Source organism: Rhinoderma darwinii, chromosome 10 (assembly GCF_050947455.1).
Source record: "Rhinoderma darwinii isolate aRhiDar2 chromosome 10, aRhiDar2.hap1, whole genome shotgun sequence".
Classification (NCBI taxonomy): domain Eukaryota; kingdom Metazoa; phylum Chordata; class Amphibia; order Anura; family Rhinodermatidae; genus Rhinoderma; species Rhinoderma darwinii.
This window is the reverse complement of record NC_134696.1, coordinates 94,333,290-95,486,722: the sequence shown is the minus strand read 5'-3', so window position 1 is coordinate 95,486,722 and position 1,153,433 is coordinate 94,333,290. Positions and strand designations below refer to the sequence as shown.

General features: G+C 43.5%; 26 protein-coding genes, 3 long non-coding RNA genes and 1 pseudogene across 48 annotated transcripts; 12 read left to right on the top strand and 18 right to left on the bottom strand.

Annotated features, from left to right (window-relative positions):
* Positions 1-44,645: 44,645 nt before the first annotated feature.
* LOC142662643 (uncharacterized) lies at positions 44,646-52,853 on the bottom strand. Its single transcript, XM_075840853.1, has 7 exons — positions 52,595-52,853; positions 51,419-51,562; positions 50,204-50,344; positions 49,679-49,798; positions 48,625-48,771; positions 47,392-47,535; positions 44,646-44,871 (listed from the first exon to the last, which is right to left on the bottom strand). The coding sequence occupies exons 1-7, from the start codon at positions 52,851-52,853 to the stop codon at positions 44,657-44,659; spliced, it is 1,170 nt and encodes a 389-aa protein (XP_075696968.1). The 3' UTR covers positions 44,646-44,656.
* A 1,578-nt stretch (positions 52,854-54,431) lies between these two features.
* Positions 54,432-67,339, top strand: LOC142662642 (uncharacterized). The gene is made up of 5 exons (XM_075840852.1): positions 54,432-54,468; positions 63,861-63,980; positions 64,949-65,092; positions 65,886-66,029; positions 67,155-67,339. The coding sequence occupies exons 1-5, from the start codon at positions 54,432-54,434 to the stop codon at positions 67,337-67,339; spliced, it is 630 nt and encodes a 209-aa protein (XP_075696967.1).
* A 2,498-nt stretch (positions 67,340-69,837) lies between these two features.
* LOC142661586 (phospholipase A2 inhibitor gamma subunit B-like) lies at positions 69,838-77,046 on the top strand. Its single transcript, XM_075839011.1, has 5 exons — positions 69,838-69,892; positions 70,657-70,776; positions 74,348-74,494; positions 75,063-75,209; positions 76,855-77,046. The coding sequence occupies exons 1-5, from the start codon at positions 69,838-69,840 to the stop codon at positions 77,016-77,018; spliced, it is 633 nt and encodes a 210-aa protein (XP_075695126.1). The 3' UTR covers positions 77,019-77,046.
* Positions 77,047-90,125: 13,079 nt separating this feature from the next.
* LOC142661584 (sperm acrosome membrane-associated protein 6-like) lies at positions 90,126-93,797 on the bottom strand. Its single transcript, XM_075839010.1, has 8 exons — positions 92,686-93,797; positions 92,373-92,447; positions 92,201-92,278; positions 92,041-92,073; positions 91,854-91,931; positions 91,660-91,763; positions 91,374-91,533; positions 90,126-91,153 (listed from the first exon to the last, which is right to left on the bottom strand). The coding sequence occupies exons 1-8, from the start codon at positions 92,894-92,896 to the stop codon at positions 90,915-90,917; spliced, it is 978 nt and encodes a 325-aa protein (XP_075695125.1). The 5' UTR covers positions 92,897-93,797; the 3' UTR covers positions 90,126-90,914.
* An 8,048-nt stretch (positions 93,798-101,845) lies between these two features.
* LOC142661583 (sperm acrosome membrane-associated protein 6-like) lies at positions 101,846-118,794 on the bottom strand. Of its 2 annotated transcripts, XM_075839008.1 has the most exons (9): positions 118,664-118,794; positions 105,247-105,492; positions 104,095-104,169; positions 103,923-104,000; positions 103,763-103,795; positions 103,576-103,653; positions 103,382-103,485; positions 103,096-103,255; positions 101,846-102,872 (listed from the first exon to the last, which is right to left on the bottom strand). In XM_075839008.1, exons 2-9 carry the CDS (start codon positions 105,455-105,457, stop codon positions 102,634-102,636), a joined length of 978 nt encoding a protein of 325 aa, XP_075695123.1. In that variant the 5' UTR covers positions 105,458-105,492; positions 118,664-118,794; the 3' UTR covers positions 101,846-102,633. The 2 variants fall into 2 exon arrangements, with proteins under 2 accessions (XP_075695123.1, XP_075695124.1); XM_075839009.1 differs by lacking the exon at positions 118,664-118,794 and having other exon boundaries at positions 105,247-106,698.
* On the top strand, positions 108,062-113,041 carry LOC142661582 (phospholipase A2 inhibitor and Ly6/PLAUR domain-containing protein-like). Its single transcript, XM_075839007.1, has 5 exons — positions 108,062-108,212; positions 109,158-109,265; positions 109,871-110,026; positions 111,481-111,627; positions 112,340-113,041. Exons 1-5 carry the CDS (start codon positions 108,140-108,142, stop codon positions 112,486-112,488), a joined length of 633 nt encoding a protein of 210 aa, XP_075695122.1. The 5' UTR covers positions 108,062-108,139; the 3' UTR covers positions 112,489-113,041.
* Positions 118,795-120,846: 2,052 nt separating the features above from the next.
* LOC142661581 (ly6/PLAUR domain-containing protein 3-like) lies at positions 120,847-129,005 on the top strand. Its single transcript, XM_075839006.1, has 5 exons — positions 120,847-121,492; positions 123,698-123,835; positions 125,275-125,445; positions 125,528-125,674; positions 126,561-129,005. The coding sequence occupies exons 1-5, from the start codon at positions 121,414-121,416 to the stop codon at positions 126,977-126,979; spliced, it is 954 nt and encodes a 317-aa protein (XP_075695121.1). The 5' UTR covers positions 120,847-121,413; the 3' UTR covers positions 126,980-129,005.
* Positions 129,006-131,322: 2,317 nt separating this feature from the next.
* Positions 131,323-177,768, bottom strand: PHLDB3 (pleckstrin homology like domain family B member 3). 2 transcript variants are annotated; one of them, XM_075840365.1, is made up of 16 exons: positions 177,613-177,768; positions 158,181-158,431; positions 152,808-152,939; positions 148,900-149,037; positions 148,135-148,263; positions 146,933-147,088; positions 146,566-146,676; positions 142,668-142,751; positions 141,899-141,961; positions 141,229-141,319; positions 138,724-138,910; positions 138,559-138,637; positions 135,903-136,031; positions 135,175-135,358; positions 134,972-135,057; positions 131,323-133,870 (listed from the first exon to the last, which is right to left on the bottom strand). In XM_075840365.1, exons 2-16 carry the CDS (start codon positions 158,409-158,411, stop codon positions 133,736-133,738), a joined length of 1,935 nt encoding a protein of 644 aa, XP_075696480.1. In that variant the 5' UTR covers positions 158,412-158,431; positions 177,613-177,768; the 3' UTR covers positions 131,323-133,735. The 2 variants fall into 2 exon arrangements, with proteins under 2 accessions (XP_075696480.1, XP_075696481.1); XM_075840366.1 differs by lacking the exon at positions 141,899-141,961.
* A 24,615-nt stretch (positions 177,769-202,383) lies between these two features.
* Positions 202,384-211,669, bottom strand: ETHE1 (ETHE1 persulfide dioxygenase). The gene is made up of 7 exons (XM_075840368.1): positions 211,513-211,669; positions 209,150-209,294; positions 208,309-208,457; positions 206,431-206,560; positions 206,249-206,338; positions 205,490-205,606; positions 202,384-202,715 (listed from the first exon to the last, which is right to left on the bottom strand). The coding sequence occupies exons 1-7, from the start codon at positions 211,597-211,599 to the stop codon at positions 202,669-202,671; spliced, it is 765 nt and encodes a 254-aa protein (XP_075696483.1). The 5' UTR covers positions 211,600-211,669; the 3' UTR covers positions 202,384-202,668.
* Positions 206,849-226,966, top strand: LOC142662247 (uncharacterized). The gene is made up of 3 exons (XR_012850892.1): positions 206,849-206,932; positions 223,044-223,276; positions 226,715-226,966. It is a non-coding gene; the product is annotated as an uncharacterized LOC142662247 (long non-coding RNA).
* On the bottom strand, positions 218,205-243,166 carry LOC142662245 (transmembrane protease serine 3-like). Its single transcript, XM_075840367.1, has 14 exons — positions 242,892-243,166; positions 241,324-241,377; positions 235,992-236,106; positions 235,596-235,736; positions 234,968-235,111; positions 234,294-234,438; positions 233,260-233,382; positions 229,436-229,479; positions 228,073-228,238; positions 227,824-227,993; positions 227,142-227,237; positions 226,688-226,830; positions 223,073-223,225; positions 218,205-218,284 (listed from the first exon to the last, which is right to left on the bottom strand). The coding sequence occupies exons 1-14, from the start codon at positions 242,898-242,900 to the stop codon at positions 218,264-218,266; spliced, it is 1,524 nt and encodes a 507-aa protein (XP_075696482.1). The 5' UTR covers positions 242,901-243,166; the 3' UTR covers positions 218,205-218,263.
* Positions 243,167-249,788: 6,622 nt separating this feature from the next.
* On the top strand, positions 249,789-269,062 carry LOC142662243 (uncharacterized). The gene is made up of 3 exons (XM_075840363.1): positions 249,789-249,894; positions 262,061-262,151; positions 264,246-269,062. Exons 2-3 carry the CDS (start codon positions 262,061-262,063, stop codon positions 267,713-267,715), a joined length of 3,561 nt encoding a protein of 1,186 aa, XP_075696478.1. The 5' UTR covers positions 249,789-249,894; the 3' UTR covers positions 267,716-269,062.
* A 10,177-nt stretch (positions 269,063-279,239) lies between these two features.
* On the bottom strand, positions 279,240-296,072 carry XRCC1 (X-ray repair cross complementing 1). Of its 2 annotated transcripts, none has more exons than XM_075840346.1 (18): positions 295,991-296,072; positions 294,293-294,448; positions 293,707-293,799; positions 293,207-293,314; positions 292,325-292,483; positions 291,904-291,978; positions 291,202-291,319; positions 289,652-289,758; positions 289,431-289,554; positions 289,078-289,306; positions 288,555-288,671; positions 287,533-287,629; positions 286,216-286,414; positions 285,027-285,084; positions 282,927-283,060; positions 282,719-282,809; positions 282,318-282,393; positions 279,240-282,210 (listed from the first exon to the last, which is right to left on the bottom strand). In XM_075840346.1, exons 2-18 carry the CDS (start codon positions 294,341-294,343, stop codon positions 282,097-282,099), a joined length of 1,950 nt encoding a protein of 649 aa, XP_075696461.1. In that variant the 5' UTR covers positions 294,344-294,448; positions 295,991-296,072; the 3' UTR covers positions 279,240-282,096. The 2 variants fall into 2 exon arrangements, with proteins under 2 accessions (XP_075696461.1, XP_075696462.1); XM_075840347.1 differs by lacking the exon at positions 295,991-296,072 and adding an exon at positions 294,626-294,940.
* Positions 295,680-468,164, top strand: LOC142662238 (uncharacterized). Of its 9 annotated transcripts, none has more exons than XM_075840357.1 (7): positions 295,680-296,128; positions 298,112-298,185; positions 299,923-299,974; positions 453,530-453,628; positions 462,042-462,147; positions 462,925-463,573; positions 465,335-468,164. In XM_075840357.1, exons 6-7 carry the CDS (start codon positions 462,927-462,929, stop codon positions 466,377-466,379), a joined length of 1,692 nt encoding a protein of 563 aa, XP_075696472.1. In that variant the 5' UTR covers positions 295,680-296,128; positions 298,112-298,185; positions 299,923-299,974; positions 453,530-453,628; positions 462,042-462,147; positions 462,925-462,926; the 3' UTR covers positions 466,380-468,164. The 9 variants fall into 9 exon arrangements, with proteins under 9 accessions (XP_075696472.1, XP_075696466.1, XP_075696469.1 ...); XM_075840351.1 differs by having other exon boundaries at positions 462,919-463,573; XM_075840353.1 differs by lacking the exon at positions 295,680-296,128 and adding an exon at positions 296,140-296,186 and having other exon boundaries at positions 462,919-463,573.
* Positions 301,234-316,973, bottom strand: LOC142662242 (phospholipase A2 inhibitor and Ly6/PLAUR domain-containing protein-like). The gene is made up of 5 exons (XM_075840362.1): positions 316,844-316,973; positions 307,007-307,123; positions 305,697-305,846; positions 303,926-304,057; positions 301,234-302,436 (listed from the first exon to the last, which is right to left on the bottom strand). Exons 1-5 carry the CDS (start codon positions 316,893-316,895, stop codon positions 302,243-302,245), a joined length of 645 nt encoding a protein of 214 aa, XP_075696477.1. The 5' UTR covers positions 316,896-316,973; the 3' UTR covers positions 301,234-302,242.
* Positions 364,946-392,006, bottom strand: LOC142661580 (urokinase plasminogen activator surface receptor-like). The gene is made up of 7 exons (XM_075839005.1): positions 391,869-392,006; positions 383,418-383,531; positions 377,285-377,425; positions 376,817-376,957; positions 372,302-372,460; positions 371,436-371,567; positions 364,946-366,881 (listed from the first exon to the last, which is right to left on the bottom strand). Exons 1-7 carry the CDS (start codon positions 391,918-391,920, stop codon positions 366,634-366,636), a joined length of 987 nt encoding a protein of 328 aa, XP_075695120.1. The 5' UTR covers positions 391,921-392,006; the 3' UTR covers positions 364,946-366,633.
* On the bottom strand, positions 401,782-422,217 carry LOC142661579 (urokinase plasminogen activator surface receptor-like). The gene is made up of 7 exons (XM_075839004.1): positions 422,163-422,217; positions 419,927-420,040; positions 406,134-406,283; positions 405,077-405,211; positions 404,841-404,984; positions 403,337-403,462; positions 401,782-402,020 (listed from the first exon to the last, which is right to left on the bottom strand). The coding sequence occupies exons 1-7, from the start codon at positions 422,215-422,217 to the stop codon at positions 401,782-401,784; spliced, it is 963 nt and encodes a 320-aa protein (XP_075695119.1).
* PLAUR (plasminogen activator, urokinase receptor) lies at positions 429,867-451,343 on the bottom strand. Its single transcript, XM_075840419.1, has 8 exons — positions 451,233-451,343; positions 443,026-443,123; positions 438,428-438,549; positions 437,454-437,600; positions 436,889-437,032; positions 432,844-432,990; positions 430,224-430,334; positions 429,867-430,132 (listed from the first exon to the last, which is right to left on the bottom strand). Exons 1-8 carry the CDS (start codon positions 451,341-451,343, stop codon positions 429,975-429,977), a joined length of 1,038 nt encoding a protein of 345 aa, XP_075696534.1. The 3' UTR covers positions 429,867-429,974.
* On the bottom strand, positions 456,298-462,016 carry LOC142662239 (interferon-inducible GTPase 5-like). The gene is made up of 3 exons (XM_075840359.1): positions 461,869-462,016; positions 459,246-459,895; positions 456,298-458,750 (listed from the first exon to the last, which is right to left on the bottom strand). The coding sequence occupies exons 2-3, from the start codon at positions 459,890-459,892 to the stop codon at positions 457,637-457,639; spliced, it is 1,761 nt and encodes a 586-aa protein (XP_075696474.1). The 5' UTR covers positions 459,893-459,895; positions 461,869-462,016; the 3' UTR covers positions 456,298-457,636.
* Positions 468,165-471,060: 2,896 nt separating the features above from the next.
* On the top strand, positions 471,061-606,235 carry LOC142662240 (basal cell adhesion molecule-like). 2 transcript variants are annotated; one of them, XM_075840361.1, is made up of 9 exons: positions 471,083-471,178; positions 490,201-490,306; positions 583,841-583,965; positions 592,103-592,307; positions 601,033-601,175; positions 601,814-601,979; positions 602,576-602,717; positions 604,842-604,944; positions 605,163-606,235. In XM_075840361.1, exons 2-8 carry the CDS (start codon positions 490,231-490,233, stop codon positions 604,930-604,932), a joined length of 948 nt encoding a protein of 315 aa, XP_075696476.1. In that variant the 5' UTR covers positions 471,083-471,178; positions 490,201-490,230; the 3' UTR covers positions 604,933-604,944; positions 605,163-606,235. The 2 variants fall into 2 exon arrangements, with proteins under 2 accessions (XP_075696475.1, XP_075696476.1); XM_075840360.1 differs by lacking the exons at positions 583,841-583,965; positions 592,103-592,307; positions 601,033-601,175; ... (2 more) ...; positions 604,842-604,944; positions 605,163-606,235 and adding an exon at positions 492,100-493,847 and having other exon boundaries at positions 471,061-471,178.
* LOC142661578 (uncharacterized) lies at positions 494,527-495,266 on the bottom strand. 2 transcript variants are annotated; one of them, XR_012850766.1, is made up of 2 exons: positions 495,136-495,266; positions 494,527-494,838 (listed from the first exon to the last, which is right to left on the bottom strand). It is a non-coding gene; the product is annotated as an uncharacterized LOC142661578 (long non-coding RNA). The 2 variants fall into 2 exon arrangements; XR_012850765.1 differs by having other exon boundaries at positions 495,161-495,266.
* Positions 606,236-607,263: 1,028 nt separating the features above from the next.
* Positions 607,264-868,470, bottom strand: CADM4 (cell adhesion molecule 4). Its single transcript, XM_075840345.1, has 9 exons — positions 868,328-868,470; positions 661,214-661,360; positions 658,677-658,829; positions 657,658-657,792; positions 650,752-650,913; positions 646,459-646,549; positions 629,392-629,564; positions 628,484-628,612; positions 607,264-612,271 (listed from the first exon to the last, which is right to left on the bottom strand). Exons 1-9 carry the CDS (start codon positions 868,398-868,400, stop codon positions 612,162-612,164), a joined length of 1,173 nt encoding a protein of 390 aa, XP_075696460.1. The 5' UTR covers positions 868,401-868,470; the 3' UTR covers positions 607,264-612,161.
* Positions 675,472-688,777, top strand: LOC142661577 (uncharacterized). The gene is made up of 3 exons (XR_012850764.1): positions 675,472-675,715; positions 676,255-676,381; positions 688,680-688,777. It is a non-coding gene; the product is annotated as an uncharacterized LOC142661577 (long non-coding RNA).
* A 19,837-nt stretch (positions 868,471-888,307) lies between the features above and the next one.
* Positions 888,308-1,048,502, top strand: LOC142662235 (guanylate-binding protein 2-like). 7 transcript variants are annotated; one of them, XM_075840343.1, is made up of 15 exons: positions 893,350-893,414; positions 893,638-893,744; positions 923,201-923,350; positions 953,648-953,729; positions 1,031,346-1,031,892; positions 1,033,191-1,033,402; positions 1,034,979-1,035,106; positions 1,037,013-1,037,122; positions 1,039,941-1,040,131; positions 1,042,701-1,042,943; positions 1,044,194-1,044,477; positions 1,045,047-1,045,259; positions 1,045,793-1,045,895; positions 1,046,177-1,046,370; positions 1,047,490-1,048,502. In XM_075840343.1, exons 6-15 carry the CDS (start codon positions 1,033,210-1,033,212, stop codon positions 1,047,607-1,047,609), a joined length of 1,779 nt encoding a protein of 592 aa, XP_075696458.1. In that variant the 5' UTR covers positions 893,350-893,414; positions 893,638-893,744; positions 923,201-923,350; positions 953,648-953,729; positions 1,031,346-1,031,892; positions 1,033,191-1,033,209; the 3' UTR covers positions 1,047,610-1,048,502. The 7 variants fall into 7 exon arrangements, with proteins under 7 accessions (XP_075696457.1, XP_075696458.1, XP_075696452.1 ...); XM_075840337.1 differs by having other exon boundaries at positions 923,165-923,350; XM_075840338.1 differs by having other exon boundaries at positions 923,165-923,350; positions 1,031,329-1,031,892.
* RPS19 (ribosomal protein S19) lies at positions 968,213-975,576 on the bottom strand. The gene is made up of 6 exons (XM_075840336.1): positions 975,508-975,576; positions 972,270-972,340; positions 972,092-972,192; positions 971,401-971,584; positions 969,908-969,962; positions 968,213-968,274 (listed from the first exon to the last, which is right to left on the bottom strand). Exons 2-6 carry the CDS (start codon positions 972,338-972,340, stop codon positions 968,248-968,250), a joined length of 438 nt encoding a protein of 145 aa, XP_075696451.1. The 5' UTR covers positions 975,508-975,576; the 3' UTR covers positions 968,213-968,247.
* Positions 1,048,503-1,058,919: 10,417 nt separating the features above from the next.
* LOC142661576 (guanylate-binding protein 6-like) lies at positions 1,058,920-1,074,539 on the bottom strand. Its single transcript, XM_075839002.1, has 11 exons — positions 1,074,466-1,074,539; positions 1,072,511-1,072,696; positions 1,071,763-1,071,890; positions 1,071,027-1,071,136; positions 1,069,995-1,070,194; positions 1,069,257-1,069,499; positions 1,063,728-1,064,011; positions 1,062,972-1,063,184; positions 1,062,221-1,062,323; positions 1,060,567-1,060,760; positions 1,058,920-1,059,817 (listed from the first exon to the last, which is right to left on the bottom strand). Exons 2-11 carry the CDS (start codon positions 1,072,683-1,072,685, stop codon positions 1,059,638-1,059,640), a joined length of 1,830 nt encoding a protein of 609 aa, XP_075695117.1. The 5' UTR covers positions 1,072,686-1,072,696; positions 1,074,466-1,074,539; the 3' UTR covers positions 1,058,920-1,059,637.
* Positions 1,074,540-1,093,529: 18,990 nt separating this feature from the next.
* Positions 1,093,530-1,094,395, top strand: LOC142662639 (CDGSH iron-sulfur domain-containing protein 2 pseudogene; annotated as a pseudogene).
* A 12,580-nt stretch (positions 1,094,396-1,106,975) lies between these two features.
* On the top strand, positions 1,106,976-1,125,829 carry LOC142661575 (guanylate-binding protein 6-like). Its single transcript, XM_075839001.1, has 11 exons — positions 1,106,976-1,107,262; positions 1,112,048-1,112,258; positions 1,112,895-1,113,022; positions 1,114,611-1,114,720; positions 1,115,372-1,115,559; positions 1,115,921-1,116,157; positions 1,117,569-1,117,852; positions 1,118,939-1,119,151; positions 1,120,879-1,120,981; positions 1,122,985-1,123,178; positions 1,124,274-1,125,829. Exons 2-11 carry the CDS (start codon positions 1,112,069-1,112,071, stop codon positions 1,124,415-1,124,417), a joined length of 1,791 nt encoding a protein of 596 aa, XP_075695116.1. The 5' UTR covers positions 1,106,976-1,107,262; positions 1,112,048-1,112,068; the 3' UTR covers positions 1,124,418-1,125,829.
* Positions 1,125,830-1,127,557: 1,728 nt separating this feature from the next.
* LOC142662638 (fish-egg lectin-like) lies at positions 1,127,558-1,136,802 on the bottom strand. Its single transcript, XM_075840850.1, has 4 exons — positions 1,136,754-1,136,802; positions 1,136,369-1,136,605; positions 1,128,444-1,128,777; positions 1,127,558-1,127,861 (listed from the first exon to the last, which is right to left on the bottom strand). Exons 1-4 carry the CDS (start codon positions 1,136,800-1,136,802, stop codon positions 1,127,696-1,127,698), a joined length of 786 nt encoding a protein of 261 aa, XP_075696965.1. The 3' UTR covers positions 1,127,558-1,127,695.
* A 7,975-nt stretch (positions 1,136,803-1,144,777) lies between these two features.
* Positions 1,144,778-1,147,561, bottom strand: LOC142661574 (sperm acrosome membrane-associated protein 6-like). The gene is made up of 8 exons (XM_075839000.1): positions 1,147,319-1,147,561; positions 1,147,006-1,147,080; positions 1,146,835-1,146,912; positions 1,146,675-1,146,707; positions 1,146,488-1,146,565; positions 1,146,294-1,146,397; positions 1,146,008-1,146,167; positions 1,144,778-1,145,787 (listed from the first exon to the last, which is right to left on the bottom strand). Exons 1-8 carry the CDS (start codon positions 1,147,527-1,147,529, stop codon positions 1,145,549-1,145,551), a joined length of 978 nt encoding a protein of 325 aa, XP_075695115.1. The 5' UTR covers positions 1,147,530-1,147,561; the 3' UTR covers positions 1,144,778-1,145,548.
* Between the last annotated feature and the right edge of the window lie 5,872 nt (positions 1,147,562-1,153,433).

Below are 1,153,433 nucleotides of genomic sequence, written 5' to 3'. Positions count from 1 at the left end.
AGCAGCTCTCGTACGAGTGCTGCGGCCCCTTCAAAACAGCTGATTTGCGGGTCCCGGGCGACACATCAGCTATTGATGGCCTATCCTGTGGATAGGCCATCAATGTTTAGGGACTGCACAACCCCTAAGCCTACGATGTATCAGGCTTAGGGGGCCCATGAGACAGGATCACAGATTGTGTGATCCTGTCTGCTGGGCCCTGTATCTAAGCCAATCACATGGTAGGCTTAGATACATGGCCCATGCGTGATCCTGTCTGCTGGGCCCTGTATCTAAGCCTACCACACTGTAGGTTTAGATACAGGGCCCCAGCACACAGTAATCTTATACTGTATAAGATTACTGTCTGCTGGACCCTGTATCTAAGCCTACCTTGTGGTAGGCTTAGATACAGGGTCCCACAGACAGTATCACACATGGGCCCTGTATCTAAGCCTTAGGGTATGTGCACAGACACTAATTACGTCCGTAATTGACGGACGTATTTCGGCCGCAAGTACCGGACCGAACACAGTGCAGGGAGCCGGGCTCCTAGCATCATACTTATGTACGATGCTAGGAGTCTCTGGCTCGCTGCAGGACAACTGTCCCATACTGTAAACATGTTTTCAGTACGGGACAGTTGTCCGGCAGCGAGGCAGGGACTCCTAGCGTCGTACATAAGTATAATGCTAGGAGCCCGGCTCCCTGCACTGTGTTCGGTCCGGGACTTGCGGCCGAAATACGTCCGTCAATTACGGACGTAATTAGTGTGTGTGCACATACCCTAACACATGTGTTACTAATCATTTTTTGTGTGTTTTCTTACAGGTTCGGTCGTTGGACTACGGCGGATTCCAGGACTACTTCGATGACAGCTTTTTTTTTTATTAATAAAATGGTTAATGAGGGTTGTGTGGGTTTTTTTTTTTATTTCAATAAAATATTTTTTCTATGTCTTTGTGGTTTTTTTTTAAACTATATTACTACCGCCTTAGTAATGGCCGCCGGCTGATTGACAGCATCCATTGCTAAGGCGGGGCTTAGTGTTAGCGGATGCAGAGGCTAACACTAACCCCCTTTATTACCCCGGTACCCACCGCCACCAGGGGTGCTGGGAAGAGCCGGGTACAATCCAGTACCTGACCATCTGTAGTGATGGTCGGCCACTGGGGTGGCCGCAGGCTGGTATTATCAGGAGGGGAAAGGCCAAAAACAGTGGCCCTTCCCACCCTGGTAATGCTGCCTGCTGCTGCTTTATTGTATCTGGCTGGTTATGAAAATGGGGGGGACCCCACGTCATTTAAAAAAAAAATTTAAAAAAAATAATTGGAAAGAACGATGTCGGGTCCCCCCCAATTTTCATAACCAGCCAGATGCAACACAGCAGCAGCATTACAAGGGTGGGAAGGGCCACTGTTTTTGGCCTTCCCCAGCCTAATACTACCAGCCTGCGGCCACCCCGGTGCCTGCCCGTCACTACAGATGGTCGGGTACTGGTTTGTACCCGGCTCTTCCCAGTACCCCTGGTGGCGGTGGGTACCGGGGTAATAATGGGGGTTAGTGTAGCCTCTGCACCGGCTAACATTAAGCCTCGCCTTAGTAATGGAGGTTGTCAATCAGCCAGCGGCCATTAATAAGGCGGTGATAATAAAGTTTAAAAAGATACAAGCACATAGAAAAAATATTTTATTGAAATAAAAAAACACAACCCTCATTAACCATTTTATTGAGAATAAAAAAAACGCCGTCATTGAAGTCCTCGTATCCGAAGTCCAACAACCGAACCTGTAAAAAAACACAAACACAAAAATAATCAGTAACACATAAAGAAGCAAAATTATTATTCTTACCTATCCTGGGTCCAGCGCTGGAGCCGCAATGTCAGCGAGCTGGGCCCTGTATCTAATCCTATCATGTGTGATACAGTCTGCTGAGCTGTGTATCTAATCCAATCATGTATGATACTGTCTGCTGGGCCACTGTATCTAATCCTATCATGTGTGGTACTGTCTGCTGAGCCACTGTATCTAATCCTATCATGTGTGATACTGTCTGCTGAGCCACTGTATCTAATCCTATCATGTGTGGTACTGTCTGCTGAGCCACTGTATCTAATCCTATCATGTGTGGTACTGTCTGCTGAGCCACTGTATCTAATCCTATCATGTGTGATACTGTCTGCTGGGCCACTGTATCTAATCCTATCATGTGTGATACTGTCTGCTGAGCTGTGTATCTAATTCTATCATGTGTGATACTGCCTTCTGAGCCACTGTATCTAATCCTATCATGTGTGATACTGTCTGCTCAGCCACTGTATCTAATCCTATCCATAGTTTATAGGGTCGTAGTGCTATAGATATGCTATGCTGTCTCATATACACACATTTTTTTGGGGCGGACACATATGTATTGGGGCTATTTCCCGGACATTTTAAGCCCTGAGGGTATGTTTACACGGCAGCGTCCGTTACGGCTGAAATTACTGTGCTGTTTTCAGGAGAAAACAGCACCGTAATTTCAGCCGTAATGGCATGTGCAGGCGTCTTTTGCTGCGTCCATTACGGAAGTAACTGAAGCTGGTTTTCCATGGAAAACGGCTCCATTTACGTCTGAAGAAGTGACAGGCACTTTTTTACGCGCCGCCTTTTGACAGCGACGCGTAAAAAAAAATGACCGTCGGCTCAGAACATCGTAAGACCCATTCAAATGAATGGGCAGATGTTTGCCGACGCTTTTGAGCCGCATTTTCGGACGTAATTCAATGCTAAAACGCCCGAATTACGTCCGTAAATAGTGTGTGTGAACCCAGCCTTAGTGACGCCCCCGGCTGCTAGTGCTGCATTGTTGGGTCACTTAGGAGACCCAGCGATGCAGCTGAAAGCGGACCGTCGGCCATGAGAAGTTTGCGGGGGGGGGGCCCAGTAAGAATTTTTGCATCGGGGCCCATGAGCCTCTAGCTACGCCCCTGCCAGGACCCCTCCCCTCCACCTGGGTCAGAAGCCATGCATAGTCCTAACAGGGAGCTCACAAGCACACGTCTATCCTCTCCTATATACAAGACTATAACTACTATAATACTGCCCCCTATATACAAGAGTATAACTACTATAATACTGCCCCCTTTATACAAGGATATAACTACTATAACACTGCCCACTATATACAAGAATATAACTACTATAATACTTCCCCTATATACAAGAATATAACTAATATAATACTGCTCCTATATGCAAGAATATAACTACTATAATACTGTCCCCTATATACAAGAATATAACTACTATAATACTGTCCCCTATATACAAGAATATAACTACTATAATACTGTCCCTATATACAAAAATATTACTATTATAATACTGCCACCTATATACAAGAATATAACTACTATAATACTGCCCTATGTACAAGAATATAACTACTATAATACTGCCCCTATATACAAGAATATAACTACAATAATACTGCCCCTATATACAAGAACATAACTAATATAATACTGCTCCCTATATACAAGAATATAACTACTATAATACTGCCCCCTATATACAAGAATATAACTACTATAATACTGCCCTATGTACAAGAATATAACTACTATAATACTGCCCCTATATACAAGAATATAACTACAATAATACTGCCCCTATATACAAGAACATAACTAATATAATACTGCTCCCTATATACAAGAATATAACTACTATAATACTGCCCCCTATATACAAGAATATAACTACTATAATACTGCCCTATGTACAAGAATATAACTACTATAAGGCTATGTGCACACACACTAATTACGTCCGTAATTGACGGACGTATTTCGGCCGCAAGTACCGGACCGAACACAGTGCAGGGAGCCGGGCTCCTAGCATCATAGTTATGTACGATGCTAGGAGTCCCTGCCTCGCTGCAGGACCACTGTCCCGTACTGTAATCATGATTACAGTACGGGACAGTTGTCCTGCAGCGAGGCAGGGACTCCTAGCATCGTACATAAGTATGATGCTAGGAGCCCGGCTCCCTGCACTGTGTTCGGTCCGGGACTTGCGGCCGAAATACGTCCGTCATTTACGGACGTAATTAGTGTGTGTGCACATACCCTAATACTGCCCCTATATACAAGAATATAACTACAATAATACTGCCCCTATATACAAGAATATAACTACTATAATCCTGCTCCTATATACAAAAATATAACTACTATAATACTGATCCTATATACAAGACTATAACTACTATAATACTGCTCCTATATACAAGAATATAACTACTACAACACTGCCCCTATATACAAGAATATAACTACTATAATACTGCGTCCTATATACAAGAATATAACTACTATAATACTGATCCTATATACAAGACTATAACTACTATAATACTGCCCCCTATATACAAGAATATAACTACTATAATACTGTCCCTATATACAAGAATATAACTACTATAATACTTCCTCCCATATACAAGAATATAACTACTATAAGGGCATGGCTAGACGTGGCGGAATTGCTCCGGAATTCCGCTGCGGCCAGTCCACAGCGTAAATCCGCAGCGGACATTTTCTCCATTGGTTTACACACCTTTTTAGTTAGGTTTGTGCACACGTGGCGGAAAACTCCGCTGCGGACCATAGGCTGCAGTGCGGAATTTGGTGACCGCACCATACACTGGCTGTTGCGTACGTGTAGCGGACTTGTTGCAGACTTATTGCGGAATTTCTCCATTGACTTCAATGGAGATTCAAAATTCCGCAATGAAATCCGCAGATGTTATGTGTATTGCGTTGCGTATTGGTTTTAGGAACAGGATATTTCTTCATTCTGGCTGGACCTATGTGTTTCGAGGTCTATAGCCAGACTGAGATTAAATGTTTTAAAAGACAGCAGGAAGTACTCTTCACCTGAATACGCAACGGCTAATCCGCATGAATTTACTGCACATTTTAGGCAACGCCACAACAGAATCTGCAACGCAGATTATGTTCGGCATTGATGCGGACAGTGTCGGCAGAAATACGCCACGTATGGCCATGCTCTTATACTGCCAACTATATACAAGAATATAAGTACTAAAATACTGCTTCTATGTACAAGAATATAACTACTATAATACTGCCCCTATATACAAGAATATAACTACTATAATACTGCCCCCTATATACAAGAATATAACTACTATAATACTGCCCCCTATATACAAGAATATAACTACTATACTACTGCCTCCTATGGACACAAATATGGCTGTTAGCAGGAAGAATTGACTAGTATTGCTGGGATTACATGATATCGTATATGATAAATCATCTATACTGTAGCAGACTTACCAAGCTCTATTTCTACCTTAATGGACATACACACATGCTCCGGCGATGAACATGCCTGTGCTTTTCCCATGCAGTTGAAGAATCCTCTACATGTGACGCACAACAATGAATCTCCTGAGAAATTGAAAGAAAAACGGGAATGATTATAATATATGTAATTTTCATGGCATCTAAATGTTTTATCTGCAGTCAGGTTTCTTATTGATTCACATTTTGTATTATTTTGTAGTTTTATTATTTTTATTATTATTATTATTATTATTATTATTATTATTATTATTATTATTATGTATTCATCTGTCTTTCTTTCTATCTATCTAAATATCCCAAAAAATAGGCAGCACTCCACACGATAGTTCTCATCTATCTATCTATCTATCTATCTATCTATCTATCTATCTATCTATTTATCTATCTATCTATCTATCTATCTATCTATCTCATATCTATCTATCTATCTATCTCAAAAAAGTAGAAAAAATCCTCCAGCTCACCTGACACACTCCTGTGTGTCGTTGACAGCGCCCGGATCCTCGTGTCGGCACACGGAGTATCAAGTAGAAAACAAGGGGAGAAGGTAGGATCCAGCGCTGAAGCGTTTAAAATGGAACACGATTTTCCAAGTTTAATTGTTAGATTTCTAAAAGGAAGTTCAGTGATATGAAGTCCAGGGTGTATAGGAAATTTGAGGGAGGGTATCCTCTGTAAGCCTACGCGTTTCGGACAACGCTGTGTCCTTAGACTTGGCTGTGTAACATCTCTCATATCTATCTATCTATCTATCTATCTATCACTCTATCTATCTATCTATCTATCTATCTATCTGTCTGTCTGTGTGTCTATCTATCTATTTGTCATTTATGTCAATGCAACAGAGAACTTCCATACAGTTTTACAGTTTCATACTTCCTATATAGCCATGTGTATATATATATATATATATATATATATATATATATATATATATATATATATATATATATATTGCTCATCTATAGTAAAGAAGTTTCAGCACTGACTTGTGGACAGCACCTCATATGTTGACCTCCGAAAACTCTATTTTGCTTACCTGTAATAAAGAAAGCCATGAGATATCCAGTCATGACCCATATCCTCGTGTTACCCAGTGTCCTCATGTTTCCCAATATCCTTGGTTGACTGTTAGCTGAAGACTTATTTTCTACCTATATCTTCCTCTTAAGAATAAGTCAAGGAGAGAACCAGGTGTTTTTTCATCCAGAGTAGAGAGAAAATGACAGGTTTGAATATCAAGATTGCTGTAGCTAGAGGCAATTTACGAAATCCAGAATCTCACAGTAACATAATGGTAAGGGGAATGGAAGGCTTTGCAAGTCCTTGGGGCGGGATAATACCTCCTTGGAGAAAACAATCCCTATGCTTGCGTGTTCAACAGGCCTTGACCTCCAGTGAACATGTAAAGTATTGTGTATATCTTATACATTATAATTAATAACAGAGGATTTGTAGGAATTGTGAAAGGTTCTCCTACATAGATGCATTGGTTAGACCATATTTACATTGGTTTGCTATGAGGCCCCAATTAACCCAATTAAAGTATTTCAGTTCATTAACTTTATGACTTTTTTTTTAAGACTGCGAGATATATTTTTTTATATCTAAACATGCAGGAGATTCATCAGAGAATGGGCAGGGCTGGATCATAGGGAGGGCACATTGGGCACATACTCTGGGGCCTCCACCACCTTAAGGATCTAGCCTTCTTAGCCAGGCCTAGACACCCCCCCCCCCCCCCGGTAGTGGCCGTTTATGTTGGTACTCATCTCTAGACCCCACACCTTTTAAGAACTTACTTATATTTAGCCTAAGAGAGGTGTATCGGTGGCCACGCATCACTGTGTCTCTTACTTGAAAAGTGTGAGTTGTTGGGTCGGCTGTCTCCATAACCCCCACAGACTTCAGTGAAGAGTGAATGTGTGGCCAACTCTACGATATATGGCTGCAATAAGGAGTCAGTTGGGTGGGATGGAGTCTCCAACTATTTTTTGCCCAGGGACCTCCACAAACCTTAATCCAGCTCTGGAGATAGGTGATAAAATATATTTAAAGGACTAGGCATCTTGCATAAATGCATCTTAAAGGGGTTTTCCGACTAGCACCATCCCATTTTATTAGAAGGGACCCTTCAATGATGAGATGAACACATGTTGTCTCGTCACTGCGACATCCAGATATAATCTGCAGAGGAACCTTTTAACAAGTGTTTAATTCTTCTACTGCGCCACCACAGGAGAAACATAGCATTACACAGTTCACTCTGAAATCAATGGGCTGTCCATGTAATGGATGGACATCGCAGGTCCTCCATAGTAAGAGACGCTCTTGGTAGTCAATCTCTGATCGAGTAATTAATGCAGGTCTTAAATGCTCAAGTAAGACATTCAACTATGGGTTTTTTAAGTAAAACAATCCCATTAAGAATGGAAGATTTTTTTTAAAAAATGGCCAATCGGATGATAAGGTGGACAAGTAACAGGACCAGTGATCAATTTGCCACCTAGTTGGAGCATATTATAATTATTAGGGTGTTTTATCACAGGAAGGACCCACTCAATGGGAACATTTTATTTTTGGATTTCTTCCTGAAGGCTCTTTAGCTAAACAAATAAATGTCCTATACCTGTAAATGACCTTCTGAAAATCCGGAATATTTGATAATTCAGCCCTTATCAGGTACCATTGATGACGGATTAAAGGAATATTAATTGTATATGGATTCTGAATGAAACATTTTTTTCATTTCCCCCCTTCTGAACTTTTTTAAGGCTAATAAATGCAGAAAAATATTTTTGAAAAACCACTTTACAATTGTTTCGAAAATAAACCTTCTGCTGCAGTTTCTTGTAATCTGTATTTAATCCTCTACCTTTAATTATATTTCTAGAGATGAATTTGCTTTCCCTAGAGAACAATATGTTCCTGTTGTTTCCAATCTCCTAGAGGAAGTGATAGACACTTCTCGACTCTGTAATATACTCTCACCTCTCACTAATCGATGGTGTCATGAATTCAATAATCTCCCCCCGTCTGGGTCTTAGTTCTTGTCATAGCAAAAGGTGAGTGGCAGGTTGGTAAAAAGACAATAGTAACAAAACTTTTAGTGACCAAATAATCCTATAAAACAAGAAAGTATTGTATTAAAATTTAGATTGGGATTAAATATTTAATTAATTAGTGGTGGACAGAATATTAAATTTAAAAAAATCTGGACTTGCATATTTAATGGATTAATTTACTTTGGGATTAAATATCTAATGATTTTATTTATTTGTGAATTTAGGGTTTGGTTCTATGTGGTGGCGCCAACATGTGCCTGCATGCGGCCAAAATGCGCCTCATTGTGGTGGCCAACGGCCGTATGATTTTCCCCCGGTTTTACTAAAAGCTGCTACATGGGACTGTACCCTTAATATTCTGCTGATAATTTAGTTGGTGATGGAAGATTTACTAATTTAATAATATATTTGCGGATTTAATTTTTTCTATCATCATTTCAATTATTTAACGAATAACTATTTTTATTTGAGACTTTCTATTTTTTTTTTCTCATTCTTTTTTTTATTAGTACAAATCCATTAGTACATGTCCATAAGACTTTCTTACTTCACTGATGATGTTCTTAGAGATTATATATTTTAATTAATTAAATTAGTTTGAGATTGAAAATTTAATTTATTTACTTGGAGATTTAATTAACTGAGTAATTATTTTATTTATTTATTTGGGGACTTATTATTAATTTAGATGGGACTTGAATTTTAAATTATTTTTGGGGGGATTCACTATTTGATAAATTAATTAAGTCATCAATGTATTAAATCGGGGATTTATTATTTAAGTAATTATTTTATTTATTTGAGACTTTCAAAAAAAATTCTCGTTTTTTTTATTAGTACATATCAAAAATGTCCTTAAAACTTTCTTATTTAACTAATAATGTTGTTAGAGATGACATATTTGATCAATTAATTAAATTAGTTGGGGATTGAAAATGTAATTAATTAACTTACTTGAAGATTTAATTTACTAACTAAGTAATTATTTGATTTCTTTATTTGGGAACTTATTAATTAAGATAAATAAGTATTGAAATAAATCATTCATTAAGATGGGAGTTGAGTATTTTTTTGGGGGGGGGGATTAACTATTTGATTAAGTAATCAATGTATTATTTGGGAATTTATTATTTAACAAATTAATTGTACTGAAGATTGAACATTGAATTAATTAATGGAGGTTTATATTTAACTTATTCATTATTTAGTTAAGGATTGCATATTTATTTAACTAATTAACTAATTTATTTATTTGAGGATTTAATATTTAACCTAATTATTTGGACGTTAAATATTTAAATAACTCATTTAGTTAGGGATTGAATGTTTAGTTACATAATTACACTCTGAGTGAATTGAGTATTCAACTAATACATATATTTATTATTTTAGTTACTTTTCGAAAGTGTATATTCATTTACTGAATGAGAAAAGCAGATTCTGTATATCCTACATAAACCTTATAATACAATTTTACATTTCCTTTACAAATATAGTAATTAAAACGACTTGATATTCTACGTATACTAAATTACAGCCTGCATTTAAGTTAAGAGCTGCAGTCGCTCTGGGAGAGATACTTCCTCCTATAGCAGGTGACTGTAAACTGGAAAATGTAAAGCGAGATCAGTACAAAACCATGGACAAGCAGGGAATACTGAGAAATGCATCCATCTATCTATCTATCTATCTATCTCATATCTATCTATCTATCTATCTATTTCTCCGTCTATCTATCTATCTATCTATCTCATATCTATCTATCTATCTATCTATCTATCTATCTATCTATCTATCTATCTATCTATCTATCTATCTATTTCTCCGTCTATCTGTCTATCTATCTATCTATCTATCATCTATCTATCTATCTATCTATCTATCTATCTATCTATCTATCTATCTATCTATCTATCTATCTATCTATCTATCTACCTATCTATCTATCTATCTATCTATCTATCTATCTATCTATCTATCTATCTATCATCTATCTATCTATCTATCTATCTATCTATCTATCATCTATCTATCTATCTATCATCTATCTATCTATCTATCTATCTATCTATCTATCTATCTATCTATCTATCTATCTATCTATCTATCTATCTATCTATGAGCATGTGTACACATTCTATGCATGTGTGTATAAATCTTATTATTTGACTATTGTTCTCTTTATGGGATTGAATATTTTGTGTCACTATTAATATATTAATACATTTAATAGAAACATATCTTTGAGTGATTCTGTGTTGATCCGTCTAGCAGTGTACTTGTATAATTGTTCATGTTCATCATTGTATCATTGTGTTGTGCAGTATAATTTCAGTAAATGGACTAGCTGTAACACATACTTAGGGCTTGTTCACACAAGCTCCTGCAGTGTTCCTGACAGAAGACACCTGAGAATATTAGTGAGCACCCGGATAATTAATCTTCTGGTCTGAAAACACACTGGTTGTTCTCACATTAAGACTGACATAGTAATTACTAAATCCGTGCTAGCAAAGTGATGGGATAGATCTGTAAAAATCTATAGAATGATTAAGAAAAGTTATAAGTGTAAATCGTATGTAATCTTTTGCAACACCTTTTAAATTGTTACAGACACAAGAAAATGTTGACATCAAACTGTGAAGACCAATGCCACCTAAGCACTATAAATATAATATATATATATATATATATATATATATATATATATATATATATGCATGCTGCTTACTTACAATAGTGAGGTCCTTAGTGCACGTTTTGATCAAATTGTGTAAGCCCCCCGGACATGACAGAGCGCCCTCTATGAGGTGGGTCCCTACACTGCACATACACCCAGAACTCTGACTTTTAAATTGTTACAATGCATCTAAAATAAAAATTGAAGCAAAGATTTTGTGTATACAGCACCTATGCAAACCTATGTGTCTACATGATTACAGACTACAAACAATCTCTGTGTAGTCTGACATGTGTTATGCAACTTTATATGCCTCCTCTTCTTGCTAACTTTCGGACAGTAGAAGAGGGCAGATTAAACACAGTAAATGCAGCTTGGATGAGAGTGGAGTATAGAACATGATTTAAGTCACATTCACATAAATGTTTGAGTCACAGTGCACCATAATAGTGCCAGTTACAGCACTCCCAAAGATTATTAGTCACAGTGCACCATAATAGTGCCAGTTACAGCACCCCCAAAGATTATTAGTCACAGTGCACCATAATAGTGCCAGTTACAGCACCCCCAAAGATTATTAGTCAGAGTGCACCATAGGAATGCCAGTTACAATGCCCTCAAAGATTATTAGCTATAGTGCACTGTAAAAGTTCAGGACACAGTGCCCATGAAGATTGTTAGTCACAGTTCACCATATCAGTGCCCCCACAATGCCCTAAAATATAGAAAGTTACAGAGCACCATAACAGTGCCAGTCACAGTGCGCCCAAGGATTATTAGTCTCAGTGCACCATTACAGTGCTAGCCACAGTCCCCAATGATTTATTAGTTACAGTGCACCATAATAGTACCAGCCAGAGTGCTCCCAAAGATTATTAGTCCCAAATGCATCATAATAGTGCCAGCCACCACTCCACCAAAGATTGCTAGTCAGAGAACACCACAACAGTCCCACCCAAAATGTCCCTAGTATAGTTAGTCACAGATCACCATAACCGTGCCAGCAACAGTGCCCCCAAACATTGTTAGTTACGGAGCACCATAATAGTGCCAGACACACTGCCCCCAAAGATTGTCAGTCACGGAGCACCATAATAGTGCCAGCCACAGTGCCCCAAAGATTGTTAGTCAAAGATCACCATAACAGTGCCCCCAAAGATTTTTAGTCACAAAGCACCATAACAGTGCCAGCCACAGTACCCCCAAAGATTGTTAGTCATGTAGCACCATAATAGTGCCAGCCACAGTACCCCAAAGATTGTTAGTCAAAGATCACCATAACAGTGCCCCCAAAGATTTTTAGTCACAAAGCACCATAACACTGTCAGCCACAGTACCCCCAAAGATTGTTAGTCACAGAGCACCATAATAGTGCCAGCCACAGTACCCCCAAAGATTGTTAGTCACGGAGCACAATAATAGTGGCAGCCAAAGTGCCCCCAAAGATTTTTAGTCACAAAGCACCATAACAGTGTCAGCCAGTGCCCTAAACATTATTAGCTACAGTTCACTATAACACTGTCAGCCACAGTGCCCCTAAAAATTGTAAGTCACAGAGCACCATAACAGTGTCAGATACAGTTCCTGAACAAAAGTGACATCCACAGTGCTCCCATTAATGCCTCCATAATTCTGATATAAGTACCAGCCACCTTAAAAAAAGCATCAGTACATTGCACAAGGCCCCCATTAGTGCCAGCCATAATGTCATAAGAAAAGTTGATATTGATGTGTAGGATACTCTCGTGCATCATGTTACTTCGGGAGACCTTGCAGGGAGTCACTTGCCCTGCCTGCTTTCATATGTTCCAGAAAGGTCACTAATGTGCAAAGTGAAGAGAAGAACTGCATAAACATGGTCATCTACAACCTACCTACTAATAAAATGGTCATTAACACTCACCAAAACATATTTGGAAAAGTCACTACATTTCTACCTAAAGTGAATACGGATATTTAGAACGCCATGTTGTTTTGTTAATTTTAGGTTCAAAATTCTGTGCTGGTCCATTTTATAAAATATATTTATAGCGATGCAGAGTTCCAAATCCCCAGCATAGACAAAATTATAAAATTCTGGAAACTTGCGGCTACCTCGAGAGGGACCTTAGGACCTTACTGCATACATTCTCACATTGATCTCAATGGTATAGGTAGTGGCTGTGGGTGGTCAGAATTTTTCTTATTTAAAGGAATTGTAAAGGATCTGCCAGACACAGCTTCTGTGTCTACGCCCATAGGTAATCAGTCTGCACCTGCTTCTATGTCTGTGAGACTGACTCCATCTTCCACCACTCAGGATGGCAGGCTTAGGAGTGGGAGAGCCTATCACAGCCTGGCCAGACGGAGCTAGCTCCCGCCCTCTGTCTATTTATACCTGCCTTTCCTGTTCCTCCTTTGCTTGTGATTCTTCTCTGCTGGTTTCCTGGCCCTGCTGCAGCTTCTTGAACTACTGACCCTCTGCTTGTTATTTACCTTGGCTTTACTGACCACTCTTCTGCTCTGCGTTTTTGTACCTCGCTCATCTCCTGGTTTGACTCGGCTTGTTCACTACTCTTCTGCTCTGCGTTTTGTACCTCGCTCATCTCCTGGTTTGACTCGGCTCGTTCACCACTCTTGTTGCTCACGGTGTTTCCGTGGGCAACTTCCCCATTTCCCCGGCTTCTTTGTACCCTTGTCTGTTTGTCTGTCGTGCACCTATTGAGTGTAGGAACCGTCGCCCAGTTGTACCCTGTCGCCTAGGGCGGGTCGTTGCAAGTAGGCAGGGACTGAGTGGCGGGTAGATTAGGGCTCACCTGTCTGTCTCCCTACCCCATCATTATAGGAATTATCTGGGACTCTTTAAGTGAGTAGTAGGGCAGAGGATGGCATAATACAATAAACTAGCAGACATCCATGAAGTGCCCTCACTCCAGCGCTGGGGTCCTGTTCTCTGCTGCTTCTGTCCTGAAAGCTCCTGTAGTGGTCACGGGCTGTTAATGGCAGCATTACCACTGAGGCAAGCAATTGGCTGCTATGGCACGTGGACGTTGCAGGAGCTTCCGGGACCGGAGCTGTGGAGAAGGGGTCCTTAGTGATGAAGCGGGGGACTTAAGGGGGTGACTATCTGCTAGTTTATTATGTTTTGCCCTTCCCTCTCCTGCTACTGATTTTACCCCTTTAATTCTATGTCTATGCCGGGGGTTGGAGCTCTGCGTCATTAAAAAGGAGTTTTGACCTTCATAAAGATAAGTAAGAAAGTAAGAAATAAATCAGCTCAGAATGTAGGACCTAACGATAACTCGGTGTTAAAAGGTGAACATTCACTTTGCAAGTCATTCCGTGCTTTATACCTGATAGGCTTCTGTTAAAAAAAAAATTCTTGTTACAAAGAGTTGAATTGCTAGCTCCCATGGTGGATGTGGACTATAACGTGGACATTTCTATCCAGTGAAGGTCTAGCTTCCCTAATTTACTAACCCAGTTAATCATATAAGGTACAAGTGTGTGACTATTGGAATAATACAAGAGGATGAGGGGCAATGGGGGGGATGATGGGAGTGGAGAAGTGTCTATATATACAGGAAGAATTTACCGGTGACCAGGTGACCACAGACAGTGCTCTACACTCTCCATCATGGCTTACAACGGCTGCAACTTATTGCCATATATTAATGTAGAAATAGCAGCTCTGGGGTATAAAAATGATGCTCTAACAATGTCTCTTTCGACATTTTCATCGTTATTTCTTATTTTTAAACGAGCCGAATGAATACAGAAGGTTGTGCCACCAAAGTGTTATCTAAAAGGAGCACTTCCGTATTTGTTAGACAACATTGCTCCCTATTATTTCATATTTGCATATTTCTTTCTGCATCTTTAGAAATGACTCAGTAAAGTTTATTAAAGGGTAACAAGACTTTAAAAAAAGACTTTTGTCACGTCATAGAGACCAAACCACATATGCAGTCGAGACAACCCCTTTAACCAGAAAACATCTTGGCATCGGGCCCTATGAATAAGTGTTTGGTTTGTTCGCATGTGTGTATAAATAAAGTAAATTTAAAAATAAAAAAACTCAGGTTAAAAATTTGAACATTTTTATTACTTCAAAAATAAAAGATAAGTTGTAAGAACTCTTCTTCCATTTTCCTTACTCTTTTTCTCCAATATCTCTTAGTAGAAACAGTTGAAGTAATTGCATTTTAATCTTTTCGTTCCCTGTGGATCGAGGGAAAATTTCTGATGAACGCACGTGTCGACTCATATAATGAGGCACAAAAGGTACTGTAATGCTGCCCCTAATGGGTGCTCATTATTAAATTGGTCTCATGACTAATTTACTAATTAAATTATTTTCTCCATCAGTTAAAGTCGCAGGTGGTTAAATTAAAGTCGCAGGTGGTTACTGTCTCCCTAATGAATAATCGAGACAAATGGAAAGCGAATGTTGCGTTAAACAGTCCCATGCAGGCTATGGATGGTTTTCTGATTTCTCATTCGCTTTCATCTTCTTTCGACATTGCAATGTAATGGTCTATTGTGATTTCCACCAAAGTCAATGTGGGAAAACTGGGAACAGCCATAGTTCATGTGAGAAGTGGTGACCACATAAGCCCATAGGACAGAACGGCCAAGTGTAGTAGCACATAGTATGTAAAGATCATCAGAATCCCTATAAAGTTCCAAAGAACCTCTGGAAGCAACATCAGTAGATGGATAGATAGATAGATAGATAGATAGATAGATACAGTGGCATAACTACCGCCGTAGGAGCCGCCGCGGCATGAGGGGGCCCGTGTCGTCCGCCGACACGGGCCCCCACCATGGGCGGAGGCTCCGCTAGCAGCCGCTATGGCTGCTACAGCGGGACGCCACTGAACACTACGGCAGAGCAGGGAGGTATCTCCCCGCTCTGCCATTAAACAAAATACATGTATCCCCTCTCCACAGGACATGTATCCCCTCTCCACAGGACATACACAGGACATGTATCCCCTCTCCACAGGACATGTATCCCCTCTCCACAGGACATGTATCCCCTCTCCACAGGACATGTATCCCCTCTCCACAGGACATGTATCCCATCTCCACAGGATCTCCACAGGACATGTATCCCCTCTCCACAGGATCTCCACAGGATAGGGGATACATGTGTGATCGCTGGCATTGATAGGGAGAACGGGGACTGAAAGTCCCCTGAAGTTCTCCATCACAAACCTCGGACTTCAGAGGTCTGTGTCGGCAGCTCCGTAGAAATGAATGGAGCGCCGGTCGCGCTTGTGCGCATGCGTGACCAGCGCTCCTTTCATTTTTCTTGAGCTGCGCAGACGCCGGAAGTCAGAGGTTAGTCATGGAGAACTTCAGGGGACTTTCAGTCCCCCGTTCTCCCTATCGCTTCCAGCGATCACACATGTATCCCCTGTCCTGTGGATATCCTGTGGATAGGGGATACATGTCTTTTGTAGGACACACTGTAGGTCGCACTTTTTTGGGAGGGGGGACGCTCTATGGCGTTCCCTACAGGGTGGGGGCTGTATGGCGTTCCCTACAGGGGGGGAGCTGTATGGCGTTCCCTACAGGGGGGGCTGTATGGCGTTCCCTACAGGGGGGGCTGTATGGCGTTCCCTACAGGGGGGGCTGTATGGCGTTCCCTACAGGGGGGCTGTATAGCGTTCCCTACAGGGGAGGCTGTATGGCGTTCTCTACAGGGGGGCTGTATGGCGTTCCCTACAGGGTGGGGGCTGTATGGCGTTCCCTACAGGGGGGAGCTGTATGGCGTTCCCTACAGGGGGGGCTGTATGGCGTTCCCTACAGGGGGGGCTGTATGGCGTTCCCTACAGGGGGGGCTGTATGGCGTTCCCTACAGGGGGGCTGTATAGCGTTCCCTACAGGGGAGGCTGTATGGCGTTCTCTACAGGGGGGCTGTATGGCGCTCTCTACAGGGGGGCTGTATGGCGTTCTCTACAGGGGGGCTGTATGGTGTATACAGGCCCCTCTTTAGATAACGCCATACATCCCCCCCTGTAGAGAATGTCATACAGCCCCCTGTAGATAACGCCATACACCCCCCTTTGTAGATAACGCCATACAGACCCCTCTGTAGATATCTACAAAGGTGGTTGTATGGCGTTATCTACAGGGGGATGTATGGAGTTCTCTACAGAGGGGGCTGTATGGCGTTATCTACAGGGGGGGCTTTATGGCGTTATCTACAGGGGGGCTGTATGACGTTCTCTACAGGGGGGGATGTATGGCGCTATCTACAGAGGGGGCTGTAAAAAAGGCACTATCTACAAGGGGGGGTTGTGTGACACCCAGGGGAGGGGGGGGCCCAGTCAAAAGTTTGCTATGGGGCCAAGTCTTTCCTAGTTACATAGATAGATAGATAGATAGATAGATAGATAGATAGATAGATAGATAGATAGATAGATAGATAGATAGATAGATAGATAGATAGATAGATAGATAGATAGATAGATAGATAGATAGATAGATAGATAGATATGAGATAGATAGATAGATAGATAGATAGATAGATAGATAGATAGATAGATAGATAGATAGATAGATAGATAGATAGATAGATAGATAGATAGATAGATAGATAGATAGATAGATAGATAGATAGATAGATAATGCTGCATGATGTCTTATGTTCTGTAATATATTCTGTCATTTTCCATAGATGATACAATTGGTTCTGTTTGCCTGGTGAAGCCACTTTCAATAACGAACAATCTGTGACTAATAAACACTTGGCTGCTGTTCACATTGCTTTATTGCTTGTGTTAATCACTTGGGAACGCTGCTCCTAATCAGATAATTGTTCAGGCTCCGGGTAATAATAATGTACCTGCTGCGGAGGATGAGACTGACAGCTTATGGTTTAATATGTGGAATATACAGATCCAGCATCAGATATAGAAGACAATCACATAGAACAAAGTAGTGAGATTTATTTGGACTAGTGTTTCATGAACCAGTTTTAATATAAAGAGTAAAATGCGTCTAATTTATTAACCCCTTAACGACCGCCGTATAGTCCTTTCACGGAGGCCATTCAGGGCACTTTTTCTGAGGCGTCGCCTTTAAGTGTATGTTTACACAGCTTATTTTCGGCCGTTTTTTGGGCCGAAAACGGCCGAAAAATGGCCCAAAGATCGGAAGCAGAACGCCTCCAAACATCTGCCCATTGATTTCAATGGGAAAAATGGCGTTCTGTTACTACAGGGCGCTTTTTTACACGGCCGTTTTGAAAAAGAAGTGCATGTCACTTCTTGAGATATTTTTGGAGTCATTTTTCATTGACTCTATAGAAAAACAGCAACAAAAACGGTCGTAAAAAAACGCAGCGAAAAACGTGAGTTGCTAAAAATACGGCTGAAAATCAGGAGCTGTTTCTGCTTGAAAACAGCTCCCTATTTGCAGATGTTTTTTAGTGAGCGTGTGAACATAGCCTTACAGTGGCGCTTTAGAAAACTTTAACTGCGCTGTGTGCGGTCCAATCCTGCTACCCAGGCTATTGCTAACGGATATATTGAGTTACTGCCTGTATTATACTCCAGAGCTGCAGTCACTATTCTGCTGGTGGAGTCACTGTGTACATACATTACATTACTTATCCTGTACTGATCCTGAGTTACATCCTGTATTATACTCCAGAGCTGCACTCACTATTCTGCTGGAGTCACCGTGTACATACATTACATTACTTATCCTGTACTGATCCTGAGTTACATCCTGTATTATACTCCAGAGCTGCAGTCACTATTCTGCTGGTGGAGTCACTGTGTACATACATTACATTACTTATCCTGTACTGATCCTGAGTTACATCCTGTATTATACTCCAGAGCTGCTCTCACTATTCTGCTGGTGGAGTCACTGTGTACATACATTACATTACTTATCCTGTACTGATCCTGAGTTACATCCTGTATTATACTCCAGAGCTGCACTCACTATTCTGCTGGAGTCACCGTGTACATACATTACATTACTTATCCTGTACTGATCCTGAGTTACATCCTGTATTATACTCCAGAGCTGCAGTCACTATTCTGCTGGTGGAGTCACTGTGTACATACATTACATTACTTATCCTGTACTGATCCTGAGTTATATCCTGTATTATACTCCAGAGCTGCACTCACTATTCTGCTGGTGGAGTCACTGTGTACATACATTACATTACTTATCCTGTACTGATCCTGAGTTACTGCCTGTATTATACTCCAGAGCTGCACTCAGTATTCTGCTGGTGGAGTCACTGTGTACATACATTACATTACTTATCCTGTACTGATCCTGAGTTACATCCTGTATTATACTCCAGAGCTGCACTCACTATTCTGCTGGTGGAGTCACTGTGTAAATATATTACATTACTTATCCTGTACTGACCCTGAGTTATATCCTGTATTATACTCTAGAGCTGCACTCACTATTCTGCTGTTGGAGTCACTGTGTACATACATTATATTACTGATCCTGAGTTACATCCTGTATTATACCCCAGAGCTGCACTCACTATTCTGCTGGTGGAGTCACTGTGTACATACATTACATTACTTATCCTGTACTGATCCTGAGTTACATCCTGTATTATACTCCAGAGCTGCACTCACTATTCTGCTGGTGGGGTCACTGTGTACATACATTACATTACTTATCATGTACTGATCCTGAGTTACATCCTGTATTATACTCCAGAGCTGCACTCACTATTCTGCTGGTGGGGTCACTGTGTACATACATTACATTACTTATCATGTACTGATCCTGAGTTTAATGCTATATTATACTCTAGAGCTGCATTCACAATTCCGCAGGCTTCAGAGCTGCAGTTTCCTAGCACTATTCAGTGTCTGCACAGAGCTTTCATGCATTCTACACAAAAGCGTTACACAAGGCACAGTACAAGTAATTTTATGTAGGAAAAGCTAACTGCCCCTCCTGCATTATGGCAGCTCAGCTAAGGAATTTGTCAGTGAACAAGGTTGTTGACTGTTTTCAATGACAACCAGCAGAATAGTAAATGCAGCTCTAGAGTATAATACAGGCTCTAACTAATGATAAGTAATGTAAAGTATTTACAAAGTGACTAATTTTTGTGCTGATTATATTTTTATATAAACTGAAAAAAAGATGGACACACCCTTTAAGAATTGTTGGGTACAGTGTAAAATGTATGGATCCTTCAATAAATCTATGAGTTAGTTTACAGGTAGGGCCAGATCTGAGTTACTCAGCAGTCTCTTCTGGATACAGCCTCGATAATACACTACAACATTATTCATTGTGCTCCTTACAGTCTTACGTTATTGTACGTACAGGTCAAAGGAATCACAGTACAATAACTGCCTATATCCAGCTTCACGTCTGTTATTACAGTCATAGCAGTCAACAAAAGACATAGGAAACAGAAGACCAAGAAGGGTTGAAAGTCGCGGATTAACACTGTAACAGGATAGCCCCAAACACATGAATAAGAGCAAAGCCAGATTCCTGCAACCCATGTGTATATAAGAAGACAAAGCGAAAACTACAGAAAGAGTTCTTAGATAGAGTACATAAATGATCTATCTATCTATCTATCTATCTATCTATGTTCTATCTATCTATCTATCTATCTATCTATCTATCTATCTATCTATCTATCTATCTATCTATGTTCTATCTATCTATCTATCTATTTATCTATCTATCTATCTATCTATCTATCATCTATCTATCTATCTATCTATCTATCTATCTATCTATCTATCTATCTATCTATCTATCTATCTATCTATCTCATATTATCTATCTATCTATCTATCTCATATCTATGTATCTATGTATCTATGTATCTATCTATCTATCTATCTATCTATCTATCTATCTCATATCTATCTATCTATCTATCTATCTATCTATCTCATATCAAATCTATCTATCTATCTATCTCATATCTATCTATCTATCTATCTATCTATCTATCTATCTATCTATCTATCTATCTATCATCTATCTATCTATCTATCTATCTATCTATCTATCTATCTATCTATCTATCTATCTATCTATCTATCTATCTATCTATCTATCTATCATCTATCTATCTATCTATCTATCTATCTATCTATCTATCTATCTATCTATCTATCTATCTATCTCATATTATCTATCTATCTATCTATCTATCTCATATCTATCTATCTATGTATCTATCTATCTATCTATCTATCTATCTATCTATCTATCTATCTATCTATCTATCTATCTATCTATCTATCTATCTATCTGTCTCTATCTATCTGTCTATATCTATCTGTCTATATGTCTGTCTGTCTGTCTGTCTGTCTGTCTATCTATCTCATATCTGTCTATAATCGATCTATCTATCATCTATCTATCTATCTATCTATCATCTATCTATCTATCCATCTATCTATCTCATATCTATCTATCTATCTATCTATCTATCTATCTATCTATCTCATATCTATCTATCTATCTATCTATCTATCTATCTATCTATCTATCTATCTATCTATCTATCTATCTATCTATCTATCTATCTATCTATCTATCTATCTATCATCTATCTATCATCATTTCAATCTTCTATCTATCCATCTACCTATCTATCTGTATATATATATCCCCACTTACAAATACATCTCAAACTCTCAGATATAATGACACTAGTTCAGGACCAGGGACAGCGCAGAAGCGTAGTGCATTACTTATACACCACATGACCACAATATGGGGACTTCCATACAATGCAACTATATGTGGTCTAAAGTCAAGATTATAGTCCACTCTTGCTGCCCCTTTTCTGGAAAGGTTTCAACTAGATTTTAAACCATGGCTGTAGAAATCGTGTCTAATGCAGCCACAACAAGAATAGTGAGGTCGGGAACCAATTTTGGATTAGTATATCTGTACGTATTTCATATTCAGCTGAAACGGTGAAGTTGAGATCAATAGGTGGATGGAGAACAAGAATGGTGAGATTTACGGGGCACCAATTGGATAGAGAGTGGACATATCCAATACTACTGTATACTTTTTGATGCTAGTCTGGTCACTTCATGAGATCATGACCTTATGAAGAGTCTGTTTTGATCTCAAAATGCGTAGCCATTAACTCATTGAATCCCAGGATTAGATGTGTCCTCTTTTCTATCCATCTGGCGCCCCATGGGTTTTGCCATGATTGATCTTCCTTTACATACTAGTTCTACAAACCTACGTGATGGGCATTCAATGGGCAGGAGCTTCCCCTATTTTTTACAAGCAGAACCCTACAACTCAATGACTACAGGGGAGCCTCGCTCTTTAAACTTGTTAAAACTTTAAACTTAAAATTGTCTTCTACTTTGTGAAACAGATAGGGCCGGCAAATCTGGGCAGATGTCAAGGCCCACACGGATTGGAGGGCTCATGAATATCTTGGTAAACCTTCACTACATTTATAAAGACAAGGGTGGCATAGGCAAGGGGTCCACTGTGATCCTGTCACCCTAGACCTAGACCTGGCCATCGATAGATACTTACTGGGGCGCTACCTACATTATTTATCTTCTAGGTTGAGATTAGGGTTCTGTCCAGGTCAGTCAAGTTCTTCCTTTTGGTAAAGGCATTAAACCCAGAAAGGACCAACAGAGTTGGACGTTAACAAATTTTTCGATTTCATTGAATGGTTTAGAACTGTTTAAATAGGGGGTCGTCCAAACAACCAACCAATGTAGTCCCTATGTGTTCTTGTCCATAGATGAGTAAAAAAAATAAATATTTAATTACCAGACAGATTTTTTTTCATTGGCTACGGTTGACTTAAAGGAACACTCCAGGAAAAACGTATAAACCTTGTAATGCCTAGTGCAGAATCTAAGGGGCTAGTGTCAGAGATTTAAAGTCATGTACCGCCCCCTTCAGGTCCTGCACTCGGCATAACACAGCGTATCACATTTCCTGGAGTGTTCCTTCAAGTCAACCTTAGCCAATCAAAAAATCTGTCTGGTAATTGAAGTATTTTTGTTTTTTTTACTCATCTATGGACAGGAACCCATGGGGACTCCATTGGTTGGCTGTTCGGACGACCCCCTATTTATCTGATTTATCTCATATATTGGTGTAGATGCCCCAAAGGCCAAATCTAGACTAAAAACTCTCTTGATTTTCATATGAGGAGGATTATATACGAGTTGGTCTCAGTTTTCGTGACATTTTCTGTTTGGTCTGTGGTTGTCACATCAACTGAACAAATAAGCAAAACTAGAGAAAACAATGCAATAACTCCTGGAGTTTTCTATAGGTATAAATGCAGTGTAAAGACAATACATGGTCATTATGAAGACATCGTAATCCCATTACAACATGTTCAAGGGCAGAACAGTGTCGACCATTAACAACGTCCCTATTCATACCTAAGGGACATTAAAAGGTCGCGTTTCTTTAATTTATAAAATAGAATACAATCAAATATAATAATAAAAAATATATATTCAGTAATAATATTATAAGATTCATGAAGTCGGTTACAAGCTGAGTATTTAAAGGGGTTATCTGATTTAGAAAACCAATTTTCAAATACCCTATTTTTGAATTAACATAAGGAGGTCCCACATCCAGGACCCTCATCTATTAGCCAGAGCGAAGAGCGGCTACAAATAGTATCTCTCGCTCTGGAGGACCCAGTCTGTCTATTCATTACATCACCATTGATTTCAACGGAAATGGTGTAATGCTTAATTTCACCTGTGGTGTCGCTGTAGGGAAATGTAACACTTGCTATCAGGTTCACCACAGATTACAGCTGATCGTTCTGGATCCCAGCAGTTGGACACTGTGATCAGTTAATAGTGATCGTGATCGTAATAGGGATAGTGATTTTAAAAAGGAAGGGATTGACAAAGGCAGAGAACCCCTTTAAAGTACAAGATATACTATATATGACTATATAATATGACACATAATATAATACGACACATTTTTAAATCTCAGGTACCAGGGTCCGGGTGCGATTATTACTTCTGCACCCCCTATAGATATACCCCGGTTATTAAAATGACTTAGGACTTTATAAATTTTTAAGGGTTTACCAAAGTCGAATATTAAGTTAGAACACCGACTCCAGTAATGAGAGTAGACCTCTTAAAGGGACAGGCACAATATATTTATGGACATCACAGATACGCAGTGAGATAGAATACTGGTTACTGAAAATGGCACCATACTCTTCTGTCAATTTGTAGAAATCCCATTCAGCCATTTCGACGTTAGCTCTGTGTAGGAAAGCTAGCTGATCAATAGGGATGCCCCTACAGCACCCACTCGGGGTGTCACCCAACTTTTAAGACTCCTGAATGGCTTATCTAACTGGAGCACCGACCGTAATGGAGGAAAATTTACCATACAAGATTCTAGGAAAGCTGGGTAATGGTCGCTATGGTTTACCCATATTTTTCGGACATAGATATAAAGGTTTTTATTATATTTGCTTCTGCTGCATTATTTGTATATATTATTTTAATCTCCGGCTGTAAGGGCATGTTGGGAGTTGTAGTTTCCCAAGAGCTGGAGATCCTCAGGTTGGTGACTACATTATCTACATGAGCTATAAGCATGTTTAAAGCCACTAAAGGGTATGAGGGCTGCAGTATATATGACATGTATACTATATATTCCCATATACAACACTGCCCGTGGTGCTATATTTCCCCTCATACACACCTAGGACTCTTGGCACCTCCTCTAGTTTCTATGGTGAGCTTTGCCTATATATGAGGGACATGTCCTGGAAACAAATACTGGAAGGTGCACACGGATATATGATCATGTTTGTCGCCGTCACCCTCCTGTACTTCATATGCGGATGGCAGGGCACAGGTCAGTACCATCAACGCAGAAGAGTCATGTTTTCCGTCTTCTCTGGGGTTTCCAGGTTTCATGGAAATAAAGTGTAATCATTGTATAATGAAAAGTTCTGCAACTTTCTAATATACTCTGTGTCTTAATTCTTCATGATTTTCAAGATCTCTGCTTGCGGTCAGTGATAGGAACATTCATAGTTTACATTCAGAGCCTGTATGGATTTATTACTTCTCACAGCTGAGGGTTTCTACAGTTGTATCCAGTCTAGACAATCCTCTTTGAGCTAAACAGTCTGATGCATTTTAAATGCAGTGATACATTGTAGCAAAATTATATATGTCGTTCACAGAGCATGGTCTAGACCAGTGATCTTGATCCTGGGGCTGGAAGGGTCGGCAACTGGAAACCACTGGTCTAGACTTTAATGGGAAAACTGGTTTCTAGAAAAAACAATATGTGTATGAGAGGCTCACACTGATTGGTTGGTATGAAATACTAGCCAATCACTTTGCCCCTCCCACTAGATCATGATCTTTGATACTGCACAGGCTTATAGTTCCTATGCAGAGATGTAGCAGAGCTTAATTTGTTATTTAATATTTTGGAACTTGTTTGTGCATTATAATAACAATTAGTGTTTAGATAATGAAGTATGTTCAGGGATTGACTGGACCCCCCATAGGACACCCCATCTGAAGCTGACAATGGGGCAGATCGCTTATTGCAAGGATTATAGAACCTATAAGAAGAATTCTAAAAGCAGAGTGTATGATGCAATTTAAAGGGGCCATATAATTAAGTAAAATAAGATATTTTACATCCCCGCAGCATTTGCTATATCTTGTGCCGTATGCTCATCTGCAGCATTAACCTCATGTACACGTGTGGAGACAAAGTGCCCAACGTCCTCTGATGTATGTTTATCTGTATTGACCACGCAATATACAGGTAAGACCGGCTGAAGCAATAAAAGAAAATCTGTCTGGTAAAGTGCTGTTGAGATTAGGAAAATATCTGATAGTATCATAAGAAAACCGTATGTGTTAATGGGCTCACATGGTCAAAGTGGAGAATTTAGTGGGAAAATGAAATAGAAATAAATAAGGGAATTGCAGTCACAGATAGATAGATAGATAGATAGATAGATAGATAGATAGATAGATAGATAGATAGATAGATAGATAGATAGATAGATAGATAGATAGATAGATAGATATGAGATAGATAGATAGATAGATAGATAGATAGATAGATAGATAGATAGATAGATAGATAGATAGATAGATAGATAGATAGATAGATAGATAGATAGATAGATAGATAGATAGATAGATGATAGATAGATAGATAGATAGATAGATAGATAGATAGATAGATAGATATGAGATAGATGATAGATAGATAGATAGATAGATAGATAGATAGATAGATAGATAGATAGATAGATAGATAGATAGATAGATAGATAGATAGATAGATAGATAGATAGATAGATAGATTAGATAGAGAGAGAGAGAGAGAGAGAGATAGATAGATAGATAGATAGATAGATAGATAGATAGATAGATAGATAGATAGATAGATAGATAGATAGATAGATAGATAGATAGATAGATAGATAGATAGATAGATAGATAGATAGATAGATAGATATGAGATAGATGATAGATAGATAGATAGATAGATAGATAGATAGATAGATAGATAGATAGATAGATAGATAGATAGATAGATAGATAGATAGATAGATAGATAGATAGATAGATAGATAGATATGAGATAGATAGATAGATAGATAGATAGATAGATAGATAGATAGATAGATAGATAGATAGATAGATAGATAGATAGATAGATAGATAGATAGATAGATAGATAGATAGATAGATGAGAGTCACCTGTTTTTATTTTATATATATTTATTTATGGGGGAACAAATTCTACAAATCTGCTTGCTCATAGAAACAGTTGGGCCACTGCTAAATTCCAACTGCACAGACATGTTACCACACCATACTGTATATTTTGTTTATCTGCACGCTGTATACATATAGTATGCACTCTTTATCTGGATTATCTGTGCACTTTTTATCTGGATTATCTGTGCACTCTTTATCTGGATTATCTGTGCACTCTTTATCTGGATTATCTGTGCACTCTTTATCTGGATTATCTGTGCACTCTTTATCTGGATTATCTGTGCACTCTTTATCTGGATTATCTGTGCACTCTTTATCTGGATTATCTGTGCACTCTTTATCTGGATTATCTGTGCACTCTTTATCTGGATTATCTGTGCACTCTTCATCTGAATGTTCTTTGCTCTCTTTATCTGGATTATCTGTGCACTCTTTATCTGGATTATCTGTGCACTCTTTATCTGGATTATCTGTGCACTCTTTATCTGGATTATCTGTGCACTCTTCATCTGAATGTTCTTTGCTCTCTTTATCTGGATTATCTGTGCACTCATTATCTGGACACTGCAGGCTTTATTTATCTAGATGTATTAGTCACTATTTATCTGGACTCTGTATGATAGAATGTATCTTAATGCTGTTTGCACAGTTTATCTGGACACTTTAAAACGATTTATCTGGACATTGTCATCATTTATCTGGTGCTGCTTCAGATGACATTGCCCTTGTTCATAAGTGGACACTGGCAACAAAAGCTTAGAGGGAACATTGCTGATTCCTGGAAAAAACATTTTTAAAAAGTTCCAAGTGTTGCAAGATTTAAAAAAAAGTCATGGTGGCAAATCTTCTATGATATGATTTTACATCTGTTCTCTCTCTGTTTTGTAGAAAGTGGATACCCCAAAAGGTTCATGTTTAAAAGAATGTGTGGAACACAAGGCGAGTGTAACATAAAGACCTCAATGACGGATCTGAATTTTAAAACATTAAGGGTCACTAGCTGTTGTATGCAGAGCAAGTGCACCCCGCCAGTCCCAGGCCGTAAGTAAAGTGTTTGTAAAACTTATATTCCCCATATTACATCGCAAGAAGCGGGAAATAGTGTCGGGTGTCTAATTTTAGTCACCTATAACCAGAAGAACTAAGGCGTTGAAGATCTTACTGGTCCACCACCACCACTCGTCCACTGCAGTAGTCATTGCCCCACTCTTGTGCATCCTGGTCTGTCTAGTGCTAAAGTTCAGCCCCATTCAGGTGAATGTGTCTGTGCTATGGCTGAGCAACAGTACCAGACACCCCGTCAGCGACAAGAGAGGCAATGTGTTGACTACTGCAGTGGAGGCCCTCCAACAATTGGGGTTTAGTGATCAGATGCTCCCGTCAAACCTATTTGAGGACATAAAGGGATATTTAGGGGCCCCCAAAGCAAGGGTCCTTGTTGTGCTACTTCTGCACCCCAGATTGGCTTGCGATGTATCGGCATATGTCTAACCCATTATCTTAAACATGAGTTTGATTGGTCAAATATCACTGTCTTTATATTGCGTCGATTAATATATTCTGTCTATAGGCTCATTGCTCTTGTGATGTTTTGTAGTGTCTGCAATAAACACAACAGAAAATGGTCTGCTCTGTCCGGCCTGCCACATATCGGAGACCATAAACTGCCCCCAGCAGTACAACATTAAATGCACCGGGGATGAAACAATGTGCATGAGATATGTGGAGTCTGAAATCAGTAAGTAAATCCTTACAGGAATCCATGAACTCATTAAAGGGGTTAATCCCATTGGACAACCCCTATAAATTTATATGTATGTGCCCCCCAATTTGGACACTACCCCCCTTGGTTATTGATTATTCATAGCGGAGTGCAGCTGTAAAGTTTAAGCCTATCTCTTGGTTTAATGCAGCACCTCAATTCAGAAATGAGACCCTACATTGACCCTACTTACAGCAATACTAGTTGTGGGACCTCCCAGGGTCGTCTCATTGTCTGGGCACCCTGCACTAAAACCTAAAACTGGATAGCCCCCGCCCCCATTTTTTTGAATAATGTTCTGTGCATTTAATTTAATTTATTGAGAATGAGGCAATAACAATGATAATCAGGTCAATCACATATATATCAAATGGATAACCTCCAACATGCACCTTCTAATTGCCCCTCGATGTCCCAGGTCTTCTATCTGAGCAGCATAGGATAGAGGTGGAGGGGCTGAGCTTGAGGATATAAAGAATTTAATGATTTGAATCAGTGTTTTAATGTAGGAAGCTGTTTAAATGCTGCCACCAAATCCTGTGAGTCCTGCTTCCCCCACCCACTCATAGAAAAATCCTGTGAGTCCTGCTTCCCCCACCCACTCATAGAAAAATCCTGTGAGTCTTGCTTCCCCCACCCACTCATAGAAAAATCCTGTGAGTCCTGCTTCCCCCACCCACTCATAGAAAAATCCTGTGGGTCCTGCTTCCCTCACCCACTCATAGAAAAATCCTGTGAGTCCTGCTTCCCCCACCCACTCATAGAAAAATCCTGTGAGTCCTGCTTCCCCCGCCCACTCATAGAAAAATCCTGTGAGTCCTGCTTCCCCCACCCACTCATAGAAAAATCCTGAGAGTTCTGCTTCCCCTTCCCACCATAGAAAAAGCCTGTCAGTCTTGCTGCCCCCGCCCACCATAGAGAAAGCCTCTCGGGCTTGCTGCCCCCGCCCACTCATAGAGAGAGCCTGTAAGTCTTGCTTCTCCTGCCCACGCATATAGAAAGCCTGTGAGTCCTGCTTCCCCCGCTCACTCATAGAAAAAGCCTGTGAGTCTTGCTGCTTTTACCCACTCAGAGAAAGCCTGTGCGTCCTGCTTCTCCCACTCACTCGTAGAGAAAGCCTGTGAGTCCTGCTTCTCCTGCTCACTCATAGGGAAATCCTGAGAGTCCTGCTTCCCCTGCTCACTCATAGAGAAAGACTGTGCATCCTGCTTCCCCTGCTCACTCGCACAGAATGCCTGTGAGTCTTGCTTCTCCTGCCCACTCATAGGGAAAGCCTAAGAGTCCTGCTTCCACGCTCACTCATAGAGAAAGCCTGTGAGTCTTGGTGCTTCCACCCACTCAGAGAAAGCCTGTGAGTCCTGCTTCCTCCGCTCACTCATAGAGAAAGCTTGCGAGACCTGCTTCCCCCTCCCACACACAACGATCGTCAGCTTTTCCTGTATGAGTTTATATACAAAGAGAGCTGTTAATCACTGTATGTTGGCAGGGAAAACAGGACTCACAGGCTTTTTATATGAGTGGTTGGGGGAAGCAGGACTCACAATCTGTCTCTATAAAAAGGTCTGTGTAGAAATTTATACCAACTATATGAATACATAGAATGCTGACTTCATTTCACTGAGGCTTTCTATATTTTTTTAGCAGGACAAAGCAGATTTGTGAACATGACTGGCTGTGGTTCTACCAACTTATTCCAGAGCAAATTCACATTATTTTTCACCAGCTCAATAGCAATCAGAACAACTTATGCAACTGGCACTTTGACCCCAAGTATGTATCTCTTATGTCCCCAATACTGCTCTGTATAGAATGTACATATAGTGTGAACAGCTCTTATTATTTAAAGGGGCTGACCCATCTGGACAACTCCTTCTTGGATTGAAGCATCTCTGGTGATCAACTGGTCACTGCAGGTCCAGGTTCTCTAAAGAGTGTTCCTGTTTGTCCACAGCCGTTGCATGGGAAGTATTACATGACACTTATTATTCAAATGGAGGTCAACCATGTAATGCATGGTCAAGTTAAGTCTTCCAGAGTGAGATCCACTCTTTGCTCTGGCTGAGTGGGGGACCTCCCTCCATAACATCAATATCCCCATATATGGCTTTGGAAAGCGGTTGTCCAGATGAAACACATAAAATTGCCTTGTTTCCATACGGTAGATAGACTTGTCTCCCCTTTACAGCACACCATGTGGTCCGGAGTGGTATTGCAACTATAAATATGAAGTCTTTCAACTTCCTTTGTATGATATAACTAAAATTTTGCATCTTATTTCTTCCCAGGAAACATTCTTTATTGTCATAAGAACATAACCTCAATGAGCTTAACAAATCTTTACAGTCCCTATTTATGTTTACCCGATGAAGATGTCTGCATATCCGAGACCACTCAGATAACAAATGGTAATTGCTATTGACAATTCCAGTAATTGATATAATGAACAATGATACAGCAAGCACTCTTCTATTCTAAATATTCCTTCCATCAAGCCTTCGGGAAGTAGCACAGATTTCTCACTTTCTTACATGCGTGTTTGTGTCCCAATAATTTAGAAAGACACAGTTGCCCAAAGATTCAAGCAAAACTCAGTGGGAACCCCAAATATCAGGAGAATGGTGTCCCCTAACACACTGTACGGCACTCAAGAGAAGAGAATATGAGGGTGGAGAGGTGGCCACGCAGGCGTTCTGCTCTTCATTACAATGTATGGGAGTTGTGAAAAGTTTTGGTGTTTCCAAAACTCCCATAAACTATAAAAAATACACACACGTGCAGGGTTTCCTCTTCTCGAGTGGGAGCAGGGGACCCCGTTCTCCAAATAGGTGAGGTCCCACATCCATCAGACATTTATGGCATAGACTGTCTTAGATAGGAATACCCCTTTAAGTTTTGCCCCTAGTGGTACAATCTGACAAAGAGACCAGAAAAGATTGTGCACCCCTACCCGATATGATACAAAAAGCAGATCTCATGACCCAAATGTCCAGGTTTACAATAGACCTGGGGCCTCCAGCAACCCAGCAATAGACCTTTCCAAGTGATGGCATTGAGTGGGCTTTTCTACAGCCTCGCATGTACAGGGTGGGCCATTTATATGGATACACCTAAATAAAATGGGAATGGTTGGGGATATTAACTTCCTGTTTGTGGCACATTAGTATATGGGAGGGGGGAAACTTTTCAAGCTGGGTGTTGACCATGGCGGCCATTTTGAAGTCGGCCATTTTGTATCCAATTTTAGTTTTTTCAATGGGAAGAGGGTCATGTGACACATCAAACGTATTGAGAATTTCACAAGAAAAACAATGGTGTGCTTGGTTTTAACGTTACTTTATTCTTTCATGAGTTATTTACAAGTTTCTGACCACTTAGAAAATGTGTTCAAAGTGCTGCCCATTGTGTTGGATTGTCAATGCAACCCTCTTCTCCCACTCTTCACACACTGATAGCAACACCGCAGAACAAATGCTAGCACAGGCTTCCAGTATCCGTAGTTTCAGTTGCTGCACATCTCGTATCTTCACAGCATAGACAATTGCCTTCAGATGACCCCAAAGATAAAAGTCTAAGGGGGTCAGATCGGGATGCATTTCTTCTGCGGTGTTGCTATCAGTGTATGAAGAGTGGGAGAAGAGGGTTGCATTGACAATCCAACACAATGGGCAGCACTTTGAACACATTTTATAAGTGGTCAGAAACTTGTAAATAACTCATGAAAGAATAAAGTAACGTTAAAACCAAGCACACCATTGCTTTTCTTGTGAAATTCTCGATGAGTTTGATGTGTCACATGACCCTCTTCCCATTCAAAAAACTAAAGTTGGATACAAAATGGCCGACTTCAAAATGGCCACCATGGTCAACACCCAGCTTGAAAAGTTTCCCCCCTCCCATATACTAATGTGCCACAAACAGGAAGTTAATATCACCAACCATTCCCATTTTATTTAGGTGTATCCATATAAATGGCCCACCCTGTACATTGTAAGCAGATCATGTCCGTCCTATGTAGTTTCAGGGACCGTGGTATCCACCGAACAGATAAGAAGATGTGGGACGTCGAGTGAATGTGGTCGAGCCATTTTTACTAGTTACCTCACAAGAAACATTGTCATCAACACGACATGTTGCTACACGAATGGATGCAACCCACCACCGGCCATTAGTAAGATAAATACGTATTTTTATCATTTGCGTGTTTTATTAGAAATAACATCCATAATAACCCTTTCTGAGCCTTCTTAATGAGTTTTGTTTTACTTTGTCATAATTAAGTGCCCACAGTGAGCAAAGTAAAGGGAAACCTCACCTGTAGATCTTGCTATGCAAAAAATGGGGATCCTTGCCTTGCGGTTGAAACCATGCAGTGCCTGGAAAACCAGAACAAGTGTATCCAATACGCATTGGTAAAAAATGGTAAGACCCTTTATGACTTTATCCATGTGTAATGTGGTAGGAGATAGGTCTTCTTTTATACAATGCATCTCTGTAGGCTTCATGCCAACAATAAAATGAGAGACTCTTACTAGAGTGTTTCCAAAGACCATGAAGACGAGAGGCTCCTACTACAGGGTTTCCAATGACTATAAAGATGATATGACTATTGGTCCATGTCCCATTGATAATCAGTCTCATGTATACATAGAGAAGTTTATAAATTTGTGAATTTTGAAGCTTCTTGGTGGCTCCTATCTAACCCAAGTGAGAGAATAGAACTTGTATCAACCTAGAGTAGATCCATTTCTTCGACTTGTTTCTCTTTTCCTTGTCTCCACATCTACCATAACAAAGACATTTGTCTCATCCATTGAAATATTTCTTTACTTCTCTAATATAATTACAGGTACTACAAGCTTGACAGAAACCCTGGAAGGCTGTGGAACGGAAAGGTCTTGCTCATATGGCAGAACCATTGTGAGTCATCTAACCCAAGGTGTTGAGGTCAACATAAGTTGTATTGCTAATGATATCCCAAGGTTAACTTCAACCCAAACTTTGGTTGATACCAGTACTAGAAAAATAACTACAAGCAGCTTGATAAACACATCTGGAACATCTGCTATATTTACCACCAGCAGCTTTCCTTCTACTACGATCAGTAGCTTGTATGGCACCAGTGTGAGCAGTACTCCCAAGCTTGACATGACTATCAGCAACCTTCCTGAATCCATCGTAAGCACCATTTCTGTTACTAATATGGGAAACGTTGGTGATAATATTACAAGTAGAACTTCTGGCCTATATACAAGCAACCATCCTGCATCTGCTCCAAGTAGTATTCCTGCCACTACTATAAGTAACACTGTTGGCACCACTACAAGTACAACTCCTGACATGACTACAAGTAATGTTCTTCAATCTACTACAACCAAAACATCAGACACTACTACAAGTAGTAATGATGCATCCACTACAAACAGAACCCCTGACTTCACCACAACCAATGTTCCCAGACCTACAAGCATGACTATTGCCTCTACTATAAGCACACGTCTTGAATCTGCTGGGAATAGTATTCTTTCCAATACCATAAGTAGCCTACTTGGCACCACTACAAGCAGAACTCTTGAAATGACTATGAGCAATGAGGCTCTTGAGTCTACCACAAGCAACCTGACTAAGACGCCTACAACCAATATTATGGAATCTACCACAAATGGCATTGATGTTGCTACCATAAGCCGCGTGCATGGCTCCACTATGAGCAGAAGACTTGAAATGACTACAAGCCATGTTCTTGGGTCGACTACGAGCCATGTTCCTGAAACTACTAGGAGTACAATTCTTGAGATGACTACGATTAACGCTCCTGAATCTACGACAAACAGCGTTCTAAAAACTGCAACAAGCGCCATTTATGATACAAGAACTAACAGAGATACTAAGACCATTGCAAGCAGCATTCTGGACATCAATGGAAACCACGATCATGAGACAACTACAAGCATTGGTTATGAAGCTCCTACAAGAAGTGTTCCAGATATGACATCTACAAGGGTTCCCAATCCAACTACAAACACCAGTCTTAAAAGCAATGAAAATAATACTTTGAGCACTACTAAGAGCAACACCCAAAGCACTGCTACAACTAGCATGACCCAAACCACTGCAGTCACTATTCCACGCTCCACTACTACAACCAATGTTATGGGAACCACAAGTGGTGCTTCTCAAACCACTCTACTCATAGTTGTTCCTAAGAGCAAAATAACTACTACCTCATCTAAAACCACTAAAAGTACCATTCTTATGGCCTCTTCAATAAGTACACAAACCACATCTACTAGAGATGCCAGAAGTGCCATTGCAAGTATCCGTAGGACCACCACAAGTAGCCAAATTGTGGTCAGAAGCAAAACCGATCACGGGAGCTGCAGTCTTACTCTTATCTTGCTTTGCTTTCTCATCACTTACATCACAAGTCTTTATCAATTTGATAATCTACAGCTATTTTATATTTGTCAACATCAGAAATATAACTTGAAGCTTCTGGAGCTGATGTAAAATCGGTACCAGGGCCCCCAATAGTCATGTTTCATTCATACCATTAGAGTCCTGATATGTAGTAGAGGGACCATTGGGCCCCATCAGGCACCAGGCCCTGGAGTGATGGCACCCTCTATATGTCATATAGGTACACCCTTGGTCAACCTAGATAAATAAAATATGTTTCTGGATGCTCGATATTTACTTCCATAATGCCAAATGAGTGATTACAATGTAGCAGGACAATGGCGGCCATATTGAAAATTGATTGTCGTATGTCTTTAAAGTAAAGATCTTTTTCAAATTTTATGTTATTCGGACCCAAGTACAACACACCCTACTGTTTCTAGTAATGCTCTCACACCAAGTGGTGGGATCCAATAGAGGGTCTATACAATAGAGTAATCTGGGTACGACATAGCCCGGTCTTTTGTGCCTCAGGGGCCGCAAGATGAATCTGTACAAGACGGTCCCTCAGATTGCGACCATGACGAAAATTAATTACCGTTCTATTGTCAACCAAAGTACCCGAGTCAGAGTCAAGGTGTAAGATGCCCCATTGCCCCAGTATGTATTGAGTATCTCAGTAATTCCCCTTGAACTATCATCAAGGGTACCAACAACACGCACACTGACATCATCTTTTTGACATGTTTTTAGCAACAGTAGTTCAACTCCATTGGCTGCTACTACATGGTCACGTGCCTGCTTCAATATCTCAGAGGGATATCCCCGTTTTTTTAATCTACCCTCCAATTCATCTGCCCTTGTGTTCAATTCTGAGAGTGGAGAACAGTTTCTACGCACCCTTAGGTCGGGTTCCCACGGAATTCTGTGCGGAAATTCCGCAGCATTTACAGTAGCAGCAAAGTGGATACGTTTTTAAAAATCTCCTGCCCTCGTGTGGAAAAAAAAAACGCAGCGAAAACGTTCATAAATTTAATTTAAATCCGCAGCGTGTCAATTTATGCTGCGTTTTCGTTGCTTTTCTGTTTCAAGTTTCCCCTATTGAATTCAATGGGGATGCAACATCTGCAACAGAAAGCCAAGTGTTGCGACTTTTGCGCAAAAAATCGCAACTCCAAAAAAATTATTCATACTAACCCAGAAGTCCCTGCTTTTCATCCACTCCAGCCACCTAGGATGACGTTTCATCCCATGTGACCACTGCAGACAATCCCAGGCTGCAGCGGTCACATGGGCTGTAGCGTCATCCATGGAGGCCGGACCGGACGGCAATGTCACCATGACAACGGCCGGGGTAAGTTTTTTTTTTCTATGCTGCTTCCCAATGTGGTGTAGTTTTTGGGATATAATATGCGGGTTCCAGGTCGGATACGCTGTATAGTTTTTACGCAGCGTATCCGACCCTGTGGGAAACCCGGCCTAAGAAACTGCCCTTTGGGCTTCCCTCATTTCGAAGGGAATGGGTGATGACTTCCCCAAGATAGTAGACCATCTAAAAATTAGTGTTCTAAACCAGACAACCCCGAGAAGGTATATCCCATGTAGGTAAGTTGGTACCTAGGGGTAGGTGAAGAATTCCCTTTAAAATCACACATAGCAAATGCTCAGCAAAGCACAGGTTGTTAGTGAAATAGTACATCAAAGGCTGCTCCATCTGTAAGGTAAGCCCACTTTAAAGTCCCATAGATATTTTTAGATTCAAACTAATACAAAACAGCTTCTCACTAAAACTTTTGCCGTTGCATCAGTAGTCACCTGATCTTAACGTACAGTATGTGTCTCTGCTTGCCAAAGCCACCCTACAATTAAGAGTACTAGGATGACGGACTGACACGTGACTGTCTCTGGAAAGAATATTGTTTGTTTCAGGTCAGACTCAATAACATCACCTGGGACTCATTGAGCCTGAAGGCAAATATCTCATTATAAGTAGATTAAATGGCACAGATTTCTCCCCATCATTCAGCTTTAAATGTGGGAAAGTGTTCATGAATGTTCCTGTTCTAGTAGTCTGTACAATATTTTACTTGTTACAGCAGCAGTTTGTGCTTCAGATCTGCTCTACCGGGAGTGATTCAGGATAGAATGCCATTTTGGAACTTTTGATCACCCAGTCACCCGCCTACAAAAAATATGCAGAGACTCTTCCCCACTCTTACTTCTCTTTTCAGGAAAGAGGCTTCCAAGAGTAGCACAAAAAGAATAGCCACCCTATACTAATATAGAAATGCCCACATGACAGACCACATGACTCATAGCTAGCAAAGCAAATTCCCCCTCTACAGGGTCCCCATATCTTTCAAAGGAGTGTACTGTCTGGGAGTCATGACTGATTTGTGCAGTTTGACAAAAGTTTGAGTCCTTTTGACAAACATACTGCAGAAAGCTTTACAACCAAACTTCCCAATAGTCCATTTTTAACATGTTCCAAGACCCAGACCTCAAGGGGGTGGGGGGTTATTCAAATTTACCTACAAAGAGATGTGTCTGTGTCCTTTTGGGGTTGTTCCTTGCAGATTGGGGGTGGGGCTTAAAATGTACAGCAATTTAGGATTGAAATATTAAGATATATGCCTTAGCTTTGGATTTCGGCACTCCACACAAGACACAAGTGAAATCCCGACCACAAGGATAGACTGGAGTAATTATTATGCCGTGGTATATTGTAGGGAAATGTATTAAAAATAAAGCCAAAAATTACGTTTGGCCATAGCTACCAACCAGATTTCAGCTCTAATTTTTCAGCTATAGCTCTACTGTATTATACTTCAGAGCTGCATTCATAAATCTTCACAAAGCCAGAAATTTCATAAACAGACAGACCCCCTAACAGCCTAGCTGAGCAGGAAGACAGTTTTCCTATGATAGATTTCCGAACAATCCCTGGTAGAAAGATTTCACTTCCCAGAATGCAAATCACCAGCACCAGTGTGAAGATACTGAACAAGCAGGGAATGTTGAAAGATTTCAGCTCTGAAGCTTGCACTATAACACAGCTTTAACTCAGAAGCTTCAACAATTTATGCAGTTTGTAATATGCACTGGGCATTAATTGGACTGGTCTATAGTATGGGAAGAAGTGAAGCACGCGCTAATTCTCCAATTAACGACACAATGTTCTGCACTGGAATTATCGATGGAGTCATCATCGTACACGGCAACTATAAAAAGTGTTAAGCTCTTCTTTTCTGCTTTGGACAATCCATAAATTTTGGGTCCTCCCATGAGAAACGGAAAACAGCTGTAAGTGTGGGCGAACTCAGCAGCAAGTGTTAAATTTGCCTGCAGCGCCACCACAGAAGAACTCAGGCATTACACCATCCTCATTTAAGTCAATTTGTTGCCTACGTTACATACGGACATGTTGGGTCCTCCAGAGAGAGATGATCATGGTATCTGGCTAATAGATAAGAAAAAAATGAAGATGCTGTTTGTGGGGGTCGATGAGCCAAACCTCCACCAATTGCTAGAGTTATGCACCCCTTCATCTTTGCACAGTGGCATACGTAGAAGGGAACGGGCTCCATAGCCAATTTCACAATGGGCGCCCAATTATGGTGATGGGTTTTGCTACCTAGGACAGAACCTCCACAATCTTTCAATGACCCTTGGGACAATTATGTAGACCTTTGGCTTTGCATAACTCAATGCAAAGCTGACAGCCCTCCCATTGAAAAAAATGGGCCTGTAATTCCCATCTGATTCCTTCATGGGAATCTCCAAATAAAGATGAGAATAAAGAGTGCTGCCAATACTTTATTATACAGGCGACAATAAAAAATGCTAAAATAAAATATAATATGTGATATTGTGTATTTACAATATCAATCCTTGTTATTCACAAGAAAAAAAGGAGCAGCTGTTATCTGACAGCAGCTCCATCCTCTGATAGCAGTCACAATACTCTTCTGTTTACTAGGACAGCTGCATGTTCCCCTTCACCAGCAGATATAAGGTTATAAAAATAAAAAAGTACTATACAGTGTAAACTAGTTAACAGGCCACGAAAAATGTGCACAGCCCCATAGGCGAACATTGTGTCATATCTTATAATTAGTCACAGCGAGATAGAAACATCCTAATAAGTGAGTGCGAAGTGTGAACCAAACTGACCGAGCCAGACATATTAATAGATCCGTGCATAATAAATTTAAATTTTATAATTACTATTGGATCTGGGGTTCAGATATTTAGGACAAAATGTGGGAGACTCATTAGAGCGTCGGGTGAGTCACTCTTATTGTAGTAATCACAGCGGTTACAAAAAGTGAATTCGAAAAAAAATAAAAATAAAAAAAAATTAGGAAAAAAAACATTTCCGGGCCCGATAAATGACTTACTGTAAGTCGAATGGACTTATGAATGGGCCGCGGGACATGGCTCATCGCCCTTTCCTTTGTATATACGCCGGGAGCACTTATAGGTATATAGCTGCATACGTCTGAGGCGCATTTGGTGCCACCCTTCAAAAATACATGCAGAGTGTATACCCTAAATGTGATACCCCAAAGGTAACTCAGAACCTTCTTACTACCATGTGCCATCTGTCTTACTGGTGTCTCCTTATGTGACGGAGGGGTGTCTGTGCCCCACCCCCCAGGCATCAGGGCCCGGATATGACTGCTACCCGCTACCTCTGTATCCTATCGATAAACCCTGTTTACCCTGATTTATTTCCCAAACTCCCAGCAGGGTTTAGATCTGGGGGTTACATGATGTCACATAATAATAAAAAAAATCTAAATAACAAAAATATTAATAGAATATTTGATATTAACAAGAAAAAAAATAACAGGGCAGTATATAATAGTGTGTAACGATAAAAAAAATTGAACTACTACTATTAATACTGCTGTTAATAATAATAATAATAATAATAATAATAATAACAAAATATTAATAATAATAAAAAAATAATAATAATAATAAAATATTAATAATAATAATAATAATAGAATATTAATAATAATAATAATAATAATAATAATAATAATTAATAGTATATATTAACAATGACAATCATAATAGAACAATATCTAAGAATAATTAAACATTTGAGTAAAAATAATAATAGAATAATGAAGCTACTACTACTAATAAAAATAATAATGATTATATTAATAATAATTATTAATAAGAATACAATATTATCTATTAATAATGACAAAAATAATACGACTATATATATATATAATGTAATATAATATTAAAATAATTAAAATACTACTAATAATAAGAGTACTAATTATTATTAATAATAGTAGTAGTAGTGATGGTTTTATTATCCTAATATTATTATTAGTGTTATCCTTACTTTATTATTATTATTGTTATAATTATTATTATTATTATTAGCAATATTAGTAGTAATGGCCGAAATAACTGTAGTTTTATTATTATTTGATTATTATATTATAATTATAATTATTGTATTATTATTATTATTATATTATTATTATTGTTATTATTATTTTATTATTATTATTATTGTTGTTATTATAACTTTTATTATTAGTAGTGGTAGTTGCAGTCATAGTAGTAGTAAAATACGAAGTAGTTTTATAATTTTATTATTATTTATTATTAATTATTATTTATTATTATTATTATTATTATTATTTATTTTTATTATTATTATTTATTATTATTATTATTATTATTACATTTTTGTATAGTCTTCTTATGATTGTTATTATTAATATATAATATTCTATTGTTCTATTATTCTAGAAGTCCCAGGTCCTCCCCCTTTGTCATTCGGTTCTTCAGCCCGGTCTACATTGGATTCGGATGCTTGTCGTGTCATCTGAGGACAAGGAGTGATTTTACCAAATGACAGGTTTTGATTCTGCGACTCCAAATTATTTATACGGCTCCAATAACCTCAACCCCGGTGCGGTCATTGACCCAGAAGACGGAGGTTTTAGATTAAACTGAAGATTGTTAATGTATTTAATGCAGATATTGTAAGTGTCCTTATAGAGTGTAGTATGGAGAATTATCATGATTATCCCGTCCGTAGCTTTGAAGATGGCGGCGATCAGGTGATTCGGCCACGTGACGGCTTCCCGGCTTTCTGCTCTTCTACACCAGCGCTCAACCGGGGCTTAAAACACTCAATGCAAAGCTGACAACCCTCCCATTGAAAAAAATGGGCCTGTAATGCCCATCTGATTCCTTCATGGGAATTTCAAATCACCAGACCACCGCCATTTTGAAAGCTATGGACAGGATAATCGCGCCATCCACTGTTTACTAAGCCGTTCCAGAGCGAGCAGGAGCCCCTGAAATGAGGCGCGGGGGTACATGATGGGGGTATTTACAGTTATCTGTGTCACAATACAGCAACTTAGGGCGTCTTAGAAATGTCATTATCGAGTGACCAGCCCCTATAAGTTGTCTTAACATCACGTTTGACCACGACGCTCGTCGTATTCGCCAGGGAAGTTACCGGCGTATACAATGAATGTATCCATAGGGTTCCATTGACCCGATTTACGCCAAAAAAAGTGTCCTTATGGCATATACGTTGAGCAGGTATACATCAGAATACCATCCCCCATAAATCTAAAGTCATTATGATGATGTCCTTATAATATGGAATTGCCAGTGGAGCAGTTTTCTATTATATTCTGTAGATTGTTACAAACTGAGTGTTCCAATCAGCTAAAATAAGTCCCAGTAAAACTTTTTTTAAAGGGGAATTCCAGTTGGGATCTTAATAAGTCTATTAATTAAGTCACGACTCCTCAGTGTTGGCTGTTTTTATGCCTGCTCCATTATTGCACAGCTCTAATCAGGGACTCCAGCTTGCCTGCATTGTCTATTGTAGTCTAAGGTAGTCTTAAATCCATCGCCTTTCATTAGATTCTCGGACCGTTGCTATATCCCCCATGCTTTACACCATTGCTCTGCTCCATTAGGGTACAGCTATGATCTGTGACTCCTGCCTATTTCCATTGTCTATTAGGGTCTGAAGTAGTCCGGAATACACCTCCTGTCTCATCAGAGGCACAGGTTGCTGCTTTATCCCCCCCATGCTTTACACTGCAGCCCTGCTCTTGCATAAGGAGAACCCCAGCACAAGTTCACCGTTGCATTTCTCTTACAGTAAGGTAAGAAAGATTACATTTTATGTGGTTTTGCTCAACTGTTATCTGCAGGTCGGGTCCCTAGAAAGCCCAGGAAAGAAATAACAGGAATCATGACTGCTAATTATCTAGCGCTGAGGAGTAGCGGGATTGTGTTAAGGTCCACGGGCAATGATCGGGTAAACGAGCATTCATACATTATTATTATTCTCGATCGTTCTCGATCATTGCCCTGTGTAAACAGCGCAAAGATCAGTCGAAGAACGAGCAATCGACTGATCGCATCTTTTATGCGACTATAAAAATGGCCACTAGTCGGCAGCAAATCTCCCTGCTGCCAACTACTGGCCATTTTTATAGTCGCATAAAAGATGCGATCAGTCAATGCAAATTCATGGGGACGAACGATCTTAGTAACGATCAATCGCTCAGGAGCAAAATGATCGCCGATCAACGAGTTGTATTGTCTTACGGCGCTCGTGATTGGTGGTGAACACGGTCGATATCTGCCCGTGCAAAACCATCGGAGCATACCGATGTGATGCATACAAGATGCCGGCTGCATCCTGGGGGAGCACTAATCAGCTGCTTGCAGGCTCAAGGCTAAGAAAATAGTGTATAGTCTAACCATACCGATGTAGCCATCTTTATCTTGACTCTTAACACATTAAATACACAGTGTCAAGAAACTTTAACTGTTCAATGACTTTTCAATGGGTTTTGTTGTGTGATATCAGGTTGCAGCAAGTTATCAGAGTCAAGATAAAGATGGCTACATCTGTACATGGAAGGAGGCCGGATCTTCTCCATTTTTTAATAGAATAATGGTGCAGAATTGTCTCATTCATGCCTCATATGCATAGAATTGACAAATGATAAATGAGGAATATGTTGCATATGATATGTACAAACGGCCCATGAGATACACCAAACCCTTCCCCCACCTCGTCCACTGCCCCGTTCCTTTTCAACGGCTGTGTGACCCTAGGCCATGGGGGTAACTCGGTAGTGATTTTACACTCCATCATTATCTGTGATGATCAATGTCTAGCACAGGTAATTATTACATGGTGGCTGCTCCGAGGCCTCATCTTCACTCCTGTAACCAATCACTCATCTTATAGGACTCCATTATATTATCTCATCTCTGTGCCTATAGCTCTAGGTGTGCCCTAAATACGTGTCCGGGCAGAGAACGCAATTATCAGAAGAGTTAATCCCCTTACAAAAGAGAGACTTTTATTTAGAAGTTCCCACAATTCAGGGAAATTCTGGTAGAACGGGAATGTTTCATTGTAATCATTCATTAGGGGACAAATCAGATCTTATCTGGGCTGTTGCTTAGTAACGGAAGACAACGTCAGGTGGGTGACACCTTGTGGGAAGTATGAATGTCCCTCACATACAGCAGAGGGACTGGGGGGACTGTTCATGCATGGTGCCAGCATTTTTGGCTGCCTAGAAGAGGAGGAAAGTGTCCGGGATCCAGTCCAGGATCGTAGATTTTTTTAATTATGATGCTATAATGATGGGGAGGGGGCACTAGGGGGTGCGGGGCTTTTTGTCTCATTGTCGGAGTTCTTCTTTAACATTAGAATTCCTCATCCAGCTTTGCATATCTGTTTTCTGTGCCTCCTAAATACATTGTCTCTTGTTTTTTTTATTAGAGAAGCTGAAATTATTGTATTTCCTTTATATCAAAATTGGAAGGGGTTGTACAAAATTAGAAAAAAAAGGTCTGTTATTTGCCCAAAACAAGACTCTTATGGTCTGGGGTCTATGGGATATGTTTGGTATTGCAGCTCAACCCTATTATTTTTCTGATGCAATACCGGACACAGCCCATAGACAAGGGTGGCGCTGTTTCTGAAAAAAAAACAAAAAAACATTTTATAGGATACAATACAACCCCTCCAACTCCACTCACAAACATTCATGACATTCACTAAAAAACTCATTGACATGAATGAAGGCCGGGCCAATATTAGGGGGGGAGAAGGTGAGAGGGCCCATTCCAAAATAAACAGCCCCCTCCTTTCTCAGGACCATGAACATGGAGAGGACTGCAGATGTAGGGTTGACAAATTATTGGTGGCTGCATGGGAGGAGGGCACACCTCACAATATTAAAATCTCCATTCACACCCAGAAACGCCCACAAAACATCCAGAAACGCCCACTTTCTGGCATATTTGCCTAAGCCCCCACCCTCATTGAGATCAGTTTCATGGAACAATCGTTTAAAAAGTGGACAATAGGAGTTGTAAATAGTTTTTTCTTACCCTCACCAGTAGAGGGCACTATTTTGATTTGGGACCTTCTCTCTTCAGTAGGAGGATAATAATTGATATAGTTTCTACGTATGACTGGCTTTGTTGCTTTCCAGTATTATATCAGACACAACTGCTCTGTAGTCGCATAAGAATTTTAATTATTCAACAAAGGCGTCAGATAGACAGGACCGGCAGCAGGAAGCTTTATAGAGAAATGACAAGTGTCAGGACAATGAATGTGACAGATATAGAGAGCAGGATAGTGCAGAGAGGGGCCCTCCATCCCACCGCCCGGTTGCACATAACATTAGTCTTTACGCTTTTGTAATAATGTCCTTTTGCGTAGGATGTGCCGGATCCAGCTCTGCAGATCTCATTGGTGGTGCAGCCATGTAAGCTCTCCGTGACAGTGGAAACTTCTGTAAGAAATTAACAGAATTTGTGTAAAAATCTGAGATATATCTAAGGATCAGTTTAAGGGGTATAAGAGTTTATATATAGAATGGATCTACTGAGTTACTTTGTAAAAAGATTAAATGACTCGCCCTGTACTGATCCTGAGTTACATCTTGTATTAAACTCCAGAGCTGCGCTCACTATTCTGCTGGTGGAGTCACAGTGTAGTTACATGACATTATTTATCCTGTACCGATGCTGAGTTACATCTTGTATTAGACTCCAGAGCTGCACTCTCTATTCTGCTGGTGGAGTCACTGTGTACATACATTACATTACTAATCCTGTACTGATCCTGAGTTGCATCCTGTATTATACTCCAGAGCTGAACTCACTATTCTGCTGGTGGAGTCACTGTGTACATACATTATATTACTTAACCTGTACTGATCCTGAGTTACATCCTGTATTATACTCCGGAGCTGCACTCACTATTCTGCTGGTGGAGTCACTGTGTACATACATTACATTACTTCTCCTGTACTGATCCTGAGTTACATCCTGTATTATACTCCAGAGCTGTACTCACTATTCTGCTGGTGGAGTCACTGTGTACATACATTACTTAACCTGTACTGATCCTGAGTTACATATTGTATTATACTCCAGAGCTGCACTCATTATTCTGCTGGTGGTCAATGTGTACATACATTACACTACTTATCATGTACTGATCCTGAGTTACATCCTGTATTATACTCCAGAGCTGCACTCCCTATTCTGCTGGTGGAGTCACTGTGTACATACATTACATTACTTATCTTGTACTGATCCTGAGTTACATCTTGTATTATACTCCAGAGCTGCACTTATTATTCTGCTGGTGGAGTAACTGTGTACATACATTACATTACTTATCCTGTACTGATCCTGAGTTACATCCAGTATTATACTCCAGAGCTGCACTCACTATTCTGCTGGTGGAGTCACTGTGTACATACATTACATTACTTATCCTGTACTGATCCTGAGTTACATCCAGTATTATACTCCAGAGCTGCACTCACTATTCTGCTGGTGGAGTCACTGTGTACATACATTACATTACTTATCCTGTACTGATCCTGAGTTACATCCTGTATTATACTCCAGAGCTGCACTCACTTTTCTGCTGGTGGTCACTGTGTACATACATTGCATTACTTATCCTGTACTGATCCTGAGTTACATCCTGTATTATACTCCAGAGCTGCACTCACTATTCTGCTGATGGAGTCACTGTGTACATATATTACATTATTTATCATGTACAGATTCTGAGTTACATCATGTATTATACTCCAGAGCTGCACTCACTATTCTGCAGGTGTAGGCAGTGTGTACATACATTACATTACTTATCCTGTACTGATCCTGACTTACATCCTGTATTATACTCCAGAGCTACACTCACTATTCTGCTGGTGGTCACTGTGTACATACATTGCATTACTTATCCTGTACTGATCCTGAGGTACAGCCTGTATAATACTCCAGAGCTGCATTCACTATTCTGCTGGTGGAGTCACTGTGTACATACATTACATTATTTATCCTGTACTGATCCTGAGTTACATCCTTTATTATACTGCAGAGCTGCACTCACTATTCTGCTGGTGGTCACTGTGTACATACATTGCATTACTTATCCTGTACTGATCCTGAGGTACAGCCTGTATAATACTCCAGAGCTGCATTCACTATTCTGCTGGTGGAGTCACTGTGTACATACATTACATTATTTATCCTGTACTGATCCTGAGTTACATCCTTTATTATACTGCAGAGCTGCACTCACTATTCTGCTGGTTGTTATGGCATACAATTGACAAGTATTTCAACACACACAACACCTTAGCTGAGATCCTATTATGCAAGTGAGGTTACTAGTCACATTTTACATGAATAGCCACATGACCACCCACTCGATTTCCAGCCACATAACCATCCATACTGTGCTGCATGTTCCCGGCCGTATTTCCATTAACATTGTGCTCTCAACCTTGTTACAGTCCACATAATACACGCTTAGACACTTCACCATCCATATTGGGCATTCATCGACCCCCCCCCCCCCCCACTGCCATTTTCTTGTAAGTTGCCAACCACATGACCATCCACACTGCACATACCCAGCACATGGACATCCATGGGGTTCATTCCTAGTCCAAATTTCAACTATACATCTACAATTAAAGAACTTTTATAAGTACCAAGGAATGACCCAAAAAGCTCTACTGGGTCCATGACTATCAGATAATGTCTGGTACAACTATATCACATGGGTTTCAATGTCACCCAAAAACTGGACAAACTGGTGTAGCTATAGGGGTGCATTGTTTTCAGTTGCACCCAGAACCGAATACATATGTTGGACCGAAAGCCCCTCTGCCACATTTAAAGGACAGCAGTACTATAAATGGTATGTGGGGAGGGGGTGCAGATTTGGTATCGGGGCTTAGGATCTTCAAGGAACGTTCCCTATGAACGGTAGTAGCGCTTACCGTGCACCTCGGTTCTCATGTAGTGAATACACCGCTGTTCATTGCCGCCACATTTCAAGCTACTGCGTCCTAGACAACGGTCTGAGTTAGGGACAAAGCAACTCGGGCAGGTAAGTCCATTTTCATCAAAGTTGACTGAGGGTACTAAGAATGAGAAAGCCAAAACTGAATGAAGGCGCCTTTTTAAAAAAATTGACGAAATACGTGAATACTTTTGCACAAGGTATGTTTTTGGGTAACTAGGCAACAGACTTTGCCCGGAATTTATACATAGTATGTGATCCTTACCTGACCACTATAAAGACTCTCTCTTTCCTATATCCACAATGAAATGTGCAATGTTTAGTATAGTAGCTTGCAGCTGTTACATCCATGACCTCCATAACCTCCAAAGCCAGAAGTTATGTGTCAGACTCCACCCCCTTATGATATTTCTCCTTCCTGACACAGGAGTCAATTGGCAGGTGCACACAATCATGTGACAACTAGGCTCCGCCCAGAATAAGGAAAGTTTAGATAATGGCTTTAGGAAATTATATATCATTGCTTCTTGCCAAAAGGAAATAATGGAATTATACATTTCCAGTCTATTATTTTATGACCTATTATCAATATTCTCCTACGAGGGGGTCATCATTATATTATTAAGTGATGGCTGGAGTTTTCCTTTAAATTTCTTATTCTCTTCTTACTCCGTTTACATTTCTTATTTTCTATGTATTCCTTTAAGAGCAGCTATCAGCCTTAGGAGCAGAAATTCAAAGATTATCTTCTAGATATATACAAGAAGATCTCATTGGTGGAGCCAGTGAGTTCTTAGACTAATTTCCAGAATGTAGGGGCTTCATAAATTCCTCAAACACCTTTGGTAAATATTCTGAGCAAAGTTCCAAATTTTTGAGGTCTTCAGTGATGGAGTCCACTAGGAACTTGGGTGGTCTATATGCTCAATCATGGAGGCCACTAATGTCATCTTCTCATAGGTCTCCATGATAGATGAAGGTTAATTTTAGCTGGCTTTCGCCTGACCATTCCTACTTTTCTTTCGAACAGTTATTACCGAAGTCTAAATGCCTCAGTTGACCTTCTATGACTTACACACGTTACAATATCATAGTGAAAAAGTCTACCATGATACCAGAGAGGACTACACTCTACCGGAAAAATAGGGTTCCCCGTATAGAGGGTCTTTTTTTCCTAATGACTGAAAGGCCTGTGCAGATGGACACTTACAGGTAGGTAATGGCATCTGGCATACATTATGGTCACAACAGGTGGTGTTCATCAATATAGTCTTGGTTGAGCTTCTTATGCTGCCAGCTCTACTACATTCATTGGATTTACCACATCGTTTAGTAATTTCTACTTCATCTCTTTGATCTGGAAACAAAAATAATCCATAAATACTTGTTTGCAAAATTTAGGACAAGTCAATGTAGTCATATAAGTAAAATATTAAAAGGGTTTTCTGGAACGGTATTATTTAATGCCTATCCTTAGGATAAGACATCAATATCTGATTGGTGGGGGTTCAACTCCAGACATTTCCACCAATCAGCTAAGTGACGGGATCACAGGCTCCAGCATCCTCTTCATAGTTTATCCAGACACAGTGGTATATTTTGAATGGTTCTGAGTTGCAGTACCAGGCACAGCCACAAAAAAATGTATGGTGCTGTGCCTGGGTAGACAATGAAAAGGATGTGGCGCTGGAGCACTGCGGCCTGTTCTTCAGCTGATTGGCAGAGGTGCTATTTTAAGAATAGGCCATCAATTTTTAGCCATCCTGTAAGACCCCTTTAAATACATTCTCCCATACAAAAAAAAAATCATCGATAAATTGAAGTCCTTGGGATTTGTTTTAATCTGTCTAGGTACAAAATGATGACCTGAATTACAAAACACTACAGGCTTGTCCTCCACCTTTTTGAGACTGAAGAACTAAAATGAGATAACCCCTGTACATATGGACATAATAGAGGGGGGATCCCTTACTCTGGGCCCAACTCTGTTAGCCAAAGTGAAGAACCACTGCGAAGAGCAGTTCCTGCTCTGAAGGACTCAGCACGACCATATATCACATGGTCACCCACTCATTTGAATGGGCGCCATGCAATACCACATTTCTCCTTTAGTGGCCGCTGCAGGAGAAATGTGTGTAATCCCACAGTTTCCGCTGCCTTACCTGCATCAATCATCTGATCGCCAACTGGTACTTATAATGAGAAATGTTTGTTCTGGTGGCACAACCCCTTTAAGAATGTATTTAAAAGAGATGTACATATACCGAATATACTCCTTGTTCTTTCAAACACACATACGTCCTCCTCGGGCATGCACATATGTGCCTGGTCCAAGCAGTTGTCGACGTTGTAATCATGACAGAAGTGGCACCAAATAAAATTTCCTAGAAAGAAATATGAGAACAAGCAGTAACTATATTATTACTTAGGGTAGGGGCCAAATGGAAGGATCGTTAAAGGGGTACTCCCATGTGACACTTATGTTATGTCAACAGGACTCATTGAGAGAGAACGGGGGTCCTCTGACCCCATCAACAATCCAAGGCGGAGACAAATGGCAACACATGTGCACGGCTGTCTCCATTGGTGTCAATGGATTATGAATACCAAATAAAGCAAGGGTGGGACCCCCAAGTATCACATATTTAGGGTGTGGATATGCCATAAATGTCTAAAGCAGGAATACCCCTTTAAGTACTGTCTATGTAACTGTCTATGTGGTATATAACTCTCAACATCTATCTATCATATATACATTTACATCACGGTGACTTTTTTTTTTTACTTACCTGCCGGTAATTGCTCTTTGGTACTTGAATTATAGCATAGCATTACATCCAATGATCCTAGGTACTTTAAAACATTCAAAATTCCATTTCCTCTGCAAACATTTTTAGAGGCACAGCCCATTGCATGGATATAATATAATTCTACAAGATAAAGATGAAAAATACTATTGAAGAGGAGGCCTGAATCAAACATTTGTTGAGGTGGCCATACAGCTGTTCCTCCCAACTCCCCCGTACACATGCTCGGCACGGCCAAGAGTGCATGTATTTTCAATGAGGAGAGTGGAATAAGTTGCTGCCAGACGTATCTGGCATTGGCTTATCTCCCACAGGAACAAAGGATTGGACATGTTGAAATTCAACATGCCCGATCCTTCTTTTCCCCGACATCTGTTGTCCGCCATTGATCTAACATGTATGGGCACCCTACCTAGAAGTAGACATGAGAGTAGAAGAGGTATAGCTGGGGGGTGGGTAGGAGTCATCTGTTTCTGCTCATCATCATGTTTTGATAGCTCATTAAAGGGGTATTCCGGTTATAGAGGAGGGTCCCAACGCTGAGTTATGAGGTGGCCGGTTTTGGTTGCTGTTTCCGGAACTCCCATAAAAGTTATGGAAACAGCGTTGCACAGCGAGCTACGCTGTTTCTGCGACTCGGGAGCTACTGAAACAGCATATACTGTGGATATGCCATAAATGTCCGGCATGGGAATACCCCTTTAAGGAGCATTATTGCCCAACCCACTAACTTATTCTGCTCTGTCAAAAATTAGTTGACTTCCACTATAACTCCCATAGGGGTTGTTACTGATCACTTGATCGATTGTCGGTCCAGTAATAAGGGGATAAATCTTGTATTAGGCAGATCTGCTATTCAGGTGTCCAGAAAAACTGGGGTACAAGCCCTGTGGGTATTGGCAGCTATATTAGTTGTCACCAAACTTTGACCAAAAGAGGACAACTCAAGGACTTATATTAAAAAAAATTTAAGGGTTTGTTTTTTTTGGTGGTGGTGGGGGTATGTGTTTTTTGGAGATAAGAACCTTTTGGCACAGGAGTGCTACGGTCTAGGACCACTATGGTTTGTGGCAAGATGCTGTAGTCAGTCATCTCCTGCCGGGACTTCAACCAGGCAAGCAGATTATCTTACCCCTTTAAATGCAACGTGTGGAAAGTTAAGTGACCACCCCCCCATTTTGTGTTGTTTTTGATTACCATACGGGCTGTTCCTTTCATAATTTATGCAGTACTTCTCTTCTCCAGTACACATCAAAGAGTACTTCGCTACACACTTATTCTTGGTGGGCGAAAAGCAGGATGGGCACAATACTCCATTTTTAGAGTTGTTTTCGGGTGGCACTACAAGTAAACACATAAAAGCAGCTTGTGAAAAAATCAGCAAGGAACGGTCATCAATGCGGGTTTTCTGGTTTATTAACATGTTAAGGTATGTTGCGATCAGTTACATACACAGAAGAGAGGGGATCCCATAGAAAAAGCTAAAACTGGACACCCTATGATGGTTCTGAGATTTGCCACTCAGGACTGAAGGGTCTGCAGTTCCTTGGGGGATTGCATTCGGCACAGGTTGTCTCCCCTAATTGGGATGCGACCAACCAGGGCTGGGCCCCCTTTCTCCAAGGGCCACATAGCAGCCACATGGACAGCTATACACACCCCTTGTTAAGATGATAAAGTAGTGTCTCCACACAGGAGCCAATTAACACTGTGCACTAGTACTAATAGATCGCCGCCTATGTGCAAAAAATTGCAGAACAGTAACATTTCCCTGTGTTTTCCTGAGGAACAAGTGTATGTAAAAAATTATTCAATATACATCCACAGCTTCCAGTCCTTGACAATAACTGGTATCTTAACATGTGATACATATTAGGCTCTGTTCATACTACCGTCACGGCTTCCGTTCTTAACGAAGCTATGACAGCTATGACAGATCAGTTTTCAAATACCATTCTTATAGGACACCATTTCAGTCCACCGATAGAATGAATCTACATAAAAGTTGTGCCGCTTGTGCATACTTTACATTTCATATCTTGTAATGATTCTAATTTACAGCCTGTGTTATACTCCAGAGCTGAAATCACGATTCTGCAGTCTTCACAGTTGAAATCTCCCAGCATTTCCTGCTGATTCAGTGTCTGCACAGACCTTGCTCTGTTGATTTGCATTCTAATAAGTAGAGTTTTTACACCAGAAACTGTCCAATAATGTGATGTAACCCCAGTGCATTATGGGAGTGCAGCACACCTGTACCACTATCACTAAGCATGAATGAGACCTAAAGACTGAATATATTAAGAAAGTTTGCGGAATACTTGTAAGAAATCTTTTTTTTTTTTGGACTTCGCTGAACAAGGGGACACTTACAGAATGGACGAGCCGGTGTGCAATTGTCTGTCTCACAGCAGGTAGAAGCATATGATGTTCTTAGCAATGGTGTTGTGAAGCTCTCGCTGACATTACATTCTCTCGGTTCGAGGCAGGTTCTTCTGACGAATACTTCCTGTGATTGATCATCTATGATAAAAATAATAGAACAGGAGGAACTTGAATGGCCACCCAACACCCCAAACCCCTCCATCCCTGGCCAGTTGCTCATTCTGATGAAAACATCACTCATCGACATGACTGTACGGCTTATTGATATATTAAGTGCCCAAAACACCATGGATCAGGTCAAAGATTGAGGATGGAAGAACAGGGGCTAAATATGAGTTGCAACAAGTTCCATCTTGAAATCGGATAGAGGTCGCATTAAGCATTGGGGCCTCTCACCTCCTGGTGCTCATATAAATGGCACTGTAAGGGTATGTGCACACGGTAGCAGGCTTTTACGTCTGAAAAGACAGACTGTTTTCAGGAGAAAACAGCTGCCTCGTTTCAGCCGTAAAAGCTGCTCCTCGTATTATGCGAGGCGTCTTTGACGCCTGTAATCTTGAGCTGCTCTTCATTGACTTCAATGAAGAACAGCTCAAATTACGTTGCAAAGAAGTGCCCTGCATATAATGTATATAAGTGTCCTGCACTTCTTTGCCGAGGCAGTCAATTTACGCGTCGTCGTTTGACAGCTGTCAAACGACGACGCGTAAATGACAGGTCGTCTGCACAGTACGTCGGCAAACCCATTCAAATGAATGGGCAGATGTTTGCCGACGTATTGTAGCCGTATTTTCAGACGTAAAACGAGGCATAATACGCCTTGTTTACGTCTGAAAATAGGTCGTGTGAACCCAGCCTCAGGGTATGTTCACACGCTAGCTTGCTTTTACGGCTGAAATGACAGCCTGTTTTCAGAAGAAAACAGCTGCCTCGTTTCAGCCGTAAAAGCTCCTCCTCGTAATATACGAGGCGTCTGTGACGCTCATAAATCTTGAGCTGTGCTTCATTGAGTTCAATGAAGAACAGCTCAAATTAAGTGGCAAAGAAGTGCCCTGCACTTCTTTGCCGAGGCAGTCAATTTACGCGTCGTCATTTGACAGCTGTCAAACGACGACGCGTAAATTACAGGTCGTCTGCACAGTACGTCGGCAAACCCATTCAAATGAATGGGCAGATGTTTGCCGACGTATTGTAGCCCTATTTTCAGGCGTAAAACGAGGCATAATACGCCTCGTTTACGCCTGAAAATAGGTCGTGTGAACCCAGCCTCATATGTACACTGTATGGCACTGTTATTTGCACACTGCATGGCACTGTTATTTGTACACTATTGCACTGTTATATGTACACTGTATGGCACTGTTATTTGTACACTGTATGGCACTGTTATATGTACACTGTATGGCACTGTTATATGTACACTGTATGGCACTGTTATTTGTACACTGTATGGCACTGTTATTTGTACACTGTATTGCACTGTTATTTGTACACTGTATGGCACTGTTACTTGTACATTGTGGCGTTGTTATTTGTACACTGTATGGCACTGTTATTTGTACACTGTATGGCACTGTTACTTGTACATTGTGGCGTTGTTATTTGTACACTGTATGGCACTGTTATTTGTACACTGTATTGCACTGTTATTTGTACACTGTATGGCACTGTTACTTGTACATTGTGGCGTTGTTATTTGTACACTGTATGGCACTGTTATTTGTACACTGTATGGCACTGTTACTTGTACATTGTGGCGTTGTTATTTGTACACTGTATGGCACTGTTATTTGTACACTGTATTGCACTGTTATTTGTACACTGTATGGCACTGTTACTTGTACATTGTGGCGTTGTTATTTGTACACTGTATGGCACTGTTATTTGTACACTGTATGGCACTGTTATTTGTACACTGCATGGCACTGTTATTTGTACATTGTGGCACTGCTAATTGTACACTGTATGGCACTGTTATGTGTACACTGTATGGCACTGTTATTTGTACACTGTATGGCACTGTTATTTGTACACTGCATGGCACTGTTATTTGTACATTGTGGCACTGCTAATTGTACACTGTATGGCACTGTTATTTGTACACTGTATTGCACTGTAAGGGTATGTGCACACGACCTTTTTTCAGAAGTAATGGAGGCGTTTTATGCCTCGAATTACGCCTGAAAAGACTGCTCCAATACGTCTGCAAACATCTGTCCATTGCCTGCAATGGGTTTTACGATGTTCTGTGCAGACAAGGTGTAATTTTATGCGTCGCTGTCAAAAGACGGCACGTAAAAATACGCCCGCGTCAAAGAAGTGCAGGACACTTCTTGGGACGTTTTTGGAGCAGTTTTTCATTGACTCCAATGAAGAACAGCTCCAATTACGTCCGTAAAAGATGCCGTGAAATATGCGAGTACTTGCAAAAACGTCTGAAATTCAGGAGCTGTTTTCTCCTGAAAACAGCTCTGTAATTTCAGACGTATTTTGCGTTGTCGTGTGAACATACCCTTATGTGTACACTGTATGGCACTGTTATTTGTACACTGTATGGCACTGTTATTTGTACACTGTATGGCACTGTTATGTGTACACTGTATGCCACTTTTATTTGTACACTGTATGGCCCTGTTATTTGTACACTGTATGGCACTTTTATTTGTACACTGTATGGCACTGTTATTTGTACACTGTATGGCACTTTTATTTGTACACTGTATGGCACTGTTATGTGTACACTCTATGCCACTTTTATTTGTACACTGTATGGCACTGTTATTTGTACACTGTATGGCACTTTTATTTGTACACTGTATGGCACTGTTATTTGTACATTGTGGCACTGTTATTTGTAGATAAATAAAATATCCAAAGACCACCCCAAAGGTTCAAGCAAATACTAAACTGGTGCCATTCCAGTTTTGATTGTTAGGGTATGTGCACACACACTAATTACGTCCGTAATTGACGGACGTATTTCGGCCGCAAGTACCGGACTGAACACAGTGCAGGGAGTACAGTACGGGACAGTTGTCCTGCAGCGAGGCAGGGACTCCTAGCGTCGTACATAACTATGATGCTAGGAGCCCGGCTCCCTGCACTGTGTTCGGTCCGGTACTTGCGGCCGAAATACGTCCGTCAATTACGGACGTAATTAGTGTGTGTGCACATACCCTTAAAAGAAAAGAGAAAAATAAGTCCTGGGACATATCCAGCACACAATAGGGTAACAAGAAAAAATCATATACAAGTTTTTTTTAATAAGACAAAGAAAATACCATTTCCCAAAGAGGCTAGTGCCTAATAAATTTAAATACACTTTTTTTTTTTTGCAAATTTATTTTTATTTAGTTGAAAAAAGGGGACCCATACCCTTTCTAAATGGGATCTCACTGGACATGGTCTAGGATCTGAAGTGTCTTTGAGGTGATTACATTGCACACTCTTATGATACGAGAATGATTAACTTCCCCGGGGAGTTCTGCAGCTGCCATCCATGTGTTTATCTACGGCACAGTGAAAACAGTAGACCTGAGGCATGGCTCATTGAAAACAACAACATAAGCCATTTTTTTTTTTTCATTATTTTAGCTTTTATTCAACGTAAATAATTATTAGACTTTGATCTGTGTAGGTGGATAAATTAGCCCGAGGAAAGCCTAATAGTTTTACTCCAGGTCTTGTTTATTTTAACATTTGAAAGTTACTTAAAGGGGTTGTCCAATTTGGTCATTTACGTCTTGCTTTCAAGAGTCCATTGCGCAGTAACCCTTAGGAAACAGCTGTAATATGTGGAGAAACTCTGTAGCAAGTGTTCAATTTTCCTGCAGTGCCACCACAGGAGAAATAAAGTATTACACCGTTCTCATTGAAATCAATAGGTTGTCCATTTAATGAATAGATCTCCCAGGTCCTCCAAAGAGGCAGACACTCTTTATAGTTTTTCTCTGCTCAGTCTAATTGATGAGGGTGCTAAACGGGGAAAGCTCCCCCTCTATTAGCTCAGAGTACCCTAGCAGTGTATTTAAAATGTATAATACAAGACAATTTTATATCGAGACGGCCACAATTTCAACACAATCTATGTCACCCAGCTTTCTCATACTCCTGAATATCAAATTTGACTTGTTTTGCTGTGGTATTGGATTGGGGACTGTATAACTGCCTAACTAGACAGACATGTCATTCTGGATTAGGTGACTACCACTGTGGCGGCCATATTGGTTGTCACCAGTAACATATAACTAATAAACGGATGAATAGAATTTTTAACAACATACCATTCAACGGGTGAATTATTATTATGGAATGATTGAATGGCACCTACCAAAACGCAACTGAAACCTAACAAGAAATGTCCTTGAAAAAGAAAGTCATGTGACCGTATTTAATTGAAGGGGTTGTCCACTTTGTACACTTCCTACTTGTTAGCGAAATCCCTTGATAATGAACTGATCACAAACTCTCCTCCAGCTCGCAACTCAGCGATCAGCTGTAATCTGTGGGGAAACCTGGCAGGAAGTGTTCAATTTCCCTGCAGCACCACCACAGGGGAACTTAAGTATTACAACGTGTACGTTCATATCAATGGGTTGTCTGATTATTGATGAGGATCCAGACTATACTCTAATTTCCTAATAGGGTACATGAAAATGTGTATTCTAAACAAGACAACTCCTTTAATAATTTTAAGTTGTACTCACATTTTGTCGTTATCATGTATACAGAACCGCAGACATCTTCCGGCGAAGAACAGGAGAGGTTGACTCCTAAACAGAAAGGTTGTCCATCGACAAAACCCTCATAGGTCGATGTGGGGATCAATTCGACGGGGTAGGATTCTCCGGAAGCTTTTTTTAAAATCCAATTACAGGACATGCATTGAAGGCAAGAAGCTGTAAGAGGAATATAATACTATGAAACATTGCGGGAAGATATCAGGGAAGATATAGCTAATGAAGGAGCCTCACGTGGTTGTAATACGGCTCCTGGATCGCCATGATACCATTGAATAAAGTCCTCCGGGGATCTAAGTACGGTTTAGTAGAACCATAGGGCGTCCGGTTGATCTGGCCATATTACAACCATGTCAAACCAGTCTAGGTCTTAACCCCTTAGGGTATGTGCACACACACTAATTACGGACGTAATTCAGGCGTTTTTGCCCCGAATTACGTCCGAAAAATGCGCCTCAATAGCGTTGACAAACATCTGCCCATTGAAAGCAATGGGCTGACGTTTGTCTGTTCACACGAGGCGTATATTTACGCGCCGCTGTCAAATGACGGCGCGTAAATAGACGCCCGCGTCAAAGAAGTGACCTGTCACTTCTTGGGGCGTAATTGGAGCCGTTATTCATTGACTCCAATGAATAGCAGCGCCAATTACGTCCGTAATGGACGCGGCGTTCAAGCGCCTGCACATGCCGTTACGGCTGAAATTACGGGGATGTTTCCTCCTGAAAACATCCCCGTAATTTCAGCCGTTACGGACGCTGTCGTGTGAACATACCCTTAGTGAGCAGCCCATTTTAGGGCCTGTTTACATCAGCGTTGGCTTTCCGTTCAGGGGTTCTGTCGGAGGTTTCCGTCGGGTGAACCCCTCAATGGAAAGCCAAACGAAAACCTTAGCGGAATAAATAGCGCCGTCAACTGCACTATTGATTCCGTCGAAAAGAAACGAAAACCTGGCGGAATGGTGACAAACGGAAACCATTAGTAAGGTTTCCGTCACCATTGATTTCAATGGTGATGCAAACGGAAGCTAAAGTTTCCGTTTTGCTTTCCGTTGAGGGGTTCACCCGATGGAAACCTCAGACGGAACCCCTGAACGGAAAGCCAACGCTGATGTAAACAGGCCCTAAAATGGGCTGCTCACTAAGGGGTTAAGACCTTTTTTTCGTTTTTCTATAGTCTCATTCAAAGAGCTATAACTTTTTTTTATTTTTCCGTCGACATAGCTGTATGAGAAGTTGTGGGATTAGTTTTACTTTTTAATGGCACCATTTTGGTATACATATAATTCTTTTTATTAACTTTTATTAACTTTTTTTGGGGGGAATAGAAAAAAAACCTGAAATTCCACATTGTTCTATGCGTTTTAAATTGACGCCGTTCATTGTGCGGCGTAAATAATACATTGCCTTTATTCTATGGGTCAGTATGATTACGGCGATACCACATATGTAGAGGTTTTTTATGTTTTACGACTTTTGCAAAAACTTCATCAACACTGCGTGTGTGTGATCCTGGACTAAAAATATAGCATTGAATGGAGAAGGAAAAGCTCCCAGATGTGAATATGACTCAACCAGGGTAGGAGTTGTAAGGGTGTATTCACACGGTGCGGTTTTGCAAAAAAAAAATTACACACATTTTCCACGATTTTTCCACTGTGCGGCAAAACCGCACTGTGTGAATGCACCCTTATTTGGATTTCTCAAAGTTCCGCACCTCGGTTTGTCTCGAGACACAAAACTGGAGGGACTGAATGTTGGGACTGTATGTTGGAGATATTCACCCCTACAATCAATTCTTCTTGGGGAGGACGCCTTTGTAATTCGATGTCTGATGGACGCATCTTTTTTTCTGTCGGATTCCCTATGCTCCATATGAAGAAGTCTATGGGTACCCCATTAAAGCATCTGGACAACTTAGAGGTTGTAAAACGGCCATATAAATGGGGGTCCATGAATAACGCAAAGCTGTAGGGTGGCACACAGCATTTCTATAGGTATATGATTCATTTCGGGACCACGTTGAACATTATATATGGGGATTGTCTCATTCCCTCGTTTGCACCTTTTACGTTCTGTTCACACATTGCGTTTTTTGTGCCTTTTATTTTGCAGACAGGACAGTAAAATAAATTTCGGTCACTTTCTAAACAAAACTGCAGCAAGTTTGCCACGTGGGAACTTGCCCTAAGGCCGAATACAGACGAAGGTGGGGAAACTCGGACGTGAAAAACGGTCATTTTTAAAGGGGCAGCATCTGAAGAACATGGAACGCCCCATTTCTGCCTTCTGTATTGTCTGCTTAAAGGGGGTCCGTCAAAGATTTATAGGAGGGAATTACTAGTCATGCAGTTCCCTAATATAATGTGTAAAGTGTCCTCACTCACCTGCAGATATAAAGGCAGAGATGGCGCATACAGCGACCGCGGTCTTCATGGTGTCGGTGATACGGCCGCCGTCTGTAAAGAACTGCAGGCTGTGAGCAGAGATCAGGTGTTCAGTTTTTTCCCCGTACAGAAATAATGTCAGATTCTCAGGGGACGCGGACGTTTACTCAACAGGAATTGGTGGCAATCATGGGAATTGCAGGAAAGGACAAGCCCGAGTTCACGAAAAAGGATGTAAACATATACTGTGTCGTGTCTATAGGTCCTTTTGCCATTCAGTTGACATTGAAAAGATGTGCAACTTTGCAAATCGTTTTGATTAAAAATTTCCTGCCGTTTTGTGTATACAGATCCTATGCAGACCTATGCGTCTCCATGGTTACGGTCAATAAACAAACCCTGTGGGAAGTCTGATCCTGCAGTCATGTGTTAATCCGGTCATAAACTTTAGATAGCTGTCAGGCAAGCAAAAAAAATCAGTAAAAACGCAACAAAAACACAAAGGTCTTATTCACACAGTGCAGTTTTGGTGCAGTTTTTTTATGCAGTTTTTATAGCCACAATCAGGAGTGGATCATGAAGAAAGGGAAAGTATATAGAAAAGATTCACATTTTTTGAATCCACTCTTGTTGTGGCTTCAAAACTGCACCCTGTGAATATACCCTGAGGGTGCATTTAGAGGAGACGTTTTTGGCCGCGCAGTAAAAAACGCATGAAAAATCACGATAAAACCGGGTGCCAAATTTCCGTGGTTTGCGAAGTGGTTTGCACCAGTGCGTTTTTTACAGATGAAACTGTAAAATAAATGTGTTTCTACTAAAAAAAAAATGTGCGACTGGAAACCGCATCGCAAAACCGTGGAATTTTTAGTAAAACCACGTGCGTTTTCGCTGCGTTTTTATGGTGTTTTTTTACTGTGCAGCCAAAAACGGCTCATTTAAATGCACCCTAAGGCCTTATTCAGGTGCTGTCAAGTCGCTTTTTTACTGCGGCTGCCGCAAAAACGCAGCAAGTGCCACCGTTTTTGCAAAGTTGCAGCAGAACCGCCTCATGACCGCTACGTCTGAATATACGCTATCGGCGCATTTACATGAGACCTTTGTCTGCCCAAAAATCGCAGCAAAAAAAACACGAACTGCTGCGGTTTTGAAATGCGTTTCTTTGCAGTTTAGGGCATGCCCCCACGTGGCGGATTTCCTCCGCAACTGTCCTCATCAATGCCGCACCTAATCCGGGTTGCGGATTACGGCTGCGGATCTGCCCAAAATGTGCAGTAAATTGATGCGGACTAGCTGCTGCGGACTGCGGTAAAAGTACTTCCCTTCTCCCTATCAGTGCAGGATAGAGAGAAGGGACAGCACTTTCCCTAGTGAAAGTAAAAGAAATTCATACTTACCGCCCGTTGTCTTTATGACGCGTCCCTCTTTCGGCATCCAGCCCGACCTCCCTGGATGACGCGCCAGTCCATGTGACCGCTGCAGCCTGTGATTGGCCTGTGATTGGCTGCAGCCGTCACTTAGACTGAAACGTCATCCTGAGAAGCCGGACTGGAGGAAGAAGCAGGGAGTTCTCGGTAAGTATGAACTTATATTTTTTTGACAGGTTGCTGTATATTGGGATCGGTAGTCACTGTCCAGGGGGCAGAAACAGTTACTGCCGATCGCTTAACTCTTTCAGCACCCTGGACAGTGACTATTTACTGACGTCGCCTAGCAACGCTCCCGTAATTCCGGGAGCCCCATTGACTTCCTCAGTCTGGCTGTAGACCTAGAAATACATAGGTCCAGCCAGAATGAAGAAATGTCAAGTTAAGAAAGCAAGACGTATCCGCAGCACACATGACATGTGCATGACAGCTGCGGACTTCATTGCGGAAATTAGAATCTCCATTGAAGTCAATGGAGAAATTCCGCCATGAGTCCGCCACTGCTCCGCAACAGACAGAGCATGCTGCGGACACCAAATTCCGCTCCGCAGCCTATGCTCCGCAGCGGAATTTTACGCATCGTCTAAACGAACACTTCTAAATTTAAGTGGAAGTCAATGGAGAAACGGCTCCGCTGCGGATTAACGCTGCGGAGTGTCCGCAGCGGAATTCAAGTGAAATTCCGCCACGTGTGAACCCAGCCTTAAACATATTTATTTTACCGTTTCACCAGTAAAAGCCGCGGCAATTCAGCTCACGGTTTTACATTGATTTTTTTATGCTTTTTTTTACCAAAATATCTGATGTAAATGCGTCCTAAGGGTCTATTCACACATTGTGGTTGAGGTGCGTATAAAAAACCGCATGTGGTTTTCTGATGCAGTTCTAACCGCACCTCAACAGCAACGTGTGAATGGACCCTAAGGGCTTATTTTCGGCCATTTCTCGTGCAGTAAACATCCGAAAAACGGCCGGAAGCAGACGGGCCGTTTTGAAAAAACGGCCGCGTAAAAAAACGGACGCGAAAAAGAAGTGCATGTCACTTCTTGGGACGTTTTTGGAGCCGTTTTTGATTGACTCTATAGAAAAACAGCTCCAAAAACGGCCGTAAAAAACGCCCCAAAAACGCAAGTTGCTAAAAAAAACTGTCCCGTACTGTAATCATGTTTTCAGTACGGGACAGTAGTTCCACGGAGAGGCAGGGACTCCTAGCGTCGTACATAAGTATGATGCTAGGAGCCCGGCTCCCTGCACTGAGTTCGGTCCGGGACTTCCGGCCGAAATACGTCCGTCCATTACGGACGTTAATATGGTTGTGTGAACCCAGCCTTATTCTGTACATTGATAAAACATTTAACCCTATAGTTCATCATCACCAATACAGCTGAATGTGGTTGATAAATTGGAGGTCACGCCCTCTCTGCGGCTCCACTTTCTTCAACCGCAGTAGATAAGGAGATGATGGGAGTCCTCTGTGCTGCTTGAGGTGAGTAGGATGTGGAGGGCGGAGGGTTTGTTACTATGTTTCAGTATAACGTGAGTTGTGGAAGTAAAATGTGAAGAAAAGGGTGGTTTTTGTATTTAACCCCATGTGACTCCTTCTGCTCCTGTTCTGATCAGTAAAATGGGAGAATTCCAGATTGTTGTCACTTTTTGCCTTATTGTTGTTATCCCAGATCGGCAGCTTTTTGTTGGTTTGGTAGTGTGTAGTGTTTTTCGTGTAGTTTCTCATGTTTGACAAATCTGGTGTGAATTACAAGCGTCAACGTCCCCTCCTATACTGAATAGCGCTCTTTGGCTTTGTTCACATCTGCGTTCCGTGTTTCAGTTCTGCTCCGTCATTGGAGCAGAGTAACGAAAATACAAGTAGGACCAGATCTGTTGCATGACGGGCACCATCAGCGCTGACGGAACCCATTGACTTTCTGCCATGGCGACTGTGGATTGATCTGACAAAAATCGCACAACGTGCTGTATATATTTTGGACTGGATCTCGAATGGGGCCTCCAATGTAGATGTGAACGAAGCTTTAAGCCCTATTCACACCGTGCAGTTTCTGAAGTCCCAGCCAGGGGGAGTGGATCATAAAGGGAGCATCGCTATATAGGCAAGATTCAACTTCTTTTTTTTTTTTTTTTTCTTTTGTCCACTCCTGGTTGTGGCTTAAAAAAATAAAAAATAAAAAATGCAGTGTGTGAATACACCCATAGAGGGAAATACTTGGTCACTTGTGAGACACAGGGTATATTCACAAATAGCAGTTGAGGTGCAGTTAAAAAAAAAAAGTATGATTTAGTGAAATGCACTCGCTTTGCCGTGGCTCTAAGATCTTGCTATTAATCTGCAGGGACCTGAGAACCGTCCTCTTGACCATTCCTCCTCACAATGAACGTTCTTCTCCTCTTTGCCTTGTTTGCGTTAAGCCTGGATTCTACAGGTAAGGGTCCCGCTTCTTTATTCACTTTTTTTTTTTTTTTTTTTGGCAGCTTCATTGTGATATTCTTGAATTGGTAATCCAGGCTCCACCCTTAAAATAGTATTTTACCAAGAAGGTGGGGGGGGGGGGAATTCAATGGGATATCAATGCGTAAAGGTTCTATATATCTATGTAAGAATGGGGTGTGTATGATGCTAGACATTTCTAATCCGCAGTAAAGGGTTGAATAACCACAATACATTTTTTTAATGTTTTTATATGAAGTGCTCAGCTTGGTTTGCGTACAATGCACGAACAACACGATAAGCGCCTGTAATGGCAAAGCGAGGAACTGTACCGAAGATGAACTCTGCATGTCAACCATTACCCAAACTACAACGGCTGGTAAGTGCCTCGGGGCAACTGCATCCAATGTCCTCGCAGACCTAGTTACTTGATTTCAATGGGAAGTGTGTAATACTTTAGTTTCCCTGTGGGGGAGCTGCAGGGGAACTGAGCACTTACTGCCAGACAGATTACAGCTGATTGCTGAGGGTCCTAGTAGTGACACCCTGTGATTAGCATCTTGTCAGTGGACCCTTTTAACAAAAAGGTAATGTGGACAGCTCCTTTAGGGTAGGAACACACACAGAGTAATCACTGCGGATTTCCTGAAATTGATTAATTGTGGAAAATCTGCAGCATGTTACAGTAGCAACAGAGTGGGTGAATTTCAATAAATCTCGTCCCCACACTGCGGAAAATATCCGCCGAAAAAACTTCACACAAATTTACCTGCAGTGCGGTTACTTCAACCGCAGCATGACCATTAGTTCTGCGGATACGCAACTCTTCTGTTGCAGGTTTTCCTCATTGAATTCAATGGGGTGCTTAAACCCACAACAAAGCAGTGTCTGTTGCGATATATGCAGCGGAATCACAGCGATGCGCTGCAAAAATCGCAAGTAAGAAAAAAAATAGGTTATACTTACCCAGAGTTCCCTGCTTCTCCAGCCCAGCCTCCCTGGATGATGATGCAGGCCATGTGACTGCTGCAGCCAAACGCAGGTAGCAGCGTCATCGTAGGGGGCCGGACTAGACTAAATGCCGAGAAGAGGGAGGGGGTAAGTATGAGCAGTTTTTTTCCGGCGCCGCTTCGCAGCAGAAATTCTGCCGGAAAAACGCATCACAATGTGGTGCCACTTTCCGGACGGCGTTCCCTGTGGTGTTCAGGGCGGATATACACTGCGCAGGCTGTGTATCTGCACTGAATACGTTGTGTGTGTTCCTACCCTTAAGGTCAGGATCACACATTGGCAAAGGCGTAATTGAGCGTTTTTTACTTTTGTTAATTTTTTGTTTTTTTTGTTTAGATGAACAGAAAACTTTTACGTTTGAGAGAGACTGTGGAGATGCTGATCAATGTAACTCCACGGGCAGCATGACCAGCTTACTGTCCACCAAAACTCGTATTACCTGCTGTGATACGGACTCCTGCACCCCGCAAAAACCGACCTGTGAGTACCGGAATCTCGCAACCTCATGGGAAATAAATCTGGTCTCTATTGATATTCTACTCGTGCGTTCTGGCACACGTTCACACGTCCCGAACTTGTTCCTGTTCATCTCGAGACCCCCTTTAATCTGAAATAAAACATGGTGCTTAAAACTGACTTCTTCACAGTGCAGACCCCAGCCATGAATACGTTTAAAAATGGGCTGGTGTGACAAAGGGGCGGCTTCCAAATGCATTGATGCCACAACAGGGAACGCAAAATGCCCCTCATCACACAGACTGGGCAACTTTCTATGTAAATAACATAATAGTGATAGTATTCCAGTCCTCCTCCTGGTGTTTTAGTGGTTAATACCGAATACCTCTGGTGGTCTAAGATGAAGCAGTTAATAAGGGGGTATTATATTTTTTTCTTAAACTATACAGAGCTCCAAATCCCCTGGTTACCTATACTCATCCAGAGTATGATATGATAAAATTCTGTCTTCCTGCTGCTGCCACTAGGGGGAGCTCATTGCATTGGCATTTTTACAGCTAATAAACTTTAGAATTCATAAGCAGTGAGCTCTCCCTAGTGGCATCAATATTTTTAATACCTAATTGCCCAGAGGGGGTTTTCCAGGCACTAGGAAACCTGCTCATGGGTAGACAAACTCACTGACATGAATCCGGCCAAAACTCAATCGCAAGAAATACACCGCCACCGCTCGTCTTCCGGATCTTCTGCATCTGTGTGCTTTGCCCATGTCACAGATGAAAAAAACTGCAATAAGTAACACTTTCTCTACTTTCAGTAACTGAGGGGAAAAAGTTAGAAAACAAGATCCAATGTCCCGTCTGCGTTGTCCATGGTAAAAGAAAATGTCCTTCCTTAAGTTTAAGAAACTGTACTGGAGATGAGACGTACTGTGCAGTTTACGAGGTAAAGAGTGGCACAGGTAAGTGTCTGCAAGTGATAAATGCTGGTCATAAGGGAAAAAAAGTCAGATCGCTATGTCAAACCAATTGGATGAGTGTCCCGACCACCGTACTTTTCAGGTCTGATGAGGGCATACACAGTAATTTACTTTAACTCCCTTGAGAGCTCTGCCAAATGCACTATGTCTTCTATTGAAGATAATATCCACCTTTTTTTGGACCCAATTTCATAATCTATCTGTATAGTGGAGCTCTGTTTATCTATGTGATCGATTTTACATAATTCTGTATGCCTGCAGGCACCACTAGGGGAGCTAGCTGCATATGCATTTATACAACTAGTATTGAACTCTATGGGAGCTGTATAAATATGTATGCTGTGAGCTCCCCCTAAAGGTAGCTCCTTGTAACTGCTTTATCAGTGCAAGCAAGGGAAAAGGAGTTCAATCCCAGCATAGGGCACACCTCTGCTATAGGACCAATCTCTAGGTATGCAGTTGGCCTATGGTTGGCTTTTACCTAGTGACCATTTCCCCATTTGTGTGCGGGGCTCAAATTACTTCTATGCATTTAGACATCCGCTGTTTAGTCTGACAACATGATAGGACTAAACTGCGGTCTGTTTCCAAGGGCAACCAGTAGAAATTTGAAAGCCGTTATGGATAGGAATAGAGATATTCTATTGATTTTTGAGTGTTTTACTTTAAATAATTACTATAAAGCAAAGAGCTTGTACAGGACAAACATGGCTTCCATAAACAACTCCACACCAGTCCATGGACTATGTTGCAATACCCTATATAACCTGTGGACAAGTGTGGCACTGTTTGGCAGGAAGCAGCCATGTTTTCTAATCCTAGACAACCCATTTAAGTCTCTACATGTAAATATGTAGACGAGAATGTGTTTTTAAAGGGGCATTCCCACTAAGAATATTTATCACCTACACACAGGATAGGTGTTAAATGTATGATCGCTGGTGGTCCATCACTGGGACCCCCACCGATCACTACAATGGGCTCCTGGCCAGCGATCATACATTTGTCACTTATCTTGTGTGTAAGTCATAAATATTCTTAGTGGGAAAACCCTTTTAATGGAAAAATTCTGTTTTTTTTGTAACTCCCTTCCGTAATATCTTTCAGAAAGTACCACCATTATGGGCTGCGCTAGCGAGTCCTTCTGCCATACGGCTCAAAGTCCGAAACCCGTCAATGGAAAGATCACGCAGGTGATGGCAAGATGTGTCCGAAGTGGGAGCAGCGTTTTGAAGCCCCGAGTCCTCCATTTTCTCCCTGTTCTTCTGGTAGCGTTGGTTCATATTGTCTGATTTATATACAAAAATTTGGGATTTTTTTGGGCAAGCCGGTTATTGGACAATGGCGTGTTTGTAAAAATTATATGGCTATAGAGGAAGACTGATTAATTACTACAGTTTTTTTTTCTTAGGTATTTATACATGTATATTAATATATTTACTGAATGTTTTTGAATATCTTGTCAATTTAATAAAGACATTTTAAGGTATTATGTGGGATCTAAATAGAGAAACTTGGTTTGGTGATGTGTCCAAAAAATAGTTTGAGTGCAGAGGTGGTGTTTTGCGATCCCCATTTTTTTTTTTTTTTTTTTTTTTTACTTGGGCCAGGTAAATACACAGTTTTGTTTCAGTTTGTGTGAAGGAAGCCTGTAGCTTGTCATGTTCACCCAGCCTGACCTGTAACATTACAATTTGGGGAAAAAAATTATACCTAGTACGTAATCTGAAGTCATGACCCAGGGATTCAAAGAGAAAAATTTGTCATGCTCCACCCATCCAGGCCCTGCACTAAGAATAACATTAGTTTTGAATGGAGAGTTCCTTAGGAAAAAATCCTAAGTAAAGGAGATTTAACAAACGAAATGAAATAGTGAGAGGCGCCAAGATCTCCTCTTGCGGTCGCTCCCTTCATAAGCCCCACCCCTTTACAGACACGGCAAATACAGAATTTTTCCTTGTATTGCATCGGGATTTGCTTTTATAAACACCAGTGACTATAACTAAGGAGTCATAGTAATGAGTGACAGCGCTTGTGTTCTTTACATGCTTTTATCTATAGGGCTGGGACACTTAAAGCCTTACTCCTGTAAAGTGTGGCCCTGAGGCAGCGGTGATATAAGGGCCAATGCTGGTGTCCTGGAAAAGATAGTACAGATACCAGGAAATTTGTGGCAGCTGAACTTTTCTATGCCGGTGCTGATGGTATGCACAGCCACAGCCCAACGCCATTTTTTTTTTTTTTTAATATGTGAGGCAGTCCCTTTCATATGACTAGTGATGGATGGCTTACACTTATCATGGACTGAGCCAATGGCGTGCCTCCCTTATGCAGGGGTTGGTCCAGCAAATTCAGGCCTCATGGCTACACTGTACTAGCTGCACGCTAGTACCTGTGGTGAGGCTCTTACCAGTCACCCACCAGTGCTCTTAGGAGGCTTCTACATGTCACCCGCCACACTGCACATGGGGGGGGGGGGGCATCCAGCCCACCATAGCTCTTAGGGGCAGGCTCTGGCCCGTCGCCTGCCACCGCTCTTAGGGGCAGGCTCTGGCCGTCGCCTGCCACCGCACTTAGGGGCAGGCTCTGGCCCGCCACCGCTCTTAGGGGGAGGTTCTGGCCCGCCACCGCTCTTAGGGGCAGGCTCTGGCCCGCCACCGCTCTTAGGGGCAGGCTCTGGCCCGCCACCGCTCTTAGGGGCAGGCTCTGGCCCGCCACCGCTCTTAGGGGCAGGCTCTGGCCCGCCACCGCTCTTAGGGGCAGGCTCTGGCCCGCCACCGCTCTTAGGGGCAGGCTCTGGCCCGCCACCGCTCTGAGGGGCAGGCTCTGGCCCGCCACCGCTCTGAGGGGCAGGCTCTGGCCCGCCACCGCTCTGAGGGGCAGGCTCTGGCCCGCCACCGCTCTGAGGGGCAGGCTCTGGCCCGCCACCGCTCTGAGGGGCAGGCTCTGGCCCGCCACCGCTCTGAGGGGCAGGCTCTGGCCCGCCACCGCTCTGAGGGGCAGGCTCTGGCCCGCCACCGCTCTGAGGGGCAGGCTCTGGCCCGCCACCGCTCTGAGGGGCAGGCTCTGGCCCGCCACCGCTCTGAGGGGCAGGCTCTGGCCCGCCACCCGTAACATGCTCTAGAACTCAGTCTCAGGCTCAACATAAGTGCATCACTTCCACAGCTTTCTCTCTCCATCTAGTCATGCAGCTCTCGTTCTAAAACCAGGCACCTCCTTTGCCACCTGAACGTTGAACAAGCCTTCGCAGGAACACCGCCACTTTCTACTCAAGGTTCTGCCCCTAGCATCAGGATATGGCATTGTCAGTGCGCAAAGATGATGACCAGGCCGTACATCCTGACGCCAGAGCAATTTAGTTACCAACCGGCGAGACACCTGCCAAACTGAAGGAACGTTACACTGCAATGCAAAATACAAGTGGACAGGCCACCCATCCTGTAGAGTGCCACCTAGTAAACAAAAATGTGAAAACTGCACAAAAATCACAGCACTTAAATGCACAGTGCATAAATAAATGTAACATACGTTGGCATGTGTACAAATTAACCCAAAATAATCTGCATTCTGAAAGAAACTCTAGCATTGGCATAGGTCAGTGATATTGTCATAGGAATGTGTGTGGCTGGGACTGTTCCATATGGAAGACACCCTTATAATTAACGATTGTGTAATATAAGTAACTTACTGACCTACTTGTATGCACGGGGCTATAAATATATAAACGTTCAGCAATGACAACATAGAAAACCACTGATTGGAAATGAGAGGTTCTGATCCTGCGCTCGCCATGAAGACGCTTCTTCTAATCCTCACCGGCTACGGTGTGACCTTCATCAGCCCAGGTGAGAACTGACGACACGAGGACATTGTGATACTGCAGCTGCTGTACGTTGTAATTTACTTACTCATTTATATCATATATTACACTAGAGATTCTTTAATCCGGCATTGGCTGCTTCCAGATAACTGCCAGATTATCGGACTTTCACAAAAATTTTACCAAAATACATTTCTGATCTAAATTATATTTTCTATCCGGAGGAGTCTTGTAATTGGTTCGTGTGAAATTCTATCAACTTCCAGTTCAGAGCTTGAAACACATGCCGGGCTATTAATTTCTGGACTATCCGATGTGGGTTAAAGCCTAATATAGTTTAAATCCGTATTTGCTCCTTATTATTTGCTACCATTTGTGTAAAGTAAGTTTTTTGCTAGGACAAGAAATGCTATGTTTGGAAACCATCAGACGGGTCTCAAATAAACTGATGTCACTAAGGCTGTGTTCACATGTGTGCCGGATCTGTCACATGACGCATACCAGTGGTGCCCGACGGACCCCTTTGACATACAATGGGGCCCGTCATTATGATGAGTTATTGAAGACTATTCATTATAAAGAAAAAGTTCTGCAACTTTGTAATATACTTTGTGTATCAATTATTACAAATTTCCAAGATCTCTGCTTGATGTCAGTGAATGGGAACATTCATTATGTTCAGAGGCTGAAAACTAGTCTTGAATTTGTTCAACCGACATCATACCCATGTGGCTTGTCATTTCTATGTAACCCTGATCATGAACTCTGTGTGTATTGTGTTTATTTCAGTATCCTCCTTGACGTGTGAAACCTGCTCAGCCCAAAATGCAGCTACGTGTTCTGGCGCTAATGTCGCATGTGACCCCTCAGTGACTTCTTGTATAAGTAGCCTGATAGAAATAACATATGGTAAGTGGCCATACACTTGGAGATATTCACAAAAAACATTCAGTGATATAATAGGGGTTGTCTAGTTTAGAAAACCCTATTTTTTTTTGTACCTTATTAGTGAATTGTGAGGTAATAGAGGGGGGTCCTCTGTTTAGGATCCTCATCTTTTGGACAGAGTGAAGAGCGATTTCAAAGAGTGTCTCTTCCTCTGGAGGACCTGTCCTGTCCTGGATTGCACAGACAATACATTGATATGAATGTGAACTGTGTGATACCTATTTTCCCCTGTGGTGGCACTGCAGGGAAATTAAACACATACTGCCAGGTTTCACCACAGATTAAAACTGATCGCTGGGAGTCCCAGCAGGGGGGCTATTTTAGTAGCTAAACATTTATGGGCCGGGAGACACGGGCCCCCTCATTCCCAATGGCATTGCTAGCACCGGAGGGAGCCCCTGTGCTAGCGACAACCACATTCACTTGTATCTGCGTCCCCAGGACGCAGATACAGATGAATCTTATAGGCTGCAGGCCACCTTAGGCCTGCAGCATATAAGGCGCTGGGAAGAATCCCTGCGCCGGCCGCCGTGATGTCACTGCATCACGCTGATCTGTGCATGCGTCCCGCCCGGAGGCTGTGCATTGCTCCATCCATTGCGGGAACGGAGAAAGGTAAGGACAACATATTTTTTTGTTGGCGGTGTAGCAATATATACAAGGGGGGAATCTGTTTAGCACTATATATAACAAGGGGGGACGCTATGTAGCACTATATACAAGAGGGGGTTCTGTGTGGCACTATATACAAGGGAGGGGTCTGTGTGCCAATATATGGGGGGATTGTTGTGTAGCACTATATACAAGGGAAGGGGGGCTGTGTGGCACTATATACAAGGGAGGGTTGCTGTAAGGCACTATATACAAGGAGGGTCTATTTGGCACTTTATACAAGAGTGGGGTTCTGTGTGGCACTATATACAAGGGCTTTAAGGCAATATACAGGTAGGATTGCTGTGTAGCACTATATACAAGGAGGGGGTGTGGCACTATATACAAGGGGGTGATTTGTGGCACTATATACAAGAAGGGGCTGTGTGGCACTTTATACAAGGGAGGGGGTTGTGTGACACTATATACAAGGGGGGCTGTCTAGCACTTTATACAAGGGGGGCTGTGTGGCACTACATATGCAAGGGAGGGGCGCTGTGTGGCACTATATAGAAGAGAGGTGGGCTGTGTGGCACTATAGACAAGGGGAGGTCTGGCATTTTATACAAAGGGGTCTGTGGGGCACTATATATACAAGGGAGGGGTGATGTGGCACTATAAAGAAAAAAGGCAGGCTGTGTGGCACTATGTACTAAGGGGAATTGTGTGGCACTATATATATAAGGGGGAGGACTGTGGCGCTATCTACATGTGGGCTGTGTGTGGCACTATCTACAGGGGGCACAAAGGGGGCTTTACTGCTGTGGGGGCACAAAGGGGGCACGGTTACTGATGGAGCACTTTTATTGTGTCGAGCACTGAGGGATCATTATTATCTTCTGGGGCACTGTGGATTACGAGTTTGTATAGAGGATGGGGTATAGGTGTGGAGGGTGCTTGAAAAGCGAGAAACCAACATGTCTGTGTGTCTAATTCTGCAGAGACGAGTTGTGGCTGGAATAAGTCGTCACAGTGGTCTGGGCCGGATGGAGTAAAAAAGGGAAAGTGAATGACTCTAATCAGAGAAAACATCACCTGTGAGTCACTGGAAATAAATGTGCTGTAATCACTTATATGGTCTGCAGAGCTCCTGTGTATAACTGTTATCTACCACTATATGGTCACTACATGGTGATAATATTGGTCTTTGTATAGTGTTTTTTATTCAGTAACAGTATGGGGGTATTATTCAGTCACTATGTGGTTATGGTGTGGCTGTGTTTTTCAGTAACACTATGGGGGTAATATTTAATCTGGTATAGTGGTATGATGCAATAACTGTATATGTACGGTATATACTGTAGATCATTTTTTGGTCTGTGAGGGGGGACATATGCTTTGTGTCTTGCAGCTCTCCTGGACGCGCTAGAAATCAGCGATGCAGTTCTCTGCACATTGCCTTCTGAATTGACTGCATTATTGATACAGTAAGGCTGTGTTCACATCAGGGTCGGGGTTCCATTGAGGGCTTCTGTCAGACCTTTCCGTCAGGGGAACCCATGAACGCAAACCAAACGGAAACCATAGCTTCCTTTTGCATTGCCATTGATTTCAATGGTAATGTTTCCGTTGCAAATGGTTTCCGTTTGTCTCCATTCCGTAAGGTTTCCGTTTTTTAGACGGAATCAATAGCGCAGTCGACTGAGCTATTGTTTCCGCCAAAAAAAACAGAAACCTTTACAGAACGGAGACGAACGGAAACCATTTGCAATGGTAATGTAATGAAAGCTATGGTTTCCGTTTGGTTTGCATTCATGGGCTCCCCTGATGGAAAGGTCTGACAGAAGCCATGAGTGGAACCCCGACGCAGATGTGAACAAGCCCTAATTCAGCATTTGGGGCCCCACTTTTAACCTGCTGAAAATGATAGAACAATGTCAGAACATGCAGAGCATCGCAGCTAACTGTGTTTTGGACTACATAGCTGGACTGGTCAAAGAGCCCATGCTGAGCCCTAAAAGAGCTCACAATGGACACGTGAGCATCAGAGCTGGACCATGGAGTAATGGAAGAAGGTGGCCTGGTCTGATGTATCACGTTTTATTTTAGATCATGTGGCCGGTCGGGTGCGTGCGTGTCGCTTACATGGGGTAGAGATGGCACTATGGGAAGAAGACAAGCCGGCGGGGGCAATGTGATGCTCTGGACCATGTTCTGATGGGAAACTTTGGGTCCTGACATTCATGTGGATGTGACACGTACCACCGACCTAAACATTGTTGCAGACAAGTGCCCCTTTCAGCGGTATTCCCTAATGGCAGTGCCCTCTTTCAGCAGGATAATGCCCCCGCCACACTGCAAACATTGTTCAGGAATGGTCTGAGGAACATGACAAAGACTTCAAGGTGATGACTTGTCTCCAAATTCCCCAGATCTCAATCCGATCGATCATCTGTGGGATGTGCTGGAAAAACAAGTCCGATCCAGGGAGGCCGCACCTCACAACTTACAGGATCTGCTGCCACGTCTTGTACCAGAACCACAGGAACCTTCACAGGACTTGTGGAGTCCATGCCTCGACGGGTCAGAGATGTTTTGGTGGCACGAGGAGAACGTACATAATATTAGGCGGGTGGTTTTAATGTTAATTACTCAAGGTGGTCCCTCTCGGGTGGACCCAGCCCAGTCATGTATCACACAGCCAATTGCCGGGTGGGTTTGAGATAAGACAACCCCTTGGCTAGAGATTATTTTGTGGAGGTTACTGTTTTTGCATTAGCTCCCTGAAGCTTCTAGGTATACCACTAGACAAAAAAATGTAAGAAATGGGCGTGGTTTCATGAGTCAGAGGTGGGGCTTATTTGGTATTAGAAGGTCCAATATAACGATGTGTAATATTACTAAACTCATATCTTTTCTTAAATATTTGTTATATCTTTAGAAACCTTCATCTTAAGGAGTCCTCACAAATCCTGCGGCTTTCCTGAGATTTGTGATCTGTCCTATTCGTTCACCTTAGACAAAATTCATATAGCAGCCAAAGCCCAGTGCTGCAAAACCGACAAATGCAACAAGGATATTCCAAAGAGTGAGTATAAGAAACGTTCATCAGTGTCCTCTCACATTGGGACTCACAGTGCCCTCAGCAACCAATCAGATTTCACTTTGATGGGAGGTGCCCACCCTTGTCTCTGTCAGAGTGTGGGGATCCAGAGTAGTCACCTCTGTTGCTAGGCAGCTCATATAGTCTCTTTATATCAAGCAACTTGCCTGCCAAGATTATTCTCTAGATGATAGATAGATAGATAGATAGATAGATAGATAGATAGATAGATAGATAGATAGATAGATAGATAGATAGATAGATAGATAGATAGATAGATAGATAGATGATAGATAGATAGATAGATAGATAGATAGATAGATAGATAGATAGATAGATATTAGATAGATAGATAGATGATAGATAGATAGATAGATAGATAGATAGATAGATAGATAGATAGATAGATAGATAGATAGATAGATAGATATGAGATAGATAGATAGATAGATAGATAGATAGATAGATAGATAGATAGATAGATAGATAGATAGATAATTGTTTTTATCTACATTAATCTATAATCCCCCGCTAATGATTTCTTATCTTCCAGTTGCTCCAAGGAACATGACAAAGAATGGGTTGAAATGTCCTTTCTGCGTCCAGGCAGGACTGAGAGGATGTACACCAATAAATCAGACCCTGTGTACTGGTCTAGAAGACATGTGCCTCACGTCTTCAGGATACCTGGGCTATGGAGGTGATGATCATCTGTCTGGGTTTATGAATCTGTGTGTCATTTCCTGTCTTTTCCTTGACTTATATACAGAGCCTTTTTCTGACAGTTACCCTTGGAAACAGACAACACTTTGACTCCGCCCCACTGTCAGACGTGACCTCACAGCTGAACTCTAAGTTCAGATCCAGACATTGCATATAATTAGGATTTTGTTGCAAATCTGCTAGGAATCTACATAAACTTTTACTGTCTGGAAAACCCCTTTAAAGGGAATGTGTCGCTAGAAATAATTTTTTTTTTTTTAGTTAAACAATTATTATTTGAGTGATTACACACTGTTTTAATTTTTTTTTATTTTTTCACAAGTCAGGAAATATTATAAATTAGATTCTAATTTATAGCATTTCCATGTGCTGGTCACTAGAGGGAGCAGTTCCCAAAATTGCAGCATGGTCAATGTGATAAAGCAGCCTCATTGCTTTATGCTGCAAATTTGGGGTAGACCCACTCTCTTTAGTGTCCTCACACAATCCCCCCTCCCTTATGCTGGCTATTGCCAGGAGAAGGAGGGGTTTGAATCTCCAAACCTCCTACACTGTGTGCCGCCATTTTCTGAGCGAATGCACAGTGTAGGAGGATTAGATACAGGGCTCAGCAGACAGTATAACACAAACATAATACACACATCACATACACAAACATAACTTACCTGCTCCTGCCGCCGCTGCCGTCTCCACTCTTATGCCTAGTGCCTTCGCTACCTTGAACATATAGCTGGAAGCCGCGGCCAGAAGTCGTCATCTTACTGTTTGCCAGCGGCTTCCGGTCCACATGAAAATGGCGCCGGATTTCGCTTTGCGAACAAGCTTCGTTTTGGTCTGTGTGGGAGCGGCACATGCGCCGTTCCCACACAGACGGCGTACGCTGCAGAGAATGGAACGGCTCCCGTTCGCATTCTCTATGGGGATGTATGTGCCGTATTCCATCTCTGTATGTGTCGTTAATCGACACATACAGAGATGAACAAAAAAATGGCAGCCCCCATAGAGAAGAAAAAAAGTAAAAAGTAGAACACAAGAACACAAATAAATAAAATTCATTTTAATATCATACTAAAAGCAATATTATAAAAAAAAATAAAAATAAAATTCATGACACCTTCCCTTTAAGGCAATGTTCATATTTGAGCATAATGGTAGTTTTGTTAAAACTATATGGTGTTATGGCATATCTGCAGGTCCCACCTCTAGGACCCACTGCTGTCTGGAGAACGGGGGTCATCCGATCTCTATCGCATTAGGTGAGGCAGTTGCCGTATCCAGGTGGAGAATGAATGGAGAGGTGGGCGCACGTGTACTCGTCTCCCTCAATTCTGTTCTATGGGAGTTAGGGAAACGTGCCATAGCAGTGAATGGATAGATCCGTGCACGTGTGTTTCCGCCCCTCCATTCCTTTTCCGCCCATCCATATAGATGTTGGTCCTGTGGATATGCCATAAATGTCTGAGATGGGAATACCCTATTATAAGAGTATTTTAGGGAATTTCATAAATTCCAAAATAAAGTGATAGAGAAACAGCGCCATTCTTGTCTACAGGTTGTGTCCGGTATTGCAGTTCAGCTCCTTCAAGTGCATTTCATTTGTAATGTGCTTTTTTTCTTTCCAGAATCACCAGTCGAGATTTCCTATCAAGGTTGTGCCACGCAAAGTGTCTGTCCAAATACTCCGGAGTCACAGCCGAATGCAGACGGTGGCAACAGGAGCAGCTGTACTAAAGCCGTCCACCACAGCAATGAAGAGGGCGATCGCTGCCTGCCTGTTATCAACTAAATATCACAATAAAAATGAAGAGGGATCCAAGACTAATGCAATAATGACAAAGCTAATCGTTATCTGACATTTTTTGGGGGATTCTTGTGCCCAATAAAAATTATTGCTACGATAGCTGTCTGTGCTTTTCCTGCAGCTGGAAGTGACATCATCATGTTGTGTGTGACCTGTGTTTTTTTGTATTTTTCCTTCTCCGGCTCCCCAAAAAGGCATATTCTCATTTTCCCCTAGCCGGCTCTTACCAGCAAACTGGGCCAATCAGAGGTCTCACAACTTGTTTGCCCTCCCCTCGCGCAGCATGCAGCTTCACAGACACTAAGAGAAACAGCAGCTGCATCCCCCTCCTCCCTTTCTAGTACCTGTCTCGTAAAATTTTGGAGGACTGAAAACATGGCTCAGGACAGTGACACTTTAAAGGGGTTGTCCAGGCATGGACAACTGGTGACCTATCCACCGAACCCCGCACCGACCCGCTGCTCCGGCTACCTCAGGGTGCCAGATGTTATGAAGGGTATGAAGTATTCGGAGCCAGAAGCAGATGGCTCCGACTACTCCATAGCGGCCGTGCTGCAGAACAGCAACTATGCTCCTATTCACTTTTATACTTCAGTACTGCAGCTCGGCCGCTATACTGTGACCGGTGCCATCTGCTTCCGGCATGGACATCCGGTACATGGAGGCAGCCAGAGCAGCTGATCAGTACAGGGTCTGGGTGTCGGACCCCCAAAGATAATATACTGATGACATACCCTGCGAATAGGTCATTAATTGTCCGTGCGTGGACAACCCCTTTAAGGAGTAGTTTATTCTTATGTAAATAAAGCTTGTTCAGGGTTTTCTGGGATCAAGAAAAAAACAGGCCAGGGAAGGTAGAGGGACTGGTGTGAAATAATTTTTAAATAAAGCAATACTTACCTTTTAAATACTTCCTGCCACTCCAGTGCTTCCCGACAATCTTTGTTGACTGAGCTGCAGCGATGACGTCATGTTGACACAAATGACCACTGCATGTGCCTTCTTTGGTTATTTTTATTTTTCCACCTCCGCAGCCAATTTCTTTATATTGTTTAAGTGCATTTAAAATTAAGCAACTTTGCGATCCGTCTTGATTAAAACGTTCCTATTGTTTTGTATCTACAGCTCCTATGCAGGCCTGTGCGTCTCCATGGTAACAGACAACAAACAAACACTGTGTAATTTGATACTGCAGTTATACTCCTTTTTATTTGTCCCCTACTTCTTACTTACCTACCGAGTATACGTTAGCATAAATTAGGCAACAGATAGAAGGGCGTATGACTGCAGAATTAGACTACACAGGGATCATTTCCAGAGCCTTTGCAGTAGCATGGCAGTATGGCTGATCAAGGAAACTTCTCCTCAGCTTGTCAGGGAAAGAGCAGATCCTCTGAAGTAACATGGCAGTATAGTTAAGGATACTTCTTTTTTTTCCTCCTGTCAGGAAAGGAGCAGAGTCTCAGTAGTAACATGGCAGTATAGTTGAGGAGCCTCCTTCTTTTCTTCTTATCAGGGAAGGAGCGGAGCCTCTGTAGTAACATGGCAGTATAGTTGAGGAGACTCCTTTTCAGCTTGTCAGGGAAGGAGCAGAGTCTCTGTAGTAACATGGCAGTATAGTTGAGGAGACTCCTTTTCAGTTTGTGAGGGAAGGAGCAGAGTCTCTGCAGTAACATGGCAGTATATAGTTGAGGAGACTCCTTTTCAGCTTGTCAGGGAAGGAGCAGAGTCTCTGTAGTAACATGGTGGTATAACTCAGGAAACTCCTTTTTCCCTCTTGTCAGGGAAGGAGCAGAGCCTCTGCGTAACATGGCAGTATAGCTGAGAAGATCCCTTCTTCTCAGTTTTCAGGCACAGAGGAGAGCCTATGCAATAGTATGACAGTATAGCTGAGGAGACTCCTTTTTCTCCTCTTGTCAGGGAAGAAGCAGAGCCTCTGAAGTAACATTGCAGTATAGTTGAGGAGACTCCTTTTTCCCTCTTGTCAGGGAAGGATCAGAGCCTCTGCGGTAACATGATAGTATAGCTGAGAAGATCCCTTCTTCTCAGCTTACAGACAAGGAGGAGAGCCTATGGGGCATTATTATAGTGTAGGAGCAGTAAGGAGGGTCTATTACTGTGAAGGGGTATTACTGTGTTGCAGCCAATATTTATGTGTGGTGGCACTAAGAGGGGCAGTATTAATGTGTTGGGGCACTATTACTGTGTGGTGGCACAGTATTGTGGCACTAATAGGGCAGTATTAATATGTTGGGGCGTTATTACTGGGCGGTGGCACAAAGAGGGACACTATTACTGTGTTGGGGCACTTACTGTGTGGTGGCACTGAGGGGCAGTATTAATGTGCTGGGGCATTATTAGGGTATGTTCACACACACAGCAAAAAATGTCTGAAAATACAGAGCTGTTTTCAAGTTAAAACAGCTCCTGATTTTCAGAAGTTTTTTAAGCCACTCGCGATTTTCGCTGCGATTTTCAATAGAGTCTATGAAAAAACGCTCCAAAAACGTCCCAAGAAGTGTCCTGCACTTCTTTTTCTCGGAACAGAATGTCGTTTATCCCATTGATTTCAATGGGCAGATGTTTGGAGGCGTTCTTCTTCCAATTTTTCAGCCGATTTTCGGGCATTTACGGCCCGAAAAATGGCTCAAAATAGGTCATGTGAACATACCTTTACTGTGTGGGGCACAAAGACAGACACATTACTATTTGGGTGCAGTCACACCATGTACTTGCTTTCTATTTCCACACCGTAAAACTTTACAATATGCTGCGGAAAAACTCAACAATGTATACCCATGGGGAAAAATATTCTGCAGAGCAAGAACTAGTGAAATTAATTTAGAGTCGCGGAATATTTTTCCAATAGGCATAAATTGTTGTTTTCCGATGCAGAAATATATGGCAAACATGGCACGTGGGAGTGCATCCTCACTGTATAGTGCATTTGTTTGGCATCATTATATATTTTGGGGTTTTTATTTTCTGTTTGCTTCAGTTATTCCTCTACCTCCTCCTGACTTTTCTCTCCACTAATAGGCATAATTTACACGAGCGTAATATACGCGCGTGCGACGCGCGTTCTTTTCACGCGTGTCGTACGCACCTATATTACTCTATGGGGCAGTGCAGACAGTCCGTGGGTTTTGCGCAGCGTGAGTCCGCTGCGTAAAACTCACGACATGTTCTATATTTCAGCGTTTTTCGCGCATCACGCACCTATTGAAGTCAATGGGAGCGTGAAAACCACACAGGTCACACGGAAGCACTTCCGTGCGAACTGCGTGATTCGCGCAACAGCTGTCAAAAGGATGAATGTAAACAGAAAAGCTTTTCTGTTTACAAACATCCAAACGGAGTGTCAAAATGATGGCGGCTGCGAGAAAATCTCGCAGCCGCGCATCATACACTGTTGACTCACGCAGCTGTTATGTGCTGTTATGTTACGCACACGCTCGTGTAAATCAGGCCTTAATCTGGCTCTCCTTCTCAAATCCTCCACCAAACTTCTTACTTCTATCCTCATATATTTCACAAATATTAATGCTACTTTTATCAGGGATCACAACCCGGACGTTATGGTAACCGGGTGTCTTTAGGTTTGGGGAAGATGCTGCCCATTACCTGTTCTATCTGCAGGGGTAAAAGTCCCATTAGGACAGTAAGTGACAGTGCGACAATTATGACCAATACCGTGTGCCGTGGAGGAGAAGTTTGGATTATTGCCAATATTAGTAGGTTTAACAGTAAAGAAGGCGAGGGGCTTAGAAGCCAGATTTGAGGGTCCATACCAGGTTCTCCTGATCTCGCCCACTGCAGTTAAGCCGGAAGGAAGGCCGACATGGATCCATGCCTCGCACTGCAAGAGGGTCTCTTCCAAAGAATGACTATCACCATATACATCCTGTATCCTGAGGAGAATAGGGAAAGTTAGGACCATTCCGAAACCTTGGAAGTCCAGGTTACTCATAAGGAGTAGCTCGTCTCAAGCTGGTGAAGAAATCCAAAACCCCTACCCGCCTGGTTCGAGTGGTCAGTAGTAGGTTGCTAGGCAAGACTCAGGGATAGAGTAATAATATTTTTAGGGGGGACTGTCAGGGATCATTAGCATGTATATTGTTTGCAAAAATATTATCCTTACATACATATTTATATATATCAGTATATTACACAAAGAACGTGAATGTATGTAATAAGATGGAGTCTGCATAAGGAACACGCCTATGGAAGACACCGCCCTGGAATGAAAGAGGAGTGTACAGATGAACTTACAGCTGAATAGAGCCAATAGGGCTTAAGCACGTCCCACCTTCCTACAGAGAAGATTTTTTGTAACCTCTTTGTGTAATAAAAGTTTAGTTGTACTTCCTACTTCACTGAGGGAGGATCTTTACCAACAAGTCTGTCTGGTATATTTCTTCCATGCATGCCCTCAGTTTCCAATTTACAGAGGTGGCTATTCGGTGTGAAATAACAGGGAAAAGGAAGGAACCCTGAAACTTTCTCCTGTGACTGTCTCCTGAGTCCTTTTCTCCCTGACACCCTGCAATAACCTACTTAAACTTGTTTGCAACCAGTACCTCAATTTCGTCAACTTTTTTTTTTGCATGAGCACACAGCAATACCTTACGACAGTCCACCTCCGCTGCTAGCTCCGCTTCCACTGCTACAGACAACATATCCCTGGCACTGTATTTTTAGGATGACACCCTTGATAATAATATATAGGATAACTAGGTTTTCAAAATATCTGAATGTCCCATGTTGTTTATGAGGACATTTACCTAAGGTACGGGCCCCCATGCCAATGTGACAAGTTAATGTAGTGAGGTGCCTACTTGGTGTGGCAGTATAAACTTTTTTATAGACAACGTCCTTGTAGATCCGTATAAATACAAGTTCTACTGCAATGCGAGTAAGTACAAAGAAAAAAAGGTAAAGGGTTTGGTCCATTACAACATCAGTCTCTGTGCCACCATGAACACTGTACTGAACATCTGCGTAATATTGTCCATCTCCATCGCAGCATCTGAGCCTCGCTTTATGGTATTCTGTGCTGTACGCTTTTAAACACCCCTTTCTGTGTGTTAAAGGGTTTGTCTTATGTAATATGAGAGACGCTCCTGATTTTGGCAGGAAAAGTTGCCGTCAGCTGCTCATTTTTCCTTCAGCAGTCACTACAGGGAAAATGTAATATTACATGGACGGACTGGATCTATCATATGGGGAGTCATTGTTCATTGGCGGTTGTCTCCATGATGTCCATTTTTAAGGGGTTGTTGAGATGAGACAACCCTTTTAACTGCAGTAGGGATCATAGTAGTAGGGATCACTTCTTTGAGTAGCAGTAGGGATCAATCCTTTAAATAGTAGTATGGATCGATCCTTTGAGTAGTAGTAGGGATCGAGCCTTTGATTACTAGTAGGGATTGATCCATTAGATAGTAGTAGAGATCGATCCTTTGAGTAGTAGTAGGGATCGATCCTTTGAGTAGTAGTAGGGATCGATCCTTTGAGTAGTAGTAGGGATCGATCCTTTGAGTAGTAGCAGGGATCGATCCTTTGAGTAGTAGTAGAAGCGATCAATCCTTTGAGTAGTAGTAGAGATCGATCCTTTGAGGTGTAGTAGTAGCGATCAATCCTTTGAGTAGTAGTAGAGATCGATCCTTTGAAGAGTAGTAGTAGCGATCAATCCTTTGAGTAGTAGTAGAGATCGATCCTTTGAAGAGTAGTAGTAGCGATCAATCCTTTGAGTAGTAGTAGAGATCGATCCTTTGAAGAGTAGTAGTAGCGATCAATCCTTTGAGTAGTAGTGGGGATCGATCCTTTGAGTAGTGGTAGGGATCGATCTTTTGAGGAGTAGTAGTAGGGTTTAATCCTTTGAGTAGTAGTAGGGATCGTTCCTTTGAGGAGTAGTAGTAGGGTTTAATCCGTTGAGTGGTAGTAGGGATCGATCCTTTGAGGAGTAGTAGTAGGGTTTAATCCGTTGAGTAGTAGTAGGGATCGATCCTTTGAGGAGTAGTAGTAGGGTTTAATCCTTAGGGATCTTAACAAAAGTTGATTTCTTATTCTGTTGGCAGATAAGGCAAATTGGGGATCGATCTGCTCCTCTGTAACTCTCCCTAAATCTTAGAGCATTTCCATGCATATACTAGTCCTTCTCAGTAAATTAGAATATCATCAAAAAGTTTTTTTATTTCAGTAATTCAATTCAAAAAGTGAAACTCTTAGGCCTCATTCACACGACAGTGAAAAACGGCGATGTGATGGCCGTCCTTTTAACGGCTTTCACATGGCCGTTTTCAGAACAATGATATTCTATGGGTGCATTCACACGGCTGTTTTTTTAACGGCCCGTGAATAATGGCCGTAAAAAAATAGGACATGTCCTATTTTTGGCCGTTTTAACGGCCTGACGGCCCCCATAGAAGTCAATGGATCCGTTTTTAACGGCTGTCAATACATGTAACAACCGTTAAAAACGGATCTGTTACATGGGGACTGGCAAGGGAACTACTAGTTCCCTTGCTGGCTATCGTTGGCATACTCACGTTTGCGGCGCTTCTTCACGTGTGGTCACTCGTCTTCATGGGTTTGAAGGCGCCTCGATGACGTCATCGCCCCATCGCGCTGCCTTGCCAGATCCCGTGCAGACGAGTGACCACAAGTGAAGAAGAGGAGAGACGGCGCTGCTCTCGTGAGTATGTGGCACAATCTACAGGGAGGCTGGTGTGGCACAATCTACAGGGAGGCTGGTGTGGCATCTACAGGGAGGCTGGTGTGGCATCTACAGGGAGGCTGGTGTGGCATCTACAGGGAGGCTGGTGTGGCATCTACAGGGAGGCTGGTGTGGCATCTACAGGGAGGCTGGTGTGGCATCTACAGGCAGGCTGGTGTGGCATCTACAGGGAGGCTGGTGTGGCATCTACAGGGAGGCTGGTGTGGCATCTACAGGGAGGCTGGTGTGGCATCTACAAGGAGGCTGGTGTGGCATCTACAGGCAGGCTGGTGTGGCATCATGTACAGGCAGGCTGGTGTGGCATCATGTACAGGGAGGCTGGTGTGGCATCATGTACAGGGAGGCTGGTGTGGCATCATCTACAGGGAGGCAGGTGTGGCATCATCTACAGGGAGGCAGGTGTGGCATGATCTGCAGGGAGGCAGGTGTGGCATGATCTGCAGGGAGGCTGGTGTGGCATGATCTGCAGGGAGGCTGGTGTGACATGATCTGCAGCGAGGCTGGTGTGGCATGATCTGCAGCGAGGCTGGTGTGGCATGATCTGCAGCGAGGCTGGTGTGGCATGATCTGCAGCGAGGCTGGTGTGGCATCATCTACAGGGAGGCAGGTGTGGCATCATATACAGGGAGGCGTGTGGCATATACAAGAAGGCTGTGTGGCATCATATACAGGGAGGTGTGTGGCATCATATAGAGGGAGGTGTGTGGCATCATCTACAGGGAGGCTGTAAATAGTGTCTAGGTGAACATGTGACCTTCCTTTGGTTGTTTTCAGGGGGCTGGGACAAAAAAAGCCTGACCAATGAAATTCATCCGTTTTTTTAACGGCCATGAAAAACGGATGCAAAATGGATGTCAAACGGCCATTAAAAATGGACAGATGGACTTGAAATGGATGAAAATTTAGAGACACACTAATGCAAAATGGCCATGAAATACTGACAGTTGATCAGTTTTAAATGGACATTTTTTTTCACTGTCGTGTGAATAAGGCCTTATATTGTATAGATTCATTACACACGGAGTGATCTGTTTCCAGCATTTTTTTTTTCTTTTAATGTTGATGATTATGGCAGATAATGAAAACCCCAAATTTAGTGTCCTGGAAAATTAGAATATTATATAAGCCCAATTTCAAAAATGATTTTTAATACCGAAATGTTGTCCTACTGAAAAGTATGTCCAGTATATGCCCTCAATACATGGTCGGGGTTCTGACTCTGCATGAATTACTGCATCAATGCGGCGTGGCATGGGGGTGATCAGCCTGTGGAACTGCCGAGGTGTTATCAATGTGGCGTGGCATGGAGGCGATCAGCCTGTGGCACTGCTGAGGTATTATCAATGCGGCGTGGCATGGAGGCGATCAGCCTGTGGCACTGCTGAGGTATTATCAATGCGGCGTGGCATGGAGGTGAGCAGCCTGTGGCACTGCTGAGGTGTTATCAATGCGGCGTGGCATGGAGGCGATCAGCCTGTGGCACTGCTGAGGTGTTATCAATTCGGCGTGGCATGGGGGCAATTAGCCTGTGGCACTGCTGAGGTGTTATGGATGCCCAGGTTGCTTTGATAGCAGCCTTCAGCTCGTCTGCATTGTTGGGTCTGCTGCCTTCCTCTTGACAATACCCTATTGGTACTTTTGCCAGTGTGGGCAGGTGCCAAGTCCTGCTGGAAAATGAAATCATCATCTCCATAAAGCTGTCAGCAGAGGGAAGCATGAAGTGCTGGGAAATGTCCTGCTAGACGCTGTGCTGACTCTGGACTTGATATAAAACAGTGGACCAACACTGCTGCTCAGTGTCCAAAGTCCTGTTTTCGGATGAAAATAAACTTTGCATTTCATTTGGAAATTAAGGTCCCGGAGTCTGGAGGAAGAGTGGAGAGTGGAGAGTGGAGAGACGTCAATCCATGTTGCCTGCGGTCCAGTGTGAAGTTTCCACAGTCAGTGATGGTTTGGGGGCCATGTCATGACTTGGTGTTGGAAAGCCGATGTAGCGGAGTACGGGCTCATAGACTTTCTATTGAGTCCGTACACTATACATTTATTTCCGGAAAAAGCCGAATAGACACGAGCACTTCAGCTGCTTCGTTCTAGCGATTGGTGGGGGTCTCAGTGCTCGGACTCCCACCAATCCAAACTTCTGACATAACACTATGACATGTCAGAAGTTTGTCAAACGTTTAGCTACACTTTAACGATACCATTAACAATTGTCGCCAGCTGTCAGAGCATTATTTGGCGTACTACGTACTAATTTTCTGAAATATTAAAAGTATACGTAGCAAAATAATAAGGTATCTATGTCTGTCTGGTCATTTTTGCCTTTTTAGTCCAGAATTTGATCATCTGGAACTGCTCGTAATCCAACAATGGGCAAAAATAATCCTACTGTATTACCAATGAAAGTATCCAATGGCCCAGCATTTCTGATACAAAACCTCAAAGAGGCTAGTTCTCTAACTTAGGTTCACTGCCAATAAGACCTGAAAGAGGGATGAAGGAGGAGCTCCTGGATGACCGGGTGACCAAAAATGCAGCCACCTAAGAGTTTTAAATGGCTTACAATGATGGCGGTCAGCTACTTTATGTGCCAGAAACCGAAGAAAAAAAAGTCTGCAGACTATATATTATATGCAAGTTAGAGACCCCCATTACTATATATTATATGCAGACTAGAGACCCCCCTACTATATATTATATGTAGGTTAGAGACCCCCATTACTATATATTATATGCACGTTAGAGACCCCCATCACTATATATTATATGCAAGTTAGAGACCCCCATTACTATGTATTATTTGCAGACTAGAGACCCCCCTACTATATATTATATGTAGGTTAGAGACCCCCATTACTATGTATTATATGCAAGTTAGAGACCCCCATTACTATATATTATATGCAGACTAGAGACCCCCCTACTATATATTATATGCAAGTTAGAGACCCCCATTACTATGTATTATTTGCAGACTAGAGACCCCCCTACTATATATTATATGCAAGTTAGAGACCCCCATCACTATATATTATATGCAAGTTAGAGACCCCCATTACTATGTATTATTTGCAGACTAGAGACCCCCCTACTATATATTATATGCAAGTTAGAGACCCCCATCACTATATATTATATGCAAGTTAGAGACCCCCATTACTATATATTATATGCAGACTAGAGACCCCCCTACTATATATTATATGCAAGTTAGAGACCCCCATTACTATGTATTATTTGCAGACTAGAGACCCCCCTACTAAATATTATATGTAGGTTAGAGACCCCTATTACTATGCACTATATGCATGCTACAGACCACAGTCGAGTCACATTATTATGACCACCTACTAATTTTGACGTCGGCAGTGTTTAGCCCATGAAGGAAGTGATGTGTGGTGGGCTTGGTGGGTATATAAGGTATGGGATAGTCTGTCTGATCACATATCACTCGCTGTTCTCATGGGTAAAAGGGGTGATTTATCAGCATTCTAAAAAGGGCTGATTATTGGCTCTCGGGGCCAGGGTGGCGGTATTTCTCACACAGCGCAGTGTGTGACCTGTTCACGTGCTGCAGTGGTGACAGTGTATCGTGAGTGGACAAATTACACCATTGGGAATAACCGACATGGAAACTGCGGAGCACCACGTGCCATTGGTGTGGGAGGTGAACGTTGGCTAAGAAGGTGCGCGAGGGCCGAACAACACGCTACAGTGGAGCAGCTCACCCTGAATGTCAACCAGGGGGCTACCAGACGTGTCTAAAACAACAGTTCAGTCAACCCGACTGTGTATGGGGCTCCGAACCCGACGCATGGTCACTGCTCCTATGTAACAAAGGTGCAACGGGAGAAAAAGGCTTCAACTTGAACGGCAGTATCAGAATTGGACCACTGATAATTGGCAAAGGGCTGTCTTCTCCGATGAGTCACGTTTTCTGCTACATAGAACAGATGGATGTTGTGGTGTCAGGCGAGAAATATCAGAGAACAAACACCCGGCAACCGTTGCTGGAAGAACACAAGCCGGTGGCAGCAGCATTATGGGGAATATTTTCCTGGCATTCTCTGGGCCACTCATCCATGTGGACGGCTCTGAACCGATTTGGGTATGAATCCATCACTGCAGATCACGTCCCCCCATACATGCTGTTTGTCTTCCCTGGGGCAGATGGAATCTTGCAGCAAGACAATGCGACATGTCACACGGCTAGAAATGTCCGACAGTGGTTAGAAGAGCACGACCAAGACTTCCTAGCAGTAGCGTAGTTAGCGGGAGGGCAGGGGGGGTGGTAGCCTCGGGCCCACTGAGATGGTGAGGACCTCTACTCCCGCTGCTCCCATCACTCCCCTGCTCTCATTATGACCACGCACTAGGCGAGAGCCTGCTTCTGCCGCTGCCCACCAGGAGCAGAGTAAGCACCCCTCCCCGATGGATCCAGTTATGATAGGGTTTATATACGAAAATAATGGCTGATATATACAGGGACGATGGGGGTTAATACAGGGATGATGGCTGGACTACCCATCATCCCTGTATATAACTCCCATCATCCCAGTATATACCAACCATCATCGCTGTATATACCAGACAACATCCCTGTTTGTAACCCCCATCATCCATGTATATAAATTCCATCATCCCTGTATATAACCCCCATCACCCATGTATATAATCCCCATCATCCCCGTATATAACCACCATAATCCCTGCATATACCACCCACCATTACTATATATATATATATATATATATATATAATATATACATATATATATATATATATTTATATATATATATATGTACATATATATATATATATTAAAAATCCAGACTGGTATACACAAGGATGATGGGGGTTATATACAGTGATGATGGCTGGTATATACAGGAATGATGGCTGGTATATACTGGGATGGTGGGGGTTATATACGGGGATGATGGGGGTTATATATGTGGATGGTGAGTGTTATATACAGTGATGATGGCTGGACCAGGCATCATCCATGTATATAACCCCCATCATCCCTGTATACAAACCCCATCATCCCTATATATACCAGTCATCATCCCTGTATATAATAACCTCCATCATCCGTGTATACACCAGCCATCATCACTGTATATAAACTCCATCATACCTGTATATAATAACCTCCATCATCCCTGTATATACCAGCAATCATCCCTGTATATATGGATGATGGCGGGGGTATATACAGTAACAGGAATTAAGGTTGGTATACACAGGGATGATGGAGTTATATACTCTTTCATTCACTTTCAGAGAGGTCTGCAACAAGTTCTAATGAAAACTACTCTGTCAGTTATATATATATATATATATATATATATATATATATATATATATATATATATATATATATATGAATTCGTTTTTATTAAAACTTATTTTAACTTTTTGAGATACAGCTGCTTTGTATCCTGTATACAAAGCAGCTGTATCTAGCGTTTAGACCTGAATACGTCAAGGCCGGGGGGACTGACTGGTTCAGTGACAGCGGGTGCTGCGTGTCTCTGACACATGGTTATCGATAACATCTAAGTTATGAATTTAGGCTTCGTTCACATCTGCATCAGGGTTCCCTTCATGGGTTCCATCAGATATTTCCGTCAGGGGAACCCATGAACGGAATCCATAGCTTTGCATTACCATTGATTTCAATCGGATACGCTATTGATTCCGGCAAAAAAATGGAAACCTTACGGAATACAGACAAACGGAGACCATTAGCAATGGAAGCATTTACTATTGAAATCAATGGTAATGCAAACGGAAAGCTATGATTTCCATCTGGTTTCTGTTCGGGTTCCGTTCATGGGTTCCCCTGACGGAAATATCTGATGGAACCCATGATCGGAATCCCGATGCAGATGTGAACGAAGCCTTAGATGTGATCGGTAATAGCTTGATCCTGTGTGTTACATGCGTTCGGGGGAACCAACTGGGTTGAGGCCCACTCAGACGTGTTTTGCCCCCCCCCCCTGTGCTAAACACCTAGCTATGCCCATGCTTCCGAGTATTCCCTAGCCCGCTAATTCACCAGACTTGAACCCAATTGAACATCTGTGGGACCTCAATCGTCTTGTTCGCTCTATGGATCCTCCCCCACAGACCCTCCAGCAAATGTGGGATGCTCTGCAGTCAGCGAGGCTCCAGATACCGGAGACAACCTACCAGCACCTTATTGAGTCACTCCCAGCCCGTCTATCTGCTGTCCATACTGCACACGGCGGTTACTCTGAATTTTACCCGGTGGTCATAATTATGGGACTTGACTGTGTACGTAAGGCTGGGGAACCTATTTAAGTTGCTATTAAATAAAACACAATTTAAGTTTTTTCGTTTTTATTTTAGAGATATTCAGATAAGAATAGGGTTAGGTAATAACCCTGCCAGAGATATAATGCTGCAGGTAAGGGGTGATATGGTGGTGTCCTCCTCTTTTTTCTGAACATCTTTTCCAGGTTTCTTTAGGGTGCGCCGCCTATGACCGGTGATAAAGGTCATATCCAGGCCAGAGGGTTCCCACTGTGACTCTGCAGCGTTGGTTCTGCTGCAGGTTAGATGTAAATGGGAGTTTTTCTCCTCTTGTTCCTGAATATTATTTCCGGGTCACTTTAGGGCGCTCCACAATGACCAGTGATAAGGGTCTTGTCCAGACTTGAGGGGTTCCCACTTTGCCTCTTACTTTTTTTTATTTGTTTTTGAGCCGTAGGGTTTTGGTAATAAGCCTGCACAGATATTATGATGCAGGTTTCAGTACTTGGGTGTTGTTCTTCTCCTCACTTTCCTGAACATTTCCAGGTCCCTTCAGAGTGCGCAGCTTTGACCGGTGAAAAAGGTCTTGTCCAGGTTTGAGCGGTTCCCACTGTGCCCCTGCAGTGATGGTTTTGTTGCAGGTTAGATTTGATTAGGTGGTGACCTCCTTACCTTCATCCTGAACATTATTCACGGTCTCTTTTGTGTGCGCTGCTTTGATGATAGGGTTCGTGTCCAGGCTTGAGGAATACCCATGGTCTTTCTTGAGAGTCTGTTGTTGTTGACTCCAGATGTTTTTGGCTCCATATGATAATGCCCTGACGGGACGATGGTTCTTGATGTTTTTGTAGTTTTTTTTTTAGTCCACACTGAGGGCATAACGCCACAGGGCTCCAACCAATAACGTTACTATCAGGCAGCAGACTCCGGCATAGATGGCATAGAGGATGTAGCTCTGGAAGAATGTTTGGATTTTCTCCAGGGTGGAGGGTACATGTTTAATAATTACCTCCTCCTCCTCTGGTATTTTTGTTGATTCCAGAGCATGACGGAAGTATCGCTCTACTTCGGAGGCTTCCCTTGTATCAGTCGGTGTCACTGAAATACAGAAGATAAATAGAAGTAAATAATGAGAATGTCGTCTTCTGTATAAGCAGCGCTGGATCATAGACAGACATAGATATTCAGAAAGAATTCTTTACTGTAAGAGCAGTGCAGAGGCGGGAGGAGTCGCTGATCTAGTATATACATTTATGTGACATGAGAATATTCTAGAAAATAAAATATTTGAGAGACTAAACACTTTCAGAAGTCTTACCATCCAGATAGTAGAATTGGCGGAGTATGATGTCATCATCCTCATCCGTGACCTCGCAGGCATAAGTCCCCTTGTGGCTGGCTCGTGTAGGCTCAATCATCACAAATAGGTCTTCCCCACTATAGATGTCTTTGAAATATCCTAAATCAGTCGCCTTCATCTATAAATGAAAACGTTGATGACATCAGAGAAGACATTCCTCATATGTGGAGCAGGAACGAGGGGGGATTATGGATTGGTCTTTGTACTGTAATATAATGGTTATAAATGTAACCTGAATACTTACGTTTTTGGCGTACTTCCAGACGACTGTCGCATAGTCGGGAAGGGGAAAGGACGACCCGCAGTGGATGATGGTCTTTTCCAGCTCTATCACATGCATTTCCTCAACTGAAAAGACAGAGAAGGGAAACAATGGTCTAACACAACTATAAACTAACAGCTTTACATGAGATTTATAAATTGATGATATAAACATACTGGGACAGGTCACGGGGAGCTGGCAATCCTCCTCAGCACATCGGCTGCATTTAAAGACTCGGGCCTCTTTCTGAAGGCCTGCGGAAAAAACACAGAGAGAGAGGGGTCACATGTCTGAGGTAAATGAAGACCCCCCATGTACATAACGGAGGTCACACGTATCATCCTGTCTAATGGCATTACTCACCGCATGGAGGTTTGCATTCTGCCGCTGTATGACCTAATGGAAGGAACAGATACGGTTAAGGCTGAATTATGTTGTGTGGGGGAGGGGGAGCAGACAAGAGATGATGGAGAATATATAGAACATATGTACTGTCTGTATCTGAGGATCTTTAGTTACTTACTTGCGGCACGGTCTTTTACGCCTTTAACAAATTCAGAGATTTTGATTTCAAATTGTTCCACCCAAGATGGCGGAAAGTCTAGAAGAAATTCGAGATAAATAGAGAGAGATAAACATTGAATTTTGATGTTTTAAAAGAAGTTCGAGAAAAATGTGAGATTTAATGAACTTACATAATTCGCTGATTTGTTTGACTTCTTTTTCGAAGCCCTTCAGATACAATCTGATCCTTTGTATCTGGGAAAAGGCTGTAAAGAGAAGAAGACACATGAGATTTATGCCGGGTCCTGCAGACATTGTATAAAGTGATCTATGATGGAGATGGGGTTCCTGGGTGAATATTATGTACAAGAGATTTCCTGCTCTGACTGCTGTTAATGCTACAAGTGACGCTTCAGTCTAGCAGGACAATAGCTCAATACTGAGATGACATGTTCTATGTATAAGATGAAGGTGTGATGAGAAATAGCAGCAGATAATAGTTACCTATCACGGTGTCAGTCAGGGGCTCGAAACCCCTGTGAAGCCTCTGGAGACAGTCTATGGCCTCCATCTTCTTCAGCGAGACAGGATATTGGCAGATACTGGCTCTGTCTGCTGGAGTAGTGAAGCAGTTGAGGCAAGATGTCACCACCTCCGCTCCACATAGAAGAATTACTATCTGCAGCCGCAGATAGTACAAAGTAATGAATCGCATGACGTTTCGTCACAAAATCACTTCAGCTTGCGAACCTGAGAAAACAGAGAAATGTGATGAGGAGATTTTTGCTGCAGGGGAATAGGATCCATTGTCCGAGGCCTGTTCCTTCTATCTATTCACTATATACAGGTTGTGGCCGATAGGGTGACATGAGATAAAGACATCAAATATCATAGCCCCTGGGGTCCCTAAACTGACAGAATACAGACTGCTGTATATGCCGCCTGATATTCCGCATGGTTCTGCAGGTTATTATAGGATCCCTCCTGGTTATAAAGGAAATGTTACCAATAATAACTTTATATTAGAGAATTGCCGATAATGTAATTCTATAATATATTCTTTTCTAGTGACTTCAAGGCATCCGGTACTCTTGTGTCACATCCAGCTGACGAGTGACCGATCTGTGCCCAGCGCCATATTCTATACTCCGGTGACATCACAATAGCATGTTACTGGGTTTATAGTAAGACTTCACATTTGATAAACCTATAATAGAATATTCTGGAACCTTCTAAACATCAGTATAATAATATATACTTATCATTGGCATAGCCATAGGGGTACAGAGGTGTTATTTATATTTGGGCTCTAGTGCCAAAGTGGGGCATATAAGGTGACAGCAGTGCTATACATGACACCCGATGGAGGTGGGGCCTTTGGTGCAGATGTTTTGCCTTTTGGCCTCGGACCATCAAGCTCTGCCTCTAGTGGTTATTACTGGAACTGCTCCTCTACAAGTGCAAATGATAACAGTCCATCCATTCAATATAAGAGCTGACTGACTCCATAGCCCGAGAGTGACCATATCAACAATCTAGTTATAAGCTATGACTTCATTATACTGGGACACTGGGATTCCTTATAAACCAGCAATAGATGCCAAATGATCAAATATCTAGATAATCTTAGTACAGGAATTATAATGTACACACAGTAGAATCATCCACAGACACAGACAGTAAAAATCCAGTACTCACGTGTCACATCCAGCTGATGAGTGACTGATCTGTGCCCAGCGCCACATTCTATACCCCAGTGACATCACAATAGACAGGTATGACATCACAATAGAGAGGTGTGGAGCAGGCTGCTGGGTGACGATGATTGATGATTATGGTAATAGTTAATGAAAACCCAAAATTTAGTGTCTCAGAAAATGTCAATATTATATAAGTTCAATTTAAAAAAATTAGGGCTCATTCAGACGAGCGTGTATCAACAACGGCCGTCACACGGACTCATGTATTTCAATGGGGCCGTTCACGTGACCGTTGTTTCAACGGAGCGTGTGAAGGGTCCGTGAAAAAATAGGACATGTCCTATTTTACTGCGTGTCACGCATCTCTCCTCCGATTCTAGTCTATGGGGGATCCGTGACAACACGTCCCGCACTGGTGCAACTCAGATGTGAAAAACTTCAGCCTTACTGTACTAGTGACATGGACAAAAGACCCTCATCAAACACCCTCACCTCTGGTATGAAAAAAAACATCATATGTAAATTTATACAATGGCGCAATTATCAAAAAGTCTGTGCGCAAAAAACTTCAACGAAGCAAAAATCAACCAATCAGATGGAAGTTTATATTTTACTTGTGGAAAGGCATCTGACTAGTCACAATAGCACTGGTTTACTGCATGTTGTGGGGGTCACAGGTTGTCGGAAGTGCGGGTGACATTCAGTGAGACATCTGCCCATCCCCCAGCCACCTATACTCCGCTGCCATGAAGGGCGCCAATCCTTCACTGTTATATAAGGAATGGGAACAAACAGACATTTTGCAATATGTCCAAAAATCTCTTGCCCTACCAATCTCCATCACTCCACCCGCAAGAACTGAGTTTTACAATTCTTGCATCAAAGTTGCAGTGTGGCGCAACTGTATGGGAGTCACATGTAACTTTGCAGAGTTTATTCTGTTAAAAAAATAGTTTGTGGATGTATGTGATTTTTTATGTATTATCGAAAACATATAAATATACACGACAATGGTTTGCTTCTTATTTACTTCTCTTTTTTTTACAAAAATTGACGTGGTAAAGCCTACAAACACTCGAGAGGCAGCCATTTTGTGAGCAGGAATAAAACTCAGCATAATGTGACCAAGAACCAAGTGACAAAATGTCACATTTTTCCTGTCACAGCAAATCAAATGGCGACTAGTCTCAAGCATATTCAATGGCAGACATGATAGGCCTCAATATCAAAACAGCCCTTCTTGCCATAACAGCCAATCAGAATCCGTGTTTCATTTTTTTCAACACAATGTAGAACATAACAGCTGAATTCTGATTGGTTGCTATGGGCAACAGGGTCACCTGAGGCCCAATTTGAACTGTTCAACTTTATTTATATATGTGTTTTAGCAGCAAAATTGGAACAAAAACATTGCATGACATGGAAATTTCACTCATTCTTGCTTTGGGCCCCCGGGGGTCTCTATGCGGGGCCCTGCTTGCTACATTATATTATATATGCACGTTCATAAACCACATGACCAGCAACAGCTTAAATTTTGTCCATACACAATCCAAAACCATCAATAAGTTTTTAGTAGAGAGATCAATGACTACTTAAGCCACAAGGAGGGCAGCGGCTTATGCCATCTTTCTAATACCACATCCAATATGAGCTAACTACGAGTATGGTGCCTGTCGACCATTACTGCAATAGCTGCACCCCATTGAATTCAATGGATTTGGAGGGATAGGGGTTGTATGAGGTAAATAAAATGGCATGCAATTCACATTGGCAGCCCTCTCGTTCCGGGCGTCATGCAACGCAAATAGCGATTTAGCAATAGAGACCTACCCCTCGTATTGATACGGTCTCCGAGAAGAAATGTCTTTGTTACCCGTAGCAACCATTTATGTGACCACTTTTCATCTTTCCAGTGCAATTTAGAAAATGAAAGCAGAAGTCTAATTGGTTGCTATGGTCACCAAGCCACTTTTTTCTATAGACAGTTCTAATATATTAGGTCCTGTAGATCTGCGGGCTCAGAAATCTGGCCTTTATATCACCCCAGTCATGGTCGAGGATGATAAACTTAGAACAAGATTGTACACAAAGGAAACAGATAAAAATACGCTTATAAGATTTGAAAGTTGTCTCCCAAGAAATAGGATACGTTCATTGCCTTTTAGCCAAATGATCAGGGTGTAGCGTATAGTCGATAATCTATCCGATTTGGATCAATCGCTAGAGACAATGAACTCTAACTTTATGAAAAGGGGTTATCCCAAGCGATTACTGCAGTCACATAGGAATAAGGTTCTCACCATACCTAGGGAGGATCTTTTTGATAAATTATTGGTGAGTAAACCCAAGTCCAAAGAGATTTTTGACCCTAATGTTAGGTTCATTACAACTTTCAATTCCCAATGGGTTCAAATTCGTAATATCATGCAGAAACATTGGAATGTGCTTCTTACGGATTTAGATCTATCTACCTGTCTGTCGAAGTACCCCTCCATTACTTGGAGGAGATCTAAAAACCTGCGTGATCTCTTGACATCCAGTCATTATATCTCCAAGACTCTAACGAGTCCATTTGGTAGTCGTGGCCCACCGTGGGGATCGTTTAATTGCGGCAGTTGTGCTGCCTGCAAATTCATTATACGGTCATCCTCTTTCTATGACTCCAAAAAAGCTCAGGAATATAAGATTGTGTTCAATATTTCCTGTAGAACGGAGGCTGTGATTTATTTTGCAACATGCCCCTGTGATTTGATATATATAGGCATGACGAGCAGGTCTTTTAAGACACGTGTACTTGAACACGTTAGTAAGATCCGTACGGCATGTAATACCAAAAATGTTGACCAATTACAGCCGATCCCCAGACATTTTCATCAATATCATTCCTGTGACCCTAGTGGCATAAGATTTCGGGGCATTGATAGGGTTAAATTGGGATGTCGAGGTGGAGATATACGTAAAGCCCTCCTAAAAAAAGAAATGACGTGGATTACCCTGTTAAACACTACTACACCTTTTGGTCTCAATGAGGCCACTAGTTTCAACCCTTTTTTATAAATCATTATAAGCAGTGCGAATTTTAGTTTTGGGGGATTGCTTTTTGATTGTTAATATAACATGATTCTAATCTCAGTTTTGCTATATTCTAGTGTTGCTGGTTTCATTGATGCCATTAATTATCCTGTGAGAGATACACCTTCCATCGCGAGGACTATGACTGACCACCTCTCGGACATGCTGTCTAATTTTATGGCCTTGTGTTTCAATATTATTATTTTTGTGTGTTTTTCTCTTGTTTTTTGTTTTTTTGTTCGTTTGTTGTTGTTTATGGTTTGTTTTTGCTTTTGTTTGGTGTTTGTTTTTTGTCTGTTTGGTGTTTGTTTTTTGTTTTTTGTTTTTGTTCGTTTTCTGCTGTTTTTTGTTTTTCTTTTCTTTCTTTTTTGTTTGTTTTTTGTTTGTTTTTTATTATGTTTATAAATGAATTGCTCTGTATTTGTACTGTACTATACATCTGTATTTGTACTTTATATTTATGTATGCATTGCACACTGTTTTAATCATTTTCTGTTTTTCACTTATTAACGCCTTCCTTTTTTTATGCGTTATCATATTGTGCATATTTATGTATATTTATTTTAACTTTACTATTTAATTTTGTCCTATTTTTCACTGTTCACTTTCACTATTTATTTCTGTATACTTCACTTATTAATTGTATTAATATTTTATTCCAGTACTTTATGTTTTTATTTCTAAAAAAAAAATGTTACTTTTATTTCTTACTCTTCACCATAATTGCCTTTACACCTATTTATTCAATTTGTAGCACTGTTTGCATATATTCATATATTTTTGTCTTTTTATGTATATATTGTTGATATTTAATTTTATTATTCTCTCAATCTTATTTTTTATTTTTTATTCTCTATATATAAAATCATTTTTTCAATATATATGTTATCAATTAAATTCATATTCTTACTGAATTATTTATATATTTATTATTTATAAATTATGTATTTTGTGTAAATATCAAAATTATTGATCATGCACTGATTAGATATATATATTTGTATCGTATTTATTTATGTTTTATGTATTTATGTTATCTTCTCTATTTGTCATCCCCCGTTTGGGTCTGTTCTTTATAAGTTTCTAATTTTGTGGCCACATTATTTATGAATTATGCAGCATTGTTCTATCACGCATTCCCTGATGGTTTCTGTGTTGTATCCGCACCGACGCTCTCTGGCGCATGCGCTGTGGGCACTGCATCTCGGAGTGCCTGACATTGTTTGTTCACGTTACTATGGTGATGTGCGTCTCAGAAAGTGAGATGCATCGTCACGCCGTGGACAGCCTGGCGCTTCCTGATGATGCCGTGTTTGCATCATGGCTATGGAGCGCCGTCTATACGTGCACCCCACAGGTGCCACCAATGAATTCGTCTTTCACCTATTTTAGTATAAAAACCCCCGGTCTTTTAAATATGATTAGCCTCCTGACGAAGCCGGTAGCAGGCGAAACGCGCGTCGAGGCATTCCTGTGCCATCTCTCCACGTCCCCTGCTTGCATCATGTGCACAGGTATTTAAACTGTTTATATCTGGCATCTTTTTTATATATGTTGGTTTGCATACACGTTATTCATCCTTAGCATATCTGTGCTATGTACTTCTTGTAACGGGCATTATTATTCCAACATATATATAGCCATATATACTTCTTTTGTCCTATTTGATATTTCATTTTTACTTGTATCCATGGCATGTTAGTACTGGGACGTTGTTTGAGGTTGGTTGTTTTCCGGTGTTCCTTATGGTATGTTGTCATCTTTACCAGATCGCTACTCCTTTAGATATATGATCCGTCATATTTTTCATTATATCTAATATCGTTATACCATGTATTGTTATGCACTAATAAAGTTAAATATATTTTTACTATCCATGGTATTTATTTTCATACTTTATTGGGATGTCATGTCCCTTGCGCTTGTGCGCTTGTAGGTTGTTTCCTAGTTTGTTTGGGGATCTCCCCTTGTCTCGCTGTACCTTGTTTTGAGCAAGGTTTACTATGCAAAATAATAAGGTGTCTATGTCCGTCTGGTCATTTTTGCCTTTTTAGTCCAGAATTTGATCATCTGGAACTGCTCGTAATCCAACAATGGGCAAAAATAATCCTACTGTCTTACCAATGAAAGTATCCAATGGCCCAGCATTTCTGATACAAAACCTCAAAGAGGCTAGTTCTCTAACTTAGGGTCACTGCCAAAAAGACCTGAAAGAGGGATGAAGGAGGAGCTCCTGGATGACCGGGTGACCAAAAATGCAGTCACCTAAGAGTTTTAAATGGCTTACAATGATGGCGGTCAGCTACTTTATGTGCCAGAAACCAAAGAAAAAAAAGTCTGCAGACTATATATTATATGCAAGTTAGAGACCCAACATTACTATGTATTATATGCAGACTAGAGACCCCCCTACTATATATTATATGTAGGTTAGAGACCCCTATTACTATGCACTATATGCATGCTACAGACCACAGTCGAGTCACATTATTATGACCACCTCCTAATTTTGACGTCGGCAGTGTTTAGCCCATGAAGGAAGTGATGTGTGGTGGACTTGGTGGGTATATAAGGTATGGCATAGTCTGTCTCATCACATATCACTCGTTGTTCTCATGGGTAAAAGGGGCGATTTACCAGCATTCTAAAAAGGGATGATTATTGGCTCTCGGGGCCAGGGTGGCGGTATTTCTCACACAGCGCAGTGTGTGACCTGTTCACGTGCTGCAGTGGTGACAGTGTATCGTGAGTGGACAAATTACACCATTGGGAATAACCGACATGGAAACTGCGGAGCACCACGTGCCATTGGTGTGGGAGGTGAACGTCGGCTAAGAAGGTGCGCGAGGGACGAACAACACGCTACAGTGGAGCAGCTCACCCTGAAAGTCAACCAGGGGGCTACCAGATGTGTCTAAAACAACAGTTCAGTCAACCCGACTGTGTATGGGGCTCCGAACCCGACGCATGGTCACTGCTCCTATGTAACAAAGGTGCAACGGGAGAAAAAGGCTTCAACTTGAACGGCAGTATCAGAATTGGACCACTGATAATTGGCAAAGGGCTGTCTTCTCCGATGAGTCACGTTTTCTGCTACATAGAACAGATGGATGTTGTGGTGTCAGGCGAGAAATATCAGAGAACAAACACCCTGCAACCATTGCTGGAAGAACACAAGCCGGTGGCGGCAGCGTTATGGTCTGGGGAATGTTTTCCTGGCATTCTCTGGGCCATTCATCCATGTGGAAGGCTCTGAACCGATTTGGGTATGAATCCATCACTGCAGATCACGTCCCCCCATACATGCTGTTTGTCTTCCCTGGGGCAGATGGAATCTTGCAGCAAGACAATGCGACATGTCACACGGCTAGAAATGTCCAACAGTGGTTAGAAGAGCACGACCAAGACTTCCTAGCAGTAGCGTAGTTAGCGGGAGGGCAGGGGGGGTGGTGGCCTCGGGCCCACTGAGATGGTGAGGACCTCTACTCCCGCTGCTCCCATCACTCCCCTGCTCTCATTATGACCACGCGCTAGGCGAGAGCCTGCTTCTGCCGCTGCCCACCAGGAGCAGAGTAAGCACCCCTCCCCGATGGATCCAGTTATGATAGGGTATATATACGAAAATAATGGCTGATATATACAGGGACGATGGGGGTTAATACAGGGATGATGGCTGGACTACCCATCATCCCTGTATATAACTCCCATCATCCCAGTATATACCAACCATCATCGCTGTATATACCAGACAACATCCCTGTATGTAACCCCCATCATCCATGTATATAAACCACATCATCCCTGTATATAACCCCCATCACCCATGTATATAATCCCCATCATCCGCGTATATAACCACCATAATCCCTGCATATACCACCCACCATTCCTATATATATATATTGAAATTCCAGGCTGGTATACACAAGGATGATGGGGGTTATATATAGTGATGATGGCTGGTATATACAGGAATGATGGCTGGTATATACTGGGATGGTGGGGGTTATATACGGGGATGATGGGGGTTATATATGTGGATGGTGAGTGTTATATACAGTGATGATGGCTGGACCAGGCATCATCCATGTATATAACCCCCATCATCCCTGTATACAAACCCCATCATCCCTATATATACCAGTCATCATCCCTGTATATAATAACCTCCATCATCCGTGTATACACCAGCCATCATCACTGTATATAAACTCCATCATCCCTGTATATACAAGCAATCATCCCTGTATATATGGATGATGGCGGGGGTATATACAGTAACAGGAATGAAGGTTGGTATACACAGGGATGATGGGGTTATATACTCTTTCATTCACTTTCAGAGAGGTCTGCAACAAGTTCTAATGCAAACTACTCTGTCAGATATATATATATATGTATTCGTTTTTATTAAAACTTATTTTAACTTTTTGAGATACAGCTGTGATCGGTAATAGCTTAATCCTGTGTGTTACATGTGTGTTACATGCGTTCGGGGGAACCAACTGAGTTGAGGCCCACTCAGACGTGTTTTGCCCCCCCTTGTGCTAAACACCTAGCTATGCCCATGCTTCCGAGTATTCCCTAGCCCGCTAATTCACCAGACTTGAACCCAATTGAACATCTGTGTGACCTCAATCGTCTTGTTCGCTCTATGGATCCTCCCCCACACACCCTTCAGCAAATGTGAGATGCTCTGCAGTCAGCACGGCTCCAGATACCGGAGACAACCTACCAGCACCTTATTGAGTCACTCCCAGCCCGTCTATCTGCTGTCGATAATGCACACGGCGGTTACTCTGGATTTTACCCGGTGGTCATAATTATGGGACTTGACTGTGTACGTAAGGCTGGGGAACCTCTTTAAGTTGCTATTAAATAAAACACAATTTAAGTTTTTTAGTATTTATTTTAGAGATATTCAGATAAGAATAGGGTTAGGTAATAACCCGCCAGAGATATAATGCTGCAGGTAAGGGGTGATATGGTGGTGTCCTCCTCTTTTTTCTGAACATCTTTTCCAGGTTTCTTTAGGGTGCGCCGCCTATGACCGGTGATAAAGGTCATATCCAGGCCTGAGGGTTCCCACTGTGACTCTGCAGCGTTGGTTCTGCTGCAGGTTAGATGTAAATGGGAGTTTTTCTCCTCTTGTTCCTGAATATTATTTCCGGGTCACTTCAGGGCGCTCCACAATGACCAGTGATAAGGGTCTTGTCCAGACTTGAGGGGTTCCCACTTTGCCTCTTACTTTTTTTAATTTGTTTTTGAGCCGTAGGGTTTGGGTAATAAGCCTGCACAGATATTATGCTGCAGGTTTCAGTACTTGGGTGTTGTTCTTCTCCTCACTTTCCTGAACATTTCCAGGTCCCTTCAGAGTGCGCAGCTTTGACCGGTGATAAAGGTCTTGTCCAGGTTTGAGGGGTTCCCACTGTGCCACTGCAGCGATGGTTTTGCTGCAGGTTAGATTTGATTAGGTGGTGACCTCCTTATCTTCATCCTGAACATTATTCACGGTCTCTTTTGGGTGCGCTGCTTTGATGATAGGGTTCGTGTCCAGGCTTGAGGAATACCCATGGTCTTTCTTGAGAGTCTGTTGTTGTTGACTCCAGATGTTTTTGACTCCATATCATAATGCCCTGATGGGACGATGGTTCTTGATGTTTTTGTAGGTTTTTTTTTAGTCCACACTGAGGGCATAACGCCACAGGGCTCCAACCAATAATGTCACTATCAGGCAGCAGACTCCGGCATAGATGGCATAGAGGATGTAGCTCTGGAAGAATGTTTGGATTTTCTCCAGGGTGGAGGGTACATGTTTAATAATTACCTCCTCCTCCTCTGGTATTTTTGTTGATTCCAGAGCATGACGGAAGTATCGCTCTACTTCGGAGGCTTCCCTTGTATCCGTTGGTGTCACTGAAATACAGAAGATAAATAGAAGTAAATAATGAGAATGTCGTCTTCTGTATAAGCAGCGCTGGATCATAGACAGACATAGATATTCAGAAAGAATTCTTTACTGTAAGAGCAGTGCAGAGACGGGAGGAGTCGCTGATCTAGTATATACATTTATGTGACAGATCAGAATATTCTAGAAAAGAAAAAAATTTGAGAGACTAAAAACTTTCAGAAGTCTTACCATCCAGATAGTAGAATTGGCGGAGTATGATGTCATCATCCTCATCCGTGACCTCGCAGGCATAAGTCCCCTTGTGGCTGGCTCGTGTAGGCTCAATCATCACAAATAGGTCTTCCCCACTATAGATGTCTTTGAAATAACCTAAATCAGTCGCCTTCATCTATAAATGAGAACGTTGATGACATCAGAGAAGACATTCCTCATATGTGGAGTAGGAACGAGGGGGGATTATGGGTTGGTCTTTGTACTGTAATGTAATGGTTATAAATGTAACCTGAATACTTACGTTTTTGGCGTACTTCCAGACGACTGTCGCATAGTCGGGAAGGGGAAAGGACGACCCGCAGTGGATGATGGTCTTTTCCAGCTCGATCACATGCATTTCCTCAACTGAAAAGACAGAGAAGGGAAACAATGGTCTAACACAACTATAAACTCACAGCTTTACATGAGATTTATAAATTGATGATAGAAACTTACTGGGACAGGTCACGGGGAGCTGGCAATCCTCCTCGGCACATCGGCTGCATTTAAAGACTCGGGCCTCTTTCTGAAGGCCTGGGGAAAAAACACAGAGAGAGAGGGGTCACATGTCTGAGGTAAATGAAGACCCCCCATGTACATAACGGAGGTCACACGTATCATCCTGTCTAATGACATTACTCACCGCATGGAGGTTTGCATTCTGCCGCTGTATGACCTAATGGAAGGAATAGATACGGTTAAGGCTGAATTATGTTGTGTGGGGGAGGGGGAGCGGACAAGAGATGATGGAGAATATATAGAACATATATACTGTCTGTATCTCAGGATCTGTAGCTACTTACTTGCGGCACGGTCTTTTACGCCTTTAACAAATTCAGCGATTTTATTTTCAAATTGTTCCACCCAAGATGGTGGAAAGTCTAGAAAAAAATTAGAGAAAAATGAAAGAGATAAACATTGAATTTTGATGTTTTTAAAGAAGTTCAAGAAAAATTTGAGATTTGATGAACTTACATAATTCGCTGATTTGTTTGACTTCTTTTTCGAAGCCCTTCAGATACAATCTGATCCTTTGTATCTGGGAAAAGGCTGTAAAGAGAAGAAGACACATGAGATTCATGCCGGGTCCTGCAGACATTGTATAAAGTGATCTATGATGGAGATGGGGTTCCTGGGTGAATATTATGTACAAGAGATTTCCTGCTCTGACTGCTGTTAATGCTACAAGTGACGCTTCAAGAGGCTCTGTCACCAGATTTTGCAACCCCTATCTGCTATTGCAGCAGATCGGCGCTGCAATGTAGATTACAGTAACGTTTTTATTTTTAAAAAACAAGTATTTTTGGCCAAGTTATGACCATTTTCGTATTTATGCAAATGAGGCTTGCAAAAGTACAACTGGGCGTGTTTAAAAGTAAAAGTACAACTGGGCGTGTATTATGTGCGTACATCGGGGCGTTTTTACTACTTTTACTAGCTGGGCGTTCTGACGAGAAGTATCATCCACTTCTCTTCACAACGCCCAGCTTCTGGCAGTGCAGATCTGTGACGTCACTCACAGGTCCTGCATCGTGTCGGCACCAGAGGCTTCAGTTGATTCTGCAGCAGCATCAGCATTTGCAGGTAAGTAGCTACATCGACTTACCTGCAAACGCCGATGCTGCTGCAGAATCATCTGTAGCCTCTGGTGCCGATGTGTCCTCGCTGGTCTGACACGATGCAGGACCTGTGAGTGACGTCACAACGTGATCTCTCGAGAACACGCTGTGTCTGCACTGCCAGAAGCTGGGCGTTGTGAAGAGAAGTGGATGACACTTCTATACACAACGCCCAGCTAGTAAAAGTAGTAAACACGCCCCGATGTACGCACATAATACACGCCCACTTGGACTTTTACTTCTCAACACGCCCAGTTGTACTTTTGCAAGCCTCATTTGCATAAATACGAAAATGGTCATAACTTGGCCGAAAATGCTCGTTTTTTAAAAATAAAAACGTTACTGTAATCTACATTGCAGCGCCGATCTGCTGCAATAGCAGATAGGGGATGCAAAATCTGGTGACAGAGCCTCTTTCAGTCTAGCAGGACAATAGCTCAATACTGAGATGACATGTTCTATGTATAAGATGAAGGAGTGATGAGAAATAGCAGCAGATAATAGTTACCTATCACGGTGTCAGTCAGGGGCTCGAAACCCCTGTGAAGCCTCTGGAGACAGTCTATGGCCTCCATCTTCTTCAGCGAGACAGGATATTGGCAGATACTGGCTCTGTCTGCTGGAGTAGTGAAGCAGTTGAGGCAAGATGTCACCACCTCCGCTCCACATAGAAGAATTACTATCTGCAGCCGCAGATAGTACAAAGTTATGAATCGCATGACGTTTAGTCACAAAATCACTTCAGCTTGCGAACCTGAGAAAACAGAGAAATGTGATGAGGAGATTTTTGCTGCAGGGGAATAGGATCCATTGTCCGTGGCCTGTTCCTTCTATCTATTCACTATATACAGGTTGTGGCCGATAGGGTGACATGATATAAAGACATCATATCATAGCCCCTGGGGTCCCTAAACTGACAGAATACAGACTGCTGTATATGCCGCCTGATATTCTGCATGGTTCTGCAGGTTATTATAGGATCCCTCCTGGTTATAAAGGAAATGTTACCAATAATAACTTTATATTAGAGAATTGCCGATAATGTAATTCTATAATATATTCTTTTCTAGTGACTTCAAGGCATCCGGTACTCACGTGTCACATCCAGCTGACGAGTGACCGATCTGTGCCCAGCGCCATATTCTATACTCCGGTGACATCACAATAGCATGTTACTGGGTTTATAGTAAGACTTCACATTTGATAAACCTATAATAGAATATTCTGGAACCTTCTAAACATCAGTATAATAATATATACTTATCATTGGCATAGCCATAGGGGTACAGAGGTGTTATTTATATTTGGGCTCTAGTGCCAAAGTGGGGCATATAAGGTGACAGCAGTGCTATACATGACACCAGATGGAGGTGGGCCCTTTGGTGCAGATGTTTTTGCCTTTTGGCCTCGGACCATCAAGCTCTGCCTCTAGTGGTTATTACTGGAACTGCTCCTCTACAAGTGCAAATGATAACAGTCCATCCATTCAATATAAGAGCTGACTGACTCCATAGCCTGAGAGTGACCATATCAACAATCTAGTTATAAGCTATGACTTCATTATACTGGGACACTGGGATTCCTTCTAAACAAGCAATAGATGCCAAATTATCAAATATCTAGATAATCTTAGTACAGGAATTATAATGTACACACAGCAGAATCATCCACAGACACAGACATAGTAATTATGCAGTACTCACGTGTCACATCCAGCTGATGAGTGACTGATCTGTGCCCAGCGCCACATTCTATACCCCAGTGACATCACAATAGACAGGTATGACATCACAATAGACAGGTGTGGTGAGGCTGCTGGGTGACATCACTATGGCTGTTCATGGTGCAGGTTAGTCACATGACTTTACCCATCAGAACTGCCGGACCTTACATGTCTCATTATTGTATTTTAATAGGATTGAATTCTAGGATCACATGTGATAAATGTATACTAATATATTCAGAAATTACATAAAATCTATTCCCGAATATATACTAGTCCTTCCCAATGAATTAGAATATTATCAAAAAGTTTATTGATTTCAGTAATTCAATTCAAAAAGTGAAACTCTTATAATATATAAATTCATTACACACAGAGGGATCTATTTCCAGCATTTTTTTCTTTTAATGTTGATGATTATGGTAATAGTTAATGAAAACCCAACATTTTGTGTCTCAGAAAATTTGAATGTTATATAAGCCCAATGTAAAAAATTAGGGCTCATTCAGACGAGCGTGTATCAACTAGGCCGCCACACGGACTCATGTATTTCAATGGGGGATCCGTGACAACACGTTCCGCACTGGTGCACCTCGGACGTGAAAAACTTCAGCCTTACTGTACTAGTGACATGGACAGAAGACCCTCATCAAACACCCTCACCTCTGGTATGAAACAAAAACATGATTGGACATGATTGTAACATAATTGTTACATAATTTCCAGCCACCCTTTTTTTACGGGTCCGTAAATACGGGTTAAAAACGTGTGACAGAGGACCCGTATTTACGGCCAGTATTTTCGGGAGGGAAAAAATACGGGGCATGGGGCCTAAACGCGGCCCTAAATGTCTAACAAGGGACCGGCCCAGTTTCTTCCTGCCCTGGTGGCATTTTCTGACCTTATAAAATAGATTGTGCACATGACACCATAACTGATAGATCTTCTTTACCATTGCTCAGTACATTACTAGTGAACTTACACTATGGAGCTGAATACATAGCAATTCCCTATTGCACTGGTTAGATGCAGTTGGTTTTCCAGAACCATAACAGTCCGTTCCGAGAACCAGGGCAAGGAGACGTGCCGAACCAGTCCACATGCCCTGGATGCAATTGTTTCCATGTCCTTAGGTTGTCATAAGGTGAGTATTTTTTGCTGCGGAGCTATTATATTTAGGGCCACAGTGTATAAAACTCTCATATTTATGGGGGCATGGTGTGTAGCACAATTAGATTTAGGGGCACAGTGTGTAGCACTATTACATTTAGGGGCACAGTGTGTAGAACCATTATGCTTTGAGGGGAAAATTTTATATTGAAGTGGACCAATAGTGAAATTTTGTAGGACAAATCATTTTCTCAGACATTGTCCCTTCAATCTGTACTGTAATATGAAGCTTGATATTATATCAAATAATATGTTACAAAATAATGATTAGATATGAGCTTCTATGATGTCACTGTACTCTCTCCATTCGTTCTATATTTGTGCCAACAGACCGGGCAATCACAGTAATTATACCTGCGGTAGGGATTCATTATGGAATATTTTAGTGGGACCCGCCTCATATGTGCTCATGAAATAATTGGGCCTTTCCAGTTTATATTGTTCTCCCACCCCTGTTCTCTTGGTATATATACAATGAAGTTACTACAAGGCACCAATATCGTAAGGGATGCAACATCTAGGAGTCACCATGAGAACATTTTTGGCCATCATCTTCATCGTCTCTACAACCATTAAAGCAGGTGAGAGAGAGACGTTATTGACTACTTGAAGACCAAGACAATGACGCTTGTAGAAGTTGGGGTGGAACAGATGTTTCGGAGATTGGTGTGAACCTGATCAGGAGCCTTCGTCTCCACATATACCACAGTATTAGAAAACAAAGTATAAGGTAGTAACATCAGGGGAATCAGCAAGTAACGGGCCCGCGTGCTCTAGAGAGGGGGTAGGATCAGGTGGCATGAACCGGAACTAGAAGGAGAATTTTCACTTGGGCTAACTTTATTCTATGGGTCCTCTTAGTTTCTCAGAAGGATAGTCCTGGTTCAGGAAATCTTAATCTTGCATTGTAAGCTATATGTTGTTGGTTGGTTTAACCAATGTCTTATTCTCAAAGGTCCAGCTGAATTATAAGGCCTAGGATGGAGTAAACCCATCTTCCAGCTAAAGTTTAGTTGACTTTTCCTGACCACAATTCATGGACATGTCAGACTTGATACTTTCACCCAGGGATGGACTGACCATTTGAGCATGTCCATGACCAGAAGGAGCTCGCTGCTTTTAATACTAAGGTGTCGCGTTAATAGTTTATTATAACTATGGTGGTTGGTCAGGAGCTCATACCAATTATGGCTGAAGGGACCAAAACCACTCTCAGTCCACCCCTGGTTGCACCATACAATCTGTGAGGGATATCTCCAAACACCAATAAAGAGCGTTGAGCACTCTAGAGAGCACAGCGGCCCATTTGTTTTGGGCACCATGGAAGGTCCTGCCTTATGGACCCTCATGTCTGTCGTGTTTTATGGTGGAATTGTTCTACACTTGACTCAGACTTTGGATTCATCGCTGGTTTAGAATGTGCTGCTCTATGTTCAAGTGACGTCACTATGTCCTATGGAATAGATTCTGAACAATCTGATGCTTATTAGATAACCTTGATAAGTTTGTACACCCTGTCTCCCCAGGTAACTGCGTGGTGTGCATAGAATGCAATAATGGCACTTCTCCCGATTGTGCGAGTAACCTGGTGACTTGTGGATCCTGTATGACAATAATGACGGAGATCAACTCTAGTAAGTACTGTTTATAATCCTGTGTCACTGTATTCAAAGAGAACTTCATCCCAAACACTAAAATTCTATTACACAAATTGGCAGACATTTTTAATTAAAGGGGTTGTCCATGATTAGAAATACATGGCTTCTTATATTACAAAAACAGCGCCACACCTGTCCACAGGCTGCGTGTGGTATTGCAACAAAGGCCAATTTACTTAAATGGAGCTGAGCTGCAATACCACACACAACCTGGGGACAGGTGTGGCACTGTTTTTATAAGAAAGTGATTATGTCTTTCTAATTCTGTAAAACTCTTTGGTGGTGACAACCATCTTATTTGGCCAAGGGATTCTCTCTTTGGTGTTCATTAAATCCATGTGTCATGCTCCGCCCCCTCAGACCTCAGGCAGGTTTCCTTTAAGAATTAATATTTTGCTACATTAGCTAAAAGTCTGGTGTTAAGATGATTTTAGATCATGCGGTACTTCAAGCAAATCCCTTTTTTCTGATTTTGACTGGGCCGCAGGCCACAAATCATCATGATCCACAGAGTCCTTCTGTTTGGTTATAACTTTGCACATTATTGTAATGCGATAATAATAATTTCTATGTCTCTATAGGCGATGGAAACAGCACTTCATACTCTGTTCTAAAGACGTGTAATTTGAACCCCACTATCTGTAATATCACATACAGCGTCAGAAGCGATCAGTTCCAGGCCAGGTACACGGTCAACTGCTGTGAAGCCGACTTCTGCAATGAAAAGGCTCTTGAAGGTAAGAGTGTCTCATAAAGAGTTGAACGCCGTTACAGATCCCTAAGGACTTGCCCTCTGGCGTTGTAAACGGCAAATCTACCTAATTATTCACCATCAGGAGTCTAGGGAAAGTGGAGGAATTCATATGAGATGACAACCAGCTTACCCAACCCAACAACAAGTCAGTGCCATATAAAGTGATGCCTACAGCATGATCTATGAAGGAGGCTGTCCCTTTACTATAAAAGGGGAGGCCGAGATCTGGTCGTCTCCATAGCCCTACTCTTTATGGCCATTGGAAACAAGCTCCATCTACAGGGGAGCCACAACATTACCAAAGGAAGGAGGAACCGGCCTAAGGGTCAAGTGGCCTTTCTCTCCTACTAGATGGATAGGGACGAGATAACAAGTGGTGTTGAAAAAGGATGTATATTCTCTATATATGTCCTGAGGATGTTCTAAATCAGTGGTCTCCAACCACCAGGCCGTGGACCAATACCCTGGATCATTTGGTACTGGGCCACGGGCGCATACGCTGCATAAAGTTACACTGCGTATCCTCCCCGGTAGCTGCAGGGAATTCCTGGCGAAAAATCGCACCAAACTGTGGTGCAGTTTTTCGCACAGAATGTCCGCTGCAGAAAACTGCAGCATTTAGCCGGCTTGCTAGCGGTACGGCCTCCTGGGATGATGTTTCATCCCTTGTGATCACCACTGCAGCCAATCACAGACTGCAGTGGTCTCCTGGGATGAAACGTCATCCCAGGGAGCCGGCCTGGAGGAAGAAACACAGGTTTCTGGGTAAGTATAATGTTTTTATTTTTTCTGCTCTTTGTGGTTTTTACCTCGCACCGCATGTCATCTCCTGAGCATTTTTTCCGCTCAGTATTTACGCAGCGCGTGGATGAGAGTTGTTGTATCTCATACACTTTGCTGCTACTGTATTATGCTGCATATTTATGCAACGTGTGAACTTACCCTAAAAATGTTTTACGTTTTTTCTAATTTCCATTTAATTGTAGTCTGCAGGGTCTTTTGAAATGCGCTTGATCAGCCCCCCCTCTCCCCGGTCCGTGGAAAAATTGTCCTGCATGAAATTGGTTCTTGGTACAAAAAAAATTGGGGATCACTGTTCTAAATCAGACTCCCATAGGACGCCATTTTTTTCATGAAGCAGGTCCATCTGTCATATTGGCCCACACACTGGCTGCTATGCAGAGGTGTAACCTGGAGCTTTTGGCCTCAATGCATAATCTGTAACATGGCCCCGCACCTACCATGTGCCATTTATAATACCGCTGTGTAATGTAGCAGAGAGGCTTTGGACCCCCTTAAGGACCAAGGCCCGGGTGCAACTACTACCTTGGCAACCCCTATAGCTACCCTCCTGATATTCTAGATACTTTCAGTGGCATTGGTTTATATTCTGACCAGTTTACATTTATATTTTTATTTCATCCCTTACGTTACCAGTCACTCCTCAGAACAACACAGAGAACGGCCTGAAATGTCCCACGTGCTACACGGCGAATGTAGACAACTGCGTGGCCAATACAACTGTGCAATGTGCAGGAGACGAGAACAAATGTCTAGTTTTCTCAGGAGAAGCCCCACGGGAAGGTACGTCCTGCAACTGTCTGAGCTGGGAGTTCATGAGAAAGTCAATGATCCATGATAAAAAACTGGGGGGAAATACATACAGTGTGTCCTGCACAGTATATGAACACAGGGGCGGAGCATGACACAGGGATTCTCTCTGCTTCCTGAATCCCTGTGTCATGCTCCGCCCCCTCCGCTACTGCACTGGGAATTAAAGGATTAAAAATCTCCTACCGTTTGGTGTCTACAGCTCCTCTACGGATTTATATATGGGTGCAGACTACACAATCATTGTGTGTATTTTGATCCTGAAGTCATACGACCTTCCACCTGTTCCCTGCTTCTTGAGATACAATAATTGTACAGGTTATGTATGGTATTGCAGCTCAGCTCCATTAAGGGGAATTGGCCTTAGTTGCAATACCACACACAGCCTGTGGACATGTGTGGCGCTGTTGTATTACAATTGGTACGTTAGTAAGAAGCAGAGAACATATGGAAGGGAGTATCCAAATACACCGAGTCTGTAGACTATTGAGATGCATAAGTCTGCATAGGAGCTGTATGCACAAAACGGAAGGAGATTTTTAATTAAGAATAATTGCGAAGTTGTTTCGCTTTTATTTTTGTATTTCGAGTGTATAGGGAGCGGGAAAAAAATGTATTGCAAAGGTTGACCTTCCTTTTAAGTATTGTAGATGTTAACCCCGTCATGTTCCTTTTTTTTGGATAGGAATCTGTAAAAATATCGCATTCCAGGGTTGTGTGACTGAACTTCTGTGCGACCATTTTGGACATCTGAACCCCGACAACCAACAGTGTCAGAACAGCAGTATAAATTGCTCAAACGGGCTGAACACCACTTCTATACCGTCACCGTGAATTCCACACCAGGACACCAGGGACAGACACCAATAAATGGTGTATCTTAATATAAAGCCGTCTGCAGCTCTCGTAATTAATGAACCTTCACAAATATATTATAAACTCCATCAATTGTTATTACAAGAACCATTGCTTTTAAAAACAGCCACCCACTGAGAACCCAAATGTAGGTAAATATTCCTGGTCCATGGAGAAGACAGACATAATATAAGATATGGTAAAAATCAACTGATATAAGTACAGCTGGGCTGAAATGTATTGTATAAGACATTAGCACAAGTTTAATTTAAAAAATAAATTCTAAAATGTCATATGTCCCTTTAAAAGGTGTGGCTATGTAAGGGGTGGGGCGTATGGGGCATTAGTTGGGCACCTACAGGCTCCAGCAGTGTAAATCTGAGCCTGGGTTGAATGGGTGTCCCTAGCAGCCAATCTTTGTTGGATTACTCCACCTATCGTTAACATTGCCCTATAGTCAGTAAATGTAAAAATGTTGCATCTTTGTGATATGTCTGCATTATCTTTTTCTTGTTTCCCTTTATTTTTTAGCTTTTTTTACTCTATATAATAGAAAAGTCTCCTGTTGTTACCTGGGATGTGTCACACCTCTATAGCTAGTAGAGACGTTGTTTTTATTTTTTGCTTCTACTAAGGCCTCATGCTCACGACCGTAGTGGTGTGCACGGCCTGTGATTTGCGGCTCAGACGGCCGTGGAGTGTCATCCGCGGGCCACCCGCAAATCACAGGCCGCGCACATGGCCGGGGGCATTTATTTCAGTCCGAACCGCAAAATGCGGCCGTAATAAGACATGTCCTATCTTTTTGCGGTCCAGGCTCCCGGGCAATGCACGGACCGTGGAAACCACGGTCGTGTGAATGGGCCCATAGAAATGAATGGGACCGCAATTCACGTTCGTGTGCATGAGGCCTTAGTCTTCAGTTTGTTTGTTAATCATAGCTTGCATTGAGCATTGAGCAAGCTATGATTAAGGACCCTAGTGGTCTGAAACGCGTAAGCGTGGTCCCGGGATTTTTGTTTTATCGCTGTTTTTAAAAATGACCTAATAAAAATTGGAAGTTTTAAATATTCGAGTGCTGGATCTGCCTTTTCTACACACCATTTTTGTTCCAATAACCTGCAGTCGACACAGGATCAGTTCAGGAGGATCTACGAGCACCTACAGCTTTGGGATTTTTTCATACATATCTGGCACTAGTCAAGCTTCTCAAAAACGCATTGGAAAAACGCAATCAAGCACAGTGGTTATGAGGTGAGCAAAACTTTTTGTAAAACATTTCTCATTTTGTATATATCTAGTGTTTTAGTGCATAATGGTGTACTGCTGAGAATGCTGTGTATACTCCTTGCAGCCATTATTTACCTGATCCATAATTAGCGTAAAAATAACGCAGCAGAACTGTAGCAGAGTAGCAGCTGGCCAAACTACAGTCAATAACAGTTTCTCGGGTATGAGTACCTGGGAGGATGTTCAGGCAGATACTCGGAGTAGCAGACACGTGGCACAGGTGATGCTTGGCATGGCAGATGACACCAGACGTGGCACAGGTGATGCTAGGCATGGCAAATGACACCAGACGTGGCAGATGACACCAGACGTGGCAGATGACACGGTACGTGGCAGATTACACGGAAAGTGGCAGATGAGAACACGACTCCAACATTAGATACAGCTCAGGGACAAGCACAGTTACGGGATACAAGATACAGGTAGTAGGATATGGGAACACTTGGAGCAGGATAACAACTAAGGAACCATTTGCAAGACTAACATGGGAATACAACAACAACGCTCAGACAAGGAGTGGAAGGGCAGAGCCCATTATATAGTCCAGGAAGTAAGGGGACAGGTAAGGGAACATTTAGTTGGTGAGCGGTAGCTCGTCCCCGGCCTTAAAGGCACCCTAGAGCCAAGAGAGTGCACCCGCGTGAGTTGGTGTCTCCTGGGAGGGAGACACCGACAATCTCTTAGCGTCCCGCGGTTGCAGCTGCCGGTAAGTACGGCGTGCTGGCGGTCAGCAGCCGCGGACACAACAGTAGTGTCCCTTGAATTCAATAGATTGTCTGTGTCATGCAGGACAGGACAGTTCCTCCAGGTGATGCTCTTTGTAACTGCTCTCTACTCTGGCCATGAGGATCCTGAACAGACATACGCCTGGTATCTCATGAAGTCATTAGAGTAAAGCTGGCACAGACGTAGAAGTAGGCAGTTAGATTCAGATTAAGCTTTGTGCCAGACATGTCCCACAAATAGCCACCCCTATATCATCACCTATTAAAATATCTGTGGTCGTGGGATGTGCTAATACAGGATATAGCAGAAGAGTTTGGTACATGTGTGGTTGAATATTGGAGGTTGGTGGAAAAGGGGCTCCAAAGAATAACTGATTTGTACCCTGGGCTACCCCAATATAATGGCCTATTGAGGTGCCTCTAGTCATGGGAGGATGTGCTAACGGCGGAGATAACAGTAGACACGGATGGTGTATAGAGTAGGATTGGAGGCTGTGGAGAAAAAGTCCCCATAGAAGAACTGATTTGTACCCTGGGTTACTCCAACACCACGGCCCATTGATTTGCCTCTGGCTATAGGATTATGTGCTAATTGGGTACTAGCACTAAGCATGGGCACTGTACAGAGTAGGTTTGGAGGTTGGTGAGATAAAGGCCCCATAGAAAAAGTGATTTGTGCCATGCCCATGTGCCACCACAAGGGCCATTGACTATTGACGCGCCCACAGTTATGGGATGTGCTAATGGAAGAGATATCAGCAGGCTTGGGCGTTGTATAGCGAAGGATTGATGATTGTTCAGAACGCGGATCTATAAAAGAACTGATTTGTACTACGAGTAAGAGAATAGAAGTCTGGAGCACGGTGGCCATATTGCTGATCCACCAAGATTTTGCCAACACTGAAGCTCAAGTGTCATCTCAAGTGCCATATTTTCCAACATATTTGCGCCACTCTTCTGTCATGTATGACCCTGATTAATGACAGAGGAGACAACGGTGAAGTTAAGATTTGCTTTATTACGAAACAAAGCAATCACCTGTAATTAGGTTAGGGGCGGTGAGTGATTTCATGCTGGGCGGCTTCTTTACATCCTGAGATCCCAGAGTGTCGGATTTTGTCAGGTTCACTATAAATTAGAGCAGTCCAGAATAACAAGCCCAACAAAGGAATCCACAAGACGATATGTACTAAGAGTACAGGACTGCCGCCAAGTACAACAAGGAGTTGGAATCTTTTAGAAAATTTTTGGTAAAATTTGGTTAAAGCTGGACAACTTATTTCATAGTGTATTGGGAAGTGGATCAACCAGGTTGTATTGTTTTTCTTATTTTTTTATCTGCCTTTAGTTGTTGACTGGTGGATGTTTTTGGGCTTGCTGAATGAGGACAATTGATCATTAGTGAAAATGATCATGCAGAGTTTTTGGGTGAAGTTAATCACTAAATGATCACCGCTCCTCGCGGCCGTCGTATACTTACCTCTCCATGGTGTCCTCTGGCTCTTGGCCGCCGCTTCCCTCCATCACTCTGTGCTCTCCATACTCTGCATCGCCGATGCGTCTCTTCTGCACTTTCTAGTGTACGTAAGCTGACTCCCCTTGTCTTAAAGGGCCAGTGCACTCCAAACAACCAATCTTTTACAGGGTCCTGTCCACCATTGCCTGAGTAATTAGGTTCCTTCTAGCTGGTTAGTTATACCCTGCTTTAACGTTTGTTGGATTTTCTGTGTTTCGACTCTGTCTGTACCTTTGACTATCCATGCCTGCTGTCTGCCCTGACCTCTTGGTTGTTACTCGTGACAAACCTCTGCCGCCTGCCCTGACTTTTGGCTCTACCAACCATGAAAACTCATCTGCCGCCTGCCCTGACCTATGATATACCTGACTTTGTATTCTGTCTGCTGTTTCTGTGTCAAGCCTGTTAATGTTGGCCATTGCCAAGGTTGACTACTCTGGGGGTAGAGACCTTGGGTTCCCCATCAAGTTCGTTAGTGACCGTCAATACGCCTTTTCACACAAGTCACTAACGGGCTGTATTCTGATGCATATGCCTTTTTACGGCACTACATCACAAGAAATCTGAGCCACCTGGAGCAGTAAAAGCTCCCTGTTCTCAGCTACCACAGATAACTGAGGGCTGGGAGCAGACCTGCTTGAGCGGGCGGGATCGAAATCAACATCGAAACCGCCCGTTTAGCCTCTCAGAAGCGGCGGTCAATAGCGACCACTGCATCTAAGTGGTTTTAGAGGGAGAGGGCTCCCTCTGTCACCCCACGATTGCGGATGCCGATGGTTTCTATGGCAGCCAGGGGCCTGACAAAGGCCCCCAGGTCTGCCTCTAGTGATTGCCTGTTAGGCTAGAGGCATGGCCTAACAGATGCCTGTCAGTTTTGCACTGACAGGTATAATACACTGCAATACAAAAGTATTGCAGTGTATTATAAAAGCAATCAAATAATCGCATAGTAAAGTCCCCTAGTGGGACTAAAAATAAAGTTACAAAAAAGTTTAATAAAGTTTATACTAAATAAATAAATATCCCAATTTAAGAAAATCTTAAAACCCACTTCTTCCCGTTACAAAATGCTTTATTTTGAAAAGAACCAAAAAAAAGTTGCACATATTTGGTATCACGGCGTCCGTACCGACCCCAACTATAAAGCTATTACATTATTTAAATCGCTTGCCGAACGCAGCAAAAAATTAAATAAAAAAACCATGCCAGTATTGCTATTTTCTGTTCATCTTGCCTTCAAATTTTTTTAATAAAAAGTGATCCAAGAGTCGCATCTACTCCAAAATGTTACCAATAAAAACTACAAGTCGTCCCGCAAATAAAACACCTCATACAGCTGAATCGGTGAAAGAATAAAATAGTTATGGCTCTTAAAATATGGTTGACACAAAAACAAATAATTTTGAAAAAAAGTGGCTTTACTGTGTAAAAGTAGTAAAACATAAGAAAACTATACAAAATTGTCGCAATTGTAACGACCCGCTGAATAAACGTATTATGTTCTTTACATCACACAGTAAACGGCGTAAATTTAGGACGCAAAAAAGAGTGGCGAAATTGCTGTTTTATTTCTATTCCCCCCAAAAAAGTGAATAAAAGTTAATCAATAAATTATATGTACCCAAAATGGTGCTTTAAAAAAATACAACTTGTCTCACAAAAAACAAGACCTTATACAGCGATGTCGACACAAAAATAAAAAAGTTATAGCTCTTTGAATGCGACGATGGAAAAACGTAAAAAATAGCTTGGTCATTAAGGCCTAAAATAGGCTGGTCATTAATGTGTTAAAGGGTGAATACCTGTTTTCCCTGAAGGCCCTTTTACGCTGGCCAATTATCAGGCAAACGGGCATTCACAAAACGCTCGTTCCTGATAATTGGCCTTTGTAAACAGGGCGACGATCGGCAGATGAACGAGCAAACGCTCAATAATCGGCTGATTGCATCGTTTTAAATGCGGAAACTATTATCGTTGTCGGCAGCACATCTCTCGGTGTAAACAGGGAGACGCGACATGATAAAAATGTGTGGGGATGAGCGATCTGAGTAACGAGCACTCGTCCCCATACTAGCGCCTTGTGTAGAGCGCAAACGAGCGCCGATCAATGACCTGTCTCGTTGATTGGCGCTCGTTTACACGGCCCACGTCAGGCCGTGTAATATCAACTTTAGCAGAGGCGTAGCTAGGGTCTCCAGCACCCGGGGCAAAGATTCAGTATGGCGCCCCCCCCCCCCCCAACCTCTTTCCCGACATCTCCTTCCCCCTCGCCGTGTTTGTTTTCTCTACCAATCGACGAGTCATTTCTTTTTATGTAACGCGAGCATAAAAACATTTGTACATTTTACAAGCAATGTGGTTCTATACACAGCCCCAGAACCAAGCCCAGTACATATATATACAGCCCCAGCACAAATACAGCTCAATTTAGTGCAACCCCTGCCGTAAAGGTGTGTACGGTGTAAAACTACAGCCCCCGGCATGGCCCGAACAATGGTGAGGATATGATGGGAGATGTATTTTCACAAAAAATAAATCATATCACCCATCATCTCACTGCAGAACATACAGTGACTACAGTGCTGATTAGAGGCAGAATAAACATTTACATTGAGTGACTCACCGTTGACGTCTCAGATTCTAGTTATTTTTCTCCATCCGGTCCAGACCTCTATGATGACTTCTCCCGGTGACAGACCATTTCTGCAGTTTGCTTCTCAGATGTCTTCAGCTTCTCACTTTACCAACATTTCTGCACCTATAAATAAAGATAAAGTTATCATTATACCACACACTAAGCTCCTAAATATAATAGTGACATACACTGCACCTCTAATTATAATAGCACCATACACCGTGTCCCATACACACACACACACACACACACACACACACACACACACACACACACACACTGTGCCCCCTGTAGATAGTGCCTGCCATAGAGCCCCCTGTAGATAGTGCCCCCATATAGCCCACCCCTGTATATAGTGCCCCACAAATAACTCCCCCTATAGTGCTCTACAGATAGCCCACCTCTGTATATAGTGCTCTACAGATAGCCCACCCCTGTATATAGCCCCCCTGTAGATATAGCCTACCCCTGTATATAGTGCTCCACATATAGTCCACCCCTGTATATAGTGTTTCACAGATAGCCCACCCCTGTATATAGCCCCCTTGTACATATAGTCCACCCTTGTATATAGCCCCCCCTGTAGATATAGCCTACCCCTGTATATAGTGCTCTACAGATAGCCCACCCCTGTATATAGCCCCCCTGTAGATATAGCCTACCCCTGTATATAGTGCTCCACATATAGTCCACCCCTGTATATAGTGTTTCACAGATAGCCCACCCCTGTATATAGCCCCCTTGTACATATAGTCCACCCCTGTATATAGTGCTCCACATATAATCCACCCCTGTATATAGTGTTCCACTAGATAGTCCACGCCTGTATATAGTGCTCCACAGATAGCCCACCCCTGTATATACTATATACAAGGGTGGGCTATCTGTGGAGCACTATATACAGGGGTGGACTATATGTACAAGGGGGCTATATACAGGGGTGGACTTTCTGTGGAGCACTATAGGGGGAGCTATTTGTGGGATACTATATACAGGGGTGGGCTATATCTACAGGGGGACTATATACAGGGGTGGGCTATATCTACAGGGGGACCATAACTACAGGGGGACCATATCTACAGGGCTGGGCTATATACAGGGCTGGGCTATATACAGGGCTGGGCTATCTACAGGGCTGGGCTATATCTACAGGGGTGGGCTATATACAGGGCTGGGCTATATACAGGGCTGGGCTATATACAGGGCTGGGCTATATACAGGGGGGCTATATCTACAGGGGGCTATATCTACAGGGGGGCTATATCTACAGGGGGGCTATCTATGGAGCACCATATACAGGGGTGGGCTATATCTACAGGGGGCTATATACTATATAGCCCCCCTGTAGCTATAGCCCACCCCTGTATATGGTGCTCCATAGATAGCCCACCCCAGTATATTGCCCCCCTGTAGATAGCCCCCCTGTAGATATAGCCCCCCTGTAGATATAGACCCCCTGTAGATAGCCCACCCCCTGTAGATAGTCCCCCTGTATATAGCCCACCCCCTGTAGATATAGTCCCCCTGTATATAGCCCAGCCCTTTATATAGCCCAGCCCTGTATATATGATCCCCCTGTAGATATGGTCCCCCTGTAGATATAGTCCCCCTGTAGATATAGTCCCCCTGTATATAGCCCACCCCCTGTAGATATAGACCCCCTGTAGATAGACACCAAGTCCCCCCCCCATAGATAAAGCCCCCCGCGAGTAGACAAAGTCCCCCCCGCAGATACAGCCACACTTTTATTACAATTAAGAAGAAAAAAAACTATTCAAACTCACCTTATTCCCGCTCCCACGCCGTCCGGCAGCCATGGAGACCTGCTCTCTTCTGCGCAGGTCTCCAGGGGGTTGAACGCAACGTCTATGAAAGGCGCTGATTGGCTGGGCAGGATGACTTTCCCTGTCAGTCAGTCAGCGCCTTTCATAGACGGAAGCGTCAGTGGTACAAAAGGTACCAGTCACTTCATTCATGGAAAGGCGCTGAATGGCCGGGCACGGAACGTGCCCGGTCATTCATTGCTTCTAATTGTACCTGTGTCCTTGCGATACAGGTACAATTATAGTGCAGGAGGAGGTGGCGCTGGCGCCCCCCTCTGAACTGCGCCCGGGGCACATGCCCCGCCTGCCCCCCCCTAGCTACGCCCCTGACTTTAGACTCCGCTCCCTGGTTTAGCCCCCCCCCCCGTCAAATCCCTTGGTCACACAGAGTGGGTTCACACCTTCCTTCGTAGACCCCGTGACAGTCTCATTATCCACGGGTCCGGTGACAATCACACATGGAGGCATAGTCCTCAGGGGTGTTGGCTGAAGAGTCGGTCACCTTAGGGTTGGAAGACTTTCCTCTGTGGTCACTTATAGATGACTATAATTCTAGCCAGGAGGTTCATCACCGTGTAACAATTATACAGCAACGACACCATCCAAATCCTGTGAAAAAGGATTTACAGCCGGTGCCAATTGGCAGGATTAAGTGAAGTGAATAAACGTGTAATTTGAATGATTGTGATAGTAATAGATGCTCCAGGGAAAGTTTGGCTTGTAATATTCAGGTTTTAGAGCACATGATTATGTTTGGATGGGAGGATCCCACCTATGACTAATGGAACGGATCCAAACGCGGCAGATAAACAACAAGAGTTTAAAGAAAAAACAACACACAGGACACTTTTTATAGCTGGCTGGGTGAAACCAGATTAACTTTCTCAAGAACCACGAGGAGCAGAATTACTGAAGATGGAGAGGATATCTTGCTTGTCATGGAGAAGTTCTGCTCTAATGGTCTTCTGCTTGGTCTACACACTTGGACTGAAAGGTAAGACGTCTCCAGATGACACAAAGATCAAGCCACAATCAAACAAAGGTTTCACTAATCCATTTTTGTAATTAAGACGGGAATCAATTAAAAATGATCTCCTGATTTGTGAGAAGGACCATCGGTGAAGCCTATGATCTTGGACCACCACTTATTTTTAGGCTTCATCATTGTGATCTTCTTGCCCAGTGCCATGGTTCATGGGTGATACTTGGGGGTACGTAAGACAATATATTAGGTTAAATAACAAATAATAGACCCCCATTTACAGCCACGGGACATTTAAAGGGGTTGCCTGGGTAGACAACCCCTTTGCAGGTACCCTTGTAGAGAATTCTGAGTCTATAGAGGGTGGTCCCGCATTCAAGTAAGCGTGGAAAGCAGCTACAAAGTGCAACTCTCCCTCAAGAGATCCTCGGGCATTATCCATTACATGGACACGCAATTGCCTTCAAGGGGTCTTGTAATGATTCGTTCTCTCTGCACAGTCACTTCAGTGAAGACGAGGACTCACTGGGGGGATTATGGGGGTTACTACTATTGTTTATGGTCAAGTGACCCTCGGAGTATACAGGGGATATCCAAATGGTGGAAGGGTACAAGAATACAGAGACTATCCAAACTGTGCCACCATGCTACCCACCTAATTACTAAAACAGTACCTAGAATTATCCAAGTTCTTCCACATGACAGGTATCATTCTTTATTTAATTTGGGATCAAAATCTTCTTTTGTCACTCCTTTATTATGTTCCTACTGATCTTGTACTAAGGATTCTTGTAGGTCATAATTCTCTGAATTGCAAAATTATCTTAACATAATGTGTATATTTAGCTTAGTATGTTATGAGTTCCAAAGGGATCTAGAGTGGTCACTAAGCGGGGGACCCTCCTCTATAATGTCTATATGTTCTAATCGAGTGAATGGAAAGTGGTTGTCTTCTTTTAGATGTCTCCTAATGTAGCATTATTAATTGTTGAGGAGCAATTTTCCTTCTGCGTATTCATACAATCCGCCTCCAAGTCCAAAAATATCATGCTGACATTTTTTATTTTTTTTATGGAAACCAATTATCCATAATGTAGAGCAGTGGTCTCCAACATGGGTCTCCCTAGCCACGGCTTAATGGAAGTTGCAGCTTCAGGGCAGGCTGGGAGTTGTGTTTTCGCAACAGCTGGAGAGCCCCAGGTTGGAGACCACTGTAGACGACAGATCCACATTTTTGAAGGAACAGATTTTCTGGACAGAGAAATGCTCAGGTGTGTCTTGGGCTCCTTCAAGCACCGTAGGGCTGGCATATGCCTAGTTTTGCCTGGTACTGATAGAAGTGCTGGGCCTGAATACTTATATACAATGACTCAGTGTATCATTATAGACAGATGAGCATGGTATTGTGAGTCAATGCTATACTTGCAATTGAGATGAGCCAAGACACTATCGTGTGCAGGAAGGAAGAGGTCTGCCAAACCGGACCCCCAATATTCCCCCCAGCCCCAAGCACAGATTGCAATTTCTTTAAAGAACACTTAGGGGATGGGTGTCTACATAATGTTCCATCCTCTTGGCGGTTGGTTGGGGGGGATTGGCATGGGATGGTTGGTGACAAATTTAGACTATGTACTATAGAGTCAGTTTGTGGGCTGTCGAAGGCAATTTAAATTTTTCTATAGAGCCTTCCATTCTCAATAAGTCGTTTAGCCATATACACCCACTTATATTACAGTAAATATTCCAAAAAGAATAGAGAATCGAAATTCTCGGAGCCATCACCATTCCAATGTTATGCTTTATTAATATTAAGTATAGATTTATACGGAATACATGGTCTATATCAGAGTTATATCATGTATGATTCCAGTTTATTGTAGCATACCATTGATTCTCTATAATAATATTGCAGTGTAAATTGAAGGCCTCTAGTGGCCATCTGTGGTATTGCAGTTTGTGTAATATATTATGGATTGAGGAGACTTCCAGATACATTTTAACCTCTCTATGCGCACTCGTTATATGTGATTAATGCATTATATGATAATAAATGAAGTTGCTCTTATCCATGTCTCCTAGTGATACATCAGACCTTAATACGATCTGTGACAATCTCTCCATCTAGCTTTACTATATAAGATTGTATGATGTATATATCACTTGTGTTCAGTATATTTGGGTCCGTTTAATATGTCCTCCGCTTCATACACTTTACAGATGTGATGTCCCAGTCCCTTGAGTGTTACTCTTGCACGGACCAGGGTGAGGGGGGCTGCTTACCTGAAAATGCTGTTAATGTTTCCTGCTCCTCAGATAATAACGTGTGTCTCGAGATCATCAGCGCCATAAAAACAAGTATGTATAATTCCAGATATTATGGAGAGGTCTGTGTCGTACATAAAGATTGGGGGACCCCATGGATAAAAATGAAGATCCCCCACTGTCAACACATTGATTTCAATGGGCTCTGTGTAATACTTAATTTCTCCTGTGGAGGCACTGCAGGCAAATTGAGCACTTATTGCCAGGTTTCCCCACAGATAACAGCTGATTACAGCGGTTCCTAGCAGGGAGACACTTTGTGATCTGCTTATTGTCAGGAGACCCTTCTAGCAAGTAGGGATTGTCCAACGAAGACAACCACTTTAAGCCTTGCCCCTGAATACCTTGCCACCCCTCCCAAACCACCCCTGCCCACACACTCAGCACAAATAATTTCATAGTGCTTAAATAATTCTTTCATACAGTTAGTGAATTAAAATGAGTTTAAATTAGTAATTGTTGCAGGTGGGATTTGCAAACATTATCGAGGTGCCTGCCGACAGGTGAGATTTGTTTTACACAAATCTGCCTAAACTAGCCAATCATGATTAGACTACACTAGCCAATCATGATCAGTCTACACTAGCCAATCATGATCAGTCTACACTAGCCAATCATGATGAGCCTACACTAGCCAATCATGATCAGTCTACACTAGCGAATCATGATGAGCCTACATTAGCCAATCATGATCAGCCTGCACTAGCCGATTATGATCAGACTACACTAGCCAATCATGATCAGTCTACACTAGCCAATCATGATAAGCCTACACTAGCCGATCATGATCAGCCTACACTAGCCGATCATGATCAGCCTACACTTGCCGATCATGATCAGCCTACACTAGCCAATTTTGATCAGCCTACGCTTGCTCATAACTAATGCAACATTTTCAGGGTGTCCTGTGGGCCCAGCGTTTACCCTACATAAGGTGATGTGTCCATCAAGTTCAACTTTCCACAGCCCTTCGTGTTTTATCCCGGGAAGACAAAAGAAACCCCCTTTGTAGATAAGTTTAACTCACTGGGAAAACATCCTACCTAACCCCGCAAGAGTAGTTGGTTTATTTTCCTGGATGTCATATCATTGTACCCTTTGTTAATTATAACTTGCAATACAATCAGTCATTAAGTAAAGGTCCAGACATTACTTAAATTCTATTATTGTTTTTGCCATTGTGGTGGCGCATTCCAAAATTTGACTGCTGTAACTGTAAAGAATCCTTTCTGATAGTGGTGTTTAGACCAACTTTACTACACCCATAAGGAATGTTCATTTTTCAGGACAAATAAGCCCAATTTCTATAGCCTTTCATTACTACAAAGACCCTTCTTACCATTCATGAATCCATTCGCCCACCTTTGAACCCTTTCAAGCTCTCCTATATTCTTTTTCACAGTATGGAGCCCATAATTGCCGCTATATTCATCGTTTTAATCAGTGTAATAATTTTTTCTCTCATTCAATAGGCCATAATAACCATATTGTTCTGAAGAAAGGCTGTGGCTACGGTGATGTGTTAAGACTGGATAAAACCATCTCCTTTCATGGGATCTCCATATTTATTCAGCTGAATCAATGCAACAGCAGCTTGTGCAATGGAAACATGGATCTGAAAAACTATCAACTAGCCGCTGACGGTAAATGCTATAAAATACACTCATGTTTATAATCGAATTAGCATTTTAGGCCATGACTTATACTGCTGTTTGGTTCTTGCAGATAACATAACTCGTCTTCCTAATGATGAAAAATGCTACAGTTGTATTGGAAAGCCCAATGAGGAATGTTCCCCATCGAATGCTCCCGTCATGCAATGCTACAACTCCTATAGCCATTGCTTTGATGGGAATGTCAAAATCTCTATAGGTAAGTATTCATGTGATAGGTATAAGTGTATAAAACACACCTTGCGCTCAACTAATTCAAGCCACGTACTACCAGATGTTTCAATGTCTGTTCCCTTAAAGGGAATGTCCAGACTTATACACAGATATGTTTTTTTTATTCTAAATAGATCCAAAATTCTGCGCTGATTAATTTTTTTAATTATCTTTATATCGTTTTTCTGATACGGAGCTCCAAATATCCTGTGTAAAGACAGTATGCAGTAAGCTCTTAAGCTCCCCCTAGTGGTGACTACTGTCAGCCAGAATGTTATCATATAACTGTCTACACAGGGGAACTGGAGCTCTGTATCAGAAAAAAAAGAAGCTCTGACCGCTATAAAGATATTTTATGGAATTATTTAGCACTGAATTTTAGACCGACAATGGTTTAGACATGGTGTTAAAAAGTGGGCATCCTATCAATGCGTCCACCACTTCCCAAGAGGACCCCAACTGTGCACACTTCTATATACAATGGATTAGTTCTACATTCATATGTCCGCACTTTGGACATCACCACGTAACGTTATTATTCTTACAATGCAATTTCATTAATCCTATAAGGAAAATTTTCAAAAATAATACTTTAGCTATTGATTTTTAGATACATTTGACCAAGGTCCGAATATTCACCACCCTTATGAGTATTTCACACAGATACGTAGCTGATGAAGTCCTGTAGCTAATCAGAGCACTCGTTAGTTATCCTCATCCCAAAATATTTATCACCTATATAATGGGAGACCTGAAGTGGGAGGGGCTTTGACAACCTTTACCCAATCTATGCTTCTTCAAGTTAACTGTGACACCGTAGAGCAAATGTATTAACCAACAAAGAATTATGGGACTCTTTTCTTCCAATATAGATAATGACACAACCCTAATACCTGTCAAGAGCTGCACCTTAAATTACCGTTGCGCCGTACAGACGATAACCTATGGTGGTGCATTCTTCGAGATTAAAGGCGCCTGTTGCTTCAGAGAACTTTGCAATCAAGACCTCTCCAACGATACCCAGGTGGGAGACCTGCCATTACTAGTACTCCTTAATGATGTAAACGAACAACAGACCACCACCGCTGTAAAACTGCCATGGTTAACCCCTACACATATGTTGCCAACCACAAAGGGCACCATCCTGAATGGTGGAGAAACACAAACTGCTCCAAACAGCACCGCAGCTACACGTTCCAGTAATCGGCCCCAAGGGAACCAAGCTAATAACTTCGCCTTTGGACTGGTCTACTCGCCTTGGCTTCTTTTCATTTGTGTTTGTCTTTCATGATCGTTCCGTTCCATCTCCTGCTTAGGACGGCGTTTGTGCATTTTTACAGAAAGGATGAAGTTGTATTAAGGAATCTGTCTTATAGAACAATGTGCTTGAAAGTTACTGACTAGTTTTAAACAATTTAGTCCAGTTGTCTTCACTTACTTCCCCTGCTCACAGCCTCCACTGTCTCTCATATATTCAACACAGACCCTGCATCATCCCAGCCAGACATTTTTGATTAACCCTTTCACTGTCTTAGTCCACCAGAGACGTAACGCAGAGCTTTTCACTGCCCTGGATAAGACCATACAGTAAATCTCTTCACTGCCCTAGACCACCAGGGATGTGACCATAAACCTCTTCACTGCCCTAGACCACCAGAGATGTGACCATAAACCTCTTCTCTACCCTAGATCCCCAGGGATGTGACCATAAACCTTTTCACTGCCCTAGACCACCAGGGATGTAACCATAAACCCTTTTACTGACCTAGACCACCAGGGATGTAACCATAAACCCTTTCACTGCCCTAGGCCACCAGGGATGTAACCAAAAGCCCTTCACTGTCTTAGACCACCATGGATGTAACCATAAACCCTTTCACTGACCTAGACCCCCAGGGATGTAACCATAACCTTTTTTACTGCCCTAGACCACCAGGGATGTAACCAAATACACCTTCACTGCCCTAGAGCACCAGGGATGTAATATAAACCCCTTCACTGTCCTAGAACATTAGGGAGATAACCAAAAACCCCTTCACTGCCTTAAACCAGCAGGGATGTAACAATACACCCCCACACTGCCCTAGACCACCAGAGAGGTAACCATAAACCCCCTCACTGCCCTAGACCACCAGGGATGTAATCATAAACCCCTTCACTGCCCTAGACCACCAGGGATGTAATCATAAACCCGTTCACTGCCCTAGACCACCAGGGATGTAACAAAACAAAAAAACCTCATTGCCCTAGACCACCAGGGATGTTACCATAAACCCCCTAACTGCCCTAGACTACAAGGGATGTTATGACTATTCATCTGTTTTGCAGAGAAAAATATTATTTTTAAATATTAGATGTCATTTGCAGGGATGCTGGGGGAAAGGGGCCCACATGCTAATTGTGCACAGGGGCCCTCAGTTGTCTGCATTTAGCCATGATTTGATATCTCTGCATCCTTGTCTTCATCACCCTTCTCTTATCTATACTTGAAGATGTTTAATATCCTAATGCTAATCTATAAGACAATGGACAAAATTTTAAGGTGGGAATGATCTTTGCATCCATGGTGGAAACCTCAGGGGGAACTCCTCAACGGAAGGGCAACGCTGATGTGAACAGGCCCTAAAACCAACCCAAAATTATACTAAATCCGACCATTGTCTGTGGTGGGGGAACATTAATCCGACCGGTTAGATTTTATCTGTTTGACCCTATTGGTTCAAATAACCATCTGCTATTTAACGTCTATGGCCAGCTATCTCTCTAAGTTCCTATTCGCTATTGCATTTAGGCATGTCCCATGTCAAGACATCATAAAAAGTCATCAAGATTTTCGCAAAATGTTATGATTGCGTTTAAAATAGACCATATAGGCTTATTAGATTAACAACATGATGTAGAATACAAATATTGGGGTTCATCTCATTAGTGGGACTTTTTTAGGGGTTTTTCCTACCTTGACTAGAATGAATCAGGGAGAACTTCTAAAGCTGGCTGTAGCTAAAAGGCTGAATTTTGACAAATTTTCCCCATTATTGGTGACTAATTGGTCGCGTTCGATGGTGCAAATGATCGCTAACCAACAGACCACTGGCCATAGGTTTAAATCAGCTGTGAATGGACCAGGTTAACCTCAATAGTGACATAACAAGAACATCATCAAAAATAGTGCTGCAGTGTCCAAAAAGTGAATCCACCCATACAAACAAAAAGAAAACAAAATACTATGAGGTTGTCACAGCCCCGCCTCTTTTGCTAGCATTACTGAATCCTATATAATAATCATTATATATGTCTTGATTTGTGATAATTAAAGATCAGTTACATCCATAAGGTTTTTGTATTTTTCTTAATTTTTTGGGTTTAATTCTGTAAAATTAGAGGATAAGTAGAATGTTTTTATTTTTTATTGTTATACACTCACATAGATTCTCCAAAAAAAATAGGATACATGGTTATTGAATGGCAGTAGGTGTGTGGCCGAAAGCTGTACCACTATTGTAACCCCAAAAAACACGTAGCCAAGGGCAGGTCATGCGGGTGAGATTGGCCCTTGAAGAGAAGGGGCCCAGGACAGGTTAAGTAAAGGGCCTATTACACCGGCCGATAATAGGGCCGGTATAACAGGGGGATGTGCTGCCGTCAACGATAATATTTGACTTTTTTAAAACGATACGATCAGCAGATGATCGAGCGTTTGCTCGTTCATCTGCTGATCGCTGCTCTGTTTACAGGGCAAATAATCACCAAGTCCTCCGGTCCTAGGTAGTTAGGGGTGTGGTGATGTTAACCAGCACTAGAAGGGGACCCCATTAAGTTTTTTGCCCTCTCATCTGTATGGTTTCCCCTGCGTATAAATACATGCATTATTTGTCGCGATTTGCCGCTATAGTGGGAGGGACTTTCTCCTGTGCTCATTATCGCCCCCTGCTGAATGCTGCAGTTTTATCAGTTGTCAATATGAGTGGGTGAAAGAACTTCTACATTTTTCCCCTGTGCCCTAATATTTTTGTCACACCTACACAGATGTCTGTTGCAGGGAGTTTCTTGGGAACAAAGCGTGATTGTGAATATTAATGCACCTTGCGCAAAGCATCAAAGCACACGGACGGGAAATGATGGCCTTTGGCGAATTGTGAAGATCAGATGATGTGATGAAAGAGGAGCAAGTTAGGACTGAGATACACATGTAACTCTTGACATAGTGGGGTTCATTATATTTCCATTGAAATGAACCCCATTACGTAGAACTGACTTTATGGTGCGTGTATCACAAGACCGGGATGGGACGACGTCCGCACGCTGGACTTTACACTTCATATCTGCGGGGATCACAAACAAACCCCAAACAAAATGTGTGAAAATTGCCATGTGAATAAGCCCTACAGAAATTATGTATAAGGCCTCATGCACACGGCCGTAGCGTTACCCGCAGGCCGTCCGCAATCACGGACCGTACATATATAAGATGTGCATTGACTTTTAGGTCCGGGCTCCCAGCCTATGCATGCACCGTGGAAACCAAGGTCGTGCGCATGGGCCCGTAGAAATGAATGGGTCCGCATTGAATTGCAGACGCAAAAATATGTTTGTGTGCATGAGGCCTAACATAATGAGCGGCGGTCCCGGTGATTGGACCCGTATGACCCAGTGATTTCCCCCAAGGGGCTATCAGCACTGACTCCTTCCCTCACGATCTAAATGTCTGCGGATTTATCGCAAATTTTGTTGCCGATTTGATGCATTGCATTGGGTAAAATCCGCAATGAAAATCTGTGACAAATCTGCGACGTGTGAACTCAGCCTTAAAGTAAAACTCCACTTTTGCCCAATTTCCACAAATAAAATCTGCATAAAAAGTTTAATATTTTTTTCAAAAACTTTGCAGCATTTATCTTGTGATGCTTTTTTAATTCTATGATATTTGATATTATGTTCAGACAGAAAACGAAATTCAGACATCTGATGTTTTCTTGATACCAGAGAGATGTGCATTGTGGGAGCACAGGTGACAACTACGCAGGTAAAGGTGAACTCAGGTGCTCAGGTCGCATGACTGTCTGATGAACAATATACAAATTCTAAGTATAACTTCGAAGAATTCAATATTTTATGTCGATTGTAAATCTGAAAAGCGGAGTTTTATTTTAAAGAACGAGGAAGGATACTCCAAAAGAAGACACCTTTACATAGTCAAGTCTTACCATGTGACTAAGCCACTTTCTTACGGTAGATGTTAAAGGGAGGCTGCATTAATGTTAGACGTTCCTTCACGTGGGAATAAGGTTGTCAGAACACAGTCTACTCCAAAAAAAAAGTTTGGCAATGTCCGAAGGAGTCTTGTGGTTTGACAACCGAATTCCCACGCTCTTGTTGCAAGCAGAGAGGACAATTAGGGCTCATTCAGACGAGCGTGTATCAACAACGGCCGTCACACGGACTCATGTATTTCAATGGGGCCGTTCACACGACCGTTGTTTCACCGGAGCGTGTGAAGGGTCCGTGAAAGAATAGGACATGTCCTATTTTACTGAGCGTCACGCATCTCTCCTCAGACTCTAGTCTATGGGGGATCCGTGACAACACGTCCCGCACTGGTGCACCTCCATACAAGAAATACTCGGAGTCTCTTCATGTAATCCAATATTATTTATTTATGAGTACAATAAATAAAATACATGTGACGTTTGGAACAAATGTGATAACAACCCTTTCACCAAAGTTCCCGTATATTTACAATCTTTATACAATCCTACACAATGGCGCAAGTATCAAAAAGTCGGTGCACAAAAAACTACAACGAAGCAAAAGTCGACCAATCAGATGGAAGTTTATATTTTACTTGTGGAACGGCATCTGACTAGTCACAATAGCACTGGTTTACTGCAGGTTATGGGGGTCACAGGTGGTCGGAAGTGCGGGTGACATTCAGTGAGACATCTGCCCAACCCCCGGCCACCTATACTCCGCTGCCATGAAGGGCGCCAATCCTTCACTGTTATATAAGGAATGGGAACAAACAGACATTTTGCAATATGTCCAAAAATCTCTTGCTCTACCAATCTCCATCACTCCACCCGCAAGAACTGAGTTTTACAATTCTTGCATCAAAGTTGCAGTGTGGCGCAACTGTATGGGAGGTGGCAGTCACGTGTAACTTTGCATAGTTTATTCTGTTAAAAAAATAGTTTGTGGATGTATGTGATTTTTTTATGTATTATCGAAAACATATAAATATATACGACAATGGTTTGCTTCTTATTTACATATTTTTTCACAAAAATTTACGTGGTAAAGCCTACAAACACTCGAGAGGCAGCCATTTTGTGGGCAGGAATAAAACTCAGCATAATGTGACCAAGAACCAAGTGACATCCCCGAAACATACGCAACAAAGGATCTCTAGCCACCAGTTTCTTGTGGCTTACAAGGCAACTATTTTGTGATCTTAATTTACTCCACAAAATGGCTGCTTTTAGTGCCTCAGAGATATCAGTAGGTTCAAGTTGCTGATTAGGCAGCCTTGTGTATTGGTAACAGGTAGGCGTGAAATCCTATACAAAATGTCACATTTTTCCTGTCACAGAAAATCAAATGGCGACTAGTCTCAAGCATATTCAATGGCAGACATGATAGGCCTCAATATCAAAACAGCCCTTCTTGCCATAACAGCCAATCAGAATCCGTGTTTCATTTTTTCAACACAATGCAGAACATAACAGCTGAATTCTGATTGGTTGCTATGGGCAACAGGGTCACCTGAGGCCCAATGTGAACCGTTCAACTTTATTTATAAATGTGTTTTAGCAGCAAAATTGGAACAAAAACATTGCATGACATGGAAATTTCACTCATTCTTGATTGGGCCCCCGGGGGTCTCTATGCGGGGCCCTGCTTGCTACATTATATGATATATGCACGTTCATAAACCACATGACCAGCAACAGCTTCGATTCCGTCCAAACACAATTCAAAACCATCAATACTTTTTTAGTAGAGAGATCAATGACTACTTAAGCCACAAGGAGGGCAGCGGCTTATGCCATCTTTCTAGTACCACATCCAATATGAGCTAACTACGAGTATGGTGCCTGTCGACCATTACTGCAATAGCTGCACCCCATTGAATTCAATGGATTTGGTGGGATAGGGGTTGTATGAGGTAAATAAAATGACATGCAATTCACATTGGCAGCCCTCTCGTTCCGGGCGTCATGCAACGCAAATAGTGATTTAGTAATAGAGACCTACCCCTCATGTATTGATACGGTCTCCGAGAAGAAATGTCTTTGTTACCCGTAGCAACCATTTATGTGACCACTTTTCATCTTTCCAGTGCAATTTAGAAAATGAAAGCAGAAGTCTAATTGGTTGCTATGGTCACCAAGCCACTTTTTCCTATAGACAGTTCTAATATATTAGGTCCTGTAGATCTGCGGGCTCAGAAATCTGGCCTTTATATCACCCCCCGGTTTCCGCCATCTTTAGAACATTTTCTCTAAAACTTCCCGAGCCTTTGGCTATTTCCCATTGGTTCTTGGTAATTGTCCAAAATATGCCATTGCAGTCAGGGCAGCCATTCTGAACCTGAGGTTCTTAGGAATCTTTTTTCCTATGTCCTTGTTTCAACCTCAAAATGGCTGCCTGTCGCAGTCATTTAACCCTTCATGAGGTTTGAAGTTACTTACTAAGTCACAGGATTTTCAGCTATTCACAATATACAGTAAAAAATACAGTGGAATTCATCATGTTTGGTCATGAGCTTTGATATATATATATATTACATCCAGAATGGATCAAATAAAAGTTCACGCGAATACGTAGCAGGCGGATGAATGGACGTCTATGAATAAAACTGCATTCACCAGGGATTGTCCAGTAAAACTTCCCATACTCCTGTCATGTGCTTCATAAACTAAAGTTCTTTATTTTTCTTCCGTGGCGTCAGTCATATTTCTCTCACAAGTTCCTTCTTTGCAGAACAAGTCTGTGCTTCATGTGCTCGTCTTCCTCTATCTTTCCCTCTTAGCGCAAGTCCCAAAAACTCTCAGTACCGCGAGTTCTCCTCAGCCGCCGTGACCATGACGTCCATCCATATCCTCATGGCCTCTGGGGTCGGTGCCACCATACAAAACAGACGCTCGAAGGTCTTCAAACAAAATGTCAATTTAGGGTGTGGGCTCTGGAAAAGTAAAGAAAAAATAGATTTAGCGTTGGTGAATTTGCCAAAAGGTCATTAAAATGGTGGCACAACAAGGGAAGGTCTGTCCATAGGGGAAGATAGATTTGTGCTGCTGTAACGATATATAGGAATTGGGTATCTCTCTCCCAGCAGAGGCGATGTAAGGCAGATTATGGTAAATATCCTCCGACCCCATGTTTGGAGGTTAGTAGGTAACTATGGCTGGTATTAGGCCGCATGAGGTATTAGTGGCTTACATTTTTATGGGGCCTGTTACTTTGGGGGGGGGCACCTATTGGCTGGTAAGGTTATGGTGGGGGGTACTGTTTCTGGAACTGTTTGGCGAGGACACTTTGACTGGAACGCTATGAAAGGGACACTGGCACTGTATGGAGGGGACACACTCTGGCGAAGTATGGTGGGAACACTGACTGCTACTGTATGGTGGGGACACTGGCACTGTATGGAGGGGACACTGACACTGTATAGAGGGGACACTGGCACTGTATAGAGGGGACACTGTGGATGACAATGTATGATGGGGACACTGACTGGCATTCTATAGAAGCGACACTGTGTCTGGCACTGTACGGAGAGGACACTGTGTCTGACACTGTATATGGAGGACGCCCTGACTAGCACTCTATGGAGGGGACACTATGGCTTGAACTGTATGGTGGCGACAGTCTGATTTGATCTGTGTCTGATTTGATCTGTATGGTGGGGACACTGTGTCTGACCCTGCATGATGGGGACACTGTGGCTGGTACTGTATGGAGGGTATGCCATGGTTGTCACTACATAGAGGAGACACTGTGGCTGGCACTGTATGAAGGGGATACTTTGGCGAGCTCTCTATCGAGCGTACACTATGGCTTGTACTGTATGGTTGGGACACTCTGACTAACACTGTATTGAGGGAACACTGCGGTGGGTAATGTATGGTGGGGACACTGTGGCTGGTACTGTATGATGGGGACACTGCGGCGGGCTGATCTCCTGCTTGTATATAGTCACTAAGCTCCTTACCTTCCAATATATTTATAATGTACAGTAGGGGGTGCATTATCTCATATAAATCTTCCCATATACATTGCTCACCTTAGAAGCACTGCGTAAGTGATCATAATAGACCTCTTCTATAGCCTGGAAATAGATCACCCCCTTCAACTTCTGCTCTTCTTTGTCTGCAGAACATTTAGACATGTCATGATATACAGTATACATATACGTCACTAATATCCATTAAAGTACATTTTCAGCTGTAAGTCGGTGACATTGATTTGGTAGAAGACGACAGATACCTGCATAATACGCCAGTCTTCTCTTCTGCCGGTCAAACACAAACCAGCGCTTCTTCCACGTCTTTATCCTGCCGCCCATCTTTACCAGGTAACCCTTGCAGCACATTGCGCTGACTCGTACATGCGGGCAGGTCTCTACACTGTGACCAGAAGCTTCCAGGTACGATCTGAGGTCAAGAGGTGCCTGCGAGGAAAACAGAGAGGGAACTGTAATCTGTGTACAAACCCGGAGCAATCCTAGGGGTACCCCGCCTGGCGCTCCTCTAAACTTATATCAGTACCCGTGTTAAAGGGGAATTACATCTAAAATGATGCTTCATCCCATGTGACCGCGGCTTTTATGCAACAATTTGGTGCGGTTTATCCCCAGGAATTCCCTGCGGCCACCGGGGCAGATACCAGATACCAAGGCCCGGTACGAAATGATCCATGGCCCGGTATTGGTCCACAGCCCGGTGATTGGTGGATCACTGCTTTATACGCCTGTATTGCTAGGGATGAACTGAAAGACTTTATTAATATCATAAGTGAAATATCTGCAATTTCCAATAGAAACCGGCAGAATTCTAAGTGCAGCTTTGGATGTGACTGGAGTAGAAAACATAATGTAACTGCATTAATTAAAGTAAAACGTAACATTTGCAAAGTACCTGAACATTTATTGTAGACTTACAAATTTGTTAAAGAAGAAAATCCCCCCGGGTGAGAACTGGGGCGTGAGGACTTACTGGCTCTGCTGTAGGTTCAGGTGTAGCGGCCTGTACTAAGGGGGGGTTGGAGACAGTGGCTTCTTCCTTGGCGTGGTTTTGTTCTGCTTCCAGACATTTAGTCATTTCTTTAGCTGCTCTCTTCTCCTCCTAATATAAGTAAAGGGAGGGTAGGGTCAGCAGGGTAAAATCTGGAAAATACTCTGCAGCGCCGCCTGCTGGAGGATTAAAACTAAGCAAGGAAAATAAACAATCCAAATAAAGGTGTGAACCCTTCACCAGAATCGTGCGAGGACACGACTATAGCACAGGTGTCTACATCAATACAGGCGATGCATTGTGAAACACAGAAACGTATGAAGTCACGCTTGGCCCCTGTCTCATTACTTAAAAAATGAACTCCACCCTAGAAAAACAATGGCGCGTCCAAGAGGGAATAGATATAATAAACTGTCTTATTCTCATCAATTCTGGGTTCGGCAATGTGGTTTCTTTGTCTCAGACTTACTCTGTGGTAAAATATTCATCAAACTAGTTTCTAGAAATTGCCACTACATGCAGAAGTAGCAGAGCCGAGTCTGTGACTGTAGCAGAGCAGAGTTTGTCGTCTGGTACAAGTCTCGGATTCAACACAATGTCTGCGGATTTGCGTACAGACGACTAAGTGGAATTCCTTCAATCCGACATTTGATAATACAGAGAGTCTGAAAAACGAGGGTTGTAACGTCTCAGACTGGATACTAACCTAAATGGCGGTGTGTAGACCCCCCCTATGACCTCCAGGGGCGCACACAACCAACACTGGTCATTACTAAACACAAGAGAAAAATATTAACCACTTCTCGGCCATGGCATTGCCCACCCCACACCTGTTTCCTGATAGATATTCAGAGGTAATAAAGAGTCCAGTCTTACCTAGATTTAAAAGGGCCAGTGTACAATAAGGTCACGTGGTCCCTCTTAACCGTGGCCTACTGATTCTGCCCCTGTACTGCTGGGCTATGCGCCCATTGACACTGCGCCACTTCGTCTCCCCATCACTTCGGTGCTCCCAAATATGTCGGTACTCCACGACAGCCCTTTTTACTAAATACGGCCATACACACGAGACCCTCTCAACATCCTAATGTCTATGGAGACTGCCTGAGTGTATGACCCAGCTTTTCCAGAGCCCTGAATGACATCCCATCCCAGTTATATAGTGATACAACCACCGCTATAACATTTTCTGCATGACTAGGCAGCGTCCGGGGAAAGCTGGATCCGGACGCTGTATTTGGTCGTCACCCAGCTTTTCCAGAAACAGATATTATAGTTTATGGGAAATGCTCTCGCTTCTGCTTATCGACTGTGTTCGCAAAGGGCTCGGAGCAAACGTGAAAAACTCGTTTGTCAACTCGGGTGAGGACACCGCTTGCCAGGGAGCAGCAGAGAGAGAGAGAGGCTGCTCCAGTGGAGTGACAGCGAATAAGTTGTGTATAACCCATATATTATAAAGTGAGGCTCATATAACACACACATACACAGCTCTACTATACCCAGGGACGGGGCACATACATACACACTCCAGCTGGCAGCAGAGCGCCCATACCCGTGTCCTGCGCAGCTCCTAAGTTTCTCGTCTGACTCACGGAGGAAAGAGCTTGTGCCCGAGGCTCGCCTCCGAAAAGCAGAAGCACTTGTATGACAGTCATGTGACAGCGAGGTCAGATGGCTGCACTAAAGCTCAGCCCTGCACACAGCTCAGTGAATGGGATGCAGCACCGGGGTTGGCTGACGGTGGAGAGTACAATGGGGTTGGAAGGGATTTATTAAAGCGAAGCTCCACTTTTGGCTTAACGTTGTTTAACCCCTTCGGACACAAGTAAAGGATTCCTATATGTTATGGTTTCATTTACATTATAAAGATTATATATATATAAAACTGTATATTAGTGCATTAGCCTTCGTATTACCAAATACAAAGGCAATTGCCAGGGAATACCTACAATATAAAAGAGGCAATAATGGGGGTCTTCTTAAAGGGATCAAGGGTCATGTCATAAAAAAGATTAATTTGCCCGGCCTACTAATCAATATTGGTGGAGCCAATGTCATGTTTGGCAGAACGCTAACTCCCTTACCCACCCCCCCCCCCCTAATATACATGCAAATTCCCATTGGCCAAGTTGTTTTTTGGGAGATAAGCAGCGTACAGACACATCGCCGCCGCTTATCCCGTGCAAAACAATACAATTGGAGAGGTTGAACTCTCCCTTGTAGGATCCTTCTTACTCCCCTCAGGATCATTGGCCAGTGACTACAGATTTCCACTTTAAAAAAACATATGATCCCTATGGCAACTGTAGCGCAGGGAGAGAGGGCATGTCTGCTCACTGCTGCCCCCGCAGTGAGACCAGTGTAAGTGCTCTCCTCACCACATAGATACTGCCCATCCTCCTAATACACCTGAAACATTTACCAGTTGCTTTCCAACACCTGGGATCAGGGGGTAGAGCGGTAGCAGGCACACCCAGGCCCTGGTGCCCAAATGCACACCCGTCTACATAAGAAGACGCCAATATTATAATTGGCACATGGTAGGTGGGGGTCCTGTTAAAGATTTGGCATTGGGTCCCAAGAGCTTTAATGACTACAGATTGACCCCAGCTCATATATACTGTAGATAATTTCTCACCCTGGCCTTCAGGAGGCGCTCTTTTTCTGCCATGGCCTCAAGCAGCTGACGTTCCATCTCTGCTATTTTAGGTATGGGTCTATGGAGAAGGAAGAAAGAACGACGTTAAAGAGAAGTTCTACATATAGTTACACTGATGATGAAGATGAGGACTATCAGGATTACCTGTATGTCAGGGGGAGTCTGGGGACACTGCTCTGCAATCTCCCCCCGCAAGATTTCCTGTCTTCACCCAGGAAATTGTGGTTTCTTGTGATCTGAAGATTTGGGCTGATGGCTAAGGCGATCTTACCGCCCGAACTGCTGGACGATACGGCGAGATGCAGAGCCAGGCCGGCGCTCTCCAGACATGCTGCAAGACAATGGGTGACAGGTATGACAGTCATTCAGTTATCCGGCAGGTGAACACAAATCCTCCGTTTTAGGTGTCAATACAGAAAATATCTACCAATTCATAATCAAGTGCTGGGTCCCGGACTCCATCTTTCTCTCCTTAGAGGGCAGGATCAGAAATGCCAGAGGCAACATAACCAAACTACATCCTATCTCATCCCTATCAAACTCTGGCTTGATTAAAATTCTCCTACCGTTTTGCATGTACAACTCCTACCCATACATATGTGTCTCCATGGTAACAGACTACAAACCAACCCTTTGTAGTCTGATCCTGCAGTCACGTGTTACCCTTTTCCATCTGCCTCCTCTCCTACTGTCTGTGGGTTAGAAGGAGGAAGTGGAAAAACACATGACAGCAGGATCTGACTACACAGGGTTTGTTTGTATTCTGTAACCATGGAGACACATAGGTCTGCATAGGAGCTGTATACACAATATGGTCGTTTTAATCTGCAGAGTTGCTTATTTTTTTAAATTTTAAATGCCATGAAACAATAAAAATAATGGTTGTATTATTTACAACTGTGTATACTGCTTGAGCGCAGTAAGGAGGACATCGAATGGAGCGGTGGTGGTGCCCGCCGCTATATTCAAAGTCTATGGGAATGATGGAAACAGCCGAGTACAGCACTAGGCTGTTTCCGCTAGTTCCATAGACGTTGAATGGAGCGGCGGGCACAAATGCTCGACAACCGCTCTATTCTATCTCCTGCGGAGGTGAAATGAAGAGAAACAGGGGTTTGGGACTCCGTTCTCGTGATTGGTGGGGCCCCCAAGCGATCAGACAATTATCACCTATCCTGTGGATAGGAGATAATTGTCAATTCTGGTACAACCTGAGGGATCAGCAGCTGCCAGATACCTGTGTCTCCGCTTATCTCCATAGGAAACAAAGAGTCTGACAGGTAAAAAACCAACCTGTCGGATTCTTGTTTTCCCCTGAACGACCGTCTGATCATCCTCATAGACATTATAATGTTAGGCCTTGTTCACACGGCGTGTAATCAACGGATTTTTACCGCGTTTTACGCGCCGAAAAAAAGCATAAAAAATGCATGCTTTAAGCTTCCCATTGACATCAATGGGAAAACGCATTGTAGTGCATACGATGCATTTATTTTACGCGCTTGTTTAAAAAATGCATCGTGTAAAAAAAAAAGCAGCATCAAGTCAATTCCTGGCGCGTAAAACGCACCAAAAATGCGCCTAATTCCCATAGTCAATGGGAGACCTAATTAAGCGCCCAAAAATGCGCTGAAAATGCTAGCGTTTTTTACGCGTTTACACGTTGTTGTTTTTTAGCTCTGTGTGAACAAGGCCTTACAGTAATCTAATCACTGCGACTATCTGGTATCCAAGCCATAGAAAATAACAGCTGCAATGCATTCCGATTGTAAACAAAGAAAAAAGTCATTTTATATATATATGACATCTGCTTGCTGTCAGTGAATAGTACTAAGGTGGAAAATCCTGCGCAGACCCGATACTTCTCACGGCTGAATGTCTGTTATAGTTGTATTCAGTCTACACAATCCTGTGAGCAAAAGAGGCTGGGCTCCAGGTTGCTACATCTTACCTGCACTGATACATTGTAAGGGTATGTTCACACGGCCTATTTACGGACGTAATTCGGGCGTTTTGGCCCCGAATTACGTCTGAAAATAGCGCCTCAATAGCGCTGACAAACATCTGCCCATTGAAAGCAATGGGCAGACGTTTGTCTGTTCACACGAGGCGTATATTTACGCGCCGCTGTCAAATGACGGCGCGTAACTAGACGCCCGCGTCAAAGAAGTGACCTGTCACTTCTTTGGCCGTAATTGGAGCCGCTATTCATTGACTCCAATGAATAGCAGCGCTAATTACGGCCGTAATTGACGCGGCGTTCAAGCGCCTGCACATGCCGGTACGGCTGAAATTACGGGGATGTTTTCAGGCTGAAACATCCCCGTAATTTCAGCCGTTACGGACCCCCGCCGTGTGAACATACCCTAACAGGAGAGAGATTTGTGCTGATGACATATACAGCTCATGGAGGATTGTCTAGACTGGATACAATTGTAACAAACCCTCAGCTGTAAGAGGTATTAAGTCTGGTACAGGTTTTTCATCTCTGCAAGTAAACAAGAGTTTTTCAATTCAGTGACAGCAAGCAAAAAATTTTGGAAAAGGTGAAGAAGTAAAGTTAAAAAGTTTAACTTTTTATTGTGCTGTGATCAAGCTTTATCAACATGGATCCATAATGTCCATTTAAGTGGAGATGTCGCCACTTACTGTTGCCGTGGAGTGAAACCGGGCGGTCAGATTGCCGGACAAATGGCGCATTTCCTCTTCTCCTAGGCAGGCTGGAGGTTCTCTGGAGCCCCTAGTGGACAATTTAAGTACATGTCAAAACTTTGTCACTTTTTGGATGTTTTTGATTGAAAATTAGTAAATTCATAGAGATGAGATCATTTTTATTGTCGATCCTCTAATCGGTTTGCGATTTGATGGCCAATGGAATACATTGGTGAATTGATTTGTTCCGTTTTAAATTAGCTTATGGCAATTTTAATATAACAATCAACTAATCACTTTTCCCATAGTATTCTATGCACCGGTAAATCTGTAAATCTGGTGAAATGGCGCAACGATTCACTCACATCTAAATGAAGATATAACAAGTTCCGGCAAATCACCATTCACATCAAGAGGAAGGATTATTATTGGGTGTTATGAAAGAAGGTAAAGGAAAGAAATAATCAAAAAATTAGAATGAGAATAAGGCTGTAATACTACAGTCTGCCAGTAGGGCGCAGCAGTGTGCTTTGATTTTATCAATTGTAGAATAGATTGAATTTTTTTAGTAAATTTTCATGTCAGTCTAATTTGATTATTTGTGATTGGGGGGGGGGACTATATATATAAAACAGAAACTCACGCATGTGCATTGGGGTGTACTCACTTTTATTTTGCTCATGGGCATGTGAGGTTTATGCATTGAAGTGAGCTGCAATATATTGGAGTCCTACTTAAAACAAGAAAACCTGTCTCAAAAGTGCAGAGAGAACAAGTGCAAAAGTTCAACGAGACCGTCGGGAGTGATGGGACAAAGGGATCGGGAATAATGAAGGGGCAAAGAGGGGGAGAGGGGCAAAGCTGGTGGTCACACATGAAATAGATGAGATTCGGCTGACAGACAGAGATGGGGGGGTCAGGACGACTGAGAATGTGTTTATTTCAATAGGGAGAGAGGTATATGCTGCTGTCAGAACTCTCTGACAACCCTTATCTACCTGGGTAGGGTTTAAACGGGTTGTCTAGAATTAGAAAAACATTGCTGTGTCCTCTTCCAAAAACAGTGCCACCCCTGTCCATGGGTTGTGTGTGGTATTGCAGCTCAGCTACATACATTGAAGTGAATGCAGATGTGCTGCAATACCACACACAACCTGTGGAGAGGTGTGGCGCTCTTTTTGGATGAAACGAGCCAAGTTTTTCTAATCCTGGACCACTCTGTCACAACCCTGGAGTAGAGGGACATGGAGAGAATGGATGGGGAGAGAGTGAGATAAAGTATAGAGAAGGGGGGAGAGTGGGAAATGGAGGGAACAAGTTAAGGGGATGAGAGGGTAGGAGGAAAGGTCAGATATAAGGCAGAAATATACTTGGATAGACTCGATAGGGGATAGGATGACCTGCGAGATAACTGTCAGGTAAGTTTTACCACTCACTTTTTTGGGGGAACCCTCCTTCCCGTCCTGTTGGTCGGAGCTTTTCCCACTCAATGCACTAAGAGCGAGCAAGCGATCCTTCTCCTGAAAAATAATCATATCCATGAGGTCGCAGATTCTCCATATTAAAGGGATTGTCTGGTTTCGAAAACTTTTTTTCAACTACCCTATTGGGGTAATATGAGTTAATAGGGGGGTGTCCATGAGCCTTGTGCGGAGAGGGGCTACAAAGAGCATCTCTAACTCTGGAGGACCCGGCATGTTCACGCATTACACAGACAGACCATTGATTTTAATGACAAATGTGTAATGCTTCATTTCCCCTGTTGGGGAATTGAACCCTTGCTGACAAATTCCCTCACAGATTACAGCTGATCGCTGATCGCTCCGGGTCCCAGCAGCAGTATACCCTATGATCAGTTCATTTCCCTCATACAAAAAGGGATTGTCAAACGTGGACCTCCCCCTTTAAGATACATTTAAACCATATTATGCCTTTCTACGCCATGATCCTTGACCGCTGCGATCGTGTCACTTTTATAGGGCGTACCTGTATTTCTATATTTAGGGTTAGGGTGTGAATGATCCGTGATCCCTTTACATACATATAATTATATCCATCCTGTAATAGGGTGTCTTAGACTTCCTTCAGCCAAAATATATAAATAATATTGCCGAACTCAATGGCAACAGCGCGTGAATATTGGCAACCACTTTTCCCCCAAAAAACTTCTGCCCTGATTAATTTAATCATATATTTTTATAGCGGTCAGAGATCAATTCTACTGACACATTGCTCCAAAACCCCATGTCCCTTCACATAGCCATAGTCACATGATACATTTCTTACTTCCTGCAGCCACCACTAGAGGGAGCTCACTGCATACTGTTTTATGGTGGCGGCAGGCAGACAAAATTGTAGCATTTTCCTCTAGGCAGGGGATTTGGAGCTCTGTATCAGAAAAAAGGAACTCCGACCCCCATAAAGATATATTATGAAATTCATCTGCGCAGAATTTCGGACTTATTTTGATTATTTAAAATAAAATAAAAAAAGTTTATCGAAGTTAAAGGAGCAAAAACTATTGTTCTCTTTTATCAGCCATGCAGGATAGGATGACTGCAGTGACTATGGGAACACTGGACAGTAAGATATCTCTTCACTGCTGACATTACAGTTCCAACATTGGCACTCTGCTTTCCTAGACTCCTGAATGGCAAATCTATTTAGCTATCCCGCTGTTCGTCCTCCAACCCATATCACTACATAAATAAGCAGATTTGCCATTCTGTAACCAGGGAAAACTGGGTGATTACAATATTGTCACCCAGCTTTCTTATAGTCCTGAACGTCAAATCCACCCAGTCGCGGTGATGGTCACCCAACTTACCCATTAATGCCTGGACAGGATTTATAACTTGACAGACTGACTTTTATTCACTGGATTATATAATAATTCGAGAGAAATGTCCCTTTTATAAGGACGCAATCTCTTCCGGTGGACAGGCGAAGGGTTTCCAGACACGCATAATTTTCACGTACGTTCCTGCAGTTTGCCAGCACGTAGGTCTGACACCTCTGAGGTGGGAGCGGGTATGGGGCTGACACCTCTGAGTGGGGAGCGGGTATGGGTCTGACACCTCTGAGGGGGGAGCGGGTATGGGGCTGACACCTCTGAGGGGGGAGCGGGTATGGGTCTGACACCTCTGAGGGGGAGCGGGTATGGGGCTGACACCTCTGAGGGGGGAGCGGGTATGGGTCTGACACCTCTGAGGGGGGAGCGGGTATGGGTCTGACACCTCCTATCTCTGTATGGCATGGGTGTGACGCGCTCGCTGCCTTGGATCTAAGCCATGTTCCCATTCATTCATTGTTTGTCGGATTAAGGTGAAATGGGATCGCTGAATCCCGACACTGTTAATGAGGCGTTTTAAATCCACGTACGCGTCCTTTCCTACAGTCAGAAGACCATGGGAGCCCACCTATCAAGAAGCTCCAACGAGGAGGGTAACACTTATATTGCCTCTCTTCTTTGATTATATTAGTTTCACTGGATTACGGGTATTTAGACAATGTTATATATGGGGTTTCTGGGTGCCATTTATTTTTTTTATAGAATACCTGTCACAAGATGTTTATAGGTGTGTCTCTAGGACTTGGTATTATTTTGGATATCTCCTGTCTACCAGTCCCTACGCTTAACCCAGGGGCATAGCCATAAGGGTACGTTCACACGGCTTATTTTCGGCCGTTTTTTAGTCAGCATGTGCACGTACACTTAGGGTATGTGCACACACAAAATCGAAAACGTCTGAAAATACGGAGCGGTTTTCAAGCGAAAACAGCTTCTGATTTTCAGGCATTTTTTAAGCCACTCGCGTATTTCGCTGCGTTTTTTACAGCCGTTTTTGGAGTTGATTTTCTATAGAGTCAATGAAAAACGGCTCCAAAAACGGCTCAAGAAGTGACATGCACTTATTTTTCGCAGGCATTTTTACGCGGCCGTTTTTCAAAAAAACGCCCCGCCAACACAGCTTCCGATTTTTTGTCCGTTTTTCGAAAATAAGCCAGGTAAACATACCCTTACATGTTTTGCATTTGGGGCCTAGGAGCTTCGTTTCGCCTTTGAGCTCATGCCGACCCTCATGTGCTTTTTTTTTGTACTACTGTTGCCTTATGTGGCAGAGGGGTCTTTACGCCCACTCAGATACCAGGGTTTAGTTCCGAGTGCACCTCCTGCAGCGATATGACAGCATAGGCAGCATGCATGGCAGGAAGACTCACACTTAGGGCGGATTTACACGAGCGTGTGCATTTTGCGCGCACAAAAAACGCAGCATTTTGCGCGTGCAAAAGGCACTTGACAGCTCCTTGTGTCATCATTATATGGTGCGCGGCTGCCTGCTTTTCGCGCAGCCGCCATCATTATGACACTCTGTTTGGATGTTTGTAAACAGAATTGCACGTGGTGCTTTTCTGTTTACATTCATAGTTTTTACTGCTGTTGCGCGAATCACGCGCGTCACACGGAAGTGCTTCCGTGTGGTGCGCGTTATTTTCACGCACCCATTGACTTTAATGGATGTGTAATGCGTGAAAAACGCCGAAAGTGAGGACCTGTCGTGAGTTTTACGCAGCGGACGCACGCTGCGCAAAAATCACTGACAGTCTGCACGGCCCCATAGACTAGCATAGGTCCGTGCGACGCGCGTGAAAAGCACGCGCGTTGCACGGACGTATTACACGTTCGTGTAAATCCGCCCTTAGGCCCAGATCACACCGTTTTTTTGGAGCAGTTTGATGCGGAAACCATGTCGGAACCCGTGCCAAAAAATGGCCGAAATAGCCTCCCATTGATTTCAATGGGAGGCGGAGGCATTTTTTTTTTAACCCACGAGCATCTTTTTCCACAGTTTTTGACGTGGAAACCGCGTAGGAAACCGTGCCAAAAAACATCCGAAATCGCCTCCCATTGATTTCATGCTCTTTCTTCCCAAGATTGCGTTTCTGACTTCCCATTGAAATCAATGGGAGGTAGAGAAAGCGTTTTTTGCGGTGCTTTTTGCCCCCGGCGCTCAATGGCCACGGCCGAAAAACGCCACAAATACGCTGCAAAAAGTGCAGGCAGGTCAAAATCTGACTGCAAAAAAAATCTGTGTAAACATACCCGTACACTTGGGCACCCCACAACCTTGCAGGACACTGCATGTTTCTGCACCCGTGCCTGTTGCTTGATGATTGTAATAAGCAATGTAACCCTTAGGCCATGGACCACAACTAGGTGCAAGGCATCAATTTCAAATCCCAGAAAACTGAAAATGTATTAAGCGCAACCCTTATGTCTATGATCAGGAGACATTGCCTATGACCAATGAATAAAATACGTCGTCAATATACCTTATTCAGGGACTGGAAGACTCGCGTGTTCTCCTCGCTAATTCTCAGCCTCTCGGCCTGTGCTTGTTCCTCTGAGTTCCGAACTTGCTCCTCCAAGCGTAAAACTTTGTCCTATAAGACAAGAAGTTGTGGTTGATCCTGAGTCAAGTTTCACCCTACTCCCATTAAAAAAACACTACAGCTATTTTTGAAGACATGCAAAGCAAATACAAATACAACGTTGCATGTGACGGGATATTTATGCAAAACTCGTTTGCATGTTAAATATTTTCCGTTCCCAAATTTATCGAGGTCAATAAAACCAATGTTGGATGGGAATCCAGAACTTGCGATCATTGACGTTAGTGGATTTACGTGACGTTCTTACCTTTCTTTTGTTCAGCTCATTCTGCTTCTGGGACAGGCTCTGAGAGACCTGTCTGTACGAGGCTTCTCTCTCTTCTTCTCGACTGCTCTCCTTCTCCAACTGCTGGAACTCCAAGTCTTCAAAGGACTTGACTGCGCTCTCCATCATCTCTGTCATCTAGTATACAAAGGTATATCTATCAACCCGCCCCTGCAATAACATCCTCTGCAGGAAAACCAAACATTGACAGCCCCATCCCTCATAGATCCTTCACCCATAAGAGAACAGAATGATGATTGAGCACGACTCCCACACAAAACTTTATTTGCGGTGGTGGAACCTTCTCTTGTATGAAAATATAACGTCTCAAAACTATTGTCCTTCTTCAGTATCTGACGTGCTGTAAAATCATTTTGGGATTTTCCTTGGTTAGATTGTTCCCGAATTGGAGAACTTAAGGAGATTGTCCACTTTGGATAATTCCTACATGTTTGAAGCCCACCCCCTGAGAATAAGCTGCTCACAAAGTGTCCTGCTGCTGAAACCCCCAGCGATCAGCTGTGATCTGTGGTGGAACCTGGCAGTAAGTGTTACGTTTTCCTGCAGCACCACCACAGGTGATATAAAGCATTGCACAGTTCCCATAGAAATTATCAGGATGTCTGTGTAATGCAAGGACGTGCCGGCTCTTCTAGAGAAACTGTCCGTAACTTTTTTATGCTTTGGCTAATAGACGGGGGTCCTCAATGGGGGGCCCCTTCTATTTACTCTCAATTCTTCAACAGGGTATTTGATAATGGGTTTGATAAAACAGTCAAACCCTTTAACATATTGGGGTAGATTTATTACGGCTCTGTTCACATCTGTTTCGGAGGCTCCCTTTGGGGCCTTCGTCAAAGATTCCTTTGTTTTAGCTTTTTCTTCCAGCTAAATAACGAAAAAAATGAAGGAAACCCAGCGGAACCCAATAAAGACAATGGGTTTAGTCGGGCTCCGTTGGTTTCCGTTATGCGACGGATCAACTTCTTGATAGGTTTAGTTTGACGCCAGTGTTTTGTGCCAAAATTTGCCACATGTTGCCGCATTTTAAGCCGATCCCTCTTTCCACTAAGTAACGGCGTCTTTCCGTTAAGTCATACCCCCTTTTCTAGACATTTTTGAAAGTGCCTAACGAGGCGAAATCCTCTGTTCTTTTCGGCCACCTTAAGGCCCTGACTGCTCACCTCCTGAATCTGCTTCCTGAGCTGCTCATGTAAACTCTCGGGCTGGTTATCCACCTGTGCTTGACACTCCGATATCTTCTGCTCCAGTTCTCTCACTTTCTTCTTCTCGTTCTGTAATTGCAACTTATCCTGGGGGCATAAGACAGGAAACGAAACCTTCACATAACAAGTAGTCATGGTGGCACTACAACAATATAACCTAAACCATCAGGCTCCTGGCTCTCCCCTTAAGAGCCACCGTTCTGCAAATCGCTCGCTTGTCGTTTTCTACAGGCTGATAGCTTTTACCTACACTGATACATTTTAACAGACCCTCAGCTGTGTCAGTACGACTAAATCTGGACAAGTTTTTCAGTCTATGAATGTAAACAATTTTTCTTTTGCTAACAGCAAGTAGAGATTTTGAAAATGGTGAGGAACCGAAGCAAAAGGTATACTAGAAAGTTGCAAATCCACCCCTGGGTAGAGGTCACAGTACAAGATCTGTACCTTGAAAGTCCGGTGGGTACTAAGTAACAACTGGTCACTCCCATTACCCCCACACAGGAGTGAAAAACCCCAACCTCAAGCTTGGAGATATAAATGGAGTGAATTTTTGGGGGACAAGGGTAAAATAGGGATTTCAGGTTGGGCCTCTGAGGCTGCCTAAGGTTGCGGGATGTCATCGATGTACCCTCTCTGTTCCAATAAGAAGTGTTAAAATGGTAGGAGGACGTATATATTTAAAGCATAGATGAAAAGTATACAGGTATATACAATTTGTACCTTCTCTCTCTCTCCCTGCCACTTCCACTCCGTCTCTCGTAGCTGCTCTTGTAAGACTTGCATGGTCTCCTCGTCTTTCTCCATCTTCTTTCTTTCCGTCCTCAGCTCCCCCTCTAGCAGAGCCAGTTCCATCTCCACCTGTAGGGACAACAAAGTAGGTGAAAGGGTTTATATAAAAGCTTAATTTTCATTATAAACGGTCTTTTCAGTAATCCTGATAATAGAGGCGGGGCTATGACAACCTCACCGTTTCTTTTATGAAGCAGAAAGTGTCTGATCCTGTGAGAACATGATGAGATCCCACCAACAGACATAGAAAAGCTAAAATTACAACAACCAGTTTAGAGATGACTCTCATTATGTTCCCTTTTTAGTTTGGAGTCTTTCAGAAGGTTCTCGACCTGTACATAGAAAGTCTTGAAAAACTCTATGCAAATTATAAGATACATTTTATTTAGTCACCACATAATGCTGTCGATTGGCCAGTGTATATCCCTTTTATTTAGTCACTGTACAGCACTGTGTTATTTGGGCACTGTATGGTGGTATTTATTTGGTCACTTTATAGGCTTTACTGTGAAGGCACTGTTACATGGCCACTATATGGTGGAAAATTTAGGCACCAGACAATACTCTCATATGGTCACTGTATATCACTCTTACTTAGCCCATACTCTGCGCCGTTATTAGAGCGCTGTAGGCATTGTTATTAGGTCAGTGTATAACACTTATGTGGGCACTATATGACACTGTTATGTGGGCACTATAGGACACGGTTATGTGGGCACTATATGACACTGTTATGTGGGCACTATATAACACTGTTTGGCCCCGTTCACATCTTATTTGTATACATTCAGCGTATGTGCCGGCAAATCTCTCAACAGAGATTGCGAATGTATCAATAGGGTCTAATGCCCCGACCATATGCCAAAAGAGTGTCCTTTTGGAATCGACATACTTTTTTAATTTTTTTTACTGTATAGGAAAACGTAGTCTAAGAATAAGTACAAATTCAATGATTAACGTCACATTAGTATTAATATGTCCTCCGTGGTGTACACATCATGTCCCTCCTGACCACGTGGCTACGTCTGTACTCCGCTCCTTAATCTGCGCTGAGTATCTGTGATTTGTTCTCAAACGCCTCCAACCACAAAATGTTTCCATCCATAACAAGAAGACAAGAAACCGTTCAGTAATGACCCAACGCTGTCCTCTATCAGTGATTCATACTGGAGGCTTCCTCTAACATTAACCCCTCACACACCTCCCCGGCCCGAACGTAGGCGCTCCCTGCTGGCGGTTTCTTCACGGATAAATCCCGAACAGACAATGTATTAGGGCGCTCGGTGTATGGATGAGATGAGCTGCCCCATTGTTACACTGACACACAGCACCCGCTCAGTAGTGTGCACCTGTTATATACACATACATCCAGGGTATATACACAGGAGGAGCAAGACGGACCGGCATTGGGATGGTAAATATCCATTAGCACACACAAGTCGAGATATATAACTAGTCAAATTTGCCATTCAACTACCAGGAAAGTTGGGTGGCAGCCATTGTCGGAGCCGAAACAGTGGCCAAATCACCCAACTTTCCCAAGAAGGGCTAGAAGTAAGAAATGGCTGAATAGAATTGTAACTTACCATATCATTATAGATGTTTTCTGCCTGACTGCTGCTTCCTTTTGGAAGGGAGAAGGTTCACATATCTAGCGCCCTGGGTATATGTGGGCTGTTGTGGGGGGTGTTTTGTGAATCTCAGTGTAGGAGTATAAACACAAGACATGGAGAAGAGCAGGGAAGAGTCTGTGTATACTGGTATGTAGCTGAGTGACCAGGTGACCAGAAGATTCAGCTCCTGAACTGCAGAATGTCTGACTATGGTTGAGAATTCCTGTCTCCAGTGACAGTAGGAAGAGCAGCTCTGGAGCACAAAGTGAGGCCGAATAAAGTCTATTTAAAAGGGTTTTCCGGGATTTTCCTAAAGATTGGCCTGTGGGGTCCGGATCTTGGGACCCCACCAAACTGCAGAATGAAGAGTCCCCTTAAATATTTATGCAGTTACATTAACATACATAGCTGTGTTGTAAGAGTATATACCAGACTGCTGAGACCTATCAGTCGTCTTTTTCTACTTTTCTTTAAAAAAAAAATTGCATCAAAGGGGTTCTAATATAGTTTGGATTTTAATTCTTGACCATTTTCAAGATGTATGCTTGCTGACAGTGAATGGAAACATTCTTGTTTACATTTAGAGGCTAAAAACTCTTCCTGCTCACACAGCTGCAGCTTGTTACAATGTGTCAGGGCAGACAATCCTCTATGACAGGAGTCAGCAACCTTCGCACTCCAGCTGTTGTGAAACTACAACTCCCAGCATGCACTGACAGGCAAAAGCTTTATATATTTTTTAGACTGTCAGGGCATGCAGGGAATCGGGGTTTTACAACAGCTGGAGTGCCAAAGGTTACTGACCCCTGCTGAGCCAAAGACAGCGGTGGCAGCGAAAATCTCTCTCCTGCCCTCCAGGTTGATTGTTCTTCACTGCACTTATACCTTGTAACAGACTACAGCTGTGTGGGCAAGATTAGGCCAACCCCTGGATGTATTTAAGAATGTTACCATTCACTGACAGTAAGCGGAGATCTTGGAAAGGGATTGAATTGCAACGTATATTAGAAAGGTACATGATACGCTGTATTTACATAAGACTGGACAATTCCTTTAAGAGAATGAGTGGACTCCTAGGGGGTCTGTGGACATGACGATATCTGACCGGCCGGCCATCTTTAGGCGTTGTGGCAGCGGCCTCGCAAATGTAAGATTCATCCGCCAAATTGACACAAAAGCCAAAGAGTTCATGTGACATGATATCCCCCCCAGCATGATGAGTGTGATATTCCCAGACGGCAGTGCCATCCCTTGCCTCCTCTGGTTTCGGTTCCTCCCCCCCTAGGGTGCGCTGTCTGGAAATACTGGTTTGTCAAGATGCTTGGGTGATGCAAAGCGTCTGGCGGAAAGAAGGATCATTGGACGTGATTGATGGATCAGGAACTACACTAAATCAGAGATATATATATACTGTATAAAGAAACGGAACTATTATACGTTATAATGGCTCTGTTCATTATATCGTCATCCTTTATAATGGAGAATATAGAGCACAGTGTAAACGGCTTAAAGGGATATTCCCATATCATAAATTAAATGGTATATAGCTAGGATATGCCATGACTTTTCTATGAGCGGGAGTCCGCCCTCTGGGACCCCCACCGATCCTGAGAATGAAGGGCCCGCAGTGCTACATCCTATTTAGAGTTTTCCCTGCAGAGCAGCGCTCCTGGCCGCCAGCTATGCATCATCTGCAGCACGGCCCCGTTCATGACCCGGTGACAGGGAGCGCAGCTCTGCAGGAAAAAACAGTGAATGGATCGCAGAAGCTAAACCAGTGCGGCTGCCCCTTTATTCTCAAGATCGGTGAGGGGCCCAGAAGTTGGACCCCAATGATCAGGAAGTAATCCTAGTGACATGCTATCACTTTACGAGAGGGGAACAAAATTATTTCTCCTAAATCCTTCAATCTTTATCTCCTGTTAAAAAATTGGATTCATCCATGACATCGTTATATCTGGTCCTGGGAAAGCTGGGTGGCTACCAATAATGCGGTTAGCTTTCCCAGACTCCAAAAGGGCGAACATGCCAAGTTATAGAGTGACATGGGAGTGACGGATGTGTCACTTTTATAATTTGCCTTTCAGGAATCTAGGAAAGCTGGGTAATTACAATCTCTATAGGAGCTGTAATGGTATATCGGTTATCAACCACCTTTTCTACACATTTAAGGACCTCTAGTAGTAGAAGTAGAAGAAATCCTTTATTGGGGTGCACTATTGATACCTCGATTCTCAGCTCACGTCTCTGCAGCTGCAGTTCTCGGATTTCCTGCTCCAACTGCGAAATTCTGTTCATCACTTTCATCTGCTCGGCCTCCAGTCGCCTCTGAACCGGATTTCCAGCTAATTCTTCATGCTGAGGGGACAGAGAGAAGACAATGTACGTAAAGCGGGGGTGATGGCGGCCATATTGGTTGTCACCCAGCTTTCCCAGAAAAGCTGGGTGGATTTATGTAGGACAACTACATTGTTGTTTTGAATCTGTTTTCCCTTAGTCTTTCCTGGAAATCCCCATCAGTGGTGTCTCCGGGTCCCATCATTGTAAACAATGTTGCACTAAAGGTGACGTATACTGCGGTGTTTACAGTAGGGGTGCACTGTGTAAACCTCAACGACTTCTAAAGTATCCTCCATTAGACAGACACGCTCCAGTTGTTCTCAGACTGTGTTAGTCACAGGGACCCCACAGAAATTATAATGATTCAGTCTGGGGTATACATGATATACAGATGTAGCAGAGGTGAGTTTGTCATTTCATTATTTCGGGCTGTAGAAGGATTGCAATAGGTTTACTAGTAGCAGTCTTATATAAGGCTACAGAAAACCCATTGAGATATCATCATGACAAACTCAACTCTGCTATATGTGTCAGCGTAAAGCTTTGCAAAAGGACGGAATCTGGATATACGCGCCACATTATTACAGCCAGTACCGGTCAATTAAAAAAGGGTTTCCCCATAGACTGCGGTTCCAGCGTTGGGTCTAGGGAAAGAATGAGGACGTTTTGGTCCCGGTTTCGGGTGGAGATCTGGAAGAGAATGAGAGTACTCTCCGAAATGAATGGGGCTTATGAAAAGTAGTACCAACCCGAATGTGATCTCTTATTGTAGTCGCAAGCTACCATACAGTCAGATGACACCGCTGCTATGGGGAAAGACCAGGAGGTGGCCCTCACCGACCTATGCTGTATTTTAAGATGTAGCATAGCTGAGTTTGTCATTTAATACTTTCCAATGATTCGGTATAACTTGTAATTCATTCATTTAAAACTCGGTTCTTTCTGGGCTTAGGAGTCCATTGGGCGGTCCTAATCACTGATTGATAGCTATCTCTGTGTAGGACCGCCCACTGGACACCTAAGCCCAGAATGAGTCAAGGTATAATAAATAAATAAATTACGAGCTATACTAAATCTATACTAAATCTTTTGCCACAAAAATATACACCAATCTGCTCAGCTCCTCCTGCACTATAAAATGCTGCCCGGAGATTGGACTGCATTTTCAACGTGACAAGTTCCCTTTAAGGGTTAAGGCACATGACTCAGAAAGGGGTGGAGCTAAGCTGCATATAGATTCCTACAAGGAAGCAGCAGAATTGTTACTTTTACTTTGGATGTGAATGGAGAAGAAAATGACAAAGCTCGAAATCAGAATAGGATAAGTAAAGGGAAGTATTTACAAAGTGACTCCATGGATTGTGTCGATTTTAACGGTGAAATATCATTCAAAAGTGGAGTTTTCTTTTAATATGTAACAAAAATTTGCACTCTGAATCACCTAAGGCCTAGTTCACACACAGTTTTTTGCAGGCAAAAAATTCTGCCTGGAAAAATCAGCTCTGTTTTTTTTGCACCACACGCGTTTTTTGACGCAATTTTTGAGCCGTTTTATTATCTCTTTCTTCAACGGGCAAGGGAAATAACCGCAAGCATTTTTCCAAAAAGTGCGTCAAAAAATGCCACGGCCGTTCGCGAAGTTTTTTTCCGTCTCCCATTGCTTTCAATGGGGTTTTTGAGGCGGAAAACGCCACCAGATAGGTCATGACGCTTTTGAAATCAATGAGAGGCATTTTCGGACGTGTTTCGCCGGCGGTTTCCACGTCAAAAAACGTGCCAAAAAAAACTCAGTGTGAACAGGGCCTAAATGTAGAGCTCAATCTGACAGAGAATTTACTCATTTACTGTAGATAGTAAAATTCCCGTAGTCCGGCAACCAACAGACCGTACTTTACAGATCTAAAGGCATTGACCCTATGGAGGGTCTACAGACGACCTGTGCAGGACTTGGAAGAGGGACATGACCCCAGGAGCTATGTTTTCCCTCTGCGGATCACGGCGGTCCCTGATAATAGCACTTGTCTGGTGTCTCTGTGAATATTTACTTAAATATCCCCCCATTATGTGCTCCGTGAAGGTGTCCCCCGGGTCAGACGTCAGGGTTATTTGCTGGGGACGATTCCCTGGTGACTAGAATTTTTGGGAACAGCTGCTCCATCGCTGTCCATTAGTAGATTGTTTTACAACCGCCGTCTTACAAGATGGCTCCCATAAAACATGGCTGCCGCCGGCTGTCCCCCATTAATAATACATTTACAGACGCGTTTAATGGACACAAATGGATGTTTGGACGGGGTCACCGTCTCCCTGTGCTCTAAGGTCGACATTTATACGCAGTCACTGGGTCCAGTCATGGCGGCCATTTTGGAAGCTGATCATACACATAACAATAGGGAACGAACCAAACGGAAAAGACAACCGTCAACAATTATCGCGTAGCTCATCGCCCCTTTATAAACAGCGTGTAGGGCACCCCGGGCGTCACATAATCACCAGGATCCCATTACTGTGTCTGAGTTTCTGGGTCTTTGCCGAGGATCTGATGGACATTTCCATCATCATCATCCTAACTGCCAAAGGGGAGGAGTTCCCTCTCGGCTCTGCAGCGTGCGTCATGGTCGCCTAGCAACAGACATGCACTAGGCAGCAATGGCTGTGGTAAATAAGAGCGGCGTCTATATGTACAGATCGTGCCACCGATAATGATGATTTTTATGGCGTCTCCATTGATGGGCTAGAACGTTACGACCGTAAAAAGCGAACCGGGACATTAATTGTAAATAGCCTGAAGGCCGTAAAGCAATACAAAAAGCAGGGAAAGATAAAGAAAAAACTGAAAAATAGATAATAAAAATTTAATTGAATTAAAAACAAATAATAGTAAAAAAAAAAAAAATTGTAAAAATAAAATATCAAAATAAATAAATAAAATTAAATAAATTCCCCACCAACTATATCTGTAGCCTGAAGTTGAATAACCTAAACCTGACTAGAAAAAAAAATATTTTATGGCCGATTTACAATATTTTAAAATGATAATTATTTCGATAAAATAGTTACGAAAAATGTAAAAAAAAAAAAAAAAAAAAATTTTTTTTTTTTGGGATTTTAACAACATTTTGGATACAAAAAAAACAAAACAGAAATAAAGTGCTGTAAAAAAAAAAAAAAAAGAAAGAGATACAATAATCTGCGGAATATATAAAAAAAACAAAACAAAAAAAAAAAACATAAATTCTAGCTATAAATTTAGTGAACGCAAAAAAATATTTTTTTTTTTACATATCAAGGTCAATAAGTGGTTAATGGTCAAGCACATGGCTCTCAGTGTAATGTAACGTGCTGGACGTCGTTATATAATGCGTATTCCGGCATGTACGTGGATCTGACCGTGGGCCCGTGCCGTGGTTTTGTCCGCTGTCACTGGTGATTGTACGTTGTCACCTCGGCCCGTGACTCACACAACGTGACTTGTAATGTAAGAGATGACAACAAGTCGTCCCCGCCACCTCCCCCGAAATGTGAATCTGGGCAGAAAGTCAACTGCACTTTCTCACCATCACCATCTCCATTACAAGAAACTGAAAGATGACGGCTACGGGAAGGTTAATTTTAATTGCGCTGGCGAGTACGTAACCGTAGCGATGTCCGTGCTGCTCGAAAACGCAGCTCAGTAAATACAAGCGAGACTGCAGCTAACCCCGATATCCCTCTGTGTGAACGGTTCCATTGAAATTACATGCGACCATGTGACGGCCGTTGTTCTAACGGTCGTCACACGGACCCTATACTATGGTCTGAATTTGGCCCAAAAGTGATGAAATTCGCCGTAAAATTTGCAACAAAATCTGCATATATAGCATAGGAATTTTGTTGCAGAAAAGCCACAAATTTGCTGCAAAAATTCTTGCAGAACTTTCCGTCCCGTGTAGATGTCCGTTTATCGGTCCATGTGCTGCCTTTGATATTGGCGTATTCTGCGGTCACCGGTGATTTTCCTTAGCTGTCTTAGGCCCCATGCACATGACCGTATTTTTCATCCATCCGTAAATACGGATCCGCAGTCATTTATAGTCATCCGTAAATCATCCGCATATACAGATCGGTGCCCGTAAATACGGTCCGTATTGCATCCGTAATGAATCCGTATTTACCGATCTACTAAAAACAAGGCGGAATTTAGGGTAATACCCTGGCGTCGCATAGCAACCGTGTCCGTAATTACGGAAGCGCCCATAGACTTCTATGGAGAGTCCGTGCCGTAATTACAGACAAAAAAAGACATGTTCTATAATATCTACGGCACGAACACCCATCCATAAAAATACGGAAAAGTGTCCGTAGCCCATAGAAATGAATGTGTCCGTAATTTTGGTCCGTAATTACGGATAAAAGATACGGTCGTGTGCATGGGGCCTTAGGCTCTGTTTGCGCATGCGTTGTGAACCAGAGGAACATTTTGGGAATTTCTGACGCCAAGAATAACATCGTCTTCAGCGGTCTTCTCGAACACCTGACAGATCTTATTAAAGTCAATGGGTTCTGTCCGTGACCGTTTGGATCCATTATTTTATCATGGCGTCCGTTGCATGAGGAACCCACCAAAAGCTCCTCATATCTCAGCTTCCTGGACCATAATAATAATAAATAGTAATAAAAGGCCAAAATTTACAACTGATATATAGATAGATATTCGGATCATTGAACCGACTCACCCCCGTCCGGAAGAAAATCTTAAATCGCTGCCTTCTTCACCAGCTACAAGACCCGACTGATATGATCCGGTGTTATAAATGCTATGGTATGCCCAATGCTTTATTGTGGGCTGTCAGTCAGACACTTGTGGGCAACATCCTGTCTCAGGCCCTTAGGAAGAACCTACAGTATCTTGCATGCCCTCATCATCCTTTTTTAAAGGAACAGTACACTTTAAGCATGGAACGTCTCCATAAAAAGGCATTTTCCATAAAATGTACAAATCCGGGAATGTCATATTTGCAGTACAGGGGATGTTACTCAGATTCCCCATACTCCTGACCTACCCGTGCCACATCCGTGCTGAACATGACCACAAAACTTTTCGGTAGGAGTGAAATCAAATTCTTTGATCACCTATCCATGTGGCAGGTAGACTGTAAGCCCCATAGGTATTGGTGCCTGGTGCCGTTACCTATGCAACTCCTATTGTTATTCCACTATATTTATATACTTGTCCGGTTAAGTCTAACCATTAGCTGGACGAGAGTCGCCAGGCCTCACCTGAGTGTGTGCACTTTCTGTACTGCTGGTCTCCTCATCGTCAGTAGTACTGTCGGTCACCCTTCCTCCCTCCGAGGACACGGAGTCTCCTTCCAGCTCCTCCACAGGGAGCTCCCATCTGCAGTCCTCCTTCCGTTCGGGGGACATGGACTTGGCTTTGTGACTGGCTGACTCCAGGTAGATTTGAAGCTCGGGTTGCCCCAACAGTGTTCCAGGACATCCGACAACCATGAGTTACCAAGACGTGAACCCTGTGGAGAGAGGACACATGTAAGATGGAGATGGGACATTGTAGAGACGTGGAGCTTAGAACTTCAAGACTTTACAATAAGAGAAACAATTGGTGTCATGAATAGCACATTTGAGCTTCCTGGGAGGCCACTTCTGGCCCCTCCAAGCTCCATCCCAAAATTGACAATACAGCAGTATCCCACTCATCGCCATCATACATTTCAAGTTGCAAATGACTAGTAATCTTAGAGTTTTTCAAATTGTAACGGGGGACTCGCTCTATTGATGACATTCATTATCTCACAACCGGCAGCAATGCAGTAAAATAAAGTTGCGAATGCCCCTTGTGGGTAATGGGCCAGTGAGAGAGGCGAAAATATGGCAACCATTGATTTAGGCACCAAATGAAATTAATAGTCCACTCCCAATAGAGAATATAGAGGTAACAGAAGAGAACAGAGGCCATCCACTATTAGCCAGAGAAAAAATGGTCGCTGCCATTGATTTTTTTTAGTGGGCACCGGGTAGTGCTTTCCTTCACTTGCAGTTTTGATAAAATGCTTTTTCCATTCACAATAGTTGACCGCGGTGTATCAGCTACAGGGCCCTCAAGACCCACTCATCATTGCTGGAGGGACTGTCTTCAAGAAACGGGTTGTCCAATGTAATGACCCCTTAAACTCATAACAGGTGGCACTTCCAACAAGTAATGCGTGCTAAGAGATATGTCCTGGTCCTGGAGGGTAACATGCATCTTACCTCAAACCCCCCATTCCAATGTACTTAGAGGGTTTTTTGCCAATTCCCCAAATGCTATATTTACACAACCCTTGTCTGTCACTCCATAGGCATAGTATAGGCTGGTCTTACGGAACAGCAGGGTTATAGGGGTGCAGAGGTTGCAGTTACACCTAGGTCCAAAAGGTCCCTTTCCCCATATGAGGAGACAAATACTATAAATGACACGAGATATATGAACATATGAGGACGAAATAGATAGATAGATAGATAGATAGATAGATAGATAGATAGATAGATAGATAGATAGATAGATAGATAGATAGATAGATAGATAGATAGATAGATAGATATGAGATAGATAGATATTAGATAGATAGATAGATAGATAGATAGATAGATAGATAGATAGATAGATAGATAGATAGATAGATAGATAGATAGATAGATAGATAGATAGATAGATAGAACAAGCATATATTAGGGAATTACTATTTATGCGATTCCCTGATGTATTTCTATAGGTTCACGTATAAGATGCTGAATGACAATGAAAATTCACTCTCAACTGTCTCTCTAGAAAATGGGAAATGATTCGTTTCTGCGGTGACGAGTATTTTCGGTCTCACCACATTTATGGGTGAGTTCTCATGTTCTCCTTCAGTTGACTTCCCTCATGATGTACAGCTCTGTTTGTTTATAGACTTCTGACTATAACTGCAGCTTCTCACAATGTCCACGACTAGAAGAACCTCAATGATTCAGCGCCGTCTCCTGTAGGCTCCTTGGACATTTCATTCTCAAAATACAGATATTTAGAGCAAACACGAGGCCGGATCACTGAGGATTAGAGGTCATGTTGTGCAACAGAGCCCCAGCCAGGCCGCACTTTACTCCCAGGCTCCGGCTCATTTCTGCTTTGGCAGCAGATGTTATATCTGGGGACTTTCACTACTTTAAAATGTGGGTGTAAATGCTGGGCTGATGATGACGAGAATATAAATGGAAACTCCCTGTGTCTGATGCCGTAAGTAATCAAAATATCCGGAAATACTGCTGGGGAGCTGGGAAAATAAGGACTTTCCATTAAAAAGCCGATAGATAGATAGATAGATAGATAGATAGATAGATAGATAGATAGATAGATAGATAGATAGATAGATAGATAGATAGATAGATAGATAGATAGATAGATAGATAGATAGATAGATAGATAGATAGATAGAGTCTACACACCCTTGTTAAAATGCCAGTTTTTGTCATGTTACAAAATCAGTACAAGATGAATCATTTCAGAACTTTTTCCACGTTTAATGTGACCCACAATCTGTACAATTCCATTGAAAAACAAACTGAAATCATTTATAGGGCAAAATAAAAACCAAAAATAATGTGGTTGCATAAGTGTGAACACCCTCTTATAATTGGGGTTGTGTTCAGTATTAGCCAATCACATTTAAACTCATGTTAAATAGTAGTCAGTACTCAGCTGCCATTATTTATAGTGATTCTGAGTAACCCCATATAAAGTTCAGTTGTTCTATTAGGATTTTCCTGACATATTCTTTGTTGCATGTGACAGCAAACGCCATGGTCCGTAAAGAGCTTACAAAATATCAAAGGGATCTGATTGTTGAAAGGCATCAGACAGGAGAAGGGTACCAAAGAATTTCCAGGGTATTAGATATACCATGGAACACAGTGAAGACAGTCATCAAGAAGTGGATTACATTTGGCACAACAGTGACATTACCAAGTCCCTCAAAACTTAATGAAAAGAGAAGATGAAAATTGGTCCGGGAGGCTACCAAGAGGCCTAAAGCAACATTAGAGGAGCTGCAGGACTTTCTGGTGTTATGGTCTGAGGAGACCAAGGTTGAACTTTTTGGCCATAATTCTGGAGCACGGCGGAGGCAGAATTATGGAGCACAGCAGAGGCAGCATTTTTGGAGCACGGCGGAGGCAGCATTATGGAGCACGGCGGAGGCAGCATTATGGACAACGGCGGAGGCAGCATTATGAAGCACGGCGGAGGCAGCATTATGGAGCACGGCGGAGGCAGCATTATGGAGCACGGCGGAGGCAGCATTATGGAGCACGGCGGAGGCAGCATTATGGAGCACGGCGGAGGCGGCATTATGGAGCACGGCGGAGGCGGCATTATGGAGCACGGCGGAGGCGGCATTATGGAGCACGGCGGAGGCAGCATTATGGAGCAGGGCGGAGGCAGCATTATGGAGCACGGCGGAGGCAGCATTATGGAGCACGGCGGAGGCGGCATTATGGAGCACGGCGGAGGCGGCATTATGGAGCACGGCGGAGGCGGCATTATGGAGCACGGCGGAGGCAGCATTATGGAGCAGGGCGGAGGCAGCATTATGGAGCACGGCGGAGGCAGCATTATGGAGCACGGCGGAGGCAGCATTATGGAGCACGGCGGAGGCGGCATTATGGAGCACGGCGGAGGCGGCATTATGGAGCACGGCGGAGGCGGCATTATGGAGCACGGCGGAGGCAGCATTATGGAGCAGGGCGGAGGCAGCATTATGGAGCACGGCGGAGGCAGCATTATGGAGCACGGTGGAGGCAGCATTATGGAGCACGGCGGAGGCAGCATTATGGAGCAGGGCGGAGGCAGCATTATGGAGCACGGCGGAGGCAGCATTATGGAGCACGGTGGAGGCAGCATTATGGAGCACGGCGGAGGCAGCATTATGGAGCACGGCGGAGGCAGCATTATGGAGCACGGTGGAGGCAGCATTATGCTTATGGGCTGTTTTCTGGAACTGGGGCTTTAGTCAAGGTGGAGGGAATTATGAACAGTTCCAAATATCAGTCAATATAGGCACAAAACCTGCAGCCTCTGCTAAAAAGCTGAAGATGAAGAGGAATTTCACCTTTCAGCACAACAACCCAAAGCAACAAAAGAGGCTTCACCAGAAGATCAGCCAGAGCCCAGACCTGAATCCCATTGAAAATCTGTGGGGTGACCTGAAGAGGGCTGTACACTGGAGATGCCCCCGCAATCTGACAGACTTGGAGCGCTTCTGCAAGGAAGAGTGGGCAACAATTGCCAAGTCAAGATCTGCCATGCTGATAGACCTCTACCCAAAAAGACTGAGGGCTGTCAAAGTCAAAGGGTAATTCAACAAAGTATTAGTTTAAGGGTGTGCAGATTTATGCAACCACATTATTTTACTTTTATTTTTACACCCCAAAAGATTTCAGTTTGTTTTTCAATAGAATTGTACAGATTATGGGTGACATTAAAGGTGGAAAAAGTTCTGAAGTGATTCATCCTGTACTGATTTTGTAACATGACAAAAACTGGCATTTTAACAGGGGTGTGTAGACTTTTTATATGATAGATAGATAGATAGATAGATAGATAGATAGATAGATAGATAGATAGATAGATAGATAGATAGATAGATAGATAGATAGATAGATAGATAGATAGGTCATTATATATCTGTCCTATTATCATTTTACTATATGTAGGTCACCAACAACAGTTCTTCTTCACACAAAATGGTGAAAGACTCAAACTGTAGGGGGCGCTGTCTTGTGTGACACAAAATACATAGGTGACACTTATCACAATGCTCTTCTGCCTGAGCCCTGCACATAAAATATTTAGTCCCAATACATCCCCCCCCCGGCGCCTCATTCTGCTCACGGTGGGACAACAGCTGCAGAACAGGAGCTACATGGAAATCACAATACCCTGCTGCATCCCTGTGTACCAAGAACGACAAAGGGACAAGATAACGAAGAGCCCTGAGGGCTGGAAAAGTTTTTGGAGTTTTGCAAATAATATCACATTTTCTTTGTTAGAATGAGGTGCTGGTCACATGATTAAAAACACAGCCTGAGCAAAATGTGTTATTTCAGTGGAGATCAGTAGCTGTCACACACCCCTCAAGAGCCACTTATCTCCAGAATCAGGCAGGTTATAATCCAAAAACCATGTCTGAACCTTACAAGGGCATATAGAGCCAATACCACTGCTATATATGATAATAGGGGTATCAGCTTGTCCCCCTTTGCATTGATCTACATGAAGCTGCGAAAGGAGTCCCATTATCCACATTCACAGCCACTCTACCAAGCAAGTAAGGGGGCAACCGTTCTGCCACCCTATTCTCATAAAAATGGATGAGAAGAGTAGGGTTATATCAAGCTGTCCCAAGACGGTCCGATGTGATAAAATTATTTCGTTGGATCCCCATTTTGTTTTTTAGCTATGGTGCCCCTTAACTCTATGTACGCCCTAAATCTATGCTCCTGCCACCATTACTCGATGATACAAGCATGTAGGTTTATGGGAATTTCTCTCAGATAAAAGACCCATATGTGGTTGAAGAATCTGATCATCTAATATTTATGGCTAGATTCACACTAGTGGTCCTGTCTGCAGGGGAAGGTAATATGGGGGCCAAGCAGTGGTTCATAAAAGCCACCAATTCATAGGACAATTTGACCCCAATCCAACCAGCTGTGCTGATTTTTGGAGGGAGCTCAGAGGGGACCGCCATGGGTTTTGTGTCGTCCTACCAGAGTTTTCCTTCAATCCAATAAAAATAACAATGTGGAAAAATAGATATTTCAAACTCACAATATTTACCAAAGGACGAAGTATACCATAGTATAAGGGTTAGGGGGCGGAGTCTATGTACAATTCAACCCCCCCCCCCCCCCCCCCCCATTTATCCAGAGCACTGAATCGGTAAGTCTCTGAATAGGCGGTTAATGATGCATTAAGAAAACATTATGTCTTATCCCTGAATCTCTCCGGAAACACTTCTCTCTTTGTTAGCAGTTAAAAACAGCTTAATGAAGCATCACCTTCATTCAGATCGAGATTTAACGCCTTATTATTGTATTAATCTGAGAAAGAGGATGGCCATGGGGGTTCTGTTCACCCCTGCTCCCATAAATAGTACTGCTGACTCCTGTTAACCTATGCACTGCCACGGTTCTCCTCTTGCATGCAAACATAAGATGTAGTAGGGATGAGTTTGTAATTTGGATTGCCATGTACAGCGATTTAGTGATTACTAATATGGCCACCATTATTTCTCCAATGGCAGTTGTCACCTTGTTTCTTAGACTGCTGAATGCCTACCCCACCCCACTCCTGTATTGCTGTGTATCAAAAACTCAGCTCTGCTGCATCTGCAGAAAGTGGGAATGTAGAAGCTCCTAGGTTGCTCATAAAGATGTTTATGCTGCTAGACAAGCCTGGTAGAACTTGCACCACAGGTCTGAACTGTTATGGGATGGATTGTAATAAAATTCTCCTGTGTCCCAGCCTGGGAGTTGGTGCCATGATTAGTTCACTCATTGGGTGCAGCAGGTATTAATTTTCCAGGTCAAACAATGCTATTATTTCATTTCATGCCTGTCCCAACATGTGCGTGTGCATAGGTGCTTACATGCAGATGTAGCAGAGCTAAATTTGCAGGGAATGAAAGTCTCCAGTGAGAGGTCCTTGCCAATCAGCTCCACATATCTCAGCTTCTTGGACCCCTGTGAGTGCGACTTAGGAGGTGAAGAGGAATATTAAGACTACGCTACAAGATAATGCACTAGATTTACCTGCAGTCCTATGTAAAAAAAAAATCTGCTGACAACATATATCTACCTAATTTATACCAAATAACAAACATAGCTCTGCTATATCTGTATATAAACGATTTTGGTTACATCCCCTCAGTACATTACATATCCCAGCAGTATATTTATATGATTTCATGTGTTTCGTAAGAACAGGAACCATTTTCCGCCTGCGGTTCCTGAAAGAGATTATTTAATTACAAGTAAATGACGCAGGATTCCCACGCACTCATTACACCAGAGAATTCCTATAAACAGGATGATCAGAGTTATCCTCATTAAAGGGGAAGGCATCTGAAATGTATTATTTAAGCTGCATTCTCCAAATAACCTAATTTCTTGATGATAGATAGATAGATAGATAGATAGATAGATAGATAGATAGATAGATAGATAGATAGATAGATAGATAGATAGATAGATAGATAGATAGATATCCCTTCCCACTCGCATGGATACTTGTTGACCTCCGCAGCTATTCCCAGCATGCATCCCTGATGGCGTCCTTGACACTGACATACAGCGCATATTTATTTTACCTGTTTGCCCTGTGTGCTCTTAGCTACAGGTATTAACTCTACACATGCCAATAGTCACATAGTAACGAGCACATGGAAACATTTCCATATAGCACCTCATACATTTTGATACATCACAACCTTAGAATCCCAAATTAGGTCACATTCTAAGTTCTGCCCCATTCCACTTGCAAAAAGTACCTAGAAATACCCCCCGCCCCTTTAAATCGGTATAGGCCCCGCCTCTTTACTGGGGCAGTCATGCAAAAAAGGGGACTTTAGGGAGGCATCATGGGGACATAATATCCACTACCTTACATTAGATACTTTCTCTTTCTCTGTTTGCTACACAACATAACACCCTCTCAGTGCACAGGTAACACGTTATTCCCAGTTTCTTACTTCTTCTCCTTTTTTCCTCTGTCTTGCAAGGTTTTTTTTTAAGCTGAAGCTTATAATTTCCTTCTTGTGCCTCTTGACTAGGGAGTCTTCTCCTAATACAAGCCTGTGTAGCAGGAGAGGCAGTCAACTGTATAGCAATAGAATATAACTTCCAGTGATTACTTCTGAACAAGAAGCTCCATGTATTCATATGGTGGTCACCCAGACAGGAAGTAAGTAGTTGCTAGGCAACCTGAAAAAAAAACGCTTAGGCTGCAGAATAGATTAAGGGGGGGGGGGATACAAGAAGTGTAGATTCAGGCTTTATGTGCAGCTTGCCAACCTGGTAGCCAAGATTGTTATTCCAAAAATATTTTTTAATAACATGGTATATGCACCGCAGATATGTGGTAACCCAGAGAGGAATGAAAAAATGGCTACTGAGTGGTGTATAATGGGCACGTCTGTACACTCTGCCCCAAATTATTTATACTGCTATTATTATCCTAGTGCCAAGCCCTATTATTGCATGTACACAAGGTGGGGCGTCTGCCATGCCACCCTCCAGTGACACAAATATTGTCCTGTCCAAATTATAATTGTCCGGTATGTATGGGAACAGCACCCAACATTATAAAAATATACAACGTCTTGCCAAACCCATCGGTGTCATGCGTCACCATGGCCTGCCCTCTCTCCTCCCTTGAGTGGCTACAGAAAATATATATATCCACGTAGTAGTATCCTAATTTGTACTCAGCCGCGTCACAGTTATAACAGGTTCAGAAATAGTTGGGTGCCACCCAATATGGCCACCATCACAGGTGTCATCCAGCTTTCCCAGACTCCTGAATGGCTAATGTGCCTGGTTGTGGAGAGATACGGTGCTCTAGGAGACATAGGCAGATTAACCATTGAGGAGTCAGGAAAAGCTGGGTGACAACCTTTGTGGAAGCTGCAATAATGGCCATATCGAGGCTCACCCAGCTTTTCCAGAAACAGATAAAATTAAGAAACAGTGTGTAGTTTCTGCAGCGCCAACTACTGGTGAGAACAAGGTATAACAGCAAGTACTTAGCAAATCAATAAAGATCTCTGCTAGTCCCTCAGCTCATAATTCAGCATATGGGGTTGGGGCATCTCCATATATTGGCAAGCTTGACCTATCTGGGTGATAAAGGCCGTTACTGACCGAGGTTGGCATCGTTTATCTCATCCATTCTGTTATTGCAGGCCCTGCTGTACCTGTATGAGGGGCTATGGGCACCCAGTTGTCATGTGCACGGCCCAGATGCCCAAATGGCCAGTCCAGCCCTTGCTTATACCCAATATCATAGAAAGCGTTGACCTGAACTAAGATACAATATTGACCACAACCCTCTCCTGCCCCTTACACCTGTCCAACAAGGTCATATGTATAAGGCAGAATGCTGCACTACATTCCCCCTCCCCTGCTGTACTTACAGCTAAAATACCGCAGGTTTATGTAAATATTATTCATGGAAGCCTTCCAAGAAAGGGCAGGTGACAAGGTGACACAACAGCCTGGCATTCAGACATGTGTACAGTACACAGCTGGTAAATGCCACATTCCTACTAGAAATTATAGGGAAACCTGCGCTCCTTCCCCCGTATGTTCTGCAGGACAGGTGAACGCAGGTGTTGGGTCCTGTAGTGTCTCAGGCTTCCCTGTTTTTGTGTGACCCTAAAGCTCGGCCATACACATAAGATAGCTGTAATGCGACAGATACTAAAAGGAGCAGGGTTTCCAGCAGTACAGAGTATTTCAGGACATGAGTGTACTTATCTGGTGGGGGTGGCGCTGACTTGTCTCAGGCTACCAGGGCCACATTGCAAAATCTGTCACAGGACCCCCATCTACCATGTGCCATTTATAATATCTTCTTATGCCACAGCAGCACAGAGTATTTCTTTCAGGAGAGCAGTAATGACTTCATTGACAGGAGTGACCTGTCCACTCATGTGATGATGTTACAGAGCTGCATGTGACAAGAGTCGATTCACGATGGACGGAGGTTAAGACAAGTGAGCATTGTATAATGAAAAGAGGGGGGGATTTCAGCAGCACAGAGTATTTCAGTATAGGAGCATGGTGATCTTATTGAAGCAGTGACCTGTCCATTCATGTGATGATGTTAGAGAGGACAGGGGCAGTGTCACGTGACGGAGATCACTGACTTTGAGTTACATTGTGAAAGGAGCAGCACAGAGTATTTCAGGAGAGTTGTGTGGGGATTACAAGAACAGATTGACTTGTGTTACAAACAGAGCGCAGTTACCACAAGCGAAATACCGCAGGACGCAATCAGGGATCCATTGTTTGTGTGTCGGCAAACACAGGCGACACAGCAACCAGAGTGATTACATCCAGAAGATCTGTTTACTCATCTACTACTACCACCAACATGATGACGAAGCCGCAGCCAACAGGTACTCTCATCATCCACTGCTAATGTTCAGCAGAGGAGGACGATATCAAAGCAAAAACTTTAAACATTTTTTTATGTGTTTTTGTAGCCAGCAACTACAAGGATCTCGTCATCAAACGGGCTGAAAATAAATAAATCATAATCATTATATAAGGAAATATTCTATTAATAGGTCTGAATGTTTCCATTCATTGTAGCAAGCAGAGATCTTGAAAATTAGGAGGAATTAGAAAATAAAATAGATTAAATAAATGCAGAGATATTTAAGATACATTTATAAGATCTCTTTAAAACTTGCTGATACAGGGAATCGCTTCTTTGTGTTTCAATTTCTCACCATTTCAAGATCTCTGTTTGCTGTCAGTGAATGAAAAATTGTGGATTACATCAAGAGTCTGAAAAATAACACAGACCTAGGACTCAAGGGTGAGGTTTGCTACAATTGTATCAGCAGCACTCATATCTCTCCTCTGCTACAATGTATCAGCGCAGGTAGCACGTATCGGTCTGTAGTCCAGACTTATGTCCAGTGTAAACAGGGCAGCGATCAGCAGATGAACGAGCAAACACTCATGAAGTATAGCACATTTTCCGGTGTAAAGGAGACGCGCTGCCAACATGATAATAATCTATGCGGACGAGCGATCGGGGTAACGAGCGCTTGTCCCCATACATAGCTCCATGTGAAAGGAGCAAACGAGCGCCGATCAATGAGCTGTCTCGTTGATCGGCGCTCGTTGCACCGGCCTTTACATCACTTAGGATCGCCTAGACTGGACACAATTGTGATAAACTCACAGCTGTGAGAGAGACTAGGCGTGTAGGGGGTTTTCAACCTCTGAATGTTAAAAAGTATGTTGTTTTTCACTGACAACAAGCAGAGATGTTGAAATTGGTGAGAAATTGAAACACAAAGTATATTAGAAAGTTGCAGAACTTTTCATTGTACAATGATACAATTATTTATACCAGAAACCTCTCATGTAGTGCGGCAGAGAATCCCCGATTAACCCCGTGTTGGAGAGTGAGGACTATATATATATATGTGTGTGATCTGTATTACACCTGGACATGGCGCCTGCTATCTAGACCTGAAGGTAAATCACCGGGTCACGTCGCCTTCCTTCTGCCTGTTTATCTGGAAATAACTTCCTGATTCCACGGCTTATCTCTTTTTTAGTTCCTAATCTGATTGTCCAATTTACAAGAACAACTGATCAGAAGCCGAGCTTCTGCAATTCGTTCACATTTTACATTATTAAATGCAGCTATTTCTCCGTCCTCTCACAATCACATGATCTGTACCGCTCCAGTAGCGTGGTGGGATTTCATCCTGAGCTTCCTGATTCAGGAATAGAATGCCAGAACGACAGTGCAAACTGACACACAAACACAGAAGTTGGATTTGTAACTCTACATGACAAAGTAGTATCATATTCATCTCAGGATCTGAAGAAAACTGGATGGCAACCCCAGTGGGCACCGTTATTGCTCAGAGGATGCACTTTTTACTTTTTTTCCTGTCATTACACCCTTTGGGTGTAGTAGTACTCAGGTGTAAAAAATGCTGGTTATTATTCACTAAATGTTACATTTACAATGTGTCACCTGTTATGTCAGTGACATGAATGACAGCCTGAGGACCAACCCTGGCAATGTATTCTAGCTATGTCTCAGTGAAGGCACCTTTGGTCCATTCGAGTCACCCGTGGGTGTGAGACAACTCGCTTATCAGGTTGAATTTTGCCCTCTTTATTACCGATATATAATAAAGTGACACAGCATGTATGGGCAGATTATGGACTTGCCGAAATTAAAGGAGAACCCCACCTCAGAAAGGGAAAGTGTAACAATAAGGGGTCCCAGCTGTGCAAAACAAAACTAGGTTAAAGTACAGCGGTACAACCCAGCAGAATGGTGGAAACTGCATGCAAGACCCTCCCCTAACTCTAGGGGGAGCTGAGCAGCACGGGCAAGCTGGTTTACCTTTTAAAGAGGACCTGTCACCTCTGCTGACATGTCTTAACTGTATCCCCTATGAAATAACACTTCTAGATATTCTTTTCTTAGAACTTGTGCCATTCCTCTGTTAGCCTTCCTGGAAATGTATGAATAAATTGACAGCTGAGTGTTACCAGTTAAGGGGGGTGTCCCTACACAGACGGACACTGTCCAATCAGTGCTGACAGAGTGACACTGTGTAGGGACATGCCCCTTTAACAAGGGGCATGGTAACATCCCCTTTTCAATATATTCATACATTTCCAGGAGGAATAACAGAGGAACGGCACAGTGTGGATTTCTCAGAAAAAATGCTGTTGAATTATTATTTTAAGGGGAATACAAGTGTTTACTAAAATAGACATGTCAGGAGAGGTGATGGGTCCCCTTTTTAAGGGGAATCTGGTAAAAAGTTAAAGAGCACCTGCCTCATACTAGGACAAGCACTTAGCGTGAAGCTCCTCGGCATTGGTGCCAGGGCCGGATTAAGGTTGGTTGAGGCCCCATGGTAAAAAAATTTAAGTGAGCCCCCTCCCCAGTAGCAGTACCTTATAATGCATATATAGCGTATGCAGGTCATGCACATTGGATAACACTCGGCAGCAATAGGACCTGATGATATAATTAGGCTCTGTTCACACTGTGGTAAGTCTCTGTAAGAGGTTCCGCGGTATTCAGCGCTTTTCTTGATTGAAACCTCAACGGAACTAGACAGACGCCATTATAAGTCAATGTGGTTCGTCAGGCGCCATTTGGATCCACCACACGAAGGATCCGACAAAGTGTCATGGCTTTCATTATGTAGATATGTATAGAAGCCCTGACTCCATGTCTATGAGGGCATTAGAAACTGCCATATCTGGAAGGACAGGAGAGAACGGTGTACTGGAGCCCCTAGAACCTGGAGGCCCTTAGGCAAATGCCTCTTTTGCCCTCCCTGACATCACCATACTTCTGTACCAGGCTCCCCTCATGTTCTATTTATAATACTGATGTCCTCTTATGTGGCGTGGGACCCCTCAGGTATTTTTGGGGTGAGTAAAAAATGCTGCCATTGCCCAACCAACGAACACGCTCATTTTTGTAAATTTCTTTGCATTAATATTAAGGACCAGAATGTCTTGGCCGGTTTTTCCCCATTTTACAGATGTTGTCAGTCACAGGGTGGTGTCGGCGCAGGCCTGCAGGGGCTCATCTCCTCATCAGTGACAGTTTAACCACCGGTCTGCACTTCCGTGATAACTGATCCTGTGCCAGGAGGAGGAGGAGGAAGTATTTTATATCATGAAAATACGCTTTTCTAAACCGGTTCTGCATGAATCTATATGACGGGATTGTGGCGGGGAGGGAGACGATTCCCGTCACTGATTTGTATACAAGGCATCACTCATGCCGCACCTGATTTCCCTATTTTTTATTTTTTTTTGCATAGGGACCATGATGTCTGTGCCTGCCACCTCCTCATGGGACTATGCTATTAACAAGCCTCTTAAAGGGACACTCCAGAATTTTTATTTACATTTTTTTTTTTTGGAGTGTCAATGCCCTCTTATGCAGCATTACAGTGAGATTAGCATAGTGCCATGGGTGACAGTGTGGGGTCTGAACACAACAATTCAAATAAGTTCAAAGAAAGGACCCCTGTGTCATGCTCCGCCCCATCTGGCCCTGCACTAGGTAAAACACAGTATCAGTTTTGGCTGGTGTTCATTTAAAGGGGAAATACAGCATTAAAGGGGTGGTCCATGCAGGATAGCCCCTGTCTGTATGTCCTATTAGGACATATGGATGTCATAGAAAGGTAGGTCCTACACTCAGGACTCCACCCTATTAGCTAGAGCAGAAAACCACGCGCTCGCTCTGGAGGGTTCGGCGTGATCACGTCGCCCATTGACTTTAATAAACTCCTTATAATATTTACAATTGTAGCAAACTCTCAGCTACGAGAAGTGCAAAGTTCTGTATACTTTTATGCCTAATCCAATGCTAGTCAGTGACAGAAAGCGGAGATCTTGAAAATGGTGATGAATTGGAACACAAAGTATATTAGAAAGTCGCAGAACTTATTATTATACACTCACGCGAAGGAAACTGGATGGAAGTAGATACGTGATTGGCTGCCATTCCCTCTGCATTATGATCCCCCCCAGGTGTAATGTGATGTGCCCGCCATTGTGCCATATGTCGGCCGTGCCAAACAAAAGCAAGTGGGTTCCTGCCAAACTTTACAAGCTTGTGACTGAGGACGAAGCAGATTGTTCAGTCGTTTACCAGCCGGACTCGTATACTGTTCCCATCAATCTCCGCTCACACAATATTCTTTACATCACTTAAACCTTCCAGATGGTTCAACATAAAAAGACCAAAAAAAAATCAGGAGCAAAAAAGCAAAAAAAAAAAAAAAAAAAAAAAGAAGTTACTTTTGTGGGAATGTTTTATGTCCCTGGTAACAGCGAGCCCCGTCACTTCGCCTTTTTTCACACAATTTCACAGTTGGCTATTCATGTGGCCGGAGCTGAAAGCGTCCATTGTGATTTACGGAGGAGTACGGCGCATTTATAAAAAGAGGGGAAACAACCCAACAAAACCATAACAAAAGACGCCGGACCGGGCTAGAAGTACGAACAAGCAGCCGACGGAAAAAATGCTTGACTGCCTCAATGTACGGGGTCAAACGTCAGGTCGTTATTTTCAAGATGGCGGCAGAGTTACAACCATCGGTCTAATATATTGAATATTAAATTAAAATTTTAAAAAATTGGATATTTTTTTTTTTTTTTTTTTTTTCTGGGTGGTCCAAAATATATATCCGCCGTCATAGACGTAACAAAAGTGGTCATTCGGCTTTTCCAGACCCCTGAATGGTAAATGTGCTGAGCTATGCAGTGATTTAGAGGGGACCCATGGAAGGGAATAACATATTTTGTCTGTAGTCTGTAACCATATACCACATCGGTCTGCATAGGAGCTGTATACCCATAACGGTAGGACATTTATAATTAGAATTATTAGCAAAATTGCTTTATTTTCTTATGTTAGATGAAGTGGAGCAATAAAGATGGTTGTAAAAGTCTTCACACCCTTTCATATGGGTCACCGAGTAAGTGTGAGGGAGTAGCGGTAATCAGATAGGGTACAACAGCTTGGGTAACAATACTCCTGATGTTTAGGGTTTGACGCCAACAAACAGTGAATAGCTCTGACGCGTAACGTCACATGTGACCTTGTGTCTATAGGTGTCAAGGTCACGCAGAGACACCATATGTCCTTAACCTCGACACATTGCAGGATTCCATCAATTAAAATCCTGCTGTGCGTTACAGGTGACCCTATACCATGGGACAAACACAACCCCAAACACAACAGACATGGGAGGCGTCTTATAATGTAAGTATCATGTCTGACAACTTTGCTTCCCGCCCATCTTTCCATCACAAATCGGCATGTCAGCTGCTCCTAGTGCACCAGCCTATCTGCATTGTCCAATGGGTGTCTAAGGTAGTCTAAAATCCACCTCCTGTCTCACCAGAGGCTCAGGCTATGGTTGGGTCCACCATGCTTTATACTGCAGCTCTGCTTGTTCAGATTGTCTGCTGTTTATAAGCAAGTGAGTACATGGTGGGTTGATTTTTATTACAGCAAGGATAAAATCAAGATAATATACAACCAGCTAAACATCCAGTGACTTTCAGGTATATATTGAGGGGTAGTGACCGCAACAAGGGGGGAGGGGCTGGAGTTCTGCTTTAAATTTCTATTAAATTCCCCGTAAATGTCAAACATTGTTGTGTTCTGTCGGCAAACGCACATTCCATAGATTCTCATTTCCTTTCTTCAACCATTGTGTGAAACTCAGTCCACGGGCTAATGAATGCCAGACTCCCGGGAACATTGGATCAAAGGTAAACAGCATTTATTTCACGGCGGCCATTACGCCGGCAGAGCCAGCAGTCGCCGTGTGTTCTCCGTGCCCTGTGTGTCGTGATGAATCCTCTTATTCCACATTTCGTCTTGATTAAAGTCAACATCGCCGCCCCCCACCCCATACATCTTACATTAAAATTTATCATTAAATATATAAAAGATGCATCTAAACACATCACTAAGAACAATGGCCGGGAAATATTGATTACATAGACGTAATTACATCCACACAAGCATCACTTTTACTCCCTGATCAGAAATACACATCTGCTAGTACTTTATATAACTACATACAACTGTATTCAAGGGCAATTACCTAAATAGCACTGTCAAAAAGGAGCCCCTTTTCAGGGCTGGTTTTTCAGGGGGTGGCAAACTAGGCAAATGCCCAGGGCCCCCATTTTCTAGGAGGACAGGAATCCCAGGAAAAGACAACCATGTATGTATGGCATTGTTTGAAAATTGAATTGTAGTGTTATATGTGTATTATATGGCGGTATTATTTATAGTATTATGTATCTCATTTGTAGTATTATTTGCATACTGCATACTATTTGAGTACTATATGGTGGTATTATGTGGGCTGTATATTTCAGTATTATCTTGGCACTGTATGGCAGTATTATGTACTGTATATGGCAGTACTATCTTCACACTGTATGATGTTATTATGTGGGCTGTATATGGCAGTACTATTCTGGCACTGTATGGCGGTATTATGTGGGCTATACATGGCAGTACTATCTTGGCACTGTATGGTGTTATTATGTAGGCTGTATATGCCAGTATTATCCTGGCACTGTATGGTGGTATTATGTGGGCTGTATATGGCAGTACTATCTTTGCACTGTATGGCGGTATTATGTGGGCTATATTTGGCAGTACTATCTTGGCACAGTGTGGCGGTGTGTGGGCTGTATATGGCAGTATTATCTTGGCAATGTATGGTGGTATTATGTGGCTTTATATGCCAGTATTATTCTGGCACTGTATGGCGGTATTATGTGGACTGTATATGGCAGTACTATCTTTGCACTGTATGGCGGTATTATGTGGGCTGTATATGGTAGTACTATCTTGGCACTGTGTGAAAGTATTATGTGGGCTGTATGTGGCAGTATTATCTTGGCACTGTATGGCGGTATTATGTGGGCTGTATATTGCACTATTATCTTGGCACTGTATGGCGGTATTATGTACTTTATATGGCAGTACTATCTTGGCACTGTATGGTGGTATCATTTAGGCTGTATATGGCAGTACTATCTTGCCACTGTATGGCTGTATTATGTGGGCTGTATATGGCAGTATTATCTTGGGACTGTATGGCAGTAATATTTTGGCTGTATATGGCAGTACTATTCTGGCACTGTGTGGCGTTATTATGTGGGCTGTATATGGCAATACTATCTTGGCACTGCATGGCGGTATTATTTGGGCTGTATATGGAAGTATTATCTTGAAAATGTATAGCGGTATTATGTGGGCTATATATGGCAATACTATCTTGGCACTGTATGGCGGTATTATTTGGGCTGTATATGGAAGTATTATCTTGAAATTGTATAGCGGTATTATGTGGGCTGTATATGTAAGTACTATCCTGGCACTGCATGGCGGTATTATTTGGGCTGTATATGGAAGTACTATCTTGGCACTGTATGGCGGTATTATGTACTGTATATGGCAGTACTATCTTGGCACTGTATGGCGGTACCATTTAGGCTGTATGTGGCAGTACTATCTTGGCACTGCATGGCGGTATTATGTGGGCTGTATATTGCACTATTATCTTGGCACTGTATGGCGGTATTATGTACTGTATATGGCAGTACTATCTTGGCACTGTATGGTGGTATCATTTAGGCTGTATATGGCAGTACTATCTTGGCACTGTATGGTGGTATCATTTAGGCTGTATATGGCAGTACTATCTTGGCACTGTATGGCTGTATTATGTGGGCTGCATATGGCAATATTATCTTGGGACTGTATGGAAGTAATATTTTGCCTGTATATGGCAGTACTATTCTGGCACTGTGTGGCGTTATTATGTGGGCTGTATATGGCAATACTATCTTGGCACTGCATGGCGGTATTATTTGGGCTGTATATCGAAGTATTATCTTGAAATTGTATAGCGGTATTATGTGGGCTGTATATGGAAGTACTATCTTGGCACTGCATGGCGGTACCATTTAGGCTGTATGTGGCAGTACTATCTTGGCACTGCATGGCGGTATTATTTGGGCTGTATATGGCAGTACTATCTTGCCACTGTATGTCAGTATTATGTGGGCTGAAATTATGAGATTAATATTTTTTTAAATAACAAGTAACTTTGCTTGTTCCTCAGTGTCCCATTATCTATAATACCGGCCCTGTCCTCTTCTATTTCTTCTTCCCTAACACCACTGTACCCTTGTCACCCGCCGCCCTCCCCCAGGCAGGAGGTCCTAGTGATTGATCGCCTCCACCCAATTTCCATGGCCTTTGGGTTGATTCCTCACCCTTGACAAGGGATGTAGAACTACACGAGTCTGGGAAAGCTGGGTGGCAGGTAATTGTTCCAATATTGTTTTATTATCAGAGGAATATTTGTTTATATTATGTAAACATATTATTTATGCTACAGTCCGGTCAATATTCCCCATACAAGTTGTCCAATAGAAGCAATACTTTTTGCCTTGCCCCACATTAGTTCTCATGCAGCGACTGCACCCAAGAAACTTTCCGCAGCGAGTCTCATAGATGTTTTGAACTGAGAAATAGATTTCCATTGGGCAGAAACAATCATTTCATCACCATGGACACTCCGAGTATCGCATAGATTAGATAGATAGATAGATAGATAGATAGATAGATAGATAGATAGATAGATAGATAGATAGATAGATAGATAGATAGATAGATAGATAGATAGATAGATAGATAGATAGATAGATATGAGATAGATAGACAGACAGATAAATAGATAGATAGATAGATAGATAGATAGATAGATAGATAGATAGATAGATAGATAGATAGATAGATAGATAGATAGATAGATAGATAGATAGATAGATAGATAGATAGATAGATAGATAGATATGAGATAGATTAGATAGATAGATAGATAGATAGATAGATAGATAGATAGATAGATAGATAGATAGATAGATAGATAGATAGATAGATAGATAGATAGATAGATAGATAGATAGATAGATAGATAGGATAGATAGGATAGATAGATATAGATAGAGGACTGGTCTCCTAATATCAAAGTGCCATCAATGTTCATCTCATATAGTCTCCTCTTACCTTGTCCTCTCCCGCCAGCGTCTCGTCCAGTGGTCTCCAACCTGCGGCTCTCCAGACTTTATAAAAGTACAACTCTCAGAATGCCCTGCTGAGAGTTGTAGTGTTACAACCAACGGAGATTCGCAGGTTGGAGACCAGCGGGCATTGTACCAGCTGTAGGTCCTCTATGAAGAGACCGTGCCATGTTCTTCTAATAATCTGAACTTCTTAAAACTCCAGATCCCGTGTGTTCCTCAACGTGTTCCTCAGCTCTACAAGTCTTACCTTACTCCTATGGGATCTTGCAATGAACCAAGGGCAAAGTCTCCAAGGGTCACCAGAAGAATGTGTCCAGCAGCCTCACAAGTCCACAGTCAGAGCCGCTTACACAGCAGTAGAGTTCTGCACTAGTAACAATGTAGCAGCACACATCCCAGTAGAGCTTGTGTGTAGCACTGGCACACTGTGACGCAGCTAATGATTCACAGCTCCTTCTCTCTGACACACCTCTCTCATTGACCTAATCCTTCCCTCCTTGTCTGTTACCCCCTCCCCTCCTCTTCGTTTACCCCCTCCCCTCCTCTTCGTTTACCCCCTCCCCTCCTCTTCGTTTACCCCCTCCCCTCCTCTTCGTTTACCCCCTCCCCTCCTTTCTCATACACACAATCCCCTTATCTCTTGCAAAACAAAGCTTTTCTATAGAAGGAAACTCCAATGGATTCTTTACAGTTTCACCCTTTTTGTTTCAATTTCATTAGAGAGTAATTAGTTTCTGGCAGTGGGATAAAGTTTGTGGCTCTGTATAAAAGTGACTATGGGGCTGGCTAGAGGCGTAGCAATAATCATCAGCGATACGACCGGCCCAGTAATCAATACACCTATGGAACGTCGCAATAGGTTGGAACCTATAGAACTTTGTAATATGTAGTATTGGACTAGTACTTTTTCCCACAATCATAGAGTTGGCTCAATGTCTGCCCCTTCAGCGTCCTGGCATAGGTTTGGCTTCAGAAACTGCATCTAAATGGCACGTGTGAAGTTACCCATAGGGTTACGATAAGATAGATAGATAGATAGATAGATAGATAGATAGATAGATAGATAGATAGATAGATAGATAGATAGATAGATAGATAGATAGATAGATAGATAGATAGATAGATAGATAGATAGATAGATAGATAGATAGATAGATATGAGATAGATAGATAGATAGATAGATAGATAGATAGATAGATAGATAGATAGATAGATAGATAGATAGATAGATAGATAGATAGATAGATAGATAGATAGATATGAGATAGATAGATAGATAGATAGATAGATAGATAGATAGATAGATAGATAGATAGATAGATAGATAGATAGATAGATAGATAGATAGATAGATAGATAGATAGATAGATAGATATGAGATAGATAGATAGATATGAGATAGATAGATATGAGATAGATAGATAGATAGATAGATAGATAGATAGATAGATAGATAGATAGATAGATAGATAGATAGATAGATAGATAGATAGATAGATAGATAGATAGACAGACAGACAGACAGACAGATGATAGATAGATAGATAGATAGATAGATAGATAGATAGATAGATAGATAGATAGATAGATAGATAGATAGATAGATAGATAGATAGATAGATAGATAGATAGATAGATATGAGGGAGATAGATAGATAGATAGATAGATAGATAGATAGATAGATAGATAGATAGATAGATAGATAGATAGATAGATAGATAGATAGATAGATAGATAGATAGATATGAGATAGATAGATAGATAGGTAGATAGATAGATAGATAGATAGATAGATAGATAGATAGATAGATAGATAGATAGATAGATAGATAGATAGATAGATAGATAGATAGATAGATAGATAGATAGATAGATAGATAGATAGATAGATAGATAGATACATCTTTCTATAATCCCTTTGATGAACACTGTAGTTAATCCCCTGAACACAGCAGCACATCAAAATCTTTTTGTTCCACTAATGGAACATTGTAACAACCTGTAGCTGTATGAGCAGGACTAGTTCTAGGCAGGTTTTCAGCTGCAGAATTCATTGACAGCAACAGACAGCAAGAGACATTGACATACAAAGTGTACGGTTTTAGAAACTTTATTTACATAGGGCTGGAGAACTCAGACCCGTGAAGGCCGCGCCAGTCAGTCAGAAAGTTCAGAATTTGCTTCAAAACTTTTTGCTGGGCCGATAATAGTTTGGGGGTTTTACCTATTGGGAAAACTGGTGTCCTGTCCCGTCCCCCTAAAACTGGAGAGGATGGGGAGAGCTGGCTATATATATGGGACTCTCTCCATTGACGTCTATGGGAGTTATGGAAAGTCCACAGGCCACCTTAAAACTCAGAACAAGGGTCACGGGTTGACTATTATCCTGATTTGTGGAAGTCCCAGAAGTGGGACCCCCACCTTTTAGCCATTGGTTGGAATAGCCTTGCATCAATAAACTTCATATACAGAAACTTCAGGACCCCAATAATAATCACTACACACAGCAAATCTGCGCTGCAGCAGCCAGACCCGTCTACTCTCTGCCAACGCATGCCCTCTGTTATCTTTCTGCTGGATGTTCAGCTCCGAACTTATCTTTCCCAGCAAATATAAAAATAGCAGCAGAGGCGCAAGGCATCTGCACGTACACAAGTAATGGAAACACAGGGATAAAAGGGCCCCCCCTGCTGGTCACGTCCCGGTACATCAATATCTAGTCCAGGATACACATGACTTTTGTGTATATACGGCATTTACATATAGCCCTGTAGTGTTATGGCTCCTGCTTAAAAACCGGGGGCACAGCTATAGGGGGTGCAGAGGTAGCAGTTACACCCGGAGGTGCCTAAAGGCCCCTGTGCCACCTAAGAAGACGCCAGTATTATAAATGGCACATGGTAGGTGGGGGTTCCTGTTACAAATATCAAATCAATAGAATAATAATACAATTACTTAATATTTAAAGGGACCCAAGTTCTACATGTCATTGCATTGTGGGTAATGAACCGTAAATCCTTTAATTGTTGTAGTCCATAAGCTTGAAGGGTTCGCACATACATGGCAGGTCTTTATATATAGGTGGTCATATATATGTGAGGGCTGCAGATCTTTAGGGGCTGCGCCGTTAGTCAGCACTTCCCATGTTGTCCAGGATCAAAGTCGCCGTCACCCACTAATGACCAGCTGTGCGCTGCCCGTCTCTATGAGCAAAGTCCTTCATGTGACCCTGCAGCTGCCCTAGGAATGCTCTACAATCAGGCACAAGGCCGTTCACCTCATGGCCGCCACGTACAACCGGACTTGGATCGCTTCTTATATGCAACAGGTCATCTGTCAGCGGTGATACAGCTGCCATAGATAGACTAGAGGGGGACGGAAAATATGTCTGTAGCACTCGACTTGGGGACTAGATGGTCCCACACACCCACAGAAAATATTAATGAGGGTCATGGAGAGACGCCAACAGACCAGACAACAATTAAGGGGTCCTATAGTATTATTACCACAAGACACCGTGCACTTCAAGAGGACCAAAGACCCTACCAAAGATCCTGCACCATGACCACCCATCGATGACTTGACCTGTACCAGAACCATTAGACTGGTCCTTTCCTATGTTCAATCTGGTCATCACCATGAGGACTAATAGACTTCGATATTCGGCATTGTGATATCTCAGCACCACAGTTACTGCTGTCACCTATAAACCCTACAGAAGTCTATGTTATTGTGGGAATGCACCACGTCCCAATCACATGTATGAAGCCTGACTCAGGATGTCCGTGTTACATAACATCTAATCTTCATAACCAACTCATGCGATTGTCTATTTATTTACCTGTTCAGCTGCTACATGCCAGCTGACAACAGATAACAACAGAATGTATTTACATTGCCATGGCCTGAGGGGTGTGTGTATAGAAGAGGCATTCAAACTAGATATGGAAATAATTCTAATTGGTCATATACTTGTATATAGGGGGCAGTATTATAGTCAGTGGCGGATTAAGTCGACCATAGGCCCTGGGCTGTTACCCAAACTTGGGCCCTCCTTCCACACCACCGCCCTGCCGCGCCGTGACTATTTTTAACACTACGTTTTTGGGCAAGCATTAACAAATGGGTGTTACGATTCCCCTTGTCACAGGGCTGGGTCCCTACATACTGACAGGATCACACTGTGCAGGGACATGTCCTCTTGACAAGGGGAATTGTCTATTAGTCCTGGACTGCAGAAAGACTTTTTGTGAAATACAAGGATTTCCTATAATAAACATGTCAGGAGAGGTGACAGATTCTCTATAAATCTAGTGACTCACAGGTGACGACGTCTCAGATTCTAGTAGTTTTTTTCCTCATTTCTTTTCTATCCGTCCAGAGCTCATGACGACTTCTCCCGGCCATGACCCATTTCTGCAGAATCTGCCACTCAGATGTCTTCGGCTCCTCACTTTTCCAACATTTCCACACCTATAAACGAAAATAAAATGATCATGGTGCCACATACTGTGCCCCTAAATATAATAGCACCAAACACTGCGCCCCTGAATATAATAATACCACACTGTCCTGCACTTCTTTGACGAGGCAGTCATTTTACGTGTCGTCGTTTGACAACTTGTATTTTGCAAGTGGGCAGTTTGCACTCACCCGGTCTAATATGCGGTGACCTCACTGATGTGGATGACTGCAGGCCACAACACATGTGAAGAAACCATCACCAGCTGAGATTATGGAAATAATATGTAATTATTTCATGAATATACATGAGGCGGGGTTTACCATTTTTAGATCTTCCTGCACCAGACATTATTCTTTCAGAAGAAGTTGGAGGGCAGATTATTTCTGACAAGACAATCTTTTTTTTTTTTTTTAATTTCTCGATGCAAATGCTTACATTAATATGTCGTTGATAGATACATCTTTACTTATATTGAGAACATATGGTCCTGTAAAGTGACTAATGTCCGTCACCATCTTAGGGCACAATTGTTAACAGATGCCATTTATAACAGCTTTGCCTTGTATACTATGGCGGCACATTGACAACGCATTTCATTGCCCCCATTTGCTTAAAAGAGACCAAAATGCGTCAGTATTGAAAAATGAAAATTTTTTCAATACTTTTGAGTAGAAGAAATTCAAATAATAGCAGGTTGTCCAGTTGCCCGTCAGCATTGGCGCCTAACGCTGCAGTAGTGTTACTTGTTGTCCTAGCCCGAACATAGATCTTTTTTGTTTTCTTGTCCATATCTTTCACTTGTCACCTCCCTAGGCTATGTTCTACATTCTAGCAATTTGTTGTGCTTTGTCTTTGTCTAAGACCTCTGACAATTTGTCTCAGCCTTCAGGCAGCCTCCTCTGTCGCCTTCTGCTCTGTGATCAAGAAATCACAGGGTGGACAGGATGTTTAGTGACAGGTCACTTAGGTTCCATCCTGCGACACATGTACGCTTCAACTAATTACCAAAAATGTTCCTGTTTAGTATAGGCTCACACCTCATCTGATAGGAAACGTCACTAGATCTACTACAAACTATGGGTATTTTGTAGATGAACTTTAATAATGATGTAGCAGGTGCCAATTGTGGCTAGTGAATGGCCACCCTCCCTCCAAATTGCAAATTTAAGGATCGACATAAAACAAGGATGTCGTGGGATTTTGTAGGAGCACTTAGCATCCACTACTGCTTCAAGGAATCTGGAAGATCCCTCAAGATCATAGCAGAACGGTCAATAGATCTTTGTAGAACCTTCTCTTGCATTATCAACAATTTCCTATATTTCATTCCTGAGATCACTTCCATTTACTGGCACGAGTGATTTCGGTAATTGGAAGGGTAACCAAGACAGGGGGTATAAAGCTCTTCATACTTGGTGTCCTGGTATCATCAGCAGGATAGAGCCACCAGTTATAGTGCCAATATCTAGTCAATAGAGGTGGTAGAGGGGGGTCTCGAGCGGTGCCATTTAATGAGCCCATTGTTTGTCATTATATTTTTCAATGGGTTGACACCTGTTGAAGAACAGGTCTGGATCATGATTGGTGAAGACCTCCTATTTTTGGAAAGGAGGAGAAAGATGAGTCTTAAAAATCTCCACTATTGAGTGCCAAAATTACTGCAAACATAATACGACCATGCAATGCCTAAATAATAGCGCCATACAGTGCCCATATAACAGTGCCCAAATAATACAAGAAACGCCACCTTGCCGTATGCCCAAGATGACCTGCCAGGGAAGAACTTTAGAATAGACCATATAAGATGGTGATGGGGTGGTAAAGACTACTTAATGGTGGAGGCCACAGGGCATTTGCCAATTTGTCCATCCCTTTATCCAATCCTTGGCTACCCTGGTGGGCTTTTACAGATATGATGCTTGCAACAATTTCCATTTTTTTAAGTAATTATTCCACAAAATTGGATTTGAATAGTATTAGTCGATCGTCCTTGACAGAACCTTTGGTGTCTCCATTTATGGCACCCGTATTACGATCACGTTGTCTGTACAGCAGCTGCAGGGAATTTCACTTCACCGCAGCTGCTTTCACTCATAAAGGGGATATTTCAAGTAATAGAAGCATATTAGGAAATTGATTATAATTCCTAAATTTAAGGAAAGCTTATACCATGGGGGTGGAAAGCTGCCTCTATAGGTCACCCTTCTGGTACTGGTCGGTCAGGAAGAGCAGGATCTCTCGTCTTGCAGCTTTGTATTCCTCCAGAGAGCAGATTGTGTCACCACCACTAATGTGATAATTATCCCAATTCTCACACTGGTCGTAAATCACTGAACCGGTTGATTTGCGGGGTTTGGGTGTGGGTTGTGATTAGTCCTGTCCATACAGTATAGTGATAAATATCACTTTGATGGTGTCGGGAGGGTTTGCAGTAATGAGGTTTCAGCAGGGACTGCTGGACTGGCTGGTTCAGGGTGAGTTTAATTTATGGAGAGATAATGGATGGGTATAGGGATCATGATTATTATTATGGTACTGGAATGTCCATCAGTCAAAATGTTTCTGGTCTAGGACTAAAATTTTTAATCGTGTTCATGCAAATGAAGATCAATGTTCCCAATTGATCGTCATTACTAGTATCTTGGTATATAGGAGTCCCCAACAACGGGGCCAGCATATAGGGAGGGCATATGGGGCACCAACTTGGAGACCTAGTGGGCCACCACCCTCCATGATGACCCTTCAGAGAAGAGGTGGCCACACATGCACGCGATTCTCTCCTGAGGTCTAAGTGAGTTTCTGGCTCGGCTGGCTTCATAGACCTCAGTGGAGAGGACTCCTACCTCTCCTATATGTGGCTGCGATAGGGGGTTAGGTGGGTTTCCACACTGGTTCATAGACAGGGGTTCCAAGCAGGACCCCCGTCCCCTCAATGGTGCCTCTACCCTTAAAGGAGTAGCCACAAAAGGATTGAGCAGGTTATAAAGATTTAAGAGTTAAAAGAGGGGACTGTATATAACAGAGCAAAGGGCTTTATTATGTGATGTCATATGTAATTGTAGATTTTGGCTGGATCTACAGGGACGGCTGAGTTTGTTGACCTCCACTTTTAAATCACATGAAATATTGAAAAACTAGGAAAATTCTTGATTTGCCTCATCTCCACTCACATCCAAAGCTGCCTCAAACATTCTGCCTTTGGAAACCCAGAGCAGTTTTTCCATTCTCTGCAGTCAGCAATGTGACCTATCAGTTTTGGTCAAGGACATCTGAGTTCCCACAATGCACTGCTTTCAGGAAACCAGAAGAATTCTACGTTTAGGTTTGGCGGTGAACAGCGAAGAAACTATTCTGTAATTAAAGGGCAGTGCAAGACAAATAAAGGACAGTTTATGTAAAGTAGCTCAACATTTTCTATTCATTTGAACAGTGGGATGGGGTAGATGTTATAGAGTTCTCCTTTAAATTATGTATATAACCTGGTTATGGCTATAATAGGAGTAATGGGTTAGGGCTAGATATACTGAAACGCCTTGTCAGCTCTGATTTATGGTATAAGTTGTCTTACATAACAGGTATGCAGGGCCGATTCTAGATTTTTATGCTGCCTGAGGCAAAAATTGAAATGCCCACCATCTCGCTGCAGATCATACAGTGACTACATTACTGATTAGAGGCAAAATAAACATTTAGATTAAGTGACTCACTGGTGACGTCTCAGATTCTAGTTGTTCTTTTTTTTTTTTCTTCTCCATCCAGTCCAGGCCGCTATGATGACTTCTCCCGGCCACAGCCCTATTTCTGCAGTTTTCTGCTCAGATGGCTTTAGCTTCTCACTTTTCAAACATTTCCGCACCTATAAATTAAGATACAATTCTTATGGTGCCACACACTACGCCCCTAAATATAAACACACACACACCGTGCCCCCCATAGAGCCCCCTGTAGATCGAGCCCCACATAGAGCCCCCTGTAGATACTGCCCCCATAGAGCTCCTGTAGATAGCCCCCTATAGGTAGTGCTCCACATATAGACCCAGCTCCTGTAGATAGTGCTCCTCATATAGCCCCCACATATAGCTCTACCCCCTGTAGATAGTGCTGTACATATAGCCCCCACATACAGCCATACCCCCCTGTAGATAGTGCTGCACATATAGCCCCCACATACAGCCCTACGCCCCTGTAGATAGTGCTGCTCATATAGCCCCCCACATACAGCCCTACGCCCCTGTAGATAGTGCTGCACATACAGCCCCCCACATACAGCCCTACCCCCCTGTAGATAGTGCTGCATATATAGCCCCCCACATACAGCCCTACGCCCCTGTAGATAGTGCTGCACATATAGCCCCCCACATACAGCCCTACCCCCTGTAGATAGCGCTGCATATACACTACCGTTCAAAAGTTTAGGGTCACTTAGAAATGTCCTTATTTTTGAAAGAAAAGCAGTTTTTTTCAATGAAGATAACATTAAATTAATCAGAAATACACTCTATACATTGTTAATGTGCTAAATGACTATTCTAGCTGCAAACGTCTGGTTTTTAATGCAATATCTACATAGGTGTATAGAGGCCCATTTCCAGCAATCATCACTCCAGTGTTCTAATGGTACATTGTGTTTGCTAACTGTGTTAGAAGGCTAATGGATGATTAGAAAACCCTTGTGCAATTATGTTGTGATGGCAGGAAGGAGGTGAAGGGAAAGTGAGCCCTAATCTACCCACCGCCCTGTCCCTGCCTACTTGCAACGACCCGCCCTAGGCGACGAGGTACAACTGGGCGGCGGTCCCTACGCTGTCTAAGTGCACAGGAAAACAAACAGGGAACACGCAAGGGAAGGGGCAGTAGCCACGGAACGCCACGAGGAAACGGAGCGGCGAACGAACAGTCAGGACCAGGACGAAGTGAGTAACCCGAGCGGGCACGGAGACAGAAGCAAGCCAGGGGCAAAGCAAAGCAAAGCAAGTCAAGTCAAGGAGAACTGCAGCAAGGCAGAAGCACGGCAGAAGCAGGCTGGAGCAAGCAGCAGTGGGGCCAGGAATCCAAAAGAATAACAAGCAATGAGGAAGAGAAAACTGCAGGTATAAATGGACAGGGGGCGGAGCTAACTCTGACTGACCAGGCCGCGATAGGCTCTCCCACTCCTGAGCCTGCCACCCTGATTGGTGGGAGCCGGTGTCAGTCTAAGAGGTCTGGCCTCAGGTGTCGACTGATTAACCCTGGGAGTCTCCACAGACGTAGTGCCTGGCAGATCCTTTACAGTACTCCCCCTTTTATGAGGGGCCACCGGACCCTTACTAAGAGGACCCGGTTTAGTGGGGAAGAGAAGGTGGAACCTCCTGACCAATACCCCAGCGTGAACATCTCGAGCAGGTACCCAAGTCCTCTCCTCCGGCCCGTATCCTCTCCAATGGACCAGGTACTGGAGGGAGCCCTGGATCATCCTACTGTCCACAATCTTGGCCACCTCGAATTCCACCCCCTCAGGGGTGAGAACGGGAACAGGAGGTTTCCTAGAGGGGGACCAGGACGGGGAGCAGCGTTTAAGGAGGGAAGCATGAAAGACGTCGTGTATGCGGAAGGATGGGGGCAGCTCCAGACGGAAGGATACAGGGTTGAGGACTTCAATGACCTTATAAGGCCCAATAAATCGGGGAGCAAACTTCCTGGACGGGACCTTAAGGCGCAAGTTCCTGGACGACAACCAGACCAAATCCCCGACGACAAACCGGGGGTTAGCAGAACGTCTACTATCCGCCTGAATCTTTTGTGCGCTCTGGGACGCCTCTAGGTTCTTCTGAACCTGGGCCCAGACAGTGCACAGTTCCCGATGAACATCCTCTACCTCAGGATTATTGGAACAACCAGGGGAGACGGAGGAGAACCTTGGGTTAAACCCGAAATTACAGAAAAACGGGGAGACCCCTGACGAGTTACTGACCCGGTTATTCAGGGAAAATTCAGCAAGGGGAAGGAATGAGACCCAATCGAATTGACAGTCAGAGATGAAACACCTTAAATATTGTTCCAGGGATTGGTTGGTCCTTTCCGTTTGGCCGTTAGTTTCGGGATGGAAGGCGGAGGAGAAGGACAGATCAATCTCCAACTTTTTACAAAAGGCTCTCCAAAATAAGGAAACAAATTGTACCCCTCTGTCCGAAACGATATTGACTGGGGCCCCATGGAGACGCAGGATGTGTTTCACAAACAAAGAAGCTAACGTCTTGGCGTTAGGTAGCTTCTTAAGGGGCACAAAGTGGCACATCTTGCTGAAGCGGTCGACTACCACCCACACCACCGACTTGCCCTGAGATGGAGGCAAATCGGTGATAAAATCCATGGAGATATGGGTCCAAGGTCTCTGGGGAATGGGCAAGGGACGTAGTAGGCCCGCAGGTCGGGACCTAGGGGTTTTGGACCTAGCGCAAACCTCACAAGCGGCGACGTAAGCCCTAACATCTTTAGGCAACCCAGGCCACCAATAGTTTCTGGTAATGAGGTGTTTGGTGCCCAAGATGCCAGGATGACCAGATAGAGCGGAGTCATGGTTTTCCCTGAGTACCCTCAGCCGGTATTGCAGGGGAACAAACAGTTTGTCCCCAGGGACGTTCCCGGGAGCTGCACCCTGATCAGCCGCGATATCAGAAGCTAAATCAGAATCCGTGGCAGAGACGATTATACCAGGGGGTAAAATACAAGCGGGATCCTTCTCGGAAGGAGGATTGGCCATGAAACTACGTGACAGAGCATCAGCCTTAATATTCTTGGACCCAGCCCTATAGGTAACCAAGAAATTAAATCTGGTAAAGAATAGTGCCCCCCGAGCTTGTCTAGGATTAAGCCTCCGGGCCGATTCTAGGAAAACCAGATTCTTGTGATCCGTAAGGACCGTTACCTGGTGTCTGGCCCCCTCCAGGAAGTGCCGCCACTCCTCAAAAGCCCATTTAATGGCTAGAAGTTCGCGGTTGCCAATATCATAGTTACTTTCCGTGGGCGAAAACTTCCTAGAGAAGTAAGCACAGGGGCGGAGATGGGTGAGGGAGCTGGTACCCTGGGACAAGACGGCCCCCACTCCCACCTCGGAAGCGTCAACCTCCACAATAAATGGCTCCTCTTGGTTGGGCTGAATCAGCACGGGGGCCGAGATAAAGCACTTCTTGAGAGTCTCAAAGGCCTGGACGGCCTCAGGGGGCCAATGGAGGACATCAGCACCCTTGCGGGTAAGGTCCGTAAGAGGCTTAGCGACGACCGAGAAGTTGGCAATAAATCTCCTGTAATAGTTGGCGAACCCTAAAAAACACTGTAACGCCTTAAGGGAGGCAGGTTGGACCCATTCCGCCACAGCTTGAACCTTGGCAGGGTCCATGCGGAATTCATGAGGAGTGAGGATTTGCCCTAAAAATGGTATCTCCTGTACCCCAAAGACACATTTTTCAGTCTTAGCAAACAGATTATTCTCCCGAAGGACCTGGAGCACCTTCCTGACATGCTCCACGTGAGAGGACCAGTCCTTGGAAAACACCAGTATGTCATCAAGGTACACAACAAGAAAATTACCCAGGTACTCTCTCAGGATTTCATTAATAAAATTCTGGAAGACAGCAGGGGCGTTACACAACCCAAAGGGCATGACCAGGTATTCGAAATGACCCTCGGGTGTGTTGAACGCAGTTTTCCACTCATCCCCCTCTTTGATGCGGATAAGGTTATATGCCCCCCGTAGATCGAACTTAGAAAACCATTGGGCTCCCTGAACCTGATTAAAAAGATCCGGAATCAAAGGAAGTGGGTACTGGTTCCTTACAGTGACCTTATTCAGGTTACGATAATCAATGCACGGCCTAAGACCACCATCCTTCTTCCCCACGAAGAAGAAGCCAGCACCTACAGGAGAAGTCGAGGGGCGAATGAAACCCTTGGCCAGGCATTCCTGGATATACACCCTCATGGCTTCACGTTCAGGACATGAAAGATTAAATATCCTACCTTTAGGAAGCTTGGCACCAGGCACCAAATCGATAGCGCAATCGTAATCTCTATGGGGGGGCAACACCTCGGAGGCCTCCTTAGAAAACACATCGGCGAAGTCCTGAACGAACTCAGGAAGCGTGTTTACCTCCTCCCGGGGAGAAATAGAGTTAACAGAAAGACATGACATGAGACATTCATTACCCCATTTGGTGAGATCCCCAGTATTCCAATCAAACGTGGGATTATGCAACTGCAACCAGGGAAGGCCTAAAACCAGATCAGACGATAATCCCTGCATTACCAGTACAGAGCACTGCTCCAAATGCATGGAGCCAACCAGGAGTTCAAAAACAGGAGTATGCTGAGTAAAATAACCATTAGCAAGGGGAGTAGAGTCGATTCCTACTACAGGGATAGGATAAGGTAAATCAATACAAGGCATCTTTAGAGACATAGCAAATTCCACAGACATGATATTAGCAGATGAGCCAGAATCCACGAAAGCACTGCCCGTGGCAGACCGGCCAGCAAACGAGACCTGAAAGGGAAGCAAAATTTTATTGCGTTTCACATTAACGGGAAATACCTGTGCGCCCAAGTGACCTCCCCGATGATCACTTAGGCGCGGAAGTTTTCCGGCTCCTTATTCTTGCGCCTGGGACAGGTGTTCAGTAGATGCTTGTCGTCCCCACAGTAGAAGCAGAGACCGTTCATTCTGCGAAACTCCCTACGTTGTCGAGGGGACATGGAGGCCCCGAGTTGCATAGGTACCTCCGAGTCCTCCGTGGAGGGGCGAGGAGGCGGGACCTCGGGGGGGATCGCAGAAAAGTCAGAGGGGAGCACACTGAAGCGTTCTAGCTGACGTTCCCTGAGACGTCGGTCAAGTCGTACTGCTAGGGCCATAACCTGGTCAAGAGAGTCAGACGAGGGGTAGCTAACCAGCAGATCCTTCAGGGCGTCAGATAATCCTAACCTAAACTGGCACCTTAGGGCCGGATCGTTCCACTGAGAAGCTACGCACCACTTCCTAAAATCAGAACAGTATTCCTCAACCGGTCTCCTACCCTGACGTAAGGTCACCAACTGACTCTCGGCTAAAGCAGTCCTGTCAGTCTCGTCGTAAATGAGTCCGAGGGCAGAGAAAAAACGATCAACAGAGGAAAGTTCAGGGGCGTCAGGAGCCAAGGAGAAGGCCCACTCTTGGGGCCCTTCCTGGAGTCGGGATATGATGATACCCACCCGCTGGTTCTCGGAACCTGAGGAGTGGGGCTTAAGGCGGAAATATAGTCTGCAACTCTCCCGGAAGGAGAGAAACGTCTTACGGTCCCCTGAAAACCGGTCAGGTAACTTGAGGTCGGGTTCTAGAGGTGAGGTGGTGCGCCCAACCCTTTGGGCCAGGGCCTGGACCTGTAGGGAGAGGCCCTGCATCTGCTGGGTCAGGGTCTCAAGGGGGTCCATGATAGCGACAGCGTAGGAGAAATGGTAGACTAGGTAAGGGCTTGTTATTCTGTGATGGCAGGAAGGAGGTGAAGGGAAAGTGAGCCCTAATCTACCCACCGCCCTGTCCCTGCCTACTTGCAACGACCCGCCCTAGGCGACGAGGTACAACTGGGCGGCGGTCCCTACGCTGTCTAAGTGCACAGGAAAACAAACAGGGAACACGCAAGGGAAGGGGCAGTAGCCACGGAACGCCACGAGGAAACGGAGCGGCGAACGAACAGTCAGGACCAGGACGAAGTGAGTAACCCGAGCGGGCACGGAGACAGAAGCAAGCCAGGGGCAAAGCAAAGCAAGCAAGTCAAGTCAAGGAGAACTGCAGCAAGGCAGAAGCACGGCAGAAGCAGGCTGGAGCAAGCAGCAGTGGGGCCAGGAATCCAAAAGAATAACAAGCAATGAGGAAGAGAAAACTGCAGGTATAAATGGACAGGGGGCGGAGCTAACTCTGACTGACCAGGCCGCGATAGGCTCTCCCACTCCTGAGCCTGCCACCCTGATTGGTGGGAGCCGGTGTCAGTCTAAGAGGTCTGGCCTCAGGTGTCGACTGATTAACCCTGGGAGTCTCCACAGACGTAGTGCCTGGCAGATCCTTTACATATGTTAGCACCGCTGTAAACAGTTTTGCTGTTTAGAGGAGCTATAAAACTGACCTTCCTTTGAGCTAGTTGAGAATCTGGAGCATTACATTTGTGGGTTCGATTAAACTCTCCAAATGGCTAGAAAAAGAGAGCTTTCATGTGAAACGCGACAGTATATTCTTGTTCTTAGAAATTAAGGCTATTCCATGCGAGAAATTGCCAAGAAACTGAAGATTTCCTACAACGGTGTGTACTACTCCCTTCAGAGGACAGCACAAACAGGCTCTAACCAGAGTAGAAAGAGAAGTGGGAGGCCCCGCTGCACAACTGAGCAACAAGACAAGTACATTAGAGTCTCTAGTTTGAGAAATAGACGCCTCACAGGTCCTCAACTGGCAGCTTCATTAAATAGTACCCGCAAAACGCCAGTGTCAACGTCTACAGTGAAGAGGCGACTCCGGGATGCTGGCCTTCAGGGCAGAGTGGCAAAGAAAAAGCCATATCTGAGACTGGCTAATAAAAGGAAAAGATTAATATGGGCAAAAGCACAGAAATTGGACAGAGGAAGATTGGAAAAAAGTGTTATGGACAGACGAATCCAAGTTTGAGGTGTTTGGATCACACAGAAGAACATTTGTGAGACGCAGAACAACTGAAAAGATGCTGGAAGAGTGCCTGACGCCATCTGTCAAGCATGGTGGAGGTAATGTGATGGTCCGGGGTTGCTTTGGTGCTGGTAAAGTGGGAGATTTGTACAAGGTAAAAGGGATTTTTAATAAGGAAGGCTATCACTCCATTTTGCAACGCCATGCCATACCCTGTGGACAGCGCTTGATTGGAGCCAATTTCATCCTACAACAGGACAATGACCCAAAGCGCACCTCCAAATGATGCAAGAACTATTTAGGGAAGAAGCAGGCAGCTGGTATTCTATCTGTAATGGAGTGGCCAGCGCAGTCACCAGATCTCAACCCCATAGAGCTGTTGTGGGAGCAGCTTGACAGTATGGTACGCAAGAAGTGCCCATCAAGCCAATCCAACTTGTGGGAGGGCCTTCTGGAAGCATGGGGTGAAATTTCTCCCGATTACCTCAGCAAATTAACAGCTAGAATGCCAAAGGTCTGCAATGCTGGAATTGCTGCAAATGGAGCATTCCAAGACCAAAGCAAAGTCTGAAGGAGAAAATTATTATTTCAAATAAAAATCATTATTTCTAACCTTGTCAATGTCTTGACTATATTTTCTAGTCATTTTGCAACTCATTTGATAAATATAAGTGTGAGTTTTCATGGAAAACACAAAATTGTCTGGGTGACCCCAAACTTTTGAACGGTAGTGTATAGTCCCCCACATACAGCCCTACGCCCCTGTAGATAGTTCTGCACATATAGCCCCCCACATATAGCCCTACCCCCTGTAGATAGTGCTGCATATATAGCCCTCCACATATGGCCCTACCCTCCTCTAGATAGTGCTGCACATATAGCCCCTGACACTTTTAGCAAAAAAAAACTTTACATATTCTCCTAAAGTTGTTCCCGTGCCGTCTCCTTGCAAATCAGGTCTACTGGGGCTGAACGACGTGGTGCTGAGTGGCAGGGCAAGTCATTCTGCCCGGCCAATCAGCGTCTTTCAACGTTGCGTCGTCTGCCTTGCCCTGTCATTCAATGACGACATTGCGCCGCTTACGTCAGTGAAAGGCGCTGAATAGCAGGACACGGAACATGTCCCGCCATTCAGCGCTTATGAATGTAATTGTATCTGAGTCCTATAGACGCAGGTACAATTATAGTGCAGGAGGGGGTGGTGGCGGCAGCTGGTTTCAATGGCGCCACCGCCCCCTCAGAGAGGCTCATCTCGCCTCATGGATGGTGCGGCCCTGCAGGTATGACTCAGTAATCGGGGTGATGGGATTATATAAATTACTGTCGTATTCTTCACAATGCCTTTTAATGTATAGCTGAGCAGTCAGGTAAGGACAAGATGATTTACATGTCTCCACCCACTATTCCTAAGATATCATTTAAATGTGTCCATACACTTATAATAGCTGTCAACCAACAGCTATTCCTTCCGACTCCCCATATACACAGTGGAGTCCCATTATTATGACCACCTCCTACTTTCGACGTCGGCAGTGTGTATCCCATGAAGGAAGTGATGTGTGGTGGACTTGGTGGGTATATAAGGTGTGGGATAGTCTGTCTGATCACATATCCCTCGTTATTGTCGTGGGTAACAGGGGCGATTTATCAGAGTTGTAAAAAGGGCTGATTATTGGCTTCCGGGCCCAGGGTGTTGGTATTTCTCACACAGCGCAGTGTGTGACCTGTTCGCGTGCTGCAGCGGTGACAGTGTATCGTGAGTGGACAAATTACACCATTGGGAATAACCGACGTGGAAACTGCGGAGCACGGCGTACCATTGGTGTGGGAGGTGAACGTCGGCAAAGAAGGTGCGCGAGAGCCAAACGACACGCTACAGTGGAGCAGCTCACCATGAAAATCAACCAGGGGCTACCAGACGTGTCTAAAACAACAGTTCAGTGAACCCGACTGTGTATGGGGCTCCGAACCCGACGGACGGTCACTGCTCCTATGTAACAAAGGTGCATTGGAAAAAAAGGCTTCAATTTGCCAGCAGTATCAGAATTGGGCCACCGATGATTGGTAAAGGGTCGTCTTCTCCGATGAGTCACGTTTTCTGCTACATAGAACGGATGGACGTTGCTGTCAGGCGAGAAACATCAGAGAACAAACACCCAGCAACCATTGCTGGAAGAACACAAGCCGGTGGTGTCAGCGTTGTTGGCGTAACTACCGCCGTAGCAGCCATAGCAGCTGCTATGGGGCCCACGGCATGAGGTGGCCCGTGTCGGTGGCGCCGCTAGCAGTCAATGAGTCCTTAGGAAGCAGATACCATTGAATCCTATGTCAGAGCAGGGAGGTATCTCCCTGCTCTGCCATTTAGTAGGCTACAGGTCACGTTTGGCCTGCAGCCTGGCATGATGACGTCACTGAATCACGCTGGCCTACGCAAGGATCCCGTCGGCATTGAGGATGCTGTGGAGCAGCTCCGTTCGTCGCGGTAACGGTGCCTAGGTGAGTATACGTTTTCTTTATTTATTTGGGAGCGCTATCGAAAAGGGGGGCTGTATCGGAACTATCTACAAGGGGGAGGTGGAGACGCAATCTACAAGGGGGGCTGTGTGCTACTATCTACAAGGGGGAGTTGGAGCCACTATCTACAGGGGCGGCTGTATGGCACTATCTACAAGGGGGAGGTGGAGGGCACTTCTACAAGAGGGAGGTGGGGGGCACTATCTACAAGGGGGCACTATCTACAGGGGGGCTGTATGACACTATCTACAAGGGGGAGGTGTATGGCACTATCTACAAGGGGGAGGTGTATGGCACTATCTGTGCCAAATCTATTAAGGATTAGAGGTAGACGATAACCGACTTCTGAAACTTCAAATGTGAAGCTCCGCCTTGTTTTGCCACAAAAACTGCTTAGAAAATCATCTTTATATGCAAATTTCTGGGACCCGTTTGCGGGATTGTCCCGCAGAAGATGGGGCTGAAGGGAGTTATAAGATAGCAATCTTTTCTCTTTTTGACCTTGAGGGTTGATTATTTTTTTTGGAAAGGGGATATATAAATATACACCTTTTAGCTTTGTTTGTTTTTTTATTGATTATTTATGGGGGTTTTTAATTACATTTTTTTGTAGGTGGTTACATTTAATGAGAATAATAATACACATACATGCTTGCGACTTTTTCTACTGCTCCAGACCTCTCATCTGATGGTGACGCCAGAGAAATTAGAGTTGAAGTCTACTTTAATTAACAGGGGCGGGTCCGTGACAACCTCTTAGTTTTACAATCTTATAAGGCCAGGATCACACACACACACAGTTTTGATGCAGCTTTTAGTGCAGTTTTTGGCTCAGGTTTTTTTTTAGCCTAACACAGGGGTGGACACAAAAAGAGATGCATCAGTCTTTTCTTTATACCTTTTCATTGTTTTTGGATCCACTTTTAGCTTTAGATAAAAAATAAAAAAAAACTGAGCCAAAAACTGCACTGAAAACTGCATCAAAACTGTGTGTGATCCTGGCCTAAGACTGAATTCACAGATTGCGTATTTGTTGCAGATTTTGATCCAGAGCTAGAAGTTGTTTAAAAAGAAATGGGAAATATAATAGAAGATCTTTTACTTCTCCTTCCTTCTGGATCCACTTCTGGCTTTGGCTCAAAAACCTGCACTAAAATCTGCAACAAATACGCAATGTGTGAATCCAGCCTAACAATACAACATTCATTTTTACAAAATGATTGCAATTTTTAAGTATCACACTTTGTAAAGTTACAACAAACCCTTTAAACTCTCCCCCATTATATATATATATAATCATTGCATCTCTTTACCTTACGGGGCCAGTAAATTAACCTCAGACATTGTTGTCCCTCCATTGTTGACGTCTGGCGCCAGATCTATTTGGCGCCCCCCAATGAGCACATGGCACCTCACATAGGTACACAGGCTGCATTTGAGTCAATCCACAACAGATGCAGCAGACTTTAGAGCAGACGCAGACACGTTTGCCATGTGAGGGACCTTTGAGAGCTGAACCTAGAACTTAAAGAAGTGTTTCTGAACCAGAACAGCAGCTCCAGGACATGGCGTGTAACTGGGAGCAGATGTCTGCCGGCTGCGGCTAATGATTCCCATCTGGAGCTTTCCCGCTTATTACCAGTTATGTATAAACACCGGAGTTTCCTGTTGCCTCCGTCTTATGAATAAATTGCAGGATTAAGTTCCAATTTCCCCCATTTTCCCCAGAATGCAATTTGTTTTTATTTACCCTGTGATTTTCTACTGGTTTGTAATCTGGACCCAAGTAAAGAGCATTTCCATGTAAATGATATTGATCTGGGGATGAGACAGTCCTGGTGCCCGCATGATAGTGGCAGCCACAGTGCCTGCATAACAGTGCAAGCGATAGAACCCCCGTAACGGTGACAGCTCAGTGCCCGCATAATATTGACAGCTTTAGTGCTCCCATACCAGTGACGGCCTCAGGGCCCCCATAATACTGACAGCCATAGGGCCCCCATAAGGGCAGATTCACACGAGCGTTGCGTTTTTGCGCGCGCAAACAACGCGGCGTTTTGCGCGCGCAAAAACCATTTGACAGCTGCGTGTGTCATCCGTGTATGATGCGCGGCTGCGTGATTTTCGCGCAGCCGCCATCATAGAGATGAGGCTAGTCGACGGCCGTCACTGTCCAAGGTGCTGAAAGAGCTAAATCTTTCATCACCCTCGAGAGTGAATGCCGAACACAATATCGCAAAACCTGTAGAAAAAAAAGAAAAAGTTCGTACTTACCGAGAACTTCCCGGCCGTTGCCTTGGTGACGCGTCCTTGGTGACGCGCCTCTCTTGACATCGGGCCCCACCTCCCTGGATGACGTGCCAGTCCATGTGACCGCTGCAGCCTGTGCTTGGCCTGTGATTGGCTGCAGCTGTCACTTGGACTTAATTGTCATCCCGGGAGGTCAGACTGGAGGAAGAAGCCGGGAGTTCTCGGTAAGTCAGAACTTCGTTTTTTTTTCTACAGGTTCATGTATATTGGGATCGGAAGTCACGGTCCATGGTGCTGAAACAGTTTAACTCTTTCAGCACCATGGACAGTGACTATCTCCTGACATCGCGTACCGATAATTTTTTTGCCGGGTTCGGACAAAACGAGTTTGGCCGAACCCGGTGAAGTTCGGTTCGCTTGTCCGGCTTCGCTCATCGCAAAGACACTCCGTTTGGATGTTCGGAAACAGAAAAGCACGTGGTGCTTTTCAGTTTTCATTCATCCTTTTCACTGCTGTTGCGCGAATCACGCTCGTCCCACGGAAGTGCTTCCGTATGGTGCGCGTGATTTTCACGCACCCATTGACTTCAATGGGTGCGTGATGCGCGAAATACGCAGAGTTATTGAACCTGTCGCGCTTTTTGCGCAGCAGACAAACGCTGCGCAAAAAGCACGGACTGTCTGTACTGCCCCATAGACTTGTATTGGTCCATGCGTGCCGCGTGAAAACCACGCGGCCCGCACGGACCGAATACACGCTCGTGTGAATCCCCCCTAACAGCGACAACCTCAGTGCCCCCATATCAGTGACCGCCTCAGTGTCTCTAACAGTGAAAGCCTCAGTGCTCCATAACAGCGTTAGCCACAGTGCCCCCATAACAGTGAAAGTCTCAGCGCCTTATAACATTCCAGTGACATCCTCAGGGCCCCGATAATACTGACAGCCACTGAGCCCCCATAATAGCGACATCTCCAGCATCCTATCAGTGACCGCAGTGACAGCCTCAGTGCTCCATAACAGTGACAGCCACAGTGCCCCATAACAGCGACAGCCTCAAGGCCCCCATAATACTGACAGCCATAAAGCCCCCATAACAACGAGATCCTCAGCGTCCTCATATCAGTGACAGCCTCAGTGCCCCTTTACTGCGTTAGTCACAGTGCCCCCATAACAGTGAGTCTCAGTGCCTTATAATATTCCAACCAAAGTGCCCCCATAACAGTGACAGTCTCAGTGCCCCTATAATACTAACAGCCCAAGTGCTCCCATACCAGTGACCACCTCTCAGCCTATTTGAGGGTATGTTCACACGCAGATTCGGGCGTTTTACGCCTGCAAACATCTGCCCGTTGCTTTCAATGGGATTTTCGGTGTTCTGTTCCCACGAGGTGTAATTTTACATGAAAACACGCCCGCGAAAAAGAAGTGCATGTCACTTCTTGGGACGTTTTTGGAGCCGTTTTTCATTGACTCCATTGAAAAACAGCTCCAATAACGTCCGTAAAATACGCCGCGAAAAACGCGAAGAGTTACAAAAACGTCTGAAAATCAGGAGCTGTTTTCGCCTGGAAACAGCTCCGTAATTTCAGATGTATTTTGCTAAGCCGTGTGAACATAGCCTTACAGTGATAGTTTTAAAGGCGATGTCCAGGCACGGGGCGGTTTTTCATACTGATGACCTATCCACAGGAAAGGTCATCAGTATATGATCGGTGGGGGTCCGACATCCGGACCCCGCACCAATCAGATGTTCCGGCTGCCTCTGGGCACTGTAAATTTTGCAGTGGTCGGTGCCGGAAGCAGAAGGCTCTGGTCTCAGTATAGCGGCCGCGCTGCAACACGGAAGCTCTGCTCCTATTCAAGTGAATAGACCAGGAAAATCTGTCTATACTTCTACTCAATCTAAATAATTCTTTATAGGCAGATATGTTTCAGTGATACAGAGCTCCAAATCCCCAGCTTCCCCTCACACAGCCATAACATTTCATGAAAAAATCCGGTCTGCCTGCAGCAACCACTAGGGGGAGTTCTCTACATAGGGATTTATGCAGCTCTGATTGCATTAAATATTTAATTTCTATGCTGTGAGCTCCCCCTAGTGGCAGCAGAAAGAATTGTATTAACTCTACTAATGAACTGTTAAGAAGGTGGTTTCCATGTAATATGACCCCCCCCCCCCCCCCTTTACGTGCACTCCTGTCGACCTATAAAAGTTAAAGTGTCTAAGAACATGGGATATTTTACATTTTGCCCCATTCTTCACATATTTGCATTGTATCACTTGTCCTGGCCCTGCTAAATATATATATTAGGGAATTGGGAAATCAGCTGGATGTGACACGTGAGTACTGGATACATTGGAGCCTCTAGAAAAGACTATATTATGAAATTACATTATCGGAAATTCTCTAATATAAATTTATTGGTAACGTTGGACATGGACGATAAACCAGCAGCGTCGGACTGCCCCACCAGAGGACCAATGGGGCAAGCAACGATGCAATGGTTACATCATCTGGGCTGGGAGAAGGCTCAGCCTACCAGTGCCCCCGGGATTCTCTGGCGAGCGCCGCTGACTATGGTGAAGCATAGAGCCATTGGCTCCCTGCCCCGCCACTTATTATTGTAAGCCACAGGCTGTCTAAGACCTGTATCCTACTATATGATGGGAGGACACAGAGGACGTCAGGGTCCCAGTGCAGGTGTCACAATGACGTCACTGCACTGGCCCGCGGACAGCAGGAAGAGTATCCAGCCGCTTGATGTGGAAACAGAGATAGGTGAGGTTTTTTTTTTCATTTGTGGAAACTGTTAATAGGGGGAACCTAACTAAAGGGGACTACTGGACAACTGATAACCTATCCACCGGATAGGTCATCAGTACATGATCTGTGGGGGTCCGACACCCGAACCCCGCACGGTTCAGCCGCTTCGGCTGCCTCCGAGCACCTGACGTACATGCCGGAAGCAGTTGGCTCCGGGCACTGAATAGCGGACGAGCTGCCGTACTGTTCAAGTGAATAGGAGCAGGGCTGCTATGCTCAGTGGCGTAACTACCTCTGTAGCATCCATAGCGGCTGCTTCAGGGCCCGCGGCATGAGAGGGCTCATACCGCCAGCCGTCACGGCCCCCCCATGCCCGGAGGCCCCGCTAGCAGCCGCTATGGCTGCTACAGAGGTAGCGACGCCACACTATGACAGAGCAGGGAGGTACCATAAGGGTTCACAAAGGGGGGACCTAACTACTATATGGGGGCACAAAGGGGACAGCTATTATATGGGAATGTGGCAAGTGAGTCCTCGGAGCACCCTGATCACAAGTGAGGTGGACGACAGGTGAGCAGAAACGGTGTAGAAAAAGGGTGAGCTTGCTTCACCCCTTTGTTCGCATCACATTACTCCAATCCTTGACCAGCTTTAGAGGGGGTGGCCAGAAAGAGAGAAAGAACGGAAGGAGGGGTGTTCAGGGACAGAAGCGCGAGGAAAGTGAGAAGGGAGAAGAAGCGAGTGAGGACAAGACGTTCGCGCAGGAAAACAGAAAAATAAATGATTGGCGCTGGATCTAAACAATAATTGGCTGATACTGGTCGAAAACTCGTATTGCCGACAGCTATTCCTCCCGAGTAAACCGCCCAGGGTGCAGATTTTTTTAACGGGAAGGGGGAACAAAGGCCCAGCTGCCGTGATACGGAAACAGCGTAGCTTAGCGAGCTTTGCTGTTTTCGTAACTCCCGACCATCTTTACCAGGAAGTAGCCGGGAAGAAGCAGGAGCCGAGAAAGCCAGAACGGGATTTAGGGGGCCCCGTTCTAGAGATAGGTGCAGGTCGTAGAGGTGGGAAAACCCCTTTAACTGACTTCTGAACTCCACTACAAACATTTTCTACAGACGGGGCAGCAAATTCTACCGCTTAGTTCTTTTTATTTGCAGTCAGTCCCCTTCACGACGCTCAGCACACACATCATAAAAGCACCGGTAGGCTCAGGGGGCGGAGCAAGAAGAACCCTAACACTGATTGGCTGAGAGGCTCAGCCAGCCAGTATTAGGCATAATTTCAGCAGCGCCGCTATGCCGGATCAATAACCGGTCTGAAGATGGCGATGCTGCTTGCTAGGTGCGGCGCGCTCTATCTGGTGGTCTTGGTCACATAGTGAGCGCCGCTGTCAGATGTTGCACTGCATCCGACAATGACGCTGGTTACTAGGTGACGAAGACCACCAGACAGAGCGAGCCTCACCAGGCCCCTCCCCTCCTATTACCTTTTCCTAGTCCTTGCCTCTCCGTGGAACTACTGTCCCGTACTGTAATCATGTTTTCAGTACGGGACAGTAGTTCCACGGAGAGGCAGGGACTCCTAGCGTCGTACATAACTATGATGCTAGGAGCCCGGCTCCCTGCTGTGTGTTCGGTCCGGGACTTGCGGCCAAAATACGTTCCGTCCTTTATGTTCATATGCAGTTAGCTCCCTCTAGTGGTGGCTGCAGGCAGCCAGAATTATATTATTGATCAAGTCAGAGCACGGAGAATGGACAAAAAAGAGAGATAGCGTAGCAAACATAGCAGCACAAAGTATTTCAGGAGAGGCATCTGCTGACCTTGTGGAACACAGTGAACTGTCCACTCATGTGATGAGGTTAGTGAGGACAAGTCTGCATTAAACAGGTGCAGTGTCATGTTGTGAGAAGCGTGAGACAAGGTGGGAACGATGCAGACCGAGAGTAGAAGATGCAGGATCCCCAGCAGCACAGAGCATTTCAGAACGGTTCCTAATCCTGTAGGAGGCAATGACCTGTCCACTCATGTTAATGAAAATAGGGCTGTGTCATAAAATTAGTAGGGGAATAGGAGGTGCAGATACTGAGACAGAGGAGTAAGGCCGCAGTATCACAGAGTATTTCAGGAGATGAGTGTGCTGATCCTGTGGGAGGTAGGGACCAGTATAAATCCTGTAATGTTAAAAGGACAGGACTGCACGTGACATTGTCATGATGTGAAGAGGGGAGACGTGAGATGCCACAGACTGTAGGAGCGCAGCCCCCAGCAGCACAGAGTATTTCAGTAGATGAATACCTTGAATCTGTGGAAGACAGTGATATATACTTCTAGTATAGTTGAATTCGAGGCGATACACAGTACAATTAATGTTTTAGTGACAAAATAATCATTTACATATACACATAAATGCATCAGAACATTCAGCAATGAAGTTGTATGGACAAGTTATAAAAAAAATTCAATTTCCCGCCGTCCCTCCAATATCTCAGCACTCCGGGACTGCTTCAATATTACAATCATGTGGCCGAGCGCAACATTGTCATCCAATAAAAAAATATGAACCCAAATCTTTTGATTTTTCAAGACAAGTCAGGAAAGAGTAGAAGCCGATTTGACCGGCGTTGGGGCGATGATGTCATCAGTCGTCCTGAATGCCGCATTTCACGTTTGCTGGGACAGCGATGTCTAGGGAGGAAAGACACAAAGCAGATGACTTACATGGCAAAATATCCAGAGGGAATTTTAAGAATTCTGGTCATATATGGTGCCCGTTTTGTAGCAGCGTTTAGTATTAGAAATTTGTCGAATTTATTGCGATGTTATGAAAATTGTTTAAATTAATGCGATTTTATATAATTCCTTAATATATTTGATATGAACTACAAAGAGGGTCTGCTTGCCTGTAAATGTAATAATTAATAGTGACATCTTGAGGTCATACTGTGTACTGCAGATAGTGTAGGAGCGACATAGCGACATCTTGTGGTCACGGTGTATATCGCATTTGTTATAGTATATGCTACCAACGGCATAAAAAAAACCAAATATGGTAAAAAGGATATCAATATCAATGATTATTCCCCTGCCGCTCCAGGGCCTCATGCACATGGCTGTATTATAGCTCTGTGTTGTACGGAGCCATAGAAGTTCACCTTACAGCTTCTCCGTGTGCCTTCGATTTCGTGACATGCTACATTGCATCGGTATTAAAGAGGCATTCTCCACTAGAAGCATTGATTCAGGCGGAGAATATCTCTGACATATCACATGTAATGGATTATTATATGCGTAATCTCAGCAGCTCCGTAGTACGAAGTGAAAGGGGACTAAGTGTGACACTATCAAGCCTGGCCATAGACTCTCCCTGGTTCAATCAGTCAGCTTGGATTGGGCCAGGTATACCAGTTTATTGTTATAGGGAGATTGGGATAAGCGGCTACCAAACACATCTGATAACGCTTATCTCTTGGGGGATTCATTTGCATATGTTGGAGGACAGTCATGCTGCCCAATACACATTTGATTCTGTATAGTCATCTTTAGAGCGGTTTACTAACAGGGATTCGTGCCAGGGTTTAGCCAGATTATGGAGGAGGTGTTTTAAGGCGCCTCGTGGTCAGGTATCGGGTGTGATTGGAGAGTGGGCAGAGACAGTCTGTCAGGTGCGAGGAAAGTCACGCACAGGACTGACGGAGTGGCAGAGAACCCGAGGAGGTTTGTGAAGAGGATTTGGTCATGACCAGCGTTCGTCACTGAAAAAGCAAAATTTGTGTGTCCTGCTAAATGGTTTCAGGTCGGACCGCCACCGGCACCTTGACCCTAACCGGACTGTATAACTTGGGTCTGCCTAGGTGAGTGCTCCATGACCAGAGGAGACCTTGTGTGTGTGTCCTGCAAGTGGTTTCGGAGCACTTCCGGGATAATCCGGTATGATGGTTAGGTAAAGGGTTAGTAAAGCCTGCCAGCCAGTGTGACAAAGGACCATAAACTGTGACCACCAAGCTAAGTGCCCTTTATGGACTGTATCCGCCAAGCTAAGTGCCCTTCAAGGACTGTAACTGCCAATCTAAGTGCCCTTTATAGACTGTAACAGTCAAGCTAAGTGCCCTTCAGAGACTGTAACTGCCAAGCTAAGTGCCCTTCAGAGACTGTAACCGCCAAGCTAAGTGCCCTTCAGAGACTGTAACTGCCAAGCTAAGTGCCCTTTAGAGACTGTAACTGCCAAGCTAAGTGCCCTTCAGAGACTGTAACTGCCAAGCTAAGTGCCCTTCAGAGACTGTAACCGCCAAGCTAAGTTCCCTTCAGAGACTGTAACCGCCAAGCTAAGTGCCCTTCAAAGACTGTAACTGCCAATCTAAGTGCCCTTTATAGACTGTAAGGGTATGTTCACACGATAGCAGGCATTTACGGCTGAAATGACAGCCTGTTTTCAGAAGAAAACAGCTGCGTCGTTTCAGCCGTAAATGCTCCTCCTCGTAATATACGAGGCGTCTTTGACGCTCGTTTATCTTGAGCTGCTCTTGATTGAGTTCAATGAAGAACAGCTCAAATTACGTTGCAAAGAAGTGCCCTGCACTTCTTTGCCGAGGCAGTCAATTTACGCGTCGTCGTTTGACAGCTGTCAAACGATGACGCGTAAATTACAGGTCGTCTGCACAGTACGTCGGCAAACCCATTCAAATGAATGGGCAGATGTTTGCCGACGTATTGGAGCCGTATTTTCAGACGTAAAACGAGGCATAATACGCCTCGTTTACGTCTGAAAATAGGTCGTGTGAACCCAGCCTAACAGTCAAGCTAAGTGCCCTTCAGAGACTGAGACTGTAACCGCCAAGCTAAGTGCCCTTCATGGAATGTATCCGCCAAGCTAAGTGCCCTTCAGAGACTGTAACTGCCAAGCTAAGTGCCCTTCAAAGACTGTAACTGCCAAGCTGAGTGCCCTTCAAAGACTGTAACTGCCAAGCTGAGTGCCCTTCAAAGACTGTAACTGCCAAGCTGAGTGCCCTTCATGGACTGTATCCGCCAAACTAAGTGCCCTTCAAAGACTGTAACTGCCAAGCTAAGTGCCCTTCAAAGACTGTAACTGCCAAGCTAAGTGCCCTTCAGAGACTGTAACCGCCAAGCTAAGTGACCTTCAGAGACTGTAACCGCCAAGCTAAGTGCCCTTCATGGACTGTATCCGCCAAGCTAAGTGCCCTTCATGGACTGTAACCGCCAAGCTAAGTGCCACAGTTGTAACAATTACTCATTGTGCCCAAGCTGGAGAAAGGCTTGTTTCATTGAAATGTACGGTGTCTGCCTCCATTATTGAGCCATCCTCAGGTGGGGTCCTGGTTCAGGAGCAAGGGCCACACTCTCAGAAAATGGACCCTCTAACAATCCCTTTTACCGCTCTTTTATTACGTTCTTCTAATAAAGCATCACACCCCTGATCTCTTGCAGTGGATACATGTCCTCACCTATCTGTTTAGGCCTCGGCAGGTTAAGATTATTCATGATCTTCACAAACTCTCCTTCACTCTTGGTCAGTCGAGGGTTCAGATTCTTCTCCTCCTTAACAGTTGTCACAGTCTGACCTGTAGCCGGAGAGAAGGAAATCAGACAGAGACTAAGGAGGGATTTCATTCTAAGAGACTGCATTGAAATCAGTGTAAAACCTCGCAGGTGCTGCTGAAAGAAGAGCAGGGAGGAGACAGCAGGGGCAATGCAGCTCTAAGAAGCCTGGGTGACTCTGTGACTAAATTATAGCTCCATAGTTACTAAAATGGCTGCTGTAACTTACCTATTTGACAAACCCAACTAAAAAATGGGGGGAGGATAAATTCCAGACTTCGAAAGAAACCAAAAGCACAGTGAACCGCTCCTTATAGTTTCTGCTGGTAAAATGCTGTACTTATTTCCATTAGGAAGGAATCTAATTACAACCGGACCTTATGTCATATGACATACGTTGGCATTCAGACACAAGCAAGTATAAATTGGTGATCAGACAGGTAGAGCAGCCGCATATCTTGGAGGAGAGAACAGCTATTGGCTGAAATAGAATCGGACTCCTCCGAATATTATTTCTCACCCCTCCCCCACCCCAAAATCTGTTGCCGATTGGTTGTCTGATGGCGACTATAGACATAAGTCGGAGAGGCTCAAACGTTACTTGTGACATCAAACGGGTCGGGGTGTTTTGGAGATAACAGATTTGTGGGGGTCGCAGGACTCACCGGTGTAGTCATGAGCCGGGTACAGGTAGCAGCTCTCCGGCAGGGTGAAGATCTTGCTGTGGACGGAATGATACAGGGTATTGGAGCACCCTGCAAGTAGATCACATTTTATTTAAGGAACCAGGATATAATAAGCAGCCCACAAATAGAGGAACGCTGGCGGACGGGCGGTCAGGTCGTACCCTGCTGGAAGTCTGTGCGCCCGCAGCCTCTGATGAGCAGGGCATCGCCGGTGAAGGCCATGCTTTTATCATTGAGCACGTAGGTAAGACAGCCATCCGTGTGCCCGGGAGTGGACCGCGCCTCTAGGGACTGCAGAGGAAACGCAACGGAAAGTCATCATTATATTATATCTACAGAGAGAAATTAAGAAATTGCATAAATATTCACCCCCTAATTCTTAAAGGGTAAGGAAAAAGCCGCCACATTTTAGAGCAGCATAAATAAAATATGACATTTGTAAACACTTTGCTTGCTTTGTACCGATTTTGAATTCCGTAATGTTTTCTTCTCCATTCACAGGCAAAGCCAAAATTCTGCACAGTTAGTGTCATCGGAGTGCAGTGCATTGTGGGAGCTGAGATAACCAGGACGCAGATCTAGTAAAGCGGAGGTGGCATAACGGTCAGCTTCTAAGCAGCAACTGGAAGCATTTTTAGCTTTGTTTTTGCTTTCACTTTGGATGTGAGTGGAGAAGATATTAATATTATAATGTGTTCAAAAGTGGAGTTGCCCTTTAAGAGGGCAATTTCACCCTTTAAAAAAAGAAGCATTGATTGTACGGGAGGCTTCGGATGTCACTACTGCTGGGTAAATATGAGGGAACAAACCCAGATACTGATGATGTCACTACTGCTGGGTAAATATGAGGGAACAAACCCAGATACTGATGATGTCACTACTGCTGGGTAAATATGAGGGAACAAACCCAGATACTGATGATGTCACTACTGCTGGGTAAATATGAGGGAACAAACCCAGATACTGATGATGTCACTACTGCTGGGTAAATGTGAGGGAACAAACCCAGATACTGATGATGTCACTACTGCTGGGTAAATATGAGGGAACAAACCCAGATACTGATGATGTCACTACTGCTGGGTAAATAGGAGGGAACAAACCCAGATACTGATGATGTCACTACTGCCGGGTAAATATGAGGGAACAAACCCAGATACTGATGATGTCACTACTGCTGGGTAAATATGAGGGAACAAACCCAGATACTGATGATGTCACTACTGCTGGGTAAATATGAGGGAACAAACCCAGATACTGATGATGTCACTACTGCTGGGTAAATAGGAGGGAACAAACCCAGATACTGATGATGTCACTACTGCCGGGTAAATATGAGGGAACAAACTCAGATACTGATGATGTCACTACTGCTGGGTAAATAGGAGGGAACAAACCCAGATACTGATGATGTCACTACTGCTGGGTAAATATGAGGGAACAAACCCAGATACTGATGATGTCACTACTGCTGGGTAAATAGGAGGGAACAAACCCAGATACTGATGATGTCACTACTGCTGGGTAAATATGAGGGAACAAACCCAGATACTGATGATGTCACTACTGCTGGGTAAATATGAGGGAACAAACCCAGATACTAATGATGTCACTACTGCTGGGTAAATATGAGGGAACAAACCCAGATACTGATGATGTCACTACTGCTGGGTAAATATGAGGGAACAAACACAGATACTGATGATGTCACTACTGCCGGGTAAATATGAGGGAACAAACCCAGATACTGATGATGTCACTACTGCTGGGTAAATATGAGGGAACAAACCCAGATACTGATGATGTCACTACTGCTGGGTAAATAGGAGGGAACAAACCCAGATACTGATGATGTCACTACTGCTGGGTAAATAGGAGGGAACAAACCCAGATACTGATGATGTCACTACTGCTGGGTAAATATGAGGGAACAAACCCAGATACTGATGATGTCACTGAAGAATCCAGGCCAATGTCCTGACCCATATTATACCCCGTGACTTCTGCCCTGGGTCCAATACTTGATGTTCCACACTTACATATTTGCCAAAATTGATGTGATCTCCCTCCTGTATGTGGACGTCTGCCAGGGCTCCGCTGTCCTTGGAGATAACGCTCTTACACCCCGGAAGGAGCTTCTTCAAAACGCCTGTCCCAGTAATGTGATCTGCATGGCAGTGAGTATTGGCTAGCGGGTGAAAAAAAAACGAACAATGGGTTAATAAGATGTTAGAATAGGTAACCACATAGGGGGCAGTATTATAGTAGTTTTCAGCCTCTGAGAATCATCCCATTCACTGACAGCAAACAGATATCTTGAAAATGGTGAGAAATTGAAAACACAAAGGCCCAGAGGACTGGCGCGTAAATTTGGCGCATCCGGTCCTGTGCGCCACAAACTGAAATCTACATCAGCTACGAACTGGAGTCGATTTCGCTATAATTTACGCCAATTTCTGGCAAACATTACAGTAAATTTATAGGCTGTGTTTGGACTCGCCCGACCCACTAAGCCCCACCTACTTTTTATAAGTGGCGAGAATAGGGTAAAAAAAAAAAACAGCCTTTTGGCGCAAAACGGAAGACTTTTTTTTACGTCACTAAAGCGGCGTAAACCTCTTGATGAATTCCCCTCAAAGTATGTTAAAAATTTGCGGAACTTCTCATTATAAAATGATTTTGGCCTTGTTCACATCTGCACTTGTTTTTTCGTTACTCTGTTTAGTCATAAAAACAAAATAACAGAGACATCGGACTTTCATAGGATTTCCATCATGGTTTCCGTAATTTTCCTGAACAAAATAGCGCCGCACGCTGCTCATCTATAGGAGGTGTTCTCTACGGTTTACGGATGTATGTATTGTACCCCTTCCCCCGTACCTGCATAGACCATATTGAGGCCCAGATCTTTGACCAGCTTTGCGTCGCGGTTCGCCGTTTCCAGCACGGGGTCGATCAGAACGGCTTCTTTGCTTTCCGCATCTGCAAGAAGGTAAGTGTACGTACAGCTGACGGGCTCGAACAACTGTGAGGGAACAAGAACAGACGTTTAGTTACTATACCGAAATCACCATAGCAACCGGAGCGGCTCCACTGCTATAGGGGACCCTGCCCTATGGAAAACGATCATAATAGGACTGAATATCCATAAATGATTCAGGACAATCAGGAAACTACGAGGAAACTTTCGGGAAGGGGCATCAGGGAGATTGTGAAATGCGGAGAATAAAGCGGCGCACAGAACAGAATTTGCGCCCTTATGTCCCGCTCATTTATATAGGACGCGTAAATAGTGAACATGACCCCCTCCCTAATATCCCGAAATGAATACAGATCCCAGATCAGACCTCCAAACTAATGCAGACCCCTAAAATACAGATCCCTGACCCCCAAATACAGACAGAAAATACCCCTTAATACAAACCCCAAATAATATGGATCCTAAACCCCCTTAAGACCCCCAGACCCCTCATAATACAGATCTCAGACCAGACCCCCTTAATACAGATCCTTCCTTTAATACATATCTTAGCCCAGACCCCCTTAAAAAAGACGACAGGACAGACCCTTCTTAATACAGACCCCAGACCAGACCCCAAATAATACAGATCCCTGACCCCCTTAATACAGACGTTAGACCAGACCCCCTAATAGAGAAACCAGACCGGACCCCAATTAATTCAGATCTCAGACCCCTCCCTTTGACATATCTCTGACCAGACCCTCTTAAAAAAAAGACCCCAGGACAGATCCCCTTAATACAGACCCCCATACCAGATGTACACATACTCACCTCTCCCCATTCCTGCAGTCCTCCTCACTCCCAGGTGGCGCTGCAGACAACGCCATAACTCCGGCGTCAGGTTGCGGCCTGCCGCGCCAGCACCCAGACGTGATGAAGACCGCAGGAGCGGGGGGAGAGGTGAGTATAACGTAGAGAAGGCGCCGCAGTACCGTCTCTACCTGGAGTCCAGGGGGGGGGTTCCCCTTTTATCCCTGAGTCTCCCAGACATTGCGGGACACCTGACAGGTATGTTTTTACCTTGTTTGCCAACATATAGAGTCAATATAAAAAAAAAATATTCAGCTGGCAAATTTCTCGTACAATAGCCATGAGGTGGCATAAAAAAAGAGAAGTGTCTAATACATGCTGGGAGTTGTAGTGATGAACAGCGGGAGAGACACCGGCTGCAATAGACTATATATATAGTAAAGTGGGCGACTCCAGGTCTTCGGGGGTCCACTCCGGGATTTCCCAGTGCCCGGGGCTGAATGCAAGACAGGAACTTACAGAATGAATGTATGTAATGTCCGCCGTCTGCCTTCCTGGTCTTCCCGCCGCCGCCGCCGCCACACACTTCATGTTTTTACCCTCAACACCCCAGCAGGTCACTCCCTCCATTATAGGATTATTACAGGCTCGTCGCTGATCATAAAACTTTATATATGTCCCATCCCTGGGTGAGAGGTAGAGAGACGGCCGCACCTCAGGTCCTCTAAAATGTCATAGTACGGCTCACATAGTGGGGGTGTCATCCAGCTTTCCCAGACCCCTGAATGGTAATTTGCCCTGCAGGAACTGGAGACCTAATGCGGTAGATTAGGCATTCAGGATTCTGGGAAAGCTGGGTGATAATCCAGAAACAGAAGGGAATTTAGATCGTGAGCTCCCCTGGAGACGCCGGGGGGAATTTACTATCAGGTTTACGCCACTTTAGCGACGTAAAATAAAGTGGCAAAATTTGGTGCGAAAAACGTGCAACTTTTTTTAAATTTTACGCCGCGCCCAATCACTTTTTACAAAGAACAGGGCTAACCGGGGCCGACGAATTGACAAGTATTATGGCGCAATTCTACGCCAGCTCATATCTGGCGAAAAAGTGACTTTCTGGCGCCCGGACATGCTCCTAATTTATTAAGAGGCGCGCGAATTTCGCTTCAAAGTTCTCGAGATGAAGGTTGGCGTCTGAAACGCCAGTCTTGATGGTGATGACGACCTGTGCGGCGCTGCGGATTATGCCGGCGCCATATAAGTAACATAAATACGTTTTCTAGAATAATGACGCACTCGGCAACGCAGGGGTTAAGGCGGTCAGCGGGTTTGAGGCCGGACTGCAAATGCGGCAAGGGTTAATGGAGCCAATATGTTGGCGCTGTATAAATAAAAGATAATAATATTATTGTAAATAGAGACAGCACAGAGAGGGTTAACACACACCCCTCCAGTGCTGGAGATTATTTACCTGTCTGAAGATAAGTCCCCTCGCCGCTGCCATGGCACCATACCCCCGGATCCCTCCGATCAGCACTTTGCCAAACGATGTCAACATTTCCTGCCGTCAGCGGTGTCGTTACACTGTGTCACTACTATATCTGTCAGTGGGGTTTAGCCTGCAGGGAGACACGCCCACCAGTGCTCCACCAATCACAGGCTGGCAACTGGAGTGGGCGTGGTTAGCTGTTAACTCCTTCATGGTCACAGCTGTGTGGTGTGGTCACGTACTGCTAAGAAATGAAAGCTGAGCTCTGATTGGTTGCTATAGGCAACAAGGACATTTTTGATAAATGAAGCCCTAGGGATCTATTTACAGGTTGCAATTGGGTGCGATTAGAGCCGCATCCAAAAATCGCATGTGTTTTTACAGCAACTTGATGCCTTTTTCAATACTGCGGCAGTAAAGAACGTATCCGAATAAAAAAAACGCACCAAATCGCAGTAAAAACGCATGCGGTTTTCTAAGGTTATTTTTCTAAGCGGTTCCAACCGCAATTCAAATGCAACATGTGAATAGACCCTAAGGCTCCATGCACACGACCGTATATTTCATCCGGAATTACGGACCCGTTTATTTCTATTGGCCACGGACACCTTTCCGTATTTTTACGGATGGGTGTCCGTGCTGAAAAATGATAGAACCTGCCCTATACTTGTCCGTAATTACGGCACGGACTCTCCGATAGAAGCCTATGGGCACTTCTGTAAATACGGAATTATTACATTACATTATTGATGTATGACTGATACAAGGTTGGCGCAGTTTCGCCAAAATGGTGCGTTTTGCTTTGATTTTTTTACGGCAATTGCAGAAATAAATCGCAAATTGACCGCACCGTCAAATCAAATTAAACGACTTTTTCTCTCTTCGTATTGATAATTTCCTCTTGTGTTCCATATTGGGTGTAAGCGGCTGTGATCCTCCGCCGGTGCGCAGAAACTGGATGCCGCTTGTGTACGTCCGATCTGCATGTCATACATGAGCGCCATTTTTCTGCCGAGTCATATGGTCTAAAACTCACGCAATTGTAGCAAACGCTCTGCTGTGAGAAGCGTTAGGTCTGTGCAGGTTCTCAGCCTCTAGATCTTAACAGGAATTTCACTGACAACAAGCAGAGATCTTGAAAATCAATTGTTTTAACAATCGTTTGTCCCCATAAATGATGATCGTTGCTCCATGTGAGTGGAGTAAACGAGCGCCGATCGACGTGCTGTATCGTTGATCAGCGCTCGTTTTTCTGGCTAGTATCGGGCCGCCTAAAACCACCTTTTGTAATTAGTTCCTTGCGTACTTACTTTCTCCCCCTGACACGGTAAAGAACATTAGAGGCTTATAATGGACGTCACATTAACCTGTAAAGAGTTGTTTCAGATAACAACAGGCACCCCCACCCCGGGTTCTCCCCTCCCATTAAAATAATTGATGATGCAACCAACCTGGTTCTTTATAGCGGTTGTGAGTTTCGCCTGATACAAAGCTCCAAATCCCCTGCTCCTCTTTACAGAGACATACAGTCAGATGATACAATTCTGTCTGCCTGCAGTCACCACTAGGGGGAGCTTACTGCATACTGTCTTATCATTGAGTTTAATGTATAACCTGTATGCAGTCATCTCCGGAGCTCCAATTTCTTGATTGTGAACGAAAACTTTACAATCAGTGAATCTTTGAGGATTTGATTGACTCTTTATGATTTGGACACCCCCCCCCCCCATGCATGTGTCCTATTAGGGTATATATGGCTGTAATAGAGGGCTGGTGGGAAACCTCCCAGCACCCCCTCTGGCAGACTGCTCGTTCCTTTTTATTGGATCCCATGGAATGAAAACTTGGTGACAATTGCTTATTTCAGGGGTCCTGGCAGCAGGCTCTAAATTGGGGGGATTTGTTACAAGGGAAGGGATGGTACGGGGCTAAAAGACAAAAATGTAGAATCGCGAGATGGCTCCGCAGTGATAGAGATTATAATATTAAATGTGATTATTTGGTGGGATTTTTGGTCGCAGGGACCTGGAATGGCGGGGTCCACTACTTATCACCACCAGATCATGTATCTACACACGCGGGATGAGCCGATCACGATGACTTGCAAAGTGACATCAATTATTCCAAGAAAATGGAAATAATCAGATTACAAGTCAGTTAACCCATCCAAGACCGTAGAAGAGAAGAATTATCTACATGTTTGTCAGTGACATTAACCAGAGGTGCAAAGGTGTCCCCGGGACCGAGCGTTCTTTCCTGTAATCCTGTAAGGAGCATTTCCACTACAAAAAAAAATAGAAAAATCCAGTAAATATAAATCCGTCGTCTTCTTTCATCACGTGACGTTATATCTATATCCAGGGGTGACAACCAAAATGGCCATTTCATCTACTACAGGAGAGGGCAGAGGGGTAACATGCAGCTCATGGGCAAAATCTGTAACAGGCCCCCAACTACCATGTGTCATTTATAATACTGGTGCCTTCTTATGTGGCAGAGACCCAGTGGGCACCGAGATAGATAGATAGATAGATAGATAGATAGATAGATAGATAGATAGATAGATAGATAGATAGATAGATAGATAGATAGATAGATAGATAGATAGATAGATAGATAGATAGATAGATAGATGATAGATATGAGATAGATAGATAGATAGATAGATAGATAGATAGATAGATAGATAGATAGATAGATAGATAGATAGATAGATAGATAGATAGATAGATAGATAGATAGATAGATAGATAGATAGATAGATAGATAGATATGAGATAGATAGATATGAGATAGATAGATATGAGATAGATAGATATGAGATAGATAGATAGATAGATAGATAGATAGATAGATAGATAGATAGATAGATAGATAGATAGATAGATAGATAGATAGATAGATAGATAGATAGATAGATAGATAGATAGATAGATAGATAGATATGAGGGAGATAGATAGATAGATAGATAGATAGATAGATAGATAGATAGATAGATAGATAGATAGATAGATAGATAGATAGATAGATAGATAGATAGATAGATAGATAGATAGATAGATGATAGATAGATAGATAGATAGATAGATAGATAGATAGATAGATAGATAGATAGATAGATAGATAGATAGATAGATGATAGATAGATAGATAGATAGATAGATAGATAGATAGATAGATAGATAGATAGATAGATAGATAGATAGATAGATAGATAGATAGATAGATATGAGATAGATAGATAGATATGAGATAGATAGATAGATAGATAGATAGATAGATAGATAGATAGATAGATAGATAGATAGATAGATAGATAGATAGATAGATAGATAGATAGATAGATAGAATTGCACCCTATTGTTCCCTGTTATCCGCCATATTATGCCGGCAATGACTAACGTGAAGTCCAGAAAAATCTTTGCCCCCATGATCACTACTTTTTCACCCATATCCGCCTCTTATAACACTACTGCTTCTTTATAAGATGACAGACTTTACGGTTAGTGGCCCTTTAATAACAAGTATAAACTTTGCCATGTTTTTTTCTAAAAATACATTTCAAATCATAATCGTTTCTAGGACGGAGGCCCCAGTGAAGAATTGGGAGTTGGTTGTGTGATGAGACACGTACACGGTGCACACGTCTCTCCTTACTACATTTACAAGTGTCAACAATTCTTTTTGTTTAACCCCTTCTCTTCCCCCATAGAAAGGACGGATTACAAATGTGCAAAATCCAAAGTTACATCTTGTGGAATTCCTTAAAAATTAATCCCCACCTTTATCATCATGTCATATTTCGGTCCAACATGCTGTGGGGTTGTCCATGATTAGAAAAATATGGCAGCTTTTTTCCAAAAACAGCACCACACCTGTTCACAGGTTGTTCCTGGTATGACAGGTCAGCCCCTTTTACTTCAAATAAGCTGAGCTGCAATACCAGACACAACCCATGGACAGGGCTGGCGCTGTTTTGGCAGAAAGCAGCCATGTTTTTCTAAACCTGTATAATCCCTATAAATTCTCCATAGACAGCAAAAATGTAAAAAAAAAAAAAATAACTGGCTACCACTAGGGGGAGCAGAGGAGCTTACTACACTTATTAATGAGTTAAAGGGGATTTCCGGTTCCTTAGGCTAGGCCATCAACATTGGATGGTGGGGGGCCGACTCTTGGCACCCCCACCAATCAGTTGTTTGAAGGGGCAGTAGCCTTCATTGTTTACAGCTCTGTACTTTTAGTAGCTGTCGTGTCTGGTATTACAGCTCAGTCACATTTACTTGAATGTGAGGAGGCTTTATCGACTTGTAATCCCACAAAGCCACTACTAAAAGTACAAAACTGAACCTGGAAAACAATGAAAGGAACACCGGAGCGATGCGGACCCTTTAAACAGCAGATTGGGAGGGGTGCCGAGAGTCCGATCCCCACTGATCTATTTTGATGGCCTGTTCCTAAGGATGAGACCCCTTTGATAACTAAACAGTATTCAGAGAGCTCCCCCTAGTGGCGGCTGCAGGCAGATAGAAGTTTATCATTTCACTCAACGGGGGGGAATTTCATAAGACTGGCGTTTCGTACGCCAGTCTTAATAGGAAGAAAGTTGGAGAAGGATGTGTCATATTTATTAAGAAGTAAACAAACGCCTCTTAGTAAATGCTGCATGTTTCGGCCAGACGTTCATCACAATTGTAGCACAACAATATTTTTTTTAAATTGAATTCTCTGATGGTGAAGAAGGGGGGGGGACTGATGGGGGGGGACAAGGTTCGGGCCCGGCTTAGGCCTCTACCTTGCTACGGCCTACAGAGTGAAATCTACGCCAGCTCTATATCCACTATAATTTACGCCAGTGCCTTAAATAATAACAAATTTGTCGGGCCACTGTGACCCCCAGCCCATTTTAAGAAGACTCTCCCCCTTGCCACAAAAGAGGCGAGGGCGGAGTAAAAAGGCCGAAGTTCGCAAGACTGTTGGGCTCTATTGCGACTTTTCTATGCCAAAAAACTGGCGTAGAAAGATTGATAAAATCCCTCGATGCTTTTGGAGAAGATTTGGAGCTTTGTATCAGAAAAACAAAGCTTTATTAGCAAAAAGGGAAAGTTCACACAGGGCGGATCTGCTGCGAAAGGTACACAGCGTATCCGCCCCGTTGCCCCGCAGGGAATTCCAGCTGAAAAACCACACCAAATTGTGGTGCCGTTTTTCGGCCGGAATGTCCGCTGTGGAAATCCTGCATAGAAAAAAAAATCCTGATATTTACCATGGTGACGTTCTGACGCCCTTGGATGACGTTTTATCCCATGTGACCGCTGCAGCAAATCACAGGCTGCAGCGGTCACATGGGATGAAACGTCATCCCAGGAGGCCGGCCTGGACAAAGAGGAGCGGAATTCATGGTAGGTATAAGATTTATTTTGTTTTCCTGAGTTACGATTTTTGGGGCGGAATTGCAGTTTTTCTGCCGCAAAAATCGCAACATCTGCTACCTCCACATTGAATTCAATGGGGCAAAACCCCAAATCCGTTCCATTTCTGTATCATAGCCGCACTCCATATCTCCTTGTTGTTCCACAGCTACAGATAATGACATGTCTGACAAGATTTCGTGCTCCGGGTTCGGGGGTCAGACGTCTCTTCTTTCTGTCGATGTAACATGATTCAGCAGGTTTTCCTTCTGGTGAGGACGTGACTCGCCGACTCATTCACTGCTACACCCAGAGCGGTATTTACTGTCCGCCTCCGAGAGGAACGTCTCCTTTATTTGACAATGGCAATTGTCCATGATATGAAATAATTACAGAGAAATTCTTTTAATCCGGCATCTGATAATCCAGCAGCGATCAGTTCCCATTGTTTTCGTTACTGTATTACATAATTATTACTCAATTCACGATCTTTAAAAAAATGTATTAGTAATTCCACCTATAAGGGCATGTGCACACACAAAATCAGAAACGTCTAAAAATACGGAGCTGATTTTCAGACGTTTTTTAAGTCACACGCGTTTTTCGCTGCGTTTTTTGCAGCCGTTTTTGGAGCTGTTTTTCTATAGAGTCAATGAAAAACGGCTCAAGAAGTGACATGGACTTCTTTTTCGCGGGCGTCTTTTTACGCGCCGTTTTTTGAAAATGAGCCGTAAAAAACTGCCCCGTCGGAACAGACCGCCATATTTCCCATTGAAATCAATGGGCAGAGGTTTGTAGGTGTATTCGAGGCATAAACGCCCCGAAATACGCCTGAAAACACTCCATGTGCACATACCCTCAGGGATAGACCCTAGTGGCCACTGGTTGGCTCCAAAGTCACCTCCAAATGGGGTCTTCTGCTGGACTTTTGACACTCATTATCGTGTCAGAGCCCGTGCCCACCGGAGGATCCGCTTTCAGGGTGGTGGGCCAGTCCGATTCTGGCGAAACATTTCAATATGAGGTTTTATGTGTCCCTGAACCTGAGTCTCGCCTTTCATGGAGCTCCAGGGCATTGCTCCTATGGACTATATATAGTATAATGGGCTGTATATTACAGAGCGTCATTGTAGTCGATCTCCCCTCCTCCCTCATACCAGAAATATTCTCATTTCATGGGCCTACATTATTGCTACTGTAGTTCGGAGAACTGGGGGCTGGGGGGGGGGGGATGCACACACAATAACACAAGAGCATTGAAACCTATGGGATTTATTATATAAGAATCTGTAGATATAATAGTTGATGGATCGTCTTCTTATCATGGAATCTCACGGTCATTCTGAGGAGAGATAAACAGTTATATAGGTTTTAATATAAGATCGTCATGTGATACATGTCCTCAAAATCTGTAACAGCCCCCCCCCCTACCGTGCGCCATTTATAATACCGGTGTCTTCTTATAGGGCTGAGCGGCCTTTGGGCACCTTAGACGCAAGGGCCCGGGTCTAACTGCTACCTTTGCACCCCCTATAGCTACACCCTGTATGTCCTGCTCACGCATTTCATATACCGATGTTTTTCAATCAACTCATTTTTGAATATTTCTAAAAACATCTGCCATCTACCGGCACAGAGGGAATTTTTTTTGGCCTTAAAGAGGACTGGTCTTTGTATCCGGTATACAGAGCAGTTGTATAGTTCGCTGGATCCTGTACCTGTCAGCGGGACTGACGGGTTCAGTGTCAGCGGCTCCTGCCAGACTTTCACACATTAACTTATAGATGTGATAGATTACAGGGACATGCAAGGAGCCGCTGACACTGAACCCGTCAGTCCCACGGGACTCAAAATAAATCTTGACTGTGATTTAGGCCTCCCACACACAAGCGTGTTCGGCCCACGATATACAGTCCGTATGTCGGCCGCATTTCCCGTACCGAACACACTGCAGGGAGCCGGGCTCCTAGCATCATAGTTATCTCCGGGAATCCCTGCCTCTCCGCGGAACTACTGTCCCGTACTGAAAACATGATTACGGTATGGGATAGTTTTCCCACAGCGAGGCAGGGACTCCTAGCGTCATAGATACAGTGAAGGAAATAAGTATTTGATCCCTTGCTGATTTTGTAAGTTTGCCCACTGTCAAAGACATGAACAGTCTAGAATTTTTAGGCTAGGTTAATTTTACCAGTGAGAGATAGATTATATTAAAAAAGAAAAAAGAAAATCACATTGTCACAATGATATATATTTATTTGCATTGTGCACAGAGAAATAAGTATGTGACCCCCTACCAACCATTAAGAGTTCAGCCTCCCCCAGACCAGTTACACGCTCCAAATCAACTTGGTGCCTGCATTATAGACAGCTCTTACATGGTCACCTGTATAAAAGACTCCTGTCCACAGACTCAATTAATCAGTCTGACTCTAACCTCTACAACATGGGCAAGACCAAAGAGCTTTCTAAGGATGTCAGGGACAAGATCATAGACCTGCACAAGGCTGGAATGGGCTACAAAACCATAAGTAAGACGCTGGGTGAGAAGGAGACAACTGTTGGTGCAATAGTAAGAAAATGGAAGACATACAAAATGACTGTCAATCGACATCGATCTGGGGCTCCATGCAAAATCTCACCTCGTGGGGTATCCTTGATCCTGAGGAAGGTGAGAGCTCAGCCGAAAACTACACGGGGGGAACTTGTTAATGATCTCAAGGCAGCTGGGACCACAGTCACCAAGAAAACCATTGGTAACACATTACGCCGTAATGGATTAAAATCCTGCAGTGCCCGCAAGGTCCCCCTGCTCAAGAAGGCACATGTACAGGCCCGTCTGAAGTTTGCAAATGAACATCTGGATGATTCTGAGAGTGATTGGGAGAAGGTGCTGTGGTCAGATGAGACTAAAATTGAGCTCTTTGGCATTAACTCAACTCATCGTGTTTGGAGGAAGAGAAATGCTGCCTATGACCCAAAGAACACCGTCCCCACTGTCAAGCATGGAGGGGGAAACATTATGTTTTGGGGGTGTTTCTCTGATAAGGGCACAGGACTACTTCACCGCATCAATGGGAGAATGGATGGAGCCATGTACCGTCAAATCCTGAGTGACAACCTCCTTCCCTCCACCAGGACATTAAAAATGGCTCGTGGCTGGGTCTTCCTGCACGACAATGACCCGAAACATACAGCCAAGGCAACAAAGGAGTGGCTCAAAAAGAAGCACATTAAGGTCATTGAGTGGCCTAGCCAGTCTCCAGACCTTAATCCCATCAAAAACTTAGGGAGGGAGCTGAAGATCCGAGTTGCCAAGCGACAGCCTCGAAATCTTAATGATTTACAGATGATCTGCAAAGAGGAGTGGGCCAAAATTCCATCTAACATGTGTGCAAACCTCATCATCAACTACAAAAATCGTCTGACTGCTGTGCTTGCCAACAAGGGTTTTGCCACCAAGTATTAAGTCTTGTTTGCCAAAGGGATCAAATACTTATTTCTCTGTGCACAATGCAAATAAATATATATAATTTTGACTATGTGATTTTCTGTTGTTTTTTTTAATATAATCTATCTCTCACTGGTAAAATTAACCTAGGCTAAAAATTCTACACTGTTCATGTCTTTGACAGTGGGCAAACTTACAAAATCAGCAAGGGATCAAATACTTATTTCCTTCACTGTAACTAAGACGCTAGGAGCCCGGCTCCCTGCAGTGTGTTCGGTCCGGGAAATGCGGCCATGAACAAATCTCATCCACACGCTGCGTAAATGCTTCCCCATAGAATTCAAAGGGGAGGTAAAACCTGCAACAAATAGCAGACGTTGAAAGGTTTTTTTGCAGCGGAAAGTAGCGATTCAGCCGCAAAAAATGCAATTCTTAAGCCCTGTTCACACTGCAGATTTTTTCTGTCTGCAAACTATTCAGTGTAAACAGGGCCTTATACTTACCTTATACTTACCCAGAATTCTGCGTTTCTTTATCCAGGTCAGCCTTCTAGGTTGACGTTTTATTCCATGTGACCGCTGCAGCCAATCACATGTTGTAGCGGTCACATGGGATGAAACATCATCCCAGGGCTTTGGAACGTCATGACGTTAGGGGGAAGTGTCGCCATCCATTTTTCTTGTTTTCTGTGCAGTTTTCCGCAGCGGACATTCTGGCCGAAAAACTGCACCACAATTTGGGATGTCAGTTTAATGTTTCCCCTGGCGGTTTACAAAGTATATACCGGTGCATGGAAAGTTACATAATTGCACAAACATTGTATCAATACAAAAGATTTGATTGTTAAAGAGAAACCATAAATGTTCAGACGGGTAAATCACAGTCAAGATTTATTTTGAACTTCTTCCAAAGAACATCAATTAGGCAACAACTCGCTAAGGCTTCGTTCACATCTGCGTCAGGGCTCAATTCTGACGTTCCGTTGGAGCTTTCCATCAGAACGGAGCCCAGACTGACACAAACGGAAACCAGAGGTTTCCGTTTCCATCACCATTGATTTCAATGGTGACGGATCCGGTGAAAACGGTTTCAGTTGTCTTCGTTGTGCGAGGGTTCCGTCGTTTTGACTAAATCAATAGCGTAATCGACGCTATGACATGTCAGAAGTTTTCTGAAAGTTTACTTACCCTTTAAGTCATAAAAGCCAGGCTGATTTATTAACTGGGGACATCCAGCTTACTGATCCCTGAGTCTAAAAATATTCCCTTTTTTCTACCTCTATAAGTTCATTTTTATTTTCTACACCAATCTTTTCCAATTCCCTTTTTCCTTTTTGGTCTAATATAATTTAGTTGGTGGTGTACACCTGGTGTAAGAGCTAATATAACAATTACACTTGTGTTGTACCGTTCCTCTCTTATTCCTCCTAGAAATGTATGAATAAATTGACAACTGGGTGTTACCAGTTGGGGGTGTGTCCCTACATAGACAGACACTGTCCAATCAGTGCTGACATAGTGAGACTGTGTAGGGACACGCCCCTTTGATAGGGGAATGGTAACATCCAGTTATTCTTCAATTTCTAGGAGGGATAACAGAGGAACTGCACAACACAAGAGTTCTAAGAAAAGATGCTTCAGAATTGTTATATCATGGGGAATACAAGTATTTACTAAAATAGACATGTCACGAGAGGGGACAGGTCCTCTTTAAAGAGGTTGTTCAATTCATGTGTGATTGCTGGGGGGTCCAAGCCCAGGGACCCCCAACAGTCGAGAGAAGAAAGTGATACTGGCCGTTCTTCCCAATGCCGCACCATCGCCGACCATTGAATTGCAACACAGTTCTATTCCTAGGCCTCACCTGGTCACCTGGGAATAGCAATGCATAGGGAAGAAGTCCTAGGGGTTGCAGTTCTTTGTTCTCAGGACTGGTGTGGTCCCAATTGTCAAACCCTGACCAGTCAGACATTGATGATATATCTGATCCATATGCCATCAATCATAATTACTGGGAAAAGTCCTTTAAGTGTTTATTACCCAAGCGGGCATCCATTCATGTCAATGGGCATCAACGAGCCTTCAGATTCAGGAAGCCATATTTGATACTGCTCTCTACTCTGGCTAATAGGGGAGGGTCTTGCCTGAAGGACCTCATTCTATTACCTCAAAAGCAGCTTTCTATAGTAGGTGACTCCAGATGGATGCTACATGACTATTGTATGTGGACACCATAACATCCAGGTATGAATACTTTTGCAACAATTATTTTTATTGCTCCGATCGATCCAAAATAAGAAATGAAGCATACAGTTCCTATGCAGGCCTATGTGTCTCCATGGTTACAGACTATATCAAGTGAATGGTCTGCTGCCATGTTTTACTCTCCTTCATCTGCCCCCTCTTCTGCTGTCTGAATAAAGGACAGAGGGAGTGGGATCACACATAGTTGCAGGATCAGGATTCCTTTGTTCTAGATCCATTGGAGAAATAACCCAAAAAAATTTGGGTTTGTGTTATTTTAGAACAGTTGGTTTCTACGAGTGCCATAGACAGGGACACCGTGTTTACACTGCCGTATATATAGAACTATACGCAGCATGTAAGTCCTGGATCCCAGTAAGTGCTCTGACCAGTTATATCACCCGTAGGGCATAGCTCTCGTTACATTATATCCTACCTGAAGGCGATGATATACCCAGTCCAGAAGTGTGGTAAGATTGGTGTAGACTCCTGGCCGATTGGGTCTTCCACAACCTTCTCCCCAGCTGACAATGCCAACCTGCCACCAAAAGCCGCCCTCCTGGCAGACAAGAGGACCACCACTGTCCCCCTGTGTAGGAGAAGAACAGCAACATCGAAGGTGAACAATTGTAGAAATCAGGTAAATTATATTAGCTCGGGATTAAAGTGTGTAATAAAATGTTAAATGTATTGCTGTTATAGGGGGCGCTCTGGACTACACAGCCAGACTGATGTTATAGGGGGCGCTCTGGACTACACAATAGACTGCTGTTATAGGGGACGCTCCAGACTACACAACCAAACTACTGTAATAGGGGGCGCTCCGGACTACACAGCCAGACTGATGTTATAGGGGGCGCTCTGGACTACACAATAGACTGCTGTTATAGGGGACGCTCCAGACTACACAACCAAACTACTGTAATAGGGGGCGCTCCGGACTACACAATAGACTGCTGTTATAGAGGACGCTCCAGATTACACAATCAGACTACTGTAATAGGGGGTGCTCCAGACTACACAACCAGACTACTGTAATAGGGGGAGGTCCAGACTACACAGCCAGACTACTCTTATAGGGGGCGCTCCAGACTACACAGCCAGACTGCTGTTATTGGGGGTGCTCCAGACTACACAACAGACTGCTGTTAAAGGGTGAGCTGCGGACTACACATCAAGATTGCTGTTATGGGTGGCGCTCCCGACTACACAACCAGACTACTGTTATAGGGGGAGGTCCAGACTACACAACCAGACTACTGTTATAGGGGGCACTCCAGACTACACAGCCAGACTACTCTTATAAAAGGCGGTCCAGACTACACAACAGACTGCTGTTAAAGGGGGAGCTGCAGACTACACAACCAGATTGCTGTTATAGGTTGCACTCCAGACTACACAACCAGACTGCTGTTATAGGGGGAGGTCCAGGCTACACAACAGACTACAGTTATAGGGGGAGGTCCAGACTACACAACAGACTGCTGTTATAGGGGGAGGTCCAGACTACACAACAGACTGCTGTTATAGGGGGAGGTCCAGACTACACAACAGACTGCTGTTAAAGGGGGGGAGATATAGACAACACAACCGGACTGCTAGGGGGCGCTCTAGACTAGAAAACCAGACTGCTGTTATAGGGGGCGCTCTAGACTATACAGCCAGACTGCTGTTATAGGGAGTGCTCCAGACTATGCAGCTAGACTGGTGTTATTGGGGTGTTCCAGATTACTCAGCCATACTGCTGTTATAGGGGGCGCTTTAGACTACACAACTAGATTGCTGTTATAGGGGGCGCAGTAGACTTCACAACTTGACAGCTGTTATAGGGGGCGCTCCAGACTACACAACTGGACTGATGTTATAGGGGGCACTCCAGACTACACAACTGGACTGATGTTATAGGGGCGCTCCAGACTACACAACTGGACTGATGTTATAGGGGGCGCTCCAGACTACGCAGATTGCATCCCACTCTTCTGCTGTCTGTTCTGCATGTGTAAGCGTCACAGTAATTCTGGCAGTACTATCTTTCTGGCATAATATTTATTTACCAGAATCTCACATTACTATAAATCCCATCCATACAGGAGAGGGCATAGATGTTTTTTTTACAGTATAAAGTGTTTCACAAACAAGCGGAGCCTGACACATAACACCCCAGTATCTCAGATCCTATAAAAACATGTTCAATTACTACTAATGATATTACAACTTAGATTAATCACCTTTTCTCTGCAAAGTTTATGGCTTTAATATTGACAAGTCTCAAAGGCTATCAGCTCGTCTGTAAGAAAACATGTCACTGCTAGGATGAAAGACGTGAAATATATGTATACAAGGGTCAGTAACAGGGCCGGCTGCAGCTGTAAATGGGCCCTTTAGCACAGTCAGAGGGTTCATGTCTGCCCCAAACTCGGTTTTAGAAGCTTAGAGCATTTTAACCTAGATGGCCAAGGACCCCACAAGCCCACTGGGCCCTGGTATATACCCAGATATGCCTGGTACGAACGCCAGTCCTGTTCTGGTCATATCTTATCCACATGTAACACAGATTTTGCATTGAAAAGGATGAAATCCACAGAGAAAATCTGGACGGAATCCACAACATACAGTATCGGGCGTGCTGTAGATTTGAAAGCCCCGAGCATGCCCTCGGATCCATGCAGAATTTTTTTACGTACATGGCCTAAAGCTGCCCATACGCCTTAGATGGCTGCCACCTGAATGTTTTTTGGTCCGACACCTATTCCTGCCGACTCCACCATCTACATATACACGCATGCTCAAAGAGGTGCAAAGAGGTTGCCAGACCGTTCTGGCAACGGCTAATCTTCCGTCGAAAAATAAAGGATCGGGCATGCAGAATACCAACATATCCAATCCTTCAAATTTTTTTTTTACCTTAATTTTTGTCCCTATGACGATTAAATAAATGAAATAAAAATAATTAATTTATAAATTAATAAAAAAGAAATAATATAAAAAAAGTATAAAAAAAAGTATAAAAAAAAAAGTAAACCTCGGCGTACAATGAAGAAGTAACTATCAGGACATACGACAAGGCAGCAGGGGGATGGGATGAGGAGCAGGAATCAATATATTGCCTGTCTGCAGTGATAAGCAGATTAATGTGTTATTTATTCCCAATTTTGATTATTAAATGCTGAAATTTCCATGGATGAAAGTTCAATCGATTTTCCGTTTTATTCCCATTAGTGCAGTTATCATTTCTGCTTGGCTGTGTACACTAAACGACCGTCCCGCTCCTGATATTATTTGGTCTATGCAGAAAAGTGATAGAAATCAAACATTAGATAAACGTTAATTTCCGTGTCTAATAAATGTTGGGTTCATCTGTGATTGGATTTTAAAAATAACCACAGAGATGTGTTGTGTCTTGAGTTGAAATGCTGTGGTGCTGTAAGCTTTTATGATACACGCCTAAGCTGCTGCAGAACCTCTTTTTGAAGGGTAAGGGGGAAAATCATGATTGATAGATTTATATGAAATGTCCTCACGTTTTTCAAGAAGAAGGTCTCCAGCAGCGGAGGTGTGTATCATGATGTTCTGCAGCAGCTGCGGTGTGTATTATAAGGTTCTGTAGCAGCTGAGGTGTGTGTGTGTGTGTGTGTGTGTGTATATGTGTGTGTGTGTGTGTGTGTGTGTGTATATGTGTGTGTATATGTGTGTGTGTGTGTGTGTGTATATATATGTGTGTGTGTGTGTGTGTGTGTGTATGCGTGTGTGTGTGTGTGTGTGTGTGTGTGTATGCGTGTGTGTGTGTGTATATGTGTGTGTATGTGTATGTATGTACAGATGTGTGTGTGTGTGTGTGTGTGTGTGTATATATATATATATGTGTGTGTGTGTGTGTGTGTGTGTGTATATATATATATATATGTGTGTGTGTGTGTGTGTGTGTGTGTGTGTGTGTGTGTGTGTGTGTGTATATATATATATATATATATATATATATATATATATGTGAGGTCTAATAATTAGAATGTGATGTTTATACAAATATTATTAGAATATAAAATACATATACCTGACATGAGTCAACTTTTCCATCCAGGTAACCGGCACATAACATTTGAGGACTTATCAGGCCCGGGTAATGTGAGGACTGATTACAAAGATGGTTGCTGATCAGATGTACCTTGGCTTCTCGGAGAACTGGAGACAATTGCCCTGGGAATAGAACACAAAAATAGACGTAGTGACGTATTTTACCTTTTTATTTAAAAAAAACTAAACACATAAAATAAAAACATCTAAAACAATGGAATCCGTTAACTACTGCAGGGCCAGAGAAATCTTGGAGATATGGAACTTCAAAATAAACTAAATAAGCATAAATCGTCCCTTGGTCCTTGATGCCGGATTATCAGATTTTTAAGGCATGCAAATATTATTTAACACATTATGAGGTGTAAATATTATTTACATTTTTAAATTGGATGGTCAGACATCAGTTGCACAGAGTCACCCTGGTACCTCACCTCCCTCACTCACGTGTCCCCAACCACTGATCCAACAGTTGCCCCTTGCTTGGAATTGCTGATGGGTTCTGGGTAGACATACAGGCCGTAGGGTCTCTGCAGGAAAGAGAAGTCTAAGAGAAGTGACTGCAGGCGACAAGAAATGTATAATTATACTCACCGATGCATAAAAGAACATTAAACAGAAAATACACATAAATCCTCTTAATACCCTCATTTCCTTTTATCAATCCCTCTCTCATATTGCAATCAGAACTGTAAGAAATATATAAACACTTCTTCTATAAGTCTCACAGAAGATTATTCATTTCCCCCGTTCGTTCTCAGAAAACCTCAAATTCAACCTGTTTCTGTAAGGCAACTGGCTGCAGCAGGAGCCCTGCCCCAAGGCTCCATCTGCAATAAAAGACCAGCCATGCTAAATCTAACCACTTAGCAAATCCCTGTTCCCCTAGGACATCTGCTGGACAAAAATGGAAAGAATTAGATGAAAATATTTCTGTGTGGGAGATGGGGGAATTGACAGAAAGTAAAAATTGGGAGGGACCTGAAGATCTACCTGTGTTCTGCATACATTTTGAGGATCGGTCACCTATCCTGGCAGTTCTCCTAATTTGGGTGCATGACAGATCTGAAGGACAAGTAGAACTGTACTATGAACCGCAGTGAGGCCTTGTCTCACCAGAAAAGCCCATGGGCTGGCTAGTTTTAAGAAGAGCAACGTCGAAGTCATTGGTTTCAGGGTTGTACAGCCCATTGTAGTAGATGCTCCGGACAGAGTGGGAGGAGGATGGGTTGAGGGAGACGGAGCCGGCATGGACCTTCCACCTGGCCACGGTAAGGAAGTTGGACCTGTGAGATAAGACATAGAAACATACATGTTCTACCACACAATACTCAATATAGATGAACATACAACTCTACAACTCACAGGACAAAGCAGTGGGCCGCGCTCATCACCCATTGGGACGAAATGATGGACCCTCCACAAACATGCCGTCCATCCCAACGCAGGCTGACTTGCCATGGCCAACGTCCCCAGGCTGATGGAGATCCACCAACTATACGCTGACTCTCAGCAGAAGAACGACCACAGTCTACATCAGTAAGAGAGTAAATGGGTAGTAAGAGGGCAACTCCTAAACACAAGCAAGCCGATCAATACGTCACGATTTTGAGGGCCAATACAATGTTTGGGCAAAGATTTAAAGGAAGACCCCAGACATAACTTATATACTGTGTTATGAGTAATGCGGAGATTGAGGGGGCGGAGCATGACAAATATTCATTTTGGGATGTTGTTTGAGACTCTGTGTCATGCTGTGCCCCCTCAGACCTTGCACTAGGCATAACACAGTAAATACGTTTATTTAAAGGAATACCCCACCTTCGGGTATAAATAGCTGGCACAGATCTGACAGTGACTAGAGCACTGAATACCGATACTGCGCTCTATAGTCAATGCACTATTAACTCTATATTCTCACCTAGTGGTCAGTAATTATACTGCAAGAATTGAGTTTTTGCCACAGATTTATCAATAAGGGCCTGTTCACATCACCGTTCGCTTTCCGTTCCGGGTTTCCGTCGGAGGTTTCCGTCGGGTGAACCCCGCAACGGAAAGTGAAACCACAGCTTCCGTTTCATTCACCATTGATATCAATGGTGACGGAAACATCGCTAATGGTTTCCGTTCGTCACGATTCCGGAAGGTTTCCGTTTTTCTGACGGAATCAATAGCGCAGTCGACTCCGCTATTGATTCCGTCGGAAAACCTGACGGAATGGTGACGAACGGAAACCATTAGCGATGTTTCCGTCAGTATTGATATCAATGGTGACTGAAACGGAAGCTGTGGTTTCACTTTCACTTTCCGTTGCGGGGTTCACCCGACGGAAACCCCGGAACGGAAAGCGAACAGTGATGTGAACAGGCCCTAATCCACAAATGGCAGATTTTTTGTATTTTGGTGTCGATTTCACACCGAAAATCTGCAACAGATTTAAATTGCGATATTAGTGAATTAGGTTTTTTAGAAAACCCCATTCACGTGTTTTTTCAGATGTGATGACGTTTTCCGCCACGGCTTTGTGGCAGATTTTGCAGCAACTTCGCAGTAAATTCGCTGCAAATCCATTGAAAAAGCGGAAACATCCTAACTCTGAACTACAGTAGTGACAACCACTAAACAGTGATCTGCAGGAGGGCCGTGATTGCTCCTGTCAATCAAGTTAGTGGGGGTTATTCTGATGTCCTGATGTGGGAGATTTCACTTAAAGGGTCTCTCTTCTCACCTGTGCACTGTAGCGATACGCCCTCTTCATTCGGACAGTTCTCTCTGTAGAGAAAATATATATAAGTATAATTATAATATAATAGTAGTATAGCGCTAATAAGTCGTCAAATTAATTTAGTCAGATGTCCCGCCCCTTCAGAGGCAGGGCTATGTTCTAGCCCCACCCCTAAACGGTGAGATTTCCTATTAGACCACGCCCCCACATTATGTAGAAGATAGGGCACTTATAATGTGGTGACAGAGCCTCTTTAAGTGCTCCGCCCGGCAGGCCTAAATATATGTAGCCTTCACCCGTTTCAAAGGTATTCCAAGTCTGTGGGTACTGTATCTCTTTAAGACCAACTTCACAATTAATGTGACCGGTTTAGAAAGTTTGATTGTGTAATTAGATATCTCATTTTTTGGATATGTACGGTATGATGCATTACTCGGAAGCGTTCTATAAAACGGCGCAGTCTCCATCGTTCTGCGTTTTAAAATACCTTTTTCACTCCAACTATTGAATGACTCTGGGTAACCGCGCCACTTGACCTAATATAAGGTTTCACCTCTGACACGCTTTTTTCTTAAAACTTTTTCAATTCTGTCGTGGTTTTCCGGTATTTTTTGTATTTCTTCGGCGTAAAAAGAACCTTCGATCGGTTCCCCAGAGGCGTCCTTTACCTTGTACAGTGAATATTTCATCCGTGAACGTCTGTTCATAGCCTTTGCTGAATAGATCCTTCAATTTCGAAATCCTGACCCGGTCGCCGTCTTTAAACAACGGTTTAACTTTTTTAGCTTTGTTCTCCGTAAATATTCTTCCAAATGTCTAGCGAATTTGCGTTTGTGACATCCACCGGTCGACAGCGTATTGTACTGTGTGGTTATAACTGAACATTGTAGAACATCTATATAACGGAAAGTGTTGTGCGCTGTAAAATAACGCCACATTTTAGATTTTAGTGTAAGGTTAAAACGCGTTACTACGGTCGCGTTAACGTTGTTGTTGGTTAGAAAATGGTGTATATTGTTAATCCGTAGTACTTTTTATTTTTACCTTTGTATTCAAAAACTCTTCGTCTCTATCGGTTTGCAATTTTTGGGGCATACGTCTATCGAGTAAAATGGTCTGAAAGGCGCCTGCGACACTTGAGCCGGTTTTCACTTGATGAACGGTTGCCCGGGCATATTTTGGAAATAGTGGTGGCGGATCCGATGCCAATGGTTTCAGTTTGTCTCGACTACGCTATTCATCCCGTCAAAACGACGGAACCCCTGCACAACGGAGACAAACTGGAACTATTGGCACCAGATCCGTCACCAATGAAATCAACGGCGATGGAAACGGAAACCTCTGGTTTGAGTTTGCGTCAGTCAAAGCTCCATTCTGACGGAAAGCTACGTCGGAACGGAACCCTGACGCAAATGTGAACAGAGCCTAAGCCGTGTTTTTTCGCCTCTTGCTATAAACCCTCGAAAACCACCGACATGCTGAGCATTATAATAAATTTTTGTCGTAATTCATCGTGATTCGTATTGAGTACCTTTGCCATGATAATTTTATCTTCAGCAGCTGTCACAGATTTGCTTACTTGAAACGATATCTGGTGATTATGTTCACACGCAGTGTTGTCAGACATAATTCGGGCATTTTACGCCTCGAGTTACGCCTGAAAAAATGGCTCCATTACGCCGGCAAACATCTGCCCGTTGCTTTCAATGGGTTTTACGATATTCTGTTCCCACGAGCCTTTATTCTACGCTTCGCTGTCAAAATACGGCGCGTAAAATGACGGCTCGTCAAAAGAAGTGCAGGACACTTCTTGGGAAGTTTTTGGAGGCGTTTTTCATTGACTCTATGGAAAACAGCTCCAAAAACGGCCGTGAAAAACGCAGTGGAAATCGCGAGTGGCTTAAAAAACGTCTGAAAATCAGGAGCTGTTTTCCCTTGAAAACAGCTCCATATTTTCAGACGTTTTTGAGTTTGTGTGTGAACATGCCCTTAGAATGTGTTATCTATAACAGATGCTGATGGGGCTTTAAACGTCAATATCCTGATGTGGTGGTTTTAGAATTTGTGCCGATGTAGTATCGCGCGATCTGTAAACAGATGTCTGCTGGTTTTTGAAAAAAAAATTTTTTTAAAGTTTCATTATTTGCCCGACATATTTTCATAACTTTACCTTTTCATCTGTAGTATGCCCTTGTTTTTATAAAATAAACTAATGTCTGTTGAAATATACGTCTGCCTTTTATTTGATTTTGACGTTACCTTTAATAGTTGGCCACGTCAAATGTACATTGCTCCACAATGTTTTTAAGCCTGAACTAAGGCTCCATCTCAATCATCCCCTTAATGCACTTCTTGGTGTACGCACCAATGGCATCCTTGTAAGGGCAGATTCAGACGAACGTTGCGTTTTTGCGCGCGCAAACAACGTGGCGTTTTGCGCACGCAAAAACCACTTGACAGCTACGTGTGTCATCCGTGTATGATGCGCGGCTGCGTGATTTTTGCGCAGCCGCCATCATAGAGATGAGGCTAGTCGACGCCCGTCACTGTCCAAGGTGCTGAAAGAGCTAACTGATCGGCAGTAACTCTTTCAGCACCCTCGACAGTGAATGCCGAACACAATATCGAGAAACCTGTTAAAAAAAAAGAAAAAGTTCGTACTTACCGAGAACTTCCCTCCCAGCCGTTGCCTTGGTGACGCGTCCTTGGTGACGCGCCACTCTTGACATCGGGCCCCACCTCCCTGGATGACGCGGCAGTCCATGTGACCGCTGCAGCCTGTGCTTGGCCTGTGATTGGCTTGAGCTGTCACTTGGACTGAATTGTCATCCCGGGAGGTCAGACTGGAGGAAGAAGCCGGGAGTTATCGGTAAGTCAGAACTTCGTTTTTTTTTACAGGTTCATGTATATTGGGATCGGAAGTCACTGTCCATGGTGCTGAACCAGTTTAACTCTTTCAGCACCCTGGACAGTGACTATCTCCTGACGTCGCGTACCGGAAATTTTTTTGCCGGGTTCGGCCAAAACGAGTTCGGCCGAACCCGGTGAAGTTCGGTTCGGTTGTCCGGGTTCGCTCATCTCAAAGACACTCCGTTTGGATGTTTGGAAACAGAAAAGCACGTGGTGCTTTTCTGTTTACATTCATCCTTTTGACAGCTGGTGCGCTGTTTCAGTCGGTTCGCACGGAAGTGCTTCCGTGCGACCTGCGTGGTTTTCACGCACCCATTGACTTCAATGGGTGCGTGATGCGCGAAATACGCGGAGATATTGAGCATGTCGCGCTTTTTGCGCAGCTGACAAACGCTGCGCAAAAAGCACGGACTGTCTGTACTGCCCCATAGACTTGTATTGGTCTGTGCGTGGCGCGTGAAAACCACGCGGCCCGCACGGACCGAATACACGTTCGTGTGAATCCCCCCTTAAGGCGAGCACCAATCAGAATCATCCTACGTGTGCGTCATATGATGCAATACCGGAAGGGGCAGGAAAAGAATACCGTAACCAGAAGGGGCTGTACGGAGGATCCGGAAGAGGCGGGACAATCTTTGAGCCGGATGTGACCAGGGCGTAACTGAGGCGTGGTCTAATACCAAAGATCAAAGGTTGGGGGCGCATAGCCCCGCTCCTAAAGGGGCGGGGTACCTGACAAAATTAGTTTGACGACTAATATAGCTCTACACTACTTATAATAAATTTAGACCAAAAATCGAAAAAAAAAAGGTCTACAAAAATTGTCTCCATGAATTCACTGGCCATTTACGTTGTAGCAGTACAATTTTTGGAAATGGAGCGCCCCCCAGTGTCAGGTTATTGAATGTATTACTTACACAGGATTTAGGAATCCATCTAGGTTGCTGGTAGATCCGCTGGTTTTATTCATCACAGCAAAGGACTCCAGGCAGGCGGGCTCTGTGGCACTGAGTGGCAGCGGAGAGGATAATACTGTGTGGCTGGTGAGGGGAATAGAGGAAGAGGTTTTATGACATGTGACTGGGAGCTTCAAGTTAGGGGCCACGTATGCTAACAGACATATATGGCGGCATGTCAAAGGCATAAAGACAAAGTCTCCCATGACTCTTCCATAAACATGCACGCTCAGATTGGCACAGCATGTGTGTTTATATAAATATGGAGATAAGCAGCTGCCAGATACCGCTTATCTTCCAGGGAAACAAAGGAACGACCATATTGAAATCCAACATGCCTACTCCTTCTTGCCCCAACATTAGACGCCGGGGGACTGTCAGGCTTCCCCCATACACACTGGACTGTTGGCGGGTCCGCCTGACATTTACAAAGGGGTATTCCCAAAATCATAAATGATTATTATTTCTGATCGTGAAAACAAGGGTCCTGAACCGCCAAATCCTCGTTACTGCGTCCCATCCTCAGAAAGGAGGAGTGGAGTGGCAGTCGCGCTGTACTCGGCTGTTTCCATCATTCCCGTAGACTTTGAATAGAGCGGCAGCGCACGTGCTCGACCGCCGCTCTGTTCAATGTTCACCTCACTGCAGTTGAGCAGTGAGGAGGATCTGAGAAATCGGGACCCCCATTCTCACGATCGGTGGGGGTCGCAGCGATCAAAAAATGATCACCTATAATATCCCTATAAGAGAGACAGCTTCACCCTAGTCCGCTGCCTCGTACCTCTACCCTTTGTCCCAATCCTGTATGGGGGCTTGACATGACATCCTCCACGACTCCTTGGAAAAATGAAGGTATCAGAGCAGTCATGGCGACTGTCTCGTCACATGACAGTGGAGTAGATATAGGATGCGGAAAGTTATGAGTATGGCGAAGGATAATAAATCAGGCAGAAGAAGACTGCAGGGGGTCAAGGGGCAGAGCCCCCCATTATTACCTATTGAACCCCAGTTCTCTGCACACTGTCCAGCCATGAGAGGTCTCCCAGCCCTGGTGACACACAGTATAATATCTGCCAGTGTTCACACTGTATAACTGGAGCAGTGAGCGGCCTGTCAGCAGCAGCACTGGATTCTTGTATTCTAAAAAAAATACAAGCAAATAACACAATATGTAATAATCAGAAATCCACTACACTAAAAACATAGATCAAGATTTTCAAGTTTAACTATAACGTTGGTTACATACACTAGTCACAACCAAAGCTGCATCAAAAATTATGCTATTTTCCTGTTGGCTCTCAAACCACAGTATCTTACATTCGTTAGATGCAGCCTGCTTATTCAGTGTATGTCCAGAGCCGTCTCTGCTGTGGTGCATTGTGGGAGATATAACTCTTACACCAGGCAACATACAACCCGTAGGATGTAGAAAACACTATAACTCCCCCCATGCACTCAACCAGCATGTTATACATATTCCGCTAATAATAGATGGCATAGTGCTCATGGACTCCAAGTTGCAGCTAGAAGAAATGCTATATGCAGCTTTAGATGCGAATGGAGAAGTGAATACAATGTAACACATTATTTGTGAATCATCAAACCACGTAGATTGAACATGCATTAAGGTATTTAAGGTACCACCCGCTATCATCACACCCTTTCTCACCACTGGCCAGGGTCCGATTGCTTGGCTGTCTGCTAGGTGGGCAGAGGTTGGCACCATCTGCATGAGAACAGTTTAACGAGGGAGCGCAGGCCTCCAAATAGTCAGGACAGGCTCGTTGTACCGCAGGATGGTAGAAATACTGCACTGAGAGAAATGCCAGCACAACCAGTTAGAAAGTGAAAACAAAATTTTAGTAAAAAAATATAAGAACAAGCTCCGATATCCGATACAGAAAGGATTTACTACTGGTTCATTCATACTCTTATCATTCTGCTGCATTCCTGTTAGCTCTCAGGCTGCAGGATTTCACATCTCCCTGCAGCTCGCTATAAACAGAGCTATTATGTGGTGCATTGTGGGTATGAATGATTATAATCAGGTAATGGTATGGCAGCCACAGAATTGTGGATGCAGCTTTGGATGTGAACAGAGGAAAGAACTCCATTCACAGAATATAAGCTGCAATAAACCGCTCCAATATTCTGCTGTTTGAAAAGGAGTTACAAGGAAATTGAGTTCTCTGACACCTTATCGATATTGTTAGGGGGGTCCCTCAATGAGAACTTGTAGCGGGGAGGGGTGGAAGTGCTGGAGACCTGTATATAGTAGTATAACTAATTTTACTTACAGATAAGAAGGACAGACAAGGACGCCGCTACAATGGACAGGATGATGGAGACGTGGACGAGGATTCTGGACACATGATGCAGGGGGCACAGGGGCGATTTCTCCTCTGAACTGCACAAAGTTTCGGATCCAGGAACATCTACTACAAGAAACAATCACATGTTATTCCATTTACTGCCACCAGGGCGGCATCACCACCAGGCCAACAAGGGCAGCTGCTAGAACCCATTGGGCATTCTGGGCCCATTGGGTTTCATGACAATGTCAAACTGAGAGTGGGGTCAAGTGGGTCGCACAAGGGCCCACATATACCTAGAGGTGGCCCTCAATGTCACATTTCCTCAAACCCCCCAAAAATTAAGGATATCTTTTTGTAACGCCCCATCTGTCTCCTCACTTTGGTTCTGCAGGTCATTCACTGTTGAGATGATCACAGAAGCCTCATCCACTGGCTGAACTGTATTGGCCTCCACCGAGGCTTCTTCTCCGAATGAACTTGAGGGGGTCACATCCTGACAAAGTAAAAATAAAAAGATCAAGTCAACATATGTCCCATGGAAACTACAATTGGGAAATGAGATATGGTGATTTAACTGGACAGTCTGGTAAGGGGAAATCCATCACTGACCTCAGGCTTCTCACAAACAAAATAAAAGATTTAAGGGATTTACCACAAGCAACTTTTTTTTTTTTTTTTTGACAGACAAAATTAGCATAAAATATAAAAGGGAAAATATATTATTCATACATACAAATTCATCTATAATAGACACCCGAGCTTGAAATCCATTTGGAAACGTATTCTTTAGCTTTACTTTTCTAGTGTAGACTCCCCCGGAAATTGTGCTGAACACTTTATGGCTCAAAGGGGATCTGTCGTGGAGACATCTGCTAGATTTTGTAATTTAAAATTATCCAATGGATGCTGCTGCAGTCATTCAAATGCCCAAGAAGTTCCAGTATACTGTGTACAGACATTACATTACTTATCCTGTACTGATCCTGAGTTACATCCTGTATTATACTCCAGAGCTGCACTCACTATTCTGCTGGAGTCACCGTGTACATACATTACATTACTGATCCTGAGTTACATCCTGTATTATACTCCAGAGCTGCACTCACTATTCTGCTGGTGGAGTCACTGTGTACAGACATTACATTACTTATCCTGTACTGATCCTGAGTTACATCCTGTATAAGGGTATGTTCACACGGCCTATTTACGGACGTAATTCGGGCGTTTTTGCCCCGAATTACGTCTGAAAATAGCGCCTCAATAGCGCTGACAAACATCTGCCCATTGAAAGCAATGGGCAGACGTTTGTCTGTTCACACGAGGCGTATATTTACGCGCCGCTGTCAAATGATGGCGCGTAAATAGACGCCCGCGTAGAAGAAGTGACCTGTCACTTCTTTGGCCGTAATTGGAGCCGCTATTCATTGACTCCAATGAATAGCAGCGCTAATTACGGCCGTAATTGACGCGGCGTTCAAGCGCCTGCACATGCCGGTACAGCTGAAATTACGGGGATGTTTTCAGGCTGAAACATCCCCGTAATTTCAGCCGTTACGGACCCCCGCCGTGTGAACATACCCTTATACTCCAGAGCTGCACTCACTATTCTGCTGGTGGAGTCACTGTGTACAGACATTACATTACTTATCCTGTACTGATCCTGAGTTACATCCTGTATTATACTCCAGAGCTGCACTCACTATTCTGCTGGTGGAGTCACTGTGTACAGACATTACATTACTTATCCTGTACTGATCCTGAGTTACATCCTGTATTATACTCCAGAGCTGCACTCACTATTGTGCTGGTGGAGTCACTGTGTACATACATTACATTACTTATCCTGTACTGATCCTGAGTTACATCCTGTATTATACTCCAGAGCTGCACTCACTATTCTGCTGGTGGAGTCACTGTGTACAGACATTACATTACTTATCCTATACTGATCCTGAGTTACATCCTATATTATACTCCAGAGCTGCCCTCACTATTCTGCTGGTGGAGTCACTGTGTACAGACATTACATTACTTATCCTGTACTGATCCTGAGTTACATCCTGTATTATACTCCAGAGCTGCACTCACTATTCTGCTGGTGGAGTCACTGTGTACATACATTACATTACTTATCCTGTACTGATCCTGAGTTACATCCTGTATTATACTCCAGAGCTGCACTCACTATTCTGCTGGTGGAGTCACTGTGTACATATATTACATTACTTATCCTGTACTAATCCTGAGTTATATCCTGTATTATACTCCAGAGCTGTACTCACTATTCTGCTGGTGGAGTCACTGTGTACAGACATTACATTACTTATCCTGAACTGATCCTGAGTTACATCCTGTATTATACTCCAGAGCTGCACTCACTATTCTGCTGGTGGAGTCACTGTGTACATACATTACATTACTTATCCTGTACTAATCCTGAGTTATATCCTGTATTATACTCCAGAGCTGTACTCACTATTCTGCTGGTGGAGTCACTGTGTACAGACATTACATTACTTATCCTGTACTGATCCTGAGTTACATCCTGTATTATACTCCAGAGCTGCACTCACTATTCTGCTGGTGAAGTCACTGTGTACAGACATTACATTACTTATCCTGTACTGATCCTGAGTTACATCCTGTATTATACTCCAGAGCTGCACTCACTATTCTGCTGGTGGAGTCACTGTGTACAGACATTACATTACTTATCCTGTACTGATCCTGAGTAACATCCTGTATTATACTCCAGAGCTGCACTCACTATTCTGCTAGTGGAGTCACTGTGTACAGACATTACATTACTTATCCTGTACTGATCCTGAGTTACATCCTGTATTATACTCCAGAGCTGCACTCACTATTCTGCTGGTGGAGTCACTGTGTACAGACATTACATTACTTATCCTGTACTAATCCTGAGTTACATCCTGTATTATACTCCAGAGCTGCACTCACTATTCTGCTGGTGGAGTCATTGTGTACATACATTACATTACTTATCCTGTACTGATCCTGAGTTACATCCTGTATTATACTCCAGAGCTGCCCTCACTATTCTGCTGGTGGAGTCACTGTGTACAGACATTACATTACTTATCCTGTACTGATCCTGAGTTACATCCTGTATTATACTCCAGAGCTGCACTCACTATTCTGCTGGTGGAGTCACTGTGTACATACATTACATTACTTATCCTGTACTGATCCTGAGTTACATCCTGTATTATACTCCAGAGCTGCACTCACTATTCTGCTGGTGGAGTCACTGTGTACATACATTACATTACTTATCCTGTACTGATCCTGAGTTACATCCTGTATTATACTCCAGAGCTGCACTCACTATTCTGCTGGTGGAGTCACTGTGTACATATATTACATTACTTATCCTGTACTAATCCTGAGTTATATCCTGTATTATACTCCAGAGCTGTACTCACTATTCTGCTGGTGGAGTCACTGTGTACAGACATTACATTACTTATCCTGAACTGATCCTGAGTTACATCCTGTATTATACTCCAGAGCTGCACTCACTATTCTGCTGGTGGAGTCACTGTGTACATACATTACATTACTTATCCTGTACTAATCCTGAGTTATATCCTGTATTATACTCCAGAGCTGTACTCACTATTCTGCTGGTGGAGTCACTGTGTACAGACATTACATTACTTATCCTGTACTGATCCTGAGTTACATCCTGTATTATACTCCAGAGCTGCACTCACTATTCTGCTGGTGAAGTCACTGTGTACAGACATTACATTACTTATCCTGTACTGATCCTGAGTTACATCCTGTATTATACTCCAGAGCTGCACTCACTATTCTGCTGGTGGAGTCACTGTGTACAGACATTACATTACTTATCCTGTACTGATCCTGAGTAACATCCTGTATTATACTCCAGAGCTGCACTCACTATTCTGCTAGTGGAGTCACTGTGTACAGACATTACATTACTTATCCTGTACTGATCCTGAGTTACATCCTGTATTATACTCCAGAGCTGCACTCACTATTCTGCTGGTGGAGTCACTGTGTACAGACATTACATTACTTATCCTGTACTAATCCTGAGTTACATCCTGTATTATACTCCAGAGCTGCACTCACTATTCTGCTGGTGGAGTCATTGTGTACATACATTACATTACTTATCCTGTACTGATCCTGAGTTACATCCTGTATTATACTCCAGAGCTGCCCTCACTATTCTGCTGGTGGAGTCACTGTGTACAGACATTACATTACTTATCCTGTACTGATCCTGAGTTACATCCTGTATTATACTCCAGAGCTGCACTCACTATTCTGCTGGTGGAGTCACTGTGTACATACATTACATTACTTATCCTGTACTGATCCTGAGTTACATCCTGTATTATACTCCAGAGCTGCACTCACTATTCTGCTGGTGAAGTCACTGTGTACAGACATTACATTACTTATCCTGTACTGATCCTGAGTTACATCCTGTATTATACTCCAGAGCTGCACTCACTATTCTGCTGGTGGAGTCATTGTGTACATACATTACATTACTTATCCTGTACTGATCCTGAGTTACATCCTGTATTATACTCCAGAGCTGCACTCACTATTCTGCTGGTGGAGTCACTGTGTACATATATTACATTACTTATCCTGTACTAATCCTGAGTTATATCCTGTATTATACTCCAGAGCTGTACTCACTATTCTGCTGGTGGAGTCACTGTGTACAGACATTACATTACTTATCCTGTACTGATCCTGAGTTACATCCTGTATTATACTCCAGAGCTGCACTCACTATTCTGCTGGTGGAGTCACTGTGTACATACATTACATTACTTATCCTGTACTAATCCTGAGTTATATCCTGTATTATACTCCAGAGCTGTACTCACTATTCTGCTGGTGGAGTCACTGTGTACAGACATTACATTACTTATCCTGTACTGATCCTGAGTTACATCCTGTATTATACTCCAGAGCTGCACTCACTATTCTGCTGGTGAAGTCACTGTGTACAGACATTACATTACTTATCCTGTACTGATCCTGAGTTACATCCTGTATTATACTCCAGAGCTGCACTCACTATTCTGCTGGTGGAGTCATTGTGTACATACATTACATTACTTATCCTGTACTGATCCTGAGTTACATCCTGTATTATACTCCAGAGCTGCACTCACTATTCTGCTGGTGGAGTCACTGTGTACATACATTATATTATTTATCCTAAAACAGCGCTGCACCAACCTTCAATCTCAGGATCAGTGGGGGTTTCGGCAGTTGGACCCCAAACAATCACAGAGTAATGGCTTATATTAGCAATTTGCCACCACTTTTTGTGATGGAATAACCCTTTAAACTAGCCACAATCTGTCACCACTGATGACAGCGATCGATCATCATTATCTACGAGATCTTACCCTTACGCTGTGTTCACATGTTGCGGTTTTGGTGCTACTTTTACAGAACCACCTATATGCTCGGGATTTGCAAAACCGCTGCATTTTTGCTAAGGTTTTGTGAAATATTCCAACAAAACCGCAACGTGAAAAGTCTGACGCCTTTATCTAACTTCATAAAAACTAGAGCTTGGGATGTGCCCAATGTCATCATTTTCAATAGAGCCGCCGGGTTTCTTGTGCGAGCGTTTTTTTTCCATCTCAACCTTTCTTCAGAATATTTTGTACAATTACTTCACCTGCGTTCTGTTGTCTTGTAGGAAAATATCAAATAGGGAGATTCTTTTTGATACCTAGAAAATATGACAACAATAATAATAAGAATGAAGGTTGCAGCACAGAATACCATTTTGTGACACAGAATGACTATTGTTAGACACAGAATATAATTTTGTGATCAGAAAACTTTAGGCCCCATGCACACACGACTGTAAAAAATCTCCATAATTGCGGACCGTGATATGGTCCGCAATTACGTACCCATTCAGTTCTATTGGCCACGGACGCCTTTCCGTATCACTACGGATAGGTGTCCGTGATGTAGAACTGTGCCGGGAATTATGGAGCATGTCCTATTTTTCGTATTTTATGGGCCGTGCTCCCATACTTCGTATGGGAGAACGGGCCGAAAATGCGTCTGCGGCGGGCCATGATTACGGGCACGGCCGTGTGCATGAGGCCTTATTGTGTAACTTCAAATATTGTCAGGCATAGTATCGTATTTATTTATTTATTTATTTAGCAATTTTCAAAGAATTGGGTAAGGCCCTGTTCACACTGAGTTTTTTTGTGGGCAGAAAATATCTGCCTCAGAATTCCCTCAGGAATTTTGATGCAGATTTTGAACTTCCTGCACGTATTTTTCCTTCTTTTTCGCCCACGGCCATTAAAGCTAATGGAAGGACCACGGGCCAAAAACGCTCATAAATGAGCGCTGCTGTTTTTTTCTGCCTCCCATTGATTTCAATGGGAGGTCAGAGGCGGAAACCACGGCACGAGAGTGGAAAGGAGGAGAGAAAAAATGGAAAGGGAAGAAAAGAGAAAAAAAAATATTCACATTTTTTGACACATAATATGACTATGTAAGAAAGAATAGTATTTTGTAAAAAATAATTTCGTTTAGTGGCATGCGTTTTACTCAATGTGTGTCAGACATGTCGGAATATGACATTGTTGCAGGTCTCCGGTCCATACACTCTATGTCTACGTCTCTTTTCTGCAGCTCTCTTTTTGAGTAGTCGACCCTCTTTGGCACCCGAGAGATTTCCTTTATGTCAAAATACCTGGCACAACCTTTAGGGCATTGTATTGGGTATTCAGGCGCTCTAAAAAGACCCCTGTGCCCTTCAATACCATACTGGCACAGTCCCGGGAAATAGCGCTGTCAAAGTGACGGAAACCGCAACGGAATCTTACGAACCCAATGGTAAGTCAATGCGGTCCGTCCAACGCCGGGGGGATCCATTGTGCAACAGAACCGGCCATGCACCGTTGTTTGCGTTATAAACGCAAAGTCTTAGGTCAGTTTTGGTTTTCAGCCTCTGAATGTAAACAAGAATGTTCCATTCCCTGACAGCAAGCAGAGATCTTGCTAAAACTGAGTAAATTGAACACAAAGTATATTAGAAAGTTGCCAAATGTTTCATTGTACATTGGTTAACTGGAAAATCCCTTGAATGGGATTCTTGACACCCACCCTGAGGATCACTACATTATGTCACATATCTCGAGGTGGGAGAAGCTCCAGGTATATTTACATTCATTAGCAGCTCGTCGGTAGAGTCGCCCTTTAAGTGATAAGACTTACCTTTGTCATGATGAGTGGCCATTCCACTGTCACTTGCTCTGTTACTGTGCCGGGCTCCGTTTCATTAAAGGGCCACGGTCTGTACGCCCTCTAGTATTGATGTAACCGGCTTCTTGCAGCCACATCGCTCACATGCCAAAAATTTGCAGGAGTCGAAATAGTTGATGTGTTGGGGAATTCGTAGTTACCTAAAGAAAGTCGCCTTAGTTACCGTAAATGACAGCATAACACAAAGCGGCGAGATCTTCCCTGTGTACGCTGGCCACATCCTGAGAAGACGAGCCATGGGTTGTATCGGGTGTCCTCTATGGGTGTTGTGTTACAGCCGGGGCCATGATATACAGCTGTCTGTGTGATACATTGATACTATTGTAGTGTGGCTGGAGAAGAGGTCTAATGGAAATTAACAGGAGTGCAAATCAGCGGGTACGATGACATCGCACCTGGAATGACATCATCGTGTTTGTCACATGTCATCAGATCTAGAGATGGTCTTCGGTAAAGAAGATTTCCTGGTGTAAAATGTCAAATTTTGATGGAAACGGAAAGGACAGTGATACATAGAGATCATTTATACATGGGTGCGATCAGCATCAATAGGACGGGCATGGGCAGCATCAACAGGACAGGCCCCTTTAAATAAGGCATCTACAAGATGAGCTAGCGGGTGCTTTCCCTATGTAAAGTCGTCCCACACAGACTATTATTTAAAGGGTTTTTCCACAAAAAGGACATTTATCACCTGTCCACAGGATAGGGGATAAATGTGTGACCACGACCTCTAGCACGGGGATCCCGAGCCCCCTATTCCTTCTCATTGCACAGCTGCTCGGCTTTTTCCATCAGCCCCATTGACTTTGAAGGGAGCGACTCCGCGCATGCTCGACCGCTGCTCCATACAATTTCCTTCTCCCCGCGGTGGTGCGGTGTTTTGTAGGAGAACCCATTTAACCCCTTGAAATCTAATATTCTAAACGTCACTGCTCACTTTTAAACCTTCTCAGTGTATCTGTTGCATGTACCCAGCGGGCCACCCCCTTCTCCTACAACCTCCCCAGACTATTGTCTCCTGGTTTCCTTTCTATCTCTCTGACCTCACTTCCTGTCTCAGTCAGGTTTCCCCCGTATTTAGTACTGAGCCCCCCGTCAGATCTCTCTATATAATCCGGGTTGGGTACGCTATTAGTAGGTTTGGTTTCCAGTTCCATCTTAATGCTTCACATCACCCCGGAGAATTTGACTCAAATTTGTCAAATCTCCCGAAATATCCGGCAGACTCCCGAAAAAAGGGGGCGATATCCCAAACTCCCAGAAGAGCCAGCAAATCTCATGTGGGCCCCACATGCTCACCTCTACCCTGCTCCTGGGTGCTGCCGCAGACAACGTCCTGGCACCGAGCGGCATCAGGACGTTGTGTGCCCCGGTGCAGGAATGGAGGGAAGTGTGTAGCTGAATATCTGGTCTTAGGTCTGTAAAAGGGGTAGTTCGGGATCTGGTCTGGGGTCTATAAATAGGTGAGGTTTGTAAACGGGGGTTTGCGGTCTGTAAGTAGAAGGGGCTCTGGTCTGGCTCCAAACAGCTGGAGCGCCAAAAATTGGGAACCACTGCCCTAGAACATATCATGTAACAGGGACTTTTGTAAAGAGAATAATTTAATATTTGGTTTGCACTAGAGAAATTGCTCTTAATGCGATTCCCTAACATGTGAGCATTGGTTCATCCACGTCCAACCTACACTTGGAAATTCATTCTGAACATAATTGTGCCCCAGGTTTCACAGACGTTGCAGCTAATAAAAAAAAATGTTGCAATTCAGGTTTGGTGTTTTCTCTGTTTATTGTTTAACGATATAAAATGAACCCATAAAGTGAACAGGAGGGATCCATAACATGCTATAAATTCACCGGCGCGGAGGACTCGACGCTCTCTCGTAACAAAGGGGCCGGGTGATCTCTCGCTGCTTCTCAAATAACCTTGACTTATTTATATAGACTGGATTTTCGCGTTGTGCTCACCTTTGTTATGGCTTACTCTTCAGCGTTCGCAGCTGGGATGTGTTCACACTGAGGTGTCTGCTGTAACCATTATCCACTGTCCCATTTCTCATTCAGTCTGGGCAATTTCTAATTAAAATGTATTTCCATTCACATCCCTGTGTGATGAGAGAATTTGTGCCATTAAATAAGAAAAATTTCCCGTGAATGCTTTTTCCGGGCCCAAATTCCTGTGATATCTGGCTTTTTTTCTCATTAACGTCTGTTTGGGGGAAGGGCAGTGACAACCCCTATAGACTCCACTAATTTGTGGCCACGTTGGTTGTCACATTCAAGCTCAGGCACACGGTCGTATTATGGATGTCTAATATGGCACCCATAGAAATCTACGTGCTGATTTGTACCTCCGTGTGCCTCCCTCTATGACATCCATATGGGCAGCCCCCATTTTATAATTGTTATCAATTCTGCAAATTTCTAAATTTCTTTGTCTATCAATTCCACCGATGCCATTGCCAAGATCTCTGATCCGAAATGTTTGCCTACTGAAAAGTATGTCCAGTATCTGCCCTCAATACTTGGTCGGGGGTTCCGACTCTGCATGAATTACTGCATCAATGCGGCGTGGCATGGGAGCGATCAGCCTGTGGCACTGCTGAGGTGTTAGCAATGCGGCGTGGCATGGAGGCGATCAGCCTGTGGCACTGCTGAGGTGTTATCAATGCGGCGTGGCATGGAGGCGATCAGCCTGTGGCACTGCTGAGGTGTTAGCAATGCGGCGTGGCATGGAGGCGATCAGCCTGTGGCACTGCTGAAGTGTTATCAATGCGGCTTGGCGTGGAGGCGATCAGCCTGTGGCACTGCTGAGGTGTTATCAATGCGGCTTGGCGTGGAGGCGATCGGCCTTTGGCACTGCTGAGGTGTTATCAATGCGGCGTTGCATGGAGGCGATCAGCCTGTGGCACTGCTGAGGTGTTACCAATGCGGCGTGGCATGGAGGCGATCAGCCTGTGGCACTGCGAAGGTGTTATCAATGCGGCGTGGCATGGAGGCGATCAGCCTGTGGCACTCCTGAGGTGTTATCAATGTGACGTGGCATGGAGGCGATCAGCCTGTGGCACTCCTGAGGTGTTATCAATGTGGCGTGGCATGGAGGCGATCAGCCTGTGGCACTGAGGTGTTATCAATGCGGCTTGGCGTGGAGGCGATCAGCCTGTGGCACTCCTGAGGTGTTATCAATTCGGCGTGGCATGGAGGTGATCAGCCTGTGGCACTGCTGAGGTGTTATCAATGCGGCTTGGCGTGGAGGCGATCAGCCTGTGGCACTGCTGAGGTGTTATCAATGCGGCTTGGCGTGGAGGCGATCAGCCTGTGGCACTGCTGAGGTGTTATCAATGCGGCGTGGTGTGGAGGCGATCAGCCTGTGGCACTGCTGAGGTGTTATCAATGCGGCGTTGCATGGAGGCGATCAGCCTGTGGCACTGCTGAGGTGTTACCAATGTGGCATGGCATGGAGGCGATCAGCCTGTGGCACTGCTGAGGTGTTATCAATGCGGCTTGGCGTGGAGGCAATCAGCCTGTGGCACTGCTGAGGTGTTATCAATGCGGCGTTGCATGGAGGCGATCAGCCTGTGGCACTGCTGAGGTGTTACCAATGCGGCATGGCATGGAGGCGATCAGCCTGTGGCACTGCGGAGGTGTTATCAATGCAGCGTGGCATGGAGGCGATCAGCCTGTGGCACTCCTGAGGTGTTATCAATGCGACGTGGCATGGAGGCGATCAGCCTGTAGCACTCCTGAGGTGTTATCAATGTGGCGTGGCATGGAGGCGATCAGCCTGTGGCACTCCTGAGGTGTTATCAATGCGGCTTGGCGTGGAGGCGATCAGCCTGTGGCACTGCTGAGGTGTTATCAATGCGGCGTGGCATGGAGGCGATCAGCCTGTGGCACTCCTGAGGTGTTATCAATGCGGCGTGGCATGGGGCGATCAGCCTGTGGCACTCCTGAGGTGTTATCAATGCGCCGTGGCTTGGAGGCGATCAGCCTGTGGCACTGCTGAGGTGTTATCAATGCGGCGTGGCATGGAGGCGATCAGCCTGTGGCACTCCTGAGGTGTTATCAATGCGGCGTGGCATGGGGCGATCAGCCTGTGGCACTCCTGAGGTGTTATCAATGCGCCGTGGCTTGGAGGCGATCAGCCTGTGGCACTGCGGAGGTGTTATCAATGCGGCGTTGCATGGAGGCGATCAGCCTGTGGCACTGCTGAGGTGTTATCAATGCGGCGTGCTGTGGAGGCGATCAGCCTGTGGCACTGCTGAGGTGTTATCAATGCGGCGTGGCATGGGGGCGATCAGCCTGTGGCACTGCTGAGGTGTTATCAATGCGGTGTGGCATGGAGGCGATCAGCCTGTGGCACTGCTGAGGTGTTATCAATGCGGCTTGGTGTGGAGGCGATCAGCCTGTGGCACTGCTGAGGTGTTATCAATGCGGCATTGCATGGAGGCGATCAGCCTGTGGCACTGCTGAGGTGTTATCAATGTGGCGTGGCATGTAGGCGATCAGCCTGTGGCACTGCGGAGGTGTTATCAATGCGGCGTGGCATGGGGGCGATCAGCCTGTGGCACTGCTGAGGTGTTATCAATGCGGCGTGGCATGGGGCGATCAGCCTGTGGCACTCCTAAGGTGTTATCAATGCGCCGTGGCATGGAGGCGATCAGCCTGTGGCACTCCTGAGGTGTTATCAATGCGGCGTGGCATGGAGGTGATCAGCCTGTGGCACTCCTAAGGTGTTATCAATGCGCCGTGGCATGGAGGCGATCAGCCTGTGGCACTCCTGAGGTGTTATCAATGCGGTGTGGCATGGAGGCGATCAGCCTGTGGCACTGCTGAGGTGTTATCAATGCGGCGTTGCATGGAGGCGATCAGCCTGTGGCACTCCTGAGGTGTTATCAATGCGACGTGGTATGGACGCGATCAGCCTGTGGCACTCCTGAGGTGTTATCAATGCGGCGTGGCATGGGGCGATCAGCCTGTGGCACTCCTGAGGTGTTATCAATGCGGTGTGGCATGGAGGCGATCAGCCTGTGGCACTGCTGAGGTGTTATCAATGCGGCGTGGCATGGAGGCGATTAGCCTGTGGCACTCCTGAGGTGTTATCAATGCGGCGTGGCATGGAGGCGATCAGCCTGTGGCACTCCTGAGGTGTTATCAATGCGGCGTGGCACGGGGGTGCCGTGTCCATAAAACAATTACAATTTAATATATTTAACCAACATGATGACCTCGTATCTTGGCCACCACATCTCCCATAAAAATAGAATAAAAACTGATCAAAAAGTCTCATATACCCCAAAATTGTACCAACGAAAACTACAGCTCTGCCTGCAAAAAAAAACAGCTTACACCACTGAATCGACACGAAAATAAAAAAAAGTTATGGCGACAATTCGTCAGAATGTGGCGAGACACAACTATTTTTATTTTTAACAATTTGTTTTTTCTCTGAGAAAAGTAGTAAGACATAGAAAAAACAATATAAATTTGGTATCGCTGCAATCGTAAGGACCCGAACATGTCGTTTTTACCGCATGGCGAATGCCATAAAAACGAAACCCAAAAAACCATGGTAGAATAACTGTTTTGTTCCCATTCCAGCCCACAAAGTTTCTCAGTACATTATGTAGTACAATAAATTGTGTCGTGAAAAACTACAATTCGTCCCGCAAAAAACAAGCCCTTACATGGCCGTATCAATGGAAAAATAAAAAAACGATAAAGGAAAAACCCTCGAAAAATGGCAGCGGCGGGAAGGCGTTAATTATAATTGTCTTGTCCAAAGCAGCAGAACACAACTGGCGAACCGCGGTCCAAACCCGTGATGAAATGGCCAATTTCTGTTGCTTTTCATATTTGTCTGCCATTTATTCATCACATTCATTCACGCCGATAATGACAACATTTTTCCCCACCATATTGAATTTTCTTGCCTGGTTGTGTGCTATAACCCGGAGTTTATGGTATGACGTGACGGCAATTAGACATTCTAAAAAAAAATTCTCTCCACGACTGGATCTGCCTCAGATCTTTGTTCGCGGTTGTAAACGTGTGTCGTAATAACGGCCGAAAGTTCAGTCAGCCATTTCCCATTTTATTGAAAACAAATCTAATCTGAGGCCCCGTGGACACTTTCGTGCAGTATTTACGGTCAGTAAATTCTGCACGGACGGGCCGCGGAGTGTTATCCGCATTTCGGACCGTGCTCACAGTATGGCCTAATTCAGACGAACACGGGGAAACTCGGACGTGAAAAAGAGTGCGGGTCCCGTTTTCACGTATCCCCATGGACTTGAGTCTATTGAGGGATCCGTGAAAACGGAAGAAAATAGGACATGTTCTATTTTTCAACGGACCCTTCACACGGTTCATTGAAACAACAGCCGTGTGAACGGCCCCATTGAAATACAAGCGTCCGTGTGTCGGACGTTGTTTTAACGGCCGTCACACGGACGTACACTAGGGTCATCTGAATTCGGCCTAATACTATACGTATACGAGCATGGTCCGTAAATGCGAAAAATAGGACACGTTCTATTTTTTGCGGCTCATGTCTACCGCCCGAACACACCCGTAAATATACGGGAAGGTGTCCATGGCTGATATAAAATGAATGTGTAAGTATTTTATTTGCAATTACGGACGCGTGCATGGGGCCTTTTTTTTGCCTCTGACACCATTTTTTACATTTTACTTCTAGTTTTCTATGTGCTGAATTTCCCCTCATACTATGTCATGGAAGACAGAGAAACGCCTTTGTAGCTGGATTGGACCTCTCCGGCCGCCGTAGACATTGTACGGCAGTTCCGTCTCCTTCCCCCCCTAGCTGCCCCCCTCCGTACATCAGTGTCTCTCCTCCTCCCCCCTGCACAAAGCATCCTGTGTCTACTCCCCCCAATGTCCATTGCCCTCCTGCCGCCCAGCTGACCCCCGCACACCCCTCTCCCTGCACCCAGGTGAGTATGAGCCGGGCCTGCACTCCTCCTCCTTCTTCTTCTCCTGGGCGACTCTCGCTCCGTTTAACCCCTTGGCTGCCGGGGAGGGTGCTATGCAGAACCACTGGCAATCACAGGGTTAAAAGTGCTGCATGCAGAGGACTCCCCCCGGCTGCAGCGCCGCTCCAGTGCTGGGAGTTTATGGCAGCGCAGATCCTGGGAGGTCCTGTCATTAATTCATTAATTGCATGCTTAATTAGCAAGTTTGCGGCGGGGTACGTAGTTAACTTGAGGATCGGGCAGGGACGGCGGCACGGTCGGATGCGAAAATGTCATAAAGTTGCATCGAAATGTCTCCCTTTGCTGCGCGGCGTTCGCGGTAGCGTTGATTTATTGCACTTTTAATGGGGGGCGATGACGCGCGATCACGGTCGGTTCTAGCGATGAGGCTGCAAGTAGCGCACTTTTAATGGGGGGCGATGACGCGGGATATTGCGCCGTCCTAGTCGGTTCTAATGATGGCGCCGCAAAATATAATATTCGGCTCCGTTCGCACCAGCGCCACATGTCCGTTTCCTCCGTTTTTAAAGGGAAATGTAACAACGTCCGGTTTCCTGACGGAACGGAGGACGTGATCCTGTAAGGTTTTCTGTGTTTTTTTTTTTTTTTTACGCAAAACGAGGCTTGTTTTACACGACTGTAATCCGGCTGCAACCCTGGGACGCTAAAATGGCGCATCGACCCCCATAAGGTTAGGACCATGTGGCGACTTTGGTCTCCCGTTGAAAGATGGCGGTGCGTACATCACAGCAATGTAAGTGAATGTGGCTGCGTTGCGAGCCACCAGTTGCTGCCACCGTTGCAAAAAAATCCAAACTTGATGCGTCTTTTGTGACTGTCATGTTGCGGCAACTTGTGCGTCGCAGTGCGGCCGCCTTCACTTACATTATTGCGATGGACGCTCGATCAAAGTCGCCAGGTAGCCCCAGCCTAACAGAAAAACACGAGAACCTGAGGGTACGGTGCCACTTAGCATCTGCCGCAAGCCCGGCTCACTTGCAAGGGCCAATGGGCACACGTATATGCCGGCACAATTGCGTGGGCATTGGCCACCGCATGCTTGATCCGGCCTCCGCTATCTAGGACCGTACCCTAAGGCGTCCTGCACATGACCATGTCTGTTTTGTGAACCGCAAAACACGGATCTTGGGGCTCAGGCACGCGACCGAAGTGGTGTGCACTGCCCGTGATTTGCGGCTCGGACGGCCGCGGAGTGTCACCCGCGGGCCGCCCGCAAATCACGGGCCGTGCAGATTCATTTCAATGAGTCTGGACTGCAAAATGCGGCCGTAATAAGACATGTACGTTCTTTTTGCCGTCCAGGCTCCCGGGCAATGCACGGACCTTGGAAGCCACGGCCATGTGAATGGGCCCATAGAAATGAATGGGACTGCAGACTTGCGGGTGAATTGCGGCCGCAAAAACACGTGCATGAGGCCTTAGTGGCTTCCGCGTGCTGTCCGTTTTTTTTTTTTTTTTGCCTACCCATACGCTAGAATGGGTGAGACGGACCGCAAACACCAACAAGAATAGGACCTGATCTATCATTTGCGGAATGGACGCACGGATCCGCAAAAAAAACGGTTAGGACATTGAAAAAAACAATGGTCGTGTGCCCTTAGAATGAGATGAGGATGGGGCGGACGGCAATGATGCAGGTAACTCGGGGGTCATTAGACCCACATTCCTGCCGGAATTTGCGGCCGTAACACCGGCCCGTGTTCCGCTTCGGTGAGACCGGCCTAATACTAAAATGTCATATTCCTAAATTTTTCTTGTAGTGATAAATATATATAAGACTAAAAAAAAGTGTGGGATTTGGGACGTGTCTATCAGAGGGTACATCAAGGAAAGGGGTCCGGAGTTGGGACTCCACCAATATTGTAATGGAATTGAGTCCTGGCATAGCCTTTAAAGGGTTTCCAACGTATGCCGACCCCCCCCCCCCCCCCTCAGAGCAGGGAATCACTGGTGAGAGGGGCTCCTGCTCTGGAGAACTTGGTGGATTAGACAGTCGCCGGATTCAGTAGGCGCCGGGTAATAATCCGTATTGATTATAGTGGCTGGAGCTAGTACCATACCAATGCATTGAGGGGTATTATAAGCGGAGCTCAATGTCAGGTGGCAGCTGCACAGGTGAACATCAGGATGCAACTTTTGCTATGGCACAGAAATAGTTACGTAGTCCTACCTTCAGGTAGTGGGGCGGATTTATTAATAATAGTCTAAAGATAGAGATGTAAGGGCTTATTCACACGAGCGTTGAATACGTCCGCTAAAAGAAGAGCCGTCACACGGACGCATGTATTTTAATGGGGTCGTTCACACGTGTGAAGGGTCCGTTGAACGATAGAATATGTCCTATTTTCTTCCGTTTTCACGGATCCCTTCATAGATTCAAGTCTATGGGGATCCGTGAAAACGGGTCCCACACGAGTAAAACTCGGACGAGGAAAACGACTGTTTTTCATGTCCGAGTTTCCCCACGTTCGTGTGAATAAGGCCTTCGGCTGAAGATGCGCCACGTTTTTTTAGCGATGCTGTTTAGATTTGGCGGGTGTTAGGCTCCCTTCCCTTTCGGGTGGTATGGTATACTTTAGACCAGTACTCTGCACCACAAAACTGGCGCAAGCGAGTGATAAGTCTGGCGCGTTTCACAACTTGACAAATTCACAGCTGTATTCTATGGGCTCTTGCACGTGACCAAGTGCCACTCGGGCCGTCTTTCACGGCATCCGAGTGGCACCCGATAGTTTTCACGGACCCATTCACTTCAGTGAGTGAATTGAGTCCGTGAAAACGGACCCGACTCTCCGATCTGTGGAAAGATTAGAACATGTCCGATCTTTCCACGGATTACGGATGGGACTCGGGCGACACACACAGTCGTGTTTAAGAATACGACCCGGCGCGGCGAGCATGGCGCAAATCAAGATCCTTTTTGGCGCACGCATTAATACATTTAGCTAACGATATATGCGGCAAGAAAATAGACGCACGAAACACCGGAACCGAGGCGCAAAAGCAATAATAAATCTGCCCCGGTGTCTCTTGTTCACTTTTATGGGGCTGTGTTGACATTTTTTACACATCGACTGGTCAGGAATGGCGCTGTTATAGCCCAAGGCGGTCTGGGCGTTTGTTTTCTGGATTTATATTAATTTGATGCGTCAATACATGTCATTTTACTAAGTTTTTTTTTCCTTCGAGCAGCAATTTGAGGAAATGTTCTTATAAGGGCGGTTTCACTCAGGTTTTTGGGAAAAACACGGATGTTTTGTGGCGTTTTCTTCTTGCTTGTTTGTTTTTTTGGTCAAAAATGCTGTCAGTGAAATATATATATGCACTACACGCAATGATTTTGTTTGTGGCGTTTTTTTGGCATTTTCGTGCGTTTTTCGTGTCAATGGCGCTTGGTGCACTAGGAGTGGCTTTTTTTTGGGGGTGTTTTAACCTATAGGCTTCTCTATAGGACTTGAAGAAGCCTGAAAACAACGTGTGTTACAAATGCAATAGAAAAAAATACCACAAAAAAACGCAATGAAAAATGCTGCAAATTGATGTTTTTGTTTTTTTTACAAGTGCGTGAGAAGGACGCCTAACAGCGTCTGGGAAAAACCGCATTGCAGTACCACACGTAAAAATCCGAATGACATCTCTTCCATTGTTTTGTATGCCGTGATGCATCCCTATTAAAATCAATAGGAGAAAAACAGCGCCATAATGCCTGAAAAACACATGAACGGTTTTATCCGCATTGTACGAATGGGATCTCTCGAAATCCTTTTTACTAGCCCGCTGCGTAAATTTCCACGACGGCCAAACTGGAAAAAAAAAATCAGTCATGTGTGAATAACTATATACTAGACTAAAACGCGTTTTTATTATTTTTTTTATGTGGGGGCTGTAAATGTTCTTATAGAAAATGGATGGAAAAAGGTGTACGGCCATGTTTCTTTTAATATTCCGTCGGTGTCAGTGAAAAATCGCCTCAAAATGGCCGCAACTAGAAAAAAATAACATGCTCTAAAATTAGCTAAATAAGCCACTATATAAAAAAAGCTGTGGGTGAGTGGAAAATCATATTTTCCCATTCGCTTACACCAACCATCTGGCCGCTGCAGCTTGTAGCAATAAAAAACACAATAAAAAAGAAAAACGCGTGGGGGAAGGAACATCGTATAAAAAGCCTGTGTAGGGACGGCTTCACAGGCAGCGTTTTTAGGAAAAACTGCACATTTTTTGTGGCGTTTTATGCTGGTTTTTTGCAGCAAAAAACACTGCGGCCTGTTGTCAATAGGGAAATATAAAATGCACTACAAAAATTGCGATTTATTTTTGCCCACTTCCGTTTTTTTTTTGTCAGAGTGCTATCCGGTTTTTTAACTGATAGCACCCTGACACATTTATTTCAATGGAGCCATGCGCACTTATGTTGTTTTAACGGAACCGTGCGGCCGTTCCCTCAAAAATAGGGCAGGTCCTATTCATGTCCGTTTTTGACGGAACAGTCTCGGCCTTTGCATTGATTTGGTCCGTGAAACAACGGACTGCACACGGAAGTCGTCCGTGATTCACGGAACTCATTAGCGGCCGTTCAACGGCACACGGAAGCGTGCATGAGTCTTTAGGTTGTTTTTGTGTGTCTGTTGCGTTTTTTTTTGTTTTTTTTCATTTTATTTAGTGCCGGTTTTTCCCATTAACCTCCTTAGGCTGGGTTCACACACCCTATTTACAGACGTAATTCGGGCGTTTTAGCCTCGAATTACATCCGAAAATACGGCTCCAAAGCGTCGGCAAACATCTGCCCATTCGTTTGAATGGGCTTTACGATGTACTGTGCCGACGGTCATTTTTTTTACGCGCCGCTGTCAAAGAAGTGCCTGTCACTTCTTGAGACGTAATTGGAGCCGTTTTCCATGGACTCCATGGAAAAACAGCTCCAATTACGTCCGTAATGGACGCTGCGAAAAACGCCTGCAAATGCCATTACGGCTGAAATTCAGGAGCTGTTTTCTCCTGAAAACAGCTCCGTAATTTCAGCCGTAACGGAGGCTGCCGTGTGAACATACCCTTAGGATATGTTCACACGCAAGCTCAAAAACGTCTGAAAATACAGAGCTGTTTTCAAGGAAAAACAGCTCCTGATTTTCAGACGTCGTTTAAGCCACTCGCGATTTTCGCAGCGTTTTTTTGCGGCCGTTTTCAATAGGGTTAATGAAAAACGGCCCAAGAAGTGACCTGCACTTCTTTTTCGGAACAGAACGCCGTATTGCACATTGAAATCAATGGGCAGATGTTTGGAGGCGTTCTGCTTCCGATTTTTCGGCCGTTCGGGCTTTTACGGCCATGTGAACATACCCTTAGGGTTATTTTCCTCTTCAAAAACCGCATGTTTCAATGTAAATGACTGTTTTTGCCATATTTTGTTGACGGTTTTTCTGACTAAATTAGGTGTTGCGAAGAGGAATTTTTGCATCACATGATCTTTTAATCACATGATTTGCAATGTGAAAAACGGCACCTAAAAAACGCAGGTAGTAAAACACACTAGTTGCCCAAAAATAACACCAGCAAAAACGGCATAAAAAAAAAAAACGCATGTACAATTTGCCCCCCAAAAAAATTTTCTAGGCTTTTTTGGGGCTGTTTTTCAAACCTCTGTTTTCGCCGATTTCAATACGTCAGCGGCAAAAATTCCCCAAAAATGTTTTGTGTGAACGTGGCCGTATACTGTTCCAAAGTGAGATCTGCAGCGCGTCCTCTACATATGCTGCCCGTAATGTCTAGTTTGCGAACTTCCTGCTCGCACTTTATTTGTTTTTCTAGCATTAAAACCATTGTTTTCTTATAGTCACGTGCCCCGCGTTGCCATGGCAGCCTTAGACGGGACTGAGCTCTCGCAGGGAATCCATTTTGACCTCTGGGACCTTTTAATTTTTTATTTTCAGAGCTACTCCGACAAAGTCTTCCATTTTGCAAGGAAATCTGCCAACAAAAGATGGAAAGAGCAACAGTTATGACTTCAGGGCCTAGGGGGTTAAAATGAGAGCGCAGTATTTTTGGCAGTGGAGCGGTTAATGGCTGTGGGGCGTTCTATGTGGTATTGTGTGGAAGCATTATTTTTATATTGCGGCTGTAAATTTTCCTCTCACGGCCTCAGCCTTTAGCTCCGCAGGACGAGCTGCCGCCACTCGCCTGGTTATTTTTGTGCTGCTAATAACATTTATTTCGGTCGCGTCCTTTCTTTTTTTCTTCTTGTTCTTTTACCTTTTTAAGATATATATTTTACATCAAACAACGATGTCTGCCGGGCCGGGATAATACGGAAATGTTATTTAAACCATGGTCGCTCCCTTTGAATTATAAGGCCCTGTTCACACGGCGTTTTTAAAACACGTCAAACGCATGATTTAAGCCTCCCATTGACATCAATGGAAAAAGTGCATTGTTGGTGCATACGACGCGTTTCTTTTTACGCAAGCGTTTTTAAAAGCGCGTTTAGTTAATAAAAGAAGCGCCAGGGCGACTCGGTGCCGCGTAACACGTGCCAAAACACGCCTAATTCCCATAGTCAATGGGAGTCCTAATTACGCGCCGATAGCACGCAAAAAACGAATAAATTTGAAAAAGCACTTTACAAAAACGCTAGCGTTTTTGACACGTTTACGCTCAGGTTTTTTTTGGCGTCGTGTGAACAAGGCCTTGGAAAACGATGTCGTGTATGGTACATAAAACAATGAACTGAAGAGGTTTTCGTGGCGGAGGTCGCAATAACTGGCATTTTCACGCTTTATAATGAGTCTCGTGTATTTCTAAGCATGAAACTGAATGGCGTACGTGAAGAAGGAAAAGCACGCCTCAGCGCTGTGTGCACACACTGCCTGTGCAGGAGAGCCAATGAGAGAGCTCCTTATTTGCAGCCAGCTGTGAGTAAGGAGCTCTTCCATTTTCAAGAAGCTGATTGGTCAGTTTTGGCGGGAAGCACAGCCTCTGCTGTGAGACTGGTTTGTGAACGCTGTGGTGTGGTCCAGGAAATATTTGCCTCAGGCCCCATGCACACGACCGTAAAAAAAACCTCTGTTTTTGCAGACCGCAATTGCGGTCCGCAAAAATGGACCCACCCACTTTCATTGAACGCGGACACCTTTCCGTAGCGCTACGGGTGGGTGTCCGTGCCGTAGAAATGTTCCGAAAATTATGGAACATGTCCGTTCTTTTGCATTTTGCGGGCCGTGCTCCCATACTTTGTACGGAAGCACGGCCCGAAAATGCGGGTGGCAGTCGGCGGCCGGCTGTGATTGCGGGTCTCATGCACACGACCGTATCCGCAAATACTGACCGTAAATACGGTTCTGTATTGCTTTATAGTCAGCAACGTACACACTTCTGCTGAATGGTATCCGCAAATACGGTCCATAGTGCATCCGTATATACGGATCTGCAAAAAGAGGCCTGGTTGATGCAAAATCCCCTTTGTGTTGCTTAGCAACACTTCTATATTTGCGGATGGCTATCCGTATTTGCGGACGCACCTCCATAGCCATCCGCAATTTTGGCTTCCCCTATAGACTTCTATGGAGGAGTCCGTGCCACAATTGCGGACTAAGGCCCCATGCACACGACCGTGCCCGCAATCACGGCCCGCGATTGCGGGCACGGCCGGCCGCCGACTGACAGCCGCATTTTCGGGCCGTGCTCCCATACAAAGTATGGGAGCACGGCCCGCAAAATGCGAAAGAACGGACATGTTCCATAATTCCCGGAACATTTCCACGGCACTGACACCCTTCCGTATTGCTACGGAAAGGTGTCAGTGTTCAATGAAAGTGAATGGCTCAGTTTTTGCGGACCGCAATTGCGGTCCGCAAAAACTGAGGTTTTTTACGGTCGTGTGCATGGGGCCTGAGTAAATACTGCAGTTTTTACGCAACGGAAAGTGGATGAGATAAAACAAATCTTATCCACACGCTGTGTAAATACGGAGCGTAAAAGAACGCTCAGAAATTGACTTGCGGTGCAGAATTTTATTCCGCAGCATGTCAATTGTATTTGCCTAAATGCTGCTTATTTGTTGCTGGTTTTCCGCATTGAGTTCAATGGGAGGTAAAACCCGCAACAAATAGAAGTTGTTGCGTTTTTTTTGCAGCGGGTTTGCAGCGATCCTGCCGCAAAAAACCGCAACTCAGAAAAAAATAATCTCATACTTACCCAGAAGTCTGTGTTCTTCCCTACAGCGCGGCCTCCTGGGATGACGTTTCAACCCATCCAATCACAGGCTGTAGCGGCGGTCACATGGGATGAAACATCATCCCAGGGGGCCGGCCTGGATGACGTCAGAGGGCCGGCCTCCAGGGATGACGCTACACCCATGTGACCGCCGCTGCAGCGGTCTCCTGGGATGAAACGTCATCCCAGAAGGCCGGCCTGCTAGCATGCCGGCTATGTTATGTTGTTTTCCGCAGCAGACATCCCGGGTAGAAAAACTGCACCTCAGTTTGGCGCACTTTTTCAATCGTAATTCCTTGCGGCGCACAGAGTGGATACACAGCGTATCCACCCTGTGTGAAGTCGGCCTTAGGGTAAGTCCAAACGGAGCGGCGTTATTGCGGGTAAAAGGGGAACTTTACCAGCAAAATCGTTAGGCTATGAAGGGTGTATTCATTAAAGGCCGCACGATTTTGCAGGTAAAGTGCCCTTTTACCCGCAATAATGAGCGGGCACTAACAGGCTATTTGACAGCCGAGTCAGGGCCACTCTGTTTGGACTTACCCTTATTGTGTTGACCTCGTCCGTTCGCACGGTCTACTGATCTAGTCCCTGAGTGACAGATATTTTCACCGTCGCATTCCAAGAGCAATAACTTTTTTCCGTCAATATGGCCATGTGCGGGCTTGTTTTTTGTTCGACAAGGTGTAGTTTTCATTGGTACTATTTTGGGGTACATTGGACTTTTATTTTTCATGGGGGGGGGGTGGCGGTGAAAAAAAAAAAGGAATTTTGCAGTTTTTTTTTTTTTTTGTACGCTGTTTACGAGTCGTTACGAACACGGCGCTACCATAGATGTGTCATTTTTTTTTACACTTTTTTTTAAAAAGTGTTTATTCTATTCTTAGGGTCTGTTCACACGACCTATTTTCAGGCGTTTGCCATGATTTTATCTTCAGCAGCTGTCACAGATTTGCTTACTTGAAACGGTATCTGGTAATAATGTTCACACGCAGTGTTGTCAGACGTAATTCGGGCATTTTACGCCTCGAGTTACGCCTGAAAAAACGGCTCCATTACGCCGGCAAACATCCGCCCGTCGCTTGCAATGGGTTTTACGATGTTCTGTTCCCACGAGCCTGTCGCTGTCAAAATTCGGCGCGTAAAAAGACGGCTCGTCAAAAGAAGCGCAGGACACTTCTTGGGCCGTTTTTTGAGCCGTTTTTTTCATAGACTATTGAAAACAGCTCGAAAAACGCAAGTTTCTCAAAGAACGTCTGAAAATCGGAAGCTGTTTTCCCTTGAAAACAGCTCCGTATTTTCAGACGTATTTTGTTAATCGTGTGAACAGAGCCTTACTGTTCTTTACTTCACTTGTGACAGATATATCCGCTGCTTGTCGTTAAGGCTGGGTTCACACCTGTGTTCTGGTTTTCGTTGTTCTGCTCCGGTAGAGGAGCAGAACAACGACAGAAACAACTGGTGCCCGATGGAACCCATTGAATTTAATGGGTTCTGACGCGGTGTCCATTGTTTTACTGGAAACAATAGCGCAGCATGTATAGTTTCCTGATATTTTCGGCCAGATCTGTGATCCCTAATGGATCCTCCAACTCAGATGTGATCAGGCCCTATTTACGCATGGATTATCAGTTATAATAATGATCTCATATCCCTACATATTATCCAAATTACTGCAATTCCTCTATGGCTAAAAAACACATTTTTTACTCTGCTGCAAAATATTCAGTGCGACCTCTGGTTCATAGTACAATAAAGTTTTATTGTTTTGAAAAAAAAAAATGACCTGATGTTATAGTGTTACTCATAACAAGCAATCAGATACCTGCTTTCATTTTGTAACTTCTGGTACAAAAATGAAACCAGATCTCCGATTGGTTGCTATGAGCATCACTCTCCATAGAGTGCAGCTCTGGAGTATAGTACAGGCTGTAAGACAGGAGCGGTATAAAATGTCATGTATTTACAAAGTGACTTAACATCGCTGAAAGGAGAATATGCCATAATAGGAAAACCCCTTTAAAAATCCTTAATTGGCTATGTACACCTTTTTGAAGTTTTTTTTTTTATTTATTTATTTTTTATATAAAAATATCTATCAGTGTGTTTGAGGCAACTTTCAAATTAGTTTTTATTAAAAGTTATTTTTACTTTTTGAGATACAGCCGCTTTGTATCCTGTATACAGAGCAGCTGTATCTAGCGCTGAAACTGAACCCGTCTGTCCCGCTGACCTGACGGGTACAGGACTCCGCGAACGATACAGCTGCTCTATATACAGGATACAAAGCAGCTGTATCTCAAAAAGTAAATATAATTTTTAATGAAAACTAATTTGAAAGTTGCCTCAAACACACTGATAGATATTTTTTATAAAATAAAAATAATCATTTTCAAGGGTGTGCATGGCCTATAAACATGGCTTCTCGCACGCCAGGTGTATGAAAAATATTCCGGTCAGTTCTGGATTTGTAACTAGGTTTAATCCATCATTAGTTCTGTCAGTAATGTAACAAAATTGCATAAATCGAAACCTGAGAACCAAAAATTTTGGTCTGTAGAAAACGCCAGTTATAGGGATATTCTATAGAAAATGTTTAATTGCAAACACATGCTCTCAATCTTTGATCCCGCTACTCAAATGTGGCTTTAATTCAATCTGAAGTCTGTTTGTTTCCCTTTTAAATCTGTTCTGTATCCAAGAGATGTAATTTAAAATGAATGGAAGGAGACATGGCGATTACTAACATCAGTGTATATATATACATACATGTGAGAAGCCTTCATTCTTGATCTCCACTATAATATTAATGGCCTATCCATAGGTTAGGCCATTAATCTCTGATCGGCGTGGGTCTGAGTCCTGACCGCCAATCGGCTGCATGAAGGGGCTGTAGCGCAACCTCCCCTTCATTGTTAACCCAGACAAAGCACCGTAAATTTGCTTTTGTGTGTTCCTGGTACTAAAGGTCACTCGCAATTACTCAAATGGGACTGAGCTGCAGTACCAGGCACAGCCACAACCAATGTATGGCACTGTGAGTGATCACCGCTCCAAATATGCTGCATCCCTTCACACAGCCATAGAGTTAAAAAATAAAATCCCGGTGTCTCCTTCCGCCACTAGGTGGAGCTTAGTGACGACAGATTCATTGAGTTCAATGGGAACGGTCTTCATTGAGCTCCCCCTAGTGGCAACTGCTGACAAATGTTGCTGTTTAACGTTAGTCCTTGGGTTGTCCTCTTCTTCTTCAAGTTAATACTTTTATTCAGCCGTTTCTTGACAGTTTTGGTAGCAGGCAGTATGGCCACTATTGCCTTTTCCTGAGGGGTTATCGCCTAGATTTTGCCAGACTCCCGAATGCCAAAATCTGCCTAGCTCAGGAAAGTTTTAGTGCGGTCATGTATTTCTGCATATCAAAGTAGATTTGGCATTTGGGGGTCTAGAAAAGCTGTGTGACAACTCCTATGGAAGTTATAACGGTGAAAATATTAATTGTCACTCCGCTTATTTAAAACCCATTTATATATACCCTATTAGGGGAATTCGGAGTTAATAGAGGGGGGTCCTCTGTTCAGAATCCTCATTTCTTGAGTGGTTACATAGAGGGTCTCCTGCTCTGGGGGACATGTCCAGACAACACATTGACAGGATTGGGCACGGTGTAATGCTTAATTTCCACTGTGGTGGCGCTGCAGGGAAATTGAACACTTACTGCCCGATTTCCCCACAGATCACAGCTGATCACAGGGGATCCCAGCAGAGGGACACTTTAACGTTCTCTAACAAATAGGGATTGTCTGACAGAAGGCGAGGGCCTGTTTTTTGGGTTTGTTTTTTTTATATGTTTTTATTTAGAGATACATTTTTAATATGTGTTGTTTTTATTCGTCTCCAGATGTCCAAACCGGATGTTTTATCAATAATGGAAAATGCAGAAGAGCCCTTTGGTCAAGAGAACAATCAGGCCAGGGCAAGTCGAGTGGAAAGTAAGGCGAAAACTATTACGTTATGGAAGAAAACATTGCTAGAATAAGGCCGGACGCAATACTAAGAGTCCTAATTAAGATCTCATTGTTTAAAGTGTAACTAAACTTTTAAAAAACTTGACATAGTGACATGTCAGAAGTCTTGATCACGGTCCGCGATCACGGGCACGGCCGGCTGCGGACAGTCATCCGCATTTTCGGCCCGTGCTCCCGTACAAAGTATAGGAGCACGGTCCGTAAAAAGCAAAAGATAGGACATGTCTTATCTTTTTCGGAGGCTTTCTACGGCCCGGACAACTTCCCGTAAATGTACGGCAAGGTGTCCGTGGTCAATAGGAGTGAATTGGACGACTTCTATGGTCGTGAGCATGAGGCCTAAGCCAAAGGAAATAGAGAGATTTTTTTTTAGGGACTACTCACTGTACATTTTAGAGGCTGAGTACAGTCCTGCGATGCTTGAAGAGTACTTGATCAGATCTCTTTCCATGTTCTCTATAATATAAAAAGGATACTCTTGAAGAGTGCAGATAGCTCTCAGGCGCACAAGGGGGAATACGCGGCCAGGGTCAGATGGTTTGCCCTTTGAAACCTACAAGAGATTTGGGGTTATTCCTTTGCCCGCTTTGTTGAGAATTATAGACCATGCAAAAGGGAGCAGGCATGCTTCCGAGGCCATTCTAATACTAAAAAAAAAAGGAAAAGGATCCCCTGGACGTGGATCCGAACCGGCCATATTTACATATTGATCACCGACGCCTAACTTTTTGCCAAGGTTCTTGCCGATAGGTTAACTAAATTGGTCCCGGAGAACGGTTTCATACCTGGCAGGTCAGCTAAATGTATTCTAGGTAGTTTTTGGGCAATATGCAAATAAAACCCAGACGGACTGACGTTCTTTTTCTAGTTTTTTTTTTTTGGGAGTGAACGGGACAGTCTATATTCCTCCCCTTGCAAAATACTGAAATAGAAATTCTAAATCAATTAAGAAGTGCAAGGATCAGTATTTAAATACATTTCAAGCTTTGGAATGGAACAATTTGTAGGTAGAGTCACCGATGCGTTCCCATCGATAGATGCTGGAGATGATTGAATAGGATAATGGAACGAGTGGGTTCATTTGTTTTTTCCCCACTGTAGTATAGTATTAAGAGTAACTACACTTTTAAAAAGCTTTTGATATGTCATAGAGACATACCAGAAGTTTTGATGGGAGAGGGTCCGGGAGCGGAGACCCTCACCAATGCTGAAACAAAGGTGCAGAGGCTCCCTGCATCTTCAGCTGTGATCAGCGCTCCATGTCAGGCTGAGGCCGGGCTCAGATAGAACGAAGTAGTTGAGAAAACCGCAAACTTTTTGAATGAATTTCTTTTATTGTGCCCATCGTCATCGTACGAAAATATAGAAGCGACGTTTCGACCCGTAACAGTGGTTGCGTCTTTTTCTAGAAGCTTGAAAAAGATCCAAGTACTATAAAGGGTTGAAACTTTTTTTGTATGATGATGATGGGCACAATAAAAGAAAAAACCGCAAACCGCGCAATATAAGATTTTTAAGACAACCCGTTCAATGGAAAAGCGTAGTCTACTGCGTTATTCCATACCTAAGGAAAAGAAGTATACCGAAAAATAAGCCAAATGGAGACCAAAAAAAATGTCAGACACTTCTGTGACAATCTGGTTGTTAGGGATACACTGCCTAACAACCAAATTTTTTTCAAATAGGGTTGTCGGGAAACTTGTCCCTAGCAACCTGCCTAAGATGACTTGGATCTTCAGCTCACACTCTTTTGGCCTCCATTGGGCTAATGGAGCCCTATGGACATGTTTACATCAGGAGGTTTCCTGGCGTACACGCTGAACATAGTGATCAGATATTCTGGATTATCGGATGCTGAATTAAAGGAATTTAATCGTAGAAGTTTGTCTTGAAAACGTTGCTGGTCTTTATTGCTTTTTATTACACTTAGATTTTTATGATATTAGTTTTGTCTGCTGACGAACCATTTATCACTACAGTCTCGCTATATATTTTTTTGTTCACTGTATGTTTTTACAGTAAGTTTCTATTTTGCTTATTAATTCTTGGGGTTCTTAGTTTCAGAGTGCTGGACCAGTGGAACAACAGAAGAACCCAGATCATTTGCTCCTCTGGTTGGAAAGCTGCCGGAAGAACAGACAACTGCACAAAACTCCCAAAGCGCTCTCATCGTCAGTGAAATTGATAACACCGACAACAGTTGGCGAGAAAAAAATATCCATCCCATGATGCCGACTGAATCGGTGTGCCAGTCAGGCAGCGGCACAGTTGAATATAGTTTTCCAGCAGGGCAAAGCTCACCATCAACATTGCCTCTCCTGGAGAAGGGAAGACACAGAGAAGAAGACATCGTGGACCAAGGAGCTGGTGGTACCAAGATATCCGGTCCCGCTGAGGACACTTCAGCACAGCCAGCGTTACACGGGGTCACTCCAATGCCAACCAACTTTGGCAAACTCGAGAAAGATAATATAGTGATTTGTAGACCACACGGGTGGTCTAATGTTGGCCAACAATCTAAAACTATGGATACGAACAGAAGAAAAGATTCCAGCTCTACAGAACAGCCAAACCAGAGGTTCTGGGGTCTGTTTCAATGCTCATTCTGTAATTTTGTCTTTCAAGATCTCTCGGAACTTCTGCAGCATCAAGAATCACACAACCAAGATAAATTCCAAGGTATTGGGAATGAACAGGCACGTCCAGAACAGCAACCACAACCGCAGTCACCAGTCTTGGAATGGAGAAGATACCGCTGTATAGTGTGCGATAAGACCTTCTGCAAACAGTCTTCACTGGTAACACATCTGCGTATACACACCGGCGAAAAACCGTTCTCTTGTCACGTATGTAGGAGAAAATTTAACCAGCGTACCAGTCTGACGGTCCACCTACGAACTCATACTGGAGAAGCCCCGTTCCCTTGCAACAAGTGTAACCGGAGCTTCCGACAACAGTCTAACCTTACCCACCATATGAAGAGTCATCAAAGATCGGAGGAATTCGATGGAGTCGATTGGAGCGAAGAGAACACCGCCCCAGGTATTCCTTTCATGTATCTCATATCCGAAGGGGATGAATCCAGCAGCGAAGTTTGGGGCAGCAAAGTCCCGTTCGTTAAAGGTGACAAGGGAGAAGATCCGGGATCCTGTAAAAGACCCTATGTCTGTGGTCACTGTTTTAAGCGATTTACTCATCAGTCCAACCTCATGGTTCACCAGCGCATTCACACCGGCGATCGATCGTATCGTTGCCAAGAGTGCGGCAAGCATTTCACCAGAAGGACCAGCCTGATGGTTCACTTGAGAGGTCACACCGGAGAGATGCCGTACTCTTGCCTTCAGTGTGGGAAGAGCTTTCGCCAACAGTCCAATCTCCTCTACCACATGAAAAGCCATTCTTTGCCAGTTGAACCAAAAGCCAATGTGAGCACAGAAAATGAACAGGCCGTAAAGATGTCTGGGCAGCTGATTGGACCTTCTGGTCAATATGTTGAGCGAGATAGCCCACAGATGATAAATATTGGCGGAGGGCGAATTGAAGAAAGCCAGGTTAGGGCTTACCAATGTACCCAGTGCTCCAAATGGTTTCCTAGCTCCCATAGCCTCCAGTTGCATCAAAAGCTTCACTTAGAGCAGTCCAATGCCATTATGCATTGTAGAGAAATCCAGGTCTCCTACCCCATTAATAGAGGCCTTCCACATACATACCAGGAGAACATGCTGTCTCCTCGTCAGGAACATGACGGCTATCCTCCACAACATTTTAAGCTACCGGTACGATCTGAAGGTAACAACGTGTCTGGGATGCTGAATAGTCTTGAGTCAAACCTAATCCCTCAGCCGGGACAGAGCATTTCCTTTCAAAGAGTTGGAAGTCAATCAGGAGAAGGAGGACCTCCAAAGGGTCCTTTCCATGTTCTCGGAAGGGGAAGACCAAGAAAAATTACTTGGTTAGGACAAGGACCTGCAGGGAGCTCCATGGCAGGGAAAGCTATACATAAGTGTTGGAAATGTCCAAGGCACTTCAATAATAAGTCCAACTTAATCGTCCACTTGCGCATACACACGGGAGAGAAGCCTTTCCAGTGTTGGCTTTGCGAGAAGAGATTCAGACAGCAGTCAAACTTGATCCAACATCTCAAGAACCACGAGGACGTTCTTGGGGATGAACTCATCACTCGTCCACGGAAGCATGGAAATAAAGAACAACAAAATGGAAAAGGTCTTCAAACTATTGGAATGACTCAGTCCCCCAATACTGTCCAGGTTCGGTCAGGTTTTCTTCCCTTTGACGGAAACCAGATGCAACACAATAGGCAGATGTTTCAGGGACCTCAGACTATCCATCTTGGCGATCTTGCCTCCGGTAGCGAGTGCGTTACCGATCATTTAGACGTAAATGGCACCCAGTCGTCGTCGTCATCGGCTGAAGATGCGTACAAGTGCGGCAGCTGCTTTAAGACATTTAATCAGAAATCCAACCTCTTGGTCCATGAACGTATTCACTCAGGAGATAAGACCTATCGCTGCCTTGAGTGCGGCAAACAGTTCAGTCAGCGCACCAGTCTGATGGTGCACTTGAGGACTCATACCGGTGAGATGCCGTATTCTTGTTTGCAGTGTCGGAGACGTTTTCGACAGCAATCCAACTTACTTTATCATATAAAGACAAACACTGTTGAAGGGCAGCTGAACTGTACCGCGGAGAGCTTGCCAAACTCTCCGTTGCTTCCTAGATTAGACGCAGGGATTGAACCCAGCATGAGCTCCGATATGGAGGCTTCCCCCGGTCAAGCCCATTCTTGGGTCCACCTGGAAACCAATACTAAGACCGAAACTGCATCGGTTTCACCGCATGATGGACCCAAGGGAGAGTACCACTGTCCTGCCTGTGACAAAACATTTACTCACCAGTCCAACTTGTTAGTCCACCAACGAATCCACTCCGGTGAGCGGACATACCACTGCCACGAGTGCAACCGTCAGTTCAGTCAACGCACCAGTCTGATGATCCACTTACGCACTCATACCGGAGAGATGCCATACTCGTGCCAATGCTGTGGCAAACGTTTTCGCCAACAATCGAACCTGTTGTATCATTTGAAGAGTCACATAGGGCAGGGGATTATCGTCGATGCTAGTCAAAGTGCCGAGTACGCAACACCCCGAGCCAGGGGCCGTCCTCGTAAAACTGAGTCGGGCGACGAAGCGAAGGAAAAACGAATAATTCCCAGAGGCAAGCGTACGTACAAGTGTACTGAATGCCCAAGACGTTATAATCTCATGTCTAATCTGGTGGCACACCAGAAGTCTCATGACCTTCAGCCTCTGTACAGCTGCTTGGAGTGTGGAGATAGCTTCCTCCACCAAGGGTATCTCGCGGTTCACAAAAAGCAGCACTCCAAGGTCACCCCTCATCATCATGGTGTACAGTTCTGTTGGAGACCAAACCAAGAGTTGATGGACACCAGAAATACAGGTACGGAAGAGGAAAGGAATGCTGTATACACACCGCATGAAAAATAATCACTCGGAAGTCAAGTGATGAGTCCAGTTCAATGGAATTGGGTAGAATGTTGGTCACGATTAAGGTCTCCAGACGGCCTTATTTAAGTATGGAACTTGATATCTGTGCATTTCTGGTAGTACCTGAAATTTTGAGATTGGCGATTAGTCAACTGCTTCACGAGGTGGGCTTTACTTCTGATATATTATCACGATGGTAGACTGTTTTTGTAGAATTACAAATGCTTTATGGAAAAAAAAAATCCTAAGAAGACCTGACCTGGTAACAAAAAAAAATATTGGTGATACCGGTTCTCCAGAGAGTCCTCAGTGCTCCGCCACTGACAATCGTAACATTGAATTATTATAGGATGAATATATGGCGACACCATTGAACTTTCAAATACTAGACGTTAAAGGGGTTGTCCAGGATTCGAAAACCATGACTGCCTTCTCCCAAAAACAGCGCCACTCCTGTCCATGGGTTGTCTGGTATTGCAGTTGGCTACATTGAAGGGAATAGGGCTGAGCTGCAATACCCCCACACAACCTGTGGAGAGGGGGGGGCGCTGTTTTTTGGAAGAAATCGGCCGTGTTTTTCTCATTCTGGACAATAACCATAAGCCTTTCGAAATGACATGGGAAGCACTTATCTATATTTGACTAGATAACCACTGAGTGGAATATAACTCACTTAGACGCAGGTACTGTCTACATCCATGTGCACCAGAATCTACCATTTTGTGGGCTGTACCATTATTATTTTTTTTCATTTGGATTCTTGTGTGAGGCATGGAAAATTGGTTTGGCCCATACAATGGCTGCTACATGGATGGTTGGTACTTTTGACCAATTTACCTGCGTCCATCTTTGTGGCAGAATATATATTTGAGAGAAAATTACCCTTTTACGTGGTATTTATTTTTATATCGCTGTCTTGTTTTCTGGAATGAAAACATCTGGAAATGATATAGTAGGTGTTGCATTCCTTTAGTATCACAGGGATACGTCGGCAGCTATCTCTATAGCATTGCAGGTTGCCTATTATATAATCGTACTCTAAGTTATGTACGCGTGCCGTGTAAATACAAGCCTTTTTTTTTTATTTATGCATTTATTATATATGAGTTTTGAGTTTATGCATTTATATAGGAGCCAGTTTTTATGTTGCTTATTTCCTCTGTGTCCGACCTCGGATTCCTAACCACGGTCCAAACCATAATGCGCTGGTCTAAAAAATAAAATATAGAAGGCTCAGCCGCTGGCAAACGCATGCTCTGCCTATCCCAAATGAACAAGCCTTGTGAGATATGACCATGTTTGAAGACTTACGGCATCTTCTACTATAAAATTTATGTATCATTCCTGTCTTAAAGTGCACCTACCATTAATTTTTTTATTTTTCTTTAGGTAAGAATTCAGCAGTATACATTATTTGTAGCATTTTCCCACATTCTTCAAAAGGCTCTGGTGCTTTGTATATTTAGCACATAACATTTACGTAAAAAAAAAAAATGTGCCGGTTGTCACCACTAGGGGGCGATCTGTGTATAGCTGTGCATGGATCCTTTTGACTTGAATAGGGGCCACATTGATTGATTAAGCCACTAGTGGCAGCAAGCAGTTGAAAGTTATAACTGTGAGGGAAAAGACTTATCGGAGAACACCATTACAAAAATGAACGGTACTGGCCCTTTAAGACACTGAGGAGAACGGTAAAAACCAAAAAGGACAGCAAAGTAGAGCTGTAGCAATTATTGGGGCACCAATTGAGGGTTCAGTGTAAGGTTGTCACAGTCCCACCCTTTTTACTAGCAGTACTGAATAGAAATATGCTAATTTAAAGTGAAAGTTCGCTTTCATATTTATTGAAACTTGGCAGCTGTTTAGATCTCTGGAGTTGAAAGCTGAGGTACGCTATGGACAGCCTCTTTGTTATAAGGATCCCCCTACAATAAGCTGATCACAATGAGTGTGTCTGATACTGAGACCCCTAGTGATCAATTGTAATCGGCTGGATAACCTGGAAAATCAGTGTTCATTTCCCCTGCAGCACCCCAACAGGAGAAAATAAGCATTACACCATAAAATCAACGGCCTGTCTGTGTTATGGCCAGATACCCCGTATCCTAGACGATGGATACAGCAAATGTATAATAATTTATGAGCTTATTATATTCCTCCAAACCAAGACTTCAACTTTTGGCTGGAGATGACTTGGAATCAGTCACTTTACTAAGGTTCAAACTACAGGAGCGTTTTCTCGGTAGTGCGGTTATTATAGAAATGGCCTGTTTTTCGAACCTTATCCCTGAAAATACCTTGTTGCATTTGTGGACTGTTACGAAAATCCATTCTGCCCCGAAATTGATAAAGGCACACTTGTTTTCTATGTTCCTTCACATCATTGACCACATAAGTGCTTCCCATTTCAACAGTATTATTATGACTATTACTCATTTATCTGGTCTATTATGACCGTGTACCTATTGTCTACAGATGGTTTAGGCAGCCATTGCCTTGTCCCCTCAATTCACAAGAAATCCGTGACGTCGTTTTCGTCCCCGTGACGTCACTAGATGCTGTCGGAGTGACAGCGCCAAATGTCGGTTTCAGCAACATGGCTTCCTCCTAGGTTTATAGATGATGGTTAAATCACAGGCCCGCCGAGGGAGAACACATTTTCATATTTGTTGGGACGTTACATGAGTGCGTTATATGGCTCATATATATTTTTACTAATAAGTAGTGTACATATGACTTCTCTAACCCGTTTGCCTTTAAATGGCAAAAAAGCCGCATTAATCGAACGTATTAGGGAGGAAGAATCCATATTTTTTTTTTGCCAAAGGCGAGAAGCACTATTTGCGCTTGCCTCATTTTGTCTCTTTGCACTTATTATAGCAGTCCGATGGAGTCACGTGATGATTTGCAGACTTGGGCCTTATTGCCCATAGCAACAAGGTGGAGTTCAGCCGTCTTAACAGGACTGGTAAAATGAATCTCATTTGCATACACCATTTAACAGTTCACATAGATATAATCTATATAAAAAAAAATTTGTCACTTTTTAAATACATCACTTGTACTCATCCTGCGCTACAGCCTGTATTATACTCCAGAGCTGCACTCATTATTCCGCTGCTTTCTACTGGAAACTATCCGCAAACTTCTCAAATACACCCCTAACAGCTTAGAGCCCCCCTTCAGATCACTTTATTGCTTTACGTTTATCGTGTGCGTCAGGAATGCTCCCGACATACACAATAAACATGTTCACAGGGCTCCATTATCCAGAGACCAAAAGTGTTTTTTTTCTTTTGCTTCGGGCTGGTATACATCGGTATACCTTTGTTTTGAAGGATGGAATAGTGTAGTAGACTATGCTATTCCATTCCGAGGGATCCCCCAGAAAAAACATATACCACACCACATATGTTTTTTTAACATGGAAGCCTACTGGTGATGGATGCCACTGCATGGCATCCGTCACAGGTATACGTTATGTCAGGAGCTTCCCAATGCCGGATTTCCCGGACCGAGCATTGGAAACGCTTTTCCCATGGACTTTGGCCCTGGGGTAGCTTCTGACCTCACTGTCCATATATGGACAGTGATGTCAGAGGGTTCTCCAGGGCAGAAATCCCCGACCAGAGCGTGGCCGATGCTCTGGTTGGGAACATATTTGGACAGTGACGTCAGGAACAGTGCCGGGGTCCCCAGACAGAGCACTAGTAGATGCTTTGCCTGCAGACTCCGGCTCTGGGGAAAGCTCCTGGCGTCACCGTCCATACATGGCGTACTTAGGGGTATACTAAGGGCCATTATCTGGACAACGTAGTCACTCTATGCCATACAATAGTATACGTTTTGGCCTTTTTTCTGAGGTATACGTCAGAAGTATTCCCGACGTATACATCTGACAAAAGCCAAAACGCGTTGTGAATGAGGCCTTTGCTGAGCTCCATAACGCTGGAGGATGATTTTTTATTTTTTTTTCCTTGCCCTACATCTGATTACCGTACAGTTCTTGGTGTAAAGACGACACTTCTCAGAATACAAATCACCAGATCAAGCTCTGCAAATACTGAACAAGCAGGGAATGCTAGGAGATTTCAGCTCCAAAACCTGCAGAATTGTGAATGCTGCTCTGGAGTATAATACAGGATGTAACTCTAGTTCGGTACAAGTTGAGTAATGTATTTCCGAATTGGTTTAACGTTTTACGTACGTTAATTCTAGATCTAAACTTGAATGAAAAAGTATTCAAATCCGGATATCTTCTTTATATGCGTTAGATAGCGGTCCGCTAAATCAGCCCTGATGCTACCAGTTACTTGTATATCAAGCATAATTGAATCTGCATGTTTATTAGAGCAGCGGCTTGCCAGCTCTAGCACCCCTTATCTACTGGGTAACCATAGCACTAGACAAAAATCTATCCTGGCTAACGTATGTTTCTCCCAGTTGCAGCCCTCAGATTGGGGTTTACAGATCTCGCCCCAAAAAAAACTAATCAATATCCATGTAATGCCCATAATAGGATAGAGGTTGCCAAATGAGTCACTTATCTCATGGGGGGGGAAACACAGACTCAGGGTAGTACCCAGCCTTGTGTTCCGACATTGAGGGGCAGTCCGGCTGTCTCCATTTATCTAACATTATATTGGATGCATTAATGATACATTCTGCACCATATTTATTAAGCACAATGTTTGCACCCATGTGCATCACGCTCCAAAATTCGAACATTCTGTGAACTAATTTGCATAAATAATTCCCCCGATTTACAGCACCTTTCACATCGACCTCTCAGACGCCAATGTGTCGCTGTATATGGGACAGACACTATGGAGCAGCATTACATTCTTTTCTGCACAACTAATGAGATGAATGACCCATTTTATGTGGACGGTCTCCGAGCTGGATACTATATTAAAATTCAGAAAGTCACATAGAATTATTATTAGGAACTGAATGAACACTTGGTAACCTCTGTTATGAATAAAGCAGCTATAACCAACATAGACTGAGGGGAAATATCTCTTCTTCTAAAATTTTACTTTTAAGCAATGACCTATTTTGATATATGTGCCAATGTTTAATCCCTAGAGAGCACTCATTATAAAGTCTCATATTTTTTGTAAATGGGTTATTTACACACAAAAAAAAATGTTCTATCTTTCAATCAGTGGATTTAAATAGTGCAGTGTTCATATTGACCACTAGAGGTCAGCGTAAGGAGCTGGTAAAGAAAGGTCTCTTTTTACAGTGTGCTGTGAAACTGAATTATTGTTACTAGTGGGCACTGGAGTATTGGCAGAATTCTGGTTCTATTTGTACTGCCTGAGCCAAGATAAGCAGCTTTCACACTGTCACAGGGAGATATGTTAGACTTCATTTTCTCAGCCAAGTAAGGGGTATTACAGAAGTGCACAATATAAGCAGGCACTCCCCATTCCTGAAGATTCAAGCTTTATTAATCATTGTCCTCTATCAAAAGGGTTTTCCACCTATGTTCACAAAAATCTGATCAGTATGACTTGGTTTTAGTACTACCAAGAGCTTTTGTCATTACCTCTCTGCCAATTTGGCCCCCTAACTTAAGACCTAAGACAGACTGGTTGCTAGGGATGTGCTGCCTGACAACCCATATAAGAGGCTGTGGTTGCTATGTACTGTATCCCTAGCAACCAGTCCGTTACAAATGCCTCAGCTGTGCAGGTCGAAGCTGAATTCTCCCTTTGCTGGCGGCAGTCACATCATTTCATCCCCTACCTTAGGCTCTATTCCGATTTTTCTCAAAATTGTGGAGTGTAGGGAGCAGCCTGTATGTCACGTATACTGTATTTGATTATTATACTTGCATCATGACAAAGACCCATCCAATCAATGCATGCAATTCTCTATTCATTAGGAGACGGGGCCAGCAGCAAGGCAGTGGTAAAGGACTGTGACCGCAGGGAGGCATAAAGCATTTTATGCCTCCATATTGGTTGTTTTCCGTAGGTTCAGACTTCAACACAGAGGCAACAAGTCTTTAGTGCAGTAAATCTACTGCATAGTATGTTACAGCGATGACATTAACACAGAAGGAAAGTCAATAAGCACCCCCTCACACAAGGGGGCACTCAATTTTTTTTCTGTCCTCAGGGTGAAAAGTGCCGTATCTGTATGTATTTTGCAATAACCAGAGGCTAGTCGTCTTGTAGAAACTCTTCTCCACCTGAAAAATAATGTATATGTTCTCTGAATTGTGCATATTTACCCATTCGTGATTGTTCTTTCCTTTTGAGAACCTGCTTTGTCTTCCACGGAAACGTAAATTTTGATTGTGTAGAGTGGGAAAAAAAAGTGGTGTCTCCTTGTGACAAGACGTTACCTCACTCGCTAACCGTGCTTCTTAATCTGTTTGCGAGAACCAACCTTCCTTCCGTATCCTTCCACGTTGGGCCAAGTGGTTGGAACACTAGAAGACTTTCAGCTCTGAAAGCCCAATGTGATGGAGAAACGCTCATATTGTGGACTGATCGACACTAGGAATCTCCTCGATGTCACACTGATGGTTAACCCATCATAGGAGCAGAATATTTTGACCCGAGATTAACGTTGCGGGGTATTAGGTGCTTGGATCGGAACGTATCCTATCTCAATATCTCTATTAAACGAAGACCATGTTTTATGTTGACTTCTGAACCTTAGGGCTGAAATGCCTTAGAGTCCTCTATGGAAAGAGAGTACGATGGGGTAGAGACTCCACAGCCGGAGAGTGCGGAAACTACCCTCAAAGCTTGAGCTAGACCATCTGAACCTTACCCAACCAAAGGGAAGCTTCTTTATGGGTGGCAATACAATTGGGAGTCCTAAACAGATGGTCAAGGCAGGAGAACCCACACACCGTGGAGCAACTTACCGTCTGTCTATACGGTTGAGGACAATACTTGCCAACGAATGGACTAAAAACCTTGTAAGTTCTGTCTCGCTCAACCAACCTTCCAAATGTACTCTCTGCTGTAACTTCACGGGGCTCTTTTGTAATAAAGCCTTCTGTAGTTTGCTCCTGTTAGATTAATTCTCCATGTGGTAATACTAACAATGCATTAGCAAAAAAAGAGAATAAAAAGCAAATGTTTGGATAAGTTGATGCTTGATGAGGCTTCGATACGACACTCGCCAACACCAGAGTCACAAATCCAGGACCACCCAAATAACTACTATGTCCCTAATTTAATATTTTTTTTTGTGGTATTCAATACTATGGCTTCCAGGATGGTGATGAGGAGATCAATCTAACGTTAAAGGGGTTTAAACACTGATGGCTGGTGGATAGACCACCCCAGGATGATCGCCGATCATCAGATTGAAGGAGCTGCGGGTCCTTCATTGTTTACACAGACACAGCCCCATACATATGAAGGACTCAGTCCCATTCATAGCTGCCTGTAAGGGAATGCCACGGCCCCGTCATTCTGCTGATCGGCAGGGGACCTCCCACCAAGTAAACATTGATGGTTTATCCTAAGGCTAGGCTGTGTTTGAACCCCAGAAAACCCCTCTAGGGTGGATTTAGGGAAGAAGAAGTGGCATTTTTAGCAGCAAACGACGCTGCGGCCAGATGTTTGCTTGAAGTCAGGGGGAAAATATAAAACGCCCTACAAAGACGGAGTGTTTTTTTTTGGTCCGTAACGGTTTACCAAGCCTGGCTTTGGCGTTTTTGGCCCATAGACCTCCTTTAGGTTTGTTTTTTTCCCCTCTCTTTAACAAAGCGCAATTGTCAATGTGTTGCGTTTTTTTTTATAATGCCTTTTTTTTGGTGTTTTTCAGAAAAATGGAAAGAGGGAACTTGATCTTTGAATCACATGATTTGCAATGTGAAAAAAACACGACCTAAAATAAACACAGGCTATAAAACAGTATTTTGAAAAAACACCACCAAGATCACCATACCACTTTCCAAAAAAGCATAAACAAAGGGGGGGGGGGTGTGTGTGTGTGTGTGTGTGTGTGTGTGTGTGTGTGTGTGTGTGTGTGTGGCTGGCTATGTTCACATAGGTCGGATACGCTGCATAAAAGTACACATTGTATCCATCCTAGGAACCCTCCCAAACAAACGCACCAAATTGTGGTGCGGCTTTTTCGGGCAGAATGTACACTGCGGAAAATAGTGGTTAAAAAGTTTAAAAAAACATACCCAGTCTCCACGGTCATAGTGACTCTTTTGTTCTCATCCAGGCTGGCCTCGTAGGATGATTCTGCAGCCTGTGATTGGCTGCAGCAGTCACATGGGATGAAACAGGAGGCCAGCCTGGAAGGAGAACAGAAGAAAGTGTTGCTATGACAATGGGGGGGGGATTAGTATAAACCTTTTTATTCATTTTAAACAAAACAAAATAGTTTTGGTTTTGTTTTTCCGGAGTTTAATTTTTTGTGCCGGAATGGCAAAAAAAAAAAAACTACAGTATTTGCTTTTTGTTGAAAACCAGCGATTCCGGAGCATTAATTGGCATGCTACGGCTTAAGAAACCGCACCCCAGGTCAATTTATGAATGGTGTTTCGGCTGATTTATTTTTAATGAGTGTGAAATCTCATCCGCTTTGCTGCTACTGTAATACGCTGTGGATTTTCCACGATAAAATCAGTTGTGGAAAATCTGCAATGGTTACGCTACGTGTGAACAGACCCTAAGGCCGGGGCTACACATGGACTTTAGTCGTGCAACAGGTGGAGGACATAGGAATTCAATGAGACACGTTTACACACAACCTTTTTTCCATTATATATACACACATCTGATCGGCGCTGCAATGTAGATAACAGTGGTTTTTATTCTGAAAAACGATCATTTTTTAGCAAGTTATGAGCAATTTTATATTTATGCAAATGAGCTTTTCAATGGACAACTGGGCGTTGTGAATAGAAGTGTATGACAAATCAGCATCATACACTTCTCATCGCTCCCACCCAGCTTCTTTCACTGCAGACACAGCGTGACGTCACCCACAGGTCCTTCAACCTTGTCGTCGGACAAAGAAGATACATCGGCTCCAGGCGTCCAAAAGGTTAATATGCTTGTCTCTAGGGAGTTTGCTATGCTTACCTGCACATGGTGATGATGCTGCAGATTCAACCGTACCCTCTGACGCCTGGAGCTGATGTGTCTTCTCCCTTCCGACGCCAAGGTTGAAGGACCTGTGGGTGACGTCACGCTGTGTCTGCTGTGAAAGAAGCTGGGTGGGAGCGATGAGAAGTGTATGATGCTGATTGGTCAGCCTCATACACTCCTCTGTACAACGCCCAGTTGGTAAAAAGTTAAAACACGCCCAGTTGGGCATTAAGAAACTATTTAGCATAAATCTAAAATTGCTCAAAAATAATCGTTTTTCAAAATAAAATCCACTGCTGTTCTCTACATTACAGCGCCGATCACATTATGTAGGAGACAGGACACTTATAATCTGGGGACAGAAACTCTTTAAATAGAACCTGTCTGTGAAGCAGAAGGGAAGGTCTCAAAAAGCAGCAAGTGATGCCACGTCCTAAAGGGACTCAAGTAAAGATGAGAAACAAAATCATTGAAATCTACCAGTCTGAGAAGGGTTACAAAGCCATTAAGGCTCTGGGACTCCAGCGAACCACAGCAAGAGGCATTATCCACAAATGGAGAAAACTGGAAACAATGGCGAGCCTTCCTAGGAGTGGCCGACGTACTAAGGGTATGTGCACACACACTAATTACGTCCGTAATTGACGGACGTATTTCAGCCGCAAGTACCGGACTGAACACAGTGCAGGGAGCCGGGCTCCTAGCATCATAGTTATGTACGATGCTAGAAGTCCCTGCCTCTCTGCAGGACAACTGTCCCGTACTGTAATCATGTTTTCAGTACGGGACAGTTGTCCTGCAGCGAGGCAGGGACTCCTAGCATCGTACATAAGTATGATGCTAGGAGCCCGGCTCCCTGCACTGTGTTCGGTCCGGTACTTGCGGCCGAAATACGTCCGTCAATTACGGACGTAATTAGTGTGTGTGCACATACCCTAAAGATTCACCAAAACCGCATTGACGACTCATCCAGGTCACAAAAGAACATCTAAAGAAGTTCAGCCTCAGCTAAGGTCAGTGTACACGATTCCACAATAAGACACTGGGCGAAAACTGCATGGCTGGGAGAGTTGCAAGGCGCAAACCACTGCTGACCAACAAGCACACATTGGCTCATTCCTGCATTTGCCAAAAAAACATCTACATGACCTCCAAGACTTCTGGAATCATATTCTATGGACTGATGAGTCAAAGGCGTAAATAACAGTACGTCGGCAAACCCATTCAAATGAATGGGCAGATGTTTGCCGACGTATTGTAGCCCTATTTTCAGGCGTAAATCGAGGCATAATACGCCTAGTTTACGCCTGAAAATAGGTCGTGTGAACTCAGCCTAACACTGCACTCCACAATAAGTACAACATTCCAACGGTCAGACATGGAGACGGTGGTGTGATGGTCTGACGTGGTGGTAGTGGGACGGTCTGACGTGGTGGTAGTGGGACGGTCTGACGTGGTGGTAGTGGGACGGTCTGACGTGGTGGCAGAGTCATGGTCCAACGTGGTGGCAGAGTCATGGTCCAACGTGGTGGCAGAGTCATGGTCCAACGTGGTGGCAGAGTCATGGTCCAACGTGGTGGCAGAGTCATGGTCCAACGTGGTGGCAGAGTCATGGTCCAACGTGGTGGCAGAGTCATGGTCCAACGTGGTGGCAGAGTCATGGTCCAACGTGGTGGCAGAGTCATGGTCCAACGTGGTGGCAGAGTCATGGTCCAACGTGGTGGCAGAGTCATGGTCCAACGTGGTGGCAGAGTCATGGTCCAACGTGGTGGCAGAGTCATGGTCCAACGTGGTAGTGCGATGGTCTGCGGCTGCTCTGCTTTTGCAGGACCTGGACGACTTGTCGTAATTGATGGAACTATGAATTCTGATCTCTATCAGAAAATCCTGCAGGAGACCGTCGTATTTCCTGACCTAAAGCTCAAGCGCAATTGGGTTACATAGCAGGGCAATGAGCCGAAGCACAAAAGAAAGTAGTCACCTCTGAATGGCTCAAAGGAAACAAAATGAAGGTTTTGGAGTGGCCGAGCCGAAGTCCTGATTTGACTCCCACGAGATGCTGTGGCAAGACCATGAACGGGCATTATGCTCGAACTCTCCAATGTGGCCGAATAAAAACAATTCTGCAAAGAAAAGTGCGCCAAAATTCCTCCCCAGCGATGTACAAGGCTCATCACAGGTCATAGCACACGTTTGATTGGCGTTGTTACTGCCGAGGGTGGCACAACCAGTTATTAGGTGAACATTTAAATGAGACAGACAAAAATAGGAGAAATCGGGTGATGGGAAAACTCGCTCAAAGTCAGGTGATATGTAAATATGACATGGGGGAGGGGTGCAGGTTGTGCACAATCGGCTCAGATTGCCAAGGGAACCCACGCTTGGCTTTTTCCATGCACATTCAAAACACAGACTAAAGAAAATATTTTGCACAAATCAACTTGTTTTAGATTAAAAAATATGATATTTACTACATTTCTGTCTCAATACAAAGAAAACGAGAAGAAAACGACAGTCATTACAAACCTTACAGCAAAAATAGGACGTGTAAACGCTGACTTAAAGGAAATGTACATCTTTGCAACTAAATTATTTTATTGCCCAAATGCATAAAAAAAAAAACACAAAAAAAACAAACAAAGTGAAGCTGCATTGCAAATAGTTTGGATTTAAAATCTAGACCAATGTCTCCATGGTTACAGACTACAAACACACCCTGTGTAGTCTGATGCTGCAGTCACTGTCCACAACTTACTGACATACATTTGGTAGGTTAGCAAGAAATAAGGGACAGATAGAAAGGAGTTTGGCTGCAGAGTCAGACGACACATGGCGTTTTGTAGTCTGTAACCATGGAGACACATAGCTCTGTATAGGAGCTGTAGACACAAACAATTTTTTTTTATTTTAGATTCACTGGAGCAATACCAAATTTGGTGTACATAGCTTTAAGAGTATTGTTCTCCCAAAACACCCGTTTCATGGCTCTTAGGCTTAGCAGTAGATCTGGCAGGTTTATGCTTGGTGCCACAGTGGGATTAGATCCTGCCAAAAGCCTATAGATAGGATCTGATCCCACCTATAGCATACAGCTCCCATATAGACCATATTGCTTTGCAAATTAAGCTTCTAATCAGTTCACTGGGTAACGTAATATACACACACAAGGATGCCGTCTAATGCGTCGTAGATTTCATCTTTATATCGGACTGCACAGTACAAAAGTGGGTAGAACCTATAGAACAATTGACCTACGAGAGACCACAATACACCTGTCTGAAAGTGCATCCCCAAAATAAAGAAAAGGAAATATAAAGTTACCCTCTATCAGTCATTATTTTTTTTTTTTATTCAATTCCCTAGTTATTTCTGTTGCTGGAAAAGCTGGGTGATCACCAAGACGGCCACCATTACAGTTGTTATCCTGCTTTCCTCCAGTCCTGAATGGCAGATCTATTTATACAGTGGATATATCCCCCTCTCCATTATCAATTCATAATAGATGGGCAGGTTTACCATGCAGGAGTTCGGAAAAGCTGGGTCAGATCGGTTGTCACCCTAATTTCCTAGAAAATGATAACTGGATAGAATTTTTTAAGCATTCAAATTTACAGGAAACTTAATTTGGCAATTGGGGGTATTCTCTTTAAAGTAGCACTCTGGGTTTGTGTTGTTCCGCCCTCCGTGTTTGTAAATGTAATGTAGTGATCTGTAGTAACTTACCTAGTTTTGTATCTCGGGGGCCGCCCCTCCAATCCGGGCTGCCCTGATATTCATTTGGACTCCCTGTGTTCAACAGCGTCTGCTGTAGGGACCGGAAGTCGGGCTCTCAATGTGAGTCTACGAGAGCCCGCATGGGAGTCTACGAGAGCCCGCATGGGAGTCTACGAGAGCCCGCATGGGAGTCTACGAGAGCCCGCATGGGAGTCTACGAGAGCCCGCATGGGAGTCTACGAGAGCCCGCATGGGAGTCTACGAGAGCCCGCATGGGAGTCTACGAGAGCCCGCATGGGAGTCTACGAGAGCCCGCATGGGAGTCTACGAGAGCCCGCATGGGAGTCTACGAGAGCCCGCATGGGAGTCTACGAGAGCCCGCATGGGAGTCTACGAGAGCCCGCATGGGAGTCTACGAGAGCCCGCATGCGAGTCTACGAGAGCCCGCATGCGAGTCTACGAGAGCCCGCATGCGAGTCTACGAGAGCCCGCATGCGAGTCTACGAGAGCCCGCATGCGAGTCTACGAGAGCCCGCATGCGAGTCTACGAGAGCCCGCATGCGAGTCTACGAGAGCCCGCATGCGAGTCTACGAGAGCCCGCATGCGAGTCTACGAGAGCCCGCATGCGAGTCTACGAGAGCCCGCATGCGAGTCTACGAGAGCCCGCATGCGAGTCTACGAGAGCACGCATCCGAGTCTACGAGAGCACGCATCCGAGTCTACGAGAGCACGCATCCGAGTCTACGAGCCCGCATCCGAGTCTACGAGAGCACGCATCCGAGTCTACGAGAGCACGCATCCGAGTCTACGAGAGCACGCATCCGAGTCTACGAGAGCACGCATCCGAGTCTACGAGAGCCCGCATCCGGGTCTACGAGAGCCCGCATCCGGGTCTACGAGAGCCCGCATCCGGGTCTACGAGAGCCCGCATCCGGGTCTACGAGAGCCCGCATCCGGGTCTACGAGAGCACGCATCCGGGTCTACGAGAGCACGCATCCGGGTCTACGAGAGCACGCATCCGGGTCTACGAGAGCACGCATCCGGGTCTACGAGAGCACGCATCCGGGTCTACGAGAGCACGCATCCGGGTCTACGAGAGCACGCATCCGGGTCTACGAGAGCACGCATCCGAGTCTACGAGAGCACGCATCCGAGTCTACGAGAGCACGCATCCGAGTCTACGAGAGCACGCATCCGAGTCTACGAGAGCACGCATCCGAGTCTACGAGAGCACGCATCCGAGTCTACGAGAGCACGCATCCGAGTCTACGAGAGCACGCATCCGAGTCTACGAGAGCACGCATCCGAGTCTACGAGAGCCCGCATCCGAGTCTACGAGAGCCCGCATCCGGGTCTACGAGAGCCCGCATCCGTGTCTACGAGAGCCCGCATCAGAGTACGCCGCTTTGTGTGGTCGGCGTACAGATCCCGTGACCCCCACAGCGGCCAGGTAAGTCACTACACTACATTTACACACGGGGGAGGGGGCAGAAAAACACAAACCGGGAGTGCTTCTTTTAGTGTTATAAATACACAAGTGGAATCCACAACCAATTCAGAAGCCACCACTGTCCTTCAGCTGCTACGCCTGCGGTACCACAACATATGGCTGGTGGGGGATGCACTTTTGCCTTTCGTTGCAGTTGTAGATCCAACGTGGACGGACGAAATACAGGCTGCCATTATCATTGAGAGCCTGCCGGAAAGAGGGGGGGGGGGGGGGAAGGGAGAAAAGAAGCCGTCAGATCAGAGATTCCTACAATAACTCAAAGCATCATCATGTGCTTCACACTCAGACCTCACCTCCTCAAAGCTGTCATCCCATTCCTGAGCGGTGATCACATACTGAACCTTCTCATTCATATATTCTTCCAGCTCCCTGCAGAAAAATGAATATATGATATATAAAGCAGGTGATATAAGATGCCACAATAAGTACTTAATGGGGTTTTCCTACCATAGACGTGATTATGCCATCGTCTGATATCGGGGTCCCACCTCTGGGATGCCCCTCTACCTATAAAAGACACTTATAACATATCCTCGGGATATGCCATAAGTGTCTATGGTGGGAAAGCCCCTTTAAATTCAACTCAATCTATTGTTTCCTGTTATCAGCCTTTTCTGGCTGGGAAGAGGCTGACCTTCACAGGCCCTGGCAGGTGAATGTATGGATTTACTATTACCGTCAAAATAACACGTACCCATTAAAAGCTGTGATGTATCGCTGCAGCAGCCGACGTTCCGCAGGAGGAAACTCCCCGTACAAGAAGAAACGTTTGCCAACAAATAAATCTGTATGTGGAGAAAAAAAATATCTTGATATAAAGTCTGTACAACCCACACACATATTATATATATATATATATATCTCTGGAGTAAAGATGGGCTTTGTCCACAGGTCTCGCTCACCTGGAAGCTCTGGAATCGGCAGGTCGACCTCCGGCTCTCCCTCCACATCTGTGTTCTCATCTGTTGAGCCGGCGTAGGGATCATCTGGTGGACAGAGCGGTCCTTTCTTTGCCGTCTGCTTCTGTTCTTCAATCCTGAGAATAATGAGACAATGAAACAGAAAATCAGAACACAGTGGACGCAGGCTGCCAGGTTTTATCATTTGGAAGCCAAACTGAATGTGTGTGTAAATTGCTTCTGACTACAAACAGCCATCTGTAGTCAGAGGGGAAAGGGAAAAAAAAAAAGAATCTTGAATTCAGCTATATGGAATGTTCTGCATTCCCCGCTCAAGACATCTGCTTGTTGTTAGTGAATAGAAATGTTTTTGTTTACATCCAGAGGCTGAAATCTTATCCTGACCTAGTCCCGCTCACACACCTATTGCAAGAGGAAGCTGTAATACATTTACAGGGGTTATCCCACGAACATTATTATATACAGAGCAAAAGGTCATGGACTTTTAGAAGTAATTAGTAAATATAAATGCTAGAAATGTTTTTTCTTCATTGGACAGATTTACTTAGTGAAGGTCTGTATTTCATTTTTGTAAGAGGTTTCGTGGGATAACCCCCTTTTAATGAACTGTAAACCTGTGACATGTTCAGGACAGTTTTACAGCCACTGAATGTAAACAAGACCGTTCCTATTCACTGACAGCAAGCATAATGCTCGAAAGAACTGAAGCTCAAAGTTTATGAGAAAGTTGCAGAACTTTTCCTTACGCGATGATTGAGCTTTATTTACAGAAAGGAAGAAAAAAAATAGATCCAAAGTAGAGATATCCCGCAAATATGAGCGAAGGGTTGAAACGCGTAGCAATGCCTTTTGTTAGCTGCAGTCTGGTTTTTAATTGGACTTCTCTCTGTAAAACTAAATGGCTGCGTCTCGTTTAGGCCTCATGCACACAGTCGTATAACAGATCTGTTTTGTATAGACATGGAATAAGGCTTCTGTTCTAGTTCATGGGGCCAGTACTGTATCTTTGTATACATACAATTTCATACAGAGGTTTTTTCATTGGACTTCATCTGTACGGGGGTATGAGGAAGCATTGCTTCTAGGGGAGAATATGTTGATATTGCTGAGGAGCAAGTGCAGAAAATTTGCCAACTCTCCGCTGCCTCAATAACTGCAGAGCTACAAACCTCCTCTGGTATTAACATCCGCACAAAAACTGTGCCCGGGAGCTTCATGGCGTGGGAGCCGAGCAGCTGCATGCCAGCCTCACATCACCAAGCACCATGCCAAGCGTCGGACGGAGGGGTGTAAAGCCGCCACTGGACTCTGGAGCAGGGGGAACGCGTTCTACGGAGTGACGCTTCTCTATCTGGCAGTCTGATGGAGGAGTCTGGGTTTGGTGAATGCCAGGAGAGCATTACCCACCTGACTGTATTGTGCCATCTGTAAAGTTTGGTGGAGGAAGGATTATACTATAGGGTTGTCTTTCAGGGGTCGGCCCATTAGTTCCAGAGAAGGGAAATTTTGATTCTTGAGAACAACAAGACATTTTGGACAATTGTAGCTTTCAACTTTGTGATAACAGTTTGGGGTTCAGCCTTTTCCTGTTCCTCATGACTGCGCCCCCAGTGCACAAGATTCATAAAGACATGGTGGTGGGGGTTTGGTGTGGAGGAACTTGACTGGCCGCAGAGTCCTGACCTCAACCCCATCCAACACCTTTAAAATGAACTAGAACGGAGATTGTGAGCCAGACCCCCTCCCCCAACATCAGTGTCTGACCTCACAAATGATCTTCTGGCTGAATGGGAAAAAATTCCCACAAACACCCCAAAGTCTCCAGAAGAGTGGAAGATATTTTAGCTACAAACGGAGAACAACTCCATATTAACGTCTATGGCTTTAGAGTGGGATATCATAAAAGCTCCTGTAGGTGTGTGTAATGTGTAGTGTCCCAATACTTTTCTCCATATAATGTACATGATATAATGTAATGATCGTTAATGTGCGCTTTTTACCATTACCGGTGGTTAAATAATTTACCGCATGAATATAAAAAGTCACCGGCTGCAAGCAGCAATTACAGCGTTTGATACCCACTTTCTTAGCTCATCCTCTGTATCTCCCCCAGAGTCCTCATCACGACTCCGGTCTCCACCTGTAAACAATGATGAGAATGCAGAGTTATCATCGTGGGACAATCAATCAATAATAACTTATTATGCAGGTCCGTCAGTATAATTAATAAGCCCCGACACAATCTGTCAGCAGATCTGGTTTCTGGTCCTATAAATAAAGTTGGACCGGCTCTCAATGGCCATTTTCATTGGGATTTAAAGAGACCTTCCTGTCCTGGGCAAAACTTTTATATTCAATGCCCAAGGCTAAAGAAATGACCACAGCTCATTCCCTCTCTATAGGGGAACGCAGCAGGGATGTCGCTACTTCCATTTGCGGTGGCCATTGGTGGGGGCACTGGGTCTGTCCTCAGAGGTCCAGGGGTGCGAGAGACTGGAGGCGCGGAATAAACTCTCTCCCGCTCGTTGATGGGGAGATCTAATTTGATAAAGAGGATACCGATGCCTTAAATTCTTTAACCGTTTTCATCTCGCTTGGATGTGGATTCCCCTTAAAATCTCTTAATACTTTTAAACTTTATTTGGAAAAAGGGTTTTCCAAGGAAAACAACAGAAAGGCCTCAACAGGATGGAGGCTCAGCAATTCTCAACCAATGGCTTTATTATCCAGCTGCCCAACTCTAACATTTTAGGGAATAGGGAGCGGAGAGCTCTCTCAAGTGTATGGCCAATGGCTCTTTCAGTAAGTGCCATAGACTACAAAGTAGAGAGCTGCGCCTCTCCATTGAAGCCCCTGCAACAAGCATTCTTTCAATAGGAGATCGCAGAGTTGGCACCTCCACCATTCAAGCATATCCCATGGTCATGCTAAAAATGATTCAGATGAGAATACCCCGTTTTTTGGCTGTGGCTATACAGAGTGCTACGGGCAAAAACCGCCGCAAAAAAACTCTCTCTGCCTCCAAGTGATTGCAATGGGAGGTCAGAGGCGGAGCCACGGCAAGAAAGAGCATGCTGCTTTTTTTTTTTTCTTCCCGCGAGCCACGCAAAGAAAAAAACGCCTCCGCCTCCCATTGAGGCGGTGTGGGACGTTTTTTGCAGCTGATTCCGACGCGATTTCGGAGTAAAAAATCAGCGTTATAAAACGGTGTGTGAACTGGGCTCTACAGACGGCTCTCTCTGCAGAGTAAAGGAAGGCTGCATACACTGACCCCCTGTATCCTCCTCATCTGTAGACCCTCCATATTCATCCTCTTCTTTTGGGGGATTCTCTCTTTTCATCTCAGTGGGTTTTCCTTCTTCTTCTTCCTCCTCCTCCTCACTCTCTTCCTTCACTGCGGTTCTTGCTGGTTTGGCCTTTGCAGGACTGGACGACGGATTCTTGTGGTTCGTCCGTCCGGAGTCCGGACTCTGGAATGTGACAGGTTAACAAGCAACGATAAGAAAATAATAATAGAACTATAACTCCTATTATCTCCTACTACTCTCCTCTGTATATCTTACTCCTGAAGATCTCTCGGCTTTAAAGAGGCTCTGTCACCAGATTTTCAATCCCCTATCTCGTATTGCAGCAGATAGGCGCTGCAATGTAGATTACACGAACGTTTTTATTTTCCAAAAACGAGAATTTTTGGCCAAGTTATGAGCATTTTTATATTTATGCAAATGAGCCTTTAAGTACAACTGGGCGTGTTTAAAGTTATGTCCAAGTGGGCGTGTATTATGTGTGTACATCTGGGCGTGTATTATGTGTGTACATCTGGGCGTTTTTACTTCTTTTACTAGCTGAGCGTTGGGAATGGGAGTGTATGATGCTGACGAATCAGCATCATCCACTTCTCTTCGTTAACACCCAGCTTCTGGCAGTGCAGACACAGCGTGTTCTCGAGAGATCACGCTGTGTCGTCACTTCCAGCCCCAGGTCCTGCATCGTGTCAGACGAGCGAGGACACATCGGCACCAGAGGCTACAGTTCATTCTGCAGCAGCATCGGCGTTTGCAGGTAAGTCGATGTAGCCTCTGTCGCCTGGTGCCGATGTGTCCTCACTCGTCCGACACGATGCAGGACCTGGGGCTGGAAGTGACGACACAGCGTGATCTCTCGAGAACACGCTGTGTCTGCACTGCCAGAAGCTGGGTGTTAACGAAGAGAAGTGGATGATGCTGATTCGTCAGCATCATACACTTCTAGTCACAACGCCCAGCTAGTAAAAGAAGTAAAAACGCCCAGATGTACGCACATAATACACGCCCAGTTGGACTTTTGCAAGCCTCATTTACATTAATATAAAAATGCGCATAACTTGGCCAAAAAATGCTCGTTTAGAAAAAAAAAGAAAAAGTTACTGTTATCTACATTGCAGCGCCGATCTGCCGCAATACGAGATAGGGGTTTGAAAATCTGGTGACAGAGCCTCTTTAAGTCTGAATTACCAAGTTTAGTTGCCCCCTTCGTTTCATCACCATGAGCGTCATGTACGGTCATCCATACAGGGCTATACACATATACAATACATCAGAACAAGTACCGGTCTGGGAGTCTGAGCTTTCTGTCGAGGCGGAGAGTCTTCTTCACTGTCGTCATCGTCGTCTTCACTGCTGCTGTCAGCTCCAGCCATCACATATCTGAAGAACACAATGTATTAAACCTCAGAAGATGTGCTGTCCAGCCATGCGTTCGTCTATAAACCTACCTGATAACATTTCTATATAGTATAATAATACTGAGGAACAGCTCACAGTCCTAAGAAAATATACTCCAGAATTGTTATTTTATAGGGAATAAGTAGTTACTAAATTATACAGGTCAGATGATCTGACCGATCCTCTTTAAAGGCTATGGACACCTTTGACATGGGGGGAAAAAAATAATTTTTTTACATTTGTTAGTGGTTACCTGGAGGTGAAAAGTTTTTGGCTGCAATCTACAATCCTTCATTCGCTGATCTGCAGTTTGCAACCTGCTCCTAGTTTCAGACTTTTCTCATGTGGACGCTTCCCTCCCAGTAATGCTGGATGTGAGGTCTGCGAGTCCAGGATGCTTCTCTAGCTGTCATGTACCAGCACAGCTTCATTCCTGTACTGCTTTCCCCTTCTACAGCCCGTGTGTGATCTCCTCTCTCCTGTGCCGACACGGATATGCACTGCCTGTGCAGGTAACCTCTCCCCTTACAGATTCTGCAGGGTGTGCTCACCTCCCTATCACACTCTGCTGTGGATTCTCCACTCCCTATCTACAGCCTGTATGATCTCCCCCCCTCCCCCCCCTTGCAGATTCTGTCTCCAAGCTCTGTAAATATATATTTTGAAATTAATCAGCAGGATACAATGACCAAAACGGAACTTAAAGTGCCTCTCCAATGTAACTCTCCAAGGCAACCATACCACGCCCAGTAGGTATCGCGCACAGGTCCTATGGTACCCGTGCACGTTACTCGCTGTGCGGCTTGGTGGTTGCCTTGGCAACTGCACCGCACAGCTCTCCACGTCCAATGTTAGATTGGGCAGGAGTATAACTTTGGAGGGGCACATTAAAAACCACATCACTTACTTCTTGTATGGTAAACGCAGCTTCTTCCGGTAACAGTCCAGAACCCACTCCTTGCGTACGATAATCCCTCCTGCAGCTTTAACTTGACTGTATTTTGGGGTATTGGAAAATGCACATCTGGGGGAAAAAAAATATATCAACAAATAATTCTGATGTCTAATTTACCAGTTTTATCTATTTCATTTCGTTAAAGTCTCTTACAAATCACCATCTATGAAAAACGAATAATTATGGCACGCACGCACGCACGCACACCAAAATGATGGATAACAAGTAGATGCTGCAAGTCAGAGACACGCAGGACCCGCTGCCACCAAAGTCGTCAGTCCCGCTGACCTGACGGATTCAGGTTTCAGCGCAAGATACAGCTTCTATGTATCCAGGGAGACATAGAAGCGGCACCTGAAAAAGTAAAACAATTTTTAATAAAAAGTCTTCAAAAGGTTTACAAATCCTTTAAAGAAAGTCAACAAAGGGGAATTCTATGCAAAAATCATATGTCCATAAGGTATGTTCTACATACATGAGGTGAGTGCTGTCGGGGGTCCAGTCTGGTCTGTATTTGGCCCCCATCTCCAGGGCTTTATCCCTTAGGTCAGAACGGAATGGATTCTGAAAACCACTCAGCACAAACACTGTTCCCTGTAAGATCCGATTCATCTCTACCGGCTGCGAGCTGGGGGGAGTCTTCTTGTGAGAGGGTTTCTCTGGTGGAGGGGTCTTCTTTACAGGGGGTGCAGGCTGTGGATCAGCTAAAACGGCACAGAAAAGTATGATCTATAAAACATGCTAAAGTATAACACTGAAATGTATTGGAGAAGTGGTTAAAGAGCAATTCCATAATATAAAGTTATGATCAGAAACACTGGACGGTACCTTTAATTTTTTTGGGTTGAGGCTGAGAGTTGCTCTCTTTGGAATGGGACGGGGAGGCTTTAGCCGGTGGGTGGCCGGACGGCTCCTTCTTGAACTCAAACTTGCGCTTGCCGGAAGACGGATCCTAAAAGTGACGGAAGGAGTCGACAAATACAATACTAAGTATAGGTCAGGCACGTTATATGGAGCAATTATACAAAGAGAGGATACAATTAGGTTACCTTTGGTGTGGCGTTACTTGGAGGGGTTTTAGTGACCGGTTTTTCCGCACTGGTGTCTGTAGAACTGGTCCCCTGTAACGCCGCTGCTGCATAGCTGGTCTGTGGGGCTACGAGGTGAAATAAAATAGACAATATAAATTCAATTCAAATCAAAGAACCTGTAGTATTCTTCAATGTATGCGAGGATAGTGAACCAATTAAAGGGGTACACCCACGAAAGTAAGGAATGTTACAGAGTATCGCTAGGATAGGCCATAACCTACTGATCGATGGGGGTATAAATGCCTGGACCGCCACTGATCCATTGATTTTCCCCACACAGCGACGCTCCTGGCCGCACGCTGTTCAGGGAACTACAACACAGTCCCATTCTTTTCAATGGAGCTGTATTGCAGTATCCTACATAGCCCGTGGCTGGGCAAGAGAAATGCTGAAGGGACCTTTTGTGCTCTAGATTGGTGGGGGTCCCATAGGTCTGAACTCTACCGATCATAATGTGACAGCATATCCTAAGCCATAATATTAAATGATGGGGGATACCCAATTTTACTGTTGGGTGGAGGCAGCCAAAAAGTGATCTACCCCTTTAAAGGAACAGTGTCATCACAAATTATTTTTTTATATGTTAAAGATGTTAGTGCTTTATTAAAAACGTTTATATTCATTTGTGTGTTTGTGTTTTACTTTTTCTTATTTTTACACTTTTTCTTCCCTATGGGGGCTGCCATTTTTTGTTCCATTTCTGTCTGTGTCGATTAACGACACATACAGACATGGAATACGGCAGCCACAGTCCCATAGGGACTGCGAACGGCTCCCGTCCCATTGACTTCAGTGTACGGCGTCTGTGTGGGAACTGCGCATGCGCCGCTCCCACACAGTCCAATTCGAAATTGGCGCCGTCCGGCGCCATTTTCCTGTGGACCGGAAGTCGCGGCCGGACAGTAATATTACTACTTCCGGTCGCGGCTTCCGGATTTGTGCACTTGGACCAGCGGCAGCAAACGGAGCGGACGGGCCGGAGGGAGCCGCGGCGGCAGGAGCAGGTAAGAGATTTCAATGTATGTTCGTGTTTGTGTGTGTTTACTACTGTATGTAAACCTACTACGCTGTGTGTTAGCTCAAAAAAGGTTACACCGTTCAAACCCCTCGTTTATCCCGGCACTAGCCAGGATAAAGGAGGGGGGGATGCTGAGAGCTCACTAGAGCGAGGGCTTTTAACCCAATGTTGCAATGCTGCAATTTTGGGAATAGCTCCATCTAGTGACCAAAAATGGGTAGTATTATAAATTAGAATTAATTTATAATATTTCCTGACTCGTGAAAAAAAAATAAAAAAATTGAACAATGTTTAATCACCCACACACTAAATGTTTAATTTAAAAAAAAAACAAACATGTTTTTCTGGCAACACATTCCCTTTAAGGCTCGTGATTAGGCACGATGCAAAGTGTGAAATAATCTGCGCTGTTTTGCTAGGAAAAAAAAAATCTGTGTAATAGCAAAAAGGTCAAAATTGGCCACGAAGAGACATAAGTCACATCACTTACCTTTCGGAGGGGTAATTTCGGTTTTGCTCGTTCGACTGAAAAATAAACTTCCAGGACGCATGGAGGGGGATGAACTCTCTTCCTCTTTCACCTTAAACTGGCCCAGCTTGGTGACTTTCTGTAAAGAATAATTGTAACAATGGAAGAAGTTTCAAGAAGTTTTACAATCAATAATAAAAAAAAAAAAACATCTGTCCTTTCCAGAACTCGGCGCTACACCAGTGATCACAAAGGACTTCTGTTTTCTCTAACACCGCGCTCAATGAGCAATGCCGCTGCCTCTATGTGACACATATATATAGTATGTCTTTCCAGTTTTGCTCCCTCTTCCCCTCTCACAGCATGCAGTCTCACAGGAAGACAAGCTGCAGCTGCATCCCCCTCTTCCCTATCTACTTTTTGCTATATTAGTGTATACAGATAAAGACTGAAGTAGGCGGAGGATCTGCTGGAAAGCCAGGAAGATGCCAATTTCCCATAATAAGATATAGTACAATGTTTTATATATATATATATATATATATGTATTACGGTATATATTAGAACACATCTATTATAAAATTATAACAATAGGTAAACTATAAGGAATGCCAAAAACGACGTCCTGATGGTTCGGTGACAGCTATGAGCAATAAGGTCCCCAATGTGGTAAAACTGTTTCATGCCCAGAATGAAAAATGAAGGAGGGGGGGGGATACATACCGGTGAAGAGGGAGAAGGGTCATCTTTGTCCGGAGGGGAGTTGAAACGTACGAATGAAAGTCCATACGCCAGATTCTAAAGGAAGATAGAGCCAAAAGTTAAAAAAAAAACGGACTGCACCTTAAAGAGGTATTACCATCTTAAATTTATGTGGCATATCCATAGGTTATTCCATAAACGTCTGATAGGTACAGATCTTAGCTCTAGACCCGTAGCGATCAGCCGACCTCCGTCCCGCCGAGTGAAGCAGCGCCACTTCCAGACGGAGGAGCAATGGATAGGTGGCTGTGGATATGCCATAAATGTCTTGGGTGGGAACAACCCTTCATTATAATTTCATGTATCAGAGCTTCGGTCATGTCTTCTCACATGAAGCAGTGCTAGGTTTGCATTATGTATATAACCGGTGTACGCCGCTCACTTTGGTATAGGGTTGAGTGCAGACAATCTTCACCCGGTCCCACTTCTTCTCAGCTGCCGTCTTCACCAGCTTGTCCGACCCAAACATCCGCGTACGATTCAAGTTCATGCCGCTCTTGCTCTCGCTGGGTGACATAAACGATGACATTCCCAGGACCACCTGATGGATGACAGTAGAGATGTCACTGCAAAGAACGCCAACTAAACAATCATCCGCGTATGTGATGCCTCATAAAACAGTCATGTAAGATCTCTGAATTTAGAAGAAGGGGTCCTGCTGCTATTACCTCCCCTAAACTGCTCAGCTTTTCCTCAGTGATGTGGCACCTTCTAAGTAAATGAACGTCTTTGCTCTGGAGAAGAAGCCCTGATCAACTCGAATATACACTATGCTTTAATTCCTCAACATTTTCAAGAGCTCTGGTAGCGGTCAGTGAATGAGAAATGTCTCGTTTACACCAAGGGACTTTAAAAACCATACAGACCAAATACTTCTCAGAGTTGAGGGTTTGCTACAATCGTGTTCAGTCTAGACAATCTTCTGTGAGCTGAGCAATCTGGACTCCAGACTGATACATTTTACCTGCCATGATACATTGTTGCAAACAATCAGAACAGGAGAGAGAGATTTGTTCTGCTGATGTATCTAGTGATCAGGAGATTGTCTAGACTGGATACACTAGAAACTATAGGAGTTTGCAGCCTCTGGAAGTAAATGAGAATGATCCCATTCACTGACAGCAAGCAGAATTTTTACAAATCGATTAGACAGTATATTAAAAAGTTGCATAACTTTTTATCATACGATCGTTAACTTTTATACTCAACCAAAATGATGTTAGAACTGTAACAAATATCCAATTCCATGTCCCTCAGTCCTTACCTCGTACTCCTGCTCACTGACAGATGTAGAATGTCCCCCCAGCACCTCCACAAAGGCCGATCCCTCATTTCCAATATCAATACTATGGATCAGCTCTTCTTTCTCAAACTATGGAGGGAGACACGGTAAGGACACTTGGTTAGGCCTCATCCACACGAACGTAGCTTTTATCCACAAATACGGATCCGTAATTTCGGATAAAAAACCGGCGACCCATTCATTGCCATGGGCCACGGACACCCTCCCTCCTTACAGGTGTGTGTCCGGGCTGTAGAACTGACCGGCAAAAAATAGGACCTGTCCTAATTTTCGCATTTACGAACTGTGCTGCTATACTTATTACTGCGAGCACGGTCCGCAAATGCGGGAGCGACAGTCCGCGGCCCGTCCGTACAGTATTGACTGACTGTAAATACAGCACGGTCGTGCGAATGAGGCCTCTGAAGACTACAAGGTGTTATAGGTCAGATGCCCCCCCCCCCCCCGTCTTTATTCCATACCTGGAGGATGACGGAGATCTGCTTCTCCCCGGCTTGTTTTGCTTTCCACTTACGATAGGTGTCCGGCTTCAGTAGGTTCTCTGCTGTGTGAGCCTGGGGGAGAGAAGAAATAAACGAGTGATGGTCTCAGTATTCACATTGCGTCCACGAGCGTATCCATAGACCTCCATTTACCAGACAGAGGTCTTTTATGGGACCAGTGTAGGTCGGGATAACTTTCTTTCAACTGCACATAATAGCGCATTCAACTACGCTACTCCATACAGAGGAATCTTGGCGTTACTATTTCCCCTGTCAAAGGGCGTGTCCCTACACGGTCAGCACTGATTGGACATTGCCAGTCTGTGGAGAGACACCCCCCCCCCAACTGGTAACACCCACTTGTCAATTTATTCATCCATTTCCAGGAGGAATAACAGAGGAACGGCATAATATAGTTCTAAGAAAAGATGCTCCATGATTGTTATTTCAGGGGGAGTACAAGTGTTTACTAAAACAGACGTGTCAGGAGAGGCGACCGGTCCTCTATAAATGCATGTACGCTGCCGTCCATTATTCCACGCGACAGGCATGAACCGGTACTCACAGTGTCCGCGCTGCTGCAGGAGACCACGTGTTTCAGTTTGATCTCAGGCATTTTCTCCGCGCCGCCGATTCTTGGGGATGTACACAAAAACCAACGAGCCTCTCAACCAACCAGTCGTCTGTGTCGCTCCACCAGTAGATGCCAGGGCAATGCCCCCTAAACAGAAAATAATGTAAAACATTAAATGCGGCCATTCAAATGAATGAAATGATAAATGTCTTATTCGGCTTTTTATAAATAAAGTTTATTGAACCAAGGACTGTGCTTTCAATAAACTTTATTTGTATATCACAACATGGAGTACCCCTTTACAAAGCTCTATGGACCACTGACCGATTTACGGGATTGGTGGAGGTTCCAGACCCTTGCCAATCATTGCTTCAGGATTTATTAGACACTCCAGAGCTGTATTCACAATTCTGCTGGCTTCAGAGCTGAAATCTCATAGTACTCCTAGCTGGTGTAAGATCTGCACAGAGCTATTTCTGTTGATTTGCATTCTGGGAAGTGTAGTCTTTACACCGGGCACTGGCTGCTTCCTCCCTAGGATATGCCAACGGGGTAGGTCAGGCTTTTTAAAAAAAAATAAAAAATCAGCACCGTATGGACCACATGCGCTGAAATCCATTGGAGGCAAAATAGAGGCGTATTTCACACCGATTACGACGCTGAAACAGATCCGGAATCCGCTTGCAAAAAAAGCTGTGTGAACAACGACTTAGGCCTCCTTCACAAACAAAATACTTCTGCCAATTTAAACTGCATCAAAAAATTCACCCCAGCGTTATTAAAACAGTAACCAGACTTTTTATGGCGTTGTTAGTGGCGTTTTTTATTTAGTGTCATTTTGTAAAAAAAAATTATGGCGTATTTGAAGTCCGATAGAGAGAAGCCTATAGGAAAAAAACGCCATACCCAGAGCATGCTGCGCTTGGAAGAAAATGCCACCGACCACGAAAACGCCACAAAAACGGTACAACCCAAAATGCAGTAACATCCGGCCGCACTAAAAAACAATTAAGAACGCCACAAAAAAACGCATCAAAACGCTGTGTGTGAATCCGCCTAATGAGAGTTCAGCTAAGTCGTTAGGCGATGTTCACACGCAAGGTCAAAAACAGCTGAAAATGACGGCGCTGTTTTCAAGGGACAAAAATACACCTGAAAACACAGCGTGTGAACTTATCCTTAGAGAGCATATGACAACAAGCTCACTGGGCGTTTTCAATAACAACCAGCAGAATTATGAGTGCAGCTCTGGGGCATAATACAGACCACAACATGGAATCAGTACAAGATACCCCCCCCAAGTAAACACTATGATCACGTGTCATACGCTGTGACATGACGACCAGCAGTCACGTGTCATTGTCATGTGACCGCAACCACCAATGGCTCTAGAACTGGACATGAGGTTATGAAGCCCGGCCAACGACATTATTCATTTATAGGTGTTGCGGTTTTTTTTCATATTGGGGCACATTTCTATTAAAAATACAATGTTGTGGGATCCCCCTGCAATCTAGGACAAACTATAACATGTAGTGGAGCACACGGTGCAGCCATGTGTGTAATCATATATAAAATGCACGGTAACCCGGGGCAACGTGGACAGGCAGGACGCCACATACACACGGATATATTGACACAGATATACACACAATACACACAGCATTAGGATACATGCGATTCCCATACCTCGACCAAACCTCCCGCCCCGGAAGTGAACCCCTTCCAGCTGTACAAGGCCCACCGGAAGTCGACCGCGGCCATTTGCACACCACCGGACGTTTGATAGAAGCCATATTTGTACACCGGGAAACATCCAATGACGCGGTGAGACTGTCGTCCATCTTTGTATACCCATATAGCCTCTGAAATAGTGTAATTTCGGGTAATTTTCGCATGAATGGATGATGGAAGTGTCAGAATGGGGCAAGTTATTGGAAATAATGATTACTAGAGATAATACAGTACAGTATATACAGTTCAGGCGCGTTATGGAAATACTTTGGGAGTATGAAGCGTAAAAGATACATATGAGTGCAGCAGTTTCTGGTAGAATATGGCTGGGTTCACACACACACTATTGACGGACGTAATTCGGGCGTTTTAGCTCCGAATCAGGGTATGTTCACACGGCCTATTAACGGACGTAATTCGGGCGTATTAACCCCCGAATTACGTCCGAAAATGCGCCTCAATAGCGTTGACAAACATCTGCCCATTGAAAGCAATGGGCAGACGTTTGTCTGTTCACACGAGGTGTAAATTTACGTGCCGCTGTCAAAAGACGGCGCGTAAAAAGACGCCCGCGTCAAAGAAGTGACCTGTCACTTCTTAGGGCGTAATTGGAGCCGTTTTCCATTGACTCCAATGAAAAGCAGCGCCAATTACGTCCGTAATGGACGCGGCGTTCAAGCGCCTGCACACGCCGTTACAGCTGAAATGACGGGGATGTTTTCATGAGAAAACAGCTCCGTAATTTCAGCCGTAATGGCATGTGCAGGCGTCTTTCGCAGCGTCCATTACGGACGTAATTGGAGCTGTTTTTCTATGGAGTCAATGGAAAACGGCTCCAATTACGTCTGAAGAAGTGACAGGCACTTCTTTGACGCGGGCGTCTTTTTTACGTGCCGCCTTTTAACAGCGACGCGTAAAAAAAAATGACCGTCGGCACAGTACATCGTAAAACCCATTCAAATGAATGGGCAGATGTTTGCCGACGCTTTGGAGCCGTATTTTCGGACGTAATTCAATGCTAAAACGTCGGAATTACGTCCGTAAATAGTGCGTGTGAACCCAGCCTTACAGCCAAAAATCCCCATAGAAGTGGCAGTGCCCTCATAACAAATACAGCCACAACCTCTATAACTGAGCCATCCACAATTCCCCCATAACAGTGATGACCCCCATAACAGTGTGTTCTCTCATTTGCCCCTTCCAATCAGTATGGTATCATCCAAGCTTTCATTGTAGAGTCCGAGTATCACTTTTGCACCAGGAACCTCCGCTCTGGGTGATGATACGACAGTCTAAGACAGATCAGTCAAATGTTCCCATGGAAACAGACAGCATTTTAGCTCCACCGCCGCTGTCAGTCATGTGACCATGCGATAGAGATTTTGGATGGCCGAAAAGGATGATTTAGACCATTTTCTGCAGACCCATTTATGTGCCATGAACGAGCCTGAGGGACGCCAACCCAAGTTCATCTTCAGTTATACAGCTCTCCAATTTACTTTCTGTTTTAATTCTGCACGGATTTCAAGATCTCTGCTTGTTGTCATTCAGTAAGAACATTCATTGTTTATTTCCAGTGAATACAATTCTGTCCATGGTCATGTTATGGACACACAGCTCGTTACAGGATCATGTGGACACACAGGTGCACGGCTCGTTACAGGGTCATGTGAAGGACACACAGGTGCACGGCTCGTTACAGGGTCATGTGAAGGACACACAGGTGCACGGCTCGTTACAGGGTCATGTGAAGGACACACAGGTGCACGGCTTGTTACAGGGTTATGTGAAGGACACCTTTGTGTCCATAAGGTGATCCTGTAACGAGCCGGTCACCTGTGTGTCCATCACATAACCCTGTAACGAGCCGTGCACCTGTGCGTCCATCACATGACCATGGACAGAATTTTATTCACTGCAAATACACAATGAATGTTCCTACTGAATAACAGCAAGCAGAGATCTTGCAAACCGTGATGAATTAATACAGAAAGTATATTACAAAATTGTATAATTTTTAACTAAACAAAAAATAAATCACAAGAATTTACTAAAAATGGACAATTCCTTTAATAGCAGAAGAAATCAGTGCTATGGAATCCTTTATCTGATTACTGAAGAGGAAGTCGCACGGGAGCGGCAGCTGATTGGTCAGTCCCATGTAATTGCTATTGCTGGATGTCAGGGTTTGTAATATAGCTGGTACTGTTATGGGGCAGTAAGGCTGACTAGTGGGGGTACTGCAGCTGGCACTGGTTTGGGGGGCAGTGTGGCATACTTATATTCTTTTCCATTACCAAAACTTGGGAGGTCTTCAAGAATATATAGACCCCTTCCATCCTCTCCCAGTGTCTTCCAGTCTACTGTATGTTGGTCCCATAATCACACCTATGCCTAATTGGATTAGAAAACGGGAAAGAACAGCCACATGACAGCCCACACGCAACTAGGGTCGTCATGTGGCCGGTAAACCACCAGCCCAGCCGGTGTTTACATCACGAGGCCCCTACCGGTAATTATTTTTTACCGGCAAGCTTCATATCCGTTGCTTTTTTAATTACCGGGGCAGGAGAGGACGCTGAGAGCGGGCCCGGACTGGAACGCGAAATGGGCCGGTCAGTTCCTCTTGATAGACATTTCTGGTGCCATATCGGCATCTAGTGGTACAAAAGTAACACTGCAGCTAAAGTGCGGCCCGAAATCCTCCTAACGTATACCACTGACACAAGGCTGGAGAGGTATTTTTCTCTTAAAACATCCCACTTGTAAATATCTCAGCTACCTGTTGCCACCACTAGGGGGGGTTCTGTGTACAACTCCTATCCAGGTCAATAGAAGCTATATACAGATCGCCCTCTGGTGGTGACACCATGCAGGCTAAATTTTTACATGTATATGAATGGGGGGGGGGGGCAGGACAGTGCTCCGTACTATAGAAAAAGAGCAGCGGAGTCTTATTAGATATATTAGGAAAAGACTGTTATACTGCTGGATTATTAGGAAAATATAAACTAACAGCCTGTATGGAACCTTTAGGGTCAGTTCACACGCCGACTTTGTGGTCGGGATTTTTCCGCATCGCGTGGATGAGATTTGTTAAATCTTCTCACCCACTTTGCTGCTACTGTATTCTGCTGGGGATTTTCCATCCATAATTCCGGACGGAAAATATGCAGCAATTTCGCTACGTGTGGACAAGCGCTTACCCAGAAGTCTGTGTTCCTCCCTCCAGCCCCGCCTCTAGGGATCATATTTCATCCCATGTGACCGCTACAGCCAATCACAGGCTGAAGCGGTCTCCTGGGATGAAACGTAAGCAAACAGGAAAGTTCCCGTGGCCAAGAGAAGTCTATGGGCCCATAATTACGGGCGTTTTTACGGTCGTGTGCATGGGGCCTAAGCGCTGCAGTTTACCGCATCAGATATTCCGGACGAAAAACGACACCACAGGGCAGATACGTTGCGCGCTTATCCGCAGCGTATTCACCCTGTGTGAACTCAGCCTTATGGCGGCGGACTCTCACTCCCGTTCTTGACATAGGTGCGAGTCTCAGAGCTGTACCCGCAACTTACCGTCATTTATTGCCTACCCCGTGGGTATGCCATTTAAAGGGCAGTTCCACTCAGAACTGAAATTCACCCTTCACGATGTGTATCACGACTTGGTGCTGATCGTGTAATGTGAATGTCTCCTGACCTGTAGTTTTTTAGCTGGAGCGCGAGAGACCTGCATAATGCTGGAGGAGGCTGAAAAAGTCACTACTGCTGTGGAGCCACACTTATTGACTGCAGTACCGATTGTGAGCTGTAGGGGGAGGCAGACTCGGTCTTGGATCCTAATTAGAAAATAAACCAATTATAATAAACCTTATTTTTTTTTGTTTTAGAAGAGTTGCCGTGGATGAATTGGGATCCAGTCAGTCCATGATCCTGTGCTGTGTAAGTGATCTACTTTATTGATCTGTGGACAAGCGCAAGTTCAACAAAGAGACCACCCGGGTTTCTGTAAAAATTTATTTAATTATTAATTTCATTTATTGTTCCAATGAGGAAGGTAAAACAAACAACGAAATGCAAATACAGCAACAATTGGATCATGATAATAGCGCCCGTATATAACGTATACCATACACATCCCACGGGTCAGCCCACCTCGGCTCCTGGGGTTGTCGGTTAGGGGACCCCCACACATAGCAAATTTTCTGCCGCAAAATACGCACGGGTTTAGTGCGGATTTCACTTCCAGAACAGAACGGGAATGCTGCAAATGTCCGTGCGGAAATTATTTATCAGCTCGTAGATGAGATTTTCTAAATCTCATCCACTTGCATACGACAGTCTGAGGCTACATGGCACACGTTGCGAATTTGATAAAGGTAAAATCCGAAGTTAAAGGGCTTTTCCATTTCCAAAAAATGAATGGCCTATCCTCAGGATATGCCATCAATATGTGATCGGTCGGGGTCCGACTCCCGGCACCCCCCCCCCGATCAGCTGTTTTGAAGGGGCCGAATCTGCTTCCCCTTCATTTCTACTTGCTCACTGTGAATCGTCGACGCACTCATAGTGGCGGATCACAGTATTACAGCCTTCTCATCCGTACGAGCGCTGCGGCATCTTCAAAGCAGTTGATCGGCGGGGCTGCTAGAAGTCTGACCCCGACCGATCACATATTGATGACCTATCATGAGGACAGGATATAAAAAATTTTGGGAACTGGAAGACCTCTTTAATATTGCAGGGTTTTTTTTGATACATTTTTAGGCCTTGTTCACACAGTGCAGATTTTACAAGCATTTATTTTTTTTTTTTCTAAAAGAAGGCCTTAAAGGGGGGTTTCCCATAATCAATATTTATTACTTATCCACAGAAAAGGTGATAAATATCTCATCAGTTGGGGTCTGACCGTTGAGACCCCCACCAATCCCGAGAATGGGCTTGACCTGTCTGACCCTCTGCGCCCTGTATGATTGGTACCACGCATGCTCGGCCACCGCTCCATTCATTTTATATGGGGCTAGTCCCACAGAAAGTACATAGAGCGGTGGCCGAGCATGCGCAGTACCAATCATACAGGACGCAGAGGGTCAGACAGGTCAAGCCCATTCTCGAGATTGGTGGGGGTCCCAAGGGTTGGACCCCCAGCTATCAGATATTTAGCACCTCTCCTGTGCATAGGTAATCAATATTGATTGTGGGAAAACCCGTTTTAAAATATTTCCTCTCCTGGATCCAATTCTAGTTTTGGCTTAAAAAAATGCATGCAAAATCTGCACTGTGTGAACAAGGCCTTAGCGGCGAATTTTACATTTTTGTGCGGATTTTGCTCTTTTTTTTTTTTATAAACATGTCAGATAAAATTCTCAGACAGAAACGCAAGATAAACGTCCATTTACCTGTGGAAAAATTCTGCAAAGTGTGGATGAGATTACTAGAAATCCCATTTCCTTCGCTGGTACCGTATCAGGATTTACCCATCACGTTGCCCGTCGCTGCAGGTTTTCCGACCCCGCTAAACCCGGATGGAAGATCCACAACAAATCCGCTACGTGTGCAGGGGGACCTTAGGGAACTACAAGTCCCATCATGCTCAGCCAGCCAAGACCCTTGGACTCTTCGGCTATTGTAAAAGCAGATGTTCAGCCATATTGGAGGAATGCTGAGGCTTGTAGTCCTAGAACAGCTGGAGAGTCCTGGGTGACCCAACTCTGCAGGTGTCCTGTAAAGAGTCATGGTTTTCTACGGCCCTTTGCTCGGAAAAGGGGTCTGAAGACTGGGGCATCGCGTAACGAGGCTGTTTGGATTCTATCACTTGCTATCTAATATGGCGGCGGGGCTGGGATTGTACGGTGGGCACCTCTGGAGGCGCAGTAATGTGTCCGGATAGCTTTTTGTCACTAATATAGCCATGCTGTTGCACAAGAACCATATAGTAATAGGATTTCCCATATATACGTTTTCTGTTTCGGAATATAGGTCAACATTGTTCTGCACATACGTGTAACATACGTGTATAAATGAATCGGAGCTGTTATATAGATATACCTGACTCTGCAAATACACAGCGGTTAAACATGCATTGCCCGGCTTGTATACTGGGGGGTACTTCTCAGCAATGCATCCTTGCCCGGGAAGGGTCCACATGAAGTCTCCATAGGAATGGCCTTTTTCTTTAGGGGGGGGGGGTGGGGGAGGGGTTGTTGAATATTATGAGAGCAGCTTAAGCATGGCAATGACGATCGCAACGGGGAAAAACAGGCCGGGGAGCATCGCCGGTGCGAGGTTGCTGCAGTCAAATTCTGTCAATTGGATCTGGTCGAACGGCAGGGTGGTTATGTTCTTCATTGTACACACGTTTTCGGTGACGCAGACTCGAGATGTATACTCAAACTTGGTCTTTGCTGTTGGAAAGATGAAGAGTAGTAAGGGGGTGAAGGCTGAAAACACATTTCTCACATCATTATTCCATCTGCATTTTAACCCCTATATCGAAAAATCACCAATAAATATCATTTTCGATTCAACTTTTTCAAAAAGTTCTTTACAGCCGGCCAATATGGCCCTTTTTATAGCTCCAATACTAATTTTTGAGCCTCCCGAATGGCTTAGATGTCTAGTTATGGAGCACTAGATAGATAGTGATATGGACTAACTAGGAAGGTTTCGTTTTCAGGAGTTTAGGAAAGCTGAGGGTCAACCCCACTGGGTGCTGTGATGGCCGCCATATTGGTTGTCTACCAACTTTCCAAGGAAGAGATTACTAAGGGGCAGCTGAATAGGGTTTCTAATAAAGTGACAGAAGGAGTCGATTCAAGGGTAACTAAACTTTTAAAAAACATGTGACATGTCAGAAGTTTTGATTGGTGGGGGTCTGAGCACTGAGACCCCTACCGATCCCTAAAACGAAGGGGCAGAATCGCTCAGTTGGGTTTTGTGTCGCTTCGTGTCTTTCCTCGGATCGGTGTACGGGCTCATTAGAAAGTCTATGAACCTGTACACCGCTCGCTCTGCTTTTGGAGAAAGGCCGATCAGTAACGAAGCAGCACAGCACTCACCGGAGCGCTTCTGCCGCTTCGTTTAGTGATCGGTGGGGATCCCACCGATCAAAACGTCTGACATGTCAAAAGTTTTTGAAAAGTTTAGTTACCCTTCAAGTTCCTTTTACAGGCCCACTATGGACCTTGAAGACGATCACTGATCGACGAGATCAGTTGATCATCGCTCGTTTCACAAGTAGCAATGATCGGTTATGTATGAGGACCAGCAGTCATTACTACGATCGCTCGTCCCCATACATTTCCATCATGTCGGCAGCAGGGAGATGTGCTGTCGACCAGCATCTATTTTATTGACTGCATGAAAGAGCCGATGAACGCCGGTTTGCCTGATCATAGGCCCGTGTAAAAGGGCCTTTATATATACAGAGGACATGTCATGAGATGTCTAGAAAGGGCGACCACAGTGGGCACTAAGGGCGACACAGATTGACCAAGAGCCACTGATAGACAGGACCCCACGTCGTCCCCCCCCCCTCACCAAACACTCTTAGTACCTAGTATGCTCTCCCTTATATAGATTTTATATGCTTCTGTGTAGCGGCCTCCACTTTTTATTCATGTCTTTCTTAGACTGGGTACACCGGCCTCCTCAGAGGGTCATTGACATGTAGAATCAAAAAACGTAACTATCACACCCATGGGCAAACTTAGGATTGCACAAGGTATGTGAATCGATTCATCCACGACATCATGGCCTCCTGGCTTGTTATTTGGGGTTGTATTAGGTAGATTGGGGCACACTTGGTACAGGTGAAGGATGTGGGTTCTCTAGCATTGCATTCTGGTTAGACTTAGAGAATATGTGAGATTATCGTAGGCGTCGGGTACTTACCGTCCTTGGCAGTGTAGGTCGCGCACTTCTTCTCTTCTCCGGTGCACTTGATTTTGATGAGGTTTTTGCATTCTTTAAGGGGCTCATTGCATGTAGAGCACTCAACCTCGTTTTCGGTTGTCGTCTTTGGCACTGACAAGTTGTACAGAGATATATATATACCATCAGTAATGGAACATTAAACGTTATATAGAGTCGTATTAACCCAACACAGGTAGTATTTCTTTATCTGGCACCTGTTCACACCACTATTTGCCACTATTACCATTATTTACCCATTATTCACGCAGTAACACCACTATACACCCCATAGCACAACTTATCAATCCCCACCACTATCAGTTACATGACTGAGAAAACGGTGAATTCCCCCGGTGCCTCGATCACTAGTGCCACTGAGGCGGGAGACGGATGTCCAAGTGCTCCTGCGCTACACACAGCCAGCCCCGTCCTCCGCTTTGAGTGACGGCTCTAATGGTTTCCCAATCGAATCGTCACTTGCGACCGCCGCATTGGGGGAACCAAACGTCGGTTTCTCTGCAACTTTCGTTGGCAAGTTGCATGACCGAGACAATAGGTAAGTTTACAATGATCTCCCCCCTCCCCTATATCAGTAGGTCCTTTGTTGCGTTTGATATGGAAGAACTTGACTGACCTGTGCCGAATCCCCTAATGTAATCCCAATAGAACCACTTTGAGAAGAATTGCGACTTCCACTGAGGGTCAGACCTTCTCTACCAACACCTCTGGTCAACTTTACTAATGCTCATGTGGGAGGATTCGGTTACATAATGGCCGTTACATTCCATATAATGGCCATCGTATTGGAAAGAGATGTTCAACAAGCCAATATGGACGTCTACATACTGTAGGCCATGATGTAGTGTGTATTGTCTTTATACTAAGGTGGTGCTGGCTGTTCCTTCTACTATTCACCGTCTACAGGAACATATTGCTCTGATGCATGTTTTGATTTTCTTATTATAGTCTCAGAATTCAGCCTAATACTAAAATATTAGTTGTAGGTGGATCGTAGAGTGTTAGAAGAGAAAAGAATACCTAAAAGGTATTTTTCACTAGGAATAATCTCTACATGTTAGAAAGGTTGTCTCACGATATGCTAATCAGAAGGTATGGACCCTCGGCGATCATCTGTAATCTGTTGGGGAACTTAGCAGCAAGTGTAGCACCACCGCAGGAGAAATAAGGCATTGCACTGTGTCCATTGAAATCAGTGGGCTGTCTGTGTAATGCAAGAAAATGTTGGGTCCTCCAGGGCAAAAGACAAGGGTCTTGAATGGGGGAGCCCCCTCTATACACTGAGAATTCCCTATTAGGGTCTTTGAAAATTGTATTTCTAAAACAGACAGCCCCTTTAAGTTGGGCAAACTTGATTTTACTGGTTAATATGATTTGACCAAACGGGGAGAGATCATGATTGTCTTCAAAAGGGAAGCCTCTACATATATCTATTATCATATTAACATTTGCAGCATGCATACTGGTGGATTCATAGGTCGGCACAGTGGCGTTTCTATAGGGGTGCAGAAGTTGTGGTCCCACCTGGGTCCTGGAGCCTAATGAGGCAGAAAATGTTCCTCTGACCCATTTGAGGAGACCAGTACTATAAAGGATGCGCCATAGTTGGGAGCCTTGTTACATATTTTACATTGGGGCGTCAGGGTGACGTCTTTAGGTCAACCTGGATTTTAATTCCAACAGTAGGACATCACCACATACAGGTTACCAGCGGAATGAGACGTCGACTTACCTTCAAGGTTTGTAATTGTGCATTTGTCTTTATCGCAGCACTTGGTTGTGGCGTGTAGGTTGGTGGCGTTCAGGGAAATGCTGTAGTTCCTGTTGCACATTTCCTTGTTTCCGCATGATCTCACAACCGATTTTGTCACGCCTTTACCTTCTGTTTTTAAAGAAATGTAAATGTTATTTTAAGAAGGTAATGTGAGGATGTAGATCAGTGAATATCATGCACTCATGACAAAAAGTGCCTTTGGGGTGTTGTTAGTTGATTATTTCCGGGTGCCTTAGGAAGATTTTAGAAACTGGCTTATAAAGGGGTTTCCAGGACTATAATATAAATGGCCTATCATTATTAAATCAGTGGGTGTCCAAATCCTGGCTCCTTCACTAGTGAGTGCCACGTCCCCTACATTGTTTTCCAAGCACAGCGCCATACATTTTGTTGTGGCTGTGTCTGGAACTGCAGCTCAATCTGAGCTGCAATACCAGGCATAGCCACTACCAAATGTATGGCGCTGTACCCGGCAAAAAATGAAGCATTAAGCAAGCGCCGCCCCCTTTAATCAGCTGGTCAGTGGGGTTGTCAGGATTTGGACCCCCACCGATTTAATATTGATGGCCTATCCTAATGATGAGCCGTTGATATTAAAAGCTTAGCGCTAAATATGGCATCTCTGTTCACATAGTGCTCTCTCGATAACAGGTAACCAGCAAAATTCTGTATGCAGCTTTGGATGGGAATGGAGGAGAAAACATCATGGAAGTCAAAACCAGTACAAAAGAAATAAGTTACTCAACATTTTATGTATATAAAAGGAAAAAGTTGATGTAAGCAAAATCCATTTGGTCCATTTATAGGCAAATATTTGTTATGGGAAAGGTAGTAACAAGCCAATGCACTGTTTCATTGCAGACACAAAGACAGCCAGCGATGTGCAATTCATATTATTTTTCAATGATGATTTAAAAAAGGGGTGGAGCTGTGACAACCTCTGTTATTCCTGTATTTTATTCTCTGCAGCAGTAGCTGTGGACATCCTGTGAGAGCTGGGAAAGGGATTGCCAAAATGAGACATCCCCTTTAACTCTATCTCAAAATTGATGTAACACAATTAAAAGGACTTTGAGGAAAATACCAGGTGTCATATCCCCTTCAATTTGTAAAACATGGGGGAGGGGGTGTCCCAGAATACAGACTGGCAACAATATCTTCTTCTGAAATGTCACATAGATTTTTTTTTTTTTCTGTGGACTGTCCCTTTAAGCAGCCATCTTGCATACCGCTATCCATAGAGAAGAGAAGGGAAGGCCAGTACTTACGTGTGATTATCTCAGTGATGGTGGATATACATTTGTCAAAGGCTTTATCACATAGCTTTTCATTTCCGCTACAGTCATTCCCAATGGCGTTACAGTGATAGCAGGTCAACGAAAGGGCTGAGGAAACAAGAGATTGAGTGTGATTTTACACAAGTAAAGAATAACACACAGGGAGAACTCTAGTGACCCACCAGGTTACCCCTATATAATACTGGGTGCATCCTCCTGACACCTATCATGTACAGGGAGCACTCTAGTGACCACCCAGGTTACCCCTATATAATACTGGGTGCATCCTCCTGACAACTATCATGTACAGGGAGCATTCTAGTGACCACCCAGGTTACCCCTATATAATACTGGGTGCATCCTCCTGACACCTATCATGTACAGGGAGCATTCTAGTGACCACCCAGGTTACCCTTATATAATACTGGGTTCATCCTCGTTACACCTGTCCTATACAGGGAGCACTCTAGTGACCCACATGTTACCCCTATATAATACTGGGTGCATCCACCTGATACCTATCCTATAGAGGGAGCACTCTAGTGACCCACATGTTACCCCTATATAATACTGGGTGCATCCACCTGATACCTATCCTATAGAGGGAGCACTCTAGTGACCCACAGGTTACCCCTATATATCACTGGGTGCATCCACCTGATACCTGTCCTGTACAGGGAGCACTCTAGTGACCCCCTAAGGTTAACCCTATATAATACTGGGTGCATCTTCCTGACACCTGTCCTGCATAGGAGCACTCTAGTGACCCACAGGTTACCTCTACATAATACTGGGTGCATCCTCTTAACACCTGTCCTGTACAGGGAGCACTCTAGTGACCCACAGGTTACCACTATATTACCACCATAATAGGTGCATCCTTGTGATAACTGTCCTGCACTGGGGGCATTCCTGTGACTTATAGGTTATGCCAATTTAATACATGATGACCCCTATATAATACTAGGAGCCTCCCCATGACAACTCTTCTATGCAATAAGCCTTCAAACCAGTATAACATTGTCTCAAAATGCCCTTGTACCATATTAGGTGCATCCTTGTAACAATTACTCAGTTACCCCTGTATAATGCACAGGGTTTTGCCAGAACTACAACTTTCCGAGGTGTTTTACCTTTTCCTTCGGCTCCACCCACAAGATCCATTGGCAGTGGCTCCTCCTCCTGCAGCGATCAGGGCAGATCTCCTGGTAGTTTGTCGTGCTCCTCCCACCTCTTGCTCGGCAGAGCCAGAACCCACAGTTTTTGAATTTTGGTAGGAATCTTTCCTTAAAAGGGGATGTCACAACTGGGCAGCACCTTTCTTTACAAAAAAACAAAAACTTTCTTCTACAGGCCACATTTTCCCTGCAGCGGCCACTACAGGGAAAATATAGTATTACACGGCGCCCATTCAAATAAATGTGCGACCATGTGTGACAAGTCCTCCGTCGCAGAAGACTGTTTATTAATGCCTCGGCACCAGATGTTACATCTTAAAGGTTATTAGATATTCTCCCTCTCTGCTTTGTGCATCATCGATGTGACGTAACATCCTACAACATGATGACCTATTTACAGGTGAGTCTTTTACCTCGGTGACTATTTTAGCAGTTACAACTTGTACAGTGAAATAAGTCAACGCCGGAGGGAAATCACTGAAACAATAGACTGATGCTGAGATCTTTCATTAAATTGTAATTAGGACAGAATATAAATAATTTTTATATGGAACTATTTGCTATAAGAATCTGTTCCTCATAGTGACCAATCAGATCTCTTCTTTATCTTTCTTAGTTTTGCTAGGAAAAGAAAATGGTCAGAGGCAGGAAGTGTTGTCATGAGGACACAGGCTTTTACCACTTTATTTCTGTAACTTCAACTTGACACACAAATAAGATGGGTTTTAATATAGATCACCCAGTAGTTCTCAGGTTCGGGGCTCGGGACCCCTTTTTCCTGAAGTTTTCTGCGCTCCATCCAACAGCTCAACTGTTTGGCAATGTTCACACTGATTTTTTTTTTGCAGGCAGAAAAAAAAACAACCTCCGAATACCTTCAGGAATTTTTTCACGCATATTTTCCCACGTTATTTTCCCAGTGTTTTTCACCCACGTCCATTGAAGCGAATGCAAGGACCGCGGGCAAAAAAACGCTCAAACTAGCGCCGCAGGTTTTTTTCTACCGGGAGGTCAGAGGCGGAGACAGCCAGTTTTTCTTTCCATAAGCGGCTAAAATCCAACTGGGAAAAAAAACCCGCCTCTGCCTTCCATTGAAATCAATGGGGGGCGATTTGACGCTGATTCTGATGCGTTTTCCACGTCAAAAAGTCTGTGTGAACTGACCCTTTCTGGAACTCCCAAAGACTTTAAAAGAGAGAACCACGCCCTTGCGGGCCCACCTCTACGATAATCTTCCACCTGGATAGGGTGGCCACTGACTTGCGGAATATGGGTATCAATAGGTAAGGGGCCTTGAGGTGGATCCCCGGCTTATCAGATAATTATGACACATCTTGTACATTTACCATAAATGTCTAAGATGTAGAAAACCTGTTTTAGAGGGGTTGTCCCACCACGACAAACCCAGTCGGGCATTTGGATATCATAGGGGGCGCCAGCTATTTTTTAGAAAAAGGATTTGTCTTCTTGAGACCAACCCTTTAAAGGAACACTCTGAGCTACATTGATATATTATGTTCTGCTTAGTGCAGGGCTTGAGGGGGCGGTGCATGACACAGATTTTCTCTTTGATGTCATGCTCCGCCCCCTCAAGCCCTGCACTAGGCATAGCACAATGGATCAGTTTTGCCTGGAGCGTTCCTTTTAACAGGACTTAAAGGGTAACTAAACTTTTGACAGGCCATAGTAACATGTGAGAAGTTTTCAATAGTGGGGGTCCGATCAATGAGACCCCCACCAATCGCTTAAACGAAGCCGCCTTGTTTCTAAACGGCTTTCCTCTGCGCTGTGTACGGACTCCTAGACTTTCTATTCAGTCCGTACACCGCTCCAAGGAAAGCCGATCAGAAATTAAGCGGCACATCTCTCACCGGAGCCCTTCTGCTGCTTCGTTTTAGCGATCGGTGGGGGTCTCCATGCTCGGACCCCCACTGATCAAAACTTCTAACATGTCACTATGACCTGTCAAAAGTTTTTTTAAAGTTTCGTTGCCCTTTAACCCTATTGTTCCTTTGGAAAGTGTCTGCCTGTATCATTCTGCTGTATATCCTTTCCTGTAGTCAGCGACTCCACATATACAGGAACGCAGACACTCTAGAAGCCACGACTACCCGGACACTCCACATCTGGCTGGTGGGCGGATATTTACCTTTTCATTTGGTTAGACACAAATCATTCTTAATAGATAATTGCTCTGAGATTAGAGAATAGTTTTCTTCACACGGAAGTTATTTCCTATTTGTGTTAATGATCCCACGCATACCAGAGATTAGGAAGGAGCAAACAGAACATATGTCCATGAAGGGGAATCTCAGGAGTCGTCCTCTGTCAACTGGGATGGTCCAGGATAAGAAAAGGGTATTTCACCCCCCCCCCTCCTTTATGAAACAGCATCACTCTTGTGCATAGGCTGTGTCTGGTATTGCAGCTCATTTCCAGTCAAGTTAGGCAGAGTTGTAATACCAGATACAACCTTTGGACAAGAGTGGCGCTGTTTCTGGAAAAAAAATAAATCAAATTCTGGACTAAAACCCCCAAAATTCAGACTTTTTTTTAGTTCTATCTTAATCTATAACTAAGTAACTCTTCCATTTAGTACTCCAGAAAAGCTTGGTGACTACCCTGACGGTTGCTGTATAACTTTTCCAGGAACAGATATAGCTCAGGACTAGCTGAATAGAACTTGTCAGTAGAGGATTGACTTTGCTGCTTTCCATTTAGCGTAGCCTGATCTGCAGAATGATGATTAATCATTGTCCGTACTAATTGTACTTTTTCCAAGCACCTCACTGGTCGAAAATAGGCCGAGATGCATTCTGGGTCCCTTGGGCATCGGGTAAAAGTACATCCAGTACTAACAGTCCGTACCTCTTAGTGATCTATCGATTGCCGTTTTAATGTGTATCTCCACTTATAAAAGCATTCCAGTATAAATCTAGATACAATATTGTATTATGTCATTTTACCTGTTCGTATTCAGAACAGGATTCATATTTGTGTTGGTTGCCCTTGGAGACAGACTACAGGTTATCTGCACTGCGTAGACAGTCATGTGACCCAACTGCATAGCTGTAACTGCAACAGTTACTTGACCCTGGACAATGCATTGTATCCTGATAACAAGTAATCAGCAGCGTTGTGACTGTTGGGGAATGTTCACACGGCCTATGTTCGGCCATTTTTCGGGCCGTAAACGGCTGAAAAATCGGAAGCAGAACGCCTCCAAACATCTGCCCATTGATTGCAATGGGAAAAACGGCGTTCTGTTCCGATGGGCCGTTTTATTACGCAGCCGTTTTTCAAAACGGCCGCGTAAAAGAAGTGCAGGACACTTCTTGGGACATTTTTGGAGCTGTTTTACATAGACTCTATTGAAAAAAGCTCCAAAAACGGGCGTAAAAAACACAGAGAAAATCGCGAGTAGCTTAAAAAACTTCTGAAAATCAGGAGCAGTTTCCCTTTGAAAACAGCTCCGTATTTTGAGACGTTCTTGACTCAGCGTGTGAACATACCCCTGCTTTTGATGGGAATGGAAAAGGAAAAAGATCAGTGGCTGCGTACAAGATATTCTTTTAGGGGCGTGTCTGTCGACAAGCTTGTTGACTGCTTCCAATAGCAACCAGTAGAATTGTTTATGCAGGTGTGGTTCAGATTGAAATGAACTCACAACTTATATCTGGATAGTACTTTGACTTTTATGGGTTGGTATGGTCTTCTTATTGGTGTAAACTACAAATTGTAAGATTAGGCCCCTTTTAGTCGCAGACATTTTCAGCAGCAAGCTCTTCTACTGGGTCCCATAGCAGCTACTGTACCTGTTGGCTACACCAATGAACTAGTGGTTGCATGGGTTTCAGACTTACAGGATAGTCCCCTATAGGTGGCACTAGAGAGACAGTCTTCTTTCTGGAGCAGAGATATTTTGCATGCTTTTTTTTTCCCAGGGAGCATTGCCCTTACGGGTGCAGTCACACGCGGCAGATTTTGTTGCAGAAATTTTGCAGATGAATGGAACTGATTTTCAGATGCAGAAATTCCAGCAACAAAATAAGGGCAATGCTCCCTGGGAAAAAAAAGCATGCAAAATATCTCTGCTCCAGAAAGAAGACTGTCTCTCTAGTGCCACCTATAGGTGATTATCCTGTAAGTCGAAGTCCGGCACTTTTATCTCTATAAAGGGTTGGACATAGAGGGTATGTCCCGACCAGCTTGATCTCCACAAGGATAATGAGTAGCAGCATCATATTATCAATTTATTTCAAAGGGTTTATTACGTGTGGATTTGCAGCGCATATTTTCCTGCGGCAAATCCACAGCGTAAGGGTCCGTTCACACGTTGCGTAAATACTACGGTTCTTCCGCCCTCTAGTGGTGACACCATGCAGGCTCGATTTTTACAAGTATACGGATGGGGAGCGGAATTCGTTGCGGAAAGTCCGCGGCAAAAATAATAGCAGCAAACTGGATGAGATAAAACAAATCTCATCCGCACAGAAAAAACGCCTGCGTTGCGGAGTTTTATTCTGCAGCATGTCAATTGCGTTTGCATAAATACTTCTTATTTGTTGCGGGTTTTCCCCATTAAATTCAATGGGGAGGTAAATCCCGCAACAAATAGCAGTGGTTGCGTTTTTTTGTGGCGGGTTCGCAGCGATTCCGTCACAAAAATGCAACTCAGAAAAAAATAAATCTCATACTTACCCAGAAGTCTGTGTACCTCCCTCCAGCACGGTCTCCTGGGATGACGCTTCATCCCATGTGACCGCCACTGCAGCCAATCACAGGCTCCAGCGGTCTCCTGGGATGAAACGTCACCCCAGGAGGCCGGCTAAGTGCTGCAGTTTTCCGCAGTGAACATTCCGGGCACCACAGTTTGGTGCGCTTTTTTTGCCCGGAATTCCCAGTGGCGCACTGGGTGGTTACGCTGCGTGCTATTACGATGTGAACATTGGACGTGTGAACGGCTGTTATTTTAATGGCGTATACCACGGTCGTCTGAATTGGGCCTAAGTCACTGCATAGAGTAGCTCTAGCTCTGACGGATCACTGGTGTCTGCATTACGATGTCATGTAAATAAAGTTGGATCACTGTACAATGGAAAGTTCTGCAACTTTCTAATATACTTTGTGCTTCAATTCCGACACCATTTTCAAAATCTCTGCTTGTTGTCAGTGAATGAGAACATTCTTGTTTACATCCAGAGGCTGGATACTTGTGCAGAACAAATAATTCTTACATCTACGGGGTTGTTACACTTGATTCCTGCCGGGGAAAAAAATCCTCTGTAAACTGTCTGGACTGCAGGAGGATACATTTTACCTGCACTGAAACATTGTAACAAGTTATTAGGACAGGAGAGATATTTGTGCTGCTGCTATGTGTGAGCAGTATAAGATCAGGAGGGGTTTTTAGCCTCTGGATGTAAACAAGAATGTTCCCATTCACTGACAACAAGCAGAGATAATGGAAATGGTGAGAAACGCAGCATAAATTGACATGCTGCGAAATTAAATTAGGCACCGCAGGGTCTTGTATTTGATTGGTTCGCTCCTGGACACGCCTACACTGAGCTCCTCCTCTGAGGATTTCCTTTTAGTGGAGAGCTCCGCCCCCGAGGTTCATTTCTACAAGACATTTGGAAGGAATATCTGGGAATACTCTTTAGTACCTCCCCATTTATATCACAGTGGTTGTCATAGCGATGATATTTATTATAAACACCGTTTATTACAGGAATAATTCACACAATAAAATAATGCAATGTAAAGCGAGTATAAAGTTACTAAGCGCAGCTGGAATGGATTCAAGAAGTCAATTACTTTGTCAGACTCTCAAGGGGTTCCTGCCAAGCGGGAGATTGCCATTTGCTGCCTTACTAATGGTTATGAGGTCACAGCGCTGACTTCTGGGAACCGAGATCCATTACACATCAGATCTAGAAGAAGAGCTGAGACCGAAGAAATGTAGATACCCAGAGAAAAGGCAGTTATGTGATCATGTAATATATATATATATATGTGTGACCTCTAATATTCTTACACTGGGGGGTTTATTATTCCTCATAGTACATGTCTCAGTTGCTGCAGAACCTCTTTTAGGAGCGTAAGAGGGGAATTCTTGTATATTATTGATTGATATGAAACATCCTTATTTTTATATATAGGGTTTTTCAGGATCTGAGGTGTGTATAATGATGTTCTGCAGCAGCTGAGGTGTGTATTATGAGGTTCTGCAGCAGCTGAGGTGTGTATTATGATGTTCTGCAGCAGCTGGGTGTGTAATATGATGTTCTGCAGCAGCTGAGGTGTGTATTATGATGTTCTGCAGCAGCTGAGGTGTGTATTATAATGTTCTGCAGCAGCTGGGGTGTGTATTATGATGTTCTGCAGCAGCTGGGTGTGTAATATGATGTTCTGCAGCAGCTGGGGTGTGTATTATGATGTTCTGCAGCAGCTGGGGTGTGTATTATAATGTTCTGCAGCAGCTGGGGTGTGTATTATGATGTTCTGCAGCAGCTGGGTGTGTAATATGATGTTCTGCAGCAGATGGGGTGTGTATTATGATGTTCTGCAGCAGATGGGGTGTGTATTATGATGTTCTGCAGCAGCTGGGGTGTGTATTATAATGTCCTGCAGCAGCTGGGGTGTGTATTATGATGTTCTGCAGCAGCTGGGTGTGTAATATGATGTTCTGCAGCAGATGGGGTGTGTATTATGATGTTCTGCAGCAGCTGAGGTGTGTATTATAATGTTCTGCAGCAGCTGGGGTGTGTATTATGATGTTCTGCAGCAGCTGGGTGTGTAATATGATGTTCTGCAGCAGATGGGGTGTGTATTATGATGTTCTGCAGCAGCTGGGGTGTGTATTATAATGTTCTGCAGCAGCTGGGGTGTGTATTATGATGTTCTGCAGCAGCTGGGTGTGTAATATGATGTTCTGCAGCAGATGAGGTGTGTAATATATTCTGCAGCAGCTGGGGTGTGTAACATGATGTTCTGCAGCAGCTGAGGTGTGTATTATAATGTTCTGCAGCAGCTGAGGTGTGTATTATGAGGTTCTGCAGCAGCTGAGGTGTGTATTATGAGGTTCTGCAGCAGCTGAGGTGTGTATTATGAGGTTCTGCAGCAGCTGAGGTGTGTATTATGAGGTTCTGCAGCAGCTGAGGTGTGTATTATGATATTTTGCAGCTGGGACACAGAAATGTATAGTACACGCTGCATCTGTTCTTGAATCGTCAGTCAGTGGTTGTAACAGAAGAAACTTCCTTCATTAGTGATCTGTGACGACTTCTCCTGCAGGAAGAGATCAGCAGCGCCTATGTATCGCCACTCGTCTCTGTACTATCATCCGACTCAATCACAATGTGATATTTATACAATTATTATTTACAGGCGAGTCAGTGAAACATTAATGTCTATATATAATAATAATAATAATAATAATAAGTGTATCATAACACAAAATACAAAGAAGAGGCCGTGTGATGTCTCATTGGTCAGCGGCGTGATGTCTCATTGGTCAGCGGTGTGATGTCTCATTGGTCAGCGGTGTGATGTCTCATTGGTCAGCGGTGTGATGTCTCATTGGTCAGCGGCGTGATGTCTCATTGGTCAGCGGTGTGATGTCTCATTGGTCAGCGGTGTGATGTCTCATTGGTCAGCGGCGTGATGTCTCATTGGTCAGCGGTGTGATGTCTCATTGGTCAGCGGTGTGATGTCTCATTGGTCAGCGGTGTGATGTCTCATTGGTCAGCGGTGTGATGTCTCATTGGTCAGCGGCGTGATGTCTCATTGGTCAGCGGTGTGATGTCTCATTGGTCAGTGGTGTGATGTCTCATTGGTCAGCGGTGTGATTTCTCATTGGTCAGCGGTGTGATGTCTCATTGGTCAGCGGTGTGATGTCTCATTGGTCAGCGGTGTGATGTCTCATTGGTCAGCGGTGTGATGTCTCATTGGTCAGCGGTGTGATGTCTCATTGGTCAGCGGTGTGATGTCTCATTGGTCAGCGGTGGGATGTCTCATTGGTCAGCGGTGGGATGATCCAGTAACATCTTGGTGGGGTAATTGATAGGGAGCCCCTCTGGGGACCGGCTCTGATGTGAATGATGACTCTCTATGTACAGCGCTGCAGAATAGGTTACCGCTATATATATATATATCACAGGAGACCAATAATCTTCCGTTACTCTGTCACCCTCCTCTGTCTCTCTCCCAGGTCCCGTCTCATCCCTGTATCTGTCGGCTCCATCATCGTGCGGATGCAGAAACCCAATCTGTTTAAATGTGCGTCACAGGCAGACATTACCCAGACACCCGGAGTCACACTGGATTTTAGCAAACTTGTCAGAGCAGGTGACCACACTGAAGCCTCCCATATCCACACTGTAATTATTGTATGACCCCCATATGGATAATGTATATACAATAGAGTAATAAATACGGCAATGAAATATACAAGTATGTAGTCCTGTACAGATGGAGCAGAACTGATTTCTTTTCTCGTCGGCACATAGTGGGGTTACCTGCAGTCCCGTGACGGACCGCAGTTAACAGCACGATGAGTTGCGCTAAATGACAAACTCAGCTCTGCTACATCTGACAATCTCAATGCTCCCTAGGTACCGTAAACACATTATTTAGATGCGCTCACCTCCTTGGAGTAAGCCGGCCACAAGGCAGAGGACAGCTACAGCCGATGCCATGGTGATGCTCTGCAGTGCTCGGGATGCTGCGATGCCGTTTGAATGCACTGGATCATCCCATCCTAAGGGTGTGGCATTTTATACGCAGAATGCCAGGGTGGGTGGGTGCCGGGGTTGATTGCAAGGATTTTGTAGAGAGGAGACCAATGAAAGGCGGGCAGGAGATGAAGGGTGCGTCATGCACAATGTTACTAGCACAATCATTTGGCCTACGCTGCTTCCACACTTGTCTGAGACAAAAGGGGCGCTGGAATTGTCTGTCTCTCAGGTAACCCCTCACTACACCCAATACTAATTTACAAGCAATTTCAGCACTCAGGATGGGAAGATCCTCACTGAAATCTGGAAGCCCCTCATGTCTCCTGACAATGTGGAGAGAAAGACATTTAACCTCTTCACTATCAGACGTATTTTCTGTGGGTGCAATAACCTGCCATATCTGCACTGCAGGTTATCACATTTATAGCCATGGCCTCCAGATATCTGTCTCATATTATCTATCTATCTATCTATCTATCTATCTATCTATCTATCTATCTATCTATCTATCTATCTATCTATCTGTCTGTCTGTCTGTCTGTCTGTCTGTCTGTCTGTCTGTCTGTCTGTCTGTCTAAAAATCAAAAGAAAGCTGCACTATACACAAACATATGAGAGGGTGCACATCTCTGGACCTCGACCTACACTTCTTTTGAATATATAAATCCCAAAAGAATAGGCAGCACTCCATACGATTGCTGTAAACAAATTATATTTTACTGAGCCATTATTGAATGAATAAAGTATCACTTAATCACTGTAATCGTATAGAGCGCTGCATATTCTTTTGGGATTTCTATGTATGTGTTTATTTATCCATCAAAATATTCCTCCATCTGTATGTCACATATTCCTACTATAATACTGCTCCTATATACAAGAATATAACTACTATAATACTGCTCCTATATACAAGAATATAACTACTATAATACTGCCCCCTATATACAAGAATATAACTACTATAATACTGCCCCCTATGTACAAGAATATAACTACTATAATACTGCTCCTATATACAAGAATACAACTACTATAATACTGCCCCTATATACTAGAATATAACTATTGTAATACTGCTCCTATATACAAGAATATAACTATTGTAATACTGCTCCTATATACAAGAATATAACTACTATAATACTGCCTCCTATATACAAGAATATAACTACTATAATACTGCTCCTATATATAAGAATATAACTACTATAATACTGCCACCTATATACAAGAATATAACTATTGTAATACTGCTCCTATATACAAGAATATAACTACTATAATACTGCCTCCTATATACAAGAATATAACTACTATAATACTGCTCCTATATATAAGAATATAACTACTATAATACTGCCCCCTATATACAAGAATATATCTACTATAATACTGCCCCTATATACAAGAATATAACTACTATAATACTGCCCCCTATATACAAGAATATAACTACTATAATACTGCCTCCTATATACAAGAATATAACTACTATAATACAGTCCCCTATATACAAGAATATAACTACTATAATACTGCCCCCTATATACAAGAATATAACTACTATAATACTGCCCCCTATATACAAGAATATAACTACTATAATACTGCCCCCTATATACAAGAATATAACTACTATAATACTGCCCCCTATATACAAGAATATAACTACTATAATACTGCTCCCTATATACAAGAATATAACTACTATCATACTGCTCCCTATATACAAGAATATAACTACTATAATACTGCTCCCTATATACAAGAATATAACTACTATAATACTGCCCCTATATACAAGAATATAACTACTATAATACTGCTCCTCTATATACAAGAATATAACTACTATAATACTGCCCCCTATATACAAGAATATAACTACTATAATACTGCCCCTATATACAAGAATATAACTACTATAATACTGCTCCTATATACAAGAATATAACTACTATAATACTGCTCCTCTATATACAAGAATATAACTACTATAATACTGCCCCTATATACAAGAATATAACTATTATCATACTGCTCCTATATACAAGACTATAACTACTATAATACTGCCCCTATATACAAGAATATAACTACTATAATACTGCCCCTATATACAAGAATATAACTACTATAATACTGCTCCGATATACAAGAATACAACTACTATAACACTGCCCCTATGTACAAGAATATAACTACTATAATACTGCCCCCTATATACAAGAATATAACTACTATAATACTGCTCCTATATACAAGAATATATCTACTGTAATACTGCCCCTATATACAAGAATATAACTACTATAATACTGCCCCTATATACAAGAATATAACTACTATAATACTGCTCCTATATACAAGAATATAACTACTATAATACTGCCCCCTATATACAAGATTATAACTACTATAATACTGCTTCCTATATACAAGAATATAACTACTATAATACTGCTCCTATATACAAGAATATATCTACTATAATACTGCCCCTATATACAAGAATATAACTACTATAATACTGCCCCCTATATACAAGAATATAGCTACTATAATACTGCCCCCTATATACAAGAATATAACTACTATAATACTCCTCCTATATACAAGAATATAACTACTATAATACTGCTCCTATATACAAGAATATAACTACTATAATACTGCTAGTATATACAAGAATATAACTACTATAATACTGCTAGTATATACAAGAATATAACTACTATAATACTGCTCCTCTATATACAAGAATATAACTACTATAATACTGCCCCTATATACAAGAATATAACTACTATAATACTGCCCCCTATATACAAGCATATAACTACTATAATACTGCTCCCTATATACAAGAATATAACTACTATAATACTGCCACCTATATACAAGAATATAACTATTATCATACTGCTCCTATATACAATAATATACTACTATAATACTGCTCCTATATACAAGAACATAACTACTATAATACTGCCCCCTATATACAAGAATATAACTACTATAATACTGCCCCCTATATACAAGAATATAACTACTATAATACTGCCCCCCTATATACAAGTATACAACTACTATAATACTGTCCCCTATATACAAGAATATAACTACTATAATACTGCTCCCTATATACAAGAATATAACTACTATAATACTGCCCCTATATACAAGAATATAACTACTATAATACTGCCCCCTATATACAAGAATATAACAACTATAATACTGCCTCCTGTATACAAGAATATAACTACTATAATACTGCCCCTTTATACAAGAATATAACTACTATAATACTGCCCCTATATACAAGAATATAACTACTATAATACTGCTCCTATATACAAGAATATAACTACTATAATACTGCCCCCTATATACAAGAATATAACTACTATAATACTGCTTCCTATATACAAGAATATAACTACTATAATACTGCTCCTATATACAAGAATATATCTACTATAATACTGCCCCTATATACAAGAATATAACTACTATAATACTGCCCCCTATATACAAGAATATAGCTACTATAATACTGCCCCTATATACAAGAATATAACTACTATAATACTGCTCCTATATACAAGAATATAACTACTATAATACTGCTCCTCTATATACAAGAATATAACTACTATAATACTGCCCCTATATACAAGAATATAACTACTATAATACTGCCCCCTATATACAAGCATATAACTACTATAATACTGCTCCCTATATACAAGAATATAACTACTATAATACTGCCACCTATATACAAGAATATAACTATTATCATACTGCTCCTATATACAATAATATACTACTATAATACTGCTCCTATATACAAGAACATAACTACTATAATACTGCCCCCTATATACAAGAATATAACTACTATAATACTGCCCCCTATATACAAGAATATAACTACTATAATACTGCCCCCCTATATACAAGTATACAACTACTATAATACTGTCCCCTATATACAAGAATATAACTACTATAATACTGCTCCCTATATACAAGAATATAACTACTATAATACTGCCCCTATATACAAGAATATAACTACTATAATACTGCCCCCTATATACAAGAATATAACAACTATAATACTGCCTCCTGTATACAAGAATATAACTACTATAATACTGCCCCTATATACAAGAATATAACTACTATAATACTGCCCCAATATACAAGAATATAACTACTATAATACTGCCCCTATGTACAAGAATATAACTACTATAATGTTGCCTCCTATATTCAAGAATATAACTACTATAATATTGCCCCTATATACAAGAATATAACTAATATAATACTGCCCCCTATGTACTAGAATATAACTAATATAATACTGACCCTATATACAAGAATATAACTACTATAATACTGCTCCTATATACAAGAATATAACTACAATAACACTGCCCCTATATATACAAGAATATAACTACTATAATACTGCCCCTATATACAAGAATATAACTACTATAATACTGCCCCCTATATACAAGAATATAACTACTATAATACTGCCACCTATATACAAGAATATAACTACTATAATACTGCCCCTATATACAAGAATATAACTACTATAATACTGCCCCTATATACAAGAATATAACAACTATAATACTGCCTCCTGTATACAAGAATATAACTACTATAATACTGCCCCCTATATACAAGAATATAACTACTATAATACTGCCCCAATATACAAGAATATAACTACTATAATACTGCCCCTATGTACAAGAATATAACTACTATAATGCTGCCTCCTATATTCAAGAATATAACTACTATAATATTGCCCCTATATACAAGAATATAACTAATATAATACTGCCCCCTATATACAAGAATATAACTACTATAATACTGCCACCTATATACAAGAATATAACTACTATAATACTGCCCCTATATACAAGAATATAACTACTATAATACTGCTCCTATATACAAGAATATAACTACTATAATACTGCTCCTATATACAAGAATATAACTACAATAACACTGCCCCTATATATACAAGAATATAACTACTATAATACTGCCCCTATATACAAGAATATAACTACTATAATACTGCCCCCTATATACAAGAATATAACTACTATAATACTGCCACCTATATACAAGAATATAACTACTATAATACTGCTCCTATATACAAGAATATAACTACTATAATACTGCCTCTCTATACAAGAATATAACTACTATAATACTGCCCCATATATACAAGAATATAACTACTATAATACTGCCTCTATATGCAAGAATATAACTACTATAATACTGCCCCTATATACAAGAATATAACTACTATATTACTGCCCCTATATATAAGAATATAACTACTATAATACTGCTCCTATATACAAGAATATAACTACTATAATACTGCCCCTATATACAAGAATATAACTACTATAATACTGCCACCTATATACAAGAATATAACTACTATAATACTGCCCTTATATACAAGAATATAACTACTATAATACTGCCCCTATATACAGTGAAGGAAATAAGTATTTGATCCCTTGCTGATTTTGTACGTTTGCCCACTGTCAAAGACATGAACGGTCTAGAATTTTTTGGCTAAGTTAATTTTACCAGTGAGAGATAGATTATATAAAAAAATAAAAAAAATAACATTGTCAAAATTATATATATTTATTGGCATTGTGTACAGAGAAATAAGTATTTGATCCCTTTGGCAAACAAGACTTAATACTTGGTGGCAAAACCCTTGTTAGCAAGCACAGCAGTCAGATGTTTTTTGTAGTTGATGATGAGGTTTGCACACATGTTAGATGGAATTTTGGCCCACTCCTCTTTTGCAGATCATCTGTAAATCATTAAGATTTCGAGGCAGTCGCTTGGCAACTCGGATCTTCAGCTCCCTCCATAAGTTTTCGATGGGATTAAGGTCTGGAGACTGGCTAGGCCACTCCATGACCTTAATGTGCTTCTTTTTGAGCCACTCCTTTGTTGCCTTGGCTGTATGTTTCGGGTCATTGTCGTGCTGGAAGACCCAGCCACGAGCCATTTTTAATGTCCTGGTGGAGGGAAGGAGGTTGTCACTCAGGATTTGACGGTACATGGCTCCATCCATTCTCCCATTGATGCAGTGAAGTAGTCCTGTGCCCTTAGCAGAGAAACACCCCCAAAACATAATGTTTCCACCACTATGCTTGACAGTGGGGACGGTGTTCTTTGGGTCATAGGCAGCATTTCTCTTCCTCCAAACACGGCGAGTTGAGTTAATGCCAAAGAGCTCAATTTTAGTCTCATCTGACCACAGCACCTTCTCCCAATCACTCTCAGAATCATCCAGATGTTCATTTGCAAACTTCAGACGGGCCTGTACATGTGCCTTCTTGAGCAGGGGGACCTTGCGGGCACTGCAGGATTTTAATCCATTACGGCGTAATGTGTTGTCAATGGTTTTCTTGGTGACTGTGGTCCCAGCTGCCTTGAGATCATTAACAAGTTCCCCCCGTGTAGTTTTCGGCTGAGCTCTCACCTTCCTCAGGATCAAGGATACCCCACGAGGTGAGATTTTGCATGGAGCCCCAGATCGATGTCGATTGACAGTCATTTTGTATGTCTTCCATTTTCTTACTATTGCACCAACAGTTGTCTCCTTCTCACCCAGCGTCTTACTTATGGTTTTGTAGCCCATTCCAGCCTTGTCCAGGTCTATGATCTTGTCCCTGACATCCTTAGAAAGCTCTTTGGTCTTGCCCATGTTGTAGAGGTTAGAGTCAGACTGATTAATTGAGTCTGTGGACAGGAGTCTTTTATACAGGTGACCATGTAAGAGCTGTCTTTAATGCAGGCACCAAGTTGATTTGGAGCGTGTAACTGGTCTGGAGGAGGCTGAACTCTTAATGGTTGGTAGGGGATCAAATACTTATTTCTCTGTGCACAATGCAAATAAATATATATCATTTTGACTATGTGATTTTCTCTTTTTTTTAAATATAATCTATCTCTCACTGGTAAAATTAACCTAGCCTAAAAATTCTAGACTGTTCATGACTTTGACAGTGGGCAAACTTACAAAATCATCAAGGGATCAAATACTTATTGCCTTCACTGTATAAGAATATAACTACTATAATACTGCTTCTATATACAAGAATATAACTACTATAATACTGCCCCTATGTACAAGAATATAACTACTATAATACTGCCCCCTATATACAAGAATATAACTGCTATAATACTGCCCCTATGTACAAGAATATAACTACTAGAATACTGCCCTTATGTACAAGAATATAACTACTATAATACTGCCCCTATATACAAGAATATAACTACTATAATACAGCCCTTATGTACAAGAATATAACTACTATAATACTGCTCCTATATACAAGAATATAACTACTATAATACTGCCTCCTATATACAAGAATATAACTACTATAATACTGCCCCTATATACAAGAATATAACTACTATAATACAGCTCCTATATACAGGAATATAACTACTACAATACTGCTCCTATATACAAGAATATAACTACTATAATACTGCCCCTATATACAAGAATATAACTACTATAATACTGCCCCTATATACAAGAATATAACTACTATAATACTGCTCCCTATATACAAGAATATAACTACTATAATACTGCCCCTATATACAAGAATATAACTACTATAATACTGCCCCTATATACACGAATATAACTACTATAATACTGCCTCATATACAAGAATATAACTACTATAATACTGCCCCCTATATACAAGAATATAACTACTATAACACTGCCCCCTATATACAAGACTATAACTACTATAATACTGCCCCTATATACAAGAATATAACTACTATTTTACTGCCCCCTATATACAAGAATATAACGACTATAATACTGCTCTCTATGTACAAGAATATAACGACTATAATACTGCCCTCTATGTACAAGAATATAACTACTATAATACTGCTCCTATATACAAGAATATAACTACTATAATACTGCTCCTATATACAAGAATATAACTACTATAATACTGCTCCCTACTTACAAGAATATAACTACTATAATATTGCCTCCTATATACAAGAATATAACTACTATAATACTGCCCCTATATACAAGAATATAACTACTATAATACTGCCTCTATATACAAGAATATAGCTACTATAATACTGACCCCTATATACAAGAATATAACTACTATAATACTGCCCCTATATACAAGATTATAGCTACTATAATACTGCCCCTATATACATACAAGAATCTCCAGTTCTGAGAAGCTTCAGAAACATTTACATACACATATGTGAATGATATTAGGTAATCATTTGATTATAGCTTTATTACCAGAGAAAATTCTGTATAGAAACTGAACAAACAGGGAATGCAGGGAGTTTTAGATCTGAAGCCTGCCGAAGTGTGATTTTAGCTCTGGAGTATAAGACTGAAATAATACATGGCAGATTTCTTGCAGAAACTTCTTTGGCTGAAAAATCTGTTCCGTTGACCTGAATTGGGTTGTTTTGGTGGAGGGCACATGGTTTTCTGAAAGCCCCATTCAGATGAATCGGTGAAATCTTAGTCGTAGAGAAATTTCTGTAACAAATCTGCAATGTTTCATTTCAGCCTATTACAGGCTGTAACACAGGATCAGTACAGGATAAGTAATTACACAGTGAGTCCACCAGCAGAATATTAGTCAGCTCTGGAGTATAATACAGGCTGTATCACAGGATCAGTACAGGATAAGTAATGTAACGTATGTACACAGTGACTCCACCAGCAGAATAGTGAGTGCAGCTCTGGAGTATAATACAGGATGTAACTCAGGATCAGTACAGGATAAGTAATGTAACGTATGTACACAGTGACTCCACAAGCAGAATACTGAGTGAAGCTCTGGAGCATAATACAGGCTGTAACTCCGGATCAGTATAGGATAAGTAATGTAATGTATGTACACAGTGACTCCATCAGCAGAATAGTGAGTGTAATGGCCGCTGTCGCGGACAGCCAGCATTCATTATCCGCCAACACCCGAGCGCAGACCTGTGAGCTCTTGCCGACGTCTCCCTCCTCTAAGACGCCGGCACACAAGACTATCTTCAGCTGCTGTTGTGCATAGGGTGCGCGCGCGTGCTCGCTCCCTTCCTCCCGGCCTTAAAGGGCCAACACGTGTACCAAGAAAATTGCCCTATTCCTCCTTGCCTGAGCGTTGTTGTGTCTGCTCATGTTCGTTATTGCAAAAGGTCCCTTAGTTGTATCCTCTATACTGTGTTCCTGTATCCCGTATCCAGTAATTGTGTTTGTTCCAGTGCGAAGCCAAGTGTCATCTGTGCCAAGTGTCATCTGTGCCAAGTGTCATCTGTGCCAAGAGTCATCTGTACCAAGTGTCTGCTAATCCACGTGTCTGCTAGTCAAGTGTCTGCTACGTGAAGTGTCTGCCACGCAGAGCGTCTGTCAAATCCGCTATCCAGGTACTCTTGTCATAGGGACGGTTATTGACTATTGTTTGGCCAGCTGCTACTCCGCTACGGCAGAATGGCCTAGTGGGTCCACTTACCACAGAGTCGTGACAGTACGCTCAGGCCATTTATCCCGCTGGTCAACCCAAGACCGCAGTCCAAATGATGCAAGCATACATGCGTGACCTCCGGGCACGCCAGTTTGAACTACTACAGGCGGTAAACTCCATAATCACTCGTGTGGATCTTCCTCCTGTGGCTTCCTCTTGCTGCTCCCGCTGCTCCACCACCTGCTCTCCCTCCTGCCTGCCTTGATTTTGCCATTTTGGTTTCAACTGTATTTTTATTGAAAATTTTTCAAAATATACACATGACATTAGGACGCATGGGCAGGCCATATAATCCATTTGACATAGCAGTAAATTCCAACAGACAAAACAAGACACCAGGGAAAAGACAAAAGGGGGAAGGAGGGGGGGAGGGATAGTCAGAGATCAATCTACGGCCTAATCCCGAGATATCTGTAGCCAATACTTATTCCACCGATCCCACACCACTTTGAACCTGTCCAGCTCATTGTCAAGAGAGGCCGATTTTGCCATTTTGTTGCCTCTGACTCCTCGTTATGACGGGGATCCTAAAACCTGTACAGGTTTCATCAATCAGTGTACCATCCACTTCAGGTTATGTGCTCACCTCTTCTCTGATGAGGCCAAAGTTACTTTTATTATTTCTCTCTTGAAACGAGAGGACCCGGATGTAATGATGGGGGTAGGGAAACAGACAAGTGAGCCCTAAACTACCCGCCACTCAGTCCCTGCCTACTTGCAACGACCCGCCGTAGGCGACGGGGTACAACTGAGCGACGGTCCCTACGCTCAATAAGTGCACAACAGACAAACAGACAAGGGTACAAAGAAGCTAAGGGAGATGGGGCAGTTGCCCACGGCAACACCGTGAGCAACCAGAGTGGTGAACGAGCCGAGTCAAACCAGGAGTGTACGAGGTACCAAACGCAGAGCAGGAGAGTAGTGAACAAGCCGAGTCAAACCAGGAGTGTACGAGGTACCAAACGCAGAGCAGGAGAGTAGTCAGTAAGCCAGGGTCAATATGAAGCAGGGTCAAATAGTTCAGAAGCTGCAGCAGGGCCAGGAAACCAAACGAGAAGAATCACAAGCAAGGAGGAACAGGAAAGGCAGGTATAAATAGACAGAGGGCGGGAGGTAGCTCCGTCTGGCCAGGCTGTGATAGGCTCTCCCACTCCTAAGACTGCCATCCTGAGTGGTGGAAGATGGAGTCAGTCTCACAGACATAGAAGCAGGTGCAGACTGATTACCTATGGGCGTTGACACAGAAGCTGTGCCTGGCAGATCCATTACAGTACCCCCCCTTTTATGAGGGGCCACCGGACCCTTACTAGGTGGACCTGGTTTATTGGGGAAACGAAGGTGGAACCTCCTGACCAATACCCCAGCGTGAACATCCCGGGCGGGTACCCAAGTCCTCTCCTCAGGCCCGTATCCTCTCCAATGGACCAGGTACTGGAGGGAGCCTTGGACCATCTTGCTGTCCACAATCTTGGCCAACTCGAATTCCACCCCCTCAGGGGTGAGAACGGGGACAGGAGGTTTCCTCGAGGGAGCCAAGGACGGGGAGCAGCGTTTAAGGAGGGAGGCATGAAACACGTTGTGTACTCGAAAAGATGGGGGCAACTCCAGTCGGAAGGAGACAGGATTGAGGACTTCAATGACCTTGTACGGCCCTATAAACCGGGGTGCAAACTTCTTGGACGGGACTTTAAGGCGCAAGTTCTTAGACTATAGCCACACCAGATCCCCGACCATAAACAAGGGGTTAGTAGAACGTCTTCTATCTGCCTGAGTTTTTTGTATGCTCTGGGATGCCTCTAGGTTCTTCTGAACCTGGGCCCAGACTGCACAGTGCCCGATGAACGACCTCTACCTCGGGATTGTTGGAACTACCAGGTGAAACGGAGGAGAACCGTGGATTAAACCCAAAATTACAGAAAAAGGGGGAGACCCCTGACGAGTTACTGACCCGGTTATTAAGGGAAAATTCGGCGAGGGGAATGAATGGGACCCAATCATATTGACAGTCAGAGATAAAACACCTTAAATATTGTTCTAGAGACTGATTAGTCCTCTCAGTTTGGCCATTAGTTTCAGGATGGAAGGCAGAGGAGAAGGACAGATCAATCTCCAACTTTTTACAGAAGGCTCTCCAAAACAATGAAACAAATTGTACCCCTCTGTCAGAAACAATATTGACAGGGACCCCATGGAGACGCAGGATGTGTTTGACAAACAAGGTAGCTAACGTCTTAGCATTGGGTAGTTTCTTGAGGGGCACAAAGTGCCACATCTTACTGAAGCGGTCTACTACAACCCACACCACCGACTTGCCTTGAGATGGAGGCAAATCGGTGATAAAATCCATGGAGATATGGGTCCAAGGTCTCTGGGGAATGGGCAAAGAACGTAGTAAGCCCGCTGGTCGGGACCTGGGAGTTTTGGACCTTGCACAAACCTCACAAGCAGCGACGTAGGCCTTAACGTCTTTAGGCAACCCAGGCCACCAATAGTTTCTGGCAATGAGGTGCTTGGTACCCAGGATGCCTGGATGACCAGATAGTGCGGAGTCATGATTTTCCCTAAGTACCCTTAGCCGGAATTGTAGGGGAACAAACAGCTTGTTCTCAGGAAGGTTCCCGGGAGCTGAACCTTGATCAGCCGCAATTTCAGAGACTAAATCAGAATCAATAGAGGAAATGATTATACCTGGAGGCAAAATACAAGCAGGATCTTCCTCCGAAGGAGGGCTGGCCATGAAGCTACGCGACAGTGCATCAGCTTTAATATTTTTAGACCCAGCCCTATAGGTAACCAAAAAGTTGAATCTGGTAAAAAATAACGCCCATCGAGCTTGTCTCGGGTTTAGCCTCCGGGCAGATTCTAGGAAAACCAGATTCTTGTGGTCGGTAAGGACCGTTACCTGGTGCCTAGCCCCCTCCAGGAAGTGGCGCCACTCTTCAAATGCCCATTTAATGGCTAAGAGTTCGCGGTTGCCAATATCCTAGTTACTCTCAGTGGGCGAAAACATCCTGGAGAAGTAGGCACAGGGACGGAGATGGGTGAGGGGCCTGGGACAAGACAGCCCCCACTCCCACCTCGGATGCGTCAACCTCCACGATAAATGGCTCCATTTGGTTGGGCTGAACCAGCACCGGGGCCGAGATAAAGCACTTCTTAAGGACCTCAAAAGCCTGGACAGCCTCAGGAAGCCAGTGGAGGAGATCAGCACCTTTGCGAGTGAGGTCCGTAAGAGGCTTAGCGATGACCGTGAAGTTAGCAATAAATCTCCTGTAATAATTAGCGAACCCCAAGAAGCACTGTAACGCCTTCAGGGAGGCAGGTTGGACCCATTCCGCCACAGCCTGGACCTTGGCGGGGTCCATGCGGAATTCATGAGGAGTGAGGATTTGACCCAAAAATGGTATCTCCTGCACCCCAAACACACATTTTTCGGTTTTGGCAAACAGTTTGTTTTCCCGAAGGACCTGGAGCACCTTCCTGACATGCTCAATGTGGGAGGACCAGTCCTTGGAAAACACAAGTATGTCATCAAGGTACACTACAAGAAATACCCCCAGGTAATCTCTTAAAACCTAATTTATGTAATTCTGGAATACCGCGGGAGCATTACACAACCCAAAGGGCATGACGAGGTATTCGAAATGACCTTCGGGCATGTTAAACGCAGTCTTCCACTCATCCCCCTCTTTGATGCGGATAAGGTTATACGCCCCCCGTAGATCAAACTTAGAGAACCATTGGGCACCCTGAACCTGATTAAAAAGATCGGGAATCAAAGGAAGGGGATACTGGTTCCTTACAGTGACCTTATTCAAGTTACGGTAGTCAATGCATGGCCTAAGACCACCATCCTTCTTCCCTAAGAAGAAGAAGCCAGCACCTACCGGAGAAGTAGAGGGGCGATTGTAACCTTTGGCCAGGCATTCCTGGATATACTCTCTCATGGCTTCACGTTCGGGACAAGAGAGATTAAATATCCTACCCTTAGGGAGCTTAGCTCCTGGTACCAAATCGATTGCGCAATCGTATTCTCTATGAGGAGGTAACACTTCGGAGGCCTCCTTAGAGAAAACATCAGCGAAGTCCTGAACAAACTCAGGTAGCGTGTTCACCTCCTCAGGGGGAGAAATAGAATTAACAGAAAAACATGACGTCAAGCATTCATTACCCCATTTGGTAAGCTCCCCAGTATTCCAGTCAAACGCGGGATTATGCAACTGCAACCAGGGAAGGCCTAAAACCAAATCGGACGATAATCCCTGCATCAACAGTACAGAGCATTGCTCCAAATGCATGGAGCCAACAAGGAGTTCAAAAACAGGGGTATGCTGTGTAAAATAACCATTAGCAAGAGGAGTGGAGTCGATACCCACTACCGGGACAGGTTTAGGCAAATCAATCAAAGGCATAGCTAGAGACATAGCAAATTTCACAGACATGATATTAGAAGAAGACCCTGAATCCACGAAGGCACTGCCGGTAGCAGACCTACCACCAAAAGAGACCTGAAAGGGAAGCAAGATTTTATTACGTTTCATATTTACGGGAAATACCTGTGCGCCCAAGTGACCTCCCTGATGATCACTTAGGCGCGGAAGTTTTCCGGCTGCTTATTCTTACGTCTACGACAGGTGTTCACTTGATGCTTGTCATCCCCACAATAGAAGCAGAGACCATTCTTCCTGCGGAACTCTCTACGTTGTCGGGGGGACACGGAGGCCCCGAGTTGCATAGGTACCTCCGAGTCTTCCGTGGAAGAGCGAAGCAACGGAACCTCGGGAGGCATCATGGGGGAGTCAGGGGAAAACACAAAAACGTTCAAGTTGTCATTCCCTGAGACGTCGGTCAAGTCGTACCGCTAAAGCCATAACCTGGTCTAGAGAGTCAGAAGAGGGATAGCTAACTAGCAGGTCTTTCAGGGCGTTCGACAGACCCAACCTAAACTGGCACCTTAAGGCAGGGTCATTCCACCGAGAAGCTACGCACCACTTCATAAAGTCAGAACAATACTCCTCAACAGGTCTCTTACCCTGACGTAAGGTCACCAGCTGACTCTCGGCAAAGGCATTCCTGTCAGTCTCGTCATAAATGAGTCCGAGAGCAGAAAAGAAAAGATCAACGGAGGAAAGTTCAGGGGCGTCAGGAGCCAAGGAGAAGGCCCATTCTTGGGGCCCTTCTTGGAGCCGGGACATAATTATACCCACCCGCTGTCTCTCAGAACCTGAGGAGTGGGGCTTTAAACGAAAATAGAGCCTACAACTCTCCCGAAAGGAGAGAAAAGTCTTCCGGTCCCCTGAGAACTGGTCAGGCAACTTGAGGTGGGGTTCAAGAGGTGAGGTGAGGGGCACTACCATGGTAGCATCAGGCTGGTTGACCCTCTGAGCCAGGGCCTGGACCTGTAGGGAGACTTGCTGAGCCAGGGTCTCAAGGGGGTCCATAGTAGTGTGAGGGACCAGGGTAGACTAGGTATATGGGCTTCTGATTATGTAATGATGGGGGTAGGGAAACAGACAAGTGAGCCCTAATCTACCCGCCACTCAGTCCCTGCCTACTTGCAACGACCCGCCCTAGGCGATGGGGTACAACTGGGCGACGGTCCCTACGCTCAATAAGTGCACGACAGACAAACAGACAAGGGTACATAGAAGCTAAGGGAGATGGGGCAGTTACCCACGGCAACACCGTGAGCAACCAGAGTGGTGAACGAGTCGAGTCTAACTAGGAGTGTACGAGGTACCAAACGCAGAGCAGGAGAGTAGTGAACAAGTCGAGTCAAACCAGGAGTGTACGAGGTACCAAACGCAGAGCAGGAGAGTAGTCAGTAAGCCAGGGTCAATATGAAGCAGGGTCAAATAGTTCAGAAGCTGCAGCAGGGCCAGGAAACCAAACGAGAAGAATCACAAGCAAGGAGGAACAGGAAAAGCATGTATAAATAGACAGAGGGCGGGAGCTAGCTCCGTCTGGCCAGGCTGTGATAGGCTCTCCCACTCCTAAGCCTGCCATCCTGAGTGGTGGAACATGGAGTCAGTCTCACAGACATAGAAGCAGGTGCAGACTGATTACCTATGGGCGTTGACACAGAAGCTGTGCCTGGCAGATCCTTTACACTCTGATCGGCTACTGTTTCTAGAGACTCTCCGTACTGTGTTTGAGGAACCCATTAGAACATCTTCTGCCAATGCCTCTGCTGACGCTCAATCAAGGGGAATCAACTGTAGGGGAGTACGCCATCTCCTTCCGTGCACTGGCAGCGGAGCTGGCTTGGAATAATGAGGCCTTAGTGGCAACTTTCTGGCAGGACCTGGCCTCCCATATAAAGGATGGACTGGCAGCTAGAGAACTTCCTGCTACCTTGCATGCCCTAATACTTCTGGCAACCCGGGTCGATATCAGGATCCAAGAGCACACTTTGAAGGTTCGTCGTGAGAAAAGGTCTTGTCGACTGGCACCCAAATTTCAAAGGCCTCTATGGCCCTGTCCTGCTGTACATTCGGAGGAGCCTATGTAAGTAGACAGACTTCGACTGTCCGACCAGGAACGGCAACCCAGACGTTCGACTGGGCTGTGTCTGCATTGTGGCCACAAGGGGCATTTTGTGTGCCATTGCCCTCAAAAGTGGGGAAACTCCTGCACCTAGGCTTGATTGGAAAGATAATCCTTGGTGAATCTCCCTCAACCACTAAATTCTCTCCCAGACTATCCATTCCTGTTTCAAAGAAGATAAATTTTTCCTCAGCACATCCGCAAAATATGGTATAAAAAGGGCTTTATTAGGTCATTTTTAAAAAATCCATAGAGGACACAGGTAAGGCGTGTCACAGCTTACGCGTTTCAAACAGAAGTCTTCTAACTCATAGCATACGATACATGTGTTTTAAAATCACAGTTAGCCAATCCTGACACATTCAATTAAAAACAGTTCTACACACCATTTATTAAAAGAAACAAGTTTCATATATGACAGAATCACAAAAAAAATTGTATGCGCATATAGAAACCTATAAATAGTTTACTTTGTAATGAAATTACACAAAGAGTATTTTATATTATAATAGAAAGAAGCAAAACAGCTGAATATATCTTGAAAAATATCCTCAAATAGAGAATGTGTCGAAAGACACAATCCCCATAAAATGTGAATGAATTGTTATACATGTTTAGGCACTAAGTGTACATGAACTAAGTATACATATATTAAACAGAATTTTCAAGACAAAAAGTCTATTATTCGTTTGGAAATAAATGTTTCCAATCAAAAATATTATCAAATATGTCAATAAGATCAGAGATTGCACAAGAAAAACATAATAAATTAATTATTATGCATATTTAGACACTAATTTCTACGCAGATGAAGCATATATATGTGTTATACATAAATTTCTAGGTGATAGGGATATTTTTAGCTTGGAAATAAAATAGACAAAATGCGAAACGCGTAAGCTATGTTCTCTATAGATTTTTTAAAGATGACCTAATAAAGCTATTTTTATACCATATTTTGCTCATGTGCTGAGGAAACATTTCTCTTCATTGAAATATTGCATTTCTTGCCTGCCTACAAGCCCCCCTTCCAATTGCACTCCATTGAGGATCTACAGATCTCAGACTGAATACTGGGTGAGAACACCTGTGGCTTTTATGCTGCTGTTTTTTTTAATCCATTCCTGTATTTATCATCACCAGTGAAAGATCGCACTCTGTCCTCTCTTATCTGGAATCCGGAGCAGCCGCAAATTTTATCCAGCAGGTCTTAGTTGATTGTCTCCACTTGACTACAGTTCCCCTAGAGAAACTGCTGGCGGTCGCCCTCTGTAGATGGACAACCTCTGCCTGACCCTATCATGTCTATCACTAAACCACTGAGACTACAGATAGGAGTCCTCCATTCAGAGCTGTTAGCTTTCTATGTCTTGCCAAAAGCTATCAACCCCATTCTGCTGGGACTGCCTTGGCTTCGCCTACAAGCTCCAGTCCTAGACTGAAGTTCTGAGGAGGTCCTCCAATGGGGATCCAAGTGTCTTCACCACTGTCTGCCACAGGTTCGTCCTATTCTGCCTTCTCTGCCTCAGTCATTCTCTGGACTACCTCCACATTATGCCAGTTTTCCGGATGTCTTTATCAAAAAGAAGGCAGAGCTCTTCAATAAAATTTGTGGGGCCAAGATTTTCACAAAGCTGGATCTACACGGTGTTATAACCTTATCCGGATCCTTAAAGGTGACGAATAGAGGACTGCATTCAACACCCGAGACTGTTACTACGAGTATATTGTGATGCCCTTTGGTCTTTGTAATGCTCCAACTGTGTTTCAGGAATTTGTGAATGACATCTTCCGGGATCTACTGTATGTCTGTGTGGTGGTATATTTGGATGACATCCTGATATTCTCACCAGATCTGATGATGCATTGGAAGCATCTTCGCCAAGACTTGTCGCGGTTAAGGGCGAATCGTCTATACGCTAAACTCGAGATGCGCATGTTCGAAAGGATCTCGTTGCCCTTCCTGGGCCACATTGTCTCCGATCGTGGACTCAAAATGGATCTAGAGAAGGTGAAGTCTGTCTTAGAGCGGCCACGTCCACAGGGTCTCCGGGCTATACAGAGATTTCTGGGATCCACCAATTTCTACTGGCAATTTACCCCAAACTTCTCGTCTCTGACTGCTCCAATCTCTGCCCTCAACAAGAAGGGGGTGAACGCCAAGGTTTGGACCCCAGAGGCTGAGTTGACATTTACCAACCTCAAGAGCGCCTTCACTTCAGCCTCCGTTCTTCACCATCCTTACGTGACTCGGCAGTTCTCACTGAAGGTTGGTGCGTCTTCCGTTGATGCTGGAGAACTTCTGTTTCAAAGAAACTCCAAGGGCAAGGCAGGGGCTCGTGGCTTCTTCTCCAAACTATTCTCTCCTGCAGAGCTCATGCTCCATTTGGGACTGTTAGTTACTGGCCATCAAGCTGCAGGAGGGCGCTATTCAACCTACCATCTATACGGATCACAAGAAACTCACGTATCTGCAGTCTGCACAACGATTAAATCCTCTCCAAGCCAGATGGTCGCTGTTTTTTGCCCGATTCCAGTTCCTGCTCCACTTCTGTCCTGCAGATAAAAATGTGAAGGCCGATGCCCTGTCTCATTCTTTTGAGACTCATGACTTTGAGGAGGCTCCTCAATATATCATAGATCATTCTAGAATTATTGTCGCTAACCCTCTGCAAATCAGAGACATCCCCCCTGGAAAAACTTTTGCTCGTCCTGCACCCAGGAAAAAGATTTTCCTCTGGGGACACAATTCCAAACTGGCTGGGTACTCCGGTGTCCGTAAAACACGGGACTTTATCTCTCGTCACTGGTGGCCCACGCTGCCTAGAGATGTTGTGGACTGTGTTGCTTCTTGTACCAATTGTGCCCAAGACAGGTCTACTCATTCCAAGCCTGCAGGTCTGCTTCAACCTCTGCCCGTTCCTGATGGTCCTTGGCAACACATTGCCGTGGATTTTATCACCGACCTTCCTCCTTCTGCAGATTGCACTACTGCCTGTGTCGTGGTGGATCGCTTCTCTAAGATGGCACATTTCATCCCACTGACTGGCCTTCCCTCTGTTCCTTATCTCCTTCCCTCTGCTTCTCATCTGGCAAATTTATTTATACAGCACATCTTTCGTCTGCAAGGATTGCCCCTCAATATCGTGTCTGATCGGGGTGTGCAATTTACTTCTAAATTCTGAAGATCCCTGTGTAAACTTCTAGATGTAAGATTGGACTTTTCCTCCGCTTATCACCCACAATCTAACGGCCAAGTTGAAAGGATTGATCAAATACTGGAAAATTATCTTCGTCACTTTGTTTCTGTTCAACACAACAATTGGGTGCAGCTCCTTCCTTGGGCCGAATTTTCCTACAACAACCACACGAGTGAATCTACTGCTTCTTCCCCGTTCTTATTGTTTACAGCCAACCTCCTCCTTTTCTTCCTGAAGTCAAAGTCTGGTTATCGTCTGTGCCACGTGTCTGCTACGTCACGTGTCTGCTACATCAAGTGTCTGCCACACCGAGTGTCTGTCAAATCATCTATCCAGGAACTCTTGTCCTAAAGACTATCATTGTCTGTTGTTTGGCCAGCTGCTACTCCGCTACGGCAGAGCAGCCCAGTGGGTCCACATACCCGAGAGTCGTGACAGTGAGTGCAGCTCTAGAGTATAATACAGGATGTAACTCAAGATCAGTACAGGATGAGGCCCTAAGCACATGGATATGCCCGTAATCACGACCTGCGATTGCGAGCAAGACCGGCAGCCGACGACCGCCCGCATTTTTGGGCCGTGCTCCTATACAAAGTATGAGAGCACGGGCTGTAAAATGCAAAAGAACGGACATGTTCCATAATTTTATGAACATTTCTACGTTACGGACACCCATCCATAGCGATACGGAAAGGTGTCCGTAGCCAATAGAACTGAATGAGTCCGTAATTGCGGACCGTATTACTGTCCGCTATTACGGACAATTTTTACGGTCTGTGCATGGGGCCTAAGTAATGTATGTACACAGTGACTCCACCAGCAGAATAGTGAGTGCAGCTCTGGAGTATAATACAGGATGTAACTCAGGATCAGTACAGGATAAGTAATGTATGTACGCAGTGACTCCACCAGCAGAATAGTGAGTGCAGCTCTGGAGTATAATACAGGATGTAACTCAGAATCACTACAGGATAAGTAATGTCATGTATTTATAAAGTTAAAGGTGGCAGTCATACCCAAATGTGGGAACTATGTCCCTCAGCCTTTGGTTGCGCTGCAATTCTTGGCAAGCGCACCCTTGACTTCTGCAGGTCCTTGCAGTTGCTCATTGCTACCTTTCACGGTTAATGATTCCGCCCTGAGTTGGTGAACATGATATATCAGAAGCACAATTTTGCAAACCTCACCATAAAAGGAGTGAATTTTATGCAAATTTGCTTGGGACATGGACAATTCTGGTGGTTTTGTGGGTGTTCCAGGGTGGAACTGGGGCTGGCCTTAACTTGTCCTTATTTTGAGAATTTTACTGGTGAGTATACCTTTAGATGGTTACTCACAGTGATGGGTACTTGGGATAGTGAAAGAAAGCTGACCATATAGTGTAAGGGGGGAACTAAGGTTCGTTGCACACAACAGATTGCCACTCGAGCCGTTTTTCACAGCATCTGAGTGGCACCCAATAGTTTTCACGGACCCATTCACTTTAGCGGGTCAACTGGGTCTGTGGAAACGGACCCTACATGTCCTATCTTTCCACGGACCACGGACGTGACCCGACCGCACAAAACGGTCATGTGCATTATGCCTTACTCTTCTGTTCTACAAGGGGAAATTTTTTAATCCATAGTCATGTAGGCATAGCACAACCCGGTGTGACGGCAGTATATATCATAGAGGTAGCACCTGCAGCTGTTAAGGGGCCAATCTAGTGACTGCCGCAACTCAGTTTTCTTCTATACCCGTTCTCCATGAGGGAAGTGGATCTCATACCATCTTATATCCTACAATGGGCGGAGGACATACTTTCCCAGGCATGTTGTGCCTACCCTTCAATGTATGTGTGCACCAATTTAGACCTGCACAATGGCCTTGGTGCACATTATATCACTGTAGAGAGCTAGAGATGATTGTATCATGATTACGGGAAGGGATTCTTTACAGTAAGGGCGGTTCAGCTGTGGGATTAGCCCAAATGAGGAGGGCCTTTGGTCCATTTGTGGTAGTGAGAACCCCTTTGAGTATCACAACATGGTACTCAGAATAGTTGTCTTATTTCTGTGTCATTTCCCCCAGCCGATCATTACTTGGGGTGTAGAGAATGTGGTAGAGTTAGGGTATGTGCACACACACTAATTACGTCCGTAATTTACGGACGTATTTCGGCCACAAGTACCGGACCGAACACAGTGCAGGGAGCCGGGCTCCTAGCATCATACTTATGTACGACGCTAGGAGTCCCTGCTTCGCTGCAGGACAACTATCACGTACTGAAAACATGATTACAGTACGGGACAGTTGTCCGGCAGCGAGGCAGGGACTCCTAGCATCGTACATAAGTACGACGCTAGGAGCCCGGCTCCCTGCACTGTGTTCGGTCCGGGACTTGCGGCCGAAATCCGTCCGTACATTACGGACGTAATTAGTGTGTGTGCACATACCCTTATAGTCTGACGTTTGCTCCTTTCGGCATCAGGGCTAAGGTGCAACTGCTGCCTCGGGACCCCCTATAGCTATACCCCTGCACAGGGCCAGCAACAATCGACCGTGACGGATAGCTTCTGTATACATTTTTCTATTTTAACAAGCCTCCAAAAGTTTTGGAGATTAAACAGTATTTCTCTTTTTTCTAATTTCTCGCATGAGGAAAATGAGCAACTTCTACGGACAAGAAGGGGAATGACCCTGCAGCTAGTGATGAACTGTCGAAGTGCTGTAGACTACATAAAAGATGTACGATTTTGAAGCTCCTCTAACACAACAAAATTTCCCTAGAACTTTGTTACTCCACATTCAAAAAATGTATGTGGTTATTGCTGTGACTTGCTCGAGCACCTACTTACCGTGTCCAACAGTCCTAGCTACTGGGTAGGCTCTCCTCTCCCCGGCATTGTCTCTCAGCCATTTTCAGCGCCGGAACTCCCTCCAGTAATCGGGGTGCGGTGCTACGTGCCGGAGCTCCCTCAAGTGGTCAAAGGGCAGTACCACACATGCAATGCAGTACTACACGCTTCGTCTAGGGGTCTGCATGATGACCTACCTTCAAACTCGAAGACTTCCCTCTGCTGTCACCTGATCCCTTTGGACTGCCTTCATAAGCCTCTTTCTAAGCACCAACTGGTGCCGAAAAATGGCTGAAAAATCGGAACCAGGACGCCTACAAACATCAGTCCATTGATTTCAATAGTAAAGACGGCGTTCTGTTCCGTCGGGACGTTATTTTACGCCTCATTTTCAAATAACGGCGTGTAAAAAGACGTCCCGTAAAAAGAAGTGCATGTCACTTCTTGACCCGTATTTGCAGCCGTTTTTCATTGACTCAACAGAAAAACAGCTCCAAAAAGGACCGTAAAAAAATCCCGCAAAAAACGCTAGTTTGATTAAAAAACTGCTGAAAATCAGGAGCTCTGTATTTTCAGCCCTATTTTGTTAAGCGTGTGAATAAACCCTAAGGCTGGATTCACACAAGCATGTTCGGTCCGTTCAGGACGGAACGTATTTCGGCCGCAAGTCCTGGACCAAACACACTGCAGGGAGCCGGGCTCATAGCATCATAGTTATGTACAACGCTAGGAGTCCCTGGCAGCTATGTCCATAATACCTGAGGAAGACCAGGGGGCCTGTTAGACTCTCCGACTCGACACTGCCGGCGCTAACCCTAAATTTGCTAGGCTCGTGACTACTTCACATGGACATCTCACGCTCGTCTGCAGCTTCTGGGCCATAGAAACCCAATCCGTGAACCTCCCAATGGACAGTTCTGGTGATGATGTTGCTTCCCATGTCAGTTTGGAGCTGAGGAGTGAGTGTTGCAGCTACCGACAGACAACGTGCTTCCATTTTGCAACCAATTTACTCCTCAATTTTCTCTTCGACATCTCTACGACACAGTAACAGCACCGGAAGGTGACTGGGCGTCTATACCAGTGCGGACATCTGATGGACTGACTTTTTGGTAAAATGGCCTTCTATGACCATGTCACCGACCTAGTCTACTTTGACTATAGAGATTTCAGTGCACTTAGTTTTTTTGGATTTTATCCTTATGTGATGGCTAAGATGGGTTATGCACATAATTTGGCCATATAGTGTATGGCGCCCTATGTAAGGATCTACATAATGAATATGTTAGTAAAGCTTGTATAGGGTTAAAGCCTCCTTTGCACACACATTTTATTTTCAGCGTTTTGAGTCGAAATTTAAAAAACACCAAGCGTTTTTTTGGTGGCATTTTTTGTTTAGCGATATTTTGTACATGCATTTTAGAGGTTCTATAGAGAAAATTGTAGACTATGCTATTCTATACGAGGGAATCCCATTAAAAAAATGCATACTGGATGGTATACGTTTTTAACATGAGAGCCTATGGATGACCGATGCCGCTGTATGTCTATATCCATCGGAGGTATACGCTGGGAATTACTCCTGGCGTATATCTCTGACGTACACAGCAAACGCAGTGCGGATAGACCCTTAGGTAACTGTCCGAGCCTCTCTAACACGTATGTTGGGAGCATTTCCTGGTGTATATGCTAAACGTACAGATGTAGCCAACTTTATCTTGACTCTTAATGCATTAAATATCCAGCGTCAAGAAAATTTAACTTGACCTTTTGAATGGCTTTTGTTGTGTGATCAAACGCTGCAGCATGTTATCAGAGTCAAGATAAACTTGGCTACATCTGTATGGCAAAAACGTGATGTGAATGGGGTCTTAATAGAGGAGCACATCTCTTGTATCTGTGGTGGTACGTCCTTATCAGCACATCAGTTTGTCCGAGGTCACATTAAATTGGTTTATCTGCAGTAATGATTCTGATATTGGGAATAATGTAATGATGGTTTTATTTAATCGCATTATCAGTGCGGTTGATGTACGTTCTGTTCATTGTGGATTATTACAATACTATATCTAGTTTATATCAGGATGTGGAGCTGAAGCTGTTCTAGTCCTAATGCTCCCAGCTTGCCCTCTAAAGCTCGAACGCACAATACATGTTGTACGGTTAAAGGGTTACCATGTCTTTAATATGCTATCACTTTATGATCGGTGGAAGTCCGACCTCTGGGACCCCCCGGGACTGAAAATGATGGGGCCGCACCGCTGCGGACCCTTCAGTGTTTTTTCCTGTACATTGGTGCTCTTAGCCACCGGGGGTGCAGGGAACTGCAGCATGGTCCCAATTAATTGAATGGGGCTGAGCATTAGTTGCCTTTACAACCAAAGACCAGGAGCGCCACTGTGCAGCCAAAAATAGAACCTACCTATTAGGGCTGGCCAATTAATTAAAAAAAAAAATATATATAATCCAAAATTCAGCGCAATTCACCAATGTCATCTTGGGCATTTCGTTTTTTTTCCCCCCTGGTTTAAACTGTATCTGCATCTTCAGGACGCAGATACAGTTGAATCCAGTGGTAGAGCAGGGAGCTGTAAGTTCCCTGCTCTACCATTCACTATGTATCGCCGGACGCGAGGCAGTGACGTCATCGAGCCTATGTGCGGCGAGCTGCACAGACCGGAGGTACAGTGGGATCTCCTCCACTCGTCATTGGAACTGGGTTAGGTGAGTATGTATATTATTTTTATTGGGTACTATTGGGGCTGTGTGGTGGCTGCTATGGGGGCATTATACTGTGATGCGGCAGCTATGGGGGACTTTCTACTGTGTGGGAGCAGCTATGGGGGCAGTTATGGGGGCATTATACTGTGAGGGGGCAGCTATGGGGGACTTTATACTGTGGGAGCAGCTATGGGGGCAGTTATGGGGGCATTATAGTGTGTGGGCTGCTATGGGGGCATTATACTGTCAGGGGGCAGCTATGGGGGACTTTATACTGTGTGGGAGCAGCTATGGGGGCAGTTATGGGGGCATTATAGTGTGTGGGCTGCTATGGGGCATTATACTGTCAGGGGGCAGCTATGGGGGACTTTATACTGTGTGGGAGCAGTTATGCTGGCATTATAGTGTGTGGGCAGCTATGGGGGGCATTATACTGTGTGGAGGGCAGTTATAGGGGCATTATACTGTGTGGGGGTAGCTATGGGAACGTTATTATGTGTGGTGCCAGCTATTGGGCAATATACTATGCGGAAGAAACGTAATTTTGGCAAAGGCTTCTATTCATTTTAGGTTTACTGCTGATAACCCAAATATCACATTCCCTCATGTCACTCTCACAAGGATCTAGGAAGCTCAGATATAAGGAGTTGTTTGATGGGTGCTCATCCTGTAGAGACTATATTTTGTTAATCAGGGAAAGAAATTTGGAGACAACGGTGCGTGTTCGCTCCATGCAGCACAGACAGCTAAAGCAGATCCAAAATGTTAGCAACCCATCAATATCTCTGCTTACTGGACATTGTTAGTGTATAGTGGATAGTGGAGCTGTGGTTGCAGCTAATTTTTGATATTGTCTGGGGGCCTCCAGAAAAAAAGGGAAACCTACCAGACCCTCAGAAGAGCAAACAAGTCATCCACAAAGACTGTTTGGCAGGAGTGGAGCTTTATATATGGCACTTTTTAGGGAAGTACTCCCTAGCTAACACTGTTTAGGAGGGTACTCTGTCTAACACTGTTTATGAGGGCACTCTCTGGCGCCTCCACATGCGGCAAGCCGCCATACACTAAGCGCCATTACGCAGGATATTACAGTGCCTGATGAAGGTCAGAGACATGACCGAAACGTCGAACTTATACTGGCATAATTACTAATATTAAAAATCTATCTTTGTATAACGACTTCTGGTGTGCATTGTACCTTTTCTTATACTATACGGGTTGGGCCCCTACGCATACACCCATACAAAAACCTAGTGCGACCTGAACACCTTCAAAGTCACTCTCTGGCTGTCACTGTTTGGAGGTACTCTCTGGCGGGCACTGTTTGAGGGCACTCTTTGGCTGGCAGTGTTTATGAGGGTACTCTGGCTGGCACTGTTTATGAGGATACTCTCTACGTGGCACTGTTTATGAGGGCACTCTGGCTGGCACTGTTCATGAGGGCACTCTTTGGCTGGCACTGTTTATGAGCTGACTCCATGTCTGGCACTGTTTATGAGGGCACTCTCTGACTGTCACTATTTATAAGGGAGCTGTTATGGGACACCCTCAGACTGTTATTGTTGATGGAGACACTCTCTCTAGCCTGCACTGTTTTTGGGGGCTCTGTAGCTCTTTTTACAGGGGCACACTTACTTTATTTATGGGCGTGGTCAGACTTTTAGGGCAGGTTGTATATGAATATATTTTTCTGACATGATTTGTGCCCAACATCTGATGTCTACCTGAAGGACACTTTTGAAAGCTGGCAACTATGAATTACGTTTTGATTTTGGAAAGTGCTGAAATACTCCACTAAAACCTCCCTGTTTCGCCTTCAGGCCATGATTGTTGTCGATAACAAAGCTTGGAGACTTTAATACAAGGAACATATTCCCCCCGGGGTTTTTATAGCTGCAGAACAGCAGTATGTTCTAATAGATAACCATGGGACCAACATAGGAGCCATCAGCTGCACAGTACACAGCAGGCATAGCCCTAATACATAGGAATTAATCATAAGGCAGCTCATAGCAGCCATGCATAATTTATATCCGTGACCAAGGAGAAGAATTACACTTCAGATATAGAAAGAGAGCCGGCACAGTCTGCACAATACAGTTCAGATTAACCGGATGGCAGGATTTTTCCTAAAATGTTATGTGTCTGCAAAGTCGGGGCCCTGGTGGTGCACGGCCCTGGCGGTCGTGTCGCGGAACAGATGAAAAGGATACCAGGAAATTTTGCGGTAACGGAACTTTACTTGAATGTTGTTAACAGTTACGCAAGAAATTAAACACTGTCCTGACTTGGAGAGGTGCTGTCTCTTATGGCTGGCAGGTAGAGGATGGCCGGTTGGCTTTGCGTTCTTCTGGACAGAGCCAAGGGTGCTGACACTCACGGGAAGGCTCCTGCCCATCACCGGCAACACGCTCTAGGACCCAGACTTAGTCCCGTCGTGGTCTGTCCCTTGGACAGCTTCAGCAGCTCTTCTCACGCGCTGTCCTGGCAGCAGCTCTCTCTCTAAGGCCGAATTCAGACGAGCGTAAATCTCGTCCATGTGACAGACGTTTTATTTAACGGCCGTCACACGGACGCATGTATTTTAATGGGCTGTTCACCCGGATGTTGTTTTAACGGACCGCGTGAAGGGCCCGTGAAAAAATAGTCCTATTTTCGTCTGTTTTCACGGATCCCTCAATAGATTCAAGTCTGTGGGGGATCCGTGAAAACTGGTCCAGCTCGGGTGCGACTCGGAGGTGAAAAACTGCAGTTTTTTTACATCCGAGTTTGCCCTCGTTCGTGTGAATTTGTCCTTACACTACCCAGGTTCCTCCTCTTCCACCCAAACACTGAAAACATTGGCGGGAACTTCTCCGTTTTATGAAGTAAGCGCCGTCTCCAGTGTCAGGACAAGGCATGCCTCTTGGTTCTGTTATAGCGTCGCAGTACAGTAGCTAAGATGGCGTCCAGGCCGTTCACCCCAGTTCAAAAATAAAAATTTGGTTATCCAGCAAAGCAAACATCATTAGCTTGTACAAATAAAACATAACATTACAGAGCAATAACCACACATTATGTCTTCAGTCCACGTCCTGAAGGAAGCAGCTTAATAGGACTAGTTAAAGGCACAATGCACAGAATAACAACCGCCATCACTGGCCATATATAAATAAAGCAAAGTCTCCTTTAAGAGTAGGGAATTTTCCCCTAGACTCTTGAATGCCCATATAATTCACTTGAAAATACTAAATTGTAATGGTCGCAAAAAGGATTCCAAATGAGCTTTGCACTGGAGTATTAAATATCATTACGATTTTGGATCCTATGTCAAGTTATGGAAGGGGTCGGACTTGCAAATATGGTAACTTAGATGATTGGGGGAGTCTTGGTTTTTGATTGGGAGTTAATATTTAAAGTGGTTATCCAAAATGAGTGAACTAGATAAAATCTGATTCATTACCACAGGCCGAGATGGGGAATGGAGTCATCTGACTGCTGCCCCCTTCTGCTGTCTGGCGTCATCTGACTGCTGCCCCTTTCTGCTGTCTGGCGTCATCTGACTGCTGCCCCTTCTGCTGTCTGGCTTCATCTGACTGCTGCCCCCTTCTGCTGTCTGGCTTCATCTGACTGCTGCCCCCTTCTGCTGTCTGGCTTCATCTGACTGCTGCCTCCTTCTGCTGTCTGGCGTCATCTGACTGCTGCCCCCTTCTGCTGTCTGGCGTCATCTGACTGCTGCCCCCTTCTGCTGTCTGGCTTCATCTGACTGCTGCCCCCTTCTGCTGTCTGGCTTCATCTGACTGCTGCCGCCTTCTGCTGTCTGGCTTCATCTGACTGCTGCCCCCTTCTGCTGTCTGGCGTCATCTGATTGCTGCCCCCTTCTGGTGTCTGGCGTCATCTGACTGCTGCCCCCTTCTGCTGTCTGGCGTCATCTGACTGCTGCCCCCTTCTGCTGTCTGGCATCATCTGACTGCTGCCCCCTTCTGCTGTCTGGCGTCATCTGACTGCTGCCCCCTTCTGCTGTCTGGCGTCATCTGACTGCTGCCCCCTTCTGCTGTCTGGCGTCATCTGACTGCTGCCCCCTTCTGCTGTCTGGCGTCATCTGACTGCTGCCCCCTTCTGCTGTCGGCACAGGAACAATTCAGCTTTCAGATGAACAGCTGAGCAATTTCAGATTGGTTGCTAGGGATGCACTGCCTAACAGCGGGTTGTCAAGCAGAACATCCCTAGTAACCAGTTTGTCTCCGATTACTAAGGTCTGAATTGTCCCAGCTGCTATATTCATCATATTTTTGTGCAAAATACATTTAAAGGGGTATGTCATGAAGACGACTCCTTTCCATATAACCTAATAGAGAGCATGGATGTCATAGAGGTATGTTCCCCGCTCGTAACTTCCCCTATTAGAGCGGAGAGCCGCTAACAAAGAGTATCTCTCGCTTTGGCGGACAAGGCCTGTCCATGAACTACATGGTCATCCATTTATTTAAATGGCTGGCATGTAATATTAATTTTCAATGAAGGGGAAATATGAGCCAGCCCCTTAAAGGGGAAATCCACCAAAAAAATTATCTAACAGAAGATGACATGAGTGGAGTCATGAACTCATTTCCAAAACTATATAGGCAACAACTTATCAGATAGGTTTGGGTAATGCTAAAAAGAGCTACAGCCCCTTCATTCTAGATATCGGTGATGACCATTTCCGAGTACTTTATTGATTTTTTTTGTTGGACTTCCCCCTTTAAATGAAAAATAAGTCCCGTCCGTGATCTGTGGAAAGATAGGACACGTTCTATCTTTCCAAGGATCGGAGAGTAGGGTCCGTTTTGACGGACCAATCCACACACTAAAGTGAATGGGTCCATGAAAACTATCAAGTGCCACTCGGATGCCGTGGAAAACGGCCCAAGTGGCACTCGATCGAGTGCAAGAGGGCTTAGGACAGAGGCAGGAAGGATGGACCCCTTGGAGAACCACTCCTTCCTCCAAGTGATGATGTTACTCATGGGGACTGGAGCTCATGTGGGATGGACGGTACAATGCCGTGATCCAATCTTATTAATCTCCATGGGCTCTATATCCATAATGTGGCCTCCTCCCATGGACCATACGCCACTATCTGCATCAGAGTGTCGTTTTAATACAAAGTAGATCCATGGATGGTCCCAGGAATGGGTTAAAGAATGAGTTTTTATTGTCAGAGAACTCTAATATTATTGCATGTGGGGAATTAATATTGGAAGGGTGGAAGGTGGAGAACAAACACAGACAGCCTCTCATGGAGAAAGAATTGAGACGCTGCAGAGGCCCCGATGACATCACCAGTTATTGGAATACCATGAGGCCCGATGACATTATATCATCACACTAAATGACCGCTGTAATGGCAGGAAGGAGGTGAAGGGAAAGTGAGCCCTAATCTACCCACCGCCCTGTCCCTGCCTACTTGCAACGACCCGCCCTAGGCGACGAGGTACAACTGGGCGGCGGTCCCTACGCTGGCTAAGTGCACAGGAAGACAAACAGGGAACACGCAAGGGAAGGGGCAGTAGCCACGGAACGCCACGAGGAAACGGGGCGGCGAACGAACAGTCAGGACCAGGACGAAGTGAGTACACCCGAGCGGGCACGGAGACAGAAGCAAGCCAGGGGCAGAGCAAAGCAGGTCAAGAAACTGCAGCAAGGCAGAAGCACGGCAGAAGCAGGCTGGAGCAAGCAGCAGTGGGGCCAGGAATCCAAAAGAATTACAAGCACTGAGGGAGAGCACAGGGCAGGTAATAAAGGGCAGGGGGCGGAGCTAACTCCGACAGACCAGGCCGAGATAGGCTCTCCCACTCCTGAGCCTGCCACCCTGGTTGGTGGGAGATGGTGTCAGTCGAACAGGTCTGGCCTCAGGTGTGGATTGATTAATCCCAGGAGTATAGCTAGATGAAGTACCTGGCAGATCCCTAACAGTACTCCCCCTTTTATGAGGGGCCACCGGACCCTTACTAAGGGGACCCGGTTTAGTGGGGAAGAGGAGGTGGAACCTCCTGATCAATACCCCAGCGTGAACATCACGGGCAGGTACCCAAGTCCTCTCCTCCGGCCCGTATCCTCTCCAATGGACCAGGTACTGGAGGGAGCCCTGGACCATCCTACTGTCCATAATCTTGGCCACCTCGAATTCCACCCCCTCAGGGGTGAGAACGGGAACAGGAGGTATCCTCGAGGGGGACCAGGACGGGGAGCAGCGTTTAAGGATGGAGGCATGGAAGACGTCATGTATGCGAAAGGATGGGGGGAGCTCCAGACGGAAGGATACAGGGTTGAGGACTTCAATGATCTTATAAGGTCCAATAAATCGGGGAGCAAACTTCCTGGACGGAACCTTAAGGCGCAAGTTCCTGGACGACAACCAGACCAGATCCCCGACGACAAACCGGGGGTTAGCAGAACGTCTACTATCCGCCTGAATCTTTTGTGCGCTCTGGGACGCCTCTAGGTTCTTCTGAACCTGGGCCCAGACAGTGCACAGTTCCCGATGAACCTCCTCTACCTCAGGATTATTGGAACAACCAGGGGAGACGGAGGAGAACCTTGGGTTAAACCCGAAATTACAGAAAAACGGGGAGACCCCTGACGAGTTACTGACCCGGTTATTCAGGGAAAATTCAGCAAGGGGAAGGAATGAGACCCAATCGAATTGACAGTCAGAGATGAAACACCTTAAATATTGTTCCAGGGATTGGTTGGTCCTTTCCGTTTGGCCATTAGTTTCGGGGTGGAAGGCGGAGGAGAAGGACAGATCAATCTCCAACTTTTTACAAAAAGCTCTCCAAAATAAGGAAACAAATTGTACCCCTCTGTCAGAAACGATATTGACTGGGGCCCCATGGAGACGCAGGATGTGTTTCACAAACAAAGAAGCTAACGTCTTGGCGTTAGGTAGCTTCTTAAGGGGCACAAAGTGGCACATCTTGCTGAAGCGGTCGACTACCACCCACACCACCGACTTGCCCTGAGATGGAGGCAAATCGGTGATAAAATCCATGGAGATATGGGTCCAAGGTCTCTGGGGAATGGGCAAGGAACGTAGTAGGCCCGCAGGTCGGGACCTAGGGGTTTTGGACCTAGCGCAAACCTCACAAGCGGCGACGTAAGCCCTAACATCTTTAGGCAACCCAGGCCACCAATAGTTTCTGGTAATGAGGTGTTTGGTGCCCAAGATGCCAGGATGACCAGACAGAGCGGAGTCATGGTTTTCCCTGAGTACCCTCAGCCGATATTGCAGGGGAACAAACAGTTTGTCCCCAGGGACGTTCCCGGGAGCTGCACCCTGATCAGCCGCGATATCAGAAGCTAAATCAGAATCCGTGGCAGAGACGATTATACCAGGGGGTAAAATACAAGCAGGATCCTTCTCGGAAGGAGGATTGGCCATGAAACTACGTGACAGAGCGTCAGCCTTAATATTCTTGGACCCAGCCCTATAGGTAACCAAGAAATTAAATCTGGTAAAGAATAGTGCCCACCGAGCTTGTCTAGGATTAAGCCTCCGGGCCGATTCTAGGAAAACCAGATTCTTGTGATCCGTAAGGACCGTTACCTGGTGTCTGGCCCCCTCCAGGAAGTGCCGCCACTCCTCAAAAGCCCATTTAATGGCTAGAAGTTCGCGGTTGCCAATATCATAGTTACTCTCCGTGGGCGAAAACTTCCTAGAGAAGTAAGCACAGGGGCGGAGATGGGTGAGGGAGCTGGTACCCTGGGACAAGACGGCCCCCACTCCCACCTCGGAAGCATCAACCTCCATAATAAATGGCTCCTCTTGGTTGGGCTGAATCAGCACGGGGGCCGAGATAAAGCACTTCTTGAGAGTCTCAAAGGCCTGGACGGCCTCAGGGGGCCAATGGAGGACATCGGCACCCTTGCGGGTAAGGTCCGTAAGAGGCTTAGCGACGACCGAGAAGTTGGCAATAAATCTCCTGTAATAGTTGGCGAACCCTAAAAAACACTGTAACGCCTTAAGGGAGGCAGGTTGGACCCATTCCGCCACAGCTTGAACCTTGGCAGGGTCCATGCGGAATTCATGAGGAGTGAGGATTTGCCCTAAAAATGGTATCTCCTGTACCCCAAAGACACATTTTTCAGTCTTAGCAAACAGATTATTCTCCCGAAGGACCTGGAGCACCTTCCTGACATGCTCCACGTGGGAGGACCAGTCCTTGGAAAACACCAGTATGTCATCAAGGTACACAACAAGAAAATTACCCAGGTACTCTCTCAGGATTTCATTAATAAAATTCTGGAAGACAGCAGGGGCATTACACAACCCAAAGGGCATGACCAGGTATTCGAAATGACCCTCGGGTGTGTTGAACGCAGTTTTCCACTCATCCCCCTCTTTGATGCGGATAAGGTTATATGCCCCCCGTAGATCGAACTTAGAAAACCATTGGGCTCCCTGAACCTGATTAAAAAGATCCGGAATCAAAGGAAGTGGGTACTGGTTCCTTACGGTGACCTTATTCAGGTTACGATAATCAATGCACGGCCTAAGACCACCATCCTTCTTCCCCACGAAGAAGAAGCCAGCACCTACAGGAGAAGTCGAGGGGCGAATGAAACCCTTGGCCAGGCATTCTTGGATATACACCCTCATCGCTTCACGCTCAGGACATGAAAGATTAAATATCCTACCCTTAGGAAGCTTGGCACCAGGCACCAAATCGATAGCGCAATCGTAATCTCTATGGGGGGGCAACACCTCGGAGGCCTCCTTAGAAAACACATCGGCGAAGTCCTGAACAAACTCAGGAAGCGTGTTTACCTCCTCCCGGGGAGAAATAGAGTTAACAGAAAGACATGACATAAGACATTCATTACCCCATTTGGTGAGATCCCCAGTATTCCAATCAAATGTGGGATTATGCAACTGCAACCAGGGAAGGCCTAATACCAGATCAGACGATAATCCCTGCATCACCAGTACAGAGCACTGCTCCAAATGCATGGAGCCAACCAGGAGTTCAAAAACAGGGGTATGCTGAGTAAAATAACCATTAGCAAGGGGGGTTGAGTCGATTCCTACTACAGGGATAGGATAAGGTAAATCAATACAAGGCATCTTTAGAGACATAGCAAATTCCACAGACATGATATTAGCAGATGAGCCAGAATCCACGAAAGCACTGCCCGTGGCAGCCCGGCCAGCAAACGAGACCTGAAAGGGAAGCAAAATTTTATTGCGTTTCACATTAACGGGAAATACCTGTGCGCCCAAGTGACCTCCCCGATGATCACTTAGGCGCGGAAGTTTTCCGGCTTCTTATTCTTGCGCCTGGGACAGGTGTTCAGTAGATGCTTGTCGTCCCCACAGTAGAAGCAGAGCCCATTCATTCTGCGAAACTCCCTACGTTGTCGAGGGGACATGGAGGCCCCGAGTTGCATAGGTACCTCCGAGTCCTCCGTGGAGGGGCGAGGAGACGGGACCTCGGGGGGGATCGCAGAAAAGTCAGAGGGGAGCACACTGAAGCGTTCTAGCTGACGTTCCCTGAGACGTCGGTCAAGTCGTACTGCTAGGGCCATAAGCTGGTCAAGGGAGTCAGGCGAGGGGTAGCTAACCAGCAGATCCTTCAGGGCGTCAGATAATCCTAACCTAAACTGGCACCTTAGGGCCGGATCGTTCCACTGAGAAGCTACGCACCACTTCCTAAAATCAGAACAGTATTCCTCAACCGGTCTCCTACCCTGACGTAAGGTCACCAGCTGACTCTCGGCTAAAGCAGTCCTGTCAGTCTCGTCGTAAATGAGTCCGAGGGCAGAGAAAAAACGATCAACAGAGGAAAGTTCAGGGGCGTCAGGAGCCAAGGAGAAGGCCCACTCTTGGGGCCCTTCTTGGAGTCGGGATATGATGATACCCACCCGCTGGTTCTCGGAACCTGAGGAGTGGGGCTTTAGGCGGAAATACAGTCTGCAACTCTCCCGGAAGGAGAGAAACGTCTTGCGGTCCCCTGAAAACCGGTCAGGTAGCTTGAGGTCGGGTTCTAGAGGTGAGGTGAGGGGTACTACTAAAGCAGCGTCACCCTGATTGACCCTTTGGGCCAGGGCCTGGACCTGTAGGGAGAGGCCCTGCATCTGCTGGGTCAGGGTCTCAAGGGGGTCCATGATAGCGTCAGCGTAGGAGAAATGGTAGACTAGGTAAGGGCTTGTAATTATGTAATGGCAGGAAGGAGGTGAAGGGAAAGTGAGCCCTAATCTACCCACCGCCCTGTCCCTGCCTACTTGCAACGACCCGCCCTAGGCGACGAGGTACAACTGGGCGGCGGTCCCTACGCTGGCTAAGTGCACAGGAAGACAAACAGGGAACACGCAAGGGAAGGGGCAGTAGCCACGGAACGCCACGAGGAAACGGGGCGGCGAACGAACAGTCAGGACCAGGACGAAGTGAGTACACCCGAGCGGGCACGGAGACAGAAGCAAGCCAGGGGCAGAGCAAAGCAGGTCAAGAAACTGCAGCAAGGCAGAAGCACGGCAGAAGCAGGCTGGAGCAAGCAGCAGTGGGGCCAGGAATCCAAAAGAATTACAAGCACTGAGGGAGAGCACAGGGCAGGTAATAAAGGGCAGGGGGCGGAGCTAACTCCGACAGACCAGGCCGCGATAGGCTCTCCCACTCCTGAGCCTGCCACCCTGGTTGGTGGGAGATGGTGTCAGTCGAACAGGTCTGGCCTCAGGTGTGGATTGATTAATCCCAGGAGTATAGCTAGATGAAGTACCTGGCAGATCCCTAACAACCGCGTCCTGTTTGTCTGATCTCAATGCTGGCAGTGCGGTACACTAATGAGGTCTCACCCCATCAAAAATTTTGTGATGTTTATAAGTGATCTCATTAACTATTTAGTACCAGGGTTTGCATTGAGAAGCACTTATAGATTAATGTGATGTTTAGATTGCAATGCAATGGTATATAAAACACACAAATGACCTGTAGTGTACTGTTCAATGTTTAATGCAATTAATAATTCAGTAACATTGGATCGGTAATGTAATTTTTTGCAGACTTTGCTCCTGAATCCTTATGTGCAGTCTCTCTCTCTCTCTCTTTTGTAAGCTCAGCTGTTTGTGCTTCACTTTCCAGGAGAGGAAGTAGCTGTCTGACTGCTACCTTAGTCAGACATATTTGCTCTCATGGGGCTGTTTTTCTGTCACCCAGTCGGCCCTCTCTTTCTGGTCTCCCTGGCAGTTATTCACAGTGAGAGAACCCTTCCGCTCTCATCCTCTCCACTGTGTAGGGACATACTTGATTATCTATGCTTGTAGAGTGTTGAATATGATCTGGTATGAGTGACCAAATGTTTATTTGTCTATCAGGAATATGTGAGACAGACCGGAGCCTCCCCCCTCATTTATTGCCTATAAAGTTCCTTTTTTTGTTCTTATAACAAGGAATGTTGTGAGTTCATTGGTGACAACAGTGAGAGAGGAAGTAGCTAGCTTCTCAACCTACAAAGAAATCAATCCAGCTGACAGTCCAGGATATAATTGCATGGACAGTAAGATATAGGACTTTTTCACACGTGCAGCCGCTTGATTGTACACCCTGCACATAGACGACACATTTAAAAGGGTTGTCTGTTTTAGAAAACCCATTTAAAAATACTCTATGTGGTAGACACCCCGTACAGGACCATCACCTATTAGCAGGAGGGAAGAACAGCTATCACGAAATGTCTCAATTTCTGGAGGACCAGGCATGTTTGTGCATTACATTGACAGGCCATAAATTTCACTGGAAACTTTGTAATGCTTTATTTTCCATGAGGTGGCGCTGCAGGAAAATTGAACAGTTGCTGCCAAGTACATAGTACAGCTCTGAACCCCAGGGGACCCACTAATGGGACACCCTGAAATCAGCTTATTGTTTGGTGGATCCCTCTTATTGCCATTTAAGGTGTATAAACTCAGAAAAACAAGAATATATTTCAGGTTATCTGACATGTGTCACATGTGCACATTATTGTTGGATTAGACAAACAGATTATTAATAGTACTGTATAAATTTCCTAACATACGTGATCATACCCCCCAATATTTCAATCCACATTCATGGCACATTTAAGCCCCACCCCTATCCATCCAGCAATGACCACAAAACCTCCCATAAATGCCCATTTTGACAGTTATTTGCATAAGCCACGCCCACGTTATATCCGTTTTGCAGGACAATCCCGTGAAAAAGGGGGGGTATGAGGGTCCGGTGCTGAGCTGTACTGTACTTCTCTGTTGCCTCCCCTAGGGGGCCGATTTTTATGTAGTTCCAGGATATTCTTTTAGGGGAAGAGAATGGATCATGATGAGGTAATGAAATTCTTTATGGAAATTTTATGTTACTGATTGGTAACTCCAGTGTCGGCTTGTTTTAAGTTGCTGCCTATTTATTTTTACAATACTGGAAAGCGGCTAGCCTGTCCTCCAGCCTCACCGGGGAGCCAAAATAAGCGTAATAAACTATATGCCTGCCACGATTACTGTTTCTACAAGCCTGCTAGCTCAAATTACACTTTCCACTACTGACCTCTCTCCCTTCCCTTGTATGTTTACTCCTACATACTGCTGAATCAGTGCTGAGGCTGCTGTGATCACAGGACTTCATTGACTAGCAAGTTCCCTCTACAGACACACACTGCTTACAATTTCCATACACCCTATTAGGATCTTCTGTTCAGGATTCTCATCTCTCTTTGCCAGAGTGGAGAGTGGGTATAAAGAGCGTCTCTCACTCTGGAGAACCTGTCCTGCATTACGCAGATAACACATTGATATAAATGCGCACTGTGTAATGCTTACTTTCGCCTGTGGGGGCACTGCAGGGAAATGTAACACTTACTGCCTGGTTTCTCCATAGATTGCAGCTGATCGGTGGGGGTTCCTGCAGGGGGACACTTTGTGATCAGCTTATTGTCAAGGGACCCCTCTAACAAGTAGGGATTGTTCAAAGCGGAGAACCCCTTTAAGGACGGGATTTATCAAAACGGGTGCAAAAATCGCTATGAGTTATCCATAACATATAAAATATTTCTTACTTCTTATCAATTTTATTAGTGCTTAACACCTTCCCGACATTTGTCGTAAGTATACGACATGGAAAGCCAGTGCTTCCCGCAAAATGTTGTATACTTACGACAAATGCATGGCACCGGCTCAGAAACTGAGTCGGTGCCATCATCCCCGGATGTCAGCTGTATGTTACAGCTGACATCCACTTGTACCGGCAGGAACCGGAGCTAGATCCGATCCCTGCCATTAAGCCCTCAGATGCAGCGATCGGATGCGATCGCTGCATCTTTGTGGTTGCTAGCAGATCGCCAGCTGTTCCCTGCAATCACACGACTGCCGACTGCTATTATGACACCAGGAGACCTAACAATGGCCTCCTGTTTGCCATTACGGAAGCGGATTAGGCCCCGCTCTGAGGCGAAGCCTAATCGGCTTGCTGTCAGTGAATGAATGACAGATCTAATACATTGCACTACGTAGGTAGTGCAATGTATTAGAGAAAAATCTGACAGTTGGACCTTCAAGTCCCCTAGTGGGACAAAAGTAAAGTGTAAAAAAAAGTGAAAAAAAAAAGTTGTAAAAAATGTAATAAAAGTTTTAAGTAATAAAATAAAACACAATCGCACTTTTTCCCTTATCAAGTCCTTTATTATTGAAAAAAAAAAATAAATCATACATATTTGGTATCGCCGCAACCATAACGGCCTAAACTATAAAAATATTATGTTATTTATTCCACGCGGTGAATGGCGTAAAAAAAACGTAAAAAATAATGCCACAATTTCTGTTTTTTGGTCACGTTGCCCTACAAAAATTGAAATAAAAAGTGATCAAAAAGTCGCATGTATCAAAAAATGGAGCCTATAAAACTATGGCTCGTCTCGCAAAAACCAAGCCCTCATACAGCGCCGAATTTTTTTTAAAGTTATGGTTCTCACAACATGGCGACAGAAAATATACATTCTTTTTACAAAAGTAATTTTATTGTGCAAAAAGTTGTAAAACATAAAAAAGTGATATAATCGGAATCGGACTGACCCGCAGAATAAAGTTAACATGTAATTTATAACGCATGGTGAACGCTGTATAAAAAAAACTATGGCAGAATTGCAGTTTTTTGGTCACCTTGCCTCTCAAAAAATAGGATAAAAAGTGATCAAAAAGTTGCATGTACCCCAAAATGTTACCAATAATAACTACAGCTCGTCCTGCAAAAAAAACAGCCCTCATACCACTACGTCTATGAAAAAATAAAATTAGTTAAGGCTCCAATAAGTCAGGAAATAAAAGATATGCAGTTGTTGTGCAGATCAGAGGGGAACATTTCGTCTGTTTCAAGAGGCGATTTATCGGGGCCCTAAAATTAGGGAACCAGGAAGGGGAGAGCCCAAACATATCTGCTGGAAGCGAGGGCGCCCCTATTATACCAGGATAATATTTCCTAGCAAAATTTCCCAAACTGCAAAGGTGCGGAGTGTGGACCAAAAGTGGGATAAGTAAAGACACCGTTTATCAGTGCGACACCGGCCTGTGCAGAAATGATTGCTTCACAGCGTAACACACATCAATGGATTATTTTATTGTTTACCCCATTATTATACCCCCTGACTATGCCCCTGATGTACTCTGCCCGGCTTACGTGTACCCACACATTATAAATGGAAACACCAGTAAAACCCCAAACAAAACTACTACCGAGCAAAATCTACGCTTCAAAAGCCAAATGGCGCTCCCAGACATCTGAGCCCTACAGCTTGCCCAAACAGCAGTTTACTTCCACAATATATGGCACCGCCGTACCCAGGAGAACCGTTTTAACAATTTTTGGGGTGTGTGTCTCCAGTGGCATAAGCTGGGCACGACAAACTTGCCACTGAATTGGCAATTCTGGGGAAAAATTAAAATTTTTATTTGGCACCATACGCAGCGCATTTATCTATGGAAAAGACCTGTGGGGTGAAAATGCTCACTACACCCCTTAATAAATGCCTTAAGGGGTGTAGTTTCTAAAATGGGGTCACTTCTGGGGGGTTTCTTTTATTCTTTCCCCTCTGAGCCTCTGCAATTGTGAACCAATTCTGTCTAAATCGCCAAATTAGTCCTCAATTTTGCATGGTATTCTCTCACTCCTGAGAGTGAGTCAAATGTCCAGGCAAAAGATTAGGGCCCCATCTAGGGTGATTCCAAAACCGGGAAACACAGCATAATAATTAAAGAGCTGTCTTGTTATGGTGGCACAAGCTGGGCACCACATATTGGCATATCTATTGAAAAATCCAATTTTCACTCTGCAATATCGAGTGCACACTAATTTATGCAAAACACCTGCGAGGTTAACATGCTCACTACACCCCTAGGTGAATACCTTGAGGGGTGTAGTTTCCAAAATGGTGGTCACTTTTGGGGGGTTTCGACTGTTTTGGTCCCACAGGGGTTTTGCAAATGCAACTTAGCGACTATAAACCAATCCTGCAAAAACTGTACTCCGAAAACCAAATGGCACTCCTTCCATTCTGAGTCCCTGCCGTGTGCCCAAAAATGAGTTTATAACCACATTTGGGATATTGCCGTACTCGGCAGAAATTGCTTAACAAATGTTGGGGTTCTTTTTCTGCTTTATTTTTTTTGAAAATGAAAAATTTTGCGCTAAAGCTACGTCTTATTGGAGAAAGAAACTTAATTTTTATTTTCACTGCCCAATTCAAATAAAATCTATGAAACAGCTATGTGGTCAAAATGCTCACTACACCCCTAGATTAATTCCTCAAGGGGTGTAGTATCCTAATGGAGTCACTTTTGGGGAATTTCCACTGTACTGGTACGTTAGGGGCTTTGCAAAAGCGACATGGTGCAGAAAAACCAATCCATCAAAATCTGTGCTCCAAAAGCCAAATGGCGCTCCTTCCCTTCTGAGCCCTGCCGTGTGCCCAAACATCCGTCTATGACCACATATGGGGTATTTCCTAAAACTGAAGAATCTGGGCAATAAATATTGAGTTGCGTTTCTCTGTTAAAACTTTGTGTTACAAAAAAATGGATTAAAAATGAATTTCCGCAACAACAAAAAATTTAATTTGTAAGTTTCACCTCTACTTTTCTTTAATTCCTGTGAAACGTCTAAAGGGTTAAGAAACTTTCTAAATGCTGTTTTGAATACTTTGAGGGGTGAAGTTTTTAAAATGGGGTGACTTTTTGGAGGTTTCTAATATATAAGGCCCTAAAAGCCACTTCACAACTGAACTGCCCCCTGTAAAAATGGCCTTTTGAAATTTTCATGAAAATGTGAGAAATTGCTGCTAAAGTTCTAAGCCTTGTAACGTTCTAGAAAAATAAAAGCATGTTCAAAAAACGATGCCCTATCTAAAGTAGACATATAGGGGATGTTAATTAGCGACTACTTTGTGTGGTATAACTGCCTGTCTTACAAGTAGATACATTTAAATTTAGAAAAATGCAAATTTTTGCGATTTTTCGCTAAATTTTGGTGTTTTTCACATTTAAATACTGAATGTATCGAGCAAATTTTGCCAGTAACATAAAGTCCAATGTGTCACGAGAAAAAAATCTCAGAATCGCTTGGATAGGTTAAAGCATTCCGAAGTCAGGAAGGTCAAAAGTGGCTAAAGAGGGAAGGGGTTAAAGTTACAAACGTGCTGTCTGGAGTTAGCCCGCTCCTGTGTCCTCATGACAACTCTTCCTGCCTTGTGCTCTGACATATTATAATAGGAGCATTGTGTGGATCCAAAAACTTTTATAAATGGCGCTGATTTTATGTCGCCTTTGTAATACAATTGTGCTAAAAAACGCTTTAATTGCTTCACTAAATCCAAGCCAATGTCCAGATATGACTGAATTGCCAGAGCGCAGAACAGGAAGTGTTGTCATGGGGAGCACAGGATCTTATTTCTTGGCAGACAGGTATAATAAACAGTCAGGCTGTGTATAATATTACACAATTTTTATTTCTATTGCATTAATATACAAGACAAATTAAACCTTCATGTCATTTTCAGTTATGATAACAATGTTTGACTATACAAAGTGCGTTATACATATCATACAATTTACACAATCGTCACGTTTTCGTAAGCAGCACTATTATGCAATATGTCAGTATACACCGTCATCTGCCCTCAGCATTACTTATTACACATAGCGTATATACCCGCAGTTGGAGCAGCCTTTTTATGCACAGAATTAGTGCCCAGTATAATTTGCCCTCGTGTATTTTTTTTTTGGATACTCCCATTGCGTTAAATACATTTCCATAGGAAAACTCAGAGAAACGTTGTCCTTGTTACCCATAGCATGTCCCTATGTCCTGAGATAAAAAACAGATGACAATCATAGATGACCCCCAAGCCCAGCACAACCACCGGGCAAAACTTATCCTGTTTTTTTGGGATCCTGAAATATATTTATAGCTGAAATGCATGTACAGATAATAGTGCCATACACTGCCCAAATAAGTGCCATGTAGGTACCAGACATAGTTCCCATATAATAGAACTAGTCATAGTGGCCCTATAATATTGCCTGTTATCGTTAATAATGCCCATTTAATAGTACCAACCAGTACCTGAAATAGTGTCCAGCTAAGAGAGTGGGATAGATTGGCACCAGGTAGCACAGCTCTGCTTGTCTTACTGTGCCAGCTGCTGCCAAGTGTCTGTGTACTGTGATGTTTCTCCTAATACCATGTGCTCCATCGTCATCCTGCATGTTCTGCTCCAATAGAAGACATTGAGGAGGAGGACGGTATATGCAGCAGTGGGCAGAGTAGCAGATAAGATTCAGCGAGGGGGGGAGGGGAGGCACAATATCATATAACATGCAGCATAACACGCAATAACATATGAAATGCTGCAGAGAGCGCAATAACATGACATGCAGCAGGGGGCACAATAACAAATGACTTGCAGCATAATGTGCAATAACAGATGACATGCAGCAGTGGGCAGTGTAGCGTATGAGATGCAGCAGAGTGCAAAATAACAGATGGCATGTAACAGGGGGCGCAATAACAGATGACATGCAACAGGGGGCGCAATAACAGATGACATGCAACAGGGGATGCGATAATAGATAGCATGCAACAGGGAGCACAATTTCAGAAAATATATGCAACAGGGGGCGCAATAACAGATGACATGCAACAGTGTCTGCGCAACAACAAATTATATGTAACAGGGGACATAATAACCTGATATACATCGGGTTGATAGCAGGGTGTGCAATAACATATGACATGCAACATAGGACGCAATAACAGGACATGCAGCAGGGGGTACAATAACAGAGGACATGCAGCAGAGGCGCAATAACAGGACATGCCGCAGGGGGTGCAATAACAGATGACATTCAGCAGGGGGTACAATAACAGATGACATGCAGCAGGGGCGCAATAACAGGACATGCAGCAGGGGGTGCAATAACAGATGACATTCAGCAGGGGGTACAATAACAGATGACATGCAGCAGGGGCGCAATAACAGGACATGCAGCAGGGGGTGCAATAACAGATGACATACAGCAGGGGCGCAAATACAGGACACGCAGCAGGGGGGTGCAATAACAAAGGAAATGCAGCAGGGGGTGCAATAACTGATGACATACAGCAGGGGCGCAATAACAGATGACATGCAGCAGGGGCGCAAATACAGGACATGCAGCAGGGGGTGTGCAATAACTGATGACATACAGCAGGGGGTACAATAACAGATGACATACAGCAGGGGTGCAATAACAGATGACATGCAGCAGGGGCGCAATAACAGATGACATGCAGCAGGGGTGAAATGACAAGTCCGTATACAGTGTATGAAAAGCTGTAAGGAGAGACATTCATAACAGACCGGATTTGATCTCTGGTTGATACGGGCAACAAGGCCATTTTTCTCTGAGACCTGGTTTATGACGTATGATATGGGAATGTTTATGACCTTCTTATTTTTACATGATCGTCTCGCAATAATACAGTCAGCGTGATTTACAGTGGTTCACAAACACATCTGTCTCCTAAGTGCTGTTCATTTCCACAACTACTATATAAGATTTTGGGTTTGGACGCATCTTAAATAAACACTAAGTCAAAAATGAAAACTTGTTACTGTTACAGTATGGTCTCTACTCTGAAGCTGAGTAACAGCCAGTATTATAGCTCAGAGCTGCATTCACAATTCTTCTGCTTCCTATTGGTGGGATACACCCCTAACAAACCTATAGGTTACTGTAATGCAGGGTCAGTTAGTTTTCCCTAAATTAGATCACTGTACAGTGCCTAGTATAAAGACTACACTTCTCAGAATGCAAATCACCACATCAAGCACTGAAGAGAAGAAGGAAATGTAGAGATTTCAGCTCTGAAGCCTACAGTAGAGTAAGTGCAGCTCTGGAGTATAATACAAGATGTAACTCAGAATCAGTACAGGATAAGTAATGTAATGTATGTATACAGTGACTCCGCCAGCAGAATAGCGAGTGCAGCTCTGGAGTATAATACAGGATGTAACTCAGAATCAGTACAGGATAAGTAATGTAATTGTATGTATACAGTGACTCCACCAGCAGAATAGCGAGTGCAGCTCTGGAGTATAGTACAGGATGTAACTCAGAATCAGTACAGGATAAGTAATGTAATATATGTACACAGTGACTCCACCATCAGAATAGTGAGTACAGCTCTGGAGTATAATATAGGATGTAACTTAGGATCAGTACAGGATAAGTAATGTAATGTATGAACACAGTGAGTCCACCATCAGAATAGTGAGTACAGCTCTGGAGTATAATACAGGATGTAACTCAGGATCAGTACAGGATAAGTAATGTTATGTATGTACACAATGACTCCACCAGCAGAATAGTGAGTGCAGCTCTGGAGTATAATACAGGATGTAACTCAGGATCAGTACAGGATAAGTAATGTATGTACACAGTGACTCCACCAGCAGAATAGTGAGTGCAGCTCTGGAGTATAATACAGGATGTAACACAGGATCAGTACAGGATAAGTAATGTAATGTATGTACACAGTGAATCCACCAGCAGAATAGTGACTGCAGCTCTGGAGTATAATACAAGATGTAACTCAGGATCAGTACAGGATAAGTAATGTAATGTATGTACACAGTGACTCCACAAGCAGAATACTGAGTGCAGCTCTGGAGTATAATACAGGATGTAACTCAGGATCAGTACAGGATAAGTAATGTAATGTATGTACACAGTGACTCCACCAGCAGAATAGTGAGTGCAGCTCTGGAGTATAATACAGGATGTAACTCAGGATCAGTACAGGATAATGTAATGGATTTACAGTTACTCAACTTTTAAATTGTAGATTATAAATATTAACTGTAAAATATAGTTAAAGGTGAAAATACCCTTTAAATCAAGATCAATTATAATATATCTATGTCCAGCATAGCTCTTGACATTTGACTTTGCTTTTACAATGTATCTTGTGATTTATGCACTTTTTTGCCGATTGCTACACGACACAGAATTTCCAGCAGAGGGCGATATTGGCATATGAAACAAGTCTGTGCTCCTTCCGCTGGTCGAAAGTTTAACAAAAATCATGGGGAGCTTTTCATATTCATTAGTATATGGTAAACTGTATATCTTCCGACATTTAGAGGAGGCACATGCGTGTTCATAGCATGGGAATTGTGTAGGACTATATCAGTCCTTGTCAGGGCCGGCCTTTGGGGTGTGCGACCTGTGCCATCACACATTGTGCATCACTTCAGCAGTTGGAAGGGGCGTTGTGCTGGCTCCCTTCCCCTGCTTGTGTTTGTGAAGCGCCTGGCATGGCGACTCTGTAGCTGCCTTTTCCGGGCGCTCTTTCTCTGCTCAGTGGCATAACTACCACCGTAGCAGCCATAGCGGCTGCTAGAGGCCCCACCCGGCTGAAGGCCACGTTCTGCCTGCAGCCTATCAGGCGCAGGGACAGGATCCCTGCGCAAGCCGGCTTGATTACGTCATTGGATCACGCTGGCCTACGCAAGGATTTAATCCGTGTTGTGGAGCATCTCTGTTCGTCGCGGGAACTTGGCCTAGGTGAGTAGAATTCATTTGTTTGGGGGCACTGTCTTCAAGGGGGAGGTGGTGGGCTTTATAGCGGAATCTACAAGGTGGCTGTATGGGACAATCTACAGGAGGGCACTATACAATGGGTGGGCTGTGTGTGGTACCCAGGGATGGGGGACCTTATGCTGTGTGGGGGCCACTAAAGGGACATTATACTGTGTAGGGGCACTACAGGGGGCAATATACTGTGTGTGGCACTTAGGGGACATCATACTGTGTGGGAGGGCACTAAATGGAACATTATACTGTGTGGGGGACACTATAAAGGGCATTATACTGTGTGGGGCACTAAAAAGGGCATTATACTGTGGGGGAGCATTAATATTTTTATGGGGCATTTTTTTATGATGGGTGGGGCGCCGAAAGAGAATTTTTCACGGGGCGCCATCTATCCTAAGGCCGGCCCTGGTCCTAGTCATAACATGTAGTTGGAAATATGAAAAATCTAAAGTAGTGACTGCAGTCCTGTACTAGTCTGACACACAGTGGCGTAGCTATAGAGGGTGCAGGGGTAGCAGTCACACCTGGGTCCTGAGGCTGGGGGAGGCCACCAATATTATAAATGTCACATGGTAGGTGGGGTGCCCTGGAGCTTTCAGTAATACTTCTGTTGACACTTTTATTCATATTGATCCATATCCCTTGCCATTCGGCAAAGAAGTCCAGTCTGGGATTTTGCTAACCCGACCCTAAACTGGACACCAATATTGCTGCGAGCAAACAAGGGTTGTTCTTTACAGGGAGACCTATTATTTGGTTGCGTAAATAACTCTACCCACTCCAAAGTGCAGAAATTGTCTTAGATATGTCCTAAGGTGCAGAAAAATCCGGCAGAACGAGCTTCTTCTCTAATAGGCCATTGTTGTAAATAGGGAACCGGTGCTACATAACCATGGACTGAATGCTTCTTCTTGACCCTCAGGCCAACAGCTGTAAGGTTACCCCCGAGCCTGGCCTGTATAATAAGACACATTCCTTGAGAACATTTATGCCATCCATAAGCTTTGGTTCCTTGTAGGTCCTAAATCAGTACAGTCCCACCAAAATTGCTGCAGGATTGTTCCTCAAGTAGCGCGACTTTATGTCACCCATAGGAATTATTGCTTTCCTTCCCCTAATGAATGAGAAACATAAATATTCTCCTTCTTGGGGCAAACACCCACCCGTGTCAGTAGCTCCATGAATTTGAGGCTTTGTCAAATTGAATCATGCTCCCATATGAGGACCTGATGTGGAACCATGAGGGTCTCTAAATAGGTAAAAAAAATGTTGTACTGAGTAATTCTTTAATATATCTCCAAAGCAGTCAGAGCTCTGTTTTTTTTGGATACACAGCGCTAAATCCACCGTAAAGTCATAAAGTAGAAATATAAATGCCTGGCTAACTGCAGCCACCACTAGGGGGAGCTTACTGCATACTGTTTTATTATAAGCTCCCCCTAGTGGTGGCTGATAGCAGCTAGACTTTTATCATTTAACTCTATGACAACATAGGGGTTTTGGAGCTCGGTATAAGTTCAGATCATCGTGTTAAATATAAACATAAAGTCAAAATACCTTATTTCAATGGTGTACTTAATACGGAGGCAGAATATACCGCCGCCAGCAGGAAGGGAAGGAGACCTTGTGGCAAACTGCTCTTTCTCAAGCTGTAAAATCTTGGCTGGGGGAAGGGAAAGGGTTTACCGATCCAACATAGGGGGTGGATCCAGGCTACTGAGTGATCAGCTGTGGGACAGAGAGGGTTGGCTTGATCCTGGCATTGGAGTATATGGACTGAAAGAAGATCTCCCTCCAAAGTGTATGCCACTGCCTTAGGGTAACTTAGATCCCATTAGGACCCCACTGTGTCCTTTAATGAGAGTATCGTGGATCATAGAAAAAAATATTGTCTTCAGATTTAATTATCAGGAAACAGCTGAATTTTTTATTGAACATCAAGGTTGCCATATTGAGTATTAAGAGTATTTTTTTGGAATCTTGTTTTTTTTGCGGGGGAAGGAATGGTTTGGATTCTCATTTGAAACAATGATCTAGATCCCACCCTTAAATGACCTATATATATTTAATTAGTACATTTCATTGCTAAGGAACCCTTCACTTTCCCCCAAAGCCAGCTTTGAGGCTCAAAATTGATGGATTATATCATGCAACTTATGTAGTTAAGTGAGTTCAGACTGAAAGACTTAAGAATGTGTGAGAAAATAAATTTAATTTCTGGGGACAAGTAAGACATTCTGCAGTGACATTCTACAAAAGGCCCCAGAATCATGTGACGCAAGACTTTTCTGAGATGGCAGTAATATATTTGCATAAAGACCTCAAGTCAGGGTGGATGTATCATTTTCTGTTGTGATCCGTTTGGTACATTTTCCTATTAGAAAATTAAAAAAATCTAGGTCATACTTAATAATATTTTAAAGCACAAAGTGGAAAGAGACTCGTCAATAAGTCATAGTTGTGAAGTAGACAAATGTTGACCATCTGGTAGGAGTTGATAAACGGAGATGGTGGTAGTGGTGACACCATTGATCCAGAATCGGAAGGGGACTCATCAATAAGTCATAGTTGTGAAGTAGTTAATTGGTGACCATTCGGTAGGAGTTGATGAACAGTGATGGGTGGTGACACCATTGATCTCGAGTCAGAAGGGGACTCAACAATAAGTCATAGTTGTGAAGTAGTTAAATGTTGACCATTCAGTTGGAGTTGATGAACAGTGATGGTGCTGGTGATGGCACCATTGATCCAGAGTCTCCTACCACAAAGTGGAAAGAAAAACTCATCAATAATTCATAGTTATGAAGTAGTCAAATGTTGACCATCTGGTAGGAGTTGATAAATGTAGATGGTGGTAGTGGTGGCACCATTGATCCAGAATCGGAAAGGGACTCATCAATGTCATAGTTGTGTAGTAGTTAAATGTAGGTAGGAGTCTATGAACAGTGATGGTGATGGTGGATTCATTGATCCAGAGTCTTCTACCACAAACTTGAAGAAAACGCATCAATAAGTCATAGTTGTAAAGTAGTCAAATGTTCAGTATTCAGTAGGAGTGGATAAACAGTGATGATGGTGGTGGTGGTGGCACCATTGATCCAGTGTTGGAAGAATACTCATCAATAAGTCATAGTTGTGAAGTAGTCAAATGTTGGCCATTCAGTAGACGTTGTTAAAGAGTGGTGGTGGCGGTGACCCAGAGTTTCCTTTCATAAAGTGGGAGAAGACTCATCAATAAGTCATTGTTGTGAAGCAGTCCTACGTTGACCATTCGAAAGGAGTTGATGAACAGTGATGGTGGTTGTGGTGGTGGCACAATTGATCCAGAAGCAGCACTTCTCTATAGGTTATATAATAAAGCCAAATTGTTTAGAAACACTAACCGAGTCTTCTATGAATATGTTGATTCTTGATATACAATTGGGAATTAGATCTAATATTCCAGTTAACTCCCCGGTAACATCCATGGTGTGGTGCTCCTGGCTATATAAGAACCAACATAATAGACCCTCAATTAGTCTAAAGGTCAAGTGTAACCAATTTGTGTACAAATTCAGCACATGGTTTGAGTTCTCCAATATAAATAGCAAGTTTTCTGTACAAGTCTTTCTTAAGTCTTTTTTGGAGGATACTGCTAGGGAAAGTTTCTTATGACATATATTAAGCTGATAAGGAAGGCTGAGAGCCTGAAGTCTGTGTTTAGTCTTGTGGAGCTGCTGACCACAATGGTAGTAGGGCTGGAGGTATCCCGTGTAAAGTTATTGCAAAAGCTTCCAGCACAGCACTGGATCTCCGAAATGTTGGATACCTCCTGTGATGGGAACGTGGAAGAGCAAAAGTTCACCGTACAGCAGCCTTTCATGATTGTCTTCCGGTTCTCATCTAAAGAACAACAAAATGGAAAACCAGATCAAAACCATTTATCTTTGGCGATATGAAGCTCCAACAATAGTCAGCGAGTGACATGACCTTCAGCTTACTAATGATCTTATCTTAGTCAGCGATCACCATGTGAACATGTTACATAGTTGATAAGGTTGAAAAAAGACACAGGTCCATCACGTCTAACCTATAATCCTACCGTGTTAATATAGAAGAAGGAGGAAATCCACCATAAGGCAGATGCCAATTTCCTCATTAAGGAAAAAATTCCTTTCCGACTACAAATATGGCAAAGTCAACATCCCATCTCCAGAATCACAATATCCTGTGGCAGCAAATTTTTTAGTCTTACTGCTCTTACAGTAAAGAATCCCCATGAATTATTATGGTGAAACCTTCTTTCCTCTAGACGTAGAGTATGACCCTTTATGATGGTAACAGGCCTAGGTGTAAAGGATCGTTAGAAAGATCTCTGTACTGCCCATTAATTTATGCGTACAATGTAATTAGATCAACCCTAAGCCGTCTTTTTTTCTAAACTGAATGACTTCAAGTTTGATACTGCAAACTTGGTACTGCAATCCTCGTGATCCATGCATGTGATTTTTTTTTTAGTACAGGCCCTATGTACAAGAATATAGCTACTATAATATTGCCCCCTATGTGCTACAAGAATATAACTACTATAATACTGCTCCTTATATACAAGAATATAACTACTATAATACTGCCCCTTATATACAAGAATATAACTACTATAATACTGCCCCTTATATACAAGAATATAACTACTATAATACTGCCCCCTATATACAAGAATATAACTACTATACTACTGCCACAATATACAAGAATATAACTACTATAATACTGCCTCCTATATACAAGAATATAACTACTATAATACTGCTCCTATATACAGGAATATAACTACTATAATACTGCCTCCTATATACAAGAATATAACTACTATAATACTGCTCCCTATATACAAGAATATAACTACTATAATACTGCCCTATATACAAGTATATAACTACTATAATACTGCACCTATATACAAGAATATAACTACTATAATACTGCCCCCTCCATACAAGAATATAACTACTATAATACTGCCCCTATAAACAAGAATATAACTACTATAATACTGCCCCCTATGTACAAGAATAGAACTACTATAATACTGCTCCTATATATACAAGAATATAACTACTATAATACTGCCCCTATATACAAGAATATAACTACTATAATACTGCCCCCTATATACAAGAATATAACTACTATAATACTGTCCCTATATACAAGAATATAACTACTATAATACTGCCCCTTATGTACAAGAATATAACTACTATTATACTGCTCCCTATATACAAGAATATATCTACTATAATACTGCTCCTATATACAAGAATATAACTACTATAATACTGCCCCTATATACAAGAATATAACTACTATAATACTGCCCCCTATATACGAGAATATAACTACTATAATACTGCCCCTATATACAAGAATACAACTACTATAATACTGCCTCTATATACAAGAATATAACTACTATAATACAGCCTCTATATACAAGAATATAACTACTATAATACTGCCCCCTATATACAAGAATATAACTACTATAATACTGCCCCCTATGTACACGAATATAACTAACTATAATACTGCTCCTATATACAAGAATATAACTACTATAATACTGCTCCTATATACAAGAATATAACTACTATAATACTGCCCCCTATATACAAGAATATAACTACTATAATACTGCCCCCTATATACAAGAATATAACTACTATAATACTGCCCCTATATACAAGAATATAACTACTATAATACTGCTCCTATATACAAGAATATAACTACTATAATACTGCCCCCTATATACAAGAATATAACTACTGTAATACTGCCCCTATACACAAGAATATAACTACTATAATACTGCCCCCTATATACACGAATATAACTAACTATAATACTGCTCCTATATACAAGAATATAACTACTATAATACTGCTCCTATATACAAGAATATAACTACTATAATACTGTCCCCTATATACAAGAATATAACTACTATAATACTGCCCCCTATATACAAGAATATAACTACTATAATACTGCCCCCTATGTACACGAATATAACTAACTATAATACTGCTCCTATATACAAGAATATAACTACTATAATAATGCCCCTATATACAAGAATATAACTACTATAATACTGCCCCCTATATACAAGAATATAACTACTATAATACTGCCCCCTATATACAAGAATATAACTACTATAATACTGCCCCTATATACAAGAATATAACTACTATAATACTGCTCCTATATACAAGAATATAACTACTATAATACTGCCCCCTATATACAAGAATATAACTACTGTAATACTGCCCCTATACACAAGAATATAACTACTATAATACTGCCCCTATATACAAGAATATAACTACTATAATACTGCCCCTATATACAAGAATATAACTACTATAATACTGCCCCTATATACAAGAATATAACTACTATAAAACTGCCCCTATACACAAGAATATAACTACTATAATACTGCCCCTATATACAAGAATATAACTACTATAATATTGCCCCTATACACAAGAATATAACTACTATAATACTGCTCCTATATACAAGAATATAACTACTATAATAATGCCCCTATATACAAGAATATAACTACTATAATACTGCCCCCTATATACAAGAATATAACTACTATAATACTGCCCCCTATATACAAGAATATAACTACTATAATACTGCCCCTATATACAAGAATATAACTACTATAATACTGCTCCTATATACAAGAATATAACTACTATAATACTGCCCCCTATATACAAGAATATAACTACTGTAATACTGCCCCTATACACAAGAATATAACTACTATAATACTACCCCTATATACAAGAATATAACTACTATAATACTGCCCCTATATACAAGAATATAACTACTATAATACTGCCCCTATATACAAGAATATAACTACTATAATACTGCCCCTATATACAAGAATATAACTACTATAATACTGCCCCTATATACAAGAATATAACTACTATAAAACTGCCCCTATACACAAGAATATAACTACTATAATACTGCCCCTATATACAAGAATATAACTACTATAATATTGCCCCTATATACAAGAATATAACTACCATAATACTGCCCCCTATATACAAGAATATAACTACTATAATACTGCCCCCTATATACAAGAATATAACTACTATAATACTGCCCCCTATGTACAAGAATATAACTACTATAATACTGCCCCCTATGTACAATAATACAATTACTATAATACTTGACTTATACGGGTAGGAGGTACAGGATTTATTTTTTAACTGGATTTGGTGAGCTCTAGACAAAATGATGAACACGGCCTGTCCTAGTCTTTTGTCTGTGGTCTCATGTGTGAATACTATGTATATTATGACACTGCGCACAGTCGGTCGTCTTCGTTTAACACTGAAAAAACCTTTTCTTTTTCACAGCCTACAAATAACAAAAATGTAACTTAAAGAGGCTCTGTCACCAGATTTTGCAACCCCTATCTGCTATTGCAGCAGATCGGCGCTGCAATGTAGATTACAGTAACGTTTTTATTTTTAAAAAACGAGCATTTTTGGCCAAGTTATGACCATTTTTGTATTTATGCAAATGAGGCTTTCTAAAGTCCAACTGGGCGTGTTTACAGTAAAAGTACAACTGGGCGTGTATTATGTGCGTACATCGGGGCGTGTTTACTTCTTTTACTAGCTGTGCGTTAGGAATGGGAGTGTATGATGCTGACGAATCAGCATCATCCACTTCTCTTCAGAACGCCCAGCTTCTGGCAGTGCAGACACACAGCGTGTTCTCGAGAGATCACGCTGTGTCGTCACTCACTTCCTGCCTCAGGTCCTGCATCGTGTTGGAAGAGCGAGGACACATCGGCACCAGAGGCTACAGTTGATTCTGCAGCAGCATCAGCGTTTGCAGGTCGTTTGCAGGTAAGTAGCTACATCGACTTACCTGCAAACGCCGATGCTGCTGCAGAATCAACTGTAGCCTCTGGTGCCGATGTGTCCTCGCTCGTCTGACACGATGCAGGACCTGGGGCAGGAAGTGAGTGACGACACAGCGTGATCTCTCGAGAACACGCTGTGTGTCTGCACTGCCAGAAGCTGGGTGTTCTGAAGAGAAGTGGATGATACTTCTCATCAGAATGCCCAGCTAGTAAAAGAAGTAAAAACGCCCCGATGTACGCACATAATACACGCCCAGTTGGACTTTTACTGTAAACACGCCCAGTTGGACTTTAGAAAGCCTCATTTGCATAAATACAAAAATGCTCATAACTTGGCCAAAAATGCTCGTTTTTAAAAAATAAAAATGTTACTGTAATCTACATTGCAGCGCCGATCTGCTGCAATAGCAGATAGGGGTTGCAAAATCTGGTGACAGAGCCTCTTTAAGGTCAATGATTACCAAATGCCTCCATGCATCGGATGAGCATGCCTTTACACTTCACCGGTTCTTGGTTCTCTACAGCGCACTCATTCTTCCCGGTCTCTTTACATCCAAAACAGTATATTCCATTGTTGTTAGGTAGTTTGTTAACTGGAGAGGAAGAATAAGAAAAAAACACAAACATCTGTTAAAAATTGGAATCCTCATAAAAACCGCAATGTCAAATTTGGGGAATTTCATGAACCATGAGGGTAATATCTTTACATTGACACTACAGGAAGACCATCAATTCATGTAATTCACTATAAACAAAACACTTTCCCCATTGTATCCAAACGATGGGGCGATCTCGAATTGAGTTAGTAGGGGAACTTGCTCTTCTTTAATATGGACAGGAACTTTCTGGTGTAAGAGCTCTTCTGCATGTTCTGCGCCAATCAGATGTCTACCCTTGCTGCTCCACCTCCTCTCTCACATCATGCCGTCGCACAGAGAGAAACTGCAGCTGCATCCCCCTCCTCCCTCTCTTCTTTTTAGTGTTTTACACTAGCTGGATTTTTGGGATACTGAGGAGGTTTTTGAACGTTTTACAGAGCCTGCAGGCAGGGAGAGGGGAACTGCAGGCTGCTGAAAGGTAAAGAACATCACAGTTTCCCCTAATTATATACATATTACAAAGTCCACAGCTGCCGTGGGACAGTGCCAAAGGTAGATGTTCCTATTTTGTTCCTACAACAGCAATTCCTAAAACTTCTTCCTATAGGCACAACATTGTAGCCTCGTATAAAGTTCCGCAAGCAACGTTTTTGCTTGTAAAAATAAGACGTGGAACATGGCCATAAATGTTCCTTCATAGGTCACTGAAAGGATCCTGTTATACTTACTGATCCTTGAGTTTGTGTTGCAGAGATCCTTATTATTGCAGCAGGTGAGATTAGTGTAACTTTCATATCTTCCAGTGTTGTAGGCGAACAGACCTGTACATGGTTCACCAATGTTTCCCGATCCGCAGCCTTTCACAAGCGAACTTCCAATAGATACACCTGAAAGAAAGCATGGCTGTCTTGTTGATTAAATGAAACCAATATGAACCAATACAATCATGATGGGTTTTACCAAGGAAGTAGCTACCAGGGTCATGTGTCGGTAGCTCCATTATTTATGTGTAGAATATCACGCGCTATTGGGCTACAGAAAGACGAGATTTACCTGCCGGGGCCTGTGGGTAGGCAACTTTTTATACTCCAAAGCTGACCATACACATCACAATCTGCCACCAATCCAACCAGTGTTATGATATTTTGCACTACCGGGCCTCCTCAGTTTTTCGGAAATTTTCCAGCTTAAAGGGGTTATGTGGGGGGAGAAAAGCATTAGCAGTGTACTCAATGCAGTATGTTAGTACACTCGCTAATATACATTCCGGTCCCCCGTCGTGCTGATTATGAGATTTTAATCGATTTTTATAACTCTGGCGGGGGACCGGAAGTCTAGTTGCACAGTCTTCCTTCATGATGAGGATAGCAGAATGGAGTAATAGGAAATAAAGTTCCTATGTGGGGCTTTGGTGATGTGTGCTCAATTTTCGATGACGAAGATGAGGTTTTTTTCTTCTTATTTATTTCAAATGAACTTGAAATAACAGACGCTAGTACAACATGCTATGCGTTTCGACCTAGGACCTAGGTCTTCATTCATGATGACGATACAACTCTTCGTCATGTGACCGGCCCCGCTGTAATCTATGTACAAGCAGAAACTACTGCTTGTACATAGAGCAGAGCGGGTCCGGTCACATGACAAAGAGTTGTGTCGTCATCAAAGAAGACACTGCAACTAGACTTCCGGTACCCCGGCAGCGCTATAAAAATAGATGAAAATCTTAATCAACGCAACGAGGGACCGGAATGTATTTTAGCGAGTGTAGTCACATACTGCAGAGAGTACACTGCTAATAGTTTTTGCTCCACAAAATCCCTTTAAATCAGATTTACATTCATGCATTACATAGGTATACCTAGCTGTCGCTTAACCTTTGGTGACTATAGCTACAGGCTAACTGATGATACTCTCCACTTTTAGAAGAATAAAGTTATCAACTTTTTGGCCAGAATGCATGTAACTAGAATTTTTTTCTGTGGAGCCTCAGCCATTGAGATCAGTGCTCAGGACCAAAGATAGTACATTGAAAAGGTGAAGGACATCTAGTATTCTCTGCATTTGGCCTTTTTTGTTATATCATTTAAAGGGGTTGTCCAGTTTAGATATATTTCATATTACAAACATACATATATCCTGTTAGGAATTCTGAGTTAATCGAGGGTGGCCCTGTATTCAGCAGTAACAAGGAGCGTCTGGAGGACTTGTCCTGGTCTGCGTTACATAGACAGCCCATTGTTTTGAATAGGCTTAGTGTAATGCCTTATTTCTCCTGTGGTTGCGCTGCAGATATTTTGAGCACTCACTGCCAGCTTTCCCCGCAGATTACAGCTGATCGCTGGGAGTCCTAGCAAGCGCCCACTTTGTGATCAGTTTATTGGGACCCTTCTAACAAGTAGGGATTATCCATAGCGGAGAACCCCTATAACTAAAGACTTTTAAACATTTTTTTGTACTACTCTGAGGAACACATGCCATAAACAATTCGAAAGCTTACGTTTGCCTTCTTCTGGATAAACAGAAGAAATTATAACAGGCTGAACCAATTATATACATATAATAAAGTCAAGCCCTTTGAATGTTCTGAGCCCTATGAAGAGAAGGAAGGCCAACCTCAGGAGGTCTCTATCTCCTTTCCCAAGGATGATATCAACCTGTGGTTGTTCACATCACCTGGGATGAGTTCTACATCAAGATTCATTTTTTCCATGGTCAACACAGGTGGCTGCCTATGTGATCTATAGAGAGTGGGAGCCTAAATCCAGATGTCCTATTATCTCCTTCCCCAAGGATGATGTCAACCTGTGGTGGTTCATATTACCTGGGATGAGCTCTACGTGAAGATGTATTTTTTCTATAGTCAACACCGGTCACTGGATATGGGGCCTATGGAGAGAGAGGGGTCTACTCCAATTGTTCTCTTATCTCCTTCCCCAAGGATGATGTCAACCTGTGGTGGTTCATATCACCTGGGATGAGCTCTACATGAAGATGTATTTTTTCTATGGTGGACCCTGGTGGTTGCCTATGGGGCCTATGGAAAGGGGTGGCTAGTCCAATTGTTCTCTTATTGCTTTCCCCAAGGATGATGCCAACCTGTGATGGTTCATATCACCTGGGATGAGCTCTACATGAAGATGTATTTTTTCTATGGTGGACCCCGGTGCCTATGAAGAGGGGAGGGCAAGTCCAAATGGTCTCTTATCTCCTTCCCCAACAATGATATCAACCTGCGGTGGTTCTCTTTTCTTTCACGCTTCACAAGGGGAGGATGGAGCCAGCCCCATCTGTGGCAATGGATTTTGAGTAAGGATTGGTGAAGGACTCTCCATCCCCAAGGTGACTTCTGTGGTGGACAAGAATCCAGGACCAGAAGGATGCCCCATTTTGACTTCTTCAGTTGAACTCGATTGGCTGTTCATTTTTAGTTGTGCTATGACTTTGATGTGTCATAATCTTCACACTTGGAGACATTGTCCGTCAGGCAAATTAAAAAAAAGTTCTAGAAGTTCCAAAAATATTTTTTTCCCTTGTCTGCGGCTGAAGAGCAGCGATCCAGGCCGCACATTAACTGGAGCTGTTCTCCATTAGATAAGCGCTGCAAACAGCAATATGTAAATAGCAGATCAATTTCATGGAGTGTTAAGAAGCCGTGGGATAAAGAGTTCGGATGCGCACATCAAAAACTGAATAGAAATTATACGGCAAGACTTTATTTATAATGACAGGACAGCAGCCGGCACGTATGATTAAATAACCGCCTGGGTGCGTCACTCGTCACAGTCTCACTGGAAAATAGGCCATTGTGAGCCGATCACTGGGGGGCCAATGTTGACTCAAATGTTGACAAAAAAAAACTTTGGATTTATACCTTGAGGGTGAATTTTGGGGCGAAAGAAAATGAATTTGTTTTTATTTTACTAGGCAGAATTTTCGTAAGCAATTTGAATGAGGAATCTGATATTAATGTAAAATAGTTACGCAAAAACTTTTTGTGTAGGACTCTTTTAGTTTTTTGTAAATAAATCTTAATCGTATAATGAAACTTTTTGTAACTTTTTTTATATACTTTGTTCCACATTTTTTTACGTATTTCCGGCTTTTTTTTTTGCATTTTACTCCAAAATAGTGTCTGATCTGCTGTGATATTTATTAACCATTTGCGCCAAAATTTCGAGCCATTTGCTCCATGCACGTCATCTTGTAAAATTGGGCATAGCTTATTGCAAATGAGACAAAAAGTCGCATCTATACACACAGACCCTGGCGTAGAAAAAGTGGCGTGATTTTAGCCAGCGCAAAAGTTAATGGCAGTGATATATGTGGTGACAGATTTGTCACAACTTATGTCAATAAATCCGGCTACCTTTAACTAAGACTTTTGATAAATGTGAGCCTTCTTCATTTTTTAAGACCTCTGCTGGATGTCAGTGAATGTACATATGGAGGTTGAAAGCTTTTCCTTATCATGTCCGACTGATACAGAAGTTTACGTTTGTAATTTGGACATGATCAGGACGGGTTTTCCGCCTCTGGATGTAGACAAGAATTGGCAGATTTATTAAGAGTGTCTTCTGTAGACAGCATAAAAATGGACGAGGCAGGCAGAAGATGCGCCAAATTTCTCACCGTGGCAAACACTTATGTTGCACCAAAATTACGGTGCATGCCATTAACAAATCCACTTAGCCGCGCCTCCATTTATATACACTTTACAAATGTGTCTCGGAAGATCAAAATCTGTAATAAATGTAGTGCAAGGTATTTGGCCAGAATTGTGATGCATTTTGATTAGTAAATCTGCTCAGTGTTTCCATTCACTGACAGCAAGCAGAGATCTTGACAATTGGGACCATAAAATAGAAAATTGCAGAACTATTCCTATCGTACAACGGTTAAACTTTGTTTACATAAGATCTCTGCTTGGTGTCAGTGAATGGTAACAGTTCAAACTTTACAGACGTAATACTTCTCACAGCTGAGTGTTTGTTGCAACTATATCCAGTCTTGGAAATCCCTTGTGAGCAGTGTAAAATGTGTACGTATAGGCATCCAGAGGTTCGGAATATTAAATAATCCCAGGCATGTCGGATTATTGGAATCATGGTGTACATTCATACATTGGCCACTATGAGAGAAGTGTCGCCCATTTCAAAACGGCCACAGCAGGGAAACAATAGGGTTAATCAAATCTCTGGAAATATCATTTCTGTAAAGTACATGATAACCAGATCTCTCACCGTTCGTCCATTCGTAGGTGATCAGGTCCACGCAGTAGTTGCTGACTTCATCGCAAAATAAGGGATCCAATGGAGCCGAGCAGGACGAGGTGGAACTATTACAGGAATTACATACTAAGCGGTTCGTGAACACCTGAGCAGCTGAGGAAGGGAAATAATACATCAGTGATATTCATGTTAGTGTGCGAGCTGCAAGCTATAAGTGACATAGAAAAGTCCTGTTTCTCATCTCCAAGAAAAGCAATGCAAATTTTTATAGGTAAGGAGCAAGTAACATTGCAGTCACTTGCTCATAATCATCTGCCGATTGCCCTACGTGCGGAAGTCTATGAGAAACGACTTGCCTGTAGCAACATGGTGACTGGTAGATCAATAGGAACCATTAGGATGCAACCTATGGTTCTTCAGGTATGGTGAAACTACAACTCTCAGCATGCCCTGACAGCTCCAGATGTTGCGGATACTTACTGGAGTATCGGTTGAGGTTGCAGAGGTTACTCTCGCAGCAGGTTGCTGTCATGTAGATTGATCGGCTCCCTGTATTGATGATTGAGGTTTGGTTGCACAGCTCGGTGGTGGAGCAGCCTTTCATCACAGTATTGCTACTACCTACAGATTGGAAATGAGATGATTGGTTGGTAATTCCATAATCCACACATTTATACTGCATTTATAAGCCCCAAGACCGCTTCCTGTATCTCATTCTAAGGTTTAGGCTGTACAGGAGCCATGTTGCAATTACTGCCGTCATCCTTGGTCAATTTCTTAAATTGAGCTGCACAATGATGACCGAGACTTGACATCTATGTTACGGCATTGATAGCCCAAATCTGCAATTGGTTATCCCACCTCAGGGCCAATGGAGCAGAAGATATTCAACCTCCTGTATGACACATGACTGCAATTAACCGTGGACCATTGGCCTACAGAGCCAAATAATAAAGATCTATTCCAGGCAAAACAAAGAATAGCTCAATTTAACAGTCCCCACAAGAGCTATCTTACCTCTTCGCCTGAAGTTATGCTTGTAATAGGGCTTATAGAGTTCTGTATGTGTCATGTCTGTGACCAGATTATTTCCACAGCTGTTCTTTTGGTATACTAGTCACCCTCCACCCCTTGGATCCCATGCACTGTACATAACATTTTTACTTCCCCTGCACAGACTTTTCCCTGCTCTCTTGTTGCTGATGTTGTGCTGCCTGGTACAGGACCTGCAGGTCAAGTATGCTGCTTATCTCTGGTAGAGCTTCATTTACTCATTAGAGTGATAATAAAACTTCTTCCTTATCAAAACTTGTACCAAAGAGGGAGCTAAAGTGTAAGTGTGTGGGTGAAGAGTTCCTATTCATGTTACATTACAGCTTGTATAGGCTTAGACACAGGCAGACAAACAAGCTGACCCTCCCTCAGGCAGAAAAAAGCAGCTTCCAGCAGGAACAAACTTAGAAAGACTTAGAAAATTGCTGAAACAGTATATATCTGTAGTCATTTATACATTACTGGTGATGACATTCCTAACTGAGCAGATTGCGAAACTTAAGCTGGCCATACACTTTAGACAGCTGTTCGCGGAATGCTTTTTCACCGACCGCTATTCCTCCCGATTCCATTATATACATGCACACTTGGCTCTGTTGAAGGTACATTTGTTCTCAATAGGGAAAAAGCCGCTGCCAGACACCTCTGGCGGTGGCTTATCTCCTTACGAACAAAACAATCGGTCATGTTGAGATCCAACATCTGTCATCTGGGAGAGTCGGGACACCACCATACATATTAGATGGCTAGTTGGTCCCACCAAGATCGGCAGGTTCGACCTAAGTACATGCAATGTGTATGGCCACCTTTGGACTATGCTTGGAATTCTTCTTTAATGGAGTTTTTTCGTTTTGACATTTCCTTTTTACATTGTGGCTTCCCCCAAACAGATGCTGAATTGTTATCTCTGGTTCCGAAATGCTGGCTTTCCTTGCAGTGACACTGCAGAGATAACAATTCATTTTAGGATAAGCATTGAAATAATTGGAGTCCAGCTTGTTAATTGATTTCAGGGAGTCAGGAGTGGACACAGGTCTAAGCTCTATCAGAGGATCCTAATCTGTACATGGCCTAACAAGTGGATAGAAGAAAAAAAACTGAATATTCGGCTAAATTTAGCGTCCAAACCCCCTCAGAACTAGAGAGTGATGTCCATCGCTGCCAACTTTTATATGAAGTTTACGATGAGAAAATCTACGTAATGCACAAACATAGGTATTCCTCGAGAACAAGAGCTATTCTTTGTTGCGGCTCGCTGCTCTGACTAATAGAGGACGGGTTCAACTTTGGAAGCCCCGTTATTACTTTCATATGCCCTAAGTGGACAACCCCATTCCATTTGCCCTTTTACGGCATATGGACATGATGGAGGGGGTCCCGAACTCAGGGTGTAGAGTGGTTCTCATGTATTACATGGTAGGCCATTCATTTGTATGGCCAGCATACAACACTACATTTTCCCTACAGCAGCCAGGGTATTTTTGAAGCCGGACCCGCAGTGATCAGCTGATCGCCGGGCAGCTTCTATTTATAGGAGGGTTATTTTAAAGAGATTTTGAGGTTTAAAGTCGTGGCTTCATGTATCCGCTCTAGTGCTCTAGTGAAGGGGTGTTAAATTTTCAGCTTAGTAAAGATTTACATCTTGGTTTTAAAAAATTCTGCAGCAAGTACGTCAGCATCGTCTGGAATGTGTCCCCATTGCAACAATTACATAAAGATGTTCAAAGCTTGGGGGCCTACCGTGAATTTACAACTATGACAGAACCAGTCTTGACAACTTCAGCCTTACAAAAAGTCTCAGCAATCTAACTTGTATGAAATTGCAGGTATCATCGCACAGGCTGAGCTCAAATGATGCGGTCTATCGCAGCCCTACTCCTAAAGGAGAGAGGCCCCGCATAACCATTCCCTGACTCTCCGAACCGTGAGGCCCAAAGGATCGAGGATCGATGGTCGTCGTCCCCCCCCCAAAGCTCAAGGAGACCCAACAATACTCCAAGGCATCCACCTTGGCTGCCACCCCAGTGTCCTCCTAGGAGCCTGTATCAGGTTTGCACCTCCCCTCCTCCCCAGAAGAAGGAAGGCCAGGGTTGCAGGGGAAGTCGGAAACATTATGGCCACACGTGTTCCCCCTAGACCTTGGGAGGGTCCCAAAATGGTACAGCATCCCGGAAATCCAATGTGGCAAACATGAAAACCAATATTAAATAAGTGAATGTGCGCTGTGATACAGCCTAGACATTCGCCAGATATAAAAATTTGTCATTTCCCAGCCAGAAGACCGGGAAAATAAATGTGTGTGCTCAAATAGCGTGAAAGACAAGTGTGTACAAATGTGCCATTACTCAGTAGGATTCAACCCCCAGTGAGTTCAGGCGCCCCAGGGTAACCACTCCTGGGGCACTTAGCAACTCTGGCTTTCCACTAACCATGGCAACGATCGTGTGGTTCTCTGCCCCTCTCCTCTGTGTTCTGTCATCCCTCTACGATGGCCCTCACTCAACCGGCAGGGATGATTACTAACCTCAGGCAAGAGCAGACACTACACTCGATCTTAGCCAAAAGGTAGAGAAGCAATAACCTGGCCAGGATGTATCTCTCTCGCCTTGGTGATCATGGTACGACGTTAAAATTATTTCATAGTGAAACTGCTCTTCATAGGAATACGTTACACCCTGTCGGCCAAATTAAACCAGAGGGACTCTTAGGTATGGTCTGTGCCCTATAATGGCACTTCTGTGACCCAATGGTTTATCTATATAGCAATGGCAGAAGCAGTTGAGGAACGCCTTGTATTCTACCCTCATCTAATACACAAAGCCTAACTCCACTTCAGTAACTACACTACCATTGTGGAGGGGTAGGTGGAGAATATGGCGCACTATGAAGCCCTGCATTGAGAATTACACATTTGCATACCTCCCAACAGTCCTCTTGTTTGCTGGACTGTCCCACAAATGGGACTACGGAGAGGTGGGGCTTATTCAGATTTGCATATGGAGGGAACTCGGCAGGTCAAACAAAAATAGTCCTGTGACTTGGGATTTAAATGTTGGGAGTTATGCGTTTGTGGAGGCAATGGGGTGAAGAGGAAATGGAGAGTATATATTATAAAAAGTCTTAAGTATTGGCGGAGAAGGGGACAGTTATATGCTAGCATGCAGAAGTTAATTGACCGAAGGTGGCGGCCGCATTTTGGTACCCCTGCCTTGGGCACCTTCTCTCATGTAGTGTGTTCGGCAGACTGAGTTACTTCAGGTTGACTAGCATCCACTTGATTACCTGTCTGTGTGACTACTCTTATGGTATATACAGCTACATGTTCAGAAGTTGTTACAGGAAGTTCTATCTGCTGTACAGTAGACTGCCTCTCCATGCTGCACAGACTTGTTTAGGTCCCTCCCACTCAGGCAACAGGAAGAATGACAAGATTGCACAAGAAATCATGTAACTTCTGGATGAAAACATGCAAAACAAAGGGGGTAAATGTGCAGGAACAAGAAAGATTGTAAGCTATATACTATCTGTACACTAAGAGGGATGCCAGGGAAGATGCTGTGTAGTAACTGGAGATTAATAAGTGAATCTCCACCCCTAAATTTTGTTTTTCGTTAATCTAAATTGATCCAACCCTCTGTGCTGAATTATTTCATAATTTATCTGAGTTAGAAGATAACATTCTTGCTGCCTGCAGCTGCCACTAGAGGGAGCGAACTGCATACTATTTATACATTGAACTCAATAATGACACAGTATGCAGTAAGCTCCCCCTAGTGGTGGCTGCAGGTAGCCAGAATATTATCTTTTAACTCATGGAATTTGGAGCTTTGTATCAGAAAAACTGAGCTCCGATCGATATAATGATATAAAGAGAAATTAATCCGCAGACAAATCTGGACCTAAACACAACACGGCGATAAAAGGTTAGACGTAGATCACTATTGTTTTCTATGTTCTGTATCCTTTTTGTCTCCTAATTGATGGATCTAATAAATGACTCCAGGGCTTGTCTTCCCATTAGCATCCATCCTGTATTATCTCTATGTTATTCACCGTCTTGTTACTCCTTGATGCTTGAAACTCTCTTGTGATAGGGTGAAATGAACTGAAAGACCGCTCAAGGGCTGGAGGGATTGTGGAAATACATGAACAAGCAGGTCTGTGGTCCATTGAACCATAAGAAAATGCATAAGCTGGCACCAGCCAAATACCCATAAGACGGTTTTATTGAAGAATGACAGTACAGATCTACATTTAGCGGCAAACTTTCCCTTTATCCAGACCTGCATACGTAGCAACTCTCGGATGAAATTTAGAATACAGCATATAATCAGATACTCCAGATACTTTCACTCGTTGCATTGTCTTAAAGGCACATTACCCTTTTAAGGATTTTCTACATGCATTAATGCAGTGGAAGGGTTAAAGGATATGAATACAACTCTTTCCATATGCTCTATTAAGGTATATGGATGCAGGGCTGGTGCTCTGTGCGAGACTCTCTATTGTGTCCTTCATATTTGTAGGGTGTTTTCACAAATGCCATTTTCTTGCAATTTTTGTCACAATTTTTTAACTGTTTTTGCTAAATTTTGTGAAAATCATTACAAAAAACGCGACTTATCCACAAAAAACACCCTTAAAAGGGTTCTCCCTCTGGATCGGGGGTCCCCCGTTGACCCCATAGACATTAAATGGATTGGTAGGGCGCATGCCTGACTGCCGCTTCATTTAAGATTCTCACTGCGATTGTGTCGTGAAAAGCAACAGGGGTTTGGGACCACCGTTCTAGTAATCATGGGGTACCCAAGCAGTGGGACCCCCAGTGCTCATAAATGTATCATCTATCCTGTGTGGGATAACCCCTATCATGTTTAGTGGCACTAATTTATAAAAGGGGTGTTCTTATTTTATGAAGGTAAATCTATTTGTATTCTTTTTAACAGTGGGAGATCGTTCTTGAGAGGAAATTCTGTACAGTTGCGCCCCCTATATGCCAGGAGAGTGTATCGCCCTGTGCAGTTGCACAGATAACACACCCTTAAGGCCGGCCTTGTACGGACATTATAGTGGGGAGCAGCTCCTGTGAGCCAGGCCTGTCCTTTTATTATTACATTTTAATGGCTGTCATGTAGGACTACATTTCCCCTGCAGCAGCTGGCTTCTGAAACTGGTTTGTCTTAGAGGAACCAGGGATCTCCCCATTTTAGTGCCCCCTAGTTGTCTAGCTTCTGAAACTGGGTTGTCTTAGAGGAACCAGGGATCTCCCCGTTTTAGTGCCCCCTAGTTGTAGAGCACATGTATGCTTCCTCAACACATGACTGCAGGATCAGACTACGCAGGATTTGTTTGTAGTCTGTCACCATGGAGACACCTAGGACTGCATAGGAGCTGTATACACAAAACAATAGGAGATTTTTAATCAAGTTTATTTGCAAAGTTGCTTCATGCTTTATTTTAGATGTAATGGAGCCATAAAATGATGGCAAAAGTTATTAGCCTAAACGTTAATCAGTGATAATAAACTATTATCAAACAGCCATTAATCCATCTGTCTCACCTTGTGACCTGTAGGCCAGGGAGATGCAGGTCGTTTCATAGGATGGACACGTCCTCACTACCATACGACACGTTGAGCTACTTCCAACGCACTGTAGACATTTCAGGCAGAGCACTATGGGAAAGAAACAGACATGGTTAAGACAATGACCAATTGCTTCTTGTATAAAGTTTTCTTATTCTATTGAGCTGATCTTGGTTTCCTAAATGGGTAACAAATACAGAATAACAACATGAATTAGTGACCCTTCCACCCCATTACCCTATGTAAGAGTTCCAGTAAGGAAGTTGGTATAGAATGACTGGCATAAATTCCAAGACTACTATTTAATACACCACGTATTGGATTTTTCTTGGATGTCACCATTGTGTGAACTCCCATTGTTCCCATTTTTTCTCCTTCGATAAACTCCCCCCCCCAACTTTTCTAAAGCCCCTAAAGTGGAACTAAACTTTTATAAAACTTTCACATGTCATAGTGACACATCAGAAGTTTTGATCAGTGGGGATCCGAGCACTTTGACGACCACCGATCGCTAAAACGAAGTGGCAGGAGCACTCGGGTGAGCGCTGTGCCGCTTTGTTTCTGATCGGCTTTCCTTGGAACGGTGTACGGTTTCAATAGAAAGTCTAGGAGTCTGTACACCGCTCGCTCAGCTTTCCGAGAAAAGCCGATCAGAAACAAAGCGGCACAGCGCTCACCTGAGTGCCCCTGCCGCTTCGTTTTAGCGATTGGTGGGGGCCTCAGTGCCTGGACGCCCACCGATCAAAACTTCTGATATGTCACTATGACATGTCAAAAGTTTTTTCAAAGTTTTGTTACACTTTAAGATTGACATTGTTATGTTTTATCTATGTCATAGATAGCCTACAGTTAAACAAATTGAATTAAATATCATGATAAAAATGCAATTTTGGGTGCCTCCCCTGCCCTGGGAGCCTCTGATGTTACCTACATCATAAGAAACCTGGCAGACCGAGTGCCTGCAAATAAAATCTTTTGTGTAATTCTAGCCTAAGGGCCGGCGCATACGTCATTGCTGCGTGCGCGGATCCTGAGCTGCGGCACATGAAGTAACTACGGTTCTGTATTGCGGTGCCATAGACATTCTGTGTGATGCTTCTAGCGGAGAATACCTCTGTAATACGAAATCCGATGGAACGTGTCATGATTTTTTTCTTTTATGGATTCTATAGTAGTCTATAGGTACCAAATTTTATATAACATTGGAACAGATTCCAGATTCATGAATTTATATTACGTCATTATTAGATTTTATTATATATTATGGTTTATTATTGTTGTTATTATTAATATTATTATAATTTATTATTATTATTACTATTATTGTTGTTGTTGTTGTTATTTATTATTATTATCATTATTACTATTATTATTATTGTTGTTGTTGTTATTATTATTATTATTATTATTATTATTATTATTACTATTATTGTTGTTGTTGTTATTGTTATTATTATTACTATTATTATTATTGTTATTATTATTGTTGTTGTTGTTATTATTATTATTGTTATTGTTATTATTACTATTATTATTGTTATTATTACTATTATTATTATTAGTATTGTTGTTGTTGTTGTTGTTGTTGTTGTTATTATTATTATTGATGTTATTATTATTACTTATTATTATTATTATTATTACTATTATTATTATTATTATTATTATTATTACTGTTATTGTTATTATTACTATTATTATATTGTTATTATTACTATTATTATATTGTTATTATAGACTCCATATGAAGTGTAGCTAACTGAAAAGCTCCATTTGCTGTCAGTGGATAAAAACATTCTCATTTATATCCAGAGGCTGCACACCTATAGAGACCTAATTCTTCTCACAGCTGAGGACTTGTTTCATAGTATCCAGTCTGTACAATCCTGTGTGAGGACCTGTTCACATCAGCGTTCGAGTTCCGTTCAACCTTTCCGTCAGAGAAACCGATGAACTAAAAGACGAACGGAAACTATCGCTGCCATTTGCATTACTATAGATTTCAAATGTTTACTTTGTTTCCGTTCCGTAAAGTTTCAGTTTTTGTCACGGAAACAATAGCGCAGTCGACAGCGCTATTGTTTCAGTGAGAAAAAAGCTAATGGAAACTTTAGGGAATGGAAACAATCGGAAACTGAAGCATTACCATTGAAATCAATGATAATGCAAACGGAAGCGGTACTTTCCGTTCATCGGTACCTCTGACGGAATGGTTGAACGGAACCCGAACGCTATTGTGAACAGGCCCTTAACACATCTGCAGCACAATCACAGGCTGCAGCGGTCACATGGTCTGCAGCGTTATCCAGGGAGGCCGGACCGGACTGCGATGGAGGTTTTTGAGCGTTTTTTACAGCTGCTTGCCGCAGCGGAAATTCTGTCTGAAAAAAACGCACCACGACGTGGTGTGGTTTTCGGACGGAATATAGTGTGCGTTCAAGATTGGGAACCCGGCCTTAGGCACGCCATCACTGCAGGGCACGAAAAAGAAAGACTGTCGGGGACCACAGGAGAATTGGCGCTGGAGCGTCAGACGGAATTAACAGGTTAATATTAAATATTTTTTTTTCTTTTATGATCATATTTTCGGCTCGCTGTTTTTAAACTCTCGGAAATCCCCTCAAGACCCCCTGCACACAGGACGGAAAAGCTGCAAAAAACATGTGCGAAAAATTACCTGCGGTGCGCGGCATCCGAATTTATTTTGCATAAACGCTGCGTAATTTCCAACGTAAATTTGGGAGTGTCTGGTAAAAAGGCGAGTGATTTTTCTAGCAGGAAACGCTTGGCGGTTTGGCCCTCGTGTAGTTCTGGTTGCGCTCTTTGCCGCGGGGCCAGTGACATCTGCTCCTGGAGCTTTTAATAGAAACTATTCTGAGGTCATAAAGGAGTGGGCGTCATGGCGGAGGCGGCGGTACAATACACGATGAAAGGATGTTTACCGAGATTTACACACACAAAAGGGGCACATTCTGCAAAGTCCAAAAATATTGTGTCTCGTAGCCGGGCCCCAGCCCTATATGCCTCACATTGTTAGCCAACCAGGGTATGACCTTTCATGATGTCTCTGGTCGTCATGTCTCATGCTTCACTTCCCCTGCAAAGAAATCACTGTTTTCAGAACATCTAGGGACGTCAATGTCACTTCTGTGGGGAAATTCCTACTATCTGATGCTTCTGTACTGTAGAAGGAGGTTAATGATGTAGCAGAGCTGAATTTTTCATCGAACCAGTCCTTTTGTGCATCAAGATAATTCACTGAGGTGATGAATAACACATGAGGATATCATGGTCGGTTGTGTTAATGACTAACTCAGCTCTGCTATAATCTGTATTCAAAATGCCCACGTTCAAGAGATGGTGGAAATGTGTCTTCAGCACTGCACTGGATGGACAGTTCCAGGTCATTATCTATCTATCTATCTATCTATCTATCTATCTATCTATCTATCTATCTATCTATCTATCTATCTATCTATCTCTCTCATATCTATCTCTCTCATATCTATCTCTCTCATATCTATCTCTCTCATATCTATCTCTCTATCTATCTATCTATCTATCTATCTATCTATCTATCTATCTATCTATCTATCTATCTATCTATCTATCTATCTATCTATCTATCTCCTAAATTCCAAGGAAAGCAGCACAATAATAGCGGATGTGTGGGTGCAAGCCTCAGGGCCTCGACCTCCCGCCCTATCAGTATAGATACATCAGCAGAATAGGCAGCACTCCAAACATATATCAAGTGAAAAACAGTGCACCCGTCAGTATGCAACGTTTCAGCCCCCCAACATGGGCCTTTCTCAAACATGCAAAAACCCAAATGTTCCCATAGTTAATGGGAGTCCTAATGTTGCGCCAAAAAAAGTACACAAAATGCGTAAAAAAAAAAACACGTGGAAAACGCATCAAAAATGCCTGGATTTTAAAAAGCGCTTCCCAAGAAACACTAGCGTATTCGACACGTTTGCGCGTCGTTTTTTTGGCGCGCCGTGTGAACATGCCCTACTGTATGCTTACCCATTGATTTAAATGCGAAGCTTAATGAAGCATTTTTTACGCATATTTCGGTGCATAAAACACACCAAGGATTGAGCCCCATCTAAGACGCGGCTGGTATGGGATTCCGGAGATATAATAATACACTGATTTATTGTTAATTATCCCGGATTTATTACTTAGATTTTTTTTATTAGTTTTTTTTTTTATGTCAAAGTAAATTCAGACTCATTTGTACATTTCTGTAGCAGAAAGATCCCTAATTTTCCATCTTCAATGAATTTATTATGGATAACCAGAGAAACAAACACGCTTATCTCCGCACAGCCAAAGCAGACAACGCCGCCTCAGATAATGCCGCTTGTCAAATATGAAAGAACAAAATGCTAAAAAGAGAGATAAGACGTCTTCAATCACCGGGAAACCTCAAGGCGGCGCTTCATCCGGGGCGCGAGCGATAATTACATGGGAAGGCGCCGCTATTATCTGGTTGGGGAAGAACAGATCTAAGTCATGAAGGTAAATAGATCTATGGAGACGATGTATCATAAAATGTTTACCGTGGGATGGGCACAAAAACATCAAGGGACAGTCAGTATTTGATAATAATAGGTCCCGGTTGCGTGGCGTACCCGTGACGGCTGGGGCGAAGTGCTGGCGCGACAGATCAGATGGAACTAATGAGCGTCATCTTAAAGGAGAACCGGTCACCATGAAATGGACAGAAAAAGCTCTTTGGCACCCCCTATGACATAAAACGCAGCCATGTAATACTAATAGCCACATCAACGCTTATTTAACCCCTTCCTGACGCAGCCATTTTTATTTTTTTTCTCCAAATGTGTATGGCTGTTTTCTGCAGTTTTTATTAATACTATCCATTTTATTCCCTTTTTTTGGGAGGCGAGTAGACCAAAGGAACAGCAATTCTAGCGGGTTTTTTTAAAAACTTTTTTACAGCGTTCACCGTGCGGAATGAATAGTGTTATATTGTAAGAGTCCAGACTTTTACGGACGCGGCGATATATTTTTTTATTGTCTACATTACTTTAGGGTTCTTTGATATATATTCCTAAAAATTTGAACTTTTAAAAAAAAAAATTTGTTCCACTAGGGAAAGAGAACAATCGATCGACAGACGGCTGGTACAATACACTTATGTATTGCAGTGTACAGTCCTTTTTGCCGTCTCCACTGGCCGGACTTAATAAGAGGATGAAAATGACAGATATGGGGGTCCTCATTGGGCCCCCAGTCTGCCATGACGACACATCGGCACCCGCGATCACTCTGCGGAGTCACATAGGGACCCTCCATCTGTCTAATGGCTTTCATGCCATGGTGGCTACTGACCATGGAATCCAAGCGGTTAAACAGCCGGGTTCGGAGTTATCTCCGATTCCGACTGTAAGGCCGAATTCAGATGACCGTCGTATATGGCCGTGTAACGGCCATTAAAACAACAGCCGTCGCAAGGACATATGTATTTCAATGGGGCCGTTCACACACCCATTGTTTCAATAGACCACGTGAAGGGTCCATTGAAAAATGGAACATGTCCTATTTTCTTCCATTTTCACGGATCCCTCAATAGACTCAATTCTATGGGGATCGGTGAAAACGGGACCCGCACGGGTGCCATTTTTCACGAACGAGTGCCAACTGGCCTTAGGGTGAGGGGACAGCTGTAACGTACAGCTGACATTCGCATTGTACTCCACCCATCCCGACTAAGATGTACATGTACGTCAAATGTCGGGAAGGGGTTAATACTCTCAACATCAAAGTCTGTATACTAGTACTAGCCATAGTGCCCATGTACACCATCCATAGAGCTGTATTATAGCACTCGGGGTGGCTATAGGCCGAAGGGGGCCACATGCAGTAGGTTTTATGGAGGTCCCACCACCCTTATGGGGTCATGTAGAGTGGGATTGGAAGTGTAAGCTGCATATGCCCAGGTCAGGAGGGCCAGTGGTGCCCTATGAAGTAGTGACAGGTGATGCGCAGGCCGCACACCCCTATGGCCAGCCCTGATACCACGGTCCATAGTGCCCATATAATAGTGTCAGCCACAGAGTAAATGTCTATTGGTGGGAAAACCCTTTTACGGCCCATTCACACAGAGCAGATTTGTATTTATGGTCATACATAGACTATGCAAAAATCAACTTGTAATGGTGGAGAACCACGATAAGATGCTATTACCAAATATGTTACCAAAGGTGACCGGCCCCAACCTACTGGTCTCTTATTATGGGGCAGAGCGGCCATTGGGCCCTCTCAGGCACCAGGGCCCACTTTCAACTGCTGCCTATACCTATACACCTATAGCTACGCCCCCGTATGTGACACCTCAAATGTAACTCGGAATTCGTTCTGTCGCTCATTACAGATTATCAGAAATTAAAAAAAAATATTGGATGCCGGATTAAAGGAATTCCACCGCGTTTATAATACAATTTTAATAAATGAAACGTTTCTTTTAATATAAAAAACGAAGAAGTCTTTATTTTAGGCTCTGTTCACACTTGCATAGGAGAAACCACGTAGCATTGCCGAATCTGTCGTATGGCCAATACCAGCGGCGCCCAATGGACCCGATTGACTTATAATGGGGCCCCTGAGGTTCTGTTGTGGTGTCTGTCATTTTGACAGCAAGAATACCGCTGCATTCAGTGCTACTCCTCCTGTCAAATGTGACAGTACTGCTGATGGTGTGAACATGGTCTTATATAACGGTACTTTGTCATGGCCAGTCGCACAAGGCGCATCATCCACCCCTTTTAATGGTGGCGCATATACGGCATACAGTGGCATATGTTGGCGTCTCATTGTAAAAAAATTTTTTACTGTGTCCCACTGAACAGAAAGGTGTGGTAGATGTGCGGGATCTTCCTCCTGGGCCCATGTCCCGTTTTTTTATAGCTATAGTTTGGGCCCTCAGATTAATGTAACATTGAGTGCCCCAAGTTACCCCGGCTCTGAATAGATGCCGGAGATCAGTGATCATAATAATGTATGACACAAGGGGGGGGGGGGGGTTGTATTTAAGGCTAATTAAACTTTCAAAAACTTTTGGCGTGTCATAGTGATATTTAAAAAGTTTTGATTGGTGGGGGTCCGAGCACCGAGACCTTCATCGATCAATAAAAAGTCTATGAGCCTGTACACCGCTCCGAGGAACGCCGATCAGAAAGGAAGTAGCACAGCGCTCACCCGAGCACCTCTGCCGCTTAGATTCAGCGATCGGTGGGGGGTCTCAGTGTTCGGACCCCACCAATCAAAACTTCTGAAAAGTTTTTGGAAAGTTTAGTTACCATTATGGGCAATGGTGGATATAGGATTAGTTTAGTTCTTGTTATTTCTATAACTATCTCTGCTGTGCTGTATAGAAAATGTCCTGGCACAGGGGTCTGACTGAGCGTAAAATGGGCCCCAGGATAACTGAAGGGCATTGGCCCCTTCCTTACTAACTACTATAACCATTTTACACTGCCGGCTAACTGTTGTAACTGACTCCGAGACCGTGGGCCCACTGGTAATGGCCCTCAGCAGGGGTAGAGCTAGGGGGGCATGGGTTGCCAAATAAAACATCCTGCCATGGTCAGGGTATTTAGATATAACCAGGACCGTAATCTAAATCTTTACCCCAGGTGAAGAAAAGCCTCGCTACGACTTGGGCACTGATTTGATGCCCGAATGGTCAGCCCACCCCTGCGCTGGCATCATTATCAGTCCCCAGTGGGGCTCACAGCTTATCGCAACCAAGGCATTCAAGGGCCAAGTCACCAGAACTGAGCATGCTGGTGGGAGTGCAACCCGAATACTAGGGGGTCGTCACTGAGCATGAGGAGAACATACATAGTCCATGATGGTAACCCTGGTTAGATTCGAACCCAGGACCTCAGTGCTGCAAGGCAACAGTGCAGAGCTCCCGATATCAAGACTATTTTGGGTTGCGTGTTGGATTACCGGTCCAGCACCATTTCTTTTACTAGGAACCAAAATTTTCCCAAAAATATGGCTACCCCCTTTCATTTAGGCAAATAATACCCAACAACAATCCGATGGAAAGCAATAGACTATTTCCACAGTTATGTTATTATGGCTCACAGGTTAGCACAACAACCTCTAGTATTATATTACCCCTGTAACATCACATATACAGATGTAGCAGAGCTGACTTTGATATTCATCTCTCTTGGGGTTGTATCTCTTAGCATTGTGATAGCTCACTGAGTTAGGTTTACCAGCAGTCCTATGTAAAACCACAAAGTGATATAACCTCAAGTTGTGCCAAATGACAAACTCAGCGCTACTACACCGCTATATAGATATATATCTCCAGTAGGTATAGACGGACGTTCTACCACGGCTATCCATTATTAGTATCGGGATCTCAGGACGTGCACTCACCCGGTGAGATATGGAGGCAGAGTAGTAAGAGTGTCCAGCCATTCGCCATCATGTCGTGTCTCCAGATCAGCCCCTAGGCTCTCTCCCCCCAGCCAATGTTGGACGGTCTGTGGGGGGGAGGCTCTGTCCTCGCCTGTCTCCCTGCTGAATCGCACTATTGAGAATTGACATAGCTCAGAACTGGTTCGGTCATGATGAAGGACACACCTCGTTACTTTTTTTTTTTTTTTTCCTCCCCTGCAAAAAATGCAACAAAAAATGGTAAATTTTGCAGTAATAAATGCTTGACCTACAGACAGGGGCACCGCCCAAATAAGTAAATGCCAGGATGTGTTATTCATGGCGATAATTGCGTTGATTATACGTCTTCTTGTGCACGGAGGTTTTGGACATTTATCATCAATCTGATATTTTTTAATTTCAGGACGTGACATACACGAAAAGATATAATGTAGTATAATACAACTGTAATGTGATACCATGTACTTCACTATAATACAATACACGTCACTGGAAATTTCCATTTTACGCATCAGTAAATAATATTTGTAAAATCATCACATTCTGTTGCCAAATGATTGTACGGAGATGAGCGGCGCTGCAGGCACCGCTTATCTCGTCCTGCAGAAGCAGTCTGTCACAGATCAGTTTGTAGGAAGTTCCTTCTCCAGTGCCAACCGCTGATTGACTGGCATGTAGTGCCCCCTCTAACTCTACCTGCAGTGTATATTACACAGTACTAGGCTCCAGCTGCGGCAGAACCTCATGATACACACCTCAGTCGGATGATCACACTGGTGCGCGCCTCATTAAAGTACAGATATTAGAGCTGTGTATTGTAACGAGCTGTGTGTCCATCACATGACCATGGACAGATTTGTATAGACTGCAAGTAAACAATGACCGTTTCTATTGAATAACAGCAAGCAGAGATCTTAAAAACCACAAGGAGTTAATACAGAAAGTATAATGGGATATTGTATAACTTTCCATTATACAAAGAATAATATTTATTTGTTGGAATCGCAATATCCCTGTAACCGGGCTGTATTAGATTAGAAAAGCTTGTCTGCTTTCTTCCAGAAACAGCGCCACTTTTGTGCATGGGCTGTAACTGGTATTGCAGCTCAGCCCCATTTAAGTGAATGTGAGCTGCGATACCAAACCCAGCCCATGGACAAGAGTGGCACTGTTTCTGGAAGAAAGCCGAGAGCCGCGCTCATGCTCCCGCTCTTTTGTGGATTTGCCATAAATGTGAGAATTGGGTATACCCCTTTAAGGTCCAAACTGGGCTGCACCCTTAAGGGGTTAAAATCTACATGTAATGTTGGGTAACTTTGCAAATATTTTTGTAGTGTCCTGTTTCCAGAAAGCAGTGGATTGTGGGAACTCAAATGATAATTCCACAGCTAGAGCTAATATTAATTATGCCACATGTCTGACAACAGAGTGAGACTAAACTGTAGTCTGTTTCCAAGGGCAACCAAACACAATTTAATATCAGCTATAGATGTAAATGGAAAAAAAAAATTCACGAAGTTAGTCAATTTATTATATAGATTTAATCTGTGAATTGTTGTTGAAAGTGCAAATACAATTAAAAGTTTTGACATTCTTCATTAAGCTGCCATTGCGGATGTCACTGTCACCAGGGCAGGAATGGTTTCAGCCTAAGGAGAGATCAAAACTATGAGGCTCATATTACTGAACGGAATGGAGTCACTCGCTGCATAGGAAGGAAAATCCAGTCCTGTAGGACTGACGGAACATCCTTTTATGGGACTATTATAACTACGGGTCAGTTCACACGTTGCGTATGTACTGCGGATTTTCCGCAACGGAATTCGTTGCGGAAAGTCTGCAGCATAATACAGTAGCAGCAAAGCGGATGAGATAAAACAAATATCATCCACACGGAAAAAAAGCTCAGAAATTGACCTGCGATGCGGAATTTTATTCCACAGCATGTCAATTGTATTTGCGTAAACGTTGCGTATTTGTTGTGGGTTTTCCCCATTGAATTCAATGCCGAGGTAAATCCCACAATAAACAGAACTCAGAAAAAAAAAATCTTATACTTACCCAGGAATCTGTGGTCCTCCCTCCAGGCTGGCCTCCTGGGATGACGTTTTATCCCATGTGACCGCTGCAGCCAATCACAGACTGCAACGTGATCCCAGGAGGCTAAGTGCTGCAGTTTTCCGCAGCGGACATTCCGGGCGAAAACTGCACCACAGTTTGATGCGTTTTTTTATCCAGAATTCCCTGCGGTGCACAGGGCGGATACGTTGCGTGCTTTTACGCATCGTAACCGCCGCGTGTTAACTCAGCCTACCTGTTCCTTTCCACACTAGAAGGGAAGCCTCGGGAAAGATTGAATTTTCCATACAGCTTTCCGGCAATTGTGACTAAACAAAGGTTATGTAAGGACAATGCCAAGAGGGCTCAGGGTGAGGTTGGGAGTTAATTTTAAGGGGTTGTATAGGATTAGAAAAAAAAATTGCTTCTTTCCAAAAACAGCGCCACAGCAGCCCATGGGTTGTGTCTGGTATTGCAGTTTCACTCCATTGAAGGGAATCGGGCTGAGCTGCAGTACCACAAATAACCTGCAGACAGATGTGGCGCTGTTTTTCGAAGAAGTCATCGCTCATATTATCGCAGGAGACTGGGGTTCCTTGGGCCCACCATTTATACAGAACGTGTCCACGTCCACTTTGAATTGCATTGTTATCTCTGTTGTTATCATAGTACACGGGACATATCATTGATAAGATCTAATAGATTATTTGTGATCATCCCATAAGAAAAAGACCCAAGTGGCAAGTGATTGTTCCAAAGTGGGGACGTCTTCTATGAACCTTTGGGGCCCTGTTATAGTAATGGCCCATTATTGTGTCATAGCCCGGGCCCTCTGAATAATCCTATGGATCCTCTGATTTGTGACTACTCCAGAGCAGTAATCACAAATCAGCAGTACTCAACACAAGGACTTAAAGCACAGGGGCAGTTTAACCCTTTCCCGTTGCCCATTTTTCTAATTTTCATTATCACTTTTTCCTCCCCACCTTCCAAAAGCCATGACTTTTTTTCCATCGATATAGACGTATGAGGGCTTTGTTTTTTGCATGATGAGTTGTGGTTTTTCATGGCACCATTTATTGTACCATATAATGTACTGGGAAAAATTTTGGGGGGAATAAAAAAAAAAAACAGCGATTCCTCTATTGTTTTTTGGGTTTCGTTTTTACAGCATTCACGGTGCAATAAAAAACGACATGTTAACTTTATTCTGCAGGTCAATACGATTACGGCGATGCCAAATGTATATCGTTTCGTTTTTTTTTACTACTTTTCCAAGGAAAAAACGAATTGTTAAAAATAAAACAGTAACTTTTTTATTTTTCCATTGAATGTGAGGGCTTATTTTTTGAAGGGCGAGCTGAAGTTTTTATTGTTACTATTTCTGGAGACATAAGACTTTTTGATTACTTTTTATTTAATTTTTTTGTGGGAGATGAGGTGACCAAAAAACAGCGATTCTGGCGGTTTTATTTTCGTTTTTGAAATAATGTTAAATTGTAAATAGTTCAGACTTTTACGAACATCGGGATACCAGTTATTTTAATATTTTTTTTTTCACTGCTTCAGGGGGAAAGTGTTTTTAATTTACTTTCCACATTTTTTTTTTTATATAAAAAAAACTTTATTTAACTGTTCTTTTACAAGTCCCCCTAGGGGACTTGAACCAGCGATCGTTGGGTCGCTTGCACAATATACTGCAATACTAATGTATATACTATACAATACTCTGGCAGGGCTTAATAGGAGCAGAAAGATGGCAGACCTGGGGGCCTTCATCAGGCCCCCATACTGCCATGACAACCATCGTCACCCCGCGATCGCATTTCTGGCGCGCCGATGGGATGTCAATGGGACACTATTGACCGCAGCATCTAAGGATTTAAACAAGCGGGATCCCGCTCGTTACAGTAAAGTTACGGCTTTAACATACAGCCTACATCTACTTAACATGGAGTGGGCACGGTCTGAGAGCCCGCTCAATACTTCCCCTTACCGGCTATGATGTAAGTATACATCAAATGTCGGAAAAGGGTTGAGGACCCTACAAACAGCACCACAGATCTTCAAGGACCCATGTTATGGGGAGTAAAATATGGGGTTTGTGTGACTTTGACAATATCTGGTGTTTTGTTCTGTATCATCTTATCTAACGTGGTAGAACTAGAATAGAAAAAAGTTTACATTTCCGAAAAATGTAAGAAGCTCGAATCTCTATTTTATCTTCATGGTCTAGAGAATTCACAACTGATGTCCTCAGGCATTTCTTTTCCTCTTTTGTAGACTTCTGTAGACACCATTGTCGCTGTACAGGTTGTTTTCTATTCCAGTCCACCCTTCACTTCCACCCACCATGGTTCAACGGCTTTACATGAGTCTTAGTCACTAGTTGGACAAAGGACAAAGAAAGAATATGTTAGGTGTGCCGGGCCTCCACTCCATGAATGGTTTACACTGTGTCTGACATCGGATCCATCAACAGGATGTTAGTTTTTGGTTGGTTGGATGTTGAAGAAGGACAGGGATTCGTAAGTTGGGGCCCCGACCAATGCCCAGGCTGAAGGGGCCAAGGAGCTTGGTCATGCCAACCCTTTCACACTCACTAGAAAAACCAGTGTCATTTATAGTCATCTTCTGGGTCGTGGTTCAACTCCAGGTGTATTCCTTGTGAACCTACCACATTATTTCCAAACCACAGTTAAGACCGATTCCCCTCTGCTTCATCCCTATTATTCTTGTACCTGTAATCCCTCCACTCCAAAACATTTTTGTCAAACATCGATTCATGGCCTACAAAACAAGCTCCTGTTGATTTAAGACCATCTAGAGACGGTTGAACCTGGCAATTAAATGTAAAGAATGTATGTGATTGCATTGAAGTCTTGGTGTGTCCAGTAAGAGACAAAAAGATTCCTGATCTTCTGGTTCGAAGACAAGTCCTTAAAATATTTTAGGTATTTGAAGTACACCTCCTTTGAACGCCCAGGATTTTTGGTGATTTTTTGGGGGGATTTTAAACTTCTTCTTTTTTTCTACTCTGATGACCTCAGTCAGTCCATACTTGTGGTAGTTTCTGGTCAACTCTATAAACCATTTTATTTATGTGTGGTAAGGGTGGAAACCCTTTTAAATTGGTCAATCTCGTAGATGTTGAGGGCCTCACAACTCCTCTAAAAACCTGCATGTTCAGTCTAACCTTAAAGGGAAGGTGTCACGAAAATTTTTTTTTTTATATGTTTTTGCTTTTAGTATGTTATTAAAATAAATTTTATTTATTTGTGTTTTTGTGTTTTACTTTATTTTACTTCTCTATGGGGGCTGCCAGATTAACGACACATACAGAGATGGAATACGGCACATACATCCCCATAGTGAATGCGAACGGGAGCCGTTCCATACACTATAGTGTACGCCGTCTGTGTGGGAACGGCGCATGCTCCGCTCCCACACAGTCCAAAAGGAAGGTCTTCAGCCGAGCGACATCCGGCGCCATTTTCATGTGGACCGGAAGTCGCGGCCGGACAGTAACATGACTACTTCCGGTCGCGGCTTCCGTCCATGTGTTCAGAAGCAAGGACTAGGAGCGGAGGGAGCGGACGGAGTGGAGGCAGCAGCGGCGGCAGGAGCAGGTAAGTTATGTTTGTGTATGTGATGTGTGTGTATGTTCGTGTTATACTGTGTGGTTACCACTGTATCTAATCCTCCTACACTGTGCATTCGCTCAAAAAATGACGACACACAGTGTAGGAGGTTTGAACATTAAACCCCCTCCTTTCTCCTGGCACTAGCCAGGATAAAGGAGTGGGGATTGTTTGAGGACGCTAGAGCGAGTGTGTCTCCAATTTTCCAGCATAAAGCAATGAGGTTGCTTTACCACATGCCAATGCTGCAATTTTGGGAATTGCTCCCTCTAGTGACCAGCACATGGAAATGTTATAAATTAGAATCTAATTAAAAAAATTCGAACTATGTTTAATCATTTATATGCTCACTGTTTAACTAAAAAAAAATTTAAAAAATTCTAGCGACACATTCCCTTTAAGAAAATTGTCTTCATATTGGGTGAACAAATGGACAATTTGACTGTAATTGCAGCCAACAATCATATCTTCATTTTCGGACATAAGGAATGTGGCGTCACCAAAAATGAAGACCTCGATAAAAATCTCCAGTATTACACATTTTTGTTTTTTTGGATGATGGAGTCCTACAGACTTATTAATAGTTTTTGCAAGTAATATCTTGAATGAGTTTATGCAGAGTCCCAGCCTCCAGCTTTGAAACCAGAGGTGACTGCATTTGATCTTCACACTCTGGTGACACTACAGAAGTTCCCCTGGCATGTTCTGGGGATATTGGCCGCAATCCTCATTGGGATATGTCCAAACAGTGGGGATCTGATTGTCATTACCCATGCCGATCGCTAGAATGAAGAGGCACTGGGAAAGCGCTGTGCCACTTTAGTTCCTATCAGTTCCGGTTAACTTTTTGGGGAAGCCCCATGGTTGGACACTGAATATTGGGCCAACCATTTAGCCGCTGTAAAAAGTGAAGCTGCCAAGAGCTGAAGTAACCTCGTGCTTTTTTGAGATGCCACCACTTTTTTCTAGCGATCATTGGGAGTTATCACAATTGAAATTGATGGCCATAGCAATATCCCCTCAATGTCTGTAGTGGAAAACCCTCCTGAAGGTCCTGTTTTGGGGCCTATTCAAGCTAGTTCATGAGTTGACACCCCAAAATCCATCTTCTTACAGGTGATATAGACAGTGGGATGTCATTAGACCTCAACCAATTTCATTAGGGATTGACGTCCTATAACCCTTTGGTGCTGTTCCGAGATTCTCTGGGGTGGAATTCCCCTTTAAATGTTCCAATAATTAGGGAGATTATTTTTAGGCGTTGAAACCAAAGATTTAGCTTATGATTTGTGGTTGGGCTGAATGGGGGTCATAGAACTGATCCATAATTGTCAACTTCTGTGCAGAAAACAATGACAGAACCTTTTACTCCATAAGTTTAACGTGCAAAGATGAATTTATGGGTCATAGGATTCAGAATTGAGTGGAGAAAGAAAGAACGTTCCTCACAAGGAAACGAGCCCTTGAGGCACCGTCTTAAAAGTCAGTTTCTGCCAGAATCTTCTAATTATTTATAGATGTGACGAGCATATGAAGACTGTAGTGACTCACATAGGGTTTTATTAAATTTAACAAGCACATTATGTACAAGTATATGACACAATCCACATTCACCTGAAATACTCAGATAATGAACCACGGCTGAGAAATCCAAAATGTCAAAATAAATTAAGGAGAACAATGTTGAAGATACGTCTTCAATAATGTGACCATGAGATACAATTACATATATTTACAGATAGGCACCGGTTGAGTTTACTGCAATAGCCCAACCTTTATATAAGTATTCTTTATTAGACAGGTTTTTTGCTTTGGTCAATCGCTACTTTTTAGAAGGGTCACTTGACAATAAGCAGATCACAAAGTGTCCCTCTGCTGGGAATCCCAGCGATCAGATGATATGTGGACAAACCTGGCAGTAAGTGTTTGGTTTCCCTGCAGTGCCACCACAGGGGAAATTAAGCATTACATGGTGCCCATTCACATCAATGTGTTGTCTGTTTAATACAGGACAGGACAGGTCCTCCAGAGCAAGAGGCGCTTTATGTAACTGCTCTCCACCCTGGCAGAGAGCTGAGGGTTCTGAACAGAGGAACCCCCTCTATTACCTCAGAATTCCCTAATGGCGTATAGGAAAATGTTTTTTTCGTAAATAGTACCAATGTTTATGGTCAGATAACCTAAAAGCTTTTCGGCTTCTCTGGATAGAGATGGGCCCACCATCTCATTCCATTACTTCCATGCAGATGTAGCATAGGTGGGGTTTGCCGTAGTCATGGACTGTAAACACACTTAAGTATCTAAACTCAGAGAGTCCCCAAAAAGTTAATCTGCAAGTTCAGCCCTGCTACATATTATTACATGTCAAAGTAAACTTGGCACCATCCACTTATTAAACTGTTCTCTCAGAGAGAGCCCCCACAAGTCAACCTATACAGGCTATATTAGCATGTCCCTATAGGATGGGTGGAAATTATTTTTGGATCATATAGAAACAAATAGGGCATATGCTTTCAAACATTATTGATCCACCTAAATATACCCCATTATAAACTTTTCCCTTTCAAGTAAATGCTGAATTTTCATGAAACTCTGTGGGCACCCATGTCTCCCAAACATTCAGCAGGACAGTCCAAGATTTTCCGCACTATCCTTCTGCCCCAAGACAACAAGGTCAATCATAATTCTTTCCTGCTGGACAAAAGCCCATTATTGGCAGTCTGTGGCACAGGTAGAGGAAATAATATTTGTGTGATTGGGCACTGTTATGGGGACACTGTGGCTGGTGCAGTTATCAGGGACGTAACTAGGAAAGACTGGGCCCCATAGCAAACTTTTGACTGGGCCCCCCTGCCCTAGATGCCACACAGCCCCCCTTGTAGATAGTGCCCCCCTGTAGATTGTGCTATACACCCCCTGTAGACAGTGCTATACAGCTCCCAATGTAGACAGTATCATAACCCACTTGTAGATAGCGCCCCCCACTTCCCCCTTGTTGATAGTGCCATACAGCCCCCATGTGGATATCACCATACAGCCCCCACCGTAGATAGCTCCATACAGCCCCCCTGTAGATAGCACCATACAGCCCCCACTGTAGATAGCGCTATACAGCCCACCGTATATAGCTCCATACAGCCCCCCTGTAGATAGCACCATACAGCGCACCGTAAATAGCTCCATACAGCCCCCCTGTAGATAGCACCATACAGCCCCCACTATAGATAGCCCCATACAGCCCACCGTAAATAGCTCCATACAGACCCCCTGTAGATAGCGCCATACAGCCCCACCTCCTGTAGATAGTGCCATATAGCGACCCCCAAACAAATAAAACTTCAAACTCACCTAGGGCCCCACTCCTGCGTCGAACTAAGCAAATCAATTCAGACGGGATCCTTACGTAGGCCGACGTGATCCAGTGACGTGATCACACCGGCCTGCGCAGGGATCCCGTCCCTGCGCCTGATAGGCTGCAGGCAAACTGTGACCTGTAGCCTAGTAAATGGCAGAGCAGGGAGATACCTCCCTGCTCTGCCATAGCGTTCAATAATATCTGCATCCTAAGGACGCAGATACTATTGAATGTGGCGTCGCTACCACTGTAGCAGCCATAGCGGCTGCTAGCAGCGCCATCGGGCATGGGTGGGCCGTGACGGGGGCGGCACGGGACCCCTCATGCCGCAGGCCACGTGGCAGCCGCTATGGCTGCTACAGCGGTAGTTACCCCACTGGCTGATATATGTTCACTATGACTGGTGCTGTTATGGGGCACGGTGATGGTACTGATATGGGAGAACTGGACAGCCTAGTTTACTGCATCACTGTGGTTGGCACTGGGCGGGTGATAAAAAGGTCTTCTTAAAAATGTACTATAAATAAGTAGGGAGGTACGGATCCAAATTCCCTCTCTGTCCTCCGTCACCTGATGTTTGGTTGGTCCCTACTTGTTTGTGGTCTGCTGGTGATGTGGTTTGTTAAAGTGATGCTGCATGGCGGGTGCAACAAATGAAAGGCTTTGTGCCCACTAGAAGGAGGTGGTGCCCCATAATACTTTAACTTTTGGATCACTCGCACTTAAGTGTTCAACCCTGGTTCATCTCACAAAATAACCCTTGTGTATATGGTAGACGTCAGAGTTTCATGGTGTAGCAGTATACGATTCTTCTTCCATGTCTTCAATGTGGCTCCAATCACAGCAATGTCCGTAACCCCTTCAGAAGTACCAACAGGGCGCCCCCTATCAAGAACATGCTCCTGTGAGCAGTGGTTGAGCCAGACTTGAAATACGATGTAATATCTCCATTGTTACACATATTCCCTTGACAGCAGTGCAACTTCTGGCTGGCCTGGAGAAGAACGGAAGCTGAGAGACCCGAACATACGTCCTTGGAGCAGCAGGCTCGCATCAGAGTGTTTCCCCGTGGAAACGCTGTACAAAAAAATCGACAGAACAGAGTCAGTCCAATGGTATTATAGTCAACATACATATGTTTCAGTACCCAAATGTAGAGTCTTAGGCCCCATGCACACGGCCGTTCCTGTAATCAGGGCCCGCGATTGTGGTCACGGCCAGCTGCTGACCGACGCCCACATTTTCGGGCTGTGTTTTAACACAAAGTATGGGAGCACGGCCCGTAAAACACAAAATATAGGACATAATTCTCGGCACAGTTCTACGGGACAGGCACCCATCCGTAGCGATACGGAAAGGTGTCCGTGGCCAATAGAACTGAATTGGTCCGTAATTGCGGACTGTATTGCGGTCTGCAATTACGGGGAATTTTTACGGTCGTGTGCATGGGGCTTCACATTTACTATTGATATCATTGACCAGCAATGCCATTGAGAAATCCTGAAGACCCAAACTGAGGCACACCCACCAATTATACCTACTTGGGTGGTACATTAGTGACTTTGATTGGTATGGTGTCATGGGGTACCAGTGGTACATCATAGAAGAGGACTGATTAGCCCATAAACCCATGATCATAATACTGATACTAATATTAAAAGTTGAGCCTCAAAGGGGAGGTACAGAATTAGAAAAGCATGGCGGCTTTCTTCCAAAAACAGCACCACGCCTGTCCATGGGTTATCTCTGGTATTGCAGCTCAGCTTCTTTGAAGTGAATGGGGCTGAGCCTCAATGCCTCACACAACCTGCGGACAGATGTGGAACAGTTTATAGAAGAAAGCGGCCATATTTTTTTAAACCTCTACAAAAATTTAAACCCCCTGGCAACATCCGACGCACTATTACGTCGGATGTACGCCATCACAATATGGCGCGGGATTAGGAGCTAAACCTGCACCATACCTGGTGGGTTTCAGCTGTTTTAAATAGCTGAAACCCGCCTGTAATTGGCTGGGGTTGCCATGGCAGTCAGAGGCCTATTAAAGGCCTCCAGGCATTCCTTCTTTGATCTATTAAGTCTTGCCAGAGGCAAGGCTTAATAGTTGAGCACAGATGTCGTTTGCTTTTTTTTCCGCCATTCCATCCCTCAAAGAATTTTTTATTTCAGTTTCCCAGCACATTATATGGTATATTAAATGGTGCTAATAAAAATTACAACTCATCCCACAAAAAAACAGGCCCTCAATTGGCAACGTTGACAGAAAAGTAAAGAGGTTATGGCTCGTTGAATGCGATGATGGAAAAACAAAAACGAAAAAAACAAAAATGAGTTGTGTCTGCAAGGGGGTTAAACTCTTTGGCACAGCATGCCACCTTGTCCTGCAGTATTACCTACTATATCCAGGCATGTGGTCATGTTTCCTGTACACGAGACCGTCTTCAGTGTGTTGCACTCTCCAGCTCCTGTCTCGTTGCACCCGTAGCACTTTACGCCATTTGGCGTCTCGTCCACAGTCACTGAAGGAGAAAAGGACTTTATAGAAATATCACAGTACCATCCGGTGTGTATAAGGATGGCGTTACATGGGTATCTGTGTAGGAACAATGCAGAACCCAAGATCATTAAGGAACACACCCAAAGATTTTTAAGCAGTATAACCACTAGGTTTCTTTTCATAGAGTTTATTTGCCCCTTTTGGCCCAAGGAGTTTGGCTAGAACAAGGTGTAGACTCGCAGGACCTATAGGACACTATGGGCCCATGGAGTGGAGGACCCGGCTCAACTTAGCTCCTTTTCCATGGGAGTGTGATCCACGTCAGGACTCCCCCATGCCACAGGCACTGTCATGTTAGCAAACGTGGGAAACCAAACCACCCCAAGGGTCATGTTGTCCTCCTGTCTTATAAGTGATAAAAAGGGGGGTGGGGAGTCCACTACACGCCCATTATTTAACACCTCTTAGTTTATGCTGACTACATTATGCAGATGTAACCTACAGATATTCTAGATCTCTGTTTGGGTGCCTCAATGCCCGTAAGACATAGTCCAAGGCCATATGTACCATAGGGAGAGCCACTTTGGATAACATGGGGCCTGTGGAAGGGGGGACCTAGCACAGCTTAACTTCTCCATGGAAGAGTGTTCCTCTTCAGGACTCCCCCAACAGAACCACAATTTTGACAAACCAGCAGAAGGAAACCACCACCCGGGTCATCCTGTCCTCCTGACCTATGAGGATTGGGAAAAACAAGAGACAGTTCAGGTTCACACCACCCCACCCCATTTCTTCTATCTAAACCATCTCCAAAACAAGACCCCTGTGTTCTTAAGAAAGATAGCTCGTCGCCAGAGATGTGTGGCATCGGCTTATTCCCCTCACCCCATTGAAAACACATACACGCTCGTCCAAGCCAAGCATGCATGTATATAGGAAAGTCGGGAGGCACATCATTCAGCCAACAGCTATCAAAGGTGTTTGGCCACCTTAAGGGGCATTTTCTTGAAGACTCTTAGCCATCAGACTGATGCCGACTTGAGGAACCTGCTTGCTCTGATGGTTTATCAATTCAGTTGGTTCATTCTTAGCAGCAGGGGTCTTATAAAAATATAAGATCATATAACAATGGTCAAGGAGCCAATGGATGTAGTGTGTGGAAATAAATTGGGGCCATCTTCCCAGGAGAAATCCTGGTTGTTGAAGCACTGGTGGAGTATCTCCAATAGTTACCTTCAACACTTCCTCAGATTGGTGTCTATGCTGCTTTCTAAAGATGTATGGAGCCATGGGGTAGTCACCCACTGAATGCATTGTTTGTTGCTAGGTAAAAAACACAACTTTTTTGGGCACTGTCTAAAAGACACGGTACTTGATAGTACTTTAGGATTGCACATTACCTGATTTTATGCCTTGGTTGCAATAGTTGCTCCCACAACATGACACCTCTGTGTAAACCCTGACACCACCGCTGTTATATTCCAATCGCCGGCCACAAAGGTTACCGGTTCCACAACCTTTATATACAACGTCTGAACTTGAATCTGCGAGAATGGGAGAATTATTATTATATAAGGTATGATATGGTATCCGGAGATTCTTCACGGTCTATACTGTACACTCTTTTTAGTCTCACCATTAACGTACAAGGTGTTGATAGTCATACAACGATCTTGTACTCCAGCACACGGGAGTGGTGTCTGGTTGGATGCACAGGACACATTGTTACCCTCACAAGCCGCACAACTTAGACTAGCGACAGGGACCCGCGCTGAAATGAAAAAAAATTCGAATGAAACGGTCTGGCCACTTATAATTGGACAATCTTTTCTTAGTTGTATCAAAATTATATTGCTTATTCCTCTGAAAATTAGCAAAATGGCCCCAAAAAAGTATCGATGGGGGCCAGTAACGACATTGGTTTTGGGCACTTGCCCCTAAGACAATAACATTTTGGGAATGCACTACTGCTCTCCTATGTTCCTCAATGGGAAACTTCGCCCAAACTCCCATTCTACTGAGGCATTTGAGGAGTGGATTTCTAGAAACTGGAAATATTTGCCAGATGGAAAAAGAAAGTGGCACAGTAAACCAAAGTTTAATCTTTAAAACCCCCCCTGACCACATGGCACTGGTCAAATGGTCAGTCAGCTCCTACTGTGAGATGCGATTGTACTATAGGGGCTCGTCCACACGCTCCGGAATTGCCGCGCTTTTACCGGCCGTAAAAAAATGCTACAGAGTACAGTAGATTTTAACAAATCTCATCCACATGCTGCGTGCCATTTCCAAGCCAGAATTGACCTGCAGTGCGTATTTTTCAGACCGCAGCATGTCAATTCCTGCCACGGAAAGTGTCCAGAATTGCTGCGTTTTTCAGAGGAGATGTCTCCATCTCCCAACATTGGGAAAAACGCAGTAATTTACGCACCATTTTTTGCCGTAAAAACCGCAAGAAATACTGCATTTTTGCCACAGCAGAAAGCCTTTGACTTTCAACTGAATTTTCTGCAGCAGTTCCGTTGTGTGTGGACAAGCCCTACAGGTGTGGGTGAGTGGGACAACCAGGACCATACTGAGATAATTCCTCTAGAATTTGGGCCATCAACCCTAATTGAAACAGAACTTTGTATGACCTGTGATCACAAACAACCCCTGAGGGTCAATAAATTATAAACTTGCTTGAAATTTACCATAGTATGTGCCAGTGTTGCAATAGTCTGTGGTACAACACTGGGAACTAATATAGGTTCTCTTATAGCCCAGATTTATGTAAATTGTTTCATTGCAAACAAGTCCTTGTGTGCAGCCTTTATATGTCCATTCTGTGACGTTCCCAGCCTCTGAAAAGAAAAAAGGCAGTAGAGTAGTAGTTATATTCTTGTATATAGGGGGCAGTATTATAGTAGTTATATTCTTGTATATAGGAGCAGTATTATAGTAGTTATATTCTTGTATATAGGGGGCAGTATTATAGTAGTTATATTCTTGTATATAGGGGCAGTATTATAGTAGTTATATTCTTGTATATAGGAGCAGTATTATAGTAGTTATATTCTTGTATATAGGGGGCAGTATTATAGTAGTTATATTCTTGTATAAAGGAGCAGTATTATAGTAGTTATATTCTTGTATATAGGAGCAGTATTATAGTAGTTATATTCTTGTATATAGGGGGCAGTATTATAGTAGTTATATTCTTGTATAAAGGAGCAGTATTATAGTAGTTATATTCTTGTATATAGGAGCAGTATTATAGTAGTTATATTCTTGTATATAGGGGGCAGTATTATAGTAGTTATATTCTTGTATATAGGAGCAGTATTATAGTAGTTATATTCTTGTACATAGAGGGCAGTATTATAGTAGTTATATTCTTGTATATAGCAGCAGTATTATAGTAGTTATATTCTTGTATATAGGAGCAGTATTATAGTAGTTATATTCTTGTATATAGCAGCAGTATTATAGTAGTTATATTCTTGTATATAGGGGGCAGTATTATAGTAGTTATATTCTTGTATATAGGGGGCAGTATTATAGTAGTTATATTCTTGTATATAGGGGGCAGTATTATAGTAGTTACATACTTGTATATAGGGGGCAGTATTATACTAGTTATATTCTTGTATATAGGGGGCAGTATCATAGTAGTTATATTCTTGTATATAGGTGCAGTATTATAGTAGTTATATTCTTGTATATAGGGGCAGTATTATAGTAGTTATATTCTTGTATATAGGCGCAGTATTATAGTAGTTATATTCTTGTATATAGGGGCAGTATTATAGTAGTTATATTCTTGTATATAGGGGCAGTATTATAGTAGTTATATTCTTGTATATAGGGGGCAGTATTATAGTAGTTATATTATTGTATATAGGAGCAGTATTATAGTAGTTATATTCTTGTATATAGGAGCAGTATTATAGTAGTTATATTCTTGTATATAGGGGTAGTATTATAGTAGTTATACTCTTGGATATAGGGGGCAGTATTATAGTAGTTATATTCTTGTACATAGGGGGCAGTATTATAGTAGTTATATTCTTGTATATAGGGGCAGTATTATAGTAGTTATATTCTTGTATATGGGGGCAGTATTATAGTAGTTATATTCTTGTATATAGGGAGCAGTATTATAGTAGTTATATTCTTGTATATAGGGGCAGTATTATAGTAGTTATATTCTTGTATATAGGGGCAGTATTATAGTAGTTATATTCTTGTATATAGGGGAAGTATTATAGTAGTTATATTCTTGTATATAGGGGCAGTATTATAGTAGTTATATTCTTGTATATAGGAGCAGTATTATAGTAGTTATATTCTTGTATATAGGAGCAGTATAAGGGCATGACCACACGTGGCGGATTTCCTCCGCAACTGTCCGCATCAATGCCGCACAGAATCTGCGTTGCAGATTCTGCTGCGGATCTGCACAAAATGTGCAGTAAATTGATGCGGACTAGCTGCTGCGGACTGCGGGAAAAGTACTTCCCTTCTCCCTATCAGTGCAGGATAGAGAGAAGGGACAGCACTTTCCCTTGTGAAAGTCAAAGAAATTCATACTTACCGCCCGTTGTCTTGGTGACGCGTCCCTCCTTCGGCATCCAGCCAGATCTCCCTGGATGACGCGGCAGTCCATGTGACCGCTGCAGCCTGTTATTAGCCTGTGATTGGCTGCAGCCGTCACTTAGACTGAAACGTCATCCTGGGAGGCCGGACTGGAGACAGAAGCAGGGAGTTCTCGGTAAGTATGAACTTATATTTTTTGACAGGTTGCTGTATATTAGGATCGGTAGTCACTGTCCAGGGTGCAGAAACAGTTACTGCCGATCGCTTAACTCTTTCAGCACCCTGGACAGTGACTATTTACAGACGTCTCCTAGCAACGCTCCCGTCATTACGGGAGCCCCATTGACTTCCTCAGTCTGGCTGTAGACCTAGAAATACATAGGTCCAGCCAGAATGAAGAAATGTCATGGCAAAAAAGCAAGACGTATCCGCAGCACACATAACATGTGCATGACAGCTGCGGACTTCATTGCGGAACTTAGAATCTCCATTGAAGTCAATGGAGAAATTCCGCCATGAGTCCGCCACTGCTCCGCAACAGACAGAGCATGCTGCGGACACCAAATTCCGCTCCGCAGCCTATGCTCCGCAGCGGAATGTTACGCCTCGTCTAAACGAACACTGCTAAATTAAAGTGTAAGTCAATGGACAAACGGCTCCGTTGCGGATTAACGCTGCGGAGTGTCCGCAGCGGAATTTAAGTGAAATTCCGCCACGTGTGAACCCAGCCTTATAGTAGTTATATTCTTGTATATAGGGGGCAGTATTATAGTAGTTATATTCTTGTATATGGGGGCAGTATTATAGTAGTTATATTCTTGTATATAGGGGTAGTATTATAGTAGTTATATTCTTGCATATAGGGGCAGTATTATAGTAGTTATATTCTTGTATATAGGGGGCAGTATTATAGTAGTTTTATTCCTGTATATAGGGGGCAGTATTATAGTAGTTATGTTCTTGTATATAGGGGGCAGTATTATAGTAGTTATTTTCTTGTATATGGGAGCAGTATTATAATAGTTATATTCTTGTATATGGGAGCAGTATTATAGTAGTTATATTCTTGTATATAGGGGCAGTATTATAGTAGTTATATTCTTGTATATAGGGGGTAGTATTATAGTAGTTATATTCTTGTATATAGGGGTAGTATTATAGTAGTTATATTCTTGTACATAGGGGGCACTATTATAGTAGTTATATTCTTGTATTATAGGGGGCAGTATTATAGTAGTTATATTCTTGTATATAGGGGCAGTTTTATAGTAGTTATATTCTTATATAGGGGGCAGTATTATACTAGTTATATTCTTGTATATAGGGGGCAGTATTATAGTAGTTATATTCTTGTATATAGGGGGCAGTATTATACTAGTTATATTCTTGTATATAGGGGGCAGTATTATAGTAGTTATATTCTTGTATATAGGCGCAGTATTATAGTAGTTATATTCTTGTATATAGGGGCAGTATTATAGTAGTTATATTCTTGTATATAGGCGCAGTATTATAGTAGTTATATTCTTGTATATAGGGGCAGTATTATAGTAGTTATATTCTTGTATATAGGGGCAGTATTATAGTAGATATATTCTTGTATATAGGGGGCAGTATTATAGTAGTTATATTCTTGTATATAGGAGCAGTATTATAGTAGTTATATTCTTGTATATAGGAGCAGTATTATAGTAGTTATATTCTTGTATATAGGGGTAGTATTATAGTAGTTATACTCTTGGATATAGGGGGCAGTATTATAGTAGTTATATTCTTGTACATAGGGGGCAGTATTATAGTAGTTATATTCTTGTACATAGGGGGCAGTATTATAGTAGTTATATTCTTGTACATAGGGGGCAGTATTATAGTAGTTATATTCTTGTATATAGGGGCAGTATTATAGTAGTTATATTCTTGTATATGGGGGCAGTATTATAGTAGTTATATTCTTGTATATAGGGAACAGTGTTATAGTAGTTATATTCTTGTATATAGGGGCAGTATTATAGTAGTTATATTCTTGTATATAGGGGCAGTATTATAGTAGTTATATTCTTGTATATAGGGGAAGTATTATAGTAGTTATATTCTTGTATATAGGGGCAGTATTATAGTAGTTATATTCTTGTATATAGGAGCAGTATTATAGTAGTTATATTCTTGTATATAGGAGCAGTATTATAGTAGTTATATTCTTGTATATAGGGGGCAGTATTATAGTAGTTATATTCTTGTATATGGGGGCAGTATTATAGTAGTTATATTCTTGTATATAGGGGTAGTATTATAGTAGTTATATTCTTGCATATAGGGGCAGTATTATAGTAGTTATATTCTTGTATATAGGGGGCAGTATTATAGTAGTTTTATTCCTGTATATAGGGGGCAGTATTATTGTAGTTATGTTCTTGTATATAGGGGGCAGTATTATAGTAGTTATTTTCTTGTATATGGGAGCAGTATTATAATAGTTATATTCTTGTATATGGGAGCAGTATTATAGTAGTTATATTCTTGTATATAGGGGCAGTATTATAGTAGTTATATTCTTGTATATAGGGGGTAGTATTATAGTAGTTATATTCTTGTATATAGGGGTAGTATTATAGTAGTTATATCCTTGTACATAGGGGGCACTATTATAGTAGTTATATTCTTGTATTATAGGGGGCAGTATTATAGTAGTTATATTCTTGTATATAGGGGCAGTTTTATAGTAGTTATATTCTTATATAGGGGGCAGTATTATACTAGTTATATTCTTGTATATAGGCGCAGTATTATAGTAGTTATATTCTTGTATATAGGGGCAGTATTATAGTAGTTATATTCTTGTATATAGGCACAGTATTATAGTAGTTATATTCTTGTATATAGGGGCAGTATTATAGTAGTTATATTCTTGTATATAGGGGCAGTATTATAGTAGTTATATTCTTGTATATAGGGGGCAGTATTATAGTAGTTATATTCTTCTATATATGAGCAGTATTATAGTAGTTATATTCTTGTATATAGGAGCAGTATTATAGTAGTTATATTCTTGTATATAGGGGTAGTATTATAGTAGTTATACTCTTGGATATAGGGGGCAGTATTATAGTAGTTATATTCTTGTACATAGGGGGCAGTATTATAGTAGTTATATTCTTGTACATAGGGGGCAGTATTATAGTAGTTATATTCTTGTATATAGGGGCAGTATTATAGTAGTTATATTCTTGTAAATAGGCGCAGTATTATAGTAGTTATATTCTTGTATATAGGGGCAGTATTATAGTAGTTATATTCTTGTATATAGGGGCAGTATTATAGTAGTTATATTCTTGTATATAGGGGGCAGTATTATAGTAGTTATATTCTTGTATATAGGAGCAGTATTATAGTAGTTATATTCTTGTATATAGGAGCAGTATTATAGTAGTTATATTCTTGTATATAGTGGTAGTATTATAGTAGTTATACTCTTGGATATAGGGGGCAGTATTATAGTAGTTATATTCTTGTACATAGGGGGCAGTATTATAGTAGTTATATTCTTGTACATAGGGGGCAGTATTATAGTAGTTATATTCTTGTACATAGGGGGCAGTATTATAGTAGTTATATTCTTGTATATAGGGGCAGTATTATAGTAGTTATATTCTTGTATATGGGGGCAGTATTATAGTAGTTATATTCTTGTATATAGGGAACAGTGTTATAGTAGTTATATTCTTGTATATAGGGGCAGTATTATAGTAGTTATATTCTTGTATATAGGGGCAGTATTATAGTAGTTATATTCTTGTATATAGGGGAAGTATTATAGTAGTTATATTCTTGTATATAGGGGCAGTATTATAGTAGTTATATTCTTGTATATAGGAGCAGTATTATAGTAGTTATATTCTTGTATATAGGAGCAGTATTATAGTAGTTATATTCTTGTATATAGGGGGCAGTATTATAGTAGTTATATTCTTGTATATGGGGGCAGTATTATAGTAGTTATATTCTTGTATATAGGGGTAGTATTATAGTAGTTATATTCTTGCATATAGGGGCAGTATTATAGTAGTTATATTCTTGTATATAGGGGGCAGCATTATAGTAGTTTTATTCCTGTATATAGGGGGCAGTATTATAGTAGTTATGTTCTTGTATATAGGGGGCAGTATTATAGTAGTTATTTTCTTGTATATGGGAGCAGTATTATAATAGTTATATTCTTGTATATGGGAGCAGTATTATAGTAGTTATATTCTTGTATATAGGGGCAGTATTATAGTAGTTATATTCTTGTATATAGGGGGTAGTATTATAGTAGTTATATTCTTGTATATAGGGGTAGTATTATAGTAGTTATATTCTTGTACATAGGGGGCACTATTATAGTAGTTATATTCTTGTATTATAGGGGGCAGTATTATAGTAGTTATATTCTTGTATATAGGGACAGTTTTATAGTAGTTATATTCTTATATAGGGGGCAGTATTATACTAGTTATATTCTTGTATATAGGAGCAGTATTATAGTAGTTATATTCTTGTATATAGGGCCAGTATTATTGTAGTTATATTCTTCTACATAGGGGGCAGTATTATTGTAGTTATATTCTTCTACATAGGGGGCAGTATTATAGTAGTTATATTCTTGAATATAGGAGGCAGTATTATAGTAGTTATATTCTTGTATATAGGGGCAGTTTTATAGTAGTTATATTCTTATATATAGGGGGCAGTATTATAGTAGTTATATTCTTGTATATAGGAGCAGTATTATAGTAGTTCTATTCTTGTATATATGGGCAGTTTTATAGTAGTTATATTCTTATATATAGGGGGCAGTATTATAGTAGTTCTATTCTTGTATATAGGAGCAGTATTATAGTAGTTATATTATTGTACATAGGGGCAGTATTATAGTAGTTCTATTCTTGTATATAGGGGGCAGTATTATAGTTGTTATATTCTTGTATATAGGGGGCAGTATTATAGTAGTTATATTCTTGTATATAGGGGGCAGTATTATAGTAGTTATATTCTTGTATATAGGGGCAGTATTATAGTAGTTATATTCTTGTATATAGGGGCAGTATTATAGTAGTTACATTCTTATATATAGGGGCAGTATTATAGTCGTTATATCCTTGTATATAGGAGCAGTATTATAGTAGTTATATTATTGTACATAGGGGTCAGTATTATAGTAGTTATATTCTTGTATATAGGGTCAGTATTATAGTAGTTATATTCTTGTATGTAGGGGGCAGTATTATAGTAGTTATATTCTTGTATATAGGAGCAGTATTATAGTAGTTATATTCTTGTATATAGGAGTAGTATTATAGTAGTTATATTCTTGTATATAGGAGCAGTATTATACTAGTTATATTCTTGTATTTAGGGGCAGTATTATAGTAGTTATATTATTGAATATAGGAGGCAGTATTATAGTAGTTATATTCTTGTATATAGCGGCAGTATTATAGTAGTTATATTCTTGTATATAGGGGGCAGTATTATATTAGTTATATTCTTGTATATAGGAGGCAGTATTATAGTAGTTATATTCTTGTATATAGGGGCAGTGTAAGGCTGGGTTCACACGTGGCGGAATTTCACTTAAATTCCGCTGCGGACACTCCGCAGCGTTAATCCGCAGCGGAGCCGTTTGTCCATTGACTTTCACTTTAATTTAGCAGTGTTCGTTTAGACGATGCGTAAAATTCCGCTGCGGAGCATAGGCTGCTGAGCGGAATTTGGTGTCCGCAGCATGCTCTGTCTGTTGCGGAGCAGTGGCGGACTCATGGCGGAATTTCTCCATTGACTTCAATGGAGATTCTAATTTCCGCAATGAAGTCCGCAGCTGTCATGCACATGTTATGTGTGCTGCGGATGCGTCTTGCTTTTTTAACTTGACATTTCTTCATTCTGGCTGGACCTATGTATTTCTAGGTCTACAGCCAGACTGAGGAAGTCAATGGGGCTCCCGTAATGACGGGAGCGTTGCTAGGAGACGTCAGTAAATAGTCACTGTCCAGGGTGCTGAAAGAGTTAAGCGATCGGCAGTAACTGTTTCTGCACCCTGGACAGTGACTACCGATCACAATATACAGCAACCTGTAAAAAAATATAAGTTCATACTTACCGAGAACTCCCTGCTTCTGTCTCCAGTCCGGCCTCCCAGGATGACGTTTCAGTCTAAGTGACGGCTGCAGCCAATCACAGGCCAAGCACAGGCTGCAGCGGTCACATGGACTGGCGCGTCATCCAGGGAGGTCGGGCTGGATGCCGAAAGAGGGACGCGTCACCAAGACAACGGACGGTAAGTATGAAATTCGTTTACTTTCACTAGTGAAAGTGCTGTCCCTTCTCTCTATCCTGCACTGATAGGGAGAAGGGAAGCACTTTTCCCGCAGTCCGCAGCAGCTAGTCCGCATCAATTTTCTGCACATTTTGTGCAGATCCGCAGCAGAATCTGCAACGCAGATTCTGTGCGGCATTGATGCGGACAGTTGCGGAGGAAATCCGCCACGTGTGGTCATGCCCTTATAGTTGTTATAGTCTTGTATATAAGGAGCAGTATTACACTAGTTATATTCTTGTATATAGGGGCAGTATTATAGTAGTTATATTCTTGTACATAGGAGCAGTATTATAGTAGTTATATTCTTGTATATAGGAGGCAGTATTATAGTAGTTATATTCTTGTACATAGGGTCAGTATTATAGTAGTTATATTCCTGTATATATGGGGCAGTATTATTGTAGTTATATTCTTGTATATATGGGGCAGTATTATTGTAGTTATATTCTTCTACATAGGGGCAGTTTTATAGTAGTTATATTCTTATATATAGGGGGCAGTAGTATAGTAGTTATATTCTTGTATATAGGGGACAGTATTATAGTCGTTATATTCTTATATATAGGGGGCAGTAGTATAGTAGTTATATTCTTGTATATAGGGGACAGTATTATAGTAGTTATATTCTTGTATATAGGAGCAGTATTATAGTAGATATATTCTTGTATATAGGAGGCAGTATTATAGTAGTTATATTCTTGTATATAGGGGGCAGTATTATAGTAGTTATATTATTGTATATAGGAGCAGTATTATAGTAGTTATATTCTTGTATATAGGGGACAGTATTATAGTCGTTATATTCTTATATATAGGGGGCAGTAGTATAGTAGTTATATTCTTGTATATAGGGGACAGTATTATAGTAGTTATATTCTTGTATATAGGAGCAGTATTATAGTAGATATATTCTTGTATATAGGAGGCAGTATTATAGTAGATATATTCTTGTATATAGGAGGCAGTATTATAGTAGTTATATTATTGTATATAGGAGGCAGTATTATAGTAGTTATATTCTTGTATATAGGAGGCAGTATTATAGTAGTTATATTCTTGTATATAAGGGGCAGTATTATAGTAGATATATTCTTGTATATAGGGGGCAGTATTATAGTAGTTATATTCTTGTATATAGGAGCAGTATTATAGTAGTTATATTCTTGTATATAAGGGGCAGTATGATAGTAGTTATATTTTTTTTCTTAGTGGTCAGTATTATAGTAGTTATATTCTTGTATATAAGGGGCAGTATTATAGTAGATATATTCTTGTATATAGGAGCAGTATTATAGTAGTTATATTCTTGTATATACGGGCAGTATTATAGTAGTTATATTCTTGTATATAGGAGCAGTGTTATAGTAGTTATATTCTTGTATATAGGGGGCAGTATTATAGTAGTTATATTCTTGTATATAGGAGCAGTATTATAGTAGTTATATTCTTGTATATAGGGGGCAGTATTATAGTAGTTATATTCTTGTATATAGGAGCAGTATTATAGTAGTTATATTCTTGTATATAGGGGGCAGTATTATAGTAGTTATATTCTTGTATATAAGGGGCAGTATGATAGTAGTTATATTTTTTTTCTTAGTGGTCAGTATTATAGTAGTTATATGCACATATAGTTGTCACATTGACTTATTACAAGACTAACATAATTTATGAATTGAATTGTTCTTTAATTGCAACCTCACCATGAGCTCCATACAATCCAGTACACCTTCTATTAGTTTTGTGACAATATCAGTAAAACAATGTATTTTTACGACCATACCTCTTTAACCCCTTAATGACCGGGCCTGAAAAGACCTTAATGACCAGCTCAATTTTTCTGTTTTTGCCTCTCTGCGCTTTAGCAGCCATAACTTTTTTATTTTTTCATTGACGTGGCTGTATGAGGCCTTGTTTTATGCGAGAGAAATAGTATTTTTTTTTTCCACAGTTTGGTGGTAAAAAAAAAAATTTTACGACGTGAGTATTGGAAAAAGCGATTCTCTGCATAGTTTTTCTTGTTTCTTTTTTATCCCGTTCACGTTTCACGCTAAATAACCCATTAGATTAATTCTTCAGGTTATTACGGTCGTGTAGATACCTAATATGCGTAGGTTTTTTGTTTTTATTTAGTGTAGGGGCAATAAAATGTATTTTATGCAAAATAAAGACACTTTTTGGGACTTTTTTTATTTATTTATTTGTTTTTTTACTTTTTTTTTTTAATCCCATCAAGGGATAACTTTATTTGTAACTTTATTTTTTACTTGCAATGTATTAGCATACTCCTGTATGCTAATACATTACACTGTGTCACAATGACACAGGCTGCTGATCGGGCATCACATAGTGTGCCCGAACAGCAGGCACACGGAACAGACAGCCCTGGGGTCCTTTGTAGATCCCCAGGGCTGACTGCAGAGGGATTCCCCGGTGTTTGATCGCATCACTGGAATCCGGGTGATGCGATCAAAGAGGGGAATTCCCTTTGATCATGCCGCGGTCACGGACCGCGGTAATCAAAGAGTTAAACAGCTGGGGTTGGAATGTTTGCCGACCACAGCTGTGTTCAGGAGGCTGCTCTGAGATCAGGAGCGGAGCTGTTAGTAACAGCTCCTGCTTAGAGGACGAGCGCTCATCAGCCTGATCTGCAGCGACGCCAAAAGACGTCTCTGTAGACTAGGCACCCGCACCGCCTGACGTCAAAAGACAGTGGGCGGTCGGGAAGGTGTTAAATTCAAATTGATACAAAAAAAGAAAATTCAATGCACAGTATAAGTACAATAGAAGCGGACACTTTGAGCTACAATTGTTGTTTTCAATGCTTCTATATTTAAATATTGAAAGCAAAGAGATCTTTGTGAAGAAGAAGAATAGGTAGTTGGATGTGTTATTTTCTGCATAAAAGAAATCCCAGGGATTCCGCAGTTAGTGGCAGCAGATGAGGTCTCTGCTGACTCCTGCTGAGGTACATAGATTCTTAAAATCGAACTTCTGCAGTATGACAGCTTTTCTGAAATAAATGCTTTAAAAAGATGAGACTCTTAGGGCATGACCACACGTGGCGGATTTCCTCCGCAACTGTCCGCATCAATGCCGCACAGAATCTGCGTTGCAGATTCTGCTGCGGATCTGCACAAAATGTGCAGAAAATTGATGCGGACTGGCCGCTGCGGACTGCAGGAAAAGTGCTTCCCTTCTCCCTATTCAGTGCAGGATAGAGAGAAGGGACAGCACTTTCCCTAGTGAAAGTAAACGATTTTCATACTTACCGGCCGTTGTCTTGGTGACGCGTCCCTCTTTCGGCATCCGGCCCGACCTCCCTGGATGACGCTCCAGTCCATGTGACCGCTGCAGCCTGTGCTTGGCCTGTGATTGGCTGCAGCCGTCACTTAGAATGAAACGTCATCCTGGGAGGCCGGACTGGAGACAGACGCAGGGAGTTCTCGGTAAGTATGAACTTATATGTTTTTTTACAGATACATGTATATTGAGATCGGTAGTCACTGTTCCGGGTGCAGAAACAGTTACTGCCGATCGCTTAACTCTTTCAGCACCCTGGACAGTGACTATTTACAGACGTCTCCTAGCAACGCTCCCGTCATTACGGGAGCCCCATTGACTTCCTCAGTCTGGCTGTAGACCTAGAAATACATAGGTCCAGCCAGAATGAAGAAATGTCATGGTAGTAAAAACAATACGCTCCGCAGCACACATAAGATCTGCGGACTTCATTGCGGAATTTTGACTCTCCATTGAAGTCAATGGAGAAATTCCGCCATGAGTCCGCAACCAGTCCGCCACTGCTCCGCAACAGACAGAGCATGCTGCGGACACCAAATTCCGCTCCGCAGCCTATGCTCCGCAGCGGAATTTTCAGCCTAGTCTAAACGAACACTGCTAAATTAAAGTGTAAGTCAATGGACAAACGGCACCGCTGCGGATTAACGCTGCGGAGTGTCCGCAGCGGAATTTCAGTGAAATTCCGCCACGTGTGAACCCGCCCTTACATGGAGTAATTGTGACAGTGAGAAGTCTTCTCTTCACTGGTGATCAGGAGATTTAAGGATAGAAACTTGCATGAAAGGGGTTGCCCCATGAGGACATATGGATGCCATAGAGCTGTGTTCCTTAAACAATGGCTCCAGAGCCACACGTGGCTTTCAGATCCTGGCATGTGGCTTCCCAGTTGGTGGTAATTGTAACATAGCATTAGTAGAACCTGGTACCAGTGTCAAAACCACATCACTGGGAATTACCTCCAGGGTAAGAGGCAGAGCCATATCAGTCAACCATATTGTTAAGGCTTCGTTCACATCTGCGTCGGGGCACCGTTCACGGGTTCCGTCTGAGCTTTCCGCCAGGGGAACCCATGAGCGGAATCCAAACTGAATCAATAGGTTTCCGTTTGCATCAAGATCGATTTCAATGGTGACGGATCCGGTGGAAATGGTTTCCGTTTGTCACCGTTGTGTAAGGGTTCTGTCGTTTTGACGGAATGAATAGCGCATCGAAACGCCGGAACACTTAAGCAACGGTGACAGATAGAAACCATTTGCACCGATCCATCACCATTAAAATCAATGGTGATACAAACACAAACCTATGCTTTCCATTTCTTTTAGTTCGTATACCGTAATGGGTTCCCCTGATGGAAAGGTCCGATGGAACCCATGAACGGAGCCCCGACGCAGATGTGAACGAATAGGATTTTTCCCTTTATTACTAATGGGCTGTGTAAACGAGCGCCGATCAACGAGACAGCTCTTTGATCGGCGCTCGTTTGCTCATTCATCGGTGCCCTGTTTACACAGGGCAATGATCAGGAACGAGCGTTTGCCCGATAATTAGCCGGTGTACAACATCTGTTGCATTTGATAGTGGTTTGCGACCTATAAATGGTTAGGGACCTTTGTCATAGAGGGTGGTCCTCTGCTTGAGACCCCCTTCTATGAGTCAGAGCAGGTAGCCATGACAGGAGCTTCTGAGTCATTGTGGTGCAAACTTTATTGATGAATAAAGCTGATTACAAAAAATCTGATTAATAAATGCAGCTGAGATTAGGGAATAGACTGTTTCCAAGTCATTTCAGACTGGTTCCTCAGGATACTCTTCCTGACAACCACTACCTTTTATATGGGATTGTCAGACACCACATCCCTAGCAACCAATTTGTAACAGATTACAAAGATCTAGAGCTCAGGGCCAAGTTAACCATAAGGTGAGGGCATTAAGGTGAATTGTGCCGTTCCTCTGTCATTCCTCACGGAAATGTATTACTGAATTGACAACTGGGTGTTAGCATTCCCCTTGTCAGTAAGGTGTGTCCCGAAACACTGTACAATAAGTGCTGACAGCATTCGATTGTGTAGGGAAACACACCGTTTTCAATTTAGTCATACATTTCCAGGAGGAATAACAGAGGAACGGTAAATTTTTTGAATGCAAGTATTTATTATAACACTCGTGCTCAGGAGGGTTGACAGAAACCTGTAGTCAAGCTGACGTGAGTTCGGGTGATGTGTGGGTTAAACAGAGACATGGACGTCTTACCTACAACTGTGAACGACTGGGACATACAGCTGGTATGGTTGAGGGTGCAGAGCTGGGTTGATTCCTGGCAGTTATACGGTAATCCAGTACAAAAGTTACATTTCAGCGACAGTCCTAAGGACAAATGGGAAAAAGATAAAGCTTGCAAGTGCCACGAGCAACAGAGCGATATCTCAAAATGACAAATATAGGACAACCCTCTCTGTGCAGGACCTCCAATGGACACTTTGGGGATATACAATTCGTTGATAAGCCCCTAACAGCAGTGACATGGCCGACGTCCAGATCCACCACCAACTGGAAATGATGGTGGGATCGCCATAGGTGAGTATTAATGTCCTGACTGGCACGGCCAGCGGAGGGATTCTCAATTGAAATGGAGGGGTTGGTATTGGAAGTTTGGAGGGATGAGCTGGGGTCGGGTTGTGTGGACTAAGCGGGTGGTAGGACTGACATAGAATAATATTTCCAAGGGCATAACTTAGAGGCAGACCAGGCAGGTGCCCATGGAGAAGGGTCTAGTTTGCCACTTCCGATGAGAACTTAAAAGGGTTGACCACTTTATAGGAAGATTTCCTAAAGTGCCATAAACTGTTGGCACAAAGTTGTGGCACTGACAACTATACCTGTACCAGAATCTTCTGTCACTGTGCATGCCCCAGAGTCCAGCCTGTAGTTCTGCGCAGCCAGGGACAGCCGAGGAAGCGGTCATGTAAGTAAATCACGTGATCATCACCAAAGAAGTGATGGGGTGGGTTCAAAAAAATCACCTGGCCCTTCATGCCTCAGATGGGAGGGGGTTGGAAGCAAAGTGTGGCTATGTTTAAAAGGGTTTGTACAAGATTCGAAAAACATGGCTGCTTTCTTTAAATAACAGCGCCACACCTGTCCGTGGGTTATATCTGGTATTGCAGCTTAGCTCCATTTAAGTAAATGGGTCTGACTTGCAATACCACATACAACCTGTGGACAGGTGTGGCGCTGTTTTTGAAAGAAAGCAGCCATGTTTTTTAAATCCTCTCTATTCTATTCTATATCAGTTATGTCTTCAGCTCACCATAGATGACAATGTAAAAATGTCCCAAATCCGTTATGGGTGCCAGTTTTTTTGCACTGTGGTCTATAAAGGATGAAAGGCAAAGCTGATGCACAAAGTGCATGACATGTACAGACCTTACAGCTCACTCCCATGCCTATTACAGTTTTCTGATGACTGGGGGCACTGGGACTGGCGATTGGAGGAGAGGGGCAAAAACCGTGACCCTGCCTGGAGCCTCTGTAGTCACGATCCAAATGCCAGTGAGCAAGTAGTTTAATTGAAGATGGCACCGCACATTGCATCGTCTCCCGGAGCTGCAGATGTTTTTTACATTACTTAGATATTGCTTAGATTAATCCAATTTTCATTTAACCCTTTACATTTCTAAGAATTTCATCAAAAAATACTTAAAACCCACTAAAGAGATTAATGATCTTCATCCATCAGACGTACGATAATAGTGTGATCAATAGAGTTTACCCCAACAAACGGGTTCCCTGTTCTTAACTGAATGGTAGTTGTGGTCACTCTCTATTAAGATTTCAAAATTGCTGCTTCTCTTCACAAAATATTGGCTACCTGAAGCCACCACTAGGGGGAGCTTACTGCATACATATGTGTACAGCTTCCAATGAACTCAATACTAAATCATTTTCATTAAGCTCCTAAGCTCCCTCTAGTGGTGACGACAGGCAGACAGAATTTGATCATTTAGCTCTATGTCTCTGCTGGGGATTTGGAGCTCTGTAACATTGTAGTTGTAATTCTAGTTTTGATAATAGCTAGTGAACCACAGGTTGGCTCCCTACACATGACTTTCTCTTGCTCACTATAAATGTATCCAACATACCCCATAGTCCATAGAGACCGCCTTTAAATAAACACCCCCCTTCCCCGATCAGACCAATGAGCGATCAGACCCCCGTAATAAACTACTACATTATAAGAGAAGCATTACACAGCATCCATTGAAATCAATGCCGCTCTGAACCGGCTAATAGAGGGGGGTCCTAATAAGGGAATCTAATCCTTTATTACCTTTCAAAGTCCTAATAGAAACTTGACAAGGCGTCTTCAAGACCTCACAACCACTTAGTGAGTTATCACAATGCACAAAAGGAATAATTACACAACAAGTTCAACTCTGCTACATCTGTAACTTTATATTATTATATATTTCATTTGTAAAGCACTGACCTGGTGATAGGGACACACAGAGGAGCAGGAGACTCAGCCACTTGGTCATTTTCATCATTTGTCCTTTTTTCATTCTCTCACCTGTTTCTCTCACCTGGGCTCATTCTGCGAGACTGTTCCACCCACCGGTCGTCAGTCATCCCCTCCCCGTCCTGACATTTTCTGTTTTTCTGCCCTGTCTACATATTTTACTGCTCTCTGTAGTACAATGGGAGCGTTAAACCCCCTGCAGCAATGAAAGAACAGGGGAACCAAAGAAAGTGTGGAGAAGACCTCCATCATATAGAAAAAGGGCAGATTATATCAGAAGGCTTATCTGCACCTGTCAGGGGTTGTCTGTAGTAGATAGATAGATAGATAGATAGATAGATAGATAGATAGATAGATAGATAGATAGATAGATAGATAGATAGATAGATAGATAGATAGATAGATAGATAGATAGATAGATAGATAGATAGATAGATAGATAGATACAGTGAAGGAAATAAGTATTTGATCCCTTGCTGATTTTGTAAGTTTGCCCACTGTCAAAGACATGAACAGTCTAGAATTTTTAGGCTAGGTTAATTTTACCAGTGAGAGATAGATTATATATATTAAAAAAAAAAAGAAAATCACATTGTCAAAATTATATATATTTATTGGCATTGTGCACAGAGAAATAAGTATTTGATCCCTTTGGCAAACAAGACTTAATACTTGGTGGCAAAATCCTTGTTGGCAAGCACAGCAGTCAGACGTTTTTTTGTAGTTGATGATGAGGTTTGCACACATGTTAGATGGAATTTTGGCCCACTCCTCTTTGCAGATCATCTGTAAATCATTAAGATTTCGAGGCTGTCGCTTGGCAACTCGGATCTTCAGCTCCCTCCATAAGTTTTCGATGGGATTAAGGTCTGGAGACTGGCTAGGCCACTCCATGACCTTAATGTGCTTCTTTTTGAGCCACTCCTTTGTTGCCTTGGCTGTATGTTTCGGGTCATTGTCGTGCTGGAAGACCCAGCCACGAGCCATTTTTAATGTCCTGGTGGAGGGAAGGAGGTTGTCACTCAGGATTTGACGGTACATGGCTCCATCCATTCTCCCATTGATGCGGTGAAGTAGTCCTGTGCCCTTAGCAGAGAAACACCCCCAAAACATAATATTTCCACCTCCATGCTTGACAGTGGGGACGGTGTTCTTTGGGTCATAGGCAGCATTTCTCTTCCTCCAAACACGGCGAGTTGAGTTAATGCCAAAGAGCTCAATTTTAGTCTCATCTGACCACAGCACCTTCTCCCAATCACTCTCAGAATCATCCAGATGTTCATTTGCAAACTTCAGATGGGCCTGTACATGTGCCTTCTTGAGCAGGGGGACCTTGCGGGCACTGCAGGATTTTAATCCATTACGGCGTAATGTGTTACCAATGGTTTTCTTGGTGACTGTGGCCCCAGCTGCCTTGAGATCATTAACAAGTTCCCCCCGTGTAGTTTTCGGCTGAGCTCTCATCTTCCTCAGGATCAAGGATACCCCACGAGGTGAGATTTTGCATGGAGCCCCAGATCGATGTCGATTGACAGTCATTTTGTATGTCTTCCATTTTCTTACTATTGCACCAACAGTTGTCTCCTTCTCAGCCAGCGTCTTACTTATGGTTTTGTAGCCCATTCCAGTCTTGTGCAGGTCTATGATCTTGTCCCTGACATCCTTAGAAAGCTCTTTGGTCTTGCCCATGTTGTAGAGGTTAGAGTCAGACTGATTCATTGAGTCTGTGGACAGGAGTCTTTTATACAGGTGACCATGTAAGAGCTGTCTATAATGCAGGCACCAAGTTGATTTGGAGCGTGTAACTGGTCTGGAGGAGGCTGAACTCTTAATGGTTGGTCGGGGATCAAATACTTATTTCTCTGTGCACAATGCAAATAAATATATATCATTTTGACAATGTGATTTTCAGTTTTGTTTTTTTTTTATATAATCTATCTCTCAGTGGTAAAATTAACCTAGCCTAAAAATTCTAGACTGTTCATGACTTTGACAGTGGGCAAACTTACAAAATCAGCAAGGGATCAAATACTTATTTCCTTCACTGTAGATAGATAGATATGAGATAGATAGATAGATAGATAGATAGATGATAAAAAGAAATAAAAAATATACCTAAAATTATTGTTCTGCTTCCTATGATCATGAGCACCGTGATTTTACCCACTGTTTGTACTTACCCAAATTCTAGCTGCCATCACTAGAGGGAGCTTAGAACGTCAATTTATATGTAAGTTGTATGCACTAAGCTCCCCCTAGTGGTGGCTGGCGGTAGATAGAACTTTATCATTTAACTCTACCTATGCAAGGAATTTGGGGCTCTTGACCAGAAAAACAGAGCTCTGATTATTAAAAATATATGATAAGAAATTAGTCAGCACAGAATTTTGGACTTATTTAAATGAAAAGGGTGAACTTTCACTTGAAGCTTTATTTTACAGAAAAAAACAGACGACGCCTTTAAGTATTGTGCATTCTTTATCATAATTCAGCCGGACCTTCCAGTGGTTTTCTTAATAAAAAAAAATCCCTATTGAGACGTTTGTCTTGGAGACGTCTCGTCACATCTCTGGGTAGATCTAGAAATTCTCTTTTATCTATAACAGATTAATTACCATGGAACAATTTATTTTGGAGTGGTTGGTGCCGCACTCAGGTTGTGAAGGACCCGCGCTTACCTTCAGGTTTTTGATTAAAAATGTATTATTGTTTTAGGAAACTTCGCTCTCCATCCCGGCGACATCCCGCAAAACGTATCAAAACAAGATAATGACTTCATGAGATATCAGGCCGGTTCCTGCACGCACGCTCGCCGAGGGGAGACCGGTAGATGAAGAGATAATTGAAAGAATAATTGTAAATTCAGTTTATTCCAATACAAAGCCTGGCCCCCCAAAGATGACTTCCCAGGGGTCCTGTGTCTCTTTGTCGTGTTCTCTGGTGTCCCACAACTATTAATATCCCCACAAATTTCATTGGACTCCCCCGGTGACCGGCTCTGTGGTCACGCAGTGCGGCCTGTTCATAACAAATCGCAATTTGCAGGAGGATAAAATGAGGGTGTGCGGAGAAATTATACATGATACATTTTGGATATGTCCTATACAGTGGCGCACATACAACAGAGGGGGCGCTATAGCAAAAATTTAAATAAGCCCCCTACTGGTTCATGCCACTACACCCCACCATAGTAAATAAAACAGGATGCCCTGGGGCTTATATACACCTTACCCATCCCTTGGGAGAGAAGATAGGCATGACCCACTGTAGATCAGGTTCACACAGCTCATAAGAAGGGGGGGATGGGACCAACTTAAAGGCTTTGTACACCTTTGAAATCGTTGGGGTGTTTTTTTAGATAAAAATGTCCATCACTGTGATTAGTCGAACTTTGTAATTACTTTTATTAAAAATTATTTTTGTGATACAGCTGCTTTGTGTCCTGTATATAGAGCAGGTGTATCATGCGCTGAGACCTGAATCTGTCAGGTCAGCGGCACTGACGGGTTCAATGTCACCGGGTCCTGCGTGTCCTAACTTAGATGTGATTGATTACAGGTGAATCCTGCGTGCACCCGCTGGTGGGAGAAGATTGCTTGGTGCCCATAGCAAAGCTGACACAATACAATTTAGTGCCCCAGTCCCTGGTGTCTAGTGATTGAGCATCCCAGTCCCTTGTGTCGTAGTTGAGTGCCCTCATCTTTGCTGTCCAGTAATTTAGTGTCTCAGTCCCTGTGTCCAATTGTTTAGTGTCACCATTCCTGTAGCCCAGTACCTGGTATCTACTAGTTTACTGTGCAGGTCTCTGGAGTGAAGGGGCTTGGTGCCGCAGTCCCTGGTGTTAAGGGGTTTAGTGTACTAGTCTCTAAAGACCAGTGGTATAGTGTCCTGAGCCCTGGTGTCCAGTGGTTTAGTGCCCCATTTCCTACTCTTTAGTGGTATAGTGAACCGGTCCTTGGTGTCCAGTGGTATAGTGCCCCATTCCCCAAAGTTTAGTGGTATAGTAGTCCAGTCCTTAATTTTCAGTGACTTAGTGCCCCATTCCCCACAGTTCGGTGGTATAGTAGCCCAATCCTTGGTGTCCAGTGGTGTAGCGCCCCGTTTCCCACAGTTTAGTGGTGTAGTTGCCAAAGTCCCTGATTTCTGGTCGCTTTGGCGTGTCAGTGTGTGTATTCCCTACTTGCAGGACATAGGATGTTTGCAGGCAGATGGCGGTGGATGTTTCGCTTTGTATCTGTAATATTATTGCACGTTATAGTTAATACTCCAGTGTACACAATGTTTCCAGCAGCGATTTAGTGGAAGTGATACGCTCTTAATTGTTTTCTTTATCTGACCAGAGTCTGAAAAACTCAGACTTATCTTATCTCATCAGCTGCAAAATGTTCTGTTCTTCAAGGACATACACGAGAACTTCTAGGAATTCTTCTATTTTGAATTTTCGAGGCGGAAATAAAGATAGAAATATCTTTGGAAGTTTTCTGTGTTGCATAAGATCAGAGGAGGTCCCTTTAAAGTGTCTAAAAATATATATTTTCGTACAAATAAACTGGTGTATATATATATATAAAACCTACCAAGAAAGAAACATTTGTCTTCTCTGGTATGCAGAGACTGTAAGGTGTGACACAGGCGGACGTCAAAAATGAGGAGAAACGGCAAAAACAACAAGACCAAATCCATTACGTTACCTGCACGGCATGACCCCTGTCACATTCACTATTCCGGAAGATTTTTTTAAAAAACAATGTCTGCCCTTTAGTAATTTAGTAAATTAGCTTGAATAGCATTGTTTATTAAAGGGGTCATCTGATTTAACTCAATTTCCAATACCCTGTTAGATAATTCTGAGTCATTAGAGGGGTGTCCGCCATTCCGGACCCCCAACTATTAGCCAGAGTTACTCCAAAGAGTGTCACTTTCTCTGGAGGACCCGGCTCATCCATTCATTATGCAAACAGCCCATTTATTTAAGTAAGAACTGTGCAATACTTCATTTCTCCTGTGGAGGTGCTGCAGGGGAATTGAAGACTTGATTCCAGGTTATCCTACAGATCTCAGTTGATCGCTGGGGATCCCACTAGCAGGATATCCTGCGATCAACTTATTGTCGAGGGAATAATAATTCAGTAATATATCTAGGCTATAGTTTATATAGTTTAACACCAGCTTGTTGCTCCATTGCCAGAATACAGACGTAAATGGTGGCCTATATTCTGCTGATGAGTAACACATAGGGCAGCGCTAACAAATTTGTATTCCCTGCAGCACCATGACTTTGTGATTGAATTGCTCCTGCAGAGATCAAATAAGATTATAGGGTAGGGCTGGATTATAGGGAGGGCAGAAGGGGCAATTGGCCAGGAACAACCACACCCTAGTGACCCACAGCACCCACTCCCCTCCAGCACTGCGTCAAGAACTGGTTAAGAGATAGAAAACAAAGAGTCATAAGGGTATGTTCACACGGGCTATTTTCAGCCGTTTTTCAGGCCATAAATGTCCCGAAAAACGGATGAAAAATCGGAAGCAGAACGCCTACAAACATCTGCCCATTGATTTCAATGGGAAATATAGTTATGTTCTGACGGGGCGTAAAAAGTGCATGTCACTTCTTGAGCCGTTTTTTGGAGCCGTTTTTCATTGACTCAATAGAAAAACAGCTCCAAAAACGGACGTAAAAAACGCTAGTTACTTAAAAAACGGCTGAAAATCAGGAGCTGTTTTCCCTTGAAAACAGCTCCGTATTTTCAGCCGTATTTTGTTAAGCGTGTGAACATACCCTAATTGGTACTCAAAATGTCAGCAGTGGGGTACCAGAAGGATCGGTGTTTGGCCCAATTATTTTAAATCTCTTTTTAATGACTTGTGAATGGCATTGATAGTAAGGTGTCAGTTTTTGCTGGGGATAGCAGAAAATGAGAAGGACCTGGGTATTTTGGTTAAAGTAAGACAAGCAGCAGCACTCAATGTCAAGCAGCAGCTGCGAAAGCAAATAAGATTTTATCATATTTAAAAATAGAGATATTAACTTGTGATCCCAATGTAATATTACCCCTCTATAAACCCCTTGTAAGGTCACATCTTGAATATGGGATTCAGTTTTGGCCTCTACATTGTAAAAAGGATATAGGAGAACTGGAGAGGGTTCAAAGGCGGGTGACTAGATTATTAAATGTGATCTCATTTACATGCATAAGCATATATGTGGTCAATACAACCCCTTTCAAATGGAAGCCGCCATGGCAATCATCTTATCGTTATCTGTATGGCTCCCGACACCCCGGCAAACAGATGATTTAGCTGAGGGAAGCCGCGGCCAGCCAGGTATCTCCCCTGCAGGAGAATGGTAGTATTAACTGGCGGCCATGCATATAATCCATGTACTAAATAAATTTCTTGAGTCCGTCAGAGCTCTGGGGTCCCGAGCTTCCATATGACGTCCATATACCCTAATACATATATTTGAAGCCTTTCTGCTGCCACCAGAAGATATTGTAATGATATCATTATATTATGTGATTGTTATTTAAGCAATTTCCTAATATATTCGGAGACACAGAATTACGCATATGCTGAGTAATCGCGAATCGCGGCCAGAATTTCATCTCTTGATGTTGACAGGAATCCGGCTGAGAAGGAGGAGATTTTAGATACTTAGAAAAGAATACAGGTTATAATTTTATACGCCGGACTGTTCCAGAAATCGAGGGAGTAACTTGTCAAATATGTCATCACGATTCTGAATTATGGCAAAATTATTGCAAAAGGGCGAAGTAAAATGGGTCATATCGGTCAGACTGGTGCATTGTAAGAGCGCCACCTAGTGGTGGGATGGTGGATAGGTCACATACCTCCACACTCTTTATAGTGTAGAGCACCATCTAGTGGTGGAACAAAGTAATACATCACCAAACAACTCCCCATAGCTCAGCTTCCTGGGACCTCTGTGAGTATGACATGGTGGGATATTGGGATTGACTATAGTCACCACTACATTTTTAGGTTATAGGTGGATTTTACCATGGTAGTCTAGTAATTCTGTCCCTTTATTAGGCCCATGCAGAATATAGACTGTAAGGTCTTTGATTCCTAGGATTTGATCGGGGTCCTATATCAACAATTTGGGGATTTTCCGAAATCACATATTAGTAAAATGGGGAGTGTCACTGAAGTGGAAACTGCATTGTATACTGCACCACCATGAAGACAACCCTTGTCCAGATGCCATATTAAGGCAAAGGGACGTCATAGAGGGGAATTCTCCCGCTCAGGACCCCACCCTCTATTGGCCAGAGTGGAGAGCTGCAGAGTCGGCCCGGCCAAGTATTACAGGATCACCCAATTATTTGAATGGGTGCCATGTAATACCACATTTCTCCTGTAGCGGCCGCTGCAGGGGAAATATATAACTGCTACCCTGGCGATAACAGGATCGTCAAGGTGGGACACCTCCTTTAAGTCAATAGGGATTCCCTGGCTTGTAATAACCTTGGCATGCCCCTGAAAATGTGCGGATCTTCATTGTATAGGATTTACAGAAATCCCGTTCACATTATTGTCAGGTTTTTCCTCTTTATTATTGTCTTAATAAAAAAAATTAACAAAAACAACACGGGAAAAACACATCAGAGGCGGTAAGTATGAACACCCCTATAGGTGAAATCTGCCAAATATCATAATGTCTTTCCTACTCTTGCAGCATAAGATGATAGGACTATGTACAATTCAATGGTGTCTGGAATAGTTTAGGATTTCAGGTTCTTATTCAACAGTGTCGTCCTAGGTTCCTTTTTTTACGCCATTGTTGCCATGGTTACAGAGCGATTTGGCGCAGCACAGGGTGCTCTGCCACCCTGGGATGTTGAAATGGGGGTACAGGCCATGGCAGAAGGCTTCAGTAGCACAACCACTCATCACCACTTCATCTGGAGAAGAACCTGAGGAGAAGATCAGACGTCAATGTAAGATTCAGAGGTGATCTCATGTACAGCAGAGGCCATTGGGCGGTAATAGATTGTAAGCTCTCACCTATCAGGTCCATACACTGAGTCATTTGCCCCTTGCACCGCATGGTGCCAGCCTTTTGTTTCGATGATCGATTGTAACACTCTAATCCATTTTCTACTCCCAGATCCACATCTGAGCGGGGAAGAGAGAAGAACATGTTTGTTTTGTTAGATTTCTGTGACTGGAAGGTATCGTTGCAGCTCTGGGTGTGACTGGAGTATAAGTTGTTGATGTAATTCAAGATCAGTACGAGATACGTAAAGCATTTGCAAAGTGACTACACAGTTTATGTCGTTTCAACGGATACAAGGATTTTCAATAGACGAGCTTCAGGCTAATCTTAATATTTAACCCTAAAATACTTTTATTTTCCAGTTTTGCTGGGGAAAAAGCTGTTCTTGGTCTGCGGAAAATACAACTTGTTTATTAAAAATACTTTTCTCCATTTATGTCTCAGGCTGCCTGCTAGATTGATTTCTATTGAAACAAAGCTGGAGGAGAAGTTAGCTACTTCCTCCCTTGAAGGCTCTGGTCTGTCTGACACATTCCTAATGGGCAAATGAATATTTGGTCACTGACACCAGATCATTTGTCATGCTCTACAGCCAAACACATATCCACACAATGAGGAATGGAGTGGGGAGTGGTCTCATACTGCCAGGAAGAATTGAGAGAGGGAGAATCCTCTGGGTGATCAGGTGACAGAAAAATCAGCCTTATGAGCGATAATATGGCTGACAATGATAGCTGCCAGACAGCTACTTCCTGTCCCAGATGTGAAATTAGAACCTTAATATAATGTTCATAATTATATAGTCTATAGTCTGGTTTTTTTTTTTGTATTAGGTATAATTGTGATTGGTTCATATTATTTTATCCTAATCTGCCGCCATAGGGAGCATTATATTCCCTACCAGTTTCTACCATCCCATGTTGTTCTTCACAAGCCATGTTCATAGCAGAAGGGGGGTTTGTGGGGCATATGCCCTGGGTGCCACAGGGGGAACCAACAACCAAATCTGTGGATTTTTAAAGGAGGGTTTCCTAGTGCATTGGTGCACCCAACGTACATAGCAGAATGCTCAGGATTACGGACTATGTCAACTATTTTACATAAATGACATCATACACTTTAAGGGCATGACCACACGTGGCGGATTTCCTCCGCAACTGTCCGCATCAATGCCGCACAGAATCTGCGTTGCAGATTCTGCTGCGGATCTGCACAAAATGTGCAGAAAATTGATGCGGACTGGCCGCTGCGGACTGCAGGAAAAGTGCTTCCCTTCTCCCTATTCAGTGCAGGATAGAGAGAAGGGACAGCACTTTCCCTAGTGAAAGTCAAAGAAATTCATACTTACCGCCCGTTGTCTTGGTGACGCGTCCCTCTTTCGGCATCCAGCCCGACCTCCCTGGATGACGCTCCAGTCCATGTGACCGCTGCAGCCTGTGCTTGGCCTGTGATTGGCTGCAGCCGTCACTTAGAATGAAACGTCATCCTGGGAGGCCGGACTGGAGACAGACGCAGGGAGTTCTCGGTAAGTATGAACTTATATGTTTTTTTTACAGATAGATGTATATTGAGATCGGTAGTCACTGTCCCGGGTGCAGAAACAGTTACTGCCGATCGCGTAACTCTTTCAGCACCCTGGACAGTGACTATTTACAGACGTCTCCTAGCAACGCTCCCGTCATTACGGGAGCCCCATTGACTTCCTCAGTTTGGCTGTAGACCTAGAAATACATAGGTCCAGCCAGAATGAAGAAATGTCATGGTAGCAAAACCAATACGCTCCGCAGCACACATAAGATCTGCGGACTTCATTGCGGAATTTTGACTCTCCATTGAAGTCAATGGAGAAATTCCGCCATGAGTCCGCAACCAGTCCGCCACTGCTCCGCAACAGACAGAGCATGCTGCGGACACCAAATTCCGCTCCGCAGCCTATGCTCCGCAGCGGAATTTTCAGCCTAGTCTAAACGAACACTGCTAAATTAAAGTGTAAGTCAATGGACAAACGGCACCGCTGCGGATTAACGCTGCGGAGTGTCCGCAGCGGAATTTCAGTGAAATTCCGCCACGTGTGAACCCGCCCTTACATGGGATAATTATAGGGTTAGTGATAGCATTCCCGTCATACTCCTGGTGGTCTAGAGTCATTTAGTGGTTAATACCTGCATTATACATGGTGATTAAGGGTTGATATCTAATATCTCTGGAGGTCTATGATGCTTTAGTGGTAACCATTTATTGTAATTATATTGTTTAGGAAAGTGCACCTATAATATAATGTTATCTAATAAATAGGTCCATAATTTATGTAAAGGTCAGGACTCTGTTTCTTTTTATATAAGTTCCAAATTCTCTGGTTGTCTTCACACATTTTAACATTATAAAATTCTGTCTTCCTACAGCTGCCACTAGGGGGAGCTCACTGCATAGGGATTTTTACAGGTGTCATTGGATAATAAATCCATATGCAGGGAGCTCCCCTAGTGGTAGCAGAAATAATTACATCCTTTAAATAGATTTTTTTTTCCCCTGAACTGTTCTTTAGGAGGGTTTGGAATGTAGGGAACTCCCCCAAATTGTGCCCCTGTTTGTGGTGCAGATCATTGTCTTGCAAGTGGCACATCTTACCTTTGAAGTGCCCTCGGTTACACTGGCTCCCATTACAGCAGTGATGGCTGGAGGCGTATGATAGTGAATGCTGCCCGTTGCTGAATGCAGAAAGCTCAGGGCAAGTCGATGTGTTGCTGCAGCTTTTTATCATGGTGTGCCGGGGATCTGCCATGAACAGATATACAACAATATAAACAATCGTGTCACCACAACATGTCACGGAAAATGTATCGGTAGAAAGTAGGACAACATTAACATTATAGGACAAGTGGAAGGATAAATATAATTATTACCTTTCTACCTGACACTAAATAGTTGTAGCCATGCAGTTATGATATATCACCAGCAGGGGGCGCTGGCTCATAATAAAGTCTATAGAATTACAGTAAGATGTGGATATGAAGAATCAACATGTCAAGAGTAGAATTTACATGAAGTATGAATTAGGACCCCTCTATTCCTGGACGTCAAGATTTACCTGTCAAATCCGTGCACAGGCGGTTATTTCCCTGCGCTCTTTTCATCGCCATCACGCGTTTTTTTCCATTTTGCCTAAATGGCATTAGGTTATTAAGGGGGATTATACAACTCTTAAACTCATCTTAATCTGTCAGGACTAATGCACTGCTACTTTAGAGAAGACGGAGTGTGTTATTAAGAGTAATTTAGACTTCCAGTGAGCAGAACGTAACACGGAGGCCTGCGCGCGGCTACAGCGAGCGATCTGCACAGCGTCCCACTTACCTCTATGGCTAAGAGAATCCATATAATGTGTATTGAAGGATCCTTTACAGCGGCCGCTACGCAATTGTACACGAAAGCAACAAAATTCCCATAAAGGAAAAACACGGCTTACCAGCTGCGAGCACCGATCCCCTATATTAAAGCCTAACGCCACCGAAAACCTGCAAATTCTGGGGTGACTCCAACTAAACCCAGTACCCCTTCTCTTCCCTTGTCCCTCACAGGGTTCTGGGATACAGATATGGGGAGTTGTTTGGTGTGGTCCTAACACTGTAGAGCTATTGACACTGTTACAGAAGCACTGGAGCTGGCACTGTTATGGGGGCACTGCGGCTAGCTCTGATACGGGGGCACTGTGGCTTGCTCTGTTATAAAGGCACTGCGGCTGGCTCTGACGAAGGGCACTGTGACTAGAATTGTTATGGGAGCATTGTGGCCGGCCCATTTATGAGGGCATTCTTGCTAGCTCTGTTATGGAGGTACTGTGGATTGATCTGCGGTTAATACTGTGATAAGATCTGTGATGGAGGCCATGGGGCTGACTCTATTATGGGACCACTGTGGTTGGCTCTGATATGAAAGCACTGTGGCTGGCTCTGATGTGTTGCACCATGGCTGGAATTGTTATGGGAGCATTGTAGCTGACCCTTTAATGAGGGCAATGTGGCTAGCTCTGTTATGGGGGTACTGTGGTTAGATTTGTGGTTAATATTGTGATTAGATCTGTTATGGAGGCAATGGGGCTAACCCTACTATTGGGCCACTGGTTGGCTCTGTTATGGGCCACTGTGGCTAGAACTGTTATGAAGGTGCTGGCACTATTATGAGGGGACTGTGGCTAGCTCTGTTATGGAGGTACTGTGGTTAGATCTGTTGTTAGTACAGTGGTTAGATTAGATATGGAGGCAGGGTGTCTGTTTCTTTTATGAGAGCACTGTGATTGACCCTGTTATGGGGGAATGTAGCTAGAACTATTATGGAGGCACTGTGGCTGGCATTGTTATGGGGGCACTGTGGCTGGCATTGTTATGGGGGCACTGTGGCTGGCACGTTTATGGGGTACTGTGCGTAGAACTGTAATGGAAACACTGTGCCTGACTCTGATATGGGGCACTGTGGCTGGCACTCTTATGAGGGCACTGTTACTGTTATGGTTAGTACTGTGGTTAGATCTCTTATGGAGGCGGTGTGGCTCGCTATATTATGGGGCAATCTGGTTGTCATTGTTATGGTTATCACTGTAGCTGGAACTGTTATAACATTACTATGGGTGGCTGATATGGTGGACTGTTATGGGGGCACTGATGCTGGCACTGTTATGGGGGCACTGATTCTGGCACTGTTATGGAGACGCTAGCGCTTTTTTCAATCTTATATAACCCCTTTGAATGTTGTCATCGTAATAAGAACCCGCTGTATCCTCATAAAACACCAGTGATCGGTTGGTGACACATTTCTGTGAAGTGACTCTTGTGTCGTCAGTGGATTGAGACAATTGAAGATTTTCATTAAACAAAACAGGATAAACCATGAAATAATTATATTTTGCAAAAACGGGGGGAAAAAAATCTCCTTCTTCATCGTCTTATTGATCTTTGCTGAGCGGCCTGAATCTTCCCGAAGAAAACACGTTGTAATAAACAAGTTATACAACAAAAGACGAAGACGTTTTATTGTGACAGCTACAAAACAAGTGGAAGGCGGATCCAAGATATAAAATATGAACAAAGACATCCATGTAATAACATCCCCAGTACAAAGCACAACCCAAATAAACACAAACTACTTTACTATACTTTTATATGACTCAACTCGCAAAAAACTTTATTAACAAACCCCCCTAACGGGACTGTAACCGCATCATATTTCTCCTTTATGTTTGTCTATTAGGCCTCATTCAGACCAACGAGTGCAAACTCGGACGCGGAAAACAACCGTTTTTCATGTCCCAATCGCACGTGTGCGGGACCTCATAGACTTGAGTCTATTGGTGGATCCGTGAAAACGGACAAAAATAGGACATGTTCACACGGTCCGTTAAAACAATGGCTGTGTGAACAGCCCCATTGAAATACATGCGTACGAGTGACGGCCATAAAAAAAAACGGCCGTCACACGGGCGATATATATGTTCATCTGAATGAGGCCTTAAAGGGAACCTGTCGCCATTATTTCACCTATTAAACCAGCAATACCAGGTAGTAGCGGGTGAAAAATCATTTCTATGTAACGTATAATTATCTTCTTAGTCGGCTCTGTACATTTAGTATTCAGTTTTTTTAGTGTTCCCGCAACATATGCTAATGAGCATAATAGAGTCATATCTTCATTCCTCAAGCCTGAGTTAACCCCGCCTCCTTACTTTTGATTGACAGCTCCTCGCCTCCCCCCCCCCCAGCACACACGAAATCCCGCGCTTGCACATCGATGTCCTGTTCTGGTGCGTGCGCACAACGGACACCATAGCGGCGCATGCGCAGTAACTAGATTTGAGGCCCGGACGAAGCAGGGTAGGGTGTCGGACCATACATATCGGGCACATGTGCGCTATCTCAAACGAGATTTCGGCATTCAGGGCGGGCCAGTTTTCGGCGGGTATAAGAAGAGGAACAAACAAGACTGCCGGATTATTACCATAAAAGGCACAAAAAGTTTTCAGATCGTTATTTTTGGTCGCAGGAGGAGTTTTGGAGAGGGGATAACGGCGATCAACTTTTGACAGCAGCGGCCAGCGAGGGGTGAGTAGAGTTCAATAGGTAAAAAGCTGGAGACAGGTTCCCTTTAAGCTGATAGCATTTTTTGGGCTGGAAGTCCCAAAATGTACTCTTTGGTAGGGGGCAGAAACGTTATACTCATTTATGCTGTTCATTGTTTGCAGAGGACGTGGTATTGGTGCCAAGTCTCGATGGAGGTGCCTCTAGTTTTAAAGGGGTTCCCAAAAAATCTTGAAATTTAAATAGGGCACTGGTGAAGGAAGCCCCCATAGAAATAAAATGGTCTTATATGGTACCTGAAAAGGGGATATGTAACCATACACCTCTTTAAGAAGGTTCTATCACTATCAGAAGCAACTAAAACCCCTATGGGATCTGGTAGAACGTTTCCATATCTTGGAACCTTGGACCGTATCCGTGAGATGATTGGCTGGAGTTTACAGTATTAAGCATCATCAGATATGATTGTAAATCACTACCGGACAATAGCTTGATGGTTTTGGACTAAGACAACCAAGTTTTAAAAATACCCTTGGCCTACCATCAAGTTTTGGAGCCCACCGCGTTATAATATGTTGGCAGATATTATCCTTATAGTCACCTACCTTGACTCAATGCGGTGGTGATGGAGACCTCAATACAAGTTCTCTGAGAGGGTCCACATCTCACACTCGCAAGGTTACTGCCACCACAAGTTGAAGGTGATCCTTGGCATGCCAAGCACTCAGTACGGGAATCTTCCCCGAGATCTGAAATCGAGATAGTGTACTGTTGAGAGTCTGGCCATAAAGAACGTGGTTCGGAACGGTGTTTCGGTAATACAGTAAAATCCCAATAATCTGGTATGAATAGGGCCTGACAAAAGCCGGGTTAATGGGTTATCGGAGGGTTCTAGAAATTGATAGAACTTCATTTGTAAGGGTGGATATTCTCTGGGAAGAAAGGCCAACGAATAGAGAGACTGTTCTGCAGATACTGGATGGACTAAAACCATAGTGGGACACCAGCAGTATGAGACATCCCACCATGTTGTTGGGTCATATCTGGTATCCTTGTTCCCCCTGGTCTTGTATATTGGGAAAAAATTCCAAAAACTGTATTCAGATTCTTCTGGTTAATGGGGCACCAACCTGAACACCAGTTGACGTCATCTAGAGAAGATCTACTAACCTGGTACCAAGTCTCGGTTACATAGGTCTTTGTCACAGCAGAGAATGGTCTGACTGGTGTCGATGTGTACGAAGGAGCCGGTCTGGGTTTTGTTGCACATGTCTCCCGAAGAACATCCCTTAGTTAGGACACCACCGTGCAGCAAACCTGAGAATGGTAATCATTAATAACAACTCTTCCCCTACTACACGTAATCCCATTCACACATTAATCTTCTGCTCTGGATAAAGTGGAGACGATCTTGTTGTAGAAGAAAAACATAGGATGCCAGGATCTTCAATATCTGAATATGGTTTCGAAGAACATACCAGTGATGTCTTCAGGATCTCCTCAAAGGGGTGGTTTAGGTCATAGGAGTTTGGGTGACATTTTAATGCAACCTTATGGAGACAACATGGTATGAGCGTTGAGGGTTGCCTCTTAATAGCTGTGGTCACCTAAAACCAACATTGGAGTTAGTAGCCAAGATGTCCATAACTTTTAGATAATAGTGAAGTAAGAACTAAACCATTATACATCTCGTGGAACACCCTTGTATAATTTAGGGCACCAGAGGAGAGTTATAATGTTTTTGAGAAGGTCTTCTGTTTTGTTTAGAAATACCAGGAGACATGATATCCAGGTTACGCAGCACTAGACTTTTGAGATGGTGCCTTCAGAAATAAAAAAAGTAGCTTCTCCACCTCGTATGTCCCAAAGCAGAAAAAGTTCTGACCATTTATTCAAGACAAGGTCAAAGCATAGGATCGCGAGCTTGGACACCCAATGATCGCTAGAAAAACGGGGCTAAACGTGCTCTACCAAGTGTTGTGCGCCTTCAGCTTTAGACATTTCTGTATGGCTATGCTTTGCATTGTAGAACCTTTGTAGTAATAATGGGGGTCCCAACTCATGCACCCCACTGATACTACATTCTTTATCGTTTCCAGTACATGCCAGAGGATAGATAAAGGTGGAAAAGAACATTGACTCACCGCTGTATGTTATATATGTAGATCTGCAGTGCTGCTGTGTGCTGTCACATGTCTTGACTTCCTGTTCTTCTGTGGCATGATCCGGTAGACCCTTAAAGTGGTAGCACTGAAGGCCGACAGCTGTATATAGACGTAACAAAGGTAAAAGTATATTTAAAGAGCAATTGTAGTCAGAAATAAAAGAACACAAAAACTATTAAATCTGGGGGCAGTATTATAGTAATTATATTCCTGTATATAGGGAGCAGTATTATAGTAGTTATATTCTTGTATATAGGATCAGTATTATAGTAGTTATATTCTTGTATATAGGGAGCAGTATTATAGTAGTTATATTCTTGTATATAGGAGCAGTATTATAGTAGTTATATTCTTGTATATAGGGGTAGTATTATAGTAGTTATATTCTTGTATATAGGACCAGTATTATAGTAGTTATATTCTTGTATATAGGAGCAGTATTATAGTAGTTATATTCTTGTATATAGGGGTAGTATTATAGTAGTTATATTCTTGTATATAGGGGGCAGTATTATAGTAGTTATATTCTTGTATAAAGGGGGCAGTATTATAGTAGTTATATTCTTGTATATAGGGGGCAGTATTATAGTAGTTAGATTCTTGTATATTGGGGGCAGTATTATAGTAGTTATATTCTTGTATATAGGAGCAGTATTATAGTAGTTATATTCTTGTATATAAGGGGCAGTATTATAGTAATTATATTCCTGTATATAGGGGGCAATATTATAGTAGTTATATTCTTGTATATAGGGGCAGTATTATAGTAGTTATATTCTTGTATATAGGAGCAGTATTATAGTAGTTATATTCCTGTATATAGGAGCAGTATTATAGTAGTTATATTCTTGTATATAGGGGCAGTATTATAGTAGTTATATTCTTGTATATAGGAGCAGTATTATAGTAGTTATATTCCTGTATATAGGGGCAGTATTATAGTAATTATATTCCTGTATATAGGGAGCAGTATTATAGTAGTTATATTCTTGTATATAGGGGCAGTATTATAGTAATTATATTCCTGTATATAGGGAGCAGTATTATAGTAGTTATATTCTTGTATATAGGGAGCAGTATTATAGTAGTTATATTCTTGTATATAGGAGCAGTATTATAGTAGTTATATTCTTGTATATAGGGGTAGTATTATAGTAGTTATATTCTTGTATATAGGACCAGTATTATAGTAGTTATATTCTTGTATATAGGAGCAGTATTATAGTAGTTATATTCTTGTATATAGGGGTAGTATTATAGTAGTTATATTCTTGTATATAGGGGGCAGTATTATAGTAGTTATATTCTTGTATAAAGGGGGCAGTATTATAGTAGTTATATTCTTGTATATAGGGGGCAGTATTATAGTAGTTAGATTCTTGTATATTGGGGGCAGTATTATAGTAGTTATATTCTTGTATATAGGAGCAGTATTATAGTAGTTATATTCTTGTATATAAGGGGCAGTATTATAGTAATTATATTCCTGTATATAGGGGGCAATATTATAGTAGTTATATTCTTGTATATAGGGGCAGTATTATAGTAGTTATATTCTTGTATATAGGAGCAGTATTATAGTAGTTATATTCCTGTATATAGGGGCAGTATTATAGTAATTATATTCCTGTATATAGGGAGCAGTATTATAGTAGTTATATTCTTGTATATAGGGGCAGTATTATAGTAATTATATTCCTGTATATAGGGAGCAGTATTATAGTAGTTATATTCTTGTATATAGGACCAGTATTATAGTAGTTATATTCTTGTATATAGGAGCAGTATTATAGTAGTTATATTCTTGTATATAGGGGTAGTATTATAGTAGTTATATTCTTGTATATAGGACCAGTATTATAGTAGTTATATTCTTGTATATAGGAGCAGTATTATAGTAGTTATATTCTTGTATATAGGGGTAGTATTATAGTAGTTATATTCTTGTATATAGGGGGCAGTATTATAGTAGTTATATTCTTGTATATAGGGGGCAGTATTATAGTAGTTATATTCTTGTATATAGGGGGCAGTATTATAGTAGTTAGATTCTTGTATATAGGGGGCAGTATTATAGTAGTTATATTCTTGTATATAGGAGCAGTATTATAGTAGTTATATTCTTGTATATAAGGGGCAGTATTATAGTAATTATATTCCTGTATATAGGGGGCAATATTATAGTAGTTATATTCTTGTATATAGGGGCAGTATTATAGTAGTTATATTCTTGTATATAGGAGCAGTATTATAGTAGTTATATTCCTGTATATAGGGGCAGTATTATAGTAATTATATTCCTGTATATAGGGAGCAGTATTATAGTAGTTATATTCTTGTATATAGGGGCAGTATTATAGTAATTATATTCCTGTATATAGGGAGCAGTATTATAGTAGTTATATTCTTGTATATAGGACCAGTATTATAGTAGTTATATTCTTGTATATAGGAGCAGTATTATAGTAGTTATATTCTTGTATATAGGGGTAGTATTATAGTAGTTATATTCTTGTATATAGGACCAGTATTATAGTAGTTATATTCTTGTATATAGGAGCAGTATTATAGTAGTTATATTCTTGTATATAGGAGCAGTATTATAGTAGTTAGATTCTTGTATATAGGGGGCAGTATTATAGTAGTTATATTCTTGTATATAGGAGCAGTATTATAGTAGTTATATTCTTGTATATAAGGGGCAGTATTATAGTAATTATATTCCTGTATATAGGGGGCAATATTATAGTAGTTATATTCTTGTATATAGGGGCAGTATTATAGTAGTTATATTCTTGTATATAGGGGGCAGTATTATAGTAGTTATATTCTTGTATATAGGGGGCAGTATTATAGTAGTTATATTCTTGTATATAGGGGGCAGTATTATAGTAGTTAGATTCTTGTATATAGGGGGCAGTATTATAGTAGTTATATTCTTGTATATAGGAGCAGTATTATAGTAGTTATATTCTTGTATATAAGGGGCAGTATTATAGTAATTATATTCCTGTATATAGGGGGCAATATTATAGTAGTTATATTCTTGTATATAGGGGCAGTATTATAGTAGTTATATTCTTGTATATAGGAGCAGTATTATAGTAGTTATATTCCTGTATATAGGGGCAGTATTATAGTAATTATATTCCTGTATATAGGGAGCAGTATTATAGTAGTTATATTCTTGTATATAGGGGCAGTATTATAGTAATTATATTCCTGTATATAGGGAGCAGTATTATAGTAGTTATATTCTTGTATATAGGACCAGTATTATAGTAGTTATATTCTTGTATATAGGAGCAGTATTATAGTAGTTATATTCTTGTATATAGGGGTAGTATTATAGTAGTTATATTCTTGTATATAGGACCAGTATTATAGTAGTTATATTCTTGTATATAGGAGCAGTATTATAGTAGTTATATTCTTGTATATAGGAGCAGTATTATAGTAGTTAGATTCTTGTATATAGGGGGCAGTATTATAGTAGTTATATTCTTGTATATAGGAGCAGTATTATAGTAGTTATATTCTTGTATATAAGGGGCAGTATTATAGTAATTATATTCCTGTATATAGGGGGCAATATTATAGTAGTTATATTCTTGTATATAGGGGCAGTATTATAGTAGTTATATTCTTGTATATAGGAGCAGTATTATAGTAGTTATATTCCTGTATATAGGGGAAGTATTATAGTAATTATATTCTTGTATATAGGAGCAGTATTATAGTAGTTATATTTTGGTATATAGGAGCAGTATTATAGTAGTTATATTCTTGTATATAGGGGCAATATTATAGTAATTATATTCCTGTATATAGGGGGTAGTAGTATAGTAGTTATATTCTTGTATATAGGGGCAGTATTATAGTAGTTATATTCTTGTATATAGGAAGCAGTATTATAGTAGTTATATTCCTGTATATAGGGGGCAGTATTATAGTAGTTATATTCTTGTATATAGGGGCAGTATTATAGTAGTTATATTCTTGTATATAGGAAGCAGTATTATAGTAGTTATATTCTTGTATATAGGGGGCAGTATTATAGTAGTTATATTCTTGTATATAGGGGGCAGTATTATAGTAGTTATATTCTTGTATATAGGACCAGTATTATAGTAGTTATATTCTTGTATATAGGAGCAGTATTATAGTAGTTATATTCTTGTATATAGGGGTAGTATTATAGTAGTTATATTCTTGTATATAGGACCAGTATTATAGTAGTTATATTCTTGTATATAGGAGCAGTATTATAGTAGTTATATTCTTGTATATAGGGGTAGTATTATAGTAGTTATATTCTTGTATATAGGGGGCAGTATTATAGTAGTTATATTCTTGTATATAGGAGCAGTATTATAGTAGTTATATTCTTGTATATAGGAGCAGTATTATAGTAGTTATATTCTTGTATATAGGGGCAGTATTATAGTAGTTATATTCTTGTATATAGGGAGCAGTATTAGGGCATGACCACACATGGCGGAATTCCTCCGCAACTGTCCGCATCAATGCCGCACCTAATCCGGGTTGCGGATTACGGCTGCGGATCTGCACAAAATGTGCAGAAAATTGATGCGGACTGGCCGCTGCGGACTGCAGGAAAAGTGCTTCCCTTCTCCCTATCAGTGCAGGATAGAGAGAAGGGACAGCACTTTCCCTAGTGAAAGTAAAAGAAATTCATACTTACCGCCCGTTGTCTTGATGACGCGTCCCTCCTTCGGCATCCAGCCCGACCTCCCTGGATGACGCGCCAGTCCATGTGACCGCTGCAGCCTGTGCTTGGCCTGTGATTGGCTGCAGCCGTCACTTCCACTGAAACGTCATCCTGGGAGGCCGGACTGGAGACAGAAACAGGGAGTTCTCGGTAAGTATGAACTTATATGTTTTTTTACAGATACATGTATATTGGGATCGGTAGTCACTGTCCCGGGTGCAGAAACAGTTACTGCCGATCGCTTAACTCTTTCAGCACCCTGGACAGTGACTATTTACTGACGTCTCCTAGCAACGCTCCCGTCATTACGGGAGCCCCATTGACTTCCTCAGTCTGGCTGTAGACCTAGAAATACATAGGTCCAGCCAGAATGAAGAAATGTCATGTTAAAAAACCAATACGCTCCGCACCACACATAACATGTGCATGACAGCTGCGGACTTCATTGCGGAACTTAGAATCTCCATTGAAGTCAATGGAGAAATTCCGCCATGAGTCCGCAACCAGTCCGCCACTGCTCCGCAACAGACAGAGCATGCTGCGGACACCACATTCCGCTCCGCAGCCTATGCTCCGCAGCGGAATTGTACGCATCGTGTAAACGAACACTGCGAAATTAAAGTGAAAGTCAATGGAGAAACGGCTCCGCTGCGGATTAACGCTGCGGAGTGTCCGCAGCGGAATTTAAGTGAAAATCCGCCATGTGTGAACCCGCCCTTATAGTAGTTATATTCTTGTATATAGGGGGCAGTATTATAGTAGTTATATTCTTGTACATACGGGGCAGTATTATAGTAGTTATATTCTTGTATATAGGGGGCAGTATTATAGTAGTTATATTCTTGTATATAGGGGGCAGTATTATAGTAGTTATATTCTTGTATATAGGGGGCAGTATTATAGTAGTTATATTCTTGTATATAGGGGCAGTATTATAGTAGTTATATTCTTGTATATAGGGGGCAGTATTATAGTAGTTATATTCTTGTATATAGGGGGCAGTATTATAGTAGTTATATTCTTGTATATAGGGGGCAGTATTATAGTAGTTAGATTCTTGTATATAGGGGGCAGTATTATAGTAGTTATATTCTTGTATATAGGAGCAGTATTATAGTAGTTATATTCTTGTATATAAGGGGCAGTATTATAGTAATTATATTCCTGTATATAGGGGGCAATATTATAGTAGTTATATTCTTGTATATAGGGGCAGTATTATAGTAGTTATATTCTTGTATATAGGGGTAGTATTATAGTAGTTATATTCTTGTATATAGGGGGCAGTATTATAGTAGTTATATTCTTGTATAAAGGGGGCAGTAATATAGTAGTTATATTCTTGTATATAGGGGGCAGTATTATAGTAGTTAGATTCTTGTATATTGGGGGCAGTATTATAGTAGTTATATTCTTGTATATAGGAGCAGTATTATAGTAGTTATATTCTTGTATATAAGGGGCAGTATTATAGTAATTATATTCCTGTATATAGGGGGCAATATTATAGTAGTTATATTCTTGTATATAGGGGCAGTATTATAGTAGTTATATTCTTGTATATAGGAGCAGTATTATAGTAGTTATATTCCTGTATATAGGGGCAGTATTATAGTAATTATATTCCTGTATATAGGGAGCAGTATTATAGTAGTTATATTCTTGTATATAGGGGCAGTATTATAGTAATTATATTCCTGTATATAGGGAGCAGTATTATAGTAGTTATATTCTTGTATATAGGACCAGTATTATAGTAGTTATATTCTTGTATATAGGAGCAGTATTATAGTAGTTATATTCTTGTATATAGGGGTAGTATTATAGTAGTTATATTCTTGTATATAGGACCAGTATTATAGTAGTTATATTCTTGTATATAGGAGCAGTATTATAGTAGTTATATTCTTGTATATAGGGGTAGTATTATAGTAGTTATATTCTTGTATATAGGGGGCAGTATTATAGTAGTTATATTCTTGTATATAGGGGGCAGTATTATAGTAGTTATATTCTTGTATATAGGGGGCAGTATTATAGTAGTTAGATTCTTGTATATAGGGGGCAGTATTATAGTAGTTATATTCTTGTATATAGGAGCAGTATTATAGTAGTTATATTCTTGTATATAAGGGGCAGTATTATAGTAATTATATTCCTGTATATAGGGGGCAATATTATAGTAGTTATATTCTTGTATATAGGGGCAGTATTATAGTAGTTATATTCTTGTATATAGGAGCAGTATTATAGTAGTTATATTCCTGTATATAGGGGCAGTATTATAGTAATTATATTCCTGTATATAGGGAGCAGTATTATAGTAGTTATATTCTTGTATATAGGGGCAGTATTATAGTAATTATATTCCTGTATATAGGGAGCAGTATTATAGTAGTTATATTCTTGTATATAGGACCAGTATTATAGTAGTTATATTCTTGTATATAGGAGCAGTATTATAGTAGTTATATTCTTGTATATAGGGGTAGTATTATAGTAGTTATATTCTTGTATATAGGACCAGTATTATAGTAGTTATATTCTTGTATATAGGAGCAGTATTATAGTAGTTATATTCTTGTATATAGGAGCAGTATTATAGTAGTTAGATTCTTGTATATAGGGGGCAGTATTATAGTAGTTATATTCTTGTATATAGGAGCAGTATTATAGTAGTTATATTCTTGTATATAAGGGGCAGTATTATAGTAATTATATTCCTGTATATAGGGGGCAATATTATAGTAGTTATATTCTTGTATATAGGGGCAGTATTATAGTAGTTATATTCTTGTATATAGGAGCAGTATTATAGTAGTTATATTCCTGTATATAGGGGAAGTATTATAGTAATTATATTCTTGTATATAGGAGCAGTATTATAGTAGTTATATTTTGGTATATAGGAGCAGTATTATAGTAGTTATATTCTTGTATATAGGGGCAATATTATAGTAATTATATTCCTGTATATAGGGGGTAGTAGTATAGTAGTTATATTCTTGTATATAGGGGCAGTATTATAGTAGTTATATTCTTGTATATAGGAAGCAGTATTATAGTAGTTATATTCCTGTATATAGGGGGCAGTATTATAGTAGTTATATTCTTGTATATAGGGGCAGTATTATAGTAGTTATATTCTTGTATATAGGAAGCAGTATTATAGTAGTTATATTCTTGTATATAGGGGGCAGTATTATAGTAGTTATATTCTTGTATATAGGGGGCAGTATTATAGTAGTTATATTCTTGTATATAGGACCAGTATTATAGTAGTTATATTCTTGTATATAGGAGCAGTATTATAGTAGTTATATTCTTGTATATAGGGGTAGTATTATAGTAGTTATATTCTTGTATATAGGACCAGTATTATAGTAGTTATATTCTTGTATATAGGAGCAGTATTATAGTAGTTATATTCTTGTATATAGGGGTAGTATTATAGTAGTTATATTCTTGTATATAGGGGGCAGTATTATAGTAGTTATATTCTTGTATATAGGAGCAGTATTATAGTAGTTATATTCTTGTATATAGGAGCAGTATTATAGTAGTTATATTCTTGTATATAGGGGCAGTATTATAGTAGTTATATTCTTGTATATAGGGAGCAGTATTATAGTAGTTATATTCTTGTATATAGGGGGCAGTATTATAGTAGTTATATTCTTGTACATACGGGGCAGTATTATAGTAGTTATATTCTTGTATATAGGGGGCAGTATTATAGTAGTTATATTCTTGTATATAGGGGGCAGTATTATAGTAGTTATATTCTTGTATATAGGGGGCAGTATTATAGTAGTTATATTCTTGTATATAGGGGCAGTATTATAGTAGTTATATTCTTGTATATAGGGGGCAGTATTATAGTAGTTATATTCTTGTATATAGGGGGCAGTATTATAGTAGTTATATTCTTGTATATAGGGGGCAGTATTATAGTAGTTAGATTCTTGTATATAGGGGGCAGTATTATAGTAGTTATATTCTTGTATATAGGAGCAGTATTATAGTAGTTATATTCTTGTATATAAGGGGCAGTATTATAGTAATTATATTCCTGTATATAGGGGGCAATATTATAGTAGTTATATTCTTGTATATAGGGGCAGTATTATAGTAGTTATATTCTTGTATATAGGAGCAGTATTATAGTAGTTATATTCCTGTATATAGGGGAAGTATTATAGTAATTATATTCTTGTATATAGGAGCAGTATTATAGTAGTTATATTTTTGTATATAGGAGCAGTATTATAGTAGTTATATTCTTGTATATAGGGGCAATATTATAGTAATTATATTCCTGTATATAGGGGGTAGTAGTATAGTAGTTATATTCTTGTATATAGGGGCAGTATTATAGTAGTTATATTCTTGTATATAGGAAGCAGTATTATAGTAGTTATATTCCTGTATATAGGGGGCAGTATTATAGTAGTTATATTCTTGTATATAGGGGCAGTATTATAGTAGTTATATTCTTGTATATAGGAAGCAGTATTATAGTAGTTATATTCTTGTATATAGGGGGCAGTATTATAGTAGTTATATTCTTGTATATAGGGGGCAGTATTATAGTAGTTATATTCTTGTATATAGGACCAGTATTATAGTAGTTATATTCTTGTATATAGGAGCAGTATTATAGTAGTTATATTCTTGTATATAGGGGTCAGTATTATAGTAGTTATATTCTTGTATATAGGACCAGTATTATAGTAGTTATATTCTTGTATATAGGAGCAGTATTATAGTAGTTATATTCTTGTATATAGGGGTAGTATTATAGTAGTTATATTCTTGTATATAGGGGGCAGTATTATAGTAGTTATATTCTTGTATATAGGAGCAGTATTATAGTAGTTATATTCTTGTATATAGGAGCAGTATTATAGTAGTTATATTCTTGTATATAGGGGCAGTATTATAGTAGTTATATTCTTGTATATAGGGAGCAGTATTATAGTAGTTATATTCTTGTATATAGGGGGCAGTATTATAGTAGTTATATTCTTGTACATACGGGGCAGTATTATAGTAGTTATATTCTTGTATATAGGGGGCAGTATTATAGTAGTTATATTCTTGTATATAGGGGGCAGTATTATAGCAGTTATATTCTTGTATATAGGGGTAGTATTATAGTAGTTATATTCTTGTATATAGGGGGCAGTATTATAGTAGTTATATTCTTGTATATAGGGGCAGTATTATAGTAGTTATATTCTTGTATAAAGGAGCAGTATTATAGTAGTTATATTCTTGTATATAGGGGCAGTATTATAGTAGTTATATTCTTGTATATAGGAAGCAGTATTATAGTAGTTATATTCTTGTAAGTAGGGGGCAGTATTATAATAGTTATATTCTTGTATATAGGGGCCAGTATTATAGTAGTTATATTCTTGTATATAGGAGCAGTATTATAGTAGTTATTTTCTTGTATATAGGGGCAGTGATATAGTAGTTATATTCTTGTATATAGGAGCAGTATTATAGTAGTTATTTTCTTGTATATAGGAGCAGTATTATAGTAGTTATATTCTTGTACATAGGAGCAGTATTATAGTAGTTATATGCTTGTATATAGGGGGCAGTATTCTAGTAGTTATATTCTTGTACATAGAGGGCAGTATTATAGTAGTTATATTCTTGTACATAGGAGCAGTATTATAGTAGTTATATTCTTGTATAGAGGAGCAGTATTATAGTAGTTATATTCTTGTATATAGGAGCAGTATTATAGTAGTTATATTCTTGTATATAAGGGGCAGTATTATAGTAGTTATATTCTTGTATATAGGGGCCAGTATTATAGTAGTTATATTCTTGTATATAGGAGCAGTATTATAGTAGTTATATTCTGTATATAGGAGCAGTATTATAGTAGTTATATTCTTGTATATAGGGGGCAGTATTATAGTAGTTATATTCTTGTATATAGGAGCAGTATTATAGTAGTTATATTCTTGTATATAGGGGGCAGTATTATAGTAGTTATATTCTTGTATATAGGGGCAGTATTATAGTAGTTATATACTTGTATATAGTGGGCAGTATTATAGTAATTATATGCTTGTATATAGGGGCAGTATTATATTAGTTATATACTTCTACATAGGGGGCAGTATTATAGTGATATGCAGGGCAATGCTATAATATTGTTTGTGTGGTTAAGATATACAAATTACTTTATTGGGTGGGTTTTAGCTGACTGTGCTGCTGGGTTATCAGGTAGGTATCTCATACTGGATGAATGTTTATTCAGTAGAACTTGTACTTTTCTCTGTCATGTCCATCATGAAAATTGATGTGTTATATATTAAGCTTTTAAAGGAACATCCTCCCCATCCACCCGACTAAAGGCACAACTACCTGTCTACACCATCCCAGTAGACCCAAGTCCAATGCAGAAGATGAGTTTTCCTTGTATGATTAAGTATTCAAAGCAAAGTTTTGCTTTTAGTCATATTTGTAGCTACGATAAACCCAGTTTTCTAGGGATTCTTATATGATTGTGTATATTTAAAGGATTCAAGTCTCTTAAAGTAAACTTGTCATCACCACATAAAACTACAACATGAGTTTAAAACAGCAAATAAACCCTACACAACCTACACAGCAAGTCTGCAATAGTTCACAGTAAATATGCCAAAATTACAATACTCCGTAAACCTGATACACAGGGCTGATCATAATGCATCAAGCCATATTCCAAAATCTATAGCAGCCCCCCCCCCCCCTATCAGGTGTCATTTATAATACTTGTCCTCTCTTATGTGGCAGAGTGACCTATGTAGTCTGATCCCTCAGTCATATTCCCTTTCATCTGTCCCCAACTCATTGACTTATGAATACCATAAAAATGTATTTCCCCAGAAGTAGCGCCACCTTTGTCTATAGTCTGTGTTTGGTATTGCAGCTCAGCCGTATGCAAGTGAATATTGCTATACCAGACATGGAAAAGTGTGGCGCTGTTTGTGAAAAAGAGGCAGACTTTTTTTCTAACCTCATACAACCCATTTTATACCGCTTGTAGCAAGTCTACAATAGTGCACAGAAATGTTCAATGACAGTAGGTGTTCCTGTAGTAAATTCGCTGTTAGGATGCTACATATGTAATGAGCTTAGCTGCAGGGTATTAGCCACATAAGCTGTAATTATAGTCAAAATAAAGCCATAATAAGGTCCATCAACAGCAACTATCCTACTTGTTTATTGTTTCCATTGTCTTTATATAGAGCCGAATTGGCACTTCTGGTGGTATACTCCATCTGCAGAGTCGTACTGGCCCATTAGAGTACCAGTGGATCCTCCGGTGGGTCCAGGCTCTAGCACAATAATGAGCCCCAAATGTCCACCAGAAGACAACCCCATTTGGAGGTGACTTTGGAGCCAGTCACGTACCACTAGGGTCTACTTCTCATGGGATGATCACAAATAACCTATTAGACCCGATTGATGATACGTCCTGTGTGTACAATGATAACAAGAATGTTTACGTGAACATGTTCTGTATAGGTGGAAGATGGGCCCAAATAATTTCCTCTTTGAGCCCTAGTGAGTCTAGTCCGACACTGTCCATCTTCATGGGTATAGGACATATGGGCCCCTATAGAGATGTCTTGCATGAGTTAAAAAGAGTTGCTTTGGTACATGCTAGTCCGTAGGCACTCAACCAAAATGGGGACATGCCATGTCTCTACGGGGTACTCAGCTAGCTTAGGAGCATTGAGAAAACACTGGCTTAATGTGTGGTGGTGGGAACAAATTTTTTGTCGTTGTATATTCCCATATGGCCCGAGAAAAAACAAAATTAAAAAAACAACCTCCCCTTCAGTCTCTCAGGCTATTGCGTCTCACATATACTGGTGCTGCAATATAACAACCAGGGGTCTTATTCCTTTAAATTGTTATTTTTAATGGCAGTCTACATTTTTGGAACATTATCAGAGTGCCAAACATAATGTCCCATTCATCATACTAGTGTCATAATATGTAGTTTAGGGGTCATTGGGCCCCATCAGGCACCCTGACCTCTGTACTACCTATAGGTGCACCTTGAACATTGAGTGCCATCAAGTGTGCATTGACTGTTTGTGACCACAGGTACTTCTTAGGGATATCTCTGTGTTGTGTTTGGGACATCTTTGACTTTAATCATGATAAATAATCAACTGCACATTGACTGCTTGTGACCACAGGTGCTTCTTAGGGATATCCCTGTCTTGTGTTTGGGACATCTTTGACTTTAGTGATGGTAAATAATCAAGTTTACATTGGCTGCTTGTGACCACAGGTGCTTCTTAGGTATATCCCTCTCTTTTGTTTGGGACATCTGTGACTTTATCCATGTTAAATAATCTGAATTAATTGTTCTTTGAAAAATTTGGGACAGTCCGGATAAAATTCAGGTGAAATGACAACTCTATGCTTTCCAAATGAAGGTGGGTAGTGCCATCATAGTAATATCGGTCCGTGTAATAGACAGCCTTAGTGAGACGTTGTTCAGTAAATTGCCCAGTTATCCCTGTACTCCATGGGTTGCCGGCAATTAGCGAGACGCAACGCAACGCTGATCTATTTAATCCATCTTGGTTAAAATTAGAATATGCTGAAAACTGTATTACATTAATTACACATTATTACCGAGAGGGATTTTTTTACAGCACAGATAAAAGGACTTGACATTTTTTTTAATTGTAAACCGCTTACGGAATCACATTCTATCATTATAGAAGTCAGTGAGTACTTACCCAGACACAGGAGGGCGCTGTAGAGGCCAGACTTGAGAAGCAGCTTCATAATGAGATTTTTGCTGTAAGTCTGGGAAGAGATGTGACTGTCTGCAGGCTGGATCCCACAAATGGTGCAGTATATAAACAGGTCCTACTGCTCTCTACATGGGAGGACCAGGGAGGGGTGAAAGCCAGGGCGATGGTTTTTTACTAGTGATACCTGCAAGTCACGGCCTGATGTACCCTGGAGGGGATTAACTAGCAGTGGTGACTAACAACTATATAATACATCGAGACATATAAGTAACGAGGCTTCCTAAATAGACGTTACTTTTTCCACACTCTTAAATCCTTTTTTAAAAATCTTTGATGGCAATCAGGATTGGACTGGCCCATCAGAATGCCAGAGGGTCCATTGGTGAGCCCAGAAGAAGACAACCCCAATTGGAGGTGACTAGTGACAATCACTTACCACTAGGGTCTATTTCTTATGGGATGATCACAAATAACCTATTAGACCTTATCGATGATATATCCTTTGCGTTCAATGATAACAACAAATATTACATTGATATTTAAAGTGGCAGTACACATATTCTATATAGATGGAGGGTGGTCCTCAGACTCATCTCCTCTGGTGGGCCCAAGAAACCTCAGTCTGACACTGGTGGTAATGAACAATCTTGATGGTAACGAAAGTGAAGGTTTTCTCTTGGTGAAGTTCCACTAAATTATTACAGAATTACATTTTTCTTATGATCGGTATTGGTCTCTTTATAAGAAGGAGCATTCTGATAATAGAACAGGGGTTCTCCAAAGTTTCCCTTCCAGTCCGTCAAAGCGGATACAAAGTGGCTCTATCCAACCGATTGTTGTCACGAGAATCCTACACAAGAATGTACCGAGGTTTGGTGGACATGCCGGTTCTATTCAGATGAGGTTATTAGTTGACCATTGATATATCCACCTTCATATAAAATTCATATCCACTGTTTTAATTCATTAAAGAAATGAATAAGCAATTATCCATTTGGCAACAGCCACCACTTCTTTCATGTTTTTGGAAGCAATTGCCACATAAGCACTTTCTTTTTTCTTTATATATCATATAGATACTCATACATGTACTCCGGGCACCTGAAGTGAACCTGTGCTGTAATATTAGATTGGGCAATGACAAGAGTCGTCACATGAGTCACCACACAACACCCTGTACTTGGCACGTACATATAACCGGGGCGGAGGGGAGACCCAAATTTCCAGTCGAAACTTTTACCATACAGTATAATTATAGAAGGTTTTATATAAAATGTACATTATTGGTGATTTTTGTGATCATTCTATATAGCTTGCACCTCACACACTAGGACCCTGTTGTCTTATTACTATTGTTCGCTTGTTTCCATTACTTGTATTATTTTATTATGGATTTATACTGTATAATGTTATAAACACAGGACAATGCCTAGTAACCAATCAGTAAAGAGCTAATAACCTAACAAACCATAGAGACCGCCCCTGAGGATACCCTAGGGTTTAGGATAGGTTGTTGTCATCGTGATGCTTAACTTTTGTTACGTTTCCTCGTCTCTGCAGGTACGGCAACATTACCAAACGAGGGAGAAGGGAATCGGCCAGTGGTTTGGACCTCCCATCTCTTCTGCAAGATATTGAGGAGCTCTGGGCCCTTCTAAGGTTGTAGTGGTGTTAATGTGGTGATTTTTGCTATGGGGCTCCCCCTCCTCTGCCACTACAGGAGGAACAACTGTGAGCACTAAAGGGAGTCTGTTGCTAGCATATACCCCTTTTAATGTGGGTATTTAAAGGGTATTCTAAGAAAGACATTTAAATGGGTGCATATTCGCCCACTAAATTGCCCGATATGTTTAAGGGGTTATGTGGGGACTCTTGTGCCGTTCACATCATTTTACAGTGAGGATGGCCTGGAACTCGGGTGCACAGTAGCAAATTAGTGAAGGTCTGCCACTAAATTGGTCAGGTGGGGACCAAAAATAATTAGCAGCGTACTCACTGCAGTATGTGCGTACACTCGCTAATATACATTCAGTCGCGCTGATTCTGAGATTTTCATCGATTTTTATAGCGCTGGCAGGGGACCGGAAGTCTAGTTGCACGGTTTTCTATGATGATGATACGACTCTTCGTTATGTGATCGGCCCCGCTGTACTCTATGTACAAGAAGTAGCAGTAGTACAGCGATAACATAGAGTACAGCGGGGCTGGTCACATGACAAAGAGTCGTGTCGTCATCAAAGAAGACTTCCAGTCCCCCGCCAGCGCCTACACTGCGAATACTTTTTGCTCCCCACATAACCCCTTTAATGGCAGACCTTCACTAAATTGCTACTGTGCCTGATCCAGCATGAACGCACCCGAGGTCCAGGCTGGATAACGTTACGTTTTTGAAAAATGTATGTTTTTGCTAAAATAGACTTATTTACATTATCTATCATAACAAATAGGGAATATCCCTTTAAGAAACAGCAAAGTCTGGAATCAACCATTTACTGTACATCTGCCGAGATATAAAACTTGTGCGCGCTGCGAAGATCAAGCTGAATAAATAACAATAAGCCGCCAGACTAGAACAAATCCACGAAGAAATAAAAGAAGAAAATAAACGAAATAATAGTAAACACGAGCGGAAATCTCCCGCAAACACAATGTGATATTTATTTATTGACTGCTCCAGAAGGTTACTGCGATTCCTATGATACGGGTGATGTATGCGCGGCAACCTACAAGCGCGGCGTAATCGTTCATAAACATCAGCGATCCCGCCGCCAGTATTTCAGAATGATAACGGCGCCGCTATATTCGATTTTTACACCACGGAAATATGAATGCAATTGTACGGGAATAGGATTCATTTTAAATAAAACTGACCGGCGATGTAAAGCGATTCGCTTGTCTGAACGGTATTAAATGACATAATGGAAGCTTTTTTTCCAAGCAGTGAATTAAAAGAAATAATTTAAAAACTTCAAGGCTGATCCAAATGTATGAATGGGGGAATTTTAAGGAAAATTTCTGTAAAATGCTGTGAGTTTTTTGTTGTAATTATCCATTAGGGTTTTTTTTCAGATTGCCTAACGACTCCCTGAGCAGTGGACCTAATATGTGCGTGCTGTTGCTAGGTGACAGAGGATACAGTTGGTGGATGACAGCACTGAGCTCCATACTCTTGTGGGGATCCAGTGTTGTCACTTGCGCACAGTAGGACTAGTGGCAGATATTGTGAATTTACAAGTATATATTTATCCTTACTTTTTTATGGTGTCGTATTGGGGAGGGCGTTGGGGAGGGGAACATGGGGATTGTCACATAGAGTGGCAGCATGCATGCTAAAGCACTGCTCCATTAAAACTCCCAGCGGTCAAGCGGCCGGGGCAGAAGTACCCCCACCAATCTAACACATATCACCTATCCAGTGGATAGGTGATAAAATGTATGTGGCTGGAATACCCCTTTAAGCATAGCTCTAGTCTTTCTCAGATGTTTTTGCTTCAGACTTTCTTGCCTTTAGGTTCTGTCCCAAGAAAGAAATTACTTCCTGTCAGTCATATTAGCTTCCACGGAGCTAAAATCTCTGTCACCCGGTCACCAACGGAGCCTACAAATCTCTGTCTATATGACTCAACATAATGACCATGTGATACTTACCCAGAATTAATCTAGCAAATTCCAGATTATTAAATAGCCTGTATTTTTGGACAGTCATAGGAAATTATATAAAATGGGAAAAGGTAGGAGGACGACAGCGCAGGACTTCAGCTATTCCTCCATATATTTCTGTTACCCCAATCAAGGCTTCTATGGGGCTCTAAAAGGGAGGGGGCTCAGTCCTGGTTGGTCCCATCCTTTTTGCAAGTATGTGTCGAGAACCTGTGCAGAACTCCCCTCCCCAGAAGAACTGTATTGTTAGCAAAAAAGAGAGTGGGGAATTGGCCCAAGGGGGAAATAAAGGCCAGGCCCTTCTGTCCTGGGTGGCAAAACGCAGTACCATAATGGGGTCTCAATTGATCTTTGCTATGGGACCCCTACTCTTCTATGTATGTAACTGACCAAAATTACTGGTAGAGCAATTTTGGGGAGATGAAATTCTTAGCTGTCTGACTGCAGGTGCTTTTATGGCAGCCTGTACTCTGTATGAATGGAGCGAGCAGAGTAGTCATCACACAACGTTGCGACAGCCTTTCTGCTTAGTGTATTGGCCGCTTATTGTAGTTTGGTTTTAGGCCAGGCGGACACTTTAGATCAGTGTTTGAGTGATGAATCTTAGCAGGTAGAGTGATTTGATGGTGTAAGGTGTTAATAACAGTAAGAAACAACCAAAACTGGACTTTATTTCATGTTCTTTTATTTCACAAGGTCAAATAAATTAAACCAGACGCTTGCAGACATGCAATTATGTTTTCTTACAGAAAGCTGCCATAGGACAAAGGATCGGCCACCTTATTTCAGTGTCAATGGAAACAGCAGGTGGCGCTATGTGTCACAAATATAGCACAAGTCATTTTTCGGCATTTTAATTAACTGCACTGTGTCTCAGCTAATATAGAACTTCTGCCCATTTAATGAAGTGCATTTTTCTTACCATTTTAATTACTGTGTACATCTGGGATCTCAGCTACCCAGTATACAGCAACGTATATGGCAACAAATTCCACGTAGTATATTACATTAATAATTATGGCTGTGCTGCATCTCTCTGGTATTGCGGATGCGTTGTAATATAACAAGCCCTATTATAAGGAAGCCCATATATCCTCAGAGATTATATTCCAAATTTTTCAGACAACAGATACACTCTAAATGGGAAAGAACTGGGGAAATAGAGAATGTATTAGACGGCTTATAGGGTAGGTCAAAGTTAAAGGGCACCTGCCTGGGGCTGTTGTTCACAGTGGGTTAATTTTATAGATGCCTTTGTTTGAAGAGCACCTTTCTCATGCCCTTTAAGGTTTGTTTTGCATAAGTAAATTATAGGTGAGAACAACTTAGTCTGAAATAACCTTAATCTGCTATCAGTTCATTGCCATGATCCCATTAATGCAGTGCTGCAAGTCTTGGCTGGAAGAGGTAAATTATACAATTCTAACTAACTGCAGCCGCCACTAGATGGAGCTTAGGAGCTCACTACATATGTCTATACATTAAAATAGCTAGTATGCAGTAAGCTCCCTCTAGTGGTGACTGCAGGCAGACAGAATTTTATCATTTACCTCTATGTCAATGCAGGGAATTTGGAGCTCTGTATCAGAAAAACTGAACTGCGACTGCTATGAAGATATATTAATAAATTAATCAGCACAGAATATTGGACCTAACTTCATCATCTAAGAGTTTTTCCTCTAAGAAAAGGATTCTGAAAGTCAAGGAGGAGAGCAAATTAATCTGGAGCTCGGGATAAAATCCATCAGGACCTAAAAGTCCTTAAATTCATGAATGAGGTTCCATAAAATGTCCTGTGCAGCCATAAACTGGTTACGGAGATCAAGGAACAGATTAAGTTGTCAGCCTTGTTTGGTATTGTCAGCGGGATATGTCAGTGGGTTTCTTGAGAACCTTTTACATACAACTTACAGTTATCAAAGATGCTCCTCTAACATCGCTAGAAGTAGTGGGCAGCAGTATTTATTGTACGCAGTAGCAAGAAGCACCATCAAAATAATTTAAGGTCTAAACAGGTGATTGTGCCCTTGATAGTACTCTCTGTGCATCCTCCGCCATAGCCTCTAAACACCGGCTCAATACCAAGTAGCTAGCGTGGAAAGCAATTCCCCCAGTGGCTAAGGGACCTAGAAGAGGAAATCTATGCAAGAAAACTCCTGCAACTTCCAACCCAATTCCAGTAGCTGAACCTAACATTTTCTGAACAAGCTCACGGGTCACCCCCTTTCCTGCAAGGCTCTGGATCTCTAACATTAGCTTAGAAACCGGCACTCTTGACTTATGGGAAAGGTTGACTAGCGAGCCGGCATCCAGTCCCAGTTCTTGGCGATAAGTGTCCAGGCGGGCAGTGAGCAAGGAAAGGTCACATGCAATGCCAACTCCAGGGACAGGTACACTGGCCACCAAACTGGAGAGAAGTGCCACCTTCCAGACTTCCTGAGAAAGTGCTTCTTTTTTCTTCTGAATTACTTCAGCAGAGAGATTTGGAAGGGAGAGCATGAATGCTCGCAATTTGTGATTGGGTAGTTTCTTCTCCAAGTAGCCCAAGAACCTATGAAATTCTGGCCGTGTAAGTTTAGCAGGAGAAAGAATAAATACTTCATCTTCTCTTGGTCCTGGTGGAGCCTCATCTTCTTCACAATCCTGGATGAAGACACTCTTCTTCCCCTCCTTCGTTAGCTCAAGGACAAGAGATCTGTAACTGCTTGAGGCCTCCTGCCATGGTGTGAGGAACAGAAGAGTGAAGTCGTATCGGTTGATGTTCACGCTCTCCAGATACTTTTTTGGCTGAGACTCCAGGCTCTCCATTCCAGGAAGGTCCCACAAACTCGCCTTGGGGTACTTAAGACTGGCATACTCAATTGGGTTTTCTGGATTTCCACCATGAGCCGAACCATCCTCTCCATCCTTTAATCCACGAAGGGAATTCAAAATAGAGTGACGGAAGCCTGGGTTACCCCCCATTAACGCAAGGTCAAAACGGGTTTCCAAAAGAGAGTCCAAGCTGCTCTGGATGAATCTGACCATCTCGGAAATCCCTCCTCTTTCTAGTGCAGACTGTAATTCAGCAATTTCTTCATAGCCGATCACCTCGTAACCCTGTTGGGCAAGACACAAGGCTCTGTTGAAAAAAAGAAAGATGGGGTCATCAGTTATGATGGTGAGACAGGAAAAACATGGCGAAATGTGTATCTAACTGCTTATTATAAAGGATTTCTGCTCCTTGTATTCATTGTTACAGTATTGTTTCTACACTGTAGCAACTAGTGGACATGTTTTTCAGACCAGGAAATATGTGTCAAACTCCACCCCTTATGTTATACACAGGTACCAATTGGCAGTTGCTCACAGTCATGTGACGACTTAGCTCCACCCAGGGTACAAAAGATTTCTAAACATTACTTTTACATAACTTTATTTTATTGATAGATTTACAGTTAAAAAAAATTATTTGGAGATTTCCATTATATATTTTTTTTAAGCCTAATCCTCATTGGTAGTTTATAGGAGAATTAAGAAAAATTATGTGAAGACTGGAGTTTTCCTTTAAACCATTGTCTCCTACTGTTACTTCTCCAATTTTGCCACCAAGCTCAAAGCCCAAGTGTCTACTCACCTGCCAAGTTCTCTTGACGTATTTTCTATTTTGGCCTTCAAGGCTGGTGCATCCAATTCGTATGGTTCAAATCCAGACATGAAGAAAAGTGGTAAAGCTTCCTTCTTTACCATGTCATCAAACGGCTGGAGGATGACGGTGCGCAATGCCGACAACACTTCTACTCTCGAGTACTCTTCCTTCATCCTTCTCTTCAGGGTATGCATATCACAGTCCACCTTAGTGCGTACCAAGCAGAGTCTTTTAGCCTGAATAAGGGCACTATGGGCCAAGTCTACATGGGTTTGTGTGAATTGAGCATCGGTGACTAGGAGGAGAAGATCTGCCTCAGATATCCACTTCTCAGGAGAACCATCATCCAGTGGTAGCTCCCAGAAGGTTAGACCTGGGTGGGAAGGATGAAGGTACAGTAATGGGCCATCAGGCTTATTAGGATGTAGAAACGCAGCTCTCGAATGTTCGCCATTTTCGTTAAAGCCCAGAAGGGCCTGTATCAAGACAGTTTTTCCAACACCTGGTCCTCCTGCAACAGCAACAGAAAAATCCCAGCAGTCCTCAGGAGGAGGATCTTCATAACGTCCTTCACTTTCAACTTCCAGTGGATTTGATTCAGCCTCATTTAGGCTCAGCTCACTAAATGTTTCCATAACCTAGAAGAAAAAGTAAGAAGTTTGTAATATACAGAAATATTATCTTACGTAAAGTAAATGACTGTATAGAGAGACAACGTTAAATGGGTTGTCCACTTTGGACATTCTCTACTTTTTAGACAATAAGCTGATCACAAAGTGTCCCCTTGCTGGGACCCTTAGGGATCAGCTGTAATCTGTGGGGAAACCTGGCAAGTGTTCAATTTCCCTGCAGTGCCACCACAGGGGAAATAAGGTATTACATGTTTTTCATTCAAATCAATGGGTTGTTTGTGTAAAGCAGGACAGGCAAGCAAGAAAGTGGACTTAGGCTGAGTTCACACATTGCGGTCATACTGTGGATTTGTCTGCGTTTTTTTGTATTGCTGCTGTTGTATCTCGTTAAATAACGCAATATGGCCGCAATGTGTAAACACAGCCCTGAGGAAAGTATGCAAATAATATTCTAAGCATAGTCTCTCAGCATCGCCAAATCTGACAGCCTCTGCGACGAAGGCTCCGAATGGAGCCTCCGACGCAGATGTGAACAGAGCTCTGCACTGCAGGACGGAAGAAGAGATTTGTTCTCACAAACTATACAATGGGCACTTTAGTAGCAAACCCTCAGCTGTGAGTGGTAAAAGTTCAGCCTCTGGATGTAAACAAGAATATTCACACTCACTGACAGTTACCAGAGATCCTGAAAATGGGGAAAAAATTGTAACCGTTCTATTCCATAGATTTGTTACGTTGGCTTTTTCTTTTGGATTTATATGGAATCTAAAATATATAATTGTACCTCGTTCCATTGAATTCTATATTACAGAGGTATTCTCCAATATTGGTGTTGCTTTTCGGGAAGAGTATCTCTGTAATACGGTGGCACAGAATAGAGTCCCTACAGTAGTATGGATCCATAGGGACTCTATGTGTTACCGTACAGACTGTGCCCACGGCTCTGCCTTTATGACCTCTAAGGACTGATTCAGATGAACGTAAATCTCGTCAGTGTGACGGACGTTTTTTTAACGGCTGTCACACGGTCGCATGCATCTCTACGGGGCTGTTTACATGGCTGTTGTTTTAACGGACCGTGTGAAGGGCCCGTTAATAGGACATGTCCTATTTTCGTTTCCCGAAATAGACGCAATTCTATGAAGGATTTTTGAAAACGGGTCCCGCACGGGTGCAACTCGGACGTGAAAAGCGGCCGTTTTTCACATCCGTGTTTGCACTCATTCGTCTGAATTGGGCCTTAGGATGTTTATGGGGAAAACATGGGACATTAATATTATAGGGCAGTGGTCTCCAAGCTGTGGCCCTCCTGCGCTATTCCTAACTGTGCTCTGGAAATGATAGAGTTAAAAATCACACACCCTGCAGACAGGCAGAGCTGTTTTTGGGCTCCCTGACCGCATTACAGTGTCGTTTAACCCTTTCCTTTCTAGAACGCACCGTTTACAGGGAACACTGCTACACTATTGCTTCAAAACTACAACTCCTAGCATACCCAGACTGCCACCAGCGATCAAGGCATGCTGGGTGTTGTAGTTCTGTAACAGCTGGAGGCCCACTGTTAGAGACTACTAGTTTCGAGTATATCAGGAGATATGCATATATAGGAGGTTATTAAAGGGAAAGTAGGGTATATAAAATAATCCATCGTATGATGCATATCTAAGAGTATAATAAAATATGAGGCAGTGCAGGGATTAGATAGGACACAATGTGAGGAGGGGGGATGGGATATAGGGAAGAAACCGAAACCTAATTGTAATAGGAGGGGAGGATGGAACGCAGCGGAATGTGAATCTGTAAATATTGATCAATTGATACACGACGGTTACAATGTATCACAGCAGGTTACAAAGTAACAGCGGGACAAGGGGGCATGCAGCAGAGCGGTGATGCAGGGATTTTATGGGGGGATGGGGGGAGGCAAACAGCATGGGAGAGGGTGGAGGGAGATGGGGTGGGGGGTCCCCTTTTCTCACTGGTTCCAGGTGCGGCAGATCTCCTGGTGGAAGGAGACAACCAGTCGGTGTCAGGGCCCGGCCTTCCTCTATCAGCAGCTCATACACAGTGTATATGTCTGTCTCTCCTCCTCCTCCTCCTCTTCCTCCTCCTTCCCCTCACATGTCCCTGTTTTCATTCCTCCTCTCTGCAGTGACGCTGCTGTATCTCCTCCCTGACCAGACCTGTATACAGCACCGAGGCCTGAGGGCTGTCTTATCCTACATCCTCCTGTCTATTGTATAGGATCTGAACAGCAGGCAAGTATATATATATATATATATATATTCATATATTCCTTCAGCTTACCCTGTACTGCTTCACCACTGCCGTCATCCATGTCATTGTATGCACCCCACTATCCTGCTATCTCATTGTGACCCTATTATTGTGCCCCTTTATTATGCAATCTTATTATGGCCTCGTATCATCGTCACCTTTCCATTTCACTATGGCCCAGAATTGTAACATCTAACCGGGCAAGTGATGCCCGGCAGGGGCTCCAACATATAACCCAAGCAGGTAGGACCGCAGGCGACTCATCCTATGTATATTTAGTTACATATATTACATTTAAGGAGGACTGCTTGTTGTGAATCTGTAATTGTGGTTTATTTGTAGAATATTTACAGATTGTCATAGCTTTGGTTGCATAGCATGGTGACAATGGGCATGACACGAGTGGTGAGTGTGATAGAAAGTTTTGCAAGGGCTGGAGACATAATTGCAGAACTCTTACTATTAATTTATTTGGTCGCCTGTTTCGTATCTATCATCCCACCCGTTGTAGCTCAATATTTGGGCCTCCCCATGACTCCTGTTTACCCCTTTATCCAATGCAAATTGTATTAGTGGTGCCATAAATCCTAATAAATCTTTCATGCCAAAGCTATTTTGGGGATATGTGCGTCAATGCGGGCTCATTGGCAGCCGATGTTGCTTACTCATCGCAATGTACCGCCCACCTTTGCCTACATATGATGTGTGTCTTGCTCTGTATTTTAACCTCTGAATGTTTATCATCTTGCAAGAAACAGACATGGCTGACGCTGAGATACCTGAAGATGTTGCATCTGGACCACCGGCCCCCGATACACCGCGACCACCAGAATCTCTACACTTCACTGTTGCCATCATTGGACCAAGGGGTTCTGGAAAAACCACACTAGTCCGATCTCTTTGTAACCACACTGAGCAGTTTAGTCCTAGTTTTTTGGACTCATTCTTCAGGGGTGCGGGCGGAGAACATACAGTTGAGCAGCACACTTATCCACCTTTGCCCAATGTGACTCTCCTTGATTACCCGGGGTATAAACCTGGCGACTCTGCTTCTGTGTATATAGACAGCATTAAGCCGGACACGGTGCAGTGTCTGGTCGTAACATTTGGGGAGACTATCACTGACGCAGACTTGCAGCTACTAGGGGCCACCAAACAATTAGGGAAACCTGTCTGTATAGTGCAAACTCATATTGACCTCACACTACACACAGAAAAGAGACAGCTTGGTAAAAGTTACTGGAGAGGGCAAACATTTATGAGCCTGAGGGGTAAAGCGCAGGAACAACTGGGTGGACAGGGGCTGCAAGGATGCGGTATCTTTCTAGTGTCTGGTCTGGAACCCCAGAACTTTGACTTTCCAGGCATGGTGGATTATATTGAGAAGGAGATTCTACAGTGGAAGAGGTGAGAGATGAAGACCATACAAGATATATTACGCTGATGTTACATATGCAGATTAGATAGCCAATGTTTATTAAAAGTTCCCTAATATAGTGTTTAAAAGGGGTTTTCACAGTACGACAACCCACCCACGACATCAGAAACCCTGAGAGATCAGATGTCTTCACCGGGGGGCAGCTATGGCTGGCCATACATTGTATGAAAGGCTGAGCATTTCATAAATGTTAAGTCGGGTCTAACTCTCCGCTCTGGCTACTAGAGGGGATCTTGAGCAGAGGACCCCCTCTGTAGCATCCATATAATAGGGCCTATGGAGAGGCATTGTCTTCAGAAGACTGCTTCAGAAGTGGGCTTCCACCATTGTACTCAGGTGGCGCATGCTATATTTGAAGACACATCCTAGGCAATACTCAAAAACTGTGTTTTGCCCCCCAGAACCCCTCTCACAGCCTCATTTCCCTCCAGTGTTTTTTTAAATCTCCCACCGCTTTTCTTCCGTCGTGCTGCCATAGGGGTCCAAAGATGTCTTTAATCAGACAGTTGTATAATTTTTTGAGAATGCTAATGACACCTAGAGCACTTTTTGAATTGTGTCCATATAAAGGGGTATTACAAGGGAGTATCAGGGGCATTTCTTTTTAGGGTCTAATCAGAGGCACCCCTTGAAGCTCCCGGGCACCAATGCAAAAATCTGTAACAGTCCTCCCACCTATCATGTGCCATTTATAATACTGGTGTCTTATTATGGGATAGAGAGGCCTTGGGCACCTCCGACCCCAGTATCCAGGTGCCAATGCTACCTCTGCGCCCCCTATAACCAAGTCTAAGAGCATAATCTTGTACAAAAGTGGAGTAAATGTACAACAGACTGGACTGAGAGCTTGTGCCGGGTTTAGAAGATTTTAGATACTGGAGACATTTATTAAATGATCCGTGCGTGTGACACTTTATCAGTATTACGGCTTTTACGTGGTGCAAAGTCTATGCCCATAACAATATTATTAAATCTGCCCCTTAGAGTTTTATCCACGAGTCCCACTGTGTACACTTAGCCTTAATTATTTCTTCTCCATCAACTCTCCAGTTACGCATCTTCATACTAGATTCCTTTTTTATAAATGTTGTATCTACATTAAAGGACAATTTATTTTTGAGCATACAATTAGAGTAAAGGGTTTTGAAAACCCATTTTCAAAAACTTTTCTAAATCTAAGTTTATAGAGGAGGGTTCCCCTGTTCAGAGCGGAGAATAGCTACGAAGAATGTGTCTCACTCTGGAGGACCTGGCACGTTCATGCAGCCCACTGATTACAATAGGAACTGTGTAATGCTTAATTTCTCCTGTGGGGGCACTGCTGGGAAATTGAGCACAGATTACAGCTGATTACTAGGGATCGCTACAGTAGGTCAACGTGCGATCAGCTTGTTGTCTGTGAAATCTTCTAACGAAAAAGGGATTATCCAAAGCAGACAACCTTTAAACATCTTCTCAAAAATTCTCTATGATGGTGAACATTCTTAAAGATGCCAGGGTAAGTGTAGGGCATTTATTGCATCGGTTGTCCAAATCTGTTCTTTTCCTCCTATTTTTTTTTCTTTTTCTAACATCAATGGACAACCGATTGAGGATATGGCGGAAAAATGCACCCATGGTCCAATCCATTTTACTTTGCGAAACATATGAAAAACTAGCGCCGATGTGAGCCTAGCCTTACAGTGAGCGGAGAAGGACATACTCATTGATTATCTCTTTTTTGTTTACAGGCCAGTACCTTTTACCACTGAACCTCATTGTCAAGAACTGGTGTCAGTATTCGAGGTCCAATGTGATCAAGAAGGACTTTCAGAGTTCTGTTCTCTCCTCAGCATCTTCTTAGATAACCCGCCACCGGTGTCTGCTGTGGTGGGTGTGACGGGCAGTGATAAAGAAGCTACTGTCTCTGCTCTCTGTGAGCCCCCACTTTCAGGCCTTGTAGTGAAACCCCTTCCTGGTCCAGGAACACCCCCCATGTCTGTGGAACAGTATCTGCAGAACTTACAGTCAGAAGCCTGTGATGTCTACTTGATTTTGGGCTCAGGGATGGACAACAGCTCCCGTGCTACACTGGTTGAAGCCTTGGTGGCAGCTGGCAAACACTGTATGCTGATTGGTGGAGAAGGAGACAGAAGACACAAACATGACTCCAAGGGGCAAGAGGAAGGAGGTAAAAAGTGCCATGCTGGTACTGACTTACCGGGACTGAGGGTAGCTTTAGAGAAAGGAGGCCCACAGTTGGTCAGGGAAAGGCTTCTTCATGCCATACCTGCCATCATTGTTCAACTGGTAAGAAGAGAGAGGAGAAGGCTTATGATGGGTATATATGATATCTGCTTGGATGTATGTGCCAAGTCATCTCAAGGGCATTTGCCAGACGCCCTGGCCACTCTCTCTTCTAAGCTTTCGTCATTCCGTGCACGTTATGGTTTGGATGAAGACTCCTTAACTCTAATATCACAAGTGACTGGGTGCAGTCCAGAAGACTTGCGTGCTGAGATTCAGTGCCCCCTGGCACAGGATCCAAATGTGGACCACCTACTTCAATTGACATCTCAACCACTTTCTCTGACGGAGCTTGTCTGGAGTTATGTACCACACTGGGGTGGAGGAGAAGATACTCCAACGAAACTGTCTTCAGACCGCACCTACCGTCTACTGGTGGAGGCCGTATGGGGCATGGCAGAGGATGCAGAGAGAGTACTGCTACATGGGTGTACCAATCAAAAGGTGGCAAAAGAAAGGACTGCCATCTGCCACTGGCCCTGTGTGTGATTTTGCCATCTATTTATCCAGAGCCGGGCCCCATAAATGCATATTTATGCTTCGATGTATCTTTGTCTCGGTGGCACGCTTGGCATAGCCCTTAAAACCTGTAAAAGCAAAACATACCAGGGCAACAATCCATACAGTTTAGAAACAATAGTACACATAGTATTAGTATAGACAAGGAGTAAAATAAACTAGTGCATTGTCCTTCCTGAGGTATCTTATGGTGTAGCTTGCCCCATAGTAGACCAGGGGACTATCTGTTTCTATTATATGGCGTATTGAAAATGCATGGAGTTTCTTCTGCGTACATGCCCGTGTGATGTGAAATAAAAGAGCATTGTGTATGCCAAGCTCCAGTTCATCCCAGTCTACTTCATATAACCCAGTGGAACTCCTCTGCTTTTTTTCAATATAATATGAGGACTATAGAACGTGCAAACTCTTAATAGACATTGGAATACATGATGGCAGCCGATTTCTGTGATGTCATAACGGGTCATCACTACTATCGCTGCAATGACCTGCCTGCTTACGCCAGTGTCATATGATGGGACCACTTTAAAAAAAACTTACGTACCCACATACCCATTTAAAGAAGAAAAAACAGAGGGTGTGAGGAAATGTGTTCACACAATGCCATATAGCAGTATTAATGAAGAAGTCCCACATAGTGCCACACAATACCAGTGCCACATATCATCACGCAGCAATATATATGTAGTGCCCCAACAGTGCCACTATATGGTAATCATGACCCATAATGACCTCTGCCACACGATTGTGGTATTATTGTGGCATGCGATACAGTAATGCACAGCAGTAGTGCCCATATGCATACAGTAGTGTAATTAGGCCTGTAGTTTAATAGCAGTGCCCAATTAAATACCCACAGCACCCTGTTTGTAAGGTGCTATGAAAAATGAGTAAAGAATTATAAAAGTATTGCACCACAGTTGCGCCCATATACAGTCATTGTACCCACTTTAGTAGCTCTCACACAATTGTGCCCCACAATAGCGATACAGTAGAAGTAATATGGCCCACGACAGTCCAGTACAGTTGTAACGCCCGCACAATTGTTGACACAGTTACACAATAGTGTAACCGGATTCAGTGATTTAATTCGGGCCGACTGCGGGGCCTATTCAATTGAAGTCAATGTTTAATGATTGTGCCCATAAAGTGGTGCCGCACAGTAGTAGTACCATCAAGGTAGACAGCATAGGGAGTATGAGACTTGCCCTGCCGCGTCTCATGGGCACATGTTGGCACCTCTTCTTTTAAGTTTTCCTACCGGTTTGGGGATTAGTTATATGAACGCAACATAGACTGAAAATGTGGCCATTTAAATGCCCCCTATTAGTTGTTTAATGATATGCCACTTGAAGGGGCATTTGGGGTATAGACACAAATGCTAAAAAAAAATGCCACTCTCAGGCTGTTACTTGCCCTGACGTGAATTGCACCCATATACCGGCCATGCAAGTACTCCCATCATCTAATGACTGGTATGTGAGCAGAATCTAGGAGAATGACGACTTGTTTGCACTAATGGATTGTAATTTGCATATGTGCATCAGTGCTGTGCCTGCCATAGCTGCTATACGCTCATCAGAGTAATGATTTCTCAACAATTGCTTGAAAAGAAAGCTAGTTTCCACATGTCGAGCATGTCACCACAGCGTGTGGCACAGATCGCCGCCGACAGGTGTGCACTTGGCTGTCTGATTATCGTCACATGTCTTGTTATGATAATTTCCCTAATAAACAAGCTGTTGTTGCACCAGTCATCATTGTATGTTGTACATTCTGCATGGCTGCGAAACGCGTGTGTGTGTCGTTCCGGTGATCAAACCCGTCATTGTTACAGTCCTACATCTGTCATGGAGAAATGTATGAGAGAGATTCAAGAAAACAGAGGGAATTATGTTCCTAATGTCTTTTGGTTGCTCTGGGGACTTTTTGGGACTTTTTGAGAGTCTAGTCAGGAGCAGCTCTCGGAGCTGGAGGACTGCCACTTCGCCCATTGTAGGCAAATTATGTCATGGATGTCTGTTGATTTCCATGGACTAGTTCTAGGTGTAAATAGGCACATACCCTACCCTTGATAAACGTAGAGAATCTGCCCAGATTTGCCCGCTGGTGACACAAGCCTATAGGTTTCGTTTTCACTCCGGGGGAAATTTAGCATAAATATTAAAGGGTAACTAAACGTTTGACAAACTTGTGACATGTCAGAAGTTTTGATTGGTGGGTGTCCGAGTACTGAGATCCCCACCAATCGCTAAAACAAAGTGACAGAAGCGCTCAGCCGCTTCGTTTCTGTTTGGCTTTTTCCGGAAATCAATGCGTACAGGCTCAATTGAAAGTCTATGAGCCCGTACTCCGATACATCGGCTTTCCGGAAAAAGCCGAACGGAAACGACGCGGTTCAGCGCTTCTGACACAGAACTTTGACGAAAGTTTAGTTACCATTTAAGACTCTCTCAGCACAAAATGCTCACCCAACCCTCAGTCATCAGCACGGCGGACCGGCAAGATGGACGACCCGTCTAAGGTGTCCTTAGTGTCTTGTCTTTGAGAAAGTCTTGAAATAAACCTTGTGCACATGGCCATATTACGGATCGGTGTGCTACAGATCTGTAATATGGCACCCATAGAAATCTATAGACTCCTCCTGTAACGCTGATATTATACAATCCACGAGAAAAAAACATTGTGGCCTGGTCCATCACATGCCTCAGATATTCATTTCTAGAAGCATTGCTTCCCATGGAGGCATTTATAAAACGGACCCATAGGGACTAAGTGTGCCACCGTACAGCACTGCGCTGTGCATGACCCGTGAGGACCATAATTGACCTTTTTTTTCTTTTGAGGAATTGTCCGGTTTATTCAAATTAATGTTATTTTTTTTTTAATTAAAAATTATACAATTTTCCAAAATACTTTCTATATTAATTCTTTACGGTTTTCCAGATCTCTGCTTGTTGTTATTCAGTAGGAACGTTCATTGTTTACTTCCAGTGTATACAATTCTGCCCATGGCCATGTGATGGGCACACGGGTGCACGGCTCGTTACACGGTCATGTGGTGGACACACAGGTGCTGGGATCGTTACATGGTCATGTGATGGACACACAGGTGCACGGCTCGTTACACGGTCATGTGATGGACACACAGGTGCACGGCTCGTTACACGGTCATGTGATGGACACGCAGGTGCTGGGATCGTTACACGGTCATGTGATGGACACACAGGTGCACGGCTCGTTACACGGTCATGTGATGGACACGCAGGTGCTGGGATCGTTACACGGTCATGTGATGGACACAGGTGCACGGCTCGTTACACGGTCATGTGATGGACACACAGGTGCTGGGAACGTTACACGGTCATGTGTTGGACACAGTTGCACGGCTCGTTACACGGTCATGTGATGGACACACAGGTGCTGGGATCGTTACACGGTCATGTGATGGACACAGGTGCACGGCTCGTTACACGGTCATGTGATGGACACACAGGTGCTAGAATCGCGACACGGTCATGTGATGGTCAGGTGCTGGGATCGTTACACGGTCATGTGATGGACACAGGTGCACGGCTCTTTACACGGTCATGTGATGGACACAGGTGCTAGAATCGCGACACGGTCATGTGATGGACATACAGGTGCTGGGATCGTTACAGTACGTGTATCAGAGCTGTGTCTTCTAATGATCCCAGCACCTGTGTGTCCATCACATGACTGTGTAACAAGCCGTCTACCTGTGTGTCCATCACATGACCTCGGACAGAATATTATTCACTGGGAGTAAACAATGAATGTTCCTATTGAATAACAACAAGCAGAGATCTTGAAAACTGTGCGGAATTAATACAGAAAGAATATTGGAAAATTGTATAGCTTTTAATTATACAAAAAAATAACAATAATTTGCTGAAACTGAACAATTCCTTTAATTACCCCTGATAATGGAAACTCGACAGAAGGGGGCGACTCATGGGCTTATATTTGCTATCAATTGTTTTTGCATTTTAAAGGGGACATGCTCTCTAATACATTTTTGGCTTGAAAACAATACTTGAAATATGAGCCGTTTGTGGTGTTTTGCGCCATTTATTTTACAAATAAGCTAAAGACTATGCGACATTTTCCAAATTTGTTTCATAAAAAGGACGTGGCCAGCCAAAAATGTTCATGAGTGCAGCACCATATTTAAGAGATTTATCAAAACTGCTGAAAGGCAAAAGTGGAGTCGTTTCCCATAGCAACCAATCAGATGCCACCATTCATTTCTCAGGGGCCATTTGGAGAATGAAAGCAGCAACCTGATTGGTTGCTATGAGCAACTATTCTATTTTTCCTTGGTACCAGTTCTAAGAAATCTTCCCAAATATGTCTCAGATGTCTAAAGGATCGTAGATTAATATTTATGCGCAGATTTATAGATTGAGTTTATTATTCTGCCTGAAACCCAAATATAAAACAAAACGGAGCTTAACACATTTCTAGAGTTTTTCCTCCAACCATGTATAAATCAAATATAAAATGAATATAATGTAACCGTTTATGTTGTAGCGTTTGACTAAGGAAATATGCCGCCTCCAAGATGGCCGTCACGACTGGACGGTCATGTGACCGGGCCGTCTTCCTGTCTTCTAAAACGGTGACGTCATGGGTATCTGAGATAACTCCTCCCACTGCCTTAGCATCATCTGTCTGTGCGTTTGGTTGTGATGGAAACGGCGCTCAGGCGTTGACCTCTGACCCCTGAGGCTGCCCGGAGGGACGAGGTGAGGAGTGTGGTCATGTGACCATGGTTTTCTCATGTCATGGAAGAGGGGACGGTGTCGTGATAGTGAGGGGGACAGGGCTGTGTGGGGGTGAGCTGAGGATAACCAGCTCCACTGTGCGTGCCTATATGGTGTATGAGGGGACTAAACCGCTGCCATTGGGATATATAGGGGGAAGTAGCCCACCTTGGCTTTAGTCACGTGATGTCTGCAAAATGGAGGCACCCCATTTACATAGGTTACCTTGTTTAGACTGGGGCTACTTAGGACTTGTGACTTTTTTGATGAAAAAAAAAATGGCTTCAGTAACATCTCATCCGCAGTGATGTCATCTCGCTCAGCCATGTGACATAGTCCTCAAAAAAATTTTTTTTTAACAAGTGATTTTTTGATTTCTGGTACAATACACTGCAATACTTACACACAGCGGGGCTCAGAAGGGAAGGAGCGTCATTTGGCTTTTTGAGCACATATTTTGCTGAATTGGTTTCTGGGCGCCATGTCACATTTGCAAAGCCCCTAAGGTACCAGTACAGTAGAAATTCCCCAGATGTGACCCCATTTTCGTGACTTTACAGCTCAAGGAATTAAATTAGGGGTGTAGTGAGCATTTTGACCCCACATGTGTTTTATAGATTTTAATAGAATTGGGCCATGAAAATTTAAATAATTTTTTTTCCAATAATATGTAGTTTTAGCTCAAAATGTAAAATTTTTGAGGGATAAAGCACCCCAAAATAAGTTATGCGATTTCTCCCGAGTACGGAAATACCCCATATGCGGTCGTAAACTGCTATTTGGACACACAGCAAGGCTCTAAAGGGAAGGAGCGCAATTTGGTTTTTGGAATGGAGATGTTACAAGATTAGTTTTCTGACACCATGTTGCATTGGGCTGAGGTACCAGTACAGTGGGAAGCCCCGAAAAATTATCCCATTTTGGAAACTAGATCCCTCAAGGAATATATCTAGCGGTATTAAGAGCATTTTGACCGCACAAGTGTTTTGCAGAAATTAGTGCACAATGGATGTTGCAGATTGAAAATTGCCATTTTATATGTAAGCTGTGAGGAGTACATCAGGGTAGGGATGTCACGATACCAGAATTTGGACTTCGATACCGATACTTCGTGTAGTATTGCGATTTCGATACCAATTTCGATACTTTTGCCAACAGTAATAAAAAAATATAATTCTTCCGTTTTCTGATGTGAGGCGCGACGTGTGATGAATTTTGAACGCGCCTCACATTAATAGTAATTAATCCCATAATGTTTCTCAGTCATAATGGGTTAATGTGCGAGGTACATGATGGGGTGAATTACTATTAATGTGAGGAACATGGAGGGTAAATTCATCGCACCTCGCGCCTCACATTAATAAGTGAATGAAAGCCGTGTTTATTTCATTTTTTTTACAGCGTACACATCATAGATGATGCAAAAAAATTGTTGTGCAGGTTATTACGGCCGCGCCAATACCGAATGTGTGAATATTTTATGTATTGAGACTTATTTTAATGTTTATTGTAAAAAAGGTGTATGTGTATTTTTTTAAATAAATGTAACCATACTTTGTTTTTACTTTATTTTTAAACTTTAATGTACTGACATATATCAGATATGTGCCAGTACATTAGCCTGTGGACGGATAATACACAGGCAGTTGTTAGGACATACTTGGGTATGTCCTAACAACTTGAAATATGGTAAGACAGCCCTGGGGTCCGTCAATAGACCCTGGGCTGTCTGCCCATATATGGTATGGTATGACGCAATCCAGGGGCATCCCCCCTTCTCATTTTCTCCTGAATGCTGCAGTCAACTGTGATCGCAGCATTCAGGGGAATAGCGGCGGAGATGAGAGGTTTCTCTGATCCTCCGCCATTATAGAGCGGGGCTGCGGCTGTGTAATACAGCCATTGCCCCGCTCCTGACAGGAAGTGCGCGCGCGGTCAGCATGAGGTGATGCGGCCGGCGCTGCACTAATGAGCGGCGGTTCAGGCACTGGAGACAGAACATGGGGGTGTTTTGTAGTGCGCCCGCCATGTTCTGTCTCCAGTGCCGCCGCTCATTAGTGCAGCGCTGGCCGCATCGCATCATCCTGACCCTGCGCACATGTCATGACTCAGGAGCGGGGCTGTGGCTGAATTACACAGCCGCAGCCGCGCTCCCATACATTCATGTATTACTATACTGAGCTGTGCGGCTGCACAGCTCAGTATCGAAATACAGGATATAGCGGTATCAAACCGTCTAGGGATGCACAGTATCGAAACAGTATCGAAGTTTCGATGCACCATGCATCGCTACATCAGGGTACATGTAATCTGTGAGGAGTACTTCAGGGTACATGTAATCTGTGAGGCGTACATCAGGGTATATGTAATATGTGAGGAGTACATCAGGGTATATGTAATATGTGAGGAGTACATCAGGGTATATGTAATATGTGAGGAGTACATCAGGGTATATGTAATCTGTGCGGGGTACATCAGGGTATATGTAAGCTGTGAGGAGTACATCAGGGTATATGTAATATGTGAGGAGTACATCAGGGTATATGTAATATGTGAGGAGTACATCAGGGTATATGTAATATGTGAGGAGTACATCAGGGTATATGTAATATGTGAGGAGTACATCAGGGTATATGTAATATGTGAGGAGTACATCAGGGTATATGTAATATGTGAGGAGTACATCAGGGTATATGTAATATGTGAGGAGTGCATCAGGGTATATGTAATCTGTGAGGAGTACATCAGTGTATATGTAATATGTGAGGAGTACATCAGGGTATATGTAATATGTGAGGAGTACATCAGGGTATATGTAATATGTGAGGAGTACATCAGGCTATATGTAAGCTGTGAGGAGTACATCAGGGTATATGTAATATGTGAGGAGTACATCAGGGTATATGTAATCTGTGAGGAGTACATCAGGATATATGTAATATGTGAGGAGTACATCAGGGTATATGTAATATGTGAGGAGTACATCAGGGTATATGTAATATGTGAGGAGTGCATCAGGGTATATGTAATATGTGAGGAGTACATCAGGGTATATGTAATATGTGAGGAGTACATCAGGGTATATGTAATATGTGAGGAGTACATCAGGGTATATGTAATATGTGAGGAGTACATCAGGGTATATGTAATATGTGAGGAGTACATCAGGGTATATGTAATATGTGAGGAGCACATCAGGGTATATGTAATATGTGAGGAGTACATCAGGGTATATGTAATATGTGAGGAGTACATCAGGGTATATGTAATATGTGAGGAGTACATCAGGGTATATGTAATATGTGAGGAGTACATCAGGGTATATGTAATATGTGAGGAGTACATCGGGGTATATGTAAGCTGTGAGGAGTACATCAGGGTATATGTAATATGTGAGGAGTACATCAGGGTATATGTAATATGTGAGGAGTACATCAGGGTATATGTAATATGTGAGGAGTACATCAGGGTATATGTAATCTGTGAGGAGTACATCAGGGTATATGTAATCTGTGCGGAGTACATCAGGGTATATGTAATCTGTGCGGAGTACATCAGGGTATATGTAATATGTGAGGAGTACATCGGGGTACATGTAATATGTGCGGAGTACATCGGGGTATATGTAATATGTGCGGAGTACATCAGGGTATATGTAATATGTGCGGAGTACATCAGGGTATATGTAATCTGTGCGGAGTACATCAGGGTATATGTAATATGTGAGGAGTACATCAGGGTATATGTAATATGTGAGGAGTACATCAGGGTATATGTAATATGTGCGGAGTACATCAGGGTATATGTAATATGTGAGGAGTACATCAGGGTATATGTAATATGTGCGGAGTACATCAGGGTATATGTAATATGTGCGGAGTACATCAGGATATATGTAATATGTGAGGAGTACATCAGGGTATATGTAATCTGTGCGGAGTACATCAGGGTATATGTAATCTGTGCGGAGTACATCAGGGTATATGTAATATGTGCGGAGTACATCAGGGTATATGTAAGCTGTGAGGAGTACATCAGGGTATATGTAATATGTGAGGAGTACATCGGGGTACATGTAATATGTGCGGAGTACATCGGGGTACATCAGGGTATATGTAATATGTGAGGAGTACATCAGGGTATATGTAAGCTGTGAGGAGTACATCAGGGTATATGTAATATGTGAGGAGTACATCAGGGTATATGTAATCTGTGCGGAGTACATCGGGGTATATGTAAGCTGTGAGGAGTACATCAGGGTATATGTAATATGTGAGGAGTACATCAGGGTATATGTAATATGTGAGGAGTACATCAGGATATATGTAATATGTGAGGAGTACATCAGGGTATATGTAATATGTGAGGAGTACATCAGGGTATATGTAATCTGTGAGGAGTACATCAGGGTATATGTAATATGTGCGGAGTACATCAGGGTATATGTAAGCTGTGAGGAGTACATCAGGGTATATGTAATCTGGGCGGGGTACATCGGGGTATATGTAATCTGGGCGGAGTGCATCGGGGTATGTGTAATCTGGGCGGAGTGCATCGGGGTATATGTAATATGTGCGGAGTACATCAGGGTATATGTAAGCTGTGAGGAGTACATCAGGGTATATGTAATATGTGCGGAGTACATCAGGGTATATGTAAGCTGTGAGGAGTACATCAGGGTATATGTAATCTGGGCGGGGTACATCGGGGTATATGTAATCTGGGCGGAGTGCATCGGGGTATGTGTAATCTGGGCGGAGTGCATCTGGGTATGTGTAAGATGGGCGGAGCACATCGGGGCATAATAGCGTGGTATAATAATGGGGTGAATGAATAATCCATGGACTGGTGTGCTACGCTTTGAACCAATCCTTTATGCACAGGCCGGGTATTTTGGGGCAGGTGTCGCACTAATAAATGGTTTGCTTTCCCTTTTTGAAACACACTTTTTTTTGGGTCCTTCCCTTGTTTGCAGTTTGGGGAACTTCTCTGAGAAAGTATTGCCCTGCTATAATAAGGCAGCTTGGCTGCCAGCGGAGATGATGACTTTTTTAGACAGACGTGTTTGGGCCCTCCCCGATTCCCAAATTTTAGGGCCTAATTACCTCTTAAAACTGAAAGAATGTTCCCAACTGACCTGCACATCGAGATAGCAATTAAGCGTTATACAATGCCGTCTGTACAATGTGCTTGGCCAGATTTATGTATACGGGACACGGCTATGTGGTAAATCCGGGGGATTGTACAAAATATCTGCGCTCCAGTATGGCCTAATCTTTGACTTCTTCACTAGCCCTATAAGCCGCACAAGGCCCTATAGTTCTCTCCTCTCTCCTCGGGGTTCACCTGTGGGGTCTAGAAATGATGATGTGGGGTTTTTAGTGAAAAATTACTAGACCTTAAAAATTTACGTCATTGCGTTCTGAGAGTCTTAACGTTTTATTTTTCCGGTGACGGAGCTGTGTGAGGGCTTGTTTTTTGTGGAACGAGCTGTAGTTTATATTGGTTCCATTTTGGAGTAAACGCAATTTCTTTTTTTATTACTATTTATTAAAATTTTTGGTAGACGAGGAAACAAAAAAACAGCACCCTTCCAGGTAAAAATAACATGATACGTTTATAGTTATGGTCGTTCGTATAAGGCCCTATTCACATTGCGTTTGTGCTATCCGCTGGGCGTATACGTTTTTAAACAAAGTATTGAAACATACAGCTCGGCATATACATAGACTATAATGGGTCAAATGCAGACCAAAATAGCATCCGTTTGGTCTATGTTTGTCGTGGGTTACGTTGGCATACTGTTGTTTTGAAAGTACTGAAAAGCCTAGTCTGCTACGCTATTCTGTACATCAAAACAACGTATATGCGACAAAACGTTTTTTTTTTCTAGCATTGATCTCACTGAAAAAGCTGTACTAGCGAAACGCGTCGGGGCGCTGCCTCATTTTGTGGACCACTGGACTACATTTGTTTACATGGGTAAGGCTCGTTGCGTGGGCTCCTCCTGACATATGATCTTGTCATACTTTCCCTAGCTACAAGGCTGGACGTGTATATTCATTATTGTCCACCAGACCAGGCGGGTTTGGCTCGTATGCCAAGTTACACCCCCTTAGGCCTCATGCACACGAACGTAAAAACGCCCGTAATTACGAGCCCATTGACTTCTATTGGCCACGGATACCTTCCCGTTTGCCGTTAAAAAATATGGAACATGTCCTATTTCAGGCGGTAATTACATAGAATTCTATGGGGCTCCCGTAATTACGGGAGTGTTGCTAGGCGACGTCAGGGGATAGTCGACTGTCGTCAGTAACTCTTTCAGCACCCGGGACAGTGACTATCGCTGGAGTGAATAGTATTAAAAGTTAACTTACCTGCTTCTTCCTCCAGTCCGGCCTCCCGGGATGATGTTTCATCCCATGTGACCGCTGCAGCCAATCACAGGCCAATCACTGGCTGCAGCGGTCACATGGACTGCCGCGTTATACAGGGAGGTCGGACTGGATGTCAAAAGAGGGACGCGTCACCAAGACAACGGTACGTATGAACTTCTTTTACTTACAATCGCTGCGTTCCGCTGCGGAAACTCTGCCCGAAATGACTGCTCCTTCTCTCTATCCACCACTGATAGAGAGAAGGGGCTGCCGATTAGTGCAATGCAGTTTTTCATAGAAAACGGGTCCGTAAATACGGGTGGAATACTGGTGACAACGGGCCCCTATTTACTGGCACGGGTCCGTAAATACCGGTGGTATACCGGTCGAATATGTGTGACAAAGGACCCGTATTTACTGGAGGAATAAAATGCGTTTGTGTGCATGAAGCCTTATCCTGTGAGACTTGCGTTGATATATGTGCTTTGTATTATTTCTTTTAGATATTGATGTGTCTACACATATACTTTTTAGGTATTTTTTTATGTGCGGACGTTTGTTGAGACGTTTCTTTGGTCTGGATCAGTGTAGGTATTGACCCCACCTTACATACTTACCTGTCTGGCGCCTTACTCTTTGGGTTTTCTACTGTTGTTGTCAGTGGACACCCCTTGACCTGGAAACACCCCAAAAACATTGAGAAATGCTTCTTTTTGGAGCAAATTAGCGTTGACCGTCCAGCGACAATTGGGATTGTTGGCTTTTCTGCCTTTGCAACCCTGTGAATACATTTTCACATGGAATTTAGTTTACTTGCTGCCGTTATCTTTGCGATGAATGTGCCAGTAGTGAAATATATCAGCACGCTGATCAGATCGTGCTGAAATCTATGGCCGGCTTTAACCTATTGTAGCACAGCATATCCATGGCCATATTTGTATTCACGTTTAGCCGGCGCTATATATTTTTGTAGAAAATGGGAGACTTGGTGTCTTCAGTAAGATGAGATTATTTCCTTACCTGGATTTGCGCAGAGAACGTGTCCTGTCTCTAGTTGGGCAATAAAATTAGTTTTTCAGGCTTGTCATCTGCACCATATTACAACAGGTGATTTACACCACACCCTGCCTTGCAGGAATAATCTGTACAATGAAGACCTGTATCAGACACGTGAGTGACCAGAAATGTGCAAACTAAGGCCTTGTTCACACAGCGCTCAAATAAACCGACGAGTAGATGCATCAAAAACGTTTTTTAAAGTACAGGCGTTTTTGAAGTGTTTTTCGCAGGTTTTTTTTACGTGTTTTCAGCGCGTTTTTGGGCGCATAATTAGGACTCCCATTGACTATGGGAATTAGGTGCATTTTACGCACGTTTACTCGCCAAGAATTGACCTGACGCGTCTTGTGCACTACAGTGCCTTTTCCAATTGACGTCAATTAGAAGCTTAAAGCAAGCTTTTTTGACACATTTGTTGGCGCGTAAAACGCAACCGTGTGAAAAAGGCCTAAGAAATTTATTTTATGTCAATTGTATTTTACATAAAATAAAGATTCCTTATTTAGAGATAGCGTTACAATGAGAAGCGTATTACTCCACAGGAAAGAGGAGTTGTCGGCTCTCCTGTGTGGTGTAGTATAGAGGAGCTGTCGGCTCTCCTGTGTGGTGTAGTATAGAGGAGCTGTCAGCTCTCCTGTGTGGTGTATTATAGAGGAGCTGTCGGCTCTCCTGTGTGGTGTAGTATAGAGGATCTGTCAGCTCTCCTGTGTGGTGTAGTATAGAGGAGCTGTCAGCTCTCCTGTGTGGTGTAGTATAGAGGAGCTGTCGGCTCTCCTGTGTGGTGTAGTATAGAGGAGCTGTCGGCTCTCCTGTGTGGTGTAGTATAGAGGAGCTGTCGGCTCTCCTGTGTGGTGTAGTATAGAGGAGCTGTCGGTTCTCCTGTGTGGTGTAGTATAGAGGATCTGTCGGCTCTCCTGTGTGGTGTAGTATAGAGGAGCTGTCGGCTCTCCTGTGTGGTGTAGTATAGAGGAGCTGTCCGTTCTCCTGTGTGGTGTAGTATAGAGGAGCTGTCGGCTCTCCTGTGTGGCGTAGTATAGAGGAGCTGTCGGCTCTCTTGTGTGGCGTAGTATAGAGGAGCTGTCGGCTCTCCTGTGTGGCGTAGTATAGAGGAGCTGTCGGCTCTCCTGTTTGGCGTAGTATAGAGGAGCTGTCGGCTCTCCTGTGTGGCGTAGTATAGAGGAGCTGTCGGCTCTCCTGTGTGGCGTAGTATAGAGGAGCTGTCGGCTCTCCTGTGTGGCGTAGTATAGAGGAGCTGTCGGCTCTCCTGTGTGGCGTAGTATAGAGGAGCTGTCGGCTCTCCTGTGTGGCGTAGTATAGAGGAGCTGTCGGCTCTCCTGTGTGGCGTAGTATAGAGGAGCTGTCGGCTCTCCTGTGTGGCGTAGTATAGAGGAGCTGTCGGCTCTCCTGTGTGGCGTAGTATAGAGGAGCTGTCGGCTCTCCTGTGTGGCGTAGTATAGAGGAGCTGTCGGCTCTCCTGTGTGGCGTAGTATAGAGGAGCTGTCGGCTCTCCTGTGTGGCGTAGTATAGAGGAGCTGTCGGCTCTCCTGTGTGGCGTAGTATAGAGGAGCTGTCGGTTCTCCTGTGTGGCGTAGTATAGAGGAGCTGTCCGTTCTCCTGTGTGGCGTAGTATAGAGGAGCTGTCGGCTCTCCTGTGTGGCGTAGTATAGAGGAGCTGTCGGCTCTCCTGTGTGGCGTAGTATAGAGGAGCTGTCGGCTCTTCTGTGTGGTGTAGTATAGAGGATCTGTCAGCTCTCCTGTGTGGTGTAGTATAGAGGATCTGTCACCTCTCCTGTGTGGTGTAGGATAGAGGAGCTGTCAGTTCTCCTGTGTGGTGTAGTATAGAGGATCTGTCAGCTCTCCTGTGTGGTGTAGTATAGAGGATCTGTCACCTCTCCTGTGTGGTTTAGTATAGAGGAGCTGTCAGCTCTCCTGTGTGGTGTAGTATAGAGGATCTGTCAGCTCTTCTGTGTGGTGTAGGATAGAGGAGCTGTCAGTTCTCCTGTGTGGTGTAGTATAGAGGATCTGTCAGCTCTCCTGTGTGGTGTAGTATAGAGGATCTGTCACCTCTCCTGTGTGGTGTAGGATAGAGGAGCTGTCAGTTCTCCTGTGTGGTGTAGTATAGAGGATCTGTCAGCTCTCCTGTGTGGTGTAGTATAGAGGATCTGTCACCTCTCCTGTGTGGTTTAGTATAGAGGAGCTGTCAGCTCTCCTGTGTGGTGTAGTATAGAGGAGCTGTCAGCTCTCCTGTGTGGTGTAGTATAGAGGATCTGTCAGCTCTCCTGTGTGGTTTAGTATAGAGGATCTGTCAGTTCTCCTGTGTGGTGTAGTATAGAGGAGCTGTCAGCTCTCCTGTGTGGTGTAGTATAGAGGAGCTGTCAGCTCTCCTGTGTGGTGTAGTATAGAGGAGCTGTCAGCTCTCCTGTGTGGTGTAGTATAGAGGAGCTGTCAGCTCTCCTGTGTGGTGTAGTATAGAGGATCTGTCAGTTCTCCTGTGTGGTGTAGTATAGAGGAGCTGTCGGCTCTCCTGTGTGGTGTAGTATAGAGGAGCTGTCGGCTCTCCTGTGTGGTGTAGTATAGAGGAGCTGTCGGCTCTCCTGTGTGGTGTAGTATAGAGGAGCTGTCGGCTCTCCTGTGTGGTGTAGTATAGAGGATCTGTCGGCTCTCCTGTGTGGTGTAGTATAGAGGAGCTGTCGGCTCTCCTGTGTGGTGTAGTATAGAGGAGCTGTCGGCTCTCCTGTGTGGTGTAGTATAGAGGATCTGTCAGCTCTCCTGTGTGGTGTAGTATATAGGAGCTGTCAGCTCTCCTGTGCGGTGTAGTATAGAGGAGCTGTCAGCACCCCTGTGTGGTGTAGTATAGAGGATCTGTCAGTTCTCCTGTGTGGTGTAGTATAGAGGATCTGTCAGCTCTCCTGTGTGGTGTAGTATAGAGGATCTGTCAGTTCTCCTGTGTGGTGTAGTATAGAGGAGCTGTCAGTTCTCCTGTGTGGTGTAGTATAGAGGAGCTGTCAGTTCGCCTGTGTGGTGTAGTATAGAGGAGCTGTCAGCACCCCTGTGTGGTGTAGTATAGAGAAGCTGTCAGCTCTCCTGTGTGGTGTAGTATAGAGGATCTGTCAGTTCTCCTGTGTGGTGTAGTATAGAGGAGCTGTCAGCTCTCCTGTGTGGTGCAGTTTTTCGCCCTGAATGTCCATTTTGTCCTAGGAGACAGCTACAGTCTGTGAAGCGTTCGATGAAGCCGGCCCGCTGATGTCATCCAGGCCGGCCTACTGGGACAATGTTTCATCCCATGTGACCACCGCCACAGCCTTTGATTGGCTACAGGGAGGAACACCGACTTCTGGCAAGTATGAGGTTTTTTTTTTTCTGAGTTGCGTTTTTTGCGGCGGAATCGATGCGAACCAGTCGGAAAAAAAACGCAACAACTGCTATTTGTTGCGGGTTTTATCTCCCCATTGAATTTAATGGGGAAAACCCACAACAAATAAGCAGAGTTTACGCAAATACAATTGACATGTTGCGGAATAAAATACAGCACCGCAGGTCAATTTCAGAGCGTTTTTTTGTTTTTGTTCACTATTTATGCAGCGCGTGGATGAGATTTGTTTGATCTCATCCACTGTGCTGCAACTCACCCTAAGGCTATGTTCACACGCACAATTAAAAACGTCTGAAAATTACAGAGCTGTTTTCAAGGGAAAATAGGCTCTGATTTTCACCCGTTTTCGAAGCCGAAAACATTTGAGGCTTTTTTTTTTTACTTTTTTTTTTCAATTGACCCTATGAAAAACAACTCCACAAACGGCTCGAGAAGTGACATGCTCCTTTTTACGCGGAGTCTTTTTCCCCACCGTTTTTAAAACCGGTGTTATCATACGCCCCGTCTGAACAAAACGCCGTTTTTGGATGCTAATTATCGGCATTTTTAACAAGCGTATTTTGAAACGTTTATGCCCTGAAATACGCCTGAAAACACTGCGTGCGACCATACCCTAAAAGCGTTAATAAAAATAACGATCCAAAAAGATAAGCCCCAGGAACAATTCTCGAAGCATTGGCTACCTGGCTCTGAGCTGGACATGCCATAGTAATCAGACCAACTTTCTCCCTCCGTTTCCACAATGATCTTTGAGGATGTGACTGAACATAAAACCGGGCAAACATCTCAATGTCCATCACCCTTCTAGTCTCCTCTACCGTGTCCGTCTGCTTTTTGCAGGAGCTCAAGTGTAAATCTTAAAAAATGTACTCTACACCAACCCAAGGCTGTGTCTATATCATATTTTCTGCTCGTGACTGAACCGTGAAATACAATAATTACCCTGACCATCTAACCTTACCGGAGATCGCGCTCTTCACCGGCTACAATCACATTTTCGCCTTTTTTGTAAAGGCTCACAAATCGCCAGCGGATGAATTGAAGATTAACATTGTGCCTGGATTTAATAAGATATAGAAGGATTTACGGTTTCGTGCATGTAATGATGGCGGCATCTAAGGATGGTCAACGTGGAGGAGGGTCCCCTCCTCTTCTAGGTAAAGGGTTGTGAATAAAATGTATTGATGGAATAACAAAAAGTTGTGCAACTTTTTATTATACGCTGTGTATCAGGTTATCGTAGGTTTTAAGATCTCTGCTTGCTGGCACTGCATTTAAAAAAATGAAAATGAATGAACTGTGCACCTTTGTGAGCTTTTTTTCAGCCTCTAACTGTAATATGAATATTTTGATTTCAATGGGTACCTTTGTCCAGCATGACGAGCTGTGGTTCTCCAGAGCCAAGAGCCGCTGTTTTAACCAATTAAAGGCATTGTCTAGTTTTAAAAAATGAATTTGTGTATACCTTATTAGGGTATTCTGAGTTAATAGTTGGGGGTCCCCTTTTGGTGGAGAGAACGGTAACACAGAGCCTCTCTTACTCTGGAGGTCCTGTCCTGTCCTGCATTACACAGACAACCCATTGATGTAACAGGCACTGTGTGTAACACTTCATTTCTCCTGTGGCGGCGCTGCAGGGAAATGAAACGCTTGTTTTCTTACAGATTATAGCTGATTGTTGGGGGGGTCCCAGCAGGGGATACTTTGATCAGCTTAATGCCTTCTTAGATGGGCCAATTATCAGGTAAATGAGTGTTCACAGAACGCTCTTTCCCGATCATCGCCCTCTGTAAACGGCAACAATCAGCCGATGAACGAGCAAACGCTCTTTCATCGGCTGATTGTATCGTTTATGCAGCTGGAAATATATTATCTTGTAAAAACATTCTGCCAACATAATAAAAAATTTTGGGGACGAGCAATCGTAGGAACGAGCAATCGTAGGAACGAGCACTCGTCCCCAGACATAGCTCCTTGTGAAGGGAGCAAACCAGCGCCGATCAACCGGCTTTCTGGTTGATCGGCGCTCGTCTACACGGCCTACTTCGGGCTGTGTTAGAGGATCCTTATTCTCAACGACCCTTCTAACAATTAGGGATTGTCCAAAGCAGACAATCCATTCAGGGGAGTCCAGATCTGGAGATCCCCCTTTCTTAGTTCAACATGTCATAACAAGGGCGTTCTCCAAAGCAAATAACTTCTTTAATGCGAGAACCCCAGATGTCTCTTTTTCAACCTGCCAGCAAGTGTTCAATTTCCCTGCAGTGCCACCACAGGCAAAATTAAGCATTACACGGTGCCTATTAAAATCGATGGGCTGTCTGTGTTATACATGGTTCTCCAGAGCGAGAGATGCTCTTTGTAGGTGTTCTGGCTAATAGATTAGGGACTTGAACGGGGACCCTCGCCCTTTCCTACTTCAGAATTTCTTAATCGGTTATTTGAAATTGAACTTTCAAAACCGGACAACTCTTTTAGGTTGTTTGTATGGGAGGACATTTCATAAATAGTCTGGCCAACACCGTGGTACCGCAGCCAATCAGATGTTTGCTTTTAAATTACATGTCCAGTCATGCGTGTTACAAGTATTCTTAACTACTACTTGGATGCTTCTTTAGCTCTGCTTCATTGGGACACAGCTACGATCGGTGACTTCGTCTTAACTGCATTTTTTATATTGGAGTTTTAGGTAGTCTGAGATACACCTTCCTGTCTCATCAGTATCTCAGGCTGCGCCTGTTTCTTCCCCATACTTTACACTGCAGCTCTGATTTTTCATTTTGGCTTTTATGTATAACCACAAGCTCTGCAAAAAGTCGATGCATGGAGAACTGATTTTCAAGAACAGCATGATCAATCTCCGAATCAGATATATTTTTTTTTCTTTGACGTTATCTTATAATTAAATGAGGTTTATAAAAAATAAAAATCAATATTTTCAACAAAGAAAAAAAAAAAATAATAAATAAAGTGCCGCAGTTAACAATAATGTATTATATGAAAAAGTATTCTTTCATATCAAGCGGGGTTCACAGCCGGACTGACCCTGTTAATATAGGCGCAGGAACAAGGTGGCAATTATTTTATTTTTGATTGTTTAGTCTTCACTTACGTCTCCCTTTTTAGAAATGATTTGCTCAGGCGGAATGTGTGACGGTAATGAGGCCGCTTCCCATTTAGCGAGATAACATTTGCTTAGTAGAAATCGTGTGATCGCCTTATTGACAAGCCGGCAGACAACTGTGAAAATTATCCTGTGAATGTTAATGTCGTAGTGATGTATTTCACACTGTCATCCCAGCCCTCTAATTAGACTCGCTCCTAAGACAAGACGCCTTGTGTCGCTCCTTACGAGGACCTGTTTGATGTGAAGACATAAGGCGCACAAGTATCCGTATAAATCTTCTATGATGTGACCGGCGGAACAGCCTCGGCGCCAGTCTTGGTATTTTGTAGAGGCAGCCATGAGGGACTGTATATACCGGAGATGGGTCATACGCAGTTGGTGTAGGCAACACGGCGGTGTGGTCAAGGGCTTGGTCTCCATTTAGGGCATATGGGGATAATAGATGAGGGTCACTAATCGAGACTCCCATTAATTAGCCAGAGCCTAGTTTTTCCTCGGGCTCTAACGACTGATTGTGGGGATGATCTTTTGGCAGGACTGGGTCTGTCCATAGTAGACAGGCCATTTCATATTGTGCCGCAGCTGGGAGAGCCAAGGCTGTCATTGTGGGTCTTCTGAAATACTCAAGGGTGGACAACTTGACTGGGTTCACGCTTGCATTCGGCTTTCCGTTGTTCTGCTCCCTCAGAGGATTTGTGTCTTTCGTTTTAGCATATCCTGGCTACTGGGATTTGTCCAGCCCTGTTTTCATGCTAATATGATTTATAGGGGTTGTCCACTTTAGAAAATTATTTTTTGTTAGAAAGGTCCCTCAACAAAAAAGCTCATTACAGGTTGTTCCCCTGATGGAACCGTTAGTGATCATCTATAATCTGTGCGGGAGCTCATTAGCAAGTGTTCAGTTTCTCTGCAGTGCCACCACAGGAGAAATTAAGAATTACATAGTCTAAATCAATGAGCTGTCCTAATGAATGGATGTATTGGGTCCTCCAGAGTATGAGTGACTCTTTCAAGCTGCTTTGGCTAATAGATGTGGGTCCTGAACAGGGTTACTACCCTTTATTAAGAGTTCCCTAATAGGGTATTTTAAGATGGGTTTTCCAAACCAGACAGCTCTTTAATATAAGGTAACCCTTTACTAAGGATTGGTTTACTGTACAATTCCTAGGGTTCAAGTTCCCTTTCGTAGTTTTATGAAAATAGATCCTGATAGAGAGGAGAGGCAAAATAGTAGTACAGACCTGAACATGGACCTCCGACATGACTGACTAGATGAGCTTAGTCTATGGGTGACTGAGTTGAATAGAACTAAACAGCAGTACGCATCTCATCATGTAATGATGGTGACATTCTTTTCCCGAGCCGTTATTCCTGCTGAGAGTATCTGTCAGCAGCAGGGAGCTTGGCGACACATCCAGCGCTGACAGAGCGGAAAGCTGAGCTGTGCTGTGCGTGTAATGACTTGGTGTCTCTATGGTAAGGGGGAACTCCGCAGGATGAATATGTGCATTTGCACATGCGTCTGACATCGCAGATCATACCAACAGAACTAAGTAGATGCAAAATAAATGTCATCCGTGCTGCAGCTTGCTTGTCACTTCCCCTGTCTTGTTTTGGAGACATTAAATGGTGTTTCTTGCTAAAAAGCATCACGGTCTCAAATTTTAGCACCACCAAATAGACATTTAAAGGGATCCTTTCTCCGGGATGGGCCTTTTCCAATTATTGTATTTTTTTTATCAGCAAGATGCATCAATAATACTAGAAGCTGAACAATTGGACCCGTGAAATGACCTTCCACAGTCAGGGGCTGAAAAACAACCATTTTGCAGACTCCCTAAAGAAAAATTATGAAGAGGAGAGGACAATGAAAAACACACAGGAGAGGTCGGCAGACTGTGCCCTGCGCAGCAGCATTCAGCATGTCACAAGCAGTGTAAAAAAAAACAACTAAACGCCCACTTTCAGGTATATTTGCATAAGCCACGCCCCATTTGAGGTCCCATGAAAAACAGTAAGGTTGGATTGTATATTATAAGAACAGCAGTGGCACCGGACATCATGGTTACATGTGAGACTTGACATGGGAAACAAAAAAACGGATGTGAACAAGGACCAGTAATTCCACTATTTAAAGGAGCCCTTAAGCCATATTCAATTTCCGAGCTGAACAAACACAAATATCCAGTTTACGGATGCCCGTACGACTGTCACGTAACCGCTGTACTGGCGCTGGACATAATTGCTCACAGCTTGATTAATCAATTAAAGACATGAATCGATATTCCTTTGTTTGGATAATGCTTCTACTTTACATTCGACACGGGGGAGCGAGATGGAACATGAAATACTTCACAAAGCATTAACTGGGAGCAGCGGCCGCTGGGAGCGAGGATAGTCATGGTTTTATGTATAAAACGGAGGCTTTCTAGAAAACACATGCCTTAATGTTTTCTAATCAGGTTCTTATATAACGCTGGCTGCTTCAACGACTGGTGCCGGACCCGTTGTCCAAAAATATATTTATTTTCAGTTTTTAGAAGCCCAAAAGCAGAAAAATAATGACCTCCTCCGGCATGTCTTTCATTGCTTTCTGTCCTTCATTCGTTTGGCGGCCGTCTGCTTCCAACCTCTGTCAAATGCATGGTCACTGACCACTACCGCGGGGCAGAGGAAGCACATATGACGACACCGCTGTATTCATCCCTGATAGACCGCTGCCGGTAGCAGTAGTCCGCTGTATGTGGCTTCTTGTCAGCAGGGGGCGCACTAGAGGTGAGTTGATATAATGGGGGGTGGTCCTGCAATGATCGCTAGGAGAAGAGGCTGCCGTGACTGCTGGGGGAATTAGAGAGGGTCTGTTGAGACTAGTGGTGGGCCTGCTCTGACTTGGGAGGGTTAATGCTGTAACTACCATAGAGGGGTGCTCTTCTCTGACTACCAGGGGAAAAGCGACGTGTAAAGCCAGGCTCACATCCGTAATTGCAGACCGTTTTCTCACTCCTCAACCGGATTGTCTGGACCTGGCCCTTTAAGGTGTATAGTCCTTGGTCTCCGTGAAAAACGATGTGGTGATTGGAGTCCTCCTTTAAAATGGTCATAGTTGTAACAGCTTGATCATTAGGGATCAATGGGAATCAGCTGCCTAGTAACAACGTTACCAAGAATTTCCTATGGGGGGCAATGTGAAAATCCAATGGGGATTCTTTTTGTAAAGAACACTCCAGGTAAAACATATACATTGTGTAATGTCTAGTGCAGGACATGAGGGGGCGGGGCATGACAAGGATTCTTTCTTTGGTGTTCTTTGAACTGTCATGCTCCGCCCCCCTCAGTCCTTGCTCTAAACTTAACGCTGTGTATATGTTTTACCTGGTGTGTTCTTTTAATGAAAAAATTAAGTAGCCTTACTGTTAGCGGTGGTGGGAGTGTGTGAAATGTATATATTTTAATTTAAGAAAAATATATATATAAAAAAAACATTGTGTGGAAATAAAATACAGGGTCGATGGGTTATTCGCCGTTTCTGTTTAATCTACAAATATACTTTTTGCCAGGTAGCGCTCAGCCGCTTCTCTTCTTCAGCTCAGTGTCAATTCAGCCTTGATCTGGAGAGTTTTGTCATTTCATGCACTGGTTGTTCGGTAACAAAGGAACAATTTTCCAAATCCCTTTTTATTATAGAATGGCCCTGCAAAAATAAGTTAATATCGGGTTGTCATTCAGCTGGTTTTCCCAGATCAGCTGTGATCTGTGGTGAAACCTGACAGAAGGTGTTCATTCCCCTACAGCGCCACCACAGGAGAGCTGTAGCATTACATGGTGTCCATTGAATTCAATGGACTATAATTGTAATGTATGGACATACTGGGTCCCCTAGAGAGAGAGAGAGACTCTCCATTCCAGCTAATTGATGGAGGTCCCGAATAAGGGACTCCCCTCGATTTACTCAAAATTAAATATAGGGTGTTTGAAAATGGATCTTTTTAAACCGGATACCCTCCTTTTAAGATGAATCCACTGCGTTATATTATTACATTATAAATTCTTCCGTGTCTGACACAAATTGTGATGATCCCTTTTATTTTTTTGAGGAAAGCTGGGTGACAACCAACCACTGCCCTTACTACTCCAACAGAAGTTGTCACCCACCTGGCCAGTTATGCCTTGATAAGAAAGCTGGAAATGGTACCCCTACAAAAATAGCCTCCTGCCACCTGGGTGAGCTATATGGGAAGCATTTTAGTGGTCACCCAACTTTCCCAGAAACGGGACTAACAATTTGACAGACTTGGATTATTCCAGGACTTTTGGATTTTAGGGGAGATGCCCTTTAAAGAGATAACAAGTTGTAGTAATCTGTGTGCTTCGAGGGTCTGCTCGCAGATCCTAGCTACAGCCTTACCAGCCCCTTGACTATGCCCATGTTTTCTGTATGGAATCTGCTTAGTCTGTTGGGTATATAGACGGCAGCCGCAGGTGCTGAGCAAGTGACTGTGTGATATTGGTAGTGATTCTGTATACATCATGTACTGAGTGTTTGGACACACTGAGACGCGTGTTACTGACGAGGAAGCTTCATTTAGTAACCGCAGCCGGCGCGCCACGATCAGTAACGAATACCCAGGAACGAGGCACAGTGTCGTTAGCTCCTTTGTTAGTGTGGGCGCCCTTTGACTCTGCTTCTATAGTCTAAACATCTGAAGAACTTCACGTGGTCCTCATTTGCTAAATAAAAAAGTTAAAAGTTTATCTTCCATTGTTTCGATGCTCTGAAGCACTTAAATTTTCAGGCCATCGCCTAGCAACATACACAGCAGAAAACGGGTGACAACACCGGAGCCCCGCATGACCAATGTGACCTGCTGAAGTGATGGTGGGGCTAAATATTGATGACATCACCTGCACTTGTGCTTACCAGGAATTCTGTAACGGAAAGGTGGCTGGTGGTATATATTAGTGGAGTCAGGAATACATGGAAAGAAAGACTGTGCCGCTCTTATTGACCTATCTTGACTTCTGAGATTCGGACCTGTGATGATGACTGTTATTTTTCTCTTTCTAGAGTCCTCCCTGGTACCATTACTCCAAAGAGATGTCGGTGTACAAGAAGGACCCAACAGAATCCCGCTGGGAAGGGAAGTCTGAGAGAGCGCTTGATACAACCCCCGGTAAGCTGACGTTCCCTCTAATAGAAGTCCTTCCAGTACTGCCGAGCTGCATCACTAAAGCTGAACACAAATTTGGCCCTATTCCGACCAGAGTTCTGATCATTTATACTAGAGATAATCGAATCGATCAAATCGACTCGCCAAATGTCGGTCAACGGGAGGTGGATTGCCAAAGAATTCCGGAATCAATCTGCTCGTCTGTAAGCAGAACCCCATTATCTCCATGAGGGGTTTATACAGGAAGGATACCCGCGTCGTAGATTAGGTACTCTCAGGTAAAGGCCATAGGAGGCGGGGCTACAAAAGTGACAACCTCTTTTCTGAGAACAGTTGTCACCGCCTTCCAGGGGAATTGAATTACCACTAAACTAGACGACTGCACTTGGTTCGTTACAACAACATATAGCCTCTTATTACAGGGAGTAATTGTTTAAAGTGTCTGAATTGACATAGAATATGGAGAGGTGTAGGATGCCCATTGGGCGGTACAGTTGTTGAGGCAACCGTACGATGCCTGGAAAGTCCTATCGATTAGCACCCACCAGCTTTCCATGCTTCTAATCTATCCTATACCCAAATGTAAAAGCTCCGGACTAGGGATTTTACCAGTCTTACCTGGGCAATAGGAATCTGGAACAATAAGGAGTAATCGTGGATCAAAATTGAGAGCGATCAGAATCCCTCTCTAGTCTGGGATCGGATATTCCGGCATTATGTTAATCTGGTGTCTCTTTTTGGGTCTCAATATTGAAAAGATATCGGGCACCTCTGGCATCGGGACACATACACTTTCAACAATCAAAATTCACAGCGGATGATTGGGGCACGTCAGAGGTGCAGTTAAACTGCCGGACGTGGTGCAGACTACAGAAATCATATACATTCTCCTTAATTGGCATTAATGAATTCCGCTGCCGTGGTATATTCTGATGAGTATAATTGCAATCTGTTCTCACTATCAGCTGCTAAATTCTGCTTGACTGCAGATCTCAATGGAGAAAACGCGTTAATTCCACAGCGACATTTAAACAAAGGAATCGTTTTATATAATTGATGTCTTGTTTATAAATTTCATCACAAAGTGATGTTACATGGGATATATTGTTTTTTTTTTGAAGGGGCGGAGGGTTATTACTTTACCTTCAGAAGCATCACATCAAATGAACTGACGGTAGAAATGCAAATCACAGTAAAATTAGAGCAAAATCTGGTTGTTTCATAAATGCCTCGTGCTCGGAATGTAAATGTGTAGATAAATGCTGAGGCGGAATTGTTCTGAACTCAATCCTCTCTAAATTGGCTGTGCCGTTTAATTTTATCTATTGCTCTCTGCTATCAGCCATTTTAGGCTCGGGAGAGACCGACTCCGATCACTACTTCATCTACCAATTCTCCAGATCTGAAATAGTCTTAATTAAAAATAAACTCCTACTGTTTTGTGTATAGAATTCCTATGCAGATCTGTGTCTCCATGGTAACAGACTACAAACAAACCTTGTGTAGTCTCATCCTGCAGTTATTCTTCCTTCCATCTGTCCCTTAATTCCTGCTAACATGCTCCTAAATGCAAAGCCACTTACTCATCTTCACTGCCTCAGGACATTTCACAAGGGAGTGTCAAGTAGCACCCAACAGAATTTTGAATGCAGCTCTGGTTGTGAGTGGAGTATAATAAATAGTCATTTGTGCCATTGCTCAACATAATTTGTGAATTTCTGTCGAGCCCCACATAAAAATGAATTGATGAACCGTTCTATATTGGAATAATGTCTCTCTTCACTATTATGCTGCAGAGCCTTTGGAGGATAGTTCAGACACCCATGTGGCACCCGAGGACTCCCCACCTCCTCCATGCCCTGACTGTGGACGAACTTTTCAAAGCCTTCGCGCACAAAGACTCCACAGGCGCAACCATGCTGCCGATCTCTCTTATACCTGCAAGGACTGTGATGTGGCCCGCGCCGGGGCAACCGAGGGGAGTGAGAAGCCTTATTCTTGCTCCGACTGTGGCCGCCGCTTCTGCTGGCTTTTGGCCTTACACAGTCATCATGAACAACAACACACAGGCCAACGTGGCTACCAGTGCTCACAGTGTGGCAAGCAGTTGTCCAGTCAACCAGCCTTCCGTAGACACCAGCAGGCTCATCGCAAGGATCGGGTTTGCGTCTGGTGTGGGAAAGCTTTCAACTGCTCGGCCAAACTGTCCCGTCACGTGCGCATCCACACTGGCGAAAGACCCTACAGATGCCCTGAGTGCCCACAAGCTTTCACACAGCTTGAGACTCTTCGGGTCCACCAATGGGTACACGAGAATCCTAAGCCCTACCAATGTCAGGATTGTGGGCGAAGGTTTCGGGCTAAACGTACCTTCGAGAAGCACAGAAACTTGCATATTTCTCGGAAGCCTCACGCCTGTCCCATATGCGGCAAGACTTTCTTTTTCTCGTCTCGCTATAAGCGCCATCTTCGCATTCATACAGGAGAGAGACCTTTTCAGTGCCAACAGTGCGGCAAGAGCTTTAACCAGCGCTCCAATTACCAAAGGCATCGGGCAGTCCACGCGGGCAAGAGGCCGTTCCCGTGTACCCTTTGTGAAAAAAGTTTCAGCCAAGCGTCCAACTACAGACGGCATCTTCAAACCCACCGGAAGGGGAGGGACGGGTGGGAAGAGAAAGGAGAGTATAAATGCATTGAGTGTGGAGTACGCTTCACACAAGAAGGGGGTCTCCATGAGCATTATATACAGCATGCCAGGGGGGAGCTGTGATAGGAGGAGTCCACCAGAATGCCCCCGATTTGGGACCATAAAGTTGCTTGCATGACAGTAGTAAGAAAATGCAGGCACCTTCCCTTTTGTGAATTACCTTTTTGTACAAAGTGTAAGGGTATGTTCACACGGAGTGTTTTTGGCCGCAGAACGCCTCCAAACATCTGTCCATTAATTTCAATGGCAAAACGGCATTCTCATCCGACAGGGCGTTTTGTACGCGGCTGTTTTTCCAAGACTGCCACGTAAAAAAACAGCCGCAAAAAAGAAGTGCATGTCACTTCTTTAGCCGTTTTTGGAGCCGTTTTTCATACTCTATAGAAAAACAGACGTTAAAAACGCAGCGAAAAACTTGACTTTTATTAAAAAACATCTCAAAGACAGACTTTTTTTTTTATTTTGTGTGTGCACGTACCCTGAATCTTCACATGCTCACATTGCACAAGTCCTGTATATGTAGAGACTATATCAGGTGCTAATTGTCAGGTAATGTGTGGTGTTGGCCACTGGGGGAGCTGTTTCCCTAATTGTATTACTCAACATTTCTTTGTCTGCAAGCCAAACACTATGGAGTCCAATGGGCATTGAAATTAATTTATGGCATAGTCCACAGAGGATAACCCGTGCCGGTACTTACTCTATAAAGAGATGACGTATTCACTTCTGCATTATATATAATAAGAAAAAAACAAGCCCTTCTTTGGTGTATGATTAACACTTAATGTATCGTATTTGTCACTCAGAAATATTCTAGAAAATAAAATGTCTATGTAATATCATGTCATTGCATATGGTACTATATCAGGTGCTAATTGTCAGGTAACGATACTGGTGAATAAAAGTGCACGTGCTCATACTATCCAGGAGGGGGCACTAAATAAATCCGTTCATGTGACGCAGCCGCACACATAGAGCACGACTGGCTTAATGTGCGGGCGCCTGACGCGCGTCATTAAGAGTCATCCGTCAGTGCTGTGCTGACGGCTTAGTGTTAGAATTTAAAGAAGTGTATAAGAGTTTCTGAGAGCCTCTTCTTATGTACTTATTTTAGCTCTCATACTGGGACGCCTGCGCCGACCTACCACCTCAATCGAATGTGTCTGAATACGCATGAGACTGATTTGAAAGCGTGCCGTAGCCCGTAGAAATGTTATTGCAATTGTGTAGTTCACAGATAACAAATTGTGAATGTGTAATGCTTAATCTCACCTGTGGTGGCGCTGTAGAGAAACTAAACACTTACTGCCAGGTTTATAGCTGATCGCTGGAAGTCCCAGAAGGAGGACTCTTAGTAATCAGCTTATTGTCAAGGGATTGTCCAAAGCTGAGAAACCCTTTTAAAGTGCCTCTGTCTATTGAAAGTCTAAATTGTCTATTACATAATATCTTTGCCTGAGCCCCAAACACTGGCCAACGTGCGCCGGCAGCAGGATCGGTGATTGTAAAGCCGGCGCAGCTCCCAAAAAGGTTTACTTGCTCTTGATTCCAACACATGAACATGAATATACAAAGCTCTGCTCGTACCAAGCCCTCACGTTGTCATCCTCATCTGCATAAACTAAAGGAGCACGGTTTATCCTGGCGCCATATCCGTTCCTGATTCCCCCCTCCCCTCACCATATTGTTTTAATGGCAGCTTTAATTGCTCATGTATGTATGGTGAATGACACTCCGCTCTCCCGGCTCCTGAGCTGTCTTCATTTGGATTCAGATACGCGCGCACCTCGCAGCTCCATATGCCTGTAGTTACCTTGGTCTGGTGCCTCTGTATTTGGGGAAGAAAATTACAGTTTTATTTGGCTTTCATTTCTGTTCTCTGAAGAATCAGAACATTGCGTTTTGCATGGAGGGATCACTTCAAAGGTTCTGCTTGTTTTGCTTAAAGAAATATAAGGTCTAAATCTCTATCTCATATATATATATATATATATATATATATATATATATATATATAATCTGCAGCTACACGCTTCCGAAGCTTTTGAGTTTCGTGGGTCACAGCAGTTGCTGCAAAAGCAAATAAAATCTGCAGATGAGGATGAATGAGTATAGAACGTATCACCTATATGAATCACTTATAATGGCACCTCATGAACGTGGGCGAGAGTCCTGGTACAGCGCCGTCCGGTTTCAAAGGTGGCAGCTAAATTTAATAAAAGGGATTAGAGGACTCGTATTAATAAAGTGCTGGAAAAAGACTGACACGCATATAATACACATCACTGGAAATGTCTATTGACCTGTCTGCAAATAATGTTTATATAGTCATCCCATTGTGATGTCAGAACCCGATCATTTATATGGAGACGAGCGGCGCTACGTGGGTGCTGCTGATCGCTTCCTGTAGAAAGCATATTAGATGCATCATAAATATGTTTAGCTTGGAAATGCTCTTTGAAAAGGTTTTTCAGGACTGTAATATTGTCGGCCTAGCCTTAGGATAGGGTATCAATATCTAATCAATGGGCGTCTGACTCCCCCGCTGATCAGCTGCATCAAAGGGTCTCTTCACTGTTTATATAGGCACAGCGCCATACATTTGATTGTGGCTGGGATTGGTACTGCAGCTCAGTCTCATTTAAGTGAACAGTACTGAGCTGCAGTACCAGGCACAGCCACAACCAAATATACGGCGCTGTGCTAGAATAAACAATGAAGGGTGTCGGGGGTCAGACCCCGACCGATCAGATGTCGATGGCATCATTATACATTTTGCAGAGACTGTGGACATTTCTCCGTTCTGTGCACGGGGTGAGTTCTACATCGGGCAGCGAGGCGCCACCTTGCATCTTAATGACCATTGTCGACGTAAATCTTCCAATTTTGTAAAGCAGGCAAACAATTTGGACAGACACGTCTTCCTCGGAGGATTAGATGAAATAAATAACATTCTGTTTAGGTGTTAACCCTGTTCTGACCTCTTCGGCTGCAGATTCGCACCGCAGAGCTGTCCAGCCAATCACCGCAATGCTCATCATTGTTAACAGGACTGAAATAGCCAAACAAGCGTTCGTGTAATAAAACCGCCGCCGTAGCGTTCAGCGTTACAGACCAGCAGCTTCATAATAAGCAGACGTAAATGTCAGGGGGGGGGCAGCGCTGATTCTCCTGTCTGGTCTATAATTAATGATAGCTGAACTATGTTCTCCGCTCTGCGTTCACCTGTTGGAGCTGCAAAGGATTCTGGGAGATGAAGAGCTGACCCCGATATGATAATGCTGCATGGCGTGATATCAGGCTTTACGGATGATTTGAATAATATACGAGGAACATCTGGGCAGCGCCAAAAAACACAAACACGTCTGTAAATCCAATGTTCTCCACGAGTGGCGTCAACCCGGCCGCCATGACATCAGTAATACCACAAGTTGTGCTTGACGCCAAGATGGGTGAGATCATCCTGCACTAATTGGATCCTACGCCCCACCGTAGCCTATCTGGAGCCCAATTGCTACCTGTCCATCAGAACCGGATCCAGCGCGATTCGCCATTTAATCCGTCTTGAGCGAGTCGTCCGAAAAGAATAGGCGCTACTTGCGCTCTGCGATAGGACACGATGAAGTGCGATCCTTTACATCCACAATGCAACATCTGAAACTCGTCAGTCTCATAAATGTCAAAGGGGTTTTTATGAGATTCCGGAAATTGCGCCACTCTGGTCTATAGGCTGTGTCTGGTATTGCAGCTCAGCCCTATTTTAGTGAAAGGCGATCAGCTGTAAAACTCTATACAGTCCACGGACAAGAGTGGCACTGTTTCTGGGAGAAAGCAGCCATGTTTTAAAAGGGTTGTCTCATTAAGAAGTTAATGGGTGCTTTCGGGCGCCGGTAATGTCTGTCCTACAACTCGGAAGGAGCAGAACAACGGAAACACAGATGCATGTGTGAACAGGCCCTAATGCATGCATGGGCTGCATCTGCCAGAGCGGGAGCCACTCTGGCTAATAGATGGGGGTCCTGAGCGAAGGACCCCCCCCCCCCTCTATGACGTTAACATGCCCTGTATCTTCAAGAGACAACCCCTTTGAAAGGGGTTTTAAGTAACTAAAGCTTCATTGTGTAAGTACCTTGCAAAATTTTGCAACTTTGTAACATACTTTGTGTTTCATTTCACCATGGTCAAAATATATGCTTGCTGTCAGTGAATCAGAACATTTATTGTTTACATCCAGGGGCCGAAAAACCTGTCCTGATCATATCAAGTACATAGAACTCTGCATCTGTGTAAGCAAGACACGATCGGGAGAGATTTTTCAGCCTCTAAATGTAAACAAGAATGTTTCAATTCACTGACAGCAATCAGCCGTTTTGAAAATGATGAATATTTAAAACATTAAGGCTTCGTTCACACAGTGCAGATTTGCTGCAGATTTTGCATGCTTTTTGTAAGCCAAACCCAAAATTGGATCCAGGAGAGCAGACCTAGAAGGCCTTCCTATATATATTCTGTTTATGTCCGTTCCTGGTTATGGCTTTAAAAAATACATGCAAAATCAGCAGCAAATCTGCACTGTGTGAACAAGGAAAGTCTTGGAAAGTCGCACGTTCCTTTATAATACTGAGTGAGTTTGATTCTGGCAGCAGCTGATGGTTACTGATAACCGTCACTAGGTTTGGTATCTGTGGCGCCCCCTTCAGATGTGACAAGTAATTGGTCTTGTGCAGCTTCACACAGACCACACATCCCTAATGCCGGCCCTGGGGTGAGGGGGGTTGAACAGTGAAATTGTACTTTAAGGGTATGTTCACACGAGGGCGTCCGTAACGGCTGAAATTACGGGGATGTTTCAGCCTGAAAACATCCCCGTAATTTCAGCCGTACCGGCATGTTCAGGCGCTTGAACGCCGTGTCCATTACGGCCGTATTTAGCGCTGCAATTCATTGAAGTCAACGAATAACGGCTCCAATTACGGCCAAAGAAGTGACGGGTCACTTCTTTGACGCGGGCGTCTATTTACGCAACGTCATTTGACAGCGGCGCGTAAATATACGCCTCGTGTGAACAGACAAACGTCTGCCCATGGCTTTCAATGGGCAGATGTTTGTCAGCGCTATTGAGGCGCTATTTTCAGACGTAATTCGGGGCAAAAACGGCCGAATTACGTCCGTAAATATGCCGTGTGAACATACCCTAACATTGAAAAGAAGTTTATCAGATCAACTAATTAAAGCTGCAGTTCAAGGTCTACCACAAGGGGGCGAGCAAGATCGGCTGTGATGACTTGCTTACCATAGCACAGTGCTGAGCGACCGCTATTAATATGTATATAATATTTTTTTTTTTAGAAGTAAACTCCTATATAAACTTACATACATCATCCCGATATAGGATATATATGTATACGGTGCAAGTACAGCTTTTACATTACTGTATACTAGATATACATTACACAGATACACTCATTTGTAAGAGGTTTAGTCATTGTATTCCAGTCTAGACAACCTCCTCATCACTAAATACATCGGTAGGACAAATCTTTCTCCTGTCCTGATAGTTTGTTACAATGTGTCAGTGCAGGTAAAATGTATCAGCCTGGAGTCCATACTGATTAGCACACAAAGAATTGTCTAGACTAGATACAATTGCAGCAAACTATCAGCTGTGACAAATATTAGGTCTTCAATAATGTTCCTATATACTGACAGCCAGCAGAGATCTTGAAAATGGTAAACAAACACAAAAGATATAAGAAAGTTGTCGAATTTTTGACCGTAAAAAGGGCTGTCCGTTTTGAACAATCCCTTTATGTTAGAAGGGTCCCCTGACATTAAGTTGATCACTGTTACTCCCACTGCTGGGACACCCAAAGATCAGTTTTAATCCATGAGAGAACCTGTCAGCAAGTGTTCAATTCTCCTGCAGCGCCACCACTGGTTATGTGAAAAATTACACTATTCTCTTTGAAATCAATGGTCTGTCCATGTAATGCAGAAACATGTGTGGTCCTCCAGAGTAAGAGACACTCTTTGCAGCAGCTGTTCCCTCTATTGAATCAGAATTCCCCAACATAGTACTTGAAAATGGGTTTTCTAAACCCGAAAATCCCTTTCAGCTTTAGGCTGGATTCACACGAACGTGGCGTTTTTGCGGACGCAAAAATCACTTGCCAGCTCCGTGTGTCATCCGTGTATGATGCGCGGCTGCGTGATTTTCGCGCAGCCGCCATCATAGAGATGTTTCTTACCGACGTCAGTCACTGTCCAGGGTGCTGAAAGAGTTAACTGATCGGCAGTAACTCTTTCAGCACCCTCGACAGTGAATTCCGATCACCATATCTAGCAACCTGTTAAAAAAAAAAAGAGGTTCGTACTTACCGAGAACTTCCCGGCCGTTGCCTTGGTGACGCGTCCTTGGTGACGCGCCTCTCTTGACATCTGGCCCCACCTCCCTGGATGACGCGGCAGTCCATGTGACCGCTGCAGCCTGTGCTTGGCCTGTGATTGGCTGCAGCTGTCACTTGGACTGAATTGTCATCCCGGGAGGTCAGACTGGAGGAAGAAGCCGGGAGTTATCGGTAAGTCAGAACTTCTTTTTTTTTAACACGTTCATGTATATTGTGATCGGAAGTCACTGTCCAGGGTGCAGAAACAGTTTAACTCTTTCAGCACCCTGGACAGTGACTATCTCCTGACGTCACGTACCGGATATTTTTTTGCCGGGTTCGGCCAAAACGAGTTCGGCCGAACCCGGTGTAGTTCGGTTCGGTTGTCCGGGTTCGCTCTTCTCAAAGACACTCCGTTTGGATGTTTGTAAACAGAAAAGCACGTGGTGCTTTTCTGTTTACATTCATCCTTTTGACAGCTCTTGCGCGAATCACGCAGTTCGCACGGAAGTGCTTCCGTACGGCATGCGTGGTTTTCACGCATCCATTGACTTCAATGGGTGCGTGATGCGTGCAAAACGCCCAAAGAACGGACATGTCGTGACTTTTTTTCAGCGGACTCACGCTGAGCAAAAATCACGGACATGTCTGCACGGCCCCATAGACACATATAGGTCCGTGCAACGCGCGTGCAAATCACGCGCGTTGCACGGACCTTTTTCACGTTCGTCTGAATAAAGCCTAAGTCGTATAAGACAGGACAAGCACTTTATAAATAAAATGGGGACTTTTGTTCTCAGGTGTCACTCGTTGGATAAAGTCCAAGTATTAGAGAATTAGAACAATTGGTTTTCCAATTACATTACAACCTAAACATCCAAAGAAAATTCTATATATATTTTTTCATAATGCGTCCCGTTGTTAAAGGGGTTTTCCAGTCCCCAAAAATTGATGGCCATTCTTCAGGATAGGCCCTCAATAGCTGGTGGGTTGGAGTCCGACTCCCGGAACCCCCGCTGATCAGCTGTTTTGAAGGGGCCGCAGCCCTTGTACGAGTGCTGCCTCCCCTTCATTTCTTCTTGCTCACTGTGAATCGTTGATACGGATGTAGCGGCGATCCACAGGTATTGCAGCCTTTTCGCCAATTGAAGTGAATGCGAGAAGGCTGCAATACCTGTGGATCGCCACTAAATGCGTGTCAACGACTTAGTGAGCAAGAAGAAATGAAGGGGAAGGAGCGCACGCACGAGTACTGCTCCCCCTTCAAAACAACTGATCGGTGGGGGTTCCCGGGAGTCACGCCCCGACCGATCAGCTATTGATGGCCTATCCTGAAGAATGACCAGCAATTTTTACTGGCCGGAAAACCCCTTTGATTATATAGACCTTTCAAAATGATACTACTATTGTGGTACCACATGGAATTCCAATATCGCCCGCTTCTCCCAAAAATTAGAAAATTGGGTAGATAAAAAAACGTAATCTTTAAAACATCGTGGCCAAAAATTTCAGCGTTTTTTCTTTTACAAAAATTGGGCAATTTTGCCATAATTACGGAAATTTCAGCACAGAATTGTGCCAAAAACCGCAAAATAAAGGACTGGTGTAAATACACGGTTAGTCTTTCCTGCTGCCGGGACACACAATGATTAATACACTGAACTGCTCATTAACAAATGCTGCCACCGTCCCCTCACAATGTTACTGCGCCGCTCGGCGTTCTCCGGCTCACAGAGACGTTAGAAGGAATTAAGTCATCAGTAAATGCTCCACTTGTCAATTATTCAATTGTTTCCTTTGGAATACGATTATCTCAAGAGTAATTTATTTATAATAACACAACATTAAAAGCCAGTGAAGCGACAGCAAAGTGTATATGTGTGTGTGTGTGTGTGTGTGTGTGTGTGTGTGTGTGTGTGTGTGTGTGTGTGTGTGTGTGTGTGTGTGAGAGCTTAAACGTTCTAGCAAGAAAACATAAAAATATATACAACGATCAGCCAAAATATTAATACCACCCGCCTAATATCGCCAAAACAGCTCTGACCCGTCGAGGCATGGACTCCACAAGTCCTCTGAAGGTTCCTGTGGTTCTGGTACAAGGCGTCAGCAGCAGATCCTGTAACTTGTGAGATGCGGCCTCCATGGATCGGACTTGTTTTTCTAGCAGATCCCACAGATGATCGATCGGATTGACAAGTCATCACCTTGAAGTCTCTGTCATTGTCCTCACCATTCCTGAACAATGTTGGCACTTGTGGCGAGGGCATTATCCTGCTGAAAGAGGGCACTGCCATTAGGGAATTTCGCTGCCATGAAGGGGGTACTTGTCTGCAGCAATGTTTAGGTCGGTGGTACATGTCACATCCACATGAATGTCAGGGCACAAGGTTTCCCATCAGAACATTGCCCAGACCATCACATTGGTTTGTCTTCTTCCCATAATGCATCCTGGTGCCATCTCTACCCCAGGTAAGCGACGCACACACATCTAGCCAACCACATCATATAAAATAAAACGTGATTCATCAGACCAGGCACCTTCCATTGCTCCATTCTCAAGTTCTGAATCTCACGTACCCATTGTAGGGGATTTCAGGGGTGGACATGGGTCAGAATGGGTACTCCGACCAGTCTGCGGCTACGCAGCCACAAACGCAGCAAGCTGCGATGCTCCGCTTGTTCTGACACTTTCTATCAGAGCCAGCAGTATCTTTTTCAGTAATTTGTACTTCAGTAGCTCTTCTGTGGGTTTGGACCAGCTCGACAAATACAATGCAGCCCTGCCCTCTCTCTTGGTGATCAGCGCCACCAGGTGCATAATGAAGCGCCACTCTTTCTCCCTGTGTTCAGCGCAGCCAAGCACACAGCGGCGCTGTGCACCAGAAGAGGGAAGTGTGCCAGCAAACCATGCCCTACGTGCCGGTTTTGGCACTGGTGCCATAGGTGGCTGACCCCTGTCATAGACGCTTACACTTGCCTGTTTTTCCTTCTTCCAACATCAAGAACTGGCTGATCACTTGCTGCCCAATATCCCCCCCAGATCATCAATGTTATTCACTTCACCTGTCAGTGGTTTTAATGTTATGGCTGATCGGGGATATATAAATGCACAATTGTTATGATTACAACATGTTCAGGACCTTCTCACTGATGTCATCAAATTTGAGACAAGTTTGACCAATGCCATAGGGGCACAGGGACAAATTTGCTGGTTTTTGTGCTTTGCGAGGCTGTGCCTCTGCACGGGGTACATTGATTTAGGAGAGGGTAGGAGATATGAGTAGATGATAAAGGGTCTATACCAGGAAAGACTGCTCCATGTCCATTTTGCTGTGGTATCCTTCCATTGGACAAGTGAACAAAATACTGTAGAAACTGTGGCTTTCCAAACAACAACTCCCAGCATGCTCTGCCAGTGTGTATTTTTACAATAGATAGAGATCCACAGGTTGAAGACCAGTGCTTTAGACTTCAGGAGCCATTCCAACCCTCTAGAAGCCAACATTACTTTTTTAATGGGCAAGGACCTAAATAGAAAACAATCCAAAAAGTTTCAGCCCATTATGTCAGTAATACATTGAACGAACATGGATTTTTATGGGAATAGTATCTATTGGGGGTTGAGTCTATGAAGCCATGCATAAAAATAAGACGCATACAGGCCAATTAAAAATAAAAAGGTTCCTAATGCCTTTATTATTATCGTCCCAAAAATTCAGCTTAGTTAATGTAGTGTTATATCCCAATGAGGAGTCTGGGAATACTGGGTGACAACCCCTGTGAGAGTAGTAATGGCAGCCTATATGTTTGTCACCAAGTTTCTCTGAATTAGATATAACCAAGCTGTAATCTGTGGGAAAACCAGGAAGTGTTCACTTTCCCTGCAGTGCCTCCACAGGGGAAATTAGGCATTACACTGTGCCCATTCAAATCAACGTGTTGTCTGTGTAATGCAGGACAGGACAGGTCCTCCAGAGAGAGACACTCTTTGTAACCCCTTTCCACGCTGGCCAAGAAATAAGGATCCTGAACACAGGACCCCCCTCTATTAATTATTTGGGTTTTCTAATTTAATTACCGAAGCATTTAGTTCAGACTTGGAATAGTGACCAAAGAAAAATGCTTCTAGCCATAGAATATATGGTGGTCTGAGACACATCGAGACATAAAGCTAATGAAGAGAAAACGAGGTACAATGAAGGGGGCAGTAGTAATGATCTCACTTGTCACCCCGGGCACTTTTCAGCACAGGAACAGACAAATCTGCAAAAATTACCATCCCCATTGCTAATCCAATTGATGTCTAATGAGCATTTTCCTATTAATTTCCTGTTTACTGCTCATGCATTTCATTAAATTATATTATAATGAGAATTTATTGGCTCATTAGACAAGTAGATGATGTGTTAAGAGTAGCACTCGTGAATGAGTACATTGGGTGAGGACGGAGGAAAAGTAGTTGACTTTAGGATACCGAGTTCTATGTATGGGACCTTGCAGTATAGGAGCTTGTGTTCTATTCATTAGCTGCATTTTTTATCTGTCTTCGAGCCGAGTTATTTACTGTTCCCAAACTGAAAAAAACCTGAGCTGCCGAAACAGCGTAGCACAGCGAGCTTGGTTGTTTTTGGAATTCCCGACACCTCTGCACTGATTCTCCTCCTGGATTCTGTTTGGGGGACCCCCGTTCAGGATACAGGTACGGGTCCGCATCGATCAGAGTATTATGGCATTACCTGTGGATATGCCATAAATGTTTAAGATGGGAATACCGCTTCAAAAAATTCTTCAAAGAGTCTCGAGAGGACCTGTTTTTCAAAAATGTTTTAAGCCATAGATGTAAGAGCACTACATTATTTTTTCTTTACAATTATGGAGCATACGAAGGAATGGGGCAATCATTGGAAATGTTTTACATCATGAGAAATGTTGCGTTCTTGCATTGCCCCAAATGGTGAACGATCGCAACATTTACTTCTAGTGTATGAGCCAAATGCTAAAGATTTTTTTCCTCCCTCCATTTGAAAACATGATTATGTGAAAGGTCAGTTTTTTTTCCCTTACCGGGAACTTTATTTTACTGATAACCGCTCCATTCTGGGCCACCGTTGTTTAACAAGATCCCCACTCTGACTACCTGAATCCTACACCGTTTGCTGTGTAAACCGGAAGTCAGTCTCCCAATGGAAGCATATGAGAGCCTAGATATGAGTCTCACAGGCTTACATTGAAAGATGACCTCCTGTCCCTACAAAAGATGCTGTAGAATTTGGGTGGTCACATGACCCAGTGACGGAACGGAGCGGCTAACCGTAAAATAAAGTGCCTGGTAAGGGAATAAATCTCACTACCTCTCACTTTATCATGTTTTCAAATGGAGGGGGGAATTTTTTTTATTATTTTTTTGTGCCAGGGTGCTTCAATAAGTGTGAACTATTCTGACCAATGGGGGAAATTTTAATTTAATCTGGGCCAATGGTTGTAAAATATAAAAAATCTTCCACTTTATATTATATCTTAAATACCTATTTTGCTACTTCGTCCTGTTTCACGCTTGGGTATATTTACTTCTGGTTTACAGAATCCTGTGGTTAACTAGTTGATCCTGACTACGAACAGTCTCCTTTGTAGTCAGGTTGTATCAGCATAAGCTTCTCTTAGGATCCCAGCACACAGACTATTCTGTCTAGCAATTAATTCTGCATCTGCCTCCTCTCTCAGATGTGACACAGCAGGCTGGATTGATTGAGAAGGACCATCTCAGCAGCAGTATGGAGGACTGAGGATACATTACAGTTTAGAGTGGGGAGAGGAGGTAGGAAGAATTGGGCTGCCTCAATGTTCGAGAGCATAATCTCACACAGCTGAATAAAGCAGAGAAGGGGGGGCATATCAGAGATGGTAGAGAGTGCATGTGCCACAATGCAGTCTGCTGTGATTTGAAGGGGAATGCCCACTGGAGCCATCCTGAGAAGTTCAAAGTCAGAGCACCATGAAAAAGATTGCTGCAAAAATCGAAAACAACAGTCTAGATTGATGAGAGGGGGGTGGAAAATGAAGGTGCCTCGATGTTGGAGAGAACAATCTCACACAGTCGAATAAAGCGGGAGAGGGGGCGTACATCGGAGAGGGTAGAGAGTGTATGTGCCACAACGCAGTTTACTGTGATGTGAAGGAGAATGCCCACTGGAGCCTTGCTGAAAAGGTCAAAGTCAGAGCACCATGAAAAAGATTGCTGCAAAAACCTAAAATGGTTTGAGTAAGTCAATTTCTTTAATTGTGACGTCGTTCGGATCGTTAATAGTAATCTCTACTGTCTGTTCTTCTGTCTTTCTTGAAGAAGCCAATTCCTTAACTACCGCCTCAATGTCATATGCTGAATTCTATTACATTAACCGATCAAGGCTCAGCATAATGGGCAATGATTAAATACCTAAATGAATTCAGAACAAATAGAAACAAAATGAAAAAACAAGCCTCGTCGAGCCCATGTCTGATTTTCCACATAATGCGTTGTGTCACAATACATCATACATTATCAGTACATGAAAAGTTTTCTTTTTAACTTTTCTTTCTTAATTAATTTGTAGCTCATTGGGTTGAAAATGAAATGAATATAAATGTGTGTAAATAGTTCATTAAAAACAATTTTCCGCAAAATAGCCATGAGAGTCCCGGCCATCAATTCTGCCATCCAAATGGCTTGACTATTATTAATAGTTATTAAAAAACAGCTGTGGATCTGTTGTCTTGCGGTATGACAAATGTGTCCTAGATATGAACGCCATTATTTCAATAAATCAGGTTACATTTACATAAAGCACAAGCGTTTTTCATTTACTCTTAATTTCCATCCAACTCAAAGTCGAGTCTCGTTAGGCATCAAAAAGAGAGGTTGAAAGCCTAATTCTCTTCTAAACATGAATGTGTTTGCTTATTAATATAACCGTTGCCTTCTTCTAGGTCGCTGGGATTTAGAAGGATAAAAGATTGAAATGAACGGACAGATACCGTAACAACTATGTCAGGGCTGGAGCAGTCCCAAGAGCCACCTGGCCAACATACCGGGAAATTGTTCTATCGGTGCCTAAACCTTTTGTTTCTGTTGATGTTCTTTTGGTCATATTGGTACTTAACTTTTTTATTTTACCATCGATGGGGCGGTGTAACGGCTTGAATTTTGACGGGCGAGCTGTAGTTTTCATTGGTACCATTATTGGGTACATATGACTTTTTGATCAATGTTATATTGTAAAAGTTTGGACTTTTACAGACACAGGGATACTAATTATGGTAAGACTTTGAAAAAGTGATCATTTGATCGTTGGTACGTTACACTGCCATACTGATGTATTACAGTGTATTGTCATTTTTACCGTCTCCTATTAAGCCTTGCCAGAAAATTGGCAAACCTGGGGGGCCTTCATTAGGCCCCCAGACTGCCATTACAATCGTGATGAGGAGGAGCCGATGAAGGGGGCTCCCCCCTATTTCTAATGTCTAAGATGCCACAGTCGCTATTGGGTGCGGCTTCTAAGTAGTTAAATGTCACAGTGAAGATTCGGCTGTATGTAACAACAGATACCCGCTAAGTATGGAGCGGGCTCATCCCTTGAGCCCGCTCCATACTCCCTCCCTCTCACTATGACATACAATTACGTTAAGTGCTTAAAGTATTTTGTCCATCCCAGAGGTCAGTACAGATGTAGCAGAGCTGAATATGCCACTTAAAGTTTGGAGGGTTAATGATAATTTTCCGAGCAAAGATAACATCGTAATATTACGATGAGTAAAAAAGTAGGTGGAAATTTGTAATCTTGTTCAGATGTCTAGGACCTGCTACTATGGGACCAATTCTTATTTTGGTAAAATATTGTTACTATAAAATTCTTTTAGGCAGTTTTCCCACTTTTGTGTTGAAGCCCTCAAGGGAACAGCTTGGTGGCCTAAAATCAAGATGTACTAGTCCCAGCCCTGAGATCTACTGGTAGTTTGCGATTTACTCTTTGGCCACCAACGCTGTAGGTCATTATGTCTATTAACCATTGACTACGATTTCAGCAATAACCTGTAAAGATCCACAAGGGCACAGGGAATCATGAAAATGCTGAGCTGGCCTGTAGATTAGAGCAAACAGATAAAAACGGATTACTGGCCATAATAGACATGAGTTAAATGTCGTCCAAAATAGTAGATTTCAACAGTTTTTCCCAATTTACGTCCATTTTTGGAGCAATAGAGGAGAGAGAGATGGCTTTTGGTAAGGTCATGTTCACGCAGCACGGATTTGCCATAGACAATAATGGACATGCTGTACATTGTCAAATCTGCAGGCGTTTGTTAGTCCATGTGACTATTTTCCTGAGCGTGTTAACGGGGTATAAAAAAAACCCTGTTTCCATGCATTGTCCGCGGAATGCTAACAGATTCTGTCAGGATATAGGCGCATGTGAACATGGCCTAAAGCAGATAGATGTCGTCAGCCCTGAGCCGACAGCAGCCCAGAGCACCAAGGTGTTGAATCTATGTCAGAAGCAGCAGCACAGCCAGCTATGTACAGGAGCCGCACAGAATCTACAGCAATGTAGTGGTAGGAATTTTTTTTTAATGAAGTCTCTTTAGAAAGTTGCTAAATGTTGCATTTAAGGAGCAAATGAACAAGAAAAAAAAATCTTTGCAAAAGTGTCTATATCCTTTAACCCCTTTCCTACAGCCGCCGTATATATAGGGCGCTGTCGGAAAGCACAGTACCATTACGTCGCGGTGATAGTGCAGGCTCAGGGGCTGAGCCCGCACTGTCACCGCTGGGTGCCAGCTGTATATTACAGCTGGCAGCCTGATGTAACGGCCAGGACCAGAGCTAGCCTCCGATCCGGCCGATTATACCCTCAAATGCTTCATTCAATAGAGATCGCAGCATATGAGGGGTTTTTAGCCACCGGCACCCCAGCAACGTGATCGCTGGGTTGCCGGTGGCTACAATGGCAACTGGAGGCCTAATCTGGTCTCCAGTTCTGCCAGAGACAGAAGCCTAAAAGGCTTCCGGTACCATCGACAAGATGGCGCCGGCTCAGCTTCCGGCTCAGAAGCTGAGCCGGCGTCATCAGCAGTGGGTGTTCACTGTATGTTACAGAGGACACCCTGCTGTAACGGCTGGTACCGGAGCTAGCTCAGATTCCTGCCATTAACCCCTTAGATGCAGCGATCGAAAGCAATATCTGCATCTTAGTGGTTTGTAGTAAACCGGCAGCCCTGCCGTGCGATAGCAAGGCTGCCGACTGCTTCTATGGCAACAGGAGGCCTAACATTGGCCTCCTGTCTGCCATTACAGAAGCCGATTTGGGCCCGCCTGGAGGCGGAGCCTGATCAGCTTGCAGTCTGTGAACAACTGACAGTTCTAATACATTACCTAATACGTAGGTAGTGCAATGTATTAGAACATCAATCAAACTGTTGGACCTTCAAGTCCCCTAGTGGGACTAAAAAAAAGAGTAAAAAAATTTAAAATAAAAGTTGTAAAAAATAAAATAAAGGTTTCAAGTAATAACATAAAACACTATCGCCCTTTTTCCCTTATCAAGTCATTTATTATTGAATTTTTTTTTATAAAACCATACATATTTGGTAGCGTCGCGTCCGTAATGACATGAACTTTAAAAATATTATATTATTTGTCCCGCACAGTGGACGCCCATAAAAAAAAACTAAAAAATACTGCCACAGGTGCAGTTCTTTTGGTCACTTTGTCTTCCAAAAATTGAAATAAAAAGTGATCAAATTGTCACATGTATGGAAAAATGGAACCTATAAAAACCATAGCTCGTCTCGCAAAAAACAAGGCCTCATACATCTCCGTCGACAAAAAAATTAAAACGTTATGCTTCTTACAACATGGCGACAGAAAAAATACATTATTTTTACAAAAGTTATTTTATTGTGCAAAAAATCGTAATTGCTGTTTTTTGGTAAACTTGCCCCACACAAAAAAGGATAAAAAGTGATCAAAAAGTTGCATATACCCCAAAATGGTACCAATAATAACTACAGCTCGTCCCGCAAAAAAACAGCCCTCATACCACTACGTCTATGAAAAAATTAGGGAACCAGGAAGTGGAGGGCCCAAAACATATTTGCTGGAAGCGAGGGCGCTCATATTACACAGCAACACATCCCAGCAAAATTCCCCAAACGACAAAGGTGCGGAGTTTGGACCAAAAGGGGGATAAGAAAGAACATTTATCAGTGCGACACCGGCCTGTACTTCACAGCGTAACACACATCTGTTGTTAAGGATCTGCCAGGCACAGCTTCTGTATCCACGCCCATAGGTAATCAGTCTGCACCTGCTTCTATGTCTGTGAGACTGACTCCATCTTCCACCACTCAGGATGGCAGGCTTAGGAGTGGGAGAGCCTATCACAGCCTGGCCAGACGGAGCTAGCTCCCGCCCTCTGTCTATTTATACCTGCCTTTCCTGTTCCTCCTTGCTTGTGATTCTTCTCTGTTGGTTTCCTGGCCCTGCTGCAGCTTGTTGAACTACTTGTCCCTGCTTCGTATTGACCCTGGCTTACTGACTACTCTTCTGCTCTGCGTTTGGTACCTGGTATACTCCTGGTTTTACTCGGCTTGTTCACTACTCTCCTGCTCTGCGTTTGGCACCTCGTACTCTCCTGGTTTGACTCGGCTCGTTTACTACTCTTGTTGCTCACGGTGTTGCCGTGGGCAACTGCCCCGCTTCCCTTTGTTCTGTGTTTCCTTGCCTGGTTGTCTGTCGTGCACTTACTGAGTGTAGGGACCGTCGCCCAGTTGTACCCAGTCGCCTAGGGCGGGTCGTTGCAAGTAGGCAGGGACTGAGTGGCGGGTAGATTAGGGCTCACTTGTCTGTTTCCCTATCCCTGTTATTGCATCTATGGATTATTTTACCCCATTATTATACCACCTCACTGTGCCCCTGATATACTCTGCCCAGCTCACATATGCTCCCACATTATAAACTAAAATACCAGTAAAACTCCAAACAAAACTACTACCAAGCAAAATCCACGCTCCAAAAGCCAAATGGCCCTCCATCCCTTCTGAACCCTACCGCGTGCCCAAACAGCAGTTTACGTCCACATATATGGCATCGCCAAACCAGGGGGAACCCTTTAAACAATTATTGGGGTGTGTGTCTAAAGTGGCACAAGCTGGGCACGACATATTTGCCACTGAAGTGGCATATTTGGGAAAATTGCTATTTTTACTTTGCACCATCCGCAGAACTATCATTTATGGAAAAGACCTGTGGGGTGAAAATGCTCACTACACCCCTTAATAAATGCCTTGAGGGGGTAGTTTCCAAAATGGGGTCACTTGTCAGGGGTTTCTTTTATTACTTCACATCAGAGCCTCTGCAATTGTGAACCAATACTTTGAAAGTCGCCAAATTAGGCTTTAACTTCACATGGTACTCTTTCACTCCTGAGCCCTGTCGATCATCCAGGCAAAAGATTAGTGCCCCATTTAGGGTGTTTCTAAAACCGCGAAACACAGCATAATAATTAGAGAGTTGTCTTCTCATGGTGGCACAAGCTGGGCATCACATATTGGGATATCTATGGAAAAATTCACATTTTCACTCTGCAACATCTAGTGCACACTAATTTCTGGAAAACACCTGCGGGGTTAACATGCTCACTATACCCCTAGGTGAATACCTTGAGGAGTGTAGTTTCCAAAATGTGGTCACTTCTGGGGGGTTACTACAGTTTTTGGTTCCTCAAGGGCTTTGCAAATGCGACAGAGCGCCAAGAAACCAATCCAACAAAATCTGCACTCCAAATGGCGCTCCTTCCCTTCTGAGCCCTGCCTTGTGCCAAAACAGCAGTTTACGACCACATGTGGGGTATTGCTGTACTCGGGAGAAAATTGCTTTACAAATCTTGTAGTTCTTTTTATCCTTTTATTTGTTGAGAAAATGAAAAATTTTGTGCTAAAGCTACGTCTTATTGGAAGAAAAAAATATTTTTATTTTCACTTCCCAATTCTAAGAAAATCTATGAAACCCCTTTGGGGTCAAAATGCTCACTACACCCCTAGATAAATTCCTCAAAGGGTGTCGTTTTCCAGATGGAGTCACTTTTCGGTAGTTTCTACTGTTTTGGTCCCACAGGGGCTTTTCAAACGGCTCATGGTGCCAAGAAACTAATCCAGCAAAATCTGCACTCCAAAAGCCAAATAGCGCTCCTTCCCTTCTATGCTCTGCTGTGTGCCCAAACAGCAGTTTATGACCACATATGAGGTATTTTGCTACTCTGGAGACGTTGCTTTACAAATGTTGGGGTTCCTTTTTCCTTTATTTGTTGAGAAAATGAAAAATTTTGGGCTAAAGCTACGTCTTATTGAAGAAAAAGGATTGTTTTTATTTTCACTGCCCAATTATAATAAAAACTATGAAACACCTGTGTGGTCAAAATTTTCACTACATCCATATATTATTTCCTCAGTTGGTGTAGTTTTTTAAATAGAGTCACTTTTGGGTAGTTTCAACTGTACTGGTACCTCAGGGGCTTTGCAAATGCAACATGGTGCCGAGAAACCAATCCAGCAAAATCTGCTCTCCAAAAGCCAAATGACGCTCTTTCCACTCTGATCCTTGTCGTGTGCCCAAACAGCAGTTTATGACTACATATGGGGTATTTACATACTCTGGAGAAGTTGCTTTACAAATGTTGGGGGGCTATTTCTTCTTTATTCCTTGTGGAAATAGATTTTTTTTTAGCTAAAACGACATCTTATTGGAAAAATATAAAACAAAATATTTTCACGTCCAAATTCTAATAAAATCTATGAAACACCTGTGGGTTCAAAGTGCTCACTACACCCCTAGATGAATTCCTTGTGGGAATGGGGTCTTTTTTGGGGGTTTCCACTGTTTTGGCCCCACAAGACCTCTTCAAACCTGACATGGTGCCTAAATCATAATCTAATAAAAAGAAGGCCCCAAAATCCACTAGGTGATCCTTTGCTTCTGAGGCCGGTGCTTCAGCCCATTACCTCACTAGGGCCACATGTGGGATATTTCTAAAAACTGAAAAATCTGGGCAATAAATATTGAGTTGTGTTTCTCTGGTAAAACCTTATGTGTTACAGAAAAAATTAATAAAAAATGAATTTCTGAAAAAAAAAATGAAATTTGTAAATTTCACCTCCACTTTGCTTTAATTCTTGTGAAATGCCTAAAAGGTTAAGAAACTTTCTAAATGCTGTTCTGAATACTTTGAGTGGTGAAGTTTTTAAAATGGGGTGATTTATGGGGGTTTCTAATATGTAAGGTCCTCAAAACCACTTCAGAACGGAACTGGTCCCTGTAAAAATAGCCTTTTGAAATGTTCTTGAAAATGTGAGAAATTGCTGCTAAAGTTCTAAGCCTTGTAACGTCCTAGAAAAATAAAAGGATGTTCAAAAAACGATGCCAATCTAAAGTAGACATATGGGAAATGTTAACTAGTCACTATTTTGTGTGGTATTAGTATAAATTTTACAAGCACATACATTTAAATTTAGAAAAATGCAAATTTTAGCACATTTTCTCTAAATTTTGGTATTTCTCACAAATAAATATTGCATTTATCGACTACATTTTTTCACTAACATCAAGTCTAATATGTTATGAGAAAACAGTCTCAGAATCGCTTGGATAGGTAAAAGCATTCCAGAGTTATTACCACATAAAGTGACACATGTCAGATTTGAAAAATAAGACTCAAAAGTGGCCACAGCGGGAAGGGGTTTATAGAAAATATACTAAAAACACAATAACAGCTAAAAAACATAATGATGTGTCACATTTAAGAGCTTGCACCACTCTTAGCCCTAAGCCGTGCTCTATTAACCTTTCTGGGTCTGAAAAAGCAGCAGAAAGATCTCGGAAACAATCCAGGGAAAATTTCCCGCAGCAGAAAATCAGTGCCACCTTGTGATGTAAAATGCAGATGTAATGAGGATAATTTTCCTTGTCATGTAAATTGTCTTAAAAGTGAAAATGTCTTAAAAAAATAACAAGAAATAACAATAAGTAATAAGGTTCCTGTATAAAGTTTAAGCAGAAGGCAGAAGACGCGGCTTTCAAAACAAACCAGCTACAAAGAGCAACAACACCTAAGGGTATACAGCAAGCTCCTTCTGATCTCGTCTTGACGGCCTGTTGGGAGAAGGTTACAGTCGTCCCCTCCAAACAAGCTACACTATAACCTCTCGCCGGCATCTTACGGTCTGAACGCGGCCATTCCTTGAGGTCTTCTCTCTCTCTGTGATGTTTTTCTTTTTACTAGAATTATTTCAGACATACACTATATGGCCAAAATAAGTTTGTGCTTCTTATAAGTGGATTCGGCCATATCAGACGCAGCAATTGTTAACAAATTAATCTTCGTAGAATTCAATGACTGTCAGCGTGACATGGGACACCACTGTTTTTTGTCTTGGTGACCTGCACGTGCTGTTTTTGTGAATTAGAAATGTGTAGGAGCGACAGCTGAGCTTCAAACCGAGAGACCATATAAGCGCAGGACCTCGCAGCTCTGACTTACGTAGGTCATAAAAGCTTCTCTCCGTTGCATCAAAATCAACTAAGTGTACCGCTTCTGTTGTCAGCTTTCAACTCTATTTCCCCGGAGGTCCTGTTTCCCCCTAGCTCCACCTTGGCTCATGTCGCGGTTATCCCTAAGCCGGGTAAAGACCCTCAACTCTGCTCCAGTTATCGTCCCATCTCCCTGCTCAATGTAGACTTAAAAATTTACGCCAAATTGCTCGCCAATAGACTGAATAAATACCTGCCAGATCTAATTCACCCGGATCAGGTGGGGTTTGTGCCTGGTCGGGAGGCCCGTGACAACACCCTTAAAACTTTTGATATCATTCACCACGCCCAGGCTAACCGAATCCCGCTCATGATCCTGTCCCTGGATGCTGAAAAGGCGTTCGACAGAATATCGTGGTCTGCCCTTTACCAAACCCTTCGACATGTGGGAATAGGACCATCTTTCTTGGCAAAAATTATGGCATTGTATCGTACACCCTCGGCCCAAATAAAAATAAATGGCTCCCTTTCGGCACCTTTCCCTATTTACAATGGCACACGACAGGGCTGTCCCCTATCCCCCCTGTTGTATGTCCTGGTTATGGAACATCTCATGGCCTCCATTCGGAACAACTCAGATATTAAGGGTATTAACATTGGAGGGAAGGAATACAAGTGCTCGGCATTCGCTGATGACCTATTGGTCTATCTCACAGACCCTCATGTCTCTCTCCCTTCACTGATGTCCGAGCTGTCTCGTTTTGGAACATGGTCTAATTTCAAAATCAATTTCTCTAAGTCTGAGGCGCTAAATGTTTCTCTCCCGGGCCCATTAGTGTCGCTTCTCCAAAGTAATTTCCCCTTTTCATGGCCCTCTAGAGGTATTACATATTTGGGTGCCCGTATAAGTGGGGACCTTACACAATTGTTTACAAATAATTTTATCCCCCTACTGGCCAAGTTTCGTACTGACCTTAATTCCTGGCATAAGACTGAGTTTTCCTGGTTTGGCCGTATCAATATTATTAAGATGTCCCTCCTCCCCCGCTTGCTTTATCTCCTGCAGACGATCCCCATCTCTATCCCATCTTCCTATTGGTTGCGGCTTCAGCGATGCTTCGGCTCCTTCATTTGGCCGACTGGTCGCCCACGTCTGAGCCGGGCTCTTCTGACTCGTTCCAGGGGTACGGGTGGGGTTGGTCTGCCGGATTGTCGGCTCTACTATTTGGCATCAAATCACGCACGGGTTTTAGATTTCTTTCATAACCGTGAATCAAAACTATGGGTTCGTTTAGCTCAACAACTATGTCCCAGTACCCTATCATCCCTGCCGTGGATCCTGCCCGGGAATAGACCGACTCAAGCCTCCTTTGTTGTTTACCATACTCTCATGGCGTTGAGGTCCTTAGGGCCTGGAAGTACGCTTGTAGACCCCCTGGGTCCTTTAACTCCTATCACAGATAATCCAGCCTTTCCTGCTGGTAAGGCTGGTCGCTCCTTCCTAGGCAGGCAGTCCACCAACCCCATGTATTTTGCCCAGGTCCTCTCCGCTTCCTCTCTTCTCCCTCTAACCTCCATCTGCCCCGATGCCGTGCCCCTCACTCGCCATATATATGAGTATGCCCAGTTAAAACATTTTTATGGAGTGGTAAACCGACGCGCACATCTTCACAGGTCGTTGACGGACTTTGAGCGCCTATGTGTCTCCTCCCAGCCCCCTACACATACCATATCCACAATATATAAATTACTCCTTTCGCTGCGTTCCCAACAACTCCCCTCCTTCTGCGGGGCCTGGGAGAGAGAATTACATACTACATTTACTGATACACAATGGAAGCGGTGTTTCTCCCTCTCACAAAAAGCCTCTATAGCCGTTAGGGCCCAGGAAACTAGTTATAAAATTGTCTCTAGATGGTATCGGGTCCCGGCTGCGCTTCATAAATGGTATCCGTCTGTGCCTGATAATTGTTGGCGCTGTGGTGCTGTGGGAGGTTCCATGTCTCATGTTTGGTGGAGTTGCCCCTTGTTGAGGAGTTTTTGGGATGCGGTACTTAAATTGATATTGGAGGTTACTGGAGTCTCTGTCCCCAACTCTCCGGAGGCAGCTCTCTTATTCATGTTCCCGATGCCATTACACATTTATAAAAGCTCCCTAACTAGACATCTGCTTCAGGCGGCAAAGTCAGTGATCCCGCGCAGGTGGAAAACGGCAATGCCCCCAACATTAGATGAGTGGTTTCGGGAAGTTGCCTTGATACAGCGAATGGAACACTTGGTGGCTCACTCCCCGGCAGCTGTGGTAAAATACACGTCTACATGGTCTCCTTGGATAGTGTTTCTTTCTTCGCCTTCCTACCTCACGGTTGTAGCCTGAGTCGGCCTATGCCCCTGTGAAACATACTACGGCTCTTGCTCGCTGCTGATTTTTTACTCATAATACGCTGGAACTGGAGTCCAGGATCCCTCCTGTCCTCTCCCCTCCCCCTATCCTTCCCTCTCGTGGGGCCTTTTTCTGTACTTTCTTTCCCCCTGACTAGGGCTAAGTGCCTCTCCTTCTCTGTTTGAGTTAAGTGATCTCATTGTACCTTTTGATGATTATGCCTTTATGATTATTCATGCTACTGTTGTACACTGATAATTCTGTTTCATGTCAAGATGTGATGCACATTATTGATTTTTCCCTTTTTTTTCTGTATGTTTTTGCTTTGGTCCACTGACCTTGTTTGTTCTTTTAGTTATGGGTGGAGGCCTTCTCTCCCATATGTTTTGTAATTTTGTGTTCTAAAACTCAATAAAAAATTTTGAATAAGAAAAAAAAAAAATCAACTAAGTGTCATGTCTTGGTCAGGGGGGGCTCTGAGTGATTTTTAAACAACGTGTTTTGTTGCTGGATCTTGTTATTTCACTGTTGAGTGGGGTCGGCGTTCTGCAGCCGCGGGCCATTATTAGCACTGTGTACCATATACTACATAGGCATCGTCCTATGGTACTACTCCTCCAGCAGCATGCGTGTTTATTTTTAAACATATATGTGGTTCGTCTTTTTGCTCATGTAGCCTAATAAAGTTAATAACAATCATTTTGTGGTAGTTGGGAAATAGGGTTCTTTGCCGGTGGCAATTTTGTATATATGATGTCTTGGTCAAGGACCCTTCGTTTTCCTGAAAATAAATCTTAATGCTTTTGTAACTACTTCTCGGTCTTTGCAGTGCAGAGGACTTTAAAAGCATTCTCCACTTTTGAAAACATCATTTCAGATAAATTGTCCCCCTATTTGTTCCCCTCTCTCCTTCTCTCTCAGCTCGACCTATAGTAATAATAATAATTGTGCTAACCCCTTCTGTCCTTCGTATCTCAAGATGAAGAGGCCGCTTTCTCTTTGGAACCATGACGCAGTTTGGTGAACTTAAACATGTTCTTGCCTGGACTAGGAATGATATATTTTTTTTTTTAATCAATATCTGATATGGAAGGCAGTGGAAGTAGCCCAAGTTTAAACAGGGGTGAGTGATGATGAAAAACTTTCAGTGAAGCAAGAAATAACTGTTGGTAGAATGAGGAACAGTTGTACTTAGAGCAAGGAACAGCTGTCAATGGAATGTGGTACGGCTGTCAGTGGAGAAAGGAACAGCTGTCAGGAAGAGCAAGAAGCAACAGTCGGTAGAACGACATACAGCTGTCAGTAGAGCAAAAAGCAGCTGTCAGTGGAGTGAGGGATAGCTGTCAGTGGAGCAAGGAGCAACTGTCAGGAAGAGCAAGGAACAACTGTTGGTAGAGCAAGAAACAGCTGTCAGTAGAGCAAGGAACAGTTGTCAGTTAAGTAGTAGAGCAAGGGACAGCTGTCAGTGGAGCAAGGAGCAGCTTTCAGTGGAGCAAGGAGCAACTGTCAGGAAGAGCAAGGAACAACTGTTGGTAGAGCAAGAAACAGCTGTCAGTAGAGCAAGGAACAGCTGTCAGTTAAGTAAGGAACAGCTGTTAGTAGAGCAAGGGACAGCTGTCAGTAGAGCAAAGGACAGCTGTCAGCAGGGCAAGGAACAACTGTCTGTAGAGCAAGGAACAGTTGTCAGTTAAGTAGTAGAGCAAGGGACAGCTGTCAGTGGAGCAAGGAGCAGCTTTCAGTGGAGCAAGGAGCAACTGTCAGGAAGAGCAAGGAATAACTGTTGGTAGAGCAAGAAACATCTGTCAGTAGAGCAAGGAACAGCTGTCAGTTAAGTAAGGAACAGCTGTCAGTGGAACGAGGAACAGCTGTCAATGGAGCAAGTAACAACTGTCAGAAAGAGCAAGTCACGTGAACTTGTCTGGGAACCAGGGTACACTTGGTCCGCTGTGGAGGTCAGAGCAGTTGTCAGTTCTGAAGGCCGCCCTTCCATCTCTGTCTTGCGTTTAGTCTTTCTTTAATGACTTTATCCAAAATGACTTCCTTAATGTCATGCTGAGATAGAAAAGCTTTGTATTCAGCTAAAATAAAAATCTAACCACATATAAGGATATTATTAGAAGAAAAAAAAGACCAATAAATTAGTAATCTGTAACTACAGCAAGCAGCTGCTTCAGCGAGCAAGTTTTTCCTGAAGGACTTCAAGTTTGTGCAGGAAAAAAAATGTTTTGCAATAAGATGGTGAGTCTCCATTTCCCCGCTGCCTCTATACATGTTTCTCATTAACAGAGCGAAGAAGCAGCAAGCGCCATAGAAAGAAACACTGACCCCCCCGGCAGTAAGAGGCTTATGTTTTATTAACCAACCACACTGACACTATTTCTACTGTATTACAGGCATCTCAACGCCTCTGTGTTCTGGAGCTATCAAAGCTTTGCACTTGAAACACACAATATCCAATCTCAAGAGATGAAGCTAAGTGCCATTTAGTAAGGTGACCAGATCCCCTTATTGCTCAAGAATGAATATATAAAAAAAAAAGACATTCTGTATAGGTACAAATGTAGTTGTTCTCAGCCCCTACTATACTATTCTTACTTTTATTAATACAGGTTCCACATATTACTTGGCACTGTGCAATCCAATAAAGTCTTATTTATTCGCCTACAGAGGAGCCGCCATTTTTTTTCTTATTACAGGCACATAAGTGCGTGTACACATTCATATATGCTACTAACTGGACTCTTGGCCTGACCACGGGGAGGCGAAACCCCTGTTACATTATATATGTATGCACAGATGGATGGGTATACGTTCTATAGAGGCTGTTATGGGCTTCCTGCAGAGGTAGGACCAGCTCAGGTTGACCCTATTCCTCAACTTTATGCATAGTCTAAACCTGGGCAGAACATCCCCTTTCCAAGGGAACCACAGCCTTAGCAGACATTGGATAGGTTCCTTCTTTCCTACAAAGGTTGGACAAGCACCAAGCCCTCCTGTACTGGTATGGAGGGTAGTATCAGCCAACACAAGAAAGGGGGTCCAATCTTTTTTTTTTTTTTTTTCCGCTATGGGGTCATGTCTGGCCCCTTGATGGAACGGTCATGAAGAAATGGAGAACACAATAGGAGCATGTCATTCGTTAAGAAAATTAACACCAATGAGATTTTAAGAGCTCTGATGTGGCTATCGGAGTACTGGGCGTGAAAAGACCACTTAAAGGTACATGAGACAAGTGTCACAGATGAGAGACGAGTATTTGAAGTGTACAGGAAGTCTAATAATACAATAACTACTGTACAATAGAATTGATTAAATGTGTCTACAAGCCAGAATGGGCCAAATACCTTTTCCCAAATTACACTTGTTAATTGCAGGATTGTTTTATTAGACAAGTATTACAACTTTTAATTTATTAGACATTCAGAGGCATAATACTCTGGGTTATGGATCACTGTCTACCATAATTAATTTGAGATGATTCATTATATATTAATAATAATTGGATGAAATGGATTTCGTTCTGGTCGTTTGCTTCCTTTCCAAATTCTATGGCTCCAGAATGTGGCTTTTAATGACCTTCTGACCTACTTGAATTAGTTGATGTTTTCTTTGAACATTTTATAGCAGATATGGGCCCAGAAAGTGCAAAATTTATAATATCTTTTGAGGATCTTTTAGATGCTGATGGACCTTAAAGGGCTTCTCCACTTTGGATAATCCCTACTTGTGAGAAGGGTCCCTTAATAATCATCTGATAACAAAGTGTCCTCCTGCTGGGGCCCCGTGTGATCAGTTGTAATCTGTAGAGAATCCTGGCAGTAAGTTTTCCATTTTCCTTCAGCACCACCACAGGTGAAATTATGAATTACACAGTGCTCATTTATATCCATGGGTTGTCTGTGTAATGCAGGACTGGGCAGGTCCTCCAGAGTGAGAGACGCCTTTTGTAGCCACTATGGTCAAGAGATGACTATCCTGAATAGAGGACTTGCTCTATTAACCCAGAATTCCCTAATAGGATATATGACCATGGGTTTTATAAATTGGACCTTCAACTTGGGGAAACTGTATTTCCTTAATAACTATACAGTCATCACATGGTGGAAATGGTGAACTTGGCTTTAGCAAAGTGGCATTAGTGCAATGGCCCCAAATACACATATAGACTTAAAATGGTTTTACAGTTTTAAGAAATTGATGGCCTATTCTCAGGATAGGTCATCAATACCTGATCAGTGGGGGTCCGACACCCGGCACCCCCACGGATCAGCTGTTTATTATTATTGCCATTGCGGTTGATATGTTTACTCGAGACTCTTGGCAACCATATGGATATTATTTCTTCAGATTTTCTTTCCTTTTATTTGGGTCTTCAAGATGTATAATAACATCTTTTTGATTTTGTGAGATGGTCTCCTTCCGTTTTGTTTGTGGTCATCTTCTTTTACCTTCAACTTTTCCAAGCCTTTGTATTTTCTAAAACATTTTGTCCTGTCATGAAGAACTTTATTAGATTCTCTGTTGTAATAATTGCTAATCCGGGCTAGAGATGATCAGCTGAGTGATTTGATATAGACTTGTTGCTAATGATACACTGCGCAGCAACCACAGTATTTTGAATGGTCATGACAGACAGCCTATCCATCTTCAGCTTGAGGGGTAAGGGGCAAGGAGGCTTGGCTGATTTCAAACCATGCTTTTCTTCATCTGCAAAACTGTTGTAAAAATATTATCTGGTAAAATGAACAAAAAATATTAAACCACCAGGGATGTTATCATTTACCCCTTCACTGTCCTAGACCACCATGGATGTGACCATCAACCCCTTCACTGTCCTAGACCACCATGGATGTGACCATCAACCCCTTCACTGTCCTAGACCACCATGGATGTGACCATCAACCCCTTCACTGTCCTAGACCACCATGGATGTGACCATCAACCCGTTCACTGTCCTAGACCACCAGGGATGCTACCATCAACCCCTTCACTGTCCTAGACCACCAGGGATGTGACCATCAACCCGTTCACTGTCCTAGACCACCAGGGATGCTACCATCAACCCCTTCACTGTCCTAGACCACCAGGGATGCTACCATCAACCCCTTCACTGTCCTAGACCACCATGGATGTGACCATCAACCCGTTCACTGTCCTAGACCACCAGGGATGCTACCATCAACCCCTTCACTGTCCTAGACCACCATGGATGTGACCATCAACCCCTTCACTGTCCTAGACCACCATGGATGTGACCATCAACCCCTTCACTGTCCTAGACCACCATGGATGTGACCATCAACCCGTTCACTGTCCTAGACCACCAGGGATGCTACCATCAACCCCTTCACTGTCCTAGACCACCAGGGATGTGACCATCAACCCGTTCACTGTCCTAGACCACCAGGGATGCTACCATCAACCCCTTCACTGTCCTAGACCACCAGGGATGCTACCATCAACCCCTTCACTGTCCTAGACCACCAGGGATGTGACCATCAACCCGTTCACTGTCCTAGACCACCAGGGATGCTACCATCAACTCCTTCACTGTCCTAGACCACCAGGGATGTGACCATCAACCCGTTCACTGTCCTAGACCACCAGGGATGCTACCATCAACCCCTTCACTGTCCTAGACCACCATGGATGTGACCATCAACCCCTTCACTGTCCTAGACCACCAGGGATGGTATCATTAATCCCGTTTATTGCCCTAGACCACCAAGAATGTTACTATTAGCCGTTCACTACCCTAGACCACCATGGACAAGGAAAAGTAGTAGACAGCACGTCTTGATGCCAAAAGTTTTATGCAACATTTTGGCTCAGCAGGTTTTCCCAAAAGCATCAAAAATGTTTGCATCAAAACGTAAGTGCTGTCGACTACTTTTCCTCTTCTATATTGCGCTGGGGGCAAGTTGGACGGAGTCCCAGTGTGGATGCTGTCGATTTTCCCCTTCTTTGTACCCTAGATTAACAGGGATGTTAACCATCGCTGCAGAGCAAATTAAGATTATTTGGCCATTTTTTTTTACATTTATTATTCATCAGAAGATGAAAGTTGTGGATATGCTGGTGGAAGGGGGCCCACATGCTGTTTTTGCACAGGGGCCCTCAGTTGTGTTATAATAAAATAATTGTGTCATCATATAAAATGGATAATTTATAAGTAACTTACTAAGACAAACCATGTTACCCAATGTCCATAGACAATGATCATTTTATGTTTCGAATATCCAGTGTAGGTCTGACATGCAAGGAAATATATTGGATTGGTAGGCACGGGCAACATAACCTTGCTACACAGTAGAGGTACGAGCCATAATAACTGCCACAATGTATCATCTTATTCTATAGTGTAAGCATGCTCCTCATTAGCTTTCTCAGTGACTGCCTGACGCTGAGCATCATGTCAAAACTTGCTGTCTCCAAGTTCTGCTAAATCTTTCTCTATTAAGCCTTGACCTCATTTTGCCCAATTTACTTTGTATGTAGTGTGCTCATTCTTGCTTAACAAATGTATAACCTTGCATTTATCTGAATTAAATCTCATCTGCCATTTACCTGCTCAAGCCTGCAGTTTATTCAAGTAGGTCTGCAGTAAAATTATATCCTGCTGGTCGTACATAATTTACACAGCTGTCTGTGGAGATGGAGACTTTGGTCTTGGTGCTACCTTCAGGTCATTAAGTAAAATCAGCAGCCCCATTACCGAATATTCAAGGCCCGTCACTTACATCTTCAGCAAACTGAAAACATGTATATTCCATTTATATCAATTCTTGCTGCCTGACTTCCAAGCAATTCCCAGATGAAAATATTTTACCCATTGAAATTATTCTTTTTACATAGTCCATGCTGCTTGCTCTCTGGTGTAGTCAGCTGTCCCTATACACCGCCTGAGTCTGACATCCCGCCTTAATTAGACTGTGCCTACGCGGCTACATGTGTAGCGCCATGTACGTCTAATGGAACGAGTCAATTGTGCAAGAGCTCCGAACGTATAAGTCATGCAACGAAGGTCATCGTCTAGCACCAGTTAAGTCCCAGCTAATGTCTATGATGATAGAAACCACAGTACAGACGCTCTTTGAGCTAGTTCACACACAGTTTTTTGGCGCTGTTTTTGACCAAAATCCGCATCTGAACCCGGACCAATAAAACGCTGAAATCGCCACCTATTGATTTCAATGGGAGGCAGAGGCGATTTGTCCTATCTTCGGGCGTTTCCATCTCTGACCTCCAATTGACATCAATGGGCGGCAGAGAAAGCGGTTTTGGCTGCGTTTTTTTGCCTGTGGCCGAAAAACGCGGCAAACAGTGCGCAGGCACGTCAGTCTGCCTCAAAATTCCTGAAGGACAATCGGCAAAGAAAAAAACTGTACTAGAAACTGCATTAAAACCGAATGTGTGAATTCAGCCTAAAGGAATTTTCTAGGACTGTAATATTGATGGCCTATCCTTGTGAGAGGTCTAAAATATCGAATCGGTGGGGCACCTCTGCCAATCGGCTGTATGAAGGGACCATGGCACTCGCTGGAGCGCCGCCTCCCCTTCATTATTTATCCAGTCACAGCGCCGTACATTTGGTCATGGCTGCGACTGGTACTGCATAGGACAGTGCTGCAATAACATGCGCAGTCACATTATCTTATATACGGGATAATGTCCTAGTAATATATTGCCGGTAATTGAAAACCGACTTATTTACACCAAAAGCAGATTCAATGTAACAAACAAATTCTTTTTTTTCAGCAAATAAATTCTGTAAATTACTTTAAGATACGGGGTTGGGTTGGTAAATATAAAATGTTCTTTCCGCTCGGTGGAGCCGGTTCATCATTAACGCTCCGCAGTCGCACTTTCTGGGAGTCACAATTTGTTTGCTGCAGAACAAAGTAATAATAAATGCTGTATATGACTATCGTTTATTAATATGATTTAGAATTTAATTTCTTCTTATCGTCTTATTCATCCCAAGGAATAGAATACAGAACAATAATAACTATTACACGGTCGCCACCAGTTTTAAGTAATGTCCGGGGACACTTTTGCTCCTGGGATCTGGAATTGGAAACTAATATTTGCAGTAATATTTAGAGTCCTGTATGAAGATATGTTCCATCTTGAAGGGGTTAATGAATTTCACATTAAAATTTATTTCCACCTTTTATTATTATAGCGGTCAGAGCTCTGGTTTGTGGATACAGACCTCCAAATCCCCTGCATAGCCATAGAGTTAAATTTTACATTTCTGAATGCCTGCAGCCTCCACTAGGGGGAGCTTAGGAGCTTGCTGCATACTGTGTTATTATTGAGTTCAGTGTATGCAGTAAGCTCCTATTCGCCCCCTAGTGGTGGCTGCAGGCAGACAGACATTTATCATTTAACTTTATGGCTATGCAGCGGATTTGGAGCTCTGTATCAGAAAAAACTGAGATCTTAACGCTATAAAGATATACAGAATTTCAGACCTATTCAGGTTAAAAAAAAATAATAATGTTCCAGGGTGTGGACATTCACTTTAATAATTTTGTTTAGTTACAAGAACAGGTTCTCTTTTAATAAGGGAGACTAATGGATAGAGTGGCCGGAATAATACCCTCTAAAACGCTAAATGTACCAGTCAAAGGGTTAGAAAAAGTGAACCCCACTATTAAAGGAGAGCTGTCACCTCTACTGACATGTCTGTTTTAGTAAAAAACTTATTTTGTATGAAATAGAAATTCTGGAGCATCTTTTCTTTAATGCTCCAGAATGTTCTTTTTGTTCCATTCCTCTGTTAGTCCTCCTAGAAATTCATGAATAAATTGACAACTGGGAGTTACCAGTAGGGGGTGTGTCCCTACAGTCTGACAATGTCCAATCAGTGTTGTCAAAGTGAGACTGTGTAGGGACACGCCCCTATGACAAGGAAATGGTAACACCTAGTTGTCAATTCATTCATACATTTGTAGGAGGAATAACAGAGGAATGGCACAACGCAGCGTTCTAAGAAAATATGATCCAGAATTGTTATTTCATGGGGAATACAAGTATTTACTAAAACAGACAAGTCAGGAGAGAGAGGTGATAGGTCCTCTTTAAAGGAGTTTCCTATGATTATATATTACATTTCTCAATTGGAATTATTAAAGAAAGATATTGAATAGATATTGCTGGTACATACTTGTTATGGCGCCCCCTGGTGTTCGTTTCATTCCCTCTCAGAATGTCCATCTAATGTATTCAGTGTTGGTTTGAAGAAGCCGCGTCTATTGCGGTTATTCTTATTGCCCGGCCCGGAATCACTCCGCTGCCCATATATAAGGGGATTCGAGCAGTGGGACTGAGCATGTGTGACCACCGGCACTGGACACATCAGGTGGACGTGCTGAGAGGGATTCAAAAGAAACGGGGCGCCATAAAAATAACCTATAACAGCAATATCTACACACAGGAGGGATTTTTTTTAAATGATTCCAATTGAAATTTTTTTCTGTTTTACCTGAGAAATGTAAATAAATAATTAATTGTGAGACAACCCCTGAGGAACAGGACTCCTTTTGCTTCTTAGTGTCATGTGACCTCTTTTGGCTCTTCCGAATGGCTGCGAGGGTTTACTGAGGAGAGGGCTATAGGTGGCAAGCTATTTTACAGCCCCCCATGGATGCTAGAAGGGCCATGAAGTGGGCACTATAAGGGTCAGTTCACACTGAGCTTTTTGGCGTTGATTTTGAGGCGGAAACTGCATCGGAATCTGCACCAGAAAAACGTTGAAATCGCCTCCTATAGATTTGAGGCAGAGGCGAGTTTTTTTTCGGGCAATTGTTGGCCGCTCACGGGAAAAAAAAGAGTAACGTCCTTTCTTGCCACGGTTTCCGCCGCTAATCTCCAATTTAAATCTGAACGTTTTCCACTGCATTCATTAGCTTCAATAGCCGCATGCGAAAAACGCATAAAAATACATGCGGGCAGTTCAAAATCTGTCTCAAAATTCCTGAAGGAATTCTGAGGCAGATTTTTTTATGCCTGCAAAAAAACCTTTGTGTGAACAGGGCCTTAATCGAGTTGTCAAGTTTAGAAAACCCATGTTTATATCCCCTATTAGGGAATTCTGAGGTGTAGACGGGGGTCCTCTGTTCAGGAGCCTCATCTCTTGGCCGGAGTGGAGAGCGGTTACATAGAGCGTCTCTCTTTCTGGAAGACCTGTCCGGCATTACGAAGACAACACTTGTATATAAATGGGCACTGTGTAATACTTAATTTCCCCTGTGGTGGCGCTGCAGGGAAATTGAACACTTACTGCCAGGTTTCCTCACAGATTACAGCCGATCACTGGGGGTCCCAGCAAAGGGACACTTTATGAACTGCTTATTGTCAAGGGACCCTTCTAAAAAGTAGGGATTGTCCAAAGCGGGGAACCCCATTAGTCAAATTTTTCAAAAATGGACAGAGAAGCAAATCTTTTTAATTTTCTGATTTCTTATCTGCTGCTTATTTCTTTCGCTGTCCCCGTCCAGTGTCATATTTTTGATTTGGGGAAATATCCCATTAAAAATACATATGAATCTACAATCATGTAACACGGGGACTGCATGGCTTTATAGGGCACTGGATTTTTTTTTCTCCCGATATAGTACAAGGTCTGACATTCTAATATCTCTACGGCTGAGCTGACTTTCTAATGTTCCAGTCAATGCGATTCTGATCAAAACCCCCATTTGCTTTCATTTCTCCAAGACACTCGTGCGCCTCCCCCATTGTCTGCTAAATGTTAGGTAAAGGTCATGTTGTAAAAGGTTAGTTATTGTAATCACAGCTCGGGAGAAATTAGTATATCCAGGGCTCGCACCGCAGAAGACAAGACTCAGTAAGAGGATTCTATATTCTCTCGTGCCTAAAGGAAAAACTGCAGTAAGGAAGTAATCAACACATGGTTGGAGCTGTGCAATTCCACGTTCCCAACACCAGGGGGCACTCTTGAATGGAATCTGTGAAATGGCAACAGAGATAATTAACACTTCCATTCGAGATAAGTCTGGAATACAAGGCCAGGTTTTGTAGTATTGAAAATTGTGAGCACTTTACCCTGAAAATAGACTCGTTACAATGAATTACTTAATTGAACGCTGCATAAAAATAGATATAGAATAGAAATGCGTTTCTGGGAGGCGTTGATCTGTAACAATGAATAAGAGGAGGCAAACTAAGCCTCTTTTCACACTGGCGTCGTGGTTCGATTACCGGTCTTATAATTCTCCCCCTTAGAAGATTGCCTACCCATCCACGCCCGATCCATAATTCATATCTATATATATATATATATATATATACACACTACCGTTCAAAAGTTTAGGGTCACTTAGAAATTTCCTTATTCTTGAAAGAAAAGCACAGTTTTTTTCAATGAAGATAACATTAAATTAATCAGAAATACACTCTATACATTGTTAATGTGCTAAATGACTATTCTAGCTGCAAACGTCTGGTTTTTAATGCAATATCTACATAGGTGTATAGAGGCCCATTTCCAGCAACCATCACTCCAGTGTTCTAATGGTACATTGTGTTTGCTAACTGTGTTAGAAGGCTAATGGATGATTAGAAAACACTTGAAAACCCTTGTGCAATTATGTTAGCACCGCTGCACAACTGAGCAACAAGACAAGTACATTAGAGTCTCTAGTTTGAGAAATAGACGCCTCACAGGTCCTCAACTGGCAGCTTCATTAAATAGTACCCGCAAAACGCCAGTGTCAACGTCTACAGTGAAGAGGCGACTCCGGGATGCTGGCCTTCAGGGCAGAGTGGCAAAGAAAAAGCCATATCTGAGACTGGCTAATAAAAGGAAAAGATTAATATGGGCAAAAGCACACAGACATTGGACAGAGGAAGATTGGATGCAGCGGGGCCTCCCACTTCTCTTTCTACTCTGGTTAGAGCCTGTTTGTGCTGTCCTCTGAAGGGAGTAGTACACCCCGTTGTAGGAAATCTTCAGTTTCTTGGCAATTTCTCGCATGGAATATCCTTCATTTCTAAGAACAAGAATAGACTGTCGAGTTTCACATGAAAGCTCTCTTTTTCTAGCCATTTTGAGTTTAATCGAACCCACAAATGTAATGCTCCAGATTCTCAACTAGCTCAAAGGAAGGTCAGTTTTATAGCTCCTCTAAACAGCAATATCTACACCTATGTAGATATTGCATTAAAAACCAGACGTTTGCAGCTAGAATAGTCATTTAGCACATTAACAATGTATAGAGTGTATTTCTGATTAATTTAATGTTATCTTCATTGAAAAAAACTGTGCTTTTCTTGCAAAAATAAGGAAATTTCTAAGTGACCCTAAACTTTTGAACGGTAGTATATATATATATATATATATATATATACACATCAATGGGCCGTCCGCAATCACGGACTGTGCACATGCAAGCCTGGACCCCATTTGTAAAATGACATGTGTTATTTTTTTCGCGGTCCGGGCTCCGGGCAATGCACAGACCATGGAAACGACGGTCGTGAGCTTTGGCCCATAGGATATAATGTGCCCTATACCATCCGCAATTGCGGATAGCGTGCGAACCGTAATGCACGGTCGTTCGCGTGAGGCCTTTGTTTCCGGATCCCCGATATATATTCCTCTACTAACAAGGCCAAAAGTTATTTACTGTACATAATCAACAGAGAGGGATTCTTCAGAGGGTGGATGAAATCTTGACCCAGGCATTGAAGACGTTCTCTTCTTTCTTGCCGCTTACCTTACAATCGTCCTTAACACCACATCACGTAATGAAACCATTAAAGAAAGTAGTCCCTCTGGAGCGCTAACCTAACGAGCTCTCGCCCCTCAGGATTTCTTATCTTTCTCTTAATCACGAGATGTTTGTAGCGGTATTGTTAAAGCTACGCTGCGTAATTACCCTGATTCTTTTCAGCGTTGCGTGCTTTACCAACAATTTTGTTTTCTTTTTCCAAAGCGAAAAACAAATGAGATTTTTTTTGCTTTTTCATTTAGAAAACCTTAAGTGCGATTCTACTATCAATTCGTACTATGTCAATGTTACAATAAACATTTCTAAGTAACACAGTGTAGACATTTATTAAATTAGTTTTTGCTAAATGCCTTGTTTTTGTTCTGAATGTCACTCCCAACGTGCCTTAGGATAAAGTACAGATTTCACACTCTTTTATTCTGGGAGGAGCGTTCTGTATTACTCATTGTTGCCCACTGCGGAGATATGCGCTTTGTTTGAGCTCAAGGAAAGGGGGAAGGGAGTTGTACTAATACAATCGTTGCCTAGAGAAATCTATTGAAAAAATAAAATTAATACAATAATGCCCCAATATATGCCCCCTATATACAAGAATATAAGTACTATAATACTGCCCCTATATACAAGAATATAAGTACTATAATACTGCCCCCTATATACAAGACTATAACTACTATAATACTGCCCCCTATATACAAGAATATAAGTACTATAATACTGCCCCCTATATACAAGAATATAACTACTATAATACTGCCCCCTATATACAAGAATATAACTACTGTAATACTGCCCCCTATATACAAGAATATAAGTACTATAATATTGCCCCTATGTAGAAGAATATAACTACTATAATATTGCCCCTATGTAGAAGAATATAACTACTATAATACTGCCCCTATATACAAGAATATAACGACTATAATACTGCCCCTATGTACAAGAATATAACTACTATAATACTGTTCCTATATACAAGAATATAACTACTATAATACCTCTCCTATATACAAGAATATAACTACTATAATACTGCTCCTATATACAAGAATATAACTACTATAATACTGTTCCTATATACAAGAATATAACTACTATAATACCTCTCCTATATACAAGAATATAACTACTATAATACTGCTCCTATATACAAGAATATAACTACTATAATACTGCCCCCTATGTACAAGAATATAACTACTATAATACTGCCCCTATATACAAGAATATAACTACTATAATACCTCTCCTATATACAAGAATATAACTACTATAATACTGCCCCTATATACAAGAATATAACTACTATAATACTGCCCCTATATACAAGAATATAACTACTATAATACTGTCCCCTATATACAAGAATAAAACTACTATAATACTGCCCCTATATACAAGAATATAACTACTATAATACTGCCCCTATATACAAGAATATAGCTACTATAATACTGCCCCCTATATACAAGAATATAACTACTATAATACTGGCCCTATATACAAGAATATAACTACTATAATACTGCCCCTATATACAAGAATATAACTACTATAATACTGTCCCCTATATACAAGAATATAACTACTATAATACTACCTCCTATATACAAGAATATAACTACTATAATACTGCCCCCTATATACAAGAATATAACTACTATAATACTACCTCCTATATACAAGAATATAACTACTATAATACTGCCCCCTATATACAAGAATATAACTATTATAATACTGCCCCCTATGTACAAGAACATAACTACTATAATACTGTCCCCTATATACAAGAATATAACTACTATAATACTGCCCTCTATGTACAAGAATATAACTACTATAATACTGCCCCTATATACAAGAATATAACTACTATAATACTGCTCCTTTATACAAGTATATAAATACTATAATACTGCCCCTATATACAAGAATATAACTACTATAATACTGCCCCTATATACAAGAATATAACTACTATAATACTGCCCCCTATGTACAAGAATATAACTACTATAATACTGCTCCTATATACAAGAATATAACTACTATAATACTGCCCCTATATACAAGAATATAACTACTATAATACTGCCCCTATATACAAGAATATAGCTACTATAATACTGCCCCCTATGTAGAAGAATATAACTACTATAATACTGCTCCTATATACAAGAATATAACTACTATAATACTGCTCCTATATACAAGAATATAACTACTATAATACTGCCCCTATATACAAGAATATAAATACTATAATACTGCTCCTATATACAAGAATATAACTACTATAATACTGCCTCCTATATACAAGAATATAACTACTATAATACTGCCCCTATATACAAGAATATAACTACTATAATACTACCTCCTAAATACAAGAATATAACTACTATAATACTGCTCCTATATACAAGAATATAACTAGTGTAATACTGCTCCTTTATACAAGAATATAACTACTATAATACTGCCCCCTATATATAAGAATATAACTACCATAATACTGCCCCCTATATACAAGAATATAACTACTATAATACTGCTCCTATATACAAGAATATAACTACTATAATACTGCCTCCTATTTACAAGTATATAACTACTATAATACTGCCCCTATATACAAGAATATAACTACTATAATACTACCTCCTAAATACAAGAATATAACTACTATAATACTGCTCCTATATACAAGAATATAACTACTATAATACTGCTCCTATATACAAGAATATAACTACTATAATACTGCCTCCTATATACAAGAATATAACTACTATAATACTGCCCCTATATACAAGAATATAACTACTATAATACTACCTCCTAAATACAAGAATATAACTACTATAATACTGCTCCTATATACAAGAATATAACTACTATAATACTGCCTCCTATATACAAGAATATAACTAGTGTAATACTGCTCCTTTATACTAGAATATAACTAATATAATACTGCCCCCCTATATAAAAGAATATAACTACTATAATACTGCCTCCTATGTACAAGAATATATCTACTATAATACTGCCCCCTATATACAAGAATATAACTAGTGTAATACTGCTCCTTTATACAAGAATATAACTAATATAATACTGCCCCCCTATGTACAAGAATATAACTACTATAATACTGCTCGCTATATACAAGAATATAACTACTATAATACTGCTCCTATATACAAGAATATAACTACTATAATACTGCTCCTATATACAGGAATATAACTACTATAATACTGCTCCTATATACAAGAATATAACTACTATAATACTGCCCCCTATATATATAAGAATATAACTACTATAATACTGCCCCCTATATACAAGAATATAACTACTATAATACTGCTCCTATATACATGAATATAACTACTATAATACTGCCCCCTATATATACAAGAATATAACTAGTGTAATACTGCCCCTATATACAAGAATATAACTAATGTAATACTGCCCCCCTATATACAAGAATATAACTACTATAATACTGCCCCCTATATACAAGAATATAACTACTATAATATTGCCCCTATATACAAAAATATAACTACTATAATACTGCCCCTATATACAAGAATATATCTACTATAATACTGCCCCCTATATACAGGAATATAACTACTATAATACTGCCCCCTATGTACAAGAATATAACTACTATAATACTGCCTCCTATATACAAGAATATAACTACTATAATACTGCCCCTATATACAAGAATATAACTACTATAATACTGCTCCTGTATACAAGAATATAACTACTATAATACTGCCCCCTTTATACAAGAATATAACTACTATAATACTGCCTCCTATATACAAGAATATAACTACTATAATACTGCTCCTATATACAATAATATAACTACTATAATACTGCCCATATATACAAGAATATAACTACTATAATACTGCCCCCTATATACAAGAATATAACTACTATAATACTGCTCCCTATATACAAGAATATAACTACTATAATACTGCCCCCTATATACAAGAATATAACTACTATAATACTGTCCCTATATACAAGAATATAACTACTATAATACTGCTCCTGTATACAAGAATATAACTATTATAATACTGCCCCTATATACAAGAATATAACTACTATAATACTGCCCCCTATATACAAGAATATAACAACTATAATACTGCTCCCTATATACAAGAATACTATAATACTGCTCCCTATATACAAGAATATAACTAGTGTAATACTGCTCCTATATACAAGAATATAACTACTATAGTACTGCCCCCTATATATAAGAATATAACTACTATAATACTGCCCCTATATACAAGAATATAACTAATATAAAACTGCTCTGCATGCAGATTTTCCATTCAGTAACCTGGAAAAGCTGGATGAGAACCCCGGTGGTTGTGATAAGAATGGATATATCTTTTCTTGATACAGCAATGGATGAATAGAATGTTTATGAAGCAGTTTTAGGGGGAAGAAGTTTTCTACAGATTCAGGCCCACTCTCCATTATTTGTTTCTTAATGGTTTGTGTAAAAATAACCTATTCTCGGATTTAATTGAACGAAAAAGGTGCGGGCTGCTGGAGGAAATGCGCATTAAACAGCAAATGTAGGTTAAATTTAATGTAACTAATTGCTGATAGAAAACGAGTGAGGAGGTTTATTTGGAGATAATGGTTCATCTAATGGGAACGTCTGCTCTTGGCCTCAAATCAACCTTTGTTTTCTGTCCTTGCTTTTAATCACAGCTAACAATGATAGACTCCGCATCCCCCCCACTCCCTGAGAATATTACCTGCAATTTTTTTTCCCGTATAGATTCTCTATGGCTCCTGGTTCTATCTCTGTGTCTATCATATATGATATATTACCTTCGGTTAAGGTTACTCTGCATCCCTACGCTTGGTCTATCATTGAGCTGGATCCATGAAGAAATTCCGAAGCGCCACGCTGCCTTGTCTGTAGCGTCAGCAAGCGCGCTGGGCCTGTGACATTAGTGAGTCCCTCGTTACGACTGATCACCTGCGCAGATTGGGCGTGTAATGAATCTAGATTAATCCGAGATGAGATCCAGGCCTGGTAGACAGGGAGTTTATTTTGTAGCTGATGAGCTGTTTAAAGTGCGATAAATTCTCCGCTGTGAAATTGTACATTGAGGTGGATAATTATTCTCGCTGGCAGTATATATGTTCATAGGGAGCTGGTTGACTTTGCAGGACACGCGTGTGCATTAGGGGCAGATGGTTATAGGTTGTAGTTACGAAAAATGAGCTGATTCGTGGTTACATGTGACTTTTCAACTTTAGAATAATTATATTAAACCTGTACCTGCCACCGGCTATAGACATTCCATAATTAACCCAAAAATCTCTCGACCAACAATTATGATGGACAATTACCCAATTGAGCCTGTAGAGGCAGCACCAGACAAACCTAGGCAGCTGCTATAGCTTGATGGTCCATGATGATCTAGGGTTCGTCAAGTCAAGGGTGGAGTAGATTTGTGGGCCTGCTGTGACTCTGCTGCCCAAGGGCTCGCGTACACCTGGTGTTGTCACTGATTGCACTATACAGACAATAATAATAATCACTCCTCGTATCCCTGATGACATCATCAGACAGAAAGAAACACTTTCTGGGATCTCTAGATTTTTATTTAGCCAGGTCTTGTTCAATCATATAATTTTTATTCACCAGATTTTGGCCAATGATTGTCTAAGGTTGAATCTTCCTATTAACTGTGATTCAGTTAGAGGTTCTAGCTTTTCTACATATTTAAAGGGGTTGTCCAGTTAAAAAAAAACAAAAAAACATTTTTATACACCCTATTAGGGAATTCTAAGTTAATAGTGGGGGGGTCCTCTGTTCAGGATCCTCAGCTTTTGGACAGAGTGAAGAGCGGTTACAAAGAGCGTCTTTTCCTCTGGAGGACATGCCCTGTCCTGCATTACACAGACAACCTTTTGAAATTAATGGACACTGTGGAATGCTTCATTTTACCTGTGGTGGTGCTGCAGGGAAACGAAACACTTACTGCCAGGTTTCTCTTCAGATTACAGCTGATTTCTTGGGTCCCAGCAGGGGCACACTTTATAATCAGCTTAATTTTAAGTGACCCTTCTAACAATAAGTTGTACAAAGCGAAGAACATTATTGGTGTTGTCCAGGCTAAATTCCACTCAAACATTGTGATCATAGGAATCGTTTTCGGTCCTGAAAGCCACCAAGATCACCTTCAATTCCAATAGTTCTGAAAGTTTCATGGAATGAAGCTTGTCAATAGCAGACAACTCTTTTAAGATTGAATATGCTGGAGTTGTATGTCTGGTTGTCCTGGAGTCCACCACTCTTTACCTGGCACTTTTAGATTACAGGTTTTATATTCCGCCAGATTAAAATCTATCAGACCAATACATGACATCTACACCTGTTTTAGAAATCGCATTTAAGATATAAATGGAAATATAGGATGGATGTGTTGGTTTGAAGGAATTTTTCGGTCCCTTGGTTGTCCTGGTTTTGCATCACTGACGTAAGGGGGCTGTGAGATTGACATGAAAACAATGTTCACCATATAGTAATTGTGGGGAAAGAAAACATTCATGTTTATTTTGCTTCAGTGAACATGTAAGGCCAGCGAGGACGTCATTACGTCTGAAGCTCCCGTCCAAATGCCCTACTTTGTCTCCCCGAACACCAGCGTTGTTAACCTCAATTGTGTGGTCAGCTGGAAACCTAAGTGAACGCCATTGTGCTGAGGATTTAGAATATTCTTATGTAACTTAAAGTCTTCATTTTAATCCACATATTTAAAATTGATGAAGTCAAAACAAAGTCTGGTCCCAAAAACTCCAAAAAGACCTCTACTGGTCCATCTGTATCCATTTATTAATTGGACATATTTTAATATGTACATAGTGTACATTGGTGACCCATCTGGTGACCTTGGATGATTGCCTCTGGTAACCAGTATCTTCAAAACAACTGGCCCTTCTCAAGTGACGAGATGCTTTAGCGAGAGTCAGATTGACATTGAGCGCAGAATGGGAAATTGCTTCCCAGTGGCTGACTGAGAAATACATTTCTTGGGAGTTCCTTTAAAAACATGTGAAGAGTTTACCTTAGTAAGTAATACTTGCATAAAACTTGACAGTGAGGGATAGAAACAGGCAAGGGATCATGGGAACTGACACATTGCTTTTTTAGTAATGCTACTTTACTTGGTGTCATCCACAAAGTTTGACATCGCTGGAGAACATCACAGCGTAACATAATACAACATATAACATCATAACATAAAAGAACATATAACACAACACATGATATAACACAACATATAACAACATAACATAATACAATATATACCAACTTAACTTATTACAACTCATGTCCTGGTAACATAATACAAGATATCACAACATAACATAATACAACCTATATAACACAACACATAACATAACACAACATATAATAACATAATACAATATATACCAACTTAACTTATTACAACTCGTGTCATGGTCACATTATACAAGATATCACATCATAACATAATACAGCATATAACACATAACATAACACACCATATAACAACATAGCATAATACAACATATACCAACATAACTTAATACAACTCGTTTCCTGGTAACATAATACAACATATAACACAACATAGAATATAACATACCACACCATATAACAACATAACATAATACAACATATAACATACTTCAACCTATAACTTAACATATAACATAACATAGCATATTACAATATAACATAATACAACATATAATAACATAATACAACTCGTGTCCTAGTAACATAATACAACGTTTCACAGCATAACATAATACAACATATAACACAACATATAATATAAAAAAACATATTACAACATAACTAATACAAAATATACCAACATAACAAAACATATTTCATCATACCATAATAAAATATTACTTCGTAACATAACACAACAATATAAGATAACACAAAAATATCACATCATAACATAACTCAACAATATCACATCATAGCATAATGCAACATAATAACATAATACAACTTAGAACATAACACAACATATAACAAAACATATTGCAGCATAACATAATACAATATCACATCATAACATAATACAATATCACATCATAACATAATACAATATCACATCGTAACATAACAACATATCATAACATAATACAATATCACATCATAATATAACATAATACAATATCACATAGTAACATAACACAACATATCATAACATAATACAACATATTGCAACATAATAACATAAAACAACCTAGAACATAACATATCACATGAAAACATAACACAACATATAACATTACGTTGATGATTTCCTGCATCCGCATACGATAAGAAAGTTCTAGAAATACCAGATAACAAACCATCAAACAATATTACCTTAATAATTCACTCATATACAGTGATCATGAGAAATATGAAAAGAAATAACACAATCCCTTCCATTTATAGAAGCCCCATAAGCCTCCATCTTCATCACGTTACACTGTTGTGCCTGCAGACTAAAAACGAGGTTTATATAGAAACAGTTATTATGTATGCGACTCATGTCAGTCACCTCAATCACCGGCACGGGGATACGCTGTTATTATGGGTGTGCGAGTACCAGACTTGGGAACACTTGTAATACTATTAAAATTCCAGCATGAAATGATATATGAGAACGGCGCTGATGGTTTCACTCGCACACTGTCAAAGGGGCTATTTAATTCTTCCTTTACATGAGACTCGCATAGCACCGACAGTGCGTACGTGCATGGAATGGCGCTCACAGGACTTGGGGCGGATTTGACCAGCGAGTTGGATACAAAGCCGGGATGTGGAAGACATTTAATTATTTAACGTTCTTATCTAAGCCATATAGATGTAATTTGAATAATTATGAGAATGTGTCAAACCATATATATATGATATTGGCATAGCAGCCATTAGGAGGAAGAGCCACATAGCTAAAGCCTAAAATGGGACTCCCTCCTTTTAGTAGCCACACTTACCCACATGGGTGCTACTTGGGTGGTTGCCCATACTGTGCCCCACAAAGTGGCAGTAATACAAGGTGTAGGCGGTGAACTCAGAAGATCTGCTGATCCTGGTACTGAACTTGAGGGGACTTGGTACCCAAAAGCTCTACCATAGGAACATTGTACCTTGCAAAGCTTGGAGAGCCCATTGTGTCTGTTACGGTAAACAGGGGCGTAGCTAAAGGCTCATGGGTCCCGGTGAAAAAGTCATTTGGGCCCCCGCAACTTCTCTTCATGGCAGACAGCCTGCAGCTTTCAGCTGCATCGCTGGGTCTCTTAAGTGACCCAATGATGCATCACTAGCAGCCAGGGGCATTGCTAGTGTCTTAAAACATCAGGAGCAATAGCCCCAATTCATATGTCCCAGCCGAAAAAATGTGTATGTGTGTATATACAGTATATATATATACATTTTTTCATAACCAGCCAGATACAACATAGCAGCAGCAGGTTGGCATTACCAGGGTGGAAAGGGTCACAGTTTTTGGCCTTTCCCAGTCTATTAATACCAGCCTGCGGCAGCCCCGGTGCCCGATCATCACTACAGATGGTCCGTTACTAGATCGCACCTGGCTCTTCCTAGTACCCTTGATGGCAGTGAGTACCAGGGTAATAATGGAGGGTTAGTGTTAGCTTCTGCACCGGCTAACACTCAGCCCTGCCTTAGTAATGGACAAAGTCAATCAGTCAGCGGCCATTACTAAGGCAGTAAAGTTAACAAAAAAACACATAGAAATAATATTTTATTGAAATAAATAAAAACCCACACAACCCTCGTCAACCATTTTATTGAAAATAAAACAAAAATTGCCGTCATCGAAGTAGTACAACAACCGAACCTGTAAAAAAACAAACACAAAATAAACAAATATTATACTTACCTTTCCTAGGTAAAATAGGCAGTAAAATAGGCAGTGACAGCTCTAAACTGTCATTGGTTAGTTTACATCACGTGGTCCCAAGTTATCCCCGGGTCATTGGCCTACTTTTAAAAGTAGGACAATGAGCTGAGTGGCACTCTGTGATGTAAACTAACCAATGACTTCGAGCTGTCACTGCTTAGTTTACTGAGGCTTGTAAGGATCACCCGAGATGTGCCAGTATTTTGGACGCATCTTCAGCGCATGTGCCACTAAATAATCCTAGTGCGAGGACTCCTTCAGATACAAAGGAGTCCCTGCGCTAGCAGTTATTAGCGGTTATTCACCTACTTTCAAAAGCAGGTGAATGATCGCTAGTAACCAGGTAAGGCTCTGTTTAAATCTGTTCAGCATTTTGTTGTTCTGCTACGTCAGAGGAACAGAACAACGAAAATGGCAGAAGTGCAGGAGACAACTGGCGCCCGACGGAACCATTGACTTTAGTGAGTTCCGTTGGGGTGTCCGTGGTTTTACCCGAAATAATAGCGCAGCATGCTGCGCTATTGTTACCGGTATATTCGACGGAATCTGCAACAGAGGCCCCTAACAGAGCCTCCAATGCAGATGTAAAATAGGCCTGGGAGCCTATGGGTGACGAATGCAACTGTATGGCATCCGTCACAGGTATACGTTAAACATATACCTCGGGGAGCTCCCGACATCACTGTCCATATATGGACAGTGACGTCGGAAGCAGTGCTGCAGTTCCCGGCAGAGCGCTAGTGCCTAGTGGCAAATACGGGCCTGGATACAAGGCCCAGCAGACAGTATCACGCCATGTGTGATCCTGTCTGCAGGGCCCCCGTATCTAAGCCTACCACATGGTACGCTTAAATACAGGGCCCATGTGTGATGTGATACTGTCTGCTGCGCCATGTATCTAAGCATACCACAAGGTCATCATGACACTGAAGATGTCCGCACCAGGAGCAAGGAGGGGAAGTATACTTTTACTATAGTTACAGGGGCCCATGTAGTTTATTACATAGGTCCCAGTTACTATAATAAAGGAATAGGCATGGTGCGGGGGGGGGGGGAGTGCCCCCCCTGGCTTCGGGACCTGGTTGCTGCTGCGACCCCTATAGCTACGCCACTGACTGTAAAGGTAAAAGCCAAAAATGGAGTAGGTCTAAGAGGGTGGGCTAGACAAGGGTGCACATGAATTTGGAGCTGGCCTTGCACACATCAATCTTGGAATTGCAGTTCTGAGCTTTGGATTGTTCTGGGCCCCATAGCGAATGCCCAATCTAGTTTTAAGAAAGGTGCATCACTTGTAGGCCTAAACATTTTTAGGTTTTAAGTTTATGTAATACACTAAAACTGCGACTATTGTGGCACAGAAAATAGTTCTCTGTTTTGTAGTCTTAAAGGGCAACTCTACCTAACATGGAGAGTAAAGATGTACTCACATTCGATCTTCTGAAGCTGAATCGGAGCGGAAGTCTCTTCTACCCCCTGTGGTTTGCACACGTCGACAGGACGTGATGCGGCATAGGGTTGTCAGCTCCACTCAAAGATCGGACTCTACTGGGAATAGCTGGCATCTGCTCTGATCTATCACGGTTGCAGTGAAACGTACTCAAGTATTTAGGCCCGGACTAGACACTTCGGCAGGAACCGTCTCATAACTTCACGGTCCTTTGTCTTGAGGTACACAACATGCCAAAGGGAATCTGTCACCTGTTTTTTTTTGGGTGTCTATGGCACGCTTATAATAACACCTTAGTGCTCTCAATGTTGGGGGCCAATATATTACATGTACCATACGATGCTGAAAAATCCTTCCAACTATTCAGACTCATTGAATGTGAACAAATACACCCTCTTGGGGTAAATGGAGGAAGCCACTCAGATCACTGGGGGAACATGGTCAAGTTTTCTTACAAGTCTAGTTGGTTGTGACTTCTTTCTACTAGAGACTGGACCAACGAACTTCTATTCTGCAAAAAATAGACAGAATATGAAGAATAAGTATAATAATTCTTTAAAGGGGTTATCTAGGACTAGTATTCCAGGACTAAAATGTTGATGACCTATTAGGACACCCACCTCAAAGTTTAATTGGCGAGGGTTCTAATTAAAGTACTGCGGCTGTAAGGTCCGTGGCTACGGGCTGTCAGCTCCAACCTCCCCCTGACAGCCGCAGCCACGAGTCGGCAAGCGCTGGCCCCAGCCTCCTTTTCAGGAGACGACAGCGCTCGTGTCCACTCACCCCACCGGACCTCATTGATGAACTTTGACCCGTGAGTACCCTGGACTATAAGAGGGGTTCAGCCCCCTAGTTCTATGCCTGAGCGTTGTTGTGTTCCCTAGTTTGTCTATGTGATGGCCTCCTAGTGTGTTTCCTGTTCCAGTCCCTGCTCCTGTACCTGTTCCTGTTCCTAGCATTTCATACATTCCCGGTCTAGCACTGAGCTGTGCCAAAGTCGTGCCGTGCTGCATCCACGTCTGACCTGCTTTACCTCGCCTGACGTCTACCTGCTGCCTAGTCCCAGCCGAGCCTGCCCTGCTACTGTCTGAGCTGCCACAGGTACCTACAGAACTATAAACTCTCACCTGCTCCCTGTTGGCCAGCTGCCTTACCGCCAAGGCGGTACGGTCCAGTGGGTCCACAGACCCTTCGTGACAGCGGCCTCTTTATTCTCCTGATCTGTCCCACAGGTTAGATCCATGTTTGGCATAGGGCGCACCAGTTTTTGAGCAATGTATGTTGGTATTATTTGAGCACTGTATGATGGTATTTTTTGAGCATTGTATAGTGGTATTAGTTGGGCACTGTATGGTGGTATTATCTGAGCAGTTTATGGTGGTACTATTTGGGCTTTTTATGTTGGTATTTTTTGAGCACTGTATGTTGGTATTATTTGAGCACTGTATGTTGGTATTTTTGAGCACTGTATGTTGGTATTATTTGAGCATTGTGTGGTGGTATTATTTGAGCACTGTATAGTGGTATTAGTTGGGCACTGTATAGTGGTATTATTTGAACAGTGTATGCTGGTATTATTTGAGCAGTATATGGTGGTATTATCTGAGCATTGTATGTTGGTATTTTTTGAGCACTGTATGTTGGTATTATTTGAGCACTGTATGTTGGTCTTTTTTGAGCATTGTATGGTGGTATTTTTGAGCACTGTATCTTGGTATTATTTGAGCACAGTTTAGTGGTATGTTATGGTCACTGTATGTTGGTATTTTTTGGCCGTTTTGGGCGTTAATAGTAGGTATCGCACAGGGCATTATCAAACATAAGACCAACCCTGGTCGGACCCCCATGATCAAACATTGATTGCCTATCCTAAGGAAATCCGCTTTACATTTCTACAGCCATCCGTGTTGTCATTAAACCACAGCTCCCAGCATACTCTGTAAGCAGTATAAGCAAGCTGATTAAAGCCTCGGCCACAATACAGGGTCATCAAAGTAAGGAACACGGGCTATCAAACGGAGACGTCAAGTCATTTACTAATAAAAAGGAAGATACATTTTATATAGTGGCACAAGAATATGAACTTGAACAAATGGCTATAGGGGGTCATTGAGTCTCTGTAATACAGTTCTCTCGGCAGACAAGAGTGACGACCCAGGCATAGATCTTGTCTGGCTGTGAGCCCGTCCCCAGCCGGAGAATCTTAATTTGGTGGAAATACATCATAATACAAGATATAATTTACAGATTTTAAATCATGGTGACATGAAGGCCAGCAGCAGCCATTACACATTAAGACATTGTGATTTAGAATGCATTGTATCATGTTCTGACTAATTATCAGACGTCTTCAGAGCTGTGCTCCTTACATCTACCTTCTGAATTAATCAGTTTTTAAAAGGGCAGCGTCCCATTTCTATTGCTGCCGTATCCTAGAATAATGGTTTGTGCAGATTATTGTGGGTTTTCTCAATGGAGAACGTCAGGTTCAGATAATTAAAATTTACCCATGATCCCTTGGGTCAGATGGGCCCATCAGCGGATTCTCTTGGGTCTAACCTAGCTATAACTACAACAGGGCCTATGAGGTCCAGCAAAGGGCAACTTTGGTTAAAACCATCATTTTTGGGGTCTAAAGGGTTTGTCCAGGATTAGAAAAATATGGCTGCCTAGAAACAGCGCCACACCTGTCTTTAGGTTGTGTCTGGTACTGCAATTCAAATCCATTGAAGTGAGTGGGACTGAGCTACAATATCACAAACAACATGTGGACAGGTGAGGCACTGTTTTTGGCAGAAGGTAATTTTGTAATTCTGTACAACTCTTTTAATTCACAAATATTCTTTTGTGTTCATGATGCAATTAAAAGTGGACATGCTCTGTAAGGCCCTATTTACATCATGTTTTTGCCCTACATTTACCATGTACGGCGGGAAAGCCATGTGAGTATGTAGCACTATTATATTTAGGGGGCACAGTGTGTCGTTTTATTATATTCAGGGTCACAGTATGTAGAACTATCATATTTAGGCGTCACAGTGTATAACGCTATTATATTCGGGCACACAGTGTGTATATGTATTATATTCAGGAGCTATTATATTTATGGGGCACAGTTTAAACGACTATCATATTCTGGGGGCACAGTGTATAGCACTATTATATTCTGGGGCACAGTGTGTAGCACTATTATATTCTGGGGGCACCGTGTGTAGCACTATTATATTAATGGGGGCACAGCGTGTAGCACTACTATATTTATGGAGCACAGTTTATAACATTATCATATTCAGGGGCCATAGTGTGCAGCACAGGGGGGGGACGACACAGACAGTAGAGGGCCCTTATGCAAGAACAGTATATAGGGAGCTTGTCCTCGAATCCTTTAAATTCTAGCCTGGGAGGGGGCACGATTGTTTGTATAATTTTGTATAAGTTATAGGACTTTTAAATACAATACTATTTATTTACATTCCACATTAACATTTGGTGTTTTGGAATATATTTATTATATTTATATAAGTAGGAATCATTTCCTGTGGCACCCTGCACTGCGGGCTTTATAATCCAATTTCATCCTCGTTATTGGGCTTTTGTTAGCGTATTTGTACCATAGTTCTTGTGTCACTGTGTCATTATTCTGGGACCCTAAATATTGGTGCACCGTTTGACCCCTAAGTGTCAGGATGTCATCATACATGGACCACAAGCATCAGTATGTCATTGTTGTAGGAACCTAAGGGTCAATGTAACGTAGTTCTTGTATACCAAGTGTCAGTGGTTTCATGTTCTAGGTTCCTAAGTGCCAGAACATTTATATTCTAGAACCCCAATTCTTAGTGTGGCAATCTTCTGCAACCACAACAGTCACTGGGTTATTGTCCTAAGACCCCAAATATTGCCTGTTTCGTCTAAAACATAATTTATTTGTTCCAGGACTTAATGTGTCATAATGTTACCGATCTTGAAACTCAATTTGTAATGTCCCATTGTTCTTATTTGGTTAAAATGGTGTTTCTAAGCCAGCAAAGGATATACTTATGAATTTTACTCCAATTTTTGACAGTCCACCTCTTTCATATCTATTTATCTAGACAAAAAAATATAGTAAGCAGCACTCCAAATTTAAATTAATGAAATATTATTTTTTTCTATTCACCCATTATTATGCATCATTTCAGTCCCCAACGTGGGCCCATTCTCAAGCAATATCACAATGTGTTAACAGAGTTTATATAAGGGATGTGATGTCATCTAATAATTATATCCAATTTAACAAGCAGTGCTAAAAATGATCAACGTACAACCTATACAATAAAATACAATGTGACTATTGCATAGATAATAAAGTGATCGTGTTACATATAACGGACAATGTTCATAATATAATCCACAAAAAGTTATAATAATATAATCAATCTGTACAGTTTACATCTGTGTATATTTAGATTTACGTCATCAAGGATCCATGTATCACCCATCATGTTTCAAAATAAGCGCTATATTCCGGCGTCTAGATTATTGATGTGCAAATCATGACAACATAGTTCGTTATATATTTATATATAGGGTCTAAGTGGCTATATTCAGAAAGACTTTCTGTGTCCAACCCCGAAGGTACTCAACTCAACCCTATCACGGGAACCTGGTCTCTCCAAGACGCCGGCTTTCAAGATGTGCACATAGCCTACCGCAGTGCTGGGCATCAGGCATATGAGACACCATAATCCAGGGGTGCTGACCTATGGCCGCACTAAAAGGACTATATGTAATATGCCACACAGTATCTCTTATTTCCTCCAGACCTGGTATATAGATTGTTATTTCTCCAGAACATATTATAATACATATACAAAAATCATACTATTATGTTACCATGGTCGCCTATGGATTCAAAGCTGAAAATCATCAACATTATAGTAGTAAGATGAAAAACAAATCGGAGTGTTCCCAATATCAAAGATACTTTATTACATGCCTTCTCGGCTGATATTAGGTCTAAGCCCTGAGGCGTGCACCCAGGCAACCGCAATACTATGGTGCTGCTCTCACTATTTTGCTATTTATCTATCTAATTTCTATCTATATCTATCTATCTATCTATCATCTATCTATCATCTATCTATCTATCTATCTATCTATCTCATCTATCTATTTTTACGTCTGCGCCCACCAAGCGCTACCACTCCCCTCTGTTTGAGGCCCGCAACCGCAGACTCCTGCCTCATGCCAAAAACTCCCTCCTATGATACGCCAGCTCGTGCAGCCTTCCGGACCTGGACTGATTGTTAAGGTGCGCGCGCATTCCCGACCTTAAAGTGCCAGCATGCGCGCGCTTACTTAAAGTTCCCTAGCAAATCCCCAGATCACCCGGGACTATAAAAAGGGCTCTGCCCTTCCATTCCTTGCCTGAGCATTGTTGTTGTCTACCCATGTTCGTATTGCAAACGGTCCCTTAGTTGTATCCTGCTCCCAGTGTTCCTGTATCCTGTTGTTGTCTCCTGTACCTAAGCCTTTAGTTGGAGTCGTGTGTATCATCTGCCACGTCTGCTGTCACCGGCCACGTCTGCTGTAATCGGCCACGTCGGCTGTCATCTGGCATGTCTGCTGTTATCTGCCACTCCTGCTGTCATCATCCGCCACGTTTGGCGTCACCTGCCACGTCAAGTACCATCCGTGCCAAAGCTTCTGCTACTGTCTGGACTCTTACAGGTACTATTGTGCTAGGACTTTGCATAGACTTTGACTGTTGTTTGGCCAGCTGCCACTCCGCTACGGCGGAGCGGCCTAGTGAGTCCACATACCCCTAGATTATGACAGTACGTTCAGGCCATGGAACCCGCTGTCCAACCTAAGACGGCCTTTCAGGTAATGCAAACGAATATGCATAACCTGAGCCACAATCAACTCCTACTGTCCGTGAATTCTATCATCACCCATCTGGATCATCCTCCTGCTCCTCCTCTGGATGCTGCTTTCGTTTCACTGCCTGTTACCCCCCTGCCGTTTCCGGATCCACAGTTTTGCTACCTCTACCGGCTCGCTATGACGGAGATCGTAGAGCCTGCAGAGGTTTCATTAACCAGTGTACCATCCATTTTAGACTACATGCTCATCTATTCCCCTCTGCTGAGGCCAAGGTAGCATTCATCATTTCTCTTCTCACTGGCATGGGCGAACCTCATCTTGCAACTGGAGGGCCCGGAATTCTCGACTTTTTGTACAGTTTTCGAAGAGCTGGATCGAACATCCTCTGCAGTTGCCATTCTGCTAACCCTCAAGCAAGGGGAGTCGTCGGTAGGAGAATATGCCATCACCTTCCGTACACTGGCGGCGGAGCTGGCGTGGAACAATGGGGCCCTGGTAGCAACCTTTTGGCAAGGACTGTCCATGCACATCAGAGACGAGCTAGCAGCTCGCGATCTCTCCGCTCTGGATGCTCTTATCCTGTTGGAAAACCTGGGTTGAGATGAGGATCCAGGAAGGGGCTCAGGAGGTTTGGCGGGAGAGACATTTCTACAGACTGGCACCCTCGTTCCAGAGACCTCTATTGCCTTCCCCCGTTGTTCCACCAGAGGAAACTATGCAGGTGGACAGAATCAAATTGTCCGAGCTGGAGAAACAACGCAGACACTCTTCAGGTTTGTGTCTGTATTGTGGCCTCAAAGGATATTTTGTGCGTCAATGTCCACAAAAGCCGGGAATCTCAAGCACCTAAGGCTGGTTGGAAAAGCAACCCTAGGTGGAACGACATCAAATTCCAAATCCTCTCCCAAATTATCTATTCCTGTAAGTATTGTCTCTGGAGGGAGATCACACACTCCTCTGCCTATCTGGATTCCGGAGCAGCTGCAAATTTTATCCAGCAGGATCTAGTGGATCGCCTGCCTCTACCCACGATTCCTTTGGAGAGACCCCTGGCTGTTGCCTCTGTGAATGGACTACCATTGCCCGATCCTATTGTGTCCATTACTGAACCGCTGACACTACAAGTCGGAGTTCATCACTCGGAACAGATTGCCTTTCTTGTCTTACCTAAAGCTATCAACCGTATTCTGCTGGGCCTGCCTTGGCTTAGTCTAAATGCTCCGGTTCTCGACTGGACTTCCGGATAATTTTTTCAAAGGGGATTATAGTGCCTTCGTCGCTGTCTGCCACAGGTTTGTCCTGTTTTGCCTCCACTGCCTCAGTCACTCTCCGCTGTATCCTCTCATTATGCCAATTTTGCGGAAGTCTTTAGCAAGAAGGAAGCAGAGACTCTTCCCCCCCATCGCATCCATGATTGCCCTGTTGAATTGCTTCCTGATGTTTCACCCCCTCGAGGATGAGTCTATCCTCTCTCTCTGCCAGAGACCCTGGCCTTGTCTGCGTACGTGAAAGAGAATCTTGAGAGGGGGTTCATCCGGAAGTCTTCCTCCCCGGCCAGAGCCGGGTTCTTCTTCGTGAAGAAGAATGATGGATCTCTTCGTATGGACATGTGTCTTTTTTCATCCGTACTAACTATGTATCGACTACCGAGGTTTGAACCAAATCACAGTCAAAAATAAATACCCCCTACTGCTCATCTCAGAACTCTTCGATAGGATTCGTGGGGCCAAGGTGTTCACAAAGATCTACGCGTGGCTTATAACTTGATCCGTATCAGCAAAGGTGACTAGTGGAAAACTGCATTCAACACCCGAGACAGTCACTATGTATATTTCGTGATGCCCTTCCGACTGTGTAACCCACCAGCCGTGTTCCAAGAGTTCGGAAATGACATCTCCTGGGATCTGCATGTCTGTGTGGTGGTCTACCTGGACGACATTTATCTACTCACCCGATTTGACGACGCACCGGAAGAATGTTCGCCAAGTGGGATTCACCTAGCTTGAAAATGCCTTCAATGGGAAGGTGAAACGTTGCCTCTATGTTGGGTGAATAAAATGTTTGGATCTTTCTAATATTGGAGTGCTGCCTCTTTTCCTCTGAATTGCGATTGTGCGTATTTGGGGTTTCATGTCAAGTCTTCCGTGAGGATAGCACCCTCACTGCATGCTACGGTGCAGCTCCTATATTTTGCTTTTTCCCGGGGATTCACCTATATGCTAAACTTAGTGCGTGTTCGAGAGGATCTCTCTGCCTTTCCAGGGCTACATTGTCTCTGACCGCGGACTCCAGATGGATTGAGCAAAGGTGAAGTCCGTCTTAGAGTGGCCACGGATTCCCAACTCTTTCCACGTGTCCCTCCTTAAACTTGTGGTTCTGAACCGTTACAGTAAACCTCCTAGTTCTGCAGTTGCTTCCAGCGGTTCTTCTGATGTATTCGAGGTGAAGGCGATCCTGGACTACAAGAGAGTAGGAGGATAGACTTTCTATTTAATGGACTGGAAAGGGTTTGGTCTTGAGGAGAGATCCTGGGAGCTAAAAGCGAATCTTAATGCTCCTACTCTCATTAAAAAATTCCTCTTACGCTCTGGACCCAAGAAGAGGGGGCATAAGGGTGGGGGTACTGCAGACCGCCGCCGCTCCCCTTTGTCGGAGTCTTGCAACCGCAGACTCCTAGTCCACATGCCAGCGTACCCCTCCTAGGAGACGCCAGCTCGTACGGCTGTCCTCCCCTGGACTGATGATTCCCTATCCAATCACCAGATCACCCTGGACTATAAAAAGGGCTCCGACCTTCCATTCCTTGCCTGAACGTTGTTGTTGTCTACCCATGTTCGTAATGCAAACGAATATTCCTGTATGCTGTTGTTGTCTCCTGTACCTAAGCCTTTAGTTGGAGTCGTGTGTATCATCTGCCGTCACCGACCACGTCTGCTGTCACCGGCCACGTTTGCTGTCACCGGCCGCGTCTGCTGTCATCTGCCACATCCAGGGCCGCCATCAGGGGGGTATTACTGGTACTCCCGTCAGGGGCCCGGCCACATGGATGAAGTAAAAGGGGCCCGCCGGGCTGCCGTCGCCCCCCCCCCCCTCGGACTGTTGCCCCCCCCTCGCAACGCTCACGGGCCCCCCCTCGCAACGCTCACGGGCCCCCCTCGCAACGCCCGCGGCACCCCCCTAGCGACACCCCCCTAGCGACACTCCCCTAGCAACACTCGCGGCAGCCCCTGCATACCTGTTGTAGCTTCACTGGAGGGGAAGATGCAGCATGTGCTGAAGCTGCGTGTGGAGATCCCGCCCCCCAGCTCCTCTACACTGCCGACCGGACCTGCAGGCTGGTGAGTATGTTCCCCTATCCATTCTGATTCCCATCCCCCTGACCCCATTTGTAGATTGTATAAAGTTGGTTAAAAAGTTTTTTGGTATTTTTTCGTTTTCCTAGCGTTTTTTTGCCGCGATTTTCGTAATCGCGGCAAAAATGGCGCAGTTTTGCCGCGATTATATAAAAATCGCGGCAAAACCGCGTGATTTGTGCCGCAATTACGAAAATTGCATAAAAAAAAGATACAAAACATGAAAAGTGCTGTTAGGCTATATTCTCACAGTGCGGTCAAGTCACGTTTTTTTGCAAAAATTGTGGCAAAAAAATGGGATTTCACCGCACTGTGTAACTAGACTAAGGCCTTATTCAGACGGCCGCATTCGGTCCGTGACATACGGAGCGTGTATCGGCTGTATCTCACAGGCTGACCACAATTCATGGTGCCGGACTCCTAGCATCATAGTTATCAGTGTTGCTGGGAGTCCCTGCCTCTCTGCGGGAATACTGTCCCATACTGTAATGATGCTTTCAGTACGGGACCGGGGACAGTATTCCCACGGGAAGGGAGGGACTATGATCATAGATAACTGTGATGCTAGAAACCCGGCTCCCTGAACTGTGGTCGGTCCGGGAAATATGGCCGATACACGGTCCTTATATCACAGACCGAACATGGACATCTGAATAAGCCACTCACTTGCCTCCTATTTTTGGTGCGGATTGTGCACCGAAAATTCACTACAAATGACAATATAAGGCCTTATTCACACGAACGGGTTATACGTCCGTGATACTTATTACGTCGCACGGACTTATGTTAGTGAATGGGGCCGCTCAGACTGTCAGTGAATTTCACGCAGCGTGTGTGCGCTGTGTAAAACTCACGACATGTCATATACTTGCCCGTGTTTCGCGCAGCACACACCCATTGAAGTCATTGGGTGCGTGCAAATCGTGCACGGCACACGGAAGCACTTCCGGGTGACGCGCGTGATTCGCGCAACACAGGGCCGCCATCAGGGGGGTATTAGGGGTACTAGTGTAGGGGGCACGGCCAAACTTAATTGAAAGGGGGGCCCGGCAACTGCCGCGACTTGCCTTTGGTAGAAAAAAACAGGCCCCTGCAATGGGGCCTGTTCTTTTCAGCAAAACAATGTCGTGAGCTGCGGGCCCCCCTCTCGTCAAACACCGCCGTGAGCTGCGGGCCCCCCTCTCATCACCGCCGCGAAACACCGCTTGCGCGCGCGCGCGAACGACCGCAAGCTCGCACCCGCATGACCGCGCCCACGCGCGAACGACCAGGCGCGCCGCCGAGAGGGAGGCGGTGCGCCCGCAACACAAGTCCGATCTACGGGGAAGGACAGCCACACAGGGACAGCGGCGCACAGTTTACTTACCTGCTGGCCCACCTCCGACTCCGCCTCCTCGTCCTCCGCCTCCTCGTCCGACTCCGCCTCCTCGTCGTCCGACTCCGCCTCGTCCTCCTTGTTGCGCGGCGGCAGGAGTTCTACGATCCCCGCCATTTTCTGGAGCCTGGAGGTCAAGGACGACATCTGGACCGAAGACATCGCCTGAAGAGGACTGGAGTGGGAGCAGCTCTTCTGACACAGTGAGTAAAGTGTCTCAAAGTGCTGTTTATGTATGGCCCTGTTCACACAGAGTATTTTGCAGGCCGAAAAAATCTGCCTCAAAATTCCTTAAAGAATTTTGAGGCAGATTTTGACCTGCCCACACTATCTTGCCGCGTTTTTTGCCCGCGGCGATTGAGGACAGCAGACAAAAAACGCAGCGAAAAATGCATTTTCTGCCTCCCATTGGTTTAGATGGGAGGTCAGAGGCAGAACCGCGGCATGAAAGGACGTGCTGCTTTTCCTTTTTTCCGCGACTGGCTCCCATTGATTTCAGATTAAATCAATGGGAGGCGGTTTTGGAAGTTTTTTGGTGCTGATTCTGACGCAGTGTCCGAGTCAATATCAAGGCCCAAAAACTCTGTGAACTGGGCCTTATTGTTAGGGCTTATTCAGACGAACGTGTAATACATCCGTGCAACGCGTGGGATTTTCACGCGCCTCGCACGGACCTATGTTACTCTATGGGGCCGTGCGGACTGTCAGTGATTTTCACTCTGCTGCGACTGTAATACGCTGCGGATTTTCCACAATAAAATGTGTTGCATAAAATCCGCAGTGTTCATGCCTAGTGTGTTCCTACCCTAAGGCCGGATTTACACGAGCGTGTGCTTTTTGCGTGGCGTTTTGCGCATGCAAAAGGTCCATAACCGCTCCGTGTGTCAGCAGCGTATGATGCGTGGCTGCGTGATTTTCGCGCAGCCGCCATCATTATGACACTCTGTTTGTATGTTTGTAGCACGCGGTGCTTTTCTGTTTTCATTCATAGTTTATACGGCTGCGGAAGTGCTGGCCGTGATTTTCACGCACCCATTGACTTCAATGGGTGCGTGATGCGCGAACAATGCACAAATATAGGACATGTCGTGAGTTTTACACAGCGGACACACGGACACACGCTGCGTGAAAATCACTGACAGTCCGCACGGTCCCATAGAGTAATATAGGTCCGTGCGAGGCGCGTGAAAATCACGCACGTTGCACGGATGTATTACACGTTCATCTGAATAAGCCCTAACAATAAGGCCCAGTTCACAGAGTTTTTGGGCCTTGATATTGACTCGGACACTGCGTCAGAATCAGCACCAAAAAACTTCCAAAACCGCCTCCCATTGATTTAGTCTGAAATCAATGGGAGCCAGTCGCGGAAAAAAGAAAAAGCAGCACGTCCTTTCTTGCCGCGGTTCCGCCTCTGACCTCCCATCGAAATCAATGGGAGGCAGAAAATGCATTTTTCCCTGCGTTTTTTGTCTGCTGTCCTCAATCGCCGCGGGCAAAAAACGCGGCAAGATAGTTTGGGCAGGTCAAAATCTGCCTCAAAATTCGGTGCGCAGTTCGCGGGTGCGCATGCACGGGAGTTTGCGGGTGCGCGCGATCGGTCGCACGGGCGGCAGTGTTTGACGGCCCCCATGACGACCCCCATGCTACCCAGGGCCGCCATCAGGGGGGGTATTATGGGTACTGATGTGAGAGGCCTGGCCAAACCTAATTGAAAGGGGGGCCCGCAGCTCACGACATTCTTTTGGTGAAAAAAACAAGCCCCATTGCAGGGGCCTGTTTTTTTTTTCTACCAAAGGCCAGTCGCGCCAGTTGCCGGGCCCCCCTTTCAATTAGGTTTGGCCGGGCCTCTCACATCAGTACCCATAATACCCCCCTGATGGCGGCCCTGGGTACCATGATATGGTGCTGGACGGAGTACCGTTAACAGGCGGTGCCACGGTTGGGGGGCCCAGAAAATTTAGCTGTAGGGGGCCCTGAAATTCCTGATGGCGGCCCTGGCCACATCTGCTGTCATATACCACGTCTGGTATCATCCGCCACGTCTGGCATCACCTGCCACGTCAAATACCATCCGTGCCATAGCCTCTGCTACATTCTGAACTCTTAGAGGTACTCTTGTGCTAGGATTTTGCATAGACTTAGATAGACGGTTGCTTGGCCAGCTATCTATTATTATCTTTGTCATATCTGTCTGTCTATCTATCTATCATTTATGTCATATCTATATTCCATCTTGCTCTCAGCAGTGTAAGGTGGATGGTCCAACTTCACTGTAATGGGATGTAATATTGAATTCCACAACTACGTCACCTGCCCTTCAATAAAAGTAGATATTGTATGTTGCACTATTGTGGTTACACCATCTGCTTCTGCCGGGATGTGTATCTCTATGAGCTCGTGTGATTTCGGACACTACACATGGCTTAAGCTCCTTAATGGATTTTGCGCCGACTTGTGAAGAAATGTGATCTTTAGATGACTTTACACAGTTGCTGGATTACTTCATCAGGCAGAAGCGTGTACATGGCCTGCTGGGATGACCCCTCAGTACAGACATCCCTTCCTGGCATCAGCCCCACTGGGCGCCTATTATACCACCTTTGTGTCTGCAATTTTCAGGGATTTGTGAGAGGCTTAGGACACCAGCTGTTTGTTTGTTTGTTTAGCTGCTTTTTTTTTGTCTTCTTAAAAGTTTGTTTTCCTCTTTAATTGAGAGATGAATCTTGCGTCTTATTCTTTTGGATGTCAGAGAAACTAAAAGGCTCTGAAAGGCCAAACAAGGGAGGAATTTAGTTTCAGCACTGACCCTTGGCATATATCCTGATGTCTCCTACATTGCTTATCAAGAACGAGTTGAGGTTAATTGGGCCCTCCAGGGGAAGGATTTTGAGGGCCACCATACAGCTGTAATGAACAAGGGCATGTTCCCCTTTAATGGCGTGGTAAACTCTTCTTATTGTGTCTCACTATAGCTATAGGGGATGAAGAGATAGTCACTGGGCTCCTACATCTTGAGGGACGTTAGTTCTCAGGAACATAAGGATAGGAAGGTACTGTAATGACCTAATTGCAAAACAATATAATTATATTAGTTGGAGCTATCTTAATATAGTAATTGTCACGATCCTGGGGTATGTTTTCCCACTAGGCTGCTCTGTCGTAGTGGAGTGGCAGCTGGTCAAACAACAGTCTATATAAAGCCTATGCAAAGTCTTCAGCACAGGAGTACCTGTAACAGTCCAGACAGACACGAAGTACGGATGGAGCTTGATGTGGCAGATGACACCAGATGTGGCAGATGACGCCAGACGTGGTAGACGAGCTTTAAGGCCGGGGACGAGCGCGCGCGCGGACCTTAGGAAATAGTCCAGAGCAGGAGGACCACGCGAGCTGGCGTCTCCGAGGAGGGAGATGATGGGAAAAAGCCAGGAGTCTGCGGTCGCGGCCGTCCAAAGGTGAGGAACGGTGGCGGACCGAAGCCATTACAGTAATATATAATACAGATATATAAAAACCAATTACTTGTAAAATACTTATAACTTCAAAAAGATCATCGATACATCCATTTTTTTTTTATGGAAAGGAGCGGGACAATGGCTGTTTACTGTCAGGAGCGGGACAATGGCTGTATTACACAGCCGCAGCCCCGCTCTATAACGGCGGAGATCAGAGAAACCTCTCATCTCTGCCTCTACTCCAGTGAATGCTGCGATCAAAGCTGACTGCATTATTCAGGGGAAAATGAGAAGTGGGATGCCCCTTGGATCGCGTCACAGGGAATTCCTGTGATGCGATTGCGGGACATACCATATATGGGCAGACAGCCCAGGAGCAATTGAAGGACCCCATGGCTGTCTTACCATATTTCCTGTTAGGGCATTCTTCGGTATGTCCTAACAACTGCCTGTGTACTATCAGTATATAGATATACGCCAGTACATTAAAGTTTAAAAATAAAGTAAAAACATACACATACACCTTTTTTACAATAAACATTAAAATAAGTCTCAATACATAAAATATTCACATATTCGGTATTGGCGCGGCCGTAATAACCTGCACAACAATTTTTTTGCATAATTGATGATGTGTACGCGGTAAAAAAATAAAATAAAAACTGCTTTCTAGCACTTATTATGAGGCACAAGCTGTGATGATGAATTTAACCTCCATGTGCCTCACATTAATAGTAATTAACCCCATCATGTACCTCACACATTAACCCATTATGGCAGAGAAACATGATGGGGTTAATTACTATTAATGTGAGGCACGTGGAGATTAAATTCATCATCACACCTCGTGCCTCACATCAGAAAATGGAAGAACTTTTTTTTTTTTATTATTGTTGGTAAAGTATCGAATTGGTATCAAAATCACAATACTACACAAAGTATCGGTATCGAAGTCCAAATTCTGGTATCGTGACATGCCTAACTTCCTACTCAGAGCTTATAATGTGCCCCACCAAGGAGTGCAGGGGATTAAAGTACTAAGGAGGAAGGTCCTGGCGGGGCATTACTTAAAGACTTCCAGTCTCGAGCTCACAGTATAGAAACAAATAATTAAAGGTATATTCCTGTCGTATAAAGTAACGACATATCATTAGGATGGGCCTTGACTTTGTGATTAGTGGGGGTCCGACCTCTGGGACCCCCACTGAGAATGAATGGCTGCAGCGCTGATTTAGTGCTGCATCTTTTGCTAAATTTTCCCTGCACAGTAGCCTATTCAATTCAATGGGGCCGTCCTGCAGTTCCCTGCACAGCGGGTGATCGGACCACCAGCGATCATAGAGTGATGGTAAATCCTAGCGATATGTCATCGCTTTATAAGATGGGAATATCCCTTTAAAAACACAGGATTTTCTCTAAACAATTAGCTCATTTATTGCATATCCTGTAACACTCCCTGTGTCTTTTCTTCCTATCACCGGAGTTCTGCTTTAAGTCCCAGGATTTTTGACATATTTTTGAAATATTTCTCATATTTTCTTCTTGTGTCCATTCTGCTCCTGTGATTATGGGCATTCTGACAACTGACTCACTTTAGTAAATATGCAGAAGATGAATGTAAAGTATGGGAACGCTGCAGTCTTTCTGGTTTGTCAGGCACTGATGCTGCTAAGATTGACTCCACGGAAAAAAACGACGTGATTTTCTCTAGAACTAGTCTGGTGTGTTCAGAGGTCTCCGCTATGCCTTATAAAACCTGAAATGAAACACTGAGACAGCATTGCAGAGTAATACAATTTATTACTTCAGTCCTATTTTACTAGTTCATTTCTGTACTGAAGCGACGACCGCCATCAGGACGAGCGCAGGAATTCTTTTCTTTTTATGTCTCCCCCAAATGTCTTCACACCCCACAACTTGTCCAATGTCTCAGCACTAAATATTGTTTTCAAGCTATAAAATTATTATGGTCTCCAAATCTGAGGAAGAAAATAATTCAAATAAGAAAACATGCTCATGCGTACAGATATAATAATATTCACTAGAAAAGAAAAGAGAAATACCAAAATATAGGACGATAGATAGATATGAGATAGATAGATAGGGGCCCGCGGCATGAGTGGCCCGTGCCGCCCACCAACATGGCCCCCACCATGCCCGGTGGCGCCGCCACTATGGGGCCTTCGCCGCCTGGTCCCTAACATTTGTGGGCTCTCGTCTCGGGCGCCCCGGTGCTAGCGACAGCCACATTCACTTGTATCTGCGTCCTCAGGACGCATATGCAAATGAATACTATAGGCTGCAGGCCACATTAGGCAGCCTATAAGGCGCTGGGAAGGTTCCCTGCAGGCCGGCGTGATGACATCACGCTGGTCTGCGCATGAGTCCTGCCCGGAGGATGTGCAGCACTCCGTCCGTCATGGGAACAGGGCAAGGTAAGTGCAACTTTTTTTTTGGGTGGGGGGTTTGTGGCACTATATACAAGGTGGGGGGGGAGGGTGGCACTATATACAAGGGGGGAGCAGGGTGGCACTATATACAAGGAGGGCTGTGTGGCACTATATAAAAGAGGGTGTGTGTGTGGCAGAATCTACAGGGGTCTGGTGTGACGCTATCTACATGGGGCTGTGTGGCACGATCTACTAAGGGGGGACTGTGTGACACTTTATATAAGGGAGGGGGGCTGTGTGGCACTATATACAGGGGGGCTTTATGCAGATATCTAAAGAGGAGGCTGTATGCCATTATCTACAAAGGGGAGCGCTATCTACAATTGGGGTGTGACACAGGGGAGCTGTATATCACTGTCCACAGGGGGCTGTATGGCATAATCTACAGTGGGGCAGTATCTATAAGATGGGCTGCGTGTGGCACCTACAGGGGGGGGGGGGCAGTCAAAAGTTTGATATGTGGCCCAGTCTTTCCTAGTTACGCCTCTGGATATGAGATAGATAGATAGATAGATAGATAGATAGATAGATAGATAGATAGATAGATAGATAGATAGATAGATAGATAGATAGATAGATAGATAGATATGAGATAGATAGATAGATAGATAGGTAGATAGAGATAGATAGATAGATATGAGATAGATAGATAGATATGAGATAGATAGATAGATAGATAGATAGATAGATAGATAGATAGATAGATAGATAGATAGATAGATTAGATAGATAGATAGATAGATAGATAGATAGATAGATAGATAGATAGATAGATAGCCAGAAATCCCTATAGTCCCATGCCTCCCACCCTTTTTGGGTCAGAGATTTGAGTCTATCTGCCCCATATCGGGTCAGTTTGTTGGGGGGAGGTGTATGTACAGTATTGTGTGGTGTGATACCTTACAAAACAGATCCTTGTATACAGCACATGACTGTGTAAATGGTTTCAACACTTTTCTGCAGTATTTTTATAATTGACCGCAGTACATCTATATAGAAAATGTCGTAGCGCTATATCCCCCCCATAGCGAGCTGCGTGTGATGTTGATGCTTATTGTATAAAAAGGAACACGCTGTTATTGTCCTGATCTAATAAAGATAGACAAATTCAAATATATTCAGAAATGTGCAAATTCAGCCACGCATTCTATAGGACTAAATATTCAGATATTCAACAACTCAAGATGTAACAATTCAGAAGGAAGCCGTCCGGCCTAGAAAGATGTGAACGAAGCGAAGCCGGCGGAACGGCAGGGGTTCCGCCAGTCGTTTTCATATTGCTTGCAGCTACCAATTCATTACTTTGGAATTCAAATATTCACCCACGTGAAATCTAGAGATACTGGGGTTTTCAACATTTGTCTCATTGCACAATGATATCCATTATGTTATTCTGCCTTAGTTTAAACTCGATCCCATTGTACCCAACTGAGGCCCCGTTTCTGCAAGCTCAAGACCGTTTTGCCATTTTCTCCCGTATTTATAAAGGTGCAGATTAAAACGTCATTCAGTCTTAAAGGGAACGTCCACCCTTGAACACTATTTTTTTCTACTCTAAATAGGTCCAAAATTCTCTGCTAATTCATTTCTTAATATATCTTTATAGTGATCGGAGCTTTGTTTTTGTGATACAGAGCTCCACATCCCCTGCATAGACATAGACTTAAAGAGGCTCTGTCACCAGATTTTGCCACCCCTATCTGCTATTGCAGCAGATCGGCGCTGCAATGTAGATTACAGTAACGTTTTTATTTTTAAAAAACGAGCATTTTTGGCCAAGTTATGACCATTTTTGTATTTATGCAAATGAGGCTTGCAAAAGTCCAAGTGGGTGTGTTTAAAGTAAAAGTCCAAGTGGGCGTGTATTATGTGCGTACATCGGGGCGTGTTTACTACTTTTACTAGCTGGGCGTTCTGACGAGAAGTATCATCCACTTCTCTTCACAACGCCCAGCTTCTGGCAGATCACGTTGTGACGTCACTCACAGGTCCTGCATCGTGTCGGACGAACGAGGACACATCGGCACCAGAGGCTACAGATGATTCTGCAGCAGCATCAGAGTTTGCAGGTAAGTCGATGTAGCTACTTACCTGCAAACGCCGATGCTGCTGCAGAATCAACTGTAGCCTCTGGTGCCGATGTGGCCGACACGATGCAGGACCTGGGGCAGGAAGTGAGTGACGTCACAGCGTGATCTCTCGAGAACAAGCTGTGTCTGCACTGCCAGAAGCTGGGCGTTCTGAAGAGAAGTGGATGATACTTCTCGTCAGAACGCCCAGCTAGTAAAAGTAGTAAAAACGCCCCGATGTACGCACATAATACACGCCAAGTTGTACTTTTACTTTAAACATGCCCACTTGGACTTTTGCAAGCCTCATTTGCATAAATACAAAAATGGTCATAACTTGGCCAAAAATGCTCGTTTTTTAAAAATAAAAACGTTACTGTAATCTACATTGCAGCGCCGATCACATGCAATAGCAGATAGGGGTTGCAAAATCTGGTGACAGAGCCTCTTTAAACACTAAAGTTCTGACTGCCTTCAGCTACCACTAGGGGGAGCTTAGGAGCGTACTGCATCTTGTTTATTGTAATTGCGGAGGCGGGTGTTGCTCCTACAGGCCGGGTTGCTCACTTTCACCGCCGGCGTCCTGGTGCCTCAGCTGCTCGTGGCCACATTCCTTCTCTCCTCTCTGCTCACCCCCGCTCCCCTGCATAAGGTTCCATAGAGCAAGGGAGCATCCAGTTCTTAAAGGGCAAGCGTGCATGCATTCACAATCTCCCCGAACCAATCCCTGAGGTTCAGTGCCTACTTGCAGCCTCACTGGTCACCAGGCGCCTGAGCAAGTTTGGTGCAATTTAGATTGTTCCTGCAAAGGTTCCTATCCGTATCCTGCTACATACTACAAGTCTGTATCCTGCTACTAGTCTGTATCCTGTTACTAGTCTGTATCCTGCTACTTGTCTGTATCCTGCTACTAGTCTGTATCCTGCTACTAGTCTGTATCCTGCTACAAGTCTGTATCCTGCCACCTGCTACTAGTCTGTATCCTGCGACTAGTCCGTGTCCTGCTACGAGTCTGTATCCCGCTATCAGTCTGTATCCCGCTATCAGTCAGTATTCCGCTATCAGTCTGTATCCCGCTACTAGTCTGTATCCTGCTACTAGTCTGTATCCTGCTACTAGTCCGTATCCTGCTGCTAGTCTGTAACCTGCTACTAGTTCGTATCCTGCTACCTGATACTAGTCTGTATCCTGCTACCAGGCTGTATCCCGCTACTAGTCTGTTTCCTGCTACTAGGCCATATCCCGCTACTAGTCTGTGTCCTGCTACCAGTCTGTATCCTGCTTCCAGTCTGTATCCTGCTTCCAGGCTGTATCCTGCTACCAGTCTCTCTTCCCCGCTACCTGCTACCAGTCTGTATCCTGCTACTAGTCTCTCTTTCCCGCTACCTGCTACCAGTCTGTATCCTGCTTCCAGTCTGTATCCTGCTACCAGTCTGTATCCTGCTACTGGTCTGGATCCTGCTACATGCTACCATTCCATATCCTGCTACCTGATCCGATCCTGTGGCCTACTACATGTTGGCAACCTGTACTCCGCTGCAAGCCTGAAGACCTGCTACCGGCTACGGACTGTGACCTTAAACCTATACCTGCCTGCTACGTTATCATCTGCCAGTGCCTGTACCCTACCCGCGGTGTACTTCACCATAATTTCCTGTTCTGCTGGACCAGCTGCTACACACACCGGGACCACCTCAAGTGGTAGCGACCTGGTAGTCTCCCCGCAGCAAAGTCCAGATCCCCGTACGGGGGTTAAAGGTGAATACCGAAGAGGCTACTTAGACATACACATTAGATGTATGCCAGCCGATCCCGTCGATTTCGACGGGTGCGGCCAACCATGTAATGTATAACTACTGCTTAACTAGACAAATATTCTCTTCAGGACTTTGAGTGACAACCAGAGTGGGAGCAGTATTGGCTCCAAGGGTCGGACGGCACCTATCACACATATATGACCCCGTCCCTTATAACCTTTTATGTCTTAATCCATTGATTCTGCAGTTTCCCCTTTGCTCCTTTGTCTGCGGTGTGTTCTGCTGCCGTCTATTACCGCTCCCCTGTTCTTCTTTGTCTTCTGAGTCAGCGTGTCACTCGTCTGTCTTGAAACTTTCCTTTAGTCTGAGATTATTCGCGGACAGCTGTTTCATTATGGTAATTCCCTCTGTCACTGGAGACAATTCATTTCCTTTACAGAAGAAAATGATATTATAACCTGGCTCAATATCAATAAAGACGCTGTGTGGTCTGCCATGTTGGGCACTAAATGACTTTATTAGAGACAGGGCAGATATAAAGCAGAAGCACTGGCTGATGTGTATTAAAGCTTTTCTTACCTTGAAGCTGCTGTTCTCAAAATTAGTGGCGCCACCTGTTGGACAGGTGTGAAATGTAACCATTGCAGGTAACAACCACCTGTTTTAGGAAGGTCCTCTCCCCTCTCCTGACTTGTTTTAGTAAATACTTGTGTTCCACATGAAATAACAATTCTGGCACATCTTTTCTTAGGACTCTGTGTTGTGCCATTCCTCTGTTATTCCCCCTGGAAATGTATAAAAGTGGGTGTTACCATTCCTCTTGTCAATGGGGTGTGTCCCTACACAGTCTCACAGTCAGCACTGATTGGAGTTTGGCGGACTGTGTAGCGACACTCCCCAATGACAAGTTAAATGCTAACACCCTGTTTTTATTTTGCTTATACATATCCAGAAGGAATAACAGAGGGACGGCATAATGCAGAAATCTATAAAAGGTGCTAAAAAACTGGGGGGGTTGTAAATTGAAGATGACATTAGAGATTGGTAAAACCTACATTTTGAGTCTTACCTACATTAGATCGGCGCTCCAGATGTGGTTGCCGTCCATTACAGTCCTCAGATGGAGTCAAGGACCGCATCTACGGTCCCAATAACGTGCTAACTTAGTCGCTATTGATCTGGTAATTAGTTCCATTATGCTGCTCATACACATTGGATAATTGAAGGTCCAAGAATCCCACTCATACGATGAACATGTCCCGGCAGAGGGTTACGAACGCGTGTTCATCTCTCCGATGAAGTCGAATGACAGAAACGCGTAGATTGTCAGTGCGCATGATTTTGGTAACTCAGTTATTTTAATTTGAGAGCAGGCAACATCAGCGGGGTCCCAACTTCCGGACATGTCTGATCTGTCAAAAAATTCAGTTGTCAAAACAAGAATCTTGAATCGCTATGGACACAGCAGGTGTGAACGGCTGCAAGACGCCGCCGGCGCCACTTATCTCAGCGAAAACAATAGAAAAATGATCTTACCCTTTGCAATTATTTTTTCTTCTAAGAACAAAAACAAGAACATTGAAAAAAAAATAATCCAGGAAAACAAGTCAAATAATTACAGCTGTTTAAGAAAAAAGGTGTCGGAGATGAAACCTGGAGACGTCTAAGGACAGAAAAGCGATATTTGTTCAGTGAGAAGCCAATGGATTATTTTCCGAGAGAGCTAAAAATCAGCTACTTTATTTTTATTGGTTTATCTCCGTATGGTGTTCTTATTTTATGCCCTCGGTAAGTGCACGCCTTCACCAAACCCTCGTTTTTGGCTGCTTTTATAAACGCGGATCTGGAGTACTTTGAGGCGATGAATGTTCTTGACACCAGGGTCGAGCGCACCCTATAGGTAAGCAGTGGTTGTCCATAAAAAGAACAATACATCAAAAATGCCTGCAAGAAATTGTGGAAATCAGAGACACAGGATTATACTGATAAAATAATTATAAGCGAGACACAGGATTATACTGATAAAATAATTATAAGCGAGAGATTATTCTCCGCGGTACACGGAATCTGTTGGTTGCCTGTAATTATTTTAATAAATGCACACATTTGCCGGAGGCATGCTGTTATTGGTCATATTCCTATTCTTTTATATGTTTAAAAGGACTGATGAATATAAAACTCAAACTGAATGAATACAATAATACAACAAAAAATCCCCATGCTGTGAAATACGACTCTCCGACAAGACCTCGTCCACTACATACTAAATGCTATGAACCAGAATTTAAATTATGAGAATGTTTTTCTTTTAAAGGTCCATTAGTGTTCATTAAAAATGTGCAAACCGTTTTTTAATACCTTGCTTCTATGCTGAGATATGATGGCATGAATTTACAGGCCCAAAGCCTGTGACTGCACTACTGAGAGATTCTGAGGACATCATGTTCTCTACTGTTTCCTGTCAGGTGCAGTGTTGTCATGGAGATATTATGTGGTTCACCTACATTAATGTCCCCAGGTAGGATGTAGGTATTGTTGTATTTGGTGATTTGGATCCATACAATGTTACTCAGAACGGGTGCCACGGACAACAATACATCTTTGTACGAAAATACCATACGTAAGAAATTAGATCCGACACTGTGACATTTGACTCTCTGATATCTTCACATCCACTGCATTTAAAATGCTCTGAATCAGAATTCCCTGTCAATTTCGTCTGAATTCTGCAAATAATTTAATTCAATGGAGATCAACTGGAAGAAAATTAGAAATGGCCTGTTCGTGTACATTAAAAATGTGAAAACCTTTTTTCAATCTGTTACTTCTAGGCTGAGATATAATCGCTTAAAGTTACAGGCCCAAAGCCTGAGGCTACACTACTGATTCTGATGACTACACGTCCCCTTCTGATTTCAGTCAGGTGCTCCGTTGTCATGGAGATCTTGTGTGGATCCAAATCACCATCTTCATCAATGTTTCCAGACAGTTGGATCTCCAAGATAGAATATTCCAACCATAATCAAATTTACATTTTTGATTGGAGTTGTCTTTTAAAGGGGTTGTTATGAAGACAACCCCCTTTTCTAAAAAAAAGAGCCACCCCGGTAATATCGGCACCTGCGGGGCCATTGCCAGGGGAAGTTTAGTTGAGCTCCACATCTCTCCTGCAGGGGGTGACCATGTTATACATGACGGGGTCGAGTCTACCACAGCAGGAACCGCTCTTACTTATCACCTCTTTGTTCGGGGTTATAGAGGGGGTCCCGAGTGCGGACTGCCCAATAGGGCTTATGGACAGGGGTTGGCTCCATTAGACAACCCCTTTAAGCATTACAGTTGTAGGCATGCTGACCTACCATGTGTACACGGGCTATTTGCTAGGAACCCATATTTTATCATTCTTCAGCCCGATGCACACGACCGTAAAAAATCTCCTGGTTCTATTGGCCGCGGACACCTGTCCGTATCGCTACGGGTAGGTGTCCGTGCCGTCAAACCGTGCCGGGAATTATGGCGCATTTCCTACTTTTTGGGTTTTATGGGCCATGCTCCCATACATTGTATGGGAGCACGGCCCGAAAACGCGACCCACAGCTGGCCGTGCTCTCAATCGCGGGCAGTGATTACCGGCATGGCCGTGTGCATAAGACCTTATATTTTGCTGCCACTCAGCACCCATTGCCGGTGACAGATCCTGCCATTGCCTCATTATATATTCCTTATAAAGTCCTCATATTGTCCTCATATTGTGGGTTCAGCCTGAAATTCCAATTTAATGCTGCGATTCTAGTCATCTATTCTCTTTGTGCTTTTTGGAAACTTTGCAGCAGATGAGGTTAAGGCGGAAACTAATGCCACCAAGAGTATTACATTCCCAGTGTGAGTGGATGCTACAAGCAATAGGGGGCTAATAGTTCCTATATCCACAAATTAATATAATTAGCTTGTATCCAAGTAATCCCGGACACATGCTTCATAATACCACCCTCTACCCGCGTATTATCTCCTCCATACAAAGCACTGACTTTTTTTTTTTTTATGTGCAACTGAGAATACATTGATTCTTGCTGTTAACCCATTCCCCACAGTCTACGTTGCTCCGCTCCTTGGTTACAAAGGGAACAGGGTGCAACATAGTGGGAAATGGGTCAACTTGCACCTGAATAGGGAGTCAAGTACATAGATCAGCTACAACATTAAAACCACCTGCCTAATATTGTGTAGTCGCCCTCGTGGCACCAAGACAGCTCTGACCCGTCGAGGCATGGACTCCACAAGTCCTCTGAAGGTTCCTGTGGTTCTGGTACAAGACGTCAGCAGCAGATCCTGTAAGTTGTGAGGTGCGGCCTCCATGGATCGGACTTATTTTTCCAGCACATCCCACAGATGATCGATCGGATTGAGATCTGGACAATTTGGAGATAAGTCATCACCTTGAAGTCTTTGTCACGTTCCTCAGACCATTCCTGAACAATGTTGGCAGTGTGGCGGGGGCATTATCCTGCTGAAAGAGGTCACTGCCATCAGGGAATACCGCTGCCATGAAGGGGGTACTTGTCTGCAGCAATGTTTCGGTCGGTGGTACGTGTCACATCCACATGAATGCCAAGACCCAAGGTTTCCCAGCAGAACATTGCCCAGACCATCACATTGGTTTGTCTTCTTCCCATAATGCATCCTGGTGCCATCTCTACCCCATGTAAGCAACGCGCACGCACCCGATCGTCCACATGATCTAAAATTAAACGTGAGTTATCAGACCAGGCACCTCCTTCCATTACTCCATGCCCCAGTGCTGATGCTCACGTGCCCATTGTAGGCATTTTCGGTGGTGAACAGGGGTCAGCATGTGCACCCTGACTAGTCCAGCAACAGAGCCTAAAACACAGCTGCGATGTTCTGCGTCCTCGGACATCATTGCCAGCAGTAACATTTTCAGCAGTTTGTTCTACAGTAGATCTTCTGTGGGATCGGACTGGATGGGCTGGTCTTCACTACCCACACATATCAATGAACCTAGGGCATCCATGACCCGGTTGCCGGTCACCACTTGTCCTTCCTTGGATCACTTTTGGTAGGTACTGACCACTACATACTAGGAACACCCCCCCCCCCACAAGACCGGCCGTTTTGGAGATGCTCTGACCCCGTCGTCTAGATATCTGTTAAATAATAGCAATACAATAAATATAATATCAGGTACTGGGGCGCTGCAGGACATAGACAATGATAGTGGGATAGTGAAAAGAGAGATTTTATTGGCAATACTATGCATTACGGCGCCATACCGGCACCTTCATCAGGCTGAAATCAAAAGTGAATCAAGGTACATGGTAGGACATGGTAGCAGAGTGCTCAAAAACAGCGCAGTGAAGGGACGAGTGAGAGAAGGAATTCAAATGTAGGAGGTATGAGAATAAGCCAGACATTATAACGGGACAAGGACTGAAGGCAGATGATGATAATCTGGGGACACTGGATACAAAAAATAATTACCATAAAAAGAGTATTGAAGATGCAATGTAATAAAATATATATTAAATGATACATAGAACCGATGAACATATAAGGTATATTGATAAAAGAATGGTGCAAATTGATACAAAGTATGTAGATAACATGTATACTAATGCTGAGGATATACAAAATAAATGAGAATAACAAAAAGTTCACACGTGTTGTGGAATATAATTAACATACCGCACCAATTAAACCAATTTAAAATTAAATTTCTCATGACGACCACCCGGCTGGAGAAAACACAGTTTTCCCAATAGGATTCCCGTTGGTTAAGCTTGCAAAACCTATAGGGAACAGCAGTACTCAGGCATGTTCCTACTAACTCAAGAGGGATTAACAAATCTAAGAATAGGAATAAAATTCCTAAAAAGACAACTATCCAGTATCATAAAAATACTACGGCCCTTAACATTGGGTGCAACAAAAGTGCCTGGCCCCTGACTAAAGTGCCACCTGTACTGCCCTGGTGACCTTTCCTGCATAAGCTACAGGCTGGTGATGGTTGAGTCTTTGGGGGAAGGGTTGGGTCAATTTAGGGTGCTAAAAGTCAGCTCTAAGGTGAGCTAATCACTTGGAATGAAAAATGAGACCCCGTAATATAATACATGCATCATGTGATGGCCTATTAGTCAAATCCTGTGGCAAAGATCTCGGTATGGTGAGGAGAGGAGGCTCCTCGTGGGAGGGGCTTCTGCAATTCTAGATCTATCCCCTGCCTCTGCCCTTTATCACATTATATTGCTCTCTTCTCCCACCAGCAATTATTTAAAGGGGTTGTCCAGTGTAACATAAAATTCCAGTTACAAATTGGTCTCAATGGGGGGGCGCTGCTGGGACCAGCTATTATCGTTGGTGAAACGACTTAAAAGCTGATGGAAAAATAAAAGCATTATGTGGCACCAATTGAAATACGTAGGCATCGGTTTATTTCAGTAGATTCCTCTAGAATCAACAGTCATGAGAGGGAGGCCGATTGGAATATCCCCAATAGGACATATGACATATTTAAGGTAAATCTTAATGGTGTCTTTGAAACACTTAAAGGAACACTCCGAGCAAAACTTACACATTTTATGCCTAGTCCTGGCACTGAGAGGGATGTGCATGATTTCGGGATTAAAAAAAGCAAAAAAGAGAATCCTTGTGTCATGCTCCGCCCCCCAGGCCCTGAACTAAGTTTAGAACAGTGTATCAGTTTTGCCTGAAGTATTCCTTTAAATGAAATCTATATAATCTACACTGTAGTATATGGAATATATATATATATATATATATATATATATATATATATATATATATATATATATACACTGTATATATGCACTCACATCACTCCCGGTCTGACTCCCCTTCTCACCTGTATACACACACTAGTTTTATAGGAAGCCATTAAAGGATGTTTTGGGGAATTTAAGGAAATAAAAGTAGCTGGAGAAACCCCACAAAAACACAGCACAAGAAAGGTCCTTACTTCACTGTATCTGGAAAGTCCAGTATTTTACTTGTGGTCGCTCTACGTGGAAATTCCCTACATACAATCATCATATCACTTATATCAGACACGCACATTCTTCAGATAGATATTGTGTGGCGTCTAAAGATTGTCCCCAAGAACCTGATATAAAGACAAGTCAGGGCACTGCTATGGGTCCAGAGTGGTGCAGGAAGTGGGCACCAAACTGTTCCTCCTTCAAGCACAGGTTTCTAATTCCAAAATCTGAGCCTGGGGGACGGGCATCTTTGTGCAGAACTTCTTTCTTTCTTTCTTTCTTTCTTTCTTTCTTTCTTTCTTTCTTTCTTTCTTTCTTTCTTTCTTTCTTTCTTTCTTTCTTTCTTTCTCTTTCTTTCTTTCTTTCTTTCTCTTTCTTTCTTTCTGTCTTTCTTTCTTTCTTTCTTCACTCTTTCTACTTTCTTCCTTCCTACCTACTTTCTTCTTCGTTCTTCTTTCTTTCTTATTTTTTCTTCCTTCTTTCTTTCTTTCTGTCTTTCTTCCTACTTCTTTCTGTCTTTCTTCCTACTTCTACTTCTTTCTTCCTTCCTACTTCTTCCTTCCTACTTCTTTCTTCCTACTTCTACTTCTTTCTTTCTTCCTTCCTACTTTCTTCTTTGTTCTTCCTTCTTTCTTCTTCCCTCGTTCGTTCTTCCTTCTTTCTTCTTCTTCTTCCTTCTTCCTTCCTTCTTCTTCCTTCCTTTTCTTTCTTTCTTTCTTTCTTCTTTCTTTCTTTCTTTCTTTCCTTCTTTCTTTCTTTCTTTCTTTCCTTCTTCCTTCCTTCCCTCCTACATTCTTCTTCTTCCCCCTTTCTTCCTTCTTCCTTCTTTCTTCATTCTTCTTCTTTCTTCATTCTTCTTCTTTCTTCATTCTTCTTCTTTCTTCATTCTTCTTCTTTCTTCATTCTTCTTCTTTCTTCTTCTTTCTTCTTCTTCCTTCCTTCCTTCCCTCCTTCTTCTTTTCTTTCTTCTTCTTCTCCAAGATCTGCAGTGCTGTGGAGGCTATGTACCACTAAATTAATTTCACAGCCCCTCTGATCAGGGGGATATATAGTTGAGGCAGCCAGGCAAGGCATATATGGGTTTAGTGCAGTGCATTGTGGGTGCACACAAGCATTGAGCCCCTCTTTTAATCCACTAGGTGATTTGCCACCATATGGATTGTCACTAGAAACTTGAACATGAGACTATGAGTGACATCCCCCTCCCTATCTATGCAAATATACGTATGAAATTCTTTACATGAACCACGAAGATTAGGATAAACAGAGCTATAGGTTCCTACCGGAAAGGGAAGTGCTGGTTTTCTGCTTTTATGTAAATAAAGCTTTAAAATCGTATAATGAAAAGTTCTGCAACTTTCCTCTGTAAACTGTACAAATCTCTTTCCTGTCCTGGGGGTTTGTCTCAATGTATCAGTGCAGGTAAAATGTATCAGCCTGGAGACTGTAAAGCTCATAGAAGAATGTCTAGACCGAATACAATTGTAGCAATCACTCAGCTGTTGGAAGTTTTAGGTTTGTGCAGGTTTTCCGCCTCTGGATATAAACAAAAATGTTCCCATTCACTGGCAGCAAGTAGAGATCTTGATAATGATAAGAAATTGAAACGCAAAGTATATTAGAAAGTTGCAGAACATTTATTATAAAATCCGCTAACATTCAGTGTGCCTGCAGTGTGAACATGGTCTTACTGTAACAAGTTGAGCACCTGTGTCCATCACATGACTAGGACAGATTTTTATTCACTGGAAGTAAACAATGAAGGCTCCTATTAAATGACAGCAAGCAGAGATCTTGAAAACAGTGAGAAATTAATTCAGAAAGTATATAGTAAGATTGTATAACTTTTCATTACACAGTAAATAGGCTTAAGAACCGCCGGCTGCTCGCACTGAATTAAGATAATACATATACTTTATTACGACTTATTTTTGATATTTTTATCTTATTACGACTTTTTTTTAAGATTTTTCTTATTACGGTTATTCTCCATTTCTTGTGTTTGTCGTTTTTGTTCATTTTACTTGTTTTAATTAACCTTTTTAGCGTCCGATCGTTCACCACTTAATCAAAATGGCTTTCCACTTTATTCGCTGCGGCTTGATTCACGATTAGATTTCACGCGTTCATTACCTTTTTAAAGCTTTTATCACCTTTGTATTATATTATATACTGTTATGTATTATATAGTGCTCATTTATTATGCAGTCTCCATCCTGCCTGCTTCACATTAAGAATTAAGCAGTGCCCGCTCTTCTATTCCGCATCAATCAGGGCTCCCACCGTAGTGCCTGGCGAGCAATCTGGAGGTGACCGCAATTTTATTTTTTTCATAAGAGCAAAAAGGATAATGAATCCTGCTCAGAACTAATAAAACTATAGCAAGCGCTGAACCTTAAATATACTACACTGGGAATCACCCGAAATGTGAATAGGCAGACACAAGCTCTTCATAAAACAGGGATTACCGGAGGAACTTGAATGTAGAGTCTGTGGATGATGTTATATTACAGACATAATCTTCCCGCAATATTAAAGTCTGTAAAAATCAACAATATCTAGCGTTTGGTATAGATGTGAAAAGAAGGGCGCGGGCAACAGGGAGCTCTACTCCTAAAGCAGTGCTGACAACTTCCGACAATTCTTTACCACTGTGATTAGTGCAGATTTTAGGGTTTGCTTTACTACACTGCTGCATTTAGAGTTAATGCAGGGGTCCCTAATTCAGGACCCTCATCAATTACCCAAAGAGAGCAGCTACAAATAGTGTCTCTTAATCTGGAGGACCTGCATGTTCATACGTTATGTGGACAGCACATTGATTTTAATGGGAACTGTGTAATGCTTCTTTTCACCTGTGGTGGCGCTGCAGGGAAATTGAACACAGGTTCAATATTACCATATTACCTCTGATTGCTGGGGGTCCCAGTAGTAGGACACTCTGTGAACAGCCTATCATTGGAGTACTCTACTAACAAACAGTTTGTCTAAACTCTTTAAGCCTAAACTTAACTTAAGGGAAACCAGAAAATAATAATAAATTGCTTAAATATCAATCCCCAAAATGGGGCCAGATTCACCTGAACAAGTGCAAACTCTGACGTGAAAAACCGCCGTTTTTCATGTCTGAGTTGAACTTGTGCGGGTCCCGTTTTCACAGATCCCCCATAGACTTGAGTCTATTGAGGGATCCGTGAAAACTGAAAAAAATAGGACCTGTTCCACAACGCCCGTGTGAACAGCCCCATGAAAATACTTGCGTCTGTGTGATGGCCGTTGTTTTAACGGCCGTCACACCAATGTCTGAATTCGGCCTTATTATCAGACTTTTTACCATCTGTAATTATGTTAATATACAATCAGGCCTGTGGGGCATTAAAAATACCCCACCATTGCCCTGCAAACCAGTCAACTGTCTTCAACTTTAGCAGTTTGGAGTACCCAGAAAGAAAAAAAATCTATGGCTTTCCAGCTGAAACTACAACTACCAGAATGCCCAAAGATCTAATTCAGATGATGATGTGTGCTGGGATTTCCTGCTGAGAGAAGGAAAGTGAGAGCTGCTTAAGGCCCCATTCACATCACGTTTTTGGCCTACATTTAATGTACGTTAAACGTTATACGTTAAATTTAGGCTGTGACAGATACTTAACAATGGCCATAGACTATATTTGGGATATGTTTAACGTATACTGTACGTCATGATTTCTGATTACCTTTTCTTGACGTAGACGTTAAACGGATTATAGTCGGAATGACAATTGCCACTGTTAGGCATCAATCACCCAAGGCTATTATGGCTTCCTCAACTTTAAAAAAAACCAAAACAGTATACCTACATTTTCCAGCTCGATGGAGGCAAAAAATACACTTTTGGCCTATGTTTAGCTAATCGAGCCCTATGGACGGCGGCGTGTACGCCGGGTGCTTTCTTGGCACACAAGTTAAACGTACATCCCAAACGTGATGGGCACAGGGCCTAATCCAGATGCTAATTTGTGCTGGGATTTCCTGCTGTGAGAGGGGAAGTGAGAGCTGCTTAATTCATAACCTAGATTCTGACTTGTTTATATGGCTGCTACAGACACCACTTGATGTCAAAGTTGGGTAAATTAAAAATAAAACTTTCCAAATGTGCAAACTTTGCATGGTTTGAAGCTAATTTTTATACATATTACATCGGGGAATTGTAATGAGTCCATAGTGTCACGATATAAAACAGCTTGTCTGCAGGCATGTGATATAATGGACACTTATAATTGGTTTAGACTTGGTTACCATTAACCATTTAAACAGGAACCACTGTCATTTTTATCACTGCCAGAGCGGGTTCTGGGCTACAAATCTACAAAGCCTTTGTATGTTCCCTGCCTAAAAATTAATGGCAAGCACTAAACAGAGATCGTTAGGGAGACAGAAAACGGTAATTTAGTTTTTTTTTGTGTGAAAAATATTCCTAGCATCTTGTTCGGAGGCTTCTTGATAGGCGCCTGGGTATATAAGCACAAAAAATGTGTAATATTTTAGAGCTTTCCTATAAATACTACACTCAGAAGTAGAAGATCCCATTTATTATATGATAACACTCTTCTGCGTGTTTTAGCTAGGACTGCTCTACCAATGTTAATAGGCAAATATGGGCTGAGCTTAAATGCGGTGTCCAGGTTTCGAAAAACATGACTTCTTTCTTCTAAAAACAGCGCCACACCTGTCCATGTTGTTTTTTTTTTTTTTACCAGATTGGAGGTCTGGTGGAGGAAAGATGCTAGGAGCATTGGACACATCTATATCTAAAAATAGTTATGTTGCATAGATGGGCTACAACCTCATAGACAATTTAAGGGTGCTCATAATTCTACTCACACTCCAGTTTATAATGACCTGCCCTAATGTCCCCAACTCAATACTCAAATTTTTTTCTTTATTTTTTACATATGTCCAAAATGTCGTGCTGATTAATTTCATAATATATCTTTATAGGGGTTGGAGCTCTGTTTTTCTGATACAGAGCTCCAAATATCCAGCATAGACATAAAGTTAAATGATAAATGATACAATTCTGGCTTCCTGCAGCCACCACTAGAGGGATCTTAGGAGCTTACTGAAGACAAAGCTGTATATATACATGTCAAGTAAGCTCCACCTAGTGGTGGCTGCAGGCAGTGAGAATTTTATCATTTCATCCTAAATATTTTGTAGAATACAAATTTGAGAGTTTGATAAACACAGATTACAATTTATTGTTTTAAGAATGTATTTTTAATATACGACTATCTCCATCTCCCTCCGGATGATCCGTATTATTTAGGGCATTTCACTGGCTATAAATGGATCTGAATATACAAACTGATCACATTTCACAGAAATACACACTTTCATTTTCACTTCTGGAAAATTCCCCAACTTTACTGTATCAGCTGCCCTAGGCCATAATGCGGAGTCATTGTGATACAGTCATCATGCTTTTTTCTTAGACGGATAACACAGGATACTTGTGTAAATCAACTATGGACCAACTGTTCAGAATACATAAGAGAATTACTTAAAGGGGTATTCCCATCATAATCATTGATGGCTTATCCTCTAGATATTCCATAAATAATTCAAAGATGAAGGTCCCACCTCTGGGACCCTTACCTATCGGGAGAACGGGGGTTTTGTGACCGCCAATTCAGGCTGGCCGCTCTCTGTATAGAAGTCAATGAAGAGATCGCCACATGCAGACTTCTTGAATCAGCGAATGGTGGTCACGTAACTACAAGTTCTTCCGATAGGTGAGGGTCCCCAGAGGTGAGAGCCAGCAAATGGGGGTCATGCGACCACAGGTTCATCCTATAGGTAAGGGTCCTAGAGGTGACAGCAAGCAAATAGAGGTCACGTAACCATAGGTTCTTCCAATAGGTGAGGGTCCCAAAGGTGAGAGACAGCGAATGGGGGTCACGTAACCACAGGTACTTCTAATATATGAGGGTCCCAGATGTGAAAGTGGCGCCTAACAAGCATTTATGGCGTATTCATTTTTGAATATACTGTAACTGAAGAACACTTTTAAGGGGTGATCGCCGTCCTTTTAGAAGATAATAAGGGTAGGGGTCTCTAGGTCCCACATCAATTAGCAGAACAAAGAGACAAATACACAATAAAAAGAGCAGCTCTTGTTTTGATGGCCCCGAAACATCTGTGTATTATACAGGTACCCATTAAGTTCCCCTCCAAGGGAAGTGCTGGGTCCACCTGGCCCTTTAAGAGTGCAGTTCACCTGGCGGTTCTGGGTGTTGCGGTCATTAACATTTCAATGATTTATCCATTAACTGATATTTCCAGGCTGCTCTTTTTCTAAGTTCAGGACCCCTCTGGTTTATTTGACGCTTTATAGGTAAGCCGCGACACTCCTGTAATACAGCAGCATCCCCCCGCTCCCCCGCGTGGCTGAGCAGACTCAGAAAACTATTTCCACGTCTCCTATTAATGTAACTACGGTTTTCTGTCTGCCGTCTCACTTCTCGCTTTATGACGGTGAATTATTTCTGTGTACCCTATAATCTGTGTACGCAGCGCAAGATGTGGAGCCAGACAGCCGTGCCGGGTAAAAGCGACCACTGGAGAGCAGAAAATAAGATGCTTTATGCTAAGTTCACAATGTTGTGCAGCGCTCATAGACGTATACCGTACACTCGCTGTGGCCCCTTCATTCAGAGGATGCCGGCAGTCAGACCCACCGATGAGTCGTGATGGCATATCCTGAAATGTTGTGCAGTTTTTTTGTTTCTATTTCTCTCCACTTTCAAGATCTCTGCTGGCAGATGTACGCCCGCAATGCGGCTGAATCCTGTAGATCGGTACAGCTTTAAAATTGGCTGCGGGTAAAAGCACTTTCGTTGTTAATGTACGTGAGGTAAACCGCCATTTAGCTCCATAACCGTGCAGCCATTAACAATGAAAGTGCTTCTACCTGCAGTCAATTGGCAAACTGCGCCGATCTACAAGTCGGTACAGCTGTTTTATTGTACCAGGAGCTCAATGGTCCCCATTTATCAAAACGAAGGACCATTTTTCACGGACCCGATTCACCCGCTAAAGTGAATGGGTCCGTAAAGACTATAAGGTGTCAATCGGATGCCGTCAAAAACGGCCCGAGTGGCACAACGCTCGTGTGCAAGAGAGGGCACCTTTGGCTACGACACAGGTCGCATGGCCAGAGATCACTGTGTCCCGCTGCCTGCATCGCGGGTAATCAATGTGTTCGCTTTCCGATTCGAAAGTCGCTGTAACCGTGACACCACAGTCACAAGGAATCTAAACCCGCTGGACTTCTTGTGATCGTGTCACTTCATGTCGTGGTCTCGCCAAATTGCAGGTCGCAAAGCGACCTCATGGACTTTCATTGCCTGCGATGCATGCAGCGCGACATAGAGATCTTTGGACGTGCGACCTGTGCGACCTGTGTGTGCGCTAGCCTAACCTAAAATTACAGGATTAGGCTAGGGCTACATGGCAGCTTTGGTCTCGCGACATAAAGATCACAATGTGACATCGCAAGTAATTATTGTGAATGTGGCCGCGTTACAACATGCGACCGTAACACGGAGCTGTTTTCAGAGAAAACGGTCTCTGATTTTCAGGTGTTTTTGAAGCTGAAAAAGTTTTTTTGAGCCGTTTTTGTAGCTGTTTTGCCATTGACACAATGAAAAACGGCTCCGAAAACGGCTCAAGAAGTGACATGCTCCTTCTTTTTAGGCCCTGGTCACACAGTTTTTTTTGCAGGCAGAAAAATCAGATTTCGACCTGCCTGCACGCCGTTTGCCGCGTTTTTCCTGGCAGTTTTCGCCCGCGGCCATTGAGTGCCGTGGGCAAAAAACACACGACAAACACTTTCTCTGCCTCCCATTGATGTCAATGGGAGGTCAGAGACGTAAATGCCCAAAGATAGGGCATGTCGCTTCTTTTTCGCGGGAAAAAACTTCTCCGCCTCCCATTGAAATCAATAGGAGGCAATATTGGCTGTTTTTTTGGTGCATTTTCCGACGCGGTTTCTGCGTCCAAAAACTTGTCAAAAGACTCTGTGTGAACTCCCCCATACGATCGAAATGACGTTTTTTCCATTGAATTCAATGCACAGATTTTTCTAGCCGTTCAGCTACAGTTTTCTCGGGCGTATTTCGGGGTTTGCGCCCCAAAATCCACCTGAAAACACAGAGTGTGAACATATCTTCAATGTTCCACTATGTATTGGGAAACACTAGGCCTCATTTATCAAAACTAACCTTGTTACCCGTAGCAACCAATCAGAGCTCAGCTTTCATTTTTCCTTAGGAGTTTAGAAAATGAAAGCAGAGCTCTGATTGGTTGCTATGGCCGGGACAGTTTTAAAATAGTGCGTCACGGTGGCACTGAGTTACCTGTAAAATGTTGTAATGTGAGTGCAAAAAGTCACAAAAAAAATAGCAATTTTTACAAGGTCAATTGCAACATTCTTTTCCATAGTGGAACATGGAAGTCGCCCGCAATTCGCCACTTTAACGCGGGTAACTTCGTGTCAGTGATGCATATACAGTAAACGATATTTTAATCGGGAATATTTTTTTAATGCGACAATCGTTCTGAATCTGGAAGATATCGGTCTCCCGGTCATGTGTCCCTCCCCCTCACCAAACGTATTGGGGAGCTCTGCCTGGCTACTAGTGACGCGCCGTTAATGCTGCTCTCCTATTGGTCGGAGGAGCTTTGCACTTCGTACCTGAGGGAGTGTCTGTTTGAGGCATTGTGTACTTTCCTGCGTGTTCCGGGAGCTGCCAGTGATATCGCACGACGACAAAAACAGCAGCAGCGACATGAAATACGCGGTGTGTGTGGCCTTCCTGGGCCTGGTCTGCTCCCTGGCAAGTCCTGGAGGTGAGATGGAGCTGCACTCAAACTTTTAGTTAACTTTATATATCATGATAGTGACGTTATATCGTGTTATAAGGATGTCATTGTTTCTGTGGAGGCGAAGCTGCTACTTTGTGTCGCTCAATGGGGTTTTGGGGAGTTTCACAACTTTCTGCCCATCGAGAATTATGATCATTGACTGTAAACGTCACCTATATACAATCTCGTGAGCAACAAAGGGTTAATGTTTGGGCAAAAAAAATCTAAAAATGGGTCTTTCAGCCAATAGGGGGTTGTAGGAAATAATATATCAGCGGCGATCGCGTGTGAGGTCGCACGGTGATCTAACGCGGTCACAAAATATAATCGTGATGGGTTAAATCGCCGTAGAGGCCGCGGACGCCGTTTTACTTGCAAAATGAGCATTGTAAAACCGCACGCATCCGATGTAGTTATATGTGGGGCCCGTGACACAAATGTGATAGTTCGCGTCGTATTGCTCCGGATTTACGGACGTAATGCGGGCATATTTTTGTACCCATTTTGATGTTGATATCAGAAGTTTTGATCGGTGGGGGTATGGGTGTTGAGACCCTCACCATTGCTGAAAAGAAGGCAGCGCTCCGCGTCTTGAGTTGTGATCGGCGCTCCGCGTCTTGAGCTGTGATCGGCGCTCCGCGTCTTGAGCTGTGATCGGCGCTCCGCGTCTTGAGCTGTGATCGGCGCTCCTCGTTAGGCTGAAGTTCATAAGTTACGTGAGCCGTCTTCAGCTTGACAAGGAGCGCCGATCACAGCTGAAGATGTTGAGCGCTCCTGTCCCTTCGTTTCAGCGACGGCGGGTGTCTCGGCACTCGGACCCCCATCGATCAAAACTTATGATGTCTCTAAGTGCAGATTCTCTTTAAAGGGTAACTAAACGTTCAAAAAACATTATACATGTCAGAAGTTCTGTTCTGTGGGGGTCCGACCACGGAGACGCCCACCGATCGCTAAAACGAAACGCTCAGGTGAGCGATGTGCCTGTTAGTTTCTGATTGGCCTTCCTCGGAGCGGTGTACGGGCTCGATAGACAGTCTATACGCCGCTCCGAGGAAAGCCAATCAGAAGCGAAGCCGCACAGTGCTCGCTCAGAGGGCTTCTGCCGCTTTGTTTTAGTGATCCGTGGGGGTCTCACTGCTCGGACCCCCACCAATCAAAACTTCTGACATGTCAGAAGTTTTATAAAAGTTTAGTTACTCTTTAGGTTTGCTGCCCTAGGACTGATCTAAATACCCTGGCCAAGGGTGAGTGGCTTTATGGCGCCCCCTTCCTGCCAGCCACTCTAGTTACACCGCTGGAGGGTACTACCTGTATATTTACATCTTGTTTATGGTCTTGGGGTGTATCCATAGAAATATATGTAGGCAAATAAAAAGCAGCAGCACTCACAGTGAAGAAAATGAATGGGTGCCAAGCAAGTAGTCCTGATCCATGGACTGTATAATCTAGAACAAGAAAGTCCTGCAGCGCTCCAGCGGAATGTAGAAAGAAACGGTGATTTATTCAACCAACATCATACAATGCAACGTTTCAGTCCTTCAATAATAGGACCTTCCTAAAGCATTCATGAGAAGGGTCCTATTGCGGGACTGAAACGTTGTAGAAATATATGTATGTATCTTGTCATGTGAAGCAAATATTCTCCACACCTGCGGGTCCGGGCACTAAGTATTGGAGCAAATAGAAAGTCTAAACCAGCCACAAGACACGTGCGGCTCAACTCCTCGCTCGTCCAGCCGCGCTCTCGGTATTAGTTGGTCACCGGTCGTTTGTGCTAGAATGTCTATTGAAAAACCAAAACATTCAAAATCATCCGTTTCGACCCGCGTTTAGCCCATGTTTGTCCTTTATTCCATATCCCCGCGGCCCCTTAAGTATAACAAGTCTTCTCATCTGGATACGTGAGCTCCTCGGAGGCTTCTGATTGGTCGCGAGGGCTCAGTAATAACGTATGTTGCGCTTCTACCCCATTAATACGACTGAGGGCTATTTAGTGGGGGCACTCGTTCATTTTATAAGAGCATCTATAGATACCCTAAAATAAGAGGACCAGCCTGGCGACCTGTCATAAGCAGCGGCACAAGAACGGAGCAGAACTATGCATCCGATTTGGATCAGGTGGATTTGTCTGACTCCCTTGTAGATATCGTCACTGTAGCTGACCCTAAGAGCTGAACCCCCAGCCAGAGGTTGCCCACACTTTGGCCGGGGGTTCAGCTCCTAGTGGGAGCTACTGTGGTGCAATCCAGAATGGGGGGGGGGGGGGGGGGTGGTGAAATCCAGAATGGGGGGGGTTGTGTGTGTGTGTGGTGCGACCGGCAAGGGGGGGTGATGGTGCAATGTACAGCAGGGTGGTATCGCTATATACGAGGAGTCCCTGCTTCCCCGCGGAACTGCCGTTCCATACTGTATAATTTTGTTCAGTACAGAACAGCAGCTCCGGGAGAAAACAGGAACAGAACGGGGCGCACCAGGAAGTGACGAGAAGGCGGAGCTTCTTACTTCTGCACGGCGCCACTAAAGAATCGATTTAACAATTCAGGTTAAAAAACAGAATTGTGAGCGTCCTTAAGGGCCAATTAATCTAATTGATTTGATTAATCGCCCAGCCCTAGATCAGGGTGACAATCCTGGGGAGACGCGCGTTAAAAAGTGACAACTGCTAAGCTGACGACATGTGCCACCTATAGTAGTTGTCACTGGAAGGTGCGACCCCCAGCCCAGCTGAAAGGGTTAACAGAAGGGGGGTATAAATAGCTGCTGTATTATCGATAGTCTCTTTAGAGGATCGTTTAGTGACAGTTATGGCGCCCCCTAGCTGGCGGGTTCTGTAAGATGTAACTAATGTAAAGGGTGCCGGGTCCCTTTAAACAGACATGGAAGGTCGTCTATGAGGCCGAGTCCATGGATCTCTTGTCTGGAGTTCGTGTCTATTTTCTCCGGTTACTTCTGCGCTCGGGCTGGGCGTGCCGTGTTTAGTGCGTGATCTCATGTCTGTGTAAATCTTGTCTTCCTGTTTACGCAAGACTCTGTCCGGCTGATCACAAGCGCTCGTTTCCTCCTATAATAATAGCTCGTCATCCTGACCTAAAGTTACCTAGTACAGACATTGCTTAATGAAAATGAGATATCAAAGCTGGATACAATTGTAACGAATCCTCAGCTGTGAGAAGTATTAGGTCTGTACTGGTATTTAGCCTCAATGCTTCCATTCACTGACAGCAATCAGAACAAAACGGCTTTGTAGGGGTTATTTGGTTTTATGTACATAAAGCTGATTTGAAAGGGACCCTCAGTGATTGACTGATCATAGGGGGTCCTGCGGATGGACCCTCCACAATCAGATTTTATAATCTGGGGAATGGCTGGGGCTGATTTTAGTCAGAGTTGTCTAAAGTGGGGAACCCATTATTGTATGGAGGTGTAAGTCACGCTAGGATGATTGAAACTACAATACTGCCCCCATGAGGCCGGCCCACACTGTAAACAAATGGAGGAGCCCATGTGGCTGCCCCCCGGTTGCCTGCTCTGCTGCACCTGAGTGCCGCCATCTTGTAAGCTATGGACAGGATAATCCTGCCGTCCACTGTTTACTAAGCCGTTTCCGGGGGAGCAGGGGGCTCTGAAATGAAGCACAGGGGTAAGTGATGTAGAAATTTCATTAGAAAGTGACCCACTCCTTTTAAAGGAATTATCTGGTTTAGAAAGCCCATTTTCAAATCCCCCTTAGGGATTTCTACATTAATAAAAGGTGTGAAGGGGGGGGGGGGGGGGTCCCTATATAGAACTGGCATCAATAAGTCACAGTGGATAGCAGAGAGAAGTTCTCTCTCTTTGGAGGACACCACACTTACATGAACAATTTATTGATTTAAATGGGAATTGTGTAATTCTTTAATTCACCTGTAGTGGCGCTGCAGGGAGATTAAGCACTTGCTTTCAGGTTCACCTCCAGATTTAATCTGATCGCTGGAGGTCTTAAGGCCTTTTTACACGGGCCAATAATCGGGCAAACTAGCATTTATATGAAGGCTCGCTCCTGATCATTGCCCTGTGTGAACAGGGCGATGATCCGCCGATGAACGGGAAAACTAATTCATTGGCTGATCAGCTCGTTTACGCACCATGAAATATATTATCGTGGTCGGCAGCACATCATCTTGTGCAAACGGAGACGTGCTGCCGACATGATAGAAATGTATGGGGCGAGCGATCATAGTAGAGATCGCTTGTCCCCATAAATTACTGATCATCTTTCCTTGTGAAAGGAGCAAACGAGCGGCGATCAACGAGATCTCTCTCGATCGGCGCTTGTTTTCACGGCCCATATTGGCTGGTGTAACGGGACCCTTAGCAGCAGGCCATCCTGTCATCCGCTTATTTTCGGTAGACTCTTCTATCACAGAGGGACTGTCCAATGCTTTTTAAGATCTTTGCTTGCTGTCATTCAATAGGAACTTTCATTGTGTACTTCCAGGGGATAAGAATCTGTCCTGGTCATGTGACGGACACACAGGTTCATGGCTCTTTACAGTATCGCTATCAGAGCGGTGTCTTGTAAGGGTACGGTTCCGCATAGCCGTGTCTGCATGCGGCTGAAACCATGCGGTGATGAAGGGCCGCACAATTTTGACCGTAAAACCGTGTGCCCATTGGCCACCTCAAGAGAGCGTGGTTTCGGCAGCATGCGGACACCACTGCGTGGGACTGTATCCTGACGAGACGCCACTCTAATAATGATACTGTAACGAGCCCTACACCTGTGTGTCCATCACACGATAAGGATAGATTTGTATTCCCTGGCAGCAATGATTGACAGCAAGCAGAGATCTTAAACTGTGAGGAATTGATGCAGAAATTATATTGGAAAATTGTATAACTTTTGAATATTTTTTTTGCTTAAACCGGACAAACCGGTAGCATTAGTGTTCGGACCAATATCAGGTGGCAGCTTGGCGTTAACATGTAGAATCCCGTACGACAATTAGTGTGAAGCAAACTGAACTCCGCAATATTAACGAGACCATACTCCGTTTAGCGGTACTGTCCCTTTAAGGCTTATCAGATGGCCAGGATTTGCTCACCATTATTTGAAGTGCTCCTTTATGGCGCCTTCTAGTTCTAAGTTTCCTTTAAGGCCGGTGAGATAATCCTCCACCTACAAAGAGCAGACTTTAGATTTGTTCTGTTCGGTTTAATTTCATCTCCGAAGCCTCGTCACTTGATCTACAAAGGTGTCTCAGATCCTGCAGGGACGATGCCCCCTCCGGGGATGATAGAATTACCGGGCATGTAAGTCACCGTGAACATGAGAAGATCCCACTGTGACTGATATTGTCTGTGGAGCGGCCGGTGACTACAGCCGCCGCTTTCATCGCCACTGACAAGTATTGGCAAAGTGCGCCAGTCAGGAGTCATTAGTGCCAGGATGAAAAGGTCGCCGGCCCGACAGATCCTATACAAATGCTGTAAATAAAAGCACAGTCAGGACAATTGATGTCACGGGGTCCACTAATCCTACAGCAATCTTCACCCGTCAACTGTACTCCGCGGCACACACGCCTGTGATGTTATATCTCCTGAAAAGTTCTGCAGCTTAATATACCCTGGGGGGGTGGGGGGGGGGGGGGTATTAGAACTAATGCAATAGAAAAACTGAGTTGTTGCCCATAGCAAGTGAATGGGACTGAGCTGCAATACCAGGCAGAGCCACTACCAAATGTATGGCGCTGTGCCTGGTAAACATCGAACGTGGCTCTTGCTGTCAGTCAATCAATGTGCTGGGAGTCGGACCGCCACCAATCTGATATCGATGTCCTATCCTAAGAACGGGCCATCAATATTGTATTTCCAGAAAGCCCCTCTAGGGAACGTCCACACAGATCGTAAACACTCCGGATTTTCTGCAACGTATTTCATTGCGGAAAATCTGCAGCGTAATATGTAGCAGCAAAGTGGATGAGATTTGAACAAATGTTATCCACACGCCGTGAAAAAAACGCACTAAGAAAACGTTCGAAACTTGACCTGCATTGCGTTTTTTTTTTAATCGGAAGAATGGCAATTTATGCTCCGGAATCGCTGCACTTTTTCCGCAGTAGAGATTCTGTCCGAAAATCTGCTCCACGTTTTGGTGTGGTTTTCTGTCCAGAATTCCCTGTGGGGTCCGGTATGAGTACGCTGCAGATTTTTACGCAGTGTATTATCCGTCCTGTGTTAACCTACACTAAGGCCTTGTTCACACAGAGTTTTTGCAGGCGGAAAAATCTGCCTTAAAATTCCTTCAGGAATTTTGTGGCGGATTTTGACCTACTGGCAGAACGCTTGCTGCGTGTTTCGGCCGCGGCCATTCCCATTATAAAGGAGCTCGGTCCGTAAAATAAATAAATAGGACATGTCCTATTTTTTACGCTGGTTTTCTAACGTCTGACGCCTTCCTGTAAATATACAGAAACGTGTGCGTCGGCCATAGAAATGAATTACGGATTAGATCTACGGTCGTGTGCGTAGGGCCTTAGATGGAATGTGTGAGCCCACCTGCCACGTCAAGACCACCTCTTTTAAGTGGGTCCCCAACCTAAACACCCCTCTCCCGGGCCTAAACCTGCGGAATATACTCGGGGGAGGTAGGAAACAGCTTGGGCAGAATGGGAGGAGTGCTCGACCAAAATAAAGTCACCTCCCCACATGTACAACACAAAACACAAAAAAAAAAGATTCTGCCCTAGGGCAAGTTGCATGGCTGAGAATATTTTACACAAGTGTAACATTGTGTAAAAAAAAATGCATACATTTGAACTGTGTGAATGTTTTAGAGCTCTGTATCAGGAAAGTGGAGCTCTGTTCCCTATGAAGATAGATTTTAATAGTAATCTGCACTGTATTTTAGACCTAAAATCTAAAATTGGGAATACCCTACTGGGGTTCTTCTGTTCCCCAAATATTAAAATTGCAGGAGGAGTATTTGTTCTACAACTAAATGGTGCATTTATCTGTATAGTAGAGGCGTCTAATTCTTATGTGTTTCTTTCAGCTTATGCCAGACTGACCATCTCTGGGCCGCAGACTCCTGTACTAGAGGGTGAAGATGTGACCCTGGAGTGTCTTTCAGATGGTGATTCTGATATGGCAAATTACACATTTGAAAAATACAGCACGGTAAGTATGACTAGATCACATTACTGATCCTGAGTTACATCCTGTATTATACTCCAGAGCTGCACTCACTATTCTGCTGGTGGAGTCACTGTGTACATACATTACATTGCTTATCCTGTACTGATCCTGAGTTACATCCTGTATTATACTCCAGAGCTGCACTCACTATTCTTCTGGTGGAGTCACTGTGTACATACATTACTTATCCAGTACTGATCCTGAGTTGCATCTTGTATTATACTCCTGAGCTGCACTCACTATTCTGCTGGTGGTCACTGTGCACATACATTACATTATTTTTCCGGTACTGATCCTGAGTTACATCTGGTATTATACTCCAGAGCTGCACTCACTATTCTGCTGGTGGAGTCACTGTGTACATACATTACATTACTTATCCTATACTGATCCTGAGTTACATCCTGAATTATACTCCAGAGCTGCACTCACTATTCTGCTGGTGCAGTCACTGTGTACATACATTACATTACTTATCCTGTACTGATCCTGAGTTATATCCTGTATTATACTCCAGAGCTGCACTCACTATTCTGCTGGTGGAGTCACTGTGTACATACATTACATTACTTATCCTATACTGATCCTGCATTACATCCTGTATTATACTCCAGAGCTGCACTCACTATTCTGCTGGTGGAGTCACTGTGTACATACATTACATTACTTATCCTATACTGATCCTGAGTTACATCCTGAATTATACTCCAGAGCTGCACTCACTATTCTGCTGGTGCAGTCACTGTGTACATACATTACATTACTTATCCTGTACTGATCCTGAGTTATATCCTGTATTATACTCCAGAGCTGCACTCACTATTCTGCTAGTGGAGTCACTGTGTACATATATTACATTACTTATCCTGTACTGATCCTGAGTTACATCCTGTATTATACTCCAGAGCTGCACTCACTATTCTGCTAGTGGAGTCACTCTGTACATACATTACATTACTTATCCTGTACTGATCCTGAGTTATATCCTGTATTATACTCCAGAGCTGCACTCACTATTCTGCTGGTGGAGTCACTGTGTACATACATTACATTACTTATCCTGTACTGATCCGGAGTTACATTCTGTATTATACTCCAGAGCTGCACTCACTATTCTGCTGGTGGAGTCACTGTGTACATCCATTACATTACTTATCCTGTACTGATCCTGAGTTACATCCTGTATTATACTCCAGAGCTGCACTCACTATTCTGCTGGTGGAGTCACTGTGTACATGCATTACATTACTTATCCTGTACTGATCCTGCATTACATCCTGTATTATACTCCAGAGCTGCACTCACTATTCTGCTGGTGGAGTCACTGTGTACATACATTACATTACTGATCCTGAGTTACATTCTGTATTATACTCTAGAGCTGCACTCACTATTCTGCTGGTGGAGTCACTGTGTACATATATAACATTACTTATCCTGTACTGATCCTGAGTTACATCCTGTATTATACTCCAGAGCTGCGCTCACTATTCTGCTGGTGGAGTCACTGTGTACATATATTACATTACTTATCCTGTACTGATCCTGAGTTACATCCTGTATTATACTCCAGAGCTGCACTCACTATTCTGCTGGTTGCCATTGGCAACAAGTCAGCAAGCTTTTTGCCAGATACACCCCTAACAGAGAAGCAGTTCCTGTAATGCAGCTCTGGGTGCTTCCAGTTTTATGATCGAGTAAGATATACAGGACAAGTTCATAAGAAGGGGAAAGGACTATGAGATTACAGAAAGTGGAAGGAGTTGGGTCTCCAGCTGCACAGAGTATTTCAGGACAAGGGTGTTTTGATCCCATTCATGGTAGTGAAAGATATAATCATGTCTATGTTGGTGGGTACAGGAGCAGAGTCATGATGTGAGGAGAGAATGGTGGCAAGTAGAACATCAGAGACTGTGAGTATGTAAGAAGTGGGGTCTTCCAGCAGCACTAAGTATTTCAGTAGAAGAGAGTGAGGATTCGGGGTCAGTCATGTGGTTATATGATGGAAGTGCTGAAAGTCACAGGGATGGGATTGTAATATACGGAAGGGATTTTGGTCACTGACTGGGTGTTAGGGAGTGGAAAGAGCAAGTCCCAGAGCAGTGCAGAGTATTTCAGGAGTCTGCTAATCCTCACTCACTTGATAGAAGTGAAGACAGGGCTGCGTGTGTGGTTATATGAGGAGGGGAATAATGATCATGGAAGAGGGCAGGTACCCCGGCAGCACAGAGTATTTCAGGAAAGGAGTGTGCTAATCCTTTAGCACGGTGTGATGTGGTCAGGACGTTCCATATATAACACTGAACACATTTGTGTGTTGTGTTATTGTTATCGTGCGTTGTGCGTGTGGTTTGTACTTTGCTTCTACTGCGTTACCTTGTGTTACGTTTCTTTTGGATGTTGCGGTGTTTATTTTCACGTGACGTCATGTATCATTCTGTGTTTGCACAGTGTCCTATAACCAGCAGGCTCCATACCTGTGTGTGTGTGTGTGTGTGTGTGTGTGTGTGTGTGGGGGGGGGGGGGGTGTATCACACAATTCACCTGCAGCTGCACTATACATCATGAAGGAGCATTATAATAGTATAATAGCCTGCGGGGGGGTTATTTGTGTTAATCGCACTCCGATGTGACTATTGTCTTTATTAGATGTGCGGTTTATTTCTATTACTATTCATTATTTTACATATTTTCCAGCTGGTCACATACACTGTCTACTATACACATAACTGGTCTGTATGGACGTCTGAGTCAGTGCAGTATTTTTATTATATATAGTAAAATTCCTTTAATCCGGCATCTAATAATCCAGAAGATCTGATAATCCGACACTTGTTTCAGAACTGCAATATAATGAGGAATTTCACCTGACCAGAAGAAGACCAATAATGTGACTGCAGCAGACTTTGTGGTAACAGTTTATATTTTGGGCCAATCACCCGTCCCGTGTAAGGGAGGACGTCCGATAATTCAGAATATCTGATAATCTGGCAGTTCTCACTTATGCGGCAGCGCATGTATTTTTCTTAAAGTAACAGTTCTGGTAAACTGCCGGCTATGCTGGTTGTATGGCCATCTCTTCCCAGTTAGGGCCTGGCAGGTCATGCTGGGACTTGTGGTTCCACATCGGACGGCTATAGCTATCTCTGCAGTGTAGCAACTAATAATACAAAGAAAGTTGTCAGAACCCCATTCAGCCATTTCTTAATTTCTGGGTGATTTCCAATATCTCCCCCATGACGCTTTCTGTAGGGATTGTCATCCAGCTTTCCTAGAGCCCTGAATGGTCAAGCCTAGAGATGTAGCTTGATTTTCCTTCTGGGGTAAAGGATCATTCCGCTGCCTCGGCCCTGTATCCTGCAGGCCTGTAGAGATGATATTGGGCTCCTTGACATCACTGGAATATTGTTTTAACCCTTTCCAGAGCGCATATGCTTGTTGGAGCCCTCTCCTGGCACCCAAGGCTACATGCCCACCTCCCTTAGCTGTGCCCCTGGCTAGTGACGTACATAGAAGAGGAAGGGCCACAGAGCACAGGTTTCCCCTGCACCCCCTTTTCATGACCCTGGGGCCAATTCCTCACCCCCTCGTTTATGATGAATATAATTCCTCGGTCAATGTGCGTCCGGCATAAATTCTCTCCACCCAGTAGCAAACGGGATTGGGGGAACCAGAGCTGGTGCCCTCTGTACATGGGCCCCGGAGCAGCTGCCTGGTCTGCCTCTATGGTATATACACCCTTGACCTTTTTTATTTTTTGTTATTTTGTGACCTTGGTCGTTCGTCAGATCAGTAAACCGCTACATTTTTTATTTAACTTTCACTTTTCCCGTCCAAGGACATTGCAGCCGAGAGGTTTATTCCTGCGGTCGCCCCGCCAGCGTCTGCTCTTGTCTTCCCAAATCTGCCTGTTCGAAAAAAAATAAAATGATTTCTAATAAAATGTTTGTTTTACACTAAACAAAGAACGAACACAAAGTTTATCTGGTAAAATGAAAAGCAAATACAATTACAGCAGAGTTTGGGTCTCGCTCGGCGGCTCTGTCTTCTCTCCGCTCTGATTCGGCTCCAGATCGTCAGCGCTTGTTTGTTTATGCCGCGCTTCATGTGACGGATGCTCTAAAAAGCTTCTTACAGGGGAAATGTGCGCTCGTAGGAGAACCGTGTGCACTGCTTACAGGGAGGCTTCATCTTGACTGGCGGGGCGTGGACCCTGCAAATTATCCCTCGGTCTTTATTGATTTTCCCGGGACGGAGAGTTGAACTTCATCTTTTCCTAATAACGGCTAAAGAGAGCGCGGCTCCGCGGATACGACACGGGAAACACTCACTCTTCATGGGTTAATGGAGCAGGTAGACAGACCGGCACTGCAGAGGGTCACACAAGCAATTACTGGTGCCTGTCCAATAGACATATCCAAAATCCTGATCATAATGGGCCACGGAAAATGTATGATCCACAAGCCATTCCCTCAAAAACTGACCATGCCTCACAACGATGCTGGATTGCCCCCTTAGTCGATGCAAGGGTGCCCTCTCCCCCCACGGACGGGTTCCAGGGTGCCCTCTCCCCCCACGGACGGGTTCCAGGGTGCCCTCTCCCCCCACGGACGGGTTCCAGGGTGCCCTCTCCCCCCCACGGACGGGTTCCAGGGTGCCCTCTCCCCCCCACGGACGGGTTCCAGGGTGCCCTCTCCCCCCCACGGACGGGTTCCAGGGTGCCCCCTCCCCCTTGAGTCGTCCTCTGCTAAAAATTTAATTCTCAAGCTTTATGAATTATGTATGTGTCTGGAAAATGTTAATGACCACTTATATGGCCACCTTTACAGCTCCCTCGGGTTTGTCACCCGGACTCCTGAATGGCAAAGCTCTTTTATTTTGTGACTTCACCTCTCACACTGCCGTATTGCTGCATAAGATGTCAGTTTACCATTCAGGGGTTCAGAAAAGCTGGGTGACCACCTTCTTTATAGCTTCATCCTGGTTTAGTTGACCTCAGCATTATCCTGCGATGGGCTTTCTATAATATTTTTGGATATAATGACGATCTCCAGGGCTTTTCTTCATCTTTTGTCATAAAGTTGGAGTACTCCCTGATTTTCCTCCTCAGCGGGTTCCTCTGCCTTTCTTATACAGCAGCTGCGTAGTTGTCAGGCGTGGCACGTGCCGTCTTATGGCATAGTTTATTCTGAAAACATCTCTTATCTTGATGACATTTCACCCGGACAGAAAGATGCCGCTGATCTGTTCATGTTTCTCACTTGTTCTCGTCTGCTGGCCCTCTGGATGTGCTCCACGATCATAGCTGCAGCCTTATTATACCCAGTGATGTATTATACCCGTCTGTGACAATATGCTGCTGTATAACCGCTGATGACTTCTGCAGCTTAAAGGTCCTGTGCTCGGTATGTAGCACAGAGCTGTATTCACAATTCTGCAGCCTTCATTGCTGAAATCTCAAAGCAACCCCTGCTTGTTCAGGGTCTGCACATAGATCCTGGTTTATAAACGACACATCCTAGAATGCAAATCACTAGATCTATCTATTTATCTCTAAGGAAGTCGCTGGTTCAGCTGTCTCCATAATTTCAGGGTCACCTCACCCATAGGTGGCTGTGATAGTGGATCAGGTGAGGTCTTGGTCCTAGAGGTGTGATAGGACCCCACTACAATTTTTGACCCAGGGGCCTTTACCAGTTTTAATCTGACCCTGTTGCAGCCCCTTCGCTCTTCTGAGCAGAGTAATGTCATACGGATTTGCAATGGCGGCCTTTATTGGTGTTCGCCCTACTTTCCTAAAAACGTCTGAATATAATTTTTTTCGATACAGTTGTGTATTGTGGACGTGCTCTGTGTGTACTCTCTGTTTTTGTAGGCCTGGAGCTTCAGACATTATAACCTCTGCCAGTTACAAGTAACAATAAAGTGGTTTGAAACCAGTCTGGTAACATTTCTGGGGGATTTGCCATTACTTTTGCTCCATCTACTTTTTCTTAACCCCTTCCTTGTCTCGGAAGTAAAGTGCACCTCTTTACCTGCTTGCTCTATTATGGAGTTCTGTAAACTGCTACAGGAATTATTTGATGTAATCTTTGCTGCACCTCATAGACGTGACCCCCTCCACGAATTAGGGGACTTTGAGGAGAGTGCCCCCTTTAAGATGTCCCCTACTATTGCACATTTGTCACTCACTATTCTGCTGGTGGTCACTGTGTACATACATTGTTACATCCTGTATTATACTTCAGAGCTGCATTCACTATTCTTCTGGTGGAGTCCGTGTGTACATACATTACATTACTTATCCTGTACTAATCCTGAGTTATATCCTGTATTATACTCCAGAGCTGTACTCACTATTCTGATGGTGGAGTCACTGTGTACATATATTACATTACTTATCCTGTACTGATCCTGAGTTACATCCTGTATTATACTCCAGAGCGGCACTCACTATTCTGCTGGTGGAGTCACTGTGTACATACTCCGTATTAGTACAGAATAAGTAATGTATGTACACAGTGACTCCACCAGCAGAATAGAGAGTACAGCTCTGGAGTATAATACAGGATGTAACTCAGGATCAGTACAGGATAAGTAATGTAATGTATGTACACAGTGACTCCACCAGCAGAATAGTGAGTGCAGCTCTGCAGTATAATACAGGATGTAACTCAGGATCAGTACAGGATAAGTAATGTATGTACACAGTGACTCCACCAGCAGAATAGTGAGGGCAGCTCTGGAGTAAAATACAGGATGTAACTCCGGATCAGTACAAGATAAGTAATGTATGTACACAGTGACTCCACCAGCAGAATAGAGAGTGCAGCTCTGGAGTATAATACAGGATGTAACTCAGGATCAGTGCAGGATAAGTAATGTAATGTATGTACACAGTAACTCCACCAGCAGAATAGTGAGTGCAGCTCTGGAGTATAATACAGGATGTAACTCAGGATCAGTACAGGATAAATAATGTAATGTATGTACACAGTGACTCCACCAGCAGAATAGTGAGTGCAGCTCTGGAGTATAATACAGGATGTAACTCAGGATCAGTACAGGATAAATAATGTAATGTATGTACACAGTGACTCCACCAGCAGAATAGAGAGTGCAGCTCTGGAGTATAATACAGGATGTAACTCTGGATAAATAATGTATATACTGTAACATGGTAGCCTTTGAGTGTGTGTGACTGGATTGCACATGTATTACAAGTTTGGTCCCAGGGCTGAGTCTGATTTTGTATACACTGTTGGACTTCCCCTTTAAGTCTCCTAGTTTTTTTTCTCTAGTTGTATTTTTCCGCTCAGCCCCTGATACATATTCTTATATACTAGAAACTTTCCTTGTTCTGTGACTCTCAATGGGGCGCATTGATTTTGTTGATTAAAATGAAACCACTGTCTGCCGCAGGGGAAATCTCTGCTTTGAATGTCATTGATAGAGGTGCTATGGTGCATTTCTTCCTGGTTTTTGGAGGAAAGTTCAAAGCATTGACCTGGTTCTTTAGGCAATCCACATACACATTGAAGGCCCTGTAGATTGCAGTTACAGACGTAGCCCTGATGATCACATGTTTTATATGTTGTATTTATAAAATATAATGCCAGAGCTGCAGTGAAGACTGACACTCCGGGATAGAAGAGAGGACATAAGGTCATATTTCTGCACTACAATGGCCAGTATGGTGTGTTTATGGGGTCAACATCTGTCTTCTTGTCATTTAACTCAATAGTTACTAACAATATGCTGAGCAGTACATCTCACACAGAGGTTGTCACCCAACTTTTCTAGAAACCTGAATGGAAAATCTGCCTCGTCTTGCAGTGATCCATACCCATATTGCTGTATAACTAAGCAGATTTGCTTCAAAGCGTGTAGCACCACAAGTTGGTTGTCATCCATCATTCCTAGAAATGGTAAGAACTGATGAGATGGACGGGGACAACTCAGGAACTTTTTTTTATTTTAGGATGAAATGCTCCACACAGTTCACAGGACGTTGTACTTTGATATATTTGTATACTCCAACCATAGGCAACAATACAGAAGACGGAATGTCGGATCTCTGCCCGCTTTATTCATGTCGTGTGTTCTTTTATATTACCAGTGGATGAGGACCTGGGTCCGGCTGGATTCCTCCCGTTATGTGAGATGTTGGTACTTCAGCGTCAATATTAGCCGTAATGACGAGCGACTTCTCATGCACATTAGTGACATCTCCGAGTGGCAGAATGGACCGTACCGCTGCGTGAAAACTGACAACCAGACCGGCCAAGATGAGGCGTCTGATGCGCTCCGCATCGATGTGATCTGTAAGTCAATGTTGTATTGTCTACACTGCAAGGTATAAGTGGGGCTAGTGCAAAAATAAAGCAGGGGGGTGTCTGCCCCGCCCCCCCATAATAACCTATGTGCTCCCTGCTGGTATTCCAAACCTTGCACTGGAAAAACTAGATTCTGATTGGGGGTGTGTGTTGACACCACACAGGAGAGCTGACAGCTCCTCTATACTACACCACACAGGAGAGCTGACAGCTCCTCTATACTACACCACACAGGAGAACTGACAGCTCCTCTATACTACACCACACAGGAGAACTGACAGCTCCTCTATACTACACCACACAGGAGAACTGACAGCTCCTCTATACTACACCACACAGGAGAACTGACAGCTCCTCTATACTACACCACACAGGAGAGCTGACAGCTCCTCTATACTACACAGGAGAACTGACAGCTCCTCTATACTACACCACACCACACAGGAGAGCTGACAGCTCCTCTATACTACACCACACCACACAGGAGAGCTGACAGCTCCTCTATACTACACCACACAGGAGAGCCGACAGTTCCTCTATACTACACCACACAGGAGAACTGACAGATCCTCTATACTACACCACACAGGAGAGCTGACAGATCCTCTACACTACACAGGAGAACTGACAGCTCCTCTATACTACACCACACAGGAGAGCTGACAGCTCCTCTATACCACACCACACAGGAGAGCTGACAGATCCTCTATACCGCACCACACAGGAGAGCTGACAGCTCCTCTATACTACACCACACAGCAGAACTGACAGCTCCTCTGTACTACACCACACAGGAGAGCTGACCGCTCCTCTATACTACACCACACAGGAGAGCTGACAGCTCCTCTATACTACACCACACAGGAGAGCTGACAGCTCCTCTATACTACACCACGCAGGAGAACTGACAGCTCCTCTATACTACACCACGCAGGAGAGCTGACAGCTCCTCTATACTACACCACGCAGGAGAGCTGACAGATCCTCTATACTACACCACACAGGAGAGCTGACAGCTGCGTGAAAACTGACAACCAGACCGGCCAAGATGAGGCGTCTGATGCGCTCCGCATCGATGTGATCTGTAAGTCAATGTTGTATTGTCTACACTGCAAAGTATAAGTGGGGCTAGTGCAAAAATAAAGCAGGGGGGTGTCTGCCCCGCCCCCCCCATAATAACCTATGTGCTCCCTGCTGGTATTCCAAACCTTGCACTGGAAAAACTAGATTCTGATTGGGGGTGTGTGTTGACACCACACAGGAGAGCTGACAGCTCCTCTATACTACACCACACAGGAGAGCTGACAGCTCCTCTATACTACACCACACAGGAGAACTGACAGCTCCTCTATACTACACCACACAGGAGAACTGACAGCTCCTCTATACTACACCACACAGGAGAACTGACAGCTCCTCTATACTACACCACACAGGAGAACTGACAGATCCTCTATACTACACAGGAGAACTGACAGCTCCTCTATACTACACCACACCACACAGGAGAGCTGACAGCTCCTCTATACTACACCACACAGGAGAGCTGACAGCTCCTCTATACTACACAGGAGAACTGACAGCTCCTCTATACTACACCACACCACACAGGAGAGCTGACAGCTCCTCTATACTACACCACACAGGAGAGCCGACAGTTCCTCTATACTACACCACACAGGAGAACTGACAGATCCTCTATACTACACAGGAGAACTGACAGCTCCTCTATACTACACCACACAGGAGAGCTGACAGCTGCGTGAAAACTGACAACCAGACCGGCCAAGATGAGGCGTCTGATGCGCTCCGCATCGATGTGATCTGTAAGTCAATGTTGTATTGTCTACACTGCAAAGTATAAGTGGGGCTAGTGCAAAAATAAAGCAGGGGGGTGTCTGCCCCGCCCCCCCCATAATAACCTATGTGCTCCCTGCTGGTATTCCAAACCTTGCACTGGAAAAACTAGATTCTGATTGGGGGTGTGTGTTGACACCACACAGGAGAGCTGACAGCTCCTCTATACTACACCACACAGGAGAGCTGACAGCTCCTCTATACTACACCACACAGGAGAACTGACAGCTCCTCTATACTACACCACACAGGAGAACTGACAGCTCCTCTATACTACACCACACAGGAGAACTGACAGCTCCTCTATACTACACCACACAGGAGAACTGACAGATCCTCTATACTACACAGGAGAACTGACAGCTCCTCTATACTACACCACACCGGAGAGCTGACAGCTCCTCTATACTACACCACACAGGAGAGCTGACAGCTCCTCTATACTACACAGGAGAACTGACAGCTCCTCTATACTACACCACACCACACAGGAGAGCTGACAGCTCCTCTATACTACACCACACAGGAGAGCCGACAGTTCCTCTATACTACACCACACAGGAGAACTGACAGATCCTCTATACTACACCACACAGGAGAGCTGACAGATCCTCTACACTACACAGGAGAACTGACAGCTCCTCTATACTACACCACACCACACAGGAGAGCTGACAGCTCCTCTATACTGCACCACACAGGAGAGCTGACAGATCCTCTACACTACACAGGAGAACTGACAGCTCCTCTATACTACACCACACCACACAGGAGAGCTGACAGCTCCTCTATACTACACCACACAGGAGAGCTGACAGCTCCTCTATACCACACCACACAGGAGAGCTGACAGATCCTCTATACCGCACCACACAGGAGAGCTGACAGCTCCTCTATACTACACCACACAGCAGAACTGACAGCTCCTCTGTACTACACCACACAGGAGAGCTGACCGCTCCTCTATACTACACCACACAGGAGAGCTGACAGCTCCTCTATACTACACCACACAGGAGAGCTGACAGCTCCTCTATACTACACCACACAGGAGAACTGACAGCTCCTCTATACTACACCACGCAGGAGAGCTGACAGCTCCTCTATACTACACCACGCAGGAGAGCTGACAGCTCCTTTATACTACACCACGCAGGAGAGCTGACAGCTCCTCTATACTACACCATGCAGGAGAGCTGACAGCTCCTCTATACTACACCACGCAGGAGAGCCGACAGCTCCTCTATACTACACCACGCAGGAGAGCCGACAGCTCCTCTATACTACACCACGCAGGAGAGCCGACAGCTCCTCTATACTACACCACGCAGGAGAGCCGACAGCTCCTCTATACTACACCACGCAGGAGAGCCGACAGCTCCTCTATACTACACCACGCAGGAGAGCTGACAGCTCCTCTATACTACACCACGCAGGAGAGCCGACAGCTCCTCTATACTACACCACGCAGGAGAGCCGACAGCTCCTCTATACTACACCACGCAGGAGAGCCGACAGCTCCTCTAAACTACACCACGCAGGAGAGCCGACAGCTCCTCTATACTATACCACGCAGGAGAGCCGACAGCTCCTCTATACTACACCACGCAGGAGAACTGACAGCTCCTCTATACTACACCACACAGGAGAGCTGACAGCTCCTCTATACTACACCACGCAGGAGAGCCGACAGCTCCTCTAAACTACACCACGCAGGAGAGCCGACAGCTCCTCTATACTATACCACGCAGGAGAGCCGACAGCTCCTCTATACTACACCACGCAGGAGAACTGACAGCTCCTCTATACTACACCACACAGGAGAGCTGACAGCTCCTCTATACTACACCACACAGGAGAGCTGACAGCTCCTCTATACTACACCACACAGGAGAGCTGACAGCTCCTCTATACTACACCACACAGGAGAACTGACAGCTCCTCTATACTACACCACGCAGGAGAGCTGACAGCTCCTCTATACTACACCACGCAGGAGAGCTGACAGCTCCTTTATACTACACCACGCAGGAGAGCTGACAGCTCCTCTATACTACACCACGCAGGAGAGCTGACAGCTCCTCTATACTACACCACGCAGGAGAGCTGACAGCTCCTCTATACTACACCACGCAGGAGAGCTGACAGCTCCTCTATACTACACCACGCAGGAGAGCTGACAGCTCCTCTATACTACACCACGCAGGAGAGCTGACAGCTCCTCTATACTACACCACGCAGGAGAGCTGACAGCTCCTCTATACTACACCACGCAGGAGAGCTGACAGCTCCTCTATACTACACCACGCAGGAGAGCTGACAGCTCCTCTATACTACACCACGCAGGAGAGCTGACAGCTCCTCTATACTACACCGCGCAGGAGAGCTGACAGCTCCTCTATACTACACCACACAGGAGAGCTGACAGCTCCTCTATACTACACCACGCAGGAGAGCTGACAGCTCCTCTATACTACACCACGCAGGAGAGCTGACAGCTCCTCTATACTACACCACACAGGAGAGCTGACATCTCCTCTATACTACACCACGCAGGAGAGCTGACAGCTCCTCTATACTACACCACGCAGGAGAGCTGACAGATCCTCTATACTACACCACACAGGAGAACTGACAGATCCTCTATACTACACCACACAGGAGAACTGACAGATCCCCTATACTCTGCAAATGACTAGTCTGCTCCTGATTGGAACACCTTGTATACGTGCGGTCTTATTTTAATGTTGCTAATTCACAATCGTATTGGCTGAAAAGTCAACACATAAGGGGCCAACATTAGGATTAAAAAAAGGCAATTTACTAGCGCTTCTTGGCTTAATATCAAAATAAGTGTCCACAGGCTAAATGTTATCAGTAGTGATAACGCAGATAAGCTCGTCGTCCCCGGGCTGCGGCATCATCCGCATCCCTGTAGTGTATGTATCGTCGCAGGTTTCTCGCTGCACGTGTATACCCGGGACAGACAACATCTTTCATCTAAAGGGCACAGGGAAGCCCAATAACGTGATCCACACAACAATACAGCAAATGAAAGCCGCGGGAGGCAGAGAGAAATATCACCGGGTTATCACAAAATGTCACTAAACCCCACAAAGAGCCACAGGAAATACATCAAATATTGAAATGGAGCCGTCCGTATAATGAGCTTCTGACTGATGTGTACACCGAGATCGACACAATCACATATCCTCCGCCACCGCCTGTCTCCAGCGAATGTCAGCAGCACGAGAGGTTAGTCATGGAGGAAACAAAGACTGGATCAGGGCTGGGCAGGATTCTGCGTTATGTCGGGTTGCAAAATCTATTTTTAAAGCCTAAGAGTAGAGGCATAGGAGCGGCAAACTACCATGTAACAGACTTCGAGGAGTCTGACTTTTGTAAAAATCCATTCCGCTGTTCTGGGAAAGCTGGGTAAAGGCCATTATGGTTGCCAATAGTATCATCGCCCAGCTTTCCTGGGCTCCTGAAAGGCACATCTGCACAATTGCGTGCTAACGTTAGAGCAGTGATTGTATCAATTCATCACAAGGCAGACCTGGCGTGCAGGAGTCTCGGAAAGCTGGGTATTGCCATCGAGTGGGGCAGTCGGGCGGGTGGTGGTTGTCCAATGTTTCCAGAGTTGGGTATAAATAAGGCACAGCGGAATAAAATATTTGAGGAATACTCAATGCTAGAGAATATTCCTGATTACTTCATGACTATCTGCAAAACAAACCACAAAGGGGTGGAGTTTATGCTAATTTGCATTAAAGGGGCGTTTCTGCTTGTTTTTATTGTTCCTAGATATGGCTTCAAATGTAATTCTTAAATCAGATTTATGTTAAAATTAATTAAAAAGGCCGCTAGATACAGAGAAAAGACTGGTTTAATGCCAAGAAGCCTTCCTTTCCCCGTTCTTTTCTCTTCTCAAAGCACTTTTAATTCTGTCTTAAACTTAAGACCTTAGTAATCTGAGACACCCTAGTTACTAGTGACAACGCTGTATGAGAGACTGGTTGCTAGGCAGTGTATCCCTAGCAATCAGTCTGTCTCAAGAGTTTCATCTTTCCATCTCTAAACTTCGTTGTCCCTATGCTGACCGCAGGGAAGTATAGAGGCAGCAGCCACATGTCCTCCTTCTTCTCGGCCTACTTTAGTAATCAGATTTATTCAAAACGTGGTCTGGAAACCTCTTTATAAAACAAAAATTGTGCTGCTTCTACTGTTGTCTTTTTTGGGAGAGTTTATACCTGTTCCTAAAATGATGCCGACCCCGGGTCTGATTTCACAAGGACCATTGGATGACAGCGTTGCTGTTCTGCTGGGTTCTCGATCTCCGATGAAGGAGAATGCAGCAGACATCACCGGCCTCAACTCTATCCGACCCTTTTCCTATTTTCAGACAGTAGCCTGATTCCAATGACGACACATTACGAATAGTGGGAGCGTGGCATTGCTGGGGGCCTTCATGTTATAATGAAAGCCGCACACATCCATTTCCAGTCAAGTACTCACGAGTGAAGAAGTTTACATACAGAAGGGACCGGCGCGCACGCTGCAGACACAATCACCCCGCGTCTAATCAGGACATTTATTGACTCCGTGACTCAGATGTTTACCGGCGTCTAGATTGGAGAGACTTTTTTTTTTTTTTTTTTTATCCAGTTCTGGTGATTATGGGAAGTTTATATTCATGTAGACCTTGGCAGCAGTAACCTGAATGAACTCTGCACGTCCTGAACGTTTATTTTCAGCAGATATTATGCGTCTCAAGGCCCTATTACACGGGCCAATGATCGGGCAAACGAGTGTTCACAGAATGCTCGATCCTGATCATGGTAAACAGGGCAACGATCAGCCGTTGAACGAGCAAACGCTCGTTCATCGACTGATCATATAGTTCTGCAGCCTAAAATATTATTGTTCGCGCTCGTTTACACGGCCCACGCCGGGCCGTGTCATTGGACCGGACCCTAAGGCTATGCTTGGGTCAGACTTTTAAGAAAAGTTACGCTTTACAATCATAAGCACCTTCATGCAATTTTGCCTTTAAGTGCTGTGGGGCATTTTTTACAGAGTGCTAGTTTCAGAAAATGTATGCAGGTATGGAGGTATAATATATGGTTTTATAATTCAGGTTTTATTTGTGTTTGTCAAAAGTGTGAAAATTTGTCCAGGCAGCGAAACGGTTCAATGGACACTAACTTTTCTAACTACTTATGCTAATAGTCTAATAGTAGACCTGATATAGATCAACTTTGTATTTTACGCACTGTTAAAATTTACTTGTTTTATCTTTGCAAATTCAGTGTGAAGTTACTGCCACTAGGTGTCTCCCTTCCTGTAATCTGCAGTCCAGCCCCTGTTGTCAAGCACAATCCGTCCCTAGTTACAGAGCAGACGAGATGGACTGCAGGAAGTGGAGTGGTCTCTACGCAACTTGCCCATAGAAGTCCATGGATGTGGGGGGGGGGAGCAGAGAGACACTCACTCGCTGTCCATACAAGTGTATGGAGAGGGGAGGGGAAGTATTAGGAGGGAGCAGAGATACACAGATGCTGCCCATAGAAGTCTATCGAAAAGGGAAGGGGAATCAGGAGGAGGGAGCAGATGGAGACAGACCTGTTTCCCATAGAATTCTTTGGGATGGGGGTTAGGAGGGAGCAGGGAGCGAGAAGACACGGACGCTTCCAATAGAAGTTTGTGGAGAGTGGAGGGGGAACAGGAGTAGGGAAGTTGACACAGACTTTGCTACCTATATTTCTATGGAGGGGGGAGCAGGAGCAGAGACAGATGCTGACCATAGAACTCTGTTGAGGGGGAGCAGGGGAACACCGACATGCTGTTGGTAAGAGTTAGATGTCACCCCAGTGCTGGATTCTCAGCTATACTGATCATTACTGCTGTATAATCTTCTCCATGTTTCTGCTGCTTCTATATATGATAAATAGAGATAGGAGAGCAGGATTCCCCTCTTCTATGTGTGCTGTGTATAGAAGACATGATAGCAGTTCGGCTTCACCCACTATCTCCAAGAAAACGCTGAATTATAGATAGAGCCTGAAGAGGGAAAAACTGCTAAAAAATGCAGAATACAAGCCTATTCTGATAAGTTAGTTACGCCTTAAAGAGGCTCTGTCCCCACATTATAAGTCCCCTGTCTCCTACATAAGGAGGTCGGCGCTGTAATGTAGGTGACAGTAATGCTTTTTATTTTAAAAAAACGAACTATTTTCACCACTTTATTAGCGATTTTATATTTATGCTGATGAGTTGCTTAATGCCCAAGTGGGCGTGTTTTTACTTTAGACCAAGTGGGCGTTGTACAGAGGAGTGTATGACGCTGACCAATCGGTGACCAATCAGCATCATGCACTCCTCTCCATTCATTTAGTCAGCGCATAGGGATCCTGTTAGATCCTTATGTGCTGTCTTATACTAACACATTAACAATACTGAAGTGTTTACACCGTGAATATGGAGGGATGGTTGGAAAAGGGAGGATCCTGTAGGACGCTGCTGCGTGGCTCATACCGGCGGCATAATTTCACCTCAGGTGGCCGCCATGACGCCGCCGGGACGGATCCTCACAGGAGTTTTCGTGGGCTTAGCTGAGCTGCAGAATCCCGCCCACCCGAGTGGTGAAAATAGATCGTTTTTTTAAAAATAAAAATCATTACTGTCACCTACATTACAGCGCCGACCTCCTTTATATAGGAGACAGGGCACTTATAATGTGGTGACAGAGCCTTTTTAAGCTACTGGGGAAGAGAAGAAAAACAATGGTATCGTCCCTGGCTCTGTCAAATATATATCTCTCTCTTGATATCTTTCTCTGTCTATTTTTCTACAGATCTGCAGAATATCTACTTGCAGAAGCTTCACTCATGGTACCCCAGTGTGTCTGATATCTTGTGGGTAGAGGAAGGCTCTACAGTGGAGGTTAAATGCGCGGCCTCCTCCTCACAGGAACCATATTACTCGTGGAGCCAAGAGGTGAGCGGGCAATGTAATGTGGACGGCTGCTTGTATAGGACGGATGATGGCGGACAATCACACGGGTACAACACACAGTTGGTTTGTTGCTTTTGTCAACTCCATCTTTATACAATCTCCCGAAGAAAGGATTCGCCTCCTGTCATGTGGTATCTGTTTCTAGTAAAGCTGGCTGTGTGACAATATTGGATGGCAAAGTTCTTCTTAAACTTTCCTAGAGTCCTGGCAGGTCATGCAGTAACCAGTGCAACAGGCGGATCTCCATTCAGGAGTCTGGGAAGGCTGGGTAATCCTGATTGGAGCTAAAATGATGACCGTATTACCAGATCTAAACTATCGGAAAGCCGATCTGAAAAAAAGCAGCACAGCCCTCAGCTGAGTGTTCCTGCTGCTTCGGTAACGTTTGTGTGGGACTTACTCAAGGTCACATTGATGGGGGTTCAGCAACAAGGACCCCACTAAAGTCCTGAATGCTACAGAGGTGTCTGTTAATGGAAAAACCCCCTTAATCCTAATGGCGTTGTGCCTCAAAGGGTCACCTACAAGCTTGCTGACTTCTATCATGTTATAATTTACAGTGGGGAGCGCAGGAAGCCATATATCCATGTGATTATTATATACTCTTTTTCTCTCCATAGTTCAGTGACTGGATTTTACCCTCTGATACCCTGGTCCTTAAAAATGTAAATGAAGGTTCAGAAGGGAAGTACATCTGCCAGGCACGCCACCCCAATATGTACAGCCTGGTCAAGACTAGCTACTTCCAGCTCCGGGTGATGAAGAAGAGTCCCGAACAAGTCCGAGGTAAAGAACTGCAAGCTCACGGGGTCTCAGGCCTGTCCCAGGTAGATCTTTCATGGCTGAAGGCTCGTGGACCAGCGCTGTCAGCACCTTCCACGCCTGGGAACCCACATCAGCCTTGGAGCCATTGAAATGCTGCCAGGGACCGAAGAGATGAAGTGGAAACACTAGGGGGCAGCTAACTATATCTATTGCTATGTCTTTGTATATACCTGAATGTCCAATGGTTCAGAACTTCCCATAATCCAGCACATTGGGCGTCTGAAGTATGCCGGATTATTGGAACTTCACTACGTTACGATGATGGCAATACAATTGATTACACATGAGCTCGTTAATTGGGATGGTCCCTTTAAAAGAAAACTAAGGCACTCCCTAATGAATAATTACTATGGGAAATTCCAGAAAGCAAAGAGGACAGATCCAAAATTAAGATTTAACCCATTCACCTCTGTATAATCCCCAGCCCCATGTATGCACAAGATTATCCGAGCTACTTGATATATAGATAAGGGAGGTGGCTGCCCTGAGGGATATAAGACCAGTCTGTTAATGGTTAATGATGGTTCGTTGCTTAGTGTCTGTCCTTCTCTCTGCAGCTTTTGCGTCCGGCCTGAGTTTCGGAGACATCCTCCTTTATATCGGCATCCCTGGGGTCATGCTCACCGTCCTGGTGTTTACTCTCTTCAGTATCCTGATCCGTTACCGCAAACAACAGATGAGGAAACCACAAATCAGCCTGTGAGTCACTGGTCCTATATCAGGCCCCCCCCAAATCCGACCAGCGTTCCCCTAGTTTTCACTATCGGGCACTGGTTGTTAAAGAGCCTTTACATTGATCGGAAACTGATCCCTGCCCAGGAAGGAGTAATCGGGTCAAGGCCGTTTTTCACCTGGTGTATACAGGCAGAGTAATTCAAATATAGGAATAACCTTCCTCCTACCAGCAAATTTTTATTTTTTTTCATTTTTTCCTCCGCGTTTTAGCAGCCATAATTTTTATTTTCTCGTTGACTTGACTGTATGAGGCTTTTTGTGGGGGAGAAATTGTATTTTTTTTCGGGGCAGTTTGAAAAATCTAATCTAAATGATGCGGTAATTTATATGAACCCCAAAGTAAAATGCTTTTTTTTTTTTCTACTACATAACCTAATAATAATTCCTCGGGTTATTACGGCCATGGGGATATGTGTGGGGTCTTAGTTATTATGTAGGAAATTCGCATTTAAAATGTTTTTGTTTTTTTTTCTACTAAATAATAACTTTTTTTATATTTTCGCATTTTGTGTTTTTTTTGTTTTTTATCACATAAAATGATAACTTTTTTTATACTTCTATAGTTTTTATACTAATGTACTAGCATACAGTATGTGGTTTCTATTAGGGCAGCATTAGTGTGCCATAACAGCGGGCCTACTGAACAGATAGTCCTGGGGTCCTTTCTAGTTCCCCAGGGCTGACTGCAGAGGGTTCCCACAGTCTCATATTACAATAGTGGGAAACCTGGTGATACATACAAAGAGAGCAGTCCCCTTTTATCATGCCGCGGACCACTGCATGATCAAAGGGTTAAATGGCTGGGATCGGTGGTTCCTCCGCTCCTACTGTGCTAACGAGGCTTCACCAAAAACTGACGCTGTTAACAGCTCCTAATTAGAAGAGTGGTGACTAGAACACTCATCATCCTCTTCTACAGCAAAAAGAGGGACCTGCACCGTCAAGACCGTGTGTGGTCATTATAGGGTTAAAGAGTACCGGTCCCTTCCGACACGTCTGTTTTAGTAAAAAATTGTATTCCACGTGAAATAACAATTCTGCAGCATCTTTTCTTAGAACTCGCAGTTTTGCCGTTCCTCTGTTATTCCTCTCAGAAGTGTATGAGTGCATTGACCAGTGGGTGTTACCAGTTGGGGGGGGGGGGGGCGGGGGTTGTCCCTGACTGACACTGCCCAATCAGAGCTGACAGTGACTGTGTAGGGACACGCCCCTTTGACAAGGATTGATCAGGCCGGGTTCCCACGTAGCGTAAACACTGGAGTTTCCGCAATGGAAATGTGTTCAGAAATTCTGCAGCGTTTACAGTAGCAGCAAAGTGGATGAGATTTAGAAAATCTCCGGCCCGCGCTGCGGAAAAAAACCTCAGGATAAACGTTAATAAATTGACCTGCGGTGCAGAATTTAATTCCGCAGTGTGTCAATTTATGCTGCGTTTTCGTTGATTTTCTGTTGCGGGTTCTGCATCCCCATTGAATTCAATGGGGAAAACCCGCAACAGAAAATCAACAAAAATGCAGCATAAATTGAAGCAAAAAGAAAGCTACGTTTTGAAAGGATCTGCAGGGTATTGCCAGTGCCAACTCAAGATTTAGGGCTAAAGTAATAATAAAGTACTGTGTATGTCCACCTAAAACCAGGTGAAAATACCACATGTGAAGACACCCAAATACTCCAAGGGTTTTTTCGTTACAATTCTGCAGGCTTCAGAGCTGAAATCTGACATTTTTCAGACCCCAAAATGCAATTCAGCATTTTGAAGTGTCATCATTTATACCAGGCTCTGTACGTTAATCTAATATAGGAAGAACAAACTGTCCCACTGCATTATAGGAGCTATTAGGGGTGTGTCTGACTACAAGCTTGATGACCGTTTCCAATAAAAACCAGCAGTGTTTGTGGATGCTTTTAGTTACTGTTATGGGGATCACTGATTTCTGATTTAAAAGTGATTGGAGATGTATTCTCAGATTTTACCCTAATACTTGGAGCTGGAGACGCTAGATATTCCCGCTGTCAGATTCATTGTAGTATCCGCTTCATCAGGTCATGTTAATGTATATACTATATAACTGTCTCTCTTTATTACAGAGTGGATGATGAGAAGAGGGCTCCCATATATAAAGGAAGCCTCCAGTCTGTGTGCAGCACCGCCTCTGACACACAGCCATTGGTCATGTGATTGGCGTAGCAGGTTGGTATCTGCCCAGTCTGAACAGGGCAATAAACTCAAATATTGATCATAGGGGGTGGGGTTACCAGAATATTTATGTACTAACAGCCCATCCATAAGATCAGGGCCCAGGTACCAAATAGTTACTTAGCACCAGACTGTATCTATGTTAGGCTGGAGTGCCCCTTTAAATGCCAGAGCCTATGACATCACTAATTCTCCTGTCTTCCTCTTTCCAGCCAGGACGTTCCGTCTTCTCCGCTTCCGCCGGACAGCGCCCCCCCCTCTCTCCTGTCCGGATAAAGCGCTCTGCTTTCTGTGTGCCTGTACAAAACCGGTGGAGGGAATTTCGAGGGACATAAAGGAGTGGAATTTTTTTTGCGTTCAAATTTTGACTAAATTCAGGGTAAAAAAAAACAAAAACGTTGAATGCAGCACACGGTAATTTACCGCTAATCAATGTCTGTTTATTGCACTAGTGATTATTACAACGTGGCTTCTTCCGCATTATCTACTCCAAAGGCCAGCGTGATGGCTACCAAAGATTTAAGACTGTTTTCTTAATGCCGTTATGTTCTTAATGCCGCGCTGGTAGTTTATGAAGTAGTTTAGCGTATGCCACCCCTTCAATTGGCATCTTACACTCCTGTCTGTGACATAAGGAATGTCGCCGTTTGTCCCCCTCATATCTCAGCCTAAAAGGATGTTTAGAATAACTTGGCCTATTCCAGATGATGGATCGCAGGTTTTTGGCACATGGAGGAAGTTTTCCTTTAATAATCTATTTGTGCCACTTACCCTATTACAGTCTTAAAGGGCAGCGTTCTGTAGGGAGGTGGCACTGATCTGGAGACGTTCCTCTGCTGTTAATCCTTTACTATGTTGTGGTCTCTTATTAGTTAAAGGGGTTGTCCAGTCCCTAAAAATTGATGACCTATCCTCAGGATAGACCATCAATATCTGATTCTTTCGGGGCCCGACTCCCGGGTCCCCCGCTTGTTTTGAAGGGGCCGCAGCGCTTTGTATGAGTGCCGCTTCCCCTTCATTCCCTTTACTGCGATTCACAGTACAAGGAGAAGGAAAATAGCTGGTTGGTGGGGGTCTCAGGTGTCCGGATAGGCCATCAGTATCCGATTGGTTCGGGTCTGAGGATAGGCCATCAATTTTTAGGGACTGGACAACCCCTTTAAATAAGCAAACTTTTTTTTTTTTTTTTTTTGTCCAGCAGTCAGGCCCCCTCCCCCAGCACACGCTGTTTTACTTACCTTGTGTAATGTTGATTTAATAAATGAGACCTTGTACATCTGGAAAAGGTGTTTTCTTTTTTGCTTGTAGGAGCCTCAATCATCATATATTGCAGAACTTTTCAATCTTCTAATATAATATGTGTTTCTGTTTCTCACCATTTAAGATCTGTGCTTACGTTCAGCAAATGGCAACATTTTTGTTTACATCCAGAGGTTGAAAACCTGTCCTGGCCTAAGGCTCTATTCACACGACAGGGTCCAAGTCTCTTTTTTTTTTATTTATTTTTTTAAAGGCACACTCCACGCAAAATGATGTCTGTATTATGTCTTGTGCAGAGCCTAAGTGGGTGGAGCATGACAGGAATTCAAAGATCATCACACAATCCTTAAGTCACGCTCTACCCCTCTGACCCTGCACGACACATATCACGATGTATCAGTGTTCCTTTAAAAAAAAAAGAAGGAACCAATTAGGACATTTTTGGTTTTAAGTCTTGTAAATTCCCACATTATATTTACCGTATTGTGCTGAACTATCAAACCAGATAAAAGAATGTTACTATATCTGCTCTTCCTTCCCAGCAGCTTTTTACCCTTAACGGCTATGTAAATAAAAACATGTCAGAAGTTTGGATTGGTGGGGGTCCGAGCACTGAGACCCCCCCCACCGATCACTAGCACGAAGCAGCTGAAGTAGCTCGTGTGGGCTCGGCTTTTTCCGGGAATAAATGTATAGTGTACGGACTCAATACAAAGTCTATGAGCCTGTACTCCGATATGTCGGCTTTCCGGAAAAAGCCGAACAGACACGAAGCTGCTGAGCGATCACACGAGGACTTCAGTGGCTTCGTGCTAGCGATTGGTGGGGGTCTCAGTGCTCGGACCCCCACCAATCCAAACATCAAACATGTCTCTATGACACGTCAGAAGTTTGTCAAACATTTGGCTACACTTTAAATAAAGCCTACGGTGCACACAGTATTCAGGAAATAAAGATACGGCGATAACGTAGTACAAGGCCGTTATAGAATTCCAAGCATGTTCCCTTTAAGACCGATACTACAGAACAGGTAAATAACGTCACACAACAAAATAACTAAACATGAACTTTATTTATTTTTTTTAAATTTTCTTATTAGTTTTTTTAATCTGTCCGCTTCTTAATCTGTTTTTTTTTTTTTTAATGTTTTTATCCATTTTTATTTTTTTTTGTTCTTTTTGGTACATTGTGTACAAAACTGGTGCTCCGGACAGGCTGAGATGACAGGATCATGGAGGGGACCAAAGAGTGGTGGAGAGAGGGAACGGGGAAAACACAAGAAAAAAAAAAAAAATACACAAAGCCCCTCCCCTGCTTAACTTTACCATCCCCCCCACAGACACATAACAGGGCAGGAACAACATCCCCCTCTGCCTCTCTCCACGACAAAACCAGAGACCACATTTCCGAAACGGCAAGGCAGCTCTTAGGACCAGAGAGGCCGTCTACACGGAGAATGAATGAGATTGTACACGGTCATCAGTTTAGGAAACAAAAATAGAAAATAATATTAAATCGACCTCTCTGGATATTCTGCCCACATGGCCCGCACTATGTGACAGGGGCCAGAGGTGGAGGAAAGGTTTTCCCTCTGTGCTGCTGTGGCCGCTCTGTGGAACAGGACATTGTGCTGTTAAAAGTATATGGCTTTTAGGCCGGTTATTTGATCAGCAATTAGCCCTTTTGCTGAACGAGTGGGGGAGTGTCTGCCAACAGCAAAAGGGTTAAAGAGATTAGATAAAAAAAAATAAAAAGATGGCACAGTACATGTCAAGTGGGTGAGTGTTCTCCTTTTTTCGTGTGATGGCGGCACCCTCTGCCCCGCCTCCAAAATCGACTATAGTTTTATTTACATATATATATTTATATATTAATTTCCCCTAGGTTCATGGCTTTTTAAAGGTTTTACAGTTAACGATAAACAACAAGAAGAGACATTTGGGTGAAATAAAAATATATAAGAAACAAAAAAACAAAATCTAAATATTTCTGGAAAAATAACACGGCACTGAGGGGAAAAAGCAAAACCATCCGCCCTCCCCATCCCAAAAAAACAGACAATATACACAGCCCAGTCAATCACTTCCTGTCAAACAGGAAATGGTGTTACAAAGCAGTTCATTGGCTCCCAACATCTCTATTATGAACTCTAGAAGGCGTGGGATTGGATATATCCCTGCTTCATAATCCCAACCCCAACTATGAGGAGCTCCGCCTACTAGACACAGCGGCCAATCAAATACATTATTTACTGTACATGTTCAGGGGGAGTCCTGCCTTCCTGCTGGTTCATTCTCCCCCCCCCCCCCCCCATTCTTGGGCCTTCTGACTCCAGGCTAGTCCCCCCCCTCCCTTCTTTGATAACAATACAATACCTCTGGATAGGAGAGACCCCTGCACCACCCATAGTAAAGGAGGATGACCTTAAACCAGACCCTCCCCCTTCATCTCCATACACACATTTATGATTTGAAAAAGTAAAATGAATCTGTTTTATCTCCGCTTTTCATATAATTTTGCGCTTTCAATCTGCATTTTTTTTTTATATAAAGTATTTACTCCATATTTTATGCAAAGCACATTTTGTTTTTCATTAAATAGTCTTTTTCCTCCATTCACATCCAAAACGCCATTGAAAAATATCTAGTTGCCCTTGGTAACAGACAGCAATTAGCTCCACCCACTGTCAGACATGTTTCCTAACAGCTTAGGGCCAAGTCATCTAGGTTTCCATAATGCACGGCTATTCAATAAGACGAAACCACCAGAAATCTGAATGTAGCTTTGGATGTAAACAGAGAATAAAACCTCAGGTTACTCCATCAGTACAAAATAAGGAAAGCAAAGTTGATCAACAGTTTTAGGCAAATTTATATTTTGAGCGGTTGTAGAACAGTGGCTCCAAAACTATTGTTAAAATACAACTCCCAGCATGCTGGGAGTTGTAGTGTCAGATCAGCCGGAGAGGCACAGACTGAAGACCAATGTTCTAGGCAATAACACTGAACTCCACAGTAGTGAAACTCAATGTTTCAAACAGGAAAGGAATGGTTTTCGCTATCTGCATTTCTCCTACTGTTGCACAACTACAAGCCCCATCGGACTCAAGACTGCTGAAACATATGGGAGTTGTAGTTCAATAACAGGCTGCTAGGGTTAGCTAACCCCAATACATGAGCGCAAGTGGTAATTCTGCGATTTTGCTGTGATCAAACGTCACCATGTAGCCTAAATCTAAAGAAGTAGCAGAGGGCAATGTGTGCAGATTAAAATAATACTCATCATTGAAAGCCCTCTTAAAGCTACAAAGGCCAAGTATTCGCCTCTGGGACCTCGACCAAATAGAAAAAACGGGGTAGTATTGGCTCTGTGTCATAAAAATACATTAAAAAAAAAAAACAATGATACTGCATCCCTTTTTGGCCTAGCCATTGACTGGATGGACCCCCCAACAACCGTTCCCACCAATCATCCATGGACGAATCGATAAATCCTCACTGCTCATGGTGGTAACCCCTTAAATACAGAGGCAAAAGTGGAGATTTTTTTTGCAATGCACCCCCCATTCTCAATACACAAACAATGCAGCCCCATAACAAATTCCCCTCTGCTACATCTGTCTGTATATAGTCACAATAAATAATAATGGGAAAGTGCACATCACCATTGTTTTCTCTATTGTGTCTCACATAATGCTCACCTTTCAAGGCAGGACTATGGACCACCCTCGCGGTACCCCCCGCCATAAGGCTGCGTTCACAAGGGGGCGATATTGTGGCGGTATTTCAGATGTCCAGTATGAATAAATAATAGGAATTTACGGCATCCTTTTACACATTGCTGCTATTAAATGTGCGGTGGTTAAAGACCATTCTATAGCCGCTGCATGCTGCAGTTTGGGTACACACTCTAGTCACAGCAAAAGCTGCAAGCAGAAACATGTTTTTGCTGCCTGTGTTAGGGGTGTGGACAATGACCGCCAGGTTATCTCCCTTTGTAAATGCAGACTATGGCAGATCAGCGTTGGTTTATTTGCTGCAATGAACTGTGCTTCTGATGTGTTGGTATAGCAGAGCTGCAGTGCGCGGGGGGGGGGGGGGGGTTGGGAGAGGGCAGTCAGGCCTTTAAGAAGGTTAATTGTTTGACATCTGCACCCAGAAATTCCATAAAATAACCCAAGCTTTTGATAAAACAATCTGCGCCGCCCCCGGCCTATGATCCAGGTAATAATCCTTTCTAGATAAATCATTTGGGGAGATCCACAGACCACTCTGGACTTCGGGTCGGTAATGTCTTCGCATTGTCTAGATCTGCCCTTGGCTTTCGGATATCAGAGTCTGCTGCTGCTCCATCTATTTTATCACCATTTTAATAAGAGTAGTTAAAGTGATGGTCCGGAAGAGGGTCTGGTTTTTGGTTTTGTTTTTTATAACCCAGAAACAGCGCCTCTCTTGTCTAAAGGCTGTGTCTGGTATCGCAGCTCATTCACTTCAATGGGGCAAAGCTGTAATACCAGACACAGCCCGTGGACAAGAATGGCACTGGTTTTAAGGGGAATAAAAATAGCAGACCATTTTTCTAATCTTTAAATCTAAAGGAGATAAATCCCCTGCACATTTCAGGACGCTGGGAAAGCTGAGTGACAACCCAAATGGACGCTCATGGTCTGTGAATTTTTTCTCGATCATTGTCGGGGGCAAGTTTTCTGTAAGCTGGGCCAATAAGTGCCAAAATTTAGGAAAAAATAAGTTATATTTGGTTTTGCATAAGTCACAGCATCAAAGTGCCTGCAAAGCCTTTATAGGGCTAATCCCATCTAGGACATGCACAGAATATGCCGTAAAAGGCTAATAAATGCAGGGCCCGTCTCCTACACGCGAGTCCCCCTACCCCATCCTGCCTAGTGAGGTGGTCGCATGCCGCCGCATCCAGGGGGAGAATCATTGCCGATGCCTCTTCATAAATTTGGAGCATTTTGTACTGTCCAAGAGGCAGAAGAACAAATTTATACCAGTTATGAGCCGCTGTAAATCTGCGTCAAAATTTGCGAGACTTCTATTCTTGCTACTTGGTAAATTTATCACAATGGATGCCCTCCTCTGCTGCTATTATTAGTACTGCACGTAGGTTGGGTACAGCTCCCTCCATGTAGGCATACTGGTTGGCACACAGCACTTCCCCTGCCTCATTCAGTTTTGTTCTCCCTTTTAGGCCTGTGACTTACGGCTCCTTCCCTCGCCCGGCAGCGCTCCCCTCCTCGCTGGGGGACTAAGTGCTGATTTCTGCCTAATTAAGGTGATTAGACGAACGTCACGCTCTTATTACGGAGTCTGTGCTGGCACAAATCACCGAGGGTCCGTCCTGCCCATCTCACTCTTTATCCAAGCGATTACCGGGAGCACTGCCCCGTCTCTATGCGCCTTTCCTAGAGGTGCCTGATTATCCCTCCTAGACACGGACTTGATGGTTCCAGCAGCGGACTCTGATTTCGTAAGCATCGGGTTTAGTGATGGTCTAGGTATGTGCGTATGAAGTCGCAAGTCCCATTAAAACCATACAATACAGTCTCTGCTCTTTTTAACCCTTTCTTATCTGTATTGCTCCTTTGTAAATATCAAAAAAGAAAAATACTTATTGTTCCTCCCGTTTCAGGGATCTTTACAGTGTTTATCTCGCATACATCAAGGTCAGTCCTCTAAATCAAGTCAATGACCCCCCCCCCCCCCCCCAAGTTGTAAGGGACTCAGCAGCATCCAACATGGCCGATCCCCTTGCAACAACGAGGCTAATTCTTTCTCCTTCTATGGCATCTCTATAAGTTCCTACTACCCCGCTGACTCAATTTTCCCCATTGCCCACCCTCCATAGGTAAGGTAAAATAAAATAAAAATTCAGGTTATTAATACTGTGTTGGGATTTTTTTTTCTTCTGTGTCTTTTTTTTTTTCTTCTTTAAATAAAAAACTCCTCCTTCCGCTTGTGATTTTCGCCTCCGTTTAGAAATGCTTCTCGGGCTTCTCCGTGCTCATCCAGTCCGCTGGCTTCGTGAGTCAGGTATGAGCCTATAAGGGAGAGTTACAGACAGAAGTCAGGGGGTGAGGACTGATTTGATACATGTAGGCAGATGTCTAGGGGCACGCAAAAGGACAAGGCTGCTATTCACTGCCAACAGCCCTCAGCAACATGGAAGTAAATGTGGCCCCTGTCACGTCCAATATGTGATCTAAACTTAAGGAATGGAAAATAACGAAAACCGAAGAATGATCCTGATGTAGTACACAGCCTTGAGACTATCATTTATGCTCTGGAGCAATGATATACAACAAATGGAGAGCCACAGGTTGGAGAACTACAACTCGAAAAACTACAATTTACAGCATGGACTTAAAGCTACAGTCTGTAACAGATTGGATAGCCACAGATTGGTCAGACTTTATTCTTACCACAAGCTACATCTATGGCTATAGGGTGGATTTTTTGTATAATTATGTGGTCAATGAACCGGTACATCATTCTGTTGTGTGAAAGCAATACCACCTATAGGTCAGAAATATTACGCGACACCACCTAAAGGTCAGGAATATTGCCGCACCACCACCTAAAGGTCAGGAATATTACCGCGACACCATCTACAGGTCAGGAATATTACCGCAACTCCACCTATAGGTCAGGAATATTGCCGCACCACCACCTAAAGGTCAGGAATATTACCGCGACACCATCTACAGGTCAGGAATATTACCGCGACTCCACCTATAGGTCAGCAATATTAGGACTACAGGATATTTACCAGAACACCACCTATAGGTCAGGAATATCAACACCACCTATAGGTCAGGAATATTACCAGAACACAACCTGTATGTCAGGAATATTACCAGAACACCACCTATAGGCCAGGAATATTACCACAACACCACCTATAGGCCAGGAATATTACCACAACACCACCTATAGGCCAGGAATATTACCACACCACCACCTATAGGCCAGGAATATTACCACAACACCACCTATAGGCCAGGAATATTACCACAACACCACCTATAGTCCAGGAATATTACCACAACACCACCTATAGGCCAGGAATATCACCACAACACCACCTATAGGCCAGGAATATCACCACAACACCACCTATAGGCCAGGAATATTACCACAACACCACCTATAGGCCAGGAATATTACCATAACAACACCTATAGGTGAGGAATATTACCGCAACACCACCTATACATCTGAAATATTAGTAAAACAAATAATATAGATTAGCAATATTACCACAACACCACCTATAGGTCAAACATATTAGTAGGACACCACCTATAGGTCAAACATATTAGTAGAACACCACCTATAGGTCAAACATATTAGTAGAACACCACCTAGAGGTCAGGTAGAATATCACACCACCACCTAGAGGTCAGGAATATCACCACCACCTATAGGACAGGAATTTTATAAAAAACCATCATCTATAGGTCAGGAATATATATATATATATATATATATATACATACATACACACACACACACACACACACACACACACACACACACACAGCATCACCTATAGGTTAGGAATACGAATGCAACACCATACCAGAACTCAACCTGTAGGTCAGGAATATTACCACCCCCCCCCATCTATAGGTCAGGAATATAAACATCACCTATATGTCAGCAATATACAAACACCACCACATATAGGTCAGGAATAATACCACAACATCACTATAGGTCAGGAATATCAACACAACCTATAGGTCAGGCGGTGGTGTGGTAATATAAAAGTCAGAAATGTAAACGCAAAATAACCTAAAGAGCAGGAATATTACCACACCACCACCTATAGGTCCGAAATATTACAACAAATACACCTATTGGTCAGGGATAACACACACACACACACACACACACACACACACACACACACACACACACACACACACACACACACACACACACACACACGTATAGGTCATTAATATAAATACAACCCCACCTATATGTCAGGAATATTACCACAACACCACCTGTAGGTCAGAAATATCAACACCACCTATAGGTCAGAAATATTACCACAACACCACCTATAGGTCACAAATATGATCACATCATCACCTCTAGGTTAGGATATTTACCACAAGACCACCTTTAGGTTAGGGATATAACGCCACCTCTTTAGGTGTCAGGAATATTAATAAACCACCACCTATAGATCAGGAATATTAGCACCACCTATATTCCAGGAATATTATTGCAACACCACCTATATGTCATAAATATTACCACAATACCACCTATAGGTCAGGAATATTAATGCAACCCCACCTATTGGTCAGGAATATTACCACACCACCACCTATAGGTCAGGAATATTACCACAACACCCCCTATAGGTCAGGAATACTAATGCAACACCAAATATTGGTCAGGAATATTACCAGAACTCAACCTGTAGGTCAGGAATATTACCACACCACCATCTAGAGGTCAGGAATATCAACACCACCTATAGGTCAGGAATATAAACACCACCTATACGTCAGGAATATAAACACCACCTATACGTCAGGAATATAAACCACCTATACGTCAGGAATATAAACACCACCTATACGTCAGGAATATAAACACCACCTATACGTCAGGAATATAAACACCACCTATACGTCAGGAATATACAAACACCGCCACATAAAGGTCAGGAATAATACCACAACACCACCTATAGATCAGGAATATCAACACAACCTATAGGTCAGGCATATAACTACACGACCTATATGTCAGGTATTGGTGGTGGTGTGGTAACATAAGTCAGAAGTATAAATGCAAAACCACCTATATGTCAGAAATATTACCACAACACCACCTATAGGTCAGAAATATTACCACAGCACCACCTATAGGTCAGACATATTACCGCAATGCCACCTATAGGTCAGAAATATTAAAGCAAAACCACCTATAGTTCAGGAATATTTCAACAAAAACACCTATAGGTCAGGGATATACACACGCACGCACGCACGCAACATTAATGCAACCCCACCTATTGGTCCGGAATATTACAGCACCACCTATAGGTCAGGAATATTACCACAACACCACCTATAGGTCACAAATATGATTGCAACATCACCTCTAGGTTAGGATATTTACCACAACACCACCTTTAGGGTAGGGATATAACGACACCATCTATAGGTCAGGAATATACACACACACACACACACACACACACACACAGCACCACCTATAGGTCAGGAATATTACCGCAACACCGCCTATAGTCCAGGAATATTATCGCAACACCACCTATAGGTCAGAAATATTACCAGAACACAATCTGTAGGTTAGAAATATTATCACAACACCACCAATAGATCAGGAATACTACCACAACACCACCTATAGGGCAGGAAAAAGCAGAGGATTGGAGCAGCACTGTGAACAAATGCCTGACTAGGCTGCTGCAAAGCTTCAAAAATAAAGGAGTGACCTCTCCTTATGTGTTAGATATCCATCCAACATGGAACCACAACGTTTCACCTCTATGAAGGCATTCATAGAGGAGGTGAAACGTTGTGGTTCCATGTTGGATGAATAAATTCACTTTATTTGAGTGCTGCTTCACGTTCTCTTTTTTGGATACCTATAGGGCAGGGATATTGCCCCATCACCTATAGGTCAGGGATATTACCACAGCACCTCTTATAGTTCAGGAATATTACCGCGACACCATCTACAGGTGAGGAATATTACCGCACCACCTATAGGTCAGGAATATTACTTAAACACCACCTATAGGCAAGGAATATTACCGCAACACCACCTATATGTCAGCAATATTAGCACAACAACAAATATAGATCAGGAATATTACCACACCACCTTTAAGTCAAACATATTAGTACACCACCACCTAGAGGTCAGGTATAATATCACAACACCACCTAGAGGTCAAGAATATTACCACCACCACCTTTAGGAAAGGAATTTTTATGAAAACACCATCTATAGGTCAGGAATATTACCACACCACCACCACCTATAAGTCAGGAATACTAATGCAACACCACCTATTGGTCAGGAATATTACCAGAACTCAACCTGTAGGTCAGGAATATTACCAGAACACAACATGTAGGTCAGGAATATTACCAGCACACCATCTATAGGTCAGGAATATCAACACCACCTATAGGTCAGGAATATAAACACCACCTATAGATCAGGCATATAAACACAGAACCACCTATAGATCAGGATTATTACAGGGCCGCCTATAGATCAGGGATATTACGACACCACCACCTATAGGTCAGGTATAATATCACAACACCACCTAGAGGTCAAGAATATCACCACCACCACCTTTAGGAAAGGAATTTTTATGAAAACACCATCTATAGGTCAGGAATATTACCACACCACCACCACCTATAAGTCAGGAATACTAATGCAACACCACCTATTGGTCAGGAATATTACCAGAACACAACATGTAGGTCAGGAATATTACCAGAACACCACCTATAGATCAGGAATATGAATGCAAAAACACCTATAGGTCAGGTATATTACCACAACACCACCTATAGGTGTCAGGCATATCAACACAACTTATAGGTCAAGCATATTAATACACCTGACCTATAGATGGTGTTTTCATAATTTTCCTCAACTATAGATGGTGTTGTGGTAATATTCCTGACCTAAAGGTTATGTTGATATACCTGACCTATAGGTGGCATTGTAGTAATATGCCTGACCTATAGGTGTTGTTGCATTCATATTCTTCACCTATAGGTGTTGTGTTCATATTCTTGACCTATAGGTGGTGTTGTGGTATTATTTCTGACCTATAGGTGGTGGTGTCGTAATATTCCTGAACTATAGGTGGTGTTGCAGTTATATTCCTGACCTATTGGTTGTGTTGATATACCTGACCTACCTAATAATAGGTGGTAATATTCCTGACCTACTACACAACAACACCTATAAGTCAGAAATATAAACACAAAACCACCTATAGATCAGGAATATTACAGGACCACCTATAGGTCAGGAATATAATGACACCACCACCTATAGGTCAGGAATAATACCACAACACCACCTATAGGTAAAGAATATGAATGCAACAAAACTTATAGGTCAGGCATATTACTACAACACCTATAGGTCACGTATATCAACACAAGCTATAGGTCAGGAATATTACCGCAACACCATCTATAGGTGAGGAAAATTATGAAAACACCATCTATAGGTCAGGAATACACACACACACACACACACACACACACACACACACACACACACACACACACAGGAATATTACACCACCTATAGGTCAGGAATATTACACCACCACCACCTATAGGTCAGGAATATTACACCACCACCTATAGGTCAGGCATATCAGAACCACCTATATGTCCAGAATATACAAACACCACCACCTATAGGTCAGGAATATCAACACAACCTATAGGTGAGGCATATTACTACATGACATATGTCAGGTATAGGTGGTGGTGTGGTAATACAAGTCAGAAGTATAAATGCAAAACCACTTAAAGTGCAGGGATATTACCACAACACCACCTATAGGTCAAGAATATGAATGCAACAACACCTATAGGTCAGGCATATTACTACAACGCCACCTGTAGGTCAGGTATATTACCACAACACCACCTATAGGTCAGGTATATCAACACAACCTATAGGTCAGGAATATTACCACAATACCACCTATAGGTTAGGGATATTTCCACAACACCTCCTATAGGTCAGGAATCTTACCGCAACACCATCTATAGGTGAGGAAAATTATAAAAACACCATCTATAGGTCACGAATACACACACACAGGTCAGGAATATTACCACACCACCACCTATAGGTCAGGAATATTACCACAACACTACCTATAGGTCAGGAATATTACACCACCACCTATAGGTCAGAAATATTAACGCAAAACCACCTATAGGTCAAGGATATTACCACAAATACACCTTTAGTTCAGGGATATTACAGCAACACCATCTATAGGTCAGGTATATACACACACACACACACACACACACACACACACACACACACACACACACACACACGTCAGGAATATTACCACAACACCACCTATAGGTCAGGAATATTACCACAACACCACCTATAGGTCAGGAATATGACACCACCACCTATAGGTCAGAAATATTAACGCAAAACCACCTATAGGTCAAGGATATTACCACAAATACACCTTTAGTTCAGGGATATTACAGCAACACCATCTATAGGTCAGGAATATACACACACACACACACACACACACACACACACACACACACACCACAGTATCACATATAGGTCAGGAATATTAACGCAGCCCCATCTATTGGTCAGGAATATTACCGCAACACCACCTATAGGTTTGTAATATCTACAATCTATAGGTCAGGAATATTACCGCAACACCACCTATAGGTCAGGGATATTTCCACAACACCTCCTATAGGTCAGGAATCTTACCGCAACACCATCTATAGGTGAGGAAAATTATAAAAACACCATCTGTAGGTCAGGAATAAACACACACACACACACACACACACACACACACACACACACACACACACACACACACACACACACACACACACACAGGAATATTACACCACCACCTATAGGTCAGGAATATTACACCACCACCTATAGGTCAGGAATATTACACCACCACCTATCGGTCAGGCATATCAGAACCACCTATATGTCCAGAATATACAAACACCACCACCTATAGGTCAGGAATATCAACACAACCTATAGGTGAGGCATATTACTACATGACATATGTCAGGTATAGGTGGTGGTGTGGTAATACAAGTCAGAAGTATAAATGCAAAACCACTTAAAGTGCAGGGATATTACCACAACACCACCTATAGGTCAAGAATATGAATGCAACAACACCTATAGGTCAGGCATATTACTACAACACCACCTGTAGGTCAGGTATATTACCACACCACCACCTATAGGTCAGGTATATCAACACAACCTATAGGTCAGGAATATTACCACAATACCACCTATAGGTTAGGGATATTTCCACAACACCTCCTATAGGTCAGGAATCTTACCGCAACACCATCTATAGGTGAGGAAAATTATAAAAACACCATCTATAGGTCACGAATACACACACACACACACGCACAGGTCAGGAATATTACCACACCACCACCTATAGGTCAGGAATATTACCACAACACTACCTATAGGTCAGGAATATTACACCACCACCTATTGGTCAGAAATATTAACGCAAAACCAACTATAGGTCAAGGATATTACCACAAATACACCTTTAGTTCAGGGATATTACAGCAACACCATCTATAGGTCAGGAATACACACACACACACCACAGTATCACATATAGGTCAGGAATATTAATGCAGCCCCATCTATTGGTCAGGAATATTACCGCAACACCACCTATAGGTTTGTAATATCTACAATTTATAGGTCAGGAATATTACCGCAACACCACCTATAAGTCAGAAATAATACCACACCACCTATAGGTCAGGAATATCAACACCACCATAGGTCATGAATATTACTACAACACCACCTATAAGTCAGAAATATGATCACAACATCACCTATAAGTTAGAAAATTTACCACACCAGCTTTAGGTTAGGGATATAGCAACACCATCTATAGGTCAGGAATATACACACACAGCACCACCTATACGTCCGTAATATACAAACACTACCACATATAGGTCAGGAATAATACCACAACACCACCTATAGGTCAAGAATATGAATGCAACAACACCTATAGGTCAAGAATATGAATGCAACAACACCTATAGGTCAGGCATATTACTACAACGCCACCTGTAGGTCAGGTATATTACCACAACACCATCTATAGGTCAGGAATACACACACACAGCACCATCTATAGGTCAGGAATATTACAACGCCACCTATAGGTAAAGGGATATTACCACAAATACACTGATAGGTCAGGGATATTACAGCAACACCACCTATAGGTCAGGAATATCAACACAACCTATAGGTGAGGCATATTACTACATGACATATGTCAGGTATAGGTGGTGGTGTGGTAATACAAGTCAGAAGTATAAATGCAAAACCACTTAAAGTGCAGGGATATTACCACAACACCACCTATAGGTCAAGAATATGAATGCAACAACACCTATAGGTCAGGCATATTACTACAACGCCACCTGTAGGTCAGGTATATTACCACAACACCACCTATAGGTCAGGTATATCAACACAACCTATAGGTCAGGAATATTACCACAATACCACCTATAGGTTAGGGATATTTCCACAACACCTCCTATAGGTCAGGAATCTTACCGCAACACCATCTATAGGTGAGGAAAATTATAAAAACACCATCTATAGGTCACGAATACACACACACAGGTCAGGAATATTACCACACCACCACCTATAGGTCAGGAATATTACCACAACACTACCTATAGGTCAGGAATATTACACCACCACCTATAGGTCAGAAATATTAACGCAAAACCACCTATAGGTCAAGGATATTACCACAAATACACCTTTAGTTCAGGGATATTACAGCAACACCATCTATAGGTCAGGTATACACACACACACACACACACACACACACACACACACACACACACACACACACACGTCAGGAATATTACCACAACACCACCTATAGGTCAGGAATATTACCACAACACCACCTATAGGTCAGGAATATGACACCACCACCTATAGGTCAGAAATATTAACGCAAAACCACCTATAGGTCAAGGATATTACCACAAATACACCTTTAGTTCAGGGATATTACAGCAACACCATCTATAGGTCAGGAATATACACACACACACACACACACACACACACACACACACACACACACACACACACACACACACACACACACACACCACAGTATCACATATAGGTCAGGAATATTAACGCAGCCCCATCTATTGGTCAGGAATATTACCGCAACACCACCTATAGGTTTGTAATATCTACAATCTATAGGTCAGGAATATTACCGCAACACCACCTATAGGTCAGGGATATTTCCACAACACCTCCTATAGGTCAGGAATCTTACCGCAACACCATCTATAGGTGAGGAAAATTATAAAAACACCATCTGTAGGTCAGGAATAAACACACACACACACACACACACACACACACACACACACACACACAGGAATATTACACCACCACCTATAGGTCAGGAATATTACACCACCACCTATAGGTCAGGAATATTACACCACCACCTATCGGTCAGGCATATCAGAACCACCTATATGTCCAGAATATACAAACACCACCACCTATAGGTCAGGAATATCAACACAACCTATAGGTGAGGCATATTACTACATGACATATGTCAGGTATAGGTGGTGGTGTGGTAATACAAGTCAGAAGTATAAATGCAAAACCACTTAAAGTGCAGGGATATTACCACAACACCACCTATAGGTCAAGAATATGAATGCAACAACACCTATAGGTCAGGCATATTACTACAACACCACCTGTAGGTCAGGTATATTACCACACCACCACCTATAGGTCAGGTATATCAACACAACCTATAGGTCAGGAATATTACCACAATACCACCTATAGGTTAGGGATATTTCCACAACACCTCCTATAGGTCAGGAATCTTACCGCAACACCATCTATAGGTGAGGAAAATTATAAAAACACCATCTATAGGTCACGAATACACACACACACACACACACACGCACAGGTCAGGAATATTACCACACCACCACCTATAGGTCAGGAATATTACCACAACACTACCTATAGGTCAGGAATATTACACCACCACCTATTGGTCAGAAATATTAACGCAAAACCAACTATAGGTCAAGGATATTACCACAAATACACCTTTAGTTCAGGGATATTACAGCAACACCATCTATAGGTCAGGAATACACACACACACACACACCACAGTATCACATATAGGTCAGGAATATTAATGCAGCCCCATCTATTGGTCAGGAATATTACCGCAACACCACCTATAGGTTTGTAATATCTACAATTTATAGGTCAGGAATATTACCGCAACACCACCTATAAGTCAGAAATAATACCACACCACCTATAGGTCAGGAATATCAACACCACCATAGGTCATGAATATTACTACAACACCACCTATAGGTCAGAAATATGATCACAACATCACCTATAAGTTAGAAAATTTACCACACCAGCTTTAGGTTAGGGATATAGCAACACCATCTATAGGTCAGGAATATACACACACAGCACCACCTATACGTCCGTAATATACAAACACTACCACATATAGGTCAGGAATAATACCACAACACCACCTATAGGTCAAGAATATGAATGCAACAACACCTATAGGTCAAGAATATGAATGCAACAACACCTATAGGTCAGGCATATTACTACAACGCCACCTGTAGGTCAGGTATATTACCACAACACCATCTATAGGTCAGGAATACACACACACAGCACCATCTATAGGGCAGGAATATTACAACGCCACCTATAGGTAAAGGGATATTACCACAAATACACTGATAGGTCAGGGATATTACAGCAACACCACCTATAGGTCAGGGATATTACAGCAACATGACCTATAGGTCAGGAATATTATGAAAACACCATCTATAGGTCAGGAATACAGACAGACAGACACGTATAGGTCAGGAATATTAATGCAACCCCACCTATTGGTCAGGGATATTAACAAACCACCACCTATATGTCAAGAATATTACCGCAACACCACCTATAGGTTCAGGAATATACGCACACAGCATCACCTATAGGTTAGGAATACTAATGCAACACCACCTATTGGTCAGAAATATTACCACACAACCATCTATAGGTCAGGAAGATTGCCACAACACCATCTATAGGTCAGGAATATAGACACCACCTATACGTCAGGAATATACAAACACCACAACATATAGGTCAGGAATAATACCACAATACCTATAGGTCAGGAATATCAACACATCCTATAGGTCAGGCATATTACTACATGACCTATATGTCAGGTATAGGTGGTGGTGTGGTAATATAAGTCAGAAGTATAAATGCAAAACCACCTAAAGGGCAGGAATAATACCACAACACCACCTATAAATCAGAAATATTACCGCAACACCACCTATAGGTCAGGCATATTATTACAACACAGCCTATAGGTCAGGAATATTACCGCAACACCACCTATAGGTCAGGGATATTTCCACAACACCTCCTATAGGTCAGGAATCTTACCGCAACACCATCTATAGGTGAGGAAAATATCTACAACCTATATATCAAGAATATGAATACAACAACCCCTATAGGTCAAGAATATGAATGCAACAACACCTATAGGTCAAGAATATGAATGCAACAACACCTATAGGTCAGGAATATTATTACAACGCCACCTGTAGGTCAGGTATATCAACACAACCTATAGGTCAGGAATATTACCGCAACACCACCTATAGGTCAGGGATATTTCCACAACACCTCCTATAGGTCAGGAATCTTACCGCAACACCATCTATAGGTGAGGAAAATTATAAAAACACCATCTGTAGGTCAGGAATACACACACACACACACACACACACACACACACACACACACACACACACACAGGTCAGGAATATTACCACAACACCACCTATAAGTCAGGAATATTACACCACCACCTATAGGTCAGAAATATTTACGCAAAACCACCTATAGGTCAAGGATATTACCACAAATACACCTTTAGTTCAGGGATATTACAGCAACACTATCTATAGGTCAGGAATATACACACACACACACACACACACACACACACACACACACACACACACACACACACACACACAGGTCAGGAATATTACCACAACACCACCTATAAGTCAGGAATATTACACCACCACCTATAGGTCAGAAATATTTACGCAAAACCACCTATAGGTCAAGGATATTACCACAAATACACCTTTAGTTCAGGGATATTACAGCAACACTATCTATAGGTCAGGAATATACACACACACACACACACACACACACACACACACACACACACACACACACACACGTATAGGTCAGGAATATTAATGCAGCCCCACCTATTGGTCAGGAATATTAACAAACCACCACTATAAGTCAGGAATATTACCGCAACACCACCTATAGGTTTGTAATATCTACAATCTATAGGTCAGGAATATTACCGCAACACCACCTATAGGTCAGGAATATCAACACCACCTAGAGGTCAGGAATATCAACAACACCATAGGTCATGAATATTACTACAACACCACCTATAGGTCAGAAATATGACGCAACATCACCTATAGGTTAGAAAATTTACCACACCACCTTTAGGTTAGGGATATAGCAACACCATCTATAGGTCAGGAATATACACACACAGCACCACCTATACGTCCGTAATATACAAACACTACCACATATAGGTCAGGAATAATACCACAACACCACCTATAGGTCAAGAATATGAATGCAACAACACCTATAGGTCAGGCATCTTACTACAAGGCCGCCTGTAGGTCAGGTATATTACCACACAACCTATAGGTCAGGAATATTACCACAACACCTATAGATTAGGAATAACACCGCACCACCACCTATAGGTCAGAATTATTATGAAACCAAAACCTATAGGTCAGGAATATCAGCACCACCTATATGTCAGTAATATACAAATACCACCACCTATAGGTCAGGAATAATAGCACTACACCACCTTTAGGTCAAGAATATGAATGCAACAACACCTATTGGTCAAGAATATGAACGTAACACCACCTATAGGTCAGGCATATTACGACAACGCCACCTATAGGTCAGGTATATTACCACAACACCATCTATAGGTCAGGAATACACACACACACAGCACCATCTATAGGTCAGGAATATTACAACGCCACCTATAGGTAAAGGGATATTACCACAAATACACTGATAGGTCAGGGATATTACAGCAACACCACCTATAGGTCAGGAATCTTACCGCAACACCATCTATAGGTGAGGAAAATTATAAAAACACCATCTGTAGGTCAGGAATACACACACACACACACACACACACACACACACACACACACACACACACACACACACAGGTCAGGAATATTACCGGACCACATATATATGTCATGAATCTTACCGCAACACCATATATAGAGTGAGGAAAGCTATGAAAAGACCATCTATGGGTCAGGAATACACACACACACACACACACACACACACACACACACACACACACACACACACACACACACACACACACACAGCACCACCTATAGGTCAGGAATATTACAACACCACCTATAGGTAAAGGGATATTACCACAAATACACCTATAGGTCAGGGATATTACAGCAACATCACCTATAGGTCAGGAATATTATGAAAACACCATCTATAGGTCAGGAATACAGACAGACAGACAGAGACACACACACACACACACACACACACACACACACACACACACACACACACACACACACACACACACACACACACACGTATAGGTCAGGAATATTAATGCAACCCCACCTATTGGTCAGGGATATTAACAAACCACCACCTATATGTCAAGAATATTACCGCAACACCACCTATAGGTCAGGAATATACACACACAGCATCACCTATAGGTTAGGAATACGAATGCAACACCACCTATTGGTCATAAATATTACCACACAACTATCTATTGGTCAGGAAGATTGTCACAACACCATCTATAGGTCAGGAATATAGACACCACCTATACATCAGGAATATACAAACACCACAACATATAGGTCAGGAATAATACCACAACACCACCTATAGGTCAGGAATATCAACACAACCTATAGGTCAGGCATATTACTACATGACCTATATGTCAGGTATAGGTGGTGGTGTGGTAATATAAGTCAGAAGTATAAATGCAAAACCACCTAAAGAGCAGGAATAATACCACAACACCACCTATAGATCAGGAATATTACCGCAATGACACCTATAGATCAGGAATATTACCGCAATGACACCTATAAGTCAGAAGTATGAAAGTAAAACCACCTATAGTTCAGGAATATTACAACAAAAACATCTATAGGTCAGGGATATTACACACACACACACACACACACACACACACACACACACACACACGCACACACACACACACGCGCACACACACACACACACGCGAATATTACACCACCACCTATAGGTCAGGAATATTACACCACCACCACCTATAGGTCAGGAATATTACACCAGGAATATTAATGCAACCCCACCTATTGGTCAGGAATATTAATAAACCACTACCTATAGGTCAGGAATATGATCGCAACACCATCTATAGGTCAGGAATATCAACACCACCATAGGTCATGAATATTACCACAACACCACCTATAGGTCAGAAATATGATCGTAACATCACCTATAGGTTAGGATATTGACCATACCACCTCTAGGTTAGGGATAGAACGACACCACCTATAGGTTAGGAATATACACACAGCACCACATATAGGTCAGGAATATACACACAGCACCACCTATAGGTGAGGAATATCAGCACCACCTATAGGTCAGGAGAATTACCACAACACCATCTGAAGGTCAGGAATATAAACACCACCTGTAAGTCCGGAATATACAAACACCACCACCTATAGGTCAGGAATAATACCACAACACCACCTATAGGTCAGGAATATGAACACAACACCACCTATAGGTTAGGAATATGAACACAACACCACCTATAGGTCAGAAATATGATCGGACCACCGCCTATAGGTCAAACATATTAGTACAACACCACCTAGATGTCAAGTATAAAATGGCACAACACAACACCACCCAGAGGTCAGGAATAATACCACACCACCTATAGGTCAGGAATATCAATAACTTATAGGTCAGGAATATTATCATTACACCACCTGTAGGTCAGAAATATGATCGCAACATCACCTATAGGTTAGGATATTTACCACACCACCTTTAGGTTAGGTATATAACGACACCATCTATAGGTCAGGAATATACACACACAGCACCACCTACAGGTCAGGAATATTACCGCACCACCACCTAAAGGTCAGGAATAATACCACACCACCTATAGGTCAGGAATATTACCGCAACAACATCTATATGTGAGGAATATTACCACAACACCACCTATAAGTCAGAAATATGATCGCAACACCACCTGTAGGTCAGAAATATGATCGGAACACCACCTATAGGTCAAACATATTAGTACAACACCACCTAGATGTCAAGTATAATAGCACAACACAACACCACCCAGAGTTCAGGTATAATACCACATCACCTATAGGTCAGAAATATAATTGCAACACCACCTAGAGGTCAGGAATATTACCACACTACCACCTATTGGTCTGGAATATTACCACACCACCACCTATTGGTCTGGAATATTACCACACCACCACCTATAGGTCAGCAATATTACGACAACTCCATCTATAGGTCAGGAATATTACCACCACCTATAGGTCAAGAATATGACCACAACACCACATATAGATCAGGAAAATTACCACACCACCACCTATAGGTCAACAATATTATGACAACTCCATCTATAGGTCCGAAATATTACCACAACACAACCTATAGGTCAAGAATATTACCACACCACCTATAGATCCGGAATATCACCACAACAACCCCTATAGGTCAGGAATATTACCACACCTCCACCTATAGGTCAGGAATATTACGAGAACACGACCTATAGGTCAGGAAAATTAGCACACCACCTATAGGTCAGCAATATTACGACAACTCCCACAACACCACCTATAAGTCAGGGATATTGTCACAACACGACCTATAGGTCAGGAACATTACCACAATACCACCTATTGGTCAGGGATATTACCACACCACCACCTATTGGTCAGGAATATGAATGCAACACCACCCATTGGTCAGGAATACTAACATAATGCCTTTTTTGGTCATGAATTTCAACATACGGCCACCTACTGGTCAGTCATCCACACAACAGTCATATTACCTTATCTACAGTAGTAAGATGCTCCATAACTTCTTACCTTTTTGCCGAACGGAACACCAGACCATGACAATAAGGACGCAGATGACGAGGAAGACCAGAAGTGCCAATATGCCACCTATGATCGCATAAGGGACTTGAGTCTGGGCTTCAATAATCGCTCCAGGGTCTGTAGGAAAAAGTGAAAATATATTCGATAAGAAACATCGGCATCATTTCCTTGTGATACATTTATACAACCAATAAACGAGGGTTCATTATACAATGCAGAACCAGGAGACACTTCTAGACTACAGTATAAACCCATTATGGTAAGTATATGGACCCTGGGCCTCTATTCTATCAGTCGCAGTTATTCCACCAATTTTTTAGCTCATCCTGAGAGTTGACCATCATGGTGGAGGTCCACCTTGGCTACCAAATACTAAAAAGACACAACCCTGGTGGTACCTTATATTGATCAACTAGCCTTTGGCTTTCCCAATATAGCGTTCAATACCATATGGGCAGATGATATATATATATATATATATATATATATATGTGTATACGTACATACACACACAAAATGGAATATACCAATATTATGCCAACAAGGCCAACATAATCATTGCCATGCGTGATCCAAGTCAATACACAGGGTACATAAGTCCCACTGTAGACGAAAAAAGATTTAATTATCTCAGGCACTCTTTGGGAAAAGAGTTTTAATTAATTATATATCAAATATATCAATACATAGGTCCCGCTGTAGCCAAAGGAACAGGCTGCCGAGCAGATAATCTGTCCAGTATGGCTTTCCAGATTTCGAGAGACAGCTTGCTGATCCCTCTGATATAAACCCAATCCGTGATCTATATTTATAATGTCATTCTATATAAATCTGAATTCCTGGCAGCATCTATTTTATCCTCTACTACCCCCACTGGCACCATGCCCACTACTCACCATACACAACCAGCACGTATTGGTCAGAGGAGCGCCCATGCTTGTTGGAGACCTGGCAGGTGTAGGTTCCATTGTCTTGCAGGCTGAGAGATGGAAAGGTCAGGAGATCACCCTGGACCTGCGCTCGTTCCGGCAATGTGTCATTAAGACGGCTCCAGATGATGTCATCCGGCCTGACAGGACGAGAATATATTTATTGTCATTAATGCTCCATTTCCTATAAAGTGCAGCCCTGACCCGAGAACATAAAAGAGGATTACTCAGATGACATCTATCAGCCGAGTGCACAGAGACTGGCACAGCAGTAAGAACTTCAGGATAGGATGGGGTGGCACATGTAGAAAGGGGACGAATACTAGGACAGATATTTGACACACAACTATCAATGATAGCAAAGCATGCTGGGAGATCAAGTCAATTTCAGGACAAACACGCATAGCTATACTTTGCCAGTGTGCCATCTTGACAAGGCGTCTACAACATTTGGAATACATACAAGAGTGTATGTACCAGTCCTTGTGACTCCAAATGGGTCCATAAATAGGGCGGACCAGCTAAGGTTGACCTATCCTCCATTCCACTTGTGGCTAAGGTGGGAGCGGTCGTATCCCCACAGCTGATGAGCCACAGGTTGCAGACCAGGTTATGGATGGTGGGCACCTGCCCAGGGTTTCTCCTCTCTATAGGTATACAGAGTCTGCCAATAGTGGAGGTGGGTTGCATCCAAAGGGCACGCCACACTTTTCTCTTGCAAAGCATAGATGGGCAGACCAACATGCACCAGGTCCTACAGTACTGGAGGAGAGAAACCATCACCAGAAGGGGCCACCCTTCTGGATTCTGCTAGCAGATCCCCTCGGGTATATCCATAATTTCCAACCTAAACACAAGTTTTGGTGTAAAAATTTTTGTTGCCATTGGTTGGCTGACCCAAACCCAATAAAACCGGTTCCTCCTGGGAAGTTCCTAGGTTCCTCCAGAACTTATTAACCAGGACACAAACCACCATCAACATATGAAATAAATTTTATGTGCTCTAAACAGGCAAATACTGTCATATTTCTATCTCTCGGCAGGATAGATGGCGGTTATTTACCACTTAGCATTTTTTTGAATAATTCCCATCACTCCGCTGCCCCACACACCTTGATGTCCCAAACAATTGCCTGATTATAGACACGTTGCTGATTATCACTATTAACTCTGCGTATACCAGGGTCGGTGTTACGGTAGATCACCCATGGTATTGATTTCAGGACCATAGGGGGTAAGATATAAATGCTTGCAGTGAATACATTTCAGGGACCGACCTCTCCATCGTACATGGCTGCATAATTTATGAGGCTTTTATTTACTCCAGGATGACGGACGGTGTAGTATTTGATTTGGTATTCATAGGCATCAACGTTTTGTATCTCAGACTCTGAATATAACAATGGTTAACGTGCACAGCAAACTGTACCATGTCATCATGGCCACTGCACAATGTACCCTGCTCATGAGATGGCATCGCTTACCAAGTCTCATATTACACATCACCACTGCACCACTGATGTAATAGGGATGAAGTAGTTATTTAACTCCTTGGGGCTGCATCATTGGTGCTTTATTGGACCTCTCAGCGTTATAGTGATCTCCACCTCATGTGCTCATCAACGTTACTCAATTCCCAGTGTTTAACTTGTTAGAGCTGCACTTTGTGCTCCAGAGCTGCACTTCCAGGACAGGAAGTTGCTAAATGCAACCATTATCAACCATTGTGGAGTTATATCCTCCTATCCAGAGGCGGACAGAGATAGCAGGGGCAAGAACAGCATATGGGCCCCTTGGTTTTGAATAAATAACGCATCTAGATCTGCCAGATAATCAGAGTTTACATGGGCCAACCCCACCTGACAGAAGAGGGTATGTTGGTTTGGCTCCACACTAAAATTAGCCCACATATTGATTTATGCTATTTAGACCTCTCACCTATATGGACACCTTTGTGTCCAACTCATATATATACACACACACACACACACACACACACACACACACACACACACACACACACACACACACACACACACAAACACACACACACGCATACAGTGAAACTCTGCAGTATGGTATGGATTATTCAAAATGTTGTAAAGTGGGCCTATCCCCATCTATCATACCCCCTTCCCTAATGTCATGTCATAGCAATGCATAGACCTGGCCCAATACACCACTGAGATGCTAGTACTTTTTCGCTCAGTGTCAATGTAGTGCGTGTAAAGGATATGCATAAATGTTTTTGGTTTTTTTTCTTTTCTATTTTTGCCTGTTTGTATTGTACCTTAAACTCCTTGGAACAGTTCAGCTGCCTGAATGTGTTCTTCCTAGAGGAAAATGATCATTCCTCTCGTAAGCTGTCCCCTCACAACTCACCTTAATTAGAAATATAAATTTTTATTTCCAGAAGACTTGCCACTCACATGGTGATGATAATGGGCTGTAACCACTGGGGCTTCCCAGTTACTGAGCGACTGCCACGCTACTCCACATGCACAGGAGATTTACATTTCAGATTGTGCAACGGTGCAAGAGCTCACAACAGCTACAGAATATGGAACGTCTCATCTGGAAGCCACGCAGCTGAAACACTTGCCAGGGGCTATCGATGGCAACTTGGCTTTATAGTGGATGAATTTACATGTCTAATTAGGGTAAGTTACCGAGAGGGAATTCAAAGTACTTAATATTTCACCTTTAGGTTAGTCAGGCAGGGAAATGTAGAATAATATTTTACAGGATTTCAGTTATGTTCTCCTTAAAGGAACAGTCCAGACATAACACTTGTCAACAACTCACCTATAGGAGACCAAAAATTATCTGTTTTTACTCTCTCCCACCTTGTGATGAGAGAATTAGTGCTCCTTCCAGCAGATGCCTGTGTAAGGCTATGTTCACACGGAGTATTTTGGGCGAGGAATATCTGCCTCAAAATTCCGTTTGGAAGTTTGAGGCAGATATTCCTCTCCCTGCACGCCGATTTTCGCTGCGATTTTCGCCCGCAGCCATTGAGCGCCGCGGGCATAAAACAGCGCGAAATACGCTTTCTCTGCCTCCCATTGAAGTCAATGGGAGGTCAGAGGCGGAAGCGCCCGAAGATAGGGCATGTCGCTTCTTTTTCCCGCGAGGCAGTTTTACTGCTCGCGGGAAAAAGACGCCGACGCCTCCCATTGAAATCAATGGGAGGCGTTCTCGGGCCGTTTTTGCCGAGTTTTGCGACGCGGTTGCCGTGTCAAAAAACGCGGCAAAATACCCCGTGTGAACATAGCCTAAGGAATGTTGGAGGAGTAGGACATTTGCGTGGATGGGAAATTGGGTCATGCCGCATGTTGCTACAACGTAGAAACCATACTGCAACAGTGAATATAGGGAGCACAAAACCTTTCTGCAAAACATCGTTAACCTTGGATCCTGGATTTGAAATGAGCACCTGCAAACCAAGATTTGCTGGGATTTGGAACCAATAATATTTGTAGATCACGGCGGGAACATTAGTTACTAATAGAATATTGCCCAGAAAAGTAATTACACCCTGTACATTTGATGCTCTATGGTGGTAAAACCAAACTTACCTGGCACAGTAATACACTAACACAGGCGTAACAGAATAGTCTGTTTTATTCCACAAATACGGCTCCCTTTTACGGCTATGTCTGGCACTGCAGCTAGGCTCCATTTACTTAAAGAAGCAATACCAACTACTGCCTATGGTTAAATGTGGCGCTATTTTTGAAAAAAAATAAAAAGCAGACTTTTTTTTCTAATCGCAGACAACCCTTTTAAATGACAAATTCAGCACTGCTACATCGGAATTAGTGTAGTAGAGCTTTACATTTTTTAAGATAGTAGTAGTTTTCATTTGACATGTCACGGTGGCGTTAAATTATCCCAAACTCTGCTCAGCTACATCTTTGTGTGAAGGACCATAACACTTACATGGCACAGCACTTCTAGGTCGATAGGTGCTCCAGAGCCGTATCACTCAGGATGAGCTCTCATACCACTGATCATCAGCGTAGTATGCATAACAATGAGGAACACCAGCACTACTAAGAGCACCAGGGACTGTGGAGTTCATCGTGAAGGTCAGTCACGGTGACCTTGATCACAACAAGCAGTACTTACAGCGAATGTTTACAACGGATGATAGGAGTCTTATAGAATAAAATTGTTTTATTCCAGTACATTTCAGAACTTTACCTGGAGTCTGAATAGGGCAGATGAGAGCCCCTAGACTGTACTGATGTACTGAGCTCCAGGCAACTCTCCAAAACAACAATTATTCACCACCCAGAGGCTGTGTGCCAAGAGAAACCTCATCCTCTTCAGAAACAAGGAGATATCTCCCAGCAACACAGAGAATCAGCTGAATGTGTCATAGTAATTACATTCTAGTACATAGGGGGCAGTATTATAGTAGTTCTATTCTTGTATATAGGGGCAGTATTATAGTAGTTATATTCTTGTATATAGGGGCAGTATTATAGTAGTTATATTCTTGTATATAGGGGGCAGTATTATAGTAGTTCTATTCTTGTATATAGGGGCAGTATTATAGTAGTTATAGTCTTGTATATAGGGAGCAGTATTATAGTAGTTATATTCTTGTATATAGGGGGCAGTATTATAGTAGTTATATTCTTGTATATAGGGGGGTAGTATTATAGTAGTTATATTCTTGTATATAGGAGCAGTATTATAGTAGTTATATTCTTGTATATAGGGAGCAGTATTATAGTAGTTATATTCTTGTATATAGGGGGCAATATTATAGTAGCTATATTCTTGTATATAGGGGCAGTATTATAGTAGTTCTATTCTTGTATATAGGGGGCAGTATTATAGTAGTTATAGTCTTGTATATAGGGAGCAGTATTATAGTAGTTATATTCTTGTATATAGGGGCAGTATTATAGTAGTTATATTCTTGTATATAGGGGGCAGTATTATAGTAGTTATAGTCTTGTATATAGGGAGCAGTATTATAGTAGTTATATTCTTGTATATAGGGGGCAGTATTATAGTAGTTATATTCTTGTATATAGGGAACAGTGTTATAGTAGTTATATTCTTGTATATAGGAGCAGTATTATAGTAGTTATATTCTTGTATATAGGGAGCAGTATTATAGTAGTTATATTCTTGTATATAGGGGGCAATATTATAGTAGCTATATTCTTGTATATAGGGGGCAGTATTATTGTAGTTATATTCTTGTATATAGGAGCAGTATTATAGTAGTTATATTCTTGTATATAGGAGGCAGTATTATAGTAGTTATATTCTTGTATATAGGAGCAGTATTATAGTAGTTATATTCTTGTATATAGGAGCAGTATTATAGTAGTTATATTCTTGTATATAGGGGCAGTATTATAGTAGTTATATTCTTGTATATAGGGGGCAATATTATAGTAGCTATATTCTTGTATATAGGGGGCAGTATTATTGTAGTTATATTCTTGTATATAGGAGCAGTATTATAGTAGTTATATTCTTGTATATAGGAGGCAGTATTATAGTAGTTATATTCTTGTATATAGGAGCAGTATTATAGTAGTTATATTCTTGTATATAGGAGCAGTATTATAGTAGTTATATTCTTGTATATAGGGGCAGTATTATAGTAGTTATATTCTTGTATATAGGGGGCAGTATTATAGTAGTTATATTTTTGTATAATAGGGGGCAGTATTATAGTAGTTATATTCTTGTATATAGGGGGCAGTATTAAAGTAGTTATAGTCTTGTATATAGGAGCAGTATTATAGTAGTTATATTCTTGTATATAGGGGGCAGTATTATAGTAGTTATAGTCTTGTATATAGGAGCAGTATTATAGTAGTTATATTCTTGTATATAGGGGGCAGTATTATAGTAGTTATATTCTTGTATATAGGGGGCAGTATTATAGTAGTTATATTCTTGTACATAGGGGCAGTATTATAGTAGTTATATTCTTGTATATAGGGGGCAGTATTATTAGTAGTTATATTATTGTATATAGGGGCAGTATTCTAGTAGTTATATTCTTGTATATAGGGGCAGTATTATAGTAGTTATATTCTTGTACATAGGGGCAGTATTATAGTAGTTATATTCTTGTATATAGGGGCAGTATTATTAGTAGTTATATTATTGTATATAGGGGCAGTATTATAGTAGTTATATTCTTGTATATAGGGGGGTAGTATTATAGTAGTTATATTCTTGTATATAGGAGCAGTATTATAGTAGCTATATTCCTGTATATAGGGGGCAGTATTATAGTAGTTATATTCTTGTATATAGGAGCAGTATTATAGTAGCTATATTCCTGTATATAGGGGGCAGTATTATAGTAGTTATATTCTTGTAAATAGGGGGCAGTATTATAGTAGTTATATTCTTGTATATAGGAGCAGTATTATAGTAGTTATATTCTAGTATATAGGGGCAGTATTCTAGTAGTTATATTCTTGTATATAGGGGCAGTATTATAGTAGTTGTATTCTTCTATATAGGGGCAGTAGTATAGTAGTTATATTCTTGTATATAGGAGCAGTATTATAGTACATATATTCTTGTACATAGGGCCAGTTTTATAGTATTTATTATTCTTGTATATAGGGGGCAGTATTATAGTAGTTATATTCTTGTATATAGGGGGCAGTATTATAGTAGTTATATTCTTGTATATAGGGGCAGTATTATAGTAGTTATATTCTTGTATATAGGGGCAGTATTATAGTAGTTATATTCTTGTATATAGGGGGCAGTATTATAGTAGTTATAGTCTTGTATATAGGGGGCAGTATTATAGTAGTTATATTTTTGTATAATAGGGGGCAGTATTATAGTAGTTATATTCTTGTATATAGGGGGCAGTATTAAAGTAGTTATAGTCTTGTATATAGGAGCAGTATTATAGTAGTTATATTCTTGTATATAGGGGGCAGTATTATAGTAGTTATAGTCTTGTATATAGGAGCAGTATTATAGTAGTTATATTCTTGTATATAGGGGGCAGTATTATAGTAGTTATATTCTTGTATATAGGGGGCAGTATTATAGTAGTTATATTCTTGTACATAGGGGCAGTATTATAGTAGTTATATTCTTGTATATAGGGGGCAGTATTATTAGTAGTTATATTATTGTATATAGGGGCAGTATTCTAGTAGTTATATTCTTGTATATAGGGGCAGTATTATAGTAGTTATATTCTTGTACATAGGGGCAGTATTATAGTAGTTATATTCTTGTATATAGGGGCAGTATTATTAGTAGTTATATTATTGTATATAGGGGCAGTATTATAGTAGTTATATTCTTGTATATAGGGGGGTAGTATTATAGTAGTTATATTCTTGTATATAGGAGCAGTATTATAGTAGCTATATTCCTGTATATAGGGGGCAGTATTATAGTAGTTATATTCTTGTATATAGGAGCAGTATTATAGTAGCTATATTCCTGTATATAGGGGGCAGTATTATAGTAGTTATATTCTTGTAAATAGGGGGCAGTATTATAGTAGTTATATTCTTGTATATAGGAGCAGTATTATAGTAGTTATATTCTAGTATATAGGGGCAGTATTCTAGTAGTTATATTCTTGTATATAGGGGCAGTATTATAGTAGTTGTATTCTTCTATATAGGGGCAGTAGTATAGTAGTTATATTCTTGTATATAGGAGCAGTATTATAGTACATATATTCTTGTACATAGGGCCAGTTTTATAGTATTTATTATTCTTGTATATAGGGGGCAGTATTATAGTAGTTATATTCTTGTATATAGGGGGCAGTATTATAGTAGTTATATTCTTGTATATAGGGGCAGTATTATAGTAGTTATATTCTTGTATATAGGGGCAGTATTATAGTAGTTATATTCTTGTATATAGGGGAGGTATTATAGTAGTTATATTCTTGTATATAGGGGCAGTATTATAGTAGTTATATTCTTGTATATAGGAGCAGTATTATAGTAGTTATATTCTTGTATATAGGGGCAGTATTATAGTAGTTCTATTCTTGTATATAGGGGCAGTAGTATAGTAGTTATATTCTTGTATATAGGAGCAGTATTATAGTACATATATTCTTGTACATAGGGCCAGTTTTATAGTATTTATTATTCTTGTATATAGGACTGAAACAAACAGGACTCCTGAAAATAGATTTAAGCAGTTCAACCTCAGCTGCAAAATAGAACTTCCTTTCCACTCACTTACATTTTAAAACTATATCATGAAACAGCTTAATAAACTGTATGATAAGGGAAAGAAAGCAATGCTCCTCAACCTTGGCCAAGACACAAAGCGACTCAAGAATAGCACAGCATTGCTTAATAAACTCTATTCTAGTATTACAGAGCTTAATACACTATCTTATATAGCACGGGACGGAAAAGCAACGCCAGCCTTACCCACACTGCTTAACAACCTTGGTAATAGTGTAATACAGTTAACAACGTGTCCTTGTGCGGAGCCTTTTTAACAACCCCTGACTTACAGCACAGCGCTGCCTAATAAACTCTGTCCCATAGCGCCGTACAACCCAAGTTATTACCCGCCATTGTTTGAAGGGCAAATACGGCAACGTAGCCGTGAACTCACAAGCCCTCTACAAACAGTGGTGGCAGCCATACTGTCCCCCCACTTGGGACCTTATTCTATGAGCCAGAACGGAGAGCCTCTTTGTTAGAGAGGTTCTTGGTTTGATGGACTTAAGTCATCCATATATTTCATGGAAGGCCATTCAAATGAATGGCTGCCATGTAATACAACATGTCTCTGACAACGGCTACTGCAGGGAAGATGCCTGAATGGCCACGGTTTACTCTGGCAAAATCAGCTGTTGATGGGGTGCCGGTATCCAAATCCGTAGCGGCTTTTCTCTGAAAGGGGTCCAACTGTGGGACCACCAGCAATGATGAGAATGGGGGACCTGAAAGTCCCCCGAAGTGCTCCATTGATTTCTATGGGACTTCCGATACCACTATCGCACCAGTGCTCCATTCTCATAGAGCACTTCGGGGAACTTCTGACTCTGTTCTCCTAATCGCTGGGTGTGCCAGTAGTCGGACCCCCAGCTGTGAATAGGAGATACAGACGTTTGTGAGAAAACCCCTTTAATATTAACTGTATAAATCCAAATGCAGCGAGCTCCTTCTAGTGGTGGAAAAATTACAGTATAGAATGCAAGACAATAGAGCTCCCCAATATATATATTAAAAAAAAAAATATTTTATTATATGGAATCAATATAGTAATTTGGACATAAAACCTAAATTTTAAGAAAGGCGTAGTATATTTGGCAAAGTTCTCGCGTGTTTGTGTGTGTGTGTGTGTGTGTGTGTGTGTGTGTGTGGGGGGGGGGGGGAGGTGTGGGGGGGGGGTCCATTCTGAGTTTTTGCTATGGGCCCTATGATTTGTGTATGCCCCTGTGTTGTAAAACATAGTATTCATATGAATAACGGGTGTCAGTTTTGCCCTCATAGCTCTGGTGTAGGGTACAACCAGTACACCTGAATGATAAAACCCCCCACGGGATTACAGTGCAATGCATTTAATCTGGCATCTGATAATCTGGCACTTGTTTCCCGCACAGCTCTGCCATAATGTAAAATTTCACAAGACTGAAGCAGATGACTGAGCAGGGAGAACCAATGGGGATTAAAATAACTAAGTCATCTTTAATTTTGGGTTTTCGTCCTAAAGGTACGTGTACCTTTTATCTACCCCTCTATGACCGTCCAATAATCTAGAATATTAGATCGTTCGGCAAAAATTATTTTCAATCACCTTTAATGTTCTATTTATACCTGGATATTGACTACAGCCATGCCTAAATAAGATCTAGGTTGAAATTATATATTGTTCTTAACTCTTATGAAATCTGGCACATTTTCTTAATACACAAAATAAACTGAAATACATATATCGCCACCTAGTGGCCAAATTATTCTGAAAATGACATAAAAGAAAAAATACTTCAACCCAACATGGCTAAATTAGCTCATTTTTTTCTTAAATTGGAATGACATCAGTATAAGTTATTTACCAGTATTATACTTTGCAAACGCCAAAAGGTGATGCCACCACCCGCCTAAGAATCCCAACTCAAAATTATAAGATTTACTGGAGTCTTTTAGAGAAAGAAAGAAGTCTTCAATAATGCAGTCCGAGCCTACAGCACATTTAAATGTATTTGAAGATTGTTCATTTCTTATTTTAGGTCAATAATATTCTTCAATTTTTCATGACAATTTGGCCAGCGGGGGCAGTGTTTAAATGAAAGGCATGTCAAGCCCTGGCAGGTCCATGACAGATGGAGAGTTCGCGCTTCCCTACTTCTTTGATTTACATATCCGAACTTATGATTTAAGTTATTCCCTTCCCAGACCAGAAAAATCTTATCACAAATACATAAAAGATGATAAAAACAGCAGCCGCTGCCACAATACGGATCCTTTATTTTATTTTTTTCCATTTGGAGAGCAGATATAGGAAAATCATGCTGACCCACTGAAGTGCGGCCGCTGTTGGCATACAGGGAAACAGCTGGGGAGAATTAGGAACAAGAGAAATGGGCATTTATGAACAACTGGCTCTGTCTCTTTTCTTTGCCGGAACAAAAGGCTCAAAATTTGTTTGCATTCAGTTCAGACAAAGCGCGTTAAATGACGAGGTGACCGCCTGACACAGGGGAGGTGACTGAAGTATGTCTTGCCGGATGGATCGCTTTACAGCTTCTGTATTCTCTTGGCTCACTAATAACTTATCCTGTGGTTACATTTAAATTTTGGACATAATAGCAACTAATTCGTCTCTATAACAATGGGTTGGCGGGGGCACAGGGGCAGCTCTCGTGCCAAGCGATATGCTGCATAGAAACTGAAGGCAACTACAGAGACCATTCATTCACTCGAAGGATTTGTGGAACATTCAAATGATATTAGAGATATCCATGTTTTTCTCCAAAGCTGTCTATAACCAGAGGCGAAGTTATACGGGGTAAGACCTGGGTGCCTAAGGGGCCCCCCTCTGCCATAGAAGAGTACTCAGAATTGGATTAGGTTCTGTGTACAAAAATGGGTGGGTGAGTGAGGGGCGGTCACTTTTTTGTAATTCGAGTAATTGCGGTCATATTACAGCCCTAATAGAAGTGCCATATAATGCTTAACTAATACCACCATATAGTGTTTCAAAAGTACCATGCAGTGCCCACGTAATACTGCCATATACTGCCTAAATAATGCCATAGAGAGAAGACATAACATATGGTCATGGTCTGTGCCACAAAAGGCATGCCATATAATGCCTAAATAATACCACCATACAGTTCCCACATAATACTGCCTAAATAATGCCAGAGAAGATATAACATATAATGCCATGATCCAGGCCATGATAGCAGTTCTATATAGTGCCTAAATAATTCCACCATATTATAATTAATGTAGTACCATACAGTGCCAACATAATATTCCATTATACTGCCTAAATAATAATAATGCCATACAGAGAAGACATAACATACGGTCATGATCTGTGCCACAATAGCAGCGCTATATAATGCCTAAATATTACCACCATACAGTGTTTAAAACCGTACCATACAGTCCCCACATAATACTGCCATATACTGCCTAAATAAGGCCATAGGGAGAAGACATAACCTATAATGCCATGATCCAGGCCATGATGGCAGTGCTGTATAATGCCTAAATAATACCCCCATATCATGATTAATGTAGTACCATACAGTGCTCACATAGTACTGCCATATACTGTCTAAATAATAATGCCATACACAGAAGACATAACTTACTGTTCTGATCCGTGCCACAATAGCAGTGCCATATTATGCCACCATACAGTGTTTAAACCAATACCATACAGTGCCCACATAATACTTCCATATACTGCCTAAATAATGCCATGCACAGAAGACATAACATACTATTATGATACGTACCACAATAGCAGTGCCATATGATGCCTAAATACCACCACACAGTGCCAACATAATACTGCTTATGTAATAACGCCAAACAGAACATACATAACATACACTGCCATGCTCCAGGCATTGATAGCAGTGCCATACAGTGCATTAATAGTACTTTACACATTACCAACCAGTGCCCACATAATAATGCCATATAGTGAAGACAAAACAGTGCCATAAGGTGCTGAAATAAAAGAGCTATGTAGTTCCCAAATAATAATTATAATATTATATGGCTGTTAAATAATACCAAAACCAGTGCCATGTTGTATGTTAAAACCACGGTGAGTGCAGGCCGGTTGAGGTTCCTTGCCGAGTTCATATACTCTGATCTCTCGAAAAGCAGCACTCCCTCTGGTGACAGGAAACAAACACAATTCTGAATGTAGCTTTGGGTGTGAATGGAGAAGTAAAGATCATGTAACTCAAAAATCTGTACAAAAAAAAAACAAAAACGTCTTATGAACTCCCACAATGCAATACACTTTGGTAACAGGAAACCAACAAAATGCTAAAATGTAGCAGCTTTGGGTGTGAATAGAGAAGAAACTATAATGTAACAACGTCAGTACAAGATAAATAAGGAAAAGATGGGGACGTATGGGCACCACTATGTATGAAAGAAATCTATATGGGGGTGCCGCAGTAACATGCAAAAAATATGAATACTAGGAGAGAGGAGAAGGCACATGTACAAAATTGCGCACACCCTAAATATGAAGAAAGGGATACGAAAAAACGGTTTGTGTGTAGTGTATAATAAAGTTTGGTCTTTTCATTCCCCTTTTTTTGTATCCCTTTCTTATTATTTTGGGTGTGCGCAGTTTTGTACATGTGCCTTCCCCTCTCTCCTAGTATAGAAGATAAATAAGACAAAGTATATGCCAAGTTACTCAATACAAATAAGTTGCTTAGAAATGGAGTTTTCCTTTAAGTGTTCATATTGAGGTCAGACCCTCTGGTTTTTGCTGGTGTACACAGAAAGCGCGTTTGTCTATGAACCAGTGTGCATATGCAGTAAGCCATCAGCAGTTTTATTATGTGAACAATATCTGTCAGAGGAATATATATGCGCTCAGCAGTTTTGCCACATGTGACATATTTTTATACATAAATTTGCAACACAATATTTCCCATGACGAAGCAAAAACACAACTTTAGGGCTTTTGTAGCTTTATAAACTGAAGCCAAACAAACAATCAGAAGTTTCTGATCTTCTCAAGTCAAAATCAGTCTCGCTCTCCCTCTCATCCTTTTATCCATCCGTCCCTCCTTTTATCCATCCGTCCCTCCTTTTATCCATCCGCCCCTCCTTTTATCCATCCGTCCATCCTTTTATCCATCCGTCCATCCTTTTATCCATCCTCTTCTCCATCCCTCTTATCTGTCCATTCATCCATCCCTTCATCCATTCATCCATCCCTTCATCCATTCATCCCTTCATCCATCCATCCCTTCATCCATCCCTTCATCCATCCATCCATCCATCCCTCCCTTCATCCATCCCTCCATCCATCCATCCCTTCATCCATCCATCCCTTCATCCATCCATCCCTTCATCCATCCATCCCTTCATCCAACCATATATCCCTTCATTCATCCATATATCCCTTCATTCATCCATCCATCCATCCATCCATCTATCCATCCCTTCATCCATCCATCCCTTCTTTCCATCATCCCTTCTTTCCATCCATCCCTTCTTTCCATCCATCCCTTCTTTCCATCCATCCCTTCTTTCCATCCATCCCTTCTTTCCATCCATCATCAATCTATCTCTACAGGATATGCCATAAAGGTTTGATAGATGCAGATTCCACCAGCACCGAAATCTAAACTGGGGTCCCCTGACCCCCATCCTACCATCTGCAGCTGGGCTAAACTCCCATAAAAGTTAAATGAATCAGAGTAGCAAAATGCACTCAGCAGTTTATGAAAAACTCGGCCACCTCGTAACTCAGTGGCTGGAGATGGGATGGGAGTCAGGGGGCCCCGATCTAGGGATATGTGTAGTCCCAAAGGCGGGACCCACATTTGTCGTAACATGGCATATCCTGTGGATATGCCATAAATTTCAGAGATGGAAATACCCCTCTAAACAATGGTTTCCAGAAACTTTGACACAAAACGCCACATGGTAGCGATGTTATTAGTGTGACACTGCCTGCATTGCCCATGGATATTGCGGCAGGACATTCCTTGAGTCCTGCTACTACCTCACCATTGGAGCCAGCGCAGGGCACCAGCAAGGCTCCATGTGTAGGACGTGTGTATCCCCGGACTAATAGCCACCACTTCATACATTACCAATTGTGTTCTGTATAGTTTGTGTATGTTGTAATGATTCAACTTGAAAGACGCAGGGGTGCAGGCTGGTCTCTAAACAAATGAAAAAGTATCTTGAATAAAGCTCAAGTATCCCTCTTTGTGCAGTTGAGATGTTGAGGGCTTTCACACAATAAAACAACTTTACGAGCTGCTCTGTTCAAATCCTCAAGACTGTTGGCGCTGATGGAGATCATTGTGTAATCAGTCGGCCAAGTGCTCTTAAGGTGGACTTGGTACTTAAATACGGCGTAGGATGCAATATAATCAAATGGACCAAAATATTCCAATACTACGTTCATTGAGAACTATTGACTTCACTGAGGCATGAGTCACAACGTACCTCATTGACATCACTATTTATTAATACCTATAAACCATATAGTCACAAATACAAATTCAATCTAATTTACAGCTATGAAACTTCTCTAGTTCCACGGTCTTGTCCATAGGGGGCACTTCTATAGTATTTTCCTCTTGTAGAGCAAAAGCTATTCCACATAGTTTATCAGGTAAAATGGGCCTGGAAGGTGACAACCATTATCGGAGTCAGAAGAGTTGCCACTTTCCTTCCTTTCTATCTTGGTGTAACACCCATGGCCGCGGACCGTCGGGATTACTCACCCCCCGACGGTCACAGCCATGGATCAGTGAGCGCTGGCTCGCATCTCCTCCTCAGTAGACGCCAGCGCTCACTTCCGCTTCGCTCTGCTGTGTCCTGTAGGGTGCGCACGCACGCTCGTGCCCGGCCTTAAAGGGCCAGCGGGTGCACCTGAAAAGCATGTCAAATTAGCCCATGATCACCCAAGACTATAGGAAGGGCCCTGCCCCTTCCTTCATTGCCTGAGCGTTGTTGTGTTTACCCGTGTTAGTCTTTGCAAATGGTTCCTTAGTGTTTTCCAGTTCCCAGTATTCCTGTACCTGCATCCCGTGCTACCTTGTTCCTGTGCCATAGAGAGTTGGAGTCGTGTTGTGCCATATACTACACCTTCTGTATTTCACCGCGCCTGGTGTCTGCCAGCTGCCAAGGTCCCATCCGAGCCTACCATCGCTACTGTCTGAATTACCACTTGTACTCTTATTTGAACTATAGACATTGACTTCGTATCCTGTTGGGCAGCTGCTATCCCGCTATGGCCGTACGGACCAGTGGGTCCACACACCCACCGTGACACTTGTCAGGTGTTGATCATGCAATTCCCAGCAGAGGGCGACAAAGAGCATGACAATGAGCAAGCCCCTCCCATTGTAACGAGAATATGAAATCTGTGCTTCGCCCTGAGGCATGCTGGGAGAGAACTTTAGCACAGAAAAATCGGTATTTCTGAATTGATATATTTTTCATTTTCTGTGCCATGTAACTTATGCCTGTTTATAGGAACCACTGATGTTAATATCTGTAATGACTGGAGCTACTCTTTAAAGACAAAGTACCGATATTACGGAGAATGGAGCATCACATTAGACTTGAAGAGGACAGCAAAGATTAAACACACGGCTCCACACTGAATATTAATTTTCCTGTGCTGTGCTATGCGGGCTTTCTGGAGCCCTGTAAGATTTGTCTCTGTTTTATGGGGTTTTCCAGGGAAGCGTACTGATTAGGATTCTTGGTGGCGTTTAGGGCTGCAGCGAGAGGCTGTACGTCTGCTCTTTCAGTGGCTGCCGCTGCAGTGCAAGATATATGGGGTGTGCAGGTCGTATTAAAACACGTTTTATGTTCTGCCTGCACGTCATTGGGATGTCTGTGGGGTTTATATATCCGTGCCGAGGCTGCAGAGAAGCTGTAGGGACGATTTATAAGAACAGAGACTCTATAGTTCCAGCGTCGCAAAAAAACAAAATGTATTTATTTTTCTCCCCCCACACACTGCTGCTGCTCGACGCGTATTTCACTGTGAAATCTCTCTCTAGTTTTTGGACAGGTGGAAAGGTGCTCTTACATGTTTGTCGAGAGTTCTCCGGGAAGCCGGTGGGTCGTGGACAGCCTTGGAAATCTCCATAAATAGCAATGCAAATCAGATCTAGAAATTCTCTTACCTATTCAGATTCCTGTCCATAGGGGGCAGCATTATAGTAGATGCCGGTGAAGTAAACATATTCAGCTTAGTTACTTAAGACAATGGCCGGTTTGGCTGGAGAAGGGAAAACAACCGCTATTGTAAGCCAGAAATTTGCTCAGAGGATTTGTCAAGACCCTTCTCACATTCCACTTTTTGGAAATCCATTATAGGGACAGACCGAATACACGCATGGTGACATCATAAGTTTTGCCAATTGACCATCCAAAGCCATGAATGGAGCAGATATGCAATTGTGGGGGTGGTCGTGGGGCAACTACTCTTTTTGATGGGGGCTTAATTGGGCCTACTGGCTCCCTCAGTTGCCAGGTTCTTGGATACTGAACAAATGACTCCATCTGCCCCCATCTAAACGGTCGTCGACAACATCTACTTAACAAGAATGTAAAATACAAGATAACAAAAAACACAAGACCAGGCTCCATCACAAGGTTGACTAGTATGCGGATTAGGCGGTTTGTCATGGTAGGAAACTGGATCAATCAACATGGTTGGAATTTGATGACTATTACCCTAAGGTCAACTAGGATCATTAGTCCAAACCAGTGGATGGAAGCAGTAAAACCGTAGGTGTTGGTGCCATTACTGTGGTCAATGTATGATGTCATAGGTGGTTCTTACCTGGGATTCCCAGTTACGTCACATTTCAGAGTCAATGGGTCTCCCTCCCTCACCAGGCTCTGAGAGGCTTGGATTCGAGCTGTAGGGGAAACTGCAGGAGAAAGGACAGAAATGCAAAAATACGGAGTAAATAAGGGGCGCCAATATGAATGCAAATCCTATAAAATTATATTTTGATATTCTGAGCTTTTTATGGAAGAGGACACTGTGGGGTCGCACTCTATGCAAAGTCTAACCACGTCTATGGCCAGCTTTAACCGGTTAAGTTTCTGGTAGACTAAACGTAGCCATCCATGGACCGATATAGATGATGAGCGTAGAATCACTATGAAGCTTGTCGATATGTTGGATTAGTTCTTTGGTCAAGTGGTTGGATGATGTTCCAGATAACAACTTTTTTTTTCTGATTATTCCATAATTTTAAATTTCTTACTTTTTTCGACATTGACATAGGATGTGGTCTCAACTTAATTGATTTGTCGGTACATAAAAGGTGTAGCTTGGGTTTCCTTCAGATGAAAGTTATGAATTTATGGGGTTAGTAAATCAAATTGGCGAGTTCAAACTTGGTTTAGAGGACATCGACAATACGGACATGACCAGTGATAACTATGACCATGACTCACACAGAGGAATTTTTTAAGCGGATTTCGCCGCAAAATTCAACCGCCCATTCATTTCAATGGGAGGTGGACACTTCTTTTCCCGCTAGCTGATTTTTTCAGCTAGTGGACAAAACAAGCGTCCTACCCGATATTCGGGCGGGTTCCGCCCAAACCTCCCATTAAAGAGAATGGGAGTGGGAATCTTCCTGCTGACGGCAGGAATAATTCTTCAGCTGGACCAGCCAAGCAAAACCTGCAGTGTGAACATAGCCTAATATGTGCATGTACGGTAAGTAAATAGTAAAAAAATGCACAATCATAACAGATGTGCCACTACACTTGTCGTCCATGCCAACGCTATAAGGCCCAGTAGTTTGGGAGGTAGGAGGCGAACAATGTCTCTCCCAGGTCTGGAACTGGCCCTTGGGTGAGGTGTGTTCCCACGTGATGTGGGACCCTCCTTCTACACACAGTAACAGCACATAAACTTTCAGTACTACTGATCTTTTAGATATTTGGGGGGAGAAGGGTGTTCGGAAATTCCAAATAGTCGTTAAAGGAGTAGCCCAGAATTAGAAAAACATGGCTGCATCCTTCCAGAAACAGCGCCACATCTGTCCACCAGTTGTGTCTGGAAACTCCATTAAAGAGATGGAGTTGCAATACCATACACAACCTGCGGACAGTTGAGGTGCTGTGTTTGAAAGACCACCATGCTTTTCTAACCCTAGTCAACTTCTCTGAATTGACCAAAGACACAAAGTGGGGAGGGGGCATATTGGGAGGTACTTTTGCTATGAGGCCATCCTTTCACATTAAACTTCTCCAGTAAACTGACTTAAGTCCTATTTATCAATTATTTGTTATTTGAATATTTTTGATATTTCAGGTTTAACCATATACAACCCGATGACAAAAATGTTTGAGGGCACAATGGACCATGAGGTGTCCCTAGCACTATAGACCTGCATTAGCCCCCCATGTGTGCGGTGATGGAGTCAGATCGGTGAGATGTCCAGTCATGTTCATCTCTATAACCTTGTCTTTTTTGGAAGGGACATTGGGTTGCCATGGATACACCGACGACGGTGACGCCCCTACAGCTAATTAGCCTTTTACCTCAGAAATGTTAATTTAATTAGAGGTGTGTGATGAGGATTTGCTTGATTTTCCATAGAATTATTCTGTCTTATCTTAGACGGCTTTCATTTTTTTTTTTTCCTCCGGCTAAAATGCGGTATGGTCTGGAGGGAAGGCTGAACTACATACACACAAAGCACCAGACAGATATATTGCAATGTACCAGCCCCCTCCTTCCTCCACAGGCCTCTCCGGAATGATTTTGTTTTATTTACATAATGCTAATTGTGTGCGCCGAGGTTCTGATGTCTATGCACGCAAGAAGCCGGCATAAGGTCGAGTTGAGAGCATCGCCGTCACCACGGGCGGTGGAAGGTAACTTGTAGCCCTGGAAGGTAACGGATGCAGCACTTCTCTCCAGAAGATTCAGAAGAACAATTTGTATTCATTTACATGTGCCCGATGATGAGAGTTCTGCTTCTAGGAGGCCTATTAGACCTTACAAGGGGTATAAACATAAATAATTTATAAAAAAGGGGCTTAGATCAATTTGCCTTTTATGTCTTCTCAGAAGCAAGACAATGTTCCTTGTTGCGATCACGCAACAATTTTAAAATTAGGACCAAGTTTTTCCTCCCCCATGATGAACCCAGAACGCTCATTCTCTGTGTGACCCAGGTTGTCATCTGCTAGCCTGAAGAAGTGCTGGGTAGAGGGGGTGCACTCATTGAGGATATGGCACTAGAACCCCCATAATTTGGTAATTTGGGAGTAGAGCTATAGGAAAAGCTCAGAGGTGTAGCTAGCAAAGGGGTGGTGGCTCCGGGTGCACTTAGATGGTGGGGCCCAGGGGAGAATTTTCAACATGGTGATGAACACGCTCTGTTTTCGAGGGTGGACAGATTGAAAAAAATGTATATATATTGTCCACACCATCAAGTAGGATAGTGCCCCTAGTGGTCAAATCATCATGAGTTATAATAACATGTTATGTATCTTCTACAAAGTAATGATTGTTTTTTTTTTTTTTTAAATTGACAAAATATTTATTGCTTTCAGGATTGTTACACTACATTACCCTTTCGAGACCAGTCATTTAGAAGTTACAAGTCCATTAAATAATGATCCGTCTGGAGTAAGGACACGTGATGCCGTCAGCTGCACGCCTCAGATAACGCGAATGTGGGAAGAACACACAATAAGAGACTCATTTGTGTAATTAACAAACAATGATTCCAACGTGACGGCTGGAGACTCCAAAAATGTCAATAACCACGAGGTCAAGGAGTTAGAAATGAGGGGTCAATGGGTATTATGAAGATTTACGTGGAATTAAAGGGGGTCTTTAAAAGGATTTCAGGGGATTTCTAGCAGTCAATGGGGGTCATAGGGGAATATGGAAGGCTCGCAGTTATTGAATATTAGTTGGGGGGCAGATGTTACTGTGATTTAGTGTGAGATAATGGTATTTAACTGGAGTTCATGGAGTGATTAAGTCTTGTATGAACTAGAAGTATATTCAGGTCTTAATCTCTTGGCCTGGAGTCTAGACACTCCACCATTTGGTGTTTCTTGGGCCATTTTAGGATAAGAGCTCCGATAGAACAGACCATGGCTTATCACATGTAAAAAAACTAATAATTATATTACTGGTATTAACCCCTTAGGGACGCGGGAAGTCTTAACCTTAAAAGCAGTTGTCCAGCTTGGAAAACCCATTTTCATACACCCTATTAGGGAATTCTAAATTAATAGAGGGGGGGGGGGGTCCTTTGCTCGGGATCCTCATCTCTCGGTGAGGGTAGGGAGCAGTTATAAAGCGCATCTCTCACTCTGAAGGACCTGTCCTGTCCTGCATTACACATTCAACCCATTGATTTAAATGGTTACTGTGTAATTCTTAATTTCCCCTGTGGAGGCACTGCAGGGAAATTGAACACTTACTGCCAGGTTTCCCCACAAATTACAGCTGATCACTGGGGGTCCCATCCCACACTTTGTGATCTGCTTATTTTCCAGGGTTCCTTCTAGCACGTAGTGATTGTCCAAATCAGAGAACCTCTTTAAAGGATGAGAAAACCAATTTTTTTTTTCGTGTGGGTCAACTTTTTAATATTTAGCTCTACGCAGCTGTATTATGTGTTTATTTTTGGGTCAAGTCGTATGTTTTTAAGTGTACATAAACATCTGAATATTAGCCAAATGTCCCCAAAAAACTTTTTTAAATTTCTTTTTAATTTTTTTATTTTTTAAGATCTTTTTTAGGGCTTACAAACAGAGGTTTTTAATTTATATTTTACAGCAAAACATTAACTTTGATGTTCCCCATATCTAAACTAATACTGGTAAAATACGAACATTAGGAAACCCCTCTGATTACTTAATCAGAGTTTCCCTAATAACAACAAACAGACAAAGTGGTGTAGCACCTGATCTCCGCCATTAGAGACTGGGCCCAGACTAGCGGTCTGAGCCCTGTGTGGGCGACGTGGACATGAGCAGCCAATACCACTGATGTTAACGTACATCTAGATGCGACTATAGAGCCCATTATGGATGTACCTGTACGTCAAGATACAAGAAGGGTTAATGATGATCCATCACTTACATTGAACATCCAATACGTATTGCGTTTGTTTCTTCTGGCCCTTTAATGCAGCATGAGAGGCCTCGCAAGTGATTATTTCTCCATTATCCCGCCTTTCCACGGGAAATTGAATGCTGTTCGTTATGCTGAAAGTTTTTATATTTTCCTGTTTGCTGGTAACTCCTATAAAGAAAAAATAAAACCTCAAATAAAATGCTTGTTTCAGCAGACTCTTCCTCCAGGCATCTAATGAGTGGAGCCAAAATTTTATATAGTGTGTAAGAAAAGCCCATGTTTTTATGTACGTTCTGCCACAGGCTCCCGGCTTTCATCCGATTTTCCCTATGTATAGATTATTTGGTTAAGGTTATATCATTTGGGTAGAAAATGTGTTTCATGGTAGAAGATATAAGAGGGTCACAGATAGTGAAACCGAAAAAGGTACACAGGTGGTGCTCTATGGAATTATGTCAATAAAGTTTATTGAAAGGCATATAAGACGGGCTATCGGGATTGCCAACTGACCGTAAATTACCGGACAGCCTGCAGACATAACTTTTGGCCAGTATCCATAATAAAAATGCGAAGCGGCTGCGATTTTCATTTTTGAAGCTGGGGAATAATTGTGCAGGTTTGGCAAACAGCACGGCCCAAATACCAAAATAATACCTCCATACAGTAACTAAATGAAAACCCCATCGTGAGGCTAAATAACAGCCACCCAATAATGCCATACCGTACAAAAATAATACCTCCATACAGTGCCCGAATAAAGACACTATAAGGCAGCCAAATAGTAGTGATCAAATAATGGCATATAGTACCAAAACAATACCACCATAAAGTGCCTAAATAAAAACCTCACAGGGCAGCCAAATAGCAATGATCAAATGCCAATGCCATACAGTATCCGGTTAGGCAGCCCTTTCCCGGGAGCGGTGGCCAGGGAGGCCAGACTAGTCAGAGTGGACCAAGCGGCGGGGGAAAGGCGGGGTTTTGCTGGCAATTCAATGAAGGCCAGTGCAAGTTTGGGGCCACGTGCAAGTTCAAGCACGTGTGCTCCGAGTGTAATGGTGCATCACACGGGGCGGCAAAATGTCTGCGGAAAAAGAGGTCCGGGAACCAGCACGGGGCTGGTCAAGGGGGTGTCGCCGGTGAGGGTGGAAAGGATGGCCCCTTATCTAAATGAGTATCCGGATAGGGCGGCAGCTAAGTTGCTTTATGAAGGGTTTAGTGTTGGTTTTGTTATTCCTCCGCCTCCTTATGAGGTTCCGGTTACGCGGAGAAATTTAAAATCGGCTTACTTGCATGCGGAAGTCGTGTCGGAAAAGTTGTTAAAAGAAGTTTCGTTGGGGCGCATGTCGGGGCCATTTGTGGAGTCGCCGGTAAAAGATTTAGTTGTGTCCCCTTTGGGTATTGTCCCTAAACGCGAGCCCGGAAAGTTTCGTTTGATTCAACATTTATCGTATCCCAAAGGTTCGTCGGTAAATGACGGGATTGATCACGAGTTGTGTTCCGTAGTTTATACCTCATTCGATAAGGCGGTGGGGTTAGTGCGGGCTGCGGGTCCGGGGGCGCTGCTAGCAAAAACCGACATCGAGGCGGCGTTCAGGTTGTTGCCGGTCCACCCAGAAAGCCAACGGCTGTTGGGTTGTTTTTGGAATGGGGCCTTTTACGTGGATCGGTGCCTTCCGATGGGGTGTTCTCTTTCTTGTGCATACTTCGAGGCGTTTAGTAGCTTCGTGGAGTGGGTAACGAGGGGAGTATCCGGGGTCGATTCGTTGATCCATTACTTAGATGATTTTTTGTGCGTTGGCCCGGGGGGTTCGCCGGTTTGCGGTAACTTGCTTCATGCCCTGCAGAAGGTGGCGAGGGATTTTGGGATCCCTTTGGCGCCGGAAAAAACGGAGGGCCCGGTAGCGACGATTTCTTTCTTGGGAATCGAAATTGACTCGGTGGCAATGGAGTGTCGGCTCCCGGCGGATAAGTTGGGTGCTTTGAGGCTGGAGGTGCGACGGGCTTGTAGAAGGAAGAAAATGTCGCTGAGGGAGCTTCAGTCGCTGCTGGGGAAGTTGAATTTCGCCTGCCGGATTATGCCGATGGGGAGGGTGTTTGGTAGAAGGTTGGCGGCGGCAACGGCGGGAGTGCGGGCGCCGCATCATTTTGTGAGGCTCAAGGAGGAGCACCGAGCTGATCTTCAGGTTTGGGATGACTTCTTGGGCCAGTACAATGGTCGCTCGCTATGGATGGCCCCAGCGCAGGATACGAGTGATCTGAATATTTTCACGGATGCGGCTGGGGCGGGTGGCTTTGGAGCTTACGGGGGGGGTCCGTGGTGCGCAGGTCAATGGCCGGCTAGCTGGGTGTCCAGTGGATTGACGCGGAATCTGGCCCTGCTCGAGCTGTTTCCCATCGTGGTGGCGGCTACCATTTGGGGGGACAGGCTCAGGGATAAGAAGGTCCGTTTTTACTGCGACAACATGGGGGTGGTGCTTGCCATTAATAACATCACGGCGTCCTCTCCTCCGGTAGTTCAATTGTTGCGACATTTAGTGTTGGTGTGTTTGTCGCTGAACGCGTGGGTGGTGGCGGTGCATGTCCCGGGTGTACGGAATTGTGTTGCTGATGCTCTTTCTCGCTCGCAGTGGGACCGGTTTCGGGAATTGGCCCCGGGAGCGGAACGTCTCGGTTTGGCGTGTCCGGATCATCTATGGGATCTGGTATCGGTCCCGTAGAGCAGCTGTTACAAAGGTCTTTGGCGCGCACGACGTGGAGGGCTTATGCTGCTTGTTGGAGGCAGTGGGAGGAGTGGGTAAGAGAGTTGGGTGATGTCAATACGGATAGAGACAGGTTGGTGGCACTTTTGTATTGGTTAGGGGATGCCTGGGAGGGGGGGTTTTCAGTAGCGAAGGTGAACCGGTTTATATCCGCGGTGGCGTTTGGGCTTAAGTTGCGGGGCTTGCGGGATGTATCGAAGGAATTTCTGGTATCGCAGGCTTTGAAGGGGTTGCGCAGAGGTAGGGTGGAGGCGGATAGTAGAAGGCCGGTGTCGTTTGCTTTGCTGGGCTTGTTGGGCGGTTCATTGGCATCGGTATGTCGTTCTTCAGATGAAATGGATTTGTTTCGGTTGGCTTTCTCGTTGGCGTTCTTCGGAGCATTTAGAGTAGGTGAGTTGGTGTCGCCAAGTACTAAACAGGCAGGGGGGCTGAGATCTGGGGAGGTGTGCCTTTTTGCAGATCGGTTGGAGGTATGGTTGCGTAGATCAAAAACTGACCAATTAGGGAAGGGAAAACTGATAGTTTTGTTCGCTCTCCCGGGGTCGGTCATGTGCCCAGTAGAGTGCATGCGGGGTTTTACAAAAAACAGGGGGTCTCCAGATTTGCCTTTGTTACGTCATGTGGACGGGTCGTTCTTGTCCAGGTTTCAGTTTGGAGCTGTTTTTAAAAAATGTTTGACGGCGGTTGGGGTTGCAGCAAGCTCATATTCATCTCATTCCTTCCGGATTGGCGCAGCAACGGAAGCGGGGCGCTGGGGGTTGGATGATGAGGGGGTGAGGCGTATTGGTCGTTGGGAGTCTAAAAGGTTTAAGTCTTATGTCCGCCCCCATATGTTGTAATTTTGTTGTTATGCTTGCAAATGTTATATGGTGGTGCCTAACTGTGTTTTCCGTTTCAGATTCGCCTCCTTGTCTGGTGTGGTTGATGGGTCATTCGTACGTGCACTGGGGGGCTTTGAGGGCGGACGTCCGCCCGGATGGTCGCCAGTTGCGCATTCCGCGACAGGATGCGGTTGTGCATTGGCTGGGGTTTAGAGGTATGTCGTGGAACAGGGTGTTGGCGGAATTCCAGACATATGTGCGGCTCGATAGGGTTCCGGAGGTTTTAGTGTTGCACGTGGGTGGGAATGACTTAGGAGTCCGCCCTTTTCGTGAGTTGGTGCGGGATATCAAACATGATTTGTTGTGTTTGTGGGTATCTTATCCCAAGTTGGTGGTAGTGTGGTCGGACATAGTCCCAAGGAAGCATTGGCGGTTAGCTAGATCGGTGGAGAGAGTCAATAAGGCTCGGATAAAAGTTAACCGGGCGGTGTCCCGTTTTGTGGCGAAGAACGGGGGCATTTGCGTGAGGCATAGGGATTTGGAGTCAGGATTGGGGAATTTCTGGAGGAGTGACGGGGTTCATCTGACCGAGGTTGGCATTGATATTTGGAGCTTGGCTGTAGCAGAAGGCATAGAAAGGGCGGTGGTGGTGTGGAGGAACTCACAGGCTTAAGGTGGTCAAGGCCTGTTTCGCGGTGGCGGGGGGAGTCCTTGAGGCCAGTCAGTACAAAATGGTGGGGGGGTCGCATCGGGGGTATGCGTCCCCCAAAAAAGGTACATGGTTGAAGACTTCATCGGGTGTTATCCCTTTGAAGTGGTCTTCTGGTAGAAGGTATGTCACTTGAAGGCTTCATCGGGTGTTATCCCTTTGAAGTGGACTTCTAGTGGTCGGTATATCACTTGAGGGCTTCATCGGGTGTTATCCCCTTGAAGTGGACTTCTAGTGGTTGGAGCCATCTGCAGAGGTGAACGGTGCTTCCGAGCTGGTTTACGGCTGGAGGTAATTAGTGGTTTGCAGATGGCTAATTCGGTGTGTTCTTGAAAGGAACATCTGAAGGGGCTTCAAGGACTTCCTCTGCTCGGGTTAATGTTAACGTTTAATTGTTATTTATGATTCTGACCCATGTTGGGTCATGTGAATTATTAGGAGGAATTCTCTGGTGGATTCCTAACTAGTTATCCGAATGTTTCGGATTTAAATTGTTTTTATAAAACTGTGAAATTAATAAACGGCTGCTGTGGCCATTTCACATCCAACCTCGGTGTCATGTGTCGTTACTAAATGGGGATGGGGGATAGTATGGTTTAAGGTTAACACACGACTCTACCTAGGCAGGTCAAGAAGAGGCTGGACGCAGCTGCAGGCTTAAGGGAAGCCGACATGACCGTCCTGGTAGGGAAAGGGTTAATGTTACGAGGTCAGGGAAAGTTGAAGGAGCTGAAGGAGGGACGGGGAGGAGTTAAGGGGGGCGGGGGGGCCGTTACTGCGCTTCCCGCTGTTTCTCGGCATTGAGCCGGAAGCAGCGGGAGGAGTAACACACAGTAAGCAAAGCTCCCACCCTCCCACCCTTGTTTTGTTACTCCTTAGGTCTTATGTACGTCTGGCTATGAGCGTTGTGTTTTATTTTGTGTGCTTATTTAACATGTTTTTCTTTTTTCCGGAGTAGGTTCTGTTGTCATGGCAGCTGGCGGGGGGAGTCCTTGAGGCCAGTCAGTACAAAATGGTGGGGGGGTCGCATCGGGGGTATGCGTCCCCCAAAAAAGGTACATGGTTGAAGACTTCATCGGGTGTTATCCCTTTGAAGTGGTCTTCTGGTAGAAGGTATGTCACTTGAAGGCTTCATCGGGTGTTATCCCTTTGAAGTGGACTTCTAGTGGTCGGTATATCACTTGAGGGCTTCATCGGGTGTTATCCCCTTGAAGTGGACTTCTAGTGGTTGGAGCCATCTGCAGAGGTGAACGGTGCTTCCGAGCTGGTTTACGGCTGGAGGTAATTAGTGGTTTGCAGATGGCTAATTCGGTGTGTTCTTGAAAGGAACATCTGAAGGGGCTTCAAGGACTTCCTCTGCTCGGGTTAATGTTAACGTTTAATTGTTATTTATGATTCTGACCCATGTTGGGTCATGTGAATTATTAGGAGGAATTCTCTGGTGGATTCCTAACTAGTTATCCGAATGTTTCGGATTTAAATTGTTTTTATAAAACTGTGAAATTAATAAACGGCTGCTGTGGCCATTTCACATCCAACCTCGGTGTCATGTGTCGTTACTAAATGGGGATGGGGGATAGTATGGTTTAAGGTTAACACACGACTCTACCTAGGCAGGTCATGAACAGACAAGCCTGGAAGCACAATGGCTTATTCCGTCTTAGATACATCGGCTCAGCAAGACACTGTTCATGGAGATTGGTTCTATGAGACAGTATCACACATGAATGGCTTAGATACATCATTCATCAGAAAGTATTCCCCAGTCACAGTTCAGATACATAGCTCAACAGACAATCACTTATTACAGGCTTAGATACCCCAGCTCAACAGACAGTAACACACATGATAACTTAGATACAGCGGTTCAGGAGGCAATATCATACATAATAGGCTTAGATATACCAGATCATATACCACATGCACAGCTTGGATACAATGGCCAGACAGTATCCCACATGATAAGCTTAGATACCAGATCAGCAAACCATATCACACATGCACAGCTTAGATACAATGGCCAGACGGGATCACACATGAGCTGGTTTCTAAGCCAATCAGCAGACAGTATCACACATAATGGGATTAGATACCAGCTCATCAGACCGTATCGCACATGATAGGCTTAGATACCAGCTCAGCAGACTGTATGACACATGGTAGGATTCACTATGCCAGATCAGCGGACCGTATCCCCCATACACAGCTTAGATACAATGGGTAATCAGACAGGATCACACATACAGCAGCTCAACAGACAGTACGGCACATTATAGGCTTAGATACACCAGCTCACAATCTCTGGATATTATCTTTCAGTGACTGTCGGTACTGTCCTATGAATCACACATGATAAATGGTCTCGGTATTCGAGCGCGGCAGATATGACGAGCAGGTGACACATTACTACATCACCAAAAATACTCCGATAAATAATACATCCACTACTTACCCTACATATGCCGAGTCTCCAGGGACGTCATACTAAACGAAAACACTTACCACAGCTACACTGGTTCAACGCACAATTATAGTGGAGGCGCTGCATAGCAGAGCTGAGCCAGCTCCAGGGAACGGCGTACAAACTCCCTTTAAGTGGTCCTGGTTCTTGTGCGCTCACCTTTGAGTTCCCTGCGGTCCCGGTACCACCTCAGTGTAGCTTCAGGCTTCGTTCTGGGTGCAGAGCAGATAAGTTCTACTTGTCCTCCTTCCACCGCCTGCTCCTTCACTTCCACCACTGGATTCTCCGGAGGAACTGCAAGAGGAAAAATGAGAAGACATGACAGGTGGAGCGGACTCTAGTTCATAATTAACCCTTAAGAGTCTACATACAAGGTCATCTCATAATCTCCCATGGGTACGAGTCACTGTCTTAAGCTACTTATCATTGTATAACTTTCTAATATACTTTTCTTCATTTTCAAGATCTATGCTTGCTGTCAGTAAATGGAAACCATATTGTTTACCTTAAGAGGATGAAAATAAACCTGACCTTGTCCTGCACACACAGCTGATTGGTTCTGTTGTGCTGTATCAATTTAGGTAACAGTTCTGTTATCAGTCCATACATGATGGAGATTTGTACCACTGCTGTGTATAACGTCGACTGGTTATATTGTAACAAAACTGCAGCTGTGTGAGCAGCACTAGGTCAGGGTGGGTTTTCAGAAACCTGTGGCCTGTAACCAAATTTCTCTCAATCACCCACAGATGCTGCCATATTGTCAACCACTAAAGTAAATACCGTGCCTAACCTACTGTTCTGGAGTTATTTCCTACAGTATACTCCATACACAACCAAAGCTGCTATACAGATCCTACTCTCACATCCAAGATGTTACATCTTATGTCCTATACAGAAGTCTTTGTATAACCCACCCCCCTCCACCCCAAAAACAAACATCCTACAAACATTGCTAGACCAGAATGCTGTGCACGATAGAGATTCTGATGGGGGTGTGTCTGTCAGCACAGTGCTGACAAGTTACAAGTTTCCAGAGGAAATTTAAATGCAGCTCTCGATGTGACCGGAGTATAAGAGGTGATATCAAGCAAGATCAGTACAATTTAAGGACATATAATTATATATATATTAATATATATATATATATTGTATCTACAAGATTATTCCATACGTACCTAGCACAGTGAGCGTGGCGATCTGGTGATGTGTGTCTTCTGTATACAGCTGACAGAAGTAACCACCTTCATCGTCCAACTTTGCATTAGATAAATGGATCTTGACTAGTTTTGGTGTGAACTCCACCAGTTGAAACCGCTCGTCTTTTAAAGCTGGAAACAGGAAAAAAAACAAAACGCTGACACATTGAAACGACAGAATGCTGCAAGGCACGAAAATCAGCGGGAAGGGCAATCTATTATTAATAGTTTATTGAGACATTTCAAAGCGGATGATGATCTGCTGTGGCTGCCATTATAGCACTCAGAGGAGGTCACCCAGCTTTCCATAAACCCTGAATGCCATATATATATATTCTGCATTGAAACACAACATTAAGGCGCCTATACACAAAGCCATCGTCAGGCTTCACTTGACATGGAGCAAAGATTCAGATATCCTGGCCAAGGCAGAATGGCTTCTCCTCTCCCTCCCCCGGCATCTATACCGGTCATCCTGATCATCACAGATTCCTTAAAGTCCCTGCCCCTTAAATACCAACTAGTATTCTTATATAGTGAAAAATCTCCCCCTATATTATCCCAATTACGTCTCGCTTCACACCCTAGCTCTACTCCCTTCCTTCCTCTGTAAGTGTCAGTCTTTACTGTCGTTCTGACATTCTATTCATGAACCAACAAGCTCAGGATGACCAGTGCTATAGGTCGGTGTTCAATAATGGACTGCTGCAGGACACACATAACATGGCTGCATCTGTCAATGCAATTTTTAACCCTTTAAAAACGGGGTTGAGTGGAATATAGACACGTATGTGTGTCCAGTCTCTGCATCCATGTGATTTCTCCAGCCAAAGGGACATTGATTCTCTATGCAGGCAGCATTTTTACAAATCTGAGACCTTCCCTCCTCCTTCTCCGCCACGTTTTTGTTTTTTTGCTGAAGTCACAGCCATTGAATTTAACTGCAGATGTTTGGATAAAATTAGAAGTGGATCAGAATTATCCTGAATCACAGGAGGGAGGGGGAGGGGGTATCATTATGTTAAACTGTAACGTTTAACCTCCCCCCGTCGCCCGTCTACTACGTCTCCTCTTTAATTCCGGCAGGCTGTAATGAAGCGGCGACACAGGAATTAATAGGTCCCTGAATCATCTACATTGGAATATAAAAGTAAATACCAAGTACCAGCGAAGAATCGCAAAGAAGCCGCATTAGTATTCCGGGCTTCTTACCTTCAGCCAAGGATAGGGAATATACAACTTCCCTGGATAACAAGTCTCAATGTGCTCAGCAATGCTGAGACCTGTAGTTCCTCAATAGCACAGCTAAGTCACTTAAAGGGCAACTCCATTTTTGACTGATATTCACATCAATGGTTCAGAAAATATTCCTCAAATGAATGGTAACGAAATTTGGTAAAAAAAATACTCCCATCAGGCCTCGGGATGAAGCACAGAATTCATATTCTCTTTCCCATCTCCTGTGCTCATTGTCGCCCCCTGCTGAGTAATGCACTTTGGATAAATAGCCAAAAGGAGTGGGGGAAGGGAAGTGACAACTTATCGGAGCACATATATGGCTCAGGAAAGCGTTTGGCCTGAGATACAAAGCTGAAAATCTTCCCTATGCCAGCACCAGCTAATATAATACTGCCCCCTATGGATTAAAAAAAATAGACTTTGAGAAGTTGAGGAATTTTCATATCTGAATGGGTTTTCAGGTTTTAGCTAAACTAATCCTGATAGTAGAATGAAAAGTTCTGCAATTAATTTTTTTGTAGTTCAATGCTTAACCACTTTTAATACCTCTGCTTGCTGTTGGACCCCTGCAAACATAATACTTCTCACAGCTGAATTTGTATCCAGTCTGTACATGCCTCTGTGAGCTAAACACAACAGCCGCACACATCTCTCTCCTGTTCTGTTAGTTTGCTACAATGTATCAGTGCAGGTAAAATGTATCAGTCTGGAATCCAGGCTGTTCAGCTCAAAGGGGATTGTCTAGACTAGATACAAATGTAGCAAATCCTTAGCTCTGAAAAGTATTAGGTCTTAGGGCTTGTCCCCAGGCTCTGGGTGTGAACAGGAATGTTCCTATTCACTGACCGCAAACCGAGATCTTGAAAATGGTGAGGAATTAAAATGCAAAGTATATTAGAAAGTTGCAGAACTTTTCATAGCACAATGATTACGTTTTATTTACAGAAGACTGTGCAATCCCTTTAAGATGGCCAGGATCACACACACCGTTTTGGTGCGGTTTTTGGCTCCGTTTTTTTAGGCGAAGCCAAAGGTGGATCTAAAATGAGGGGACAGTAAAAAAAAAAAAAAAAAGGCTAATGCGTCTCCTTTTTTGTGTCCACTCCTGCGTTTGGCTAAAAAAAAAACGGAGCCAAAAACTGCATCAAAAGTTTGTGTGTGAACCTTGCCTAAATGATATTTTAAGGAAACCAAGGGAAACAGAAAAAACTAGGTTAGGGCCATTTTAATACCTGGGACCCCCAAACCTGTGCAGCTGTATAAAAGTTTATACCTACCACGTGTGCCATTAAAGAAGAGGGTCTGACGGGAAGGATTTTGGATGACCACAATCGATCCATCGTACTGGTGTAAACGGCAGCTGATCTCCGCTGTCCCCCCTTCTATCACCGTCACATTCTCAGCCTGGACCTCCTGAGAGAACGCTGTAAGATAAAAAGAACGACGGGTCAAGTCACGGTAAAAGAAGACGCAAATGTTATTACAACAGTCAAGACTCCCGGACTCATTGTCAAGCCAAACTGCGACCAGATGAAATAAAAAAAAAATTGCTTTGTAAACCGTGCACAAAAGAGATGACGTTGATGGGAGACAAAACACGAGGGGTTAAGGAAGGTGTCGGGCCGGAGCGAGAGAGTGAAAAATTGTCCCATGAGGCTTGAGACGATGGCGAAGAAAGGGGCACAGCTCCCTACATAATGAGGCATCAATGCTTGGAGTTTTTTTTTTTTACATTTGTGAGGTTTTTCTGCGGGAGCCGTGTCAGGCGGAAGGAGCTTGTTAACCAAGGTCGTTACACGGACACAGATCATTAGCCGGGAGATTTAGGCTGAAGTTTCTCTCGACCCTAAACAAAAAAATAAATAAAGAAAAAAGTGACGGGCAGCCAGAGAGCTTTATAAGTCCTATTAAAAGGGCAAAATCATACAAAAAAAGCGCCTCACAGTGAAAGCGTAGCTCTGCCCAATGACCGGATCACTACGAGGGTTAATAATGCAGCATGTGGCGGCGGCACAGCAACCGGATCACCTACCACATAATAATTACAGAGAATTAGAACCTTCTACGTTACTCTCCTGGTGCCCACAAAACATCTTAATCAGCCGACGCACACGGATACAAACAGACAAGGATTTGTGCAGTCTTCAGGGTAACATACACACCATTAGGTACATTTATCAAACCTGACTTCCGAGGTGGGATGTCGGGTAATAAAAAAACGCTCATTAAAAGTGTCTCATTTCAAACATATTTATAGCCGATGCCGCGTGAAGCCATATGTCTCACAATACTCTGAGCGATGCACCAAGTTTTGGCGACTTTTGAGGTGATGGTTTCCTGCTCAAAGAGGGAGGGCCTCAGGGAGAAATAAAAATGGGCCGCAGGCCAACATAACACTTCCATGTCAAAAACCCTTCTTCCCATGGCAAGTTACCCCAACCTTACCCCTTCTCCCATTCAGATTCAGGATTCAACTTGGCCTCTGTAGCAGAACTGGTACAACCATGGGGCATTGTAATACTACACACAGCCCATGCAAAGCTGTTGATAATTCCCCCAAAAACGTGGCCCTTAAATGGGTTGTACAGGATTAGATAAACATGGCTACTTTCTTCCAAAAATAGCGCCACCCCAGTATATGGGTTGTGTCTGGTATTGCAGCCCGACTCCATTGAAGTACATAGGGCTGTGCTGCATTACCATATACAAACCGTGGACTGGCGTGTCACGGTTTCTGGATGGAAGCAGCCATGTTTTTCAAATCCTGGACAACCCCTGGAGTAAGCATCATTACTTAGGGGATGCATATTTTGCCAGTGTGTTCTTTCACCTCGTAGGTCCCGTAGTAGCTGAATGGTCTGACATTACGGCACCTAAAACAATGATTATAGACGTCACGGAGGTCTTCCTGATGCCCCAGGGCTCTGATATGACTGCTACCTCTGCGACTATTATAGCTACACCCCTGCCCCTGGTAATAGCCGAAGATATCCGAGAACTACATTGACTCAGAGTGGTTGTTACGGCCCCTCCTCTCACATGACTCGGAAGACCCACCGCAGGTTATGAAGATGCAATGCCGGATACAAAGCGTCATAGTGTAGTATGTAAAGTGCATTTAGGGGTGATTGTTTTATATCCTTCCTAATGCAGTATTCATATATACACCATGTTCCAAATTATTATGCACATTGGATTTAAGTGTCATAAACATTTAATTATTTGTTTTTCAATTAAACTCATGGATGGTCTTGTGTCTTAGGGCTCTTTGGATCATTGTAATCAATCTCAGACACCTGTGATAATTAGTTTCCCAGGTGTGCCCAATCAAAGGAAAACTACTTAAGAAGGACGTTCCACATTATTAAGCAGGCCACAGGTTTCAAGCAATATGGGAAAGAAAAAGAATCTCTCTGCTGCCGAAAAGCGTGAAATAGGGCAATAACTTGGACAAGGTATGAAAACATTGGATATTTCAAGAAAACGTAAGCGTGATCATCGTACTGTGAAAAGATTTGTGGCTGATTCAGAGCACAGACGCTTTCGTTCAGATAAAGGCATAATGAGGAAGGTTTCTGCCAGACAAATTAATAGGATTAGGAGAGCAGCTGCTAAAATGCCATTGCAAAGCAGCAAACAGGTATTTGAAGCCGCTGGTGCCTAAAGCGATTATTCGGCCACCCCTAAGCAATGCTCACAAGCAGAAACGGTTGCAGTGGGCTCAGAAATACATGAAGACTCATTTTCAAACCGTGTTGTTTACTGATGAGTGGCGTGCAAGCCTGGATGGTCCAGATGGATGGAGTAGTGGATGGTTGGTGAATGGCCACCATGTCCCAACAAGGCTGCGACGTCAGCAAGGAGGTGGCGGAGTCATGTTTTGGGCTGGAATCATGGGGAGAGATCTGGTAGGCCCCTTTAGGGTCCCTGACGGTGTAAAAATTACCTCTGCAAAGTACGTAGAGTTTATGACCGACCACTTTCTTCCGTGGTACAAAAAGAAGAACCGTTCCTTCCGTAGCAAAATTATCTTCATGCACGACAATGCACCATCTCATGCTGCAAAGAATACCTCTGTGTCATTGGCTGCTATGGGCATAAAAGGAGAGAAACTCATGGTGTGGCCCCCATGTTCCCCTGACCTCAACCCCATTGAGAACCTTTGGAGCATCCTCAAGCAAAATATCTATGAGGGTGGGAGGCAGTTCACATCAAAACAGAAGCTCTGGGAGGCTATTCTGACATCCTGCAAAGATATTCAAGCAGAAACTGTCCAAATACTCACAAATTCAATGGATGCAAGAATTGTGAAGGTGATATCAAAGAAGGGGTCCTATGTTACCATGTAACTTGGCCTGTTAAGTTTTTTTTGATTGAAAGAGCTGTTGATTTCTGTAAATATGACCTCCCGATGCTGCAAATTCAACAAATGACCATTTTAGTTCTCTTTACAACCTGTAAAATGTTTTGATCTCTGTTGTGCATAATAATGTGAAGCATTCTGAGTTTTTTACTTCTAAAAAAAACACCTGTTATCATTAGGAGATTTGTTCAATAAAATTTGCATTATACTCCAACGGTTGACGGCTTGAAGATTATACCGACTGTCATTTGCATCGACTGTTTAGGAAAATCAGCGAAAAATAACATTTGTATAATAATTTGGAACGCGGTGTAGTATGCTGGGGGCAACGGTGGAAAAAAACCACTATGGATGGACGTGCCCTTTAAGAAACAGATTGGGACAAGTTATAAAACTATTACTACAAATTAGGTCTATAAATATGACTATATAACTACAAGGTAATGCAAGTAACAGGGGCGGGGCTGTGACAACCAGTCTTTCCTTTTTTATACGAATGAGTGGTTGTCACCAGTGGAAATCCAGTAGCTATTACTATAATATATGGCATGCGGAGCGTCCGATTAGGATTTAAAAATGACGGTGCTGGAAAAATAACATAAATGGGAGGATTATGGATTATGAGTGGAATTAGATCTTAAAAATGGCACAGGACCTCGGGTGCGGACAACTCCGGCAGCAGAGCCCCCACTGCTGCTGGACAGGTTGTAATGATAACACCATAACTCATGACAAGCTGCTGCTCCGAAGAAACATTTCTGAAAAGTGAGGCTGTTCTAAAAAGAGCAGACGCTGCTACTTGACAGGAGACGCTTCTTTTCACAAGTTACAAGGGTGACACTTTTTTAAATAACTGCATATTGTCAGCGCGGGTACAACGCTGAGCTATGTGCCAAGATCGGCTTCACACTAATTAGAATGCAACGTGGTGGAGGTAATTCGCTGCTTTCTTACCACTGGACACCAGTGGAGTAATGGGACCAGTCAAGTTCACGTACTAGGACATATACCAATCTGTGACCGGCTCCGTCTGTACAGGCCGCCACATGAGACACCGTGTAACCGTGGGCACAGCAGACTGAGGCTTCAAGGTACACTGACGTTTGTTATGGATCCGGTTCATTTCTTTGAGACTCAAATGGCATCAGTTTGCCAGAATCCATTATTTTTTGGATTATTGTGGTAAGGTATTCCTAATTTTAAAAAAAACTTCTACTGTTTTGTGTATACAGCTTTTATGCTGACCTATGTGTCTCCATGGTTACAGACTACAAACAAATCCTGTTTGTAGTCTGATCCTGCAGTCATCTGTTAGGCCTCTCCTTCTCGCGGCTCCTCTTAAGAACTTACAATAGCATTAGTTTGTGTTGGACACCCCCTGCACACCAATATGGTCCCCGTTACTACCGCCTCAGAGCTGGTCACCCTGCAGGAACAGATATAACAAAAAAATGGCGACTAACTTTACAGAAGAGGACATTTCAATAAATCATTATTGGCCATTGTCTATAATAAACCAATTATGCAGCCTCTGAACAAAGCAGAGTCGCCAGGTTCCAAAGTGCCATGTTGATTTCTTGGGGTCAGTTCAAATTGAGTTTTTTGGCGCTGTTTTTAACATGGAAACCACGTCGGAATCAGCACCAAAAACAACCCAAATCACCCCCCATTGGGAGGCAGAGACGTTATATTTCCTGGGCGGCTTTTGGTCGCTCGCAGGAAAAAAAAAAAGCTGCATGTCCTTCCTTACTGCGGTTTCCGACTAACCACATTGAAATCAATGGGGGGGGGGCGCTAGTTTTTGGCTGCGTTTTTTGCCCGCGGTCCTCGCATTAGCCTCAATGGCCACGGACCAAAAACAGAATGAAAATTCTGAGGCAGATTTTTTTCTGCTTGCAAAAAAACTCAGTGTGAACAGGGGCCTTAGTGTTGCGCTACCACTTGATTACAAGCGATCGGCGAAGGTCACAGAATTTGGCCCCAAGACAATCAGTAACAGATTTCATATCGCTAATAATATTCTAATCCCGTACAACCCCTTTAAGTCAAGGCTTCCCCTTTTAGACCAGTCGAGAGCGACAAGATTTTTCTTCAGGTTAATAAAGATTCAATGTCTGCGCCTGAGAAAATGAATGATTAATGAATTAACGTCTCTGCAAAATAATATTTTTATGAGATTTTTCTATAATATGTCTCGGCACGGAGATACAGAGGGAACGACTTCTAAAAGCTGCTGCTAAGGAAGAGTGGGGCAGTTGCCCATAGCAACCAATCCACTGGCTACTTTCATTTTCCATAGGGCCTTAGAAAAATGAGAGCTGGAATTTGATTGGTTTCTATGGACAACTCCTTCCCTTTTCCTTAGCAGCAGTTTTGATAAATCCCCCCCCCCCCCCCCGGCGTTGACATTTGACTACTGAGGAATATTCTGGAATCATGGCTGCGGGGAGGATGAAAGATGATGCCTCCCGCAGATATGACCAGATTAAACATGTCCGGCAGAGGGGCCAATGGATAGAGGTTTCAGCCATAACCTCTAGGGAATGTGTTGCATTGTGGGTAATCCCCTTAGGACCCGACCTACTAAGTATCACGTTAATCTCTTCCTTCCTATGGCCATATCTCTTTCACTACAACTTCCCATGACTCCTAATATAATAAAAAAACTTCCGAAAGTCTTATCCCCCCCCCCTATAGATTTCATACGTAACTTTCTAGGTCAACAGTACATTATACAATCCCATCTCAGGGCCACAAGAGAGGCAACAACATCCTCTGGATCACAACGTATAGAATTCATTATTCTATAGAGTTTCAATATAAGTGAACATTGGAGGGGGTGAGGGCTCCGTGAGCTCAGACTGCCATGATTCCCAGTGCCCAGGGGCCATAGCAGAGCACTAAACCCATATGGTGCTGCTCGTAGAGTTCTCAAATTCAGATGAAGCCGAGTTAAATTTGTTATTCAACGTTTTTTTTCTGTGATTATGCACCGAGCAAGTGTGTACGTACTATGGGAGGCAGACAATAGGGGACCTATTCCGGGTGGGTCTCATCCCCGTAATAAGAACCTACACAGGGATGTGGTCTCCATAGGTGTAAAAAAAAGTCAGCAAACAAGGAAATGGACCAGAACCTCCTGTACCAGGGAGCGGGCCGAGGTCAGGTGGCAGCTAAAAGGGGCTTCAATTTTATCGTTGCTGTGGAATCCCATCTATAGGGGGTGCAAAGGTAGCAGTCACACCCGGGCCACTCAAAGGGCCCAAAGGTCTTTCTGCCACGTAAGAAAAACACCAGTGTGTATCGGGGCCCCAGGAGCTTCAAGTTACGTCTATGAACCCCTGGGTCCTCTACGTGCGCCACTGTCACAGTCCTTTTATCTGCATCCCAATAGAAAGTAGTAGTAAATAGATATTTGTGCCAAACGGCAAACTCAGTGCTACTATGCTATATCTAAATGGTATAGAACCTTTGAAAGTTTAATTTTCCAAGGAATTTGGGCTGTCTATGGCAGGGGTCTTAAACCTGTGTCTCCCTAACTGTAGTGAAATTACAACTCCCAGCATGCTCGGATAGCCGTGGTTGTACAACGGTGCAAGACAGGGTGTCAGAGCATGCTGGGAGTTGCAGTTTCACAACATCTGGAGGCCGTTGGTTTTTGTGCTGTAATGGAACATCGTTGTGTAGCTCCGGCATAATCTTCTCTATATATATATATATATATATCTAGAGTGTTCAAAGACTAACAAGTCATGGAGAAGCAGGGAATCCTGGTTCAGTCAGTGGTCAGGTGCAGGCGCCACTTTGAAGACACCGTTTCCTGCTGATTATAATTAATATAATTAGCGGTAAATGAGAACTAGAAATAAAAGCTTTTTAGCGACACCACGTAGATTGCCGTTTCTGTTAAATACTCGGAGCCCCACACGGCGTGACGGCTGCCTATAGAATGACATATGTTTTGCTTCTTGCAATGGTGCGTGGGATTTTACTCGCTTCACACACATAACTAAAGTCTTGGCACCATCTATGATTCGCTGTTCATTTTTGCCGCTAATATCTAGGTCAATTCATCTTCTTTCCGGGTAATAACGAATTTTACATTATGCTAATTTACAAAGCAGCGTTAACTCCTGTACCTCCCCATAGGAGGATAAAGTCTAAAGGGTTAATAAAATATTCTGCATCGTTTCTTTGAACCATTCGTCTTGTATATTGTCCATAGATTTTAATTGAGTTTATTAGGATATTTCTCTTGTGTAGCAGAGCTGAACTTGACATAAAACTCTTTGGCGCAGCATTGTTTGTACTTTATCATAGGTTTGTCTGCAGTCCTGTGTAAATCTACAGAGGACACATCATAATGTCACAATAAGTTGTATGAAATAACAGATTCTCTGCCCTGCTACGTCGGGCGAGCCCTGAACCGCTACGTCGGGCCAGCCCTGAACCGCTACGTCGGGCCAGCCCTGAACCGCTACAACATCTGACAATACTAAACGCATACTTAGGTTGAAGATGTAGCAGAGCCAAGTTTGTTATTCAACGGTCTGTTATGTGCTCCATCATAGTCACCAGGTTCAAGGGGTCTGCAAACACTTTTATAGATTAGACTAGGGAGTAACGCTCTACTATACAACTTCATCCTGGTTTTGCTTCTATACTGATGGTTGAACCCACTCCTGATTTTAGATTGAGACACTCTTACCGTATAGTATAGGACCCCTTTAAGATTATTCAAGAACTTTACCTGCAGTGCTATCCCAAGCAGTTGAGCCAAATAACAAACTCGGCTCTGCTACATCTATATCCTTTTTCTATTTCGGCTATATTTTCGTTACATTTTATCCTCAATGGCTTTATGTACATTTCCCTCCTCATTTACTTCTCTCTCCAGCAATTTGTTTCTCTCTTTACTTCCCCGTCTGCCACCCGCTATATTTGCATTAGTTCGCAGACCTCGGGAATCTCAGGGTTGTTCTGTTTTGCGGTATAATCTGATGACAGTATCAGATGCTAAATGCTTTTAAAGTGCTGCATGTGGCGGGTGGAAATTAAGGTTCTGTAGGAGATTAAATATCACCGAGCAATTGCTCTTTCCCTGACAGAAAGTGAACCTATTGCTCCAGGGCAACCTCTCACTAGGAGGCCAAGTGCACCGTAGAGCCGGTTTATTACCGAGCCTAAATCAACACACAGACCATACGGTAACCAGCGGCCAAACCTGCCGCCTCTGAAAACCGCGCACATGGTATAGGACTAATAACCTGCTACACGTGGGGGCTCCATGTCGATCAGACTTGCTGACGTACAAGATTGCGTTTCAGATGAGGCGCCATATGAGTTTATTGATATTTTTTCTATTTAAACCCCGCCCATAAGTACTGGCCCCTCCCATAACAGCTAAGTTGCCCCAATAAGCAGAGTGCCACTATAAGGGGTGCCAGCGGAGTGTTCCCAATAGTGCCAGAAGAAGGTCCCAGATGGACCGTGCCAGAAGAAGGCCCCAGATGGACCGTGCCAGCAGACGGTCCCAGATAGACAGCGCCAACAGTAGGTCCCAGATGGACCGCGCCAACAGAAGGTCCCAGATAAAAACAGTGCCAGCAGGATGCCCCTAATAAACAGTACCAAAAGAATGTCCCATATAAAACAATACAAGCAGGCTGCTGCATGATAGATACATTCTGGTTGCCCACAGCTACCACTAGGGGGAGCTCACTAAATATTTATACAGCTCCTATTGAAGCCAATAAAAGCAATATAAATACATATCCAGCTAGTGCCCCCTAGTGGTGGGAGACTTGTCTACAATTTTGAAAGACTCCCGGACAATCTGGAAGAATAGGCAAGTGTGGTGTAAAAGCGGCAATCTACAGCCCATACTTACATTATATCATTATAATTATTCCAGCAAATAACAGGGATGCTGGGAGTGGTTGTTTCACAACGGCTGGAGAGACAGGTTGCAGACCAAGGTGAAGAGACCAAATCTTTTGGAAACGTCAACTTTCAAAAGGTGCCATACTAGCCAGATATAGCAAAGCTGCGACTGTCATTAAGCACAAATATCTATTTACTACTTCTTTCTATTGGGATGCAAAACCTGCTCCAATTTTTAGGGCTTGTCCACACGTAACGGAATTGCTGCATATTTTCCTTCCCGAATTGCGGACGGAAAATATGCAGCGAAATTCAGTAGCAGTAAAGTGGGTGTGATTTTACAAAAAACGCAAGAAATGGTGCGGATTTTCCGCAGCAGCTTGTCTGCTAGTTGATGTGTAAATGCTGCAGAATTTTTCTGCAGCAATTCAGTAACGTGTGGACAAGCCCTAAGGGCTTATAGTTTAAATGTACAAAAAAATTATAATAATAATAAAAAAAAAAAAATTCTACTCCTTTCACATCAAGAGCTGCAATCAAAGTATTACTAATGTTACTGTTATAACCTCAAATTCATTTGTAGTCTGTGGTGATTCAGTGTCTGCTTAGAGCATACCCTGCTGTGCTGCATCCTGGGAAATGTACAGTTTATACCTGGTACTGCACAGCATTCTGATGCAGGAGGGGAAAAAAAAAATGATATCCCACAATGCACTGTAGAAGAGCAGATTTAATTTGTAGGGTCTCGGTGTCGCTATTAGGCTTGTGTGTCGCAGCACAGTGTTGCCTAGTTCCCAAATCCCTAATGCAGAATTTTGAATGCAGCTCTTGATGTGAGTAGAGTATTGTCATAATGTATCCTTTATAATATATTAACATTAACTTCATATTCAAAAGTAAAGCTCTGCTGTAAATGTCTTCCTTTTCACCTTAAACGTCTGCTCACACATCACATCAAACTCTTCCTAGCACTGAATCCATATAATTAATTCCCTTCCGCGTCCCCTTGTGCCTTTGTTACAATTATCTAGCAGAGAATAAGGATGATGTCATATCATTCAGCGACTATGCCCTGTGATTACACCTCTGCTGCTCTCAGCCCATCCGCACGCTCTATTCTCTCTGGATAGAAATAGACTCATCAGGCTTCCAAAAGCTGCTCCTCGTTCCCAAGTCTGCGGTTCACAAGGGGTTAAGAAACACTGCAGGCCGCTCTGCTGCTTACGGACAACAGGACAGGTTAACCCCAAATAGCCAGCAAAACAATTATGTCCTAGTGTAAGAAAAACATTTGTGCTGTGTGGAAAGGTCCGGAGCCATTAGATGCTGAGAACCAGATTAGATTACAATGTCCTAAACCCCGCACCGAGCATTGGACCTTTAATTATAAAGCAGGACTATCTGATGTGTCTCAGTACCAGGACCATCACCTTACCTCATAGTTACCACACACAGTCCAGAAACAAATCTGCAAACTGAGAAAATACAGACACGTACAAACACATCTATCTTTCCATCCATCCATCCATCTCATCTCATCTATCCATACATCCATCGAAGATACGGAGTCCAGGACTGAAATAATCAGGCAGGAGGGTGATAATAGCAAGTAACAGCCCAGGTTCTGTACACCGATAAGCGCCAATAGATTGCAACATGAGGCAGAGACATGGTCAGGAAACAATCTAAGTTTGGTACAGAGATAAGCAGCAACAGTTTATAGCGTAAGGGAACAAGGAACTAGACTACAGGAACGAAGGTCAATAGTCTGACAAGGACCAGGCGTATATATGAAGCCAAAAGAGTGAGACTAGTTAGGCAGTCAAAGCAAAGAATCTCAAGGAGGCAAGAATCCAAAGAACCTGGACAAAAGATTCAGCAGTGGGGCTCTCCGACATCACCAGTAGCTCAATGGGAAGAGCTGCTGCCTGGGACGCAGGAGTTCCTGGATTTGATTCTGACACTATTGGACCTGTCCTGTATTACACAGACAACTAATTGATGTGAATGGGCACTGTGTAATACTTAATTTCTCCTGTGGTGGCGCTGAAGAGAAATTGCACACTTACTGCCAGGATTCTCTACAGATTACAGCTGATCGCTAGGATCCCGGCAGGGGGCACATTATCAGCTTAATGTCAAAGGACCCTTCTAACAAGTAGGGATTGTCCAAAGTGGAGAACCCTTTAACTATAGCAATGGCCATTATGGTGCAGCATAGAAGAACATTGGTCCAGCCATAACGGTTCTCTACGAGAGAAAGATCTGACACCAGAGTAAGACATTATATCAAAGGGGAGAGAAAAGACATGGACCGCACATCCACTGTATACAATGATCAATTGCGGCTAGGCAAAATATATAAATATGAACGAGAGGTTCTTTGTAACATTTTGATCAAATTGTATGCAAGCCCACTTGCCACTTCACGGCGACCTCTGAAAGTGGGTCCTTACTCTAACGGTTGCAGCACCGCATGGCGGCTACCGCAGCGCCGCTCCTGCAGAGGGAGCAACCCAGGGGCCCAAAAGCACCCATGCCTTCAGACCGTGCCAAGCCTCCTTGGCTCTGGGCCACGTCCCCCCACAAGTGCAGCACTACAGCAACAGACACCACCACACAGCACCACAACAGGTGAACAGATGGAATGAGCTCACCTTGCCATGCGCCCCCAGTGGCCGACAGAGTACAAGCAGGAGCAGGAACACTTATGAGGTCATTCCTATATTAAAATCAGCTGGGCCAAAAGTGTGGAGTGCTGGTACCAAGTAAAACAAAACAACAGAGGGGAGACATTATAGTAAGGCCATGTTCATGAGTATGGTAGGACAACATGGAGCCGTGGGCAGTACATGTGCCGCCATATGGTGCAACTATACAACACTGTATATCAGAGATATTCTACCTTAGAAGCATTGCTACCTTCTACCTTCATAATACGACATTCGATGGAGCATGGCATTCTTTTCTGTTCAATTCCATATGAATCAAAGAGAAAAAAGACCTTTGTATGAAATTAGATGTAGGATACGGGATCATAGTCTTCCTTGGAAGCGGTAATATGGCTCCATACAACTTGGAACTTGTACAGAGCTTTAATATGTGTATGATTATGTAAAGCTCACACCACACAGGCCAAACATGTCCACCAAAGCACAAAAACTAGACATCTAAATGTGGTCCTACATATGGTCCAAGCAACGGATCCAAGAGTTTGCTTGGCTAGCGAGTCGATTAGGCTTCATCCTACAGAAGTTGTCCTTCAAACTCAGATATTCCAGGAACGCCATAAAAACATTGCTCAGAAGACCATTCATAGCTGGGAAATGGAGGCTATAAAGATATCTGGCTTCACCATCTGCTATCCGAACGTGCCACCACATGATCTCCCGACTCCTTCATGGTCACTTTCCTGGACAGTAGATCAAAGACATTGGTGGCTGGAAGTCTCTGGGAAACCTACAACAGACTTTAACAAAGACAATTTGTTTTGTGTCTTTTTTTATTTTTCTTCCCAGAACAATAGATGCCCACGCACCAGGAGACCCGGCTCCTGCAGCCAAGAAAACAACGCTCTACACTTAGAGGAAATAATTACATTCTTAATTGTGGAGGGAATCGATTTACTTCTCGTTTAAGATTGAAATAATTGTATTGGAAAGTGATATTAGTTTTAGAAGAAAAAAAAAATCCCATAGAAGTAGCGCAGTGCTAGAAACTTTATTATGTCCCTGCAATCGTTGGGTGACTAAAGAAATAGTAAAAAGCCAGAGATGTAGCTGAGCTGAATTGGTCTGTCAACGATTTGTAGATTCTTCTGCACCGTGTGAGTTCTTTCCTGCACCTCAAAAGCTCTGAGAATTAATAAGGTTTGGGCCTTGTTCACATCTGCGTTGGAGGCTCAGTTAAAGGCCTCCATCACGGATCCATCTGAGATCACTGGAAACAATAGCGCAGCATGCGGTAAAACCACGGACACCCCGACGGAAATCAGACCGAACCTATTAAAGTCGATGGGTTCCGTGGTGCAATGGAACAGTCGCTTCCCATTTTCCCATGTTTTGCTCCTCTGACAGAGCAGAACAATGGAAAGCCCCGACACAGGTGTCAACGTAGCCTAAGCTGCAGTCCTATGTAAAGCCACACATTGTGTCAGATGACGAATTCAGGAATGGGACTGCTGAGAATGATAGAGCCCTGTTTGAAACTAGTAGTAGAATTACAAATATTCATATTTCCAACACATACCAGAGCGTCTTGCATCTCCAAACATCCAGGGTCTTCATTTTAAAGTTCTTTAGCCCCATTACGAAAATGTTACGACTACCTCATAGTGATGTTGTGCAACAGAAGCAGTTTTACCTCGCCAGTTATACAACGTGTAGCCTTAGGCCGGGTCCCCATGGGACGGATACGCTTCGTAAAAACCACGCAGCGTATCAAACTTGGAACGCGCAGTATATTCCGTCCAAAAACTGCACCACATTGTGTTGTGTTTTATCGGATGAAATTCCCGCTGCGGAAAGCAGTGGTAAAAACCGCTCACTCACATAGGTCATGGTTAGGGTGACGCGTCCTTCCATCGTAGTCCGGTCCAGCCTCCCTGGATGACACTGCAGATATGTGACCGCTGCAGTCTGTGATTGGCTACAGCGGCAGTCACATGGGATGTAACGTCATCCCAGGAGGACGGTCTCTGACGTCATCCAGGCCGGCCTTCTGGGATGACGTTTCATCCCATGTGACTACCGCTGCAGCCAATCACAGACTTGCAATGTCATCCAAGGAGGCCGGACTGCAGGAAGGAGGAGGGCGCTCTGGATAAGTATAATTTTCTTTATTTTCCGTAGTTGCGATTTTTGCGGCGTAATCGCTGCGAATGCTCTGCAAAAGTCACAACACTGGGCTTTCTGTTGCGGGTTTAGCATCCCTACTGAATTCAATGGGGAAAACACACAACGGAGTATCAACCAAAACGCAGCATAAATTGACATGCTGCAGAATGTCACACCACAGGTCAATCTATTAACGTTTAGGCTGCGGGTTTTTGCCACAGCGTGGGCATGAGATTTTCTGAATCTCATCCACTTTGCTGCTACTGTAAATTCTGCGGAAGTTCCGCACAGAATTCCGTTGCGAAAATTCAACAGCGTTTATGCTACGTGGGAACCTGACCTTAGTCTTAAGCAACAATTCCAGGTTCCATAGTAGATGATGACATCACACTATCTATAGACCATAGATATGAAGTATAGTATGTATAGTAAGAGAACATCACCTGCATATAGTGCTGAGCAGAGGCGGTCACTGGGCCCTCTTAGGAATAGGGGCCCAGTTAAAACTGCTACTGCACCACCCTAAAGGCTACATCACTGCAGACATCCTTACTACAGTGACATCATTTCTAAAATGTAGATGGATGTATAGATTGTTGGATTCAAGGTCAAACATAACATGCTTCATGCAGCAATTTTCTTTTTCCCTTCAAGGAATCCATGAGTCCAGGCAGTTTCTTAAAGATCAGCTCCAAGAGGTGAGAAAGACGCAAACCAAGTTAATGCTTCACTAGCAATGCAGAGCCATGCGTGGAGCCTTCAGCTTTAAGGTGGTTGCAATGCTTTTGGGGCAATAGTGCGGCACTGACCTTTTGGTGCAGATGACAGTAGAGGAGCACTGGGGAATAGGCAACGAAGGGGGCACTTGGGGTGAATTGCTCTGAAAAGGGGAGAGAGGAATTGACAGGCGAGGGGCGCAGAGCTGCCACTTAAAAAGGTCAGTGAAAAATGTCATAAGATTTATCACTTCTCTGCAGGCGGCGAGGAAGGGACAGATGGGGAGGGGTGGCAGGGGTGCTGAATCCGAGGTGGAGCGCGAAAAGGACGAAGAGATCAGAGGTGGAGGGGGGGGGGGACAGATAATAAAATGGAACATTGAGTGGCATCAGATATAAAGGACAGCACAGGCATAGCACGTGTACGCTACTCAATACCAGTCTAGGTGAGAGGAGAAGGAGATTGGTTCATTTACTAGACCCAAAATGGTAATGTCTTATTCATGTCATTTATACACAAGCTGCTGATACTGCAGGATCCGGAATAACTGGCCTCTGGACATACGGAAAGTGTCGGTCATGCAGCAGGAGAGGAACAAAGATCTATACACCGTAACACCAACTGTACGCTCAAACGCAGATATACCAGTAAGAACCAATAGGAATCCGCAGTCCGACAGCTTATTGAGCCAAAATAATGAAGTACATGATGCGTCGGACAGATTTATTATGTGTTTTTTTGCAACACTTTTATGCCTATTTCAACAAAAATGGGTGCGGCTAAAAAGTCATAAATGGTGCCAAATTTATTTACGATGTGCGCCAATTTCTGGCACACATTGGTGTTTATGTACGGCAGACACATTTCTCTTCCTTACACCATCTCATGGTTAAAAGGCCTAGTGAGTTGCACCAAATATATTATGCCTTTGCCAGATCATTGAATTTGATGCAATTTGCACCTTTCACCCACTTCACCCCCCCAATGGGTGACTGAACACAATACGCGGATGATAATAACCCTACTAGTACTTAAACACTCAATGTTCCGGCTTTATGGCCTCTCCTTGCCATCATGTTGGTTATCATAGCAGCCTTTGTTTCCTACAGACGTCATTGCCTGGCGGGCTTTTTATTTCCCAGCTGTACTATGGATATATGATGTATATGTGTTCTTGTCTTTTTCTGATTCGCCCCAGTGCTGGGTGTCCCTTATTCTAGTTATGGTCCAATTCCGTGTTCGGGCTCCGATATTGCCCTATGATTTCTATTAATGTCTGCAACTCAAGTCAAGTTCCTGTGCCACCTCGGTGCCAGCAATTGGACACCACTGCGGAAAGGTTCCAGGTTGTGGCCTTAAAGGAGTGGTCTGCCAGTCTGGTTTTGTTAGAATCAGCCCCAAAAAATAAGCAGATCACTGGATTGCCCGCTGCTAGGACCCTGCAGCAAGTGTTACATTTCTCTGCAGCACTACCGCAGGACAGATTGAGTATTACACGGGGCCCATTTAATTCAATGTGCTGTATGTGTAATGCATGAATGTGCTCTGTCCCCCAGACAGAGAAAGACACTTTTTGGAATCGCCCCACATACTGGCTAATAGATGAGGGTCCTGGACTGGGGACCCCACTCTTAAGAATTCCTTAACACAATATTTGAAAATGATTCTAAAATCAGAACACCCCTTCAATAGAGATAGGTGCCATAAATTCATTGGGAGTTTAAGACCCCCTGCACACAAGTCAGATTTGCTGCGGAGCATTTTGCAGCAAATCCAACCCAGATACTGCAGGGAATTCCAGCCGAAAGTTTGTACCAAAATTATTTTCCATCTGGTGGGCACTTTCGGCCAGATTTAAGTAGGGAGCCTTTAATTGTGGCGCAATTACACTACGTGTGCCTAAGGGCGAAGACCAGTTGCCCTTTCGTGCCTTAGTTTAGCCCTTCAATCCAATCATATATAAAGATCCGCTGGGCAGATGTAGCATTCATATACAGTATCTACCCATAAAATATGACGTCTCCATCTATGGTTAATTTGCGACTAAACACAATGACGTTCTCTTATTTCTATATCGGATTCTGGCTAGAGGAAAATGTGCGGATCAACCAGCGCAGCACAGGTTTATTCTACCGATTAAATGCAATTGGGATATGGTAAAAACCTGCATAAACATATGCAAATGACAGAAAAAAAATCCTTGTAAAACAAAGTCATAAGCACGCAGAAATATACACAGAAAGTACACAAGATGTGCTCCGCCGGGATACCACGCACCTGGCTTCCATCCAAACACTTTCAAGAAATAAGGAAATCAGCCCAAATCTGACTGAAGTGCGGAGTGATTGTAACTTTACCCACAGTAAATTACATGCCAGAGAGCACTCAGCATGGCAGACACAGCTGGCAAGATAGAAAGACTGGAAGGGGGAGGACGGAGGAGAAGCAACCGGAATAACAAAAAAAATGAAGAGAAGATGGTTAAATAGAAGATGGGAAGATCTAGTGTAGGACAAGATGAAAGAACAATAGATTAGGATTAGATGGATGGGACTTGAGATCAGGTTAGAGAAGGCAAAGGGAGCATTAAGTGTGGATGAGACGTTCTAGAGAGTCAACTACACTAGTTTAGAGGTAGGGGGAGAAATTGTAGAGACTCCCAGTAGAATACAGAGGTCACAATACCCTATTGAATAAGGTAATTGGTCGTCACCTGCTATAATGCAGCCTGAGAAGTAACGCAGAACAATGCATCTGGACAAATAACAGCGGTGGTGATAACAGGAAGGTTGGGATTTTCAACAGAAGGAATGTCTAAACCGAGTAAATGTTATTACCGAGCAGAGATCTGCAGATCCACATCAGCACCAAGAACATGGACGGCTCCTTCCAGACTATAATAGAAGCGGATCAGCCTTTTTAAAAGAAGGTTTATCTAAATCTGAGCAATATTGTTGTGTACTGGTTCGTATAATCATACACACACACACACACACACACATATATATATATACACACACACACACACACACACCTATACACACACACACACACACCTATATATACACATAACATACACACACACATATATATATATATACACATACATACATACATACACACACACACACAACTATATATACACATAACATACACACACACACATACATACTGAGTAGCCACTTTTTTTAGAGACACCGGCCCCTTCACGATTGGAGCTTCCCTGTAGGGATATTACACACGTGGCCCCAGAGTACAGCATGAAATCAAGTGAACAACTTTTCCATGGATGTTTCCGTGTGAATCCACATTAGAATGGGAAAATTGAGCGAACTGAGCAACTCGAACGAGACATGGTCTCATTACTAGACATGCCGGGGCCAGTATTTAAAAAAAAATGCCAACCTTGTGGGGTACTCCCGTGTAACGGTGTCGAAATACCTCTAAGGCTGGGTTCACACGAGCACATTAACGTCCGTAATGGACGGAACGTATTTCGGCCGGACTGAACACAGTGCAGGGAGCCGGGCTCCTAGCATCATAGTTATGTACGATGCTAGGAGTCCCTGCCTCTCTGCAGGACAACTGTCCCGTACTGTAATCATGTATTCAGTACGGGACAGTAGTTCCACGGAGAGGCAGGGACTCCTAGCGTCGTACATAAGTATGATGCTAGGAGCCCGGCTCCCTGCACTGAGTTCGGTCCGGGACTTCCGGCCGAAATACGTCCGTCCATTACGGACGTTAATGTGCTCGTGTGAACCCAGCCTAATACCTATGGATGGATGTTTGATCAGTAGGGTTTACCTAAGCATTGTGGCCGACTAAGTTCATCCCTTCATGACAGCTATTTACCCTATAGTAGAAGGAGACTTTACTGCGAGAATTTATCCTGTCCACATGGACCAATATCGCTGCAGGATGATTTGAGCACTTAGTCGAATTTATGCCATGAAGATTTGCTGCGGAGCTGAAAGCCAAAGGCGGTCCAACGCCCTACTAGATGGGGGTCTCTAATAAAATGGTCATTCAGCGGATACAGCAACTTTCACTATTCTATGTGATTTTCTATAGAAGGTCTCGTCATAAAACTTCAGCACAAACATGGACAGCTCCTTCCACTATTCTACATGATTTTCTATAGAAGGAGCTCTGCATGTTCTTGGTACTGAAGTTGTATAGAGACCTAAAATAAATGTAGAACAGAGGATGGAGCTGGAAGGAGTTTTATAGCAAGACCTTCTATACAAAATCATGCAGAATAGTGGAAGGAGCTGTCCATGTTCTTGGTGCTGAAGTTATATGGAGAGAAATTCTACTGATTTGCTATAAAAGTTATTTCCACTAAAACTAAGGTACCAAGAACATGGACAGCTCCTTCCCCTATTCTGCATTCATTTTTATAGAAGGTCTCTATATAACTTCAGCACCAAGAACCTGGACAGCTCCTATTATTCTACATGATTTTCTATACAGGGAGCTGTCCAGGTTCTTGGTGCTGAAGTTAGAGACCTTCTAAAGAAATTAATGCAGAATAGGGGAAGGAGCTGTCCAGGTTCTTGGTACTGACATTTTATGGAGAGAATTTTTATAGAAAATAAGTAGAATAGAAGAAGTTCTCTCCATATAACTTCAGCATAGAGACCACTATTCTGCAAGATTTTCTATAGAAGGCATCTATTCTATAGTAGGATAAGTGGATATTCCTCTCTTCATAAGCTATATCTAAACATATAGAGCAAATATAATTGAGCGCTGGTCTATGTATATATATATATATATATATATATATATATATACATATACACACACACACACACTCACACACACACGCCTTTTCAGCACCAAGACCATGGACTGCTCCTTGTACCCTACAGTCTATAGCAGAAAAAAAACCATGATATTTTCTACAGAAGGTCTCTCTAAAACCTTAAAGTAAATGCTATTATTGAGCAGTAGTACTTGGTTGTCTAGAGGTCGCCAAAGTTTTTTTTTAGGTTGAAAGCCACTCAAATATGAACGGAGGTGTTGAGACACAATGAATATTACATGGGGAAAAGCCTATTAAATGAGGACCAAGTTATATGGCTCTTATCCTAGCGTTTTCTGTAATTCTATGACCTCCCTAGCGCCTCAGGCTCTAAGGAAAGTATTAGTGATGTCATCATGTAGGTATGGTGAGGTCCCTACTCTCACCCAATCCACTTGCTGAGACTAAATAGTTGACAGTAATCCATTCCACTGTCAGTGGTTTTGAACCTAGTACCAAGTAATGCTATGACCTTCCTATTACCAATACCCCAGGTATTTTTCATTATTATGTATATTCGCTTCTCTTGGACACAGCCGGGTCTTTGATGCTGGGAGAGCATGGTGTGTTGTTGTTTGGCATAGCAAGCAGGGTAGCCCGCTCTATGAATTATCAAGGCGTCACAAATAGGCTTCTACCTGGCTATACACGTTGTGCCTCATGACGTACACACTATCCCTCCATGTTTCACTCACTTGCACCCCATTATCCATTTATTTCTATTGAGGCACTTCACTCATTACTGCCCCCTATATTTCACTTATAGTATTACACTTGCACACACACTATTCATTTATTATTTCTTACTACACATCCCATGCACCACATACCACTCCCCTCAAGACTAGTGGGAGTGGCTATTATTATTTAAAGCACCTGCTCACCCTTTCATCAGCATTTCTGACCTGGCTGTGTCCATTTGTAAGTATGGCCTTTTTCGGTGTTTTTGTATATGTCCCCTTGTTTTTATCGGTTCTGAAAGTATTAGTGATGTCATCATGTAGGTATGGTGAGGTCACTACTCTCACCCAATCCACTTGCTGAGACTAAATAGTTGTCAGTAATCCATTCCACTGTAAGTGGTTTTGACCCTAGTACCAAGTAATGCTATGACCTTCCTAGCGCCACAATAATGTATAAAGTTGGAGAGCCGCCGGCAGGGGTGCTGAGACACGCTGGTTGGGGAGCACTGCTGAAGTCTATAGTAGAAGTGGATATGCTTTACTTCAGAAGGCCAATCTAAACTTATAAAGCAGATATTACATTGTGTGATCTGTGGTTATATATAAAAACAGCCCAAGCCCATGGACAGCTACTTCCGTGGTCTAGTCTCCAGTAGAAGAGGTAGATAATGACTTCTCGAAAAAAGAACAGCTCCTTCTGTTCAGACTATAGTCTATTATAGGCAAAGAATAGAAGACTGGCTCTTAAGACTAGTATGCTGGAACACAGATTCTAGACAGCAATGAATTTTCTTATACGCAGTTACTAAAATAGAGGATAATATCGAAAGAGTAATTTAAAGAAAATAAGAGGACAGATGGAGCGGATATAAGGAAATAAGATGGATTAGAGAAGGTAGGAAGACAATTGCTTGGACAGGAGGCAATATAGAGTCTTGTCTATTGCCAGACAGACACAAAGTTAGAGTGATAGTCCAGTCTTCGGTAAAAACAAACAAAAAAAAAACTGCAGGTTGTGGTCAGGGCATGCTGAGAGTTGTAGTTTTGCAGCAGCTGAAGATCCACAGACTGAGAACCACTGTGTATACAGTAAAATGATTGAGCCATGATCTGTAGTTATACAACTTCAGCACCTAATCCATGGACAGCTCCTTCCATTCTGTAGACAATAGTAGACGTCTCGGAAGACTTTGGATCTGGAGTATTGCAGACACCATTGACTATTTACCTCTATGACTAGGCAAGTGGCTCTTTACATGGTAAGAGATGACAATATAGGTCTCCTATATCATGATGTCAATGGTAATTAGTTACGATGGCTCTTACAGGCAGTCTGACAACTTCCTCCCACTGTTGAAAATAATATCATCTATAACTTTTCATATTGCTCCATATAACTGATCGTTACACATCTTACTAATGCTGCTGGTAATTGCTTTGTAGATTTCTTTCAGAGGAAATAAACATAGCCATGATAGCCAACTTATTCTCCATAATGCTTTGGAACGTCTTCATCTATTTAGATAATATAGACTTCAAGGAATCTTTAAATTACTTCAATAATGATTCATTAGACGCTTATGATTTAATCACAACACGGACTCTGTACACTCTTCCTATACTAATGCATTAATCCAACAAAGAAAATGATCGACTGAAGCACGACAAATTAGTAACAAAATACAAAATTTTATTAACATGAAAACATGACAAAGGTTAAAACTGGAACAGGGAATGAGTCACTCAATAAAAAGACATCGAGAGCAATCATGCACTGGATGTTAATGTGACATGAGTCTATACAGACTTGTTTATTTGTTGATACAGCAAAATAAGATAGTGTGCGTGCCTACGCGGACCTGTAGCTAATAAAGCCTAGTGAATAATGGCAAAAAGACGGTCAACAAGGGATGGAATGCATGTGTGTACTGTCTGGGTTGCCTCTATAAGAGTGTGTATGTAGAAATGATAATATTGCAGATACCTGAGTATAATGATTATCTGCGTATGTATAATAACCCAATGTACACCATAGTATGTTTTACAAGGTCAGTACTACAGGTAACATGCAACAATGTGTATAGACACACAACGAGGTACCAAGCCAGTACCAGGTAAGAAAGTCAGTAATAGCTCTATGACATACCAGTGGACATGATGAAGATGTCTGGACCCGACGCGCGTTTCGGCGACTGCCTTCGGACGAAGGCAGTCGCCGAAACGCGCGTCGGGTCCAGACATCTTCATCATGTCCACTGGTATGTCATAGAGCTATTACTGACTTTCTTACCTGGTACTGGCTTGGTACCTCGTTGTGTGTCTATACACATTGTTGCATGTTACCTGTAGTACTGACCTTGTAAAACATACTATGGTGTACATTGGGTTATTATACATACGCAGATAATCATTATACTCAGGTATCTGCAATATTATCATTTCTACATACACACTCTTATAGAGGCAACCCAGACAGTACACACATGCATTCCATCCCTTGTTGACCGTCTTTTTGCCATTATTCACTAGGCTTTATTAGCTACAGGTCCGCATAGGCACGCACACTATCTTATTTTGCTGTATCAACAAATAAACAAGTCTGTATAGACTCATGTCACATTAACATCCAGTGCATGATTGCTCTCGATGTCTTTTTATTGAGTGACTCATTCCCTGTTCCAGTTTTAACCTTTGTCATGTTTTCATGTTAATAAAATTTTGTATTTTGTTACTAATTTGTCGTGCTTCAGTCGATCATTTTCTTTGTTGGATTTATCTATTGTTGATCGATGCACCAAGGTATCTTGGTCATTACCTGGGACGTAGACACAGTAGATTTTATATTGTTCAGCAACTTTGCTTTATATTGAACATCACTCTGTGTCTGTGCCCCTCTTCGGTGGTATTGTATTTGTTTATACTATACTAATGCATTGACTGACAATTTAAATACATTACTAACCCCCCTGTGTCTCTATACTAATGTAGTGCTGACCATACAAACCAGTGGCTTGTCAAGCATGTCCTGACAACCTCAGGCTCTAAGGAAACGAATAGTGATGTCATTATGTAGGTGTGATGATGTCACTGCTCTCATTCAATCTACTGGCTGAGAGTAGTAGCCAGTAATCCATTCAACTGGTAACATCCAGTGAGGATCCACCATTGGTATCATGACAGGACTATGGACTCCACAACCATTGGGTTCTCAAAATAATGCCCAACCACTTTGTCTACCCTTGATCAGAGGATTAGAGCGAGTTACTTTTGGTCCCACAATACAAAGCAGCATGCGCTCTTTGTATGTCCATGGTTGACATTTTTGGATATTTCAGGTCTATCAAAGTAATCAGTTATTGATGGTGGTCATGTTACATGTTTTGCAATGGTCCTCATGGTAATTGTTACAGCACTTTGTAGAGCTCCTTTAGTACAAATCTGCTAATTCAGAAGCACCATCCCGTCTCCTGCAGAAATGAAAGGGTTACCCAAATCTCTTTCATCTGGCACCTTAAAATACATCATGCTCATGAAAATAATTATCTCCAACAAGAACAAATAGAACATGGTGGAGCGGCTTAATCACAAGCTGTACCTGTCTTGGGTATTAACTCAGCACTCTATAAGAGATAATATTCAATATGCAGGAGTGTGTAGAATCTCCAGAGCTCATCCTGGAAAGAGTCAATGAAATAATAGCTGGAGTATGACAGCTCAAAGATGGATCATGCTGTGGGAAAGGGAATCCCCAAACCTCCCATACATAATGAAAAGACAATGCAATTAGCAATGAGCGTCCAGGGAGAAAGAGCGAGGAGGGGTCCTGGATGGAGACGGCCCAGCACATCTACTATCAACAAATGCCGTCGATGGCACTTGAGCAGTAATGGATTTGATAGTCCCAGTGGACAGACCACAAATCAGCTCAGAAATGAAAAGCATTCTTCACCTTCCAATGCCAGTAAGATCCTTAACCATTGCATTGCCAAGCACAATTAGTGACCAGAAGTTTTTCTCCCCAAAGACATTGATGAAATATCACTAGAGGAAGCCAAAAGGTCCAGCCAAGCTTCCCTAAACATGAGGGATAGATTCAGTTCGCTGCCTTAGCCCTGCATCGAAATACTCTGGCCAAAGATAAATGGCTTGTTGGTGCACCTGGGGCACATGCCCTGCCTGCCCCCCACAGCTATGAACCAGCAATGTCCCATCGGTGGAGGTCTGATCATTGTGACCCCTACCTATCATTAGAACCAAGTAGCCTCAGTGCTAGAAAAGTATTATGCCCCTTTGGTTCCAATCTACTGTTTTTGGAAACTACATGGTTGACCATTAGTAATAGTGGGCCAGCCATCGAACTTCAACACTGCTGTCACTTGGTTCTAGCAGTCAGCTGGGGTCAAATCAGTCTATCCCCCAATGATCGGACACTGATGGCATATCAACAAGTGGGAAAAAACTAAGTTGGTCATTTGGCATAACTCCCCATATCGCTGTAGTTTTACATAGGACTGCAGGTAAATGTACTGCATTATCTAACCTCAGAAAGTGATTGATTTACAACATCATCTCAAAATAAATCAAATGTGTAGATCTCTCGGGCCATGCAAAGGAATAATAGATCTGAACTACTGTTGCTTACGTGAAATTTTTCCCATTCCTGCCAATATGGGGCAACTTTCCTGTAGTCATTGAATAGGCCGGGTAATAATAAATTCAGCTCTGCTACATCTATATAGTGTTTTTTATAGTATGACCAGAAATGTAGTCTCTCAACAGAAACAGCCATGTTATTGGTTGAACAGTGCTCCCTCGGGACCCCATGTCACATGCTAAGAAAATTTGCGGAAGAATTTCTTTACTCGTCTTGTACTGATCGGGAGTTATAACCTGCGTTATAGTCCATTCTCTCCTCCACAGCTGCATTCCGAATACTCCAGGCTACTGAGCTCACATCTTAAAGCAGCCCCTGCTGGTTTAGTGACTGAGGCGTGAAGTCCATCGCACCCCACTTTTTAGTAATGACTGAATATTAACAAAATATTGGTTCAATTCTACAAAGACAAAGGCTATGCTCTAAATCAATAGTCTCTAACCTGCGGCTCCCCAGCTCTTGCAGAACTACTACTCATAGCTCGGTAAACCGTAGGCTGAAACCACCGCTCTAGAATAATGATGTATAGCCCTGGTAAGATTTTATCTTTGCGGTGCCTCTGCCCGGGTGCAGTTTGTTTGTCGCTCCGAGATGGCACAAAAGACTGGGCCATTTCATGCGCTATTGTAAGCGCATTTGGGAGATGCTGGAATTTTTCAGTGTCATGATAGAAAATGTGACGATTTGTGAATTATGGAGAATGTAGAAGGCAAGTCGAGCCCTTTAGTCAGTTTGATAAATAACCCCATTTGTGTGTCACGCTGCAGAGCGTTCTTGCGAGGAGAGGAGACGAGCAGTATAAAAGGGAAACAAAAGGTAAAAGTAGAAAAAAAATGGGTAGAAAGTCGTAAGATCGTAATTATCTACACAACGGTGATAATGGTAGTAAAAAGGGAGGTTGGCTGGTTTGACGGTAAGTGTAAGACGCAACTCCGCAGTCTCGCTCAGGAGTGTAGCAATAGGGGTTGTAAAGGATGCAATGACCTTCGGGCCTTTATGACTGCGGGACCCCATGTCACATGCGAAGAAAATTTGCAAAAGAATTGCTTTACTTGTCTTGTACTGATCGGGAGTTATAACCTGTGTTATAGTCCATTCTCTCCTCCACAGCTGCATTCACAATACTCCAGGCTACTGAGCTCACATCTTAAAGCACCCCCTGCTGGTTTAGTGTCTGTACAGAGCTTGCTTCTGTGATTTGCATTTAGAGAAATTCAGTCTAGGAAAAAATTAACGCTCCCAGAATGCAGTGCAACAAACAATCTTGTATAATAGGAGCTCAGCTTAGCGGGTCTCAGTAGTAACCAGCAAAATATTACGATTTTAGATAATGTAGAAGGTTAAAGTGGATCTGTCAGGTCTATCTGTAAAAAGGCATATGATAGAGGGGGAGGGGTTGAACGTGAGGATATATAGTTTTCTATGATTTGATTCAGTATTTTTCTATAGCAAAAGCGGTTTAAATGCTGCCAGGACAGCAGCTAAACCCACTCAGAGAAAGCCTGTGAGTCCTGTTTCCTCCTTCTGCTTATATCATATAGAGAGCCGGTTAGTCTTTCTTCCCCTGCCCATAGAGAAAGCCTGTGATTCCTGCATCCCCCACCCACCTGTAGAGAAAAGTCCATCAGTCCTGCTTCCTCCATCCGCTCACAGAGAAAGCCTGTGAGTCCTGCTTCCCCTATCCACTCATATATAAAGCCTGTGAGTCCTGCTTCCCCTGTCCACTCATATAGAAAGCCTGTGAGTCCTGCATCCCCTGTCCACTCATATAGAAAGCCTGTGAGTCCTGCATCCCCTATCCACTCATATATAAAGCCTGCGAGTCCTGCTTCCCCTATCCACTCATATATAAAGCCTGTGAGTCCTGCTTCCCCCATCCACTCATATAGAAAGCCTGTGAGTCCTGCTTCCCCCATCCACTCATACAGAAAGCCTGTGAGTCCTGCTTCCCCTATCCACTCATATATAAAGCCTGTGAGTCCTGCTTCCCCTATCCACTGATATATAAAGCCTGTGAGTCCTGCTTCCCCCATCCACTCATATAGAAAGCCTGTGAGTCCTGCTTCCCCCATCCACTCATACAGAAAGCCTGTGAGTCCTGCTTCCCCTATCCACTCATATATAAAGCCTGAGTCCCGCTTACCCGGTCCACTCATGTAGAAAGCCTGTGAGTCCTGCTTCCCCGGTCCACTTATATAGAAAGCCTGTGAGTCCTGCTTCCCCGGTCCACTCATATAGAAAGCCTGTGAGTCCTGCTTTACCAACCCACTCAGAGAGAGCCTGAGAGTCTAGCTGCGCCCGCCCACTCAGAGAAACCTTTGAGTCCTGTCTCCACCTTCTACTCATAGAAAGAGCCTGTGAGTCCTGCTTCCCTGTCCAAGCAAAGTGATTGGTAACTTTTATTGTATGGGTTTGTACATAGTAAGAGCTTTTAATCAGTGTGTGTGGGCGGGGAAGAAGGACTCGCAGGCTCTCTTTTTTTTTTTTCTCTTTCCTTTCAGCTCTACTACAACCCCCATCCTGCTGTACATTTCCTGGACATTTCCTGTTCACTACTTTGGCAGTAACTGTGCAGACAGCGGATTCCCTGGAGAATTTCTTGATCTTTCCATTTATTTAATTTGTCCCAATTGAAAACCCTGATGAGATTATACATTTAAAAAAATAAATAGACAACGGTCTCCTTGAACGATGAATATAAAGGAAGCGGCGCTATGACGAGTAATTACGGTAAAGCGGCCTTGATAGAGGGAAATGGAATTAGTGAATTATTATGGAAAATGCATTTTTTATTTCAGAGCAGAAAGCTCATGTTCATGCTACGATCCAATTAGACTCAACCCAAGATAACACTGATTATAGATGACACGGAGCGGTCACATCATATAACGGACCACAGAAGGTATGTCACCAGCCCAGGCTGAAACAGCAGAACATGGGGAAAGACCCTTCAAAATATTATGATCTATGATTATGATTTATGATCACTTTTTATTCCATTTTTGGCATTGTAAAACAAAACAATTCCTACAGCACTTATCCAGCGGGTTAAAAAACTTTCAATTTCTATATTTTAGACTTTTACGGATGCGGCAATACCAATTTGGTTTATTGTTTTTTGTATACATTTTTTATGGAGAAAATGGGAAAAGTTTCCTTTTTAATTTTCTTTTTATTTAACATTTTAATTTTTTTAACTTTTTTTTAGTCCCCCCTAGGGAACTTTATGATGCTCATGCAATAATTATGGAAATTTTTTATCATTTATAACTTTTTTCTTCCATCATTTATCATGGTTTTTCATAATCTGTATAGCAGGGGTTTTCCAGGTACTAGGAACACCTCAACCACCCTAAGGCTCAATGCACACGATGCGTATTACGTGCGGTTTTGCCGCACGTATTTATCTTGCACTTTTCCACTTTGAATTCTGTCTGCCTAGCGCTGAGGAAAATCGCACCAAAACCTGCAGCATGAAAACCGATTTACGCACCAAAACGTAAAGACTACGCGTTTTTGTCTGGTTTTTACCTGTGAATTTCCTGCGGTTTTGGTGCATATTTTCTGCTTTAAAATAGGCAACGTGTGCATGTAGCCTAAGGGCCCTTTTACAAGGGCCAACGATTGGGCAAACGAGCGATCATATGAATGCTCGTTTCCGATCATTGCTCTGTGTAAACAGGGCAACGAACAGCCGATGAGCGAGGAAACACTCGTTCATCGGCTGATTGTATCGTTTATGCAACCAAAAATATTATCGTTGTCGGCAGCACGCTGTGCAAACAGGGAGATGTGCTGTCGACATGATGGAAATGTATCGGGAACAGCGATCATAACGATCGCTCATCCCCATACATAGCTCCTTGTGAAAAAGAGCAAACGAGCGCTGATCAACGAGCGGTTTCGTTGATCGGCGCCCGTTTTTACGGTCGGTGTAAAAGGACCCCATGTGCGCTACTCCTGCCAATGCATAAACTGGAAGGTGCCGAAGATAGACTGAAGTAGCCAGATAAAGCCAATGGCGTCACGTTGCCGGATTATCCAGACTTCCGGACCATGAGATGTTGAATCAAAAATTAAATTTTTCGGCGATAGGTCACCTAATGACTCCACTGCTCTCCATAATAGTACATCTCCGGAGCTTGCTACGTCTCGGCTTTAGTCCATGACCTCTTGTTCCAGACCGGCTCTCGATATGATGTACGCTTTACTGGATTCCTTTGTTAAATCCCTTAATGTATGTAAATGTTCTTATCACTCCGGCTTTACTTTTCCCGGCTTCAAGCTCGACATCCTGCACAGAGGGCTGATGGTTCCTCGGGGGGCTTTATAAGGGGGATGTTCCGCTCTCATACGTTTTGATATGAGGGACTATTAGCGGTGCAGAGTTGATGCCAGCGTTGGTTCCACGCCGGCAGCGCTCTCTCTCATTCTAACTTCAGCACAAACTTTTCAGATATTAAGAGAAATTGATTCCTCGCAGATTTTCTTTGTACTCATAGATCAATTACATGAAAACCGCTGCAATTTACGGGGTTTGGCAGGAGACGATACCCATGCCAAGGTGACAAATTCCGCAGGTTACGTGTAGCCAAGTGAGAGGGGTAAAAGGGAGGGGGGAGCGTGTGCTTCCAGAGATGATCTAAAGCTAGTACAGGCTGTGCTGACAGGAGCCGATTCAATGCAGGCCGCCCCGTGACCAAGATTCTCTGTTGGAGGTCTGCAGACTATCGCACCCTTTGCCACCTAAGACCGTGAGACCGTGTAACAAAACCTGGGAAACCAGCGGCTGAAAGGGAGAGGATGAATAGAGCGCTGAAAATAAAGAGCAACTTAAAGGGATATTCCAGGAGGCCCAATGGATTGCAGCCACAGATTCGGATGATAGTCACATATTTTATTTGTAAATAAAATATTTAAAGTCACTTTTTTTGTGTCCTCCCCACAGTTTAATCCACTATTTATCAAGGATGGAGCTAGAACATAGTTTATACTGATCTTCCTGGTTTATGAATAGAATTCCAGAACAGTAAAAACTGACACCGTGCTAGGGAAACATGACCAGAGAGAGTATGTATGCAAGTCTACATAAAAACATAGATGTACACGCCTCTAAACCTGATCATAGACATTAGATTAAATTGGCATTTACTGAAAACTTACAGAACTATTCGAGGTTGCCCAATAGAATGATGAATAATAACATTGCTTACTGATGATTAATATGAACAACACTCCCTTATCTAGGAGGGAACTGTCCATACTGACTATTGCGGTTTATGAATAGAATGAGAGAACAGTGAATACTGACACCTACGCAGACAGAGCAGTAGGGAAAAATAAGCAGGTGGAGAATGTAAAGCAGGATGTAGACAAGATATTGGCTATCAGATCCAGAAAATTGTGGCAAGATCAGTCTAGAATGGGCATTAGAACTAAAAAAAAAAAAAAAAAAAGCGCTTTGGACATCCCCTTTAAGTAAATATTTGCCTTCTGGGAAAAATGTTGTTTTCCAGCGAAATCACATTTAAAGAGATATCAGCATCACAACTATAATTTGCAGCAACTAGCTCCTAGCGCATGGAGGGTTTTTTCTCGTATCTGATTTTAAAGACAGGTCTATTTTTTCTCTTGGCGGGGAGCTCTCCGTCTCTCGTCACTTTTCATGATGCCAAAAACAAGCCATTTGCCATTATCACTAATTATCTTGTATTGTAGTCTATAGCCCAGCGTGAGTAAATGAGCAACAGATATCATAAAGCGAAACCTAGCTGCTGCACACCGCTCCGGCTGCAAATCAATACAGCGGAAAGGAAACATTAAACCTGAAATGTGATTTTGATAACAAGACCTGAGCAGAAACAAACAAAAACATCAAAATATTATTTCTCATGACATCGCCCCTTTAATTTACAAGATTCCTGTAGAATGGGGACCTTTAAACGTTCGGGAATGTCCATCTTTTCACCCACATCCTTAGGTCTCAAATTCCGTGCCGATTAATTTCATGATATATCTTTATAGTAGGCGGAGCGCCATTTTTCTGAAACAGAACCCTAAATAGTCAGTTAAATGATGATATTCTATATGCCTGAAGCCACCACTAGAGGGAGCTTAGGAGCTTACTGCAGACTGATCATACTTTGAACTCAATACAACAGTATGCAATAAGCTCCCCCTAGTGGCAGCTGCAGGTAGACAGAATTGTATCATCATTCATCTCTAAGTCTTTGTAGTGGATTTGGTGCTCTCCATCAGGTAATCGGAGCTATGAGCGCTATATAAAAAAAATTAATAAAGCACAGAATTAAAAATACAATTGGTGGACATTTAATTTTGCCAAAATTGATTGATCCTCTTAATAAAAATTCTTCTCATGCATTTTTTAGGTATATCCATTTCTGAGGTAGTTGGGTGCCAGCCAACATGGCCCTCATAACCATGGAATGTCATGCAGCTTTTCCAGACTCCTGAACCACAAATATGCCTAGTGCTGGAGGTATAAGGAAGCAGGAGATGAGATGAGCCAATCAGGTGTTTGGAAAAGCTGGGTATAATCCCATGTGGAAGCTGTAATGGCCACCATATTGGTTGTCACTAAGCTTTCCCAGGAACAGCTATAATTACTTGACAAGAAATGACTCAAGGCTTTATAATTTTCTGGCATGTTTTTTATATTTCGGGTGGAAATGCTTTTAAATTGAGGTTTATTTGTAGAAAAAATGATTGTAGTTCAGGCCGATTTAATACTCCCCTTTAATATTTACCTTCCTTTGAAATCCTAAGCATTTAGATCAAAGCAAATTGAAAAATATAATTATTTGGCTGCCAGGCTCTTGTACATAGCAGATGGCAAAGGCGTGGAGCAAAAAGAAGATGCATTTCTCTTAGATTTTCCCTTTAAACCGGGCCGCTTACCTTTAACCTGGAGGTGGCCGCAATTTTGACATTATTTCCAGCCCCTATCACATCCCTAAATAGTAATGCAAACACTGAGGGACAAAACGCGTCCAGTTGTGTTGAACATTGGTAATTCACACAATCTGGATGCAAGTTGGTCACAGATTATGGACCCTTTAAAGAGCCCTTGGGAGACCTAAAATTATAGTATCATCTACTCATCATATACTCAAAGATCAACTAACAAAGGGTTAACGGCAATTGCATTCTTGAAAGGAATCCATAAGGGGGTAAGACCTTATCCTGGCACTAGAGGGACTTGGACTTTTAGCCCCCCCCCACTATCTAACCTTACCCCTTGGGGTATTATACTTGGCCCAATCTTCTACTCTCTGCAACTGGTAAGTAAGGTGAAGCCAACATAACCCTTAGACCCCATAGGAACATATAACGAAGATCGAAATGCCACATGCCTCAAGTAGATCCTAGAAGAAGTAAAAACAACATCTCACAGGGTCGTACTCTACAACCCCAAAATTAGCAAAATCCTTAAAACAACTGGGTGTACCCATAACTCAATGGCCGGTGTTGGTGACTTTCATTCCGATAACCTATCCCTATGTCCTTCCCTATGGATAGAAGTTCTATCACAAGGTCACCAGGAATTCTTTCAGCATTGGTCCTCATGGTGTTGCCATCAGTAATCAATTCTATGCCCAAAGGTTTGTGCAGAATTAGATAAACACGGCAGCTTTCTTTTAAAAACAGCGCCACCCCTCGTTTGTGTCAGGTATAGCAGCTCCACTCTTTTAAAGTGAATTTGGCAGGGCTGCAATACCGCACACAACCTGTGGATAGGTGTGGCACTGTTTTTGGAATCCTGTACAACCCCAACTTAACCAGACACCAAGAACCTAGTACCTGAGGGGCTCCCAGGCAACATTACTATAACAGTGCTTTGTTGGAGTTGCATAATAATGTAATATGCATATAGCACTTTATAAATGTACATAAATCCTACAGTGTGGAGTCAATGGTCATACGTCGTGTGTAGTGGGTGGCCACTGGTGCAGATTTTGCTCTGAGACCCCAGATCTCCAATTGACCCCCCCCCCCCCTTCCCTACATACAAGTAAAGCCTATACTGTGAACAGTCTTCATTACTTCCAGTAGAAAGTTATCTTTTCTATGAAGCCATTCCCTCCTGTGCCGGCTGTCTATTGTTCAAGCTTGTTTCTCGGTGAGATTACATATACTCTATCCAACATATGTATCACTATATTGAATTTCTCTTCCAATCCACCGGCTGCACGCATTTCCCCCCTCGCCTCTTCTATTCTAATCACAGTTCCACATCTCCTTCCGTTTTCATTCTTTTAACGCACTTTCATCTGCGCTCCTATTTTCTCCCTCTTCTATCTTTTTTCTCCTTTTCCACAAACCAATTACTCCTCCACACGTAACTATTTTCTGAGCTGTCAAGTCTTTCCATTACGGCAGAATTTAGTGAGTCCTTGACTATATCCAAGAGTTTGGCATTGTGAAAATATGGGGGTCGTGTTCACAACTCCCATTAACTACTCCCAGCATGCATAGCGGCACGCACAGTCTATATAGTAGCTATTATGGTATGCATTGCAGAAATAGCCCCCATAGGAACATAGAGGATATGGTATGTGGGAATTGAAAGATGTGAATATGGGGCAGAGAAAGGGAGTAAAAGTACAATATTAATTTACACGCGATACTTGTTTTAGAATGTCTGGAGACCTTTAATTTTCCTGCTTATCATTACACTCTGTGCAGATGGAAGAAGATGGTGGAAGTGGGGGAAAAAAAAAAAAAAAGAGTAGAAAATGAAGTTAAATGATGGAGAAGGAAGGAGAGGAAGAAGAGAAGGGAGAAGAAGGGAGAAGGAAGGAGAGGAAGAAGAGAAGGGAGAAGAAGGGAGAAGGAAGGAGAGGAAGAAGAGAAGGGAGAAGAAGGGAGAAGGAAGGAGAGGAAGAAGAGAAGGGAGAAGAAGGGAGAAGGAAGGAGAGGAAGAAGAGAAGGGAGAAGAAGGGAGAAGGCAGAAGGAAGGAAGGAAGGAGGGGAAGGAGAAGGAAGGAGGGGAAGGAGAAGGAAGGAGGGGAAGGAGAAGGAAGGAGGGGAAGGAGAAGGAAGGAGGGGAAGGAGAAGGAAGGAGGGGAAGGAGAAGGAAGGAGGGGAAGGAGAAGGAAGGAGGGGAAGGAGAAGGAAGGAGGGGAAGGAGAAGGAATGAGGGGAAGGAGAAGGAATGAGGGGAAGGAGAAGGAATGAGGGGAAGGAGAAGGAATGAGGGGAAGGAGAAGGAATGAGGGGAAGGAGAAGGAATGAGGGGAAGGAGAAGGAATGAGGGGAAGGAGAAGGAATGAGGGGAAGGAGAAGGAATGAGGGGAAGGAGAAGGAATGAGGGGAAGGAGAAGGAATGAGGGGAAGGAGAAGGAATGAGGGGAAGGAGAAGGTAGGACTATAAGGTGAAAAAACAGAAGGATCAGGAAGGAGTAGGAAAGAGAAGTAAGAACGAGAAGATAAAAAGAGAAGGAAGAAGGAGGAAAGGAAAGAGAAAGAATAAGTATAAGGTAGACCAAGATAGATGAATTGGCACAAAAAAAAGGGATGGAAAGATAAAAAAATACAGGGGGGGGGGGGGAGAAGAAGAGGAAAGTACAAGTTGGATGGAGAATAAGAAGGAAAAAAACTCAGAAAAGGGAAGAAAGACTAAGAGAGAAAAGGAGAACAAGAAGTAGTAGAAAAACATATTTCCTGAGTCCTTCCTAGTATATCACACACACTGTACATTAGATTACAACAGATTATATGGATTTGTAGATGAACGCAACTGTTCTAATCTCTAACTTCTCAATTCCTTCTACCCCAGACAGACTCTTCAGGTCGACCACTGACAATCTGTTTTCGGATCTTGTGTCCTCACCTCCAGACAGTCTTGTCCGGTTCCAGTCTCATCTCCTGGGGATTTGCTCCCGCAGACATGGACCAGACTTTTGACCCCAAAATCTGTAATTATGAAGATGCCACTAGGGAACATTCAAGGTCTCCCAATGTCTTCTTTAGTGTTGTGACCTTTTGAGAAGACCCCAGACTGTAATGATTATTCCCTGCGCAGCAAAGCCAGACCTCAGAGCTGTATTTTTAGCAACTGCAAATTATCTTCTTCCCGTTTCATTGAGTAAAAAACAATATATGTCCTGATAGGACCAAATCTAAAAATGATATAAAAAGACTGTTGCTATAAATCAAGTTTTAAAATATGTTACAATACAGAGAAATTACGGGTATTAAATTTTTTTCCTATCAGTACTATTCAGAACAGAGCGGATTAAGGGGACCTGCGAGTGAGGAGCAGAAGGCGTGTGAGGTCTAGGCAGCTTGTGTGAAAGAGGATCTATAAAAATCCCACGTGCTCGACCTATAAAGAATATCGGAGGCTGCCAAAAATCTATTATGCTCATAAATATTCTCAACATTTCTGTGCATTTATGGAGAGAATATTTCCCACTGCCTGATTATAATCTGCTGGAGTGTCGGTCTTAACCGGTTACTCATGACATCGGGGGAACCATTTCAAGGTCTGGGTGGTAGACAGGCATAAATGGACAAGAATGGACTCTAATTGAGAGTAATGAGGAGATATAAAATCTGACTGGTCAAAAGGTATCTTCACTTTTAATAATATTTGACAGTTTTAATCTACGGCCAATATCACAAGAGTGATAGACACATGGGGGAAATATGGACCTACGTAGATACAGGCCCGTAAAATGGACTGTTGACCGTGTTGTGTATTTATTGATTATCTTTTTTTATGGGGATTCCCATGAATGGTTTTTTATGGCACATCTACTAGATAGGATGTAAAATACTAATTTGTAGGGTCTGACTGCTGGGATTTCCATTGATCCTGAGAAAGGGGTGCCCCCCACCATTCCCGGTGGTGAAGTGGCCACGCATGCCTGGTGACCCACCATTAAAGTCTATGAGAAATTGGAATTTATTCAGCTATTTTCGCATCTCTCAGACTTTGATCCTGACAACCATGGTCACTCTCAATCAAAGTAAAAGGCGGCTTACTTTTTAGGCCTCATTGTTCCACCTGGGCCTCGGTTCTTAAGGGGCCAAACGGCCACTTTGCCACATAAGAAGACACCAGTATTATAAAATGGCACAACTTCAAGTTATGCCTCTGCTTTACATTACTGTTTTTCTACCAGTTAGAAGTTAACATTATGATTTATTCTCGAGTCACATCCAAAGCTGCTTTCAAAATTCTGTTGATTGCTTTATCCGCCCTGTGTGTCGCAGGGAATTCCGGCCAAAAACCGCACCAGATTGTGGAAAACGACACAAAAAAAAAAAAGGATACATACCATAGAGACGTACCATGACAATATAAAATAAACTTTATTGAAATATACATAACATATTGGCCATCAAAATATAAAAACAATATAGCACACAGTTAAAAAGGAGAGTATGGAGGAGCTGCATGAATAATCCAATATATATGCTACCATACTATAAACATCCTGTGATGTGGTAACAAATGCAGATATCTATAGAAAAGATGATCATATAGATCAAGTATTTGGACAACAGAAGCACATAAATATATTTAGCACCTGACAGAAGAGCACACAATTGTGCATGCATATAAAAGTATACAGCTAGAGCTCCAAGTTGCACCCAAAACAAAGACCATGCTTTATAAATAAAGGATATTGCACAAACCCATGGACTGCATGATAGGAAGCACGCAGGAACACTCCACACTGACCGCCCCCGACGCACGTTTCGCCGTCAGCTTTCTCAAGGGGGCGAAAGCTTGAGAAAGCTGACGGCGAAACGTGCGTCGGGGGCGGTCAGTGTGGAGTGTTCCTGCGTGCTTCCTATCATGCAGTCCATGGGTTTGTGCAATATCCTTTATTTATAAAGCATGGTCTTTGTTTTGGGTGCAACTTGGAGCTCTAGCTGTATACTTTTATATGCATGCACAATTGTGTGCTCTTCTGTCAGGTGCTAAATATATTTATGTGCTTCTGTTGTCCAAATACTTGATCTATATGATCATCTTTTCTATAGATATCTGCATTTGTTACCACATCACAGGATGTTTATAGTATGGTAGCATATATATTGGATTATTCATGCAGCTCCTCCATACTCTCCTTTTTAACTGTGTGCTATATTGTTTTTATATTTTGATGGCCAATATGTTATGTATATTTCAATAAAGTTTATTTTATATTGTCATGGTACATGACTTGTGCTATATGTGTTTCATTTTCTGGATATACTAGTAGTCTTCACAGTCTGGTATAGGTATTGATATTTGCTTTATGATTTGTGTGGACGCATTATTGTTTGGCGTATGCCAATGGTCTATACTCGTATAGGTATACCATAGAGACGTGTCTGCAGCCCTGTGATGACGTCTTATCCCATGTGACCGCCGCTACAGTCTGTGATTGGTTGCAGCGGTCACATAGGATGAAACAAGAAGGCTGGCCTGGAGTAAGAAACACAGTCTTCTGGGTAAGTATAAGATTTATTTTTTCTGAGTTGCTTTTTTTGCGGCGGAATCTATGCGATCCCGTCACAACAGACGCAACATCTTCTATTTGTTGCAGGTTTTACCTCCCAATTGAATTCAATGGAGAAAACCTGCAACAAATAAACAGCGATTACGCAAATACAATTGACATGCTGGGGATTAAAAAAAACGCACGTCAATATAGGAGCGTTTGTTCCGCTCAACATTTTTCTCAGCGTGTGGATGAGATTTGTTCAAATTTCATCCACTCTGCTGCTACTGTATTATGCGGTGGATTCTCCGCAACAAAATTAGTTGTGAAAAATCCAAAGTATTTAGGCAACGTGTGAACTGACCCTTAATGTGAGACCAATATTGAAGTTCCCACAATACACTGCTTCTTTCCAGTTAACCATAAGCCGGCAGAATTGTAGATTTAGCTTTAGATGTAACTAGAGAAGAAAAAAATAATGCAACTCAAGAATCGGTAAGAGAGGAGTTAAGCAAAGTACTTGTGCAACTTTAAACTGAAAGGTGGCAAAAATGTTGTGTAGTCTTCCTTTAAGTCACAAGACAAAGTCCTTGGTGGGATCTTCATCCATGGTGCTGGACTGATTCATGTCAACACAAAGTGCGGAATGTAAGAAGCAAGAATGGGCTATAACGAATAACGCTCAGAGGTAGCGCCCTGGAGTGGGCTCATAAGTGATGCTGAACATCTAGGTTGTAATGGCTGCGAAGAGGCTTTTTGGAGGGAAGAACATCTTGAGAGCTCGCAGAAGGAGGAAGGTGCACTTAAGTATCAGTTACGAGCGCAGACTTCTATGTGTAAGGAAAATCGGAAATACCGCTTCTTACCAAACAAACAAGTCCTTATTAAAAGTAATGGGCAATGAACATGTTTTTGGATGGAGAACATGAGGTCAACACACAACATTCGAGAGTTACCGCCATAATGTACCAACATCGGCTGCCTTGTGTTATGTTTTAAAGAGAACCTTTCACCTGCCCATACATGTGCAGATATCCTCCTCTGTTTAGATATCGGTGCCATTATATTTGGCGCCCGATATGTAAATAACCCCCTGAACAGTCAATGGGGCGTGTAAATGGCAAGGAGGTGTGTAACATTGCTGTGACACTGTCCAATCAGCAACGGACAGTGTCACAGCTGCTTGTGCGGTGTGATCTCTCTCTCGCGAGATCACACAGTGTTTCCTTTGCTGTCTGACAAGAGATGGAGAGGACAACGTGCGTGCGCATGACCAGCTCCGCCGCCGCCACGGAACAGAGCCAGAAGAATGTGAATTCTTCTTCCCCTGTTACGTGGCGGCAGGAGTATCATTGGCATGGAGCTGTGCGCGCATGCATGCGGGCGCGCACAAGCTCTCTCTTCAGCTCTCGGCAGACAAGGACGACAAGACTGATCTCACGAGAGATCACAGACTTGTCGTCTTTGTCTGCCGAGAGCTGTAGAGTGAAAGCGTGCCCGCACAGTTCTGACGCTGCTGCCGACGATACTCCCGCCGCCACAGAACAGAAGAATTCACATTCTTCTCCTTCCGTTCCGTGGCGGCGGCGGAGCTGTGCGTGCACGCGCGCACACTCTCCTCTCTATGTCTTGTCAGACAGTGAAGGAAACACTGTGTTCCACCCCCCCCCCCCCCATTGACATTTACATGCCCCATTGACCGTTCAGGTGCCAAACATAACGGAACCGAAATCTAAATGACGGAGGTGGATAGGAAATTTTTTGAAAGTGTGACAGGGTTTGTGCTGCCCGACCTATTACACGCTGCACATGTATGGGCAGGTAAAAGGTTCTCTTTAATACAAAACCAGGAGAGACAAACATGGAGTATTTTTTGTTTTTTTTTCTACCTCATGAAAAATATAGCTACAGTAGTATAAGGAACCCAACAACTTAAGCTGACTGAGGACTACCACTGTAATAAATGGGGAATGCATTCCCAAAAATAAAAGGGAAACCTTGTATTTATTGTCACAGTATGGAGGGCCCCTCGGGGCAATGTAAATAAGTCATCAGTAAAGTGTTGTTTTTTTTTTACTTTATCCCTCCACTAGGTGGCACTTCTATAGTGGTGAAACCGGCCACAGTCTGGTAATTTATGGGAGAAGATATACTAGGATATGCTACATAGGAGAAAAGGGTGGTTAATCCGACCAGACATTCTGTACATAGAACATTGCAATTTGTTGCTTATATTGACTGTTTGGTGCTTGGCTTGTTTACATCTAAATTTAGGGCGCTGGGATGTACGGTATTTTAAGGCAGCATATGGCACTCTGAAACAGGGTTTACGGCGGTAGAATAAGTGTGCAGGCGTTATTACACCTGGGGGCAGGGCATAGAGGATGAAATGGCGGTGAGCCCACCAAACCAGGTTCAGTGTGGGGAAGAAGTTCGGGTGACCCAAGATCTGTGTGAGCGAGACAGGGGGCGCGAGACAGGGGGCGCTGCAAGTAGGGAAAGTGGTAAAAGCTGCTATTGCAAGAGACCAACTACAAGGAGCTGGAATGGAGGATCCTGTATTCGACTGGCGAGGACCATAATGCGTTAGTATCTCTCATTGGGCCTGGGGTGGCGACGGGTCATGAAGAGGGATCAGAGGGCGGTGTGGCAGATCACTACTGTGCAGATTTCTGGGTGGGTAGTAGTGAAGGGTGCGTGAGAGGGAGAGGTGACCCAAGACAGTCAGAGAGGTGTACCAGGTTGAGAGCCAGTCTAATTTTGTGGCTTATAGAGCAGCTGCCATCTCGTGGGTCACCAGGCCTGAAGTAACGCAGCGAGCAGCCGCCATCTTGAGTCCTAAAACATCTTAAGCCAATAGCCCTTGTATCAGGGAAGGGTGTCCTTGACCCCGTGTTTGCCGGTAATACGGAACAAGTCAGCCATCTTGCCATCCTAAGTCGTAACTAATTTCGTGACTAAGAGTGGGAAAACTGTAAATATATAGTCGGTGGCCATGTACAGCATCAGCGCCGGCAAGAATTAGATATAATATAGAGTGAAAGTAAGATACAAGTTTTGGAGCTATAACTCCTGCTTCATTTTAAATCTTTCTCCGAGACATCCCTTCGGGGTACCCTCCATCTCTCCTCCCCTTTTCACCACCATAGATGAATTACAGATTTTAAAAATATAACTGGAGGCCACAAGGAGGGTAGATATAGCGGATGCAGTCACACGCGGGCCCAGGTGCCTGAGGGGACCCGAATGCCCCTCCCACATAAGACACCGGTATTATAAACGGCACATTGTAGGTGGGTTCCCCGTTACTGGTTTTGCATTGTGGCCAGAAGCTTCAGGTTTCTGGGACTGTGGAAAATGGATGAAAACTCCTATGGGCGCCGTAACTCCGTTCTTTAGCAGTTGTCCACAGCAAGATAAATCAGAGCTTCTGAAAACTCAAGGTCTTCTATATCATTTATGGTACAAGACATAGGTTAGACGTGTAGAAGTGAATGCTGATGTTGAGTTTCTTCGTCTTCTCCCGTAAATCAAACCCACTGTAAAGCCATCGGAGAGAGGAAACTAGGGGTTAATCTCTACAGGTCACATGTTGTTGCTCATTTGCATGTGTAACGAGAGGTACGACTGGAAGGGTTCCGGGCCCTGATTACATACATATTTAAAGGGTTCCCAAAATTAACCTCCAGCCTGAAGATCCGCTCGCATCTCTGAAAGAGATTAACATAATGGCGCTATTAAGAAGCTTGGCTCTGCCCCGCAGCCACTCTGCTATTCCAGTACACAGCACTGCTTGCCCTGTACATCTCCATTCAGCCGTGGAGAGAGGAGGGGGCGGCGATGCCACTTTACTGATCCTTGATTAAGACCTCACCTGAAGCAGTGCCACTGAGCTTTCGCCCACCCACTACAATCGAATAGGGGATGGGATGTAGTTTGTACTCGTACTTTGTGTGCAAAGTGGTATATACAAGTATTAGATTATTCTCCCGATGGATTAAACAGGGCACCTACACTGGCATAAATGGAAACTATATATATCCCTGGGTAAAGGATCCTGCACAGCTATAACCGGTGACTATTCTCGGGTCATTCGGATGAACTGGCAAATTAATACACCAGGTTTGAGAACACAGCCAATTCTGCATTTTACAGGGTAATGGAGCGGATGTAGTGGTTAAGTGCTGAAGCCCCTTCATCCTGAGGATCAAGGGGGTCCCGGCAGCGAGAACACCACCAATCAGCAAGTAATGTCTCGCTCTCAGAGAAAAGATGGACTATGGAACTATCCATCTATCTTCTATCTGTCCATTAATCTGCTATGTCTTTCCTATCAATCTAGTATCCATCGATGTATTACCATATCTATCTCTGATCTATTATTTAGCTATCTCAGATGAACAGATATTAGATTATGGTAATGTTAAACTCTCCAATTACTTATAAGCCCCTGAAATGAACCGGCGGTGTAGAAAAATGGCGGCAATTCCTAAACGTTTCACAGAATATTTTTGTTCAACCCCTTGAATTAAACCTGAAAGTCGAAACTTCAATTGTATCTCAGTTGCTTCATTTCAAATCCAATGTGATGGCAGCGGAGCCCAAAACATGAAGATTGTGTCACTGTCCAAATAATTCTGGACCTAACTGTATATAAAATATCTATCTATCTATATATATATATATATTTATTTATTTTTTTCTTTTTTTATACACACACACACACACACACACACACACACACACACACACACACACACACACACACACAGTTAACGTCTTCATGGTTATAAATATTGACTTAACCCCAGGGAGTAAAACAACAGCTTTCTGCTGTAGAAACACACAAAAAAAGAAGCACACATGATAAACTGTGGAGCCCTTCAGGCGCTGTAACACCGCAGTCAAGTCCCGGAAACAACGACATGAATCCTCTGATAAAGTACAAAAATGAGGGTCCTACTCGACCGCCTGTACCAGCATCCTGGGGGGCAAGGTGGCGACTGGGCTACGCTGATCATTACACTGTAATAAGTTCTGCAGACACTTTCCGCTCAACATCCACTCTCACACATTCACTCCTTCCGACAAGTGAGAGAAAGAGACGTATAAATAGGAGCCAGTGTTATCACACCCAGCGGGAGAAGACAGGGCGTGAAATAAAGGGGGGGGCAATGAAACGGGAGGGAGGTGGGAGCAGAAAACTATAGAACATGAGAGGGACGGGTAAATTCACAAGGAGAAAAAAAAAAAAACGAGCTGTAAAACAATGAAGGTAATAATTATCAAGAAGATGTGAAAGGCTGAAGCAAAACGGAGGTGCAAGAGATGGCACCCGGAGGACACATTAACAGAGCTCAGGCTGCGATTGGGATGGAAAGGGTCAGGGGTCATTCCCGCCATCTCTGAAAACCCCTGATTGGCACTTTGTTCCTTGTACCAGGGTCACAAATGCACGCCCTTGTCAAAAAGTTCCAACCCTAGTAATCCCGGCTGTCAGACATATTTCCACAGCGCTGGTAGACATTATTTTATTACACTCAAACCTATTATGTCCTACACAACAAGAGGCCTGCAATGGTCAACAGCCAAGAACTTCAAGCAATCACATCTACATTATAGTGACCAGCGCACAAAGCGTTAACTTGACCACTGGATGCCATCATATTTCGCATTAAGCCTAAGCTACTTGATGTAGTAGCGCTAATCTATCGGAAAACAAATCCTTATGATGGGCTATGTGGGTTTAGGTCATACATGGGTTAATTGCTGCACTAGGACTTTTAGCTCCTGGAGGTCATGCGAATAGGTCAGATGCCATAGGATGACCCCTTAATACGGTGACCATAATGCACTGATAGACAAGGGGAAAATCCAGCCTGGATCATGGAGGCCTTGTTAGAAACCCTGGAAGAGAGCAGCAGACATGTGTGTGTCTGGGAGTCGAATATCATAGATACACGGAGAGCAGAGCCATCTGTCTGTGAGCGGAAAAGAGGGGGAGAGCGAGCAAGAGAGATAGGAGGGTCTGGAGGGGGATGAGGAGATCAGAACACAAGAACATTTTGATAGAATGGAGAAGGAACGAGAAGACTCCGGGCAGCCGTAGACAAAGGCAGAAGACTCACCACCAACAGTGGTCATGTTGACATCTCCTGTCCCTCAGACCACCTAGCCTGGCTTAAAATGGTCACAAATGCCAAAATTTGGCCTTCAATTTTCAGATTTGCATTAAAAGATGGTAGTCGTCATTATTCTACCACTAATGACTAGCAAGGGAGAAAATAAAAAAAATATTTTTTTCCCTCAAGTCAATAGAACGTTTACGATCGATTGTAACCAATTGTGTTGTACCCATAAATGCACCAATTATCAGAATGGGTTTTCATTATCAGTAGGATCTGAAAAGTTATTATTGGGTATATAGCATATTCCATATCCTTAGTACTTTTAAAGTGAACACCTTGATTGTTGCACATATCCAGCTACAACAGCATAGTACCCATGACTAGAATTAAAAAGAAAAGAAATGAGAAGAAAATGAAACGTTTAGGGTCAATATAAGGCTGTATACAGCAAGATAATAAGGTTGTTTTTCTTGTAGTCCTCAATGCTGCACTCGTCCAACTAGAAAAGCTCACTATACAAAATCCAAGAACTATTGTTAGGCATCGGCCATATATATAAAAAAAAAAAGAAAAAAAAAAAAAGAAGAGTAGTACCCAAGGGTCCTAGCTGGTCCTATACCCTTACCCATGCCCATACTTATGCAGTACACCTCCAGACGACCTGAATTGTTAACAATCAAGGCGGTATGGAATCGACCAATGGGCAATGGTGTTTCATCCTCATGTCCCCTTTAAAAGACCTTCTGTCTTTGGTTATCTGCCCAGTAATGACTAGTCGAATGGTGTTTGTTTGCTTCATTTACATGGAGCAATGATCAGGAATATGGAGAGGAATGATTGTTAATACAACCATTTGTCCCCATAGTTTGCATTTAGTCGGCAGCACATCCCCGGTTCACACGGGGAGATGCGCAGCTGACAAACAAACATTTTTCTAGCGGGATAAAAGATGTGATCAACCAACGGACAAGCATTTGCTAGTTTGTCAGCAGATCGCTGCCACGTTTACATGGGTAAATGAACGGGAAGGAGTGTTTGTATAAGCGCTCGTTTGCCCAATCAGATAAGTAGGGGCATTTTGTTCTGTTCAGAACCCTTTTGGCGATTCCACCATTCTTTAAAGCGTTAAACATTGAGGGGGTGTTAAAGGGACTGTCTAGGACTTTTACTTGATGGCTTATTCTTTAGGAGTGGCAATCAATGTATGATAAGTGGGGGTGAGACCCCCCCCCCCCACCCAATCAGCAGTGAAGAAACTGTGGCACCCCGTCACTTATGCAGGCTTGGTACTGCAACTCGGTCCACTCAAGTGAACAGGGATTGGACCCCCACTAATCATACATTGATGGTCAATCCTAAGAATAAGCCATCAATTACAAGTCCAGGACAGCCTGTTATATATGCCCTTAATCTTTATGGTAGAAGATATGCACTATTAGAAACCAGGGCTAGCCTATTAGAAACTGTAAGGTGGTATTATCTTGGCACTGTAGGGTGATATTATCTTGGCAGTATATGGTGGTATTATCTAGGCACTATATAGTGGTATCATCTGAGCACTGTATGAGGATATGTCAGCACGGTATGGTACGATTTAAGCACTGTATGGTGGTATTATCTGAGCGCTGTATGGTGGTATTATCTGAGCTCTGTATGGTGGTATTATCTGAGCACTGTATGGTGGTATTATCTGAGCACTGTATGGTGGTATTATCTGAGCACTGTATGGTGGTATTATCTGAGCACTGTATGGTGGTATTATCTTGGCACTGTAGGGTGATATTATCTTGGCAGTATATGGTGGTATTATCTAGGCACTATATAGTGGTATCATCTGAGCACTGTATGAGGATATGTCAGCACGGTATGGTACGATTTAAGCACTGTATGGTGGTATTATCTGAGCGCTGTATGGTGGTATTATCTGAGCTCTGTATGGTGGTATTATCTGAGCACTGTATGGTGGTATTATCTGAGCACTGTATGGTGGTATTATCTGAGCACTGTATGGTGGTATTATCTGAGCACTGTAGGGTGATATTATCTTGGCAGTATATGGTGGTATTATCTAGGCACTATATAGTGGTATCATCTGAGCACTGTATGAGGATATGTCAGCACGGTATGGTACGATTTAAGCACTGTATGGTGGTATTATCTGAGCGCTGTATGGTGGTATTATCTGAGCGCTGTATGGTGGTATTATCTGAGCACTGTATGGTGGTATTATCTGGGCACTATATGGTGGTATTATCTGGGCACTATATGGTGGTATTATCTTGGCACTATATGGTGGTATCATCTGAGCACTGCATAAGGATATGTCAGCACTGTATGGTGGTAATATCTGAGCGCTGTATGGTGGTAATATCCGAGCGCTGTATGGTGGTAAAATCTACAAAAACACATCAATATCGCCAAAGGCAAAAAGATTAGCCCTTGTTTCCCAGATACGTATTGAATGCTTACTAATATTGTGACGTATAACTTTATTATGAATAACTATAAGCATACAAATGAAGATTAAAAGCACAATGTGAACTGAAAAGTCTCGATATGATACTAATATTACTCTGTAGTCTGTACCATCTAAGTGCAGAGTCAAACCACCATCTCTGATGGCCGCACTACCTATATTAAACCACTGATTCGCGGTTGCAGTCTGCTTGAAAAGGGACTTAGAATTGTCAGAACACAGTGAATTTTAAAAAAAAGAGGAAAGAGCCCCCCCGACATGTGTCACCACCGAAGTGGCATCCTCAGGGGAAAACGTGTTCTGACAATTCTAAGTCCCTTTTCAAGCAGACTGCAGCCACGAATCATAGTGGCTTAATATAGGTAGTGCGGCCATCAGAGATGGTGGTTTGACTCTGCACTTAGATGGTACAGACTACAGAGTAATATTAGTTTCATTATATGGAGACTTTTCAGTTCACATTGCGCTTTTAATCTTCATTTGTATGCTTATACTTATTCATAATAAAGTTATACGTCACAATATTAGTAAGCATTCAATAGGTATCTGGGAAACGAGGGCTAATCTTTTTGCCTCTGGCGATATTGATGTGTTTTTGTGTGTACCTCAGCCCACCAGATACCTGGGTCCTCTTTTTTGTGCTAATATCTAAGGACTTTATGTGGTAATATGAGCACTGTATGGCGGTATTTACTTAGCATTGTGTGGAACGGTTACTGATGCGCTGTCTGGTAGTGGTGGTAATGTATGACCACACCCTATATGGAGTGCGGGGGCACCCACAGAAGGTACCACACAGGGCATCATCCAACGTAAGCCAATACTGATAGAAACCAGTCTGTGTTCTTCAAATTCAGTATAATAAACTATTTGTATAAAAGTTAGTGAATATATGACTGTGAGAAGACTTGAATATAGTTCAGTCCTCAGGTAAAGACTTTATCTCCGGTGTGAAAACAGACAAAAAAGTAACTTATTAACGAGTCGTAATAAGCAAAAGCTAAAAGGTAAACACACATGGAAGGCGCTCGATGAAAGCCGCGGCTTTGCAAATCATGCACAGAATGAATAGAGATGCATTTGCATGTTAAGAAACAAAGGCTTTGGTCCTGTATTAGATGACATTTTATAAAAGCTTATAATGAGCATCCGACGAGGCAACATGAATACTAAAGGACATTTGCTCCATCAAGAATTGTGTCTAGTGTTAAAGAGAACTGCAACAAAAGGCACAAACAAGTCTTTTGTAAAATTGCACATAATTTTAGCAGTTTAGAATGGAGAAATTACATTTCAAAACGGCACAGATATTTGGTGCGGGGGTGGAACATTCCTCTTGCCGCCCTCCATGGCTTCTGTTGATATGTAGCATACATGGATAGGGTCAGTGGTTGACTGGAGAAGTTTTTCCGTAGTTTCATGTAATGGACAACGTATTCCAGGGCTGGACAAATTTTCGGAGTTAGATAGCCAATGAGCCTGGAAATTGGTTACTGGCGCCTAACCTTTTGTATTTTTCTAGACTTTATTTTCTGTGAAAGTTAAAAAACCCATAAACCAGTTAGCCCTTTTAACAGGCTCCTTTGGGCATACCCGATTCAACGTGTTATATTTAAATCAGGACAAAGGGGGCGGTGCATGACACAGAAGTTCAAAGAACACCAAAGACAGAATCCCTGTGTCATGCTCCGCCCCCTCAGGCCCTGCACTAATCAGAACACAGTGTAATCAGTTTTGCCTGGAGTGTTCCTTTAATACTTTCTTAACTCTCAGATATAACAATGCAGCCACAATGTCTTCAAGGATTAGCCCCTTTTATAAGAATTTCAGAGATTGCCCATCTCTCAGGACACCTTTTTAATCACCTGGAGCAGAGAGATGCTAGCAAAGAGCAGCTCTCGTTCTGGAGGACCTGTCCGTCCGTGTATTATAAGGTCAGTCATTTATTTAACTGTCCAGGCTGTAATACTACATTTCTCCTGCAGTGGCCGCTGCAGGGGAAAACCATGGCCAAGCGTAGCGCCCTCCATCGATAACAGCTGATCAGTGGGCTGGCTTCAATTTAATAAGCAGTTGTCTTGATGTCAAACTCGGCTACATCTGTTGTATATACTCAAATGAACGGAGATGGAGATACGAATTATTGGAAATACAACCAAAAAAGAACCAAGTGGATCTCAGACTACCATTGACCCCATTAAACAATGCAGCTAAGCTGGAGTCCACGTGTCTTGATGGAGCAGAACTAAAAAACAACCAATATCAAAGAAAATGAATAGCAGATGAGCATGTTGATCGGTCATGGCGAAAATTGGTTTTCTTTTATCCAATGTGTATGGACAATCTTACATATAATGTTTAATACCACAACCAGACGTCTGCCATACGCCTAGACTGCCATTATGTGATCAAAAAAACGTATCTAGTGAATGGCTTTTAATCATGCACTCAACGTGAACAATGAATAACAAGGAGTAAGTCTCCACAATGCCGAGTCCACTGCTTCAAAGCAATTTTATCCAATCTAATAAAGAAGAGAATTAATTGAATGCATAAAAAAGGACAAAGGTGAGTTCTATGAAAAGTCACAGAAGATGAAGACCAAGCGGGATAAATAAGCATCGGATGGCGGTGAACAGGAGGCCTCATTGTGATATAACAAGGTAGAGAACACCAGTCGGTGACTTGTCACACAGAACTGAGAATCTATAAAACGTTGTCACTTTTACGGCCCCAAGTTCCCCTACGTAAGGCTGGAAATAAAGTGAGACCCATGGATACAGGCACAAGGAATGACAAGGTGGTGGGAACATCATGAAGGAGCCGGATGAGGTCCACGATCACAACCCCAAGAGCACACCACCCAGGTGGAAGGTTGATGGGATAACAGAAGTGACCTCACGGCTCTTCTGGTTTCCTTCGTGTCATAAAGGGTCATTATTGAGGAGCACAGAGGTTCCTTGCAATCTATGGGGTGGAAGAACTTAAAAGGAATGAAATGACCTCCTCTACTGTCCTATGATCTCTGTGCAATCTCTTTAATTATGTCATGGTATTCACTATAGCACGTAGTCCCCGGGCCTCCTAACATCCAATCTATCTAGGCATGCTCCAAAAGCTGATGTGGAATGAGTGGTCCTCGGCATAGTTTGGATAGGAAGTAAATTTCTGCCCACCACCCATTTCTGAAGAGAGGATCAAGGCTGTAGTAATGGTTGTCAACAGGACATGATGATAGCCTCTCCAATTGTAGACCGAATACATTACACAAAAGGGTCTGTATTCAACGGAACATGCCATAGTGAACAGGCGGGTGGCAGAGCACCAGCTAATGTATGTATATCTATCCAGTGAATTATTTTCCACCGGTAGCAGCGCCACTCTTGTCCATGTCTGTCTGTGGTATTGAATCTCAGACTTAAGGGAATATAACAGAGCTGCAATACCAGACACAACCACCAGACAAGAGTGGTGCTGTTTCTGTAAAAAAAGAAAAAGCCAATGCACTTCAACATCACATTCTGGTAGAATTTGTTGGAAAACCATGCCGATCACACAAACTCCTTTTGTTTAATAGGCCTCCTGCTATGGTCGCGGTGTTGTAGCTGTCTAAATCAGTTATGCCAACCTCCCAGATTGACAGTACTGCCTAATTGACTGAGGGTTCCCCCTTTCCTAGGTTTGTCTATTCTTCATTTCTGTAATACAATACTCACAGGTTGTCAGGTCAGTTTGCAGAGAAAAATCATGTACTGTAATGAATAATTTTACCATTTAATATCTTCGGCAACGCAGACACGTCAGATTACTAAACCTGCTATTTAATGAGGAACCGTGAACTTGGAATGGGTGACGCCATCAACTATTATGGCGCTGGCACATCATGACTGACACTTCTCTATCTTGTGACACCAATACATAATGAGTCAGGGCCATTTTATTGCGTGCCGCTGACATTTAATGGGCAACAATGATATTGTAGGAGAACGCTGAGGTCTAATAAGAGATATTGTGTTAGTTGAGTGATGGTAACATATAACGATTGACAATATTATCTTTGCGGTCATACTGCGGTGTAATAAGTGACAATGTTATTGACTGTCATAAATCCATAGAGTGTGATGAATGTACCTGTGGCAAGACATTGAGACATAATACAACGGGTTCTTGACTGTTGTTGGCACCCAGGGCCGCCATCAGGGGGGTATTAGGGGTACTACTGTAGGGGGCCCGGCCAAACTTAATTGAAAGGGGGGCCCGGGCACCAACAAGTTAGAAGAGAAATATTATGTGATGACTGACAGTTAAATATGGAGTAGTCCTGTACCTTTAATATATTCACTATTATTAAATGGTTAAGTGACACTGACTAATAATGAGCGGCACTGGACATCGTGTTATCTAATAAAACACACGTCATGAATGAAGAGCTTATGTTGACAGACACTGACATTTGATGAGTGAGGCTGTGATTTGTTGAGTGACATTGAGGTTTGAGGAGTGAAGCCGATATCGGAGTAGCGACATTGACATCTGTTGATTGTTACCGACTTGTGAGAAGTAAAACGGTCACCTGTTGCGTGACAAGGACATCTGATAAGTAAATTTGTAATCTGTTAACAGGGGACAGCATCACATGTCCCTCATCAGAATACACCTTCACTTGTCAAATGTCGGTGCCACTCAACAGGTAAAAGCTTTACAAAGAAAATTTGTAATTTAACAGATGACATTACATATGTCAATGGCATTTGAGTGACATATTTGATGAGTGAAGAGGTCCCTATTGAGTGACATATTGGATGAGTGAAGAGGTCCCTGTTGAATGACATATTGGATGAGTGAAGAGGTCCCTGTTGAGTGACATATTGGATGAGTGAAGAGGTCCCTGTTGAGTGACATATTGGATGAGTGAAGCGGTCCCGGTTGAGTGACATATTGGATGAGTGAAGAGGTCCTCTGTTGAGTTACATATGTGATGAGCGAAGCGGTCCCGGTTGAGTGACATATTGGATGAGTAAAGTGGTCCCTGTTGAGTGACATATTGGATGAGTGAAGTGGTCCCTGTTAAGTGACATATTGGATGAGTTAGGCGGACCTCGGTTGAGTGACATATTTGATGAGTGAAGCGGTCCGTGTTGAGTGACATTTGATGAGTGAAGCGGTCCCTGTTGAGTGACATATTTGATGAGTGAAGCGGTCCCTGTTGAGTGACATATGTGATGAGTGAAGCGGTCCCTGTTGAGTGACATATTTGATGAGTGAAGCGGTCCCTGTTGAGTGACATATGTGATGAGTGAAGCGGTCCCTGTTGAGTGACATTGAGGTGTGATGAGTAAAGTACTTTTCTATTAACCGACACCGACATCTAATTGTTGATACTCACAATTATGGCTACCTGCTGCTTGACACGGACATTCGATAGGCGATTGTTTAATCTGTTAAAAGGACAGCATCACGTCACCTATCAGATTACACCTTCACTAATCAAATGTCAGCGTGACTCAAAAGGTGACGGCTTCACCCATCAAATCTGTCAGGCAACAGATGACACCATCACATATGTCAATGTCACTTATCAGATTGCACCTTCACTTATCAAATGTCGGTTTCACTCAACAGGTGACAAATGACAGATTTGATAAGTAAAGCTAACGGATGACAGCATCACATGTCAATGATCAGATTACACTTTGACTTATCAAATGTCAGTGTCACTCAAAAAGGTGACAGCTTCACCCATCAAATCTGTCATTGACATATGTGATGATGTCATCTATTGAGTGTCACTTATCAGATTACTCTTTCACTTATCAAATGTCAGGTTCACTCGACAGATGACAACTTCGCCTATGTCAATGTTACTTCAGTGAAACAGAAGTGAAGCTGTCACCTAAGTGACATCAACATTTGATGAGTAAACATTTGATGGCATTACAAGTAATGAGTGCCGCTGTTCGATAGCTGATGGCACCCGCACATGACGAGTCACTGTAAGATTTCGAGCAACACCGGCATATGACAAGTGACAAGGTTACCATCTGTTAACAATTAGCGAGCTATCCATTGTGTGTACGGAGTGACACGGTTGTCCTTCAAGTGATTCTAAGGGTGATCTTTCGAGTGATAGCGACACATAGGCGACATTGTTATTAATGAAGACTGACACGTGAAGTGCGATATCAACGTCACGGCCACCGACAGACATGAGTAACGATGTTGTCTTTGGTGTGACATGGTTACCTGGATCGAGTGATGTTTTTATCTATGGATGACAGTGACACATCGTAAGTGGACACTGTCTAGTAATAAGTGACAGTATTATGAACTGAAGGACACAGATAGGAAATAGGGTAACGCCCCAGGTGAAGCCCAGTTGACAGTCATACCTAGCGGGTGACAGCCACACCTAGTGGATGGCAATGTTCTCCATCATCTCTCACTAAACGACAAATGAATTCAGATTCTTTGCTACCAACGTTGAGTAGTAAATCATTAAATGCAAATACAAAATCAGATCATGAACAGTTTGAGTGCAGGTCCAACAGTGAACCCTTAGATGTAATTCTAGCTGCAATATCTGTAGGATGTCATCAAGGGAAACAAGATGTAACGAGTGACGTCATCCCCTGCTGCCCGGCAAGAAAAGCAATGACTAGAATTATCATCCAGTGACACATAAGTTATAGGATTGGCTGTTGATGGGTATAGACAACAAAAGGTGATGTCATCAGCCCTATGAAGCAAGGGAGCAGTGATGTCATCAGCCCTATGAAGCAAGGGAGCAGTGATGTCATCAGCCCTATGAAGCAAGGGAGCAGTGATGTCATCAGCCCTATGAAGCAAGGGAGCAGTGATGTCATCACCTCTTAAATACAGAATAAATGGTAACATTATATATGGAATGGCTCAGTAATTCACATCCAAACATACCAACATCTACATGGAGTTCATGTATTCTCTTCACGGTTTTATGGATTTTCTCTCACAGGGTATATAATGCTACTTGAGTTAATTGGTTATAGAATGGTCTTATAGCAGACTATAGTCATGTTACAGATCTGTACAATGCGAATCCTTTATAGGGCCACATGCATGAGGCCTCCCCGCAGCAACTGGGGGGTGTGGGTGTATTATGATGTTCTGCAGCAGCTGGAGCACAGAACTACATAATACACACTGCAGCTGCTGAAGATTTTTTTTTTGAAAGTGAGAGGGAGCCCATGTCAATCAGGGGCTGGCAAAGGAGAAGGAATTTCTTGCACAAGCAACAGACTACTTTTGCAGGAAGAGATCAGCAGCGCCTGCCTAGCGCCACTTATCCATGCATAATGGTCCTGTTCTGACATTAAAATGTGATGTTTATACAATTACTACTTACAGACATGTCTTATATGATGGATAATAAATTGATGGCGGACCTACCCTTTATAGAACACCATTACCTCTAGCTTTGAAGACAGATCTCCCTTCCAATTAACATGGTTACCCATCTGCTTGGCAACCCATTACTCTTGGCTCAGAAAGACATTTAACCAAATGAGTGACAGTGACATCTAATGAGCAGGATTGTCCTCCCGTAAGTGACCGCTATAGAAATTTTTATAAAACACAACGACAGAAGCAGCAAAAGGTGAAAAGAACAGAAGAGAAAATAGTGTGTGGGGTGAGGGCAGGGGAGGGCGGGGGGACGCTGCTGCAGAGAGTAATGGACGGTCTCTAATTGAGTCACTGCTAGATGCCTCAGGATTGTCTGTCTGCCTCTAAACACTCAGGAACTATTGATTATAAACTCAAAGGACCCTTCCTGCTGCCTGTTATTGTGCGTTCTACCTCTCCATTCCCCCTGTTCTTTTCCATCCCTTCCCTTCTCGGTCTCTCTCCACCTCACCGCTGCACCGCTCTCTATTGTTTCCTGTGCCCTCTATACTGTAACCTGTGAGCCTTCTATTCTGTATAACACAAAACACACAATGCAGTATTTTAAATCGAACAATCACGATTGTCACCGCCGCCGCCGCTGCCCTGCAGTATGGATTTTTCATGCGTGCCCAATGTTAACCCTTCCATTCCCAGTTTAAATGATGAAGCAGAGCCCAATCTGCTGCTTAACTGGAGCTACAAGATTACCGCATTTATATAGCACTAACATATTCTGCAGCGCTTTACAGAAGTTGTCATCACTTATCGTCCACAACCCAATTACAAACTCAGCTCTGCTACATCCATATCTACGTCTAATGATTTCTCTCCCGCTAGATTAATCGCATCTTTCCATTTACCTTCACTCCCAACTCTCTACCCGCCAATTGCTTTTTCCTTTTCTTTTTTTTTTCCCCACTTGCTGCCCGCTATGTCCCTGGATGATAAAAGTTGATGACTTCACATTTTGTCAATCATTTCATCCTATTGTTGTGACAGTGGCAGTTCTGGGTACACAACAGCGCCCCCCCCCCCTCTCACTCTCCTTTCCAAAGGCACTCATTATTCCGCACAGCTAGCGCTCAGCAACTTTTGGCGGACAAAGAAAGGGTTAATGAGCTGGCATTGAATCTCGCCAATAAATGGAAAGCTCTCCATCCCTGGGGACGCTCTGCTCCATCTCATCTCGAAAAACACATTTCACCATTGCATTAACATGATAGTATGTACATAATATGGCGTCTGGATCTATGCCCCTGTCCCCGGAGACATCCGGTCCTCAAGGTACTTGTCTTTGCCCGCCTGCCCGCACCCTGCACCCTCAGAGGAGGAGAATTGCGTGAAGCGGTAGATTGTGCTCAGCAATTAGCCATTAGTCCGATTTTTTTGAAGCAGCTGAATAAAAATTATTATTTTTATTTTTTATTTTTTGCAGGAAAAAGCCAAAATGGCCGACATCCAACCACACGTGTGCGGTCACACGCTGCCAGCACGGTCTGTATGCTGTGTCATCAGGTTTTACTCATGCCAGGATGTGCGCCTGTAGTCATATTAACGTCGAGCATCACATGATATAATTAATGGGCATACCAGGCTGTTTACCCAGCACAATACAAATAATATATACAAAAATATGCCAACTTAGATGCCCTAAGTCCTGTGCAGAGTCATCTTTAAACTTTCCTTCAAGATTGAGGCTCCTTGCCCTAGTCTTGTATCTAAATCTAAGGCCTTATTCAGATGAGAGTATTGTACAGAAGTGAAGCGGCGCATTATACGGACTAGAAATACGCCGCTTATTTTCCGTGCGGTTTAGGATCAGTATTTTGTCAGTGTTTAAATTTTCATCCGTATTTACATCCGTTTATTAGTTCTTGGTTCCTGAAACTCCTCCGTGACATTATTTTACAAAGAAATACGGCGAAAAAAGATGCATTAAATACGTGAAAAAGTCAATAAAGTATGCGAGGCGCCTATTTTACACACATCCAACTGATAGTATTGGGGTGTAAAGTTCGGTAATACGACATGCGAAAGGGCATATTGCAGTTTTGAAAATGTTTTCAAGTAGGGAAAGAACGTACCTATGCCAAAACACTAATGGCGTTTTTTTGCCGGTTTTATAGAAAGTATTACGGATCTTAAAGGGTAACTAAACTTTTCACATAATAGTTCTATTCTCTACACATATTCGATGTCACCCATAAGGGAGACCGTGAAACACTTAACAGGGCTACAATAACATACCTCCCAACATTCAAGTACCACAAAGTGGGACAACCGATGTAGTATGGAAAGTTTTTTTTATTTTAAGCCACGCCTCTAATCCCACCCAATCCCTGCCCATACACACCCCACCCGGTCAGCCCACATAGTATCATGCTCCCATAGCTGCCCCCATACAGTAGAATTCCCCCATAGCTACCATACAGTTTACTGCCCCATAGATGCACTCATACAGTATAATACCCAAACAGATACTCCCATGCAGTATAATGCTCAAACAAACTCCCTCATACAGCATAATCTCCCCGTAGATGCCTCTATAAAGTATAATGCCGCCTAGTTGCCCTTATACAGTTTAATGCTCCCTTAGCTGCCCCTAGTGCCAGTGCCCATGTAAATAGTGCCCATGTAGATAGCACCATAGGGTCCCCTGTAGATGGTGCCCCTATATAATGTCACAGTGTCCATGTAGATAGTGCCACCCCCCCCCCCACCTGTAAATAACGCCATTGTGACTCCCTCTACGGGCAGAATCCCCAGTCAGAGCATAGGCCGATGATTCCGCTCCTAGAGGGAAGCCCTGATGTCACTGTCCATATATGGACAGTGACCTAAGGGGTTTCCTCTAGTAGCGGAATCCCCGTCCAGATAAATCGGCAACGGGTATTCAGCTCAAGGAGTAGCCACTGACATCACTGTCCATATATGGAGTGTGACATTAAGGGCTTCCCCGAGTACAGCGCTTAAAGTAGCGTTGTGTCCAGGGAGTCCTCGGCGAGCGGAGGAGCTCCCTCCGCTCTGAACTAGTTCTGAAGCAGGGAGCAGATTGTATTCAACTGTATCTGCGTCCTGAGGACGCAGATACAGTTGACAGTGGGACATACTCCCGGCCGCCCGGGACACCGCCCGGAATCCGGGACTATCCCGCTGAATCCGGGACGGTTGGAAGGTATGCAATACAGCCGCAGGTGGCTCATCCAGGGGGTACACACAATACATTACTTTTTGCCTGAACCAAGTTGGATTCCAGAATGAATAGTGCAGAACGATGAGTGAAGTCTCATCTACTTGGAGAATCAGAGAATATGTTTACAGTCAGAAGACAAAAGGCGTCAACTCGATATACACAGTACAGTCTGACGGGCACAAACTGAAGCTATTTTTTCCACCCTGTTGATCAGTCCATGTTGACTTTGGGGGCTAAAAGCACGAAGACCACTATTCTTAGGCTCAAGAACCCCAACTCTCTGGCTGCTCTGGGAAATTAAGGTCTTTAGTTGGTGCCATCTTCATGAGCATTGTGAACCTATAGAGGACTCTCCTACTCCACAGGCACCACAATGGGGAAAGGAACCAGCCCAATGGGCAGTACACCCCTTCCTCTCACAAGCAATGGTGAAAAAAAAACTTTGGTCCACACACCAGGAAAGTGTGGTGGCATAAACCAGCACCATGGTAGAGAGGGTGCATTTTTAATTTTGAAATTGGGCCCTCTCTCTTCTATTTACTTCCCTGCCTCCATCTACTGAATAAGACTGTACCAATTCTAGCCTCCGAAATTTGTTAATTACCATTTATCATCATCAGACTTCTGTGCCAAAGGAATACGGACCATAGGGGAAGCGAACGAAGCTGCACTCGGGCCCAATCTAGGTTGGTTTTGTCCTCATTTTAAAGAGGACCTGTCACCTCTCCTGACATGTCTGTTTTGGTAAATACTTGTATCACAATCCCGGAGCATCTTTTCTTAGAACTATCCATTCCTCTGTTATTCCTCCTAGAAATGCATGCATAAATTGGTGTTACCATACCCTTTATCCAAGGGGTGTGTCCCTACACAGTCTAAGATGGTGAGCACTGACTGGACAGTGTAAACTGTGTAGGGACACACCCCCAATTGGTAACTCCCAGTTGTTAATTTATTCATACATTTCTAGGAGGGATAACAGAGGAACGGTACAACTCAGAGTTCTAAAGAAAGATACTCAAGAATTGTGATTTTATAGGGCATACAATTCATTACTAAAACAGACATGTCAGGAGAGGTGACAAGTTCTCGCTAATGGGTGGTAAGAACCTGCAGAGGGATGTGGTCTTCACAGGTTCTACAATGTTAGCTAACACGGAGTTGTGAAAACGGGAACCAGGCACTAGGACCTTGTGTCCCGGATGGTTAGGAGTCAGATGGTGTCAAGCAGCACCTTTAAAGGGGCATAATTTTTATATCTTTGCTATGGGCCCCGTTCTTGATGTACACCGCTGGCTTCCAAAAGACTATTCATAGCACTTTGATATAAAAATAATCTTATTTCTGTATGAATCCTTTGACTAAAAGCCTTTCTAAAGCAACCGTTGTTAGGTGCCAAGACTTCCCCCTCCCACCATAGCTTTGTACGGAGTTTCAATCCCAGAATATTGGATGGTATGCTTTTGTACAGTTTACATTTTTGGCTGTGTACAAAGACCAGATCACGTAAGACAGAGCCAGTCGTAAAGACAGAATAGTCGGTGTAGTTCAATCTCTAAAACAAGACTTTGTTTAGAGCTATCGGAGATGGAAGCAAACTTGCATTTTTTCCTAATTTAGTCCAAGTTTTGAAAAGAGCAAAAATGTCTTATTTTTACTGCCAATTACTCTTCCAGTGGGACCCGAGCTGCTCTTTGTAGGCGCAGAAATGAAAGCCGACGCATTGCAATTCTCCGTAAAACCATTTTAGCTGAAAACATTCAATCAATAGACACGACTTTTGAAGCAAAGGCAGCGCCGATCCTGGTTTGCTACAAGGCGTTTAATACGGCAATAAGGGATAAACAAGCGCTATATAAGAAATCTACACAAATTCAAAATGAATCTATAGGGAAAGCAGATCAAATATACAAGGTAGCGATTGGAAAGTCTGGATACATTCATAGGGGTTCTCCACCTAAGGCCCTGTTCACACGGAGTATTTTGCAGGCAGAAAAATTTGCTGGCAGAACACTTGCCACGTTTTTCGATGCGTTTTTCGTCCGCAGCCATTGAAGGCAGTCACTGCAGGCAAAAACCACCGCGAAAAACGCGATCTCTGCATCCCATTATAAAAAAATCCTATACTTACCCAGAATTCTGTACTTCTTAGTCAAGGCCGGCCTCCTCGGATGAGGTTTCATCCCATGTGACTGCTGCAGCCTGTGATTACAGGCTGCAATGGTCACATGGGATTAAACATCATCCCAGGAGGTCTGTCTCCAGGCAGTCAGAGGGGAAGTATGTTTTGTTTTTGTTTGTTTTAAACGTGCAGTTTTCCGCAGCGGATATTCCGACCGAAAAACGGCACCACAATTTGGTGCGGTTTTTCGGCCTGAACTCCCTGCAGTCGCTAAGCCGGATACGCTGCGTCCCTTTACGCAGCGTAACCGCTTTGTGTGAACTTACCCTTAGGGCTCTTGTATACGTCAATATAATGGATCTATGTTGTAAAGGATCTGGAATACGGCACCATATACTCCTATGGGCCCATGCTGCACCTTCAATTTTATTTGGTGGCCCACGTAGGTTTGAATGTTCAATTAGATGCTGTATTACAGAGTTAGTTATTCTTCACTAGAAATATTATACGGTGGCACCCAAATGTCTAGTGCTCCTTACGGTCAAGTAATGACAATTTTTTAATAAACCATGCCCCCTTATAGGCAGTGCCGATTCTAGCTTTTCTTCTGCCGGAGAGAATTGAAATGGCGCTCCACTAGATCTTGATTGAGATCCCCCTGGCTGTTCTACATCACTAGCAGCATCCCCAAAAAAAATAATAATAATCATACCACCCATTATCTCGCTGCAGATCATACAGTGACTACAGTGCTGATTAGAGGCAAAATAAACATTTACATTAAGTGAATCACAGGTGACGTCTTCTCAGATTCTAGTTCTTTTCTCTTTTCTTCTCCATCCGGTCTAGACCTCTATGATGACTACTCCTGGTCCAAGCCCATTTCTGCAGTGTTCCGCTCAGATGTCTTCAGCTTCTCGCTTTTCAAACATTTCTGCACCTATAAATGAAGATACATCTCTCATGGTGCCACACACTACGCCCCTAAATATAATAGCACCATACACAGTGTCCCACACACACACACACACACACACACACACACACACACACACACACACACACACACACACACACACACACACACACAGTGCCCCATGTAGGTAGTGCCCCTGTAGAGTGCCCCACAAAGAGCCCCCTGTAGAGAGTGCCCCACATAGAGCCCCCTGTAGACAGGTCCCACATACATAGTGCTCCCTATAGATACTGTTCCCCATAGAGCCCCTGCAGATAGTGCCCCCTGTAGATAGTGCCCTACATAGATCCCCTGTAGATAGTGGCCCCCATAGATCCCCCTATAGATAGTGCCCCACATATAGCACGCCCCTGTAGATAGTGCCCAACATATGGTCCCCACGAAGATAGTGCTCCACATATATCCCCCCCTGTAGATAGTACTCCACATATAGCCCCCCTGTAGATAGTGCTCCACATACAGCCCCCCTGTAAATTGTGCTATACATATAGCCCCTCACACATTGAACAGAAAACAAAAAAAAACTTGACATACTCATCTAAACAAGTTCCCACGCGGTCCTCTTGCAATGCAGGCCTGCTCCCTTTTGAGCAGGTCTGCTGGGGCTGAACGACGCAAGCCACGCGATGACATCATCACGCCTGCTTGCGTAGTTGAAAGGCACTAATTGCTAGGGTGCCTTGCCCTGCCTGTCATTCAACACTGCAAGTGGTGCGATGATGTCATCATGCCGCTTACATCATTGAAAGGCGCTGAGTAGCATGCCCCGCCATTCAGCGCTCATGTATGTAATTGTATCTGCGTCCTATAGACGCAGGTACAATTATTATGCAGGAGGGGATAACGGCGGCTGGTTTCAGTGGCAGCAAGACGGTGCAGCCCTGCTTATAGGACCATTTTTTAAAGAAAAGTATCCAGTTAGGTGCAACATCAATATTGCGCCAAAATTTAGTGCAATTTTGAACACTTTCTAGACAGAGACCGTAGTAAATCACCCTTACCGTCTTTTTCATCCCTAGAAAATATTCTGTCTATCACTTAAAGGGTTTGTCCGGGCATGTGACGTTTTTCATACAGGATAGGTCATCAGCATATGATCAATGGGGGTCCAACACTCTGACCCGGCCACAATCAGCTGTTCCGGCTGCCCCGAGAACCGGTTGTTATGCAGTGGTCGGTGCCGGGAGCAGAAGGCTCCATACATTGCATAGTGGCCATGCTGTAGAACTTCAAGTCTGCTCCTAATCTCTTGAATAGGAGCAGAGCTGCAGTGTTGTCGCACGCCCGCTGTACCATGACTGTAGCCAACTGCTTCCAGCACGGATATCTGGCGCCCGGAACAGCTGATCGGTGCAGAGTCTGGGTGTCGGACCCCCACAGATCATATACTGATGACCTATCCCGTGGATAGATCATCAGTATGAAAAACAATCCAGTTTAACATAGTGACCATTTTAATAGCATATAATGTAGGTATGACATACTTATCTGCAATTTTTTTCCCTTTCATTAGCTGTTACAGTATAGTTTCAATAATTTAGCAACTAGTGGCTGTTATTTCCATGTCAAATATCCCTACACTAATAAAATTGCCAGACTCCACCCCACTAGGTAACAACTAAGCTCCACCCACAGTAGTCAAGCATTAGAATACAGCATTAAGAAATAATACTTCATGGAAACGATCTAAAATAAAAATTAAAATATTTATATGGTTCCATTTCAACATTTTTCAAGCCGTATCATCATTGGTCTCTTTCAGCCGGATCTTCAATGTAAAACTGAGATGATTGGAGTCGTCCTTTAATTTCTGCCAAATATGTAATAGTCATCGGAGAACTAAAAATCATAAAAATAGCAAACGTTCTAATAAGTCTATACATTAAATGAATGAGAATAGTCTAACGTCATTAAACAAATATACAGCAGGGCGGCTTGATTAAGTGGTTAATGAGTTTTTTACCTGCATTAGGAAAACAGATTACACCTAAAATATGGCACTAATAGGTATTTCACCTATCGGAATAGACATAATATATTCTACAAATGCATCAAAGAAGCAAAATTCGACCTTGCCAGCCTCAAGCAGGTGATAAAACAGGCGATAACTGCTTCAATTATTTGCGTTATTACACACATTTAATCTCCGGGAATCAAAACGATCACATATAGGATTTTTCAGTGAAATAATCTCCCAAAGCAATGTTATATGTGGAGCTCCGAGCCCGCAGTAAACCGCACGTGTTCCGGGTGCACTGGCTCCATATACAGAAGTCTAGAAATTTATTTTATAGACGAATATCATTCCAGCTGGTATGATAGGAATTCCCATTCTTCATAGAGCTGATGAGATTGGTGGACATAGACATAGCCATTACCGAGGTATTAGTCATCACAATGGAAGGGAAGGTTTTATTGCTCTTCGTTTTTGGGTAATGTAAGCTCAAGCATGGGAAAAGTCAATAATGAGAGCATTATATAGCAGCGTTGGCTGCACCATAAAACAAACACGTCTCTGCTTCCGGCTAGGACTCCACTGCGACATAACATTGCCCACGAGTTAAGGTAAAATTACACGTCTTACACGTCTTAAAGGTTTTCCCTCTCGGGGAAAAAAGTTGCAAGCGTCGGCATCGCTTTTTTTCCCATGGGGAAAAATTAAAGATGTGTTGCGGAAAAAGCGCAATTACATCGCAACTCATGGGTGATGCTGTGAAGCCGTAGGCTTATACGGTCGCTTAAAGTACAATGCGCAAAACATAGTTGCACGAGCAGTACCATGTATTGATTTGATGACGCCCCCCCATGTAATATCTAATGATAACAGTAGTGATGAATTCCAGCCATTATCAACAGGATACATGTGCCATTTATGGTAGCCTGTATTCTGTGAATGTAGTGAGCGGTGCAGAGAGGTTGTTTTGGCATCAAAACAGCCACTCTGCTCCAGTCATAGGCATGGTAAACAGCACCTGTAGGCCGGGTTCCCATGTAGCGTAAGCGCCGTGGAATTTCCGCAACGGAATGGAGTGCGGAATTTCCACAGCATATACAGTAGCAGCAAAGTGGAGGAGATTTAGAAAATCTCATGCCCACGCTGCGGAAAACAAACGCAGCGTAAACGTTAATAAATTGACCCGTGGTGCGGAATTTAATTCCGCATCATGTAAATTTATACTGCGCTTTTGTTTATTTTCTGTTGCGACGTATTTGCAGTGATTGCGCCACAAAAATCGCAACTACGGAAAAAAAAAAATAATACTTACCCAGAACACCCTCCATCTTGCAGTCCGACCTCCTGGGATGACGTTTTATCACATGTAACCGCTGCAGCTTCACATGGCCTGAAACGGCATCATAGGAGGTCGGACTACGCACAGAGATGACAGAGGGGGGTAAGTATCAACTTTTTTTTTTTTTTCTTTCAAGCGTTGCTTTCCGCAGCAGAAATTCCGTTCGAAAAACTGCACTACTTTGTGGTGCGATTTTTCGGACGGAAGGTGCTGCAGGTTCCAGGTCGGACACGCTGCACAGGTTTTACGCAGCGAATATGACCCGTGGGAACCCGGCCATATACTGCTGATGATGCTGGCAAATTCTCTATCAGCAGGATATAGGTGCTGTTTATTGAGTCTATATGGAATAAAAGGTTTCAGTTTACCACAAAAAAAAAAAAAAAAAAAAAAAGAAGAAAAGGCTCAGTAAACAGCATCTATGTTCTGCTGATGAACATGTTGGGCAGAATATAAATTTTGCCAACTTCATCAGCAGAATACAGGTGCTGTTTATGGAGCTTGTATAATACGATTGGAGCAGAGAGGCTGTTGATACTCTTCAGCAACTTGCAACCGCCGTAAACAGCAGATGTACTCTGTTAACAATGCTGGGAAATGCCTACATTGCTCCTATGGGTAACGGAAGCTATTCCAGTAGCAGATTAGTATACACAATTGCTGATATTACAATTCCCAATAAAAGTTGCTGTAGTGGCGGAGCTTCACTTTAAGAAAAGGAACGGAGACATATGCAAGCTGACAGTCACACTACTCTGCCTCTTCCTGGAATGGGGTGAATGAGAGCTAATGAGAAGAAATGAATACTTTTTTCCTGCACTCGACTGCCAGCTTGGCATCAAACAAGAGGAAGGCACCTTGCCATCTAAAACTTCCCTCTACTGTTTTAATGTCTGTTATAATTTAGGAGTGCAGCGAGAGGAATCTCCAGTCATTTGCTGCTCTTTCCCCGTGGACTCGATGAAGTAGTTTCGAAAAAAGCCCGGTTAGACGTCCGCCATAAAGATGTCAAATAACGGGACGGGCACAGAACACGCAACATGTAGTGCACGGCATCTGCATTCTAAAATTGAGAAGAAGCGCAAACCCAACCCTAGTATGTTGTAGCGCCTGGCACTCATCCCACTCTTTCCACGGTATTAAAGAGCCTTGGAAGCAAGTTGGCGGTGGTCCTGTCACTACATATCGGAGGACTCCAGGCTATATTGCCTTTAGCAATTTCCAGGCAGAAAAAGATGTTCTAGTAGACGACTTTATAGTAATGCTGGGTGACCTCTCAGGTGGATCAAAGCGAAGCAGCAGAAAGCAGAGCATTAAGAATTGTCTTCGCAGTTGGTACGGGAAACCTGCCACTTGACCTCGGCCGTCTGCCAAAATAGCGTAGAATGGGGAAAGAACAAGTCGGAACACAAAAAGCAACGTACGTTAATTGCACCCTAGATGCCATGAGGTTCCTGGTGGATCGTCTTTGTGCCCAACATGCAGGAGAAAGCAAAATGGCAGAGATCGGGTCCCATAGTCAAAATAAAAATGGAGCGCCCAACCAGACGTAGGTTCCATACATCCAACATATTTCAGAACAACAGGGTCCCAAAGCTTGTTTGCCTTGTCCCATTCCCACCTGAAGTGGTCTAAGTTTTTGCATTGAAATAAAAAATTAAAGAAAAAGACTCCTCTATGACAAACTTGGAGGTCTGAGGTTCTCCAAGCTAGGTGGTAGCTATAGGGCTGCAGAGGGATAGCGGTCACACTCGGCCCTGGTGCCCAAAAGTCTCTATGCCGCAAAAGAAGACACCAGTATTAAAAATGGCACATGGTAGGTGGGGGACCAAGTTACAAATTTTGCATTGGGGGATCAGGAGCTTCAAATCACAACTCTGTGATTCTCTCTGAGTCATAAAGCAAAAAGTAGAGGTGTAACTTGAAGCTCCTGGGCCACAATGCAAAATCTACAAAAGGGCCCCTCACCTACCATGTGCCATTAATAATACTGGTGTCTTCTTATGTGGCCGAGGGGCCTTTGGGCCATCTTAGACACGAGAGACCGCATGCGACTGCTGCCTTTATTCCCCTGAACAAAGAGGCATGGCCTCCCACTAATTACATATTCCGACATGTCTAAATGGCACATCAGAAGATTATCAAAGGTGACTTCACTATTAGCTCCTTAATAACTAAGGTATTTGAAACCTCAATGGCCAAGCAATTGTTTAAGTTTTTCCATCGTCGCATAAAAAGAGCTATAACTTTTATTTTTCAGTCGATAGAGCTGTATAAGGACTTTTTTTTTGAAGGACAAGTTGTATTTTTTTTTTTTTTTTAATAGCACCATTTTGGTGTATATAGAATTTATTGATTAACTTTTTATTGATTTTTTTGGGGTAGTGTAAAAAAAAACAACAAAACCGCAAATTCGCCATTCTTTATTGCATCTTAATTTTACGCCGTTACCGTGTGGTATAAATAACATAATAACTTTATTCAGCGTGTCGTTACGATTGCAGAGATACCAAATTTATATAGTTTTTTTTTTGTTTTCCTACTTAAAGGGAATGTGTCGATAGAATTTTTTTTTTTTCAGTTAAACAATTAGTATTTAAGTGATTACACATTGTTTTAATTTTTTCACAAGTCAGGAAATATAAATTAGATTCTAATTTATAACATTTCCATGTGCTGGCCACTAGAGGGAGCAGTTCTCAAAATTGCAGCATGGTCACTGTGGTAAAGCAACATCATTGATGTATGCTGCAAATTTGGGGTAGACACACTCTCCTCTAGTGTCCTCACACAAGCCACCCTCCCTTCTTCTGGCTAGTGCCAGGAGAAGGAGGGGTTTGAATCTTCAAACCTCCTACACTGTGTGCCGCCATTTCCTGAGCGACTGCACAGTGTAGGAGGATTAGATACAGGACTCAGCAGACAGTATAACACGAACATAATACACACGAACATAATACACACAAACATAAATGACCTGCTCCTGCTGCCGCCGCCTCCGCTGGTCTACGCTCCTCTTCCTTGCGCCTTCGCTTCATTGAACATATGGCCAAAAGCCGCAGCCGGAAGTCGTCCTCTTACTGTCCGGCAGCGGCTTCCGGTCCACATGAAAATGGCGCCGGATTTTGCTCTACGAATGAGCTTCGTTTTGGTCTGAGTGGGAGCGCCGCATGCGCAGTTCCCACACAAGCGGCGTATGCTTCTGAGAATGGAACGGATCCCGTTCGCATTCTCTATGGGACTGTATGTGCCGTATTCCATCTCTGTATGTGTCGTTAATCGACACATACAGAGATGAAAAAAAAATGGCAGCCCCCATAGAGAAGTAAAAGTCAGAAAACATTAAAAAGTAAAACATGAGAACAGAATGAAATAAAATTTTTGAAAATATTATATTAAAAGCAATATGATAAAAAAAAATTCATGACACCTTAAAGTTAAAGCACTTGTTTTTCAAAATTATTTGTTTTTTGTATTAACCATATTTTAAGAGCCATAACTATTTAATTTTTTCGCCGATGCAGCTGTATGAGGGCTTTTTTTCTTACGTGACAACTCGTCGTTTTTATTGGTACCATTTTGGAGTACGTGCGACTTTTTGATCAGTTTTTATAAAATTTTGTTGAAGGCAGGATGAACAGAAAATAGCAATTCTGGCATTGTTGTTTTTTTTGTTTTGTTTTTTTTTTACGCCATTCACTGTGCTGTTCGCAACAGCATTGGCTTCAGGAGCACCCTGCTCGTTGCGGGGAAAAAACTTCTCCTGAAGTGAAAAGGCGGCACTTCAGAAGAACTACCCCGAATGTCCGCCATAAAAACACTTTATGTCGGGGTTAAGGGGTTAAGTAGGGATGGTCCAAAGCAGAGAGCCCCTCTAAAGGGTCCCTTGATAATAAATTGATCAGAAAGTGAGACTGCGGAGACTCCCAGCGATCAACTGTAATCTGTGGGGAAACCTGGTAGTAAGTGTTCAATTTCCCTGCAGCTCCACCACAGGTGAAATTAAGTATTACACAGAGTCCATTCATATCAATGTGTTGTCTGTGTAATGCAGGACAGGTCCTCGAGAGCGATAGATGCTTTTTCTAACCACTCTGGCCAAAAGATGAGGATCCTTGACAGAGTACTACCCTCTTAACTCCGAATTTACCGATAGGGTGTATGACAATGGACGTCCTCATTAAGTTACAGGCACCATTAGATGTATCTTAAAGCTTCATTCAATCAAAAATGGCAAAACTGACAGGGTGGTAATTTCTGCCCATGAGCAAAAGTAATGAACCCAACATGAGCTAGGCATCCCACGCCCCAACAGTCCCATAGTGGTCGTAGGGTCCTCTTCAATGGTACGTATGCCCTTGTCTGTGAATGACTAGGTTTAAATTTTGTATAGTTACCAACTGCCCGGATGGGTGACAAGCAATATGGCCGCCGTGACTGTTTTCAAAGGATTTCCCCTAGTTTTCCCAAACTCCACAATGGTAAGTATCTCTGCAGGTATATATACCCCTTCCCTGTCTGTTTCATCGTATACACACACAAGAAGTATCTGAGTGACAACCGATGTGTAGCCTCTATTTATTGATACTCAACTTCCCGAGAAATTGATAAAAAAAAAAATATTATTTGGCAGAATATAGATGTATTAGTGTTTTGGGGGTTTTTTTAAAGTTTTTTTTTAGGGGAAATGCCTATTTAAGTTAGGTCTCTATAGCGGCTCAATATTGGGTGCCCCGACGAAGAGCAGAGAAGTTGAGGGCAGCTGCATGCCCTGACATTACTTACTGTGTGCCACCGCCGTGTGACAGGTGGGGGGCAGGAGCGCGTGGTAATTAAACAGCAAAGGGACTTTTAGATACAAATTGCAAAGAGTAAACTCCGGCAGGCGTTGTTTTAATGATATAGAAAAAGACACTTGGGAGGAGATTACAGCGAGGAAACGGAAAAACACAGGTCATTATCCGGAAATTGGCGTGACGATACCAAACCGGGGAAATAAAGTGGAACTCTAAGGACGTGATAATTGCAGACAATAATTTTTGCAAAAAAAATTGTAAATAAACCTCGTATAGAGGGACAGGTTTGGGACCGGTTGGGTTTAGTGTCACAAAGAAAGATATCGGATGTCTAAGTACGTCAGACACTGGGTAGGTTTGCTGCGATTAGCCCGAGGCCACCGGCTTTAGTGGAACCTGCTGCCTAGCAGCGCATTGTGTCAAAGCTCTGGGGAGAGGTACCTGTTAGATGAACATCTCCTGCCTGCCTATTCCAATAAGGCCGACTCCACAGAACCTGCCCTGCGGGAGGATCCCCTTGTCTTCTGTACCAGACAGAGGTGCTTCAGAGGGAGCCCAATACACAGAAGGAAATCATTATATAGTAACAGATCAAAATAGACATAAGACTGTACAGCAAAGAGAGCGCCAAGTTATGAGCAAAGCCATTCAAAGAGTTTTCCCTTCTCCAAAAATAAAATCTCTTCGCCGGGTTTTTATTTTTATCAGTATCTGGGAAAGCTGAGCTGTGGTGTATGGATTTGGTATCTACACCCAATGCAATTTGTGGATCTCGCTAAAATGTATTGGGTTCGGAGAAGGTGCCTATAAAATACATACTGCAGACACCGGTTAGGCTATGTGCACACATTGCAATTTGTTGCAGATTTTCATGCAGATTTTTGGGCCAAAGTCGCAGGTGGATCCAGGAGGAATGAGAAGTAGAAGTTCTTTTTTTATATTTTCCATTTCTTTTTAAACCACTTTTGGCTTTGGCTCAAAAATCTGCATCGAAATCCGTAACAAAATCGCGAGGAGTTAATTTCAGAGGAACCGGCGTAGGACATTTCCTAAGGAGACGTTATCATTTAAAGAAGATCGGTCGCCTCTCCTGACATGTCTGTTTTACTAAATTTTCTAATTTCCCTAAGAAATAACAAATCTGGAACATATTTTCTTAGAACTCTGCGTTGTACTGTTCCTCTATTATTCCTCTTAGAAATGTATATTTGACAACTGGGTGATACCATTCCTCTTGAAAAATAAGCGTGTCCCTACACAGTCTCACTCTATCAGCTCTGATTGGACACTGTCAGTCTGTGTAGGGACACACCCCCAACTGGTAACACCCAGCTATCAATACATTTCTAGGAGCAATAATAGAGGAACGATACAACGTAGAGTTTTAGGAAAAGATGCGGCAGAATTGTTATTTCATGAGGAATACAATTATGTACTAAAACAGACATATCAGGAGAGGTAACGTGTCCGCTTTAAATTAGATTTTTCACTTGTATGTAGCTTCTGTGACTAAGTGACCAAATACAGTCCTCCATAACTTCCAAAATGGCTGCCTTTTTTCTGCAACTTCCTGCCTCAGGTGACCGAAGGAAGAGCAGCTCTTGAGCACAAACTGCTGCTGTAACAAATAAAATAGTAATCAGATTAGGAGAAAAAATTTACGTGCACATCGAGTGCATCATTTGATCTTTAGCATAATAAAATAGTACCAGTCACTTTACTGCCAAATAGTGATATACGTAGTATGTAGGTCAATATTTGGCACCAATGTGACTGGTACAAGCTTCTTTCGTAATAAAGAATACCAGACATTGTATCCAGGCATAGCCGTGACCATGTAATAATATGAACCCGGATTAGGGTGGTGCAAGCACCTCAGGCCTATTGTCTCCTTTTGCGTGCCCAGTTTTATAGCTGCTTCCACCCGTATGGGGAGAAGATTTCATATATAAATATATTCTATCTATGGCCCGGAATTATTTTAGGCAGCATAAACCCATCAACACATGTGCAAAGTGTGATGTACTAAACTATTACGCATTGTAGCAACATACAATCAGGTTATTACAAGGGGGAATTCATCTCGTGAGACGACTGCTCTGTATACAGAACATGAGCGCACACTGTAGAATATAGTCTAGTATCCAACAACTCTCATCAGATCTCAAGGGGGATGTGTAGTGTAGTGTAATGATCATGTAGAGGGGCTGGATCCACAACATGGTGCATTACCGTATAACAGCTCTCTATTATGTCAATTACAGGACCTTCTAGCTTGCACTGTGTACACAGATGAAAGTGACAAAATACTAGGCTGAGATTAAAGGCAAGTACCGGGGTTAACCCTTCCCTGCCACCAGGTATGAGACTAAAAAGAAGAAAGAGACCATGATTTGCTCATTAAAGGGGGTTTCCACTACCGGACAACTGATTACCTATCCAGAGGATAGGTCATCAGTATACGATCGTTGTGGGTCCAACACTGGGACCCCGCATCGATCAGCTGCTCCGACTGCCTCCGGGCACCGGACGTCTATGCCGGAAGCAGACGGCTCTGGTCACAGAATAGCGGCCGAGCTGCAGTATGGCCGCTATGCCGTGTACAGAGCCACCTGCTTCCGGCTCCATATACTGCATAGTGTGCCATAACATCCGATGCCCGCAGACCGCTGAAGCCGCTGATCGGTGCAAGGTCCAGGTGCCAGACCCGCACCAATCGTATACTGATGACCTATCCTGTAGATAGGTCATTAGTTGTCCAGTAGTGGACAACCACTTTAACCCAGGCTGAAATATCTTGACCCATTTAAAGAGACAATCACCATGGTTTAAAGGGGATATGTCGCCTCTCCGGACATAAGAATAATAGGAATTCTGTAACATCTTGTCTTTGCGAATTACTCCTAGAAATATATGAATAAATTGACAACTGGGTGTTACCATTCCCCTTGACAAAGGGGTGCATCCCTACACACTCTGACGCCGTCAGCTCAGATTGGACAGGGTCAGTCTGTGTATGGACACACCTCCAACTGGTAACACCCAGTTGTCAAAATAGTCATTCATTTCTAGGAGGAATAGTAGGAGGAACGGTACAACACAGAGTTCTAAGAAAAGATACTCCAGAATTGTTATTTCATGTGCAATACAAGTATTTGCTAATACAGACATGTCAGGAGAGGTGAAAGGTCATATATAAAGGGAATCAGTAGAATATAGATGCCTTAATAAAAAAATAAGCTAGTGGGTGCATCTACACACCCCTACATTGTGCAATCAGGGGGCTGAAATACAGTATTTGGCATAAGTCAATTATATACCATTTTTCTCCCAAAGCCCTCCAGGGCAACTGGAAAAGCCTAGAGGGCTAACGTGGTACCCAATGGGCCCATTCAAAACATGAAGTCTCAAAAGTCTAATGGGTGGGAAAGTGCCTATTATCAAACCCTCTCGTTGCTTCGGACTAGTCGAGAGAGCTCAGCAAGAGGTGGCGTGTCTCATCTACAGATTGAACCCGCTACAATTCTTACCTCCCGGATCTATTCATTGTGAGGGTATTTATAGAGTGCAAAGGTACGCACTCGCTTATCTTTATCAAAGGGGTTGTTTTTTTAACTTCTGTCCATATGTCATGGAGAGGTCCTTCCCGTCGGACCCTCCTTCTACAAAGAGCGGCCGCAACTCTGGATGACTCACATAGGCCACTTTCAACATGGTCACTCATTCATTTCAATGCAGGCCATATAAGCTGACTGGGGTGTTTCGGTAACTAGACCGCCAATAATCAGCTGATCACCAGGATAGCTACTTTATGAAAAGGGGGTGGTCTAGTTTGAACAAAAGGTATATCATGGGTGTCCTAATTTAATGGAGGTCTATCCTAGTGGCAAACATCCCTAAAACACTGTTTGTTATACAACGTCTTTCCAGGCCTTGAGACACAGATGTAGCTACAATCTTTCTTAAAGCTGCACTTTTTCCTTGCCTTGTTGTTCCTTCCCTGAACTAGCACAATTTCTTGTACCATCTTCTAAAGCAGGGACTTAAACAAGTCTGTGTAGAACTGAGAGGCAGTCTATTGTATTGCAAAACTCCCTGTGACCACTTTAGTAAACATTCTACTACATGTACTTAAATAGTGGTCACCCAGACAGGAAGTCACGTGGTTGCTAGACAACCTGAACTCTGCAGATTTAATAAATATAGATCCTGGAAAACAATTTTACACTAAATCTATGCACTTACTGCAGTTCAGTCATTATTTTTTTTTTTAGCATTACTGTGAATGATCATGATATTCGCACGCATTAGTCAGCACTCTCCAAGTTGGTCACCATGCCAAGAGATGTTGTAATTTCCCTCGTGTCCCAAAGAACACTGGCAATACAGACCGCGTTCCCCAGCATCCCTTGCGGCGCTAATAACATGACTCATTTCAACGTTATTCACAATATTTTCAATTTGTGGGGTTTTAGACCTCACATTATCTAATTAATTGCATTGGATTGCTTCCTAGGTTTGTATTAGGAAACCATTTCCAAGGTTAACTTAAAAACTAAATGGTTTACTCTAAAGAGTCCCTATCTTCTAGACACAACGAAAGTAGTACGGACCTCCTTCACAAGGTGCTAAGTGGGCAGGATGACGACAAATTCCTGTTATGAATGCTATGTGCGTCCGTTTGCATTGGGGTACCCATCTTTAGTAGGGATTGAGAAGATATTAACATGTCCAATATTCCAGGAAGTCTGCTAATCCAGCATCGTGCTGGCCCTTTAAAACAAATGGAAGACACAGCCAAATAAAAAAGGTCTAAAAATGGCCTGCATAGAAATCTTATGGATCTCCTCAGGCTTAAAGGAATTGTCCACTGTGGCGTTTGTTAAAAGGGTCCCTTGATATGCTAATTAGAAAGAGACCCACTACTGAAACCTCCAGCGATCAACTGTAATCAGTGAGGGACTAGGCATTCAATTTCCTCACAGCGCCACCACAGGTGAAATTAGGCATTACAAAGTGTCTATTGAAATTAATGGACTGTCCGTGTTGCACAGACGTGTTGGGTCCTCCAGAGGGAGAGATGCTCTTAGTGACTGTTCTTTGCTCTGGCTGATAGAGGAGCGTGTTTCAAAATGGGTTTTCTAAACCTGGCAACCCCTTTAAGAAACAATCATGGTGGTTTTAGACTAAGACAGTAATTCTAGTCAGATATGGTGAATTCCTCGTCCATAAGAGCAGTATTAAAGTGGTGGAGTAAAGATATTCAGCTTAGTTTGTCACATGCAGGCCTAATTTACACAACCGTGTTCGGTCCGTAATATACGGACCGCATGTCGGCCGCATTTCCCGGACCGAACACATTGCAGGGAGCCGGGCTAGGAGTCCCTGCCTCCCCGCGGAACTACCGTCCCGTGCTGAAAACATGATTACAGTACGGGACAGTCTTCCCGCAGCGAGGCATAGACTCCGGGCATTGTACATAACTGATGCTAGTAGTGTTCCTCTCTGCACTGTGTTCGGTCAGGTAAATACTGCCAACCTACGGTCCGTATATCACGGACCGGACACACTCGTATGTGGGAGGCCTTACTGTAAAAAGTGCTGACAACCCCTTCTATGAGGCAGAAATGTGTTCAGGGCAGTTGCCACTTCCCTTCCTCCACTCCTCACGGCAATTCATGCAAAGTGCATTAATCAGCAGGGGGCGATATTGAGCACGAGAGAATGCTCCTCCCATGATAAAGACAATACAACATCAGAGCTCCTTGCTGAGGCATGATGAGGGCACGGAATATAAAAAAGGAACTATTGAAAAATAATTCTTGTAATATTTGATATTCTATATCAGTTATGCGTGGAATTGCGCTTTAAGATAGGTCTACTACATGTGCTCGTATATGAAGCACCCCTTTAACCGTAGGGTTCCTAGTTTGTTTTTTCTACATTGTTCTTTCAAACCATAAGGTATTTCCGCACCATATTCTAAATCGCTCTTTACTTGCTCGTACCTCCCCCATATTCTGCTCGCCGCATTTCGAGGATATCACACTGATTCTCACCATTATGCTCACACAGAGATTGCTTGTGTCATTTCATGTAACATTCTGCACCCCATGTTCTTACACCTCCCCTATGGCGCTCACACTCTCAGAGCTGAAAGAGACCTCCCTGGATGTCTCCAGTAAATCACTGTCATATAGAACTGCTCTATGTAGCCAGCGAGGACTCACGCCGTGCGCTAATGCTACAACCGTACTGTGCTACATCTGCAGGTAAGACCATACACAAGGCACGTATTCCCCGAGGAATTATAATTAGCATTAGTACGGCCTTACACGTTCCTTTTTCTGTCTTTTCTAGTTCGCAGTAAAGGTAGAGGCCCTGTTTACAGCGAACGCAACAAGAAAGCTGAACAGCAAAAATAGATTATGCTGGCAGTAGGCTCAGTTCACATCTGCGCTATGATTTCCGTTATTCTGTTTAGTCAGTGCGTTAACGGAATTAAAAAAAAAAAAAAAAAAGTGAAGCAACGGTAAATAATCTCCTTCTGTTTTGTGTGTGCAGCTCCAATGCAGACCTATGTGTCTCCATGGTTACAGACTACGAATAGTGTATGGTCTGATCCTGTAGTCACGCGTTACTCTCCCCCCCCCCTGCCCCTCTTCTACTCTCCGTAGGTTAACGATGACTGCAGGATTAAACTACACACAGAGGTTGTTTGTGATCTGTAGCCATAAAAACACATAAGTCTGCATAGGAGCTGTTTACACAAAACGGTAGGATTTTATTTTTGACCTAAGCTATTAGCAAAAGCCAGCAATAAGGGTGTGTTCGGTTCCATTGATGTGTTCCATCAGACCTTTCCGTCAGGGGAACCAGTCAACGGGAAGGCAAAACGGAAACCATAGCTTTCCGTTAGCATTACCATTGATTACCATTTGTCTTGATGGAATCAATAGCGCTATTTGTTTTTGGGGAAAAAAATTTGAAATCTTACGGAACGGAGACAAACGGAAACTATTAGCAACGGAAGCATTACTGTTGAAATGAATGGTAATGCTAACGGAAAGCTATGGTTTCCGTTCTCGTTTCTATTGATGGGTTCCCCTGACGGAAAGGTCTGACGGAACACATCAATGGAACCGAACGCTGATGTGAACAGGCTCCAAGATGGATGGAGACCAACATACAAGTTATAGACATGGCAGTTTATAGGAGCCTCTAACACCTACACGGTATCATATTTACTTATCATTCTGCCCCATAAAACCTTTAATTATCCAGACGTCGTACAATAGTGATGACATCTTGTTGTTTAGTACACCTTATTAAGACAAGCGATGCAATAAAGCCTGCTCCATCTGTAGTCATGTCTGCTCACATGACACATTCCACTATGGTATAATTTCTTTCCAGCATGGTGCCCTCCTCTCGATTATACGCTGAAGTATTACAGGGAATCCCAGCTTGGATGGGTTTAGCTGCAGACGGAGGCGGAGGATTAATCTTTGGCTAATTCCTTCCTCTGTGTTTAATTCTCTCTGCTGTGCACCCATGTCCTGGCCGTCCTCCCAGTATACAAGTAGCATCCCTGGTACTGGCCAACTCTTCTATACTGAGAGTATGCCTGTCCTGTCTCTTCCCACATATGGACAGCCCCCCGATCCTGGCAGTCTCTTCCTGTATATTGACCGCACCCCTTGTATCGTGGCTGTCTCTTCTCGTATATTAACAGCACACCCTGTATACTAGCGGTCTCTTCCTGTATAATGATAGCACAGCACCCCCCTCTACTGGCTGTCTCTTCCTATATAGTAACTGCACCCCCTCTACTGGCTGTATCTTCCTATATAGTAACTGCACCCCCTCTACTGGCTGTATCTTCCTATATAGTAACTGCACCCCCTCTACTGGCTGTATCTTCCTATATAGTAACTGCACCCCCTCTATTGGCTGTATCTTCCTATATAGTAACTGCACCCCCTCTATTGGCTGTATCTTCCTATATAGTAACTGCACCCCCTCTATTGGCTGTATCTTCCTATATAGTAACTGCACCCCCTCTACTGGCTGTATCTTCCTATATAGTAACTGCACCCCCTCTATTGGCTGTATCTTCCTATATAGTAACTGCACCCCCTCTACTGGCTGTATCTTCCTATATAGTAACTGCACCCCCTCTGCTGGCTGTATCTTCCTATATAGTAACTGCACCCCCTCTACTGGCTGTATCTTCCTATATAGTAACTGCACCCCCTCTACTGGCTGTATCTTCCAATATAGTAACTGCACCCCCTCTACTGGCTGTATCTTCCTATATAGTAACTGCACCCCCTCTATTGGCTGTATCTTCCTATATAGTAACTGCACCCCCTCTACTAGCTGTATCTTCCTATATAGTAACTGCACCCCCTCTACTGGCTGTATCTTCCTATATAGTAACTGCACCCCCTCTGCTGGCTGTATCTTCCTATATAGTATCTGCACCCCCTCTACTGGCTGTATCTTCCTATATAGTAACTGCACCCCCTCTACTGGCTGTATCTTCCTATATAGTAACTGCACCCCCTCTGCTGGCTGTATCTTCCTATATAGTAACTGCACCCCCTCTACTGGCTGTATCTTCCTATATAGTAACTGCACCCCCTCTGCTGGCTGTATCTTCCTATATAGTAACTGCACCCCCTCTACTGGCTGTATCTTCCTATATAGTAACTGCACCCCCTCTGCTGGCTGTATCTTCCTGTATAGTAACAGCACCCCCTCTACTAGCTGTATCTTCCTATATAGTAACTGCACCCCCTCTACTGGCTGTATCTTCCTATATAGTAACTGCACCCCCTCTATTGGCTGTATCTTCCTATATAGTAACTGCACCCCCTCTATTGGCTGTATCTTCCTATATAGTAACTGCACCCCCTCTATTGGCTGTATCTTCCTATATAGTAACTGCACCCCCTCTGCTGGCTGTATCTTCCTATATAGTAACTGCACCCCCTCTACTGGCTGTATCTTCCTATATAGTAACTGCACCCCCTCTGCTGGCTGTATCTTCCTGTATAGTAACAGCACCCCCTCTACTAGCCGTCTCCTGTATATTGACCGCACCCCCTGTATACTGGCTGTCTCTTCCTGTATATTGACAGCACCTCCTGTATACTGGTGGTCTCTTCTTGTAGATTAATAGCACCCCCTGTATACTGGCTGTCGCTTCCTGTATATTGACAGCACCTCCTGTATACTGGTGGTCTCTTCTTGTAGATTAATAGCACCCCCTGTATACTGGCTGTCGCTTCCTGTATATTGACAGCACCCCCTGTACCGCCTGTCTCTTTATATTTTGACAGCACTCCCCCCTACTTGAAGCCTCTCCTCGTATAGAGTATACAGGACTATATCAGCTTTAGTCTTTTCTTCCCAGCCATCTCCTTTAATTTTCTCTCTGATGCCTCCTATGTCCTCTCTCCTCTTTATCTAATTTCCCTCTCCTCTTCCCCTGACTCCGCCATCGTTCTTCTCTCGGTTCTTCGGTCACCCTCCTCCTGCATTATCCTTCCATTTCATTCTCTTATAATCTCATTTTCCCTTGGAGGGTCCTTTCATCTTCTACTCTGTATCCCGCTCATTGCTCTTCCTCGCTGTATTGCAGCTTTCATCTGTCCTCGCCCCTCTCCTCCTCATTTTCCGGTGCTCCTTTAGCTCTATACCTGTTGCTTAGGACCAGTCGTTCGTGTGCGTTACACATGTAAAGTATTAAAGGACAATTCTCTCTATAATGTATTTATACATGGATGAAACGATCACGATGTACTCCGTCTAGGAGAACTCCGACCCACTTTGTTGCTGCGCGAGGAAAGATAATAAATACCGGGAGCCCATTTATCAAATCTGTCTAACAGTAAAACTGTTCTCATTATCCATACCAACCAATCACAGCTCAGCTTTCATGTCTTAAACAGTTCGGAAAAAATGAAAGCTGAGCTCTGATTGGTTGCTATGGGCAACAAAAATAGTTTAACGGTTTACTGCCCTGTGCAAAAAATGGGCTCGTAGGCCTCATTTATCAAGACTGTTTCACTTTAACACCCCATCCATGGACGTACATTATCCAGTACGGACCCCAAAGCAAAATCTAGATGCGTGTGTGTATACCATGCGGCTGCTTTAGGGCCCTTGTAGGGGACTTGGCCCCAGACGCTTCTGGTCAGCTGAGTACCTGTGTACGACTCCCCCTCCTCCTGAGGAATTGGATCATTTGCAAACAAGGGTCCTGGAAAAATCATGGAAGGGAAATAAAAACGGGCCCTTCTGTCCAGGGTGGTAAAACCAGCACCATAATAGGGGCCCTCTTTGATCTTTGCTATAGGGCACCCTCTCGTTGATGCACACCACTTGGCTCCCACACCCACACAAATAACCCCACTCTTTAGTACACACTTGATGGGTAGACGAATGGGGACATCCAAGTACATACATTTGGAGAAGGAGCATTTTTAGAGTCATCCCTTGCCCCCTCCCTTTATGGCAAGCAAGCAAATTCGTCCAGCCATCACCTTGGTCCCATTAAGACACTTTATCCCCCTTTGATGGTCTGATAGTCAGAGGTCCGACTGCAACATCCCCTAGTGAAGACCCTTGACGATCAGCCGTCATCACTGGGAGATTTTGCTTACGTGTTGACATTTTCATGCAGAATGGTACACACTGAAGTCAATGGGCGACCATGTAATGTAAGGTTGTGTCAAGTCCTTCATAGTAAGAGCTACTGTTTGGCTAACAGAGGGGGTAACAGAGCGGAACAGCCCCCCTATATGACGTCCAGATGCCCAATAGGGCATATAGACAGGTGTTGACATGATTGGATAAACAGCAGCTTGGTTAATAAAACCACTGCACAATATGAACCACTTAGCAGAAATTAGTCTGTGTGCCCAATGCACCTCATATATCACTCAAGCCACGCAAATGACGAGGAAGTCGTTAAGACAACATTGTAAAATAATTATATCTGAAATAATTAAGATAAGAGGCCGGCTTAATGATCAGGCTAAAAACAAAGAAAAAGCAAGAAGACTATAAAATAAATCTGAATTATAAAACTATGTAGCAGAGCCGAATTTGTCCTTTGACACATTTTACATAGGTCTGGAGGTAAATCAGGTATGTTGTGTCCATTATTCTTCTTATTATTATTATTATAATCACAGTAATTATGAAACTGTTAAACAACGAACTCCGCTCTGCTACCGCTCGTCATTAAGCAAAAATTATAGGGAGCAGATGAGTCACAAAGGGAGAGTTTAATGCAAAGTAAGAGGGACTATAGTACTTGTTGGGGCCAAAACTGAGCCCCGCCCCCTGACTTCAGAAACCGATCATGTGATCGCTTGGATAAAGCCATGAGGGGTCAGGGGGAGGAGCATAGATAACAAGCTAGTTTCCAGCCCACTGATAGGCACTTTGGAAGGCTGTTTGGTAGGTGCAACAGCGCCCTCTAGCTCTGTGCTATAAAGATGCCTGTAAGATGTATACAGGCCTGTGGCTCCCTTTAAGGCATGAGGTTGTATAGGGTAACATGGAAGAAGGGAATTACTGTGGGACATTTCAATAATTCATGGCTACGTATCGGTACACGGCAAGTCGCGATGCGTACATTTACTGAACGGCTGTTGTCATTTCTTCGTCTCGCTGTGATCTTTTGCAAGTCTCAGCAGCATCATGCTCCGTCTGTCTGCGGCTCTCCTCCATTGTATCAGACTTCTCGCATTTGATGTACTTGGTGAAGGACAGGATGGGATATTCCCTCACAGGCTATATATAATGCAGTCTGTTTGATACGTATTGTGCTCAACGCGTCACCTTTACCTGCACGCTGGCGACAATCTCTCATCAAACTGCCGGCTGCATCGTTCCCAGTAGAGAGAGAGATTATACCGGAGGGATAGCAGCAAGCGCGCAGACATTATTATAATCTGACCAGAACGATAATGAGTAAACAGGTTAATGGTAAAGTATATCGGCAGTTAAGGAATTTTTTTTTTCCCTTTAAATGTTCCTATGATTACCCCAGTGGGAGACGGCACGTGCGCATTTCTAACAACGGATCTATATCACCATTTACTATCGGTAGAAGGCACGCCGAGCAGGATTACATGGGACGCAGCAGGAGGGAGCAAAATGGAGAAGCTGCCGGTGGAGCGCTCCTCATGTGGCGGTGAAAAATAATATAATTATGTGTTGTGTGCAAGAACATTAGATCATTCCTGGGGGTGTGCAAAACAAGACAAGCCCCAGAGCAGACCCAAAATGGGTCTATATTTGACAAGAACACCCCACAGTCCTAATATAGGAGGGGTTGATGCCTCCTCAGTCCCTTCCCATCCCTTGTAGGACAGTAGGGTGCGAACGTGATTGTGGACAGAAGGACCCCATGTAAGTCCATAAAAAGGATAGAAAAAGGGGATGAGGTCAACTCAAGCTGCGCCCCCTTTTCTACAGGGCTCCATAGCAGTTGAACGGGCTGGCTCTTTCAGGACGTATGTCTTTGGATGGGATAGGACTACAACCCCCACTGTGCAGTAAAAGTAATGGCTATGTTCATTTTGGCCCAGCATTAGGCCGGGACTACATGCCAATTTGTGCCTCGCAATTCTCATGTCTCCTGTGGCAACTTAAAAGACAAATCGCTTATTTTGCACTTGTGGAGTGTGTTGGGTGCAACAAATCCAAGTCTCATAGAAGTTGAGTTAATGGTGCACATTTATCAATGTGTCCTATAGGATCCATCAATAGAGTACCCAGTTGGCAGTTTCCGTAATTTCCAAGCATTGTGTTAGTGAGTATGCTGGCTAATCTTACCATACATACGTCACAAAAACGGGCTCATTCATGGGATCAATGGGGGTCCCAGTAGTCAGACCCCAACATCCTATTGATAGGTTATAAAATATTACGATAGGAAAATACCTTTAAGTAGAAAGCCGGTAAAGGATATCAAAGACACCCGATCTTTAGAAGCGGACATGGGTCGGAAAAACGGGGATCGGGTTTGTTAACCATACCTGTGCGACATATCTACCAATTCCTGGATTATGGGGCACATGTATGGCAAGTTAGACTTCTAATAATCAATATGTATCACCTATCCACAGGATACGTGATATATATCCAAACACTGGGACCCCCATTTACAAGAATGGGCTTACCTTGCCGTTCCTGGGAGCCCCATATGAATGAAGCGGTACTGCGCATGCTTTGCCACCGCATCATTCATTTCTATGGGGCTGCAGAAGATAGCACTCGACAGCCCCATAGAAATGAATGGAGCAGTGGTCGAGCAAGTGCAGCACCGCTCCATTCATATGGGGCTCCCAGGAACGGAAAAGTAAGCCCATTCTCATGATCGGTGGGAGTCCCACCAGTCAGGGCCCCACCGATCAGATATTTATCTGTGATAAATAATGATTATGGAAAAACCCCTTCAAGCTTGTATAATAGCAAAATGGATTATAAAAATAAAATAACAAAAGGAATACAATTAAAAACATTTCTAATATAATAATATATTTTGTTAGTAACCATGGCATAGCCGTATACATTTGCACTCGACAGATTATCACCCTTCGACTTATAAGAAGGTGCGGACCAGACTTTTGTATATTTGCTTTGAAGTACAACCACCCCTAACATCACATTCTGATGGAACATGCTGGGGACTCCGAGTTTTGACAGGCAGTGCATGCTGGGATTGGAGTCTATCAGCAGCAGGAGAGACACAAACTATCTAAGACGTCTACTCTCTCTTATAGCAGGCCTCTAGAATCGGGAGATTGAATTAACATCTTCCTTGCTGAACGTTGCTTACACTTGATGGGAAGTTGAGCGCTCATTAATCCCCTCCGTCGCTCTACGGTCACTGCCCAAGGTCATATTAAGATGCGAGATGAATTCAAGACGATAATTATTCCTTACAAGTTTTGCAAATTGAAATTCTCCCTCCTCGTTGCAGGCAGTCCATCTTTTCACTGTGCCCAATGCTGGACTTGAAAGCGTTAATAGGGGACATCTGGGCCTGACACTGACCCCCTCCAACCCCCAACCCTTCTACATTGCCACTTGCTGCTGTCACCAAAACTGCAGCTGCATCCTATTTCCATGACAACCGGCAACCCCCCCTCCGGCGTTGCTAAGAAACAGCAGCATCCGCCATCCCCCAAAAGCTGCGGGCGGGAGGGGGTGGGAATTAACCCTTGGATCGCTGACAATGCAAAGTGACAGACCAACACGTACAAGCCTAATATAAAGAGAGCTCTGTATTCTATCGTTGGTAATGCCGAAAAATAATATGTACAGGACGCCCAAAATCAATGCAGACAGGTTAATGCTGCTGCCTGCAATATTGATGGTGGATGATGGTACCATAATCCAAATTATTACATACATTTATCACACCTCCAACTCCGCACTCCGGTGAAAAGCGAGAACCCCTGTGATTACTTATAATAAAAGAGCTGAAAATTCAGAATTCGCAAAATAATGTTGGACAAAAATATGAGCACCACATACCCGGAGCCTGGGCATAGTGCAACCCCATTGCCTGCCCCTGCCAAATGATGGTATCTGTGAACAATTTGGCCACATGCAAGTATCTAGTCGCCCGTTGGTTCATCCAAATGATCATTTCATACAGTGGATCCGCTTTGTGGTCCCATTCATCTTGCGGCACGCATCGCTACCTTCTTCATATTCCGCCGTGAAGGATAAAGACCGATCCAAATGGATTTGCTTTCGCTACATATGGAGGGAGTCAAAACTGCCAAAGGGGTCGATTAATGTGTAAAATGTATTACAGGACCGGCCAATTAAAGCAGCAGAACTATAGCATGGCTATATGGGTAATACTGAGGGTGCAAAGCCTAAAAGGGCCCCAAAGGGCCATCAGCCACATATAAACAACAGGGCTATAAATTGGCCACGTGGGGTGCTGTGTTAGAGAGCGCGATTTCACTGCACATATAAAAACATCTCCATTGTAGTGCATACGGATACTACAATGAAGCCAATTTTATACAGCAGCAATCGGCAATTAAGGGGGAGGGGACAAGTTATTTTGGGACCATGGTTCAGATTCTTCTGGTAATTGTTGACTAACCCCGACAGCACGGTCCTAACAACATTTGCTAGACAATGACAAAAAAATGACGTTACTACTTTTATAAAAAGTTAACAAAAAGGGGTTGTCTACTTTAGAAAATCTTTTTCCATAATTAGGGAATTCTAGTTTATAGAGGGGGGTCCTCTGCTCAGGATCCTCATGTTTTGGCCAGAGTGGAGAGTGGTTATAAAGAGCGTCTCTCTCTCTGGAGGACCCGTCCTGTCCTGTATTACACAGAAAACACATTGATATGAATGAACACTGTGTAATACTTAATTTCCCCTGTGGTGGCATTACAGGGAAATTTAATACGTACTGCCAGATTTCACCACAGATTACAGCTGATCGCTGGGGGTCCCAGCAGGGGAAAACTTTGTGATCTGCATATTGTTAAATGGCTCTTCTAACAAATAGGGATTCTCCCAACTGGAGAATCCCCTTAAAAAGGAAACTCAAGTTCTCAAACATATTTCGCAGCTTAAATGTACATACTAGATCAAGTAACTTTGTAAAATACTTAACCCATTTTTAGTTATATAATGTTTTATTCTGCATTTAGACAAAGCTAAAATCAATATGTTGTTCTTACGAAGCAGTGCATTGTGGGAGCTCAGGTGACAGTTAGAGGTCAGCTGGTAAGTCACATGACGGACAAATGGGTGGAGATACAGATTCCAAGAAGGAACCAGTAGAGTGGTTACTTTGTGTGTGAATGGAGAAGAAAATGAAATATTTAAAAATCAGTACAAGAGAAGGAAAGGGATGTAATATATATATATATATATATATATATATATATATATATATATATATATATATATAAGAAAGAATACATCATGAAATCACCATAGACTGTGCCAAATGACAAACTCGGCCCTATAAAGATCCTGATCGTTCAGAGATCCCATAAGTCTAGATCGCAATAGAAGACATGATTAAAAAGTAGCGGTCCAGTAGGGCATCCTCGACCTTCTGGATTATTGGATGTGTCCTTTCTAGACACTATGGTCTAAAAAAATGTGGCAAATAGATTTAAATCTAGATAACAGAGGTACAGTATAATAACATTTATATAGTCAATTCTATTCAGTTCTTCTGAGGGATGTTAAGGTGATGAAGATTCAGTAATTATCGCGGCACTCCGTTGTAAGGTTGGCACATACAAAAGTGGAAAAAGCAAACATCGAGTCGAGTGCGCTATGTTAGTAAGAGGATTTCCAGCTCTTGAAAGATATCTTACTGTAAACTCTTCTAGCGAAAATGAAATTCGTTGCAAATCCCAAAGCCAAGCAGATAGGATCTATGTAGATATGTCCTACTAAATGTAAAGCAAGAAAATAAAACAGGATTTACTATTTTGTTGACTACGCCAATATTTTTGAAAACCAATGACGTCGCTTACTGGCCAATGGACAAGAACAATAAAAATAAAAAATAGGGTGAAGGGGGTGCACCAGGACTACAGGCTTCAGAAGATCAGGACATATGGAGAATGGACAAGAGAATGAAGAATTTTATGGTGTTGACTACGAAACGCGTTTCCAGAATTTGCCTCAGTCTTTGTTCCCTTCATCAGGCCTCGACAGAGATACATTAAAGAGGTAGAGGTTGTATCTCAGTCTCTTTGCATTAGATCTTCATCTTTGTCTCATGTCGTGGACTTCTAAGTTCTCGAAACGCGTTACATAGTCAAGACCATAATGATCTTTATTATCTTCTCCACTCTGGAGGTACTGATCTTCTTGAATAAAAGTATCTGAAGGCTGTAGTCCTGGTGTGTCCTCCACATTTTATTTTTCATTAATCTTGTCTATTGGAACAGACACTGAATATCTTTACTTGCAGAACTTATTCACAATTTTCACGTATCGGGCTTCGTGTCTACTGCAGAATAGTGGAGGTAGTCATTTTGTGGACTACACCAATATTTTTGAAAACCAATGACTTCACTTACTGGTCAATGGAAAAGATCGATAAAAAACAGGATGAGGAGGGTATACCTGGACTACAGGCGTCAGAAGATCAGGACATCTGGGGAATGGACAAGATAATAAAGAATTGTATGGTCTTGACTATGAAACACGTTTCGGGAGCAACAGAATAGGAGGAGGATTGCTGCATCAGTACGTACCTACGAGTTGTGACTATACCGGTGCAACCATTAAAAGCTAAATTAATACCAGTTGGCTCGCGGTCACTTTACATTTGCACATTATGACAATACAATTCAATGATGTAACGTCTTTGTGTACATGGATCATCTACTGGTCAGATCAGGTCAACAAGGATGCTTTGAAGTGCTCTATGACTGGTATATCATACAAAGTGTTTAGGTTCAATGGAAAAGTTCAGGTTGAGATGTAGAATTTAGTTTTTCACCCTAATTAATACACCCTATTAGAGAATTCTGAGTTAATAGAGGGGGGGGGGGTTCTCTGTTCGGGATCTTCATTTCTTTGTCAGAATGGAGAGCGGTTATAAAGAGCGTCCCTTGCTCTGGAGGACCTGTATTACGCAGGCAATCTATTGATTTGAACTGTGTAATGCTTAGTTTACCCTGTGGTGGGGCTGCAGGAAAGTTGAACACTTACTACCAGTATTTCATACAGATTGCAGCTCATCACTGGGGGTCCCAGCAGGAAGACACTTTGCGATCGACTTAGTGTTAAGGGTTTGTTGTCTTTCTAGTAGAGATTGAGCAAAGCGAACAACCGCTTTAAACTTGGAAACATTTAAGGAAAGAGACAAAACCAGGATGTCCGGCATTATGGATACAATCACAGAAATCATTAGCACACCCAAAGGCCCAAGTTGAAGAGGAGCCATTCTTGAAGAACACAATATGGTGGGAATGGACGTGATGGCACTTAAAGGGGTTTTTCCATCTTGAACATTTGTGGCATATCCACAGGATATGCCATAAATGTCCGATAGATGAAAGTCCCACCTCAGGGACCCACACCCATCTCTAGAACGGGGCTCCCTTACTCCTCCTACCCATCTCAGCTCCTGCTGCTTTCCGGGCAATGTCTGAAAAGGTGGTAGGGAGTTACGGAAATAGCCGAGCTCACTGAGCTACTCTGTTTTCATAACTCTTATTCACTACTATGGCAGTTACGGAAACAGCGCAGCTCCGCCAGCTCATCTGTTAATGTAACTCCCAACCACCTCATCAGACAGTGCGGAGCAGCAGGAGCCGAGCAAGGTAGGATTAGGGCAGTGGCGTAACTACCGCTATAGCAGCTGTAGCAGCTGCTACGGGGCCCGCGGCATGAAGGGGCCCGTGTCGCCCGCCGGCACGGGCCCCCACCATGGCCGGCGGCTCCGCTAGCAGCCGCTATGGCTGCTACAGCGGGACGCCACTGAACACTACGGCAGAGCAGGGAGGTATCTCCCCGCTCTGCTATTAAACAAAAGACATGTATCCCCTCTCCACAGGATATCCACAGGATAGGGGATACATGTGTGATCGCTGGCATTGATAGGGAGAACGGGGGACTGAAAGTCCCCTGAAGTTCTCCATCACAAACCTCGGACTTCCGGGGTCTGTGTCGGCAGCTCCGTAGAAATGAATGGAGCGCCGGTCGTGCTTGTGCGCATGCATGACCAGCGCACCTTTCATTTTCATTGAGCTGCGCAGACGCCGGAAGTCAGAGGTTAGTCATGGAGAACTTGGGGGACTTTCGGTCCCCCGTTCTCCCTATCGCTGCCATCGATCACACATGTATCCCCTATCCTGTGGATAGGGGATACATGTCTTTTGTCTTTTCACACTGTAGGTCGCATTTTTTTGGGGGGTTGGGGACGCTGTATGGCGTTCCCTACAGGGGGGGGGCTGTATGGCGTTCCCTACGGGGGGGGGCTGTAGGGCATTCCCTACAGGGGGGGGCTGTATGGCGTTCCATACAGGGGGGGGCTGTATGGCGTTCCCTACAGGGGGGGGGGCTGTATGGCGTTCCCTACAGGGGGGGGGCTGTATGGCGTTCCCTACAGGGGGGGGCTGTATTGCGTTCCCTACAGGGGGGGGGGCAGTATGGCATTCCCTACAGGGGGGGGCTGTATGGCATTCCCTACAGACCCCCCCTGTAGGAAATGCCATACAGAGCCCCTGTAGATAACGCCATACAGACCCCCTGTAGATAGTGCCATACAGCCCCCCCTGTAGATAGCGCCATACAGCCCCCCCTGTAGATAGCGCCATACAGCCCCCCTGTAGATTGCGCCATACAGCCCCCCCTGTAGATTGCGCCATACAGCCCCCCCTGTAGATTGCGCCATACAGCCCCCCCTGTAGATTGCGCCATACAGCCCCCCCTGTAGATAGCGCCATACAGCCCCCCCTGTAGATAGCGCCATACAGCCCCCCCTGTAGATAGCGCCATACAGCCCCCCCTGTAGATAGCGCCATACAGCCCCCCCTGTAGATAACGCCATACAGCCCCCCCTGTAGATAACGCCATACAGCCCCCCCTGTAGATAACGCCATACAGCCCCCCCTGTAGATAGTGCCATACAGCCCCCCCTGTAGATAGTGCCATACAGCCCCCCCTGTAGATAACGCCATACAGCCCCCCCTGTAGATAGCGCCATACAGCCCCCCTGCAGATAGTGCCATACAGCTCCCCCCTGTAAATAACGCCATACAGCCCCCTTTGTAGATATCTACAGAGGGGGCTGTATGGCGTTATCTACAGGGGGGCTGTAAAAAAGGCACTATCTACAAGGGGGGGGGTTGTGTGACACCCAGGGGAGGGGGGGCCCCAGTCAAAAGTTTGCTATGGGGCCCAGTCTTTCCTAGTTATGCCCCTGGATTAGGGTCAGGTGGCCCCATTCTAGAGATAGGTGTGGGTCAAAGAGTTGGGACCCTCATCTATCTGACATTTATGGCATATCCAAAGGATATGCCATAAATGTCCAAGATGGGAAACCCCATTTAAAATGGAAATCAAGTCAACATGTTTTGTTATGTCATAGATACATGTAAAAGATCATACTGGTGACGTCTGATCTCGGACCACCATTCATTTTCATAATTAATGGGTTATATAGTGATTAAACACCTTGGCACCACTCTTGGATTTTGGTTACTGGAGATCTTACACAACTGCTATTGGTACTTTTCTTAGAATAATTCTACAACAAATCAGAAGATCATTTTGGCTGGATTTCTCCTTGAAGAATGACTTGGTCATTGCTTTAAAGAATTGTGAGTGGGGCGTTTAATTGGCAAGGGGGCGTGTAACATCGCTCTGATACTGTCCAATCAGCTACGGACAGTGTCACAGCAAAAGCTGGAGAGAGGTGAGCGTGTGCGCAGGTACAGCTCTGCCGCCACTACGGAACAGAAGAAGAATATGAATTCTTCTGTTCCATGGCGACGGGAGTATCTTCGGCAGCGGAGCTGTGCGCGCGTGCGGACGCGCACGTACGCTCTCCCTCCAGCTCTCGGCAAACAAGGACAAGACTGTGTGATCACATCTCGCGAGAGATTAGTCTTGTCGTCCTTGTCTGCTGAGAGCTGAAGAGTGAGAGCGTGCGCACGCACGCTCGCACAGCTCCGAGCTGCACGTGCACATGCTCTCCTCTCCAGCTTTTGCTGTGACACTGTCCGTAGCGGTGTCACTGTCCGTAGCAGTGGTTACACACTCCCTTGCCAATTACACGCCTCATTGAAAGTGCAGGGGGTTATTTAAATATCGGGCGCCAAATAGAATGGCACCGATAGCTAAACAACAGAGGAGGATAGGAAAAATGTTTAAAGTGCCCCAAGGTTTGTGCAGCACTACCAATTACATGCTGCACATGTATGGGCAGGTAAAAGGTTCTCTTTAAGTTACTCTTGTTAGTTCACTCCTATAGACCAAATTTCTTCTCCGATGATAGTTTGGGTGGAACATAGACGTTCAAGACTGGTTAGAACATCAACAACCACAATAATGCTTTCCTTGTCTAGACTCTACATGGTATCTTTGAAGTCATGGAAGACTTTGCCTGGATGAGATCATTTGGAGGTTCATCAATAGGGCCGGATTCACACGAGCGTTGCGTTTTTGCGCGCGCAAACACCATTTGACAGCTGCGTGTGTCATCCGTGTCTGATGCGCGACTGCGTGATTTTCGCGCAGCCGCCATCATAGAGATGAGTCTAGTCGACGCCCGTCACTGTCCAAGGTGCTGAAAGAGCTAACTCTTTTAGCACCCTCGACAGTGAATGCCGTGAAAAAAAGAAAAAGTTCGTACTTACCGAGAACTTCCCGGCTGTTGCCTTGGTGACACGTCCTTGGTGACCGCGCCTCTCGACATCGGGCCCCACCTCCCTGGATGACGCGCCAGTCCATGTGACCGCTGCAGGCTGTGCTTGGCCTGTGATTCGCTGGAGCTGTCACTTGGCCTGAATTGTCATCCCGGGAGGTCAGACTGGAGGAAGACGCCGGGAGTTATCGGTAAGTCAGAACTTCTTTTTTTTTTTACAGCTTCATGTTTATTGGGATCGGTAGTCACTGTCCATGGTGCTGAAACAGTTTAACTCTTTCTGCACCATGGACAGTGACTATCTCCTGACGTCGCGTACCGATAATTTTTTTGCCGGGTTCGGCCAAATCGAGTTCGGCCGAACCCGGTTAAGTTCGGTTCGCTTGTCCGGCTTCGCTAATCGCAAAGACACTCCGTTTGGATGTTCGGAAACACAAAAGCACGTGGTGCTTTTCTGTTTACATTCATCCTTTTGACAGCTGTTGCGCAAACACGCAGTGACTTCAATGGGTGCGTGATGCGTTGAAAACGCTGAATCAACGGACATGTCGTGAGTTTTTTGCAACGGAGCAACGCTGCGCAAAAAACGCTGCCATGTCTGAACGGCCCCATTGACTAATATAGCTACGGGCAACGCACGTGAAAATCACGCGCGTTGCACGCGCGTATTTTACGTTCGTCTGAATAAGCCCTAGTTGTGGTGTTTTTGCAAAAGGATGCCACCAGCCTAAACTACTCCACCGCTCCTTCAATTACAAGACCCTCTAAAAAGAACAAATCCACAAATGGTGTTTTCAATCTCACCCTATTCAACATGATCACCATCTTAGATGGATCTGCAAACCAAGGTTACGTTTAACACCTCATACTCTTCCGTCTTGCCTCCGTGGATATAAACTTCTATACAGTACCTAAGCCAATATTAACCATCTTGGTATTCAAACCCCCAAAGTTTACACTGCATAAAGTGGGTGCACATAGTTCCGGTACCTTGGTAATGCTTCATACCATGCCTGGTCGCTAATATTTGATTTCAGTGGGTAAATTACACCCAATGAACAATATGGAAATACCTATTTATTGCCATAACTAAAGATCGATGAGTGAGCGATGACCACCAGCCCGATACATCTCGCTGTACGGTATCAGAGGTTTTACAGAGAATCAAAATCTCATTATATCACACTGAAATCATTCTGTGTGAGAAGAAACTTTCACTGATAAGATGCTTTTGCGCAAGATGGTTCAATTAAAATGCATAAAACTGTTGTGGGCAACTTAAGAATCCATTATCGCTTCAACAAACCGACAAAACCTTATTATCCTCACTTCAATGTTTATTCCATATTTCAATGCTTTGCTATCGGCTTCACTACCAACACTTTATACCTTCACCTGGTGCCAACCTTGTGGATTTTGTTCTATATTGTAAAAATTGATTTTATATCACATTCTATCTCGTCACCGGACTTTGCACAGTGGCGTTCTAATTATTTTTAAAATATATGGTTTATCCCGTCAAGACTCCTTTATTAAAAGGACACAGTTCATTTTCTTTTATGTTTTAGGACAGAGCGGTCATATGTGCCAGCAAGGTTATTGCTACAAAGCTTTCTAGGGGTAAAAAAAATAAAAATAAAAAAAGTCTATACAGATAAGTTCCTCCAACAGGGTCTGTCCATTTTTGAAGGGTTCTACATATAGACTAAAAGGGATGGTAGAGTCCAACTGGTCTCCATTGGCTACAACCTACACCTGTGTTTTTGTACCTTCTAAGGAGTGTAGCAATGTCAGGTTTGCTGCCATATTCCCGATACATGGACTACCGTTTCAGAGGTGTTCAAAAAATGGTCATAGTACATGAAGGTTACAGGTCTATTACATGGTGGAAGACTGGCTGGCCTTACGTTGGATGATGCCTTGTGCAATACCTTCTGTGGACGCCCCCTCCACCCACCATATGGCCATTTAGTGCCCTTCACCATACACTCACTGCAGAAATAAGGGTCTAGTCACACGGATTGCAGTCTATGTTTAGGGCATGCGCAGAAAAAGCTATCAACGAATATGCCAAACGTATCTATAAGGTCCCATTTACCAGATGGATACCAAAATAGTGTCCATTTGGCATCCCTCGGGTCGCGGATGCCAAATCTTTTTTTCATTTCCAAGCGTAGTGGACTAGGCATACAAAAGGCATCCAGTATAAAAAATTAGGTAAACATTTATTTGTTTTTAAACGTCAGAGCCTATAGGTGACATGCTGTATGCCTATATAGTGGCACATGTTTGAGATATCCTTTGGAGGTATATATCTACCTCCAAAGTACAATGCAAACGCAGTGTGGATAGACCCTTATATACTGTACAGTGCCTAAGTAGTAGTGCCACCTATTGCCTAAGTGAATATGACAACCACATTATATAATGCTCCCTCCATAAAGTAACCTAATAACTGTAATATGTAATCAATATTCAGACAGGATCACATAGGCAGTTTTGATGCAATTTTTAGCCGAAGCCAGAGGTAAATACAAAAAAAAAAAAGTTTAAAAAGGGGTTGTCCAATTTGGGGTCTGTTTTTTACACTGATGACCTATCCACAGGTAGTCAGTATATGATCGATGGGGGTCTGACACTTGGACCCCGCACCGCTCAGCTGCTCCAAAATCTACACAGGGGTCAGTACCGAAAGCAGAAGTTTTCGGTCATAGTATAGCAGCGGTGCCGGCTTACTGCAGCTCTGCTCTATTCACTTGACTTGAGTAGGAGCAGAGTGCAGTACCGCCGCTATACAGTGTCATCAGTATGAAAAACAGCCCCCAACCTGGTCAACCCCTTTAGAGAGAAGACTAATGCAAATCCTTTTTGTTTCCAGCCCTGTGTTAAGCTGGAAAAAAAAACTGATCCAAAAACTGTGCGTGATCCTGGCCTTTAGATTCATGCTGGTCACACGCTTCAGCTACCAGGCCATCTATTGCACCCCCTTCAGGAAGGGCAGATAATGCAGCCTGTGCAAATACAGAGGTTGCACATACCTAAAGCCCACCGCGGGTGTAAGAGTCTGGTACAAAGTGGCCCGTATTTATCAAAACTCAAGGGGTGCTCAGGCCAGTAATGGGCCTCCGCAACCTAGTTAACAGCAAGATAAATATTTTTAGGACTCAAAGGATCGATAATATAACCATTGAGCTCATCTTCTGCTTAAAAAAAGAACCCACATAGAAGAGCTAGACAGAAGAAAACCCATAGAGTCGTTACCAAAACGTAACAATGATCTGGGCCCACTCATCTTCTGGAAACCATAGTAACTGCTACGGCTATCGTTATCCGCCATGGATCCATTGTAATATTCCTTTACTTATTTATCATACCCTCTAAAGATAATAATATCAAAAGGATATATACTGGGCATATTCTCGTTCCAAGGGTTGAGCAACCCATAGAGGTCTTATCTGGCCTTCACCAGGAGGACCGAACAGGCCGAAAAAAAAACAGCTAGAGGTAAAGCCATAGGAAATGCAGAGGTAACAGTCGCACCCATGTCCTGAGGGAGCCCAAAGGCCCGTCTGCCATATAAGATGCCAGTATTATAAATGGCACATGGTAGGTGTTGGGACCACAAGCTTCAAGTTGCCCCTCGGGAACCAGCCATTTAAGGACTTTGGCTAATTTAGTGGACCAGTAAGTCTCTTAGATGGCCACATATACAGCCCAGTAGGCCATTTCTTGACCGGATTTTCCAACCTTCCTCAAATTATTAGAACCTTTATGGATCAAAGGAGTTATTTTGTGCCATGTTCAGTGTGACAGTTACTGTAAGTAAAAATAGTTGTTTTTCCTTAATTTTTGTTATGGCAATATACATCAAAAAGGGTAAAAAAAAAACAACAAAACATGAAAAACTGATGCCTGTATTATCAAAGACAAAACATGCAAATAAAATTGTGACTACATTTCTGATACGTGATGGGCGGAAGGTCAGGAACATAAGCTCTTGCTTTCTCTTACCCATCATTTATAGGCATGGCTAATGAAATAGTAGATGGGTGGTGTCCGTACCTGTCACAAAGACCTATAAAGAGCTGCCACTTCCCCATCAAGCTGTAATTGCCTCCACAATAAACCTTCAATAAGACCTAAGCAGCCAACAAATAAATTGTAGGTCTGCAGATGTTTTTCACTCTCCGCTGGAGACGTAGCTTTTGCCATATATTCGTCTATAACCAGGTAAAGGAAACCTAAGCCTTATGATGTCCCTTTACTAGACGCCAATGGGAAAAAAAAATACATCAATATTGTTGTTAACCCACTCGGCTGACAAACCTGCAGGGTAATTTGACAGATTTTAGTCTACCCCGCTCTTCTGGAGAAGGGGAAAGAGGGTTAATAGCTTTATGTCTGTCTGCAAGGGTCAAAGCAAGATGATCCCACAAAGAATACAGATTCCCGGGGTGAGGCTGCGGCAGTGGCGATGGGCGAGGAAGAAGAGATGAGCTTAAAAAAAAATAAAAAAAATGGCTTGCTTAAGGGAAATCAAATCCATGCTGTGATAATGGTGGAGATTAGAGAAAGGCTGGAGGGAGTGGACTAAACGCAATGCATTGACAGGGAGATCTATCCGCGGAGAGATGGGGACACTTCTATAGGGAGAAACAATGGAGGAATTAATCTGACAGGAATGTGGAAGCGGGGGAGATGGAGAGAGAATGTGACCGGTCATTTTATGAAATCTATAGAAATTACACTTGGTGTACATTGTTTTTCATACAGAAAATATGTAAAGTGTAGGAAGAGATTCTAGTGTAAAAGATATAAAAGATGTTCATAAAATTCACATTTGCTTCCACTGACACGTCCTTGAGATATATTTCAAGGTAGGATCAGCGGGGGTCCCGGTTAGAATAAAAAGGTCTGCAAACATGCGTGTTACAATTCCAGTGAAGTACATAATAAAATAAGGATATGGACATTTTTGAGCAGAAGGGCATGGTGCTCTACACGGAAGGCGCTCTCATTCTCACCATTTTTGGGCTGATTCTTCAACAATCCCCCAAAAAAATAAAAAAATACTTCCATGATTGAATCTGTGGCGTACCCATAGGGGGTACAGAGGTAACCGTAACACCTGGTTCCTGAGGGGCCTTAAGGCCCCTCCACCCCATAAGAAGACACCAGTTTTATAAATGACACATGGTAGGTGCAGGGCCCTGTTGCAAATTTTGAATGGGGCCCAGGAGCTTCAAGTTACACCTTGGATAGGATGAATTGCAGTGAAGTGGTACTGGTTTGGTTGGTTGATTTGGGTTGTACAGAGCAGTCACAATGTACTGCCAAATTACTACAACTTAAAGGGGTTGTCCAGTATAGAACACCCCTTCTCATATACCCAATTAGTGGTGGGAGTCCTAAATCAGGATCCTCATCTCATGGCCAGAGTGGAGATCGATTGCAAAGAGCGTCTCTCGCTCTGGAGGACCTGTCCGGTCCTTCATTAGACAGATAGCTCATTGATATATGAATGGACACTGTGTAATTCAGAATTTCTCCTGTGGCGGCGCTGCAAGAAACATGAACACTTCCTGACAGGTTTCTACACAGTTGTTCGCTGGTGGTCCCAGCAGGGAGACACTTTGTAATCAGCTTATTGTCAAGGGACTCTTCTAATAGGGATTACCCAAAGTGAAAAACCCCGTTAAGGGGCTTTTCCGCATTTGTTCGGCCTGACAACACTATGTGGACAGTGATGTCCCAACTGCTGGGATCCCACAACCCATACCCCCTATCGGGAAAGTGGCCACCTCATTTTTCGATTCTCTGCTCAGTGCTGAAGCAAGAAGTGCTTGATTTACTGTGGGCCTGTGTGTTGTAGTTTTCTGCAGAGTGCCTGGTTGGTGTTGTAGTTCTCTGGACAGTGCCTGGTTGGTGTTGTAGTTCTCTGGACAGTGCCTGGTTGGTGTTGTAGTTTTGCGCAGAAAAAAGCCAAAAGTGACACTTTGGCTTTTCCCTTTCTTCTAGGGATCTGTGGGGGTTTAACATGTGGATTCAATAGTAATGCCATAGGCTAATGATCTACCCCAAGTATGGTGGGACTCGCCCTTGTACTGTTAGTCTCAGGTCATGGACCCCAATCATCCTTCGCGTAAGAAAACAGATAAAAGTAGGAGGTACAAATTTGTGAGTACACCCAATACTAATCAAAGCTACAAACTATAAATGCTCTATGACACGGATTAAGAAAGTCACAGAGAAAAACCATTCGGTTTGTAGGGAGCGAGATCACATGATATTTCTCTGCAGCCCTGACTTACATATGCTCTTTTTATTTATGCCTAAATACCTCCATACAATGCCTAAATAATACCGCCATACAGTGCCTAAATGTTACTGCCATGCAGTGTCTAAATAATACCACCTTACAATGCCTACATAATACCGCCATACCATGAGTAAATACCGCCATACAGTGCCTAAATAATACCGCTATACTATGCCTAAATACCGCCACGCAGTACCTAAATATTACGGTCATGCAGTATCTAAATAATACCACCTTACAATGCCTAAAACACCACCATACAGTGCCTAAATAATACTGCCATAGTGCCTAAATAATACCACCATACAGTGCATAATACTGCTATACTATGCCTAAATACCGCCAGGCAGTACCTTAATATTACTGCCATGCAGTGTCTAAATAATACCACCATACAGTAATACTACCATATAATGTCTACATAACAATGCCATATATTTCCAGGCTAGACATCAGGGGGGGATCCCCTAGGAAATGGGGGCACTGCTTAATTGCACAGTTCGCCCTTACGTAAAACCTGCGCTGTAGTCAAGGGGTAGGGTTCACTTTTCTGGCCCCCCGATTTGCATTTATGGGGCCATTTAGAGCAAGTTGCCTCTGAACGGTCATTGCTCATATTTAAAGAGACTCTCCCGAAGACAACTTCTATTGGAGTCCAGAATTAGATCATTCTCCTGCTTAGAACGTGGAACCATCACCTTGTTTAAGGATACAGTTAATATATAGAAGAACAGGAACCGGGATCACCTAACAATTTATCACCGAGGCACCCTGGGGTGTCATGCATAAAATAAGACGGCTTAGCAGAAGCGCAGGCCGCACTTCCCACATTGCCCTGAGCATCTCACTTGTCTAAAACCTCCAGAATGAGAATGCACAGAATGTAATAGGATGTTTATATACAGCGAGATAGCGGTGATGCAGAGTACAGTATCTGCTTATGAAGAGCCAGTGCCAGGAAAATGTAGCAGGAAGCCGACTGATTGGTAAAGACCCGCTGCATAAGCCGCCTCATCCCATACACCGAAGCACGAAGAACAGTTTATCAGCCATCACCATACGGGAGAAAATTATTACCCATACGCCCCCGCCGTGTCTACCTCATTCCCAAGAACCAAACAGCTGTTTTACTAAAATATTTAACAGCTGATGAACAAGGACCCTCCAAGGATAGTTTCCGAAACACTGCAACACCTATGCGGGCAGCTTTTAACTCTTCCGTGGCCACAGGATGACATTTCCCACCGCGACGCATGTCCCGACCTTGGGAAAGCATCATTTGCATCCGCTGACAAACCTTTAGAGACTATTTACAACCTTTATGTAATGTCTTCCGGTGACTTGCTTGTCAGGCCTCCAAGTTCTGGCGTACATTGGCAAAGCAATTATGATGCCATCATTAGTCAAACAGATAAACATAATTAGCCCATGTTTGGACGAGCTGCTCCCGGAAAAATGACATTTTCATTGCCCCTACCGCCAGCACCCTCCCCGAGATAGCGACACAGAAAGTGAAATGAATATTACCAAGAAGCCAGCGCTACTCTGACAAGAAGATCTTTTGCAGACGCGGCTCCATAGTTCAGCTGCCAGCGAGAATGAAGGCAGAATCTTCCAGGCATGCCTCGCTAATTAAATCTAACCTATACATTTTTAGGAATGGCTTAACTCTCGACAAGTAAATCTATGTAGTAGAGATGACTTGGTCATTGACTCTTTAGCATGGGTGTAACTGTAGCTGCCCAGTCAAGGTCAAGAATATCAACTTTATGGAGGGCCCATCCATGACTTTGCTATGGGGGCACTTATAAATTTTAGTTACGCCCCTGTTCTTTAGGGTTGCATGTTAGAGCCAAGGCTGTATAGAGCACAGTGTGGCCTATAAACAAATGGGGTCCCAACTCATGCTGGTTGCACCCTAGTCCCTATTGGATAGTCAGAACTTAAAAAAGCCTCTAAGTGTTCATGAGAATATAACGTTAGCAAACAAAGGAATGGAACCAGCCGGACGGTCAGGTTGCCAACTTGGCCCTTAAGAGGACTTCTAAGTCTATTTTTTTTTTTTAAAGGAAGTCTCAGATGGGGAATGGCATGGCCAGACTGATGCCAAGTTGATCGCCCCCTTCCTCTAAATCTCCGGGATAGTCCAGCTTTAAAGCGGAGATTTCATGTCTGACAGTTTGGTTGCTAGGGATACAATGCATAACAAGCACAGTGGTAGTCAGGCCGAACATCCCTAGCAACCAGTCTGTCTCCAAATACTTCGTTCAAAAGCAATTCTGCCTTAGGCCGAAGATCTGAGGGCAGATGGAGGCTAGGCAAGACTTAAACCAGGCTTTTCTCCAACTTTTACTGCTGTATTAACCTGATTTTTGAAAAAAATTACTTTGATTAAGGGGTTAAAGCGGTTCACCTATTTTACTCAGTAGTCACTATTCCTATCAATCTGGGGGCCAGCACCTAGTCCTAGTCTAGGGAAACTTGATATCAAGTGTTGAGTCTAGCAGTAGTGATGACTTGAGTCCGCATCTACAGAGAATAACACAAAGAGCCAAGGAACTCGCAAAACTTGACAAGACCAGGACTCCCCGAGTCAAGTCATGTGACCAGAATAAGACACACACTGCACTTGTCTATTAAACACTGCATTGAGGGCCGTCTTCTCCATTCGCATCCAAAGTTAATTTCCCAATTCGACTAGTTTCCGGTTACGATGCATTGCGAGAGCTCAGATAGACAACTGTTATATCGGCTCCAGTGCCATGCCAAGTAGCAAAACGGCAGCATTTTTTTGTGTTTAACTTTGGACATGATTGGAGAAGAAAACCTGAAATAACTCTTTTCAACATTATTCAACTTCTTCAGTAGATTTTAATAGGTGATCCACTGTAAATATGGTAGAGTTCTCCTTTAAATTTCCATACAATAAGATACTAAGCAGTTTGTTTTTTACTCCTCTACACCCAGTTGTTGCCTATGGAACAGATACAGTCCACCTTCAGCCCTCCAGCTACTGCTAAAAATCTCCCATGATGCTCCATCACGCATTTGCTTAGCATCCTCGAAGATTTCATTTCTGAACAGTCGGAGTGCCAACGGCTGCCCTTCCCCGCCATAGAAAAATTATTATTTATTGAAATGTTGCATGATACGAATGTGCTCCATTCATCCGAGGAAGGAATCCAGACCGGCTACATTGTAGACCGATACATACACAATTAAAAGCAATTATCTTCCCCCCCCCCCCCCAATACAGCACAAACTGTCTATAAGTAACCCGCAGCAGCCAATCAGCTCTTTTTCTTTTTGAGACAATGTAATGAAATATGATAATTAAGAATACAAATGGGATTTGAATATTTGCCGTCTATAAGATTATTTATGTAGCCTACAGTTACTGCATTTCTAAAGATATACTATTATTTTACAATCAGATGGGCAAAACCTCAGGAAATTATGAGTATAAAACAATTAAAATGGATATTAGATAATTTTTTCACCTCTGGGGAAGAGTAAGCAACTTGGTAAAATAGAAGGTTCCCAGAGGCCCAGCAACCCAGTGGGTCCATAGCTCGTTGGAGGACACCGGCTTTAGACAGTTGTGTTGTTGGGATAGAGCCTTTGGCCTAGTTCATATTTTGGCGTTGATTGACACGGAAACCACATCAGGATCAGCACCAAAAAAACGGCCAAAATCGCCACCCATTGATTTCAATGGGAGGCGAAGGAGTTTTTTTTTCCTGGGTGGCTTTTAGCCGCTTGCGGAAAAAAAAAAAAGCAGCATGTCCTTTCTGGTCGTGGTTCCGCCTCTGATCTCCCACTAAAATCAAAAGGGAAGCAGAAAAAGCGTTTTTCGCTGTGTATTTTGCCTGTGGTCCTCAATGGCCACGGGTGTAAAACGCTGCGTTAAAAAAAAGAGCAGGAAGGTCAAAATCGGGCTCAAAATTCCTGAAAGAATTTTGAGGCTGATTTTTTCTGCCTGCAAAAGGCTCCATGTGAACAAGGCCTTTAAAAGATTTTCCAGGAATTTATTAGGACTGGAGTTTCATACGCTGGGGTAAGATGCGACACATTAAGAGGCGAACGCTTCTGAATAAACGCGTTGCATTTTTTTGGCCGGCCGTGCACCAGCCATTTCCCCACCCGTCGGCCAGAACATAAAAAAAACCCATGCACGCCGGGTCCCCTGAGCATCCCAGCTTGGCTCATACAAGGTCATGACGTTGCCCATAATCAGTGTTACATCCTGACGCTGCCCATAATCAGTGTTACGTCCTGACGCTGCCCATCACATTGTATGAGCCATGTTATGCAGAGGGGACCCAGATGGAAGAAGAGTGCTGAGGTGAGCAATGCATTATTTTTTTTATTTAAATTGTATGCTGGGGGAGTAGCCTGGTCAGGGGTGCAATGTACGGTGCCCAGCACAGGCCCCTATGGTGATACGCCCCACAGAGTTGGGGGCTGGCGAAGATCTTGACCGTTTTCTGGAGTAGATTATAATAAAAGTGTTGGGCCACTGTGACAAGGGTTGTGTAAAATAGGCCAAAAGTGTAAATTTGTGGACCCTTTAAGTGACACTTCTATACCAGAAAACTTTTGTAGAAAGGTTGATAAATTCCCCACATAGAATTAAAAGTTAGAATTCTGCAGCCACCACTAGAGGGAGCTCAGGAGCGTACTGTATACAGATTGATTGCAATGTATAAATTGTATGCAGTAAGCTCCCTCTAGTGGTGGCTTAAGGCAGTTTGAACTTTGGTCTATACAGGGAATTTGGAGCTCTGTACAGTAAAAAAGAAGCTCTAGCCACTATGAAGATATAATAATTGAACAGAACTTTAAATTTATTTAGATTCTTCTAAAATTATTCAAGGTTGGACATTTCCTTTAAGGGAGGAGGAGAAGTATAAACAAAAGCTTACCACCCACTCCAGTGATGTGTAACCTGCTTAGTAACGGGAAACATTAAAAGGGGGTGTCCACGTTAGACATCTCCTGTCCTGAGGCCCCTTCCTTAACGATGTGCTGATTCCTCAGCAAACCACTAGTCACAGATGCATTGTTACGTACAATCGGCAATCACATTTTCATTAAAAAATAAAAATAATTCCTTATGTATTGTAAGCTTTATTTTCGGTCCAGTCTCTCATAGTTTTGCAATACAGTTTCAAATACTTTCCTACCCAGGTTGTTCATTAACAAAAATATTCAGACAAGGATGTAAAAATGTTATTGGAGTGGCTTGGCTTCCTAAGAAAAAAAACTATTGCTGCTTCTTATAATCAGATAAGATCAACAAGTACTGTAATCTAAAATATGTCATTTATACAAAGAACAGAAAGGACTCATAATTCATAGAAAACATTTCCATCACAATATGAATGGAGTGTAAAGTGTTATAAAAAGCCACCTTACAAAAACAGAAAGAGGTAGAAGGTAGATATTCAGGGTAGTGGAATCGTTCTTAAACGTTAAAAAACTAGAGAAGATGCAAAGTATCTTATCTGAAGAGGCGTGGCTTGAAAGGGAGGGCGTGGCTTGAAAGGGAGGGCGTGGCTTGAAAGGTTTGTGGAAAAACATATATAAAATCAGAATTGAATTGGGAAAATATAATTATTTTAAATGAAACCGTAGTAGAAAACTACAGACAGACCGATATGAGATGAGATTAAAAAAAACTTTAACCTATAAAAAATGCTGGATATGGCTAGCCTGAGCTGGAGCCCCTCCATCTGAGGGGCCCCCCAGCATCCTCTATGTTGTGGACGCCCTTGTTACTGGCATTTCGAAGGAATAGACCATTGACAGACACAAAGTCATGAGTTTTAAAGCGTACGAAAAAGTTACGCCAGGGACAATATTTTATGACGGACATGGACGAGAGCCGATCGATCGCTCGCTAATAGACAATATGACCATCAGGAGCAGCTGTTCCATGAAGAATGATCCTTGGAACAGCCAAATTCTGCACACGGTTCAGGTGTACTGAAAGTCGGGACATGTCCAGGAACACACATTTCCAAGGACAAATCCTGAAAACCTGGCGCAGTCCCTGGAAATAAAGGACAGGTGGCCATTATATAATCAAATTCAGCAAACCTGACATGATGCGGACTTCAGTGCTCCAAGGTCTTCCGAGAGAGTTTTGTTCATGAAATGCTAATTGCCGATTCAGTTTGCAGCAACGTGTCATGGAAATTCATTTAAAATGTTGGCAGTTCTGCATTTAACCCATTAGTAGAGGTCAATACAGCAACTATAGGAACAGTACAGCCGACCGCTTCCATACTGGCGTCTTTTCTGTGAAGTGGTCTTACATAATGCGTTTATCTAGATCCAAAAAGTCTTAAAAGGTGACTCCAAACCATTTTGTCTACAGTTTTTCGACCATTAAGGGACCTTGTAAAAGAAGAAAAAAACTGTTTAAAAAAAACTCTGTTCTGGGTATTGTACTGTAGATTTAGCTGTACTATAATAGAATCCTATTATGATACAGTGATGTTGGAGGCGGGGTGGTGACAACTAGAGAGGTTGTCACCAGAAAAAGACAGAAGAATTGGATCGAGACTTTGCTGGATCTCAAGAACCCAAATCCCCCGGCCGCCAGGGCCCCCGAATGACAAACAGAAAAACCATGTAACCGTTTCACTTGGGTCTTCAGGAATTAATGAGCTGACAGATGTTGACTTTGCATGTATCACGGTCATGCCTTTCAACCATATTGGACCCTAAAACAGTGGTGCAAAACAGAAAGATCTTTGTAAAAAGTGTAGGTATTGATAACCTTAGTGGGATAGGAATTGTAGGGCAAGCAACAAATTAAAAGGGGATTATCTAGAATTAGAAAAACAGGACTGTTTTTTTCCCAAAAACAGCGGCACGTCTCTCCACCGGTCGCGTGTGGTATTGCAGATCAGCCTTATTCACTTCAATGAAGCAGAGCAGCAACGCTAGATACAACCCATGGACAGGTGTGGCTCCATTTTCGGAACAATATATCCTTTTAAACCTCAACAACCCCTTTAAGTTCAACCCACAGGATCACTCAGTCTGCCATAGTAGTCCCTAAATCATTTGACCAGTATAAAGGAACACTCTGGGCAAGTAATTCACTGTATTATGCCTTTTGCACCGTCTCAGGGGGAGGAGCATCACACAGGGATTTGTAGAACCCTGGAGATAGAATCCCTGTGTCAGGCCCCGCCTCCTCAACTTCTGCACTAGAAATAGGGTTTGTTTTGGAATAAGTTAAAAATAATGGTATGCTGCTTTAAAACAAAGAGAGGAAATCGGATTTAAGAGGCAATTGAGGGTAAAAAATAAAAAAAAAAGAATTTAAAAAGGGAAGATTGAAAAAGAAATTAATCACATTAGCCGCTTTCAGTTTTTGCACACATTCTATTAGGCAAATATAATTACTGTGAATGTTTCAAAAATACTGCTGAGGTTTATGTTGGGACAAGTTCATCCAGCCTCTGTATTGTAATTATGCTCTCCTAAATACAGAGCTTTTAACACTCAATGAAACAAATCTGAAAGATAAAGTCATTTTTATGATGTTCAGCAATGCATTAATAACAACAAAATGATGGGGGAAAAAAAAGCAAAATGCAGAAATACTGGAAATTTAAGGAAATCTAAGGGCCTGTTCACATCAGCGTTGCCCTTCCGTTGAGGGGTTTCATCGGAGGTAAGGTCGGGTAACCCCTCAATGGAAAGGCAAACGGAAACCTTAGCTTCTGTTTGCATTACCATTGACCAATGGAGACGGAAACTTTGCTAATGGTTTCCGTTTGTCACCGTTGTGAACGGGTTCTGTTGTATTGACGGAATCAATAGCGCAGTCGACTGAAACCTCAATGGAAGGGCAACGCTGATGTGAACAGGGCCTAACGTAAAAAAAAAGAAAAAAAAAAAAAAGAAGAACAAACATACAAAAATCTGGAGATTTTATCAGTCTTTCTGCACCAGAAAACGGTCACAAAAAAACCCCACAAGTTGCAATTTACGACTTTTAAGCCGCTCTCGCCACTTTTGTAAAATAGGAGAGTGACTTCCCAAAAGGGGACGGGGCCACATTGACAGGACAAATTTTATAATTTACCCCAGAAAACCGGGGTAAAATATAGAGTAAATCTACACCAGCTTCTAGCTGGCGTAGATTTCACTCTGTGCGGAGCAACAAGGTAGAGCCCCCCAATCAGACTAACCCACCATTTTTAAAAGAAAAGAAATGCATACTCACCTCTGATCTTCGCTTCTTCCCACCGGGTCCCCTTAGGCTCACTCAGCTTGCCACGGCTCATATAATCTACTGATGCCGGGCAGCAACTAGACCTATGAGTCGCAGCATGCCAAGCCTGAGGGGACCCGGAGGGGAGGAGCGAAGTAGAGAGTGGAGTATACATTTTATTATTTTATGTCTGATAGGGGGCGGATGGCGCCATGTTTGTGGCGCACACAGCCAGCGGAAAGATGCGTCAGATTTATTAAAAGGCATGCGCCTCCTAAGAAATCTGCCAGTCTTTGTAAATATGAAACGCCAGTCTTTGTAAATCTGCCGTGAGTGTTCAACAGGGGCGTACACAACTTTGAAAGGACAGAGCGCCAAATTCTTGTTCCTATTCACACAGGTGATAATTAAATAAAATATCTGGCGGGCTGCAGCCACCACTAGGTGGAGCTACTTTAACATTTCACTCATTAAGAACTGTATAAATCCATATGCAGCAAGCTCCCCCTAGTGGCAGATGCAGGCAGCCCGATTCTGTGCAGAGGGGAGCCCTGTAGAGGTAAATAAGGGATCCAACCAAGCTGGGCTAGGCTCCCTCTCCATGGGCCTCAGATACTGGTAAGTATGCCCTTGGGGTCCAGAGATTATACACAATCCCACATCACGTACTCAAACTCAATCATTCTATAGGACACCCTTGCTCCCGGCTTGGGTATTCTTATATGTGTGGAAGGCTTAAAGGGCCAGCCGACTGCAGAAAAAAAATAATAATAATTTCTCATTTCACCGGAGGTTTGTGTGTCATTCAAGTGACCTTGAAACTAATTTCACCCACAAAACAAGCAAATGCATTTTCTGTAAATTGCGCTTTTCCTGCCGGAGTACGTATAGAGAGATATGGATGAGGCGTAACCTTATTTAAACCCTTTTTGAGAATGAACATAATAACAATCCATTTGTCTGCAGGCTACGATTTTGGTTCTACCCCATTAGACCACGGTGTAACACTTTCTTGACTGCTGCGCAATAAAAAAAATAAAAAGTACAAGCAAAATTAACTCTTTTCTCGACTGTGAATTTTGTAAAAGTCGAGAGATTCAAAAAAAAAAAAAAAAAAAAAAAAAAGAGAAGGTGTACTAAAACGAATTGAGGAATTTGAGAGAGGTGCCTGATAGGGACATGCTGAAGGCAAAGATGGCATCTGTTAAGCACCACGGCTTCTCCGCACAGCATCTGGTTAGTGAAAGATAAGAAAAACCTGTCTACATGCCATATGGGGGCTGTTAGGGACCCCTCCCACTCATTTGAGAGCATTAATACATAATAGTTTATGGCGCTGTAATAAATAATCCAACATGCCAAGACAGATTAATAAGAGTCTGCGTGGTTGGACAAACTATCGTATTATTTCAGGTATGATCATAATTAAGATATTGCATCACAGTCACATTTATAAATGTGAAGAACATGTTTACTATGAAGTATTACCTGCGAAACAGTGGCCCTGGCATATTTCATACAGAATAAAAGCTCCCCGGGCAGGTTTATTACAGTGGGCATTCTAGAGTGATCAGACAGGTTTATTGCAGTGCGCATTCGAGCGCGTTCACAGACCGGTTTATTGCAGTGCGCATTCGAGAGCGCTCACAGACCGGTTTATTGCAGTGCGCATTCGAGAGTGCTCATATTCAATGCAGCAATTGGTCTACCACGATCAGATATTGGACACATGTACATAGAGGCATTCCTCTAATGTAAAGCACGTGGCCATATAATTTCTATCCTAGACTTTGGATGGACTCAATGTGAACTAAAAAGCCTTTCTAGCCAAGGTTCCCAAGATATGTTCTTAGGGACTGTATCGCGTAGTCCCTGGAAATCATTCCACCAGTGTTTTTGAGAATGTTCCCTTCATTTTACCCCATATATGGGTCTAACATTGAACTAAAGTCTGTGCTTACACAACAACTTGGTCACAATGTGCTTAGGAGGCTTCACGAGTACTTTGGTGGATCCAACATCTTGTATTGTTTCTCTACAGATGTTAACAAAAAGGTCTCTTCTAGCAATGCAGAGTTTGGTTAAAAAAAAAAAAAAACACAAAAAAAACAGCTGGTGTGGTCCTTCATTAGTAATGTTAGGCCTTCATTACCAATACCGGTCTGAATTGGATTTGCTTTCAAGCCAAGTGTAAAATTTGGTGGTACAACTTGGTGGTCAACAATATTTTTCTGCTGACGTCATATCCCTCTGGACTCGGACATTGACCAAAGTTGTATAAAGACCTACTGGACCATGCGTCTTGACATACTAGCAGTTCTAGCAACTTCATACAATGGGTGACTTTCCGCCACCCCAAATGTTAAAACACCCTTCCACCATTTTGCAGCCTCTGAAGAATCGAAGCACATTACGAAGTGTGGCCAAGAATAAACATGAATCGGTTATGAATGTAGCAAGATAAGTCAGTTAGATTGGTAGACGTGCCAAATGTCTGTTCGGGGAGCTTACATGGCTTTAACCCCCTCATTTTAGACATTGGCAGAGAGACACTATTTTTGTTTATTAGTGCCACTTGGAAAGGTGCCACCAAGACATGGGTAGGAACGGGCAATATGGGGCACAGTAGAAGATACATTTAGGTGGAATTCCCCTTTAATGATTTCCATTTACTAAGAGTAGAAGAAGGATATTCACAAACTGCTTAATAATTATCGGATGTTCAAAAAATTAATTTAAAATTTCTCTTTGAAATAGTCTGCATTGCTGAATGAGGTTATATCATAGGGAGAGATATGTGGATGTTCAATGCCTATAGAGTTTGAATCATTCTCAATGTTAGTGCTGTGACAAGGTGAAATGAATGTCGTGAATTAAGCGTGTATCACTACATAGAAATTCAGTCTCGTTCTCACAGATAGCAAGCCCGTGGTGTAAAAATTAAAAAAAAAGTAAAAAGAACATTTCGATTTGAACACGGAGCTCATTTCCCAACAATATTTTGTATCAATAGCAAGATAAACTAATCACAAAAAGTTAATGGAGAGGGCAATTTAAATAAAGATAAGTAATGTGAAGAAGTATTATTAAATTCTATCCAAATTTTGATTGTTTTTGGAAGAAGGTACAAGGGGCAACCCATCCAGACGCAGCCGAAGTCAATACACAGCTATTTTGTAGAGACCCTATCATCTATTGTATAAGTGACACTCCGCAGTAAAGGAGGAATAGTAAGCCATCAGCAAATTATAGCCTTCTTGTAGAAGGACAGTTCAGCTGTGAAATTTACTCTGGTCACGGACAAATCAAATGCGTTTTACAGTGAAGTTTGTTCTTCGACATCTTTCCAGTGTGGTCTGATAAATATTGGTAAAAATTTGTAAAATTGACAGAGTAATTCCACCTAAAAGACACTTCCTTCAAAAATAATTACAAAAATTTGCCGTAATTTATGACCTTGAGTTATCCTTCAATAGACAAAATTCTAGTGATCCATTGGTCTATTTTTAGAAAAGTTGGAGAAGACCAATATGGCCACCACCTAGGGGCATAACTAAGCCATGTTCTCTGGGTGCCTGGGCGAGCACAAACAAGTCTTGGATAGGGTCACATTGAGCATGGCGTCCCATCTTCAAGATTGATATATAGTTTTGTTGGGAAAGATTCAGTATAACTTATATTTTACTTATTTTTTTCCTGCTCATTCTGGGCTTAAGAGTCTAGCGGGTGGTGCCATTCAGTGATTGACTGTTCTTTGTGCACACTCGTGCAGGGAAGGCTGTCAATCACTGCATGGGACCGAAAGTGACAACTGCTGGGAACGCATTTTGTGATCCTACAGGTCTTTACTTCAACCCCCCCCCCCCCCCCCCGAGCCTGACATTGTGAGGTCACCACTGCGGTCAGTGATGTGATTGGCTGCCGTCACATGTCAAATGCGACACGTCATAGTTAAGGCCCAAGTAAACAGAGACCAACGGGGGAACACGGAGACATCATTGCAGATAGGGAAGGGGGATCTGAAAGGCGAGCATGTGCCTATATATTTTCTAATCTACACTGGCAAAAAGTTTAAATATGGTTGTTATCGGCAACTTGTGATTTTATATCTTTTATACTTTGGGCCCAATAAGTGTTAAAAATATATATTTTGCAGTAGTAACCTTTATTTTAAAAAACTGCAATACATCTAAAACTCTGAGGGACTTATCAGATTATGATACACAGTAGGTCTTGCGAAATATTGCACTTCCCTGTACTTATGGAAGCCAAAGAAAAGCTTTCAAAGGAAACTATTCTACGAGATCAAACGAGCACTTCCTTAATACCGGTTCTCATGAATAATAACTCCTGTGTTCCCTTTATTATCCTATAAAATACCTGACAGGTAAAAGCTAATAAGGGGGCCAAAAATATTTTACAAAAACATAAACCGTTACAATAACATACAAATCCGCCTAGTTTTGAGTAACCAAGTAATTTCTTATAAAGCTTAAAGTTTCGAAAGAAAAAAACAAAAACAAAAAAAAAAACTCACGAAAACCCTACAATTAAAGGGGTGTTCACAATCATAGATTTTCTTGGTAGCAGAAAAAACAGCAAAAGAACAAAACCCACAATGAACAATTGTACTTTCTTCTATTTTCTATCCAATTATATTAAATTTTTTTGTTTATGGTGTAAGCTATTTAAAGTACAAATAAAAAACAAATGATCAAGTTTTTACTTACATTTTCACAAAAATAATGCTTTCGGTCAGTAGGTTCCTAAAGTCCCTTTTTACACGAGCCAATTATCGGGCAAACGAGCGTTCGCAGAACCCTCGTTCACGATCATTGCCCTGTGTGAACAGGGCAATGATCAGCCTATGAACAAGCAATCAAAGACTGATTGTATAGTTTATACAGCCGAAATTATTATCGTTGTCTGCAGCACACGGTGTAAATGGGGAGACGTGACGCCGACATGATGGAAAAGTATGGGGATGAGTGATCGTTGTAACGAGCGCTCGTCCCCATACATGGCTCCTTGTGAATGAAGCAAAGGAGTGCCGATCAACGAGCTGTCTAGTTGATCGGCGCTCGTTTACAGGACGCCTTTTCGGGCCATGTAAGAGGACCCTTAGTTTGATTCTGAAGTGGATTGACACTCAGACATTTTCATAGTGGACAGAAAAGCCCGACAGACTGGGCAAACAAGTGATACAATAGATAAAAAGCTTAAAGTCATTGCCTTTACCCGGGTCAAGTGTGTTATAACTATAATGGTTCATAAGAGCCCATGAGACCACTCTCACTCCCCTCCTGGTTGAATTACTTTTAGGGCAAAAGCAAGAGTTCCTACAGTGCCAATTTTCCCAGAGGACAACAATATACCTGGAGGATACGGCTTTCCGAGGTAGTATCATTTATTGCAGTGGGCATCTAGTCAGGTTTCGTTGCCTGTTTTTAATGAATGTCCCTATGGCTCTAGGCTTTAGGTGATCGAGAGAAGTCCTAAGCCCTAATAAGGAACATGACGCGAACTTGACTTAGAAGGTTACTCCCAATATCGGTCAGATGGTCTAATATTGAATGGACCCCCAAGTCTTAGCATTATTCTCCCAGACCCCAGATAATCAACATGGGTATTTGATCTGTGTATATTCGGGTGATCTGTTTTATATTCACAGACACTTTCCTTTTTAGTCTATGGAGAGAGATGCCGTTTCCATAACTCAGCATCGACTATAATGGATATGAATGTGTGGCAGACTCCCCGCAAACTTCACCTCCCCTCGTGTTGTAATGGGCAATAATGAAACCAAGTCCCTTGTTCTCATGATCAGTGGGCATCCCAGGAGGTTGGACCACCCACTGATCTGTCATTTATACCATATCCCAAGGATTGGCCATGTATATTTTTTCTTTGGAATACACTTTTAATGTTTTTATGTCCAAACATGCCCAGTTACGTAGGTATAGGTCATAGTATAGCATATATATATATATATATATATATATATATATATATATATATATATACATATATACATACATACATACATATAGTCGTCATAAGAAAGAGCACACAGACTTTTCCCTTCCAGCTTTAAAGTACAAGCTTATTGTTTATTAATTTATTTGCGTTGCTTATATAGCACCGGCCTATTCCGCAGGGCTGTACAGTTGTCCCCAGAGGGGCACACAATCTAAATTTATATCTGTATGTTTTAGGAAGAATCAAAAGTTCATAACCAACATCGAAATCATCGCACAAACATTGTAATCCAAAAATAAAACATTTGGTTCCCATTACACTGTATTATCGGACATGGAAGTCCAACTTCAAAATCAGGATGTCAGGTCAACTTATACTTGTACACACCAAAACTTTTGAAATCTTTAATACTGAAGTCAACCAAACCTTTTTCTTTATCTCTCACCGTCAGACGACATCGACACATTACACTTTGTCAAATTCCCCGACATTGCTAGACCTAACACAACATGACCTCGAAACCAGAAAATATGAGGGCCCGTCAAATGCAGGTATAAAACAACATGTCAGAGTCCAGGTTAGCTTGTTGTTTTTTCCTGACAACGATGTAAATATGCTCTTGGCAGTCATAAATTCCCCTGATGTTTCCCAAACTAGAGAGATTCTTCCAGCAAGACAATGTTCCAGTTGATTAAGCCTAAATTTTGCCAAAATGGCTTGAAGAACAAGACCATGATCTGCAAGCTTTCCGATGCTTAAAAGGATCTTAAAAGGATAGGCCATCAATGTTCAATTCTGAAAAACCTTTGAGACTATGCATTAATAGCCTATACTTAGGATAGGCAATAGCCCTTAGATCTGTTGGCGTCTGACCAACTTGAATCTCCACGATGAGCAGAACGACATGTCCACAATGCTGGAGGTTCATGGCCGCTTCACTGTGGTAACCAAGACAGCACCGTCCATGTCGTTTGTATCTAGTACTGCAGTTCAGTTTTATCGAGACCAGACACAGCTGCATGGATGACAGAGGCGCAGTGTCGGGAACGAAAGTCAAGTGACCCGTTCTCTCAGCTGAACAATAGGTGTCGGCTCCACACAGATGACACGTTTATGTGCTACCCTCAGGTTATATATAACCCGGAAACCCCTTTAGTTTAAGATTGAGACGAAGCACCCCTATTCATGGGAGAAAAATTGTTACCCCAATCTCTAGTTACCTCAGGAAACCCATCCAATAAATTATATCCATGTGTAGCGGCTGAGAAAACTGGTCTTGAAAGCAAAAGGAAGACCAACTAGGTTGGTCGAACCCATCAAAGTAGTCACAGTGTGTGATGGGTATAAACGTTCATTACAAGTATATACGGTAAAAAAAAATTGTCTTTGCGTAGACCTCTTCAAACGCACAAACACTTTCCCGTTCTTAGAGTCTCGAGGTCAATACAATCAAATTTTAATCTTGCTCTTACTTCTCAGAAGACCTTCAACAGCTTTCCACATCTTACCTTTCACCTTTAGACCCTAAAAACTCTGGAATATAAAAACTGAAGTTTTGGGTAGGTCATTGTGAAAACCATCTCTTCATTTCTGGACTTTTTGGATTTATCAGAATGCTAAAAGTAATTTTTTTTTCTCCAAATAAGTAGCGACTATTTTGGAGCACGTAACAGTCTGGTTTTTCATTTCACAAGAGGAAAACATTTTAGAGCTTGCTCCTGGCACCGAAATCATGTCTACCAACAAGATACAGATTTATAGAGACACTTATATGGATAATGTTAAATCTTGGCTGACCCTGTGTTGCGTATATGGAACAGGATGAGAAAGTGATCTCTTTCTTCTCAGTATACAGAGAGCTAGTGACACAACCCAATATTTCAATACTTTGTATATAACCAAGGGCGGAGAGTGATAAACGGATTCCTCGGCAGTCTATATACACACAACACAGATGGAAGACTACCGATAAACCTGTCTCACACTTCAGTTCTGAGATGGCAGGAGCCTATTTCTCACGGCGGTGTATTACCACTCATATAATCACACAGACATATATGTTGTGTTTGTCAGGCTGGGTATTTTATAAAGATAGCTTGTCCGCAGTTGTCAGTGATATATTGCAGAGTATCCTTGTAGCTGAAGCTTTGCGCTATGATGTACAGCTAGGGGATGATATACATGGACAGGCCGGCAAACACTACTCTGGTTAAATCTACAGGATCTTATAATGAAAACCTACTAGCGTGCCGCATAAACAAATAGCAAGGAGATATGAAAAAAAGGAAAAAAACAAAAAAAACATAAAAGCTCAAAAGAAGCGCCCTAAAATATTTAAAAAAAGTGAAACTCTAACCCCAATTTACCATCAGTGGTACAGTAAATAATTTTACATTCAATAGTGATACTATTTCAAAGGATAGGTTTTGTCAAGTATCTCTTTTTTTGTCAAAAAAGTGTCCTACCATCATGCCTCAGGATGAAGCACAGATTTGATCTTTTCATCCTGGGAGGAGCTCTCTCGTGCTCATTGTCGCCCCCTGGTGCGTAATACACTTTCCATTGATTGGAGTGATAATTGGTCAGAAAATGGTTGTCCCTTTTCAAACCCATTCTGCCATTGGTTTGATATACTAAGTTGAATATCTTTAATAGGGGAGCACCAACTAATACTTATTTTTATCCCTGGAGATATAAAACATTTTAAACAATTAACCATGTGAACAAAAGTAAAAACTACTTGCTCTAGAGACCCTTTTACATGGCCCAGTGACCGGGCCAACGAGAGTTTATATGAGCGCTTGTTCCGGATCATTGCCCTGTGTAAACAAGGCAATGATCAGCCGATGAACCAGCAAAGGCTCATTCATATACTGATCGTATCGTTTCTGCAGCCTAAATTATTATCGTTATCGGCAGCACATCTCCCGGTGTAAACAGGGAGATGTGCTGCCGACATGATAGAAATGTAGGACGACGAGCGATCGTAGTAACGATCGCTCATACCCATACATTACTGATTCTATCTCCTTGTGAATGGAGCAAACGTGCGCTAATTAACGAGCCGTCTCGTTGATCCGCCCAGATTTTTACGGCACATATTGGTCTTTGTAAAAGTACCCTAAATTTCTAAAAAGTACATATCCACTTTGGAGAAACTTATATTCTGTTAGAGGATTGCATTATGAACCAAGAAACGCCTCCTACAAGCATATGTGGGCCCTCGGGCAAGAGTCACGGTTGGCACATTGGTTTGACAAGAATAGGGCACGCTCACCCAGATCACCTTAGGCCCACCAATGCTCGTTTAGCTCCGGTATCTGCTCCACCATGGAACCAATTCCGAATATAAAATGTAACCAAAAATTCCTATTGCTGGTCTCTATGTATAATCAACAGAATACAGATGGTGCTTGTGGTAGTCTGTCCTCTGTGAATTGAGGGTTCATGGGGGTCTATTGAAACAACTGTACAAGCTTCGGCTGCACATCCACACAATGTAAATGGCATTACAGTGAAATAGTGATTGGTCACTGCAAACCATTTCTCTCCTGGGAAAATTGTGTTCATCCACACAAATAAAATTGCTGCGCCGACAATATACCACAAAAAAGTCATACATCATTTTTTCCTGCCCCTGAAAAGTGCTGTACTATGCATAAGTAGACATATTACACTAGACACTCTTGTCTACCGCAATATTAATAAGTATAATGCTATATATGGTGACATTACAGTCACATTCCTATCATTTTGGTGCTTTTTGGTAATGGAATGGGTTAAAGCATCCAATAAATTTTTGTAGATTTGTATATATATTTTTTTTTTTATAGGGTCTTAGTATTTGTTGCTTTTACTAAATTTCGCTTTTTAATACCTGTTCCTGATAAAATACACGGTAATCCAAGGCAGATGATTGGTTAATCCCATTTGCACCATGAATCGCCTGTCATAGCCTTGGTCTAGCGGCTTACTGAAGCAAGATATCACTAATGAGAATATCACCATTACAGATTATTAAGCAACGTCCCCAGCTCTGGGATGGAGGAGTCAGTTCACTGGCACAGAACGCTGCCTTCCGCCAAGAGCCCGAAATTCAGGCCAACACCAGCTCTAATGGATCATTTAACTTGCTATGCAAATTTTATGGTAATTCCATCTCCTCTCGTACAGCATTTGCTCCACCTCCTCTCACAGGCAAGAAATAGGAGAGAGAATTTAGGTAAATCTGGTATTCCTTTAAGGGAAGGATAAGATGTAAATAGAAGATAAGAATAAATCCATCTATCCATCTTGTGTTTATTAGAGTTGAACACTACAGTAATCTCTACAGTGCAGACTCTGTTTCTTCTCATGTCTTTGTTTTTGTATCTATTGTATTGAAGGCTTTTGTGAAAAATTGTAGCGTACGCTAGGTTCTGTGGAAGAAATTTGCCCATCTACAAGCCCTGTCACCAGCCGCTGCTTTCTTCGATAAGCTTTGTGTCATACTCCACATGAGTGTCTCAGTTTTACGGCTTGAAGATTTTAATGAATTGGGACCAAGGAGTCTCGAATGATGTACGAATAAAAACAGTATGGTAGAAGGCCGTGTAGAGTTGGAAACATGGTACAATTTCTGTTATTAGCTTAATGTAGAGCCTTTTTGGGGTAGTCTCTTATGGCCACCTCTTTTCTAAAACTCTGTAACTAGAAGATAGAGCAAGAACCACATGAGGAACATCGATTAACTGAAGATGTCCATACATGGCCTAATTCAATGATCAGGGCATCTGGCTGGGTAGGTCCAGCCTAGATGTAGAGTAATATCCAATTCTCAGAACTGGAGACCTGAAAGGCTAGCATGGCCATTCAGTTACTAACTGCTGTAGTGACATTTCGGCCATAGTGATGCAATGTCCCACATCTACCATTGACATTGCATCCATAGTGACAAAATGTGACCAATGTCCCTGTTGTGCCCATGGTCGATGTCCGCCGGCACATTCTACTTACTGACATGCCGCAACTGCAGGACACTCCGTTCATGCCGGCATCTCCCTCCCCAGAGACGCCGGCACATGCGGTTACAGCTTCCCCTCTGAATCCTGTAGGGTGCGCGCACGCACTTGCTTCCAGCCTTAAAGGGCCAGCGCAAACCAGTGAAAAGTTCCCTAGCCAATCCCGAATACATCCTGGACTTTAAAAAGGGCTCTGCCCTTCTCCTTGCCTGAGTGTTGTTGTGTCTGCCCATGTCAGTCTTCGAAAATGGTCCCTTAGTTGTATCATGTGTCCCGTATCCAATAATTGTTTGTTCCAGTACGTAATCTAGTGTCGTAGTCGAGAGTGTAATCTGTGCCAAGTATCATCTGTGCCAAAGCGTCTGCTATGCCAAGTGTCTACTACTACAAGTGTCTGTCAGAACTTCTATCCAGGTATTCTTGTTCTAGAGACTTTCCGTGACTGTAGATTGGCCAGCTGCTACTCCGCTACGGCGGAGAGGCCTAGTGGGTCCACATACCCCACAGCCGTGACCGTCCCTACTCAACACACTGGATGGAGGGAGACCAGTCGCGGTGGAAAGAAGAAGAATTCAGATGACCAGAAGAATTAATAAGAAACACTTCACTGCCAAGGAAAAAGGGGGCACAAATTTAAGTAACATTTTCTGACATATTTTGTCAGCTACTTCAGATAGCGGTCGGCCATTTCTCCCACCTCCAATATCCCCAATCCCTCTTTCTCCCCCAACATCTGCCATCAGGGGAAAGCCGAGTGTCCCTCATACACAAGTTCGTCATCCGATCAGGCCGAAATAGGCAGGTCTAGTCTACTCTTTTCTTAAGTGTATGGCCAGTTCCCTTCCAAAAATCTAGATTTTGAAGAATTGTCCTTAAAAAGGTCAACATTACATACACGGATGCCCATAATGACCAGACTATAGTACCTGGATGCATGTATATGGTGTTCTGTCTTATCTGGAATGCGGTAAATACAATGTGACTAAGTGAATGGACCTCATATCTATTGACGAAATTGAGAGTTGAGCCTCTCGGGAGTTCTTTTATCTGTCGCCTTCAATAACGTTTCGACCAACACATGGCCCTACGTCATAATGGCAAAGAACTGAGAGACTATGGAAAACTATACACGTCTATCACATCCTATGAAATGCGTGAGGTTTCAACTCAACGTCAAGTGTATGTGGAGATATTACAATGAGACCTGGTCAAAAGAGTAAATAAATGGACAGAACAATTGATTTCAGCCCCCCCCCCCCCCCCCGAGGATTCTGGCTCATGAGCTATGCAGAATCAATTTTCATATACAGCAATATATTTTTATAATGCCGGTTTGACTTCTGAAGAGATGAGTCAGCTGTTAACTAGAGAAGGTTTTATGACATATCCTTTAGTGTTTACTTCATATTCTCTGTATTTAATGTAAACAGAAATGCGGAAGAGAGAGACATGACTTCATCCAAACACCCATCTGTTTTTAACGCTTTTCTTCTTCAAACCATTCAACAGAATTCATTGAGCGTTTCCACCAAACAGTCCTGAAAAATCTCCAGTGACCAGAAGTCCTTCAGTTGTCCTTGTGTATGAAGCCCTTAAAATGTTAACCATTTCATGTAAAGTTGGCTGTAACCACTAATGGGGCAACTACAACTTCTGCATTTCTAGAGCCTCAAGTGTCAACCTATCTAGTGGGACCCCAAGTGTGGGTGGGTCATAGTTCTGTCACCCCAACACGCCAGAAGAATTGCATCAGATAACTAGCAAACACATTTAGACCAGGACCACAGTTTTGATCCAGTTTAAGCGCCATAGCCGGAAGTGGATCCAAAAAGGAAGAACGGTCTAAAGAAAAGACTGATGCACCTCCATTATTTTGTATCCGCTCCGGTTAGGCTTAAAAAAAAAAGACAAAAAAAACTGAGCCCAAGGCTCCATGTACACGACAATATTTTCATCTATCCCGAAATACTGACCGTAAATACGGATCAGTAGGATCCGTATTTCATCCGTACCTGCGGAAGGGTGTCCGTAAATACGGTCCGTATTTCATCCGTATATACAGATCCTTACAAAAAGAGGGAGGTTGAAAATGGTCATCAGCACGTTGCCTAGCAATTCTCCCGTAACTAGGATGGTTTATGGATGCACATCAGTAGCCGTCCGTATTTACGGAAGCTCCCATAGACTTCTATGGGTGAGTCCTTGCCGTAAATACTGACAAGAATAGGACAGGTTCTATGATTTTTTTTCAGCCCTGATACCCATCAGTAAAAATATTGGAAGGTGTCCGTAGTCAATAGAAATGAATGGGTCCGTAATTACCGATGAAAAATACTGTAGTGTGTATGGGGCCTAAGGGTGATTTCACATGCTGTGGAATTGCTGCAGATCTTAATAGTGGAAAAAAATCAGCGCAGATTTTCTTATATGCAGCATGGTAATTCTGCTGCAGATTTGACATTGCATTACACGATGAATTCGGGAAACAGAAAACTCAATGATTTCAAGGAAAATCTGTGTTAGAAATCCGCATGTTATTTGCAGATGTTTTCAGGTTTGTGTAACGCGGATCCACACGTGCATTAGCCATATTCCATAGGGCTAATATTGGAGTGGAAATCCACTGCGCTTTTTCTGTATTACCCATCCATTCATCTCCCCAGATATCCATCTACCTATTGACCCACACCATCCGTCTGTCCATCCATCTATCTATTCACCCAGAATACCCATCCGTCTATCCATCCAATCACCTGTCCATTCGTCCATCCATCGGTCCCTCCAACCTTCCATCCAGGTCTCGTTTTGTACTACAGTAAACTCCGACACTGAGGTCCTAACCATTTTACTTTGCATTTATCTTTAATTAGCAATTTTATTGAGCTGTTTATTAAAGGTAACATTTTATTGTTCGGTTTCTTTCATGGGGCGCTGGGTTTGATTGCTTCTTTTTGTGGATTGTATTTAATTGTGCTATTCATACTCAGCAGTCCAGGCTTATTTCTCATCGTCGTGTAATGTGGCACAATGATGCAGTGACCATTTTCTAGTCACAGAGCCAAGCTGCCAAGGGTACAAGGAGCAGTTATGAAAAGCAGCACTGGCAGTGCCATGCTCCCTAGAATTGTATTTCTCTGCCAAGGCATCTATACATAGAACAGTGTTGGCTCCCTGTTAAACACACTGCTCTGTCAATCCTACCGTGTCGACACAGAACAACGTGGGCAGTGCCAGGTTCATTCTAGGCACATTAAACGATTATTCTAGTTGTTATATTCGGAACAACATAACCTCTTATTGTCATTCAACTTTGGTGAGGACCCTTTCGATGCCAGACTAGCCAAGTCCTGCCTGAAGCTTAGATATGAAAAGAAGAAAGAAAGTAGAAGGAGGTGCTGGATGTATATGGGAGAACAAACAAAGCTCTGTAGGAAAACCTCCTCCCTAGTGAGCCATAGAAAAAAGGAGCTATAATCTGCAGGCCTTCGAGAGTGCGTGAGAGAAATGCAGAATGCAAGGAGTAGCCCTCACCCCTCCCGATTCGGCAACTCCATGCACCTTCTTTATATTACTCCATGCACCTTCCCCACTTCTTCGTATCAATCGGTCTTGTTTCTCTCCCAGAGTTTAATCCCCTGTTCTGTATCTCCCGGGAAGAATTCCTTATTCTGTATCCTGTAGATGTTCTACTTGTACTTTGAGAACTGTATATCTTCTTTGTACCAGACCCTTTATTCTTTGCTTCCTTCTACTATACATCCACCTAGAAGTATTTCTTGATGTATTCCCAGTTGTAGATTCTTTACATTCTTCCATATCCTCCTTCCACATAACTCACTGCTCCATATCTTCCTATGATAAGTCCCACTCCGCACGCTCCTCTCATTTATCCTATACTCCACATGTTCCTGTCAACATCCACAACTCCATACATTTCTCTTTATCCACAACTCCATATGTTTCTACCATTATTCATTGCTCTACACCTTCCTCGGAATTTCCTTAGCTTCACACAATGTTCACTGCTCAACCTGGTCCTCATCATCTTCTCTAGCCTATAGGTTCCTCTTAACTCGACATCTTTCTCAGCAGCTGGCCTATACATTTTCTTTAATGGAATAGAGAATGTAAGGAAGGTATAGATGAGTTTATCCTGCACCTTCATCACACATTACTCACTGCCTCACATGTTCCTTATCTACTCCTCCACACCTTCCTTCCATTATTAATTGCTCTACACAGTTATGCTCCACACGGTCTTCCAAATATCCATATCTTCCTTCCGTAACCCATCACTCCACAACTTGTCCACTGCTCAACATTTTCCTTCTTCATGTTGACTACTCGTCAACACCTATATCCCTAGCATGTTCCTTTAAAACGTTTTTCGTTCTCATGTTCTTCAAGGTCTCTTTTGCTCCTCAACTTCCAATTATTATGGTTTGCTTTGTGCTTCCTTAAAATACAGATCTGCTCAGAGATTTGTGCCCCATACCATTCCTGTTTCAGGGCTATTAATCCATCCTACCTAAAAGGACATATTTATACTTAGTTGGACAACTTTGGTTTTGACCGGTACGAGGAGGCACCAATATAAACTTGTTCAGAAGAGAAAAACACAATGTTTTAAGTCCACCTACTATTTCAATGGCGGATAAGAGGAGAAAGGATAATGCTGTCCCACAAAAGAGAGAAGTGTGGTCTTAGACAGTGCCTCCTGCTCTTGGTGCAATGGTGATTACACTGCAATAGAACGATGGCTATTCCACCAAACATCTACTTTAACCTATGTGAAGTTGACAAGATATTCCGCCCATATTTATGGTCTATTCTGTGCCATATTGATCAGCATTTCATAGTAGTATAGCATTTTACATTTAATTTAGTGAACTACCAACTTCTATTCACCCATCTCTCCATCCCACACCCACCCTCGTGTTCTGATCTTTGACCATCAATGAGTTGAAGGTGGAAGAGGGATGTGCAGTGCTATAAGCAGCTGGGTTCCTCATTAAGATTAGAGCTTCAGTCTCTTCTAGAAACAGATGCTGCTCATTAAATGGGCAGAATTGTATAGGAATGACCTTCTTTCAGCCTTGCTCCAGGCATTCTGGCCACCAGCCTCAAACCTAGACATTGTGGACATCCCATCTTCTAATCACCATGCATGTTCCTGTAAACGGCAGCCTAAAGACATCCCATGTGACCTCTCTCATTTCCCGACATGGTTGTTCTTATGGATTCAATTAGATTAATTGCACCTGTAAAAATTAACTTATCACAAACTGTGGCAGCCTTTCCGATTGATCTTCAGTTCGGCCATCTTCAAAACGAGACCGGCTATAATTTCTTATTACAGGAGCTCCAGTTCTTCCCCCTTTGGACCATCTGGTCTTCTTTAACTCATTAGATGCAGTTAGGAAGTGCATAGGATTTCTCTCTCTACATTGACAAGCAAGAGGTAAAGCAGCTTACTGCAATATTTTACAATGAAACTCAATTTTTAAGCTGCGGTAATGAAAATCTATAGTGCTGGATGCATAAATACTTGGGAAACGCTCACACTGCTATTATGCTATTGAATTATAATAATTTGCAAATATATATTTTATATTATATTACAGCACTTCGCTGCTTGGCCATAGCACTCTGAAAAGCTTCTTGATTCAGCCTTTGTTAGAAACTGGTTAAACAAAGCGGCTGGGGATCCGGTTATTGTAGTTCCCCCCACCCCCCATTCCAGGAACACTTCTTCTCTGTTCCAACATACTCCCCGCTATAAATATTATGAGATTTAAATCCCTTTAATCTTATCGCAGCCTAAGCATGTCCAATCAATTAAATCCTATTATAAATTCTAATTACACCCCATATAAGCGCGGATAGGAGAGCAGAATTAACTTGCACACAATCATATGCCACGAAGACTTATATTAGCCATTCATTGTACTGAAAAGCAAGCACTATATGTAGTGACACTGATACACAGGGGCTCCCTGACCTCTCAAGTCTCCTCTAATCTGTATTCATGTAATTGGGGAATAAAGGAATTCTAACGCCATGCCGACATACTCCAGCTCGGGAAACAACTATATTCAGAATAACCAGCGGGAGGAAAAAAACTGAAGTTCTGGTTTATTCATTAACACAAATGTCACGGCAAAGTCCAACTCCGTAACAAAATTTCAATGTACAGGTTTTAATAGTTATAGTCCCTTATGGGTAATCGGATATCCAATAGTTTAGATCTACCTTAAAAGGGGGTGTCCAGTTTAGAAAAACAAAATATTTTCGTACACCCTATTAGGGAATTTTGAGGTAATAGAGGGGGGGGGGGTCCTCTGCTCAGGATCCTCATCTCTTGGCCAGAGTGGAGAGTGGTTACAAAGAGCGTCTCTCGCTCTAGATGACCTGTCCTGTATTAGACAGACAACCCATTGATATGCATGGGCACCGTGTAATGCTTCATTTCCCCCGTGGTGGTGCTGCAGGGAAATTCAACACTTCCTGACAGATTTCACCACAGATTACAGATGATCGCTGGGACTTTCTGCATCAGGACACTTTGTGCTCTGCTTATTGTCAAGAGACCCTGCTAACAAGGAGGAGTTATCCAAAGAGACCCTGCTAACAAGGAGGAATTATCCAAAGAGACCCTGCTAACAAGGAGGAATTATCCAAAGAGACCCTGCTAAGAAGGAGGAGATATCCAAAGAGACCCTGCTAACAAGGAGGAGTTATCCAAAGTGTAGAACCCTTTAAAAAGTATTTACATGGTGAAGGACTATATAAAAAGGGTCACCTTGTTTTATACTCCCTTGGCTGATCTTGAGCCATATAACATGAATATAAAAAGGCAACAAACAACGGATCTTGTCAGGTGCTCTACCAATGACCCCAGTCAAGGCTCAACCATTATAAACTAGGATCATTCATAGACCTTAGTAGCTTATTCTCTGTAATCCTTTCCTCAAATTCTTTGAGAAGTCCAACTTTTTTTCTAGAGATTGATAAAATGCTATTATATCGAAATAAAAGCTTATTGAGAACATGTTTGATGCCATTAAGCCTGGCCACCTCTACAATGAAAAAAGGAGAGGGAACCCGATCAATTATTCTTGGGATCAAAAGGGTTCCCAACTTCCAGACCAATCAGACTTTATGGTTTGTCTGAGTGACATGATGTGGAAGTTTTTGAAGTCCAAAAATAGTCTCACCACACATTTTAATCACAAATTTGGGATTTTGAGGTTCAAGAGATGACACTTTATGTGGCAACAATGGTCTTACCGGCGCAGGCAATGACCAATTACCTGAAGTGTTAGATTTGCCCGAGATGAGATGTTGGAAAGTCCTTGAATAATAAAATATTACTTTATAACCCCTTATTAATACACCTTTGATTTGTACCATTGGGGCAATTTTCAGATGTTCCTCTATTATGGATATCAAGGCAATTTAGTCATATGACCACCTTTAGTTCCGTAATTGAACTCCTGAAACGTGAAATATTTACTACAAGAACCTGTTACTGATCACCCATGAAGTCAGGGAAAGTTGCAGCCTCAGACTTGCCCACCAAAGGATTCTCCAGTGGGCCCAGCGTCTGACACAATATTGGACGCCAAAGGTCCAGCAGAAGACAATTCATGTAGTATGCATATGGTAAGCCCTAAAACGTGTGTTCTCTGGTGGGCCCCAACCAAGCCAGTTTGACATGAAGTTGTGTCCTATTCTTGTCCCTACGGACACCCAATCCTATTTTCCCGCCATACCACCAATGTTTTTGTTCTCCCCGTCATCAGCTCAATCTCTGTCTTAATTCCAATTTGCGCAACTACCAATAAGACAAGTCATTTTACAAGTTTTGTCCCCCGACTTCTTCCTTTTTTACACTTCATCATTTTTAACCCAAGACGACTATATACTAATGATATAATCAAAGTACATTCCTGAGCACTGATTAAAGCCGAACGTGAGAGAAAACATGAAAGAGCTTCTGTTAAGACTCCGTTCACAAGGTTTCGTTTTATGTCTTTGAAAGTGACAAACGGGTAATATATACTAACTTACACGAGTTATACTACCTCAACCCTCTACTGATAGGAGGCTGCCATTCTGATCTCTCTTACAATGGATAGTGTATTGCTTTATGGTAAGTGCTGTGCAGTAATATCCTTCCACCAAGAATAATATAGCGCTGTATTATTTTCTTTTTTTGCAAACGCTTAAAAGCAGAGACATAGTAATATGGAGATATGGAACGAGTGACCAAAAACTTGAGTAGAATCTATTTCTAGTAGTTTAGAAATATAGCGACATGGGAGGCAACACCCACAAGGTAGTTGCATCGGGACATTGTTATCCATAGAGGTCCAGTTAGATCCTGCTGCAATGCCATGGTTGCCAGAAGCCAGATACATTGCCCCCTTTATAATGGGCAGGAGAACCCAATACTAGGGGTAGTTTATTCTAGCGGATAGACAAACCAAAAAAAGCCCCCACTTATGGACAAAGACCATACTGTATAACCCACTAATCTACAGGCTATATAAAAGAAAAAAACTTAGAGGACCTGGCCTCAGGGGACCTGCACACTCCAAAAAGGAGTTGTCCAAAGTAGGCAACCCCTTGAAACCACAACTACCTAGTGTTCCCTTATTCGGTCAGTGTGCCCCTTCTTAAAGAGGATGTGTCGCGTCCCCTGACAGGTCTGTTTTAGTAAATAATTGTATTCCCCATGAAATAATTTGAGAGCATCTTCTCTAAGAACTCTTCATTGTGCCGTTACTCTGTTATTTATCCTAGAAATTTACGAAAAACATTGACAACTGGGTGTTACTAGTTGTGGGTGTGTCCCTACACGGTCTGAAACTGTCCAATCAGTTCTGACAGAGTGAGACTGTATGGACACGCCCCTTTAACAAGGGGAATGGTAACACCCAGTTGTAAATTTTTGTAGGAGGAATGACAGAGGGACGGCACAACACAGAGTTCTAAGTAAAGATGATCCAGAATTGTTAATTCATGGGGAATACAAGTATCTACTAAAACAGACATGTCGGGAGAGGGGTTAGATAGATAGACAGACAGAGACAGACAGAGACAGTTGGGCTACTAGCTAAGTCAGGCAGAGAGTAGAAGGAAGGGGAAATCTTTTCTGAAGATTGGCTACTTGGCCAAGATGCATAAAGAAACACTATAGGGTGGCATAGAGGCCATCCTCAAATATCACCTTCAACAAGTCATTTTGCAGGACATAAGCAAGTTCAGGTGAAATATTTTTAAAAAGATGGGTGATCATATTTACTTGTAGATCAGCCAACTCTGGTCCATGTGCCACTTTGACCATTTACATGTTGAGAAGGATCTTCCACGGAAGACGACCTAGAACACTGGCACAAATCTAGAAAAAAACAACTCTGGAATCTTTTGGTGTCAACTCATAACATTGCCGATGGCACAGTTAGGTGATGGTCTTCAGCATATCCAGTACCAAAAAGTTCCAGAGACATTTTTTGTTATATTGGTGACAGGAGCTTCGTATGTAGGGACGTAATTCTTTCGTGTCCAGTTATCGGACTCCAGTCCCAATACTGCTTCTTACTTTTCCACCAACCGGAAGGTCTGCTTGGATTTTTGAAACGTTTTTGCACAATCCGAGTCTTTTGGGGTTAAACTCCTAAAAATTCAGATCGGTTCCTGGGCGTGGAGAATGTGATGGCCTGAAATGGCTCAGTAATAAATTGTCAATTAACTGGGTTGTTTGCCTTGTACGGTCTCATTCCATCTCTGTGCACCCTGCTCGTAACGCTAATAAAAAACTTTATACCAGCACAAATCCTACTAAAAATATTTATCCTCAAGATTTAATCATATAGCCTTACTGGATAAACCCCCTAATGGCCTCGGTTTGTCACATAAGCAATTAATTATTGTTAATAGATGAGAATTAATCTCTGCTTGACATCTTATTGCAGGGTAACATGTCATTTTGAAAAGGAAATAATATGACGCCCTTTCCGTATCGTCAAGGAAAGACCAACTCCAGCTTGTCAAAAGGAAGTGGACCCTGCTTAAAGGAAAATTATAGGCGATAAACAAAGTGCTGCGATTTAACAGAGCACTTTGTGACACTACTGAATAGAGATGTCAGGGTTTCAAAAACTTGTCAGCTGACTCCGTCAAGGGTTTAAAGTGGATTTGACACTTTTTTTAACCCATTTTTGTGTCAATAACTTTTGATATTTTGCTGTCTTTACTCTTCTCGAAAGCAATTTTTTATACATTTTTGCTGTCAACGCTGATGGCCGGACTTCAAAAAGTTGTCTCCTGACAGCTAGAATGCCATTGACGGACAATACACTCCGGTAGGGGTTGTATGTAGTCATCTTTTGAGTGAATTTAAAAGGGACTTCCAGAGGATAATTTTTGAACACTGTAATCATTCTGGAGGCCTCATCCGAAACTGAAATCGGTCAACAACGATCACGTATGTACAACGTTGCAGTGAATAGAAACCATTCTCTTTTACATCCAGATTGTAAAGGATCTGCCAGGCACAGCTTCTGTGTCAACGCCCATAGGTAATCAGTCTGCACCTGCTTCTATGTCTGTGAGACTGACTCCATCTTCCACCACTCAGGATGGCAGGCTTAGGAGTGGGAGAGCCTATCACAGCCTGGCCAGTCGGAGCTAGCTCCCGCCCTCTATTTATTCCTGCCTTTCCTGTTCCTCCTTGCTTGTGATTCTTCTCGTTTGGTTTCCTGGCCCTGCTGCAGCTTCTTGAACTATTTTGACCTTGCTTCATATTGACCCTGGCTTACTGACTACTCTCCTGCTCTGCGTTTGGTACCTCGTACACTCCTGGTTTGACTCGGCTTGTTCACTACTCTCCTGCTCTGCGTTTGGTACCTCGTACACTCCTGGTTTGACTCGGCTCGTTCACCACTCTTGTTGCTCACGGTGTTGCCGTGGGCAACTGCCCCTTTTCCCTTGCTTCTGTGTACCCTTGTCTGTTTGTCTGTCGTGCACTTATTGAGCGTAGGGACCGTCGCCCAGTGGCGGGTAGATTAGGGCTCACTTGTCTGTTTCCCTACCCCCAGAATTACACAGATACTGAAACTCCAGAGAGACCGAATACTTCTCACAGCCGAGAGTATGCTACAAGTGTATCCAGTCTAGACGATCCTATGCGAGCCAAATCCATCAGCAGCGCTCTCATGTATCAGTGTAGGTATAGAGTATCAGTCAGGAGTCCAAGCTGTTCAGTTCACAAAGGATTGTCTAGACTGGATAACAACTGTAACAACCCCTCAGCTTGAGAGATCTGTACAAATTTACGGCCTATGGATGTACACAGGGGTGTTTTCACTTGCTGACCACAAGAAGAGATCTTTAACATAGTGAGTAATTAAAACACAATAGTATATCAAAAAGTTGTAGAAAACCCTCAGCTCTGGGAAATATAAGGTCTCTATGGGATTTCAGTCTCTGGATGTAAACAACGCTTACTGCCAGGTAGCGGAGATCTTCAGTAGAACCTTAAATATTAAAAGTTGACCCAAGTTAGTTTCCGCAGAGCCTTAAGCCATAGGTTAATCCAAGTTAGTTTCAGCAGAACCTTAACCCGGTATTGATCCAAGTTCGTTTCAGTAGAACCTTAGCCCCACCTTGATCCAAGTTCATTTCAGCAGAACCTTAGCCCCACGTTGATCCAAGTACGTTTCAACAGAATCTTAACCCTATAGTGATCCAAGTTAGTTTCAGCAGGACCTTAATCTTATGTTAATCCAAGTTCGGCTTAGTATTACCTTAACCCTAAAGTAACCTAAGGGATGAATCCGGTACACATTTATTAACCTTCTTCTCTTCAGTAGACTTTTGATTTAGAGATTTGTAATGTAACAATAGTTTTTTTGTTATTTTTCGTGAAGTCTCTGGCTGCCTTCTGTTATTCCGTGTTTCACAATGTAGAATACAGGTTTTTATTTGAGTACAAAAACTCCAAAGAACACTATAATAGCTGCACAGGTTATTCTTCCTCCGCCGCCTGCCTGGGTTTAGAGCCGGTACAGAAATACTTTGTTAACATTACATGGTCTTCGAGGGACAATGAATTGGTAATTTAACTGTCCTGTTTTTTTGCCACTGGAAATCTATAATTTAAAACACTTAGTTTTGTATAATTTGGACACCTAGTGTTAGATTAACATAAATGGTTGTAATATACTCCTTAAACTGCTCCGTGCATCTCTCAGAACCAGTGAAAGGGAAGTTTAGTTTTCTTTTCTGCTAAACAAATTTATCCAATTTCTTCTTCGAAAAGCTGCCCTGATTTATAGTCTGGTCCTACAAACCCTAGTATCCCACAACCATCATAACTCCTCCTATAGGGGATGATCCCTTGAGTCCTGAATGGCACAGGTGCCCAGTTACACAGTAAGTTCTCATGGACATTGCTAATTTGTGCGCATGCGCCCCGTACAATGGCACACAGAGTCCCATATGCGCTCAGTGTGCGGTCGTATGGGGCCTCTGTCATGCACCGTGTTCTCTAAGAGAGAATACCTCCATAATCAGGGCCAGAGGGAGGGGGCATGTGCACCACCCACCCTCCTTGCCCAGGCCAGTTCTGTCTATGCAACTATAGTACAACGGCCGCCACCATAGTCTTACCTCTCCACGTTGTCTTCTGGCCGGTGCCACATCCCTCCTTTATTCTGCTCTGGTAGCGGCCTACATCACCGCCATTCTCCTCCTGCATCTTGGACACTTCCTCGTGCAAATGCTGAGCTCCTTTCCCTTAAAGGGCCAGTGTTCGCCAAATTATCCACGGTATAGAAGGAACCTCCTTTCTGTCGGTCATTGCTCGGGCAGTTAGGTTCCATCCTAGTTTGCTAGAGATACCCTGCGTTTTACTTCATTTGAATTTCCTGTGATTGACCTTTTCTTGTACCTTTGACTGTCCTTACCTGCAGCCTACCCTGAACTCTTGGTAGTGACTAGTCAACAAATATCTACCACCTGCCCTGACCTTTTGGCTGTGATTCGTAATGAAACTCTGCTGCCTGCCCGGACCTTTTGGCTGTGATCCGTAATGAAACTCTGCTGCCTGCCCTGACCTTTTGCTCAACCAACTGCAAGTGCCCATCTGCCCTGACTTTTGCAATACCGGACCTCACCATTTGTATGGGTAGTGCCCGCTGGGACTCCCACCTCTCAGGAAAATGGAGATCCTCTGGGAAGGTCCTGGTCCCAGAAGGGAGATGGAGGCCTCTACCAAATTGGAGGTGTACCAAGGTACAGAAAAGGCCCATAGAAGCCTTTAGGCCCCATATTAAAGATCCATACAACATAGATCCAGAATACAGCCATGTGTATGAGGTTCATTACAGGGAGGGAGGGAGGAAGGATCACTCCATAACAATGCAGATGTACCATTCAGCGAAAGATAAATAAGAGCTGTCATAGTAACCATATTGGTTTCCATTTCGTTTTCGTAGCAACAGATAAAATTCTATGCAGCGATTTGTCCGTTATGTCAGTAAAAAAGAAAAAAAAAACAAAATAACAGGGATATAAAAATTTCCTAGAATTAGTATTTTTTTTTTTTTTTTTTTGCATAGCATTAAATCAACTTTTCCAATAGAAATCAGGTCAATAAGTCCTAAATGCTGAAATCAGTTATGTCTGTCTATCTGACATCTACTCCCTCTCAAATATGTAAAAACAAAATTAAATTTAAAAGGGGTAGTACGAGATTAGATTTTTCTTCATTTTTTCCAGAAATAGTGCCACTTTTGTCCATTGGTGGTATCTGGTATTGCAGCTCAGCTCCATTCAAGTGAATAGTCCATAGGCTTTATCTGGAATTGCAGCTTAACCCTAGAGTGGCACTGTATTTAAAAGAAAAAAACACTATTTTTCTATTCGCAGAGTAGGTCTTTAACGTAATATATGCTTATGTTGGACTCTGGATAACGGTGCCTCAGGAATCTGCCGGTGGGTCCCAAATGGTTAATACAGTCTTCTCCTTTAGTAAATAGATCATATTGCCTGGTCAGGTTGGTGGCACATTTAATAAAGATTCACACACGCTATGGACTGGAAACTACAAATGATAATAACCATTATTAATCTACACTGCCTTGTCAAGGGCAGTTTTATTAAATTCAACAACAAATCCGGGAGTCAATATTTCCCTCCTGTCATCCATCAGACAATAATTAAAAGAGATGTCGACCTGTGTATATGTATGGTGTGCGGGACTCGGAGGATCGGGTCTCCATTGCATCCTATTCAGTCATCGTAATTAATACAACTCCTCAGGCCATTACCATCTCGCGCCATGTCCATTCACACAGAAGATGCAGCCACAGCAAAATTCTCTCCATTTTTGACGGTTTATTTTTTTTCAGGCCTCATTCCCCGTAGTATGTACAAAATGAAGTGACAAACTGCAGGTCCATATAATTTACTAGAACGGTTATCTTGATGTGTAACTAGAATCATGCCACAGGCGTTATAAGAGAAATTGTCACCCGTATGTATGGATCCATCCATCAAGATAGAAAACCATTACACGATCATAAAAGAAAAAAGAAATCCTGGGTACAAGGAGACAAGTGACCTTTCCAATGATGACACAATGGTGGCAGATGTTCTATCGTAATATCCTGTATATACAATTTATTTTCTACAATTTATTTTTCTCCAAAACCCAATAATCTGGAACTCCACAGTCATGACTCCATTAGCTACAGATTATTTTTTACATTGCTTTTGTTGATTAGGCTATTTAGGTTTAGGCTGTGTTCACACATGCGTTTAGTTTTAGCTTTGTTTTGTTTGTTTTTTTAAATTTTTTTGCTGTATGGTTAGGTTTTTGTTTTTTTTAAATTGCTGTTAAATATTTTACTGTAATAAAAAAAAAAAAGTTGCAAAAAACAGCAACAAAAATGGCAATGTGAACACAATCGTGAGGCCCCTTGCCCATGTTGCGTATTCGCTGCAGATTTTCCATCCAGATTTTCTGTGCTGACATTCTGCAGCTTTCTCCTAAAATTTACATGCTTTAAAAATCTGAATTGGCACTACTGGTCAAATTCCGCATGTCGTTTCTGCAAATTTTTTCCACAGCCGCCACCGTCATATGCTACAGAATTTCCGTATGCAAAATCCAGTTGGGAATTCTGCATCGAATACGCAATGTGTGCAGGAGGCCTAAAGAGGACCTGTTCATTCTCTGGACAGATCAGTTTTAGTAAATACTTGTGTTATCCATGAGTAATTCATACAATTGTTCAATGATAAAAAATCTTCGCTTCCAGAAGCTATCTGACATTCTGGAAGGCACACAATTTAGTGGCCTTATTTATAAAATACAGCACCCACAAAAAGTGGTTTATAAAGATTTATCAAACATAATGGAACTGTATTATGGAGTGTGTATGCTCTCATTGTGCTTACATGGTATTCTTTAGGTTCTCTAGTTCATCCAAAAATCCACAGGTAGACAATGTCGACCTGGGTTTCCTTAGGCCCACCAGAGGAGGCGACTCTGACGGTCCAACCTCCATCTACACAGAACATGAGGTCCGTTATTTGCAAATAAACCAATGAGTAATAGACCCTAGTGGCAAGTGATTGGCTCCAACATCCGCTCCAATGTCTTCTACTGGATCTTTGGAGCCCATTATTGCATCAGAGCCACCAGAGGATGGTCAGGTACTCTACTGGGCCAGAATAACCCTGCAGGTGGGTCAATTGTCTACTTATGTCCTTAGTGAGTGAGATAAGGGATTGGATTATACTACAGTTAAATTTTTATGTTGAGAGATTTATGATCATCAAGATGGGTTACAACGTCCTCAAACTACCTGACAGCAACTCAAATCCGGATGCTTTTCCTATGACATTGTGGCAATCCTAGGGAACTAGAAAATCTCTTTAACTGGAGCAGAGCCTGTAATCCAGCAATTGAAATCTTCCTCGCCCTCAGTACGCAGGACTCTGCGTCATCCCAGGAGGGAGAAACAGAATAATCCCACACTCTTCAAAGCATTTCCTACCCCGGAGCGAGAGATAACTGTGCAGACTCCGCTCACTCCCTCACCACAAAAGCAGACAGATCAAACGCAAAAGCCAGGATTTGGCTTCAAAGCTGCTCAGGATGGGAGAAGAGGAGGGGGTAGCCTATTGGGAACAGTACCCCAGCTCTTCCATCTTTCCTATGGGGCCATTCCCATAATGACGACCGAAAGCAGCGCAGAGTGTGATGGAGAGATGTAGTATGCAATTACTTTTCATGGGTCAGTAGCTCCACTTAGCCGATCATTTGCAAATCAACGTACTACTTTTTAAAAGTCGGTATAAATAAGATTAAAGCATGGGTGATCTTTGATACATTTAACCCTTCATGTCCTTTGGAATATTGTCAAAAGGTACACATGGCTTTGGTTATCAACCTTGATAAGATGCTCACAGGGGCAACCAGTATTGGCACCCATTAAAATCTTTATTGTAATAGACAGGATTCAATGGGCAAACTTTTTTGCGCTGAAGTTTTCGGACCAACTGCATCTCTACATCCCATTTTCCTATAGGGGTTAAGCTACCACATAAAGATCACTTTTGGGAATATCTTTAGGTCTTGAGGAACATCAGCCACACTATAACCATGACAATATGACCTGTTCATCACTTATAGTACAATTCGATTATCCATAGACCACTACACCCTTCCCCCCCTAATGTGGCCCGATCATCAAGGGCATACGTACCATTGAAGCATCCCATGTGGGTGAAGCAGGGGCTCATTCCAGTTTGGTCTTCCCATTTTAAGTGGTGGTGGGAAATTTCACATAGATGTGGTGGCCTCCCAGGTTGCTGCAATATTAGCAAACAAGGACGTGAAATTGTACAGTACTCCGATCATGAGCAACAAATGGGGGCACCAAGACCTCTGATCATAGTTTGTTAGAAGTGTGGTATGTCAAGCGTCACCTGAAATGAGCCTAATTTGTATCTTTGCTGTACATCTGCTCTTCCTCTATATACTCACTTGACATGATCAGAATACAATTCTATTATACTCTATACGTAGAACACCCCACCTCCCAACATGACCCGAGCACTGGACTTAAATGGACACTAAACATTTTAACACATTTTAATAAGATATAATACAAAGTTTCTTAGATTTATGCAAAGATAAATGCCTCTCTCTCTCAATTTATCAGGCTCCTTTACTCCCTCCCACTTCCTAACTGTTCACTCACTCTAAATTTGCTGCTAAATCCGTCTCCTCAAGACAAGACTAACTATCAGCTTACTGAAGGATCAGGTTACAGCTGCCCATAGAAGTCTATAGAGATCGAGCAAAGTGAGAAAGTAACAGATCGAGACACACAGACGCTGCTGCTTCTAGTAGGTGTTCTAACTTTCACTCAGTGCTGGATTCTCAGCTACATTGCTCATTACGGCTGTATAATCTCCTTCACGTTGTTGCAGCTTCTGGTAAGCGTTATATCTCCCCCTTGGTGCTGTATTCACAGCTACACTTCTCAATACAGACGTATAATCTTCTCTATGTTTCTTTAGCTTCTATATATGTGATCGAGATAGAAGAGGAGACTCCTGCTATCATACGTGTGCTATGTATGGGAGACATAATAGCAGTTAGGCTCTACCCACTAGCTCAGAGACAACTGAGAATTAGTGATAGAGCCTGCAGAGGGGAAAACTGCAAAAGAATGCAGAAATCAAGTCATATAATGGAATGAAATAAATAGTGTTGTTATTCCTCCTGTACACACATATGACCGTTTATTCTGAAAAGTCACCTGAAAAGGTTAGCTTTAAGATTCATATTTTAGCTGTAAAAAAGACGTTGCACTTCAAGGTCAACAGTCACCAACTTTCCATAATTCTTCAAAACATTTTACAAGATTCTCGATTTAAGTGGCAGACTCTTGAATACATCCCAAGTCCTAATTCACTTCAAAATTTGAACTTGTACACCTGAAACTCCAGGGTTAGATTCCTGAAGTACAAGTATTGTATAACATTGATCTGAGGAGACCTTCTAGTGGTGGGCATTGGATGTCCTTCAACCATCTGGTCACGTAGTTACCACACTATTGTAATATTACTGTACATGTGCCAATACCGCAAAAGCAAAATATGGACATAACTATTACCATGACATTTGAAGGATAGGAGTTGATCATTCTAAAAACGTAGTCATATGTAGCTCCAAAGTAATTTGCAAACTCATTTTGGGCAGACCACAACAAGACCGTGACACCTCTAGGACCAAATGACATTCTGATATGTCAGTAATGTAATGCTCAACTATCAAGGTCTTCAAAATGCTAATAAATTTTGCTAAACAGCAAGTCCCATGATGCTTCGCTTTTCACCATTTGATGGAGCATCATGGGAGATTTTAAAGGCCATCGTATTCGTCGGTTAACGAGATGAAGCACCGATAATGTTTGCTCAGCTCGGTCTAAAAACTACATCTTCACGCAGATAAATAAAACACTTTGTCCTTTAATACACCGGTGACACAACAAGTATCTACATGTAAAAGTCACTGGGAACAGGTGCCATTATCTATCAAATTATACCGCACCGCTGGGGGAAAAGGAGGCCCATGTATAGAAAGCCTATGTCGTTATTGAAGTTGTGGGTAGACAATGCTTCTCCGGCCCTCTGACAGGGACAACGTCAATACCTGCGAGAGGCTTTTGTCACCAGTTATCTGGAAACCCCCTGAGATAATGAGCCATGAGTCACATTGGTGCCATGGAGTAAAATCTGCACAGTGGAGGATTGCAGGATTTAATTTAACATTAGGGAAAATGGAAAGATGATCTCGATCACCCACATCTTTACTCTTTGAAATGCATATATTGAATGAGAAGGCTACCCGCCATAGTCTGGCGCTGGGTACGGGGACGATAACTTATTAAATCAAGCGCGGTAATAATTCCCTGGAAACACAATTGATAATTTGAGGTGTTTTTCTGTAGGTCCAGTGAATTAGCAAACATTAATTTTGACAATTTAGTTTACCCTTTTCCTCAGATCGATCTCAATTCTTTGCATTGCATTTGTTTCCCATCTTGTTAGTATTATTGTTCATTCTGATCTTCCTTGTTCATAAATGGACTACAGCGAAGACCAACACTAAAGTTGGCCATACACATTAGATAAAGACCATTCAGGATTGGCTGACAATCTAGATCTGATGTGCCTCCCGACTCAACTCCGATGGAAACGGTCGACGGAAAAGGATAGGACATGTTGGATTTCAACAGGCATGTGTCCATGGGGGATAAGCCATTGTCAGAGGTTTGCTGGCACTGCCTTATTCCACCACCCCTTTTGAAATAAGTGGACGAGCATGCAGGTTTATGGTGGAATCGGGTGAAATAGCGATCCACCGTACGAGTGTTTTGCCGACTTCACCTGTAAAGCCAGCCGTACACACAAGCCAGCTAAGTAAAAGGGGAGCAGGAGAAGAGGGAAAGGATTTCTGCATAATAATTTCATGGTGATCACGGATCATGTAGTAATATAGAAATTGTCCCATCAGGACAGCCCCTGCTCATTAAGGCCCGCCCCCAGCCATCAGCTGATAACTATGGGTCCTAGTGATTGAGATCCCCGACGATCAGCTGATATCCAAGAAAGCTGCAGATGGCCACACATTTTCCGGTCGTGTTGTAGTGTTACATGGCACCCATTCAGATGAACGGGCGGCCGTGTTATAAAAGTGGTCACATCAAGTCCTCCAGAGCAGGAGCTGATTTTTCCAGCAGGTCTGTCCTAAAGGAGTTTTCCCTTCACTGTCCAGGAGAATGACGAAAACAGCGTGTGGATAGGTGGTGATTTATGATTTTAGGTAAAACCCCTTTGAAGGAGGGGGGTACTAAGCAGGAGAGCCAGTCTATGATGTCTAAATGCCCCAATAGGTCATATGGAAATGGATTCCTTCTCTTCCATAAAGTAGCCCCAGAATCTACTTTAATTTGGGAAGATGGTCCTGAACTCCCAGAGGCGAAGGGAAAAAAATTGCAAGCAATAACGAAAAACAGTGGATTATGAACAGGTGGTATACTCCACGTAGATGTAGCAGAGTTAAGTTTGTCATTTTGAAAAATACTAATAGATCATATCTCAAAAAATCATAATGATTTAAACCAAAGTGTTAATCGACAAATTCAGTTCTGCTACATCTGTATATTCCCAGATTATTCCGTAGAAATCAATGAGCCACATTCTGCCCTACTCCTATCAAGCCTACTTGCCCTTGGCGATCTAGATTTATGGTCTGAGACAGCATCCTATACAGCATGTCAGAGCCAGATAATCATTGGTCTATTTCCTTGCATGCATGTCGGAGTTTATGTAGCTATCTAGGGCTAGGTTTACATTATATAACTCTGAAAAGCTTTGTTTAGGATTATTATAAAGGTGCTGACACAAAGCTCTACTTGCAAAGCTTCTCCATGTTCATTATTACCAATGAGACTCCTACGTTTTCAAGGATTTCCCCCTAGAATTAGATTACTGTCCAGAGCAGCCATTTATATTACTTCAGTCACATTTTGCTTGCCTTGTCTTCCAGAAATGATGTAAGCCATATAGATACGGGTGCCATTGTGAATGTACTTATAATAGGTGACCATGAAAACATTTCCACTTAATGCATTTAAGGTTAACAGTAAAGTGACAAAGATAAAAACTTGACAAAACGATAAAAAAAAAAGTTACATTAACCCTCAGGGCCGAGAAGACTATTGTAGACTTCCTAAGGATTTATTACTGGAGAGTGGCTTATAATGACCAGATCTAAACACATTGTTCTCTCGGTTCAGAGGTTTGGAACCAAAGGCTACTCCAGTCTTGCCAACCTGCCTCATTGCTTAAGTTCGGTTGTCAATAGTATCCCATACATCAGAAAATGCTGGCACATGTGGTCCTTCTAGTTCTGGAAGTCCCCCGATCTGCTGAATTAAGTCATTAGATACAGCCAGAAGAAAACCTAAACTACAGGGGAGAACATTGACAAGGAGGAGCCTCCATAGGACAACTCATAATGAAGTCCTCCTCTTGGTGCTGGTTCCCACCATCCTGGGAGAAAAGAACCTAGTGCTTGTTGGTCGCATCAAAATGCTTTGTAGGGTCACCTCTCCCTTGTTAGTTTTTTAGTGATGGCTGTCGAAAGGGGTGATCTGAATAAGTTTAACTACCTGGAAAAAGAATGGGGTCAACCTTAGGTAGACCGCCGTTTCCATGGGATGAATTGTCGCTATTGTAAGCAAGGCCTTGAGCCCCTGCTATTTCTATGGCACAGTGGTTATCTAAATTACCTCGCAGGGACGGGAATTTGTGTTCAATTCCTATTAAGTAGGGACAGCTCAGGTGAATGTGGGCCCTTGGAAAACCGAGCAAACGTGGGCCTTCGTTCTACCCTACACTGGTCTTCACAAGCAGAGATGATGTTTACCCAGATCACCATGGGTTCCCCAAAGCCCAGACTTGCTACTAGAATCTGGATGGAGTTAAATGGTTGTCTCATCACAGACATCCCCTTTCAGATGGTACTACTCCTGGCACACAGCTTATTTTGCCAGGGGAAGCTGCAGCCAGGAAATGTAGTATCACATGGAAAACATTTAGATGAACGGCCATCCATGTAACACATGGATGGCTCTTGTTACAGAGCGGCTCTCTGTTCTTGCTCATAAAGCGGGTCCCTCAGCGGTGGACCCCTCTCTGACGCCCATGTGCCTTTGATAAGGTATACGGACTGAGATGGTCTTCATGAGACAGCCCCTTTAAATGGCCCTACTATGTGTCCTTGTATTGCGTTGTAAGCTCTGTAGTACAGAGACCAATTTGGATAAAATAAATTGGATATTTTTAAAGAATATGAACAGTATGTAAATAAAAGCAAAAAAAAAAAAAGGGGGGTTTGAGAAGGGAAAAGCCTCCTGCGTGGCCAGCATGAAATAAACAAAAAAGTGTTTTTTTGGCAATCAAACCCGCTCTGAAACCTTGGTTATAACCGGGCCTCAAACTATTGGGAGTACGATTAATTTTAGAAGGTTGTTTTCTCTGCCAGCTTGTTTCTGTGCCAGTGGGGCGCACTGCAAAGGATTTGACAATAGACGTCACAATCCCTTGTGCACAGACCCCGTAAGAACATTGGCCTAGATCCAGCTCTTGCAAGAGGACTGGAGGAAGTGGGGTATAAAAAGGTCATTTGCCACGGCTGTCTACAGGAGCAATACTTTAGTTGGTCATACTGGAATTTTTATTGGCACACAAGATTTCCTGAGCACACTCATTCTGGCCACAGATTCTCCGGTCTTGTAATCACAAGCCGGAACATGTGTTCTTCTTTCTCTTCAAGTGGTTCAGGAGAGTCTAAAGAACCATGCCTGCTGTACATTTGCTACGGTCACTTCTGTTTTCCCCAGAAGTCACACGTACTAACTAGCCACTCTTGGATAATTGGCATTACGAGTGGTTCAGGTAGTGAAGGAGTTACTTCGTATATACTCAAGGTCAGATGGCTGTAACGAGCCATGTTTTGCAGGAGTCATGTCATCCGCCCACTATTTGGTAGATGAAATCCTAACCATCTTTTTAACCACTAAACCAAGTGTCCTCCTGAATTGGCTCCAGAGGTGATTCTTCTGCTACGTACGATGTCTAAGTGTGATAAGAGCTTGGGCTTCCCGCTGAGCTCGCTGTGAGGAGCCAGTAAAGAGAGATGTTTCGGTGCTAAAAAGCAGCATCAATAATGCAGCATGGATCTGTAACTGCACATTATAGCTGGCAGCTTATACACTTAACTCCTTTCCATCAAAAGACTTTCACACCAATTGTGATGTCCAGGGATAGCTATATACACCCACTACCACCAGAGCCAGTGGGGGTATGCAGTTTACAAAGGGATAAAAAGATACAGACAAGGGATATGGAATACAAGGAAAAGAAAGAATAATAAATCAGGGTCGGAGAGAATGAAGGTTCTGGAGGGATGAGATTATGACACAGAAAAGATGAAGTAGTGGTGGAAGACAAAGTGAATAGTTTGCTGCATGTCAGTTTCATGTTATTGGAAAGGATAAAGTAGGAGAAGTTGTACGTAGAGATTATATAAATGAAACGCAGAGCAAGAAAACCTGCAGAAGGAGGGACGGGAAACCGAGACATTACACAATCTTATAAATTGTGGAGAAGTGAAAACTTAAGAAAAAAAAAAACAACCAACTTTGAACTTCTGAAATTGAAGATGTAGACATTGGTGGAGCCAATCAGCGCAGATCCTTCTCAATAACCAAAACGAGAGAGAGTCTCCAAACTTCTTTGGGGCCAGTTGGTAACACCAAATCAGAGATGGTCGAAAGCTCATGGTGTCCACTAATACAGGTAATCTATGTGATGAACCCTGAAGTGGAAACTTTGGACAACTTCTACTGAAGCACACCAGGGTAGATCGGAGATCATGAACCATGAAATGTAACATGGACTGTGGTTCAAGGCACCAGATGGACCAAGTACTAGGAGATTTCAAGGATTTTCTGGTGACCACAAGCACTCTATGTAATACAAGTATATCATAAAATCATAAAAAGGTGTTGGAGAAGTTCCTTGGGATTGAATCCCAAAAGAGTCAGATGTTCTAGTTGTCTAAGAACACAATGTCGAAGAAACAGTATTTTTGATGTACGGTTGGATGAATTTAGCAAAACTAAAGAGTGCAAACGAATATTAAGTGATCTGCAGAACCTGCCATAGACCAAATCTTAGACAACCCATCAGAGACCTTGATTTATAAAGACCAAAAATCCTGGATCCTCAAGTCAAGGTCTACAAAGCATATCGAAACATCAATATCATGAAAGCAAACACAAGACACTACAGGAGGAGGCTATTAAAAGGGGTTGTGTAGCATTAGAAAGACATGGTTGCCTTCTTCCAGAAACCGTGCCACACATGTGCATGGGTCATATCTGGTATTTCAGCTCTGTTCTATTTAATTGAATGGGGCTGAGCTGCAATACCAGACACAAACCATGGACCGGTGTGGCGACTATTCTGGAAAAAAGCATCCATGATTTTACTAATGCTGTACAACCCCTTCAAATAGGTTAACTTAGTGGACACATTTACAGTGGCACGCTCATTAAATGGGAGTAGTTTTAACATCTCTATGGCTTTCCATGGTGGTAGCTGTACGTGCTCCGCTACTGCCTCTGCTACATAATGCAACAGCAGCATTATGAAGGTGCACAGCAAAGGTGTGTAGGTATTTTAGGATTACGTAATAAGGTGTGTATAGACGTATCCTAGTATACAAGGAAACCCATCACCTAGGTAATGTATATAGACCCTACACCATATGAAGTAATTGCAACAACATTCAATGGTTAAAGGACAGGGTCGGACCAGTGGGTTTAGGTTCAGACTCACTAATGGGCCTCTTACATACCACGCAGCAGATGAATCTGTATTCATGGGACAGTATTAAACATGGCCCCCAATCCGAACAGAAACGCCCACTTTCTGGGATATTTGCCTAAACCCCACCTCTTTTTGAGGTCAGTTCCTCGGGACAAACCTGAAAAAACGTAGGGGGGTTGGATGGTATAGCCATTAAACCAACAGGGTCACAAAGGTTCAACAGAAAACAACCCCATTTAGAGCATTTTGGATTTTTGCTAATCCGAATTGGAATTAGTTCCGCACTAATAGCTTAAAATGGCAACCAACATTTTACAGTTCAGAAGATGACAAGAATACAGAATAGAGAATAGAAGAATAGAAGAATCACATGACCTTGGATGGCGGCCTTCACAGTCCGCCCTCTAGCACAGCCAATAATGAAAGGTATGGGTGTGACATTTATGGGAGTCATAGTGACTATAAATCAGTCTAACCAGAAAACGTTGCTGCTTTGTGGGGATACAGAAAGGAGAGAGAGGATGTCTGACACAGAGTGAGATGTAGTAAAACACAAAATACAGATAGATACTGGATTAGTGCCAGTGAGTGTCTTTCATAGTGAGAGGAGATAGTTAGATTTACAATATTTGATAGATTTTAGAGAGAGATAGGAGTCCGTCAGTGTCAGATAGGCAGCCATTGCTGTGAGTGAGTGCTGCTACAGCTATACAATTCTTACATTAATTTGTGAATCACCAATCTTCGTTCCAACTTTCACAAATCCAGAATAATATTAATCTAGGTGCGGATAGTGTGCCACTGCGGACGTGATGCGACTCATTGTTTTTATAGTGCCACTAAAAAATTTTGTATTGTTCTGCGCCAAGCATTTATACAGCGCCATTATACATCACTTTGCGTCCAAGTGACAATTTTTTTTTTTTTTTCAAAACACAATGAAAAAAAAATCTGACAGCGCAGTGAGTTTTTAAAACAGACTGTTTGTTACCACCAGCTGCCAGCCATTTACCCATAGCCATATAGGTTGCTGTCACTTTACTAATGCGGTCTTGGCATTAAAGAACTTGAAAAGGGTTTGGATACCGTACTAGAAGACCTCCGAGCGTCATTCATGACTTTTCAAGGCACTTTCTATTTGTGACTAATTTATTTGGACCGAATCCAAACAGATGGCTGGTTTGACCGAACTGAACCCGAAACGAAATTTGGAAAATTCGCTCATCTCTACAAATAACCTATTCGATCTTCTTGATGATATGTCCTGTGTGTACAACAATAACAACAAAGATTACGACGCAGATAAAAGTGGACATGTCCTGTGTAGATGGAGGATGATCCTCAGAATCATTTCATCTGGTGGACACAGGCCAACGCTGGTCAGGGATGGGCCCTAGTACAAATATAGCAGCATCCAGGTCCAGCAGCTCTGAGCAAGCTCTCATAATGCACCAAGCATATAAAATCCCAATATAAAAGTAAATATAAATCTTCAAGTATTGCCAAGTAAAGAGAAGCAAAAGAAAAAAACGTTACTGAAGAGACCCACAGAACATAATCCTGCGTTCCCTGCATTCGTCCTTGAAGGAAAGGACATCCCACCACTGCAATAGACTCGCAGATCACAGATGTGTAATCCTCAGTCCTTCAGATAAAAATATCTCACCTCACCTCTGCAAGAGACCTGCAGAGCCAGAAAAATACCCTGCAACTGACTGGCAAACCCCAAGGGCAGCCGACAAAGTTTAGATATAAGACAAGGGATTCATCAAGACATCCTGATCCAAGGTTTAGGTGATCCCACCAGACTCTAACCCCAAAATCACCCTAAGACCCGTCCCTTTCTTCTCGCTGTTGTATTCCAAGGATTACTAGGAGCAGAAAGACTCCTGAGAAGGGGCCGTGTCTTGGTGTAGTCTTATCCCTGCTCCCACTCTTGAGCTTTATGAAGATGTCACTCAATTGCGTTATCACCTTACTGCTCTCAGCCACAAATAATATATTCAATGCACATGTACAGGATGGGGGAGGGGAACCGAATCCCGCTCCCTCGCTATAGATTGTTCACACATTCTAAACAGCATATTGAGTGTAGCAGGATGTGCGCGTGTAAAGAAATGAAGTAACATGTTCTGTATAATTGGAAGGTACGGCCTGTATACAGCTCCCAGTTTACGGACGCGTCAAGAATCAAGTAAGACACACGAGACAAATCAATATCTTCATTAGAAACTGGGAAATACAAATGGAACAGAACACACAAATAAATATATATATATATAAAAAAGGGAATTGCATGAGCAGCAATTCCCGAAAGCATTTCTATTATGAGAACTGCACCAATCTAATAATGGAACAGGGCCGACGCAGGGGAACAGGGCCGACGCAGGGGAACAGGGCCGACGCAGGGGAACAGGGCCGACGCAGGGGAACAGGGCCGACGCAGGGGAACAGGGCCGACGCAGGGGAACAGGGCCGACGCAGGGGAACAGGGCCGACGCAGGGGAACAGGGCCGACGCAGGGGAACAGGGCCGACGCAGGGGAACAGGGCCGATACGTCCTGATAGCTGTCACATTTAAAGTAATTCAGCTGCAAAAACAAATGGACCACCATCCCACGTGACATATACTAAAATATTTAAGGGTCCTAGATCCTAGCCCGTTTTGTGGACAGGGTCTAGTGCCAGGTGGCCAAATATATACATTCAAGATAATAAACCTATAAAAAGAAAAAAATCTTACCGCCGGCACGCAGCAAATAATGAAATATTGTCATAATAGTGATACCCACGCAATGCCCCCTATGTGTCACATGCAGCACCTGCTCTAAAGTCGCAAGTTCCTGCTGCATACGTTATTTTATGGCTTGTTTTTTGCTGCAAGAGCCCCTCCTCCCATAACGCTTCAGTACTTGACAGATATACGGCGTGTAACCGAGGAGCAGCCATTTGCATTAGATAATTAACGCAATCCACATTCCTTCTTTGTCAAAAAAAAATCTTTATATATGTGTTCAAGATTTAATTATTCTTCCTCAATTACATAGACATATATATATATATACATATATATATATATATATATACATATATACACACACATATACACATACACACATATATATATATACAGACACACACACACACACAGACATATATATATATACACACACACATACACATATATATTATACACATACAAAATACATACATCTCAACACAAACATACATACATACATACATACACACACACGTGTACATACATTGTATTAAGACAACACACACACAAATACATATATACACACACCCACGGTCATAGCACCCCACACAAACATCCGGGAATACTAACAAACTGATTGAAATTCTAAGAGGACTGTCCTCCGCTACAAACCACCCCACCCCCATCCAGTTAATGCCACGTTAACCAACCGCAATGGTACACAAGGACATGCACAGAATCACTCACCAACATGCAACAACATGATGTGCAGCTACTAGAAATATATATATTCCTCCACACGCAATATCAACAACGTTATGTCAAGAAAAATGCGTCTATACAGATGTAGCAGAGCTGAACTTGTCATTTAACTCTTAAAGGCTGCATTGTGCGTCATGAGAAGTCTATGAATTTAGATAATGCAGTAGGTTTACCTGTAGTCCTATGAAAACAAACCCAATCGCCGTCATGGTATCTTTAGGAGTTACACCCAATGACCAAAGTTAGCCCTGCTACATCCCTATGTTTCCCTATATAAAACAATTTTAAGACTCGCTGGAAGCAGGGACATATTTTAGTGCCACCATTCAGGAGAAAGCTGGAAATTGGGAGTGATAATCTATTATCGCTGCCTTATTACTATGCAACTCATACCTACACCAGCCTAACATGATTACACCGACACCCTATTCCCCACACACACAATATATAATAACATGAAGCCTCCAGGTCTCTATTCACTTCACACAGCGGGGGCACAGATAGGGACGCTCGGATAAGAAACATGAACGTTTTTTCCTGACGTAACCTTAGCCTCCAGCTCCCTGCGAGCAAAAGGGAATATATACCTGTGAAGAAGAGAACCAGACGGCAGTCTACTCCACAAAGGATCCGGTTCATCTAGACCAGGGGTAGGCAACCTTTTTTGTATAGTGTGCCGATAAAAATAAATGAAAATCAATGATACTCCGTGTGCCATGCAACATGAAAGTCGCACAAGACAAAACAGTTACCACATATGTGCCATAAACCAATTACTCAGTTATTAAACTTATATATTATTTCAGTGTGACCCTTGTCCCTGACTTTCTTTGCAAAATGATCCATGTGTGGTGGATACGAGGCTGGGGGATGAACATAGGAGAGCACACAACTACTGACCACCAGCTAGAGGAAAACTGCACACAGGAGAGACCGCGGCTACTGAACACCAGCTGGGGGGGGGGGGGGGGGCTGCACGCACGAGAGACCGCAGCTACTTAACACCAGCTGGGTGGAGGTCGCACACAGGAAAGACCATGGCTACTGAACACCAGCTATGGGAAACTGCACACAGCAGACAGCTACTGAATACTAGCTTGGGGGGTGCACATAGGAGAGACCGCAGCTACTGAACACCAGCTAGGGGAAACTGCACACAGGAGAGACCGCTACTGAATACCAGCTTGGGGGGTGCAGACAGGAGAGACCGCAGCTACTGAACACCAGCTTGGGGTGGTGCACACAGGAGAGCGAGCTGCCAACTTTTGCAAACTTTCTCTTTTACAGAGCGGTTACTGAACTCCGTACTTGCAGCGCTGATCACCAGGAGAGAGCGCGGCGCTTCATTTTGCACTTTGTGACTCTTAACACCAGGAGAGAGAGCTGTGCTGCATTATGTGCTTTCCAAGTGTTCAGCAGCGACAAAGACAATGAAGAACTGTACACGCTCCTGGTGATCAGCACCGCTAAGTGCATAACGATGAAACGCTGCTCTCTCCCTGTATGCAGCGCCACCAAGCATTCAACGGCGCTAGACGCTGGAAGAGGTTAGTGTGCCAGCAAACCAAACCTCACGTGCCGGCCATGGCACTGGTGCCACAGGTTGCGGAGCCCTGATCTAGAAAATCCATGAAAGTGAAGGGAAACAGAGATTTTCTAGCCCAAGGGGAAAAGACTTGCAAGATGATGTTTAAGTTGCCAATCACTTTTATGTGTTTTTTCTATTATATTAGCAGGCCGCGTGTTGGCGGTGGAGAACCTGCAGTGTTAACACAGTTTAGACTCCAATCCTTGTTTAAAAGAAATTGCATTAAATAATTCATTACACTTTAATAAATTACATTTATTTAGGCCTAACTAAACTATTAGCGCACGTTCCTTGAAGAAATTCAGAAAGGGTCGGTAATTACAATAAAAGTACATAAAGCAAGCGGTGCTGTTTTGCTGCAGACTTCACGGTCTATAGGAGTACTAGAGGATCTTCGAGGCTGCGCCCTGTATACCCATATAGGTCTATAGCTACACTGTATATATATATATATATATATATATATATATATGTCTTGTCTATTGTGTACAGTATCCCCATCCGCCAGACATTTTAAACCCTGCCCCAATCTGCCCAGGACCACCCACATTTACATAAGCCCCACCCTCCTACCTCTTAACAATTGAATCCCCATCTGCCTCTGGTCCGCCCACAAAACCTTATAGAAATGTTCACTTTGGGGCACATTTGCCCCTTTGAAGTCCATTTCGGACATATGTTTGTATGTGTCAAACAGCAACATCCTCAGACTGATATATATATATATATATATATATATCTAACCTGTAAGAGGGGTAAACACAAGTAAAATTATGTGCAACTATTAATGCGTGTGTTTTACAAAAGTACAGGAGACCGTCTTTTTTTGGGTGTAGAAGTATCACGGGTTATTACCTGTATCAAATCAACCTAGAAAGTCATGTAGTAGGTGATCAGTGCATTAAACAAGGAGTTGCGGCCTTGTAATCGCGTTGTGACCTATGCCGTTAGGGTTGCGTTGCACCGTATATGTGTGTTTGGGCCCCAGGCGGAGAGGACATCGGCGCCATTTCAAGGGAGATAATTATCCCCTGGTGCGGAGGCCTCTGAGAAGTGCAAGCATGATGCCGTGGCCACGTCTCTCAAGTTAAGGGGTGGAGCCTCATCCAAGATTATAAAAGGGGCTGTGCATTGGTGATAAGTGGTTGGGCACGTACCGGTTATCGGCAAGGACAAGTCCTCCCTCTAATATGGTGTCTAAGGCCTGAACATATGGGTGAAGCAAGCGCTACAGGAGGCCACCTGGACTTCACTCAGTAGGCAGGCGTGTAGAGCCAGATTTACCCGACGGGGCGGAAGCCGTCAAGGGCTAGTAATAGCCCAGAAGGCAAGCGGGGTGAGAGCCACTGAGGCCTGCTAGTACCTAATATGCCAAGCAGGGCAGGTGGTGCTTGGAAAAGGCCCGAACAGGTGAAAGAAGTTGAGAAAGTCGTATATAAGTCATTATCACGACCAGCCTGGGTATATAGTTGCTTTTATAAAGAGACCGTTCTACATGGTGACTTTCAAGTTTTTTACCTGTACATGAGAACCTTTCAAGTGAAGAACAGTAGGCATATTACTGGTGTCAGTAACGTTCTTTATAGACTCAAAAGGGGCCAAAATGGGCACTCCTGTCCAGAGCCAAGTAAAGACTGTACATTTAGTCACCGTAATAGTCCGGTCTGCTAGCCCCATGCCGATGCCCCAATACCCAAGAAACCCTGCTGAGTGCCCATTATATACCCTATTAGAATGCATAGGACCAATGGAGGCAAAGTAGGCAAGTAAAGGGGGTCCACCACGTTGGCTCATTGATTGCTCATGTTCCAATTTCAATTGGTTTCCTTACAAGCAAGTATCAGAGGATGCCCCAATCTACTACATAAAGGAAAACTAAGGGGGTGCCCAATATTGGATACAGCCTAGAATACTTAAAAGGATTAAAGAGTTGCCCCCCCATGTATACAATGGGCATTCATTTTTTGAAACTGGGACCACCATATATGGGGGGGGGGAGGAGGCACCCAGTAATTGTGAAGAGCCCCATTTTAAAACTGTGGGTCCCCTTGTACGAAGTCTTTGGATGGCCTGCAGAGCCAGACTGGCTTAACTGATGATAGGGGAGACACCTCTATTATTAGCCCAATCTGTTATATAATCACTCCTCAAAATTGCTGGTGCAACGACCTCCCAAGATAACATTTTCATTGATCTGCCCTTAAAGAAACAATGTTAGAACCTACAGGGAATAATGAATGAAATAATAGATGAGCTAACAAATTATCAAAACATGTATCTGATATATTGGGAGAGAAATATCAAAAGCTGTTGCCTCCACATCTCATTTAACCCTTTCTTGCGGAAGCTTATGTTCATATTAGTGCTCAGGGAAAGTGGGATTTCGGTTTACCTCCACTCCAGGGCTAAATGTGACCCTGGCCACAAACCTTACTAAATTTTCATTGGTAAAACATTTACAAGATCTGAATTATATTCCCATAGGAAATTAGAAATCTAATGTATCACTGTCTCCACAGACCCAACCCTTTACAACAACGACCAAAATGCAAATCGGCTAATGATTGGGGGTATCAATGGCAAAGTAGGCAGATGTAGGATCATTTCAGGTTTTTTTTGGCCACTCAACCTATCCCTTTATTAAAGTTAGCCGTACCCATTGGATAAATGTCGGCCAATCCCACCGTTGACTTTCCACTCCACTGGCAGAGGTTGACGCTCAACCAGTTGTCTCCTTTTAAGTCACATCAATGCAAGTAATTTGAGGAGTCCTAGAGGGGTTATCCCTTCCTTAATAAATAAAAAAAAAAATAAAGTCCATGCCCTGGATTTTAGGTTCTGTCTCCCATCCTGCTGGGTCCTAAATATTTCAGAAGGCTTGTAGGACCTTCTGGAGCTCAGAAAAATGCTTCTTTAAATTACTAGGTCATGCCTCCTCTATGAGCGGACACAACTAGAGTAACAAGTAGACGGCCATATCACTAGCACAGAGAGAGACTAGACTTGACCAGGTGAAGGATTTTTGACTTGACTTAAGGACATGTTCTCCAAACAACTTGACACCAGATGGAGTTCCCCAAAACAACACAGTTCAAGCCCGAGTTTCTTTTCCACCAATTTAGTCCATGATCAAGTGACAGGATAGAAGGTGGTCGGTGTCACCACGAGGGCCATATGGCGGTCACGGTATGGGAGAACTATAGTCATTACTATATGGTGGCCCTGTAACTTTCACTGTAATGAGGGCACCAAGGCACCCAAAAAAGTGGCAAGGTAAGCCGGTTTATGGCATTTTTTTTATATATATATATATATATATATACACCTCTATGCTCCCGTCAGAAATTGAGAGAAAGGACCATGTTCTCAAGACTTAAGAAGACCCACCTAGACTAAGATGTACAGCATCACCACCATAACTGTAGACCAATTCTAGGTCTCTCCTATAGCGTACAGTATAAGATGCATGGTTCTTATCTGAAGCTATAGAACAACTTTCCATCATTTTTGCTCCCGTAGGCGGATGCCGTTGGAATATTGGGGATAGTTGGTTTGTAGGCATTTGTTTTTGTATACATTATCCTTCAGATAACAGATTTTATAGCATAATTAGAGAATTACAGAAACTTCAGCGCTCAACTTGCTCACAGATTGCACTGCCAATTGTTATTATAAACGCTTATAAAATTATAGCTTATAACAGTATGAAGTTATAGAATGTGGGTAACAACTAGCAGAAGTAAATATCAGATACAATGAACCAGTTGCTGAGGAAACCAGAAATTGGATGTGACAAGAATGAAAAAAATCCCTTGTACTGAGCTTCGTTGAGCGATGTTTTAATCAAATAGTAAAAGGCGCAACATAAAAACGAGATACAGTCCCTGTGGGATGATGAAAGTGGTCTTTTCCAGAAACAGCACCACTCTTAAACATAGGCTGTGGCTGGTATTACAGTTCATCCCTAGTGCAATACTCCTTTCAAAAGTATCCAAGATCTGCCAGCAGACTACAGGCTCTTTTACAGCAGCCTGTAATCTGGATTCTGCAATAATCAATTGCCCTGGTGTTTGCAGATTAGTTTACAAGGCAACTGGAGGGAACTTAAGGTTCACCCCTCAGCTCTGAAGTTTTTTTATATTAAATTCTAATAATACTATATTAGAGAATTGCTATTAAGCAATTCCCTCATCTCAATAAAGTGACCGTTACCCATAGATTCTCTTTACAATGGCCACTCAAAACTCCACACTTTTAAGGGTTAAGTAAAATAATGGCCTGCAAAATAGGTCAAGCCTGTAGAGGACTCTTGAAAACATCTAGATTTTCAGCCACCTACCAGATACATTTTGTTTGGTTTAGTCAAAATGATTGCCAACATCCATCAAGCCCCTATCTCCATTGAATACACCAGCAGAATAGTGAGTTCAGCTCTGGAGTATAATACAGGATGAAAATCAGGATCAGTACAGGATTAGTAATGTAATGTATGTACACAGTGACCCATCTACTTATACAGAATACATCTACAGTATATACAGGGGTGTTGAGAGACTCCGAAAGACACCAGGATGCAAATACAATTGAATGTAGGGGGAGATTCGGCACACCAACTAAAATACCTGGTGCACTGTGTTAGCAACACCACGGTCTATAACCAAAAAAAACAAAAAACTGTAAAATTGTGCTCAAAGATGGAAATGTTTTATAAAGTGGTTGTCACACCAGGACAACACCTGCCCATATGCCCTATTAGAACATATAGAGGTCATAAAGTGACCCCCTTGCTTGGGACCCTCCCTCATGTGCCAGAACTGAGACATGCTCTGTAGGAGTGGCTCTCGATCTGGCTGACCCACTAAGTCCTCGCATTACATGGACGGCTGATCATTTGAATAGTCGGCATTCAATGCTAAATTTCCCAGTCCATGTTCTAAACCCCAAAAGGAAAGATTTTCCTATTCTTCTCTAATGGGATCTGTTCTAGAGGTTGGCAAGCAATATAGGGACAGAACTCAGACCAAATATACAGCCACATGAACGAGCCCGGAGGGTATTCTGGAGGACTTCTCGGAATTCCAGTGAACAAATTATCAGATTGACTTCCGCTTGATTAATAGCAGCATGGGGTCATTTTGTGACCATACACATAGCCACATGGGGCCAATTGATTTAATGTAATTTTCTCCCCGTGTGTGGTCAGTGATGAGCCACTAAGACCCAATATTTCCCAGAATGCAAATGGCTGTGATACGCTGGAACTTTTAGTTCTGCAGTGGCAACGGAGCTGAAAAGTTCTCTAAACCTGGGATAAGCCATTTACGAGCGGCGCTCACCACGATGTGACACCATTATTTATTATGAACACGCGTGCCATGAAAAGAACTATGGGTTCGTACAGAAAAATAAAAAATATAAAAAACAACAAAAGATAACGGGGGATATAATTAAGAGGAGCAGGAAGAAGCGGCTTTCAGTGATGTACAATATATCCTTCCAGTAGCAATAGCAATAAAATCCATGAAAAATGAAGATGCCCCGGGGGACCCTGGGAGGAAAAAGAGCAACTTGGATGTTGGAGATGGAGAAGAATTCTAACACAAAGAGCTCTTCAGATGATACGTGACAGGAAAGTACAGGGCAGCCGAGCAGACTTTGTTATCCCATAAACCTGTAACTATCCCCATACCGGCTGTTGCTCATCCTTGAGTTAGTCAAACTTTATACAGTTCTCTTAAAAGAGTTGTCCAGAATTAGCAACCCATGACAGCCTTCTCCCAAAAACAGCGCTACACCTATCCATGGGTTGTGTCTGGTACTGCAGCTTAGCTCCATTTAAGTAAATGAGGCTGAGCTGCAATACCACACACAACCTGTGATCAGGTGTGGCGCTGTTAGAAGAAAGCAGCCAGGTTTTTCTAATCCTGTACAACCTCTAAGGCTTGCATTTATTTTTAATTTAAGGACATGTAGCACTGTATGGTGGTATGATTTGAGCACTGTATGGTGGTATGATTTGGGCACTGCATGTTGGTATTATTTGAGAACCGTATGGCGATATTATTTGAGCACTGCATGTTGGTATTATTTGAGCACTGTATGGCGATATTATTTGAGCACTGTATGGGGGCATTATTTGAGCACTGTATGGGGGCATTATTTGAGCACTGTATGGTGGCATTATATGAACACTGTATGTTGGTATTATATGAGCTCTGTATGGTGGCATTATATGAACACTGTATGTTGGTATTATATGAGCACTGTATGGTGGCATTGTATGGTGGCATTATTTGAGCACTGTATGGTGGCATTATATGAGCACTGTATGGTGGTATTATGTGAGAACTGTATGATATTTGAGCAACGTATGATGTGGCATTGTAGTTAGGCACTGTATAGTATATTATTTGTGTGTTGTATGGTGGTGACCGCATCGATACTTTGCTAAACTTTTAAGGCAAAATACTTTTTCAAAAAGTTATTTCTCTTCTTTGGGCACCTTACTGTATGATGTTTATATTTAGGCACTAAATGGCATGGTTATTTGTGCACTGTACAACATACGAGGTAGTGCCCAAAGAAAATAATGCCATGAGCGCAATTCAATATAAAAGAAGGATGGCTCTGCTCACAAGAAACCAGTGACAAGAAGATACTTTGGTTGAGGCTAGAAGATGGTAGCCAGTGGCTACTGTGTGGGCGTCTAGCCTACTGGGTCTTTTTTTTTACAAAATGGTCATAGAATTACAATACAACAACTTGAGCGGTTACATGTATGGTTATTTATTGTGCTAGTATATCTAGTATAAGAGTTTATACCCTAGCCCTTGGAAGGTTTTAAAGGTGGATCCGAAGGAACCCGTTTTACGCCCGTCTAAAAGCAGCCTAAAAAGGAAAAAAAAGTTATCATCCCGTAAAAACTTACTTGTGATCTCAGCCTATTTTAACCATTCACTGTTGACATGAGATAATCAAAAAAGTTCCCGTGAAAACGGTCTGCAAATAAAAGTAAAACGGAAAATAACAATGCTACCAATTTTTTATTTTTAAGTGGGCATACAGCTGGCAAAATTACAAGATCATATTATGCTTAGAATGTAAACCAAAGGGGAGAAGATCGTTGTATTCTCAGATAATTAGGTTACACACATATCGCTGTGGATTGCTAAAAAAAAACAAAAAAAAAAAACTTGTTCTACTCGGAGAGACGCAGAGGCGAAGCGGTCTGAACACTATCAGTTAATTAGCGATAACACAGATGAATTGTCTGCGAGCAGCTAAAAATGCAGAATGCCAATTGGATTAAAGCTGCCCATACATGCCATACATACAGCCAGACCCAAAGACCTGTAGAAGACCATTTCGTAACCCTGTTGGCTTTTGGCCAGGCAACATTTGCACACCTAGAGGTAAACTACACTGAATCAGCCATAACTATGCACCAGGTCCTCATACTGTTCAGAGAAGGCTGAGGGGGTTGTGCCAGTGCCCTAGAATCTGTGGCATCTTGATAGAGCGAGGCTCAAGGGATTGATCCAGTCAAAAGCACCACTTTGGCTACGGACCTATGTCCCCTTTGTAGACCACCAATGTAGATGTATCTGCTGACCACGTTTTGCATGACTTTCATGATGGACAGTAACTTTTTAAACGTTACATTAGCCATGCATGGTTTATGCCAGTCCATCTTAATCCTGTTATGGTCATGGCATGGACAAGGGCTTTTTGTTAACCTTGAGGGTTGTATTAAACCCATAAAGAGCACCTGCTGAACTCCCGATCATGCACTACTCTCTTGGTGGATTTGCCAAGATGAATCATGTGATTTGGTACATGAGACCTTTCTTCTTTAAGCCTATATTATACTCCAGAGCTGCAATCACAATTCTGCAAGCTTCAGAGCCAAAATCTCCCAGTATTCACTGCACAGAGATTTCCAACTGCATGACAGGCACTCTGTTAAGCTTTTAGATTCAGATTCATATGGAATCAGGGAAAAAATTATACCATGTTGTATTGGATGCCCTGTTACAGAGGTTTTCTCCCCTAAAAGTATAGACAGGCCGTACCCAGGCTGCATTGGGATGTATGGAGTACTTGTTGAGGTTTCTTTGGCTGTCGTTGCAGTGTCTCGGCAGAGGGCAGTGGGTTAGGGGTCCGTGGAGTTGGTGTTAAATTAGTGGGGGAGGGATTCATCATGGGTATGGTCTCTCCCAAATTATACAAATATTGGGGGTTTGGCTTATTTGGGTTCTTGCTGGGTCGTGTCCTGAAGTGCAGGGGAGATTTGCCATTCTATCACATTGCCCGTGAGCCTGTGGGGAAATCAGGTGGGGCTAAAAAGTGGTATGGAAACATTTCTTATCTCCAAAGACCCCTTTCCACCGGGGTGATTTTTCACGTGTAGTAGGTCAACGGTGAAATAATCGGTATTAAATTATATTTATTGCATTTTGTATTATTGACCTGTTTTGTTTGTCTATAAAATGGCTGCTGGGGCCAATTCAATCGAATTCAAGGTCTCCGAGTGTTTATTCCCAAGTATGGGGGGGGGGGGGGGTGAAGAGGTAGGAAGAGAATTGGAGGATCGGGGGCAAGATTGGCCCTGAAAGGTAATTGAAAACAAGGACCAAACTCTACAATCCCTTAGTCATGCATTTAGGGGTGAATACCTCGTAATATGGTGCCCCGTTCAAGTACCACACTTCATAGTACAAAGCCGTATAAGCTCCGCATGGTGGAGTAGCAGGATCTGTGTGTGAATTTTGAGTGCAATCTTAAAAAGTATATTATAGCTGTAGATGTACATAATAACCAATGGCTGCAGGGCCGGCCTTACGTTGGAGGGTGTCCGGTGCCACTGCCTTTGGGGAGGGTCGGGCAGCAAGTCTATGACTGGTTTGCCAACTCCAGGTGCCCAGGTCATCAAGGCCCGTGGCACCCCCTTTATTAATAGCAAGAAAATATTGATAAGGTCGGCCCTGAATAACGGTGCCAACCCAATTACCTTGCAAGTCTGTATCACAAAATATGCCATCAAATTACCTAATAGACGGGATTCCCTGCTACAGGTGGTTTTCTTAAGAGGGCATTACTACATTACCGCAAGGTGCAAATATCTCAAGCGTAACCATAAAAAGTTATATCAAGGCTGAAAGGTTTATACATGCGATTCGATTTTTTTTTAAAAGCAAATGACCTCACCCTCACCCAAAATTTCCCATAATCCCGTTCCTCATTTCTATGCCTGAACACCTGCCAGGAATTACAGCGTCCGCACTGCAATAAACAGCTGCAATCAGTCACAATTGTACCCTGATTTCAGCCCTATTCTGCAAAAATTCAATCGCTCATCTCCCCATGCTGCAGAACGGGCTGGCACGTGGAGGAGGTTGGCGCCCTAGGACTACGGGATAATTGCAGCAGGCATAGGAAACTGGCATCCCGAAGGACTGTGGGAAACTGAGGAAGCAGACGACACAAAACGATGACAGAGTAAAAAGTAAAATAAAAATGTAAAAGAAAACGAACAAAGCAGACGTTTGCAGTAATACACACTAATTGTTTAATCCGTTTACTGCCCGAGGGTATGGCTAAGTAATGGGCAAATAATATGTGCCCATTGCACGGTCTTTGATAATCAAGTTGTAGAAATTGCTTAAAGTGACGCAGACGTTTGGGTCTCTTGAGGATGATTGGCAGGTGCCAAGTAGCATCAGAGTAACCGGAGGCCGCAGACAGAGATTTGATACGTCCCATTATACTATAAACAGGTCTGGCGTTCCTTACTCACAAGCTGGCACACCGAGGCTCGACAGGTGGAAGACATCCTGATACATTATACTTAGAAAGCATATGAAACACTGTCTAGAGGCTGAGGTACAATAGATACATATTTTTTTATTTATTATTATCATTTCAGTCATTTGCATAAATATATGATTGGGATTTAGGTGGTGGCATTGCGCCAGAAATCACGAGAATATATTTGCACAAATTATTTCTATGCAAAGATTTGCAAATGGGCTTCCTCCTACTCTGCTAATGAATAAAATGGCATAAAACCCTGTTGAAATGGCGGCTCACAAAGGGTCTGTTATTCAATCAGTTCAGATCTGGCAATGAATCCCATTGCACTGGTAAATATATCGCTTGCAGAAATGTATTGACAGTAGAGCTTTTCCATAACCCATATAATTGCCTTCATGTTGACTGCTGAATAACCTCCCTGGCACGTGAAATACTTAAAGGAGGGTGGCAGGAGTTCAGCAGGATCTATGTCAACAGTTGCGCTTTTATATTTAGATATAGATTTAAAAAAAAAAACATAAAAGACATTTTAGAATATAGATCTAAAAATGAAAGTTAGCACTGGAGGTTATAAAAAAAAAATAAAAAATAAAAATATTTACATACATTTTGTGCTTTTATTACTTCCCTTACCCTATTTAGCATTACCTGGGAAGGGAACCCTGTGTAGTCCGATTCTGCAGTAATAGGTTTCTCACTTCAGGGCCAGCCTTAGGTTGGGAGGTGCCCCTATGGGATACTCTCCGTTAATGCCCCCTATATGGTGTACGGTCATACAGTGTACAAAGGACTACCATTTGGTGACTAATTTTCAGCACCATACAGTATGGTGCCCAATTAACAGTGCCAAACGTATGCCATGTAACACTTCCATACAGTTGTCTAAATCACAAAAGCTATATAGTGCTGCCACCACCAAATGCCGTACCGTGCCTGAGGAGCAGTAATACTGAACTAAATACTGCTCAAATACCGCCATACAGTGCTCATATACTATGCCCATACGGCGCTCAACTAATACAACCATATAGTGCTAAAAAAAAATAGAATACAGTGCTGCAATACTCCATACAGAGCTCAAATAATACCGCTATACAGTGCTTAAATTACTACTGCCATATAGTATTCTAATACTGCCACCATAAAGTACTCAATACCACCATACAGTACTCAATACCACCATATAGTGCTCCAATAATACTGCAATACAGTGCTCAAATAATACCGCCATGTAGTGCTCATAAAATACTGCTATAGTGTTTCACTAAATACCACCATAAAGTGTTCAAATACTGCATACAGTGCTCAAACACCGCTTTACAGTGCTCAAATACTACCGCAATACAGCAACCAAATAATATCACCCTACAGTACTCAATTAATACCACCATATAGTTCTCCAATAATACCGCAATATAGTGCTCAAATAATACCGCCATATAGTGCTAAAATAATACCGCTATAAAAGGTATTCTAATAACAATGCTACACCAGGTCTACATAATGCTAGAAAAAACATGAAAAATGGTGGCCACAAGTGCAAGGCCATTGATGGTGCCGCCTCCTGCCATTCAGCAGGGACAGCCGATGCGACACTTAAAGAGGCTCTGTCACCAGATTTTGCAATCTCGAGAACCCGCTGTGTGTCTGCACTGCCAGAAGCTGGGCGTTCTGAAGAGAAGTGGATGATACTTCTCATCAGAAAGCCCAGCTAGTAAAAGTAGTAAACACGCCCCGATGTACGCACATAATACACGCCCACTTGGACTTTTACTTTAAACACGCCCACTTGGACTTTTGCAAGCCTCATTTGCATAAATACAAAAATGGTCATAACTTGGCCAAAAATGCTCGTTTTTTAAAAATAAAAACGTTACTGTAATCTACATTGCAGCGCCGATCTGCTGCAATAGCAGATAGGGGTGGCAAAATCTGGTGACAGAGCCTCTTTAAATCTGCCCCCACTTCCACGGTCTGCATCTCATTATGAACAAAAGGGAGCAGGGGTAGGGGAGTAACATATGACTGCAGGATCAGATTACACAGGATTTGTTTGTAGTCTGTAACCATGGAGACACATGGCTCTGCATAGGAGCTGTATACACAAAACGTTAAGATATTTTGAAATCATTACGATTGGCAAAGTTGCTTTAACTTTTATTTTAGAAGCATTGGAGCTAACAAAATCTATGCAAAGGTGGAGCCATACCTAGACCATACAACTATTGGACAGAAATTGGTGTTGATAAGACATCATGTACTCTTACCATTGCGCCAGGGTTAGAAGTTGATCGACTTGTTTTTAGTTTACCGCGTTCATGGCGCTATTTATTATATCAGTGATAATCTGGCATTTATTGTAATGAGTATGAAGGTCAGATCCTTTTCAGGGAGGCAGAATTTCAGTATTGAATTCTCCTCATTATCGTATTGCGGTGTTGAACATATGTCCGTCATTAGAGATAGTGCGACTTCTGTTACAGTTGAAATGTGTTTATTTCTTTCAATACTTTATTTTTCTACAGATGGCAATGGTGGACTTAACAGATATAGAGAGCTCACGTAACAAGCGGGGGAGGGGAGGATGGAAATCCAGGTCTGTTGCCGTAATCTGTTTTATATCTTTTGGAGCTAAAAAATATCTATACACACACACATACATACATACATATATATATATATAAAAAAAAAAAAAATCACATAGAAATAGTGCTTAAACGCCCAATCAGTGACCACAGGAGGAAGCCATGTTTTTGGTAAAGCATACATCTACTCAATATACATTGGAGAGGAATATTTTTTGTTGTTGATGTACATGAAGCATAATCATCATATAATAAGAAGTTCTGCAACTTTTTAATAGACTTTGCGTTTCAAATCCTCACCATTTTCAAGATCTCTGCTTGCTGTTCCTGAAATGACAAATTTTTATTTCCATCCAACGGCTGAAAGCTTGCCTTGATCAGGTCTTACATGCGATACGATATTAAAGCTCTGCGCCAGTGTCAGTTAAAACTAAATGTAAAAAAACAAAAAAGGTTCCCATTAACGGACAGCAAGTCAAGGTGAGAGGTGGTGACCAAAAATGTGTCTTCCTTTAGCTAAACAATAATGCTTGATTTACCTAAACTGGAAAGCTGCTTTGAGAGGAATCTAGGACAAAAGGGCTAAACTAAAGGGCACAATTGCGCCCATAATATGGCCACCTAAGTGGTAAGCCGAGGACTGATGTCTAGTTTGCCACATAGGCCCCTGCCTGCATTTTGAGCCCCCGTAGCCATTCAACAGAGATGAGGGGTCACGGCATACCCTTCCCAGAACCACTCACTAATGAGTATTAGGATTTTGCACCAAAACGGTGCCTTTGGCACAACCACAGCAGCTTGCTTTACTGCTTCTCTGTTCAAATGTATTGCACAGGTCGCAGAAGATTAAAAATGGCGCCTGACTTATCAATAAGGCACAAGTCATTTTTATACCGTCGGTTACGCCATTTTTCTGTGTTTGATTTCAGCACGCCTGGGTGACAGGCCGCTGTCAGATTGGTTGGCAGTTCTGGGAGTAGAGCAGGGTCAGGTCGGCCTTCCCTCATCCTTTTTCTCTCCAGAACTCGATGTGATCATTAATAACCAAAGTTTACAGCTGCGGTGAGCCGGCTAAAGGCTGTTTACTTGTGTCCTGAGAAGTGATAGATCGCGCGTCCCAAAGAGACAGAACTGCAGAGATACAGAGCGAGCTGGGAGCGCGAGACTTAGAGATACAGGGCTAGATGATGGATGGTCAGCTAACGAGAAAACAAAATGGAGTAGGAGGTAAAAAAAAATTGCAAGATGGAACCATAGAAGGTTAACTGCGAAAAGACGACGAAAAATGTATAAAGACTAAAGAAATGTGATAAAGCCTACAGTATATCATACCTACAAGGGATGCAGGGTGGGGGGGGGGGGTTACGTACCATGCTGTGCGGCCTAGTCATGGTTGGCCCCATCTCTTTTGCCATTAGGTGGGTGAACCATTGCAGGAGCCAGCGAATAGGCCCAAGGATCATGGAAAGGGGGTGTCCTGGGTGGAAAAACCATCACAACGGGGGCCCTTTATGTGTACGCCACTGGGGGGGGGGGGTACACGAGAGAATGAAATACCAACAAAAATATGGCAAACGACAATGTTTTCTTTGATTGGACAGGATACGGACTAGGCCCCTAGGCTCGAATGAAGATGGATTATGGCCGTTTGAATGAGGCCTAGAAGATGTAAAACCAGCTAAAAAACAATTGACTGCCCAATGGAAACCAAATAAAAATAATAATTAATGGTTTCAGAAACGGTTGCCGAGTTTTGTCGGATTATGAGACTTTTTGGTCTATTGGATGCTGCATTACAGGAATTAAGATTTTCTCTCCTACTACTTCTTCCTCCGGTCTACATTTCTCTTTTCCATCACCTCCCCCTCTCGCTGATTTTTTTTTTTTTTTCTTAACGTCCCAGAATCTAATGAGGGTTATTTTTCAAGGTCTCGTGCTTCAGACCGCTGTGAGATTTAGCATTTATTTTTCGTCGGTTAAATCAGAGTCTGCTTGTGACAGATGCCTGCAGTGCTCGCCTTCAAAGGCCCGCGGCTGCGAGACGGTTAACGGAACCGTAACCACAACAGCCTGGAGAGGGCTAAAGATTTGGCCGACTACCAAACAAATTAAGAACAAATAATTTATCTGGCACGGAGGAATGAAAGGCATTACTATGCAGGAATAAAACCGTTGCTTCTAATAGGCGGACGTATCCATCTCTCGTTACACAAGTGTTTACACATAATGTTTATTTCACTACATCCCGAGGATTTCGACAAATTGCAATAGGGTTAGCAGCTATTAGAAAAAGGGTATTTCCACACTTTACATTTCTCCCTCCATAATCCACCATGTGATAGCCGCCAGATTGTGCCATTAACCGCTTCCTCACCTCCGCAGTAGGCAGCAATTAATTATTTGGTCTCGTCATGGCCTAACCTATGAGATCATCCAACCTTACCCAAACCTCGGAGAACTGAGATGATTAGCTGTGGGTGGGCAGACAAAGCCGTACAAACACTCATTTACTAGCACCACCAAGAGAAGTTTTGTTGCGATATTTTTTATTTTTTAATCATAGTATAATCTCTCCTGCCCACGCTTCTGTCCTGCGAGAAATAATAGACTACGCGCGAAACCCGGTAACATTGCATCTATTAAAATTAAACAGAATTAGCACACTGAGAAAATGAGAGGGTTATTTGTCAATGTTAAAATAGGTAGTGTTAGCAGATTAACATTATATGATAGGGGGCGCTATATTATGGTTCCAGGGGCAGGGCTATTGCTCTATATTTATAGGTTAGGCATGGGTGGAGTAAGGGCTCTTGCACACGACCGAGTGCCACTCGGACAGTTTTTCACAGCATCCGCGTGCCACTTGATAGTCATCACAGAGCCGTTCACTTCAGTGGGTGAATCGGGTCCGTGAAAGCGGACCAGACTCCCTGATCCGTGGAAAGATACAACATGTCCTATCTTTCCAGGGATCATGGATGGGACTCGGGCGGCACACACAGTCATGTGCAAGAGCAACAAGTATTCAGGTGGATTCACAGGTGGTGTATTTTTACGCCACGGATGTGACCGCAGCAAATTTGGCACCAAATTTTTTGAATGCCGGTTTGCATCGGACTGCTGCAGGCTTTTATCCTTTGATTGCTGCGGACTTTACCCTTTGCATTGCACTCGGCAAATCCACATTAAAAGTTTCATGTTCAACATGGATTTTGCAGCATATTTGCTGTGGTCAATTTTGTAGCGTGAAATCACCCCAGGTGGGAATCCACCCTTTGGAGAGCTACTCTAAACAGCCCTGCTAAAATGGAAAGCTGGAGTTTAGAGGCAGATTAAGTGTGACCTTGTCCTCCAATCAGGGATTAGTGATGTCACCAAAACTGAAGCCGTGACGTCACTTAATGCAAGATGTTTAGCCAAACATCCATCTTTCTCAAAAGCCACCTTCAAGGAGGAAGGTTTTAGCACTAGAATTAGCACTGGTCATCCATGTGAGATAAAGGGGGGTGTTTATAGGTCACCATCAGGGTTGGACTGGCCCACCAGTGAACCAGGGGATCCCCCGGTGGGCCCTGGCTATAACAAAATATACCCCAATGATCCAGTGGAAGACAACCCCATGTGGAGTGGACTTTAGAGTTAATTACTAGTCACTAGGGTCTCTTTCTAATGGGATTGATAAATAACTGGTTAGACCTTATTAAGGATATGTCCTTTGTGTACAGTGATCGCAATAAAGATTAAGATGCAATTAAAAGCGGACGTGTATAGGCTTTGTATAGATTGAGGGTGGCCCTCCGGATCATCTCCTCTGGTGGGCCAAGGAATACTCAATCCAACACTGATCACCACAGTTCATCCTGGACCTTTGAGAACTTTAAAATCTGGCACTTGGCTCTGGGGATTCTGGAACCCATCCCCCTCAAAAGGATGCCCAGTGATCCCATTTACCCAATTACACAGTTCTCTGTACAATAGTAGTCATGGATTCCAAGCAACAGGACCACCACTCATCAGCTCATTGCAGTTGAGCAAGGTTACCATGCCTAGGAGCAGGTTGTCCTCCTTTTATGTCTAAAAAGTGAAAAACTCTATAAAGTCCACCATAGTGCAAGTCATTTCTAAGCATGGAATGAGTCTAAGTCATGAAAACTCTAAGTATACAATGATATCAACTGGTCGGGAAACACAGCTAAGGATCAGCGCAGTCTCAGTACTGGGGATAGAATGAGGTTGGATTCTTGGCGATGATTTCTTGCAGGCTCGCTGCTTCTTACCGGTGGACAGAAGTCTTTGTTTCGGAACAATGGGATTCCAAAGACGACTCAGCTAAACAGTTACTGTAATTGTTGGATATTCCGTAATAGCTGACTAAGCTCCAAGAAGTGTGAATCTGCTTTCCACACAGTCGTCTGCATGGACATAAAACATCTCTGAACATTCTCATTTTACAATTAATTAAATAACTCGTCAGTGATGAGATTTCACCCACAATGTAGAAAAAAAAAAACCACACACCTGAAAAATCTAAAATGAACTGGGCCTCCTACATGGGTAATCAGTAGCTATAGTGGTCACAGTTGTAACCAGGCCCCAAATCCTAGAAGGCCCACATGCCCCCATGCCACATCACACACCTCAGTCAGGGAGGATAGGCACACAGGTGTCCGGAGCTCATGTGCAGCGGTGCAGGAAGCGAGGAGAAGCCGGGAGCATGAAGTAAATAGAGGGGTCTGGTCTCTAAATTAATTTTTTTCATCTGATCTGAATTGAGAACACAAATAAAGCAGGTTTATTGTACATTTTTTTTTTTACTTGGGCAAGTCAATCATAACTTGGGTCGACTAGGAAAGGATTCTGGGGGCTTACCTTTCAGCTTTATAGAAGAAGAACAAGAACATAATCTTTGTTATTGGAATGTAAAGAGCCCAAAATTGTAATAATCTCTGTGGTGGTTGAGCCACGTTACCATATCGGAGCTTTGGCCCACTGGAGGACCCTATGAAAGCCCAGTCCAGCCCTCACCCTATTGATCTTAAGAAGAGAAGGTCCCAGCCCATATGTCGTCTGAAGAGGGGAGGGCATGCATGATCGCCTTCCATTGAAGTTAATGGCCAACCCTCTAGGGTTTCTGTGACTCCCATTGATTGAGTTAGAAAAGGACAACACACGAGTGGCCAGCTTTTCAGTTTAGGGGACCGGCATGGATTCCTTCTCAATATTGATTGACTTAAGAATAACATTTTTGAAAACCCCAAAATTACATAGCAACATCTGTGGCTATAATCCATAGGTACCGCCTAGAATGTTTCGTCCAACTTTCACGGTGCTCCGCATTGAACCTTCTCACTTTTTCTTGTCACGACCTGCTGGTGACTCATTCAGTCTTCAAAAAATATATTGCTCCTAGCTTCAGAAATTACCACGTTCGTTCCTTCTAGAAGGTCATCTGGTCCTTGAGCTAATAAAATACTAGTTGGTCATGGTTGAACGGTGTCTTAGTATTAGATGAAATGGAGAGTGCGCAGACACTTCTAATGAAGACATGCACACATAATTACTAATAAATTGGGTTAATGAAGTATAGAGAAATTGCCCTCTTACACCCTTTCCCCTATCAGAAAATAAATAAATAAAAGTGCCCTCATTTTCACCTAGCCTCAATGGATTATACCAATATTGAGTATTCAATTTAATCTGTTTGCGGTGTCATGAAGGACATACTACCTCATGCCAGGGGGATATCACTGGTCACTAAATGATTGAGGTTTTGCATTTTTTGAGCACCATTGGCCCTGCTAACTGCCCGATTCTATTAAAAAGGGGCCTCCTGGGATTATAAACAGCGCCAATCTCGGCCAAGGCTGCGTCTGGTATTACAGCACAGATCTAGCTGCAGTTCTTACCCAGTTCCTGGTTTGGAGTTGCTCTATGAAAGAATCGATAGGGGATGCTGCGCTTTACTCTGCACTGCAGCCCCCTTCATCCTAGTGATCGGTGGGGATCCCTCTTATGGTAGGAAAACCCCTTTAACAATAATTATTATTATGCGTATTTGGTTAAAACTGTTTTCAGTGGTCGCAGCATTTACTAGAAAAAAAAACCCATGCAAAGAGATTATATTTTCAATAGAGAACCATCTTTGTGTACGCCCTATCCCGATGAGCAAAAAATGCCTGAACCGTTGTTAGATCAGCAATTCCTTTATACATTCATACACCTGTATATTACCAGAATTGTAATGTACATTAAGAACCCTTCGGTGAACAGACCACCATAAATAGCCCATGTATTCTGCGGATGGTACCTATAGCTGTAGGGGATCCCTTTTACCCACTACTAATGGACTATTACCAGAATAAGTCTCACTGTGGTAAAAGGTGAATATAGGCAGAGGGATATTGCAGCTGCCTCATATAAGGTTTGGGGCCCCTTCAGAGAGTGGTGTACATGGAGCCCATATGGTGACACATGGAGCCCTATGGGTTTGTATCATGGCCCGTAGGCATTATATGGTGCCTCCGAGATGTTTTCCCCTTGAGACATTACGTAATACGGCATCCAATGAAACATGCCTCCATATAAAATTGGCACATTATAGCCCTGAAGACTTCTATGGGTGCTTATACAGACTCCTAATATGGCCGTATACATTGGGTCTTACGGAGACGCCAAGGTGGAGCTTCACATTAGGATATTGTGTCCATATGTTCTGTAAAAGATGCTTTTATCTAGTCTGAGGAAGGCTTCGTGTACTCAGAAGGAAGCACATTGACTTTCGAGATTAACAAGAGACCATATGGTTGTACCATATGATATTGCTCTATATCTGGCTTCGCACTGTAGACTGGGAATAGAAATTTAGTAATTGGTCACATGACACCCTACAATAAAAGGCTCACGGGACTCCAACCACTATTCAGCCGCAGATATAACTAAGCGCCTTGCGTGCCCCTGCCATACCGCGACGCCCTAATTGAAAGCCCGGACAGACAGAATACGATGGATCGCGTCCACATTTCAGTGTCACATCGTATTGACGGAGACAGACCTCATGGGCTATATGTGCCGTCCGCCAATGTCACACTGCATTGTAACGGACACATTCAATCCTGCTCTGCATTTGTCCCAATGTCACTTTACATTGTATGGAGCACAGTCTTGGCTTCCTCCTGTCACCCTGCATTGGGAAATAGATTGGATGGGCCATAGGAAAAGCTGCTACTGTCAGACGCATTTCACAACGTATGACTTTTCCAGCAGGTGAGAGAAGCAGCGAAAGGCCTGGGATCACAATGTGGCAAGGGGATGAAGGAACTAGTCAGTCTTGTTGTATGAGCCTTTCCTAAGGAATGTGAAGGGTGTTGGCGACCAGACGTTAGTCCTGGCGTCCCCTTGGCTGAATGAACTTGTGTCACAGCTCGGTCCTACATGTCTATAGACCAGAGAAGAATCCTCGGCTGGGCCTACACGCAGAAATATGCAAACAATCCATACATTCCCTAGAGAGCAATGCTGGGCATACCACAACCATTAACCCCCATGGTCATCTCCAAACAGCTCAGTAGAGATCTATTCACATGATGCGGTCAAATTGCAGTTTATAACTGCAGTTTAGCTAAAAAAATGCAATGAACTGCGAATTGAAAGCACCATGTGAATAGATCTGTAGGACTTCAGTAGGATGTGGAGGATTAGAAAAAAACATGGCTTCTGACTACCACAAACAGCGCCACACCTGTCCACAGGTTGTATATGGTATTGCATCTCATCTTCATTCACTTCAATGGGGCTATGTTGCAATACCAGACAAACCATGGACAGGTGTGGTGCGGTTTTTGGAAGACCGCAACCATGTTTTTTTTAATCCTGGACATCCCCTTTAAGCTTGTATTGTGCTAATATTTATAGAACCGTTTACAATGTTGGACTAAATGTCTGATAGGTTGTGTGAGCTTGATCGCTGTGTATTGAAAACTTCTGCAACATTCTAATATGTACTGAACGCCTCACCATTTTCAAGATTTCTGATTGCTGTCAGTGAATGGGAATATTCTTGTGTATGGAGGCATAACTTTAGGGGGTGCTGTAGTAGTCCGACCCAGGTCTTGGTGTCTGAGGGGGGTTAAGAAGACTGCTGCATAAGACGACACCAGTACAGTAAATGGCACATGGTAGGTGGGGGGCCTTTTCCACATTTTGCTTTGCGGTCCAGGAGCTTTAAATTACCCTTCTATTTGTGTATATCCAAAGACTGACAACCCACACAGTCCGAATACTTCCCACAGATGAATATTTTCTACAAATTTATCCATTCTAGTTCAAGCATTAGATTTGTACAGCTTTGCAGTTCAAGAAAGTCCCCAGTCAGACAGCAAGCAGAGGTATTAAAAACGCTGAGGAATTAAGCACAGTAAAATTCTGCAGAGTGGCCAGGTGAAAGTATCCCCCCCCCCCCCCCTGATCTTACATTGGGCATAGAGACCTGCAGGTAGTAGCATGCTGGGTGGCAAGTATACCACACCCCCAGTCTCGTGCATGGGTCCAGGGTGCTACCTGCATCTCTCCACCTCCAAGACTTAAAATGCAATTATAGGGACACTTCAAAAATTTTGTTTTTCATAATCCTAGTAGTGAAAAAAAAAAAAGTCTCCATCCCAACCACTCCCCAAAAAAAACAAAAACAAAAAAAAACAAAAAACACAACTAACAGGTTGGCGATGGTTATATAACATTCCTCATAAATGTACTTAAACTTGAGTGATAAAATAGAAGATCAGAAATCACAACGAACATTAGTAATTTTACAGCCCGACGCATCCTCCGCTCTCTTGTCGGCTTTCTTACAGAAATAAACAATTCTTACATAAACCACTTGGGCACATTAGTCTGTATCGAAGTGCATTAGGGGAACGCAGTACACAACTACAGCGAGGAAAACAAGATGTATATTATCAGAAATGTAGAAAACACTGATAAAGAGAGACAGTTCTACAAGTGTGATGAATAGTATCCTTGGTGGCTCGAAAAATTGGTAAAAGAATGGGCAAGAGCGTAACTTGTAGCTCCGGAGTACCAATGAAAAATACGTAACCTACCATGTGTCATATATAAATCTGGCATCCTATGTGGCAGAGGAGTCTTCTGGCCCACGCACCCACCACTCCCTATAACTAAAACCTTGAGAATCTCAGTGGAGCAAGCCATGTATTCAAGGGGTAGGACCTTATCCCAAGATGGATTAATGGAATTTTAGATCTTTATATGGAAGAACTCTACACTAGTGGTATCTAATCTGTGACTCTAGTTGTCAGGGCTTGCTGGGAGTTTTAAATTCGTAACAGCTGGAGAGCAATAGGTTGGAGACCGCTGCTCTAGACCTCTAGGCTTTGGAGACCGCTGCTCTAGACCTCTAGGCTTTGGAGACCGCTGCTCTAGACCTCTAGGCTTTGGAGACCGCTGCTCTAGACCTCTAGGCTTTGGAGACCGCTGCTCTAGACCTCTAGGCTTTGGAGACCGCTGCTCTAGACCTCTAGGCTTTGGAGACCGCTGCTCGGACACTATTCACTTTATCTAAACCCTAAAAGGTCTAAATTATCAGCTCATATTTTGCCAAAATGACAAATCAAGACATAACCTAACTATATTGCCCATCAAGACATCCTTAAAAAGGAATATTCAACCTCCAGGACCAGCCCGAAAATAAAAAAAAGGAGCAATATTACCGGAACTTTGGACTTGAAGTCATATAGCAAGTAGACACCATTAGTATGCATTCAACTACGCTACAGAAAGTCATTCATTTACTGCAAGAAAGTATTAAAAAGCATTCAAGACATGACATAATAAAAGTTAATATATTAATACTTTAATTAATCCTTCACTCTTCAATAATACCAGTAGTGCCCACCGAATTCATAGACGACTTATTGGTTTTGCCCAAAAAAGTTACTTTTCTCGGTAAGTACCGTATTTTCCGGACTATAAGGCGCACCGGATTATAAGGCGCACTTTCTATGAGCGCCTTGTAAGCAATCATGTTTCATATATAAGGCGCACTGGATTATAAGGCGCAGCACATTACCGTTAAATAAACCATTGCTCAGACTGCAAGTCAAAATTTATTACACTTTTTAACAATAACTTGCAACTGGTTCAGCTGTAATTGCAAATCAAAACGTTAAGGGTATGTGCACACACACTAATTACGTCCGTAATTGACGGACGTATTTCGGCCGCAAGTCCCGGACCGAACAGTGCAAGGAGCCGGGCTCCTAGCATCATACTTATGTACGACGCTAGGAGTCCCTGCCTCGCTGCAGGACAACTGTCCCGTACTGTAAACATGATTATACTACGGGACAGTTGTCCTGCAGCAAGGCAGGGACTCCTAGCGTCGTACATAAGTATGATGCTAGGAGCCCGGCTCCTTGCACTGTGTTCGGTCCGGGACTTGCGGCCGAAATACGTCCGTCAATTACGGACGTAATTAGTGTGTGTGCACATACCCTTACCGTACTTTTTCAGTTCATTCCTCCACCAGAAATCCATCAAATCCGTCATCTTCAGTGTCGGAGTTGAACAGTTGGGCGATTTCGGCATCAAGCATGGGGTCCTCCTCTTCATTATCCGAGTCGGTTTCGTTGCTGCTGCTAGGCTCTTCAGTGGTGATTCCAGCCTTCCTGAAAGCTCGGATGACACTGGAGACTGATACATTCTTCCAGGCATCCACGATCCACTGGCACATAGTGGCATAACTCGCACGGCGTTGCCTCCCTGTTTTGGTGAATGTGTGGTCACCTTCTGTCATCCAATGCTCCCATGCAGCTCGCAATTTAACTTTAAATGACCTGTTGATGCTGATATCTAGCGGCTGGAGCTCTTTGGTTAATCCACCAGGGATGACAGCAAGCTCCGAATTAGTTTTCTTCACTTGGGCTTTGACAGTATCGGTCAAGTGGGCGCGCATCGAGTCACAGACCAATAGGGATGGGGATTTGTGAAAAAAGCCACCCGGTCTCTTGACGTAGACCTCCCTCAGCCACTCACTCATCTTCTCCTCATCCATCCAGCCCTTTGGGTTAGCCTTAATGATGACACCAGCAGGAAAATTTTCTTTAGGCAAAGTCTTCCTCTTGAAAATTACCATGGGTGGTAGTTTCTGGCCATTAGCCTGACAAGCGAGAACTACAGTGAAAGATGACTTCTCATTTCCTGTGGTACGTATAGATATCGTACTGGTCCCTGTTTTCTCAACAGTACGGTTTACGGGGATATCGAAAGTGAGGGGAACCTCATCCATGTTAATAATGTGTTCTGGCTGGATATTCTTTTCATTTATCTTGGTTATGCAGTAGGTGCGGAAAATGGCCAGCTTCTCTTCATAATCCTTTGGTAATTGCTGGCACACAGTAGTTCTGGTGCGAATGGAGAGATGACGCCTTTGCATGAAACGAAAGCACCATGAAGGACCTCCTCGAAAGTCCTTGATCTCCATGTCACGTGCTAAAGCAGTGGCTTTGAGTCTAATAGAGACAGTGGAGACGCTTCTACATGCGTTTCTCTGTTCCATAACCCACTGTTCTATTTTGTCCTCCAACTGTGGCCACCTTGCTTTGTTTCCTCGGAAACTCAGTTTGGTCTTCTTTACTTGGCGGAGGTCATCTTCTTGTTTTCTCCACTTACGCACCATGGATTCATTAATGTTGAATTCTCTTGCAGCTGCCCTATTTCCATGCTCTACTGCATAACTTATAGCTTTAAGCTTGAAACCTGCATCATAAGCATGTCTCTTAACAGGAGGCATTTTTTGGGGTAGTGGGTATAGTTAACGCTAAAGCAAAGATATATTGCAAGGATCCTACAGAGCTGTAAGTATCACTCAGTGTGGCTCCTGATTACGGTGGCCGTAATGCTCAATCCATTTATGGATACTGTAAAAACCCAAGTGAAGAATAAATTCATAGGCGCACGGGGGGGAGGAGCATGGTGTGTGCTGTGGTATGCCGCCGCCGACCCCTGCCGCCCACGATAGAGGTAAAGGATCCTGTATGAACCCCTCTCTTTACTGTCGGGTTCATATATAAGGCGCACCGGATTATAAGGCGCACTTTCTATTTCTGAGAAATTCTCAACATTTTATGTGCGCCTTATAGTCCGGAAAATACGGTATAGGTTCCAATTAAAAAAGCATTTCCATCCAAAGTGAATGAAAATCGCTTGAGCCAAAACTAGAAGAAAATAACATACATATTCTACTACTCCTCGAGACTTCTTCTGAAGGGGTTTCTTGCCTATTTCAATTAATCAAGTTCATTAAAAAAAACAAAAAAAAAAAAACACACACACACACACACACACAGTAGGCGCTCACATTGTAATATGGGCCTTGTACGATCATTTGGTCCGGAAATGATGTTCTTAGAGGACAAATTAGTACAGAACCTATAGAGCTTGGCTACATACAGTGTTCAATTCAATAAAGTGGATCTAAAAACACACAGAGAACACCTTTAGTTAACATTATTTAATGAGGCTAAGAAAAACGGGTGAGGTTGTGATAACCTGTCCCAAGAAGAGCGTCTTTTACTTTTAAATTGCCCATACACTTACAATGGCTCTTGGCTGAAAGTTTTCCCTCTCAACTCCCCATGTGTTTTTAATGGACTACCAGACACAACTTGAAAAAAAACGGATCGGGCATGTTGCTATCCAACATACCAGACCCTTGTTTCCCCTGACATCGCGGGAGGTTTGGGACACCCCTAACCACTTTAAATAGTCGGCTGGTCCAACAGGATCAGTGGGTTCGGACAGCTTTCAAATAAAGTGTATGGGAATCCTTCGGTATTATGCACATGGCATATCGTTCCATACTATGGAGCTGTAAGCACTCATTACGTCGCAGTATTACAGGGTTATTCTACCCTAGAAGTAAGGCTTTTAGTGGAGAATATCCGCTGTAATATGGCATTCCGATGAGGTTCTCTATCAGATTCCTACCTTCATATGCCACTGTATAGAAAAGAGGCATACGGAGGCACAGTAGGGCCCATAGAAGTGTATTGGTGCCCCTAGTAGATGAGGTTTTGAGTTTTATCATCCTCATTGATCTCATTAGTACCTAAATATATATATATATATATATATATATATTATATATAAAAAAAAAAAAAACACTGAATAAACCAAAGAGATGTAGACATTAAAATGTTTTATGTTTAGGTTGAAGGTTCATTTTATGACTTTGAGGGTCTCACCTTTATTAATGGTCTACCTGAACTCTATAACGTAGGAGAAGGCCATTAAGAAATGAACATACTCTACACATTGTGAGTGCTTGATATATCCTGGATGTTTTTTTTGTTTTTTGTTTTCAGCTTCAATTACTAGGATAGCACCGTGTGGCATTTGGTCCACAAAATTTCTTGGGTTATCGGATATCACATTTTTTTTCTTCAGTATACTCTACATTAACGGAGATATAAACTAACCACAAATCATTAGTAAAGAATAGATACGGTCAGGAATATTTAGAGACATGATCCCAGTTTGATAGAATAAGTGATCTTGATCATTATCTCATTGGTGACCTATGGTGAGAAGACATCTGAGAGTCACCTTCGATACCATTCCAGCTCGATTTAGTGTTTTGCTCACATAAATTCCCTTCTAAAACAAGCTCTTTCTTATACAGTGGTGTCAATTAAGGTTGGGATTCTATAGGTAAGGATCTACACAGAAGAGTCTTCAGAACAGCGAGAGATAATAAGATATTGTAGAATTTAGTATTGAATGCACCAAGTCTATCACCTGAAACCCTTTTCCGTTATTATGCTCTGAAAGGGAACAAGTTCTTACATGGCGTCTTTGGGGACCCTTAAACCTACAGCTGTTCAGGGCTCCTTCATATGAACACAGATGTTCAATCATTCACAAGGTGGATCAATCAAAGTTAATTTGGTTTCTCTTGTAACATTCAATTCAAACCAAGCTCTAGGGGACACATTAAGAGGACTCAACCAATCCCATATTACCAAACTTGACATCTTTCTGGTCGTGACCTCAATATTTCTCACCGTTTCAAAAGAGTTGTCCAGCAGGATGAATTTTCCACCAGGGACCAACCAGCAAAGCGTCATATAAATTAATTGAAGAACCACAGAAAAAGTCTCATGTTTGGGATATGCAATAGGAAAAACCATGTACAAATAGATTACGTAACTCAGGAGGTATCTCAAGGACTTGTGAGGTTATACGTCTACTATCTAGGCCTTCAAAAGAAAAAAATATTTGTTATAGGCGCACCAAGAGGTCTATGTATATTAGGTATCTCAAGGACTTGTGAGGTTATACTTCTACTTAGTCTTCAAAGAAAAGATGATTTGTTATAGGTGCACCAAGAGGTCTATGGAGGTATTTCAAGGATTTATAATCTTATAATTCTACTACTATCTGGGCCTTCAAAGAGAAGATGATCTGTTTCAGGTCAATGTACAAGTATGTTAGGTAACTAAGGAGGTATCTCAAGGACTTGTGGTTACATACTTCTACTATCTGAAGACAATGATCATATGATCAAGATGAAGACTTTCTTTACAGTCACAATTCTTGACTTCCAAAGTCCTAGACATTTAGGTTCTATCCCTATAAATGCTTTTGTATGTCAACACTGACCAGCTGTGCAGTATAAATTGTATTACAATCGAGTTCTGGAGCCATATAACGTCTAGATGGATAATGTTTAGCATCCACTTAGTACACACTAGACAAAGTATAACGTTAAGGGTCCTCTAGTCAGGTGCCAAACCACATTCAAGGTACATGTTACATATGTTTACATGTCCAGGTGTGGGAAGGGGTCCAATAATGTCCCTAAAAAAAATAAATATATATATATATATATATATATATTTATTTTTTATATCTCTTAACTGCTGCGGCTGTTTTGAACCTAACCAAGTCCATCTTCTCTAAATAAGGGAAGACTTAAATTTCCCCATTAGTTAAAGCCAATAATTAAGTCACGCATGAAAGACAGAGCTGCACCCTGGCATGGATTACAAGAATAGTAGTGTTAAAGATTATAAAAATGGGTCTGCTTTCCATTTTGTGGTCTTGTTTTCCAAAACAGCACCACACTTGTTGGTGTCTGGTATTGCAGTTCGGACTATACCAACTTTAAAGGGTTATTCCCATCACAAAGTGGCGACATATCGCAAGGATATCAATCCCTTTCTGATTAGTGGATGTCCAACTGCTAGGACCCCCCTGAGCCGAAGAAAAAAAAGGGACCACAGCACTGCGGCCCCGTTAAGGTTTGTTCCATTCAAGAGAATTGGTCTGTGCTGCAGTTCCCGGGAGCACCTCCATTCAGAGAAAAACATTGAAGGGGATACAGCGCTATGGCTTCTTTAATCTCAGGACCAGTAGGTGTGCCGGTGGTCAGACCGCCACAGATCAGAAAGTGATCGCATTAACCTTTTAATTACTACGGGCACCATCTCCAATTTCTCCATGGACTAAAATGATCCTCAATGTATACCAGATACAATTAGATGAATGTGAAGACAAGATTGAAGATGGAGATTTACGAGAATCAGATGGACACAAAGTAGTCTTAAAAAAATATATATATCTACAATTTGGTTTTCCAACGATAAAATGATGATGGATAATCTGTCCAATCAGAAAAAAAAAAGTTGACGTGTTAACAATGCAATTCGTACAACAATAGGCACAAAACTTGTGATGCCTATTCGAATATATCGAATACACAAGAAGGCATATAAAGTCGAATTGATCTGCCGTATGACTGAATCAAATTACATTGCACAGCATGGTCTGCAGAATAAAAAGTGCTTTAGCCTTCAATTGTGTCACTCGTACTTTCCTGTGCATTTGCCTATAGAATTTACAAGCTCTTCTGTATTTACTGGAAATACGGGTGAACATTCCAACCTCGTAGCACTTCAAGTAATAGAGATCTGTGAGGTTCTCGTGTATTCATAGCCATGCGTATATAGCAAGAAATATTAACGGGATATGTTACCAAAGCTACAGGGGGGATCACATCCAAATAGGGAAACAGAAAGAAGCCCACAAAATTAGCAGTAATGACCCCGCTCTAGGATATAGTACAATATGGAAGCTAGCAATCCATATTAAAGAATGTATCACCACCACATCATAGATCGACTGGACTGCAGTGGAGTATCTAAATAAAAGGCAAAGTTCACTCCAGGGCGTTTTATTTAATCAAAGTTTTTTGAAGAGGTTGATAACCCCCATCAAAGTTATTGCCAATACAGTGCAACTCATGACTATGTGCTTTTGCAGCAGCTACCTGGCACTTGTTGCTACAAAGTGACTCCTTATAGCAGTGAATGGGCTAGTGTCTTACTTATTCTGGATTCACAGTAGGATGTATGCACTATAAGGATCCTTTGAAAAGGAGTACAACTAATAGTTGGCTGAAATTTTTACCTTGTGAGTCACTTGAGCTCTAAGTTACAATTGTAGATGCGAAGACCTTTATGCCAGTGACTAAAGTATGCTAAAGAGGAACCCGGACCACAATACTTTCAAGCAAGCAAAACCAAGAAATATGGCTGCAGGCTACAAGAGAACTGCTCATGCCAACTTTAGCTTTATACATTATATCATATGCCTGTATTCAGCACCTACATTTTTTTTTTAATAATTAAATATACATAAAATCGCCAAGACCAAATCACTAATCTGCACACACCCTTTTAACGTTGCACGCACACCCTTACATAACTACAGCATGATGTACAGACACAACCAGGGGGCAAATCTGAACAACCACCTAAATACTACAAGTTTAGATGACTATGACTTTATATAGCGCTGCCCTGTATACACCTATATCCAGTCTGCTCACATCAAGGGATTTGCAAAAGTTATATAAGGGCCATCACCCATACAGGAAGCAAATCCCAATCGTGTTGAGGCTAGTCCAGGGCACAGTAGGTGTTAATCCATCAACAAGTAGACAAACGGTTTCCTGCAAGGCATCATAAGTGTAGCACAAGGTCAACTGGAGGCACAAGGCAGCATCAGGCACAGGAGGCAGCACCTCAAGGCGGCAGCAGCAGGCAGCACCTCAAGGCAGCAGGCACAGGAGGCAACACCTCAAGGCAGCAGGCACAGGAGGCAGCACCTCAAGGCAGCAGCAGCAGGCACAGGAGGCAGCACCTCAAGGCAGCAGCAGGCAACGGAGGCAGCACCTCAAGGCAGCAGCAGGCACAGGAGGCAGCACCTCAAGGCAGCAGCAGCAGGCACAGGAGGCAGCCCCTCAAGGCAGCAGCAGCAGGCACAGGAGGCAGCCCCTCAAGGCAGCAGCAGCAGGCACAGGAGGCAGCCCCTCAAGGCAGCAGCAGCAGGCACAGGAGGCAGCCCCTCAAGGCAGCAGCAGCAGGCACAGGAGGCAGCACCTCAAGGCAGCAGCAGCAGGCAGCACCTCAAGGCAGCAGCAGCAGGCACAGGAGGCAGCACCTCAAGGCAGCAGCAGCAGGCACAGGAGGCAGCACCTCAAGGCAGCAGCAGCAGGCACAGGAGGCAGCACCTCAAGGCAGCAGCAGGCACAAAGAGGCCTTGCATGGTAAGTAACAGGCAAAGTGGAATGGGCCAGAGTCAGCAGATGGAATAGAAGAGAAGATAAATCATAAGGAGGAACAGTGGTTACAGGATCAACAGCAAGCAGCGCTAACCAGTAGCCTATAAAGTCAATAAGTGGGATCCAAGCATCAGCATGCAGCTTCTGGCATCATTGCTAAGCAAGTCCATCTAAAAGTATAAGCATGCAAACCTAAGTAGTAGAAAGCAATGATTGCAGCTCTGGACATCAGGAGTGAGTGAATGCAAGTCTAAGAATTTGCAGCCTTACGGCTTATTTAGACGAACGTGATATACGTCCGTGCAACGCGCGTGATTTTCACGCGCCTCCCACGGACCTGTGTTAGTCTATGGGGCCGTGCAGACAGTCAGTGATTTTTTATAGGACACGACATGTCCTATATTTGTGCGTTTCTCGCGCATCACGCACCCATTGAAGTCAATGGGTGCGTGAAAATCACGCGCACCACACGGAAGCACTTCCCTGTGACGCGCGTGATTCGCACAAGAGCAGTAAAAAGTATGAATGAAAACAGAAAAGCACCACGTGCTACAAACAGAGTGTCATAATGATGATGGCGGCTGCGCGAGAATCACGCAGCCACGCATCATATTGTGATGATACACGGAGCTGTTAAGTACCTTTTGCGCGTGCAAAACGCCGCGTTTTTTTGCGCGCGCAAAACGCACACGCTCATGTAAATCCAGCCTAAGTGTACAACAAACATACGTGCAACTACTATGTATAGGAAGCCGCATGTTGAGGCCCCGGGCCAACAAGTAGCTCCATTGTTTAGTAGATAGCAACTTCTATCCTGAGCATTAAAAGGCGCATTACTAGGCACTTTAAGGTGTCACCATGCTGTTAGTGCGGGACTCGATATTATGGCAGATGACTGAGATACCAACACGAGTGCAGCTATAGATAAATCAAAATCAATGAGATCAACCAAAAGCATCAGCAAGTATCGTACATTCAGTCCATAAAGTAAAAATACAGTGTCAGTAGACAAAAAGGTGTAACTTGAAGTTCATGGGCCCGAATGGAAAAATGGGGATGGGGACTAGGGCCTGAACATAAACCCACTTGACTCAAGGCATCCACAGAGACGGACACATTAGCAGGCAGTGAATGAAACAGACAAGGGCCATTTACAAGTTACAGCATTCACTGAAAACTTATTCGGTATCGGGAAACAAAAACCAAAAAAATTTCTAATAAAAATCAATCTTGATAAATGACAGCAACGTGAATTTAACATACAAATATATGCCATATAATAAAAAGTACACTTATAATTTACCTTGTAATACACTAAAAAACACACTGCAAGTTTCTCATTACCCTGCCAGCATGTCCATTCATTCTGGCACCTCCGGATTACACAACTCCCAGAAGCAATTAATGTTTAATGCCTTTTTTTATATATCAATCATCTGCTCCTGGAGTTAAAAAAAAATTCTAAAAAAAAACAACCAAAAAACAGAAAATCTTGCTGTAAAATTAGAGTAAACCAAAAAATATGCACATATTGGTTTGGTCTAGGTGAACATGGTGGAACGAGATTGCAGTCATCATAAATTACCTGTGAACCATCAATGAGATGAGGTAGTCCCAGCCAAGAACCTAGGATGAGCCAAGTGATCCTCCCAGTTGGCAAGTCCAAAGGATAAAACGGGCCAAATGATTCATCAGACTCTTACTCAAACATGTTGAGCCCAGGTGTCCAATGTATCCTGTAGTGGAAACTTGATCATGTCTACGAAGAACCTTACAAATGGAGAAAAGATCGTAGAGCAGGATAGGATAACGAGGAGAAGATCAAGCATAATTGTAGAGCTCTAGGTATAAAGCCGAAAATGGCTCACGTCAATATACGTCTAAGCAAACCAGAGTTTCCCATATACGGCCTAATTTTGTTGGGCGAGGTCATGAAACGGCCAAGAATGTCATGCTGAACACCTACTGTGCTACTGGCACAGAGGGGGGCATAAGACGTGTTGGTGAGATATCTCACCATGTATGATCATCTCAAAGGATCTTATAAATGGCCATATTTGCAGTAACTCCCAACCTTTAAACCATGGAGGAAGCCTAAAAAAATAAATAAAAAAAAGATACTAAATAGAAATGTTCTGCTCTTAGGGAACCCCTACAACTACACCTTCCCTACTGTTTCAGTCTTCCAGGGAACCCCCAAACAGAGTGTTCCTACGTAGGTACAGAGATACCTGCACAAGACATCTCATTGAAGCCAAGATCTTCTACTTTTTGGGTGTGCGACTAAAAGGTGGACCTTCTGGAGACTGATATCATTAGGTAGCCAAAGCGTAACCCTTGAATCACCGATGTTCAGGGATTGCTGAGGGACCCCCTTTTGTATCCATATGTAAGGAGTCTAGTGTAAAACATCCCCTTTACATAAACCTGGAGTGTGGTCAAAAGTAAATATTCTGAAGGGTTCGACTTTACCTTCCTTGCATAATCGCAGGCAAGGAGCTGCTGATAGTAAGGCGACACTCCAAATTGAGGGACCCTTGGTGTGTAGCTATATGGGTGGGCAAGGGGCTCCATGTAGAACAACCTTTTTATGTAAAGTGATCTCCTGATGTGTAGTTAAATGTATTTCTGTAATTGAGGAGTTGAAGAGATGGCCAAGACCAACTCCAGATTGGGGGTTCCTGTGTGTGTAGCCATGTGGGTGGGCAAGAGGCTCCGTGTAGAACAACCTTATTACGTAAAGTTGTCTTCTGATGCGTGGTTAAGAGTTCTTCTGCAATTGAGAAGTTGTAGCTCCAGGTTGTGGGGGGGGGGGGCACTGTGTGCAGCCATAAATGTGGGGCACAACAACCACTTTAAATTAACTTCTGACCGTGATTCAAATATTCAACATTCATTAAATATTCGAGCCATTGACCTGACCCCCCCCCCCCCCACAATTTTTTTTATCCATATACCTATGAAATGCACGTGGACAAGATTACATTGCCCTTATGAAGACAGACTGGCACATGGGTTATGGGGCACCGTCAATCTTGTACCAGTAATGGCAAAGCTTTTTATGACGTACTATTCCTGCCTAAAAAACATGCTTTTATTCCAATTTACCGTAGAACAACACAGTCATTTACTCAGAAGCTGACGAGTCCTGACCTCCAGGTACTTCTAGATTTAGTCATTTTTCAATTTAATGCCATCTGTCAATTGCCAGAGAAATATTTATTCCAGATTTTTACCCTGCTGGGAATACAAAAATAGTCAGAATTTTATGTGAGTGGATATATGATGCAGTAGGAGATTTTAAGCAGCGCTCGGGTTCTTTTATTACAACTAAAATATATCCAAGTATTTGCTGCCCTAAAAGACGCTTGAGGAAGAGAAATTACACTTCAAATATATTATTCACATTTTAAAAAGGGGTATTCACTTATGTATGACACAGAGATTATTGTGGAGTAGCCTGCCTGCCCCACCGGATCGGACCTCTGAATCGGACGTTGTTTCTGCAGCACCACCTATAGGGAGAACATGGTTTAACAGTCAAATCTTGGTCATTTTAAGGGGCTGTATGAGATTGTAAAAAACCTGTCTGCTTTCTTCCAGACACTGCACCATTCTTGTCCATAGATGGTGCCTGGTATTGCAGTCAAGACAAAGAATCTGAGCTGCAATATCAGACACAGCCTATAGACAAAGGTGGCGCTATTTCTGGAAGCAGAAATTTTTTCTAATCTCATACAACCCATTTATGGAGTTATCCATGGAGCTCATGCTTGGCAATAGTCACAATATTTGCAGGACTATCCTGTGAACTGCACCACAAGGGGGTAGAATTTAGGCTAATTTTCCAAAAACCGTGCTACTCTTGTCCATGTTGTCCCAATTGTGGACAACCTCCTTTCTTATGAACGGATGACATATCGCAAAGATAAGCCATCACTTTTTGATTGGTGGGGATCAGACCTCTGGAAGCCCCACCGATCCTGAGACCGAAGGGGCCGCAGCGCTTATTTAGCGATGTGTCCCCTCCCCCCTGCAGTCCAAGGTACAAGCAAATAAATGGGGCTGCCAGTAGTTTCCTGTAAGGTGGCTTGGAGCGCCGCTGTGCCAGGAAGACTCTGCGCTAAATCTGCTTCCATAGATTTCCAGTAGTCCTGATCAGCAAATCTGGGGGGAGTCACCCCTGTGGAAGAGGTTATTGCATCCATATGGACTATTCAGCAGTCCCGGAGGCAGACATAACCATTGTCGAATAGAATTTCTGATATTTTTTGATTCTAGTGGAAATGCTTTGACCAATGTGAGTCAACACTCTACATGAACTCTACATATGGTCCATCGTAAAAGCGATACAAAGCCGCTTGCCAATGGTTAATAGCCAGATATAATTGCTGCGGTCGATATGGATTTCCAAATGATCCCAGGGAGAAACGTTTCATATAATACAGTCGGTTAAACAAAATAACTTGGGTTTTTTTCACGGCATATTGTTTATGGAATGTACAATAACACCTACCAGTCTTTCCGAACATCTCCGAAGATTTCACATCGCTCCAAACTCATTACACATTTAAAAAAAAACACAAATACAATTCTCGCCCCTCAATAGTCATAAAAAGCAAAGCTCATTTACAAAATAAAAAAAAAAAACACATACAGGATTAAGTTGTTTGTTTTCTTCTAACTCTCATCAGGAAAAATAAAACTCTGCATTAAATTACAGATGCCTGGCTCTTATAACCTGCGGGAATGAAGACGCACTGCAGAAAAAAAAACCAAAGTGCTGTAATATAGATCAAAACTTAAAAATAAAATTATTTTTTGTTCAGAAAGACAAGGAGATATGAAGCGCACGGTATTGCCTCCAACACTCAAAGAGGAAGCAAATGTGTCTAGTTAAAGGGCATGTACGTATAAACTTTTGCTATCTTGGATCATATAATACATAACGTAGGACTTCAGACTAAAAAAGAAGGTTTGGTCATAACCAGGGGACACTTGTCAAAACTCATTGAAGCTTAGCTACATTTTTTTCTACTTGCAGTACCACTTTTCACCACTATCAGAAACCAAACATTTCCATAGGCTCCAATGCAATAGCGCCACTGGTTCAAATACAATTGAAACCCAATACAAATCGGATATTCCTAATAATTATTTTTTATTTTTTTTAAAGTTAGTATACTATATAACAATGGTTCAAGTCCCAGGGTTGAGGATACATGGAGACTCCACCGTTCATGGCGCTAAAGCTCTAATGGGGTAATAGGGGTACCAACAATTTCAACCCTTTGAAGGGGAATGCACACAGTGTATTACAACCTCACAGTAGCATGGAATCAAACTACATTCTATACAGTATCTCCTGTACCTCCGTATGCCTTCAGATGGTATATTATGGAAGCACTCTCTACTAGAAGCATATCTTCGTAACATGGGGCATAATAGAAGCACCACACCGTGGCACACAGAGCCATTGGGGATCCGAGTGTCGTCGTACATGCTAAGCAGACAAGGCATAACGAATCAAGTATATGTAGGATGAGCCTGGAGGAACATGGAGGATCTAATTAAAATGTAGACCGTCTGCAGAGGTAAACCAAGGATAAACGAAGAAAGAGAAGTATTTGGGTGGCGTTTTTCTTTGGCATAATAACGAATAGCTGCCAGTTTGTTGTAACTTGTTTAATAGAACACGTGGCACAGTAAATACCGACACTTTTTGAAACTTGAAGCAATCCAGCCCACAATGCTTTTTACTTGACCCTATATTCTGGAGACTGTAATTTGCGCACCTCCTATGGATGCATCTAAATTTTTTGTCAAAATAATTTGAGATCATGTTTATCATGTAGGAGCGGGGCTGTGATCTCTTCATTCGGCGGGAGGATTTGGCACGATACATCTTCATTAGGGCCGGCGTCCTTTTTCTTTACTACACGTACAAGTTACTTAGTATCATTTACACTTTCATAAATAGAATAAAAATGATTTGAACCGCGCCACGGGTTCACATAAATGCAACGCATAGAGAGCGTCGGAAAAACTGCGGCATTTAATTTCTGTAAAATCACTATGAAAATATCTAAAACCGTACCAGGTGTCAAAAGCCCAAACAAGAATATTAATCAAATCTATAGAGGAAATAAGAGAAGATTATATGGGAAATGCCTCTGCGATAGATCCACAGTGAACGGAGCCCAGCAACTATTCGAGGTTGACTATTAAAAGGGATACATGTGTGATCGCTGGGGGTCCGACCACTGGGACCCCCAGAGATGAGGAGAACGGGAGACCAAAAGTCCCCCATGAGAATAGAGCGCTGGATTTCATGATTGGCCAGCGCTCCATTAATTTCTATGGGACTTCCGGGACCTCTGTCTCTGGTAGCGCCATAGAATATAGCGCTGGTCGAGCATGCACACCAGCGCTCCATTCTCATTGGGGACTTTTGGTCACCCGTACTCATTGCTGGGGGTCCAAGCGGTATCCTGTACTCCATGTGCTTGTAAGGAAACCCCTGTAAGTGTATTGAGTAACCATTGGCTGTTTTTGTAACTTATGGGGGTCCCACGCCTTTATATATTGTTGTCGAATAGATGTCAATTGTGACTGAATGAAACTTTCTACACCCGGTCCAGATCCTGCCTTTGAGCGGATGCCAGGCGCTGCAGGTTGGAGAACAATAGTGGAGATGTAGAAGAACCTTATTCTGAGAGCAGAAGTTTCTACCCCATAACACAGGCACTCCTTGGCATAGGACAACACTTCCTTGACAAGACAGCCAGGGGCGCTCTTTCACTGCTGACACCAGGCAAACCCCCACAATATCCAGAATAGGGATGGTATGTATACTAGTTGGACTTCATCCTGATGGCCATGTCTTGGTGACCAACAGCAGCGTACATTGAAGCCGGGGGCCCCATAGCAAAAATCATAAGAGGTCCCCCCTGATCGTGCTGGGTTTTGCCAACCGGGATAGAAGGTTCTGGTGTTTGTTTCCATCTCCACAGCCTTCTATGACCCTTGGAACAATTCATCACCATCTTGTTTACGAAGAGGGGATTCCTGCACAGGTTCTCGCCACCCTGAATCAAAAGAGATGTGAGAACCAAAGCTGGGCCAAGGGGCCCCATAGCAGCTGTATGGTCTACCTCTATGGTAAGTATGCTCTTGGTCGCCAAGTATATCCATCTGATCTAATCTATGGTCAGGTCTGGCTCCAGGTGTATGTGGTCCCAAGGACAACAGAGTCATCTCTCCCTTGGCTTGACAAGGCCGCCCAGGCAAAAGGGGGATTTAGCATCTTCCCAGGTTTGCCTGGTGCTGGTGGCACCAGAGTGGAGTCCACCAAAGAAATGTGGCTCCACGATAGCTGAAGAGCTAAGTGGTCAGATGTAGCAGCGTTGACTTTCTGGATATCACAACACGCAAGCCAGTCTGGATTTTTCTGACATCCCCATGACAAATAAGGCTCCCTCTTAGCTAGTTAGTGGAAGGCACCTGAGCTGGCATCTCTGCGCTTTCATGCCAAGCAGCACCACACAATATCCATCCTTCTATCAACAAGTCCGTGTGATATGCCATCCCTAAAAAAAAATTTTAAGTGGTCATTTTCTCCTAAACTGTAAATTCTGCATGACGGGGTGCCATTGTGCCAGTGACCCTATTAGGTTCGCCCGAATTAAAATATTACAATATATTTGAAGGAAAGAAGAAGAAGAAGAAGATTAATATTAAGCGGCGGCTCCTTCTCCACAAATGATCGGAGCATTTGCCTTTTTTTTTTTTTCTTTTTGCTCTTTTTCGTTAAAAAACTCGGGCAGGATGGTTTTCATCCTTTGAAAGGGATCCAGAGGATGCAAATGTTCTGAGCATTGTGAAGCAAGAGCCTGGAAGATCATAGTAATCAGAGAGGGATGAGAGACATTAGCAAATGCCTTCTCTGGTGCCCGTCCAGATCACAGCCGGGAACATCCGCCCCTCAGTCTATTTGCTTAAAGGCAGAAAATGCGATTTAGGAGAAAAACGTTTAAAGCAGCAGTTTTATTCAGCAAACACCTATTCCTGCAACTTCCTACTCTTTTTCTTTCCAAAATTTTCAAAAAATGGTGCCAGTCTTTTAGTGAGCGGCACAAGAAAAGGAGGTATTAACCCCCCCCCCCTTGGCGTCACAGTCATTTTTCATTTTAGCGTTTTTACTCCTGCCTTCCAAAAGCCACAACTTCTTTATTTTTCCATTGACGTCGCCATAGGTGGGTTTGTGTTTTGTGGGACGTGTTGTTGTTTTTAATGGCACCATTTAAAAGTACCATATAATGTACTGAGAAACTGAAAAACAATACTTTGCGGGGTGGAATGGGAAAAAAAAACAGCGATTTTTCCTTTGTTATTTTTTAGGTTTCGTTGGTACGGCGTTCACATGTGGTAAAAACGACATGTTCACTTTATTCCGCGGGCCAATAGGATTATGGTGACAATTTATATTGTTGGTTTTTTTTTTTAAATACTTTTACAAGGAGAAAACTTTTTTTATATTCTGAGTGCCAAACTTTTATTTTTCTGTCGATGGAGCGGTGTGAGTGCTATTTTTTTGAGGAGTGAGCTGAAGTTTTTATTGGTATCATTTTGGGGTACATGACACTTTTTGATCACTTTTTATTCCATTTTAATTAAGAGGTAATGTGATAAATAAAATTAAAAAAACAAAAAAACAAAAACAGCAATTCTGGCTTTGTATTTTTATGGCACTTACCGTGCGAGTTAAATAACTAATAACTTTATATTAGAATAGTTTGGACTTTTATGGACGCGACGATACCAATGTGGTTTCTTTTTTTATCAATTTTTTTTACATTACTTTAGGGGGAAAATAAATAACGTTTTATAAAAATTCTTAACTTCCCTTTTTTTTTTTAGGGGACTTGATCAAGCGAACATTCGATCGCTCGTACAACACTGCAATACTTATGTATTTCAGTATATTGACAATTTCTACTGGCACCTATTTAGCCTGTGGATGTATCTCTGCCAAACTAGGTAGCACTTCAGGAGTCTGGGAAAGCTGGGTGACATCACTTCTGGGAGCGGTTAGAGTATGTTCACATGACTTATTTTCAGCCGTTTTTCAGACCGTAAATGCCCTGACAAACGACTGGGGAAAAAAACGGAAGCTGAACGCCCATTGATTCCAATGGGAAAAATAGCGTTTCGTTCCACATGTAAAAAAACACCCTGTCACGTCTTGAGCTGTTTTTCATTACATCAATAGAGAAACAGCTCCAAAAACAGCCACAGAAAAAAAAAAAAAAGCATTAAAAAAAGCGTTTGAAGCTTAAAAAACTGCTGAAAATCAGAGGCGGTTTTTCCTTTAAAACAGCTCCGTATATTTCAGCTATTTTGCGTGTGAACATACCCTTAGGGCGGAGTTGATACAGCGTTTTTTGCCTGGCAGATTTTGAAACGGCAGTGTGTTTTTTAAACTTTTTTTTCCCCCATGTTTTGTTTTCAGTCTAAAGAACCAAAAAACGAAAAAAAAAACAAAAACACCAAACGAGTTTTTTCTGCCTTCGATTGATTTTAACGGGATGTCAGAGGCGGACACTGCTCAAAGAAAGAACACGTTGCTTTTTTTTGTCCTGCGAACAGCTAAAAGCCGCCTGGGAAAGAGAGAACACATCTGCTTCCCATTGAAAACAATGGGGGGCAATTTCGGGTATTTCTTGGCACTGATCCCAACGTGTTTTTTGCGTCAAAATCAGCGCTGTGTGAATAACCCCTTATTGCGGCCATTTGAGTCATCGTCCAGACGACAACAGAGGCTGACTGAGGACTTACCGGGGACTATTTAAAGGGGGAAGAACTCTTTAACGTCAACCACCTATCAAAAAATCTTTTTAGCGTTCTATTCCAGCAAGTTCATTCTGGAGAACGAAGTCTCTTATCCTTATCTTGTATACCTCACAGCCACAGGATCCTAGGAGAATGCGGGATCACCACCATCCTGCAATACTGATCTGCGCCTGGTTTATCATAAGCATCAATTTTAGTTTGTCATCTCCAGATCATGTTCTTGGCGGATGTGATACGAATATGAAATCGAGGCCTGCGCCACTTTTTCACAGTGACTTGGGACTCATGGCAAGCACGGAAAAAAGAAAACCGGTATGGAGACGTGGAGAAGGCATGTCAGCGGTCTGTCAATGTGTGACGGCTGCGGGAGGTTAGGACTGATTTGCAAGGCAGGCTGAGGACAAGCGTGTCATTATACAGACTACACAAGGCGCTTTTTTTTTTTTTTGCCTTCGTCTTCATGAATTGTCGGATCCCAATGAGTGGCTGATTTTGCTTGTTCAGAAGCCTTTGCGGGGCGATACAGAATGTAGGAGCTGGCAGTGGGGTGAGGTGGCGCCTGTCTTGCATACCAATCGACGAAGAATTCAACGCACTTTTTTTAAATTTTTTATAAGTCCAGGATCCCAAATTCTACAGAGCCCACACTCAGGCGACTGGGGTAAATGGATTAACCCTCTCTTCACCAATGTCAAGCAGAATAGTTATCAAAGGTATACATGCAAACAGGGGCATAACTATAGGGGGTGCAGAGGTTGCAGTCGCACGGAGGCCCCAAAAATAAAAAATTACAATTTTTTTTTTAAAAAAACACTCCGCCCATATGCAGAGGACAGTAGTATAAATGTGTGATCGGTGGGGGCCCCGCTACGGATTTTGCATTAGGGCCCAGGAGCGGTCTGTGATATTTACCAGCAAAATGCATGAAGCCAGCTATTTACAGATGTCACCTAGCTTTCCCAGAACCCTGTATGGCAGTAATCTGCAACCCATGGCGGCACCCTAAATGTGGTGGAACTACACCTGCAAGGATGTCCTGATCATGGGAGTTGTAGTTTCTCCACAACTAGGAGATCACGCTGCATGGCAAACGTGCCTTATTATATAGCAAGAAATGAGTGATGGTCTGGAGCTGTAATAAGGGCCTTATCAGTTGGCACCCAGCTTTCCCAGGCTTCTGAAAACCAAGTCTGCCTAGTTATGCAGCAATGCAGCCCCTGCACTTCTATTCTGCTGCGTAACGGGTTTTAACCGTTCAGGAGCCTGGAAAGCTGGGTGAGAAACCCAAAAAGAGCTGTAAACGTGGATCATAAGAGATGGTATCCAGCTTTCCCAGACCTGAACACAAAAACCGCCTAGTTCTGCAGCTATATTGGAGCAGCAGATATCACTACATGACTATGCAGGAGCCTGGGAAAGCTGGATGACAACCACTATATGGTAACCATATTGATAGCCACCCAACTTTCCCAGACACAGATATAACTCTACTCAGTATACTCAACAATTATCAGGCACTGTAGTTGGTTATTACAATATGATTGGCGTTCTGGGCGGAGTTCGCCTTTAAACCCACAGAACAATGCATCATTTTTCTTCACTCCATACCCCACACGTGCCCAGTATTTCACACCGTCAGTTTCCCGGCATCAAAGGTTATAATCATCCCTCAGTTCACAGCAGGAGGGGGAAGAAAATCCATATGGAACAATAACTTAACAATGTAGTCGACGTCTTGAAAGCAAATCTATCGGTAAATTATATTCTGCGCACTAGAAAAGAATGGTCGTCCTGTTAAAACCGGAGGGGCGATTACAGCTTCATCGTATGCGTTCATGATCCGTAAAGCAGGGGAGCGATGTCAAGGCAAGATCATCCCCAGATTACTTTATCCTGTGCGCTCTGGGAGTCAGCTCCTTGTAAGGATAAGCAGGAATGAGGGTAGGCTGTGGGCAGCAAAGAGTTAATAAACGAGGCATTGTTGTCAGCGGAGGTTGACAACTAAGACAAACATTGCTCCCCCTCTCTACCCTCAACTGGAGAGTTTTGGGATCCCCGGGCCAATAAAATGGAATGGGGAGAAGCCCAAACATTCAGGAATTGTAGTAGTGGGAGAGGGTGGGGAAGGGATTCATTAGTCAATGGTCTCAGAAAGAAGAACATTATAAAACTGGGTGCAAAAAAAATTAAATTAAAAAAAAATAAATTGTCAATTTGTTTCTGGGTAAAGGAAAAAAATTGTAGGCACTGGACTAAAAAATTACCAGATCTGCAAAGAACATTAGATTTCTGAGCCTAGAATGGCCATCCATAACCAGGGGTGTCTGGACAAACTTGCCTCAGGTAGTACTACTACTCTGACTGTAGGAGGCAGTATTCTGACTGTATATACCACCCATCTTTACACTTTTCCATCTCCAATTCAGGGAGGATTGGGGGTACTATTTCAGCTTAGGAAGCAAAAAGGCTAGAGTATAACAGGCCCCTTCTACGCGTCCGATCCATTATCCCACAAAGAGTGTCTTTGCTCTGGATGACCTGGCACGTCCATACATCTCATTGATTTCAATAGGAACCGTGTAATACCTCATTTCACCTGCGGCGGCACTGTAGAGAAATTGACCACTGGCTGCTCGGCTCCCTCACAGATTGCAGCTGATCACTAGGGATCTGAACAGCAGCGGCACACCAAGTCATCGGCGTAATGTTTAGGGACACTTCTAACAAAATAGGGGTTATGTTACCTGCAGTCCTATGGAAACTCACAGGTAACACCCCAGTGTGTGCAGAGATAAGAGCTACAAAAAGGTGTTAAATTCAGACGAAGTAAATGAGTCACAGGATGAAACGGGCAAAATTGACCAATTTGCCAAGCGGACTTAGCTCCTCACTTGGTATTTCAGACAGGTGTCACCCCATTTACGCCATACATAGGGCCGTTCCACCGACTGAGCTTTTGAAAAGGTTGAGAGGATTGAAGAAATTAAGTAGGGTGAGGTTTCCGTCTTAAACCTTTTAGTGCCTGAGGGGTCTCTGGCTGGTTCTGTAACACCACGTCCCTCCACTTACCCGACGTCACCTCGCTCTATAAAACCTCTACATATAATAGACCTTCAGTAGAACCGCTCATAACGCTTCGGATAATGGATTCCATAATGAAATAACCACTCCCCGTAATGTCACCCACTACAAAGCGCTCATACAATGCGGCCATTCTGTAGAATGCATCCCATTGTGTCATCTATACACGCATCCTTTTGTCCTATCAAATATCCATTTGTGACACATAACCGGGTCTTTGCCCTCCTGAATGGTACGGCTCCATGGTGTAGGATTATGCATTAACCCTAGAGATACTTGAAGTTAAGCACAAGCCGGTGATTATAGATTATAAACACCTGCAAGACCGGTCCGACAGTGGCCTCAGGCCTCATTCAGAGGAGTATTTAGGGTGAAGTTGCTCTTCAAACTCATTTGTACAAACTTCTTCTAATTTAAAGGGGAACTCCAGTAAATAACAACAATAGCTTCATAAGATAGCCCACGATGATTGGTGAGGATCAATGTCCCAATTGTAGTTGGTCCCAGAACCAGCGTCTTTATTCCGATTCAGAAAGTTCTGACCTGGTGTCTCTCCGGACATGACTAATTTTGGTAAATACTTGTATCAGACATGATATAACAATTCTGGAACATATGGTCTTAGAACTCTGTGTTGTGCCTTTCCGCTCTATTCCTCCTGGAAATTTATGAATAAATTGATAACTGGGTGTTACCATTCCTCCTGTCAAGGGGGAGTGTCCCTACACGGAGACTGAGCACTGATTGGATATGGTCAGTCTGTAGGGTCACGCCCCCAACTGGTCACACCCAGCTGTCAATTTATTGGAATGAGGAATGAGGAATAAGAGAGGAACGCACTACGTAGGAGGTCTAAGAAAAGATGCTCCAGAATTATTTCATGGGGAATACAAGTATTTAATAAAACAGACCTGTCAGGAGAGGTGACAGGTCCTCTTTGAGAAGGGACCATCTGACTAAATAAGGGAACACTAGTAGTTGTGATTTCAAGGGGTTGCCTACTTTGGACAACCCTTTTTTGGACTCGCAAGGTCCTCTGAGTACTAGCTGATTATGGGAGGTCTTACTAATGGAGATCCATAGAAAGTGAAGTATTACATGGCGACAGGGCCGGCCTTAGGGTAGTGCGACCTATACCATTTCACAGGGCGCATCTGTCCAGCAGGTGGAATGGGGTGATGTGCTGGCTCCCTTCCCCTGCTTGTTTCAGAAGTGCCCGGGCTTGGCGACTCAGCAGCCGCCTTTGCGCTTCTTCCCTCAGTGGCGTCGCTACCGCAGTAACAGCCATAGCGTCTGCTAGTGGCAACACCGGGCATGAGGTCGCCCGTCGGCACTGGCCCACCCAAGGCCAGCGGCGCCACTGGCAGCCGCTCCGGCTGCTACAGCGGTAGCGACGCCACTATAGCAGAGTAGAGAGGCATCTCCTTGCTCTGCTATCCACAAACGCCACTGTAGCTCCCTGAAAACATTTTTTTTTTCAAGTGGTGCCTCGAGTCCGAAAAGGTTGGGAAACTCTGTACTAGGCTACAGGATCACGCCGGCCTACGCAAGGATTCCGTCGTGGAGTAGCTCAGTTGGTCGTGGGAATGGAGCCTAGGCGAGTAAAATGTTTTTTTTGTTTGGGGGCAAAGTCTACAAGGGGGATGTGGGGGGGCTGACGGCACGATCTACAAGGAGGTGGTGGGGGATTATGGCACTGTCTACAGAAAGGCCGTGTTGCACACGCTACAGGGGGACACTATCTACAAGGGGGGGCTGTGTGTGGCAGCCAGGGTAGGGGGGCGTTCTACTGTGTGGGGGCCACTAAGCGGACATTATACTGTGTAGGGGTACAACAGAGGGCATAAAACTGTGGGCACAATTAGAGGACAAAATACAGTGTCCTTGAAGTGTTTATAATATTTTATATTATTATTATACTGTATGGGGGCACTAAAGGGGCATTATACTGTGTGGCGGAATTACACTTTTTTTTTATGGGGCATTTTTTTTATGATGGTGGTGGGGCACCATCTATCCTAAGGCCGGCCCTGCATGGCGACTGCTGGAATCAGCAACGGTCCATGTAACGTACAAATGCCAGTGGTAATCCAGGGAAACATTTGGAGAAAATGTTTACATACGATTATTTGTGAATACATGGCTCAATATGTCATTGCAGAACAGGTAGCACTACAAGGCCCATCATGCCATTCCAGCCTGAGACACTGGGAATGTAAAAAAAACCACCAGCAGCATTATGAAAATGAATCACACAAATTGACTGAGACATATGCAGACAACATGAACCAATTGGTTCTTTTCAGCAGTCAATCCCTATGTTTCCAATTAGGATTCTGCACAAATCTCGATACAAAATATCCGCGCTCCATACTGATATTTACTGGCACACATTCTGCCCGTGCGTCCCGTTTCTGCTTCAGGAGACATAACTAATCCTGAATTCCATGGACGACCTCTCATCCTACTGCAGATCACTGAAGTGCATCCTGAGGGAAATCTCAAGCAAACAGGGCTGGCCTCACACTGTCCCTGCTAATCATAATCATGTCGAGACCCCACCGCAGGCACAGGTCCCTGCTACTTCACAATGGCAGTGCCTCGGGAGTAACCCTTACTTTGCCTGAAGGCCTATGCTGCAAATAAAATGGGTAAAAGGTCTAAGATCCTATCACCACCATTTGTCTAAGAGGATGAGCTGAAAAATGGGCATTATATTTGCTAGTAATATGGAGTATATTGTATTTAGGCATGCCCCATAGTCCTATCTCTATACGGAAAGGGTTAGTATTTCCATTAGGTGATCATTTCTTGGTTTGGAAGCCAAAGGGTTACTAGTGGCATGTCCGTATTAAGGGCAGAGTTCTGTAAAACTGGACAAACCGGTCCAAAATCTATGGTCTCTTCCGAATCAGAGGATGTGTGGAGTAGATGAGGTGCATCAAATATAACCTGTGTACAGTGTTGTGCATGGCGCTTGTATGGTGGCACAAAGAGTACTACGGAGCCAAAGACGCGGTCGTATGATGTCTCTGTATGGCACCATATTACAGAGATAATTTCCCTAGTAGTAATGCTGCCAGGGGAGAACACCTCTTTAATATGGCATACAATGGAGCATGCCATGATTTTTTCTGATTCATACACCGCTGAGCTACGTCCAGGTCATTTCCTACGTTGGATATAGAGCTAGGGCAACGTTGCATTGACATATGGATCAGGAACGCTTAAGTTTGCAAACTTGGAAAAGCGTTCTGCATCCCAATTTTTCCCAAAAAATCTGGTGAAAATCGTTGGTCATTCCTAAGGGTGAGGCCACATGGAGCGGCACCGTACCGGCCGGGATGTGGGTAAAACGGCGCTGGGTCAGTGCCGCTCCATGTGGCCTTACCCTAAAATTTATTCAAATGGATATAAAGTAGTATGATCTCTGGAATCGTCGATGGTCTGGACTCCCTTTTCAGATAGGTTCCTCATCTGAAAATTGTTCCGAAATTGAAGTAAAATTCCTGGAAATGAAAAGGTTAATATCATCTACATCAGGGGTCTCAAGCACGCGGCCCGCGGGCCGCATGCGGCCCCTCAGGCTGTCACCTGCGGCCCGCGACGAGAGGAGAGAGCGTTTGGAAGGATGATCGCTCCTTCATGACGTCAGTCCACCTGCACTGCGAACGCATTGGTGAGTAGTCGTCAGACAATCCCATGTAGTGGAAACCCCCTGTAGTAGCGCCCCACACACCCCACTTTTGACAGCGCTACCCACCCCGGTCGAGGAGGGAGTCTCAATGGAGCTACCTACATGGAGGGGGCGTGTGGCGCTGTCAGCAGGATGGGGTGTGTTGGGCACATTCTACAGCAAAGGAATCCCAGGCCAGTGCTTGGGCAGTGTGTGGCAGTGCCCACAGGGGGCACTGTGTGGCAGCACCCACAGAGGGCACTGTGTGGCAGCACCCACAGAGGGCACTATCTAAAAAGGGGCTGCCCAATCTTGACGTGTGTGTGCCAACTGAGCTGCCTTGACTGCATTTAGCGACACAAACTGGAAAAATGGATTGTTGAAATAAGCACGTGGAGAATTCTCTCACATTTTAAACTTAGCGGTATTATTATAGTAATGTAGTATTATTATTATAGTAATATAGTGTTATAGTAGTTCAGATAACTAATAGAATTCAAAATGATTGTTAATCAATCAAATTTGAAAGTAATGCGGCCAGTCAACTTCCCATTTTTTCTATATGTGGCCCACTTACCCGGCCGAGTTTGAGACCCCTGATCTACATAATACTTATAATGAAAGGGATCAGATGAAGTAATGCTCCTGTAGCTGGAAATGAGCCGGTTAATATTTGTCCAAAGAGAATAAGTTCATGTTGTAGTGAAATAATCCCATCTTCTCATTGTGACAGGTCTCCCTTGCTTTGACCTTTATGTCGCTGCTAATTTTGGTCAAACTCTAGTCGCTCTGTTTTACAAAGTCTGAGTCATAGAAGGAGTAGGAGGGAAAACGAAAACAAAAAACAACTTTGCCCTGACAAACTCAAGACGTTCACATCGAAGCAGGGGTAGCACTCCGGACTACTCCTCTTGGGTACTGTTTTAGAACTCAGTTGTGGACTAGAGAAGGTCATTGTGTTGGCCAAAAGAAGCATTGTCCAGCAGACAGTGGTGTAGAGCTATAGTGTGCAGTGGTTGCAGTCACACCAAAGACTCCCAAGACACATTAAAAGGACAGCAAGTAGCTCATGATGGTTGGCTTGGGAGAGGATCTTCACGCTACACCTCTGCGGCTACTCTGTATGCATTATTAGTAGGCAAGTTTGGCTTGGCAAAAGGAGCATGTTAATCCTTATGGGGTACAAGCAGAGAAACATCTCTGTAGAAAGCCCATATACTAACAATAGTTGTCAGCCAAGCTAATCCTCCCAACTACACCATGTCGATCAAGACCAAGAACAGAGGGTCAGGCATGTTGAGATCCAATATGCCCAAATCATTCTTTCCCCCAACATCTGCCATCGGGGAGAGGATCGGGAGGGACACCCCCATATACATTAAATAGTTGCCAATCCTGCCAAAAACAGCTAATTTGGCCGACTTTCCTCTAATGTGTATGAGCATCCTTACATATAGAGGAGACACAACAGAACCAGAAGTTAAAATATGGCCACTTGAATTTCCATCACAGAAGTGGATGTTTAAGGTGTCTGGTAGACTCCCATAAATATTACGTCGTCAACGTACCCAAATGGAAATGGTGGGATCTGCCAACATTAGTGTTATCTTAGGGGCATAAAAATTGTCACAGACATTAGAGAGACATCTGACAGATAACCAGGACATATTATAATGTACCTTTTTGAAGTTTCACCTGAATGTCAACCCCAAGCAAAAGAAAGAAAATGGTCATTCATGAGCCAGCAACCCCAGGCTCTGCCTACCGCCATGGTAAATTACTGGAAAAATAAAAAAACATTAATTCTGGTGGATATTTTTCTGAGGTGTAAGTCTCCAGAAAAATACTTTATAATATAATGTTTGTTTTTACAAAATTCAACACAGTACGGGCTCACACATACAGTATGGGTAACAAGATTGTCCACAAAAGAACTATGTTTACACAATGGAATGCCATATCTGTGAACGGCCAGGACTAGTAATTTGGATTTGGCAGCACTGGTGCCAGTGCCCAGGTTCATACATTGAAGAACACCATAAGCCCCATATATTGTGGCTGCCCCTGCTATTGAGCTGAAGAGAAAGAATTGTACTGGCAAATATCAAATAGTCCATCAATTTTAAATAGCTAAATTGCATTTTTCAGTGAAGAAACTGGCATTTATTTGACAAATTACTATCCCTAACGGAGATGGCATTAATATGCACAGCAGGCATTATCTCTTGTACCCGATGTACCATTTACTAAATAACTTCGAAAAATTCAGGTTTATTTTTTTTTAATGTGTTTTTAGTGGAAATATAATATTTATATCAACATTTCTCACGTCAAAACTTCCACTAAAGTTAGCGTAAGAAGTGCCCCAACTGGCCAACACTGTCCCCCTGTCCACCATGACACCTACTGCAGGGTTTCATTCTAGAAATGTAACCATCAGTCACTGTTATTGGGGTCCATATTCGAGCCCCTTGCATTACAGGTCCATTTACATTGTACAAGAACCTGTAATAAAGGGGCTCATAATGAGGACTTCATCTTATAAATGCCCTAAACTAGGTGTCATTGTAACCACTATATCACCCCCTCTACTTTCAGTGCCAATCATGGAACTAGAAAATATGTTGCCACATGTGCCTTCGAAGCCCTGTGGTTCGTCATCCAATCAGCAGAGAGTGGCCACATGATTTACTTCTTTGCAACCTTGACTTCTCAGGAGTCAGGGTAAGGGCACACTGAAAGTCAAATCTGAGGACCATTGAGGAGATCCAGGTGGGTCTCCATTTTTTAAACATCACTGATGCCCTAATCGAAAAAAGAAAAAAAAAAAAACTGGTCCTATAACAAGTTCCTTTTAATGAGAGGAGGGGCTTGACATGTTGCAAGGCCCCGCCTACAAAAGCAAGCAACAAAGTTTAGTGCAATAGGGGCACTAAACTATTATATAGTGATATAACTATTTATTTTTATCCAATCCAGAATATTTAGCAATTCAAGGCTTTGTTCACTTCTGCGTCAGGACTCCGTTCACTGGTTCCATCTGAGCTTTCCGTCTGGGGAACCCATGAACGGAACCCTGACTGAAACAAACGGAAACCATAGGTTTCCATTTGCATCACCATTGATTTCAATGGTAACGGATCCGGTGCAAATGGTTTCCGTTTGTCACCGCTGTATAAGGGTTCCGTCATTTTAGCTGTTTTTGGCAGGATTTATGTTTAGTGCAGGGGTTTGATGGGGTGGAGCAAGACAGGGATTTAGAGAATCCCTGTGTCATGCTCCGCCCCCTCAGGTCCCATACTAAAGCATAACACAGTGTACCAGGTTTGCCTGGAATATGCCTTTAAATGTCAAGCGTGTAATGTTTTTCTTCATCTTCCGGTGTTTACTTTTGAGGAGAATTTCTATTTATTCTCTATTTTGGCACACATTATGCAGAATGAAGTAAATATAGCATTAAAATATAAAACAATAAATATGTTTTTACCAAAATTTCCTATTACGAGCGTGTGTTTGGGTAAACAAAGAATCTGCCGTTTATAAAAAGATTTCCTTTTTTCTATGTCCTTGCAATTCCCAGCTAGCCTCCCGGAGAAGGACGTTTAGCGCTGTTCATCCTGATCTTCCTGGTAAATGAATTTCATGGAAGAGATAGAGAACTTCAAGAAATACTGTGATATATATGTAGAACAGAAGTAAAGAGGGAGCAGGATATAGAATATTGTATGCCATTCAGGGTCTGTGAAAAGCTGGATGACAAACCTTAAAGGGATATTCCTACTATTAATCGCAACATTTAAAAGGGATTTTCTCCCGCGCTTCCTTACTGGCACATCTGCGGTAAGGAAGAATTGTAAATAGTGGTGTAGTAGTACATGTGGTAGAGGGTATGCTGGCAAGGAGGGGCGGCAGGAATGGAGAACTCCGATCTCCCATACTAGTGATCGTGGGGGTCCCCAATAGTCTAATATTTATCATCTGTCCTGTGGACAGGGGGCAAATGTTGTTAGTGGGATATATAAAAATGGCAGCCATGTGCACGGCCTTGATTTTCGCGTCGGCCGGCAGCCGCGAGCCGCCCGCAAATCGCGAGCCATGCACATGGCCGCGGCCATTATTTTCAATGAGCCCGGACCGCAGAAGACGGCCGTAATAAGACATGTACGTTCTTTCTGCGGTGCGGGCTCCCGGGCCATGCATGGACCGTAAAAACTACGGTCGTGTGCATGGCCCCATAGAAATGTATGGGGCTGCAATTCTCCCGTGGATTTTCGGGGGAATTGCGGCCGCAAAAGCACGTTCGTGTGCATGGGGCCTTAGACAAGAGCTCAGGGTTTTGTTTTGATATGCCGTTTCATCCTGATCCTCCTGGTTCATGAATAGAATTCCATAACTATAGTAAAGACTGACAGTTAAAACGGCAGGTAAAAGACTTTCTGCACATTTTCATGTATTATGCCTTTATGTACATTTTTTGTTGACCCCACTATCTGAGCACCAACCAATTGTATGATAATCCCCCTTTTTCTAAAATGTAAAGGATTCTTATTAAATTTAAAACATTATAATTTAATTATTACCATCAATCCATGCTCCTGGGGATCTTTAAGTGAATATTTATTGAGCTGGACTAATTAAAATGCAAAATAAGGATTTTCTAATCAAATCCAGGAGCCATTTCAAGATGAGAACGTGGCGCAGAGTCGGTATAATGCATGGAAGGCTCAGTCGTAAAAGTTTCCCTGAAAATTCTTGTAAAATGTTGGCAAATATTGAGCTATAAAAAAATAAAAAATAACCGTAAGTGAGCCAGGTTGTGTCATTCCATGAAAACACAGCCATAGCACGTAAATCTTAAAAAGAGCCATCCCACCTAAATAAAAATATATCTAAAAATGTAAATATTGCACAACCTAAACCCAGAGACTGACTACATGGTTAAAAATATAAAAAATTTGAGCGATTATTTTTTTAAATTTCCCCAATTGGCTCTTATGGGTTGAATTAAACCGTGGGAACAAAGTTGTCAGACACAATCACACTAAAAAAATCAAGTTTTTCAGAGTCCAGGAATCTTTACAGGTTTCTCCAGGACCCTGCAGAGCCTGGAATTCATTAGACAAGTAGCAGGCAGAGGTAGGACAACCCTGTTTCCACATCTTTGCTGCAGGCGATTAGGGCGAAGAACAGAAAAATTCCATTGGGGTTAAGAAAATGATGTTTTCTACAGAAGCTGAATTGAATGCAATCCAACACAGAATATAATAGTGGCAGCAAGCTAGTAAATACAATACACAGCAGATGACGGAGGGCAGTGCAGTGCACAGGAGAGCCACCATAATACAGCGAAGAAGGACAGTGCAGGGAAACTCAAGGTGAAATGCTCATACATACAGTTATGCAGTGCACACTCGCTGTATGAAGCAGAGGCGACACAGGGGATCTGCTGCTAGGATGTACACATAAGAAGCAGAACTGCAGAGCACAAGGCCCACCGAGCCACATGAGTTAGAGCACATCAATACCCAAGAGATGCCCAGCTACTCAATGCTCAGCAGCTGCACAGCGAGGGCATGCAGTCTACAGGGGAGGCCCAAAATATAACAAGTTAGGTAAAGCACGAATGGCCAGAATGATCGCATTCATCACAAATTACGAGAAACTCAATGGAAAACACAAAATTATGGTCAGAAGAGTCGAGAGAAAAAGAAAAAAAAAAGGGCAATGACCACGATGGACGGAGTCAAGGATAAAATTTATGAACACGTCATTGAGAAGCCTTAAAAGGTCAACTGTTCTTCAAATTTGTAATATACTTTTGAATTCAAATCCTCACCGCTTTTAAACCTTCACAGCTGAGTGTTTGCTACAATGTTTCACGTCTAAGAAATGCTGTGAGATGAGAAAACAGCAACAACACAAATTTCCTGTGTGGATAGTTTGATACAATGTCAGTGCAGGTAATATCAGTCTGGAGGTCAGGCTGCTTAGCTCCAAGTGTTTCCCACAATTGTTATCAGCTGTCAGGTGTGTATGGGTTTTATAGTCTCCGGATGTAAACAGGAATGTTTTAGTTCACGGAAAGCAAGCAGAGATCTTGAAAACGGTGAGAGATTTAAACTTCGTTATGCAATATTAAGCTTTATTTACAGAAGACTGGAAAACCCCTTTAAGGCTGGGTTCACACCTACGTTCAGCTGTCCGTTGTTCTGCTCATCCATCCATCCATGACGACACCACCCATTGATTTCAATGGGTCCTGTCAGGTTTCCGTCAGGCTGTTCGTGGGTATTATAGGAAGCAATAGCGCATTATGCTGCACTATTGTTCCCGGTTTTTAAGCTGGATCTGCGACAGAGGCCCCTAGTGGAGCCTCCAATGCAAGTGTCAACAAGGCCTTAGAAGAAAACAGAGGAGACTGTAATAAAAGTTTTGGTTATATGGTCATCAGAAAATGAAACTTTACTGCGCTTTGCATTCAAAGAAGTTAACATGATGGCACTTTAAGGAAAACTCAATTAAAAAGCATATTCTGGCATCCCAAAGGGTCACAATGCTCAGATCCCCAAATGAAAGGGGCCATAGCACTCTAGAACAGGGCCAAAAGGGATTTGAGCACTCTATAGAGTGCCATGGACTTTTGAATTACAGAGTCATGGACATCCACCAATGTGATTTCAGAAGAGGACTTCGGGTGGATTTCCCCTTTAATAACTATACGGCTGAGCACAGAAGATGTGAAGCCGTGCAGAGCAATTATATAGCGGCAAGCAAAGAGGGAACGGAGCTCGAGCGCGGCAGGTGTATGGCCCGGTGCAGCTCCGCCAGGCACTGTGGGGGGGGGGGATGTAGTGACCTGGACTCTGGAACTAGTTCAGCTATTGATTTGTAGAAATGTAATTTCGCTGGAGGCATCTGCTGGACACGATAAGACGGCCAAAAGCTCCAGAGGTGGGAAGAACAGAAGAATATTCACAGGGAAATGCACACTCATACACAAATACTGAAGAAAGCGCCTGCGTGTCCTCTTCATGGCTTAACCTTCCTGAACAGCTTTGATTTGCTAATTTGAGCCAAAGAAGATAGAAAAACTGGGGGAGAGGAAAAGATGGAGTGATGTAGATACAGATGGAAGGATGGATACTGAGAAGACCTAAATACATAGAGTACTGTGAGCCACGATATACACAGTAAAAAAGCATGGTGATATTCAAAATAGGATAACACCAGATATGGGTAACATATGGGCTGCTACACAAGGCCCTGCAACAAATATCTACATGAACTATATACCTAGGAGGCCATACAGAGCCTACACATGGGGGAAGACCTTTACTCTTGATCCCGCCTACCAACTTACCCAAAACCGTCCTTCTTAAAGCGGACCTGTCACCCCTCCTAACACGTCTGTTTTAGTAAATACTTGAATTCCACATGAAATAATTCTGGAGCACCTTTTCTTAGAACTGGTGTGTTGTTACTCCATTATTCCTCCTAAAAATGTATGAATAAATTGACAACTGGGTGTTACCAGTGGGGGTGTGTCCCTACACAGACTGTAATGGTCCAATCAGTGCTGAAAGAGTGAGACTGTAGGGACAAGCCCCTTTAACAAGGGAAATGGTAACACCCAGTTGTCAATTTCATTCATTTCTAGGAGGAATAACAGAGGGACGGCACAAAACAGAGTTCTACGAAAAGATGCTCCAGAATTGTGATTTACTAAAATAGAAATGTCAGGTCCTCTTTAAGATCCCATTCAAGGTTTCGCAGTGGTTTCCATCACCTTTGTTCGGGATGTACTGGAACAATATCTTAAGTTTATATCAAAAACCATCACACAGTATGAGCAGCCTGGACTAAGGATCTTTGATTAAATATTTAAGCCTTATAAAGAGATGTCTACGAAAGTCAGCAGATTCCGAATATTCTACCAGCAGTTTCCTATATTTAGACAGACCTTAAAAGAGATTTTCAGAAAAACATAGATGGCAGCAACAAAAATATCGTCTGAAGCCCCCCATTGTTAGGAGCCGTGAAGCGCTATGAAACGTATCTCCCTCATCCACAGGTAAGAGATGCCAGAGGCAGCGAAACGTGTGAGAAAAAAAAAAAAAAAAGGTCTGCTAGTTCTTCATTCTATTCTGGCCAGGAATCAAAACGCTCTGTAGTCATCAATAGTAGATCTTAAAGGGAATCTCCAGATCTTTGTAGAGTTCATTGATGACCACATCAGGAGGAATAAAAAAATAAAAAAAAGTAGACCTTCCTATATCTGGTGGCCCAAATTTTGTCCCTCAGGTTCTGAATTGCCACATAAGATAGAGCCCACCAAACTTTAGAAAGTCCTGGAGGACAACTTTAACTTCTAGTTTCTTCTTCAACTCCAGCCCCTTCCAATCGCCATGGTGTTGCCCTCCTGTGACTTGACTGAGCCAACGTTGGATGGCACAAACGTGTAAAATAATTGCGCCACCAAATGCTTGTCTATAGACCATGATATGTAGCTACTACTGCATACCAACACATGGCAGAAGTCATTGTGATGCCATAGCATAGAGGGTGGAGGTTATGGTTGAAGTCTTCAAGATAAACTTTAGACTCCGTGGTATCGCTATTAAGGATATGGAGGCTGGATCATTGGTCTCGGTGGGCATTGGTGCCCGACGGGGGACTATGGTACTGGTGCACATTTTGCACTGGCACCCAGGATCTTCCAGCTATGACTCTGTCTAGTACTTTCAAAGACCAGGACCACTGAAGACTATAAAGCTAGATTCACACGAATGAGGAACGTGAAAGGCGGCCGTTTTTCGCAACCGTGCGGGTCCCGTTTTCACGGATCCCTATAGACTTGAGCCTATGGAGGGATCCGTGAATACCGAAGAAAATAGGACATGTTGTATCCTGCTACGGACCCTTCACACGTTCCTTTGAAACGGCCCCATTGAAATACAGGCGTCCGTGTGACGGCCATTGTTATAACGGCCATCACACAATACGGACATCAGTACAATCGTAGTTTGTTTAGTTGGTTGACAGAAGCCGCCTGTCTGATCTCGAAGAATGCCCCTCACCCTCGTGTGCCCCAGTTACCACTCTATAAATGTGTAATTATATGACTATAATTGCCGGTATCTTTTGCTTTCAGAGCAGAGTGGCAGTAATGTGCAATCTCCCCTTATTTGCCAGAGGGTCCTGTAAGTCACGGCACGGAACTCTATATTAAACAAAAGCCTTTGAAGTCGGCGAGCTGAACAATGTGTAATTGCTGGGTACAATGTAAATGCGCGTTGTTGATATCATGAAAGTGGTTTTAAAACAGGAGTACACACATTTTTTGCATGTTGGCGGATTGGTGAAATGGGATTTAATCCCCTCTTCAAATTTTCTATGCAGAATTTAGAGGGATTGTGCATTATTAGAAAAACATGGCTGCCGTCTAACAGAAACAGCTCCATACCTGTTCACAGGTTGTGTCTGGAATTGCAGCCTGGCTGCAATGCCACAATAAAATAAAAAAATAAGCAGCCATGTTTTTTCTAATCTTGCCTGACCCCTTTAATAGTGTCGTCAAACACCTTCACCCTGGAGGCAGCCATTTGTAAAGGACTGTCAATTCATTAGGAAGTAATGACATCAGGTATGACATCACAGCTCATCACATACATTATTGCCCACCAAAAAGTTGCCCAGGGTTGGGCATTTGCCCCCTTAAAATTAGTCAACCTACAAGATGCCCTAACAGAAATGAGAAAGTGGGTGTGTGGAATTTGCCCCTGAAGCACCATCCGTGGGCCGATGCCAGGGAAATGTAGGCCCTTGGGGGTCCCAGTGGGTCTTCTGTCAACTTTGAGATAGAGCATGTTTACCAAGATCGACATTTTCCGAGCCCAGTGGTCCCTGGTCTTGCTCCTGCCAGTCCTAGTGTGAGAGAATGTGAAGAATTGAGAAGCCCAACCTCTCTCGGGGTCTTGTGGCTTCCTCAGATGGGCTTCCAGGAGCTCAAACTTTTTAGGAGAACTGCTTCATGCTTTGAATGGTTCCAAGTGGTGGAGAATGGTCTATATGTGAGATGTCTTGGCTCCTCTGTCTACCTCACAGGGTTCATTGATTTAGTTGGCACGTAGAGGGTTCATTTGTGGGTCCAAAAAGGGTGCACCACCATCTTTATTAAGACATCTTCTTGATGTCTTAATTTAGAGGGGGTCTTTCCAAGTGTCCCTTTAATTTCCGTTCTCCCTTCAGAACTAAGCTCCGAGATGTCAGGTCCCAGGGTCAGGTTACAACATATGCCAGGGGTCCCAATTCTAATAAATCCTTTAATAGGTATTTTCTGCTCACAATTTAGATATTACCATAAAGCTTTTCATGATTTTATAAAGATGGCAACACAAGGGCAAAACTGCATATTAATATTCTCATTAGAGCAAACATCTCTATGTCAAGATGATGGAAACGTAAGAAGAAAAAAAAAAGTTCTGAGAATGGCCTTCAAGACCGTGTCGCTATGCATGCTGGGAACTCAACAATGCTATTAACTCCTAAAACATATAGCACGTGCGCAAAAAAATATAAAAAAACCATCATCTCCTCTAAGATAGTCTACTTCTACACACAACAACCCTTGACATTTGAAGGTATTTCCCAGTTCCTATAGATTTCAAGCCCCCTTTCTAATTTGAGGGGTTATAGTCTGCTAGGAGGGATCCGGGCAGCCGTTTGCCACTTCGAAGCGCCCACTGACGTCAATGGACATTCATGCCAATGGATGTGGTTCTCCGCTATGAAATTCCAAACTGGGACCTTCCCATCTTAGCAGCTTAAAGATGACCTGGTGCATCTTTTCTTAGAACTCTACATTGTGCCGTTCCTCTGTTATTCCTCCTAGAAATTTATGAATACATTGACAGCTGGGTGTTACCAGTTGGGGGTGTGTCCCAACACAGACTGACAATGTTCTGACAGTAAGACTGTAGAGACACACCCCTTTGACAACGGTCCCTCTTATAGAGGACCTGTCCGCTCTCCTGACATCGGTTTTAGTAAATACTTGTATTCCCCATTAAAACAACAATTCTGGAGCATCTTTTCTTAGAACTCTTGTCATTCCTCCATTAATCGTCCTATAAATGTATGAATAAACTAACAACTGGGTGTTGTTACCAGTTGGGGGGGGGGGGTGACCCTACACAGTCTGATATCGTCCAATCAGTACAGACAGTGAGACTGTAGGGACACGCCCCTTTGGCAAGGGGATTGGTAAAACCCAGTTGTCAATTTATCCATTCATTTCTAGGAGGAATAACAGAGGACTGTAATGATGCAGATTTCTAAGAAAAGATGCTCCAGAATTGGTATTTTATGGGGAATACAAGTATTTAGGAGGATAGGTAACAGGTCCTCTTAAGCATGCCCTTAAAGAGCATTTAGGAAGGGGTTACCAGAAACCACGCAGGAGGAGTGGAGCTCTAGAGTAGTAGAGCTCGGCTAGGAATGCAGGAAGAACAGCAGAGGGGTAGGTGCGATGTTTTCAGGGTGGCTTGCCAAAAATGACAACTGATAGTACTGGTATTTACGAGGAGTGTACAGGTGACGCCCCTCCAGCGTACTATACTACAGGAGACACTTCTACAAAATCTCCTCCAATGTCTAGCCGAAACCTTCACATAAATGAGGAAAACGTGAAGTTGAACTTGATGGACATGTGTCTTTTTTCAACCGTACAAATTACGTAACTATATGTAACCTCTGGTGAGCCGATACGTAAATAATAGGGAGTTGCATGAATAGCAAAGTATTCCCCAATGTAAACCCTGGACTCGATGCCTTTAATGCCGGGCTCCCACGGGTCGAATACGCTGCGTAAAAACTGTGCAGCGTATCCGACCTGGAACCCGCAGTATATTCCATCTAGAAAACAGCTCTACATTGTGGGGCGGTTTTTCAGACGCAATTTCCGACCAGTAGTGCACGCTGCTCCGGCGCTGGGTTTTCTGTTCAGAATCAGGGAGAAGTAAAGAGACCCTTAAAGATTTCAGCTTTCCCACTGCAGACGTTACCTTTCCCCTCAAGTCATAGGACATCAGCAGGCGTGGATCTTACGCAGTAGAAGTCGGCCTCTAGGAGCGCATACAAATATATACAGTAAAGTTGCCACAGGGGTGGTCACCCAGCTTTCTCAGACTCCAGAACAGCAAACCTGTCTAGTTATACAGCTACATTGAAGTAGTAGATGAGTAAACAGTGGTCTGAGAAAGCTGGGTGAGGTTGTAATGGGGGAGCCATGAGGATAGGCCATAGGTTGTAAGGTGCCACATTGCAGCACCTTCTATTGATGCCCCCATTCATGGTGTACCATAGGGCGCCCAAACACCACAGGTACACAGAGTGCCCAAATAAAAACGGACCAATCAAAAATCTAGGGACTGATGCTGAAGCTGCGTTTCCATAGGATCGGCACCAAACTCGATATTGGGGGTTCAAGCATCAGTGGCGCCGCTTTAGTATTAAGAAGTTTTGTGCCTTATTACACCGCACTGGTCATCGGCTCTGGTGGTGTGTTGGTCGTTCACTCAGCTTTCCAAACGGATAACTAGAAAACAGCTCAGAGAGCGTTAGGGTATGTTCACACGCACTAATTACGGACGTAATTCGGGCGTTTTTGCCCCGAATTACGTCCGAAAATAGCGCCTCAATAGCGCTGACAAACATCTGCCCATTGAAAGCAATGGGCAGACGTTTGTCTGTTCACACGAGGCGTAATTTACGCGCCGCTGTCAAATGACGGCGCATAAATAGACGCCCGCGTCAAAGAAGTGACCAGTCACTTCTTTGGCCGTAATTGGAGCCGTTATTCATTGACTCCAATGAATAGCAGCGCCAATTACGTCCGTAATGGACGCAGCGTTCAAGCGCCTGCACATGCCGGTACGGCTGAAATTACGGGGATGTTTTCAGGCTGAAACATCCCCGTAATTTCAGCCGTTACGGTCGCCCTCGTGTGAACATACCCTAAGAACACAAGTACCTCTAGTCTCTGAATAGGGAGGGAAGAGGGGCGATCATGTCGTGCTGACAGCCATCGTGACTGCCATTCTCATCTGCCACTGACAGCCACTCTACAGCACCATAACTGTATTCTGTTAGAAGTACAGGAGGAGATGTTTTACCCATGCATTCACTGACTTCTTGGTAAGCATGTGCGAACGCACAGCAGCTAGTCCAGACAAGCAGAACTGCAGTGTAAAGCATGGGGGATTGACAAAGCAACATCCTGAGCTTCTGATGAGACAAGATGTGACTTTCAGACAACCAACAGACATTACATGTATCCTGCAGTCACTGATTATAGCTGTGCCCTAACAGAAAATACACTGCGGGACAACCACGTATGTTTAACCCTATATGCCTGAGGCCGGTTTCCTACAAAGCCACCAAGACCATATAAAAGCACAAGGCCGCAGGCGGAGTATATGTGTACATGTCAAGGAACTCTGAGGAGACTTCAAATAGTCTAATGTATAGTATGGGGAACATTATTCATTCTAATATACTCCTAAGCTGCTGCAGAACCTCTTTTTGGTTGATATGTAACCCCCTCATTGTTTTTAAAAAGAAGCGGAGGCGTGCGTTAGGATGTTCTGCAGCAACTATGGTGTGCAGTAAGATGTTCTGCAGCAGCTAAAGTGAATATAATAAGACTGCAGCAGCGGAGGAGTGTATTACGAGGTTCTGCAGCACTGGAGGTGTATATAATAAAATTCTGCAGCCGCTGAGGAGTGTATTACGAAGTTCTGCAGCAGCTGAGGAGTGTATTACGAAGTTCTGCAGCAGCTGAGGAGTGTATTACGAAGTTCTGCAGCAGCTGAGGAGTATATTACGAGGTTCTGCAGCACTGGAGGTGTATATAATAAAATTCTGCAGCAGCTGAGGAGTGTATTACGAGGTCCTGCAGCAGCTGAGGAGTGTATTACGAGGTCCTGCAGCAGCTGAGGAGTGTATTACGAGGTCCTGCAGCAGCTGAGGAGTGTATTACGAGGTCCTGCAGCAGCTGAGGAGTGTATTACGAGGTCCTGCAGCAGCAGGTGTATTACGAGGTTCTGCAGCAGCAGGTGTATTACGAGGTCCTGCAGCAGCAGGTGTATTACGAGGTTCTGCAGCAGCAGGTGTATTACGAGGTTCTGCAGCAGCAGGTGTATTACGAGGTTCTGCAGCAGCAGGTGTATTACGAGGTTCTGCAGCAGCTGAGTATATTACGACGTTCTCCAGCAACTGGGACACAGAACTGTATAATAAACGCCAGCTACTGAAGAACCTCTTAAAGAAAGAGGGAGCACTACACGTCAATCACTCCGTGGTTGGCAAAGGAACTCCGGACAAAAGTGACCTGTGGCAGACCTCACGTGCAGGTAGAGATCAGCGGCTTTTTATGTAGCGCCACTCATCTCTGTATTGGAATGTGATGTTTATACACATAATATATTATTATTACAGAGTCATCTTTATGGGAGGCCCCAGCTCTTAGATCATTTCATCATGCGAATTTCCCTTTAAATAATGTCTTAATTTCCAATCCGTGTAGTCTGAGCAGTAAAATGCAGACGACTTTCCAGACACTCATACTCATCATCTCAAACTACAGTCAATGTTCATTTTGCAGCAGCATTTGGCAGTAGCTTCGCTTTCCTGGAACCATTCATAAAGACTCAGAGCTTCGGATTTACAGTATTTATACAGTCCCGAATAGGATCATTACTAGGAAGCTTCGAGGGATACTCCTAATAGATCATCTGTTGGTGCCAACGTGGTCCTCTAGCCCCCTATAATGGACTCATACAGCAGCGATGTGTTTGCAAACTCCCAGGATTGTGTTTTTAATCTCACAAGGTCCCTGCAGTATGTGGAGGAGCCCAGGACCTCACTAACCGCACTGCCCCCTACTGAAGGACTGGACAGCGCACAACAAGACCAAAGAGGAAGAACAAGGCTATTCTAATAACCACAGGGGCATATTATCACTGACATAAACAGGCCACGCCGCACGCTCACTTATGTCAGGTGCTTGAGCCATCGGATTTCCCATGATTAATGCAGTTACCCATGTGATAAGGCAATGTAAAGTGGCAGAATATAGGAAGAAGGGAACCCGGGAGAAAATACAGAGGATCTGCATGGATGTTGTAATAAAAACTGGAGAAAAAAATAAATAAAATTAAAAATATAAACAAAACGATCTCAAAGTACAAAAAAAAAAGTTTGAAAAAAAAAAATGTAGCAAATACAGTAGATTTAAACTAAAAATATAGATTAGATTATTTTAACTCCCTGCTGTCTAATTATATTAAAAGTATTTAGTGACGAAATTAAATACAAATAAAAATAAATGATATTACATTTTATCCCTACTGTTAATTTTGTTATGATCACCCATTAGTCACAGCAATTATTATGGTTTTGTAACATAAGACGAAAAAAGAACAAATCAAGAAGTAAAAAGACCTTTCATAGTTTAGAAAAGTCCAAAAAAGCAAAAAACAAACAAACCGAAAACACATGAAGTAGAACGTCAGGAGGTGAAGTGCGCACCAAAAAAAGTGGCCAACCTGAGCTGCTGGGGAACTACAAGTCCCAGCATTCACCAACTTCCTCCTGGGAGTTGTAGTACCACAGTAGATGGAGAGCCGGCAAGGAATATAACAAGTGTCAGAGGTCAGACCCCCCCCCCCCACCCGACCATAATTCTCTGCCCCATTTCATAGAGTCATCTGCAGTCTCGGAGTGACACAAACACACGGGCAGCATCAATGGAGACAGGATTGTGTGTAATCCCAGCACAGCGGGTACCGCTGCCAGTCTTCCTGAATGGACAATGCGGACAATTGGGTGGTATCTCTCCTGCTGGCTTGGCACCGGGGAGAAGATGACGAAGGGCACAGAACGCGGAGCTTGCTCTCTGGACCACAAGGGTTAACCCGTTCCTCCCTGCATAATCAATCACACACACACTAGGAGAGGGAATGGATTTTTTTTAAAAAGGAGGATGGGAGGAAGGGGGTACAGCATTCAGCAAATGATTCTGCCCCTTAAACACACATCTCTTTGTTTAAAACCGTCTGCAGCAAGAGCCCAGAGAAAACAAGCCCTCAGTGATCATCTCCGCAAATGCCCCGTGTTACCCTCCGCAGACCCCAGAGCAAACGCTGCAACCTCATCCATTAACTCCGCACAGGCCAGGGTGACCTGCCACACTCCTTGACCTGGCAGGTTAAAATAAGCCGGGCAGCTACGACACTCGTGCACGTAAAAGGAGACACGACACATAGTCCGCCAAGCGATCCTTTGCAGGTGCGTACGTAAAACATATTTTCTCCAACCCCCACCCCACACCCTGTCATACAGTCAGATACATAGTATTAATGAGGTCCTACCTGTCCCTGCAGTGCTGAACAGTAGGATCCCCAGGACAAAGCAGCCATGTAATAGTGTGTGTCCAGGAGACATGGTGTACAAGTGCCTTCCTATGCTGCTGTCTCCTCTCTGCCTCCCTCTGCACCTGCCCTGCCACTAATGTATGCTAATGAGATGCAAAGGGAGGGGAGGAGCCCCCGGGAGACAAGCCTATAGCAGTGGGAGCTGAGTCTTCTCTATGCAGAAAGGGAGGCGACTGTTTACTAGTCCCATGCGGGTGTCAGGGGGGAGGGCGAGAACTTTAACTCCTTGTGGGGTGAGGAGTTGTACAGACAGGAGCCGGGATGCGATTTTGCAATTGTGAGATAGGCGGGTAAAGGTAAAGCAAATGTATAAAGTAACAATGGAACAAAGCTAAAATAAGAAGAGGAAGAAATATAAAAAGTAACTAAATAAGATGATAAAGAAACATAAAGTAACAAAATATAATGAAATATATAAAGTAACAATGAAACAAAACTAAAATAAGAAGAAATATAAAAAGTAACTAAATAAGATGATAAAGAAACATAAAGTAACAAAATATAATGAAATATATAAAGTAACAATGAAACAAAACTAAAATAAGAAGAAATATAAAAAGTAACTAAATAAGATGATAAAGAAACATAAAGTAACAAAATATAATGAAATATATAAAGTAACAATGAAACAAAACTAAAATAAGAAGAGGAAGAAATATAAAAAGTAACAAAATAAGAAGATAAAGAAAATAATAAAGTAACAAAATAAAGTTAAAGAAATATGTAAAGTAACAAAATAAGAAGATAAAGAAACAAAGTAACAAAATATAAACATAAAGAAATATATATAAAGTAACAATGAAACAAAAGCACGAGAAGATGAAGACATTTCAGACACGGGTTATTCATACTAGAAAATATATGAAATAAAATATATGAAATAAAAAACAGAAATATAACGTAAAAACAAAAAGCAAAATAAAAAAAAGTTTTACACAGGGGCGGACATACCGCATGTGCAGCCGGTGCAGCTGCACAAGGGCCCCGCGTGGGAAGGGGGCCCGTTCAGTGGCGTAACTACCACAGTAGCAGCCGTAGCAGCTGCTACGGGGCCCGCGGCATGGGGGGGCCCGTGTCGCCCTGACAGGCACATTACATTTTATGTACCAGGCCTGGCGGCACGGGCCCCCTCATGCCTAGTAGCATCACAACACTAGGCATGAGGGGAGGGAGGGGGCGGGGGCCCGGTGATAGCCGCCACACTGCACTACCAATCGGGAGGGAGGGGGCGGGTGCCCGGGCCCGGTGATAGCCGCTACACTGCACTGCCAATCTGGCACAGATGAATAGGACAGGACGGCGATGCTGGTGGTAGGAGGAGCGCTCAGGCAGGGGAGAGGACAGGGGGCGGTGCGACGTAAGACTTCGGGCGGCTGGACAGTACAGTCAGGACTGCCGGAGAACTCATAGGATGAGCGGAGGACAGACACAGGACGAGTGGAGGACGTGCAGACTGCAGAGGACAGGTAGATGAAGTTAAAAAGTTCATGTCAGAAGGGAGAAGTTTTTATGTAGAAAAATCTGCCTCATAATTCCTTCCGGAATTTTGAGGCATATTTTGACCTGCCGGTAGAACACTTCCCGCGTTTTTCATTGCGTTTTTTTGTGGCGTTTTTCGGCCATCGGGCCGTGGGCAGGGAAACGCAGCAAAAAACGCATTTTCTGCCTGCCATTGTTGTCAATGGGAAGTCAGAGACAGAAACGCCCGAAGAAAGGGCATTGCGCTTCTTTTTCCCGCATGCGGTTTTTACTGCTCGCAGGAAAAATTTCATGGATTTCAATGGGAGGCACTTTCTGACGTTTTTCGCGAAAAAAACCTCAGTGTGAACTCCCCCTAACACAGGGGCGTAACTACTGCTATAGCAGCCGTAGCGGCTGCTACGGGGCCGCGGCATGAGGGGGCCCGCGTCACCTGCCGGCACGGGCCCCCACCTTGGCCGGAATCTCCGCTAGCTGCCGCTATGGCTGCTACAGCGCGATGCCACGGAACACTACGGCAGAGCAGGGAGTATCTCCCCGCTCTGCCATTAAACATAAGACATGTATCCCCTATCCACAGGATAGGGGATACGTGTGTGATCGCTGGCATTGATAGGGAGAACGGGGGACCGAAAGTCCCCTGAAGTTCTCCATCACAAACCTCGGACTTCCGGGGTCTGTGTCGGCAGCTCCGTAGAAATGAATGGAGCGCCGGTCACACTTGAGCTGCGCAGACACCGGAAGTCAGAGGTGAGTGATGGAGAACTTCGGGGGACTTTCGGTCCCCCGCTCTCCCTATCAATGCCAGCGATCACACATGTATCCCCTATCCTGTGGATAGGGGATACATGTCTTTTGTCTTTTCACACTGTAGGTCGCATTTTTTTGAGTGATTGGGGGTGTATGGCGTTCCCTACAGGGGGGGGGCTGTATAGCGTTCCCTACAGGGGGGGGCTGTAAGGCGTTCCCTACAGGGGGGGCTGTATAGCGTTCCCTACAGGGGGGGCTGTATAGCGTTCCCTACAGGGGGGTCTGTATGGCGTTCCCTAAAGGGGGGTCTGTATGGCGTTCCCTACAGGGGGGGGCTGTATGACTTTCCCTACAGACCCCCCCTGTAGGGAACGCCATACAGAACCCCTGTAGATAACGCCATACAGACCCCACTGTAGATAACGCCATAAAGTCCCCCCTGTAGATAACACCATACAGCCCCCTGTAGATAACGCCATACAGCCCCCCTGTAGATAACGCCATACAGCCCCCTCTGTAGATAGCGCCATACAGTCCCCCCTGTAGATAGCGCCATACAGTCCCCCCTGTAGATAGCGCCATACAGTCCCCCCTGTAGATAGCGCCATACAGTCCCCCCTGTAGATAGCGCCATACAGTCCCCCCTGTAGATAGCGCCATACAGACCCCCCTGTAGATAGCGCCATACAGACCCCTCTGTAGATAGCGCCATACAGTCCCCCCTGTAGATAACGCCATACAGCCCCCTCTGTTGATAGCGCCATACAGTCCCCCCTGTAGATAACGCCATACAGCACCCTCTGTAGATATCTTGAGATTCAGTCCTGCTTGATAGGTAACAGTGCAGTAAGCTAAGCATGATAAGATCATCTAAATTATTGCATCTCAGTTGCATGAGTGCTTTGTGTTATATTCAATGATTCAATTTAACCTAAGTCTCTAAATGTGGGCAAAGAAAATAAAAAAACTATACTCACCTCCTCCCTCGCCTCCGTTCACCCGCCGCAGCCCCCATCCTCCTGTCTCGGTCTGTGTTACAAGTGTACAAGGCTGCACTGGTGACGCGCTGCCGATGGCACGTGACCGCTGCTGCCAATAACTCCTCATTGGTGTGCTGCTGAGGACAGTAGTTCCACAGCAAATCGCTGTTGAGGGCATTGATTGGCTGCAGCGGTCATGTGCCATCGACCGCGCGTCACCACAGCAGCTTTGTAAACACAGAAAGGGATAGGGGCTGCGGAGGGGGAACGGAGGCGCCGGAGGAGGTGAGTATAGGTTTTTCATTTTCTTTGCCCACATTTAGGGACTTAGTTTAGATAAGAATTTAACCCGGAAAAAAATGTGTTACTTGTGTTCTAAACTGGTAATAAAATGTACAATATAAATCTTCCTTCATAATTTTTATTAGTAAGGTTTATTTTTATATGCATATATATGTTTAGGTAACTTTGTCGGTATTGGGGGGGGGGGGCACATTATCTGCACAGGGGCCTTTTGCAGTCTGTGTCCGCCACTGGTTTTACATGTCATTTGGTCGCAGAGTCCGTAGCAACCGTCCGTAGTACAGAGCCACAGGGACTCTGTGGCTCATCAGGGGCCATATGAATGTGTCCGATGATTTTTTTTTCTGTCAAGTAACCCTATTACAGCTAGTTTTTGAGGTTTCTATAAAAAAAAATTGCTGCAATTACAAAAATTGCTGCAAGAGACGCAACAAAAATGATTTATGTAAACAAATAATTTATATGAGTTGTTTATCACGAAAATCGCTGCAAAAATCGCAACACAAAATGACATGTGAATGCACCATAAAGCTCTACATTTCTAAAGCCAGGGTTCCAAAGTGATTTTACACCCCCATCCCCTAATTTTCACACTTTATGATCTTGAAATTAGGCGAAATCAATGCTAATGATGAGGGAAACCCATGCAAAAACCCAAAGGCCTCAGGGTCCATTCTCACGTGGCGGATAAGGTGCGGTTAAAAACCTTTAAAAAAAACTGCATGCATTTTTACTGCAATTTAGTGCATTTTTCGATGCGGTTGCGTTTTTACGAAGCGCAAGTTTTTTTTTACACGGACTGCAACATGTGAATGGACCCTAATTCTCACAGTGCAGTTTTTGAAGCCACAACGAGGAGTGGGTCATAAAGGGAGCGGAAGTATATAGGAAAGATTATACGTCTCTTTTTTTAATCCACTCCTGGTTGTAGTTTCAAAAACTGCACCAAAACTGTACTGTGTGAATAAGGTCTTATGTTGGATCTTTGCTGCATTTAACAGCTTACACCCTTGCAATTTCAGGCGCGTCCCCCCCAAAAGGGTAATATTATAAGAGACAGTCGAATAATAATGTACCACAATCGCAAAGCGCAATAATTGCTATCGGTAAAATCGCCACGGAGCCCTTATTCCACCTATGTATGGGATAATGTCGCAGTTGTGTTGAATTCGCAGCCTGAAATATCTGAAAACCCAATCTGAATAGGGATGGGTCACTTTAAAAAGTTTTCACTTGTGTTAATTTCTGGTGTGCTCCTTCCATTTACCTATACTGGGAGGTTAACCGGTCTCAGGTTCATTTGGCCTGAAGTGTGATGATTAGATTGTCAGCTCCTGTGGATCCGTAAGGCTATGTTCACACGCTAAACAAAAAATGGCTGTAAAATACGCAGCTTTTTTGCAGCGCTACGGATTGATTTTTAACTCTTGAGTGACAGCTGCAGTCCACAAGATTGCATGCAATTCTATGTATTCATGTGGACTGCAGCTGTCACTCAAGAGTTCAAATCAATCCAAAAAGTTGGTGTAGCCCCGGCCTGAGCCTGTAATATGAGAGGCCTCGTCTTCTTGGTAATTATTGCTTGCACTGTATACAGTCAGTTAATTAGTGTTTGCCGCTTGCGTTCTCCCCGGCTGGCCGCCGAGGATTTCACTCCAACTGTAAATTGCTGTCAAATTGTTCTGATTTGAAAATCAATAATTTAGCTGAGTTTGTAATACAAGAAAATAAATCTGAAACCTTGAAGACAGATTCGTCTCCTGCAACCTCACAGCATGTCAGTGAAAACACACTTTGCTGCATTCACAGGCTGTGGGCGGAGTTATGCAGATGAGCCCCTCCTACGTGCCGCCTGAAGTTTCAGGTCTATTTAAAGGGGAAGGCGCCTCCAGCTTCACTGCAGAGACAGAAGCAATCAATCGCCGCTTTAACAGCACATCGCATGCAGTGATATCAATTTACCTCCATGGGCTGAGATTTTGCAAAGTGACAGGAACACAGACATGTCATATTTCATCCGTTACTAGGGGAGCGTCACACAAAATATGTGCAAATTAGGCAGCACCCTTTCCCTCCCAGAAGCTTTACAACTGTACTATGGCTACGCTCACACGGGTATGAATACTTTATAGAACTGGCTTTACTGTGACTTATCGCGATTACACCAGTGCGTTAACGTCTCTTACGTAAGTCTATGGCAGTGCATGACAGGGTATGTAAACATGCGATGTCGTGCGTCCGCAACCGCAAAAAATAAATCTGTTTTATTCCCTGCCCCTTCAATCGCGTGTAAAATACTGAATGCGAAATGTATTAGACGCGTTTTTTGGCGCATTTTACGCGTGTAAAAACGCCTCAAAAACGCATGTTTTAAGCTGTCCATTGACATCAATGGGAAAACGCATTCTAGTGTATACGACGCGTTTTGTTTACGCTCGCGTGTTTAAAAAACGCGTTGCATAAAAAAGGCGTAAAACGCGCCAAAAACACGCCAAGACGTGCCTAATTCCCATAGTCAACGTTAATACGCCCAAAAAAACGGTAGCTGAACGCCTACAAACATCTGCCCATTGAATTCAATAAGAAAACGGCGTTTCGCTCAGACGGTGCGTAAAAAAACGCCCCGTAAAAAGAAGGAGCATGTCACTTCTTCAGCCGTTTTTGGAGCTGTTTTTCATTGTGTCAATAGAAAAGCAGCTTCAAATACGGCTGAAAATCAGAGGCCGTTCTCTGAAAACAGCTCTGTAATTTTCAGCCGTTTTTGACTCGGCGTGTGAACATAGCCTCCCATGCGTTTTTATGAGCGCCGTGTTATTTTGGTTTTAGCAAGCAAAGATGATTAATTATTTAAATTCCTCACATATTTCCATATCTCTGCTTGCTGTCATTGAATTGGATTATTCAGTGTTCATTTTGAGAGACTGAGAATTTCTCCTGGTCATGTGACGATCACACTTACATAATATGCGCCCATAGAAACAGTCTCCTTACAAGCTAACGTTCCATGGCAACACCGTGTTGAAAGTGACAACATAACGGCAACTCGCGGTACGAGTTCAATGTTTCCCTACGTGAAAAAAATTGCAAGCGACTTTGCAACCATCATAAAAAAAACTGATTATGTCCTAGGATAACAATGAAGTTGAGGCATGAGTTGGTGGAAATGGCCCAATTAACCGCGATTTGTGCTGCTTCACGGTGACACATCATAGTGAACGAATCTTACTGTTAACGCCTTTATTTATCTGTTCTCCAACAATACTGTGCACTTCAGCAAAGATTCTCCATCCACAGTTCAGGAATAGAATGCGAGAATTGCAGTAAAGACTGACACACAGACAGAAAAGTAGAATATAATGTGCTTTTAAAAACCTATAGCACTATTGAGGCCAGTCTCTCCTTAAAGAGAGAGGCCTACGTGTCCCAATATGAGGCGATTGCAGCTGTATAATCCAGTACCGGGAGTGGGTAGGGGCACATTTAGATTTTTCTTATGGGTCACCAATATACACTTAAACTTTTTGTCATTGCAGATAAAGGTCTATCAATGAGCTATATATCGATGGAGAAGGAAGTTTAATGGTGACAATGGGGGGATGGGTTTTGCAAAAATCTTCACACCCGCTGGCCCTAATGATTTTTACATTGGAACTGAGGTGTGTATGTGACCTCATACTTTATACCTCCATAGTATACTCAGTATTGTCGGCCCGCGGCAGCTTCCTCTGAAGACAGTTGAGTAAAGCTGCATTTCAATGTTTAATATTAAAATATATCTTTTTTAGACATTTTGCAATAAAATTGCTGCCAGCCACTCAGATATGGAACAACAAATTAAAAATAACATTGCATGAGGAACGCTGGCAAAACATTTATTAATGGGGCGCAGGACGCTCAATAAAAACGCATTTAATAAACAAGCAGCAGAAATGTTCGCCTGAATTTGTCAAGCTGTTTAGTTCTGATAATCCACTCAAAAAATTGTAACCAAAAATCTAAGTAAACAGAACTGGTAATTAACTCCAGAGCTGCACTCACAATTCTGCTATTTGTCATTGCCAACAGTCAGCAAGCTTGTTGTCAGACACGCCACTAAGTCTTCGTTCACATCTGCGTTGTCTTCAGTTTGGATTCCGTTCATGGGTTCCCCTGACGGAAAGCTCAGACGGAACCCATGAACAGAGTCCCGACGCTGATGTGAACGAAGTCTAACAGTTTATTTGAATTCCTATCATGCAGGTCAACAGATTACACTTCCCTAAACACAATTATAACCTATCGACTGTGTCACTGTGCACATCCTGCACTAATCCTGAGTTACATCCTGTACTGATCCTGCGTTATATCCTGTATTATACTCCAGAGCTGCACTCACTATTCTGCTGGTGGAGTCACTGTGTACATACATTACATTACTTATCCTGTACTGATCCTGAGTTATATCCTGTATTATACTCCAGAGCTGCACTCACTATTCTGCTGGTGGAGTCACTGTGTACATACATTACTTATCCTGTACTGATCCTGAGTTACATCCTGTATTATACTCCAGAGCTGCACTCACTATTCTGCTGGTGGAGTCACTGTGTACATACATTGCGTTACTTATCCTGTACTGATCCTGAGTTACAGCTTGTGGTATACTCCAGAGCAGCACTCACTGGATAAATGATAACTGCTGATGGTCCTAGAGGTTGGACACCCACCTGAAGTTATAACCTATCTAGTGGATAGGTAATAATTTGTTATTACCTGAATACTCCTTTAAGCTTTAAAATCAGCAGAATAGTGAGTGCAGCTCTGGAGTATAATACAGGATGTAACTCAGGAACAGTAAAGCATAAATAATGTAATGTATGTACACAGTGACTACGCTGCAGCCTGTGATTGGCTTTAGTGGTCACATGGGATGAGACGTCTTCCCAGGAGGACGGACTGGAGGAAGAAGCAGGGAGTTCTGGAAAAGTATAATTTTTCTCAGTTGCGATTTTTGTGGCGGAGTAACTGCAATTCCGCCGCAAAAGTCGCAGCACTTGGCTATCTGTTGCGGATTTTTGCATCCCCATTGAATTCAATGGAGAAAACCCGCAACAGAAAAGCAACGAAAATGCAGCATAAATTAACATGCTGCGGATTATAATTTCGTACCGCAGGTCAATTTATTAACGTTTACGCTGCGATTTTTTTCCCCGCAGCGTGGGCATGAGATTTTCTAAATCTCATCCACTTTGCTGCTACTGTAAATGCTGTCGAATTTCCGCACAGAATTCCGTTGTGGAAATTCTGCAGCGTTTACTCTACATGGGAACCCGGCCTTATGATTTAAGAGCAAAGGGCTCATAAGCTGTTCTTGTTCGGGGGCCCTTGGCCGCCGCTGGTATCCCCATTACCCTTTATGCTGTAATATGAGCGAGTAGAATAATAACTGTCTGTAATTACTGATAAATGGAAAGCACTGATAGTCTGGCGCTATGCAGGAATATGCAGCTTTTGTTGATAATATTTACGACATTCTTAATATTCGGAGCGCTGTGTATGCGTCATGCAGAGAAGTAAATAAGTCAGATAATACATTAAATACTCTCGTATACAGTTCTTATTTATCCAGGATTAAGAACTTATTTAGACGTTAATTATGTATAAAAGATTGAGATTCTATAAGAGTCTGTAACAAAGCAGCGGCTGCTTACAGCTTGTAGACAGGTCAATATGCCGAGCAGTGGGGGAATATATCAAAAGGTTTCACGCCACTGTTCTGGCGTAAACAAGTTGCAAATTTTGGAGTATGACATAGTTGCGCTAAAACTTTCTGAAAGTGGCGGGGAAAGGGGCGGGGTTTAGCCAAAGGAGGAGGGGCTCCACTGACAGATTTATCATAATTTACACCAGAAACTGGCGTAACTTATGGCGCGAATCTACACCTCCTTATAGCAGGCGCAGATTTGCATACCTGTCGCATAGAGAGCCAAAGATGCGCCAAATATATTTAGTGTATTTTCCGCCAATGTAAATTCGTTTGAGACTGGTGATTGAAATGCCAGTCTTAATATATTCCCCCAGTGTGTTTGTGTATATATGACATCTCTCTGATCAGGAAGGGGGTTTCCAAAGAGTGAGGATGGGGTAGAAACGCAGCAGTATAAAAATTCCTAATATCGCCAGATTGGGGCACTTCAGTATCCTGATTGTACATCGTTAAAGGGGTTGTCCAATTTAGATGACCCATTTTTAGTGAACCCTGAGGTAATAGAGGGGGGGTCCTCTGTTCAGAATCCTGATATTTTGGCCAGAGTGGAAACCGGTTACAAAGAGCGTCTCTCGTCCTGTAGGACCTGCCCTGTCCTGCATTACACAGACAGCACATTGATGTGGATGGGCACTGTGTAATGCTTAATTTCTCCTGTGGTGGCACTGCAGGGAAATTGAACACTTAGGGGGGATTCACACGAGCGTGTATTCGGTCCGTGCGGGCCGCGTGGTTTTCACGCGGCACGCATGGACCAATACAAGTCTATGGGGCAGTACAGACAGTCCGTGCTTTTTGCGCAGCGTTTGTCTGCTGCGCAAAAAGCGCGACAGGTTCAATAACTCTGCGTATTTCGCGCATCACGCACCCATTGAAGTCAATGGGTGCGTGAAAATCACGCGCACCACACGGAAGCACTTCCGAGGGACGAGCGTGATTCGCGCAACAGCAGTGAAAAGGATGAATGAAAACCGAAAAGCACCACGTGCTTTTCTGTTTCCGAACATCCAAACGGAGTGTCTTTGCGATTAGCGAAGCCGGACAAGCGTACCGAACTTCACCGGGTTCGGCCAAAGTCGTTTTGGCCGATCCCGGCAAAAAAATTATCGGTACGCGACGTCAGGAGATAGTCACTGTCCATGGTGCTGAAAGAGTTAAACTGTTTCAGCACCATGGACAGTGACTTGCGATCCCAAAATACATTAACCTGTAAAAAAAACCGAAGTTCTAACTTACCGATTACTCCTGTCTCCTTCCTGCAGTCCGACCTCCCGGGATGACACTTCAGTTCAAGTGACAGCTCCAGCCAATCACAGGCCAAGCACAGGCTGCAGCCAATCACAGGCTGCAGCGGTCACTTGGACTGCTGCGTCATCCAGGGAGGTGGGGCCCGATGTCAAGAGAGGCGCGTCACCAAGGACGCGTCACCAAGGACGCGTCACCAAGGCAACGGCCGGGAAGTTCTCGGTAAGTAGGAACTTTATCTTTTTTTTTTACAGGTTTTTCGCTGTTGTGTTCGGCATTCACTGTCGAGGGTGCTGAAAGATTTAGCTCTTTCAGCACCTTGGACAGTGACGGGCGTTGACAAGCCTCATCTCTATGATGCCGGCTGCGCGAAAATCACGCAGCCGCGCATCAGACACGCATGACACACGCAGCTGTCAAATGGTTTTTGCGCTCGCAAAACGCTGCGTTGTTTGCGCGCGCAAAAACGCAACGTTCGTGTGAATCTCCCCTTACTGCCAGGTTTCCCCACAGATTACAGCTGATCACAGGGGATCCCAGCAGAGGGACACTTTGCTATCGACTTTGCTACCCTTTCAAAAATTCTTGGGGAAACACCTCAAGATTTTAAAATGGTGAAAGACCTAGAGATATTAAGCACTACTTTCACAATACTGTCCAAATAACCGTGCCACACAATGCCAAAATAATACCACCATACGGTGCCTCATACCAGTGTCCAAATAATATTACTCTACAGTGCCAGCATAATAGTTCCATACAGTGAACACCCCATAACCGTGCGATACAATGCTCATAATAATGTTATGCCCTAATAATACTATGCGCTGCTCTAATAATACCATTAGACTGGGCCTACATAATTGGTCATACAGTGCTTACATGATACCATCGTACAAATAACAGAACTACACAGTCGAGTCCCATTATTATGACTACCTCCTACTTTCGGCATCGGTATTGCGTAGCCCATGAAGGCAGTGATGTGTGGTGGGCTTGATGGGTATATAAGGTGTGTGATAGGCTGTCTGATCACATATCGCTCGTTGTGGCCGCGGGTAAAAAGGGCGATTTATCAGAGTTGAAAAAAGACATGAGTATTGTCTTTCGAGCCCAGGGTGGCGGTATTTCTCACACAGCGCAGTGTGTCAACTGTTCGCGTGCTGCAGTGGTGAAAGTGTATCGTGAGTGGACAAATGGCACCATTGGGAATAAGCAGTGGCGGATTAAGTAGACCATACGCCCTGGGCTGTTACCCAAACTTGGGCCCCCCTTCTCCACCGCCGCTCTGCCGCGCTGTAACTTTTGTTAACACTACCTTTTTGGGCAAGCATTAACAAATGGGAGTTACGATTCTCCTTGTCACGGGGCTGTGTCCCTACATACTGACAGGATCACACTGTGCAGGGACACGTCCTCCTGACAAGGGGAATTGTCTATCAGTCCTGGACTGTAGAAAGACTTTTTGTGAAATGCAAGGATTTCCTATAATAAACATGTCAGGAGAGGTGACAGATTCTCTATATATCTAGTGACTCACAGGTGACGACGTCTCAGATTCTAGTAGTTTTTTTCCTCTTTTCTTCTCCATCCGGTCCAGAACTCATGACGACTTCTCCCGGCCATGACCCATTTCTGCAGAAACTGCCACTCAGATGTCTTTGGCTCCTCACTTTTCTAACATTTCCACACCTATAAACGAAAATAAAATTATCATGGTGCCACATACTGTGCCCCTAAATATAATAGCACCAAACACTGCGCGCCTGAATATAATAATACCATACACTGTAAAACACCATATACACACAGCCCCTTGTACATAGTGCCGCACACAGCCCCCTGTATATATCACACATCCCCCTATAGCTAGCACCACACACATCCCCCCGTAGAGAGTGTTACAAACAGCCCCCTATAGATAGCGCCATACAGCCCCTCTATAGAGAGTGCCACACAGCCCTCCCCCTCTTGTAAATAGCGCCACTGAGCCCCCCTGTAAAGAGCGCCACACACATACCACTGTGGATAGCGCCACACAGCCCCCCCTTTATATATAGGGCCACACAGCGCTCCCCCTTGCATATAGGGCCACTTAGCTCTCCCCCTTGTATATAGTGCCACACAGCGCTCCCCTCCCCCCTTGTATATAGGGTCACACAGCACTTCCACCCCTTGTATATAGGGCTACACAGCGCTTCCCCCCTTGTATATAGGGCACCCAGCGCTCCCCATTGTATATAGTGCACCCAGCGCTCCCCCTTTGTATATAGTGCACACAGCGCTCCCCCTTTGTATATAGGGCCACACAGCACTCCCCCCCTTGTATATAGTGTCACAGAGTACTCCCTCCTTTGTATATAGTTTCACACAGCGCTCCCCTCCCCCTTGTATATAGGCCCACACAGGGCTACCCTCCCCCTTGTATATAGGGCTACCCAGCACTCCCCCTTGTATATAGTGTAACGGAGCGTTCCCCCCCTCCTTGAATATATACACAGCACTACCCCCACATAAAAAAATATAAATATTTTACTTACCTTGCCCCGTGGCGGCCGCTCCAGCTGGACACATGTGAATCCTCCGGACTAGACGCATTCGCAGACCGGCGTGATGCAGTACCTCATCACGCCGGCCTGTGCAGGGAGTCTTCCCAGTGCCTTATAGGCTGCAGGCCTAACGTGGCCTGCAGCCTATAATATTCATTTGTATCTGAGTCCGGTGCTAGCGACGCCACTGGGCATGAGGGGGCCCGTGCGATCATGTGCGGTTCGCCCTAATGATGATCCGCCACTGGGAATAACCAATGTAGAATCTGCAGAGCACCATGTGCCATTGAGAGGTGCGCGAGGGCCGAATGACACTCTACAGTGGAGCAGCTCACCATGAAAATCAACCAGTGGGATACCAGACGTGTGTCTAAAACAACAGTTCAGCGAACCCGATTGCGTATGGGGCTCCGAAGCAGACGGATGTTCACTGCTCCTATGTAACAAAGGTGCATCGGAAAAAAAGGTTTAAATTTGCACGGCATTATCAGAATTGTATCACCGATGATTGGCAAAGAGTCGTCTTCTCCGATGAGTCATGGAAATTTTGATAAAAACATCAGAGAACAAACACCCTGCAATCATTGCTGGAAGAACACAAGCTGGTGGCGGCAGCGTTATGGTCTGGGGAATTTTTCATGGTGTTCTCTGGGCCACTCATCCATGGGTATGAATCCATTGTTGCAGATCACGTCCACCCATACATGCTGTTCGTCTTCCCTGGGGCAGATGGAATGCGACACGTCACACGGCTAGAAATGTCCGACAGTGGTTAGAAGAGCACGACCAAGTACTTCCCTGGCCCCCTAAGTCACCAGACTTGAACCCAATGGAGCATCTCTGGGACCTCGATCGTCTTGTTCGCTCTATGGATCCTCCCCCAGGCACCCTCCAGCAAATGTGGGCTGTAGTGTTATCATCGAGGCTCCAGATACCTGAGACAACGGACCAGCACCTTATTGAGTTTGAGTCAATCCCAGCCCGTCTAGCTGTCAGTGCTGCACACGGCGGTTACTCTGGATATTATCTGGGGGTCATAATAATGTGACTCGACTGTGTATAATACTGCTCTATGGTGCCAAATTCAGTTAACAGCTACAATGTCCAATAACTTGGCGATATATTGCTCAAATAAAACCACATAGGGTGCTCAAAAATAGCAGTAAACAATGTATAAATAATAGCACCATACACTGCTCAGATAGGAAAAATATTATGTACAGCTTCAAAAAGTTTGTATAATGGACAGAAGACACTATATTTGAGTTTGTTTCTGATGACAAAGTATTTTCCTGTACATTGCCCTTGCCTTTCTGGAACCTGAGAATGTTGGATAATAATGGCGGCCATATTGAATACAACTTAGAAATAGCTGAAAGTAATATGATATATTTATATACTTACAGTATGGGAGTCACAATATAACAATGTAAAGGTAAGTGCAAGTAATATTGTGCTGCCTGCTGATGACCTGCCACATGATGCCAGCAATGTATGGAGTGATGTTTGCTTTTTTCCCCCCTGTGTATTTGTACATCGTACATCACGCGTTTCAGGCGGTAGTTGGTACTGCAGGCTTCTAGCCAGCTGACTGCATTCACCAACATACTTGGTAATAATCTCATCAGTTTTGGGGCCAAACATGCAGCAAAATTGGCCCTTAATAGTATTAATGTTGTTTCTTAGGTAATTTCTTGAGTCACGGATGTATTATTGTGGCTTCCGTTCCCTCAGCTCACATGCTCCCACTAATGCACCTCCTTTGTAGGAATGCACCAACACCGAACAATACATGTGTCATTTGCAGTAATAGGCAAGTAACCATTACTGTCACCTCCAAGTCAGTATGAAATCTGTCTCTATTGTGTGCCTATGAGAGCTGTGAGGACTCCATCAAAATAGGGAAACCAAATAAGTGCACCCTCCACTCAGTATTTATTATAAAAGTCTGAGCCATGAATCTCATTTCACATTTTCTTGTCGATACATCCAGCCATTACTGTAAAATATTCTCCCTCCTGGAAAACCTTGAAGTTTATTCTTCACCAGGTGCAGGTACTAACTGAAAATTGAAATATGTGGTGTCTGTAACCAGGGACATCGGGATCAGGAATACGTAAGGTTAAAAAAATGACATTATCTGTGTAGGGGCACTGGGGCAAAAACGGTCCGGTTCCTGCAATACTGGGTAAAAGAACCAATCGGATGGCACAATTTTCACCTATAGCACCCCTCTTTCCCATGACTTTGGTTAGGATGGAGGTACTCCGCTAGTGCCAGGACTTAGGGGTCTCTAGCTGGTCCCGGATAATAACTAGTAGGAGGGGGAATCCAACAAAATGGGAAAAGTTGGAGGTACAGTTGGTATGGGCAATGATAAACGTAAATAATATATTAACGTAAAGGGAAGGGTATGACAAAAGCATGGTCAGGCAGTCTAGAAGTCAACTACCGGGGTCAGGTAGATGAGCGCTACCGTGGTGAGACGTAAGTGTAGTCGGAGAGCCAAGGTCTGGTAACGTATGGTCAAGCAGAGCTGGGTAACGATCATAAAGTAGGAAGCGAGGCAGAAGAAAAGTCAAACAATTTAGGTCTACAGTGCCGGTGTAAGGCCCCATGCACACGACAGCAAAAAACGGAGCCATTCACTTTCATTGAACACTGACACCTTTCCGTAGCACTACGGAAGGGTGTCAGTGCCGTGGAAATGTTCCGGGAATTATGGAACATGTCCGTTCTTTCGCATTTTGCGGGCCGTGCTCCCATACTTTGTATGGGAGCACGGCCCGAAAATGCGGCTGTCAGTCAGCGGCCGGCCGTGCCCGCAATCGCGGGCCGTGATTGCGGGCACGGTCGTGTGCATGGGGCCTTAGGCCCCATGCACACGGCTGTAATTTTGATCCGTAATTACGGACCGTAATTGCAGATCAACGTAGGACCCATTCATTTCTATTGTTCCCGGACACCTTCCCGTATATTTACGGGAAAGTGTCCAGGCCGTAAAAAGACTCCGCAAAAAATAGGACAGGTCCTATTTTTTTATTTTACGGACCGTGCTCCCATACTTTATAATGGGAGCATGGCCCGAAAATGCAGGTGACTGCCCGCGGCCAGCCGTAGCTGTAAGCACGGACTGGAATTACGGCTACTGACGTGTGCAGGGGGCCTAAGAGCGTGGAGATGCCCTTCCTTAAGTAAATGCTAGTGCTGCTTTATATGGGGTAGCCCAAAACCAATACAGGTCACCTAGCGATGAGTTGATCACGGAGAACTGGCTGACCGTCTATATAATGAATGGAAAAACTGGCTCCTCCAAAGAGCCTTTAAGTTAAAACACAATTTTTTATAAATAGATTTTTTTTACGGTATCTGTTGGAATCGGTATTGGAAGAATAAATTAAATTTGATGTGAACCTGTCTATATCTATGACCATGCACCTCTACATAGAAGGAGACAGATAGTTAATGATAACCTCCAAGGATTTGGCAGAAAATGGGTTAACCGAAGACAAATGATCAATCTGCAGGCATTGCCCTCCTGCAGGTGGGTGTCGGAGGTGTGTAGGAGGGCGCTCGTGCCTTGTCTGCTGCCTTTGTGCATTGTACTCTGCAAATATCCCAGTGTGAATGAAATTATTCTGAAAAGCCTGAAAATATGGGGGATCATTCAGGGCGGAATCACTACGGTAAATGTCAAGGTCTGCCACGAGTATATCTGTCCGGCCTCTGGCATATGAGACACCAGATCGACATTCTTGGACCTTTCAGGCACAGTAGTTCTAGTTGTATAAGAAGAATACAGATCAAGTAGAGTTGTCAGATGTAGCAGAGCTGAGTTTGTCAGAGTAATAGCAAAACATGTTATCTATGGTTTTCAAAGACGTGCAGATTAACCGACTGCATTATCTTAATTGAGAAGGTGATCACAATACCAAAGGCGTAACCTGAACCTCAGTCCTGGGCACTAAAATCGGTAACAGGACCCCGCACCTGCCACATGGCATTTATAATACTGGTGTCTTCTTATGTGGTAGAGGGGCAACTGCTACCTCTGCACCCAGTGGCATAGCTATAGGGGTCGCAGTTACGACCAGGCCTTGAGGCCAGAGGGACCCATGGCCCCCGCACCACGTCTCTCAAGAGTTACTGTAGTAACTACAGTAACTCCTCCATACAATTACCCTCCTCGCTCCTGAGTCAGGTCCTCTTCAGCACCTGGCACAGCGCTGGGTACTGACACCATTCAGTAATGCGTGATGCACATAATGTCCTGTCAATTAACATCGTCAGGACCCAGCACTGCAGCCGGAGCTGAAGAGGACCCGACTCAGGAGCGCGGAGGGTAAGTATTTAAATACTGTCTGCAGAACCGCTCAAGCTAAGCCTATCATGTGTGATACTGTCTGCTGAGTCCCTGTATCTAAGCCTATCATGTGTGATACTGTCTGCTGAGTCCCTGTATCTAAGCTTATCATATGTGATACTGTCTGCTGAGGCCCTGTACCTAAGCCTATCATATGTGATACTGTCTGCTGAGGCCCTGTATCTAAGCCTATCATGTGTGATACTGTCTGCTGAGCAGCTGTATCTAATCCTATCTAGTGGCATAGCTATAAGGGTCCTAGTATTATAGACATACCTCCCAACTACCAAGTATCACAAAGAGGGACAACTTTGTGTCAATTTTTTTAAGCCACGCCTCTAATCCCACCCAATCCCCGCCCATACACACCTGGTTCAGCCCACACAGTATCATGCTCCTATAGTGCCTCCCACACAGCATAATACCAAATAGCTGCCCCCACACAGTATAATGCCCCCATAAGTGCCACCCTACAGTATAATGCCCCCATAGCTGCCACCATAAAGTATAATGCCCCCATAAATGCCACCATACAGTATACTGCCCCATAGATGCACCCATACAGTATAAAGCCAACACAGATGCCCCCATACAGTATAATGCCCACACAGATGCTCCCATGCCGTATAATGACCAAATTCCCCCATACAGCATAGTACCCCATAGCTGCCCCCATGCAGCATAAGGCTCCCATAGCTGCCCCATTCAGTATAATGCCCACACAGATGCCCACATACAGTATAATGCCCCCATAGCTGCCCCATACAGTATAATGCCCACACAGATTCTCCCATGCAGTATAATGCTCATACAGATGCTCCCATGCCGTATAATGCCCAAATTCCCCCATACAGCATAGTACCCCATAGCTGCCCCCATGCAGCATAAGGCCCCCATAGCTGCCCCATACAGTATATTGCCCCATAGCTGCCCCAATACAGTATAATGCCCCCTAGATGCCCTTATACTGTATTATGCCCCCTTAGCTGCCCCTAGTGCCAGTGTCCTTGTAGATAGTGAAACAGTGCCCATGTAAATAGTACCACAGTGTCCAATGTAGATAGTGCCCCAATATAGTGCCACAGTGTCCATATAGATAGTGCCATACCCCCCTTGAAGATAGCACTGCCACCCCTGTAGATAGCGCCATTGAGACTCGCTCTAGGAGCGGAATCCACAGCCAGATCACCGGCAACGGGGTTTCCGCTCAAGGAGTAGCCACTGACGTCACTGTCCATATATGGACAGTGACGTCAAGGGCTTCCCCGAGCACAGCGCTTAAAGTAGCACTGTGCCCGGGGAGTCCTTGGCGAGCAGAGGAGCTCCCTCTGCTTCTCTGCTCTGAACTAATTCTGAAGCAGGGAACTGAACGCAGATACAATTGACAGCGGGACATAACCCCGGCAGCCTGGGACAGCGGGACACTGCCCGGAATCCGTGACTGTCCCGCTGAATCCGGGATGGTTGGGAGGTATGCTTATAGATATGCTGTCTATGATACATAATTATAATTTTATGCGGGGATGGGGTTGGGACAAAATATACAAATCTTGTGGCTTATGCCCCTGATCTTAAGAGACCCAGCAATGCAGCTGAAAGCTACATGCGGGTCGGGGTTCGTCATGAAGAGAAGTTGAGTGGAAGGGGGGGCAAGCTGAGAATTTTGCACTGGATCCCATGTGCCTTTAGCTACGCCCCGTCTGCACCCCCTATATCTATGACCCTCCACAAATAATACACATTCAGCTAATCTGCATCGATCTGTATCAGTTTAGAGACACCTTGTCTAAAATTTAGAAGAGTTACATTATGAGCTAAGTCTTTATAACAATAACAAATTATTCCTACTATAAGGACGCAATGCAGAGATTTATCAAAACTAGTGCAAGGGAAAAGTGGAGCAGTTGTCCATAGCAACCAATCAGATTCAGGCTTTCATTTCTCAAAGGTCCTTTGGAAAATGAAAGCAGCAACCTGATTGGTTGTTATGGGAAACAGCTCCACATATTATTACCCATGTATGCAGACACAGACAAATATGCAGTCACATGATACAAGCAGCAATGGTGGCTGTAACTTTTGGCCAGTAATTATGGATGGGTTTAGCTGTTAACCCCCTCCCCACTCATAATATTATATCTCCCAAAAGTCCTGTTTTTCGCAGGTGTGTTATACGAACAGGACTGCACAGAGGTGGGGCCTACGCAAATTTGCATAAAAGGGACATTTCCATATAGTTGAGATGTAAACAGTGAGCTCTGAATCTGATTAGTTGCTATGGGCAACAACACTGTTGAGGCCCATATAAATATGGTGCATGTGGAAAGTGTGGGGAGTTTCCTGGTCACCCACCAGGTATTGTAAATGGTTGCGTGTTTTGCTCTCTCACCCTCTTGTGTCCCCGGTGTCCGTCTTGGTTGTTTGTATCCTCCTGTTTTGCTATGTCTTCCCAGTGGGCGGGAGTTTCCCTAGCAACCAATTGAGCCCTGTATTAGTGCACAGATCAGGTGACCACACTGGTCAAGGTGATTGGTGCAGCATCTGGATAGAAAGAGGTTAGAGAGAGAGAGAAGGGGTGGAGTTAGAAAAAGGCGGGAAAGTGTGAGGTAATGACAGTGGAGGGAGTTAGAGTGACAATAGGTAGAGAGAAGCTGAACATTAGAGTGTCCGGCCGAGTGTCTGGGACTCGAACACCACACAAGTCAGAGGGACCTGAGAATAAGGTCTGAATAAATTATATCCAGAATATAATTATCAAGTGAAGTCTGGTCGTCCCTCCACTCCTGGTGGTAATTGGAGTGAACAGTCATTTTTGACGTAATATTTCCTGGTTATAAATATACAAGTTACAAGCAAGGTAAGTTTATGTTATAGCCGGTGCATAGCGGTCTTAAAGGGGCGGTATTCATCTTATTCAATGGACTGATTTGCATGGACTTTGGACTATCTACTTACTTTACAATACCCCCTTAAATAATTGTGCCTAAGGTACTCGGACTGTTGCCAGAGTACCTCCGAGGGTGTCCATGTGTGAAAGGTAGCAGTGCCTCCGCAACGACCCGCGTAAGTGTAGAAGCGGTAGGAGGGCGTCCTCCACAAAGGAATCTGGTGCAACCCGGTGACATGGGTAAATAATGACATCGGGATAAGCCGTGTGGTAGAGAGTGGCGTCTCTGTGACCCGTGGCGGCACTATAGAAGGCGGGACCTGTGTGTCCACAGATTCCTTTGACACAAACAGGCACGGTGGGAACTCCCGCGGAGGTCGAGTTCCCCGACCTCGGTTATTGACCGCTTTGCCGAAACGTGCGAAATTGATGTCAATGGGAGGTCAGAGGCATAAACGCCCGAAGATAGGGCATGTCCCTTCTCTCTCAAAGACGCCTCTCATTGAAATCAATGGGAGGCATTTTCGGGCCGTTTTTGACGAGTTTTGCGGCGCGGTTTCCGCGTCAAAAAACTCGTCAAAAAACTCTGTGTGAACATAGCCTTATCATCACACCCCAAAAGGAACATAGATCCCAGATATCCTAAACAAACACAGACCCCCTAAATATACCACAGACCAGACCTCCTAAAGTAATACAGACCCCGACCAGAACCCCCTAAAGTAATACAGACCCCAGACCAGACCCCCTGAAGAAGACCCAATACAAGACCCCCCTAAAGAAAAATAGGTCCACTAAAGAAATACAGACACTAGACCAGATCCCTAAGGAAAAATACACCCCAGACCAGAAACCCTAGAAATAAAACCAGACCCCAGACCAGACATCATAAAGAAATACAGATTGCAGACCAGACCCCCTAAAAAAAGTACAGACCCCAGACCAGAACCAGACCAAGACCAGACAGGCAAATATTGTCCTCTCCCCGTTCCTGCAGTCCATCCGTCATTCCGGCATCAGGATGTTGTCCGTGGTGGCGCTCAGGACTGCAGTAACGGGAAGATGTGAATATCTTTTAAAGAGGATGCAATGCCCATGAGGTTTGCCACCACTTCTGAGAGTCTGGGAAATTTCCCCTTTAAATATAAGAACTAGAGTATTTCATTTTACAAATGAGACTTGAATTTAACAGGTTGCTATGCAAACCTACCCATAGCGATGCCGCTGCCGTGTAAACACAGATGGAAGTGATGGAGATGTGACCACCTGTGGATTTTACCACATAACATAACTCATACCAAAACCTGGAATAATTGATGTGGTCGGACACTCATTAAACTCTGAAGAATAATGAATAATCCAAGATGAAGGGCCGCACAACGCAGAAGATCCTCAGTAACATTTATTTGGGAAGGTCAGTGTTTTGGTCCATCGACTTGAAATAAGGTTAAAAAAAAAATTCAAGCTGTTTTTTTTGCAAGCCTCATGCTGAGGAACAGAGAGCAGGAACAGGGAGGGGATGGTTAAGAGGGTAAGTAGCAAAGGCCAAAACAGGTTTTCTTGTTGTGGATCATTTTGTCTGCCTACAGCCAAGATAAACAAAGACAACGGCCGACACGGATTCTCTCCAGTGAAGAGGTTGAACTACACAAGTAGGACGGATATAGAATACGGCAAGAACAAATAGGTTGATCCATAGTTGCCAACAGTTCCCAATTTTCTGGGATTGTCCCAAATTTACAGAGATAATCCCAGCAAATTACTGTCCTGGCAACTGCCATATCCATCCTGGACGCAGATACAATTGAATACTATGGCAGAGCAGGAAACGATCTGCTCCCTGCTCTGCCATCCACTAGGCCAGAGGCCACGTTAGGTCTGCAGCCCATAAGATACAGGGACAGGATCCCTGTGCATTCTGGGGTGATGATGTCACTGGATCGCACCAGCCTACGCAAGGATCCCGTCTCAATGCCTAGTAGGCTGCAGGAATGAGGAGCCTGTGGAGCTCCGTTCTTCGTGGGAATGGGGCTAGGTAAGTATACTTTTTTTTTGTTTGTTTGGGTGGTACCCGGGCACTATCTACAGCGGGAAGAGTGTTGCACTATCTATAAAGGGGGGGTGTGGCACTAGCTACAAGGGGGGAGTGTGTGTGGCACTATCTACAAGTGGGGTGTGGCATTAGTGTCATCCTCAGGACACTAAGGGTGACTGGATACAGTGTGGTTGGCACTAGGGACACCGTTTATGTTTCTAGGTGCACTGTGACTGTTTTTGGGAACACTGTGGCTGACTAGATGCCCCGTGACTGGCACTAAAGGCACTCTGGATAACTTGATGCAGTATGGTTGGCACAGGGGGCAATGTGATTAGCACTGTGGCTAGAGCTATTTTGATGTACTAGGTATTACTATTTTCTACACATTCAGCATCTACATGTCTTTCAGAAAACTTTGCTGTCAGTGAATGGAAACATTACTCATTTCATCCAGGGACTGATAACCTGCCCTGATCATGTCCAACTGATCTACTGGTTGCCTACCTAAAATCTATTGTGACTTCATTGACCTAACTGGTCTAATGAAACTTTTGATGCCCTTCTTATTCCCAAAACCAGCCACATTTATAAACCATTTATAAACCATTGTTTTCCAACCAGTGGCTTCTGGTTCTCCGGCACTTCTATGTGGTGCCCAGTCTACTGACAAATGTTACTATTGGCTTTAGAGATGCAGTCATGTATTAGGCTCTATTCACACTGCATTTGAGCTTTCTGTCGGGGGTATAGATTAGGAGTATTTCCCGACGTATATGTCCAATGGAAGTCTCCGACATGTGCCACTGTACAGGCATACAGTGGCATACATTGCCCATAGGGTCCATACTGTGCGGCATAGTTTTTTTTTTTACTGGAAGCCTCTGTATTAAATAGCATAGTTGACTATGCTATTCCACACAGAAAGAAAAAAGATATGCCGACACATACCAGCCTGGCATACAATGGGGCCCTATAAAAAGGTTTGGCGTAAGCCTTACTTCCATACTGTGAAACTATAATGCCCGCATGTGGCTCTTGAGCTAAAAAGTGGTCTGGAGCTACTGCTCGAAATATTTGCATTTCTTTCCCTTTCCCCGCCCTCTTTCATTTTGACTCCTCCCTTCATACTATTTTGGCTTTATGTTTGTGCCAGCCTCATGTTCCTTGACATTGGCACCTTGTCAGCTTTACAGAGGCTAGGTGCCAGCAATACAATCTTAGAAGACATGGTACATTGCTTCCTGGAAATTATCCAACCCAAAATCCACCAATCATTCCGGCTCGGTCAGTGCATTTATGCATACAGAGTAGTCATTAGTAGAGACCCTTGATTGATTCTGCAGGTGATTTAAAGCGGGCAAAGACTGAGCCATTCTTAAAACCTTGACTTCCGAACAGAACATTGCCCTTATTTTACATAGAGCGGTGCAGTCAACAGAGAAGGGGATGTATATTGATTTTACTGCTGAATAAAGGTGAGGTCCTACTGGTTATACAGAGGAATCGGTAGGATATTCATAAATATACATTCCCTCAACTCTCTAAAATGTAAAACAAATCCTAATTTAAAAAATGACAAAGCTACTAAAGTAGAGATGGCTATTTTTCCATAAGGACCTGTGCAGGACACCCCAGTCCATCAAACAAGGGTGGGGAATATCTTCAAAGGTCATGGAAAAAGCATGGAGGCGGAAACAAAAAATAGGCCCATTTTCCTGGGTGGTAAAATCCAACTACATTATGGGAGGCCCAGTTTGATCTTTGCTTTGGAGCCCCACAAGCAGCTGTTTGTGCTCCAGTGCTGCTTTCCTACTCGAGGCAGGATGTTTCCATCATAGTCAACCATTTTACAGGCAGTCGAGGACTATATATAGTCACCCGGTCATCCAACCTACTCTCCTTCCTTAATCTCCAGTTATCTCTTGATACTGTCTCTCTTGTTTTTGCTATGCACACTTGGTGGAACATGGAAGGACCTGCCGTGGATCAATTAGTTATGGAAGGATGAGTATGATTTTGAAAATTAAGCATATATGGCTGAAAAGAACACTGAACCTATTGTCACAGGGCCCGTTGATAACGAGACTGTCACGGGGCCTACAGAGGATGGTGTGAAACAACTGTATCACCAAGGGATTTGACTTGGGGCTAAACCGGGGAGTGGAGTCTATGGGAACCCCAGGTATTCACCCTTTCACCCTGTATGGGTATCTTGACTTTGCTCCTGGGGAACTTCAGGTCGGTCGCTACCCACAGAGTAGTCTCCCTTGGCGACAGGCGTGATACAGAGACAGCAGACAGAATACAAGGTCAAGTATAGCATATGTCCGGGCAGGTGGCAGATGTCCACTCACGGTTGATAGAGCTAGGTTGGGGCAGGCAGCAGAGTTTCATCACGGTCAACAAGCAAGAGGTCAGGTCAGACGGCAGGCAAGGATAGTCAAAGATACAGGCAGAGATTAGAACACAGGAAATCCAACAAACGTCTGCAAGATGTCTCTAGCAAGCTAGGAGGAACCTAATTGCTCAGGCAATAAATAAACCAGGGACAGGTGGTGGATAATGAGGTGCGCACAGTCCCTTTAAAAGTAGGAGGGTCAGCATGCACGTGCTGGGAGGGGCAAGAGGAGAGTGGTGGTGAGTGATGGAGGGATGCGGCAGTAGCCAGAGGAGGCCGTGGAGAGGTAAGTATTCCGCGACTGTGGGGAGCACCTATAAATGAATAAGGGAGGGACCAACCCCATTTGTCATTGTAGCTTTCTACAAGATCCCGTAAGAAACAAAGATCTCTTTGAACAGATCTTTAAGAAAATACACAACAATCTCCTTCTAACGCCCTACATTTTCACTAGCCGTGGAGAGATTATCTCAATAGGCAGGGCTTAACTTGCCTGCTCTCCATTTCAGAACAGTAGGGGAGGGTTCCTGCTGCATCAATCTGCCTCTCAGCCAGAGGTTATCCTCATCACAACACGTCTATGAGAAGGAAGGCTAGACAACATGGATGCCTCCAGGTACATCTACAGAAGACTTGTTTTGCTTTTATTCTTTTTGTATTATTTTTCTTTGTTGTTGCCAGAGGATATTATGGTCAGAACTGCTGATATATTTAGTAAATAAGCCAAGCATTAATACCATATTACTACCAGACACAAGAGCAAAGCCATGATTTCCTCATATATTTTTAGAAATAGTAAAGTATTTTATTATTATTATCATCGGATAAAATAGTCGATACTACAGATAAACGAGTGCATGAAAGAGTTAACAAATTCTTGTCCTCCTCTGATCATTGCATTACTGCCGCCATGGTTTGAGATACCCTTATTTTAAATTAAAAAATTCACCAAATCTACTCAACCCTTGATATTCACCCGATACTTAAAGAGGCTCTGTCACCAGATTTTGCAACCCCTATCTGCTATTGCAGCAGATCGGCGCTGCAATGTAGATTACAGTAACGTTTTTATTTTTTAAAAAACGAGCATTTTTGGCCAAGTTATGACCATTTTTGTAGTTATGCAAATGAGGCTTGCAAAAGTCCAAGTGGGTGTGTTTAAAAGTAAAAGTCCAAGTGGGCGTGTATTATGTGCGTACATCGGGGCGTTTTTACTTCTTTTACTAGCTGGGCGTTCTGACGAGAAGTATCATCCACTTCTCTTCACAACGCCCAGCTTCTGGCAGTGCAGACACAGCCGTGTTCTCGAGAGATCACGCTGTGTCGTCACTCACAGGTCCTGCATCGTGTCAGACGAGCGAGGACACATCGGCACCAGAGGCTACAGTTGATTCTGCAGCAGCATCGGCATTTGCAGGTAAGTCGATGTAGCTACTTACCTGCAAACGCTGATGCTGCTGCAAAATCAACTGTAGCCTCTGGTGCCGATGTGGCCGACACGATGCAGGACCTGGGGCAGGAAGTGAGTGACGTCACAGCGTGATCTGTCAGAAGCTGGCCGTTCTGAAGAGAAGTGGACGATACTTCTCGTCAGAACGCCCAGCTAGTAAAAGTAGTAAAAACGCCCCGATGTACGCACATAATACACGCCCACTTGGACTTTTACTTTTAAACACACCCACTTGGACTTTTGCAAGCCTCATTTGCATAACTACAAAAATGGTCATAACTTGGCCAAAAATGCTCGTTTTTAAAAAAATAAAAACGTTACTGTAATCTACATTGCAGCGCCGATCTGCTGCAATAGCAGATAGGGGTTGCAAAATCTGGTGACAGAGCCTCTTTAAAGGGGTTCTCCGATTTGGACAATCCCTACTTGTTAGAAGGGTCCCCTGACAATTAGCTAATCACAAAGTGTCCCCCTTCTAGGATCCCCAGCGACCAGTTGGTATTGTGCAGAAACCAGGCAGAAAGTGTTCAGTTTCCCTGCAGCGCCACCACTGAGGAAATTAAGTATTACACCGTGTTCATTCACTCCTATTAATTCTCTATTAACTCAGAATCCTCTTAAAGTGTATATGAAAATTGGTTTTTCTAAACTAGATAACTACTTCAAGGGACCCAAATAGAGTTAGGAACCTGGATGTATGTTTGTGGTCACCAATGACCAGCATATCATGAGACTTCAAAACTAGGGCAAGGGAAAAGTGGAGGAGTAAATCTCAGAGCAAGGGCCAGCGAACTCATTACTAGACCACCTGCAAAGTGCAGTCAACAAGTGAGGGTCTCACACAATGTTAGGGCTCATGCACACGACCTTCTGTGTGCTATCTGAATTTATTTTTTTTTACAGATATGACACTGACCCATTCATTTTCTGGGGCCATGCACACATCAGTGTTTTTTGCGGATCCATTGTTTTGTTCTTCCAAACGTGTGATGTCCCCATATTGCTACTACATTGCTAGGAAACGCGTAGAAAATACGACCATGTAACCTGCCTATAGTTGCGGACTGTGAAATATGGATGACACAAGGAAACAACACGGCCGTAATATTCAGACATGTATAACTTTTGCGGAAGCGAACCCGGAGGCATTATGGACCCACATACAGACACTACGATCCGTGGTTTGTGGCCCCATCGCCAGCAATAGCCGTGTTCATGTGGCCTTAGAGATATCCCCGAGGACAGAGCAGGGCATAGGCATTGTATGGAGCAAGTGCAATAAGTAACTAGTAAGTGCTATCACTGTTAAGGTATGTTCACACAAGGTCATTACGTCCGTAGTTGACGGACGTATTTCGGCCGCAAGTACCGGACCAAACACAGTGCAGGGAGCCGGGCTCCTAGCATCATACTTATGTACGACACTAGGAGTCCCAGCCTCGCTTCCGGACAACTGTCCCGTAGTATAATCATGATTACAGTACGGGACAGTTGTCCGGCAGCGAGGCAGGGACTCCTAGCATCGTACATAAGTACGATGCTAGGAGCCCGGCTCCCTGCAGTGTGTTCAGTCCGGTACTTGCGGCCAAAATACGTCTGTCAATTACGGACGTAATGACCTCGTGTGAACATACCCTTATGGGGGCACTGTGGTATCTAAAATCAAGCTTGTGAGACATTTCCAGCTGTGTCCTTTGCACCATGTTATTTTTTTTCTCGTGGATTCTGTATAGTGAAAAAAAATGAGCAAGTTCCATCTAAAGACATGTTACCAATGGAAGCAATGAGACGCACCATACAGCGGCACTCTCAGCGCCTACAACTCCATAATATGGACCCCTAGGTGCTCCATGTGCATAGGGCCTAATTCATACTCCACAAAAAATAGATCCCATGCCGAACATGTCTAGAGACCCATGTCATGGACCTTTTTTAAACTAGATGTATCTTCTAACTATATGATATATTATAACATTTACCTTGGTGTATTGCGGTGCGGTATATTGATGTATCTCGTCTCCTGAGACTCACAATCTGATTTTCCTATTCCAATTTTTATAGGGCCAACTCAATTCTGATATTTTCTTGACTTTTTGAAATGTAATAGAAGACCGGAGTACCCAGAGGAAGTCCACCTGACATAGCTGGAACATATAACCTCCGAGCAGATGTTGTCGCTGGTCGGATTTGAACCTAGGACCCCAGCAATAGACATATATTTTTACATGAAATCCCCGGCTAATCAATATTGTTGGGATTTGGAGACTCAAATTAGCGCTTAGTTCCATCTCGCCTTCTGTGCAGGATCTGGGTTGAGTCCCTGTCAGTCATTCATGCTTTGTGGTCATTGTCTCTCATGTAGGATAAGGAGGATTTGTTGGTCTGAGGAGCGTGCAGATGGAGCAGGGAGTGTTGATGTTCTTGTGAACGTCTGGCATATACACATGTAATGCGAAAAGTGCAGACGAGATGAAGAAATTCTACCCAGCGAATGGTGTTAAGTCTCGCACCTCGTTTTAATTTCTGCTCCTTCTATCAAAATCACAGAAGAGTTGTGACTCGATGATGTAATTTCAGACAGGTTAAGCGGTTTTCTTTTCACGGCGAGACTAGATCCTGCGTATCTGGATTGAACGGCTTTGTAAGGAAGACAGAATTATTTCTCGGATAGGAAAGATATAGATAGAGAGAAATGAAAGGGAGATTATATGTCATGTTGTAGGAGGTGTAACACATCGGTACAACAAGCGTACAGAGTAGACCCAGACATCTACACGACCTTCAGTCATTGTGGTACTACATGTATCAGTGTACCCAGACATCAAGAGGAGCTTCTGCCACTGGCGTACATAGAAGAAATGCGGGCCCCATAGCAGAAATCAAAATTAGTCCCTCATTATGGTGCCAGGCTTTGCCACCTAGTGCAGAACCTGGTGTTTGTTTCCCTTTAAAATAATCTAAGGCCAATTTTCCACCCCCTTGTTTTCTACAATGCAGTTTATCTGGAGTGAGAGACCCTAAACAGGTTCTTGACACCTAGAAGAAAAGTGGGTGGGATCAACCAGGGCCGGGCCCCATAGAAGCGCATGGTGGGCCTCTACAGTATGTACGCCTTAGCCTTCTGCTCTGGAGGCCTCAACCATTATAAGGGTATGTTCACACACAAACTCAAAAACGTCTGAATTTACGGAGCTGTTTTCAAAGGAAAACAGCTCCTGATTTTCAGACGTTTTTTGAGCCACTTGCTATTTTGGCTGCGTTTTTTACGGCCGTTTTTGGAGCTGTTTTCAATAGAGTCTATGAAAAACGGCTCCAAAAACGTCCCAAGAAGTGACCTGTACTTCTTTTTCGCGGCCGTTTTTTTACGCAGCCGGTTTTCAAACCAGCCGCGTAAAAAAACGGCCCATCGGAACAGAACGCTGTTTTTCCCCATTGAAATCAATGGGCAGATGTTGGAGGCGTTCTGCTTCCGATTTTTTGCCCGTTTTTCGAAAAACTTCCGAAAATAAGCTGTGTGAACATACCCTAAGGGGGTTTTCCCATAAAGCACTTTTATGGCATATTGACTATATATACTATGAAAGTCTGATTAAACGGTCTCTGACCAAACGTCCCCTCCCAAATTTCCTGTTCCTAGTGGGCGTGCATGATGACATCACTTACTTATTAAACAGCATTAAAGAGTAACTAAACTTTCAGAAAACTTCTGACATGTCCTAGTGATATGTCTGAAGTTTTGATCAGTGGGGGTCAGAGCACTGAGACCCCCACCAATCGCTAAAAGGAAGCGGCAGAAGCGCTCGGATGAGCCCTGAGCCGCTTGGTTTCTGATCGGCTTTCCTCGGTAAGCCGAGGTAATGTTTTACGGACTCAATAGAAAGTCTATGATCCCGTAAAACCAACTGCTTGGCTTTCCGAAAAAAGCTTATCAGAAACTAAGTGGCTTAGTGCTCACCCAAGCGCTTCTGCCACTTAGTTTTAGCGATCGGTGGGGGTCTCAGTGCTCAGACCCCCACCGATCAAAACTTCTGACATGTCACTATAACATGTCCGGCGTTTCCTGAAAGTTTAGTTACACTTTAAATTGAGAGTGATGGTGTATATGTAATAGATTAAACCAGGGGTAATTGGAAAAAGGGGAGTGGGCCCACAGAGGAATGGCGCAGTAAAAAAAATAGCAGATGACCAGGAGGTAAATTGCAAAAGCAAACTTTACTGTCAAGGAGGTTCAATTCTAGGCTGTTTTGAAAAATGGCCGCGTAAAAAAAACGGCCGCGAAAAAGAAGTGCAGGTCACTTCTTGGGACTTTTTGGAGCCGTTTTTCATAGACTCTATTGAAAACAGCCGCAAAAAACGCAGCGAAAAACGCAAGTGGCTCAAAAAACGTCTGAAAATCAGGAGCTGTTTTCCCTTGACTCTGTGTGTGAACATACCCTAACTATAGCTCTATTAGGCACTAACTTTTTGGCATCAACCCGCCTAGAATGGGGACCAAGAACCACAGTTCTCAAACTTAGTAGGGGTCACATAGGTCAGATCTTCACGACCTCACTGATCAAATTTAGGTATTAAAGTCATAAAAGACCTTCATTAAAACCTGTTTAAGGACTTTTGCCACTTCATTAACCTCAATAACCCCACGTAGTTAACTTCAAACTTACTCTCTGTATGGTCGTCTCAAATACACATGACAGAACTAAGCGTGGTATTATTTGGGCACTGTATAGCACTGTTTGTTGGCCACTGTAATGAGATGACTATAGGACTTACTTTATTATGTAGACTCTCTATGATACTGTTATTTGGCACTCTATGGTGGTATTATTTATACACAATATGGCACTATTATTTTGACAATATTATGAAAGCAAAAACAGAGCCCCACAAGTTTTAGGCCTAATGCACATGACCGTAGTCTTTTGTCCATGGGCTATTCGCAATTTTGCGGTTAGCACATGGACCCATTCATTTCTATGGCACCATGCACAGGCCCGGGATATTCACGAATCTGTGTGGTGGCCGCAAAAACTCAGCCCTAGTCATTTTACGGTTGGTATTTGCGGCACGGTCTCGCACATCATGTGTGAACGTCCCTGTATGTTTTTTTTGGTTTTTTTTTGCAAATACTGATTACACACGGATGCACTACTGAAGGTTTTTTCGGACAAATGGACTGCAACAGATCTGAGTTTTTCTCCTGACCGCAAAATCACTATGGTCGTGTGCCTTACCATGGTCATCCACAGGCCTTGATCCAACCCTCACTCTTCCCACCCTCATCAGAAGCACCAGGATGGTTCAAGTGCCAGCATTTTCCCTGATCATTAGTAAGTTCTCCTTGTTGAAGGTTGGATGGTATTTTTTTTTGAGCCTCAGCCTAGACACTTCGGTCCACATGTTATGCAATGTTGTCTTGACGCTGTCATGTAAGAGGGACAAGCCACTATGGCTTTAAGTTGCCCCTCATGTGACTATCACAAGGATTCCTTACTGTGATAGTTGTGTAATAGATGTAGGAGTAACCTTGCACCCTCATGCAATCTTAAGGTATTTCATAGGGCTGCCAAGCTAAATCATGCATTCCCGTAGCCCATCGCATGGTTAAAAAAAATCAGTGTGTAGCCCTTGCCTCTTGTTCTCAAGTGAGTGCTGTTGGGGTTTATGACTTCTAATGATAACCAGATTTTCACCCTTAAAAATGAAGCTTGCAGTTTTCAAAATCCATAACTTTTTTTTTTTTAGGATCTTTCCTAGTTAAACATCAGCAGCTTATAATATAGTGGATTTTTCTTTGCTAAATACATTTATTAAGGATGAAATGTGTTGAGAATGAGATTTTTAATTGTTTCATCTTTAGTACTTCAATTTCTGAGACTAAAAGATCTATAAATGTTTATAGGATTTTGCCCACTGGCGCCCACTAAAGACATTATATTTCTAAGCTCGTCTTCAGTCGTACCTGAGATCATTTCACACCCTCTCCTGACATCCACACTCACTTTAGATCTATGTGGTTTATTACAGATTTCCTATTTTGTAGACTCTTATTCTATTTTCTTAAAGAAGTTTTCTCAAAAATAATTAGGCTATGAGCCAAGACATGATGCTGATGTTGCATCTAATTATTGGAGTAGCAAGTAAATACAGGGCCCTGTAGCAAAATCTGTATATGCATACATATCAGAACGTATATCAATATACAGGTAAATACACACTGACACATACATACAAACAAACACATTTATACACAAACACATATAGACATACATACCCAAACACATATACACATATATAAATATATAAACATATACACATACACATATACACATACATACACACATACATACACAAACACATACATACACAAACAAACAAACAAACACATACACATATATACACACCTGCATGTCACGTTGGGCCTTGGCGGCATGGCAGCTGGCCAACAGGGCGCAGGAAACAGTCTATAGTTTGTATAGGGTACCTGTGGCAGCTCGGACTGTAGCAAGGCAGGCTCGTCTGGGACTAGGCAACAGGCAGACGTCAGGCGTGGAGTAGCAGGAAAGGCGTGGTATGCAGCACAGCACGACTACAGCTCAGCATGGCACTTGACCAGGATAGCACAGAATACAGGATATAGGTACAGGAAACACTGGGAACTGGAAAACACTAGGAGACCATTTGCATAGACAAACTAGGATACGACAAACAAGGCTCAGGCATGGGTGGATGGGGCTGGGACCTTCTTATAGCCCAAGGTGCTCTGGGAGCAATCAGCTCAATCTCCCATCTGTGTGCACTTTGGCTTCTTTAGTCTGGACTGAGCTCATGAGCGCACCCTGGTGGTCACTTTTGAACAGGACGGCCGTATGTGCAGACATCTCTGGAGAGAAGGGCATCGACTGGATGGAAGGAGTTTGTGGTCAGCGACCACGGACGTTACAGTATCCCCCCTCTTACTCCCCCTCCTCTTGGGACCAGAACGAGAGAGAGACCTCTTAATGAGGGTAGGAGCGTTGAGATTCTCTTCTGGCTCCCAGGACCTCTCTTCTGGACCAAACCTCTTCCAATCTATTAAATAAAAGGTTCTCCCTCTTACTTTTTTAATGTCCAGGATCTCCTTAACCTCGAAGGTGTCTGAAGGACCGCTGGAGGCAACCGCAGGGCTAGAAGTCTTGGTAAAGCGGTTCAGAAGCACCGGCTTCAGGAGGGAGACATGGAAGGAGTTGGGGATCTTGAGGGTAGGAGGCAGCCGAAGCTTGTAGGCGACAGGGTTGATCTGCTGTAGGATCTCAAAGGGTCCGAGGTACCTGGGAGCAAATTTGTATGATGGCACCCTCAGTCGAATATTCCTGGAGGACAGCCAAACCTTTGTGCCAGGGAGAAACTGAGGAGGTTCTCTTCTCCTTGTGTCCGCCTTCCGTTTCATGCGGTCAACCACCAGCAGGATGGAGGATCGAGTCTGCTGCCAGATCTGCAGAAAGTCTCTAAAAGCAGTGTCCGCTGCTGGTACCTTGGACGTATGAGGCACTGGGAGAGGAATTTTTGGGTGTTGGCCATAGACAATAAAGAACGGTGTATTCCTTGTGGACTCGCTGGTGTGATTATTGTATGAGAATTCAGCCCACGGGAGCAACTGCACCCAGTCATCATGCTGCTTGGAGATGAAGTGGCGTAGGTAGTTCTCCAAGATCTGATAGATCCTCTCGACCTGACCATTGGACTGAGGATGGTAGGCAGAGGAAAACTCCATCTTTACACCTAGGCGTCGGCAGAGGGCTCTCCAGTACTTCGAGGTGAACTGAACCCCCCGATCAGACACAATATGCTGTGGCAAGCCGTGCAAGCGGAAGATGTGTTGGATGAAAAGCTTGGCCAGTTGAGGAGCAGAAGGAAGACCGGTCAGAGGAATGAAGTGGGCCATCTTCGAAAATCGATCCACCACCACCCAGACAGTACTGCATCCAGCAGAGAGAGGCAGGTCAGTGATAAAGTCCATAGCTATATACTGCCAGGGAGCATCGGGCACAGGCAATGGCTGGAGCAGGCCAGCAGGTCTGGAGTGAGCGACCTAGTTAGCTGCACACACTGAGCAGGAAGAAACAAAGTTAATAATGTCCTTGGGCAGCGTGGGCCACCAGAAATGACGGGCAATCAGATCTCAGGTCTTACGGGTCCCCACGTGACCTGCCAGTCTAGAGGAGTGTCCCCAGCAGAGGATTCTCCCTCCGTTAGCCAGGTGCACAAAAGTCCTCCCTGGAGGAATGTCCCCAACTTGCAGGAAGTTGACAGAGACAATGCAAGACGGATCAATAATGTTCTGTGGAATTTCCATGGTGTCTTCTGTCTCGAAAGACCTGGACAAAGCATCGGCCCTCACATTTTTTTCAACCAGGCGATAATGGAGCTCAAACTGGAACCTGGTAAAGAACAGCGACCACCTGGCTTGACGAGGATTCAGCCGTTGGGCTTTCTGGAGATAGGTGAGATTCTTGTGGTCCGTAAAAATTAGGATGGGATGAGCTGCGCCCTCTAGTAGATGTCTCCACTCTTCCAGAGCCAAATTGATGGCCAGTAACTCCTGATCCACAATCGAGTAGTTTCATGCTGCGGAAGAGAAGAGCTTAGAGAAATATCCACATACCATTGACTTGCCCTTGGAACCTCCCTGGAACAGGAGTGCACCAGCAACGATAGAGGAGGCGTCCACCTCCAATGAGAACTGTAGAGAAACATCTGGATGATGGTGGATAGAGGCTGACGTGAAGGCATTCTTCAGGCTATTAAATGCGGACTCTGCCTCAGGAGTCCACACCTTGGCGTTCATGCCCTTCTTGGTGAGGTTAGAGATAGGAGATGTCAGTGAGAATTTTTGGATGAACTGTCTGTAAAAATTGTCGAATCCCAGAAAGCGCTGTATGGCCCTCAAGCCTTGAGGGTGTGTCCATTCCAGGAGGGACTTTACCTTTTCAGGATCTATCTCGAGACCTCGATTCGAGACGATGTAGCCCAGGAAGGGTAGAGCATCTCTCTCAAACACGCACTTCTCCAACTTAGTGTACAGACGATTCTCCCTTAACTGCAGCAAAACTTGACGGACATGTCTCTGATGAGTCATAGGATCTGGAGAAAAAAATCAAGATGTCATCAAGATAGACTACTACACAAACATAGAGGATGTCACGGAAGATGTCATTAACGAACTTCTGGAAGACCGCGGGAGCATTACACAAGCAGAAGGGCATTACTAGATATTCATAGTGTCCATCAAGGCGTTAAATGCAGTCTTCCATTTGTCACGCCGGCGAATCCGGATTAAGTTGTAAGTCCCACGCAGGTCTAGTTTGGAAAAAATCTTGGCACCACGTATACGATCAAATAGTTCTGAGATCAATGGCAACAGATACTTATTTTTCACAGTGATCTGGTTGAGACCCCAGTAGTCGATACAGGGACGCAAAGAACCATCCTTTTTCTTGACGAAGAAGAACCCGGGTCCTACCTGGTAGGAAGATTTCCATATGAAGCCCCGCTCCAAGTTCTCTTTATCATAAGCGGACATGGACAGAGTCTCTGGTAAGGAGAGAGGATATACCCTACCACGGGAAAGGGATGCACCAGGAATCAGCTCGATAGGGTAGTCATATGCCCAGTGTGGGGCCAGCGTCTCCGCCTCCCTCTTGCTGAAGACGCCCGAAAATGCAGCATAATGACCAGGCAATCCTGCCAATGACTGAGGCAGAGGAGGCTGAGCCGAACGAGTCTGTCCCAGGCAACGGTTGTGACACTCGGGGCCGCACTGGAGAACCTCTCCAGAGTTCCAGTCCAGGACTGGGGCATGTAATCGGAGCCAAGGCAGGCCCAGCAGCACGGGGTTAACGGCCTTGAACAAGACAAAGAACGATAAGAGCTCGGAGTGGAGAGCTCCCACTTGGAGCCTCAGCGGCTTGGTCACAGCTATAACTGGGTCTGGCAGAGGTAGTCCATTTACCGATGCAACCGTCAATGGCCTCTCCAGAGGGGTAGTGGGTAATTGAAGAAGATCCACCAGGTCTCTACAAATGAAATTAGCAGCGGATCCAGAGTCCAGATACGCAGGGACCCGATGTGTTTTCTCGCCGGACACTAGGGTCAATGGTATGGAAAATTTAGATGGATGTCCTTTTTTACCCAAGTTTGTCTCTCCTAGCAACCCTAGGCTTTGGGACTTTTGGGGACACAGACGCACAAGATGGCCTCCGAGGCCGCAATATAGACAGAGTCCCGAAGTGCGTCTGCTTTGTTTCTCCTGGGTAGATAGCTTACACTGGTCCATCCTCACAGACTCCTTAGGAGGATCGGCACCTGAGGACAGCAGAGGTTGCTGAAATGGTGTAACTGGTCTAGGAAGGCCTCACTCCCGACGAGCTTCTTGGAGCCGTTCTTGGATCCTCATATCAATCCAGGCAGACAGAAGGATGAGGTCATCCAGGGTAGACGGTAGATCTCGAGCGGCAAGTTCGTCCTTAATCTTAGGGGACAGTCCCTGCCAGAATGTAGCCACCAGGGCCTCATTATTCCACGACAGTTCTCCCACCAGGGTGCGGAAGTGGATGGCGTACTCGCCCACGGAGGTGTCTCCTTGGCTTATGTTTAGCAAGGAAGCCGCTGCAGATGAGACTCCTCAAACACCATGCGAAAAGACCGGAGGAAGTCCTGGAAGTAACGGGTTTCTGGTCCTTGTCTCTCCCAGATAGGATTCGCCCATGCCAGAGCCTTGCCAGTGAGGAGAGAGATGATGAAAGCGACCCTTACGCCATCAGACGAAAATGCCCTTGCATACAGGCTGAAGTGGATCTGGCACTGATTCAAAAATCCACGACAGGTACATGCGTCACCATTATAGCGGTCAGGAAGTGGCAAAGAAAAACGGGGATCAACACTGCCAGGAGGTGTAGTCTGAGGATCAACACTGCCAGGGGGTGTAGTAGGAGGAACGGCAGCTTGTGTCTCCTGCCGACGTGCAAGAATGTTCAAGGCCTGGAGGAGTTGGTCCTGTCGAGACCGGAGGTCCAGCATATCCGCCCGCAACTCTTGTGACGTCATCTTGGTCTTGAATCGACCAGCGGGGTCCATGGTGTACTGTCATGTTGGGTTCGTGGACCCACTGGACCATACCGCCTTGGCGGTATGGCAGCTGGTCAACAGGGCGCAGGAAACAGTCTATAGTTCGTATAGGGTACCTGTGGCAGCTCGGACAGTAGCAAGGCAAGCTCGGCTGGGACAAGGCAATAGGCAGACGTCAGGCATGGAGTAGCAGCACAGCATGACAACAGCTCAGCACGGCACTTGACCAGGATAGCACGGGATACAGGATACAGGTACGAGAAACACTGTGAACTGGAAGACACTAGGAGACCATTTGCATAGACAAACTAGGATACGACAAACAACGCTCAGGCATGGGAGGATGGGGCTGGGACCTTCTTATAGCCCAGGGTGCTCTGGGAGCAATAAGCTCAATCTTCCACCTGTGTGCGCTTTGGCTTCTTAAGTCGAGACTGAGCTCGCGAGCGCACCCTGGTGGTCACTGTTGAACAGGACGGCCATATGTGAAGACATCTCTGGAGAGAAGGGCGTCGACTGGATGCAAGGAGTTCGTGGTCAGCGACCACGGACGTTACACTGCACATATATACACAAACACATACATACACAAACAAATAAACAAACACATATACACATACATACGCAAACAAACATATATACAGATAGATACACAAACAAACATATACACATACGACACACACAAACAAACACATATAGACATACATACATGCACAAACAAACAAACAAACAAACAAACAAACACATATACCATACTTGCTATTTTTTCACTAGACTGTCACCCATAACGGATGAGGGTGGAAAGTGGTGGGGTTTATGCTCATTTGTCTCGAAAATGGCTGTCCTGGGAAATTTTGGGGGCGTTCCTGGGTGGAACAGGAAGTGGCTTAAAATATCCCGAGATCTGGGATCTGAATGTTGGTAAGTACACAAATGTGGTAATATTCTGTCTAGATTTCTGTAAATTTATGTGAGGAACGTTTGGAACATCAGCAAGTCAGAGCCATCTGCTGGTTTGAACAAGTGACGTCACCACACATTGACACTGATGTCACTTCCTGTTAGAAAGTCAGCCAACCAGGATGTCTGATCAGTGGTTCCTGGCAGAAGGGAGAGGACAATTACCTATTAAAAGTGGAAAAGGACCGTTATCTTCCATAGTTGCTAACTTCCTGCATCCATCAGGTTTTTATATGGGATTTTTATGTTCGTACCTCAATAAATCACAAATTGTATTATGGAGGTAGTCTCACGAAGTGAGGGTGTACTAATCCATAGGGACTCCGTATGCTCTATGCACCGTCTATACCTAACGGTTTACTGTTGATGTTCCCTTAATGTCAGATGTGTAACCTGAAGCTCCTGGGCCCCAATACAAAATCTGTAATAGGTCCCCACCTACCATGTGGCCACCTTTGCAACACCCATAGCTACGCCCCTGCCTAATGTATCTGATAATCGTTGTTCCAGAGACCCTATTGAAATCGGACACCGCTTATTCTCCTCCCACAGGGTATAATTAGATCCTTATGGGCAGCCCTGCATGTTCCTGGTATTTACCTTTTTCATGTTTGACAACTTGTAACATTAAGTTTCCCCCACAGATATTATATTCCGGCCTCGGCTAATTCGAGGATACTCATTTTCTCAGAGATGGAACTTATTTCTGCTCTCCGTCATGCTGGAACGTACTATCATCCTGAGCCGGGGTTATATAATTTAAATAATCATCTCTTCCATTATTAATCCTAATACTCTATTTAGCTTTTAATAATCCCGCAGAAAGTAATTGCACACAATTTGCATTTTTCTTGGGTTTAGGAAAAAAAAACATTTGTTATATTAGTTTTCAAATTCTTCCCCCATCCGAGTCGGTCTTATAAATACATTGTCATATTTTATGCTATTAGGCATGCCATTTATTAACTTTTTCACAGATTATCAGTCACCACCAGATTCACTTGACATATTTATAAATATATCCAAAGGGATTTAAAGGGAACCTGTCCTTCAGCTTATTATAATGCTAGAGGGTGCCATTGCAAATACTCTTTCATGTGCTCATTATCACCACCTTCTGATTAATGCATATTGCCAGAGCTACCAAAAAGAGATGGGGTAAGGAAAGTGACAGTTTCTGGCTTAGCAAAACGGTTGTCAATTATTTATTTAGACATATGTCTGACAAAGTTGAACCTTGAATTTCTATGGACAAGAATATAACTACTATAATACTGCCCTCTATGTATAAGAATATAACTACTATAATACTGCCCCCTATGTACAAGAATATAACTACTATAATACTGCCTCTATATACAAGAATATAACTACTATAATACTGCTCCTATATACAAGAATATAACTACTATAATACTGCTCCTATATACAAGAATATAACTACTGTAATACTGCCCCCTATGTACAAGAATATAACTACTATAATACTGCCTCCTATATACAAGAATATAACTACTATAATACTGCCTCCTATATACAAGAATATAACTACTATAATACTGCCCCCTATACACAACAATATAACTACTATAATACTGCCCTCTATGTACAAGAATATAACTACTATAATACTGCCCCCTATGTACAAGAATATAACTACTATAATACTGTCCCCTATATACAAGAATATAACTACTATAATACTGCCCCCTATATATAAGAATATAACTACTATAATACTGCCCCCTATATACAAGTATATAACTACTATAATACGGCCCCCTATGTACAAGAATATAACTACTATAATACTGCTCCTATATACAAGAATATAACTACTATAATACTGCTCCTATGTACAAGAATATAACTACTATAATACTGCTCCTATATACAAGAATATAACTACTATACTACTGCTCCTATGTACAAGAATATAACTACTATAATAATGCCCCCTATATACAAGAATATAACTACTATAATACTGCTCCTATATACAAGAATATAACTACTATAATACTGCCCCCTATATACAAGAATATATCTACTATAATACTGCCCCTATATACAAGAATATAATTACTATAATACTACCCTCTATGTACAAGAATATAACTACTATAATACTGCCCCCTATATACAAGAATATAACTACTATAATACTGCCCCTATATACAAGAATATAACTATTATAATACTGCCCCTATGTACAAGATTATAACTACTATATTACTGCCCCCTATATACAAGAATATAACTACTATAATACTACCCTCTAGGTACAAGAATATAACTACTATAATACTGCCCTCTAGGTACAAGAATATAACTACTATAATACTGCTCCTATATACAAGAATATAACTACTATAATACTGCCTCCTATGTATAAGAATATAACTACTATAATACTGCCCCTGTATACAAGGATATAAGTACTATAATACTGCCCTTTATATACAAGAATATAACTACTATAATACTTCCCCCTATGTACAAGAATATAACTACTATATTACTGCCCTCTATATACAAGAATATGACTACTATAATACTGCCCCTATATACAAGGATATAACTACTATAATACTGCCCCTTATATACAAGAATATAACTACTAATAATACTGTCCCTATATACAAGAATATAACTACAATAATACTGCTCCTATATACAAGAATATAACTACTATAATACTGCCTCCTATATACAAGAATATAACTACTATAATACTGCCCCCTATGCAGAAGAATATAACTACTATAATACTGCTCCCTATATACAAGAATATAACTACTATAATATTGCCCCTATGTGCAAGAATATAACTACTATAATTATCTTTTTTATTTGAAAACTTGCAACAAATTATTACAATACCTTTGCAATACACTCATAACAGATAAAGAAAATAAACATTTGTCTCTTAATAACATCACAATCATTAAACAAACCATAATATATGAATATTGCGCTAGTATAGATTGTTTCAACTATTTTTCATTATATTATTCTAGACAGTATTACAGGAGAGTTCTTCTTTATTGGTGACCGGGCAGCATCGCGCACACCACAGATGGGACACGGTCACCACATTTATGACATATAGTGAACCTCTATGATATAAACGGAGTTCGGGGTAGAAGTCTCCATACAGCAGCAAAGAGCTTCACTGTCCCACTAGATGTGGTGACTGCAGGGACACAGCAGGGACATTACTCTGTAGATAAGTCTCTTGTATAAAGATGACATTGGTTTTGTCGTCAGACAGACGCTGGAATATCGCCCGCCGCCTGCTCCTATTCTTCACACTGTTCACGTTAATAGGAGGTGATTTTCAGCCTCATCCTGGATACATGTCTTTCCTACTTTTTTTCCTTCTTCCACTGCTATGTCCTGTAACACCCCATCTTTTGGTGGACATTGGGGGGTCAGCGTCTTCATCCTGAGGTTCGTCATCTGGGTTGTGTGAGGAGACTTGCTCCATCTCTGCTTCTTCTTCCTGGTCATCTTCTCCCAGCGCACAGTAACGTCCCCCAGTTATCGCCAGCACTGGAGACTCCGGTGATTTCTTTGCAGCAGTGATTTTTTTCCTAGAAGAATCGTCTGTTTTACTTCTCCTTTTAACTGTCTGAAATCCCTCCTCATCGATACTGGTTGCTGCGGCTGGATCAGCTGTTTTTTTACTGGTCGCTGCGGCTGGCCCAGCTGGTTTTTTACTGTTCGCTGCGGCTGGATCAGTTGGTTCCTTACTGGTCGCTGCGGCTGGATCAGCTGGTTCCTTACTGGTGTTGAGCAGATGTTTAGATGTTTTGGTGACAGAGTGACTGGATATTTTGCTTTTAGCATGACCTCTATTTTCAGTGGCTGGTGACACTTGTGCAGCATCCACAGATGGGACATTCGTCTCTGGAGCACGATCTCTGGTACTTTGGCTCACATCATCGTTGGGACTTCCAGGTTCTGGGGTTGTATCTACACATATGGAGACATCCTCCTGGTCTTCCTCCATGGCTTCTTTAAAGGTCTCCTCTTTATTATGTTCTGCATGCGGACACTCCCGGAATGTATGTCCAGGTCCTAAGCACAGGTTACAGATGACGGGTCCTGTACAATCGTCCTTCACATGTCCAAACTGACCACATAGTGAGCACTTAATACGGGAACAGTTGAATGCCAGGTGTCTGCCCCCACATCTATGGCACAGTCGCGGTTGACCAGGGTAGTAACATACGCCTCTCTCCGAGCCCAGGTAGAATGAGTGCGGCAGATGTCTGGTCACTCCATTCTCCTGAACCGGCTGGATCTTGACAGAATATCCTCCATTCCAGATCTCCTCCTCATCATAGATCTTTGTTGGCAGTCTCTTCACCTCACAATATCTGCTCAACCAGTGCTGCAGATCTGCCAGAGCCACCACCTCAGACTGGAACAGGATAGTGGCGGTGACTACCTGGGGTTTAGTCAGCTGGATGACATGTAGATGCTCCCACATCGCGTGCTCCTTTGTATCGTTATAAATACTCCAGAACAAGTCTAGACTATATTGCAGCTTGAAACTGATGTCATAATTCCTGCTGGAGGGAACGTGGATCAAAGCGAACACCTCAGAAGCTTTAAACTTCATAAACTCCTTCAATAAAACTTTCCCAATGTAGAGTCTGGAGGGGAGGTTTTCCTCTGGTCCTGAGTACCTGATTCTGACCGCGTTCCTCCTCTGAGGTGGGGGGTTAGTCGGTCTTGTGACGCTGGAGAACAGTCTCCTGTACTGAGGTCTGTCAGCAGGTGGGTCAGGACTGGACCTCTCCTCAGCTGATTGCACTGCAGATCCTCCTGTGTCTGCTCCTGATCGCTGTGTAACCTGTACCCCATTCACTGACACTGCGGACGGCTGAACCTCCAGAACAGGGTCTGCAATGTCCACCTCAGCCTGTGCCGCTGGTTCATCAGATATCAGACTGTCAATCACCGCGCTGAGCGAGGTCTCACTTATAATATCAGGACATGAGGCACTTTCTTGCTCACTCCCAGGAGTGCCACTCGCATTCACTTCATCAGTACTGCACATAGAGTCTACTGCAGTTAACCCCTCGTCAGCTGGCACACATTTCTCTGCAGCTTTAGCAGCATTTGTGTTGGCTGATTGCACAGACCCCACACATGATGAGAGATGTGATCCTCCAGCCACCGCACACTCATATCTTCCAGGGTTTCCCTGTGCCACAATATTATAGTCAGTGTCTTTTTTTGCAATGATATTTTTTCTCTTCACAGTTTGGGCTCTGGTCTCCCTTTTGTTCTCAATTGCCCGGTTCTTTATTTTGGGTACTGTGCATGATTCTTTCTGCAATCTCTCCTTCAATATAACCAGCTCACGTGTGCAAACATCCAGACACTCACATTTCATCAGCTTTGCCTTTGGATCAGTCTCTTGGTTAATTTCAGTTCTCAATTGGCGAACTTGCATTTCCATTTTAAAGATATTTTTCTTTGTCATTTTTGTGCACAATTCACCAACATCATGAGATTCAGTTGACTCACCAGCCACCATTTCCAGATCAACACCTCCACCATCTCCATGCTGCAGGCCAAACTCCAGACTCTGGGCTTTCCCAGGATCATCAGCCCAGGACCCCTCCCCTCCACCTGGGTCAGAAGCCATGCATAGTCCTAACAGGGAGCTCACAAGCACACGTCTATCCTCTCCTATGGACAAGAATAGAACTACTATAATACTGCCCCTGTATACAAGAATATAACTACTATAATACTGATCCTATATACAAGAATATAACTACTATAATACTGCCCCCTATATACAAGAATATAACTACTATAATACTGCCCCCTATATACAAGAATATAACTACTATAATACTGCCCTCTATGTACAAGAATATAACTACTATAATACTGCCCCCTATGTACAAGAATATAACTACTATAATACTGCCCTCTCTATACAAGAATATAGCTACTATAATACTGCCCTCTATATACAAGAATATAAATACTATAATACTGCCCCTATATACAAGAATATAACTACTATAATACTGCTCCCTATATACAAGAATATAACTACTATAATACTGCCCCCTATATACAAGAATATAACTACTATAATACTGCCCCCTATATACAAGAATATAACTACTATAATACTGCTCCCTATATACAAGAATATAACTACTATAATACTGCTATATACAAGAATATAACTACTATAATACTGCCCCTTAAGTACAAGAATATAACTACTATAATACTGCCTCCTATATACAAGAATACAACTACTATAATACTGCCTCCTACATACAAGAATACAACTACTATAAAACTGCCTCCCATATACAAGAATATAACTACTATAATACTGCCCCCTATGTACAAGAATATAACTACTATAATACTGCTCCTATATACAAGAATATAACTACTATAATACTGCTCCTATATACAAGAATATAACTACTATAGTACTGCCTCCTATATACAAGAATATAACTACTATAATACTGCCCCCTTTGTACAAGAATATAACTACTATAATACTGCTCCCTATATACAAGAATATAACTACTATAATACTGCCCCTATATGCAAGAATATAACTACTATTATACTGCCCCTATATACAAGAATATAACTACTATAATACTGATCCTATATACAAGAATATAACTACTATAATACTGCCCCTTATATACAAAAATATAACTACTATAATACTGCCCCCTATATACAAGAATATAACTACTATAATACTGCCCTCTATGTACAAGAATATAACTACTATAATACTGCCCTCTATATACAAGAATATAACTACTATAATACTGCCCCTATATACAAGAATATAACTAATATAATACTGCCCCTATATGCAAGAATATAACTACTATAATACTTCCCTCTATATACAAGAATATAACTACTATAATACTGCCCCTATATACAAGAATATAACTACTATAATACTGCTCCCTATATACAAGAATATAACCACTATAATACTGCCTCCTATGTACAAGAATATAACTACTATAATACTGCTCCTATATACAAGAATATAACTACTATAATACTGCCCCTATATACAAGAATATAACTACTATAATACTGCCCCCTATATACAAGAATATAACTACTATAATACTGCTCCTATATACAAGAATATAACTACTATAATACCGCTCCTATATAGAAGAATATAACTACTATAATACTGCCCCTATATACAAGAATATAACTACTATAATACTGCTCCCTATATATAAGAATATAACTACTATAATACTGCTCCTATATACAAGAATATAACTACTATAATACTGTTCCTATATACAAGAATATAACTACTATAATACTGCTCCTATATACAAGAATATAACTACTATAATACTGCCTCTATATACAAGAATATAACTACTATAATACTGTTCCTATATACAAGAATATAACTACTATAATACTGCTCCTATATACAAGAATATAGCTACTATAATACTGCCCCTATATACAAGAATATAACTACTACAATACTGCCCCCTATATACAAAAATATAACTACTATAATACTGCCTCCTATATACAAGAATATAACTACTATAATACTGCCCCTATATACAGGAATATAACTACTATAATACTGCTCCTATATACAAGAATGCAACTACTACAATACTGCTCCTATGTACAAGAATATAACTACTATAGTACTACCTCCTATGTACAATATAACTACAGTAATACTGCCCCCTATGTACAAGAATATAACTACTATTATACCGCCCCCTATGTACAAGAATATAACTACTATAATACTGCCCCCTATGTACAAGAATATAACTACTATAATACTGCCCCCTATATACAAGAATATAACTACTATAATACTGCTCCCTATATACAAGAATATAACTACTATAATACTGCTATATACAAGAATATAACTACTATAATACTGCCCCTTAAGTACAAGAATATAACTACTATAATACTGCCTCCTATATACAAGAATACAACTACTATAATACTGCCTCCTACATACAAGAATACAACTACTATAAAACTGCCTCCCATATACAAGAATATAACTACTATAATACTGCCCCCTATGTACAAGAATATAACTACTATAATACTGCTCCTATATACAAGAATATAACTACTATAATACTGCTCCTATATACAAGAATATAACTACTATAGTACTGCCTCCTATATACAAGAATATAACTACTATAATACTGCCCCCTTTGTACAAGAATATAACTACTATAATACTGCTCCCTATATACAAGAATATAACTACTATAATACTGCCCCTATATGCAAGAATATAACTACTATTATACTGCCCCTATATACAAGAATATAACTACTATAATACTGATCCTATATACAAGAATATAACTACTATAATACTGCCCCTTATATACAAAAATATAACTACTATAATACTGCCCCCTATATACAAGAATATAACTACTATAATACTGCCCTCTATGTACAAGAATATAACTACTATAATACTGCCCTCTATGTACAAGAATATAACTACTATAATACTTCCCTCTATATACAAGAATATAACTACTATAATACTGCCCCTATATACAAGAATATAACTACTATAATACTGCTCCCTATATACAAGAATATAACCACTATAATACTGCCTCCTATGTACAAGAATATAACTACTATAATACTGCCTCTATATACAAGAAGAATATAACTACTATAATACTGTTCCTATATACAAGAATATAACTACTATAATACTGCTCCTATATACAAGAATATAGCTACTATAATACTGCCCCTATATACAAGAATATAACTACTACAATACTGCCCCCTATATACAAAAATATAACTACTATAATACTGCCTCCTATATACAAGAATATAACTACTATAATACTGCCCCTATATACAGGAATATAACTACTATAATACTGCTCCTATATACAAGAATACAACTACTACAATACTGCTCCTATGTACAAGAATATAACTACTATAGTACTACCTCCTATGTACAATATAACTACAGTAATACTGCCCCCTATGTACAAGAATATAACTACTATTATACCGCCCCCTATGTACAAGAATATAACTACTATAATACTGCCCCCTATGTACAAGAATATAACTACTATAATACTGCCCTTTATATACAAGAATATAACTACTATAATACTGCCCTTTATATACAAGAATATAACTACTATATTACTGCCCCTATATACAAGAATAAAACTACTATAATACTGCCCCCTATGTACAAGAATATAACTACTATAATACTGCCTCCTATATACAAGAATATAACTACTATAATACTGCCCCTATATACAGGAATATAACTACTATAATACTGCTCCTATATACAAGAATACAACTACTACAATACTGCTCCTATGTACAAGAATATAACTACTATAGTACTACCTCCTATGTACAATATAACTACAGTAATACTGCCCCCTATGTACAAGAATATAACTACTATTATACCGCCCCCTATGTACAAGAATATAACTACTATAATACTGCCCCCTATGTACAAGAATATAACTACTATAATACTGCCCCCTATATACTAGAATATAAATAACTACTATTATACTGCCCCCTATGTACAAGAATATAACTACTATAATACTGCCCCCTATATACTAGAATATAAATAACTACTATAATACTGATACAATGTCAGTCAATAATTTTGCTTCATAAGAAAACATGAATTATATACATTTGTGAAAAGAATGAGAAATCTGAATGTTCTAAACATTTATTATCACAGGAAGCCCCAGTTTCCGACCCCAGATTCTGTTACTCTAGTTATTTTTTTCCCCTAAACTGGACGACATTAAATAAGGTGGACTGTGATGGGATATGAAGTGACTGCTTTTTTCTTTGAGGCAAAAATAATCTGCCAGCTCGAAGATATGCCTCCTTCTCCTCTCCGCATGATGACACTAAGACATGGAGGTCGATGGGCCATGGAGCGCTCACAACAGGAGCACACAGACAGAAGACATTGAAGCCCCATTAAGTTTGTCCCAACCACTGAGGGGTGACATACGAGTGCGGATGACTCCACAGGTCTGTGACTCCATCTACCCTGATATATGTGGGCAGCCAAACTTAAAGCACACTTTATCCATTGCACTTTACAACTAGAACTTAGCAACTAAATAGTTAACGGCATCAACAATGCCTGATATGTAACGTTATAGGACATGTATGGACAATCTTCTGTCCTTTCTCACAGTCTTATGTCTGAGCTGCATGGAAACAATCGTAATGTTCGTATACAGATAGTATAGTGTAGTATGATCCACTATATGGGCAAAAGTTTTGGGACACACCTCTTAGTCATTGAATACAGGTGTTTCATTCAGTCCCATTCCCCCAGGTGTATAACATCCCGCACCTCGCCATACAGTCACCTGTACAGACATTTGTGATAGAACGGGTCGTTGTAAAGAGATCACTGAATTCCAGCGCGGTCCTATAATAGGACGCCACCGTTGTAACAAGTCAGTTCCGAAAAATGTCTTCGCTCCTAGATATTCTGCCATCAACTGTGAGTGATATTATTGTAAAGGGGAAGCCACGAAGTGCAGACCACGTAAAGTTACAGAGCGGATGACCTGAGTGCTGAGGCGCATAGTGCATAAAAGTCTCCAACGCTCTGCTGACTCAAAACTGAACAGTTCCCAACCTCCTTTGGCATTAAAAATCCGCACAAAAACTGTGCCAGGGAGCTTCATGGCGTGGGGGCCAAGCACAATGCCAAGCGTCGGATGGAGGGGTGTAAAGCCGCCACTGGACTCTGGAGCAGGGGGAACGTGTTCTGCGGAGTGACGCTTCTCTATCTGGCGGTCTGATGAACGAGTCTGGGTTTGGTGAATGCCAGGAGAACGTTACCCACCTGACTGCATTGTGCCAACTGTAAACTTTGATGGAGGATGCATAATACTATTGCATTATCTTAAAGTGGATATCCCATTAGGTAATATGGACAAAGGTTGTCCTATTAGGGAATAGGGACGTCAGAGAAAGGGGATTTAAAGCAGATAGATGCTAAAAAGAGCAGCACGCGCTCTGGAGGTCTCTGCGCAAAAACGTATTACACGGTCACTTGATACTAATTCATTTGAATCGGCCTCTTGTAATACCACATTTCCGAGGTACTGGCCGTTGAAGAAATGTTCAGCCGCTCGCACATTCAAAGGGGTTGTAGGAGATTAGTATAAAGTTTCTGCTTTTTTTCCAGAAACCGCATTACTCTTGTCCATGGCAGGGTCTGGTATTGAAGTATTCAAGTAAATGTGGCTTAGCTGCAATACCAGGCAGAGCCTACGGACAGGAGTGGTGCTGCTTCTAAAAAAAAAAAAGAAGACAAATGGTTTTAAAACTGGACAACCGTTTAAACCCCTGTTGTCCCATGGCTCTGTGTAATCTGTAGGCCACTTTTCGTCCATAGTGGTGTAACTTTCTATGATCATGCACAATAATGTTGCATTGGCAGGGAAGGCGAAAGGGGGCCGGGTTTTACTTGGATTGACACCTTTACCTTTTTGTGAACTAGTAATCAGATTTTTCAAAAAAAATAAACTTTGACGGAGAACCGGTGTGGTGAGTGTCGACACTTGTAAAGATTCTTATCTGAAATTATAGGAAAAATATCGAACAGGAACCAACAACTCTTTCCAACAACAACATGCGGAATCCATGAGAAAAAAAAATGGTGGCATGTCCTAGCACCGCAACGCAGTATTATGGGGGTATTCTCTTCTAGAAGCATTGATAGGGGTGAATGCAGGGCCATACCAAGGCACCAGACAGTATCATACAGAGTGTGTACAGCTCCATAATACAAACCTATAGGGACTGGTCAGCTTTGCCTCTATCTATCTATTGTTGGTATCTGTGTGTATGGGGATTTGCGGTCGTAAATGTGAATGTCGATACCGTTCAAGTTGAAAGTCCAAACTTGACTTTTATTACAGTCCAAAAGAAAAAAAGTGCATATCCAGCATTCAAGACTTGCGGCATATAAACAAACACCTTGCCGGTCTTGGCACTAACTCTACAGCAGATTTCCTCACCTATGGTTAACTTTGAGAACAGTGATCCTTGGATCAGGCTTTCCGCACTATCCTTGTGTGGATTCCCAGGCTCTCACACTGGACGCCATTCACTACAGTCCTAAATAGCCCGGTGAGCACATCTAAACTGATTTGGGCTCCTGAAAACCCTGTACTGGAGAGATGAGGAAATGGCAAGTCCTTATACCAATCCTACCTGTCATTCCATACAAATCCAGGACCGGAAAACAGAATTAAGAGAAGCCACAGGAAGTGAAGTTTTGCTGAGAACCCCAACTTTCCAGGATTACTCATCTCACTAAACGTAGCTAGTCTGGTGAGAAATATACCCCATCCAGTACCCTCCCATACACAGGCTTACACTATCTATCTATCTATCTATCTATCTATCTATCTATCTATCTATCTATCTATCTATCTATCTATCTATCATGGTGGTCAGCTTTTCATTTCCATCTTACATGTAGATATCACATATTTTCTTCCATGATCTGGATATTTTGACCACATCTACTTCTTTTCAGCAATATTGAAACGCTGTCAACCAAGAAAGGGCATTTTTGGTATATAATTAATCTGGAATTGGTCTCTTTCCTGTAATAATATCATTTATTTATTTTTAACGTTGCCCATTTAGTTTCTCTCTAATATTCATTACACGATTCCTCCTCAGGGTTTTTCTTTACATACTAATGGAAACGGAATATTGAGGGCGAAATTAGAAATCATACTGTGTGACTTAAACAGAAACTGCCTGGCACTGGGCGATCGGCTGAAAAATCAGTGGGCGATCTATTCATTGTGTCATGAAGTTGCATGAATTTAGTAGTTGGCAAAAATGGATTTCAACGTGGTCGATCCCTCCTTCCCCCGACGTCTGACGCCGGGGGACAGTTTTGAAGCCCCCATACACATTAGATTGCTGTCCGATCCTGCCAAGATTAGTAGTTCAACAAATTGTTATCTAATGTGTAAGGCCATCTTAACAAATGACTGCAGGATTGGAGTCTATAGGTCTGCAGCCATAGAGACACACAGCTATGCATGGGAGCTGCATACCCAAAACGATATGAGATTTTAAACCAAGACTATTTGCAAATTTGCCTCGTTTTTTATTTTAGTTGCAGTGGCGGGCCATAGAAAAAGGAGTTGCAAAAGTACACATGCCCTTCAAAGCATCAAAAACCCTGCATATAATGCTGTATGGTTCAGTTTTCATGAAAATCGGCAGGTACGTTAATACTGATTTCATAAAGTGCCACGTACCTGAGAGTAATCATCAGTATTTTTTTTGTCTGTAACAAAACAAGTCGGTGCATGTGAAGGAACACGCCGTTCTGGATCCTTCATGGGGATAAATATAGACATCTGTGTACATTAATCCGTGTTCTTGGATTACGCCTGAAGTGATGGCAATAACCAAGGAAGATGCAATCATTGGTTTAACATAATAAACATAAAGGACCTCCGTTTCTTTTCAAGCGTGTATGGAAAATGCTTAGGCCGACAAGACGCTTTATAACCTTTTATTGTAGAAGAGATGTTTAGCGGCGGATTGCAGGAGTTTTCTGTTGGATTATGCCGAGTCAGCCCATTGTGTTAAGGGCGTTAATAGATTGTTCTTACACATCAGCCGGATATTTTCTATCTGGCTTTATTAAGACGTAGATGTTGCTTTACTGCACACCTGCTAATCCCCAGCAGCGGACTTCTTGTATTGTCCTTTATTTTAGGCAAGCAGCTAAAACGACAGATGACTCACAAGATGGGCGTCAGAGCCAGAATGATTTGGCTTACGGGTGCGGAGACACAGCATCCTTTAAGTGGGTCAATTTTTTTTTTCTGGATTTCGCCTGATGAACTAAAAAGAGGCTCCTCGCCAAGAAGAGGAATACAGTTTAGTTTACTGACATTTAATAATTTGTATTCATTGGCATAAAATTTAAAGGGGAGCTATTCAATAGTGACATTGTCGGATAGACTGTGAAAGGATAAAAATAGAATTGAAGGCAGTGCATTGTTTCTTTGGAAAAATAAGTTTTGACTGCGATAAAGTGAATAAAATGGTGCGCTTCCCCTTTATTTTTTTATTGGCATCTCTATGGTAATATTTCAACATATAGATGCAACAGTGACACCTACAGGCTGTAAGCTGACATTACATGTAAGCTACTCATCCCCATAGAAGGCTGTAAATGATAGCCTCTTATAGTTTTGGGTTAGCGGTGGAAGGTCCTGTGGTGTATTCAATAAGGTGATTTATATATGAGTTCTCCCATCAAAAGGGGTGAGTCATTAAACAAATACTGAAAATTTTGGGGCCTCTAGAGAAAAGGGGCCCATTCCATGTTGGTCTTGTCCCCATTTTAGTAAGTCTACATAGGTGCTGCAAGGCTAGCAAACAATGGAGTGGAAAATTGGATGTGGGCAGGAGGACTACCTGGCCCAGGTAGCTAGGAGTGTAGTGGTGTCAAGCAGCTGCTGAAAAGGGCCTTATTGTTTATCATTGCTATGACGCTCCACTACTTGTATGAGCCGCACCGGTTGACAGTCTTGACACTCATGGTACAGTTCTGATTTCAGAGGAAAGGGCATAACTATACAGGGTGCATAAGTGAAAATCGCAGGTGATGTATAAAATTTATAAATATATAGTTGTTTTTTTTACATCTTTTACATTATTGTTTGATTAGTATGGTGTTTTAGAACACCTCTGTATTGCCCACTGGTAGGATTGCTATTTATTTATTTTATAGAAGTCCTGTGGCCCTATCAGGCTTAGGGTCCAATTGCAATTGCACCCTTTGCCAAACCTATAGCTATGCTTTGATATGCAAGACTTAGAATGGATCAAACTCAGCGTGTAGAGTGTAATACCCACCATAGAGTTCCCTCTAGTTTGCCATATACCAGTCTCCCTCCACCACTCCAAACGTCCTGGTCTGATCTATTTTTATGGCTTCACTATTCTTTGGGTTCACCTTGGCATAAATAGCTGATCCTTAAAGGAGGTCTTCACTTTGGACAATCCCTACTTGCTAAACAGGTTCCCGTAACAATAAACTGATCACAAATTGTCCCCCTGTTGGCAATCCCAGCGATCAGCTGTAATCTGTTGGGAAACCTGTATGTTTTTAATGCAGTGCCAACACAGAAGAAAGTAAGAATTACATCATATCCATTCATGACAATGTTTTTTTTTGTGTAATACAGGACAGGACAGGTTCTTTAAAGAGGCTCTGTCACCAGATTTTGCAACCCCTATCTGCTATTGCAGCAGATAGGTGCTGCAATGTAGATTACAGTAACGTTTTTATTTTTAAAAAACGAGCATTTCTGGCCAAGTTATGACCATTTTTGTAGTTATGCAAATGAGGCTTGCAAAAATCCAAGTGGGTGTGTTTAAAAGTAAAAGTCCAAGTGGGCGTGTATTATGTGCGTACATCGGGGCGTTTTTAATACTTTTACTAGCTGGGCGCTCTGAAGAGAAGTAACATCCTCTTCTCTTCAGAACGCCCAGCTTCTGACAGTGCAGATCTGTGACGTCACTCACAGGTCCTGCATCGTGACGGCCACATCGGCACCAGAGGCTACAGTTGATTCTGCAGCAGCATCAGCGTTTGCAGGTAAGTCGATCTTACCTGCAAACGCTGATGCTGCTGCAGAATCAACTGTAGCCTCTGGTGCCGATGTGGCCGTCACGATGCAGGACCTGTGAGTGACGTCACAGATCTGCACTGTCAGAAGCTGGGCGTTCTGAAGAGAAGAGGATGTTACTTCTCTTCAGAGCGCCCAGCTAGTGAAAGTATTAAAAACGCCCCGATGTACGCACATAATACACGCCCACTTGGACTTTTACTTTTAAACACACCCACTTGGACTTTTGCAAGCCTCATTTGCATAATTACAAAAATGGTCATAACTTGGCCAAAAATGCTCGTTTTTTAAAAATAAAAACGTTACTGTAATCTACATTGCAGCGCCTATCTGCTGCAATAGCAGATAGGGGTTGCAAAATCTGGTGACAGAGCCTCTTTAAGACCGCTCTACAATCTGACCAAGAGATGAGGATCCTGATCAAGGGCCCCTCTCTGTTAACTCAGAATTCACTAATAGGGTATATGGAAATGGGGTTTCTAAACTGGACAACTCCTTTAACATATATTTATTGCAAGTAAGAGCAATCTATTACAGATCAAGTGTGTAGAGTTTTTGGCCTATAATTGTTGCCCTATGGTCTAGGCCAATGTTGTCCACCACACGTCCAGGCATAGGTAAATGTTTGAGGGACTGGAGTGTAATTTCCATAATTCTTTATCTGACATGACAGAAATAACCTGTACTTAAAGACTTGCTTGAATATTCCATCTCTTTTCTTCTCAGACTGATTATTTGTCACTCCCTTGATCTTGATTTTAGAAGAAGATGAGCATTGGGAATTTCAACTTTGATCAGTCTCGTGAAAGACAGCAGTGTAAAAATAAAGTCTGTGAGCCCAAGACTCTCATCGAAGGAAAAAACGAGCAAGTAAACACATAATCTGGCACTTAGACGGCGCATTTAGTCAAGGTGAGAAGCGAAAATCTTCTATTTATACACAGGCTGTGCATATTCTGTGTTAATTAATTTCCAGTCCTCCAACACCTTCTTCAAATGTCACCCGTGATTAAAAAATGAAGAAGACATTCACTGCGAGGTCATCCTGTCTATGTATTCTGCTTATTCACTAGATTTCGAATGTGTGAAACGTAGCAGAGCAATATTGCCTAGGCCATGAACTGGAAAATATATCCTATTTTCAAGCTCTGCCTGTCACCTCCACACATTAGTGAGCATTATAATGGTTTCTGGTGAAGAGTTCCTATTGTGAAAATGCCTCATGCCTGGTTCTTCGGTGATGTCACTGATATAAATTCAAATGATAGCTCCTCAAGCTTCTATGCCTCATGGCTCATTGACATGGTAAGGGTTCAACCTTCGACATAAAGGGGAAATCCACATAACGTCTTCTTCTGATAGGTCTTCTCATATGGTGGGATCTGTGGTCTTGGACCTGCTTTGACTCTCCAAAAGGGGTCACGGTGATCTTTTGAGCTCCTAATTGTTTTTGGACCAAGCACCAATGGTCGGACATTGTTTAAGAAATTTCCAAAGCTGAACATTTGTGACTAGTGTTGAAGGGGTTCTGGTGCCATGTCAAGTCTACTTAACATGTAAGAAGATGACTTTTGGTGGATTTCTACCTTCTAACAATTCCTCCTTAAATTATTTTTTATGGCGTCCTTACATAATAAAGAGGTAAACTTCTTAGATGACCCCCCATATTAGACAACCACAAGCTGGTTGACTTGGATGGTTGACTATGTAGAAATAAGCTTAAATGGTTTAGCAGAGGTTAACAATATTGATATTGGAGGTTAACCATAAGTTAAACCCCAAAATCAGCTTAGGACAGGTGATATAATATTGAAAAATGGTAACTCTAACGTGGATATCTAACTCATAGTACATCAAGTATATGTCTAAGACAAGTCTGTCAATAGGTTTTCTGAAGAACAAGATCTATGTAAAAAAAATGTCACATTGGTAGAAGTCTGGAAGGTGAGACCTGCACAAATGTTGACAGTGAATGGGCTGTGGCATTCGTTTTTCATGGAAGGGGGAGTGCACAGGAGTGGCTACCTCTCCAATGAAATTATTGGGAATTATGGGAATCTATTGAATCTTCAAGTGATTTCCAACCTTTAATGGTCATTCTTAAGATTGGTGGGTGTCACGATCTAGGGGTATGTAGACCCAATAGGCCGCTCCGCCGTAGCGGAGAGGCAGCTGGCCAAGTCACAGTCCATGCTAAATTTTATACAAAGAGTTTGTAGCAAAAGGGTACCGAAGATAGTCCAGACAATGGCAGAGGCGCTGGCACGGGTGGGGCAGATGTGGCAGGTTAAGCCAGGCGAATGATGCCAGGAGTGGCAGATGACACCAAACGTGGCGTATAACAGCAGGCATGGCAGGTTGCGCCAGACGTGTCAGATGATACCAGGGGTGGCAGATGACACCAGACGTATAACCGCAGGCGGCACAACATGACTCCAACACTAGACAGGCTCAGGAACAAAACACAGCACAGGATACAGGTAGCAGGGCACGGGAACACTAGCAGCAGGATAACACTAAGGGACTATTTGCATACGACCAGGGGAAGTCTACAACAACGCTCAGGCAAGGAGTGAAAGGGCAGAGCCCTTTTTATAGTCCATGGTGATTAGGGCTAATTAACAATATTTTACATGTGCGCAGGACACTGCAGAGCGGAGCAGAAGTGAGCGCTGTCGTCTCCTAGGAAGGAGATGCCGGCCAGCACTCACAAGTCCATGGCACCGGCCGTCGAGGAGTGAGTAAGAACGACTGTCCGCGGCCATGGATGTTACAGTGGGAATCCTAGCATAGGTGCTCGAACATGGACAGGAAAACACATAAGATGAGAGAGAGGCAGAAGTCTATAGTGCAGCTTCCTCCTCTTGGCATTTGAGATGTCCCCACCCTAAATAGTCCTTAAATCAACGTTAATCATGATGGTCCAGGGAGCTATGGGAAAACATCACTGGTGCTAGCTTTTTGCTAAGCTAAAGACAGATCAAAGAGAGTAACATATGACTGCTTTATCAGACTACACTGAGGGGTTGTTTGTGGTCTGTAACCATGCAGACACAGTAAGTCTTTAAAAGAGCTGTATGCACAAAACGGTTGATTGATTTGCTACATTTTTTATTTTTAGGTGACAAGCAGCTCTATCTTTAAAGTTTTCCTATTGCCCCTAAGCTGGCCAAACACTTGAGATAGCGGTTGACCGAACGATTGTTCAGCCGACAGCTCTTCCTCTCGACTCTCCCATACACATGCATGCTCAACTTGGCCAAGCTTACATATGTTCAGAGAGAAAGCCGTTGCCAGACTCATCTACTAATGAACAAAGGGATCGGCATGTTAAAACCCAGCATGCCCGACCCTTCGGGACGCCACCATACACATTAGATGCAATCAATGGGTTCGGTCGTCATATATCTAATGTGTATGGCCAGCCTTTGTCAGTTTGTGTCTCGATGCAAATATGAGATTTCCCTTTTATTAAATGAGATTATCCTACAAGAAGAAGGAACTTGGTTTATTTCTGCAGACACTGGCTTCTCTTTCCCTCCCAAGGGTCAAATGCCCCTTTGCCCTCTAGAAATTAACTTTAATTTTGCAGCATCCTGTATAGTTATAGTATACAATTTGCCCTTTGATGGAGGAATGAATTTTATTAATAGTAATGTGCTGCACCAAAATGCACATGTCCATAACCAAACACAAAAAATATGGAGGTATGACAACTAACCATGAGGCCTCATAGCAAAAAAGGGAGTAGGGACCCTACTCCGCCATGACCTCCATGAACAGCAAATGAGTCCAGGAAATGGCAAAGTTTACATACCATTAATTTTTATGGTTATTATGACTTTTATTCTGTCCCCTGAGTCCTTCCCAGGCCCCTCTGAGCTTTATGTTCCATTATTCGGTGTCCCGCCCTACTTCTCTTTCACACACAATCATTTACTCCACCTTTATCATTCTGTTTCCTCCTCTTTTCTAGTGGTGGTGACACAGTGATCAATACTCATTTATAAGGCTCCTTTAATATTGGTATCGGGCCCCCTCAGGGGCAGGGCCCATATTATATACCATGCCTGCCGCTCTGGTTGTTATGCACTTGTCCTCAATTACACTACTTTGGAATTATTACTATGGAGTATATCAAGGTCTTATTGTACAAGTGTAGCCCTGCTTAATTCTGCAGAAGGATCTGTGGACAATGTATATTGATTTTAAAATCACTAGAATGTCTTTTAGGATGGGTAAATGTTGTAATTGAGTATTTCAGCTATTTGAAAATGTGCTTGGAGACCCCTTATGGCAGACCTACATTTCAGAGATACAGGGTAGGCGGCTATTAATTCAGGAATCCATAAGTAATTTAACTCTTGAATCCAGAACCTAAGAGCCTCAGCTGTATCCAAGATTTTCCAAGATGTAATGCAATTGAAATCCACCTTAGCACTGGTCTCGAATACCCTAAATGTTTTGTATCGCTTTGTCTTCTATGGTATTTCTAAAATCCCAAATTTTATAATTACATTGGTTGAAATAAGAAAAAAGGCCCATCATTGAAGGGGTTGTCCATTACCGGACCACTGATGACCTATCCACCGAAATGGTCATCAGTATATGATCTGTGGGGGTCCAACACCCAGACCCCGTAATGATAAGCTGTTCCGGCTGCCTTTGGGCACCGGATGTCATTGCACAGTATGCAATGTACAGAAGCCGGAAGCAGTTGGCTCCGTACATTGCATAGCGGCCGTGCTGCAGAACTACAGTTCTGTTCCAATTCACTTGAACAGTACCACAGCTCGGCCGCTATTCTGTGAACGAAGCTACCTGCTTTTGGCATGGAAGTTCAGTGCCCAGAGGCAGCTGGAGCGGCTGATCGGTGCGGGGTCCAGGTGTTGGACACCCACAGATCATATAGTGTGGATTTCTGGTGGATAGTTAATCAGTTGTCCGGTAGTGGACAACCCCTTTAATATAAATTAAAAGCTGACATAGTATCTGCCATTACTACCTCTTGGGGTAGGGCATTACATAGTTTGACCACTCCAACTGTAAAGAACCCTTTCCTATACTGATGTCTGAAACGTCTTTCTTCCACACGCAATGGATGTCCCCTGGTCCTTTTGTAGAGTCCTTGGAAAGAACAGATTATCTGCTAGTTCTTTGTACTGACCACACATATACTTATACATATTAATAAGATCACCTCTAAGACGTCTTTTTTCCAAGCTGAACCCAAGTTTTCTAGCCTTTCATTGTAAGTGACACCTCCCATCCCATTTAATAATTTAGTCGCCCGCTTTTGAACATTCTCCAGTTCTCATATGTCCTTTTTTACAATTTGGAGCCCAAGACTGGATTCCAAATTCAAGATTTGACCTTACATGGGATATATGAGGGGTAATATTATCATAGGTTTTTATCTCTTTTTATATACCCTAAAATCCTATGTGCTTTTGTAGCTGCTGCTTGACATTGAGTACTGCTGCTTAGCTTATTTGTAACCAGAATACCCAGGTTTTTTCCAGTTAGGGAAACCTGTGCTGTCACTTAGAAGTTTCTGTAACGTCCATGCATTTCAGTAGAGACGTGCGTGTGCACGTGTTGCTCCCTCTCTCCTGACAATGTGAACTAGGACCCCCTTGTTCTCATCAATGGTGAGGGTCTAAGCTCTCGGACCACCACCAATGGGACTTTTTTTTACCTTTCTTATTGAGATACGAAAAATATCATTAGACAGAAAACTACTTTATGACAATAAAATAATTAAAAGTATCTATGTGCAGACATAGCAGAGCTAAATTAGTTATTTCACTGTTTGGGGCACTGTGCTCACTCCCTTAGCTAAATTAGATGCCTTATATTTATCAGTACCCTAATATAAAGGCCATGTTCACACGGCTGATTTTCACACGTATCTTGGGGTGGAAATCACGCGTATTCCGCTCCAAAATACGTGTGAAAACAGCCTACAAACCACAGCCCATTGATTTAAATGGGAAACTGCCCCGCACAGTGGAGTTTTCCGCATTCAGACTTGAAAACCATGTTGCAGGTAAAAAAATATAATGAAAAAAAAATTGCTACATGAATATAACCCAGTTTTCTCCAGTGTTGACTGCTTTTCAGCTCTGCTATATTAGTGCATAGCTATGAATGGAGATTTTACCCTAGTTACATGGTGTAATGTAATTTTTAAGGTAGCCTAAAATCTATTCTATTGCACTGTCCATCCCACATGCTATACACTGCAGCTCTGCTAATTCTGGTTGGCTGCTGCGTATAAGCACAAGCCCACCACAAAATTACCAGGAAGTGAGTGCATGGGAAGGGGATTTTTATTACATCAAGGAGAGAATGATTAAAAACTACAAGCAACTAAACCACCAATGAGGAAAAGAAGATTATTGAATGACGGCCGGACATAGCCTGGAACAAATGGACCTCGATAAGGAGGGAGAATGGATAACTTTCTTAAGATAATGGTGAGTCTACTTCAGAAACGTCAGATCTGGGGTGTAACTATAGGGAGTGCGATCGCACCTCGGCCCTGGAGCTACAGGGGCACTATAGATCCCTCTACCCCATAAGAGGAGACCAGTGCTACAAATACAGTGTGATAGTTGGGAGACCCAAATACAGATTTTCAATTGGGGCTCAAAAGCTTTAAGTTACCCCTCATCTGAGATCATTTATTATTTATTGTGATATCACCACGAGTGGTACTAAAGGACAAATTCAGCTCAGCTACATCTGTACGTAATTTGCTCAAACTGATTGTCAACATGAAAGCGTTTCATCAAAATGGTCGAATCTTATTGCTTTCCTATTTCTTTTGCTTTAGAAACAAAAACGTCATTATGAAGAACACAGCGGATTATAACGACACTTTTATATCCCGCCATATTTAATTAGTTTCTATTTAAACGACAATTCAACTTCCATCTCAGATAAATAGACCCAAGGATCCTTCTTGTGGACATTAATAAACTTTATTATTAATGGGCTCTTTTATAGCGTCTTTATGGAAAGTAATGATGTTTCCATTTAGGACTATGAGAGACGGTCAATGAGGGAAAATTAGAAGCTGAAGGACTCTTACAGAAGTTGGGTGGTGAGAGACGGCACCATCAGAGGGGGCTTCGCTATGGAGACCAAGTAACAAAAAAAAATTCTAGAATAAAGGCTTATCAGCTGTTCCAAAGGCGGCCGAGGTGTCAGATCATATTAAGAGAAAACAGATCCTTGATGAATGACTGAAAGAAAATCATTAACTCCTCTGCCGAGGGAGAATGATTGAGTAGTTGAGAAAGAAGCTGTGCGTGGAAAAAATTGTCTGCCATTCATCAGATGCTCCTGATTTTGCCATATCGAAAATAAGATGTTATCTTTACGTAGAGTTGTCACCTACATGTCAATAATAACGTCACTATAGGAAAGGAAGACGATTTTGAGAAGACGACCTGCGAATCCAAAGCTATCCAAGTGACCTGTAGGCAAGGAATACATAAGGAAATGTGTCCCTTACCTTCTCGTGATCCAGCGCTGCTCTTCTGCTTCCAATCGTCATTGCAATCCCTGCTCCACAATGATGTAGTTACCGACCTTCCATGGTCCTCCTGAACTCACCTGCAGCTCAGGTCAATCGTGCATACTTCTACTACTTCTACTACTACTACTATGGTATTGTTTGTGTTCTACCTGATTCTCGATTTGAAGCTTTGCGACGTCGCTGCTTCGAGTTTACGACTGGTATCTTTCTTCCTTGACCTTCTGATATAGATCTTGACTCCGTCTCCTGATTCTACTTTGAATCCTCCATCGTACTTCCGCATGGCTCCCGTGCCTATTCTGTGATCTACACATCTGTATTCATTTCCATGTCCTTGCCGGACGACTTTAGCAGTGTATATGCCGCAACCTGGGTATCACCGGTAATGTCGATTTCATGAATGGCAGGGTCCCTTAGACTACATGCCCTGGTTAGTCAGCGACACACTTGTTGCACTACTAAAGGTTCAACTTGCATTGAGCTCCATAGCAGAATGACAAGGTTGCACGTAAAATAACAGAGATGCAGCTAAATATCCACCGCTAAAAATTCAGTTTTTTTCCTCTTAATAGATTCAAGAATCTATACCGATTAATATCCCAGTATATCTTTCCATTGATCAGAGCTCCGTTTTCCCGATACAGAGCTCAAAATCCCCTGCATACACATAATGTTAGATGATATAATTCTGGCTGAGGGCAGTCACCACTAGAATGAGCAGAAGAGCTAAATGCAAACTCTGTATACATTATACTAAATAATAAAACAGTATACAGTAAGCTCCTAAGCTCCCTCTAGTGGTGGCTGCAGGCAGCGAGAATTTGTCATGTAACGCTATGCCTATGCTGGAGATTTGAAGCTCTGTATCAGAAAGCTCTGACCACTATAAAAGATATATTACGAAATTATTGTGTTAAAAAATTACACTCACTTTGTATCAATGCAAAACCTGTAGCCAACCTGTAGCAAGGCCTCTTGAACTGTCACTTACAATAACCTCACACTATGTAAGATTCAGTCTGTTCATTTAGCACATGATGGTTCAGAAAGACTGATAATCCAGCATTATCTGCTTTTAATATCAGTATTAAACTGTTTAGACCCCTTTGGATTCATGGGTAAAGAAGATATATGTAAAGGGTGCTACACAGCCCCCCCTGTACACAGTGCTATACAGCCCCCCATGGAAAAAAGTGCTATACAGCCCCCCCTGTAGACAGTGCTCTCCTTCTTAGATAGTGCCATACAGCCCCCTGTAAATAGCACCATATATTGCCCCCCCCCCCCCCAACAAATAAAATAAAAAACATTCTACTTACCTAGGCCCCATTCCCGGGACGAACAGGGCTGCTTCTCAATGCCGACGGGATCCTGGCGTAGGCCGGCGTGATCCAGTGACGTCATAACAACGACCTGCGCAGGGATCATTACGCCTGATTCGCTGCAGGCCGAACGTGGCCTGTAGGCTATGGCAGAGCGGGAGATACCTGTTCAATAGTGTTCAATAGTATCTTCAGCCTAACAACGCAGATACTATTGAATGTGGCATCGCTACCGATGTAGCAATTGCACAATTGTTGGAGGACTTTTTGGAGCCCTTGAAGATTGCTCATTCGCTTTCGCTATGACAACTATTTGGCACTGCTGGATACAAATGTTAATTCTATAGAAGTGAAGGACAATGAGCGGCTGCCAGGCATCTGTGGAGCCACTTATCTAGGATGGACAGGAGAAATACAACCTGGCCAATAGCATTTTCCTCCATATCAGATGTAGGGATAAGGTTTTCCGCCTCATAGACCTTAGGTTGTTGGTGGGATCTGTAGACACATACTGTATATAATGTCTATGGTCCACTTAGATTAAGGAGATAATTCTTTCTTCCACCTTCTCATTTGCTGGAGCAACAACAACAAAGTCTTTTTACCTGCATTTTATTTCCGACTGTGATAGACGCCTTATCTTCACATTATAGTCGAGGAACAGATGGCGCCCCACAGGTTCTATAATCCTGATCTAATACCTCTAGCAATACTCCAAAGTATCTCTGCCTATACAACAATCATACATTAAAGACGCTATGACATCTGCTGAATGACTTCGCAAGCACTACCTACAAAACCGCCGGGCAGGGCCAGGAGAGGATTTGGAAATTCTAATTACGGAGATATTCGAGGACAGGTGCAACTTTCAATTTCTGCAAAAGAAAGCAACAAAATAAATTAGATTAACAGGTAAGACAAGATGAAAGAAAAAGCAAAGTAGGTCAGGTGATGTGCATACTATAGCTGTAAATTATATATTATAATAATACTATATATTATAATTGCATTTACACAATTTTGCATAGAGTTCAATAACGTTTTACGTGGCTCCTTTGATTTCTCCAGTTTTACTGTCAGCAGATCTGCTCATTCTTGAAGGTTCTCGGCCACTGAGAGACATGAACTGGTAACTGGATCTGGCAAAATGAGGTTTAGGTCACATGGCCGTATATCACCTGTTAAGGTTAATGTGTCCAAAACAATGAATTATCGATGTCTTCCTCTATCTAGTCAGGTTCTCTAGTCTCAGCTGAACCTAGGCCATAGAAGCCTACATGTCTGGCTGTAACATCCACGACCGCGGGTCGCCGTTCCTACTCAGCCCTTGACGGCCGCGGCCATGGACTTGTGAGTGCTGGTCGGCATCTCCTTCCTAGGAAACGCCAGCACTCACTTCCGCTCCGCTCTGCAGTGTCTCGTAGTGTGCGCACGCTCTCGTGCCTGGCCTTAATGGGCCAGCACGCGCACATGTAAAAGATGGTTAATTAGCCATAATCACCATGGACTATAAAAAGGGCTATGCCCTTTCACTCCTTGCCTGAGCATTGTTGTAGTTTTCCCACGTTCGTATTGCAAATGGTCCCTTAGTGTTATCCTGCCCCCAGTGTTCCTGTGCCCTGCTACCTGTATCCTGTGCGGTGTTTAGTTCCTGAGCCTGTCTAGTGTTGGAGTCGTGTTGTGCTGCCTGCTGTTCTACACCACGTCTGGTGTCATCTGCCATCCCTGATATCTTCCGCCACGTCTGGCGCAACCTGAAACGCCTGCTGGTATACACGTCTGGTATAATCTGCCACTCCTGGTACCATCCGCCACGTCTGGCGCAACCTGCCACATCTAGCCCCATCCGTGCCAGAGCCTCTGCCATAGTCTGACCTATCTCAGGTACCTTTGTGCTGCAAACCTCTTGTATAGACTTTACAAACCTCTTATATAGACAAACCTCTTGTATGTGACTTGGACAGCTGCCTCTCCGATAAGGCGAAACGGCCCAGTGGGTCCACATACCCCTAGATCGTGACACTGGCCAATATCTGGGAAGGACTGGTCTTTGGACAACTCCTTTGTATTAATCTATTAAGCAGCTACTACCTACTTTGAAATGGATCACCATTCCTAAGATTCTCACTGTAAGGGTATGGTCACACGCAGTCAGGCGAAAACAGTTCCTGATTTTCAGACGTTTTTGTAGCAACTCGCGTTTTTCACGCCCATTTTTGGAGCTGTTTTTCAATGAAGTCAATGAAAAACGCCTCCAAAAATGTCCCAAGAAGTGTCCTGCAGTTCTTTTGATGAGCAGTCATTTTATGCGCCGTATTTTGACAGCGACACGTAAAATAAAGGCTTGTGGGAACAGAACATCGTAAATCCCATTGCAAGCAATGGGCAGATGTTTGTAGGCGTAATGGAGCCGTTTTTTCAGGCGTAATTCGAGGCGTAAAACGCCCGAATTACGCCTGAAAACACTGCGTGTGAACATACCCTAAGAAGCTCCTTTTCAACTTTAGAAAACTCGTTTTCATACACCCTATTGGTAAATTCTGAGGTAATATAGGGGATCCTCTGTTCAGGATCCTCATCACTTGGTCAGAGTGGAGAGTGGTTACAAAGAGCGTCTCTCTGTCTGGAGGACCTGTCCCGTCCTGCATTACACTGACAACACATTGATTTGAATAAACACAGTGTAATGCTTAATTTGCCCTGTAGGGGCACTGCAGGGAAATTGATTACTTACTGTTTGGTTTCGCCACAATTAACAGCTAATCGTTGGGGGGCCAGTAGGGGAACACTTGGTGATCATCTTATTCTCCAAGGACCCTTCTAACATGTAGCGATTGTCCAAAGTATACAAACCCTTTAAGAGGAGCCATCGAACACGTCTTATCTTTCCACAGATCACAGATGGGTCTCGGGTAGCACACACGGTTGTGTGCAATAGCCCTAAGGAGGTTGACATGAGACTTTGACAGAATAATCCCAAATTAAAAAAGTAGCTCCCGTATGGAACGCTCTGCTCTAACAGTACCAAGATCTGTGGATAAAAGATTGGACTTCCAAGCCATCTCAGGGCGCACAAGTAATCTTCATTTTCAGTGACCACTAATTACACCAATAATGGACTAAATACACATCACTATTGAACATGGAGTAATTATGCATATTGGTTAAAGCGATTGTAGAGGGCAAGTTTGTTTTTTCCAAAAACAGCACCACACCTAGGTTGTATCTGGTATTGCAGCTCAGCTAGTTAATGGGTCTGAGTTGCAATACCACACACAGCCTGTGGACAAATGTGGCACTGTTTTTGGAAGAAAGCAGCCAGGCTTTTCTACTCCTGGACAAGTCTTGAGTTGGGGTCTCCAACCTGAGGTCTTCTAGCTGTTGCGAAACTACAACTCCCAGCATTCTCTGCCAGACACAGGAAGTTTTGCAATAGCTAGAAAGCCTCAGGTTTGGGACCGACGTTCTCAAAATTTGGGATTATATCTCCCTGCCCTTATTCCTCTACTGATATGACCTGCATTGGAATGAACCTTGACAATGCCCCCACATGATTGACACCTTCCTCTGCTCCTATCTTAGATGCCGATCTTCTCTGAACGTCACATCAGAAAAGACATCAAAGACCCCTCATATCAGTAATATGTGAAGTCATCTATAAACTAATCACATAAAGCAGCATTCTAAGCCGTGTCCAATATCGCGAGCCATATATTAGATGTTATAGGTTCTCCGTAAACCCTATAGTTCTTCTAGTCTTCAGGAACGTAATTTAACCCCTTATTCTTTCTTATTATAAGTTTCAGTGTGTACCAAGGCCTTGTCCAGATCGATATTTGCCAATCAGTAGATTTTTCAAGGTGAACAATCTTTTTTTTGTTTATTGTGGCAGAAATAATAAGACATGGTGTCATTACATTGTGATAGCGAGAGGCTCGGGATCAAAGCTGCTTTCTTCTACTAAGTGGCATCATATTTTCTTAGTATATACTCCGTCTTATTTATGAAATAGGTGTGTACACATTGTAATTATAGACCTATCCGTGTGAAATCTTTATGGTGTTATCAGTGAAGAATAAGGTTGAATGTCAAGCTTCACCTTGGAATAACATTGGTTTCATAGTCAAAAAAATCTGAAATTCTCCATCTATGTTCTACATCTTTTATACCTATTATTGCTTTCCTTATTTACTTTAAAAAAAAAATCTCCACTATTTACCTAGAAACAGTCAACAAGCTGCTGTTGACGGATCCATTATTTGTAACATATGTCTTTATTAGTAATTTGAGTACATAATGGTGTATTTTTGTGAATAGATAATGGATGTGCTTTACTCATTGACACTTTAAGGCCGGGTTCCCACATAGCGTAAAAGCTGTGGAATTTCCGCAACGGAATTCTGTGGGGAAATTCTGCAGCATTTACTGTAGCAGAAAAGTGGATGAGATTTAGAAAATCCCATGCCCACGCTGCGGAAAATAATGCAGCGTAAACGTTAATAAATTGACCTGCGGTGTGGAATTAAAATCCTCAGCATGTCAATTTATGCTGCGTTTTTGTTAATTTTCCCCATTGAATTTAATAGGGGTGCAAAACCCGCAACAGAAAGCCAAGCGTTGCGAGTTTTGTGGCAGAATCGTAGCGATTCCGCCGCAAAAGTCGCAACTCAGGAAAGAAAACAAAAACATACTTACCCAGAACTCCCTGCTTCTTCCTGCAGTCCGGCCTCCTGGGATGACGTTTCATTCCATGTGACCGCTGCAACCAATCACAGGGTCACATGACTTGCAACGTCATCTTAGGAGGCTGGACTGTGCACAGAAGAGAAGGAGGGGGTAAGTATAAACTTTTAAGGTTTTTTTTTTAAGCGCTGCTTTCCGCAGTGGAAAAAAACCGCACCACAAAATTTTTCAGACGAAATGTGCTGCGGCTTCCAGATCAGATACGCTCCGTAGTTTTATGCATTGTATTCGACCCATGGGAACTCGGGCTAAAGGGAATTTGTCAGCAATTTTGTTGCCTCCGAATGGCTGACAGGGTGATATAGGGGAGGGGAAAGGCATTTTAAACTTACCAAACTGACATTTGAATCCCTCCACGAGGCAGTCGCAAGTTCCACTTTCTGCTATGAGTGATGGCTCTAGCAGTCAATCATGAGACCGTCATTTAGAACGGTCACTCACTGCAGAGGGGCGGGGCTTGCAGCGTGCAGTGCAGGAGCACTTGCACATGAAGTCCCGCCTCATCGAACTTGCGATCGGTGCGCCATGACAATTAAACATTGTTTTCTCGGACATGCGAGACAAAAAGTTTGTTTAAAATGCCCTCTCTTATATCGCCCTGTTAGCAGGTTTGAGACCACAAAACTGCTGACAGGTTCCCTTTAATACCCCTGATCAATAATACACAATGCAAGTAATCAGTCAGGGTCATAAACAGAAATCCTAGGGCCCCATAGCAGAAGTCAAATTTACTGAAATCAAACAGAAATCATAAGTCCGTATTTTGAATAGAAATTACTACAGTATATGGAAGTTAAACATTTTTTTTTTTATATATATCTATGTATGTGTATATATATATATATATATATTCCATCAAAATCAACTAACCTGCTTGTTGATGATTTCCTGATAGCAACAGATTTGTTTCATACACTGCGTAGAGTAAAAATTATCTGCAAGTGAATGAAAACACATAAAAAGCTAATAACAATAAACTACAAATATACTAGACCTTATTCGACTATGTTAATCAAAGGAAGAGCTTTAGCTTAGAAGGGTTCCCTTAAAATAAGTTGATCACAGGTAGTCCCATTGCCGGGACCCCCAGCCATCAGCTGTAATCTGTGAAGGAACCCAGAAGAAAGAGTATAATTCTTCTGCAGCGCCATCGCAGGAGAAATTAAGTATTACATAGTTCCTATTGAAATGAATGGTTTCCCTTGCGGACCATGAGCCTAAATGAGTACAATCATGTCATTTTCGGGACTCATATTGTAGAATGGAGTACATGTATGCCTTGTGGATAGGTTGAATTCCTTTAAAGTATTGGAAAATGGTTCTGGGTCAGTTGTCTCTGTTCACTGATCTTTGAATGTCAACTTTGTGCATATAAGAAAATGTCCACAGCCATTAGTATCCCACAGAAATACAGCTTAATCCTACTGATTCATTATTGATTCCTTTCTGTAGTAGAATATTCCTGTTACAGCCAGCCTTAAAGAGATCCTGTCACTAGGTCATATAAATTGAACTGGTTACATGACCTGAATAGCGCTGTCTTCCTGATTCCAGCGCCGTTTTTTTAAATTTTTCCTGGTCCAGAGATATGGCCTCCCGTAATGTTTGCACCATATATGCTAATTTGATGTCGCTAACTAACGGGGCGTGAACTACTCTCCACTCGAGGTGAAGCTAGCTTCCATACCTATAATGCTGACCAATCAGCGTGAGGAATCTTCAGAGCGGCCAGGCACAGCGTGATCTCGCCAGAATTACCTTATCTCGCGAGATCACACTGTGCCTGGCTGCTCTGAAATTGTGCTAATTGGTCAGCGTCAGAGACATGTAAGCTAGCTCCGCCTCAGAAGAAGTAGGGCAGTTCACGCCCCGTTGGGTAACTACAATAACTTATTATGTAGGGTGCCAACACAACGAGGGGCCATATCTCTAGAACGGGGGGGGGGGGGGTTTAAAGAAAAAAAAAACAGCGCTGAAATCAGGCAGACATCGCTATTCAGGTCAAATAAGCAGTTGAACTTATTGAACTTATATGACCTAGTGACGGGTCCTTTTTTTAATTGCAATCTATGATATAGTTTTATAACCGGGATTGACTCCTTTAGCAGCAGAATTGTTCTGTTAACACAACTACAGGCTGTAGGGACTTTCAGATTCCCCTCCACTTCTAGTCCCCCCTACTCGGGCCCCTTATATATTTACCATAGTATAGCTGCTACAAAAAGAGTGTCTCTCGCTCTGGAGGACCCAACACATCTGTGCATTTCATGGACAGCCAATTAATTTCAATGAAAAAATGCTTAATGCTTCATTTCCCCTGTGATGGCGCTGCAGGGAAATCTAACACTTGTTGCCGGGTTCTCTAACAGATTACTGCTGATTGCTGCCCGAGTTTATCGTCAGGGGACCTTTCTAACAACAAGATATTGACATTACCTTTAAGAAATTTGTTTTTAAGCAATTCATTAAACCTATACTTGGCAGAAGAGCACAACTCAAGAACTAGAGAAGCGGGGTGTAACAATAGGGGGTGCAGTTGCACTTGGCCCTGGTGCCTGGGGTGGGTCAAAAAGTCCCTCGGCCCCATATGAGGAGTCACTATGAATGATATGTTATAATTGGAGGCCCAGATACAGATTTTGCATTGGGGCCCGGAAGCTTTGAGTTTCGCCTCTGGTTGGATATATCCTTCTTCTTTATAGGTCTCGATAGTCTAGAAAGAAGATGCTCCTTGTATCGGGCGCTCCTGTGTGACTGGTTCAGTAATTCCACAGAACCATACTAAAACAATAAATGTAGCTGCTGCAACGCGTTTCAACCTCGTGAGAGGTCTTCGTCAGGCATATATCTTTATAGGTCTGTGATGAGCGCATATTAAGGCTGAATTTTTTCATCTATCTCCTCATTTAATGATATGATTTTCATGTCTAACTACATTCCAAGGTTATCTGTCTCTGCAGAGATGATACCACAAAGAAAAGAATCTCCGAACTGCTCTGTAAGAATGTGCGCAGTCTTCACGGGAGACTTAAGATCATGGAAGAACAAACATTATGTAGATCTGTAACATTAACGTGTGTCGTGTATAATGGGGAGTCTGAGGCGGATACTTATGTAACATGCAGCGTGGGGTGTAGTGGTGATAGAAGGAGCAGTCCTACGTAGAGAATTGACATTACTACCCATATGAAAGGAGCCGGAAGGGCCCTAAAATTAACTGAACATGGGGACACTATGGCCCCATAGCAAAACTTGGACTAGAGCCCTATTCCAGTGTAGACACCACCATTAGGAAGTATGGTCTTTGCTCAGCCCTTTGCTTACTTTCCTTCTTTTCGTTGGTCTCTCACGGTTCCCCATACCGAATTTCTCGCTTCGCCCTCCATCTTCAGTGATCACTAGCTTCCCCTCATTTTAAAGGGCTCATTTTATAGTGTAGGTGGCCCCCACTTCAGTTGATAGACCCCATAGCAGCTTCTATACCTGCCAATAGTCCAGAATTTGCCGGGACTGTCCCAAATTTACAGAGACATTGAGATCTACATGTAGTAGTGTGTGGCACTATCTACTGGGGGCAGTATGGAGCACTATCTACAAAGGGCACTATCTACGCTGATTTTTACGCTGACAGTAGTGGTCAGCACATATCGCCTAGCCCTAGTGATAAAGTGAGACATCACCTGCCTGTAAACAACAAGATAACCAGAGACATACCGGCCACCATGGTAGTTGTCAGCCAAACTAGTGCAGAAATTTTTGTTGGTTTATTTGTATGTAGAAATTCTGGGAAGAGAGCCACGCCTACTAGCCACACCCACCTGGTAAGCTACGCCCCCATAAGACACACCCACCAAAGGCACCACGCCCTAAGTGTCCCTGGAATTTTTTTCGAATGTTTGCAACTATGTCTTGCTCAGGGTTGGGACAAGACGTCTTGGCGCCCAAGGCAGGGTTTTCAGCTTTTGGATCCGTCCTGATACACCCAGTACTATGTATGTTTCATTCTTTTGAGCATGCATGTTCTGTCTGTGCATTTTTAGCTGCTCAAGCTTAAAGGGAACCTGTCGCCATTATTTCACCTATCAACCCAGCAATACCTGGTGGTAGTAGGTGAAAAATAATTTCTATGTAACCTATAATTATCTTCTAAGTAGCTCTGTACCTTTAGTATTCAGTTTTTAGTGTTCCAGTGCCATATGCTAAGGAGCAAAAAAGTCATATCTTCATTCCTCAAGCCTGATTTAACCCCGCCACCTTACTTTTGATTGACAGCGCCTCGCCTCCCCCCAGCACACACAAAAACCCACACTTGCGCATCGATGTCCTGTTCTGGTGCGTGCGCAGTAACTAGATTTGAGGCCCGGACGAAGCAGGGAAGGGTGCTGGACCATACATGATGGGCGCATGCGCGCTATCTCAGACAAGGTTTTGCCATTCAGACAAGTTTTCGGTGGTGGGCGGACATGGGAAGAGGAACGAACGAGACTTCTGGATTACGATAAAAGGCGCAAAATGTTCGCAGACCTTTATTTACGGTCGGATGAGGAGGAGTTTAGGAGCCAGCGAGGGGTGAGTAGAGTTCAATAGGTGAAATGCTGGGAACAGGTTCCCTTTAAAGGCATTTTGCCTCCCTCCCAATGGTGTCCTAGGCTGCCGCCTAATTAGTCTACTCCTAGTCCTGATCTGGCTCTTGCTGCACACAGAGGTTGCTAGCCACATGAGAGCTTCCACCTCCCTTCCCCACAAGTCAATACCACCATGTATTGACTGAAGCAGCAATCCGAACCACCCCCTCCCCCACATGGGATCTAAAGCATTGTAAGAGAGAGATGCAGATCAGGGTACGGAGAGGAGCTCACAGCAAAATGAAAATGGTTGCTCAGCTACATGCAAAATCCATCTGGAACATATTGATCACGACCCACTCCCATGTTCAGCTCATACACCTCAATATCTTAAAAATGTCCTCCCCCAAAATCATCAGTACTGTGGGGGGTTGTGCTAACATGAAGATCCTGAGACAGGTAGAAAAGGGGTGCCCAATGCTGAGACACCCAACATCCAAGGGCCCATTTCAAAATCTGGATTTATATTTGGGGTCTCAAGTGTGATGGGTCGCAGGGTCAATTGGTAGTAGACGCTGGGGCAGATTTATTATTGTCTTTGCGCATCGGTTCTCGGAATTTGAACACCTATTTTTTGGTGCAAATATTATTGTTGGGTAAATTTCCTTGAAGAACCTTGATTTGCGTCGGGTCGCATACTTAGCATATCCCTTACGTGCGCCAGTATTGTGGCGCAGAATACTGGACTAAAGTTCACCACCCAATAAGAGCCCAACATGCACCACGATGCACCAAATCTATCAAACAGCGTACATGTCATTGAAAAATTTGGCGCATATTCAGTCTGGCACCTCTATCTGTAGGATATCTATTTCCCAACGTGTCTTATTATGTGCAGCACATACACCTCACTGTAATATGCTGCAATATCTATACATGACACATATATTTCCTGCGGATCCTGGAGACACCGCCAATGCTGCAGTATTTATTGGTACAAGGTTATGGAAATTCCCCCTGATATACAGAGGATGCGGCCATCTGATTTGCATGCAGCAGCTCGGTGTTTGTATTTGTAAAGATGTATCTCATTCTGCTAATATCTTCCTGTATTACTGAGAACTAACCCTGTGTACAAGCAAACATTAACCCTTTCACTCACACAATAACTATTCCACGGATGGGAAATCAGCAGGATGAATGATTTGGAGCATTTTCCTAATATACTTAATTTATAATGCTCTGTTTCTTTAAGACATAGGACCCTTCTCCTGTTTCCCCCACACGCACGTACTTGTAAAAATCTCAGCTTCCAGTTGCCACCACTAGAGGCCGCTCTGTATGCTGTTACTATTCAATTCAATATGAATCATATACAGCTGTATTCTGACGCCCCCTAGTGGTGACCAGAGGCAGACAAGATTTTTACACTTTACATTATACTTTATAGGACTAAAAAAAATGGAAAATTCTTTTGTTTATGTTTGGAGTTTCCCTTTTTATAGCGATTCTGTAATATAGGGTTTTTAACTGAATAGTTCTCCAGAGATTTTCATTATTGGCCTGTCCTTGGAATATGCTATCAGTGTGTGATCCATGTGATTTCCATTTAAAGGGGATTACCAGGATTATATATCGATGGCCTATCAATCTGTGATAGGTGGGGGGGGGGGGGATCAGAACCCCTGGGGCTCCAATAACCAACAGAATAGCGGGAATCTCTCCTCTGTGCTGCTGATCATGAGTGTCCCAGGAACCAAACCCACCCCTAGATCGATGGCACATTGATGGCCTAATTTAAGGATAGGCTATCAACGTGTATTCCTGGAAAGCCCCTAAGCGACTCTCTAATTTATCTCACAGATAAAGCAAAGATGAAGCTGCAGTTTACAGATAAGCAATAACCTAGTTTTCTGTTCTTTGATCCGGTAAACTGTAAATATTTCGATCCCATTTCTGTTATGATCCTGGAGTACATACATTTTAATGTGCGGCAGAACTAGATAAAAGTAAATCTGACAGGTCGTTCATGAAGAGGAAAACTCCAGCCTTGATGTAGGAGTTAACCCCATCCAAAATGTATCATCCCCCTATTACTCTGTCAATCAACCCTGTAAATCCTGATCAGGTGGAATCCATAACCCTATATAACAGGAAAGCAGCTCTATATTTCATAGAGACGACCAATATGGTTTTTGTGGACACCAATAAGAGGTTGTCACTGTCCTGCCCATGTGAAATCAATTAGTAGTGAAACAATCTTGCATTAAATTAAAGGGGTTGTCGCATCATGACAATCCTTTTCATACTGAGCTGATAGAGGAGGGTCCCGAGTGGTCCCAAAGTGTTGGATTCCAATTACTTTATAATTAAGAAATACTCCATGTTTTACAGAGTACAGGAATGGAGGTGGTGGCATGATGAGGTGACATCCTTGGACCAGGGTGGTCACCAAAGCCAATCCTTACATTGGAAATTCCTTGTTTGATGTGGAGTTTCCCTTTAATTCAGAGAACCGTGGCTGTTTCTTGTCTGGATAATATTTCTTTATGCGGGAGAACAGCTGCTTTGCTGTCGTTTAGCACAAAACTGCTACAGCTCTATGATTTTCCTAAAATATACAGTCATTTTACTTGGTTTGTGGAAATGAACTCAGAAAGTGTGTCCAGAGGATAAGTACAGGTCTTAAGTATCAGAGTCATTCCTGCAATTCCCAAATAACATGGGCGTAAATAAGCAGCGATGATAATACATCTTATGTGGACGCTGCTGATTACCAAAGCTTTCACCTAGAACGAATTTTGTTGCAATCTGGGTCAAATAAACAGAAAAAAGTCAAGATTATATTGAAAGACATGTGAAAGCATTGGGGTCAGGAGGGAGCAGGAAAGGTAAGTGCTATGATATAATATTATACAAGAGGGACTCATTTTACATACAGCTCTACCTTTCTATTGGACCCCTTATTGGAAGTTTGGGGGGGTCATTTATTTAGTGGTTAGGTCATCTTATAATACACTAGTATCCCTTTTTGTTAAAAGGGTCTCCCGAAAAAAAGCTGAGACCTCTAGTGATTGGCTGTAATCTGTATGAGAATCGGGAAGCAGTGTTTAATTCTCCTGCAGCACTACCGCAGGGGAAATTAAGTATTACATGCTTTCTATTGAAATCAATGGGCTGTGGATCTGCTGAGTCCTCCAGAAAGAGAGAGGGACACTCCCTGTTCTGGCTAATTGTTGGAGGTCTCAAATGAGGAAGCCCCCCTTTATTAACTTAGAATTCCATAGTAGGGTTTTTTGAAAATTTTATAAACCAGAAGACTCCTTTAAACCATTGTTTCAGTCGTCACAAAATTGCACACAAAAAATGCTCAAAATGCAATACGTATACTTTGCTTTGTATATATTTTGAGTTACATGCTATTTTCTACTCTGTTTACAACCAAAGCTGAATTCAAAATATTTATTTTAAATTTGTGAAAACATTTTAGGAATTCGTCTTTACTTATGTTGCACTGATTTGAGTTAGATCCAGTTTTCTTCTCTGTTCGCGACTAAAGTTAAATAAAAAAAATTCTACTCATTTTGGGTTACATAATGTATCTTCTCCATTCACATCCAAAGTGTATGTAAATAATAATCCTGCAGTTAATTATTTCCTGATGTAAGGGACCTAAAACAAATCTGTGTAACGTGCTGAGGAAGTCTGTTGTATAGCAGGTAGAAATGGTGGTCACCCAAACAGGAAGTAAAACGGTTTCTAGGCAACCAGAACTCCTTTACTCTGCAGAATACATTGAGGAGGCCTCAAGAAGGGAAATAAACACTGTCTGCATTAACTGCGGTCATCTTTCCCCATCCCCCAATGGTTATAAAAAAAAATATGTGGTACTAGAAGATCGGCAACCATCTTCCTCTCTCCAGAGATGGGAGCAGAAGTGCAGGCCAAGGGCGTAACTATAGAGGGTAAAGAGAAAACAGTTGAACCCGGCCCTGGTACAGTACCTGACGGGGGCCAAAGACCCCTCTGCCAGATAGGTAGGCACCAGCACTATAAATGCCACATTGTAGGTGGGGGGGCCCTGTTGCAGATTTTGGATTCGATCCAGAAGCTCCTCTGGTCCTAGTGGCTTGTACTAGTCCTTCTCCAGTATAAGGGCAGATACACACGAACGTTGCGTTTTTGCGCGCGCAAATAACGCTGCGTTTTGCGCGCGCAAAAACCATTTGACAGCTGCGTGTGTCATCCGTGTCTGATGCGCGGCTGCGTGATTTTCGCGCAGCCGCCATCATAGAGATGAGGCTAGTCGACGGCCGTCACTGTCCAAGGTGCTGAAAGAGCTAACTCTTTCAGCACCCTCGACAGTGAATGCCGAACACAATATCGCAAAACCTGTAGAAAAAAAAGAAAAAGTTCGTACTTACCGAGAACTTCCCGGCCGTTGCCTTGGTGACGCGTCCTTGGTGACGCGCCTCTCTTGACATCGGGCCCCACCTCCCTGGATGACGCGCCAGTCCATGTGACCGCTGCAGCCTGTGCTTGGCCTGTGATTGGCTGGAGCTGTCATTTGGACTGAATTGTCATCCCGGGAGGTCAGACTGGAGGAAGAAGCCGGGAGTTAGCGGTAAGTCAGAACTTCGTTTTTTTTTCTACAGGTTCATGTATATTGGGATCGGAAGTCACTGTCCATGGTGCTGAAACAGTTTAACTCTTTCAGCACCATGGACAGTGACTATCTCCTGACGTCGCGTACCAATAATTTTTTTGCCGAGTTCGGCCGAACCCGGTGAAGTTCGGTTCGCTTGTCCGGCTTCGCTCATCGCAAAGACACTTTGGATGTTCGGAAACAGAAAAGCACGTGGTGCTTTTCTGTTTTCATTCATCCTTTTCACTGCTGTTGCGCGAATCACGCTCGTCCCACGGAAGTGCTTCCGTGTGGTGCACGTGATTTTCACGCACCCATTGACTTCAATGGGTGCGTGATGCGCGAAATACGCAGAGTTATTGAACCTGTCGCGGTTTTTGCGCAGCAGACAAACGCTGCGCAAAAAGCACGGACTGTCTGTACTGCCCCATAGACTTGTATTGGTCCATGCGTGCCGCGTGAAAACCACGCGGCCCGCACGGACCGAATACACGCTCGTGTGAATCCCCCCTAACAGGGACCCTCCAAGACGGTGGAGATTGGGCTACGTCAACCACTTCCTTCTGCATCGGTTTCTAAGCCTGAATATATTAGCAAAAACAAATGTATAAAATGCATTGAACACACAGTGTTCTTAGGAAGTCTGAAAAGCCTAATAAATAATTAAAAGGGAAACTCCGATTTTATTCCCCGGTGGTTCCCTTTAATGATGTACCTGTCCAGTTTGGCTGTAGCTGATGAGCTCATTAGCTTATTGTAGACATTGGGCTACTGTACATAGACTGTATATGGCAGCGCCTGCAATGAGCAGATACATCAATGGCCGGAGCTCTTTCTTGCTTGCATAACCACGGCCTGCAGTCAATGATCCGGAATTATTTTACAAGGAATTATGTCCAATGGCGGCTGCAGGATCCGGACGTGTATCTCTTTAATGATGGCATACGCGTAGCATATTTTCACTGCTCTAATTCCTAATTGACCAATAGTTTAGCAGACGAGCCTTGTGAGCTCAAATAGATATTGCGGCTCGTGTCGGAGGGGAGCAGATTTATCTCACATGGAAGCGCTGCTTTGTTTTGTGCTGAGAATTAATCATTTTGTATGTACCAAAAACACACGGGGATTATTTAATATCAGCGCGCTGGGAAGAAATGGCTGCGGCCATGGCAGATTCTTCGCTTTATAAAGGGTTAGACAATTTGATTGGTTGCATGAGGAAATGGAAAATCGCTCTGCCACAGTTGCCTGACATAAATTATGGCTAATCCTGAGTGGCTTCATTTTGGATCATTGTCCGGCCTGGACGAGGGGTAGACGGTGTAGGTAGCTGGCTAGGGCGTCATTGGGGAAAGGGGGCTGAAAAAAACAACCATAGTGCATTGAGGAGAGTGCACATATACATTATAAAGAGAGGTAAAGGATGGAGCTGTTAAGCAGGGGTGTTTACAATAATTTTAAGTCTGAATGCCTTATTGCCGGATTTATCCTTCAATAATAAATGGAAACCCCCTTTAAGCAATACCCTGTAGTGCAAAGTGCAGCTCCCAAAAGTCTTCAGCTCAGTGGCGGCCTATGACTATAGTATTTTGTGCCAGGGCTATAATGTCTGAACGGGCAGTAACCAGCGGAGCTGTCCGGTTTACACAATATTTGTGGGTGTGGTCATGAAAATCAGAGGCGTGGTTATGCAAATAGGGGCACGGTATTGCATTATATTTAGACTGCACGTTCATGCAGAAAAAGTGAAGGAAATTGAGGTGCTGGTTGCGAACAAGTTTGATCAGGTTACTAGCAAATAAAACTAAATTACTATAAAAACATATCGTATGTTCCACCTATTCACCCCAGGAATGAGCAATGGAGATATTAAATATTAATTGTGTGTTCTAGGAGTCTTTAAAGGTATTAGTCCCCTTGTTCTTTCATTTTCTCCCCCTTTTTTTATTTTTTATTTATGTTACTTTTATGTTGATCCATCAAGTCCAAAAAGGTCCCATGAGTTGGAGAACCTTCAGGATTTAGGAATCAGTTATATCTCCCTGCAGCCAGCAGATGGCAGCACCACTCAATGCTAATGATGAGGCGAGGATTTTACATGTGGAGAGGACTGTGGTTGGACTTATGGGGACATGTGGCAGTCAATCTGTATGAGTGGCCCCTTTTATGTAGGGTCATGCAGCTATAAATGTAGGAGGTCCAATGTCACTTTATTTGCACCCTGCAGGTGGCATTGTTATGGGGGCCCCAAAAACACCATAAAAAAAAAAGGTAGGACAAACAAAATTGCTCCAGGCTGGTGTCTCTATTTCATCTGAAAGGAAATTTATTGGTGGTTAGATAGAGGGCTAATTATTATTATTATTATTATTTATATCCAAGCTATACCTCTGCTTGTTGCTAGTTAGTTTACAGTATTCAGAATTTTAAAGGTGGGGTCACATGACACATACATAGTCTTCTTATTGGGGTACCTGTAGTGTCACCGCTTCAGCATGGAGAATTACGCCCCCTAGTGATATGTTACTATTTGTGCTAATATTCAGGGTAACTGCCTTCTCAATTTTAATGCTGGAGGGGGAATGTGGCCCTATAAGTTATAACCCTCTTCTGTACTCCACTACAACATCCCAAGACTGCAGTCCTATGTATAAACACAGATAACACAGAATAAGTTCTGCCACATGACAAAGTCAGCCCTGCTACATCTGTATTTAGCCACATTTAAAACTACCCAATGAATCGTGGGAGGTTACGTCAGTATCACAGAGACAAGAGGCCAGAGATCCTGCGTCCTCTCATATTTTGCTTACATACTATTATTGGTTTCTGTTCCGCTAATTACTGCGATATTTTCTTATGTCTGTTGCTTCTGTTTCTGCAGGGAATTGTGTCTAGTCCGGCGGCCCCCTCATTAGTGGGAATATTCTGTCTGCTCCCTGACACCGTTCCAGCATTTATTCCATTATAATACTTGCTGCCAACAAAGACATTTTATGTAGTAACTCCAGACTCCTAGTTCGCATCTATTTATGTAATTAGTTGTCATGTTTGTAGAGAGAGATAGATAGAGAGATAGATATGAGATAGATAGATAGATAGATAGATAGATAGATAGATAGATAGATAGATAGATAGATAGATAGATAGATAGATAGATAGATAGATAGATAGATATGAGATAGATAGATAGATATGAGATAGATAGATAGATAGATAGATAGATAGATAGATAGATAGATAGATAGATAGATAGATAGATAGATAGATAGATAGATAGATAGATAGATAGATAGATAGATAGATATGAGATAGATAGATAGATATGAGATAGATAGATAGATAGATAGATAGATAGATAGATAGATAGATAGATATGTGGGAGATAGATAGATAGATAGATAGATAGATAGATAGATAGATAGATAGAATCCAGCAGCACAGGCTTAAATGAAAGGGGGTGCAAGCCTTAGGGAACTGACCACTGTCCCTTTAGACAAAAAGCAGTAAATAGGCAGCACTCACAAAGGGCACTTTTGGGGTCAATGAAGTGCAATGAAGCACCCTCTTTTTTCACTATAAGTCTTTGTGAGTGCTGCCTATTTACGATAGATAGATAGATAGATAGATAGATAGATAGATAGATAGATAGATAGATAGATAGATAGATAGATAGATAGATAGATGCACATGGCCCCTCCTACCTATAGTTAATTGGACAGGAAATAGCTATCTCCCGGGTAACATTGTCAGCCATATTAACCCACGTTGGGTTGCTTTTTCTGTCATTCGGTCACATAGAAGGACCTCGCCCTTAATCTCAGGTCTCCCTGTTAAGAGAACCCCCTCAGTAAGAGAACCCCCTCCCATCCCTCTCTTACTCTCCAGAAACATTCTTGATCAACCTTTTTTGCCGAATGGTTTAGCAGATAAAGGCGGTCTGGCACATTGGGGTCCCTATTCTACCTGCATTCAGTATCTCATGTACCATATTTTCATACATTTTCTCTTTTGGTCGGGACTATGGGATGAAGTTGAGATGGAGGCAGATTACAGCCCATTATGTCCTGATGACAGTTCTCTGGTATATACTGCTGTCTCCCCGTTGCTATCTGTTTTGATGCGTCATGTTACAGGGTTTAGATTATTAATAATATCACAGATAAAAGGTTTCCAGGGAAAATCATTATTCCTCCGCACAGCACCAAAGGTCTCAATCAAGGTTTTTCATCTGCCAGCTGTAAAATGATATCTACATAAAGCTCTCCGTTTTCAGCGCACGTCCTGCATATAGGCAACGAGGCCCAATAAGGGGAGTGCAAGCATGTAGTCTATTCAGAAGTAATGGTTTCTGAGGACTAGAACACCCTTATCAGGAGGGTTTCGGTGCCCTGGCACGGCTTTGAGTATTCATGGTATTGGCAGGTATATTAAACAGAAGTTCTGCCTTTAAAATTTGCTCCATTTGCTGATTTCACAAATATCTTCAGCTTGCTCTACATAGAGTAGAAAAATATTCTGGAAACCATCAACAAGCAGGCCGGCTGCTGTTGTTGGATCTTTTTATGACTTCACTTTTATTCTACATGTGAGGATACCCAGGATATCTCAGCTGATTAAAGGCACAAAGAAGTGATGGTCATTTACACATGAACACCCTGATCTGATTAACAAATATACATCTAATGCCTGTATTAGGTATGTATGCCAACCACTGTCCACAAAGACACATAGTAAACATAACTGATCAGTCAACAGCAGCTTGTTGACTGTTTCAAGATAACAAAAAATGAACCTACACTGCCCAGATTAAAACATTTATTGAAATGCAAGGGAAATTGATACAAAGGGTAATACTAACTATATTATATAGAGACTGGATCTACATTTTGGTTTTAAATAGAACCATTGTTATTTCTAGGTGGAACTTGACTCGTTTAGAACCTGGGGCAGATAGAAGATACTAGCTGGGCACAGTATGACAGTATTTATCTGGACACCGTATGTAGAAATGTGCTATGTAAATGGAGAACTATATGTGCTATTAATCTAGGCATCAATATGGTGCTATCTTTACACCGTATGTGCTATTTTTCTAGATCTATATGGTGCTATCTTTACACCGTATGTACTACTTATCTAGATCGATATGGTGCGGTCTTTGCACCGTATGTACCATTTATCTAGATCGATATGGTGCTATCTTTACACCGTACCATTTATCTAGATCTATATGGTGCCATCTTTACACCGTATGTACCATTTATCTAGATCAGTATGGTGATATCTTTACGCTGTATGTACTATTTATCTAGATCAGTATGGTGATATCTTTACACCGTATGTACCATTTATTTAGATCAGTATGGTGCAATCTTTACTCTGTATATACTATTTACCTAGATCAGTATGGTGATATCTTTACGCTGTATGTACCATTTATTTAGATCAGTATGGTGATATCTTTACGCTGTATGTACTATTTACCTAGATCAGTATGGTGATATCTTTACGCTGTATGTACCATTTATTTAGATCAGTATGGTGCAATCTTTACTCTGTATGTACTATTTACCTAGATCAGTATGGTGATATCTTTACACCGTATGTACCATTTATTTAGATCAGTATGGTGCAATCTTTACGCTGTATGTACTATTTATTTAGATCAGTATGGTGCAATCTTTACGCTGTATGTACCATTTATTTAGATCAGTATGGTGCAATCTTTACTCTGTATGTACTATTTACCTAGATCAGTATGGTGCTATCTTTGCACTGTATGTACCATTTTATTTAGATCAGTATGGTGCTATCTTTACGCTGTATGTACCATTTACCTAGATCAGTATGGTGCTATCTTTACGCTGTATGTACCATTTACCTAGATCAGTATGGTGATATCTTTACGCTGTATGTACCATTTATCTAGATCAGTATGGTGATATCTTTACACTGTATGTACCATTTATCTAGATCAGTATGGTGCAATCTTTACGCTGTATGTACTATTTATTTAGATCAGTATGGTGATATCTTTACACTGTATGTACCATTTATCTAGATCAGTATGGTGATATCTTTACGCTGTATGTACTATTTATTTAGATCAGTATGGTGATATCTTTACGCTGTATGTCCCATTTATCTAGATCAGTATGGTGATGTCTTTACGCTGTATGTACTATTTACCTAGATCAGTATGGTGATATCTTTACACTGTATGTACTATTTACCTAGATCAGTATGGTGATATCTTTACACTGTATGTACTATTTACCTAGATCAGTATGGTGATATCTTTACGCTGTATGTACCATTTATTTAGATCAGTATGGTGATGTCTTTACACTGTATGTACTATTTACCTAGATCAGTATGGTGATATCTTTACACTGTATGTACTATTTACCTAGATCAGTATGGTGATATCTTTACGCTGTATGTACTATTTATTTAGATCAGTATGGTGATATCTTTACACTGTATGTACTATTTACCTAGATCAGTATGGTGATATCTTTACACTGTATGTACCATTTATCTAGATCAATATGGTGATATCTTTACGCTGCATTTACTATTTATTTTGGCAACATATAGCACTCCCTGGTCAGTATCTGCGCTATTTATGTATGCACTGATGTGTTTGGCTTTAAAATAATTGCAAAGACTGGATACAATTGTAGCAAACTCTCAGTTGTGAGAAGTATTAGGTCTGTACAGATATTTAGCTTTTGGATATAAATGAGAATGTTCTGATACAGCGACAGCAAGCAGTGATCTTGGAATTGAAGCACAAAGTATATTAGAAAGTAGTAGAACTTTAAATTTTACACTGACTGGGTGTCCCCTTCAAAATAATGAGTTGGTAGAAACTTACCATAATCGACTTTATATTTTATTCAATTCCTATTAAGGCTAAAAAGTGTTCTGTCCATCCTCCAACTATATGTCTCAATCCGTGAGGTTTTCCGGATATTTTGGCCTCTCCCCCCCCCCCCCCCCCCCCAACGCTCTCGTCTCACTTTGTCAGATGAAATACGGATATTCTTCACCTGTCAAAGTATCTTAGGATTAACATTCGGAGGACGGTTCCCCCTCCCATTCGGAAGATCAGTATCTGGCCTGATCCCAAGCACCCGTCACCCTACAGTACCCGCAGAGCAGTGAGTGAATGCCATCCTCATCCAGACCACACAGATATTACATCTCCCTGTAGTACATCAATACATTTCTCATCGCCATTAATGTCAGTCTTCAGCCACAGGAAAGGAAAGATCCATTGGCGGGGATTCATTAAGTAATGATATGTTGTAGAAGGTCTTCGCTCTGAGTAAACAGCTTCTAACTGTGAGTTAAACATCAGTAATGCAGTGTAACACTAGAGAGGGGGTTGAGGACATATTTTTTTTTTTTAAGAACATTTCAACCTAAGATCAAAAATTCCTGAGTAAATATAAGTCCTCGTGACGTCGTCTTCTGTCGTGTTATAAAGAATTCTATTCATCTGTTCCTTCATTATGTCTGTTTAGAGAAAATCTCAGTGAGAACCAATATGGCTGCCTGTATATCTCCACAGAGGTTGTCACCCAGCTTCCACAGATCCCCAAAACTGCCTTGATGCACAGTGATACAGGAGTAGACCGCGGCTAGGAGACAACCCCTATGGAAGATATAATGGCGACCACAGGGGCGTAGCTAGGGGGGGCAGCCGGGGCATGTGCCGGGCGCAACTTAGAGGAGTGCGCCAGGGCCGCACCGTCCATGACGGCGGCCCGCTGCCTCTCTGAGGGGTCGGCGGCGCCACTGAAACGATCCACCGCCACCCCCTCCTGCACTATAATTGTACCTGCGTCTATAGGACACAGGTACAATTAGAAGCAATGAATGGCCAGGTACGTTCCGTGCTCGGCCATTCAGCACCTTTCTACGAGTTTGCATCGTTGAAAGGCGCTGATTGTCAGGGAAAGTCATTCTGCTCTGCCAATCAGCGGCTTTCATAGACGCAAGTGCTCTAATTGCGTCTTTTTTTTTTTTTATCCTAATAAAAAAAGTGTCTGGCATTATCTACGGGGGTTGACTTTATCTACGGGGGGGGGGCTATATACTGGGGTGGGCTATATATAGAGCACTATATACAGGGATGGGTTATATGTGGAGCACTATATACAGGGGGGCTATATACAGGGGTGGGCTATCTGTGGAGCACTATATACAGGGGAGGGCTATATGTGGAGCACTATATACAGGGGTGGGCTATATCTACATCTGTATCTGTGTGGGACACAGTGTATGGCGTTATTATAATTAGAGGTGCAGTGTATGGCGCTATTATATTTATGGGCGTAGTGTGTGGTATAATGAGAACTTTATCTTTCTTTATAGGTGTATGGGCTGTGACCGGGAGAAGTCATCATAGAGCTCTGGACCGGATGGAGAAAAAGAACTAGAATCTGAGACGTCACCAGTGAGTCACTTAATTTAAATGTTTATTCTGCCTCTCATCAGTACTGTAGTCACTGTATGATCAGCAGCGAGATGATGGGTGGTATGATTTTGATATGATTTTTTTTTTTGTGAAACAGCAACTCCCAGCATATCTTTACCATTGTGCTGGTGTTTTATATATATACTGAGCTTGGTTCTGGTACTATATATATATATATATATATATATATATATATATATATATATATATATATGTATGTATGTATGTATGTATGTACTGAGATTGGTTCTGGAGCTGTATTTATGTAATGAGCTTTGTTCTGGTGCTGTATATATGTAACGAGCTTTGTTCTGGTGCTCTATATATGTAATGAGCTTGGTTCTGGTGTTGTGTATAGAACTATATTGCTTGTAAAATGTACAAATGTTTTTATGCTCGAGTTACATAAAAAAAAATGTGGAAAATAAATGACACGTCATTGATTGGTAGTGAAAACAAACATGGCGAGGGGGAAGGAGATGTCGGGAAAGAGGTTGGAGGGGTGGGGGTGCGAAACTGAATCTTTGCCCTGAGTGCTGGAGAACCTAGCTACGCTTTTGGGCGGCCATGTTGATGTTAAAGGGTTGTCCACTACCGGACAACTGATGACCTATCCATTGGTCATCAGTATATGAAGTATAAGTATTATTAAAAGTGTCCCCAAATTAAAGGTGTCTTGATATGTGGTAGAGAGGCCTTTGGGATCCTCAGGCAGTTAGGGTTCTGGATGGGACTGCTACCTCGGCACCCCCTATAGGTACAACCTGGTTCCCAAAACTCTTCTAAATATTCTTTATATCACATCTTGAGCCACAGTCCCTTTAATTTGGGGACACTTAACACTTCTGGTGCCCAGTCAAACGGACTATGTGTTTAAAGGGGAACTTCCCCTTTAAGAAAAGTTTCCTTCATAATACAAACTTTACGTTGTTCTGTCACAGTGTAACATTTAGATTTACTCCAGGTTTTAATCATAATTATAAAGAATAAAACAGAAAGGCTCTCTGTATAACTTAGAAAGACATGTAGTGAAGCATATTTCCACCTCAGTGAGGACTGAACCTATTAAGTATCTGGAGCAGTTATAATTACCCCCACTCCAGTGGTCACATATAACAGGTGTGGTGGTCCCGGATCAGGGGGTGCCCATAGCCTACAGCTATTTATGCTGAATCTGCTTCTTCAAGGAATCGTGTCTGCAGAAAAACTGGAAGTGATGTGGAAATAAAGCCGGAGACTTCTTACGGGACAATTGTCAGAATGAAACAGCAACGGCTGCACATTATATTTAAAGGGAAAGGCGTAGCTTAAAGATTTTGCCCCCCCACCCCCTGAAATATCTGTACCAGGGCTGTTTAAACCTCATGTGTCATTGATAGTAATATTGTCCTCTTATATGGCAGAGGACTGTTTTGGGCCCTCTAAAGTCCCTGGTGATATATATCGTGTTCACTCCTTATAGCTACACCGCTAAAGTACCATAAAGGCAGTCCTGTAGGACCTGTGGAAAATAAATCTCTCACCTTGCCATGATACTGCCCAGAAATACTCCCATACAGTGTTAGAATAATATGGCCATGCAGTGCTTACACAATAGTACCATTCATCGAATATAGAACATACAGTACCTAATAATCCCACAATACTGAACATAAATAATACTGCCATACAGTGCATATACCAAAACACTAACATACAGTACCTAAATAACACCACAATACTGAAGATAAATAATACTGCCATACAGTGCATATACCAAAACACTAACATACAGTACCTAAATAACACCACAATACTGAAGATAAATAATACTGCCATACAGTGCATATGCAATAGCACAATTCATTAAAAAAAACATACCGTACCTAAATAAAACGACAATTATGAACTGAATACTGACATACAGTGCATGTACAATAGTATCATTTGCTGAAAATATAACACAGTACATAAGAAATCACAGAACATGGAACATAAATAGTACTGTCATAGAGTGCATACACAATAGTACCATTCATTACAAATATAACATACAGTACCTAAATAATGGCTCACTATTGAACATAAATAATACTGCAATACAGTGACAAAAGCACTAACATACAGTACCTAAATAATACCACAATACTGAACATAAATAATAGGGCCATACAGTGCCCATATAATACTGCAATACAGTGCTTACATGATCAAACCCTCCAGTGAAAACAGTAGTGCCATACAGTGTTTACATAATACCGCCATACTATACCTAAATAAATGCAAAACATAGCGCCCTATATAATATCACCATAAAATGTCCAAATATTATACACAACCTAAATAATATGGCCAATACAATGCCTGAATAAGCACAATAGAGAACTGGGAGGATGGCACTGCCGGACGCGTCCCAAAGGGGGAAGGGTAAATAGGTAGACCTATTGTATTATGTCATGGTGGGAACACTTCATTCACTTGGGGGCTCCCGCTCTCGCCATGGATAAATGCTGGGGATCCAGAGTTTTGACCCTCTTGTGTGATATTAATGTTACATGTCGGTCATTTGCCTCAATGAGTTAACACTATACAGAAACAATGCAGCCAAAAAGTTAAATGACAAATTCAGCTCTGCTATTTCAGTTAATATATATTTTGGCGTAGTGGAGTTTTCTAGGTAAACACTAGAACTGAAGTATTACAGAACCCAGGGGTTGGTAAAATCTTAGTAGTAATAGTTAACGTAGTGATGTAGCGACACCTGCTGGCTGCCAGGTAGTACTGCAACACCGACTGACCATGCGGACGACCAAGGGGACAAAGCTGAAATATGATAGAGGCCTTTTGTGAGGAAAAGTAAAGGGGTTTTCCCACCAAACACCTTTATCACCTATCCACAGGATCATGAACGGCTCTACTAAGACCCCGCTATTCACATCATATGTAGGACCCGCGAATATCTCCGCTTCTTCAACCCCTATGCATGTGGGGTGGAGGGAGCGGGATATTAGGGTTTCATGCAGTCACATTTAAATGTACAGGTTTTGAATTAGGTAAGAACCATATGACTATATACACTATATGGCCAAAAGTATGTGGACTCCCATAACGTTTGGTGGAGGAGCGGTAATGGTCCGGGTCTTTTTTTCAGGGTTTGGCCCCTTATTTCCAGTGAAGGGTAATGCTACAGCATGCAAAAAAAATATGTTATACAACAACTTTATATTAACCCCCATGGTTTTGGAATGGGATGTCCAACAAGCTTATATAGATGTGATGGTCCAGTGTCCACATACTTTTGGCCATATAGTAGATGTATGCAGGACTGAGCCGCAGTACCCTGAAGCGTCTGTCATGTATTTGCATTTATTCATGTCATTTTCTTTTCTTAGGTTATTGGGTTAATTACAATTATGTTCTAATCACCTGATTGCTTAACACACAGTAAACATTTTCCCTATTGTAATTCTCATGTGTACACAGCAGCCTCTAGTGGCCACAATGAGAACTGCAGCACAACAACATGGTAAATATAAGAGGTAATGCAGCCCCCCTACTGTAAATATTAAACAATATTCGAGGTCACTGAAGATAAAAACATTTGGCTGCAATTCACAAAACTAAATATTCTTTAAAAAATTATATCAGAAGGTAGATTATGCCTTATAACACATATCACAACTGCTGCAGAACCACTTTTCGAAGGGGAAAGGGATTTCATGTCAATGAATGAATGACCGGAAAGGCCTCCTGTCTCTTTTCAAAGAGGTTTTGCAGCAGCTTGAGTGTATGTGAAGTTCTGCAGTTCCTAAGTCATACCTGAGCCTGCCACAGTGCCCCCTATATTAGGGCAACTTTGGAAGCCAACTACGGGGGATTCTCAGCTACATTGGGGCAGAGCTATGATCAGTGACTCCAGCTTAGCTGTATCGTCTAACGAGAGTCTGAAATCTACCTCCTGTCTCATCAGAGGCTCTGCCCCTCCTCTATGCTATACACTGCAGTTCTGCTTGCTCTGTATAAGCTTAGCCTGAAGAGCTGACTTATTACAGCAAGGATAGAATAATTATAAATCAGATGCAACTAAAATACCAGTGAGAAAAAGATCATAAACGGTCATTTAGTGGGGGGAGGATGAGCCTCAATCTTGGTGATTGCTTTAAAAAGAACAAATTTTAGAGTCTTGTTTTTCTTAGATGACTTGTCAGTTTCTACGAAACAGAAAAAAGGACTTAAGACAGGTCCCCTTTAAAATGCTAAAGCCAAGTGGTCTAAAAATAAAGGGGACAGAGGTTGCAGTAGCACCCGGGCCCATCTACTTCATGAGTACTATAAATGACATGTAACAATTGAGGGGCCCCTGGCAGATTTTTGCATTGGGACCCATGAGCCTCTGATGGTGCTCACCTAATTTGCCTAAGTTGGGGACCCCTAGCTCTACTTGTCATGTTGAAGGTGGCAGCCAATCACATAACAGGAAGGGCCAGGCTGGGGTTTTCTGCATGCCTCATTAACAAAGGGGCAAGGAGCAATATTGGAACGTCATTCCTCATAAAATAAGGTGAGCATGGGCCGACTCCTCTATGTTTATTTTATGGAGGAAAATGTGACAGGTCCCCTTTAAGAGACATTACTAGACGCACCATAGTGATTGAGTTTAGAATCTGATCGCTGATTTGAGAATTATTCTCAGACCCAGTAATTAGTATGGAAATGATCTCCATAAAGTCCATATCGGCAGCACTTTTCTATGCCCCATCTGTGGAAGTCGCACTTTCTAAAGAATTTTTCTTTAATATGCGCTGGGGGGTCTATGCAGCAGGTGCAGCGAGATGATCCGATTCATCACAGGGCAGGTTCTATAACTGTTTTATTCCTGTCTATACGGTAATTACCGGCACCTGCAAACTCAGGACGAGCCGGGAGACATTTTGAAATGTACCGATAAAGGCAAAAAACACAAAAAAAAAACATTATACAGCCGGTAATTTTAATCAAGGACATTGTGCTCTGCAGATCTAAAATGCGTGAGTCGGAGAAGAGTGATGGATTCATTAACTCCTTGTGCATATAGGGACGGGTGGTTATTGAGGGGCTTGTGTATGAACCTCGGTGTACGGACTCATAGACTTTCTATTGAGCCCGTACACCGCTCTGAGGAAAGCAGATCAGAAACAAAGCGGCACAGAACTCACCCGAGTGCTTCTGCCCCTTCGTTTTAGTGATCGTGGGGGTCTCGGTGCTCGTAATCCCAACAATCAAAACTTCTGGCATGTAAAAAAAATTTTAGCTACCCTTTAAAAAGGCGCAGGTTACCACCTCTTTTGTGGCATTGGAATACAAGCAAGAGATTGTGGACGAGCACTTGAAATCCAGGACCGCCCTAGTGAGTGGAGATTACAACTCACGAAAACACATCAATACAAACCATTAGAGGCTGCCATATGGAAGACATAGAAGGAGCAGACTCGGCACAGATATGTATTTCATGGTTGCCTAGTCATTTGAATGGGTGCCAAGCAATGCATGTACAAATCCTTTTAAATTGGGGCATCTATTGAATACCCACTTGACATTTTCTTAGAAGCATAGCCTGGCGAAAGACATCACATTGCGTTGTGAATATCATACATGCCGGGGCTGCGCCTCGTTTTTTTTTGTAGTGCTACTGATTGAATTGACCTATTGAGTGACAGCTGCAGTCCACATGAATACATTGAGTTGCATGCAAACTTGTGGACGGCAGCTGTCACTCAAGAGTTAAAAGAAATCAGTAGCGCTACAAAAAAAACAAACTAGGTGCAGCCCTGGCCACACTATCCTAGAAATGTCATAGTACATGTGTCATCATATGGTACTTATGTAAGACACTATATGTAAATCAGTGGTCTATAGGAGCTGCATGACACGGGTCTGTAATATATAAGCATGTACAGGAGTTTTTAGACTAAGGGTAAGGCCACACAGAGTGACCCTGACACGCGACCAACAACCGCGCTGGCACTATGCAGGAGCGGCTGTCAAATACCTCGTTAAGGAGTATTCCAGTTACATGCGCACTGCCGCTCCATTCATTCTCTATGGGAGCGCCGGACATAGCCAAGTGCAGTGTTTGGCTTTTTCCAGCGCTGCCATAGAGAATGAATAAGTTGTAATTTGCAAAATTGTGCGGCCATAAGGCTGGATTCACACGAGAATGTTCGGTCCGTATAGGATGGAACGTATTTCGGCCGAAAGTCCCGGACCGAACACACAGCAGGGAGCTGGGCTCCTAGCATCAGTTATGTACGACGCTAGGAGTCCCTGCCTCGCTGCGAGACAACTGTCCCGTACTGTAATCGTGTTTTCAGATAAAGGGACGGTTTACCCGCATTAACGCGCGGCCACTAACAGGCTGTTTGACAGCCGCACCGAACATGGTGCCGGCGCGGTTGTTAGCTGGGTTGCGAACGTGTCAGGGCCGCTCCTGGTGACCGTACCCTTAGTCCTTATTCACACGAACGTGTTATACGTCCGTGCTATTCCGCAGAAACTAGCAGACATTCCGCTGCGGAAAAACCACACCATTTCCTGCATTTTTTACTGCAGAAAACGGTGCGGATTTTGCGGCGTTTTTCTCAATGTTAGGAGATGATGACTACATCTCTGAAAAACGCAGCAATTCAGGCCACTTTCCGCAGCAGGAATCGACATGCTGCGGTACGAAAAATACGCACAGCAGGTGAATTTCTGGTCGGAATATTTACACAGCGTGTGGATGAGATTTGTTAAATCTCACCCACTTTGCTGATACTGTATTCTGCTGCGTATTTTCCATCCACAATTCCAGGAAGAAAATATGCAGCAATTCCGCTACGTGTGGACGAGCCCTAACAGAGGAACAGCACAGCGTAGAGTTCTAAGAAAAGATATTCCAGAATTGTGGTTTCAGTAGGAAAACAAGTATTTAGTAAAACAGACACGTCATCAACAATTCCTGCTCTCCAATGTATATTTCTAAAGAAACAAATATGTAGGCAACCATCTTGCACTATACAAGGACACAGTACAGCCGGGTACATATGGGACGGAAATGCTGCAACAAAATTTGCACGTGTTACGTCGCTGCCGATTTAATTCCTAGTACATGAAAACGGGTGAAATTTGTAGTGAACATCCAGAAGACAATGCTGTAGATTTAGGCCCCATGCACACTACTGTGCCCGTAATCATTGTCCGTGATTATGGGCACGGCCGGCCACAGACAGTCATCTGTATTTGCAAACCATGATCCCATTATAAAGTATGGGAGCATGGTCCGTAAAATAAAATATTTTTTACGAAAGCTTTCTACGGCATGGACACCTTCCTGTAAATATACGAGGTGTCCATCTACCATAGAAATGAACGGGTCTGTAATTACGGACTAAATCTACAGTCATGTGCATGGGGCCTTAAAAATTCACACCATGCCGATAAAAAAAAACACAACAACTTTTGGTTTAAAAACAAATAGGATCTCATAGCGACGTGCCCCTCTCTTCTAAGTGCAGCCCGGCCCCCTAGGATGAGGTTTCATCCCATGTTACTGCTGCAGCATCATCCCAGGAGGCCGGGCTGCACTTAGCAGTGTCCCTGTTCTATGACAGAGATCAGGGTAAGCATGAACTTTTTTTTCCAGTACATCCCTCATGACAGCACCACAGGAGGTTGCCCTATTGACCTCTGTAGGGACAAGAAGAAAGAGGTTAAAAGGCCCCTCCCACCACCCACTTGCCAGTGTTCTTCCTCTCCCTACAGGGTCAGGAGCAGAGAGACATCACTCCTAGAAAAACTCGGGCAAGGGGCGAGATCAGGGAGTCTGTGCACTCTCCCTTCTATTCCTCCTGTGTGCCTAGGCTAATACCTCTCTTACGAGAAGTCCCTTAGCTCCCAAACAAAATCACCTACCTTTACGAATCCTACGCAGGGTTCCGGTAGCGTGCAGGGTTAGGATTCGCAAGCCAGGCTTCGGCCATGGCTGCTTGACCATCGAGGACTGGCTCAATAAGGTTGGTAGCAACGGTAGTGCATCCGCATAGCCGGAAGTACTGGGCACCTGCTATGACGCGGCCGCATCTCAATGGGGTAGCCGCAACCGGAAAGGACGCCTGGCTCCTTCCGGTCCGTGGCCATCTTGGAAGGTGGGAAATTCAAACCGCCCGCATTTAAAGGGACCCGCCCAGGTATGTAGTCAGAGCTAATACCTCAAACGTGGAATTATATATACAGCCTTAGGCCTGATTTACACGAGCGTGTGCGTTTTGCGTGTGCAAAAGGCACTTAGCTGCATGTGTCATCAGTGTATGATGCGCGGCTGCAAGATTTTCTCGCAGCCGCCATCATTTTGACACTCCGTTTGGATGTTTGTAAACAGAAAAGCACGTGGTGCTTTTCTGTTTACATTCAGAGAATGACAGCTGTTGCGCGAATTACGCAGTTCGCACGGAAGTGCTTCCGTGCGACCTGCGTGGTTTTCACGCACCCATTGACTTCAATGGGTGCATGATGCGCGAAAAACTGGGAAATATAGAACATGTCGTGAGTTTTACGCCGCAGACTCACGCTGCACAAAACACACGGACTGTCTGCACTGCCCCATAGACTAATATAGGTGCGTACCACACGCGTGAAAAGCACGCGCGTCGCACGTGTGTATATTATGCTCGTTTAAATGATGCCTTAGAGTATATATCTTGTTGAAATTGGATATTGCATTTGACTGTTACTTGTTGCGGTGATGGAACTACCTCATTCTGACGGAATTCCAGATATATCCCAGGGTCATGTGAGTCTCACCCTGTGGTAAGGGTTACAACTCCGTATGTACGTACTCCATACTTTACCTGCCTTTGTTTTCTCTAGGATAAAGATTCCTCTCAGAAACAAACTGACCCTAAAAAGGTTAAAAAATGTGCAACTTGTGGGGAAAAAACTGCTAGTCACATAAGAAACAATTGTGTCAAGACTGTATTGCCTCCCTCGCCACTCCTCAAGATACTCTGTCACACTTCCGGGCAAAAAGGCCACGGACTGAAGTAGAACAAAAATGGTGCCCGCTATCTCAGTGGTCTGACTCGGAGCAGGAATGTTATTACTTATCGGAGGATGAGTTCGAAGGAGAGGAACTTTTGCCTTCCAACTCATTACTCAGGAGAAAAAAAAAAAAAATCTTCTCTTCAGAGATGTCCGAAACTTTAATCCAGGCAACACGGGAAACAATGGATATACCCGAAGAAGACCAACCCCATACCATCCAGGATGAGATGTTTGGGGGCCTGACTGAGAAGAAAACAAAAAGATATTTCCGGTAAATGAAAATCTCAAAAAAATTGTAACGATGGAATGGGAGGATTCAGAAAAAGGACTCTTCATCTCAAGAGAATTTAAAAACAGACTTCTCTTTGATCCAGAAGACACGAAACCTTGGGAGGAGATCCCAAAAGTAGATGTTCCAGTAACTAGGGTTGCTAAAAAAAAAAAAACGCAGTCCCTTCTGAAGATTCCTCTCAGTTAAAGGACCCCATGGACCGGAAGGCAGACGGGCTGCTGAAAAGATCTTGGGAATCTTCATCTGCTTTAATTTCTACAAATATCGCGGCCACATCTGTAGCAAGATCGATGTTTATATGGTTAAACCAACTAGAGACCCATTTAATGATGAAAACATCGAGATGATCTATTAGAATCTTTACCCCTTCTAAAAAATGGCAACCGGATTCTTGGTAGACGCATCGGCTGAATCCATTAGATTTGCTGCCAGGAATGGGGCTCTCTCAAATGCTGCTAGAAGAGCATTATGGCTCAAGATGTGGTCAGGAGACACGAAATCCAAAAAAAACTATGTTCTATCCCATTTACAGGATCTCTGATGTTTGGTCCTCTCCTGGATAACATGCTGGATAGCGCAACAGATAGGAAAAAGGGTTTCCAGAAGAGAAACCAAAAAACCCCCTCAGTTTCGTCAGAGAGAAGCAACCTTACAGAACTAGAGAGAAAGGAAAATCCGGTCGCTGGAGTTACCCCAAGGGGGGTAGGGGGTCGAGGATATCTTCTCAACCCCAATAACTAATTTCAGCCCTCAAAGCAATGACGCCAAGAGGGTAGGGGAAGACTCCTACAATTTTATTCCAACTGGACCAGAATAACCCAGAACCCTTGGGTTCTACAGATTATGCAAGGGTACAAAATAGAATTCTCCTCCATTCCACCAGAAAAGTTTCTTATAACCAGGTACCGATCAAGAGATCTTCATCAGATCCTTATCCTAGACATCCAAAAACTGCTACAATTAAAAGCAATTACTCCAGTTCCCTACAGCGAAAGATTCAAGGGCCACTATTCGAAGATCTTCTTGGTCAAGAAACCAAACAGTTCTTACAGGACGATAAGCAACCTGAAGTTATTGAACAGATGGGTGAAATATTGCAAGTTCAAAAAGGAATCTATCAGATCAACTATCCCTCTAATAAGAGAAGCGTCAATGTGTACGATCGATATAAAGGATGCGTACTATCACGTCCCTATCCACCCCGCTTACCAGATTCCTCAGATTCGCGATTCAGAACGGTTCTTCCGCTCTTCACTTCCAATATGTCTGTCTCCCTTTCGGCATTTCCTCCGCCCCCAGAATCTTTACAAAGACCATGGCAGAAATGATGGCATTCTTAAGAAGTCAAAGCATAGTAATTATCCCATATCTAGAGGATTTCCTGCTGACAGCGGATACTCCGTCTATCCTAAACAGCCATCGGGTACAGGTGCTTTCCCTACTACAGGAATTGGAATGGATAATCAACTTCGAGAAGTCAAGTCTTCCTCCCCAAAAACAGAAGGTCTTCTTAGGAGAGGTGCTAGGCTCCTCCTCCCTTCAACATTCCTTCCTCCCAAGGGAGAAACAACAACTTCTACTGACAGAAGTGAGAACATTTTGGGGAAAGAGCACCTGTTACATAAGTGAAGGAATGAGGATGTTGGGATTGATGTCATCTTGCATCCAATCCATTCCATGGAGTCAGTTTCACACCAGACCTTTACAAAATCTGATCCTATCCCGGTGGGATCGAAAACAGGACTCCTTGAATTTAAACTTTCAGATTTCCAAAACAGTGAAATCTACTCTCCACTGGTGGCTTTGCCCAATTACCACAGATGCCAGCAAACAGGGCTGGGGTCGGTGATCCAAGACAGGCATTTAAGGCATATGGTACATATCCTCAAACTTCAGAGAACTAAAGGCTGTATGGGAGACATTCATAACAGCTTCGTCCATCATAAAAGGGATGAACGTAAGAATCTTATCGGACAACGTAACGACTGTGTCCTTTCTTCGCCATCAAGGGGGAACAAGACACATCTTCAGGCCCTCTCTGCACAAATCTTCAGTTGGGCAGAAGAAAATGTCCCATCAGTCTCCGCAGTCCACCTAAAAGGCTCAGCACACTTCCTAAGTCGGAAGAAATTAGACCCCGGAGAATGGTCTGTGAACAGGGAAATTTTGCTGTCCTTAACCAGGAGGTGGGGTTATCCCCAAATAGATCTATTTGCCACAAGGGTAAACTCCCAGGTAAAAACATTCTTCTCCCTAAATATCAAAAAGACAACCTGTTGGGGGTAGATGCATTATCCCAACCCTGGGACATGGATCTGGCCTATGCCTTTCCTCTAATACCCGTGGTGTTAAGAAAAATCCAGGAAGATTTGACAAAACTAATCATTCTTCCCTATTGGCCAAAAAGAAGCTGGTTTCCAATCCTAAAGTGCCTAGTATTGGAAGACCCTATCATGCTCACAGCCGAGAAGAATCTTCTCTCCCAGGGTCCCTTATTCTTTTAGGGAATAGAAACTCTGAAGTTGTCAGCCTGTATCCTGAAAGGCAGATCTTGAGAAACCACGGTTTATCAGACGAGGTAATTCCAACTCTTATTAAGCCATAAAAGAAGTTACATCGAAAATCTAACGAAAAATTTCTATTCCTGGTATGGAGATCCGGGACCAGACCCCTTTCTTCCCAACATCTTGAAGAAACTAGATTTCTTGCAATCGGGATTCAAAAAAGGACTTAGCCCTAGTACCAAAGAAATCAGTACCTACCTGGGATTTAAATGTAGTGGCTCTTTGCGATCCCCCCTTTGAGCCGCTCGACAAGATTAGTATGCATTTTTTAACTCTAAAAAGACGGATTGGAGAAATCCAATCTCTGTCGGTCATAGAACCCTACCTGAAAGTTTAAGAAAACAAGATCATTCTAAAGCTAGATCCTTCCTTTATTCCGAAAGTATCTACCACCTTCCATAGAGGCCAAGAAATAATCCTACCTTCCTTTTGTCCAGATCCTAGAGACCAACAAGAAGAAAAATTCCATTGTCCAGATGTCAGGCGAACAATTCTTCAGTATCTGGATAGAACCTCTTCTTGGAGACGAGATAAAAATCTATTTGTCCTGTATGGGGGGGAAAGGATAGAGGAAAGAAAGCCTCAAAAGGCTCTCTAGCGAGATGGGTAAAAACTACCATACAAGAAGCCTACAAGTCCCAAGGACTATGTGCCCCACAACGCATTAAAGCCCATTCAACGAGGGCAGTTTCGGCATCCTGGGGAGAAAGAGAAGCCTCTATGGACCAGATATGCAGAGCTGCCACTTGGTCAAGCCATCCTACGTTTTGCAAACATTATAGGCTCGATGTTCTGCCTAAAACGATTTAAGTTTTGGACGGAAAGTCCTCCAATCCGTAGTCCCGCCCTGAGCATTATAATCTGGTATTGCTCCTGTAGTGCTGTCATGAGGGATGTACTGGAAAGTAGGCATTAGACCTACCGGTAATTGTATTTCCAGGAATCCATCATGACAGCACCCTTACATTCCCTCCCTTTATTGAAATTCGGTCTTGCGCAAGTAACATGTCCGTTATTATCCCTACAAATAAAATCGGGTTGCATCCATCCTGCTGTAATTGAAAAACACTGGCAAGTGGGTGGTGGGAGGAGCCCTTTAACCTCTGTCTTCCTGTCCCCAGGTCAATAGGGCAACCTCCAGTGTTGCAGCCATGACGGATTCCTGGAAATATAATTTTCGGTAGGTCTAATTCCTACTTTTTCTAGCAGTATTTCCGCAGTGGAGATTCCACAGAAAATCATGTTAGGCGCGGTTTTTCATGCGTAATTCCTGGACAGATCCACCCTGTGCACACAAGTTTGGGCTTTGATGACCAGGCAATTTTTTTTTTTCTTTGAATTTCAGCGGTCATAACTTTATTTCTTGTTCAACATATCTATTCGAGGCTTTGTGAGCTGCAGGACAGGTTGGACATTACATAGGTGTCTTTGTTGGTACATATATAAATCGCATTTAATTTATATACATTTTTGTTTTGCCTGAAACGCAGAACAAAACAAATGTGTAGTCCATCTAGGACGTGACAAACTGCCATTTTCCGTGTCAGAGGGGAACCCATGCAGGACGCATTGTCACGGATACCCCAAAGACTACATTCTATGGAGGGATGCGTGACTCAGTTAAACAGGACACAATTTTTTTTTTCCCCCACGTACCGTCCCCACACTCCTTTGAAACAACTGTCGTGTGAACGGCCCTAGCCATCACGGATGAGATCCGCGCTCACGTGAATGCACCCACTCAAACATGAGATTATACACGTTGTAATGGCTGTGACAATACCAAATGTGCGTAGATTACTGTATAGTTCATCTATTGTATTTAAAAAAATAAAAGCTTTATCATTGGTTATAACATAGTGACATGTATCTATATACCAGCACAGCAGCCTATGTTAGGGACTAGTTAGGAATGCTCTAACAGAAAATAGTAAGGCAGCTATAGGATCCTTGAATGGTCCCTGTGCCATCTGCCTATACAAGGTTGGGGCCATGATCACATCACAGAAATTCTGTGATACAATCGCAAATGGCTTAAAAACGTCTGAAAGTCAGGGGCTGTTTTCCCTTGAAAACAGGTCCGTATTTTGATGTTTTTGCTAAGCGTGGGAACATAGCCTAATACCTAAACCTGCTCAGCTAAAAGAACGTAGATCTATGGTGATCCTCATTCAGCAGTCGGATTGTCCCAACATGAGGGTATTAAACTGGCCTTATAATAATTGTTCATAGTAGACAGAACCACTTGTTAGATTTTTGATGGCAGAAACTCATCCAACCTGGTCCGCTTGAGCGATCAGCTCTTCTCAACCTGCATAGTTTACAGTACATTTGGTTTATTCCCATTTACTAATATAGAATAGACTTTTACCCACACATTATAACATGCTTATCAATGTCCAGCTACCACCAGAAGATGCCAGGTTACAGGCGATGACTTCTTGTATAACATGGAGGACTGAAGAAGCAAACACTGGCTGGACTCACTTCACCTGGTAACAAATCTAGATACTTCAATACATCACAAAAGCATCTCATGAACTTTATTAACAAAGAGACAAAGTCATCAGTTTGGTAGCAGAAAGATTTATTTTAACAAATGGATTTAATGTTTCTTGCTGGCTGCGCAAACCTGCGAGGGAGAAAAAAATAAAAATACAAAGATCAGTCACTACAAAGACGTGGGGGTGGGCATCATCATACATTTATATTTTGAGTTAGGCTAAGTTCACACTTGCATTACAAAATCCTTAGAGTTTTTTAAGGATCAGAATAAGGATAAAAAACGTGACCAGTTAAAAACCCCATTGAAATCAAAACGACGAATGCAAATGGATTACAATCAGTTTGTATCCGTTTTACATTGACCCCAATGATAAAAACATCCATTAGACGGCAGTTTTTATTTTAATGGAGTAAAAGTCCTGCATGCGAAACGCTCGTCGGGGGTGCCTCATTACCGGGTGGATCACTTCACTTTCAACCTCCATGGGTACGTTTTGCCTTACTTATTCCCTGGTGTAGCCACGTGGACTTAGGTTTTCTTCTACCTCAGGCTATTTCAGGTTACCTTTACCCCTGATTTATGTCCTGGACCATGCAACAGAGCAGTTAGATTTAACTCTCTAGGCGGTATTAAATATGTCAGTTACCTCATGGATATGCATGGTGATATTGAAGAGAAGGATGGCATTAAGTTATTCAGTACGATCTGTATGAGACAATATTCACTCTATGTTTCTGGTGATAAGCTAATAGCCAATAGAATTTGCAGTGTTTAGCATCAATACCATGCCTGTGTTGCAGGTTTAGACGACTGATCCACTAATTGATTCTCAATTTTTAGAACCTCGTTGTGTTTTTATAGTTTGTGTCTTTAATATTGGATGTAATAATAAAAATTATATATTTTTCTATGTTCTTGTGGCGTAATGACTCCTTATTCTCATGTTCTATAATACTTTTAAGGCTTCGTTCACATTTGCGTCAGTACTCAGTTTGTGGGTTCCATCGGGCCTTTCCGTCAAGGGAACCCTTGAACAGAAACTGGTCGTTTCCGTTTGCAACACCATTGAATTCAACGGTGACTGATCCGATGCAAATGGTTTCCATTTGTCCCGGTTGTGTGAGGATTCTGTCATTTTGACGGAATGAATAGCGCAGTCGACTACGGTATTGATTCTGTCAAAACTACGGAACCCTTACAAAACAGGGACAAATGGAAACCATTTGCACCGGATCAGTCACCGTTGAAATCAATGGTGATTTTTTTTTTCATTTCATGGGTTCCCCTTACGGAAAAGCTCAGACGGAACCCATGAACGGAGCCCTGATGCAGATGTGAACGAAGTCTAAAAGTAAAAAAAAAACAAAAAAAAAACATAATGGATGCAATCAGAAATGCCATTGATTTCAATGGGATTTTTAACCAATTTTTATCCTTGATTCTAATCTGTAAACGGATCAGAGTAACGGATTAAACACAAGCGTGAACTTAGCCTTAGGTTGGGGCAGCCTGGTGACAGTGTTACCAGATAATTGCAATTAAAAACGTGATTCAATTGTTCCCTATGAGAAATAAAGCCCCTGCAGAGCGGTAATATGATCAAGGACACGAGCGGTTCCCGTCCTGGGAAAGGTTTTCCTGATCTCACTGGACAGGATCCTTTCAGGTCCTTGGCACTAAATACACAGCACCTGCCCCAACCTGTGACAGGACAGGGTGACACCAACAAGGATTAAGGGAAAGTGACAAGAGAGCTCACCTGTCCAGCAATTCTGTCCAAGTCTCTCTGTCCTTGGGGAGTCAGTCTGCGACCTCTGTAATGCAAGGAGAGTATAGAGTTAATAATCACAACAGATCATGATCATAATCCAAGGCTGTTCACATCTGCGCTAGTATTCCCATCATCCTGTAAAGTCACAGGAACAGAACAAAGAACCGAAGTGCCAGCTTTGTCAAATGATGGATATCAACAGCGCACTTAGACTTTAATGGGTTACTTCAGGTCTATGAACGCAATGTATAGGAATAGAGGCAGCAACCACGCCGCTGTCTCTATTCCTCCCGGTGATCATGTGACTGGTCACATGATCGCCGGGTGCCGTTAGTGGCAGACTGCTGCTGGGTCTTACTAGACCCAGCACAGCCCTATTAGTGACAATAGTCACTATGAGGGCTGATTTCCCTGCTGTGCAGCTCCAGTTACAGTGGAAAAACATGGTGTAAAAGAAAGAAAAATATATAAAGTTCCCCAAAGGTCTTTTTTGACCTTTGAGGGACAGACCACAGTAATAAAAAAATAAAAGTAAAGTGCAAAAAAAAAAAAAATACATACACATAAAATACCGACGCCCAAAAAAACGTTCCCCCCGCCAATCATTGCTGTAACGCTAGCGCAGAAGCAATTATCCTAATATAGACATGTAATATATTAACATTTACGGTAGACAATGACAATCACAAATAAAAATTTTAGGGTAAAACGGTTAACAAAAAAAATTTGCTGAAACGTAAAAAAGCTTATTTTTTTACTATTATTTTCAAACTTTATGAATAAAAAGTCTGAAATAGCAAAAAGGATGTGTATAAAAACGATAAAAAAAAGAAAAAGAAAGAAACCTGCATTGTCTAGGGAAAAAAACATCGCAAAAATCACGTAGTTAGCGCAACAAATAGTTATAGCCATTTAACTAACACGTGCTAAAAATGGCTAAACGGTGTCTGGTCCAGAAGGCTCAAAATAGCCCGGTCCTGAACTGGTTAAAGGCAATATAGCGCTCGATTTTGTTATTTTGCTGGCAAAAATGACAATCTGTGCCTGACGCAGATGAGACCAGGGCCTTAAAGGCTTTGTGCACCTTTGAAATGACAAAAAAATAAAAAAAAGTTGTGTGCAGCTTCGTAAATAAATTTTATTAAAAATTATTTTCACTTTTTGAGATACAGCTGCTTTGTGTCCTGTATGCAGAGCAGCTGTATCGTTAGTCAGTGGGACTGGCTGGTTTAGTGTCAGCAGGTCCTGCGCGTCTCACGCAGGATCGGGCTGTTATCGATCACATCAAAGTTTATAACTTAGATGTGATCGATTACGAGTGAATCCTGCATGTCAGAGACACACAGGACCCGCTGACACGTAGCGCTGACCGGTAGTGGCTCAACACAACCTATGGCTGGTTTCACAGCGAGATCACAATTTATTGCACTGGTGAAACCGTTGCATAGGCCAGCACAATATATAGACTAATTCACACTTACCCATTGGGGTCCTTCTCCACCATTTTCAGGCCCTCCAATGCCTGCAGTACCCTCCTGGCTACGCTCTTTGATCCACGGCTGAAGTGACTTGGCATAACACCATTGCGCTGACGCCCACCATAGATCTTGGTCATTGAGCCGACACCAGCACCACCACGGAGGTACAAATGACGGACTGTGGAAGCTTAGAGACAGAATGATGTAAGTGGCAGAACCAAGCATTGTGCCCACCCCCCTAAGATCAGGAGCCCTAAATATGATCAGCAATGGTCTGACCCCGTCACCAGAACGCTGATTGGTCACTGATTGGTCAGCGTCACACTCCTCTGTAAAACGCCCACTTGGTCATATAGTAAAACACTCCCTATTTGTCCATTGAGAAACTCATTAGCATAAAGCTAATATAGGTCATAACTCCGTCAAAAATGATCGTTTTTCTAAATAGAAACCACTGGTGTAATGTACATTACGGCGCCGATCACATCATGTACAATATAGGCCACTTATAATGGGGTGACAGAGACTCTTTAAGGTTTAGTCCAATGCCACTTTGAACTGAAGCATTTATTATTGTCACCCTATAGAACTAAACTAAAATATAAAAACGCCCCCATTAAACAGTAGCAGGAGAACTCAACGGACGTCGCCCCCCCTGTAAAAGACTGTCAGTCGAGGGGGTGACGGCTCTTACCGGCACGGGTGTAGAACCAGTTCTCATCGTAAGGCGCCAGTTCCTTGTGTTTTGCGAGTTTCACTGTGTCCACCCATTCGGGAACCTTGAGTTTACCAGACCTAGAACCATAAACACCCGGTCAATACAAAGAGCACGTCCACAACCCGACGAGAACCGCACAAGAACTACTACTCACTTCTTGAGGAAAGCAGCCAGGGCTCTGACGAACTCCTGCTGGTTCACGTCTTTCACGGTGACTCCAGGCATCTGCGAGCAAACAAAACGTTAAAAAACAGTCCCTAAAGTCTGATGTGAAACTACAACTCCCAGCATGCCGACAGCTAAATTGTAGATCCCCAGCTGGACAGTTACAGGGTCCTTGCTATTATACGATGGTCTCCGGCACTCTAGCTGCTGCAATACTACAACTCTCAGAATGCCTTGACAGAGGAATGCTGGGAGTTGTAGTTTTGAAAGTGTTAAAGTACCAAAAAGACACGAGACCACCAGTATTAACGATCGTTGTGGAAAATACAGGGAAATTATTCAACCTGGCGGTAAAGCCCTGTACGTGCTAGAGCGGTCGTTTGGTCCTCCAATACGGCGGCTTCCATGTAAACATCCATACACCAATTACAGGGAGGAAAAACCAACACCGGCCCCCAAAGAGAACCGCAAACACACATTATTGGCCCCTGCTCAGTCATAACTAAGAAAAGTCTGAATAGAATATATCTAAATTTGGGAAAGTTGGGTGACAACCAAAATAGCTACCAGTGCTGCACCCAGACTAATAGAAAGCTCACCAATGTACACAGTGATGGGGGAATCGCTGCAGGACAAGACAGCACTGAGGACGTCTGGGTGACAACCACGGGCGGCCATATTGGTTGTCGCCCAGCTTTCCCAGACTCAGAAATAACTAAGTAACCCGAGTTGATCAAATCTCGACGTCTTGTATTAACAGAGGCTCTGAGAGAATTTTAAAGAGGGGTGTGCTAACTTAACCCCTTATTTTAGGCCCTAATGACCAAGCTATTTTTTACATTTTTCCATCGTCTCATTCAAAGATCTATAACTTTTTTTGTATAAGGTCTTGTTTTTTGCGGGACAAGTAGTTTTTAATAGCACCATTTTGGGGGTCATAGAATTTATCGATTAATATTTTTTTTTGAGAGGAATAGAAAAAAAAAACAGCAATTTCACCACACTTGTGTCCTAAATTTACACGCAGCGTTTTTTGCGCATTGTGTGTCATCGGTGTTTGCTGCGTGATTTTCGCGCATATTCCATCCCTATGACACACGGTTTTGATATTTAGAAAAAGAAATGTAGGAGGTGGTTTTATTTTTCCCTTCATTTCTTAATCTACTGTTGTGCGAATCACGCACAGCACACGGAAGTGCTTCTGTGTGCTGCGCATGATTTCCACGCACCCATTGACTTCAATGAGTGCGTGATGCGCAAAACACGCTCAAGTATAGGACATGTCGTGAGTTTTACACAGCGGACACACGCTGCGTGAAAATCACGGACGGTCTGAACGGCCCCATTGAGTTACACAAGTCCGTGATTTTCATGCGCGTATCATGGACGTGAAACACATTCGTATAAATAAGGCCTAAATGCGACTTTTTGATCACTTTAGTTTAAGGCAGGAGTCAAAGAAAACAGCAATTTTTTCAGTTTTTTTTCTTTTACAATGTTAACCGTGCAGGTTAAATAACGTAACTTTATAGTTGGGGTCGTTATGGACGCGGCGATACCAGATGTGTAACTTTTTTACATTTTGTTTTTTTTAATAAAGAAGTTTGTAAGGAGAAAAAGTGGGTTTCTTTTTTTCATTTTTTATTAAACTTTATGAAACTTTTTTTCACTAGTCCCACTAGAGGATTTCACTAGGCGATCCTCAGATTGCATTTATAATACACTGCAATACCTTAACGGACAGGCATCTGCTAGGCCATGCCTCTAGAATGGCCTAGCAGGGAAAACTATGGGCAGACCTGGGGGCCTTTATTAGGCCCCCAGATGCCATAGAAAACAGACACTGGGCGATCTTATCGCCAGGTGTCAGTGGGATGAGGGAGCTCCCTCCCTCTCTCCAGAACCACTCAGATGTAGCACTCGCTTTTGAGCGCCGCATCTGAGGGGTTAATAGCTGAGAGATTTAACGGCTCCCTGCTCTATTTATTCCGATGCAGCGCCATAAAAAGGCTACTGTATCGAAATAAAGCCAATTAGTGGCTGCCATAAAAACACTATGGGGCGGTCACTAATGGGTTAAAGAGCTACTCCCAGAATGGACAATTCGGTGATAAGCGTGATGGCTGGGACTCCCATTCCTCCTCTCAGCACCCCCCCACAATGAGAAGGTTGAAGTGAGGGGCGGTCAATGATGTAGCTGGCCACTAGCTTCAACGTCTATGGGCATGACACTACTGTTTGTCATTCCCATAGACCAGGGTTCAGCAACCTTCAGCCGGCCTGCTGTTGTGAAACTACAATTCCCAGCATGCACTGATAGCCTTTGTTTGGAATAATATAGGCAAAGGATATTAGGGAATGCTGGTAGTTGTAAAAGAGCTGAAGTGCCGGAGACTGCTGATCCCTGGCATAGAGCTGGATCGAACAAATCAACGCCTGCTCACAGTAGGGGGTGCAATGAGAAGGTATGGGGGGGGGGGGGGTGGTGGTGGTCAGAACACCAATTCTAGTAATCAATGGGGTCCCAGCGATCACTTACAACCTATGATGTGTAGGAGTAATGGCCTAGTCTGGGATACCCCTTTAATTGCCGTACTCATCAGAATTAGCTGTATGTGGTGGGGTCAGATCAAGACTTTAGTAGGGATCATACAGCCCAGTTTGGAATGGCTGATAACAGAGGGAAATCGTGCAAACTGGCTTGGTCTGACAGAAATTATTATTTTCTACATTTTTGGACAGAAGTTGTCAGGAGGTGGAGCGCACCACACAGGAAGCTATAACCCAGGGAACAGGTCAATATCGTCTATTACTTCTATGTCCAGGTTATAAGCGATTACATACAATGAGGCATAACATAGGATGATGAGAGTGCTTTCCGTGCATGTGCTCAGTATACAGCACCCATGCGGGAAACATGTGACATCCGTCTATAGACCACATACTGGCGGGGAGAGCGGCCTCAATGTCTCGGTGGGAGACTAGAAGCAACAAGCGGAGGATTAGCCCATGTGCACACGCTGCGGGTTAGTCATCCAGAGCCGGATACAAGTAACAGGAAACCCCGCGGCCTGAGGCCCACCGCGAATTACAAGTCCAAACCTGTTTCACCGCCTGCGTATAAGCGCAGTCGCGATACATGCCCGCATATTTGCTTCACATTCCGGTCAAGAAACTACTAAAACCGCGGTTCAGGCGCCATACAGGCCGCACTAGGCCTCACTCACCTTCTCTCTGCAGAGCCGAGAAGGGAAAGGGATAAACGGGGTCTCCCAGGCTCTGAAGAAGGGGAGCGGCGTAAGGTCACGCCTCTTTGAGCCGGGGAAGCAAACGATTGGATAGCGTCATTCGTACTCGAGGCGTGGCTTATATGTGTCAAGCCTCGATGTTGGTTGAAACGCATATGCTACTTCCTGTGTGGGTCACGTTGGTAAAAGGGGGGCGTGGAGCGCGCAACAAGTGGTTTAGAGGAGTCGGTTTATTTTATTTTAGTTTTTAACTACATGTTAAATAATTACTCTATGGAGATTTTCCTGCAAAGTAATGGAAAAGCCCTTTAACTTCAGCTGGTGCCATTTAAAGGGGCACTCTTAAAAAATCCATATGTGATTAGAAACTAAATACTTCCAGAAACAGCGCCACTCCTGTTCATGGGCTTGTCTGGTATTGCAGTGGAGCTCTAATCACTTAAATGGATCTCATCTGCAATATCATACTTAGTCCATACACAAGAGTGGCGCTGTTTCTGGAAGAAAGTAGCCATTTTTTTTTCTTATAGATCCATATGTTATACATTTGTTTTCTCTATAATATTCTGTATGCTTTTATTTTACACAGTGCAGTGAGTATCTCGTTCAGATTTGATTGGTGCGTTATCTAGAACAGTTTGCTGGGTGACGCTCTTTAAAGGATCATTATATCCATACTGACCCTGGTGACAATCTGCCGGGAGATTACCTCCACCCGGAGCAGCAGTCATGTGTGAACTGATCCCGAGATATGAGGGAGACGTACTTCTATTAATGTATCCTGCCTCCTAGTACAGGGAAAGCTACAAAACAAATAATTACCACTGATTATGGGCAGCAGCAATGTGCAATTTGGAAATATATATATATACTAGTTCTTCTCAATGAATTAGAATACCCTCAAAAAGTTAATTTATTTCAGTAATTCAATTCAAAAAGTGAAACTCTCATATTTTATAGATTCATTACATTCATTAGATTCTATTTCCAGCATTTTCCTCTTTTAACGTTGATGATTGTGGCCAATAGTGAAAACCCAAAATTTGGTGTCTCAGAAAATTAGAATATTATATAAGTCCAATTTCAAAAATGATTTTTAATACTGAAATGTTGTCCTACTGAGAAGTATGTCCAGTATCTGCCCTCAATACTTGGTCGGGGCTCTGACTCCGACATCAATGCGGCGTGGCATGGGGGCGATCAGCCTGTAGCACTGCTGAGGTGTTATCAATGCGGCGTGGCATGGGGGTGATCAGCCTGTGGCACTGCTGAGGTGTTATCAATGCGGCGTGGCATGGAGGCGATCAGCCTGTGGCACTGCTGAGGTGTTATCAATGAGGCGTGGCATGGAGGTGATCAGCCTGTGGCACTGCTGAGGTGTTATCAATGCGGCGTGGCATGGAGGCGATCAGCCTGTGGAACTGCTGAAGTGTTATCAATGAGGCGTGGCATGGAGGTGATCAGCCTGTGGCACTGCTGAGGTGTTATCAATGCGGCGTGGCATGGAGGCGATCAGCCTGTGGCACTGCTGAGGTGTTATCAATATGGCATGGGGGCGATCAGCCTGTGGCACTGCTGAGGTGTTATCAATGCGGCGTGGCATGGATGCAATCAGCCTGTGGCACTGCTGAGGTGTTACCAATGCGGCGTGGCATGGAGGTAATCAGAGTGTGGCACTGCTGAGGTGTTACCATTGCGGCGTGGCATGGAGACGATCAGCCTGTGGCATTGCTGAGGTGTTATCAATGCGGTGTGGCATGGAGGCATTCAGAGTGTGGCACTGCTGAGGTGTTACCAATGCGGCATGGCATGGAGACGATCAGCCTGTGGCATTGCTGAGGTGTTATCAATGCGGCGTGGCATGGAGGCAATCAGCCTGTGACACTGCTGAGGTGTTACCAATGCGGCGTGGCATGGGGGCGATCAGCCTGTTGCACTGCGGAGGTGTTATCAATGCGGCGTGGCATGGAGGCAATCAGAGTGTGGCACTGCTGAGGTGTTACCATTGCGGCGTGGCATGGAGACGATCAGCCTGTGGCACTGCTGAGGTGTTATCAATGCGGTGTGGCATGGAGGCATTCAGAGTGTGGCACTGCTGAGGCGTTACCAATGCGGCATGGCATGGAGACGATCAGCCTGTGGCATTGCTGAGGTGTTATCAATGCGGCGTGGCATGGAGGCAATCAGCCTGTGGCACTGCTGAGGTGTTACCAATGCGGCGTGGCATGGGGGCGATCAGCCTGTTGCACTGCGGAGGTGTTAATGCGGCGTGGCATTGAGGCGATCAGCCTGTGGCACTGCTGAAGTGTTATCAATGCGGCGTGGCATGGAGGCGATCAGCCTGTGGCACTGCTGAGGTGTTATCAATGTGGCGTGGCATGGAGGCGATCAGCCTGTGGCACTGCTGAGGTGTTATCAATGCGGCGGGACATGGAGGCAATCAGAGTGTGGCACTGCTGAAGTGTTATGGAAGCCCAGGTTGCTTTGATATCGACCTTCAGCTCGTCTGCACTGCGCTGACTCTGGACTTGATATAACTTTTTGATGATATTCTAATTCATTGAGAAGGACTAGTATATATGCACTGATCAGCCATGACATTAAACCTGTCCCGACGTCTGCCGTATATACATGACGGAGGTCGGGCATGGAAGTATGGAGCGGGTTCTCGGGCTGAGCCCGCTCCATAGAAGGAGCGTGTCGGTTGTATCTTAAAGCTGACACTTCAGTGTAACGAGCGGGATACTGCTCGTTAAACCTCTTAGATGCCGCGGTCGCCATCTAAGCCTCCGGCAGGGCTTAATAGGAGCCTGTCATATTGTGCAAGTGATCCAACGATCGCCGGTTCATGTCTACTAGGGAGACTAATAATAAAAAAAGTTAAATACCGTTTTTATAATATATATATATATATATATATATATATATATATAAAAAGAATTGGAGCTCCGGACCCATCTTGCACTTACCTGATCTCTGCACACGATGACAAAGGGGAGGAGTCGTAAGAGCCACTAGGTCACTCCTGGTGCCTCTTCTATCAGCCGGTACCTTCGCTCCACGCAGGACGGAGCTTCACCGCAGCATGCATCCATTCCTCCTTCAGGCCGCAGCCGGACCCCGCCACCACGTGGGTGCTCGTCGCCTTCCTGCCTCGCTGGGCCGGTAAGTCTGCACAGCAGCTCCCTGGTCTCCGGATCTGTCATCATGTCATCGGAGGTAGATCAGGGTGTAGTGGGCTTTCAGGGGTCGGTTCCCCCGGCTCCGGCAGAGGACTTCCCCCCCCCCCCTTCAGCTCCAGCATGTGTCGGGGCAGGGCGAGGACCGCATGGCCTCGCAGGGCAGTGCAGTCTCGGCGCCATCTTGGCAGGCCGCCCCGCCGCAGGCTCTCACTCCGGACTTACAGCAGCTTAGTCAGGGGACGCCTGCAATTTTGAGGGGTTCGCTCACTCCGCCAGCGGGATTGGGGGACCATCAGACGGTTCATTCCTCGAGGCCCCCGCTCTCAATGGAACGGACTCTCGCAGAACTATGGGAGATGATGAGGGTGCTCCCCACCAAATCCGATCTGGACCTACACCTCTTGCGGTTGGAGGAGAAGCATAACAAGGCCATTGGTGCGGTCTCACAGGAGGTATGCGGTGCGTAGATTAGGGCTCACTTGTTCCCTTCACCTCCTTCCTGCCATTACATAATAACAAGCCCTTACCTAGTCTACCATTTCTTCTACGCTGACGCTATCATGGACCCCCTTGAGACCCTGACCCAGCAGATGCAGGGCCTCTCCCTACAGGTTCAGGCCCTGGCTCAGAGGGTCAATCAGTCTGACGCTCCCTTTGTAGTACCCCTCACCTCACCTTTAGAACCCAACCTCAAGTTACCTGACCGGTTCTCAGGGGACCGTAAGACTTTTCTCTCCTTCCGGGAGAGTTGCAGACTTTATTTCCGCCTAAGACCTCACTCCTCAGGTTCCGAGTACCAGCGGGTGGGTATCATTATATCCCGACTCCAGGAAGGGCCCCAAGAGTGGGCCTTCTCCTTGGCTCCTGACGCCCCTGAACTTTCCTCCGTTGATCGGTTTTTCTCTGCCCTCGGTCTCATTTACGACGAGACTGACAGGACTGCCTTAGCCGAGAGTCAGCTGGTGACCTTACGTCAGGGTGGGAGACCTGTTGAGGAATACTGTTCTGATTTTAGAAAGTGGTGCGCAGCTTCTCGGTGGAACGACCCGGCCCTAAAGTGCCAGTTTAGGTTAGGATTATCTGACGCCCTGAAGGATCTGCTGGTTAGCTACCCCTCTTCTGACTCCCTAGACCAGGTTATGGCCCTAGCAGTACGACTTGACCGACGTCTCAGGGAACGTCAGCTTGAACGTTTCAATGTTTTCCCCTCTGACTGCCCTGCGATTCCCCCCGAGGTCCCGTCTCCTCGCTCTTCCACGGAGGACTCGGAGGTACCTATGCAACTCGGGGCCTCCATGTCCCCTCGACAACGTAGAGAGTTTCGCAGGAAGAATGGTCTCTGCTTCTATTGTGGGGACGACAAGCATCTACTGAACACCTGTCCCAGGCGCAAGAATAAGCAGCCGGAAAACTTCCGCGCCTAAGTGATCATCGGGGAAGTCACTTGGGCGCACAGGTATTTCCCGTTAATACTAAACGCAATAAGATTTTGCTTCCCTTTCAGGTCTCGTTTGCTGGCCGGTCTGCCAGTGCCAGTGCCTTCGTGGATTCGGGCTCATCTGCTAATATCATGTCTGTGGAATTTGCTATGTCTCTAAAAATGCCTTTTATTGATTTACCATATCCAATCCCGGTAGTGGGTATCGACTCCACTCCTCTTGCTAATGGTTATTTTACTCAGCATACTCCTGTTTTTGAACTCCGTGTTGGCTCCATGCATTTGGAGCAGTGCTCTGTACTGGTGATGCAGGGATTATCGTCCGATCTGGTATTAGGTCTTCCCTGGTTGCAGCTGCATAATCCCACGTTTGATTGGAATACTGGGGATCTCACCAAATGGGGTAGTGATTGCCTGATGTCATGTCTTTCGGTTAACTCTATTTCTCCCCGGGAGGAGGTAAACACGCTTCCTGAGTTTGTTCAGGACTTCGCTGATGTGTTTTCTAAGGAGGCCTCCGAGGTGTTGCCCCCTCATAGAGATTACGATTGCGCCATCGATTTGGTGCCTGGTGCCAAGCTTCCTAAGGGGAGGATATTTAATCTTTCATGTCCTGAACGTAAAGCTATGAGGGAGTATATCCAAGAATGCCTGGCCAAGGGTTTCATTCGCCCCTCGACTTCTCCTGTAGGTGCTGGCTTCTTCTTCGTGGGGAAGAAGGATGGTGGTCTTAGGCCGTGCATTGATTATCGGAACTTGAATAAGGTCACAGTAAGGAACCAGTATCCCCTTCCTTTGATTCCGGATCTTTTTAATCAGGTTCAGGGGGCCCAATGGTTCTCTAAGTTCGATCTACGGGGGGCATATAACCTTATCCGCATCAAAGAGGGGGATGAGTGGAAAACTGCGTTCAACACGCCCGAAGGTCATTTCGAATACCTAGTCATGCCCTTTGGGTTGTGTAATGCCCCTGCCGTCTTCCAGAATTTTATTAATGAAATTCTGAGAGATTACCTGGGTAATTTTCTTGTAGTGTACCTTGATGACATACTGGTGTTTTCCAAGGACTGGTCCTCGCACGTGGAGCATGTCAGGAAGGTCCTCCAGGTCCTTCGGGAAAATAATCTGTTTGCGAAGACCGAAAAATGTGTGTTTGGGGTACAGGAGATACCATTTTTAGGTCAAATCCTCACTCCTCATGAATTCCGCATGGACCCTGCCAAGGTTCAGGCTGTGGCGGAATTGGTCCAACCTGCCTCCCTGAAGGCGCTACAGTGTTTTTTGGGGTTCGCTAACTATTACAGGAGATTTATTGCCAACTTCTCGGTCGTCGCTAAGCCTCTTACGGACCTCACTCGCAAGGGTGCTGATGTCCTCCATTGGCCCCCTGAGGCCGTCCAGGCTTTTGAGACCCTCAAGAAGTGCTTTATCTCGGCCCCCGTGCTGGTTCAGCCCAACCAAAGGGAGCCATTTATTGTGGAGGTTGACGCGTCCGAGGTGGGAGTGGGGGCCGTCTTGTCCCAGGGTACCAGCTCCCTCACCCATCTCCGCCCCTGTGCTTACTTCTCTAGGAAGTTTTCGCCCACGGAGTGTAACTATGATATTGGCAACCGCGAACTTTTAGCCATTAAATGGGCTTTTGAAGAGTGGCGTCACTTCTTGGAGGGGGCCAGACACCAGGTAACGGTCCTTACTGACCACAAGAATCTGGTTTTCCTAGAATCTGCCCGGAGGCTTAATCCTAGACAAGCTCGTTGGGCACTGTTCTTTACCAGATTTAATTTCTTGGTTACCTATAGGGCTGGGTCCAAAAATATTAATGCTGATGCACTGTCACGTAGTTTCATGGCTAATCCTCCTTCTGAGAAGGATCCTGCTTGTATTTTACCCCCTGGTATAATTGTTTCTGCCACTGATTCTGACTTAGCCTCTGACATCGCGGCTGATCAAGGTTCAGCTCCCGGGAACCTCCCTGGGGACAAACTGTTTGTGCCCCTGCAATACCGGCTAAGGGTACTCAGGGAAAACCATGACTCCGCTCTATCTGTTCATCCTGGCATCTTGGGTACCAAACTCCTCATTACCAGAAACTATTGGTGGCCTGGGTTGCCTAAAGACGTTAGGGCTTACGTCGCCGCTTGTGAGGTCTGTGCTAGGTCCAAGACCCCTAGGTCCCGACCTGCCGGCTTACTACGTTCCTTGCCCATTCCCCAGAGACCTTGGACCCATATCTCCATGGATTTTATCACCGATTTGCCTCCATCTCAGGGCAAGTCGGTGGTGTGGGTGGTAGTAGACCGCTTCAGCAAGATGTGCCACTTTGTGCCCCTTAAGAAACTACCTAACGCCAAGACGTTAGCTTCTTTGTTTGTGAAACACATTCTGCGTCTCCATGGGGCCCCAGTCAATATAGTTTCGGACAGAGGGGTACAATTTGTTTCCTTATTTTGGAGAGCTTTTTGTAAAAAGTTGGAGATTGATCTATCCTTCTCCTCCGCCTTCCATCCCGAAACTAATGGCCAAACGGAAAGGACTAACCAATCCCTGGAACAATATTTAAGGTGTTTCATTTCTGACTGTCAATTTGATTGGGTCTCATTCCTTCTCCTCGCCGAATTTTCCCTGAATAACCGGGTCAGTAACTCGTCAGGGGTCTCCCCGTTTTTCTGTAATTTCGGGTTTAATCCTAGGTTCTCCTCCGTTTCCCCTGGTTGTTCCAATAATCCCGAGGTAGAGGACGTTCATCGGGAACTGTGCACAGTCTGGGCCCAGGTTCAGAAGAACCTAGAGGCGTCCCAGAGCGTACAAAAGATTCAGGCTGATTGTAGACGTTCTGCTAACCCCCAGTTTGTCGTCGGGGATCTGGTGTGGTTGTCGTCGAGGAACTTGCGCCTTAAGGTCCCGTCCAGGAAGTTTGCTCCCCGATTTATTGGACCTTATAAGGTCATTGAAGTCCTCAACCCTGTATCCTTCCGTCTGGAGCTGCCCCCATCCTTTCGCATACACGACGTCTTCCATGCCTCCCTCCTGAAACGCTGCTCCCCATCCTGGTCCCCCTCGAGGAAACCTCCTGTTCCCGTTCTCACCCCTGAGGGGGTGGAATTCGAGGTGGCCAAGATTGTGGACAGTAGGATGATCCAGGGCTCCCTCCAGTACCTGGTCCATTGGAGAGGATACGGGCCGGAGGAGTGGACTTGGGTACCTGCTCGAGATGTTCACGCTGGGGTATTGATAAGGAGGTTCCACCTTCTCTTCCCCACTAAACCGGGTCCTCTTAGTAAGGGTCCGGTGGCCCCTCATAAAAGGGGGAGTACTGTAAAGGATCTGCCAGGCACTACGTCTGGGTATACTCCCAGGATTAATCAGTCGACACCTGAGGCCAGACCTCTGAAACTGACACCTGCTCCCACCAATCAGGGTGGCAGGCTCAGGAGTGGGAGAGCCTATCGCGGCCTGGTCAGTCAGAGTTAGCTCCGCCCCCTGTCCATTTATACCTGCCGTTTTCTCTTCCTCCTTGCTTGTTATTCTTCTTGGATTCCTGGCCCCACTGCTGCCTTGCTCCAGCCTGCTTCTGCCGTGCTTCTGCCTTGCTTCAGTTCCGTTTATCCTGCGTTGCTCTGCCCCTGGCTTGCTTCTGCTCCGTGCTCCCGTTTGTATACTCCACTACTTCCTGATCCTGACTGGCTCATTCACCGCTCCGTTTCCTCACGGCGTTCCGTGGGCTACTGTATTCCCTTGCGTGTTCCCTGTTTGTACTCCCTTGCACTTAGACAGCGTAGGGACCGCCGCCAAGTTGTACCCCGTCGCCTAGGGCGGGTCGTTGCAAGTAGGCAGGGACAGGGCGGTGGGTAGATTAGGGCTCACTTGTTCCCTTCACCTCCTTCCTGCCATTACAAAGGGGGTCTCCATCCTGATTTCACGCTCTCTTCCCTGGGAGCATTTGGAGACGCGTACTGATGGAGCAGGAAGGTGCCTCTTCGTGAAAGGTAGGCTGGCTAACACCTTGTTCACACTGGCTTCGTACTATCTCCCTAACATTGGTCAGGTTGCATTTCTAGAGAGGGTTTTGGTAGCGTTGGATGACTTTCTGTAAGGCACTCTGATATTGGGGGAGATCTGAACGCCACCTTGGATCCCACGTTAGACTCGTCAAGAGGGCACTCGTCCTTATCCAGATCGGCTCACCGTCGCTTGCGTCGGCTGTTGCATGAGCACCAATTGGTCGACACATGGCGGCTCATGCATCCCTCGACCAGGGACTACACTTTCTTTTCGGCTCCCCACAAATCATACTCCAGATTAGATTACTTATTTTTACGTCACTCCTGACCTCGCATCTGCCTCCATAGATAACATCACATTCTCTGACCATGCTCTTATCACTCTCACCCTTTCCTTGCCAACGAACCACCCTCGCTCCTGGCAGTGGCGTTTGAACGAATAGCTCCTGCAGGACTTGACGTGGTCTCGGACATCCAAAGAGATCTCGCGGAGTATTTTGCTACTAATGCCTCGCCGGGGATTGACCCGCTTTGCATCTGGGAGGCGCATAAGTGTGTGGTGCGCGGTTCCTTCATTCGTATTGGTTCCAAAGTAAAGAGGGAACGGACTGCTCACCTCAGGGACCTCCTGAACTGCATATAGAGGTTGGAACAGTCACATAAGGTCTCCCAGGATCGGGTTGTAGGGGCGGAACTGGGGCAGCTGAGAGAGCAGGTTCGCTCACTCTGTGTTTCCAAGGCTAGGGCCTCCTTAGTTAAATGCAGACGGCACTTTTACGAGTTCAGTAATAAACCTGGTAGGACTCTGGCAAGGGCACTAAGGAAATAAAGTATGCGTACCTATGTCCCTCAGGTACAAGCCCCACACAATCGGCGTCTGCAGCTTCCACATGACATCTCGGAGGCCTCCGTGCCTATTCTCACTCTCTTTATAATCTTCCTGGGGACCCCCCTTCCTCGGATGGAGGGGGCTACTTGGAGAGGATTGAGTTGTATCTCCGGTCCTTTCCTTAGGGATGAAATGTATCCCCCAGGAGGCTATTGCTGCACTGGAGGCTCCTATTTCCTCGGAGGAGTGGTCCTGGGCACTGAAGGACTCGCCAACGGGGAAGGCACCTGGCCTAAACGGGTTACCTTTATATTATTATAAGGACTGTTCGGAACTGCTCTCCCCTCCATTTCCTACACGCATTCAATTTACTCACGGAGGGGAGGACCCTTCCTCGGACACGTTGAGGGCCCACATTATGGTGATACCCAAAGAGGGGAAGGACCCATCCATGTGCCAAAATTATCGTCCCATATCGTTGTTAAATGTAGATCTGAAGCTGTTTGCTAAGATTCTGGCCCAGAGGATGACCCCACTAATACATAATGTGATACATAACGAGCAGGTGGGCTTCATGCCGCTAAGGGAAGCGCGAGATAACACTATGCGGGCAATAAACCTGATGTATCAGGCGGCCACCACGACCCTGCCCACTTGCTTCCTCTCTATGGGTGAGGAGAAGGCCTTCGACAGAGTCAACTGGGATTTTATGTTGGCTACATTGCAGCATGTGGGGCTGGGCTCACATATGATGTAGTTGATTTCGAGTCTCTACTCCTCCCCCACGGCACAGGTTAAGGTGAATGGCCACTTCTCCTCGCTCGCTATCTCAAACGGCATGAGTCAAGGTTGTCCCTTGTCCCCCTTAATTTTAATTTTGTGTTTGGAGCCCTTTTTGTGCCATATTCGCTCCAACCCAGACATAGCGGGTGTATCTTTGGGAGGAAGGTCCCATAAGGTCGCTGCTTATGCGGATGACCTGCACTTTTTTCTCACCGCCCCCAGAGTCTCCTTGCCCAACCTGATGGCGGAGCTGAGTAGATACTCGAAACTTTCTAACTTCAAGATCAATTACCAGAAGTCGAAGGCTCTCAATATCTCATTGCCACAGTCCCTGGTGGATGAGCTGTCGGAATCCTTCTCCTTTAAATGGGCTAGAGATTCCCTTAAATACCTGGGGGTCCGGCTGACCGGAGATCTATCTCGCCTTTACGCAGTGAATTACCTTCCGCTTCTTCAACGTGTGAAGAGCGACTTGGATTCCTGGACGACGGGCACCTTCACCTGGTTTGGTAGATGTGCCATATTTAAGATGAACATTCTGCCACGGATTCTGTATCTCTTTCAGGCGTTGCCGGTACACACGTCCCACGCCCCTTCTTCCAACTCTTGTCCCTACTCCACAGATTCATATGGGTGGGGAAAGCAGCATGCATTGCTTGGTCCATGCTTTTTCGTGCCAAGTGTGATGGTGGCATTGGTCTCCCAGATTTTGTTTCCTATCACCAGGCCTCACATTTGACACGAATATTGGACTGGTTTAGACACACTGATGTCAAACAGTGGGTGTCCATGGAACAGACCTTTTTTGAGGTCCCGTTGCAGGCATTGCCCTGGTTGGGTACACCCGTCCCCCTCTCGGCACGAACACATCCGACAATAGGGCCCACCCTGGCGGTCGCGTCCCGGCTCTTCCCTCGGAAAGAAATCTCCCCATTTCCCTCACCCTTGTTCCCTATCTTGGGCAATCCTGCATTTCCACCGGGACAGGAGGGGGGCCCCTTCCGACACTGGCTGAGGGCGGGTAAGGGCTACGCCGCCAATTTTATACAGGATTCGGCATGGATGACCGGCTCACAGCTGGCATCTTTGTCAGAACCCATCTCCTTTACTTCTTGGCAGGTCACCGAGTTAAGACACTTCCTTACATCCCTACCTAACCCACAGGCATACTCTCGAGATAGCTCCCCTTTCGAACTCTTATGCAGGGGCACAGACACGGTGCGTCACTCATTGTCCAGACTTTATGCGCTGCTGATCTCTCCATCTACTCTTACCACACCTCCATACTTGAGTAGCTGGGAGAGGGACTTAGGTCTCACATTTACTGCGGAGCAGACGGACCGTCTGCTTACTATGACACATAAATCCTCCATGGCTATCAGATTCCAGGAAGCGGGATTTAAGATCCTTTCGCGTTGGTATAGGGTGCCTTCCAGATTGCATGCAATGATCCCTGCGGTCTCTCCGTTGTGTTGGAGATGTGGGGGCCAGGTGGGCACAATTTGACACATCTTTTGGGACTGCCCGCAGCAGTCAGATTTCTGGTCTGAGGTGTGGCGCATTTCTTCCAAATTCACGGACTTTCCCCTTCCGCGTTCTCCGGCTCTGTTCCTGCTCCACCTGTGCGATGTCCCTCTGTCTACGTACCGACGCTCGGTGGTTCGCCATTTGGTGAATGCAGCTAGGGCGTGTGTTCCCGGGTTGTGGAGGCAAACTTGTCCGCCAACAGTGGGCATGTGGTTCGGCAAGATCCAGGAGACTATGAGAATGGAGGACCTCACGGCATCATTGAGAGGGGCCCATGCTAAATTTCTCAAAACATGGCGTGAGTGGATTCGATTTCAATCGTCAGTGGAGTATAGGACCATCATGGCCTCCTGAGCATAATTTCTAGACTTAAGTGTGGGAGTTTGGTTTCCTCCCCTTCCCCTTTCCTTCCTGCTCCCTCTTCTTTCCTGCTTTTCTATACTTCTATTTTGTTCTCATTTGGGTTTTTATACATCGCTGCTGGTTCAGGATGTATAAATTATTTGATCCTTCAGGATTGGTTTCAGCTGAATGTTCTGGTTTTCTATTGTGTCTCTTGCACTTATTGTACCTACAAATGCTGGCCTGTGAGCCGATGTCAGTGCTGATTATGTCTGAAATTTCTTCTTTGTGTTTGGAAAATGGAAAATAAAAGAATAAAAAAAAAAAAGAATTAAAGAGGCTCTGTCACCACATTATAAGTGCCCTGTCTCCTACATAAGGAGATCGGCGCTATAATGTAGGTGACAGCACTGCTTTTTATTTAAAAAAACGATCTGTTTTCACCACTTTATTAGCGATTTTATATTTATGCTAATGAGTTGCTTAATGCCCGAGTGGCCGTGTTTTTACTTTAGACCAAGTGGGCGTTGTACAAGGGAGTGTATGACGCTGACCAATCAGCGTCATGCACTCCTCTCTATTCATTTAGTCAGCGCATAGGGATCCTTTTAGATCGCTATGTGCTGTTTTATACTAACACATTAACGATACTGAAGTGTTTAGACAGTGAATAGACATTCCACGGGATGTCTATTCACAATCTCTGCACTTCGTTACGGTGTCTGTGGTAGTTACAGCAGAGGAAGCGTAATCTCGTTGTAACCTGTCATCTACAGCGTAATCTCGCGAGATTACGCTTCCACTGCTGTCGATTTAGCGGTGTGAGGGCTTATTTTTTGCGGGGTGAGCCGCAGTTTATATTGTTACAATTTTGGGGTACGTGAGACTTTTTGATCACTTTTTATTTAATTTTTTGTGGGAGAAGAAGGTACCAAAAAACAGCAATTCTGAAGTTTGTTTTTTTTTTTACGACGTTCACCGTGCGGACTAAATAATGACATATCGTAATAGTTCAGACTTTTACGGACGCGTCGATACCAGTTATGTTAGCTTTTACATTTTTTGACATTGTGCTTGAGGGAAAATGGGAAAAGGTTTTTTTTTGAGCTTTTCATTTTTACATTTTTTTTTATTTGTTAAAAAAACTTTATTTTACTGTTTTTTACTTTTTTTACTTGTCCCCCTAAGGGAATTTAACCAGTGATCGTTAGATCGCTTGCACGATATACTAATGTATTGCAGTATATCGCGTTTCTGACAGCCTCATATGAAGCCCTGCCGGAGGCCGGAGTACAAAGATGGCGGACCTGGGGGACTTCATCTGGCATCCAGGCAGCCGTGCCAACCAACTGCTCCCCCCGATCTCGCTGCGGGGGGCAGTTGGGACGTTACAGGGGGTTGCCCCCCTGTTTTTAGTAATTTAAACGGGATCCCGCTCGTTACACGGAAGTGTCGGCTGTAACACACAGCCGCCACGCTCGCTCTATGGAGCGGTCTCAGCCCGTGAGTCCGCTCCATATTCCCCCACCCGGCGTACGGCGGATGTCGGGAAGGGGTTAAAGTTAAAAAAAATACCTTTCCCCATTTTCCCCCAAAAGCAATGTAAAAAAATAAATAAATAAACATAATTAGTATTGCCGTGTCCATAAAAGTCAGAACGATCACAATATAACATTATTTAAAGGGTAACTAAACCTTCAACAAACTTCTGACATGTCAGAAGTTTTGATTGGTCGTGGTCCGAGGACTGAGACCCCCACCGATCGCTAGAACGAAGCAGCAGAAGTGCTCGGGGGAGCGCTGAGCCTCTTAGTTTCTGATCGGCTTTTTTTGGAAAGCCGAGCAGTTGGTGTACGGGATCATAGACTTTCTATAGAGTCCGTACACCGTTACATCGGCTTTCCGAAAAAAGCCGTTCAGAAACTTGCGGCTCGACCGAGCGCTTCTGCCGCTTTTTTACTAGCGATTGGTGGGCGTCTCAGTGCTCGGACCAGCACCAATCAAAACTTATGACATGTCAGACGTTTGTTGAAAGTTTAGTTACCCTATAACCACATGGGGAACGCCGTAAAAAATATATAAAACTATAGCTACAATGGGCACGTGTGCATCAGATATAGAGCATGGAGCAATGGAAGAAGGTGCCTGGTTATAATCACGTTTTCTTTTACATCATGTGAATGATTGGGTGCATATGTGTAGCTTACCTGGGGTAGAGATGGCACCAGGATGCATTATGGGAAGAAGCCGGCGGAGGCAGTGTGATGATCTGGACAACGTTCTGCTGGGAAAACTTGTGTCCTGACATTCATGTGGATGTGACACGTACCACTGACCTAAACATTGCAGCAGACAAGTACCCCCTTCATGGCAGCGGTATTCCCTAATGGCAGTGCCCTGTTTCAGCAGGATAATGCCCCCGCCACACTGCCAACAGGGATGGTGAGGAACAGGAGAAAGACTTCAAGGTGATGACTTGTCTCCAAATTCTCCAGATCTCAATCCGATCGATCATCTGTGGGATGTGCTGGAAAAACAAGTCCGATCCATGGAGGCCGCATCTCACAAGTTACAGGATCTGCTGCTGCCGTCTTGTACCAGAACCACAGGAACCTTCAGAGGACTTGTGGAGTCCATGCTTCGATTGGGTCAGAGATGTTTTGGCTGCAAGGTGACCACACAATATTAGGCGGGTGGTATTAATGTTATGGCTGATCCGTGTATATATCTCTACAGTATATTTCTTAAATTTTTCATCTGATGACCCATAAAGCCTGATAAACCAGCACTTTTAGCTCTAATCTGACATTTTTAGCACTGAGCTACAGTATAATGTCAAATATCACAAGACTAGAAGCAGAAAAACTTGTATTCTGCTCATATGAAACTGGCCTAAGGCCCCTACAGGCCCAGAATTTGGACAGAGTTGCTATTTAAAGATGACTCCATCTAAAACTAAAAACTCATTTTCAAGTAAAGTGATCCCTGATATTTTACATATTTGGTGTCAGCGATCAGAGGCTGGTTTCAGTGGATCATTCCTGCCTTATTGTTATGGTGACCACCCTGTTCTATGTCACTACTTGTTGGAAATTTGAGCCGGCGTTTAGAGGGACAACCCATTTCCACATGCTCTGTTAGGCATACCTCCCAACCGTCCCGGATCCGGCGGGACAGTCCCGGTTTCTCAAAACAGCTGATCGTTGCTGACTGTAGCAGCGATCAGAAGAAGGCAGGAGTCTTGCGGCGGTGTTCTCACTGGGATCGATGCCGGCCCGGGAGTGGACCAGTCCAGTCACTTGACCTGTCATCTGACCTCACCGGTCAGGTGACTGGACTGGTCCACTCCCGGACCAGCATCGACACCAGTGAGAACGCCGCTGCAAGACTCCTGCCTTCTTCTGACGGTGAGTGACGTCAAAGCAGAGCGGAGAGTGGCAGCAGTAGGGCCGGCTACCTCTACCGCTCTCCGCTCCGGTGGCAATGTGGCACAAAGTATAAGGGGGTTGTGTTGCGCTACCTACAGGGGGGCTGTGTCTGGAGCTATCTACAGGGGGGCTGTGTGTGGAGCAATCTACAGGGGGGCTGTGTGTGGAGCAATCTACAGGGGGGCTGTGTGTGGGGCTATGTACAGGGGGGCTGTATCTGGCGCTATGTACTGGGGGGCTGTGTGTGGCGCTATCTACAGGAGGGCTGTGTCTGGCACTATCTACAGGGGGCTGTGTGTGGCGCAATGTACAGGGGGCTTTGTGTGGCGCTATGTACAGGGGGGCTGTGTGTGGAGCAATCTACAGGTGGGCTGTGTGTGGCACTATCTACAGGGGGCTGTGTGTGGCGCTATGAACAGGGGGGCTGTATCTGCCGCTATGTACAGCAGGGCTGTGTGTGGTGCTATCTACAGGGGGGCTGTGTCTGGCGCTATGTACAGGGGGGCTGTGTCTGGAGCTATCTACAGGGGGGCTGTATCTGGCTCTATGTACAGGGGGGGCTGTGTGTGGCGCTATCTACAGGGGGGCTGTGTCTGGCACTATCTACAGGGGGCTGTGTGTGGCGCTATCTACAGGGGGCTGTGTGTGGCGCTATCTACAGGGGGCTGTGTGTGGAGCTATGTACAGGGGGCTGTGTGTGGAGCTATGTACAGGGGGGCTGTGTGTGGCGCTATCTACAGGGCTGTGTGTGGTGCTATGTACAGGGGGCTGTATCTGGTGCTATGTACAGGTGAGCTGTGTGTGGAGCAATCTGCAGGGAGCTGTATCTGGCGCTATGTACAGGGGGGCTGTATCTGGCGCTATGTACAGGGGGGATGTATCTGTCGCTATGTACAGTGGGGCTGTATCTGGCACTATCTACAGGGGGGCTGTGTGTGGCGCTATCTACAGGGGGGCTGTGTGTGGCGCTATCTACAGGGGGCTGTATCTGGAGCTATCTACAGGGGGCTGTATCTGGCGCTATGTACAGGAGGGCTGTGTCTGGCGCTATGTACAGGGGGGCTGTGTGTGGCGCTATCTACAGGGGGGCTGTGTCTGGCGCTATGTACAGGGGGGCTGTGTCTGGAGCTATGTACAGGGGGCTGTATCTGGCGCTATGTACAGGGGGGCTGTGTGTGGTGCTATGTACAAGGGGGCTGTGTCTGTCACTATCTACAGGGGGCTGTGTGTGGCGCTATCTACAGGGGGGCTGTTTCTAGCACTATTGTGTGTGGCGCTATCTACAGGGGGGCTGTGTGTGGCGCTATGTACAGGGGGCTGTATGTGGCGCTATGTACTGGGGGCTGTGTGTGGAGCAATCTACAGGGGGCTGTGTTTGGAGCTATGTACAGGGGGGCTGTGTGTGGCGCTATCTACAGGGGGCTGTGTGGCGCTATGTACAGGGGGGGCTGTATCTGGTGCTATGTACAGGGTGGCTGTATCTGGCGCTATGTACAGGGGGCTGTGTGTGGCGCTATCTACAGGGGGCTGTGTCTGGCGCTATGTACAGGGGGCTGTGTTTGGCGCTATGTACAGGGGGCTGTGTCTGGCGCTATCTACAGGGGGGCTGTGTGTGGCGCTATCTACAGGGGGGCTGTGTGGAGCTATCTACAGGGGGCTGTGTCTGGAGCTATCTACAGGGGGGCTGTGTGTGGAGCTATGTACAGGGGGGCTGTGTGTGGAGCAATCTACAGGGGGCCTGTATCTGGCACTATGTACAGGGGGGCTGTATCTGTCGCTATGTACAGGGGGGCTGTATCTGGCGCTATCTACAGGGGGGCTGTGTCTGGCGCTATCTACAGGGGGGCTGTATGTGGAGCTATCTACAGGGGGGCTGTGTCTGGAGCTATCTACAGGGGGGCTGTGTGTGGTGCTATCTACAGAGGGGCTGTATCTGGCACTATGTACAGGGGGGCTGTGTGTGGCGCTTTCTACAGGGGGGCTGTGTGTGGTGCCATCTACAGGGGGGCTGTATCTGGCGCTATGTACAGGGGGGCTGTGTGTGGCGCTATCTACAGGGGGGCTGTGTCTGGCACTATCTAAAGGGGGCTGTGTGTGGTGCTATCTACAGGGGGCTGTGTGTGGAGCTATGTACAGGGGGCTGTGTGTGGCGCTATCTACGGGGGACTGTTGTGGCGCTATGTACAGGGGGGCTGTATCTGCTGCTATGTACAGGGGAGCTGTGTGTGGAGCAATCTACAGGGGGCTGTATCTGGCGCTATGTACAGGGGGGCTGTATCTGTCGCTATGTACAGGGGGCTGTATCTGGCACTATCTACAGGTGGGCTGTGTGTGGCGCTATCTACAGGGGGGCTGTGTGTGGTGCTATCTACAGGGGGCTGTATCTGGTGCTTTGTACAGGGGAGCTATGTGTGGAGCAATCTACAGGGGGCTGTATCTGGCGCTATGTACAGGGGGGCTGTATCTGGCGCTATGTACAGGGGGGCTGTATCTGTCGCTATGTACAGGGGGCTGTATCTGGCACTATCTACAGGTGGGCTGTGTGTGGCGCTATCTACAGGGGGGCTGTGTGTGGAGCTATCTACAGGGGGGCTGTGTGTGGAGCTATCTACAGGGGGCTGTGTGTGGAGCTACCTACAGGGGGGCTGTATCTGGAGCTATCTACAGGGGGCTGTGTCTGGCGCTATGTACAGGGGGGCTGTGTGTGGCGCTATCTACAGGGGGGCTGTGTCTGGCGCTATGTACAGGGGGGCTGTGTCTGGAGCTATCTACAGGGGGGCTGTATCTGGCGCTATGTACAGGGGGGCTGTGTGTGGCGCTATGTACAGGGGGGCTGTGTCTGGCACTATCTACAGGGGGCTGTGTGTGGCGCTATCTACAGGGGGGCTGTTTCTGGCACTATCAACAGGGGGGCTGTGTGTGGCGCTATCTACAGGGGGGCTGTGTGTGGCGCTATGTACAGGGGGCTGTGTGTGGCACTATCTACAGGGGGCTGTGTGTGGCGCTATGTACAGGGGGTCTGTGTGTGGAGCAATCTACAGGGGGGCTGTGCTTGGAGCTATGTACAGGGGGGCTGTGTGTGGCGCTATCTACAGGGGGCTGTGTGTGGCGCTATGTACAGGGGGGCTGTATCTGGTGCTATGTACAGGGTGGCTGTATCTGGCGCTATGTACAGGGGGCTGTGTGTGGCGCTATCTACAGGGGGGCTGTGTGTGGCGCTATCTACAGGGAAGCCGTGTCTGGTGCTATCTACAGGGGGGCTGTGTGTGGCGCTATCTACAGGGGGGCTGTGTGTGGAGCTATCCACAGGGGGCTGTGTCTGGAGCTATCTACAGGGGGGGGCTGTGTGTGGAGCTATCTACAGGGGGGGCTGTGTGTGGAGCTATGTACAGGGGGCAGTGTGTGGAGCAATCTACAGGGGGCCTGTATCTGGCGCTATGTACAGGGGGGCTGTATCTGTCGCTATGTACAGGGGGGCTGTATCTGGTGCTATCTACAGGGGGGCTATGTCTGGCGCTATCTACAGGGGGGCTGTATGTGGAGCTATCTACAGGGGGGCTGTGTGTGGAGCTATCTACAGGGGGCTGTGTGTGGAGCTATCTACAAGGGGGCTGTGTGTGGAGCTATCTACAGGGGGGGCTGTATCTGGAGCTATCTACAAGGGGGCTGTGTGTGGTGCTATCTACAGGGGGGCTGTATCTGGCACTATGTACAGGGGGGCTGTGTGTGGCGCTTTCTACAGGGGGGCTGTGTGTGGCGCCATCTACAGGGGGCTGTAACTGGCGCTATGTACAGGGGGGCTGTGTCTGGAGCTATCTACAGGGGGGCTGTATCTGGAGCTATCTACAGGGGGGCTCTGGTGGATGATTTTTCCATTAACCGGTAGCAGAGTTACACAACTGGAAAAAAAAATCCCCATCATGTAACTCTGCTACCTGTCAATTGAAAAGTCATCAACCACAGGGTCTCCCTCTTGACTTTCATTGTTCTCAGCCTTTTGGTTTGTCCTGCTGCTGCTGCCGTGATGAGCAAATGTTATACCCAAGTTAGGAAAAGTAACATAAAGACGACATAACCTGATCCATAATATCTGTGATATCCAGACAGTCTAGAGGTCTAGAGATCCTCAGTGAGAATGTGCGCTTCTTATTTGTAGAAGGATCTGGCCGTGATTTGATGTGTTTATGCGGGATATTGGGCGTGGTTAGGGGCATGGCTTAAAACGTTCCTCTTTTCCGAATTAAAAAGTTGGGAGGTATGCTGTTAGGGTATACGGATGTCCTATAGGAGGGTCCCTCACTTGAGACCCCTTTTATGGGCTATGCGCTACGGAACCGGGGCTTTGACAAGCCTGTCCTGTCCATGTATTGCATCATCACCCATTCATTGGAATAGTTACCATGTAGTATAAGGGTGTACTCACAAGTGCAGTCATTTCTTGCCGTGAATACACCCTTATATTTCTAGATAGCCACAGCGTCCATCAGCAATACTCTGAAGCAAAACCAGCGGTGATCAACTGATCACCGGTATGACTGCAGGATCAGACTACAGTTGGTTTGTTGTCTGTTACCATGGAGATGCATACGTCTGCGTAGGAGCTGGAGACACAAACCAGTAGGCATTTTTTAATCCAATCATGTTGCAAAGTTGCTTTATTTTTCATTTTAAAGTGATTGGTACAATAAGAATAAAAATAAATATTGGTTGTGAAGGTGTACATGGAGGCACATGAGGTTTCTGCTCTGTCACACTCCAGACTCTGAGGAGTATTCTAATGATAGAATTATCTTTGTTAAATTTTTAATACAATTTTATTAGAGAACATAATATAATTATCATTTGAATTTTAATATCATGAAATGTTTTATCCCAAAAATTTACTTACCTGGTGCCAATGCCATCTCCATTTTACCCGATGAACGCATTATTTTACACACCGCTATCAGTACTGTGTGTGTAGAGACCATGTATAAAGTACGAGCATTATGGATATATATAGGTATACCTGCTTTATTATACATTATCTCAACATTGTGCAAATAGAAAAGCTACTCGATTCTCACCAATACAGCCTGCTTGTCCTTCCACGACCAACAGATGGCACCTCTTCTCCATGAATATAACCATCACCCTCTAGTGACGCCTTGTCAGTACGTTGTTGACCGCCAACTGATGATGTGGTGTCTGCGATGTGTGTAGAAGTAGTATAGCATACTAAGCTGTGACATGTACATGTATGATATCGATGATTACACTAACTAAACTTTTAAAAAACTTTTGCCATATAGTAACATATCAGAAGTTTTGATCGGTGGGGTCCGAGCACTGAGACCCTCACCAATCATTTAATCAAAGTGGCAGAAGCGTTCACGTGAGTATTAAAATGGTTTTAAAATGAACCTAAATCCATTTCCCATGAATTTTGTTTAGAGTAAAAGCCGCCCCTCAGGCTTTGCAGACCTATGATAAAACTGAAATTTCCCTCATCCGCATATCAGACAATGGGGCTGAAATACACAAAGGTCATGTACCATAGAGGAAGCCCATGCTACTTCGGGGAAGGGACCAACCCTTGGAGCCGCTCTGGTTAGTCCCTTCTCTTTTGCTATTAAGAAGCAAGAATCTGTGCAGGACCCCTCCAGAAAAATCACATTGTTTGCAAAAAGGGGTTGGGGAGTTGTCCCAAGGGTCATACATGGGCAAGCAAGCACCAGTCCCTCCTGTCCTGGATGGCAAAAACCATCACCCTAGTGGAGTGCCCATTTCAATCTTTGCTATGAGGTCCCCTCTCTCTATTATCTTATATGTTGGAAATCAGCAAAACAAATATTGACAGATTTGATCACCGTGTGACCTTTGCAGTTTTTGGATGGTTTTAACATCCAATTACAATGCCGAAAAATAATCTTGGGCTCCTCCAATGGGTTGTTAAAGAGGATCTATCATGAATACAGATCTGTTTGTATCAGGACTTCTATTAATGTTATTTAATTCACTGAGTGGCCCCTCCGATATGCAGCCATTCAGGAGGGTGTACTGTGTTTACCACTGCATCCCTTACAGATGATTGCCCCAGAGGGAATTACATGGGCCACTCCATGGCACCTTTACAAGGAAGGGCAACTTGAAGAGTTTAGTAGTTGTACTTTTATTACAAAATTCAGTAGATGGCTTCATTTAAAGATGACCCGTCCACCCTTCTGACATGTTTGTTTTAGTAAATTTTGTGTTGGGCAGTTCCTCTGTTATTCCTCCTGGAAATGTATGAATAAATTGTCAACTGGGTGTTACCAGTTGGGGGGATGTCCATACACATGAGTCTGACACTGTCCAATCAGTGTTGATAGTGCCAGATTGTGTAGGGACACACCCCTTTGACAAGGGGATCGAAAACACCCTGTTATTATTTGTATACATTTCCAGGAAGAATAACAGAGGAACGGCACAATGCACGGAGGGATGCTCCCGAATTGTTCTTGAACGGGGAATACAAGTTTTTACTAAAACAGACATGTTAAGAGAGCTGGCAGGTCCTCTAGAAATTCTGTCTGTGTGATAGACCCTCCGTTATTCCCAAAGCTGCCCTGCCTATCCTGCGGTTACCATGTTTGTATCCTCATAATTCTGATCCATCAGGCGCCTAATATGCACTATAAGAGCAGAATTAGAAAATGGGCATGTTAGCTGAGAGCAAAATCCAGCATGACTTTCGGCACTAGGCTCAATGGTTTTGAATAGGTGCCCAGTCTCTATTTTCTCTCGTTGAAGCTGCATGGAAAACATTTATCATTTGGTTTTCCTACCCAAAAGATCTGATTTTGGGACCACCAAGCGGTGCCCTCTCTCTTTTAAAAAAAAAATAAGACATTAATGTGAGAATGCTGTAAAGTTAAACATCTTGTGGGTGAACCTTGTGATTCCGAGACACAAATTTGAATGATGGACAACAACGTACAAGGCGAAGAACCACAGATCTGAGGGCCACACCAAAGTCTTTTTTCCTCATAGCATAGACCAAGGGGTTTGCGAAGGAATTCATGTGTGAGAAAAGCACAGCCAGTCGAATAAGAGAGATTGGGAGGCTGCAAGACTGGCATAAGAGTCTGAGGCTGTTAATTGTGTTGAGTGGAATCCAACATAAGCAGAAAATGCCCACCAGGAGCAGAAGAGTCCATGCCATGTTGACTTCCCACTTCTTAGAAGACCTCAGGTGCCCTCGAACCACTCTGAAGATGTCACCATAAATGGCCAACATGACGAGTAAGGGCAGCAGAGTACATCCAAAAAACACAAAGTAGACAAGGTACTCGGGAGTAAACACGGCAGTGAGGGAACAGCAGCCTAGATGGTTACCGGGGGTACTACTATTGATAGTGAGTTCTTTGTGGCTGAAATAGACCTTGGAAAGGTCTCTTTGTTGGAAAGGTGCTGGATAAATCACGATGGACCTCTCAAAAGCAACGACAGATCTTTCAGAAGCAGTTTGAGATTTATTGCTGCCCACATATTGCTGGAACTGGTTCCACCCCATCATTGGAGAGAAGCCAATGAGACAGGAAAAGAATAGGCACACGAGAACTGCCAGGACTAACCGTCGATTCGTCACACACACCATGTAGCTGTAAGAGAGAAGTCAAGCGTCAGTTTGAGGACTCATCAGTTCGAAATAATTACATAAAATATATACACAGTCGAGTCACATTATTATGGACCACCAGGTAATATACAGAGTAAGGCCTCATGCACACGACCGTATTTTTTCCCACCCGTAAATACTGGCGTAAATACGGGTCCGGTGTCACACGTATTCCACCCGTTTTGCACCAGTATTTACGAACCCGTGCCCGTAAATATGGGTCCGGTGTCACCCATATTCCACCCGTATTTACGGGCACGTTTTTGGCGGCAAAATAGCACTGCACTAATCGGCAGCCCCTTCTCTCTATCAGTGCAGGATAGAGAGAAGGGACAGCCTTTTCTGTAATAAAAGTTAAAGAAATTCATACTTACCCGGCCGTTGTCTTGGTGACGCGTCCCTCTCTTCACATCCAGCCCGACATCCCTGGATGACGCGGCAGTCCATGTGACCGCTGCAGCCTGTGATTGACCTGTGATTGGCTGCAGCGGTCACATGGCCTGAAACGTCATCCAGGACGTCGGGCCGGATGTCGAGAGGGACGCGTCACCAAGGCAACGGGCGGGAGACCGGACTGGAGGAAGCAGGAAGTTCTCGGTAAGTATGAAAGTCTTTTATTTTTATTTTTTACAGGTTTATACTGATCGGTAGTCACTGTCCAGGGTGCTGAAAGAGTTACTGCCGATCAGTTAACTCTTTCAGCTCCCTGGACAGTGACTATTTACTGACGTCGCTTAGCAACGCTGCCGTAATGACGGGTGCACACATGTAGCCACCCGTCATTACGAGAGCTCCATAGACTTCTATGGACTGTCCGTGCCGTTATTACGGCCTGAAATAGGACATGTTCTATCTTTTTCAACGGCACGGGCACCTTCCCGTGAGAAAACGGGAAGGCACCCGTCGCCAATAGAAGTCTATGAGCCCGTTATTACGGGTCGTAATTACGACCCGTAATAACGGGAGTTTTTACGGTCGTGTGCATGAGGCCTAACCGCCGTGTGCAGCACGGACAGCAGCTAGACGGGCTGGGAGTGACTCAATGAGGTGCTGGTAGGTTGTCTCCGGTATCTGGAGCCATGCTGACTGCACTACATCCCACATTTGCTGGAGGGTTCGTGGGGGAGAATCCATAGAGCGAACAAGACAATCGAGGTTGTCCCACAGATGCTCAATTGGGTTCAAGTCTGGCGAATTAGGGGGCCTGGGAAGTACTTGGAAGTCTTGGTCGATGGGTTTATACTGAAATTGGTTCAGAGAGCATTCCACATGGACGAATGGGCCCAGAGAATACCATGAAAAAATTCCCCAGACGATAACACTGTCGCCACCAGCTTGTGTTCTACAGGGCAATGGTTGCAGGGTGTTTGTTCTCTGATATTTCTCGCCTGACACTCCAACGTCCATCCGTTCGATGAAGCAGAAAACTGGACTCATCGGAGAAGGTAACCCTTTCCTTTGCCAATCATCGTTGGTCCAATTCCGATACTGCCGTTTCAAATTGAAGCCTTTTTTTCTGAAGCACCTTTGTTACATAGGAGCAGTGACCATCTGTCTGCTTCGAAGCCCCATACGCAGTAGCGTTCGCCCAACTGTTTTTTTAGACACACGTCTGGTAGGCCCCTGGTTGATTTTCACAGTGAGCTGCTCCACTGTAGCGTGTCGTTCGACCCTCGCGCACCTTCGTAGCCGACGTTCACCTCTCACACCAATGGCACGTGGTGCTCCGGAGTCGGTTATTCCCAATGGTGTCATTGGTCCACTCACGATACACTTTCACCACAGCAGCATGCGAACAGGTCACAAACTGCGCTGTGTGAGAAATACTGCCACCCTTGGCCTGAAAGTTAATAGTCAGCCCTTTTTTGCAACTCTGTTAAATTTCCCCTTTTACCCATGGCAACAATGAGTGATATGTGTTCAGACAGCCTATTGCACACCTTATATACCCACCAAGCCGGCCCCCGACACATCACTTCCTTCATGGGCTACGCGCTGCTGACGTCAAAAGTAGGAGGTGGTCATAATAATGGGACTCGACTGTGTAGTATTTGTGAAGAAAAAAATAACAAAAGCAACTATCAACCACCGAATACTAAGCATGTAGTTGAAACTTACATAATGAGTGTATAGAAGGATATTGAGATTTTCAAAGATGCATGGTGTTCTGGTACTTTCCCCCCCCCCCTCCCCGAAATAACATTTCCAAGGCCAAGAGAGAGGCTGGTCTATAATGAAGACCTGGTGACAAAACCAGCCGATAAGGGTGGAGTGGTCGTCGTTATGGACAAGACTATGTATATACAGGAAATATGGAGACAATTGGCGGATGAGTGTGTTACTGTTTACCTAAAATACACAAAAAATTTACAGCACCCCATAGTGCCTGGGAGGGATTCTCTATTTAGCCACACTGCCATGTTCTTGGACAAAGTCCTGAGGGAATTTGCAGTAAGTGTACCATCGTATATACGAGACATCTCTGACTTTCTATTTAAGTTCAGGGTATTGGAGATCTCGCAGGGTGATATACTTACCTCATTTGGCGTAAGCTTGTACACCCCAATCAATCACAATAAGGGATTGTCGAGTTTGACCAAGGTATTGCCACAGACCAATTCTTCAGAAGACTATAGACAATTTATCTTGGACCTACTGGAATTAATTTTGACATGTAATTATTTCATGTTTGATCAATTCTATAAATAGATAAGGGGGGACCGCAATGGGATCTAATGTGACCCCCAACTTACGCTAATTTAGTGGTCGTCGTTATGGACAAGACTATGTATATACAGGAAATATGGAGACAATTGGCGGATGAGTGTGTGTATAAAAATTGCCCAATCACCCTAAGTGGCAAATCTTGAAACATATGAGAATATTGATAGATAATGCGTTTGCCAGGGACATTATTGATAAAAATGTACATAATTATCTGATACCCTGACATCCTGCTACACCTCTTCTTTACTGTTTACCTAAAATACACAAAAAATTTACAGCACCCCATAGTGCCTGGGAGGGATTCTCTATTTAGCCACACTGCCATGTTCTTGGACAAAGTCCTGAGGGAATTTGCAGTAAGTGTACCATCGTATATACGAGACATCTCTGACTTTCTATTTAAGTTCAGGGTATTGGAGATCTCGCAGGGTGATATACTTACCTCATTTGGCGTAAGCTTGTACACCCCAATCAATCACAATAAGGGATTGTCGAGTTTGACCAAGGTATTGCCACAGACCAATTCTTCAGAAGACTATAGACAATTTATCTTGGACCTACTGGAATTAATTTTGACATGTAATTATTTCATGTTTGATCAATTCTATAAATAGATAAGGGGGGACCGCAATGGGATCTAATGTGACCCCCAACTTACGCTAATTTAGTGGTCGTCGTTATGGACAAGACTATGTATATACAGGAAATATGGAGACAATTGGCGGATGAGTGTGTGTATAAAAATTGCCCAATCACCCTAAGTGGCAAATCTTGAAACATATGAGAATATTGATAGATAATGCGTTTGCCAGGGACATTATTGATAAAAATGTACATAATTATCTGATACCCTGACATCCTGCTACACCTCTTCTTTACTGTTTACCTAAAATACACAAAAAATTTACAGCACCCCATAGTGCCCGGGAGGGATTCTCTATTTAGCCACACTGCCATGTTCTTGGACAAAGTCCTGAGGGAATTTGCAGTAAGTGTACCATCGTATATACGAGACATCTCTGACTTTCTATTTAAGTTCAGGGTATTGGAGATCCCGCAGGATGATATACTTACCTCATTTGGCGTAAGCTTGTACACCCCAATCAACCACAATAAGGGATTGTTGAGTGTGACCAAGGTATTGCCACAGACCAATTCTTCAGAAGACTATAGACAATTTATCTTGGACCTACTGGAGTTAATTTTGATATGTAATTATTTCATGTTTGATCAATTCTATAAATAGATAAGGTGGGACCGCAATGGGATCTAATGTGACCCCCAACTTACGCTAATTTAGTGATGGCGTATTTGGAAGACGTGTCTGTGTCCCACCATTTCTCACGTGTTGAAATGGTGGAGATACATAGATGACATTTTCCTCATCTGGACAGGCAGCATGGACAATCTGACTACATTTTTCAATTTCTTCAATACCATTGGAAGTGATACCTCGTGATATATACTGGCAATTTGTTTCTTATTTAAGTTTGTATTAATGAGGTTTTATTAATGAACTTTCTACATAATTGTTGAGACAATGGTGACTGTAAATTCTCACTAGTAAGCTTACTCGTGTTCCTGCCTGTTTTATGAATTTATGGTCAGAATAACATTATGGACACTACCTTTAGGGTTCTGGTTTCTATTCTAGCCTTACATTACAGTTTATGTCCAGTTGCTAGGGAAACTATGTCTTGTGCTTGTCCGGTTACCATGGGAGACCACATGTTTCCACACTGCGCACGTTAGTGGGTGAGGTTGGAATAGTGGTCCTGCTAGTTTGGGAGTCCGCTTCGGTCACGTTGGGAGTCATTGGGTGGTTTATAGAACTACCCGGACGACGACATGGGGACCGGGTAAGGGGATTGGTTACCATGATGTGGTGGCACTTCCCCTTAACCAGGGACAAATAAGTAAGCTGGATCACTAGATTATACTTTAACCACTCAACCCATGACATTGTTGTGGAGTATATTTCTACAACTCATGATGTTTTGTTGGTACATATCTCTATAACCCATGACATTGTGTTGGAGTATTCTCTACAACCCATGACATTGTGGGAGTATATCTCTACAACCCATGATATTGTGGGGGAGTATATCTCTACAACCCATGACATTGTGGTGGAGTAGATCTCTACAACCCATGACATTGTGGTGGAGTATATCTCTACAACCCATGACATTGTGGTGGAGTATATCTCTACAACCCATGACATTGTGGTGAAGTAGATCTCTACAACCCGTGACATTGTGGTGGAGTATATCTCTACAACCCTTGACATTGTGGTGGAGTATATCTCTACAACCCTTGACATTGTGGTGGAGTATATCTCTACAAGCCTCTGGATGGGCTTGTAGAGGTCACGATGTAGAGTCACGATGATGTCGTGACTAGATGAGATACAATGTAATAACATGAGAGCCACTGGACATTTAAAGGCGTTATCCGGGGACTAAAAATTTATATTCTTAGGTGAAAAGAAGTCGCTTACTAATGTACTTTAATTTAAAATTCGTTACTAATTTGTGCAGTTCAAACCCAGTGAATTGTTCCCAGAAGTCCTATAGCTTTTCTAATATTGATGACGCGTTGACACGGCTACACATGACTGAGGGCTTGCTTCCTGTGCTGTTCCTGTCGGTGTGTTATCAAGCGCATGGCCGCAAGGGGCTGTTACATTGCCTATTGCTGGAGTCCCCGAGCAGAGCGTCAGCTAGCGCTTTGCTCGGGACTCCAGCACTGCTCCCGACGTCACTGTCCATATATGGTCAGTGACGTCAGGGGTTTCCTATCACTGAGTATAAGCTAATTCTCTGCCTGGGGACTCCAGCACTCCTGCCAATGTCACTGTCCATATATGTGACTACGATATTGATTCCGTCAAAACGACGGAACCCTTCCACAATGGTGACAAACTGAAACCATTTGCATCGGATCCATCACCATTGAAATCAATGGTGATGCAAACGGAAACCTATGGTTTCTGTTTGTTTCAGTTTGGAATCCGTTCATGGGTTCCCCTGACGGAAAGCTCAGACAGAACCATGAATGGAGTCCCGATGCAGATGTGAACGAAGCCTTAGTGAGTTAAGGATCAGTTATTTTCTATATCCAAGTGCACTATGCCTTTTAGGGACTGATATTTAGGATTCCTCCTCAGGTCCTTCCTATTACACTTTCTGTTTTCTCTTGGAACTTTTTCTTTATTTACCTCTGTATGTTTTATCTATATATTTTGTGATTCAATAAACTTTATTTGAGATATTGTGTACAATTTGGTACTTCTTTTTTCTTTCGTTCTATATTCATTGATGGCATATTTTAGCCATATGCCATCTATTTTTGTGCTGGGGCAACCAGTTTTAGCTATTATGATCGGCCGTTATTGACAGGGTAATGTGTAGTTTGTATCAATGGCTCTGGTTGCATACACCAGGGACATTATCTGCTTTAGCTACTGGGGTGGTCCCATTGATGGACCTTCTCGAGTGGCTTAACATGCCCATATAGAGCACTTAACTGTGCGGACAACTCCATTAATGTTTAGCGATACTTTTTAAAAACAATATATTAAAGGGGTTGTCTGGTTTACAAAACTCATCTTCAAATAACTTATTAGGGAACTCTGAGTAAATAGAGAGGAGGTCGTCTTTTTAGAAAGCTCATCTTTAAGCTAGTCAAGAAAGTCTAACAAGAGGTTCTACCGCTCTGGAGGTCCAGACAAGTCTGTGCATTACAGAGGCTAATAGGCAGTAGTATACTACGCTATTCCATCCTGAGGGATCCCACAAAAAACTTATACCATGCGTTATACGGTTTTTTATTACATGGGAGCCTATGTGTGATGGATGCCACTGTATGGCATACTGTAGCGTCCATGGCCACGAGCCGTCCGGTTTACTTATCTCCCGACGCCCACAGCCATGGATCTGAGAGCACTGGTCCCCATCTCCTTCCTAGGAGACGCCGGCGCTCACTTCCACTCCGGTCTGCTGTGTCCCATAGGGTGCGTGCGCACGCTCGTGCCCGCTCTTAAAGGGCCAGCGCGCGCACATGAAAACAATCATCATCATGAACTCACATGATTTCCTGGACTATAAGAAGGCATCTGCCTCTGCCCTTCTGATCCTTGCCTGAGCGTTGTTTGTCAAATCCTAGTTTGTCTAAGCAAATGGTCTCCTAGTGTTTTCTGTTTCCTGTATTCCTGTATCCTGTGCTATCCTGGTCAAGTGCCATGCTGTGCTGTAGTCATGTTGTGCTGTATCTACGCCTGTCCTGCTGCTCCACGCTTGACGTCTACCCGCTGCCTAGTCCCAGCCAATCCTGCCTTGCTACTGTCCGAACTGCCACAGGTACCTTATACGAACTGTGGACTGTGACCTGCGCCCTGTTGGCCTGCTGCCATACCGCCAAGGCGGTACGGCCCAGTGAGTACACGAACCCAACGTGACACATCCTTCACATGTATACATGAAACGTATACCTTGGGGAGCTTTTCCATGACTGGAAACTTCGGGAAGAGCATAAAGTAGCGCTCTGGCCAGGGATTCCGCACCTAGAGGGAGCACCTGACGTCACTTTCCATATATAGTCAGTGATGTCAGGGACTTTTAACTATGGAGTTCCTGACCAGAGCATCTGTATCTCTTTGGCCGCGGACTATGCGGTTGGAGAAGCCCCTGATATTACTGTCCATATATGGATAGTGACGTCAGGGGCTTCTCCACTCCCGGAATCTCAAGCCAGAGTGCTTCCAACGCTCTGGACAGGGACTACATCATTTAAAGTCCCATATATGGACAGTGACCTCAGGGGCTTCCCCGGGCTCAGCACTTAAAGTAGCTATGTGCCAGGGAAGTTTGGGCGATGTATACCACTGTATGCCTATACAGTGGGATACGTCGGTGCCTTCCTGATGTGAACAGGGAGGACATTCTATTATCAGCTTATTGTTGTGGTACCTTTCTAGCAAAAATTGGATTTTCAAATGTGGACAACCAATTTAAGGAATAGCTTAGATATTATTCCTAATATAGTGATTATTGAAATTCCTCCAATAAGTTGCTGGACCAATTCATAATGCTGCTAGATAAAGTGGAAGTGATTACCTGTTTGGAAGCCTGATCTTTAGATGGGCATTGATGGCAATGAGCAGAAGGAGCAGAATGGAGAACTGTGTGGTAACCAGCGGGAAGCAGGTGATGAATATACAGGTGTAAAAGCAGAGAATGTATTCCATGCTCAGTACGATGGAGAATGGAATCGCCAGAGCTCCAACACCGATGTCTGCAGCCGCCAAACTGACAATCAGAAAGTTGGTCTCCGTCCTCAGCTCCTTATGCAGGTAGACCGTGGCACAAACCAACAGGTTCAAAGTAACAATGCTCAAAGCCAGTACAATCTCCAGGAACATGAAGGGGATGTTATCGTCCATGGTCTGTAAAATGGATAGTCAGTCAGCAGGAGCAGATGTCACTGTATACCAAAGGTAGGCTATCTTTTTTTTGGATGGCGTGCCGATAAAAAAAATCAATGATGAAGTACTCCGTGTGCCGTGCAAACATGAAAGTCATATAACACAAACTGTTACCATGTATGTTCCATAAACCAATTAAACAGTTAATTCAACTTAAATTACAGTGTGACCCTTGTCCCTGACTTTCTTTGCAAAGATGATTAACCTTTGGTGCATCCGAGGCTACTCAACAGCATTTGGGAAGAGACCGTGGCTACTGAACACCAGCTACAGGGGTGCACATAGGAGAGACCGTGGCCAAAGAACAGGGGGGACTAGGGGGAACTGTACACTGTAGAGAAAGCGACTACTGAACACCAGCTAGGAGGGTGCACATAGGATAGGCCGCGGCTACTGAACACCAGCTGGGGGGGGGGTGCACACAGACAGTGGCTACTGAACACAGCTTGGGGAACTGCACACGGGAGAGAGCGACTACTGAACACCAGCTTGGGGGGGGGGGGGGTGCACATAGAGGAGACCGTGGCTACTAAACACCAGTGTGAGGGGGGATCATAAAGGAGAGCTGCCAACTTTTTCTAACTCTTATATAGAGCGGTTATTGACCTCTGTCCTTGCGGTGCTGATCACAACAGGAGACTAGTGCTTCATTATGCGATTGGGGACGCTGACCACCAGGAGCGAGAGCAGGGCTTCATTGTGTGCTTGGCAAGTGTTCATCAGCGGCAAATACAATGAAGCACTGCCCTCTCACTTGGTGATCAGCGCCACCAAGCGCATAATGAAGCGCCACCACGCACTTATCGGTGCTGGACACCAGGAGAGGGAAGTGTGCCAGAAACCCAGCATGTCGACTGTGGCAATGGTGCCACAGTTTGCTGACCCGCACCATATTGATTTCAATGGATTTTCAGACCAGAGACCCAGCAGATCATCCACCATCTCCAGACTAAGTTCTCTTTGCTGTAGTCTCAGACGGTTGCTGTTCTCGCACAGTCACCATTACACTGCTGCTTCTTGCAGCCACTAACTCCTGTTCCTTTCTTTCCCACTGTAGGCAACGGGCCGGGCACCAGACCCCAAATACTCTGTACTCTTACATGTACAGTGATGCAAGTGACGGTGGTGACAAGTTCAATTTAGACCTTCTGTAGCAGTGCAGCATAGATTGTTTGTAAATGTAAGAAAACATTGTCAGAAAATGTTGAGGGGGAATTCCTGGGAAGGCCCTTACCCCCACCGCCCAGGGGGTGGAGGCCCCATGTCAATAGCCCAGTTTGCCCTCCCTATCATCCAACCAAATGGCTGAAGAGTGGCCTATTTTATCAACTCATTGATGACTGCTAAGGGGGACTGCATTTTACCTGCATTGTCTATTTGGAGTCTGAGGTAGTATGAAATCCTCCACATTTCTTCAGAGGATCAGTCTCTGTTGCTCTGCCTCTCTTCTATGCAGCATAGGCGAGACACCGAGCAGCTCTGCTTTTTCAGATTGGCTCCTGTGTATAAACACAAGCCCTGCAGAAGCTCACTATATGCTAGCCAGCATTTCATTGTGACATTTGTGCTTCATAGCTGCAGCATTAAACAAAAGCGAATAAATACAAATACAATAAATGTACAAATACATTAATAAATATAAAACCACATAAATGTAAAAATAAATAAATATCTAAACACATCAATGTACAAATACAATAAATATACAAACACATAAATGTGCAAGTACCATAAGGGGATGTTCACACGGAGTATTTTGCCGAGTTTTTTGACGCGGTAACTGCGTCGCAAAACTCGGCAAAAACGGCCCGAGAACGCCTCCCATTGATTTCAATGGGAGGCGTCGGCGTCTTTTTCCTGCGAGCAGTAAAACTGCCTCGCGGGAAAAAGAAGCGACATGCCCTATCTTCGGGCGCTTCCGCCTCTGACCTCCCATTGACTTCAATGGGAGGCAGAGAAAGCGTATTTCGCGCTGTTTTATGCCCGCGGCGCTCAATGGCCGCGGGCGAAAAACGGCGCGAAAATCGCCGCGAAAATCGGCGTGCAGGGAGAGGAAAATCTGCCTCAAAGTTCCAAACTGAATTTTGAGGCAGATATTCCTCCCCCAAAATACTCCGTGTGAACATAGCCTAAGGCTATGTTCACACGGGGTCTTTTGCCGAGTTTTTTGACGCGGAAACCGCGTCGCAAAACTCGGCAGAAACGGCCCGAGAACGCCTCCCATTGATTTCAATGGGAGGCGTCGCCGTCTTTTTCCCGCGAGCAGTAAAACTGCCTCGCGGGAAAAAGAAGCGACATGCCCTATCTTCGGGCGCTTCCGCCTCCGACCTCCCATTGACTTCAATGGGAGGCAGGAGAAAGCGTGTTTTATGCCCGCGGCGCTCAATGGCCGCGGGCGAAAAACGGTGCGATAATTGCTGTTCACACTGAGTATTTTGGGGGAGGAATATCTGCCTCAAAATTCCGTTTGGAACTTTGAGGCAGATATTCCTCCCCCAAAATACTCCGTGTGAACATAGCCTTAGGGTGAGTTCACATGGAGTTTTTTGCAGGAGGAAAATCTGCCTCAAAATTCAGTTTGGAATTTTGAGGCAGATTTTCCTCTGTCTGCACGCCGATTTTTGCTGCGTTTTTCGCCCTCGGCCATTGAGCGTCGCGGGCATAAAACGCCGCGAAATACGCTTTCTCTTCCTCCCATTGATGTCAATGGGAGGTCAGAGGCGTAAACGCCAGAAGATAGTGCATGTCCCTTCTTTTTCCTGTGAACCGTTTTTTCCGCTCGCGGGAAAAAAACGCCTCCGCCTCCCATTGAAATTAATGGGAGGCATTTTCGGACGTTTTTTGGAGTGCTTTGCGGTGCGGTTTCCGTGTCAAAGAACTTAGTGTGAACTCCCCCTAAATGTACAAATACAATAAATATACAAACACATAAATATACAAACGCAAATGTACAAATACAATAAATGTAGAAATAGTGGCGGGGGAAGTGAAAACTGTATATAGGATCGGCTGTTAGGACGGGCTAAGTGCTTGTGTAAGGAGCTGTGGTTATAGGTTGCATATGAAGGCTTTAAGTGTTGAGTGGTGTGAAAGTGGTTAGAATATGCTTAAAAGATTACATTTTGTGTGGACTCCATCTTGTATGATTGGCATCCATTTTGGATTGTTGGAATCCATCTTGTGGCCTGAAGGAGCCATTTTGACATTAATAAGTCATGGTTGCTTTGAAGCGAATATATCTGTGCATATTGCCTGAAACAATTCCATGTTATTTGTTCTTGAGATGAATGTTTTTTATTTAGTCTCTCTAGTATGGAGAATACAGATGAATATTTACTTATTTTTGTGTGATAAGGGGCCGATCAACCTTGAAGCCTATAGAGAACGATCATGTTTACTATAGGGGGGGGGGGGGGGTTAGTCTGACTCCTAGTATCTATAGCGTGGTATATTTTGGGAACTTATGGTTTATATTTGAAACGCCTCCTGAGCCTATTATTAGTTCAGAACAAAACATATTGTCATTATATGCTATTGGTTAAATCAAATCCAAATTAACGTCATATTGTAAACATTGTAACCGATTGGCTGGAATCAAGCCGCTCCTACTGCGAAAGATATTATACTAATGGTTTGATGTCAGTGAAGGATTTTGAGCATACACAGCATGGTCTCTTGTGTCATCTTTTCTCTGATATATAGTTATATAATATAGTTCGGTCCAGAATTACTTGGACAGTAACACAAGTTTTGGTATTTTAGCTGTTTACCAAAACATATTGAATATACCGTTATATAATCAATATGGGCTTTAAGTTCAGACTCTCAGCTTTAATTTGAGGGTATTCACATCCTAATTTTAGGAAGGGTTTAGGAATTACAGCTCTTTAATATGGAGCTGCCTCTTTTTTCAAGGGACCAAATGTAATTGGACAATTATCTCAAAAGCTATTTAATGGGCTGCACGGGCTATTCTCTCGTTAATCCATCATCAATGAAGCAGGTAAAAGGTCTGGAGTTAATTCCAGGTATAGCATTTGCATTTGGAAGCTGTTGCTGTGAACCCACAACATGAGGTCAAAGAAACTCGGAATGCAAGTGAAACAGACCATCGTTAGGCTGAAAAAAATTAAGAAATCCATCAGAGAGCAGCACAAATGTTAGGAGTGGCCAAATCAACAGTTTTGGAAATTTTTGAAAAAAAAGAGCGCACTGGTGATCTCGTGAACTCCAAAAGTCCTGGATGTCCACAAAAGACAACAATGGTGGATGATCGCAGAATCCTTTCCATTGTGAAGAAAAACCCCTTCACAACATCTAAGTGAAGAACACTCTCCTGGAAGTAGGTGGATCAGTATCTAAGTCTAGATTAAAGAGAAGACTTCATGAGCGCAAATACAGAGGGTTCACCACAAGGTGCAAACCATTAATCAGCCTCAAAAATAGAAAGGCCAGATTAGACTTTGCCAAACAACATATAAAGAAGCAGCCCAGTTCTGGAACAGCATGAAACTAAAGAGGCTCTGTCACCAGATTTTGCAACCCCTATCTGCTATTGCAGCAGATCGGCGCTGCAATGTAGATTACAGATCGACTTACCTGCAAACGCTGATGCTGCTGCAGAATCAACTGTAGCCTCTGGTGCCGATGTGGCCGTCACGATGCAGGACCTGTGAGTGACGTCACAGATCTGCACTGTCAGAAGCTGGGCGTTCTGAAGAGAAGTGGATGATACTTCTCATCAGAACGCCCAGCTAGTGAAAGTATTAAAAACGCCCCGATGTACGCACATAATACACACCCACTTGGACTTTTACTTTTAAACACACCCACTTGGACTTTTGCAAGCCTCATTTGCATAACTACAAAAATGGTCATAACTTGGCCAAAAATGCTCGTTTTTTTAAAATAAAAACGTTACTGTAATCTACATTGCAGCGCCGATCTCCTGCAATAGCAGATAGGGGTTGCAAAATCTGGTGACAGAGCCTCTTAAGATCAACCTGTGCCAAAATAATGGGAGGAAGAAAGTATGGAGAAGGCTTGCAACGGCTCATGATCCAAAGCAGACCACATCCTCTGTAACACATGGTGGAGGCAGTGTGATGGCATGGTGGGGGCAGTGTGATGGCATGGTGGGGGCAGTGTGATGGTAGGGTGGGGCATTGTGATGGCATGGTGGGGCAGTGTGATGGCATGGTGGGGGCAGTGTGATGGCATGGTGGGGGCAGTGTGATGGCATGGTGGGGGCAGTGTGATGGCATGGTGTGGGCAGTGTGATGACATGGTGGGGGCAGTGTGATGACATGGTGGGGGCAGTGTGTTGACATGGTGCAGGCAGTGTGATGACATGGTGGGGGCATGTTGGAGGCAGTGTGATGGTATGGTGGGGGAAGTGTGATGGCATGGTGGAGGCAATATGATGGTATGGTAGGGGCAGTGTGATGGCATGGTGGAGGTGGTGTGATGGCATGGTGGGGGCAGTGTGATGGCATGGTGGGGGCAGTGTGATGGCATGGTGGAGGAGGTGTGATGGCATGGTGGAGGCAGTGTGATGGCATGGTGGGGGCAGTGTGATGGCATGGTGGGGGCATGTTGGAGGCAGTGTGATGGCATGGTGGGGGCAGTGTGATGGCATGGTGGGGGCATGTTGGAGGAGGTGTGATGGCATGGTGGAGGCAGTGTGATGGCATGGTGGGGGCAGTGTGATGGCATGGTGGAGGCAGTGTGATGGCGTTGTGGGGGCATGTTGGAGGCAGTGTGATGGCATGGTGGGGGCAGTGTGATGGCATGGTGGGGGCATGTTGGAGGCAGTGTGATGGCATGGTGGGGGCAGTGTGATGGCATGGTGGGGTCATGTTGGAGGCAGTGTGATGGCATGGTGGGGGCAGTGTGATGGCATGGTGGAGGCAGTGTGATGACATGGTGGAGGCAGTGTGATGACATGGTGGAGGCAGTGTGATGACATGGTGGGGGCAGTGGGATGACATGGTGGGGGCAGTGTGATGGTATGGTGGGGGAAGTGTGATGGCATGGTGGAGGCAATATGATGGCATGGTAGGGGCAGTGTGATGGCATGGTGGGGGTGGTGTGATGGCATGGTGGGGGCAGTGTGATGGCATGGTGGGGGCAGTGTGATGGCATGGTGGAGGAGGTGTGATGGCATGGTGGAGGCAGTGCGATGTCATTGTGGGGCAGTGTGATGGCATCGTGGAGGCAGTGTGATGGCGTGGTGGGGGCATGTTGGAGGCAGTGTGATGGCATGGTGGGGGCAGTGTGATGGCATGGTGGAGGCAGTGTGATGACATGGTGGAGGCAGTGTGATGACATGGTGGGGGCAGTGGGATGACATGGTGGGGGCAGTGTGATGGTATGGTGGGGGAAGTGTGATGGCATGGTGGAGGCAATATGATGGTATGGTAGGGGCAGTGTGATGGCATGGTGGAGGTGGTGTGATGGCATGGTGGGGGCAGTGTGATGGCATGGTGGGGGCAGTGTGATGGCATGGTGGAGGAGGTGTGATGGCATGGTGGAGGCAGTGTGATGGCATGGTGGGGGCAGTGTGATGGCATGGTGGGGGCATGTTGGAGGCAGTGTGATGGCATGGTGGGGGCAGTGTGATGGCATGGTGGGGGCATGTTGGAGGAGGTGTGATGGCATGGTGGAGGCAGTGTGATGGCATGGTGGGGGCAGTGTGATGGCATGGTGGAGGCAGTGTGATGGCGTTGTGGGGGCATGTTGGAGGCAGTGTGATGGCATGGTGGGGGCAGTGTGATGGCATGGTGGGGGCATGTTGGAGGCAGTGTGATGGCATGGTGGGGGCAGTGTGATGGCATGGTGGGGTCATGTTGGAGGCAGTGTGATGGCATGGTGGGGGCAGTGTGATGGCATGGTGGAGGCAGTGTGATGACATGGTGGAGGCAGTGTGATGACATGGTGGAGGCAGTGTGATGACATGGTGGGGGCAGTGGGATGACATGGTGGGGGCAGTGTGATGGTATGGTGGGGGAAGTGTGATGGCATGGTGGAGGCAATATGATGGCATGGTAGGGGCAGTGTGATGGCATGGTGGGGGTGGTGTGATGGCATGGTGGGGGCAGTGTGATGGCATGGTGGGGGCAGTGTGATGGCATGGTGGAGGAGGTGTGATGGCATGGTGGAGGCAGTGCGATGTCATGGTGGGGCAGTGTGATGGCATGGTGGAGGCAGTGTGATGGCGTGGTGGGGGCATGTTGGAGGCAGTGTGATGGCATGGTGGGGGCAGTGTGATGGCATGGTGGGGGCATGGTGGGGGCAGTGTGATGGCATGGTGGGGGCATGTTGGAGGAGGTGTGATGGCATGGTGGAGCCAGTGTGATGGCATGGTGGGGGCAGTGTGATGGCATGGTGGAGGCAGTGTGATGGCGTGGTGGGGGCATGTTGGAGGCAGTGTGATGGCATGGTGGGGGCAGTGTGATGGCATGGTGGGGGCATGTTGGAGGCAGTGTGATGGCATGGTGGGGGCAGTGTGATGGCATGGTGGGGGCATGTTGGAGGCAGTGTGATGGCATGGTGGGGGCAGTGTGATGGCATGGTGGAGGCAGTGTGATGACATGGTGGAGGCAGTGTGATGGCATGGTGGGGGCAGTGTGATGGCATGGTGGGGGCATGGTGGGGGCAGTGTGATGGCATGGTGGGGGCATGTTGGAGGAGGTGTGATGGCATGGTGGAGGCAGTGTGATGGCATGGTGGGGGCAGTGTGATGGCATGGTGGAGGCAGTGTGATGGCGTGGTGGGGGCATGTTGGAGGCAGTGTGATGGCATGGTGGGGGCAGTGTGATGGCATGGTGGGGGCATGTTGGAGGCAGTGTGATGGCATGGTGGGGGCAGTGTGATGGCATGGTGGGGACATGTTGGAGGCAGTGTGATGGCATGGTGGGGGCAGTGTGATGGCATGGTGGAGGCAGTGTGATGACATGGTGGAGGCAGTGTGATGGCGTGGTGGGGGCATGTTGGAGGCAGTGTGATGGCATGGTGGGGGAAGTGTGATGGCATGGTGGGGGCAGTGTGATGGCATGGTGGGGGCATGTTGGAGGCAGTGTGATGGCATGGTGGGGGCAGTGTGATGGCATGGTGGAGGCAGTGTGATGACATGGTGGAGGCAGTGTGATGACATGGTGGGGGCAGTGGGATGACATGGTGGGGGCAGTGTGATGTATGGTGGGGGAAGTGTGATGGCATGGTGGAGGCAATATGATGGCATGGTAGGGGCAGTGTGATAGCATGGTGGGGGTGGTGTGATGGCATGGTGGGGGCGGTGTGATGGCATGGTGGGGGCAGTGTGATGGCATGGTGGGGGCAGTGTGATGGCATGGTGGAGGAGGTGTGATGGCATGGTGGAGGCAGTGTGATTGCATGGTGGGGGCCGTGTGATGGCATGGCGGAGGCAGTGTGATGGCATGGTGGGGGCAGTGTGATGGCATGGTGGGGGCAGTGTGATGGCATGGTGGGGGCGGTGTGATGGCATGGTGGATGCAGTGTGATGGCATGGTGGGGGCAGTGTGATGGCAAGGGCATGCATGGCTGCCACAGACACTGGGTCACTAGTGTTTATTGATGATGTGACTGAAGACAGAAGCAGCCGGATGAATTCTGTAGTGTTCAGGTATTTACTTTCTGCTCAGATTCAACCACATGCAGCAAGGTTGATTGGACGTCGCTTCACAGGACAGATGGACAATGATCCAAAACATACTGCGAAAGCAACCCAGGAGTTTTATAAGGCAAAGAAGTGGAATACTCTGCAATGCCTGAGTCAATCACCAGATCTCAACCTGATCGTGCTGCATTTCACTTGCTTAAGACAAAACTTAAAGAGGCTCTGTCACCACATTATAAGTGCCCTATCTCCTACATAAGGAGATCGGCGCTATAATGTAGGTGACAGTAATGCTTTTTATTTAAAAAAAAACTATCTATTTTTACCACTTTATTAGCGTTTTTAGATTTATGCTAATGAGTTGCTTAATACCCAAGTGGTCGTATTTTTACTTTAGACCAAGTGGGCGTTGTACAGGGGAGTGTATGACGCTGACCAATCAGTGACCAATCAGCGTCATTCACTCCTCTCCATTCATTTACTCAGCGCATAGGGATCCTGTTAGATCCTTATGTGCTGTCTTATACTAACACATTAACAATACTGAAGTGTTTAGACAGTGAATAGACATTCCACGGGATGTCTATTCACAATCTCTGCACTTCGTTACTCTCTCTGTGGTAGTTACAGAATCTCGCGAGATTACGCGGTAAATGACAGGTTACAACGAGATCACGCTTCCTCTGCTGTAACTACCATAGAAACGGTAACGAAGTGCAGAGTTTGTGAATAGACATCCCGTGGAATGTCTATTCACTGTCTAAACACTTCAGTATTGTTAATGTGTTAGTATAAGACAGCACATAAGGATCTAACAGGATCCCTATGCGCTGACTAAATGAATGGAGAGGAGTGCATGATGCTGGTTGGTCAGCGTCATACACTCCCCTGTACAATGCCCACTTGGTCTAAAGTAAAAATACGCTCACTTGGGCATTAAGCAACTCATTAGCATAAATCTAAAATCGCTCCTAACGTGGTAAAAATAGATCGTTTTTCTAAATAAAAAGCACTTCTGTCACCTACATTATAGCGCCGATCTCCTTATGTAGGAGACAGAGCACTTATAATGTGGTGACAGAGCCTCTTTAAGGCAGAAAGAACCACAAACAAGCAACAACTGAAAACAGCTGCAGTAAAGGCCGGGCAAAGCATCACAAAGGAGGAAACCCAGCGTCTGGTGATGTCCATGGGTTCCGGACTTCAGGCCGTCATTGCCTGCAAAGGATTCTCTACAAAGTATTAAAAAAATTTTTGGCCATTTATGGTAATGTTAATTTGTCCAATTACTTTTAAAGGACAGGTGTCGCAAATTTTTTTTTTTTTTATATATATAAATTTGCTTTTAGTGTGTTATTAAAATAAATTTTATTTATTTGTGTTTTACTTTTTTCTTTTACTTCTCTATGGGGGCTGCCATTTTTTTTTCATCTCTGTATCTGTCGATTAACGACACATACAGAGATGGAATACGGCACATACATCCCCATAGAGAATGCGAACGGGAGCCGTTCCATTCACTATGGTGTACGCCGTCTGTGTGGGAACGGCGCATGCTCCAGTCCCACACAGTCCAAAAGGAAGGTCTTCGGCCGAGCGATACCCGGAGCCATTTTCATGTGGACCGGAAGCCGCGGCCGGACAGTAAGATGACGACTTCCGGTCGTGGCTTCCAGACATATGTTCAGAAACAAGGACTAGGAGCGGAGGGAGCGGACGGAGCAGAGGGAGAGGCGGCAGCGGCGGCAGGAGCAGGTAAGTTATGTTTGTGTATGTTCGTGTTTTACTGTGTGATTACCACTGTATGTAAGCCTACTACACTGTGCATTCGCTCAAAAAATGGAGGCACACAGTGTAGGAGGTTTGAACATTCAACCCCCTCCTTTCTCCTGGCACTAGCCAGGATAAAGGAGGGGGGATTGTGTGAGGACGCTAGAGCGAGTGTGTCTTCTCCAATTTTTCAGCATAAAGCAATGAGGTTGCTTTACCACATGCCAATGCTGCAATTTTGGGAATTGCTCCCTCTAGTGACCGGCACATGGAAATGTTATAAATTAGAATCTAATTTATAATATTTCCTGACTTGTGAAAATATTAAAAAAAATTAGAACAATGTGTAATCATGTATACACTAACTGTTTAACTAAAAAAAAAAAGAAAAAAAGTTTCTAGCGACACATTCCCTTTAAGACCCTGAAATGAGGAGGCTGTGGAGAAAAATGGCGGCAATTCCTAAACTTTTCACAGTATATTTTTGTTCAACCCCTTGAATTAAACCTGAAAGTCTAAACTTCAATTACATCTCCATTGTTTCATTTCAAATCCAATGTGGTGGCAGCAGAGCCCAAATCATGAAGAATGTGTCACTGTCCAAATAATTCTGGACCTAACTGTATATCGATCACTTATGATTTGGATCTGGATAAATCACTGGAGGGCGGGTATCGGTTGACATACCCAATAAAATTTCAGTCTAATATATTTTGGCCCATCATTGCGTCAACAAGTGGAGAGGCACTGGAGAAGTCTTGGAGGTGGACGTGTGTCCTTATGAAAATACACAATCCATACAAGACATTAACCACAAAGAGAGGAATTAAACAACCGCAACTCTCACCACTTTTTTTTTTTAAAGTAGGTGGAGGTTAGCGGAATTGCTTAGGGTCACCTGCTATACTCACTCCAGAAACTCACGTAGATTATAGCGGAAATCTAGACCAGTTCCTGTCTGGCATACATTTCATTCATATACAAATACAATACCACCGAAAGAAGGGGCACAGACACAGAGTAATGTTCAATATAAAGCAACGTTGCTGAACAATATAAAATCTGCTGTGTTTGCGTCCCAGATAATGACCAAGATACCTTGGTGCATCGATCAACAATAGATGAAACCAACAAAGAAAAATGATCGACTGAAGCACAACAAATTGATAGCAAAAAATACAAAATTTTATTAACATGAAACCATGACAAAGGTTAAAACTGGAACAGGGAATGAGTCACTCAATAAAAAGACATCGACAACAATCATGCACTAGATGTAGATGTAACATAAATCTATACAAGCTTGTTTATTTGTTGATACAGCCAGAGAGGACAGTGTACGTGCCTGTGCGGACCTGAGGCTAATGAAGCCTAATAAATGATGGCAAGAAGAAGGTCAACAAGGGATAAAATGCATGTATGTGCTGCCTGGGTTGCCTCTATAAGAGTATATATGTGGCAATAATTATGTGCAGATACCTGATTATAGTGATTATCTGTATATGTATGATAGTCTAATATACGTCAAAGTGTGTACTACAGAATCAGTGCTACAGGTAACATACAGCAATGTGCATGAACGCACAGAGAGGTACCAGGCCAATATCAGGCAAGAAAGTCAGTGAAAGCTGTATAACATACCAGTCGACATGATGAGGATGTCTGGACCCGACGCGCGTTTCGGCAACTGCCTTCGTCCGGGGTTGCCGAAACGCCGGACGAAGGCAGTTGCCGAAACGCGCGTCGGGTCCAGACATCCTCATCATGTCGACTGGTATGTTATACAGCTTTCACTGACTTTCTTGCCTGATATTGGCCTGGTACCTCTCTGTGCGTTCATGCACATTGCTGTATGTTACCTGTAGCACTGATTCTGTAGTACACACTTTGACGTATATTAGACTATCATACATATACAGATAATCACTATAATCAGGTATCTGCACATAATTATTGCCACATATATACTCTTATAGAGGCAACCCAGGCAGCACATACATGCATTTTATCCCTTGTTGACCTTCTTCTTGCCATCATTTATTAGGCTTCATTAGCCTCAGGTCCGCACAGGCACGTACACTGTCCTCTCTGGCTGTATCAACAAATAAACAAGCTTGTATAGATTTATGTTACATCTACATCTAGTGCATGATTGTTGTCGATGTCTTTTTATTGAGTGACTCATTCCCTGTTCCAGTTTTAACCTTTGTCATGGTTTCATGTTAATAAAATTTTGTATTTTTTGCTATCAATTTGTTGTGCTTCAGTCGATCATTTTTCTTTGTTGGTTTCATACATTTCATTCAGTGGACAGCCGAAGATTCGAAAAATGTATTAGAAGTATGCGCTTCTTAATAAAAAACAAGCTGGAATAAGATGCAACAAATTTATTAAGACTGGCGTATGAAACCTCGGTCGTAAAAAATATCCCACATAATATGATGGAGCATCATCTGACCTATAGATTGCGGATCTGCTGTGGTTATTTCCTAGCCATCTTGTTCTTACCTTCTCTCTCCCGGGCTCTTCTTCCTATGACTCTTTCTACAGGAGAGCTGCAATAAAGCGCTTTATCTGTGCGACCTTTCTGAAAGCAGTATCTCCTGTACACACAGACTCCTGGGATAATTGAATGTCCATTTCTCGGGTGTAATATTCTAGTCAATATATAGATCCAGTAGATATAACCAATACAGTTCAGTTCAAAAGGGTTGCTCTCTACAATAATATGCTCCGACAACATAAATATATATATAATTCAATATAAAACAACATAGAATAGAGCACTGAGGATAAACAGTCTAAATCAAGTTACTAACACCTTCTACCCCAGCAGGACACGTGTATCTTATGAGGTTAAAGTGCCTAACAATTATATCAATGTTGGTATCGCATAATAGCCGTTCATGTCTATAAATGTCTTAAAAAAAACACATGTTCAACCTAAATATATATAAACTACTTAAATAAAGTGCCAAAAGTGGCTAGAAATGGTATTATAGGTCTGAAATAAGTGTTGGCCCAATATGCTACCTGACTAGAGTGTGTTCCAACCACACAAGGCCCCCATGCACGTTTCGCGTTATCATCTTGCATGGGGAGGCACAATTTATGGAATTTTCTTCTCAAAAAAAAAAGTTCGGTCTTAACATTTTTTAGAAAAATACTTGGGATTGGTGGGGAAAGGAGCAACAATTAAGGACAATTAAATAGGGCTGTATTGTATGACTAGGATATGCCATCACTTTCTCATCGTCGGTCGTACACCTGCTGGGACCTCCACTGATCCCCAGATAAGTCTCCTATACAGTGGCTACCGCTGTAGCAGCCTTAGCGGCTGCCATGGGGCCCGTGGCATGAGGGGGCCTGTGCCGCCATGGACCCCCCATGCCCAGAGGCTCCGCTAGCAGCCGGTATGGCTGCTACAGCGGTAGCCACGCCACATTCAATAGTGTCTGCGTCCCTCAGACGCAGATGCTATTAAACACTATGACAGAGTAGGGAGGTATATCCAGCTCTGCTATAGGCTACTATATTCAGTGGCGTAGTTCTAGGGGTCGCAATTGCGACCGGGCCCCTAAGCCCGGGTGGCCCACAGGGCCCATGTAGCCACACAGTGCTGACCGCGCTGGTCCCGCTTACTGAATGCTGGAGCAAGGAGCTGACGACTCCTTGCTCCAGCATTCACTCTGCCGTGAGCGGCTTCGCGCAGGCACACGCGATGTTGTGACGTAATCGCGCCTGTCTGTGCCGAGTCGCTCAGCACAGACCTGAGGAGAAGGATCCTTCACCCATCGTGGGAACGGGGATAGGTAAGTAATTATTTTTCTATTAGACACTATGGGGCATTATACTGGGTAGGGAAGGGGGCTGATATGTTGGCAGCTATAGGAGCATTTTACTATGAGGGGCATTATACTGTATGGGTGGCATTATACTGTGGGGACAGCTATTGGGGACATTATACTGTATGGGCGGCATTATACTGTGGGGACAGCTATGGGGGACATTATACTGTGTGAGGGGCATTATACTTTGGGGTAGCTATGGATGGCATTATACATCTGGGCGTTTTTGAATCAGCATCATCCACTTCTCTTCGTCAACACCCAGCTTCTGGCAGTGCACAGACACACAGCGTGTTCTCCAGAGATCACGCTGTGACGTCACTTCCTGCCCCAGGTCCTGCATCGTGTCGGACGAGCGAGGACACACTTCGGCACCAGGCGACAGAGGCTACAGTTCATTCAGCAGCAGCATCGGCGTTTGCAGGTAAGTCGATGTAGCCTCTGTCGCCTGGTGCCGATGTGTCCTCACTCGTCCGACACGATGCAGGACCTGGGGCAGGAAGTGACGTCACAGCGTGATCTCTCGAGAACACGCTGTGTGTCTGTGCACTGCCAGAAGCTGGGTGTTGACGAAGAGAAGTGGATGATGCTGATTCGTCAGCATCATACACTTCTATTCACAACGCCCAGCTAGTAAAACAAGTAAAAACGCCCAGATGTACACACACAATACATGCCCACTTGGACATAACTTTAAACACGCCCAGTTGTACTTAAGAAAGCCTCATTTGCATAAATATAAAAATGGTCATAACTTGGCCAAAAATGCTCGTTTTTGAAAACAAACGTTACTGTAATCTACATTGCAGCGCCGACCTGCTGCAATAGGAGATAGGGGTTGCCAAATCTGGTGACAGAGCCTCTTTAATACAGTTTTCCTAGATCTGAGCTATAGACATGGAGTGCTTCTGGTCCAACACTTCCAGTCAGGGAACTGCAGCACCAGATTGTATATGCTGTTGAGTGCATATATACATGTCGGGGGGCTGCAGTGCCTGTGTTTCTGCAATTTAGATAGCCACACAGCCCCCCCCTTGTAGATAGTCACACAGCTCTTGAGGCACTAAATCAAATAGAGAAAGTGCCTGGGACTGTATGTGATAGGGGGAAAGAAGGGGGGGGGAAGTGCGGGAAAAATCAGGAGCAGGGATTGGTGGGACAAGAGGATAGAGGAGGGGTTAGGAGCAGATAAATAGTTGAGGTCAAGGGCAGTTCACCATCTTACCTGCTGGAGCTGCAAACGTCAGACGTCTGGTCCTGTGAGAGATCTGCCTCTGCGGTCCAGGGCGTTTTCCGGAGTGCAGATGGCGGATGAGCTGATGAGGCAGGTGGCACAGCGGGTTGCAACGGAGGGTACAAGCTGGTTGGAGGTGTTCCTGGCAGGGGATCGCAGGCAGGAGGTGTTACCTGCGGCGGTCGTCGGTGTCAGCAGCGGTGGAGTCCCGTCGGCGTCAGCAGTTAGAGGTAGGCCGCGCCGGGTTTCTCGGCCTCCTCCCCGTTTGAGCCTCAGCCCACCTTCAGCCACCCAGAGGCGGGCCGGCACCGATCGCTCTTCAGGAGCGGGACGGAGGCACCGTCGCCTGCTCTCCCCTTCACCCGGTCCTGACGTCGTGCCACCCACTCCCCTGGCTGGGGGAGCTTCTGCAGTTCTCCCCATCCGGGCTGCAGGCAGTGCAAGGCCGCAAGCAGCCGCAGAAGCCGGGGCCGTTATTAGTGCACCGCTGGTTCTTCTTCCCGGCCCGACAGCTTTCTCCCTCTCACAGCAGGCCATGGTTGAGAGGGGAGCTGGAGGGGGAGGTCTCAGGAGAGCAGAGACGCAGGCCTCAGGCACCAGCAGGTTAGGTGTGCAGTTGCTGCCACCTGCTGGTGGTTCTGGAAATGACACAGAGCTGGGGAGAGAGCTGGTGAGTGGCCTGTGGTTACCAGGCACAGGCACTGTGAATGAGAGGAGTTCGCTGGGTGGATTGTCGTGCGGTAGCAGTGATCTGTTGCCGTGCGGGCAGTCTGCGGAGCAACGTGATTTGCCAGTTTCTCTTTCAGAGTTTTCTCTTCCAGGTGCGGTGTCGGCGAGACGCAGACGGCTAAGGAGACGGCATGGGAGAGGACATCGGCGTGGTGGTCACGGGCGTCCACGCCATCAGGTTGAGAGACGTCGCCGTTCCCGGAGTAGGAGTGTGTCTTCCAGTACAGCATCTTCTTCTCCGTCCCAGTCGTCGTCGGGAGCCAGTACACCCAGCCGCACGGGAACGAGATACACGAGGAGTCGTCGCCGGGAGCACAGGGATCGTCATTCGTCTTCGCTGGTTCCAGTTCCAGAAGTCGCCTCAGCCTTTCCACCTGGTGGGGATCTGTCTGTGGTTCCGGTGTCTGGGAGAGTTGATGCACCCTCGGAAGTGACGAGGACGCCCTTCTCCGGTGAGTCTCCATGTGGGAACGCATGGCTACCTATGGGTGATTTATCTGCTATTGATTTAGTTTCTGCATTAAAAAGCTTGTTGGATGGTTTGTGTACAAAAGGCGGAGCTTCGGTTCCGTTGGTTTCGCCAGGGGGGGCTCAGCCTCCGCCTGAGCGGGCGGCCAGTACGTCTGGCTTAACATTCCGTGATTCACTGTTTTGTGGTGTTGCTCCTTTAAAAAAAACAAAAAAAAAAACACATGACTTTCTGGATGCTTGGTCCTTGGTGTCGGTCGATCATGTGACGATAGATAAGGAGCGTGTTTTCGAAAGAGGTTCGGAGAAAAAGGTAAAAGTTGCGAAAACTTTTGGCAATTGGCTCCAGGGTTTTTCTACCTTGGCTCATGTCATTTGTCAACGTTTTCCGGAAAAAGGGGCCGAACTGTTTGTGTATGTAGACACTATATTCAGTGCCCACAAATTGCACGGAGGTGCAGCTTGGTGGAGATATGACGAGGAATTTTGCCGTCGGTTGGCTTTGACGCCTGACATTGGTTGGGCGTCAAAGGCGACGGATGTGTGGTTACAGCTAATTTTGGCTCAAAAGCAGGCTTGGCCCTTTTTAGGCAGGAGCCGCAGTTTCGGGTTCAGCACCCGGTATTGCGGCGCAGCGCCCAACAGGAGCATGTTGCTCTACAATGAGGGACATTGCAGGTTCTATTCTTCCTGCAAGTTTCGTCATGAGTGCTCCATCTGCGGGGGTGCCCAGTTCGGGAGAACTCCGGTGAGCGCTCTCGCGATGGAGCCGTGGCTCGCCAGGTATCCCAAGAGACAGGAAGCAGACCTGTTAGGTCGGGGCTTCAGTGAAGGTTTTTTCATTCCGCATGTTTTTTCTTCGGTTTCGATGTCAGATAATTTAAAAACGGTGAAAGAAAACATGTGTTTGGCACGGGAAAAAGTGCTGAATGAAGTGTCTTTAGGCAGGATGGCGGGCCCCTTTGGGGAGCCACCTTATACGAATTTACGGGTTTCTCCTCTTGGCTTGGTCCCCAAAAAGGAACCGGGGAAGTTTAGGTTGATTCATCACCTTTCCTTCCCTCGTGGGGATTCGGTCAACGATGGGATCTCCAGAGATGAGGCTGCAGTGTCTTACACGTCTTTTGATGTGGATGTGCGGTTGGTACGGGAGGCAGGCGTAGGTGCCTTGCTTGCTAAATCGGACATAGAGTCAGCTTTTCGTTTGTTGCCTGTGGATCCTGCCTGTTTCCATTTGTTGGGATGTCGTTTAGATGAGCAGTTTTTTGTAGACATGTGTTTGCCTATGGGTTGTGCTATCTCATGTTACTATTTTGAAGTTTTTGGTTCGTTTTTGGAATGGACAGTTCGTTTCAAGACAGGTATTTCTTCAGCCATTCATTATTTAGACGACTTTTTATTTGTAGGTCCAAGTGATTCAGGAATATGTGGTTATTTGCTGAAAACCTTTCAAGTTTTAATGTCTGAATTTGGTGTCCCGATAGCGGAGGACAAGACGGTCCACGATTTTGTCGTTTCTGGGTATTGAAATTGATACGCAAGAGATGGTTTTCAAATTACCTGACGACAAGCTTGCGCGTTTGCTTTCTACCATTGACGAATTTGTTTTATCAAAAAAGGTTACCCTGAAGCATCTTCAGTCACTGTTAGGGTTGCTGGTTTTTGCTTGCAGGATCGTTCCCATGGGTCGTGTTTTCTCTAGACGCCTATCATTGGCGACTAGGGGTATTTCGCGGTCACATCATTTCATTCGTGTCACTAGGCAAATGAAAGGTGATTTGCGTGTGTGGCAGACTTTTTTGCGATCTTTTAATGGTAGGGCGATTTGTCAGTCTGAGGAGGTTTCCAGTTTTGAGTTACAGCTGTTCACAGATGCTGCTGGCAGTGTTGGTTTCGGTGCGGTTTTTGGAGCGTAGTGGTGTTTTGCACGTTGGCCTGTGGGCTGGAGTAGTATGGGGCTAACATTGAATTTGACACTTTTAGAACTCTTTCCCATTGTGGTTGCAGTAGAATTGTGGGGTTCAAAGATGTTGAATAGTCGCATACGTTTTTGGACGGACAATATGGCAGTGGTGCAGGCTGTTAACAATTTGTCTTCTGGATCATTGCCGGTTTTGGCGTTACTTAGGCATCTAGTTCTACGTTGCAGGCAATGGAACATTTGGTTTCGGGCCACACATGTGCCGGGTGTTGAGAATAAAATCGCAGATGCCTTATCTCGTTTGCAGATGGGGGTCTTTCGGGAGCTTCACCCGGGAGCACGGCTGGAAGGGGAGCGTTGCCCGGATCACTTATGGGCCCTGGTCGAGGGGAACTTGCCCCGCTAGTTCAAGGTTCTGTGGTACCAGGTACATGGCGGAGCCATAATAAGTCTTGGGCGGAGTGGTTGGAATTATCTGGCGTGGTTTTTTCCTACAAATGATGAGCAGCATTATGAGGTTACGTTGGAGTATTTGTCTCGGATGCGTACTAATGGTTCTTCGGTGTACACGGTTTCAAAAGGTTTGACTGGTATTGCGTTTATGCTGAAGTTGTGGGGTTGTACTGATGTGACTAAAATTTTGTTATTAGACAGGCATTGAAGGGGTGGAAGAAGGAGCATATTGTGAAGGATGCTAGGAGGCCCATTACGTATGCTTTATTACTAAGGATTCTGACGGTTGTTCCGGCAGTTTGCTTTGATCCTTATGGGTCTGTTTTGCTGCGTACTGCTTTTTCTTTGGCCTTTTTCGCAGCATTGCGGGTGAGCGAATTGGTGTCACCGAGTGCAAAGCGGTTTGGGGGTCTTCTGTTTGCGGATGTTTTATTGGAGGAAAAAGTGGTTCGGGTATGTGTGAGATGGTCCAAGACTGATCAGATGGGCGTTGGTGTTTGGTTGTGTGTGAATTCATTGGGTGTGAATTCTGTCCAGTTCGTTTGGTGCGTGAGTTTTTGTCTTTTCGAGCTGATGGGATTCCTTTCTTGATACATTCTAATTCTTTGCCGCTTACTCGATTTCAATTTGGAGCCGTTCTTAAGTCTTGTTTGGAGCATTTGGGCGTTGATCCTTCTGAGTTCGGGACTCATTCGTTTAGAATAGGGGCAGCCACGGAGGCTAATGCTTTAAGGTATGGGGGAGGAAGATATTAAACGTCTGGGTAGGTGGAGTTCAACTTGTTATAGGTCCTATGTGCGTCCGGATCTGGTGTTGGTTTGATATGGATAATTGGTCATTCTTTTATTTTCTGGGTAGCTCGTCGGGCTGAGTATCGGCCTTTAGGCCTCAGTCTTGGGGTGTCATCGGCCGAGGTGCACTGGAAAGGTATCAGAGGGCTGAGGTGGGTTCAGCTGTTGCCGTTAATAGTTGAAGTTAGTCGGGAATGCCGCGGTCCAATTGTGCTCGTTATACATGTTGGGGGAAATGATTTGGGGAATGTGAAATTGTCTGAGTTGATGTCCCTTATCAAGGCTGATTTGGGTCATTTCAAACAGCTTTTTTCTGATTGTGTGATTGTTTGGTCCGAGGTGATTGCACGAACTCATTGGCGAGGAGCTAGAAGTGCTGTGGCCATCGAGCGGTCAAGACGGCTGTTGAATGTTCGTATTTCCAGGTTTGTTCGTTCCACTGGGGGGGTAGCAATTCGTCATTTGATGTTGGAAGGTGACAATGGGGACTTATTGTTATCTGACGGTGTTCATTTAAATGACATTGGGATCAACATGCTGTCGGGTCTGCAAGATGGAGTGGAGGCTGGTTTGGCATTATGTGGTGGGGGTGGTCGGAGTACCGCGTAGGTGTTCGCGGTATCATCCTTGGCGGAGATAGGCTCTGAAGAGTAAAATCCGGAGAAGAACCTACATGCGCGCCGCTTCACAGTGGGCGGCATCACAGGAGATGTGAATAAATTAAGTGGTTACTTCAGGGCCATGTGATACAAAAATGTTTGGTTGTGTTAAATAAAGCTGTGGCCATTCCCACATTCTCCAAGAAACAGGTTTCGTTGCTTTATTGGTTTATTAAATTGGTAATGATGCATCAGCGACACTTAATATGGGGATAACATTAGTACATGCAGTCTTGAGGCACTAAATCAAATAGAGAAAGTGCCTGGGACTGTATGTGATAGGGGGAAAGAAGGGGGGGAAAGTGCGGGAAAAATCAGGAGCAGGGATTGGTGGGACAAGGGGATAGAGGAGGGGTTAGGAGCAGATAAATAGTTGAGGTCAAGGGCAGTTCACCATCTTACCTGCTGGAGCTGCAAACGTCCCTCCCGCCCTCCCTCTTTAGGTAAAATTTGGGTGTGTAGTTATGGTGTTTCTCTGTCTTTTAATTTCTTTGCTTTTCTTTGCCGTGTCTCTTATGGCTCGTCAGCTTCTTGCCTTTTTTTCTTTGCGTAGGCGTGTTTCTGTGGTTTTTCTTTGTTTTTTCAGATATCACAGCAGGCGGAGATAGGCTCTGAAGAGTAAAATCCGGAGAAGAACCTACATGCGCGCCGCTTCACAGTGGGCGGCATCCCAGGAGATGTGAATAAAATAAGTGGTTACTTCAGGGCCATGTGATACAAAAATGTTTGGTTGTGTTAAATAAAGCTGTGGCCATTCCCACATTCTCCAAGAAACAGGTTTCGTTGCTTTATTTGTTTATTAAATTGGGTAATGATGCATCAGCGACACTTAATATGGGGATAACATTAGTACATGCAGTCCCTCTTGTAGATAGCCACACAGTCCCCCCTTGTAGATAGATACACAGCCCCTCATTGTAGATAGTCACACAGCTCCCCCTTGTAGATAGCCACACAGCTCCCCCTTGAATATAGCGCCACACAGCTCCCCCTTGTAGATAGTGTCATACAGCTCCCCCTTGTAGATAGCGCCATACACAACCCCCCTTGTAGATAGCCACACACAGCTCCACCTTGTAGATAGCTACACACAGCTCCCCCCTTGTAGATAGTGCCCCCCTATAGCCGCACAGCCTTCTCCCCCTTCCCTTGTACTTATTGGGGAGAGCGGTAGCCTATCGCTACCACTCTCCACTCTGCCTGACACCACTCACCGTCAGGAGAAGGAGGTGGTCATGAATCGAAGCGGTGCCGCGGAGGATCTCTTTTGACTGGGGTCGGTGACGGCACAGGACTGGACCAGTCCAGTCACCTGACCTCATGTCAGGTGACTGCAATGGTCCGCTCCAGGCACCGACCTCACTTGGCAGCGGCCGGCCTACATATTACTATTCCTTTGCACTGCGCATGTACATTTTGGCACATGCGCAGTGCAAAGTCCCAGGAGACTGCAGAAAAATCCCGGACGGTGCTTTTTTCTGCTGGACACTACGGACGGCAGAAAAAAACACCCATTTTTGCGGACTGTCCATAAATTTATGTACGTTTGGCAACCCTGATCACCAAACACAATGGCAAGCGTCGGATGGAGGGGTATAAAGCCACTGCCACTGGACTCTGGAGCAGGGAAAACATGTTCTGTGGAGTGGCAATTCTCTATCTAGCATCTGATGGATGAGTCTGGGTTTGGTGAATGACAGGAGAACGTTAACTGCCTGACTGCATTGTGCCAGGATTGTTTTCCAGGGGTCGGCCTAGGGTCCTTAGTTCCAGTGAAGGGTAATCTTAAAGCCTTATGCACATGACCGTATGTGTTGGACCGGTACCGTCCGTGATCCGTGGAAACATAGGACACATCCTATCTTTCCATGGATCGAAAAATCAGGTCCATTGTCACGGAACCCATTCACCAGCTAAAATGGGTCCGGGAAAACTATCGGGTGCTACTCGGATGCCTTGAGAAACGGCCCAAGTGGCACTCGGTGTTGTGCAACGGGAATTCAAAAATTTAGCATACCAAGACATTTTTAACAATTGTAGCTTCCAACTTCCAGCAGGTTAACCCCTCAATAGCGACTGTGACATCTAAGTTGTTTGACAGAGGGAGGGAGCTCCCTCTGTCACCCCATAGGAAACACACGCAACGCGATCGCGGGGGGTCGATGGGTTACCATGGCAGCCGGGGACCTAACAAAGGTCCCCAGGTCTGCCATCAGTAACTGCCTATTAGGTCACGCCAGGGGCGTGGCTTGATAGATTACCTGTCAGTTTTGATGCTGACTCTCAATAATGCTTTGGTATGTATCTGCAATCAGAAGATCACATTGTGAAGTCCCCTAGTGGGCCAAAAATAAAAAAAATGAAAACAGTTAAATAAAGTTTATTTAAAAATGAAAAAAAAATGACAGAAAAAATAAAACCGCTTTTTTGCATAAAAAGTGGTTTTATTTAGTAAAAGTGTACAAAATAAAATAAAAATACACTTATATAGTATTGCCGCGACTATAACGACTTGAACAATAAAGTTAACACATTAAATAAACTTCCGGGTGAGCGGCGTACAAAAAACAGCAAAATTCCTTTTTCTATTTTTATCTCCACAAAAAAAATGAAATAAAAGTTTATCAATAAATCCCATTTACCACAAAAGGGTTTTCATTTTTCAAATATAGTAAAACATAAAAAACCTGTACATATTTGGTATCGCTGTAATCGTACCGACCCGTAGAATAAAAGTAACATAATATTTACATCGCATAGTAAACAACGTAAATTTAAAACCCCAATAACTATTCTGGAATAGCTGTTTTTTTTTTCAATTTCTTTCCGATAACAAGTTAATCAATATATTATTTGCACCCAAAAATAGTGCAATGGAAAAAATTCCTCGTCCCGCAATATACAACCGCTCACAACAACGGCTATGATGATGGGAAAATAAAAAAGTTCCGACTCTTGGAATGCGACGGTGGAAAAAAATGAAAAATAATGCTTGGTCATTAAGGTCAAAATAGGCCTGGCCGTTAAGGAGTTAAAAATGATGTCTCCGCTGTTGTAGAGGATTCATAATTATTTGGCCAGCAGGTGGCAGCATCAGACAGTGCCTCATGCAAATATACAGGAGCAGAGGATAGCCTTTAGGAAAGGGTGGGAATGTGGCTGTCCCGGCATCGGGGGCATATGACTGAGCTGTCACTGTATATAGGAGGCATTAATCAAACCCCTAAATAATTCAGACCCCATACACTTAAAATAGAAAACACACCTCAATATTAATCAAATCCCAGAACGGACTAGAAAAAAATAAACTCCCTTATTTTATTACCTCTCCTCGCTCCCTGGTTTTCTTCTCTTCCATGCCCTTTACACAGGGTCCTTACACCAGCCAGTGTCAAGACGTTGTACCCTACCCTGAAAGGCCTGATGTGGCAGGTGGGACCCCTGGAGTATGGTGCTCTGTCATACCTTCGACCCCTATAGTTACGCCACCATATGCATTGCTGGCTCCTAGACTTGGCTTAAGATTTATCCAGCCCTGCCCTAGAAAGATTTGTCATTGAGGAGTCTGGCAAAGCCGGGTGGCAACTGGCATTGGGCAATATCAGAAGTAATGCAATCTACAATAAGGCCCCATGCACACGACCGTAAAAAAAAACTTACGGACCCATCCGGATCTATTGGCCGCAGACACCTTTCCGTAGTGCTACGGATAGGTCTCCGTGCCGTCGGACTTTTTGGATTTCACGGGCCATGATTACGGGCATGGCCGTGTGCATGAGGCCTAACATTGTGTAAAATTTCCATTGTGATGAAACCGTGAATTTAGGAACTTTTTCTTTTGACCAATTAATTCTTACAATCGTCATTCTGAGTCACCATCTCATGAATTCACTTTCACTTTCACTTAGAATTATTTCTATAAAAGGCAAATAATTGTAACTGGAGGAACAAACAGACGGTCGGAATCTGGAGAGAGAACTGTAGAAGACTGAGGAGAGAACTAGAAGTCTAAAGAGAGAACTGTAGAAGATTGCAGACGACTGAAGAGAGAACTGTAGAAGACTGCAGACGACTGAAGAGAGAACTGTAGAAGACTGCAGACGACTGAAGAGAGAACTGTAGAAGACTGCAGACGACTGAAGAGAGGACTGTAGAAGACTGCAGACGACTGAAGAGAGAACTGTAGAAGACTGCAGACGACTGAAGAGAGAACTGTAGAAGACTGCAGACGACTGAAGAGAGGACTGTAGAAGACTGCAGACGACTGAAGAGAGAACTGTAGAAGACTGCAGACGACTGAAGAGAGAACTGTAGAAGACTGCAGACGACTGAAGAGAGAACTGTAGAAGACTGCAGACGACTGAAGAGAGGACTGTAGAAGACTGCAGACGACAGAAGAGAGGACTGAAGAGAGAACTGTAGGAGTCTGGAGAGAGAGCTGCAGGAGACGGAGGAGAGAACTGTGCTGCTTGGTAAGGGACAATATAAAGGACAATGCATACAGTCCATCCCACCTCAGTCTACTCTAAACGTGATAACTGTAGAATTATTTGGATACTATATATCGCACTGTTATTTGATTGTTTGGTATTATCATGTAGGTATTATCCATATTATGGGGGCACCGTGTGGTATTTAACCCCTTCCCACCCTGCACCATAATTGTATAGCACTGGCAGTTGCGCTTTATTGCATAGCGCTGTATAATTAACCGGGGGATGGGGTTGTGAATTGATGGCCATTCAATCGGCATTACAATCGTCAGGGCTAAAGGCCCTTTTACATGGCCTAATGATCGAGCAAGCGAGCGTTCATCGGCTTATTAGCTAATTTATGCGGCCAATAAAATGGTCACTAGCCGGCATGATGGAAATGTATGGGGATGAGTGATTGTAGTAAGGAGCGCTCGTCCCCTTACATAGCTACTTGTGAAAGGAGCAAACAAGTGCCGATCAACGAGCTGTCTCGTTGATCGGTGCTGGTTTTCACGGCCCATATCAGGCCATGTAGAAGGACCCTCACTGTTTTATAGTGACAGCCCTAGCCCTAACCAAGGCCTCCATGGCTGTCCTGAGATAATGCCTTAAATGGGTCATCCAGAGAAACACAATTGAAGGCCTATCCTCAGGATAGGCCATCAATATCTTATCGGTGAGGGTCCGATTCCTCTGTATAGAAGAGCGGGCAGTGCTCATGCAAGCGCTGCTTCCCCTTCATTCTTTTCACTGCTTCATACTGTCAAATGCAAACAAAACGGCAAACCTCCACCGATCAGATATTGATGCCCTATCCTGGGATATCCTGAGGGTAGGCCTTTAATTTTATCTCTCTGGGTAACCCCTTTTAACAAGTGCCTGATCAATCTCAATGCACAGGCTATAAAGTATTGAAATAGATACAAAGATAATCAAAAGTAAAATGACTATAGTGGTATAGCGACCAATAGAACAAACAAAGCTGCAGTGTAAAGCATGGGGGTGGAATATAACCGAAACCTAGGCCTCTAGTGAGATAGGAGTTGGAGTTCAGACTACCTAGAACTCTTTATAGACTATGCAGCCGAGCTGCAGTCACTCATCATGGCAGTGTTCCAATGCAGCAGAGCTGGAAAGCAGCCAATAGTGTGAGGTTCTGTCATTGAAAGGAAGGATAGTACCTCATGCCATGCTATTCTTCCTGTCAAATCTTCCGCCACTGATGAAGGCTCTAATGCCAGTGTGAACCTAACCTTATATATATCATATGTTTCTCTCTTATGTGGCTCTTACAGAAAAAGAACACTACTGACAATGCCTCCGGTGCTTTCTATGCCGCAACCTGTCTGCCTGATAGAGAATGTTGATGGGGATAAACTGGTCATCAATAAAGAAGCTGAAAAAATCCTTCTGGAAATCTCGCAGCCGGTTGTGGTTATTGCAATCGTAGGAAAATACCGGACGGGAAAATCTTATCTGATGAACAAACTGGCTGGGAGCAAAACGGGTGAGTTATAAATATCAAGCCGAAAACATGTCACTTCTGAATTTGTGTATGGAAACATTTTCTGTGAACTACTGGAGAATGAGAGTTATATAAGGAATTTTTGCAATGAAAATTGCGACTTTTGGGCATTTTACGTTGATTTAGCATCTTTGAAAAAAAAAAAAAAAAAGTGCGCAGCTTCACAAAAGAGGCGGCTTGACAACTTTACTATAGTGAACGCCAGAAAACGCGTAGATTATAGCAGATATCACTCTATGGGGCATAGCAAGGTAGAGACCCGTGTCGGGCCCCATACCTTGCCCCCTTAAATCAAACAACCCCCCCATCAGACTCCCCCCCCCCCTTTCCACAGCAGGCCGCAGCTCATACAAGGTGCAACGCCATTCTTTCTATGAGTTACTTAGCAAATATCACGTTCATTTCAGGATATGACTTTGAAAAACAGGATATTACAATGCCATGTCTTTTTTTCTCAGAAGCATTTTTGCAAATGTACTCAAGATTATGTGAAAACTGTAAAAGGATGTTCCACAGCAAAGTTTTACTTTAAAACAATTGACATAGCTTAGTAAATATTATTTTTACACCATTTGTATAATCTACATAGTTATAACCTGTATTATAGTCGTCAGACGCACCCCTATCTGCTAAGCTGAGCTCCTATAATGCAGGGGTTAAGTTACTTTTTTCTACATCAGATCACTGGACAGTACCAGGTGTAACTACACTTTCCAGAATGCAAATCACTAGAGCAAGCTCTGGGCACCAGCAATGAATGCTGGGAGATTTCAGCTCTGAAGCCTACAGAATTGTGACTGCAGCTCTGGGGTATAACACATGCTGTAACCTAGAATCAGTACAGGATGAGTAATGTAATGTATGGTCACAGTGACTCCACCAGCAGAATAGTGAGTGCAGCTCTGGAGTATAATACAGGATGTAACTCAGGATCAGTACAGGATAAGTAATGTAATGTATATACTCAGTGACTACACCAGCAGAATAGTGAGTGCAGCTCTGGAGTATAATACAGGACGTAACTCAGGATCATTACAGGATAAGTAATGTTATATATGTACACAGTAACGCTACCAGCAGAATAGTGAGTGCAGCTCTGAAGTATAATACAGGATGTAACTCAGGATCAGTACAGGATAAGTAATGTAATGTATGTACACAGTGACTCCACCAGCAGAATAGTGAGTGCAGCTCTGGAGTATAATACAGGATGTAACTCAGGATCAGTACAGGATAAGTAATGTATGTACACAGTGACTCCACCAGCAGAATAGTGAGTGCAGCTCTGGAGTATAACACAGGATTTAATTCAGGATTAGTTCAAGAAATGTAATGTATTTACAAATTGAATAATTATAGGTGAAAATGTTAAAATTGTGTTTAAAAATTAGATTGTTTGCGAGCACAGGTAGACACTAAAGTAACACTAGAACATGAGTGATAGCCTTGTAGACTTGCTTTACAGTAATAAATAATTGTAATCACAAAAACAACTAATTTATTTTAAGGCTACAGATTTCTCCATCTCATATTTGATGTTCTTCTTCAATAATCCCAGGTTTTGCTCTGGGATCCAGCATTCAGTCAAAGACCAAAGGCATCTGGATGTGGTGTGTTCCTCACCCTAGGAATCCTGGAAAAACTCTTGTTTTATTGGATACAGAGGGACTGGGCGATGTGGAAAAGGTGGGTGAAAGTGACTGTCCAGCTACAACAGTCTCCACTCTTCTGGGAAAGCTTTCCACAAGATTTTAGAGTGTGTATGTGGGTATTTGTGCCCATTCAGTCAAAAGAGCATTTGTGAGCTCAGGCTCTAATATTCGGGGGAGAACGTTGGGTTCGCAATCTGCGTTCCAATTTATCCCAAAAGTGATGGATGGGGTTAAAGTGCAGCCACTAGAGTTCCTCCACACCAACCTCCTCATCCCATGTCTTTATGGAGCTCTCTGCGTGCACTGGGGCACAATCATGCTGGAACAGGAAAGGGCCGATCCCCAAACAGTTCCCACAAAGTTAGAAGCTACAATTGTGTAAAATGTCTTGTCATGCTGTGGCATTAACGTTACTCTTCACTGGAAATAAGGGGCCAAACCCTAAAAACAACCCCAGACCATTACTACTACTCCACCAAATTGTAAAGTATTCATTATGCATTCCGGTAGGGACTGTTCTCCTGGCATCCGTTAAGCCCAGATTCCTCCATCAAACTGCCAAATAGTGAGACGTAATTCATCGCTCCAGAGAACACTATGCTCCAGACTCCAGTGGCAGCGTGCTTTACACCACTCCAGCCACCGCATGGCATTGTGCATGGTGATCTTAGGTTTTATGTGCAGCAACCATGGAAACCCATTTCATGAAGCTCCGGACACACAGTTCTGGTGCTGATGTCGCTTCCACAGTCAGTTTGGATCTCTACAGTGGGTGATACAACAGAGAATGGGTGATTCTTACACGCCACATGCTTAAGCACTCGATGGACCCGTTCTCTGTGAGTTTGCTTAGTCTACCTCTTCGTGTCTGAGCTGTTGTTACTTCTAGATGCTTAGACTTCATAATATTAGCACTTGCAGGTGACCGGGCAGATCTAGCAGATAATGATAACACTTACAGATGACCAGGCAGATCTAGCGGATAATGATAACACTTACAGGTGACTGGGGCAGATCTAGCAGATAATAATAACACTTACAGGGGCAGATCTAGCAGATAATAATATTTACAGCTGACCGGGGCAGATCTAGCAGATAATTATAACACTTACAGGTGACCGGGCAGATCTGGCAGAAAATAATAACACTTACAGGTGACTGGGACAGATCTTGCAGATAATAATAACACTTACAGGTGACCGGGGAGATCTGGCAGATAACAATAACACTTACATGTGACCGGGGCAGATCTAGCAGATAATAATACTTACAGGTGACCGGAGCAGATCTAGCAGATAATAATAACACTTACAGGTGACCGGGGAGATTTAGAAGATAATAATAACAATTACAGGTGACCGGGCAGATCTAGCAGATAATAATAACACTTACAGGTGACTGGGGCAGATCTAGCCGATAATAATAACACTTACAGGTGACTGGGCAGATCTAGCAGATAATAATAACACAGGTGACTGGGCAGATCTGGCAGATCAGAATTTTTGAACTAACTTGTTGCAATCCTATGGCTTTTTGTTGCCATTTTTGTGACAGTGCCACGTTTAAAGTCATTGAGCTCTTCAATATGACCCATACTATTACCAATGTAGGTCTATAGAGATCGCATGGGTGTGCTTGATTTATGCACCTGAAATAAAAAATTAGGAGGCGTGTCCATATACGTTTGCCCATATATTGTATACCAATCATTTAGAATCCATGTTACTTTTTTCCAGTGCAGTTTATAAAATGGAAACTAAGTTTTGATTGATCATGAGCAATATAAGGTGTATGTACTTGACCTTTTTCACCTTCACTTCCGATCATGACCATCCTCCCCTCTTCCGCTCACCACGCCACCGACTGGTGTTGAGGAGTTGCCATCTTGGACTATAATTCAGTGAAACATTAAAATAACTTTTTTTTTTCTTGTCCTGCAGGGAAACTGTAAAAATGACGCTTGGATCTTTTCCTTGGCTGTCCTGTTGAGCAGCGCCCTGGTGTTTAATAGCCTGGGTACTATTGACCAGCAATCTATGGAGCAGCTACAGTATCCTTAATTATTTCTATTTAATCGTAAAACGCATTATATTCTATGTCAGTAGTATATGGGAATATAGGAATCTCTGTAATGGATCTTACTGGGGGAAAGGGTCATATTTCTCATCTTCCAGCAGCCTGTAGTTCCCCTTTCCGGCCTCAAGACTCTGTAAATGTTTAGAAACTTCTTCAGTAACTTAACCCCTTAATGACCGGGCCTGAAAAGGTTTTAATGACCGGTTACATTTTTCTGTTTTTGCCTCTCTGCATTTCGGCAGCCATAACTTTTTTATTTTTTTCATTGACGTGGCCGTATGAGGGCTTGTTTTATGCGGGAGAAATAGTATTTTTTTTTTTTCATAGTTTGTAGGTAGAAAAAAATTATTTTTACGGCGTGAATATAAGAAAAAGCGATTCTCTTCATAGTTTTTCTTGTTTGTTTTTTATCTCGTTCATGTTTCACGCTAAATAACCCATTCAATTAATTCTTCAGGTTATAACGCTCGTATAGATACCTAATATGTGTAGGTTTTTTTGTTTTTATTTAGTGTAGGGGCAATAAAATAAATTTTATGAAAAATAATGACATTTTTTTTTCATATTTTTTTTTTTTGTTACTTTTTTTTTAAATCCCATTAATGAATAACTTTATTTAGAACTTTATTTTTTACTTGTAATGTATTAGCATACTCCTGTATGCTAATACATTACACTATGTCACTATGACACAGGCTGCTGTTAGGGCAGCACATAGTGTGCCCGAACAGCAGGCAAACAGAACAGACAGCCCTAGGGTCCTTTGTAGGTCCCCAGGGCTGACTGCAGAGGGATTCGCCGGTGTTTGATCACGTCGCTGGGTTTCCGATGACGAGATCGAAGCGGGCAGTTCCCTTTTGATCTTGCCGCGGTCACGGACCGCGGCGATCAAAGGGTTAAACAGCTGGGGTCCGAATGTTTTCCGACCCCAGCTGTGTTCAGGAGGCTGCTCTAAGATCAGGAGCTGTAAGTTACAGCTCCTGCTTAGAGGATGAGCGCTCACACGAGCGCTCATCAGCCTGACCTACAGCGACGCCAAAAGACGTAGCTGTAGACTAAGGACATGCACTGCCTGCTGTAAAAAGACGGTGGGAGTTAATCTAGTGTGAAACCTGCAAATAGAAGATGAAGGGGAGAGGAGGGGGGATGCAATAGTAATATGTCTCCCTTGAGGCCCTTTTACACGGGCCAATGATCAGGCAAACGAGCGTTCATATGAAAGCTTGTTCCCAATCATTGCCCTGTGTGCCCAGGGCAACGATCAGCCGACGAACAAGCAAATGCTCCTTCATCAGCTAATTGTATAGTTTATGCAGCCGAAAATATTATCGTTTTCGGCAGGACATGTTTGTGTAAACAGGGAGACGTGCTGCCGACATGATAGAAATGTATGGGGACGAGCGATCGTAATAACGATCGCTTATCCCCATGCGTAACCGATCATTATGAAAGGAGCAAATGAGCACCTATTAACGAGTCGGCTTATTGACCGGCGCTCATTTTTGGGCCATGTAATAAAACCGTAAGTGTATGTTCACGCGCAAAATGGCTGTAAAAGGGAAAACAGCCTCTGATGTTTTTTGAGGCGTTTTTTGCGGCCGTTTTTGGAGCTGGTTTTCTATTGACCCAATGAATTACGGCTCAAAAAGTGGCGTGCACTTTTTTTATGGTGCGTTTTTTTTAACGCTACGCACCATTTTTTCCAACGGCCGCGTAAGAAAATGCCCCATTGGAATGAAATGCAGTTTTTCCCCATTGAAATCAATGGGCACATGTTTGGAGGTGTTCAGCTTCCGTATTTTCAGCCATTCTTTATGGTGTTTACGCCCCGAAAAACAGCTGAAAATAAGCTGCGTGAACCTACCCTAAGTCTATTGCTATAAAAGAGAAAGGCAGACCACTCTCACAGCACACCAGGAAGAGCCCATGGACTTAGCAGCCATGGAGACCGAAATTATACATATACGGAGTCCAGCAGAGGGAAGGCAACGGTCTAAAATGTTCAGGCTATAATTACATTTTATGGTTGTATTACATCTGTTGACTTCTATTTTTTTTTGTGTAATTTTCTGGCAATCTGCAGGCTATGCAAACAGCAGATCAGTTGAGGCCATGCCAACACGCACTAAGGCCATTCATCAGATTGTGCTTCGGCTGTTGCTATTCTCGGTACAGGTGATGGTACAAGGCAGCTCCTCTTACTTTTCCGTCTCCTCCTTGGTGACACCAGACAGAAATTACAATCTCACAAACCAAAGAATACCTCCCGTCATCCTCTGGTGGGTTAACCAAACGCTCATCTGGTAAGATTGTTGGTGATGCCGTACCTTTGTTCCAACTACAGGATTTTGAGGCTTTCTACGAGGAAAAAAAAGTGGAAAAATGTGTTTGTGTGGCTCTCTGACCTTCTTGCGAGAGTCATCCATTCACAAAATTGCTTCTTTGCTTCCCAGATACCACCATTTCATGTGTTTTCCAAATCTCCATTCACATGGTGCAGATTTTTTTAAAATCTATCTATCCATCTATCCACCTATCTATCTATCTATCTATCTATCTATCTATCTATCTATCTATCTATCTATCTATCTATCTATCTATCTATCTATCTATCTATCTATCTATCTATCTATCTATCTATCTATCTCATATCTATCTATCTATCTATCTATCTATCTATCTATCTATCTATCTATCTATCTATCTATCTATCTATCTATCTATCTATCTATCTATCTATCTATCTATCTATCTCCCACAGTCACCTTTTCCTTAGCAATACAATCTCTCAGTTACGTAACAGAACTGACAAAACTGATTAAGCTGAAGTCCTCTTCTGACCAAAGCAATGAGACAGCCGAATATAAGAGGTTTTTCCCATCATTCACCTGGTGTGTCCGAGACTTCACTCTATTACTAGAGAAGAATGATAAACCAATAACAGAAGATGAGTATCTGATGTCATCTCTGGAGCTCAAGAAAGGTAATTTCCTGGTATTTTGTAGTCTAATGGCCCTTTTACACGGGCCAATAATTAGGCACACGAGCGTTCATATGAAGGCTCGCTCCCGATCATTGCCCTGTGTAAACAAGGCAACGATCAGCCGATATATGAGCAAACGCTCGTTCATCTTCTATTATGCAGCAGAAAATATTATCGTTGTCGGCAGCACATCTCCATAGTAATGATCGCTGGTCCCCATACATAACCGATCATCGCTCCTGGTTTAAGGAGCAAACGAGCGCCGATCAACAAGCTTCCTTGATTATCTTCCCCTGATTTTACGCCCCTTAATGGGCCGTGTAATAGGACCTTGAGTTACTAGGTGTCAAATGGATGGGGGTAGGGGACTGGGAAGGGGATTTTTTGTATCCCTCCCCTAGTTTATCTTTGACAGACATTGTCTAGGTAATGCGTCTAAATAAGTAATTCGAGCTGCAGGTTGGGTCACATAACTTCCACTTCTTTAATTGCGGTCTTGCGAATTAAAATGGAAAAGTTTTGCAACTGCTGTGGTCACTTACACTGACATGTAGGAGTCACTCCAAAGTTGCACTTCCACAATATGGATTTTACTATCACACAACAGTCAAATGACTGGAAGTCCAGATGAAGCCTTAAGTAATCCTTCTAATAATGGATGGTTCACTCCAATATTTTTATTTATTTTACTACTCAAAAAACATATACCAACCTGCATGCTCTAATGTAGTTGAATGAAACAATTAAATTTAATTTGACAAATCAAGTATGGCAGAGGGGATGGGTCCAAGGGGAAGACACACACAATCCCACGATGGTGTCTCCAATAGGTATTTAGAAATAAATAGTGTAAGATATGAGATTAAAGGGGCCTTCTCACTTCAGACTGATGGCATATTGCTAGCATTGTAATATTTGTGGGTGTTAGACCACTGTATTCCCCGCCAATCACTAGAACAAAGTGGCAGTGGCTCTAAGGTGGTGCCCTTTCAGCTCTGCTCATCTTTTTTTGACTATAAAGCCCTGGACATGCAGCATCTATAATAAGTCGAGCAAAGCTAAAAAGCTCTGAAGGGACATAGAGCTTTTCCACTGTCGATCGGTTCTAGTGATCGACGGGGGTTACGTTTGTGAGATCCCAAGCGATATGCAATTATGGAACATCCTAGCGGAAAATCCATTTAATTAAATTAATATTAAATTTATTACCAAAGCACAATTAATTAATCAAGATTCATTGTTAGGACCACTATTATTCAACTTATTTATTAATGATATAGAGGATGGGATTAATAGCACTATTTCTATTTTTGCAGATGACACCAAGCTATGTAGTAATGTTCAGTCTATGGAAGATGTTCGTGAATTACAAGCCGATTTGGACACACAAAGTGTTTGGGCGTCCACTTGGCAAATGTGGATAAATGTAAAGTTCTGCATCTGGGTACCAACAACCTGCATGCATCATATATATTAGATGGAGCTACACTAGGAGAGTCACTGATTGAGAAGGATCTGGGTGTACTTGTAGATCATAGACTAAATAACAGCACAATGTCAATCAGCTGCTTCAAAGGCCAGCAGGATATTGTCATGTATTAAAAGAGGCATGGACTCGCGGGACAGGGATGTAATATTACCACTTTACAAAGCATTAGTGAGGCCTCATCTAGAATATGCAGTTCAGTTCTGGGCTCCAGTTCATAGAAAGGATGAAAAAATACAAAGAAGAGCAACGAAGCTAATAAGGGGCATGGAGAATCTAAGTTATGAGGAAAGATTAAAATAATTAAACCTATTTAGCCTTGAAAAGAGACGAGTAACGGGGGACATGATTAACTATAAATATATGAATGGCCCATACAAGAAATATAGTGAAATCCTGTTCCATGTAAAACCCCCTCAAAAAACAAGGGGGCACTGCCTCCATCTGGAGAAAAAAAAGGTTCAACCTGCAGAGGCGACAAGCCTTCTTTACTGTGAGAACTGTGAATCTATGGAATAGTCACCGCAGGAGCCGCCACAGCAGGGACAGTAGATGGGTTTAAAAAAGGCAAAGATAATTTCCTAGAACAAAATAATATCAGCTCCTATGTGTAGAATTCTTGTTTGAATGTTGATCCAGTCGGCTTAAACCTTCCTCGGGATCAATAGGGGTAAAACAAAGTTCTATCATTTCTTCCATCCCTTCCCTTTCTACCATCCCTTGGTTAAACTTGGTGGACATATGTCTTTTTTCGACCGTACTAACTAATAATAAAAATGACCTAACACAATTTTAGTATGAGAAAGGCGAAATGCTAGTTATATTGCAAAGTCTATTTCAACTGTGGTGCCAAAATGGCTCTTAGTCCGATAAAACCATATGACTGGATGTTGATGACCCTGGTGCCCAGTTTCAGTAATACTTTGACATCCCTGGACTCATATGGGCACACTGGTATCTGCAGAAGCCAACAACTAGGGTGCCACATTTATTAAGCCCGTCAAACTTGTCGACGGGCTTCCCCCTTCCCGCTTTGCTGGGTTCCCTTAATGCATATTAACACTGATCATTTATCTCTTTAAGGTACGGACAAAAGAATCCAGGATTATAATTTACCCCGTGAGTGCATTCTACATTTTTTCCACACGCACAAATGTTTTGTATTTGACCGACCGGCATCAAAGAAAAAACTTCAGATTCTGGAAACACTAAAAGAGAGTGAATTAGAAGAGGACTTTGTAGAGCAGGCGGCAATATTCTATAATTTCATGTTAACCAACAGTCGTGTTAAAACACTTGCTGGAGGAATTGAAGTAACTGGGAGAAGTAAGTGACATATTATGAATGAATGAATAAGTATGCACGCCCTCCGATCTCAGGACAAAATTATAAATGTGATGGCATATATGGAGTAATATTACCTGGTGTCCTCCAGTTACGCCCCTTTGCCCTGGATCCACCGCTTTGGGGGTCCCCTCGGTGTTGTCCCAAAATGGCCACAGCACTTCATAGACTGAGTCTAAGAAACTCCCTTTGTTCTTTTTAATTGGCCAGAACTGCTCACCTGAGCAGCTCTGGCCAATCAGAGAACAGTGGGAGTGTCTCAGACTCATAGTCTAAGAAGTGCTGCAGCCATGGTTGGACAACACAGAGGGGAACCCTAAGCAGCAGATCTGGGCACCAGGTAATATAAAACCATATGTATTATTTTTATGTGTTCTTTTCATGGTTTTACAAGAGTAAGAGGAATAAGCCTAAAACAAGTCTGTGGAGCATGGAGGGGTAGTCTACTGTATAACCAATAGAAGTTCATGAGATCATATCTGTGCTCAAATTGTGGCCACCTAGACAGAAGTCACGTGTTTGCTTAAAGGGACACTCAAAACAAAACTTTGCCATGTGCTCCATTATGGTATTCCATGTGTCAGTCTCTCCCCTGTTATTTATCTCTATATATCAGGCTGGGACAGTTGCTTAGCAGCAGTGTGAATCCGGCTCGGTGACTACTTTCTCTACTTGTGTCTATGGAGATCTATGTGTCACCCATCACAGGCTTCAGCAGTTCCTGTACCACACTAGTATTACACAGGGGGGGACAGAAACTTCTACCATCAGCCACCACTGATACTTACACAGGTTCCTGTCACACAGGTGTAAAAGAATATAGTGCAGCCTCCCTGTCTGTATACTTATGGTTTTTCAGCCTATTTCAGAGAATATAGAGAGAATAATAATCCTAGTGTCCCCCAGCATGCAGAAATGGTATGGTCTTTAGCTGGTCATGTGATGCTGTGCTGAAGCATCATGGGATTGATAGCAAAGCAGAGAGGAAGAGAAAGCTGGGGAGATCTAAGAATCAGGATGGAGGTTTCTTTAAAGCACAAACAAGGCAACAGTTCATAAAGTTAGTACCGTATATATAAAAGAAGTGTAGAGTGTGGTATACAGTCAGGTGGGGGGGGGGGGGTGCAGACATGGAAAGTTGGGTCACCACTGGAGATCTTCCTTAAAAATATACAGTAGTACCCCATGAGTCCTACAATGCAAAATATTGGAATTGTGTTTGTATGTCTCAGTGTTAGGGGTTCTCGCTGCCTCGTATGTGAAGGCAATTCAGAGTGGGACAGTTCCCTGCATGGAGAATGCGGTTCTGGCTCTGGCGGAGATTGAAAACACAGCAGCTTTACAAGACGCACTGTCCAAATATGAATGTGAGATGGACAAATATATCCCGAAATTCCCAACGGAGACACAACAAGAGTTCCTGACCATGCACATGGAAAGTGAGAAAGAGGCCATTAAAGTCTTCATGGGACGTTCACTAAATGATAAGGATCAGAAATATCAACGTAAATTGAAGGTCAGTCACTAGATAAAAAACCCCTGCCAATTGTTTGCCGCCAAAATCACACTATTAAAAAACTGCTCACCTAGAGCTCCAGTCTGGTGGCTGCAATGGGTAAGGAAATAAATTTTGCCCTAATTTGTGAATTGAATTATCAATAATCTCAATTCCATTTATTTTTTTACTTTTATTGATATGTTTTTTTATTATCTTTTACCTTGGCATCCAATGAGAACTGTTGAGTCTGTGTTCCTATATCCAGAATGTCAATCACTAGTGCTAGTCACCAGCATGACAATGCCAAGGGTAATGCATGGCCATTCTAGGACAGTGACCACCCTTCTGTCATAGCACTGGACTATATGGGGATTGACTGCGGCACGAAAGTTTCCCACAATGCATTCAAAAACAATTTTACAAATTTTTCAAGTTATTGCTTCACCACGAAGCTCGAGCTGAGCGAATAGATTTTCTTGTCACTTATAACATTATTCGAGCATTGTCTGGCACAGCGTAGTGATGTTTTCCATGATGATTATGGAGCACTTAAAAATATATCTTTCACTTTTTTTTTTTTCTAACAGGAACTAATTGATCATAAAATGATTGAATATTCTACAAAGAATGAAAAGGCTTCAAGAGATTTTTGCAGGAAACTTCTCCAAGAGCTAAGTGTGACTATAGAGAATGACATCTTGCAGGGAAAATATTCCGTACCTGGAGGACACAAAAAGTATTTAATGAAGAAGCTTAATGTTGTAGAAGCTTATAACATAAAACCTGGAAAAGGCATAAAGGTAAATTTTACAAAAAAGCTAAAAGCAAAATAAGAATCAAAATCGGTGACATTGCAAAAATACATCACATGGGTTGTCTTCTTTGTAGTGCCCTTTGCACATGCCTAGTAGTGTACGTTCAGTACCTCTTCCTATACAGCTGACCCTCTTTCATCTGATTTTGTAGAGGGGGAAACCACATTTCGTAAGGTGGTTGTCTAAAGCGGACAACATGTGACACCCAAGCTATCACAGTTCAATTTCTGGAGTGTGACAACCACACTACTCGTACTCGAGCACTGGTGATCTCTATCACTTGCAGTCAATATTGGTGATGTACTGTATAAAGAGTCATAATATGAGCGGGGAGATATGCTTTTGTCACCTCCATATAGTGGCCTGCGAGTTAGGACCCGCCATATTCGGGACACTACCTAGCAAACACTTGGGCCAAATAATTATTCAATCACAAACCTGAAGAATTGCCCAAAAAATAATTACAATGTGAAATTCCAATTTTGCCATGTAACCAATTTTACTTTTCCTATCCAAAGGCGCTTGAAGTGATGCAGGAGTATATCGCCGAGAAGAAAGAAATTGAAGCTGCCATCATTCAAGCAGATGATAGCCTGACGAAGAAAGAGAGACAGCTCGCAGGTAAGAGATGATCAGTCGTTCTGAAACCTTCAAATGTCTCGGTCATTGCCGCCATATTTGACCCATTGATGTCTCTGGACCTCCATCCTTGAAGACATTAATGAGTTGGCTGCATACTTAAACATTTTGTTAAAGTGGGTGGCTGGAAGGGTCACTGGGCGGGGAAAATTATGAAGGGGCCGATCACTAAATCATTCTTGGGATCGGTGAGGGTCCTGGCACTGTGATACGACGTCTGATATGTATTTTTCATACTGATTTGTATTTACACACTGTTTTAGAGGAACGTGCTCAAACCGAAAACGCAGAGAGAGAGAAAGAAATTATAGTGCAAAATAACAAAGCTCTGCAACAACGTATGGAAGATCAGGATAGGAGTTTTGAGCAGCATAAAGAAATGCTCATGGACAAGATGGAACAAGAGAGGAAGATGATGATGCAGCAAAATGAATTGGTGATATCTCAGAAGCTCAAGGTAGAGTATTGTATAACTCAGATCTTATTTGGAGTTGGCATGTTGTGCTGCCCATGGACGTTAGAGGTTTGTTGGTGGAGCATGTGAACAAAGCATGCTCGAAAGCAGAGAAAATGGGATTGCCCAAAACTGGCCCTTTTAATGCATGCCTTCCCAAATCATACATGGGCCCTTTCATCTTTTTGCTCGTGTTTTTAGCAGTTGCCCACCCTTAAGTCTTACTGGTGGTGTCTTGCTGCGTAGATAGCACAGTTCCTTATGGTGCTCCCACCAGAAATCTCCGCAATGTCATTGAAGCTTGACTCCAATAATGTCTGCAAGACTCCGGGAAAAGAGTTCTATTCACAGAGAGCACTCTCAAACGTGAGAGTAAGGGAAGGGAGTCATTTAAATAGTTTTTTACCCATGTTCACACAGGGCGGATACGCTGCATAAAAGTACACAGCAAATCCACCCTAGACCCCGAATTTAGTCTGAAAAAAACGCGCCAAATTGTAGTGCAGTTTTTTGGGAGGAATGTCCGCTGTTGAAAACAGCAGGTTAAAAAAAAAGCTTATACTTGCCTGTAGTTATGGTGACACGTCCCTCTGATGTCCGTGCAGCCCGGCCTCCTGGGTTGACATTTCATCCCATGTGACCGCTGCAGCCTGTAATTGGCTGCAGCAGTCACATGGGATGAAATGTCATTCCAGTAGGCCTGCCTGGAAGAAGAAGCACAAAATTCTGGGTAAGTATAATCTATTTTTTTTCCTGAGATCCGATTTTTGCGGCGGAATCGCAGCTTTTCGGCCGCAAAAATCGCAACATTCGCAGTTTGTCAATTTAATGGGGAAAACCCGCAACATAGAAGCAGCAATTCCGAAGCCTAAACTGTCATGCTGCGGATTTAAAAAAACGCACCGCAGGTAAATTTAGGAGCGTTTTTACGCAGCGCGTGGATGAGATTTGTTCAAATCGACTTTGCTGCTACTGTATTACGCAGAGGATTTTCCACAATGAAATCCGTTGTGGAAATCCCTTTAGACAACAACTAAATTCAACAACATTATACGTGCCCCTGGTTTTAATATTTTTCACTAGTTTTGATAAATCTTTTTCTTGTTTTTGTGTCCATTTTAGGAGCAAGAGGTGATGATGAATTCTGGGTTTCAAGATAAAGTCTCAGCCCTGCAAAACGAAATTGCAGGTTTACGAAGGCAGAACGCCACACAAGGAGGGAAAAAATGTATAATATTGTAAACTTTTTGGGAAAAATAAACTTAAATCCCTATTCTAAACGAAATATTGAAACAATGAACTTCTGGTAATCTGAAAACGATGGAATCTGGAATTCCTGGTAATTTAGCATTAGAGAAGAACGGTCCTAATCCTGCACTGCCAGAAAATGAATGGTCTGACTATTCCTATATTGGACCCTGATGTGATATTCGGGGGGGACCACTATCTTTTCTATACAGTTTGCTCTAAGGACCGTTGCAGGCAAAGTTTAGCTTGGATAAATGTCAGACCTGAAGCACATTATGGATCAACTGAGTAGCAGTTTATCAAAAATGGTGGCCTACTGGATGTGTCATATCCGGTCCTCTGCTCTATCTTCAGGCTATGAATGTACTGAGCCGTGCCATCTTGGTGCTTCAGTGTTCTGTATTATGAAAATTTTACTGTAATTTAAATTTTACTGTAATAATTGTCCACATCTGCTCTCTTTTGACTCTGCAAGATTACATTCAAACCACACCGCCGAGAAATGTTTCCAATCTATACATCTAACGTGTCCATAGACTTTCATTTACCCAAACATGTGCCAAGTGTCCTCTATATGAGTATATCGTAAAAATAACAATGCACCATACCATTACATATATAACAAACAATGAAGGGATCTATGGGGTCACACAAATAAATGACATCTACAATAATAAACAGATAGCCATGTTAATTGGTCTTGTCTAGTTATAGGTCTTTCCATAAAGCTATTACATGTGTCTTATTATTTATCTCTATCGTTGTTTGGTTTTTGTTAAAAATAACTAAATCCAATGACCCGGAACTAATTCCTCGGTTTCTCCGTAGTGTAAGGATCGTTAAATGATGTGACTGTAAAGCAATAAAAATATATTCAAAACCATGAATATGGAGTTAAAGCCATGATATGATAAGACATGCCCTAGCGTGGATTTGTTTCGGTGGTGTTGCTGATCGGCAGGGGTGCGCTGTCACTTGCGCGGAATGAATATTTATAATTCCCAAGGAGGTTAAGGGGGGAATCTTTCTCCATTCATAGAGTAAAAATATAGACCCAAAGACTTACAGATTGTTTGAAACACATCAAATTAAAAAAAGAATTTAGCGTAGATATAGTTCTAGGGTGTTGCTAAGTACCAGGAACCCACTGTTGCTTGCTTAGACTAGTTATAGATCCCTAGGATGCTCGGTCATTATGGGGATCCAGGACGCAAGGGAAGGTTTTATTAAGGACGGGGTTAGAGTGGATGTAAGAGACTTGGAGAGGTTATGCAGCTCATCTTAATGAGAAAAAGTAGTGGTGTAATATCCACCAGGAGTGGTTTAGAGACACCCATAGCACGTTGGACCTCCTTTGGTCTTCAGAACCGCAGCAATTCATTGTGGCATAGACTCCACCACGCATTAAAATTGTTCTGCAGGAATATTGGTCCATGCAGACCGGATAGATCCTCGCAGTAAAGTGTCCTTCCACCATAGGGTGAACAGACGCCATGAAGGGATGAGCTTGGTCGGCCACAATGCTTAGATAAGCCCTACTGTTCAACCGTCCATCCCCAGCTATCAGAGGACCCATGGTGTGCCAAGAAAACATCCCCCACACCATTACTCCACCAGCCTGAACTGTTCACACCTGACAGGAGGGGTTCATCGATTCATACTGCTTGTGCTAAATTCTGACCCTCTTATCAGCATGGTGCCACCGAAATCTGGATCATCTGACCAGGCAATGTTTTTCTACTGCCCATTGATCCCATTTTTGCGTTCTTTTGCTCACTAAAGTCTTGCCTTTCTGTTTTTCTTAGACAGTAATGGCACTGGGACTGGTCGTCTGCCTGTATCGCCGTTCCATACGTTGCAATCGGCTGCAATTTGCTTGACACTGCACGGCCTGTTCGTTAGAACGATTTTTGACACCCTTCTCTGAACCCTTTCGTCGACGAGTTGTTAACGTCCACAGGATCCACTTTCGCTGGATGTTTTTCCTCGGTCACACCATTCTCTGTATACACACGACACCGTTGCACTAAAAAAAAACACAAGGTTGGCAGTTTTTGAAATACTGGCCCCGGCATGTCTAGCACTGATGACCATGTCTGGTTCAATGCTCCCATTCTAATGTGTATTTACACTGAAACTAATCCATGGAAAACTTGTTCACTTGATTTTATGCTGCACTCCGAGTTCACGTGTCAGGAAGCTCCAATCATGAAAGGGCAGGTGTCTCTAATAAAGTGTGAATGAACAACCTACAAAAACCTCTAACCAAATCAATGGCGTAAAGAGGGGTCCCCAATTTACAAGTATACAACCTAAACACGAACCACGAGGGAACAAAAAGCCCCCCACAAAATATAATAATCAAAAATATATGCAAAAATGGAAAATCTTTATTAGATACAATAGACAATAATACAATATGGAATAAAAGTATGGACTATACACGAAGAAAAGAGAAACAGTAGGGTCAGATGAAATAGACCAGTGACCTGCAGAGACAGTCACCTAAAGTAAATGGAGCACACTCAGTTACCCACAGCAAAAAGAAAATATTGCATAATGGATAATATGCTCATATATATATACAAAGTGATAGCGGTGCCAACTAATTGGAAGTAAGCCTCGACGCGCGTTTCGCCAAACAGACCGGCTTCGTCAGGAGGCTACATTAAGTAAAACTAGAGGGGTTTAAATAGGAAATAAATGGTTGCTCTCACCTGTGATGAGTGCAAATCGGCGCTCAGACACGCCCGCAGAGAGACTCACACATCACTGGAAGCGCTGCACGTCGAATGGTAGGGCGCGACATGATGACAACAACCAAGAGTCACCATTGTAACGCTAAGCGGCACTCCCGGATGTGCAATGCAACACCTCCGTAATCTCGCGAGATTTCGTTTCCCTTGCTAGGAATCTCAAAGAAAAGAGTCAGAAGTGTCAGGATTCTGAATACACATGACGTCCAGGCTGGATTTCATGTATATTCATTATCAGGACACTTGATTAAGGTTAATCTCTGTGTATGCGGCTGCACATCGCTGCTGTGTAAATGAATGGAGATGAGTGAATGATGCTGACTGGTCACTGATTGGTCAGCGTCATACACGTAAACACGCCCAGTTAAAACACAATACACTCCCAGTTGGACATAACGAAAAAAAAAGCATAGTTGTCCATTTCAAACCTCATTTGCATATATATAAAATAGCTCATAACTTGGCCAAAAATTAACGTTTTAAAAAAAACAAAACATTACTGCTATCTACATTGCAACACCGATCACATGCAATAGGATATAGGGATTTGAGAATCTGGTGACAGAACCTCTTTAAGGGGACAGCCTGTTTTGGCCTTATGGACAAGGCCAATTTTTTTAAAATCTGACATGTGTCACTTTATGTGGTAATAACTTTGGAATGCTTTTATTTTTTCAAGCGATTCTGATATTGTTTTTCTATGACACATTGTACTTTATGTTAGTGGTAAATCAGTGTTTATTTGTGAAAAACACCAAAATGTTGAGAAAATGTGCAAAAATTAGCATCTTTCTAAATTTAATTGTATCTGCTTGTAAAACAGATAGTAATACACACAAAATAGTTACTAGTTATCATTTCCCATATGTCTACTTTATGTTGGCATCATTTTCAGATTTTTTTTTTATTTTTGTAGGACATTAGGTTTAAAACTTTACCAAAAACTTCTTACATTTTCAAGAAAATTTCCATTTCAGGCCTTATATATTAAAAACTCCCCATAAATCACCCCATTTTAAAAACTGCACCCCTCAAAGTATACAGAACACTATTTAGAAAGTTTCGTAACCCTTTAGGCATTTCACAGGAATTAAAGAGGTGAACTTTACAAATTAGATATTTTTTTCAGAAATTCAATTTGTAATCCATTTTTTTCTGCAACGCAGAAGGTTTTACCAGAGAAATGCAACTCAGTATTTATTGCCCAGGTTCTGCAGTTTTTAGAAATATCCCACATGTGGCCCTAGTGTGATAATGGACTGAAGCACCGGCCTCAGAAGCAAAGGAGCACCTAGAGGATTTTGCGGCCTTCTTTTTATTAGAATAGATTTTAGGCACCATGTCAGGTTTGAAGAGGTCTTGTGGGGCCAAAACAGTGGAATCACCCCCAAAAAGACACCATTTGGCAAACTACACCCCTCAAGGAATTTATCTAGGGGTATAGTGAGCATTTTGACCCCACAGGTTTTTTGCTGAATTTATTGGAATTAGGCCATAAAAATGAAAATCTACATTTTTTCTTAAAAATTTTTTTTTACAAGGAATAAGGTGAAAAACAACCCCAACATTAATAAACCAATTTCTACCGATTAAGGCAATACCCCATATATGGTAATAAACTGCTGCACACGGCAGGGCTTAGAAGAGAAGGAGCGCAATTTGACTTTTGCAGCTCAAATTTAGCTGGAATGGTTTTCGGGTGTCATGTCGCATTTACAAAGTCCCTGAGAGACCAAAACTGTGGAAACACCCCAAAAGTGACCCCATTTTGGAAACAACACCCCTTAAGGAATGTATCTTGGAGTATAGAGAGCATTTAGGCTCCACAGGTCTTTGACAGAATTGATTGGAATTAGGCTTAAAATTAAAATCAACCTTTTTTCCACTAAAATGTTGCATTTTTTCATTTTCACAAGGGATGAAAGAGAAAAAGCACCCCAACATTTCTAAAGCAATTTCTCCCGAGTACGGCTATACCCCATATCTGGTCATAAACTGCTGTTTGCACACACGGCGGGGCTCAAAAAGGCAGGAGCACCATTTGGCATACAGATTTTGCTGGATTGTTTTTTGGTCGCCATGTCACATTTGCAAAACCCCTGGGTACCAAAGTATAATGGAAAACCCGAGAAGTGACCAAATTTCAGAAATTACACCCCTCAAGGCATTTATAATTTGCCTGGACATGTGACAAGGCTTAGGAGTGAAAGAACACAATGCGCATTTGAGGTCTATTTTGGTGATTTTCGCAGCATTGGCTGACAAATGCACGGCTTTGAGGTCAAATAGTTAAACATACCCCCATGTAGTGACCCCTATTTTGGAAACTGCACCTCTTAAGACATTTTAAGGGATGTAGTGAGCACTTTGACCACACAAGTGTTTTTTCATTAGAAATTAATGCTCAGCAGATGGTGCAAACTGAAAATTGCAATTTTCCACTGATATGCCATCTTAGTGCACGGTATGTTTGCCGTTTGTGCCACTGAAGAAAAATATCTCATAAACTGTTAAGGGGGTTTTCCCGGTATAGGAATGCCATATATGTGGATGTAAACTGCTGTTTGGGTACACTGTAGGCTCATATGATTCTGTAGTAGAGTGAACAATGTCTAAGGCCTCATGCACACGGCAGTAGCCGTGTGCACGGTCCGTTGTTACGGGCACAGACGGCCGCGTACTCCCATTATAAAGTATAGGAGCACGGTCCGCAAATTCAAATAATAGGTCATGTCCTATTTTTTACGGGTCATTTCTACGGTCCGGACACTTACCCGTAAATATAGGTGTCCGTGGGTCATAGAAATGAATGAATCCGTATTTTTATATGCAATTACAGATAAAAATTACGGTCGTGTACATGGGGCCTAAATGGGGTGGATTTTTCTGCTATGTACTCAACGTTTCGATTTTTTTCACAATATAACCTATGACTAATGGAAAGGGAGCGGTGGATTGAGGAAATAATATTTTATATTGAATTTTAATGTAAAACATGCTGACTGTTTTAGTATATGTATGCTATGTGTATAGACGCAGTTGTGTCTAATGAAGTGTTGCACAATGTGTATATAATGAGAGAGCAGAGCACGCCCTGGAAGAAGCTGGACAAGGCGAAACCCAGGGTCGGGCAGGAGAGGCTTGGCGTGCAACGTGGAGATTTTATACATTTACGAGCGCTTTTTACTTTGTCACTCTGTGAGTATATGAAATAAAGTACCGAAAGATTTTATCCAACTCTGCAGTCTGCGCTATGTTTGTCGGCTTTTATCCTCTGCAGAACCTCTTTATGTGAAGGCTGGGAGACCATGCAGAAGAAAAATAAAGTGTGTTCTGACTTCATCTACCACCTCTTACCTTCTTGATATTGGGGATGGTGAGAAACTTTTCCTGGAGTTAAGGCTTATTCAGACGAGTATGTAACTCATCCGTGTGACGGTCATTAAAAAATCCGCCGTCACACGGACGCATGTATTTCATTGGGGTCGTTCACATGGCCGTTGTTTTAACGGAACGTGTGAAGGGTCCGTGGAAAAGGAGGACATTTCCTATCTTTGTCCGTTTTCTCGGATCCCTCAATAGACTGTGATCTAAATTTGCTTGGCGCTGCGAGAAACGGCCCAGTCACCATGGTCGTTAGTGTTTGCCACCCTATAAAAGCATTGGGGACATCACCGGCATGGCTATGCTGCATCCTCACGCTGGGGGCGATGCTGATCTTATAAAAGGCGGTTGTTTCTGCCATCTAGTTTTCAGTGTGCGGGAAAAGCCTGAAAAACAAGCTGTGTGTGAAGCTGCTGAGAGAAACTGCTTTGTAAAGCTACTGGTGGTGTCGAGCAGAATGTGTGCAGACCCTGAGTAGAGTAGTTCCAGAAGAAGGTGACAGATAGGAGTCTCCCTGTGGTGCAGCGTGGGTGACAGGCAGGAGCCTCCCAGGAAGCAATGAGTGAGGAGAAGCATTTTGAGGCCTGGTGTAGACCAGGATTTTTTCAGGACGACCCTGTATCGGGTGCGAGTGCCCTTGACTGTCTTGCAAGTGTAAGGCCTAATGTATATGATCGTAGTGGTTTTGCGGGCCACGGATCTGTTGAAAACATTCTGTTGTGCTGCCGTGTGTCATCAGGATTCATGGTTTCGCAACAAAAAAAAAATATTTTGTCAGTTTGTGAAGACGCATATCCGGACCGTAAAACGGCTTGCCCTGAGTTTTTGTGGTCCAGATTCTCAGCCCCAGCACTGATCCATGAAAAAAACGGTTATGTGCATGGGGTCATAGAAATGAATCGGTCCCCAATTTATCCAAAAAATGCGGATAAATGGCGGACACAAAGCACGGTTGTGTGCATGAGGCCTTAGCCAGCCTTCACCGCCTGACGGAACTAACTGGAATGTGATCAAGAGACCTCTGGAGTACTGAGAAGTGTTCTGTTGTCTGCTGTTGTCATGGCCTGTGTTAGCGTATGTTCACACGCTGAGTCAAAAACAGCTGAAAATTACGGATTTTGAAGCTGAAAACTTTTTTTCGAGGCATTTTTTCCAGACATTTTTGGAGCTGTTTTTCTATTGACACTATGAAAAACACCTCCAAAAATGTCTCAAGAAGTGACATGCTCCTTCTTTTTACTGGGTGTTTTTTAACGCGCGGTTTTTTAAAACGGTAAAATAAAAACAAGCACCCCATCTGAACGAAATGCCGTTTTTCCCATTGAATTTAATCGGCAGAAGTTTGTAGGTGTTTAGCTACCGTTTTTTTCTGGCGTATTTCGGGGCGTTTACGCCTGAAAACAGCGTGTGAACATACCCTTACAACTACTTTAGGGGGGCTGCTGTCACTACTGTACGGAGGGAGGCTACTGTGACTACTAGGAAAGTTTTGGAGGAGACTTCTATGATGACTGGGGATATGGAGGCGAGACACAAGTTTTACAACTCAAAGGGAAGTGTCAATGCTGTGACTTCCTATAGGGGAGCTTTATTCTTAATACTGGGGGGGATCCGGCCCTGTGTGTCATTGATGGATGATACTTTTTGGATCTAGCTCCTAGACAGGGCTAAGATTTGTCCAGGAGCGATTCAGGAGTCTGGAAAAGCTGAGTGACAACCCCAATTGACCAATAACAAAAGTTGCAATTTCCAACTACAGCGTGTAGAATCTCCATTGTGTAGCGCTGAGGTAAGGGAATTTTTCTTTTGAGCAATAACCTCTATGTCTGTGGCATTTCCATTCTGAGTCATCTTTATGGCTCTTCCACTTTCTCTTTGAGTCGTGACTACAAGGCAAAAAAAACAAAAGTTCTTCCACATCTCTTAACATTGCAAAACTACTGACATCACTGTCCATAGATAGACAATGACCTCAGGAGCTTCCCCGGGCACAACGCTTTAGGGGGTTTGGACGACGTATCCTACTACATGCCTATACAGAGAGATGCGTTGCCACCTTCGGTCAGAGATATACGTTGGTTGTCCTCCCGGCATATACCTCAGACGGAAAGAAATAATGCCATGTGAATGGGGTCTAAGATGTGACATTCCAGTTATTGTGGGACACTTCCATGTCCCAATTTTTACTTACGACTCCCGCAAACTGGACCATAGAAGTGGCTTCAAAAATAGGCATTTATGTGCCTTTTGGGGGCATTCCAGGAGGAATGGTCAGGGCTTAAAATCTCTGAATGCTTCCAACATACCCGATAAACGTGTTCATTGGGCTTTAGTAGCCTGGCCATAAGAGTTTCCTTTCTTCCTCCGTCAGGCTGGTATACGTTGGCATACCTTTTCAGAAGCTTTCAACTATGGAGTCCGTCGGAAGCGCTCCGGTCGGGTGTCCGGCATTGGAGAAGCCCTTGAAATCACTGTCCATATATGGACAGTGATGGCAGCTTTAAACTACGGAGTCCCCGGCAAGAGTGCTTCCGACATCACAATGAATGCGCCGTAGCGCTTTTACATGTAACGCCAGATGACATAGCGTGCCGATGGTGACTGCCACTGAGGAAGGATTTGATGTGCAACTGCTCCTGCAGTGCACGCTGCAAGTCTTACCCCTCTGAGTGATGGTTTTAGCGGTCTCCTTATTGGCCGCTACAGCAACGAGTGGCACTTGCGACCGCTATGCCGAGGGAATCAAACATCGGTTTCTCGGTCATGCAACTTGAATGACCGAAAAAAAGGTATGTTTAAAGTGCCCTTCACGAAATCACCCTGTCAGCAGTCCCGAGGCCTCAAAACTGCTGATAGGTTCCCTTTAATGCGTCATAATGTAAGTAATATCCAATAATATTTGACTAGTATTAAAAGTTAAAGTGGTAACTACGTATTTGTGAATGATGCAGCAATATTACCAATAGTGATAACAAGTTTTAGAATTATTTGTGCAGGCGATATCCATGCATACAATCCTTGAAATGGCGCAGTAACAGCAGCTATGTTTATAGTCAGAGGAACACAGTGAGGAATTGAGAACATCAGGTACCAAAAATATAAGGAACATAACTGCCAAATACTGTAATATACAACCAGAGCTCATTCTGTGCTCTTAAAATGGCGACCAACTCAGCAGCCATCTTTTTACTACGTACCTGCATTTTGCTTTTTATTAATTGTACATATTTATATAATTTGTTTTTTAACCCTTTACTATAGATATATATTTTTGGAAAAGAGGTCGCCTTGAAGTGGCAAGTGCGCTTATACAGTTTAATCAAAATGTTTACTAAGAACCTCATATTCGTACATTTTATTTTGCTGAGCCGCAATAGATCAAGTATAGCAAGGGTAACCACCTCAGGTATGGCCCCCCGTTGTGGAGGAATAACCATCGTTGGTATGGCTCCCTGGCGCGGAGGGGTAACCCTCCCAATAAGGACCCCGGATGTGGAGGGGTAACCATCTCAGGTATGGCCCCCTGGTGTTGACTGGTACCTACCTCTGGTATAGCCCCCTAGCATGGAGAGGTAATCGTCTCAGTATGACTCCCTGGAGAGAAGGGGTAATTAATTTAGCAATGGCCCCCTGGTGTTGATGGGTAACCATTTTAGGTATACCCCCTGGTGTGGAGGTGTTACCATCTCAGGTCCCTTGATGTGGAGGTGTAACCATCTCGGTATAGCCCCCTGGTTTCTGCACACCATTTATATAAGACCCTGTTAGGGCAAAGTCCCTGGATCATGGCAATCATATTTCACGTGCCTGCAGAATAAATTTAGCCCTCCTACCAGATGACTATGGCTGGAGGGGAGAAAGAGGCCGGTCTGTTTTTTGATGAGATCTGTAGCTTCAAAGACCCTTTCTGTTGAGAGGTAAAGATGTTTGACTGTTTATATTGACCAACTCAAGGTTTCTCTCAGGGTTGCCATCAGGTCAATGCAGCGACAGCTGTAAGCTCCTAATGCCACCAGCTAAGACGGGTGCCCAGGACTGTTCTTCATAATAACTCTATCCTCTGCATGTATCATCTATATAGACCTTTAGCTCCCTGGGGGAATGGGAAGCACCAAGATGGTGCTGGCCCATATCTAACAACGAAGAAAATTTTCAGCTTCACATTGGCTGCCTGATTGACTTGATCATTCGTATTAGAGGAATATGGCCTACTCTTAGATGATTGTCCGCGGACAGAGAACAAGTACAAAGAGTGGTTGTTGCCCACACAGACATAACTGAGGGACCATGTGTTATATAGGTGGCAAGTGTTGGATAATGGAACAACAGCGGTGAGGTTCACAACATGAGGTGCTATAGAGGTCGTAGTAGCAGTCCGGAGAAGATGAAGCACAGCAATTATCTTTCTCTTCCCATATCTATACTCTTCACGTCTTTCTTGTCAGTAGGGTGTAATAGCCGGAAGGAGGTGATGGGAAAGTGAGCCCTAATCTACCCACCGCCCTGTCCCTGCCTACTTGCAACGACCCGCCCTAGGCGATGGGGTACAACTGGGCGGCGGTCCCTACGCTGTCTAAGTGCACGGGAGAACAAACAGGGAACACGCAAGGGAAGGGGCAGTAGCCACGGAACGCCGCGAGGAAACGCAGCGGGGAATGAGAGGCAGGACCAGGATGAAGAGAGTATACCAAAGTGGGCACGGAGAAGGAAGCAAGCCAGGGGCAAAGCAAAGCAGGTTAAGCGGAACTGCAGCAAGGCAGAAGCACGGCAGGAGCAGGCTGGAGCAAGCAGCAGTGAGGCCAGGAATCCAGAAGAATTACAAGCACTGAGGAAGAGAACAGGGCAGGTAATAAAGGACAGGGGGCGGAGCTAACTCCGACTGACCAGGCCGCGATAGGCTCTCCCACTCCTGAGCCTGCCACCCTGGTTGGTGGGAGCCGGTGTCAGTCTAACAGGTCTGGCCTCAGGTGTGGATTGATTAATCCCAGGAGTATACCTAGACGTAGTACCTGGCAGATCCCTAACATAGGGGCAAATCTTTGCCAATGGGCTTGGCTGGTACTGGAGGCAGAGATATTCCTTGTCCCATTATCATACCAGGGTATAATGCATGTTGTACAACATAAACGATACATACAATTGTAAAGAGAATAATCCACGGATCTGAACATTTAGTAACATTTCTTCTTTATTAGCATTAAGAAGCAATGGGATGGGGAGCAATAGCCTACCACCGTTTCGCATGTGCCCACGCTTTGCCAAGGCCTAAATAATTTGTATTCGCAAATGTGCTTCTAACAGCAGCATGGACTGTGTAATGTCTGTGCTGCCGACGGCTGCAAATAACTCTGCATTACGAGACAGAGAGCCCTACTCTTCTCTATGGCTCCCGTATCCAGAACGGCCGCCAGCGCTGTAGAATGTAATCCTACAGTTATTATCATAGTTTGGAAAGATTATTTATATCATGATTTTAATAATCAGTAATTGTTTGTGTTTGGGTATACCAGAATTCCCCATACATGTACTGCAGGTTACGGTAATCCCATTCTTATGGTGTATTTAGTGTTTTTTTCCCTTACATGATTATGACTACAGCTGTATTTCTTTAGTTAGTTTATCATCATCATCTACAGTTTAGTAGAGCTGGAGTGTATATTTTATTTCAGCGTAAGCTAATACTATTAGTACTTCATGTTATTCCAAGACGTTTCCTGGGCCACAAAATACATTAAAAGGAATTCTCCAGGGAGAACTCATACTGTAGAATGCATAATGCAGGGCATGAGGGGGCGGGCATGACACTTTGAATCCCTGTGTCAAACTCCGCCCCCTCAGGCCATGCCCAAGGCATATGTATTAGCTTTGTCTGGAGTGTTCCTTTAAATACATTGATCCTTTTGATCCCTTGACAGGACTGCTTTCACAATAGGTGGGATTAATTGTAGGATTTCTCCTATTAATGATTGGGGTTGGCTCTTCTCCTCTCGTAATTGTTTAATCTCATCCTCCAGCATTTGAGATTGCTTTTTAAACCCTGCGTCCAGCATGTCCTGTTGTTCCTGCAGAGACAAAATTGGAATGATGACTACAATTGGTGGAGTATCTGAGTGAAACTGATCCATGCCCATACCCTAGATAACCTTTTGTTGTATTTTGGCTGATAAATATTGCCCTCCGCACTCTGGTTCATATTCGCAATGATAGGGGCCATTTTATAGTGTTTGGCACTGGCCAGTGCTACACATAGAACGGAAAGGATCCCACAGCAAAGGTCAAAATTGGACCCTCCATTACCATGTCAGATTTAGCCACCCAGAAAAGGAGGGTTTACGTGGTTTTCCGCTCAACCCCCTTATCTTGGACCATTTCCCCACCCCTGGTTTGCTAACAATTCAGTTCCTATGAAGAGAGGAGTCCGACAAGTTTTAGCTGCTAGTAAAAGTGAGATGGCACCAACCAGGACTGGACCTCTCCCTCTTTAAGGACAGCCGCATGGTTACTATGACCTTGTTACTGGTCCAGTATATAAGTTGGTTTTTCAGGACAGCAGCTAAATGGTTGCAAACAGTGACAACCACTTTTCTATACAAGAAATGTTCTCAGAGAAGTTGTCACTGCCCTTCCAAAGCTACAAAGTAGATTACACAGTGGGGGTGACAATGAGGAAAAGAGTAACCTGCTCCTCCCAACAGAATATGTTATGATGGTGAAATCCTAGTGTTGGACATGATTGTGTATTTTGTCAATCAGCGACCTGAACAGGAACACAAAAATGACAGAGCACTTGTCAAACCATGTGATCCGTTACCTTGAGTTTCTCTTTTATCAGCCATTCGTTTTCTGCCTTGATCTTCTCCCTATCTTCATCCATTTTCTTTTGCATCATTTCCACATGCATCTTAGAACTTTCCTGTTCATTCTCTAGGTTCTTCTTTAGGTCCATGTTGGCCTTTTCCAGGATCTCCTGCTCTCGTGCTGCAGCTTCTGCTTGTGATCTCTGCTCTATAGGAACAAACGGACAGTGCTGTTTTTAGAATATCTTTGTCTTCGTATATAATAAGGGTTAAAGAAGTGAAGCTGCCTCGCGCAACCTGTACAACTTCACTTATCGCCATACTCAATGACCTTGGAAGAGGGGTGAAAACTGTAATTGAATTGCGTTTATATCTGTTTCTGTGTGACCGGGTGGCGATAACTTCCTCGGGGGTGAAAATCTTTAGTTACAAGATAACCTCTGTGTATGCTGGATATTATGGACTCTGGGCAGTTTCATTCCTGGGGCACCATGTTGTGGTTGGTCCAAGATACTGTACTGTAGGGGCCTCCAAGACATGCCAGTCGCGTGTCTCGGTGAGGAGGGTGGAGCATCTCCAATTGGAATAAAAGGGTGAGAATCTTTGTGCCAAGGGTTTGGCATTTTACAGTGAGCAGAGAGAGACTGTCCCCCTCATCTTGTAATTGAGGGAGAGGGCCTGTTGTTCCTGAGGTAAGGGTGGAGGGACTGCAACAGTCGGACACTGGATTTACAGAATTTAAGGCATGCTATGCAGAAATCGCTGAGAATTTGCCAGGCGGGGCGGGAGTCGCTGAAAAGGCCTAAGGTGTATGCAGGAGTTGGTAACGAGGGTGAAAACTAAGTCAACACCGCCAACCAGTGTAAAAAGTTTCTGTTGACAAAGACTACATGTATAACATTGTAAGAATTCTGCCTCTTCAAGAGAAGGCAGTTGCCAGTAAATATTTGATTTGTTATGTCACCCGTGTGGGTACTTTGTGGGTAACGTATGTATAATGTATGCATGCTGTGTGGGTGATTTTTGGGTACCGTGTGGGAACTGTGAATGCTTTATGGTTACCGTGTGAGTAGTGTATGTATATTGTATGTGTCCCTGTGTAGGTGATTTTTGGGTACCATATGGGTGCTGAATAGGTACTGTATCAATATTGTATGCATCCAATGTGGGCAACTTATGGGTACTGTGTGGGTACAGTATAGGTATGGTAGGTGTCCTGTGTAGGTCTTGTATGTGTCCTGTGTTAGTGCTGTATGGGTACTGTGTGGTTACTGTAGATTGTATGCTCCCCTATTGTTTTCTAAATTAAAGGGCCAGCGATACTCTGTAAAATGCTCAAACCTCCTGGGAGATATTCAGAGATGTCCATCCTTAGAATATATAATACCATTCTCATGTTCCTTTACTACTTAAATCAGTGTTGTGTTGGTTCAAGATCCAAGGGCCTTTGATTTAGGAAGCATTGGGGGGACGCTGAACATGATGGCATCTTCTGAAATATCATAGACGATAAATGGACCACCCTACCAGACAAATGATTGATGGTTGTTATAAGCTTGCTTTTTGCTGTGGCATTGCATTATTGGTTCAATGGGTTGAAATCCAACCAGAGCAACATGGAGTTTGTCAGCGCTCCCCTGGTTTGCGAGCTACTCTATACAATCTTACCAGCCAACTTCTTTTCTTTTTCTTGCAGACTTTTATCAGCCATCAAGATGCTGGATTCCACATTCTTCTTTTCTTCAAGGAACTCTTGCAAGACTTCCAGAGACTATGAAGACAACAGATATTAATAAAGATATGGCAATTGTAAAACAGAATGGCTGATCTACAGAATATGCCAGGAGCTATGACTAGGGATCAAACTTGTTTGAAACGCGTCAGAAAGGTTATGTGCTTTTAAGATGTGCTGAAAACATGGTTGCATGGTTTGTTTTTTTTAACTCGGCATGCTGGAGAAGCCGTTCATCTCATCTGGATTCAGATGTGTTGCCCTACTCTTCTGCTCCATGTGCTACTTGAATACACTCTGGTAAGCTGACTTATAGGGGTTCTCAAGTTTGGACAATCCATGCTGGTTAGAAGGGTGCCTTGACAATAAGCTGATCAAAAAGTGTACCCCTGCGATCAGCTGTAAACTGTGGGAAACCTGGCAGGAAGTGTTCAACTTCCCTGCAGCGCCACCACAGGAAAAATTAAGTATTACACAGTGCCCATTCATATCAATGTAGTGTCTGTGTAATACAGGACAGGTCCTCCAGAGAGTGAGATGCTCTTTGTAACCACCCTGGGCAAGAGATGAGGATCCTAAACAGAGGACACCCCTTTATTACCACAGAATTCACTAATGGGTTTATGAAAATGGGTTTTGGAACCTGGATAAACAGAATTATAAAGGAAGAAAGGAGCTTCTACTTACCTTTACCCCCTTGCCTGTTGCCTTTCTATAATCAGTCTGCAATGATTCCTTCTCTTCACTGAACAACTTATATCCACCGGACACAGCAAACTTTCCTTCACTTATTCCTTTCTCCATTGCAGCGCTGAGCTCCTGGAGTAAGGCTCTGCACTTTCTCACCGATGCCTCTTCATTTTGCTTCATATACGCTGCCTTTTTATGTCCTAACTCTTCCTACAAAAAAATAACATTAAAATAGAAATCCAATCAGAAATTGAAAAATTGTTCCCCTAGGATATTTAGGTATATTCGTATTTTAAAGGCTTTTGTGCGCTCATGCTAGTCACTTTTATGGCATACTGTGTACCCAGGTCAGAATTATGATCTTACTATAATAAACTATAAAGTACTTATACAGATCTAATCTGCAAACGTCAAGCCCTATAATCTTTGGTATCTATTGAGATGTCGCTATATAAAATTATCTAAATTACTGTATTAGCCTTAGGCCTCGTTCACATCAGCGTTGGTCTTTCCGTTGTGACGGAGCAACATGTTGCGCTATTGTTTCCGGTGACAGAACCTCCGATGCTGATTTAAATCAGGCCTAGACATTTTTAGACATTAACCCAACTATATATTATAGACAGAACAACTATATATTATAGACATAACAACTATATATTATAGACATAACATTTTGTTTTACTAGTGCCCCATGTTGTACATCTCCGATAACGGAAAACGCACTATAATATATAACATTATTTTACTTACTTTAAGCTTGGACTGGTATTCTTGATTTTCATCTTTGAAGGTAAGATTCATAAAGACTTTCAATGCTTCTGTGTGAAATTCCTTGTCCAGGTTTAGAAACTCCTCTTGTGTCTCAGTTGGAAATTTGTTTAAACATTGATTCATCATCTCGTCATACTTAGATAAAGCTTCTTGTACGGCTCGAGAGTTCTCAATTTTTGCCAGAGCAAGGACTGCATTTTCCATAGAAGGAATGGAACCGCTACGAATTGCCTCTACGTAGGAGACAGCCACGTCCCCAAGACCTAATGTAGAAAGGTGAGAATAAGACCATTTATGTGAAGACGACGATGTAGAGAAATGCTAAATCTTACTATAGGGCTAGGCAGGGGCGGATTGGCCATGCACTTCACCGGGAATTTTCCCATTGGACCAGCCGCTCCACTGCTCAGGGGCCGCTTTCCTGTACAGTCCCGCATCGTCCACGACGTGAGATGAGCTCATCTCGCCTCAGGCGGCGGCCTGCTCCAAGACCAGCCACCCCCTCCTGCACTAATTGTACCTGCGTCTATAGAGCGCAGATACAATTACAAGCATAAGCGCTAAATGGCCGGGCATGTTCCGTGCCCGACCATTCAACACCTTACAATGACGCTGATTGGCTGATTGCCCCGTGGCTCAGTGGTTAGCACTATTTCCTTGCAGCGCTGGAAACATATGTAGGCACTATCTTCAGGGGGCTGTATGTGGGGCACTATCTACAGTGGCTTCTATGTAGGGCACTATCTACAGAGGATCTGTTTGTGTATGGTACTATTATAATCAGGGAAACAATGTATGGCGCTATTATAAATAGAGGTGCAGTGTATGGCGGGTGTTGAGAATTTTATCTTCGTTTAAAGGTGCAGAAATGTTTTAAAAGTGAAAAGCTGAAGACATCTGAGTGGAAAACTGCAGAAATGGGTCGTGGACAAGAGAAGTCATCATAGAGGTCTAGATCGCATGGAGAAGAAAAGAGAAAAAGAACTAGAATCTGAGACGTCACCGGTGAGTCACTTAATGTACATATTTATTCTGCCTCTAATCAGTAATGTAGTCGCTGTATGATCTGCAGCGAGATGATTGGTGGTTTGATTATGCTATGATTTTTTTTTTTGTGAAACAACAACTCCTTATCATTGTCCATGGGCCATGCTGGGAGCTGTAGCTTTACGCCGTACAAAACTATACGGCAGGGGTTGCACTAAATTGAGCTGTATGTGTGCTTGTGCTATATATACAGTTAGGTCCAGAATTATTTGGACAGTGACACAATCTTCATGAACGTTTAGGAATTGCTACCATTTTTGCACACAGCCTCCTCATTTCAGGGGCTCAAAAGTAATTGGACAAATTAACATTACCATAAATAAAATGTTTTTTTGAGTTCCCAAGATCACCAGTGCGCTCTTTTTTACCCCAAGAATGTACCAAACTCTTGATTTGACCGCTCCTAACATTTGTGCCCTCTCTCTGACGGATTTCTTCATTTTATTCAGCCTAACGATGGTCTGTTTCACTTGCATTGAGAGCTCCTTTGACCTCATGTTGTGGGTTCACAGCAACAGCTTCCAAATGCAAATGCTGCACCTGGAATCAACTCCAGACCTTTTACCTGCTTAATTGATGATGGATTAACTAGGGAAAAGCTCATGCAGCCCATTAAATAGCTTTTGAGATAATTGTCCAATTACCTTTGGTCCATTGAAAAAGAGGCAGCTACATATTAATGAGCTGTAATTCCTAAACCTTTCCTCAAATTAGTATGTGAATACCCTCAAATTAAAGCTGAGAGTCTGCACTTTAAGCCGATATTGCTTATATAACTGTATATTCAATATGCTTTGGTAAACAGCTAAAATACCAAAACTTGTGTCACTATCCAAATAATTCTGGACCTAACTGTGTGTATGTGTGTGTGTATGTGTGTGTGTGTGTATATATATATATATATATATATAAATATAAAAGACTCCTGTCCACAGACTCAATGAATCAGTCTGACTCTAACCTCTACAACATGGGCAAGACCAAAGAGCTTTCTAAGGATGTCAGGGACAAGATCATAGACCTGCACAAGGCTGGAATGGGCTACAAAACCATAAGTAAGACGCTGAGTGAGAAGGAGACAACTGTTGGTGCAATAGTAAGAAAATGGAAGACATACAAAATGACTGTCAATCGACATCGATCTGGGGCTCCATGCAAAATCTCACCTCGTGGGGTATCCTTGATCCTGAGGAAGGTGAGAGCTCAGCCGAAAACTACACGGGCGGAACTTGTTAATGATCTCAAGGCAGCTGGGATCACAGTCACCAAGAAAACCATTGGTAACACATTACGCCGTAATGGATTAAAATCCTGCAGTGCCCGCAAGGTCCCCCTGCTCAAGAAGGCACATGTACAGGCACGTCTGAAGTTTGCAAATGAACATCTGGATGATTCTGAGAGTGATTGGGAGAAGGTGCTGTGGTCAGATGAGACTAAAATTGAGCTCTTTGGCATTAACTCAACTCGCCGTGTTTGGAGGAAGAGAAATGCTGCCTATGACCCAAAGAACACCGTCCCCACTGTCAAGCATGGAGGTGGAAACATTATGTTTTGGGGGTGTTTCTCTGCTAAGGGCACAGGACTACTTCACCGCATCAATGGGAGAATGGATGGAGCCATGTACCGTCAAATCCTGAGTGACAACCTCCTTCCCTCCACCAGGACATTAAAACTGGCTCGTGGCTGGGTCTTCCAGCACGACAATTACCCGAAACATACAGCCAAGGCAACAAAGGAGTGGCTCAAAAAGAAGCACATTAAGGTCATGGAGTGGCCTAGCCAGTCTCCAGACCTTAATCCCATCGAAAACTTATGGAGGGAGCTGAAGATCCGAGTTGCCAAGCGACAGCCTCGAAATCTAAATGATTTACAGATGATCTGCAAAGAGGAGTGGGCCAAAATTCCATCTAACATGTGTGCAAACCTCATCATCAACTACAAAAAACGTCTGACTGCTGTACTTGCCAACAAGGGTTTTGCCACCAAGTATTAAGTCTTGTTTGCCAAAGGGATCAAATACTTATTTCTCTGTGCACAATGCAAATAAATATATATAATTTTGACTATGTGATTTTCTTTTTTTTTTTTTTTTTATATAATCTATCTCTCACTGGTAAAATTAACCTAGCCTAAAAATTCTAGACTGTTCATGTCTTTGACAGTGGGCAAACTTACAAAATCAGCAAGGGATCAAATACTTATTTCCTTCACTGTATGTGTGTCTGTGTGTTGTGAGACTGAGTGCTGTGTGTGTGTTACGCAGGGGCATAGCTGGGAGGGGACTTCAGGGGCTTTCAGAGACTAGGTGGCCTGCAAACAGTGGCGGGCAGTTAGTCCAAGACATCTAATGTTTTTCAGTGCATCCTTAAGGCACTATTTTTTTTTACGGCCGTCCACACAACTTAAAGTCTATCTTATTATCCTTTTTATAGGACGGCAAGCAGACAGTACAATATAACATATAGAAAATACTGCACTTGATGTCTAACCTGTCAGAAATTTCTTGTTTCCTGTCATATTATACAGGAACACCCCCTGAGACATTTGCAGTTTTGTCACGCCGTCACTAATTATTATCTAGCAACCAAGGTTGCAAAGGATGCTGCCGCTCCGGCCAATGAGCGCCGTATACCAATATTTACATAGCAAACTGAAAACCAGTAACAGGTGAGCGTTCCAATACTTCAATCATTTCTCCTTAATTTCTGAACGCATTCCGGTGACCTCTTTCAAAAATTGTCCCTCCGAGTTTCAGAATACTATACTATACTAGGTAATACAATCAAAACGTACACCGGCAAGAGATGAACAGCGTCACTTCACTACTCTTTGAATACTTTTAAAAGTGTTTACATACAATTACACCTGGTAAACATAACATAAAATCCCTATACAGTATGTGTGACTTATGGTTTACATTATCCTCTTTGCATACATTATATAACAAGAGTTGACAATTGACTTTTAATCATGTCAGTTCTTTTTTCCCGTTTTTTTTTCTGTATAAATGTCTGCATCTTACCCATATGTCTTAATCTTTGTGATACTGCCTGAGGAAGGAGCCGGTATGGCCCCGAAACACGTGGTCTGTATCTATATCGTCACTATCAATAAAGGATCTTTTAACTTGAACCTCCCAGTGTCAACTTTGACTATGCACCAAAAGAAGCAAGCTAAGTACAACGTTTCAAGGGAAAAGCGCAGATCCAAGGGCTGTTTTTTCTGTGAATCCCACCCGACAGAGTGAGAGTATAGCAATATCACTATCATTTGGAACCGGACACATCGCTGCATCCAGGAAAAACCTGTGGCTTACACTTCCCTGGGCCTCCACGATTAAAGACCATACCTACAGGGTTGTTGTGCTTCCTAGCATGACAACACCAGGTGAGCACACCTTGACAGAATTCTACATTTCTACGTGGGATAATGCACTATGTTTGCGCCGCTGTGTACCTTTTATTTTCTCTGGTGAATCTCTATGTTTTTTTTACGGCCATCACATGGCTGCATTAAAATCCAATGGGGCTATTCACGCGGCCTGAAGTCCCCGAGCAGAGAATCAGATAGCGATCTGCCCAGGCACTCCAGCACTGCTCCTGACGACGCTGTCTATATATGAACAGTGATGTCAGGAGTTTTCCCAGGGCCAGAATCCCGGGGCAGAGCTTCTATTAGTGTTATGCCCAGGTACTATGACTCTGGGGAAGCCCCTGACATCACTGTCCATACATGGATAGTGACATCAGGAGCTTTCCCTGGACCGTAGTCCCGGGTCAACGCCTCTACAAGCACTCTGCTCGGGAACGACAGCAATGTTCCTGACGTCAATATCCATATATGGGCAGTGACATCAGAAGTTTCCCATCGCTTCAGCGCTAGATCCAGGAAAGAGAAGTATAATAATTGTTTTGTTTTATGTGTTACTGATTATTCTTTTGTGTTTTTTGACAGGTTCGGTTGTTGCACTATGTCGGATTCGAGGACTACTTCGATGATGCTGTTTTTTTAAATTTTCAATAAAATGGTTAACGAGGGTTGTGTGGGGGTTTTTAATTTCAATAAAATCTTTTTTTTATGTCTCTGTTTTTTTTTAACTATATTACTACTGCCTTAATAATGGTCGCTGTCTGATTGACTACCGCTCCATTATTACCCCGGTACTCACCGCCACCAGGGTGATCCAGTACGATCCAGTACCTGACTTTATCAGCACATGATATTAATAGAAATACTGTGGTGTGAAACGCGCCTAAGAGCATCCAATGCAGATGTGAGCACAGCCCAATGCTGACAATAATAATATGGCTTCATTATTACATCTATCACCAATGTCGCTACAGCTAACGGTTTGCTGTCTCCGCCTACTTGTGCTGACCCCACCCACAACATGGGGCCATGTTTAGATTTTTTTCCAGGGCCACTTTAAGCTCCCAATCCACCCCTGGGGACAGGACTTACCTCTCCCGCTCATCCTGTACCCGCCTGGGAGGGTTTTAACTGGACTCTGCTCATAAATGTGTGCACAGAATTTCTTTGTCTGTTTTACGAATTCCGGATCCAGCTGTGACTCCTCCACATTATCTAGGTTCTGGAGATCCGTCTTAGATGCCGGCCGATCAAACACAAAACATTTGTGTGAATGGAAGTAATGGAGGATGCACTCCCGGGGTAGGTTGTAATTTCGTATTGTTGTACTCAGGCCTAAAAGTTGATTATAGAAGTTAATATTTATCTGGAATTTCATACATGTTTACAGATACATTGCATGATAGATTAATAATTACATTTTTCCATCAGAAAGAAATGTCTAGGAGATGCTCCCCTGTGAATAAGTTTCCATCACATAGGAGAGGTATCATCTGCATATAATGACGAGTCTGAGCTCATATCTTTCAGGATATCCCTGCTTGTTCAGTGTCTAAATAGAGCGTGCTTTGCACCCAGACAGATGTAGTCTTTACACTTGCCATTATATTAGTAATATGATGTTGGGAAAAAAGAAGAATTGTACCCCAGAATGTAGTGCAACAGGAGACATTGCCTTATAGAAGCTGAGCTAAGCTTTCAGGGGTGTGTCTGTCGATACAGTGTTGACTAGTTCCAATAGCAACTCACAAAATTTTGAATGTAGCTCCGTTCCCCAATACAAGTTGTAACAAGAATCAGATAAAAAAAATCTATGTTTTCCGTTTATACCTGGCTTTAGCGTCAAGGCATTTTTTAGGTACTCGTCCTCGGTGATGTCCTTCCCATTCAGTTGCAGCTGTAGATTAAAATCTCGGACACACCAAACAAATGATGGGAAAAATCTCTTGAACTCTGACGAATCATCTTCAAAATCTGATGCTTGCTCAGCTGATTTTACTCTTATTTTCTCAGTAAGTTCTGTGACATAACTATAAGACGTTAAGGAATAATATATATATATATATATATATATATATATATATATATATATATATATATATATATATATATATATATATATATAAAATGTATCTACTCCCCAAACCTAAAGAGGGTTTCTGAATGGGTATCAAAAAACAAAACAACAAAGTATTGCTTCCCTTCCCCAAATACTCCTTTCGGTTAGAATCTTTTTGAGTGTTAGGGTTGCAGTCTCAGGCCCTATTCACACGGCAGAATTTTTGCAGCGGACTCAGGCGCAAAATTTCGCCTCCCATTAATTTCAACGGAAGTTGGACGTTTTTTTTGCCCCCAGGCTGATTTTTACAACCAGCGGACAAAAGAAGCAGATTCCGCCCAAGGAGCAGATTCCGCCCAAACCTCCCATTGAAGTGAATGGGAGTAGGAATCTTCCTGCCGACGGTAGGAATAATACTGTGGTGGTTTCTGCGGCTGGACCCGCCAAGCAAAATCCCTTGTGTGTACATAGCCTTAAAATAAATATAAAGGAACATTATATAGTGTTATACCGATAATGACAGACTGTGTGCAGGCTCCGAGCAAATCTCATAACTTCCACTATTTCTCCAAATGGCACACTCTTATAAAGAATATAGGACTTGATCCCACTTATATATAGGACATGGTGAAAAATTACCTATTGCATATACAAAACCCATAAACGGTGAGCTGATCATAAATCCGTGCAAGGAAAACAATAAAAATTCCATTGACATAGCCGGCATGCAACTTTTGGAGTTTCTAAGTGCACTAGATACTTCTACTACAATGTGACCCCCATGGAGCTCATGTAAAGGATACTGGAGTTGATCCATGGCCTGCTGGTCAATTGTCCCCATAGTGTTAAATACCAGCGTGCTGCTAAGAAGAACAGCAAGGGCAAAAATCCAGGAGTCATTTTGGCTGTTCCCCTGAAATACAATAAAGATTTATATATAAAGAGTGTTACAATGCATCTAAAATAAGAAGTGATGCAAGTTTACAAATCGTCTTGATGAAAACTCTTCCACCGTTTTTTTGTATAAAGCTTCTATGCAGACCCATGCGTCTCTATGGTTACAGACTACAAACAAACCCTGTGTTGTCAGACCCTGCTGTCATTTATTATTCCACTCCATCTGTCCTGTGCTTCTTGCTAACCCACTGAATGCCAGGATAGCAAGAATTAGGGGACAGATATAGGGGAGTAATACAACACAGGGTTTGTTTGTAGTCTGTGACCATGGAGACACATATGAATGTGGAGTGTTAGAAGTGTAAATGCAGCAGCATATACAGTATCTATATATCTATATCTGCAGTTTTGTGTTTGCTCCCAGGTGTTTTTCTTGGAGGCCAAGGCATTTCCCTACACTACACAGAACCAGAAGTATGTGGTGTATATGGATATATGTAGACGTGGGAGCTACACTTGGCCGGGATCCCACAGATTCCTGTACAAATTACAACAGATGCGAGCAGCCACATTTCTCAGACCGCTAAGCATATATAAGAAGGTGATAACTTCTGCTGCATGAAGGTTTAGAGAAACACTGACCTTCTCCACATCGCCCAGTCCTTCTGTATCCAGCAGTACCAGGGTGTGATCGCGTTTCACAGGATGAGGAACACACCACATCCAGATACCTTTAGTCATGGACTGGACTGTCGATCCCAAGGCAAATCCTGTATGGACAGACACATGTGTAATAGAAATGGGTTGTGTAAGATGAGACAGAAGGCAAGTGAATAGGAGCAGAGCTGCTACGCACTAGTCAGAGCCATCTGCTTCTGGCCCGAATACTGCATACCCTTCATAACATCCGGCAGCCGGAGCAGTTGATCAGTGTGGGGTCCGGGTGTCGGACCCCCACCGATCAGATACTGATAACCTAACCTGCAACCACACAAAACCAGACATATAGTCATATCCAGACTCTGCACTCTATATACCAGATCCCCAAAGGTTCTTTAGAAGACAGACCCATTTGGAGATGACTAGTGACAATCATTTGCCACTAGGGTCTATTTCTTATGGGATAATAAAAAACAAAACTATTAGACCTTATTGATGATATTTCTGTGTGTTCAATGAGAGCAACAAAGATTACAATGCAATTAAAAATGGACCCGTACATGTTTTGTATAAATGGAGGATGGTCCTCAGAATCATGAGCTCTGGTGGGACCAAGGAATCCCAGTCCAACGCTGGTCATATCAGTTCATTTATGTCTTACAAATATAGAATAAGAATCTTATGCAGAATACTCATTTGTGGTCTTATACTATACATTTACACCTCTTACCATTTTTCTGTCCTGCCAGTTTGTTCATTAGATAGGACTTCCCGGTACGGTATTTCCCAACTATGGCCACAACAACCACCTTTTGATTATAACGGGATAAGATTTCCAGTGCGTTGTTATTAACTTGTATTGTTCCATCTTCATGGTTCTCTATTAAACACACTGGATATTCCATTTTCGGTAAGTCTGTAAATAAAGAAAATATGAGATAAAAATATTATCTACACTGTAGGAGTTGTAAAGAGATACCTGACAGCTGCCTCCATTGAAATGAATGGTATCCCTATGAGGAGGAGGTTACATTGGCAGCTCATAGGGTGCATATAAGTTTTCAAGTGGGTGTGCCAGGGTAACTTCCCCTTCTCTACTAATCTAAGTGGGCACAGGTGGTTTATTACTTGAGTAATATACACAACAGTGACAGTCATGGAGATAGAAGAGTAAGAGAAGGGATTACTTCAGGGTGTATGCATATATGTATGCAGCTTCTGTGACCGAATGACAAAAGAAAGCTCCATAGCTTCCAAAATGGCTGCTTATACATGGACAACATCATCATTTTATGAGCTAAAGATAATTAGACTTGGGAACATTTCCTTTAACTGCTTACGGAGCGCCCAACGTCTTTAGATGTCGGACTGGAGTGTATAAGACTCTGCAGGGATGTTCGAGAAGAGTGAGGACAGTCAAAGTCTCCACATAGAGAAGGCAGAAACGGTTTATTACTGTCTCTGAATAGACCAATGCTTAATGAGCGAATGTTTACAGTTCAGGTAGCGGCCATGCCCAACCCACACAATACTATACATCCCCTGTATATTAAATTACCATAACAAAAGAAGGACCCACTTTAAAAATGAACATTTTTGGAAAACAACAAACTTTTGCTTTATTTTTTTACTTTTTCCTGATAAACCACAATAAAACAAACATACAAATGTGATAAAACGTAAGCCCCATGTAACACAGATAAAGATTAATCAAATTATTTATATAACAAATTTAGAAAAACCTTTCGAGCTTTTAAACCCACATGTGCTAAACCCAAAAAAGCAAAACTGTACCTGGTCATTAACGGGGAAATAGCCTGGTGTGGAACTGGTTAACTCCCTACCATACACTTATCCCATTTATATTAAAGGGGTTCCGTGCTTTGGACAATCCCTATTGTTAGAAGAGTCCCTTGACAATAGTCTGATCACAGTGTCCCCCTGCTGGGACCCCCAACGATCATCTGTAAGGAAATCTGTCAGTAAGTGTTCTATTTCTCTGCAGCGCCACCACAGGAAAAGTGAAACATTACAGTATCCATACATATCAATGTGTTGTCTGTGTAATGCAATGTATATATAAAAATAAAAAAAAGAGAGAACCACGTATATCAGACTGCACGTCTCTGGTAAATAAGATATCTTTATCTAAACTTAAAAAAAGACACAAACTGAATAAAAGCACTTAAAAACAGCATAAGCATGTGCAAGACCCACGTCCCAGCTCCTGGTGGGATGCAGGTATTACGATTGAAATCAATGGTAATGCAAACGGAAGCGATAGTTTCCGTTCATTGACTCCATGGATGGAACGGTTGAACGGAACCTGAATGCTGGTGTGAATAGGCTCTTTCTTTGAGATACATGTCTGCGTAATGCAGGACAGGACAGGTCCTCCAGAGAGGGAGACACTCTTTATAGCAGCTCTGCCCAAAAGAGAAGAATCCTGAACAGAGAACCCCCCCCCCCCCCTCTATTAACTCAGAATTCCCTTATAGGGTTTTCTAAACTGGACAACTCCTTTATCCCTCGCCTGACGCTTGTAGCTTTGCTGCTGTGGTGCGGACACATACTCTCCCTTTTATATGACAAACTACAAAACGCAGTGATAAGGATTTTAATATAACAAGATTTCCCATGAGACTTTTCTCTGCATGTCTTAGACAGTAAAGAAAAAACATTTACCGTTCAGAGAAGTTCTTCCCGTCTGTCTTCAGCTTTCACTGCACCCCCCACTGTCTGGTCTCCTTTATAAATTGTAAACTGAAAGTGAAAGGATCTAGAAGACTGGATCGTCTTTCTTCCCATCACATATATTTATATCCTAGGCACTAGGCAGAAAAATAACTTGTGACTAATTAACTAGCGGGGTTAATTAGAGGGGTTGTACAAAATAAAAAACAATAAGCTTTGTTCCAAAAACAGTGCAACACAAAATCTACGTACGACTTCACTCTGCGTGTATATACTGTCTCTAAACGCGTCAAAAACGCTAGCATTTTTGCAAAGCGCTTTTTAAAGTACAGGCAATTTTGATGCGTTTTCCGCACGTTTTTTGGGCATGTAATTAGGACTCCCATTGACTATGGGAATTAGGCTAGTTTTCGGTGCCCGGAATTGACCTGATGCTTTTTTTACACGTTTTTTAAATGCGCGTAAAAAAAGTCGTATGCACTACAATGCGTTTCCCCATTATCAATGGGAAGCTTAAAGCATGTAAAACGCGTCAAAAAGGCGTTGAATACACGCCGTGTGAACAAGGCCTTAAAATGTAAAAAAAACTGTGGAGACATGGAGAAGAATGTTAGGCGTCATGCACACGACCGTAGTTTTTTGGCCGTATACTATTCGCAATTGCGGATAGTATAAAACACATACTATCCTATGGGCCAATGCGGACGGCTCGCGGATGACACTCCACAGCCCGTCCGTACCGTAATCACAGACCTTGCCCACAGCTACATCTGTGTGTAGAAAGCATAAGAGCTGCTCCTCACAGGCACTGACAGACGATCACATGATGTGGGTCACATGACAGCCGCCATCTTTAGTCCATTCAGTTATCCTATGGATGCATTTCTAGGGACTAATCTGTGGGCTATACCATTTTTTTTAAAATAATTTTTTAGACAACTGCACTGATATAAGAAAAGGTATGTGATCCGAATTTTAAATATATTAGAAATATGTACAGTAGTGTTCAAAAAAATAGCAGGGAGTTCAAAAAAGCAAAAAATGTTTCAGATTTCACTTTACTGAACTAATATTTCGTGGCATCACCATTGTTTCTGAAAACTGCTTGACATCTGTGTTACATGGAGTCGACCAACTTCTGGCACCTCTGAACAGGTATCCAGTCCAGGACGATTGGACGACATTCCACAGTTCTTTTATTTTGGGGTTTTGCCTCATAAACCACATTTTTTATGTCACCGCACAAGTTCTCTATGGGATTGAGGTCGGGGGATTGGGCCGGCCAGTCCATTACCTCAATCTTGTTTGTCTGTAGCCAAGATGTTCGCTTACTGGTGTGTTTTGGGTCATTGTCATGTTGGAACACCCATTTCAAGGGTATTTCTTCTTCGGCATAGGGCAACATGATCTCCTCAAGTATTTTGATATATTCAAACTGATCCATGATCCCTTGTATGCGATAAATAGACCCCACACCACGGTATGAGAAACATCCCCATATCATGATTTTTGCAGCACCATGCTTTACTGTCTTCACAGTGTACTGTGGCTTGAATTCAGTGCTCGGGGGTCATCTGACATACTGTCTGCGGCCACTAGACTGAAAAAGAACATTTTTGAATTCATATATTGCTATATTGATGTCTGATACACCTTTCCTCCACACTCAATGAATGTCCTCTGGTCTTTTGTAAAGTCCTTGGAAAGACTAATTCATATGCCAGTTCTTTGTATTGACTACACATAGTAGCGTGGCATTGTTATAGCATGATATTGTACATACAGTGAAGGAAATAAGTATTTGATCCCTTGCTGATTTTGTAAGTTTGCCCACTGTCAAAGACATGAACAGTCTAGAATTTTTAGGCTAGGTTAATTTTACCAGTGAGAGATAGATTTTGTAAAAAAAACAAAAACTGAAAATCACATTGTCAAAATTATATAGATTTATTTGCATTGTGCACAGAGAAATAAGTATTTGATCCCTTTGGCAAACAAGACTTAATACTTGGTGGCAAAACCCTTGTTGGCAAGCACAGCAGTCAGACGTTTTTTGTAGTTGATGATGAGGTTTGCACACATGTTAGATGGAATTTTGGCCCACTCCTCTTTGCAGATCATCTGTAAATCATTAAGATTTCGAGGCTGTCGCTTGGCAACTCGGATCTTCAGCTCCCTCCATAAGTTTTCGATGGGATTAAGGTCTGGAGACTGGCTAGGCCACTCCATGACCTTAATGTGCTTCTTTTTGAGCCACTCCTTTGTTGCCTTGGCTGTATGTTTCGGGTCATTGTCGTGCTGGAAGACCCAGCCACGAGCCATTTTTAATGTCCTGGTGGAGGGAAGGAGGTTGTCACTCAGGATTTGACGGTACATGGCTCCATCCATTCTCCCATTGATTCGGTGAAGTAGTCCTGTGCCCTTAGCAGAGAAACACCCCCAAAACATAATGTTTCCACCTCCATGCTTGACAGTGGGGATGGTGTTCTTTGGGTCATAGGCAGCATTTCTCTTCCTCCAAACACGGCGAGTTGAGTTAATGCCAAAGAGCTCAATTTTAGTCTCATCTGACCACAGCACCTTCTCCCAATCACTCTCAGAATCATCCAGATGTTCATTTGCAAACTTCAGACGGGCCTGTACATGTGCCTTCTTGAGCAGGGGGACCTTGCGGGCACTGCAGGATTTTAATCCATTACGGCGTAATGTGTTACCAATGGTTTTCTTGGTGACTGTGGTCCCAGCTGCCTTGAGATCATTAACAAGTTCCCCCCGTGTAGTTTTCGGCTGAGCTCTCACCTTCCTCAGGACCAAGGATACCCCACGAGGTGAGATTTTGCATGGAGCCCCAGATCGATGTCGATTGACAGTCATTTTGTATGTCTTCCATTTTCTTACTATTGCACCAACAGTTGTCTCCTTCTCACCCAGCGTCTTACTTATGGTTTTGTAGCCCATTCCAGCCTTGTGCAGGTCTATGATCTTATCCCTGACATCCTTAGAAAGCTCTTTGGTCTTGCCCATGTTGTAGAGGTTAGAGTCAGACTGATTAATTGAGTCTGTGGACAGGAGTCCTTTATACAGGTGACCATGTAAGACAGCTGTCTTTAATGCAGGCACCATGTTGATTTGGAGCGTGTAACTGGTCTGGAGGAGGCTGAACTCTTAATGGTTGGTAGGGGATCAAATACTTATTTCTCTGTGCACAATGCAAATAAATATATATAATTTTAACAATGTGATTTTGTGTTTTTTTTTAAATATAATCTATCTCTCACTGGTAAAATTAACCTAGCCTAAAAATTCTAGACTGTTCATGTCTTTGACAGTGGGCAAAATTACAAAATCAGCAAGGGATCAAATACTTTTTTCCTTCACTGTAGTTACATAGTAATTTCAACTTTTTACAATGTAAATCCCAAAACTGAATTATGTATTCAAGATGTAGTCTTACAAGGGATTTATAGGGGTGATATTTGTAACATCCGTGGTCGCTGACCACTAACTCCTCCCATCCTGTAGATGCCCTTCTCTCCAGAGATGTCTGCACATGCGGGCGTTCTGTTCCGCAGCCACCACTAGGGTGCTCTCGCAAGCTTAGTCCAGCCTTAAGGAGCCAGAGCGCACACATGTGTGAGATTGAGCTGATTGCTCCCAGATCACCCTGGACTATAAGAAGGGCTCTGCCCCTCCCTGCATTGCCTGAGCTTTGTTGTCGTTACCCTAGTCTGTCTTTGCAAATGGTCTCCTAAGTGTTTTCCAGTTCCCAGTGTTTCCCGTTCCTGCTACCTGTATCCCGTGCTATCCTGGTCCAAGTGCCATATTGAGTTGGAGTCGTGCTGCGCTGAGTACCACGCCTGTCCTGCTACACCACGCCTGATGCCTGTCCTGCTACACCACGCCTGGTGCCTGCCTGCTGCCTAGTCCCAGCCGAGCCTGTCCTGCTACTGTCTGAGCTTCCACAAGTACACCTATACGAACTATAGACTGTGACCTGTGTCCTGTTGGCCAGCTGTCATACCGTTAAGGCAGTACAGCCCAGTGGGTCCACGTACCCAACGTGACAGTAAGCTCAGGCCATGGACCCCGCTGGTCAATCCAAGACCATGATGACGTCACAAGAGATGAGGGCGGATTTGCTAGACCTCCGGTCTCGACAGGACCAACTCTTCCAGGCATTGAACATTATTGCACCTTCCCTGGAGATGCAAGCTGCCGTTCCTCCTACTACACCTCCTGGCAGTACAGATCCTCCGACTACACCTCCTGGCTGTGCTGATCCCCTTTTTTCTTTGCCGCTACCTCACCGCTATGATGGAGACGCAAAGACCTGCCGTGGATTTTTGAACCAGTGCCAGATACACTTTAGCCTGTATGCAAGGGCATTTTCGACTGATGGCGCAAGGGTCGCTTTCATCGTCTCTCTCTTCACTGGAAGGGCCCTTGCATGGGCGAACCCTATCTGGGAAAGACAAGGACCAGAGACCCGTGACTTCCAGGGGTTCCTACGCACATTTCGCACTGTGTTTGAGGAGCCTGGACGAGTCTCGTCTGCAGCTGCCTCCTTGCTGAACCTACGCCAGGGAGACACTTTTGTGGGCGAGTATGCCATCCACTTCCGCACCCTGGCGGGAGAATTGTTGTGGAACAATGAGGCCCTGGTAGCTACAATCTGGAAGGGACTGTCTCCTAAAATTAAGGACGAGCTTGCCGCCCGAGATCTGCCGTCTACCCTGGTTGACCTCATCCTTCTGGCCGCCCGTATTGATATAAGGATCCGAGAATGGTTCTAAGAGGCTCGCCGGGAGGGAGGACTCCCTAGCCCGGTTCCTACTTTGCTGCAATCCCTGCTGTCCTCATCAGCTGTTCCTCCAAAGGAGTCTTTGAAGATGGACCATCTGAAGCTGTCTACCTTGGAGGGGGACTCTGTCTGTATTGCGGCCTCAGAGGCCATCTTGTGCATCTTGTGCATCTTGTGCATCTTGATGGATCCTGAGAAACCTTATAAAGTGCCCCCAAAAGCCCCAGAGCCTTGTCCATACCCGTGACCATAATGTCCGGCGAGAGAACGCACCGGGTCGCTGCTTATCTGGACTCTGGTGGATCCACAGCTAACTTCATTCGGAGAGACCTCTCCAGTTACCCACAACCCCTCTGGAGAGGCCTTTGATGGTTGCATCTGTGAATGGACTACCTCTGCCAGACCCGATTGTAGCTGTGACCATGCCGTTGAGGCTCCAAGTGGGAGCCCTCTATTCCGAGCTCCTCTCGTTCTTTGTCCTGGCTAAGGCCGTCAACCCTGTGCTGCTGGGCCTGCCTTGGCTCCGACTACATGCCCCAGTCCTGGACTGGAATTATGGAGAGGTTCTCCAGTGGGGTCCCGAGTGTCTCAACCGCTGCCTGGTACAGGTTCATCCCGCTCAGCCTCCTCTGCCACAGTACTTGGCAGGATTGCCTTGTCATTATTCTGCGTTCTCGGATGTCTTCAGCAAGAAAGAAGCAGAGACGCTGCCCCCACACCGGGCGTATAACTCTCCAATCGAGCTGATTCCTGGTGCATCCCTTCCCTGTGGTAGGGTATATCCTCTCTCTTTGCCAGACTCAGTCCAAGTCCGCCTATATTAAGGAGAACTTGGAGAGGGGCTTCATACGGAAGTCTTCCTCCCCGGCAGGAGCCGGGTTCTTCTTTGTCAAGAAAAAGGATGGTTCTCTGCATCCCTGCATTGAGTACCGGGGTCTCAACCAGATCACGGTAAAAAATAGATATCCGTTGACATTGATTTGGGAACTGTTTCATCATATACGAGGAGCCAAGATTTTTTCGAAGCTAGACCTGCATGGGGCTTACAACCTAACCCGGATTCGCCGGGGAGACGAATGGAAGACGGCATTTAACACCCGTGATGGACACTATGAATATCCAGTAATGTCCTTCGGCCTGTGTAATGCTCCCGCAGTCTTCCAAGAGTTCGTTAATGACATCCTCTATGTTTGTGTTGTGGTCTATTTTGATGACATCTTGATTTTTTCTCCAGATCCAATGCCTCATCGGAGACATGTCCGTCAAGTTTTGCGGCAGTTAAGGGAGAATCGCCTGTACGCCAAGTAGGAGAAGTGCGTGTTTGAGAAAGATGCTCTACCCTTCCTGGGCTACATCATCTCGGATCAAGGCCTCAAGATGGATCCTGAGAAGGTAAAGTCCCACCTGGAATGGCCACGCCCTCAAGGCTTGAGGTCCACACAGCGCTTCATGGGATTCGCTAATTTCTACAGACAGTTCATTCCAAACTTCTCCTCACTGACATCTCCTATCTCTACCCTCAACAAGAAAAATATGAACGCCAAGGTATGGACACCTGAGGCGGAATCCGCATTTAATAGCCTGAAGAGTGCCTTCACTTCAGCCTCTATCCTCCATCATCCAGACGTATCTCGACAGTTCTCGTTGGAGGTGGACGCCTCCTCTGTTGGTGCTGGTGTACTCCTGTTGCAGAGAGGTTCCAAGGGCAAGACTATGGTATGTGGCTATTACTCTAAACTCTTCTCTTCCGCAGAACGCAACTACTCGATTGGGGATTGGGAGTTACTGGCCATCAAATTGGCTCTGGAGGAATGGAGACATCTACTAGAGGGTGCAGTTCATCCGATCTTGATATTCACGGACCACAAGAACCTCACCTATCTTCAAACGGCCCAACGACTGAATCCCCGTCAGGCCAGGTGGTCGCTGTTCTTTGCCCGGTTCCAGTTTGAGCTCCACTACCGTCCGGCCGACAACAATGTGAGGGCCGATGCCTTGTCCAGGTCGTATGAGACAGAGGATACTATGGAGTCTCCACAGAATATCATAAATCCATCCTGCATCATCCCTGTCAACCCTCTACAAGTTAGAGACATTCCCCCAGGGAGGACTTTTGTGCGTCCGGCAGACAGAAGAAGAATCCTCCGCTGGGGACACAGTTCCAAACTGGCAGGTCACAAAAATTAGTTACACAATTCCCCCTTCTTAAATATTGATGCAACAGCAGACGTTCTCCAACAACTAGATCAGAGACGATGAGCTGCCTAGAGAAAGAGGGCTGTTCTAGGTGGACAACCCCTTTAAAGCTATCTACCTCATTCAACCCAAATAAAGTTATGGCATTCAAGGTAATCATCCACTTTTGTAATGGATTTTTTTTATACCCCACCACCACTCTTACCCTTTCTATTCCACAAGTACACCTATACGAACTATAGACTGTGACCTGTGTCCTGTTGGCCAGCTGTCATACCGTTAAGGCAGTACAGCCCAGTGGGTCCACGTACCCAACGTGACAGTAAGCTCAGGCCATGGACCCCGCTGGTCAATCCAAGACCATGATGACGTCACAAGAGATGAGGGCGGATTTGCTAGACCTCCGGTCTCGACAGGACCAACTCTTCCAGGCATTGAACATTATTGCACCTTCCCTGGAGATGCAAGCTGCCGATCCTCCTACTACACCTCCTGGCAGTACAGATCCTCCGACTACACCTCCTGGCTGTGCTGATCCCCTTTTTTCTTTGCCGCTACCTCACCGCTATGATGGAGACGCAAAGACCTGCCGTGGATTTTTGAACCAGTGCCAGATACACTTTAGCCTGTATGCAAGGGAATTTTCGACTGATGGCGCAAGGGTCGCTTTCATCGTCTCTCTCTTCACTGGAAGGGCCCTTGCATGGGCGAACCCTATCTGGGAAAGACAAGGACCAGAGACCCGTGACTTCCAGGGGTTCCTACGCACATTTCGCACTGTGTTTGAGGAGCCTGGACGAGTCTCGTCTGCAGCTGCCTCCTTGCTGAACCTACGCCAGGGAGACACTTTTGTGGGCGAGTATGCCATCCACTTCCGCACCCTGGCGGGAGAATTGTTGTGGAACAATGAGGCCCTGGTAGCTACAATCTGGAAGGGACTGTCTCCTAAAATTAAGGATGAGCTTGCCGCCCGAGATCTGCCGTCTACCCTGGTTGACCTCATCCTTCTGGCCGCCCGTATTGATATAAGGATCCGAGAATGGTTCTAAGAGGCTCGCCGGGAGGGAGGACTCCCTAGCCCGGTTCCTACTTTGCTGCAATCCCTGCTGTCCTCATCAGCTGTTCCTCCAAAGGAGTCTTTGAAGATGGACCATCTGAAGCTGTCTACCTTGGAGGGGGACTCTGTCTGTATTGCGGCCTCAGAGGCCATCTTGTGCATCTTGTGCATCTTGTGCATCTTGATGGATCCTGAGAAACCTTATAAAGTGCCCCCAAAAGCCCCAGAGCCTTGTCCATACCCGTGACCATAATGTCCGGCGAGAGAACGCACCGGGTCGCTGCTTATCTGGACTCTGGTGGATCCACAGCTAACTTCATTCGGAGAGACCTCTCCAGTTACCCACAACCCCTCTGGAGAGGCCTTTGATGGTTGCATCTGTGAATGGACTACCTCTGCCAGACCTGATTGTAGCTGTGACCATGCCGTTGAGGCTCCAAGTGGGAGCCCTCTATTCCGAGCTCCTCTCGTTCTTTGTCCTGGCTAAGGCCGTCAACCCTGTGCTGCTGGGCCTGCCTTGGCTCCGACTACATGCCCCAGTCCTGGACTGGAATTATGGAGAGGTTCTCCAGTGGGGTCCCGAGTGTCTCAACCGCTGCCTGGTACAGGTTCATCCGGCTCAGCCTCCTCTGCCACAGTACTTGGCAGGATTGCCTTGTCATTATTCTGCATTCTCGGATGTCTTCAGCAAGAAAGAAGCAGAGACGCTGCCCCCACACCGGGCGTATAACTCTCCAATCGAGCTGATTCCTGGTGCATCCCTTCCCTGTGGTAGGGTATATCCTCTCTCTTTGCCAGACTCAGTCCAAGTCCGCCTATATTAAGGAGAACTTGGAGAGGGGCTTCATACGGAAGTCTTCCTCCCCGGCAGGAGCCGGGTTCTTCTTTGTCAAGAAAAAGGATGGTTCTCTGCATCCCTGCATTGAGTACCGGGGTCTCAACCAGATCACGGTAAAAAATAGATATCCGTTGACATTGATTTGGGAACTGTTTCATCATATACGAGGAGCCAAGATTTTTTCGAAGCTAGACCTGCATGGGGCTTACAACCTAACCCGGATTCGCCGGGGAGACGAATGGAAGACGGCATTTAACACCCGTGATGGACACTATGAATATCCAGTAATGTCCTTCGGCCTGTGTAATGCTCCCGCAGTCTTCCAAGAGTTCGTTAATGACATCCTCTATGTTTGTGTTGTGGTCTATTTTGATGACATCTTGATTTTTTCTCCAGATCCAATGCCTCATCGGAGACATGTCCGTCAAGTTTTGCGGCAGTTAAGGGAGAATCGCCTGTACGCCAAGTAGGAGAAGTGCGTGTTTGAGAAAGATGCTCTACCCTTCCTGGGCTACATCATCTCGGATCAAGGCCTCAAGATGGATCCTGAGAAGGTAAAGTCCCACCTGGAATGGCCACGCCCTCAAGGCTTGAGGTCCACACAGCGCTTCATGGGATTCGCTAATTTCTACAGACAGTTCATTCCAAACTTCTCCTCACTGACATCTCCTATCTCTACCCTCAACAAGAAAAATATGAACGCCAAGGTATGGACACCTGAGGCGGAATCCGCATTTAATAGCCTGAAGAGTGCCTTCACTTCAGCCTCTATCCTCCATCATCCAGACGTATCTCGACAGTTCTCGTTGGAGGTGGACGCCTCCTCTGTTGGTGCTGGTGTACTCCTGTTGCAGAGAGGTTCCAAGGGCAAGACTATGGTATGTGGCTATTACTCTAAACTCTTCTCTTCCGCAGAACGCAACTACTCGATTGGGGATTGGGAGTTACTGGCCATCAAATTGGCTCTGGAGGAATGGAGACATCTACTAGAGGGTGCAGTTCATCCGATCTTGATATTCACGGACCACAAGAACCTCACCTATCTTCAAACGGCCCAACGACTGAATCCCCGTCAGGCCAGGTGGTCGCTGTTCTTTGCCCGGTTCCAGTTTGAGCTCCACTACCGTCCGGCCGACAACAATGTGAGGGCCGATGCCTTGTCCAGGTCGTATGAGACAGAGGATACTATGGAGTCTCCACAGAATATCATAAATCCATCCTGCATCATCCCTGTCAACCCTCTACAAGTTAGAGACATTCCCCCAGGGAGGACTTTTGTGCGTCCGGCAGACAGAAGAAGAATCCTCCGCTGGGGACACAGTTCCAAACTGGCAGGTCACAAAAATTAGTTACACAATTCCCCCTTCTTAAATATTGATGCAACAGCAGACGTTCTCCAACAACTAGATCAGAGACGATGAGCTGCCTAGAGAAAGAGGGCTGTTCTAGGTGGACAACCCCTTTAAAGCTATCTACCTCATTCAACCCAAATAAAGTTATGGCATTCAAGGTAATCATCCACTTTTGTAATGGATTTTTTTTATACCCCACCACCACTCTTACCCTTTCTATTCCACAAGTACACCTATACGAACTATAGACTGTGACCTGTGTCCTGTTGGCCAGCTGTCATACCGTTAAGGCAGTACAGCCCAGTGGGTCCACGTACCCAACGTGACAGTAAGCTCAGGCCATGGACCCCGCTGGTCAATCCAAGACCATGATGACGTCACAAGAGATGAGGGCGGATTTGCTAGACCTCCGGTCTCGACAGGACCAACTCTTCCAGGCATTGAACATTATTGCACCTTCCCTGGAGATGCAAGCTGCCGATCCTCCTACTACACCTCCTGGCAGTACAGATCCTCCGACTACACCTCCTGGCTGTGCTGATCCCCTTTTTTCTTTGCCGCTACCTCACCGCTATGATGGAGACGCAAAGACCTGCCGTGGATTTTTGAACCAGTGCCAGATACACTTTAGCCTGTATGCAAGGGCATTTTCGACTGATGGCGCAAGGGTCGCTTTCATCGTCTCTCTCTTCACTGGAAGGGCCCTTGCATGGGCGAACCCTATCTGGGAAAGACAAGGACCAGAGACCCGTGACTTCCAGGGGTTCCTACGCACATTTCGCACTGTGTTTGAGGAGCCTGGACGAGTCTCGTCTGCAGCTGCCTCCTTGCTGAACCTACGCCAGGGAGACACTTTTGTGGGCGAGTATGCCATCCACTTCCGCACCCTGGCGGGAGAATTGTTGTGGAACAATGAGGCCCTGGTAGCTACAATCTGGAAGGGACTGTCTCCTAAAATTAAGGATGAGCTTGCCGCCCGAGATCTGCCGTCTACCCTGGTTGACCTCATCCTTCTGGCCGCCCGTATTGATATAAGGATCCGAGAATGGTTCTAAGAGGCTCGCCGGGAGGGAGGACTCCCTAGCCCGGTTCCTACTTTGCTGCAATCCCTGCTGTCCTCATCAGCTGTTCCTCCAAAGGAGTCTTTGAAGATGGACCATCTGAAGCTGTCTACCTTGGAGGGGGACTCTGTCTGTATTGCGGCCTCAGAGGCCATCTTGTGCATCTTGTGCATCTTGTGCATCTTGATGGATCCTGAGAAACCTTATAAAGTGCCCCCAAAAGCCCCAGAGCCTTGTCCATACCCGTGACCATAATGTCCGGCGAGAGAACGCACCGGGTCGCTGCTTATCTGGACTCTGGTGGATCCACAGCTAACTTCATTCGGAGAGACCTCTCCAGTTACCCACAACCCCTCTGGAGAGGCCTTTGATGGTTGCATCTGTGAATGGACTACCTCTGCCAGACCCGATTGTAGCTGTGACCATGCCGTTGAGGCTCCAAGTGGGAGCCCTCTATTCCGAGCTCCTCTCGTTCTTTGTCCTGGCTAAGGCCGTCAACCCTGTGCTGCTGGGCCTGCCTTGGCTCCGACTACATGCCCCAGTCCTGGACTGGAATTATGGAGAGGTTCTCCAGTGGGGTCCCGAGTGTCTCAACCGCTGCCTGGTACAGGTTCATCCGGCTCAGCCTCCTCTGCCACAGTACTTGGCAGGATTGCCTTGTCATTATTCTGCGTTCTCGGATGTCTTCAGCAAGAAAGAAGCAGAGACGCTGCCCCCACACCGGGCGTATAACTCTCCAATCGAGCTGATTCCTGGTGCATCCCTTCCCTGTGGTAGGGTATATCCTCTCTCTTTGCCAGACTCAGTCCAAGTCCGCCTATATTAAGGAGAACTTGGAGAGGGGCTTCATACGGAAGTCTTCCTCCCCGGCAGGAGCCGGGTTCTTCTTTGTCAAGAAAAAGGATGGTTCTCTGCATCCCTGCATTGAGTACCGGGGTCTCAACCAGATCACGGTAAAAAATAGATATCCGTTGACATTGATTTGGGAACTGTTTCATCATATACGAGGAGCCAAGATTTTTTCGAAGCTAGACCTGCATGGGGCTTACAACCTAACCCGGATTCGCCGGGGAGACGAATGGAAGACGGCATTTAACACCCGTGATGGACACTATGAATATCCAGTAATGTCCTTCGGCCTGTGTAATGCTCCCGCAGTCTTCCAAGAGTTCGTTAATGACATCCTCTATGTTTGTGTTGTGGTCTATTTTGATGACATCTTGATTTTTTCTCCAGATCCAATGCCTCATCGGAGACATGTCCGTCAAGTTTTGCGGCAGTTAAGGGAGAATCGCCTGTACGCCAAGTAGGAGAAGTGCGTGTTTGAGAAAGATGCTCTACCCTTCCTGGGCTACATCATCTCGGATCAAGGCCTCAAGATGGATCCTGAGAAGGTAAAGTCCCACCTGGAATGGCCACGCCCTCAAGGCTTGAGGTCCACACAGCGCTTCATGGGATTCGCTAATTTCTACAGACAGTTCATTCCAAACTTCTCCTCACTGACATCTCCTATCTCTACCCTCAACAAGAAAAATATGAACGCCAAGGTATGGACACCTGAGGCGGAATCCGCATTTAATAGCCTGAAGAGTGCCTTCACTTCAGCCTCTATCCTCCATCATCCAGACGTATCTCGACAGTTCTCGTTGGAGGTGGACGCCTCCTCTGTTGGTGCTGGTGTACTCCTGTTGCAGAGAGGTTCCAAGGGCAAGACTATGGTATGTGGCTATTACTCTAAACTCTTCTCTTCCGCAGAACGCAACTACTCGATTGGGGATTGGGAGTTACTGGCCATCAAATTGGCTCTGGAGGAATGGAGACATCTACTAGAGGGTGCAGTTCATCCGATCTTGATATTCACGGACCACAAGAACCTCACCTATCTTCAAACGGCCCAACGACTGAATCCCCGTCAGGCCAGGTGGTCGCTGTTCTTTGCCCGGTTCCAGTTTGAGCTCCACTACCGTCCGGCCGACAACAATGTGAGGGCCGATGCCTTGTCCAGGTCGTATGAGACAGAGGATACTATGGAGTCTCCACAGAATATCATAAATCCATCCTGCATCATCCCTGTCAACCCTCTACAAGTTAGAGACATTCCCCCAGGGAGGACTTTTGTGCGTCCGGCAGACAGAAGAAGAATCCTCCGCTGGGGACACAGTTCCAAACTGGCAGGTCACAAAAATTAGTTACACAATTCCCCCTTCTTAAATATTGATGCAACAGCAGACGTTCTCCAACAACTAGATCAGAGACGATGAGCTGCCTAGAGAAAGAGGGCTGTTCTAGGTGGACAACCCCTTTAAAGCTATCTACCTCATTCAACCCAAATAAAGTTATGGCATTCAAGGTAATCATCCACTTTTGTAATGGATTTTTTTTTATACCCCACCACCACTCTTACCCTTTCTATTCCTCAGACTTTTAATAACTTGGGGTTCTAGTCATGAAACAATCTGAAATGTTTTAATGTAGCAGCCTACTCTCTGCCCGCAATGGGGAACTGACCATGCACATTCTTGAGATTATTTAAGGTCCCACCGCTTGGAGTAACTGATCAAACTTTTATAGCATATACTGTACTATCGACATACCACAAATGTGAATGTAATGGGAAAACCTTATAAAGTCATCCAAAGACAATTCTTATGTCTAGGACAAAGCCTTTAGGATCTAACTTTGACTTATTCTTCACTTCTTGTGCCTTCCTCTTTTACCCCAATGGTCAGAACTTTCCCCCAGTAGTCATAGCAGTGCCTCACACTTCCCTCCTTATGCTCCCTGGTAGAAAGCCTATTCCTGCTGCATGTAGCGTCCAGTTCCTGCATTGATCTCTGCTAACAGAGATTGGTGAAGGAGTACATATGTCATTATGTGATGGCTGCTGCGTGCTTTCTGTGTGTGAGGAGCAGTCTTTCGTGGCCTATGATGGCGTCTGATTCTATCAGTGATGGAGTGAGCAGCATGAATTCCGCAGTGGGTGCCCCCTGCCCTATGTGCCTTTTGTGGGTAAGACTTTGTAGCCAGGGCCCAGTTTCTAGTTGCCATTTCAACTTGGGTTTTGTCCAGGTGTAACTTAAAGCCCGTAGGTCCTAATGCAAAGTCTTTAACAGGGCCCCCACGTTAGGTGATACCATGTGACATTTACAGTATAAGGCCTCATTTACACGAGCGTAATATACGCGCGTGCGACGCGCGTGCTTTTCACGCGTGTCGTACGCACCTATATTACTCTATGGGGCAGTTTAGACGATGCGTGAATTTTGCGCAGCGTGAGTGCGTTGCGTAAAACTCACGACATGTTCTATAATCGTGCGTTTTTCACGCATCACGCACCCATTGAAGTCAATGGGTGCGTGAAAACCACGCATGCCGCACGGAAGCACTTCCGTGCGAACTGCGTGATTCGCGCAAGAGCTGTCAAAAGGATGAATGTAAACAGAAAAGCACCACGTGCTTTTCTGTTTACAAACATCCAAACGGAGTGTCAAATTAGAGATGAGCGCACCGAACTTCACCGGGTTCAGCCGAACTCGTTTTGACCGAACCCGGCAAAAAATGTTCGGGTACGCGACGTCAGGAGACAGTCACTGCCCACGGTGCTCAAAGACTTAAACTGTTTCAGCACCATGGACAGTGACTTTCGATCACAATATACATATACGTGTAAAAAAAACAGAAGTTCGGACTTACCGATAAGTCCCGGCTCCTTCCTCCAGTCCGACCTCCCGGGATGACAATTAAGTCCAAGTGACAGCTGCAGCCAATCACAGGCCAAGCACAGGCTGCAGCCAATCACAGGCTGCAGCGGTCTCATGGACTGCTGCGTCATCCTGGGAGGTGGGGCCGGATGACAAGAGAGGGACGCGTCACCAAGGCAACGGCCGGGAGACCGGACTGGAGGAAGCAGGAAGTTCATGGTAAGTTTGAAAGTCTTTTTTGATTCACAGGTTGGTGTATATTGTGATCGGCATTCACTGTCGAGGGTGCTGAAAGAGTTACTGCCGATCAGTTAGCTCTTTCAGCACCATGGACAGTGACGGGCGTCGACTAGCCTCATCTCTATGATGGCGGCTGCGCGAAAATCACGCAGCCGCGCATCATACACGGATGACACACGGAGCTGTCAATTGCCTTTTGCGCACGCAAAACGCAGCGTTTTTTGCGCGCGCAAAACGCACACTCTCGTGTAAATCAGGCCTAATACTGGTGCATGCTTATTTGGCAGAGGAACTTTGAGACCCCTTAGGCACCCTGGCCCATGTGCGACTGCTACCTCTGCACACCTTACTGCCAAATGCTTGCTTTAGGAACATTACCAGGAGTGGTTTAAATGGTGTGACCAGAATATTCAAGCACGCTGCTTTTATCTGGAAACACCTGTGTTGGTAAGGTGTGAGAACCGTCCATAAGCTTTACCATCTCATATCCAAAACACAGTGCCAGCTTAACAAGCTCCCCTCATATTAGCTATTTGGACCCTTGGAAGTATTACATGGCCTGCCGCAACCTCTAGAGGGAGCTAACTGCATACTATTTTATCAATCAACTTCAACAATAACACATTATGCAGAAAGCTCCCAAGCTCCACCTAGTGGTGACATTGCAGAATGTTATGCTTCAACTCTTTCTATGCAGGGGATTTGGAGCTCTGTATCAGAAATACTTTTTGATTACCCGTTCATTTATGGTGCTGGTGGGTGATACTTCCTGCAGAACGCTGTAAATTTATGGCACAGAGATGGCATGAGCTTAGAAGCTGAGCCTGCACCATTAACAGCGAGTGTTGCATGTAACATACAGCTGCCAACCTGCTGCAAAAGGGGGCCTGACATGGGAACCAGCATTCCCTGGTAAAGGCCTAGATCAAGTGATTCAAAGATTCCTGTGTAATAAAAAACACAAAAAAGTAATGGAGGTCTATGTTAGAAAAACGCCACTTACTAGCTGAAAAAAACGCCAAACGAACCCCATGCTGCAATTTTAAAAAGAGTCACTGAGCCAAAAAACACAAGACAAAAAAAAAAAAAGATCACATTTAATCGCCAGTGTGTTTTTCTAAAAAATGCTGCGTATGAAACCACCCTAAGGTTATGTTTAGTTCTTCATGTACATGAACCACAATGAAAGTGAAAGTAGTAAGAGAAGCACGCCATCGTTTCCTGGAAAGATTTAAGACAGTTTACAAGTAACCACACAGACATTCAATAAATGCCAAGAAGCTGATTCCGCCCTTTGTTCAGCAATGTTGGAAATTTTTGGCACATGATTTTCTGTGATTGTTAACCCCTTCCTGACATTTGCCGTGTGGATACGTCATGGAAAGCTGGTGCTTCCCGCATTTTGCCGCATCCGTACGACAAATGCATGGCACCGGCTCAAAAGCTGGATGTCAGCGGTGTATTACCCCTGACATCCGGCTGTAACGAAATTAGCTCCGATCCCCACCATTAACCCCTTAAATGCAGCAGTCAAAAGCGATCGCTCCATTTAAGTTGTTTGCAACTCATCGGCACCCCAGCAATGAAAGTGCAGGGGTTCCGGTGGCTGGAATGGCAACCGGAGGCCTAATACTGGCCTCCCGGTCTGCCCAGCACGGAAGGCTTCTAGGCCTTGCCCGGAGGCGGAGCCTGAAAGGCTTCCGTAGCCAACAGCAAGATGGCGCTGGCTCAGGAACTCAGCCGGTGTCATCAGTGGTGGATGTCAGCTTTATGTTACAGCTGACAGCCACCTGTAACGGCAGGAACCAGAGGTAGCTCCGATCCCTGCCATTAACCCCTTAGATGCAGTGATCGAAAGCGATCGCTGCATCTGAGAGGTTGCTAGCAGATTGCCAGCCCTGCCATGCAATCAGGGCTGCCGACTGCTGCTATGGCAACAGGAGACCTAACAATGGCCTCCTGCTTTGCCATTACGGTAGCCATTAAGGCCCCCCCGGGAGGCGAAGCCTAGTCGGCTTGCTGTCAGTGAATGACTGACAGACCTAATACATTGCACTACACATGTAGTGCAATGTATTAGAAAAAAAAATCTGACAGTTGGACCTTCAAGTCCCCTAGTGTAAAAAAAATATTAAAAAAAGTGTATAAAAAATAAATTTGTACATTTCACCTCTACATTGCTTTAATTCCTGTGAAACATCTAAAGGGTTAAGAAACTTTCTAAATGCTGTTTTGAATACTTTGAGGGGTGAAGTTTTTAAATGGGGTGACTTATTGGGGGTTTCTAATATATAAGGCCCTCAAAGCCACTTCACAACTGAACTGGTCCCTAAAAAAATTGGCTTTTTACATTTTCTTGAAAATGTGAGAAATTGCTGCTAAAGTCCTAAGCCTTGTAACGTCCTAGAAAAATAAAAGGATGTTCAAAAAATGATGCAAACATAAAGTAGACATATGGGGATGTTAATTAGCAACAATTTTGTGTGGTATTACTGCCTGTCTTTCAAGCAGATACATTTAAATTTAGAAAAATGCTAATTTTCCGCAAAATTTTGGTGTTTTTCACAATTAAATACTGAATGTATCGAGCAAATTTTGCCAGTAACATAAAGTCCAATGTGTCACAAGTAAAAAACAATCTCAGAATTGCTTGGATATGTAAAAGCAGTCCGAAGTGATTACCACATAAAGTGAAATATGTCAGATTTGAAAAATGAGGCTCTGTCAGGAGGGTCAAAAGTGGCCAAAGAGGGAAGGGGTTGAATTATTTTTTTTCATTATTAATTAGTATAAGTTCTTTAATTAGACAGTGGAAACTCAGCCTTGGCATGATATTAACCTTCAACTTCTTCCTTTCTGAATGTCTGTTCTTTCAAAGATACGGTGGGGGTATCGTAGTAGTGAGACGTCGGCATGGTTAGGGATTTATGACCGACGAATAGCCAGTTCAACTATTAGTCTGCGACTGTTTCTTTAAAGGGAATCCTCTTACAGGCCTGTCCGCAGCTCTGCCTGCCTCTACTCTGCCTGTGACGCGCGGCTCCAGCTACAGGATCGGACATGGTGTGTGATGTCACTCTCCCTGTTTTTTTAAGGGGAATCGTTCCAATATTCCAGTGCTTGGTTATCAGCCCTGGTGTTCAGTTTCCTGGTGTTTGTTATTAATGTTCCCTGTGATATTCCTGCGTTTGACACAGCTTTCATCTTGAATCCAGTTGATTTGATTATTTTGTGTATTAACCGCTAGCCTGAACCGGATCTTGTCTTCTGACACCGATTACCGGACCTGACGCTGCCTGCCGGTAGCTAACTCAGATCTGTTCAACCAGGAGACATTTCATACCCGCCATCCGCAGCCCGACTGTCTATTGGGAACTATCCTGGGGATTGCGAGCTGGATATCTTTCCGGCAAAGGTCATACCTTCTTGTGGGAGCTAAGGGTGAAGAACAGGGGATTCCTTACACCCTGCACCAACTCAATAATAGTCTTAGGCCTCGTTCACATCTGTGCCGGGCTTCCGTTCATGGGTTCCATTAGACCTTTTCATCAGGGGAACCCATGAACGGAAACCTAAATGGAAACCATAGTTTTCGTTTGCATTACCATTGATTTCAAGGGTAACGCTTCCGTTCCAAATGGTTTCCGTTTGTCTCTGTTCCGTAAGGTTTCCGTTTTTTTAGCGGAGAGGTCTAATGGAACCCATGAACGGAAGCCAGACGCAGATGTGAACAAGGCCATTCATTATTCCTACTAAAACTTCCCACTTCACTCTGCAACTTTGCTTCAGCGTCCCTGAGGCCTCCTGCTATGCCGTACAACTCTGCTTCACTACGTCATCCAGGTACTGACCACGCTAGCCAGAAACGCTCTTGGACTTACAGTTTTATACAGAGCATTACACCAGCCTTCCACCCACTAACCTCCCCTCACTAAAGCTAAGGGTAGTATTTCATGCCCTGGGGTCTGACTAGCTGCCAACTAAGCATCCCACCCGGGCTCTGGACCTGGGTGGCTTCCTGAGAAAGAGAAGCCAAGGGGCTGCAGGACAGTGAAGAACTTGATGGCCGATAGCCCGGGTGATCAAGGTGCAGCTTCCCGCCTATCTGAAGAAGCTGCCCGTACCTGACAGCATCGCTGGCTTTATCAGGTTAACAGTTTCAGAATGGCTGCGGTTACTGCCATTCCTGGGTGTTCTTGCTCTGTTAGGCTATCTTGCAATTCGACCATTCCTGCCAAAGAAGAAACAACAGAAGGACAGTTTGATCAATCTCAAAATCCAAAAGGAGAACCCAAAAGTGGTCAATGAAATTAATATTGAGGACCTTCACATTGTCAAAGCTGCCTACTGTCGATGCTGGCGCTCTAAAACGTTTCCGGTCTGTGATGGCTCCCATAATAAGCACAATGAGCTAACTGGAGACAACGTGGGACCGCTCATTCTCAAAAAGAAAGAAGTATAATAAATGTCAAATTCTGCCATTGCTTAGCAATTTGTGGCCTTGTCCTGTATGCAAATGGAGTCTTGAAAATAATTTCAAGGCTTTTTGTGAGTTCTTACAGTGTCCAACTTGGAAGCTTGAAATGGATCCTTGGTACCTTAATTGATGGACTGTACATAGAAAGTTGTTTGCCTTACACAAACCTAATCTACAATGTCTTGCCTAAAAGGGCATAAACCCCAAAATCTTTCCCACTCCTGACACTTCTACAAATGTAAAATTCTTCCAACTTAAATAAGTGTACGTCTCATAAATGTATTACAGCTCTGTCTGTACAGTGGTGTAGAGTAGACCGACCACATTACACGGAATAGATAATATTGGAGAGCATGCAGACGGTAAGGACGTGAATCAACAGTCCCTGATTCCCACTGGTGTCACCCAATCTTGCTTTTTTTTTTTTTATGAAAAGAGAACTAGTTCTTCCACTAAGGAAAACAAAAAAAATATTGTGTTCTGTCGTTTGCAGCATTTTTTACTTTCAGTTCTGCTTGGGGCTAGTTTTTGCAGAAACAGAGGCTTTTGGTATTTATGGTTTTACTGCCAAGCCATTCAGACAGGTAACAAGACTGTTTTGATGTGGACCATGGGTACTAGTGTCGGAGCTTCACAACTTATATCGTATTTGTCTGTGTAATGAGAAACAAATATTGTTAATTGTTGTGATCTAGAGGGGACGTCCAAGAACAATGGTGCAATGGATACTCCCTTCATTTAACCTATTTTTCTGGTAGATTAGAAGATGAGATTCTTAGTTGCAGGAGTCCGCACCACCTGGTTTACTTGGACCGGCTTCCATGAAAGTACAGCATCAATAAATGGGGTTCAATTCTGAAACTTTAAAAAAAAAAAAAAAAAAAAAAAAAAAAAAAGAACTTGATGGCCACACACACTGTTTTCACAGGGTTGTCCCATCTTAAAGGGGTTGGGCTTCTGCAAATGTTGGGGCACCATAACCAGAACGATCTTAGTTAACAAAAATAAACAGATAGTGCCAGGTAAGAACAGCTATGACTTCCATCCATAATTATAAATGCCTCTTATATTGATGTCTAGCCAGAAGGCCAGGACTAAAATGTGTTCTCAAACGTGTGGACGAAGTAGTTCATGTGCAAATTCACCTTACTGATCAGGTACGTGTACCATCTCCGGGATTTTCAGGTGCTATGCTACCGCTTTTAGTTGCCACTGACCATGTGAGGCTTCTTGTATATGGGGCATCTGGGCGTAAACCATTGCATGGTAGTGAGCGTCGGTATGACTGGACCCTTATAGCAACTGTAACATGAGCAGTAAAGGTCCTTAACTGCATTAACCATTATTCAGAATTTCTAACATATTAAAGTGTAACTAAACGTTCGACAAACTTCTGATATGTCATAGTCACATGCCAGAAGTTTTGATTGGTGGGGGTCCGAGCACTGAAACCCCCACCAATCGCTAAAACGAAGCGGCAGAAGTGCTCGTGTGAGTGCTCAGCCACTTCGTTTCTGTTCGGCTTTTTCCGGAAAGCTGATGTATCGGAGTACGGGCTCATAGACTTTCTATTGAGCTGGTACTCCGATACATTGATCGGAAAAGGCCGAACAGAAACGAAGCAGCTGAGCGCTCACATGAGAGCTTCTGCTGCTTCGTTTTAGCGATTGTTGGGGGTCTCAGTGCTCAGACCCCCACCAATCAAAACTTCTGACATGTCACTATGACATATCAAAAGTTTGTAGAACTTTTAGTTGCACTTTAAGCAGAAATGAGAAACGAAAGTAGGCAGACCAGAAGATTCTCTTCCTACGGCTATAAATGGCTAGAACAGAAAATAAGGATGTTTACTGTTTTTTGACTTTGAAATAGTTTGCAGACTATTCTGAAAATGTCATATTATTTTAAAATATTTTTCATTCTAAACATATTTTTCAAAAAACAAAAATAGTATTTTTATGTGACTATCCATATTAAGAATTATATCAGTTTTCGTACTGGTCACTGGAGCACACGCAATAGGCTGACCTTTTTTGTCTTCTGCTGATCACTTGTCAACTTTGTAGTGTAGACTGGGACAGTGTCAGCAGAGTCATGTTATTATCAAAAGATGGTGGGGGATTTAATAACAGATGACAGCTCTGTTGTACCGCGTTTCCCTGGATGAACAGTATAGTTAAGTTGACCATACACATTAGACTAACATTGGACGAACAAGTTGACTTGATAATCATTCAATGTCAGGGAAATCGGGGAAGAAAAGATCAGGCATGTTGTATTTCAGCATACCTGACCCTTCACTCTCAAGGCAGATTAACCATCACCAGAGGTTTATGGCAGCAGGTTATTCCCCCTCCCAACTGAGAACAAATACGCGCATGGCTGAACTGAGCATGAATGTATACGGGGAGTTCGGAAATAATAGCTGTCGGCTAACAGCTACTGATGGTGTATGGCCACCTTAATAGTATAGACACAGGTAAGGCTCTATATGCAGCTTCTCTGTCATTCTGGGTCTCGGAAAGGGGGCTGTACGCTATTTCTGGTAAACAAACCACAAATCGGTCATCGGTTTGGCATCATTTTCAAGAAATTTCATAAACAACATTTTTATTTCATAGCCTAATAACTCACATTATACAGACACCCCACCTTCATATATTCACAGTCAAAGTTTTCTTCTAGGAGACATTTAAGGTGTGCTCCAAAGATCTTCATGCTGGAGTGTTTCTTTACATTTTACTAAAAGGTAGATCAGCCATTGGATCTTAGGGTTGTCTAGACTGATCATCTTAAAAGGGTTGACCCATCTGGACAAACCCTTTTAATTTTGCCACTTCCCTGACAGGGAGCTGATGACATAACTGACTGCGGGAACCCCCGGGAAATTAGCTTTTACTCAATAGCGACGACTGTATGTAATACCGACTACTGCTTACTCAGGGGGGTCCCACTCCAGATTTATATGCTATATACTGCAATGTTGTATGCATTGTAATATACTGTATTATAAATTAATTACAAATTTAGTCCCAGACAGCAGACCGTGGTTGAGGAGAGAGCATAAATAGAGAATAATAATAACTGCAGACAGTACATGAAGCAAAAAATCCTTTAATTCAGCATTCGATAATCTGGAAAATCTTCGTTTTCTGCACCAAACCACAATCTAATTTGGTAAAAATAGAGAGAGCAATCGGCACATAAACCCTGAACACAGGTGCAAATCGCAAGCAGCGTTATCCACGTAAATGGCGAGCAACCTTCCTTGGAAGATCCGTATATTGGTGGTGCTCAGTGTCAAAAAATGGATACAATAATACAATGTTCACGAGCAAGGAGGGAACAAAAGGCACTCACCAGATCCAGGTTTTCTTCACTTTATTTTCTTATTTCAATTCAATAAAAAGCACACGGGTACAGGGATACAAACGCAGTACTGCCAGAAAAGACTGTCACGATAGCCGTTTCATGTCACATGAGGCTTCATCCAGGTACCTCACATGGTATTTATCACATGTGTATTCATAGCGATCACATGAAAGCAACAAAGTATCACATGTGGTGTATAAAAAGCATAACAAAAAACAACATACAAAATGTAACAAATATGACAGCACAGACGCCTAAAAAGGCAATGATCATTTATACTTTGAATCTTAACCCTTAGTTATGTAAGCATGGTGTTCCAATCATTACGATCATTTAACCCCATATGTCCCAGGGCATCGAAGCCTACAATACACAGTGTTTCTAATTTCAAAAAATCTTCCTTGATCGTGAACAATCTAAGGGTATGTTCACACGTACACATCCGATACGCCTGAAATTACGGAGCTGTTTTCGAGGAGAAAACAGCTCCAGAATTTCAGACGTAAAGGCATGTGCAGGCGTTTTTCGCAGCGTCCATTACGGACGTAATTGGAGCTGTTTTTCTATGGAGTCAGTGGAGACAGCATATCCGTAGCACTAAGACCCTATAGCTATGGATAGGATTAGATACAGTGGATCAGCAGACAGTATCACACATGATAGGCTTAGATATAGGGCCCAGCTCGCTGACATTGCAGCTTTAGCGCTGGACCCAGGAAAGGTAAGTATAAGAATTATTTAGCTTTTTTTATGTGTTAATTTTTTTTGTGTGTTTGTGTTTTTTTACATGTTCGGATGTTGGACTACTTTAGATTCAAGGACTACTTCGATGATGGCATAACGAGCATTATGTGTTTTTTTTTTTATTTCAATAAAATATTTTTCTATGTCCTTGTATATTTTCAAACTTTATTACTACCGCCTTAATAATAGCTGCTGGCTGATTAACAGCGTCCATTACTAACGCGGAGCTTAATGTTAGCTGGTGAAAAGACTAGCACTAACCCCCTTATTACCCCGGTACCTCTTTGGATCCGGGTGCAGCGGAGGTCCTGACGCCACCCAGCATCACAACATTGTGCGCGGCGCACGGCGTCGTGACGTCAAACACATCGGAACCTCTGATGCGCTGGGAACGAGGAGGGTAAGTATATAAAGTTATTACTATAGTGACAGGGGCCCGTGTAGTTTATTACAAAGGCCCCAGTTAATATAGTAACTCTTAATAGATGTGGTGTGGGGGGGGCATGGGCCCCCCTGGCTACGGGGCAGTCGCAATTGTGACCGCTGCGACCCCTATGGCTACGCCACTGTGTATTTCCCATTTAATGATTTTTAGCTCCTGTTGCCTCAAATGGAAGTTCCCCTGCTGATGTCATACAGAAATTTTTTATTACAGCTGGAGAAAGAAAAACATCAATTGCGAAACACTGTATTTAGGAGAAGAGCATGAAATGCAAAGACTCCCGAAATCAGCGGTGGAAATAAAGCCTTATTCACACTATCGTATTTCTTGTCCTTGTGCTGTCTGTTTAAATAACTGACCAACGCAATTCAATGGGGCTAATCACACATCCGTGTTTTTTCACATAGCGTGTCTGTTACGTGAAACTCGCCGCATGTCCTATTCTGGTCCATTTTTGTGGATCAGACTCACAGATTGAAGTCTACAGCATCGGACAGCACACGGACGACATGCACAGAAAAAAAAAAGTTAAATCAGAAAGTGCTCGCAGAGGACAAACATGGATAACACATAAAAACCACGCAGATGCTACACGGGCAGTCATATGCATGACCTGCCTAAGTAGAGTCGTGTGTTAATGAACCTTCCCTTACCCATCTTATCCCTCCACCCCCACCTTTAGGAAAGACACGTGACACCGAGGTTGGATGTGAAATGGCCACAGCAGCCGTTTATTAATTTCACAGTTTTATAAAAACAATTTAAATCCGAAACATTCGGATAACTAATTAGGAATCCAAACAGAGAATTCCTCCTAATAATTCACATGACCCAACATGGGTCAGAATCGTACATAACAATTTAACGTTAACATTAACCCGAGCAGAGGAAGTCCTTGAAGCCCTTTCAGATATTCCTTTTTTAAGAACACACCGAGTTAGCCATCTGCAAACCACCAATTACCTCCAGCCGTCAACCAGCTCGGAAGCACCGTTCACCTCTGTAGATGGCTCCAACCACTAGAAGTCCACTTCAAAGGGATAACACCCGATGAAGCCCTCAAGTGATATACCGACCACTAGAAGTCCACTTCAAAGGGATAACACCCGATGAAGCCTTCAAGTGATATACCTTCCACCAGAAGACCACTTCAAAGGGATAACACCCGATGAAGTCTTCAACCATGTACCTTTTTTGGGGGACGCATACCCCCGATGCGACCCCCCCACCATTTTGTACTGACTGGCCTCAAGGACTCCCCCCGCCAGCTGCCATGACAACAGAACCTACTCCGGAAAAGAAAAAAAATAAAAACATGTTAAATAAGCACACAAATAAAAACACAACACTCATAGACGGACGTACATAAAGACCCCCAGGGTAACGAACCAAGGGCGGGAGGGTGGGAGCTTGTCTCTCCCTATGTCACTCCTCCCGCTGCTTCCGGCTCAATGCCGATAACAGCGGGAAGCTCCGCAACGGCCCCCTGACTCCTCCTTGTCCCTCCCCTACAACTCTCCCTCACCTATTAACCTTTTCCCTACCAGGGAGGTCATGGAGGCTTCCCCTTAAGCCCTGCAGGCTGCGTCCAGCCTCTTCTTGACCTGCCTAAGTAGAGTCGTGTGTTAATGAACCTTCCCTTACCCATCCTATACCTCCACCCCCACCTTTAGGAAAGACACGTGACACCGAGGTTGGATGTGAAATGGCCACAGCAGCCGTTTATTAATTTCACAGTTTTATAAAAACAATTTAAATCCGAAACATTCGGATAACTAGTTAGGAATCCACCAGAGAATTCCTCCTAATAATTCACATGACCCAACATGGGTCAGAATCGTAAATAACAATTTTAACGTTAACATTAACCCGAGCAGAGGAAGTCCTTGAAGCCCTTTCAGATATTCCTTTTTTAAGAACACACCGAGTTAGCCATCTGCAAACCACCAATTACCTCCAGCCGTCAACCAGCTCGGAAGCACCATTCACCTCTGCAGATGGCTCCAACCACTAGAAGTCCACTTCAAAGGGATAACACCCGATGAAGCCCTCAAGTGATATACCGACCACTAGAAGTCCACTTCAAAGGGATAACACCCGATGAAGCCTTCAAGTGATATACCTTCCACCAGAAGACCACTTCAAAGGGATAACACCCGATGAAGTCTTCAACCATGTACCTTTTTTGGGGGACGCATACCCCCGATGCGACCCCCCCACCATTTTGTACTGACTGGCCTCGAGGACTCCCCCCGCCACAGCGAAACAGGCCTTGACCACCTTAAGCCTGTGAGTTCCGCCACACCACCACCGCCCTTTCTATTCCTTCTGCTATCGCCAAGCTCCAAAGATCAATGCCAACCTCGGTCAGATGAACCCCATCACTCCTCCAGAAGTTCCCCACTCCTGACTCCAAATCCCTGTGCCGCACGCAAATGCCCCCGTTTTTTGCTACAAAACGGGACACCGCCCGATTAACTTTAATGCGAGCCTTATTGACTCTATCCACTGACCTAGCCAACCGCCAATGTTTCCTCGGGACTATGTCCGACCACACTATCACCAACTTGGGATAAGAAACCCACAAACACAACATATCGTGTTTGATGTCCCGCACCAACTCACGAAAGGGGCGGACTCCTAAGTCATTCCCACCCACGTGCAACACTAAGACCTCCGGAACCCTATCAAGCCGGGCATATGTCTGGAATTCCGCCAACACCCTGCTCCATGACATACCTCTAAATCCCAGCCAATGCACAACCGCATCCTGTCGCGGAATGCGCAACTGGCGACCGTCCGGGCGGACGTCCGCCCTCAAAGCCCCCCAGTGAACGTAAGAATGACCCAGCAACCACACCAAACACGGAGGCGAATCTGAAACAGAAAAACAATTAGACACCACCATATAAAACATTTCTTAAGCGTTAACAACAAACCTCATAACAAATGGGGGCGGACATAGGACTTAAATCTGTTGGACTCCCAACGACCAATGCGCCGAACCCCTTCATCATCCAACCCCCAGCGCCCCGCTTCAGTTGCTGCGCCAATCCTGAAGGAATGAGATGAATACGAGCCCGCCGCGACACCAACCGCCGTCAGACATTTTTTAAATACAGCTCCAAACTGAAACCTGGACAAAAACGACCCGTCCACATGACGTAACAGAGGCAAATCTGGAGACCCCGCTCGCGGCTTAAAACCCTGCATGCACTCTACTGGGCACATAACCGACCCCGGGAGGGCGAACAAAACTATCAGCTTACCCTTCCCTAATTGGTCAGTTTTTGACCTACGCAACCATACCTCCAGCCGATCTGCGAATAAGCTCACTTCCCCAGATCTCAGCCCCCCTGCCTGTTTGGTACTTGGCGACACCAACTCACCTATTCTAAATGCCCCAAAGAACGCTAACAAAAAAGCTAACCGAAACAAATCCCTTTCGTCTGAAGAACGACAGACCGATGCTAATGAACCGCCCAACGAGCTAAGCAAAGCAAACGACACAGGCCTTCTACTATCCGCCTCCACTCCACTAAATTCCTTAGATACATCCTGAAAGCCTCGCAACTTAAAACCAAACGCCACAGCAGATATGAACCGGTTCACCTTTGCCACTGAAAACCCCGCCTCCCAGGCGTCCCCTAACCAGTACAAAAGTGCCACCAACCTGTCTCTATCCGTATTGACGTCACCCAACTCTCTTACCCACTCCTCCCACTGCCTCCAACAAGCAGAATAAGCACTCCACGTCGTGCGCGCCAAAGACCTTTGTACCAGTTGTTCTACGGGACCGAGACCAGATCCCAAAGATGTTCCGGACAAGCCAAACCGAGACGTTCCGCTCCCGGTGCCAATTGCCGAAACCGTTCCCACTGCGAGCGAGAAAGAGCATCAGCGATACAATTCCGTACTCCCGGCACATGCACCGCCACCACCCACGCGTTCAACGACAAACACACCAACACTAAATGTCGCAACAATTGAACTACCGGAGGAGAGGACGCCGTGATGTTATTAATGGCCAGCACCACCCCCATGTTGTCGCAGTAAAAACGAAGCTTCTTATCCCTGAGCCTGTCCCCCCAAATGGTCGCCGCCACCACGATGGGGAACAGCTCGAGCAGGGCCAGATTCCGCGTGAGTCCACTGGACACCCAACTAGCCGGCCATTGACCTGCGCACCACGGACCTCCCCCGTAAGCTCCAAAACCGCCCGCCCCAGCCGCATCCGTAAAAATATTCAAATCACTCGTATCCTGCGCTGGGGCCATCCCCAGCGAGCGACCATTGTACTGGCCCAAGAAGTCATCCCAAACCTGAAGATCAGCTCGGTGCTCCTCCTTGAGCCGCACAAAATGATGCGGCGCACGCACTCCCGCCGTTGCCGCCGCCAACCGTCTACCAAACACCCTCCCCATTGGCATAATCCGGCAGGCGAAATTCAACTTCCCCAGCAGCGACTGAAGCTCCCGCAGCGTCATTTTCTTCAGTCTACAAGCCCACCGTACCTCCAGCCTCAAAGCACCCAGCTTATCCGCAGGGAGACGACACTCCATTGCCACTGAATCTATTTCAATTCCCAAAAAACAAATCGTCGCTACAGGGCCCTCCGTTTTTTCTGCCGCCAAAGGGATCCCAAAATCCCTCGCCACCTTCTGTAGTGCATAAAGCAAATTACCGCAAACCGGCGAACCCCCCGGGCCAACGCACAAGAAATCATCTAAGTAATGGATCAACGAGTCGACCCCGGATACTCCCCTCGTTACCCACTCCACGAAGCTACTAAACGCCTCAAAGTATGCACAAGAAAGGGAACACCCCATCGGAAGGCACCGATCCACGTAAAAAGCCCCATTCCAAAAACAGCCCAACAGCCGTTGGCTTTCTGGATGAACTGGCAACAACCTGAACGCCGCCTCGATGTCGGTTTTTGCTAGCAGCGCGCCCGGACCCGCAGCCCGCACTAAAACCACCGCCTTATCGAATGAGGTATAGACTACGGAGCACAACTCGTGATCTATCCCGTTATTTACCGACGAACCCTTGGGATACGATAAGTGTTGAATTAAACAAAATTTTCCGGGCTCGCGCTTAGGAACAATACCCAACGGGGACACAACTAAATCTTTTACTGGCGAATCAACAAAAGGCCCCGACATGCGACCCAACGAAACTTCTTTTAACAATTTGTCAGACACGACCTTGGCATGCAAGTAAGCCGATTTTAAATTCCTCCGCGTAACCGGAACCTCATAAGGAGGCGGAGGAATAACGAAACCAACACAAAACCCCTCGTAAAGCAACTTAGCCGCCGCCCTATCCGGATACTCATTTAGATAAGGGGCCATCTTTTCCACCCTCACCGGTGACACCCCCTTGACCAGCCGCGGAGGACTGGTTCCCTGACCTCTTTTTTCGCATACATTTTGCCGCCCCGTGTGATGCACCATTACACTCGGAACACACGTGCTTGAACTTGCACGTGGCCCCGAACTTACACTGGCCTTCATTAAATTGCCAGCAAAAGCCCGCCTTTCCCCCGCCGCCTTGTCCAACCTGACTAGACTGGCCTCCTTGGCCGGCGCTCCCGGGAATGCACTGCCTAACCGGAGCCGTAACCCATAACCAGAGAGCAATATCCTTCTGGACCCACCGAATCGCCGGCCGAACCGCTTTCCGCTGACGGAATTGCTCATCGTATCGCAGCCACGCCTGACCCCCATACGCCCTATGAGCCTCCCCAATGGCATCAAAATAACAAAACAACGCCGAACAATTTTCCGGCGCCTTTTCCCCTATCACACTGGCTAATATGGCGAACGCCTGCGACCAATTAACGAACGTCTGCGGGATAAGCCTATACCGCCGATCTAAGCGCCCGACCAGCTCTCTCAAGCAACCCACTAAATCTGCCAGACCCGCGCCATCACGCCCGCCGGCGCCACTACCGGCCACCGATGCGACGCTAGCAACCCCCCCGCCGACACCCGACATAAAAATCGCTGGATATGACAATGATGGAGTTATACACTCACCGGGCTGCACAGGCGCTGTGTTCCCGTCAGCCGGACCATCCTGACCTCGACGATACGCGTCCAGTTCACCTTCCTCCAGCTCTTCTCTCGCAGACGACTGGCCATCCCACCGACATCTTCGGAACGGAGATGATGAAGTGCTGACCGATGGGCCGGCAACCTGCCGCCCGACCGCTGGAACCCAGACTTCCGACCGGACCTGTTGCCTCGACGTCGCTGTAGATCTAGGCGTCCTTCTTGATGATCCTGAAGAAGCCTGCCCCCTGGCCGGAACATCACCAGGCGGGGCGGCCGTACCTTGTCCTCCGAATCTTCCATCCGATGGGGGAGGGGTGACAGGGAGCCCGGCCTGCGACTCCCTGCTTACCGCCGGACCCCGTCGCGGCTTGGGATTCCTGCCAGGACGCAGGGCCTGGGAAGGGGCGGTCCTCCCAGCTGCCTGGCCTGCAGCGTCCGAAATCGGGCTCCCTCTGCGACGCCGTGTCCGCGGGACTGCCTCAGGACTGAGGCGCTCTGGAGGTCGGGACCGCCGGGAGGGACGGGTCGACCCGGCCTGAGTCGCCGTCACCCCCCGGCAACGCTCTCAGCCTGCTCCGAGCAGGAGCGGTTGTTGCCGACTCCCCCCCGCCGCCATAGTAATGCTAGTAAGGGGGCCGGGGGAGGGGAGCCTGTCCCTTGCAACAGACCCCGAACGCCGGGCCTGACGTGGCGAAACGGCGTCCGGGATCCTAGTTAATGCAGCCACGGTCTCCTCTAGCCATCCGGGACCGTGGTGCACAGCAGCGGCACGCAGCCGCTCTAATAACACAGCCTCCGACATTGTGATTAGCGCGGGCAACGGGGAGCTTGTCTCTCCCTATGTCACTCCTCCCGCTGCTTCCGGCTCAATGCCGATAACAGCGGGAAGCTCCGCAACGGCCCCCTGACTCCTCCTTGTCCCTCCCCTACAACTCTCCCTCACCTATTAACCTTTTCCCTACCAGGGAGGTCATGGAGGCTTCCCCCTAAGCCCTGCAGGCTGCGTCCAGCCTCGTCTTGAAGAACAGCCATTTTTTCGCGGATGAGGAGCATAGAACAATAGCATTTGGAACAATTAAAGGGGTTTTCCAATCTTGGACATTTCTGGCATATCCACAGGATATGCCATAAAAGTCCGATAGATGCGGGTCCCATCTCTGGGACCTTCACCTATCTCTAGAACAAGACCCCCTTAAACCCCGTTCCAGCTTACTTGGATCCAGCTGCCTCCCATCCACTTCTTGGTTAGGAGGTCGGAAGTTACGGACATAGCCGAGCTCACTGAGCTACGCTGTTCCCGTAATTCCCATAGAAGTGAATGGGAGTTAGGGAAACAGCGTAGTACGGCGAGCTATGCTGTTTCCGTAACTCCCGACCACCTAACTATGAAGTATCCGGGACACAGCAGAGCCGAGTAACCTAGAATGGGATTTAGGGGCCCTGTTCTAGAGATAGGTGCGGGTCCCAGAGGTGGGACCTGCATCTATCTGACTTTTATGGCATATCCTGTGGATATGCCATAAATACTTGAGATGAGAACACCCATTAGGGCCTCATTTATCAAAACTGTCCTTGTTGTCCGTAGCAACCAATCAGAGCTCAGCTTTCATTTCTTAAACTGCTTAGGAAAAGTGAAAGCTGTGCTGTGATTGGTTGCTATGGACAACAAGTGCAGTTTTACTGTTAGACAGTTTTGATAAATGAGGCCCTAAGGGGTGTTCTCATCTCAAATATTTATGGCATATCAACAGAATATGCCATAAATGTCCTCCCTTGGGACCCACACCTATCTCTAGAACGGGACTCCCTGACCCCCGACCCGACCTAGTTGCTGTCGCTGGGCTCTGTTGGGCGGCCAAGTTTTCCAGAAACAGCCGAGCGCGTTTTACTACACTGTTTCCGGGAACTCCCATAGAAGTGAAGAGAAGTTCTAGAAACACCATAGCACAGCGAACTACGATATATCCTGGCACGCCGGAAACAGCAGAGCTCGCTGTGCTACGCTGTTTTCTCAACTCCCATTCACTTCTATGGGAGTTTGGTAAAGAGCGTAGTAAAACGATGCCTGCTGTTTTACCGGAAAACCCGGCAGAAGGTCGGTGGGGGGGGGGGAGTAGGAGTCAGGGGGCTTCATTCTAGAGATAGTTGCGGGTCCCAGAGGTGGGCCTGCATCTATCGGACAATCATGGCATATCCTGTGACATCTGTCCGATATGGGAATGTCCCTTCTTTTAATAACGAACTGAGCTCTGCTACATCTGTATATTTATATCAGGCAATGACTAAGCTCTGCTGCTTTTTTCCAGGCTGTCCAATTACTGAAGAGTTACTGTGAATGACGATTGTGGAGAAATTTCCTTTCACTTTCAGTCTCTACGATTATATTTGCCTTGAAAGGAAATACAGTCAGAGAAACACGACAGACGAGAGAGAGAACGCCTGCAGCAGGTAACATTACTCCTGTTATTATGTACTAGAAATAATTAGACGGGACGAGATCTGGAGGTCAGAGAGTGCGAGATTTTAGAGGGAACAGATAGCAATGGTGGAGCCGTAAAGAGAAAGTGGGGTGGGGTGTTTCTGTTTTAGCAGATAAAGGTTATATATATATGTATTTACACTGTGCGGTTTTGCCACGTTTTTACTGCAAGGCCGAAAAAAACACACTGAAAAACGCTTGTGCGATATGCCTTAATTTTTTGGGTCCGGTTTTCGGCTGCGCGGCAAAACCGCACTGTGTGAATATGCCCTTAGAGCACTTTCTTATAACGAGCTCTGCACCTTTGGGATCATAACATGACCAGGACAGATTTTCATCCTCTACAGTGTAGATTCTCATTCAATGACAGCAAGCAGAGATCTGGAAAATCAAGAGAACTTGATAAACATAGTATAGTATATGATAAAATTGCAGAACTTTTATAAAAACCATGATGTCCATGATGATAGAGCACTTTAAGGTTAAAGAAGTAGGTGCCCAAACATGACACCCCCTCTAAAAACTGGAGCAGAGATCAACTCTTGCTTTGGTTGACTATTTATTGTTCATTGGACGGACAATTAATTTCAATGGAGTACTGTGTAACGCTACTTCTCCCCTGCAGAAATCAAAAATTCAGTTCCAGGTACTCCCACCCCACAGATAATAGCTGACAATAGGGAGTTCCAGCAGCGGGACCCCAATATTTAGTCATTGGGTAATCTATGAGGTTTGTACATTGAAAACTCATACAAATGAATGGGTGAGCAGGTAATACATGGCTGCGTTGCTCTCTGCCCTGGTTTATAGAGGAAAGTTCAAAATGAGGAACCCCTTTTATTATATTCATATACCCTAAAGGCAGATTAAAGGGATCTGGACAACCCCTATCAAAGGGTAACTAAAGCTTTGACAAACTTCTGACAAGTCACTATGAAATATCAAAAGTTTGTCAAACGTTTAGTTACCCTTTAAATGACTGTAAAGAGAAGTTTTTTTTTATGAAGATAGATAGATAGATAGATAGATAGATAGATAGATAGATAGATAGATAGATAGATAGATAGATAGATAGATATGAGATAGATTAGATAGATAGAAGATAGATTAGAGAGATAGATAGATAGATAGATAGATAGATAGATAGATAGATAGATAGATAGATAGATAGATAGATAGATAGATAGATAGATAGATAGATAGATAGATAGATAGATAGATAGATAGATAGATAGATAGATATGAGATAGATAGATAGATAGATAGATAGATAGATAGATAGATAGATAGATAGATAGATAGATAGATAGATAGATAGATAGATAGATACAGGGGCAGGTGCATAACTAGGTATACAGTTTAAATAATAGGTAAATATAATAATAGGTAAATATAATAGTATACAGTTTTAATAGTATTTTATAGAATAACACAACAATTAAGTACAATCTCTTATATGATCACATTGGCGCCATCACTATTTTCACATTGCTGTATTCTAGTTTTTTCACTCACACGGTGGCACAAAGTTCTTTATTGGCATTCATTTCTTGGCTGCTTCTTTTATGAACTGAATCATGTTTTCAACCGTGCGTGGTTTTCTTGAATATACCTTATCTTTGATAACTCCCCAAAAGAAAAAGTCCATCAGGGTAAGGTCTAGTGATCGTGGTGGTCATGCAACAGGGCCTCGTCTACCTATCCACTTATTGGGTCATTTTTTGTCAAGAAAATTACACACCGCTAAAGCCATACCTCCCAACGTTCAAGTATCACAAAGAGGGGCAACTTTTTTATGTTAAGCCACGCCTCTAATCCCACCCAATCCCCACCCATACACACCCGTTTCAGCCCACACAGTATCATTCTCCCATAGTGCCTCCCACAGTATAATGCCCTCTAGCTGCCACCATACAGTATAATGCCTCCATAGATGCACCCATACAGTAAGCCAACACAGATGACCCTATGCAGTATAATGCCCACACAGATGCTCCCATACAGTATAATGCCCACACAGATACCCCCATACAGCATAATGACCCATAGCTGCCCCATGCAGAATAATGCCCCCATAGCTGCCCCATACATATATGGACAGTGACATCAGGGCTTCCCCGGGCACAGCTCTTAAAGTAGCGCTGTGCCCAGGGAGTCCTCGGCGAGTGGAGGAGCTCCCTCTGCTCTGAACTAATTCTGAAGCAGGGAGCTGATGGTACCCTGCTTCAGCATTGGGTTCAACTGTAGCTTGAGGATGCAGATACAGTTGACAGTGGGACATACCACTGGCCGCCCAGGACCGCGGGACACTGCCTGGAATCTGGGAGTGTCCCGCTGAATCCGGGACGGTTGGGAGGTATGCTAAAGCATAGTGAGGAGGCTCCACTTTGCTGAAAATAGAAGTCTTCATTTTCATGCTCCAACTCCAATTGTGGTATTACATTTTCTTGGAGCAAGTTAAGATCCAGGTCTGAGGTAACCGTCATATTGTAGAAGAAAGGTCCGACTACCCCTTTACATGAAAGGTCCGACTACCCCTTTACATGAAAGGTCCGACTACCCCTTTACATCAAAGGGCTGCCGAGATTCAACTGTTCTTCAGATGTTGTAATGGGGTTTTCTATTGAGTAATAAACACAGTTGTCGGACCAAGTTATTTTTCTAATAATGCCGTCTCCTTGTGTTGATTCACTTAAAATTACATCTCAAAACTGTAATTAGTGTTTGAAAAATCCCCCCCCCCCTGTATACCTACCTATGTACCCCCCTGTATATCTATGTCCCATAAGACATGCCTGTATAAACAGCCTCTGGAAAATGCCATCTCTAGTTTTACAGCTTGATCGGAGCAGAGAATCTCCTTTTTCACTTTGTCTCTTCCACTGCTAGGGTATCCGGGTGACAAAATTACGTATTCTTACAAGGCAGGATGTTCCCACCCAGCACGTTAGATTGTCATGTTGATGTCATACAGGAGTGCACCCACTGTTCTTAAATAGTCCAGTGCTGGTGTGGTCCTCAGACCTTCAGAAACGCTCCCCAGACCAACGAACATGCTTACCGCCCCACCAACACTCCGGTCCCCTCCAGAGAAACCAATGATCAGCACTGTCTTGCTTCTCCCTCAGTTGAAAAAGAAAAAAGATGGTCCACTCACCAAGCACTCAATCTTGGACACCACGCTTGTATTTCATCGGTGGTCGGGTGTAGATAACAATGCACAATATTGAGTTGATGTCCGGCACACGATCAAGATATAAACAACTTCTTTATTTGATATAGTTTAGAAAAAAAAGAGAGACTAAATAAAAAATCCCAGGAAAGACGCTTACGCGTTTTAAATCAACAGGTTCTCCCTTAGATCGCCGACCATGCTGCATTTCACAGGAAGAACGAGCGTTCACCTAGGCAATGGGCAGAGACTAAGTACCCCCCCTCTGCTCCACATGCCACAGTAGCTGCACTTAACCCTATTCTACCCTTCTCCCCTATACAACGAGCATTTATTGCCCTTCTCCCCTAGCATTAACCCTTAACCCTTTTCCCCCTGCGTTTAACTCTTCCCTTCCCCTAGACAATGAGAATTAACCCTTACTTCCACTGGACAAACTCTTGCCTCCCCTAGCCTACACATTCACCCTGCACTATACCTCAATCTCCCTACTCTAACCCCTTCACTGCCATCTGCAGCAAAGTCAAGTTAAAGGTTAACTAAATTCTCCAAAAACCTCTGGCATGTCATAGTGACATGTCAAAAGATTTGCTCGGTGGGGGTCTGAGCACTGAGACCCCCACCGATCACTAAGACGAAGCGGCAGAAGCGCTCAGATGAGCGCTGAGCTGCTTTTGCTTCTGATCGGCTGATCAGTTGGTGTAGGGGCTCATAGACTTTCTATTGAGCGTGTACAGAAACTATCAGAAGCTAAGCAGCTCACCGCTCACCGTGCTCTTCTGCCGCTTTGTTTTAGCGATCGTTGGGGGTCTCAGTGCAGGGACTCCCACCGATCAAAACCTCTGACATCTCACTATGACATGCCAGAGGTTTTTTGAACATTTAGTTACCCTTTAACCCTTTCACTGTATCAGCAGCAGTCAAGTTAACCCTTTCACTGCCATACAGCTGCAACTACAACCCCCCCCCCCCTTTGCCCTTTTATCACTCTCTCTTCCCTACAGCCCCTTATTGTATTAACCCCTTAGTTACAAGGACAGTTAGAGCCAGGTGGGGGAGGGTCACAGAAGTAAGCGTGAGTGAGTGTATTGTATTTTATATGTGTATTTAGGTACATAAGAGGGTAGTAGGATAGGATTGTAATATCTTGGTGTTTTATTGTACAACGTAGAGTGTTAGTATATTCATTACATATTGATAGTTATCATATATACAGTATACTGATACTATACCGTGATTATATAAATTTTGTGTATATACTGTCTTTTATAACTGAGTGTGATTACTGTTAGCTAATAAACCTTGTTTTATTTACTATACAATAGTGTCGTGAATCACCGAGCGCACACTTAGTCATAAGGCAAATAGAAAGCGTAATGCAAGGGAAAAGGTAGGGGAGCCAGGCATAACCCTAGTGACCCTAATAAAGGGAGATAGTAATAGTGGGGAACACTAGACCAGTGAGTCCCATTAAATACTAGCCCTTATAGAACAACCAATAAGATTGATAGCATTAATATGACAATTGGATGACAACTCTTTTGGTGGATGTATTGTAACCTCTCTTTTATCTCTTCTTCAGCTCCTAGGCAAAAACATCAAAATGCCCGCAGTAGTGTCAATGCCGCAACCAGTGTGTCTAATAGAAAATCATGGGAGTAATCTTGTGGTCAATAAAGACTCTGTGAAAATTCTCTCAGAAATCTCTGAACCGGTTGTTGTCGTGGCCATTGTAGGAAAATATCGGACAGGAAAATCTTTTTTGATGAACAGGCTGGTTGGATGCAATAGTGGTGAGTAACAGTGGCGGATTAAGTAGACCATGGGCTCCCCATCTTCGTAGCGGCAGGTAGCAGCGCTAGCGCGCTGAATAGTTTTATAAGACGATGTGCGGTTCGGGCTGACATGGGCCCCCTGGGAGCCTCGGGCCCCGGGCGGCCGCCCGAACCGCCCATATGATAATCCGCCACTGGTGAGTAACCTGCTTGAATTGGCCTGAACTGCAATACCACACACAGTCTATGGGCAAGCGTGGCGCTGTTTCTGTAAGAAAGTAGCCATGTTTTTCAAGACTCATACATCCCCTTTAATTCATATCCCAATATTCTCATTTTCTCTTACAGTATCTTTTAGTTAATGAGCTGTCTACCATCCTGGCGGGGGTCCCGGCAGTCAGATCTTGTCGATCAGATATTGATGGCCTATCCTGGGGGATAGGCCATCAAATTTTAGGGACTAGACAACTCCTATAAGGATAATCCTGTAGACATTACTGGTCTACTAGAGAGCTTGCTATATTTTACATGGAAAATGGGCTTATGCATGACAACCATATTCCCATACATATAGTGTAGATGACAGCTGCATTGTGAGCGAAAAACACATTGCAATAATACAATTCTCTATGTTTATCAAATTAATCCTATCAGGCTTTCCTCTGGGATCCAGTATCCAATCCAAGACTAAAGGGATCTGGATGTGGTGTGTTCCTCACCCTCAGAAACCTGGGCATGTTCTGGTACTGCTGGACACAGAGGGACTGGGCGATGTGGAAAAGGTGAGATCCAGAATCTATTTTCTTACTGAAGGCCACTATATCAGTTTGGTAAAGACGCATTCACATCAAGTTAACGCCCTACGTTTATCGTGTATGTCGGAAAAGCTTCTGACGTCCACAATAGAGGTGTTCATACGGCTCCATTATCCCGATAAAATAGTGTACCTTCGGTATACTTTTATTTATTTCAATTTTTTTGAAGGATGGAAAGACTATTCCATCCCGAGGGAGTCAACACAAAAAGCGTATATATTGCATGTTATACGTTTTTTTTTTTTAACATGGGAGACTATGGGTGACGAATGCCACTGTATGACATCCGTCACAGGTATAGGTTAACCGTATACTTCGGAGAGATCTTGACATCACTGTCCATATATGCACAGTGATGTAAGTGGCTTCTCCAGCGCCGGAACCCCTGGCTAGAGCGTTGCTGACGCTCTGGCCAGGGATTTTGGCTTTGCGACGCTCCCCCGTCACTGTTTATATAAGGACAATGACATCAGAGGATTCCCCAGGGTCGGAATTCCCGGGCAGGGCGCTAGCTGATGCTCTGCCCGGGGACTCTGGGCAGGGAAAGCTCCTGATGTCCCTGTCCATATATAGACAGTGTCTTCAGGAGTTTTCCCAGGGCCAGTCCCCAGGCGATATATCCCACTGTATGCATTTTGGCGGAGATATACATTGGGAGTCTTCCCGATGTATATCTCCGACAGAAGGTCAAAACGTGATGTGAATGTGGCCTAAAATGTTTGCGGCTGTCAGGGCATGCTGGGAGTAATAGTTTCACAATAGCTGGAGAGCCACAGGTTGGAGACAACTGTCTGAAATGCCTTGTTCTTGGTTCCAAAATTCTGGTCCAAGTTGCTTTACAGCAAGACACCACATTCAGAGTTCTTCTGGCCTTGACCAGGTCGACTTTCCTCTTTATTGCTGTGCCTAACTTCACTCAAAGCCTAAAAATTCAGATGTGAACCTTCTCTATGTTGCATTCAGAGGGGTCAAGGAAGCTGAGATATGAGGGGTTGTTTGTTGGGGTCCATACAACGGATCTACAGGGTCAAAGATAATTTTATGATAATTTTTTTGTTAGGAAAGAAAATACTTAGGACATGTTGGGATTAAAGGCAAACATACCGTAGAGGTAGACCATGTGGTTGAGAGAAGGGGCCCATCCTAGATGGTTGCTACTGGGTGGTGAGAACCTGTACAGGACTTTATTCACCAGAGGAACTGCATTGTTGGCAAACAAGGGGTGAAGAATTGGCAGTGGGGCACCAGGCTTTTATGTAGTGGATGGCAAAACCTGGCACCATAATGGTAGACCCATTTCGATCTTTGCTATTTGTTATATTTTGATCTTCTCCTCTTATGTATAGCACTGGCTGAGCTGACTGCTCCGACATTGCTCCTGTTAGAGCATATGGACGTCATAGAGGCCCCTGCTTGGGAGCTTCTTCTATAAGCCAGATCCGCTAACAGACAGTAATTTGTTTCTATTAATAATGTATATTTGTACTATTGTACTTTATCTTATAGGACCGCAAAAAATCTTTATGTAATTCACACAATTCTTTCTCTACTGCAGGGAGACAGCAAGAATGACACCTGGATCTTCTCCCTGACAGTTCTACTAAGCAGTGCTCTGGTATTTAACAGTATGGGGACCATTGATCAACAAGCAATCGAGCAATTGCAGTATCCTTTAAAACGTATAGGAGTTCATGTTTTGCATGGTGATGTAGTAGAAGAGAATTCTGGGGGATCCTTGTGACCCCTATATTTGATGAGAATAAATTATGTATAGACAAGGACAACTGCCCATCCATCTTGTTAGTGTTTTGCTTCATCATGTGTAATGACAGTCCATAGGGCGATAATGATGAATAGTCCATACAGTGCTTAGAGAGTGCTAGTGTTCAAATAAATAGTAGAGCGCCCAGATGGTGCCATACTGTGTCCAGTGAACACATTGCCCAGAGTGCCATACATTGCCCACATAGAATTCGGCATACACATGGCCAGATAGTATATACAATGCCAAGGTTGTGCCATACATGCCCACCACCCCAGAACCACCATTGTGCTGTGCATCTGAACTCTGCTATGTCCTGCTGTGTGAATGATACTGCCCCCTGCTTGCAGCATCTGGTAAGACTAGCAATGTCTATTATGAATGTCTGTAGTAAACCTTTATTTGTTGAGACTGATGTAGACCATGAGGAGCTACCCAGGACAACAGGATAGTATTCAGAATCCAAAACTGTCCCGAGACACTGGGAGTCGAGGTTTTCAGGCACCCTTTAAAAACACGTGGCAATATATTTCCTTATCGAGATAATCCTACAGCTACGTAACTGAACTTACAGAAATGATCAAGTTGAAGTCCATTGCTACAAAAGATGAGACTGCGGAATACAAGAAGTTCTTTCCATCATTTACCTGGTGCGTCCGAGACTTCACCCTAGTACTGGAGAGGGATGGCAAGGAAATAACAGAAGATGAATATCTAATGATGAGTCTAGAGCTCAAACAAGGTAATCACTATTATACTTACGAAGAGGACGCTCAGTGCCACATGGTAGTGGTTACCCTTGGGAACAGAGGTTTTATTTTATCTAAAAGGATTTATCCAGTAATATGACATCACTTATGTTCATAAACAACATCTCTGTTATATACATGCTGTTGATGGATCTTATTATAACTCTATTATGGACCTAGACTTGATCAACAGCCCATTCACAGCACCATTATGCCCCTTCACCATGATGCTACTATTACCATACGGTATATTATATTACTCGGAGTAAGCCAGGGCATTTATTTCTGTCATACTAATATGAAATGACAGAGACAATTTTTTACTATAATTTTAATTTCCACGTTACATTGTAGGGGAAAATGCTCAAAATTACAACCTCCCTCGTAAGTGCATCCGAAACTTTTTCCACTCTCACAAATGCTATGTATTTGACCGTCCAACCTCTACGAAAAACCTGCATCGTCTGGACGAGCTAAGGGAGAATGAACTAGAAGAGGAGTTTGTGGAGCAGGCGGCAAGATTCAATGGCCATATAATAAAGAGCAGCGGTGTTAAAACACTGACGGGTGGAATCACAGTCACTGGGAAAAGTAAGTGCTGCCACTAAGTACAATAAATCATGTAACTAATTACATCTCATTTATCTTATATATCTTTATAGGGATCGACATACCTGATATAGAATTTAAAATCCGCTGCTTCTGATGACAGTCATGGTTAAAGGGGTGTTCCAGCCTTAAGCATTTTTCACCTATCCATTTAATTGGTGGGGTTCAACCACTTGGATCCCCACCGATTGCCGACTAAGAGCAGAACAACAGTCCCCCTTTCCCTCCAGCCACAAGACGGCTAGGAGGAGTCTATGGCACTAACGGAAACAGCCGAGCACAGCGTAGGACAGGCGATCGATCGGTGGAGGTCCCAGCAGTGGGATATCCAGTGGAAAGGTGAAAAATGCTTCAGGCTGGAATACCCCTTTATATGATAAAATTTTGACTGCCTGCAGTCACCACTAGGGGGAGCTCACTGTATATGTACTTATACAGCGCCCAGTTAACTTCATAATAAATTCGTCTTCTGTAAGATCCGAAGCTCCTCCTAAGCCTAGTCCTCCCCTCACATTTTCATCCTAAATTTGAAGTTATTCCTAGAAATTTAATAAATGTTGTCAATAAGACATTTGGCTGATAAGTAAGATGACCTATTTCCCATATATGTCTATGTTCTACACAGAAACAACCTTACTTTAGATGTCCTGTGCGGTATCTTATGTTGGGGTCCCCTCATACAGTGCAAGACTAACCATACCATATAGTTCCTAATTACAGTATGGTGCCCAAATGTTGGCGCATACGTTGGCCAAAGAGCACTTCCATACCATTGCCTAAATGACAATTCTATACAGTGCATCCACCACCATACACTGCAAAATAATACACTGATACTTAATCTCCTACATCTGGCACGGAAATTATTGCAGTGTAGATAGCTAGTAAATTGTATGATGGCCTAGATAAAGGGGTGTGTTTTAGAATGGGCATGACCTATAATTTCGAGTCACTGTGTGCCAGATGGCTTGGCACCGGCACATTTTATAAGAGATCGGGTTCTTACACAAGTGCTATCTGGATAAACGGCATTAAGATATTGTTGATTCTGGTGGTATTGTAATTCTGTATAGTATATACTTTTGCTGTGATATTCTTAAAGTGTAACTAAACTTTTTAAAAACTTTCAACATGTCATAGTGACACGTCAGATGTTTTATTCTGTGGTGGTCCAAGGACTGAGACCTCCACTGATCGCTTTAATGAAGCGACAGAAGCGCTTGGGTATGCGCTGTGCCGCTTTGTCTTTGATCGGCTCGCATCGGATCGGTGGGGGGCCCAATGCATTGGGACCCATGAGCTTAAATTTACTCCTCTGCTGAGTGATACCTTCACATGAAGCTTTGCAGCAGTGACGGGACGTCCACATTAATACTCTGTTTATCATCCTCAGTGTTGGGTAATCTTACAACCTTGTATGTGGACACTATCCAGAGCGGATCAGTCCCATGCATGGAGAACGCGGTTCTGGCTTTGGCGGAGATTGAGAACACAGGAGCTTTACAATACGCACTGTCCAATTATGAATGTGGGATGAACAAAAATGTCCCGAAGTTCCCAACAGTGTCAGAGCAAGAGTTCCTGACCATGCACAGGAAATGTGAGCAAGAGGCCATTAAAGTCTTCATGAGACGTTCACTAAATGATAAGGCTCAGAAGTATGAACAAAAGCTGAAGGTAAGATATTCTGCCTCCAAGTCAACTTAATGAAACAAACTAGAAGCCCCAAGAGCATTTCCTCTAAAATCCCAAAAAGTTATTGAAATCCAATATGGCCGCCATTACAGCCCAGACAGATGTTGATAACTGCCTAGTTATAGAGAGATATATCCCCTCTCTGATATTTCTCCATGAGAAAGCAAATTTTGATGTCATTCAAGGGTATGGGAAAGCGACAGCCCCTGTAGGAAATGGATAATGGATGCGACCCAGCTCAAGAAGGACTCAAATTTAGACCATTGAAAACCAAAAATAACACTAAAATCTAATGTCTGGGGTCTAGTAGACCCTCGGCTGCTCTCAGGTAGGGGAAGGGGGCCCTTTGTTATCCTAAGGTTTCTCCAGCAGATAAGCAGGTGTCTGGCAGCTGTTTTTCTCCCCTGGTCCGTATATGTACAAATGATGATCGTCCAAGACAAAACTGCATGTTATTGATGGAACTGGAGATGTCGTCTGTCAGCTGAATCCTGTCTACATGAATAGTCCCTAAAATGTGCTGATCATGGGAGGTCCACTGCTCGTATCCCCCCACAATGAGACGCTGTTGAGGGGTGAAGCGGCCAGCTAGTGTTTATCTTTCCTGAAGCATTACACGGCGGGTCCTCTAGGGGGAGTGCCGCTCTTTGTAGCCCCTTTTTGCTCTGGGTAATAGTGAGCGGTCCCAAGGACACCTCCCAATTATATTTATTACATATATTATGCTTAACACGTTTAAGCTTTCTAATGATATTTACTAAAGCCAGCCAAACACCTAATAGCGTTCAACAAATAGCGTTTATTGTCAAAGAGCCATTGGATAAGTGGCCACCAGATACCTATGATGCCGCTTATCTAAGAAAGGAACAAAGGAACAAACAGGTAATAATTCAATATGGCCAATCCTTGTCTCCCCCAACAGAGGACACTGGAGAACTGTTGGTTGCCTCCATTAGAGAGCAGTCGGGCTGCCCCCATACTGGCATACTAGTTCAATCTCACTTAAAAGGGTCATTTGCTTTGTATAATCCCATTTCAACTGTAATTATTTCCTCATTTTACCCACAGAATCAGATTAATAAGAAACGGAAAGAATTTGTGAAAAGAAATGAAGATGCATCAATAGACGTATGCAACAAACTTCTCAAGGAGCTCAGCTTGACCATACAGAATGGGCTCATGCAGGGACGTTACTCCAGACCTGGAGGACACAAGCTTTACTTGGAGGATAAGCTACAGTTCCTGAATAAATTTAACAGAATGCCGGGAAAGGGAGTAAAGGTAAATCCAACATTGTCAAGATCTCCACCAAGGGGATCAGGTCTAGAAGTTTTATATTCAACTCAATGCAAAGAACCTCTTTGAGGAACATGATTGTGATTAGTTAGGGTATGTTCACACGGCCAAATTTCAGACGTATACGAGGCGTATTTTGCCTCGTTTTACGTCTGAAAATAGGGCTACAATACGTCGGCAAACATCTGCCCATTCATTTGAATGGGTTTGCCGACGTACTGTGCAGACGACCTGTTATTTACGCGTCGTCGTTTGACAGCTGTCAAACGACGACGCGTAAAAATACAGCCTCGTCAAAAGAAGTGCAGGACACTTCTTTGGACGTTTTTGGAGCTGTTTTCTCATAGACTCCAATGAAAACAGCTCCAAAAACGGACGTAAAAAACGCCACGAAAACGGCGTGAAAACGCCGCGAAAAATGCGAGTTGGTAAAAAAACGTCTGAAAAGCAGGGTCTGTTTTCCCTTGAAAACAGCTCTGGATTTTCAGACGTTTTTGTTGACTACGTGTGAACATACCCTTATGGCCCATGCGTTTCTTTCTTAGCAAAGGAATACAACCAATGCCATATGCCAATAGCATGGAAAAATGTGACCGGTGCCGAGTGATTCTGCAAGTGGTGCTGATCGATCATCTTTTCAGTGATCGCCCACCAGACAGATTATTAAGTCTACTCAGATCATAAGCATCACTGATCTTGGACAGCAATGAGGCTCAATGATATTGAGGAGGGATGAAGATGCTAGGAGACTGCAGAAGCTAGGTCTAGGTGGTCAATATGTTTTAGGTATTGAGGAACAGATGTCAGTAAGCCACAAAGGGTGCACCAGGAGGAGGGCCACATTTCATTTTGATGTGGGGCCTCCCTTCTCCAGTAGGATCTCACTGAATCCAGCCCTTAGTGGTTCAATTCAGATTTACCCTGCAGCAGAAACCATGCAATGTGCCGAGTGCACCAAAGCCAAAGTTACACTTTCCGCAATAAAGGGGAGTCCAGAGTGGGCCCCCCTCTATGATGTCAATATGCCATGATAGGTTATATGGACATGGTTTGTGCAGTTGGGGAAAACCCCTCTAAATCATCTTCTACTTGCAGAAGCAGGCTGTTCAGATTATTTTATGACTACAAGGAGGCTTGGTGTTGAATATCAAGTTAGGAGGTTATGGACCATAAAGCTATCCAACCTTGAAGGTCAGAAAAAGGGAGAATTAGAAGATAGGGAGAATGTGGTGATCCTATGCCTACATTTTCAAGCCTTTATCATGAGGTTCCTTTTTGTTGATCAATGCTTACGAAAGAGGACTCATGGTTATAGATTTAACTGGCATATTAAAGTCCTATTAATGGTCCACCAATGTCATTTCCACGATCGGGAGATCCCAAGCTAAAGGCCAAAGATCTTAAAGACCCCTTCCACTGTAAACACTAAAAGTCTATGGACGGACCATCAACATGGTCTGTTTACCCTTCTTGGTTTTTAGCTTAAAAATCACCCAATCCCAGGGACACTCTACAATGTAAACTTCTGAAGTCTATGGCCGACCCATCAACATTATCTCCAGAATGGGGTAATTCTCACTAATGCAAACTTATGAGATGATCACTATGTCTATGGTTTGGTAATCCAGGGCTGAGGGACACTTTACATACTGATGTCTTTTCTAACAGCTTAGTAATATTTATGTTTTTATGTTTTACTTTTTCAACTGAAGTCTCTTGAGGCGCTGGAGAATTTCATGCAGGAAAACAAGAACATTGAAGCTACCATCCTCCAAGCAGAGGAGAAGATCACTCAAGCAGAAAGACGGCTAGCAGGTAGAGTGGGGACTGGATTTACTAGAACGTATAGAAAGTAAGAGACATTTGAGAGCTTAAAGAAATTGTCTGTTTTTGACAACCCCTTTGAATATGATCTGTTACCCCTTTAACCTATGAATGTAATAGAGGGGGTCCCCTGTTAGGAACTGTCACGAAGGGTCTGTGGACCGACTGGGCCGTACCACCTTGGCGGTAAGGCAGCTGGCCAACAGGGAGCAGGTGAAGGCCTATAGTTCGTATAGGTACCTGTGGCAGCTCAGACAGCAGAAGGCAGGCTCGGCTCGGACTAGGTAACAGGTAGACGTCAGGCGAGGTGAAGCAGGTCAGATGTGGATACAGCACGACACGACTTAGGCACAGCACAGTGCTCGACCAGGATGGTATGGAAATGCAAGGAACAGGACCAGGAACTGGAACAGGTACAGGAACAGGTACACACTAGGAGGCCATCACATAGACAAACTAGGGAACACAACAATGCTCAGGTATATAACTAGGGGGCTGGACCCCTCTTATAGTCCAAGGTACTCACGTGTCAAAGTTCATCAACAAGGTCCGGGGTGCTCGCTGCCCCTTTAAGAGCGGGCACGGGATTTGGCTGAGGTGAGTGGACACGAGCGCTGGCGTCTCCTGAGGAGGAGGCTGGGGCCAGCGCTTGCTGACTCGTGGCTGCGGCTATCAGGGGGGGAACGGAGCTGACAGGCCGCAGCCACGGACATTACAGGAACGCCTACTTTATTAGCCAGAGTAGCTCCCCATCTCTGGAAGACCCAATTGATTTCAAAGTGCAATGTATATCACTTTAAGGAGGGTTAAACTCTAGGTGACTGATTCCCCATACTACTTTGGGGGTCCTTTGCACAGCAATAGACCCACAGGCACCGCAACAGGCCCCTCTGCTATCAGCATAGAGTACCAGATGATCCTCCTATGGGCCCTGTATCTGATGGAATAAAGGGTCTCAGAATAATTTCCTCAGGTGAAGCCAAAGAAGCTGAACAGATAGGTAGTTAGATATAGATAGATAGATAGATAGATAGATAGATAGATAGATAGATAGATAGATAGATAGATAGATAGATAGATAGATAGATAGATAGATAGATAGATAGATAGATAGATAGATAGATAGATAGATAGAACATAGATAGATAGATAGATAGATAGATAGATAGATAGATAGATAGATAGATAGATAGATAGATAGATAGATAGATAGATAGATAGATAGACAGACAGACAGACAGACAGATAGACAGATAGATAGATAGATAGATAGATAGATAGATAGATAGATAGATAGATAGATAGATAGATAGATAGATAGATAGATAGATAGATAGATAGATAGATAGATAGACAGACAGACAGACAGATGATAGATAGATAGATAGATAGATAGATAGATAGATAGATAGATAGATAGATAGATAGATAGATAGATAGATAGATAGATAGATAGATAGATAGATAGATAGATGATGATAGATAGATAGATAGATAGATAGATAGATAGATAGATAGATAGATAGATAGATAGATAGATAGATAGATAGATAGATAGATAGATGATAGATAGATAGATAGATAGATAGATAGATAGATAGATAGATAGATAGATAGATAGATAGAAGAGATGGATATGATTTCATTTTCTTTTCAACTACATGATATTTCTTCTATATTCACATCTAAAACTAATTAGAATTCCCCTAGTTTCCTGTTATCATGAAGCAGTGCATTGTGGGAGCCAAGTTAACAGTTACCCAGTTAGAGTTAAGCTTTTAGGTCACATGTCTGACAACAGGGAGCTAAACCGCAGTCTGTTTCCAAGGACAACCAGCACTGGATATGAATGGAAGAAGCAACCTGGAATAATGCAAAATGGGTACAAACATAGTAAAACAAGAAGTCTAATTTTAATGTAGATTTGAACAGGGAAAAGTTGTTAAAAGATTAATTCACTTTAATAATTCTTCTTATTTCATCACCTCCTCCAGCGTCCCATATCCAGGCTATGCAGTCGCAGTGCCAGAGGCAATTTGTGGAGAAACAAAACCGAGATCTGCAACAGTCCATGGACCATCGCAGCGCAACACATCAACAGCATATAAACTCCCTTACAGAAAGGATGGAGCAGGAAAGAAGGAGGAGGATGCAGGAAAATGAATCAATGATAAGACAGAAACTTCAGGTACGAAAAACACCACAACTGACCTATCAGGACCCCGGTCAGATTGTAACGTTTTACTGTATTAGGTCAATTAAGTTAATCATTGCAAACTTACCCACATTTTAAAACCCCAGTGCGGGATATTTTAAGCCCCATCCCTTTTTACATAAGAACACCCCAAAAATGCACCGCAACACAGTAAACAAACCCCATGTCATTTCCGATCCGATTTACCGGTGTAATGACGGAGTAGGGAGACAGACAGGTGAGCCCTAATCTACCCGCCACTCAGTCCCTGCCTACTTGCAACGGCCCGTGCTAGGCGACGGCGTACAACTGGGCGACGGTCCCTAAGCTCACTAAGTGCACGACAGACAAACAGACAAGGGTACACAGAAGCTAAGGGAAATGGGGCAGTTGCCCACGGCAACACAGTGAGCAACAAGAGTAGTGAACGAGCCGAGTCAAACCAGGAGTGCACGAGGTACAAATCGCAGAGCAGGAGAGTAGTCAGTAAAGCCAGGGTCAAAAATGAAGCAAGGTCAATAATAATAGCAGGAGCAGCAGAGCCAGGAAACAGAAAAGAATCACTGGCAAAGGAGGAGCAGGAAATGCAGGTATAAATAGACAGAGGGCGGGCGCTAGCTCCGTCTGGCCAGGCTGTGATAGGCTCTCTCACTCCTCAGTCTCCCAGCCTGACTGGTAGAAGATCGTGTCACTCTCTCAGACTTAGGAGCAGGTGCAGACTGATTACCCACGGGCGTCGACACAGAAGCTGTGTCTGGCAAATACTTTACAACCGGTCAGCGCCACGAATATCAGGACTATTGGCAAATAAGTCATAGTATGACGAAAAGCTGTGCAACTTTCTAATATACTTTCTGTGTCAATTCCTCACCTTTTTAAGGTCTCTGCTTTCTGTCAGAGAGTGGAAACATTCTCGCTTACATACAGAGGCTAAAACCCCATACAGACCTAGTCCTGCCTCAACACAATCAAGGGTTTGCTACAATGTATCAGTCTAGGCAATCCTCAAGCAGCAGCACAAACTTCTCCCTGTCCTGGTCACCAGACTGCTAACTTTTGCTTATACTAATGTGCGGCTAATATTTTCAGGCGCAACAATCCACATTAAATTCGTCGCATCAGCAATCTGTGGACGAACTACTAAGGACAATTCAGGAATTACAAAGACAGAACAGTCAGAGGAGACAATCGGGAGGTGGTGGAGGCGGCGGCAATGGATGTATTGTGTGCTGAAGTCGTCGTTATATCTGGATCATTTACTTGACAATAACCTTGCGTGTCTCAGAGGAAAAAGTGTCCTTGTTTATTGGCGTACACAGAAATGAAAGGGCCCCATCACCACTGAGAGCACCCGACGAATATACTAAGTTTTTTTTAATAAAGTTAATGTCATATTTTTTATATATATCTTTATAGGAGTTGCAAATTCTATTTCATATACAAATCTCCAAATCGGTCATAGAATTAAATTATATATTTCTGGCTCCACCACTAGGGGGAGCTCACTACATAGGGATTTATACAGCTAGGATTGAACTCAATGGGAGCTGTAAAAATCTTTTTTGCAGTCAGCTCCCCCTATTGGTGGCTACAGGCAAACGCTATGAAGCAGTTTAAGAGTATGTTCACACGCCCTATTTACGTACGTAATTTTGGCGTTTTACACCTCGAATTACGTCCGAAAATATGGCTCTAAACCGGCTGCAAACATCTGCCCATTAAATTCAATGGGTCTTACGATGTTCTGTGCAGACTGGCTTTTTTTTTACGCGTCACTGTCAAAAGACGGGGCGTAAAAAGACGCATGCGTCAAAGAAGTGCATGTCACTTCTTGAGACGTAATTGGAGCCGTTTTTCAATGACTCCATTGAAAAACAGCTCCAATTACGTCCGTAATGGACGCCGCGAAAAACGCGAGTACGAGCAATTACGTCTGAAATTCAGGAGCTGTTTTCGGCTAAAAACAGCTCCGTAAGTTCAGGCGTAATTGGCATTGGCGTGTGAACATACCCTAATGCTTTGTGGGTCCGGCTCCTGCGTCTGGTGGTACAGCTTTGCTGCCTACTACACCTCAGCCAGTCATAAAGTTGTGAGCAATAGTTTGAGCCAATTATCACTCATGACAGTCCAAGGCGTCAGCTTAGAAGTCTTCTCTATGGGAACACCGACTTTCACTCATGGAGGCACTGTGGTTGACACTTGTGGGGGCATTGTGGCAGTAACTTATAGCAGAGCCAGCTCCAGGTTTTTATGGGCCTTTGATCGACACAGACTTAGTGGGCACCTTGGCGGGGGAACTCACTGCGGCAGTAAAATGGCAGAAAACAGCAGTTTGTGCCCCCATATAAAACTAAGGCTCTCTTTATGCCCCATATAGAAGCTAGGCCCCCAGTTTGTGCCCCCATATAAACATTAGTCCCCCTATACATATAGAAGTTATGCCCCATATATACAGTGAGGTCTTTAGATAATGCCACAGTGCCGTCTGCAGATAGTGCCACACCCCCTGTAGATAATGCCACAGTGCCCTCTGTAGATAGTGCCCCACACACCCTCCCTTGTACATAGTGCTACAACCCCCCTCGCTGTGGGTAGCGCCATTGGGGCTCCCTCTTGGAGTGAAATCCCTAGCCGGAGAGTTGCCGACGTTCTGGCCGGGGATTTCTCTCCTGGAGGAGCCCCCGACTTCACTGTCTATATATGGATAGTGACGTCAGGGGCTTCTCCAGGAACGGAATCCAGGGACAAAACGCCAGCAGCACTCTGGGGGGGGATTCTTCTCCTAGACAGGGGCTCCCCTTAGGAAGGGAATCCCTGGCATGAGTGTCGGCAACGCTCTGGCCGAGGATTCGTTTCTGGAGGAGCCATGACGGCAGCGTAAAGTACCCGGAGGCCGAGTGGACCCCGGTACTTGCCCGGATTTGCCGGGTGAGGACGCCGGCCCTGACTTATAGGAAAGCTGTGTCTGATACTTAGTGAGGCATTGTAGCTGACATTTATGGGTGCACTGTGGCTGTCACTATCATTATTTCGGGGTAAATGTAACTGGTGCCAAGATAAGGTCACTGTGTCTGGGAATTATGGGTTGCTTGTAGTTGGCACTTATATGGACACTGGCTATCACTCTTATGGGGGCGCTGTAGCCTGCTCTTTTATGGGGTACTCTCCACAATATGACAGAGCACTGAAATGTTTATATTTCATTGCTTGCCAAGTATTCATTGCCGCATGGAATCTGGACTTCTACTTCTGTGCTCCGGCTTTATTTTCGGTATGCAGCCATGGTGCAGAAATATGATATCAATATTTAAAAAATGACCTACTAGAACTCACTTTAGTTATTGTTGCATTAAAAAATCTGAAAAAGCTCGGTGCAGCCCATGTATCAGCAGTAATGGCTGTCATATTACAGCCTGCCATTCCTCCAGGTCTTTCCTATACACATGGACAGGTTATACTCCAGACATAAGAGGCCTGTAGTTCAATAGTCAATAAATCAAGGTGGCCAAATAGTCAATCGTGATCTGCCGGTAGAGTGCAATGACCCCTTAAAATGAAGGTACCGTAATATGTTATTAGTTGTCAGACCTATGTAGGGGGGGGGTATTGTCTTGCGTATTGACATCACAACGCCCAGTTGCTGAAAGAGGTATGGACAGAAGTGGACAGTAAAGGTCTGGCACAGGCTATAAAGTGGCATCTTTGAAGGGCACAGGCTTTAATGAGGGCATCTTTCCCTGGTGCAGGCTGTTAGGGTGATATCCATGGCTGGTGCAGGCTATAAGGGGGCAACTTTAGAGGGCACAGGCTGTAATGAGGGCATCTTTGGCTGGTGCAGGTTGTTAGGGTGACATATGTGGCTGATGCATGCTATAACGGGGCAACTTTGTTTAACACAGGCCATAATGAGGGAATTTTTGGCTAGTGTAGGATGGCATCTGTGGGTGGCATAGGCTTAAAGGGTGCACCTTCGGCTGGCACGGGTAGTAACAAGGTTTTCGTTGGCGGGTGCAGGCTGTAACAAGGTCATATTTCGCTGGCATATGTTTTTACAAGGGCATCTCTTGGCTGGTGCAGTCTGTCAGTGGAGCATCTGCGGCTGTAACGGGGGCATCTGTCCCCTGTGTGGCGCATAATGCCTTGTCCAGCAATTTGGCGCTGCATTGTATCTGCCATTTTTTGCTCCTGGGGGGCAGACCCAGTTTGCCAGTCAATGGTAGATCACTTGCCTCTGGCTGGACCAAAAGTACTTTGAACGCCAGAAACATTCCCCCCCCCCCCCCCTCTCTAGACTACCTTGAAGGATCCATTGAGAAAAAGACAGAAAATATGTGGCTTAAAACCAGAATTTATTTCAGATGAAAGATACTATGGAAAAATCTACTGTTTTTTTTAATTAAGTTTTTTGTATATTTTTTATATATATTTTTTTTAAATTGTTTGTTTTTTGCTGTTCAGATACAATAAAATTATCAAAGTGTACTGGGTTCTCACGTGTTTATGGGATCTAATCACATGGTTGGGACAACGGAGCCATTGACTTTGCATTTATAGATGTCCCCATTCTGGGTGAGAAGCCACAGGTTTCCATCATCATAAGTTACATGTCGGAAACTGCCACAGAAATCCAACTGGGTCCAAGAGGTTCCAATGGGATTCTTAGCCGAGATGCCTTCCCTGAAATAGAGAGGACACGATACTTAGATTTACAATGGTGACATATAAAATTATACCACAGTTATCACACCATAATCAATGTTGTGCTCAGCACTGACTTCCCCTGATTGCGAGACACTGTCATAGCAGCTACCTGCAGCTACCACTAGGGGGAGAACACGTCACACACACAAAATTTTATTGCTCCCATACTAACTTACTGTATCAACATATGTGCAGTTAGCTCCCCCTAGTGGTGGCTGCATGCAGCGAAAATTATTTCATTTATCAAGACAGGGAATCAGAGCCCCCCTATAAAGATATATTATGATAATAATTAGCACATTTTGGACCCATAAAAGGGATGGTGGACATTTGGCTGAGCTCGAGTTGGGAATGGGAACCATTCTCAGTTTTGCTATGGCACCCACTCATTTCTGTGTATACCCCTGACAGCAGGTACATATTAATTGCATGTAGTTGTACAGGTTGGGTATCAAGCTCAAGAATTTAAGGTGCCAATCACTAAGCCACCATGTCCCAGTTTATATATGGTCTATGTATGGTAGTTAAAGTGACACGCAATGTCTCCAAAGCGTTTACCTTTTATACACTTTTCCCTGGGAGTCCATGCCATACACAGAACCATCTGTGCCAACCTCCACCATGACCAAACTGCCTTCTACATGCTGCCACCGACTTCCATGGCAGGCCATGGGCTTTACATCATAGCGGTAAAATATGTTATTGTTGCTGTTTGCACCCCAACAGCCAAAGGCACCACAGCTGTAATATTTCAGGGACCCTTCTATGTGGGTAAAGAGCAAAACTGCAGATCCAGAAAGTGTTAGATCCTGTTTCAGGCAATAAATCCAATCCAATCCATTAGCTCCAGACAGAAATTTATCCCCACCGGCGTCTATTTGTTTCAGGAGACCTATGGAAACAAAATCAAGGACAAATGTAAAAAACAATGTGGATTTTAAGGGGGTCATGAGGGGCACACTATTAGAAGATCAAAACTGGCCGCCCCTATTGTGGAGCTTCCTAGGGAAAGGAGGTTGTGTTACGGCGACGACCTTGCGAATGTATAATGGTAATGTATAACAAACTGTACATGTATAACATACAAAAAAAAACTCTGTACTGAACATCCAATACTTGGGGAAGAAACAGCACATGATTACAACTGAATAATAGTTTTTGTCTATTAGGCTATAGCTCCCTCTGGTGGTAAACCAGGCGAATGTACAGAGCAAGACTGAAAAGGCTCTATACACCAGCATCTTAGTGAAAACCATAATGCAGTGACGGATGTGTCGTATGACGGGTCTCAGCGTCGCCCAATAAACCACTATCTACTTTATAATGGGGTCCGTTGGGTTTTGTTGTGGTGTTCAGTGGTTTGACGGGAAAAGTAGTAATGCTTGGATGGACCACCCGATGCAGATGTGAACAGAGCATTAGATACGTAGATAGATTGATATAAAGTAGATAGATACTGTTGGTAGAAATGAAGTATACAGCTAGATTAGATAATTAGCTAGATATGAAGTAGAAAGATAAATAGATCAGAGATAGACAAATGATAGGTATGAGGTAGAGATAGATAATTAGACGATAGATAGAGATAGATAGATAGATAGATAGATAGATAGATAGATAGATAGATAGATAGATAGATAGATAGATAGATAGATAGATAGATAGATAGATAGATAGATAGATAGATAGATAATTAGACGATAGATAGATAGATAGATAGATAGATAGATAGATAGATAGATAGATAGATAGATAGATAGATAGATAGATAGATAGATAGATAGATAGATAGATAGATAGATAAGTAGACGATAGATAGATAGATAGATAGATAGATAGATAGATAGATAGATAGATAGATAGATAGATAAGTAGACGATAGATAGATAGATAGATAGATAGATAGATAGATAGATAGATAGATAGATAGATAGATAGATAGATAGATAGATAGATATTGCTGTACATCTGCAACCTGTCATCGAGGCCCCCTGGACACTACCATGCCCGTAATTATGGTCAATAATTACGGGCACGGCTGGCCGCGGACAGTCATCCGCATTGAGAGCTGTGCTCCCATTATAAAGTATGTGATGGATGGTCAATTTGCTTATATTCTCTGTATTAAATTACATTGTGAATTATCAAGGAGGCCGGATTTTATTCCACCTGTAATGACCCCCCCCCCCCCTTCTATTTCACAAATATATGTAATCTTCGAATGTTTCTTGTGTAATCTTGCAATTAGTAGTGTGGCTGAATGCCCAGACATAAAGTTATCACATTCGCAATTATTTATTTTTATTTCCGTATTCACATTCCTTATGTATATGAATATAACTCCTTCACACTTTATTGTACTCTTGCCATGAGAAGTAAACCAGGTGTTAAGCATCTAATGAATAATTATAATATTACATTTGAAATGTATTGTATGTCTGTGATTGGTTCAATATGAAATATTCTCATTGTATGCTATTGACTGAATAAGAGTTATTGTCACATTGCCTCTGATGGGTTAACCTCAAGCCTACACCCCTTTTGAATATTACTGTAATTGATTTTGGCAATAAACCTCAGAGGAGTATTTTTGAGCATACTACCAATGTCTGGGTGTCTTACTCTTTTCAGATATATCGATATAACCAATGATTAGGATCTGGATAAATCTCCTGGAATGAGTGTCGGTTGAAACACGCGTCTAAATTTCAGTCTAATATATTTTGAGCCATGACATCCTCAACAAGTATGAGAGCGCGTAAAATAAAAAAATAGGACATGTCTTATTTTTTACGTATGATTTCTATGGCCCGGACCCCATAGAAATGAATGGGACTTTATTTTGATCTACAATTACGATCCGTAATTGTGGACCAAAAATACGGTTGTGTGCATGGGACCTAAGTAAAATGAAAAGATTTTTCCAGCTCACCGGTGTCCAGCGTCTTCAGTTATCCAGTGCACGTACCTCGCCCCTGGCGTCTTCCACAGCTGCAAACAAATGGTATGATCCAGCACTTCATGAAGAAATCTCAGGACTTTATTGCATAAACATTAAAAATCCACCAAGCACATAAAGACAAAGGACCAGCACGCTGACGCGTTTCAAACGCCAACTGCGTTCTTAGTCATAGCACCTGGTCAAAGTAACAACACCATTTAATGTGGATCAGCACCAATCACTATCCACCGAATAGGTCATCACTATATGATCTGTGGGGGTCCGACACTCGGACTCCGCACCGATCAGCCGATCCAGCTGCCTCTGGAGATCCATCCCGAAAGCAGTTGGCTCCGGTAATGGGATAGCCCCCCAACTGCAGTGCTTTTCCTATTCAAGTGAATAGGAGCAGAGTTGCAGTTTTGCAGCACGGCCGCTATACAGTGTATGGTGAAACTGCTTCCAGCTCCCTACACTGCATAGTGTGTAACGACATCCGGGGCCTGCAGGCAGGCAGAGCAGCTGATCGGTGCGGGGTCCAGGTGTCAGACCCCCACAGATGATATACTGATCACCTGTTCAGTGGATAGGTCATCAGTTGTCCGGTAGTGGACAACCACCTTTAAGGCATGCAGGGTACCTTGTGTTCAAATGAAATATCCAAAATGCCTCCCTGTCAAGAAGGATTCTCTTTAGATCACCTCCCCGTAAGGGTATGTTCACACGAGGGCGTCCGTTACGGCTGAAATTACGGGGATGTTTCAGCCTGAAAACATCCCCGTAATTTCAGCCGTAACGGCATGTGCAGGCGCTTGAACGCCGCGTCAATTACGGCCGTAATTAGCGCTGCTATTCATTGGAGTCAATGAATAACGGCTCCAATTACGGCCAAAGAAGTGACAGGTCACTTCTTTGACGCGGGCGTCTATTTACGCGCCGTCATTTGACAGCGGCGCGTAAATAGACGCCTCGTGTGAACAGACAAACGTCTGCCCATTGCTTTCAATGGCCAGATGTTTGTCAGCGCTATTGAGGCGCTATTTTCAGACGTAATTCGGGGCAAAAACGCCCGAATTACGTCCGTAAATAGGCCGTGTGAACATACCCTAATGGTTTCCTGATCTTTTCTATACCATATACCTTAAAAAATTTATTGAGTCCCCATGTACAGAAATGAAATGTTTAGATGCACTAGAAATGTTCTGATTCTTAGGATTGGATGTATCCCCTAAGCGTTCTAAAATTCATACTTTCATTTTCCTAGAGGTACATCCTCCATAAGATTTGTTGCATTCGGTGCATCGTATGATTTTATATAAATATACTAGTCCTTCTGAATGAATTAGAACATCATCAAAAAGTTAATTTATTTCAGTAATTCAATTCAAAAAGTGAAACTCGTATATTCTATAGATTCATTACACACAGAGGGATCTATTTCAATCATTTTTTTCTTTAATGTTGACGATTATGGTAACAGTTAATGAAAACCCAGAATGTAGTGTCTCAGAAAATTAGAATATTATATAAGCCCAATTTCAAAAATTATTTTTGTATTCCTTAATGGGGTAAGACGCAGAGTTATCTGTTTTGAAAAAAGACATGCATGGAGCTGTAAAAGTGCACGTTTAACAATGTTTATCCAATAAAGTCCTTCATGAAGTGCTGGATCATGCCTTTTGTTGGAAGCGGTCAATAATCCTGAGGGTGTTATCACCCACATATTCCTTCCTCCCTCTAACTACACAATCATTCTGGCACACACTTGACTGTGGTCGCATTGTGTCCACACGCAGCTCTGCTAATCTAATATATTCCCACAGTATGGATTACATGATTTACACTCAGCAGCTCATGAACAGAAGTAGCAATCTTTAACTTGACTTAAACGTATTAAAGGGGTTTTCCAGGATTGGACAACTGATGACCTATCCACTGGATAGGTCATCAGTATATGATCGGTGCAGGTCCAACACCTCGACCTATTCCGAGACAGGAACCATCTGTTTCCGGCATGGACGTCCGGTGCCCCGAGGCAACCGGAGCAGTTGATCGTTGCGGGGTCCGGGTATCGGACCCGTACCGATCATATACTGATGACCTATTCGGTGGATACGTCATCAGTTGTCCGATACTGGAAAACTCCTTTAAATACACAGTGGCAAGAACTTTTTCAATGGTTTTTAATGGGTTAAATAGTGTTATCATACTGCAGAAAGTTATCAGAGCTAAGATAAGGATTGAACCATCTGCATGTTCTGCAGACCCTGCTGTGCGACATCCAGAGCAAATATTAGAACCGTTCTTTGTGACCAATAAATCAGTCGACTGCTACAAAAGACCCATCAAAGATCAACTAAAGGGGTGCGCAGGAGTGTTTCATGCAAGAAAAATTCCCTATGCCTACAATGACTTTTTACTATAAAGTTCAAAAAATATTGCTTAAAGGGCTTGTCCACTTTGCGTTTCAGTGTAAAGACCCCATCGATCAGCTGTTCTGCGATAAAAGAGTTAAATTTCTGTATAGCGCCACCACAGGGTAAATGAAGCATTACACAGTTCCAATTAAAATCAATGTACATTCATGTAGAAACATGCCGGTTTCCTCCAGAGCAAGAGACTCTGTTAGTAGCAGTTTCCCACTTTGGCTGATAAATAGACGATCCTAAACTGCAGACTCCCTCTATTAAGTCAGAATTCTCTAATAAAATATTTTAAAATGGGTTTTCTAAACCACACAACTCATTTAAAGAAAATTTGTCACAGGAGAAAAATCTCATCTTTTATTGTAAGGTTGTTCGGCGCCTGTTCTTGCCGCGATACCACCATTACTTGAAAGCAAAAGTCTCCGGAAATGACTAGCAGGACTGACATAAGGAGCATCAGAAGGGTCTTCATCTTTCCTCGGATCAGGGGTGGTTTTCAAGACAACAGTGAACAGTGTCAGAACTACCACTATAGCAGCTGCTATGGGACCCGCGGCATGAGGGGGCCCGGCACATAACATTTATGTGCTGGGCCAGATGGCACGGACCCACTAATGCCTGGTGTCGTCGCTAGCATTGGTCATCCTTGTTGGCTTCCTGGCCTATGCAAGGCTCCCGTCTCGGCGACTTTTAGGCTGCAAGCCTGAGGAGGTTGTGGAGCTGCTCCATTCATTGTGGGAACGGGCTAGGTGAGTACAATGGTTTTTTCTTTTTTGGGGGGGCTTTGTGGCACTATCTGTAAGAAGAGGGATGTGTGGCACTGTCTACAAGAGGGGGGGTTATGTGGAACTATCTACAAGGGGGGTTGCGTGGCACCATCTACAAGGGGGCTGTGTGTGGCACTTTCGAAAAGGGGAGGCTGTGTGGCACCATCTAAAAGTGGGGGCTGGGTGGGGCGCTATCCACAAGCGGGACTGTGTGTGGCACGATCTACGAGGGGAAGCTGTATGGCACGATCTACGATGGGGGCTGTGTGTAGCACCATATATGAAGGGAAGTTGTGTGGCACAATCTACGAGGGGAAGTTGTGTGGCACGATCTACGAGGGGAAGTTGCGTGGCATGATCTACGAGGGGAAGTTGCGTGGCACGTTCTATGAGGGGAAGTTGCGTGGCACGATCTACGAGGGGAAGTTGTGTGGCGCGATCTACGAGGGAGGGCTGTGTGTGGCACGCTCTACAATGGGTGCGGAGTGCGGCACGCTCTACGACGGAGTTTGAGTGCGGCACGCTCTACGAGGGAGGCTGAGTGCGGCACGCTCTACGAGGGAAGCTGAGTGCGGCTCGCTCTACGAGGGAAGCTGAGTGCGGCACGCTCTACGAGGTGGGCTGAGTGCGGCACGCTCTACGAGGGGGGCTGAGTGCGGCACGCTCTACGAGGGGGGCTGAGTGCGGCACGCTCTACGAGGGGGGCTGAGTGCGGCACGCTCTACGAGGGGGGCTGAGTGCAGCATGCTCTACGAGGGGGGCTATGTGCGGCACGATCTACGAGGGTGGGCTGTGTGTGGCATGATCTACGAGGGAGGGCTGTGTGTGGCACGCTCTACGAGGGAGTCTGAGTGCGGCACGCTCTACGAGGGAGTTTGAGTGCGGCACGCTCTACGAGGGAGTCTGAGTGCGGCACGCTCTACGAGGGAAGCTGAGTGCGGCTCGCTCTACGAGGGAAGCTGAGTGCGGCGCGCTCTACGAGGTGGGCTGAGTGCGGCACGCTCTACGAGGGGGCTGAGTGCGGCACGCTCTACGAGGGGGGCTGAGTGCGGCACGCTCTACGAGGGGGGCTGAGTGCGGCACGCTCTACGAGGGGGGCTGAGTGCAGCATGCTCTACGAGGGGGGCTATGTGCGGCACGATCTACGAGGGTGGGCTGTGTGTGGCATGATCTACAAGGGAGGGCTTTGGGCACAATCTACAAGGGGGCTGTGTAGAACGATCTACGTGGGGGTTTGTGTGTGGCGCGATCTACGAGAGGAGCTGTGTGTGGCAGGATCTACATGGGGCTTTGTGTAGCACGATCTATAAGGGGGCTTGTATGTGGCACTATTTATAGGGCAGATGTAGGGAAAGGGGTTAAGTGACAAAAATTGTTAAAATATCCATGCTTAACTTACAATTTTCGTTTAGGTGCAGATTTTACATTTTGATGCAGAAAAATAGTGCAGATTTTATTCTGCAGATTTTAGTGCAGCTTTTTCTAAACTTGTCAGATACAATTCTGCTTTTGGGCCTCTGCAGGAGCGGTGCTGCGGTGGCAGTGGCCACCATGCGGTGGTGCAACCGATAGAGTAGGGACCCACTTTGAAAGAGGTTGCCTTGAAGTGGCAAGTGGGGTTATACAGTTTAATCAAAATGATAACAAAGAACCTCATGTTCATGTTTATAGATTATGCCTAGTGGCTCAGATCAACGTATATACTGTGGATGTGCGGTCCATGTCTAGTTTCTCACAATACGGAGATACAATTCTAAGATGGAAACGCAAAATATATTGACATGCAGTGGTTTTTAAAATCCCCACCGAAGGTCAATTTACATGTGGAAAAGTTCTGCAACCCATAGATGAGATTACTTACAATCTAATTTACTTTGCTGGTACTGTATTACGCTGCGGGTTTGCAGCAGGAAAATCTGTGCAGCAAATCCAAACCGTGGCTTTATATGTGGCTTTAAGGTTCAAGAGGCTGAGATATGTGGAGCTGTTTGGTGGGATCCTGTGCTTTCTGTGACGTGGCCGAAACACTTTGATCTTTCTGACTAAAAAAATGGCGGCCCTGCAGGGTCAAGAAGCTGAAAATAGATTTTTTTTTTAACCTGCAGAGCTTCTCTTTGTTTTTCAAGGAATGGAGTGACCAACGCGTTTCTTCCATGTCACAGACACGCGCAGGACAACTAAAGCAGATCTATAGTGTGAAGAGCCAAGCAAACAGCCTCCCATATCTCAGCTTCATGGAAGAAAGTGGGAAACTTTAGTTTACTGCAGTCATCCCTGAATTTACATATGTGGAGTGGGTCAAAAATAGTACAGTCCCAGGAAAGCTCAAGACGTGATCCATCCTCGTACCTGATACGGCCATCCAGTTATTATCCTGTAATTTATGGATAACGTTCGCCCTGTTGACTCCCCAGACACCAGCTGGACCGACCGTCACATGGATCATCTTTCCAGGAATCTGCTTCCAGTCATTGTCCACCCATTGGTAGATGTTGTCTTCATCATTTACACCGTAAACCTGACCGGCACCTGCATCCACCTGCTTCAGCTTCCCAGGGATCACAGTGCACTGAAGTTCTGAGAAGAGAAGAAATCAAAGAGGCCAAAAACATTGAGAACATCACAATAAAACTAAACCTAAGCAACAATCTGCAAGAAATAACAATGCACAAAGAGCAATTCCCTAATATAGTTTCAATGTCAAGTACTGACTTCATATATAGACAGACGTTACCTGCAGCGGCTCCTGTACACAGCAGAAATAAGCCGAGGATCTGGATCATGATGACTTCTTACTGGGATGACCAGCAGGATCTGCACCACAAGCTGCCTGATCTCCTCCCTATGTCACATAAAGTATAACAGGCAGGGACTAGTAATGACGTCAGCCTGCATCACGGGGTGTGATGAATTTATGTTGTTTGTTATATAGGGTACTGATTGTATCTTCTGCTGTAGTGCTCTATGATCTTTTGGGCATTTGTATAGTGGCTGAGGACCTATGGCCAAAAAAGGGCTCAGAGGGTCTGCAGAACAAAAAAAATAGAAATACCGCTCATAGGCTTTGTGGTGACCTGGCTCAAGTATATCATAGCTATAGTAATTGATAAGGGTCTCATGGCCATTATATCCCAGGGGCCCAGACAACCACTGATCCAAATCTACAGGTGGACACATACTATTATTTACCTCATTATTTATGGACGGGACATAAGTTTAGGGGTTAAAAGGGCCAATTGTAGCCACCAAAAACAATTATCTTCTGCATTTCCATGTACAACCAGTTGGTCAGCCATGAGGGGTTCCTGCACAAATACATATGGGGCACTAATGGAGAACAACCCCAAGACAACCTTAAAGGGAACCTGTCACATTGAACATGTTGTCAGATCTGTGTAGTCACACAATGATTTCCCTGTATGACCATTCTTACAGAGATCGCTGTCAATCACGGAGTAGGACCGCCCACTGGACTCTTAAGCCATATAATAATAGGGATTTAAATGAGTAAATTATAAATTATACAGAATATTTTTCTACAGAACAATATCTCAATGTGCTCAGCTCTTCCTTCACTATAACATGCTGACCACAGAGCTGACGACATGCTCAACCGATACCTTTGAACGGTCCTGGCCAATTTTTTATTTATTTTTTTCCCACTTAGAAAGGAACCCATTTTGTGGGTCCCCTCTCCTTGTCACAAGGGTTGTGAATCAACACTTTCTTCTGAATGAACACAGTATAGATGCATAGGGCAATATGATGTATAGAATAAATGTATAGAGTTTTCATGTTTGTATGTTTTTCCCTATTGAAAACACTATATGGCCAAAGGTATGTGGACACCCATCTTAATTATTCAGCTCAGGTGTTTCAGCCATATCCATTGGAAACAGTCAAGCACACGGACATTCAATCACTAAAGACAAACGGTGGTAGTAGTACGCGTCGTAATGAAGAGCTCAATGACTATAAACGTGGCACTGACAAGGGATGCCGCCTTTACAAGTCAGTTCGTGAAGTTTCAGAACAAAGCAGATCGTCACTGGACTCTGGAGCCGCGTGTTCTCGGAAGTGATGAATCACGTCTCACTATCTGGCAGTCTGATAATGGAGTAATCTGGGTTTGGCGGATGCCAGGAGAACCCTACCTACAAGAATGCATAGCGCCCACTGTAAAATTTGGTGGACGAGTGGTAATGGTCCGGTTTGTTTTTCAGGGTTTGGCACTTTATTTCTAGTGAAGGGTAATGTTAAGAAATACAAAGACATGTTACACAACTGTAGCTTCTAACTGTGTGGGAACTGTTTGTGGTTAGGCCCCTGTCCTGTTCCAGCATGACTGTGCCCCAGTGAACGCAGCGAGCTCCATAAAGACATGGGGTGAGGAGTTTGGTGTGGAGGAACTCTAGTGGCTGCAGAGAGTCCTGAATTCAACCCCATTCTCAGGCACATCACTCGGCCCGGCTGTACACTGTCCCCACTGCCCTTTAAAACACTACCCTCTGTCTCCCCCTACCAGCATTCTGGCACACACCTGCATCAGCGTTGGGGTCTACTTGCTCCCGCGCTTACGCTGCCACCTTCCCCTACTAGCTGGCAGCCTGCAAAATAGTATTCACAATACAAGGCCAGTACATATTTTTATTAACGTGGCATACCCACAGTTTCTTATGGTTGATATTCTCTGATAGATAGGTGATAGATAGATAGATAGATAGATAGATAGATAGATAGATAGATAGATAGATAGATAGATAGATAGATAGATAGATAGATGGATGGATGGATGGATGGATGGATGGATGGATGGATGGATGGATAGACAGACAGACAGACAGACAGACAGACAGACAGACAGACAGACAGATAGATAGATAGATAGATAGATAGATAGATAGATAGATAGATAGATAGATAGATAGATAGATAGATAGATAGATAGATAGATAGATATGAGATAGATAGATAGATAGATAGATAGATAGATAGATAGATAGATAGATAGATAGATAGATAGATAGATAGATAGATAGATAGATAGATAGATAGATAGATAGATAGATAGATATGAGATAGATAGATAGATAGATAGATAGATAGATAGATAGATAGATAGATAGATAGATAGATAGATAGATAGATAGATAGATAGATAGATAGATAGATAGATAGATAGATATGAGATAGATAGATAGATAGATAGATAGATAGATAGATAGATAGATAGATAGATAGATAGATAGATAGATAGATAGATAGATAGATAGATAGATAGATAGATAGATAGATAGATAGATAGATAGATATGAGATAGATAGATAGATAGATAGATAGATAGATAGATAGATAGATAGATAGATAGATAGATAGATAGATAGATAGATAGATAGATAGATAGATAGATAGATAGATAGATAGATAGATATGAGATAGATAGATAGATAGATAGATAGATAGATAGATAGATAGATAGATAGATAGATAGATAGATAGATAGATAGATAGATAGATAGATAGATAGATAGATAGATAGATAGATATGAGATAGATAGATAGATAGATAGATAGATAGATAGATAGATAGATAGATAGATAGATAGATAGATAGATAGATAGATAGATAGATAGATAGATAGATAGATAGATAGATATTGCTGTACACCTACAACACTCTGGTAACCATGAGATTCTTACCATATATTCCTCCCTTTAAATACACAATCGTTCTGGCACACACGTGACTGTGGTGGATTGTGTCCACATGCAGTTCTGCTAATCTAATATATTCCCACAGTCTGGATTACAGAACAGTAAACTCAGCAGCTCATGTATGTTCTACAGAACCTGCTGTGTGGCATCCAGAGCAAATACCAGAACCGTTCTATGTGGCCAACCATCAGCCGATTGCTACAGAAAACCCATCAAAGATTCATGCAAGAAAAATACTCTATGTCTACACCGACTTTTCACTATAAAGTTTATAACATATTTAGTTACAATGGTCCCTGTATTATAAAATGATTACAGGGTGTTTCCTTGCTGGGACCACCAGCGATCAGCCGTAATCTGTGTTTGAACCTGAGAGGAAATGTTAAATTTTCATGCTGCGCCACCACAGGCCAAATAAAGTATTACACTGTTCCTATTCAAATCAATGTACAGTGTGCGTAATTCACAGAACTAGAGACGCACTTTGCAACTGTTCCCTGCTCTGGCTGATAAAACGGATGGATAGATATTAGGTAGATGAACCGGAACAAGGGGGTCACCATCACCAGTCAGAATTAATTACCAGGGTATTTTAAAATGAGACCAGACAACACCATTAAAGATGATTTGTCACAGGAGAATAACCTCACCTTTTATTGAAACGTGCTTTGGCGCCGGTTCTTGCCCCGATACCACCATTACTCCAAAGAGAAAAATCTCCTGAGCTTGGACCCAGATATGACTAGCAGGACTGGCAAAAGGAGTTGTACAGAATTAGAAAAGCATGTCTTCATTCTTCCAAAAACATTGCCACACCTGTCCACAGGTTGTGTATGGTATTGCAGTTCAGCCCCCATCACTTCAATGAAGCTGAGCTGCAATACCAGACACAACCCATCGGCAGTTGTTGCGCTGCCATGGTTTTCTGAAGCTCAACAACTCCCTATAGAAGTAGTAGGCCTGAGAAAAAGCTAAAGGTGTTTGGTTTTCCAAATGTTAGAAACTTATTTCAACCCATATATTTAAAACTTAACCCCATTAGGAACTAAAATGTGGGGGGTAACTACAGAGAACTTCACAATACCTCACCTCCTCCACAAACAAATCTTGCATCAAGGGGATTCCCCAGATTGCCGGCCACATCCTCTTCTGAATCTTCAAGACAACAAAGTTTAATAATGGCCCTCACCAAACTTTAGGTGGATACCCTCATCCAATTGATCCAAGATCACCTAGTGATCTGGAATAAGAGAAGCAAAGAATACAAGGACACCATCATGAAGGAGAAGGCATGGACGCAGGTGGTTATGGCGCTCCACCCTGAAGATTGGGATGCCGTGATAAAGAAAGGACAGTGAAAAATGGGTAAGTTCACCCCCCCCAAATGCTTCCCCCCTCCCCCGTTTTAAAATATATGTAATTTTTATGATCATTTAATTAAAATGTTCTCAATTATTTTCACAGTGTCTAATGCCAAGTCTGGGTGGAACACGTCACGACCAATATCGTCGGAATAGTCTCTATGGGGATGTATGTGCCGTATTCCATCTCTGTATGTTAATCGACACATACAGAGATGAAAAAAAAAATGGCAGCCCCCATAGTGAAGAAAAAGTTAGAAAAAAAAAATGTAAAACACAAACACAAATAAATAAAACATTTTTTAATAAAACACTAAAAGCAAATTGATCTAAAAAATATTTTTTCCGCCACACTCTTCCTATGAAGAGAATGTTAGACCCTTTTCCAACAGAGAAATATCACTGCTGGTCAAAAGGTGTTTAGACAAATTAATCACCTTCATGTATTGTTGTCCCGGGCCGGAACCACTATCCTGGTGTCTGGAGTTATGTTCAATTCCCTTATTGGTCCTTTTCTTAGGATATACTGAGTTATTGTAATTTGCCTTCCGCTTTTGTCTAGTAGTGGTATATCTTCAACCAGTGCTGCGTAGAGTCATTTCATGATGATCACTACTTGAGGACATGGATGAGATAGAGGAGGAACGACTTATATTGACATGAGTTTTCCGATTCCAACGATACATCATATAGTGCATTGTTGATCTAATTGCATATTAAAGTTCTCAAGACTTTCTTTTGACATTTCTGATTTAAGTAATGATTGAATTACCTCCAACTCGCTATCCATATTGTCAAGCGATTTGTTGTTTAAGTCAATCAACAATTCCATCATACGATGGGAACAAGAGTTGCAGTTGTCCTCCCACAAAGATGTAAAATTTTCATCATCTATGGGAAATGATGGGAAAACCTGAATATGTAATCCCCTAGGGATAAGATTGCGTTGGAGATAGTTTTGTAAAAATGCACGATTCCACCAAACTTTCATTCTTTTATGGATGAGATTTCTAAAGGCAATTTGGGTTTCTCTAGAATTTCTCTGATTGCCAGCACCTGTGGCTATGGATTCATCCTTAAAAACATTAGAAATCTGTGAAAGCCATGACTGTTCTCTGGCACGAAAATCCATAATGTAATTGCTGACACTGTCTGTAATAAAACAAAAACAGGACATATCACTCGTTGTTGCAATGGGTCAAAGGGGCGATTTATCAGCGTTCTAAAAAGGGCTGATTATTGGCTTTCGGGCCCGGGGTGGCGGTATTTCTCACACAGCGCATTGTGTGACCTGTTCACGTGCTGCAGTGGTGACAGTGTATCGTGAGAGGACAAATGACACCATTGGGAATAACCGACGTGGAAACTGCGGAGCACGGCGCGCCATTGGTGTGGGAGGTGAACGTCGGCTACCAAGGTGCGCGAGAGCCAAACGATACGCTACAGTGGAGCAGCTCACCATGAAAATCAACCAGGGGCTACCAGACGTGTCTAAAACAACAGTTCAGTGAACCCGACTGTGTATGGGGCTCCGAACCCGACGGATGGTCACTGCTCCTATGTAACAAAGGTGCATTGGAAAGAAAATACTTCAATTTGCCGGCAGTATCAGAATTGGGCCACCGATGATTGGCAAAAGGTCGTCTTCTCCGATGAGTCACGTTTTCTGCTACATAGAACGGATGGACGTTGCTGTCAGGCGAGAAACATCAGAGAACAAACACCCGGCAACCATTGCTGGAGGAACACAAGCCGGTGGCGGCAGCGTTATGAGGAATGTTTTCATGGCATTCTCTGGGCCACTCATCCATGTGGACGGCTCTGAACAGATTTGAGTATGAATCTATCGCTGCAGATCACAAACACTCATGCATACTGTTTGTCTTCCCTGGGGCAGATGGAATCTTGCAGCAACAAAATGTGACATGTCACACGGCTAGAAATGTCCGACAGTCGTTAGAAGAGCACGACCAAGACTTCCGAGCAGTAGCGTAGCTAGCAGGGGGGATCGTGGCCCTGGGCCCGCTGAGAAGGTAGGGGCCCGCTGAGAAGGTGGGGCCCGCTGAGAAGGTGGGGCCCGCCAAGAAGGCGGGGCGCACTGAGAAGGTGGGGCGCACTGAGAAGGTGGGGCCCACTGAGATGGTGGGGCCCACCACTCCCGCTGTTTCCGTCACTCCCCAGCGAGGGCCTGCTGCTGCCGCTGCCCACCAGGGGCAGAGTAAGCACCCCTCCCCGATGGGTCCAGTTATGATAAGGTTTATATACGAAAATAATGGCTGATATATACCGGGATGATGGGGGTTAATACAGGGATGATGGCTGGACTACCCATCATCCCTGTATATAACTCCTATCATCCCTGTATATCAACCATCATCCCTGTATATACCAGACATCATCCCTGTATATAACCCCCATTATCCATGTATATAACCCCCATCATCCATGTATATAACCCTATCATCTACGTATATAACCCCATCATCCCTGTATATATCAGCCATCATTCCTGTATATAACATCCAGGCTAATATACAAGGATGATGGGGGTTATATACAGTGATGATGGCTGGTATATACCGGAAAGGTGTGGGTTATATATGGGGATGATGGCTGGACCAGGAATCATCCATGTATATAACCCTCATCATCCCTATATATATATATATATATATACCAGCCATCATCCCTGTATATACCAGCCATCATCCCTGTATATGCCAACCATCATCACTGTATATACCAGTCATCATCCCTGTATATAAACTCCATCATCCCTGTATATACCAGCCATCATCCCCTTATATACAAGGATGATGTCTGGTATATACAGTAACAGGGATGATGGTTGGTATTTACAGGGATGATGGGTGTTATATACTTTTTCATTCAGTTTCAGAGAGGTCTGCAGCACGCTCCAATGCAAACTCCCCTGTGAGATGTCAGAGAAAAGATTAAAGTCTATGTACACCTTTTTATATATATATGCAACTTTATTAAAACTTACTTTAACTTTTTGAGATACAGCTGCTCTGTGTCCTGTATACAAAGCAGCTGTATCTAGCGTTTAGACCTGAATACGTCAAGCCCGTCGGGACTGACTGGTTCAGTGGCAGCGGGTGCTGCGTGTCTCTGACACCTAGGTTATCGTTCACATCTAAGTTATGAATTTAGGCTTCACATCTGCATCGGGGTTCAGTTCATGGGTTCCGTCAGATATTTCCATCAGGGGAACCCATGAACAGAAACCATAGCTTTCCGTTTGCATTACCATTGATTTCAATAGACTACAATAGCCTTACGGAATGCAGACAAACGGAGATCATTAGCAACGGAAGCATTACCATTGAAATTAATGGTAATGCAAACGGAAAGCTATGGTTTCCATTCGGGTTCCGTTCATGGGTTCCCCTGATGGAAATATCTGATGGAACCCATGATCGGAACCCTGATGCAAATGTGAATGAAGCCTTAGATGTGATCGGTAACAGCTTGATCCTGCGTGTTACATGCGTTGGGGGGGCCAACTGGTTTGAGGTCCACTCAGATATGTTTTGCCTCCCTGTGCTAAACACCTAGCTATGCCTCTGCTTCCGAGTACTTCCCTGGCCCCCTAATTCGCCAGACTCGGTGGTCTTTAATTTGCTATTTAATAAAATACAATTTAAGTTTTTTCGTTTTTATTTTATAGATATTAGGATAAGAATTGGGTTATGTAATAACCCTGCCAGAGATATAATGCTGCAAATAAGGGGTGATATGGTGGTATCCTCCTCTTTTTTCTGAACATCTTTTACAGGTTTCTTTAGGGTGCGCCGCCTATGACCGGTGATAAAGGTCATATCCAGGCCTGAGGGTTCCCACTGTGACTCTGCAGCGTTGGTTCTGCTGCAGGTTAGATGTAAATGGGTGTTTTTCACCTCTTGTTCCTGAATATTATTTCCGGGTCACTTCAGGGCGCTCCACAATGACCAGTGATAAGGGTCTTGTCCAGACTTGAGGGGTTCCCACTTTGCCTCTTACTTTTTTTTATTTGTTTTTGAGCCGTAGGGTTTGGGTAATAAGCCTGCACAGATATTATGATGCAGGTTTCAGTACTTGGGTGTTGTTCTTCTCATCACTTTCCTGAACATTTCTAGGTCCCTTCAGAGTGCGCAGCTTTGACCGGTGATAAAGATCTTGTCCAGGTTTGAGGGGTTCCCACTGTGCCCCTGCAGCGATGGTTTTGCTGCAGGTTAGATTTGATTAGGTGGTGACCTCCTTATCTTCATCCTGAACATTATTCACGGTCTCTTTTGGGTGCGCTGCTTTGATGATAGGGTTCGTGTCCAGGCTTGAGGAATACCCATGGTCTTTCTTGAGAGTCTGTTGTTATTGACTCCAGATGTTTTTGACTCCATATGATAATGCCCTGACGGGACGATGGTTCTTGATGTTTCTGTATTTATTTTTTTTAGTCCACACTGAGGGCATAACGCCACAGGGCTCCAACCAATAATGTCACTATCAGGCAGCAGACTCCGGCATAGATGGCATAGAGGATGTAGCTCTGGAAGAATGTTTGGATTTTTTCCAGGGTAGAGGGTACATGTTTAATAATTACCTCCTCCTCCTCTGGTATTTTTGTTGATTCCAGAGCATGACGGAAGTATCGCTCTACTTCGGAGGCTTCCCTTGTATCAGTCGGTGTCACTGAAATACAGAAGATAAATAGAAGTAAATAATGAGAATGTCGTCTTCTGTATAAACAGCGCTGGATCATAGACAGACATAGATTATCAGAAAGAATTCTTTACTGTAAGAGCAGTGCAGAGGCGGGAGGAGTCGCTGATCTAGTATATACATTTAAGTGACATGAGAATATTCTAGAAAATAAAATATTTGAGAGACTAAAAACTTTCAGAAGTCTTACCATCCAGATAGTAGAATTGGCGGAGTATGATGTCATCATCCTCATCCGTGACCTCGCAGGCATAAGTCCCCTTGTGGCTGGCTCGTGTAGGCTCAATCATCACAAATAGGTCTTCCCCACTATAGATGTCTTTGAAATAACCTAAATCAGTCGCCTTCATCTATAAATGAAAACGTTGATGACATCAGAGAAGACATTCCTCATATGTGGAGTAGGAACGAGGGGGGATTATGGGTTTGTCTTTGTACTATAATATAATGGTTATAAATGTAACCTGAATACTTACGTTTTTGGCGTACTTCCAGACGACTGTCGCATAGTCCGGAAGGGGAAAGGACGACCCGCAGTGGATGATGGTCTTTTCCAGCTCTATCACATGCATTTCCTCAACTGAAAGGACAGAGAAGGGAAACAATGGTCTAACACAACTATAAACTCACAGCTTTACATGAGATTTATAAATTGATGATAGAAACTTACTGGGACAGGTCACGGGGAGCTGGCAATCCTCCTCGGCACATCGGCTGCATTTAAAGACTCGGGCCTCTTTCTGAAGGCCTGGGGAAAAAACACAGAGAGAGAGGGGTCACATGTCTGAGGTAAATGAAGACCCCCCATGTACATAACGGAGGTCACACGTATCATCCCGTCTAATGACATTACTCACCGCATGGAGGTTTGCATTCTGCCGCTGTATGACCTAATGGAAGGAACAGATACGGTTAAGGCTGAATTATGTTGTGTGGGGGAGGGGGAGCAGACAAGAGATGATGGAGAATATATAGAACATATATACTGTCTGTATCTCAGGATCTGTAGCTACTTACTTGCGGCACGGTCTTTTACGCCTTTAACAAATTCAGCGATTTTAATTTCAAATTGTTCCACCCAAGATGGCGGAAAGTCTAAAAGAAATTAGAGAAAAATGAAAGAGATAAACATTGAATTTTGACGATTTAAAAGAAATTCGAGAAAAATTTGAGATGTAATGAACTTACATAATTCGCTGATTTGTTTGACTTCTTTTTCGAAGCCCTTCAGATACAATCTGATCCTTTGTATCTGGGAAAAGGCTGTAAAGAGAAGAAGACACATGAGATTTATGCCGGGTCCTGCAGACATTGTATAAAGTGATCTATGATGGAGATGGGGTTCCTGGGTGAATATTATGTACAAGAGATTTCCTGCTCTGACTGCTGTTAATGCTACAAGTGACGCTTCAGTCTAGCAGGACAATAGCTCAATACTGAGATGACATGTTCTATGTATAAGATGAAGGAGTGATGAGAAATAGCAGCAGATAATAGTTACCTATCACGGTGTCAGTCAGGGGCTCGAAACCCCTGTGAAGCCTCTGGAGACAGTCTATGGCCTCCATCTTCTTCAGCGAGACAGGATATTGGCAGATACTGGCTCTGTCTGCTGGAGTAGTGAAGCAGTTGAGGCAAGATGTCACCACCTCCGCTCCACATAGAAGAATTACTATCTGCAGCCGCAGATAGTAAAAAGTTACGAATCGCATGACGTTTCGTCACAAAATCACTTCAGCTTGCGAACCTGAGAAAACAGAGAAATGTGATGAGATTTTTGCTGCAGGGGAATAGGATCCATTGTCCGTGGCCTGTTCCTTCTATCTATTCACTATATACCTCAGCAGTGCCACAGGCTGATCGCCCCATGCCACGCTGCATTGATAACACCTCAGCAGTGCCAGAGGCTGATCGCCCCATGCCACGCCGAATTGATAACACCTCAGCAGTGCCACAGGCTGATCGCCCCATACCACGCCGCATTGATAACACCTCAGCAGTGCCACAGGCTGATCGCCTCCATGCCACGCCGCATTGGTAACACCTCAGCAGTGCCACAGGCTGATCACCTCCATGCCACGCCGCACTGATAACACCTCAGCAGTGCCACAGGCTGATCGCCCCCATGCCACGCCGCACTGATAACACCTCAGCAGTGCCACAGGCTGATCGCCCCCATGCCACGCCTCATTGATACAGTAATTCATGCAAAAGGAGCCCCGACCAAGTATTGAGGGCAGATACTGTACATACTTTTCAGTAGGACAACATTTCGGTATTAAAAATCATTTTTGAAATTGGACTTATATAATATTCACATTTTCTGAAACACTAAATTTTGGGTTTTCACTATTGGCCACAATCATCAACGTTAAAAGAGGAAAATGCTGTAAATAGATCCCTCCGTGTGTAATGAATCTATAGAATATAAGAGTTTGCCTTTTTGAATTGAATTACTGAAATAAATTAACTTTTTCATGATATTCTAATTCATTGAGAAGGACTAGTATATTTAGCACAGCCAGGACAAGTGATGGGCAAAATAATCACCTGCCTAAGATACAATGCAAGTATGTGAAGAATGGGGCAAAATGTAAAAAAAATCATGTTCTTAGACACCTGAACTTCTAAAGGAGCTCCTCATATATAGATACAGAGATATGGTGTCTGCACTGATCATATAATGGGTCCGGCTCAGTCACTAAGTGATGTAGAACTGCAAGTCCCAGCATGCCCTACAGCCAAGTCCAGTCCTAGAAGAACCTCTGCTATAGAGATGGGGAGATATCTGCTCTGCATTGTGGATGGATCCAGACCTCTCGGTAATGGAGATCATTAATTCTTAAAAAGGCCTGGAGGAAAGTGGGTATGGATAGAGGAGGGGGCACTTATATATCAGACACAGATACAGGAATAGTAATGATCCAGTACTCACGTGTCACATCCAGCTGATGAGTGACTGATCTGTGCCCAGCGCCACATTCTATACCCCGATGACATCACAATAGACAGTTCTGGTGCAGACTGATGGGTGACATCACAATAGGGCAGCAGAGGCTGGCAAATCTTATGCTGTTTACCTGCACCTGCTGTATAAAGGCGCCAGATGTAACTGGGTTATATATTCAGCCGCCAATAAAAGACGGCCACTAATGAGGTTGGTTTAATGTCGTGATCGCATGTGTTCGATCATTTAGAGGCACCAGGAAAGTAAAACTATTGGTTTCTGATCCTGAGATTCCTGTGATATCAAATTCCCTCTATATATTACAGACAGGCTGAAGACCCCACTCCCACCTTAAAAATAAATTATATAAAAACTATAGACCCTCATTACTATATTTTATACACAGGCTAAAGACCCCATTACTATATACTATATGCAGACTAGAGACCCCCTACTATATATTATATGCAGACTAGACCCCATTACTATATATTATATGCAGACTAGAGACCCCCATTACTATACATTATATGCAGACTAGAGAACCCATTACTATATATTATATGCAGACTAGAGACCCCATTACTATGTATTATATTCAGACTAGAGTCCCCATTACCATATATTATATGCAGAATAGAGACCCCCATCACTATGTACAATATGCAGGCTACAGACCACCAATACTATTTACACAGTCGAGTCACATTATTATGACCACCTTCTACTTTCAACATCGGCTGTAAAGGATCTGCCAGGCACAACTTCTGTGTATACGCCCATAGGTAATCAGTCTGCACCTGAGTGTATGTCTCTGAGACTGACTCCATCTTCCACCACTCAGGATGGCAGGCTTAGGAGTGGGAGAGCCTATCGCAGCCTGGCCAGACGGAGCTAGCTCCCGCCCTCTGTCTATTTATACCTGCCTTTCCTGTTCCTCCTTTGCTTGTGTTTCTTCTCGTGTGGTTTCCTGGCCCTGCTACAGCTCCTAACTATTTGACCCTGCTCCATACTGACCCTGGCTTACTGACTACTCTCCTGCTCTGCGTTTGGTACCTCGTACACTCCTGGTTTGACTCGGCTCGTTCACCACTCTTGTTGCTCACGGTGTTGCCGTGGGCAACTGCCCCATTTCCCTTAGCTTTGTGTACCCTTGTCTGTTTGTCTCGTGCACTTACTGAGCGTAGGGACTGTCGCCCAGTTGTACCCCGTCGCTTAGGGCGGGTCGTTGCAAGTAGGCAGGGACAGAGTGGCGGGTAGATTAGGGCTCACTGGTCTGTTTCCCTACCCCCTTTCATTACATAATCACAAGCCCATATATCTAGTCTACCCTGGTCCCTGACACTACTATGGACCCCCTTGAGACCCTGGCTCAGCAAATGCAGGGTCTCTCCCTACAGGTCCAGGCCCTGGCTCAGAGGGTCAACCAGCCTGACGCTACCATGGTAGTGCCCCTCACCTCACCTCTTGAACCCCACCTCAAGTTGCCTGACTGGTTCTCAGGGGACCGGAGGACTTTTCTCTCCTTTCGGGAGAGTTGTAGGCTCTACTTTCGCTTAAAGCCTTACTCCTCAGGTTCTGAGAGCCAGCGGGTGGGTATAATTATGTCCCGGCTCCAGGAAGGGCCCCAAGAGTGGGCCTTCTCCTTGGCTCCTGACACCCCTGAACTTTCCTCCGTTGACCTTTTCTTTTCTGCTCTCGGACTCATTTATGACGAGACTGACAGGACTGCCTTTGCCGAGAGTCAGCTGGTGACCTTACGTCAGGGTAAGAGGCCTGTTGAGGAGTATTGTTCTGACTTTAGGAAGTGGTGCGTAGCTTCTCGGTGGAATGACCCTGCCTTAAGGTGCCAGTTTAGGTTGGGTCTGTCGAACGCCATGAAAGACCTGCTAGTTAGCTATCCCTCTTCTGACTCCCTAGATCTGGTTATGGCTTTAGCGGTACGACTTGACCGACGTCTCAGGGAACGACAACTTGAACGTTTTTGTGTTTTCCCCTCTGACTCCCCCATGATGCCTCCCGAGGTCCCGTTGCTTCACTCTTCCACGGAAGACTCGGAGGTACCTATGCAACTCGGGGCCTCCGTGTCCCCCCGACAACGTAGAGAGTGCCGCAGGAAGAATGGTCTCTGCTTCTATTGTGGGGATGACAAGCATCAAGTGAACACCTGTCCTAGGCGTAAGAATAAGCAGCCGGAAAACTTCCGCGCCTAAGTGATCATCGGGGAGGTCGCTTGGGCGCACAGGTATTTCCCGTAAATATGAAACGTAATAAAATCTTGCTTCCCTTTCAGGTCTCTTTTGGTGGTAGGTCTGCTACCGGCAGTGCCTTCGTGGATTCAGGGTCTTTTGCTAATAGTATGTCTGTGGAATTTGCTATGTCTCTAGCTATGCCTTTGATTGATTTGCCTAGACCTGTCCCGGTAGTGGGCATCGACTCCACTCCTCTTGCTAATGGTTATTTTACACAGCATACCCCTGTTTTTGAACTCCTTGTTGGCTCCATGCATTTGGAGCAGTGCTCTGTACTGTTGATGCAGGGATTATCGTCCGATTTGGTTTTAGGCCTTCCCTGGTTGCAGTTGCATAATCCCACGTTTGACTGGAATACTGGGGAGTTTACCAAATCGGGTAATGAATGCTTGACGTCATGTTTTTCTGTTAATTCTATTTCTCCCCCTGAGGAGTTGAACACGCTACCTGAGTTTGTTCAGGACTTCGCTGATGTTTTCTCTAAGGAGGCCTCCGAAGTGTTACCTCCTCATAGAGAATACGATTGCGCTATCGAATTGGTACCAGGAGCTAAGCTCCTTAAGGGTAGGATATTTAATCTTTCTTGTCCCGAACGTGAAGCCATGAGAGAGTATATCCAAGAATGTCTGGCCAAGGGTTACATTCGCCCCTCTACTTCTCCGGTAGGTGCTGGCTTCTTCTTCGTATGGAAGAAGGATGGTGGTCTTAGGCCATGCATTGACTACCGTAACTTGAATAAGGTCACTGTAAGGAACCAGTATCCCCTTCCTTTGATTCCCGATCTCTTTAATCCGGTTCAGGGGGCCCAATGGTTCTTTAAGTTTGATCTACGGGGGGCATATAACCTTATCCGCATCAAAGAGGGGGATGAGTGGAAGACTGCGTTTAACACGCCCGAAGGTCATTTCGAGTACCTCGTCATGCCCTTTGGGTTGTGTAATGCTCCCGCGGTCTTCCAGAATTTCATAAATGAGATTTTAAGAGATTACCTGGGGGTATTTCTTGTAGTGTACCTTGATGACATACTGGTGTTTTCCAAGGACTTGTCCTCCCACATTGAGTATGTCAGGAAGGTGCTCCAGATCCTTCTGGAAAACAAACTGTTTGCGAAAACCGAAAAATGTGTGTTTGGGGTCCAGGAGATACCATTTTTGGGTCAAATCCTCACTCCTTATGCATTCCGCATGGACCCCGCCAAGGTCCAGTCTGTGGCGGAATGGGTCCAACCTGCCTCCCTGAAGGCGTTACAGTGTTTCTTGGGGTTCGCTAATTATTACAGGAGATTTATTGCTAACTTCTCGGTCATCGCTAGGCCTCTTACGGACCTCACTCGCAAAGGTGCTGATCTCCTCCATTGGCCTCCTGAGGCTGTCCAGGCTTTTGAGGTCCTTAAGAAGTGCTTTAGCTCGGCCCCGGTGCTGGTTCAGCCCAACCAAATGGAGCCATTTATCGTGGAGGTTGACGCATCCGAGGTGGGAGTGGGGGCTGTCTTGTCCCAGGTTACCAGGTCCCTCACCCATCTCCGTCCCTGTGCCTACTTCTCCAGGAAGTTTTCGCCCACTGAGAGTAACTATGATATTGGCAACCGCGAACTCTTAGCCATTAAATGGGCATTTGAAGAGTGGCGCCACTTCCTGGAGGGGGCTAGGCACCAGGTAACGGTCCTTACCGACCACAAGAATCTGGTTTTCCTAGAATCTGCCCGGAGGCTAAACCCGAGACAAGCTCGATGGGCGCTATTTTTTACCAGATTAAACTTTTTGGTTACCTATAGGGCTGGGTCTAAAAATATTAAGGCCGATGCACTGTCGCGTGGCTTCATGGCCAGCCCTCCTTCGGAGGAAGATTCGGCTTGTATTTTGCCTCCTGGTATAATCATTTCTTCTATTGATTCTGATTTAGTCTCTGAAATTGCGGCTGATCAAGGTTCAGCTCCCGGGAACCTTCCTGAGGACAAGCTGTTTGTTCCCCTGCAATTCCGGCTAAGGGTACTTAGGGAAAATCATGACTCCGCACTATCTGGTCATCCAGGCGTCCTGGGTACCAAACACCTCATTGCCAGAAACTATTGGTGGCCTGGGTTGCCTAAAGACGTTAAGGCCTACGTCGCCGCTTGTGAGGTTTGTGCTAGGTCCAAGACTCCCAGGTCCCGACCAGCGGGCTTACTACGTTCTTTGCCCATTCCCCAGAGACCTTGGACCCATATCTCCATGGATTTTATCACCGATTTGCCTCCATCTCAAGGCAAGTCGGTGGTGTGGGTTGTAGTAGACCGCTTCAGTAAGATGTGCCACTTTGTGCCCCTCAAGAAACTACCCAATGCTAAGACGTTAGCTACCTTGTTTGTTAAACACATCCTGCGTCTCCATGGGGTCCCTGTCAATATTGTTTAGGACAGAGGAGTACAATTTGTTTCA

Excerpts from the sequence above, each read along its gene's own strand:
- LOC142662643 (XM_075840853.1), bottom strand. The coding sequence starts at position 52,853 with ATGTCGATGAGTGATGTTTTCATCAGAATGAGCAACTGGCCAGGGATG. Across the intron at positions 50,345-51,418 it reads TGAAAGGAACAGCCCGTATG|AATTATATTATATCCATGCA; the intron begins GTAATCAAAAAC and ends TTTATCTTGTAG. Across the intron at positions 48,772-49,678 it reads AAGAACAAGGAGTATATTCG|ATCAAAGAGATGAAGTAGAA; the intron begins GTATATGTACAT and ends TTTTGTTTCCAG.
- LOC142662642 (XM_075840852.1), top strand. The coding sequence starts at position 54,432 with ATGGCACTGTTACTTGTACATTGTGGCGTTGTTATTT. Across the intron at positions 65,093-65,885 it reads CACCCCGCAAAAACCGACCT|TAACTGAGGGGAAAAAGTTA; the intron begins GTGAGTACCGGA and ends CTCTACTTTCAG. Across the intron at positions 66,030-67,154 it reads CGAGGTAAAGAGTGGCACAG|AAAGTACCACCATTATGGGC; the intron begins GTAAGTGTCTGC and ends AATATCTTTCAG.
- LOC142661586 (XM_075839011.1), top strand. The coding sequence starts at position 69,838 with ATGAAGACGCTTCTTCTAATCCTCACCGGCTACGGTGTGACCTTCATC. Across the intron at positions 74,495-75,062 it reads CAACAAGGATATTCCAAAGA|TTGCTCCAAGGAACATGACA; the intron begins GTGAGTATAAGA and ends CTTATCTTCCAG. Across the intron at positions 75,210-76,854 it reads AGGATACCTGGGCTATGGAG|AATCACCAGTCGAGATTTCC; the intron begins GTGATGATCATC and ends TTTTCTTTCCAG.
- LOC142661584 (XM_075839010.1), bottom strand. The coding sequence starts at position 92,896 with ATGCGATTCATTACTTTGTACTATCTGCGGCTGCAGATAGTAATTCTT. Across the intron at positions 92,074-92,200 it reads CGTAAAAGACCGTGCCGCAA|GTCATACAGCGGCAGAATGC; the intron begins GTAAGTAACTAA and ends TCCTTCCATTAG. Across the intron at positions 91,154-91,373 it reads CCAATTCTACTATCTGGATG|TGACACCGACTGATACAAGG; the intron begins GTAAGACTTCTG and ends TCTGTATTTCAG.
- LOC142661583 (XM_075839008.1), bottom strand. The coding sequence starts at position 105,457 with ATGCGATTCATAACTTTGTACTATCTGCGGCTGCAGATAGTAATTCTT. Across the intron at positions 103,256-103,381 it reads TCTGGAAGTACGCCAAAAAC|ATGAAGGCGACTGATTTAGG; the intron begins GTAAGTATTCAG and ends TCTCATTTATAG. Across the intron at positions 102,873-103,095 it reads CCAATTCTACTATCTGGATG|TGACACCAACGGATACAAGG; the intron begins GTAAGACTTCTG and ends TCTGTATTTCAG.
- LOC142661582 (XM_075839007.1), top strand. The coding sequence starts at position 108,140 with ATGCAACATCTAGGAGTCACCATGAGAACATTTTTGGCCATCATCTTC. Across the intron at positions 109,266-109,870 it reads AATGACGGAGATCAACTCTA|GCGATGGAAACAGCACTTCA; the intron begins GTAAGTACTGTT and ends ATGTCTCTATAG. Across the intron at positions 110,027-111,480 it reads CAATGAAAAGGCTCTTGAAG|TCACTCCTCAGAACAACACA; the intron begins GTAAGAGTGTCT and ends TTACGTTACCAG.
- LOC142661581 (XM_075839006.1), top strand. The coding sequence starts at position 121,414 with ATGGAGAGGATATCTTGCTTGTCATGGAGAAGTTCTGCTCTAATGGTC. Across the intron at positions 121,493-123,697 it reads CTACACACTTGGACTGAAAG|ATGTGATGTCCCAGTCCCTT; the intron begins GTAAGACGTCTC and ends TACACTTTACAG. Across the intron at positions 125,675-126,560 it reads GAATGTCAAAATCTCTATAG|ATAATGACACAACCCTAATA; the intron begins GTAAGTATTCAT and ends CTTCCAATATAG.
- PHLDB3 (XM_075840365.1), bottom strand. The coding sequence starts at position 158,411 with ATGGTTGTCGGATGTCCTGGAACACTGTTGGGGCAACCCGAGCTTCAA. Across the intron at positions 148,264-148,899 it reads GGCAGGGAGAGAGAGAGAAG|GATAAGTTGCAATTACAGAA; the intron begins GTACAAATTGTA and ends TTATGCCCCCAG. Across the intron at positions 141,962-142,667 it reads AGGAGGGTTCCCCCAAAAAA|GACTCCAATATATTGCAGCT; the intron begins GTGAGTGGTAAA and ends TGTTTTAAGTAG.
- ETHE1 (XM_075840368.1), bottom strand. The coding sequence starts at position 211,599 with ATGTTGACATCGTTTGGCAAAGTGCTGATCGGAGGGATCCGGGGGTAT. Across the intron at positions 206,561-208,308 it reads ACATCAATTTTGGCAAATAT|TCCCTAGAGGCGCGGTCCAC; the intron begins GTAAGTGTGGAA and ends TTTCCTCTGCAG. Across the intron at positions 202,716-205,489 it reads GCCGAGGCCTAAACAGATAG|ACATCGCTGTCCCAGCAAAC; the intron begins GTGAGGACATGT and ends TTTCCTCCCTAG.
- LOC142662245 (XM_075840367.1), bottom strand. Across the intron at positions 236,107-241,323 it reads TACAAGACAACAGAACGCAG|GATGTGACCCCCTCAAGTTC; the intron begins GTGAAGTAATTG and ends TTACTTTGTCAG. Across the intron at positions 227,238-227,823 it reads CCAGCCCATGGGCTTTTCTG|AGACCCTACGGCCTGTATGT; the intron begins GTGAGACAAGGC and ends TCTTTCCTGCAG.
- LOC142662243 (XM_075840363.1), top strand. The coding sequence starts at position 262,061 with ATGTCCAAACCGGATGTTTTATCAATAATGGAAAATGCAGAAGAGCCC. Across the intron at positions 262,152-264,245 it reads CAGGGCAAGTCGAGTGGAAA|TTTCAGAGTGCTGGACCAGT; the intron begins GTAAGGCGAAAA and ends TGGGGTTCTTAG.
- XRCC1 (XM_075840346.1), bottom strand. The coding sequence starts at position 294,343 with ATGCCTGAGATCAAACTGAAACACGTGGTCTCCTGCAGCAGCGCGGAC. Across the intron at positions 289,307-289,430 it reads TCAACCCAAAAAAATTAAAG|CTGATCCACAGCCTGCACCC; the intron begins GTACCGTCCAGT and ends GTGCCGTTTTAG. Across the intron at positions 283,061-285,026 it reads ACAGAGGATGAGCTAAGAAA|GATTGAAGAACAGAAGCAGA; the intron begins GTGGGTATCAAA and ends CATTATTCTCAG.
- LOC142662242 (XM_075840362.1), bottom strand. The coding sequence starts at position 316,895 with ATGGCATCGGCTGTAGCTGTCCTCTGCCTTGTGGCCGGCTTACTCCAA. Across the intron at positions 305,847-307,006 it reads CATCACTGAGATAATCACAC|AAGGTAAAGGCGTGACAAAA; the intron begins GTAAGTACTGGC and ends CTTTAAAAACAG. Across the intron at positions 304,058-305,696 it reads CACAATTACAAACCTTGAAG|TGCCAAAGACGACAACCGAA; the intron begins GTAAGTCGACGT and ends ACAACTTGTCAG.
- LOC142661580 (XM_075839005.1), bottom strand. The coding sequence starts at position 391,920 with ATGATGGCGAATGGCTGGACACTCTTACTACTCTGCCTCCATATCTCA. Across the intron at positions 377,426-383,417 it reads CCTGGCCTACAGGTCACAAG|GTAGTAGCAATACTGTGATG; the intron begins GTGAGACAGATG and ends TCCAATCTGTAG. Across the intron at positions 372,461-376,816 it reads CACCTACGAATGGACGAACG|GTGTATCTATTGGAAGTTCG; the intron begins GTGAGAGATCTG and ends GCTTTCTTTCAG.
- LOC142661579 (XM_075839004.1), bottom strand. The coding sequence starts at position 422,217 with ATGAAAATGACCAAGTGGCTGAGTCTCCTGCTCCTCTGTGTGTCCCTA. Across the intron at positions 405,212-406,133 it reads CAACACTGGCACATACTATG|CGCGGGTCCCTGTCGCTAGT; the intron begins GTAAATTTCAAG and ends TTTTCATTTCAG. Across the intron at positions 402,021-403,336 it reads CACATGCCTGGATATAGTAG|CGTTTCCACGGGGAAACACT; the intron begins GTAATACTGCAG and ends TTTTTTGTACAG.
- PLAUR (XM_075840419.1), bottom strand. The coding sequence starts at position 451,343 with ATGTCCCAAACACAACACAGAGATATCCCTAAGAAGTACCTGTGGTCA. Across the intron at positions 432,991-436,888 it reads CACCACCGCATTGAGTCAAG|ATCCCCGGCACACCATGATA; the intron begins GTAGGTGACTAT and ends TGTTCATGGCAG. Across the intron at positions 430,133-430,223 it reads TCAGTGTATGGACCTGATAG|GTTCTTCTCCAGATGAAGTG; the intron begins GTGAGAGCTTAC and ends TCTTCTCCTCAG.
- LOC142662239 (XM_075840359.1), bottom strand. The coding sequence starts at position 459,892 with ATGGAAACATTTAGTGAGCTGAGCCTAAATGAGGCTGAATCAAATCCA. Across the intron at positions 458,751-459,245 it reads ACGTCAAGAGAACTTGGCAG|AGCCTTGTGTCTTGCCCAAC; the intron begins GTGAGTAGACAC and ends TTTTTTCAACAG.
- LOC142662238 (XM_075840348.1), top strand. The coding sequence starts at position 462,304 with ATGGCCTCGTATCATCGTCACCTTTCCATTTCACTATGGCCCAGAATT. Across the intron at positions 462,410-462,918 it reads CCAACATATAACCCAAGCAG|AAACAGACATGGCTGACGCT; the intron begins GTAGGACCGCAG and ends TCATCTTGCAAG. Across the intron at positions 463,574-465,334 it reads GAGATTCTACAGTGGAAGAG|GCCAGTACCTTTTACCACTG; the intron begins GTGAGAGATGAA and ends TTTTGTTTACAG.
- LOC142662240 (XM_075840360.1), top strand. The coding sequence starts at position 490,231 with ATGTCGGTGTACAAGAAGGACCCAACAGAATCCCGCTGGGAAGGGAAG. Across the intron at positions 490,307-492,099 it reads AGCGCTTGATACAACCCCCG|AGCCTTTGGAGGATAGTTCA; the intron begins GTAAGCTGACGT and ends ATTATGCTGCAG.
- CADM4 (XM_075840345.1), bottom strand. The coding sequence starts at position 868,400 with ATGTCTCCTGGACACACACTATTACATGGCTGCTTTGTCCTGGGGATC. Across the intron at positions 650,914-657,657 it reads GGACCGCAGGGAACTCAAAG|GAGTTACCAGCAAACAGGAA; the intron begins GTGAGCGCACAA and ends TTTTCTTTATAG. Across the intron at positions 629,565-646,458 it reads GACGTAACTGGGAATCCCAG|GCCGGATGACATCATCTGGA; the intron begins GTAAGAACCACC and ends TCGTCCTGTCAG.
- RPS19 (XM_075840336.1), bottom strand. The coding sequence starts at position 972,340 with ATGCCTGGAGTCACCGTGAAAGACGTGAACCAGCAGGAGTTCGTCAGA. Across the intron at positions 972,193-972,269 it reads CTGGCTGCTTTCCTCAAGAA|GTCTGGTAAACTCAAGGTTC; the intron begins GTGAGTAGTAGT and ends TTATGGTTCTAG. Across the intron at positions 971,585-972,091 it reads CTGGTTCTACACCCGTGCCG|CTTCCACAGTCCGTCATTTG; the intron begins GTAAGAGCCGTC and ends TCTGTCTCTAAG.
- LOC142662235 (XM_075840342.1), top strand. The coding sequence starts at position 1,033,210 with ATGCCTCCGGTGCTTTCTATGCCGCAACCTGTCTGCCTGATAGAGAAT. Across the intron at positions 1,035,107-1,037,012 it reads GACTGGGCGATGTGGAAAAG|GGAAACTGTAAAAATGACGC; the intron begins GTGGGTGAAAGT and ends CTTGTCCTGCAG. Across the intron at positions 1,044,478-1,045,046 it reads AATATCAACGTAAATTGAAG|GAACTAATTGATCATAAAAT; the intron begins GTCAGTCACTAG and ends TTTTTCTAACAG.
- LOC142661576 (XM_075839002.1), bottom strand. The coding sequence starts at position 1,072,685 with ATGGAATATCCAGTGTGTTTAATAGAGAACCATGAAGATGGAACAATA. Across the intron at positions 1,069,500-1,069,994 it reads TGCCTTGACGCTAAAGCCAG|GCCTGAGTACAACAATACGA; the intron begins GTATAAACGGAA and ends ATCAACTTTTAG. Across the intron at positions 1,063,185-1,063,727 it reads AATACCAGTCCAAGCTTAAA|GAAGAGTTAGGACATAAAAA; the intron begins GTAAGTAAAATA and ends ATTTTTTTGTAG.
- LOC142661575 (XM_075839001.1), top strand. The coding sequence starts at position 1,112,069 with ATGCCCGCAGTAGTGTCAATGCCGCAACCAGTGTGTCTAATAGAAAAT. Across the intron at positions 1,113,023-1,114,610 it reads GACTGGGCGATGTGGAAAAG|GGAGACAGCAAGAATGACAC; the intron begins GTGAGATCCAGA and ends TCTCTACTGCAG. Across the intron at positions 1,119,152-1,120,878 it reads TGCCGGGAAAGGGAGTAAAG|TCTCTTGAGGCGCTGGAGAA; the intron begins GTAAATCCAACA and ends TTTCAACTGAAG.
- LOC142662638 (XM_075840850.1), bottom strand. The coding sequence starts at position 1,136,802 with ATGATCCAGATCCTCGGCTTATTTCTGCTGTGTACAGGAGCCGCTGCA. Across the intron at positions 1,136,606-1,136,753 it reads GTGTACAGGAGCCGCTGCAG|TCTTCTCAGAACTTCAGTGC; the intron begins GTAACGTCTGTC and ends TTTGATTTCTTC. Across the intron at positions 1,127,862-1,128,443 it reads CAGGGAAAAGTGTATAAAAG|GGAAGGCATCTCGGCTAAGA; the intron begins GTAAACGCTTTG and ends TCTCTATTTCAG.
- LOC142661574 (XM_075839000.1), bottom strand. The coding sequence starts at position 1,147,529 with ATGCGATTCGTAACTTTTTACTATCTGCGGCTGCAGATAGTAATTCTT. Across the intron at positions 1,146,398-1,146,487 it reads GCTCCCCGTGACCTGTCCCA|TTGAGGAAATGCATGTGATA; the intron begins GTAAGTTTCTAT and ends CTGTCCTTTCAG. Across the intron at positions 1,145,788-1,146,007 it reads CCAATTCTACTATCTGGATG|TGACACCGACTGATACAAGG; the intron begins GTAAGACTTCTG and ends TCTGTATTTCAG.